The sequence below is a fragment of the Ambystoma mexicanum genome, chromosome 3q (genome assembly GCF_040938575.1).
Source record: "Ambystoma mexicanum isolate Mex_15411 chromosome 3q, UKY_AmexF1_1, whole genome shotgun sequence".
Lineage (NCBI taxonomy): Eukaryota > Metazoa > Chordata > Amphibia > Caudata > Ambystomatidae > Ambystoma > Ambystoma mexicanum.
This window is the reverse complement of record NC_090926.1, coordinates 644,071,999-645,225,431: the sequence shown is the minus strand read 5'-3', so window position 1 is coordinate 645,225,431 and position 1,153,433 is coordinate 644,071,999. Positions and strand designations below refer to the sequence as shown.

Sequence of the window (1,153,433 nt, the reverse complement as noted above, 5' to 3'; positions counted from 1 at the left end):
ATCTGGGGCGATGGGCGCAAATCACACCTCTGCGGATTCCCACGGGTGTCCTCTTTTCGAAAATGCATGGGGTTCCCTGTTTTCCTCGGTGGCTTGGACACCCGAGGCCCATATCTGTAAGTTGCGCCGGTCGGCAGAATGTCGGAGATTTCCCTCTGACAACAGACTTGGGGTTACTTGTGTTTTAGGCTTTCCCCTTGGCGGCCAGGTAGGTGCACCCACACATGTGAGGTACCGTTTTCATCGGGACACCTGTGGGAACGCGGGACGGTAGGCCATGTGTTGTGGGGGGCGCGTTTCGATGGGTGCGGCGAGCAAAATGTGCGGAAAAAGCGTTTTTTTCCCCACATTTCCGACTTTGCAGGGCTGTCTGGGTAAAAAAATCTGGGGCAATGGGCGCAAATCACACCTCTGCGGATTCCCACGGGTGTCCTCTTTTCGAAAATGCATGGGTTTCCCTGTTTTCCTCGGTGGCTTGGACACCCGAGGCCCATATCTGTAAGTTGCGCCGGTCGGCAGAATGTCGGAGATTTCCCTCTGACAACAGACTTGGGGTTACTTGTGTTTTAGGCTTTCCCCTTGGCGGCCAGGTAGGTGCACCCACACATGTGAGGTACCGTTTTCATCGGGACACCTGTGGGAACGCGGGACGGTAGGCCATGTGTTGTGGGGGGCGTGTTTCGATGGGTGCGGCGAGCGAAATGTGCGGAAAAAGCGTTTTTTTCCCCACATTTCCGACTTTGCAGGGCTGTCTGGGTAAAAAAATCTGGGGCGATGGGCGCAAATCACACCTCTGCGGATTCCCACGGGTGTCCTCTTTTCGAAAATGCATGGGGTTCCCTGTTTTCCTCGGTGGCTTGGACACCCGAGGCCCATATCTGTAAGTTGCGCCGGTCGGCAGAATGTCGGAGATTTCCCTCTGACAACAGACTTGGGGTTACTTGTGTTTTAGGCTTTCCCCTTGGCGGCCAGGTAGGTGCACCCACACATGTGAGGTACCGTTTTCATCGGGACACCTGTGGGAACGCGGGACGGTAGGCCATGTGTTGTGGGGGGCGTGTTTCGATGGGTGCGGCGAGCAAAATGTGCGGAAAAAGCGTTTTTTTCCCCACATTTCCGACTTTGCAGGGCTGTCTGGGTAAAAAAATCTGGGGCGATGGGCGCAAATCACACCTCTGCGGATTCCCACGGGTGTCCTCTTTTCGAAAATGCATGGGGTTCCCTGTTTTCCTCGGTGGCTTGGACACCCGAGGCCCATATCTGTAAGTTGCGCCGGTCAGCAGAATGTCAGAGATTTCCCTCTGACAACAGACTTGGGGTTACTTGTGTTTTAGGCTTTCCCCTTGGCGGCCAGGTAGGTGCACCCACACATGTGAGGTACCGTTTTCATTAGGGACACCTGTGGGAACGCGGGACGGTAGGCCATGTGTTGTGGGGGGCGCGTTTCGATGGATGCGGCGAGCGAAATGTGCGGAAAAAGCATTTTTTTCCCCACATTTCCGACTTTGCAGGGCTGTCTGGGTAAAAAAATCTGGGGCGATGGGCGCAAATCACACCTCTGCGGATTCCCACGGGTGTCCTCTTTTCGAAAATGCATGGGGTTCCCTGTTTTCCTCTGTGGCTTGGACACCCGAGGCCCATATCTGTAAGTTGCGCCGGTCGGCAGAATGTCTGAGATTTCCCTCTGACAACAGACTTGGGGTTACTTGTGTTTTAGGCTTTCCCCTTGGCGGCCAGGTAGGTGCACCCACACATGTGAGGTACCGTTTTCATCGGGACACCTGTGGGAACGCGGGACGGTAGGCCATGTGTTGTGGGGGGCGCGTTTCGATGGGTGCGGCGAGCGAAATGTGCGGAAAAAGCGTTTTTTTCCCCACATTTCCGACTTTGCAGGGCTGTCTGGGTAAAAAAATCTGGGGCGATGGGCGCAAATCACACCTCTGCGGATTCCCACGGGTGTCCTCTTTTCGAAAATGCATGGGGTTCCCTGTTTTCCTCGCTGGCTTGGACACCCGAGGCCCATATCTGTAAGTTGCGCCGGTCGGCAGAATGTCTGAGATTTCCCTCTGACAACAGACTTGGGGTTACTTGTGTTTTAAGCTTTCCCCTTGGCGGCCAGGTAGGTGCACCCACACATGTGAGGTACCGTTTTCATCGGGACACCTGTGGGAACGCGGGACGGTAGGCCATGTGTTGTGGGGGGCGTGTTTCGATGGGTGCGGCGAGCGAAATGTGCGGAAAAAGCGTTTTTTTCCCCACATTTCCGACTTTGCAGGGCTGTCTGGGTAAAAAAATCTGGGGCGATGGGCGCAAATCTCACCTCTGCGGATTCCCACGGGTGTCCTCTTTTCGAAAATGCATGGGGTTCCCTGTTTTCCTCGGTGGCTTGGACACCCGAGGCCCATATCTGTAAGTTGCGCCGGTCGGCAGAATGGACAACAGACTTGGGGTTACTTGTGTTTTAGGCTTTCCCCTTGGCGGCCAGGTAGGTGCACCCACACATGTGAGGTACCGTTTTCATCGGGACACCTGTGGGAACGCGGGACGGTAGGCCATGTGTTGTGGGGGGCGTGTTTCGATGGGTGCGGCGAGCGAAATGTGCGGAAAAAGCGTTTTTTTCCCCACATTTCCGACTTTGCAGGGCTGTCTGGGTAAAAAAATCTGGGGCGATGGGCGCAAATCACACCTCTGCGGATTCCCACGGGTGTCCTCTTTTCGAAAATGCATGGGGTTCCCTGTTTTCCTCGGTGGCTTGGACACCCGAGGCCCATATCTGTAAGTTGCGCCGGTCGGCAGAATGTCGGAGATTTCCCTCTGACAACAGACTTGGGGTTACTTGTGTTTTAGGCTTTCCCCTTGGCGGCCAGGTAGGTGCACTCACACATGTGAGGTACCGTTTTCATCGGGACACCTGTGGGAACGCGGGACGGTAGGCCATGTGTTGTGGGGGGCGTGTTTCGATGGGTGCGGCGAGCGAAATGTGCGGAAAAAGCGTTTTTTTCCCCACATTTCCGACTTTGCAGGGCTGTCTGGGTAAAAAAATCTGGGGCGATGGGCGCAAATCACACCTCTGCGGATTCCCACGGGTGTCCTCTTTTCGAAAATGCATGGGGTTCCCTGTTTTCCTCGGTGGCTTGGACACCCGAGGCCCATATCTGTAAGTTGCGCCGGTCGGCAGAATGGACAACAGACTTGGGGTTACTTGTGTTTTAGGCTTTCCCCTTGGCGGCCAGGTAGGTGCACCCACACATGTGAGGTACCGTTTTCATCGGGACACCTGTGGGAACGCGGGACGGTAGGCCATGTGTTGTGGGGGGCGTGTTTCGATGGGTGCGGCGAGTGAAATGTGCGGAAAAAGCGTTTTTTCCCCCACATTTCCGACTTTGCAGGGCTGTCTGGGTAAAAAAATCTGGGGCGATGGGCGCAAATCACACCTCTGCGGATTCCCACGGGTGTCCTCTTTTCGAAAATGCATGGGGTTCCCTGTTTTCCTCGGTGGCTTGGACACCCGAGGCCCATATCTGTAAGTTGCGCCGGTCGGCAGAATGTCGGAGATTTCCCTCTGACAACAGACTTGGGGTTACTTGTGTTTTAGGCTTTCCCCTTGGCGGCCAGGTAGGTGCACCCACACATGTGAGGTACCGTTTTCATCGGGACACCTGTGGGAACGCGGGACGGTAGGCCATGTGTTGTGGGGGGCGCGTTTCGATGGGTGCGGCGAGCGAAATGTGCGGAAAAAGCGTTTTTTTCCCCACATTTCCGACTTTGCAGGGCTGTCTGGGTAAAAAAATTTGGGGCGATGGGCGCAAATCACACCTCTGCGGATTGCCACGGGTGTCCTCTTTTCGAAAATGCATGGGGTTCCCTGTTTTCCTCGGTGGCTTGGACACCCGAGGCCCATATCTGTAAGTTGCGCCGGTCGGCAGAATGGACAACAGACTTGGGGTTACTTGTGTTTTAGGCTTTCCCCTTGGCGGCCAGGTAGGTGCACCCACACATGTGAGGTACCGCTTTCATCGCGACACCTGTGGGAACGCGGGACGGTAGGCCATGTGTTGTGGGGGGCGTGTTTCGATGGGTGCGGCGAGCGAAATGTGCGGAAAAAGCGGTTTTTTCCCCACATTTCCGACTTTGCAGGGCTGTCTGGGTAAAAAAATCTGGGGGGATGGGCGCAAATCACACCTCTGCGGATTCCCACGGGTGTCCTCTTTTCGAAAATGCATGGGGTTCACTGTTTTCCTCGCTGGCTTGGACACCCGAGGCCCATATCTGTAAGTTGCGCCGGTCGGCAGAATGTCGGAGATTTCCCTCTGACAACAGACTTGGGGTTACTTGTGTTTTAGGCTTTCCCCTTGGCGGCCAGGTAGGTGCACCCACACATGTGAGGTACCGTTTTCATCGGGACACCTGTGGGAACGCGGGACGGTAGGCCATGTGTTGTGGGGGGCTTGTTTCGATGGGTGCGGCGAGCGAAATGTGCGGAAAAAGCGTTTTTTTCCCCACATTTCCGACTTTGCAGGGCTGTCTGGGTAAAAAAATCTGGGGCGATGGGCGCAAATCACACCTCTGCGGATTCCCACGGGTGTCCTCTTTTCGAAAATGCATGGGGTTCCCTGTTTTCCTCGGTGGCTTGGACACCCGAGGCCCATATCTGTAAGTTGCGCCGGTCGGCAGAATGGACAACAGACTTGGGGTTACTTGTGTTTTAGGCTTTCCCCTTGGCGGCCAGGTAGGTGCACCCACACATTTGAGGTACCGTTTTCATCGGGACACCTGTGGGAACGCGGGACGGTAGGCCATGTGTTGTGGGGGGCGTGTTTCGATGGGTGCGGCGAGCGAAATGTGCGGAAAAAGCGTTTTTTTCCCCACATTTCCGACTTTGCAGGGCTGTCTGGGTAAAAAAATCTGGGGCGATGGGCGCAAATCACACCTCTGCGGATTCCCACGGGTGTCCTCTTTTCGAAAATGCATGGGGTTCCCTGTTTTCCTCGGTGGCTTGGACACCCGAGGCCCATATCTGTAAGTTGCGCCGGTCGGCAGAATGTCTGAGATTTCCCTCTGACAACAGACTTGGGGTTACTTGTGTTTTAGGCTTTCCCCTTGGCGGCCAGGTAGGTGCACCCACACATGTGAGGTACCGTTTTCATCGGGACACCTGTGGGAACGCGGGACGGTAGGCCATGTGTTGTGGGGGGCGCGTTTCGATGGGTGCGGCGAGCGAAATGTGCGGAAAAAGCGTTTTTTTCCCCACATTTCCGACTTTGCAGGGCTGTCTGGGTAAAAAAATCTGGGGCGATGGGCGCAAATCACACCTCTGCGGATTCCCACGGGTGTCCTCTTTTCGAAAATGCATGGGGTTCCCTGTTTTCCTCGGTGGCTTGGACACCCGAGGCCCATATCTGTAAGTTGCGCCGGTCGGCAGAATGTCGGAGATTTCCCTCTGACAACAGACTTGGGGTTACTTGTGTTTTAGGCTTTCCCCTTGGCGGCCAGGTAGGTGCACCCACACATGTGGGGTACCGTTTTCATCGGGACACCTGTGGGAACGCGGGACGGTAGGCCATGTGTTGTGGGGGGCGTGTTTCGATGGGTGCGGCGAGCGAAATGTGCGGAAAAAGCGTTTTTTTCCCCACATTTCCGACTTTGCAGGGCTGTCTGGGTAAAAAAATCTGGGGCGATGGGCGCAAATCACACCTCTGCGGATTCCCACGGGTGTCCTCTTTTCGAAAATGCATGGGGTTCCCTGTTTTCCTCGGTGGCTTGGACACCCGAGGCCCATATCTGTAAGTTGCGCCGGTCGGCAGAATGGACAACAGACTTGGGGTTACTTGTGTTTTAGGCTTTCCCCTTGGCGGCCAGGTAGGTGCACCCACACATGTGAGGTACCGTTTTCATCGGGACACCTGTGGGAACGCGGGACGGTAGGCCATGTGTTGTGGGGGGCGTGTTTCGATGGGTGCGGCGAGCGAAATGTGCGGAAAAAGCGTTTTTGTCCCCACATTTCCGACTTTGCAGGGCTGTCTGGGTAAAAAAATCTGGGGCGATGGGCGCAAATCACACCTCTGCGGATTCCCACGGGTGTCCTCTTTTCGAAAATGCATGGGGTTCCCTGTTTTCCTCGGTGGCTTGGACACCCGAGGCCCATATCTGTAAGTTGCGCCGGTCGGCAGAATGTCGGAGATTTCCCTCTGACAACAGACTTGGGGATACTTGTGTTTTAGGCTTTCCCCTTGGCGGCCAGGTAGGTGCACCCACACATGTGAGGTACCGTTTTCATCGGGACACCTGTGGGAACGCGGGACGGTAGGCCATGTGTTGTGGGGGGCGTGTTTCGATGGGTGCGGCGAGCGAAATGTTCGGAAAAAGCGTTTTTTTCCCCACATTTCCGACTTTGCAGGGCTGTCTGGGTAAAAAAATCTGGGGCGATGGGCGCAAATCACACCTCTGCGGATTCCCACGGGTGTCCTCTTTTCGAAAATGCATGGGGTTCCCTGTTTTCCTCGGTGGCTTGGACACCCGAGGCCCATATCTGTAAGTTGCGCCGGTCGGCAGAATGGACAACAGACTTGGGGTTACTTGTGTTTTAGGCTTTCCCCTTGGCGGCCAGGTAGGTGCACCCACACATGTGATGTACCGTTTTCATCGGGACACCTGTGGGAACGCGGGACGGTAGGCCATGTGTTGTGGGGGGCGTGTTTCGATGGGTGCGGCGAGCAAAATGTGCGGAAAAAGCGTTTTTTTCCCCACATTTCCGACTTTGCAGGGCTGTCTGGGTAAAAAAATCTGGGGCGATGGGCGCAAATCACACCTCTGCGGATTCCCACGGGTGTCCTCTTTTCGAAAATGCATGGGGTTCCCTGTTTTCCTAGGTGGCTTGGACACCCGAGGCCCATATCTGTAAGTTGCGCCGGTCGGCAGAATGGACAACAGACTTGGGGTTACTTGTGTTTTAGGCTTTCCCCTTGGCGGCCAGGTAGGTGCACCCACACATGTGAGGTACCGTTTTCATCGGGACACCTGTGGGAACGCGGGACGGTAGGCCATGTGTTGTGGGGGGCGTGTTTCGATGGGTGCGGCGAGCGAAATGTGCGGAAAAAGCGTTTTTTTCCCCACATTTCCGACTTTGCAGGGCTGTCTGGGTAAAAAAATCTGGGGCGATGGGCGCAAATCACACCTCTGCGGATTCCCACGGGTGTCCTCTTTTCGAAAATGCATGGGGTTCCCTGTTTTCCTCGGTGGCTTGGACACCCGAGGCCCATATCTGTAAGTTGCGCCGGTCGGCAGAATGTCGGAGATTTCCCTCTGACAACAGACTTGGGGTTACTTGTGTTTTAGGCTTTCCCCTTGGCGGCCAGGTAGGTGCACCCACACATGTGAGGTACCGTTTTCATCGGGACACCTGTGGGAACGCGGGACGGTAGGCCATGTGTTGTGGGGGGCGCGTTTCGATGGGTGCGGCGAGCGAAATGTGCGGAAAAAGCGTTTTTTTCCCCTTATTTCCGACTTTGCAGGGCTGTCTGGGTAAAAAAATCTGGGGCGATGGGCGCAAATCACACCTCTGCGGATTCCCACGGGTGTCCTCTTTTCGAAAATGCATGGGGTTCCCTGTTTTCCTCAGTGGCTTGGACACCCGAGGCCCATATCTGTAAGTTGCGCCGGTCGGCAGAATGTCGGAGATTTCCCTCTGACAACAGACTTGGGGTTACTTGTGTTTTAGGCTTTCCCCTTGGCGGCCAGGTAGGTGCACCCACACATGTGAGGTACCGTTTTCATCGGGACACCTGTGGGAACGCGGGACGGTAGGCCATGTGTTGTGGGGGGCGTGTTTCGATGGGTGCGGCGAGCGAAATGTGCGGAAAAAGCGTTTTTTTCCCCACATTTCCGACTTTGCAGGGCTGTCTGGGTAAAAAAATCTGGGGCGATGGGCGCAAATCACACCTCTGCGGATTCCCACGGGTGTCCTCTTTTCGAAAATGCATGGGGTTCCCTGTTTTCCTCGGTGGCTTGGACACCCGAGGCCCATATCTGTAAGTTGCGCCGGTCGGCAGAATGGACAACAGACTTGGGGTTACTTGTGTTTTAGGCTTTCCCCTTGGCGGCCAGGTAGGTGCACCCACACATGTGAGGTACCGTTTTCATCGGGACACCTGTGGGAACGCGGGACGGTAGGCCATGTGTTGTGGGGGGCGTGTTTCGATGGGTGCGGCGAGCGAAATGTGCGGAAAAAGCGTTTTTGTCCCCACATTTCCGACTTTGCAGGGCTGTCTGGGTAAAAAAATCTGGGGCGATGGGCGCAAATCACACCTCTGCGGATTCCCACGGGTGTCCTCTTTTCGAAAATGCATGGGGTTCCCTGTTTTCCTCGGTGGCTTGGACACCCGAGGCCCATATCTGTAAGTTGCGCCGGTCGGCAGAATGTCGGAGATTTCCCTCTGACAACAGACTTGGGGATACTTGTGTTTTAGGCTTTCCCCTTGGCGGCCAGGTAGGTGCACCCACACATGTGAGGTACCGTTTTCATCGGGACACCTGTGGGAACGCGGGACGGTAGGCCATGTGTTGTGGGGGGCGCGTTTCGATGGGTGCGGCGAGCGAAATGTGCGGAAAAAGCGTTTTTTTCCCCACATTTCCGACTTTGCAGGGCTGTCTGGGTAAAAAAATCTGGGGCGATGGGCGCAAATCACACCTCTGCGGATTCCCACGGGTGTCCTCTTTTCGAAAATGCATGGGGTTCCCTGTTTTCCTCGGTGGCTTGGACACCCGAGGCCCATATCTGTAAGTTGCGCCGGTCGGCAGAATGGACAACAGACTTGGGGTTACTTGTGTTTTAGGCTTTCCCCTTGGCGGCCAGGTAGGTGCACCCACACATGTGAGGTACCGTTTTCATCGGGACACCTGTGGGAACGCGGGACGGTAGGCCATGTGTTGTGGGGGGCGTGTTTCGATGGGTGCGGCGAGCGAAATGTGCGGAAAAAGCGTTTTTTTCCCCACATTTCCGACTTTGCAGGGCTGTCTGGGTAAAAAAATCTGGGGCGATGGGCGCAAATCACACCTCTGGGGATTCCCACGGGGGTCCTGTTTTCGAAAATGCATGGGGTTCCCTGTTTTCCTCGGTGGCTTGGACACCCGAGGCCCATATCTGTAAGTTGCGCCGGTCGGCAGAATGTCGGAGATTTCCCTCTGACAACAGACTTGGGGTTACTTGTGTTTTAGGCTTTCCCCTTGGCGGCCAGGTAGGTGCACCCACACATGTGAGGTACCGTTTTCATCGGGACACCTGTGGGAACGCGGGACGGTAGGCCATGTGTTGTGGGGGGCGTGTTTCGATGGGTGCGGCGAGCGAAATGTGCGGAAAAAGCGTTTTTTTCCCCACATTTCCGACTTTGCAGGGCTGTCTGGGTAAAAAAATCTGGGGCGATGGGCGCAAATCACACCTCTGCGGATTCCCACGGGTGTCCTCTTTTCGAAAATGCATGGGGTTCCCTGTTTTCCTCGGTGGCTTGGACACCCGAGGCCCATATCTGTAAGTTGCGCCGGTCGGCAGAATGGACAACAGACTTGGGGTTACTTGTGTTTTAGGCTTTCCCCTTGGCGGCCAGGTAGGTGCACCCACACATGTGAGGTACCGTTTTCATCGGGACACCTGTGGGAACGCGGGACGGTAGGCCATGTGTTGTGGGGGGCGTGTTTCGATGGGTGCGGCGAGCAAAATGTGCGGAAAAAGCGTTTTTTTCCCCACATTTCCGACTTTGCAGGGCTGTCTGGGTAAAAAAATCTGGGGCGATGGGCGCAAATCACACCTCTGCGGATTCCCACGGGTGTCCTCTTTTCGAAAATGCATGGGGTTCCCTGTTTTCCTTGGTGGCTTGGACACCCGAGGCCCATATCTGTAAGTTGCGCCGGTCGGCAGAATGTCTGAGATTTCCCTCTGACAACAGACTTGGGGTTACTTGTGTTTTAGGCTTTCCCCTTGGCGGCCAGGTAGGTGCACCCACACATGTGAGGTACCGTTTTCATCGGGACACCTGTGGGAACGCGGGACGGTAGGCCATGTGTTGTGGGGGGCGCGTTTCGATGGGTGCGGCGAGCGAAATGTGCGGAAAAAGCGTTTTTTTCCCCACATTTCCGAATTTGCAGGGCTGTCTGGGTAAAAAAATCTGGGGCGATGGGCGCAAATCACACCTCTGCGGATTCCCACGGGTGTCCTCTTTTCGAAAATGCATGGGGTTCCCTGTTTTCCTCGGTGGCTTGGACACCCGAGGCCCATATCTGTAAGTTGCGCCGGTCAGCAGAATGTCGGAGATTTCCCTCTGACAACAGACTTGGGGTTACTTGTGTTTTAGGCTTTCCCCTTGGCGGCCAGGTAGGTGCACCCACACATGTGAGGTACCGTTTTCATCGGGACACGTGTGGGAACGCGGGACGGTAGGCCATGTGTTGTGGGGGGCGCGTTTCGATGGGTGCGGCGAGCGAAATGTGCGGAAAAAGCGTTTTTTTCCCCACATTTCCGACTTTGCAGGGCTGTCTGGGTAAAAAAATCTGGGGCGATGGGCGCAAATCACACCTCTGCGGATTCCCACGGGTGTCCTCTTTTCGAAAATGCATGGGGTTCCCTGTTTTCCTAGGTGGCTTGGACACCCGAGGCCCATATCTGTAAGTTGCGCCGGTCGGCAGAATGGACAACAGACTTGGGGTTACTTGTGTTTTAGGCTTTCCCCTTGGCGGCCAGGTAGGTGCACCCACACATGTGAGGTACCGTTTTCATCGGGACACCTCTGGGAACGCGGGACGGTAGGCCATGTGTTGTGGGGGGCGTGTTTCGATGGGTGCGGCGAGCAAAATGTGCGGAAAAAGTGTTTTTTTTCCCCACATTTCCGACTTTGCAGGGCTGTCTGGGTAAAAAAATCTGGGGCGATGGGCGCAAATCACACCTCTGCGGATTCCCACGGGTGTCCTCTTTTCGAAAATGCATGGGGTTCCCTGTTTTCCTCGGTGGCTTGGACACCCGAGGCCCATATCTGTAAGTTGCGCCGGTCGGCAGAATGTCTGAGATTTCCCTCTGACAACAGACTTGGGGTTACTTGTGTTTTAGGCTTTCCCCTTGGCGGCCAGGTAGGTGCACCCACACATGTGAGGTACCGTTTTCATCGGGACACCTGTGGGAACGCGGGACGGTAGGCCATGTGTTGTGGGGCGCGCGTTTCGATGGGTGCGGCGAGCGAAATGTGCGGAAAAAGCGTTTTTTTCCCCACATTTCCGACTTTGCAGGGCTGTCTGGGTAAAATAATCTGGGGCGATGGGCGCAAATCACACCTCTGCGGATTCCCACGGGTGTCCTCTTTTCGAAAATGCATGGGGTTCCCTGTTTTCCTCGGTGGCTTGGACACCCGAGGCCCATATCTGTAAGTTGCGCCGGTCGGCAGAATGTCTGAGATTTCCCTTTGACAACAGACTTGGGGTTACTTGTGTTTTAGGCTTTCCCCTTGGCGGCCAGGTAGGTGCACCCACACATGTGAGGTACTGTTTTCATCGGGACACCTGTGGGAACGCGGGACGGTAGGCCATGTGTTGTGGGGGGCGTGTTTCGATGGGTGCGGCGAGCGAAATGTGCGGAAAAAGCGTTTTTTTCCCCACATTTCCGACTTTGCAGGGCTGTCTGGGTAAAAAAATCTGGGGCGATGGGCGCAAATCACACCTCTGCGGATTCCCACGGGTGTCCTCTTTTCGAAAATGCATGGGGTTCCCTGTTTTCCTCGGTGGCTTGGACACCCGAGGCCCATATCTGTAAGTTGCGCCGGTCGGCAGAATGGACAACAGACTTGGGGTTACTTGTGTTTTAGGCTTTCCCCTTGGCGGCCAGGTAGGTGCACCCACACATGTGAGGTACCATTTTCATCGGGACACCTGTGGGAACGCGGGACGGTAGGCCATGTGTTGTGGGGGGCGTGTTTCGATGGGTGCGGCGAGCGAAATGTGCGGAAAAAGCGTTTTTTTCCCCACATTTCCGACTTTGCAGGGCTGTCTGGGTAAAAAAATCTGGGGCGATGGGCGCAAATCACACCTCTGCGGATTCCCACGGGTGTCCTCTTTTCGAAAATGCATGGGGTTCCCTGTTTTCCTCGGTGGCTTGGACACTCGAGGCCCATACCTGTAAGTTGCGCCGGTCGGCAGAATGTCTGAGATTTCCCTCTGACAACAGACTTGGGGTTACTTGTGTTTTAGGCTTTCCCCTTGGCGGCCAGGTAGGTGCACCCACACATGTGAGGTACTGTTTTCATCGGGACACCTGTGGGAACGCGGGACGGTAGGCCATGTGTTGTGGGGGGCGCGTTTCGATGGGTGCGGCGAGCGAAATGTGCGGAAAAAGCGTTTTTTTCCCCACATTTCCGACTTTGCAGGGCTGTCTGGGTAAAAAAATCTGGGGCGATGGGCGCAAATCACACCTCTGCGGATTCCCACGGGTGTCCTCTTTTCGAAAATGCATGGGGTTCCCTGTTTTCCTCGGTGGCTTGGACACCCGAGGCCCATATCTGTAAGTTGCGCCGGTCGGCAGAATGGACAACAGACTTGGGGTTACTTGTGTTTTAGGCTTTCCCCTTGGCGGCCAGGTAGGTGCACCCACACGTGAGGTACCGTTTTCATCGCGACACCTGTGGGAACGCGGGACGGTAGGCCATGTGTTGTGGGGGGCGTGTTTCGATGGGTGCGGCGAGCGAAATGTGCGGAAAAAGCGGTTTTTTCCCCACATTTCCGACTTTGCAGGGCTGTCTGGGTAAAAAAATCTGGGGCGATGGGCGCAAATCACACCTCTGCGGATTCCCACGGGTGTCCTCTTTTCGAAAATGCATGGGGTTCCCTGTTTTCCTCGCTGGCTTGGACACCCGAGGCCCATATCTGTAAGTTGCGCCGGTCGGCAGAATGTCTGAGATTTCCCTCTGACAACAGACTTGGGGTTACTTGTGTTTTAGGCTTTCCCCTTGGCGGCCAGGTAGGTGCACCCACACATGTGAGGTACCGTTTTCATCGGGACACCTGTGGGAACGCGGGACGGTAGGCCATGTGTTGTGGGGGGCGTGTTTCAATGGGTGCGGCGAGCAAAATGTGCGGAAAAAGCGTTTTTTTCCCCACATTTCCGACTTTGCAGGGCTGTCTGGGTAAAAAAATCTGGGGCGATGGGCGCAAATCACACCTCTGCGGATTCCCACGGGTGTCCTCTTTTCGAAAATGCATGGGGTTCCCTGTTTTCCTCGGTGGCTTGGACACCCGAGGCCCATATCTGTAAGTTGCGCCGGTCGGCAGAATGTCGGAGATTTCCCTCTGACAACAGACTTGGGGTTACTTGTGTTTTAGGCTTTCCCCTTGGCGGCCAGGTAGGTGCACCCACACATGTGAGGTACCGTTTTCATCGGGACACCTGTGGGAACGCGGGACGGTAGGCCATGTGTTGTGGGGGGCGTGTTTCGATGGGTGCGGCGAGCGAAATGTGCGGAAAAAGCGTTTTTTTCCCCACATTTCCGACTTTGCAGGGCTGTCTGGGTAAAAAAATCTGGGGCGATGGGCGCAAATCACACCTCTGCGGATTCCCACGGCTGTCCTCTTTTCGAAAATGCCTGGGGTTCCCTGTTTTCCTCGGTGGCTTGGACACCCGAGGCCCATATCTGTAAGTTGCGCCGGTCGGCAGAATGTCTGAGATTTCCCTCTGACAACAGACTTGGGGTTACTTTTGTTTTAGGCTTTCCCCTTGGCGGCCAGGTAGGTGCACCCACTCATGTGAGGTACCGTTTTCATCGGGACACCTGTGGGAACGCGGGACGGTAGGCCATGTGTTGTGGGGGGCGTGTTTCGATGGGTGCGGCGAGCGAAATGTGCGGAAAAAGTGGTTTTTTCCCCACATTTCCGACTTTGCAGGGCTGTCTGGGTAAAAAAATCTGGGGCGATGGGCGCAAATCACACCTCTGCGGATTCCCACGGCTGTCCTCTTTTCGAAAATGCATGGGGTTCCCTGTTTTCCTCGGTGGCTTGGACACCCGAGGCCCAGTTGCGCCGGTCGGCAGAATGTCGGAGATTTCCCTCTGACAACAGACTTGGGGTTACTTGTGTTTTAGGCTTTCCCCTTGGCGGCCAGGTAGGTGCACCCACACATGTGAGGTACCGTTTTCATCGGGACACCTGTGGGAACGCGGGACGGTAGGCCATGTGTTGTGGGGGGCGCGTTTCGATGGTTGCGGCGAGCGAAATGTGCGGAAAAAGCGTTTTTTTCCCCACATTTCCGACTTTGCAGGGCTGTCTGGGTAAAAAAATCTGGGGCGATGGGCTCAAATCACACCTCTGCGGATTCCCACGGGTGTCCTCTTTTCGAAAATGCATGGGGTTCCCTGTTTTCCTTGGTGGCTTGGACACCCGAGGCCCATATCTGTAAGTTGCGCCGGTCGGCAGAATGGACAACAGACTTGGGGTTACTTGTGTTTTAGGCTTTCCCCTTGGCGGCCAGGTAGGTGCACCCACACATGTGAGGTACCGTTTTCATCGCGACACCTGTGGGAACGCGGGACGGTAGGCCATGTGTTGTGGGGGGCGTGTTTCGATGGGTGCGGCGAGCGAAATGTGCGGAAAAAGCGGTTTTTTCCCCACATTTCCGACTTTGCAGGGCTGTCTGGGTAAAAAAATCTGGGGCGATGGGCGCAAATCACACCTCTGCGGATTCCCACGGGTGTCCTCTTTTCGAAAATGCATGGGGTTCCCTGTTTTCCTCGGTGGCTTGGACACCCGAGGCCCATATCTGTAAGTTGCGCCGGTCGGCAGAATGTCGGAGATTTCCCTCTGACAACAGACTTGGGGTTACTTGTGTTTTAGGCTTTCCCCTTGGCGGCCAGGTAGGTGCACCCACACATGTGAGGTACCGTTTTCATCGGGACACCTGTGGGAACGCGGGACGGTAGGCCATGTGTTGTGGGGGGCGTGTTTCGATGGGTGCGGCGAGCGAAATGTGCGGAAAAAGCGTTTTTTTCCCCACATTTCCGACTTTGCAGGGCTGTCTGGGTAAAAAAATCTGGGGCGATGGGCGCAAATCACACCTCTGTGGATTCCCACGGGTGTCCTCTTTTCGAAAATGCATGGGGTTCCCTGTTTTCCTCGGTGGCTTGGACACCCGAGGCCCATATCTGTAAGTTGCGCCGGTCGGCAGAATGTCGGAGATTTCCCTCTGACAACAGACTTGGGGTTACTTGTGTTTTAGGCTTTCCCCTTAGCGGCCAGGTAGGTGCACCCACACATGTGAGGTACCGTTTTCATCGGGACACCTGTGGGAACGCGGGACGGTAGGCCATGTGTTGTGGGGGGCGTGTTTCGATGGGTGCGGCGAGCGAAATGTGCGGAAAAAGCGTTTTTTTCCCCACATTTCCGACTTTGCAGGGCTGTCTGGGTAAAAAAATCTGGGGCGATGGGCGCAAATCACACCTCTGCGGATTCCCACGGGTGTCCTCTTTTCGAAAATGCATGGGGTTCCCCGTTTTCCTCGGTGGCTTGGACACCCGAGGCCCATATCTGTATGATGTGAGAGTGTGACATTTCCGGTGTGAAAACAGACTTGGGGTTACTTGTGTTTTAGGCTTTCCCCTTGGCGGCCAGGTAGGTGCACCCACACATGTGAGGTACCGTTTTCATTGGGACACCTGTGGGAACGCGGGACGGTAGGCCATGTGTTGTGGGGGGCGTGTTTCGATGGGTGCGGCGAGTGAAATGTGCGGAAAAAGCGTTTTTTTTCCCCACATTTCCGATTTTGCAGGGCTGTCTGGGTAAAAAAATCTGGGGCGATGGGCGCAAATCACACCTCTGCGGATTCCCACGGGTGTCCTCTTTTCGAAAATGCATGGGGTTCCCTGTTTTCCTCGGTGGCTTGGACACCCGAGGCCCATATCTGTAAGTTGCGCCGGTCGGCAGAATGGACAACAGACTTGGGGTTACTTGTGTTTTAGGCTTTCCCCTTGGCGGCCAGGTAGGTGCACCCACACATGTGAGGTACCGTTTTCATCGGGACACCTGTGGGAACGCGGGACGGTAGGCCATGTGTTGTGGGGGGCGCGTTTCGATGGGTGCGGCGAGCGAAATGTGCGGAAAAAGCGTTTTTTTCCCCACATTTCCGACTTTGCAGGGCTGTCTGGGTAAAAAAATCTGGGGCGATGGGCGCAAATCACACCTCTGCGGATTCCCACGGGTGTCCTCTTTTCGAAAATGCATGGGGTTCCCTGTTTTCCTCGGTGGCTTGGACACCCGAGGCCCATATCTGTAAGTTGCGCCGGTCGGCAGAATGGACAACAGACTTGGGGTTACTTGTGTTTTAGGCTTTCCCCTTGGCGGCCAGGTAGGTGCACCCACACATGTGAGGTACCGTTTTCATCGGGACACCTGTGGGAACGCGGGACGGTAGGCCATGTGTTGTGGGGGGCGTGTTTCGATGGGTGCGGCGAGCGAAATGTGCGGAAAAAGCGTTTTTTTCCCCACATTTCCGACTTTGCAGGGCTGTCTGGGTAAAAAAATCTGGGGCGATGGGCGCAAATCACACCTCTGCGGATTCCCACGGGTGTCCTCTTTTCGAAAATGCATGGGGTTCCCTGTTTTCCTCGGTGGCTTGGACACCCGAGGCCCATATCTGTAAGTTGCGCCGGTCGGCAGAATGGACAACAGACTTGGGGTTACTTGTGTTTTAGGCTTTCCCCTTGGCGGCCAGGTAGGTGCACCCACACATGTGAGGTACCGTTTTCATCGGGACACCTGTGGGAACGCGGGACGGTAGGCCATGTGTTGTGGGGGGCGTGTTTCAATGGGTGCGGCGAGCGAAATGTGCGGAAAACGCGTTTTTTTCCCCACATTTCCGACTTTGCAGGGCTGTCTGGGTAAAAAAATCTGGGGCGATGGGCGCAAATCACACCTCTGCGGATTCCCACGGGTGTCCTCTTTTCGAAAATGCATGGGGTTCCCTGTTTTCCTCGGTGGCTTGGACACCCGAGGCCCATATCTGTAAGTTGCGCCGGTCGGCAGAATGTCGGAGATTTCCCTCTGACAAGAGACTTGGGGTTACTTGTGTTTTAGGCTTTCCCCTTGGCGGCCAGGTAGGTGCACCCACACATGTGAGGTACCGTTTTCATCGGGACACCTGTGGGAACGCGGGACGGTAGGCCATGTGTTGTGGGGGGCGCGTTTCGATGGGTGCGGCGAGCGAAATGTGCGGAAAAAGCGTTTTTTTCCCCACATTTCCGACTTTGCAGGGCTGTCTGGGTAAAAAAATCTGGGGCGATGGGCGCAAATCACACCTCTGCGGATTCCCACGGGTGTCCTCTTTTCGAAAATGCATGGGGTTCCCTGTTTTCCTCGGTGGCTTGGACACCCGAGGCCCATATCTGTAAGTTGCGCCGGTCGGCAGAATGGACAACAGACTTGGGGTTACTTGTGTTTTAGGCTTTCCCCTTGGCGGCCAGGTAGGTGCACCCACACATGTGAGGTACCGTTTTCATCGGGACACCTGTGGGAACGCGGGACGGTAGGCCAAGTGTTGTGGGGGGCGTGTTTCGATGGGTGTGGCGAGCAAAATGTGCGGAAAAAGCGTTTTTTTCCCCACATTTCCGACTTTGCAGGGCTGTCTGGGTAAAAAAATCTGGGGCGATGGGCGCAAATCACACCTCTGGGGATTCCCACGGGGGTCCTCTTTTCGAAAATGCATGGGGTTCCCTGTTTTCCTCGGTGGCTTGGACACCCGAGGCCCATATCTGTAAGTTGCGCCGGTCGGCAGAATGTCGGAGATTTCCCTCTGACAACAGACTTGGGGTTACTTGTGTTTTAGGCTTTCCCCTTGGCGGCCAGGTAGGTGCACCCACACATGTGAGGTACCGTTTTCATCGGGACACCTGTGGGAACGCGGGACGGTAGGCCATGTGTTGTGGGGGGCGTGTTTCGATGGGTGCGGCGAGCGAAATGTGCGGAAAAAGCGTTTTTTTCCCCACATTTCCGACTTTGCAGGGCTGTCTGGGTAAAAAAATCTGGGGCGATGGGCGCAAATCACACCTCTGCGGATTCCCACGGGTGTCCTCTTTTCGAAAATGCATGGGGTTCCCTGTTTTCCTAGGTGGCTTGGACACCCGAGGCCCATATCTGTAAGTTGCGCCGGTCGGCAGAATGGACAACAGACTTGGGGTTACTTGTGTTTTAGGCTTTCCCCTTGGCGGCCAGGTAGGTGCACCCACACATGTGAGGTACCGTTTTCATCGGGACACCTCTGGGAACGCGGGACGGTAGGCCATGTGTTGTGGGGGGCGTGTTTCGATGGGTGCGGCGAGCAAAATGTGCGGAAAAAGTGTTTTTTTTCCCCACATTTCCGACTTTGCAGGGCTGTCTGGGTAAAAAAATCTGGGGCGATGGGCGCAAATCACACCTCTGCGGATTCCCACGGGTGTCCTCTTTTCGAAAATGCATGGGGTTCCCTGTTTTCCTCGGTGGCTTGGACACCCGAGGCCCATATCTGTAAGTTGCGCCGGTCGGCAGAATGTCTGAGATTTCCCTCTGACAACAGACTTGGGGTTACTTGTGTTTTAGGCTTTCCCCTTGGCGGCCAGGTAGGTGCACCCACACATGTGAGGTACCGTTTTCATCGGGACACCTGTGGGAACGCGGGACGGTAGGCCATGTGTTGTGGGGGGCGCGTTTCGATGGGTGCGGCGAGCGAAATGTGCGGAAAAAGCGTTTTTTTCCCCACATTTCCGACTTTGCAGGGCTGTCTGGGTAAAAAAATCTGGGGCGATGGGCGCAAATCACACCTCTGCGGATTCCCACGGGTGTCCTCTTTTTGAAAATGCATGGGGTTCCCTGTTTTCCTCGCTGGCTTGGACACCCGAGGCCCATATCTGTAAGTTGCGCCGGTCGGCAGAATGTCTGAGATTTCCCTCTGACAACAGACTTGGGGTTACTTGTGTTTTAGGCTTTCCCCTTGGCGGCCAGGTAGGTGCACCCACACATGTGAGGTACCGTTTTCATCGGGACACCTGTGGGAACGCGGGACGGTAGGCCATGTGTTGTGGGGCGCGCGTTTCGATGGGTGCGGCGAGCGAAATGTGCGGAAAAAGCGTTTTTTTCCCCACATTTCCGACTTTGCAGGGCTGTCTGGGTAAAATAATCTGGGGCGATGGGCGCAAATCACACCTCTGCGGATTCCCACGGGTGTCCTCTTTTCGAAAATGCATGGGGTTCCCTGTTTTCCTCGGTGGCTTGGACACCCGAGGCCCATATCTGTAAGTTGCGCCGGTCGGCAGAATGTCTGAGATTTCCCTTTGACAACAGACTTGGGGTTACTTGTGTTTTAGGCTTTCCCCTTGGCGGCCAGGTAGGTGCACCCACACATGTGAGGTACTGTTTTCATCGGGACACCTGTGGGAACGCGGGACGGTAGGCCATGTGTTGTGGGGGGCGTGTTTCGATGGGTGCGGCGAGCGAAATGTGCGGAAAAAGCGTTTTTTTCCCCACATTTCCGACTTTGCAGGGCTGTCTGGGTAAAAAAATCTGGGGCGATGGGCGCAAATCACACCTCTGCGGATTCCCACGGGTGTCCTCTTTTCGAAAATGCATGGGGTTCCCTGTTTTCCTCGGTGGCTTGGACACCCGAGGCCCATATCTGTAAGTTGCGCCGGTCGGCAGAATGGACAACAGACTTGGGGTTACTTGTGTTTTAGGCTTTCCCCTTGGTGGCCAGGTAGGTGCACCCACACATGTGAGGTACCATTTTCATCGGGACACCTGTGGGAACGCGGGACGGTAGGCCATGTGTTGTGGGGGGCGTGTTTCGATGGGTGCGGCGAGCGAAATGTGCGGAAAAAGCGTTTTTTTCCCCACATTTCCGACTTTGCAGGGCTGTCTGGGTAAAAAAATCTGGGGCGATGGGCGCAAATCACACCTCTGCGGATTCCCACGGGTGTCCTCTTTTCGAAAATGCATGGGGTTCCCTGTTTTCCTCGGTGGCTTGGACACTCGAGGCCCATACCTGTAAGTTGCGCCGGTCGGCAGAATGTCTGAGATTTCCCTCTGACAACAGACTTGGGGTTACTTGTGTTTTAGGCTTTCCCCTTGGCGGCCAGGTAGGTGCACCCACACATGTGAGGTACTGTTTTCATCGGGACACCTGTGGGAACGCGGGACGGTTGGCCATGTGTTGTGGGGGGCGCGTTTCGATGGGTGCGGCGAGCGAAATGTGCGGAAAAAGCGTTTTTTTCCCCACATTTCCGACTTTGCAGGGCTGTCTGGGTAAAAAAATCTGGGGCGATGGGCGCAAATCACACCTCTGCGGATTCCCACGGGTGTCCTCTTTTCGAAAATGCATGGGGTTCCCTGTTTTCCTCGGTGGCTTGGACACCCGAGGCCCATATCTGTAAGTTGCGCCGGTCGGCAGAATGGACAACAGACTTGGGGTTACTTGTGTTTTAGGCTTTCCCCTTGGCGGCCAGGTAGGTGCACCCACACGTGAGGTACCGTTTTCATCGCGACACCTGTGGGAACGCGGGACGGTAGGCCATGTGTTGTGGGGGGCGTGTTTCGATGGGTGCGGCGAGCGAAATGTGCGGAAAAAGCGGTTTTTTCCCCACATTTCCGACTTTGCAGGGCTGTCTGGGTAAAAAAATCTGGGGCGATGGGCGCAAATCACACCTCTGCGGATTCCCACGGGTGTCCTCTTTTCGAAAATGCATGGGGTTCCCTGTTTTCCTCGCTGGCTTGGACACCCGAGGCCCATATCTGTAAGTTGCGCCGGTCGGCAGAATGTCTGAGATTTCCCTCTGACAACAGACTTGGGGTTACTTGTGTTTTAGGCTTTCCCCTTGGCGGCCAGGTAGGTGCACCCACACATGTGAGGTACCGTTTTCATCGGGACACCTGTGGGAACGCGGGACGGTAGGCCATGTGTTGTGGGGGGCGTGTTTCAATGGGTGCGGCGAGCAAAATGTGCGGAAAAAGCGTTTTTTTCCCCACATTTCCGACTTTGCAGGGCTGTCTGGGTAAAAAAATCTGGGGCGATGGGTGCAAATCACACCTCTGCGGATTCCCACGGGTGTCCTCTTTTCGAAAATGCATGGGGTTCCCTGTTTTCCTCGGTGGCTTGGACACCCGAGGCCCATATCTGTAAGTTGCGCCGGTCGGCAGAATGGACAACAGACTTGGGGTTACTTGTGTTTTAGGCTTTCCCCTTGGCGGCCAGGTAGGTGCACCCACACATGTGAGGTACCGTTTTCATCGGGACACCTGTGGGAACGCGGGACGGTAGGCCATGTGTTGTGGGGGGCGTGTTTCGATGGGTGCGGCGAGCAAAATGTGCGGAAAAAGCGTTTTTTTCCCCACATTTCCGACTTTGCAGGGCTGTCTGGGTAAAAAAATCTGGGGCGATGGGCGCAAATCACACCTCTGCGGATTCCCACGGGTGTCCTCTTTTCGAAAATGCATGGGGTTCCCTGTTTTCCTCGGTGGCTTGGACACCCGAGGCCCATATCTGTAAGTTGCGCCGGTCGGCAGAATGTCGGAGATTTCCCTCTGACAACAGACTTGGGGTTACTTGTGTTTTAGGCTTTCCCCTTGGCGGCCAGGTAGGTGCACCCACACATGTGAGGTACCGTTTTCATCGGGACACCTGTGGGAACGCGGGACGGTAGGCCATGTGTTGTGGGGGGCGTGTTTCGATGGGTGCGGCGAGCGAAATGTGCGGAAAAAGCGTTTTTTTCCCCACATTTCCGACTTTGCAGGGCTGTCTGGGTAAAAAAATCTGGGGCGATGGGCGCAAATCACACCTCTGCAGATTCCCACGGCTGTCCTCTTTTCGAAAATGCATGGGGTTCCCTGTTTTCCTCGGTGGCTTGGACACCCGAGGCCCATATCTGTAAGTTGCGCCGGTCGGCAGAATGGACAACAGACTTGGGGTTACTTGTGTTTTAGGCTTTCCCCTTGGCGGCCAGGTAGGTGCACCCACACATGTGAGGTACCGTTTTCATCGGGACACCTGTGGGAACGCGGGACGGTAGGCCATGTGTTGTGGGGGGCGTGTTTCGATGGGTGCGGCGAGTGAAATGTGCGGAAAAAGCGTTTTTTCCCCCACATTTCCGACTTTGCAGGGCTGTCTGGGTAAAAAAATCTGGGGCGATGGGCGCAAATCACACCTCTGCGGATTCCCACGGGTGTCCTCTTTTCGAAAATGCATGGGGTTCCCTGTTTTCCTTGGTGGCTTGGACACCCGAGGTTGCGCCGGTCGGCAGAATGTCTGAGATTTCCCTCTGACAACAGACTTGGGGTTACTTTTGTTTTAGGCTTTCCCCTTGGCGGCCAGGTAGGTGCACCCACTCATGTGAGGTACCGTTTTCATCGGGACACCTGTGGGAACGCGGGACGGTAGGCCATGTGTTGTGGGGGGCGTGTTTCGATGGGTGCGGCGAGCGAAATGTGCGGAAAAAGTGGTTTTTTCCCCACATTTCCGACTTTGCAGGGCTGTCTGGGTAAAAAAATCTGGGGCGATGGGCGCAAATCACACCTCTGCGGATTCCCACGGGTGTCCTCTTTTCGAAAATGCATGGGGTTCCCTGTTTTCCTCGGTGGCTTGGACACCCGAGGCCCAGTTGCGCCGGTCGGCAGAATGTCGGAGATTTCCCTCTGACAACAGACTTGGGGTTACTTGTGTTTTAGGCTTTCCCCTTGGCGGCCAGGTAGGTGCACCCACACATGTGAGGTACCGTTTTCATCGGGACACCTGTGGGAACGCGGGACGGTAGGCCATGTGTTGTGGGGGGCGCGTTTCGATGGTTGCGGCGAGCGAAATGTGCGGAAAAAGCGTTTTTTTCCCCACATTTCCGACTTTGCAGGGCTGTCTGGGTAAAAAAATCTGGGGCGATGGGCTCAAATCACACCTCTGCGGATTCCCACGGGTGTCCTCTTTTCGAAAATGCATGGGGTTCCCTGTTTTCCTTGGTGGCTTGGACACCCGAGGCCCATATCTGTAAGTTGCGCCGGTCGGCAGAATGGACAACAGACTTGGGGTTACTTGTGTTTTAGGCTTTCCCCTTGGTGGCCAGGTAGGTGCACCCACACATGTGAGGTACCATTTTCATCGGGACACCTGTGGGAACGCGGGACGGTAGGCCATGTGTTGTGGGGGGCGTGTTTCGATGGGTGCGGCGAGCGAAATGTGCGGAAAAAGCGTTTTTTTCCCCACATTTCCGACTTTGCAGGGCTGTCTGGGTAAAAAAATCTGGGGCGATGGGCGCAAATCACACCTCTGCGGATTCCCACGGGTGTCCTCTTTTCGAAAATGCATGGGGTTCCCTGTTTTCCTCGGTGGCTTGGACACCCGAGGCCCAGTTGCGCCGGTCGGCAGAATGTCGGAGATTTCCCTCTGACAACAGACTTGGGGTTACTTGTGTTTTAGGCTTTCCCCTTGGCGGCCAGGTAGGTGCACCCACACATGTGAGGTACCGTTTTCATCGGGACACCTGTGGGAACGCGGGACGGTAGGCCATGTGTTGTGGTGGGCGCGTTTCGATGGTTGCGGCGAGCGAAATGTGCGGAAAAAGCGTTTTTTTCCCCACATTTCCGACTTTGCAGGGCTGTCTGGGTAAAAAAATCTGGGGCGATGGGCTCAAATCACACCTCTGCGGATTCCCACGGGTGTCCTCTTTTCGAAAATGCATGGGGTTCCCTGTTTTCCTTGGTGGCTTGGACACCCGAGGCCCATATCTGTAAGTTGCGCCGGTCGGCAGAATGGACAACAGACTTGGGGTTACTTGTGTTTTAGGCTTTCCCCTTGGCGGCCAGGTAGGTGCACCCACACATGTGAGGTACCGTTTTCATCGCGACACCTGTGGGAACGCGGGACGGTAGGCCATGTGTTGTGGGGGGCGTGTTTCGATGGGTGCGGCGAGCGAAATGTGCGGAAAAAGCGGTTTTTTCCCCACATTTCCGACTTTGCAGGGCTGTCTGGGTAAAAAAATCTGGGGCGATGGGCGCAAATCACACCTCTGCGGATTCCCACGGGTGTCCTCTTTTCGAAAATGCATGGGGTTCCCTGTTTTCCTCGGTGGCTTGGACACCCGAGGCCCATATCTGTAAGTTGCGCCGGTCGGCAGAATGTCGGAGATTTCCCTCTGACAACAGACTTGGGGTTACTTGTGTTTTAGGCTTTCCCCTTGGCGGCCAGGTAGGTGCACCCACACATGTGAGGTACCGTTTTCATCGGGACACCTGTGGGAACGCGGGACGGTAGGCCATGTGTTGTGGGGGGCGTGTTTCGATGGGTGCGGCGAGCGAAATGTGCGGAAAAAGCGTTTTTTTCCCCACATTTCCGACTTTGCAGGGCTGTCTGGGTAAAAAAATCTGGGGCGATGGGCGCAAATCACACCTCTGTGGATTCCCACGGGTGTCCTCTTTTCGAAAATGCATGGGGTTCCCTGTTTTCCTCGGTGGCTTGGACACCCGAGGCCCATATCTGTAAGTTGCGCCGGTCGGCAGAATGTCGGAGATTTCCCTCTGACAACAGACTTGGGGTTACTTGTGTTTTAGGCTTTCCCCTTGGCGGCCAGGTAGGTGCACCCACACATGTGAGGTACCGTTTTCATCGGGACACCTGTGGGAACGCGGGACGGTAGGCCATGTGTTGTGGGGGGCGTGTTTCGATGGGTGCGGCGAGCGAAATGTGCGGAAAAAGCGTTTTTTTCCCCACATTTCCGACTTTGCAGGGCTGTCTGGGTAAAAAAATCTGGGGCGATGGGCGCAAATCACACCTCTGCGGATTCCCACGGGTGTCTTCTTTTCGAAAATGCATGGGGTTCCCCGTTTTCCTCGGTGGCTTGGACACCCGAGGCCCATATCTGTATGATGTGAGAGTGTGACATTTCCGGTGTGAAAACAGACTTGGGGTTACTTGTGTTTTAGGCTTTCCCCTTGGCGGCCAGGTAGGTGCACCCACACATGTGAGGTACCGTTTTCATTGGGACACCTGTGGGAACGCGGGACGGTAGGCCATGTGTTGTGGGGGGCGTGTTTCGATGGGTGCGGCGAGTGAAATGTGCGGAAAAAGCGTTTTTTTCCCCACATTTCCGATTTTGCAGGGCTGTCTGGGTAAAAAAATCTGGGGCGATGGGCGCAAATCACACCTCTGCGGATTCCCACGGGTGTCCTCTTTTCGAAAATGCATGGGGTTCCCTGTTTTCCTCGGTGGCTTGGACACCCGAGGCCCATATCTGTAAGTTGCGCCGGTCGGCAGAATGGACAACAGACTTGGGGTTACTTGTGTTTTAGGCTTTCCCCTTGGCGGCCAGGTAGGTGCACCCACACATGTGAGGTACCGTTTTCATCGGGACACCTGTGGGAACGCGGGACGGTAGGCCATGTGTTGTGGGGGGCGCGTTTCGATGGGTGCGGCGAGCGAAATGTGCGGAAAAAGCGTTTTTTTCCCCACATTTCCGACTTTGCAGGGCTGTCTGGGTAAAAAAATCTGGGGCGATGGGCGCAAATCACACCTCTGCGGATTCCCACGGGTGTCCTCTTTTCGAAAATGCATGGGGTTCCCTGTTTTCCTCGGTGGCTTGGACACCCGAGGCCCATATCTGTAAGTTGCGCCGGTCGGCAGAATGGACAACAGACTTGGGGTTACTTGTGTTTTAGGCTTTCCCCTTGGCGGCCAGGTAGGTGCACCCACACATGTGAGGTACCGTTTTCATCGGGACACCTGTGGGAACGCGGGACGGTAGGCCATGTGTTGTGGGGGGCGTGTTTCGATGGGTGCGGCGAGCGAAATGTGCGGAAAAAGCGTTTTTTTCCCCACATTTCCGACTTTGCAGGGCTGTCTGGGTAAAAAAATCTGGGGCGATGGGCGCAAATCACACCTCTGCGGATTCCCACGGGTGTCCTCTTTTCGAAAATGCATGGGGTTCCCTGTTTTCCTCGGTGGCTTGGACACCCGAGGCCCATATCTGTAAGTTGCGCCGGTCGGCAGAATGGACAACAGACTTGGGGTTACTTGTGTTTTAGGCTTTCCCCTTGGCGGCCAGGTAGGTGCACCCACACATGTGAGGTACCGTTTTCATCGGGACACCTGTGGGAACGCGGGACGGTAGGCCATGTGTTGTGGGGGGCGTGTTTCAATGGGTGCGGCGAGCGAAATGTGCGGAAAACGCGTTTTTTTCCCCACATTTCCGACTTTGCAGGGCTGTCTGGGTAAAAAAATCTGGGGCGATGGGCGCAAATCACACCTCTGCGGATTCCCACGGGTGTCCTCTTTTCGAAAATGCATGGGGTTCCCTGTTTTCCTCGGTGGCTTGGACACCCGAGGCCCATATCTGTAAGTTGCGCCGGTCGGCAGAATGTCGGAGATTTCCCTCTGACAAGAGACTTGGGGTTACTTGTGTTTTAGGCTTTCCCCTTGGCGGCCAGGTAGGTGCACCCACACATGTGAGGTACCGTTTTCATCGGGACACCTGTGGGAACGCGGGACGGTAGGCCATGTGTTGTGGGGGGCGCGTTTCGATGGGTGCGGCGAGCGAAATGTGCGGAAAAAGCGTTTTTTTCCCCACATTTCCGACTTTGCAGGGCTGTCTGGGTAAAAAAATCTGGGGCGATGGGCGCAAATCACACCTCTGCGGATTCCCACGGGTGTCCTCTTTTCGAAAATGCATGGGGTTCCCTGTTTTCCTCGGTGGCTTGGACACCCGAGGCCCATATCTGTAAGTTGCGCCGGTCGGCAGAATGGACAACAGACTTGGGGTTACTTGTGTTTTAGGCTTTCCCCTTGGCGGCCAGGTAGGTGCACCCACACATGTGAGGTACCGTTTTCATCGGGACACCTGTGGGAACGCGGGACGGTAGGCCAAGTGTTGTGGGGGGCGTGTTTCGATGGGTGCGGCGAGCAAAATGTGCGGAAAAAGCGTTTTTTTCCCCACATTTCCGACTTTGCAGGGCTGTCTGGGTAAAAAAATCTGGGGCGATGGGCGCAAATCACACCTCTGGGGATTCCCACGGGGGTCCTCTTTTCGAAAATGCATGGGGTTCCCTGTTTTCCTCGGTGGCTTGGACACCCGAGGCCCATATCTGTAAGTTGCGCCGGTCGGCAGAATGTCGGAGATTTCCCTCTGACAACAGACTTGGGGTTACTTGTGTTTTAGGCTTTCCCCTTGGCGGCCAGGTAGGTGCACCCACACATGTGAGGTACCGTTTTCATCGGGACACCTGTGGGAACGCGGGACGGTAGGCCATGTGTTGTGGGGGGCGTGTTTCGATGGGTGCGGCGAGCGAAATGTGCGGAAAAAGCGTTTTTTTCCCCACATTTCCGACTTTGCAGGGCTGTCTGGGTAAAAAAATCTGGGGCGATGGGCGCAAATCACACCTCTGCGGATTCCCACGGGTGTCCTCTTTTCGAAAATGCATGGGGTTCCCCGTTTTCCTCGGTGGCTTGGACACCCGAGGCCCATATCTGTATGATGTGAGAGTGTGACATTTCCGGTGTGAAAACAGACTTGGGGTTACTTGTGTTTTAGGCTTTCCCCTTGGCGGCCAGGTAGGTGCACCCACACATGTGAGGTACCGTTTTCATCGGGACACCTGTGGGAACGCGGGACGGTAGGCCATGTGTTGTGGGGGGCGTGTTTCGATGGGTGCGGCGAGCGAAATGTGCGGAAAAAGCGTTTTTTTCCCCACATTTCCGACTTTGCAGGGCTGTCTGGGTAAAAAAATCTGGGGCGATGGGCGCAAATCAAACCTCTGCGGATTCCCACGGGTGTCCTCTTTTCGAAAATGCATGGGGTTCCCTGTTTTCCTCGGTGGCTTGGACACCCGAGGCCCATATCTGTAAGTTGCGCCGGTCGGCAGAATGGACAACAGACTTGGGGTTACTTGTGTTTTAGGCTTTCCCCTTGGCGGCCAGGTAGGTGCACCCACACATGTGAGGTACCGTTTTCATCGGGACACCTGTGGGAACGCGGGACGGTAGGCCATGTGTTGTGGGGGGCGTGTTTCGATGGGTGCGGCGAGCGAAATGTGCGGAAAAAGCGTTTTTTTCCCCACATTTCCGACTTTGCAGGGCTGTCTGGGTAAAAAAATCTGGGGCGATGGGCGCAAATCACACCTCTGCGGATTCCCACGGGTGTCCTCTTTTCGAAAATGCATGGGGTTCCCTGTTTTCCTCGGTGGCTTGGACACCCGAGGCCCATATCTGTAAGTTGCGCCGGTCGGCAGAATGTCGGAGATTTCCCTCTGACAACAGACTTGGGGTTACTTGTGTTTTAGGCTTTCCCCTTGGCGGCCAGGTAGGTGCACCCACACATGTGAGGTACCGTTTTCATCGGGACACCTGTAGGAACGCGGGACGGTAGGCCATGTGTTGTGGGGGGCGCGTTTCGATGGGTGCGGCGAGCGAAATGTGCGGAAAAAGCGTTTTTTTCCCCACATTTCCGACTTTGCAGGGCTGTCTGGGTAAAAAAATCTGGGGCGATGGGCGCAAATCACACCTCTGCGGATTCCCACGGGTGTCCTCTTTTCGAAAATGCATGGGGTTCCCTGTTTTCCTCGGTGGCTTGGACACCCGAGGCCCATATCTGTAAGTTGCGCCGGTCGGCAGAATGTCTGAGATTTCCCTCTGACAACAGACTTGGGGTTACTTGTGTTTTAGGCTTTCCCCTTGGCGGCCAGGTAGGTGCACCCACACATGTGAGGTACCGTTTTCATCGGGACACCTGTGGGAACGCGGGACGGTAGGCCATGTGTTGTGGGGGGCGCGTTTCGATGGGTGCGGCGAGCGAAATGTGCGGAAAAAGCGTTTTTTCCCCACATTTCCGACTTTGCAGGGCTGTCTGGGTAAAAAAATCTGGGGCGATGGGCGCAAATCACACCTCTGCGGATTCCCACGGGTGTCCTCTTTTCGAAAATGCATGGGGTTCCCTGTTTTCCTCGGTGGCTTGGACACCCGAGGCCCATATCTGTAAGTTGCGCCGGTCGGCAGAATGGACAACAGACTTGGGGTTACTTGTGTTTTAGGCTTTCCCCTTGGCGGCCAGGTAGGTGCACCCACACATGTGAGGTACCGTTTTCATCGGGACACCTGTGGGAACGCGGGACGGTAGGCCATGTGTTGTGGGGGGCGTGTTTCGATGGGTGCGGCGAGCGAAATGTGCGGAAAAAGCGTTTTTTTCCCCACATTTCCGACTTTGCAGGGCTGTCTGGGTAAAAAAATCTGGGGCGATGGGCGCAAATCACACCTCTGCGGATTCCCACGGGTGTCCTCTTTTCGAAAATGCATGGGGTTCCCTGTTTTCCTCGGTGGCTTGGACACCCGAGGCCCATATCTGTAAGTTGCGCCGGTCGGCAGAATGTCTGAGATTTCCCTCTGACAACAGACTTGGGGTTACTTGTTTTTAGGCTTTCCCCTTGGCGGCCAGGTAGGTGCACCCACACATGTGAGGTACCGTTTTCATCAGGACACCTGTGGGAACGCGGGACGGTAGGCCATGTGTTGTGGGGGGCGCGTTTCGATGGGTGCGGCGAGCAAAATGTGCGGAAAAAGCATTTTTTCCCCACATTTCCGACATTGCAGGGCTGTCTGGGTAAAAAAATCTGGGGCGATGGGCGCAAATCACACCTCTGCGGATTCCCACGGGTGTCCTCTTTTCGAAAATGCATGGGGTTCCCTGTTTTCCTCGGTGGCTTGGACACCCGAGGCCCATATCTGTAAGTTGCGCCGGTCGGCAGAATGGACAACAGACTTGGGGTTACTTGTGTTTTAGGCTTTCCCCTTGGCGGCCAGGTAGGTGCACCCACACATGTGAGGTACCGTTTTCATCGGGACACCTGTGGGAACGCGGGACGGTAGGCCATGTGTTGTGGGGGGCGTGTTTCGATGGGTGCGGCGAGCGAAATGTGCGGAAAAAGCGTTTTTTTCCCCACATTTCCGACTTTGCAGGGCTGTCTGGGTAAAAAAATCTGGGGCGATGGGCGCAAATCACACCTCTGCGGATTCCCACGGGTGTCCTCTTTTCGAAAATGCATGGGGTTCCCTGTTTTCCTCGGTGGCTTGGACACCCGAGGCCCATATCTATAAGTTGCGCCGGTCGGCAGAATGTCGGAGATTTCCCTCTGACAACAGACTTGGGGTTACTTGTGTTTTAGGCTTTCCCCTTGGCGGCCAGGTAGGTGCACCCACACATGTGAGGTACCATTTTCATCGGGACACCTGTGGGAACGCGGGACGGTAGGCCATGTGTTGTGGGGGGCGCGTTTCGATGGGTGCGGCGAGCGAAATGTGCGGAAAAAGCGTTTTTTTCCCCACATTTCCGACTTTGCAGGGCTGTCTGGGTAAAAAAATCTGGGGCGATGGGCGCAAATCACACCTCTGCGGATTCCCACGGGTGTCCTCTTTTCGAAAATGCATGGGGTTCCCTGTTTTCCTCGGTGGCTTGGACACCCGAGGCCCATATCTGTAAGTTGCGCCGGTCGGCAGAATGGACAACAGACTTGGGGTTACTTGTGTTTTAGGCTTTCCCCTTGGCGGCCAGGTAGGTGCACCCACACATGTGAGGTACCGTTTTCATCGGGACACCTGTGGGAACGCGGGACGGTAGGCCATGTGTTGTGGGGGGCGTGTTTCGATGGGTGCGGCGAGCGAAATGTGCGGAAAAAGCGTTTTTTTCCCCACATTTCCGACTTTGCAGGGCTGTCTGGGTAAAAAAATCTGGGGCGATGGGCGCAAATCACACCTCTGGGGATTCCCACGGGGGTCCTGTTTTCGAAAATGCATGGGGTTCCCTGTTTTCCTCGGTGGCTTGGACACCCGAGGCCCATATCTGTAAGTTGCGCCGGTCGGCAGAATGTCGGAGATTTCCCTCTGACAACAGACTTGGGGTTACTTGTGTTTTAGGCTTTCCCCTTGGCGGCCAGGTAGGTGCACCCACACATGTGAGGTACCGTTTTCATCGGGACACCTGTGGGAACGCGGGACGGTAGGCCATGTGTTGTGGGGGGCGTGTTTCGATGGGTGCGGCGAGCGAAATGTGCGGAAAAAGCGTTTTTTTCCCCACATTTCCGACTTTGCAGGGCTGTCTGGGTAAAAAAATCTGGGGCGATGGGCGCAAATCACACCTCTGCGGATTCCCACGGGTGTCCTCTTTTCGAAAATGCATGGGGTTCCCCGTTTTCCTCGGTGGCTTGGACACCCGAGGCCCATATCTGTATGATGTGAGAGTGTGACATTTCCGGTGTGAAAACAGACTTGGGGTTACTTGTGTTTTAGGCTTTCCCCTTGGCGGCCAGGTAGGTGCACCCACACATGTGAGGTACCGTTTTCATCGGGACACCTGTGGGAACGCGGGACGGTAGGCCATGTGTTGTGGGGGGCGTGTTTCGATGGGTGCGGCGAGCGAAATGTGCGGAAAAAGCGTTTTTTTCCCCACATTTCCGACTTTGCAGGGCTGTCTGGGTAAAAAAATCTGGGGCGATGGGCGCAAATCACACCTCTGCGGATTCCCACGGGTGTCCTCTTTTCGAAAATGCATGGAGTTCCCTGTTTTCCTCGGTGGCTTGGACACCCGAGGCCCATATCTGTAAGTTGCGCCGGTCGGCAGAATGGACAACAGACTTGGGGTTACTTGTGTTTTAGGCTTTCCCCTTGGCGGCCAGGTAGGTGCACCCACACATGTGAGGTACCGTTTTCATCGGGACACCTGTGGGAACGCGGGACGGTAGGCCATGTGTTGTGGGGGGCGTGTTTCGATGGGTGCGGCGAGCGAAATGTGCGGAAAAAGCGTTTTTTTCCCCACATTTCCGACTTTGCAGGGCTGTCTGGGTAAAAAAATCTGGGGCGATGGGCGCAAATCACACCTCTGCGGATTCCCACGGGTGTCCTCCTTTCGAAAATGCATGGGGTTCCCTGTTTTCCTCGGTGGCTTGGACACCCGAGGCCCATATCTGTAAGTTGCGCCGGTCGGCAGAATGTCGGAGATTTCCCTCTGACAACAGACTTGGGGTTACTTGTGTTTTAGGCTTTCCCCTTGGCGGCCAGGTAGGTGCACCCACACATGTGAGGTACCGTTTTCATCGGGACACCTGTGGGAACGCGGGACGGTAGGCCATGTGTTGTGGGGGGCGTGTTTCGATGGGTGCGGCGAGCGAAATGTGCGGAAAAAGCGTTTTTTTCCCCACATTTCCGACTTTGCAGGGCTGTCTGGGTAAAAAAATCTGGGGCGATGGGCGCAAATCACACCTCTGCGGATTCCCACGGGTGTCCTCTTTTCGAAAATGCATGGGGTTCCCCGTTTTCCTCGGTGGCTTGGACACCCGAGGCCCATATCTGTATGATGTGAGAGTGTGACATTTCCGGTGTGAAAACAGACTTGGGGTTACTTGTGTTTTAGGCTTTCCCCTTGGCGGCCAGGTAGGTGCACCCACACATGTGAGGTACCGTTTTCATCGGGACACCTGTGGGAACGCGGGACGGTAGGCCATGTGTTGTGGGGGGCGTGTTTCGATGGGTGCGGCGAGCGAAATGTGCGGAAAAAGCGTTTTTTTCCCCACATTTCCGACTTTGCAGGGCTGTCTGGGTAAAAAAATCTGGGGCGATGGGCGCAAATCACACCTCTGCGGATTCCCACGGGTGTCCTCTTTTCGAAAATGCATGGAGTTCCCTGTTTTCCTCGGTGGCTTGGACACCCGAGGCCCATATCTGTAAGTTGCGCCGGTCGGCAGAATGGACAACAGACTTGGGGTTACTTGTGTTTTAGGCTTTCCCCTTGGCGGCCAGGTAGGTGCACCCACACATGTGAGGTACCGTTTTCATCGGGACACCTGTGGGAACGCGGGACGGTAGGCCATGTGTTGTGGGGGGCGTGTTTCGATGGGTGCGGCGAGCGAAATGTGCGGAAAAAGCGTTTTTTTCCCCACATTTCCGACTTTGCAGGGCTGTCTGGGTAAAAAAATCTGGGGCGATGGGCGCAAATCACACCTCTGCGGATTCCCACGGGTGTCCTCCTTTCGAAAATGCATGGGGTTCCCTGTTTTCCTCGGTGGCTTGGACACCCGAGGCCCATATCTGTAAGTTGCGCCGGTCGGCAGAATGTCGGAGATTTCCCTCTGACAACAGACTTGGGGTTACTTGTGTTTTAGGCTTTCCCCTTGGCGGCCAGGTAGGTGCACCCACACATGTGAGGTACCGTTTTCATCGGGACACCTGTGGGAACGCGGGACGGTAGGCCATGTGTTGTGGGGGGCGCGTTTCGATGGGTGCGGCGAGCGAAATGTGCGGAAAAGGCGTTTTTTTCCCCACATTTCCGACTTTGCAGGGCTGTCTGGGTAAAAAAATCTGGGGCGATGGGCGCAAATCACACCTCTGCGGATTCCCACGGGTGTCCTCTTTTCGAAAATGCATGGGGTTCCCTGTTTTCCTCGGTGGCTTGGACACCCGAGGCCCATATCTGTAAGTTGCGCCGGTCGGCAGAATTTCTGAGTTTTCCCTCTGAAAACAGACTTGGGGTTACTTGTGTTTTAGGCTTTCCCCTTGGCGGCCAGGTAGGTGCACCCACACATGTGAGGTACCGTTTTCATCGGGACACCTGTGGGAACGCGGGACGGTAGACCATGTGTTGTTGGGGGCGTGTTTCGATGGGTGAGTCGAGCGAAATGTGAGGAAAATGCGTATTTTTTCCCACATTTCGGACTTTGCGGGGGTGTCTGGGTAATAAATTCTGGGGCGATTTGGGCATATCATACCTCTGCGGATTCCCACGGGTGTCCTCTTTCCGGAAATGCATGGGGTTCCCTGTTTTCCTTGGTGGCTTGGACACCCGAGGCCCATATCTGTATGATGTGAGAGTGTGACATTTCCGGTGTGAAAACAGACTTGGGGTTACTTGTGTTTTAGGCTTTCCCCTTGGCGGCCAGGTAGGTGCACCCACACATGTGAGGTACCGTTTTCATCGGGACACCTGTGGGAACGCGTGACGGTAGGCCATGTGTTGTTGGGGGCGTGTTTCGATGGGTGCGTCGAGCGAAATGTGCGGAAAAAGCGTTTTTTTCCCCACATTTCAGACTTTGCAGGGGTGTCTGGGTAATAAATTCTGGGGCAATTTGGGCATATCATACCTCTGCGGATTCCCACGGGTGTCCTCTTTTCGGAAATGCATGGGGTTCCCTGTTTTCCTCGGTGGCTTGGACACCCGAGGCCCATATCTGTACATTGTGCCGGTCGGCAGAATGTCTGAGTTTTCCCTCTGAAAACAGACTTGGGGTTACTTGTGTTTTAGGCTTTCCCCTTGGCGGCCAGGTAGGTGCACCCACACATGTGAGGTACCGTTTTCATCGGGACACCTGTGGGAACGCGGGACGGTAGGCCATGTGTTGTTGGGGGCGTGTTTCGATGGGTGAGTCGAGCGAAATGTGAGGAAAATGCGTATTTTTTCCCACATTTCGGACTTTGCGGGGGTGTCTGGGTAATAAATTCTGGGGCGATTTGGGCATATCATACCTCTGCGGATTCCCACGGGTGTCCTCTTTCCGGAAATGCATGGGGTTCCCTGTTTTCCTTGGTGGCTTGGACACCCGAGGCCCATATCTGTACATTGTGCCGGTCGGCAGAATGTCTGAGTTTTCCCTCTGAAAACAGACTTGGGGTTACTTGTGTTTTAGGCTTTCCCCTTGGCGGCCAGGTAGGTGCACCCACACATGTGAGGTACCGTTTTCATCGGGACACCTGTGGGAACGCGGGACGGTAGGCCATGTGTTGTTGGGGGCGTGTTTCGATGGGTGAGTCGAGCGAAATGTGAGGAAAATGCGTATTTTTTCCCACATTTCGGACTTTGCGGGGGTGTCTGGGTAATAAATTCTGGGGCGATTTGGGCATATCATACCTCTGCGGATTCCCACGGGTGTCCTCTTTCCGGAAATGCATGGGGTTCCCTGTTTTCCTCGGTGGCTTGGACACCCGAGGCCCATATCTGTATGATGTGAGAGTGTGACATTTCCGGTGTGAAAACAGACTTGGGGTTACTTGTGTTTTAGGCTTTCCCCTTGGCGGCCAGGTAGGTGCACCCACACATGTGAGGTACCGTTTTCATTGGGACACCTGTGGGAACGCGGGACGGTAGGCCATGTGTTGTGGGGGGCGTGTTTCGATGGGTGCGGCGAGTGAAATGTGCGGAAAAAGCGTTTTTTTCCCCACATTTCCGATTTTGCAGGGCTGTCTGGGTAAAAAAATCTGGGGCGATGGGCGCAAATCACACCTCTGCGGATTCCCACGGGTGTCCTCTTTTCGAAAATGCATGGGGTTCCCTGTTTTCCTCGGTGGCTTGGACACCCGAGGCCCATATCTGTAAGTTGCGCCGGTCGGCAGAATGGACAACAGACTTGGGGTTACTTGTGTTTTAGGCTTTCCCCTTGGCGGCCAGGTAGGTGCACCCACACATGTGAGGTACCGTTTTCATCGGGACACCTGTGGGAACGCGGGACGGTAGGCCATGTGTTGTGGGGGGCGCGTTTCGATGGGTGCGGCGAGCGAAATGTGCGGAAAAAGCGTTTTTTTCCCCACATTTCCGACTTTGCAGGGCTGTCTGGGTAAAAAAATCTGGGGTGATGGGCGCAAATCACACCTCTGCGGATTCCCACGGGTGTCCTCTTTTCGAAAATGCATGGGGTTCCCTGTTTTCCTCGGTGGCTTGGACACCCGAGGCCCATATCTGTAAGTTGCGCCGGTCGGCAGAATGTCGGAGATTTCCCTCTGACAACAGACTTGGGGTTACTTGTGTTTTAGGCTTTCCCCTTGGCGGCCAGGTAGGTGCACCCACACATGTGAGGTACCGTTTTCATCGGGACACCTGTGGGAACGCGGGACGGTAGGCCATGTGTTGTGGGGGGCGCGTTTCGATGGGTGCGGCGAGCGAAATGTGCGGAAAAAGCGTTTTTTTCCCCACATTTCCGACTTTGCAGGGCTGTCTGGGTAAAAAAATCTGGGGCGATGGGCGCAAATCACACCTCTGCGGATTCCCACGGGTGTCCTCTTTTCGAAAATGCATGGGGTTCCCTGTTTTCCTCGGTGGCTTGGACACCCGAGGCCCATATCTGTAAGTTGCGCCGGTCGGCAGAATGTCTGAGATTTCCCTCTGACAACAGACTTGGGGTTACTTGTGTTTTAGGCTTTCCCCTTGGCGGCCAGGTAGGTGCACCCACACATGTGAGGTACCGTTTTCATCGGGACACCTGTGGGAACGCGGGACGGTAGGCCATGTGTTGTGGGGGGCGCGTTTCGATGGGTGCGGCGAGCGAAATGTGCGGAAAAAGCGTTTTTTCCCCACATTTCCGACTTTGCAGGGCTGTCTGGGTAAAAAAATCTGGGGCGATGGGCGCAAATCACACCTCTGCGGATTCCCACGGGTGTCCTCTTTTCGAAAATGCATGGGGTTCCCTGTTTTCCTCGGTGGCTTGGACACCCGAGGCCCATATCTGTAAGTTGCGCCGGTCGGCAGAATGGACAACAGACTTGGGGTTACTTGTGTTTTAGGCTTTCCCCTTGGCGGCCAGGTAGGTGCACCCACACATGTGAGGTACCGTTTTCATCGGGACACCTGTGGGAACGCGGGACGGTAGGCCATGTGTTGTGGGGGGCGTGTTTCGATGGGTGCGGCGAGCGAAATGTGCGGATAAAGCGTTTTTTTCCCCACATTTCCGACTTTGCAGGGCTGTCTGGGTAAAAAAATCTGGGGCGATGGGCGCAAATCACACCTCTGCGGATTCCCACGGGTGTCCTCTTTTCGAAAATGCATGGGGTTCCCTGTTTTCCTCGGTGGCTTGGACACCCGAGGCCCATATCTGTAAGTTGCGCCGGTCGGCAGAATGTCTGAGATTTCCCTCTGACAACAGACTTGGGGTTACTTGTGTTTTAGGCTTTCCCCTTGGCGGCCAGGTAGGTGCACCCACACATGTGAGGTACCGTTTTCATCAGGACACCTGTGGGAACGCGGGACGGTAGGCCATGTGTTGTGGGGGGCGCGTTTCGATGGGTGCGGCGAGCAAAATGTGCGGAAAAAGCATTTTTTCCCCACATTTCCGACATTGCAGGGCTGTCTGGGTAAAAAAATCTGGGGCGATGGGCGCAAATCACACCTCTGCGGATTCCCACGGGTGTCCTCTTTTCGAAAATGCATGGGGTTCCCTGTTTTCCTCGGTGGCTTGGACACCCGAGGCCCATATCTGTAAGTTGCGCCGGTCGGCAGAATGGACAACAGACTTGGGGTTACTTGTGTTTTAGGCTTTCCCCTTGGCGGCCAGGTAGGTGCACCCACACATGTGAGGTACCGTTTTCATCGGGACACCTGTGGGAACGCGGGACGGTAGGCCATGTGTTGTGGGGGGCGTGTTTCGATGGGTGCGGCGAGCGAAATGTGCGGAAAAAGCGTTTTTTTCCCCACATTTCCGACTTTGCAGGGCTGTCTGGGTAAAAAAATCTGGGGCGATGGGCGCAAATCACACCTCTGCGGATTCCCACGGGTGTCCTCTTTTCGAAAATGCATGGGGTTCCCTGTTTTCCTCGGTGGCTTGGACACCCGAGGCCCATATCTATAAGTTGCGCCGGTCGGCAGAATGTCGGAGATTTCCCTCTGACAACAGACTTGGGGTTACTTGTGTTTTAGGCTTTCCCCTTGGCGGCCAGGTAGGTGCACCCACACATGTGAGGTACCATTTTCATCGGGACACCTGTGGGAACGCGGGACGGTAGGCCATGTGTTGTGGGGGGCGCGTTTCGATGGGTGCGGCGAGCGAAATGTGCGGAAAAAGCGTTTTTTTCCCCACATTTCCGACTTTGCAGGGCTGTCTGGGTAAAAAAATCTGGGGCGATGGGCGCAAATCACACCTCTGCGGATTCCCACGGGTGTCCTCTTTTCGAAAATGCATGGGGTTCCCTGTTTTCCTCGGTGGCTTGGACACCCGAGGCCCATATCTGTAAGTTGCGCCTGTCGGCAGAATGGACAACAGACTTGGGGTTACTTGTGTTTTAGGCTTTCCCCTTGGCGGCCAGGTAGGTGCACCCACACATGTGAGGTACCGTTTTCATCGGGACACCTGTGGGAACGCGGGACGGTAGGCCATGTGTTGTGGGGGGCGTGTTTCGATGGGTGCGGCGAGCGAAATGTGCGGAAAAAGCGTTTTTTTCCCCACATTTCCGACTTTGCAGGGCTGTCTGGGTAAAAAAATCTGGGGCGATGGGCGCAAATCACACCTCTGGGGATTCCCACGGGGGTCCTGTTTTCGAAAATGCATGGGGTTCCCTGTTTTCCTCGGTGGCTTGGACACCCGAGGCCCATATCTGTAAGTTGCGCCGGTCGGCAGAATGTCGGAGATTTCCCTCTGACAACAGACTTGGGGTTACTTGTGTTTTAGGCTTTCCCCTTGGCGGCCAGGTAGGTGCACCCACACATGTGAGGTACCGTTTTCATCGGGACACCTGTGGGAACGCGGGACGGTAGGCCATGTGTTGTGGGGGGCGTGTTTCGATGGGTGCGGCGAGCGAAATGTGCGGAAAAAGCGTTTTTTTCCCCACATTTCCGACTTTGCAGGGCTGTCTGGGTAAAAAAATCTGGGGCGATGGGCGCAAATCACACCTCTGCGGATTCCCACGGGTGTCCTCTTTTCGAAAATGCATGGGGTTCCCCGTTTTCCTCGGTGGCTTGGACACCCGAGGCCCATATCTGTATGATGTGAGAGTGTGACATTTCCGGTGTGAAAACAGACTTGGGGTTAGTTGTGTTTTAGGCTTTCCCCTTGGCGGCCAGGTAGGTGCACCCACACATGTGAGGTACCGTTTTCATCGGGACACCTGTGGGAACGCGGGACGGTAGGCCATGTGTTGTGGGGGGCGTGTTTCGATGGGTGCGGCGAGCGAAATGTGCGGAAAAAGCGTTTTTTTCCCCACATTTCCGACTTTGCAGGGCTGTCTGGGTAAAAAAATCTGGGGCGATGGGCGCAAATCACACCTCTGCGGATTCCCACGGGTGTCCTCTTTTCGAAAATGCATGGAGTTCCCTGTTTTCCTCGGTGGCTTGGACACCCGAGGCCCATATCTGTAAGTTGCGCCGGTCGGCAGAATGGACAACAGACTTGGGGTTACTTGTGTTTTAGGCTTTCCCCTTGGCGGCCAGGTAGGTGCACCCACACATGTGAGGTACCGTTTTCATCGGGACACCTGTGGGAACGCGGGACGGTAGGCCATGTGTTGTGGGGGGCGTGTTTCGATGGGTGCGGCGAGCGAAATGTGCGGAAAAAGCGTTTTTTTCCCCACATTTCCGACTTTGCAGGGCTGTCTGGGTAAAAAAATCTGGGGCGATGGGCGCAAATCACACCTCTGCGGATTCCCACGGGTGTCCTCCTTTCGAAAATGCATGGGGTTCCCTGTTTTCCTCGGTGGCTTGGACACCCGAGGCCCATATCTGTAAGTTGCGCCGGTCGGCAGAATGTCGGAGATTTCCCTCTGACAACAGACTTGGGGTTACTTGTGTTTTAGGCTTTCCCCTTGGCGGCCAGGTAGGTGCACCCACACATGTGAGGTACCGTTTTCATCGGGACACCTGTGGGAACGCGGGACGGTAGGCCATGTGTTGTGGGGGGCGCGTTTCGATGGGTGCGGCGAGCGAAATGTGCGGAAAAAGCGTTTTTTTCCCCACATTTCCGACTTTGCAGGGCTGTCTGGGTAAAAAAATCTGGGGCGATGGGCGCAAATCACACCTCTGCGGATTCCCACGGGTGTCCTCTTTTCGAAAATGCATGGGGTTCCCTGTTTTCCTCGGTGGCTTGGACACCCGAGGCCCATATCTGTAAGTTGCGCCGGTCGGCAGAATGTCGGAGATTTCCCTCTGAAAACAGACTTGGGGTTACTTGTGTTTTAGGCTTTCCCCTTGGCGGCCAGGTAGGTGCACCCACACATGTGAGGTACCGTTTTCATCGGGACACCTGTGGGAACGCGGGACGGTAGGCCATGTGTTGTTGGGGGCGTGTTTCGATGGGTGAGTCGAGCGAAATGTGAGGAAAATGCGTATTTTTTCCCACATTTCGGACTTTGCGGGGGTGTCTGGGTAATAAATTCTGGGGCGATTTGGGCATATCATACCTCTGCGGATTCCCACGGGTGTCCTCTTTCCGGAAATGCATGGGGTTCCCTGTTTTCCTCGGTGGCTTGGACACCCGAGGCCCATATCTGTATTATGTGAGAGTGTGACATTTCCGGTGTGAAAACAGACTTGGGGTTACTTGTGTTTTAGGCTTTCCCCTTGGCGGCCAGGTAGGTGCACCCACACATGTGAGGTACCGTTTTCATCGGGACACCTGTGGGAACGCGTGACGGTAGGCCATGTGTTGTTGGGGGCGTGTTTCGATGGGTGCGTCGAGCGAAATGTGCGGAAAAAGCGTTTTTTTCCCCACATTTCGGACTTTGCAGGGGTGTCTGGGTAATAAATTCTGGGGCAATTTGGGCATATCATACCTCTGCGGATTCCCACGGGTGTCCTCTTTTCGGAAATGCATGGGGTTCCCTGTTTTCCTCGGTGGCTTGGACACCCGAGGCCCATATCTGTACATTGTGCCGGTCGGCAGAATGTCTGAGTTTTCCCTCTGAAAACAGACTTGGGGTTACTTGTGTTTTAGGCTTTCCCCTTGGCGGCCAGGTAGGTGCACCCACACATGTGAGGTACCGTTTTCATCGGGACACCTGTGGGAACGCGTGACGGTAGGCCATGTGTTGTTGGGGGCGTGTTTCGATGGGTGAGTCGAGCGAAATGTGAGGAAAATGCGTATTTTTTCCCACATTTCGGACTTTGCGGGTGTGTCTGGGTAATAAATTCTGGGGCGATTTGGGCATATCATACCTCTGCGGATTCCCACGGGTGTCCTCTTTCCGGAAATGCATGGGGTTCCCTGTTTTCCTTGGTGGCTTGGACACCCGAGGCCCATATCTGTATGATGTGAGAGTGTGACATTTCCGGTGTGAAAACAGACTTGGGGTTACTTGTGTTTTAGGCTTTCCCCTTGGCGGCCAGGTAGGTGCACCCACACATGTGAGGTACCGTTTTCATCGGGACACCTGTGGGAACGCGTGACGGTAGGCCATGTGTTGTTGGGGGCGTGTTTCGTTGGGTGCGTCGAGCGAAATGTGCGGAAAAAGCGTTTTTTTCCCCACATTTCGGACTTTGCAGGGGTGTCTGGGTAATAAATTCTGGGGCAATTTGGGCATATCATACCTCTGCGGATTCCCACGGGTGTCCTCTTTTCGGAAATGCATGGGGTTCCCTGTTTTCCTCGGTGGCTTGGACACCCGAGGCCCATATCTGTACATTGTGCCGGTCGGCAGAATGTCTGAGTTTTCCCTCTGAAAACAGACTTGGGGTTACTTGTGTTTTAGGCTTTCCCCTTGGCGGCCAGGTAGGTGCACCCACACATGTGAGGTACCGTTTTCATCGGGACACCTGTGGGAACGCGGGACGGTAGGCCATGTGTTGTTGGGGGCGTGTTTCGATGGGTGAGTCGAGCGAAATGTGAGGAAAATGCGTATTTTTTCCCACATTTCGGACTTTGCGGGGGTGTCTGGGTAATAAATTCTGGGGCGATTTGGGCATATCATACCTCTGCGGATTCCCACGGGTGTCCTCTTTCCGGAAATGCATGGGGTTCCCTGTTTTCCTTGGTGGCTTGGACACCCGAGGCCCATATCTGTATGATGTGAGAGTGTGACATTTCCGGTGTGAAAACAGACTTGGGGTTACTTGTGTTTTAGGCTTTCCCCTTGGCGGCCAGGTAGGTGCACCCACACATGTGAGGTACCGTTTTCATCGGGACACCTGTGGGAACGCGTGACGGTAGGCCATGTGTTGTTGGGGGCGTGTTTCGATGGGTGCGTCGAGCGAAATGTGCGGAAAAAGCGTTTTTTTCCCCCCATTTCGGACTTTGCAGGGGTGTCTGGGTAATAAATTCTGGGGCAATTTGGGCATATCATACCTCTGCGGATTCCCACGGGTGTCCTCTTTTCGGAAATGCATGGGGTTCCCTGTTTTCCTCGGTGGCTTGGACACCAGAGGCCCATATCTGTATGATGGGAGAGTGTGACATTTCCGGTGTGAAAACAGACTTGGGGTTACTTGTGTTTTGGGCTTTCCCCTTGGCGGCCAGGTAGGTGCACCCACACATGTGAGGTACCGTTTTCATCGGGACACCTGTGGGAACGCGGGACGGTAGGCCATGTGTTGTGTTTGTGTGGTTTTCATAACGTTTTGACCCATTTGCTGGAGCCCTTTGTCTCACAACCCTTTCTTTTCCCAAATGTGACCTACATTTAGTCGCTGCTTTAGCCACCATACACTTTTGTAACCTGCACAAGTCACCTACCCTTGAAACGGTCTGCCTGTGCTCTTTCAAAAAATGTATGGCTGCTGTTCCTCACCACATTGGTTTTCCAAATTTACACATGCTAAGTGCGTCTGGTCAGGCCGTGAGCGTAAAACTCCTGTGTACCATGGCTCAGTGTTTGGCTTGTGGTATTGCTTGTTTTGTACAAACACTACAAAAATGGTATGCTCTCCTAACTGCAAGAGTCGGGGGAATGTAGCGGAGCATTGCTTTTCTCAAAATTCATAGAAGCCATTGCCGTACCAAGCCAACCATGTCCAACACATACCTTTTTTTTCAGTCATTTTCCCGCTTTTCCCCCATTCGATGGCAGTTTCCCCTACCTAGTTGTTGCCTGACCTATACAAATCACCCCTTCCTAAACTTGGAATTTTGTCTACTTTTCAGAAATATATGCCTTTCTGTCCTCCAATTTGGCTTTCCTGCCCTTTTCTTCCATTCCGTCCATGCATGTCCAATTGGCAAAAATGGCAAAAATCGCCTACCTCTCACAAAACGGTTGATATCCCCATCAAAATAATTTTTTTCCATTTCCACTCAACCTGGTCCTCAAAGCCAACACATTGGGGAACTCAGCACAGCAAACCATTTGTTCCTAGCTCTTACAAGGAAAAAACCACAGGCTTCTTTGTGCATCATTTTATTGGCATTTTTTGAAAAAACCCAAAATTTTCGCACATTTTCCTTATTTTCTCTCACCCCCCTACAGCAACCTGGGATTCCTGGGTGGCGTTACGACCGCCTACATGTGGGAAGAAAAGGAGCCAAATTTGGCCGAGATATCTCATGTAACAAAAAAGTTACAAGCCATTGAATGGCCACATACCAAAATCACCAAAAAAGGCTCTGGCACTGGGGAGAAATACCCATGGCACTTAAAGGGTTAAGCACTTCAGATGCATTAACCTTGAACATTCCATCCATTAAGCTGCCCCAAGTGTATTCTTGGGTGTGGCTGCTAATGGATTCACAGCTATATAAGCTTCCCTGATCCTCAAGACAGATGCTTAGCGTTATTCTGCACTTACCAGCAGCGTAATACTCACCGTCGCCTGAGGTCAGACCTTCTTACCTTTTGAAGACCCTGCTTCCTGGACATCCTGCTTCCTGCCAGCATACTTAACAACTGGGGGAAGCTGTTCTTACCTGTACATCTTCAGCGAACCGTGCATTCATCTTTGCACTTTCCGGAACGCATAAATCTTCATCTTGGCTCCGCAGCACGACCCGCTCACTCTGGCCGCATGCCTTGGGCCCTCTTCCTTCGCCTTCCTGTGTGGCAAACAACCGTGGTGTCATCTTTGACGCCACTCTCTCTTTCTCTCCTTACATCTTGGACGTCGCCAAGAAGTCCTACTACCAGCTGATCCTCCTCAAAGGGACTCTTCCCTTTCTCACTTTCCCCCAGAAGCTCACTGTCTCCAGAGCCCTGGTTCTCTCTAGGCTGGACTACTGCAACAGCCTCTTTCTCAATCTGCCTTCCTCTACTCTCCAGCATCTGCAACTAATCCAGAACAGGACTGCAAGACTTATCCTTGGCCTCAAGCCCAGGGATCGTATCTCTCCAGCCTTGAAATCTCTCTACTGGCTCCTAGTTGCTGCAAGTATCAAGTTCAAGACCCTTTGCATTGTCCACAAGGCTTTGTGTGCCCGGGGGCCGTACTACATCCAACGCTCCCTTCCAAAATATCTTCCTTCTCAAGCTCTTTGCTCAGCTACCTTCAACTCTCTACGGGTTAGACACTTCTCCAGACAGAGAGTGGGGGTACATCTCTCTCCTCTGCAGGTGACTCCTTCAGGAATAGCCTCCCTGCCCCTCTCGAACTTGAGCCGGACCACCTGAAGTTCCGGAAGCAGCTCAAAACTTTCCTCTTCTTATCTGCTTTCTCTCTCTCCCTCCCCTGCTGGCCTACCTGACCTACCTGTCTGCTGTACCGACTGGTTGCTTGGCTACCCTGAGAGTCTCACTGAGTCCAGACTCTTTCTTGATCAGTCACCCGTGCACTGCCTCTGGGTCTCCCATGCACTTAGGGGCTGTAAATGTAACCCTACAGTCCCTTGTTCTCCTTGCACTACCCAGAGCCATGCTGCCCTGGCCGCATTTACTCATAGCATTGCTGCCATGTTTTTCAATCCCCTCTGCACTTCTCCCCTCCCTTTCCCCTTGCACTTCTCGTTCTCGCACTTGCACGATCTGAATGACACAAAGCCTAGTAAGATTGTTTGTCTTGTCCTCCCTCTATCTTCCCTCCCTTGTCTTGTCTCACCTAGAAACACTTGTGTGCAGGCGCATTATAAATGACTTATATCATATCATTTGATCACAGATGCCCTGAAAAATATACAGTGCCCCAGGAAGAAACGGCTAGACTGGCAGCACCCAAATGGCAGTTCAGCCAGGTAATTCACTTAGCAGGACTGCTTTATCAAAAATGCCCAGTTAAAAAAAGTCATACCAAACTGAGGAATGACCAGACTGGCTGCACCAAAATGCCTCTCTAGCCACTAATACCACATATCATGCCTGCTTAGACTGGACATATGCTGCTCAGTTTAGCATCCGTAGTTGAATAAATCTTCTATTATGATCGTAAGAATGAAGATGCTGTACTAGGGATTGACCCACATCTAATAGGTAACAGGTATTTAACCCAGCAAACCTTTTGGCCATAATAGAAGATCTATTCAACTACGGATGCTAAAGTGAGCAGCATATGAGATATTCAATAACGAACACAGGATAAGGCCTTGAGAACGACCATATTGGTCGAAAACACGTGAAATACTATTACTTCATGACCTCCCGTGAGCTGTCCTAGTTTATATACACATTTGGCCCACTGTGCACTTGTGGATTTCCCCCGTTCCGATTGTTACTCTCTCTTCCAGGGTTTGGAGCCTGTCCTGTGCTCATCGTGTGGATGTACTCCTTGTTGCATTCCTGGCGTTTGTTGTTGCACCGTGTGATTCTGTGCAACGCCCTGTTGTAAAACTGCAGGTGGATATACCATGCCTGCTCCCATCCCTTGGCCGTTCTGCATCATGCCTTGATTTCTGCATGTGCGCGCCAAGTGCCCTGTCATTCCACACAGCCTACATACTGGCGGTGGTCGGATTATTTGTCCATTTGACATATCTGGGTTTCCGTTTTGCACGTTTTGAAAGCCTCCTTGATTATTATGGAAGCCTCCCTGACTGCTTTACCATCCTCTTCCCCTAAATCCTCTTCCCCGTGGGTAAAATCCTACATTGCCCTGATTATTCTGTTGTGGACTGGCTACCTGCTGTATGCTTTGTTCGGCTGCGCTGGTAGCATGGCTCCTTCAAGAGCATACTTTGATAGTTTCTCCTGCACTAGTTTCACTTCCTCACCCTTTCGAGTTGCTTCTTTTTTGCGATTCTTTTCCTGCAGCAGCCTGCAGTAATGTGCGATAGTCGGCTGTATTTCAGCCAAGGTTTAGCCTCAACTCCTACCAATTTCTTGAGTTGTTTCTGTACCGGTTCTGGCAAGCCTTGGCACAATATATGATGAAACACAGGTATGGGTTTTGTCCAAGATTCATGCGTTTCGAGCACCTACGCGTCTTGGAAATTCTGTATATAAAGTAACGGATCTTCAGACTCCTTCATTTTTCGAGTCATTATAGCTCCCATATCGGAAGTATCTGGGTAAAGTACTTGCAGCACTTTCCATACTGCTGTTCTGCAATTGTTAAATGGCGCTCCGTCGTGTGCGATATTGATTGTGGTTACACCAGGGTACCCTCTCTGTTCCCACACATCTGCTCTCTCACCAAGTATGGTGATTAGGAGACCCTTAATGTCCCCTATGGCTAACGTGCTTCCCCCTGTCATTTTTTCCAACTCCTGCATCCACTTTCCGGCTCCCGATGTCAGCATTGGAAGCTTGTTTCTTAAGTTTTCCCGATCCATGTGTGGCCATGGAATGTATTGCGGTCTTACTCCCCCCTTTTCTAGTCCTGGAAACTGGAATGCGTAGCCCTCTTTTTCTTCTCTCATTGTACTCCTGTCTATTGCAGCCGTAATATTCCTGCATCGCCGTCTACCTGGCAGTGTCCTTAGCCTGTCCACATAGGGCGGTGAAGACACCCCCCCTCTGACCGTGAGATACTTATTCATGTCGGTCAGACTACGTGGCTGACTCTGATGCCCTCGGTGCAGACCCGCTAGTGTCTGACCATCTTATCTCCTTTTCCCTTGGGAGTCGTCTTTCACTTCGCCTCCCTTCCCTGTTTTCTTCACACTCTTCCCTTTCGGAGTCGGACATTGTCTGTCCCCAGTTCACGCAACTGCTTGTATCCTCTTTATTCCTGCTTATTTCCAATCTATCCATGGATAGCTCTCTATTCCCACTGCTGCGAGTTAGTTCCTCAGTGTCATACAGCTGAGTGCTTTCCAAGCGCTCGTCTTCTCTCTCTCCTTGAGGTATTAGTTCTAGCCCCATTTCATCATATATTTTATCAATCGTTTCTCTGATGCTTCTGGTGTCGAAGTCATCGTCAATATTTGCCCTAGACGTACCTGGTACTGCGTCGTACGCAGGAAAGAATTCTTCGATATCTTCCCAGTCTACAACTGGATCAGGTTTTTTAACTTCCCTCTCCAAATATTCAAGATCGTGTGCTCTCTGCCTTCGCTTACATTCAATATCGTCGTCAAATTATTTGCGCTTCCTCGTCTCTTCTCTGACCCTATCTTCTTCCTTTTCTTTTAATTTCTACGTTCATCTGCCCTTCGCATTTCCTCATCTCTTCGTCTCCTTATTCTTTTCTCACATACTCTTTGCTTTTCTAACATTTGCTGCTTCTGTCTGTCTGGATCGTAGGCTACTCTTGGGTTGCGATAAAGCTGTTTTTCTTGCTCCTCGTGATATAGCTGTTCTCGCTTTTGTCTGTCTTTCCTCCTTATCCTTTCGTCTCTTAATTCCTTTTATTTCCCTTTTCTCTGTGTCTCATCTAACTTCTCCTTTTGCCTTGCGTCATCAATGTCTTTACCATCGAATTTCAATAAAATGTGTCCTGCCATCCATTCATCTTTCGCGGATGCTATCCCATCAATTCTGCCTCTGCTCCCTTTCCATCTCTACCCTTCTCTCTCCTTGTCGAGAGATGCACTTGTTTGTGCCTGATCTTTTCTTTCATCATCGCGCCTCCCCTTGGGACTGCAGAGGTAATATCCTTGTCCTTATCCTTTCCTTGATTTTCATCACTACTATGTGTAGGTGACTCATATGCAGGGTTGCTATACCCCGTGGCTGCTTTAAATTCCCTCAGTGGGTATAACCCCTCGTCCTTCCTTCATCTTTCGTTTCGGGTGGGGCAGGTGGCGCAGTAGGCGTCTCTCCCCCCTCTGTGCATACATTAAGTATCCAATCTGTTGGCGGCTCTTCTTCCTTTGCTTGCTCATACATTTTCCACAATTCAAGAACGGCAAGGCGTTTTCCAACTTCTTGCCTGTATACGTGGCGTGCAAATAGGTTGTCATATGTTGTAAAACGGCTTTAGATAAAGACCCATTTTGTGGCCATGGCATAAACATCTTGTGGGCAGTACCTTTAACCCACTCAGTGCTATACTTCTTTAGCTTGGGTGCGTGTTTTGGCAATTGCTTGCATAAGTGTGCTAATGGAGTTATGTCTTCCATGCTTAAATCTGTTCCCTTTTCCTCTTATATAACACTTGCCAATGCTTTCGTGTGGCTTAAACAACTTGTGACAGTATGAGGGAGCAACAAACACTGCAAGCTCCAATACAAATTTTCACAAAACCTTTACATATTCCAATTTACTCAAAAACATCACTTCATATGCGATTCTGCCTCAGCTAGTGAATCGCACAAACATCTTCACTCAGTTTTCTTAACAATAAATACATTTCTGACGTCACAACAGAAAACATGTAAGACGGACGCTTAACAGACTAGACAGACACCAGCTGGACACAAATATCTCTGCCTCTAATCATTACCCCTTCATGGAGTGTAAACGAACCCCTTTCACAATGTCTTTAAACGTTGTGGTAGCCTAATTGTTCCCCATTATGTGGGACTCTGGGTACACGTTTCTTCTAGCTGCTATATTTAAAGCGCAGGAATAAGGTGAATCCTCTCTTCTCAGGTGTCCGCCCTGGTAACCTCTCTCTTCTTGGGTGTCCATCCCGGTAACCTTTATTTATTCTCGAGTCATTATCCCCTTATATATATATACAGTCTTCTCTACTTCTAACTATATTTGTTTTCCCTCCTCCCTCCGTTACCTTTTTCCCTTTACTTGTTCTAAGGAATGCACTGTTTGCCAAAGCACAACATTTTTTCTTCACTCACCGTTCGCATGGTTCCTCTCTGGATCCTCGGGATCACCGCCTTCGTTACCGCCTTCTTCAGCTCTTTGTCCGAACAGCTGCCCGTAGGAATGGGAAGGGATATGTGGGAAAACGGGTCCCTTCAGGCCCTTACTGCAGATTCTTGCTTACACTACCATTGTCTACGGGGAGCTTCACGGACTACTCAGCCGAATGGCAAAGGACTTGTGATATTGCCGAAGACCTAGAGTTACTTTATGTCGAAGGTCATAGTTGTCTTATTTCAGTTAATAATCAATAGTCGATAAACCACCCTCTGCTACCAAGTGTACAGAGGGACCCCCGGCCGGCCCATAGAGTCAGGGTTTGCCCTTCAGTACTTTAAGACGAGATAGCTGCACCTCGAGATGGATGGGGGTGCACATTTCCTTACTCAAACACCAATCAGTAAGGACAACTCAATGGTTTGGCAAAGGGGAGTCCATTTAATGACAAGTACAAAAAACGGGGAAAACATGGACATCGACAGCAGTGCGACAGCCCATCTCGCTTCAACTCCCTCGAGCTTCACACACAACATAACTTTTATACTCAAAACGCGTCATAATCTGACGTGTATCACTCAAAACTTAACATGCAATTTTATTGGTTGAAAAAAGGTAACTTTAGTATAGGTGCTTTATCTGTATAAGGTAACGGAGTGAGGGCATTGGGAAAATACTGTCAGGTGGGCATCTAAGCCCTTCTTTCACAAATGACTACTGTAGACGTCACTAAAAGTACGACATCTCATTGGTTCTACTGACTATAGGACCCTAGATTATTTGGTCCGTTGTGATTGGGTTGGCATCAACCCCATGCATAACTCTCCACTTTGCCTAGCAGCATGCAGAATGGTCAACCAGGTGCAGGACGTCCCTTAGCTCATCCTGCCCTCCTCCAATCAATCATCCCTTTATGAGCTAAGTGTCAATTAGTTCACTGTGGTTGGCTCTGAAACTGCATCTTCTGTCTTTAAAAAGTTTTGATATCACTATCTGGGCCGGTGCCAGGCGTAGGTGTGAAACCGCGTCTCTCCTCGCTCGGCTGGTCATGTGCTAGTACACCATGAATTCGCCTCGTTTCTCTCCATTTATGCATTTGATTTTCGTTTCACCCTGCCACCTGCATTCGCTTTCTTAACTCGATTCTTCAGAGGCAGGATATTCTGTTCTCAGCTTCAATTAAAAGTAGCTACTGTCTACAGCTTCTATCTATGTGGCCTCGGCTTCCCTGGCACGAACTGCCTCTGCCGAGTTTCGATTCAGCCTTTTTCCTCTTGATGCTACAGTATGAAACTTCTTGCGTTTGACCTGGAATAACCTGGGTTGGTTCTGCTTTTTATGCAAAGTGGATTCACACTTCTAATACCGTGCTTTGTTTTGAGGTAGATTATGTACAATGGCGCTTGCCGCTCTATTCTTCTACTAAGCGGTGCAAGCCACACTATTTTCTTCAGCTTCTTGCGGTTCCAAGCATATGTACAGGCGTTAGTTGGTTGAGTATCTTCACCATGCTTTCAGCTTAAGCTCCCTTGTAATTTCAACAATGTTCTCTTCTTTTACTTTCTTGATATCTTTATTCATGGCGTTTTGTCTTTTTGTGTCATTCTTGGGTTGTCATATCTTCTATCTGTACGTTAGTCCGGGTTTTTATGACGTCACCATTCGTCCTCCATTAAGGATTTTCTGGTTTCTCCCTGTACAGTACTTAAGTACTTAAGCAGTCTTCATTTCGTTTAATTTGCTGGTACTTGGTGTTGGTAATTCTCAATGGGTACCTTACTGCCCATGGTTGTCTGGTTATTGGTACTTCAATAGGTATTGTTCTTCTAATAGGCACTGGGCAGAGCCCTACTGCGGCTCTCTTCTGGTTTATTTGCTCATCATACGTCACATATCTCGGTGTGAACGTTCCTGGAACTTCAAAATGGACGATTGGAGTGCAGGCTTTATTTGGGACCTCCTCTACACTAGCCCATTCACTCTAAAGAACACCCAGGAGAACATAGAGAGGCCAGCAGGTAATCACAGGCCTCATTACACTATAACCCACAGCTGCAGGCCCCCAACAGAAGACACACCCATAGGGAGGAGGGAAGTACACTATAAATAAAAATCACTCCATTCAGGCATTGTTGGTTGTCGGAGAAGGTTGTTGTGAGAGGCAGTGTGGGAGTGTGATAGGAGGAGCAATCGGACGATGCTGGAGGGAAGAGGGGGAGCAATCAGATGTGGCAAGAACAGCAGGTGAGGGGGAAACAGAGGAGGAGGTGGTAACTGCAGAAGAGGTAGCGGTGACATCAAAGACAACAAAGCTGGGATCAGAAGAGGAGGGTGTACCATGATCTGAGGGGCAGGATGAGGGTAGCCATCATTTAACAAGCAGAGGAAGGTGAGAACAGAGAAGGAGGTGATGAAAACAGGGGGAAGTGGTAACATCAGAAGAGGAGGTGGTATCAAAGAGGTTGGGTTTAGAAGAGGAGGAAGTACCAAGATCCAAAGGGACAGGACGGTGGTCACAAGCACAGAAAGGCACAAGGAGGCAGAATCGGCCTACGGCAGGTTGAGGAGGAGAGCAGAAGAGTAGTGAGGATGATTGGGAGAAAAACCTTGAGAGATGAGTGAAAGCAGAGACGAGAGATTAGGGACAACAAAGTGTCAGTGGTTCATAACAGCCTCTGGACCACCCTCACTGCAATGGAGATACTCTGGCAGTGATGTTAATAGACTGCTACTAACAGAGAGACTGTTCACCTGTGAGGAATTAGGTTGGAAGAAAGCGTTCAGGGACCCCTAGGAAATCTGCAAGGACACTGGGGAAGCTGAGACGATATTAAGCTCAGTGCGAGAGACTTTGTTCTTGTATATTATCCCATTTTGAGGGGCCTCTATACCAATAAGAAACTGTGAACAATCCTTGACGTCTTTTGTGCATTCCACATTGGCCTCCTGCAGTACATATGCACGAAAGGGTTAACCTAGATGTAGGAAGTCACCACTTGGATAGTAGAAAGGCTGAATGGCACAGAACAAAAAAGGCAAGAATCCCCCAGTGCATGTCTACCACAATAATTATGTGTAATATGTTTGATCATTACACAAGTGCAACTGGGGTTTACTGCTCAGTAGCATAAAGGACCCATCACCATTTAGCAAGTCTTTAACAACCTTTTTCTTCTTTATGTATAGGAGACTGTGGACACCTAATACGATATTTTTTAAATCACTTATTAATTCTGGCTACTGCTGGCTTTGTTGTCAAGCAGAAACAACGCAACATTATTACAATGCACGTTTCTTGATTCTTGTAAGGTGTACTCTTTGTAGCTAAGGGTATTGAAAACATCTGAAATACCTGTTTTTCATTGGCCCCTTTGGATAGCTTCAGTTAACTTTGGGGTCCTGTTGTGAAGAAGGTCTTTGTGAGCCTCCTAATAAAACACCAAACAACATCGTTATGGTGCTGTAAACCATGACCAATTATTAGCAAAACATCTGGAATATTATGTTGTCCGTTTGTTGGAAACATATTTCTCACCTTCAAGTGATTGCAGAACTGTTTGTGGTTTGTGATGAATCTGGTGATATCATCACTGCTTCCATGGGGGGAACCTTCCCTCATGTGGCCTGGGTGAGGCAGACGCTTCCTGATTCAAACCCTGGGGATGGTTATTTTGGGAGGATCACATTAGGGGAGACAACCCTCAGGGGGGAGTAGGGTAGGCACACTAGATCATATATATCTCATCTCACTGTTCTATTATAATCTAATACCCCCCCTTTATCCTCCCATTTCTGTATGACATATTGTAGAGGAGAATTGCCTAGCATTTCGGTGCTTGCCTGCCCTTGTGGCTGGGACAAAGACTGATATGCAAATGGATATTTCTCCTCTGTGAAGGATGTAGTGAGATAAAATGTGGTTGGAAACCCTTCGGAGTGGTAGACATTCCATAGACAGGGTATTTGACCCATGTTCGTTCTCCATAGAAGGGCTCCCACACTCCTTTTCATATTGTAAAACTTGAGGTGTCACCCTAAGTAACCAAGGGTAATCCAGACGTGGACCGCTTACTCACTGTGCCTTAGAGAGGCTTGGCTTCACCTCAGTGAGGAGGCCCAACCAGGCTGAAACATGTGTCTGGGGTTGCTGATGGAGCTCTTGTTCAGAGGAGAATTGCCTAGCATTTCAGTGCTGGACTGCCCTTGTGGGTGCGACACAGACTGATATGTAAATGGATATTTCTCCTCTGTGAAGTGTGCAATGAGCTAAAATGTGGTTGTAAACCCTTCGGAGTGGTAGACATTCCATAGATGGGGTATTTGACAGATGTTCGTTCTCCGTAGAGAGGCTCCCACACTCCTTTTCATATTGTAACACTGACATAAAACATCTAGTCATGACCAATAATAACATTCATGACCTTTCCCTTTTTCCAGTAACAATAACTGACACAAGGAAGAGGACTGGAGTAATAAAGATTACTGGAGCACAGAAACCAACATGCCGCTATAGTTGTTGGAAAGAGCTGCATGGTGCCGGAAGATTTAAACCTGTGGCAGCTGATGGACAGGGAGAAGGAGATCTGCAGACGCTGGAGTGTGGTGCAGTGTGGGCTGATACTGGTTAGTATGTTGGAGGTGAAAGTGCCATAGGAACCGGATCAGAAACCAAAGGCGGAACGGGACACTGGAGAGTGGAAAACCTACCAGCACACCACGCGAATCAGCAGAATCCATGTCTGAGAGGGAACAGCACAGTCAAGGCACTGCGGCTTGCAAGATGCTCGCCGAACCAGATCGCAGAGGAGTGAAGGAACGAAGAGGTGCTGAGATCACTCAAAGCAACAAGTAAGCCCAGGAAAATGGAACGGGTTACCGGGTTTCATGAATGAGTGTACCGCTTTGTGACAGTGAAGTGGAAAGAATATGACAAAGCTGTGAAACGGGGGATACATTAATAATGCGAATTATGAATGGAATATTAAACCCATACCACAAGAGTGAGAGTGAGTTAAACAAGAAGTGTTTTGAAGGTGGGGCAAAACCCCGGTGTACGGCAAACCCAAGAAATATAAACTTGTACTTTATAAACCAAAGCTTGTTAAGCTACCGATACAGCAGTATTGTTTCGTGGATGGAAAGAAATGAGAAAGTCCTGGCAGGAGACTATACAAGGCAGATCCATGTTTGCAAGATTGTTAAGTAAAGCACATGTGAAAGCCCTGGCAGGAGAGTATACCAGGCAGATTCATGTTTGCAAGAGTGTTAAGTAAAGCACATGAGAAAGCCCTGGCAGGTGAGTATACCAGTCAGATTCAAGTTTGCAAGAGCGTCAAATGAAGCATCTGAGACAACCCTGGTAGGGAAGTATACCAGGCAAAGCTAAGTTGACAAGTGGGTAAAAGTAAACCATATGAGGAAGTCATGATATAAGGATACATCAAGTATAGCCAAAGACAGTTGAATTTACATTAAAGAGGAGAAAGAAACCTGGCAGTGCAGTACACCAGGTAACCTAAGACTAACAGCCAAGTTGTTTTGCATACAGGTTGTTTTGTTGACCAAAAAGAATCCCAAGGAAAACTCATATCCTTAAGAGTTTAAAGTGCATGCAAGAGAAATCCAGGGGAAGCGAGCCATCCTCTGGAACTGTGAACTTTGTCCATTGGATCCTTTGTGTTTAGGCAATTGAAATCGTGATGTGGGTTTAATACTTGCATGCCAGGGGATTGATTGGAAGGGTAGAGAAGGAACAGGAGACCACTCATTCTCACAGCAGTCCATAAGAGGGTGCTTTCAACCTTAAAGGAGAGAGTTAACTGCTTGTAACATTGAAGCTGCACTAGAATAGTCTCATTAAAATGCGTAAAGAAATTAGATGCCCCAAACAAATCTGTTTGCCCCTCCCCCACAGCCCATAAAGTTAGCGCCTCTCCCAACATTTGAAGGTTAGCACCCAAAATGTAGGTTTTGTTGCGCCCCTGAACACAAGCACACACACCATTCACCATATACACACACGCACACCCAGCCATCCATACATTTAAGTGTGCACCCTTTCACCATACAGGCACGCCCGGGCAGCCACCCATACATTTACATGTGCATCCTTTCACCATACAGGCACACACCCAGGCACCCACCCATACATTTAAGTGTGCACCCTTTCACCATACACTCATACAGGCATCCACCTATACATTTAAGTATGCACCCTTTCAACATACACTCACACACGCACACGTCCATGGGGTTGAGGGGAGCCCTAACACTTCAAAAAGAAAGTGGGCCTCATTATAACTATGCCGGACTGGAAACAACGGTGCCGGTAAGCTTACCAGCACTGTTGTTTCCGGGTCGGCATATTACAGCTCAGCGGGCGGTTGCCGTCCTGGCCGGCAGGTCAGACCTGCCAGGCAGAACGGCACCCACCCGCATAGTTTTCACTGAAGCACCGGCACTGTTATTAACGGTGCCGGTGCTTCTGTGGCCCCCATTCCCATAAAGTCCGATAAGACTTTATGGAAATGGGGACTTACCATTTACCGGCGCCTTACTTCCCAGACCGCCGAGGTTGTAATACCCCGGTGTTACCGGGAAGTCGGGTGCCAGTAAATCATTACGGGTCCGGCGGTAACCTGCTGGTATCACCGGCATGGTTACCGCCAAACCCGTAATGAGGCCCATAGTTTCTTTTTGAAGTCACTCTGACTTCATAAAGAAATTATTTCCGTCAAGGACCGAACCATAACCGAAATAATTTCTTTGTGAAGGCAGAGTGACTTCAAAAATAAACTATTTATTTTTGAAGCCATAAGGCTCCCCAACCCCATGACATGGAGGCCTCCAGCCTAGGGTCTTCCATGGCATGTGGAGAGCGCAGCCCTTAGACTTCAAACAGAAAGTTTCTTTTTGTAGTCATTCTGCCTTTCTAAAGAAATAATTTCTGTTACAGAAATAATTTCTTTATGAATGCAGACTGAAAAAAAATAGTGAAAAAAAAAATATATATATTTTTTTACAAGTGGGGCCCCCTCCCAGGACATGTGCTGGCGGGGCCCCCCGCGCCGCAGGGGCTGCGGGGGCCCCTGTTCAGCCAGTGGTGGGATGAAGAAGTTGCAATCCGTGGACGTTCCGGGTTTGGTATGAGCAGGTAAGACTTGATTGGTTAGACGAATGCAGTCCGTGGCTGTTCCGGGTCGAGTATGAGCAGGTAAGACTTGAGGATTCAGACGAGTGCAGTCCGTGGCCATTCCGGGTCTGGTACGAGCATGTATGATTTGAGGATTCAGACGAATGCAGTCCGTGGCCGTTCGGGGTCGGGTATGAGCAGGTAAGACTTGATAGCATTGACAAGGAGGAAGTAATGCAGGTAACAAGGCGGGCCGGGGATTCAAGAAGCCAAGAAAACAAGATACACGGTAAGGAGCTTTGGAATTAGACAAATTCAGAAGCACCGCCGTGCGCGGAGGCGCGATTTAAATACAGGTCACCTGACCTTGTGCATGGGACGGCACTGTAGACCTGAGCGTCTACGCGATTACCATGGCTGCCAGCGTTTCCACGGTAACCCGTAGCATTCTGCAAAAGGACGTGCAAGAAACAAGGAAGAACATGTCTGAGTCATAGCAGACCCTCTCAACTTGGACCCAAAAACGTTAGTTCCCCTGGGTTTACTAGACAGTTTATTATTACGTGAACTCCTCCTCTGATTATCCGACGAGGCATACAATGGAACCCTGACACCCCTAGCCTTGCAATATTACGTTTAATCAATTCTGTAGAGGTTGAAAACAGCAGTTTATCATAGCGCATCATCGTTCCACAGGCAAGAACAACAGTTTAGGATCTCTAGGAACTGCATAACCCAGGACTTTCCAAAGTGTGTTGCAGCATTGCTGCCAGTATGACAGTATGTGAGAGCAGTCCCATAATATGTGGAAGAAGCTACCCTCCTCCCGCTGACAGCGGAAGCAGTTAGGGTCTGTGATTCTGCCCCAACGGTAGAGTGCCACCCTTGGGTAATATATTCTGTGTAGTATTTTCAATTGTATGAGACGGATTCTGGATGATATGGCTGTCTCCCTCGGATACATCAGTGTTGCAATCCAGTCCTCCGGTAGAATAGCTCCTACATCTCTCTCCCATTTGGATTTCAGAATCACTAATTTAGGTGTGGTAAAGGAGGTAATGGCGTTGTACATCACCAAGGTGATCTTGCTATCTATGCGATCTAAGACTAAATTCCTTTCCATGGGGGTGTATTCCGCCATATCACGTATGGCAAGAAGATGACACTCGGTTTCAGGGATGTGAAATTTCTCAACTAGGTTTCCAAAAGGCAAGAACTCCCCTTCTGTGATTACATTCCCAACTGTCGTAATACCCGCTGATATCCAACTTTGCCATTTCGGGAATTTGTACATCTCAGGAAGTTTCTTATTTTGCCATAGTGACTGGACCGGGGTAATGTTTCCCTCCCACCAATGTGTTTATGTGCCTCCGCCTAGATTATTGTCAGATGAGATGACATAGTGCAGGGAGTCATAGTGTTGGTCCTCTGGTATAGGGATTCCAATTGAGTTATCTTCGCACCCTTTATGGTGTTGGGTCTAATGTGTGGTAGTGTTATATCTCCATGTAGCATGTCATTTATTATTGTCGTTTGGCTTGCCCAATAATATGTTTGCAGATGCGGTAACCCAATGCCTCCCTCCCATATGGACCGTTGCAAAGTCTGGAGTGCTAATCTTGGATGTCCATTCCCCCATAGGAGCTTTCTAAGGGCCCTGTCGATTTTGTGGAATTACTTTGTGGGAATGTGTACTGGGGCATTCTGAAGAATGTATAAGAATCGTGGCAGGGCCGTCATCTTGAAGAGCGCTGCTCTTCCCAATAGGTTCAATAGGCGACCCAGTGTTTTACATCCTCCGTGAACCGCTCTATAATAGGATTGAGGTTCCTGGCTACATATTCGTTCAGGTCTCTCGTAATCTGTACCCCCAAATATCGGAAGTGGCTTATCTCGATCCGAAAGGGGTAGTCGCACGGGACTGCATCTTCTGCTCCCTTAATCGGGAACAATATAGATTTGGACCAGTTTACCCTTAGTCCACTGAAAGCTTCATATCTTTCCAGAAAGCGTGTTACTATTGGGTAAGAAGAGGTGGTAGGGTCATCTAGGTATAGGAGCAGGTCATCTGCATACAACAAGATTGTATCCTCCCAATCATCTGCCCACCGGAATCCGCTCCATGTCTGAGTGCCTCTTAGTAGCGCAGCCCGGGGCTCTATTGCCAGTGCAAAGAGCATTGCAGATAGGGGACAGCCCTGCCTTGTTCCTTTCCCTAGTTTGAAGAGCTTTGATGGCCACCCATTCACTCAGTTTCTGCCTCAGGGGAGTTATAGAGAAGTTGTACCCATCCCATGAATTGTGCACCAAAGCAAATTCGGTGCATTATTTCCCACAGTGCCTCCCAATATACTGAATCGAAAGCCTTTTGAAATCAATTGCCAGTAGTGCTAGGGTGCCATGAAGACTGGAACTTGTTTCTATTGCCGCATACAACCTATGTATGTTAATGTGTGTAGATCATTTTGGCATGAAGCCGCACTGATCTGGATGTATTAGTGTCGTAATTACTTTCTGCAGTTGATTCGCCAGTAGTTTTGCCAAGATTTTTGTTTCACTGTTTATTAGTGAGATTGGCCTGTACGAACTGCATTTCTCTGGGGGTTTGTCGGCTTTAGGAATCCTAACTATGGTAGCCTTCCTCAGATCTGTGGCTAGTTGGCCCTGCGCTTTCGAGTGTGTGTATACGTGTAGCAGATGCGGTGCTATCTCGCCTATCTCTATCCTTTTCCATATCTCCATCGGGAAGCCATTCGGTCCCAGAGTTTTCCCAGATTGGAGCTGTGACATGGCCTGTATCAGTTTCTCCTCTGTGATATTCATTTCAAGCAGAGCTTTTTGCTCAGTAGTTAGACTCGGGGGGGTAATCTCGTCCAGCACAGATGTATCTATGGGAGCAGTGGGGGACCTGTAGAGATAAGCATAGTAAGTGGCAAAGCCTTCCGCTATCTCCCGGTAAGTTACCAAGGGGTCTGCATTGTCAAGTTTAATCATTGTAACTTGACTATGCTCCTGATCCCGGTGTTCTAGCCATGCCAACAATTTACCAGCCTTATCGCCGGTTTCATAGATTCTGGCCCGCATCGCTCTGTGTGCTTGCTTGCCGTTATCAAGGGCTATATTCTGTAGTCGTGTTTGGACTAGGACAAGCCAGCGATTGGTTTCAGGCATGTCTAGTGCCAGGTGAGATTGTTCTGCCTGATTCACTTGCACTTCCGCTTCCTTTAGTTTATTCAGATGCGCTTTTTTGTGTGCTTCGGTCAAGGAGAGAATCTCTCCTCGCAGCACCGGCTTGTATACCTCCCATAGCACTCCCGGGTCATCAACCGATCCAGTATTCACTTCGAAATAGGTTTTTGTGGCCTTTTGGATGTGTTCTACGAATTCTGGAAAGCCTAGATAATAATTGTTGAAGCGTCAGGAAGGAGGGGGAGTGGCGTTGTGGTTGCCAATTCCATCAATAGGGGAGAGTGATCTGAGATCCCCCGTGGAAGTAGGGTCGCGCTAGTCGCTCTGTGTATGTCTGTCGTTGGGAGGAAAAAATAGTCTAACCTTGAGAGAGAAGCATGGACCCCGGAGTGGTATGAGTATTCTCGGTCTTCGGGGTGGATTCCTGCCTTTGTTATTCCTATGCAGGGCTATTCCTCCTTTGAATGACTTGTCTGCAGGCTCTATATCTCTCCTGGCCTCTCTCTTACTGTGGCCATCACTTACAGGCCACCTGGCTAGGTCGCCATCTTCCTCTCTGAGTGGGCCGACCTCTCCTCCTCTCTCCTTGCCTCTACCTCTTAACTTCTCCTCCTCTGAGACCTCAAAATCCACCTGGTGGCTTCTAACCCCTCCTCTGGGCACTTTTTGTAATCTCTGCGACTCTCTCTCTCTCTTTCTATTTTACCCTCTGTCCCGACACACTCTGCCAGGCACACCCTGGATGTTCAACTCTTCAGACATCCCCCTCTCTAACACTCTTACCACTCCTCTCTCTTGGACTGGCCACTATCTTCCCTCCTCTCAACTGATGCTCTCTGTCCCCCAGGTGAAACCGACCCCTGCACTGCCACCCACCTTCTAGGTCATCCGGCCCATGAAGCGGGTGTCAGTGGAGTCCATCGCCACCACGTTCTCTACTCCATCTACGACTGGGACTGACTCACACTCTGACACAGCCCTCTCTAACCTGCATTTCTCTATCTCTAACACTCTTGATGTCCTTGCCCCTGTCATGAGGATCCGTTTAAATCCCACATCCAAGTGCACCTCTCGGTATGACTCCGACCTAGCCACCCTTAAACGCACGTATAGGGTGGATGAGAGGAAGTGGAGGGCATCAGGTATATCCTCTGACAAACTGGCCTGCCGCCTGCTCCAAAGGCAATACAGACTCTCTGTCCCAGAGAGCCTACATCCAAGCCCTTATCTCTGTGACCTCTAACAGCATGGCTGATCTCTTCAAAATCTGCAAGGAGCTGGCCAATGCTGCAGCAGTCACCACCTCTCCTGTTCCCTCCCAGGCCCTTTGCACAGCACTGGCTTCTCACTTCATCATCAAAACTCAGGACATCATGTCCCCTTTCGCCTCTTCCTCTCCCTTGACTTTCTCGGCCCCTCTCCGGCTGCCTCTCCCTCTCCTCCTCCTTTATCTGTGTTCAATCCTGACAATGTTTCCAGACAAGCCCGATCTATGAAAGCGTCGTCCAAGCAGGTGCTACCCTGCTCCTCCAGAACCATCAAGGACCACATCGACACCCTCGCTCCAGCCTTGGCCAATTTCTGCAATCACTCTTTTGCCACTGGAACTTTCACCTCTGCCCTAAAGCACTCTCTTGTGCACCCCCTCCTTAAGAAGCCTTCTGCTGATCCTGCCTCTTCAGCAAACTACCGCCCGATCTCCATCCACCCTTTCCTGGGCAAACTCCTGGAAAAGGTGGCCATCTCCCAGCTTACTCTCCATACTGAATCTGTTTGTTGTCTCCCTGACCATTGGGACCCCTGCTCCCTCTTTCCCTCGTTCACTCTGCCCGCTCTCCTTGGGCCCTATACCTGTGCCTTCCTGCGAAGCAAAAAACATTGGTGTCATCTTCGACTCCACCCTCCCCTTCCCTCCTCACATCACAGACCTCTCTAAGAGGTCCCACTACCATTGCACCTCCATAGAGGTATTCTTCCACTTCACTTTCCCCCAGAAGCTCACCATCTCCAGGGTTCTATGTTCTTTCATCGACGGTTATTTTTTCAAGGTTTTTTCTAGCAAACATTTTCCACCAAATAACCCCCATCGAAACATGCATTTATTTTTAGGGGTGTTCACCCCCTGCCAAGGTCCCCCTCCCCTATTGTTGTTTTATTGTTCCAGACACCCCCAACCCTGTATATGCCCTTTCCCACCCCTCTATATTTTTAATGGTTTTTTTCGGCCAAATATTTTCATTAAAAAAACCATCAAAAAAAATAGCCATCGATGAAAGAACGGTACACAGCGTCCAGAGCCCTGGTTCTCTCTAGGCTGAACTACTGCAACAGCTTATTTCTAAATCTTCCTGCCTCTAGTCTTCGCCCTCTGCAACTAATCCAGAACAGGACTGCAAGACTTGTCCTTGGCCTGAAGCCCAGGGATCGTATCTCTCCAGCCCTGAAATCTCTCCACTGGCTCCTGCTGACTGCAAGGATCAAGTTCAAGACCCTCTGCATTGTCCACAAGGCCTTCTGAGGCCGGGGACCACACTACATCAAACTCTTTCTTCCTAAGGACTTTCCTTCTCGAGCCCTCTGCTCATTCACCTCCAACTCTAAGAGGGTCAGACACTTCTCCAGGCAGAGTTGGGGGGTAGGTCTCTCTCCTCAGCTGGTGCCTCCCTCTGGAACAGCCTTCCCGCCTCTCTCAAACTTGAGCAGGACCACTTCAGGTTCCGGAAGCAACTCAAGAACTTCCTTTTCGCTTCTGCTTTCTCTCTCTCTCTCTCTCGCTCCCCTGATGATGATCTTGTCTGATGCACTAACTGGTTACCTGGCCTCCCTCTGAACATTATGGGGAGCAAACTCCTTCACGACCAGTAGCCCCATACACTGCCTCTGGGCCTACCGTGCACTAGGGACTGTATTTGCAACCCTACAGTCCCCTGCACTTACTTGAGCTTCCTTATTGCACTCTTCCTTCCTCCTCCCCCTGGCACTTCTCCTCTCCCTTCCCCTTGCACTTGCACAATCTGAATGACACAAGCCCTAGTAAGATCGTTTGTTTTGTTCCCCCTTTGTCCTCCCCTTGCTTGTCTTGTTGAGCCTAGAAACACTTGTGTACAGGCGCTTTATAAATGACTTATCATATCATATGCCATTTCATCTTCATAATATTTACGAAGGTTGTTTTTGGATACCCAACTGCTTTAGTTCAGTATGATGTAAGGTGCAGGACTTTATTGGCTCTGTCCATGCTGCAAGTTGTGTCATTCAAATAGGTTAAACGTGAACAAAACGATTGCATCATCATTTGTGGCTACAAACGTTTTCACATCCATGGAATGGAAAACCAGATATTGCTGCATGTAATGCAATGCAAAGTGGTTTTAAAAAGCACCCGCCTGCCTGTAATGTTGGCTTCGCTGTGCATAAGCCTGTAAGAAAGTAGGGCAGAGTGTGTTATTCGAATAGCGGGAAGGCATCTGTAGAAACCTTTGGCGTTGATGGATGCAGGTCGTAAGTGCCCACTACCTGTGTGTTGAAACAAAACTATCAGAACAGTTGTGATGGGGAGGTAAGTCACGCTCAAGTCCCAAGAAAAGTCATTCAGTAACCAATCAGTATTGTCCTAATACAAATGTTTCCACAAGCAAGAATTCTGTCAGTAAAGATGTTTATTCAGAGTATTGGACAGCAGACACGTGTTTCGACCTACGGGTTGTTCTCAAGGCCAAAACCTGGTTCTTAGTCAGCTGATTGCTGAAAGTGGATGTTTATCCAAGTTCCACAAGAAAAGGTGATTAAGATCTGCATAAGTGCGTATATATCAGATCGAGGGTTTCATATGATAGCAAACGGAATAGGCCAGTAATTGGTTACGGATGCCCACATGGTTGGATTATAGGAACGCATGCATTTCATGGTCACTGTTCAGGCCCCTCACAGTGCATCTCAGAAAGCGAATAGGTTTAGACTCCACTTGTCTCAATCAGAGTTGAATATTACCACCTCTTTTACCCCTTGTGGCTTACATAAGGCCAACAAATCTAAGGTCTGCTTTATTACATTGCTGATGGACCTCTCCAGACAACAGCTTAAGCTGGAAGCCCCCATGGAACGGGTAAAATTGGAAGAGGTGTCGGCCATTCAGCACTACCACTTCCCGAGTCCTAAACACAGGAACTTCCCTTTATCGTTCATATTGGCCACTAGAGAACAGTTCCAGATGCAATCTGTAATGAAAGAGCAGGTTGCTCAACACTGTTCTGTGTCGAAAGAATGTGCACTCTGTGTTCAGTATCATGTTATGTTAAAAAAACCTTTTATACTGCACCCATCACCAATTTACTGGCCTCCCAGCTCTTCACTTGTCCATATAGTGGTGTATTGTGCACCTCCTCCCCTCCCCCTTCTCTGGAGTGAACCAGGCCATGGTCTGTTTGGGGAAAGGAAAAGTAAAAAAGGTGAAAGGATAAAAAAGTGTGAGAATAAAAGAAATAGATGTTGATGTTAAAGGTATTTATATCGCGCATAAATATTTATTTTGGAAATACCAAAGAAAATAAATATATGCACATGAATCAGACAATTCATAAATCTCCCATAACAGCATAGAGAATGACAAACCAGAAATTAATGTAGTGCAATAATACGATAAACGTTCAAGTCAATAATGATTTCCTTTTGTATAAGGCCCCCATAAGAAAAAGAAAAAGGGCCCGCCCACTCTAGAAGAGTCAGCCCACCACAAAAAATAAACAGAGTGATGGTCTAAATTGAGTGAATCCTATCTTGCACAATGTCGGCATCACGGTCCTAGATCGTAACTCTGTGTAAGCCTGGCCGAACAATAAAAAGTGGTGGCAAATTCTCCAGGGGGCATTGCACAATAGGCAGCATTGATGAGCTTAGTCCCGTTCCCAGACAGCTGTAAAAGCGCTGAGAGGGAGGCGATTGAAGTGCACTCTGGTTAACAATGCCCTCTGTCCCAGATGCTCAGCCCACAAAAGATATTTCTGGATACTGTTAACAATGAGATGCCTCCTATTAAAAGGCACTGATAGATCCTTTGATTCCATTTTCTCCATCCTCAGTACATTTGCTCGAATTTTCAATGCTTTTCCCATTTTAGGTGTTAAAATACCAGGTGAGATGATCGGCCACCAGGGGGCGCACGGATGATGTCCTCTTCTGTGTGAGCTCCGTCCCCGTAGGTCTGCGAGGTGACCTGAGCCCCCACCTCGTGACCCCCCCACGGTGAAACTTCGAGTGAAGTTCTTCGCTGGTGACGGCGCAAAATCAGAAGTGGATGGGCCGGGTCGGCGGACAGGCCCATCGGGAGAGTGACGCACAGCCTAGGTGGCGCTGGCCAACGCGCCCCCCCCCCTCCGACCCACAGAGCTACTCCCGTGCAGTGCCTCCCGCTCGACCCACGGCGTGGACCCTCCAGCCGCGCCCTTGGGCCCGTGACTATTGGAACACCCCGGAGGCCCTGTCAAGAGGTAAGCTGCACCTCCAACCCTGCGCAGCCCACGCTGTCTCACGCGACCGTGGCCTGTACTCTGGGCCCCGGCTCTCAGAGGAACTAGCTAGTGGTGGACCTCCGCGACGAAAGTTCTGCGCATCACGGACCCGGGCACGCACGAAAGATGCGTGGGATCCAGCAGGACCCCACGATTTGAGGAACCCCCGCCTTGGGAGCTCCGCACACTGCGTATCATCTGCCCCTCCCAGTGCACAGGGCACGGATCCTTCGGACTGAGGGCAGGGCCCCTGAAACAGGGGCGTGTGCCTCTTCAGGTTCCCGGTACTGATCGGAGTTGACAACAGGGAGACATCTGCCGGCCTCGCTCCTGCACGGAGGATCCAGCAAATTCCGAAGATAACCTGCTGGAGAGTGTTGCCAAATTGTCCAACCCTACTAAGGGGGCGCATTCCCACTGGCGAACGACTGAGAACTGCGCGAGGCTATAGAGCAGTCTGAGGGTGAGGCCTACACGTTCTTTCCATGCCTGTCTGAACCCGGGACATCGAGGTGAAACACCTACGTATATGCAGGCCAAAATAAAGCTAGCCAGTTACGCTCCTTCTGCCCACACACTCATCGCCCCCACAATGGCAACGGAATCCGTGGCACATGGAGAGACAGCAGCCACGAAAGGGGATATAGCAGCCCTCCTGATGGAGATAAAGAATATGGGGGCCAACATAGGCGGCAAAATAGATAAAATCACCCAACGTATGGATAAGATTGAGGACAGGTTGGAGGGGGTAGAAAACAACCAAACCTCCATAGATACTATGGAAATGCAACTCGAACACAGAATTACGGATCTAGAACAGCGGGAAGAGGAATACAGGCTAAAGATGGATGATTTAGAAAACTGCGAGAGGCGGAACAATTTACGTTTTTTTGGGATCCCGGAGCAGGATGGGGAGACTGAGGAGACCGTCAAGGCAACACTTCATGACATTATCAAAATCTTGGCGGCAGATGATGAGATTGACGAACCGAGAACCGAACGGATCCACAGTGCAGGTGGCCCACCCGGAGGCCCGAGATCAGTCCCCGCTCGCTTCCATAGATACCAGGACAAAGCAATGATTCTCGAGAAGGCAAGGCGCGGAGGCGTGATCACCCTCAACGGTGCCCAAGTCACCATATATCAAGACCTGTCTGCCATGACATTGGCGCTAAGAAGGATGTGTGGCCCCCTGACGAAATGGTTGAAGGAACGGGATACCAGATACCGGTGGGGATACCCCTTCTCGCTCTCTTTTGAACACGAAGGCACGAGAATCAGACTACGGTCGGAGAGGGAAATAAAGGCCTGCATAGCCGAACTTGTTGATCCGCGCGAACGAGGGGAAGAAGGAAATAATCTGAGAAACGAACGGAGAGAATGGAAACTCCAAGGACCCAAGAGGCAGAGAGTCAAGGGGTTGAGAACATTTCAGAGAGGTAACAGCTCCCCGGAGGGGGACAAGTGAACTGGAGTACCGGTGACTACGTTGACAATATGAGTATGTTCGAGACGCGGGCCGTTTTCGGCCCAACACAAAAGTTATACACGATGGTTGTAAGTTGTGGTTGATGGGGGGTTGGGGGAGCTCAGATCTGTGTGGTGTTCATTGATGATTAAAGGACCGCGCGACGATGGTCCCTACTGGTGGTTCGGAGCTGGTTCAGTGAATTTAACTGGACTTGCTCGGACGCCGACACATGGGGGAAGGGGGTGCGTGGGTAGGAGAGGGGGGATATGCAAGACAAGGGGGAAGGTGGAACTGTTACAGAACTTTTACTCACCGCTGAGACGGGACAAACTCTAATATTGGTTGAGGGCTCTAAACCCAAGGTATGGCAATGCATTATGAATATTGTACTGTTATATACTGATGGCCACCTTTGATGGTAACACACGAGGCCCCTTGAAAGTCGGGACACTTAATGTCAAAGGCCTTAAAGGCTGAGCATCCTTGCCGCAGTCCTCCGCGCCATGGGAATAGGACCAAAATTTAGAAAGGGGATAAAAGCAGTTTATACCGCTCCAAAAGCCTCGATGTCTGTTAACGGGGAGTACTCGAGATGGTTCAACCTAAAACGCGGTACCCGGCAGCGATGCCCCCTATCGGCCATCCTCTTCGCCCTCTCCGTCGAGCCCTTGGCCCAAAAACTACGACAGGATACTGAAGTAATAGGCAGGCATCTGGGGGAAGAAGAATTTAAAGTAGCGCTGTATGCCGATGACCTACTTCTTCATGTGACGAACCCCACCACATCCATTCCCAGAGCGTTGTACCTCCTGGACGAAAACGGCCAAGTATCTGGGTTCAAGGTCAATAAATCTAAGTCCACACTCTTCCCCCTACAGGGCTCATTGGAAGCAAACACGGAAAAATACCAGTCCCTGGGCCTTATGATTGAACATGAAAAAATGAAGTACCTAGGAATACAGGTCACGAGGTCGCTGAAAGATTTATATGAAGCCAATTTCCCAGCGCTGCTCCAAAAATTTCACACAGACCTCGTCAGATGGGACAACCTAACCATATCCTGGTTGGGGCGTTTAAACGCCATAAAAATGACCTGTCTCTCGAGATTCTTATACCCCTTTCAAATGCTCCCCATTCAGATGCCACCCCAATTCTTTGCCGAGGTCAAGAAAGCGATGCTGACATTTCTGTGGCAAGGGAAAAAGTCCAGGATTGCTTACTCCTACTCCAACTTGACACTACGACAAACAAGGGAGGAGTGTGCCTCCCAGACATCCAAAAATATTACGAGGCGGCTCAATTATGAATCCTTATTCCCCATCTCCGTAACCAAAAATTGCCCCAGTGGATCTCCATGGACAATCATTATCTCTCCCCAGCAACAATCTCTGAATGGCTGTGGTCCCCTAGATAGAGAGATAGAGGAAATCTAAGGCACACCCGATGTTCGCAACCATATGGGACATATGGCGGGAGGGGAGAGGCATGGGGAGAATTACCACATGGCCATCACCATTAAGTCACCTCTGGTCACCGGGCATTAACGACAAAATCCCTAATGTGGAGAGGTTTCAAGCTTGGTACGAGGCAGGTCTGGAGAGGGTGGGACAGCTCCTAAGGAAGGACTCCTTCATCACGCTCCCTGAACTAGAAGAGGCACTCGGAATAGGTACACTGTCGGCATTCCACTTTCTGTAGATTAAGGGAGTTCTGACAAAACCACAATGGAAGGATAAGCTGAGCAGGGAACTCACCCCGTTTGAACTCATACTAGACTCCAGGACAGAAACAAAAGGGTTGATATCTGTTTTGTACAAAACACTAATGGAAGCTGGGAAGGGCTCAACAGAACTGCTTAGACTAAAATGGGAAAGGGACATGAGCGAGGAAATCGACCCGGAGATATGGGATAAGATATGTAGGACTGCGCCCAAAACCTCGATCTCATGCCAGTATAGGTTGCACGCGATTAAACTGCTGAATAGGTGGCAATATGACCCGTGCAGGCTCTCTAAGATGTATCAGTCGTCTAGTGCAATGTGTTGGCGGGGATGTGGGTCCACGGCGGATTACTGGCACATGTGGTGGGGATGTCCTCAGATCAAAATTTACTGGAAAATTTACATACACCTCTCTGGTAGCTCTAATTCGAGAACAATGGGAAAGTGATCACTAATTATGTCCTCAGCTAAATGGAAATTACCCACCTTACTCCAATGTTTCAGGGGGACACAAAATGTATCATTGACAGAGCTGCCTTGAGCTGAAGAAAAGGTCACTTTTACCAGAATATCATTGGGAAAGTGACCATTAGCTGATCGCATTCCCCAATCGTACAAATATTGCAGTAATGTAAGCCCCTAAGTGCAATTGCAGGCGTCCATCAAAGTTGGTGTAGGAATCCCCATCAAATAGTCTTAAGTATTATCAAAAAAATCTAACTCACCTCTGACCCCCAATTTTACATTAAAATCCCCACCCAATAGTAAGACCGCATCCTGGCTTGCTGCCATAACCAGAAGAACATTAATCACCTTACCAGACAAACTACCATTCTTATATAGCTTGTGAGGGCTATTCTAAAAGTTCACCAGCAGAATGTCCATGGCAAGGGCTCTCTTAACCCTGACCACTTGAAGGAAAGGGTGCAACGGATCCGTGGTGACAGTCACAACAGTGAGAAGACTTAACCAATATGGCCACACCTCCAAAGCATCGACCCACATATTTTTCTTGGCAGGAATACAGTAGGCCACAAATCCATCCATTAGTACCTCTTCCAAGGACCACATTTACTGGAGCAAAACATCTGCCTGCGCAAGCAAGGTCGACACATCAGGTCGGACCAGCCTTCCCTGGCTCCCCCCACATTCCAGGGGGTGATTGTGAAAGAGCATGACGTTATTAGATAGTTCCGGGTGGGTTACAAGGGAGACCATCTCGGAAGAGCCACAAGTGGCATTCGCCATCTGACCTTTTACAGGGGGGCTCTGCGGTAGTCGGTCAATAGCGTCCATCTCCATAAGACATTCAACCCGATTTCTAAGAGGCAAATGACTAATGGGACCCGACTGGCCTCTGACTTCATAAATATTCAAAGGGAGCAGCCAGGCACACATTCTGTTCTGAAGAGACCCCAGTGACCTCAGGTTGGAATTTAGCACATACTCAGTGATTCTGGGGTTTGCGAAGGTCACCACAATGCAATCCCCATCAATGGATTTATTTAACAAGCCAAACCAGGGTGCCCTTCTGGCATAAGAATGTGGTGCTGATTAATAGGTCTAGCATTTAAATAAGTATTGATCCAATGTGCTGCTTTGAAGGTCAGGGACATACCATCCTCTGGTGGGGCGTGCCCTCAGCGGAAGGATATTGACGATCACAGCCACCAGGGGTAAAGCTTCAGGGGGGAGTTGCAGTGTGTCAAAATGAGACCTGGAACCTAAAGGGTGAGCGAGTTTTAACTGGGGTACATCTTAAAATATGACGGCAGGATTGTGGATATTCACCCTAGTGACCTTGGCCCAGGGGGAACAGTTTCCTCAAGCCTTTTCGCTGCAGAAATGTTTGTTGTAGTATTTGCTTTAAGCTTTGAGGAGAATTCAGCACACTGTCTAGCACCTTAGAAACTTCCTTCTTAAAAGATCGAATAAAATTATCCATTAAAGATAAAGTGTTAAAAGTAGTGGTTCAAAATGAATCATAAAATCCATCAGGGACTATACTTTGGACATGAGATTTTTATGATCCTGGTAAAGAGCAGACAGGGCAGTGGTTAGGTAGCCCATGCTCCCACTTTCATCTCATGCAGCGTCACTCGAGAGCCAATGGACACGAAGAATGGATGCCATTGAGCAGGGTGCAACCAGGGGCATTTGAGTGTGCTGATTATACTAATGATTATGGGGTGGGAAAGCTAATAGAGACAATGGTCACAGAGTCAACGGTAGCCAGATCCACTGCATGGGGGTCAACCGCATGACCGATGCACTTGGTAGGCACGTGTGGGTTGTTGGTACTTTCCGCCTGTGAAATCACTAGAAGTGGCATCCCCGGATGGATGTGTGAAAACCTGTGCCTCAACGGGTAAGCAGCAAATTGTAGAGTGAATAGCATGTTCAGTTTCCTTTATTTTTTCCTCCAGCTGTCCTGCCACTTTCAACAAGTGATCATCTTGGGAGGGTTGCAGTCTGTCTCCCCAGACACGTTTTTATGGGAGGGCAAAAGGGGCACTTGCCCAGGGCCCCCACCTTGGAGGGGGCCCCCACAAGACTAGTTTATCTGAAGAAATAAGATTCCATTGTTCACCAGTCTTATATAGCACACGCAGTCTGTCTCCCCAGACACGTTTTTATGGGAGGGCAAAAGGGGCACTTGCCCAGGGCCCCCACCTTGGAGGGGGCCCCCACAAGACTAGTTTATCTGAAGAAATAAGATTCCATTGTTCACCAGTCTTATATAGCACACGTCAGGATGTTTTATGGGCTGCTGCTGAGGCTCTAAACCTATTGCCTTTCTGTTTTGCCAAGTACTTTCTGCCTTGATCAATTCATCATGTATTGGTTTATGTGTTCACTCTGGTATACATAGTTTGTCTGTTCCATACGGCACAACTCCTGTAGCATTCTTTCCTTCCTGTGGGAATTATGTTGATCATGTGCAATAGGCAATGGTGAAATGCATCTTGATACATTGAGTGCAGCAATGGGTCAGAAGTTAGCTCAGTGTGTGAATCACCCATTGCAGAGGTGTGTGTTTATATGCAACATTAGAATATCACATTCCAGCAAGGCTGGCAGAGCCTTTCCTATGTCTGATGTTTATAAACCTGCTTGCATATCTACTGGGTTTTGCACGACGACATCTGCTATTATCAGCAATACACCTTCACCAGATAGGGGTTGCTATAAAAACTAACATATCCGTCTGGTGAAGGGCAATCGCCTCCAATGTTGGCATACACTGTTATTCCAAGAGGTGAATAAGTATCCAAATTCAAGACTTTGAAACGAAAGCGTTCATGCTTGTATCCTGGATTTGATAGCAGACGATACAGTGATCCTGGTCCAATCATCTAATATCTCTTACATTACTGTGCTGTCTTCTGTGAGGTTTGCCTTCTTGCATGCCGCTGTTTTTTTTTAGCCCCTTACCTGATCTTTCTTCTTATGTAGGCTATTTTGGCGGAAGGGTTGGTAGACAGAAGAGAGCAAACCACATGCTGCAGGTTTCAGGCAAGGATATTTTAAGGTCTGCTTGGTTGACACAAAAAACTGTTTGCTTTTTGGTAAAAGTCAAAGGTTTTTATGCACGTTTATAAATGAAAATGTCACAAGCCATTGTTTTGAAAGTATTTAAAGCTTTGAAATACAAAAGTCAAACCCAGATTAAATGTGTTAAGTCACATCAATTGGTTTGCTGGTTCTTGTATACTTCCCTTGATGGTGGAGAGAATGAAGCTAGAATCATTCCCATTTGTATAACACCCTTCTATAATATTTTCTTTAAAAATTGTCATGTTTGGTAATGTGATTTGTGTACTTTCAAAGTCCGATTTTATGAAGTTGGACTGTTTTAGTTCATGGTAAGAACTGGAAAAGAAAGTGTTCAAATGCAGAAATTGCAGAGTTGGCACAAATCCCAGGTTCACCCCTTAACCGACGTGAGATCCTGGGCATCTCATTTAATCTTGTATTGCCTAATCTCTCAATATTGCCAGTCCCTAAACCTTTCAAAATTATCAGCCCTTCAGAGTGATTTCCTTCTCATGGCATGATCTTCATAAAAGCCTTATTCATGGTTTCACTGTGTTAATAGTGAGCATATTTATATTGCACACCACAGGCATTTGTTCCTTTGATCTCTAATGGCAGCACTATTTGAAAACCATGTATTTCTGACTTCTAATATCAGTCTGTATGGATACAGACACCATCCTGGTAGCTTCGAATCTGCATCTACTATCCATGCTAGGGTATGTGTAGCTTTCTCCTTTCCATCCAGCTGGTCTCCTCTATCCATGCTTGAGCACTTTTGCATTTTGTGAGGCAGCTAATGTCTGTTCTGTCTATTAAGGGTTACATGTACCTTTTACATACGGTCCTGTATTAATACTCCAGTCTGTGTACCTTCCTGAATGCTATTGATAAAAAGTATCCTGTATGTACTAGAACAGTCAAAGCCGTTTTTATGGGAGGGCAAAAGGGGCACTTGCCCCGGGCCCCCACCTTTGGAGGGGAGCCCCAGAAGGCTGCATGATCTAAAGAAGTAAGATTACATTCTTCACCAGACTTAAATAGCACATCAGGATATTGTATGTTGTGCTGCTGAGGCTTTAAACCTATTGCCTGTCTGTTTTGACAAGTACATTCTGCCTTGATCAATTCATCATGTAATGCTGCCTGTGTTGACCTTGTTATACTCTTGTAGCATGCTTTCCTTCCTGTGGGAATTATGTTGATCATGTCATGTGCAAAAGATGAAATGTATATTGATAAATTGAGTGCCACAATGGTTCAGAAGTTCGCTCCGCTTATTAAGCACTCATTGCAGAAATATGTGTTGAAATGCAAGATTAGAATAGCACATTCCAGCAAAACTAGTTGAGCCTTTCCTATGTCTGAAGTTTATAGACCTGCCTGCTTATGTACTTGGTTTTGCATCACAATATTATCAGCAACGTTCCTGCGCCAGACAGGGGCTGCTATAAAAACTAACATCTCATCCGTGTGGTGAAGGTCTAGAAATTGGCTTGTTCAGATGGGGTGGAGCAGTCACATCCAATGACGAGCATAAACTGTTAGTCCACAAGGTGAATAAGCATCCAAATTCAAAATTGTGGAAACAGAGTTCATGCTTGCATCCTGGCAGCAGGCGATACAGTGATCCTGGTCAAATCATCTACTATCTCTTACATTACTGTGCTGTCTTCTGTTAGGTTTGCCTTTTCCCATGCTGGTGGCATCGTTTGGCCCATTACTTGATCTTTCTTCTTATGTAGGTCATTTGAGTGGAATGGGTGGTAGATAGAAGAAATAGCGGACCAGATGTTGCAGGCCTTGGGCACGCATATATTAAGGTCTGCTCAATTGGGTTTGCTTTTTTGTAAAAATCAAAGGGTTTTCTGCACGTTTATAAATGAGTTTTACAAGCTAGAGTTTTTGAAGTATTTGAAGCTTTAAAATACAAAAGACAAACTCAGATTAAATCTGTTAAATCACATGGATTGTTATGCTGGTACTTATATACTTCACTTGATGATTGAGAGAATGGAGCTAGAATCATTCCCATTTTGCTTACCAGCCTTCTATAATATTTTGCTTTTAAGAATTGTCATTTTTGGTAATGTATTTTGTGTACTTTCCAAGTCAGTTTTATAAAATGATGATAATATTTTAGTTCATTGTAAGAACCCGAAAAGAAAGGGTTCAAATGCAGAAGTTTCAGAGTTGGCACACATACCAGCTTCACCCCTTAACAAATGTGTGTTCCTGGGCATCTCATTTAAACTTGTACTGCCTAACCCCTCAATTGCCAGTCCCTAAACCTTTCAAAATTGGGGGGAGTGAAGGGGCGCAGCCAGAGATTCTTCAATACTTAATTCCTTTGGTTTGGTGGAGGGGGGCCCAAAGATGTCCGTGCCCAGGGCCCCAAAAGTGCTGAAGATGGCCCTGTGTCTCCCCTCTTGCTTTTCATCTTTGTATTACTAGGCGCATTACCAGGCTTCTCGCCACACGGGGCAGAACAAAATTAAGAGCATCAAGGGAGAAAAGAAAGCACCATTGCGCACGAGAGGGCAAAGAAACAAAAGAAATGTCCAAATATATGCCACAGTCACTATCAAACACTGCTCGAGCCACAAAGCCTCCACCAGGCTCCATCCAGCACGACAACAGCAAGGCAACAGTCTGCCCCCGTCAGCCGCTCCACTCCACACCGCTTTCCAGATCATAAAATAAAAAAGTGCTCGCAACTGGAACACATATTGCTCGGCCTCCATCCTCCAGCAAGGCAGGCAGACCAATCCTGAATTGTGGATAGACAGGAATGAGCAAGAGAGCAGAGGAGGCTGAGGGGAGCCTGAAGGAAAGCTGAATGTCATCAGCATAACACTTAAAGTTAGAGGAGAAAGTACAGAACAGGTGGACCAAAGGGGCCAAGTAGAAGTTGAAACACCAGGGTGAGAGTTTAGAGCCCTGGGGAACGCCACAGGTAGAGAGAGGTGGCAGAGAGAAAGGGACCAAGTTTATTTTAGGGGAGAAGGGGGCGGCTCAATGCTTTGCGTGTACTCACCCCCTCTGACTGTGATTTTCCCAGTTGACTTGCTGGATGGACTGGGGGTCCTTGGCTGTCGGTTTTACCATCATTTGTTTTGGTGCAGGATGCCCACGGGTTGCGGGTCAGAGGATTTCTCTGGTCGGCTGCTGGTGCAGGATGCAACCCCTGGCAAAGAAGGCAATCTGGATTCAACAATGCAGGACTCTTCTGGACACCTCACAAGACACAGGGAAACAACTTCCACTGATGGTCACCGCACAGCGATGACGGCAGGCGTCTCTCCAGTCACATTTGACGAAGAACTTCCAGGGCAGGATCGCTTGATGTGGGGAAGTGTTACACTCACCTGGCTCCCACAGAGGCGTCGATCTGAACTGGACAGCTGCGGTCTCCACCAACGTGACGCGTAGAGCCAAGATGACGGACTGGACTGGCCCACCTAACTTCGTTTGCTTGGCCTGTAGGAATATTCTTCTGCAATTGGAGAAAGGGAATTAACCACCCGTGGAGTTGAGCGTTAATCCCCCCACCCCTGTTGTTCTCCCCACTGATCGCCTTTGATGTCCCCTCTTATAGTCTCACCTGATGGTTTGAAAAGATGAGCTCTCCATCCTGCATTGAGCGCAGGGGCGCGTAGATTAACCAGTTGCTTCACTGGCTCGAAGGAATTGGTGAGTTCCAGAACAATATTGACTCTGAGATTCCCGGCAAGACGCCGTAAGTATGTAGTTCGTAAGAGTTCAAATGCCTGACTTTCACTCTTGTCCGATTCCTGGCAGGTTGCAGCTTAGCCCTAGTGAAGAGTTCCTCGTGGCAACCGGTAATATTCTGGTAAGGATTTGTATTATCCAACACAGTTTGATAAAATAATGTCAATATGTAACCTGTTGCTTTCTCCCTTATTCAGGCGCTGAGAGAAAGTATGAAGTCTCGGGGAATAATGCCTCCGGCGGTAAAAGCAGGTAAGTCTATTGTGGTGAAGAGGGGTCCCCTTGTTAGTCCCTTTGTTTCACCTTGCTGTCCTTTTGTTTCCCCTTAGGGGCCGGGGTTCGGCGAAGATGCAGTGGAAGCTGCGCCGACCCGTGAAGAGGTATAGTACCCCCAGTGGTAAAATCGGGTAAGTCTATGGGGGGGTAACTAATATTCCTCTGTGTGTTCCCTTGGCTCACCTTGCTGTTCTTGTCTTCTCCTTAGGTGCCGGAGTACGGCGGGAACATGCAGAAGGATGCAGTGGAATGTGAAGATGCTGCGAAGGCCAGTGAGTTCAGCGCGGCGCTGCAGCAGGCGAGGCGACGCGCATAAAATAACTTCTTTCTTCCAGCTCGAAGAAGCGATGGATCGGGAATTCAGGTAAGGATCAAAGGTATTGCTCTTGTTCTAACCTTTTCTCCTTCTTTCTCCCTTTTTCTAGGAGCTCCAAACTCGAGGCGGGCGTGGCAGAAGACTGGATGCAGACTTGCAGGCATGGTGAGCGTTACGCTGCTAGATGCAGAATAACGCAAAGTGTGTGCTGCTCTTCGGGCGTGGTTTAAATAACCTCCAAAGTAGTCCCAGGTAAGTATTCCTCCCCAGCCCCGCCCGAGTAAAAAAATAGTCCCTAAGTAAAGTAGTCCCTTCCAAGGCCCTTTTGGCTTGGAGCTCTTGCAGCATGGTCTGCATCAGATAGGTTTGCAGCATGGTCTGCATCAGGTAAATTTTAATCTATGAGCCTGGCGCCTATGGTGCCAGGACTGACTCTCCATATGAGCCTGGCGCCATAGGCACCAGGACTGAACCCACATAGCCCCTAGCAGGGGTTGTTGGGCTTGCTTGGGATGACTTGATGCCTGCTTCCGGGGTTGCAGGGCTTGGTCTGGGTTCCCGGGGGTAGGCATCATGACAGAACTCCCTCCCCCCCCACCCCTCCCCCCCAAGGCCCCGCCTGAAGTCGTTGTCCCTGTGGTTTCGGTTTGTCTGGGAAATTTCGGTGGAATTTTTTTCACCAATCGGGGTGCATGAACATGGTCACTAATTTCCCATGACCTTTCCTGTGGTCCGTAACCTTTCCAGTCGATTAAATAAAAAAGTTTTGACTTTATCAGCTTGGAGTCCAGGATCTTCTTAACTTCAAATTCGGGTTCTCCGTCTACAAGGATGGGGTCTGGTGGCTTGGTTAGTCTTGTCCCTGGTTGCACTGGCGTCAAAAGTGACACATGAAAGACGGGGCGAATTTGCATATTAGCAGGTAAGTCCAACTTGACAGCCACCGGTTTGATAATGGCCTTAATAGAGTAAGGTCCCAAATATCTGGGGTTAAAGGTCCGTGTTCCCTTTAGAGGTATATGTTTTGTGGCTAACCATACTTGGTCCCCTATCTGGTATTGTGGAGTATCACTTATATGCCGATCAGCATCTTTCTTGTATTTTTCTTTCGCCATTTTTAAATGTGTAGTTGCTTCCTTAAAGGCTTGTGTAATCGTAGCGTGCAGATGGTCCACTGCGGGCATTTCTAAGTGTTGGGGCGAGTCAAGGTCTGAGGTTCGAGGATGGTGCCCATATAAGGTATAAAAGGGGCTTTGTCCAGTTCCAGAGTGTACTGAATTATTGTATGCATATTCGGCGAGCCAAAGAATGTCTTTCCAATTAATCTCAGTCTGATGTAACATACAATGCAGGTATTGTTTGAGAGTCTGGTTGGTCCTCTCCGTTTGACCATCGGTCTGGGGGTGGTGACTGGTCGATAACCTCACATCGATTTGCGCCAATTGACAGCATTTTTTCCAAAAATGTGAAATGAATTGACTGCCCCGGTCAGAGACCAATACGGACGGAAATCCGTGTATGCGAACAATGTTTTCGAGGAACTCCTTGGCCAGGATTGAAGCTGAAGGTAATCCCTTTAAAGGAATAAAGTGGGCCATCTTGGAAAAAAGATCCACAATAACTAGAATGGTGTTTAATCCATTGCATGGGGGTAGATCAGTAATAAAATCTAACGATAAGGTGTGCCATGGTGTAGGCGGAATGTCTAAAGGTTGTAAGAGTCCAGCTGTTTTTTTCTTTTGACTTTTGTTTTGGGCGCAAATGCCACAAGACATCACAAATGATTTAATATCCTTTCGCCAGGTGGGCCACCAGAATTGTCTTTTAATTTAGCTCCGGTTTTTGCAATACCTGGGTGCCCCTCCATTAGGGTATCATGATAACGGGAAATGACTAGCTCTTGTAGTTCCTTGTGTGGCAGAAATAGCCGCCCTTGGTAATGAGGCAGATCATTGGTGACAGAGTAGTCCGGGCCTTTCTTTACCCAGTCCGGCAGGGCTGTAGGATCAAAGAGTTGCTGGATCTTTACCTGAATGTCCTCTAGTGACTTTAGAGTAGTCATGCCAAGAATCCTTTGTTCGGAAATTATAGGTACTGGTTCTGGGTTCACTTCAGCCTCTCCCATCCCTATTCGGGATAAGGCGTCTGCCTTACCATTCTTACAACCTGGTCGATAGGTTATCACAAAATCGAACTCGGCAAAGAACAATGCCCATCGGAGTTGACGTGACGATTGGGCCTTGGCTGTCTTTAAATACTGTAAGTTTGGGTGATCGGTGATCACAGTAATGGTATGCCTGGCACCGAGAAGATAGTGCCGCCAAGCCTTGAAGGCGGATTTAATGGCTAATAACTCCTTGTCGGTAACCGCATAGTTTAACTTGGGTGCCGAGAACTTTCTGGACCAAAATGCTACTGGGTGAAGCTGGCCAGTTTCAGGGTCCTTTTGAGACAGGACAGCTCCCATGGCTAGACTGGATGCATCAGTTTCCACTATGTATGGAAGTTCAGGGCGCGGGTGCTTTAATACAGGTGCAGACGTGGATTTCGCTTTCAGCTCTTGAAAGGCATTTTCAGCTTCTTCAGTCCACATAAAGCGTTTATTTTTTCGCAAGAGTGCTGTGATGGGATGTACAACATGTGAAAAATCCAGGATGAGTCTGCGGTAGAAATTGGCAAAGCCGAGCATGCTTTATACTCCTTTAACTGAACTTGGTGATGGCCACTTAAGGATTGCGTCCACCTTTCGTGAGTCCATTCGGACTCCCTTTGGGGTCAGGATAAACCCAAGGAATTCAACTTCTGTGGCATGAAAAACGCATTTTTCCAGCTTTGCATATAGTTTGTGCTGGTGCAGTTTCTCAAGGACTGCTCGGACGTGCTTCACATGGTCAGATTCTGAAGAGGAGTATACTAGAATATCATCGATATATACGACAACACAAACGTCAATGAGTTCACGAAGGACATCGTTCATGAAGTATTGGAAGGCTGCTGGTGCATTGCACAACCCGAAAGGCATCACCTGGTATTCGAATAACCCATACTAAGTGCGGAAAGCAGTCTTCCATTCGTCGCCCTCTTTTACACGTACCAGATAGTATGCCTCCCCCCGGAGATCTAATTTGGTGTATATGCGAGCGTCCTTCACTTGGTCTAGTAGTTTAGGGATCAGAGGCAATGGGTATCGGTTCTTAACAGTTATCTGGTTCAATGCGCGGTAGTCTATGCACGTTCTGAGGTCACCTTCCTTTTTGGGCACGAAGAACAAAGCTGAAAATGCAGGGGACTTGGATGGGCGAATAAAGCCATTGGCAAGGTACTGGTCTAAGTATTGTCGTAGGTGAAGGTTCTCTGGTTCCGTAAGGGCATAGATCCTGTTACAAGGGGGTTGTGCACCGGGTATGAGATCGATTTGACAATGGTACGATCTGTGAGGAGGTAAGGTGTTTGCCTGTTCTTTTTGGAAGACATCCTGGAATTCTTGGTATTCAGGAGGTACTTGCATGATTGCTGTGGTTACTGTGGCCAGGCCTGCGTTCAGATTTTTCTTTGGGTAACAGGTTTGTGCACAATCCGGGAAGGTTATTCTCTTCTCTCGCCAATCAATACAAGGATTATGTGTTTCCAACCAAAGTATCCCCAGTATTATTTGGAACTGTGGGGCTTTGATTAGATCAAACACAATAGTCTCTTGATGCTCATCCTGACCCAATAGTGTCATCTTTGCGGTGGAATGAGTTACAGGCCTAGAGGCAATTTCAGTTCCATCGACTGTGGTGATGACATCTGAGGTGGTTTTTCGGGAGAGAGGTAGATTCATCCTAGAAGCCAATTCATAGTCCACATAGTTTCCTATGGCCCGCTATCAATGTATGCCCTTACTGCGTGCATACGCGATGGCTGCCCTGGATCTACGAGGACCATTGGTATGATGAAATGCAAGGTCTGAGTATCCTTCTTCAAGCTTGGCAAGCGGACCTCTTTGCTTGTCGGCCGTGTTCGTTTCCCGAGTCTGACTCCATATGGATTTTATCAGCAGCTCCTACCACCTTTTTGGGTGGTTTTACAGGGCAATCCCGTAGAAAATGCCCAGAAGTTCCACAATATAGACACAATTGCATTTGCCGTCTCCTTTCTCTTTCCTTCTGGGTTAAGGGTCCTTTAACCCCTCCAATTTGCATGGGTTCTGATGCATCTGCTCCTTTGGGGTTAGCGTGGGTTTTGACCAACACCCGATTCTCAAACTTGGCTCGATCAGCCTTTCTGTTCTGAAGTCTGTGATCTAACTGGACCACTAAGTCTATATATTCGGCGCAGTCTTGAGGTGGGTTCACAACTTGAGCCAAGACATCCTTGAGTTCTCCTCGAAGCCCTCAATGAAATAACGTGATTCGTTTTACCTCAGGCCATCCAGTTTCCACTATCAACCTATTTAAGGTTGCGATGTAGGAAAGAAGGTCCTGGTTCCCCTGTCGTAGGGACAAAAGTTCGTTATCCAGGGCCTGTTCTTGGGAGTGCCGGGCAAATAGTCTTTCCATGCTCGTTTGAAAGCCCTGAAAATCCCAAAGAATTGGGTCATCCTGAGTAACAAGTGGAATTGACCAATCAGCTGCACTACCGCTGAGATATGACAATACCAAGGCTACCTTGGCTTGATCGTTTGGGAAGGCTCCAGGTCTGCATAAAAAGTGCAAGCGGCATTGGTTCATAAACACGGCAAAACCTTTGGGATCTCCGGCAAAGCGTTCAGGTGGAGCTAATGGAATATTTCCTGGTAGGTTTATTTGCACAGGGTTACTTGATAACACAGGAGCTGGATTTCCCCCAGAACCAGGTAGGGGTGCTTGTCCACCCTGGCTTTGCAATAGTTGCCTAGCAAGGTCATTAGTTCGCTCCTTTGACAAAATCAGTTCTCTCCTAAGAGCATTGGTTTCTTGGCGGGCGAATTGCACTTCAGCCCTCAGTTCCCCTAGTAATTGGGCCAATTGGTCAGTTTCTGAGGTATCCATAACGCCTGGGGGGGAATTTGTAGGTAGGCTTCGCGTTCTGTTACGCTCACCTGGCTCCCACAGAGGCGTCGATCTGAACTGGATAGCTGCGGTCTCCATCAACGTGACGCGTAGAGCCGAGATGACGGACTGGACTAGCCCACCTAACTTCGTTTGCTTGGCCCGTAGGAATATTCTTCTGCAAATGGAGAAAGGGAATTAACCACCCGTGGAGTTGAGCGTAAATCCTCCCACCCCCGTTGTTCTCCCCACTGATCACCTTTGATGTCCCCTCTTATAGTCTCACCTGATAGTTTGAAAAGATGAGCCCTCCATCCTGCATTGAGCGCAGGGGCGCGTAGATTAACCAGTTGCTTCACTGGCTCGAAGGAATTGGTGAGTTCCAGAACAATATTGACTCTGAGTTTCCCGGCAAGACGCCGTAAGTATGTGGTTCGTAAGAGTTCAAATGCCTGACTTTCACTCTTGTCCGATTCCTTGCAGGTTGCAGCTTGACCCTAGTGAAGAGTTCCTCGTGGCAACCGGTAATATTCTGGTAAGGATTTGTATTATCCAACACAGTTCGATAAAATAATGTCAATATGTAACCTGTTGCTTTCTCCCTTATTCAGGCGCTGAGAGAAAGTATGAAGTCTCGGGGAATAATGCCTCCGGCGGTAAAAGCAGGTAAGTCTATTGTGGTGAAGAGGGTTCCCCTTGTTAGTCCCTTTGTTTCACCTTGCTGTCCTTTTGTTTCCCCTTAGGGGCCGGGGTTCGGCAAAGATGCAGTGGAAGCTGCGCCGACCCGTGAAGAGGTATAGTACCCCCAGTGTTAAAATCAGGTAAGTCTATGGGGGGATAACTAATATTCCTCTGTGTGTTCCCTTGGTTCACCTTGCTGTTCTTGTCTTCTCCTTAGGTGCCGGAGTGCGGCGGGAACATGCAGAAGGATGCAGTGGAATGTGAAGATGCTGCGAAGGCCAGTGAGTTCAGCGCGGCGCTGCAGCAGGCGAGGCGACGCGCATAAAATAACTTCTTTCTTCCAGCTTGAAGACGCGATGGATCGGGAATTCAGGTAAGGATCAAATGTATTGCTCTTGTTCTAACTTTTTCTCCTTCTTTCTCCCTTTTTCTAGGTGCTCCAAACTCGAGGCGGGCGTGGCAGAAGACTGGATGCAGACTTGCAATCACGGTGAGCGTTACGCTGCTGGATGCAGAATAACGCAAAGCGTGTGCTGCTCTTCGGGCATGGATTAAATAGCCTCCAAAGTAGTCCCAGGTAAGTATTCCTCCCCAGCCCTGCCCGAGTAAAAAAAATAGTCCCTAAGTAAAGTAGTCCCTTCCAAGCCTCTTTTGGCTTGGAGCTCTTGCAGCATGGTCTGCATCAGGTAAGTTTGCAGCATGGTCTGCATCAGGTAAGTTTTAATCTATGAGCCTGGTGCCTATGGCGCCAGGACTGAATCTCCATATGAGCCTGGGGCCATAGGCGCCAGGACTGCACCCAAATAGCCCCTAGCAGGGGTTGTTGGGCTTGCTTGGGATGACTTGATGCCTGCTTCTGGGGTTGCTGGGCTTGGTCTGGGTCCCCGGGGGTAGGCATCATGACAGGAAGTTGAAATTTGGCAGTAAGGTGACTTGTGGCACAAGCTGGTGATCACCAAAAGGTTCAGGAGGAAAATGCAGAAGGGCGATGCTTCTGGTAAGGTAGCCTACTGGAGAGCTGGTCAGTACATGGGGTGGTCCAGGGACACTTCCGAAAGGCTCAGGATGGTTGGATCCTTGAGAAGGTGTTGAGACAGGTAGGTCCCACTAGTCCAAGCGTTGAAGCACTGCAGAGGGCCTTTGCTGATCTTGTAGTCCAGCAGGGCTTCACAAGGCCAAATGCAGGGATGCCAGGCATCTTTGGGAGTCATCCACAGATCAGCAGTCAGTTGCTCCAACGCTGATCTGAAGAAATGCCTGCACGAGTCCTCTTCTTGGACTAAATCCTAAATGATTCTAAGCACACCAATGGTAGGGATCTGCACCATTCAAACAGCCAGCAGTGGTCCAATCGGGGACCACAGTGGGTTTCACTCATGCCCTACAACTAGACTTTCAGGTGCCACGGATGTGGAGTGGGACCAGATACTTCCACCCACATCCTAGGGCCACACACACCAGGCCAGCAGCAGCCCGTGAAAGCAGCAGCTTTCCCAGGCTAATGCATGACCATATAAGGGAATTCCTGACCTGAGAAGGCAGGAAGAATGCCAAGAAACAATATGACCAAAGGACAAGCGAAAAATGTTGTGACACAGTAGTTTAGGGCACTAGCCATGTTTAATAGCCAGATGCCATAAACGTGAATGTGCACACTAACAAGAATGCAGAAATGGTAAAAGCTTATCTTTAGGCACTTATAAAAGTAATCAAAAATCCCAAGTGTATAAGACTAGGGTGATACAAATGTGTCCTTACTGCACTGCATTGTAAGATGCTGTGTTCACTGTTAACGTTACCAAAAAGGTAAAAAGACAAAAGAGAAACACTGTTTCCCAGAACTGATAACAAAATGAGTAAAAGGCCAGGGGAGTGAAGCTGAAGGCTTCACTTTCCTGTAAAAATTCAGGACAGGTTCAAAAACAAAAGCAAAATGTTTGGGGGTCCATATAGTATGGAGGGAAAGTTGCCTAAAGAGAAATCTTTCCTAAAACAGACAAGCCCTGTACCTTAAAGCATAAACAAAGTTATGGGTCATAAGAAAAATACCAAGTTCTGTGCCAGCTAGTATGTTCAAGTTATTCCACAGGTAAGTCTTAAGTAAACCTACGGTTATCCTGGAAACATAATCTGCATTCAAATAAGACTGTGCAATAATCAATGCAATAGGTCCATACGTGAAGGTGCATTTAAGAACATACAAAAATATGCAACAAAGCTATACCACAAATAAACTGTAGGGCTAAACGCATATTTAAGTAGCAGAACCTTTAATTAGGCTTGCATGTTCCCTTCATATATCCATACACCTTTGTCGCAGTTAAAATGACCAAACTATGACCTCAGGAGCCACACTGCTAGATGGAGTGTGTGCGTGGCTTAGGGCGTGTTAAGATCGGTTCTCGAGTGACAAGATTTATATGTGGATATTGTTTAATTGTTAGTGCTACTTGTTAGGATGAAAGCCTTAAACTGTGACTTAGTGAGGTCCTTGCCATTTTTGACCTTGACCTGACGGTTGGAAATCTAATTTTTAAGCAAGGTCCAATAGATCCCAGGCAACGTATCGCAGCTTTTTGTAAATTTAAGGGCATCGTACCTACTTTTTGAACGTAAACAGTTACCTTTTCGAATCCATACACAGGAGGCTAAAAGCAAATGCCTGAAGAACCGCAGGGGTCTCTTCAGTAGAGCAGATCTCTGAGCAATGCACAAGTGTGTTCTAACGATGGATCACTACCGGAATGAAAACAAGATGTGGTTGAACGCCACAAAACCCACACTGCAGATTAATGAAGCAGCACTGGCCTACAGGTACTAATACCCTGAACATTGGTCTACAGAGAGGAAATAATTTGACAAAAGCAATTGCCCCACCTGACCTAATCTTTATGTTGGCTAAATGTTAGCGGGGAGGTGTGTGTGTAGATTCATTTTTATTTTTAAATGTTTTTATTGGCATTTGTAATCATACACATAGCAGTTGAGCACGGGTTGTGCTTTATATTATCAATCATGTGTCGTGTCTGCCAGAAGGACAACGGATAACAACAAATTAACAAAAATAACAATAATAACAACTTTGACTGTCCACTCCCATGGTATCATAATGTGGTCCTTATTCTGCATGTTGGCTCGGAACCAGGGCCACCCCTCTTTGTGGCTGTTTCGGGTCACAGCGCTTGGAACGTACTCGGGCTCATTGGTCTGATCGTAACGATTCGCTTGGGATTTGTGTCCTGTTGGGCTGCTCAGGGGGGTTTGAAGTCTGTCGAGAAGATCATGTCTCTCATGAGGGATTTCCAGGACTCTAGTGTTGTGCTCGCATCGTCCCCACCTCTGTTGTTTCCCTCCTCCCAGGCCCTGGTTTCGGCCGTGGTCCATCTTTCCATTTCCCTGATCCAGGGTCCATATCTGGGACCTGCGGGCGACTTCCAGGCCATCGCTATTGTTCTTTTCACAAGAATGGATGCCATGTCCATAAGCTTCACTAGGTGCTTGATTTGACTAAGTCTCGGATGGGTGCCCAGGAGACACTCCTTAGGTGTCCATTCGTACCTTTCCAGTCCAGCTCTCCTGCAGGTTTGCTCGGCAGCACGTCAGAGCTTCTGGGATCTGGGGCAAGCCCAGAACATGTGGATCAAGTCAGCTTGTTCGGAGGAGCACCATGGGCATGTCGAAAGGATTTTGTCATTGAAGGTGGCTATCCTGTGCGGGGTCATGTAGGTCCTATAGAGGACGTTCAGCTGGATCATCCTGAACCTGGCGTTCCGTGACACCTCCTTCGGATATAGCAGGGCTCTTGCCCATTCTTCCTCCGTGATTTCTGTCCCAATGTCAGTCTCCCACCTCTCTTTCAGGCGCGCTCCTCTGGGGTTAACTCGGTCGTTCATCTGGGCGTACAGCCTCGATGTCGGCTTCCAGCCGTTGCTCAAATTATACATCTCCTGTACAAGGGGGTGGGTCTCTGGCTCCTCAGGCCATGTGTTCCATTTGGTCTTGGCTACGTGTCTCACCCTCTGGTAAAATAGGAATTGGCCCGAAGAGAGTCCGTCCTTCAATTGCAGCGAATCAAAGTCCCTAAAGGCTCCTTCGTTGAACATGTCTCCCCATGTATAGAGGCCACAAGTCTCCCAGTTCCTCATTACTGGGAGGTCGATGGGGGTCCTGCATACATCTGTCAGCATGGGGATTTCAGGCATGTACGGGTGATGGAGGCCTAGTAGTGTTCTGACCCTGTTCCAGACCCGCCTCCCCAGTTTTACTATCATGGGTGGGTCAGGGGGGCCCACCTGCGAGCCCCATATTATCTCCTTAGGATGCGTGGGCCCGGTCAGTTGGCAAAGGAGGCCAGTCTCAGCAGAGGGTTCATCCGAGAGCCACTTTGTGACATGTGTTAGTTGTGCTGCGAGATAGTATCTCTGGAAGTCGGGTAGTTGGATGCCGCCCTCGGTGTGGGGGAGCGTGAGGATACTCAGGGCAAGCCTATGTCTGGCCTGACCCCAAAGAAAGTCCCTGATCAGAGATTCCAGTTTCCTGAAGAAGGGCGGGGGGATGTAGTGTGTGATGTTGGTGAAGTAGTAGAGGAATCTTGGAAGTATAATCATTTTGGAGATTGCAGCTCTACCCATCATTGAGAGGGGGAGCTTTGACCAGAATTTAATGGACCTTCGAACCCCGCACATTGCTGTTTCAGTGTTGCGCTCATGGGTGGAGGCTGGCGTGTGCGTGATGGTTAGACCTAGGTAGCGGAAGGCCTCCGGCTGCCACTGGATCCCTATTTCAGGTAGTTCCTCTATGTCTCTTCCTCTGAGTCCCGCAAGGGGGAAGGAGCATGATTTCTGTCTACTAAATTTTATCCCTGAGTATTTAGCAAAATTATCGAGGACATCCAAAGCAGTAGGTGCGGTTTCCCGGGGGTTCCGGAGGTATAGAAGGACATCGTCGGCATATAGGGAGATGATGTTATATGTTCCACCAATGCTGATGCCGGAGTCGAACAGTTGCTTCCTGAAATAAATTGCCACTGGTTCCAGGCCTAGGATGTACAGCATCGGCGATAGTGGGCACCCTTGCCTGGTTCCTCTTTGGATGGGCCATGCTCCTGACACCACACTACCAGTCTTGACCCGCGCCACCGGGTTGTTGTAGAGCACCTCGACCCACCGGATGAAGTGTTCCCCTAGACCAAACTCTCTCAGGGTCAAGATCAGCCACTCCCAAAATATTGAGTCGAAAGCTTTTACGGCGTCAAGTGAGAGTACCGCCAGGTCCTCCTTACTCTCTTCTGTTTGTGCCATAACATGTTGGAGCCTCCTCAGATTGGCGGTAGTGTTGCGTCCTGGGACGAAGCCCTTCTGATCTTCATGTATTAGGGACCCTATCACCCTCGAGAGCCTCTTGGCTAATATAGTCGTGAGGATTTTGCTATGGTAATTCAGCATCGCCAAGGGGCGATACGAGTCGCACTCATCGGGTGGTTTGCTCGGTTTGAGCATTGGTATTATGAGAGTCTCTCTCATGCTACTCGGCAAGGTTCCAGTTTCATATGCCTCCAAATAAACTTCAGGTAATATCGGGGATAGGATCTCCTCGTAGGCCTTATAGAATTCTGGGGTGAGGCCGTCCGTCCCGGGAGTCTTGCTAGTGGAGAGGGACCTGATCGCTTCCGATATGTCTTCTAGTGTGATGGCCTCCTCCAGCCCAGCTCGATGTTCTTGACTCGGCTTGGGTAGTCCGATCTAGTCCAGGGTGTCTCTAATGTCTTCTTCAGGGATTCGCTCGTTGTGGGTGTAGAGCCTGGCGTAAAAGCTTGAAAAAACTTCATTTATTGCTTGTTGTGTCCTTTGTGTTGTGCCTCCCTCATCTTTGATCTCTTTGAGGGCCTGCCTCGGATTCTCCTTCTTGCATAACCAAGCAAGTATCCTGCCTGGCTTATCTGCTTCTTTGTGTGCTCTCAGGGTCCGTGTGGAGAAGTCGAACTTGGACAGCCTCTCCCAGGCTATCCTGCAGTCCTCCCTGATTTCCTTCAGTTTGGCCTCCTTGGCATTGGTCGGAGGCGAAGCATCTTCCAGTTGCCTGATCTCATCCTCCTTGTCCTCTAGCTCCTTCCTCAGTTGCCTCCTGATCCCACCGGCTTCAGCTATTATCTCACCCCTCGTTACCACCTTCATGGCTTCCCAAATTGTGCTCCACTTCTGGACCGATCCCTTGTTGATCTCTACGTACTCTTCTAGTTTCTCTCTTAGGGTTTCCTTGAATGCAGGGTCCATTAAGGTTTCAGTTGGCATACGCCACATCGGGATAGGGGGCCTCGGGCCTCTTAGGTGGAGCTGTATCAGGAGAGGAGAATGATCCGAAATCGATCTTCCCAGGTAGTTCGCTGACTCAACCTGCGGTATCAATGCGTTGTCGACGAAAAGATGGTCTATCCTGGTGTGTAAACCGTGGGGGGGTTGAGTAGAATGAGTAAGCCCTGTCGATGGGATGCAAATCTCGCCAGACGTCAACTAGGTGCAAGTCCGCGACCACATTGCGGAGGGCACGGGAAGCAGGGCCATTGGGGATGCGCGGCGTTAAAGATCTGTCTGTGTCTTCGTTCATCACGCAGTTGAAGTCTCCCCCCCACAAGAAGGCATCCTCCCTGTGGTGTGCAATTTTGGCACATAGCTGGTTAAGGTGAGAGGGTATGCCATGTTGTGGGAAGTATGAGTTGACTATGCATAGTCGGGAATTTTCCAGCATGCCCCAAACTATCACGTACCTGCATTCTTCATCCGTCTCCATCCCCATCTGGTGAAAGGGTGTGTCAGGACTCACCCACGTGTATACGCCACGTGCATACCTCGAGTAAGAGGAGCCACTGCCCTGGCCACCCCAATAGTCCGCCAGTTTGTTCGTGGTGTCGGATGTGAGGTGCGTTTCCTGCAGGAGGGCGAGCGATCGCCCACCACTTCCAAAGCAGCTACATCCGAAACAGAACAGTACTGATGGGTACATCAGTTACAATTACATTTTTCTTGGGGTGTAATAATACTGATTTTGGCTACTGTGACATCTTTTAAAATATTGGATTGTTACCTGAACTTCCCTTAATAGGTGTCTCAATTCTATTCCCAACTTAGTTAGAAATAATTGTTTTAAATTTCAGCATTTCCCAAACATTTGTTAAAAAATTTTATAGAGTCACAACAGGCGAGAGCCAGGACAGGTTTAGCATCGCATCACAGCAAATATTACATTTGAACGTCAATATCGTATTACATAGCATTTGATGGATCAAGGGGTAGACAAGTGTGAAAAGTCATTATCCGACAACATATTACAAAGGTAGCTACTAAACGGAGCCCAAATATCTTTAGGGCGGCAGGTGGCTGATACAGTTAATACAAATTGTTCTTCACGTTTGTTTATCCCCGTAAGGTCCTTAAGAAAGTCTTCACGTTCTGGGCATTGACAATCCTTGTATCCTTTTGAGGTTCCAAGTAACTCCAAGGTTTGAAAGTATTGCCACAGTTAAGAGGCTCCACTGCCCTAATGAAGATGTGAAAAAGGCAAAGAAAATGTAGAGCTGATTTGTGGGATATAGATCGTCTTGAAAGGGATGATCAAGTCACTTTAAAAAAAAAAAAGTGCAAACAGCAATACAGGAATTGGTTACTGGCTACAAAGGCACAATGCCTTCAAGCGGATGATGAAGTCATCATGAAAACTATAGCCAATAAGAACACACGTGACCTCTGGGCCCTGCGCAATAGTAATACCAACTGGCAAAGATGTTTCCGGCAGTCTCTGAAAGGGTTTGGATTGATTTATTTTCTTCACTTTTCTCAACTATCTCAGAACTGAATATAGTCAGCACGGCATCCTCTACCATTCCCTGGTCAATTGAGTTTACACATGAGATATCGTTGTAAAGATAAAAAAATTGAATCCCTTGCGAGCAGCGGGCCCAGACGGTCTACATAATGAAATGCTGAAACGCAACCATGAGGACTGAGCAGATTTTTTTTGGGTAATGTTCAACCGGATCTTAATAGCTAGAGAGGTTCCTGCATCATGGAAGGTGGCAATAATAGTCCCAATATATAAAAAGGGGGACAGAGACAACCCGAAAAACTACAGACCTATTGCTTTATTGGACACGCTTGGAAAGATCTCGCGTCTATTTTGTTGGGACATCTGAAGACGTGGGCGATAAGATCTGGCATTGTGACAAACGGCAGACAGGCTTTGTCTCAGGGGTGGGCACCCGCCTAAACCTATTTGGCCTTAACATCTTAAAGTCGAATGCCTGTAGGTCAAAGCAGAAGGTTTATTTATCCTTTATTGACCTGGAGCAGGCGTTTGACTCTATTAGTAGGGAAAGGCTCTGGGAGAAACTATCTAATTGGCATTGCCCTCAAGACCTGCTAGAGGCAATAAAGAACTTGTATTGTTCAACATCTATTCAAATCAGGATGTCCGGTGCAGGGACCCTCACAAGTTCGATCAGCACTTCTAGAGGCCTGAAATAGGGCTGCTCTCTGGTTCTGGAGCTATTTAACTTGTATCTATCAGATAAGGAGCAGAGCCAGCAAGAGGTTAATGCCTTCCCCCCAAAATGCTATAGCCATCAGATCCCGTGGTTTTTATACGTGAACAATTTGGTTTTCATTGACTACACTCCAATAGGACTTCAAAGACGTTTAAATCAACTGGAGCGATATTTGAAAGCAAACAATTTGAGGGTGAATACAAATAAAACCAAAATAATGATTCTCCCAAAACCAGGAACAAGGAAAGAGACCAAATTTACCTGGTTAGTGAATTCAGAGATAATTGAAATGTTTGACTCCTTGATCTATTTGGGTGTTATATTCAATTGTAGTGTATTCGAAAAACCATGGTCGGATGGTCTCAGACATAAAACCCTGAGACTTACCGTGCAAACAAGAAAAATAAACAGCAAATTGGGCAAATTCAAAATTGAACCGCAGTCTGTTTTTATAGACTCAAAGTGGCACCCATACTAACATATGGTGCTGAATCTTCCCTAAATCTCCCAGAGGTGGTTTGGGATGGACAAGAGGGTCTCTTCTGGAGGAAGGTGTTGAGGTTACCACAATCTTTGCCCATCTCCCTAATCCAATTTGAATTGGGCCTGCAATCTTTTAGTTTGATGATTGGGTGCCGTTCGTTGTGCCTATTCTCAAAATGTATCATTGAGGGGAAGGCTCCCCCATTTGAAATATTTTGACAAAGGAGATTATAAAGGAAGTTATCTGACAGTGAATGCCTGGAAATCCTCCTGCAGAGACCTGCTTGAACAGCTGGATCTAATGGATAAGGTCCTTAACACAAATCTGGATGAAGTGAAATTGCAGGTGAAAAGAATGGATTGGATCACCACTCTCTCACAAAGAAGCTCCTACAGGTTACCACTGAACCTGGAGCATGAAGGAAGACCGCTGAACAGCCTTCTCAAATACCTATCAAAATTTCCAAGTAAACACTATAGGGAGTTGTTTATCAGATTAAGACTAACTATTCTGCCTACTAGGGAAGTCCTAAGCCACAGGCGATAGATTCCGATTAGCGAACCTTTCTGCAGATTCTGCAGAAATCAAGAAATAGGGGAACCTCACAACATCTACTCTCTTAAATGTCAAACCTTGGACGCAGTAAGAAGGCAATATATGAGTGAAACTACCAACTGCTCTAAAACTTTAACATGTTGGGAGTGGTGGGATATGTTTTTTCTGGGAGAAAATACCCTGATGGTGTTAGCTGCAATGAAGTTTATGGAGGTTTTATTGGAATTGGGAAAGGGTCAATGAGACCGGGTGAACTGATTATACTCTCTGTTTTTCAAGTTTGAGGGCGATCCTTAAGAGCCATTATGTACATTCTATTGATTCTTCGCCCTCTCTCAGCTCTTGCTTGCCTTTGCTTTTGCTTTTGTTTTAAAGAGATGTATGAGGAAATGTAATATTTGAAATAAACTAATCGTTTCTTTAAAAAAAGTAATTTAAAAAAAAAGAAAGTCTTTGGGGTGCATTAGTAGATTTCCAACACTTTAGTATACAGCGTTTTGCGATTACACAATCAATATTAGTCGCCTGATAGTCTCAGCCACTTTACCAATGTCCCCGAATAGTTATTTCAGAGGGGACAAGGAATCTGGGATTAATGTGATTTCCTCAAGGATGTCTGCGACCTCGCCCCCAAAATACTGCCAAAAGGGGGCATGCCCAATACATATGGTAGGCATTTACCCGTACATCCCACCACAAACTTGGCCAGTCTAGCGGGGGTGTAGTGCAACTGACTGAGTATTTTAAATTTAATTAGTCACAGCCCTGAGTTAAGAGAAACAGATTTAGTGAGTTGACAGTATTTTAGCCATTTCTCCTTGATTAAGTTGACTCCAAGGTCCTGCTCCCATGTCTCCCTTATGGTGTTTCAGGATGTTGAATGTGTCTGGACTAGAGTATATACCAGCGAAACCCCTTTCCTCCGGCCCTCGGTGGCTGTCATAGCCCTTGTAGAAAAAATGAGTGGGTTCTCCCATATTTTTGTTTACGGGGGTCGAATCTTTACTATAGGGAGTATTATATAGAAGAGAACAAGGAGACAGATCGACTATCCCTCTCTAGAGATCCCTTTGGATACAACTGGTGAGTGAATACAGCCTCTACTTTATAATTTTTGTAGAGTGACCACCTGTGGCCTAATAGGCACTCCTTTATAACACAAACTTAGTATAATTCATTCAATTTATTTTATTTCAATTTTGTTTAGAAAACACACAATAAAAAAGCTTTTAAGCATGCAATTAATCATCAAAATAATATCACTTGAATACAACAGTTTCACTTTCTCAGGGGGTAACTTAATTTGACTTTTCCTTAGTGCCACAACAGTTATTTAGTTATGTAACTGAGAAACAGGGAAATACAACATTTTCAGTTCCCTAGTAGGTCGACATATGTTCTGGCCCTCATTACGTGTACTGCTCCTTCTCACGGGCTGTCGCTCAATATAGATATTGGGCCATCTTCAGGACAAAGTAAATATAACGGGAAAGAATTCCATTCCCCAGTGGTAAATCTTCTGGTCTAAAAACAATACATAAAACTACATTTAGTACCACATAAAAATCAAGGAGTGCCCACGAGGGCTATGTCATGCCATGGTGATGTCTCAGTTATTATGTGACATATCGACCTAGTCACTAACCTGTTTTCCACAGACAATAGGGCAGGACGTCTGATAAACACCTTCTAATATAAAGTGCTTTTTCGTTTTTCTGCAGTGTTTTTTAATCACCTGAGAGTTAGAGAGAGGATGAATCATGTTTACCTCTAGAAAAATGATCTGCTTTTTTGCAGTGCTTTACTAATTGCAATTAAACATTAACCAATGTTTGAAACAATTTTTCACTTACGCCTTGTTGACTTAGAGTTGAGTTGTTTTTGTTATTTCTGTTTTTATTGATGATAGATCATCTGGTTCTTTATTTCAGGGAAAAGGTGTGTGGCTATATTGCTCACTATTCCACGTCAGAAAGAGTAAATCTGCGAAACAATAGCAGACAATTGGGATGGTACGTGTGTTTTAGATTTAGCCCAAGAATTACATTACTGATGGGAAAGACTCTCTCCCGTACGTACGCTCGCTCGCTTTTAGAGTGCATTGTTTTAGTGAAATACACTTGCTCATTTCGATGCTGCACATACCGTTTTGGCTAATCGTTTTGTAAAGAAGGGCTTGGTTCATTTTGCTTACCTCTCTGTGTTAGCTGCAATCTTCTTACACATTACGTGCAGCATTTCGTTTTGGATACTCGCCCCGAATAGTATGTTAATACGTGAGCTACTTCCTGTCATGTGACGTACACCTGAAAGTCACGTGATTTGTTTACGCAACGGCATTCCTTGAAACCAGACGGCCGACCCCAATGTCTTTATGTAGTTTTCTACATAACGGAATTATCGTCTGTTTTGGACGCATAACGTGAACATCACACAAGCTGATTCATGCTCGTATCTTTCTGATTTGATTTAGCAAATGACCCGTGGGTCTCAGAATATCCATATTTGATTTATGTAATATCCACGTACAAAAAATAATCATAATTCATGTGGCAGTAATTTTTATATCACCTGAAAAAATGATGTGTGTTCGGCCTAATTAAAAAGGCTCTTACCCTAAATTTACATGTTGGACATGGAGACAGATGTTATTTTAAACCGAAAGGCTTGTATTAAAGCCATGTGGGCAATGAGCACAGGATGGTCCATTTTATACCATCTGTTCTATTAGTCATACATTCCAATTATACTGTCCCCAGTGCCGTGATGGTTCCCTATTCTGGACACATATTGGGCATGTATGAAATATGTGTTTATACCACATTGGTGATGAAGTTGATTAACAGATAAATATCTGAGGTAAGTACCCCATTATTTATAAGAACACATTCCATTCTACACTTAGATTAAGGCCATATTTGACTGTATCTATATCATAAATCCATTTTTGTTCACACTTCATCAGCCTCAGGTCCCTGTTGCCTCCTCTAGGCGACTTATCAACAACCTGAATAATGCAACAGATGATGTCTGTGCATTTGTGTTGTTTGGACCAATAATGTGCCACCAAAGGTTTGGCATCCACTTTATTTCTTATGCAAGACTTGTGCTCGCATATTCTTTGTCAGATTTGTCTTTTGGTCTTACCTATATAAACTAGGTTGCATGGGCATTTGATTGCATATACTGCCCACGTGTGAGGCAGTTTGTAAAGGATGTGAGTTGGATTATCCTGTCTCTTAATACAATACTTTTCATACTGTGTGTTTGTTCGTATACTGAACAATTCCCACAGCTGTGTTTTCAATTTCAAGATCAAGAAAATACACCTTTCTTACATCATGTTCCATCGTGAATTTAATTAATGGATTTTGTGTGTTTAAACAAGAATGGAATGCTGTTAGTTGTTCTATGGTTCCGCTCCAGATCATACACACATCATCAATATAACAGAGCCATATTGTCATGTGTTGAGAGAAAGGATTGTTAGGATGATAGATGGATGAATTTTCCAGGTTATCCATATATAAATTAGCAAAAACCGGGGCAAAAGTAGCCCCCATACTCGTGCCTTGTAACTGATTGTAGAATTTGCCATTATAAAGAAAAAGGTTTTCTGTTAAGGCTAATCTTATACATTCTACAATGAAGGCTTTGGGGACTTTTATTAGTGTGTGAGTATGATTGTTCAAATAACTGGACATTACCTTTAGAGAATCTTGTTGGGGGATGCTTGTATAGAGAGTCACCACATCCAGGGTAACCAGGGTATCGTTGGGGCCTACGGGCACTGATTGGATGATATTGATCATACAGTTAGTGTCCTTTACATAGGATTTCATTTTGGACACAAAAGGACGAAGGAACCAGTCTGAATATACAGATAAAGGTTCTAATATTTAATCAATGGCTGCCACACTAGGTATCCCTAGTGGTATTAGTGGATTTTTATGGATTTTCAGGAGAGCATAAAAAGTGGTGGTGTTGGATAGAGATTCACCAGAAAAGCTTTTTCATCTATGTCATTCCATCCCTCAACTAAAGCATGTTTCATCAAGCTTTCGATTTCCTCTTGTAGCCGGGATGTGGGGTCTCTATCAAGAAGTTTGTAAGAAAGGAGGTCCTTTAGATGATTCATGACCTCTGTTTCATATGCATTTCTTTCCCATAAAACAATCCCTCCCCCTTTTTCTGCAGGTTTAATTACAAAGGCATTGTTTCCCTGTAATGATTTCAGTGCTTGCCTTTCTACTTTGGTAAGATTGTCTTTACAATTATTTCTCATTTTAAAAAAACCTTGGATTTCAAATGAGATGCGATTTTCGAACGCTACGAATTTTTTTTTTTTGTAAAGTATTTTATTGGTTTTTTCAAGAAAGTGAGAAACATTACAAACTTACAAGTGTGGTAATAAAGAAACGATACAACAAAAAAAAGTAACGTGAGAACAACCAAAACAACAGCAGTCTACATGTAGCGTTAATTATGAGATGTTTGGTGGCAAGTAAGAATTATAGTTCCGATGTTACAGGAAGCGAGGGGAACAGATTCGGGTAATTCCATCTCTGTATCAGTATGAAAAATCGGGTGTTGTAGGACGCTACAGTCCCTCAGGGAGGCTTATAGTCTTCCCTGAAGCGCATGTCACTCAGGAGGGCTTTCCAGGAGTCCAGGGTTCCACTTGTGGCTTCTCCGCTGGTTGTGATCCCGTCTTGCCAGGCCCTGGTTTCAGCAGTCGTCCATCTCGCCAGTTCACTCAGCCACCGAGCATGGCTGGGGCCCGCTGGGGTCTTCCAGGCCATCGCTATTGTTCTCTTGACCAAAATGCATGAGATGTCCATTAGTTTCACCAAATGTTTAAATTTGCCCGGTCTAGGATATATACCTAGTAGGCACTCTCCGGGCGTCCAGTCGTATCTTACCATGCCAGCTTCTGCGCAGGATTGTTTGGCTTTGACCCAGAGTGATTTCACTTTGATGCAGGACCAGAACATGTGGATCATGTCTGCCTTGTCATTTCCGCACCATGGGCACTTCGGGGGTATTTTCGGGTTGAATGAGGCAATCCTGTGGGGAGTCATATATGTCCGGTAAAGGACATTCAGCTGTATTTGTCCGAATCTGGAATTCCGGGACACTTTCTTGGGGTAGATCAGTGCTCTCTCCCATTCCTTGTCAGTAAGTGGTGATTCAAGATCTGCCTCCCATTTCGCCTTCAGTGCCTGACCTTTGGGGTTAGGCTTATCTATGAGTCTGTTGTAAAGTCTGGAAACTGGTCTCCATCCATCTGAGGTCGTGCATTTCCTGTAGCATTGGGTCTGGGGTGGGCTCTTCCGGCCAGCTGTTCCACTGCTTCTTAGCGATCTGTTTGATCCTGTGGTACCAGAGGAACTGGCCCTTGGATAGTCCTTCAATGTTCTGTAACGACTCGAAGACCCTGAATTCCCCATCAGTGAACATGTCTCCCCATGTATATATGCCTGCTTCCTCCCATCTCCTGGGAGTGGGGAGTTCCGCCTCCGACTTGCACACATCCACCATTATGGGGTTATCCGGTGAGTACGGCTGTTTCACTTGCCTTATGTGACAGGCCCTGGCCCATATCTGCCTGCCCAGCTTGACAATCAGCGGAGTTTCGGGAGGTAGCCGAGGGGGAAACCATAGAGTTTCTTTGGGGATTAAGTTTGTGGAAGACTGCCTGAGTAGTTCCAGTTCGGCCGATGTGTCATCAGACAGCCACTTCGTAATGTGACTGAGCTGGGCCGCCAAATAGTAAAGGTGAAGGTCTGGGAGTTTTATTCTGCCTTCCTTATGTGGGAGAGACAGCGTGGCCAGTGTGAGCTTGTGTCTGCGCGGACCCCACAAGAAGTCCTTGATGATGGCCTCTAGTGTCTTGAAGAAAGGCGGGCGAACGTAGTGGCAAATATTGGCAAAGAAGTACAGGAATCGAGGAAGGATTATCATTTTGACAATCGCCGCTCTACCCACCATTGACAGTGGTAGTATGGACCAAAATTTGATTGAACGCCGAAGGCCAGTGACTGCTGCTATAGTGTTATGTTCGTGTGTGAGTAGCGGGGTGTGACCCACATTGATTCCCAGGTACCGGAACTTGTCAGGTTGCCACTGTATTCCGATAGGCGGGAGGTCGTCTACTGCAATGCCCCTCAGGCTAGCTAGGGGGAATGCAGTTGATTTGTGTCTGCTGAATCGTATCCCTGAGTACTTTGCATAATTGTCAAGAACTTCTGGCGTTGTGGGTGCGTTGAGCTCAGGGTTCCTTAAGTAGAGAAGTACATCATCCGCGTATAATGAAATTATGTTGTAAACGTTGCCCACCTTAATGCCCGCATCAAAAAACTGTTGGCGAAAGTATATGGCTATTGGTTCTAGGCCCAATATATACAGCATGGGCGAGAGTGGGCACCCCTGTCTCGTGCCCCTTTGTATTGCCCAGGATCCCGAGACAATTCTGCCTGTTTTAACCCATGCCATTGGCGAATTATAAAGTACCTGGATCCATCTGATGAAGCCCGCACCAAAGCCGAAGCCCCTCAAAACCTCCACAAGCCACTCCCAATAGATAGAGTCGAAGGCCTTGATGGCATCAAGTGACAGTATCGCCAGGTCCTCCTCTCGGTCGTGGGTTTCGGCCATGATGTGTTGTAGTCTCCTGAGGTTGGCCGTGGTGTTGCGTCCTGGGACGAATCCATTTTGATCTTCGTGAATTATGGATCCTACCACTCTGGCGAGTCTGTTGGCTAATATAGAAGTGAGGATCTTGCTGTCGTAATTCAGCATGGCCAAAGGTCGATAAGAATCACAATCGGTGGGTGACTTGTGCGGCTTGAGCATTGGAATAATTATGGTCTCTTTCATGGTGTTGGGCAGGATGCCATTTGTGTAGGCTTCTTGATAAACTTCATGTAGGATGGGGGTGAGAATGGCTTCGTAGGTCTTGTAGAATTCGGGCGGGAGACCATCACTGCCGGGGGCTTTGCCATTAGCGAGCGATCTGATGGCCGCTGTCACATCTTCGGAAGTGATTTCCGAGTCCAGTTCCTCCCTCTGCTCGCTGGAGATTTGAGGGAGGCCTATCTCCTCCAATGTTTCGATTAATTCTGCGGCGGGCACTTGGGACTCGTGGGCATACAATTTGGAGTAGAACTTAGCAAAAGTCTCGTTGATCTCCATCTGCGTCTTGTATGTTACTCCTTTTTCGTCCTTTATCTCCGTTGGCAGGTGTTTAGGGTGTTCCCGCTTGCAGAGCCAGGCAAGCAATCTGCCGGGTTTGTCAGACTCTCTGTGGGATCTGGCGGTATGTGTTGCGAAGTCAAATTTCTCCAGTCTGGCCCATGATTCCTGACATTTTATACGGGCTGTTTTAAGGATCTTCTCGGACTCTGGGGAAGTGTCAGGGGCGGACTCTAGTCTTGCGATCTCTAATTCCTGGGCCTCAAGAGAGGACTGTAGTTGTCTGCGGGTTCCGCCCGCTCTTGAAATGATTTCTCCCCTGGTAACCACCTTCATGGCCTCCCACAGTGTGGACCAGGTAGCCACCGATCCCTTATTGATTCCGACATATTCCTCTAGCTTCTCAGCAAGGTCCTCTCTGAACTCTGGATCATCCAACGCTGCTGTAGGCATCCTCCACATGGGAATTGGAGGTTTGGGTCCACGCAGCTGCCAATGCATGGCGAGCGGGGAGTGGTCGGAGATCGATCTCCCCAAATATTCAGTGGATGTGGCCAGTGGAGATTGTTCCTTATCAACAAACAAGTAGTCGATCCTTGTGTGGACGCCATGTGGAGCTGAGTAGTGTGAGTAAATTCTGGCCTCTGGATGTTGCACTCTCCAGATGTCTACCAGGTTGAGCTGGTCGAGTGTTTCCGTCAAGGAGGTGGATGCGGGATTGCTTGGCTGAGGAGGAGGGCGCGATCTGTCCTTGCTTAAGTCCATGACGCAGTTGAAGTCTCCCCCCCACACGAAGGTCCTGCCTCGGTGTTGTGCCAGTCTAGCACTCAACGTGCTTAAGTATGACGGGATTCCATGCTGCGGAAAGTATGTGTTAATGAAGCACACTGGGGTTTGTTCTATGGTGCCCCACATTGATGTATATCTCCCTTCCTTGTCAGAATCCCAGCCTTCTAGCTGGAAAGGCACATTCGGGTTCACCCATATCAGTACGCCTCTCGCATATTTGGAGTAAGGAGACCCCCTCGTGGTCCCATCCCATCGATCTGTTAACTTAGACATGGAGTCCGCTGTAAGGTGGGTCTCTTGTAATAGCGCAATCGAGACCTTCTTCCTCCTGAGGTAGGACTGTACGCGGTTCCTTCTGAGGTATGAAGCCATTCCCCTCACATTCCATGTCATCACAACAAGTTGCGACGCCATCGGATCGGTGTTCTGAATTCGTCTTGGAGTTCTGGCCTGCTGGCCCGGTGGCACAACGAACCACAGGTGGCGTTCTGCGGGCAGGGGGCCCCTGGTTCATGAAGTCTTGTGTCGTAACTTGCCACCATCTTGTACTTTACCAACATTGATGATTCGTAGACTGCTAAACCAACTAAACTAATAACATAACACAAACTGGTGCGCCCAGCGACTACAACACTGTCGCGGTGCTCAGGCGCTCTCGAGCCGTCTGAACCCATCCGGGAATCGGGCGTGAGCTGGGTCGGGCGGTGAACTGGCCCAATTGGATTTTCTGCTGGGGGTAGGGTTGGTGCGAGGCGGCAGGGCCGTGCGAGGGCCGCTTCCGTAAGTTAAACTGTTGTTTGGATTACCTGCTGGGGTCCGGTTACTGGTGGTGCGAGGAGACTCGGGACTTAATCATCATTCCGAGGAGGATCCTTGCCATCGGCTAGGTTATGATCTTCTAGCCACATATTGGCCACCTCCGGGCTTTCGAGAAATATCGCTCGCCCATTATAAACAACTCTCAGGCGCGCGGGGTACAGCAGCCTGTATTTAATGTCCAGTTGGCGAAGCTTCGCCTTGATCGGGACGAATGAGTTCCTTTCCCTCTGCACTTTCTGGGTGTAGTCGGGGTAAATAGTAATTTTTGAGTCCCCCCTTTCAATGGGACCTGCCTCCCTGGAGTGCCGTAGGATGGTTTCTCTAACTTGAAAATTCAATATTTTGGCTATTATTGGCCGTGGATGCGAGCCGGGGGGAGGACGTCTCCGGAGGGATCTATGTGCCCTTTCGACCGCAAAGCCTTGGGTTAGTTTTCCGGCCCCGATCTCTTGTAGCAGAAGGGTTTCGACATAGGATGTGGTGTTTAGGCCCTCTGTTCCCTCCGGGATACCCAGGATCCTGATGTTCCCCCGTCTGGCCCGTCCTTCGGCTTCCTCCGCCCTTTCCTCCAGGAAGGCGACCCTCCTCTTTAGATCGGAAACTTCGGACTTCAGGGTTGTGGTGGCCCCGGACAGCTCCGTCGTGGAATTCTCGACGGTCGTTACCCTCTCCGTCAAGTTGCGGGCATCTTGGCGGATGAGTTGTATGTCTATTTTGAACTCATCAATCTTGGAGTCAATGTGGGTTCTCAGTGAGGCAATGGCATCCAATATCTGAGAGCGATTGTCGTTGACCTCCCCTTCATTCGGATGAGTGTTTTCGGAGAGGCTAGGTCTGGACTGGGTGGAGGTCTTCGCCTTGGTCGAGACAAAGGAGTCCATGGTGGCGGCCCTGCTCTTGTTCTTGGTGGCCATCTTGAAGCTGCTGGACGTAGATCGCCGAACATGCAGGGGCAAGTGCGTGCCCCGGGGTAGCTGAGTCGGGGAGCCAAGTGCAGGCGGCCCAAGGGTGCGGTGGTGGTCAGGGGCCCACCAAAGGGTATTATGTAGGCTCACCCACCTTGAGTTTCAGGGCCCCCGAGTGCTTCGGCTGGAATCAGGTCGTTCGGGTGATGGCCGTGGGGCAGGGTGCTGCTTCTCAGAGGTGGCGAGTTTCTCTTTATGTGATGCCGTCCACGTGGTTCTAGTTGTAGTCCGCGTTGCATAAATTGGGCCAGCCCAGGGGTAACGGAGTCAGGGGCCTGGGGGCCTGTGTCGATTCCGAACCAGTGTCAGACAGGGGTCGGCCTTGTTGCCGATCCCCAAAGCGCTGGTTCAGGGGCTGCGTGAAGCTGTGCCAGGCGCCATCTTGGATCAATGCGCGGCGGAGGGGAGGGTGGGATCCGGAGCCCGCTCTTCCTCACGGGGGCTCCGAAAATTCCAACACTCGAGTAATTCCTAATGGGGAGCACTTCCCCCACCGATGGGTGCTTTTCCGCGGGCTGCAACCACTCTTGTACCGGAGAAAAAGGATCAGGAAGCGGCGTCTCGGCCGGAGCCCGGCAGATCAGCTTCTGCCCTCCATCAGCTCCAAGCCACGCCCCCTTCGAACGCTACGATAGCCGGGTTTATCATAGCATTAGAAGGAGTGAATCTAGAAAGTGGTTTGAGGCCCGTGATGATTGGTTCTTTTGTAGTGTTAGTGGTATTCCGGAAAAAATATTTCAAACAGATCAGTCTATAGAATTTTTGCAGTTCCACTTTGGTCTCAGTGTCTGGCTCGTGCAGTTGGAACCAAGGATAAGCCTTTAGTTAGCACGGATGACTCTGCTTCAGAAAAGACATACTTTGTCAGATTGTAAACTGGCACCACCAATTTACAGGCAGACCTTGCCAATTCCTGGTCTGCATTCGGGGTGGGGGGGGGTCTTTGATATTTGTTGCGGCCTCTTTCCCCTTGCCCCCGAAAAAACTGTGGGGGGGGTTGTCCTGAGGTAGTGTTAGCTGTTCCTGACTGACCATTATCGGCCCTACTACTTGTAGATGCGTTCAAAGAGTTGGAGAAATTCAAATATTGTTTCCTTCTTTGGCCCGAAGTATTCACTCTACTTTGTTGTAATTTGTTCAAATCTTCATGATAGGTTTCTGTTAGATATGGGCATGTTTTCGTTTCTTTGTATTGTCCAAATTCAAAGGCAAACTTAGTGGAGTAAGAAACAAATGTTCCAGAGATATTCTAATATTAATAATAGATACCTCAGAAGAAGAAGCAAAGTTACAGAAAACCGAGATTGACCAGCTAGAGGCCAAGATTAAACATGAAAATTTAATGAAAGACATAAAAGAAACTTTGGCAAAAATAGAAGAAGAAATGAGTAATTTTAAAAAACTAACATTAGAGAAAAACATCTGGAAATTAAAAAAAGATGTTGAACAATACAAAGAAACAAAAACATACCCATATCTAATAAAAAACCTATTATGAAGATTTGAACAAATTACAACAAAGTAGAATGAATACTACGGACCAAAGAAGGAAACAATATGTGAATTTCTCCAACTCTTCGAACGCATCTACAAGTAGTGAGTCCGATAATGGTCAGTCAGGAACAGCTAACACTACCTCAGGACAACCCCCTGTGATGAAGCAGAGGAGGATGAGATATCTCAGAGCCGATTAAATAATTAAATCCCTTTGTTTCGTTGGAAATCCAGGATGAGTGAGCTGATGGTGTGATGTCATAAAGTGTCTTGGTGGGCGGGTCTTCTCTCTTCAAGACACGGGAGTGGTCCAATGAGAGATGGAGAGAAGTGTCATCGAAGGTGCTTTTCTTAAATACTGGACTTTTTATGTTTGGTTTTGTTTTAGACTCTGGAGAAGACGGAAGAGGAAAGGGTTTCCTCCGAAGAAGATGTAATTTATGAATGGCCGTATTAATAAAAGGTTGCCCCAAGAGTTAAGCCGAGGTACGCTCCTGTTGAGCGTCTCGTGAAAATGTAGTTCAAGGTTGTGCAAGTTGAGATGAGAAGTTAGATAAAGAAACATAGTGCAGAGAGGCCAGGAAGCTGTTGAAGGGCCAAGCGACCGATGGGAATCCCGGCCGAACAGCTTTTGACACGAAGGACACGACTTCAGAGGGCAGGGGCTCAGCTGCAGCCCCTTCATTGCGGCGAGGAAGCCGACGCCGGAAGACCGCCGCAGCTGAGAGAACAGCTGAGAGGAGCCGCGGAGCTCCGATCCAGCCCCCACCGTTGTGGGGGCAGGGCCTCCAGAGACGCTTTCCAAAGGACAGAGCGCCTGAGAGCCACAGCGCAGAGCCGATCCAGGCTGAACGTGACAAACAAAGGGAGCCGCAGTGAGCCAGCTGCTACGTGTGGCGAGGAGGGGGCGCTTTTTCCTTGAAAGCTCTCGCTGAGTGCCCCGGGAACAAGCCTAACAGTGAGGAGACTGTTTCCTGAGTGAAGTGCTCAATTGAAAGCCTGAGTGAAAGAAAGGAGGACAGTGAGGTGAGAGAATTAAAAGGTGAGAACAGTGAGGAACTTCATGTACTGCTGTTTATTGGGAAAAACACTAACAGCAGGTGAGCTGGAGGGCAACCCATCCTTAACCCCTCAGGTGCCACACCTTCGGCCATGCAGAAGACTAAAAGGGACACATGTACCAGAAAGACAAAGACAATGTTGTGCCTAGATTAGTGGTGAAAAGTCACGAAGGCCTCCAAGTCAAAGCCTAAAGACTCTTTCTTCTTTATCAAGCAGCCCAGTAACTGGCCTGTCCCAAAGCAGAGAAAGACTGGCTGACGAAGTACAGAGCAAAAGACACCCGAAGAACCATTGAGTAGTTGGTTATAAAAGTTATGAGGTTCTGATTAATAAACAGAGTTCAGGTCTATCCGAGTCCTGAGTTGTCTATTTCCATCTGCTCTATCACACCCTTACAGTTTTTTCGGGGGCAAGGAAAAGAGGCTGCAACAAATATCAAGGACCCCCTCGAATGCAGACCAGGAATTGGCAAGGTCCGCCCCTAAATTGGTAGTGCCAGTTTACAATATGACAAAGTATGTCCTTTCTGAAGCAGATTCATCCGTGCTAACTAAAGGCTTATCCTTTGTTCCAACTGCACGAACCAGACACTTTGAGACTGAAGTGGAACTGCAAAAATTCTATAGACTGATCCGTTTGAAATATTTTTTCCGGAATCCCACTAACACTACAAAAGAACCAACCATCACGGGCCTCAAACCACAATATAGATTCACTCCTTCTAATGCTATGATAAGCCCGGCTATCGTAGCGTTCAAAAATCGTTTCTCATATGAAATCCAAGGTTTTTTTAAAACAAAAAATAATTCTAAAGACAATCTTACCAAAGTAGAAAGACAAGCACTGAAATTATTACAGGGAAACAATGCCTTTGTAATTAAACCTGCAGACAAAGGGGGAGGGCTTGTTTTATGGGAAAGAAATGCATATGAAACAAAGATTAAGAATCATCTAAATGACCCACTTTCTTACAAACTTCTTGATAGAGACCCCACATCCCGGCTACAAGAGGAAATCGAAAGCTTGATGAAACATGCTTTAGATGAGGGATGGATTGACATAGATGAAAAAGCTTTTCTGGTGAATCTCCATCCAACAACACCAGCTTGTTATGTTCTCCCAAAATCCATACAAATCCACTAATACCACCAGGGAGACCTATTGTGGCGCCCATTGATTCAATATTAGAACCTTTATCTGTATATTCCGACTGGTTCCTTCGTCCTTTTGTGTCCAAAATGAAATCCTATGTAAAGGACACTACCTGTTTGATCGATATCATCCAATCAGTGCCCGTAAGCCCCAACGATACCCTGGTAACCCTGGATGTGGTGAGTTTCTATACAAGCATCCCCCAACAAGATTGTCTAAAGCCAATGATCAGTTATTTGAACAATCGTACTCACACACTAACAGAAGTCCCCACTGCCTTTATTGTAGAATGTATAAAATTAGTCTTAACAGAAAACCTTTTTCTTTATAATGGCAAATTCTACAATCAGTTACAAGGCACAAGTATGGGGGCTACTTTTGCCCCAGATTTGGCTAATTTATATATGGATAACCTGGAAAATTCATCCATCTATCATCATAACAATCCTTTTGCTCAACACATCACAATATGGCTCTGCCATATTGATGATGTGTGTATGATCTGGAGCGGAACCATAGAACAACTAACAGCATTCCATTCTTGGTTAAGCACACAAAATCCATTCATTAAATTCACGATGGAACACGATGTAAGAAAGGTGTCTTTTCTTGATCTTGAAAGTGAAAAAACGGCTCAAGGCCGTCTTGAAACAGTATTGTATGCGAAGCCCACTGACAAAAATATGTTTCTCGATTATCAGGGCTTTCACCCACGTAGTCTAAAAGAAGGACTTACTTGCGGTCAGTTCCTGCATAGCCGCAGAAACTGTACACAGTTAGAGGCTTTTGAGGAACATGGCAACATCTTGAAAAAGAGGTTGAAAGAAAGAGGATACCCGTCCTTAACCGTACATCTAGAATATAAAAGAGTGCCGCACATGGATAGAGCAAAATGTTTGCAACCCACAAATTGGACAAACTTGGAGAAAATAACATGTGTGAGCACATATAGTCCGATTAGCAGTCTCCTTAGAAAAACTGTCTTAAAACATTGGCACATGATCAAGACAGAAGATTTCAATCCGCCCACTCCACGGTTTGCCTTTAAAAGGCAAAAAAAACCTCAAAGACACCTTGGTACATACGTACCCTCTTAAATTCAATGCACGTCAGCAACAAACATCACTTTGGGGTTTGCCCCCGTGATAAGACACCATTGCTGTGGAAATTGTTCAGTATGTGAACAAACACACAGTATGAAAAGTATTTTATTAAGAGACAGGACAATCCAACTCACGTCCTTTACAAACTGCCTCACACAATGGGCAGTATATGCAATGAAATGCCCATGTGACCTAGTTTATATAGGTAAGACCAAAAGACAAATCCGACAAAGAATATGCAAGCACAAGTCTTGCATAAGAAATAAAGTGGCTGCCAAACCTTTGGTGGCACATTATTGGTCCAAACAACACAAATGCACAGACATGATCTGGTGCATTATACAGACTGTTAATTAGTCTAGAGGAGTTAACGGGGACCTGTTGCTGATGAAGTGTGAACAAAAATGGATTTATGATATAGATACAGTCAAACATGGCCTTAATGTAAGTGTAGAATGGAATGTGTTCTTATAAATAATGGGGTACTTACCTCAGATATTTATCTGTAAATCAACTTCATCACCAATGTGGTATAAACACATATTTCATACATGCTCAATATGTGTCCAGAATAGGGAACCATCATGGCACTGGGGAGAGTATAATTGGAATGTATGACTAATAGAACAGATGGTATAAAATGGACCATCCTGTGCTCATTGCCCACATGTCTTAAATACAAGCCTTTCGGTTTAAAATAACATCTGTCTCCATGTCCAATATGTAAATTTAGGGTAAGAGCCTTTTTAATTAGGCCGAACACACATCATTTTTTCTGGTGATATAAAAATTACTGGTACATGAATTATTATTTTTTTTACGTGGATATTACATAAATCAAATATGGGTATTCTGAGACCCACGGGTCACTTGTTAAAGCGAATCAGAAAAATACGAGCATGACTGAGCTTGTGTGATGCTCACGTTATGCATCCAACACAGACGATAATACTGTTATGTAGAAAACTACATAAAGACATTGGGGTCAGCCGTCTGGTTTCAAGGAATGCTGTTGCGTAAACAAATCACGTGACTTTCAGGTGTACGTTACGTGACAGGAAGTAGCTCACGTATTAACATACTATTCAGGGCTGTTTCACCATTATCCAAAACGAAACGCTGCACGTAATGTGGAAGATGATTGCAGCTAAAACAAAGAGGTAAGCAAAATTAACCAAGCCCTTCTTTACAAAGCGATTAGACAAAACGGTACGTGTAGCATCGAAACGAGCGTGTGTATTTCACTAAAACAATTCACTCTAAAAGCGAGCGAGCGTACGGAGGAGAGTCTTTCCCATCAGTAATGTAATTCTTGGGCTAAAACTAAAACACACGTGCCATCCTAATTGTCTGCTATTGTTTCGCAGATTTACTCTTTCTAACGTAGAATGAGCAATATTGCAACACACGTTTTCCCTGAAATAAAAAACCAGATGATCTATCATCAATAAAAACAGAAACAACAAAAACAATTCAACTCTACGTCAACAAGGCGTAAGTGAAAAATTGTCACAAACATTGGTTAATGTTTAATTGCAATTTGTAAAGCACTGCAAAAAAGCAGATCATTTTTCTAGAGTTATACATGATTTGTCCTCTCTCTAACTCTCAGGTGATTAAAAAACACTGCAGAAAAATGAAAAAGCTCTTTATATCAGAAGGTGTTTCTCAGACGTCCGCCCTATTGTCTTTGGACAACAGGTTAGTGACCAGGTCGATGTGTTACAATATAACTGATACATCACCATTGCATGACATCGCCCTCGTGGGCACTCCTTGATTTTTATGTGGTACTAAATGTAGTTTTATGTATTGTTTTTAGACCAGAAGATGTACCACTGGGGAATGGAATTCTTTCCCGTTATATTTACTTTGTCCTGAAGATGGCCCAATATCTATATTGAGTGACAGCCCGTGAGAAGGAGCAGTACACTTAATGAGGGCCGAAACATATGTCCACCTACTAGGGAACTGAAAATGTTGTATTTCCCTGTTTCTCTGTTACATAACTAAATAACTGTTGTGGCACTAAGGAAAAGTCAAATTAAGTTTCCCCCTGAGAAAGTGAAACTGTTGTATTCAAGTGGTATTTTTTTTTAAGATTAATTGTACGCTGAAAAGCTTTTTTATTGTGTGATTTTAAAAAGAATTTAAATAAAATAAATTGAATGAATTATACTAAGTTTGTGTTATAAAGGAGTGCCTATTAGGCTACAGGTGGTCACTCCACAAAAATTATAAAGTAGAGGCTGCATTCACTCACCAGTTGTATCCAAAGGGATCTCTAGAGAGGGGTAGTCGATCTGTCTCTTTGTTCTATGTCATAGCCCTTGTACATTCATGAGTAGGAGGCTCAATGGGGAATGTGGCCATTTAGCAGCAAACGCAGCTCTCATGCGATGGTATTGAAACCGCTTGAGCAGTCCTCCCCCCACCGCGTCCATGAAGTCCCTCAATTCCACAAATGTTCCCCCCGGGAACATATCTCGCAATTTAAATTATTTAGTCGGGTCTCATGACATTTGTAGGGCTTTATCAAACGTAGGTGCAATGCCTGGGTAGTTCAATAATGGGACGTCTGGGTCGTATGGTATCTCAATTCCAACTCTCTTATACATTTTGACCACGCATGCACAGTAGCGCTTACCGGGTCGAACTCGCAGGCGTCTCTGTGGTTTGGATTAAAGATAATAGATCGAACATCAGAGGGGGAAGCTACATACTTCTCAGTGAGGATGTGTGTGGTTGTGTCGTTGGGATCAAACCAGTGTTTAGCAAATTGTGCCTGGGATGCTAAATAATATAATTCAAAGTCAGGGGCTGCGATGCCCCCGCTCGTGAATGGTTCCACCATCTTGGCCCATTTCATCCTCGCTGTCTTCCCGCCCCAAATGAACGAGGTAACAAGCGATTGGAGTTTCATAAAGAAGGTTTTGCCAGGCCAAATGGGGATATTACCGAAACAGTACAGTAGTTTGGGAAGAACAATCATTTTAAGAAGAGCCACTCGACCATATAGCGAAATAGGGAGTTTTGTCCACAGGTATGATTTAGTCATTAAAGTATGACACAGTTCTTCATAATTATCAGTATTCAGTGTACTTTTATTGTCGGACACAATGACTCCCAGATAACGGACCCGTATTGGGGACCATTTGAATTCGCTAATGTTGGACAAATCAGGTGTGGATGGGGTCAACGGAAACAACTCCGACTTAGAAACATTAATCTTATATCCTGAGTATTTGGCAAACAAATGGATATCAGCCATAAAAGGCCCCAGATTTACCTCTGGATCTCGGACATAAAGCAAAGTGTCATCTGCATACAGAGATATAATCTGTGGAAGGCCTGTCATCCTGATTCCCCTGTGTTCAGGTGATTTTCAGACACATTCCGTCATGGGTTTCATCGTGAGGGCGAACAAAATGGGGGAGATGGGACAACCCTGCTTAGCGCCTCTACCTAGGGAAAAAAGGGGGGATAAAGTGTGGTTGGTGAGGACCCTTGATTCCGGGTTAGTGTAAAGCAGTCTGACACACCTCAGAAAGTATTGCCCTATACCAAAGCGTTCCAACACTGAGAAGAGATAGGCCCACGACACAGAGTCGAAAGCCTTCTCGGCATCTAAGGCTGCAACCGCTGCATTGGCATTTGGGTTAATCTGGGCTATCACTCGAAAAAGATGTCGCAGGTTAAGGGCAGTGAATCGGGTGGGAATAAAGCCTGCCTGATCAGAGTGGACCAAGGTGGGCGCCATGTATGGTAACAGTCTAGTCGCAAGGATCTCGGCAAAGATTTTCGCATCTGTATTAATAAGGGAGAGAGGTCTATAAGAGGACATGTCGTGTGCAGGGCGTCTAGGTTTAAGGAGCACAGTGATCACAGCCTCGCGCATGGAATCAGGAAGTGTGCCACGCTCCATTGCCTCCTCCCACACCTTCAGTAAAATAGGGGCTATCCTATCTTGAAACTCTTTATACAGTTCGGCACCAAGCATTGCATGGACACCGACAAATGGATGCTCACAAACATTTCCTAGCTCCCACCGCTTCTCTAGCTGCGCCACCTTCCTCTTTCCAAGCCTTGATATCCTTTCAAATGTGATACGTTGCGAGTAACTGTTCTCTCCCCATCTCCTGCTGTTATCATGGTGCTCTTCTTTTGTGACTCTGTCAAGAGTTCTGGCATCAATGTCAAGAAATCAACCGCCACTTCCTCCCATATGCCTCCCATATGCCTCCCGGTAATGGCGACATGTGAAGTGGGCTCGGATGTGGTATAGGAACAACCACACAACATATTGCACAGTTGCATAGAGTGACTTCCACCTTGGCGTCAAGTCTAGGAAATCCTTTTTGTTCAGCCCATTACACGATGTTCTTCATGAGCCAGATCTATGATCTGTTATCACAGTAATCTTGGTAGCGCTATCTTGCAACCTTTTGACATAATGGGCCTCATTACGAGTTTGGAGATAGCCATGGCGCTATTAGCGCCATGGCTGCCTCCAAACTCGTGTCCTGGTTGTCGGAGTAGGGACTTACTGGGTCATTCCAACCTTGGAGGACCCGGTAAGTCCCCATTCTGAAAACCATTCCCCATTCTCATTCGAGCCCCCATAGGGCTCAATGGGAATGGGGAAGGAGCTAATAACGGGCCCGCAAATAGTGGGCCCATTATTAGCTCCCTCGTCCCTTAGCGGGACCCACTAAGGGACCTCGGAATGAGGCGGTAGGGGGTTAACGGTACCGGCATCCTTACCGGTGCTGTTATCCCCCTACCGCCGTACTCGTAATGAGGCCCAATGTGTTCCTCCATGAGTTCATCCTGTACTAGTAGGAGTCTGTTTACATCTTCCTGTGCGTCTGTGTTTTTGTTCCTCACCATTTCTTTCGCATGTTTCTTTTTTCCACTTGCGATGCACCTTGCAATGATGGCAAGAGCTTGGTATTATTTGGACTCACGCTGGAGGGTGGCCCTTTCGAACAGGAATGCTTTTATCTGGTGTATGACATCATTTATGTATGTGCCTGCAATGGAAGGTTTTACCCTCGCCAAACTTGTTGGGTGTCGAGAGAGATATTCTGCTGGATTCTCTGCTTTCCCAGGTCAATGTTGGATTATGAAATGATAGTCTTGGAGGCGCAGACCCTATCTGGCTATTTTTGGCAGGATTCTAGCTTTTGGGGTACCATAGATGGTGAGGTGCACTTGGTGGTCAATGGCAATGATGAATTCCTTTCTGTATAAAAATTAATGGAAATGATCACAGGCGCACACTACTGCCAGACTCTCTTTTTCCGCCTGAGAATATGCTTGTTTTGTAGCAGACAGACCATGGCTGGCGTAGGACACAATTAATTTATTGTGCTCAGTGTGTTGATCATGTTGTGCCAATATAGCTCCCAGCCCGCCAGGCTTGCATCCACCATCACTTCCGTCTCTCTATTAGAGTGAAAATATGCCATGTCATCAGTGGAAGCTATGTTTCTTCTGATCTCTTCAAATGCAGTTTGACATGATGGAGTCCACTTGAATTCTGCGTTGTTCTTGGTAAGATCGCACAGTGGGGAACTCACTGTGGCATAGTTCTTCGAATATCTAGCACAAATATCTAGCACAGTAACTTTCTAGACCTAGGAACTATCTCAAATCCAAGATGTTTTTGCCGTTTTTTCATTTAAGGCGGCCACTTTGTTTAGATCAGGGCGCATTCCCTGCTCTGAGAAAATGTGCCCAAAGAACTTGAGGGTCCGTTTATGGAAGTCGCATTTTTCCTTGTTCAATGTTAATCAGGCTGATTCTAGTGCCATGCAGATGCGATGGAGGGTTGTGTCATGTTGTTCCATGGATTTTCCGAACACCAATATATCTTTGCTGTAGTTGATGCAATTTGCTACGTGTTTGATAACCTTGTGGCTTTCTTCATGGAAAATGTTTGCAGCCGAGGACATTTTGAAACTAGACGCTTGTAGCATTATAGCTCCAGGTGCATGATGAAAGTGGTCATGCAGCGTGAATCTGGGGCCAGCTTGAGCTGGTGGTACCCATTATTCAGGTCTAGGTTCGAGAAAATGGTTGCTCCATTTTCAGCAAATGCATTATGTCTGTGATACTTGGAGCTTGATGTCCTTCCCTCTGTATCTCCTCAATGGGTCTTCTCATGTCCACACACAGGCGTATGGAGCCGTCTACCAATTTCTTAGGGACGGACACAATGGGCGACACCCATGGTGTGGGTCCTGTCGCCGGCTCTATGATGTCCTGGTCTAAGAGGTTCCTTATTTCCACCGCCACCTGATGTTGGATGTTAATTGGGTGCCCTTATAATGTTGAGCCACTGGCTTAATGTCTTTGTCTATGTGCAACCTGATCCTGAAGTTTGACGTTTTTCCAAACCCTTGAACAGTGAGGGGAATGCTTGTTCCACATTTTCATCCTGCAACATGTAGTTGTGTGCCATGAGTTTATAAAGTATGGGCACCAAACCGATGTCCAACGTGGTCTTAAAACTCAGGATGCATCCACTTTGTTTCTGTCTTCAGGACGTGCAGCTGTATGTGGGCCGAGTAAGATGTGTATGTAAGTGAGTAAAAGCAGTGGCTGCGAACTCTCAAGTGGTTAATAACCACTGAACAGGTTATCATGTCTGTTCTTGCGAGAGAGGGGCGCCCGCTACCTTTGTAAAACTAAGATGTGTATGTGCATCTTGCAGCAAATACTCCTATGCAAGGCAATGGAATGTTTGACCCATACGGTTTGATGTCGACTTCCGCAGGCTTAAACTTTGGCTTTGATGTCATACTGTTGTACGCCTCCTCGCTGATCACGTTCACTGTTGCTCCCATATCCATTAAGAATTCCGTGGGCATATTGTTAACATGCATTAGTATGATAGGTCTGTGCTCCTTCGCTGTTGGGTTTCCTATGGCCCATACAAATCCCCTTTTCTGCCGATCATCTATGGACGAGTTTGACTCGCTCCTTCATGGTGCTCTGGTCTCACATGTTCCTTCTCGGGCATCTGTGTTGCCTCCGTTCTAGTGATCTACATTCCTTGCAATGTCGGTATTTACTCCTTCCACCTGCTTGGTGACAGTGTCTTCTGTTATCTCCTGCTTGCCTGGTCAAGCTGCTGTGGTGATACGTGGAGCATCGCCCTGACCTTGGGGATGTGTTCGGGAGTGGCGTTGTGGGAGCATTTCGGCATACAGTCCAAAACTGATACACTCCCCCACATGCAGCACATGTTTATCCTATGGCTGGGCAGACACTCTAGTGTAGGAATTCATATCCACATTGGAAGCATGACCTGTCATTTTGTCTAGGTAGGGGCTGGTCGCCCGGTGCTGGGGTCATTTTGTTGGTGTTCTCTGGTTCCTTTGTAGATGGGTGTACTTTCAGTCTGCTCATCATTTCAACTTGCAGTTCTATGGCTGATTCTGTACACGCCATCGTGTAGGAATTCGTATACACATTGGAAGCATGACCTGTCATTTTGTCTAGGTAGGGGCTGGTCGCCCGCTGCCGGGGTCAGTTTGTTGGTGTTCTCTGGTTCCTTTGTAGATGGGTATATTTTCAGTCTGCTCATCGTCTCAACTTGCAGTTCTATCGCTGATTCTGTACACACCATTACCAGTATCTCCTCCAATGAACTTTGTTTCTGGAGCAGTTTTTCTCTAAATAGTTGGGACTTGCAGCCTGCTATTAATGGGGACCGCAACGCCTCTTCATTGGAATACCGGTGAAATTCACAGTATTTGAGTCTCACTCTGAGTCTCATGACAAAGTTTTCTAGGAATTCTCCCTTGTTCTGCATAGTCATGTGGAATATGTGTCTTTTATAGTCTACTGTAACGCTCACCTGATTCTCGCAGAGGCGCCGGTCTTGACTGGGCGACTACCGTATTTTCAAAGGTGATGTGTAGCACCCGGTTGGCTCTTTGGGCTGGACCTCTGTGCACTGTATGCCTGACGTGTAGAGTAAGATGTCTGCAGATAGAAAATAAGGGGTTAATGAACTGGGGTTATTGGGGTGTCCCTATCTCTTTCCTCTTCTCCTCTCCTGTAGACCCCCAAAGGTTAACGCTCTCACCTTAGGTAAGTGAATGCCGAGCTCTCCATCTGCCTCGGGGCAGGGTGCTGTAACCAGTTTCTTCACTGGATAGGTAGCGCAGGCCTCTTGACTTCAGAGGACTGCTGTCCGTCGTTTACTGCACGAACGGTAAGTTTCGAGTCATTCAAATGTCTGCAAAGTCTTTAGTAATGATGTCTCTTGTTTTGCAGGGTTCCGGCGATGGCGGATGACGGGCTGAAGTGAGTTGAAGATGGAGCCCGTGTGATGAATAGAAGCGCCTGGAAGCACGTAAGTAAGCGCTTGTTGCCTGCTTCACGATGCGCTCTAACTGTCTTTTTATTTTGCAGGTACGAGTTCGGAGCGGCTGCAGGGTGCCGGAATACCCACTGGATTAGATGTGGAAAGGAGTAATGGCACGTGAGTATTAAAGTTCCCCAATGTCTTAAACGCACCTTGTTTTGTCTTTCAGATGCGGGATGCAGCGCCGAAGGCCTCCGGAGCGTGCGAAGAGTTGGTAAGCTTTTGTCTTTCAGATGCCGGGATGCAGTGTGAAGACCTCCGGAGCGCACAAAGAGTAGGTAAGCCTTTGCCTTTCAGATGCCGGAATGCTAACCTGTTCTTCCTTGTCTTTATAGGTGTTGCTGAAGACTGGATTCAGGATGGTAAGCCTTTGCCTTTCAGATGCCGGAATGCTAACCTGTTCTTTCTTGTCTTTATAGGTGTTGCTGAAGACTGGATTCAGGATGGTAAGCCTTTGCCTTTCAGATGCCGGAATGCTAACCTGTTCTTTCTTGTCTTTATAGGTGTTGCTGAAGACTGGATTCAGGATGGTAAGCCTTTTTCCTTAGGCCCAGGACCGGATGCAGAAGACACGATGAGCGTTCTGCTGCAGAGGTTGCAGAATAACGCAAAGCAAGATTCATCCACCGGGTGTGGTTTAAATAGCCTCCTGTAGTGCTTCGGTGTCTCCTTCCACAGCCACGCCTAGGTAAGAAAAGAGTTCCTGCTTTCCAGAAGAGTTCCAGTGTTCTGAATCTAGGGAGTGGCTCCAGCCCCACCCAACAGGAAAAGTAGTTCCAAACAGAAGGGGATCAGAGGCTCAACTGGCAGGCAAGTAAGCAGCATGGTCTGCTGCAGGTAAGTCCACCCAAGCATTATGAGCCCGGCGCTTCCAGCGCTGGGACTGGGCATATTTATGAGCCTGGTGCCACTGGCGCCAGGACTGGGTGCAAAAGGTCCCAATTGGGACTGGTTGGCACTCGGAACCTGGGTTATGGATCTGCTTCCAAGGGAGTTGGGAAAACCCTGACCTTTTGGAAGCAGAGATCATGACATCTACATTGGTACGTGATGCAAAGTATACTGACAGTGCATGCTTTAGCTCATCAAATGATGCAGTTTCATCGTCTACCAGTTCATAGAGAATGTCCCGAACCGCTGCCCCCCACCATCAGCATCAGCAGATTCATCTTCTTCTCATCCTCCTATGGGCCCAGTGCTCCAATGGAGACCTTGAAGTCTCAAATCCATCTTGCCCATCTGGGGTCCAAATTACTAGTGTCAGTTAGGTCAAATCCCATGGCCAGTTGCAGTGACAGAGACTCGATCATATTGCTGGGTAAATACCTGACAATCTTGCGGATACAGTCCTAGGGATGTCCTGGTCCGTCATCTCCAGTCACTGGCCCTTGTTCCCTCGGTACTCCTTATCTTCAGTGGCCTGTGAGGCCAATCCCTGGCTCTTGTGGTGCTGAACCCCAGCCGCTATGCTGCCAGGTGAGTATTCTCCCCGCTGACCTGATGTCTGGTGGGCTCCTATGTCAGTTGTGTGCTGGAGCCCGTGGTTCCATTCTCTATGGTCCATTCAGCAATAATCCCCCTGGATATTTCTATTCTCTTGGCAGCTTTCCATGTGACCTGTGTGTTGGGGCTGGCCTCGAGTGTGCATCTCCTGCATTCACACTCTTATCCGATTTTCACTTCCCTTCCAGGGCCCCCACTCCATGTGGTGGCTGCTGTGCCTCCTGTTCACAAGCACAGTCTGTAGCTGTTTTGTCCCTCTTGTTCTGCCTCTGGATTTTCCTGTTCTCCTGGCACCCGTGGTGATGCTATGCCCACATACCGGTGTGGCACATTCTGTCTGCACGGTAGCCTCTGATTGAACACCGGGCAGTGCAACGTCCTTTTCACGGGGCAGTGAGGCCTTTCATCTCCAGTGTTGTGGTCATCCTTTCGATCACGCTAGACCTTGCGGTTCCCTAATTAATATAAATATACGCAGTCACAAAGAGGATGGTCTCCAACTTCTTTATTCTACATTCATAATAATGAGGACCGCCTCGTCCCCTCGTCACTTCCTCCTCCTGTCTTGCCTTCGGACACGCCTTCCCCCAACGAGGCAGATGGCAGGACCAAAAGGCTACATTACACACAGTATTGACAGGTCATGTAGGAAAAATGGAGGACCATAGCACTTATGTTTTGAAAATTAAGCACTGTCTGGCAGCGAGTAAGATTAGCATTCACGAGCATATAAAGGTGGGAATGGGGCTGTAGACAGGCAAGAGGCATACGCTAGCTGTCCCCCACGCAAGTGCTTGTAGAGTTTATGCACACAGTGGTAAAGCCAGGGGGGGCAGAGCCGGTTGGTTGCCCCTAGGCTCCTTCCTGGACCTAGTTTGTTCGCCTTGGCTCGCGCAGGGCTTGTGCTCCACTCTGCACCCCAACCCTGATGTTTCCAATGTAGTTATGTAGGTAAAAGAAAAATTGGGCCTGCGCCATGTCTGACGCAATGTGATGTTGCGGGATGTTGCTTAGCAGCCACATTGCTCAACGACAGCACTGGCATGCCACGGGTGTTCTAGTCCTCCGTGGTTGCACCTTTCCTCTCTCCCATCTCTCTCTCTACTTGTGTGTTCCCCAGGGGTCTAACATGTCTCCCTGGCTTTTCAACCACAACCTGGCACCTTTTGCCTACTGCATCGCTACTTTCTGCTCCAATTTCTAGTGTTATGTGGATGACACCCAGTTCTCTTTCAGGCTCTCCTCAGCCACCTCTACTCCTTATCTCATAACAGTCTGTCTGGCCACAATTCAGGAATGGTGTGCCACCAATGATCTCTGCCTTAATGCCAGTAAGGCTAAGATCCTCCTCATTGGGACACCCGTTCCCTCCTTTCCTCTCTCTGTCTGACTACCCACCCTCGGGCCTCTTCCTGTTTCTTCCTTTGAGGCTAGGAACCTTGGTTTCATTTTCGACTCCACCCTCTCCTTCTCTCCTCACATCTCTGATGTCTCTAAGAAGTCAAACTTTAAGCTGCACCTCCTCAGAGGTATTCTTCCTATCTCACTTTCCCCCAGAAACTCACTGTCTCCAGAGCTCTGGTCCTCTCAAGGCTGGAATACTGCAACAGCCACTTTCTAAATCTGCCTGCCTCTACTCTTCGACCTTTACAACTTATCAGGAACAGGACTGCAAGACTTTCCCTTGGCCGCAAGCCCATGGATCATGTCTCCAGCCCTGCAATCTCTTCACTGGCTCCCCGTGGCTGCAAGGATTAAGTTCAAGACCCTTTGCATTGTTCACAAGGCTTTCTGGGGCCTGACACCACTCTACATGTAACTTTCTCTTCCAAAACATCTTACTTCTCTAGCTCTCCGCTCTGAGGGTCAGACGCTTCTCCAAGCAGAGAGTTGGGGGCAGATCTTTCTCCTCGGCTGGGGCCTCCCTTTGGAACAGCCTCCCTGCCACTACCAAACTTGAGCAGAACCACCACCGGTTCCGGAAGAAACTCAAGACCTTCCATTTTGCTTCTGCTTTCTCTCTTCCTCTCCTCTGCTGATGTCCCTGACTGCTCCGGGTTGTGCAAGGCCCCTATAATATGAGCCTGCGACCCGTTTGTGGAGTCATTTGGGAGTACGTATGTGCGACATGATTACCTGATCTTTCAGCAAACCTCCCCTTCCATGGCAGTGAGCAGGTCGAGGATGTGGCGTTTCTGGAGTGTTAGTCTAATCGCCATCATTTCAGTCTTAATGGTATTGAGTTCCTGCTCTGTATAATTAGCCCACTGGATCACTTCCCACCGAACTACTTGCAGCAAGTTTGCGTTTGTGGCTGCCTGTTCTCCTGGTAGCAACATTGAAGCAAAGAAAGCCTCTGTGTGGTTGTATAACCGATACTTGTCAGGAATGTCTTTTAGTAATTTAGAGGATTCCTCAGACAAGTAATTCAACCACCTTTTCTGTCGTCTGAGCGAATGCTTCTTTCTTCTTGGTGATAGGGGCTAGTCGTGGGGTGCTCAGGTTGTCGCACGCCATTGTTTGATGCTGTTATAAGATGCGCTTCTAGGCCTACCAGAGTCTCTGAGTGCAGGGTGGTCAATAAAAATGTGCCCCTCCATGATGGCGGAAGATGCATGTATGCCTGCTGGCCACATACCCTGTACATGTCCATAATTGCTGCAATGCCCTTTTTGATATCTGGGATGTGCAAAGTCTTGTCACAGTTTTTATTTGTCCCTTCTGGAACAGTTCTCACTCCTTGAAAACACATTTGTTATTCTTCTTGCACTTGTACCTTCACAGGAACTTCTTTGACTTCAATCCATGTTAGCTTAGAAGCATGTGCTGACCAAAAGTCTTTACAAATATTGCTCACTTCCCATATGACCTCTTTGTCAAACCCCACCAGGCCACCAGCTGTGCAACTGACCACTGCTTTTTCCCACCAGTTAGACACAAACAATACACCATCCATCTTCAGAAGTCGACGTGGCATACACTGTGGGTCTTTACTGTTTTTAGCACACGTTTCAATTACTTTGTCCATCAAAATGAGCTGCACCACATGCGCCTGGAACAAACTTTGCACTCGGCATAATGCTAGATGGACTAAGCACTGCACGTCTAATGATGAAGTTGGTTGGGGTACTAACATGTTGGGTGCCCCCGATGCGTGTGGGATCAAAAGGCACACATAGTAGCTCCCATTTGCTCTTGCTTTCCCCACTGAGCTCATGTTACTGTTCCACAAATTATTAAATTCTGGGTGGTGCAGGTTCTCCATTGCATCTAAACCAAGGCCCCTCTACTCATCATATTTGCTTATATCTATTTCTCTCTCAAATCTATTTGATTTTATGATACTACTACTAGGTTGTGGATTGAATAATAATTCTGAATACATGCCCATAGATAACATCCCTTGTACATTTACATCCATATTTAAACATTGCCTACTATCACACACCCTTTGTATGCCTCCACCATATACAAAAACTCATACTTATATATATTGTTAAACCGAAGAAAAATCCTACTGCTATCATCACTGTTATATACATCACAAAATAAAAATAGAAATTATAATGCTTAATAATTCTTTTAAAAGTGCTATGCATTGGTGATGGTGCAGGTAATGAAACTGGTACTTTAGCATGCGTCATTATTATGCTGCAAAATAGTACTGTGCATAGTGTGAGAAACCTAAGTGTATTCTCACTTCTACTCCCCCTGGATCCTCTTCTCGGCTGGTCAGGGAAGGGCCATTGATGTTGGATCCCGACCCTGGGGGTGGAGAGGCGAGGGAGGATCACCTGGTTGGAGGGTCCTTGGGGATTGGGAGGAAGGTGACTACAGGCAAGACATGGTATTCTCCTTTCCCTGTTGTTGACCAATCTAAACCGCCCGACCTTTATAGGCTATTATAAGCCAATACCCCTCCCTCTTCCACGTATAATACCTGACAGTACTGAGATGAAGAAGAGACCACTAAAATCAATGAAGAGTATACCCTTTGACTACTTTGGTACTGGGACGAAGAAGATGCCTCCCAGGAGTTGTAAGGGTCAGGCATGTCCCTTTAATTATGGTCAGGCAGGTCTAAATGGACAAACACACCTGCAGTCTATCAGAAGGCTACAGGTGTATAATATGGAATCAACCACACAGCAAAGAGAGCGAGGGCGGGAATGAGGGTGAGAGCAACAAGGAGAGAAGCCAAAGAGATGATCCAATGGACACTGAGAAGCTGTATGAGGAGGGATGCAAGAGTGCAGGTGACCTGGTCTGTGCAGCTGGACGTGAAAGTTGAGGAGAGAGGCTGTCCTGGGAGGCTGCCACAGGTCGGACCCAAAGTCCTGCATGTGGAAAAATCCCAGAAGGCTGGCGTGTGCAGAGCCGGCTTGAGAGGGCGGAGAGCTCCCCTTTTCCTTGCCACTGACGACCGGGGAAGTAAACTGCCTCCCAACAAGCAATACAGAGAGGATGCAACCAGAGAGAGTGACTGAGGGAAAAGCGACCTGCGGAGGTTGAGAGCCTGACATGCCCGGTGAGTCCCTTGTGTGTCTGTGACCGCGGAGTGCTCCCTCCTCGACCACACATGAAAGCAAGTTGGTCCGCAGTGCAAGACTGCTCGCGTGAGAACGAACCTGTATGGAAAAGCAGCTTTGACTCTCCTGCTCTATTTCAAACACAAACCAACACTCACAAGCCTTACGAAGTGTTATGAACTATAAAGCCTTTGAGAATACCTATGAGGGAAGCTATAGGAATGCATGATAAAAACGATGGCTTAAAAAGAGAACTTGCAAAAGGAGAAACCAAACAGTGGTTAAAGCCAATAAGATAACAAGGCACACTATGAAACATTACATGAACTGTAAACAACGAAGTTAAACTCTGCACTATTGAATACCGAGCTGATTGGAAACTTGACTCTGCAACAAGTAAGTGCATATTCAATATCAGACTGAATGAGAGCTTACAATTGAGCTGTGTAAGTGCACCTGGGACACTGAATTATACTTGAACAAGATTAATTGTATGTTGGACCTTAATTGAACTTTGAAAAACCATCCAAAGCCAAAAAGAGCCACAGAGTGAACTTCTATGAATGAATGTAGTGCAGCAAGGCCATAGCTTTGCAGGAGGTGTGTGTCAAGTGGGGAAATAGCCAAGAGGGAGAAATCAGGAACGTGTGAAAATGCCCCTAAAATCAGCAGGCTGAAATTATTTTTTCTAACTGTTTTTTAATTAAATGTTGCATATAAAACAATACACAATAACACGAACTAGGGGCAATGTGCCCCTGCCCACCTCCCACTTACCCCCTTACCTCTTCCATTGCTTACACACATCCTTAACCTGCACATTGTTACAGCAGTCTCTGTGCTGGGCAGAGCACCATTGTCGATAGAACGTTGATCACAGGAGTGTAACTACAGACGTTTCCACTCCCTGGAGACACTTTAAAGGATCAGTCACTACAATTGTGGGCAGTCACAAGGATGCCACCTGAGGGGAGAAAGTCATTGGGTTTTGCCATTAGGATCCGGTATACTGGAGACAGTTCCAGGCTCCGCATCCCTGGCCATATAGCTCCTGAAGGTAGCCCAGTAATCCTTGGATTTGCTGTTAGGTGGAAGTGCCATGTTGTACTGTGTTTCCCTCTGTTCACACCTTGACATAAGATTGAGCCAGTGTTGAAATGTGGGTGCCCTGTTGGATCCCCATGTTCGGGCCATAAGCGATCTGGGAGCCACGGATGCCATGCTTACAAGGCGTTTCTCACTCCGGGTGCCAGTCTCGATTAGGGCCAACAGCCAGACTTCAGGGGTAAGTGTTATGGGTATTAGTCATGTTTGACATTGCTTCAGTGATTTTTGACCACATAGACTGAACTTGAGGGCAGAGCCACGTAACCTGGTAAAAGTCTGCAGGCATCTGGTGGCATCTCTTACAGTTCGGGGGTCTAAGTGGAAAAAGCTTGTGCAGGGTGAGAGGAGAGTAGTATATCTGGTGCAGCAATTTAAAATGAATCAGGCAGAATCTATTATTAATGGAAATGGACTTGGTCTGCGCGTATATAAAGCTCCACTGGTCATCCGTCAATGTGTACTCAAGTTCTCCTCCCATTTACCTCTATGAGGGTTTGCACATGGGGGTCTAAGCGACCGGGCCATGCCATATAGGGTGGAGACCAGCTTCCTGGTGGATGTTGGGGTGGTAGCTTATACCATTAAAGGTGATGTGTGGGGCACGTTTGGAAAGTCTGGCTATTTGGCCTGTAACATCTCCTGAAGTCGGAAATACAATAATTGCGTGATGGGGGTCCAATCTCTCCTAGATTTAAGGTCGTCCCATGATATGAATCTTCCTTCAGGGGCAATATCTCCTATTGTGTTAATCTGTAGGTTCGTGAAGTGTTGTAAAAAAATAGCCTTGTGTATATGGCCATGGTGGGAGAGTACCATTGTCCCAGGTTGGCCCATTTCGCCAGGCGATCCCACGCTCTGAGGGCGACATCTAAAGGCTGTACTTCTGACCTTGTGTATCTTTCCCGCATGGCCCGTAGTAGTACTCTGGGATCATCTGGCTGGGTAAGTGCTTTCTCGAGGCGTGTGTGAGGCAGTTCACCAGTGGGGGACCACCACCAGATGGCATATTGCACCTAGGCAATCAAGTAGTATAAAAAAAGGTTGGGTGACATAGCGTGTCTAACGAGATGCGAGGTTGCTTCCCTGCCCATATCAATTTAATCATCATGCTCTTTAGTCGGTTTCAGAAGCTCTTGGGTGGCCAAATCGGGACATTGTTAAAGACATACAATAATTTCGGCAGGACCACCATCTTGGAGAGTGAGATCCGAGCTGATTGGGAGATGGGGAGGCGAACCCATGTGTCCACCCTGTATTCCAAGTATTGTTGGGTTGCAATGTAATTCTCCTCATATAACCTAACCAGTGATGTGGACACGTGGATGCCTAGATAGCGGATTCCTTGAGGGCACCAGGCAAAGGTGTCACCGATGTCATGCAGTGACACCCCTGCGGTGAGCGGGAGAATCTCATACTTGGTCCAATTGATCTGTAGGCCCGACAGGACTCCAAATTTGGTGATATCTTCCACTACTGGATACAGGTTGGTTTGCGGGTATTTAACATATATTAACATATCGTCCGCGTATACAGAAACGATGGATGTGTGTGAATGGAGTGTAACCCCTCTGTGGTTGTGGTATTCCCTCAGAGCGTATGCCACCGGCTCAATTGCCAGGGCAAACAAACTGGGGTAGAAGGGGCAGCCTTGTCTAGTTCCTCGGGATGGATAAATAGGTGCAGATTGTCTACCATTGGTATACACCAGAGTGCGTGGGGCCTTGTATAACAAACTGGCCCAATGTAGAAACTTGGTACCCATGCCAGCTCTACGAAGGACCTCGAACAGAAATGGCCATTCGATGGAGTTGAATGCCTTTTCGGCATCCAACGCCGCTACTGCTATTGGGATCTCCGGGTTCACATTGTGCATCAGGGTGAACAGTCTCTGCAGATAATTTTGTCTAGAGTGGCCAGGTATGAAGCCTGCCTGTCTGTAAGGAACAGGCCGGGCATGTGGGGCATAAGTTTGTCTGCCAAGAGCTTCGCTAGAATCTTGTTATCGGTATTCACCAGTGACAGGGGCCTATAAGACGAACATTTCTTCGTATCTTATCTGGTTTAAGCAGGACAGTTACTAGTGCTGTTCTGTTGGACTCAGGGAGTACACCCGTCGAGTTGTATAAAAATAGCATCTTGGGTATATTAAAGGAAAACAGTGATACTTGTTAATAATGTACAATATTATTTTTCAATAGGTGTCGATAATACTTCAGGAGAGGAGGTAACGGCATGGGGGCCCTTCACACATCTGAGAGGTGCACCGAATAGCGCAGTTCCTTTAATTTGATCGCAAATGGAGTTGCATATACGACCGCAAAGGTGCCTGACATATACGGAATCGCTTGAACCAGTGCACCTCTCTTTTCTTCTTCTGCTCATAACAGTTCTACCTGTTGGGAGATACGTTTTATGGACCTCATTAACACTGGCAGATGCTGTTTAAATTCATCCCCCAGGATTGAAGCAGCCCTGTGAGCATCTGAAGAGCACTCCTAATTGGTGATACAGGTGTGTGCATTCTTCGTCCTGTCACAATTATGTGAGGTGAGAGATTTTGTGAGGTGAGAGATTATGATCCTTACAGGGGTGTGTGCATAAACTAACAGGGCAAGGGCAAACGATGAAACCAGTTTTTCCTGAGGGTAGTACAACATTTCGGCAATTTGGCCTTTAAGAGGCCATTGATCTGTTCCACTACACCATCGTACTAGGGGTGATAGATTGTATGCATCGTGTGCTTTATATTCAGTAGGGCTGTCATTTATTTGAAACAACTCATTAAAAAAGTGTGTGCCATTGTCAGATCTCACACACCCCATCTATGATATATTTGCTAGATGGGGTGTGTGAAACTTGGTGGCATATTTAGCATCTGGATGTGTACAAGGATCAGTTCGACCCAACAGGAGAAGGGGCATACCACAACGATAAGATATCGATATGTGTTGCATCGTTGCCCCCATGTCAGCGCAGTCGATGTGGAGCTCACGGAATGGCCCAGTAGGGCGGGGCAGGGTGCCTCGTATTTTCTGCAGTTTTTGCCCAGTACTGTAACTTTGGCACATTGTGCAAATAAAGACAGAAATGTTCAGCATTTCCTGCAGGTTGGGGACAAACCAGTCCTCCTGGTTGTCTGCAGCGATATGTTGTTTGGATACATGAGGAGGATAGTATAATTGCTCAAAGGCAATGACCATCAACTCATGTGGCATAACCACTTTGCTGGTAATACTCTCCACAATAAATCAGTAGGGGACTGCGCACCCCCCCCCCCCTTTTTGCCACAATAATTTCTCTTATTGGGGAGCCCTTCCTTGTAATTCAACTATTTCACTAGTTGGCAAAGAAGTGAATGGCTGTGGTAACTGTACTTGCGTATTTTCAATCTCTGGGTATTCAACTAGTTCAGGTATAGGAAGATATGCTGCGTATTTGGCCACTGAATCCGATGGAGCTTTTCCAAGAGACATTTCATCTGTTATTAGTGGTGCACTTCAACACTGCCACTAGTATGGGCTGGCATAGGGCGTATATCGGTCTGTTTAATAGGGCAGCATGCTGCACGGCGGACCCATCTTGCCAGTCCTGAATTTACTGTCGCTGTGACATATGTTGAGTCAGAATAAATCGTCACTCGGTATCCCTGGGATGCTTCTAATGCTTCAATGAGTGCTATTAAATGCACGGGCAACCTCTTTTGTATCAGTGTCTCGTACACTCCATCTACTAGGTGCACCAGAGCTGCACCGGTATGTCTCTTGCCCGTCTCTTGGTCAATGATAGCTGACCCATCAACGAAGAACCGCTTACCCTCATCTAGAGTAACTGAACACCCCATGGTAATTGTATTACCTATGGCAACTGCAGCAACTGCTCACATGGGAAGTGCCCTTGCCTCACTGAGTCTAACATGCCGCTGTAACAGGCCAGGGCTTATAGCCCATCATGCTTTTCTGCATCAGCACAGCTGTCATCATTTGGCTGTAAGAGTGTGAGAACAGATAAAGGCTTTGAGTGTAGTCTGGTGTTGCTAATACTGGTGCAGTAGTTATTACTTCTTTCAATTCATTAAAGCTTGTGAGCATTTCTTCTATCCACTCAATATTTGTCTTTGTCTTTTTGGCCTCTTTGTGTGCTTGTAACAATGGTGGTGTGTATGTGATGTAGTCAAAAATCCAGGCCCTACAATAATTGCACAAGCCCAGGAATTTCTGCATGTCCTTTATCATCACTGGTTGTGGTGCTCTGTGCACGGCAGCTGGACGATCATGTGTTTTTTGTTTACCGTGAACTGAGATGAGCTCTTCTAGGTACAATACTTCTTGTTGACAATGCTGCAATTTGTCTCTCTCCACTTTGTAACCCTTGTCAGCTAATAATTGCAAAAGGATGATAGAGTCTGTCCTGCAGTGCTGCTCACTGGTCCTACACACCAGCAAGTCATCCACATAGTCGATAATTGTGCTGGGAACGTGTGTCATGATGCCTACCCCCGGAGCACTAGGCCCCGCACCCCCGGGAGCAGGCATCACGCCCCCGGGTAAAAGCCCAGCGGGCCTTTATAGGGGCTCTTAGGACTCTGTCCTGGCGCCATTGGCGCCAGGCTCATGTTGGACATCAGTCCTGGCGCCATAGGCGCCAGGCTCATAAGGGGAAGTGTTTGGTGCACTTACCTGAAGCAGACCATGCTGCACACTCACCTGATGCAGACCATGCTGCACGAAGAACCAAGCCAAATGAGGCTTAGGAGGGACTATTTTTCTGAAGGAACTATTTTGTTACTTGGGTGGGGCTGTGGAAGAATACTCACCTAGAACTTCTTCCAAGGCTATTTAAGCCACGCCCGGACAGCCACACGTGCTTCGCGTTGTTCTGCATCCCAGCAGCTGAACGCTCACCATGTCTGCTCCTGCACCTGTACTCCAGCCACGCCCGCCTCGAACCTGGAGCACCTGTAAGGGAATAAGAGAAGAGAAAGGTAAAAACCAAGAACTTATTCAACCTTCTTACCTGCATCCGGAATCTTCATGCCAGCATTCCTGAAGGAAGACTTCCATTTAAAAGCACCGCGTTGCTCGCTGCAGCGCCGCGCTTCACTCGCCTGTTCCCGAGACGCTGCCCGGCTCCATCGCGGCTCTCAGCACCGGTCGCCACATCTCTGCACCTAGGGGAGAGAAGAAGAGACAAAAGGTGAGCAAGGGAACACAAGAGGAAAGCCGAATTTTCAGCCATATTACTTACCGGCTTTTCTTGGTGAACCATTCCACATCTCGGGTCGGCGCCGCATCTCTGTCAGGTACCGCACCCCGGCCCCTATGGGGAAAGGACAAAAGATATTACTGGGGAATTATAAAGACATTTAAAGGGGTCGCCCTCATCACTAACCCACCTGATTTTACCACCGGCAATTTAACCCCTCAACGCATCGCCTTTGTTCTTGTTCTGCACCTGAAATAAAGGACAGAAAAAACAACATAAAAGGAGGCTCACACTTGAACTTTTGCATCTTCATACTTACGGCGTATCGCTCAGAAAAGTCAAGTGGATTTTCCAGCGCCATTCTGAAGACCAGTGAAGTAACTGGACGAACGCACGCCCCTGCACCAGAAGCAGGATGGAGAGTTCATCCTTCCAAACCATAAGGTGAGCTTTAACCGGGGGTTTTGGAAGAAGTCAGAGAAGAACGAAGGGGGAAAGGGGGGAGCAAGCACACTATTCAGCAGACAGTTAATCCCCTTTCTCATCTGCAGAAGGATATTCCTACGGGCCAGACAAGCAAGATTTGGGGGTCCTGTTCAGTCGGTGGTCCGAATTCTGCGCATCACGCTTGAAGAGGCCACAGCAACCCAGACCAGACCAGCGCCTCCGTGGGAGCCAGGTGAGCGTTACAACGTGGATATTACCCAAATCCAAATGTAATGAAAATACTGGGTGACTCACAGTACCCCTGGGGCAGTCTTGTGTGCTGGAATCTCCTCCCACCATAGATAAAGATATTGCAAATCTGGATATAATGGTACAGAGAAAAACACATTGTTGAAGTCGATAACAGTAAAATGGGTAGCTGTGGTGGGTATGTTGCATAATATTGTGGCAGGGTTTGGAACAACTGGAAATTCTGCCTGTACTATATCATTCAGAGGGTGCAAATACTATATCATTCTCCAACTGGACCCCCTTGATTTCTTAATGGGGTATTTGGCCGTGTTGCAAGGTGAATTGTAAGGCACAATGATCCCTTGGTGCAAGAGTGCATAGATGGTGTCATTTATCCCTTCCTCTGCCTCCTTGGACAATGGCTATTGTTTAACCCGTGGTAACACTGCACCTGGTTTGAGGGTGATACATATGAGGGCAACACTTTGCAGCAGGCCTACAGCATGGAGATTTGTTGTCCTTAAGGCATTTGGGACCTGGTCCAAATCTTCCTAAACAAATGAGGGAACACTTCCTACCACAAACATGGGACCTGCTGATACTGGACTATAATCTCACAGGGGACGCATATTGCCATCACAATCTTTCCTGCTTCATCTCTATCTTCAAACAACTCAGTGTCAGTCAATTCTTTCAATGGTTTTGTCAGATCAATACACAATACTGTACGCCACTGGGTCCCTTCCGAATCCACCACTATCAAAACAATTCTACTCTTGGACACTACTGCTCCTTCAATGTCAAGCATTTGAATCGTTCCTCCAATGTGCTCGTGGGGCAGTGCGGGTCTGAAAATGAAATCGGAAGATACTCTCCATCACCCATTCCCAATGCTTGAAATTGCCTGCAACAGCACTGTCACCCTATAAACAAATAAGTCTGGATGTATTAGTACTCCTTGGGCTGCCAACTCGTTTCCCAGTGCATGAATAATTACCATTGCTCTTATGTGGCACACTCCCGGGATGGAGAACACTACCCCTCGCACAGTAAATGAGATGGTCATATATAGTCTACTGAGCACATCTCGTCCCAACAAGTTAACAGTGGAGGTCTCCAAAAATAAAAGGGGAAATCTCACATTGTTTTGCCTGCCACTTTGATGGCTAATTCTCTGTAAACTGAACTGATTTCACTGCCCCAGAAAAGCACTGTTTGTCCATTATTTCACCTGATAAAGGAAAACCTCCCTTATTAATGCATGATTTGGTCGCGCCTGTGTCCACCATAAAGATGAATGGATTGACGCCTATCTCCACGCCCACCAATTGTTCTTCTTCTGGGACGGCCGTGATAGACAGGACTCTGCACACAAGAAGTCTATGTGGGCTGTCCTAATCGGGATATGTGCTCATCCCCATGAAAACAAAAGGATTACCCCCTAACACGGACGTTCCCTGGTAATGGGTTACATTACTGTTAGTGACCACATTGTTGCTGGGTATCTGGGGCACTTATGGTGGGGCAGGGTTGTGTAGGGTAACTCCCAGGTGTCCAGACCGATAAAAGACGGCCCCCTAGGGAAAAAGGCTAGGTACACCTGTTTTCGAGAAGAACAAAAGCTTCATTTTGTATACAAAAAGGAAAGGGGGAAACAGGGAAATACAGGCCCACTGTCACACAGCTCTCTCGTCTTCAGAGTAGGCAAAACATAATAAGCACACCTCGTCACTCGTGACGTGTACAATATACAGTCTACATCCCTCACCCTCATTGGCTACTTCCTATATACATGCTAATAATCTCATATAGACCCCGCATTCATTGGTCGTAGATTCTATGAATCCAACAACTTCACATGTGGGTGACGATCTCTTCGTTTGAGGTCACTGCAAAATGATTGGTTAAGGTTTTAAGAATATTATCCTGCTCAGAGGCCTAACCACGTGATGTTCACCTTGCCGGTTTATAGTCATAATCTCGAATACAAATATGTCGAAAGTCATAATGTCGAAAAAATAAAGTCGAAAACAAAAATGTCGAATTTCTTTTTTTTGTTGATTTTTATTCGAAATGGGGGGGTTCCCCCCCCCCCAACCCCCTTTTTTTTATGTTTTACCCCTTTTTTTTACCACCGGAACCCCAAAAAAACATGTAAATTAAAAAAAAAACAATTCGACATTTTTGTTTTCGAGATAATGACTGGACACCCACCTGGCCAGCATCATGAACTTAGCAGATAACTTGAGGGCAGTCTGGTCCTTGCAAACAAAGCAACTCTCTTCTTATCCCAGACACCCCGGCGCCCCATCATACCTCCCTGCCACAATCATACAAGTATTGACATCACCCTCTGCTCTCCCTGGTATAAATCACAGACCTTGGTGCTCTCGGCTACCCCTGTATCAGCTATCCCTAGCAAGAGGTGAGCCCAGTGTCCCACTAATCCACGCAGCCCATGAAGGATTTAAGAGCATTATTCAAATACATCAAATAGAGTCACCATTATTCGGGGGGGGTGCTAGTGTCCTAAATCTTGATTCCCATGTTGGTAGCCCGAGACCTCTACCCCGGCTCCCAGGAGAATGGCTTACACGCTAGGCTGCAGTCCTTCTCCCATTTGGCTGCTGGCATTCCTACCTAATTGACCAAAGGCCTAGTTTGATGCATTTATTTGTGGGTGTCCATGCATGTTCTTTGCTGTGTCTGGGACTTGGAATGTGGTAATGATGGGGCCTTGTTGTTTTGTGCAGTGGTCGAAGTGAGCGGGAGTGGTTTGGAGCGGTGCTCCTATACTTTTATAAATTACCTTGTACAGCTCATATACTTTTATTTTATAAAGAAATCATTCCGGAATGGTTTCGTTTTAAAATAAAAGTGTAGGAAGAAGTTGAAACCTTCACTTTCAGTGCCCTGCACTGAACGTTCCCTTAAACAGCAGGTGCAAGTGTTTGGGGGTGTATTGTGTGTGGGAGGGGTTGTGGCAATGGGGTTTCTGGGGAGCAGGGGCAGGCAACAGGGAACATAGTTCCACTACTTCTTTTCGTACACTTCAACCACTGGTTTCGTGTCTCCAACACATTCTGCAAGAGTTTAGGCCTAATTCTTAATGCAGTGTTAGTGTGAATTGCAATTATCATGCATTAACAATGTATACTACCTAAACAGATGGTTAATATTTTCCCTATACAATAGCTCCCGCACCCCATGCCTTTTACCGAATATGAGTCCCCCCCCCTCCCCATGATCTACATATGTGGCGCAAGCTCCCCCCTTGCTATGCATATTTCTCAGGGTGCATGTAAGGTATATACACTCCACGTCACCTGCTAAATCTACCCAGTGTTCTGTCTAATTTTCTGGATCTGGAGGGGGTGATGTTTGTGTCCCTGGAGGGATCTACGTTAAAATACTGACGTATAAAATGATGAGTCTCAATAAAGCAGAGCGGGAAGCTGTCTTTACTAAAATGTTGAATTCTGCCTTTCGAGATTGGAAGAACGTCCCTGCATTCTCCCTACCCACTATCACTCTATCTGTACTTACCTCCTTAGTTTCCTCCGGCAGCTTGCCTAGTCTCCCTGCAATGGAAGTTTCCTTTCCCTAATGTGGGACGGGACTTCTGTTGCAGGGTTCACTTTTTTTTGTTCTTGTTTCTTTTATTTAACTTGGCTTTCTTTGTAAGCCTGCAGGAGACACCCCTGCTGCCCCTGATTGCCATTTTACAGTACATGGGAAGCACGGAACACCCCCGCAACCCCCAATCCCCTTGTTCGGTATAATGGCATTCGTCATTTTTATACCTGTCGAATGTGCAGTAATTGCGCATTCACCATTTATTTTACGGTGGATTTGGCAATACCTCTCTGGAAGATATAGAGGCCTTTCGATTCTGACCATTCGTGGTTTGTTAGGGTCTTCTGTTTGTGCCTGCCCATCCTTTGTACCCGGGAGAGCCATGCTTGCTCCGATTGTGACCACCATCATTGCACTGTTTGGAATAGTCTCTGCACAACAATGGAGCGTCATCTGCCATATGCAGAACAACACCAGTAGTAGCACCACGATAGGAACCATTATCTACACCACTGCCCGAGCCAAGATGGCACCCAGGAAAACATTGTGTCAAACCAATTTTCGGCCTGCACCCCAGCTTCATTTTCCATACCAGTCTTTAACTTGTGCAAGGCCCCGATAATATATGTAAAAAACCCATTCTCTGCATCATTTGGGGGACGTACGTAAAAAAAGATTCTCCTATTTTTACAAACGCCCCTGTCCATCGCATTCAGGAGGTCTAAAACGTATCTATTTTGAAATGTCATCAACTGGATCGCCCTCAATTAATTCTTGACAGCATTCAGGCCTTGTTCAGTAGCATTAGCCATCTGGATCACTTCCCATCAGACTATTTGCAGCCATTTTGAATTTGCTGCAGCTTGGACTACAGGCATGAGGAGAGCTGCAAAGAACACTTCCATTTTGGTGTACAGGCGGTATTTGGCTGCTATTTCTTTTAGCTGCTTCAATGAATCTCCCGACAAATAGTTCAACCTTTTCTTTCGCCTCACTGCCAACCGCTACGCCTTTCTTGTCTCAAGCGTTTGGCCAGGGGCAGCGGTGTGTGGCAGTATTTCATGCTTTGCCTGTACTGTCAGATGGGCTTCAGGCACCACAAGAACAGCTGAGTGCAATGTTGTCAGTGCACACGTGCCTCGCCAGGAAGGAGCAAGATGTAAATACGCCTGTTGGCCACAAACCCAGTACAAATTCATCAGTGCTTCAGTTCATTTCATGACATCGGGAATAAACAACATTTTGTTGCTCCTTGTATTAGTGCCTACAGGAACAGTTCCAAGCCCTCAAAAACAGTATGGTATTCTTCCAGTTGTTGTACTTTTATTGGATTCTCATGCGCTTCAATCCATGTTAGTTTTGAGATATATGTAGTCCATGTAGCGAAACAGTTCTTATTTATGTTCCATATTACTTCTTCGCCAGACCCTGCCAGTCCTCCTGCTGCACAGCTTACCACCACCTTTCCCCACCTGTAGAAAATGGAGATGAGGTGCGCACTCTGGTTCCCAGTCAGATTTACCTGCTAAAGCAACAGTTAGTCTTCTCCCCCAAATGTTTTCTTGACTCTATCAATCATCAGGGAGGCTGTTTTCCTTTTCCTTTTCAGGTGTGTCTGGTTAATTCTCATTAAAGTCTCTAAGGATTTTGGTACATGTAGTTGCACACTTTTTTCAATGCAGGTGACTAGGAACCAACTCTCCTCCAAAGCACAAATCTTACCCTTAATAGGGGCGGGGGAAAACCATGTTTATGGCTCTCCATAGTAAGGCATGATGACCCTGGTGCTGCTGCCTCTTGAGCCCGGGACTCTTGAAACACTGTAAAGAATGGAGACAAGGCACACACTCTGGTTCCCAGTCAGATTTACCTGCTAAAGCAACAGTTAGTCTCAGCATCTACATTTTTTACACTGTTTCAAGTGTCCCGTAACATTGAAAAATGTATTATTGTCATTCTTTCCACATCCCTTTTATATTTCACCCCCGCATGTATATACCCATACCATATAAATGTGCTAGACACATAAAGAAACGACCCAAGAAAAAATCTGCACATAAAAAGAAAAAATATTTTGCGACAAAAACTTCTATCTACATAATTATTATCACACACTGTGAAAATCTGCATATACACTTTGTGCATCTTAAAAACCATTATTATTGAAAAACTAAACCCCTCCCAAAAAACACAATACTTCTGAAAAAAGGGTGACCCTAATATACGTATAGACACCTTAATACCATTTTCTTCTTTTTTCTTCGCGGCTCTTTATATGGTGAAAAATAACACACTTCGTACAGGAAGGAACACGTTACTCCATCACAAAATATGCTGTTAAATGAAGTAACATTTTAAACACTCTGATAAAACACTTGCAGTTGGAGGTGTTATTTGTGGTGCTTTCCTAACATCAGACAAATGTACCCAATATTGTAACTCTTTCACCTTGACCGCAAGGGGAGTAGCATTCACAATGTTATTAAGACCGTTGTAGCGAGGCTCACTCCACCTGCAGAGTTCTTAACATAAACCCTATCCTCGGGGGGAGGAGGGGATTGTGGCTGTGGTAAACTCGCAGATTGCGATGCAGCGCTGCTATCGCCTCTGTTCGTTCGACGTGGTGCAATCTGTTGAGAAAGATGTTTAATACATTTTGTCAATTCAGTCAAATACAAATTAAATTCTTCCCCCATAATTGACGCAGTCCTATGAGCATCAGACGCAGTACGCACAGGAGACAGTGGTTTGTGCATGTGCCTCCCCATCACTATTTCTTGTGGGTAGAAATGATGGTCTTTACAGGGCTGAGTTTGTAAACTGAACAGGGCTAGGGGGAGGCAATGGAACCAGTCTTTCTTCAATGTGACACAGAGCTTAGAAAGTTTAGCCTTCGACAGTCCATTCATCCTTTCTACAACACTGTTGGCCTGGGGATGATAAATAGAGCACATTGTGTGCTTTATTCCCAAAAGAGCTGCTATTTCCTTGAACAGCTCATTAAAGAAGTGGGTGCCGTTATCGCTCCTATGTGTTTCGCACACACCCCATCTGGGGAACACCTCTCACACCAAAAGGTTGGCAGCACTTTTAGCATCAGGATGAGCACATGGGCCCATCTCAATCCAATGGGAGAAAGCACACACCACAACAAAAAGGTACCAAAACGTGTTACATCGCTCAACCAAAGCTGCAAAGTCTATGTGAAGAGCTCGAAAGGGACCAATTGGGTGTGGCAATGTTCCTCTTAGTGTTCTCAACATTTGGCCCATGCTATATATCTGGCAGACAACACAATCTGATGTGAACATAGTCAGTAGCTCTTGGATATTTGGGACATACCAGTGTTCTTGTATGTCTGCAGAAATATGTTGTTTGGACACATGGGCACGGTAGTGAAGTTGGTCAAATGCAACTAAAGCCAAGTCTCACGGCATCACTACCTTCCTGGTACTACACTGCCTCCACACTAGAACAGTTGAGGACTGCACACACCCTCTTTTCTGCCACAACACCTTCTCACTCTGTGGCCCCTGGCCTTGTATTTCAATTATCTCTGTGATGGGGAGCGCAGTATATGGGACCTGCAGTTGCAGCCGCATATTCACAAATGCTGGGTGTTCTGGTATATCTGGCACTGGCAAATATGCGGCCAGCTTGGCTGCAGCATCTGCTGCTTCATTCCTAAGGGAAACAAAGTCCCAATCACCGTTGTGGGTGGCGCACTTGAAGATTGCAGCAAGTGAGGGCTGAGACAGGGCATGAATCAGCCTGTCCAACAGGGCTGTGTGCTGCACTGGGGATCCGTCAACTCTTCCATAACCCCTCCTCCTCCATATTGACAACCCTGAGTGTACAGTAGTTGCGACATCCGCCGAGTCAGAATAAATGGTCACTCGGCACCTCTGCGCTGTGCTACCAGTGCCTCAATAAGAGCAATTAGTTCTGCTGCCTGTGTTGAATAATGGCTTGTTAACCTATGCTGCACAAAAAACCTGTACTCCCCATCTACCAATCAGACCACTGCTGCACCAGAGTGTCTTTGGCCTGTCTCCTGGTCAATAATTGATGACCCATTAATAAAGAACATCTCACCAGCATCTAAAGTGAAGTCCAGTGCTTTGGGGGTGTCATCCTCAGGACCCTCATCTGTGGCGCAGTCATGCACTTCATCATCATCAGTGATTGGTTCAGTAAGAAAGGTGGCTGAATTTGGTGTTTTAGACCCGACAATATGAAAAGATGGGCTTCAAAGAATTACTTCATATGCAGAAGCCCTCTGTGTCATCAGTGTTGATTTGGACCTTTCCAAAATCGCAAACACAGCATGTTCAACATACAATGTCAATGAACACCCCATGACAATGGTGGCAGATTACTCAATAGCAAAGGCAGCAGCTGCCAGTGCTTGTTCACGCAGAAACTGTCCCTGCATCCCAGAATCCAACATGCCACTGTAGTATGCTAAGGGTTTATGACGCACAGTACTGCAGTCATCATCTGGCCATTGAATATGAGAACAGATAGAACTCCTTAGCATAATCAGGAGTTGGCAATACAGGAGCAGTGGAAATAAAAGTCTTCAGTTCCTGAAAATGTGGAGTCATCTCATCAGTCCAAATATAATAGTGTTTTTAGTTCGCTATGCTACTTTAAGTGCTTGTAGCAATGGGCGATTGTATGACGTATAGTCAAATATCCATGCTCAACAATAAATGCACAGGCTAAGAAATGGCTGCATATTCTTAGTGACTGGCTGGGTTGTGGCGTGCACCGCTACTGCGCGTTCTGGAGTTGCTTTCTTCCCTTGCACTGAAATCAACTGACACAAATACAGCACTTCCTGCTGACAGTACTGTATTTTGTATTTGTATTTTATTTATTTGTAACGCGCACCCACAGGCCCGGAGGCATCAGGGCGCAATTTTTAGTTGCAGAGATACAGAGATGCATAGATACAGGCAAAGCAACATGACATTTCAGGATATGGACAACAACAATGTATTCACAATAAAAAACAGTCAGAGGGTAAGAGCAGGTAAAGGCAGAGGCGCTGTCTTAGGAATGGTTGAGGAGCCAGGATCTGGTGTTGGCTTTGAAAGTGTGAAAAGACTCTTCCGCTCTAATTGTAACAGGGAGGGAGTTCCAAAGCTTGGACGCTAGGACCGGGAAGCTTGAACCCCCTGCTTTTTGCAGTTTGAATCTAGGGATGGCTAGGCAGTGGGACTGGGCGGTTCTTAGTGGGCGGGTGGTCGAGTGTCGCGACAGTCGACTGCCGAGATAGATGGGAGCCTTGTTGGCCAGACATTTATGCGTGATGGCAAGTGCTTTGAGTGAGATTCTTTGCTTGACAGGTAGCCACTTTAACTCTGATCTGGTTTCAGAGATATGGTGGTTGCGGGGGATGTTTAAGGCGGCACGGATGGCATTGTTTTGGGTGGTTTGCAATTTATTTAAATTTTCTTGACTAGTGCCTAGGTAAAGGGCACTGCAGTGGTCAATTTTAGCCATGATGAGGGTTCTCGCTAGTGTGACACTGTTGGATGTGGTGAGGAAGGGTCTGCAGGCAGCAATGAGTTTACATGTGTAAGCCGCTGCCGATCTGACCGCATTCGTTTGTCTAGTTAGTGATAGCGTGGCGTCAAGGTAGAACCCTAGTGTTTTCGTATCTTTAGAGACTCGTATGCTATTGCCATCAATAGTAAAAGATTGATATGCCGGGTCGAGTCTGCTCAGGCGTTGTGCAGTGCCCAGGATAAGGAGCTCTGTCTTATCATCATTTAGGCACAGTTGGTGTTGGGCCATCCAAGCTTGGATAACTAAGTAGATATCGTTGAGGGTCTTAGTGTCGACCAGATAATCACCAGTAATGGGGATGAGTATCTGGGTGTCATCCGCATAATTAGTGTAAGAGACACCCAGATAGTCAAGCACATCAAAGAGTGGTTTTGTGAAGATGTTATAGAGTGTAGGTGACACACAAGAGCCCTGAGGTACGCCGCAGTGAATTGGAGAGGGGTCGGCAGCAGCGGATGGGGCAAAGACTCTCATAGATCTGTTGCTCAGAAAGGATTTGATCCATGCTGCTGCCGAAGATGAGAAGTTAGCAGCCGTATGGAGGTGCTTGCAGAGGATCTGGTGATTAACCAGATCAAAAGCGGCCGACAGGTCAAGTAGTAATAACATTGCTAGCTTGCCCTGATCCTTTAGAATTTCGATTTGGGTTTTAAGGTCAATTAACGCAGTCTCCGTCCCGTGTCTGGGGCGGAAACCAGATTGACGAAGACCTAGCATGTTATTAGATTCCAAATAGCTTTGAATCTGAAGGTATGCAGCACGGTCAAGAATTTTAAGCAGAAATGGAACTGTAGTAATGGGTCGGAAATTAGTAGGGATGCTGGGGTCGAGGGAAGGTTTTTTGAGCAAGGGGATCACCCAAGCATCCTTCAGGTTATCTGGGACGATACCAGTTTTGAAAGACGAGTTAATGAAGGCAGTGATAAATGGGGCCAGCTCGTGCGCCGAGTCCTTGATAATAGGGGCTGGGCATGGATCACCTTGGCAGTTAGAAGGTTTAATTCTGAGAATTATGTTTTCTACCTCGGCGATGGTGAGCGGTGAGAATGTAAATGGAGTGGTGTTAGTAGTGTCAGCAATGGGGACCTTGGCATGGGATAGAGCGAGGTTGTCACGCTTCAAATTGTCCTGTTTATCTTTAATTTTCGTTTGTAGTGAGGACATTTTATTTAGTAATGCTGCTTGGATGTTGGTACACCATTTACTATCTTTCAGGCAGGTATCAGGGGGGGCAGCTGGGGTTTCAAGCTCTTTTAAGATTTTGAACCATTCCTTAGTGTTCGAGTCAGCTTGCATAATGCGGTTGTTAAGGGATTCCTTCTTTGCAGTGATGATGGCGTCTTTGTAGGAAAGTGAGGCAAGAAGGAAACCATCTTTGTGCTCGTCAGAGGGATGGCTTTTCCAGCGATTTTCAGCGCATCGTTTCGCTTTACGGAGGGCTCTCAGCTGTGGGGTGAACCATGAGTTGAGGTGAGCTTGAACTTTAGCCTTCCTAAGTTTGATAGGGCAATAGAATCAATAGCTGTTAGCATAGTTTGGTTGTACGTGTCTGCTAAGGACGTAGGGTCAGGGCAGGTGTTGATGGCTAGGTCGAGAGCTGGGAGAAGCAACGGGAGGAGTTTCTCCTTAGATATATCTTTTTTGCTTCTAGTCGGGAGTGCTGGGGCTATGGGAGTTGGGAGGCGTGGGGAGGCTTTGATGTTAAAGGTTATGACGTGGTGGTCAGTCCATAGACAAGGAGTGTTGCTGAGAACTTTAATATTGCAGTTGGAGCCAGCTAACCAATCAAGAGTTCTACCTTTGATATGAGTAGGTTCTTGGGTGTACAGGGTAAGGCCAAGATCCGTTAGAATGTTCTCCAAGTCAGTAGCCACAGGATCCTTTAGGTCACCAAGTCCGAGGTTGAGGTCGCCTAGGACAATAGTTTGTGATTTGTTTTTGGTATTGTCCAGAAGTAGGGTAGATATTTCACTTGCAAAGGAAGGTGCCGGCCCCGGGGGCCTGTAAATGAGGTGCAAGGTGGCCGTTTGATTAGGGGTGAGTGCTAGTTTGACTGACAGCAGCTCAGCTGAAGCTAGTTTGGCATCAGGTATCACTCTTAGGTCAAGCGCATTTTTATGGATGATGGCTACACCTCCACCTCTAGAGTGGGCAGTAGGGCGGTCGCAACGAATAATACCATAGTCGGGCGGTAGAGCTAGCGCTAGTAGGGGGCCAGAGGCAGCATGAAGCCAGGTTTCCGATATAGCTAGGAAATCGAGGTCAGACTTAGTGATGAGGTCAGCTATGTCAAGTGCATGTGCAGTGAGGGATCTGGCGTTAATAAGGGCGCCCTTAAACATGGGCAGTTTAACCTCGGTAATTGAGGAGTTGCAAGTGGTGATGCTAGGTGGTGGCCCTGGTGGGGGTAGTAAGGTTTGCTTAGAGACGTTGTTCCGGGATTGACGTAGGCGGAATCTAGTGCCTAGTCTCTTATTTCTAAGAAGGACTGGGCAGGGTTGGTTAGGTGTAGGTTTCTTAGCAAAGTGTTCAAGCCATAATGCAGGGTCATTAAGGTATAGGCTAGTCTGTCCTCTAGCAGAATCTGGCGGGCTCGTTCTGAGCGGCATCATGGGCAGAGGGGAGCAAGACTGAGAGAGAGGTGCTCAGGTTTAGGATGAGATGGTGAGGTGGTTAGCTGCATGACTTGGGGAAGTCGACAAGTAAAGTATAGTACAGTGGGAGGAGCGCGCTGTTGTACGTGATAATCGTTCTGGTTACCTGCATGTAGAGGGAGAGGGCAAGGGTACTACAATCGCAAGTAGTGCTAGGGGTCACCTGGGTATGATTTAGTAGAGAAGGCGAGAAGGCACAGCAGTGAAAATACAGGTAGGGGCACCTAGATTCAATTTAACAGTGAGAGGCAAGAGGCACAGCAATCAGAATGCAGGTAGGGGCACCTAGATTCAGTGTTCAGGGCAGTGTTTACCACCTGGCTGAGATGCATAGAACACTGTCTAGGTTCGAAGTATGACAGTGATACTAAGATACATGAGGTACCATCTGAGTTCAAGTGAGGTAGGGGGGCTGAAGTACATAGAATGTCAACTAGATTCGAATATGGCCGTGAAATAAGGTGATGAGGCTAACAATGCATGGGGCAGCATCTAAATGCAAATAAGGCAAAGAGACTAGAAATGCATGGAGCGCCAACTTAATGCAGATGGGCAATGAAGCTAACAATGCATGGAACATCATCTAAATGCAAATATGGCAAAGAGACTAAAAATGCATCGAGCGCCAACTTAATGCAGATGGGCAATGAAGCTAACAATGCATGGAACATCATCTAAATGCAAATATGGCAAATTAATCATGGGTGAGCATAAATTATAGTTTGCATATGCCAACACAAAGGGGGGGACAGTAATCGCAGAGGTACAGCGGATCTGTGATTAGTATGGGCACACCAGGTAAGGTTTAACATGGGCACAGTAGCTTTCCTAATACTGAAGGTGCGGTATGAAGGAGCTTATTAAAGGGAATGCCGGCTCGAGTTAAATATCCCTTGCGTAATGGGGAGGTGGAGCCTGGTAGTGCTAAGCAGGTATTGGGGTAGTATGCAGTGACGATAGAGGTTGAGTAGAGTTTGCAGTATGTTGCGGCGTCAGCGTGCGCATTGAGGCATGACCAAAAATGCAGGTTTAACAATTACTTAGTAAATAGTGTTAGTATAGCGAGCAGATACGGTGGAAGTCTCTTATGAATGAGCCGCGGGTGGGCTTACCATGTTTTAATAGACTTTCCATAGGTATAGGTAGGCTGCATATGACGGTCGACCAGGGGTCCTGGCCCTGTGCTCTGGTAGCTCTGGACAGGCTCAGGACAGGAGCCTTCTTCCGGGCCTTACTCCGGTGGGCCGGCGCTCGCCTGCCGGCGCAGGCTGGTTGGCTGATAGCGTTTGCTGCAGCCAATCCGTGTGCAGCCAGGCAGATTGGTGTTGTGGCTGGGGGTCAGGCACCAAGAAACTTGGCGGCCATTTTGAGGAGGGCACGCGTTTCGTTGCAGCCGATGCTGCTCTTTGTAGATGTCGGGGAAGGCAGGATAGGTATCCCAAATGGTGCGGTCTGGATCGTACGAGGAAGCAGGGAATTAAGCTCGTACTGCCAAAATGGAAAGATGATTTCTTTTTTGCTCGGCTGGAAGGGGCATGCTGACACTCGTGCAATGTGTCCAGCAGCTTACCTTGCTGGCGAATTGGAGCATGATCTCTCCAGGCGGCTCCTGCAGCGTGGTGACCACCGGTGAGCTCCTGCTCGGGTGGGGGGTGACTGCAACTGTGACTGTAACTTCACCCTATCCATTTTGTATCCCTTGTCATCTAAGAATTGCATTCAGATAATAGAACAATTTCTGCACTGTTGTTTGGTATTGCTACACACCAACAAATCATTCACGTATTTGATAATGTTACTGGGAACATCAATGTTTCCCAAATCTTCATGCAGAACCCTGTTGAAAATGCTGGGCAACTCACAGTACCCTTGAGGCAGCCTCATGTGTTCAAATCGGCCCCCGGCAAATGTAAACATTGGGAGGGATTATGGGTCAGGGTGTAGGGGCACTGAGAAAAGGGCATTGTTCAGTCGCCAGTGGTGAAATTGGTTGCCTCAACAGGTGTATTACACAATATTGTAGTGGGGTTCGGGACCACCAAAAATTCTGCCAGTACTACATCATTGAGGGGGTGCAAATCCTGAATCATTCTCCAGCTAACTCTTTGATTTCTTCACTGGATAGATAGCCATGTTTCATTGTAGGTAGATGGTGCTATTATACCCTGATGTAAAAGGGCCATAATGGTTTCATAAATCACTTCTTCCGCTGCCTTTCATAAGGGGTATTGTTTCATTCTAGGTAACACAGCGCCAGGTTATCCATGTTATACATACTGGTGCAACACTCCGCAGCAACCGTATATGTTGAGGGTTGTTTGTCCATCACTTGTGCGGTACCTGAACCAAATCTTCTGACTTCCAATTGGGACCGTTCCCTACCAGTATTTGTGTTTGTATTTGTATTTTATTAGGGTTTATATAGCGCATACATAACAAGCATTAACAACAATGAATCAAGTACCGGAAAACAGTAATTAGAACAATTTACATGAACCATATGGTATTACATGACTGGAATGTGGTTGTGGTGGGAGAGGTAGTTAAACTGTAGGAAGGGATGTAGGGCCATCGTGAAAGAGATAGCACAGGTGTTATGATGGTGATTGGAGGAGATAAGATTTGAGAGACGTGCAGAAGGAGGAATAGGAGGAGATGGAACGGATGGGGAGGGTGAGACGGTTCCAGTGGAAAGGGGCAAGAAGTTGAAAAGATCTGAAGTGGGATGGGGCAGGGCAGGGGAGGAGAGGTGAGAAGGAAGAGATCGGCAGAACGAAGTGGACGAGGGGGAGTATGGAAAATGAGGAGAGAGGAAAGGTAAGGAGGGGCGAGACCATAGAGGGATTTAAAGACAAGGCAGAGGAAGTTGACTTTGAGATGGGAGTGAAAGGAGAGCCAGTTTAGAGAGGCGAGGGAAGAGGAGATGTGATCGTGGGGAGAGAGAAGACGGAGCAAATGGATAGCAGAGTGCTAGATGTAGTTAAAAGTGGATGGATGAGTGGAGGGGAGACCGAAGAAAAGAGAGGGGCAGTAGAAGAGTCTAGAGAAGATGAGGGAGGAAATTAGGAGTTTGGTAGCATGGGAGGTAAGAAAGGTAGCAGGGGGTATGTCATATGTCTGTGTTGTATCTTTATCTCACAGTGGACACGCACTTCCAATATTATCTCCCCCTCATTCTCTCTGTCCTCGAAAGATTCTCACATGAAACAACTTTCATTGGTATTGTAGGATCTATGCACAACACTTTACCCCACTTCCTGTTATTTGAATCAACTGCTATTAGCACAATCCTGTCCTTTGACACAGATAGTCCTTTAATGTCAAGCATAATAATTGTTCCTGGCACTACTTCTTGAGGTTGGGCAGGCCTAAACAAAATTTCAGCGGGTATTCTCCAATATTTGTCAGCCACCTGTGGCACTGCACTAAGAAGAATTGTGATGCCCTATATGAACAAATCCGGGTCTACTGGTTCCTCTCGCTGCAGAATCGATGCTCAGCTTAAGTAATGTCAACATCGCCCTTACCGCACACATGCCAGGCGTCGAACACACCACGCCCCGCTCAGTGAACAAGATGGTCATGTTGAGTTTACTCAAAATGTTTCTTCCCAACAAGTTAAACTGGGTTGCAGTGGAATACAACAAGGAGGCCCACACCTCCCTGACTTCCACCCTGATGTGTAATTTCTTTGTAAAAGGAACTGATTGAATTGCCCCAGAAAAGCGCTGCATATCCATGACCTCACCGGACAGGGAATCCTCCCTCTATAATGCATGACTTGGTTGCACCTGTATCGCTCATAAAGATGAATGGTTTGTTATTTATCTCCACGCCCACCAAGGGGTCCTCTTCTGGGTTGGCGGTGACTGATAGGACTGGACACGCTAAGACCTTCTGTGGGCTGTCCCAATCGACATACGTATTCATCCCTGAGAAAACAAATGGATTCCCTCCAACCATTGTGGCCACTTGATAATGTGCTACTGTACCATTGGGAACTGCATGGCTGTCAGTATATGAGGCCTTACTGTTGTCCAGGATGCACTGAATAGGGTGGTGTATTACTGGTGCCTTGGGCTGGCAGATGCAGAAATGATGGTGGGGAAGCAGGTTGCGGGCGGGCAGTAGCATACTATAGGGACCTGCCAGGGGCAAATGCCCGTAGGGTTGTGGGAAAGGGCCTGGGCCACCTTGGGGGTAAGGGTACATCTGTTGCTGCAGCTACACTCCCTCAAAAATGGCCCATCCCCCACATGTCCCCCACATGTTCAACATTGACTCGTTCCTCCTCCCCATGGCCCCATTCCTCCCTCGTCCTCACTGAGCCCCTGAAAATCCCCCCAACCTTGCTGAAATCCTCCTGGAAACCCTCCTTGGTGCTGAGGCTGATACCCACCTGCCCATGCATTGCCCCTCCCCACACCTGTGCCGCTGGTATGTCTGCTTGAATGGCTCTATACTCTGTCAGAACTTCCGTCTGTACTGACCCTCCAAACCCCTCCAATGCTACTTTAGTCAGCTTCCTCTGAACCAGTTTTGCTTTGTTCGCCTGCGCATGCTGCGCTACTTCCTTCTCCTTTTCTTTCAACCGCTTGCAATGAATAATAATAGATTGAATTTCTGGCCAACCTTCAGCCTCTATCCCCGCAATCTCATCAAGACCTTTCTGTACGTCCTTCGGAAGCCCCCTTTTGACATTAAAATAGAAGAACGGAATCATTCGATTCCAAGAATCTCCTGTTTCTGCTCTCCACATCTCCTGTGTTTGTAATATACACTGAGCTTGATCCTCATCATCTTGCATCATCCTCTGCATGATCGATTGAAGATCTGGGGTGTCTGGGTATGTGCGTCATAATGCCGCTCCTACTTGCGGTCTTATGTCTTTAAAATGTGCCCCGTTGTGACTGTCATCACCCAGCTTCACACCTGGATACCCAGCTTTGACCCATATGTCATCAGCCTGGTCCACCAGTATTGAAGCAAAAAGACTCTTCAGGTCCCCAACAGCTAAAGTCGTGGCAGCTGTTTGTTTTTCAAAGGCATATATCCACTGTCCCACTCCAACAGTGAGAGATGGGAGTGCCTTTGTAAGATTATTTCTGTCATATGAGCCCATGTTATATACTGCGCTCTCACAGGCCCCTTGTGTAACAATGGACACTGTGCTCCTACGGTCTCCACCATTTTCCTTTTCCGAACCCTGGCCTCCTAGCCACCGCCATGCACCCGTACCTATTCTTCAACCTCGGTCCCCCTATTCATCCAACTCATCTACAGTATCCCACTCCTCTTCTCCCCCTAACCTTGGCCGTATCCATCATCCGACCGTGCCTTAGTCCATACTCTCGCCTTCTTGTTCCCTCACCTCTTGCTTCTTCTCTATGTGCACATCCTTGATAGCTGTACTGTCTATCCGAACCAATATGTTTCCTGCTCTCCATTCATCTATGTCCTTTGAGGCGCGCTGCCCCTTGCTCGTTTCTATTTATTTTATTTTATTTTTTTACCTTTATTTATAAGAGGGTCAGAGCACAGAGCATGACGCAATTCTGGTTAACACATTACATGTAAATGGTACATTCTAGTATAGAGGGTTTTGGATTCATTTACAGCACAACACAGTTCTTAAGAGTCATTTGGGGATACAAGCTCAAGTTTGTCCTTTCTATTTTCAATCATGCCAGTTCACCTTCTACCTTCCTAAGTGCATCTACCAACTCTTTCTGTGGTTTCTTTTCAGACCCTTCTATGGTGTCACCCCTCACAGCAACAGACGCTATAGGGTTGGGAAGGTTGTGATAATGAGCCATTATGGGTGGTGGGGTAGCCGTTGCGGGCAAGGCAACATACGTGGGGTTTGTATATCCTGATGCAGCACGTGTGAGATAACACCCTAATGTGGGACACTGACCACAGTTGGTGGTCGGAACAGGGGCACTTGGAACAATAGTTGTGGTTGGGGTATAAGGGATGGTCAGCTCATACCCCAATTTAGGGGGATCTTCAGAACTGTCTTCTAAATCTTCCACCATTTTCCATAGCTCTAATACCTTCTTCCTATTTTTCAATTTTTTCCCCTTATATTTGTCCGCCAAGAATGTATAACATGTGGCTTAATATTTCTCTACTATTTTTCCCCTGTTCCGGCCATGTCTTATACATTCCACCTCTAGGTTCTGCTAGCCATTCCTTATGATACTTGAGTATTTTCTCTCACCTTACAAATATATTCCAGTTGGGTTACCGGCTCCATGGTCGCCGGTTCTATATTACTGTTCTTGACACAGTTATTGACCCCCAACTCCCCATTTTCTTCCCTTACCCAATACTCTCTTCATTTCACACTTCTCCAACATACACACACACTCTCACTCCTCACACCTCTCCTAATACACAAACCCTCACTCAACAACACTACTACACTAAAACAAAAAAACACCAATAACAAAAAGAATCATAATAAAAAAATGTACTATTCATTCCAACACCCCCTATATATCGGCTAAGGAGATCCCAGACCCTCACTGCGCTCTACCACAACTATTTCTCATTCTCACCCCCCCCCCCCCCTTATACTGGGTGTAGAAATCCCAGACCCTCTATATATACGTGGCCTCTCTCTGTTTCCTTGTTCCTTAATTACACAGCGCTGTCTTCTTTCTTAAAACTTATAAGAAAGGGTCCTGTTACTCCACAATCCTCTTATATAATAAAAAAAGAAAAAACAAACTATCTATATTCGACAACCCAAAAACCACACCCCACATGCCTAACACACTCCTTGTCACACCGCTCACTTCACAACCACTCACATCCAATCCCAGATTCTCAATTGTTTTTCACCAAGACGGTGCACTTCCATGTCCAGTTTATCTGAAATCCTCCGTCACGGGGTCCCATCAACGGCCTGCTCAATCCGGGGACAGTGCCCCACTCCAAAGAGCAGAGAGGAATTCTGCTAAAAGGCTTCTGTAAAACTCTGAGGTGTGCACATCTTAGACCTTGGTGATCTCTGCTTCCCCTGTATCAGCTACCCCTCCCAAGAGGTGAGCCAAGTGCCCCACTAATCATCCAGCCCATGAAGGATTCAAGAGCATTTTTCGTGTACATCTGGCAGTTCAAATAGAGTCACCCTTATTCCGGGGGGCGCCAGTGTCCTAAATCTTGATTCCCGTTTTGGCAGCCCGAGACTTCTGCCCGGCTTCCATGAGACTGGCCTTCATGCTAGGCCGCAGCCCTTCTCTCGTTTGGCTGCTCGCATTCCTACCTAATTGAACAAAGGCCTAGTTTCATTCATTTATGTTTGGGTGTCCATGCATGTTCTTTGCAGTGCCTGGGACTAGGAATGTGGTAATGATGGGGTCTTGTTGTTTTGTGTCTCCAGCACATTCTGAAAGAGTTCAGGCCTAATTCTTAATGTAATGTTAGTGTGAATTGCAACTATCACGCATATACAATGTAAATCAGATATTTTCCCTATACAATAGCCTCTACACTCCATGCTTCTTACCGAAGATATGTTTTCCCCCTCCTCCACTCACTGCAATCTCCACGTATTACTATATTTTCCGCAGTCTGAATTGTTTTGGAGGGGCGCTAGTGTGAACATACATCCCAACAGTAGGTTGCCTGATTATTTGTGCTTGGAACCTGTAGCTGTGGGAAAGAAGGGGGCGGGATTACTTAGGCCGGTCATTGCTGTGCTCCATACGGGGCGGCTATGGGGCGGGGGGCATATGGCATCTGATACAGGGCTTGTACTCCTGGAGCATACGGGGCCCTTGGTTGTATCCTCCACCCATTCGGTTTCTGCACTCTTGTGAAAAATTTCCCATCCTCCCACATGTCTAGCATTGCCCCATGTTTCCTCCTCTGGGCCCTATGCCACCAAATCCACCCTGTCCTCTCCGGGGGCCGATGAACCCCCCTGCTCCCTTTGGATACCCTTCTTGTGGCCACTCTTGATATTGCGGCTGACACCGCCATTCCAATCGTACCCTCCTGTCCATGCAGAGGCATAGACAGGGTAGGGTCTGAGCGGGTAAGGCCCACCCAAAATTTGTAAATGCCCACTCGGCAGCACTGTGTGGACATTTAAAGATGTTAATGTCACTGCGGTAGGCCCAACTACATTAGCATCCAGCCCTACTTGTTAGATGATCCTGGCTATGCCTCTGTGTCCATGCAGGGGCTGGTGGGGCTGTTCTCACATCTGCCTGCACCACCCGTGTCTCTGTCAGTGGATCGTGTAGTCCAGCGTTCACGGGCCCTTCCACCGATATCTTTTCTAGTTTCTTTTGCACTAGTTTTGCTTCCTCTGCGTGTAGCCACTAGGCTGTTTCCTTTTCTTTCTCTTTTAGCCGCTTACAGTGGTGGAAAATAATAGGCTGTATTTCCAACCACCCCTTTGCTTTTATACCCACTATTTTGTCAAGTGCTTTTTGAACCTCCTTGAGAAGACCCCTTTTGACCATGAAGTAAAGGAATGGTATTGACCTGTCCCATGATTCCCCCATTTCAGCCCTCCACATTTCTTGTGTCTGTAAAATGTATTGGGCCAGATTCTCATCATCCCTCATAGCATGCTGCATAATGGACTGGAGGTTGGGCGTGTCAGGATACGTGTGACGCAAGGTTACCCACACCTGTGCTCTGATATCATTAAAATAGGCGCTGTCATGAATATCATTCCTGCCTTCACCCAAATGTCATCTGCCTGATCTCCGAGTATGGCAAAGAACAAGTTCTTCAAAGTCCCCACCACTAGTGTTACCCCTGCTGTTTGTTTCTCGAATACACGGATCCATTACCCCACCCCGACAGGTAACTTTTTACTAGGTTGGTTTTGTCCATCTGTGGCCATGTAATGTACTGTGCCCTCCCATGTCCTCTGTGTAGCAAGGAGGACTGTGTTGCCGTCACCTTTCTCATCTTCCTTTTTTTCCACTACCTTCCCCTTAGCCACTGCAATACGCCTGTATCTGTTCAGCAACCGAGGCCTCCATAAACTTTACACTTATGGCGAAATCACAGGTGGGGCCTCCCCTTCCCCCGCCTAATCAACTGTGTCCCACTCCTACGCTCCAGGGTCTCCACCCATCTCGCCCTCTGAGCTTACTGTGCCATAATCCAAACTTTCTGTTCACTGTCTTCCAGTCCCTTTGTCCTCCTTCTCCAAATGTACATCCTTTATTGCCATGCTAACAATTCTAAACAAAATGTCTCCCGCTCTCCACTCGACCTGAGCCCACATAGTGGTTTCAGCCCCTCCCTTTTCTCTATCCTCAACCGGGCCGGATCATCCTGTGCTGTTTTTATAGCATCCTCTAACTCTTTCTGAGGCTTTGCGTCAGAGGCCCCCTTTCATCTGGCTGCGGTATGCCCGCAGGCATACTACTTGGAACCTTCTGGTATGGATTATGTGATGCTAGTTTGGCTGTGGCTGTGGCAGCTGAGGGGGGACATACCTACCTCCTTGGTCCTGCCAAAACCACCAACGAAAACAATAAGCCACAAACCGACAACAAAACTAATAAACCACAAAAATGACTGTTTCATTCCAACACCCCCTTTATATCGAGTGAGGAGATCCCAGGACCGCTACACATACGGAGCCACTACCCTTTTGTCCTTTATTCCATCACAAGGACATACAGTGGGGAATCCCAAAATGCATGTATCCTCCTATTCCATAATAATAATAATAATAATAATAATAATAATAAAGAGAATAAAGAAACACACTGGCATGTGATCTTTCCAAACACTGAAATACACTGTTCACTTCACCTCACTCTCTTTCTCTCTTCACCAACCATACTCCCATGTCCCCACTCCCTTTTGTTTCTCGCCCTGCGTTGTTTATTCCTGCAAAAGGTGCACATCAGGGGGGCGTGGCTTGCCACGATGTGAGCTAGATGTGTTCTCCACCTGATGCTGCAAAAAGTCATATTTTCGAGCGCTAAAAGGCACCTGAAATGCCAAAACCCCACACTGATACCAGGCAGCAGCAGCGCTCCTACTATAATCCTCTCTGCTTTACTGTTACGCTCACCTGGTTCCTACAGGGGCGTCGATCGGACCCAGACAGCTACGGTCTCCACCAACGTGATGCGTAGTGCCGAGATGACTGTCTGGACTGGCCCGCCTAATCTCGTCTGCTTGATCCGTAGAAGTATTCTCCTGCAAGTGGAGAAAGGGGTTTAGCCACCCGTGCATATGAGTGATAGCCCCCTCCCACTGTTCTCGTTCTCCCTTCTTGTCACCTCCGATATCCCCTTTTAGGAACCTCACCTTATGTTTTTAAATGATGAGCTCTCTATCCTGCGTGGATTGCAGGGGCGCGTTGATGCCAGTTACTTCACTGGTTTGAAGGCGTAGGAGAGTTCTGGAGAGTATTGACTCTGAGGTTCCGGGCAAGGTTCGGTAAGTATCAAGTTCATAGAGTTCAATATGTCAGATGATTCACTCTTGTTCCCCCCTTCCTTCCTTGTCTTGCAACTAAGATCGTGAGAAGATAACCCTCGTGGCAGTTGGCGGCGCTCAGGTAAGAGTCTGTATTACCCGACGCTGTCCGGTAAATGTTGCCAGTGTTTAACGTGTTGTTTTCTCTCCCTTTGCAGGTGCGGCACATGAAGATGTGGAGAGTTATAGAATAATGCCTCCGGTGGTAATCAGGTAAGTCTATGATGATAGTGTTTTATTGTTGGTTTTCTCGGCTCACCTTGTTGTTTTCTTTTGTCCCTCGGGTGCCGGAGTTCGGCGAAGAAATGGTGGAGGCAGCGCCGAATCGAAAGATACTGCGAGGACTGGTGAGTATGGTACAGCGCTGCAGATGGAGATGCGACGCGTACAGAAATGTTGTTCTTTCCAGGTCAGGAGGCGAGATGGATCCGAAATCGGGAGAAGAATTCGAAATAGTTTGTTTTCTAATCTTGTCCTTTTCTTTCCTCTTGGTTTTAGGAGCTCCAGATTCGAGGTGGGCGTGGCAGAAGACTGGATGCAGACTGCAGGCACAGTGAGCGTTACGCTGCTGGATGCAGAATAACGCAAAGCGTGTGCTGTTGTTCGGGTGTGGTTTAAATAGCCTCCAAAGTAGTTCCAGGTAAGAAGTTCCCTAGAACCACGCCCGAGTAAAAAATAGTCCCTGTAGAAAAATAGTCCTATCCAGGACTCACTAGCAGCATGGTCTGCATCAGGTAAGTAAAGTCTATGAGCCTGGCGCCTGTGGCGCCAGGACTGATTTCCATGATGAGCCTGACGCCTAAGGCACCAGGACTAAACCCAAACAGCCCCCAGCCGGGGCTGTTGGGGTTTTAATAAGTATCTGGATGCCTGCTCCCAGAGCTGATGGGCTTGGTCCTGATGCCCGGGGGTAGGCATCATCACAGCACTCCCCCCCCCCAAGGCCCCTCCTAAAGTTGTTCTTCCCCTTGGCCCTGGTTTGCCTGGGAAGTCCCGATGGAATGTCTTCACTAACCGAGGTGCATGAACGTGGTCACTAGGCTCCCATGACCTTTCTTGCGGTCCGTAGCCCTTCCAATCGATTAAATAAAAAAGTTTTGATTTAACCATCTTGGAGTCCAGGATATTGTTTACCTTGAATTCAGGTTCTCCATCTATCAAGATGGGGTCGGGTGGTTTGGTTAATCTTGTTCCTGGTTGAACTGGTTTTAAAAGTGAAACATGAAAGACAGGATGAATTTGCCTATTAGAGGGTAATTCCAATTTGACGGCCACCGGGTTGATAATGGCCTTAATAGTGTAAGGTCCCAAATATCTAGGGTTAAAAGTCTGAGTTCCCTTCAGAGGTATGTGTTTTGTAGCCAGCCAAACTTGATCCCCTTGATTGTGGAGTTTCACTTCTATGTTGATCAGCATTTTTCTTATATTTCTCTTTTGCTTGTTTCAAATGTTCTGTTGCCTCTTTAAAGGCTTGTGTAATAGTTGAGTGCAAATGACTAACTACGGGCATTTCTAAATGCTGAGGCGAATCTAGTTCTGAGGTTCGAGGGTGATGTCCATATATGGTATAAAAGGGGCTTTGTCCGGTTCCTGAATGTACAGAGTTATTGTAGGCATACTTGGAAATCCATAAAATATATTTCCAATTTCTTTCGGTCTGGTGTAACATGCAACGTAGGTACTGTTCAAGGGTCTGGTTGGTCCTCCCCGTCTGACCATCGGTCTGGGGATGGTGACTGGTTGATAACCTCACGTCAATTTGCGTCAATTGACAACTTTTCTTCCAAAAATGTGAAATGAATTGACTACCTCGGTCAGAGACCAATACGGAAGGAAATCTTGGAAAAAAGATCCACAATAACTAGAATGGTGTTAAATCCATTACATGGAGGTAGATCTGTAATAAAGTCTAAAGATAAGGTGTGCCATGGTGTAGGTGGAATATCCAAAGGTTGTAAAAGGCAAGCTGTTTTTTTATTCTGACTTTTTTTTTTTGGGTGCAAATGCCACAAGATATCACAAATGACTTTACGTCTTTTCGCCAGGTATGCCACCAGAATTGTCTCTTCATTTTAGCTTCAGTTTTTGCGATACCTGGGTGTCCCTCCATCAGGGTGTCATGATAATTGGAGATGACTAGTTCTTGTAGTTCCTTGTGTGGTAGAAATAGTCGCCCTTGATAATAAGGTAGGTCATTGATGACTGAGTAGTCCGGGCCTTTCTTTACCCAGTCCTGCAGGGCTGTTGGATCGGAGAGTTGTTGGATCTTTACCTGAATATCCTCTAGTGTCTGTAGATGTTACGCTCACCTGGCTCCCACAGAGGCGTCGATCGGAACTGGACAGCTGCGGTCTCCACCAATGTGACGCGTAGGGCCGAGATGACAGACTGGACTGGCACACCTAGCTTGGTTTGCTTGGCCCGTAGGAATATTCTTCTGCAAATGGAGAAAGGGAATTAACCACGCGTGGAGTTGAGCGTAAATCCCCCCCACCCCCGCTGTTCTCCCCACAGATCGCCTTTGATGTCCCCTCTTATAGTCTCACCTGATGGTTTGAAAAGATGAGCTCTCCATCCGGCATTGAGCGCAGAGGCGCGTTGATAACCAGTTGCTTCACTGGCTCGAAGGAATTGGTGAGTTCCAGAACAATATTGACTCTGAGATTCCCAGCAAGACGCTGTAAGTATAAAGTTCGTAAGAGTTCAAATGCCTGACTTTCACTCTTGTCCGATTCCTTGCAGGTTGCAGCTTGACCCTAATGAAGAGTTCTTCGTGGCAACCGGTAGTATTCTGGTAAGGATTTGTATTTTCCAACACAGTTCGATAAAATAAAGTCAATATGTAACCTGTTGCTTTCTCCCTTATTCAGGTGCTGAGAGAAAGTATGAAGTCTTGGGAAATAATGCCTCCAGCGGTAAAATTAGGGAGGTCTATTGTGGTGAGGAGGGTTCCCCTTATTAGTCCCTTTGTTTCACCTTGCTGTCCTTTTGTTTCCCCTTAGGGGCCGGGGTTCGGCAAAGATGCAGTGGAAGCTGCGCCGACCCGTGAAGAGGAATAGTACCCCCAGTGGTAAAATCAGGTAAGTCTATGGGGGGGTAACTAATATTCCTCTGTGTATTCCCTTAGCTCACCTTGCTGTTCTTGTCTTCTCCTTAGGTGCCGGAGTGCGGCGGGAACATGCATGAGGATGCGGTGGAATGTGAAGATGCTGCGAAGGCCGGTGAGTTCAGCGCGGCGCTGCAGCAGGCGAGGCGACACGCATAAAATAACTTTTTTCTTCCAGCTCGAAGGCGTGATGGATCGGGAATTCATGTAAGGATTAAAGGTATTGCTCTTGTTCTAACCTTTTCTCCTTCTTTCTCCCTTTTTCTAGGAGCTACAAACTCGAGGCGGGCGTGGCAGAAGGCTGGATGCAGACTTGCAGGCACGGTGAGCGTTACGCTGCTGGATGCAGAATAACGTGAAGCGTGTGCTGCTCTTTGGGCGTGGTTTAAATAGTCTCCAAAGTAGTCCCAGGTAAGTATTCCTCCCCAGCCCCGCCCGAGTAAAAAATAGTCCCTAAGTAAAGTAGTCCCTTCCAAACCTCTTTTGGCTTGGAGCTCTTGCAGCATGGTCTGCATCGGGTAAGTTTGCAGCATGGTCTGCATCAGGTAAGTTTTAATCTATGAGCCTGGCGCCTATGGCGCCAGGCGTGACTCTCCATATGAGTCTGGCGCCATAGGCGCCAGGACTGGACCCAAATAGCCCCTAGCAGGGGTTGTTGGGCTTGCTTAGGATAACTTGATGCCTGCTTCCGGGGTTGCTGGATGTGGTCTGGGTCCCCGGGGGTAGGCATCATGACAGCACTCCCCCCCAAAGCGCCTCCTAAAGTTGTTCTTCCCTGTGGTTTCGGTTTGTCTGGGAAATTTCGGTGGAATTTTTTCACCAATCGGGGTGCATGAACATGGTCACTAGGTTCCCATGACCTTTCCTGTGGTCCATAACCATTCCAGTCGATTAAATAAAAGAGTTTTGACTTTATCAGCTTGGAGTCCAGGATGTTCTGAACTTCAAATGCGGGTTCTCCGTCTACAAGGATAGGGTCTGGTGGCTTGGTTAGTCTTGTCCCTGTTTGCACTGGCTTCAAAAGTGACACATGAAAGACGGGGTGAATTCGCATATTAGCAGGTAAGTCCAACTTGACAGCCACCGGGTTGATAATGGCCTTAATAGAGTAAGGTCCCAAATATCTGGGGTTAAAGGTCTGTGTTCCCTTTAGAGGTATATGTTTTGTGGCTAACCATACTTGGTCCCCTATCTGGTATTGTGGAGTATCACTTCTATGCCGATCAGCATCTTTCTTGTATTTTTCTTTCGCCTGTTTTAAATGTGTAGTTGCTTCCTTAAAGGCTTGTGTAATCGTAGCGTGCAGATGGTCCACTGCAGGCATTTCTAAGTGTTGGGGTGAGTCAAGGTCTGAGGTTCGAGGATGGTACCCATATAAGGTATAAAAGGAGCGTTGTCCAGTTCCAGAGTGTACTGAATTATTGTATGCATATTCGGCGATCCAAAGAATGTCTTTCCAATTACTCTCAGTCTGATGTAACATACAAGGCAGGTATTGTTCGAGAGTCTGGTTGGTCCTCTCCGTTTGACCATCGGTCTGGGGGTGGTGACTGGTCGATAACCTCACATCGATTTGCGCCAATTGACAGCATTTTTTCCAAAAATGTCAAATGAATTGACTGCCCCGGTCAGAGACCAATATGGACGGAAATCCGTGTATGCGAACAATGTTTTCGAGGAACTCCTTGGCCAGGATTGAAGCTGAAGGTAATCCCTTTAAAGGAATAAAGTGGGCCATCTTGGAAAAAAGATCCACAATAACTAGAATGGTGTTAAATCCATTGCATGGGGGTAGATCAGTAATAATGTCTAACGATAAGGTGTGCCAAGGTTTTTTCTTTTGACTTTTGTTTTGGGCTCAAATGCCACAAGACATCACAAATGATTTAATATCCTTTCGCCAAGTGGGCCACCAGAATTGTCTTTTAATTTTAGCTTCAGTTTTTGCAATACCTGGGTGCCCCTCCATTAGGGTATCATGATAACGGGAAATGACTAGCCCTTGCAGTTCCTTGTGTGGCAAAAATAGCTGCCCTTGGTAATAAGGCAGATCATTGGTGACAGAGTAGTCCGGGCCTTTTTTTACCCAGTCCTGCAGGGGTGTAGGATAAAAGAGTTGCTGGATCTTTACCTGAATGTCCTTTAGTGTCTGTAGAGTATTCATGCCAAGAATTCTTTGTTTGGAAATTATAGGTACTGGTTCTGGGTTCACTTCTGCCTCTGAACAAATTGTGAAGGTCAACCGTTATAAACGGAAGACATAACAAATGCACTCTTTTGTGCTGAATTACAACAGCCAAACCGTATCAATAAACTTGTACAGAAGTTATTTTTATAAAAAACACAGTAATGTGTGTATATTTATTTTTTCATGAAAAAAGTTTTATACAATCGTTTTAAATTCACTCACTTAACCTTCAATTCAACTTAAACATTCTGTATATATAACCTTATATTGTCATATACATGGTTCTTCATAATAACACATTCAACATAATTTTCAACATCATTTTGTTCAGCAACAAAGCTTTACTTAAATACAATCAAATGTTCCAAAATATCCTGATATCCTTTGTCTGTTGTTCCAATTCGAATGCCCAATTTCGGGCTTCTAGGGTTTTAACCTAGGACTTCCACTACGCGTTTCGGGCGATTTGTTCCCCCTTCTTATGGTGGGAATATCAGTGTTTTCCTATCTTTGTTCTACAAAATCAATATGTGAAAGTAACTCCATTAGTTTCTCTTTCTATCTTAGTTCATTTTGCACATTATTTAGACTCTATGCACTTTACTAACCTTGGTCAAGGTAAACCAATGAGCGGCAACACCTTGCACGCTTATATGAGATTGCAACATATCTCTTCATATATCTTTTTATACTCTTTCAGGAATTCAAAACTGTAAGATATCAAATGAGAAGCCCTGATTCAATCATTTGTTCTAAAAGTACCAGCACTCACACTACTTGTTTTTGATTTATAAATGTGGTCAGATCACGAGTGGGACCAGTCGGTAAAATCAGCGCTGGGCCCCACTCTGTGATCAATAATTGAGAAAAGTAAGACTTTACTTCTATTGTAACACTCACCCATCGGTCAGGGCACGGTCAACTTTATACCGGCCGTTTGATGCTGTGTCAAATATCCAATGGTTGTGCACTGTCATCTGTGTAGTTAAATTCCAAAGGATTCTGCCTTCTGTGCTTGTTGAGATCGGGGCTGAAAACCGCCTATTGCTCAAAGAGGACGCGCCGCGTCCTGCTGCGGATGTACGTTGAAAACAGAGACTCCCTCGCGGTACAACGTCTATACAAGATTTCAATCGCGTTGCCATTTCTAAAAAGTGTACGCGTGTTGCTTAAATTACACTAAACGGTCATGGTTCTAGTCACGACCTCATTTGTACTCGTTCATAACCTTAGCACTTTACTAACCTTGGTCAAGGTAAACCAATGAGCGGCAACACCTTGCACGCTTATATGAGATTGCAACATATCTCTTCATATATCTTTTTATACTCTTTCAGGAATTCAAAACTGTAAGATATCAAATGAGAAGCCCTGATTCAATCATGTGTTCTAAAAGTACCAGCACTCACACTACTTGTTTTTGATTTATAAATGTGGTCAGATCACGAGTGGGACCAGTCGGTAAAATCAGCGCTGGGCCCCACTCTGTGATCAATAATTGAGAAAAGTAAGACTTTACTTCTATTGTAACACTCACCCATCGGTCAGGGCACGGTCAACTTTATACCGGCCGTTTGATGCTGTGTCAAATATCCAATGGTTGTGCACTGTCATCTGTGTAGTTAAATTCCAAAGGATTCTGCCTTCTGTGCTTGTTGAGATCGGGGCTGAAAACCGCCTATTGCTCAAAGAGGACGCGCCGCGTCCTGCTGCGGATGTACGTTGAAAACAGAGACTCCCTCGCGGTACAACGTCTATACAAGATTTCAATCGCGTTGCCATTTCTAAAAAGTGTACGCGTGTTGCTTAAATTACACTAAACGGTCATGGTTCTAGTCACGACCTCATTTGTACTCGTTCATAACCTTAGCCGCTATCCGATTCCTTCACAATGCTCCCGATCATGACCGCCCTTCTGTGTTCCTGGTCCTACATCACAGGGTTGCTAAGCAACCATTCTACACTAGTCTGTCTCCTATATTGCCTGTTCAAATTCAAGGCACGTCTTTGTGGTCGCCATGTTGGATGAGTGTGTTAACTAAAAGTTAACGATGTAGTCAGTGTGGATTTGGTCATATTCTCTTCTACAATCAATTGATACTTATTATAGGCTTAACACAAAAACATTAATTGTGATAATTTTAGAAGCGCTTTGAAATCGATACAATTAACGTATTTCACATTCTGAAATGTTACTGTAAATGCATAATATACGTTCGTACATCTTGTATAAAAAACTCGTTCTAGATTTTTCACCAACATTGTCCTTTAGTTTCCCCCTATATGGTTTGAATAGCAGATCACGCAGTGCATTACATTCGTGAATGTTATTATGTGCATTCATTCGTTAACAATACAATCTACATGAATTCAAGTACTGTCTACATTGGGTGAGTGACTCATAGTCCATATTTTCTCAATATTTGTTTCATCCACATTATCCAGCCTTTCAAAAGTTTAGTAGTTCATGGAGAGGCGGGGCTGTCGCGCAACAAGATGGCCGCCTAATAGTGGAGCTCCTCTCCGGCGTATTATCCTTCTTCAATTATATCCTGTATCTGCCTTCATTCGTGCTACTGGACCAGTGGATTCGACCAGTGTACCTATCCTGCACCCATCGGAAGAAACAACGGGTAAAATCGGATCCTGTCTGCCCAGGTACAGACGGGGTGGCAGTCGGGGGTCTCTGGGCCGCTCCTCAGCTCCGGAGTAAACTACGCAAGGGCCGCGGCTCTGGGTGTAGCGTGGGCCCTGCATTGGGCGGGTCCAGCCCCGGGGGCGGAACGGACGGCCTCGAACGCCACCAATTGGAAACGACATTCGCTCAATGAGGACCGTGTCCTGTCTGGTAGGAGAGGTGCCTTTGGACCTAAGCTGCATGCGCCCTGCCCCGTCCCCTCGCTTGAATCTCCCGTATTCTCCTGCACGGCCCTGGGTGGTCCTGGTCGGGCAAAACCCCCACTGACCTCAAAACACCGTCATAAAGAAGGGGGGAACGCAACGGAAAGTATACGGGCCGTCACTGACGGTAACCCAGCGGCCAACCTGTGAGCGGGGCTGGTGGTACGGGCACACGTGGGAGGCAGAGAGGGACGCCGTGAACAACCCTGCTTGGTATCTGCGCGTGGGTCTCCAAGGGCAAGGTTCTTTTGAATCAGAGGCGGTCCGTCCCCGTGGCCGACAGCGGCCAGGTATTACACCGCGGCTCCGAGACCAACTGCCGCAGCGGGCCCACTCACAGCCCGGGTCGAACCATCCCCCAGGGGCCATCCACGATCCTCTTTACAACGGATATTGTTATTGGGGCACCCGTGTGATGCCTGTAAAGAACGCACTGAAGGGCAGGAAGACCGGGCCGATGGATTCTTTCACGAGTTCACAAGCAACCGCAGAGGCCTCGGGCCCTTCGACAACGTCTGACCCCCCAGTCACGGAAGACTCCAAGTTCGACCATCTTCTGACGACGGTTCAGAACAGATTCCTTGCGATAAATGTAAAGCTGGACGATATTGTCTCCACGATAGGCTCCCTTAAAGCCAGAGTAGATGAGGAAAGTGCCAGAATCACTGACGCCGAAAACAGGTGCAAACTAAGACTCAACCCATCAAAACACTCAAGACATTGCTGGCTTGAAAAGCGAAATGAATAAACTCCGTGATAAGTGTGATGATCTGGAATCGAGGTCGAGAAGGAACAATATACGCATTGTCGGCTTAGCAGAATCCTTTTGCAAAGGCCCGATGGAGACCCATATCGAAGCCCTTTTAAGGTCCCTCCTAGGTGATGACTCCTTCTCCTCACAATTTTTGGTCGAACGGGCACATCGTACCCTGGCTCCACCGCCCAAACCGGGGGCCCCCCCGCACGATAGTGGCAAAGCTTCTAAATTATAGAGACAGAGACGCGGTTCTGAGGCTGGTAAGGGAGAAGGGCCCTTTGAGACACGTCAACGACAACATACACATATATCCGGATTTCTCTGCGGGAGTCCAAACCCAGTGACGTTCCTATGAATCCATCAAACGGCAGCTGCGGGTGAGACAGGTCCCATATGCGCTGTTGTTTCCAGCAAAGTTACAGATACAACATGGCGGACGTGCACACTTCTTCGATTCTCCGGCAGCTGCGTTGGGCTACGTGGAATCTACTATTCCCCTACCCTCTGGTAGGAACGATCCTGATCAAAATCTCCTTCAGCAGCCAGTATAGCAATCTACGTGGCATAATGTCCGACCGCAGCTATGATCCACCTTCTACCTACAACGAATCGTCTACCCTTGTTTCACCAAAGACGGGCAGGATTTTTCTTTTACTCATGCGTCTTATTATTCTTCAACATTCAAGGACAGTCGGATGAGACGCGCTCGGCTATGAAGGTGGTGTTGCAGCACTCGCCCCCCTCCACGAGTGAAACCACAGGGATTTAAATGGGGTTCATCATCAAGTTGGGCCAGATGGTGTGGGTGGGGGTGGGAACCGGGAACCTGGGTATGTTTAACCGGCCAGAGGTATGGTCGGAAGCCCTAGTTGGGCAAGTTGCGAAACAGTTTATTGTTGTGTTTAATGTTAAAAATGCAGTCACAAGTCATACGCTGATTCTTCCAAATTGTCATCCTGCTCTCCCAAGATTGTCTCTACACCTAATGACATGGCACACAAACCCCACACTTCTAGCGGATTGTCGCTTAAACTGCTAACCTGGAACATCCGGGGTCTGAACAATAGAGCAAAATCCAGTAAGGTGGGGGCATACATCAACAGGCACCGTCCGCATGTGGTAATGCTTCAGGAGACCCATGCTCTCCGTGAGACTAACGAGAAGATCTTGAAACAATGGGGCAACAACAAGTATTACACTGAATATTCGTCACAGAGCAGGGTTGTCCTCACACTAATACACCCATAATGGGGTTCGTCCCCGAAAAGATCAAATCCGACCCGTTGGGTAGATATGTGCTGGTATGGGGCACAGTGGCTGGGGAGAGATGGATGTTGGTCAACTCCTATGGCCCAAACACAGACGACCCCGAATTTTATGCCCATCTCCTCACCGAAATCGACACGACAACTGACACATGTGTGCTGTGGGGTGGGGACTTTAATACTATCCTAGATTTGCTATTCGACAGGTCCTCCAGTCGACAAAGATCACTCACCAGATCCGCCAACATCATCCATCAGGCCCTACACAACAGGGCGCTGACCGATGCCTGGAGAGGGGTACACCCCACAGACCGTCAATACACTTTTTACTCGTCAGCCCATGACTCTGAATCCAGGATAGACTACTGGTTCATATCCGTTCTCCTGCTGAGCTCGGTGGTGGGCTGTGAAATCCTCCCACGCACATTTTCTGATCATTCCTCAGTTACGCTCGAGATATCGCTCCAGAATGTTAAACGTCCTTCCCCACGCTGGAGAATGCCTCCAAACATCCTGAAGGACCCAAATGTGGTTGAATCGTTGCAAACTGAGATGGAGGAGTTCTTTCAACTGAACACAGGGTCGGTGGGGGACTGGGCTACGGTGTGGGAAACGTTTAAGGTTTGGGTGAGGGGTAATCTTGTATCCAAAACCACTGGTCTCCTAAAGAGTGTCAGATCCAACCTTAGTAAGACCGAAGTACACCTGAAAACCCTTGAAAACAACTATAGTGTAACACATGACAAGAACATATTGGCTAACATCAATGCACAGCTCCTTAGTTTTAATGAGCTGGCAATCCAGGAACTACAATACATGTCCACTCCAACCAGGGCCCGCAGATACGGTGAAGGAAATAGAGCAGGACACCACTTAGCACGCATATTACGAAATGAGCAACATCATGCCCCCATCGCAAGTATAATGACAATCAGTGGCGATCCCGTGCACACAGATGAAGAAATCAATGCCGAATTTACTAAATATTATACCAACTTATACGCAAATCACGATACATGGAGTATCGTAGACATAGCAACATACTTGAACGAGATATATCTCCCTACCCTCTCACCTGAGGACAATGCTGTCCTTGAACAAGAAATAACCAAGGAGGAAATCGCTGAGGCAATTAAGGCACTGGCAGCTGGAAAAAACCCAGGACCCGATGGCCTAAGCGCGGACCTCTATAAAACATTCACAACAATACTATCCCCTATCCTTACTCATGTATGGGAGGAAGCCTTGAGCTCCGGCTCCCTCCCAGATTCCATGACCGAAGCAGTTATAACAGTCTTATTGAAACCTAGACGTCCGGCCCACGACCGATCGTCCTATCGTCCACTCTCCCTAATAAATACAGATGCCAAGATATATGCGAAAGTGCTCGCAAATAGACTTCTCCCTAAAATGACCTCCCTAATACATCCTGATCAATGTGGCTTCATCCCTACGAGATCCACTGCCCCGAACCTGCGTAGACTGTTTGGAATTATGGCCCATATCAAGCCTGACGCGCAGGCAGTGGCCGTCTCTCTGGACGCCGAGAAGGCATTCGACTCCGTCTCATGGGCATACATGTTCGAGGTCCTCAATAAATTCAGCTTCGGCCCATACTTCACACACTGCGTCAGGCTGCTAGACACCTTTCCCAAGGCTAGGGTCTTAACAAACCGCACCCTCTCCTCCCACTTTGCCCTGCATCGGGGCACCAGACAGGGTTGCCCCTTCTCCCCCATACTGTTCGCACTCACCATCAAACCAATGGCGGCTGCGAGCAGAAGAGAACAAGAATTAAGGGGCATCAAGCTGGCCGGTAGCTACCAATCTATCTCATTATATGCAGACGATGCCCTGTTGTATATACGTGAACCGGAAAACAACTTAGAACCCATATTGTCAGTAATACAAGACTTCACCCTTCATTCAGGGTACAAAATCAATACAGCCAAATCTGAAATCTTCCCACTGACACAGTCCACCCCCTGTCCTCCAAGCACACACGGTCTGCGATGATCCCCGGATTATATCAGATATTTGGGGATCCTGGTATCTAGAGACAAACAGTCACTGTATATAGATAATTACGAATCCACTTTACAGGCGATCCACACCAAACTCCAGATCTGGACCAAGTTGCCCATATCACTGGCTGGTCGGATAGCTGTGCTCAAAATGGTGATCCTCCCCAAACTCCTATACATCTTTAATAACGTCCCGATATGGCCAGGCAGATCCTTTTTTGAAAACCTGCGGTCCCTGTCGACCACCTTCATTTGGAATGGCGGAGCGAACGGGCTCAAATGGGAAAAACTAGTGGAACCCTACGACACGGGTGGCTTCGCTGCGCCCAACTACGAGTTGTACTATCTTGTGTCTCAGGCCCATTACGCCAAATATTGGCAGAACCCAATAACCGAAGCACCTCATGTCCCCATTGAACGGCACTAGGTCCGCCCTACGGACTTGTGATCTATTATTTTTGCGACATCTTATGGAGACGACTGTAAATTTGATCCAGTAGCTTGCACGATCGCAGCCTGGGCCGCAATTGGCAAGCGCCTCCACATCGACACTCCCTATGACTCCCAAGCTCCATTGTGGAACTTTCCGGGCATTGCCCCCTCGTATGACCCAGGTATACAGAAAGCTTGGAGACCGAATTATGACATCACAATGAAGGCCATGTTCCCCACGGAAGCTTCGTCACCCCCGAAGACTTCGCTGACACAGTGGGGAGGGGCCAACTAGTCACGTTACAATATCATCGTATGAAAGCGGCGTTCAAGAAACGATGGCTATCATTCCCAACTGAGCCACCAGAACATCCCTGTTACCAGGCACTTCACTCACAGCCTCATATAGGCGTCTCCATACTGTACAACATAGTCCAAGCACATACGAAGTCCTCCAATAATATAAAGTCCACCTGGGAAGAGGACATGGGCACAACAATAGAGGAAGGAACATGGTCCAGGTACTGCCTTCTTACAAAGAAGGTCTCCCTCAATGCGGGGCTCAGACTCATACAATTCAAAATGCTCAATAAACTTCACTACACCCCTGTCAAGATGGCTAAAATCAAGATGTCCACAAACACGAACTGTCCTAAATGCAATAACCCTCAAGCTGACTCATGCCATATGTACTGGGCCTGCCCTGAAATAATGGGATTCTGGAAGACAGTAGCTAATATACTGGAAGACATTACGCAAATCCCCGCACAACTTACACCCAAGAAATACCTGTTTGGCGACATCGGAAAATTCCCCGAAAAAACTAGGAGGCTATTCAACGTCGCGTGCGTGGTGGCTAAAAAATGTATTTTGCTGAAATGGAAGAGTCCCCACGCCCCCTGTGCAGAGCAATTCTTAAAATCACTGCATACATGCACGAATGTGAAGAAACGTACATAGGCCTGGTCCCCTCTCCGTGCAGACCCAAAGACATTTGGTCAGCGTTCAGGGCTTACCTTCGCAACACCCCACCTAATTCGGAAGAGGAGGATGTCAACTGAATTGTGTGCCTTAACTCCCGCAAGAAACGTTTAATGTTATAAACTGTGATGATGTTTTATATAGGTATATGTATGGGAGAAGACAAAGTGTATAATATGTATATCCATTGCCACGGAGTGATTCATACATGTGTATTGTGAATTGCAACTGAAAAATAAAGTTTAAAAATAAAAAGTTTAGTAGTTCATGAAAGGTTTGTGTTAAATAAAATTCCTCATATATCTCAGTTTATTCCACTTCTGCCTCTCCCATCCCTATTCGGGATAAGGCGTCTGCTTTACCATTCTTACAACCTGGTCGATAGGTTATTACGAAATCAAACTCGGCAAAGAACAATGCCCATCGGAGTTGACGTGACGTTTGGGCATTGGCTGTCTTTAAATACTGTGAGTTCCGGTGATCGGTGATCACAGTAATGGTATGCCTGGCACTGAGAAGATAGTGCCGCCAAGCCTTGAAGGCGGATTTAATGGCTAATAACTCCTTGTCGGCAACCGCATAGTTTAACTCGGGTGCCGAGAACTTTCTGGACCAAAATGCTACTGGATGAAGCTGGCCAGTTTCAGGGTCCTTTTGAGACAGGGAAGCTCCCATGACTAGACTGGATGCATTGGTTTCCACTATGTATGGAAGTTCAGGGCGCCGGTGCTTTAATACAGGTGCAGACGTGAATTTCGCTTTCAGCTCTTGGAAGGCATTTTCAGCTTCTTCAGTCCACATAAAGCGTTTATTTTTTCGCAAGAGTGCTGTGATGGGATGTACAACATGTGAAAAATCCGGGATGAATCTGCGGTAGAAATTGGCAAAGCCGAGCATGCTTTTTACTCCTTTAACTGAACTTGGTGATGGCCACTTAAGGATTGCATCCACCTTTCGTGAGTCCATTCGGACTCCCTTTGGGGTCAGGATAAACCCAAGGAATTCAACTTCTGTGGCATGAAAAACACATGTTTCCAGTTTTGCATATAGTTTGTGCAGGCGCAATTTCTCAAGGACTGCTCGGACGTGCTTCACATGGTCAGATTCTGAAGAGGAGTATACTAGAATATCATCGATATATACGAAGACACAAACGTCAATGAGTTCACGAAGGACATCGTTCATGAAGTATTGGAAGGCTGCTGGTGCATTGCACAACCCGAAAGGCGTCACCTGGTATTCGAATAACCCATACTTAGTGGGGAAAGCAGTCTTCCATTCGTCGCCTTCTTTTACACGTACCAGATGGTATGCCCCCCCGAGATCTAATTTAGTGTATATACAAGCGTCCTTCACTTGGTCTAGTAGTTCAGAGATCAGAGGCAATGGGTATCGGTTCTTAACAGTTATCTGGTTCAATGCGCGGTAGTCTATGCACGTTCTGAGGTCACCTTCCTTTTTGAGCACGAAGAACAAAGCTGAAGATGCAGGGGACTTGGATGGGCGAATAAAGCCAAGTATTGTCGTAGGTGAAGGTTCTCAGGTTCCGTAAGGGCATAGATCCTGCTACAAGGGGGTTGTGCACCGGGTATGAGATCAATTTGACAACCGTACGATCTGTGAGGCGGTAAGGTGTTTGCCTGTTCTTTTTAGAAGACATCCTGGAATTCTTGGTATTCTGGAGGTAGTTGCATAACTGGTGTGGTTACTGTGGCCAGGCCTGCGTTCTACAGGTTTGTGCACAATCCGGGAAATTATTCTCTTCTCTCGCCAATCAATACAAGGATTATGTGTTTCCAACCAAGGTATCCCCAGTATTATTTGGAACTGTGAGGCTTTGATTAGATCAAACACAATAGTCTCTCGATGCCCATCCTGACCCAATAGTGTCATCTCTGTGGTGGAATGAGTTACAGGCCCAGAGGCAATTTCAGTTCCATCGACTGTGGTGATGACATCTGAGGTGGTTTTTCAGCAGAGAGGTAGATTCACCCTGGAAGCCAATTCATAGTCCACATAGTTTCCTATGGCCCCGCTATCAATGTATGCCCTTACTGCGTGCATACGCGATGGCTGCCCTGGATCTACGAGGACCATTGGTATGATGAAATGCGAGGTCTGAGTATCCTTCTTCAAGCTCGGCAAGCGGACCTCTACGCTTGTCGGGCGTGGTCGTTTCCCGAGTCTGACTCCATATGGCTTTTATCAGCAGCTCCTACCCCCTTCTTGGGTGGTTTTACAGGGCAATCCCGTAGAAAATGCCCAGAAGTTCCACAATATAGACACAATTGCATTTCCCGTCTCCTTTCTCTTTCCTTCTGGGTTAAGGATCCTTTAACCCCACCGATTTGCATGGGTTCTGAAGCATCTGCTCCTTTGGGGTTAGCGTGGGTTTTGACCAACACCCGATTCTCAAACTTGGCTCGATCGGCCTTTCTGTTCTGAAGTCTGTGATCTAACTGGACCACTAAGTCTATATATTCAGCGCAGTCTTGAGGTGGGTTCACGACTTGAGCCAAGACATCCTTGAGTTCTCCTCGAAGCCCTCGATTAAATAACGTGATTCGTTCTACCTCAGGCCATTCAGTTTCCACTATCAACCTATTAAAGGTTGCAATGTAGGATAGAAGGTCCTGGTTACCCTGTCGTAGGGACAAAAGTTTGTTATCCAGGGCCTGTCCTTGGGAGTGCCGGGCAAATAGTTTTTCCATGCTCGTTTGAAAGCCCTGAAAATCCAGAAGAATTGGGTCATCCTGAGTAACTAGTGGAATTGACCAATCAGCTGCACTGCCGCTGAGATATGACAATGCAAAGGCTACCTTGGCTTGATCATTTGGGAAGGCTCCAGGTCTGCATAAAAAGTGTAAGCGGCATTGGTCCATAAACACGGCGAACCTTTTGGGATCTCCGGCAAAGCGTTCGGGTGGAGCTAATGGAATATTTCCTGGTAGGTTTATTTGCACAGGGTTACTCGATAACACAGGAGCGGGATTTCCCCCGGAACCAGGTAGGGGTGCTTGTCCAGCCTGGCTTTGCAATAGTTGCCTAGCAAGGTCATCAGTTCGCTCCTTTGACAAAATCAGTTCTCTCCTAAGAGCATTGGTTTCTTAACGGGCGGAATGCACTTCAGCCCTCAGGTCCCCTAGTAGTTGGGCCAATTGGTTAGTCTCTTAGGTATCCATAACGCCCGGGTGGGAATTTGTGGGTAGGCTTTGCGTTCTGTTACGCTCACCTGGCTCCCACAGAGGCATCGATCGGAACTGGACAGCTGCGGTCTCCACCAATGTGACGCGTAGGGCCGAGATGACGGACTGGACTGGCTCACCTAGCTTCGTTTGCTTGGCCCTTAGGAATATTCTTCTGCAAATGGAGAAAGGGAATTAAACACCAGTGGGGTTGAGCGTAAATCTCCCCACCCCCGCTGTTCTCCCCACAGATCGCCTTTGATGTCCCCTCTTATAGTTTCACCTGATGGTTTGAAAAGATGAGCTCTCCATCCTGCATTGAGCGCAGGGGCGCGTTGATAACCAGTTGCTTCACTGGCTCGAAGGAATTGGTGAGTTCCAGAACAATATTGACTCCGAGATTCCTGGCAAGACGCCGTAAGTATAAAGTTTGTAAGAGTTCAAATGCCTGACTTTCACTCTTGTCCGATTCCTTACAGCTTGCAGCTTGACCCTAATGAAGAGTTACTCGTGGCAACCGGTAGTATTCTGGTAAGGATTTGTATTTTCCAACACAGTTCGATAAAATAAAGTCAATATGTACCCTGTTGCTTTCTCCCTTATTCAGGCGCTGAGACAAAGTATGAAGTTTTGTGAAATAATACCTCCGGCGGTAAAATTAGGTAAGTCCATTGTGGTGAGGAGGGTTCCCCTTGTTAGTCCCTTTGTTTCACCTTGCTGTCCTTTTGTTTCCCCTTAGGGGCCGGGGTTCGGCGACGATGCAGTGGAAGCTGTGCCGACCCGTGAAGAGGAATAGTACCCCCGGTGGTAAAATCAGGTAAGTCTATGTGGGTAACTAATATTCCTCTGTGTATTCCCTTAGCTCACCTTGCTGTTCTTGTCTTCTCCTTAGGTGCCGGAGTGCGGCGGGAACATGCAGGAGGATGCGGTGGAATGTAAAGATGCTGCGAAGGCCAGTGAGTTCAGTGCGGCGCTGCAGCAGGCGAGGCGACGCGCATAAAATAACTTTTTTCTTCTAGCTCGAAGGCGCGATGGATCGGGAATTCAGGTAAGGATTAAAGGTATTGCTCTTGTTCTAACCTTTTCTCCTTCTTTCTCCCTTTTTGTAGGAGCTCCAAACTCGAGGTGGGCGTGGCAGAAGGCTGGATGCAGACTTGCAGGCACGGTGAGCGTTACGCTGCTGGATGCAGAATAACGCAAAGTGTGTGCTGCTCTTCCGGCGTGGTTTAAATAGGTTCCAAAGTAGTCCCAGGTAAGTATTCCTCCCCAACCCCGCCCGGGTAAAAAATAGTCCCTAAGTAAAGTAGTCCCTTCCAAACCTCTTTTGGCTTGGAGCTCTTGCAGCATGGTCTGCATCAGGTAAGTTTGCAGCATGGTCTGCATCAGGTAAGTTTGAATCTATGAGCCTGGCGCCATAGGCGCCAGGACTGACTCTCCATATGAGCCTGGCACCATAGGCGCCAGGACTGGACCCAAATAGCCCCTAGCAGGAGTTGTTGGGCTTGCTTAGGATAACTTGATGTCTGCTTCCGGGGTTGCTGGATGTGGTCTAAGTCCCCAGGGGTAGGCATCATGACAGTAGAGTAGTTATGCCAAGAATTCTTTGTTCTGAAATTATAGGCACCGGGTCCGGGTTCGCATATGCTTCTCCCATCCCTATTCGGGATAAGGCATCTGCCTTGCCATTTTTACAGCCTGGTCGATAAGTGTTCACGAAGAACAATGCCCATTGAAGATGGCGCGACGATTGGGCCTTGGCTGTTTTTAAATACTGCAGGTTTCAGTGATCGGTGATTACAGTAATGCTATGCCTGGCACCGAGAAGATAATGCCGCCAAGCCTTGAAGACTGATTTGATGGCTAATAACTCTTTATCGGTAACTGCATAGTTTAATTTGGGTGCCGAGAACTTTCTGGACCAAAATGCTACTGGGTGAAGTTGACCGGTTTCAGGATCCTTCTGGGACAGGACTGCTCCCATGGCTAAACTGGATGCATCAGTTTCAACTATGTATGGAAGTTCAGGGCGTAGATGCTTTAAGATAGGTGCAGATGTGAATTTCGCTTTCAGCTCTCCTTTTCAGCTTCTTCGGTCCACAAGAAGCGTTTGTTTTTTCGCAAAAGTGCTGTGATAGGGTGTACAACATGTGAGAAATCCGGGATGAATCTGCGGTAGAAATTAGCAAATCTGAGCATGCTTTGTACCCATTTAACTGAACTGGGTGATGGCCACTTGAGAATTGCGTCCACCTTTCGAGAGTCCATTCGGACTCCTTTTGGAGTCAGGATAAATCTGAGGAATTCAACTTCCGTAGCATGAAAAACGCATTTTTCCAATTTTGCATATAACTTGTGCCGGCGTAGTTTCTCACGGACTGCACGAATGTGTTTCACATGGTCTGATTCTGAGGAGGAGTACACTAGAATATCGTCTATGTATACGACAACACAGACGTCAGTGAGTTCACGAAGGACATCGTTCATAAAATACTGGAAGGCTGCTGGTGCATTGCACAACCCAAAGGGCATCACCTGGTATTCGAATAACCCGTACTTAGTGCGAAAGGCAGTCTTCCATTTGTCGCCTTTCTTTACACATACCAGATGATATGCCCCTCGGAGATCTAATTTAGTGTAGATGCAAGCGTCCTTTACTTGGTTTAGTAATTCGGGGATCAGAGGCAATGGGTATCGGTTCTTAACCGTGATCTGATTTAATGCGCGGTAGTCTATACACGTTCTGCGGTCACCTTCCTTTTTAGGCACGAAGAACAAAGCTGAAGATAAAGGGGACTTGGATGGACGAATGAAGCCATTAGCAAGGTATTGGTCCAAGTATTGTCGCAGGTGAAGGTTTTCGGGTTCTGTAAGGGCGTAGATCCTACTACATGGAGGTTGTGCACCGGGTATGAGATCGATTTGACAATCGTATGATCTGTGAGGTGGTAAGGTGTTGGCCTGTTCTTTTTGGAAAACATCCTGGAAGTCTTGATATTCCTGAGGTAACTGCACGACTGGAGTAGCAACTGTGGCCAGGCCTTGGTTCAAGGGTTTTTTCCGGGTAACAAGTATGTGCACAATCCGGGAAGGTTATTCTCTTCTCTCCCCAATCAATACAAGGATTATGTGTTTCCAACCAAGGTATCCGCAGTATTATTTGGAACTGCGGGGCTTTGAATAAATCAAACACAATAGTCTCTTGATGCCCATCTTGACCCAATAATGTCATCTCTGCGGTGGAATGAGTTACAGGCCCATAGGCAATTTCAGTTCCATCGACTTTGTTGATGACATCCGAAGTGGTATTTTTGCAGAGAGGTAGATTCATCCTAGTAGCCAATTCGTGGTCCACATAGTTTTCTATGGCCCCGCTATCAATGTATGCCCTTACTGCGTGCATGCATGATGGCTGCCTTGGATCCACAAGGACCATTGTTATGATGAAATGCGAGGTCTGAGTATCCTTCTTCAAGCTCGGCAAGCAGACCTCTACGCTTGTCGGGCGTGGTCGTTTCCCGAATCAGGCTCTGTTTGATTTTTATCAGCAACTCCGACTACTTTTTTGGATGCTTTTATAGGGCAATCCCGAAGAAATAGTCCTGAGGCCCCAAAGTACAGACATAATTGCATCTGCCGTCTCCTTTTTCTTTCCTTTTGAGTTAAGGGTCCCTTGACCCCCCCGATCTGCATCAGTTCTGGTGCATCTGTTCTTTTGAGGGTAACATTGGGTTTAACCAATACCCGATTCTCGAACTTAACTCGATCAGCCTTTCTATTCTGAAGTCGGTGGTCTAACTGGACCACTAAGTCTATATATTCTGCACAATCCTGAGGTGGGTTCATAACTTGGGCCAAAACATCTTTGAGTTCACCCCGAAGTCCCCGATGAAATAATGTAATTCGTTTTACCTCTGGCCATCCGGTTTTCACCACCAATCTATTGAAGGTTGCGATATAGGTTAGTAGATCCTGGTTACCTTGTCGTAAGGACAAGAGTTTGTTATCCAGGGCCTGTCCCTGTGAATGTCTGGCAGATAGTTTCTCCATGTTCAATTGAAACCCTTGGAAATCCCGAAGAAGAGGGTCATCCTGGTTGACTAGTGGAATTGACCAATCCGCTGCGCTGCCACTAAGGTATGATAGTACAAAGGCTACTTTGGTTTGGTCATTCGGAAAAGCTCCAGGTCTGCATAAAAAGTGCAATCGGCATTGGTTCATAAACACAGCAAACTTTTTCGGGTCCCCAGCAAAACGTTCGGGTGGAGTTAAAGGAATGCTCCCAGGTAGAACCACTTGCACAGGATTGCTCGATGAAACCGGAGTTGGATTCCCCCCAAGTCCAGGTAATGGTGTTTGCCCAGCTTGGTTTTGCAGCAATTGTCTAGCAAGATCATCAGTGCGCTCCTTTGACATAATCAGTTCTCTCCTGAGGGCATTAGTTTCTTGGTGCGCAGAGTGCACTTCTGCCCTAAGTTCCCCTAACAATAGGGCTAGTTGGTCAGTTTCTGAGGTTTCCATGACGCCCGGGTTGGGATTTGTAGATAGGCTTCGCGTTCTGTTACGCTCACCTGTTTCCCACAGGGGCGTGGATCGGACCCGGACAGCTGCGGTTTCCACCAACGTGATGTGTAGTGCCGAGATGACTGTCTGGACTGGCCCTCCTAATCTCGCCTGCTTGATCCGTAGAAGTATTCTCCTGCAAGTGGAGAAAGGGATTTAGCCACCCGTGGATACTAGTGATAGCCCCCTCCCACTGTTCTCATTCTCCCTTCTTGTCACCTACGATATCCCCTTTTAGGAACCTCACCTTATGTTTTTAAATGATGAGCTCTCCATCTTGCGTGGATTGCAGGGGTGCGTTGATGCCAGTTACTTCACTGGTTTGAAGGCGTGGGAGAGTTCCGGAGAGTATTGACTCTGAGGTTCCTGGCAAGGTTCGGTAAGTATCAAGTTCATAGAGTTCAATATGTCCGATGATTCACTCTTTTTCCCCCTTCCTTCCTTGTCTTGCAACTAAGATCATGAGAAGATCCCCCTCGTGGCAGTTGGTGGCGCTCAGGTAAGAGTCTGTATTACCTGATGCCGTCCGGTAAATGTTGCTGGTGTTTAACGTGTTGTTATCTCTCCCTTTGCAGGTGCGGCACATGAAGATGTGGAGAGTTTTAGAATAATGCCTCCGGTGGTAATCGGGTAAGTCTATGATAAGTGTTTTATTGTTGGTTTTCTCGGCTCACCTTGTTTTCTTTTGTCCCTCAGGTGCCGGAGTTCGGCGAGGAAATGATGGAGGCAGCGCCGAATCGAAAGATACTGCGAGGACTGGTGAGTATGGCGCTGCGCTGCAGCTGGAGATGCGACGCGTACAGAAATGATGTTCTTTCCAGGTCCGGAGGCGAGATGGCTCCGAAATCAGCTGAGGAATTCGAAATAGTTTGTTTTCTAATCTTGTCCTTTTCTTTCCTCTTGGTTTTAGGAGCTCCAGATCCGAGGCGGGCGTGGCAGAAGACTGGATGCAGACTGCAGGCACGGTGAGCGTTACGCTGCTGGATGCAGAATAACGCAAAGCGTGTGCTGTTGTTCGGGCGTGGTTTAAATAGCCTCCAAAGTAGTGCCAGGTAAGAAGTTCCCAAGAACCACGCCGAGGTAAAAAATAGTCCCTGTAGAAAAATAGTCCCATCCAGGCCTCACGTTGGCTTGGACTCACTAGCAGCATGGTCTGCATCAGGTAAGTAAAGTCTATGAGCCTGGCGCCTATAGCGCCAGGACTGATTTCCATGATGAGCCTGGCGCCTAAGGCGCCAGGACTGAACCCAACAGCCCCCAGCCGGGGCTGTTGGGGGTTTTAATAAGTATCTGGATGCCTGCTCCCAGAGCTGAAGGGCTTTTTCCTGATGCCCGGGGGGTAGGCATCATGGCATTTAGTCTTGGAAGAATCAACTGCTGTGAAGAAGAGAAGGGGCGCAGCCAACACAGAGGCAACCATCACCAAAATGGCAGGCGCAACATCCTCAGAGGAAGGAGGCTGTGGACTGAGCGCTGTGGGAAGAGCCTCTCCTGCCTGGCAGCTTGGTTCGAAACAGATCAGAGACCCCGCTGTGGAAGGAGAGGAGGGAAATGCCGGCTCCGGAAAAGAGCCGAGAAAAGCGAGTCGGAGCGGAAGTAAACGACACCAATACCCCTGCCCAAGCCTCAAGAGCATCCCAGTGATAGGTGGGGAGAGAGCGGCTCAGAGCGTTCCCAGCCGCAAGAGACCCAACCCCCCAGCCCGACCCATCAACAATGCCTGTGGGGAGCTGCTTGCAGAAAGATAGCAAGGTTTCCCCCCTGGTACCACACACCCCTCAAGGGCTAGACCCAAGGATTTAAGGGGCTGGCAAGCAGTGGCCCTTCAACAGTAGACCCCTCACCACATATATATATTGGGGGGAAAATAAAAATAAAGGACAGAAACAGAAGGCTTGAAAAGTATGCAGGACAAAAACAATAAAACAATAAAATAAAGCTAAGATACAAAACACACCCAAGAACACCCTGATCAGTAGGAGAAGTCAGACACGTACAGGAGGAGTGCACATCAGTAAGGTAGCAGGGGCACGGCCACGCTCTGGCCGACACCAGGAAAAAAAAGGGACACAGCTCTGAGCCACTCCAAAGCGGAGGTGCAAAGGCCACCTCCACATCACGACGACGATAGCCCCAGTTCATTCACCAGGAAAGGTAAAGGCACCAGAGGCCACCTGGAAACACAGAGAAGGCAAGGACTAAGCATAAAGTTTTGCCACAAGGAGTAAGCAGACTCAGGGTAATAAAGAAGAAATACAGCCAACCGATTAGATCATAGAAGGCACCAACATAACACAATGGAGTCAGATGCCCGAAGGAGGAAGGAAAAAGATGGCAGCACTGCCGAAACAAACCACAATGGAAACATTTGCAAAAGAAAGCAACCAGAGATAGGATTCCAAAGCCTGCGGAGAACAACTACAGGAAAGGCAACAGGTACCTCAGCAAGAACATAATGACAATAAAATCCTAGAGGTAATAGCGGCACTGCGAGTGTCCATCGAGACCCACATTGGAGAAGTAACCTGTGATGTAACCCTCCTGCGCCAGGATGTACGCAACCTAGCTGGTAGAGTCGGAGAAATGGAAAGGAAACTGGAAGATGTCTCAGTCTCTACAAAGGAATTACAGGAAACAGTACATGATCTGAAAGCAAGAGTTAGGATGCTGCAAGACAGAGCCGAGGACACAGAAGGAAGAGCTAGATGGAGCAATGTCCGAATCCTGGGGCTACCTGAGGGGGCAGAAGGTAGAGATCCCATCACCTAGATCGAAACCATGCTACTCGAGGACATAGGTCTGGGAGCTCTATCGCAAGGGTTCACAGTGGAAAGAGCCCACAGGGTGCTAATGAAGAAACCCCCCCAGGAGCAGACCCATCATTGCAAAAATCCTAAATTATCGGGACAAGGAGAAGATCCCGACCTTCTCCAGGAAAGGAGGAGAGATCCGCCGAGAATCCGCATCACTAGCGATCTACCCAGACTATACCATGCAGGTTCAGAGGAAAATCGGTCAATTTGTTCCGACAAAAGAAAGACTCAGGCACCAGGGCATAAAGTACATGCTACTGTACCCCGCAAAGTAAAAAATAATCCATAACGTAAAATCCCTCTTCTTCGAAACCCCAGAAGAAGTTAACGCCTGGATGGACGAACAAAGAATAGCGCAGATGCTGGAGAGAAAATAACTCTGCAGAGGCACTAACAGGTGAAAGGTTGCATTAAGACAAATGCTCGATGCTGGACGCATGACTTGGATATTGATATTGATATTTTTTTTTTTTTATAACATGTTTTTATTGAGGTCTCGACAATTGCAGCAGCGCCCAGCAAACACAATATATAGTAGTATGCATAACAATATTGTTGTTAAATACATAAATAACAGTAGTAATTTAAACAGTTGTTTCGATATCAGAAAGCATGTCACAGAGGTATGTCCTGAATGGGCCCCAAATGTCTTTTGGCCTGCTCATGCTCGGTTGGGACAGCACGAATTGTTCCTCGCATTCATTGATGTAGGTTAGTTCACGTAAGAACACGTCCATGGTGGGGGCAGCCGGGCTCTTCCACAACTTCAATATGCATCTTTTAGCTATAACACACGACACATTGAACAATCTTCTACGCTTCTCGGAGCATTTACCTATATCACCAAATAAGTATTTTTGTGGGGTCAGGTGCGGGGGAATCTGTGTGACTTCATTTAGCATTTCCGCTACTTTCTCCCAGAAACGCATCACAACTGGACACTCCCAGTACATATGATAAGACCCCGCTGCCGGGGACCCACATTTGGGACATTTGCCTGGGTCATCTGGTGTGAATGTAGCTATCCTGGCGGGTGTGTAATGCAGTCTGTTGAGGATTTTAAATTGTATTTGTCGAAGCCCGGCATTGAGGGAGACTCGCTTTGTTAGTGCACAGTATCTCGCCCACTTTTCTTCTGGTATTGGCATTTTCATGTCCACTTCCCATTTCTCCCTCACCTGGCTTACCACTGCAGAGTGAGTCTGCATTGCCTTGTAAAGTCTGGAGATTCCCAGCCCACCCCGCACTGTAACCAACTGCACACACGGGTGGGAAGGGGGTTCGTCTGGGAATGACGGCCAGCGACTGTGATATGCTGATCTCATTCGATAGTACTGCAATGTCTTGAGCTGCCCACCTCCCACGCCCCTGGTGAACACCTCCAGGGTCACGAATTTCCCCTCTAGGTACATATCGCCTATTTTCATCTCCCTGCCGGGGTCCCAGGTTTCCTGTATATCGGTATCGAACGTGGGGGGGAGGCCAGGGTATTTCCACAGGGGCACCTCAGGGTTATATGGAGTCTCTATTTTCAGCCTTTTATATATCGCTCCCCAGGCTTTTACTGTGCAACTCACAGGGTCGAACTCGCAAGAGTCTTTATGTCTTGTGTTGAAGATCACTGATCCAATGTTAGTGGGCTCGGTAGTGTATTCCTCTATTTGCGCGTGAGGGGAGTTGTCACAATCATCGTACCAGTACTTTGCAAATTGTGCTTGTGACACAGTATAATAGAGCTCAAAGTCTGGTGCGGCCATTCCCCCCTTCTCGTAGGGTTCTGTCATCTTTTCCCAGCTGATTCTGGCTGTCTTCCCGTCCCACAGAAAGGACACCACCATAGAACGAAGTCTAGAGAAGAACTCTCTCCCTGGCCATATGGGGATGTTTACAAATAGGTATAACAATTTCGGCAGTACGATCATTTTAAGAATGGCAATTCTACCGTGTAGTGAAATTGGGAGACGCCTCCATATCTGTAATTTAACATTAAGTGTGTGTAGCGCCTGATCGTGATTGTCGATGTATAGTGTTTGTTTGTTGCAGGAGACCAGTACCCCGAGGTATCTGATGTGGTGTGCAGACCATTTAAGGCCACAAATATGAGCCGGGCATCTTGTGGAGGGGGTGAGCGGGAACACCTCTGACTTGGAGTTGTTGACCTTGTATCCAGAATATTCTGTAAATTCGTTAATATCTGTCATGATGGGAACAATGTTTTTGTCAGGTTCGCGAACATAGAGTAGCGTATCGTCCGCATATAATGATATTATTTGGGTGGCTCCCTTCAGTGTTATGCCTCTATTATCGTGTCTCAATCGTATCGCCGACGCCATGGGCTCGATTGTTAAGGCAAAAAGTATAGGGGAGAAGGGGCACCCTTGTCTGGTACCCCTGCCTAGTTCAAACAATTGGGACATAGTTCTGTTTGTGTGTACTTTCGCACATGGAGCTGTGTAAAGCAGTTTAACACACCGAATGAAAAATGGGCCAATCCCAAATGCCTCCAACACCGAGAACAGATATTCCCAGGAAACCGAGTCAAACGCTTTCTCAGCGTCCAGGGATATCGCCACCGCTTGTTTGTTCGGGTTGATCTGTGACATTATGCCAAATAGCCTACGCAAATTGAGGGCGGTGGACCGTTGGGGAATGAACCCGCTTTGATCGGCATGTACTAGTGCTGGCGTGATGGGTAGCATACGGTTTGCCAGCACTTTCGCGAAGATTTTGGCGTCCACGTTTATTAGGGACAGGGGCCTGTAGGATGACATGTCTTGAGGCGGGCGGCGGGGCTTGGGCAACACCGTTATTATGGCCTCACGCATTGTTTGTGGTAAGGATTGTTTACCCAGAGCCTCCCCCCACACCTCCAGCAGAACTGGGACCAGTTCTTCCCGGAATTCTTTGTAAAATTCCACTCCCAGGCCATCCGAGCCCGGTGCCTTACCAGACGTGAGCCCCTTGATCGCTTCAGTGAGCTCCTCTGCCGTGACTGGTTGCTCCAGTATGAGCCTGTTTTCTTCTGTGAGTTTAGGGAGATCCAAGGCGGCCAAATAGGCTTTGATCTCATCAGGGGATTTCCTATCTTGGTTCGCGTACAGTGCTTTATAGAACTGTACAAATTCATCATTTATTCCCTGTTCACTTGTTACCATCACGTCTTGCGCCGTGAGTATAGACGCAATCGGGGCCACTTTGTTTTCCTGCTTGACCAGATTGGCCAGCATTTTCCCAGCCTTGTTCCCCTCCCCGTATCTCCGGGCTCTGGAAGGGGCTGCTATATAGTGAACCTCCCTCATTGCCAATTTATCGAATTCCCTAAGAGATTTATGTATTTCAGAGAGGGTATCTCCACCATGTGTTCGGCTATATGTCTCCTCCAATACGGTTAGTTCCCTTTCCACCCTTTCCAGGTCTCGGCGTACCTCTTTCAGTAGGCCCGTTGTTTTGGATATTAGGACCCCTCTTGCCCACACCTTGAATGTTTCCCAGACTGAGGAGATATGGTCCACAGACCCAATGTTGTCTGTGAAGAAGTCGGCAATGTCTGTGTGCAGGCTTTCTACTACGTTTGGATCTTTTAATATACCGGTAGGCATTCTCCACCTCCTGGCCGGCTTAGGGGCACCCCTGATAATAATTTCCATGGTCACTGGGGAATGATCAGACAGTGTACGGGGAAGGATTTCGCAGCTCTGTAAGGCGTGTGAAGTGCCTGAGGGGATAAACCAATAGTCGATGCGTGACTCACTGTCATGCACAGAGGAATAGAACGTGTAACGCTTGCTTGTTGGATACAGCACCCTCCAGGCGTCCAGCAGGGACAGCTGCTGCATTATCTGTTTCAGAGCTAGCGACGTCCTAGATGGTGGTCTAGGTGTCTTGGCTGACCTGTCCAGGGCCTGGTCCAGCACAGCGTTGAAGTCACCTCCCCATATTATGTTTGTTGCCTCATGCTTAGCAAGGATTTCAAATATATGCAAGTAAAAGTCTGGGTCCTCAAGATTAGGGCCATAGGTATTTACCAGGGTTATCTGTTCGCCAGCAATTTCCCCCCAGACCAGTACATATCTACCCATCGAGTCCAACAGGTGGCCTTTTTCAATGAACCCCAGTGATTTGTGAATCAGAATGCTTACCCCCCTGGATTGTGAGGAGTAGTTCGTGGAGAACCGCTGCTTACCCCATTTCGCCAGTATTTGATCATTAACCGTGCTCTGCGCATGCGTTTCCTGTAGCATTAAAATTTGGGGCCCGTGCCTACTGACATAATTGCCTACTTTTCTGGTTTTCATTGGATTGTTTAGGCCTCGGACATTCCATGTCATTAGTTTAACCTTTAACCCATCACCCATTATCTGTGCGTGTGGTTTGTGTTAAGTTTCGACAACCGTTAATACACATGTATTCAGGACTGGAGCGATGCCAGCACTTGTGAGACCGTTTTCCAACCAAACCACAACCTTCAACTGCCCACATTTCCCTCCCAAACTGAAACTCGTCTGGGCGGTGATCACAACAAAAGAACTTACCCTTTGGCCCTATCCCTCCCACCACCCACATCATCTGCCCCAACTTGACGATGAGCCCAAGTAACTGATTGGAACAATCCTGAGGGTGCATCGTCGCAAAGCAATGCTCAGCCGTCTGGCCGCCCATGCGGGAGGCTCTACGGCCCGATTACGTCGGATTTCGGTTCAGTTTAGCTGTGCTGACATTGTAGTGAAAAGAGAAACAAACTGCAACTGGTAGGGGGGAGTCTCATCCATCCACCGGATCGCCTCTACCCTCACCCGGGCAGGGTCTTGCATTCGGGTCTCTTGCGCGGTCTCTTGGGGGCAGTGGGACGGAGGCCTCGACGTATGCCAGTGCCTCTACGGGGTTTTCAAAGAAGTGGGCTCTACCGCCATGTTGAATTCTCATTTTTGCAGGGAATATTAAGGCATAGGGTGTGTTGCGGAGTCGTAGTTGCTTTTTGACCATCTCGTAGGACCTGCGTTGTGCCTGTACATTTGCAGAAAAGTCCGGATATATATGTATTCTGTTGTCTTCATAGTGTAGTGTCCCCTTTTCCCTTGCTGATCGAAGGATCGCATCTCTGTCCCTGTAGTTGAGTAGACGCGCAATGATGGTTCGGGGTGGGGCGCCCGGCTTGGGGGTTGGTGCCAGGGTGCGGTGGGCCCTTTCAACGAGGAAGTGGCCGGACAGGGAATCCTCCCCTAGTACAGATTTCAATAGCTCCTCCACCCTTCTCTCCATGGAGCCCTTGCCAAACGACTCTGCCACTCCAACAATACGGATGTTGTTTCTGCGGGATCTAGATTCGAGATCCTCGCACTTATTCTGCGTCTTGCGGAGTTCTGTCTGGAGTAAGGCTATGTCACGACCATGTTGTGTGAGCACGTCTTCATTTACACCTATCCTGTTTTCTGCCTCCGAGATGCGTGCGCTTTCCTTCTCCATTCGCGCTTTTAAGGAGCCGATCGTCGCCACAATGTCGTCTAATTTCACATTGACCGCCAGGAACCCGTTCTGTACAATTGTAGCCAAGCGGTCCAAGGGGTCCGAGTTTTGAGCATCAGACGCTTGTGTTGCCCCTCCTGGCGTCTCCTGTTGTTGGGAGTTTGTGTAGGAATCCATTGGGCCGGTCTTTCTCACCCCCGTAGTTTTTTTCTCAGTGCGGCCCATTGGGTGGCGTTGCAACTTCTAGGGTGTATTGTGCTCTCCCACGTCTGTATGCTGCCGGCCACCAATGACCACCAGCAGCGGTTCTGTTGCGATGTAGGTTGGGGGGTGGGCACCGGGATATACAATCTCGTCCCCGGGGTGCTGTGGTGGGCCTCCGCGGTCCCCGTATAAAGCAAAGCCTCGGCCTTGAGTATGTCGGGAGTGCAAGAGGCTGGCGTTCAGCCGTTGCCTTGTCTTTACATCGAGGGGATCCAGGTGAACTTCTGGCCTGCAGCTCAACCGGGATGTAATGTAGTGCCCCCACCGTCCACACCGCAGTCCCCGTGTAGGGGCGGATGAGTGTTGGAATTAAGCGGCCTGGCGGGCCTCACTGTTCAAGGTGTATCGCAGCGTGTATGGGAGCACGGGGCTGTCCCTTCGCACGGGTAATCTGTGCGTTTGGCGTCCAGGCAGATTTTGCTGCCGTCCGTAGCACGTACCCCCACAAGACCACAACGGCGGGGAGTGTATGCTCCCGGGGGGGTCCCGTGAATAGGATGTTTATTCCTGGCGCCTGTGTCGTTCGCCCCCGCTCCCGTGGCACGGATGTTCCCTGTGGGGGGGCGCTGGCCCCCTGTCCGTCCACCTCCCCGGTCTGCCCACTTACTTCACCAGCTACGTCCTAGCTGGGCTTTGCCGCGGGCGGGACCGGAATCAGGGGGCTGGTGTCGTCGTCGCAGCGTTTCCTCGCCCGGTCTATCCTGTGGCCTGAAGTCCGGAGCGAGGGGGTCTGCTCTCCCACCGCCGATCGGTCCAGCAGGAGGATGAGTGGTGCGTCGCCGTCCTCAGGCAGCGTCCGTGTTCAGGCAGGTTGCTCCTCCCCCACAAGGCCGCTCAGCCGTTTCAAGCCCGGGGCTCGAGTGCGAATCGCCCGGAGCCCACCAGTGGCCAGGCCGCCGCTCTGCAGGCGCTGCCGATACAATCGATGATTGCTCCGCCGTCTCGAGATCCACTCACACAGCCTTTGCAGGATGTCTTCCAAAGGCATTCCCCAGCAATATTCTGCAGTAGCGCGTCGGCCAACGCTAACCTGGAAGGATTTATTAATAAAAAGGATTACGTTCGAGCCGGAGCTCTTCACCTAGGCGGCCATCTTAGCCGTGCGCAACAGCGCCCCCCTGATATTGATATTTTATTTCTATCGGGCTCGTACACAAGTACGTGACAAGGCAAGAGAGGGGAACAGGGGAGAATAAAACAGCGATCTTACTAGGCCCAGTGACATTGAGAACGCGCAAGTGCATGGGAGAGAGGGAGGGGAAAAGTGCATGGAAGGGGAGGAGAAGTGGCAAGTGCGAAGCACAAGAGAAACGGATAAATAATAATAAATAAATAATAAAGGCAGTGGTAGTGCAGCCAGCAATTTGCAAGTGCTAGGTTTAAGGCAGCAGACAGGGTAGGTCTGATAAGTGCAGGAAGAAAAGGGGGGGGGCTGTATGGGTACAGATACAGACCCCAGTGCAGGGGGTAGCCCGAAGGCAGTGCAGAAGGGTGACAGGGTGAGCAGGTACCTGGGCCTGGAGGACAGAGGGTGGCCAGGTGCACGGTGCCAAGAGAGAACAGATCAGCAGTTGAGAGGGGGAGTGAAGGCAGAAGAAAAGAGGAAGGTCTTGAGATGGTTCTCCTCACGTTTTAGAGTAGGAGGGAGGCTGTTCCAGAGGGAGGCCCCAGCTGAAGACGGAGATCTACCCCTAGCTCGTTTCTTTGAAAAACGACTGACACTGAGGGAGTTAGAGGTAGAGGAGCGAAGAGCTCGAGAGGGGAGGTATATGGAAAAAATGGTGGAGAACTCAGGAACTAATGACACATTATCTAGGCAGGAAAACCCCTGATTAGGACTAGTGGTGAAAGTACAGAGACTAGAATTTCAGGCTCCACGTCTGGTCCCAGCACCTAATGGCTTTGGGAGAGCTGTTGTACTCTTCAACCAAGGAGTAGCGGAAGTACTAAATAGTACTCGATCACCAAGCCCCAAGGGAGCTGGAGACAAATGGTGACAGGGCCTCTACGGGGAAACTCTGGTGGGCGGTATGTTAAAGTTTGTTTGGGAAAGTGGCTCAGGTTACAAAACAGCATCATTAAAACTTAAGGAGGAACAAGGAAGAACCCCATAAGGTAGTGGTATGGAGGGAGAATAAGGAGGAGCTCCCAAACGGGAGAAGGAGCGGGCAGGGGGATGAGGAAACACCTGATGGCAGTAACACTTAAAATCTCCTCCTGGAATGTAAGGGGGCTAATAATTATGTCAAGAGAATAAGAATAGCCACGTACCTGCATTGTAAAGGGATTCAGATTGCCCTATTGCAAGAGACACATTTTGCACCCACGAGACAATCACAGGTATTAAGGAAATGGAAAGGGAAAGGATACAGGTCTACATACTCTAATTATGCAAGGGGAGTCCTCACTTGGATGGCCCTTGTGGTGCCTTTTCAATTGATATAAGTCCATACTGATACAGAAGGAAGAATCGTACTGGTACACGGGTTCCTTGACAAAACGAAAGTTTGCTTGATTAATACTTATGCACCCAATCAAAGCACAGTCACCTTTTTTCGCTCCCTATATTCTAGACTAGCCCCATTCAGAGGTATGATTTGGATCTGGGAAGGGGACTTCAATTGCACATTGGACCCAGATCTGGATAGGTCAGATGACAAGGTGTTATCACCATGCCCCCGAACAGAGCCATAAGAACTCTGATCGAGGTTCTAGAGCTGCAGGAGATTTAGGGATGGATACAGAAGGGGAAAAAATAATTCTCATTCTATTCGAATGTACATAAACTATATACGAGAATAGATTACATTCTCACAGGGGCAGACTAACTTGGGGATTTTGTAGACGCCTTCTATGATGGAAGAACCCTCTCAGATCACTCGCCCCTAGTGGTTAAGTGGGTACTGAGCAACCACCCCGCCCCAATACCCACATGGAAACTGAGAGTAGAAATCCTAAAAGACAGCCCATACAGGGAACAACTAGGTCAGCAGATAGAAGAATACTTCACGTTTAATATAGACAGCGTTAAAAGAATAGGGACTGTATTAGATGCCTTCAAATTAGTGATCAGGGAAGCAGCCATAGCAGAGATAGGAGGGACCCAAAGGGAGCTGGAAAAAGAACTAGCAGATACATAAGCGGAGATTAAACTGATAGAGGGCTCTGAGTCCAAGAAGACGGAATCAGAGTATAGACTCATAGAACTTAGACAGAAATGTCTGGAGCATTGGGAAAGATTTGGGAGCTATAGCTACGCAAAGTACACCGGAAAACTGCATAGAAAGGGTGACAACCTAGGTAGAATGCTAGCATGGCTAACCAGAAACAGGGGCGCTCGAGAAGGGATTGTCGAGATATTAGACGATTGCGGGGAAAATTGGAGGACTCAAAAAGAAATAAACAAGACCCTTCAATCCTTCTACCAGAACCTATATAAGGATCAGATAGACACCAAAGGTAGGGAAATAGGTGAGACCCTGACAGATAACGGTTTGAGCACAAAGGGAAATGCTGGAGGCACCACTCACAGCAGCGGAGTTAAGGGAAGCGATAGCCACGTTCCCAGCAGGCAAATCTCTAGGGGGAGATGGCCTCCCAGCAGAGTTTTACAGAGAGTTTGAAGAAATAGTGGACCTGAAATTACTCCTGACCCTAGAAGAGGCATATGAAACAGGGAAATTACCGGCTAGCATGGAAGAATCCGTAATACCTCCGATTTTTAAACCCGACAAGGACACAAAACTCTGTGAATCCAAGACACCAAAATCCTAACAGCAGTGCTAGCCGAGAGATTAAACAGAGTGATTACAACATTGATACACCCGGGCCAAAGGCGTTATGTCCCGGGCAAAGCAACAATGGAAAACCTAAGGGGGCTACATGCTGTCATAGATAGAACACAGAATTTGCCAGAGGTCCGGCCAGCGGTGGCACTAGATGCTATCAAGGCGTTTGACTCTGTCAGGTGGGAATGGCTGTGTGCATCTCTACGAAGCTTCGACATGGGGGACAACTTCATGAGGTGGGTCCAAGTGCTCAACTATAGCCTGACAGCGAGAGTACACACAGGCAGATATATGTCAGAACAGTTTACGATACATAGATGCACTAAACAAGGTTGTCCCTTGTCTCCCTTGCTGTATATCCTAGCATTAGAACCCCTACCGATATATATGAGGAAAGTATTCAAAGACACGGGACTCTACGTAGATGGGGTACACCATGTGATATCCCTATATGCAGATGACATGTTGCTATACATAAAACACCAAGAAGACAACCTGGAGTCATATTTGGAGGTTCTGGAGAATTTCACAGCACTGTCGGGGATCTCAAATAGCAAGACAACATCCTGCCTATTGCCATTAGAGGGATGGGTTGGGAGAGAAGAGGGAAGACTACCATGCATGCGTCTACCTTCAGATATCTGGGAGTCGATATTTACCATGATACAAAAGATACACATCAACACAACACACTGAAGGTGACATCCTGGTTGGAAGCCTCCATCAAATTTCGAGAAAATGGCCCCTATCAGTGATTGGCAGAATAGCACTCTTAAAGATGGTAGCTCTACCCCAACTACTGTTCCGCTTTGTAAATATCCCATACCTCGTACCAAGGGCCTTCTTTAAGGACCTACCTTTGATGATGGGCATTTTCATATGGGGATGCGGCAGAAGAAGGATAGTCCTGAACATTTTATATGGGAATACGCAGAAGGTGGGAATGCGCCTCCCATACTTTGAACTCTATTATCTGGCAGGGCAGCTTCAGCATGTAGCAGGGTGGCTAGCCGACACAGAAACAAGCGAACATACCTTGATGAGCACAGGTGGTGTGGCCCTGATCTTCTTAAAAGAAGTGGATTGGCTCAGAAAAGAAAGGATTAGGGACCCTCTGTGTCTCCTGCAGCTAGGTATAAAGATCTGGACTAAACCAATAGGGTCCATACTGCTATGAAATCAATTGAAGAATTGCTTAAATAATTAGTTATTTAGTGAGTGTACCCAAGAGGTATCACTGAACAAATGAGTTTAGGCTAATACATACTCAGAAAGCAATCAAGGTAGTCACATATTAAAAATAGTAAACATATTTATTTTACAATAAGACATAAGCAAGAGATTCATAAATAACTAAAGAAAAATAATGTAGTGAACAAATAGATACATATTGTCTGTTGGTTAAACAGTTGATCATTGAAAACACATAACAAGAAATAGTAGTCTTATTTCAAAGAAACACATAAACAGAAATAGTAATCTTATTTCAAAGATAAACAAAAACTGCCAATTCTGAGTTATGACCTAAACTGAGCCAACACTCTTAGATTTGGCATGTATTAAGCCAATACACAAGTTTATTTCAGGATTGGCAAGGTTGGATTATTTTGTTGACAGGTCTGTGTACGTGTCAAACAATAGAAAAACAGCAAATTAAATAGACATCTTAAAACACGTTTCGGCAAACAAGCTCTCTCTATCTGCTCAGTGATCCACTCGCTCGCCTGCCTTCATTAGCAAAAATAAACTATTTATTACCTTGATTTTATTTTTCTCACTTGTTGCGTGCATTTCTTTGCAAGTCATTGACTTTTACTTTTTCAGGATTGGATGGCCAGTTTACAACTGGTCTGCTTTTTGCTTTGTGACTTTTAGCTTGTCTTTAGTGCGACAGCACTACTTTAGCTTTTTCCAGGAAATTAGGATCTTTCTTGCCTAAGTGTATTCACACGGCGCGCCCTTTCATCAACCATTTTTCCAGTTTTCTATTCAACTGCAAGGACGCTTCATTCATTTCTAAATGCATTTATTTGGCACCTAAAATTCACTTGTCTATCACAGCACTGACGCTCGATGACACAAACACAATCATCAGCCCTCCTGAGGCTCGGCAGCCTTAACCAATCGTATCCCTCACGTAAGAGATGCTTCGGTCTTGAGCCGGGGAGTTTGCATGTTAGCCCCACAGAGGCTGGGCAGCGAACACCCAATCGAATTCATCCCGTTAGGAGGTGCGTCGACTCTGAGCCTAACATGGCTCCCCTATGACGTGGCCCAATGGGAGGCAGTTTTGCAGCTATCGCCCCCCCTTTGTCTACCCTTTAGGCTCTGCGACTGTAACCTGCCTGCACACGCATTCGAGCGTTCTGCAGAGCAGGAATGATTCAGCTGCCAACGAGGTGGATGCCACATAGCGGTAAGAAGGGCTTTCAGTCTTACTTTAAACTGGATCTGCACCCGAACCATATCAAATGTCCTCTTTTAATTTCTCCATTTCAGGCATAATAACTCATTTACGTCCTTTTGCCTTTCTCTCTTTTTTCCTTTACTGTAGAGACAGCCTTCATTACGCACTGTCAACCTTTTTTGAAGGAATGAGGCTTTTTGCCCTCCACTGCAAGCAGCATTTCTAACCTCCAGCTGCTTCCAATACTATTTCGCTCTTAAGGTAGGATTTTGCCATTTTTATCACCTTCACTGGTCCACTTAGCACCCAAGTGCTTTCTTAAATATTCAGTCACAAAGTATATGTATATACTTTCAATTATCCACAGGCTCACCTTTGGATGTTAACTTTTGACTTTAGGATTAATTCCAAGTCACGCTGAGAAACGCCATACTAGCATCAAACTGCTCCAGCGTACATGCAAAAGCAACATTGTTTGACAGGTAGTTCTGCATTCTTTCAGCACTTTATTGGAACACCTGTTTTAGCATTATTCTCAAACCCTTGTGTTTGCAATTTTACTCTTTAGAGAGTGTTTTTTCCAACACCGTCCCCTCTTTGATGATGCAGCACTGCTGTGGGTCGCCCCGGGCCCATTCACCCAGACGCCCTGTACCGGTCTCTGGCTAACCGCGCCTGGATACTTTTACTCATCCACAGCTCCTTTTATTGGTAATTTTTATGCCTTTTTTGGCTTTAACTATCTCTCTAAGCAATCTCGGTAGAATCTCATAAAGAGATTATTCCTTTCACATAATTTATCTTGTTTGTGTCTGCTTCCCCACAGGGTCTAGTTGTTGTGTGTTATTCCGCCCTGAGGAAGGCAACTTCAATTATGTCCTGGAATCATTTGCCAGACAGGTGGCTTCTTTGCCGAAACGTGTTTTAAGATGTCTATTTGATTTGCTGTTTTTCTATTGTTTGACACGTACACGTAGGCAGACCTGTCAACAAAATAATCCAACCTTGCCAGTCCTGAAATAAACTTGTGTATTGGCTTAATACAAGCCAAATCTAAGAGTGTTGGCTCAGTTTAGGTCATCACTCAGAATTGGCAGTTTTTGTTTATATTTGGAATAAGATTACTATTTCTGTTTATGTGTTTCTTTGAAGTAGGACTACTATTTCTGTTTGTGTTTTCAATGATCAACTGTTTAACCAACAGACAATATGTATCTATTTGTTCACTACATTATTTTTCTTTAGTTATTTATGCATCTCTTGCTTACGTCTTATTGTAAAATAAATATGTTTACTATTTTTAATATGGGACTACCTCGATTGCTTTCTGAGTATGTATTAGCCTAAACCCATTTGTTCAGTGATACCTCTTGGGTACACTCACTAAATAACTCATTATTTAAGCAATTCTTCAATTGATTTCATAGCAGTATGGACCCTATTGGTTTAGTCTAGTTTACAGTCCCTCTCCATCACTGCTTTTGGGACAATTCTCCCTCTCTTTGTATTCAGGTATAAAGATCTGGACCTGAACCAAGCTGATACTAAAACTCCATGAACCCTACTCTCCCCAGATCCCCCTGGCAGTTGTATACAGGGAAAAAAAGAGCATCTGGTACAATGTAGACGGTACTGGTGGGAAAGGGGTATAATAGTGATCAGAGAGCTCTACTCCTCAGAACAGTTCTTGACATTCCAGGAATTAAGGGAAACATTTGAGATACACTCAGGCCAATGCATAATGTATTCCAAATTAATAAATGCTTTAAAAAAGAAATTGCCAGACTTCCCAAATCAAGGGGAAGAGAATAAGGTCCTTGGACTACTATAGGAGGTGTCAGAGTGCAGGCATGCAGTGTCTAGACTGTATCAGGGTCTACTGGAGGCACTACCCAAAGACTTAACCAGGGGAAGAAGACATGGGAATCAGGGACGGGCAGGGAGTTCACAGAAGAAGAGTGGCCGAAAGCACTGTTATACCCCAAGAAGTTCTCACGAAATGCCAGATTAAAAATGACCCAATATTACATACTCCACAGCGCAAACATGACCCCACAGCTGATATCATGGTTCTCAGACACAGAGGTACAAAAATGCCCGAGGTGCGAAGCAGATGGAGCAGTCCTTGAACATGTGTTTTGGTCCTGCCCAATAATCTGAAGGTTTTGGCAGGTCATGAAGCTAAGGTTAAAGAAATGGGGCATAATGGGATATACATGGTCATAAAAAGCATGCCTCCTCAGGATATACACACGCCGTAAAAAGACCGGGCCTGAGAATAGAATGATAGACTTAGCCTGGGTACTGGTGAAAAAAGAATCGCAATGGCATGGAAGACAAAAGAGGGACCACAGATAGATGGTGGGAGGATCCTAAAAGATGGTCCCTGGGCAGAATCTATGGTGTGGTATGAAGCACTCCAAATGGGTAGAAAAGAAAGCTCAGATGATATTGCAACCTGGAATGCCTTGGTCCATGCTCTCTTCTCTTCGCCTTATAAAAAAGAAATACCTGGGGCATTAGATTTACCAGAAAGGATAACGAAAGAGCAGGAAAGAGCAGCGACCTGGGGACAGGGGAGGGAGCCGGAAGCCCAATAGAAGAACTTGACTGACGATGGGACAGTATGCTAAAGACCTTTCGAAAATGCCTGTGTTTTCTGTTCTAGTTTGAGTTGGGGTGAGGGTGGGTTTAGGGAAGGGTGTTAGGAAGAAAGGGAACGAGTTATATGTAAAATGTAAGACACTGGAGATGTCATTGTAATGTGTGAACTTGGAGAATGTTAAAATATATGAAAACATTTTTTTTCTTTTTAAAGGTGCACGTATTTCTATTCGTTCTTCGGAGTTCCTCCGTCACGGGGTCCCATCAACGGCCTGCAACATCCGGAAACTGCACCCCACTCCAAAGATCAGACAGGAATTCTGTCAACACGGCTTCTGTAAACCACTCCAGGTTGTGCACAAGCGAGTAGTCGCTGCAGGTGGGCGCAGCCCCTCCAGATGTGCGGCCAGGAATCCTCTGTCTCTGCAGAAAATCTTGGATCACGTTAGGGTCACCAAATTTGTGTGGCAGACCTCCTGACAACCAGATGCAAAGTAAATGCAACCCTCTAGTGAAAAAAGCTCAGCACACTATTTGCAGGGATAAACAAGGCTCTACTTCCAAAAAAACAAAATACATGTTCACAGGGGCATTCAAACGCTGCTTCCACGGAGTGCACTGGTTACATCAAGGGAGACAAGACATTTGAAGAAACAGGAATGTCACTTATGACGCTAACAAGTTACACAATAGATTATTCTTTTTATTGGTGGGGCCCCCATATGCATACAGTCCGCCCCCTTTGGGTTATCCAACGATTGGCTGCAACGGCTGGTGTCGATTTTCCACATGGTCGTTGATTCTGAAAACTTCACACCCTAGCAACACAATTGACTTATTACATGAAAAGGGCTTTCTAATGGCAGTTTGATCACTTGATGTGCGTCTGGTAGTGGGACATGAGCTCAGAGGATATTTTCGAGGTCACGATAGCTCTCACAAATGCAAGGAGCTTTGTTCGATCCTAGACACTCTTGCACCCCCACTATGCCTCCTCAGCACTGGCCTAAATGTGTTATCCTCACCCATCGGACCTAGCAGTACAGCACAGGGCACTCTGATTGTGCTCCCCCCTTTGAACCCATCCTCTCCCTGAGTTTGGCCTAAAACAACACACTAATCAATCGATAACTAAGGTATTTAGGAGTTGGGATGGTGGGTCTCTGGTGGTTCAAACAGAATATCTGGTTGTTTTATGGTGCTGCGTCAAAACCTGGTGAGGAGTGGCTGTTGATAGCAGGTGGAGGGGGTTCTTTTCAGACTTTTTTATTGTATTGTAGTATTGTATTGTAACAATATTTCTAAAGCGCTACATGGGCCGAGAGGCATCATGGCGCTGGAGGGAGCAGAAAGGAAACGGAAGACTAACCACTCTAAAACAACAGTGTTTTGATTTGCTTGCGGAAGGTGGATAGTGCATTTTTGTTCCTAATATGCGGGGAGAGCATTGCACAACAGCTGAGCCAGCACAGAAAAAGATCTGCCGCCAGCTCGGGCACCTCTAAACCAGGGAACACACAACAAAAGTTGATTAGCGGAGCGTAGTGTTCTTGTAGGTTGATAGATGGAAACCTTAGATTGAAGGAATTGGGCACCCACAGAATGAATGGCCCGGTGAACAGTACATAGGATCTTAAAATTAATCCTAGCCTTTACTGGCAACCAGTGAAGGCGCTGGAGAAGATCTAGTGAGTGAGATAGCCTAGGGGCATTAAGAGCCAGCATGGCAGCAGCATTTTGAAGAATTTTGAGCTTCTGGATGAGCATCTCTGGTTGGCCGAGATAGATGCTTTTAGAGTAGTCTTAAGCTCCCATGATAGAGGCAGTAACGATCTTAGCCCTAGCCTCATCAGGGAGAAAGGGGAGAACCTTCTTTAAGGTTTTCAGTTTAGCGAACCCTGCCCGGCAGACTACTGAAATTTGAGATTCTCTGGAACCAGAAGCCATACCCCTGATTCCTAGGCTTTTGACAACCACTGATGGAGTTGGACATGGTCCCAGACATGCAGGCCAGTAATCAGAAGTCCAACAAGAATTATCTGACTCCTTGCCAATCACCAGTACCTCTATCTTCTCTCCGATCAGTTTTAACAAAATGTTCTGTGAGAAGAGTTTGTCTGGGTAGACATCTGAGTGAAATGAGCAGGTATTCTGGCCAATGGCCCCACTAATAAGAGCAAAGTGAGTGCATTTGTAGTGTCAACACAGTTGGGCAGTTTGGCAGAGTGGTGGTTTAACGTTTCACCTGGCATTTGACATCAGCAACAGTTTTGGAACCGGTGGGGCCCTGTCTTAGGCGAATCCGGCTCCTGTGTGATTGTCATTCCTGTCTCGTGCTCTCTTTTTTTTTTCTTGGCTCATGTCCGATTTGCATAGAGTATGGCCTGTGCCACTACCCGTAAATTCAGCACCTATCATAGATCAAGCAATGCTATTGGCAATGAGTCTTCCACTGCCCCTTTCACCGGTGAGGGCTCTTCGGATCCCTACGATTCATCAGATGCTGGTAGGACCTCCTCCTTCTCTCTGCCATCAAATCTGCTTCCCCCCGCCACTTGGAAAGATCACTGCTTACTTCCCTGTGGCCCCTCAAGCTACCTTGACGGCTTTGCCTGCTCATCATGTCCTGCACAATACCCCCCCCCCCCCACTCCCATGTGAGTTTTCAACCGCTTGATGATCCTGGCGTACCTGTTCCAGCTGAGGCACAGATGGTATGTCTGACTAATCCACTGCAGAGTCCATTGGTTGATAATTGTAATGCCTCTTCTATGCTGGATTATCCGTTGGATCTATCCTCCATGCATCATCCAAATGCAGAAACTTCATCATCATCTTTCCCATCTACCCCTGTGCAATTGCCCCTGTGTATACTCTCTGGAATATTACAACATATGGATCACAAATTGGACGTTGGTCAAACCGACATCCTAACATAGATTAATCAAGTCATGTGCGTGCTGGTTTCCCTCTATGAGGGGATTAAGGTGGAAACAAAATCTCATTCGATTATGCTTGAGTCCCTAGTAGTTTGAAAATATTAAGGCTCATAGTACCCGTAAGGATCTCTTGTTTAACCAACAATAACGCCTAGAGTCTTCTGGAAAAACTGATGTTATTACTAATGATGACTGCGCACGTGTCTCATTACTTACTTAACATAGGACTACCATTGTAAACTGGAATGTCGCGTCCCAGACTACCAATGATGTTTTTTTAATGGATGGTGTCTCTGACTGCAACATGAGGGACATTGCACAAAATAATATTGTGTCTCTGACTCCTAATAATGTTGTTTCTAGCAAAGGTACTTTGGCGAAGGACTCCTCGGTTGTGGATGGGGATATTTTATGTATTGGCTCGTTTTCACTGTCTTCCGTTCCACCTTCATCTATGGCAACAGATCCTGCTATTCCGAACATCCCTGTTTCCCTTAGGTCCATTCCATATGCTGCAAGTCCTAGACTGGCCACTGGTGCTCAGATTGAGATCTCTAAGGTGGCGATTTATGAAAGATCGTGCTTGGGGTCTCAAACCTTAAATGCCTGGAAAAAAGGGGGACAATAGTTTAGGAAGACAAAAAACATGCCAATCATTAATATCAACAAGCAAGCCACAACAAAATGTGTTAACAGATTTTTAAAATGACCTTTGGTTAAGGCGGCACTGGAGAATAATCTTGTCAGCACCAGCAGTGCCATTGATAATGTGATCCCAGTCATGGTACTGGCTGAGAGAGGGTTTGCCAGTGTCAATACCAGTGAAGAACCCACCCCAAGCGCTACTACTAGCTTAGAATCTTATTCGATGCAGATGGATCTGAGACTTACGTCTGTGAAACCTAATCAGGACGAAACCTAAGCCTAACGTGAAACAGCTTGCAGCTCCCCCCATAGTTTTTGTGTCACTCCACCTCATCTGATGCAGGTGGATCCAACACTTACGACCGTGAACTTTAGTCAGGGGTGGTCACTGTTCCTAAGAACCAGTCTGAAGCCCCTTCTAATAGTGTTTGTGTCCTTGCAACTACATGTAAAAATACCTTTTTACCCCTTAAAGTAACTTTGATCAGTTGGTGCCTCTCCCTAACTCCCAGAGTCACAATTTACGGAGCAATTCTAGTCAACTTGCCCCTTGTCATTGGCAAATAGGAGAAGACAATCCTAAGGAGTCTCATAACAAAATCTATGCATCCTAAAGCGTTATAAGGGAAGATAATATATGACAATCCTGAGACCTGCTTCCCAGTGGGACCTGACAGGTTCAGGAAAAACGTGTTGGAGGGGCCCCGTCGCTCTGTAAGGGACCAGAACCGGAGCCAGGTGTTTAAAATGTTATTAGAAAGCGGTTTTCCCGACAAACAGGGATGCCATTTCACCAAAATGCGGAAGTGACATCACATGACCCTTGACTCCCCTGATGACATTACAGGAAGTGATGTAATTTGAACCCACCCAGAGTGACATCACAGGAAGTGATGGCAAACGACCTTCAGATTTTTTAGATGCATCTCACACCCGTTTCCAGATTCTCTTATTTCAGCCAGATATAACAACCGAGGCACAGAGGGAGGCATGATGTGTCCACGATTACACATTTGGGGAATGCCATTTTCCAGATTAGATGGGGTCTATATGTAAAACATAGATAATGCAGTATTTCTAACAGGGTAACCGAAATCTGTAACTCGGGCTACAGCTGGTGTATGAAACATCTATAGATCAATGGACACAGAAGTACGTGTTATCTGTGGCGTTGCTGTGTTAAACAAGTCAAAAAAAGCACTGACCTGGGGAGGCGTGCGCTGCTGTTTAACCAGGAGAAAAATGCTGTACGAGCAAGGGCTGAAAATGAAATCATTGACCAGGATTTAGTATCAACAAAATTTCCTAAATAAATGTATATTTGATTCAGCTAGCACTACGATAGAAGAAACCTATTAGACTGGTCCGCGTGCACGGAGGGGAGTGCACCTGATAATGTTATCTTTGCTGGAGTATAATACCTGTGAAAGTTTCTTTCAATATACCCAAGACCCTACCCCCCATAGTTATTAATATCTAAGCGTAATACTGGGTGTCAGAGGACTTTAAAACAAAAACACCATTTAATGTAATATCATTGCTGCACACAAATTCATAGCACCACACAGTTATTTAAAATTGAAAAAGCCCACAAGTTGCTTCTCACCTGGGGACTCACTGGCAGACTTCAAGGCCACGCACTGCACACTACCCCTTTGTCAGACCCAGTGGTGCTCTCTAGCGCAGCACAAAATTTGGCAGCTCCACCGTGAGCCATGCTGTGGGCCCCTCCCCCCCAAGCTCCTTATCAAAGCACAGGGCACGCCACACCCCTGGGCCCGTCTGGCCCACCACACCACGTGTGCGGGATGTCCATGATGATTATGCCTCTGCAGGGGCATGCACTAATGCAAGTGAAAGAAGTAAATATGTTTTTCAATCAAAGCTTAAATCTTTAATATAACATAGAGAGAAGGGGGTGGTACCTGGTTCACAAATATACCAGCCACTTGTGGTGGCTGCTGAGTTGTTATTTTGGAGGGTGTAAATATTTGCCACAAGTATATGATTGCAACTGAGCATAGCAAGGGAGCCCGAACAAACGAAAATGGGTTGGGGGATCTGGGGGATTCTTCTCCCTCCCAAGAGTAAATGTTTTGAATAACGGAATTAAAATGGTGTATTACAAAGCACCCTTTCTGTGAAAATGTGGGTAAAAGGCTAACAATGTGGATGAAAGGCCAACAATCGGTTTTGTAGGGTGTAGGGTAAATCATGAAAAAAAAGTACCATAGATGCAAGTCACCAAAAGTGCAGAGGGCATCTCCCAATGCATTATCATACCGGTCCCTGCAATATATGCCAGTATAGAAAACATTTGTATGTTGGCTGTGCCCATACATTTCCTGCTGGCTCCACCAACATATGCTAGTATTCCAATAAAAGACCATGTTCGCTTTAAGACGTTTTTCTACCGTATCATTACTGGCACTGGGCACAAAACTGCCTCTGCCAATATATGTCACTACTCCTATGTAAGTACATACTCCCGTTGGTTTGGCCATTAAAAGTGACATGTCACAATAGGAAAACCTGTCCAAACTGGTTCCAATGTAAGCTAGTCTAGACCGATAAGAACACTTATCTTGCTTGATTCATCAAAGATGCTCAGTTAATAAAAAGTCATGCTACATTGAAAAATGTATAGGCTGCTACGCCAAAAGATCAGTCTAGCGAGGTAACACTACTTATCATGCTTGATTTTTTAAAGATGCTGAGTAATAAATGTCATGCCACAGCAAGCAATGGCTAGACTGACTGTACCAAAATGCCAGTCTAGCCAGCTAATGACATGTGAACTTACCTTTGCCCAAAAATACCAGTAAAACATGCAAAGTCAATAAAGATGTGGCAGAAATGCTCCAGTGATCCCCAGTCTCCCAGGGCCTTACACACACATGCATCCCATAGCACGTCCGATAGCACAGCGAGTAGAGCGCTTGCTATGACATCTGTGCAGAGCCTGCTGACGCAGGTTCGAATCCTGGCAGGGCCAAACTCATCCTTCTGAGGTCGATATATTGGGTAATAATAAGCAGTGCTCAGATGCATGAGTGTTCATAGTGCTGTATAAATGCAAAATTATTATTATCCCCTTTCACCCACCGGTCACTCACCCATACATCTCCCCTCACACAGTCAAACACCAAACACCACCCAGAACATTCTAACACACACTACCACATGTATGCTCATTCACCTCCTTCCTCTCTGAGTGGGCTGACCTCTCCTCCTCACTCCTGTCCTCAACCACTCAACTCCTCTTTCTTGGCGACTTTAACATCCACCTTGATGCCTCCAGTCCCCCCACTGGTCTCTTTCGTGACCTCTGCGACTCTCTCTCACTCTCTATTCTCCCATCCGGGCCTACTCACTCTGCTGGGCACACTCTTGATGCTCTGATCTCCTCTGACCTTCCCCTTTCCGTCCCTCTCTCCACTCCTCTCTCCTGGAGTGATCACTTTCTCCTATCCTCCCACCTCACCCTCCCTACCCCACAGGCAAAGCCACCCTCTTCACTGCCACCCACCTTCTCGGTCATCCGACCCATGAAGCGTGTGTCAGTTGAGGCTTTCGCTGCTACCTTCTCGCCCCCCCCTGCCCCTTCGGCTGACTCCCACCCTGACACAGCCCTCTCCATGCTCCACTCTGCTATATCTGTTACTCTTGATATCCTTGCCCCCGTCATGAGAATCCGCCTGAAGCCCAAAGCCAAATGTAACTCCTGGTATGACTCGGATCTCGTCACCCTAAAACGCAAGTGCAGGGTTGCAGAGAGGAAATGGCGTGCTTCATGTTCATCCTCTGACAAACTGGCCTGCCGCCTGCTCCAAAGGCAGTACCGGCTCTCCGTTCTCACCAAGAAGAGAGCCCTTATCCAAGCCCGCATCTCTGCGGCATCAAACAACTCCGCCGAACTCTTTAAAATCTGCAAGGAGCTGGCCAACCCTGTTGCAGTCTCTACCTCTCCTGTCCCCTCCCAGGCCCTCTGCACTGCACTGGCCTCTCACTTCATCTCTAAAACTCAGGACATCCTGTCCTCGCTCTCCTCCTTTCACCTCCCTCCCTACCCGGCCCTTCCTCTGGCCCTTCTGCGGTCACCCCTCCTCCCTCTTTCTCTGCCTTTCCACCTTTCTCTGCTGACGAGGTTTCCAGACAAGTCCGATCAATGAAAGTCTCATCTAAACAGGTTCACCCCTGTTCCTCCAAAACTATCAAGGACCACATCGACTCCCTGGCTCCTGCCCTGGCTGACTTTTGCAACCACTCCTTCGCCTCTGGAGTCTTCCCTTCCCCCCTCAAGCACTCCCTTGTGCACCCTCTTCTCAAGAAACCCTCTTCCGACCCCTCCTGCCCGGATAACTATCGCCCTATCTCCATCACTCCCTTTCTGGGCAAGCTCCTGGAGAAACTGGCCATCTCCCAGCTTAACCTCCATGCTGAATCTGTTGGTAGTCTTCATGACCATCAATCTGGCTTCAGAGCTGCCAGAAGCACGGAAACTGCTCTCCTGAACATCCGTGAAGACCTGCTCTTGAACCTCGATTCCAACACTCCGTGTGTTCTCATTCTGCTCGATCTCTCCTCTGCCTTTGACACTGTCAACCATGCCATCCTGCTCAACCGTCTCCGGGAAAACCTAGGTTTCACTGGTCAGGCTCTGGCGTGGCTGAGCTCTTTCCTTTCAAATCGACCCTCACAGGTCCAACTGGGGCCCTTCCTCTCCGACATCTTTTTCTCCACCTGTGGTGTCCCCCAGGGATCTAATCTCTCTCCCTGGCTGTTCAACCAGTATCTGGCACTCCTTGCCCACCGCATCGCCGCTCTCTGCCCTAATTTCCAGTGCTATGCGGACGATACCCAGCTCATTTTCAGGCTACCCTCAGCCTCCCCCTCTCCTTCCCTCATCTCTGACTGTCTGTCTGCTATCCAAGAATGGTGTGCCGCCAATGACCTCTGCCTTAATGCCAGTAAGACTGAGATTCTACTCATCGGTACTCCCACTCCCTCCTTCCCTGCAGCTCTCTGGCCTGCCTCCCTTGGCCCCCTCCCTGCTCCTACGTGCAGGGCAAAAAACCTTGGGGTCATCTTCGACTCCACACTCTCCTTCTCTCCTCATATTTCTGACGTCGCCAAGAGGTCACACTACCAGCTGCACCTCCTCAGAGGTATTCTTCCCTTCCTCTCCTTCCCCCAGAAGCTCACTGTCTCCCGAGCCCTGGTTCTCTCGAAGCTGGACTACTGTAACAGCCTCTATCTTAATCTGCCTGCCTCCACTCTCCGCCCTCTGCAACTCATCCAGAACAGAACTGCGAGACTTGTCCTTGGCCTCAAGCCCAGGGACCGTATCTCTCCAGGACTGAAATCTCTACACTGGCTCCCAGTGGCTGCGAGGATAAAGTTCAAAACCCTCTGCATTGTCCACAAGGCCTTCTGGGGCCTGGGTCCTAAATACCTTCAACTCTCTCTTCCCAAATATCTTCCTTCCCGAGCCCTTCGCTCATCCGCCTCCAACTCCCTCATGGTTAGCCGCTTCTCGAAGCAACGAGCTGGGGGTAGATCTCTCTCCGCGGCAGGGGCCTCCCTCTGGAACAGCCTTCCTGCCTCCCTGAAACTTGAGGAGAACCATCTCCGGTTCCGGAAGCACCTCAAAACCTTCCTCTTTGCTTCTGCTTTCTCTCTCCCTCTCCACTGCTGAACAGCAAATTAATTCTTCACTGAAACTGCACTGATCCTGAAACTGGACCACTCTAAATGGCCTCGGTCCTGGGCCCAGCCACTCTCCACTTGCACTGATGCCCTTGAACCCCTCTGCACTGCGGGACTGTCTCTGTATCCCTACAGCCCCCCCCTTCCCCAGCACTTGTTCTGCACTTATCTTGCACTTGCCACCAGCTGGCCCTATTTATTTATTACTTTTCGCCACTTACCTTGACCTGCACTTCCCCCCCTCCCCTTCCCCTTGCACTTTTCCCCCTCCCCCACCCCTGCACTTGCGCGATCTGAATGACACCTGGCCTAGTAGGATCGTTGTCTGTCTCCCCTTGTTCCTCCCCTCCCTGCCTCGTCGCGCCTTGAAACACCTGTGTATAGGCGCGTTATAAATACCATATCATATCATATCATATCATACCCACCGGTCACTCACACACACATTTTCTAAGATCCACTCATTCTCTTAGATCCACTCATTGCATTCTCTACACAGGCACATACACCCCCACCCAGAACATTCAAAAGCACACATCACATCACTTCTCATTCACCCACCATTCACCATTCACATACATACATCTGACACGCACTTCACACATGCAAAACACACATCATATTACAAAAATTAAGCCTTCTTACCTTTTTCTTGCAGCTTCGGTCCTGCTGTGAGAGCTTCCTGGTTCCTGTATGTGAGCTGCGAGGATGCAGAGGGAGAAGGGGTTGGAGCTGAACGTGGCATATGCCACATGTCACGGTCCGCTCCAATGCCAACCCCTACTGAGTGCGTCCCTGGCCCAGCCTTCACTCAGATGGGTGAGAACTGGGCCGTGGACCCACAAGACCTGGTGTGGCGGGTCCCCCGCGACAGGAGGGCCCACTACACCAGGAGCAGCCATTTTTTTGGGGCACAAAAAAAATGTCACAAATGTTTTTTTTTTAAAGGTTGGGGCCACAAGAGAGTCCCAGGGGTTGCAACTGTGGCCCTCAGGCCCTCAAATTACATCCCTGCAGTCTGCTCGATGAAGCACGGGTTGTTTGTGCGTGTGAGAACTCGACTTTTTAAAGATACTCTGTGTGACCCGGCCATTAGCTGGCAATGGAACAAAACACCACACAAAGAGTGGGCATGCTCGCTGGATGTGTTGCAAACACTTGGCAATGCATTCCGGAACTGCCTACTAGATGAAAACACCAGGGCGGTGCCATATATCTAACGTAAGTTACTTGTACCTTGTGCCACGCCCTTCTCTTGTTTGCAGGCACTTATACAAAGCAGTTTTGTTATGCGTTGCCTTGGGATCTCTGTGAAGAAAGGAGGATGCAGTCTTCATAAAGGATATAACCAGTGGAGTAACTTTGCTGAAAATGTTTGGGGGGACATGCCATCTGAAGAAAAGGTGCCCCAGCCAAATGAATGGGGACAAAATGGTGTGCCATGAAAGTTAGGGGGGGACAAACACCCCTGTCCCCCCCTAAAAGTACGCCCATGGATATAACTGCCCTTTATTAACAGGTAAGTAGTATACAATAATAGGCCCCACAACCCCATGGATATCCCTTAATTCTCTAACTCCTTTCTAACCGCATTCCCAGAGAACACTTCAGGCTTCCACATTCTAATGGTGTCCAGTCATAATTTCGAATGAAAAATTTCGAAAGACAAAAAAGTTGAATCAAAAATGTCGAAAAAAAAATGTCGAATTATTTTTTTTTTCGATATTTTTTTTTGGGCTCTAGTTTATATAAAAAAAATAGGTAAAAACAAAAAACAACAAAAAAGGGGGGGTTGGGGGAACCCCCAATTTCGAAAAAAAGTCATAAAAAAAAATTCAACATTTTTTTTTAACTTTTTTTTTTGACTTTTTGACTTTCGATATTTTTGTATTCGAAATTATGTCTATAAACCCATTCTAACATTCCATCCTACCCTCTATGCAAATCCCCAGTACAATACTACATTCTGCTGCTGTCGTGCTCTCCGCTGTTTCTTCGTCCCCGTCTCCCTATCCCACTAATGGCTCGAGATGCTCTCCTTATTCGCTGGAACTTGTGCCTGAAAAGCAAATTGACACCCAAATGCCACTGGGTAATGCAGTAGTGTCTTGGCAGATCAGCCCGGCGCGTTCCCTGCGAATAACGCAGACATTCATTCGGCTTTAAAAACGGGCTTAAAAACCCGTTCTGTGTGAGCTCCGAAATGTTTATCCCCCAGCAAGCGGGGCATCCTGCCTTGGGTAAGTGGAATGGTCCTGGACCGGCTTATAGGGCAATGCCGGAACCAAAAATGCAAAATTCTAGAGTGGGACAGTTTTCTTGGTCAACTTTTTTGGCCCATGTGAGCCATTTTGATACATTACTTGACCATGTGGCTAGTAGTTTTGACCAGTGTAACTGAACAAATATTCTTTAAAATGCACAATTTGCATCACCTTTTCATCTGAGACAATTGTATGCCCCAGCCCGACCCCAGGAATGAACACTGGCCAGTTTGAGATTTTGTTGGGGAAGTAAGCTACCTATAGGCGCTGGTCTCCTTTCGTAAGTCATCTGCATTTATTAACCTGCTCCGAGCCGCTTTGAAATAGTAACTGGCACTTTACTGCGAATTGCGCGTGCATTCAGGCACTTCTTAAGAGGACTACGCGTGATGACGTGTGCACAATTAGTTGTGCAATACTAATATCACAGGGCAGGATGACGAAGCGATAATTCTATTTCCTCGCCCTTGATGTGTATGCCAAGAACGCGGCAACACCATGCCTATCCCTTGATGGAGAGTGGGGATGGAGCAATGAGCACTCATGTCAATGAAGAGCTGTGTAAAGGGTGACCACAACTGCACGCTCACGCCCCATGCTGTTCGTGTGTGATGCTGGCCCCTCCCTGCCTGTCGACCGCCATCAAAACAGCGCCACACCAAGAGGAGATGGAGATGCTACTGAGGAGGGAGTTGGACACCGCGTTGCTGGAGGAGACCGGGCATTTTGGGCGAGGATGGATCAGTCACGGGAAAACTTACAACACCGACGCTGGACGGGTGTTCGTGAAAATGAACCATCGCCCTGAGGTAAAATATGCCTGGTTTCTGTTATCGGTCACATCAGAACAGTTTCGTTTCCTCGTCAGTTTGGCATTCACTCCAGTGACCTTGGTGTCGCACGACACGAGATGTTCGGCTTTGATTTGTAAGTGCCTTCGAATTAAGTTCTTATTCAAAAGCAGAAGTTAGCTGCGTTGTCTCCAGCAACGTCTGGGGCTAGGGGTGGGCGTTTGATGGGTCGCTACAACAATGACTTCCCAAACAGAGACACAAATATTGAATGACAGAAAACAATGGAAAAATATCCCAAGATCCGGACACTGGCGTGCTCGTAGTCTAATGTACTTAGAAGGGAGGCGCTCCGCATATGTAGGTCATTTAGCTGGCTTCGTTATTAAATAGAGGTGAAAATAACAATATAACGGGAGAGAGGGCACGTTTGGATGGATTAAGCAGTCAGTCCGTCTGATCGACCCATTCCTAGATGGTAGAATGTGCACTGGTGCAAAGTGTGGGAAGCTAAAAGAGCGTCACAACAGCTCAGAGATGACACACCTTCTATGGAGAGGACACGCAATACAAGTACTTCACTTGGAGCCAAAAGCAACTCGGGAAATTATGTTAATACCAGCCCCCATGTTGCATTGGGAGTGCGAAAGGGGCCACTGATCCCAACCCTCTTGTGGTATCTTCTGTGCCTGGGATATTCTCAGTGGTAAAAATGTACTGAAAAAAGAAGTAGAACTGTGGTTTCGGCAGGGGAGAGGGTAGGCAGAAGCATAGTGGGTACACACACCCATGGTTTTGCAATAGTAACTACGGCTCCTATTACAACTTTCCACTTGCACAGGGACCTAAATGGGCAAATGCTCTATATAGAATGGTGATCCACTTGCACAGGGACCTAAATGGGCAAATGCTCTATATAGAATGGTGAATGTGGTCGTAAAAAGTAGTGGAATGGTAAACAGAAAAAAAAGTAGTGTAACACCGCTGCCGACTGTTCCCGCTCACTTCGGTCACTGGCCATTCTGTCTTGGGTGCATGAATTGCTATGCAGTAGGGGAATGCCTGGTGGGACATGGAATCTGGGGCTCTCTAGATTCCAGGAGTGACGGTTGGAAAGGATTCAGGATGGGAGTAGATTCCTGGATATCCAGTGATAATATTGCAGGAAATAATAAAGAGTGAATTTACAAAGAGCAGGTACAAAATACCTAACAGCAGAACAATTATCGAAATAAAGAAAAGGAAATGTAATGATAGGGGTGTGCTTCAGGTCTAAACAATAAACAGATTTTGGTTAGAGGCTGAGTAGTGTGGGCTCTCCTTGCTCTTATTACCAGATTCCTACCTAAGTAATAACATCACAGACCAATTCTGTTTGTGGAAAAATTATGGCCGTAGGCATTTTATTTTCTTACAGAAAATACATAACAAACCCAATACACAGTCATATGCTTCTGGGCACCTTGTTGCCCAAGGCTCCTCCCGCGTCCTTGTTAGCCCTTGGGCCTTAGTTCCTGGGCACATGCCACCTACGACATGTCTTGGACCGTGTACTGAAGAAAGTACTCGGCGTTCCGGCTCCTGCCTGCTTCCTCCTTCCGTTATCTTTGTAGGGTGGGTTGGGTGGCAAACGTTTTTCCTTCTCCTTATCCAGGCCCTAGGAGCTTACCCGAGAGAGGTGAGCTCCTTATCTGGTTTGTACCTCCTCTCCTTTTCCTGGGTTACTTATACCCCCCAGACCTTTTGTTCCTTCCCCCTGCTGTTACACTTTGCACTTTTCCCAGGTGCTGTTTCCTGCCCTTTCCTGGGCTTTTGTTTCTTTGGCGCCATTCGGACACCCCTCCCCACGGCTTTCGCGCCGTTTCCCCCCCACCCCGCGCCTAAACTCCCAGGCCCTCCATCGGCCCGCATTTCATGCAGCCCGGGGCCTGAGGCATAGGCTGAGTAGTGTGGGCTCCCCTTGCTCTTATTACCAGATCCCTACCTAAGTAATAACATCACAGACCAATTCTGTTTGTGGAAAAGTAATGGGCGTAGGCATTTTATTTTCTTACAGAAAATACATAACAACAAACCCAATACACAGTCATATGCTTTTGGGCACCTTGTGTCCAGTTTCGGAGTTGCCCAAGGCTCCTCCCGAGTCCTTGTTAGCCCTTGGGCCTTCGTTCCTGGGCACATGCTGCCACACCTGAGTGGGTGCTATTCCCGCCCGCTCAGGTCCCCCCCCAAAAGCACCCTACCTACAACCACGTTCCTGGAGTGCCCTAAAAATGTTGTCAGTGAAAACCCCCATCCCCTTGTTTGACAGGTGCACCCCGTCTTGGTGAAACATTTCTGGATTGTTCTGGTAGAGGCCATGTCTTATGAAGTGAAGCCATGTGCTCTTGCACTACTTTTCTACTGCTTTATTTTACTTCTTTCTGGCTATCTCGCTTGCGTGCCTCCTCTGTGCACCATACCAGACCCTTTGTGGTATTACCTCAGACATGAAGATTTTGGTTTTCCACCAACTGTGGGCTATGCTATGTAGGGACTCGCAAATGTTCCTCTGTAACTCTCCCCTATTTGTGCTCACTTGTGCTCACCAAGACGTTCCCCCCAAGATGTATAACCAGGTACTCGGGGGGGGAAGGGTCCCTGAAACCTATCAGGTCGGACAGCCTGTCGTGGATGTCCTCCCAGTGCATCCCCGGGAGGCGCCACCATGCTGTAATTGTGTTTTTGAAATCCAGTCCTTGCTTCACTTCCTCCAGCCATCTGCCTGCCCGGGTCACGAAGGAGTGCCCCACTATCCATGCCGATTTGTAGGGGCACGTCTCTGTGGAAATGGGGGAGATAAGCGTTCATATCAGTTCCTCCCTTATGTATCTTTTAAAACATTGAGACTTCCACCCCCAATCCTTTTCACTCCTTTTGCTCCCAGGCCCCCTGCCCATGCAGAGGTTGCAGCCCCTATCCTGAATGAATGTGTTCCAAATTCGGCCGGATCCCAACCTGCTTTGGCCACCGCCTGAAACTGGTACCTGCTGAGTGCGCTGCCGTCCCTATGTATTAATAGCTGCCCGTCGACCTCCGGTCGGACCTCTAGGAATTCTTGGGTGATGCATCTGGGACAGTGGTCCTTCTCTTTGATGCAATTGAGTTCTATTGCTCTCTCCCTCCCCATTTGGTCTGTTTTAGATTTCCTAACATTATAGACATACCCTTGCTTCCCATACTAATATCCCTCCTTGTCAGGCTGTTTCCTGCCACCGTATTACTGGCCACCAGCTCCCCTACCCTGAAGGCCCCATAATATGCCAGCGCGAATGCTACCCTGAACAGCGCAGTTTCGTATTTGCTGCTGCATGTATTTTGCAATACTTGTAACAGAATTATTAGCTTCCCAAAGTTCAGTGGCCTTCTGCTGTCCGGTTTCTTCCCTTCCAATTTTGTCCAACCTCTCATAGCATATTTTATCCTAGGGCTGTCAGTTGGATCCGGTACACCAGCCACTTTTGTGGTGTATGCTACCGCCGCTAGGTGTGCCGCCGCCCAGCTTTTCTTTCTCCCTTTGGCAAATGCCCCTTCCAGAAATACACACATTTTTTCCATTGAAATTTCCTCCACATCTTGCACTCCTGCTTGCACAAACACATCTTTTACATGTCTTTCGTACCGCTTACCCGTTTTGTACGTTAGGGCGTTCCTGGTCAGTTTGTCAATGACCCGTTCCGTTCTCTGTGCTTCTCCCATTTCTTTAGAGTTGTAGCCAACCGTTCTTTCCTTTCCAGTGTTTTCAACGGGACCCATGCCTTCTGCAGCATGGGCGTTCTTTCCCTGTCAGCGTCCGGTCTCAGCTCCCTGAACCTTTCCCACTGAAAACGAGATATTACATCAGCCACCACGTTAGGTTCTCCAGCGATGTGCCTTGCCCTTATGCATGTATTCATTTTTAGGCTTTCCAGAGTTATTGCTCTCATCAATTCCAACACTATTGGGCATGACACACTTCCTTTATTTAACACGTGTACCACTGCCATGTTATCTGACCATACTGCCAACTCCTTGTTTCTTAGCTCTTCCCCCCCATGCACACAATGCTACCCAGATTGGGAAGAGTTCCAGCAACGTTATGTTCTTTGTCCATTCTGCCACCTGCCATGCTTTTGGCCATTTCTCTGCACACCACTCTCTCCCCAATATTGCGCTAAAACCAAAACCACCTGCTGCATCAGTAAACAACACCCTTTTCCCTTCCTCGTTTATGGGTGAGCGCCATATCACTGACCCATTGAAATACCTCAGGAATTCTGCCCACACTTCCAGGTCTCTCTTGATTCCTCCCCCTATCCTGACTCTGTGGTGCCCCATTGTGGCCCCTCTTGTTCTCAGCTCAGTGCTTCTTTGGAACACTTTCCCTTGTGGTATGACCCTCGCCGCAAAGTTTAGCTTTCCTGCCAGCCCTTGTAATTCTCTCACGGTCACTTTGTTCCTTCCCTGTAGCTCTTTTGTGTTCAGTAGATCTGTTACTTTGTCCTCTGGGATCCGGCACACCCCCAGGCTTGAGTCAATTTCTATCCCTAGGAATTGGATAATCTGTGTTGGACCCATTGTCTTCTCCCCTGCCAGCGGAAAACCCCATTCACTTGTTATCTCCACAAATTTATCCAGGGTTGCCTTGCATAGTTTTGAACCTTCGGGCCCCACAAATAAAAAGTCATCCAAGTAATGTACTATCCTGGCCTCCCTCATCTCTTCTGTAACTGCCCATTGCAAAAATGAACTTACCCTCTCAAAGTATGTACATGAAATGGCGCAACCCATAGGATGACATTTGTCGATGAAGTATTCCCCCTCCCACTGCATACACAACCACCTCTGAGATCTGCTGTTGACTGGCAATAGCCGGAATGCTGATTTAATGTCTGCCTTAGCCATCCATTCCCCTTTTCCTGCTTTCCTGACTAGTTCTACTGCCTCCTCGAAATCTGAGTATGATACTGTTGCATCGCTTTGTGCAATGCCGTCATTCACCGAGGCCCCTGGGGGGTATGATAGGTGGTGGATTAGCCTGTATTCCCCTTCCTCCTTTTTTGGCACTAACCCCAGTGGAGAGCATATCAATTCTTTAAATGGCAAGACTGCAAAAGATCCCCCAACCCTACCCAGTTGTACCTCTTTTCTGATTTTCTTCGTCACTATTTCCCTGTTCTCGGTAGCAGATTTTACGTTTTTGGGGATGTCCTGCGCACCTTGCCCGGTAAATGGGATGTTAAAACCTTCTCTAAAACCTTGCCTGATTACTTGTGCTGCTTCCTGGTCTGGGTATCTCTGGAGCCACCCTTCCATCCTCTCAATTTTTACTGGTGTGGCTCCCTTCTCGTCCCCGCTTCTAGTTCCGCATCTCATTGCTCCTGCTGCTTGGAGCTTTGGCCCTTGTGCACTTGGAGCTGCTGTGATCGCCCTTACATCTCTCACACTTGTGGCTGAACTTGTACTTCCATCCCCAGCTGCAGGGTACCCCTTTCTCAAAATTCCGACTTTGCCCTGGTTCTGCCCGTGTTGGCCCCGTGCTCCCACTGCCTCCACCCTGTGTGGTTGGGGTCAGGCTGCTCTGCCATCATCTCTGTGACCCGTAGTTCCTGCTCCGAAAGCTTTGATCCCTATTTCTGTCATAGTTATTTTCATATCTTCTGTTATTGTATCTATAATCAGATCTGTACTCATTCTGCCAATACTGCCTCCTCTGTTGCCCTCATGCGCCTCGCTCCTTGGTTTCCCATTTTTCTTTCAGTACATTAAATATGTAGAGATTAAAATTCTCCTCATCCCATCCCATATCTGGAAAGCAGTCCATCCCCTTTCTGAACTCGTGATCATACTCCTGCAATGCACCCCCCCAAATGCTGTGTGCACTTTTAGCACCCTCTGCTGATACGCAACTAATGCTACCCCGTCTTCTGGGAATTTCTGCAATATAATTGTGGACATTATATTAAAGGCTGCCATCCAGTTGTCAAAATTCCTTACTAGTGGCCCCCGTTTTAGTAGGCTTTTCTCATCCTCCTTTATGTCTTCCAGTGCCACATTCCTCCCTCTTTTTTGACAATCTAGCAAAGAGTAAATACCAATTAATTCCTTTCTCTATATTTTCTCCTTTACTTTGTCATTTATATACCAAGCCATTGCCTTCATTGACCTGCCCTGTGCTTCTTTACCCATGTTTGGTCTGCCATACTTCGTCATGATTGGACCCCCAACCTCTGTTGCTGCCACTGGTGGTACCACCCCCTGCGGTGGGTTCCCTGCCACTAGTACCGCTGGTGCCCCTACCGGAGCCACTGGTTGGGGATCAGTCCCTTGTGGTACTCCTGTGATTGGCACTACTGGTGCCCCCTGTGGTACTGATGGGTCCAGGGTTTCTCTGGTTTCTAGCCCTGCCCCCCCGCCCCTCTTTGCTTCTCCCTACTCACCACCCCTCTCCATTTTACCCAAGCCCTCAAATGATCCCTTTCTTCATCATCACTGCTTTCTCCCTCTGTTGAAGAATTCCCCTGCTGTTCCTCCCTGGTTGCCTTATTACTTCTGCTCTTTCTGCCATTGATTCTGGGTGACTTACCCGAACCCGTGACACAATTTTCAAACATTTTTACAATTTTATTTCCCACATTGTTATTCACAGTACCTTTGTTTTTCTCTTTTCTTTTCTTCTTATTGGCTGGTGCCTCTGGCTGCTCCTCCGATCTCCTTGGCTCATCTCTCCTCCTATTCTGTCCTTGCTGCACCTCGTCTTCTTCACTGCTGCTAGGCTCTATGAACAGCAAAGGTGACATTGCCTTTGCCCTTTCTTCCTTCTGCATTACCTCCAGCACCCATTGTGCCCCAATTCTTTCTCCGCCTTTCTTGCCCATTCACTGAATTCCTGGGCCCTTCTTGCTCTTCTTTCCGCCATTCCCCTTGTCTGAATTCCTTCTTTCCGCAGGACTTCCTCCTCCTTTCACCTTTGTCCTGTGGTTCTGAGCGCGTCCTATTTATTGTTTTTTTGTTTTTGCCGCTTTCTTGTAATGTCTAAAATTGTAACTCTTTCGCGAGTTACCTAGAAATATTTATTTCAAAAATTCGGTTTCAAAAGCTGTTGCGCCGGCGGATTGGCTTGAACCCCTAACCTTTGGGGCCCACGTCTGCGCGCTTGTCGACTGTGCCACAGAGACTGGCGGTCTGCCCCTTTAAATTCCTCCTTTCCTTTTGCTGCGCTCTTCAATGCTCCGTTTGTGTGTGGCCCTTTAATTCTTTTAGGCCTTGCGAGTTGCCGCCCCTTCAGAAAGTTCTAGGCCACGCCCCTTTGTCTGGCGTGCCTAGGTAGCGAGGGTTTCACTTATTATGTGGGCGGGTACCTCTCCTCCTGTCCGCGTCCCTTGCCGCGTATCGTCAGCCTTCTCGGAGGTACTTCTGATACTTCCCTTGCCTCCTCCTTCGATGGCCCGCAGCGGTCTTCTCCTCTGCTGGCTGGCTGCTTCCCCGCGGTACCTGGTGTTCCTGCAGTCCTCCTCCCACGGCACCTGCTGCTCTGGCGGTCTTCTTCTTGCGGCTCCAAACGCTGTTCGCCGCACACGGCTGCCCGCTTCCACGGTGACTTGCTGTTTCTGCGGTCTTCTCCCTCCGTCACCGAACACAGGCAGCTCGGTCAATCTTCCACGCCACTGGAGCTTCTGTCACAGCGTCGTCCACTCTCACACGGTAGGTGAAGACAAAACCTGCGCTTCTTCCCTAGAGAAAGTGAAAACAGTAAGCCCGCAAGAGAAAATGTTTTTCCTTCTCCTTATCCAGGCCCTAGGAGCTTACCCGAGAGAGGTGAGCTCCTTACCTGGTTTGTACCTCCTCTCCTTTTCCTGGGTTACATATACCCCCCAGACCTTTTGTTCCTTCCCTGGGGGCCGGGCTTTCCCCGGGCCCCTGCTGTTACACTTTGCACTTTTCCCAGGTGCTGTTTCCTGCTCTTTCCTGGGCTTTTGTTTCTTTGGCGCCATTCGGACGCCCCTCCCCACGGCTTTTGCGCCGTTTCCCCCCCTCCCCGCGCCTAAACTCCCTTTATCTAAACTTCATATAAAGGGGAGGGAGACTAGGAGAGTGTAGGAGAGGTAAGGGAGGGAGCTTGGAGGATTCCCACTCCCCCGAAATTAGGTATTTTTTTTACAATATGCACTGTAAAAGGCATTTTGATATTTTTTCTTACAGTATATTTTGCACTCTGTAATTGAGCATCTCTGTTATTTCTGCAATGAAATCACAATGAACCGATTCCTGGTGGATGCTTATATCTTACTCTACTCTCCTGCATAACCACTTACCTTGTAACCTGCAACTAATAAAAACGATCCTTTTATATAATTCTGGGTCCTGCATTGCTTCTGCTTGCTTCCTGTCTCACCTGAAACCCAGGAGACAACATGTTTGGCGATGAGGATGTTGGAATTCTATACCCATGATGAGATGTGTGCCACTGAAGAGATGTATTTGCTGCTGAAGATAAGCCATGAAGGAGATGGGCATACCAGCGCCACTTTGGGAGATCCAGTGTGTCCAAGAGACTCAGGACCAAATGCAGGATTTGCACCTGCTGTCATGTGACAGTGTGAAGTTATGAGCATGTGGGGGGCTGTAAGGAGCATGCCCCCGCCTCACTGGATGCACAGAAATCAGAGGTGGCCTCAGAATGGAGTGGTGCAAGAGTAGTCAGGGGCACTATGGAGGCAGCACAAGTTATTTGTTTTGAGTGTTCTGTAAAGGCACTAGACCAGTGAATTGGTCTGTGCACTGTTAGAGTGCCGATGGACTACTAGATGTAGAGCCTCCTGGGATATGTAGTCTTTTCTTTTTTGGTCCTTGCCACAGAGTAATCCGGGTACTGCATGAGCCACTTGGCCGCTGAGCTTTCTTTCAGTTTGAGAAGATTGCTGGGACACTGAAATAAAAAAATGATCATAAGCACGCATTTAAGGTGAGCGTTTTATTTGTTTCCTGTGGGTTTCACTCAGGCCATTGCTGGAATGTACAGTCTTGACGCCATCTTGAATTGCATTGATAAAAAGCGCTGATGAGTCTGTGCTTCAACTGTGTTTATGTTCTGCGAGTACTATTTGAAGTCAAGCAATGGGGGAATGTGTTTTTCAGGCATGGAACTTTTCAAGCTTGACCGTTCTTTAAGCACTGAATTTCATTTGGCAAAGGTGTCGCTTTCAGGGGTGCAAGGACAGACAAGGTACTGTTATTGAAGGTATTGCATGAATTATATTCCGGCTCCAGCACCAATGTGCCCGGGTCATGTTTTGTTGTGAACCATGTCTTAGGAACAGTCAACGTTACAGAGGATGTTTTCTACTGGTATTTGGATGACAACACGTTCAACGGGTGTGTTATGTATCGGATTTCACCACTCGTGGTAGTCCATATGCCGTGGACATCCTATCCAGGGCTGATGTGGTGTGATAGGCCGCTTTGGATGCAACTATTTGTACGTCTGTGTATCGAGAGTCCTGGTCCATGGCCATGAGTATGTGGTCGCCTCCCGTAATTGGTACAAAGAAATCAATGGCCACTACATCCCATGCGTGCTCAGGTAGTTCTGTCATTTGTAAAGGCTCAGGTCAGGTGGCTGGATTCAGGACAGTGCATGTAGAGCAGTCCTTGAGCAGAGCTTCTACCTGACGATCCAGATGTGGAAACCAGATCTTTTGGCGCAGGAATCTCTTGGTGGACCATATACCCTGTGTCCCTGATGTGCCAGTGTAAGTAACGCTATGGGTAAGGACCCTCTTTTTTATTGTCGGGGGCCCTGACTCGTGAGGGATTAGTCTATTGGAACAAAATACAAGTGAGTGCAGGCTACCCCACTCTTTGAAAACAGATCAGTTAATAAAAGCAGACTTCTCAGCAGCAAAGGAAACACAGAAAAACCACAAAGGGACGATTCCTTGTTACAATTGCAACAATTTAATCAAAGGCAACATAATCACTCATCCCCACAAGGGATATAAGATAAATCTTCAACATTCTGCCACATGTGACTCGAAAAATGTAATATACGGTATAAGATGCCCGTGTGGGATATATTATGTCGGGATGACAACGAGAAAAGCCAAAACAAGCTGGGCTGAACATAATTCGAACATAAGAACAGGGGCCATCAAATCGCCAGTTACACAACATTTCAAACAAGAGAGACACAACATCGCCCAGATGAGGTTCATCATCCTGGAACAGGTGAAAACCCCAAGAAGGGGAGGCAACCTTAACAAAATGTTGCTTCAAAGGGAAACTTACTGGATCAAAAAATTGAATTCCATGCAACCCAACTGCATGAATGCTGATTGGGATTTACGTTGTTTTTTATAACAACTGAACAAATGAAGAAGGGCATGTTAACTACATATGAAGATTGAAGATCTCAATACGATCACACAACTAGTAAGGAGATGTTAAAATGGCGCCCATGGAATACGAGTAATAAGTCACCTCGTCTAGTTCCTCAACAATACAGTTACCATACCAACTAAATTGAACGGGAACGCTGAGCCACAGTGGAACGCTCCACACACACGGAAACATCAAGCGGTGGACGCCGAAGTAGGAGAGAAGCAAAACGAGATGAGCGAAAGATCGGTGAGCTGTCGATTCAACACAGACGGTGACCCCGTTACAGCGTCGGGAACACGCACGGCACTGGAACTTTAGGACAAAGGTGAGCACATGATTCAAATGCGCATTAACATCTACCCTTCCTGAAAATGTTAACAATCAGGGTTATGACACTGGGACCCAGCGCTTCTTCCCAAGCGACTGATCCCGGTGCATAACCCGCATCAAAACGCCCCAAAAAAAAGACTGTATGGAGTGAAAACAATCTCCTATTGTTTTCTCAACAGATCTAACAAAGAGACTGTTTGTTGCACGCTAAAGAAAAACAAATCATTAAGAATCTACCGGCCAAGTGTGGAAGGTGTTTGGAAGAACAGTGAATTTTTTGTATCAGTGAAACTGAAGGTCAGAGGTATTTTGAATTAACATTTTTGAGAAGCACGTATGAAGTATTCTGAAACACTGAGTGAACAATGATACTGACTAGAATTTTTCTCTACATAAATTACAGAAATTGATTTATTGGAACTTGTGAATAACTCGCACCTGATGAAGGGCTAGAATAGCCCGAAACGCGGTGTGCATTAAAAATCCACACAAAGGCAATCAAATTGAAAGGAAGGAAGCCACATATTTGGACTACCCCCATCTGTAAAAGACAGGGAATAGGAAATTGTGTACTAATTATGTAAATTTGAGTGGTTAATTCTATCATCACATTTTGTATGCATGTGTAAAGAATCACACTGGGAAATTTAGTACCTTGAAAGAATTGTTTGTTTATGTAAGCAATTAAGTTATGCACACAGTAACCTGCAATGCTAATTTAATTGCGAGAAAGATATAAATTACGTTTTGGGAATTCACTTTATTTTGAAATATCTTTCTTGAGTATTCAACGCAAACCAGATTGAAACAGGAGTGCTCCTCTACACCTATATTACCCCACTCTTTGACACAATTAGGTACAGGTAGGGAACAACAGTTTAACAGACGTATTGATCACTCTGTCATTGCACGACAGGTAATAGAACCTGGTAAAACAATAATTTATTCATATTATAACAAAATACCAAATTCAAAAACACATGGATCAAAATCTAACAATATTTCCGATGCATTCAACTTGTTTAAACCCAGTAAGATTAATGACGCGGCAAGAGGGGGCGGGGCCTGAACGCCATGTCAGCGGACGTGTCCGTGCGGCAGCTACTGCCGATCTGAACATGATGCTGACAAAAACCGCAAAAAAACTGCAGCATTAAACCCCATATTAAAGGATTGTGCAGCGGATGACTCCAGGCAGGAGGGGGAACATTGATGAGGAGCAACTCGAGGCAGAAACGGCATCACAAGCGTGGACAGCCTGAGGGACCGGACCGCGGCTAACGAGAAGATGGCCGCCGCTCAAATAACAAAGAGGAGCGCCGGGAAAGAATTACGCGATCAGCGGATGGTACCTTGGCAAGACGGAGCTTGGCACAGGCGCACTGGTGGCCACTACAACACAGTGCCATACTCTTGTTAAACATTGGGGCCGAGAACAGCCCGAACCGAATGATCAATACGCCCCAATACTGTTATTGCAAACGTGCTACATGGTCTGCGGCGGGGACGGAGTGAATGGATGCGAGAGCCCAGAAATGAACGCAGCGTGTGATGGCCCTGAACTAGACCACGGTCGGGAGACGAGAAGTGCAGCAGCCGGAGCCTGGTAATTGATGCGAGCTACAGTGACGCGCAACTAAGTACTGAAAACTCCACACGCAGCCCGCAGTCATAGACACTTTGTTGCCCAGGCGCGGGTGACACAGGAAATAATAGGCTTGGATTGAAATAAAACAAGGAGGGCTTGATTGCCAGAGATAAGCTGGTGCAAGGTCGAAAAGCAGTGCAGCCCAGAGACTGAAATAAGGTGGGCATACAGGGACAATTCATTAGCCATAAAGCATCCTTGTGCGGGGCTGCTGCCCAGGTGATAGAAGAGGGCACAAGACCACAGCAATCCCCTGGACAATAAAGGGCACAGATACCCCCCAGCAGCTGAGGTATCACATGCCAGAAACAGGACAAAACCCGACCTGGAGATGGAGACATAGGGGTTCAACCTTACATAAACAATAAGACCCGTTAATCATATCCCTAACTGCACTACAGGAAAGTGGAGAAGGCAAGTGGCCAGAAGTGGAGCAAGTTCTGGGGTCTGCTGGGGACACGGGCCAAGACCGCATAAGATTTGCATGGTCTCAGGGGAGACCGGAAAAGGGCGCGTCTGCCACGGCACAGGCTGCAGCAAAGGAGGGCACGCCAACAGGCTGGCCACAATAATTCTGCACTACACGACATCACCGGGCAGGGCCAGAGCAAATCAAGAGGGGAAGCATGGCAAAGCCAAGAGCAAGCAGTCCACAATGGAAGAGTTTGCCAAGACCCCCTCCGGGCCGGATGGAGTCAGAGCTAAGAAACAAGAAACACCACTGGAAGCGACCCCGGCGAGAGATGATCATCGGATCCTGGAAGCCATAGCCGAGTTGAAGATATCCTGGGCAAGTAGGATGGACGCGTCCACAGCCGAACTGAGAACCTTGTTGGAACAAAAAATAGACGCTGTCTGCATAGACGTGAATCTCCTGTGGCAAGATGTAAGGAAGCTATCGGAAAGCACCTGAGTACTGGAGAAAGACACGGCGGCCAACACAAATGCTAGTGCGGGCAATGCCAGAGAAGTGGTGACACTCCAACAACAAGTACACAACCTGGAGGCCAGGGCAGAGGAAGCAGAAGGACGGGCCCGCAGGAACAATATCCGTATTGTCGGTTTACCGGAGGGGACTGAGGGTTCGACCCGACAGGCTACACAGAAACCATGCTCTTGCAGGAGATTGGTGCAGGCGCGCTCTCCCAGGGCTTTGCAGTGGAGAGGGCGCATAGGGCCCTGACCAGGAGGCCAAAAGCGGGAGCCCCTCCCAGACCACTCATTGCCAAGATCCTGAATCATAAGGATCGTGAAAGAATATTGGAACACTTCCGGAAAGGAGGGACGATCAGCAGAGGGCCGCGACCATCACGGCCTACCCAGACTACACGTTCCTGGTACAGTGGCAGCGGTTTAGCTACGTGTCCGTGAAGAGGCGACTGCGAGATGCCGGGTACAAATACATGCTACTGTACCCAGCGAAGTTGAAAGGGATCCGGGAGGGCAAGACACATTTTTTTGACACCCCTGAAGAGGTGACAGCGTTGATGGACTTGCAGAACTACCCAGCGAACGCGGAGGAACAGACACTGGAAAAACAGATGAGTGGAAATGAGTGGTTGCTGAGACACTTACCGCTGCGCTGGGATACATAGGCCCTTCCTTGCCATGGTACTCTAAAGAATACTAACATAGTAAGGCTGCACGTAAGACACGATATAAACTGTATTATAAACCCTGCAGAGGAGGATATGGCGGGGATGGGAATTTATGCAGGACAACAGTAGGAGCGTATCGCTACCCCCATAGCTTAGATTATTAGATAGGACGTCAGTAGGATAGTCCAACCCCACTGGGCCCAGAGCATCGGTATACACTAGAGGAAAGGGCCAGATGAGGGGGCACCTGATATCCAGGGATGGAGCTGGGCACTGGTTGGGGAAGTTGGGAGGGAGGGGGGAGGGAGTTGGGGAACGGGAAAGGGAGCAGGGGAGTTTGTGTGTAGAAGGGCTAACAAGGGAGCGAGTGTGGGGATGGGAGAAGTGTGGGATGGGAGGTGGGGAGCTTGTAGTGGTAGTTGGTAAGAAACTAGTTTGTAATGGGGAGTTGAGAAAGGAGAGTGGGGAGAAGGTGAGAACAACAAAGATGAAGCAAGAGCACAGCACGGGACGTCCACAATCATAACTAAATCTATACAGGAAGAGAATAGGGAGAAGGGTGGGGGGAGTAGGATATAGTTGAAATGGGGGACCTTAGAATTGTGACCTGGAATGTACGCGGGTTAAACAATTATATTAAGTGCAACAAAATTATGATATATCTACACCGGCAAAAGATAGACATAGCAATGCTACAGGAAACCCACTTAACTAAAGAGAGGCTAGATTTGATGAAGAGGAAATGGAAAGGGACCACAATAGGTGCCACATACTCAGTATACGCTAGGGGAGTCCTTACATGGATTGCGCCCCACGTCCCGTTCAAATTGTTGCAACAGGAAGTAAGAAAAGATGGAAGAATGGTGCTGATAAAAGGGATGGTGGATAATAAAATGATTAACGGGATTAATATTTATGCCCCGAACAATGACACCGCATCTTATCTGTACGCCATTGTTAGCCCATACATGGAAGGAGCGGTCATAGTTGGGGGGGATTTTAACTGCACACTAGACCCCAAGATGGATAGATCAGATGACAAAAGAACCAAACCTAGCCCGGCGGCAAAGGCACTGACCACACTTATGCGAGAGTTCCAGCTCACTGAGATATGGAGGAAGTTGTACCCCACTTGTAGAGGCTACTCCCATTATGCAGCCCTGCATGACTTATACACCAGGTTAGACTACATACTAGTGTCTAGTTCCGTGGTGGAGCAGATTAAGCATGCGGAATACAAGGCGGCAGTCCTATCAGACCACACACCACTGACGGTGACATGGCAGATCTTGCCGCTTAGGCCCAGGATACCGACATGGAGACTTCGAGCCGAAGCCCTCAAAGACACCATGTTTAGGGAAGATCTTAGGATGGCAATACAGGACTACTTTGCACTAAATAATAGAAGTGTTGAGTCTGCGGGCACACTTTGGGAAGCATTTAAGGTGGTGATAAGAGGAGTAGCAATATCGAAGTCAGTCGGGCTACTGGGTGGTATAATGGCAGACCTACCAACCACAGAAAGGGAGATTGAGGATAAAATGCAAGAGAGACCGGACTCCCCAGAAAAGACAAAGGCGATAAGACATCTAACTGAAAAATGTAAATCCCACTGGGAGAGACTATGTAACCTCAATTATTGGAAATATATAGAGAGACAACATGCGGAAGGGGATAAACCTGGCAGACCACTAGCCTGGTTGTGTAAGAGTGAAACCACAAGACATGTGATCCGAGAGATGCGCCTCGAAGATGGCACACTCGAAGACACACAAGAAGGGGTGAATGAGTGCTTTCAAAGCTACTATCGTAAATTGTATACCAATAAAATAGAGGCAGAGGAAATTGATACAAACGAAGTGCTAGAAGATATCCTGCCCAGGCTCGAGACAGCCGATAGAGAAAGGCTAGAGGCGCGACTGGAATTGGAGGAACTGGAACATGTAATCCGTAACCTATCCACTAATAAGGCGCCGGGGGCAAATGGCCTCCCAAGTGAATTTTATAAGACATACAAAGCAGACCTGCTTCCACCACTGTTGGCTATGTTAAATGAGGCATTTGAACAGGGTAGGCTGCCGCAGACTTCGAGGGAAGCGGTCATCATCCCGCTTCTCAAGCCGGGCAAATAGACACTGACTGCGGATCTTACAGACCGTTGTCGATGCTAAATCAAGACAGTAAGATCCTTACTGCGGTGATGGCAAACAGATTGAAACCACTAATCAGCACCCTAATACAACATGACCAAACCGGATGTGTCCCCCAGCGAAGCATTTCGGATAACTTTAGGAGATTGCACCACGTTATAGACCAGGCCGCTGGAAGCACCCAGGAACTGGCGATAGTCTCACTAGAAGCAGTCAAGGCTTTTGACTTTGTTAAGTGGACCTGGCTACTGGCAGTTCTTAAGTTTGGGAAAGGTCTGGTGTATCTGCAATGGGTGAAACTATTGTACAGAGCACTAATCGCCAGAGTCAGGACAGGGTTGGTGGTCTCGGAAAGGTGGACGCTAGGCAGAGGAACTAGACAAGGTTGCCCCTGGTCCCCGATGCTGTTTATTCTGGCGCTGGAGCCACTGGCTGCATACCTAAGATACCAATATGGGGAGGTGGGTATTACAACGAAAGGGGGACAACACCTAATATCATTATATGCAGATGACATGCTATTGTATTTGAGATACCCTGAAGAAAATGTACAATACCTACTAGAGGTACTGGATCGATACGCACTATTATCAGGTATAACCCACGAAGGCCAAGATATTTCCGCTAGGGAGATATACGGGAATGCCTCCAGATACGCTGCCAGTGTTACATATCGAATGGGCAGTAGACACCTTTAGATACCTGGGGGTAAATGTGGATCATAAGGCTGAAGATGAACACAAGAATAATACAGAGAAAGGAGTAGAGGGGATCCAACGCAGTATGACATTCTGGACAAGGTTGCCCCTGACCATGATGGGAAGGACGGCATTGCTTAAAATGATAGTATTGCCCAGGCTGCTACACAATTTTGCAAATGTCCCGTATTTAATACCTAAACGCTTTTTCAATAAACTCCACAACATGTGCAGAGAGTTCATCTGGCATAACACTAGGAATCGGGTGGCCCTATGGAAATTACAAAACTCACATGATCGGGCAGATATTAAACTGCCCAATTTCGAGGTGTACTACTTAGCGGGCCAATTGCAATATGTAGCCAGATGATGGCTGTCTGATGACACCACATCCAGACTACTGAGGGCGGAATGCACACCATATTTCTTGAATGAATGGATGTGGTAACGGAGCCACCGAAAAGGGGGAGAGCGGCATTACTGATCCTGTGCAAGAAGATCTGGCATAGGACCTGCGTAAAGTTGGGAAGCTAGACACCGTGCTCCCCGCAGGTCCCCTTGGTGACACTGCAGGGGGTAGACGACTAACTGAGACATGCCATAAGGGAACACTGGGAACTGGTGGGAGTGACAACAGTTGGGGATGTGTCGCAAGGAGATGGCAGAATAGAATTTGATAAACTAAGAGAGGACACAGGCCTGCACAGCGGGCAGTATATCACGTATGTGAGGCTGATGGCAATGTTAAAAATGACGTGGTTGGAAGAAGAACTGGCCCAGCAGCCAGATGGGGCCATAGAAATGTTTCAAGCAGTGTCAGACGGAGGACACGAGGTCTCCAGAATTTACAAATTGTTGATGTCTAAAGTGGGAAAAGAGGTGGATCAAACGAGGCGAGACTGGGAAGAAGACAGCGGGGAGACAATAAGTGATGGTTTATGGGAAAGAATGCAAGGGTACCATAAAAAAGTGTTGCGGAATGCCTGATTACAACAGATTCAACTGTATATCACTCATAGAGCATACATGACCCCCTAGCAAATTGCTAAGTTTGCAAATGCGGCTACACAATGATGCCCGAAATGTGGGGTGAAAAATGCCGGGATGGTACACATGTTTTGAGCTTGTCCCGAAATAGCTAGATACTGGAGGGAAATAGCAGACCGACTGGCTACCGACTGGCTACCAAAGGGATTGAACTGGGGGTAGACTCCTTGTGGGCATGTATGGTGGGGTGCTTCCCTAGGCCACGCTAACTCAAGCACGTGTGCAAGCTCAAAGATCTGGCCTATATTCTGGCGAAACGAAGGATAGCCATGGGATGGAAAGCTCAGGTGAGACCCAAGGTAGATACCTGGTGGAGGGACCTCCTGCAGTGGGCTCAGGCTGAAACAGTGATCTGGAGGGAGGCAGCATCTAGAGGGGGCGAAGAGGAAGTAGGAACATTGATGGCATGGCAGCACTTGATAGCATCACTAACGGGCCTGGGACCCGATGAATTGGACAAGGATGGCTCCCAGGATTATGGAGAAGAAGAGACAGTTGTGGACTAGTGGACCGTGCTGGCCCCTTGTGGAGATTGTAATGGGGGGGAGAAGAGATGGGACGTTGGGGTTTGAGTAAGGTATGCACCATGTTTGGGTGTGATGTTTGTTTGTTATGAAACCAATAAAATGTTTACAAAAACAAGACACAATGTGGTGAGGTTAATAATTGGAGGATTTAGTGTGTTGTATTTCTTATAAATACACTTATACAAGTCGACACATTTTGTGTTTCCAGCTCAGGCTATATCTGAAGGTTGTTTCAGTTTTAATGTATATGCTATCCTCAGTGCATTCCTCAGGACTGTATAGCTAAACGCGATGTAATCTCGGTCTGAACTTCTTGTTGGAGACCGAGGGAGTGTTATCTAAATAAAAACAGATAAAAAGGTTTTGGAATGGAGTATACCTGTCGGGGCAACCTAAACAATTAGATGCAGTACCATATACCCTTGTAACTGGGTTTTTACTACCTACCTTGCGGTAGTTCTGTGTGTCTTGGGCAGTTTTTTCAGTGGGACTGTCATTGATACAGGGCTTAGTCTTGCTCATGAGCTGGTGAATGCTGCATAGGAGAACAAGAGAGGACAGTGGGTTCCTCTTTATTATGCTGCTTGTGCTTAATAATGTGTGCTTAGGGACTTTAAAGAACCGAAAATTACCTGTTTGCGCAGTAACTCGGTCTGCTAGACGGTACTTCGTGGTGTGCATCCAGTTATGCGAACTGTCGCATGATTTAGGGATTCTTCGGTAAGAGGAAAAATGCCTGTCAACATTGCCATGTGGGCTGTACCGTATATTCACTTTAATCTTGAGGTAGCCTGCGTGTTGGTTTGGGCACTTACATAGTGCACATTAAAGAGTTTGTACAGAAATGGCCGCCGTATATTTCAAAGTTGTTTGAAGGCAGTCCATGTTGACTTAAAACAATTCAAAATGGTGTGGCGCCGTATATGAGCTTTGTCTGGGTGACGCAATATGAGAGTTGAGACGTTGCGTGCATATGTGTCCCGGAGGAATGGGATGCTGAGCTAGTGCACGCTTACTGGGTAGTTGCTAGGCAACATCGACTATGTTTCAACGCTGGTTTGAAAGTGATCCCTGTTAATTAAAGTGAATTACTAAGTATGTGACGCTGTGTATGTGCTGCTGAGGGCCTTGTCTGTGTGGCTCTCTATTAGTGGAGAGCCAACCTGTGATTGTGTGTCCCAGAGTGTTCGGACGCAGAACTATTGCTTGCATTGGTGAATAGTTGCTAAGCAACATGGATGCCGAACCGCTTAGCATTATGAATATCAACGCGGGGGTGTTCGGTTCACGGGAGCTGACTCATCCGTGTGTATGATTTGTGATGGCCAAAAGATGCATAATTTTTAGGCAGAATAACGTACTTGTTTGCCTCAAGATGCCGACTGTCTGTCTGGATATCAGAGAAGTGCTGGTTCTGCTTGGCGCATGCGTAGCAGGGCAGAAGTGGCTCGTTCTAAATAGTGCAAGTTAAATAGGCTGTTGTGAGTCTGTTGTGTTGTGCTGGTGTTGCTAGGCGACACATGATGCTGCAAGTACGGCACTCAAGTACCGTAAGTGTTGCTGAGATCTGTATGCTTGGTATGATTCTAGAGTCAAAATGCAAGGAAAAGTAGATGGAAAAATAAATTAAAGAGCCCATTATTCATGTGGATCCCGACATATGGGATGTATCTATGTGTTAGACGGACCATGCAATGAGAACGTTTGGCCATGCAAACTCAGGTCGATCTAGGCTAAAGATAGCGACCTAAGATTAGCAGGGAGCCGTTTGGATGGCAGTATCAATCTACTAACATTGATGGCGAGGGATAAAGCTTGAAATACAGCAAGTGCATGTGCACGGCAATCACGGAGTGAGAATCTCCATTAACCATTCGGACCGATCCAGACTAGAAAATAGTGGGCTGAAATTAACTGGAGAAGGCTGGGATGGCAGTATCAGACTGCTGATGTTGCTGGTGAGAGATGGAGCTCGGTATAGAGCAAGTGCATGTGCAGGGTAGTCACGGAGGAGGCATTTTCATTAACCATTAGGGGCACAGGCCATGTATGTATAAAAGCGATTGTTGTACTTGGTGTAGCCTGTACTTGTCAAAAAGACTTGGAGAGTGAATATGTGCGTGCCCACTCAGTATGCTTTTTGTTCTATCAAGCCATATTCAAAAAGGCTAATGCTGATCAGGTGCCATCTCATTGGGGGTAATTGGACCCAGTATATGCACACTGGACCTAGGGTGGATGTTAGTTGAAGAATAGGTTCCATTCAATTGCTGCATTGAGTCCTTTATTTACAGAGTCTAGGCAGTAAATTCCATATTTGTTCTGTTTTTCTAAGTGCTAGATCATGGTCGCCTCATCTGGGTGGGTTGGCTACCATCTGGATGATAAACCAGAACATATCTGTGTGTTTATGGTTCTTGGCTTTGAAGTGTGCCACTATGGGCTTGTCGACTATTTGATTTTTTAGACAGGATCTGTGTTCACAAATTCGCTGTCTTATTTCTCTCTTGCATTTGCTGACATAGATCAAACTGCAAGGGCATTTGATTCTGTATATGCTCCACTTGCTTTGGCAGTTTGTGAAGGACTTGTATTTCCACTGGAGTCCGTAGAGGTCTATTCTTTGAGGTCTCTTGCCAGTCCGCAATTCCAGCATCTTCATCTAGCAGTCTCCTAGGTATCACTATTTTGGTACCTTTCAGGAGTAGGCCCTCTTCTGCTCACGTCAGTTCTTCCTTTACTAAGAGTAGTCCATGAATGTCCCTTTGTGTCTTGGGGCAGGTGTTTTGCCCCATTTGCTTGGCCTGCTTCATCTTCCAGACTGTTGGCATCGAAGGATGATCTGTATGGCACGGTCATTCTCTGACTTCTGCCGCAATCTGCGTGACGTCCACCCCTTCTGGGGTGACCGCTTGGACCATGTAATGTATATACTGGTCAGCAATTGTGGAGTTTGTTCCGGCCAATGCGATTGGATGGCGGGATAGGAAATCAGCCGGGTTCTCTTCCTTGCTGGGCCTGTGTACAATCCACAATTGATAGTCCTGGAGAAGGAGGCCCCATCTCGCAATTTGAGGAGGCCTTTTTGCCTGGGGGTTGCCAAATATAAACAGGAGAGCTTGTTGGTCAGTCACAATGATGAATGGTTTCCCATATAAGAACAAATGAAATTGTTCACAGGCCTACACAACCGCCAGCCCCTCTTTCTCAGCCTGTGAGTATGGCTGTTCCGTGTGAGATAGGCTTCTACTAGCATATGATACAATGTGTCTTTTGTCCAGTGACCCCGGGTCCACTTGAGTCAGGATGGCCCCAATCCCACAGGACTGGCATCCACTGTGAGGTCAGTGTCCCGAGCTGTGTTGAAATATGCCATGCTGTCAGCAGATGAAATGTGAATCCGAGTGTTTTAGAATGCTTCATGGCATGCTTTGGACCATATAAACGGCAACTGTTTCTTGGTGATTTTGCAGAGTGGTTTTCTCACTGATGCAATGTTTTGTATGTACCCTGTGCAGTAACTGGTGAGTCGTAAGAATGAGCATAGATCAGACACATTTGTGGGCAGTTCTGTGTCTGTGAGGGCAGCCACCTTTTCTGGATCTGGCATCATTCCTTGTGTTGAGAATGTGTGTCCAAAGAATTGTAGCGACCCCTGTCGTAATTCACACTTTTCCCAGATTAGTGTGAGGGTTGCTGCTTCCAGAGCCATGCACACCCTGGCCAGCGTTTTATCGTGCTGGTCCTGATCCTGTCTGAACAATAACATGTCATCATAGTATGTGGATCAGGCTCATGTCGAGGGCAGCCCTAAAACTTAGGATGTATCCACTCTGTGGCAGCTTCAAGCACATGAATAGTTCCTCTCTTAGACTTCCCTTTGTATCTGCATTCAGCCATGAAGTATTATTTGCACGGCAGAGGCGTTCTAGATCCGTAGGGGTATATGTTCACCTCTGCTGGTTTCAGTCTTGGGGCTCTCAGCATTTTGCCATATTCTTCCTCTCTAATTATGTTTACGGTTGCCCACATGTCAACTAAAACTTCTGTCGACAGTCCTTGTATTTGAAGTAGCAAAATAGGGCTATGTTCTTTCACCGTATGGTTTCCCAAGGCGTATACGTATTCTTTCTTCTTCAGTTCTTCCGGAGGGTTTTGTCTGGACTTTTGTTTTCTCCTGTCTTCTTTGGCCGAGGAACAGCTCGAGACGCTTTCTGAGGCAGATTGTTCTATTAGGCATCTCACGTATCTTCTGGGTATTCGGTGGGGCCTCGAACTAGAGGAGCGAACAGTGTGCCATTCAAGCATTGGTTTTTCGGGAACTCAACACTCTTCCCCTCGGTCTCTGTGATGTTCGTGTGCGGGTTCATAGGGTGTTGGTGACCCCATGTGGAATGTGGCTGATCTGTCTTTCGGTCTGGACGTCCCCCCTTGAGCGCTATCTCCTCTTGCTTGACTTCAGGACATGTGGCACACCACTCTGAAGTGGTTCTCACCTCCACATGCTGTGCATTGTTGACCCAGGGCAGACAGCACCCGTTTGTGCGGAAACTCATAACCACATCTGTAGCAGAATGGGTCACTGTTCTGTTGATGTGCCAAGAATGTGGTCACCTTGTGAATGGTATCAGATGTCGACGCTAATACCTTGACGTTTCCCATAGCTTCCACCTGTAGCTCAAGCGCCGTGTCAGACCTGGCCAGCTTCAACATCTCATCGAGCGAACACTGCTTCTGCAGGAGGCGTTTCTGGAACACAGGGGCTTCACATCCTGCAATGATTAGCGATCTCAGTGCTTCTTCATTGGAATAGTTGTTGAAGTTACAGTGCTTTATCCGCACTCATAGACGCATCACGAAAAACATCTATGGATTCCCCTTTGTTGTGTTTTGTTGTATGAAACACATGGTGCTCATAGTCCATGTTGATGTGTGGGGTAAAATATTTGGTGAGCGCATCCCTGAGGCCGGTGTATGAGTCTGTGGTGTCAGCGGGGGAGTTTGTTGCCAATATCCCTCACATTCGGCCCTACCGCCAGGGTCAACAGGCTGTGTTTCTTCTCATCATTTAACGGCCTATGGCCCTTATGTATACATCAAAGTCATGGACGCGCCTTTTCCGCATGGGTCCCAGGGTGCCGGTCTCCATGATGTTGATATTGCCTGGTAACTGCATGACCAAATTGTCCTGAAGTGTAGATGGTAGGCCCCCATGTGGTGTGGGTAGGTGAGGTTTCTCGTTCTATTCAGATCAGACATGCTGTGGTCACTGTTTGTCCCCAAATAACCACCACACTGGCTGAATTTGCCTTCTTTAAACCGAGCACTGGTGGTCTAGTGTGATCCCCATGCCAGGTGTAGACTCATGTGGGACCCAGGTGTCTTCTGTCCTCGCCCCTTGTGCAGTAATTCTTTTTATTTTTGCGGTTTGTGTTTTAATTGGATTGGTGGAGGCCAGATTGTACACCCTGCCTCCTCCACGTGTTATAGGCACTTAACACTAGCTACGTGGGCCCCTTGTGGATCAAACTCATGTGGCTCTGCCCACATAAATGCTCATTGTGTGCTTCACCTCACGCTCTTCGCGGAGGGCTCCACTACGAGCTGCCGTACCTGATTAAACCGGTAGCTCCCCACTGATCGATCTTCATCCAGGCAATCATCACGCTACTGCTCGATCCTCACACCGTACACAGCTGCTTGCTGCCCGCTCTGTCTGGGCCTCTCACGGACGCTCGCAGGAGGTCCTCATCTGCATGCGTAGTGCGCCTCCAGCAGCGCACATGCTTGCAGGTCTTTCAGTGACCCTTCGTCACCAATGTTATGTATCAGCAGCTTTCCCCACATGTCGCCATACATTAAAAACGGCGCAGACACCGGGCTGCAAACACGACTTCTTTAATCCACCACTTAACTTGGACCGAACTTACCGAGCCCCTCCTCCCCAGCCTAACCCGCTCCCCGTGCCTTGCGGCACACTCCCATACCAACTGACCACACACGTGATCAAAGCAGGACACTACTGGGTGGTTTGTCTTTTCAGCTGGTAATCGTCTTCCTGCTGCACCCGGCTGGTAAGGGGTTTCTTTAGTAAAGTTTAAAGAAAATACCTTGTTTTTTTTATTTTGCCAGTTTTCAATGCTGAAATTGCTGAAAGGATTAACGAAGTACAACAGTGTTGCATGCTTTGTAATGAAGTTGTGCCTTACAATATATTTATTAGATGGAGGGATAATGTTTGCAAATACAGTGGAAATGGTCGCTGGCAGTGTGTTAAAATGAATTATTCATTACAAAGGTGATAAGCTATTTTTTTTAAAAAACGTATTTTATTGGCATTTATATAAGTACAAACGAACAACAACTAATTAACTACCACAGGCTTCATAGCTCAATGTATTGTTCTTGATTGTGATGAGGGGGAGTGGGGCCGGTGGTCGGTATACCCAAGGTCATGGGGGGCGAGTTTCCGGGTTGTCCATTCTTGGGGGTAAACCCCAGGCAAGTCTCTTGTAGGGGTGAGAACTCAGGGGGGTTTGTGATCCGAAGCATATTGGATGTCGCGCAACAGGGCCCTCCATGATTCTAGGGTGTCATTGGAGTTATCATCGCTTGAGTTGATTCCATCTTGCCAGGCTCCGGTCTCTGCCTCTGTCCACTTTTCCAGGTCCTTAAGCCAACGTCCATGTCTCGGGCCCCCTGGTGATTTCCATGCCATAGCTATGGACCTTTTTGCGAGGATGCAAGCTAGGTTCATTAGTTTGACCAGGTGTTTGTATTTGCTGAGTCTGGGATGGGCTCCCAGTAAGCATTCCTTTGGGTTCCATTCATATCTTGTGAGTCCCGCTTTGGTGCAGGTGCTTTCTACCATGAACCAGAATTTCGCCGTTTTGGTGCAGGTCCAGAACATGTGGATCAAATCCGCTTTGTCATTTCCGCACCAGGGGCAGTTCGGAGATGTTTGTTTGTTAACGGTAGCAACTCTTAGTGGGGTCATGTATGTTCTGTATAGTAAATTCAGTTGAACTTGTTTGAATCTAATGTTCCTCCACACCTCTTTGGGGTATAGTAATATTCGCTCCCATTCACTGTCACATAGTGTGATCCCCAATTCGGTTTCCCATTTTTGTCGCAGGGATGCGCTTTTTGGATTGGATCTATCATTCAGTTTGATGTATAAGCGGGAGACCGGCTTCCAACCATCTGCTAGGTCGTACATTTCCTGCAGGAGGGGGTCCGGTGGGGGTTCTTCTGGCCAGACAGGCCATTGTGCCCTAGCTGTCCTCTTGAGGCGGTGGTACCACAGGAATTGGGTGTTCGAGATGCCTTCATTAGCTTGTAGCGATTCAAGTTCTCTGAACATGCCGTCTTCAAACAGGTCCCCCCATGTGTAGATTCTGTCTCTCTCCCATTTCCTGGCTGTCGCTAGGTCCGCCTGAGTTTTGCATACATCCGCCAGAATGGGGGTGTTGGGATTGTAGGGATGTTTTAATTGTCGAAGGAAGCCAGTTCTGGCCCATATCTGCTTGCCCAGGGTGACAATCATGGGAACTTCAGATGTTTGTTTCGTCGGGTTCCAACGCATTTCTTTGGGGAATAGCTTGGAGGTCGCATGTTGCAGGAGCCCCACTTCAGCTGACGGGTCATCGGAGAGCCATTTCGTCACGTGGCTGAGCTGTGCAGCTAGATAGTACCTTTGCAGATCGGGTAGTTGTATCCCTCCTTCCTTGTACGGGAGCGTGAGTGTAGGTAAAGAGAGCTTGTGTCTGGATGACCCCCATATGAAGTCCTTGATTAGAGAGTCCAGTTTTTTGAAAAAGGGAGGTCTGATGTAGAAGCAGATGTTCGTGAAGTGATATAAAAAACGGGGGAGAACTATCATCTTGACTATTGCCGCTCTGCCCATCACTGCCAGTGGTTGCTTCGACCAAAAGTTCATGGATTTGCGGAGGGCAGCCACAACCTTTTCAGTGTTGTGTTCATGCGTGAGTGCAGGGGTATGACACACATCGACTCCTAGGTACTTAAACTTCTCTAATTGCCATTGTATCCCGACGTCTGGTAGATCGGACTTATCCAGACCCCTGAGTCTGGCCAGTGGAAACGAACACGACTTTAGCTTGCTAAATGTTATCCCAGAGTATCGGGCATAGTTGTCTAGGATGTCCAACGCGACTTGTGCATTGGGCTGAGGGTTATTTAAATACAGGAGGACGTCGTCCGCGTACATGGATATTATGGAATGGTCGCTGCCCAGCTCAATGCCCGCGTCAAAGTGTTGTTTCCTGAAATAGGCGGCCACTGGCTCTAGGCCCAGTATGTATAACATCAGGGACAGGGGGCATCCTTGCCTCGTGCCCCGCTGTATCGCCCAGGCTTTGGACACCGTCCCTCCAGTCTTCACTCTCGCTGCTGGTGAATTATACAGTACCTCGACCCATCTTACAAAACCCTTGCCAAAGCCAAATTCCCTTAGTACTTCGATCAGCCACTCCCAGTAGATGGAATCGAAGGCTTTTATGGCATCTAGCGATAGCACCGCTAGGTCTTCATCTCGATCATAGGTCTCTGCCATGATGTGCTGGAGCCTCCTCAGGTTTGCGGTAGTATTGCGTCCTGGAACTAAACCATTCTGGTCCTCGTAAATCAGGGTTCCTACCACCCTCGCCAGCCTCTTAGCCAGTATTGTGGTCAGGATCTTGCAGTCATAGTTTAGCATGGCGATTGGGCGGTATGATTCAGAGTTGTCGACAAGTTTGTTGGGTTTAAGTATAGGGATGATGATTGTTTCTTTCATGGAGTTGGGTAGGATTCCATTTTCGTATGCCTCCGTATACACCTTGTGGAGTATCGGGGTGAGGGTCGCTTCATACGCTTTATGGAATTCTGGCGGAAGCCCATTACTCCCGGGGGTCTTGCAGGTGGCTAGCGATCTAATCGCTTCCGTCACGTCTTCTGGAGTGATTTCCGCATCCAGTAGTTCACTTTGGGCCTCCGTCAGTCTTGGGAGCTTAATCTCTGCCAGTGTAGCCCTTATGTCCTCCACTGGTATTTTGGTGTCGTGGGCATACAGTTTGGAGTAGAAGGCCGCAAACGCAGCGTTAATATCTTGTTGCGTCTTGTGGGTGGGTTGTCCCCCTTTCATCAGTTATTTTGGTTGGGAGTTGTCTTGGGAACTCGCGTTTACACAGCAAGGCCAACATTCTACTAGGTTTATCTGCTTCTTTATGCGTCCTGGCTATGTAGGTCGTGTAGTCGAATTTAGACAGTCTATTCCAGGCCAAAAGGCATTCCTCCCGGGTGCCCTTCAGTTCTGTTTCAGCGTCCGGCGTGATGTCGATTTCGGATTCCACGTGTGTAATCTTATTCTCCAGATCCTCCAGTTCCGACTTCAGATGCTTGCGGATGCCACCAGCTCCGGATATGACTTCTCCCCGTGTCACAACCTTCATGGCCTCCCATAGTGTGCTCCAACTTGACACTGAGCCTGTGTTAATGTCTAGGTATTCCTCGAGTTTGGTACCAAGTTCCTCCTTAAATGCGTGGTCTGTGAGTGCTGCCGGTGGCATTCTCCATAGCGGGATTGGCGGTCTGGGTCCTCTAGGAGCCCATTGCATAATCAGCGGAGAGTGATCGGATATGGTTCTGCCTAGATACATTGTGGAGTCTACTTGTTGAGCCAGCTCACGGTCTATGAACAAATAGTCTATCCTCGTATGGACATTGTGCGGGGCCGAGTAGTAAGAATAGCTCCTCTCCGTGCGATGTTGTTACCTCCAGATGTCCACTAGGTCGAGTTGCTCTATTGTGGTGTTTAGCACGTTAGATGCAGGGCTATTTAAAAGACGGGGGGGCTCTGATCTGTCCATAGCTCCGTTCCTGATGCAATTGAAGTCACCACCCCATATGAACGCACTCTCTCTGCGAAGAATCATTTTAGCACTGAGCATTTCGAGGTGTGAGGGTATTCTGTGTTGTGGTAAGTATGAGTTCACCAGGCACACTGGCGTGGATTTGATAGTTCCCCATAGTATTAGATATCTGCCCTCTTTGTCGGCTTCATAGTCCAGTAGCTGGAAGGGCACTGTCGGGTTCACCCACGTGAACACTCCTCTAGCAAATTTGGAGTATGCCGCCCCTCTTCCGATCCCACCCCATCTTTCGGATAATTTGGCTGTGGATTCTTCCGTGAGATGGGTCTCTTGAAGCATCACTATCGATACCTTTTTCCTGCGCAGGTAAGAGTGGATCTGATTCCTTCTCAGGTACGTGCCCATACCCCTCACATTCCACGTCATCACCTTAAGTTGGAGTGCCATTGAGTTGGTGTCTTGGTTTCATCTTTCCGGTCGCCCCAGATTTCACAGGGCAGCCCCTTCTCCGGGTGGTGAGGCTCTCCTCCTGGGTTCCAGTGTTTACTCATCCTCGGCCCCCAAGGACCTCCGGTCCCGTGCTTCCCCTTTCTTAATATTTCGAGGACTGTGGTATGAACGAAACAATTAACAAAACTGGAACTGGTGCGCCCAGCAACGACAAGTTCCTGCTGGTGCTCAGGCGCTCTCATACCATCAGGACCCATCCGGGTGTCAGGCACGAGGGAGGTCGATCAGGCAACTGGCCTGTTCTGAACTGTTCGTGGGGGTAGGGCTCTGTGCCTGGCGTGGGCCGAGCGAGGGCCGCATCTATGTAGCTGACTGTTGGGTGATTTTACTTTCTCTTTGGTCAATTGCCTTGCGTCTGCGTTAGCTTTATGAGTCATGGATCCGACCATGCCTCAAGCGCAGGGGGTTCTTCAGTTTTCCGTGGGTTGAGGATCCTTATCTGCAGCTAGATTGTTGTCTTCCAGCCACATGTTGGCAGCAGCTGGGGATTCCAGGAAAATCACCCTCCCCTTGTGGATCACTTTCAGTCTGGAGGGGTATAATAGCATGTACTTCAGGTTCAGTTGCCTGAGCCGGGCTTTAATCGGCACGAATGAGTTCCTCTCTCATTGGACCTTCGGGGTGTAATCGGGGTAGATCGTTATCCTGGAGCTCCAACGTTCAATGGGGCCCTCTTCTCTGGAGTGCCGGAGGAGGGTCTCTCTTTCCTGGAAGTTGAGTACATTAGCGATTATAGGGCAAGGATGCGAGCCCGGCGGGGGTCTCTTCTGAAGTGATCTATGCGCCCTTTCGATCGAGAATCCTTGCGTTAGTCTTCCAGCACCCACCTCATGTTGTATCAGGGATTCTACATAGGCTGTCGGATTCGAGCCCTCGCTTCCTTCCGGGACCCCAAGTATTCTGATGTTGGCGCGTCTGGCCCGGCCCGGCCCTCAGCCTCCTCAGCTCTGGCCTCAAGTGTGAACACCTTTCGTTCCAGGTCCAGCACCTAAGCTTTCAGCTCCGCTGTGTCGTCTGACGTTTCTTTTATGGTTGTTTCGGCAGTGGTCACTCTTTCTGTTAAGTTGCGGGCATCCTGGCGCATGAGTTGTAGCTCGGATTTCAACTCCCCGATTCTGAAATCTATAAATGTGCGCAGTGATGCAATTGCCTCCAGTACCTGGGCTTGATTCTCAGGGGAGTCCGCCGGTTTTGCTTGGGGAGGCTCGGGGGTGGAAGTGCGTGGCTGGGGGGGAGTTTTCGCTTTAGCAGATACATACGTGTCCATGGTGCTTGTTTTCGTCTTATTCCTGGCCGCCATGATGAGGGACGTTCGGAGATGCCACTCGGTTATGTGTGGGTAGATGATAGTGGATGTCGCCTCCTCAGCAATGCTCCCACCGGCCCGGTGGTTTTAGTGTTCGGGCTGGGGGAGCTTATGGTTCCGGGGGTGGGGTGGTCAGCTTGCATCGTGCGGGGACTGTTTTTCGCGGGTCTCCAGGGATCAACAGGGAGGCAGCGGGTGGGGGCCCCTCTGTAAAGGCCGCATCGGCCTGTTGGGATCAGTGTTCAAGTTCTCGGCGGGGCATACAACAGCACGCCGATGGTGCAGCGCTATGGTCCCCTCGGCTGGGGGTGTTCGATTGGTTTATGCCCTCACCCCGTGCTCTCCTCACCTCCACCTTCTTTTGCTGTCAAGGGATCAGCGTGCCCACTCTCGGTGTCTCTCCGGTTCTCACTCCTCGGCCGCCACGGATGCCGGAGCCCAGGGCCCAGGCCCAGCCTCCCCGGGCGGGAGCACCCGCTTGTCTCCCCGGTCAGCCACTGCAGTAACAGTAGATCAGACCCGGGCTCCTCCTTCTTTTTCTGGTCGTGGAAGCAGCTTGTGGGTCGGTTTCGCTGCGAAGGTCGGTTAGCGTTTTCCTCCGGCGCCGGCTTCAGGAGATGGCCGCCATCTTGGGTCCCGCCAGCAGTAGGGGGGGGGACCTTTGCAGGGGAAAATCTGTGGGTCTGGAGGTCCAAACCCAGGAGAAAACCACAGGATCGTGTCCGGGGCCGGTTCTCCTTCCCTCGGAACCGGTTCTTTCGGTCTCAGGTGTAATTTCAGGCAGGCAAAAGGATCGAGATACGGCGTCTCGGCCGGAGCACGGCAACTCAGCTTCCACTCGCCATGAGCTCCAGGCCACGCCCCCTACAAAGGTGATAAGCTATGATTAGAATTGTTAATGCTATATGAATATGTTCCCTGGAAAATATAGTGTGCTGATACGAGGTAGGAGATCTAAGACTTATTAATATATACTAAAGGAAGTTTGATTCCAGTTGAAAGGAATTTAGGAATTTAGATTCCATTTGAATGGAAGTTATGAATTGAATGTGTGGTTTTATGTCATGGGTTGAGGGGTGCGGTAATGTATGGGTTCTGGCATCTGTTGGGGTGGTTGATAAGGGTCCCACTGGTAAAGAGAAGTTTGAATTGTGCGCGCCACATTTTCGAATTGCATGTGCACAGCAAGATAAGTGTCAAAACTGCTGATGCAGTGTAAACGCAATACAGGTGTGTTATGCCACATAGCACTTAATAATCAGGCAGCAGGGAGCTCTACATGTGAATGCAAGGTAAGAGATTTGCAATGGGAAAATCAGTGTGAGGGGATGCGGTAGTCCTGAACATACATGTATAGGTGCACATGCATGGGGGTCTCTAGGGAAATAGGTTTTGGGCAGTATGAATATACAGATCTGTTTTGTCACAGAGTTCTCTGACAAGTTAGGAATTATCCCAGCTAAAAACCTGGGTTGTGCAATTGAACTCTATGTGACTGAAAAAACTAGTTTTACAAGATTGGGGAAAGACCGTTCTCAGACACGAGACGGGTCCAGACGTGGGTAGGCCTGAGATCCAGGGATGGAGCTGGGCTATTGTTGGGGGTTGGCGGGGAGGGGGGGGGGGAGTTGTGTGCAGTGGTGTGAAGTTGGGGAAGGGGGGAGGAGGGCACTGTTCGTGAATAGAAGGGAAAGAGCCAGGGAACGACCCTATGTAGGGAGCATTATGGGAAGGGATGGGATGGAGATAGACCGTCCGGATGGCATCGGGTAATCTCAGAATTGTGACCTGGAATGTACGGGGCCTCAACAGCTACCTTAAACGTAACAAAGTGATGTTGTATTTAAAGAGGATGCGCGTAGACATAGCCCTGCTGCAAGAGACCCACCTCACTAGGGAAAGGCTGGAGGTGGTCAGGAGGAAATGGAAGGGCACTGTTGTGGGGGCGGCGTATTCGGCGTATGCTAGAGGAGTTATTACTTGGGTGGCGCCCCATGTGCCGTTTCGGGTGCTTGATTCTACGGTGGACCCGGAGGGTAGAATGGTGGTGGTAACGGGTCTCTTGGAAAACAGAGAAGTACACATCATAAATTTGTACGCCCCCAATAATGATACAGCGGCTTACTTTAGGACCCTCTACGGTAAACCTGGCTCCCTGGCAGGGAGTACGGTAGTGTGGGGGGGGGACTTTAACTGTACCGTAGATCCCAGAATGGACAGGTCCAAGGACAGGGCAGGAAAAACGGCACCGGCGGCTAAAGCGCTGAGTACCTTACTGAAAGACCTAGGCCTAGAGGATGCGTGGCGAAGGCTGCATCCCACGGATAGACAGTACTCACACTACGCAGCGCCACATGATTTGCACACAAGGTTAGATTACATGTTTGTAACAGCCGAGATGGTGAGAGACATAGAAGGAGCGGAATACAAGGCCCGAGTACTATCGGACCACTTGCCCTTGGTGGTAGACTGGCGACACCAGCCCCCACGACAGCGTATCCCTACATGGAGACTTAGGACCGAAGCTCTGCAGGACGAGGGGTTTCGGGAGGGCCTGAAGGAGGCCATCGAAGAGTACTTTGATATAAATACAGGAAGCGTAAGCTCTGTGGGCACACTGTGGGAAGCGTTTAAGGTGGTGGTGCGTGGGGTAGCTATTTCCCAAGCTAAGGGGCTACAGGGGGGGGGTTGAAAGGGAACTCCAGGAGGTGGAAAGGGAGCTAGAGGATCTCACACGTTGCGAGAGCACCGCTCATGGTAATAGAACCAAAGTAGAGGAGCTACAGTTGTCCTGCAGCGCACTCTGGGATAGACTGTGCAGGCTCAACTACAGGAAATATACGGAGAGGATACACGCAGGGGGCGACAAGCCAGGCAGACTGCTGGCCTGGCTGTATAAGAGTGAGACCCCCCGCTCGGTGATTAGTGAGATTCAGGACGAGAGAGGTTGCATATGCAACACCCAGAAAGAGGTAAATGAGGAATTCCTTAAGGTTTACAGACACTTGTATGAGGACACGGGGGAGGATATGTGTCAAGACATACTGGACACATTGGGGGAGATTGAGCTGCCCACCTTGGATGATCTAGAACGCACTGAGTTAAACGCACCCGTCACCTCGGATGAGCTGGAGGTGGTGATTTGGAACTTGCCCACTTGCAAGGCGCCGGGTTCGGATGGGCTGCCCAGCGAGTTCTACAAAACATACCAGCAAGAGTTGCTTCAGCCACTGCTTGCCACTTTCAACGAGGCCTATGAGCAGGGAGAACTCCCATTGTCCCTCCGTGAGGCTGTAATCATCCCACTCCTGAAACCAGGCAAGCCGCCTGTGGAGTGCGGGTCTTACAGACCGTTGTCCATGCTTAACCAGGACAGCAAAATACTCACAGCGGTGCTGGCTAATAGACTGAAGAGGGTGATTAAGAAACTGATACACCCAGATCAGACGGGATATGTTCCAGGTAGGAACATCACCGATGACCACAAGAGGCTACACCATGTCATAGACCAAAATGAGGAAGACACGGGCGAGCTGGCTATAGTGTCGTTAGACGCGGTCAAGGCCTTCGACTCAGTACGATGGCCCTGGCTGAAAGCGGTCCTGAAGGGGTACGGAATGGGACCTGGATACCTCAGATGGGTCCAGTTGTTTTATAGCACCCTGAAGGCGAGGGTCAAGACAGGGTCCACAGTCTCAGATTCTTGGCAACTGTGCAGGGGGACCAGACAAGGATGCCCCTGGTCACCCATGCTATATATACTGGCATTAGAGCCACTGGCAATATGCCTGCGACAACAATATGGGGAGTTGGGTATAAGCACTGCCAGTGGAGAGCATCTGATATCATTATATGCGGATGATATGCTCCTTTATTTGCGTTATCCAGAGGAAAACCTACAGTATGTGCTAGAGGTAATAGAACGGTATGCTATCCTCTCGGGCATATCAGTGAACCCTGGAAAGTCCAGTCTGTTCCCTTTGGGCAGATATAGGAATGTCCTGGTGCAGAGGCTGCCTGTCCTGCCAATACCATGGCAGCCCGTGACATTTAGGTATTTGGGAATAAACATTTAGCACAAGGTCGAGGCAGAACACAAGCACAACACGGAAAAGGCGATAGATGGGATCAAGAACAGCATGGTATTTTGGTCCAGATTGCCCCTGACCATGATGGGGAGGGCGGCCTTGCTCAAGATGGTGGTCCTGCCTAGACTTTTGCACTTCTTCGTAAACGTCCCGTTTCTGATACCTAGGAGCCTATTTGCGAAACTTCATAGCGTGTGCAGGGGTTTTTTGTGGGGCAGCTCTAGGAATAGGGTTGCTCTGTGGAAGCTCCAGAACCCATGTGACAGGGGGGGATAGGCCTGCCTAATTTTGAACTCTATTACCTGGTGGGGCAGCTGCAGTACGTGGCCAGGTGGCTCTCGGCTGAAGACTCGGCGGAAGCCAGGCTCCTGCGTGGAGATACAGCCCCATACTTTCTGATGGAAGTGGTGTGGTTGTGCAGAGACAAACTGGTGGGCAAGGGGCGGCTACTGAGGCTGGGCTGGGAGATCTGGCACAGGACATGGAAGATTGGGGGGGACTCGGAGCCGTACTCCCAGCAGGCCCCTTTGGCGGCGCTGTGCGGAGTGACTTTCAACTACTTGAATCGGTCCGCAGATACTGGGAACAGGTAGGCTTAGCCACCCTCTGGGACATATGGCAGGAAGGGGAGGCAGTGGACTTTCAGAGGTTGCAGGAAGAGACGGGAGTACCTGGCGGCCAATATATAACCTACACTAGGCTTGTGAAAAAGACTAGAGAAAGATGGCCTGAGACAGTGCTAGCGGAAGACCCAGACGCCTCCCTGGAAACCATGTATGATGTATCAGAGGGCGGGCACGAAATATCGAGGATATATGAGCTCCTGCGAGTAAGGGCAGGGAAGGAGTTGCTCCAATTGAGACAAGATTGGGAGGAGGAGGTGGGAGGACCCATGACGGATGGGCAGTGGGAACGGGCGCAGAGGTACCACAAAAAGGTGTCCCGAAACGCGAGATTCCAACAGCTTCAATTGTACGTTGCCCACAGGGCTTATTTAACCCCCGGGAAGATTGCAAAGTTTGGGGGACCAACTACGCAGCAATGCCCCAGGTGTGGGGAGGTGAATGCGGGACTGCTACACATGTTTTGGGCTTGCCCGGAGGTGCATAGATTTTGGGATGAGGTCAAGACGAAACTGGCAGGTGGGGGGGGGTGGTGCTGGATGTGGAATCGGCCTGGTCATGCATGCTTGGGCTTTTTCGTAGACCCCGGCATTTGAAACACATAAGCAAGATGAAGGACCTGGCTTAGGTTTTGGCCAAACGTAGGATTGCCATGGGCTGGAAGGCGGCCCACAGACCTAGGGTGGAGTTAGGGTGGAGTTATGGTGGACGGACCTCTTGAGGTGGGCGGAAGCTGAATCTGTAGTCTGGTTTGAAGCGGTCACCAGGGGGGGCGAGGAGGAAGTAGGGCCCTTGCTGGCCTGACGGCAACTGGTGGCCTCGTTGGCAAACCCTCACCAGGATGACAACGAAACAAAGGACCCGGATGATTGTGCTACCCAATGATGCTCCCGTAAACGACATGTGAGAATCGGCTCTAGTTTAAGGGGGGAGGGAGGAGTTGGGGAGTTTTGATGAAAATGTGCTGGAATATGATGCTTTCTATGTTTTGAAACAGTTGTAGTGTGTTTGTTTGATTTTAAAATAAAATAATATTAATAAAATATTTAAGGGGCGTGGCCTGGAGTCGATGGCGAGCAGAGGCTGATTCGCCGAGCTCCGGCCGAGACGCCGTTTCCGAATCATTTATCTCCGGCTTCAGCGGGTTAGCAGCCCCCTGAATAGAACGCAGCGGTGTGTGAGGCGATCCCACATAAATCCTCCTCGAGGGGTCGGACTCTCCGGCCCCCCAGACGCCGGCGCTGATCACCGAACGCACTCCCTCCCCCCGCCGCGCCTGGATCCAAGATGGCGGCTCACGGAGTCTAGCGAAGCCTCCGCATAGCACCCCCGCCAGCACATCCAGGCGGGGAACACCGCGGAGGAGCATCACAGCGGAGCGGCCCCCATCCCAACACCTGACCGCGGCTGGCACCCGATCCTCGCCCTACTCCCCTACCACCACTTCGGAAGGCCCCGGTCGACACTACGTGCCGGAGTTGCCCTATTTCCGGAGCTCCACCGAGGCACAAACTGCATTTTGGAGACGGCGGTGGGGAGCTCACCTGCCTCCAACTTTCTCCCCTCTACCGGAGACCCAGCCGAAAACGAACACGCCGCGTGCTCCGGGGTCAGGAGCACGCGGCGACACCATCGGCCTCCCCCTACTGGGCCTACAATCTTCTGCAGGGAGGCCGCTGCCGGGTGGCCGGTCCGGAGGAGCTGCTGGGGCACTGGGCCGCTGTGGCCCGTTGCTTCGCCCGGTGTCCCGGAATCAGGAATGGCCCGGAGGGCCGCGACGAAGCGCCAACCCACGGAGCAATCGTGAGCACAGCCCCGGCTGCACTCCCCAACCACAGCCTGCATCGTCCATGCAGCCGGGCCGCCCAACTGGACTCCTCCACCAGGGGGGGACAACTCCGGCCTTCCCCCTCCTGAGCCTACATTCAACTGCAGGGAGGCCACCGCTCGGTGGCTGAGCCGGAGGAGCTGCTGGGGCGCTGGGCCACTGTGGCCCGTTACTTTGACCAGGCCTGGAAATCGGAAACGACCCGGAAAGCCGTGACGGTGCGCCGAGCCAAGGAGCAACTGTGAGTACGGCCCCAACTACCCTCCCCAACCACAGCCTGCATTGTCCCCGTGGTCGGGCGGCCCAGCAGGACTCCCTCACCAAGAGGGGACAACTTCTACCCTAAGCGCCCCAACACTATCACCCCTAAGCCCAGGGACAGCGACGCAGGTGCTAGGATAGCGGATAGAGCACCTGGAAGTACGGAGGAGCGCCCCACCTCATGCGCCCTGGACAGCCTCCAACTACTGAAACAACAACTTCCCAGGGCACAACCCACCCTAGAACACCGCTCCGGGCTACACAAGAGAGCGGCCCCGAACTTCACCCCTCCAGACTCAAGACTTCGGGGCAACCACTATTACGTCCCCAACATGGCCGCCAAAAATAAAACCAGGGCCGCCACCATGGACTCCTTTGTCTCAGCCAGGGCGAAGACTCCCACCCAAGCCAGGGCCAGCTCCACCGAAACCATTCGCTCACAAGAGACGGACCCCAAAGATAACCACTCCCAGATAATGGATGCTATTGCCTCATTAAAGACCCACATCGACTCCAAGATAGACGAGTTTAAAATAGACATACAACTCATTCGCCAAGATGCCCGCAACTTAACGGAAAGGGTGACGGCCATGGAGAAAACCACAGAGGCGGGGTCCGCGGCCGCGGCGACCCTACAATCTGAAGTTTCGGACCTGAAAAGGAAGGTCACATTCCTAGAAGAAAGGGCGGAGGAGGCCGAGGGCCGGGCCAGACGAGGGAACATCAGAATCTTAGGTATCCCGGAGGGGAATGAAGGCCTAAATACCACGTCCTATGTTGAAACCCTGCTGCTACAGGAAATTGGGGCCGGCAAATTGACTCAGGGATTTTCGGTGGAGAGGGCCCACAGGTCCCTACAGAAACGACCCCCCCCTGGATCACACCCACGGCCAATTATAGCCAAGATACTAAATTTCCAGGACAGGGAAACCATATTAAGATATTCCAGGGAAACAGGCCCTATCACACGGGGCGAAGCTAAGATTTCCATATACCCGGACTACACCCAGAAAGTACAAAGGGAGAGGAACTCGTTTGTTCCGGTCAAAGCGAGGCTTCGCCAACTGAACCTTAAATATAGACTGCTGTACCCGTCCCGCCTGAAAGTTATCCACAAAGGGCGAGCAATCTTTCTCGAAAATCCAGAAGCGGCCAACATGTGGCTAGAAGACAATAACCTTGCCGACGGTGCAGATAACCCAGGTGGGGAAGACTGAACCCTGGGGGAGCAGGGCTGGACCCCAGGGACCCCCCACACCACCCGCACATGAAGCATAAACAGCCGGACCCAAGCAGGTAACTCAATTAACAGTATATCATATGGAAACGACCCTCGTTTGGCCTCGCCGCCTCGCAGCAACCCCGCCCCCAGCGAAAGAACCAACCGGGCGAGTTTCTGCCCGACCCAACTCGCGCCCGACTCCCGGATGGGCACAGACGGCGCGAGAGCGCCTGAGCACCGCGACATAGTTGTAGTCGCTGGGCGCACCAGTTTGAGTTATGTTATCAGTTCAGTTAGTACCATAGTCTTCGTTCCACTGATGCTTGAAAATACCGTGATGGCCACAAGATACGCTTCAAAAATTGATGAACCAGAGGCCTATCACTTACAACTTATCAATCACGCTCTGATGCCACACTGGGCCGCCGCGGCTGCCCCCCACGCCAAACTCAGAACACCACACCAATGGCATCACAACTCAATGTTATGACGTGGAACGTAAGGGGAATGGGCTCGTACCTCAGGAGGAACCGCATACAGTCCTACCTCAGGAGGAAGAAAGTCTCGATAGCGATGTTACAGGAGACACATCTCACCGAGGACGCTCTGTCTAAACTGGCAGACCGATGGGAAGGAACTGTGAGAGGATCCCCATATTCCAAATACGCAAGGGGTGTGTTAATATGGATAAACCCTAATGTGCCCTTCCAATTACATGGATGCGAATCTGACAGGGACGGCAGATATGTAATAATGTGGGGAACTATAGAGCAGACCCCGATCTGCTTAGCTAACACATATTTCCCGCAACATGGAATCTCGTCGTACCTCAGCACACTGAGCTCCAAGCTGGCACACCACCGAGGCCAAACCTTCCTGTGGGGAGGAGACTTTAACTGTGTTATGGACACAACTATGGACAGATCGCTTCCTCCCCCCCAATCTAGCAACCCTGCAACCCGTGCCTTGGCAGAAACACTAGACCAACTCAACCTAGTGGACATCTGGAGGATACAGCACCCAGCCGATAGGAGTTATTCCCATTACTCAGCCCCACACAACGTCCACACAAGGATAGATTACTTGTTTATTGATCGTGACGAAGCCCCGCTGGCGATAACCACAGAGTATCTGGGGAGATCTATTTCTGATCACTCCCCGTTAATCATGCAATGGAGGCAGAGAGGACCCAGACCCCCGATTCCCATGTGGAGAATGCCTTCCGCGACACTAGAGGACCCACAGTTCAGAGAGGACCTTGCCGAGAGGCTAGAGGAGTACGTCGATATCAATAAAGGATCCGTCTCCACTTGGAGCACACTGTGGGAAGCCATGAAGGTGGTCACCAGAGGAGAAATCATATCTAGAGCTGGAGGCATCCGCAGACAACTAAAGACATCACTTGAGGCCCAAGAATCAGAGATCACCCGCCTGGAGTCCACTCTTGACACCTCCCCAGGAGTCGAAACGGAACTGAAAGCGGCCCGAGAAAAATGCCAGCTCTCCTGGGACAGGCTGGAAAAATTTGACTTCGCTACATACACCGCTCGATCCCACAGGGAATCAGACAAACCAGGTAAGCTGTTGGCCTGGTTATGCAGAAGAGAGCACCCTAAACACTTGCCAACAGAAATAATAGATGCAGATGGTGCATCCCACAGGACACAGATGGGGATCAACAAAGCATTTGCCGAGTTCTACTCAAAACTATATGCTCATGAAGCCCGGATCCCCACCACCGAAATAACAGACACCCTGGATGAGATCGATATGCCCCAAATATCCAGCGAACAGAGAACTGAACTAGACATGGACATTACTCCCGACGATGTAAGATGGGCCATCAAGTCGCTCGCCACCTCCAAGACCCCAGGTAGCGACGGACTCACGCCGGAATTCTATAAAGCATACGAACCCATCCTCACCCCCATCCTACACGAAGTCTATCAGGAAGCTTACACAAACGGGATCCTCCCCAACACCATGAGAGAAACTATAATCATCCCCATGCTCAAGCCCCACAAACCACCTACTGACTGCGACTCATACCGACCCCTGGCCATGCTCAATTATGATAGCAAGATCCTCACCTCAATACTGGCCAGCAGACTTGCTAAAGTGCTAGGGTCCATAATCCATGAGGATCAGAACGGATTTGTCCCAGGTCGCAACACCACAGCCAATTTGAGGAGGCTTCAACACATCATGGCCGAAACTCATGACTCGGAGGAAGATCTAGCGATACTGTCACTTGACGCCATTAAGGCCTTTGACTCCATCTACTGGGAGTGGCTGGTGGAGGCCCTGCGGGCTTTTGGCTTCGGAAATGGTTTCATCAGATGGGTCCAGGTTCTCTACAACTCCCCAGTGGCCAGGGTCAAGACAGGCGGAACAATTTCAGCACCTTGGAAAATACAGAGGGGCACGAGACAAGGATGCCCACTCTCGCCCATGCTGTACATACTGGGACTGGAACCGATTGCTTTATACTTTCGTCAGCAACTCTTTGACGCCGGCATCAAGGTGGGCAACGTTCATAACATAATATCATTGTACGCTGATGATGTTCTCCTGTACCTAACAGACCCAGAGCTCAATGCACCGACGGCACTGGAGGTACTCGACAACTACGCGAGATACTCCGGAATCCAATTTAGTAGACGCAAATCCTCAGCATTCCCCCTGGCCGGATTGAGAGACGTCTCAGCGGAGGACCTTCCGAACATAGGGATAAAATGGCAACCCGAGAAGTTCAGATACCTGGGGATTAATCTCGGCCACACCCCACAGCTCACACATGAGCACAACACAGAAGCAGCCGTCACCAACCTCCGACGGTCCATAAAATTCTGGTCCAAACTCCCACTGGCGATGGTGGGAAGAGCGGCGATCGTCAAAATGATAATCCTCCCTCGCTTCTTATACTTCTTTGTGAATATTTGCCATTACATACGGCCCCCTTTCTTCAGGAAACTGGAAGCTATTATCAAGGACTTTATATGGGGTCCTCACAGGCATAAGCTGTCACTGGCCACTCTGACCCTCCCACACAGAGAAGGTGGAATAAAACTACCAGATCTTCAGTTCTACTACTTGGCCGCCCAGCTCAGTCACATCACGAGATGGCTGTCAGACGAATCTTCAGCCGAACTGGGGCTACTGAAGCAACACCACACCAACTTAACTCCCAAGGAAATCCTATGGGTTCCCATCTGCCGCTCTCCGGAAACCCCCATGGTTGTCGAGCTTGGCAGACAGATATGGACCAGGACTTGCCACATCAGGAAGGTGCAACACCCATACTCTCCGGACCATCCCATAATGGCAGATGTGTGCAAGAAGGAGGCAGACCTCCCCATAGCAAGGAGGTGGGAAGAAGCCGCGATATACACATGGGGAGATATGTTTGAAGATGGACTGTTCAGGGACTTCGAATCGATCCAAGAAATCGAAGGGCTACCCAAAGGCCAGTTCCTTTGGTACCATAGGCTCAAACGTACCGCCAAGAATCAGTGGCCCACCTGGCCAGAGGAACCAATCTCGGACCCTCTACTACAAGAAATGTACGACCTCTCTGATGGATGGAGACCTGTCTCCAGGTTATACAACAGGCTCATCGACAAACCTAACCCTAAGGGACCGACACTGAGGGCAAAATGGGAAGCAGACCTCGCAGCCCCGCTCACTGATAAAGAATGGGAAAGAGCACTAATATTCCCCAAGAAAGTGTCGAGAAATTCCAGATTTGGCCAGATACAGCTGAACGTCCTATATCGAACTTACATGACCCCCCACAGAGTTGCTTCGTTCAACGCGAAGGTCCCACCGGTGTGCCCATGGTGCGGGAACGACAGGGCAGACATGATCCACATGTTCTGGTCCTGCACCAAAGTGACGACACTCTGGTCGAAAGCCAAGCAATCCTGCAGAGACGCCGGCATGGAGCGATACGAATGGTCACCAGGAGAGTGCCTATTGGGTACATACCCCAGACCGAGCAAATTCAAACACCTCGTGAAACTAATGGACATTTCATGTATACTTGTCAAAAGGACCATAGCGATGGCTTGGAAGACACCAGCGGGCCCCAGACATGAGCGCTGGTTAAACGAAATGGCGAGGTGGACGGCTGCAGAGACCAGAGCCTGGCAGGAAGGAACTACATCCAGCGGAGAAGCTACAAGCGGCTCCCTGGTCGCCTGGAGGGCCCTTCTGACGAACATGCTCTTCAATGCGGACCATAAGCCCCCTTGAACACTTGTTGCGGTTCACAGTAACAGGCTCCCACCATCACAAAGTATATGCCTCCTGCAGCTGTTCCCCTCCACTTCCTGAGAAGCCACACTCTGGACTGAACCACCATCACGAACTTCACTTACCACATCACACGAAGACTATCGTTGTTTAAGATAAGTTTCCTTTTGTTTTCTTTTTCTCCCCATCTCATTCTTTCTTTCCTTCTTCTTCACTTGTTTAATTCACGAGTTTGTATTGTTTCACCTTACCACGAAACTAATAAAATACTTTGGAAAAAAAAAAAAAAAAAAAAAAAAAAAAAAATAAAATATTTAAAAAAAATGCAAAAAAAAAAATAAGATTGGGGAAAGACAGCAGCAGTTGCGATGAATATCAGATGGTCAGTTTCAGGCAGGACATTTTTAGGGTCTAGGTGCGTTGTGAAGGTGAGATGCAATCTCTGTAAGTGTATAGGAGTTTGTTATTGTACCATGTACCATGTAGCCGCCGGCCGCAGATGAGGTAGGAGCCCCCTCTGACCCCCGCCATCTTGTGGCTTCTTGATTTTTCTTGGCACCTGTGCTTAATAGCACGGTGAGCGCACTTGGCACGTGGTTCCTCTCCCCTTCCTCGCCCCTTCCAGATCCTCCCTCTGCCCGCCTCCCTCAACGCCCTCCCATCCTGATTGATGCACCACACCCTCATCAAGGACACCCCAGGGCAGCCCTCTGCCCGGCAGCCCCTGCGGCTAAGGGCCCAAGGCAAAGGGCAGCTCCCACATTGGCGGCTCCAAGGTGTGTCTGCAGGTGTCAGCAGCGGAAGCCAGTGAAGCTAGCGACCAACCATCAACCAGCAAAGTAAGCGTGGCGCAGAGCAATTACTCTACTCCAGAAATCCCTGCCACTCTACATTACCATACCGCAGAACTAGGAATGTTAGCAAACATCACACTTAGACAGAATAGTGAATGTTAGCCTGCTTCGCACCTGGATGGGATTGCGGGTATTGGCACGTGCCACACTTGGTTAGAGTTGTGAAATCTAACAAGCGACACACTTAGAACGGTGAATACTAGCATGTGCCACACTTACATAGAATTAAGAAAGTCAGCCTACGCCACATCTAGACAGATTTGTGAATATTAGCATGCGCCACACCTAGACAGAATTTTGAAAGTTAGCAAGCAGTACACTTGGATAGAATTATGAAAGTTAGCATGCGTCGCACCTAGACAGATTTGTGAATACTAGCATGTGACATACTCACACAGAATTATGAATGTTAGCCTACGCCACATCTAGACAGATTTTTTAATATAAGCATGTGCCACATTTAGACAGAATTGTGAATATTAACTTTCTTTGCATCTGGTTGGGATTGTGAAGGTTAGCAAGTGCCTCACTTAGATAGAATTGTAAATGTTAGCCTGCCTCACATCTGGATGGGATTGCCGGTGTTGGCAAGTGCCACACTTGGTTAGAGTTGTGAAAGTGAACCAGCGACACACTTAGAACTGTGAATACTAACATGTGCCACATTTAGCTAGAACTGTGAATGTTAGCCTGCATTCACATCTAGACAGATTTATGAATACCAGCATGTGCCACACTTACATAGAATTAAGAAAGTCAGCCTACGCCGCACCTAGACAGATTTTGAATATTAGCATGTGCCACATTTAGACAAAATTGTAAATGTTAGCCTGCGTCGCATCTAGACAGATTTGTGAAAATCAGCATGTGCCACACTTACATAGATTTATGAAAGCTAGCCTACTTCGCATCTAGACAGTTTTGTGAATACTAGTATGCGCCACATTTAGACAGAACTGTGAATATTAGCTTGCTTCGCATCTGGATGGGATTGTGAAGGTTAGCAAGTGCCTCACTTAGATAGAATTGTAAATGTTAGCCTGCCTCACGTCTGGATGGGATTGCGGGTGTTGGCAAGTGCCACACTTGGTTAGAGTTGTGAAAGTTAAAAAGCGACACACTTAGAACTGTGAATATCAGCATGTGCCACATTAGATGGAGTTGTGAATGTTATCAAGTGCCACACTGGGATAGAGCTGGGGATGCTGGTCTGCATTGCATATAGACGGATTTATGAATATTAGCAAGTGCATTAAATGCATTGTGATGCCTGGCCCTCCATCAGACTCGGCAGGACTCTCAAATCTGCATGTGGCCTCCATCTCTGGCTGTTGTATGTTGAGGCCCACCTATTTTGGAGCCTCTATATTTCGCCCACTGTGTAGGACTCTCATATCTGGGTATAGTCTCTGTCTTTGCATGCTGTATGGTGAGATGTAGTTTATTGTGAAGCCCAGAACTCTTCACGACTCTGCGGGGCACTCGGATCTAGGTGTGGCATACACGTCTGTCCATTGTATGCTGAAACGGAGCGTACTGTGGGAACAGGGCCTCTCCCTTCCATGCAGGTTTCTCGAAATCTAGGCATTTAGCCATAATGTGAGATTAGCTGCAAAACATATAACCCACTAACCAAAAAGCTGAAACTTTCTGCATACTTAACTCACTCAAAAAACTCACACAACCACCTCTTGCACTGCAAGCCACATGCACTTCACCACACTGCAACAAAGCATAAACTGCACCAACAGCACACAAGGACCGACACCGATCCGATACGTGCACCAAAGCTCAGCGCACAGTGTATACCGAGCTGAAGCTGCCTAGAGAACACCACTCCTCTCACTATCCTACTCTCTCTTCACCTTACTAGCCCATCCCGTCTTCTAGTTTGCAGATCCGCCAGAGCAGCTGGGGAACAACTGCGTTGGTGACAGTGCGTGGTACAAATACCTTTTAACATTTAAAATGTTATGAATCACTGGAGGATTCCTGTCACCTGTTAGGGCCGGTCAATTAAATCTGACGCAGGCTGCTTGCGGGGAAAGGAGCACCAATAGATAACAGATTTTCAATAGAGTTGTCAAGGTGTTGGTTTGGGTCATGTGGGCTGGAATAGTAAATCGCATAGTTTAGAATGAAATGTGGACACCAACATGTTTGCGCGATAGAACCAGCAACAATAGATGAAAAGTAAATGTAATTTACATCCTCTTTACATCAATGTAATTTACATAGAATAGCTGTGTGTGTCACAAGTAGGGGTAAAGGTTTCTAACCAGATGGAACATGTGATCATTGAAATTGTTTGTAAGTTGAGTAAACTGTGTATCTAGGAGATGGCACTATGACCAAATATGCAAAGGCCCCACAGAGGGGTATAGTGTATGGTATGGTATGTTATTGTTTATTTATATAGCGCCTATACACAGACAAGTGTTTCAAAGCGCTCAAGGAGGGTGGGAGCATGGGGAAAAAGCGAACAGTCGCTCAGAGCCCTTGAAATTCTGAGATGATAATAGTCTGCGCAGGCAGAGTAAGTACGTAAAAAATACATTTAACATATTGGGGGACAGCAAATAGGCCTGACGGCGATTCTGCGGTTTTAGACAGTGCAATTAAGGAGTGAAGACAACAGAGACAGACATGCGATCTTCGCGAGGTGCGTACGGATTGAGCAAGTGCACGGAGGGCCACAGGGAGGTGGAGGATCAGGTGTACCCGGTCGGTAGGGACTGGGGTAAGTGCAGAGAGAGCCACTCTGTTGGGTTAATTTTTCAAGTGCATTGAGTGTGAGGACTGGCGAGGGTACCGGGGACCAGTGCGACTCTGAGGTAAACCCGGCGGCTAGTCAGCATGCTGTACGGAGGAGAGGGAGAGAGGGAAAAAACAGAGAAAACTATGTTAGCAGGGTAGAGGGAGAGAGAAGGAAGAGGATAAGAGGAAAGTCTTGCAGAGTTTCTGGAATTTAAGGAGATCTGGCTCAAGACAGAGTGGCAGGGAAGCTATTCCAGAGGGAGGCACCTGCTGAGGATAAGAATCTCCCTCCAAATCTCTGCTTGAAGAACCGGCTCACTCACAGAAGGTTGGAGGAAGATGAACAGAGGGCTCGTGTGGGACAGTATTTAAGTAGGCAACATTGCAGGTGGGTAGGTCCCAGGCCCCAGAAAGCCTTGTGAACAATTGAAAGGGTCTTGAATTTGATCCTTGCCACCACAGGGAGCCAGTGAAGGGATTTTAGTGCTGGAGAGATGCGGTACCTGGACTTAAGACCAAGGATAAGTCTTTCTTTTCTGGATGAGTTGCAGAGGGTGCAGGGAATAAGAAGGTAGGTTCAGGAAGGGGCTGTTGCAATAGTCCAGACTGGGGAGAACCAGGGCTGTGGAGACAGTGAGCCTCTTGGGGGGGAGGGGAGGGAGCGAGAAAAGGTAGAGTACCTATTAGGATGTGTAGCTGATAATTAGACTTTTTAGAGATGTCTGAAATGTGAGAGGCGAAGGAGAGAGTGGAGTTGAAGATGACCTCAAGGTTTCTTGCTTCGCAGGTGGCTTCGGGCACAGGGCCAAGGGAGGCCGGCCAGAGCGAAAGCGGGAGCAGGGGGTCCCAATGCGAATGATCTCAGTCTTAGTGCATTGAGGCAGAGGTCGTTTGCAGCACACCAAGACTGAATGGCGGACAGACAGTCAGATATGAGCGCGGAGGAGGAGGCGACTGAGGGTAGCCTGAAAGATAGTTGAGTGTCATCCACGTAGCACTGGAAGTTAGAGGTGAAAGTGGCGATCAGACGTGCCAGGGCAGCCATTTAGATGTTGAAGAACCAGGGGGATAGGTTAGATCCCTGGCGAATGCCACAGGTTGAGAGAGTGATAGTTGAGCGAAAGGCTGCGAGTTCCACCTGAGATGGGTGGTCTGAGAGGAATGAGGTTAACCAAGCAAGAGCCTGACCTGTGAATCCAAAGGTGCCAAGTGCAATCAGGATGTCGTGGTTAACCTTGTCCAAGGCAGAGGAGAGGTCAAGGAGAATGAGGATAGAGGGGGTTTTAGTGTCCAGATTCACGGGTGTTCAGAAAGAAGAGCAGTCTACATGCCTCTGGATGCTCTAAAGCCAGATTGATGGTCGTGGAAGGAACCAATAGATACGGTGTGGAGGGTCAGCTAAGCGATGACCAGTTACTCCAGGAGTTTGCCCAAGAAAGGAGGGATGTAGATAGGGCGGAAGTTTGCTGGAATGGAGGGGTCGGCAGATGGTTTTTTGAGCAGAGGGTGCACAAGGGGGTGCTTCAGGGCAGTTGGGAAGGCTCCAGAGGAAAAGGAGAGATTGCAGGGATCAGCCAAGGCTGGGGCAAGGGAGTCAATATTGTCTTTGATGGTTTTGGAGGGGCAGGGGTCCACCTGTTTGGATGAAGCCTTCTTAAATCGGACTTGTCTGGTGACCTCATCCAGTGTGACAGGTGAAAGAGAAGAGAGTGTAAGAGGAGCGGGGCCAAGGGAGGCTCTGGAGTTGGTGTATGCTGTGGTGTGGAAGAGAGGGTGGAAAGAATGTCTTGGGTTTTTGTGGTGAAGTGTGCAGCCAGGGCCGAACAAAGGTCCTGGGTGGGTGTGACAGAGGAAGAGGCTGCTTCATGTTTAGCCAGTTCTTTGCAGATTTCAGCCGTGTTGTTTGAGGCCACAGAGATGCGGGCTTGAATAAAAAGTATTTTCTTGGTGCAGATGCAAAGTCGATAATGCCTTTGAAGGAGGCGGCAGGCCAGTTTGTCAGATGGTTCACCCAATACATTCCAATCGGGTTGGCTTGCGTTTAAGGGCAGCCAGGTTAGAGTCGTACCAAGAGTTGCACTTTTTGGAATGCTTCAGTCGGACCCTCAATATATGTAAATATGAAACATGCAATTATAAGTTCCAATTATAAGTTCAAGAGCATTACAACAAGCACCAGTGGACCCTAACACCCACAGCCCCCTTCAACTTCCCATGGACCCCGCGACAGTGACACCTTCAACGAGGTGAGGCAAGTATTCCCGTCCAGTAGAGGCAACGAAGGTTGGGCCACCACCCTGGGGCGTGTGCCCTTCTTTGGTGCCCTGAACGATCTGCATCAGGACCGGACAGGGAGCAGCGCGCGGAGGAGACTGGGGTGGTGCCGAGCAAGTGACCAAACACCACATAACATAAGGACTCTCTATAACAACGTCCCCAATATACATATCCCCATGGAAAAATAAAGTAAAGGGTGCCGTGGGCAATGCTAACTTCAGGCCACGCATGACCTCTTGAGGGTTGGGCCCCCAGTCCTGGGGCGTGTGCTCTCCTCCCAAGGCTGGAACTACATAGAGAAGAGGTATCAGAGAGTGCACCTCGTGGGAATGGTACTTGTCACTCAAGCATCCGTGACCAAACGAAGAGAGAAATAATCTCACATTATAAAGTCTGGCGCTCAGAAAGGCGCAGTAAGAGGTGACCCAGAGTCGGCCGAGAAGGTGCAACGTGGAGTGTATGAACGTAAGGCAAAAGCTGGCCCCATACAGATATATCCCACCTCACACTGTTATAGACCTCGCCACAGACCCTGCTATTGCGGCCTCGGGAGCGGAAGTCGCAGCTACCAAAGGGGACATAGCTTCTCTACTCGAAGAAATCAAAAATATAAGAGTGGACATTGATGCAAAAGTTGACAGAATTACACATCGAATGGACAAAATCGAGGAGCGTTTGGAGGGAGTCAAAAACAATCGGACCCCACTCAATATGCTTGAGACACAAATGGACCATAGAATTAATGATATAGAATCGCGAGAGGAGGAGTTTCGCCTCAAAATGGACGATTTAGAAAATTGGGAGCGACGGAACAACCTAAGGCTATTCGGTATTCCAGAGAGAGAAGGCGAAACTGAACTATATCTAAAAAGGACCCTCCACGGAATAATGAAGCTTTTATTCCAGGACGACTTCATCGATAAACCAAAGACTGAGCAGATACATAGGGCTACAGTGACAGGGCCAGGATCCTGGAAAAAGCCAAGCAAAATGGACCTGTCTCGGTAGACACCTCAAGTGTCACGATCTTCCAGGACCTCTCATCACTCACCATTGCCCTCAGAAGAATGTGTATGCCCCTCACCAAGTGGTTAAAGGACTGGGGAGTCAGCTATAAATGGGGCTACCCATTTTCTCTCACTTTTGAGATGGACGGTTGGAAGGAGAGGTTGAGAACAGAAAATGACATAAAATGTGCCATCTCGGAGTTCCTGGGCAACCAAGATGCTGAGCAAAACACAGGCATGAGGAGTGAGGACAACAGGCAGTGGAGGATCCAAGGCCCGAGACTGAGGCGATTACCTGTTTCCAGGAAATGCAGATGGATGAACACCCCCCATGCATGGATCCTGATGCTATTAGGGTATACCGCTCTGCAGAATGGCTCGGTAGCGGCACCCAGGACTCCTAGCTGTGGGGCCCAATGGAGCACTCACCTCGTCGACGCAGCTTGATTTCCGACCTCGCGTTTAGAGGTTTGAAGTACAAAGGGGTGCAGACCACCGGAGACTATGTACCTGCATTTCTTGGGTGAAGTATTAATATGAGGGGCATGTTTGATTGACAAACGTTAAAATTGTTAATGTTGAGAGTTGTTGAATTTATTTGATACTCAATTGAGGGGTTGTTCCAAGAGAAGACCGGGAGTTCTCTGGTTTCCACTGGTGGTCTGACTTTAGCCGAGTCCTAATGGCTGGGCGGGATTGGACGCCGTTGTGGTGGGGAAGGGGGAGGAGGGGGTTGGTGGGAAGGGGAGGGGTGGGAACCTGATTGTCTCTGAGTGTGAATTGGGCATTGAAATGGGCAGGGTCACAACAGCTTTGATGTTGGTCCTTCTCAAAAGGTTGGCGAGGGAAAAATGGATGGAATGGCGGTAGAATCAGAATCGCAAAGAACTAGCTCTCTCAGCGTGGGAACATTAAACGTTAAGGGGTTGAACTCACCGACCAAGAGGTCCCTGGTTGCTAGGGAGTTAAGGGGAATTAAACTAGATGTGATGTTCCTGCAAGAAACTAAGTTTGCACGGGGAGAGGAACGCAGGATTTGCAGCACCAGACATGCAGTGGAATATTGGGGCTCTGGCCCCCTGAGGAAGGCAGGTGTAGGGGTTTTGGTCAGGGAGGGTCTACATTTTGAGCTTGCCAGGGTTTGGTCTGATGCGGAGGGCAGGGCCTTAGTGATTGTAGGTACCGTACAGACAGTAACGGTTACTTTTGCAACAGTATATTCCCCCAATATGGGTCAATCCCGATTCTTGCAGAAGACACTTTTTAAAATAATGCTCGATGCGGTGGGTCATATCATTTTGGGAGGTGACTTTAACCTATGGGCTGACCCTAGGATGGACAGGCAAGTGGGTAATCCCGAATTCTGTGACCCAGGGGAGGGTGGTTGCACCGAAGTTATTGAAATGTTGGAGGTGTACGGCCTTTGTGATGTGTGGCGTAGCAACCACCCGAATGAGACTGGATATACCTTTTACGCAGCTCCACACAGCTCCTTCACCAGATTGATTACATATTTGTCTCAGAGGGCCTTAAGGAATTTACAACAGGATCGGAGATCTCGCCAGTTACGTGGTCTGACCATGACATGGTTGTCATGGACCTGGACTGGGTAGGCCTTCCACGTAAAGGCTTGCAGTGGAGATGCAACGAAACATTATGGAAGGACACAGTCTTTTGGACAGAGCTGGAAAAGGAGATTGATGAATATTTTAAAATTAACAAAACTGGGGAGATACCTAGGACAACTGTGTGGGAGGAAGGGAAAGCAACTTGGCGGGGGTTCCTCATAAGGGAGGGCGCACGTAAGAAGAGAGAGAGGGCATTAATTGAGATTAAACTGAAAAGGGAGATATCCCAACTGGACAGAGTGTCTCGAACTACATCGGAGGGGCGGGCTGACAGGATAGTGGAGGCCAAACAAAAGATGGAAGAGCTCAGCTTGCTCAAAGAGGGACAAATAGTCAGAAAACTCCAACTCCTTAAGCAGAAGTTTTATGAGAAGGGCGACAAAGCGGATATGCTACTGGCCGCCAGATTACAGGAAAACGCTCCGAGAGATCTTTCACGCTCATAGAAGAAGAGGATGATACCCAGAATAAAGAAGCGGGAGGTATACCGGGGACATTTGGGAAGGCCCCTGGGGAAGACGGTTATACCACAGGCTTCTACAAGTCCTTCCGCCCTTCTCTCCTCCCGTTTTTTGGTCGAGTTGTTTAATGAGATCCTATCCACATGTAGTGTCCCTGAATCATTTTCCCACGCACTCATCAGTGGGATCCTTAAAGAGGGCAGAGATACCAAAAAATGTTGACCTTACCATCCCATATCGCTATTAAATCTAGACGCAAAAATATATACGAGGGCCCTTGCTGCCAGGCTCAAATCACTCATGCCTCGACTGATACACTCTGAGCAGGTTGGTTTTATAATGGGGAGACAGGGTGCCAAAACAATGCACAAGAAACTGTATTTAATCCACAAATCAAGGAAAAGGGAGGATGACCCAGTCCTTTTCTCTGGGGATGTCGAGAAGGCGTTCGACAGAGTCAAATGGAGCCTTCTGGAAGTGGTTTTGGGCAAAGTGAACCTGGGCGCGAGATTTAGGAGAGGTGTGAAGGTGGTATATACGTCCCCCAAGGCCTTCGTCTCGGTTAATGGTGAAAAATCCAGATGGTTCGACCTAGGCAGAGGAACTCATCAGGGGTGCCCCTTATCTGCAATACTAGTCGCCCTCTCTCTTGAACTCCTGGCCCAAAGGCTGCGAGATGACCATCAGGTGGAAGGAATCAGGGTGGGTGGGAAACAATACAAAGTTGCCCTATACGCCGATGACCTTCTCCTGCATACAGTAAATCCCCTCACGTCCATACTGAAAACAATACAGCTATTTGAACAATACAAGATACTATCTGGTTTCAAGATTAGCAGGTCCATGTCCATCCTTTTCCCGTTACGTGAGCCTCATCTAGGTGAAACTGAATGATTTGCTCAGTTGGGTCTCGCTATCGGGGGTGACCCTCTCCGCTACCTAGGTATAAACCTCACACGCAATCTGGACTTGCTGTATAATACCAACTTCCCCACGTTGCTGTCACGCTTTCGGGATGACCTGAAAAAGTGGCAAAAACTCACAATATCATGGTTAGGCAGGCTAAATGCAGTTAAAATCCTTTGCTTACCACGATTTTTGTACCCATTTCAGATGCTCCCGATCCGGCTACCCGACTCCTTCGCTGAGACAAAAAGAGTAAAAGCAAACTTTCTGTGGCAAGGGTAGAAGGCCAGGGTGGCATACGATGTCCTATCTTTACCCAAGGACAAGGGAGGGGTTGGCCTACCTGACCTTAGGAAATAATATGAAGCAGCCTAAGAATTCTTGTCCCACACCTTAGAGGTCAGAAGGGACTCCAGTGGTTGGAACTTGATCATTATAATCTAGCCCCGGCCACACTCGCAGAATAGCTATGGGTCCTGAGAAACAAACTACTGCGTAGACTACGTAATCACCCTTTACTGGGTACCATATGGGAGATCTGGAGGGAACGAAAAGATACAAGAGAGATCACATCTTGGCCGTCCCAACTCAGTCACATTTGGTCACCGGGAATTAGAGAAGACATCCCCAACCATGAAGTGTTCCAGTCATTGTTCGAAGCAGGTCTAGAAAGAGTGGGCCAACTTTGGAAAGGGGATGAGTTTGTCACGTTACGGTTAGGGATAGGTCCTCTTCTGGGTTTCCACTTCGTCTGACTTAAAGGGGGCCTAACAAGAGAGAAATGGAGAGAGAAAGCCCAGTGAGAACTAACCCCCTTTGAAAAAATGCTAAATGGGAGAAATGAAAATGAAGGGCTTTATCACAGACATGTATAGGCCGTTAGTAGAAGCTGGGGGAAGCTCAACTGCATATCTGAAGACCAAATGGGAGAGAGACCTTGGAATTGGTATCGATCCCGAACTATGGGGGAGAATATGTAGAGGGGCCTCTCAAACATCAATATTGAGCCAATATAAACTCCATGCTGTCAAATTGCTCCATAGATGGCAATACGATCCGCATAGACTGTCCAAAATGTTTCAATCAACGAGTCCCCTGTCCCCTGTGCTGGCTCCAATGTGATGAGAGGGCAGACTATTGGCATATGTTGTGTGGATGTGCCCGCATTAAGGTGTTTTCGGAGGAAGTACTAGGGTGGATTAAGGACCCCCCCCCCTTATAATGTTTGGCTTGGAAGAATGTGATGGAGACTATAGAAGATTGACTGGCTTGACAGCCCCTCTCTTGTTGGCGGCCCGGGCTTGCCTTGTAATGGGTTGGAAATCGACCAGAGCCCCCAAGAAGAAAGAATGGATATGTGTAGCCACTAACATCTGTATAATGGAGAGAATCACGGCAACCCTTCACAGAAAATCCACGCAGTATGAGCAGTTATGGGGGGACTTTGTAAGCAAATACATAAAGACTTCATGAGACTGTGTACGGTATGCTGAATAGCGAAAGTTAACTCGAATGTATGTTGCCTTTATCCTGACCAATTGCTCTTTCCCATGAGGGCATTGCCCCCGGCTCTTTGCCACATTTTGAACTGTATCCCACCTGAACGAACCATGCCAAGGTCCAACGATGCATACTCGGAAGAAAGACACTTGCCCATATACCAAGATAAAGAGAGTGAAACGTTGCATTCATAACAAGTGGAGACGACGTTCCCAGGGGCAGGGGGGTAGAGGGATGAGGGAATGAGTTGTTTAACGTTTGATGAGGGACTGTTGGAGGGCGGGATGCGGTGGGGATTTGGTTGTTTATGACATGCCTTGGAAATTGTCTCTCTCTGAGAATGTACAATGTTGTTGAAAACTTAATAAAACCTAATTAAAAAAAAAAGAGATGCACATGGGACGGGAGTGTCCTTGAATTCTAGACACGACTGTCTGTTCCTATTAGTCAGTGGCGACTTTCTGTGCCAGAGCGGCTTTTTTCTCCCATGCACCCTCAATCTAGTTAAACTCTTTGAACATTATTTTCAATTGTCCTTTAATGTCCTTTAATGGTGTGCTTCCCAGCCATATACTGTCTTTGCTTGTCTGGTTGGCAGGAGCCCCTCCCTTAGGGTGAGATGGCATCTTATGGTAAGATCACCTGTAGATATCTTTCTGGAGTGTACCCTTGGTAACCCCTTACTTTGTATCGATTGTGCAGACGGAGCCTGCATCTCGCTTTTTCTTGGTTAGTCAGAGTAGTGAAGGGTATTTTCCCGTAGTCAGAAAAAGACAGCACTGTAGTCGAGAGTGTTGTACTAGTAAAGAAGAGAGAGATACAGCGGTGTTGTAGTGGAAAACATTGCATTCCTTTTTATGCTCAAGTAAAGGAGAAATCTCAGAGAAGTAAAGAGGATTTTTGGCCGCCGTGTGTTTTGATAATATGCTGTCTTTAGTCTATGCCTCAGGATTGTTTGATTACCGAGACGGTAGTGGTGAACGCAAGTAAGCAGAGAGAGTGCGGGAAATTGTTTTTCTTTAAGAAAAGTGAAAGAAAAAGGGGATATTTTGTGGGTAGTAATTATTGTGCCGTGGGTTTGGTTTTTGGGGTTTATATCGTGACTTTTGAAAATTTGTTTGAGTTACATTGGTCTTGCGTATGGAGATGCCATTGAATCATTTATGTCAAGTGCTCCTCGAATATAAGGTAAACATTTTGAAATACCACTGAGAATCGTAGAGGGAAAGGAAAGGCAAAATGCTTAATGCAAAATGCTTAATTCCTGTCCTAATGAAGGCTCTTATGATAAGGGTATGCTGGAGAATAAAAGTTCAAAATTGGAGAATAGATTGAATATCTTGGAGTTATGGAGGTTGTATGAGAAGGTTGGGAAGATCCATACAATTATGACTGTTGAGTAGGGGACAAAAAAGAGGGTGTAGGAGTTTCTTCCGTACCGCCACCATATGGGTGCTATCCTCTGCTCCCCGCAGAAGGATATACTAACCCTGAGTTTGAACATCCATACTCTCCAGTAACCACTATGGCAGTTACAAAACAGGCAGGGCTGACACCCCTGTCAGCTCCAATGGTCAAAAGATGGCTTCATGAGGGGGAAAGGAGAATAACACCTTCTTTAGTAAAAGTTATTGATGGGTCTCAAATGGAAGGTGGAATGAGAAAAGTCTATACGACATTTAGATCAGTAACGGAATTAGAGCTGAAGGAATAAGAGCAGGAGGGAACTGTGAGAGCAAGGAGCAATTAAGAGTTTAGAAGGGAGGAGGTGCCCCCGTCACTAGAATAGAAGATAGATTGCGCATGGTGGTAGAGAGGCAGGAACAATGGAAATGGGAAGAAGCAGTAAGGATAGCAGAGAATTAAGTAATGCAGTTACAACAGAGCAGGAATGAAGAATAGGAAGGAGGTAATATGCAAGTGAAGGAGGTCGAGGAAGGGAGATGGAGGCATGGTCAGATCCTCGTTAGGTTAGATAAATCAGTTATAAAGGGAGTAAATGCGGATTTGTAGAAAGGAGGTGCTGCCACAGGTACAGAATCAGAACAAGGAGAAAGAGAAGCAGCATGCTATGGCAGCACAGAATATGCTTCTGGCCCCATAGATAGATTAGGGGATGTGGCAATAGGGACAGAAGAGGAAGAGGATGAATGGGAAACAGATGACGAGCAGGGAGGACAAGAGGTAGTAGTTGTGCCTCCCGCTCCAGCAGTAATTAGGGAAAGCACACCATGGGGCCTTCAGACGCACCATGGGGCTCACATGGATGTAGGGAGAGGCCGAGAACAGATGGGGAAAGCCCCAGAAAAGGTAGGGGGAACTGAAGTCCCACTACTCCAGAAGGGTCAGGGGGAGGCATGTTATGTCCCGTGGTCACAGATGGACCAGAATAATCTAATGAAGATGCTTCCTTCACTCACTGCAGAGGCGGGGAAGTGGATTTATGCTTTGGAAAAACAAACCGCCGGTATCATGTTAGTGATGGGGACATGAAAAGCCTTTTCATGGCCTTGATGGAGGAATGGGTGCATGAGCTCTGGAAAAAAGCGTGATATCTGGGGTTCAATTGAACACCAACACCCATAATGAAGCAGCCTTTAATAATTATAGGGCACAAGTTTGGGGGGCATTGAGAATGATGTGCCTGATATAAACTCTATCTTGGTAAAAACAATGAACCTAGATGAGGATCCTACTGCCCATATTCAATTAATTCAAGGTTCAAGACATGTGGAGGGCAGAGACGGGAGAAGAATGGGACAAGAATGTGGCTATCTTCTAGCACATGTTAAAAAAGGGCTCCCCAAAAAAGTTCAGCATCACCTGGATAAGGTAGTAGGAATAGAGGCCAAGAGTTGGCAGGAGATTCAAGCACACATTGTGCAATTTTGTAAAAGGCGGCAGGAGAAGGAGAAGGAAAGCATGGAGCAAGCACAGAAGACTGAGGCCAAACTGTAGCAGAAAAAGTTGGCAAAGATTTGTTTAGAAGAAGCAATGATAACGAGCTCCACAGAGGGACAGCAGAGACAATCAGGTCAGGACAGGAGGGACAAATGGAACCCATAATGGGACAAGGATGAATGGGTGGGTACGTACCTGGACCAAGACCAATGGGAGGGTTTCCATGGAGTAGGGGTGGATTTTCACGGGGTGTTGGGTCATTTGGAGAGATGGGGCCCCAGTTTAATGGGCCAATGGGATGAGGTTATGGAGGGTATGGAGTGCAGTTTTGAGCGTGTGGGAGAATGGGACACGTCACACAGGACTGTCAAAGCCAGCCACAATATTTCAATGCAGGTCCCCCACAAATGAATCCCCCCAACCTTGCCATACGTCCAAGCTCTATGCCATTGCAGAAAGTCCAAGTTGATCAAAACCCATGAGCTGGAATGGCACAGATCTATGCACCCCCACCGATCGTGTCAGCCCAGGCACCGGTACAGGCATGGGATGAAAACCCTCTAGCCCCCGGGATAGTCACCCACTACAACAGAGCAAGTGTGTTTGGAGGAAATCCTTTTTCACCTCCTGGTGCTCATATGTGTGAGGAATAGGACAGGCCAGAGGGCTCTCTAATGTGTCCAATTCTAACGGTTACTGCTGATCCAGAAGAGAAACCTTGGATAGGAGTAAAGGTAGGTGAGCAGAAGTTTTCATTTATGATTGATATAGGGGCTGCAGAATCATGCATCAAAGAAGGTGATTTTCTCCTGTCAAGCAAAACGATGGACACACAGGGATTTTCTGGGGCTGTCCTGTCGGTTCCTTAAACCGAGGATTTGTTGTTATACTGTAAGAATACTCTGGGAAAATCTTTTGGGAAAGGACCTCCTGAACAACTATGTCGATAACTTTTTCAAAAGACGTCATAGTATGCTCGACTCCAGGATTGTACCCGGTGAGAGAAGCACTGCTTTCCCTTGTGTTTTACAGTGACAGAGCGACTAGGGGGGTGCCAGTGCATTCAGCATTATTTCTGTATAGGGTGATGATAGTGTTGAGTTGGGTCCTGGGATTAAAAGATCGAACATGGTGTGTACCTCCTTGAATTTTTGTTTCAGCCTGCTGAGTCACAGGAGATAGCACCAGGGACCATTATTACCATTATGTTAGAAGCAGTAGTTGTCAAGAAGGACTGGGTGGTTCTTTCGGGCACCCATGAGGAAGGAGGCGATTGGTGCACTGTGTTGTGTATTAATCCGACCTCATTGTTAAGAAACGTGTCCAAAGAGCAATTGTTTGAGGATGCAGAAGACACAGGAGAGATGGTCTTTGAGATTGGGGTGCCTTGCCAGATAATGATAGAGCAAAGGGAAGTACCACAGACTATGCTCGTCGTTAGGAAAACATTGCCATATTGGAAGGAGGATTTGGAGAAAGTGCCGGACCAATTGTGGACCATCAATCTTCATGATGTGGGATTGTTGAAAAGTGTAGGAGCAGTACAGATTACATAAAAATCAGGAGCAACATTACCACGAGTTAGGCAATACCCCATGTCCAGTGAGGCAGACAAAGGGATTTTCGAGACCATTATGGCATTGTTAAAACAAGGCATTATACAACCATCTCTATCCCCATGTAATACGGCCATCTACCCTGTGAAGAAAACAAAGGGGTCCAGTTCACGGATGGTCCTGGATTTGTGACCTCTGAACAACATTTGTAAAACAGAGTTTCTGGTGGTACCAAATCCTGCCACCGTTCTCTGTAATATCCCTATTGGGTGACCCATTTTACAGAAATTGATTGCCTTTTTCTCGGTCCCCCTACACCCTGATTCCCAGTACGTCACAGCGTTTACATATCGTGGACAGAGATGTGAGCACACAAGGTTAACCCAGGGGCACTGTGAACCCCCAAGTGTTTTTAACAATGTCATTCAAATGTATTTGGGAAACTTACAAGTGCCCAGTACTGTAATTCAGTACACAGACAACCTATTGGTCCGTAGCGCTTCAGAAGAGCAGTGTGGAGGGGCCACAATCAAGCTCCTCAGTGGACAAAGATAAATTGCTGTATTGCCACATAGGTAATTTATTTGGGACAGGTACTATCATCTGGAGGGGGAAAGGTGATGCCTGAGAGAGCCATTGTAGTCCAGAATATGCCTCAGCTAGTTACGGTAAAATAGATGCAACAGTTCCTGGGGCTCTGCAACTATTGTAGGTCCTGGATTTTTTGACTACTCTAGTTACACAAGGCCCCTACTTCAAGCACTTAAGGAAGCACAGAAGGAGAAGGGTCCGATAGGATGGTCAGAGGAAATGAGAACATGTATTCGGGAACTCAAGACTGCGATCAGTAATGCTTCAGTTTTGGCGAATTACCAGAAACAGTTTTTCCTATTTTCACATACAGATGTAAAGGTAATGACAGCAGTCCTGGCTCAAAAAACATCAATAGGTTACAAGCCCTTGGCTTACTACAGCAGGCTTTTGGATTCAGTTATGCAAGGTCAGTGTCTGTGTGAACAAGCTCGCATGGCAGCAGCTTTCGCAATACAAAATCTTCAAACATTACTATGGGCTGCCTGGTGACTTTGTATGTGGAGCATGCAGTTTTTGCTATCTTGGAAAGTCTAAGTCTACTTTGACAACCAAAAGAGTATCAGGGTGGGATGTTATTTTGTGAAATGCTTCTATACATCTTGTAAGGTGTCACCTAGTCAATCAGGCAACATTCTTAGCCGAACCAGTGAAACCTGACTGTGTAACTTATGAGGGAGAAGAGAGGACGAATATTAAGGAGGATGTCTTGGAAGGAGGTGAGGTACTCTTTGTTGATGGGTTGTCATTAATTGATCAGGGCACTGGTGAGCGTCACACAGGGGTGGCTGTTGTAGTGCTTGTGGATGGGGAACACCGGGTTGGACTGGAGAAACAACTGCCTCCCCATTAATACGCACAAGCGGCAGAACTAGTGGCACTCATGGAGGCGCTACAGATGAGTAAGGGGAAGGCAGTCACTATCTATTCTGACTCTGCGTATGTCACCTCCACGGTATATTCTGGGTTATCTAGATGGAAGAAAAGAGGGTTTATAAGATCTGACGGGACCCCAGTCCAGCATGCTGTGCTTCTATCCCAAGTTATGGAAGCACTAACATTGCTCTTAGAAGTAGAAATAGTGAAGTGCACAGCACATACTAATAGAACACACTTAATAGCACTTGGTAATGATGCCGCAGACAGAGCAGCATACTTGCCTTTTTTAGAACCTCCAAAAATGGAAATGGTGCCCTAACAGGTACAATTGCCAGTCCTGTATACTGCAGTGCCTTAACTCCAAATAGTAGAAATGCAGGGAAAGGCACCTCAAGAGGGGAAGGAGCTCTGGGTAAAGAGGGGGATGTATGCTCTTGCCCACATACTTGTTTTGGAGACAGTAATTGACGGGAAAGGTAGTAATGCCCATAGAGCTGCTTCTTGTGGCTCTAGAGCAGCTACATTACCCATCACATATGTTCGACAATAAATAGCAACAGAACTCCAGCAGGAGTGCTTTATACCAAACATTCACAAACAGGTAAGTTTGTTTGTAGGGAATTGTATAGTTTGTAAGGAATTGAATCCTGGAAACTCCATGAAAGCAGTGAGAGGGATGATTCCCGGCCTCCAGGTTCTTTCAGCGAACTTCACATCGACTTTGTTGATATAATACAGAAGTGTAAACATTTCAGGTATTTGGTTGAAATTGTGTGTCCATTTTCCTGATGGCTTGAGGTTGGTCCCTGCATGCACCCTAATGCAAAAGCGGCCGCTACATTTCCGGAGAGGGAGGTATTTCCATGGTGGGGAATATGTGAAGTCCTGAGATCAGATAATGGGGCCCATTTTTTTAATGCATTATTTGTTGACATTACATCCCTTCTGAGGATCAAGCACAGGTTGTGCTCTGTGTATCACCCCAAGCCAACGGGATAGTAAAGGCTTAATGGTTTGCTTAAAATGCAGTTTTCAAAATTATGTAGCGAATTGCAAAAATGTTGGTTGTACTGTCTTCCATTGACCCCGTTTTATGAAATAAGCCGGGAAAAATCATCACCTCAGTCTTCATGGGGTAGTGATGGGGCGTAGATTGTATACACCATCTCACCTGCTCGCACAATTTCAGATGCACATAAGTCAGCAGAGTTTCTTGAAGAAGAGTTTGGGGAATATCTTTGGACCCTCACTAGGAGCGTTAAGATTGTGTCTTCTCAGGTTACAGCATCACACCAGCAAGCAACGGGAAAAGACAGCAAGGAACAAGAAGATCAACAACAACCATTGCTACTCCCTGGGGACTCAATCTACGTGCGTTCCTTTGTTCGCCACTGGAATGAACAGCGTTTCCATGGGCCTCATCGATTGATCTTTGCTACACCGACCGCAGTCAAAGTGGAGGGAAGGAAAACTTGGATCCACGTCCATGACATACAAAGGGATACCGGAGTCCCTCCACTGACACCTGGGGAAGAGCAGTCCTAAAATGATAAGTGTGCCCCAAGGAAACACAGTTCATGCTGGTGAAAGGGGCGGGGGGTGCACAGAGATTGAGAATTGTTATTTTTTATTCAGAATGTAAAACAAAATAATGCATTTAAAAATGTGTTTGAGAATGTGTAGATCTATTGATTTCTGTGGTATATGTTCTCAATAGTAGGAATGTAAATGAGTCTGAGTTATCAAGTATTATGGATATGGCAGAAAAATGATTAAGAACACAAGGGGCCTGATCACGACTTTGGCGGTAACACCGGCGGTATTAGCCCTACCGCCAAACTCCCCAGCGCTAATAGCGCCGGATCACAAGTTTGGCGGTAATGTAATTCCCCATTCCCCATTGAGCCCATTCAGGAATGCCCGATTCCCCATTGGGCTCAATGGGGAAAATTCGCGCTCTTACCACCGGCGGATTTCCCGCCGGCGGTAATAGCGTGAATTTTCAGCGGATTTCCCCCCAGCAAAGAGCTGGGGCAAAATCCGCCGAAGTCCTGATTTGGCAGACCCTTAAATCCGGCGGTAATAGCGCGACCGTCGGATTTAAGGGTTACCGCCAAAGTCGTGATGAGGCCCAAGACCTTGACATAGATTTTGTAAATAATGATGATGATGTAAATTTAGAAACAGTGAATGATGCACACAGCTTCGCATCAGATCATTTGTGGTATCATGATATGAAGAATCGTGTTATATTTGCTATCGTATCCCCCTTGCTTCTGGTGTCCCTAGATTATTTATTCCCGATGAGGTAGAGATAGCAGAGGCACAGTGTCTAGTGCATCTAGCCTTGTGCAGGGTCCAACGGCGGTTTCAGGGGTAATCTGTAGCAGCTTCCACCCTTCCAGTCAAAGAAAAATGTTTACCATTAGATGCGGAAAACAGGAGGATATCCGTTGCATGCAAAGAGTACAGTTCAATCTTGAAAGACTATTGTGAACAATAAATGGGAGCAAGTGGAGAAGAGTTGCAGAGCAGGAGGATTGGTGGGACTTCCAGAAGAAGGGGTGGCACAAATAAACCGAGTATATGGAATTGTATGGACACAGTATGTGAACTTTTTAACATGGCTCAAGGAGCCAGAGAAACCTGTTCAGATCCAGTTACTTACACATTTTTCTCTGTGTTTAAGGGCAACGGCACAGTGTCTGTAGGCACAAATCGAAACTGTAGCATCACGCTTTGCATCGCTGATCTGGCTGGAGGTCCGGCAGCTATTCTCGACTTGTACTGGTCCTGCAGTCCCTTTTCCTAAAAGCAGTTACCTCTGGCCTGGTGAGGCATTTGCAGTCTCACCACCTTGCATGTGCCCGTCCCTGTGATTCCCGAGTGCCCCCTGACATTCACAAATCCAAATTTGTGTCTACATTTGTGCCCTCTTTGTCCTGCATCCCCCTTACATCCCTTTTATCATCAGACATGGCCAATCCAGGAACTTTAAAAACTTTCATAGAGATGGACTCCTTAAAACTACATCTCATCAGCATCCACTGAGGCTCTTATGAACATTCCTGAAAAAAGTTGACTATTTAGCCGGACAGAGATGTGTTTTACTTCCCCTTTGGGCATGACTCACAGACTCTAGACAACTCGAAGTGATTAAAAATTGTTCGCTATGAATTATTATTATTTATGAATTCCTCTGAATCAGCAGTTAGTGCAATTAAAGAAGAACTCGGGGTCTTGAGGCTTGTAGCGTTGCAGAATCGGTATATCCTAGACCTCCTAACGGCTATGGAGGGTGGGGTTTGCCAGAAGATCGGGAGTACATGTTGCACATACGCACCTCCCAATGATTTGGACAATGAAACTCTGACCCGAATAATTGCCACATTGCACAACCTGAGGGGGACCATGGAAAGGGAGGCATGAATTGCTAATGACTCTTCTTTGGACTATCTTTTTTGGACTCTCTTTTTACTTGGCTTCAAGTGTGAAATGAGATATTCATTATTTTTAGTGTTCTTTGTGTTTTAATTGATACATTTTCGAATTGCATGTGCACAGCAATATCAGTGTCAAAACTGCTGATACAATATAAACGCAATACAGGTATGTCATGCCACATAGCGCTTAACAATCAGGCAGTGGGGAGCTTTATATGTGCATGCGAGGTAAGAGATTTGCAATGGGAAAATCAGTGTGAGGGGATGCAGTAGTCCTGAACATACATGTATAGGTGCACATGCATGGGGTTCTCTAGGGAAATAGGTTTTGGGCAGTATGAATATACAGATCTGTTTTGCCGAAGAGTTCTATGACAAGTTAGGAATTGCACTGGCTAAAAACCTTGGTTGGGCAATTGAACTCTGTGTGACTGAAAAACTAGTTTTACAAGGTTGTGGAAAGACAGCAGCAGTTGCGATGAATATCAGATGGTCAGTTTCGGGCAGGTCTTTTTTATGGTCTAGGTGCATTGTGAAGTGGAGATGCAATCTCTGTAAGTATATATGAGTCTGTTACTGAATCACAGGAGGATTCTGGCCCCCTGTTAGCGCCGGTCAATTAAACCTGATGCGGGCTACTTGCGCGGAAAGGAGCACCGATTGATCATGGATGTTCAATAGAGTTGTCATGGTGTGCGTTGGGGCCATGTGGACTGGAATGGTAAGTCGCATAGTTTAGAAGGAAATGTGGACACCAACATGTCTGGGCTATAAAACCAGCAACAATATAACAAAAGGAAATGTGTTCATTCTCCTCCTCTTTCCATCAATGGAATTTCCATAGAATAGCTGTGTGCGTCACAAGTAGGGGTAAAGGTTTCTAAGCAGATGTAACCTGTGATAATTGAAATTGTTTGTAAGTTGTGTAAACTGTGTAACTAGGAGATGGTATTATGACCAAATAAGGAAAGGCTCCAGGGAGGGGTGTAGTGTAAATATGAAACATGCAATTATAAGTTAAATAGGATGGTGCTTAGATTAATGTATCCAATAAGAAGTATGGGAACTACAGGGAATATGGTTACATTGTATAGGTTTAACCAATCGTGTGGGGGTTGACTCTGTAAAAAAACCTTTGGGAGTGTTTTAACTGTTGCAAATTGTATAAAATACGTGTTCTTTGTGTGGTTCGGGGAGACAAGTTAGTTTGACTCTTTGATGTCATCTAACCCCTCCCAGCCGTTTGTGCAATAAACTTTTATAGGTGGATGTCCTACTGTGTTTTGGATGTGCGACAGTATTTCAGTTAGTAGAGTTGGTTGTTCTGTATTGATGAGCAAGGTTTTTGCTCGGGTATGGCAGGTGTGAGGTCTGGGTGTGGCAGATGCAGACATAAGGAGTTTTTATGTTTTATGTGTTGGTTGAGAGTGTGGGTATGATTGCTCTTAAGTAGGGCAGATTTGTGCTCGGGTTTGACAGTCATGAGGTTCTGTAGTGGCAGACCAGGGCAGAAGAGACATTTTTCATTTTTAGAATGTAAGGTATCCTGTTCTTGCATTGCACAAATTAAATTGGTTTTATGGTTAAGATCATAGACTGCCTCGTTGGTTTTGTGTGTGTGTTCGAAGCCTGCAAATGTTTTATTGATGGAATTGTGACCTTGCATTGTTTAAGTGTTTTTAGAGCACTTCTTGCGCTATGGTGCACATCCTTACTGATGTGTTGAATTTAGTCCTAAGGGCTCTTGTACGGTCTGGTTAGTTTTGGAAAGGTTGTTAATTTTGGTTGTGTCTGAGTGAGTGATAGGTTTTGGTTGTTTCATATTATCAGGAATGGAGATGTGTGGTATCGTTTGTGCCTGGGCTGTTCTGTCTTGGGTGCATGAGCTGGTATGTACTAGTGGAATGCCTGATGGAACATAGAATCTAGGGCTCTCTAGATACCAGGAGTGATGGTTGGAGGGGGATCAGGGTGTGAGTAGATACCTGTTGGATGCGTATATCCTACTCTCCTGCATAACCACTTACCTTGTAACCTGTAACTATTAAAGACTTTACGTTTACATAATCCTGGTTCCTATGTTGTTCCTGCTTGTGGCATGTTACCCAGGATACAACACCTCCCATGGCTGCCTTGGTGGATTTTCCGTCACAGGTACCTTTAAAAAGCAATAGAGCCAACCAGGGCATGGTCCTGCATATTCTACCAAATATACTGCGAATAATTGAAGGATTTTAGAAATGTTATTACGAGAAAGCTTAACATGCGCCAGAGTACCAGAAAACCTATTCCTTTGGTGCAGAAAATGCTTTAATGTGGCCATTAGAAAGTTATGTACCCAGTAGATGCACTGGATCTGACAAACAGCCACAAACACAGTATGAAACACAGGAGCAAGGTGTGGAGCCAGTGTAATAATTCTGCTGGGGCTGGATGACAGTTTTGAAAGCTGGTAGTGAGTATAGCCATTCAACCCATTGTGGTGTCGACCCGTGCCCACCCAAACCCCTTCCTCTGACCCAATATGCTAGATAGCCATTAGGCCTTCCTTTGAATCACAATTCAGTGGTTATTTTGTTTCGCATAGTGATACTAATAATTGGATGCGTGGGAAAGCTGAACACAGCATTTTGTTTATGTATAAATATTTTATATTTAAATAAAGCACCTATTACTGTACCTGAGTTCGGTTCTAAGCGCGGATCCAGGATTCAAACCTCTGTTGCTCTGCATGGTCTTGCGTGGTCTTGCTTCCAAGTTAAGCCTTTGACTTCATCATGGGGAGCACATTGATATCGCATGGGCAGGAGTTTTGCCTCTGTACCTTTTCTGCTGCCATGTAATTATTCTTTGCATATCAATATGTTTTCCATACTTGTTCATGACACGTGATCAATCTATTCACCAAAGAAATTTGAAAAGCCCACAGGAGTTATGCTAAAAAGAAATCAGAAATTGGATGTTCCATACAGAGCACCTATGATCTATGAGATCAATACTTAGCTGTAAAGAACAGCCGGGCAGCCTCCTCAGAGTTTTGGCAGAGCACCCTACACCATTATGGCATCTGTTATTTATTTTTTTTTTAATATGTGCATTGACTTCTTTTCATCTGGTAGGCACTAGTGGGCGCCTCCTAGGAAGCGGGCCTGGGGCCATGCCCCTTTTGCGCTCTCATTAAGATGCCTCTGACTATTCCAGGAGGTGAGCCTCAGGTTTCTTGTTCATGGTTACCCTAGATTCATTTCCATTGCCCAATTCCATTCCATTCATGGGAGAAGTATATTGATATTGCCTCCACAGTTTCCTTCCGTACCTCTGCTGCTGCCACATAAATGATTCTTTGCGCAATGCTCCGCTATGAGGTGTGATGAATCTGATGATGTCATCACTCCTTTCCCAGAGGTAGCCCCTCCCCATGTCACCAGGGGACAGCAGTCGCTACCTGATCCTGACCCTGGGAGCAGCTACATGAGGGAGGACCACATGGGGGGAGGACGATCCTCTCCGTGATAAAATGGCATCATCAGGTGACGATCCGTGCCTCCTTTCCCTTTTAGGGATGTTTCCCTCATATTTCAAGCTTTTATGGCTTATTGTAAGAGTTCCCTCCGACTACCCACAAAACCTACTAATAACCTTTCAGTATCATGTGAGAAGAAAACCAAGAACTGCCCAACATTTTCATGCATACAGGAATACTGAGATGAGGAGGCTGAATGGATCAATGAGAATCCATGAGGCTGAGAAATACAGAACGTGGTTACGAGCGTATGATAGGTGCTAGGACATGTAAAGGGCAGAACCTGAATGGAGGAAGAAAGAGCTACCTGGGGAAGCCATGTCCTTGCAGCATTGACAGAGGAACTACCGAAACACTGAAGAAAAGTCATGGAGCCAGCAGGCTCTAGGGGTAGGCAGAAGGGGAAGGCTGCAGGAGATGGTTTGCCACGCTGGGACAGCACCAGAAGAAGGCAAGACTGGTTGGCAGCCACAGGATCCAAAGAGCAGCTCCTGAGCTGCCCGTACACAAAGAGGAGTTCAGCAACCAGGTGGGAGCCACGAAGGGCGTTTAAGCTGGTGGGTGAAGCCGGAGAGCCTGCGATGTGGAGGCGGGACACTGAAGCGCGGTTTATCATGAGGAAACCGAAGAATGCCACAAAAAGCCGGTGAGTCCTAAGAAGGAAGATTTGGACTCTGGGGCGCTTCGGCAATGCTGCAAAAGAACGTTAAAGAACAGTGAAGTGAATGTGAATGTAGCAAAGCCAAGTTTGCAAGTGTGTAAAGGAAATCACAAGAAAGCCCTGGTAGGAGAGTACACCAAGCAGAGTTAAGTTTCCAAGTGTGTAAAGAAAATCAAATTAAAAGCCATGGTAGAATACTATACCAGGCAAAGCCACATTTGTAAGTGTACAAAGAGTATCACATTAAAAGCCCTGGCAGGAGAGTATACCAGGCTAAGCCAAGTTTAAAGTGAATCGCATTAAAAACCCTGGCAGAAGAGTATACCAGGCATTAAAAGCCCTAGCAGAAGAGTATACCAGGCCAAAGTCAAGTTTGCAAGTGTGTAAAACAAATCATGTAAAGATGTCCTGGCAAAGGAATACACCAGGCAAAAGTCAAGACTTTGAGCAAAGTTAAATTGAAGTAGAAAAGAACCTGGCAGGGGAGTACATCAGGTGTCCTACGAAGTTGGGACTCACATCTAAGTTGCGTAGAATACTAGGTGTTTTATTTTGTGTGTTGGCGAGAGAACTCCAAGGATGATTTGCACCCTTTTGAGTGTTGAAGTCTGTTGAAGAGAAACCTGGGGAAGGGAGAGAATCCCCAGGGACTGTGAACATTATCCATTGGGATCTTTTGTTTTGGAGTACATACACTGGTGTAGTGGGGGCCTCCACAGCCCCTGCAATATGGGGTCCCTGTTGCCATATGTCCTGGGAGGGGGACCTCAGACTTCAATAATTTCTTTACGAAGCAGAGTAACTTCAAAAAGAAACAATAACTTTTTGAAGTTCGAGGGTCCTCTCCCTGTGGCAGGCAGGCCTTGCTGAAGAGCAAATAACAGAAGGGGGCGCGGCTCAGACTCTGCAGAGGGCTGTTTCCAGCCATGCTTCCTCTCAGCCTCTGCAAAACCCTGCGCAGACCAACACTGGAGGGTATTAGAAGGCAATAGTGGGCTGTTCTGTTTGTCTGCTCTTAAGGATTGTGCTAGGTGCTTGGCAGTGGGGTTTCCCTCAGGGTTAACGTTTGCATCAGAACTCTGCCAGCCTTCCTTAGAAACCGGTAAGGTGGCAGGTCTTTCAGACGGTGAGTCCATGTACTATCTGCCTTATATTTACATGTTCATATTTAACACACCACAAAACATTTTTCTTTGGTATAATATAAAATTTTCCTCATATATGTAAGAGGAAAATATTATATTATACCAAAACAAAATGTTTTTTGAACCTGCAGTATGTGCTGGAGGTGATGGATCGTTATGCCACCCTCTCGGGCATTTCGGTGAACCCTAGAAAGTCTAGTCTGTTTCCCTGGGGCAGATACAGGGACGTCCCGTTACAGAGGTTGCCTATCCTGCCTATACCATGGCAGACTGAGACATTCAGGTATTTGGGAGTAAACATTTACCACAAAATTGAGGCGGAGCACAAACATAATACTGAGAAAGCAATAGAGGGCGTCAAGAACAGCATGGTGTTTTGGTCTAGATTGCCCCTGACTATGATGGGGAGGGCGGCCTTGCTCAAGATGGTGGCCCTGCCTAGGCTTTTGCATTTTTTTGTGAATGTCCCGTTTCTGATTCCCAGGAGCCTATTTGCTAGACTTCATAGTGTGTGTAGGGGTTTTGTGTGGGGCAACTCCAGGAACAGGGTGGCCCTGTGGAAACTCCAGAACCCGTGTGAAAAGGGGAGTATAGGCCTGCCAAACTTCGAACTCTATTATTTGGCTGGGCAGCTGCTGTATGTAGCCAGGTGGCTGTCGGCTGAAGATTCGGTGGAAGCCAGGCTTTTGCGGGGAGACTCAGCCCCATACTTTATGAGGGAAGAGGTGTGGTTGCGAAAGGATAAACTGGTGGGAAGGGGGCGGCTATTGAGGATGGACTGGGAGGTCTGGCACAGAACATGGAGAACGATGGGTGACTCGGAGCCGCTCTCCCAGCAGGCCCCACTGGTGGCGTTGTGCGGGAACGACCCTCAACTATTTGAGTCGGTCCGTAGATACTGGGAACCGGTGGGCTTGGCCACCCTTGGGGACATATGGCAGGAAGGGGAGGCATTGGAATTTCAGAGATTGCAAGAAGAGACAGGGGTGGATAGAGGCCAATATATCACCTACGCTAGGCTTATGAAACTGGTTAGGGAGAGATGGCCCGAGACTGTGCTGGCTGATGACCCTGATGCCTCCCTGAAAACTATGTATGATGTTTCGGAGGTCGGGCATGAAATATCGAGGATATATGAGCTCCTGAGAGCTAAGGCTGGGAAGGAGCTGCTCCAATTGAGACAGGATTGGGAAAAAGAGGTAGGTGGACCTATGACAGACGAGCAATGGGAGAGAGCCCAGGGGTACCATAAAAAGGTGTCCCGGAACGCGAGACTCCAACAACTTCAACTGTATGTTACCCATAGAGCTTATCTGACCCCCGTGAAGATCGCAAGGTTTGGAAGCTCGGTTACGCAGAAATGCCCCAGGTGTGGGGAGGTGGAAGCGGGGCTGCTACATATGTTTTGGGCTTGTCCAGAGGTGCACAGATTTTGGGATGAAGTTCAAACGAAACTGGCTGGTGGGGGAGTGGTGTTGGACGTGGGATCGGCCTGGTCATGCATGCTCGGGATTTTTCCCAGACCCCGGGACTTAAAGCACATAAGCAAGATGAGGGATTTAGCCTACTTCCTGGCCAAGCGCAGGATCGCCATGGGCTGGAAAGCGGCCCATAGACCGGGGTGGAACTATGGTGGGCGGACCTCCTAAAATGGGCGGAAGCGGAATCAATAGTTTGGTTTGAAGCGGTCACTAGGGGTGGTGAGGAGGAAGTGGGGCCCCTGCTGGCCTGGTGGCAATTGGTGGCCTCTATGGCAAACCCTCATCAGGGTAATAATGAATCGGAAGACTTGGATGATGAGCGCATACGTACTGCGCTACCCGATAATGCTCCTGCGGATGCCACGAGTGAGCCGGCTCTAGTTTGAGGGGGCGAGGGGGGAGGTTGGGGAATTACACTGTGTAATGTGATGGTTTAATGATGCTTCCACATACGGCAACAGTTGTAATGTTTGGTGTTTTGTTTGGTTTTTTGAAAATAAAAATACATTTAAAAAAAAAGAAAAAAAAAATGTTTTTTTTAAACAGCCAAAAAGTAGTTTAAAAAATGAGTGATATCTGGGTCCCGTCCACAGACTTACTTCCCTGTTCGGTCCTCAGATAGGCCGCTGATTGGTCCAGAGGGTGGCATGATGTCTGCGGACATCGGATGCGCCCGGTGATTGGATGGTGAAAAGTGTGAGGTACGTCATATTTGTTGGAAACGGCCGCCATGCTGGATTCGCGGACAGCCACTTTTGTCCGCGAACATCGCAGTAAAAACATATTAAAAACACAACATTGCACTAATGAAACAATCTCTGAGGAGGTGAGGGGAGACGAGGATGGGATGGGATGGGATATGGCCATAAAAGGCACAAAAACAGGCGGATTTTCATCTCCGATGTCAGCAAACAGTTCAGGGACAGCCCTGTAATGTTTGCAACCATCTCAAATGTTCGGGGGTATCATACATATTTTTGCATTGCAGTGTTGGTGAAAAGCAGTTTTTGGATGGCATATAACTTTGGCGCCACTCAATGAAACTGCATGACATTTAGTGATATTGTTCTAGACGTCACCTTGAATGGTTTTACACAGTTTGGTGCTGTTTTGGCAAGAGGGAACAAATTTAGACGGGGATCCCAAGCTATTTCAAAGGCTTATAAATTTGGTTCCGTTTCATGAATCTGCACAAATGTTTGCAAAAAGATTTAAGACCCAGATTTGAATGTTTTGTACAGTTTGGTGGGATTTTGTGAAGATGGGGCAAATTAGAGGGGGGTCTTAACTTTTTTAGATGGGTTATAACTTTGTTGCCGTTTGACGAACGCAGAAAAGATTTTAGAAAGATTATAGACCCAACCTTGAATTTTTCTTCAAAGTCTGAATACATTTTGTCAGCTGGGAGTTATTTAACTATTTTATTTACGTATAATGACACTTTAAAAAAAATAAAACATGGATGGATTTGCAGTAAATTTGTACAAGGAGCAGCGGCAAGGACTTGAAAGCATGGTTTTGCAAATGTGTCTGTGTCTTATTTTTTGAAAAGTTTCATATTGTAGGTACAAAACATAGTGATATACCATTGGTGACTGAGGAATAGCTGGTGGCCATGGGCAGTTGCCAAATTGTCCGAATGATGGCCTGTGGCTATGACTCAGATAATCTGGCTAATGGCCATGACCACGAGAGTCTGCCAATGGGGTTAAAGTGGTTATGGCCACTGAGACTGGCTATGTGGTGAAGCTTTTGAAAATTGGGATAGGTTTGAATGGGAAAATAAATTCTGCCCGTGTCTAAAATTCTGTCCGTGGCTACAGCCCGAAGTGCTGCACAGGGTTGCATCAACAGATCGTTGTGACTATTGCTGCATAAACTCTGAGACAATGCTAATCAGCAGATAATTACCAAGCCTGCCGAACCAGGTGCCCTCCTGGTTACCAGGCCACCCCTTGAAAACATCACCCACCCTTATTTGCAACCATAGCGGGACAAGATATTGGTATTGGATGCTGGGCTCATTTCCCCAACCTCGCAGCAATGACTGGCCCACAATTCATATGCCTTAAGAAAGACTCTAGAGAGTCGAATTACGTGTCGGCTGAGTTCTAACGTTAAATATTGCATCAAGAATGGTTTTGAATACTGCTTCATTACGCCAACAGTTACTTATTGAATAACCCAGTGCTGAGGTGAACAGGGCTCACCCTCCTATTCGAAACCTAACACTTGAAGAAGGAAGGGCACCTTCACAAAATAACCCAATCACCAGCAGCAGGGTAATCTGTTTAAAGTACTAGCCCTGCAGTTACTTGACAATCGTGTATTCTGATTTGGTTATTAGGACATGCAGCATGGCTGAACCCTGGATTTGAATGGGAAGAAATATTTTGCTTGCGGCTACAGCCTGAAGTGCTGTACAGAATGTCAACAAACCTGCGCGAGGAGCATCTGCAAGGGCCTGCAAGCATGGTTTTCCAAATCTGTTTTGTGTTTTATTTTTCCAAAGTGTCCAAATGTAAGCACAAAAAATAGTGGTATTAGTTTGGTGCATGGACAATGGGCCTGGCCCTCGGCAAGGACGAATGCCTACTCTGTGTTACTTATTGGGGCATGCAGCATGGCTGAAGCTCTAGGTTGAAATGGGAAAAATAATTCTGATTGAGGCTGCACTCGGGAGTGCTGGATGGGATTGCAGCAAACCTGCGCGAGGAGCATCAGCAAGGATCTAAAAGGATGCTTTTGCAAACCTGTCCAGTTTTTTATTTTTTTGAAAGTGTCGAAAACGTAAGTACAAAAAATAGTGATATAACTTTTCTGCCTACTTTGATTTACTTATTGGGGCCAAAGTTATAAGTTTAAATGGGAAAATAAAATCAGCTTGCGAATGCAGTCCAGACTGCTGGACGGGATTTCAGCAAAGTTGCGGGCATGCGGCATGGCCGAAGCTGTATTTTTAAATGGGGAAAAAGAAATCTGCTTGCGGCTGCAGCTCTGATTGCTGGACCGGATCAGCAAGGACCTGAAAGGATGCTTTTGGAAATCTGTCCTGTGTTTTACTTTTTTGAAATTGTCGAAATGTAAGTACAAAAGAAAGTGATATAACTTTTCTGCAGAGGGCCTGACCTTTGGCAATGACAAATGTCTACTCTGATTTGCCTATTAAGGTATACTCTGCTGATAACGACTCACATAAGTATGCATTGCAAAAAATATGTTTGTTAAATGAGGTTTTTAGTTCTTTCCAATATGTTAAAAGAGGAATTATTAATAAGTTATATACAGGTATGTAACATTATGAAAAATGTTAACTTATAAAAACCTATTCAATTGACAGAACATACTCTGTTAAAGGGATGTTACGGTTAAGATGTACCCCACCATTGCGACTCCTCTGCCCCGGCAGTTAGCTAGTGGCCTCCTATCTTGGGATCCTTTGGCACTTCCCTCTTGGGCTCCCATGAGCACTTGTCCATCCGTACTGCCCCTTTTATGTATGCACTTCTGTCACTGCGCAATGCATATGTGCATTTATAGGAGCACTATGTACAATTATTTGGCATACGTATGGGAAATGTAGATGCAAAAGATTTGTAGAACATTGTTAAATGGCAATTAGAAGTTTAATATGTTGATAGGCTATACGTAGAGTTTTCTAAGTGATTTGTGGATATATGTGTGAATGGTTTAAAGCTGGTAATGAGGGAGTGTTACAAACATAACAGTAAAAGGAGTAGAAGGGCTGTTTTGTGTGATGGTGTGCATGTGCAATCCAGGTTTTCTAATAAGGCATGGGCTAGACAGGGGAATGCGGAGACTGTGGCTAGTTATAGTATACTAGAGAGAAGAATGTCTGACAGAAATTTGTTTCTGTGCTTTTTTTCTTTTTCTGTGCTATACAATTGTCCATTATTTCTATTTGCATAGTAGAAAATGCTATTGGGAATGTTGGAGAATCTTATTGAATCTAACTACTTTACTGAAAAATGTAAAGTAGATGGCGTCTATAGACTTATTTGTTTAGTTCTATTTTTTAACTGTGAAAGGTGGTTCCTAAAGGAACCTGTTTTATGTTTTTTTTTTTAATTCTTTTTTTTTTCAGGAGAGGCCCGAAAGTAGTGGTGGGGAGAAATGAGGGAAGGGGCACCAACCAAACATATGGAGGGGCAGGTGGACAGGGGAAGATGTTACACATTTGTTAAATCTAAGGTAGATGGCAGTGTTTCTCATGCTCCTTGATTACAGCTTCAAAAGCACTTCAAAATGTCACCCTCCTGCAGAGTAGTGTGTTGCAGTATATACAGAGTACTGTTGTTTTCGAAAGGTGTGGATCAACAGCCTCTTATTGTTTACAAGGTAGCTGGTGGGATTTTGTGTCCCACAGAAGTAGGCTGTGTTGTTACATCATTGGTTGAGGAAGATGAGGTAGAGGAAGCCAGCCCACTTCTTTCTAAGAAAGGAACAGCCTTTCTGAGAGCATTGCAGTGGTTGGATTTGGTGTGGCGCCACATGGAGGTGGTCCCATAGGAGTACTGCCCAGGTTGTCTGCGAATGACGTTGCACTCAGTGCATTTCAGTTTGGTAGCTTTAGCCTTTGGTACATTTCCAACAGTGGTAAAGAACTGCCACATCCATCATTCTCTCTGGGTGTTAGAGGTAGGCACTTCTTCTACCTCATCTTCATTGTTTTCTTGATTGTCTTTTGAAATATTGTATGCTAATATTCTTCCAAGTATGTGCAGTGTGCTAGATTGTTAATGGATAATGTGTAGGATCTGTGCAAGGGTATATTTTGAGCTTCAAATTTCCTAGATCAGCAGAAAATGCAGTTCTGAACTGTTCGCAAAGCACAGACCCATTTGCAAAGTGCAGATGCGTTTGCAAACACAGCATCATGCCGCGCGCGGACATGTGGTCAAGTGACGCTATCCAAAAAGTCAGCGATGACATCAGACGCTCGCAATCTTTGGCGAACACAAAAACAGTGGAAAAAGTTGCAGAAAGTGTATAGAAGTATTAAAAATGATACTACAAGGTGGGGAATGGCAGAGTTTTAAGGTGAAACTTTCTAAATTGGAGAAAAAATGTTCTATGTTGGTGTAAGTATGATATTAGTAAGTTGGAGCAAATTAGGTTGTACTGGTAAAAACCCAAGAAATTCACTAAAAAAACTTTGTTAAAGGGATGTTATGGTTAAATTGCACTAATAAAAACCCATGAAATTCAATGAAGAAACTTTGTAAAAGGGACGTTATGGTTTAGTTGCACTAATAAAAACCCATGAAATTCAATGACAAAGCTTTGTTAAAGGGACCTTATGGTTAAGTTGCACTAATAAAAAGCTATGAAATTCAATGAAAAAACGTTAAAGGGATGTTATGGTTACAAGTAAAACCACAACCCCCCAGAAATTCACCAGTTATGGTAACCTAAGCAACCATAACTCGCGCCACCACCGTGCACTCCTAAGACAAACACACAGTACATGAACGATGACATGGGTGCTACAGCAGATTTCTGGTTTGTGCCTCAAAGCGGGAGGTCTTCAGTCCTCCCCTAGCCAGCATTTGGTGGTGCCCATGACAGTAGCTATAAGGGACAGGATAATCAGCGAAAGGTACTGGGGTCTCACTGGGTAATGTCCCTATTTAGTGGATCCATTATGGCTCAGGAATCAGAGTAGAGACAAATCGCCAGGTTAGCCAACAACTTGGGAAATGGAGCCAACCCATGCAGGCCCGCACATCCCACACATTCACTTAGCATCGTTGGTGTTTTATTTTTTAAAAAACCTTTATTTAATCCTGACATGGCATTCAGACAAAAGCAGACGAAATATCTTTATACATTTGGTGAAATAATATTAACATAAGTGGTATTACTGATGGAAAATATTCACAACTCTTTATCTACAGAGTCTTTCTAATTGTCTTCTTCATCAGAGCTTGATGCTTGGGCTTGTAAGTGTGCTCTCAGTGGGGGCCATATGTCCTTTGGTCTGGAGTGGGGTTGCACTCCTTGCACATAAAACTCCTTGCTTTCTTGCGTGATGGCCATCTGTCTAAGCCACGTTTGGGGTGTCGGGGAGGAGGTAGACTTCCATTTCAGGAGTATTTGGCTTTTGGCTACTGCTCCTGCCACTGCGAACAGTCTACGTGTCTTGGTTGACGCCTTTCCAATGTCTCCGAATAAGTATTTTTGTGGGGTTGCCGGAATGTGAGTCTTCGATATATCACTCACCCTCTCTGCCACCTCAACCCAGAACTGGTGAATCGAGGGCATTTCCAGTACATGTGTATTGCGTCTGCTTCAATTGCCCCGCAGCTGGGGCACACTGGTTGCGTGGTGAGGTCGAATTTGGCCATTTCTTTTGGGGCGATGTGCAGTTGATTCAGGATTTTGTATTGTATTAGGCGGAAGTTAGTGTTGATAGAGATGGCTTTAGTATATCTACAGTAATGTGTCCATTGTTGTTCACTTTGAGTGTCAAGGTCTACCTCCCACTTGGTTCGTATTGTGTTGACTGAGGGGGTATGCGCTTGTACCTTTTTGTATATTTCAGAAACACCACTTTTGAACCCTTCTGTTGTAAGCATGTCTGCAAGAAATCTGTGTACCGGAGGTTCCGTCGGAAATGATGGCCATATTGCTTTGCATGCCGCTTTCAACCGGTGATACTGTAATGTTGGGATCAGGCCTTTACCTGTTCTTTCCTGTAACTCTGACATCGTGATGAATTGTCCCTCGGAGAAAAGGTCCCCCAGTTTGGCTCCACGTTCCGGATCCCTGCGGTTCTGTATTGTGCGGTCTAGGGTCGGTTTGAGATCGGGGTATGACCATGACGGGGTGTGCGGCCAATAGGGTGTGTCGCATTGGACTCTTTTTAGGATCTGCATCCACGCACGTACCGTAGTTGACACTGGGTCCGCCCATGTACTCTCTTCTTTGACTTTCGTGAATAGCATACCCCGTAGGTCGTTCGGGGCAGCAGCAAACTCCTCGGCGTGTATATGAGCATGTTGTTCAGAGCCTTGGAACCAAAATTTGGCAAACTGTGCTTGTGCCGCATAATAGTAGAGCAAGTAGTCCGGTGCTGCCAAGCCCCCTGTATCATAATTCTCGCACAACTTGGTCCAGCTGGCCCTGGGTGTGCTTCCACCCCATGCAAAGAGCGTGCTGTTCCTCTGTAGGTTCTCAAAGAATTTACGGCCTGGCCATATGGGTATCCCACTAAAGAGATATAACAATTTGGGGACAATCACCATTTTTAGTAATGATATCCGGCCGTACATGGACAACGGAAGTTCCGCCCAGAGGTTGAGCTTGGTTTCTATTTGTGTCAATAGTGGACCATAGTTATTCGAATATAATGTGCTTTTATCCGTTGCCATAATAATACCGAGATATCTGGCGGTGGCGGGTGACCAGCGGAACTGAGTCATCGATTCTGTTTGTGAGACGGCTTTGGTTAAGGGAATTATTTCAGATTTACTTTGAGTTATCGTGAGTATTTTGTGAATTCTGCAATGTCTTGCATGATCGGGGGAAGATGTGTTTCTGGGCTCTGATATAAAGCATGGTATCATCTGCGTATAATGAGATGAATTGAGGTCTGCCCATGATGCGTATCCCCCTCCAGGCGTGCTTTGTTCGTAAAAAAGCTGCCATTCTCTCTATTGTAAGTGCAAATATTAGCAGGGACAGCGGGCACCCTTGTCTCGTTCCTCTCTGCAGTTCGAAGATGTCGGAGATGGTTGAGTTAATTCTGACTTTGGCAATGGGATTGCAATATAGCATCTGTATGTTTCTGATGAATACTGGGCCGAATTCCATTTTTTGTAGGATGGTGTACATGAATCTCCAAGAGATGGAATCAAACGCCTTTTCGGCATCTAGGGTTACTGCAATAGTTTTCTTTTCCAGATCCATTTGTGATGAAATTGCAAAGAATCTATGGAGATTCAGGGCTGTGGAATGGGATGGGATGAAACCGGATTGATCTGGGTGGATTATTTTCTTCATGTACAGATTCAGCTTGTTGGAAATGGCTTTATCTATGATCTTTGCATCCACATTAATGAGGGAAAGGGGCCTGTAGGAGGAGGGATCGTGGGGTGGTTTGTGCGGTTTCAGCAGAACCGAGATTATGGCCTCTCGCAAAGTCGGTGGTAGTGTTCCCCTCTCTGGCGATTCTTCCCATACTTTCAAGAGTCGTGGCGCTAGTTCCGGGATGGATGCTTTGTAGAAGTCTGTCGTGATGCCGTCTGCACCTGGTGCTTTGCCCATCTTAAAGTCTTTAATGACTTGTGTTATGTCCTCTTCCGAGAGCGGTATGTCCAGGGCTAATTTGTCTCCCTTCGTGAGTTGCGGGAGTGGGTGTGAGTCCAGGTGTTGCTGTATTTCCTCTAGTGTTTTCTGGTCTCTGTTACAGTATAGTTCCTTGTAGTATCTGAGGAACACTTTATTCATCTCCTTCTGGTTCGTTAGGGTTACTCCCAGTTCGTCTACGATGCTGGTTATTTGCCCTTGGCCTACTTCCGACCTGATTAGACTGGCCAGGAGTGTTCCTGATTTGTTGCCCTCACCATACCTCCTGGCTCTCACTAATGGTATCATGTAATGCACCTCTTGGTCCGCTAGCTCATTGTATATTTCTGTAGCTTCACGGAGGGGATTCAGTGTGTTTTGCCCCGGGGCTCTGGTATATGCTTCTTCGGCCTCCTTTATGCGGGTTTCGACGTGGGTCAAATTTGAGCGGATCTCTTGCAGTTTACCATGTACTGTGGCGATCAGCAGACCTCTCAGCCTTGCCTTAAATGTTTCCCATACTGTGGTATATGACTGTACGGAACCTTCATTTCATTCAAAAAAGGCTGCTATTTCCGTATGGAGCGTTTCAACCAGTTCTTCGTCTCGTAGGATTTGCGGCGACATCCTCCACATTTGAAGGGCTCGTGGTGTAAAGTCAAGTAGAATGTCTAGGATAACTGGGGAATGGTCTGAGAGGGTACGGGGCAATATTATACGTTCTTTAGTATTTTTAATACAATCCGTGGAACATTACCAGTAGTCTATGCAGGAGCTCGACCCATGTACGTATGAGTGGAATGTGTACTCCCGGTTGTGTGGGTGGAATGCTCTCCACGCATCAGATAGTGGCAATAGGCAGATGGCATGCGTGATGGTTGCTGCTGCGTTCGTCTCTTTCCGGTTACCAGTGGTGGTTCTGTCCATCTCAGGGTCTAGGATGGTGTTGAAGTCCCCACCCCAGATTATTTCCTCCTCATTTACAGGTAGTATTAACGCCAGAATCTGTTGGTAGAACTCCGGGTTGTCCACGTTGGGACCATAGGTATTGAGGAGTATCACGCTCTGTTCATTGAGTGTTCCCCAGACTATCACATATCTGCCTTCAAGATTGCATTTAGTTTTGGTTATTATGAAGCCTAACCTTCGGTGAATAATTATCGTTCTGTTCCTCTGGATTGTGATGAGTAGTCAGCAGTAGTCACCTGTTGACCCCATGTGCGACTGAGGGATGTTACCACCTTTTCTGTTGCGTGAGTTTCCTGCAAGAAGAGGATGTCAATACGATGTCTAGCGGCGTAGGCAATGACTTTCCTGGTTTTGATTGGATTGGACAGGCCTCGAATGTTCCAGGACATGAGCCTTGTGCTCCTCATTTTATCTTGAGTAGCCATTTATTCTGGACTTCGGGATACGCTCATTGTCTGCGTTGTTCGAATATAAGACTTCCGGGTTTTGCCTTGCCAGATTTTTATAGTTCGCTCAAAGTAAACTTGGTTTCTTTATTTTTCTTTTGTAACAAACAATTATAACTGTGAACCCAACTCTTGGGCTGGATCTATTGATTGAGCTCCTTGATGCGGGTGTGCGTTGTAATATAGAACCCGTTTAAACTAGGCAACATGCCTGTAACACTTCCCACCCTCCTCCCTCACCATCCCCTCAATCGGGCGGTGTATCCCTATGAACCGATTGCAACATTGCAAAGTGTGGGGGGCTGTATGGCCCACCTTCTTCTCCGGAGTCGTGGCTGGTACTTGCTTATTTTGTTGGTGCGTTTAACATTCAGAATTTGCTTCTGTATCTGGACATGTGAATTTGGAAATTCAGGTACTATTCTGAGCTGCCGGGATGTGCTGTTCCATATATGTCCTGGCATCCTCAAAGAATTGTGTTTTGCCATTATATTGTATTCGCAGTTTGGCCGGATACAGTATAGCATAAACTACCTTCCGTTCTCTGAGTGCCTTTTTTATGGAGTCAAAGGAACGCCTCGAGGCTTGGACTATGTGAAATCTGGGTAAATATGAATGATATTGGAGTCATAGGACAGAGGTGCTTGTTCATGTGCCATTCTAAGTATGAGATCTCAGTCCCGGTAATTTAGTATTCTTGCTATAATTGTTTGTGGTGGTGCGCCCTGTTTGGGCAAAGGAGCAAGGGTTCTGAGTGCTCTTTCGACTAGAAACTGCTTTGAAAATTGTGCTTCGGGTAACAAAGAGTGCAGCATGTCTTCGAGAAAGTGTTCCATGGGAATGTTGAGTTTGTGTTCAGCCACTCCAACCACCCTTATGTTATTTCGGCGTGAGCGAGATTCTAAGTCTTCGCACTTATTTTGGATGGTTTTAATGTGTTTCTGGATTTGTTCTATTGTTTTGTTCTGTACGACAGATGTGTCTTCAAGGGTCGATACTCTTTTTTCGGCTTCAGCAACTCTAGAGTTGACCTTTCTAATATCAGCCCCGATGGAAGTAATGTTCTCGCATGTGTCATCGAGTTTGGAGTTGATCGCCAAGAAGCCTTTCTCCATTGCTGCCATGTACGGGGTCATGTTTTGTTCAGATGGGTCTGGAGCTGAGTCCCTCTGGGTAGGCGCCTGGACAGATTCCAGCGCCGATGCAGAGGTCTTTGCAAACGCATCCATTGGCCCTCGCTTTTTGTTTTTTATGCCTCTCATCTATTTTATGTATTGGTCCTGATTCTTTCTTGTGAGCCAATGCTGTGGGGTGGTATGGAGCACAGTGTGGCGTTTCTTTAAGGATGGCCCGCGTCTGGGAGCTATCTCTCTCGTAGGGACGGTGTGTTTGCTCCCGATCCTAATGGTGGAAATCTGGAGTTATGGCTCACAGCGATGTGTGTGGTGATCTGCGGCAGCTGATGTAACGCTGATCCACCCCCCGTCTATTCAGCAGGTGCCCCCCCAGGGTGTTGCTATTTCGCGCTGTGCCTCTGTCCCTTGGGCTCTTTTCCAAAACTCTAGTGGTGTTTTCTTTGTAGGACACACAATTGTCTATGTAGTCGCACGTTGATTAATGGGGGGCGGTGAAATATTTACTCCTCACGTACCTTATAGCTGCCGAGTTCAGTATGCTTTTATCTTTTGCTGTTGGGGGAGCGCAGCACCAAGATTCCGTTGTTGCGCCGCGTCTCAACCCCGGGTGTTGAAGTCTTGCTGAGGGGGAGAGGGGTGGCCCAGCATGGTTAAGCCCCCTCGCATTCCACTGTGAATGTTTGTGTAGGGGGGGCAGCTCGCCGACGCGGTGGGGCTTGTCTTGTCTCCTCGGGCGGACGCCAGTCTGAGCCGCGGGGAACTCGGCCCGCCGCGGGTCCCGTGTCCTCGCAGGTGGCACCACGTCTCACCTGCAGTCCTGCAGTCCGGAGCTCCGACACTCGTACTCTTCCCTGCGGGGTCCCGCTCCCAGGCTGTACAGATGTGGATGTCTGTCCTCGGGTCTTCTTGAGGTTAGTGGGCTGTTTTCTTGGATGCAGTCCGGGTCGGCTCTCTCCCTTGTCAACGCAGGGTCTGTTGGTTTTGGCGCACAGCTTCTCGGCTGTTGGCAGAGGGCCGCGGCTACATGAACATTCGTTCTCTGGGTTCCCGGCACCGTTTCTGCTCCAGATTCAGACTGGGTGGTCCCTGGGTCAGCTGTTGCAGAATCGCTTCGGTTGGGTTTACTAAAATAGCGCACCTGCACAGGATTATCGATGAAGGATTCTGCCAGCCACGGAGCTCGCAGATCAAGCGGCCATCTTGTTCGGCGCACAACAGTGCCTCATCAGCACTCCATCGGTGTAGTAGAGCTACAGCCAAACACACCAATACACTGCATGCCAGAGGTGGCAGTTCAAATTAGGGAGAATGAGGGAGGGTGAGCGGGAGAAGTGACTCCTGCTCAAGTACACCATCTTCTCACCGGCCTCTAGCACATGAAGCCTCCATCAAGGACCAGAAAGGAAGTTGCTTGCCAGCTACCTGTTGGGTGGCACAATGCACCCCATACTAGGCACAATGCACCCCATACCCGGAGCTTCCCGGTCGAAGTGAGGGTTACACAACACCTGTGGGGGATCAGCGCAATCAAGAAACGTAATCTGGTCAATGTGTATCATCTAATTTCTTTAATGCACACAGACACTACTCTTTGTCCTGGATGCAGTCTGCAGCTGCCTGGCCCTTTTTAAAAGAACAGTTATATAAGTTGGCAGTCATCTGTACCTCACATGAGAGCTGCTGGGACTGGTTATACTAAGGACAGGTTGGCCACTTAGTTAGGACTAGCAATATACTTACAGCAATATACTTACAGTTATATGTAGAGAAATGTCCCATATTATCATTTTTTCTCAAGGCTCTCCTTATTTGGTGCACTTTTGAGAATTTGCCCATGGATGTAAAACGACTTTCTAAACTCCATTGGAGAGATGACCTAGACGGAATTGATGGTCATTTTGGGCTGGTGAATCTTTACTGGAATCCGGCTGGTATTTCCACAGAACGTTTTATACGTGCCGTGGAACAAATGCTGGATCTAGCGATAGCAGATCCTTGAACCCTAGCAATTATCAGAGCCGGCGATTTGAATGCTTCGGCTCTGATTGGCACTGTGAGGAATGAGATGTGCGTTCTAAGAGATGGCGGATTCTGATGAAGGAAAGAGGATTCTACATGTTGAACGGGGCTGCTAAGGGTGATATCTTCACACCTCCCACCCCCGATCAAGATGGAAAAGAAGTTTCCAGACTGCCATCATAGATAATATTTACGTGTCTGACAATTTATTTATGTCCATATCAGAATTAAACATTCTACCCCAAATTAACAGTGACCATGATATGCTGTGGGGTAAGTGGAAATATAGCATCTACACGATACCAACACATGTTTATTCTCCTATATTGGAGACTAATCAGAGAAGAAACAGGTTGAAGTGGAACCTGGACAAACTGGAAGCTTCTAGCAATTATTTGCTTAATTCGAATCTAACCATCGATATTTCTGGCGGGGGAAGAGATGGTAAAGACTATGGGCCTCATAAGTTTGCCGGTCTGGGACCTACGGTACTGGTAAGCATGGTGGTACTGTAGTTCCTGGACCGGCAAACTATGATTTCTGCTTGCGGGTGCCATTGCGGCTGCCAGGATTGGCCTGGCGGCCGTACCGGCATCTACGAGCAGAACATGTTGGATGCACCGGCACCATTCATAACGGTGCCGGTGCATCCGGCTTCCCCACTGCCATTGATCCCTTTGGGGATCAAATGGGGAAGAATCTTTTCCGGCACCCAGGAATGGGCAAATATTACAGGCACGGCTACCTCCAGCCTCGTAATGAGGCCCAATGTCTATTTTACATCTGTTTGTCTCCACGCTTGGGGGTATTACAAAGAGATTGCTTACCCACAAGCATATATTCGACCCTGAGGTCAAATGGAAAAAAAATCAACTCAGGAAGGACATTTGGACCCTGGGATGATTTGATATTACATTAAGAATAGAGCAAGCAAGAATCTTTTAATTAAGATAAATTAATTGGGCCATAACTTGTATTTAATGCACCAGGATGCAGAAATAATGTTGAAAGCTATGGCCAGCAAAAATTCTGCGACTATTTGGGCTTGGCTAACAACAGCTGGTTGAACTCAGCAGTTGGCTCTATTGGCTAACCCTATTCCATAAAAAATCTGCATGAGCTATTTCTCCAACCTATTTCCTTCCGACTTAACCCAAGGCATATTAGATAAAAACGAAAATAAATATTAATGGAAGTTGACATTTGATAGTGATCATATGGTGAATTTTATTAAGAAATTAAGTACCTCCGATCACCGGGCCTTGATAGTCTCACTAATCAGATGCTTAAATTATATCTTGAGGCCTGGCTAAGATTTTAATGATTTGATTCTCTCAGATTTTGAGGGCTAAATCTGTACCGGATTCTTGGAGTAAATCAATAAGTCACATTTTTATAAAGGGTGACAGAAATCTTCCTCAGAATTATTGCTCTATAGCTTTTTTAGGAGTTCCAGGCAAAATATTCAGCCCCCTGATTTTAAGGGATTTTAACTTATGGGTGAAGGAAGCAGGCAGGTTCCATTTGTATCAAACAGGCGTTGTTCCGGGTTTGGAAACAGCTGTTAATTTGTTGGCACTTAGTTTAATTAAGAAGAAAGTTTTCATGACAGGGCAACCTATTTATATGGCTTTTATAGATTTTAAGGTTGCTTTTGACTCTTAGACCGCAATAAATTATTTTAAAAAACTGAAAGATTGGCTTTGTCAAAATCATATTAGATTGATGATACAAGCACGGTGCACCCAAACAGCAATCCAAGTGAGACTAAACCAGCAAGGTCTTTTAACAAACAACATACCAATTTATAGGGGCCTTAAGCAGGGGTGCATTTTGGCCCCTGCTCTATTTAATTTCTTTATTATGGACATTGATGATTATCTGTCTAAGTCCTCGGCCTTCCCACCCAAACCTGGTAAGCGTATTATCTCCTGGTTGCTTTACGTGGATGATCTGGTCCTTTTGGACCAGACTCCCGTGGGTTTACAAAGGCAACTAAGAAGGCTAGGGGACTATGTGAATGATAATGGATTTAGCATCAATGTTGATAAATCAAAAGTATTAACTATAACACGAAAAGGCTTTTTAAAGCACATTTCTTGCAATTGGTATGTACACAAAACCCCTTTAACACAGGTAATGGATTATAAGTATTTGGGACTGTGGATTAATAATGTGGCATCTGAGACCCCGTACAGAGCTGAGATAAGGAGGAAAGCACTGACAGCAGCCTCCCAGGGTCTCATTATCCAGAAAAAATTGTCACGACCCTCGCCCAAAACCCCCTCTGACAAACACATTGGCCAGGTGGAGTCAGGACTCGGGCCTCTAGAGCCTGGCATCCTCTTCAAAAGCCCTCACGGGGCCAGTCCTTGCGCCTATGGCGCCAGGCTCATACACCATGAAAAACAATGTGCTTGGGAACGACTTTATTGTATTGTCAGCCAACATGGAGGCATCCACATAGCTTGGTTCCTAAGAACCAAGCTATGCGGTCTAGTGTTTTGGGTATAGCAGCCTAGGGACTACTTTACCTGGACTATTTTGTTGGGGCTATTTAAACCACACCCGAGCAAGACAACACGCTACGCGTTACTTTGCAGCTTGCAACGTGACGCTCACCGTGTCCAGCTATTCCCTCGAACCTCGGAGAAGCAGAACCTGCAAGGAGACAAAGGAACATCATTAGCAGCAGCATCTTACCTGCAGTCTTCATCTTTAAACACTTGCAGCTACTGAGAACAGCTTCCTCGAATCTGCACGCCTCCCAGACAGAACGACCTGAAAGAGGAATATAGAGGCAACATTAAAGAAAGCAGCAGAGACATTTACAAATTCCGAACTGTTCAAAAGGCTTACCTGGCTGGTCGCCTCTCGGCTGGCACCACTCCGGGCATTTCACTCGCGCTGAAGAACACCGCGACCTACAAGGAAGGAGAACACAGGTTAGCAAAGGCAAGACTTTGCAGCGCTGCGCATAGCGCTTACTTACTGCATCATAGTGCTCTTAATGCGCCATCATTTACCAGCGGGGCTCAACCAAGCCAGTTCACAGCGCTGAAGCTCCACATATCTTAGGGAGAAAAAAGAGACATTTTAAACAAAGAAAGGCATGCAGGATAGCAACAAAACTAAAGAACAGCAATAAGACCCACCTGAACAATATCAAATGGGCCGGCGTCAGTGAAGTAACTGGACCACACTCGCCCATGAAAGACAACGCACCTCTGCAAAGAAGGCAGGATGGAGAGCACGCCTAATTCTACCACAAGGTGAGGGGAGGTCGCCAGAGGGACTGAAATCATACGGGGGGTGGAGGGAGGATACTTAACCCAGTCGGTCAGTCTTGAACACAGTCCTCCTGTATTTCCAGGCAGAACCTTCCCCGCAGACCACATCAGGGCAAAGCTGAGAAGCATACCAGTGAGTAACGCGGCTGGGTGACATCCCAGTGGATACCAGGTGAGCGTAACAGAACGCGAAGCCAACCATAACAAATACTCCTGGGTGCCATGGAGACATCAGCAATGGACCAATTGGCCTAATTACAAGGAGAGCTTCGTGCTGAGGTTAATTCTGCCTGACAAGAGACTAATGCCCTTGTTTAGGTCTCCGGAGAGACCTAATAGTGACCAAAGAACGCACAGAAGAAATTAGCATGCAATACTTGCAATCACAGGCAGGACAGCCGCCTCTACCTGGAAGCAATCCAACGATGCAAAACCCTGCCATACCACCCACTCCGGTACAGATCACGTTACCTGGAACAGTGCCCTTGGCACCACTAGAAAGGTTCTCAGGCGACCCACGGAAGTATGCAGCATTCATCAATCAGTGCCGCCTTCATTTTCTTTGTAGGCCTGGACCATTTCCAAATGACCAAGCTCGGGTAGCTTTTGTCTTATCATACCTGAGTGGTAGTGCAGCAGATTGGTCGGTGCCATTGGTAACCCATGACGATCCTCTATTACATGACTTTGGAGGGTTCCATAGAGAAATGGAAAAACTTTTTGCTCGCCATACCCAGGAACAAGCAGTAGACAATTAACTCTTGTCCCTCCGACAGGGGAATCAGGACTTGTTAACGTACATGGCTACCTTCAACAGACTGGTTGCCGAAGCTAGGTGGCCAGAAAAAAAAAGAACCATGTTATTCCATCGAGGCTTACGAGGCGAATTAAAGGACGTCTTAGCCCAGGTGGTTGATCCACCCAGAGACTGTGCAGAATTCATAAATCTGGTTGTGCAGCTAGACCACCGGTTGCAGGACCGAAAGGCAGACCGGTCTAAAATGGATCCTCGGACCGTGTATGTTCACCATGTGACATTCTGGCAAGGACTCCGGACAAGGCCAAAAAAAGGCTGTGGTGGTATGACTGGACATTAACCAGAGAACAGTGCGCCAAATATAAAGCTGTTGCAAATTGGTTGGAAAACACACCCTGTGTACCTGAAAATGCTGTAGAACCCATGCAGATTGGAGGGATACGGCCTCCATTAACAAAACAAGAGCGGGACAAAAGAAGACAACAACAGCTTTGTTTGTATTGTGGGAAACCAGGACATTTCCTGAAGGACTGTCCAGTAAAACTCCCAAGAAAACAGTCGGGGCCACAGAGAAGGATGAAGCTAAGGAATCGGAAAACTACCAAGCTTGACAAACTTAGAGGTCTGTATCCCCATGACTCCCGGAGTGACAGTATCAACCCTGGGAGCAACTAATACCTTGCCAAGTGAATACCATGATTCCCAGGATGTTTTCAGAAAGGACCAAGCCAATACATTGCCGTCGCACAGGCCCAATGACTGTCAGATCGACCTTGTTCCTGGTGCATACATCTCTTGCGGCAGGATCTATGCTCTCACAGAACCAGAAAACCTTCATTTGAAATCCTATTTAGACCAGTACCTTGCAAACGGATTTATCCATCCTTCGAAGTTCCCCGAAGCCAGTCCTTTGTATTTTGTACCGAAAAAGGAAGGAGACTTGAGAACCTGTATTGACTACCGCACATTGAACCAGATCACTGTGAAGAACCGCTACCCCTTGCCACTTATCCCTGAGATGCTAGACCAAGTTAAAGATGCCCAGATTTATAACAAATTGGACCTTCGAGGAGCGTACCACCTGGTCCGAGTCAGAAAAGGAGATGAATGGAAAACCGCCTTCCGTACTAAGTACAGCTTGTTTGAATATCAAGTCATGCCCTTCGGGTTATGCAATGCTCCTGCGGCATTCCAATATTTCATGAATGACGTCTTAAGGGAGTTAATTGATGTGTGCGCCTTAGTGTACATAGACGACATCTTAGTATACTCAGCCTCGGAACAAGATCATGTCAGGCACGTTCGTTCAGTCCTCACCAAGCTCCGTCAACATCGCTTGTTTGCAAAGCTTGAAAAATGCTTTTTTCACATCACCGAAGTAGAATATCTTGGTTTTATCCTTACTCCAGGAGGCATCAGAATGGACGTGCACAAGGTAGATGCCATTCTGAAATGGCCTTCACCAATGTCTCTGAAAGGGGTACAAAGCATGCTGGGCTTTGCGAACTTCTATCGCTGGTTCATCCCAGACTTCTCTCAGGTTGTGCACCCAATCACAGTACTATTACGAAAAAAACAATAAAAAGTTTGCTTGGACCGAAGAAGCAGAAGAAGCCTTTCATATGGTGCGGAAACAGTACTTTCCGATAATACTATCGAGTGGCTCAAATTGAAGTCCTATTTCGGAAAACAGTTTTGGCATTGCCTAAAAACATACCTATGCAATTGATCAGGTGCGAGTTGGGCCTTTTATCACTTGAGATAATTGTCAAATGGAAAGCTCTTAGGACCAAATTCGCAGAAGTGTTTTATAATGGGCGAGCCCCATTGGAAAACGCTCTGTGAATCAGGACACTAGTCTTTACAGGAAATGCATAATGGAGCATTCTAAATCATTATTGAGGATAGCTCAGGGGCAACGTGCTCATCTTGGAAGCACATGGAGCACCACAGATTCGATCCTCAGAACCGCGCTTAGAAACTTGGGTATTAAGCGCATTATAAATAACCTATCATATATTGTGGACCTATTGGCCAAACAATATGATCGCTGACTGGAAAATGGAACCTAAATTGTTTAGAATAGATGGAACTAGTGGAAGTCTCGTCAGACATGCTGGCAAGGACTCCGGACAAGGCCAAAAAAAGGCTGTGGTGGTATGACTGGACATTAACCAGAGAACAGTGCGCCAAATATAAAGCTGTTGCAAACTTTGCCTATGAAAAGAAGCGGATAAATGTCTTGCCGTTATACCTGCAGAAATGTCCTTGTCCAAAAACAAGATATTGGTTTATGAAATTTGATTTAATTTGTGGCCGACAAGGGAGGTGCTCGGCTCTAGACTTAATTGGCCTTTGGTAAAGATGAATTGTCGTTTTTGCAAATGATTGTTTGGAAACTCTTAAACATCTTTTGATTGATGTCCAAAAATGATAATTGAAAGAAATATATGTTTTTATAAAGTATTTCAAGGCTCATATACATTTTGCAGATGACTCTATGTGGCAATTGGTGCATGTTGGTCAGCATATTACATTGATTTTAGCAATTGTAACATTTTTATTGGCAATTCATATTTTGGAGGATGTAATCTTTTAAACAACAAGATGATAACATCATGTTAATGTCACTTTCTGTTTTTATCTTTTCCAGCTGTTGTATGATAATTATGATGTATTATGGAAAAATAATGTTTATATGATTGATATTGAAAGGTTGAAATGCTTCAGCCAAACAATGAATCGGGTGAAAGGGCGTGGGTGTATGCTGGGTGGTTCTGGAGTTCTGGAGTCTTTTGCCGCTGCCTACTCTTCCTAAGCCCCACCCCCACCAGGACTTAAACTGCGGGCTGAAACCCGCGAGGTTGGAAGCCCGTGGGTGAAAGGGCGCAGGTGTATGCTGGGGTGTCCTGGAGTCCTGGCGTCTTTATCCACTGCCTACTCTTCCTAAGCCCTGCCCCCACAAGGACTTAAACTGCGGGCTGAAACCTACGAGGGTGGAAGCTCGCGGGTGAAAGGGCTCGGGTGTTTGCTCCCGCCTGGGTGTTTGCTTCTCACCGGGGGAGCCTGAAATTGGAGTGTGCAGCAGACCACAGAGCGGACATTGGGAGGTGAGGTGAGGTGAGACTATCTTTTTAGCCCGGAGTTCCTGCCCAACTTGTTTCCATTGCATGGGATGGCCATCTCGCCCTGGAGTACTGCTGCAGCTATGGCTGGTGTTGCTGGTGTTGCAGAAGGAGAGGACCTCCCTTCCCCTTTCCCCACCTCTTTCTTAACAAATCCGTCCTTCTGGCGAATTTGCAAGGTACCTTGGGCTCAAAGAATTGTACCTTTTTAGTGGGCCACAGAAAAAGGGGGAGGGTCACCTGCAAAGCTCGAGGGAATCGTGGAGCTCTCTTGGGGGTTCCCAATGTGGATGGCGAACTCATCCAACTGTCTGATGACTCCGTCTGTGATCCGGGGGCGCACTTGGGGAGCCAGCCCCTGAGACTTTGAACCCCGGTAGCCCTGAAGAGGGCTTTCAGCCACGACCACCTAGGTTTGCCTTGGCATCTGCTCTGAACCCACAGCACACTCCCCCTGAGCCGAGCCCATTCCTCGATGTACTAGTGCCAGAAGTTAGCCTGCTGACTCCTGGTGGAGGTCTTGATACTGTGGCCACCGCTAATCTTCTCGATACCTTGGGATATTTTGGGCATCGCCAAACTCACCAACAGTTGTGCTCCTCCATCCATATCTCTGGTTCCGGCTCCACCCCACACCCCATCCACCGTCTGGTCTGCCTTCAAATCCTGGCCCTAGAACTACTCGCTTGACTACAGACCCAGTGATGACATGGGCTGCTGCTGAAGCAGCTCTACTGCCATCTCTTTTTGTCCCCCAGCACCGGATTCAATGATCTTGGGCTAGGATGGATCAGGGGAGGGAAAGCAGCCGAGGCCACCCTGCAGCACCTGGAGTGAGTCCATTGCAGCAATACTCTCTGGGGCCAGCTCCTTCCTACGCCTAAACCCACTCTGGGTTCACAAGCCTTATACCCAAGTTAACCAATGTCCACCAGTGTCATCTCCCACAGCACCTATCAGTATGTCAGGGTGCTCCTGTAACCCTGTGCTCGCTGAATTGATGGACATCAAAAAACTATTATTGGGAGACCACCAGGGGGCGCTGACGAGATGGTCGCATAAGCCACCGTCTCCCTCTTCGGGACCGTAAAATGTCTTCTTTCAGAGCTGTGCGAGGAGAGATCTGCTTCTAAAGAAGCGACAATTGAATCCGGGAGACGATTGCGCACCTGTGGGCGAAACGGCGACAAAAATCGGATAAAGGAAACGCTGGAATTCGCCTTGCTTTTGGCCCCCCCGCCCCAGTGCCACGGCATACGCTGCACACCTCTGAACCTACGTGGTGCCTCACTCCACGGAATTAAACGAATCGGTGTCAGAGAGCGTAGCGTGTTACAGGTGTGCAGCGGAGAAGAGCCCCGACCCCGGAAGGAACAGAGGAGCTGCAACGAAAGAGCCGGGACACGGGCTGGCTAGCCACAGCGGCCCCCTCACCCTTTGGGAAGATCCCCTCCCGAGGAAGTCAGTGCTGGCGCGGGCGGCCCATCGGAGGTAGGCTGCAATCTACAGCAGTTTCTTTTCCCTCTCCTCCCCTGTGTTGAGGTCTGCCCGCAATCTCTGCAATAAGAGCCGTAGTGCGCTCCGACCCTGTGCAGCCCAAGTGAGAAGGCCGGTCCCCTAGTTGGTTCCAGCTCTCGAGCCCGAGAAAGTGAAAGCCAAAAATAAGGCGTACCGGCTCCCCTCCCTCGGTTGACGGCACCAGAGCAGCGGGGTTGACACAGGCGTCCTTCAGGACAATAAATAAAAAAATAAAAAGCGTGGAAAAAGGAAAAAACAAATACAAAAATAAACACACAGTAATACGGACTGTTTTGGGAACAACTGGCACAATACGGCCGCATCCCCTCCAGAGTTGTATTCTACCTTTTGATCAAGAAGTAAGGGCCTACCCCTACACACATTTGCACTGCCAATTTCTAATCAGGAGGTCCAGCCAATACCAACGCACCTCCAGGCCGGAGGAACAAGCGAGACCTGAACTTGGGGTTCAGGGGCACTGATACAAGCGCAGTGAATAAGGGAAGGCACAGTCACAGGAACCCGGGCTTCGAGTTCCACACCAGCCCCCTGGACACAGCCGCCGATCCACCCCCTCTATCTCAGCAACTAGCTGCGGCCTGTCTCCACTAACTCCCCAACACGCAAGCAGCCACGGGGGCCAACACCCCCCATCCAACTCCTGAAGGGGGACCTGAACTGCTGACGGTGCCCTGCAGGCATAGAATTCATACAGGAGTGCGAAAGCCACATCATAGTGACCTGCGCCTGTTCATAGGGCATCCAGCAGAGGGACTAGAGAGAAAGATACGTCAGACAAGTAGTAGTGTCGCAAGGGACAAAGGGGCAGAAAGTAGTGACATTTATGCAATTGTTCCGAACTGGGTGGTATTGAAGCAGCAACAGGGCGCAGTACACATCCTGCCTCCGAGAATTGAGCCAGCATCATAACGCAAGGCTAGCACGACCCCCGAATTCACATATTCTCATCACAGTATCAGGAGCCTAAAAGCCCCGCCGTGGTCAAAGCTGGACCCACGCACCCTAGCTGCCCTACGAAAGTTTAGCCGCACGAATACAACCATGGAAGCGGAGGAGGTCCAAAACTCATCAGACATCCCAAGTAATGACTGCAACAGCGCTACCAAATCAGATATTCGCCTTCTCCTCGGCGAAATCAGGTCAATGAAAAATAGCCTCACAGAAACAGTCTCAGACTTGCAAACAAAAATGGCAAAAGTTGAAGACCGCTTGGAGGCAGTTGAAAGTAATCAGCAGTTGAGAGACATTATTACCATGCAATATAAAACCCGAATCCTAGACCTAGACCAAAAAGAGCGCGACATGTAATCCAAGGTCGACGATTTAGAAAATAGGGAGCAGCGTTCTAATATTCGCATAATGGGTCTGGAAGAGGAACAAGGTGAGACACCTTCAAGCTTGGAATGCAAAGTGAAGTCCTTAATCTTGACCCTCTACTGTGACTCAAACCCTCCTGAGCTCGAATTTGATAGGGTGCACAGGGCAGGCGGCCCACCAAAAGGTCCACCTTCAGTCCTCGTAGAATGCCATTGCTATACAGAAAAGACAAGACATTTTGCAGAAGGCAAGAGAGCAAGACACAATAGAATTCCAAGGATCTAAAGTTAAGCTCTATCAAGACCTTTCAGCAATGACACTGGCGAAAAGAAGAGGTTTTCGTCCCCTCACGGGCTGGTTGCAGGAGAAGGGAGTGAGGTACCGCTGGGGCCACCCTTTTTCCCTCACCTTAGAGCATAATGGGGAAGAATTCAGGATAACCTCTGTGGAAGATGCTGAACAGGAGCGCCGTCACCTTCAAGGCCATGCCGCAACCTCGGACCCTGATGGCCGGAGAGAGCCTTTGGGCCCACATCGAGAATCGGCCAATAAGCCCCCAAGACGTGGCCGGGCACAACAGAAGTGGAAATACAAATGATTAAACACTCTCTAGTGAACCTAAGTCGCTCGCTTGGTCCGGGTTAAGCATTGTAGATCCGTGTCCTCTGATATTAGACATAGCATAGTTCCGATGCTGTCCGTCAGTTGCTACCTGGCACATTACACCCAAAGTTGTGCTAGCCATCAGGGGTGCACTAAGTACAGCTCATTATTCATGCGCAAGTTTTTTTCTCTCCTCGCACAAGAGTTACAGTTGTAACTAGGGCCTGAAGAGGGGTCCTACCAGAGTGGCCCTTTTTGATCTAGGGCGTCTCTCTTCTTTTTTATTCTTTACGTTTTTATTTCCCCCCATGTGAGAATGCTCTCGGTAGCATCTCGCACAGCGGGGAAGAGGGGGCGGAGGAACAACTCATCCATTCAAAACGACAGATTTGGAGACCGCCAGGGGGCGCAGAGCATGCAAGTCGTGTGAGGCTCGCGCTCCTCCTGCCTCGCGGGGCCTAGTGGGCCTTTTTGAATCCCCGGCTGGGATTTTCGCATTGAAAACAGGGAGGACCAGCACCCGGGGCGATCTCCCCCGCTGAAGCCCCCAATCAAGGGCCCGGATTCAGCACCGCCCGAGGCCAAATGGCCAGCCCCCCCTGAAGACCACCAAAGGCGACGAGCTACCAGTGGACTAGCGACGAGCGGGGCCCCACGCGCACACCATCTGGCCGCACTGCCGCCTCCCCCTCCAGAGACCGGTGCGCGACCCGGACAGTGGGTGGCCCCCCCTACACGCACGGTACACGCCAGGAGTCCCGGAGCGGGTGGCGAGGCCCCGGTGCCCGCGGCCCGTGGCGAGTGCCGTAGCAGGACAAGTGCCGCCCGTCGAAGGCCCGCGGGGGCCTGGCGACAGAGGGAGCGACCCCCCATGTACGAGGGTGCTCAGAAGAAGTCGAGCGCAGAGGGAGTCCCCGCCACCCCACGCACAGACCTGTGAGCCCCCTGCAGAGGACTCGCGGGTACGTCGACATTTTGATTTGCCGATCGCGGGGAAGCCCCGCACTCCAGAATAGAGCCCTCACCCATGATACAGCCCGGGCCCCATGCCTACGCTCCAAGGACTTGAGACTACGACACGAGGTGGACACCCGTCCCTTCAAGCCTAACCCGGGGCGAGGCGGCCCAACGAGACACAGCTTCGTGGCCACCCCAGCGGGAGGAGGAATACGGGCCCTGAGCCCCAGCCTCCCTAAGTACACGGAAAAGAGGTGAGGAGACGGAGGGGTGAAGGGGACATTTGAGGAAACTGTGCTGCCCCCCCCCCCTCGGACTCCCGTGGCCCCTTCCTGGGACACAACCCCCCTCCCAAAAACAGGCAGAAAAGAAAAGGAACGGAGCAGGGCGGCTCAAGCTCCGCCGGCGGCACCGCCTTCCGCGCCGTCTTCCGCGCCGTCTTCCTCCCTGCCACCACAGCAGAGGCCCCCAAAACGAAGTGAGCCCAAGCCCTAAAACCTGAGGGCCCCGTAGGCCTTCCTCAGCACCAAGTCAAGGCCTACATACTCAACGCCCCGTCTCCATAGAACGTGACCACCACATGCTGAGAGCACCACGGGCTGGCCTCGTAGAGGCATCGCACCATAGGTCACCAACGAAGAGCGACATCCTTGAGAGGCCCTCGACCACTCGGGCAATCCTTTCCCTCCAACGCTTTCGCCGTCCACGAACAGCTTCAGCCCCGAGAGAGGCCCGCAGTGCCACCATGCCTTCAGGCAGCGACCCGCCCCCCACATTATTAACGAAGGAGGACCTCAAGGACATCCTTCAGGAAATTAAGACCATTCGCACCGACATACAGGCCTCTATAGTGGACCTCAGGGGAAGAGTGGAAACTTTGGAAGAAAAAATGGAGGGAATGGAAAACAACCACCTCCAAACAGACCTGTTGGACATGAAATATGAGGCGAGATTGACTCATCTTGAAATGAGAGATGAGGACATAACCTTGAAGATGAATGATTTGGAAAATAGGGAACGCCGAAATAACCTGCGTATAATGGGCGTCACCCAGCAAAGAGGGGAGACAGCGGCCGATGTGGGAGGGAAGGTTCAAGGACTGATCAACCAACTCTTTGCCTTGGAGAGGGGGAAGGAGGTCCAGCTGGAGAGGGCGCATCGAGGTGGAGGGGGCGGAGGAGGTGCCCCGAGGTCTATAGTGGTGCGCTTCCTTCGGTACAGAGAGAAAATGGAGGTCCTGGAGAAGGCAAAAAGGCTCGAGAGCTTCATCTTTGAAGGGGACACAATTAGGATCTACCAAGATCTCTCGACCCTCACGCTCACCCGCAGGAGGGATTGTCGCCCGCTCACTCAGTGGCTCACCAGCCAGGACATAAGATATAGATGGTCGTTCCCGTTCGCCCTCTCTTTTGAGCGAGCTGGTGTAGACTACAGGGTGATCAGCGGCAAAGAAGCCACACAAGTCCTCCAAGTGCTCAAGAGCAACTCCCCAGAGGGAGGGAACGAAGGAGGTACACAAATGGAGCTTGATCCCCAGAGACAACCTGTGGGCCCTTGGTCCACGAAGAAGAAGACAAAGGGCAGGAGAAAATAAATTCAGAAAACCAAACACCCCCACGTCGGAAGCTGGGGAAGACCAGGTGAACAATGACCTTTGATCGGAAAATATAGAGACACCAGTTTTGCAATCCCGGCCGGGGACACAGAGTTCATCGAGAATCCCGCGAGGTACGGACACTCTCGCGCTGGTGGCTTGCCCGTTGGCAGGCGTCCTGAACTGGGAAGGGAGGGGGGAGGGGGAAGGGAGGGTGAGGTAGTTAGAGGCCCGCGGGCCCAGACCGAACCAAGCTTAACAAGGGAACGGGACAATCTCCTCATGACCGGGGAAAAGATGAAGGCAAGGCATAGAACTAATGACACAGAATGAAAGGAAGGGCCGGGCCGAGTCCCTCAGAATAGGCTCCCTCAACGTCAAGGGGCTCAACTCCCCGACAAAGGGCTCACTCCTGGGGAGGGAAATGAAAAATGCGAGAACCAATATTCTTTTTGTCCAGGAAACTAGAACGGTGAGGGGGGAAGAGAGGGCGATCCTGGGATCCCACGTGGGCCAGACCTTCTGGGCATCCGGCCAGGTTAAGAAGGGGGGTGTCGGAATTATTCTGCATAGGAATCATAAACTGACAGAGGTATCCCGATGGGAGCGGGAAGACGGGAGAGCCATGGTAGTGTCAGGCAACTTGCACAACTCGAAATTCACCCTAGCAGCCATATATTGCCCCAACGTAGGGCAGCTGGGATTTATCCAAGAAGCCCTTGCAGAGGTGTTGACTAGCGCGGAAGGGCTCCTCCTCTTGGGGGGGGATCTCAACATGTGGGCTGACAGGGAGTTGGACCATAGTGGTGAGGCCATCCCACCGGGTGGCGGGAGGGCACGACCTTATGGAGGGCTTCGGGACCTAATGTGGGAGAAGGGTCAGGTGGATATATGGAGAGAGCTCCACCCAACGGCGAGGGTATACACCTTCTACTCAGCCGCCCACGGTACGAGAACCAGGATTGATTACCTCTTTACGGGACACCAGCACATGAGCAGAATAGAGGCCTCAGAGATCCGCCCAGTCAGCTGGTCAGACCATGACCTCGTCTGGTCTGACATTAGCATCTCGGGCCTAAAACCTAGGAACTCTCTGTGGAGATGTAATGACCTCCTCCTAAGGGATGCGGTTTTGAAAGAGGAGATGATAGAGGCGATTAGAGAATACTTCGAACTAAATGATACTGGAGAAGTTGACCAAGGGATAGTATGGGAGGCGGCAAAGGCAACCTGGAGGGGCAGGCTGATTAGCGAGGGGGCCTCCAAAAAAAGGGAGAGGATGCTTGTGTCTCATAGACTTAGGTCAGAGATCCTTACACTGGAAAGGTCCGAAGGGAAGAGGGAGGAGGAGAGGGCGAGAGACCTGGGCATTGCAAGAGGGAAAACGCAGGACCTGAGGGAATTAGAGATGGGCAGGATGGTGGCAGGACTCCAACACTTACGCCAAAGATATTACGAAAAAGGAGATAAGGCAGATGCTATGTTAGCGGCTAAACTCCGTGGCCAACGGGCAGAGAGGTGGGTGTCCAGAGTTGTGTGTAGGGAAGAGGAGGAAACTTCAGAGCCCGAAGGCATAGCCGAGAGCTTTGCCGGCTTCTATGAAACCCTGTATGGGAGCGATGGGGGGGGCAGAGAAGGAAATGCTTGACGCATACCTCGGTGGGGTCGCCCTCCCCACCCTGCGAGCCCCGGAGGCGGAGGCCCTGGACGCCCCAATAACCGAGGAGGAGGTACTCAAGGCAATATCAGGCCTCAAGCTTGGAAAGGCCCCGGGAGAGGATGGGTACACGGCGGGCTTCTACAAGGCATTCTGGGGCCACCTAGCAGGATTCCTGGCAAGATTATTCTCCAACATCATGGCCACAGGGGGGGCACTCCCATCATTTGGTAAAGCATTGATCACCGTGATCCCAAAGGAGGGGAAGGACCGAGCAGACTGTCAGTCCTACAGACCGATCTCTCTCCTTAATGTAGATGCGAAGCTATTTACCAGGATTATTGCCACGAGGATAGATGGCCACATGCCGGAGCTGATCCACTCGGGCCAGGTGGGCTTTATACAGGGGAGGCAGGGGGCGGATATCCTCCGCAAGACCCTCCACGTCATGAGGGAGGCGGCACGGAAGGGTGACAACCCGGTTCTGGTGTCCATCGACGCCGAAAAGGCTTTCGACCGGGTGGACTGGGGATTCCTGCACGGGGTTTTGGAGAAACTAGGCTTCGGGGTGGGGATTAGACAGGCCATTAAAGCCATATATATGGCCCCTTCTGCCAGAGTCACAGTCAATGGCCACCTGTCACGTACTTTCGCCCTACAGAGAGGGACAAGACAGGGCTGTCCCCTCTCCCCACTCCTGTTCACAACGACCATGGAGATTTTGGCGGAAAGCATCAGAGGCTCCCAGATGGTGAGAGGTATAGAGATAGGAGGCCGCACGTTCAAACTGGGCCTTTACGCAGATGACATTCTGCTACACTTGAGGGAACCTACGAGATCGGTCCCGGCCGCCCTGCAGGTCATAGAACAATTTGGCCGCTTCTCGGGCTTTAGGGTAAACGTGAGCAAGTCCATGGTCTTCCCTTTTGCTCCTGATGCAGAGAGAAATTGATCCCACTGGGCCTCCAGGTCTGCCCCAAGGGTATAAAGTATTTGGGGATCAATATAGTAAGACCAAACGAAGACTTGAGCCAGGCAAATTACCCCCCTCTGTTTGACAAACTCTTCAGGGACATGGAGGGCTGGGCGAAGGGACAGATCTCATGGATGGGAAGAATTAATGCTATAAAAATGAACCTTCAACCCAGGGTGTTATACGTCTTCCAGATGCTCCCCTTGGAGGCCCCAGAATCCTACCTTAGCGAAGCCAAAAGACGAATAACAAAATTTAAATGGCAGGGCCAGAGACCCAGAATAGGATACGAGACCCTCACACTCCCCAAGGGTAGAGGGGGCTTAGCCCTCCCAGACCTGCGAACATACCATAGAGCAGCTCAGCTTCGGGCCCTGGCCCCACACCTTAGGGAGGACCCCAATAAACAATGGGTTTTTCTTGAAAATTTCTACCTACACCCAGTCACCGTGGGGGAATGGTTATGGGTCCCCCTGAAAAAACTACCCAAAAGAATCAGGGACCACCCCATTCTTGGAACCATGTGGAAAGCACTTGCAGGAAAGGGAATTAGAGAAAAGGTGACCACCTGGCCCTCGCCCCTGAGCCATATCCGGTCCACACCAGTCCTAGAGCAAATCCCAGGTCACGAACACTACGAGCCCTGGTTCGAGGCTGGTCTGGCCAGAGTCGGTCAGCTGGTGCGGGAGGACTCCTTCATTCCCATACAGGAACTTGAGGAGGCCTTGGGAATTGGCACCCTCTCCCCGCTCTTATATCTACGTCTCAAGGGTGTCCTAATGAAACCCCAACTAAAGCCCTGCATACAAAGAAAGCTCACCCCGGTCGAAAAAATCCTAGACTCTCACGTAGAAATGAAAGTACTCATCTCCCTCCTCTACGGAGCCCTTATGATTCCCCGGGAGGGAACGACCAAAGGCCTCAGAAGGAAATGGGACAGGGACCTGGGTTGTGGAGTGTGGGACGGGCTATGGGGGCGTATTTGCAGCAGGGCTTTTAAGATATCCATCTCCTGCCAATATAAAACACATGCTGTCAAACTCCTTCATAGATGACAATACGACCCGATCACCCTCTCAAGGATGTTCCCGGACATTGACCCAGAGTGCTGGCACGGATGCGGGGAAAAAGCCGACTACTGGCATATGTGGTGGTCATGCAGGAAGGTCCAAGCCTTCTGGTCTGAGGTCCTGAGCTGGTTAAGGGAGGCGGGAGAGGGGGTTTACCCACAAGATCCAATCCTGATAATGTTTGGCCTTCAGCTGAGGGAGGAGCGTTGGGAGAAACTTCCTGCCCTGACGCACTTGTTACTCCTGCCAACTCGAGCAGCTCGGGCTAGAACATGGAAAAGGACCGGCCTCCCCACGAAAAGTGAGTGGGTAGCTGTGGCTAAGGATATCTACTTCATGGAAAGACTCACAGCGGCTACGCAGGGCTCGAGCGCCCAGATAGAGATGGACTGGCTACAATTTATGGAGGCTTTCGGCCACACAGAGGAAACGCCCTGTGAATCACGGGGTCTCATGACCCGGCCCGAAACCATCCGTAGCATGTAACACTATGCCTTAGTTTTGGAAGAGTCGGTTAACCACGGACGGCCATTAGCCCGGTCGGAGTTGTTCTAGGAGAAGAGTTTCGGATGATCCGTCCCGTGCCTTGAATTATGGGGTTTGGGGGGAGGGGTGGGAATAGGGGAAACAAATTTCAAGGGATGTATGGTTGGATTGTAAAGTTATGAAGGGCATTTGCCCAACAAAAAAGAAACGACAGATTTGCACCACATCCAGATTCTGTACACACACCCTGCATCACCACGCCATCGCCTCATGGCAAAGTGCAGAGGTCAAACACTTTCCGACTCTCAAGGCCACGGGGAAAACTTTTCAATCCACTCTAGTAGCCATGGCTAGCTCCGACAGCATAGTCTTCGGTTCCCTAAATGTGAAAGGCTTGAACTCCCCACAGAAGAGGTCAATGTTAGCGCGACAGTCCGCCCATTCCAAACTGGATGTCCTTTTCATACAACAGTCCAAGTACACTAGCGGGTGAGAGAGGAGGATTATAGGAAAAGGGATTGGAGAGGCGATCTGGGCATCAGGTCCTCAGAAAAAGGGTGGAGTGGGTATCCTGCTAAGAAGGTCCTTAGGTGTCCAAATACAGCACGTTTACAGGGACGCTCAGGGAAGATATGTGGCACTTAAGGGCAAACTGAGATCCCGTCCCATAACACTCTGCTCAGCCTATGCACCCAGTCAGGGACAATCTAACTTTTTCGAACCCCTGTTTGACTTCCTAGAAAATTGGAGGGAAGGCACACTGATTTGTGGGGGAGACTTTAATGTAGCGGCAGACTGAGAGCGTGATTGGCATCCGGAGCAACAAAATGCTCTTTTCCCAAGCAGCCTGCAGGGAAATAGATTCCTCAGCCATCTAAAGGAACATCATTTAATAGACACCTGGCGCACAACACACCCAGAGGAAAAGTCCTTCACCTTTTTTTCACCATCACATTGTACTTTCTCGAGGATTGATTACCTCTTGTTAGGAGCGGAAAATGAAAGTGATATCTTAGGAACATCCATCCAAGTAGTGGCCTGGTTCGATCAGGATTTATGCACCCTGGACCTGGACCTGTGCCCTCTCCCGACTCCTGATCGTAGGTGGTGATGCAATGACTTCCTTTGTAGAGACCCAATATTTAAAGAACCCCTCTCTGAAGCCATCAAGGATTTCTTCTAAACCAATGATGCGGACAGGATGTCACCAAACACGGTTTGGGAAGCTGGGAAGGCCACAATAAGGGGAATCCTGATATCAGAGGGCACAACTAAGAAAAGACTCAGGCTGCTCAGAGAGGGAGAGCTAAGAGCAGACATCACCCAGCTAGAGCGATCCTTGAGGGAGCACCCCATTAATAGCGACGATACAGTCATGAAGATAAAAAAGATGAGGGAAGAATTGAAGGATATCTGGAATGGCAAGGCACTTATACAACTGAAATATCTAAAGCTACATTTTTTGAGAAGGGGGATAAGGACCACACGATGTTAGCCAAAAGACACCGAAAACAAAGATTAGACAGAACAGTTTTTAAAATTAATGGAATCCCCCTAACAAACCCGCAAGATATTGTTGACCGCTTTTCCAGATATTACTCAAAACTGTATGCGACTGAGGATTGCGGTACCCTCTCATCAATTGAGGAATATTTGGCCATCCTCCCTCGCCCGCCTATCGCGGAAGATCACATAGAGATGCTCAATGCGCAATCACCGCAGTGGAGGTACAGGGAGCCATTTCGGCCGTTAAGGCCAGCTCAGCACCAGGGCAGGACGGAAATACGCCAGCCTTTTATAAAGCCAATTCTAACACACTCTCCCTTTTTCTCACCAAACTTTTCAATTTGATTCTACTGTCAGGCCAGGTCCCCAAATCCTTTACTGAATCTATAATTATTGTCATCCCCAAGGAAGGTAAAAATTCCTCTGAATGTGCATCATACCGGCCAATCTCCCTAATAAATGTGGATGCCAAGATTTACTCTAGCATTCTTGCTCCCTGTCTGGCCTTAGTCCTTCCCCAACAAGTACACTCAGATCAAGTGGGATATGTGAGAGGTAGACAGGGAGCAGATAATGTCAGAAAGACCCTAGACCTTATGGCCACACTTAGAGAAGCAGGGGACGACCCCCTTCGACTATCAGTAGACACCGAAAAGGCATTCGACCGCATGGAATGGCCATTCCTAAAAGCGTTCTTGCAATGGGTAGGGCTGGGGGCCACCTGGATACAAGGAGCGAAAGCACTCTACAGATCTGCAGACACAAGAGTCTCCATTAATGGAATCACCTCAACCCTCTTTAGCCTGACGCGGGCCACAAGGCAAGGGTGCCCCGCTCTCTCCCCTCATTTATGCCTTGGTGGTGGAGCCCTTTGCTAAAGCTATTCTATCAAACTCCATGATTAGGGGCATCCCCCGAGGGGGTAAGGAATATAAATTAGCAATGTTTGCCGACGATATCCTTTTGTATCTTACCCAACCACTAGACTCCATTCCCGCCTTACTCCGAGAATGATCACGCTACGGCGCCCTTTCGGGCTTCCGTGCCAATCTTCAGAAAACCATAGCAGTCCCATTGAAAAACAATGAGGAACTATTAAACCTCCTTAAAACGGACTGGAGTTTCCAGGTGCAGACAGATTCTGTCTGATACAACATTACAACCTCTCTCACAAACCTTTTTGAGGCCAACTATACACCCCTGTGGAATAATATACAAAAAGATATAAGAAGATGGCTCAAACTGCCAATGTCTTGGGCGGCTCGACTTACCACCATAAAAATGAATATCCTGCCACGGTTCTTATTTTTGTTTCAATCTCTCACCATCATCATCCCGGAATCCTTTTTAGCTGAGGTGAAGCGCACACTACTGAGATTCCTATGGGCTGATAAGAAACCAAGAATCCAGTATTCCACATTAATCCAGCCCAAGGAAGAGGGAGGAATGGGATACCTAGACCTGGAGGAATATTACAGGGCCACTCAACTCCGGATACTCCCAGAACATGTATGGGAAAACCCTGAAAAACAGTGGGTGGCAATAGAAAATTACATATTTGCACCAGTCACATTAGGAGAATGGCAATGGGTCCCACTATCGGCCATGACACGAAGAGTTAAGGAACACCCCATCCTTGGGGTGCTGTGGCACTTCTGGCGACCAATTCGGGCCATGCGAGGAGTTACGTCCTGGCCTTTCCCTCTGAGCTGCATTTGGTCCCTTCCATCCTGGACTTGCTGAGCGGGGTTCACCGGTTTCAGTCTTGGTACGAAGCAGACCTTATTCGTGCTGGACAGCTGTGGAAAAAAGAAACATTTGTCACCTTAGAAGAACTAAAAACTGACCTGCAAGATATAGAGGTGCCTCCCATGCTCTTTCTTCAGCTAAGGAGTGTTCTGAACGACGCTCGCTGGAACAACTCCCTAAAACGCACCCTAACACCGTTTGAACAAATATTAAGCTCCCCCCAAACAACAAAACGCCTCATAGCACGCATGTACAAATCATTGACCTCAAGAGGACAATAGCAACTCACCCAGAAATATGGAGAGGCATATATAAAGCAGTGTGGACGTCATCCATTTCCATGCAATATAAAATGCATAATGCACGGCTGCTGATGAGATGGCATTGCACTCCCTCTAGGCTGTCCAAAATGTTCCCAGGCATGTCTCCCTACTGCTGGAGAGACTGCGGAGAGCGTAGCGATTATTGACACCAGTGGTGGAATTGCTGTAAGGCACAAGTCTATTGGAAGGAGGTGCTGGGATGGATTCAGGCCATAGACGGGGTTTCCAGGGAACTAACACTGACCCTGGTTTTGTTTGGGGTGGAAGCAGACGGGGAAGATTCATACGACCTGTTGACACATATGCCGCAAAATCTGTTACTAGCAGCTAAGGTATGCCTCACAATCAAATGGAAATCAGCAGCACTCCCCTCAAAGAATGACTGGTTAATTAAAGCACACGCCATATACGAAATGGAAAGCCTCACAGCTGCCGTACATGAATCCTGTAGAAATAAAGACATGATATGGTTGCCCTTTCTAGAATATTACACAGCATACTGGGAATCCATAGACTAATCGATTGAATCCTCAATTAACTAACGAGCTAAGTCAAAGACACAGCCCCGTGAAATTCGTCGTCTCGTAACCATGCGCTACATATTCATAACACACAGTGTAGCGCAATAAATACTGTTGGTATCCTGTGCAGTGCATGAATCTGACCGTTTATTATTTTCTCTGTCCTACATTCTTGTTCTTCAAATAGGGAGAGGGGTGGAGAGTGCCCACCAGGGACTGGGGCTGTGGGTTTGGGATCAGCTGCTGCCACAGGGCCGCTTCCTGGGTGTCCATGCCCTTCCCCTGACCCTAGAGCCTTGTACTTTCCCACCACGAAGAGCCATCCTGTAGTGGAACCTTTTCCAACTCCTAATCTACTGAGTGAGCCCACCAAGAACCTAACCCTGGGGAGGAGTGTCCTTCCTCGGTGAACCGTGCCCCAAAGGCCCCGAGTGACAGGCACCCAGCGGGAAGGGTAAGCAATGCATCACACCCGTATTCAGGGACACAGATGCTACACAGTGTTTATCCAGAGGGTCCCAAAATTACCCACAAACAGTAGAGAACCAAGGGATGCCCTCTCTAATAAATGCCTTCACTGGTTACGTTGGAGAGTGTGCCTCTGTGACGAAGGTTTCCATGCTGGAGTGCACCAGACTGTCTAAGGAACTGTCTGCCAATTTTGACTCTATCAAACTTGTCTTTAGGGACGTTCATACGGCAAGGGAGATTTTGGAAACTAGTAATTCCCACAGGCGGATCCGAAGAAGAGGGATTATAGCCACCTCTTCCCCCAACTTTGACCTTTTGGTCCCCCCAGATGTTTGCAATAGCAACAGACCTCTTTCTGGGGCAAACCTCACTTCTTTGGGCCCGAGGATTTACGGGAGGTAAAAGGGGCATGGGGCTGGTGGTTTTTGAACTAGTGATGAAGATTTGCATGGTGGAACCAAGAGAGGGTGGTGCCTTTTTTATATATTTATTTTTATTTTTGTATTTTATGGTTTTCGTTTTCTCTCTCCCTGTGATTGATGTAATAATTGACTTGAACTGTATTGCTAGGTTGTACTTTGATGGCCTCACAGGCCGAATAAAGTTGTTCGACTGACAAAATAAAGAAACATTTGAAGAAATACAACAGCTGTTTTACAAAAAGTCCAACAGTTCATATGAAATGCCAATAAGTTCCGAAATATATGGAAATGTGGGCTTTATTTTCAAATCCCTAACACGTTTTCTTAAATTCTCATGTGAATGCGTGATTGTTCTCTCACTTTTTGTTTTTGCCTTTATAATTTATAGCAGACATGCCAGTGCAAGATATCAATAAGACAATGCTTTTAAAGCACTCTCTTCTTCCATCACATATCATCCACCTCCACACGTTGCTCTGTTCTGAATACAAAATAAGTGTATCAGGTGTGAATTCACTGTAATTTATAATTTCCTCTCACGCCCACATACACCCATGCTTCTAAGTGTGAAAACAAACTCCAGAAACAGGACACCATAAGAGTCCCATTATACAATCTTCCAGAAAGCCATTAGGGTCACTGGCCTTGACCTGCAGTGAAGCCTGGTGGTTACTTTAACAGAAGAGAGCGTCTCGTCCGACTTACAAGGACTACCTGTCCTCGGACACTGACCCGATGTCCTGGCATCCAGAACACGCCAGTTTTTAACAAAATGGACCAGGTTTAATGCTAATACAGATGCCACTGCGAGCCATATTAAGATGACACTGTAGTCTCTACCTACTTCTATATGTTCAGCTAACTCACCTTTGAGTTGCTGCAACCACAGACTAATAACCAGACTCCCTCTTCAAACGATCTGAGGTGTCCCCACAAGAATCTACCCAGGTCTCTTGTGATTCCAACTTTCCTTAATCGGAACCCTTGAATAGGATTTTGTCAAAGAAATATTTTCTCCTGATAAATGTTCCTCATTGATGTGTACATGAACAGAAACATGTCGAGACTACTGTATTATGGATGTTAACAGAGACACTGATAACATTTCTTTCTCATATCTGCTACTAAGCTGAAGTATTTGCACACTGAATGCTAAGCACTGTGAAACCATTGATTGATTGATTTGTTATCAACAGGCAACCATTTGAGGTCCACGTTTTCCTAGGTTACTAATGTTTTAGACCTATTGACTATGTTAGGGGGCCTTGATGCCCTCCCAATACTAATTGTTTAATAATTATTTAAAACTTGTTTTAATATATGGTGTAGATTTATTAAAATATTTTGTTGTATTTATGAATTGTTTATGCACTTACCAATTCAGCTGAATATTACTATTACCTGTAACACTTTAATCTTATCTCCTTAATTCTAAAGTATCTACCCTACCCGGGCCTAGATAGAGTGCATACTCACAACCTAGGCAGTTGTAGTGTGTACCGGGATTCCTTACATATCCCTATTGATACATTTGTCCAAGGCATGCACTTCACCCATGCCCCGAGCCTCCCAAAACTACCTGAAGTGGCTGCTGACTGTGGTCTGTGGCCATGGCCACTGGTGAGTTTGCCCACCCATAGTGTCCAATGCCCAGTGGTCACTTTGCCACTGGCCCCACCAAGCTCCCCAAAGTGATCAATGGGCCTGGCCTGTGGCCAAGACATTGTCCTCTTCCCCCCATAGTGGATCCGCCTGCCATCAGCGGGGACTGCTTTACTCTTGTCACCCACGAGCAACCAGTCAGTTCTATGAGCTAAAGCGGGGTCCACTCAAGCCTTCTGAGCTGACTGCCAAACCAGGCCCCCTCTGCTGACTCACAGGCACAAAGGGACCCTCGTTTCGACTTCCCTAGGATAGGGGTGAACCCAAGAGGGGTGCAATATGATGGTAGCAGGTGACCCACATGCTTCTTTTACTAGCCTGCAGATACAGCAAGTGGCCCATGGACACGATTGCTAAAGCAACCATTCCTAAAAAACATGTTGTGGCCATAGTGTACCATGATGGGTTCCCTGATCTTACGTAAGGTTGGAGAGTCCCCCAGGAGGCTCCTACATGCCCACATTTTAAATTGTTTACAGAATAGCTATCCATGGGCCTCATCAGAAGTCTGCAAGCTACAATGTTGGACTTTCAAAAATATGTTTGTTCCCCTACTCAACCAGATTGGCTCAGTTTTGGCAAATCAATCTATTGGATTTTACTATATCCACTGGCACAGGCTAGGCCAGCGGTCACATATAGACTAACCAACTCCCAGAAAATAGGGTATGTGAGTCCTCAGAGAATCCAACCGGACACAGATATCACTAACCTGTTTTTGGTCTTTTTTGGCCAGCTATAAAACAATTCACTGGACGGATTTACACGAAACCACAAAAATATCAGGAGGCAGACCAGGTGCAAGCTTCTAGAGAAGGGTTGGTGCACATCTGTCTAGTAGTTCGGGCTGTATGTGAGAGCAAGAATTTGCTAGTGGGAAATTGCTTACAAATTGCAAGTTCTACGATTCTGTGTAACTTTGAATCCACTTGACAGAACCTTGCAGACCTTTGTAAATAATCAAAGACTTGGCTTAATATTTTAATTGGAAAGTTTTATAGTGATGCATTGAACAGCACCAAATGTATAAGCATCTGAAACAGCGCTCTTCCTTTGTGGAGTCACACTTAATCATCACTGTGGCTGACACTATTGCTATCTCGGAATGTGTGCTTGTTTTAGTCTGTTATCTGCTCTGCTACCTAGATAACCAACATTAAAATATAATATAAAACATTGATCCAAGTTGTTACATTAACGAGTTGATACCTGATAACTGAGCTTTTACTATGTCTCTCGCTAACTATAGAATAGGGTGGCAACAGCTGCCCTATAGTTAAGGTGAAACCTATCATCCATTCGAAAAGCAAAGATTATATAGTTAATTACTTTTGAGCAGTAGGACAGATCAGTACGGTATTTAACATTCCAATAACTCTCAAAGGAAATCCTTTCTTGTTTTGGCATACATCTTTACAGTCGTTTTTAAAAATAGGGGGTACGCTTGTAGCCACAAAGTTAGTCATATCTCCCATTATGCATTGCTATTGCCAAGCTTTTTCAGTTCTGAAAGTCCACCATTACGCGATCGAGAATCAAGTTCCAAATCGACATTGGGAAGTGCTATAAAATGATACAAAAGGCTGTTAATTAGGGAGCTTTAAGGGTTGGCAGCATATGGGCAGGGTGAGGAAGGATGATGGGTTTTGGGAATAACAGAGCTTTTTTTTTCTTTTTTCAAGCATTTTGTCCAGAGTAAATACTCGAAAATACTCCAAAGCTATGATACTTTGAGATGTGGTAATTAGTGTGGTTGCTAGTTAGCAGAAGATCAGTATTTGAAGTTAATTTAGGATGTTTTATTTTGTTGAAAATATATCATAAAAAAATGCTTTCTAAATGAACTAAAATGCGGGTGAATTAATGCGATTTAACGTTCTGCGTTTCTGTGTTGAGATAGAGAACAGTTTTATTTAACTTTGTTTTGTGAATATAAAGTGCGCCACTGAGACGCGTTCATTGCTGAGCCATGGTAACATTGGGCCTCATTATAAGCCTGGCGGTCTGGAAATAAGGGTGACGGTAGCAGCGTACTGTCACCCTTTCTGGACCACCAGACTACAAGTACGCCTGCAGGGGCCGTTGCTCCCGGCAGGTCTGACCTGCCGTGGGCACCGGCCCCTGTAGGCATGGTTTTCACAGAAGCACTGCTACCGTTAGCAACGGTGCCAGTGCTTCCATATTCCCATTCCCGTGGAGTCCTATGGGACTGCCGGGACTTGTCCCGGTGGTACCAGAATATGAGGCAGCGGAATGGGGTTACGAGTTCGGTGCAACCCCCCGGTAGCACCAGCAGGTTACTGCCAAACACGTAATGAGGCCCATTGGGGTTTGTTTTGATTGGATGAGGTTTTCACATGATCTGAAGGAAAGCTTCTCGATTCAGTGTTCTATTCGGCGCAGTTCTTGAAGTCAGGCTTTGTACAAAAGTTTGAAAAGTTGATTTTAGGATTGTTTCATGTCTGATTTGTTTGAAGGGTGGATGTGGGGGGTATAAAAGAGGTAGAGTAGTGTTGTTAGTTTTGGGAAAGAGGCTGTAGGTACTGAGAAAAAAGAGTATTCAATGTGAAAAAGGTGAATTAACTAATGTAAAAAATGAGATTGAGATCTTTTTTTATAGAAGTTTATTTTTCAAAAGTAAAAGAATGTATGCGGGTAAAGTAAGACAAAATTAACTAAGCTAAAAAAAAAATAGTGGAAGTAGAACTTATGCCTTTTTTCGGTGTAAGTTGAGTTTAGTAAATCAGACCATTTCACATAAATATATATGTGGGGCTGAATGACTAAGCTAGCTAAATAAATAGTGTAAGTAAAACTAAATTTAGTAAGCTAAAATAAATAGGGTAAGTAAAAGTTACACCAAAAAATAACTTTACTTAAGCTACTTAGTTAGTTTAGTAAATCAGCCCCATGTGAGTATGAGTATTGGCCTGAGAACTGTGATTCTCGATTCAGATTGTATATTAGACGTTGATGGTGTTAACTTTGTTATGTTTATATTTATACGAAAAAGAGTTCAGGAGGATTGGGCAGTGGTGCAGCATAAGCTATAGGTAAGCATTAAGTCCATGGAAGGTGGCGCTAGCCATTCAGGATGCTCGGAAAGCAGACTGTATTCGTCGGTATAAGCCTGTGTTACAAGCAGCATGAGTGCTGCTGGCCAGCGCTCTCTTCCCCTGCGCATACTTCCCGTCCTCCCTCCTCCCTCACCTCTTAGCACCCATGCATTTTCCTATGCAGGTGCTAAGGGTGCTTAATAAAAATAAAATGATCCTGTGCTGTGGCACTATGCCCTGCCATACCTTCAGATGTCTGTTTCCCTGTTGATGGCGTCAAAGGGAAACGGACGCAGTTGCAGTCATCAACAGAGAAAATGGATTTCAGGAACTAGGGCATGGCGCTGAGGTAGGCTGCAAGGTAAGTGTGCTTTTTTCAATTAAACAGCCCTAGCACATTCATATGGCTATGGGTGTTACATTAAAAAAAAAAATTAAAAAAAAAAAAAATATATATATATATATATATATATATATATATGACCTTGCAGTATGGCACTGTGCCATGCCATAACTTCAAAAGTCTCTATCCCTGTTGATGACGTCACGGTCATCAACAGAGAAAATGGATTTTGGAGCTAGGGCATGGCGCTGAGGTGCACCGCAAAGTAAGAGTGTGTTTTTCCCAATTATACACCCTTAGCACCTGCATGGTGCTAAGGGTGTTTAATAAAACTTGCGGTATGGTGCTGTGCCATGCTGTACTTTCCAAAGTCTGTTTCTCTGTTGATGATGTCACAGTCATCAACCGAGAAAATGGATTTCAGGAACTAGGGTGTGGTGCCGAAGTTTGCTGCAAGGTAAGTGTCTTTTTTCAGTTAAGGACCCTTAGCACCTGTGTGGGTAACTACACAGGTGTTTGTGCCGATATAATCTGCAGCAGAGATCCGAGACTGCCGGTAATGATACCGCTGGCTCCGTTAATAGACCCTTGTTTCATTTGGGTCTTTAACTTGGGTGGCGGGTGGTTACTGGTAGGATTAGCCTCTTGCTGTGGTGCTTAATGTTAAACCCACCCCCCCCCAGTTTAGTTCTTTTTTAAAACCTTGTTATGCGGTTAAGGAAGGGATGGGAGAGGGAGGGAGTGCATATTGGAAAGATAGGTGGAAAGCAGACACATTTTTATTAGTATCAAGTTTTATATATTTTTTTAAATTAACAGTTGTGAGAAACGTGAGAGTACTCTCACATCTACTCCCGGGGATCTTATGTTCAGGTGGCCAGGGAAGGGCCAACGCTTTTGGATCCCGATCCTGGGGGTAGACAAGCGAGGGAGGGTCACCTGGGTGGAGGGTCCTGTGGGATCGGAGATAGGGTACCTGAAGGCGAGACATGCTATCCCCCTTCATTAACACTGATCTACCCTACCCCCCTCCCAGTCTTCATGGGATATTGTCAAACCTATCCCATACTTCCCTGTAGTTTTCCACCAAATACTGAGAAGAGGAAGAGGCGGCTAAGAGTGATGCACACTTCCTATGGCAAACACCACTTGTGGCATCCAGTAATGAAGATCAGGCATGTCACACTAACAGGTTCATACAAGGTCAGGCAATTGATTTTAACCCACCTCACCTGCAACCTGTTAGTAATGGTAAAAAATATAAAAGGTGGAGCCCAAAATCACAGAGATCACAGAGAGAGAGAGCGGAGAAAGAAGGGAGAGAATCAGCTGTGTTGGAACAAGAAGCAGAGATGCCGGCGACGATCCCGGCAGATCTGCAAGAGGGACTTTGCAGGATCGGGAACCCTCGTATTGGAAGACAGGCAGCAGTTGCTGCCGTGCAGCAGAAGAACGAAAAGAGCCACCCGCGCCCAAGCACGGGTGCAGCTGGAGGTGCGGAAGACGTCAGAGATGAGGACCACGTGTGAAGCAGGGCAGAGAAGCCGGTGTGTGTGGAGATGTACGCGGTGAGCTGACGGTTGATTCTACCCATATTGAACACTGAACAGAAAGAAAGCTACTAATTGAATACCCTATGATGCAGTTGGAGTGAGCAAAAGTAAATGCTACCCATATTGAACATCAAACTGAAAGAAAGCTGTCAGTTGAATAAATTACAATGCTATTTCAATGAGCACAAGTAACTACACATATTGAATACCGAACTAAAAGAAAGCTTTTATTTGAGTAGACTATGATGTGCTAAGTGGTGAATGAACACTCTAAATCAAGTAGACATATCAAACAGCAACCTGACATTAAAACGTAGTATGAACATTACAATTGCACCGATAATAGAGGCTGTCAATAAGAACTGCAAACATGAGAAAGAGTCACAAGTGTATGACAATCCAAGAACTGGTATCAAAGAGTGTTACAAGGAATACAAGTGTGGATGTGAATGCCCCAAGGCAGAAGAGCCTATGAGGGGCCGAACAGCTTTGGGGAACCTAATGGTTGCGTGACATGTGATGGGGGGACGGTGCGGTCTGAAAACTGCGCCAAGACCAGAAAGTCTCTTAATGTGAACATTACAAACATCAAGAAGCAACCCTGAAGATTAGGGTTTCTGGTTGTGTGACCGGTGATGGGTGGACCGCGTGGTCTGATAACTGTGCCTAGACCAGGAAACCCTGAGTGGTGAACAAGATGTAAAGAACAGTGAAACAATTGGTGAAGCAAACCTGAAGATGGGTCAAACAGCCCCAGTGTTTTCTTTTGAACTTTGAGCAAATTGAACCAATTTAAGTGTGAAGTTTAAGTCTTGGGGAAGGGAACCCTGAGAGTCAAAAAACTGGAGAACTTTATCTTGGGGAAGGGAGCCCCAGGATCTCTGTTTTGTATGATCTGTGCTACAGTTGAACTCGAAGATGGTCATTTCAGAACTTGACCAAACTATTAAAATAAAATTCTATTGGAACTGTATTGAACTTGAAATAGGGAACCCAAGACGAACTCAAGCTGAAAGTAGCTTAGTCTTTACTTTTGAACACCTATATTTTGCTGCCAAGATTCCCACACCATGATTTGTTGTCGTTTTGAGGACAAGCATAGGTTTTGACACAGACTGACTGTTATTTTGGACTTGCAGCCTTAGTCTCTTTAGGCAGGGTAAATCCCACTACAGTATAGGGCAAGTTAGGCGTTACACCATCCTGATCATTAATACAGCTTTGTTTAGAACTATACATCTGTTGTCTGTGCCATCTCTCTTGATACAATGCCTTTCTCAAACAAGTAAAAACAAACCTAAAAGAAAACGACTGGCAATTTCACCCATCCTCATTTGCCTCAAAAGTGATTGCATTCAGTGCTATTGGCATATGACACTTCCTGCAGGTGAAAACACCACCTACTGGGGACATGCCTTGGCATGGAGGGTCCAAGGTAGGGACGGCAGAAGAGACACTCCGATCATTGCCACCAGATGAAGTTGATGGGAGAGGTCCTGAGGATGATGCAGTTGGTAGTGGGGGTTCTGCTTCCTCTACAGCCGGTGGCGTTGCAGGTCTGGTGGTGGGTTCCAGGGCATTGGAACCAAGGTGGCTTGCCTGTTGCCGGAGCATGCTCCTGAAATGTTTGTCCACTTGCCGCTTTTGGTAACGTATCAGGTGGTTGATGAACGCTGTAGTGCCCAGGCTCTGCACAGGAACCATAGAGAATCCTCTCCTGTGTACCTCACCACAAAATGTGCACTGCCCCTTCTCGACATCTGACAGCAGAGTGTCTTTAGGGATCTTGTAGTACTGGAAGCATAGGAAGGTGTGAAACTCCTGACGGGGTACTTCTTAGGTGGAGCTAGCTGCAACATCTTCCTGGTCCTCCGAGACAGTGATGAGGTCTCTTGATCGTAGGAGGGTGCCTCGGGATGTTGTGTCTCCATTTCAAAAAGAAAAATCAAAAGAAATAAAATGAAAACGCTAAGTTGTTTTGGGTAGGGAGGGGCAGGAAGTGGGTAGGAATGGTCCTACGGATTATCATGGCCATGGGCAGTCATTGGGTGGGCACATAACCAAACAACAACTACAGGCTGTGTCGCTCCTCATATGCCATTCCTCCCTAGCTGTACTCTAATGCAATAGTTTTGGCTTATAGGTGTCACAAGCAACACCTAATAGCTCCAACTATAAAGGATAAAAAATCCATAAAAAGGTAATACAAAAACAAATATAAAAGAAGCAAACAAACAGAAATCAAAGTACAGCAAAGGAAGAACATACAGGGTAAAGGTTTGGGTAAGGAAAAGTGTTCTATGGACAAATAGGGCAGCCAAAGTTTGCACTGTGACTATCTGAATTTGTCGCCAATGCAATGAGACGGTGTAAGTTTTTCTGGAGTATAGATCTGTGTGTCAACGAACCAATCAGCTCTCGAATTTCATACCATGCACGTGTCCTTAGGCCAATCCAGTTGCACATTTTTGTTGTACACGTGAATCCCAAATCGAAAACAAGAGTCTGTTTTTATTATTTTTATATAAAGGATTTTTTAATTTATATAAAGAATGTTTTAATATGTGTAGTGCCAATTTGGTTGTTGATTAGATCGAATGTGGCAAATACTTATTTCAATCAATATTTGTCTATTCGGATTTAAAAATCTGTTAAATATAAACATTTATTTATGCTTAACTCAAGAAAAACAAGTCAGTTCACAATGGAGTATTAACCACAGATTTTCTTACATACATAGCCTTCTTTAAAAAGGTCAGCAGAGCCCAAGCCACATATGTCGAATAAGCTAAAAGCAACTAAAATAAAGCAGGATGACACTGTCTAAAATTCAACTGTCTTAGCACAGGAAGAATTGTAGGTTGCTTAATGTGTCCAAAAGCGGTGCAGAACATCACCAGATGCAAAACATCTTCAACTGCATGCCCACACAGTGGGCAGCTCGATATACCAGGGAAACCTTTCCAGCTTATGGTATTAACTCTTAACCAACGGTCAATTCTTCTATGGCTCACTGTGAGATAGTGCTGTGTAGAATCCAGCTGCTGATGACTGCGAGCAATCTATTTGCATCAACTCGCAGTTCTTTGGACACCCGCTGTTCTTTAACTGCAAGGCTAAGGGAGCTCTTATAAAGATTTTTGTGCAATAGGCAATAAAGTGCTGGGTGGAAAAAAGTGCAGGTGCATGCAACTGTAATAGTTATGTGCTAATGAAAGAGAGCCAAGGAATGTTGTGCCTATCCTCCCTGGCTAATAAAGCATTGATAATAAAATGGGTTAAACCCAACCATATGCTGCAAAGCCAGTGAAAAATTGGGGCCAGACGCCAGGCATCTTCTAAAAAGCAGACACCCAATTCAGTATGAACTGCATAACTGGGGGCTCACCCTGGGAGACCCAGCAACCTTTTAAGAATTTTTGTTTCTGATATCTGCGAATCCAACGGGGTTGCATAATCCTATAAAGATGACCCATAAAACTTTAGCTGAGGGGTTGACCTTGGAACATAGCAATAAAACGTGATAGACCACCCAAAGATTGGCTCATCTTGAGCTTCTGTTTATTCATATGAGCTAGGTAAGTTACTACAGAGGAAAATCCCATTCCCAGGTAGTTGAATTCCTGAACCCGCGGGATAACTACTCTATTGCATACCAAGGGATTCATTTTCACCACTTTTCTTCCCTTCACCACAATCCATCACTGTGGATTTAGAAGTGTTTATCTTGAGGGCCAAAGCACTCATGAAATCTGTATATACCTGAAGCAGCTTTTAGAGCGCATTAGAAGTGTGGGCAATGAGGACGGTGTCGTCGGCATAGGCCAAAATCGGAAAGGCCCTACCGATAATCAAGCTGAGAGTTCTCCAGGGCCCCATTCAACACTCTACCAAAAATGTTAAAAGATGCGTCCAACAATGAAATTGGCCTTCATGATAACGGGCTCGCCCAATCACCCTTTTTAAAAATTGGTAAAATGATTGCGACCTTCCATGATGGAGGAAAACAATCAGACTTCAAAATTGCAAGAGATTTTGGTAAAGGTCAGCAAGAATTGCATCCGGCCCTGGCCCACGTTTATGCGCTTGATTTACAATTGCTGTAGCGATCTCCTTTAGCACGAGTAACAGAGGGATGTCAGGTTCTATACTATCTGATGAATTTCTAGGACCTTGGTTTAAGTTGGAGAAATGATTAACCCAAGCATTGGCACTCACATGGGATCCCAATGCCTTTCTCGTTGAGTTGTATGTGGATCCATCCGTGTACGATAACAACTGTGCCGGTAGCTTACCAGCACCGTTGTTACCGGAGCCGGCACACTCCTAATGAGGCCGTGTCTTCATATCTCTCCTTTTTTGCTACTTCTCGATCTCAATTCTCAAAGACATACATTCTAAACCTTATATGGAACTCATGGATGTGATTGGAGATGAGTCACTCATAAAAAAGGCAATATTTTAAAAAGTGTATGTAATTCGATGTGCTGACAAACCATTTTTTGTCTCTATATTGAATTTGCGGTCCAATAAATTACTGAGACGAGTAAGAGCAGGGATGTAATTTGGGGGTCGCCAGGGGTCGCTCTTGCGACCCCTGGCTTTTATTGCTTGCTACCCCTGTGGTCCCCCTTGCTACCCCTAAAAAAATAATTTAAATAACTTCTTTTTTTTTTACAAATTGAAGCTCCTGTGGCCTATGCCATGTGGCTCTTTGTTTCTAGAGTGTCTGGCTTTCTTGTTCAGGCTTCTTAAAAAAAACAGGGGGTTCCACAAGTGTAACACTTCGAGCAGTGACCCTAAATAAGAAACAATAGGAATAACAAATAATTTGTCTTTCTGGAATTCTATACAATAATAGTTAGATTCCTTAAAGGTTTATTTCAAGTACTCTTCAGGGGGTGAGTCACTGATTTAGTCTGTTCTTAAACACCTCAAATTCACAGCGCAAAGTACTCCAAAAAGCATTTAGAGTATAATAATCATCCATTTCGGAATATGCATTTTGCTTTTTGCAAGTTGCAGTTATAGCATGTTTTTTTCAGCCGATACATATGGTGATCCATTCTTGAATAAAATGTTTATCACGTTATAGCGATATTGTAAACATATTTTTCATAGTGTGCTTAGAAACAATGCTATTTGATGCCACTTTCTGTTATGTCAAGGGGTAAAAGGTTGTGTTCCATCGCTTCCTGTGATACCACTTTAGGGTGGGGTCAAATGACATCACCTCTGGTGATGTCATCAGATGTCAAGGGTCATGTGATCTCACTTCCGCTACCCCTGGCATTTTGGTGAAATGACATTGCTGAGTAAGAGCGCTGTATGTGTGTGAGATCTAAATTCGTGATGAGTGGTTAAGGTTGACATAACATACAGCAAGCAAGGAGTTCACATGTTGTTAGTAGTGTTTTCACTACATGTGAATAATGCTAATTTAATCCAGTGTTTACTCATTTATATAGATACTGTTCTTGAATCTGGATCTAATGTCAGCACGCCCCTCTTCCTTGTACAGGTATTTTTGTAGATCTCGATCTGAGTATTATTTTAGAGAAAAGAAAATTCATATTTATAGGTAGTCCTTAAAGGAGATCTGTGTTTAAAATGTATAAGGTATATTTGTGTACCAACTCACTCTCCTTCGTTACAGTCTCCAACTAACCACGCTTGACTATTCCTCATCACAGTTCCCAAGTATCACACCTCACTCTTCCTTGCAACTGTCAACAAATACACAACTTTAGTCTTCCTCTTCACAATCTCCTAATAACCCCACCTCCCTCTTCCTCGTCAAAGTACACTACTATTAATCCCTTCTTATCTAGTGGACACACAAAAAAAGAAATACTTGATAAACCCGATGTTGCAAAGCTCAAGACCAGATATTGATAGTAAATTATATGCCATCAGGTATGTTATCAGCAAAAAATACATAATTACAAGTGGTGGGAGGTATAGTATAACAAAACCCTTGAAATTAAGTGAAAAAACATTAGCTGAAGCACCATTAAGGTCAAACAATCTGATGCAATGAAAACCTTGAATGTCAGTAAAAAAAATAGTTGAAGTGATGTTAAGATGTTAACACCACAAAACCCCTGAAATTCATTTGGTGCTGGAAGCTAACCCACCTTAACTATGAGGCCCCCATAGCGCAGCCTGTAAGCATCCTGATGACATCACAAATGGCATCACTGGTGATATCACATATGACATCACTTATGGCATCATGAGTGACATCACTGGTACTGCCGATCACTTGTGTTTATGCATATAAGAGTGGATTGAAGTGGAAATCTTGGTTGGATTTTGCATTTAAAAATACTGTACATATACAACCAGTGAATGTGTAACCACCAGAGTTGCTCTCTATTGACTCAGCATTTCCCATGACAATATACCCTAGTACCTTTATCGCTCTGATCTGAAAACATTCCCCTATGCAAAAACACATTTGCGTGGTACAGTCATGAGTTTGCACCAGACCACCAATGAATGAAACATAAATTAGAAGGAACAGCTTCTGAAATCATTGTTTCTTCATGTATCAGAATAACTTACTGTCAGTATAACAAATCCTAAGGAAGGCCTTGACCAATGTCGAATGGTAAAGGTTAGAGCAGATAGCCTCCAAAGGTCAATGAGGTTTAAAAACTCGTTCATGTTTTGAGAATACATGGTTATCAGGACTAGAGTAGCTAATGCACTGGATCAACAAATTTATGTTAAGTTGCCCTAATAAATCCTATGAAATTCTGTGAAAAAACATTGTTAAAGGGGCATTATGGTTAAGTTGCTCCAATAAAAACCTTTGAAATTCAATGAAAAACCGTTGCAAAAGGAACGTTATGGCTGCAGGGCAAAATCTAAAAACCAAACAAATTAACCAGTTATGGCAGGATATGCAATCATAACTCATCCTATCACGTTATAATCCTTTTCCTCTATTGAGGGAGAGAAAAACCTTTCTGTGGTTTTGCTCTCTGAGTGTTTCCCTTAGTCTCTCTATGTGTCTCCTCAGTGGGTGGTTCCCATAAGATCTCATACACATGGTGTCCCACTATTTTGCCCCTGCTGATCCTCATGGGATTTGAAGAGAAATTTAAGAAAACAAATTTGAGTACATCTCTGCAGGAGAAAAGTGATAGTATTTTTAACGTTCCTTCTCTGCAAGGTATAACATAGCTGGACCAGTTGGTGGGGAAGTTTATCTGTATATTCAAAGAGACTATCGACTTGTCTCTCCCCTGCACCAGAAAACCTTGGGGACAGAAAAGGTGCTAGATGTTGCCTTCCACGATCCTCCCCATGGGGAGAATAGCCTGTGGGGCTAGAAGATGAGAGGTGACCCCCATCCTATAGTTTGGGTGCATGTGGGATTGATTAGTCTTTAGATAAAAATATATGCTGTTCATGTGGGATTCCCAGACTGTGTCAACTGAGCCCGATCCCACTTCTTCCTGTTGAAGAGCCATAGTTGGGAGGTATACCTGGTCACTGTGAAAGTAGTAACCTCCTTCGAGAACCAGATCGTACTTGGCAGCAACTGTGTGACATAATGCGCTGTCGTTAAATGTTTCCTTGTTTACGGAGTGTAGAAAGGTAGAAACAGCATAGCGAAACAATGCCTTACGAAATAGCCTTTCATACTGAAACCGGGACGAAAAATGGGTGTCCTTCCTAGACAGAGCATATGGCGAGTAGAAATGAACCCACCTTGCCTGGCGACTATTCCTTGCTTCATCGTACTGGAGGCTTTTAAGGTTGTGGTGGTCCGTCCTGACCACCACAGGGAACATAGTACCCAGCAAGAGATGTCTCCATTCTTGAAAGGGCCTTTTAACAGCCAAGAGTTCTTTTTCCAGAATGGTGTAATTCAGCTCTGAGGAGGTAAGTGTTCTGGACAGATAAGCCACTGGGTATTCCTGGCCCTGGTCAGAAACCTGGAGTAGCACAGCTCCCAAGGCATGATGGGAAGCATCTGTTTCCACAATTAACCACTTGTTCTGGTTAGGAGATTTCAGAATCGGAGCAGAGGCGGAAAGAAATTTGAGTCTGGCGAAGGCGTGTTGGGCCTGGTCATTCCAGGAAGAGGATACCCCCTTTTTCAGCAGGGCCATCAAGGGAAGTATAAGAAATGAATAATGGGGAATACACTTCCTATAAAGGTTGGCAAAACCCAGAAACCTCTGCAGTTCTTTTTCTGTGGAGGGAGAGGGCCATTCTATGACGGCTGCAACTTTCTGTGGTGCCATGGCGGTTTTCTTAGCTGACAGACCATATCCCAGGTAAGTAACTTCAAACTGGTGCAATTCACATTTCTCCAGCTTGCAGTATAGAGGTTGTTTTCTCACTCTGGTTAACACAGTTCGAACATGAAGAGAATGTTCAGCAGGATCATGTGAAAACACCAGAACATCGCAGAAATAGACGATGACTGAATGTAAGAGGAGGTCAGAGAAAACGTGGTCCATGAACTGTTGGAAAATGGTCGGGGCATTGGACAGACCAAAGGGCATGACCTTATATTCAAAGTGTATGAAAGGGGTATGAAATGCCATTTTCCACTCATCACCTGACTGAATGCGAATCAGGTGGTATGCACCCTTAATGTCTAACTTGGTATAAATGGAAGCACGCTTGACTGCCTCTACAATATCTGGGATAAGGGGCATAGCGTACTGATCTGGTACAGTAATCTTGTTGAGTCCCCTAAAGTTGATAAATGGACGTTACTTCCCAGTGTTTTTCTTGGAGACAAAAAATAGTGAGACCCCTGCTGGGGATGTAGACTCAGCGATCAACCTCTTCTGTAGATTGTTGTGCAGATATTCCTTCAACACTGCCTTTTCGTCTCTTTGATGAGGAGGCAACACTGAAACTTTCGGAACGTCAAATATCTCCTGGAATTCTCTATATGGTTCGGGTAAGAGCGCAATGTTGTCGATCATGGTGTTATTTGAAGAGATCATTGCCGGAGGAAGAGAGGAGAGTAAACCTACAGATCCATTGCAGAGGAAATGCAAGATGCTATACTCTGAGTCCAGAAACAAGGATCCAGCCGCCCAGTTAATATAAGGGTTATGGAGCCTTAGCCAAGGCAACCCTGAATTCACAGGATAGTATGTGGCCTTGATAATGTCAAAAGACAGCAGTTTTGTGTGTGACAAGATGTGCATCCGAACTGAAGTGGTGTGTTCTATTATTGGGCCAGATACTAATGGTGAACCATCAACTCCTTCCACTGGGATGGAGACTTCCTTAGAGGTTCGAGGTATGTTATTCTTGCTGGCCTATTGATCGTCTATGAAGCTGCCAGCTGCCCTGCAATCGACTAATGCAGGTATGTTGTGTATCTCGCGGTCAGGGAAGTTGAGCCTTAAGTTGAGAATAACCATGGAGTCTTGATGCAAACCGGAAAGGTCAGGAGAATCATGAGACTGGGAACCAACATCATTTCCCCAGATCATGGTTCCCTCTATGATTGGGAGGAAGCATTTCCCTGCCTGCTCGGCGATGCTATTGGACAGTCCCGGACTAAATGATTCTTAGACCCACAATACATGCATAAACCCAAAGATCATCTGCAGGATCTTTCATTGGCGGACAAGGGACCCCTGGTGAACCACTAACTGCATGGGCTTCTCAGGGTCCTTCAACCTTGTGGTAGAATGGGAAGGAAGCTCTAGCAGATCTGCCACAGTTCCTTTCCAAATTACATTCTTGCAGATGGTAATCGAGCTGCAAATTTAGTGAAATCATCTCTGCCAAATTGGCTGAACAAGGAACTCTAGATATCTCATCCTTTAGTTCCTCTCATAGACCTCTCCAGAATAGGGTAATCAGAGCATCGTCTGGCCAAGCAGTATCTGCAGCCATCTGTTTGAACTTGGTGATATTTGTCAGGATGTCTTGAGATCCCTGTTTAAAGTCCAGGAGATGCTCCTGTGAGGACACAGCTGTCCGTGTCTTCCAAATATTTATTTCAGACTGTGAATAAACCCTGGATAGGAATCCAGAATAGCGGTATTTGTGGTAACCAAGGGGGTAGCCCATGCTAGGGCTGCTCCTGTTAAATGAGAATTCATGTATCCCAACCTGACCCTATCACTAGGAAAGTAGGTATTCTTGAATGCAAACTGTACAGTGCCAACATCTAAATATTCTTTCATTATATGAGGGTTACCATTGATTTTACCACTAGATAGGGGCCCCGGAGGTACCTCAGGGCTCTGTGAGAAGTGCCCTAATTGTTGCCACAAAACAACATTAACTTGTTTCAGGGTTTGCACCTCTTGAGTAAGGGACTGCATTGCTGCCACTAATTGCTGCATCTGATAAATAACCACACTCTGTAAATGGACGTTGCTAACTGTTAACTGTTATATCAGATACAACTAATGTGACAGTTTTCAATACAAATGGCAGAGTGTGACTAACCTGATCAGAGGCAGAATTGTGGACCGTGATAAGCTTCCCCAGTGACCCTTGCGACTCTCCTTCCCAGATACACAGGAAGAGGGAAGAAGAGGTTGCAGGGAAACCCTCAATGGGAATAAACCCTATTTCCAGGTTCAGCAAAGCTTCAGCAGAATGGTCGCATTTTCTTTCTCTCTCTGAATGCCGAAGTCAGTTCTGTGCCTTCCTATGTGTGTAGTGAGAGCGCCCCGGGGCCACAGTGGAGTGTAGAAGCACTAAATATAGAGAGAGGTAAGTATACGGCTGCCGAATAAAGGGCTGTTCGGCGTATGGAGCGTAGCATACCAGGAGTCTAGAAGCAAACGGTGCGTGTGCGCAAGGGAAATATGCCATTCTGAGGCATTCCGTTCCTGACACTAAAGAGAGAAACAAGGTAAGAATGAGGCGTGAGCTAGAAATCCATGAGACCTGGGGATAGAAGAGAGCAAACTTACGAAGCATCTTGGAAAAGAGTAGCGACGCACTGGGGACATCCCGCTGCACGCATGTAACTTGTTCTGACACAGGAGGAATGCGGAAGCAAGAAGGAGGCAGCATTGCTGTCAGAAGCTAGACCGGCACACAGCACAGTGGGCGCCATCTTGGAAAGAGGACTGAATATGCCACGAATCCTTTTCCATCTGTGCCAAAAAGAGCGCTGGTGAAGGCAGGGTATGACATTGCTACTTCAATTACACCTCGTTTACCCCTATGCCAGGCCTACTCCTTCAAAGTTCTCGGTTCAGATACACAAACAGGATACAGTGCTCAACTTCAACCTCTGACCTGGTATACTCTACTGCCAGGTCATGAAATTATCAACAACAAATGCTTCTGTGGTTAAGGTCAGCTTACAACACCTTCACAATGTCTCTTGTTTCACAACACCACGTTTTTGAATTTCTTCAGGGAAGACAAGATTCACATTGTTGCTCTTTATTACACTTCTGTGATTTCCAAGACCTCTGCAAACTATGCTCCACTCCTTCGGAATTCCCTTTACCAGAAGGTTAGCCTTCTTGCCACTCTTCTTTACCTACTTTTTCATTAACCAAATGCTCCACTCCTTCGGAATTCCCTTTACCAGAAGGTTAGCCTTCTTGCCACTCTTCTTTACCTACTTCTTCATTAACCAAATACTGAAAATAATGTGATCTCACTTTATCTCTTCTTTGGCTTTGGCAATGTGGGTGTTCACCAGCTTTGTTTATGCACTTATTTAAACATCCTGGTGGATCCACATTACGAGTCTCAACGAAGAACTATTGTTCCCATAATAAGGAAACCCCAACAGGAAATCGGCCAGTTACAAACACAAAGCGGAAGCTCTCCTGGAACTTGAAACAAAATATACAACACCTGGAGGGGTCAGGTAATATTGCAATCATGGAAAATCAAATTAAACCAAGAAATCTGTGGTAATGAATACCATATGTACAAAGCTGAGGCTCTCGGCGCAAAATGCACATGCAATACAGCAGTAGAATTCTATGTCAATACGGAGGCGAGCATTATGTTTCACCTTCTCATTTATTTAGCTCTCCAGCAGTTTCAACAAATCAATAAAATGTCCATCTTTTCATTGAAAACAAACATCTTTTTTTTTTTTAAACTTCATTTCCCATCAACCCCAGGTCCCTTTTCCCAGTGTCCTGGTCATGTGACCTAGTCCTTCCTCTTCCTCAGACCTCCTCTTCTTTTCCTGCTCTCCAGAGATAAGTACCCTTTTCATCTAGCTGCATAACTTTACAGCATTTGTATGAGGGTATTGACCAGATTGACTGTATATATTTAAAATTTGCATGCAATAAACATATGAGCTGTAAGCGCAGGGACCGTGCAGCGTATTATTCCGAGGTTATGATGTCAGTTTAATTTTATAGTGCGGCGGCCCCGTGCTGCATTTCCAGCACATTAGGGGTTCGTCAGAAGTTCATTGTTTCCACTTCGCGAAAGGCTCCGAGGGCCTGTCAGAGCCCGCTCGCCCGCTCGCGGGAGACGCGAGCGCAGCGGTAGCCCTAACCCTTGGGGGGGGCAGAGCGGGAGCTCGAGCAGAGTCCCGCTCGCAGCCCCCACCCTCGCGGGGGAGGAGCCTAACGCCGAGAATCCCGGCATAAGGATTGGAGGAGCGTACGGCCCCCTCCTTTGGAAAGGAGGGGCCAAAAATGCTCCAAAACGTTTTGCGGGCATTGCGCCCCGGTCTCCTGTCAGTGACAATCAATAATAGTACGCTAGTGGCACGGAGACTCCGGAGGACTGAATTAAGGCATAAATTGCAGCGTTACAGCTCAAGCAGAGCATACCATCATTACAGTGCCCTGCACTGATTAATACAGAAGCTGCTCGGCAGCTCAGGTGCAGCCTCAGAGAAGAGTGAGTAGTGGACGTTCCAATACACCTATACAGGTATTACCAGGCACCTGCCAGCACAAAGCATGGCTGAATATGAATGGGGTGAGGAGGAGCAAGAAGCCACATATTCCGAAGACTTGGCTCAAAGCTTCAAAGATGTGCTAGGCGAATCACTCGTAGAGGCAGTGGCTCTTGGGGTTAGACCCCTGCAGGAACGCTTGCAGACAATTGAATCTTTCCTGAGTCAAAGAGATAGAAGCACCACACCACGAGCAAGCACGTCCACAAGGGCCGCGCCAGAGGGCCCATAGGGGTGTAGTAAGGCCCGGAAGAGAGCGAACTCTTCTGACCCCCCGGGCCAACTTGAAGGGGTAGATCCAAAGGCCCCAGAGGCATCCAATGCTTTTCTTAGGCTAAAAGAAGCCTTTATGTCCAAGTCGGGGGTGCCAAGCCTCATGACCCCCTACCCAGGGGAAGAAAATATAGGAGACACAGAAGAAGAGGTCCCTCATGAAGAGGATCTCGCAGAATCTCCGACATCCTCGCAGGAGGAAGGTGATAAGGAATGAGATGAAGGGAGTTTACCACCTCTGAAAAAGAGACTGAGGAAATTGAACAATATTGAGGAAGAAACCCCAGATATGTTTCAGCCAGAGGAGATCAGAAACCCGAAATCCTCAGAATGGGTGCCTTCTCCAAGAGTGGTGCGATACATGACACAGAGGCTTCACTTGAGAAGGAGGTTAGGCAAAGGATGAGGGCAGAATGCCCTAGACCGGAACTACCAGGAAAGGTGGCAGAGGCACCTGAATTAGATCCAAAAATGCTAGCTTTTGTAGCTAAATCAAACAGGGATCCCAGAAAAGGGATCGACCGCTCATGGAGGAGTTGCCAGGAGAAGGTCCTGGATCTAGCTGGTCCACTGGCAAAAATTATGGACCTGAGCGAGCGAAGGATACAGGGGAGGAGATCGACCCAGAAGTGTTGGCAAACTGGGCTCAAAGAGCCGTATGTCTGTTGGGGAACGCAAACTGTGCGATATCCTCTGAACGCAGAAGAGGACTATTGTTGAAAATAGATCAGAAATTAGGTAGACCTATCCTCTTACGAGGCGGGCGAGGCAGCACAGGGCCTGCTATTCGGTGAAACATTCAAAAAGGAGATGGGGAGGTTCGTAGGGACCTATACCTCGCTGGGAAAAGCACAAGCCTCAATAAAAAAGATCTTCCCCGGAAGAGTTTTTGCAGGGACCGGTCGATACAGAGGCCGAGCAGCCGGTCGCTATCAAACGTCCAGAAGGCCTCAATCAAACAGAGCGCAATACTGGGAGGATAAGAAACCAGACACCTTCTTCCAACCCAGAGGCCGCTTCCCCAGAGGAAGGCGAGGCAGAGGACAAGGGAGAGGGCAGTACATCCCCACAGGTGAGAGCATCCACATATCCTTCAGTAGGGGGGAGGACAGTGAAGTACTGGGAAAACTGGCGCGCGCTTTCCAGCAACGCTTGGGTGCTACAGTCAGTCAGAGGCTTACACATACAATTTATCCAGACCCCAACCCAGTACAATGCCCCCAGACCAATAGTAGCTGCGCGAACAGAGAAAGATTTGTTACACGCAGAACTACAGAGTCTAGCGAAGAAGCGAGCTATCGAGCCTTGCAGGGCTCCGAGGTTCATCAGCAATATGTTCCTGGTCCACAGAAAAGAAAAAGTGAGACCAGTCATAAATTTGAGGGACATGAACAAGTGGGTAGTCTACAACCATTTCAAAATGGAAGGGACTCACCAGATGAGAGACACACTCAGACAGGGCGACTGGCTCGCCAGAATAGACCTGAAAGATGCATATCTCACGATTCCAGTAGAAAAAGAATACCGATCTTTCCTGGCTTTCAACTGGGACGGGCAATTATGGCAGTTTGCCACGATGCCGTTCGGATTAGCGTCCGCTCCCTGGGCATTTACGAAACTGATGAAGCCAGTAGCAGCAGCGATCAGGGAGAAAGGAATACGGATCATCATCAACCTAGACGATATCCTAATAATGGCGGGCAGCGAAGACGTTCTTCGCTACCAGACCAGCTGGGTAGCAAACCTCTTAACCTCTCTGGGCTTCCTAGTGAACCGAGAGAAGTCGGAGATGGTGCCAGCAAGGAGGATGGAATTCCTGGGCTTTATCATAGATACCAGGACAGCGACCCTGGAGCTGCCGAACAGGAAGATCAGGGACATAAAAAGAGAGATAAGGAACTGTCTCGGCAGTCCAACCACTTCACTGCGAACGATAGCACGGATTGTGGGCCTGTTAGCGGCATCAATCCAAGCGATATTTCCAGGACGCCTGCATTATCGAGCACTACAGAGGCTGAAAATAAGACACCTTCAGCAGGGGCTCAACTACCACCAGCTGGTGCCGCTAGACCAAGAGTCCAGAACAGGGCTAGAATGGTGGCTCCAGAACATGGAGGCATGGAACGGCAGAGCCATTTTCGGCGACTGCCCGGACATAGTGATAGAGTCAGACGCCAGCAGAGCAGGCTGGAGGGCCCGATGTGGGGAGCTCCAAACAGGAGGCAGATGGAGCTCGGAGGAGCCCAAGCTGCACATAAACTGCCTGGAACTATTGGCCGGCTCTTTTGCAATCAGAGCCTTCACGAAGGACAAAGTGAATTCATGTATCCTTCTGAAGATGGACAACATCTCGGCAGTCAGATACATAAATCACTTAGGTGGAACGAAGTCTAGATTGTTAGTGGAGATAGCCAAGGACTTTTGGCACTCCTGTCTGGAGTCAGGGACTGCAGTAATAGCAGAATATTTACCAGGCGCTCAGAATGTAGTAGCGGACTGGAACTCCAGACATCTAACAGACTCCAGCGACTGGAGGCTAGACAGAGCAATCTTCCAACAGATAGAAAAGCTCTGGGGACCGATTCACACAGATCTGTTTGCGTCCAGACTGAATGCACAGAAGAGCAGATTCTTCAGCTGGAAGTTAGACCCAGCTGCAGCGGGGACAGATGCCTTCCTACAAGATTGGAGAGAAGAGATACTATATGCGTTTCCGCCATTCGTAATGATAAGCAGAGCTTTAACGAAAGTTTGCAGGGAGGCAGCGAATCTGATAATAGTAGTCCCGATATGGAAGTCGCAAGTATGGTTTCCAGTGCTGATGGAACTGATAGCAGACTATACAAGAATGTTGCCGCAAAGAGAAGACCTTCTCACAGACCCAGTTGGGTTGTATCACCCTTTGAGAGCGAAGGGGACGCTGCCGCTGATGGCGTGCAGGATAGCAGGAGACGCTGGAATCTCCCAGGAATTTCGGCACAAGCTGCGAGTCTCATCGCAGAGTCATGGGCTCCGTCGACTAGAAGGAGCTACGACGCAGCATGGAACAGATGGTCAAGGTGGTGCAAAAGGAGAGGTTTTCATCCCTTTTCTGCCCCTTTAGTAGAGATTCTGAATTTTCTAGCAGAACCCTTGCAGGACGGCAAAGCCTATCGAACGATTGGAGTATATAGATCCGCAATATCAGCAGGCCATACTCCTATGGAAGGAGCCCCAGTAGGGGAGAATGTAGCAGTGATTAGACTTCTAAAAGGGATTAGATTTAGAAAGCCACCGCAACCAAGATACAAGTCCCTGTGGGACGTTACAGTCGTACTACAACTATTAGCAGACTGGCCCGGTAATAGATATTTATCGCTAGGCAGACTGTCAGAAAAGTTGGCGATGCTTCTGTGCATGATTTCTTGTAGAAGAGTGGCAGATGTCAGAGCCCTTGAAATAGACAGAATGGTATACGGTCCAGACGGAGTGACTTTCCATCTGGCCAGGAGGACGAAGACAGACTCCTCATCAATAACATACCCATATATGCAAGATCATCCAAAATGGTGCGTGGCCGCATGTATAAAAGAATATGTGAATAGGACAGCTGAGCTGAGACCGATGGGGACGGCGCAATTGCTGATAGTGCGCAGGAAGCCGCATAAGGGCATAGCGACAGCCACCATAGCGAGATGGGTTAGAGAAGTTATGACTCTAGCAGGAATAGACATGGCAAAATTTGGAGCACACTCAGTGCGAGGGGCAGGGGCGTCCAAAGCACTGAGGCAGGGTGCAACGTTACAAGATATACTGAAAGCAGCTGATTGGGCAAGTGATAATACGTTCAGAACGTTTTACTTTAGACCTATTAACACACTGGCAGAAGCTATGGTAAGAAGCTTTGAACAAGCATAATGCTCGCCTCCGTCTTGACATAGAATGAAGATTCCCCCTGCTAATAGCGCAGGGAGGTCTTGATTCTATTAAAGACAAGGAGGCGAGCATTACTTTCCCGCCCTAGATACAAGGGAGAGACAAGGTAATGACAAAGTAATGTACTGTGATATGTATCGGAATGAATAACAAGATTTTCCTCTCAGAATAGGGTGTGTATCCGCCGCCCTAACATGTATTGTTGTTTCCGTCTTAGGAGACGATCAGAAGAATAGCTGAAGGCGTTCGAGAGAAGAACGGGACACGTTGATCAGGATCGCAAGTTAGAATGCTAGGGATCATTTACGCAGAGGTCTACAGTTCAGAGACTTTCCAGAACAAGTTGACAGTTCAGTAATGGTTATGATTGCAGTTGAAAGCAGTCAAAGAAGAGGAGGTCTCAGGAAGAGGAAGGACTAGGTCACATGACCAGGACACTGGGAACAGGGACCTAGGGTTGATGGGAAATGAAGTTTAAAAAAAAAAAAGTTTGTTTTCAATGAATAGATGGACATTTTATTGATTTGTTGAAACTGCTGGAGAGCTAAATAAATGAGAAGATGAAGCATAATGCTCACCTCCTTGTCTTTAATAGAATCAAGAGCTCCCTGCGCTATTAGCAGGGGGAATCTTCATTATAGATGCATTGCCGCCCGCCAGCTCACACATACAGTGTGCATTAGTATTTGACCCGTTATTGACACTCTGGCCACCAGATAAACTGAGGGGCTCAACCTGTAGCGCAGACCTTTATGAACCCATCACACTGAATAACAGATACGTGAGATACAGCGAGCAGAAAAAAAAAAAAGAAAAAATGTGATGGGTAGCAAATAGATGCACACGCCATGTAGTAGATGATTTGCTCACTAATATTCACTGAACAGCTGAACTATCGAGCTTGCGTGGTGTGTAAGGATCGCTATGCAAATAACAGTATCTAAACAATCTTGTGTCCTAGCAACGACAGGGGCTCGTCCAGCAGCGTAGGCATACGTTGCTGAGCAACGGGAATGAAAAGCATTACATATAGGTATGTCTCGATGCCAGCTGCCTTGCCTAGCAACCAGAGACCAGAGGAAACTCGGCAAGCGAACAGAACAGACGCGGACAGATTACATGTAAAATGCTTTCACATAATATGGATGAAAGCATATAATACATGAGAGACCCACTAGGGAACTAAATTAATGATACGTACATCTCCACTTACAGCGGAAAGTCGTAGAAAAGACGGCGCTTGATTCCAAAAGAAGTGGAAGTATAATCACTTAGTGGAAAACGCAAGAATATTGCTGGGCAGAAACCAACATATGACGCCATAGATAAGTGAAGGAAGAAATACATCTGTTACCAAAGTGAACCCTAATACACAACGCATTATGAAATCAGTAGACATTTGATGACATAGTCATGTACTCATCTGCACACACACCATTTTTCCTTAGTGAACAGACCAACAACCCAGCAAACTAATAGGGTTCAACTTGAGAAATGGACCACACTGATTGAGATAACAGCTGTGAAGAGACAGGTCAGTAAATTAGATAGGAACTTAATGGCACTAAAGGCAAAGTTCTCTCACACAGAGGATGAATCCTATATATAAAGGGAGCACAGTCTCCTTCCACCACAATGTTAAATGTGTCACAGTACAGTTGCCGAGATTCCAACGAAGGCATGACTGTATTATTTAATGTGTTTTCACAGACCCTAGCCAACCTCTACAAAAACCTCAAACGTCCATCAAACAAGGTGCAGAAAAGGACACAAACAACCAAATCCAAGCTGCAAGCACAGCACCACCCTATGAAACGTAAAGTCCAGACAGGGTAAGAATCTGTGTACATAGATGGTGAATATGTAATCAAAGACAGACAGACCTTTGCAGCCAAATAATTCAAACAAGGAAGAAATGAAGTTTTATTTCATGCAGACAACGGTAGTCACAAATGTAGAAGCATTTAATATATCCAAATGACAATAGTGGAATGAAAGGAGGAAAGAAAAGAAAACATGAGGTTACTCTTTTGGTAATAAACTCACAATATATAAGGAACTCCAACCATTAGACCTTTTTTATCGACCAAAATAGTTTTTAATAGATTTTTAGATTTTATGAAATATAATTTACACTAACATTTGGTTTATTTTCAAGGGTCAGAAAAAAATTGAAGGTCCTGAGCAAGGTTGCCAAACAGTTATTCCACCGAAACATCCAGCCTAAAAATAGGAGATACAGTATCCCCCTAGTTCTACAAAAAAACAACATTACGAGAAACACCAATCCATTAATTCAGAGACGTAGACCCTGATCAAAAGGAAATGTGAACATATGCACACGTGCGTGTTAAGTGGGTATCACATCATGTGGTGTCACAGAGGAAATTGTTTTGTTTATTTAAGAAACATTGTGTTGTAGTATAGAATGTTTGTAACACTATACTTGAAAAATGTATTATGAAAACAAAAATGCTTTATTCATCGAAAATATTGAAAAGTGAAAAAAATTGCTTGGATTAATTGATTCATGGAGCAACCGAAAAAATGCAAAAAAACTTGCTTTGCTAAAATAATATACCAATACATTTGGAATTTGGTCATACGGAGATTGTCCCCAGAAATTAATTTGTATTAATTAAAATAGAAATCAATTATAATTGTTACAAGCTGGGGTACCTGGCGTTGCCTATGTCCTGATCGAGTGGTGTTGTATGTGCCCAGGAGGATGTTGCTCTTGTCCTCATGTCAGCAAGTCTTGCTTCAGTTTACTTTGGCCTCTCATTTGCCCTCGAGAAAGTTGCTCTTGTCCTCTGGCTGGCAAATCATGCTGCTGTTTGTTGTTGTGTTGCAGAAGCTCTTTATTGATTTTCACTTTGCATCAGATGGAGCTTTTCCAAGTGATGATCGTTTTTTTGTGCGGCATGTTTCAGTCACTTAATGGATTCAGTACATTTGAGAACATGTCTAAGAAAAAGTGATTGAATGTGCTCTCTTCTAGTGAATGAAATTAAGTAAACTGTAATCTTGCTTTTTCCCATATTTGGAGTGGTGTGATAAAAATAAAATGTTATTATTTTCCCCCCCTTTAAAAATGCTCTCTCTCACTCTCTATCCTCCCCTCTGGCCCGACTCACTCTGCAGAGCACACTCTGGATGTTCTGATCTCTACAGACCTTCCCTTTTATATCCCTCTCACCACTCCACTCTCCTGGAGTGATCACTTTCTCCTTTCCTCCCATCTCACACTCTCCACCCCCCCAGGCCAAGCCAACCCCAGCACTGCCACCTACCTTCTCGGTTATCTGACCCATGAAGAGTGTGCCAGTTGAGGTTTTGCCGCCAATTTCTCACCCCCCCTTTCCCTCTCTGGCTGACTCACACCCTGACACCGCCCTTTCCATGCTCCACTCTGCTATATCTGATACTCTTGATGTTCTTGCCTCTGTCATGAGGATCCGCCTGAAGACCAAAGCCAAGTGCAACTCCTGATACAACTCAGACCTCGTCACCCTCAAACGCAAGTGCAGATTGGCTGAGAGGAAATGGCGTACTTCTGGTACATCCTCTGACAAACTGGCCTGTTGCCTGCTCCAAAGGCAATACCGGCTCTCTGTCGCACCAAGAAGAGAGCTCATATCCAGCCTGCGTCTCTGCGGTATCTAACAACTCGGCCGAACTCTTTAAAATCTGCAAGGAACAGGCCAATCCTGATGCAGTCTCTACCTCGCCTGTCTCCTCCCAGGCTCTCTGCATGGCCCTGACTTCTCATTTCATCTCTAAAATGCAGTACATCCTGTCCTTTCTCTCTCTTCCTCTCCCCCTCTTCCCTCTACCCCCTACCCTTCCTCCAGCCTTTCTTCGGCCACCTCTCCCCCCTCCTTATCTCCCTTTCCCCAGATAAGGTATCTAGACAAGTCCGATCTATGAAAGTTTAGTCAAAACAGGTTCACCCCTGTTCCCCCAAAACCATCAAGGACCACATTGACACCCTGGCTCCTGCTCTGGCTGATTTCTGAAATCACTCCTTCGCCACTGGAGTCTTCCCTTCCCCCCTGAAGCACTCCCATGTGTACCCTCTTCTTAAGAAATCCTCTCCCGACCCGTCCTGCCCGGCTACCTATCACCCAATTTCCATCACCCCTTTCCTGGGCAAACTCCTGGAAAAGATGGCCATCTCCCAGCTTACTGTTCACACTGAATCTGTTGGCTGTCTCCATGACCATCAGTCTAGCTTCAGAGCTGCCAGAAGCATGGAAACTGCTCTCGTGAACATCCGTGAAGGCCTCCTCTCCAACCTTGATGCCAACACCCCCTCTGTACTCATCTTTCTTGATCTCTCTTTGTTACGCTCACCTGGTCTCTGCGGAGGCGTTGGGGCACGGTTGCAGCCCTCCCTGAACTTGAATCACCCCCTTCAGGCCTCTCCCTCAGTAGAAAAGCTGTTAGTGGTACGTGGTGATTCTGCTCCTGCGTGGAGATAAGAGTGTGTGAGTGCGCCAATCTGTGATTGTTGTACCTCTCGAACCCTTCACCCCAAAGTATGGTTTCTGTGAGCATACGCTGGCCCATAAAGCTCACCTGTGAATTATGGAAGATAAGCTCTCCATCCTGCTACTTCTGGCAGGGGCGCGCCGAATGGGATCTAGTTCCTTCATTGATCCCTGATAAAGATTAGTCCAGTCCAGCTGCGACTATGCGTCTCCTTATGATTGGTAAGTCTTTCTTGAGCTCTTGTGATGATGTTCGTTCTGTTTAATGTCTTTATATGTTGCTCCTATTTATGCCCGCAATAATGTCTCTCTTCTGTTTTCTTGCCTTCGATGGAAATGCGGCCTCAATGCAGCTGTGAGATGCGGCCGGATGGAAGAATGATGCTACTGCAATGTGCGACAGCAGGTAAGTGATGATTTAAGGAAAGGTGCGAAGTATGGCGAAGCGCAACCTTAAACCGACAGTTTTTTCGATGTCTAACCTTGTCTTCTGTTTTTCCTTGCAGGCGCTGCGGTCGACTATGGAGCATGTCGTGCTGAAGTGCCAAGATGAAGATTTCGGCGTTCCGGAAAGTGTAAAGATGAATAATTGGTTCGCCGGAGAGATGCACAGGTAAGAACAGCTTCCCCCAGTTGGTAAGTATGCTGGCAGGAAGCAGGATGTCCAGGAAGCAGGATCTTTAACGGTAAGTCTGACCTCGGGCGACGGTGAGCGTTATGCTGCTTGCAAGTGCAGAATAACGCAAAGCGTCTGTCTTGAGGATCGTGGCATCTTACATAGCTGAGATCGTGGGCACACCCATTAGGGCCGGCTTACCAGCCGCACCCTGCCACTCCTAGAGAGTGAGCACGTGCAAAGGCAATCCACTAGCAGCCACACCCAAGAATACACTTGGGGCTGCTTAATGAATGGAATGTTCAAGGTTAATGCATCCTGCTTAATGGATGGAATGTTCAAGGTTAATGCATCTGAAGTGCTATGTCCATAATAAAAGCTTTTTGGTGTTAAATGGATGTTCTTGTTTACTTTTGTTAATGAGCCTGGCACGTCCATCCAGGTCTCCTGTGCATGCGACCCCTGCATGACTGTGCCCCTGACTTCATGACCATGGCACTCTTCTGCCTTTGACCCGGTCAACCATGCCATCCTGCTCAGCCGTCTCCGTGACAACCTGGGTATCACCGATCAGGCCCTGGCTTGGCTGACTTCTTTCATCTCTGATCGACCCTCCCAGTTCCAACTTGGGTCCTTCCTCTCCTCTATCTCTATCTCTACCTGTGGTGTTCCCCAGGGGTGTAACCTCTCTCCCTGGCTGGCACTTCTTGCCCACTGCATTGCCACTCTCTGCCCCAACTTTCAGTGCTATGCGGATGACACTCAGCTCATTTTCAGGCTTTCTTCAGCCACCTCTTCTCCTTCTCTTATCTCTGACTGTCTGCTATCCAGGAGTGGTGTGCCCCCAATGATCTATGCCTTCATGCCAGTAAGACTGAGATTCTCCTCATCGGCACACCCGCTCCCTCCTTTCCTGTCTCTCTCTGGTCGGCCTCTCTTGGCCTTCCTGCTCCCACCTGTGAGGCTAAAAACCTTGGGGTCATCTTTGACTCCACACTCTCCTTCACTCCTCACATATCTGACGTCTCTAAGAAGGCACACTACCAGCTGCACCTCCTCAGAGGTATTCTTTCTTTCCTCTCCTTCCCCCAGAAGCTAACTGTCTCCAAAGCTCTGGTTCTCTCTAGGCAGGACTACTGCAACAGCCATCTTTCTAAATCTACCTGCCTCTACACTCCGCCCTCCTCAACTCATCCAAAACAGGACTACAAGACTTGTCCTTGGCCTCAAGCCCAGGGATCGTATCTCTCCAGGACTTAAATATCTACACTGGCTCCCAGTGGCTGCAAGAATAAGTTCAAACCCCTATGCATTGTCCACAATGCCTTCTGGGGCCTGGGGCCTCAATACCTTCAACTCTCTCTCCCTAAATATCTTACTTCTCAAGCTCTTCGCTCTTCTGCCTCCAACTCCCTCATCAGTCGCTTCTCCAAGCAACGAGTTGGTGGTAGATCTTTCTTCGGCTGGGGCGTCCCTCTGGAGCAGCTTCCCAGCCTCTCTGAAAATTGAGGAGAACCATCTCTGGGTCCTAGAAGCACCTCAAGACTTTCCTCTTTGCCTCTGCTTTCTCTCCTCCTTTCCCCTACTGAAATCCTGGCTGAAACGGAAACTGCACTGGTCACCTGGCTACCCCCTGTTCCCGAACCCAGGTCCCCTACCCATAAGTTGTACACCTGCACCACCCCCCTAGAAACCCTTGCACTCCGGGGCTGGTTCTGTATCCCTACAGGCCCCTACCAGCACTTGACACCTGATGTCTGCACTTACCCTTGCATCTGCCACCAGCTGGCCACACTTCTTATTTATTGTTCCTATTTATTGTTTCTATGTATTTACTGTTTATCCTATGTACTGCACTTCCCCTGTAATACCCAGTGAGGCCTAGGAAGGCTCTCACCTGGGTTTGAGTAGAAGGGGTTGTCCACTGAATGTAATCTCCTCTCCTAAGTTCCCTAAAAAGATCAAATGGAATGAGGAGTGCAATCAGGCCTTTGAAAGCCTGAAGAAAGCCTTTTGTCAAGCTCCAGTTCTCAGAGCTCCTGACTACCAACAACCCTTCATTGTACAAACAGATGCTTCCAATATAGGTATAGGTGCAGTACTCAGTCAACTGGATGAGAAAGGTAGGGAACACCCCATTTGCTTCATCAGTAGGAAACTGAAGGAACCTGAAACAAGGTGGGCAACTATTGAGAGAGAATGTTTTGCCATTGTGTGGGCTTTGAAGAAGTTTAGACCATACTTGTATGGATCTACTTTCATCATTCAAACAGACCACCAACCCTTGAGATGGTTAATGCAAAAGAAAGGGGAAAACCCCAAACTACTAAGATGGTCAATCTGCCTCCAAGGGTTTGATTTTACCATTGAGCACAGTTCAGGATGTCACCACCAACATGCTGATGGTCTCTCTAGGATGTTTATAACCGACTAGAGGTAAGAGACTCACCCAGGAGTGGATTAGATCCTCCTGTCCCTTAGTCTGGGGGGAGGGGCGAGTGTTAGGGAGAATTCTCATTTTATGGCTAATTTCCCTTACCTGTAGAGTCCCCCAACAGCTTTGCTGGATTTGAAGGGTTTGTTTCTTTTTATCTGCTACGAGTGAGACTCTTTTTCCCATTCTTAGGCATTTTTGCTATGTGTGTTCTAGGCTATTTTTGTGTTTAATGCCTATGGGATCTTTCTCAACCCCATAGGAACCATCTTTATTCACATGTGTTACACAGCACCCTTTGTGCAGTGACACAAGGGTGTCATAGCGACCCCCAAACATAGACTCCATACCCTGGGACTGACTACTGTCTTCCAGGGCATGTAAAGTCCCCATTGACTTTACTAGTCAAATCCTATGAACTAAACCAGTACAACCCATCTTACTATGGAGGTACTGGATGGGATGGGATTAATCGTTTTTCCCCTGTGTTCATTTTCGAGAGGGTACCGTACAGTCCCTCTCTCAAATGTTTCTGGCTGGTGGCAGTGGTTACTACCATAAATATTCGACAGCAAATATTTCCCTATGGGATTTTTCCATTGTTCGAGGCTACCACTTTTTCTGACAGCCTCTAACATACCGACTTCAGTAAGGGACAAAGAGAATGTCCAACTCTGGAAGGTCTTCACCACCAGGCAGCTTCTCAGCTTGAAGGGCAAGAGCCTGGGAAGTACAGGTTACACTGGGAAGATGGCCTCTTCTATAGTGAACCAACAGAGTAAACCCCTGGGGACTACAAAAGACTTGTAGCACCTCAAGCAAACCAACTCAATTTCTTGCAACTAGCCCATGAGATACCTTTGACTGGTCACTTGAGCTTCAGGAAAACCAAGGAAAGGCTCTCTCTCTACTTTTATTGGCCTAAAATGGGGGCTGAGGTAGATAAGTATTGCAAGAGTTGCCACACTTGCCAAACCTCTGGTAAAAGTGGCTCCAAGAACGTGGCACCTCTAGTGCCTCTCCCTGTGGTGGGAGTACCATTTGAGAGGGTAGGAATCGACATTGTTGGTCCCCTTGATCCTACAACTTCTTCAGGCAACAGGTTTCCTGAAGCAATTTCTATGAGGACTGTTACAGCTCTGGCTGTAGCTAAGGCCGTCCTTGGTATTTTTTACCAGGGTTGGGTTTCCTAAGGAGGTAATATCCGACAGGGGGTCACATTTTATGTCCCACTACATGAAGGCCATGTGGAAAAACTGTGGAGTTACCTACAAGTTCCCAACACCATACCACCCTCAGACAAATGGATTGGTAGAAAGGTTTAACAGAACCATGAAGAGCATGATAGGAGCTTTAGAGGACCCTCTTAAGAAAAAGTGGGACCTTCTACTGACATGCCTTCTCTTTGTATATAGAGAAGGCCCTCAGGAGGGAGTGGGTTACAGTCCCTTTGAACGTCTCTATGGCCATTCGGTCAGAGGTCCATTGGCCCTGATCAAGGAGGGGTGGAGAGTGCTCCTTCCCCCACGCCAATCAGAGTCACTGACTATGTGATAGGACTCTGGAGGAGAATGTCACACATGATGGCTGAGGCGAGTGATAACTTGAAAGCAGGTCAGGTTCTGGTCAAGCATTGGCATGACCAGAAGGCCAACATGGTTGAGTTCACTCAAGACCAGCTAGTTCGTGTTATGGTCCCAACAAGGCAGAGAGCCTTACAGGACAAATGAATGGGACCCTTCAAGATTATGGGGAAACCTGGAGAGGTGAACTATCTGATGGATTTAGGCAATCCTAAGGAGGCTCTTAGAGTCTTTCACATCAACCGTCTAAAAGCTTATGTCTCGAGACCAGAACTGGGAGCTTCAGCTCAAGAGGACGAGGAGAGTGAACCTCTACCCGACCTCCTCATAGGCAAACCTTTGGATGAGAAAATAGAAGTTAATCTCTCTTCTAATCTGACACCTGAGCATCAGGAGGTGTGCAAAGTTTTGTTGAATCAATTTGCCTCCCTGTTTTCTCTAGCACCAGGCTTGACCCCTTGGGGCCAGCATGATATTCAAACTGGTGACTATTTACCTGTCAAAAGCAGGGGCTACAGGATGTCAGAAAATGTAAGAACCCACATCAAAGGAGAGGTCAACAAGATGCTTGATCGCAGGTTAATAGATCCCTCTACTAGTCCATGGTCTAGCCCAGTTGTGTTAGTACCAAAGGCAGGATCCAAGGAGTTTAGATTCTGTGTGGACTATAGAGCTCTAAATGCAGTCACTAAGACTGATGCCCACCCTTTCCCTAGGACAGATGAGCTGGTGGACAGACTTGGGTCAGCCAAGTTCCTCAGCACATTTGATCTCACGTCAGGCTATTGCCAAATAGCCCTGACTGACCATGCCAAGGAGAAAACTGCATTCTCCGCCCCAGTTGGCTTATACCAATTTAAGGTTATGCCTTTTGGATTAAATAATGCACCTGCTACATTCCAAAGGATGGTTAATCAGGTTCTGAATGGGACGGAGGACTTCTGCATGGCATACTTGGATGACATTGCAGTGTTCAGCCCTACTTGGAAAGAACATGTTGACCACCTAGAATATGTTTTGCAGGCTCTTGAACAGGCCCATCTGACCATAAAAGCAAGAAAATGCCAAATTGTTCAGAGTAAAGTGGTCTACCTTGGGCATGAGGTTGGAGGTCGTGAAATAAGGCCTTTGCTCAGCAAGATTGAAGCTGTGCAACATTGGACAACCTTCCCGCTCTCACTTTTCCCCTTCCCACACCTCCCCTGCACTTGCGCAATCTCAATGTCACCTGGCCTAGTAAGATTGTTGTTTCTGTCTTCCCTCTGTTCCCTTCCCTTGGCTCGTCGCGCCTTGAAACACTTGTGTATAGGTGCATTATAAATGCCATATCATATCCTCCAGTCTCTGCTGCTGCTGCAACGTGGAGAGTTCACAACTCCTCCTCCTACGACTATTGCTCTGCTCCTTCTGCTTTCCCATTGGCTACATCTGAGGTGACCTTTTAAGCCACCCAGTCTCCCTCAGGTGTGATTCATTTGCCTTAACAAGCTGCACTTTGCAGTTTTGTTCCTCTCTGGCCCTCTTCTTCGTCCCAGTACCTTGGGTATTATTGAAGTCCATAATGCACAAATCAGTTTTACTAACTTCTTCTAATTTACAATAAGCAATTAAAAGATTGGGGTCTCTGGGGAAGTTGCAAAAGGGGGTTTCCCATTCCTCCTGACCTGCTCCCACCCATGTGATCCTCCCGCAGTACACCACCCCTAGGGTCTGGATCAGAAAGTGCCTGTCTTTCCCTGGCCAGGTTTTCTGGGTGTATCATCTCTTAGTCATCACAATTAGGATTTCAACCATCTCTGTGTGTGTGTAAGGAACATGTATGTGCAAAATATTTTATGAAATATTCTAAGTGGCACTTGTAATGAGGTGTAATATTGTGCCACTATATGGAATGTGGTAGCACTGGCTTTAAAACAGTGTACCATTATAAGTAGGGAAAGTTGATGGGTTTTAGTAATGCCTATTTGTACCTGTATTTTTGTAAAAAACATACAGCGTATAGGTGCATGAGCAGTACTTAAATGTTTCCATTTTTGGGGGGGCACTGTGGAGCAGACATTGGACATGGCGGCTTTCTCTTGAGCTCCGTACTGAGCGGGCGACAATATCCAATCTGATGGAACCCTGCTGCACATAAAACGGCGACCAGGCGAGATAAATGCAGAGGAAGTGCTGCTGACTGAGGCGGCAAGCATTGGAGCCTGGTGGAGCAGCGCAGGGGGCCTTGTTGGATCATCGGGCCTGCGGTCTGGACTGGGCTGCGAGCACTGCGGGAACGTTGGAAGAGGGCCTGTGTGTGGAGGTTGTGCCGGGGGCAGGAGAGCCCGGGAAACACCAGAGAGGCAGGTCGGCTCAGCGAGAAGCAGGGTCTGTTGTCCCTGTCGCCCAGCCTGCCATGTGAGGTGGCCCCCCACTTTATGGTGGATTGGTAGCGGGCCGCCCACCAGCTGTGATATAACTAGAAGGGGAGTCTGCTTAGAGGATCGTGAGCCCGAATGGGCACATTTTGATCACCGCTGAATGCCGGGCACGGTGTACACACTGCAGTGGGGCTGGTGTGCTCAGTGTATCGAGCAGACAATAAGGAGCTGCAGAGCCGAGATGGACTTTGGGATAATAGACTGCGGTGAGCACTTTAAGAGGGATCTATACATTCAGTTATTTCAGCTACGCAGGCTAGATTGAAGGAGGGATAAGAGACTCCAACCAAATGGGTAAGCCATTCATGGATGACTCCGGAACTGTGGATAGAGGAATGTGTCTGTGTGCAAAGAAACTGTTGGTTGTATGAGTGGTGCACATGGTGCATAGCTGCAGTACACCCCATTTTACACTTTGAGCCTGCTGGAAACTAAGAAGCTGGGAGTGAGTGCAATCAGTTACCCAGCATGACGAAGGGAGCAGGGAAAAAAGGAGGAAGTATGGATTGCTTTACAAAGGTCACCCCAACCTCCCAGAGCCAGACCCAGCGGTGGCAAGTGCCCTGGAGGAAGCACCGATCCCACCTGCTGCAGAGCCACTAAATTTGCAGCAAATACTGGTCATGATGCAGAGCGGTTTTACCTCAGTTAATGAGAAATTAGACGGTATCACTGCCAGTGTGGCATCAATATGTACCCGTCTGGAAAAAGAAACACTGAGAATAACGGTGGCGGATGTTAGGCAGAATCCTGTGCAGTGCCCTTAGGGACAACTACACACAATTAAGACCACAGGTGGCAATACAAGTTTTACCTTTGGTACAAGCCTGTACTACTATGTCAGAGTGGTAGCAGTGGCGGAGCAGCCAGGCTTACCTCAAGAGTATATGAGCAGTAGCAGAGATTACACAAAGGGACCACAATTACTGTGACTCAAGCAAACGCTGACTCAAGGTTTCAGGTAGAAAAATATAAGTACATTTATTTTCAAACCATTCATTATAAACACAACACTTCTATTAAACTTAAACACAACCCACACGTCAAATATATACAACTAACCAATTCACTTTGTACAGTATGTCTCAAGGTAAGTACCCTGCGTTGGAATTAACCGGTGTTATGAACAAAACACGTTACCGTGAATACGATTGCGATCACTTTTTGACAGTTCGGTCTACTAAATAAACGTGTATCCGTGACATGAAATGCTACCGGGGCAAAAACACACTTAGCACCTGAGATACTCAGAGGGAGTTGGAGGCAAAAATCACAGGCAATATTTTGGTTAGGCAGACAGAATCGAGAAACACTCAGAGACAAGAGTTCAAAAGTCAAAGGGCCGTAGCCAGGGTCAAGTGACACCGGGGGCCTGTTGCCGAAGATCATACAGTCAGATAGTTTACGATTCAACGTAGCCAAGAGTACTTCGATATTGTCAATGTTCTGAAGCAAAGGTTATAAGAAGGAGGGAAGACAAGGGCAAGCCTTGGAAATGAAGAAAAGGGGTTCATCCAGTTTCCTCAAGCAGAACATAGTACCTTATTCCAATGGTGCAGCTGGTGCCCTGGCAGTTGTTCCTGTTGGTTTCCCGCAGACCCACGATTCCTGGAGCTTCGTTGTGAAGGAGGATGTCTGAAGGGGGTCTGCACCACACAGGGATGAAGCCGGCAAGGGATGTTGCCCCCGGTTGGGCTGCATGTTATAAAAAACCACCTTGACAGGCAAAAGTCCTCACTCAGATACAGGCACTTAGGATACTAGGGGTGCAAGATAAGAATTTACAAATCACAGTAGTACTAGGGCACATAAGAGTGATGAGACGTCAGCAATTAAAACAATGTTTTGGAATGTCCGTGTGCTGGGTAATTACACCAAGTCCAGGAGAATCGTGTCATATGCCGTCAGGCACAAGATCACAGTTTTGCTCCTCCAGGAAACAAATGCCACAGCCACAGTCTGCAGGGGATTAGCCACATCCAAGTGGGTGGGGGGCAATAGGCACTTCACTTCCTTTTCTACGCAGTCCGGAGGAGTTCTCAAATTGATAAATAAAACCCTTACATTTATTCTGAAAGACACGCAAATAGACCCTCAAGTCACATACGTTATAATAAATTTCATAGGAATACATATGGACTGTATATTGACACCCCCAACTTTTACGAGGCAGTAGTGTCCATTGTATTTACATACCCTGGTGTCCCGATAATATGTGATTGGTCATGAACACCATTTTAGATGCACAGAAAGATAGAACAGGGCAGACCCCCAGACCTCCGTCACAAGCAGCCCAAGCCCTACATCAGCAAACGGATGTCCTCGAATTACAGGACATATGGAGGACGCTTTACCCAGGTAACCATGAATACACGTTCTACTCATTGATATGTTTCTATTTTCAAGGCAGTTAATGGGGAGGGTCACAGTGGCAGGCATACTACCGCGCACATTGTCTAACCAATCACCAGTGACTTTACAGATTACCTTAGGGAACTGGGCTCCAATTTGGACGGCTCAGAGGTTTAAGTCGGTGGCACTCCAGGACATTGCATTTAAGGCAGACATAGAAAAGGATATACATATGTACTTCACGCACAACGCCCCTGACTCCACGTCATATAGTACTCTATGGCAGACTTTTAAAGTATACATATGGGGGATGGCAATGTCCAAGGAATTTGGGGTCCTTAAGACTATCAGACATGACCTGCAGGCTAGTGAATCCAAGCTTAAAGACCTGGAGAACAAATATGCTACTGCGCCGGGCCTGACCCTTTTAGCTGATATACGCGCAGCTCTCGATACATTCAGAGAGTAGGCAAAGCGGGAAATCTGCTTTTTTTCAAAGCAAGCAGCAGTAAGGAAATATGGGGAGGGGGACCGCCCGGGAAGGGCATTAGCTAGACTCGTAGGCTCTGAACCAGTCTCAAAGCAAGGTGATTGCATATAGGACGCATTGGGAAATAATCGACATGCGGATGATGAGATACTCAGAACTTTCTGCCACTTCTATGAAAATGTATATAGTGCCACGCCACTGAAAGAGGAACAGGCCATACAAGCCCTGTTGGCTGATATCCTGATATTGAGGTTATCGGGTACCGCTAGAGAAAAGGTCAACATGCCATTCACCATTGAGATCAGGTCTTTAGGGACCCGGGCCCAGATGATCTCACTGCAGAATTCTACATCACATATGATGCCTTGTTGGCCCTACATCTCTTACGAGTTTGAGAGGAGTTGCTGAGTAGTTCTATACTGCCAGTGTCCCTGAGGGAAGCTACTATCACCATCCTCCGTGAACCTGGCAATACTAATAATGAATGCGGCCCGTATAGGCCATTATCACCCATAAATGTAGACCTAAAAATCTATCAAAATACGACCATGAGAAATTGGGAGAGTTGGCACCATTCCTGTCAGTATATCCGGCTAGATGGGCTTGTTGTATGTGTTTTTCTGGGTTTTTGTTGGAATCTCTTCTTAACTAAAGAAATCATGTGTAGAAGAGGTTTGATTGTCGGGGACTGGGCGGGGTGTAGGTATTGTAGGAACGTGGAAGCCCAGTAAACTCTGAAACATTTATGGTATGCTCGGCACTGACTGTTTTGAGATCCAAGCTCCTACAAAAGTTTGCGCAACTCGCAACCGTTGGCGACTCGGAAATTATTTGGTTCTTGTGTTTGTCTGGTCATTTGACATCCACTGTAATTGCTGTTGTGACTTTTTTAAGAGCGTTGGGGTTGGAGGCGGGGCTGGTATGGGGGGAAAAAGTCACTCACTTACTTGTATCCATCTTGTCTGTACCATATATGTCTGTAGTAAAGGTAGCTATGATGCATGCATTTACCTATATACAGTAAAGATGGCTATGGTGTATGCATTTACCTATACGCTGGGATGTTAGGGGATTATGGATTTAATAGTGCTTGATGTTTTCTTTTTTTGTTTTTGCTTCTTCATTTTTATTTTGTTGTTGGTGTTTTAATTTTTCTTTAGTAGTGCTTAATTGCTGTGATGGATTGTATGTTCATTTTCTTTTTAACTTTATTGTTATTGAGCATTTTGGCATACAAAAAACACTAGGACAAGCCCAGTGGCAACCATCAAAAAACCAGTACAAGAATGCTGAACATTAATTTGGTACCCCAAGCCACCTCCCTCCGCTCCCCCTGCACATACCTTTACCCCCAACCAGGGTATGGATACAGATGGCATAGAAAAAACAAAACAATGAGGCAAGACCATTTAGAACAACTGACGTAGTGAGATCGACAACTAAGTCGAGGAGTAAGGCAGGATACAATCGACCAACATTACGAGGAGAGCAAACAAGAGACCTTCAACAGGAAAAGCTACAGTCTTAGGGGCCCACATTCATCGCTCAGGAGAACAACAGACCAGTTCAATAGGAAGGCGTCCATTTGGTTATTGGATATTGCTGAGAGTTTATCGTACGTGAAGATGGCCCATAGCTTAGTGAGCCACACTCACTTTGGAGGGCGCGGAGGGGCTCTTCCATTTCTGAGCGAGGGCTAGCCTACCGGCTCTCAGCATGGCTTCGACCCCTTTTGGGAAGGCAATCACGACGGAGTCCGGGGACGGTGTGCCCAGGAGAATCTCCAGGGGGTGTAGGGAAGGCCCAGAGCCCACGATCCCCTTGATCCAACTAAGTAGGTCGGCCCAGTAGATTCGGACCACCGGACACTCCCACCACATGTGGTACCAGGTTCCACACTGCGTGCACTTCCTAGGACAGAGTGGGGCAGTACCCTCAAACATCTTGGACAGGATAGCTGGAGGGCGATGCCAAGAGTGTAACATCTTGAAGCTATGTTCCATAGCCGAGGTGTACAGGGACCCCGAAAAAATTGAGTTAAAGATCACTCTCCATGTTTGCTCCTCAAGAGCCATCCCCAACCTCTCCTCCCAAACTCGCTTGAAAGGCTGTCTACCCTCTAGGTTTGCTGTAACTAGGGTATTATAAATCCTAGAGATAGAACCCCTCCTAGTGGTGGATTCCACCATAATTTTCTCGAAGGACTTAAGGGGGCGTGACAGATCAGCAATCCATCTGGGATAAGTAAAAATCCCCTTAAGGCGCAAATATTCAAACATAGTGGGCGGGTTATCCCTCATTGCTTCAGTCAGCTGGTCATATTCAATGAAGGCTCCCTGGTGGCAGCATTGGGCTGCCCTCTACAGGCCCATGTCTGACCATAACTGGGAGTGACGGAATCCCTCAGCTCCTAAATTGAAGGGGGGACCCCACAGAGACGTCAGGGGAGATGGCCAAGAAGACAGTAACTTATTATCCTTGTCTCCCTTCCAGGACGCCCACAGCACTGCCAGAGTCGGGTGTATTCTGGGGAGGGAGGGATTTGGGAGAGGCCCATAGGAGATCTCTAACTTTTTTAGGCTGGGAGTGAATGTCTTCAATGTAGGTCCAATAAGTACCCATGTCATCCCTCATGTGCTCCAACATCACTCGAAGCTGGGCCGCCTAGTGATATAGCCTAAAGTCAGGGAGCCCAAAACTACCACATGTTTTCGGCAAGATTAAGGTTGTGTGTCTAACTCTTGCCCTTTTGGCATCCCAGATAAAGCAGTGAACATTAGCATGCAGTGTAGAAAAGAAAGCTTATGGGATGGAGATAGGAAGAGCCGAGAAGAGCTGAGAAGAGATAGAGGAGGCAGGGCAGGATATTCATTTTTATCATGACCATGCGACCAAACCATGAGAGAGTCAGCGGCGCCCAACGTAAGAGGTCATTATTAATCTTAGTCAAGATTGAGGTAAAATTAGATTCGAACAGCCTTCCTAAGTCTCTAGGGATAGATACCCCCAAATACTGGGTGGCCCCACATTCTATTCTCATTCCCTTCAGATCAACCTTCCCTCTGGTTTCCTAGTCTTTAAGCCCCATAGGCTAGGCATTATGCACGACTTCAATAGATTAATCTTAAAACCCGAAAAGACCCCAAAAGCACGAATTAGTTCGAGCAAACGCAGGAGGGAGATGCTGAGGTTGGTCAAATAGGCTAGGATGTCATCGGCAAAAAAGCGACAGCTTGAAGTCGAGCTCGCAACACTGGACTCCAGAAATTTGGTGGTCAGACCTAACCACAATGGCCAGGGGCTCCATCGGTAAAGCGTATAAGAGGGGAGAAATAAGGCACCCCTGGTGGGTACCTCTAGAAAGGTAAAGAGATGCCGAAGTGATGCCGTTAACTGAAACCCTGGCCGAGGGGCTGTTATACAAGGCCGCAATCCACCCACAAAATCTGTCTCCCAAGCCCGTTTTCTGAAGGACTTTACCTATGTAAGGCCATTCGACCCAGTCGAAGGCCTTTTCCGAGCCCAACTAGAAGAGGTAGTCCTATTTTCTAAGTCGTCAAGCTTAAGCGCGTACTTCTCTTCCCTTCTTTCCAATTCAGTCAGGCGCATATCAAACTGGGTCTCTAGTAGGTTGATAGACGTCGTGTTCGCCTCAAGCACCTGTACACGGTCGTCAATGGTGTCAACTTTTTGTCTAGGGTATCCAGCCTCACAGCAATCTCTGCTGTAGAGCTGCAAATTTCCTCCAGTAGAGCTGTCATCCCCTTGGCGACTGAGTTGGCGTCTATTAATTCTGGCTGCGATGGGGCCGCCATAGTCAGGGGGCACGGGGAGGCTGGCGGGTGACAGAACCTCTGGAGAGATTTGGCCCAGTTCATGGAGGGTCCAGCGATACGGGGACCCTGACCAAGCCTCCTAAGGGAAACCACCAAGAGAGGGAGGCTTAAAGGCCCTGGCTAAACTAAAGGAAGAGTGGCAGGCAGACCCAAAGTGAAGCCACACAAGAGGAGTAGACAGGACTGGAGGACAATCAAACATGTCACAGCAGGGAGCCTCTTTACAAGTGTGCGGTGTGCCAAGAGGGTTCCCTCCCTTGAGACCCACGGAGCGAAGAGGGATGCAGAGCACTACTCTTTCAGGCTTAATAGGCTCTGAGGAGTTGAAGTTGGCTTATAAAGGCTTGCCAAAGGGGATAGGAGCAAGTTAGGGGGTGGACACTGAAGGGCCAGGCCCCGTGGAGCAGGGCGCAAGAGTAAGGGCTACACAGCTACACAGAAGGTGGGCCTTCGAAGCTCGCTGGGCGCCAGGTGCCACTGGGGCCTGCAGCGCTAAACGTTCACGTTGAGAGGGGAGCTGGAGCACTGTACTGAGGTCACCCTGTGACCGTCTCCTTCAACCACCAGAAGTGACTCAAAAGCAGGGGCGAACCTCTCCAGGAATGGCACAGGACAGTTGAATGGAATCCGGGTTCCTGCCTCCCCGGAGGCAGCGGGAGCGGAGGCAGCTGGAGGAGGTCCTCCAGGTGCAGGGGGGGGGGGTGAGGTCACCCAGAGTACCAACCTGGTATTCGGTTGGGGCCCACAGCCCCTGAATGTGGAATCGTACCTCTTCCGCAGACAAGATCCTCCAGGCCCTCCGCTGGGGCTTCCAATGGCAAACAGGGCCCACCTCCTGGGGAGGAGACCACAGCCACCGTAGGGGCAATCCGGGACCGTGGCGTTCCACCGGCAGGGCACCTCCCGACACCACAGCAATCCCCACAAACCGCTGGCAGGGAGAGGTTTTCCCAGCAGAGACGCCGGGGGGTCACCAGGTCTCGCACGCAGCAGCCGCCTCAGCTCAGGAACGCCAGGAAAGTCCTTTGCAGCCATCTAGGTACCCAGTTTCTACGTTACAGTCGGGCTGCACAGGCAGCTCCGGCTGCACGCCGCCTCCCGCGGCCCACAACCACAGACAGCTCCGGCATGAACAGAGTTTGCATCCCCGGTCCGCCGTGCGAGGGACAGCGGAAAGCCACCTCGGTGAAAGAAAGAGGAGATTCTAGGCAGAAGCCCTCTCAGCCTTCAGAGAGGGGGATCCAGCAGATTTGGCAGAATGCAGCACGCTAGCGGGAAGGAGGCCTGCAACCCCTCCCCCACCAAGGGAATCACTCAGCAGCCGTGGAGATGCAGGCGGGAGTGGGCCCGCACGCACTTTCTCTTGAAGCAAGACCGACTCAAATCTCGGGCCGGGCACCACCTTTGAAGACCGGGACTCCTCTCATCTAGTGCTCTGGGTGTTCATACAGCCCCTAGGGGGGGGTCGAGGTTCCTCTCCTGGAAGGGTAGGGGGGCTGAAGTCCCTTTTTGGATACCTTAGGGAGGAGACCGACTGAGATGCTTCAGAACATCTCAGCGCCCCCAGGTGGCTCCTCACGTCTGTTAATTTTTAATTTTTGCCAAGATTGTCAAAGGTTGACTTGTTTAACCATAAAACAATGAAAAATAAAATGTATGCAAAGGTATTGGCGAATAGGATGCTCCCACTGATGTCGAGCATGGTACATAATGACCAGGCTGGTTTTATAACTAGTAGGTCAACGGCCCTCAACCTCTGCCATTTATTTAACATTAAGTCACGAATATCCCCTGCGGTTAAAGCAATAGTGATTGCCTGGATGCGCAGAAGGCATTTGACATGTGTCCTGGGAATATCTATTTGTAGTGCTGAAGAAATGCCGAATAGGAGCTCAGATGCTGGCATTTATAAAACTCCTCTATACCGAGCCAACTGCAAGGGTATTAGTTAATTCTCACCTGAGTGAGCCCTTCGGGCTGGGTAGAGGCACGTGCCAGGGACGTCCCCTCTCTCCGTTATTATTCGTATTAGCAATTGAACCTATGGCGGACTTAGTTAGGGATAAACATAGGTAGAGAGGGATCCGCCTGTCTGGGCCCCCAGAAATCATATTTTTATACGCAGATGACGTGCTGCTTTATATTTGAAAACTCACATGAAAACCTTGAGCCTTTAATGAAGGATATCACACACTTTGGGGAACACTCTGGGTTCACAGTAAATTACACCAAATCAGAAATGTTTCCACTCACAAGTAATACAGAGAAACCCCTGGTGCTCTCTCCCTCTGAAATGGGCACTGGACAGAATAATGATCTTCAGGAGCAAGGACTTGTTTCTTGTTGACAACTACATGGCGCAGGTGAAATATGTACACATGCCATCTGGGTCCTATAATGATATCCTGCATGGAACGAGGACTTTGATGACCACAGACGTTCGTGGCTGTTCCTGGATGGCAGAGGGAATAGCCAATCAGGTTTCCCATTTGTGAGGGAGGAGTTGCAGTGTACAGGAGTACAGAGTAGGAAGTGTTTCATTTATTGTTTGAACTGCTGGAAGCAAGTCCCTGACCAAGAAGTCTGTTTGGATGTTAGGAGATTCGTGGATTCATTGGGTGAAGGTATATGTAGAGCATCCTGGAATTTCTGACAATCTTGGATTTGAAGGAGTGGAGGTGTTATGGTATGGAGTTTGTGAAATTAACTCAACTGCATTATTACCCTTGTGCGAAAATATGGTGCATTTCCAACATCGAGAAATAATTATATTGCATTGTGGAGGCAACAGTTTATGATATGTTACTGGAATATCCTTGCAGTTTGCTTTGAAAGATTCGTCTAGAAGGCTAATGGAACTGTTATCACAGATTACTCAAAGGCAAATGTGGAAAAGATCAAACTTGTATTGTGCATACATTGAAAAAGCCAGGCGGAATGTTAATAAAGGTGTATGTGCATTTTTACAAGATATAGGAATGGTATCTTTTCACAATGAGAATATACGACCTGATGGAGTGAACATTTTTCGAAGAGATGGAGTACATCTAACTGATGTTGGAAATTAGATTTTTCTGTCTAATATTGTCACGCTCAGGAAATCCCACCCGTGCTTCTTCCTCACTTGTCTCTTCAAAGGTGCTATCCTGGGCTTCCGAGTCCTTCTTCTTCCGAGGTTTTCGGGGTTCCTTCACCTTCTTTTCCTTCTTTTGGTGCAAATAATGGCATGCCTCCTCAGAATCCACCTTTGCCTGAAATAGAACCAGGCCCATTGGGACCCCGAGGGGCAAGCCCCCAGAATAACAGGGAAAGAGCCTTCTTAGCAGAAAAAACCATGATGTACAGAGTTGGCAGCTTCAGTAGGATGGGATCCTTGTTTCCAAAACACGTGCAGTACTGGCATAGCAGACAGGAACTGAGTACCACGATTTCAATTCACCCAAACTTCCACAGATGGAAAAGCACAATAAGCGCCCCCAACGCTCATGGGGAGTCTTGAAGTAAGAGAAATCCAAATTGACCCTACTGGGTTGGAACCCCCCCAAAGGAAGGAAAACACAGACAGAGAGAGAAAGATCTCCCTGCAAGCTCGAGCGGAAGGTATAGACCGGAGCTTCACAGCGAGATTGAATTACAGAGCTGATAGATCAGATACTGAAGAATGGACCGAGCAGTGAGAAAAGGTGCTCCTTTGCAAGAAGGTAATTACCCAAACAGAAACAGATGTAGAAGAATGAGCCCAGCGGTGAGAGAGGTGCTCCACAGCAAGAAGGTAAACAACATGAACAGAAATGGATATGGATGAATGAGCCGAGAGGTGAGAGAGGAGACGTGCTACAGCAAAGGGTGCTGTACACATGGCAAAGTGAACACTGCGGAACGCAGTGGGACAGACTAGAGAAAGAATAGTCAGAAAGCCGTCCGAAATGTAATGTAGGGACACTTACACAGGAGTATGGCGAGACAGCGAAGTCATGAACAAAGGCAGAATGGAAGAAAGAGCAGAGTCTCTATGACAGATAGTAAGTAAGCAGAAAGGGAAAAAAGGCTAAACAGCGAAACCGAGGGAAGTACAGGGAAAGCAACAGAAGCGGTCAAAGGACCTGAGCTGTAGTAGGCAAGGGAAGGCAAAAGAAAGGCAAGGGCAAAAAGCAGAAGCTCTAACCCAGAGAGATTCCGCAGCATCTTCCAAAGAATAAAAGATACAACGCAAGGAGCAGATGGCTCTGCCCACCCTTATAGAGGCGCTGGCCATCTTGGGGGAAGACTAGACTGCAGAATGCGAACTGAACCTAAGTGAATTTCCATCTGTGCCAGCAACATCAGGGTCGGCGCATGACAAATATCAACAATGCTTTTAAACATTTTTTGTGAAATAAATCAAAAAGAAAGAAGACTTTGTAGAAAAACATGCAGAAGTAGTAAAAATAAAAAAACAAAAAATAAAAAAGGCCCTAAAAGAAAAACAAAAAGGGTTTTTTAAGAGCCACCACTATAGTAAGGAGGAAAGTAGTAAAGTGAATTTAAAAATGCCTCTTTTTACACAGTGTACTCTGCAGACTATTTTACCATCTGCAGACTAAATAGGGACCGAAAAGGAAGGGAAGTTATGGTGTTGGGTGGTGTAATGTGTATGTGAAGTGTAAAAGCCTTGAGTATGGGTAAAACACTTACCACGCACGTTACACTTTATGCTTGTTTTTTGTATGATAGAGAAAGATATTTGGGACAGAAAATTATTTCTGTCACTTTTGCTTTATCTCTAATATACAAAAGCACCATTATTTCCATTAGCATAGAACATAGCACTAAAGAAAATGTTAGAGAATCCTAGAGTCTAAATACTTTGTGTAAAAATGTAAAGTAGATGGAGTGCATAAGATTACATGGTTTTTTAGTTCTATTTTTTAACTGTGAAAGGCGGTTCCCAAAGGAAACCTTTTGTTCTTCTTTTTCTGGAGGTAGGGAGAGGCAAGGGGGAAAGGGAGGGAAGGGGCACCAACCACCGATAGAAAGGGACAGGTGGACAGAGGAAGATGTTGGGCCTGATCTTAAATCTAAGGTGAGGCAGTGCTTCTCATGCTCCTTCACCGCAGCCTCGAAGGCTCTCCGTAGCTGCTCCTCCCTTAAGAGAACTGCATTGCAGTATGTACAGAGAACTGTTGTCCGTGAAAGGAAAGGATCAGCAGCTTCTTGTATGGCCTGTGAGGCAGCAGGAGGAATCCTCTGCCCCACAATGGTAGATTGTATGGTGGCAGGAGCATTTGAGAAGGATGGGGTAGAGGAGGCGAGCCTACTACCTGAGAAAGAAACAGCCTTTCTCAGAGCATCCAGGTGGAATGTGCGGGTGTGATGGCGCATGGAGGTAGTACCAAACGAGTACTGCCCGTGTTGTCCGTGACTGAGTGTGTCTTGACACAGTGCATTTAACATGGGCTGCCTAAGCCGTGGGCACCCCTGCCACGGTGGTGAAAAACTGCCACACCCATGACTCCTTTTTAGTGCTTCTGGTAGTAGGTACTCTTCCTCTTCCTCTGCTTCCATGCCCCTGCTCCCCTGTCCAGGTCCTCCAGGTGTGTTGGCCCCTGGGGAGGAGGGATGGTTATGACAGATGCCATTATAAATCTCCTGCAGGTAGTCTTTAGTAGTTCCCTAAAGATGCTTGGGAATGAGTAGATGAAATGGGTGGGTCCCTTTGGAGGAACCATCCATGGAGCTTTCCCCTATCTGCAGACTCAGGAGTCTAAAATAGGGCTTGGAAAGCTTTGAAGAGTTAAAAGAGCAACTAAGAATGGCACTAGGAGGTAAGGAAGGGTAAACTTTGAATTTCAAACTTCCTAGATTGGCTGAAATTGTGGTTTCAAGATGTTTGTCGAACATGGACAGCGGTTGTGGACACGTCATCATGCCGCACATGTGCGGTCACATTCTGACGTTCACGAGCGTCCGCAATGTTGTCACAAGTCCACAAATGTCGGAGCTGAAAGAGCAGCATAAAATGTAAAACGTTTATAGAAGTATTAAGAATGTTGAGAGCATGTGGGGAATGGTAAAGGTTCAACTTCAAACTTCATAGATTGGCTGAAAATTTGGTTTCAAAATATCCGTGAAGCACAGGCACCGGTCGCAGACAGGTCATTATGTCGCACAGGCACAGTGACATGATGACGTTCGGGACCCTGCGTGATGCGGTTATGACTTCCGCGATCTGCAGCGCATAAACAGGACGCATGATTGCACGGTGGCACCTGCGATGGGGTGGGCATTCACCGACTAATTGTAAGTGCATCAGAAGGGGACGGACATGTCTGGACTAGGCTGGAAGTCCGCGAACAGCGGACACCCGGTTACATCACAGAGATGGATGCATGTGGACATGAACAAGTGTGAAGTCCGCAGAGTATAAACTGGCGTTTAAAAAAATATTTATATACATGATACACATAATATGAACAATAAGTTAATTTAAGAAATGGATGGGGAATCAGATTGGGAAACATAAATAGAGGTATTTGGAGGTTGTAGATAGTCATGATCAGGTGAAGCAGGGAGCGAAGTTTCATCAAAACGTCTGTAATTTATATTTTCTTCATTTGATTCAGGCAATTACTTTGGGAAACGGGAACAGGTACAGGTAGGCCAATGAAAATCAACATTTCTAATTAGATGATCTTTAACATATGCCACAAGTTCTTTAATTTGATTACTAATTTCTCCTATTTGTAAAGACAAGTTGGTGATTTGATTTTGTAGATTTGGTAATTGGGGTTCTCTTTGTAGTAGTTCAGCTTCTTCATGATTAGGTTTAGGTGTGGTGTCTTCTACATTATTTAGTATAAGAAAGAGAAATTAATATTTAAATAAGTCATGTATAAGTTACATAATTTGCTTGCTTTATAACATATATTGTTCACCGTTAGTGACTTGGTCATCACTCATTTCATCTTTTGGGAAGTACTCCTCCAGCCACTCGTGTTCTTGCCATTTCTGTCAAAATATAGACTGGTCATATTTACATATGGATAATGTTTATATAATGAATGGTTACAATACAAAAATAAATAAAGTGTACTTACTATTTTGTGAGAGATTGTTTTGCACTGTGTGGTTGCTGTATCACAGTGTGTGTGAAGCTTTGCAATGAACTGATGATAGCAGGTGTACAGTTATGCCCTGTGTTTCGTATACTCCACAATATTGTGTGCTGAATCACAAATAAATGTTTACATTTGTAAAGGTTTAATTGTATATAGATGTTTATTTGGGGTGTACTAAATATTGGTAATGTTGCTTTATGTATATGTCATTAGAAGAGTACAAAATGTTGTGTTGTCCCCTGTGCATTTGCGTTATGTTGATGCTACCTGGTCTCAGTCAAGTCTGCGGACATCTAAACACTATAATGTTGCATGCTTTATGCTTTTACGACCCCTGCACCTATAAATCACTGATTTAGGTGTATTGACAACAATTAGTTATAGAGGCAAGCAGGCCATTTTACGAAACAAGGTGGAAACTTGACTACTAAAGATTTTTTTACGTATGTATTTTTGAGACTGTTATTTGTTTTGTATATTTGTATATATGTTTTCATTTATTGTGCCATGTTGAAGAAGAAAAAAAAAACCTTGTCAGGCACAAGGATAAAAATAGTACTGACATATTTAAGTGTTTGAGATTACCTAGTGAGGTCAAGAAATCCTGGAACATAAATTAGATTGTCAGGACGAACTCATTAAATGATATTTGTAGTTCGCATTACTGACACTGTGTTAATATTAATGTTAAAGGATATTTGTACCGCGCACTATCACCACCGGAGAGGTCCCCTGGCGCTCTGGCAGCTCTGAAAAAAGGAAGGGGGGGGGGGGTGAGTTAGTGGGAGTGAGCAGGAAAAGTGCAAGCTAGCAGTATTGTGTCGTTGGCAGCCTCAGCCCGGTGGGTCCGTTGGCTGAGCTTGGGGTGTTTTACGGTTTGTACTCGTCATGTGCTGTTGTGCAAGTCTATGAGCGGTTTGTTTTGTTGTTGCAGTGTAGTGAAGTTTGTGTGGTTTGGTGAGTTTAGGGCTTGTGGTTGTGTTTGGTTCGAGTTTGAGAGGTGTATGCAGAGGAGTGAAATTGTTAGTAGGCATATGCTAACATTCATAATTCTATCTAGATGTGGCGCATTCTAAGCTTAGGAATTCCCTCTATGTGTGCAAATGCTAACATTCACAATTCTATCTAGATGTGACGCAGGCTACGCTGAGGAATCCATCTAATTATGGCACATGCTAACATTCATAATTCTATCTAGATGTGGCACGTGCTAAACTTAGGAATTCCCTCTTTGTGTGCACATGCTAACATTTGCAATTCTATCTAGATGCGATGCGTGCTAACGATTATTACACCTGTCTAAGGTGACATAGGCTGATCTTGATCGTTCTCTATAGGTATCACAAGGGTCTGCTATGTCCTCTTCCTCAAAGGAGGACTCCGTCTCAACTCCCTCCCCTTCCACCTCACCTTTGTCTTTTCACCTGGGCTTCCTTTTCTCTTTGCTCCCGAGTCTCTCCTTTTTTTATGCAGATAGGGACGTCCACAGAAGGATGCCACCGTGCCACTGTATAGGTGGGGCGGTGGACGATCCTCCATGACCGTCAAAGAGGGGAAAAAGCCAATGGCATAAAAAACCCCTATGAGAATTCCACAGACTGGACCAGAGCGGTCTTAGGTCCACGGAAAGGCAGGAAGATGCAAGACGTGATAGAAGGCAATCCAGAGGCTAGCAAGGATTTGGTACACAGGTGAGCAAAATGATGCAGTTCGAATGACAGAGGCAGTCCAGAGGCAAACAAGGGTCTGGCACACAGGTAAGCAAAAAGATGCAGTTCGAATGGCAGAGGCAGTCCAAAGGCAAGCAGGGGTTTCGATACACAGGTGAGCAGATGATGCAAAATGAATAGCAGAGGCAGTCCAAATGCAAGCAGGGGTCCGGTACACAGGCGGGCCGAAAGAGAAAGTAAGAGGAGGGAAAGGAAAGAGCAAGGAGGAGGAAACTCAAAGAGCAAAGGGCAGCAAGGAAACGGACGAGAAGTCCGAAATGGAACGAAAGGAAAAAACAGAGCGAGGAGGGCCCGGGAAGGAAAGGAAGGAGCGGACGGGCGGCAGGAATAAGCAAAACCCCAAGGGGAGAAATACAGAGGAAAAGGACCAGGAGGAAGCGGAGAACCGCATGGAAGAAAGCACACAAGCGCTGGCAACACAGGCGAAACCAAGGAAACATTGCAACGCGTCTGTTAACCCAGAAGCAGTAGAATAAGTGCTACCGGTTACGTGCACGACGCAAAAGAACTAGACCCGCACAGGTCGTACGGGGAGACGTGAAGGAACATTTAATGGCGGACCGCCACGCCAGCGATTCCAAACCCGCCATCTCCCCCAAGGCGTGACAGTATGCCCCCTCCTTAGACTCACCCCTCCGGGCTTGCCTGGATGATAGTGATGAAACTTACGTACTAAAAGAGGGGCATTGATATGAGATTTAGGTTCCCAGGAATTCTCTGACCAGGGATACCCTTTCCAACATACAAGATACTCTAACCTACCCCTGTGATATCTCGAGTCACATATCTGAGCGACTTCGTATTCTTCCTGTGCAGAGTCTGTAGGCAAGGTAAGGTACTTAGGGGTGCATGACCATTTATCCTCTTGACAGGGTTTTGATTGGGATGTATGGAATAAAGGATGATATTCTCCGGAGACCTACAGGAAGTTGAAGATTGAAGGCCACAGGGTTTATTTTGTGTGTAATCTTGTAAGGCCCTATGTATCTAGGGGACAGCTTGGAGGGATGTACCCATCGAGGTAAATATCTTGTGGAAAGCATAACTTGGGATCCCACTTCCCACCCTGGGACTGGTCTTCGGTGTTTGTCTGCTTGGGTCTTGTAGCGATCTTGTGCCTCCTGGAGGCTCATCTTCGCTTTCTCGTGGGCTTCCCGAATAAGCGAGAGAGAAGAATCAACAGATGGTATGTTAGTGGAAGTTACTGAAAGGGGTTGAATGGAATGTGGGTGATAACCGTAGGTGCAGTAAAAAGGGCTAGAACCAAGAGCAGAGTGGGTAAAGTTGTTATAGGAAAATTCGGTCAAAGGCAATAGTGTGATCCAGTTATCCTGTTGTTGATTTATAAAACACCTCAAATACTGTTCGAGGGTACCATTGAGCCGTTCGGTCTGCCCGTTAGATTGAGGGTGGAAGCCCGATGTCAAAGCCCTCTCAATGCCCAATCTTTCGCAAAATGCTTTCCAAAACCATGAGGTGTATTGACTACCTCGATCTGAAATGATTTTAGAGGGTATCCCGTGTAACCGAAACACATCCTTTAGAAACACTTCAGCAATTTCGGTTGTGGAGGAAACCCCACGCAGAGGGGAGAAATGGGCCAATTTTGAGAAAGAATCTACTACGACCATGATACAAGTACATCCCTGGGATAGGGGTAACTCGACGATCAAATTGGTCAAAATAGTATTCCAAGGACCTGTAGGGATGGTACAGGGTTCTAGCAACCCTACAGGCATTTGATGGGGTACCTTGTTACAGAGGCAAATGATACAGGACTGTACATACTGGTCGATATCTTCTTTCATGCTTGGCCAATAAAAGTGTCTAGTAGGTAATCCAGGGTACCCTTGTTGCCTCTGTGTCCTGCAATCTTGGAATCATGGCACCAGGACAAAGCCGTTTTCCTTAGGGCTTGTGTAGGTAGATATAGTTTGCCTTTTACTATATAGAAACCATCCTTGATGTCATATATGGTATCTTTGTGGTGTCTTTCTACCTCAAATTGTCCTCCGGAAGATTCTCTGACTTGTCTGAGAAATGTGGAAAGTACTCCAATACTCTTGGTTCGGGGAAACATGAGTTCCTTCGTGGATTCTGTTTCAGATGTGTAATCACTGCGGCGGGAAAGGGCATCCGCCACCAAGTTCTGGTCACCTGGGATGTAGGTTATGGTGAAGTCAAACTGTGCAAAAAAATGTGCCCATCTTGCTTGGCGAGTATTGTAACACTCAAACTGCTTTAATACTTGCAGGTTCTTGTAATCAGTCCTGATAGTAAAGGGATGTTCGCCTCTTTGAAGAAGATGTCGCCACTCCAGACAAGCCAACTTCATGGCGAGTAATTCCTGTTCAATGACCGAATAGATTTTTGGCTGACATTGAGGGTTTTGGAAAAGTAAGAGATAGGGTGCTCTTTATTTTGGTGTACCTGTAACAGGACTGCTCCTACAGCTGCCGCCGATGCATCAGTCTCCAAGATGAAGGGAAGTCCCTGATCCGGCTGACGTAGGATGGGAGCAGAACAGAAGGCTTCCTTAAGATGATGAAAACTGTTTTCGGCTGCTGCAGACGAACAGAATGGAACAGAAGACTTCTTGAGTAGGGTAGTGATGGGCAAAACCTTCTGGGAGAAATCGGGAATGAAAGTTCGCAAGACCCAGAAACTTTTGCACCTCTTTAACAGACTTAGGTGAAGGCCAATTTAGGATTGATGTGACCTTCTGGGGATCCATCGAAATACCTTTGCTGGAGAGGATAAACCCCAAATAGGAAATGGAGGAAGCTGAAAATACACATTTGTTAAGCTTGACTGAAAGATGGTTGTCCTTTAGTCGCTGGAAGACTGTAACGCTCACCTGGTTCCCCCGGAGGCGCAGGTCTTGATCTGGCGAGGATACTGTCTTCAGTGTTAGGCGCAGGGTTCGTTTTGCTCCCGGACTGGGCCCCCTTCCCACCGACAGTTTAAGCTGAAGAGTGAGATGTCTGCAAGGGTAAACCAAGGTATTAGTGTTTGGAAGGTTTGGAAAGTTCCTTGCCCCTTTCGCCCTTTCTTTCCCCGTGGAACTGGGTTGATATTGCGCTTACCTTATATAGGTAATTGCCGGGCTCTCCATCCTGCGTCTTGTGCAGGGGCGCTGGGTCCAGTTGCTTCACTGGATGCGAGCTCTGCCTCTTGATAGCAGAGGATTTGCTGAGAGCGAAGACGCCGTTAATGCACGAGCGTGCCTTGTAAGTAATAAAGTTCCTTTTAGATTGTTCTCTTCCCTTTCAAAAGTCTTAAGTCTTTAAAGTCTATGTCTTTTCCCTTGTAGATGCTGTGGCGATGAAGATTATCCTTCTAATGGCACGTAAGTAAAAAGACTGTTCTAGCGCTGTAGAATGCACCGTAATGTCTCTTTTGTCTTTGCAGGTGCCGAGGAGCCGCGCGAACAGATTGGAAGCAAACGTAACACAGGTAAGCAGGCTCTGTAGTTAAATATTACTGACCGATGTTCTTTCTCTTTGCAGATGTCGGATGCCGGAAGAGAAAGGCAGAAAAAGGCGCTTTGGATGCTGCCGTTGGATTAGGTAAGTAGATTCGCTGCCTTTGCTTTAGCCTAACCTGTGCCCTTGTCTTGCAGGAGCTGCAGAAGACTGAAGAAGACTGAAGGTTGGATCCCAGCAGGTTATTTCGTATTCACAGGATCTGGAGCTGGAGGTTTCCTGGAGCTGACACGGTGAGCGTCCTGCTGCAGATGCAGAATAACGCGAAGCACGTGAAACCAATCGGGTGTGATTTAAATAGCCTTCTGTAGTGCTTAGGCGTCTTCTTCCACGCCCCACCCAGGTAAGAAAAGAGTTCCAGATTTCTAGAAGAGTTCCTGTGTTCTGCTTCCAGGGAGTGGCTCCTGCTCCACCCAGACAGAAAAGTAGTCCCAGGCAGAGAAGGATCAGGAGACCAGTTAGCTGGTAAGTAAGCAGCATGGTCTGCTACAGGTAGGTCCACCAAGCACTCTTACCTAATATGAGATATGAGCCCGGCGCTTCCAGTTGCGTGGACCGGTCACCATCATGAGCCTGGCGCCACTGACGCCAGGACAAGGTCCAAAAGGTCCCAATCGGGACTGGCTGGTTCCTGGGATCAGAGTTATGGGCCTGCTTCCAAGGTCGTGGGGCAAGTCCTGACCCCTTGGAAGCAGGGATCATGACAAAGACTTCCTTGACATGTTCCTCATGTTCTTCTTGTGACCGAGAAAACACCAAAATGTCATCAAGATAGACTATGGTCGTGTGGCACAGCAAATCTGAGAAGAGGCGATCCATAAAGTGCTGAAAAATGGAAGGGGCATTGACTAACCCAAAGGGCATCACTTTATATTCGTAAAGTCCAAACAGAGTCCGAAAAGCCATCTTCCACTCATCCCCCGCCTGGACTCGGAGCAGAGGGTATGCATTCCGTAGGTCAAGTTTGGTAAAAATGGTAGAATCCTGGACAGCTTGAATGATTTCCGTTATAAAAGGCATTGGATACCGATCCTTGATGGTCACTTTGTTCAAGCCCCTGTAGTCAATGCAGGGACGTAATTCCTGAGACTCTTTCTTGGGAATAAAGAATAAAGAGGCTCCCGTCGGAGGCTTCGAGGGTCTAATCAGTTCGTTGGCAAGGTTTTTATCCAAATACTCTCTAAGATAGCGCTTTTCTTCCAAAGACAGAGGAAACATCCGACAAAAGGGTACAAGGGCTCCTGGAGTGAGGTCTATGCAGCAGTCTTCCGGTCGGTGAGGGGGAAGATCTAAGGGAACCTTTTCGGTAACTACCTCTGTGAATTCCTGAAGATGGTTTGGTAGGTAATGTACAACTCTGGGCTCACAGCTGCTCGCTGTTTTCACAGTCTCAAATTTGGGTTCAGGCAGACATTCAGCCTTACAGATTGTGGAATGGAAGCTTAGAAGATTCTTGGTCCAGTTAATGGTGGGGTTGTGTTTCCGTAACCAGCCTATCCCAAGAATGAGAGGAAAGTGAGCTGCGCGGATGATGTCAAAGACGATCCTTTCGGTATGTTGCTGTATTGACATGACGAGTTCTTCTGTGGTGTGGGTTATCATGCCGGAGCTTAAAGGTTCACCGTCAACACCTTCCACCTTCTGGTCTTCTTTTTTGGCGATCCGGTTTATACCCTTCTGTGCAGCCCAATGAGTATCCATGAAATTACCGGCTGGTCCGCAACCAGTAGGGCTTGAGACTGTATCTCGGAATCACCCAGTTGTAGGGTCACTAAAAGAACCATGAGACGAGAGTCTTCAGTTATCTCTGGGGAAGACACAGAAAGAGTGGCATAGGGACTTGTGATGGCCCCTCGGAAGTGAGTCCTAACACTTACCGAGGGTGACCGTTTCCCGATCGTCTGGGAGGGACGTCTGGACAGTCCCTAAGCAAATGTGTAGAAGCCCCACAATAAATACATAGGCTCCCTTCTCTGTGTCTCTTCCGTTCCTCTGGAGTAAGAGGGGCCCGAGTGGTCCCAATCTGCATTGGTTCTTCTCTGTTTGGTCGCGAGGAAGACGAAGAAATGGGAGGAAGGGGATCCAAGGGAGGGGATCCATAGGGTTTGGACTTCTTTTTCTCTGCTCGGTGTTCCATCAGGCGGAAGTCAATGCAGAGAGTAGCAGTGACAAGATCATCAAAGGTAGTAGGTCGAGCTATCCGGGCCAGCTCGTCTTTGAGGTCTTCCCTTTGACCTCGTCGGAAGATGGCATACTGCGCTTGCTCTTGCCATCCTGCTTCAGCTGCGACTTGCTTGAAGGTTGTTATGTAGGTTAGTAGATCAGAATTGCCTTGACGGATGTCTAGAAGATCTTCAGACACTAAAACAGTGCTCTCAGTACGCAAAAAGGTCTGCTGTAACAGGGTTTTGAAGGCGCTGTAATCTTGCAAGACTGGGTTGGTTTGATTCACTGGAGGGGTGGCCCAGGCCAGGGCATTGCCGGTCATGTGGGTAATCATAAACCCAATTTTGGCATGATCTGAAGCAAAAGTTTGAGCACGAAATGAAAAGTGAAGATTACAAGCATCTAAGAATTCTTTAACCCTTTTGGGTGCTCCATCGAATTTACCGGACACCAAAGGAAGTGGTGGTAGATCTGTCAAAGGGCGCTCTCTCTCCGTCAGGCGTTGTTGTAAGGCAGTATTGGCACTCTTGAGATTCTATAACTCTAAGTTCAGGTTCTGTACGGCTGCTACGGTTTCCTGAAGCTGCTGAGGTGTAGCCATGCTGATTTCCTGGCGTTGCAAACTGTCACAAGGGTCTGCTATGTCCTCTTCCTCAAAGGAGGACTCCGTCTCAACTCCCTCCCCTTCCACCTCACCTTTGTCTTTTCTCCTGTGCTTCCGTTTCTCTTTGCTCCCGGGTCTCTCCTTTTTTTTCATGCAGATAGGGACGTCCACGGAAGGACACCACCGTGCCACCGTATAGGTGGTGCGGTGGACGATCCTCCGTGACCGTCAAAGAGGGGAAAAAGCCAATGGCATAAAAAAAACCCTATGAGAATTCCACAGGCTGGAGCAAAGCGGTTTTAGGTCCACGGAAAGGCAGGAAGATGCAAGACGTGATAGAAGGCAATCCAGAGGCTAGCACGGATTTGGTACACAGGTGAGCAAAATGATGCAGTTCGAATGACAGAGGCAGTCCAGAGGCAAACAAGGGTCCTGTACACAGGTAAGCAAAAAGATGCAGTTCGAATGGCAGAGGCAGTCCAAAGGCAAGCAGGGGTTCGATACACAGGTGAGCAGATGATGCAAAACGAATAGCAGAGGCAGTCCAAATGCAAGCAGGGGTCCGGTACACAGGCGGGCCGAAAGAGAAAGTAAGAGGAGGGAAAGGAAAGAGCAAGGAGGAGGAAACTCGAAGAGCAAAGGGCAGCAAGGAAACGGACAAGAAGTCCGAAATGGAACGAAAGGAAAAAACAGAGCGAGGAGGGGCCGGGAAGGAAACGAAGGAGCGGACGGGCGGCAGGAATAAGCGGAACCCAAAGGGAAGAAATACAGAGGAAAAGGACCAGGAGGAAGCGGAGAACCGCACGGAAGAAAGCACACAAGCGCTGGCAACACAGGCGAAACCAAGGAAACGTTGCAACGCGTCCGTGTACCGGAAGCAGCAGAATAAGTGCTACCGGTTACGTGCGCGAAGCAAAAGAACTAGACCCGCACAGGTCGTACGGGGAGAAGTGAAGGAACATTCAATGGCGGACCGCCGCACCAGCGATTCCAAACCCGCCATCTCCCCCAAGGCGTGACAATAGGTTAGTTAACATTGGCACTAGTTAACATTGGCTTTGCAGACCTACCAATGATATATACAGTGCTATATAAATGCAGAGTAGCAAACATAACAGTATGCTAGTGCGTAGTGCAGTGCAACATTTATACTCCATCCAAGAGTGTATTTCGGTCAGTGGTCATTAATCTCTTTAGTATTCATGTTGTAATTCTATGGCAGTCAACGTTATGGTAAGGTATAGTGGCGAGGGCTTTCTGGAGTAGAGTGATTGCTCTACCCCACCACTGCCACACTTACAGTTTTGCTGGTGTCTGTTGGCTGCTGGCTTCCTTTGCTTCCCCTGCAGACACCGGCAGACACATCTTGGAGCCGCCAGTGCAGGAGCCGCCCTTTGCCTTGGGGCCCTTAGCCGCAGGGCTGCCAGGCAGAGGGATGCCTTGGTTGGTTCAGTTAAGACCAGACAGTCAGCCAATCACAGGGGAGGGAGGTCCGGGAGGCGGGCAGAGGGTGGGGAGGGGGAAGCCGTGGAGAACGGGAAAGGGATTGGTACGAGGGGGTCTGCGGCTGCATGGCCATGAGGTGGCAAGAGTGGAATGGAGGGTCCCTGCAGCGCACCTGGGGTCGCCTTGCTGGTAATGGCATTCTCCCACGGTGAAGCTGCAGGCCCAGACACAGCGCCAGGCCTGATTGGCCAATCACAGGGGAGGGAGGTCCGGGAGGCGGGCAGAGGGAGGGGAAGGGGAAGCCGTGGAGAACAGGAAAGGGATCGATACGAGTAGGTCTGGGGCTGCATGGCCACGAGGTGGCAAGAGTTGAATGGAGGATCCCTGCAGCTCTCCTGGGGTCGCCTTGCTGGTAATGGCAATCTCCCAGGGTGAAGCTGCAGGCCCAGACACAGTGCCAGGCCCGATTGACCAATCACAGGGAGGGAGGTCCGGTTGGCGGGCAGAGGGAGGGAAGGGGAAGCCGTGGAGAAGGGGAAAGGGATCGATATGAGGGGGTCTGGAGCTGCATGGCCACAAGGTGGCAAGAGTAGAATGGAGGGTCCCTGCAGCTCACCTGGGGTCGCCTTGCTAGTAATGGCGTTCACCCACGGTGAAGCTGCAGGCCCAAGCACAGTGCCAGGCCCGATTGGCCAATCACAGGGGAGGGAGGTCTGGGAGGCGGGCAGAGGGAGGGCATCAGCTTCTTGCTAGACACCATAAATGATGACAGGTTGCTCCTTGTCGCTGGTACCGCCAAAGGGCATATCGGTCCTGGCCAATCGTCCCACATCAGCGTAATGAAAATCCATCCGTTTAGGCATATCTGCCACTGCTGGCTGAAGAAACCATCTGTCGGTATCCGGAAACTATGGCATTCGCAGAACGGTAAAATATATCTGTACAGATAACATAATACAAATATATTTTAGTAGCCATTCTTTATTCAAATGTATCCATTTACCCTGTTATTCTGCATCGGATGAAACCTAATAACGAACACAAACCACAAACAATGGAAACACACAGAAAACATCAGGGAGGGTTTGAGACTACGATGTGCTTGAGAGGTTAGTGCTGTGGAGTATTTATAGCTCCCAATGAGATGCCGAAGCTGATGGAAAAATGGAACAACAAATAGATAGACAGCAATATAACAGAATATTTGCAACGAGTTTACGGTTGGTGACCCTAGGTTCCCTGGGGGAACCAAGACATGGACTCCATGCCCACTGTGCTCAGAGAGGCACTGCTGCACCTAACTGATGAGACCCAACAAGGCTGAAACACGTGTATGGGGTTGCTGTAGGTACTCTTGTTCAGAAGGGAATTGCCATAGTATTTCAGTGCAGGACTGCCATGTGGTCGGGACAAAGACTGATATGCAAATGGGTATTTCCCATCAGTGAAAGGTACATTGAGAAAAAGGCGGTGGCTGCGGACACTCAAAGTGTGGAAAAAACACATAACAGGTTATCATGCCATGTTCTTTCTAGAGAGGTGCGCCTGCTACCTTTTAAATGTAACGGAACTGGCAACATCAAATTTCGACAAGCGATCCAAGCCTCCTTGGAAAATGTTCTGCACACTGCACATCCAATAATACAACGTTGATATCACACCCTGATATGCCATGGGACGAAGTGGTTTAGATATCACTAGCCTGCAAACAGGTTGTGTTTGTGGGTCGTCGATGAATAATCTTCACAATATGCTCCAACTAACAACCCATAACAATGTAATCAAGCAATACCGGTCAGAAAATGAAACCTTTACTCAATCGTCTTTAAACTGTACATACATATAAATTATTAGTAGACTTATAAACAACTCGCAAGTTACACAATTTCTTTTTTAAGTATGCCGCGGTACAAATGTAATCTACGGAATAAATTGTTGTGCACTGTTTTTTCGTCAAATTGCATAGTCGCACGTCGTTGAATTGTTCCATATGCATACAGCCCAAATGCCATTTCGAATCGCAAAAAAATGTTGAATAGTTCAACTTACATTATATTTGTTAGTTCCATTCTCTTGGCGTAACGCAGAGTGTCCACTCAGAACATTGGTTTGCATAGATTGAAAGCAAATGTTCCAATGTCCAGTTTCAAAATAGTGAATGTTATAATTTTTGCGGCTATTCAACACCTTCCGTCCTTCAAACTATAGCGATTCCTCACTTTCGTCCAAGGTCGAATAACAATTGAAGCTTGTTTAGAGCGTGTATGCCTGGTAGCCACAAATCAAAATCATAACGTACAAGACGCGTCAGAATGAACTCCCCACAAGCAACATCACACAAGGTGACCTTCACTCCATGGGTGCGATCAGCCCGGCCGACCAACGTGGCATTTGAAATATGTTCGAAAAATAAACAAATTGTTTGCTGGCATCCACAAATGATGTGCATTCATGAATCCTTGTTTACCCATCAATATTGCTAGTGATTTAGTTATTTTTGGACAACAGTTACACTGAAGGTAAGTAAATCAGATAATACAAGCCACTGAAAGTCTGGTGTAACCTAAGATTCCATTTGTGTCTGTCTGAAACAGACCATGATATCATATGATGATATGATATTGCATTTATAACGCGCCAATGCACAAGTGCTTCAAGGCGTGATGAGACAATGCAGAGGGAACAGAGGGAAGACAGAGACAAAGATCTTACTAGTATTGGGAAGTAGACGATTCTTGCCCCATCCTCACCTCGTTCATCATTCTCGAAACATAACATATGTAATAACCAGGTGGGGAGGCATAGCCAACCCCAGCGACATTCCGTTACACCACACCCCATCGCAAATAACACATACACTATAGTTTCTAACCCAGCATTAGGAAACCATTTTGAAATAGCCCGAATTACATCTTTCTAATAGGCCCGAAAATTCATCTCTCTGTACAAATGCAGCTCTCCCATCCCCATCGCCTTGCTCAGCCAGCCCACACCATCACCTCCCCATTGCCACGTCTGCACGCGCCCGGTTCTCACAGAGGAATGTGCTCTGCGGATAAGGTGAGACACTGACAAGTCATAAATCCAAGTGCCCATTCATCTCCACTGAACTTCCCATGCACTAACAACCTCTACCCCGCCAGGCCTGAGCCCACCAGCTCAGACCCCACAGTTCCTTTCATGCTGATATATCCATCTGACCCTTCGGTGCCTTGATCAGTCAAGGACCCACATCACAGCCCTAATCCCATGTAGTAATATATTCTCCCAAAAAGCAACACACGTCTACCTATATCCTGAGGAACCAAGCAGGGCAGATGGCAGATCAAACCTTTAGGTTGTTCGCCTGGGTACAGAGATTGTGGTTTCAAATAGATTCCAAAGGGTAGAGGTTAGAATGGCAATATATTAGCTCATTTCACCAAAGTACCCCTATTCATGCAAGATTTTATGTGTGCCATTATTTCTGCATTATCAGTTTCTGTTGTTTAGTTTAGTTCGATAGATGCATTGCTCCCTTGCCCTGACCTTCACACTGCGTAGATGAGCCCATCTGACCCACGTGTGCCTAGAGCAGTGATGGCAAACCTTTTTGAGCCCAAGTGCCCAAACTGCAAACCAAAACGACTTATTTTTTTCAAAGTGCCAACACTGCAATTAAACCTGAATAACAAGGTTTTAGTTTAGAAAAAACAATTCGTACATTTTTTCAAACTAATTAACAGCTTTTTTTTAAAAAAGAAAAACACAATAACAGAGCTTTCCATTAAACATTTGTTTTTTATTGAAAAAAACAAAAAAAAACAACAACTGTACACGTGCATGTATTTTTTTTAAAGACGCCTTTTGTGGGCACAATTAATGTGATTTTTGCTGTTGTATGCATGCTGATAACTTGTCAAACCTTGGCTCATACTCTGTTAGTTTAAGAGCAACACATACAGCACTGAGTTCATCTGTTAGTCTATTTCTGGCATCACATTTGATATAATTCAATGCTGAAAACAGCTGCTCACAAGCATAGGATGACCCAAACAAAGAAAGAAAAGCAATCCCAAGTGTTTTCATTGACTTAAAATTATTTGGCAGAGAATTCCACACTTTCAGGATTTCATTTTCCGAACTAGCAACTGTGCTGTCCTCTGTTATCCCTTCACACTCCATCTTCTCAAGTGTTGCACTTAGGTCATAGAATTAATTTTTCCAGATAGAGCTTTCTTGAAATTCTAGTAGCTCCATTTCAAGATTTTCTAAATCTAACCAGTGTAAGCAGGAAAGATAAAGTTCTTCACATTTGGCTTTATCTGGAGACGTAAGAAAACACAGGGTTGTCTCCATCTTACGGAACTGTAAAAATCTGTTACTAAAATTCTCCTTTGCAACTACTATAAAGCTAGAAAATTCCTTGTAGATTTCATGATGGTTTGGATTGTCTGCAAATGTTGTAGAATTTTCCAAATGCATTTTTAGATTTGGAAAATATTTCAGCTGCCCACTTTCAAGGTCTCTTTCAAAAACCTGCAGTTTTCTCTCAAATGTTCTGATATCAGAAAATATCCTTTCTGCTATTTTCCCTAAACCTTGCAGTTTTTTGTTCAGTACGTTGAAGTGTATTGTAAAATCAGTAAAAAACATGAGGTTGGTGAGCCAGGTCATATCAGTGAGCTGTGGATATTCCTGCCCCTTTTCATTCATAAACAGCCTAATTTCATCCAAGCAGGCTACAAATCTCTCCAAGACCCTTCCTCTGCTTAACCACCGTACATTATTGTACATAAGTAAAGTATTATACTGTGCCTGTACCTCATCAAGAAGTGCTTGAAACTGTCGACAATTAAGAGCACGAGCCATGATGTAATTCACCATTTTTGTGACATCCTTGAGAATATCGTCTAATTTTTTGCTGCTTTCCTTCGCACAAAGAGCTTCTTCATGTATAATACAATTAAATTGAATGACTGGATGCTTTACTTCTTTAACAAAAAACTGTATGAAACCAGATGTTACCCCCATCATGGAAGGTGCCCCATCACTAGTAACTGAAACCACTTTTTCTGGCTTTATGTCTTGTGACAAAAAAGCCTCCATCACAGCATTGTAGATATCTATCCCTTGTGTTCTTCCAGGCAAAGACACCAGTTTCCTGAGCTCTTCTCTCATGGTGTCACCAACAGCATAACGCAAAATTACTGCTAGCCTTGCATGATTATTTATATCTGTGCTTTCATCCAAGCACATGGAGTAACAGGCTGCCTTTTGTAAGTCAGTGGTGAGCTGCTGACTAACATCACTTGCCATACGCAGGACTCTATCTTTAACAGTATTTCTGCTAAGTGGCATTTCAGAGATTCATTGCTTAATTTTGTCCTTGTTTGGGAAATCATGAAAAAGGGAATTACTCACAGCCAGCATGGCCATTTTGATAAAATCGCCATCAGAGAGGGGCTTCCCATGTTTTGCTATGCACAGTGAAATTTCAAAGCTGGCAGTTGCCAGATAATTTGTTTTAGAAAGATAGTTGCAAAAACTACGATACTGGCAGTGATATTTCCTTAATTTCCCATCAAGAAACTCTTTTCTTTCAGCTTTACCAAGTTCCGCAACACTTTTATGGTTGGTATCAAAATGACGTCCGACACTTGATGCACGAGATACAACAATTTCATTACACAGAACACATAACGCTTTCCCATTGCGTTCAATCACTCCAAATGGCTGTGTCCTGAATGATCTTCCACTATCTGTTTTTAATTTTGCCTTCTTTGATGTACTCATTTTGGGTGTTCAAGTCTACAAAAAACACAAAATAAAGACGGATGAAGCACCCAATACAAATCTATCCCTACATTATTGCAACATTTCACAAAAAAGGTACATAATAAACTGTGACAAATCCACACAGACCATGAAGAAGCCCAACACAGAACTACATTCTCAACCCGAGAAGATGGAGTAATGAGGCTCAAGCCTCGTATCCAAAAATCACTGCTGATGGATAGAATCTATCAGCAAGAAGAAGACAGACAGAGCCACTGCAAAGTCACTTGCGGTGACATCCCTTCACATTGCAATACATATACAAATTAGGGTGTCCACATAGATTTTATAACAGGCTTTAGAGATCTTCAGACAACTCATGAAGAGAAATCTATATAAATAACACTATGATGGGGCTGACAGGTTGGTAGTGTGGAGCTACCCACGTTGAGCTTGCCCTGGCCCATTCGCAAATTTTTCAGGGGGTAGGGTAGGCGGTAGGGCAAGTACATATTGAGTGTGTGGGGACATGCCCCCCAATAAAAAAAGCAGCTAAAAAAACAAGAAACTTCAAAAATGTGCATTAGATTTGTCAAGTCACGAAGCAGGCTGTGAAGAGACCATGCAATGCAGAAAGCCCAATTCCAGGCACGCTAGTTATTTAACTGGGCGAAAACAGAATCCCAATATGGCACCTGGTTCACCTCTTAAAAATGGTGGTTATTTCAGCCCACATCAAGTAAGTTAGAACCTGTTCAATAAGGTTCCGGATGGTGCAGGAAAATCCAGTTGCCACCTAAACTGGCAATTAATAGATTGAACTGGACAGAATAGGAAAGTGCCGTATCCTTCATGGCAATTTGTAGCAGGTTATGAGGTCGGTTGTGTGCATTAGTGTTCCAAGAAGGTTAGTGGAGAACTAAGATTTAGTACGGTGATTCAGTCATAACCAGTTCTAAAACTATTAATTGCAATCCACCTGTGCAACAGCAGGCAAATGGTGTGACTTCCACATCCATGCAGACAAGGGAGAAGATTACCCAATAGTAGAGTCTTGAGACTGTGCGTAGGCTTGTAGCTGCAATAAGGTCTCCATTTGTAGGTTAAATAATCTCAATTTACATGAAAGGCGCGTTACTGCAGCACTGAACCTCGCTTACTATATTAAAGACATATTGGACCTTTTCTGTAGTGTTAATAACGCACTTCATGCCAGACTACAAGTGCAGGACCAGTAAACGAACCCTGTGCCTCCCAGACATCTAATTTCCAAGACAAGCACGTTGCCCCAGAGTTATTCTACTAGCCCCAAATGCACCGGTCTGGTGAGGTTACTCCTAGTGTCCATGCTCAGGTGGACTTCATGCCGAATGCCTTTAATTTGGTTGAACATTAATCAGCAACCTGTACTGCATTTGATTTTTTTTATACTTCCACTCCCATAACTCACCCACGACTATACTAGAAAGGAGTGCAAAGCCCATTACAGCAATTCAGAGGGAGGAAACAAGAAAAAAGTACACCGTACAAGATTAATCCTCCTGCCGAAATAGACAAAATGCTGGTACAGGACTCGGGTTAGGACTTGTGGGAGTATTTGGGAACAAAAACTATTTTCAACTAGTATCAGTCGACTAAAAGGATCTATGTTTCACCTGATTTTGTAATCCGTACTTCGCAACAACTAATTCGCGCAAATAGCGAAGCCGTTAGCTTCGAGACAGACAAATGGGCACTACTTAGTTCCCCACATAAGTCGCCAATGGCTATTGCAAATATCCTTGTGCAGCTGGATGAACACTGTCCTAGACAACTTCACTCTAACTTTAAACAAAGCTACCAGCCCCAGCATGTAAAGATGGGGCTACGATGCCAACACTACATAGTTGACTAAACATGCCAGTTCGCAACTACAAAATGTCAGCGTTCAAAACGCATACCAACTCTGAAGCGTAGCCTAACAGTCAAAATACTCTGCTTCTGTACTATGGATCCACCGCAAACCTACATGCCACGGGAGTCTGAGTGGGTGGATCCCGCCACCGAACAATAACGTTTCAGAGCACTACTGTCTGTGCCCTCAAATGGGTCCAAAATGTGCCCCAATTTATACTTTACAAATCATTTGTTTCCACGCCATGTTAGTTTCCCACATCACACGTTTCAATGGAAGATAAAGTTATAGAAGCAGGCTGCTATATGGAGGTCGTTTTAAGTGTTTAAATTAGCGTGCACGGTTGATGCAACATTACAATATTGTATGTGCATTAGTACTCGAAAACCTGTTTGGGGATGGAAAATAGAAATAAGGGGACATGGACGATACCAGTGTAGTGTGTATGCACAACTTACGTACCAATCCATCCATATTAAAGGGGTAGTCCAGCTAAAAATGTTATTTAAAAAATAGATAGGCAACATTAAGAAAAAATACTAGCACTTTTTTTTTTAACTTCCTATGTAAAATTTTGAGCTATTCAAGCTCAAAATTCGCAAAAGCAAGCACATGGGCGCATCCATTTTGTGAAATGGATGCCCGCCTGTGCTGGCTTTTGCTTTTGCGGCACTAATGAAGGAAAAGCCAGCCAGCTGTAGTAAACAAAAGCTACCGCTGGGTGGCTTTTCCTTCATTGGTGCTGTACGTGGAGGACGGGGACCGGAGACCAGAGCAGGAAAGCTGCAGCTGAATCTCGGTAAGTGCTATTTATTTAAAAAAAAAAAATAAGCATTACCTGCGTTTTATTTTCTAAGTTTTCCGGGCTGGAGGAGCCCGGAAAACTTAGAAATAAAACCACAGCTTTAAAAACGTTGTATTTATGTTTGCGGAACATAAATACAACATTATTGTGTTTGAAAATGCTGCGGTTTTTCTTTCCAAGTTTCTCAGGCTCGGAGGAGCCTGAGAAACTCGGAAAGAAAAACCGCAGCGTTTTCAAACACAACCGCGTTGTGTTTCTGCCTGCTGTGGCTATCACTTTGGGTCTCCGGTGCTCCCCCAGGGGAGCACCGGAGACCCAAAGTGAAAGCCAAGGCAGGCAGAAACACAACGCGGTTGTGTTTACATGCCGCGGTGTTTCTGCCTACAGCTGATTTCTCATTTGGGGCTCTTGGGCTCCCCACGGGGGGCCCGAGAGCCCCAAATGGGAAATGCTAAATGCTGCAGTGTTTCTGCCTAACTTTCACTTTGGGTCTCCAGTGCTCCCCTGGGGGAGCACCCAAAGCTATAGCCACAGCAGGCAGAAACACAACGCGGTTGTGTTTGAAAACGCTGCGGAGGAGCCTGAGAAACTCGGAAAGAAAAACCGCAGCGTTTTCAAACACAATAACGTTGTATTTATGTTCCGCAAACATAAATACAACGTTTTTAAAGCTGCGGTTTTATTTCTAAGTTTTCCGGGCTCCTCCAGCCCGGAAAACTTAGAAAAAAAACAGCAGCTAGTGCTTATTTTGAAAAAAAAATAAATAGCACTTACTGAGATTCAGCTGCAGCTTTCCTGCTCTGGTGTCCGGTCCCTGTCCTCTGCGTACAGCACCAATGAAGGAAAAGCCACCCAGCGGTAGATTTTGTTTACTACAGCTGGCTGGCTTTTCCTTCATTAGTGCCGCAAAAGCAAAAGCCAGCACAGGCGGGCATCCATTTCACAAAATGGATGCGCCCATGTGCTTGCTTTTGCGAATTTTGAGCTTGAATAGCTCAAAATTTTACATAGGAAGTTTAAAAAAAAAAGTGCTAGTATTATTTTTTTAATGTTGCCTATCTATTTTTTAAATAACATTTTTAGCTGGACTACCCCTTTAAGGAAAATGAAACCCACATCGAAACCCCGGTTTACACTCCATACCCCCTCGCTAAAATGCACGCAGACAAGTTCAACCCCTGCAGTGTATACCTCAGAGTTGGCTCCCTGTGGGAAAACGTCGTCGTGTTTATGGGTGAGGTAGCGGGCCCTCTCCTCACGTCCCACTAACTCCTTCCGCTGGCCGCGCTGTAGCAGGCCACAGAGCTCGCTCCAATCGTGGTGGCTCCTGCAGTCACTGTTGCCAGCTGGGGCCCTGCGGGTCTCGCGCTCATCTAAGTCTCTTGGCGCGTGCAGACAGGCCGAGGGGGAAAAGAAAGCACCTGCACGTGACGACGGGCGCGGCAACGGGCACGAGGATAGCGCAAGCTTCGGCACGGGACCCCACCCACTCCAGACCGCACATGACGCTGCGCTTCCCCGCCCCAATCCCCGGGCCCACGTTCCAAAGCGCCAGACAATGTAGAGTCCTAGCTGGGGGTGTGGCTTCAGGGTTCTTCCCAGAGAACTGTGGGAGCCGACGCCGTGACTACAGTTTATGACTGTAGTCACGGCGTGCCCACAGAGACGGCTCGGCGTGCCAGCAGCGGCACACGTTCGCCATCACTGGCCTAGAGCGACGGAGAGACCTTGAGATATTCATACTGGAGGGGGGATGGATGGGCATGAGGCGTGCAGACGAGGCCCGGAACACTGCTGATGGGAGACACACTTATGTGGATTGCAGGGTCGGGGTCTGCGAGAGGGGAGCCTGGAGACACTGGTCTGGGGAGGCCGTGTGAACAATAGCCCCTGTGGGGAAGATACCTTTGAAGTGTACATGGTGTTTGGCACTTTGGCCGTTCTCACCCACCCAGTACTGTAGTGGGTTATAATGGAGGGGGTATGGATTGTTGCAGAGTAGGTGAGCGTAAAAGGGCACTTCTTTCATGTCCCTCATAGACTTGCCACCAGCTGGCCGCACTTTTATTTATTGTCTCTTATTTATTTATTGTTTATTTGAATTATTGTCTTATTTATTTTATTGTTATCATATGTACTGCACTGCCCCCTCCTCCTTTCCCCTGCACTTTTCCCTCCCCCGCCCTCGTCTGCACTTAAGCGATCTCAATGTCACCTGGCCTAGTAAAATCGTTGTCTCTGTCTTCCCTCTGTTCTCCCTCCCTTGGCTCGTCACACCGTGAAACTCTTGTGTATAGCGTGTTATAAATGCCATATCATAGAAAATTGAGCGTTCTTTGATTCACAAAAAAATGTAAACAATTATTCATAAAAGCTCATTTGAATTTTATTTTGTTGCTGATGGCACAAATATACTACAAATTGTATACTTCGGGTTGCAGCACATTGTGTGAAAATCACCTGTACTGTCCACTCTCACTGGGGAATTTGGCGCAAATGGCTCCAACGACACAGGTGGGTATAACTCGTTGAACGCAGAATCCAAGCCTCCCATAAAGCCACCATGTAAATGAACGGTAGGCCACCAGCCTGTACCACCTGTGGAAGAGAAACATACAGACTATTTAAATGAATCTGATAAGTGTACAAACCTTACTTGAAAATACAGCCTGCATCCTATGGCATAGTTGCCCGTACCAAGGTTACTTCATGGATCAATGAACTTGGGCTTTAAAGTGTACACACATTACAAAAGTGAACACACATGCAATCTATAACGTTTGGGGCACAGAGAAATATTGTTTCTTAGTTGAACGTGAAAGACACATAAAATGAACACTCTGATTTCTCACAAGTCAGAGAAATGTATTCAATTGGCAGACTACATTCATTAGGCAGCAATAGATCAAAGTTAAGTTACGACAATATAGGAGACAAACATGAAATGTTAGTGGCCTCAGTGGTCAAAATGGCATCACATCTAGAGTATACTTACTCGTGACTTGGATTGCAAGGGCAAACTTTTGCGTGAAGTTCATGCATAAGCATCATCATAATCCTCAACACGGACCTTGTGAGTCAGGCTGCCTTGAAGTCATGCAGCTCGGTAACGCATAGCGCTGGTGTGTCTTCTTCCGTTATGTAGGCCAAGCATCCAGAGTTTTCTTTGAAGCAGCAGTTCTCCTCCTTGGTTGGCATCACCTTGCACCGATTGCAGGTACACCAGGTGGAAATGTCCTCCATGTGACTAGGCTCAGGATCCAGTGATTCGTCTTCCCAACTGTTGTTGCCCCATTGTTTCTGCATCTTTCTCTATCAACTAATTCTGCCTCGGAATACTCTGGCTTGTACTGGTAGGGCTGTATTGTTGCCATTACACGACAACATGTTTAAATCAAACGCAAGTAACGATTGAAATCAATAGTAATGCTAGTATAAGTATCTGTTCACACGGGCTCTGTGCAACAAAGATAGCTGAACAGAGCAGAAACGAGTCACAGACAGTGAAACGATTGAAAAAGCAACTCTGATGTTGTCTGATGAGAAGCGGTCTGTTTATACCTATTGAGGAAAGAGGCGTCCTGCCATTTCCATGGAGACACGTCATTAGCTGGCGCACAGAGAACATTGACACAAGACGTGCATTCGCGTTGTGAAATGACCCGTCACGTCTACTGATGTCAGCTTCAGGGGCGGGTGATATGATTTAGTGCCCACGCGGAACTTAGGGCGATGCGGCAACGGATAACATTGGCACAAGATGGCCATGCCCGCTCGTTGATTTTGCATGTGTAAAAGTGAGAAAAACTAAGGTACAGTTTTACGATCAATCACAGTTTTTAAGTGGTCTTGTCATCAAGCCTTGCGCTTTGATGTGAATTCTGATGTACGTGAACTCATAAAGAGACTTAATCGCCTCCAGTATGTCCGATGGACATTTCCAAGCCTCCATTTTGGCCTACAATCGTTGGCAATCTACACTATTGAAGGCTTTTTTAAAATCCACAAAAGTCGCACAGATCTTGATCTTTTCGTTAAAAAGCTTTTCCTTTCAAGATGTTAATCAGAAACAGGTTCAGGTCTGTTCCCACACCTTTGACACACCCTGACTGGAATCAAGAAGTGCAATAGGGCGGTAGTTGGATGGGTCTGTCCTATTACCACGCTTGTGGATGGAAACAATGGTCGCCGATCTCCAGGATCCCGAGATTTCACCCACTCTCATGATCTCTTTAAATAGCTGAAATATAAACAGAATTCAAGCCTCTGAGGCAACCTTGATAATGGAATGTGTGATTCCATCAGGCCCTGGGGCTCTAAAATGGTTGGCCTTCTTAATTAGCAGTTCGACGTCCATGAGGTCAAATGGAAACCTCCACCCTGTGGTTAGTTTGGAAGACACTGCCTGTATTGAGCTTTCTTTTTGTTTAAACAGCTGTTGGTAAAAATCCATCCATGCTTCCTCCAAAATAGAACATCCCGCTCCAGCTTCATTAAGCATTTGCCAGATGGTTCTTCTGTCTTTTTTGCAAAGTGCCATAAGCATTTGTTCCGCCTCATTCGGAAAGATCTCTGATTTATATGTCAATAGCCAGTTCTTGTATTTCTGTTTCTTTTTCGTCAGTACTCGGTGAACTTCTTTTAGGTGGCTTAAGCATTTAAGGTCTTTTTGCAGTAGCTTCTTCTCCGATTTGATTCTTTTGTCAAAAATGTGTTTATGGTCAGAGGTCATCTTTGAAGCCTTTTTAAAATCTGTCTTATATTCAAGAAGAAGCGGGACGTAATTCACTTTGTTCCCCTGCCTCATCTGGTTGATGGACTTGTTGGAAAAAGCTATAATGTCATGTCTTTTCATTCGCAGTAGATTCCCCCCTTGAGTGGCTTTAATCGCCATGGTTTAGAATGCTTGCTCAGACCTATATGAGCCCTTCCAAGTGAGATTTAGTAGCGAGTGGTCGCTCGAGGACTTCGGAGTAATTTCAAAGGAAATTATATCTTGAATGAGAGAGCTCGAAAGAAAAACGTGAAGGTCCCTGGAATTCATCAGATTCAGCCACTCAAAGGCTTTAAGCTCACTTGGCGTGTGTGGATTTTCATTCCAAGGATGATGCTCAGATCCTTTTTGTATGCAAGGGCAATTAATATCTCCCCCAACAATGATATGATCAGGGTTAAATTACCAGACCCATTTGTCCAAAGCAGCCATAACTGCGTTAGTGAATGTCACAGAAATGAGTGCGACAGGATTTCAGTAGAGGTTGGCACTAGGCCACGTCGAGCCACATTTCCCGAAACTTCTTTAAAGGCAATAAATTGAACAAAAGAGTTCGGGGAGTCGAAGAATTCTATCTTCATGCCGTTCCCGTTCTTTACGAAGATGACAAGGCCAACCGTAAGCGAGAGAAAATAAAGAAGTATAGCCGTCCAAGGCAGGGGCCATTCGCAACCAGGTTTCCTGTTGACATATTATATCTAGGAACCGTATGGTATGTCATGATCCATAGGTAGATGTCTAAATCCTCTTGTATTCAAAAGGGCCGTCCTCCGTGAAAGTTCTTGTGGTTAATCAGAGGTCCAAACATGTCTTTGTTGGGTCCTTATCTGAGATTTTATAAGAGCCCTCCCTCTTCGGTGGGCTCCACATCCTTTCCAATTCAGCCCTCCGTGACCAACATGTGGACACTTGCTGTTCATGGTCGTCTTGTTGAGATGTAGGGCATATTTCTACTAACATGGCATTACGTCTATCTGGCAATGTTAGAAAAGGGCTGGCTGATTTAGTTATTTTCTGAGAAGCAATTTGGTTCTTTACTGTATCAAACGGATTCCAGGACGATGACACTTCCCACCTCTCAGGAGTGTCTTGGATTATATGGGAACATTGGTTTTGTAGTTGGTCGGGTAGGTCAAACCATGCTAGAGGGAATGTTTCCTCGTCAGGCACCTCTTCTTGCTCAATCATGTATGTAGAACAATTCAGGCAATCTTTGTCTATATCCTCAGATGTGTATGTCCGCACTTCTCTCTCGTCATCACCAATCTTAGGTGGAGGGCATCGTGGTTCGGGCTGACGCTAGTTTAAGCAGATTGTGTATTCTTCTGAGTAATCAAGGGAAAGCTATCCGGTTCAAACAGCATTAGAGTTCTTGTTCTTAGGACCCAGTAGATGTTTTAATTTTCCTCTGAATGGCATTTCACCACAGTTCAATCTGGTGATTTTCCTTTTTTCTTTTTTTGAAAATAACAAAGGGTTGCAAATCCCTCCCGGCAGGACATTCAATTTTGGTTTCACTTAAAGATAAAATCTCTTGGTTAGCCATCACTTAGAATCCTTTCCCATAGGACCTACCATGCTCAGGAGTGATGGTTCCATATCCTGCTCACTGTCTCTTCCCAGTTGGATGCGGGGAAGCTTCTTGATGTAGCTGTCCCATCTCTTGTAATAGGAACTCTTGTCTTTGTTGTTAGAGTTTACAGTTTGCGTTAGGTTGCTATTCGAGTTTGTCACACTAGAGCAGGCCGCATTGTGTGTGGATGATGACCCTAATTTTCTGTTTTGGACCAATGACTTTAACTGAAGCAATTCCAGGACTGAATTTAATAGACATTTTTTATCAGCTCCCTCCAGATCCAATGCCTTTCTTTGGATTGTGTTTGCACATTCCACCTCATGGTCCACTCTGGATTGGAGGGTTATTATAAAAGACTTGATATGTATAATTCTAGAATGAATCATTGCAAGCAGGGTTGCTTGATCTTTAGAGTTCTCGTTCATGGTCTCTTATAGTTTCAAGAAGGGGGCCAGTGAGATAGTTAAGGCAGCCATCATGGTACATTGTGAATTGAAAGATGTGGCGTTTAACCCCTGGTAAGCGTCCTGCGTAGATTTAGGAAAGAAGACTAATAGGTTTAGGAGAGAAGACTGAGAAACTATACTGGGTCCTCCCCATGGATTTTTGCAAGGTGTTTGTAGAGCCCCCAAGTCGGTTGAAAAAGAAATCAGCTGCTGTAGGTCTTTACCTGTAAAGGACTGTAAATGACTTGTCCTTTTTAGGGGCCTATTGTACGTTCTTCAATGGTGACACCACAATGTTTTTAGGAGGTATTGACTGCACTCCAGAGTCAATCAAGCGGGAAGAAATCATGGGTTTCTGAGCGTTATCTAGAAAGAATAAAATCCCCTTTAGGTGTATCTTGGTCTTCCTTTGTCAGAGCTATTTCCCACCGAGGCAAAATAATTAATAGCTTGTGCCTCTGCAGGAGTCTCAAGTAGTGCTTCTTTCCGGAAACAAAAGGACTGCGCCATCCCAGACTCCCCTAATTGCCTCTTGAGTCTGGTTAATTGTAATTTTGATTGTATTTTATTTTTAAATATTTTTATTGGCATTTAGTTAAAAGCAGTTTTGCATTACACACAGTTAGTGAAGATCATGCAGTGATGCCAAGTTTTAATAATAACCGTCAAACAAACAAACAAAAGCAAGCGGTTTCCTACAACAGTCTTAGTGTGTGGGAACATGAGACCGGGTGGGCATCCCGGCGTCCGGGGTGCAGTTCTTGCCCCTTTTCACGTGGCATCACCCCCAGCTATTGTATATTAGGTGTGGACAGATCGCTGCATTGGCATGAGGAAGCGTGTGTCATGATGCCTACCCCCGGGCATCAGGACCAAGCCCATCAGCTCTGGGAGCAGGCATCCAGACACTTATTAAAACCCCAACAGCCCCTGCTGGGGGCTGTTTGGGTTCAGTCCTGGCGCCTTAAGCGCCAGGCTCATCATAGGAATCAGCCCAGGCGCCTTAGGCGCCAGGCTCATAGACTTTACTTACCTCATGCAGACCATGCTGCAAGTGAGTCCAAGCCAACGTGAGGCCTGGATGGGACTATTTTATTACAGGGACTATTTTTTACTCGGGCGTGGTTCTGGGGAACTTCTTACCTGGAACTACTATGGAGGCTATTAAAACCACGCCTGAACAGCAGCACACGCTTAGCGTTATTCTGCATCCAGCAGCGTAACGCTCACCGTGCCTGCAGCCAGCATCCAGTCTTCTGGCACGCCCGCCTCGAATCTGGAGCTCCTAAAAACAAGAGGAAAGAAAAGGACAAGGTTAGAAAACAAACTATTTTCGAATTCCTCACCTGATTCCGGATCCATCTCGCCTCCGGACCTGGAAAGAACATAATTTCAGTACGCGTCGCATCTCCAGCTGCAGCGCGGCGCCATACTCACCAGTCCTCGCAGCATCTTCCGATTCGGCGCTGCCTCCATCATTTCTTCACCGAACTCCGGCACCTGGGGGACAAAAGAAAACAACAAGGTGAGCCAAGAAAACCAACAAATATAACTCTTATCACCATAGACATACCTGATTTACCACCGGAGGCATTATTCTATAACTCTCCACATCTTCATGTGCCGCACCTGCAAAGAGAGAGAAAACAACACGTTAAACACGTGCAACATTTACCGGACCGCGTCGGGTAATACAGACTCTTACCTGAGCGCCAACAGCTACCACGAGAGCATCTTCTCACAAACTCAGCTGCAAGACAAGGAAGGAAGGGGGGAACAAGAGTGAACATCGGACATATTGAACTCTATGAACTTGATACTTACTGGTCCTAGCCAGGAACCTGAGAGTCAATACTCTCCGAAACTCTCCCATGCCTTCAAACCAGTGAAGTAATTGGCATCAACGCGCCCCTGCAATCCATGCAGAATGGAGAGCTCATCTTTCAAGAGTATAAGGTGAGATTGCTGAAAGGGCACTTCGGAGTGATAAGTGGGGAGGTCTGTGGGGGGTGCCATCACTTGAATCCACGGGTGGCTAAATCCATCTCTCCACTTACAGGAGAATACTTCTACGGGTCAAGCAGACAAGATTTGGAGGGGCAGTCCAGTCAGTCATCTCTGCACTACGCATCACATTGGTGGAGACCGCAGCCGTCCGGATCCGACCAACGCCCATGTGGAAGCCATGTGAGCGTAACAGCGTGTTACACGATACATGGTTCATTCAGGGGGGTCTGTCGTTGGATGGCTGAAATATGCGCGACACCAGTGCTTTCCATGCAACCCATTTGTCGTTGCCTTCCAGCCCTGATCTGTTGACCGCTTCCATCCACACCTTAGTTTCAGCCTCCGCCCATCTCTCAAATTCCCTGTGCCAGTGTTGGTATTGTAGCCCCCAACCCTTTTCCATGACATGGCGATGGTCCTTTTGGCCAGGATGCATGTGAGGTCCATGAATCTGAGCACATGTTACCTGACGACGGCGGCCGTTCGGCAAGCTTGTTCTATCCGTGACCAAAAATCCCTCACCCGCTCTCAGCCCCAGAGCATGTGTATCATGTCGGCTCCCTCTCTTCCGCACCATAAGCATCGCGAGCTAGCGCTCTTGTTAAAGGTGGCTATCCTGTGTGGGGTCATGTAAGTACGGTACAACACATTTAGCTGTATCAGTTTGAAACGGTGGTTTCGTGTCACTGCTTTGGGGTAGCTCAGTGCCCTCTCCAATCTTGTTCCGTTAGTGTTGTGCCCAAGTCTTCCTCCCATTGTTCTTTTAGCGCTGTGCTCTTGGGGTTGGGCGTGTCTATGAGCATGCTATATAGTCTTGAGACTGGGCGCAAGCCGTCGCTGAGGTTGCACATCAGAGTGAGGATTGGTTCAGCTTGCAGCTCGTTTGGCCAGCCCCCCCAGCCATCCCTGGCCACCTTTCAAACCCGTTGGTACCACAGGAACTGTCCGCCGGGGATTCCTTCCCGTTGTTGTATTGAGCTGAACTTCCTGAAGACACCCTCGTCATACATGTCTCCCCATGTGTATATCCCATTCCCCTCCCATTTTCATAGCACCGCCATGTCCGTGCTGTCCTGGCATGTGCCTGCCGCTATTGATACGTCTGGGGATTATGGGTGCGTGAGTTTTAGTAAAGCTTGTGTCCTCTTCCATATTTTCCTTCCCAGTGTTACCACCATTGGAGTGTGCTCTGCCGCCCCAAGTGTTACCCAGAGTGCTTCTTTCAGCGAGGTGGGCGCCATCAACTGTTGTAGCAAGATGGCCTCTGAGGTGGACTCATCCGACAGCCATTTAACCACATGGCTGAGTTGGGCTGCTAAGTAGTACTTTTCCAGATTTGGCAGTTTCACGCCCCCCTGGTCATATGGCAAGTGTAGTATTTTTAGTGAGAGTCAGTGACGAGTGGCGCCCCACAAGAACCCCCGGATCAGCTTCTCCAATATGCGAAAGAAGGAGGCTTTGATGTAATAATGCACATTATTAAAGAAGTATAAAAATCTCGGGAGGATAATCATCTTGGTGATAGCCACTCTGCCTAGTAGAGATAACGGTAATTTGGCCAAGAACTTCATAGAGTTACTCATGCCATACAACACTCTAGCCGTGTTATGTTCATGTAGTTGTTCGGGCGTATGTTTAATGTTGACCCCTAGATATTTAAACAAGTCCATTTCCCATCTGAGTCCAACCACAGGTAGTGTGCTTGGGTCCCTCCCTCTCAGTCTGTCTATTGGGAATATGCAGGGTTTAGATCTGCTAAAGCTGATACCGGATACCTTGGCATAATTGTCCAGTATGTCTAGGATAACTGGGACGCTTAGGTGTGGGTCCCTAACATATAAAAGCACGTCATCCGCGTAGAGTGACAGTAGGTGCCCCGCTCCCCCAACCCAGACACCAGCATCTAGATACTGTTTCCTAACCTATATCGCTATTGGTTCGAGGCCCAAGACGTACAGCATTGGGGATAGCGAACAGCCCTGCCTAGTCCCCCTCTTTATGTCCCCGATTGCAGACACTAACCTCCCTGTTTTTACCCTGGCCTTAGGGTTAGTATATAGGATACGAACCAAACGAATAAAGACCTCCCCGAATCCAAACTCCCTCAGCGCCGCCAGCAACCACTCCCAGTAGATTGAATCAAACACTTTAACAGCGTCTAAGGAGAGTATAGTGTATTCCTTTTGGGATCCCTCAGTCTGCGCCAGAATGTGTTGCAGTCTGCGCAGGTTTAAAACAGTGCTGCGCCCAGGTATGCCGCCTGTTTGATCGTTATGTACTAAGTCCCCGATTATTCTTTTCAGGCGTTTGGCAAGTATTGTGGTGAGGATTTTGACATCATAGTTTAGCATCGCCAGAGGGCGGTAGGAGTCACAGATTTCCGTTGGTTTCCCAGGCTTGGGTATCGAGACGATTAATGTTTCTCTCATGGACCCCCGTAGTACCCCATTGGTGAATGCTTCTCGATAGACCTCGAGTTATACCAGCGTGATGACAGCATCATATGTTTTGTAGAACTTCGGGGGGAGTCTGTCGCTACCCGGAGTTTTGCCGGAGGCAAGGGACCTGATTGCCTCGGTAATGTCTTCTCCTGTTATTTCAGCGTCTAGGGCCTCTCTATATGTTACCTCTATTTTGGGGAGGCCTATTTCTTCCAGTGTGTCTAATATGTCTGAGTGTGCCACCTGATGGTCCTGGCTGTATAGACGGGAGTAGAAATCCCGAAATGTATCGTTTATGTCCTGTTGTGTTTTGTGTGGTGTACCTGTTTCGTCCTTAATTTCGGTTATTTGGTGTCGTGGGTGTTCCCTTCTGCATAACCATGCTAGAAATCTGCTTGGTCTATCTCCTTCAGCGTGAGTTTTGGCACTTTTAACTGCGTAGTCAAATTTGGAGAGCCTGCCCCATGCTTCCAAGCAGTTTCCTTGCAGCAATGCTAGTTCTTCCTCCTCCCCCCGTGTCCCCTTGGTGTTAGCTTCCTTATGTTTTATCTCCTCTTCCGTTTTTCCCAATTCTGCCCTTAGTGTTTTCCGTATGCCTCCCGCTCCCGTGATGGCTTCCCCTCTCACGACTACTTTCATTGCTTCCCATACTGTTCCCCATTGTTCAACACTACCCACTTTTATCTCCATGTACTCTTCCAGTTTGTCCACTAGCCCCTCTGCAAAGGCCTGATCCATCAGGGCATCCGGCGACATGCGCCATAGTGGTATGGGTGGCCTGGGGCCCCTCACTTTCCACATCACCTGCAGTGGGGAGTGGTCTGAGATTGACTTGCCCAAGTATTGAGCCGAGTCTATTTGTGGCTGGTAATGTTTGGGTACAAATAGATAGTCTATTCTGGTGTGCAGGGTGTGGGGTGCGGAGAAGTACGAGTAGCCTCTGTCCGTTGGGTAGAGTTCCTGCCACACGTCGACCAGGTCTAAGGCTTCTATCAGCGCGTTTAGTGCACTGGTCGCCGTGTCATTCCTGGTCACTAATGATTTAGATCTGTCCAGTTCCCAGTCCCTGACGCAGTTGAAATCGTCCCCCCCCAGATGCAGAGGCTGTCTTGGTGGCTAGCTAGTTTGGCTCCCAGTGTATCCAAGTGCTTTGGAATCCCGTAGTTGGGGAAATGCAAGTTTATTATACAGACTTCAGTCTGCTCAATCCAGCCCCTCACCACCAGATATCGCCCCTCCTGGTCCGCCTTCCAGCTCGATACTTTGAATGGGACCATTGGGCTTATCCAGATGAGCACTCCATGGGCGTACTTGGAATACGGAGCTCCATAGCACTGCCCGTCCCAGTGGTCTCACACCACCCCCAGGGTTTGCTGCGTCAGGTGGGTCTCCTGAAGCAGAGCAATGGACACCATCTTCCTATTGAGGAAGGACTTAACTCTATTCCTGCGCATGTGGGTGCCTAATCCCCGAACGTTCCATGTTAAGATTTTAATATCATTGCCCATTGCAGTGTACGTGTCCCCACTCCCTGACTCAAGGGTCATCCAGCCACTGATCTTGTCCCAGCTGTCAAGCTGGTCCACCACTCCAGTTGGGCCTTCCTGCCACCCAATAACATTCCACAACACACACGCTCTTCATATTACATATCCCATTTTGTGTAGGAATCTCACCGCCTGCGAATTTAAAACAAACAAAAACCAAACAAACTTGTAACCAAACCAGAATTGGGTAACTGCGCTCAGCATCCACCTTTTGTCCGTGGCGCTCGAGCACCCCCGCAACTGCCAAGCCCTCCAGGGCCAAGGCATGCGGGATGTTATGTGTCAGCAACCGGCCGACACCGAACGATTCGTGGGGTGTGTTCTTTCGCTCCGTCGGAGGCTCCCACCTCGCTCCTGCCTTACAACAAACTATGGCGATCTTCTTAGTTCTTTACTTGCGCCCCTGGGGGCTTCCTTTGCTGCATTCTGCCCCCCCCACCCCATGGTTATCTGGACCGCTGTTCCTCAGGTGACCGCTTCCCCGCCATCATCCAGGTTGTTGTGCTCCAGCCACATGTTGGCTGCAGCTGGCGTTTATAGGAAAACAGCACGCCCTTTAAAGAGGACCTTGAGCCGGGACGGGTACATCAGCATGTACTTGAGGTTCAATTTCCTGAGTTTCAGCTTGACCGGTACAAAAGAGTTCCGGGCCCTCTGCACCGCTGGGGTGTAATCTGGGTATATGGCTATGTTAGCATTATCCCGGCAGATCACTCCTCCTTCTCTAGAGAATTTCAGGATCGTTTCTCTGTCGCGAAAGTTCAATATTCTAGCTATCATGGGTCAGGGATGTGAGCCAAGGGGTGGCCTTTTTTGCAATGATCTATGGGCCCGTTCCACCGTGAGCCCCTGAGACAGTGTCCCAGCTCTGATCTCCTGCAGTATCATGTTCTCAACGAAGCCTGTTGGGTTGGGCCCTTCCATCCCCTCTGGGACTCCCAGGACGCTTATATTGTTGCGTCGGGCGCGCCCTTACGCATCCTCTGCTCGGGTTTCCAGCATTGCGTTCTTCCTTTCAAGCTCCATCAGCCGCCTCCCTAGGTCACTAGTAGTTTCTGCTGTCTCCTTCAGGGTTGTTTCGCCCGTTGTGACTCTTTCCGTGAGGTTTCTCATGTCTTGCCTCATTAGTTGTACATCCGACTTGACCTCCTCGATCTTTTTATCAATGAAAGTTCGCAGGGCTGCGATTGCTTCGAGCACCTGGTTGTCCTTGCTAGGAGTGTCCTCTAAAGGCTGTACAGCCTGTGTGTCTGGGGCGGTTTGTGGTTGCCCCTTTTGTCTGGTGACGTTAAAGGAGTCCATAATTGTTGGGTCCTTTTTCTGTTTCGTGGAAGGCATGTCCCCAGTGGTGGCTGGTATTGCAGGGGGTATCGGTTCTTCTACAGGCGTGCGCTTTGCTGTTTATGCGCTGTTGTTTCACTCGTGAGGAGGTCCCCAGATTGGTTCCGTCAGGCGGCTGCCCTTGTTGCAGTTTGTGTCTTGGGTTTGTAATTTTGATTGTAGTTGGCATCTCCTCTTCTACCTCACAAGGGCCCATGTTTCCAGACCTGCTTGCCACTGGCTCCCTATCTAGATTCGTCTAGGGGATCATAGCTGGGACGGGGTCATCAACCGATCTTACCTTGTCACTGCCCACAGGTTTGACTGAGGTGTTGCTTTTAGCCTCTAAACTTGCTGGGCTCCTTAGGGTCGTCGTCTGGTCAGAACCATTGATGTCTTTTGCAGTGTCACTTTGCAGAATCTCTGCGTCTGTGAGGTCCACTACAATGCTTTTGTTTGAGGCCGGTGAGCCCGCATCATTCGTGGGGGCAAGGGATCCGCTATTAGGTGGGTTTTCTCACCAAGGAGGGGGAAGGACTTAAAAGGTTTTACAGTCGGTTTATAAGAGTCTTTCCTCTTCAAGGCGTTGGTTAAGCCTATAAATGTCGTTCTACCCTCAGCCCCCTGTGGAGTCTTGCAGCCAGGTGTTAGTCTGCAGACCGATGCTTAGTTCTCACCTCAGATAGTTTCAGGAGGGTGGGAGAATGTTTATTTGTCTTGGTAGTTTTTGACAGTGGACCGCTGACCTGAAGTTTCGACTGCTGTCTTCTTCGTGTCATCGGGAAGCTATGCAGCGTGTTGAGCACCGGATCCATGGGTGAATGCTGGGATATCGCTCACCTTCCAGGCCTCCCAGGCAATACGGACAACACTCTGCTTCACTCTGTATCACTCCGCGACCGGAATAGGTTTTTAAAGTAATGCACCCGCGCTGGTGTAGAAAGAGGCAACAGACTTCCACCAGCAAAGCTCCACCATGGACAACACTCTGCTTCACTCTGCCAAGTGTTTGTCAAAGCAGTGTCATCAGCAATGCGCTTGTCACTTATGGTGTGGCAGTATGCCATGTACGGACCATGAACATGTTTTCATGGGTTTGACGGGTGCCCTGATTGCTTTGTGCTGCCTTGTATGGCCGGATGCCCGGTGTTGTCACATGGTTAAAGTCTGTCTACTGGGATGGGTCAGTCAGGGTTATAGGCCTGTTCTGTGCATTTCTGTTGTTGCTTCATGGAGCTCGCAGTTGTTTCACATTGCTACTACTTACGTACCCCAGGTGTGTGACAGTGATTTTGGTAATCAAATCTGCCTACTACTTACCCACAAGTCAGGTTAGCTGTCCATAAAATCCTACGGCCTTTTATTGCCAACACTTGACAGCTGTGTGGTCTAACCTTTCTCTGGGGAGGGAAGGGTCCGGCCACCCACACCCACTCTCATGATAAGCACCAAGATAAGTCGCATGCATATGGGGCCAGCAGTTGGCATTAGTAACCAACGCGGGTCTGCTTTAGTAACTACAGAGGAAGGACTCTCTGTGTATGTATAGATAGAGAAAGGCGGCCATGTCGGCGTGGAGCTATGTATGCATCTTGACTGGCTACTTATGCTGATGGAGGGTATCCATGCCCCTGTTCAACTTGATGAATTTTCCATGATGGCCACATTAGTATGCTGTGTACTATGATCTTATTTCTGCTGGTTACTAAAGACCAACACACTGGGCCTCATTACACGGTAGGCGGTAAGAGTTTACCGGTACCGGTATTTTACCGGTACCGGTAAATCCTTACCGCCTTACTACGAGGTCCCTTTGCGGGTTGGGGATTTTAACGCCTGCTTTTTGCAGGCGTTAAAAACCAACCTGCAAAGGGACCCAGGGAGCTAATTACGGTACCGCAATTTGCGGTGCCGTAATTAGCGCCTTCCCCATTCCCATTATGCCCTATGGGGCAAAAATGGGAATGGGGAAGGGCAATGGTGGAAGGGGGAATTACCACCCCTCCAACCTTGGAATGGGGCGGTAATTCCCCTTTCCACCAAGGCGGTGCCGGTATTTTACCGGCATGAACCATGGCGCTAATTGCGCCATGGTTCACCTCCTACCGTGTAATGAGGCCCACTGTCTTAGTGGAACAATGGAACATTCAGCACAATCACAATACAATAGAGGTGTACGGGTGTATAAAAAAAAAGCTGTATGGCATAGAAGTAACCGCCTAAATAGGACTATATAATGTGGTCCTATTTAATATGCTGTACTAAGGACACAATTACTGGTGGAGAAGCTAATAGTATTAGACAATGTGCATCTATGTCTTTCCATTTCGTAATATGTAAACTAGAGAGGCCCCACTTAGGTGATTTTGGATTATCTCATACATATCATATTAGCATCTAGTATACGTGTATCAGGAGTACACCCCCTGCATATGTTTCTTCCATCCATGATACAGATACCTCCATACCTGTGTTTGGAGCAAATAAAACTGCATCTCTATAAATATGTCTACACAAATACAAAAATAAATAAATAAATACAATATTTTCAGTCCTCCCCTTGGGTTCAACATTCAGATTATGTGTTGCATGTTTGTCCATAAAATCTAAACATATGTGTTATTTAACACAGATGGCATATTTTTTCTGAAAATAAAGAAAGCAACAATTGTATGCTGATGTATGTGTACTATTCACCCGTTTCACAATGTTTCAAGTCAACTAGCAGAACTATTTGTCGAGTGTACTTACACTCCACCGCACATGCCCGGATCTCCTCAAGTTGCTTAACATGTCCTTCTCATTTTGCAGGCCAGAAGAATGTTTTTGGGCGAAATGGCAAGCCTAGAGGCCATTCTCCAGACAAATACTGTGCGAGTACCGAAACCCATGAAGGTCATCAACTTGCAAGATAAAGGATCAGGACTCGCCATGGAACACTTGGAGATGACAGACATAATGTAGGTATTTCACTGAAAGGGTGAAAGTTTATTAATTTACTGAATACATTATTTGGTAAAAAATCCAATATTATGGTAGTGCTGTGGTAGCTCTTACACAGTATTGCTATAAGTTGATAGTTTATTTGGGTTATTTTATTACAGCCCTAACACTTTAGACACAAATATATGATGCATATGTAACAAAACCTTTGGTGCATGGTTAGTATACATGGTTAGTATAAATCATCCACAAAATAGCTACCCAAATGAGCAGCATATATTTTACTGATTATAACAGCAAAGCACAAATGTCCCTGTGCTAAGGGCCAACCTACATGTCATTGTTGTAAGAAGACACCACAATGAGATGATACAAGAGTGGGTCGATAAAAACAAGTAGATATAGTGGGAGGGGTGGACCTTGACCGAGGTTTGAATTAGAGCCATTTCGAATTTCTGAACTATAGGGCAAGTACCCCTTAGTAGTGAGGCTGTATATGGGAGAAGTCTAAATGTATTGTTCTTATGCCTTTGTAGTGGGGTGTTTTCAGTATATTCGAGTTATGGTTTCTGGAGGTAGTTCCTCAAGAGAATGGATGGAGTTTAAATGTTAGATAGTTGGATGTCTTAGAGGAGAAGATGTTGGGTGCAATACAGCCCCATTTAAGTAGGGCTCTGGCTGCCATGAAGTCCCGGTGTGCTACACAGCGCCCCTACAGTCAATTATACACTGCAGGTCTCAAGAGAAAGTATTCATATGATCATTTAAACAGACAGGATATGATGTTTTGAACAGCTTGAAGGGCGGTTGTTAGACGTTTGGGAAAGGTGGCCAATTTGGTATTTTCATAATCAGTAAAAGATGAGGGATTGTACAACTTCCTTAAAGTCTTAACAGGGATGATAGGCCTTTCGAGGAGAGAGAGCATATATGAGACTTTTTTTTAAATGAGTGAAGGATACAATGCTCAATTGACATGCTGGTACTTTGAAGAAAGAAGCAGTGGGATTTTGCATAATGAACAACGTTTATTTTATTTATTTATAGTGTTATATAGTTAACAATGACAACTTTTTAAATACTCCACAGTGATAAAACATTATAAAGCCAACGTCCGACATCAAACAAAAAGAAACACTTACGTCTACAGTTTCAGCCAACTCTACATAGAGCGGCAACAATGACTATCTATCGACGTTCAATGATGTCATTGGTAATAGCAATCCTTTTCCTGCAGATCTCAATGCTATTATTGTCCATAGCGTAATGAGGTGCAATCAGTCAAGAGATGTTTGACAGTCTCCAGTCATGCCTCCCTGCACAGTCAATAAAGTCTTTAATTCCTGGGTATGTTTATTTCCAGGGAGTTCACGAAATTGCATTTTAGTTTTAAGTAGTCCCAAACTAATGAGTTATCCAAAAAGTGTTGGATGTAACTAGGGCTTACTTCCCGATCCTGGACGTGTTGGAAGTACAGGGAAGTGTTCGTTTTGGTGGCTAGGTTAATAATTAGCGGATCCTTGCCCTGTGAAAATAATAGAGCCTTCATGGTTTTCCTATAATTAAGAAGAGAAATACCAAGAACATTCTCCGGGGCAAGGACAGGCCACTTGTTAGCCATAAGCTTTATCTGTACTATATAACTGGTTGGCATGAGACATGTTCTGCTCAATAAGGTAAGTAACATTCAATTTAACTATAATTTCTCATCAAAGATCCCACCCCCATATTCCAAATTCAAACACTTGACATCACAAACAACAACCTATACACAATGAAACAAAACATCAACCCCCACCCATCCCATATCCTTACTACATCCAAAACGAACCCTACACCTTATCCAAATAATTAATTAAAAGATTCCCATTTCTCACAGTACTCGATCTCTCGATGAAGTCGAGATGCTTGAGACCTCTCATACCTCGAAAGTGTACGCATGTCCATTAACCAGCTATCAGTATGCGGTTTCTTCCTTGATTTCCACACTTTCATAAAATGCTTTATCGCCATTAACAATGTCCTGTCAATCCAAACAGATGCATCACAAATTTCCACACTTCTACCCTCAACTGAGAGGAAGACTACAGACATGAACGTTCGAGGAAATGACCTGCCCACCACCAGATCTATTCAATCCAGTACATCCTTCCAGACGTTCAGCACCCTTTCACACTCCCAGAGCACGTGCAAATAAGTCCCTTTTGAATGGTTGCACCCCCAGCACAAATCTGTATCCGCCAAACCCCTCTCTCTCGTTTTCACTGGTGTCCAATAAACACGACTTAAGATTTGTTGGTGAATATATCTCAAATTCAAATACGTTTTCGCTCTCACTGTCACCTTCCAAGTATTATCCCACACATTATTAGACAGATCCCTTCCCAGCTCTGACACCCACTCCATTCGTTACCTTTCCAAAGAAACCCACATACATTCCTGCATCAAAGGTAACCATTCTACCTCTTTCCACACATCCTCTATCTTCAAAATACCCTTATTAGCCCAACCCCTCCAATGTAGCATTTTATTGCCAACCTGCAAACCCGGATTCGACCAAGTAGAAGCTGAATCCTAAAAAAATAAGTTCTAAAACACACCCCTGAATCCATGAAAATCCATGAAACTAAGGCAGACTTTGTAGCCACCAACGTCTCCAACTTCTCCCCAGAGTTCGGTAACCTCCCATAAGAATACAAGCAATATAAGGGGAAGGGCTTCAACTTCTCTCCTTCCATCAGAAGCCAAAAAGGATCTATACCCCCACCCTCTGTAAAATAATAGAAAGCATTTTTTAGTAGGAATCCCTTATAATAATTCTCCAATACTGGATAACCAAATCCCCCATCCTTAACACTACGTATCATGATAAATTGCAGAATTCTCTGCCTTGTATCCACTCCCCACAAAAAATCCATAAAAATCCTATATTTTTTTAAAATTGTATTTACCAAAAACTATTTGGTTTTAACAAAATTGTTAAGAGCCTATTTCTCTTTTTCTTCACAGAAGCAACAAAGAGGAAACTTGGTTAGATTTTCTCTTTCTTTAACTTTTATCCTTTTCTTTTTCTTTTTCTTTTTCTTCTTTGCTTTGTTCTATTAAAATAAAGGCGTGTTGCAGAATCTTTGCCGAGACGATTGCCCAAGATGTTTTCTGACCGCTTATTAGCCGTGGCCACCAAGTCTCCTCTTCACGTAAGGATGAAGCCTCCAGGACAGTTGACAGATAAGCCTTTCTCAACGTTCTAAACGCAGGGCAGGAAGTTAGTAGGTGTTGAACTGTTTCTACCGTCTTTTCCTCTTTACATAGTCTGCAGGAGTTTGATGTGCTGTTGCCTCTGATGAACAAAATTTAATTGGTTGGCAGCAGATTGAGCCTTGCTTTCATAAAGACCTGTCTCAGTGGTCTACTAGGACATTTTTTATAGATTTCACCGAGGTCATTGTATTTTCGCTGCAGAGGAGGTAGATGGCTTAAGAGTTTGTTCTTTTCTGTCATCTCTAAGGTAGCAATCCAATCCAGTTGCTCCAGTTTCCTCTTTATTCTGAGAGGATTTGTCAACAGGTCCTCTTGTGAGCAGGCGGTTGAGGTTAGTTGTTCCTTCTTTTTGTCCACCCATGTTGCCAGAGTCTTTGAGCTCCCTGATTTGATTTCCATCGCCATCAAATTGTATAGAGTTGGTGATTCTGGCAGGAGGATTTTCCTGTATAGGGACATGGTGTTATTTTCCACTACGGCTTTTAATGAGATCAACCCCAGTTATTTTCTTATTGCCGGTAATGAAGTGGATTTTGGAACCGAAAGCAGAGACCTCCAAAAGAAAGCTTTGATTTTGGGCCAGATTTTGGCTGGCAGCAGGGTCATAGCCTCAACACCATATGTCAGGCACGGGATGACCTTTGCCTTGTAATATTTTAATACTGGTAACAGCGAGAAACGCCCAAACTTGTTGTCCAACATTCTTGCTTGTGTGGTCATTGTGCGCGCCTTAGACCAGATGAAGTTTTGCATGCTTATTTCCTGTTTGGTGTTATCCAGCATGACCCCCAAGTATTTGAATTTTGGGACTATTTCTATCTGTGTGTTTTCCAAGAGCCAAGAGGGTGTCGTTGCACATTTGTTCTTTTTACCCAAAATCACTATTTTCGTTTTTTCAATATTGATTTGAAGTTTGTTTTTGTTCATGTATTCTGCCAGGTTAGCTATTTGGCGTTTGAGGCCATTCGGAGTCTGGTTGATCACGGTGATGTCATCCGCATAAAGGATTCTAGGGACTTGTATACCCCCAACCTTAGGCAGAAAGGCCCTGACCGCTTCCGTAGATTCTTTGTAATCTCCAATAAATGCCGTGAACAGTGCCGGCACTAACGGGCATCCCTGTTTTACGCCCCTTGCCGATAGCAGGCCCATTCCATTTAACTTTACCTGCATCAATGTTTTGGAATAGAGTGCTGTTATCGGGTCCAGGATGTGCTTCGGACAGTTTGCTGCTGAGAGTTTATTCCACAATAAGGATCGTTCCACCTTCTCAAAGGCCTGAGTGAGGTCAATGAAAGCAAGGTAGGTGTTTGCAGACCCCTCAAGTGATTTACTTTTCAGGAGGCTCAGGTTCATGATGTTGATTGAAGCCCCCGCGTTCTTTTGGAAGCCAACTTGGAAGGGATCATGCAATGGAGTGGACTTTATCCATATTTGGAATTTCTTGAGTAGGAGCATGCTGAAGACTTTGCCTATGCAGTCCAGGAGCGCTATCGGTCTGTAGTTAGATGGATCTGTTCTACTGCCCTTTTTAAACATGGGTCCTACCACGGATGAGGTCCATGAAACCAGCACTGTTTTAGCTGCGGCACAATTTCCGAAGACTTTACTAATGAAAGGCACCCACTCATCTGGGAAGGATTTAAGGTCTATGTTAGTAATACCAACGGGGCCTGGTGCGTGCAAGGTTTTTAGTTTCCTTATGATAGATTTGATGTCGTCCTCGTCTGAAAGGTTATGCCATTCCTGGTTGTTTTCTTTCGCTTCTATTTCCATATTCCCAACAGGGTCTTGGAAAAGGGCTGAGAAGTGCGCTACCAATGCCTCTTCGCTCACGCAATTTGCCTGTGACGGGATGGTATGCGCCCCCGATTGTTTGATGAGCGACCAAAATTCACCTGTGTTTTTACTTCCTAGTTTCTTTAACATCTCCTCCGCATCTTTTTGGTACAAGGAGATTCAATGCTGTCTCAGCCACTTCCGAAAGTCTTTTCTTGCCAGGCATGCCTTCTTTACGGCTGTTTCCGTGTTACTTTTTTTGTTAGGCTTCTTACTAGGGCTCTTTTTACGACTAGGGTCTTGTCATATTGATAGTTTTTAATGTCCGTCCCAGCCGCCTTTTTCTTTTTCGTTCTTATTTTAAATGGACTTAGTAGTGGTTAGTAATCTGGGATTTTAGCTATCATTATATCTTTGCGTTGCCCTTCTTTACGATATTTTAGGTTCAGTATTTTTATTCTTTCCGCTGTCAATTTGAGTCGGTTTCCTAGACCACTCGGTTCAATTTGAGATTCGCAAAAGAATTGCTCACATTTCGATAGTTCCCAAGTGGCTTTGAGAAGATTGTGGTCACTCGCTTTTGTTTTCACGATATCGAACGTTGTGGCAAGGCTTAAAATGTTATCTGTGGCGAAGATAAAATCGATGGTTGCACTGGAAGTGTCTCTTTCCCAAGACGGGAACCGATCTTGCTTCGGAAAGGCCTTGTCAAAATCATGGCATCCGCGTGAGGTCATTAGATCGAGCCATCTTTCGCCTGTTTTTTCAGCTGGAGTTTTGGGTTGCTGTAGAGTGGCCCCTTTTGGAGAACATCTTGCATTTAAATCTCTGCATATTATGATGTGCATTACTTTTAATTCTATAAACAGGTGGTCCAATATTTTTCCTATGTTCTTAAGAAAATCCTCGTCTGAGATGCTCTTTGGGTTCCAGTATACGGCAATTATTGCTACTAATATCTCTACTGTCAACTTGCTGTTTTGATTCGGGATACTCCACTTTGTTAGTACTGCTAAATGGTGAATAGATGATGACAGCATATTTTGAGTGCTGACGCCGCTTCCTGATCACACCGCTAAGAGAATCCCTGACGATAGACGACCCAGTTCTCTTTTTTTTGCGGGAGAGAATTTAATCGAGAAGCCATCTAGATGTGGTTTTTCCATCAACCATGTTTCTTGTAAGGCTAAGAATCCTATCAATGTGTTTCAGCACCTTCTTTGTAAATTTTAGAGGGAGAGATTGTATGTAATCCAAAACCTTCGGGAGTAACATCATTTTAATGGCATTGATTTTTGCCCAAAGACTTAGAGTCAGTCTATCCAATCTGCACATGTCCATTAATAATGTTTCCTTCAATTTGTCCTGATTATATTCCACTGTCCTTCTAATATCATGCACCAAATAAACGGCTAAATACTTTACTGAAACATCTGCCCACTGACAATCCAAATCTAACAACCTTCTACTTAATGGATTCATTTTCAGCGGAAAAACCACTGTTTTCCCACAATTTACTTTATAGCCTAATAACTCCCCCACATCTTGTAACATATTCCCAAGCAAAGTTCTCCCATCAGCCGGGTTTGTTAACACCACTGTTAGATCATCAGCATACGCTAGAACTTTTATCTCAATATCCCTTAACTTCCACCCACATATATTCCGCACCTGCCTAATATATGCCAGAAACGGCTCAACGGCTAAATTGAACAAGAAGGGTGAGACCAGACAGCCTTGTCTGGTTCCTCTAAACAGTTTCAAAGATTGAGACATAACATCATTGACCCATAGTTTAGCCGAAATGTCGTATTGTAAGGCACCTATCACATTGCGGGCCAAAACCCATCTTAAGTAACGTATAATTTTAAAATGACCATTTGACACAATCAAACTCTATTTTGGCATCAAAAAAGATGAGCAGAATTTTCTCCGTCTTTGCACTAGATAAACCAATTATATTCAACAAAGTCCTTATATTATCATAGCCATACCTATTGTCCATGACACCCACTTGCGAATAGCCTATCAATTCCCCCATATATTTCTGCAACCTAATAGCCATAATGTTCGCAAATGTTTTCATATCCACATTCAATAGAGAGATAGGTCGATAATTACCACATTTGGTAGGATCTTTTCCTTGCTTGGGAATCAGCGTAATGACTGCTTCCTGCATTGAAGGACCTCCCATCTGAGAGAAATTGATTATATAAGGCACACAATCTAGGAACTAAAGCTGTACTAAAGGTTTTATAAAACTCAACTGATAACCCGTCTAAACCCAGGGATTTACCCATGTTAAGTTGGCGAATAGCCTCACCCACTTCAATTTCACAAATCCAAGCATCTAAGGTCTCTCTCCCCTCATCAGACAGACTGGGGATTTCTATCTTTGCAAAGAAATGTTTTAACTTCAACTTGTCATTCCGTGAAGCATCTGAGTACAAGGAAGCATAGAAGGATCTAAAGCATTCACAAATGTCATTACTTTTAACCTTTATACTCCCCATTTCATCTATAAACATATGGATACATTTTCTTTCTGATAAACTCTTCTGCTTGTTTGCCAGGAAGCATCCTCCCCTAGCCCCTTCTTCCCAAAACCTCTGCTTCATAAAATATAATCCTCTCTCGGCTTGTTCATCTAATGCCTCTTTCAACTTACCCTTTGCATCATCCATCTTTCAGCTATCCCCCTTCTTACTAGACAATGCATACTTCTGCTGTAAAATGTTAAGTTCTAATTCAAAGTCTTTAACTATTTTCTCTCCCTCCCTCCTCATTCTGGATGTCCAGTTAATCAATTCCCCCCATATTGTTGCTTTAAAAGCATCCCACACCATCAGACCATCAGTAGAATCCAAATTATCCTGAAAAAAAGTTATCAATGAAGTATTAATAGCCTCACATATTTTCTCATCCTTCAGAATAAATGTTTTGAGTCTCCATTTAACACTGGTCGATCTACCTAATCTCCGATCCACCTTCAATTTCACCAATGAGTGGTCGGAAAGACATCTTTCCCCCATGTCAATGCCAGTTACTTCATTGACCAATCTATCCGAAACCACCAAATAATCCAGCCTCGAATAAGAACTGTGAACCGGAGAGTAAAACGAGAATTCCTTTTCAGTGGGATGGAACAACCTCCAACTATCCACTAAGGCAAATGGAGCTAGGAAATCATGAAAAAAAACCAACTCAATCTGAGGCCCGTAAACCTACACTCTGATAACCTATCTAGAGAGGCCTCTAAAACACAGTTAAAATCACCCCAGAGAATAATGCTGTCACCATTCATGTTTTTCAAGGAATCCGTCAGTACTTTAAAATAAAACAATGTCATTAGCACATGGACTATACACAGATCCCAATGTCATCACCTTCCCTTCATGCCAAACATCTACCAGGTTAAACCGACCTTCATCATCCATGACTACATTTTCAGCTGTCATACCTAGTTTTTTACGAATCAGCAAACCCACTCCTCTCGATCTTCCTGAATAGCAGTTCAACAGAACCTTCATGTACTTGGAAGCACCATAAACAGTTTCTGGATGTTCTGTCAAATGTGTTTCTTGCAGAAAGATAACATCAGCTTTCACTCATCGTAACCTTACCACAATATTTTAATACAGTTCAGCCCTTTAACATTCCATGTCACGAAATTCAAGGACGCCATCATTTATAGTAACAAAACAACAAGGTCATCTATATAATCCATAGAGAGACTAAACGTTACAGATCCAAGCACCCCTATATTCTAATGTAAAACATTCTAAAAATAATTGGCATAGAACATCATAAATACCCACCCACACAAATGACACATAAAACACACAGACATAACACATAACAACCCTAACCCATTTAAATTGAAAATTGACCATGACCTGGACTAAATGATAAAGTTTAAACTACTAACCACTACTACTAAACTGCAACCCTCGGATCCTATGCCCAACATATATACAACAGTACAATCCCCCCTATCAGATACTAAATCAAAAAATGATAAAACACAATATATCAGCTAACAGAACATCCTATCTAAACATATTATTCTCACCCTAAAAAATACAATAATTTATCCCAAGACATTCAGCACTCAAAGCCAATGAAATAGCAATATTCACTCCTACCCAGAGAGCCTTCAAGCATATCCTACCCTCACCTTCTCTTCATCTGTATCACAATCCACCCCCTATCATTGACCAACAAGGAGAATTGCATAGAAGAATAGAAGGCAGAACTGAGCAGTTTCAACAACGCAACTAGCTTTCCTAATCCCACAACACTTGTATAGTATAGTAGAAGGTATCTTCAGAAAACAGACATTAATATCAACTAAGGAACGTCAGTTTACCCCGCAAGATTACAAGCAAAGCTAATACTCTTATAATACCTCAAGAGTGTAAACCAGCAATATCCTTCCCAACCTTAATGTCCAACACGACCCACCCTACATTTTGGACTCCACATCCCTCACCACAATTCCAAAAATCCCCCTCAAGGGTTGTGTGCAGTGTTCAAATGTTAGGCACTGTACATATTAACCAATGCTGTATAACCCCAGCCCTACACATGCCAACATTCCATTCATATGCTCCATTAAAAGAGAGTTACCCCATTTATAAGGTGATCATGGAATGCAAACAACAGTCAATACAGAATGTCCCACCAGAGAAACCATTCCTCTAGGATAAAACCCAAAAGGAGGGCTATTCCCATCCCCACAGTAGATCAGGGCAACCCCAGCATAATCATCTTTTGATACTGTTTTATAAGACATAAAAATACCAAGGTGTCCGAATCTTAACCCTCCAGACCATTCAAGTCCAGGTACAACCCTCTCAGGGTTGAACAGAAGGAACTGAAAATATCACCCTGCTGAAGACACGCCATCCACACCATAGCTCCACAATATCCAAAATAAAGATGACCGAGATAATAGATCCTGCATAAGTCCCGCCAAAGTGGAAGCGGTGCTGTATTATATTGATCCACAAGCCAGAGTAGTACAAGCAGTACAAGCAGTACATGAAGAAATTGAGGTTGAAAGTGATCTTTGGAACCACACAGCAATCACACCGCCAATATGGCTTGCAATGAATGCGAGAACAGTGGCATGCAGACTAGCAGAACAATTATCGCAGGAAACCCATGCTTCATATCCAAATCAGAGCAACTGCAGCACCCATGTGTACATCCGTAACAGCGTCTGATAATCGGTATTAACTGCTATTCTCCGCATCAGACCAAATCAGAATGCCCATCGAGCCCACAACCAAACTGTATACTATTAATGCTAGGAAGATGAAGCAATATAGAATGTTCCATTTATGATCACGATGATGCAGATGAATATGCAATGTTGCAGCAAATCTGTACTGCTGAATGAGCCCTGTATGGGGACACACTTGCTTCAAGGAAAATATAAACATTTGCCGAAAAATGACAAAATACTTTTTTTGATTTTTCTCTTCATCCTCAACAAGGGTGATTAGGCTGTATGTGAGTGACAGAAGGTTCCTTCAAGCAAGGTGAGGCTGTAATAAATTCTGAATGTGCATGCTCACTTTCACTATGCTAAGCAACAAGGAGTAGACACTTCCTCGGAGCGGCTTTATAAATAGCGTTTTTACTTCACTCAAAATGATGAGGGGTGCGTGATTCAGCGTGACCAATGCCGAGCACTCCTTTAAATAATATCAGTTGCCTCCGAGCCCGCAGTCATTGCCATCCATCTCCATATAGTTCAATCTCTCCGTGGGCAGGGGGGAAGGCCTGCCGGAGCATTGGCAACGAGGCACAGCATCCTGCTCCGCTCATATGCCTGGCCAACGGAATGCGAGGAAACTAGGCTGGAGAGACTGAGCCCCTCCTGGCAGCACTCAAGCTGTGGTGGCTGCTGAAATTTAGACTCCCGTATAGCAAAGGGGAATCCATCCGTGACCATACACATACACCCTCCAACACCCTATGAACCCCCTCCTTCCTCTTTCCTCAGACTTCCGCGTAACAGCTCATGTCAAGCAGCGCGTCTCTATCTCCAATACATGATCTCCTTGGAGCGTCAACCTCACATGACAAAGCGTCCCTTCGCCAATTTCATAGGTGCCTTCCTCTAACCCGCTCCACATGTCCTGAGCATTATTCAATTCCAAAAACATGTTCCAATGTCCGTTAACGAAAGCGAAAAAGCAACGGATACCGCTTAAAGCGATAATAATAAAAGTGTAACTACCCAGTATAAAAAAAACATGTAGAAATAAGAAAAAGAAAAAATACCAAAATGTTTAAAGTCACCTTTTCTTCTTTGAAGGTGCACTCTTCTGGGGCTCAGAAGCAGTGTCCATAGGAGATAGTTCCAGATCCGTTAAAAAGGCTTCAGCGCTTTTATGGTCTGAAAAGGAGTGAGTTTGACCATCAATCACTACCCTTAGAATCGCTCGTTAGACCATGTATTACTGCATTTTTCTGCTTCTAGCCTTCTCCTTTGCCGCATTAAACAATCTCCTTTTATCCAGGACATCCTTACTAAGGTCACCAAAAATCATGATTTTATGTCCACCCCACGCCAAATCACCCAACACACATGACTTTTTAAGTATCAGTTCTCTAGTGGAGTATCTGAGAAATTTCACCACGAAGTGCCTTGGTCTTTGACCCGCAGCTGGTTTCTGGCCCAAGGACCTATGTGCTCTTTCCATCTCCAGTGAAATAGATGACTCCAATTTCAAAACTGAGATTAAAGCCTTCTCCAGGAACTGCATAGGGTTTCCATGTTCCACATTTTCTGGAAAACCAGCCACTCTGATGTTTTTTCTCCTTGAAAAATGTTCCTGTTCTGACAATTTAAGCAGCAGTTTTCCATTTTGCACCTTCAACTCCCTGATTTTGTCATGTAATTTTACAGTCTTTTCATCTGTGGCTGTCAAATGATCCTCAATTTCAGAGACCTTAGTAGTGAGCACTGAATACCTCTCCTCAGCATTGATCATCTTGGCCTTTATCTCTGAAATGTCCAAAGTCACTTTGGTGAGCAGCTCCAAAAGTTTATCATCTCTTGCTTCAATTTCTTCTCTCCCCTTCTGACGCTTTGCTGGCTGAGAAGTTTCTGTTTAATTCAGGTCCGACATATTCTCTAAGGGTATATTCCACTCAGGGCAGAGGAGCACAGCCTCTATGCTGCCATCTCCTGAACTTGCAGCTCTAAATTCTCCCATCAGCCTGTTCGGAGAGTCTTCCAGTGAGTTATCAAGCTTCCAATATGTGAGCAATCAACTCAACTTAAGTTTCACCAATGTCGGTATTATGTTAAACGGGAAGTTTGCTCAGAAATGTTATTGTCCCAATTGATCGGGTATGTTTTTTTAAGCATAATGTAATTGATCTTAAAAAATTCCCATGCATTTTACCTTATTTTTCTTCATATGCACACATGCGAAAACAACGGGTTGGGTGATGCTACATTGTGCTAATCTTATGCGTTGATACATCGCCTTAAGTGCAGGTGCCCTCGTGTCACTAAATCATATCACCCGCCCCTCAAGCTGACATCACTGTATCTTACGGCCATGTTGACAATGCAATGCACGTCTTGTGTCAACGTCCTCTGCATGCAAGCTAGTGAAGTGTCTCCATGGAAATGCCAAGACGTCTCTTTCCTGCAAGTATAAACAAACCCTTTTCGATCACACAACAGTGGAGTTTCTTTTTCCTTCTTGTCAGTGTATTTCGTTTCGATGATCTGTGACTTTTTTCTGCTCTGTTCAGCTATCTTTCGAGTTCAACGCCCCGTGAACTGATTAAATGCAGTAGTTGCTTTTATTTAAACATTTCTTATATACAAAAGTCTTCAAACCATATTTAATTTCTACTTTTACAAGGCTTTATTTGTACATGTGTGCATGCAAAATGTTATAGTTTGTGCCTATTGTTCATGTCTTTGCACTTTGAGTTTTTGTAACATGGCACTGTGTTCTCTTCTCCTTCTTTAATAGTAGTAACTGTATACATAAAAACACATTTTTATTTTTCTGACTGTTGATTTTGTACTTCTTTAACATCCAGGACATCCAACAATACAGCCCTACCAGTACGATCCTGAATATTCAGAGGAGGAATTAATTGTAAGGGAAAGAAGCAGAAACAATGGTGAATCGGTTGAGAGTCATGATGATCAATCACCGAAGCCTGAACCCAGTTGCATGGAAGATTTTTCCACCTGGTGTACCTGCAGTCGTTGCGAGGTTATGCCAACCGAGGTGAGGAACTGCTGCTGTTGAGAAAACTCTGGATGCTTGGCCTACATAGCAGAAGAAGACACACCACCGCTATGCATTACCAAGCTGCATGGCTTCACGGCAGCCTGCCTCACAAGATCTGTGTTGCGTATGATGATGATCCTTATGCACGAACTTCGAGCAACAGTTCGCCCTCGTAATCCAAGTAACGAGTAAGTTCACTCTAGATCTGATGTAGGCTTCACAACTGATACGACTAACATTTGATGTTGTTCTGCTACATCATTGTAACTTCTATTGATCAATGACAAATGTTTTTTCCTGTAAATTGAATACATTTCTTGTACTAGTGTAAAGGCAGAGTATTCATCACTAGATTTAACGTCCAAACATTTATGTTTCATTCACTTTGAACTTTAAAACAATATTGCCCTGTATCCAAAACTGTTTTAGCTTGAATGGGCGTTCACATTTGTACTTTATCAATACTTCAAATACCAAGTACTTGATTCTGAAAGGTACACAGACTGTTTACCGAATGAATTTACATAGAGCGCTTTTTCACCTAAAAATGTTTATTTGTTGAAATTATTTATATCGAATGTGAACTGCTTTTAACATATATTTAGTACATTAACTGTATTTAGTAAAATGCAAAGGGGGGAAAGGAGAGTAAGAGAGTTGGGGAAAGTGACAAGGACATGCCATCATTTCCCTGGTTGTTTGGAGCGTTTCAGAGCAGTGTAGAGCATGTCTTTGCTTGAAAGGATTCCCCAGATGGAGACAGTGACTTCCTAGAATTTAGGAGGTGCTGTTGAGAACATGGTATTTATTTGTGTTTGCTTCAGCTTTGATTTCTATTGCCATATTGTTTGCTAATCAGTGTCATTTTCGACTGTTCCGTCTTCTATATGACTTTGAACTAGCTATTCATTTGGTGTTGGATTGTAGCACTGGCCACAGAAAGGCCACTTCAGAGCACTATATTAACCAACACAGAACGCTGTTGCTTTCCCTGAGCAAAGCAGAGGGAGCTGTCCATCTTCGGTTCTATTGATGACTATACACAAGTCATCGGGTGCTGTCCAGTGCTGAACTAGATTGATTTCTGTATGCAAGTCATCGGGCGCTGTCCAATTCTGAAATGAATCGCCCTGACAGCACACAAGTCAGAGGGAGCTGTCCAGTGCTGAACTAAATTGGGCGCTGTCCAGTGCTGAATTTCATTGCTGATACTACACAAGTCAGAGGGAGTGCATCGGTTCAAGTGTAAGATCGAATCTGTGATCTTTTCGTGAATGATTCTCGGTGTATAAACACTTTTAGTTTTATTAATGTACATTAGCTAAACATGTTTTAGATGAAATAAATTTGGTGAAACATATTTTCAGTATAGATATTTCGATGAAAAAACATGTTCATTCTGAAAGCTACTTTTTAAGGGTAACAATGACCTTGTTACACTTAAATGTCGGCATTTCAGAATAAAGAAAAACAGTCATCGGGTTCATTCATGTGAAATATTTCTGTTTTTCTATCATAGGTGTTATAGGCTTGTGGCCTATCGTGCGTTTACATGGTGGATTCATGGAATACCTGCCTGTGTCATTTGAGCCATTTGTGCATAATTCCCCATAATTCTTCATGGGGGTTTATCATCTGAGGGATGAAACATGTCCCAGACCAGTGACTTCCAGGCTTTAAAAGTAGCACCCACATTCTCGCCTGATCTAGTGACTGCCATATTCCACACCCTGGATTCCGCTTCTGCCCAACGTTCAAATTCTCTGTACCAGCGTACAAATTGCAGGCCTCTAGACGACTTCCAGGCCATTGCTATGGCTCTTTTGGCCAGCATACATGCCATGTCCATAAATTTGACCACCTGTTTGTGCTTACTATCTCTGGGGTATGCGCCTAGTAGACATTCTTTCGGGGTCTATTCGTATCGTTCGATCCTAGCTTTCCTGCATGCCTTCTCTATTCGTGCCCGAAAGCTTTGTATGTGCTTGCAACCCCAAAACATGTGCATTATCCCTGCTTCCTCAACCACACACCATGGGCATAGTGCTTGCGTCGTGTTTCTAAATTTGGCCATCCTGTGTGGTGTCATGCAGGTACGATATAGAACATTCAATTGGATCAGCATGAAGCGGGAGTTCCTAGACACTGCTCGAAGATACAATAAAATTAGTTCCTGTTCTCTTTCAGTTATTTCTCCTCCCAAATCTGCCTCCCAGCAGTTCTTCAATGCGGCGCTCTTAGGGTTGGGCCTATCCATTAGTAGGCTGTGCAGACTGGGCACCGGTTTCCTGCCGTCACTCAGGCTGTACATCAGAGCCATTAAAGGATTGGCTGCCGGCTCGCCCGGCCACTGTACCCACTTCGCTTCTGCCATCTTCTTAACCCTCTGATACAACAGAAATTGCCCTTTGTGTAGCCCTTCTTTCTCTAGTAAGGAGCCGAATTCTCTAAAGGCACCTTCTTCAAATATGTCCCCCCAGGTGAAGATGCCCCTTCTTTCCCAGTGTCTCAACACTGCCAAGTCAGTCTTGTCTCTACAGACATCTGCTGCCAGTGGTGTCTCAGGGGAGTAGGGACGTTCTATTTTCATCAGCGTCAGTGCCCTATGCCACACCCACTGCCCCAGTATGACAATTATGGGCGGGTCGCCCAAGCACTTCAGTGGTAGCCGAAGTATTTCCTGCAAGTTTGCCGGGGCTACGAGACTTCGTAGCAGCGCTGTTTCTGAGGTGGTGTCGTCTGAGAACCATTTAGTTACAAAGCTAAGTTGCGCCGCTAAAAGTATTTTTCTAAGTCTGGCAGTTGTGTACCCCCTTCTTTGTAGGGCAGGCTAAGGGTTATGAGTGCTAATTTATGTCGGGCCTCACCGCGCAGGAACCCCCCGAGCAATACTTCTAATAGCTGGATGAAGGAGGACTTGATATAGTAGTGTACATTGTTGAACTAGTACAAGAATCTAAGCAAAATGATCATTTTGGTGATAGCATTCCTGCCCATTAGGGACAGCAGTAGCTTGGACCAGAATGTTATTGACTTTCTCAGCCCCTTCACCACTGCTGCTGTGTTGCTTTCATGCATTTTTTCTGGTGTGTGTCTTACATTCACCCCTAAGTATCTGACCATATCCAGCTGCCATTGGAGCCCAACAGCCCAATCTTATCGCCTAATATGTATGACCCTGAACGGAGAACTGTACACTGCTTTTGCCTGCACCCAAGTGAATATGATGTAACAGCGCCACGATGCCCTAGGGCAGAGGCGCGCTTTATAAATGGAAATAAATAAACATTAGGTAATTCGTCAAACCCCTTCCCTCTCAGGCCTGCCAGTGGGCATAAACAGGATTTTGCCCTACTAAAGCATATTCCTGACACCCTTGCATAGTTGTCGAGTACATCCAGTATCACTGGCACGTTACAATGCGGGTCCCTCAGGTATAATAGCACGTCGTCAGCATATAGTGATATCAAATGGCCTACCCCTCTGACCCATTTACCTGCCTCTATGAACTGTTTTCTGAGGTAAATTGCTATGGTCCCAGCCCGAGTACGAACAGCATCGGCGACAGTGGGCATCCTTGCCTAGTGCCACTTTGTATGTCCCAGGCAGGTGACACCACTCTCCCCAATTTAACCCTTGCTAGCAGCTTGGTATACAATATCCTTATCCATTTAATGAATTACTCACTGATTCCGAATTCCCTCAGCACTGCCAGGAGCCATTCCTAGTACAGGGAATCAAACACATTTATTGCGTCTAATGAGATGATCGCACATTGCGCTTGCGAGTCAGTCGTTTGTGCTAAAACATGCTGCAGTCGGCGCAAATTCATGGCTGTAATATGGCCCGGTATGAAGCCGTTCTGGTCCTCGTGTATCAGTCCCCCAATCACCTTGGAGAGCCGTTTTGCCAGGATGGTCGTGAGGATGTTAATGTCGTAGTTCGGCATCGCCAGTGGCCGGTATGAGTCACATTTGTCAGTGGCTTTCCCTGGCTTGTGGATAGGAATCACTAGGGTTTCTCTCATACTCTTTCAGAGTATGCCCTTCTCATATGCCTCCTTAAACACTTCATGTAGTGCTGGCAGCAGAGTCGATGTGTATGCTTTGTAGAACTCTGTGGGGAGCCTGTCGCTCCCGGGGGATTTGCAGGTGGCCAGCGATTTAATCGCCTCGCCTATTTCTTCTGCATATATGTCTAGTTCTAGCACATCTCGCTGTGTTTTGTCCAGCCGAGGTAGGCCTATTTCCTCCAGGGTACCTAGTATGTCTTCTTGGGGTACTGGCACTTTGTGTCTAGAGAGGTTGGAATGAAACTCTGAAAATGTGTCATTGATTGCCTGCTGTTACCTGTGTGTGTGGCCCTCATCGTCTATAAGTTCTGTGGTCAGGGTGTTGGGGTTTTCCCTTTTGCAAAGCCATGCCAGAAACCTGCTTGGCTTGTCCCCCTCTGCGTGCACCCTGGTAGTCCGAACCGCATAATCAAATTTCGGCAGCCTCAACCAAGCATCCTGGCAGGCATTTCTGGCTTCAGCCAGCCATAGTTCCTCCTCCCGGGAGCCCGAAGTATGAGCTTCCTGCCATCTAACGTCCTCTTCTCCACTCTCCAATTCCTCCCGTAGAATCTTCCGGATGCCACCCGTATTTGCAATAGACTCTCTCCTCACTACCGCCTTCATTGCTTCCCACACCATGCTCCATTCCGCTACACTACCCACATTCATCTCAAAGTATTCTGTTAGTTTTGTTTGGAGTCCATCCCTGAAAATTTGGTCTGACAGAGCGTCAGCGGGCATGCGCCATAGTGGTACAGGGGGTCCTTGGACCTCTCATTGTCCATTCCACCCGGAGCATGGAGTGATCTGAAATTGACCTAACCAGGTATTGTGCCAAATTCCGAATTCTGCTATTTGGGATCTACCCACAAATAGATAGTCTATTCTTGTGTATAGGCAGTGGTTCGAGGCGAAATAGGAGTAGTGTCTATCAGTGCGGTGTAGCTCCCTTCATACATCTACAAGGTCTAGGCTCCCTAGTATTGCGTTCAGGGCCACATAGGCCCCACTGACCAGTTTGCAGGCGGGAGAGATCTATCCAGATCAAGATCTCGCACGCAGTTAAAGTCGCCCCCCCAGACGAAGAAGCAATCGCGATATGGTGTTATCTTGGTGCATATTGTATTGAGGTAAGCTGGGATTCCATGGTTGGGGAAGTATGAGTTGATGATACATACTTCTACTTGTTCTATATGACCCCGTAGTATCAGGTACCTGCCTTGTTCAACCGACTCCATCTCCAGAAGCCGGAAAGGCACAGCAGCATTTATCCAAGTAAAAATCCCCCGTGCATATTTAGAGTATGCCGCCCCGTACCCCTGTCCTCCTCATTTCTCTCTCACCTTTGCTAGTTTGCTTTTTGTGAGATGCGTCTCTTGAAGCAGTGCAATAGACACTTTTTTTCTGTTGAGAAAGAATTTCACCCTGTTCCTTCGCAAGTACATGCCCAGTCCCTGTACATTCCGTGTTAGTACCTTGATGTTACCCGCCATAATCATGGATACTTGCTCCCTTCCGAATCCCTTTCGTGACTCCTCGGTCGGCCCTTTCCCTTGCAATCTTCCCTGCTAACTGCTTCAGTGTTATCGCCCTCCCACATCATCCACCCTCCAGGATAGCTCCTGCCTCTCCTGTACCTTGACTCGTGAAGAACGTGCAACAAACCAAACAGTAACTGGAACAAAACATGTACGCCCAGCAGCTGGACCCATCGTGCAGCGCTCGGGTGCCCCGCACTGTCATGACTCATCTAGGCCTTCCTGTGTGAGTTGAACTGCATCGGCAACCAGCCGATTCCAACCTTAGTGTGGGTTAGACCTGTGAGCCCCAAGTAGGTGGCCAGACATCACCCCCGTCCAGTTTAAGATTCGACAACGTACTTGCGCTCAGTGTCCATTTTACATTTGCATAATATAATAAACAATTCAATAAACAACTTATTTTCCAAGTTCCTACCACCATCCAGGTTCAAGTTCCACTCATGTGACTGTTTCTTCCCCTCCGTCCAGGTTGTTATGCTCCAGCCACATGGTAGCCGCAGCTAGAGTCTCCCGGAAGATGGGTCGGCCTTTGTAAATCACCTTTAGCCTGGAAGGGCACCTTAGCATGTACTTGATGTTTAGTTGCCAGAGTCTGGCTTTGACCGGCACATATGAGTTTCTGGCCCTTTGGACCGTGGGCGTATAGTCTGGGTATATTGCAACTGTAGAATTGTTTTGTCGTATCACACCACCTTCCTGTGAGAATTTCAGTATAGTCTCCCTGTCCTGGAAGTTTAGGCTCTTTGCAATCATCGGACGGGGGTGGGACCAGGCGGCGGTAGTTTCTGCAGGGATCTGTGGGCCCTCTCCACCGCATATCCCTGTGTAAGTTTGCTGGCGCCAACCTCCTGTATCAGCAGTGACTCCACGAAACCTGTAGGGTCCGGGCACTCAAGACCCTCTGGGAATCCAAGCAGTCGCACATTATTGTGGCAGGCCCGCCCCTCTGCATCTTCTGAGTGTGACTCCAAGACAGCATTCCTCTTCTCCAACTCCTTCATTCGCATTTCTAGGCTTTTCGTGGTTTCACTGGTTTCTTTAAGGCCAGCTTCTGTTGTCCTAACTCTGCCTGCCAGGTTCAGTATATCTTGCCTCATTAGTTGCATATCGGATTCGACCTCATTAACTTTTGTTTCAATGAAAGTCTTCAATGCCGCAATAGCCCCCAGGACCTGGTCATCTTTATTGCTGCCATCTGGTGCCTTCGTGTCGGTGGGGTCGCCGCTCCCTCCTGTGCCAGTTCGCGTGATTTGGTTGCGTTGCTGAAGGAGTCCATGATTATGGATTTCCTCTTCCCCTTTGTTGGGGGCATGCCACTGCGATTGTAATGGGTGATTGTGTCCCCACTTGTTCGCCAGTTTTCATCTGCTGAGCTTTACTGTGGTTGCGGTGGCCGATGGCGTGGAGGTTGCTGTCTCCCGTCTGTTTTTTAGGAAGGGGTGTTGCTGGCAGGTTCAGTGTGCCTATTTTTCTGTTGTACCGCAACCTGGGCTCAACCGTTGTTGTGTTTCAGGGCGGTGTTCCAGACACATGGATGCTGGGATCCTCTACTGCCTTGCTTGCGTGTTACTCGTGGTCTCAGCCACTACACAGTTACAACCCCTGTGGCACCTCGTAATAGCCCTAGCGGCCCCTTCACTTGAATTTCCAGCTAGAAGGCTCATAGTGGGTCCAGTTGGCCAGGGTGTTTATTTGTCTTACTTTTCAACCTGACTTTCCGGTTATTGGGGTCAGCGTGTTGCGACTTTCTTTTCCCCCTTCCTGGTTACCACGCTCCTGTTAGGTAGAGACTTTAAGTATGGCCGTCAGCAGTGGCCCGTATGCTTGACCGGGCACTGGCAGGTCTCTGTTCTCCAGCGATCAGCTTTGTTGCTCAGGCCCTCGCCATTTTTAGCTAGCGAGGAGAGACATCGAGGCAGTTGTTTCCTCCGCTCCAGCCACAGTGATTAGGCTACTCTGCACTTCCAGGACTCCGTATGCTGATGTGTCTCAGTTCTGGCACCACTCGTGTCGCTTGCCTTGCGGCGCAGTACTCTGTGGTCCACCACACCACGCGCATTTCAGTGCAGGTGCTCTGTGTTTTTCGGGACTATGCTGACGTATCTCTCTGTGATTCTTAGTGGGGCCCAACAGGGGTCACTCCCGCCTTTATGGATGATTTGAGTGTTCGTAGTAGCCTTCCCCGGCTGAGGGCCTGCCAGGCACCACTCTGTATAGTAGGGTTAAGCTCAGGTCCTCTCAGGGGTGCGTGCAGATTGGATCAGTGCTGCAGTGTGCCCGGGTGCAGAAACGCTCTGCTGACCCTTCGTAGTATGCCTGTCTGAGTGTCAGGGGCGCCTCGTTCGGTGGGGCACCAGAATGCCCTTATTTGAGTTGATTTTACTGGGGCAGCTGTATCTAGTGCGCTACGCCTTCCATTTCCAGGGCGCCTACATGCGGTTTCCAGTATTGATGGGTCCACAGCCGTCTCTTACGGAGTCCCCTGTGGGTCTCGGTCTCGCTGTGTTCTGGGGCACACCTCGCTTTCCATTGGTTCCGCTTTGCCTGCGGCGTAACGCTGCTACTCCTCTTGTCTCTTCGCTATTGTCCCAGCAGGGCTGCCGCAGTTTTCATCATCTCGCCATAGCTGGGTCAGGCTCTATCACCGCCTTGCAAGTTCCGTCTGTGCGCGGCAGCCACGCCTTCTGCTTTCCAGAACACTGCTTCAGGACTCGTCGGGCTACCGCCGTCTTATGCTCGTCAGGCTCCCAGTATTGTCATTGAGCCCCGCCAGCAGTCTACTGTTCTCGGTCGTTGTTGTTAGCACGCAGCAGTTTGGGTAACTGGGAGACCTAGGATAATTGCGCTTTCTGCCGCTCGCTGGCTGTGTCTGTTGCATCGGCAGTCTCAGCTCCTCCTCCTGCAACTCTCGGTCGCGGCCTCACCCGCCATCTTGTGAGCTCTGGGTTTGCTGTTCTCCACCCTCGTTCTCTACTCAAATGACACCAATTTTCACCGGCTTTGCGGTACTGGGCTGGAGAAATGCTTCCTACAACCGCTGATGTGTTTAGGTGGCCATGACTGCAAGCAAAACGTTGCCTATGAGGATTCTAGACAGGATCTCGACGGGAGCTCCGATCAGGCGTTCCTACACTCCATGAGCTCCAGCCACGCCCCTGCAGACTCCCCTTTGAAGACCCCGTCCCTGCAATAAATACAAGTATGTATCCCTTGAACATTATTCTATGCCTTTTGCCCTCACCTCATGCCCATCCACCCCCCTCGGTTTATAGTGAAAATGTCGACTGCAAAAATGTCAAAAAAATGAATGTAGAAAAAAAAATGTTGTATGTGTTTAAAAAAAAAATGTTTTAATGGGGGGTCCCCTCCCAACCCCCTATTTATTTTTACTACCTAAACCTGACATTTTTGCATTCGACTTTTCTTTTTCTCGATATTATAACTGGATACCATCCCCCTCCAGTATCAATGGCAGCTCGCACCTATGACCATGTGCTCACGAGGGGGCTGGGCGGATGGGAAGGCTCAAGGTGCCAAGCACCATGTACACCTCAAAGGCATCTTCTGCACTGCGACCATTGTCCACATGGCCTCCCCAGACCTGGTGTCTCCAGACTCCCCTTTGAACACCCCCTTTCCGCAATCATCATATATATGTTTCCCTTGAACATTGTTCCAGGTCTTTTGTCCTTGTCTCATGCCCATCCATCCCCCTCCAGTATCAATGGCATCTCGCACCTATGACCGTGTGCTCCAGAGGGAGATGGGAGGATGGAGACGCACAAGGTGCCAAACACCATGTATACCTCAAAGGAATCTTCTGCACTGTGACCATTATCCACAATGCCTTCCCAGTCCTGGTGTCTCCAGACTCCCCTTTGAACACCCCCTCTGCGCAATCATCATATATATGTATACTTTGAACATTGTTCCAGGCCTTTTACCCTCGCCTCATGCCCATCCATCACCCTCCATTATCAATGGCATCTCGCACCTATGACCGTGCGCTCCCGAGGGGGCTGGGATGATGGGGACGCTCGAGGTGCCAAACACCATGTACACCTCAAAGGAATCTTCTGCACTGTGACCATTGTCCACATGGCCACCGCAGACCTGGTGTCTGCAGACTCCCCTTTGAACACGCCGTCCCTGCAATCAACATAAGTATGTATCCCTTGAACATTGTCCGGGCCTTTTGCCCTCGCCTCATGCCCATCCATCCCCCTCCAGTATCAATGGCAGCTCGCACCTATGACCATGTGCTCCAGAGGGGGCTGGGTGGATGAGTGTGAGGATGTAAAACAAAGGCATTGAGGTTTGGTGGGTGTCGACGAACACGTCACACTTTCACATACACACCAACTTTTCTAAGCCTTTATAAATATCTTGATAGTTACGTAGAGAAAATCTCTGCAATTAGCAAGGTATGTCGTCAACAATCTATTTGTTAGCTGGCTTGCTGAATCGGCTCATCTGTTCGTCCAAGTAATGGTTGGTCAACTATTTTGTTTGGTGGTTTCATCGATCGCTGCTCAGAAGGTTTCTATTGCTTTATACCCAATGTACACTGTATTCTTATTTTAATTTATTTCAAAGACTTTAGCCTTCATTGACAGTGTTATATTTTTTATCTCTGGAATTATCACGTCGCATTTCAGTGCATTGAATCGGAATGTTATGTTTCTTAGTCTATGTTTTAAACGCATTTTTTCTGTTGGTGGCTCAAGGTTTATTGAATAGAATAGTAATATGTGACAATTTGTGGTAGAACTATGAGTTCTGACTAATTTCATCGCCTTGATAATTAAACAAGGTTACAAAGGTTTTTGTTGTATCCTGCATATGTGTGAATGAGGTCTGAGTCAGTGTAAGAGCTGTGTTGGAATGCTAGTGGAGCTTGGAGTGTTCAGGCTCTTGGAGATTCCAAGGGAGACGGTTGGGGACTTGGAGCTGGGCAGGGAACCAGGGAAGAAGCTACTGATGATCTCTCTCTCCTATATTCTATACTGAACCTGTAACCAAGACAATAAAGCGTGTTTCCTATTTTCTACATACCTGGGTCAGCCTGGTTCCTGCTCCTTGTTGTTACTGGCCCAGGGTAAATCCTGCAGGAGGCAGGATACATCATTTGGCGACGAGGATCAAAGTGAACCTTGAGAGACAGCTGAGAGATCGAAGGCTCTAAGAAGAGAAATGCCCATTTACCAGCGCCAAACAGCTCTGAAGTCAGTGAGCTGTTGGAATTAAATGTGGAGTTGGCGCCATCGAAGGAGGTGACTGACTGTAGCATTGGAAGCACCAGTCAGGCTAAGGCAAAAGCCTGTGGTCAGTCATAAGCTGCAGGAGGAGTATTGGGCCTTTCCTGGATGGAGGACATGTGGCTTGGAAAAGGTGCCACCAGTAAACAGCTGTCACGTTTTGGAGTCTGAGCGCCGTTGCGCTTTTGCTGGAGAAGGTGCCACCAATAAGCAGCTGTCATGTTTTGGAGTCTGAGTGCCGTTACGCTTTTGCTGGAGAAAGGGCTTGAGTTTCTGCTAAAAAAAAAAAAATGTTGTGGTGTACAATTTCGGAAGTCCTGGAGGGTCGTATGGGGTCCTGGGTGGCGCGCGCCCAGTCGAACCCCTGCGTTACAGCTCTGCCGTTGAGCTGGAACGCATGCAGGCAGCCCCTCGCCATTATTTCCTCAGAGCTCCGGAGCCTGCAGAGGAAAATAGAGGAAAGGACGTCTGTGCGTGTTCAAACGTGACGACGTTTGCGGAAATTCAAGAGCATTTATTTCAAAATGGAACTATGGAACGTTGGAGTGAATAAATTACACCGGCAGCTGCAGATTAATCTTTCACTGAAAGGAGGTGAAATGTACACGAACGTGAAGCTATGAAGTATTGGTCGTAAATGGATCTTGGAACGTGGAGATAAGTTAATTAAATACAGGGCTGAACGGAACAATCTCGATACGACATTGGGAATACACTGTCATTTTAAGAACATCTCCGGTTTGGGAGTTTAGAAATCCGGCCCTGCGTTTTTTTGTTGAAGTTTTATGTGGACAGTCCCTGAAGAGATGGCATATTGGTTTATGGAGCACAGTGCCGTCATGCAGGTTTAATTTTCTTGACAGCCGTAATGTAATACAACTTTGTAGACTCGAAAATGGATTTAACTTGAAGTAGTAGCATATGCGGTACACACGGTGACAAGATGTAATTTACAAGTTTATTTTACATGATGACTGATTTATATATATATATGAAGGAGTAATTATGGAAAAGTTATGCTTATGGTTTCAAGACTGGTTTTGCATACATATGTGCAGGCAGGAGTTGCATGAGTGCAGAGTGACATGGTGGGCGTTGTTATAGGAGATGATTTTAATTTGCTCTATATTTAAATGAATTGCACATTAATTCTGGAGAAACTTTTTACAATTTTAAAATTGCAATATTTTACTGAATAATGGAGGACTTAAATAAACACATGGGGATTATTTAAACATATTATCTTGCACATGCAAATGTAGTTAAAGTATAACAGGAAGAGTTTTGAAGAATTATGCAGAAACGCAGTAGAAATTGCACATTATATGTTTTTTTCTTGGGGAATCATTGATCTCTTTTGTATGCATAATGTAATGTGCATTTTGTGGGAAATGCACATTTTGGAAAAAGCACAATTTTTTGTGAAATGCAGATTTGGAAATTCAAATGCAATGTGTGTTTGCATGTGTTGAAGTTTCTGCGTGATTGTTGGATTAAGTTTGCGTTTGTGGGCGCAAGTGAAGTTTAGTAAGTGACGCAAGGGTGCGCACAGGAGGCAGCTGGTTCTGCAGCAGTGTATTTGTGTATGGTAATCGCGTACGTGTAGTAGGTGTGCGTGCTTGGAGTTGCACGTACTTAGAGTTGCACATTGTTTCGAGTTGTTTTTTTGACGTGTGTGGGTATGCACATTCGTAGTGGAGTAATTGCGAAATATGACGGAGTATTTAGTTGCATGCATGCAAAAAGGGGTTAGGCTTATACACTTTGGCCAGGTGTATTTGGCAGTTGTACTAAAACCTTCAGGAGTAACCCCAAGGAGTTTGGACACAGTAGGGTGTTCCATTATTGGATAACTAAGGGCACGGGGCCCGTTTTCTTTTCTTTAGGTTGTTGTGAAGTTCAACGCAGTTGTGCGTAAAAGGAAGGGAAAGGAGATTTTTTTTCTTCTCTAGTAGTGTATGTATACATATTCGGGGCTACACTAGTTTGTCTGCGTTGTAGGTAACCGCACGGCAAGATGCTTCCTTTTGTTGAGTTTAGGGTTTTCCCTAGTTAGTTCTGTGATGCCAGGCGGTGCATGTGGGAGGAGGATATTTGTTGTTTTTTGCACGCCAGTTTGCAAGTGGTATTTAATAGTAGTGGAGGGCACACAGTGTTTAGCCAGTATTTATGTAGTATTGAAGTTGTGGACTGTACACTGGCATGGGTTACTGAATTTAATTTCAGTTTGAATTACATTTTTTCAATATATTTTCAGAGTTTTCAGGTCACACCATTTGATTTTTCATCCCAGTGGTGTGTCGGAGCTTTTGGGTTTTGCAAAATTTTGAAATTGCACTACACTACTGGTTTCTTTTCATCTGGTAGTGTCAAAATGTTTACATCTGAATTTTTGGTTTTTGCAAACGTGAATGTGCAACGCATTACTATTTTGTCATCTGGTAGTAATTGCAGGTTAACAATTTTCATAGCTTGTGCTATGCAATTTTTAAGCCACAAATTCTTCCTTTTGTGGTTGTGTTTCTGTGATCTTTGTATCGTGTGTCATTTTTCCTAGATATTTCCAATTTTTTTCATGTTCTTTTTAGGGGAGAGGGGATGAAGCATTGTTATATTTTGTTTGGCATGTTTAGGACTATTGTGATGGCCTTGTGTAAGTTTGCAAGATTCGTGGCTACACAGTTTTGGCAAGGTAGTTAGCCTATTTTTGGGGCGTTTTGGGTTGTGCTCAAGTGTGGCAGACTTGAGGCCAAGAGTGGCAGTCTTGGTGGAAGGTGTTTAGTTTAAGAGGGTCGATGGCTGTAGTTTTGTTTTGTTTGCCCATGTGGCAAGGTTGTGCTTGGTGGTGGCGGCACCAAGACCCTGGTGTGGCAGGCCAGGGTGGAAGGAGCACTAGTAAAATGTTGTGGGTGTTAGTCCTAGCATGGTTGTGTGTTTGTGTGTTTTCTTTTGATTGTAAAAGGGGGGGATGTGTTGTATCCTGCATATGTGTGAATGAGGTCTGAGTCAGTGTAAGATCTGTGTTGGAATGCTAGTGGAGCTTGGAGTGTTCAGGCTCTTGGAGATTCCAAGGGAGACGGTTGGGGACTTGGAGCTGGGCAGGGAACCAGGGAAGAAGCTACTGATGATCTCTCTCTCCAATATTCTATACTGAACCTGTAACCAAGACAATAAAGCGTGTTTCCTATTTTCTACATACCTGGGTCAGCCTGGTTCCTGCTCCTTGTTGTTACTGGCCCAGGGTAAATCCTGCAGGAGGCAGGATACATCAGTTTTTTTTTAATTGAAAACTAAATTTACAAACAAAGCTACGTGATTGTTGCTTTGCTCACAGTGATACTTTATTAATTTTAATAATTGATTATATTATTTTAACAGATCCTACAGATATTGCAAGAATGCCTTCATATATCGTTTTTGGAGTTTTGCCATGGCTACTGCGAGCCATGGCAAAACTCCTGGCACAGTCCTTCATGTATTGCCAAAGGATTTAGATTTAATAAGAAGATGGCTTTCAAATTGCAGATTTCCATTGTCTGAGATAGAAATCCGAGCTAAGGATGTGTTGGAAGACGTGAGGGGCACTCAAATCCGAGTCTGTAGCATGCACTTCGCAGACGATATGAACGAAGCATCACAGTACACTAAAAAGTGTTGCTCTAGACACCTTCGCAAATTACTTCCAAATGCAGTTCCAACTAAATTTCAGCACACAATGGCTCAGGTGAGTTGCAGAAGATGAATTTGTTATGTCTGTTGTTATATTTAAACAGTGGTCTGTATACATATGTCTTCTAAATGATCCCTCAATCTATTGATTGATCGCGACACAATGCAAAGCAGTTTTACATTTTTTCAATTTAGACTACTTTGTCTATCCCCACTTTAGCTTAATCGCTTAATTTATTTTAGATTTCTTGGCTAACGTGTATTTCATTACAAAGATCTCACTGATCGAAGTCCAGACCTTCACCAATGAGGAAACCACAGACACGTCGAGTATCCCAATGGTGAGGACAAGCAACTTGAACGTAGTAATGTTTTAGAGCGTTCGTTGTGGTCAAATTTATCATACTAATGTACCTTTTCAATTTGACTATTTTCAGAATATATATATATATATATATATATATATAATGAAGGAGCAAGAAAGATTTATCATCGATCACTATTCTGAAGTCAACAGCAACCTCACTCACCTATCAAGTAATTATTTTAAACTAATGCTTTGTATGGGACTGAACAATACCTGCATGTGGTCTACTTCAAATTGAAACAGAAAGAATATTATGTATAATATTAGTTATTGACACAAAGTTGTGTGTAGGAGTGTCTCTCAATATCGACCATCATCTGAATCACGTTTTCTTTTTATTTTAGCCTTTACATCCTAATTATGACAATTACTTTGTTATGGGGGATACTGGAGCTTCCACAACAATCACTTCCTCCTTTGCAACTGGTCTGGAGTATGAGGTATGCCTAGTTAACATTTTCGTTATATTAGTAGTTAAGGTTCTACTTTTTTTGGTTTGAAATTAGTGTTTCATTTTTCAAACAATGTACAATACTGTTAGCAAAGGGCAAAGAATTTCAATCAACAGCCTTGTTTATTTGTTGCCCATAGAACTGTAACAATGAAAGTAAAGCCTCCACAAAATCCTTGAGTTTGCGCTACATCATGAGTTGAGATGGCAATTCCATCCCAAATGTCCTCATTCTCGTTGACCTGATCTATTCCTCCTCGACAAAGCTGGCCACTAATGATAGCTCTACTTGCAACTACCTTTCCCTCGGGGATAGGCTAATACTACCTGTTCCCTGCTTACAATGTCCCAGTTGCTGGGAGGAAGGATACTACCAGTCAGTTTACAGCCCCTTTTGTCCATCGAGCTTCAGAGAGAACATTATAGCGCAAGCTTATATTGAAGCAAACATTTCAATCACTATGTTTTGTAAGATAATATCACATCAATTCCATGTGACATCGTGGAAGGTTATCAGGTGAAATGTCAAATATATATTTTGAAAATGTCACATGTACCAAGTGTTCGACCTTATCTTGCTAAGAATTTTCAAATTGTATTACAACAACTAACCTTAGCGTTTACGGTCGACAATCATTTAAAACAACTTTGTCCAAAATTACTTTGTGAGATCAAAGTTTGTACAATTAAATTTGCTTAACAATTAACTTTTATTTAATGAATGTTATGTCCAAGGAATGTACCACTCAATCAGTGGAAATTGAAGAGACACATGGACGAGAGGTATAAATAACATTATCTGAAATGTCTTTTATCACTAGGTATGATAGGCATGCAATTTTTAATATGTTGACATTTTTTTACATACGTGAATTAGGTTCTAGTTGAAGCTATGTACATATGTTTTGTTAACTGGAAATTAAATTTCCTCGGTTTATACATTGTAAAAAATCTATTTTGCAGCTTGGTATCGTGGATGGAAAATCGAAGTGCACTTCTTCAAAGCAATTTAAGAAAACCAGTTTAAAGAACAAACCAGTTTGTTTTGGAAAAGTTTTTAAGCTGATATTTTAATCATATTAGGTTTTTAATTGATCAATCGTATCTTCTGTATGTGTAATATAAATTGAGCATGTTTCTCTTTAGATCTGTTAGAGGCCCAGGAGGAAGAGAAGCATAAAGACTCAGACAACAACAGAAACTAATGATGTCACTTGCCAAACGGATGTCACTATGGATCAACTAGTTTTTGAGGCACAGCATGGTCAAGTTAAGATTCAGAGTCGTGATGCAGATGTCCATTGGCCTGAATATGAATTGAATGTCACCAGCGAGACATGGAAAGTAACTATGGATCATTGCTACATTGTACATCATATCCCAGATAAAAGTGAAGAAACAGAAGATATATCGGAATTGCTTGCAGACCCGTTGACACAATCTACACCCTCTAAAAAATGTCCACCAAAGAAACATCCAATTTAACCTGTTTCTCCAAATTCATGCAGAAATATCACAGCCCAAAATAACTAAAGCATCTTTGCAAATGATTGACGAATCTGCTCATGACCTCGAATTCAGTAATCCTAGTTTGGGGGACTTGTGCACCACCGTCGAATCTCATACCACAGTAGTGCAGGACGATTGGCTATTGAAGAAGCACAAATACATTGGGCCTCATTACACGTTGTGCGGTAAGGGAATACCGGTACCGGTATAGAATTACTGGTACCGGAAATTCCTAAGCTAATCATGACCCGAACCCACCGCTATCAGTACACCCGTTAATTACGGTGCCACTAATAGCGGCAAGGCCGCGAGCGCGCGACCCCCAGGCCGGAATTAGCGCCATGGCGCTAATACCAGGCCATCACAAGCCATGCGGACATGGCATTAGCGGCATGGAAAACACCCAAAAACCCCTTACCGGCATGGCGCTAATAACGGCATCGAAAAGCACCCGTTAAGAGACCTGAGCAGTGTACCCATCTAGCACAGGTGGACACAATCAGCACAGGTGCATGCAATGGAGACAGGCAGCACAAAAGAGCACACCACACCCCTACTCACACCCCTTCCCACACCAAGATGGTCCCAATAGCAGCAGCATTACATGATGGGCTTGACTACATGATAGCAGTGCAGCACCAACAACAACAGCCTGCACCAGAGGTGACCCGTAACAGGTACCCATTCCTCACACCATACAGGCGATGCCAGCTATCCACTGAGGAGGTGGCTCCTAACCCCTGTACGGAACCCACAGAACCAGCAGGAAGAGGACAACAATATTGCACATCCCTGTACCTGCGACGTGATAGAGCTGGCAGTCAGCCTTCCAATGACAGTGCTCCGCTGCCTAAGCAGCCTGGGTGAGGCACTCCTGTACAGCCGTGTCAAAGTGGCAAAGATAACCATGGCATGTGTAGAGCATCAAAAAATGTGCATATGATGGAATGTGCCAATGCCACCTGAAATTGACATGCAACCACCAGAAGAGCATGATGTGGATGGGGATGAGTACGGGTGGAATGCCCCGGCAGGACATGCAAGAGGCAATGCCAAGGAGGCACACGATGTGCGTCAGCATCTGATTCTGAAATCCCATCAGGCACAAAGGTGAAATAGCATGGACGGAGACGGATATTGTTGCCCTGGTGCATGTTTAGAGTCCCACAAAGGACCCTGTCCAAGATAAATGACACATACGCAATGATGGAGACCACGCTTGGGTTTCAACTTCAGAACAGTGTGTATTGAACAGAATGTGATAAGAAGTGCAACACCCCAACACAACCAAATGCACCCTTACACCCCTCCCCCCAAAACACCCAAATACACCCTTACCCCCTTCCCCCCAAAACACCCAAATGCACCCTTACCACCCTCCCCCCCAAAACACCCAAATGCACCCTTACCCCCCTCCCCCCCCAAAACACCCAGGTGAGTCTTATGGTGTCTACGTTTCCTGCCCCACATGTGCCACCTGGTCCTTGGTGGACCTAAGCATCAGGACCTCCACCAACATTGGGTTGGTGTGATGTGGGGCGCCTCAGGTTGCGCAGAGAGCGGCGCAGGGGGCTGGTCTGCTGGGAACTCGCTGAGGAGGAGGTTCCCGGTCGATCCTGTGTTGGGGGTTGGTGATGCTGCTCCATGATGTCCCCAATACGTAAAATGGCCTGGCGGAGTTGGCCCATCTTCTGGCATATCCCGTCAGTGCAGGCCTCAATGGCTTCCTTCGTTTGCCCTGCATATTTGTTGAGGTCATCCCTTAGACGGCTTGTCTCGGCCACATGCTGGGCGACCAGCGCAGTAATGTCTTCCTGCCTCCGGGTGATGGTTGCAAGGTCATGCAGGGTGGTAGGTGCTGCTGGGCTGGACGGTGCGCCCTGGTCCGTGCTTCCGGCATCCGGTGAGGACACCTGAGGGCTCCATGCACCTTCTACAGTATGGGTGTCATGTGCTCCCTGGCTAGCAGATCCGGACGTTGCCCTTGGACTCCCCTCAATGGACCATGTTGGGCTGGGGGTATGGATTAGTTGTAGGACGTCGATTGCGTCCTCCTCGTCAGTGGCCAGTGCGGTGGCTGCTGCCGCCCCAGTTGAGCTGGTGGCGGCGGAGTGCGTGCCCTCCGTGCTCATCTCAGCAATGCTGGGGCACACTGGCGTGGGTTCAGCTACGACAGGAGCCGTGCCCTCAGGCTGTGATGAAATGGTGCTCCTGCTGCCCTTGGCCCTCTGCAGATGGACTGTCCTCCCAGTTCCCCTGGAGGTGGTGGCGGTGTCACATTTCTCATGCATTCTGGCTTTTTTGGCTGCCGGGGGAGTACGTGCTTGTGTCTCCAGTGTCTGTCAGTGATCCTGTGGAGGACATAAATAGGGTAGATCATCATTAATTGGTCTAGGTGCCTCATGCAGAATGTTCACGTCATGCTGCTCTATGCATTGGGGCCTATTTATCAGTGATTCTTGTAATGGGGATGTCGGGTTGGTCATGCATTGATGGGTCTGTATTGCACGTGTATATGGTGATGCATGCATGTATGTGTGTGGCTGGATCAATGGCCTGGTCATCGACACATGTTTGGGGTACCCACTCACCCTTCACTGTGCATTGTTTGACGTATACACTCACCTCCATCAGATGAGATGGCCACACCATGCTCCATATCTCCGACCCCCTCTATGGCTTCGACTCCTATAGTGGAGGCACATGTCTCCTCCCACTCCTTCATCTTCAGAGGTGATTCTGCGCCACCTCCTGTGGCCATTGCAAGGTTGCGGTTGACAGATAAGATATTCCGCACACAGAGCCAGAGGTCGTCCCACCTCTTGCGGCAGTCCTTCACACTGCGGGTGGTAGTGCCGGGTGGTAGTGCCCACCGCACTAACTTTGCGGGCAACTTCATCCCAGATGGCCTTTTTCTTGATGATAGCCTCCCGGCGCATATCATTGGCGAAGACGACTTCGGCATTGGCTGCAAGTGTGCTAGTCAGCATTATGAGCTCCTCTGGTGTAAATTTCTCTTTCCGCTGACGATCAGAGGTTTTTTTTAGGGCCTTTGACATCTTCAGAGAGTCCTGGATGGTTATTGGTCGGAGTTCTCCGGAAAGATGTCCTGGATGCAGAGGATGGCAATGGATTGTGTTTTTAAAGATGGCCACCGTTCTCTTTCCCGTTCCTGTGCGATGACGCTATTTCCGGTTCCGCTTTTTAACGGTGTCCGCTAATAGCGGTGACCGCCATTTGCATGTTGCGTGAGGGAGGAGGTGCTATCAGCACTTTGGTCGAGGCCGGTAATGGGCATTTTGTGGACTTTTGCGGCATGGCGGTAAAGTCATTTACGGCATGGCGCTATGCTCGTGTCCGCGAACTCGTAATGGGACGCTATTAGCGGTCTTTTGCGAGGGCGGACACGCTAATAGCGCCATGCCGTAAAATCCCAATTTTTACCGCACAACGTGTAATGAGGCCCATTGTATTCGACTGCTGCCTGCTAGAGATTATACAAAAGATTAAATGTGATCAAAAATTACATAGGCGTATATGTGGGGAGCCATTGGTGAATGTTACTCGTGTAGTCAAAAGTACCAACCTGAAAATCCAGGCCAGCTGTGTCCACCACCATAACACATTTTCGTGGCCAGCACAACCAATACTTGGAATAGTGCCTGACGGAAATGTACTTTGTTCATCTGCTTTGCTGTTCAGCGGATCAACGTTCAGTTAAATGTCAATTTTCTCTCCATTTTTTGGGACTTCAGTTCCTTTCTAAAACACAGTACTACAAATATCAGAAGGATTTCTTGTTCCACACTATTAGCCATGTCTGGAAACAGGAACAGATATCAATTGATAGTAAACTCGCTGGCAAAAGTGTAAGGCTTGCTGGCGATGTACAGTGTGACAGTCCAGGATTTTCCACTAAATACTACATTTACCACTTTCAAGACATGGAAAGTAAAACAAATAGTTTGTTCGGTCATCGTGCAGGTGTCAGAATGTACATCGTCTGTGCCATGGAGGAACATGGTTAAATCAATTGAACTTCTGGAATCCTGGGGAATGCAAATATACCTGATAGCCACGGACAGGTGCTTTGGAATAGCAAAGTGCACGCGAGAGCAGTTCCCACACATGCAGCATCAATTTAATGTATGGCACGTGGCAAAATCAATTTCTAAAAAATTACAGCTGCTGGTAAAAAAAGGGTTCAGAAAATATTTTAAAGTGGTCTCAGTCTATCAACAGCCATCGGTGGAGCTCAAAACATGTGACGATCTGTAGACATTCTACTTAAAAAACTGTGTTAATTGATGCACCATTGTTCCAACGTACACTACTGGAGAGAAAACAAACATTTCCACAAATGTGGACATGGATCTTTGACTAAGGAGCAGGAGTGTAAGAAGAAGGGTTGGTGTCAGGTTACCCTCCTCACGCAGCACTCGAGAAAATTGTGGATGACAAAATGCTTTCAAGAGACCTGAATTGACTCACCAAATTGTGCCACACTGGAGATTTGGAGGTGTTCCATAATATGTGCCTAATGTACAGGCCAAAAAAGTTGCAGTTCGGCATAGACGGTATGAAGGCAAGAACAAGACTGATTGTACTTGCGCACAACAAGAACGTTGGGAGGGAATAAGCAAAAACTGCAGGAACTTTTGGGATGCTTCGTTCCATCATGGCGTTTACAAAACAAAGCAAACAGTGGGTGGCCAAGCCAATATTCCAGGAAATGGATTTTGAATTTGTGAAAGATCTGACTTTAACTGTGCTGGCCATGCATACGCATGGAATGGCTACAGATTTCGTTCCCAGGACACTGACTATGCTGAAGAGCATTGCAAAAGATGCTTGTCCACCAAAAGAATAACTGGTGGAAAGGAGATCCTCTTTGGTGCTCCCTTTCCGTACATATGGACTACCCACATGGTCTTTGTCCTCTCCCCTTTTTTGTCACCCATTAATGGTGGCACCAGATGGGAAGTACTGTTGTCTATCGGAATGGCAGTGTCATGGGCCAGCAATCTCAGCCAAACGTCCTCCTTATCGATAGTTGTCTTCTGTGTCTCATATTCCTCACTGATCCCACCACTACTCTGTCTTCCTCCCCTCATGCCCCTTTCGACCTCCGACATGGGTACCACATATCTGTAGCCCTGCTCGGAAGAGCCTCAAAGGTGGCAACTGGATTCACCAAGCTACCTCAACTTTCGACCTGCTGTAAAACATTCCTCTGATATCTGTCTCCTTCATGACTTTGACCTGGATGTTCTCGCCCTCACTGAGACGTGGTTCACAGCCAGTTCTGTTACTGCTTTTCACACACTCCTCACTGGGGGCTACAACATCCACTGTAAGCCTCACCTAACCAGTCCAGAGGCGGAGTGGCCTTCGAACACCCTTAGTTGTGTAGGCGCAAATCCCCAAAAAATGATTCAAATACAAACAAGGATCGACGGAACTATAACTATTAGTTGTGTGGTTGATATTAATCAAGCAATGTTACCAAATATTGAAATTTTGGCAAACTGACACGTGATGATATATGTGAAAACCAGAACATGTACAAAGACTAAGTGCCCTGAAGACAGCACCAACAGGATATACAATGTGGATGAATTTCTGTGTATATTCTCATGATAAAGCTCTATGTTGGTTCTAGAAACACATTCTTGAAGTGTTGGCACAGCCCTTTGCCTGTAGAAAGCAGGGAGGGCATAAGTAACAGTGGTGGTCAAAATATAAAAATACCCCATAGTCAGGCATAGGAAAGGTTTTTGAAGTGTCAGCTTCTATGCCATTTGTAGAAGTTGTGGAATATGTATACACAGAGATACGTGGTTCAGAATGTGGTCGGATCAGTCTGTTGCGTTGTTTTTAAGAAAGTTTTATTGTGAATGTGATGTGTTTTTGATAAACATTAAAATATGTATATTTTTGATAATTACATGGTTATACGCCCATTTTTTGGTTAAGGGGCGTACATGAGCAAGTTTGTATGCATCTAGGGTAACTCACTCTGAACAGCAAGGGAAGGAAGCTGGTTTGTGGAATTCTTTAGATTTTATATTTCATTGTCCTCACCCACACAGCCCCTAAAAAGAGGACTATTGTAGCTCATTATAATTGACCAAGGTCAAGCTAACAATTAATTGCAGACTATGAAACAATGTTGTTTTATCATTAAACTGTGCACCTGAGTGGCCCAGGGACGGGCAAAGAGGGAGTCTTAGGTTACGCTAACCCACACATCCTTCACTCACTCCTTATTGCATCATCCGCACCCAAGATTCCACCCTCGTTTTGAATTATAATGTATTCCTCCCTGTACCTCGCAGTACAAATCTTGTCATGTTCTAAGATCTTTTATGGCAAGCTGGTTTATGCGTGGTGGTCTGGGGTCAACTACTATCATGGAATTCAGTGGTCTCGGAACTGGGACAGTTGTAGGGGCTATAACTCGTGGTCGGCTGGGTGAGGTTTGGAGGCCTGCTTTGGCCTGGCTGTGATAAACATGCACACTAAGGAGCCTTGTACTGTCTTGTGGCCTTCCAAACAGACACATTGGTAGCATATTGTACAACAAAGGAGGGTTTCTTTGGGGGTTGGCAGCATGGCCCATCTCTCTATGGTTTTGGCCTGGTCAGGTTTCCCCATGCAACTTCGAAGCCTGTAACCAGATATGCTAAATGCCCCGTGGCTGTACTTTGGCTATATCTAACAAAATGGTGTTTGCTTGCATGTATAAACTATGACAGCATTTCTGTATTGATAATAATATTTGTGGTCGTGCAGTGATATTACAATGCCTACCTCCCCCCTTGGTCCATTACAATTCTCCTAATGAGGCTTGTCTCACTATGAAGTGCCTAAGGGGGTGGGTCGGGTTTAACCCTTTCCCAACAATGGTAATTGTATCTATGGGGACTACCCACGAACAACTGAGCTGGCACTTGACAATTATTGTACAGCCATATAGCACATTCTTCTAAACTTTGATGCATAGTTCAAATAATGGAAGCATAGGTAAATGAATGGCAATTCATCAGTGGATATGGTGTTGCAAAGGTAATAAGTATGATCAGTAATTGATTTCTTTTCATCTGTATGAAGTGGAGGTGCTTTTCTCCGAGACGAAAAGTTTTCAGAAAGTGCCATGGAAATCGGTGAAAAGGATGGCATCCCAGATGCGCACATTCAGAATGTCTGACAGTCTAACGCTTCTCCAAGCAGAGGGTGGGGAGAAGGTCTCTCTCCTCAGCTGGTGCTATCTTTGTAACAGCCACTCTGCCCCTCTCAGACTTGAGCCACACTGCTCAAAACTCTGCTATTCTCTACCTCTTTCCCTCTTTCCCTTCACTGCTAATCACCTCACTGCCGCTGTGACCAGTGGCTTGATCGTCATGTATCCCACAAGATACCAGGTCCATCCTCCAAGTCAATACTCGCCCCATCCCCCAATTCACTGCCCTATGGGCCCCTCCTTGATGGCTCGACATACCACCACTGAGAGCCGCCCGTACTAGCACTGAGCCTGAGGGTCTCCTCCTTGGCTCCACTTAGCACCTCCCTCTTGGGCCCTCCATCGGTATCAGGTAATATTATCCACATATATATGGTCGCCGTAAATAATATCGCTGGGAAAAGGTTGCGGCGATATTATATGGGTGACCATAAATATGGGGACAGGGGCAAAACAAGAAAAATAATTAAAAAAAAAAGTTTGGGGGTTGCGGGGGTGTCCCCCGCATGTTCCATGCAATAATGTCACCACAAAAAACGGCAATTTTTCGGCGATATTTTTGCATGGCGAGATTTTTGTGGCGACATTAATACATGGAACACATCCATCAGCACTTGTCCACCCGTATGCTCTTGCCATTGTTATTGTTTCCCAAGTTCTGCTCCCAATAAGCATGATGGTGCTTTGAAACATAATCCTGTTGCATAAAGCGAAATAAAATAAAATAATAGCTAGATACACCACATTGAAATCCCTGATGACAGAAGGGGTCACTTTGAATGCGCCAAAAGGCTAGAGACAAATAAGGTATGAGTACAGAGTGTTCTAAAGCCCGACACTTGTGCTGCGTGTGGCTACTTGGCATGAGAATAAACTCACGGGAGACATATGTAGTGTGATCACGCAATCTCATCCAGTTTCACCTGATGGTACACAGGGCTGCGTCAGGTGCGCATGTCAGCATGAGCGGACATGCAGGAATTATAGTAAGAGGCATTCAATATATGCCAGAAATGTGGGTTACGAACAAAAGGCAGAACTGAGACTTAGTAATGAAGGTTGTTAGGTTTGTAGGAGACTAGGAGTAGGGGTATGCTTTGGGCCATGAAAGAGTGCAGGACAAGCGAGAAGTGGGTATGGATCTCCTTATTTACAGTGCAAAAATAGCCCCGGAGTGAACAGCAATACATACATTTTTGGTGTATTATCGCTTTCCTCTTGCGGCACATATTGTAAATCGCTGTTTTAAACTGTCCCTAGTTTTGCAAACCACGTGTCTGAAGCAAGGTCTTCTGCTGTCTGCCTTTTTTTGTGGGTATTCTTTTTCCAAAACCTAACCTATTCCTCTCTAGCTTAGTTCACTGGATTCAGGCTGGCATTGTAATGTGTCCTTGAATGAAATGCACTAACAGTTCGAAAGACACAATGGGCCTCGTTACAAGTTTGGTGGTAGCCTTGCCAGTAAAACCGGCAGGCTGCCGCTAAACTTGTAATTCATTACGCAACCTGCAAATGGGCAATTACCGGTTCGTTACAGCCCTGCCGGACCCGGTAATTGCCCATTTGCTGGCTCCGGAAAAAAGATGCTCCCCATTCCCATTCGGCCCCATAAGGTCGGGGAGGTCGGATGCCCCAGCAACGTTTACAACGGTGCCGGTGCATCCGATATGCTGTGCTCGCGGGTGCCTTTCTGCCCGCCAGGTCCAACTCGTAGTTTGCTGCTCTGGGAACTATGGTACCAGCATAGTTACCGGTACCGTAGTTCCCGAACCGGCAGACTTGTAATGAGGCTCCATGTGTCGTAAACCCACATAGAAATGATAACATTGACTATATTGAAAGTGGACACAAGAAACGTTCTGAGCGGTTGTTCAGCGTGACATTGAGAGAACGGAAAACCCTCAAATTATGTAAGCGTAACTTTATATAATAATTTGGTGTTTGAAAATGGCATGCGTGATGTGCACTTGATGACTAACTATGTGAGGGACAAATGTTCATTTTAATGAAAAGAATGCACATTGTACGTTATGTTATGTTGAAGGATATTCATACTGCACGCTATAACCGCCCAAGTATTACACTTGAGATGTTTTGTGCCTTGCTCAATCATATATTCTGTGCAGAGTTGTGAGTTGTTAGCTTGGATATTGTGGTGATGACTCCTCGAACACCAGCACCCACAACCTGTGTTCAGGCTAATGATGTCTACACCGCTTTGTCCCCTGGCATATCCTGGTGTGCAGTCACCATCGCATCCCTGGGCACCTTTAATGGGCTGGGGGGTAAACCTTTTCCCTGTGCCCTTGTGCTCCCTGGGCCTCGGGGGTCACCTGTTCGCTTGTTACTCATTCCACTTCAATTAGAATTCCCTCTGTCTGTAGCTCAACCTAAGACGTTCATATCTGTGTCCTTAGTTTCAGGTAGGGTCCGCTATGTGAAACGGGGTGCACCTGGGTCTCCCACCCATTCGGCGGTCTTACTACTTTCGTGCACTTCCGTGCACATTGTGGTGTGACCTACTCCCCCGTCTTGACATCTCTGTGTTCATTCTGTGTGGTGTGGGTGTTGCTCATTCGTTTTCATCAGGTTCTGAAATTTTTATGTAACTTGTTAGCTAACATATTTTAATGTGTATATTCGATAAAAATACGACTACTGAAATATATGCTTTTATTCTTTCATTTTCATAGCTACATTCTACAGTTCTGGGCATGCCATAGTTTCCAGCTCCCGTCTGATAGATTCAATCAGCATTAGGATAAACATCAACAGCACTTCTTTAATAATGATTATGTGGGACGATCGCCAGGAACCAATCTGTCCTTTAGCAGTAGCAGCAATAATGAGCAACCTGAATATGAAAAACAAGCTGATGTGAAAGCGTTGTGTTTGAAAGTGAAATGACTGATTATCTTCTGACTACCGGAACATAGAAGACATGAAACACACGGATTAATCGATCGCTGAGCGCAATTAGTGTTTCATGAGGAACTCATATAAAAACATTTGAAGCATGCGATGTTCGCGAGCTATAATTTCTATTGGAAAACAATATCAATATCAATGTTTTCATGGACAGAATCTTCTCTTTTGTGCGTTATGTGAAAAATAAAAGTATTTGTTAATTACATACCAGACTATTGCTGTTTTCTTTGAAATAATTGTTTTGTTCTCCGATTTGTGAAAAAAAAGAAAAGGTTTGCGCTGTGAAGAGTATGTGTGTGTTTATCTTCCTGGTTCCTGGTTCTGCATTAGGTAACGTCATGGCCTGGGTGATGACAGGGTACATTTAAAATAGGTGGAGCATATCGTTTGGACAAGTGATGTCAGCTTGAGGTGCGGGTGAGATGATTTAGTGCTATGATATGATATTTTATTTATATCGCGCTCGTACACAAGTGTTTCAGAGCGCGACCAGGCAATGGGAGGGGAACAAGGGAGAAACAAAAACAATGATCTTACTAGGCCCAGTGACATTGAGAACATGCAAGTGCATGGATAGGGAAAAGGGTGGAAAGTGCATAGAACGGAGTGAAGTGGAAGTGGCAAGTGCTAAGATTTTGTCAGATAGGGTATATCTGATAAGTGCAGAAGAAAAGAGGGTGGGGGAGGCTGTTTGGGTACAGATACAGCGTCCAGTGCAGGGGTGGCCTGGAGGCAGTGCAGGAAGGTGGCAGGGTGAGCAGGTACCTGGGCCTGAAGGAGAGAGGGAGGCCAGGTACACAGTGCCGAGAGAGAAAACCGATTAGCAGGGGAGAAGAGGGGGAAAAGGCAGAAGCGAAGAGGAAGGTCTTTAGGTGCTTCTGGAACCGGAGATGGTTCTCCTCAAGTTTCAGGGTGGCCGGGAGGCTGCTCCAAAGGGAGGCCCCAGCTGAAGACAGAGATCTGCCCCCAGCTCATTTCTTAGAGAAACGACTGACCCTGAGGGAGTTAGAAGTAGAGGAGTGAAGGATTCGAGAGGGGAGGTATTTACGGAGGGATAGATGAAGGTATTTTGGATGCAAGACCCAGAAAGCCTTGTGGACAATGTAGAGGGTTTTAAATGTAATCTTTGCATCCACTGGGAGCCAATGAAGGGATTTCAGAGCTGCAGAGATACGATCCCAGGGCTTGAGGCCAAGGACAAGTCTCTCAGTCCTGTTCTGGATTAGTTGTAAAGGGCAGAGAGTGGCGGCAGGTAGATTTAGAAAAAGTCTGTTACAGTAGTCCAACCTAGAGAGAACCAGAGCTTGGGAGACAGTGCGCTTCTGAGGGAAGGATCGGAAAGGCAGAGTACCTCTAAGGAGGTGCAGTAAGAAGTTTGACATTTTAGAGATGTCTGAGATGTGTGCAGAGAAGGAAAGTGTGGAGTCAAAGAAGACCCCAAGGTTCTTAGCCTCGCAGGTAGGGGTGGGAGGAGGGCCAAGGGAGGCCGGCCAGAGAGTGAAGGGAAAGGATGGAGAAGGTGTACCAATGAGGAGGATCTCAGTCTTGTTGGCGTTTAGACAGAGATTGTTGGCGGCACACCAGTTTTGAATGGCGGTTAGGCAATCAGAGATGAGGGAGGGAGAGGAGGTAGCTGAAGGAAGCCTGAAAATGAGTTGCAGAAATCGGCAAGGGCCGGAAGCGAGGGTATCAATGTGGTCCTTAATGGTTTTAGAGGAACAGGGATGGACCTGTTTTGATGAGGCTTTCATAGATCAGATTTGTCTAGCGACCTCGTCAGGGGAGAAAAGAGGAAAGGAGGAGAAAGAGGGAGGGGGGATAGCTGAGGGAGGGCCAGCAAGCTGAGAAGGAGAGGGGAGAGGAGGGGGAGCGGAGGAGAGGGAGGACAAAATGTCTGTTACGCTCACTTGGCTCCCACAGAGGCGTCGATCTGGACTGGACTGCTGCGGTCTCCACCAATGTGACGCGTAGGGCCGAGATGACGGACTGGACTGGCCCACCTAGCTTCGTTTGCTTGGCTCGTAGGAATATTCTTCTGCAAATGGAGAAATGGAATTAACCACCTGTGGAGTTGAGCGTAAATCCCCCCACCCCGCTGTTCTCCCCACTGATCACCTTGGATGTCACCTCTTATAGTCTCACCTGATGATTTGAAAAGATGAGCTCTTCATCTTGCATTGAGCGCAGGGGCGCGTAGATAACCAGTTGGTTCACTGGCTCGAAGGAATTGGTGAGTTCCAGGACAATATTGACTCCGATATTCCAGACAAGACGCCGTAAGTATGTAGTTCGTGAGAGTTCAAATGCCTGACTTTCACTCTTGTCCGATTCCTTGCAGGTTGCATCTTGACCCTACTGAAGAGTTCCTCGTGGCAACCGGTAATATTCTGGTAAGGATTTGTATTATCCAACACAGTTCGATAAAATAATGTACATATGTAACCTGTTGCTTTCTCCCTTATTCAGGCGCTGAGAGAAAGTATGAAGTCTCGGGGAATAATGCCTCTGGCGGTAAGATCAGGTAAGTCTTTTGTGGTGAGGAGGGTTCCCCTTGTTAGTCCCTTTGTTTCACCTTGCTGTCCTTTTGTTTCCCCTTAGGGGCCGGAGTGCGGCGGGAACATGCAGGAGGATGCGGTGAAATGTGAAGATGCTGCGAAGGCCGGTGAGTTCAGCGCAGCGCTGCAGCAGGCGAGGCGACGTGCATAAAATAACTTGTTTCTTCCAGCTCGAAGGCGCGATGGATCAGGAATGGAATTCAGGTAAGGATCAAAGGTATTGCTCTTGTTCTAACCTTTTCTCCTTCTCAAAAACTGGAGGCGGGCGTGGCAGAAGACTGGATGCAGACTTGCAGGCACGGTGAGCGTTACGCTGCTGGATGCAGAATAACGCGAAGCGTGTGCTGCTATTCGGGCGTGGTTTAAATAGCCTCCAAAGTAGTCCCAGGTAAGTATTCCTCCCCAGCCCCACCCGAGTAAAAAATAGTCCCTAGGTAAAATAGTCCCTTTCAAGCCTCCTTTGGCTTGGGGCTCTTGCAGCATGGTCTGCATCAGGTAAGTTTGCAGCATGGTCTGCATCAGGTAAGTTTTAATCTATGAGCCTGGTGCCTATGGCGCCAGGACTGACTCTCCATATGAGCCTGGCGCCTATGGCGCCAGGACTGCACCCAAATAGCCCCTAGCAGGGGTTGTTGGGCTTGCTTGGGGTAACTTGATGCCTGCTTCCGGGGTTGCTGGACTTGGTCTGGGTCCCCGGGGGTAGGCATTATGACAATGTCCTGGGTTTTAGAAATAAAATGAGAGGAAAGGGCATTGCAAAGAGCCTGGGAAGCGAGAGGAGGGGTGGAGACTGCAGCAGGGTTGGCCATCTCCTTGCAGATTTTAAAGAGTTTGGCCGAGTTGTTTGATGCCACAGAGACGCGGGCTTGAATGTGGACTCTCTTCTTGGTGCGGACAACGAGTCGGTATTGTCTTTGGAGAAGGCAGCAGGCCCGTTTGTCAGAGGATGAACAAGAAGCCCTCCATTTCCTCTCAGCCACCCTACACTTACGTTTAAGTGTAGCTAGGTCAGAGTCAAACCAAGAATTGCACTTGGCTTTGGACTTCAAACGGATCCTCATGACAGGGGCAAGGGCATCAAGAGTAGCAGAAATAGAGGAGTAGAGAAGGGTCAGGACTGTGTCAGGGTGAGAGTCAGCCTGGGGTGGAGGAGGGGTGGAGAAGGTGGCAGTGAAAGCCTCGACTGACACACCCTTCATGGGTTGGATGATTGAGAAGGTGGGTGGCAGTCTTTGGGTAGGCATGGATTGAGGGAAAGAGATGGAAAGATGAGAGGAGAGGAGGCAGTGATCACTCCAGGAGAGAGGTGTGGTGAGGGGAATAGAGAGGGGGAGGTCAGAGGAGATCAAGACATCAAGTGTGTGACCAGCAGAGTGAGGGGAGGATGGAGAGGGAGTCGCAGAGATTGCGAAAGAGCAAAGCTGAGGAACAGGGAGAATCAAGATGGATGATGAGGTCACCAAGGAGGAGGTGTTGAGTGGTGGAGGCCAGGAGGGAGGAGGAGAGGTGTTCCCACTCAGAGAGAGAGTTGATTTGACCAGGGGACCGGTAGAGAGTAGCAACAATAAGATAGTGGCTAGGAGAGAGAGAGAGAGCCTACAGACAAGGCATTCGAAAGAGGAGTAAGTCTGAGTGGGGATGATAGAAGCAGGAATCCACTCAGGGAAGATCAAGGATACACCCCCTCCTAGCCGGTTGGGACTGGGGGCAGAGAGGATCTTGTAGCCATCAGGGAGGAGAGTGTCAAAACTTGTGACAGAGCTGGCGGTGAACCACGTCTCGGTAGGACCAAGGACATCAAGGTCATGTTCTTCTAGGAAGTGGCAGATGTCAGAGGAGTGTTTGACAGCCGAGCAAGACTTTAGAGTGGCAAGATGAAGAAGGTTGCCAGCCTTAAAGACCTTCCAGGGAGGGGTGCAAATCAGAGGTACGCCCTACGGAGGTGTGGAGGGAGCTTGAGATGGGGCAGAGGAGGAAGGAAAGGAGGGCAAGGTAGCCAAGGGAGGAGAGTGGGGGACATCTGTAGATGAGAGGTAGTTGATGAGGTGAGGAAACCGCCTATCAAAGAGGAGGAGATTGGCATGAGGGTCTTGCACCATGACAGTGCCATTTAGGTAGACATTAATGATGAATCTGGAGGAGCCAAAGGAGTCCATGAGGACTTCCCAGCGCGTGCCACCATTAATGGGCTAGGAGGAGACAGGACAGAGCACAGAGATCATATGAGGGGTACATAGGTCTGGCGAAGGAACGAAAAAGAGAATGTCAGTGAGGGTTTGTCTGGCAGAGGAGCTGGAATAGGTATCAGCGATGGGGAGACCTGGGTTGGAAGCCAAGATATCCTTTTTAAATTTCTTCTTACCAGCCTTAATGAGAAGGGAAGGATAGTTGATAGAGAAGCAGTTGGAGTAGATAGGAGAAACAGATAACGCCATGGGCAGGTAGAAAGAGGAGGCAGTAGGAAAAAATATGCAAGAATAGCGGTATGGAACAGTCACTGGGCTAGCAGGTTACAAATTTGATTAACCAAATATACCCAAATTTGACTTTCAGAAACGCACCCAAATTTGATTTACAAAAACACACCCAAATTTGACTTTCAGAAACACACCCAAATTTGATTGACAAAAACATCACCCAAATTTGACTTTTGGAAACATCCAAATTTGACTTTTAGAAACACACCCAAATTTGATTTACAAAAACACACCAAAATTTGACTTTCAGAAGCAAATGCTAAGGCACCAAAGGTAAAAGAAATGAGGTATGGAAATGAGCATTAGAGAGCAAAAAGGGACGCAAGTTGGAATAGGCTGAGGGGAGAATGAAAGTCCATGAAGGGAAAAAAAAGGGTAGGCATAAGGAGGAAACTAACCCATGGAGGGGGCAGTAAGAGAGTCTTGGTAGTCCAGTTTCATAAGCTGGGGGAGCTTGCAGCCCCAGGGAGGGTCAGCGTGTGGTAGTAGCTTCATGTAGCAGACAGGGAGCAGACAGAGGCCATAGAAGTGGGCCTTTGTAAAGTGGGTTGGCTCCCGCCTCCCGGTCCCACTGATTGGCTGATAAGCACAGAGTTAGCCAATGGTGCAGGGCCTGAGCAACGCCAAGTATGAAGCAGCAAAATATGCAGCCATGTTGGAAGGGAGTGAGGGTTTCCACAAATCAGTAAAAAGTTACTTAGTTACATGTGAGTGCAGTCCAAACACAGTGATGACAAAAAGCATGTGGTTCTGAACACGTGATCCAAAAACAGTGCAGATGCGATGTAAGGCAGTGCAATTACAGATAAAAATGCACAAATTATGATTTTACATTTGAGGAAACGTGCGACCAGATGCAGCTAATGCAGAACAGACAGTGGTTCTGATGGGGGCCACACCCTTTAACTTTCAAAAAAGCAGAGTTGCTGTTGATGGACGCATCATGTCCTGAGAACAGCTGTTTAGGCTCAGAGCACCACGCAGTGGTGCTGAACAGTTAATAGTGTAAATGGTGAGCGTGAGATTCAAGGACTCATCGTAGATCTGAAAACAGCTGATGTTGTAGAACGGTGTGCACGCCGAGCGCGAGATTCAAAGAGCTCGCCATAGAATCTGCACAGCTGATGCTGTGGACGGTGCACGCGCAGAGCGCAATATTCAAAGAACTCAGCCAGAATAGCAACAGCTGATAATGAATAGGGAGCGTGCGATGGAGCCCCACGGATGAAAGCAGAAACTGCTTCTGGGGCAGCTGAAAATGAGGATTTCAGTAATTTGAAAGCAGGAGCTAGAAGGAAGCAGGAAAAAAAAACTTAGGGCGATGTATCAACAGATAATATTAGCACAAGAAGGCAGCGCCCAACTCGTTGTTTTCGCATGTGTAAATGTGAGGAAAACAAAGGTAAGATGCTTAGGAAATCTTTTTAAGATCGATTACAGCATGCTTGAAAAAACACACCTGATCGATTTTAAACTCTAAGTAAATCATTTCCATGACTGAATGGGTAGGTAATCTCAGTCGTCTCATAAGGATAACAGACTCCAATTTTGTTACCTCTGGCATATTCTCAAAAGCCCACCTTGCTGCCCCATACAATATAGTAGGTAGGATTTAACTTGATAGAGCTTAGTCAAGTTTCCTACCTAGTATCCCCCTCCATTACGGGCAAAATAACTGAATTCACTGGCAACCTGGGAGGTTTTCATTTTTAAATAGTCTAGATGTAAGACACCGCAGAGTTTTGAGTCTAAAGTGATCCCCAAGTATTTATAGTCAGAGACTACCTCAATGTCCTGTCCATCCATGTTCCATTTCAGCCTTTTCACTTTCTTTTTCAGTGGACTGAAAACCATGACTTTACTTTTGGAAATGTTTACTTTTAGGGAGTTTAATGCTGAGTAAGATTTCAAGGTACTCAGAGATAGTTGGAAACCTGACAAAGTGTATATGCCGCTGATCAGAGCTATTCACTTTTTTGTGTGAAGTCTGAAATATTCAGCCTGTTCTGGCTTTTAAACACACAGACATTTGCGTTCTGGTACTTGCTATTTAACGTTTCCAATCATAATTGCAAACCTACTAGCAGCGTTACTAGTGTTTTCTAGAATGCTATCTCTATGTAGGTATTTACTGTGTGCAGCCACTCTCCAGAGTCTATGTTATTGAATGCCTCTAAAATATCCAGGAGTCGTATAGGATTTGTCCTGTCTCTGGATAGAGGACATCGCCTAACACCATTAACACATGTGGGTAAGGAAGCAAGGTTGGGGACTTTCATTAGAGAATACATTCTTTATCCAGCCTTTATCAGTAGGACTGTGACAACATCTGGTAACATGTGCCATACACTATGTGATGAATTGGGGTAATTCGTCCCTTCTCTCCAAAGGGGGAGCACCCCCCTTGTGAGGTTAGGGAGGTGAGCCCGCTCCGCAATACCCTCCCTAAGGGTAGAAGCAAGTGGGACCTCACCAGGAGAGACTCCTGTTCTTGTGAGGAACTCCTGCAAGTGGTGCATACTATGGCCTGCATGGGGTGTTTTAGAATACCAGACCCTGTGAAATACCAAGACTGGGATGAAGAAACTACAATACCAGACCGTGTGAAATTCCAAGACAGGGATGAAGGGACTACAATACCCCAGAGCCTGTGCAATACCAAGACTTGGACAAAGAAACTCCTAATAGATACTGTTATCTTATAGGAAAAGGTCATATCTCTTTAAATCAGGATGCCCAATCCACTGAGACGAGCATGTGGATAAGCAAATGAAGGTCTGAGAGTCCCTCTACCGGCACAAACACAGCACATTGACCTGTTCTTGGGTGGATGGCCCCTGGGAGAGTCTCAACCACACTTTAGCTTACTGTGCTTTTCACAGAGGAGAAATGTCCATATACATATCAGTCTTTGTCACACCCAAAGGCAGTCCAGCACCGAAATGCTAGGCACATCTACTCTGAACAAGAGTACCAACAGCAACCCCAGACACGTGTTTCGGCCTAGTTGGGCCTCATCAGTGAGGTGGGGCTGTGCCTCTCTCAGCACAGTGAGCAAGAGGTCCATGTCTGGATTACCCTGGTAACTTAGAGTGAGACCCCAAGTACCTCAAAATATGCAAAATAAGGTCTGGGAGTCCCTCTACCAGCACAAACACAGCCCATTGACCGGTTCTTGGGTGGATGGCCCCCGGGAGAGTCTCAACCACGCTTTAGCTCACTGCGCTTTTCACAGGGGAGAAATTTCCATATGCATATCAGTCTTTGTCCCACACAAAAGCATTCCAGCACCGAAATGCTAGGCAAATCTCCTCTAAACAAGAGTACCAACAACCCCAGACACGTGTTTTGGCATAGTCAGGCCTCATCAGTGGGGTGGAGCTGTGCCTCTATGACCACAGTGAGCAAGGTGTCCATGTCTGGATGACCCTAGGAAATTTAGGGTGACTAAACCTAAGTCCCGAAACAATAGAAAAATAGTCATAGGGTCCCCTCTACGAGAACGAACACAGCTAAATCACCTGCTCTTTGGGATGGTACCCGGACCACATACGTCAGCTGGGATGGTCCCAAGCTACGTCAACCGTGACGGAGAAGGAAATCCAGAAGTTTCAAACTCGCTTAACTTTGCCATACACTACACCTGAGCTATGGGGAACTGGAGGCACAAGAGAATGGAAGGCCAGGAGCCCAGTAGAAGGTGGTGGCAGAACTTTGGACCAGAATTTGAGGTGGACAGCAGGTCCAGGCACATGGCTGAAATGACGGGCAAGAGGAGGCTGCAAGGTGTACAGTCTCGCAATGGAGGACTGGGTCACTGTGAAGACACAGGAAACCACAAGGAGAGCAACGCCGAAGAAGAAAAGGCATCACTAGTCCGTGAACCGAAAAAGGCTCTCCAGGGGAAAAGGCCCCCAAAGACATTTTCCTTGTGCATTTTCCTAGTGCAACAACGGTAATGGGGGGAATGGGAGGACTTGAAGGACCAAAGGTGTTTATCATACCGCACAGTTAACTCGTCCCAGTATAAAGTCGGAAACAAAGTTAAACTTGAAATAAAGGAAGTACCAGTATTGTAACTTTAGTGAAAGAACGGCTGTGCAGCTCAATAATGAGACAAGAGAAGAATGGATAAAAATACTTTGGGAAAAGGGGAAAGTAACTCAACATCCTATCCAAAGGAAGTACAAGTGTTGTAACTTTACAGAAAGAACTGTTGAGCAACTTAATCATGAGAGAAGAGAAGACTGGATAAAAATACCCTAGCGAAAGGGGAAAGTAACTCGACATCCTCTACAAAACCTATATAAACTGGAAGAAGAAGCAAGATATGGAAAAAGCTTAGAGAAAGTAAGCAATTAAACCAAATATCAAATATAGTCCAACAAAGTTCAGTTAACTTTCAAGGATACAGTGAGAAAGGAAAAGTAATAAGAGAACCCCAAGAGGGATATGCAAAGAGAAGAGAAAGCCCAATAACCCATTTAAGGAACTAAAGAGTTCGATCCAACAAGTCACAAGAGATATTTGAGGATTAAGTACTAAAAGACTGGCACTAGAAGTACCCTAAGGAGAATGGAGTCATTCTCCAGACCGAAGTCTGTTTTCATAGTGGGAGGGTCAGCAATAGGGTAGTTATGGACTTATTCCTTTTTCAACATTTACGACTGACTGATGAGCACCTTAGTTAATAGAATAGGCAGGGACCACCCACAGTGATATGGAAAGATACTTTAATAAAATATTTGATACCATGTCCTCAGTCAGTCTCTGTCCTTCTTCTGACTCAACACAAATGGTGTCAGAGTAGGATTTATACCAACTGATAGAAGTTGGAGACCCATGCAATTCACAAAAGTGAGTTATAAGGCCACAAATCCCACCGCAGCCACTTATGAATCCATAGGATTTGACCTGCAGAGTACAGAAGAAATTGAGATACCACCAGGTGAAAGGCGTCTCAATCCCACATGATTTTTTTTATAGCCCTGCCTTTCCTAATGTTCACCTTCTCCCCCTTCCCATTGGTCCTTAGTGTCACATGTCTGCTTTAGGCAATCTTTTCTTGTGCTTTCTACGCACAGCTGAGTTTTCAGAGCAAATGTTTTAAAGGTTCTTCTTGGTTCAGCCCCCTTTTCATTTCTTCACTTTCGCTCTGTTTGGCCAGTTTGCCAGTTTGGTGTTGCTGGTTGTTTCTGCGTTGCCTCCCTCCCACAGACTGGTGAGGTCTGTGGTAATCTTTGGAGGGGTAAGATTCTCAGCCAGTATCCCTTTTCTTTCGTTCAGCTCATTTTGTGTATCCAGTGATTTTACCAAAATTGTTTTTCGATGGATTGTTTTACTGAAAACAAAGCCACAGAAAACAAATGTATCTCGGGTTGTGGGGCGTGGGGGGGATAAAGGGATTAAAACCGGTGGCAAAGGGGTTGGCGTGGGGCTAAAAATATAGGGAAATGGGGGGGCTTGAAGAGGACCCCCCAAATTAAAAAAAATTCTGTGATTTTGTTCGATTGATTTTTTTCAGTAAAAAATTAATCGAACTACATGTTTTCAATAAAATCACAGCAAACCCTCATTTTGGTCTGGTCACAGTGATTCCTGAATGCTGTAGTTCTGCAACAAAGGAAAAACTACTCTGGACAGAAAAGAGGCCGAAATGCATGGTAGAAAAGATAGTGATACCAATAGTTATACAGCAAAATGTGCTGTGACAAAACCAGAGAGATCATCATCTCTCTCAAGGGGGAGCTTAACACCAGAGCACAGGGTAAGCGGGATAGCTCTGGAGGCAAGGACAAAATCCCTGAAGGTGGTATAAGTCATCATTCCTCCCCATCTTACTAACACATGTATAGGGCAAGTAGGGGCTAGCTTTGGTAATAATCATATACACCCTTTACTCATGGCTGACTTGGCTTCTCACTATAGAAATGCCCAATCCCCCACAAAGAATGAGCACATATGAAGGAACCAGCCCCCTGGAGGAGGGCACATGAGACAACCAATCACAGAGCAGCCTCAGCATCCCCCACAGAATTTAATCATGCGATACAGGCCAAACAAAGGTGTGACCGGGGAGAGAGAGCAAATACCAGCGTCGTTGTGCCGTTCCCGGACATGCTTCCGGGAAATGTAGCAGGGCACCCAGTGGAAGAGTCGCATAAGCGGCTCTTTGTCGGAAGAAGAGGAGGAGAGACTGGAAGGCTGGCCCACACAGCACCGCCGCAGGACGTTCAGTATGCAGCTGCTCAATGGCTCGAAGTAGATGCCTGGTGGGAGTAGCACTGAAAGGCTGTCACGAATCAAGAGAAGCCCTTGAAGAGTGGCTCAGCGCTCAGTGGAAGAGTCGCGTAAGTTGCTCTGCGCTGGCAGAGGAGCAGGAGAAGCTTGACGCCCCTCCCTAGGAGCACCACCATTGGAATACAGGTATGCGGTCACTCAGCGATAGAGGGAGGAGGGCGAGCGAGATAGAGGCAAACCCCATAGCGAGGAAGAAGAACAATTTTAACTTCAGAGCAGGGAGTGAAAAGAAACTGAAACCCAGAGTTGGGAGAAAGAAAGACTGAAAACCGAGAGTGGGGAGTGAGAAGAAACGAACCTCAGACCAGGGAAAGAGAAACCTTGAAACCTCAGAGTCAGGAGTGAGAAGAAACAGGACTTGAGAGTGGGGAGTGAAAAGAAATCAGAGCGCTAGAGCATGGAAAGAGAAAGATTGAAATCCCAAGGCTGGAAAGTGGGAGAGACTGGATTCCCAGCGTGGTGAGAGAGAAGAAACAGAATCCCAGAGTGGAGAGTGAGAAGAAACAAAACCAAAGAGTGGGGAGTGTGAACAGCCGGACTGGGGAGTAAAAATAAGAAGAGCCCCAGAATGGGGAGAGCCTGAGAATCCCAGAGAGAGGAGAAAGACTGAAATAAACCAGAGTGGGAAGAGAAAGGGAGAGACTTGAGCTGAAACAATGGGACACCCTTCCAGCACACTAAGAACTGCCTTTCTTTTGAAACTTGAAATATGTGGAAGGCCTGCACGAAAAAGGGACATGGTGGAGCCTGAAGCCAGCAGCCATCCCTGACAAAGTCTCTCTTTTTTATTTTGTTGTTTGGACGTTTTATTTTTTTGAGACACGGAATTGGATCAGGTTAGAATAAGATTCTGGACAGAAGACTTTAATATCATTTTACAGACATCCTGACAAGCACTGTGTAGACTTTCTTTCATAGAATAGGGATTGAGCCTGTGGAGTTAGGGAAAGGTTACTTGAACCTAACCAGAATAAAGCCTATAAAACCATGGCTTGTTGTCACAGTCCTGATTCTGACCTACCACAGCATGCTCAGAGGGGTATTGGGTCCCTCCTAACTCTGAGCCCCAACGCTGGGGCAGTATCGGCTCTGACATATAACCTGGTAGGACACCTACCCCAGCTTGGGAGGGGCCTACGCTCCGCATTCATAGGGTCAAGACCCTGACACTGTCACACTGCGTGGTTCTGTTTTCACTTCAAGTTAATCGTCTTTGCTAACAAGTACCTGCAAGAAGGTTTATGCTTTAATAACAATCAATATGTCCATACTGGGGACTGTTAGTTCGGCCTGGGCCTTATCACCCTATAAGTGGGGGTGGTGTTGGGGATCTCGAATGTAGTGTCTTGGGAATGGAGCTCCCTCGCACACAAATACATATGCTCATTGGTTGTCTCTCAGAGATCTTTCCAGATATATTTCTTCCATCTGCCCGTTCTCTGATTTCTTTTTTTTTTATAGTTCATAATGCTGATTGCTCTATGTAAGCATTTTTTATCTTTTTGTGATTTTTTGAGTGTTGCATCACTCCTTTTAATGTGGCATGTATTTTACTATGACTAAAAAACCTGAAATGTAAAGATGTTTTTAATTCTCACAGACAATCTGCAAAGCTCGGAGAACAGATTGCAGACCTACACCTTCACAACCAGAAACTTTTAGAGAAGATGAAGAAGGATGGAAACCACATTGGTACAGTAGCCTCTGCCCCTCATTCCCTCACCTCTCTGTCTCCATAATATTTTTTGTCCAACTGATTATGGAATATATTCTATGTTTTTTCTGTAGCGCATGCTTTCTGCAATTATCTTTCTTTGCAGTTTTTGTGAAGTGGAGCACCGTTTTCCTTCCCTTCATCCCACACTTCACTTTACCTACCTTGCCTTCGTTTCTTCCCCTCCCTCACACATGCCTTAATGGGCTAGTGTGTCACCAGGAAGGGGAGTCCCCGCTTTACCCATGTTCTCCATGACACTTCCCAACATAACCTCCTTCCACATAACCTACCATCTACTCCCTGCTCCCGCACCCCTTCCCTTCTCTGACTCAGTTCCTCAGACGTGTTGCCTGTCTGGGTTCCATGTTTTTCCTGCTAACCTCTTTTGCCCTACGGCCTGTCCTCAATGCCACACATCCGTTTTCGCACAGTATTTTGCTTGCAGTGGTCAACCCGGCTGATATATCAGCCCAGAGATGTAAATTCACAAAGATATTTGTGCTCTGTACGCCAGTAACACATCGTTAGTGAGATGGGCCTTGAGGGTGGAACTAAGTGAGCCATTACCAGCTTAAAAGGGCGTGTGACAGGGTTGCGTGCTAGCCCCTTTGCTAAGGGAACTTGTGAACCATTGGGCCTCATTACACGGTAGGCGGTGAGCCATGGCGCTATTAGCGCCATGGCTCATGCCGGTAAAATACCGGCACCGCCTTGGCGGAAAGGGGATTTACCGCCCCATTCCAAGGTTGGAGGGGCGGTAAATCCCCCAACCCGCAAAGGGACCTCGTAGTAAGGCGGTAAGGATTTACCGGTATCGGTATTTTACCGGTACCGGTAAATCCTTACCGCCATCCGTGTAATGAGGCCCATTGTCTTTATCCTCCAAGGTTTGGTGAGGACAGGCAACCTGCGCTGTTATTCGCGGATAACGCGGTTATCTTGTTGACCTCACCTATGGGCCTCAAGCGCAATTTTGATATATTCACCAAGAAATACAAAAGCTTAAAATTGGTGATCAATACCAAAAAAACAAAGGCGATGGTATTCAGGCACAAGACTGCAAGGAGGACTATCCTGAGAATTGAAAGTGAGGGCCAGATTTTGAACAAGTTGCCATGTATGATTATTTAGGTATTCGGTCCTCTGAAAATTTACTTTGGATAAGCTATCAACACAAGGCAACAGTGACAATTGATAAATACTGTGGGTGAATCCGCAGTGTCTTTAATGCCCATGAGCTCACCAGATGATTTGTCTCCACTCAGGGAGAGCCCACACAGTATAGCCCTGAGCTCAAAGTTGAGTGTTAAAACAGCTTCCTGTGAAGCGCTAATCGATCGGATGAAAAAGGATTGCACTGCATTGAGTAGTGGATGCCTTTACATGACCTGTAAACTATTGCATGGATTTGAGGAATACCTTGATAATGTAAGGTATTGCTCATATATACAGCTGCGTACCAACACGTTGAAAGTAGCATCCTTCACTGCTAAATGTCCACCAATAGTCCTGTTTGTGTAGCTTGTTGTCACACTGATGTATCTCATTTATTGTTCTTTTGTGCTAGATATAATGACCTCAGATTACGATACCTGTTACCATAATTCAAACTAAGGAACGTGAGGTCAGTGCAAGTCGCCCTTAAGCTCTGCACTAATTCCAAGGAACCAGCTGCCGTATTTCATGTATCAAAATGTTTGCACCAGGCTTGGCTAAAAAGATCCAACATTTAGTGAGTCTCTATACGCCTCCTCTTGGTGCTGCCTAATTACTGCTGTCAAGTTTTTTTTAAATCTGTTGAAACTGTAACTTTTATAACCTGTTCGTTATAAGTGACTGATGTATTTTAAAGAAGTGATGATTAGTTTTAATGTGGTGCTATACAAGCATTTTTAGATATGACATTGTGTTTTACATATGAATCGTTGTTTGTATTTTTATGCTTTTTATGGCTCTATCTGCCAAATAATGTTGTGTGTTTCACAAAAACACTTAGACACCGGAGCAAAGAAAGCGATTCAAAGACATGTCACCCTAAGGGATATTCACCAGTTGGCAGACTCCAACTGTAAAATAAATAGCCAATCTCTATGAGTTCATTTTCATGTAGGATAATCTCTCGGCAAGTTCTGCTAAACCACTACAATCACATTTGCATTAACAGGGAAAAAAATGTGCAAAAAAATGAGCGGATGCATGGGCCCCAAGCTGAGGAGCGAGGCTACTAGAACCCCCAAAAATGCTTTCCATAATCACAAGAGCCTTGCACTTTGTAGTTTACAGCCAGTTGAAGTATTGGACTGCCAAGAGTGGTGGATGCGAAAATTACCAGTATAGAGTCTTTGCAAAACATTGGACGGACTGAAAGCTTCTTTGAACAATTCAATGGTCCACCTCTTGAACTCCAACCAAATAAATGGTATCTGCTTCTAATAGGAGATTAGAAGAGTAACCAAAACTGGATTGAAGAAGATTAACACAGAGTTGGGGAACATTTGTCCAGTATGGGTATGGGCTGGATCCGGCTTCCGCTGATCACCCTTATGACCCTGGGTTACTTTGCAGTTGATCGTGTGCACCTGTCTGATGTTGGGATTTTGTTTTTACGCATGGGCATTTGTGACATGTTGGAGATGACCAGTTATTCTTAATTGAGCTCTGCAAGGAAGATTGTTGAAAGATTGTGCAGTAACAAGTAACCCTTATCCAGACAAGAACCAGTGCACTGCAGTGACCTAACAGTATGCCCTTCTAGCCAGATTCCAGAGAACCACAACACTACCCTGGCTGCTTCGGTCGGTCGCGAATCGCATGACCGGCAGCCACATACCTTCCACTGACATTGACATGTAACCCCACCAATAATGCCAGCTCACTGGGGTCACCTTCCGATCTTGGCTCCAGTTCAATAACCCTTCTGGCTGCAGTGAAAGGTAATAAAATAGCTGCCCTGAATAATACAACTTAATGGTTTTACAAACAGATGCTGCCCAAAATGTAACAACCCATTTATTTTCCATCTCTTTATCCTCATGTGCCAGATAGATCTTTCTTGGCATAGGCATGGGATAGTAGTTCCTTTGTTGTGTTGAAGTTGAGCATAGTTTGCACTCAAAATCTGGGGAAAGCCAATACAACTGTCAATACCATGGATCGTGTGTGGCTGGTGCAATGGTGGTGGCCTGATAGAGGTTAGGGTTTTCTGTTGGCAGTGATGGTGTTTTGTGCTGCCCATGGCCTGTTAAACCTCCCGCCCACTCCGCTCAGCATCCACCACCCCTCTTCGCTCTGCCTCGTCGGTGGCTCTTATCTTTCGTCGAAGCGATGCATTTGTCAACCCATGCTCAGGTTCGCGGTTCGCGAGGCAGGGCCTGCATGCTGTTGGGTAGATGATTTGTGGTGTGCCGCTTATTCTGGGTTGGGGCTGCTCAGCCGATTGGGTGTGGTCTGCAGTTGTGCTGCTGTGTGTTGAAAGGGGAGGGGAGGCATGGTGTGGCATTGCGGGCACCTATCCACGGCCTGTTAATAATCTCCCTTGGGCCATCGATGCGAACGTTGGTGGGTTTGTTGTTTGGCAGTCTATTGATGGACCGCTTATATGTTTGGTGTGGAGGCGTTTGCTTTTCAGGTGGATTTTGAAACTTAGGGCCTGTTTTTAAGATGTGTTTTTAAATCAGGCCCTTTGTGTGTCTTCTCAGCTTGTTGATCTAAGTTGTGGGAACGATTGTGTTTTTCAATCGCCTGAGTGTGGGCAGTTGTGGCTGGGCTGGGTCATATTGTATTTTCCACTGGGGTTAAGTTATGTGCGCTTAGTTCATGCCATGCCGTGCGATGCAGGTTATGCATCTTTTCCGTGACGTTGCATTCTGGTGTCATGTTGGGATAGGCTATTTAATAGCTGCTTTGCCTGTATGGCTTTGGGGACATTCCTGTTATGTCTTTGTCTCCACCGCACGTCACCGCGCATAGGCAGTGATGTACAAATCAATACGTCGTGACCCAGGCATTCCGAGTCACTGCCCACGTGGCACGAGCCGCCAACACTGAAGCTGCCTCTGCTTTCTTTCTGTCCCGTGCTATCCTCCAGAGTGTATGTGACATGGGCCGTGCTCTACAAGGCACTGACACTGTACATGTGCGATGGGATGCAGTCCTAAAATGCAACACTTGCGACGAGGCGAAGTCGCTGTCACATAAGAAAAAAATAAAACCTTCCTCAGAAAGGTAATTCGAGCCCAACAAGGGCATAACAAAATAAATAAATATAACAGAAATAAAACACTCCCAGAGAGCTGGTGAATAAGAAAGGAGGAAGAACAGAACTTTAAAACATGATGGCCACACCAGGATCAACCAATCCCCCAGATCACAGCTGGATCACAAGCACACTGACACCAAGCAGGTTAGCAGCCAGTTTTCAAATCAACCATAGGGGGGACGCTACTATCCCCGTTTGACCCGTACACGCATACTTCTTCAGATGGGCAGTATGGCACCTAAAGCTTGAAATGCTGATGGACTTCAGGGACATAGCTACCACCAGAAAAATGAGATCACACCTCCTTATGAACATGGGTGATGAATCACTGCACATATTCAATTCAAATGCAAATGTATGAGGCTCAGATGACTATGAATCTGCCAAACGAGCCCTTACTGATCACTTCATGCCCCAATCAAACCCATATTATGAGGTATTTATATTTTGCACAACAGTTCAAGAAGAATCTCACACAATTGATACATATCACATGCGTCTGTAAGTTGGCATTATCGTGCACATTTGTAGACGATGAGTAAGAAATTAGACGTCAAATCATCAATGCGATGCACTCTGAAAATGGAGGCAAATAGTCCTCAGTGATAAGGGAATACCCCCACACTGCATATTAGAATGTGGGCGCCAACATGAACACCTTACAGAAACTAAAGTGTACCCTATCTACAACGGTTGCAAGAGTCTCTGATGACAGCATGCAGACACGCCAAGATAGACCTCCAAAGAGCCTCCAGACATGGTGATCGATCATGTATGCCAGACCCCAAATAATGTGGATGGTGCAGAGGCCCACAACACTGGAGAACAGACTGCCGGGCACAAGGTACGACATGCAGCACATGTGAACGACCAGATCACTATGTGAAAGTGTACCGGTGCTCAGCAGCAATGGAGCCAAGACACTGCACACTGCCAGAAAAAGAAACAGGAAAAAAAGAAAAATAGACGCGGATAATGACTCCTCCACAAAAGAATCAGGGGAAGAAGATAATTGAAACAAGTCAAAAAATCATAAAGACCAGATCGATAACGCCAAGAAGGATGAAAATACACATGATCTCAGCCTTAAATGAGTGGCGGTGGAGAGAAAAACAGAAATGACCCAGATGCACAATAGAGATTGTAGGACAGTCAACAGTTGTTACCGTCGACACAGGAACATTGGTAAACGTCATTCCGCAAAGATGAAGCCGAAATGGTGCTGAAGAAAACAAAGACATTAATGTTTGCATACAGGTGTTGAAAACCCATGCCAGCGCTAGGATGCTTCAGGACAGAACCGAAAAGGGGTGACACTATCATACAATCAAATATATATGTTATGAACACCGGTTTAGAATGTTTGCCATGCTTGGAATCAGTTAAAGACCTGAGACTCAGACAATTTATATGCGACATATCACCAACAAATGAAATCCATGAACTTCTTTCCAACCACCTCAACCTACTGAGAGGAATAGGGTGCCTAAAGGACCCTCAATAAAGCTCCACATCAACACCAATTTGCAACCAAAAGCGGTGAGACACCGAAGAGCATCGTTTCACATGCGAGAACTTGAGGCGAAGGAGCCCCATGACCTTGAAAAAGCAGGAATAATTGAAAAAGCAATGGGACCTACCCCATGGGTTTCACCAATGGTAGCAATGCACACACCAAAACAACTAGGGAAAGTAAGAGTCTGCATTGATATGTGCTTCCTCAATGCAGCAATTATGCAAAAGAGGCACGTCACTCCCATGCTAGACAAGATCATCACGGACCTCACAGTGTCTACAATAATCTCAAAACTGGACCTTAATGCAGGGTACGACCAATTGAAATGGCATGAAGACTCGAGATCTATCACCACCTTTTTCACACATTTAGGACCAAGGAGATACAAACGCCTCAGCTTCGGCATCTCCTCAGCAGCCGAAGTGTTTCAACATGCAATACAGACAGTGCTGCAGGGACTCCCCTCAGTGTTAAATGTCAGCGATGACATCCTGATCCATGCGAAAAACAAGGCTGAATACATGGCAAGACTAGCAGCTGTGCTCGAGAGGATAGAGACGGCCAGTCTCACACTACATAAAGATAAGTGTGAATTCTTAAAGGAAGAGCTCACATTTTTTGGCTTGATATTTAACAGCAAGGGTGTAGCTGCTGACCCCCTCAAAGTTGCAGATATCAAGATAGCATCACCCCCACGATGCCCATGAAAGTCAGGAGTTCCTTGGGCATGGCAACCTATTGCAGTTGATTCATTCACAACCCAGCAACACTCTCCGAACCCCTCAGAGAACTCATAAACAACAACAGTAAGTGGGTATGGGATGATCGATGCTAAGAAGCGTTTCAGAATATTAAAGACTCACTATCTGCTGACACAATGATGGTTTATTATGGCACCTCCATGCACACCGTAGTATATGTAGATGCCAGCCCAGTAGGCCTAGGGGCCATCCTGATACAAAACGCCTCGATAGGTGAAGTGAGGCCCATCGCCTATGTGTCCCGAGCACTCTCGCAAACTGAACGAAGGTACTCCCACATAGAAAAGAAGCAATTGCAGTGATGTGGGTGTGCCAGCACTTCCACATATATATACAGGAGGAAGGTTTAGTTTAGTTTAGTTTAGTTTATTATTTGTAGGGCGCGCCAGGCCCTGGAGCATCAGGGCGCACAAGACAAGAATATGCTCAGCTTTGTTACAGGTACAATTACATAAACATAATACATTCTGCCATAAATAAAATATATACAGGTACATGTGCATGGGCATAATGCAGTATAAAAAAGCAAGAATGAGCAGGGCTGGAGCAAGGTCGAGACAGGAGGTGATCAAAGTACAGGAATATTCACAATGTGGAGGTCACGGTTTGGACCCATCACAAACCGCACATACCCATACTGACAGGATCGGCACCTCAACCACCAGCGAGAATTGAGCAATGGCTGTTACACCTACAGCAATAAGAGTGTAACCTTGAATATCAAGTCAGAGCAGATAATCCCATGGATTTCCTCTCGAGGCACTCCCGGCCAGCAACTACAGCAGAAATCAAAGAGGCCAAAAGCACATCTGCCAGGTCGTAAACTGGGCAAAGCCGAGAGGCATCAACATCACAGAACTCGCCGAAGTAACATGCCAAGACCAGTGCTGTGAAATCACTAAGAATTCAATACTGTCTGGCAACTGGAATCAGTTTCTGAGGAACCTGTAGAACTAAACGAAAGCAGCCCAAGACATTTTGACAGGTGTTTTCACTGTTCGCCACAAGCAGAAGAAGACCTGCTCCTCTGAGGTGGTAGGATAGTTATGCCAGAAATATTGCAAGACAGAGTGGTCGCCCTCGCACACCAGGGCCACCAGGGAAACGTCAGCACCAAGTCCCAGATAAGAAGCAGAGTGTGGTTCCACATCGACAGGAAAGTCAAAGATCTGATTGCAACATGTCTCCAGTGTCAAGCAGCAGGACCACCTGCACAACCATAGACGATATTCTCTGCCCCCAAGCCAATAGTGCAGACTTCTGCACAGTACAGAAAGGAGTCCACCTGTTAGTTGCAATTGACAATCATTCCAGATATCCTGAGGTGGACGAAGTATCATCTACCACCACTAAGACAGTCATACCTGCTCTCAAAAAGATGTTCACCACTCACAGACTCCCATTATCAATCAATAGCGACAATAGCTCACCATTCCACAGGAGAGAGATCCAACGATACTTGGAAGAGCTTCAAATCCATCACCACCACATCTCACCCCGGTGGCCCTGAGCCAACAGAGACGCTGAGTGCTTCATGCGTATGATAAATAAAGTTCTCAGGATAGCGAAAGAACAAGCCCTCCCGCAAAGGAAGGTAGAACTTTATAGGTTCTTACAAAACTATCGAGTCACTACACATGTATCGACGGGCGTACCCCCCGCAGACATTATGTACAACACAGTGCTGCAGCCGTTGATACCTCACCACAAATCGGTTTGAACCAAGAAGATCAAAGACAAAGAGGTCCTTGCACGACAAGCCCAGGCAAACAAACAAATGAGTATCAAAAGACATGCCAAGAAGTCAAAACCAAGCATCAGGGATCATGTAATTGTGCTCAACAATGCAAACAAGACAAAACTCACCCTCCCACTCGTTGACAGCCCCTGGACAGTAGTGGGGAAAAAGGAAACCCTGGTAACAGCACAGAGGGGAGCTGAAAAAATATCAAGGAATGCTTCCTGGTTCAAACGACTGCCAAAAGAAGTGTGTAAGGAAAGACAAGGAGTCACGAGCATGTGCCCTGATCGACTACTGGACTTCAACAGGTCGCAAAGCAGAGAGAGAGAAGTGGGAGCAGCTATCCCAGAAGAAAGTGAGGAGATGGTGACAGAATTGGAAGAAGTGCCATGAAATGGGCCAGTGAGAACAACCACCAGAGGCTACGAAATATACTCACTGAGGGAAGCCCCAGCACCGTTGTCCAGACTAAAGACTAAAAGACTTTGGGCCTCATTACAAGTCTTGTGGTATCCTGCTTGGAAAGCTGATGGGATACCACCGGCCGGAACTACCGTTACCAGCACTTGGTCTGCCTGGAATTACCGACAGATTCCAAGAGCCGGCAAAGGTGGTTAATCCCCATTGCATGGAGTCCCTCCATGGGGGGATTGCCTCAATTACTGGCACACGTGCTAGTAATACCGGTTGTTTTCTGCCAGTGGGGTGCCTGACTTACCTGTAGAAACAACATGGTAAGTTCTAACACACAATGGGAGGTCAACTGCCTTCCCTAACCATTAAAGAAAACAGTTTGGTATCACAACGTCAACGGTTCTTTGGGAGAAAGGAATCAATGTGCGCATATCAGTCAGATAATTAACAAACATCAAATTAAGAAACAATGTACTAGTTTTCCCTAGATGAAAAACACCCTGTCCCTGACAGGGGTATCTGGCCCAAAGTAGTGTATGGTGTACCGCCTATCTAACAAGGATAGCCAAAGAGAACTGTCCCTCAACGCTAGCAATTATTGGAATATATCAAATACAATTAAAACAATTTATGGCACACAAAAAGAACACATCCAATCAGCTGTTTTTAATCGACAGGACTGATTATTAGATTCTGTCGAAACAGCTCAAAATGCTGCTACAACAACTTGCAACTTTTGGATTTCTTTTCAGAATATATTCACCCTTAGGGATTTGGTTTGCCAAGTACGATTGGTTGTGTTCAACAAGTCAATATGTTAAGAAAGCCCATACACATGGGACACTTTAAAAGACTCACTAGACGTGAGTTTTGGCTATAATTTATATTTCTTGTATCCCTTTGTTAATGTTAGGGATATCAAAAAGGGTCACGAGAACCCTCATGACCCAAAGGTCGAACGGCTTCAATGGCGTATCCAGTTAGGCCATCTTCTTCAGGACCATGATTGTAATCGGTGGTGATTCTGGTTCCAACGTGTCTGCACATGAGACACCATGGGTGAGCACCTCCGTCCCCTGTGACACTGTACCATTCCGTGTGGATTCAAGGGCAGCGTAGAAGTAATTGAATGGACTTCTTGGACCGCACCAGTCCGTATTACTGGTGTATGCGATTTGGCGGTCTGCTGTGTGAACCGCTGTATGCTCAAAGGGCTGGAAAAAACAAGCGTATTTATACACCTTCTGTATTGATACAAGAAGACCAAAGAAAAACTAGAGGTTTAAAAAGCAACCATGTATAAGTCAAACTCTTATTGATATGAACCGACCAACAGTATATGTTTCAAATCTTTTGTGTCTGTACATTTACCTCTGTCGCCAACATTTATTGATGTAATGCATGTTACTAATTGTAACTGTTTTGTAATTATATAATCTATGTGTGGTTTTTAATTATTTTGACGAAAAGATTAAATAGATTTTTTTTTTTTAAACGAGCGTTCAGATCACCAGTGTACTTTTGAGCCCTCTGCTCTGTCAGAGAATAGTCTCTATCACAACTATTAACATTATATGATTTACCTCCAGCCAAAAGCTGGAGGTAAATCCGGCATCCCACTGGCAAAAAACAGCCGGTATTACCAGCAATCCCCCCCAAGTTGTCCTATGGGACTCCATTGAATGGGGATTTACATGCCCTTACTGGCACCTGTAATCTGCTGATAATTCCAGCAGAACAGGTGCCGGTAACAGTATTCCATCTGGTGGTATCCCGCCGGATTTACCGGTGGTATACCACCAGACGTGTAATGAGGCCCATTTGTCCTTGTCACGCTATATTGAGTTTAGTTTGTGAGGAACAGGTTAGGATTTGAACACAGGGCGGCGCACTTTACTTTGGGGCATTCTGACACAGACAGTTTCATTAGCCAGTTTTGTTGAGCCACGGAAACCCCTCTTGGAGGTCAGCTAGGTTTTTTCTCCAACACCTCCTACCCCCGTTTTTGGTTATTAATAAAATTCTTTGGCAATCAACATTTCACCTTGTGTCCAAGTCTTACACCTACACCCTCACACACCCCACAGCAAACTTGGAGTATGGTGATGCAGAAACGTGCCAGTAAACGGAATTACCGGCACGATAATTCTCCATCAGCATTCTTGTAATGAGGCAAACGATTCTATATAGTTTGACTTTTGTTTGTTTGTTGGGGAAAAAAAGAGGGATGTTGTGCCCTCGCCCCCACCACACGTCACTGTGCACGGGCGGTGAAGTGCAAATAATTACGGCGTGCTGGCTGCGTGGCACGAGCCTCTAACACTGCTGCTGCCTCTGCCTCCTTTCTGTCCTGTGCTGCGCCTGCAGAGCACACGCAAGATGATCTGAGCCCCACAAGGCCCTGACACAGTCCATGTGCAGTGGGAGGCGGCCCTATGATGCAACAACTCCAACCGCCTTGTGGGATTTGTTTTGATAGGGTTAGTTCTTACATATTTGTATGGATTTAGGGATTATTTGCGCTGTAATGATTTCAGGCAGGATGGATATATGGTGAGATGCACCATGCAGGTGACAATCAGGGTTGAGAGTTGGAAGTGGCGAGCAAAAGATAATGGACCCTTTGCAAGTTAATACAAAATAAGCAGCGCTGATTGTTTTGGCAAATATATTGATGTGATTCTCAGTTTAACATTCGTTGAAATTTTGATATACACCTCTAGCACTGGGCGGAATAGGCTGCAGTCACATGAGACAAGCCTGCTTGCGTTGCCCTGGGCAGAGGTTACTCAGCCATTTCTCACCTGGAAGGTTCAAATCTGAGTGCTTGGACTGCAGGGAAAGTTGTAGTAGGGGTAGGAGCCGAATATGGCATCTGTCATATGCCAGTGACACGTTCCACTGCATGTCACCACTACAAATGACACGTGCCACTGGCAGGTGTCACATGCCATGCCCCAAAAAAGCTTTCACGTGTCACGGTAAACTGTCTCTTCGTTTTTCAAATTATAATCCTCCTTTTTAAAAATAAAAATATGAAGCGCCAAATTATAATCCTCCTTTAAAAATAAAGTGGAGAGGCTCCATGGAGGATTCAAACTCAAGACCTCATGATTTTGGTCCTAGCTCCATTATGCACTACACCACTACGTCTCACGCCGTTTGGTGTTCAAATTCTATCTCTAATGTAAACTGTCACATGGTTTAATGATGCTCTCTTTTTATTTTAAGTTGCAGCTTAAAATAAACTGCATGTGTGATTCTGAAAGTTTGTAGGATAGAAATAATTTACTGAAAGTATTTGCATCTGTGCTTTTCTTGCATAATACTAAATTAAAAAAAAACAGTTCAATCCAAAACCTATTACTGTGTAATGCTTTAAATGTCAAACATGTATTGTCTACATGTTTTCCAAAACAGTATGGACGCAATATTAAAGTGTGTGTGTTTGTACATTAATTCATGCGTTTCACACTTGACTCTACGAACTGTGATAAATACAGTACAACCATATCATTCTGATAATATTTATAATTTATATATCAGAGTATATGCACGATCATGAAAACATAATTTACAAATGTTGCTAAATCTTCCGATTTAGGGCCCAATTCATAGAATCCAGCGCAGAAGCAGAGCAAGTGCCTCGCGCCAAGAAGGAGCATGAGCCACGTGTGCACCAGCTATAGTACAAACCAGCAATTGCGCGGCACGCGTATTGATGGATTTTCCGAGGCATCAGTAGCCGTGGTGCAATGAACACCAAGCAGCGCCAGTAACGCCCCCAACAGACCCCCTTGCGCAGGCAAAAGCCAGTGAAATGCCCAATACGTAACAAGGCCCGCGCCATCCGTGACACAGCACACAACCCCCCTCCCCATCGTGATCGCGTGAAAAATCAGAGCGTAACCCGCTCGCACCAGCCAAATCACGTGAAAAGGCCTGTGCGTAATCCGTCTGCGCCCCAGCCAAATCGCATACCCCGCTCGCACCTGCCAAGTCGCGTGGGAAGGCCCGCGCATACCCCATCCGCACGCAATTGAACTCACATACCCCGCCCGCACCCGCCAAATCGCATGGGAAGGGCTGTGCGTACCCCGTCCACACCCCAGCAAAATCATGTACCCCACTCGCATTAGCAAAATCGTGTGGGAAGGCCCACGCGTACCCCGTCCGCGCCCCAGCGAAATCGCATACCCCGCTCGCACCAGCCAAATCACGTGGGAAGGCCCGCATGCACCCCGTGATACACACACAACTCCCCTGGAAGCAGACGCCTCCTCATGTGACAGCCAGACTCCAACAGTGGACCATACCCCGCAGGCAGCCCACACCACATGGCCCCCCCATCACCCGTGACCACACCCCGCAGGCAGCCCACACCACATGGGATCTCCACATCACCGGTGAACATACCCTGCAGGCAGCCCACACCACATGGCCACCCCATCACCCGTGACCACACCCCGCAGGCAGCCCACACCATATGGGACCCCCACCATCACCCGTGACCATACCCTGCAGGCAGCCCACACCACATGGGACTCCCACCATCACCTTTGAACATACCCCTCAGTCAGCCCACACCACATGGGACCCCCACCATCACCTGTGAACATACCCCACAGGCAGCCCACACCACATGGGACCGCCACCATCACCTGTGAACATAACCCGCAGGCAGCCCAAACCACATGGGGCCCCCACCATCACCTGTGAACATACACCGCAGGCAGCCCACACCACCGCCTCATGTCCCCACCCCCCACAAGTGACGGCAACCTGCAGGCAGGCCCCGCCTCATGTCCCCACCCCCCACCAGTGACGGCAACCTGCAGGCAGGCCTCCTCTTGTCCCACCCCCCACCAGAGACAGCAACCTGCAGGCAGGCCCAGCCACATGTCCCCACCGATGACGGCAACCTGCAGGCAGGCCCCGCCACATGTCCCCGTCCCCCACCCCAAAACACATTGGACCAACATACAATCACGCAGCACATGCCAACTAAAATGCCACCACATGCTGCATCCCCCTGGTGCACCTCAACACCCATCCATTGGTCATGCTCCCTATGTCATGTGAATCCTAACATCACACATGCATGCATGTGCACACACATGAACAACATTGGTGAACAGCAGAGACACACAAATGAGTCATGGAGGAGTGAAACATGCACTAAACCGTTGATACCAGATACCACTTCGATTTCAATGTCAAAAAATGATATTAAAAAACATGTATATAAGTCACACACAGTAAAACCAACAAATTAAACATGCATGAACCAAATCAAAAACCAAAAGAAAGTGAAAACCAAAATCAATGTGATGTAAAAAATGAAAGAGTAAAAAATGTGGTCCTTGTCCATTAACGTATGTTCAAATGAATTCACATATCAAGTGAAAACCATTCCTTCATGGTGAAAATAAAGTGTTCAAATTAAAATCCAAATATTTACAAAGATCTAGGGGGCAAGGTCCCAAAACATGTACAAAAATCCTAAAAATACAATACAAAAATAACTATATACAAGATGCGGAGCAAAGTCCAGGAACTCCAAATAAAAAGAAAAAACAAATGAAACCTACTCGTAAAGAACTGTATAATACGGCAGCGGGCTAGTCCATCTCCTCACCATGCTCTCTCATAGTCTCCGCCAGGGCATCATCGAACACTGTGTCCACTTCCAGTAGGTGTGCCTCGGCTTCTCCCACGAGGGCTTGCATGGACTCCTCCATGCTCCTCTTGAACTCCCTGCTAGTCTCCTCGAGGACCGCTGCCCGCCTCTCTGCCTGACGCAGTGAATTCTCCGCCCTTGCCATGGTGAGGTGCGCCTCTTGTGCCTGCTGCCGCTCTGCCCCGATTTGCTGGCCCAAACACTCAAACATGGAAGACATCCTTGTCGTAAGGTTCACGTTTGCCTCCTGCCCGATGGCCCATACCCGCCCCTCTGATGATGAACGCCCCGAGTCATGTTGCCTCCTACCCTGAGCCTGCTACTGCCACAATGCCTGGTGCCTGCGCCACAAGGACAGTCTCCGGGATGATGACACCACCCGGGGCCGTCGTGCACGTGCCCTGCTGCTTGGTGCCTGCACGTCCTCCATTGCCATAGCTCCTGTCGCTGCGGTGACAACCTCTGCTGATCCTCCTTCGACTCCCGACTGTGGCAGGGATGTGAGCTCCACCAGACGGGATGCTGGGGTTGGGACAGGAATACAGGAGGCCCTAGTGGTATCTGGGGCAGAAGACGGAAGGGAGGACAACTGACGCACAGAGGAGGAATGGAGGAGGCGGGGTTGCAGCAGTGGCCAGCACACGTACCAGATTCGTGATCAGGAACTGAGCTAGCTAGCTAATGAGGCAACAGACCTCATCTTGATGATGTGCAAGCCTCCGATTGGAAGCCTGCACATCATCACGAATGCTGGCTGTATGCCTAGCAATACCGGCTAGCAACGGTTCCACCCTGTCACGAATAGCTTCATCCGCAGGTAGTGGAAGATCCATTTGCGTGGATACATCCGCCACATGCGGATTGGTCCGGCCTGAGGCATGCCCGCAGGTGCATACTGGTGCAGTCGGAGTTCCAGGGACAAGATCAGTCACAGGCCCCTCCACGGTGACCTGCACTGCCTCTGGCCCCTGATCCTGGACTGCACCAGTCACACCTACCTCATCACCCCTGCCGGGCCCCATGTGCTGGGCTGATGTGGCCTCCTCCTCCTCCACCACCACCAACCTGGATGACTCCCCACTGTCTTCCGCATCGGACTGCCCCTGTGTGGGCTCACCTGTCCCTCCCACTGCCGAGGTGCCCACAACCAACTTCACCCTCTTGGGCCCCCCCTCAGCAGCTGCGGCCGTTGTCGTGGACGCGGCACCAGTCTCCTCGCTACCGGAAGATAACGGTACCTGGGAGGAGGACTGGGCCCTGCGTCTGTGCCTGGTAGAGACATCCCTTCTGCGGTGCTCCACAGCACCTTTCCGCCCTCTTCTTCCATTGTTGCTGTGGATAGGGAAACATAGAACACAAACATCAGGCTACTAAACATATGTGGGTATGTGTGTTTGTCACAATGCAAATGTACATCCGTGGCACTGTCAAAGGCCACAACCATCATCACCCTCCAATACACACAGGGAAGTGCCATTCACAAACATTCACAAACATGTCTGTCATTCACAACAGACATTCACATCCATGGACAAGGCACTGACACAAAATCATAATTGTGTATTCAGATCACACACATCATGGGACATACACATCTCATTCACACACATCACCTGACAGTCAGGAGGCAGGCCATGGAGCTATCACGTCACAGTGCACTCGAGAGCAAATTGGCAGCGGGAGGCAATCACAAATCAAGAACTCAAGTAACATACGTGCGGAGTGTTGGGCAGTCACACACACTCACTACTCAGACACACGCAAATGTACACCATGCATGTCCATGATGGTGACATAAGCACCCATGTGTCACACCTCTTGCATGCCCAAGACCAGACACAGGTATGCAAACATGTGCGCGTCGTTACATGCTGGTGTGCTTCACGCATTGCAACACAGACACCATTGATGTGGGACACGCTTGAATGGACTCACATGCAGCACTGTAAGGGACATGCACACAGACATCTGTACAGGAGGTATGCCAGACATAAGGTCAAGGTGCAGAATCCAGCGACAAGTCAACATGCACATGCACTATGGTGGACAAGAACACATGAACACTTACCAGTCGACTTCAGACGGAGCACCAACTCCAAGACCTGGGGGTACAGCGCTGGGTAGAAGCGCTCCAGGAGCCTCATCACATCAGTGGTCAACTGGCCCCGGCGCCTCGCTCAATCATCAATTGCCTTGAAGATGCATTGGGCCTTGTTGTGGGTCCTGGACTTGAAGTCTTCCCAGAGCGTGTGGACATGATGGTAGTCGCGGGGTGCCACCCCCTTCGCATTGATGGCACCCACGATGTCCCCCCCAGATCTTCTTCCGTCCTTCATTGCCGACTTGCGATGGCCCGTGGAAGAGGGCATCATGATGCCCCAGGACTTGCTCCACCAGGATGCCAACTTCCATGGGTGAGAAGCTGACAGCTCTCTGCCTCTCTGCCTCTCTGCCAGGGCGTTGCCACTTGCCTCAGATGGTGTGGTGTCAGACATGGCAACACCCGAGGCAGGTGTGGGTGGGCAAGATGGTCCTGGGGCTGGGCTGTGGAGCGGTGGTATGGCAGTCAGGAGTCATCAGGATCAGCAGAGGTGGTCACAACAACAGGATCACTGGCAGTGGCTGATGAGCAGGCACCGAACTGCAGGGCATATGGGCAGCAGGCACACAGAGTGGGCTGGCAGCAGCAGATGGCTCGTAGGAGGCAGCTCGGGAAGTTAAAGGCCGGTAAATGTCCTTGTAGGCAGGAGCGTGGGTTTTCTGTGTTCTTTTACGTGGCCGGCAGGAAACAGAGTGACTCTGCACGTGCGGAAATAACGCGTGTAATCAGAGGAAAGGCCCTAAGCGCGTAAGTTACAAGACACTTGCTGGACGTTGGGCGTTGCTGTTCAGTATCGGTTTAAAGGTCTGCATAGGACAACATTGAACTGTATGTGCTTTTCGTGGGGACACGTCAACATGCACATGCACTATGGTGGACAAGAACACATGAACACTTACCAGTCGACTTCAGACGGAGCACCAACTCCAAGACCTGGGGGTACAGCGCTGGGTAGAAGCGCTCCAGGAGCCTCATCACATCAGTGGTCAACTGGCCCCGGCGCCTCGCTCAATCATCAATTGCCTTGAAGATGCATCGGGCCTTGTTGTGGGTCCTGGACTTGAAGTCTTCCCAGAGCGTGTGGACATGATGGTAGTCGCGGGGTGCCACCCCCTTCGCATTGATGGCACCCACGATGTCCCCCCCCAGATCTTCTTCCGTCCTTCATTGCCGACTTGCGATGGCCCGTGGAAGAGGGCATCATGATGCCCCAGGACTTGCTCCACCAGGATGCCAACTTCCATGGGTGAGAAGCTGACAGCTCTCTGCCTCTCTGCCAGAGCGTTGCCACTTGCCTCAGATGGTGTGGTGTCAGACATGGCAACACCCGAGGCAGGTGTGGGTGGGCAAGATGGTCCTGGGGCTGGGCTGTGGAGCGGTGGTATGGCAGTCAGGAGTCATCAGGATCAGCAGAGGTGGTCACAACAACAGGATCACTGGCAGTGGCTGATGAGCAGGCACCAAACTGCAGGGCATATGGGCAGCAGGCACACAGAGTGGGCTGGCAGCAGCAGATGGCTCGTAGGAGGCAGCTCGGGAAGTTAAAGGCCGGTAAATGTCCTTGTAGGCAGGAGCGTGGGTTTTCTGTGTTCTTTTACGTGGCCGGCAGGAAACAGAGTGACTCTGCACGTGCGGAAATAACGCATTAGCGTGTAATCAGAGGAAAGGCCCTAAGCGCGTAAGTTACAAGACACTTGCTGGACGTTGGGTGTTGCTGTTCAGTATCGGTTTAAAGGTCTGCATAGGACAACAGTGAACTGTATGTGCTTTTCGTGGGGACGGTCGCGTGAACTTCATATATTTGTGGGTTTACACACGAATAGTTCACTACTATGGCAGTGCATACTTCTTGTTTTGGGAGGGGAGTTGCCTACACGCGTGTGATTTTTGTCATTCTACGAGACAGACGGTGAGTCGTGCATGCATTTTTCCCACTGGGGTTGCCCCTTTGTGTCACGTTCCCCATTTTCGAGTTCATAGTAGCCTACGTGTTCCTCGCGTATGCATTTTTTGTGTTGCTGGGTGACACAGCGTATTGCAGGATGTTTTTACTCACACGTGGGCTACCGAGCGGTCGCTTACATGTTGATTTTTGTTTTTGGGGTGCCTGGGCGTTGCGCTTTCCATTATTTTTTCATCAGGGGACACATAGAGCCTTTCTGAAGCACAGTGGTACGTTTTCCATCATGTACCCTGCCCCCTCACTCCAATTGCCCAGGACAATTGTTGGCTGCACCTCCCATTGCACTAGTCCATCAGTGCCATGACTTGGAGGGCAACAAGTGGCCAGGGTGGCCAAGGTGGGCGACGTGGCCAGGGTGGCCAAGGTGGTCCACGTGGGCAAGGTGTCCAGGACTATGCAGGGAGAACTATGCCCCCCACCCAACCGGGGCAGGGAGATGCAGCAGCTGCTGACATACCCAGCACCCGTGGTCCCGGACAAGCAGTGCCATCTGCTGTCCAGAGCAGCCAGGGTGTGGAAGCTGCAGGGGCAGTTGTGGCTACCACTACCCAGGCTCAGGGTCAGTCAGCCCGGACTGTAGTGGTCCCGGCACAGGGACAGGGTGACTCAATAGCCGATTTCCATGTCCCGAAGGCCAAGAAACGTTCGGTGCAAGTTCCAGGCACCAGCACCCGGGGATCTGGAGCAGCGGTGTCATCTGCTCTTCACACCGGCCAGGGTCTGGAAGCTGCAGGGGCAGCTGTAGCAACCAGCACCCTGGCTCAGGGTCACCCAGCCAGGACTGTCACTAAGGCCAAGACACGGGCGGCGCAGAAGCTGACCTTCTGTAGTTACATTAGTGGCTGATTCCATAGGCCAGTCCACCTGTACTCCAGCCCCTACTGACCAGAGCGGTACAAGCCACTCAGGGTGTGCACCACCTCACAGAAAGCAGAAGCATGCTCCAGCGGTACAGGCTAAGACCCCAGACACGACACAGGACACGGCACAGGAGTCCCACACGTCAAGAAAAAGGAGTTTCTGTGATGAGGAACTGGACATGGACTACATGTTGGAACACGGCTGTGACATGCTGGTGCAGGCAGGGAGCACACATACACCTGCTCAGCGTATGACCCACTGGCAGTGCCTCGCGGACCATATTAGCGCCTTGGGCTATGAGAGGCGCACAGCTGGTGATGTTGTGAAGCGTTGGAATGACCTCCGACACCGAGCAAAAGACAAGCTGGCTGCAAAGTTCACCTCTACTCTGGTGACTGGCAGTGGGTCACCACCAGAGGACAATGAACTCACTGGACATGAGGAGATCACTAGTGATTTCATTGCAGTGGAGCAGATCCAAGGCGTGGGAGACCTGCCAATGTATGAGGGAATGTCCGGTGAGTGGTGATGCGTGTGTGTACAGGCCATGTGTATGTTGCTTGGGTGATGTGTTATGATTGTCTGCCAGTTCAGGCTACATTGTCATGCCTGCCATGTGTGACCCATGTGATGTTGGAATAATACGTGCTTGTTGACTGCATACAAACCATGTGCTGCACACAGGGCAATCTTCATCACCACACCTGCTCCCTCCTTCCATGACACTCTCTGTCCTGCCTCTCTTGGCCCTATTCTTGCTCCAACCTGTGGTCGCGGATAGCTTGTGATGATCTTCCACTCAACAGTTGCCTTCTATCGTCACATGACTGACGTCTCTGTGAGGTCACCCTGCAAGTTACTCCTCCTCAGAGGCATTCTTCCTTTCATCTCCATCCCCCAGCAGCTCACTGTCTCCAGAGGACTGGTAATTCCTATGGTGGACTACTGCAACAAGCTTTACCAGGATGTCTGTGATTCTACACTCTTCCCTCTGCAACTCTGCCAGTCCTGGACTGTGGGAAAAGCCCTTTTAGGCTTGGTGCAAGGTATCTCTCTAGGACTGTGATGATGGCACAGGCTCACAGTGGCTATGAGTGTTCATTCCTGAACCCTGGGCATTCTTAGCAAGTCCCTATGGGTCCTGGACCAGCAATTCCCTCAACTCCACCTCCAGTATTTACTTCATTATCATGGTCTTTGATCATCCCTTTCTTACTCCCTCAGGGTCAGTAGCTCCTCATGGAAATTAGTGTGTGGTTCACGTCTGTGTTGAGCTGGGGCCTCCCTCTGGTACAGCCTCCCTGCCTCTATGTAACTGGAGGTGTAGCTTCTCCGGGTCTGCAGGCACTTCTGATGCTTCCTCATGTGTTGTGCTTACTGTCCTCCTCTCCCCTGCTGTAGTCCCAGATGACTGACAGAATGTACTTGCCCCTGCCCACACTGTCTGCTACGACACGGTCCTCTGAGCAACCATTTTAACCCATGCATTGCCTCCCAGCCACCCTCCGCCCTTAGGGGTGGGGTTAACTGTATCCATACAACCCACTACCAACACTTTACACATGATGACGGCACTTACCCTTACACTGCCATCAGGCCATGACATTGACATTACTGGATCTGTGTTTTTATTCATAGTTGAGGCCGTACCCATGTACTGCACTGCACGCACACACTTCTAAACCCTGTTATCCCCTTCAACATGCCTATTTGCTTGCGTGATGTCAATGTGACCTAGCATTATTGAATCCGTATGCCTGCCCTCACTGTATTACAACGCCCTAGCGTTGTTGAACCCTGTGACACATGTGTGTTTTCTAATAGTGAATTCCATGAAATGTCATCTGACATGCATTGTACATGGCTCATGGTCAGTAGTATTCAACTTCCATCTGTGTCTGGTTGACAATTCTGGCATGGCTATGCTACGTACCATCTGTGTATTGGCATCAGTCATTTTTGTGGAAGGACTATGCCAGTCACATGCTTGTATGTGATGCAGATGCTATGCAGTATATGTGTTATTTTGCCCTTTGACATGCATCCATGTCTGCTTTCAGGCTCCCCTTCCCTTTCATTGACACTGCGTGCATGCCTGACTTTGTGTCATGTGTGACATGGCAGGTTCATGTGTTGGCTGACATCATTGTAATACCTATGTGTGTGTGGCCTATGCTATTAACATTTGTATTCATGTTTTTTTATTTTTATTTGTGCAGGTGATGAGGCACTGGATGCAGTGGAGGAGGACGTGGTGTGGTAGCCCATGAGAATCTATTGGTGCTACAGACCATCCTGGCCAGGGGTGTCTCTGAGTACACCTCTGAGGAAGCCTGAGCCCCTGGTGCTGAAACAGACATGAAACCCTAATTTCTGTCGCAGGTGAATGATTCTACTGTGGATGCTTTCCAGGGGTCGTTTGGAGCACACCACGACTGAATTGCGGCCAGACAGTCAGGTATTAGTGAGGAAGAGGAAGAGGCCGAGGGTAGCCTGAAGGAGAGCTGTGTGTCATCCGTGTAACACTGAACGTTGGAGGTGAAGGTGGCTAACATACGGAGCAGGAGGGTCATGTAGCCATTGAAAATCCAGGTGGGTAGGTCAGATCCCTGGGGGAAAACGCAAGTAGAGGGAGTGATAGGGGAGAGGAAAGACCCCAGTTCCACCTGGGATGGGCTGTCGGAGTGAGAGGAGGTTAGCCATGCCAGGGCCTGATTAATGATGACCAGGGTATCACAGAGACGTGCAATGAGTGTGTTGTGGTTCACCGTATCGAAGGCAGAGGAGAGGTCAAGTAGAATGAGGACAGAGGGAAGAGTTAGAACCAAGATTTGAGAGCATATCTTCATGGGTGTTCAGAAGAGCAGTTTCCATGCCTCTGGATGGTCTAAAACCAGACTGGTGGTCGTGGAAGGGGCCAACAGATTCAGTGCAGAGGGTAAGATGGAAAATAGCAAACTTCTCCAGGAGTTTGCCCAGGAAAGGAGTGATAGAGAACGGGCGATAGTTTTCCAGGACAGGGTGCACAAGGGAGTTCTTAAGAGCAGTGGTGGGGAAAACTCCAGTGCCGAAGAAGAGGATGCAGAGGTCAGCCAAGGCTGGAGCGTGAGAGTCAATGTTGTCCTTGATGATTTTGGAGGGACAGGGGCCACCTGTTTGGAGGAGGCTTTCATAGACCACACTTGTCTAGTAACCTCCTCAGGTAGGACAGGTGGGATAGAAGGGAGAAGAAGGGGAGGGGTGGAGGTGGCCAAGGGTGGTACAAGAGATGTTGCTACATGAGGTGGTGAGGAAGAGAGGGAGGATAGGATATCCACTGTTTTTTGAGGTGAGTGTGCAGCCAGGGCCGAGCAAATTGCCTGGGTGGGTGCAATGGTGCAGGAGGCTGCGGTAGGGTTGGCTAATTCCTTACAGACTTTGAAAAGTGTGTCCGTGGCGTGTTATTGGATACCGCAGAGATGCAGGCTTGTATAAAGACTCTTTTCTGGGAGCAGATGCAGAGTCTATACTGCCTTTGGAGGAGGCGGCAGGCCAGTTTGTCAGAGGGTGCGCCAGAGGAATCCCATTTCCATTTGGCTGCCCTGCTCTTGTGTTTAACGGAAGCTGATTTGGAGTCATACCAAGAGTTGCACTTTTAGGTAGGGTTCAGTCGTACCCTCATGACAGAGGCAAGAATATAAAGGGTATTGGAAACAGAGAGGTTAAAGTTTGAGAGGGCTGTGGCAGGGTGGGAGTCAATCGCAGGAGTGGAAGGAGCATAATAGGTGGAGGCAAAGGCAGCTACTGAGACTCTTTTCATGGGTCAGATGATCTTGTAGACGGGAGGCAGTGCCGGGCTTACCTATGCAAGGGGAGAAGAGAGCTTCAAGTGAGAAGAGAGGAGAAAATGATCAGTCCCGGAGAGAGAAGTAGTGAGAGGGATAGATAGCGGAATGTCAGTTGAGAAGAGAGCATCCACGGTGTGGCCGGCGCTGTGCATTGGGCCAGACGGTAAGATGGAAAGAAAGGGAGAGTCGCAAAGGTTGCATAAAGGTCTTAAGGAATCAGGTGAGTCGATATGGATGTTGGGATCACCCAGTAGGAGGAGATGAGAAGAGGAGGAAAGGAGAGAGGAGGCCAGGTCAGTCCATTACAAAAGGAAGAGGGAGGGATGACCAGGTGACGATAGAAGGTGGACAGCAGCAGTGAAGAGCTTGGAGAGAGGGACATCCTGCAGATCAGGCACTCAAAGGAGGAGTAGACCTGAGTGGGAATGACAGACACAGGGATATACTCAGGGAAGATCAATGCTACTCCCCCACCTGGTCTGTTTGGTCTAGGAAGAGAGAGTATTGTGTAGCCTTCTGGGAGAAGTGTGTCAAAACTTGTGACAGAGCAATCCTTGAACCAGGTTTCAGTGATGGCAAGAACATCACAATCCAGGAGTTCAAGGAGGTTGCAGATGTCAGAGGAGTGTTTGACAGCTGAGCGAGTGCTTACCATGGCAATGTGGAGCAGATTGCAATCAGTGAAAGGCTTACGGGGGAGCAAGGGACAGTGGGCCCCCCTAAGTGACGATAGTGCCTGAGGGACAGAGGTAGAAGGGGGCAGAGGAGCCAAGGCCGGTAAGGGAGCCAGGACCATAATGGGTGAGGAGAGAGCCCCAGATACAGTGTTAGTGGGTGACTGGTTCACCCAAGAGGAGAAGGCAGGCGGGTTGTCAATGTGTGGGGTGGTGGCAAGAAAGCCATGGTGAGGGTAGAAGGGTAGTTAGGAGGTGGCAAGGGAGCCAAGGTGGGCACAGCTGGCATGGGAGCCAGGGCAGCTGAAGGAGCTGGTGCAGAAGGAGGAGGGAGGTTGATAAGGCGGGGGAGAAGCCTATGAAAGAGTAGAAGGTTGGGTTGAGGACCCTGGACCTGGATAGTACCATTGCAGTAGACATTCATGATCACCCTGGAGGCGGAGAGGGCAAAAAGACCTCCCAGCGGGTGCCACCATTGATGGGCGAAGAAGAGAAAGGAGAGAGAAGAGCAATCATATGGAGAGTCCATAGGACGGGTGAGGGAACGACATAGAGTATGTCTGTGAGAGTCTTTCTTGCAGAGGCAATGACGTAGGTGCCTGCAATTGGAAGGCCTGGGTTAGAGCTCAGTATGTCCTTCTTGAGGTTCTTCCTGACAGACTTAGTAAGGGGTGAAGGATAAGAGATAGAGAAGCAGTTTGAGAAGATAGGTGAGATAGATAGCGCCATAGCAAACTGCAGAGAGTGAGGTACACTTAACCAGGCTGAGGCCACAGAGGCGCAGCGAGAGCAGAAGGTAGAGGGTGGGAGACAGGGAACAAGACTGGGAGAAAAACAATGGGAGCTGGGGGAGGTGATATGCACAGAAAAACAGTGAACACGTAGAGGAAGGGGGGTAGTGGGTGTAGGGCTGAGGGGAATAACAGCACAGAGGGACAATGGGACTGAGGAAGGGTGAGGGAGCCGGTAGAAGACTAGACAGAGTACAGAGGGGTGGACTTCTTAACACATTCTCATAAAATGCAGGTTATGCGCACAGCTAAAAACAAATGTAAACAGGAGCAGGACAATCAAGATGGGCACACAGCTGAAAATGAATTTAAAAAGCAGCAGGACAATCAAGATGGGCACACAGCTGAAAACGAATTTAAATAGCAGCAGGATGAGTCATCGATCTGACCATGCTAACCAGAGCTTTCACCTCAACTTCCACTGCCTCCGATGTCGACGGCCAAAGACCTGGATAACCCAGCAGGTAGTCAATGGGGTTGCCAGCCACTGCATCGAAATGGACAGAAACCATGTAATCTGACAGTTGCAATCAAGTGCTCTAATGGCAGTGGTGTGCGAAGAAATGACCCTTGGAAAATTGGCAGTAGGGGCTTTGGGTCCATCACGGTCATGATAGGATGATGAAAAATGTAAATGTGGACATGACAACACCATAACAGACCAAGGAACACCTCACACTCTATTTGTGAATGTCGCATTTTGTTTGTATCAATGCTTTGGGAGCCCCCAATCTCTGCACCCCCTATTCCAGGTTAAAGGGCCTTCCTTCTTTCCTTATGGAGCTCCTGAAATGCCTGGCCTGTTTAATATACCAGGGGACCCCAGGCTCCATCTAGCCCATGTGTCTCTGGAAATATTGTTTTTAACTAAACCCTTTCATGCTTTTCTTCTATTCTTTGCCCCACTGCTGAGATCCCACAAAGTAACATGTAAAATGTGACTCGGAAGCAATGGGCCTCACAAAATGAACAACTTATCAAAATGCAACACATCACACACATCTATGACTCCAAGAAATCAACAGCCTACAGAAGGACAAACATATGATACATAGATTTTAAGACAAAGCTATATTTCACATGGGCCTGCAGTATAAGAATATTGTTACTCTCTTGCCAACATGGACTAGGGGAAAAGCCATATAATTGCTTCCATTTCTTCCATAAAGCTGTGGCCCTGAGGGCAGTTGTCCATTTCATGCATGCCTTTGAAGGACAATAGAGGTCGGGCAGAGTGTGAGACATATGAGCCACAGTGACATTCAGAGGGACCAGTCTGTTGGGAAGTGTCTGGATTTTCCTCGGGCTTAAGGAAAGTAGACATTAAAGTGAAGTAGTCCCTCCATGAAGCCTATCCCTTGACGTTGACCGGGGTCTGCAGCACCGACCTGGTAGCGATGAACTTGCACATGAAATCAATAAGAGAATTGCAAGGTCCTCTCCTTTCCTGATGTAACATTGAAAAACGAAAGGTCTGGCTTAGAAACCCTAAATGGTGCTTCATATGAGACTACAGCATGTGGTTTCTAATCACATTTAGAAGCAAAGCAAGAATATGTCCTGTCAGACACTACAGTCGTGTTTGTGTGCCAGAATATGCTTGTCAGACCATCACATGGGCTGTGTAGCCTCTCGCACACCACCTGTGCTGAAATTACACACATGATCATCTTATCTATCCCATTTATCCCTCTTTAGCCAACATTGCCACTGAGATCAGCTGGAAATTCAGCAGTCGAGGTGTACAGGACAAAGCTTAGCCCCAGTCAGACCAGCATGTGCTGTTGAGTGCTGTGTTCAGCAGTGTGTTACTTACTTCAACCCACGGTTGCCTCAAACAAAGGGACTGTCTGAGGCACAGCTGAAGATCTTTGCAGATGTAGAAAGAAAATCCTGCTCAAATACGAGAGTGCAGGTGTCTGTCTCCTTTTGCTAGAGACTCCCATGATTTTAGGGAGTCTCGGCAGCACTGTTGACAGAGAAATGTTCAGGGCACTCCATGACACGATATGGAATAAATTGCCAGAAAAAAGGGACTAGCCAGAAATGCTGTCTGATGGTAAACTCCATTGAGGCAGTTAGTACTGTGGTAGAGTCCAGATCGTCCATACTTTCAAACAGGAAAGTCATGATTCCATTAAAGACACAGATGCTCGTATTATGCATACTATTCTTTATTAAAACTCAAGCAGCAATCTTAAAAAAGAAAAAAACATTAAACAAAAATCAAAGAAAAAAAACATTTTCGGTGTCAATGTAGTCTTTGCAGTTTGAAACTATATTGCCCTCAGGCGTTACACTTGTCCTAGTCCATGAATCACAACGTTATGGTACTATCACCTCACAATTCCTCGTTCTTTTACTGTCTCGCTGTAGCTTCCTAATGAATGACTCCATCTCGAACAGGGTATAGCGAAGAACAAAACCTGTAATGAACCGCCTCCAAATCCGGCAGGGATCCGCCCTGTGTTGTCTGCCTATTTAGTGTCCGCACCTGCTGTCAGGTTCCCTTGGAGGTTCAGCAGATTCCTTCTTAGATAAGTAACTGTAAAATTACTGACGAATGCAACTTATTATGACATATAATTGATGGAAAATTGATCAGTTAGTTAAAAGAACTTTTAAACAGAAGAGGTGATTGAGCAAAGATAAGACTGTCAAGTAAAGTTTAGTCTTTAATGGAAAGTCAATACTGTGATGTTTCAAAGGGTCGTTCATTTTTTACAGGGTCAGAGTCAGTGCCCCAGCTTTAAGTCTGTGATAAACCGCAGCAACTCCATTCTCTGCTGTGGCCTGGTCTCGGATTTCTCCCAATTGATGAGAAATCCCAGCTGCTCTAGGAGACCCGTCATTGGGACCATTTGCTCTAGCAGCCGCATCAGATACTGTGCCATAAGACAAATATCCTCGATGTATAAAATCAGTCTCACTCCGAAGTAGCTTTGTGAAGCACCACAGTGCTGAAGTTAGTCCGAAAAGGGAGGCACATAAACTCCCACCTTTGCCATCACCAGAGGAATTCTAAAAATTGCTGGTACATCTCAGGAATGGGTACTGCTAGATAGGCATCCCTCAAATCTATGCAGGTTAGCCAGTGCCCTTTCTGCAAAATGTCCCTGAAGAGATGGATTTCCTCCATCTTGCAGTGTCGGTACACGAGAAAGTCGTTAAATTGTCTGAGATTATCACCGGCCTGACCTTTTGCTTCTGTTTCACCAGCAAGACATTGCTTAGGAAGCGTTGCGCCACATGCTACACTGGCCTTGTCGCCCTTTTCTTTAGAAACTCTCCTACTTCCTTGTCTATGAGGCTTTGTTCCTCCTCTGTGTTAGGGCGGATTCTCAAAATGTGCTAATTTCCCTTACCTTTTGAGACACCAGCAACTTTGCTGGATTTCTAGGATTTGATTGTTCTACCTGGGAAGAGTGTGAGCCTTTATTCCCACTCTTCCATGTATTTTGGTGTGTGTTTTACTTTTGTGTTCTTTGGTTATGGTGTTTTAAAACAACTCCATACACATCTTCTTTTTCTTTGTGTCACACAGCACCTTCAGTGCAGTGGCACAGTGGTGTCTTCCAGACTCCCCAAGGTTTAAACACTTTCTCTGGGACTGACTACTGTCTCCCAGAGCATGTAAAATTAAATCGACTTTTCTAGTCTTTATATTTACTGACCCAGCACACACTATCTTCCTATAGAGTGCTGGAGGGGTTGTCTAGCATCCCCTGTGTCAAAACACTCATGTAACAGTCAAATGTCACCCTTTCCTACTTTAAATGGCTGGTGGCAGTGGTTTAGATCAATATACCATGATTTTACCGGAATGCCCTTTTCAGGTCCTTGGTGTGCTTCACCATGAATGAGTCCACCTCCAGAGTGTCTGCTACTTTATCCGGCAGAGAAGGTCTGAGATATTGTGCCTTCAATTGGACTCTCACCTCCTTATTTAGAGGCGTGCACAGTCACTTGCTCAAGTACCTTTTGGCCTTAAGTGGGGGCTTCCCCTCCAAGGATCTCAGGTGGAGTAGCAGGTCTGGATGAAAGGAGTCGAGCAGGGAACTATCTCTGCATTTCTAAACGCTCTTATTGTGCCTTTTGCACGGTTCTCCTTTCTGAGGAGTGGCTAAGCTCACAGAAAGGTGAGAACTCTCAGTGCTGCTGGAATCCCATTCAGTGCCCTCTTGGTCTTCCTGTGAGCTAAGGGGTATGCATAGCTCTCAACCATTTGTTTTGCAAAGGTGGGTGAAATCACCCGATTTTTTGGCGGGTGAGATGCCTATTGGAATGAATGGGCGTGCAGGAGGCTTGGCGGGTGTGTCAGCCCTTTACAAGGTGGGTGACACCCGCCAAAAGCGTGTGAGTTGAGAGCTATGGGTATGTCACCTTGTCCCTTCCATCACGCCTTTCCCTTAGCATGCCACTATTTTGTGTGTCCTTTGCATGATTCGGACAGTGGTTTGTCACTGGCCTTATGTTCCTCCTGCCATTGTCTCTTGCAGGCTCTGGGCCTCACAGTTGTCAGCCCTTTGCGAAAAGGCGACCCAGCCCAGGAGAAAGTCCAGCTTATGGGATAACGGCCCTAGACCTGCCCATGCTGCTTTCTCCATCAGCTGTCCCTGGGAGGGGTCCTACAGAATATTTGAAGGCCCTTCTCTGCTTTACTTTCTGTCAGAGGATTCTACTTCTACCCAGGCCATATTGTGTAATGCATAAGAGACAGACAGCTAGCAGCCGCAAGGTAATGCACAGAATATTATTATTAAATTTGATTTATAACATCTCACAATGGTTGTGAGGCTATTTCTTCACTTGTTTAATGTCTTTGAAGTCATTTAAACTGCACATTTTACATCAGCTAGTCCAGAGATTGGTGGCATGCTGTGGCATGCTGGCGTTCCAAGTGCTTTAAACCATTCAATTGCTGTAAGTTATGAAATATAAGGCAAGAGCCTAAGAGGTGAGATGACTGAAGTAATTTTGAAGCAATGAAAAAACGGATTTGAAGCAGATATAAATAAATATCTAGGTGGCATGCCACTTTAGAGTTGACGCTGAAAAGGGACTTGCAGGCCCTGCTTTCTGATTATGTCATAAGAACTAGCACCAACCATTTCCTTCTAAAGCATTGGTGCAATGATAGAACTTCTGACTACAGTCCATGAGCTCTTGAGTTCAAGGGAGCTATCACATTTTTTTAATTTGATTTATAACTTCTCACAATGGTTGTGAGGCTTTATATTCACTTGTTTAATGTCTTTGAAGTCATTTAAACAGTACATTTGCCATCAGCTAGTCCCGAGAGGTGACATGCTGCGGCATGCTGGAGTTCCAAGTGCTTTAAACCATTCAATTGCTATAAGTTATGAAATATAAGACAAGAGCCTACGAGGTGAGATGTCTGAAGTAATTTTGAAGCAATGAAAAAACAGATTTGAAGCAGATATAAAGAAATATCTAGGTGGCATGCCACATTAGAATTGACACTGAAAAGGGACTTGCAGTCCCTGCTTTCTGATTAGGTCATAAGAACTAGCACCAGATATTTCCCATCAAAAGCATTAGTGCAATGGTAGAACTTCAGACTGCATTCTATGAAGTTGTGAGCTCAAAGGAGCTATGGGATTAATTAATGTTGTTTTTAAAAAAAATGGATTTAGAACATCTCACAATGGTTGTGAGGCTTTATATTCACTTGTTTAATGTCTTTGAATTCATTTAAACAGTAAATTTGCCAACAGCTAGTCCCGAGATTGGTGACATGCTGGGGTATGATAAGTGCTATGCATTTGCTGAAAGTGTTTTAATATAAAACAATCCCACAATGATTGAGAGGGTATTTTTCACTTGTTGAATGTGTTTGAAATCCCTTAAACTGTACATTTTACATCAGCCAGTCCAGAGATTGGTGGCATGCTGTAGCACGCTGCGGCATGTGCCACATGTCACATTCGGCTCCTACCCCTTCTCGAAAGTTGGGCGGTCAAGCTGTATATGCTGCTATGTGTACGCTTATGTAATAAGCATGTTGGCTCCCAAATAGGTAATGGTCTGCCGCAGGCCCATTTCTAGGGGCAGGCCAGGTGGACGGTTGCCCTGTTAGCCGAGGCGGGGCCACAAACGAGGCAGGTGTGAACCTGGCCCAGGACGCCATGGAGAAGTGCCCGCCACACATACATGCGCTTGCCATCTGTGGGCCTCATAGGGGGACTTGTGTCAGTGGGATCTGCATTCGGTGATCATGGAAGTAGGGTCGATTGCATGTAGATAATGAATTCACAGGGAAAGGATTTTAGTGGCACACCGCCCACCCCCTGCAAGTCCACTCCGTGTGGTGCTGGCCCTTTAAGGGCATGCACGCGACGGGGTGACGTTCACTCCGTCGCGTGCCTCCTATAAATAAACTGGGCGTTCCCGGCGGCGTCAGAGCCACCGGGGAGCCCACACGAGTAACATCTTGTCTCTGTGTCTCTGTGCATATGGGGGTGGAGGGGATCACGGGCGGTGGTAGCGGAACACCGCCAACAGTGGCGACGAAGGTGGGATCACTCCCTGGGACAGGCGGTGAAATTCGCTCGATGCGCAGATGATCGGAGGTGAGCGCATCAGGCGAAATCAGACCGCGGAGAAGGGAGAGACACACGCGGTCGGTGGCCATTTTGTTGAATAGGCCTCGGGTGGTCACAGCTTCATAACGAAGCATCAGTGAGCCATCCAAGCCCAATTTTTGGACGATCCAGTGGCGGATAGCCACTAGAAGCAGCACGTGTCATTTTATAATGACTTAATGACAGTTTCACTGTTTTTCACCGAGTTCATGGGTGAGACTCCAAAGGAGGCCTGCTGGATGCAAGTTGTGGGGCCCACCCTGCTCAATTTTTGGATCCTCCATTTCTGCCTGTTTTACCCAATCTACAATTTGTGGATCTGCATGCGCCTGGCTACATCGGAGGAGCATTGCCATCTGTAGGCTGCCTGTGGACAGAGTCAGGAGACCATCTACTGAAGAAGGAGTTGGTCGTGTCTGGTGGTGAGTTGCGGCCCCATCGCTCGGACATCCTTGGGGTGCCTGTGCGCTTACCACCATGAGCCAAGCTGCCGCGGCTGCCGCACAACAACCGGCTGCTCCTGCACCTCAGCCTCCGCCCATTCTGCCGCCAAGACCTCTGCTCAAGCCACCTGGTTCCCTACAACCAATGCCTGAGTTTGATATCTCGGGCACGCCATCAAGTCTGGGACCAAGGTGGAAGATGTGGATGGATAGACTTGAGATGTACTTCAGGGCCACGATGGAGACTAGCGATGACAGTAAGTTAGCCACCCTCCTATATTCTGCAGGCCCTGCAGTGGGTGAGATATTTCTGTCCCTGCAACCAGTGGATGGGTCATTTGCGGCAGCGAAGGATGCGCTCCACAACCATTTTCTGCTGATGGCAAACGCAGATTATGAAAGTTTCCTTATGGGGGCTGCGCGACAAAAGGATGATGAGACTCTTGATGTTTTCTATGGGCGGCTGCGCAGACTGGCGGTGCCATGTGTATGGAATGACCCAGAAGTCATGATTCGTAACCAGCTCATACAGGGGTGCTCCTCTGGCAAACTGCGGCACCAGATACTGCGAGAGCCTGGCATCACCCTTCCCCGCATCCTGGAACTTGGAAGGTGCCATGAAGTGTCCGAGCTGCGGGCAACTCGAATGGAAGCTGGAGTGCGCCCCAGCAAGGTGGAGGAGGTCTGCGTAGTCAGCAGAGGCTGTGGATCTAGACGCCCAATGAGTACCCAAGGTCCAAGACTACAAGCAGGGCACAACTCTTGCCTAAAATGCGGATACGATCTCCCTCACCCAGCAGAGTGCCCAGCCACGGGAGTGAAGTGCGGCCGGTGTGGGGGTGCGGACCATTATGCCAGAATGTGCAGGACTACAGCTCCGAAGGTAGTCCCCAGGGGACCTGTCCGGGCCAGTTTCTTCCACCCTCAGAGGGCATCTAATGTCGCCCAGGTGGACCAGGGTGATGAAGGGGCACCTCAGGAGGGTGAGGAGGAAGAGGATGACGAAGAAAATGTCTTTTTTGTGTCCAGTGTGGGCATCCTGAGAGCCCACTCCAAGAGACAGCCCAGGTGTAACGTGTTGGTCAATGGGGACTCGATACCAATGCTAGTGGACACCGGTGCATCAGTAAATGTGATGACCAGACAGCATTACAACGCTATGCAGGCCCCGCCAACGCTGACTCCACCAAGGGCTTACGCATCTTCACCTTTGGAGGCGACCAGCCCATTCCCCTGGATGGTGTGTTTGTGGCAGGAGTTCAATATGGCGAGTCATCCGTCCATGCCAGATTCTACGTCACACCAGTGAGCAACAACACGCTGCTGTGCTGTGCAGCTGCAGAGGCCCTTGGCATTGTGACATTCGCATACTCTGTATACCTGGACGACATACAGGTGTTGTTGGCCAAACACATCTCCCTGTTTGAAGGTATTGGACAGATGGTGGGTGAGCCTGTACGGCTAAACATTGATGAGTCAATCCAACCAGTGGCGCTAAAGCATCGGCAAGTGCCTTTTCACCTCAGAGATCTGGTGGATCAGGAGCTGGACAACCTCGTAGGTTTGGGCATCATTGAGAAGATTGAAGGCCCCACTCCATGGGTCTCTCCCATTGTCATTGCACGCAAGCCCAAGCAGCCCGACGCAGTGAGGATCTGCGTGGGCATGCTACTCCCCAACAAGGCAATGAAGAGGGAGCAGCATTTAACCCCCACCATCGATGACATTATAGCGGAACTGCAGGGGGCAAAGTTCTTCTCTAAATTGGACCTAAAGCAGGGTATCATCAGGTGGTCCTGCACCCCGAGTCCCGCTACATAGCGACTTTCACCACTCATCGGGGGTTGTACAGATACAAGAGACTGAGCTTTGGAGTATCTTCTGTGGCAGAGGTGTTCCAGAACATCATTAGAGGGGCATTGGCGGATCTGGATGGAGTTCTCAACATCAGCGATGACATCCTGGTGTACGCCAAGTCAGAAACGGAACACCTGGCACGCCTGGCCAAGACATTCGAGCGCCTTCGCTCGCTGGGACTCACCCTGCACAAGGACAAGTGTGAATTTCTCAAAACCACTATTGAATTTTTCGGATTTGTTTTCAAGGCGGATGGGGTGTCACCTGATCCCCGGAAGGTGAGGGACATAAAGGATGCTCGACCACCAGAGAATATCGCTGAGGTGAGGAGCTTCTTGGGCATGGTCCTATATTGTGGCCGCTTCATCCGGAATTTGGCATCCCGCTCAGAGCCGTTGAGAACTTTGACAAAGAAGGACACTGTGTGGCAACGGGGGCCGCTTGAACAAGCAGCTTTCGATGACGTTAAGAGTGCCTTGGCTGCGGAGGACACCATGTCGTTTTTTGATCCAAGCCTACAGACGGAGATCGTCATGGACGCTAGCCCCTATGGCTTGGGAGCGGTGCTCACTCAGGTGGGGAGTGACCAGGAGGTCCGCCCCATAGCATACGCAAGCAAGGCACTCTCCGATACCGAGCAACGATATTCTCAAATCGAGCGGGAGGCCTTGGCGGTACTGTGGGGCTGTAGACATTTTCGCCTTTACATCCTGGGGCGACTGGTGACCGTGGTCACAGACCACAAGCCATTGTTACCAATCATAGCTGGTTCTTCCTCCAGACCACCAGTGAGAATAGAGCGCTGGATGCTCGCACTCCTCGAGTATGGTGTATCGTTAATATATCGTCCTGGGGCCAACAACGCTGCAGATTACCTCTCCAGACATCCAAGAGGGGGCTCCCATGTATCCACGTCAGCAGAAGAGGCAGACGAACATGTTCGCCTGGTCATAGAAACGGCAACCCCTAACTCTATGCAGGTGGAGGAGCTAGATCTGGCGTCAAAAAAGGACGAGTGCTTCACCATACTAAAAGCGGCCATGCACCAAGGTGCCTGGAAGACAGTGTTGGAGGCTTTGGACCGAAGAACGAGTGAGGCCAAAGTGGCTCTGGAGCAACTGTGGTGGGTGCGCGAAGAACTGACATTCTCGGAGTCGGGGCTCCTACTGCGAGGAGACAGGATCGTGGCACCCCAGGCCAACGTTCCACAAGTTATTGCCCTGGCGCACCAGGGTCATCAAGGCGCTCCCAAGACAAAGGCTCGTCTCCGCCAAAAGGTGTGGTTCCCGGAGCTGGAACGGAGAGTTGAGGAGTTTGTGGCATCGTGTGTGTGGTGCCAGGCCGCGTCACCGGCCCAGCGCGAACCGTCCATCGAAACAATGCCAAGAGGGACAAGACCATGGGAGGTGGTGCATGCGGACTGTGGATCCACAACGAGGGGCACTCACTTCCTGGTGGTGGTGGGCGAATGGTCTCGATATCCCGAGGTCGAGTTTGTAGAGTCGGTGGCGTTTGACAAGGTGGTGATAGCGCTGGAGAGGATTTTTGCCACTCATGGTCTACCCACTGTTCTGTGCTCTGACAATGGGGCACCCTTCCAAGGAGAGAGCTTTGCAGACCTCATGAAGGACTATGGCATCCAGCACAGAAAGGTCACCCCGCTTCGGCCTCTGGCAAATGGAGAGGCAGAGCGCATGATGCGCACACTCAACAAAGTATTTAGGATCGCTCAAGGAAAAGGCGAGTGCTTACAACGGGCGCTGTATGTATTCCTGCGGGGATACCGGATGACACCCCATTCATCCACGGGTGTGGCACCTGCAGAGGCCCTATTCCAGCGATGCCCAAGAGACATCATACCTGCGGTGGGGGATCGAGAGCCGGCTGTCATTGACAACGACCAAGTGAAGGAGGACAGAAGGGCAAGGATGCAGATGGAAAATAGCAGAAGAGGTCTGAGACCCCCAACTATTGCCCTGGGCGATGAGGTGCTAGTGAGGAATCGTCACCCACAGGGCAAACTGTCTCTTACGTATGAACCCGCTCCACTGGACGTCGTGGCGGTGAAGGGCTCTATGGTGACCGCCTCTGACGGGACATCATCAGTGACCAGGAATGCCAGCTTCTTCAAGAGACTGGGTGAGCCGAGAGTGGAAAGCACGGAAAACAGGGAATGTGAAGAGGCACTGGACGAAGGTGGGGGTCAAGCCCCCACAGGAGACTCTCCTGTCCGCGGAGGACTAGGCGACGGTACACCGGCCAGAGACGTAGGCAGGAGGTACCCCCTGAGAACAGGGCGTGTGAAACCTGCCCGTCTCACAGACTATGTGACAGACTGAGCTGAAAGGTTGGCTGGTAGAGGTGTCCACGCTGTTGGAAATACCATCGGGGGATCCAGGGTGGCTGTCAATAAACGGGGGACTATTGGGGTTATATTGTGTGCTGTGAAATGTGTGATAGTTAGAGCCTCTCTTTTTCAAGTTTTGTTGTTATGGAAAAGGAGGAGTGTGGCGCTGGCCCTTTAAGGGCACGCACGCGACGGGGTCATGTTCACTCCGTCGCGTGCCTCCTATAAATAAACTGGGCGTTCCCGGCGGCGTCAGAGCCACCGGGGAGCCCACACGAGTAACATCTTGTCTCTGTGTCTCTGTGCATACGGGGGTGGGGGGCTCACGGGCGGCGGTAGCAGAACACCGCCAACACTCACCATCGTCTTTTCATGTTTTCATTAACAAGCACAATTCAGACTGTTTTCATTACATGTGCTTTAATTTAGTATTTCTCATGAGCCGTAAGCAAAGGATCTGGAAGTTGCTGCTTATACCTTTCCTTATTTGAAAAGGATTAGTCTAACTCGCCAAAGGAGTAAGCATGTTCATTTTAGTAATTTTACAAATAGTGCATGAAAAGAATGTGCCATACTCAGGGAGATGCCAAATGAACAAAATATATGCACTTGAATCTACAGGACCTTTCCTCTAATATGTCACGTCCTCCCCTGACAATTTTCAGTGCTGCCAAAGCAACGTGAGAGGCTTTCCGCTAGTCCCTGCATCATAACACATACTTAAAGGGATGCTGTGCAGTAACCGAATGAATGCTAATGCTAAGGACGTTCCTCAACATATGTTCACAACTCACACTTGTACTGGAAATGTGTGCCCTGTTCTAATGGATTGATTGCAAGGGGTTTTCCTTTAAGTTCCACGTCTCTGCTGAATTGGTACACCTTGGAAGCTGCACAAAATGTTGCTACTGGGCTGCCCAGGGGAGAGTGAACTCCAATGTTCATGTTCCACCTGCTCGGCTCCCGGGGGAACCCCCACAGAGTGATTACCAAATTCAGAGGCCTCTCACTGGTGTCTTACTGCAATGCAATGCCCACAGGCAGACCCTGCCACACCCATCAAGTAGACGTAAACAACCAGCAAATACGAAATTGCGGAAGTAATTTAATCACAGGAGCAATAGACGCATACTTGCCGACATTCTGTGACCAAAAAGAAGTAGGATTTTTAAAGTTTAAAAAATAATAATTCCCATAACAATGACATCACAGGAAAATACAAAACATACATTGTTGGCACCATTGAAGCATTCTAAAATACACAACCCATCAAACAGCACAATATGGACAGATGTTCAAATGGTAACTTAAAACCAAATTCAATTACCTAACTTCAGAGAAGGTAATCACACAGAGCTGGTAGGCAACGTTTGCCACTGCTCTGTAGCAGCAACCCAGGCAGTACATATTTATTGCAAGTTGAACACTGAATGATATGGCGACTGATACCCCCTCAATCTGATAGGCAGATGCTGTGTGATGGCGTTACACTCTGCCACTTGTCTTCACTGGTGGTGCACCTAAGGGTTGTCCCAGCAAGAGTGCAGGACAGAGTCAAGTAGCTGTGAGGTCAGTGGATTGGTCTGAGCCCAATCAAAGTAATGACCTACCAGTCCACGGTACAGACAGACTAATGAATGTGTTGCATGCATTGTCCTGGACCCTGCCTTAGAGTCACATACATTACTTGCCACTGTAAAAAGCAGTAGGATCTGTCACTGAAATCTGCAGGCGGTAGGACTGCTTAAAAAGCAGTAGCCTACTGCCTAAATCTGTAGAGTTGGCAAGTATGTAGAAGCACACAATCATACTTCATGAACCCACAAATGCCCCTATCGGAAAGAAAATAAAGAGAAGTAGATACCGAGACATTGGGGGCGGGAGTGGGATTTTAACAACACAATGAACACAGAGGACTATCAGTATTCCAGAGCACTGCCGCGATATGGGAGGATAATGAAATAATAGGACTGGGCCTGGGGACTAGGTCTGAGGGATGTTTGGAGGGACAAATACCCGACAGGGAGGGAGGGCTTGTCCCACTCAGGGCCTCATGGTGATTATTATACACTGATTACTCCTTTATTACAGGGGAAGGGGCACGCAAGGTACAGGGAGTGGGGTATCTGCAGAGGGTGCTTTCTTGTCTTCCTCCTGACCACTTACAGGAGGAAGACAAGGTTTAATTTTTCGCTGATGATCTCCTCTTATATGTGGGAGACCAGGAACGCCCGTGCCGAGGGCGGAGGGGTGCTCGAAATGTATGGTGCTTTTAGCGGGCTGTGTATTAAGTGTGGGAAGTCAACGTAATTTATTCTCGAGGCGTGGGGAGAACTCATGCTCTCTAATCGGCCGTTTAAATATCTGGGAATTATGATTACGGATTCCCTCGTAGAATTATTCAGGCTGAATTGGGAGCTGCTGGTATTGGGCTTCCTTCAGGATGTAGAAAGGTGAGCGGAGCTCCCATTATCCCTTCTGAGCAGGGTCGAGTTGTTTAAAATTATACAGTTTTGATCCCAGACATGAAGAAATCCCGTGGTCAGCATAGATGGGGTGATAAGGGTGTGTGCCTGGTAGGGGATGTGATTCAAGAGGGGACAATACAGTCGTTTTTATAGATTTGGTAACCATCCATGGAGTGGCACTGAATATGGGCGAGGCTGTGGGGAAAACCAGTGCTTGTACATGACTCATGTCTGTTGAGGAGGGTGGCTGTGGATAGACTGGAGTGGGGGGGCATCTACGTGCTACAGGCGGCTGACTAGCATCACACGAAAGCCCTTAACAAAGCTGAGAATAGCATGAGAAAAGGACCTATGTTATTTTTATATGGTATGGGCATGCCTGAAGGTCAATGAGTTATAGAGAAAGATAATCGAAATGATCAATATGATAGGGCAGGAGGACTTGGAGACGGACCCGAAACTTTGTATTTTGGGGATATGGGATGATTCCTCTCTTAGGAGACACAAAAAGGACCTGGTGGTATTGGCACTAGCATTGGTGAAGAGGTGCGTTGAGATAAAATGGGGCGGGGTGGAAGGTCCATCCTTACAGATGTGGGATGATTGGATTTATAGGTGCATGGACTTAGAAATGTTGGTGTACAAAAGGTAGGGGATGTCCGACAAAACATGATAACATATGGGGGAAGTGGATGCAAAGGGGACAAGACGGGTAAATGAGGAAGGGCACAACGGAGGTGCAGCCATTACATCGCAATACAAGTACTAAGAAATGCCAGACCACAGGGTGGGGAGGAGGGGAATGGAGTCAAAGGGCAAGGGGGAAAGGGATAACAAAAGATGTTGGTGGTTGGGAAGGGAGGTGGGATATAGGGGTCAAGAGGGTGGGGGGAAGAGAGTTGTGGGGGATACAAGGGTGTGAGGGGAAGAGATTTGGAGGAGAGGGAATTGTCACTTGTTGGAGCATTTGGTAAAATGTGTTTAAGAGAATTGTCAAGTTACATGGTTTTATTATGAGTTATGCATCAATAAAGATTGTTTTAACAAAGAAGGGGAAGGACTGTGACAAAAAAACAAAGGACTCTGATGAAAGACTGTGCAGAAGGAAAGGACTGTGATGAAGGAGAAGGACTTTGGTGAAGCAGAAAGACAAGGACTAGAAGAAAGAATGGTGAGGCAAAGGGAACACAAATAAAATACCACCATATGTGCCAAAATAAAAAAACAGCAAGTTAGGATTCATGCACTAAACTTGGACGCACAAGGAAGGACAAAGACACACTATATACACACAGGAATACGTAGGCAAAGTTGTCTAAGCCAACTTTCAGTCGAAATGAAAAAGCAGTGTATTTGGGGAAGTGCTCACTCTATACTCAAGAGTGACTGTGAGTAGGTAGTGAGTGATGTGAGAGAGAGGGTATCTGAGTAGTTTTCATTCGCCTTTTCTTGCTGCTGTTAAAATATGTAAAGGAGAATTGTGTAATCCGAAGCATATTTGTCATGCAGCAAAAATACCCCAGGTCTTCAAATCTTACTCTCCTTGCAATTTGGAGCGAGGGCTGTGAAAGATTGTGTCGATGCTTATCCTTTTGACAGCCGATTTTCAAAGGTATGACTTTGCCACCGCTTGACCGGAACAACTGTTTTGCACTGATGAAACCTATAATCATTAATGAACTGAGACAATATTGTGGTGCCCTTTTAGTCCCAGGTTTTCTTAACATATGTAGGATGCCAAACTAGCACCTCTACTTCCAATAGAGAAAATCCATGAACAAGCTACTATGTTTAGTAACTAATGTTTCACATTTATCCTCTACCATGCATACAATCACACATGACAGATGCATATATTCTTGGTCGGGTGGGAGAGCTTAGTAACCGAAGGTCCTTGGGAAAGGAACTCCATTCCTTTTAAATCTGGTCCTCAAAACTATCACTCACTTTTTACAATTTGGTATTAGTTTAAAAATAATCCTTTTCTGCCAAGCCTACAAATAAAGGTACCCGCTATATCCCAGAACCCATCATTGCCCTGAAAAATCTCAATGAAGAATCTTGGTCCAGATGTAAATACACCAAGTTGCCTGTCTACTGTGTACCACCCATTGTTTTGTTTCTGAACACCCTTTAGATCTCTAATCTGTGTGTAAAGTATTGCAACAGTTGATGCTCACTAAAGCACCCTAATGGTGAAATATATCAATATAAAAAGAATTGTGATGGCTATGCGCGCCATAATACTTTCGATTTGAAGAATTTGTAATGGATTTTTAGTATTAAGACGAAGAATATTTTGTCAAAGTTCTACCTTATTCTACCTTGACTATGATTCTGTTTTATGTTTATTAGGCAAAGGTGCTGGGCAGTCAGATCTCCAGGTTGTTGAGAAGTTTGGGTTTCATACAGTAACATGTTGTGGTTTCATCCCCCAGGTACGTCCAGATATAAGTAGTTTTGACACAAACCTTCTTACATGTGTAAAAATACAGCTAAGTGTTTACAGAAAATATAGATTTTGATCAGCTCACTGGTACTGTGGGCCTCATTTTAAATACCACAGTGTGGTAACAATGGCTGTGAGGTGGCAGTAATTCTTTTTCGGCCACTTTATCAGCCCATTACCACTCCACCGTTCTGAGAGGTTTGGGGGTAAAGTGGAGGATCTACCTCAGAGGTAGAGCCTCCACTTTACCCCCCAAAATCATTGGAATTACAACAACAAAAATTGGGAATTACACTTTAGTTCATAATCCTGTGATAATGCCACTGGGGCCGAGTGGTGGTAAGGGTAAACAATTTGGCTGTAATTCAGCAGTAGGACTGCTCAATTACTAACAAGGCCCATAATGATCCCGAATGTGTTCTAGTGAAATGTTCCTTCCTCTCTAAATACCAGGTGTGTGTATACTCTGTGAGCTTAGTTCCAGGGATTCCCCCATGAAAGAGGCAGCCTTCGATTGCCTTTGATTGCAAAAAAGCATGTGGTTCACAAAGGTTACTTTTGTTTTCGAAGCACAACCACTAATTGGCTGCTCTTTCAACAGTCTATGACATAATCGCTCCCAGTGAACGAAACTGGTTGGATTGGTTCTAATTCCTGGATATGAGGAGAGCAGAGACGCAACGGTATTAAAGAATTGGAAAAAGGGTGTATGAGACAGAGCTGTAATGCTTCATTGTAAGAAATGTAGGGACAGTACCAAAGTAACTCTAAAAGAATTTGAGAGAAAAGAGTCTTTAATGAAAAGATGTACCATTTTGACAACTAGTACAAAGAAATTGAGTCTCATGAATTTAAGTCATATAGTTATTGTGAGCTTTATTTCCAAACCTTGTGCATCACACATCACTCACACCAGGAGACAGGAGTAGACTGGTTATTTAGGGAGTGAGGTGAGAGGGGTGCAGATAGAGAGAGGAACGAGGTGGAGAGGAGGGAGGTGCAGGTTATGCTTGGGTAGTGGAGAGAGGAAACGGTGAGGGGAGCTCATAAAAGGAGAGAGGGAAGGGCGAGAAGTGAGAGGAGAAGGAAAGAGGCAGAGAGAGAGAGCGACAAGGAAGATCATGGAAGGAGAAGAGTGGAGAGAGCGAGAGGTAGATATTGAGAGAGTGAGAAGGAGAGTGAGCAAGAGAGTGAGAAGGGAAGATACTGGAAGCGAAAACCTTCTTGACCTTGGGAAGTCCAAGAGACCAGAGATAACCTTTAGAAAGTCCCGGTGGGTGATCGATAGAAAAGGCCACAGCTTTTATGTTTCCCCATCAAGATTAGAAGTTAACTTGCTTTAGAGTACAACAGGGAGATACTGGGGTTTAGGGACTCCTGGGTTAGGTTGCAGGGAGCACACAGGGGGGTCTAGAGAGCCATGCCCCCCTTAGTATCAATTATCTCAGTCTGCCAAAACCAGTTCTTTAAAACTTTAATAAAACACCCTAAATCTACTATATTTTTCTGTGGATTTCTGAAGCCATCTGTGATGGTGTACATTTGTGTGCGTGTTTGTGTGTTTTTGCATGCATGTTTGTGTATATGTAAGAGCATGTGTTTGCAAGCGATTCAAGTGAGATTCAGTCTTTGTGGGGGTTGAGGGTGATTTGCATGTGATGTAATAAACAGAGGAGCCAGTGTGGGTCGTGAGGAGCCCCCGGGGAGGATATTGTGAACAGAGGTAACAGTGCATGGCTACTGTGGGAGTGTGGGTGAGTGGCACACACAGGACCATCTTAAGCATTTTTGGGGCCTTGAGCATGGACATCTTTGGGGCCCCCTCCACCAAACCAAAGAATTAAGTGATCAAGAATATCTGGTGGTACCCCCCCCCACTCTCTCCCCCACCGGGAGCATAACCCATAGGTAGATATGCACCTTGCAGCATTAAAAATAAGCATGTTTACTCCATTTAAGTCCCCTTATCCTCTTCAGTCTTGCTCTAATCAGAATGATAAACAAGTAGCATTTGAAGGCCAACATTAGCAATCTATGAAGAGGTTACTTCTCTTCTAGTATAGAAACAGGATACGTTTTATCAATATCATCCGGGAAGGTATGCAGCCTGTAGTATTAATGCAGGACTGTATGTAAAAGGTACATGTAACACAGAATAGGCAGATAACTCACATTAGCTGCCTCAGAGACTGCAAAAGAAATCACTCTGAAGGGCTGACAATTTTTAAAGGTTTAGGGACTGGCAATTCTGAGAGGTTAGGCAATATAAGATTAAATGATATGCCCAGGATCACACATTGCTTAAGGGGTAAAGCTGGGATGTGTGCCAACTCTGCAATTTCTGCATTTGAACACTTTCTTTTCCAGCTCTTAACACTGACTTGCAAAGTACATAAATTACATTTCCAGACCTGACAATTTTTAAAACCAAGATATTACAGAAGGGTGTTATGCAAAATGGGAATTATTTACCAATCAATGTGATTTAACAGATTTGATCTAGGCATGTCTTTTGTACTTTTAAGCTTGAAATACTTCCAAAACAATGGCTTGTGAAATTGTCATTTATAAACATGCAAAAAAACCTTTGACTTTTATACAAAAAACAAAATGTTTTTTGTGTCAAATGAGCAGACCTTAAAATATGCTTGCCCAGGGCCTACAACATCTGGTCCGCTCTCTCCTGTCTACCACACCTTCCACTCGAATGACCTTCAGAAGAAGAAAGATCAAGTAATGAGCTAAACGACGTCACCAGCATGCAAGAAGGATAATCTCACAGAAGACAGCACAGTAATGCAAGAGATATATGATTTGACCAGGATCACTGTATCATCTGCTGGTAAAGCCAGGACACAAGCATGAACACTTTGGTTCCACAGTCTTTTATTCACCTCTTGGATTAATAGTTTATGCTCATCTTTGGAGGGGATTGCCTAGCTTTTAGAAAGCCCCATCTGAACAAACCAATTTCTAGACCTTCACCATATGAATGGCATGTTAGTTTTTATAGCAACCCATATCTGGTGCAGGAACATTGCTGATAATAGCACCTCTTATGCTGCAAAACCAAGTACATATGCAGGTATGTTTATAAACTTCAGACATCGGAAAGCTTCAGCCAGCCTTGCTAGAGTGCTCTTCTAATCTTTCATATGAACGCATATCTCTGCAATGAGTGCTTAACACACTATGCTAACTTCTGAACCATTGTGGCACTCAATTTATCAATATGGATTTCAACTTTGGCTATTGCACATGATCAACATAATTCCCACAAGAATGAAAGAATGCCACAGAAGCTGTGCCATACGGAACGCACAAACTATGTATTCCACAGTGAACACAGAAAGCATTACATGATTAATTGAGCAAGGCAGAATGTACTTGTCAAAACAGAGTCAATGGCCCTCATTACGACCCTGGCGGATTTTTTCCGCCAGCGACGGACTTTCCGGCCATGGCGCAAAGTCCCTTTACGCCATGGCGGATGGCGGACTTACCGCCCCATTCCGAGGTCGGCGGGGCGGTAAGTCCCCATTGACCCATTTACCCTTCCCCATTCCCATTTCGGCCCCATAGGGCTCAATGGGAGTGGGGAAGGAGTTAATTACGCCACCGTAAAATACGGTGGCGTAATTAACACCAAGGTCCCAGAGCGCCATGGATTTTTCCGCCCGCAAAAAGCGGGCGGAAAAATGACCATGGCGCTCCAGGAACTCGTAGTTGGCGGTAAGGGGTCCGCGCAGCTAACGCTGGCGCAGACCCCTTAGCGCCAGGGTCGTAATGAGGCCCAATAGGTTTAGTACTTCAGCAGCATGCCATAAAATCTCCTGGCGTGTGCATTTTAAGTCTGGTAAACAATGGAATCTTACTTTAGATCAGGCAGCCTTGTGGGGGCCCCCTCCAAGGTGGGGGCCCTGGGCAAGTGCCCCTTTTGCCCTCCCATAAAGACTTCTCTGGGCACACACCAACATGGACAGGTGGCAAGACAATATCACTTGTATTATGGGCAACACCAACAGCAGTGTTCTTATGTGGGGATACTAGTTTATGTTGGCAGAGACTGCAGAGACATTTTCATACCGTGGCAGGGCAATATTACTGGCATTATTGTCAAAGCCAGTATGCGTATTCTTACATGGGGATACGGCCTATGTAGGCACACCCAGCATGGACACATTTTCATAGTCACATGGAAATATTACTGGCATTATGGGCAGAGAAGCCAGTGTGAGTGCCTTTATGTTGGACACTAACCTGTAGTGGCAGAACTGGCATAGATTTGTTTTCATACAATGACATGGAACATTAATGACATTAGAAGAAAAGTGTTCTTGCTTGGGCTCATGTGATATGGTGGCACAACTAGTGCCAGTGTGCCCCCCTCCTGTAACCACATTCAGACTTTTGTTTGACACCACACACACAATGAGAAAGGGAAAAACACTTTTCGCGATTACTTAATTAGTCGCAAAAGGGCTTATTTATTGAAATATGGCCCACAGTATTTCCCTATCCATCTTGTAAACGTTTTGTACATCTTCAGGGTGGAAATAATTTATGTTCACTAGGGCATCATACCTCTCCTGTACAATTATTTATAATGCAAAAAAGGGACATTAATTACCATGGATTAGACCTCGATAAAGTTGATCTTGAAGCTTCAATTCTGAAGGATCGAGCATTCCCTTTTGCAATGATGCTGGCAATCTTTCAGTGGTGCTTAGATTAGCCTGTCATCTAGGTAAGGGTATACATATATCCCCTCTGCATGAAAGAGTCACAACTGGAGGCAGGGCTTTGGTAAGTAAGATGTCAACTTGTTCATAATAAAAAGAGGGGATGGCAGGATGAGGTCCAACAAGGCCGAAACATGTTTGAGGATTCTTGTCGTGTCGTGCAGAAGGGATGTGACCTAGTATTTCGGGCTGGGCTGCCTCTTTTGGGGTGGGACCAAGTCTGATTTGCAGATGGTCTTTCCCCTTCTGTAATGGCTTGGCAGGCGAAGAACGATGGTCTGGAGGGTTGCCAGAGGTTAAGATTTATTCTAATTCTAAACCTTCCAGCCATCACCTCTTTGTTTTTGCCTTGTCAACCTGTACATCCTCTTGAGGCCGAGCACTGGTTTGACTACCCCTTAAACTCTCTTCACCAAAATCAGTGTGGAAAACTCCTTCCGCTTATTTGACTTCAGTATTTCCACAAAGGCTTTCTTTTGTAGAAGCATATGACAACAGGAAGGACTACCTTTTCATAGTTATCTTGGGTATGTGAGTCACCATCCTTTGTGTTATCATAGGAAGCTTTTGAAATTAGATACAAAATCTCCTGTGAACCTCTTCTTGAACTCACAAGATGTCCTGCCGTTTTGTTGAGAAGTGGTAGATACGGCCCGACCAGAAAATCCACTACAGTGTAGTTATGACTTTTCAGGAGCAAGTTTAGCTGGGGGTGGCCGGCTCCAGTAGATCTGCCATAATTGCAACAAACTGTTCTGCACTCTTGAAAAGAGTATGTAGTAGAGGGGAATTAAGCCGTCAGAGAGGAACTGTGAATTGTTGTTTTAAAACTATGCCTCTTCCTCTATAGCATAGTGCATTTGTATGATTTTTGAATCATTTATAAAAGAAGGTAATCAATTGAGGCCTAAACAAATTTGACCCAAGGAAGAAAGTCATTAAGGTTGCTTCCCTAGCTGCTTCTGACTTCCAGGTCCATAATCTAAGATTTTTACATGCTGCCAAAGATGACCTGCCCCAGAACCTGCTCCCCATATCATACTATACTGGTATCTGGTATGTATTGAACTTGCCATTATATTATCGCTCAGAGAGTTGTAATGTCAGCACTGACTTAGTTGGTGGTGTACATGGTCTGGATATAAAACAAGGGCGATTGAGCTGCACAAAACATGCAAAAAGCTCCTACACAGAAAATTTGATTAATGGCTGAAAATGTTATTTGCAGGGGGCTTATCAATCTTCTTACCTAGAAGATCCACCAGGGTGGCCTCATCTAGAGTATCATTTTTTGTATGTGTGGATCGCCCAGGTGGTCATCCTCTTTTATGTGCCATAGTTATTCCGTATGAAATCAGATAAAAGCTCAACTTCTTTATTGGCAGGCGTTGTTTTACAAGAGCAATGCTACTGTGCTGCTCATGTTGGGCATGGAACATGAATAGGGCCAGTGCAATGATACACATTTGGCATCCGGAAAATCCAGCCATCAGCCATATCTTCTATGTTCTCAATTATTAACTAGGGATTTCAATTGTTTCGGATGGAAACAATGGGATGTTCATGATTTCAGCGTTAATTCGGTCAGTTTCCCATGGATTGTGTGCTTGATTACTCATGCTCCAGTATGGACATATATCAGGGCAAACAGAAGGTCAAATGTCACCCAGGGGTCAGGATAGATCCAGATCCAATGAATGACACTCTGCCAGAGGCGTCGCTAGGGGGGGGCTAAGGGGGCTATAGCCCCGGGTCTTTTAGTTGTAGCCCCGGATAGAAGCTCAGGGGCTACAACCAAAAGGATATAGCTAGCCCCGAATCCCGCCAGTCCTGACATTAGCTTAGCCCCTGATCTTTTCCAGGCCTAGCAACACCCCTGCACTCTGCAGATAACTATTGTAGTCGGTTGACTTAGTATCTTTGTGGCACATTGACTGATTATGCACTGCACCCACACACGTCTTTCCAATCTTGACATGGATTGTCTGCTCGTCACTAAGGAGCATTAGGGGCAAGACCAATATAATAAAAAGTCATATCAAGCTGAGGGATTATTCAAACTGGCCTAGTTAAAAAGGCAAATCCAGAGCCTATTACAAGCCCCAGAAGGGGAGGTGGGCTTAAGACCAAAAGCAGAGAAAGTGGTTTTGACTAGCTTGGAGAGCAGATAGGAACATACTTCACGGCTTGTGTTGCTGGGAGACAAAGGAGTACCTGGCGGGAGACCTGGTAGGAGAAAGTACAGTGGAACAATGCTGTATCCTGACAAGACAAGCCAACAGCCAAGAAAGACCGTACGGAAAGAGGTGTGGGACCCTATGAATAGCAAAGACTGTGAGTGACTGTTTTCTGCCAAGGATGCAGCCTTGCACCAGGAGGGAGGAGTTGAAAGACATATGCCACAGGGGGATTCCAATGGACCAGAGCATGAAGTATACTCAGATCTTGACCTGTCCATTTGTGGAAGTAATACATTGGATTGTGAACTTTTATATGGTCTCCAGTCTTTCATTGATCTCTTGGCTGTGACACCCCCCCACATATGTCATAATACAAGAGTTTCATGCATCCCTCTCGTACAGTGAGGGGTGAGCTGAAATCCCTGCCCTTTACTTGCCACCATCCTCTGGTGAAAGGCTGGGCATTTGACAGGCAGGCCTGGCCAGACTTACCAAATCACTGGCCGAGTCTGCATCCGCTACTCATCCTTTTTGCCAAACCCTAATGATGGCATAGACTACATCCCCTGCACTCATGTGGACATCTGACCTTTGGTATGGCAAGGCTCAGCAGAGCAGCCCCCTTCTGCTGCTCTGGAATATATAGCAGAGCACAGCACTGGAATGTGTTCTCTGCTCCATTGCAATATGGAATGACTCAGCTCTTTCTACTTGTGCTAGGCGGATCTTAGGAAAGGTGGCTCCAGAAATGGATAGTGTCACACCTGTGCCAAGAAATGGTATAGTAGCTGCCAAAAAACTAACCCGCAAGTGAAGCAGAATCAGCCAAGGAAACATAAGGCCAACGGCGCAATTAGCCGCCCCTCGCACTCTCATTTTTATATAGTTCGATCCCCCCCTCAAGAGCCTTCAAGTAGACTTTGTCGTGAGGAAAAAGTGGGCAAAATGTCATCCTACAGCATTTTTTCAAAGAGACTTGTCATGATGCCCGCTCCCGGGGAGCCGGTTCAAGCCCTGCATCCCCGAAAGCGGACATCCAGTCCCCAAGGAAGGACCCAGCAACCCCATATAGGGGCCCTTTGGACAGTGTCCTGGCGCCTATGGCGCCAGGCTCATAAAAGACATCAGTCCTGGCGCCATAGGCGCCAGGCTCATTATGGGAGTGCTTGGGTGGACTTACCTGATGCAGACCATGCTGCAGGATGCTGGCCTCCTTGAGGCCTGAAAGGAACTACTTTACCTGTGGGACTAATTTACCATCCGGGCGTGGTCGGGGAAGGATACATACCTGATTGGAGGAAGGATACATACCTGGAACTTCTTCCAAGGCTATTTAAACCCCACCCGAACAGCCACACGTGCTTCGCGTTGTTCTGCATCTAGCAGCTGGACGCTCACCGTGTCTGCTCCTGCATCCTGACTTCTGCCACGCCTGCCAGCATCCTGGATCACCTGCAAAGGAAGAGAAGAAGAGAACAGAAGAAGGAAAAGTCCTTACCTGCTAAATCCGCATCCCGGAGACATCTCGCTGACAATCCTGAAAAGGAAGACTTTTATTTAAAAGCTCATCGCGTCGATCGCTGCAGCGCCGCATTCCACTCACCTTTACAGGGCGCCTCCATGTTCAGCGGCGATCATCTGGATTCGCTGTCACGCCCCAGCGCCTAGGGAGAAAAAGACAAGAACAAAAGGTGAGAGAGAGAAGGGAATAAGGAAAGCTAAATCTCCATGTTAAGACTTACCTGTTGATTCATTCCCTCTTCATTTCGGGTCCGCGCCGCATCCTGGCATTTCCGGACCCGGCCCCTAAGGGGAAAAAGAGACATCAGCGTTAATGAGCTAATGAAAAGACATTACCAAAAAAATGCTCATTAAAGACTTACCTGATTTCTACAAGGATTTCACCTCTCATCTCGCGTCGGTGCCTGTTCCCCGGCATTCTGTACCCCGGCCCCTATGGGGAAAAAGACACTAGCATTAGTACATGAATGCATGGACACAAGGGGAACCTCTTATCAAAAAACTTACCTGGAAGCCAAGCAAGTTTGGTTCTCACCAATCCGAAAATCCAGTGAAGTAACTGGATACCAACGCGCCCCTGCATCAGAATCAGGATGGAGAGCTCGTCCTTCCAGACCCTAAGAAGGATACTTCTGCGAGCCAGACAAGCCAGATTTGGGGGCCCGGTCCAGTCCTTCTTCCGAACCCTGCGCATCACCTTAGAAGAGGTCACAGCAGCGCGAACCAGGCCAGCGCCTCCGTGGGAGTCAGGTGAGCGTTACAGACTCTACGGTGCACAAAGGGAATCGTCTGTGAAGGCAGTCAATCAGAAATCCCTGAGCAGTCCCCAGAAAAGAGTAATCTCACAACCCCCCAAGAACGAGCAGGGGGTGGTACTAAAGGTGTCAAGCAGGGCAGTGCAATCCATACAAAGGCCTTCACTAGACCCCAATCCAACGGGAAAGGATCAGGCGAGGTCGACAGACGTTGAGGAAAATGACAAGTCGACCGACCTAATGAACATGAGTCTATATACGATAGAAGACTCGGAATCGGAATTGCCTCCAGCACCTCAAACAAAAAGAAAAGCTGTAGCTCTGACGGAGGACAGTCCTATTCAGGAACCTAAAAAGAAAGTAAGCATCTGTGACTCGGCATTGCCACCTTGCCGGACAATCGCCACAAAACGCAAAATCATACATGGCGATTACTCTCCCGGGGTGCGTTCGGAACCCAGAGTCACGATTCTTGAGCACCCTCGCCATGAAATGCGTGACAATCCTTTGGAGAACAGATGTGGACGAGAAAGGATAAACCACAGACCCACACTAAAAGAACAACTGGTGAAAAACAAAAAGCCTCCAAATAACTATCATAAGAACATTGGAATGCGGCGCGATCAAAGTGTTGGATATGAAAGACAAAACTCTAATTGGAAAACACAGCCATTATCACACCAAAAATATAAGGAAGATGAAAGCACAAACGTCCCTAGAAAAAAAAGTGAGAGCGACAAGAGAATACAAGATACAAAAACATTCAAGTTGGAAGGATTATCAAATAAGAAGGACAACTTGATTCTAAATCGTCGTACGATAATGAAACTGTGCGACCACATCCCTAGTCTGAGACGTTTACACTCTGATGACATAAAGATCATACAACCTGCACATGAAGGGCGCAAAGGCTCTTTGTACCTTCATTTTGATGTGCCGAAAGTAAAGCATTTACTGATAAAGTCAATAGAGAACTTTAGAACACTGGGCTAGGAGCTTACTGAAATTGATCCTGATGGGTGGAAAAAACACTACCAAAAGGAAGAGCACCGCAACTACTACAGGAGGTTCCACACAAGATCCTTTTCCCCAAGGCCAATAAGGAAGCTCTCAAGATCCCCTAGCCTGGGGTACTTGCCAGAAGCAAGAGCACTTGAGCTGATCAAAGACATGTACATCTGTCTAGAAAAAGTTTGGAGAAAAGAAACATGACACGTGATCAATTAAAATTTGAGAAGAAAAGATCCAGAAAACACTCAACTGATGACGAGGGATTGGAGAGATATAATAGTGATAGGGAGAGATATCCAAAAGGACCGCTCCCCCCACTAAAGATTACCTGCAATCATGACGCATCAGAAGGGAAAAAGTCGACTCAGAACATCTTAGCAAATAAACTACAAGGAAAAAATCCTGAAAATCACCCAAAAAATTGTACTTGGATTTCAAGGGTCCAATCCGATCGGAAATGTACTTAGCAATCAAATAAATGCAGTTTTGGAACTTCGGTGTTGCGAAGCAAAATCATGACTTTCGCGACAGACGAAGTGATAATCAGGATGGGCTCTTGGAACACCCGAGGTTTTGGCCAACTTATAACTCAAACAGACGTCAATTTGGGAGAGTTTGACATATTTTGTCTACAAGAGACATGGCTGACTTCAGCACTGAGTCTCGGTGGATCCGAATTGGCATTTTCACCTGCCATGAAAGGTCTTAAAGGTTGCCCCTCAGCGGGCCTTCTTACAGCTATTAGATCAGGGAGTGGACTACATCTGGAGAGCATCCTATTGACAACAGTGTTAATACAGGCCTTCTTGATCTCCTGGCAGACCCTTGAAAAGCCAAAAGAGTCAGCAAAAGTGGAGAAGATTCTTTTGATAAACACATATTGGAATCCGGCAGCAATCACCACAGAGAATTACATAAAATCCATGGAAAATTTACTTGAAGATGCAAACAACTCCTATAAAATTGATTATACAATATTCACAGGAGACCTGAATGCCGTCTGTATTGAAGAGAGGGCGGGGAACAGCCCCTTTGAAACTGCATTCCATCGCATATAAGAGGAAGGAAATGGAACCAAATGATGGATTCAAATGATCTGCATAATCTGCACAGAATAAGAGACAGATCAAGATCATTAATCCTGACATGGGAGCGAAACGACATGGGACTGACAATTGATCATACCTATGTTTCACGGGAGCTTCTTGTTGTATAAATGACAAGTTATGTAGTGTATCTGACAAGAGGAAAAGACTATGGCTGGAGGAGGTATGCTCATTCCAGAATGAGCATGTGAGGTAAACTCATTCTGGAATGCAGAGTTCCTTATCTTGTTATTGCTCAAGCTTTGATAGTTAAGCATTGGTTTTTGGATGTGTTGGGGGTCTTTATCAGATGTCTTTCATTCATTTAATAAAGCCTTTGTGAAACTTACTTGTCGTGGTTCCTGGCTTAACAATGGCGACGAGGATGGGATGCTCGAAGTAAGCCTTACCCCTCGTGGACAAGTCTGCAGCAACAAGACCCCCAACACAGCAGGCCGGGAGAGGACGGGATTCTCTGGAGAAACTGTCCCATAAAATGTCGTGACTCCCGAGTAGCAGTTGCGGCGTGTGCCCAGGAGATCCTGCACAATACGCCAACTCCAGATCAATTGGATTGATTACGGAAGTTCGCCGCCAGAAACGTTACTTTCATCGTTTCGCTGATGTGGCGGAGTGTGCAACGTTACGGGTTTCTCCTCCTGCCCTCAATCGGAAGGATTCCCCGAAGTGGCACCCAATCGGATACCGCTGAGTCTTCCAGTGCTCAGGAGACGGAGCCCTTTCTTTTCGGGGGCGTTGCGCAGGACGCGATTGCCGGTCATCACGTGATTTCCCACATGCGTCCGTAATCAGGAAATATTTGCTGATACCGTAAGTTAGGCAAGCTAGTGCGGTGGTGTGCTGCGGACCGAGTCATTTCACATTTCTTTGCTTTTCAAAGTTGGATTGCGCCCGAGTCTGGGTGTGCACAAGAACCGCCTAGGGCCCATTGGGAAGGCGGCACCGCTGACCACAGGTGAGAGCAAACAGAGCAGTCTGTGCGGGCTGTATTCATGACATTGTGAATTGGAATCCCGCTCCGCGCATGATCCATGGTCTGAAAGTGTTGAACTGCATTATCTCTTAAGTGACTGGGAGGAGAGCATAATGTACTGCAACTTTTGTTCGCCGAGTAAAGGGAACGTTTAAGTTTTGCAAGTCGCTCTGACCTTTGCACATTCATTTTTTTTCTTTCTCTCTTTCTTTTCTTCGCATAAACTACTTTGAGTGAACTATCAAAGGTGTGCTTACGTTATCAACAGCAGGTATGGCATTGTCTGGAGTTCTTGGCCCACAAATGTTTATGCCCGCACCAGGCCCACCCAGAATTAAGTGGGCACCCTGGAAAAGAGGATTTTTACATTATGTGAAAACCACGTGTGGAAATGGGATGTCGGTTGAACGCAAAGTGGCTATGTTAATGCACTTCCTGGGCTATGAGGGCCAGAGAATTTTTGACACTCTACCTGATGTTGCTAAACTGGATTTGGAAGGGGGTGGGAATGATTTCGATGGAGCGTTGGTCAAATTAGATAAGCATTTTGAATCTAAAACAAGCACAGTGTTAGAATGATACCATTTTGGTATGAGGTTCCAACATGATGGAGAGTCTGTAGAAGACTATGTTACAGCTTTAAGACTCTTGTCTTTAAATTGTAAATTTGGCTCTGGTTTGGATGAACACATAAGGGATCAATTTATGCTTCACTGTTCTAATGATAGAATTCGCGAGGAGATCTGGTTAAAAGATGATCCAAATTTCGAAGAAGTTATAACTATTGCGAAAAAGTTTGAGCATACCTTGCAGTGTGTTGCTAAATTATCCACAAAAGAGAATAAGATACCTCCAACCACTGAAGTTTTGAAGGTTGGAGACAAAAGAAAGGATAATGCAAGAGAGAAAAAGAAACAAAAGGTTAAGTCCACCAAACGCTATGAGTCCAATCAGAATAAAAGTGGGGGTGGTGAGCTGGCAAATAAACGCCTCCAAAAAGATAGCATACAAGGGAATTTGAAAAGGGATGATAGACTGTGCTTCCGATGTGGCAGTGCACGTCATTTGTCAACATCTCCTATTTGTCCTGGAAGACGTGCTAATTGTAGTATATGTAAGAAGTGGGGGCATTTCAAGAATTGTTGCAAGAATTATCGAATTGGTGGAGGAAAAGGGACTTTATTGGTTGATGAGTGTGATGTTGGGTCGTCAGAGGAAGGAGAGATGTCAGAAAATGAAATTGTTACAGTACACATGGTACGTTGCACTGGGTCTGATGAATGCGAACACCCTTCTGCCTGTGTAGAAGTGAATGGACATCAAGTAGAAATGCTAGCAGACTCATGCTCGAAGATCACATTGATGTCCAGAGTGGTGTTTGAGAATGGGATAGGTGGTTGTATGTAACACTTGTCTCCCACTTGTCTCCCTGTGACAAGAACCCTGGCTGTTACAATGGAGACAAGATAGACATTCTGGGATGTTGTAATGCTGAATTCAAGTTTAAAGGCAGAGTGACATATGGGAAAATATATGTTACTAAAAAGGGAGAAACTTTGCTTGGGTGGAGGGAGCAGAGGGGGGTATGTATTAAGTTGGATCCTAATAGTGAGGAACAAGTACTCAATGTGGCCAATATACCGGGGTTAAATAGAAATACCTCTAAAGGTCATGAGATGATTGTGAATTATCCAGAGGTTTTCAACAACAGTGTAGGATGTCTTAACGGGATGGTGCACAAAATTGTGGTAAAAGAGGGAAGTAGGCCAGTTGCAGCTAAACTCAGACCATTACTGTTGTCAATGCGGAAGGCTGTGCGTGAGGAGTTAGTGAAGCTAGAAAAAGAAGGCATCATTGAGCCTGCCAAAGCAGTGGAGTGGATTTCTCCAGTGGTGGCGGTGAAGAAAAGTAATGGGGATTTGAGAGTATGTATTCACTTAAGGGAGCTCAATCGGTGTGTTGTGGCTGATCGCCACCCACTTCCAAATATGGGAGAACTTTTGAGTCAAATTGGAAATGCAAAATTCTTTGCAAAACTAGATATGGCAAGTGCTTACCATCACATCAGTTTGGATGTTGAATCTCGCAAACTAACAGCATTTATTACGTATGAGGGAATGTACCAATTTCGGCACATGCCTTTCGGATTGATATCAGCATCCTCTGTGTTTCAAAAAGTTATGGACAAGTTGTTAAGAGATGTGAGTAGAGTATGGTGTTTCCAAGACGATGTCCTCATATGTGGAAAGGATGAGGAAGAATTGAAAGAAAGGGTTGATGTAGTCCTGGGAATTTTCAAGGCAAGAGGTATAACGTTGTGAGGAGAAAAGTGTGTTTTTATGACTCGGGTTGTGGAATATCTGGGTCATGAGATATCAGAGCAAGGACTTAAACCAAAAAGGGATTTGGTGGATTCCATTATGAATACCCAACCACCAAAGAATAAAGCAGAATTAAGGTAATTTCTGGGTACTATTGAATTTTGCCATCGGTTTGTTGCGAACTATGCAGATTGTTAAACTAGTTTAAGGACGTTGTTAAGAAAGGGTGTGGAATTTGACTGGAACAGGGAGTGTGAGAGAGAATTCGAAGAAATTAAAAGGAAGATTGATATGGCGAAACCTTTGGTGATGTATGACACAAGGAAGAGGACTATTCTTTCTGTTGACGCCAGCGATACAGGCATAGGAGTTGTGATGTTACAGCCCGATGTTGATGGTACAGAGATGGTCGTAATGCACGCCTCCCGCATGTTGAAAGGTGCGGAACTTAATTATTCCGTTCTGGAAAAAGAAGCTTTGGCGTGCCATTGGGGCATAGAGAAATTAAAGAACTTTGTGTGGGGTCAGGATTTTACATTAAGAACTGATCATAAGCTGCTTAAATCGATATTTGAGAGTAAAGGCCTTGACAAAGTCTCAAGGAGAGTTGCCTGTTGGGTAACAAGATTACAATGCCACATATTTACTATAGAAGGGGTTTCTGACAAAGAGAATGTGCAGGCTGATCATGCTTCTATGGTAAAAATAGAAAACTGCAAAAGTGAGGGAGGTAACAAAGTGTGTGGCAAGAGTGATATGGTTTTTGCTACAGTGGAAGGTGTTATACAAAGGCAAGAATGGATTCGAGTGTTGGTATCTGACGAAATGTGGAAACGTATCGTAACCTTTGTAAAGGAGGAATGGCCTGAGAAGAGACTACTGTCTGGTGAGGAAAGATCACTATGGGAAGTGAGGATTGAACTGTCAGTGAAGGATGGGTTATTGTATCGGTGGGACAAACTGGTAGTTCCCGGATGTCTGAGGGAAAGGTTGATAAGATCTGCACATCAAGGACATATAGGTGTGTGCAAGACCAAACAAGTAATAAAAGCAGACTACTGGTGGCCAGGGATTGACCGCGAAATTGAGAGGGTGATTGGAGCATGTACTGATTGTGTCAAATCGGGAAAGAATTTGTTAGCGATGTCCGAGCCGATGGGAAAGGTAAGTGCACCTGAGGGAGTGTGGCAGGATTTAGCGATGGATGTTTTGGCCCCGGTTGACATGGGTGCGGGTCCAGGAAGATTTATCCTTGCCCTGGTTGATACCTTCTCGAGGTGGACTGAGTTCAAGATCATGAGAGAAGTGACATATCAGCGTATCATAAAATTTTTATTAGGCGTATTTGAGAGGGAAGGCCTACCCAGAAGTATTCTTACGGATAATGGCCCGCAGTTTACGGGGAATTTGTTCCAAGAATATATTGATAAGTGTGGGATTGGGCACAAAAGAACTCCTTTATATTATCCCCAAGGAAATGGTATGGTCAAAAGAGTTAATCGATGTATCATGGAAGCTATCGAGGAGCGAATGCATGTGGTCTAGACAGGAGAGTGGCTGTGAGAGAACGGTTATACGCATTGCTGATGGCTCCAGGTCTTAAAACAGGTGTAAGCCCTTTTGAATTTATGAGAGGCCGAAGGGCGAACACTTTGGTATCGCCAGCTTGGCTGGGCAGAGCAAGAGAGACGAATGTGGTTGTGGATGTTGTAAGAAGAAGGATGGATGCACGCAAGGACAAATGGGTGAAAAAAGTTAATGAAAAGCATCCAAGAAAAAGAACCGTGGTTGAAGTAGGAGATTGGGTTCGGATAAGAAGAGCTGTGGTTTCAAAGAAAGGTGAGCCTCTTTATTCTGACCCTGTTAGAGTTGTGCGAGTCTTCAGAAATGCTGTGGGGTTTGAAAGTGGTCAAATCTGGAATATGTCTAGAGTTGCGAGGATAAATAGATAGGTCGACATGGCAACTGTGTGTATAGTTACATTTTTTTTTAAACAAAGAAACTATTTATTTTTTTTATAAGGGAGGGGGGTGTGTTGTATAAATGACAAGTTATGTAGTGTATCTGACAAGAGGAAAAGACTATGGCTGGATGAGGTAGGCTCATTCCAGAATGAGCATGTGAGGTAAACTCATTCTGGAATGCAGAGTTCCTTATCTTGTTATTGCTCAAGCTTTGACAGTTAAGCATTGGTTGTTGGATGTGTTGGGGGTCTTTATCAGATGTCTTTTATTCAGTTAATAAAGCCTTTGTGAAACTTACTTATCGTGGTTCCTGGCTTACCACTTCTGGCCCGAATTCAGAGCTTTGACTTTGTTAGGACCAAGAACAGTGACCACAATATAATGATCACAACATGGAAATCCATTCGCTCAAAACCCCTATACATGTCGGCAGAAGTTGAAAGTTGCAATGGAAATACTCGGCTTAGATTAAACGAAAATGCCATCAAGTCCCTCACAGTTCAATATCAGAGGATACCTACGGAAGACAACTTTGTGCAGTCAGGAGACATAGGGCCTCATTACGAGTCCAGTGGTAACTGTGCCTGAAATTCTGGCAGGTTACCGCCGGACTCGTATTACCATTCCAACTCCATGATTCCCTGAATTACCGGGGCATTACGACCCTGGTGACCTGGGAATTCCGGAGGCGGAATTCAGTAAATCCCCATTCCCATTGAGTCCGATAGGACTCAATGGGAATGAGGAAGTGGAAACACTGGCACCATCTCGTGATGGTGCCGGTGTTTCCACGTCCACCGGCAGGCGGGTGGTGTTAAATGACACCTCCCGCCTGCAGAACTCGAGATCACCTGGTCCGGAAACAACGTAGCGGCGGGTTTACCGCCACCGTTATTTCCAGGCCGGGTGACTCGTAATGAGGCCCATAGACTATCACCCATTACTAGCAGTCTATAAAGTAAACAAAACACAATCTTCCGACATTCGAAAATCAAATCTCCACGTCTTTAATCAGACATTAATGGACAAGAGAAGAGTTTTGAGATACACAAAACGGGGGGCCAAAAAATCAAGAAACCCAAACTTATTAACAGAGGCCAAAGCCATGGAGAAAACCTACAAGACCTGGTTACACTGTCAACGACATCACTTGTATCAAGCTGACTCGGTAGCGATGCTCTGCACTCTGAGTGGGAAGAGTTCAAGGCACTTCTGGACGCTTATAAGATGAAGTGCAAAAGACACAAATACAGCCTTGCAGAACAGCGTGGCAGAACACACATGGGTCACTCACTTTATGGAACTTTATAAAAAAACGGAAAATTAAGTACTAAGCAGCCCTTCTCACACTGAATCGGACTGGAAAATTCCAGTAGACGTGGACCAAATAGCAATAAAGATCAGAAAGCTAATTAATTCAAGAGCGGCAGGTCCTGACGGGATAACTAATTTCGACCTGAAAAAGTGCCCGGAGGTGTGGGCCTCAATTGTAAGTGCAGTTTTCCAGAATTGCATAGGAACAAGAGAGATCCCATATTCATGGAGGAATGCACACGTAGATCCCATTTTTAAAAAGGTGCCAAAGATGACCCTCGTCACTATCGACCCATCGCACTACTGGATACCATTGGGAAAATGTTTGGAGCCATGGCTCTCGACAATTTACAGGAACGGACAACGGAAACAGAATATTAAGACCCCCTGCAGGCGGCCTTTGTCCAAGGCATGGGCACCACGGCTAATATCTTGCTGTTAAGTTCTTTAAAGGCGAAAGCACTGGAGGCAAAACCCTGTGTTTTGTTAGTATTCATTGACCTGGTCCCGGCATTCGACCAGGTCAATAGGGAAATCCTGTGGAAGAAGCTGGTCCAACAAAATTGCCCAGGCTCAATTCTTGAACCGATAAAGGCCCTATATTCTCAAGATACACCGTCCTTTCATCGTGGGATGAAAGGACGCTGGGTTTTTCACCGTTGTCATTTCAACGTGAAAACTCATCGAATTTTGTAGGGGGGTTAAAAAGAATATATAGATGGGGTGTGGGTGTTCAGGGATAGTCAAATAATTAAAGGGGATGAAAATAAAGAAAGAAAATTAAAAACCGATGAGTTTTCATGTTGAAATATCAACGGAGAAAAACCCATCGTTGTTTCATCTTGCGATTAAATGACATGGAACCATTCTCAAACATCGATGAGAGTGCGACTGAACAGAGCAGGCCTTTTATCAAGAGAGATAACCACAGCACGAGGTGTTAAACAGGGCTGCCCTCTAGCCCCTGCACTGTATAATTCCTACACACAGCTTTTCCCTCCACACTAGGAAACGCAAAACCTCCTAGACTACTTTACGCAGATGACATTATATTATTAGACCAAACACCAGTAGGTCTACAGAGACAGATGAACAACTTGATGGTCTACCTGAAAGAAAATAACTTGGAACTGAATAAAGCTAAAACAAAAGTAATTTTGTTTGGAAAGTTGGGGAACGCAAAGTCAAATTTAAATCAGTTTGCCGATGGGTTCCGGTTGGAGAAGGTTCAGAGCTTCAAATACCTAGGTATTATTCTTAACAACAGCAAATCCGAGCTACCTATGTAAGAACATCTTCACGCAAAGATCATAACTCTGATAGCCCAAACGAAAGTTGCAAATCGAAAGTACGGCTGTTTCTCCTTGTTACCAATATAGAACTTTTTTAAAGCAAAAGTAATACCGGCCTTAATCTAAGGAGTAGAAGCTATGCCATCTATACCGGCTTCGATCTGGCAAAAATTGGAAGGACGCTTCTGGCGGAGTGTTTTGTCCCTTCCCCAATCAACCCCTATAGCTCTAATCCGCCGCAAATTCAGCTTAACTTCTATCAAAGCCATAGTGGAGCGGAACGGCTTGATGCTCTATAGATGTCATGGCCACTGGACAGGAACCCCAGTTCACATCCCCTAAAGGGTCCAGTTGGACCCAGTCCTGGTGCCTTTGGCACCAGGGTTTTTCCATTGGGCATGTGTCATTCCATCTCATATCAGTCAACCACGTGTATCTGGGCCGGGCGTGGCCATAGGAATCACTTAAGCTGCACGTGCAGTATCATTTGGGAGTGGCAGGGTGGAACCATCTAGCAGAGAAGGGGGCGTGGCCGGGACCAGGCTATTTAAGCCTGCCCCGCTCGCAGGCCTAGGCTTTGCGTTATTCTGCCTAAGCAGCGTAACACTCACCGCCGCCTGAGAAGCATCTTACCTGTTTTCTAGTGCAACCATCTCGGAGAAGCCTCTTACCTGTCTCCCAGCGAAACCATCTCTGAGAAGCATCTTACCTGTCGTCCAGCGAAACCATCTCGGAGAAGCTTCTTACCTGTCGTCCAGTGAAACCATCACAGAGAAGGATCTTACCTGCATAGCCAACCAAACCATTGTGGAGGCGCAACTTACCCGTTTTCTCCATCAGAACCAGCTGAATCATCGCTGAAGCGTCTCTTACCTGCTTGCAGTGACTCAATCCGCGATCGACCAGAGCGCACTTACCTGGCTTGTGAAATACAACCACCGACTGCACGCCTTACCTGACCTTCAGCTCGGACACCAACTCAGAAGTTCTACACGGTAAGCTTTGTCACGGTTGCAGGCATCCTTCACCCGCCGCCAGGTCCGCGCACCGCAACTCTTCTCCAAGCGCCGCCAGACTATACCTGCAGGAGGAAAGAACAAATAACGTTAGAAACCTAATTGAGACATTTGCTAAGGTCGCGCTCCATCGCATCTAGCACTTAACTTTGGATTCCAACTAGTCATCTTCTTGGGAACACTTCAAAGTCCTCCACCGGCGCAACGGCTCCACTGGGCTGCCATCACCTATAAGGGGGAAAGAGACATTATTAAGCGTACAAACTTAAATCATGTGACAAGACATTAATACTTATATGAACAATAATCATCACAAAGACTCCTACCTTCAAAGTGCTTCGATCACAGCTGGCCTGGGTCACCACATCTATGGACCAGTAAAGCAACTGGGTCATCTTGAAGCGCCCCTGCTGATGAGAAGCAGGACAGAGAGCTCGCCCTAACTATATATCAGGTAAGCCCAATATGGGTGAACGCTTATTTACCTCATTTTGGCACGAAAGGTCTGAGGGGAGTCACGATACCTCCACACCCTTCTCATTGCCTCTCGTGTTCCCGCAGGGGCAGTACCAGCATCCAGAACAGTATACTTGGCAGCAGCTGGGGGTGAGAACTGATCCCGGGGAGCCGAATCCAGGGAGGGCTCCAAACGTGCCCCCACGTCCCAGCAAAGACCAGGTGAGCGTAACAATAGAAAGATCATCCTCCCCTCACCTAATTATTAAAAGTGAAATGGAGGGGGAGCAGAATTCAATGCTAACAACATGGAGGTTAAAAAATAGGCAGCTGCTGGACAAAATAGGAAGTTCAGCGGACGAGCTGGTAGCAAATCCCACAAGAGCCTGCAAGAAGCTATTGGATTTCGATTGGATTGAGACCGAGGATGTAGCCGACCGGTATATATTAACTAAAGACACTAGTTAAATCTCAAGATCAATGTATCCCCGAACGTTTCCTCCGAATTCGTCTGAAATTGATAAACACCAACGAGATTCTGGCCATAAGAGGCCAAGTCAACTCAAACAACTATTGCTTCTGCGGCCAATTAAACCAGGTGGAAACAATTAGACATCTCATCCTAGCATGCCTAGGACTTAAGGAAGAAAGAAATGTCTGGCTAGACCATCTTTTCAAAGACCTTCACGCCTACTGCAAATCGGAATGATGGGCCCTCCTAATGAGTGGCGAGAAGACCCACTGGGGAGAGCAGCAGTGGGCTTCTTTAGAGAGTGGGCTTCTTTAGAATGATTGGTCTGGATTGCCAAAGGAAAAAGGGAATTGCCTAAACAAAGGACTTTGAGGAGGAGAGAGAAGGGAGTGCTGTCCGCCTCGTGCACCATAATACTAAGGTAGTAGGAAGAAAAAAAACAGAACTGGATGATGTACTGAGACCAACGTGAGGCCTTGGCTCAACGAACTGAGGACAGTAATGTGGCCCTTGCGTCTGCTTCTTTTATCCTTTTGTCTGCTTCTTTTGTAAAAACAATTAAATAAAAAAAAATAGTACCTGCCATGACAGTGTTTCACTGTTTGATTTGCTTGTGGCTGCAGTTTATGTGCTACATGTGGTTTTGGTTACAGTATTAACAAGTGCTTGGTGCAAAAACCTACAGCAATCTCTTTTATTTCTTACCAAATATGCCAATCAACCCCACCTCCAAATTTTGCTTTCCATAAATGATGTTTTCAAGTGTAAGGATAACGTAGGGTGCTGTCATAAAATGTGGTATTGTCAATTGTCTGGAACAAAAAGCCTCAAAGAAGCCATGTTGGACCACAACAAATAGGTTTGCCCACCCGGTTTCCCAATGTAGTTCTCTATGTTCCCCGTTATTGGCACGTGTGAGGGTACTGTATAGTGCAGTTGTGAAATGTAGCACTGCAATATTATGTGCATCATTAGGTACCTGGGGCAAAGGCCTCAATGAAGCAATGTTAATTCACACCAAATGGTCCTTCCTAACTCAGCTTCAGATGGGGTCCTCCGTCAAAGTATGGGCTGTTCGCAAGAGTAATGGTGCATTATGAAGCACCTGCCACAATAGGTTCAAGCAGGGTGTGCTATGTAGGGTTTTGACGCGGGTCCCGTAAACCGCCTTGAACAAAGTCACACGGGAGCCGGGATACAATGCAACCTCTTTATTCGTCGCACTTACAGGAACCGTCCCAACGTTTCCCCGCCCCCTCCCTATCCCAACGTCACTTCCCCTTGTCCGGGGAACTAAGACCGCAACGGCGGTCTGCCCACACAACGATGTGGGCGGGCTGCAGAGCCCTCACTAACAACCTGACATCTCCCCCTTTTTTTAGCAACCAAGTTGCACTCTCCTCCTTACTCCATTTCTTCTATGAGTCTATGAGGTTTGAAGCGGCTTCTCTGGGGTCGACCACTGTGGCCAGGCGTTTGCTCAGCCAGGCCCTGGGGTGATGAGATGTCCTCACCTTCTGAGGTCTCGCTCTCCTCCACGTAATAGCTGTCCTGAGAGTGGTCATCCTCACTGTCTGCTTCTCGGTCCGGTGCTTCCTCCATGTAATACCTCTTGGGTTTGAAGTACGACACATTTCTAGTGACGGAGGACTGGTCGGTTCTCTGGGCCGTAATCATCGTCCCTTTCTTGTGCGTGACCGTCAGCAGTTCCGGTGCAAACGTGGCATCCTCCTTGCGTTGCTTGGGTTGCCGCAACCACACTTGGTTTCCCAGTTCCACGTTCAACTCCTGTGCCTTTCTTTTATGATCTGCCTTGTCCTTCATCTTGGCTTTAGCTGTGTTGTCCCTGTTTCTGGCCTCTTGTTCCAGGGGCGTGGCCTCTGCTGCATGTGTGTCTTCCGGCAATCGTGTCTGTACTGGTCTGCGGAACATCAAGTCGGCTGGGCATATGCCCGTCGTGCTATGGGGGGTGTGACGATAGTCCCTGAGGAACTGATAGAGCGCTTGTTCGAATTGTTTATGGAGGATGGTCGCTATTTGCAGGGTTCTTTTGATGTTGGCCAAGAACCCCTCGACCATCCCGTTGGCCTGTGGCCATCTGAGAGTTATCTTCCGATGGTGGAAGCCCATATACCTCGCGAAGTTCTCGAAGTCTGTGCTCATGAACGGCGCTCCGTTGTCGGATTTTATGATCCTGGGTATTCCATATGTGGACAACATGCGGTCCAGTACCGGGATGACACTGGAGGCTGCCGTGCTGTCCACAATTTGTGCGTCCGGGAATCTGGAGTGTTCATCTATTAGTACTAACACATAAGTGCCATTTCTGAGAGGTCCAAAGAAGTCCACCGCCAGTTCCTCCCATACGTGTTTCGGTAGTGGCGACATGTGGAGTGGGTTTGGGTGCGGAGGCGGTGCTACCTGTGCACACGTCGTGCATTGTCCTATGATTTCCTCCACCATCATGTCCAGCTTGGGGAACCATACTTTTTCCCTTAGTAGTCTCTTGGTGGCAACCACTCCCCGGTGGCTTTCGTGTGCTACCTGGATTGTTCTGGTGCGCAGTGACTTTGGGAGGAGTACTTTGCACCCTTTTAATATTACGTGATCGTCGACAATGGAGAGTTCGTTCCGGACATGGTCTATTAGTTTGATGTCCTCTTGGATCTCTTCCAATTCATGCTGTGCCTGATGACGCATGTGTGCCCTTCTGTCTTCCTGTATGCAGTGTCGTACAATTCGTAGAGCCGGGTCTTGTTCTGAGTGTGCAATGATGTCTGCCCACCCCACTGGTAACGGTTGTAGGTGGTGAACCACATAATTGAGATATTCATCGGCGATGGATGGTTGGGAGTTGGCGGGGCCAGTCGGGTAACGCGACAGATAGTCCGCTGGATTGTCTTCTTTTCCAGGCCGGTGCTTGATGATGAACTTGTAATCCTGCAGTCGTAGGCCCCATCTGGCTATTCTGGGTGGCATCCTTGACTTGGGGTCTCCGTAGATTGTATGCAGTGCCTGGTGGTCTGTGATGATGGTGAACTCCTTGCCATACACGAACAGGTGAAAGTACTCGCATGCCCATACTACCGCTAGGCTCTCCTTTTCAGCCTGGGAATAGGCTTGTTCTGTCGGGGTTAGGCTCCTGCTGGCGTATGCGACAATGTATATTTTCGCGGGTTCCAGTGGGTCAATTTGTGTTAATATGGCGCCCAGACCGACGGGGCTGGCGTCCACTATTACCTTGGTGTGCCTTTTGGCGTCATAGTACGCCATGTCCTCTGCCTTTGAAATGGCATCTCGTATCGCCTCAAACGCTTTTTGGCAGTCTGTGGACCATGTGTAGGGTTGATCTTTGCACGTTAAGAGGCGCAAAGGGTTGCTGATAGTTGCGTAGTCCTTTAAGTATCTGGAGCAATAGCTGGCCAGTCCCAGGAAGGAGCGAAGCTCCGTCGTGTTCGTTGGGGGTGCGGCTGAGTTGAGTGCCGCAACTTTCTCTGGGTCTGGTCGCATCCCTTTGTCAGAGAATATGTGGCCGAAGAACCGTAGTGAGCCTTTCCCGAACTCGAATTTGGCCTTGTTGAGTGTTAGCCCGGCCTCTTGCAGTGCAGCGCACACTCTGTGGACAGCTGTGTCGTGCTCTTCTTTAGTCTTTCCAAATACGAGGACGTCATCAGAGTAATTCAGGCAGTTGGGCACGTGTCTGATGACTCTGTGTATTTCCTCTTGGAAGATTTCGGCTGCAGAGGATATCCCGAAGCTAAGCCTTTTATACTGAAATAGACCCAGGTGTGTGACGAATGTCGTGATGTACCTGGATTCGGGAGCAATCTCAATTTGATGATAGCCTTTAGTGAGGTCCAATTTCGAGAAAACCTGAGCCCCGTGGAGGAGGTGTATCATGTCGGTGATCCTGGGCGCCTGGTGCCTTTCCCTCTCAATGGCCACATTGGCTCTCCTCATGTCAACACACAGGCGTATCGATCCGTCCGGTGACTTCTTGGGACGGGAACTATGGGGGACACCCATGGGGTGAGCCCTGAGACTGGTTCAATGACGTTGAGCTTGATTAGCTTGTCTAGCTCCTCTTCAACCTGGTGTTGTATGTTTATCGGAATGCCCCTGTAGTGCTGAGCGACGGGCGGTATCCTCGGGTTTATGTGCAGCTGTACCTTTCGATGTTTTAGTTTTCCTAGGCCTCTGAACAGCTTGGGGAATGTCTGCTCAATGGCGTCCTTTCTGGCGAAATATTTATGGGCCATAAGCTGGTACAGGATGTGCACCAGACCCATCTCGACGGCTGTCTTAAAGCTGAGGATGCACCCGCTGTTGGCTTCCGTCTTCAGGATGTGTAGTGTGATCTTTGCCGCGTGCGATTTGTGCACGCACCATGCTGATATTGTTCCTTTGCATGGGAGCGGGGTTGTAGCTCCATAGGGGTATATGTCCACTGACGCCTTTCGGATCTTTGGGGGGTTGGTGAGTGAACTGTACGCCTGTTCACTTATTATGTTAACTTTCGCCCCCCTGTCTATGAGGAATTCCAAAGGTGTGTTGTTGACTTATAACAGGAGCGTCGGACTGTGTTGGGTGGCTGTGGCGTTGTTGAGTGCCCACACGTACCCTTTTTTCCCTTGATCGTCCTCTGACGACTGGGATTCGCTGCCTGACGGGGATCTCATCTCAATGTACCAGACGGACCGTCTTCTTTGCGATCGCCTTGATCCGTCAGATGGCCTTCTGTCGTCTCTGGCGTAGGAGCTCCTTCGAGATTTTTCTTCTCTCCGGGGTCCCGCCTGGTCTTCTTCTCCTCTGCTTGCTGGTGGGCTGTGTCGTGAGCTTCTCCTTCTCTCCTGTTGTCTCGGTCTGCTGGGTCCCTGTCCCGGCGGATTCTTGCAGACAGCTCTGTAATGGTCCATTCCGCCACAGGCGGCGCACTTTTGTCCTACTGCTGGGCAGTCACCCACGTGCGGATACTCGAACCCGCATCTGTAGCTCGTGGCGTCTGTTCCTTTCCCTCCCGGTGAGGGCGCGGTATGCAGTCTGTTAATGGCATCTGCATTCAGTGTCGGTTGTTGAATGGTGACCTTGCCTAGGCTGTCGAGCTGCGACTCAACTGCGGCTTCCATCCTGGCAAGTGCGAGGATTTCCTCGAGGGACCTTTGTTTTTGTAGCAGCTGCTTCCTGAAAGGCTGTGAGATGCAGCCGGCTATGACTTGGGATCTTAGCGCCTCGTCATTAGAGTATCTATGGAATTCACAGTACTTTAGCTTGATGCGTAGGCGCATCACAAAGTTATCAAGGGACTCTCCTTTTTCCTGTCTAGTAGTATGAAAGACATGGCGCTCGTAGTCAATGTTTGTATGGGGCGTGAAGTATTCTGATAGCTTCCCATGTAGTTCTCCATAGGTGACCGTGTCTACATTCATCAGTTTGCCTGCGATGTCCCTGACAGTGGGGCCTACTGTCATGAATAGGGTGTTTTTCTGGGGCTGGGTGCCCGCTTCATCAAACTCGTCTCTTTATTGTACAACAAGCCACGCTCCAACGTCATCGTAAGCACGGCAAAATCCGCTCCCATAGAGCTCCAACGTGGCACCAGACAAGGTTGCCCGCTCTCAGCACTCATCTTCGCCTTGGTAATGGAACCGTTGGCCTCCAACCTAAGAGAGCACAGACAACGAAGAGGACTCACTATTGGACCACACAAGCTCATTACATCCCTCTACGCAGACGACGTGGCACTGTTCATTCGCGATCCCGAAGAAAATCTGAACCCGGTTATGAGGGAAGTAGTCAAATTTGGGACAGCCTCCGGCCTGAAGGTCAATACAGCAAAGTCCATTATATTCCCTTTGACCCCTGCTACTAAACCATTTGCTGATGACTTTCAGTTCACATGGAAAACGTCCAAAGTCCGATACCTGGGAGTCCAAATGTCCCTGAGTTACCACGAGGTGTTCCGCGACAACTACGAAGAGGTAGTCAAGTCCCTCCAGGATAAAGTGACGCGGTGGAAGTCCCTACCACTAACGCTCTGGGGGAGAGCTTCCCTAGTTAAGATGGTGATTCTTCCAAAATTGCTGTATCTATTCACCAACATCCCTATACTGCTATCCCAAACCTTCCTGAAAAGACTGAAGAGCATGGTTCTTGAGCTGCTTTGGGCGGGCAAACCAGCCAGAGTGGCACACGCAACACTGACACTCCCAGTGACGAGCGGAGGTCTTGCCCTCCCAGACCTGGAGAAGTACTTCTGGGCAGCGCAGGCACAATTCCTCAGCCACTGGTACGCCACCCAAACAATCAGACCTCACGTGCAGGTGGAGCGAGCCCTGGCTACACCAAACCTGTTAACAGCGGTCGTGTTCAGCCAAATTCCCGTTCCCAACCACACCATGAATGCAATGCTCTCAACGTACAAAGTCTGGAAGAGACTAGCTCAAAAATACGGGGTACAAACACGATACTCTCCCCTATTGCCCGTCAAGTTCATACCTGGGTTTCCACTGACATCTGAGAAAGTATTTCATCAGTGGGTTGACAAATTACGAATAAAGACCCTAGGAGACCTCTTCACAGAGAACGGCTTTCTAACACCACAGCAAGCAAAATTGAAAGGCGGCAACACCGCACTTGACGTATTCCTATATTTCAGGACCCGGTACACTTTACAAGCTCTCATGCCGGACTTCCCCCGACAACCCCCAACCTGGCAACTGCTACATAATGCCATACATGCGCAAGGCGAGGGCAGGTTGGTGTCGCAAATCTACAAATCCATCATTATAGATACGACACCTAACCTTATCCCGGCAAAGACCAGATGGGAAAGGTCCCTCCACAGAACTATTCCAGACGAAGACTGGACCTACATCATGAAACAGACACAAAGAATAGCTCTCAACTCTCGCCTTAAACTTATTAATTTCAACTTCCTCCACCAGACCTATCACACACCAGCAAAAGCTAAAAGGCACCACCCTGAGGCGGCTGCGAACTGCGAGAGATGTGGGACACAACCAGCAGACTTCGTCCACCTCGCATTGGATTGCCCCGATATAACACCTTTCTGGAGCCAAGTCTTAGAGACGACAGCGGCAATAATTGGAGAGGAGATACAGCCAAGCAAAACTGCAGCCTTACTTGGAATGACAAATTTACTCTCCGCCCCGTCAAGGAAATTGGCAGGACTCCTATTGACACTTGCCCGCAGGAGAGTAGCCATGGCCTGGGGTCGCGGCCCCCCTCCATCATTCTCCGCCTGGCGCAGGGACATTCTTTACTGCCAGGATGTGGAAACGGACTTTATCAAATCACTACCCTTACACGCCCGCCCACCTGACATCTGGGGCCCATTGGTACAATTCCTGCTAAATGAAGCTGAGGAGACACCTGACCTTCGAGTAGACACCTCTGGCACAGGAACAGTCCAGCTGTGAAGACACAGAGCTAGCAGAACCGTCCACATGTCTCAAGTAACCGGAACAAGACAGCTCAACCAAAGGAGTCACAAAATTGAGCGGGGAGACGGGGGGGAGGATAGGGTGGGGGGAAGTGGGACGTGGCGCAGAGTTAAATCCACCCTAATGTGGGTGTGTATTTGTTTTGTGTTCCAAAAAATCAAAAATAAAGGTTTAAAAAAAAATGAATAGGGTGTTTTTCAGCATCGCGTCATCGGTCAAACCGATTGCCCCCGTGTAAAATTTAAAATCCCTGAGCCATATGACCCATCTGGGTCCTAGGTTGGATGTGTCTCTAACATCAAAAGGGCCCGGTAATGGTAAGTTGTGAGCGGCGGTACCTGACGTTGGTGCCTGTAGGGGGCCATCAGCCACGGCTCCAGATCCGTCCGATGAGGAGGCTACGGGGCTCGCTGGGGCCGACATGTCCGCTGTAGCTGTGGTGGACACCAGGCACTCCTGTGCAGACTTCTGCCGTGCTGTCAGTAGCCCTCAGCACGAGTTGGTGGTGTGCAGCCTCTTCACGGGCTGTTGCGTGTCCTTTTGAGCTGTCCCCTGGGTCCCTGGCACTTCTTGGGGCCTCCCGCCGATTGTGGGTTGATGTGAGAGGGGGTGGGGGGGGGGACCAACGCCTGCACCTGCCAGCGGGCCCGCGTTCGCCTCACAGAGCGCGAACACGCCCGCTCCCCCGCGGTGTTTGTGAGGGGCCGCTTCCCTCCTTGGCACTCCGTGCGTGCGGCAGATCCGGTGGGTCCCTGTATCCGTGAGGTGCGCCGACGTGCCACGCCGCTCGACCGCGGGCCCCCGTGGCACTCCGGGCCTTCAGAGCGGAGGTGCGCCGACGCGCTACACCCGCTCGCCTGCGGGCCTCCTGTGTGCGCAAGTGGGTACGGTGTACCCTTCGTCGCCAAATGTAGGGTTTTGACGCGGGTCCCGTAAACCACCTTGAACAAAGTCACACGGGACCCGGGATACAATGCGACCTCTTTATTCGTCGCACTTACAGGAACCATCCCAACGTTTCCCCGCCCCCTCCCTAGCCCAACATCACTTCCCCTTGTCCGGGGAACTAAGACCGCAACGGCGGTCTGCCCACACAACGATGTGTGCGGGCTGCAGAGCCCTCACTAACAACCTGACATGCTACATCATATTAAACAGTCATGCATTACTCCACCACTGAACCAAACTTTCAAAGTTGTTGTAATGTGCAAGCGTAATGTAGAAAGCTGCCATGCAATGTAATGCAGTCTATCAAGAGCATGTCCCAAAAACTGTAACACATTACACAACAGCCCAGGCTTGTGCCATGCCCAACCAAAAGTCTACTGTTGCCTGCATATAGCTTTTACTTCAAATGGTAGTTTCCTGAAGTGTGTTGCACAATTTCTAAAAGACAGTTCAAGTGACTGGTGCAAGATCTTGGTCTACACATTCAGATCTATCTCAAGTTCTGTTCTGAAATACACTTCCCTGGGTCAGCTGTAGTAATAGTGGCCAGCGCAATGAGTATGTCACAACCGCCATCAGAATGTATATCACGCCGTCTAAAAGCAAGAATAAATAAATAATTATCATGCTCTGTTTCTCTCTGCAACTGCTAGTAGAATTGATGGCTTTCGTTTACAATCCAGCTGCATATTCATGATACTCAGTAGGGTGCAATAAGGATGGTCAGGGGTTAGGACATGAACAATATTGTTTTGTTTTTGGTTTACTCTACCTCAGGTAAATGATTGGCAAAGTGACTGGGTGGCATTTTTTGCAAGGCAACGAATCCAGCCGCAGATGGAATTGGTCGAGGAGCGGTCGGGTGACCGTGAGGCAAGGGAATTGTGGGCACACCTCCAGGTAAAGAATAACTACATTGTTTCATTTTCTGTCCTCATTATAACACTAGTGAAGATTAAAAAAATAAGCAAAAACATACAGAATTAAAGGAAAAATCAAATCAATCAATTTCTTGGTTGATCAGATAGACATGTTTGGGCTTGTGAGAGGGGTTCGGTAATTGACAGAGTACCTAAGGCAGCAATATTGGTATTTTATCACGCCATACAACATCCTCTGTGCACATTAGCATCAAGAACCAATCTATTTCAAGTCTCCTAATATAGCCTCTATTTATCCCATTTCGCAGTGAATGTATTAATTCTGTTATGATGTGTGTAAATGTATTCTTTCTTGTAAGAAATCTCCCGTACTTCACATAGCTAATTCATAATGGGCGGGCAAGTTGTCTATCTAAGCTTTTGCATCAATTAGCCTTGTTGTAGCTCTCAATGAGTACATAAGAGTTTGGCCCTTTTGCACCCTTTTCTCCTATTTGACACCAAATATGATTAATTCTCAATAAGGTTCTATTTCTTGTTTTATTACTGCACTAACCAGAGCAGAAATCCCTGTCCAGTACTTTTAAATATCAGGTAGGCTTTCATCATTGTATAGTTTTGACATTTGCACTTCTATAGCTAGGAACCTGTCCCCTATAGCTACTTCCACTTAAATAATTAGACAGAACAGTGATATGAATTAAATATTGTCTTATACAGTAGTCTCTTAAGGTTTTCAAGGATCAAAATATTATGCATTGTGATCAATGATTAATCTAATTTGCTCACAGCGTTCTAGCTTTCTAATTCCGGTACTGACTTTTAAGATCTTTGTATGGATTGCCCTACAACATATTGCTATATGCTTGAGAGAGTTGTGCAATTGTGGTCATGTTGGTATTCATTATTAGATCAAATTGCCTTTGTACAAATGCATACAATTAAATACCATACCACCAGTGTTCTCGCTTATAATGTTCAGTACCCTATTACTCATTGCCACACATTAATAAAAGATAAATCTGGGTAATACCTATCCTCCTCTGTGAAAAGGTAGGATTACAAATGTCATTGCTTGCCTTGTTTGTCCACTTAGATCTGTTAACCAGCACTTGCAACTGTCTGCACCTTGGACCTACTGTGTTAAAGTTCTGAAGAGAGTCAGGAATCAAGGCATAATCATTTATATGACTTTAAGAGCCCAGCAGCGGGTGTGGCATCCTCCCAGCAAATCGGGAAGCTTATAACAGAGTCTTTACCTCATGTTAAAGCCCTTGTTTCAAGCCCCCTTTGGGAGCGGAATGCAGCCATCTGCCCTGCTGGGACGAAGGTAAGTGTGCCCTCACGCCAACCTGCTTTCCCTCCTCCCCACTCCCAATTTCCACATCCCTAACTCATGCTCAACCCACTTACCTCGAGCTCCGTTGTTCCTCGTGGCTGCTGGGAACACTCACAGGCCGATTCATGGAATAATTAGCGCGGCGCAAGTGGCCAAAAACGTGCGATTCGCAGTGGAATAGCGAAAATCGCAGTACAAGTGCGAAAATCGCACGAAAAGCAGCGCACATCGATTCATGGAAGGCCGTGCGCGAGAAAACCATTGGATGTGCGCTAAAAAAGTGCGCGGCGCACGTTGGCGCACAGGCCATCTAACAGCGTGCGCCAGGTCACAGCGAAAATCGCACAGGCCACAGCGAAAATCGCACATAGCGCGGCACACACAACAAAAGTAGGCGGAACACGGGGCGTAACACTCGGAATGGGGAACAACTTGCCAAAATGTGGGCGTCACGGGGGAAGTACAGGGTGCAAGTGCGCGGAACGCCCACACGCTCGCCTACAACACGTATTCATGGAATCGAATAGGGCAAAAAAGCGCACGGTCAAACCAGCGCACAGGCACAAACACGACCGCCACAAGAAAGCAGGCGGTAGCGTCTCAGCGCCTGTAATAAATGTGCGCCAAAAGGTGCGCCAACAAATAGCACCTATATACAGCCATGATGAATGTCCTATACTGTGGCCCTCCAGGACAAATGACGTGCAAAGGGGTACCCACAAACACGGACACCCGCTGACTGAAAAATAACGTGTGCGTGTATTACGGGGTGCGCGGAAAGTCCCACACGCGATTTGGCTGGGTACGTGGATCTCAGGGGTGCGCCGGAAGTCCCACACGCGATTTGGCAGGGTACGTGGATTTCAGGGGTGCGCGGGAAGTTCCACACGCGATTTGGCCGGGTACGTGCACGGGAATTTACACACGCGACTTGGCTGGGTACGTGGATCTCAGGGGTGCGCGGGAAGTCTCACACGCGATTTGGCAGGGTACGTGGATTTCAGGGGTGCGCAGGAAGTTCCACACGCGATTTGGCTGCGAATGTGCACTGGAATTTACACACGCGTCTTGGCTCGGTACGTGGATCTCAGGGGTGCGTGGGAAGTCTCACACGCAATTTGGCAGGGTACGTGGATTTCAGGGGTGCGCAGGAAGTTCCACACGCGATTTGGCCGAGTACGTGCACGGGAATTCACTCACGCGATTTGGCTGGGTACGTGGATCTCAGGGGTGCGCAGGAAGTTTCACACGCAATTTGGCAGGGTACGTGGATTTCAGGGGTGCGCGGGAAGTTCCACACGCGATTTGGCCGGGTACGTGCGCGGGAATTTACACACGCGATTTGGCTGGGTACGTGGAGCTCAGGGGTGCGCGGGAAGTCTCACACGCGATTTGGCAGGGTACGTGGAATTCAGGGGTGCGTGGGAAGTTCCACACGCGATTTGGCCGGGTACGTGCGCGGGAATTTACACACGCGATTTGGCAGGGTACATGGATTTCAGGGGTGCGCGGGAAGTTCCACACGCGATTTGGCCGGGTACGTGCGCGGGAATTTACACACGCAATTTGGCTGGGTACGTGTATTTCAGGGGTACGCGGGAAATTCTACACGCGATTTGGCTGTGTGCTCCCAAGTATTCCCTGTACATCCTCCACGGCCCCTGCAGGCAGCCGACATCACAGGGGACTACCCTGCACACCTGCTCATGTCACCCAGCACCCCCACCCCCCAGCATCCAGGGGCAGCCTCCACCAGGCCCCCACCCATGTCTCCCACCACCCCACCCCCCAGCCACCATGGGCAGCCCCCACCAGGCCCCCACTCATGTCTCCCACCACCCCCACCCCCAGGCAGTGCAGGGGCAGCACCACCAGACCCCCATTCATGTCCAACTCATGTCTCCCACCACCCCCACACCCCCAGCATCCAGGGGCACCCTCCACCAGGCCCCCACTCATGTCTCCCACCACCCCCACCCCCAGCCACCATGGGCATCCCCCACCAGGGCCCCACTCATGTCTCCCACCACCCCCACCCCCCAGCAGTGCAGGGGCAGCCTCCACCAGGCCCCCACTTATGGCCCCTATCACCCCCACCCCCCAGCCACCATGGGCATCCCCCACCAGGCCCCCAATCATGTCTCCCACCACCCCCACCCCCCAGCAGTGCAGGGGCAGCACCACCAGGCCCCCACTCATGTCCAACTCATGTCTCCCACCACCCCCACCCCCAGCCACCATGGGCATCCCCCACCAGGCCCTCACCCATGTCCGGCACCCACCCCCACCTCCCAGCGACAATGGGGAGCCCCCACGAGGCCCCACTCATGTCTCCCACCCACCCCCACCCCCCAGCATCCAGGGGCACCCTCCACCAGGCCCCCACTCATGTCTCCCACCACCCCCACCACCCAGCCACCATGGGCATCCCCCACCAGGCCCCCACTCATGCCTCCCATCACCCCCACCCCCCCCAGCAGTGTGGGGCACCCTCCACCAGGCCACCACCCATGTCTCCCACCACCCCCCAGCCACCATGGGCAGCCCCCACCAGGCCCCCACTCATGTCTCCCACCACCCCCACCCCCCAGCAGTGCAGGGGCAGCACCATCAGGCCCCCACTCATATCCAACTCATGTCTCCCACCACCCCCACCCCCCCAGCCACCATGGGCATCCCCCACCAGGCCCCCAATCATGTCTCCCACCACCCCCACACCCCAGCAGTGCAGGGGCAGCACCACCAGGCCCCCACTCATGTCCAACTCATGTCTCCCACCCACCCCCACCCCCCAGCCACCATGGGCAGCCCCCACCAGGCCCCCACTCATGTCTCCCACCCACCCCCACCCCCCAGCATCCAGGGGCACCCTCCACCAGGCCCCCACTCATGTCTCCCACCACCCCCACCACCCAGCCACCATGGGCATCCCCCACCAAGCCCCCACTCATGCCTCCCACCACCCCCACCCCCCCAGCAGTGTGGGGCACCCTCCACCAGGCCACCACCCATGTCTCCCACCACCCCCACCCCCCCAGCCACCATGGGCAGCCCCCACCAGGCCCCCACTCATGTCTCCCACCACCCCCACCCCCCAGCAGTGCAGGGGCAGCACCATCAGGCCCCCACTCATATCCAACTCATGTCTCCCACCACCCCCACCCTCCCACCCACCATGGGCATCCCCCACCAGGCCCCCACCCATGTCTCCCACCACCCCCACCCCCCCAGCAGTGCAGGGGCAGCCTCCACCAGGCCCCCACTTATGGCCCCTATCACCCCCACCCCCCAGCCACCATGGGCATCCCCCACCAGGCCCCCACTCATGTCTCCCACCACCCCCACCCCCCAGCAGTGCAGGGGCAACACCACCAGGCCCCCACTCATGTCCAACTCATGTCTCCCACCACCCTCACCCCCCAGCCACCACGGGCATCCCCCACCAGGCCCCCACTCATGTCTCCCACCACCCCACCCCCCGGCCACCATGGGCATCCCCCACCAGGCCCCCACTCATGTCTCCCACCACCCCCACCCCCCAGCAGTGCAGGGGCATCCCCCACCAGGCCCTCATGTCCCCCTGCACCCAGGTCCTCACAATCCCCAATCATGTGCGTTATGGTCAGCCTCCACAGCCAAAAGGCCCTACCAAGTAACCCATTCACCCACATGGAAATGGAAATTACATGTTACACCCCCAATGTTCATAAAGCAAATGAACCCATGTCCGTCCCACACAATGGTTGCAAATGAATGGGAAAACACCCAACATGACATGCATGAAACCAATGAGATGATACCACACAGTGAAGTATGAAAACAAAATTGTATTAAAAAAATTGAATGCAAATTAAATGACACAAACTACAATGGCAATGAAAAAAAGATAAGCTGCATGTCCGTCCAAAAAAATCAAAACTACAAATCCAAATCCAAAAAAATGTTGTTCAAAGTAACATTAAAAATAAAATCAATCCGAGGGAGAAAAATAAATGCAAAGACCATTGCTCCATGGAGAATAAATAAAAAATAAAAAAATAAAACAATCCAATGAAGAACTATGTACAAAACATCCAAGGGTCCATGAGCACAACTGAACAAAGAAACCTACAAAATACCCTAACTAAAATCAAACTATATACAAAAAGTGGAGCAGTGTCCGTCGACTCCAAATCATAAGAAGAAACAAAGGAAACCTAAAACTAAAGAACTATATACAAAGGCGGCGGGCAAGTCCAGCGGCTCACTCTGTGGTGTTCCGGGCCAGGGCATCATCAAACTCCTCGTCTATGTCCCGGAGGCGGTCCTGTTCCATGGCCCCGAGGCTCCGCAGGGACGACGCCATCTGCTCCTCCAACCCCCTGCGGATTGCCTCGAGGCACTTGGCCCGCCTCCGGGCCCTCCGCATGGAGTTCCTCCGCCCTGACCATCGTGAGCCGCGCCTCTTCCGCCCGCCGCCGCTCCGCACCTATCTGCTGGCCCAACCGCAGCCACACGGAAGACACTTCCTGTCCTGGGTCCTCCTGCCCTCCAGCCGATGCCTGCCCCTCCGATGTTGATGGCCCCGAGCCATGATGCCTCCCACGTTGACTCTGCTGCTGCCTCCGATGCAACTGCCTCTGCCAGCACGACGGCATCCAGGCTGATGGAATCCACCGACGCCGTCGTGCACGTGCCCTGCCTGATGATGCCGGCACATCCTCCATCTGCTGGGGTACAGTTGCTGTGGTGTCCACCCCTGCTGGACCTCCGACTCCCGACTGTGGCAGGGATGGGATCCCCACCGAGCTGGCTGCATTGGTCAGGGCAGGTCCACAGGGGGCCCTGGTGGCATCTGGGCCGGAAGACGGCAAGGAGAACGACCGGCGTATAGCCTCCACAGAGGAGGAGAGGGCCGCCAGATTGGCCGACACATGCAGGAAACACCCAAACATGGAAGATCCCAATTGGGCCACGTCGGCACGGTGCTCTTCGTGATGATGTGCGTACTCCTCCCGGGAAGCACGCACGTCATCACGAATTGCACCCGCGCGCATCGCGACCCCAATCAGGACCTTCTCCATACGCACACGGGTCCCCTCGTCCGCAGGTGGAGGGGAGTCAGGTGACATGGACATCCCCTCTACCTGCGGACGGGCCTGGGACGGGGCATCCCTGCTGGTGCATGGTGGTGCACTCACAGGGTCAGGGACAGCGACATGCACAGGCCCCTCCACGGTGACCTGTGCTGCCTCCTGCCCCTGCCCCTGGACTGCACCACTTGCACCAGCAGGGATGCCCCCACCAGGCCCCATGTGTGCCTCAGTGGCGGCCTCCTCCTCCTCTGTGGAAACCACCAACCTGAATGGCTCCTCACCGTCTTCCGCCGTAGCAGGCCCCTGTGGGGGCTCACCCACCCCTTCCACTGCAGCCGTGGGGGCATCCCCGCCGCCTTGCTCCACAGCGCCGTCTCCGCCCTCTTCTTCACTAGCCGCTGCGTAGAGGGAGACATAGAACACAAGCATCAGGGTACTGTTCAATGGTCCCCTAGACAGGAAGCAATAGCAGATGAGTACCACTGTCAAAGTACACTTCCATCATGTCCCTCCACAACACATGGGTCAGTCCAGGCAAAACACACACAGTAACAGGCATGGTGCATGCCATGGACATTTCCATACATGTCCAATGGACTCTTGAAACATACAATGATATGGAACTCACATGCATCATGGGTCATGCCTATCACATGCACACACTTCACCTCAGTCACATCCATCTGGCCTCATACACCCCAAACACAGCGGATACAAGGGTAACTAGGCTGCATCAGTGAATTTGTGCATTGTCACACACGTGTCATGCATCCATGGCATTCCCAAGTCACAGACACGCAGGTCAGGCACACAGACATGGCTACCATATATGTACCTGGCATCAGCACCCATCCCTCACCCCCACCCATGTCCAGGAACAGAGATTGGCATGCTCTCATGTGTAAAATCTGCATAGGGCTCCCCATTTCGCATTTAAACACATGCAACAACCATGTGGTTCACACATCACTGGTCGCACATGCATTACCATGATGTCCCTGCACACATACATGCATACATGGCCTATGTCACACATACAGGCAAGTATCAGACAACCAGCACACCACAACATGCCCTGTCTCACACAGCAATGCTTGGACACTTACCGCTCAACTCCAGACAGGTCTCCCTCTCAAGGATCTGGGCGTGGAGCGCTGGGCGTACGCGTTCCAGGACCCTCATCTGGATGGAACTCATGCGGCCCCGGCCCCCCTCCACGAGGCGCCGGGCCTTCACGAGGGTCCTGGACCTCAAGTCCTCCCAGCGCTTCTTGATCTTCTGGACGTCGCGGGTTGCCACCCCCTCCGCGTTGATGGCAACCACACAGTCGGCCCAGATCCTCTCCCGTCCTTCCTTGCTGGCGCGGGACGATCCAAAGCGGGCATCATACTGCCCCAGGACATGCTCCACCAGGACACCAACTTCGGTGGCAGTGAAGCTGGTGCCCCTCTGCCCCTCTGGCCTGGGGTTGCCACTGGTGCCAGATGTGGAAGTGCCCGACATGGCAACCCCAGAGGCAGGAGTGGGTGGGCAACTGGGTCCTGGGGTTGGGCTGTGGAGCGATGTTATCCCAGTCGGGAGTCTTCTGTTCCAGCAGGGGTGGACACAGCAACTGGACCCCTGCAGATGGCTGATGTGCAGGCACCAAATGACAGGGCACGGTGGCAGCAGGCAGGCAGGCAGGCAGCAGCAGCAGATGGCACGTGGGAGGCTGCTCGGGGCACTGGGGGGCAGTAATTCGGCCTTCTGGGCAGGAGCGTGGTCTTCCGTGTGTTTTCGCGTGGCCAGCTTGATACGGAGTGATTTGGCACGTGAAAATCCTGCACGTCAGCGTGAAATTCGAGGAAAGGCCCTTAGCGCGTAAGCGCGTCAGCACGCATACGCAATTCTATTGGACCAAAGGCCCTCAGCGCGTAAGCGCGTCTGTGACGTGACCCGCACTGGTGTTTCCCTCATAGCACGTGATGACAGAGCACATGTGGAAAGACTGCACGTCAGAGTGTCATCGCGTGTAATTGGACAAAAGTGCGCGTACACGCGATTGGCCTATGTACGTGTATTTCAGGGGTTGCGGGAATTTCCACACGCTATTGGCCTGGGTACTGGATTTCAGGGGTGCGCGGGAAGTTTCACACGCTATTGGCCTGGGTACTGGATTTCAGGGGTGCGCGGGAAGTTTCACACGCTTGCCTACAACACGCACAAAGAAACACGTACGCCAGTAGGAAGCAGGCATACGTCGACCCGCGACGCATAAATTTGCGCGCAAAAAAAATAACAAGCTCAGACGCCGGGATGAATATACCGTTCCTAGCAGCAGTGGCCGTGGGCTACCAAAGGAGGAGGAGGAGGATAGTCAGGGCCAGAATATTCACACCCAGAACCAGCCTTTTCGGGATGCCTGATGACCAGGTGTATGGGAGGTACAGGTTTCCACCACACATAATACTGGACCTGGTGAGTGAGTGGGAGGATGACATCACATCACCCACCCTGTGCTCCCAAGCACTCAGCCCCCTGGAGAAGGTCCTCAATGTACTGCACTTCTTAGCCACTGGATCATTTCAGCGGACAAGTGCCATAGTGGGTGGGGTGTCACAGGCCACGCAGTCACGCTGCCTACACCAGGTCTTCAACATCATCACTGCACGCCCATCAGTCCGCAGGCACATATACCTGCCCAGAACACCTGCAGAAATGCATGCTGCCGCCCTGGATTTTTACGGTGTGGCACGATTCCCCAAAGTGCTAGGTGCCATCGACTGCACCCATGTGGCTCTACGTCCTCCCAGGGCATCTGAGCACATCTATAGGAACCGCAAGCACTGGCATTCCATCAACGTGCAGGTAGTATGTAATGCCAAGGGAATCATCACCTCAGTATATGCTAACTATCCCAGGTCCACCCACGACAGCTTCATTTACCGAATGTCCACCCTAAGCCGGGACCTAGAAGCTGGGCGGCATGGCGATACATGGCTGCTTGGTGAGTATGAATGCCACTGCACATGCATGCATGTCAGATACTGAGTAAGGTCACAACCACACCAATGATACCAATCACCACCTCCACAGGGGACAGTGCCTACCCTCTCAGCCCCCACATGATGACGCCAATTCGGAACCCCACCACACCACCCGAGGTAAGATATAACACAGCCCACATTGCAACCCGGGGCATAGTGGAGCGCACATTCGGAGTGCTTAAGTCACGCTTTCGCTCCCTTGACCGTTCTGGCGAGCAGCTGTTATACGCTCCCCCAGTAGTGTGCAGGATCATAGTGGCAGCATGTGTCCTGCACAACGTTGCAACACGCCGAGGCCTGGCCGTGGACATGGTGGTGGCCCCACATCCCCAACCACATGCACGGCCGCTGCGCATGGGAGGGGAAAGGGCACGGGGGAGGCAGCCCGTACACAGCTAGTGGCTAATTACTTCACATAGAAATCACACCCCTGTGGAGTGCACACTGCCCTGGCACATACCATCTGACAATCAATGATGACTCAACCTGACACTGATCCTGAAAATCTGGAGAATCAACCGTCAAAACCATATCAGCCTGAGATTGTTCACCTGGAAGTGTTACAATGTGTGCATCCCTACCTACACAGACACCACCAATGCAGTTTCGTGAAAAAACACATTCATGCAGCTAAAATGAATACCCACTTTCAAAATGCAACATGAGGACAGTGCCATGTCACCCAACCCATCCCCAGCACCGCCACACGACACACCGTGCCAGGTCATGCTATGTGCAGGTAAACAAAGTAATACCCACAACATGACACAAGTGTCACAATGTACAGTGTCCCTAATTGAAACTCTCGACACCTGAAATGCTCAGAGTAATGCAGGACCAACAACACACTTGAGCAGGTATTTAGCAATAACACTTATCAGCTACTGACCCTCAAAACTACCATTAACATGACATTACGAATGTAAGGAATTAGTAGTCTCACCACCTGGAAATGCCTGCACTCCCACCACTTCCAACTGTACAGTGTTGCCGCCATGTAGAGTTGTAGGTGCACTGCTGCCAACATGGACCCCATCTCCAAAGTAGAGGGTCTTGTGTAGACATGAGGAAAGGACCTGCAAATTAGGAGGTAGACACGGTTGATGAGTTACACATCAATGCAACATGCAGTGTACAACACAACAGCAATATGCACTAGGAATGTATACACAGTATTGACTAGACTACCCACACATGCAGTGGGAGTCCAATGTCACCATGTACGTCAATGTCACTTGGGCACACCCTTTGCAAGCCCATGGAAACGGGAAGCAGGAGGGGTGTGTGTGACAAAAACCCAAGCATCTGAACCAAATACATGACAAGCCTGCATGTGCCCAGCCACAATGCAGCGTATGCCCACAGGAGCCACAGAAGACAACACATTGTCCCAAAAAAAATTAAAATAAAGATAAAAAAAAAAAATCAAAAATGGCCATTAATGGGACCGGGGGGGTTGGGGAGGCCACCCAGGAGGTCCGAGGACAGGGTGCACACCAAAACCCACCTGTGTGGATCTTGCGAAAAAAAAACACCTCCATGGGCTCATGGCCCACACGGCTACCCTATTGTGGGAGTATCACTGCTGTCGCTATTATCACCCTGTGCAGCTGCATCCGGAGGTGGTTGCACTATGGGAGGCAGCCCACGCAAGGCCCTAGTCTGTTCCTCCATGGCTGCAAGATTGCGGGTGTGGTAGGTCTCGTTCTGGAGGATGAGTGTGCGGAGGTCCCCATGCAACAACTCACGGTATGCCCGGACCTCCGCCCTAGTTGCCTGCATCTCAGCTGAGAGCGTACGGGTGAGACGCTCCAGCTGCTGTTCTGTCCTTCGGTTTGTTGAAGCCTCAAGGGCTTCCCTGTGGCCCTGGGACTCTATGGAGATGGCTTCCTGCAGAGTCGCCAGTGCCGCCCGCCTGTCCCTGTTGGACGCCAACATGTCCTCCTTGTGTGACTGGCAGATGGAGTCGGTTGCCTGCTGTAGTCGCTCCATCAGCCTTTCGGGGGGACAATGGAAGTGGCCACCCTATCCATGGCCTGAGCCATCATCTCTGATGATGCTGCCTGTTGGGTTGCCATACCGTAAATGGATTGCTCCCATGTGGTATTGCCAGGTGGCGTACGGCCACCACGTCGGCGGGCACCAAACCTGTCTGGGGCAAGGCGAACTGCGCCTTGCTGTGCCGGCACTGCCTGAGGCTGCAGGACTGCATTCCCCCTCTGATCTGCTGGCCCAGGAACAGGATCAGATGTCACGGAGTGTGACCCTGCATCCGTAACCACCAAAGGCGTAGCTGTCTACACTGACATCCCCATTGAGGGTTCTGACCCTGATGCAGGTGGGTGGGACAGAACAGAATCCCTCCCAGGAACACTCACCTGCGATGGCACGTAGGTCTCATCATCCGAATCAACACCTGAGTACAGCTCGGGGGAGGTGCAGCCAGAGACACCCCTTGAGAGCACGACCTGCAGCAGTTGTGGGTTCTCACCCACCACCACACCATGTCCCTCACTGGTGGTCGGTCAGCCCTCGGACCCCTCCTGGGTCTGCACCATCTCCACAACCCCAGCAGTATCAGGTGCATCTTCCCCTGCAAAGACATAAAAGCAAACAAATGGAAACAGGCATTAGCACCATGGCACACAATGAGGGCTGAGAAGCAACAGAACCAGTACTTGATTGACACATGTCCCACATGACTAAAACCCTCCCATGCATGCACCCTCACTGCGTATGAAGGGCAGGCAAATGGCACACACTGATGACACCAAGATGGAAGATGAACACATTTTCTGCATGCTGCCTGGCAGTGGCATCACACATTGGCCTGTGATTGCCAGGTGAAATACACATGCCATCACACAGATGGCATGTACCATTGCTATTGAGTGAAGATGGAGAGGAGGGCAGCACTTATTCATTCAGTCCAGTTCCCTCATGTAATAGCTTTTCTAATTCAAACAGGTCTGATTTTTCACCTGGAGCTGCCAGTCCAAAATGGTCCGATTGCACAGGGACATGTGTGAACAAATGATATTCAGGTAACAAAGTCACTCCACTTTACCATAGCCATGTCAGACATGTGACTAGAGGACTGAGAAATGCCTAGTAAAAGTGGTGGAATGCAAACAATCTGCCTGAATGAACAGAGAAAAATAAGCAACAATGTTGTGGCAAGGTGACACTTCAAGGGCAACTGGCGTGCTGTTGGGCTAGATGTCTACTGTTGGCAGAAGGGATACTGCTATGGCCAAATGCTGCTGCGCAGAATGTATTGCATGAAGCACATGAGTGACCCAAACGACTCAGGTGCACACACCCTCACCTGGCACACAAACAGAAGCCCTCACACACACACCATGCACATGGATGACACACACATGCATGTGCACTCACCGGACAATGCCTCATAATCAGGCAGATCTCCCACGCCTTGGATCTGTTCCTCCGTGACGTAGGTCCCAGCGACTGACTCATGTGGAGTGAGTTCCATGTCTTCTACTGGAGACCCACCTGCAGTCACTAGAGTTGCGGCATGACTTGAGGCCAGCTTATTCTTTGCCCTGCGCTTTAGGTCATTCCAGCGCTTATAGCAATCATTGGCTGTGCGCCTCACGAAACCAAGGGCATTTACGATGTCCGCAACAGTCTGCCAGTGTGCCTGGCATTGTGCAGGTGTGGTCTTGGATCCTGCACCAATGACCATCTCGTTATCATGTGCGGACACATACTCGACAAGTGCATTCAGTTCGGCATCCGTGAAGCTGGGCTTCCTCGATGGGCCGGACTGTGTAGCCGTGTCTGGGGCATCAGCCTGTGCCGGACGAGCCCTCTTCCTTTTCCGCTTGGAAGGTGGTGGTGATCCTGAGTGTCCTGCGCCGCTCTGGACACTAGGGGCAGGAGCCCTGGTGGACTCTGTTTCAGGAGTGTGGGATTGCACACTCAGCATGGGAGTTGGTGCAGGCATTGGCTCAAGTGTAATGGTGTCAGGGGGAATGTCAGCAGGATGGACTAGGACCAACACTGTCCTGGCTGGGTGTGTGAGAGCTGGGGTGGATGGAGCCGCAGCTGCCCCTGCAGCCTCCCCACCCTGCCTACTTGGGGCAGCAGATGACCTTGCTGCCCCTGATCCACGTGGCCTGATGACATCAACGTGCACCAGCGCACGTGTCATAGGCCTGCTGACCTGGAAGTCAGCCATGGAGTCAGCCAGGTCTGGTGCCACAATGGGCTGGTCCAACAAGGGCTGAGCATGGATGGTGTCAGCCACATCAGCCTCAACCAGGGGGGGGGGGTTATGGGTGCCCTTAACTGGTCCTCCACACATGGGGGGACAGGGTCACCCTGCAAGTAACGACCACGTCCCCTACCGGATCCACCACGCCACCACTTGTGGCTCGTCCACCTTTGCCACCCTTACGGATTCCTCGCCTCCCAACCATGGCACTGATGTTAATGTGCATATGGGAGTGGCTGTAAACTATTGTCCTGGGCAATTGGGGGTCAAAGGGGTTGGGTACCAGATGGTAATTGTACCCTAGTGCTCTAGCAAGGCTGAATGTGACCCCTGGGGAAAGATGACGGGTCACGCAACGCACAGGAAGCCCAAAAAAGGGAGATGACGTGCACGCAACCCCTCCTAGACCACGTGTGCGGAAAAAAAAACCTGCACTACGCTGTGGCACCCAGTAACACAAGAATGAACGTATGCGTGTCACACGCAGCCTAGAATGACCTCTGAAGGGGTAGGCTACACACGGGGCAAGCACAGATGTTAGATACGTGCGTGACTCACCGTCTGCCAGGAAAAAGAGCGTGAAAAAGAAGCGCGTTTGGTTGGCAACACCCCCGCCAAAAGAAGAATTGTACGCTGTCTGAGGAGACAGGACAACAGTAGAAGAGAACACTGTTTGAGGGAACAGGCCCAGGAAAACCAGAAAAAGAGAAAAAAGAGAAAAAGCTGTCAGAGGTAACAGGGAGTACGAACTTGAAACGCCGTGAAGTAAATTGCGTGTGAACCGACAAGAAGTACAGATTTCACCCACTCGCTCTCCACGAAAAGCACGTACAAGGAAATGGTGTTCTACACGTACCTTTTATGCAGGCCCACACGTCCAGCGTCACTTCCACATGTACGCACTAGGGCCATTTCCACCAATTACACGCTTTGTCACTTCCGCGTGTACGCGCTATTTCCACCAATTACACGCTTTGTCACTTCCGCGTGTACGCGCTATTTCCACCATTTACACGCTTTGTCACTTCCGCGTGTACGCGCTCTTTCCACCAATTACATGCTTTGTCACTTCCGCGTGTACGCGCTATTTCCACCAATTACACGCTTTGACACTCGGACGTGTCTTTCATTTTTTTAACACGCAACATTTCAAACGTGTGCCATATTCAACGTGCACGCAACTTCATAGACCCGCCGGCATACGCTGGTGGCCTTTGGGCCAATGAATGTACAGACGTGTGCTGACGCGCTTACGCGCTAAGGGCCTTTCCTCGAATTACACACAGACGTGCTGGATTTTCACTTGCAAAATCACTCTGTATCAAGCTGGCCACGCGTTCACACACGGAAGACCACGCTCCTGCCCAGAAGGCCGAATTACTGCCCCCCAGAGCCCTGAGCACCCTCCCACCTGCCATCTGCTGCTGCCTGACTGCCTGCTGCCCACGTGCCCTGCCATTTGCTGCCTGCACATCAGCCAGGGGTGCTGTTGCCGTGACCACCCCTGCTGGAACCGAAGACTCCCGACTGCTTTTCCGTCGCCCCACAGCCCAGCCCCAGGACCCAGTTGCCCATCCACTCCTGCCTCTGGGGTTGCCATGTCGGGCACTGCAACATCTGGCACCAGTGGCAACCCCCGGCCAAGGAGGCAGAGGGGCACCAGCTTCACTGCCACCGAAGTTGGTGTCCTGGTGGAGCATGTCCTGGGGCAGTATGATGCCCTCTTCGGAAGGTTGCGCGCCGACAAGGAAGGACGGACTCGGATCTGGATGGACATCGTGACTGCCATCAACGCGGAGGAGGTGGCAGTCCGCGACTACGAACGTGTCAGGAAGCGCTGGGAGGACTTCAGGTCCAGGACCCTCAACAAGGCCTGGCGCCTCCTGAAGGCAGCGGATGCTAAGGGGCGCCGGGGCCACTTGTCGGAAGATCAGATGAGGGTCCTGGAACGCATATCCCCAGCGCTCCACGTCCAGGTCCTTGAGAGGCAGACCCGTCTGGAGTCGAGCGGTAAGTGTACATGCATTCTGATTGTAAGCTGTGCGTGTGGTGTGCCAGGAGTGTGCAGGTTGAACATGTATTTTTATGTGGGCAAGTAGGGGGGGGTGTACAGGGCAGTGAGGGTGACACATGCGAGGGGTCTCATGTGTGACACATGGATGGTGCTTGTGTGTGTGGGCTTGCATGGCACAGGATGTGGAGGAATGATTGTCAGGTGTGACATGGATGTCGATCGGAACACTGCGACAGTTGGCGGAGGTGTACACATGCATGCAAGTTTGGTGGTGTGTGTGCATGTGTAGTGTACTCCCTATGTTGCATGTGATGTGTGGATGACCTTTGGCTGCTCATGCTGTTGTATGTGAATGGATGGTGCTGGCTGTTGCAATATGCCTGTGGTATGGCTCATGTGTGCAAGTTGAAATGACATGTGTGTTGGGGATTGTGATGCCATGTCTGAGGTTTACCAATGCCACTCATGTATGACTGTCATGTGTGTATGAGTCCATTGGACAGTGCCCTGATGCCTGTGTTTTCTTTCTCCCTGTCTGCAGCGTCAACTGATGAAGAGGGCGGAGAAGGTGCTGTGGAGCACAGCCGCAGGGGTCGCACCACCAGCCGGAGACGCAAGGCCCGGATCCCCTCCCAGGTTCTGATCTCGTCAGGGAGTGAGGAGTCTGGTGCCGTGTCCCAGGCCGCAGCTGCCGAGGGGAGGTCCAAGAGGTGGAGGTTGGAGTTGGACTCCTCGGCAGCAGAAGGGGCAGCTGGGACCCCACAGGGCCCAACGGAGGAAGATGGCACGGAGTCATCCAGGTTGGTGGGGGGTTTGGAGGAGGAGGAGGCTGTGCAAGCGACAGAGGCGGGGTCAGGAGGTGGGGATTCCACTGGTGCTAGTGGTGCAGTGCAGGATCTGGGACAGGAGGCAGCACAGGCTGCCGCGGAGGTGCCTGTGTGCAATCCTGTCCCTGCTCCTGTCACTGCATCATCTTGCACCAGCGGGGATGCCTACCTCCAGACCCGTTCTCAGGGAGGGGATTGGCTTACAACACCTGGCCTTCCTCTCCCTGCGGATGTGGCTATCCTGCACCAGGTTGAGCCTGTCCAGGGTGGGGTGGCGTTGCGTCAACGGCCATGCGAGCTGACCTGCAGTCTTTTCATGATGAGTCTGCACGTCTTCTTGCATGGCTCGTTGACTGCGTTGACCCACTGGGACAGCTCACCAGGGCTGGATTCCTCCGTTTCCTGGACCTTGTTCCGACCCCCTCCATGCCATCTTCCCACCCATGTGTCACCTGGGTGCCCTGTGGAGCTGCCTCCGACCGTGCAGCCAGGCTGGTGGACAACAGATCCCTGCCACAGTCGGGAGTCGGACGTCCAGCAGGGGTGGCCACATCAACGACTGCACCCCAGCTGGAGGAGGATGTGCAGGCACCATCGGACAGGGCACATGGACAGCAGCAGCTGCAGCAGCAGGAGGCTGTAGGTGGGAGCCACGATAGCTCGGGGCCTTCAACATCAGAGGGGCAGGCATCGGCCGGAGGGTAGGAGGACCCTGGATGGGAAGTTTCTTCCGTGTGGCAGCGGTTGGGCCACGCCATAGATGCGGAGCGGCAGCGGGCGGAAGAGGCGCGGCTCACGATGGTCAGGGCGGAGAACTCCATGCGGAGGGCCCTGAGGCGGGCCGAGTGCCTCGAGGCAATCCGCAGGGAGTTGGAGGTGAACATGTCGGCGTCCCTGCGGACCCTCGGGGCCATGGAACAGGACCGCCTCCGGGACATAGACGAGGAGTTCGATGATGCCCTGGCCCGGAACACCACTAAGTGAGCCGCTGGACTGGCCCGCCGCCATTGTATATAGTTATTTAGTGATAGGTTTCCTTTATAGTGTATTTTTATTTGGAGTCGACGGACACTGCTCCACCTTTTGTATATATTTCCATTTTAGATAGGTTTTTTGGTAGGTTTCATTTCTTCTGTTGGGATGATGGACCCTGAATACTTTGTACATAGTTGGACTTTGGATTTGGATATTTTTTTTACTATGGATATTTTTTTCCATGGAGCAATGGTTTTCATTTTCTTTTTTCCCTTCATTTCCTTTTTATGGACTTGAACTTTGGAAGACATTTTTTAGGATTATCATTTATTGATTTTAATTTGAAAAGGGACAGCCAGCTTAATTTTGTTTTTTTTTACTTGTGTATTTTGTTTCATTTTGATTGCCATTACTGTTGTTATTAATACATTATTTGGATTTTTTAATTCTTCAATGTGTGCTTTCATCTCATTGTTTTCATGCATGTCATGATATGGGTTTTCAGGTTCACTTGCAACCATTGTGTGTGTGTGAGACACATGTGTTGATTTACATTGTTTCCATTGGAGTAGTATCATGGGTGCATGTAATACTTGGTTGTGTCTTTGGGCTGTGGTGGCTGGCCATGAGGCCCATGCTTGAGGATTGTCAGGGCCTGTGGGCAGGGGGACATGGGTGGGAGCCTGGTGGGGGCTGCCCATGGTGGCTGGGGGGGGTGGGGGTGGTGGGAGACATGAGTGGGGGCCTAATGGAGGCTGCCCATGGTGGCTGGGGGGTGGGGGTGGTGGGAGACATGGGTGGGGGCCTGGTGGGGACTGTCCATGGTGGCTTGGGGGTGGGGGTGGTGGGAGACATGAGTGGGGGCCTGGTGGGGGATGCCTATGGTGGCTGGGGGGTGGGGGTGGTGGGAGACATGAGTGGGGGCCTGGTGGGTGCTGCCCATGGTGGCTGGGGGGTGGGAATGGGTGGTAGACATGAGTGGGGGCCTGGTGGGGGATGCCCATGGTGGCTGGGGGGGTGGGGGTGGTGGGAGACATGAGTTGGACATGAGTGGGGGCCTGGTGGTGCTGCCCCTGCACTGCTGGGGGGTGGAGGTGGTGGGAGACATGAGTGGGGGCCTGGTGGAGGCTGCCCATGGTGGCTGTGGGGTGGGGGTGGTGGGAGACATGGGTGGGGGCCTGGTGGAGGCTGCCCCTGCACTGCTGGGGGGGTGGGGGGTGGGAGACATGAGTGGGGGCCTGGTGGAGGCTGCACATGGTGGCTGGAGAGTGGGGGTGGTGGGAGACATGGGTGGGGGCCTGGTGGGGGATGCCCATGCACTGCTGGGGGGGTGGGGGTGGTGGGAGACATGAGTGGGGGCCTGGTGGAGGCTGCCCATGGCGGCTGGGGGGTGGGGGTTGTGTGAGACATGGGTGGGGGCCTGGTGGGGGATGCCCATGGTGGCTGGGGGGTGGGGGTGGTGGTAGACATGGGTCGGGGCCTGGTGGAGGCTGCCCCTGCACTGCTGGGGGGGTGGGGGTGGTGGGAGACATGAGTGGGGGCCTGGTGGAGGCTGCCCATGGTGGCTGGGGGGTGGGGGTGGTGGGAGACATGGGTGGGGGCCTGGTGGGGGCTGCCCATGGGGGTTGGGGGTGGTGGGAGACATGAGTGGGGGCCTGGTGGGGGATGCCTATGGTGGCTGGGGGGTGGGGGTGGTGGGAGACATGAGTGGGGGCCTGGTGGGGGCTGCCCATGGTGGCTGGGGGGTGGGGGTGGGTGGGAGACATGAGTGGGGGCCTGGTGGGGGATGCCCATGGTGGCTGCGGGGGTGGGGGTGGTGGGAGACATGAGTTGGACATGAGTGGGGGCCTGGTGGTGCTTCCCCTGCACTGCTGGGGGGTGGAGGTGGTGGGAGACATGAGTGGGGGCCTGGTGGAGGCTGCCCATGGTGGCTGGGGGGTGGGGGTGGTGGGAGACATGGGTGGGGGCCTGGTGGAGGCTGCCCCTGCACTGCTGGGGGGTGGGGGGTGGGAGACATGAGTGGGGGCCTGGTGGAGGCTGCCCATTGTGGCTGGGGGGTCGGGGTTGGGTGAGACATGGGTGGGGGCCTGGTGGGGGATGCCCATGGTGGCTGGGGGGTGGGGGTGGCAGTAGACATGGGTGGGGGCCTGGTGGAGGCTGCCCCTGCACTCCTGGGGGGGTGGGGGTGGTGGGAGACATGAGTGGGGGCCTGGTGGAGGCTGCCGATGGTGGCTGGGGGGTGGGGGTGGTGGGAGACATGGGTGGGGGCCTGGTGGGGGCTGCCCATGGTGGCTGGGGGGTGGGGTGGTGGGAGACATGAGTGGGGGCCTGGTGGGGGATGCCTATGGTGGCTGGGGGTGGGGGTGGTGGGAGACATGAGTGGGGGCCTGGTGGGGGCTGCCCATGGTGGCTGGGGGGTGGGGGTGGGTGGGAGACATGAGTGGGGGTCTGGTGGGGGATGCCCATGGTGCCTGGGGGGGGTGGGGGTGGTGGGAGACATGAGTTGGACATGAGTGGGGGCCTGGTGGTGCTGCCCCTGCACTGCTGGGGGGTGGGGTGTTGGGAGACATGAGTGGGGGCCTGGTGGAGGCTGCCCATAGTGGCTGGGGGGTGGGGGTGGTGGGAGACATGGGTGGGGGCCTGGTGGAGGCTGCCCCTGCACTGCTGGGGGGGTGGGGGGGGTGGGAGACATGAGTGGGGGCCTGGTGGAGGCTGCACATGGTGGCTGGAGGGTGGGGGTGGTGGGAGAGATGGGTGGGGGCCTGGTGGGGGATGCCCATGCACTGCTGGGGGGGTGGGGGTGGTGGGAGACATGAGTGGGGGCCTGGTGGAGGCTGCCCATGGTGGCTGGGGGGTGGGGGTTGTGTGAGACATGGGTGGGGGCCTGGTGGGGGATGCCCATGGTGGCTGGGGGGTGGGGGTGGTGGTAGACATGGGTGGGGGCCTGGTGGAGGCTGCCCCTGCACTGCTGGGGGGGTGGGGGTGGTGGGAGACATGAGTGGGGGCCTGGTGGAGGCTGCCCATGGTGGCTGGGGGGTGGGGGTGGTGGGAGACATGGGTGGGGGCCTGGTGGGGGCTGCCCATGGTGGCTGGGGGGTGGGGGTGGTGGGAGACATGAGTGGGGGCCTGGTGGGGGATGCCCATGGTGGCTGGGGGGTGGGGGTGGTGGGAGACATGAGTGGGGGCTGCCCATGGCGGCTTCGGGGTGGGGTATGGGTGTTAGACATGAGTGGGGGCCTGGTGGGGGATTCCCATGGTGGCTGGGGGGGTGGGGGGGTGGGAGACATGAGTTGGACATGAGTGGGGGCTGGTGGTGCTGCCCCTGCACTGCTGGGGGGTGGGGGTGGTGGGAGACATGAGTGGGGGCCTGGTGGAGGCTGCCCATGGTGGCTGGGGGGTGGGGTGGTGGGAGACATGGTTGGGGGCCTGGTGGAGGCTGCCCCTGCACTGCTGGGGGGGTGGGGGTGGTGGGAGACATGGGTGGGTCCTGGTGGGGGATGCCCCTGCACTGCTGGGGGTGGGGGTGGTGGGAGACATGAGTGGGGGCCTGGTGGGGGCTGCCCCTGGTGGCTGGGGGGTGGGGTGGTGGGAGACATGGGTGGGGGCCTGGTGGGGGATGCCCATGGTGGCTGGGGGTGGGGGTGGTGGGAGACATGAGTGGGGGCCTGGTGGAGGCTGCCCATGGTGGCTGGGGGGTGGGGGTGGTGGGAGACATGGGTGGGGGCCTGGTGGAGGCTGCCCCTGCACTGCTGGGGGGGTGGGGTTGGTGGGAGACATGAGTGGGGGCCTGGTGGAGGCTGCCCATGGTGGCTGGGGGGTGGGGGTGGATGGGATACATGAGTGGGGGCCTGGTGGGGGATGCTCATGGTGGCTGGGGGGGGATGGTTGTGGTGGGAGACATGAGTGGGGGCCTGGTGGAGGCTGCCCATGGTGGCTGGGGGTGGTGGGAGACATGGGTGGTGGCCTGGTGGGGGATGCCCCTGCACTGCTGGGGGGGTGGGGTGATGGGAGACATGAGTGGGGGCCTGGTGGAGGCTGCCCATGGTGGCTGGGGGGTGGGGGTGGTGGGAGACATGGGTGGGGGCCTGGTGGGGGCTGCCCATGGTGGCTGGGGGGTGGGGGTGGTGGGAGACATGAGTGGGGGCCTGGTGGGGGATGCCCATGGCGGCTGGGGGGTGGGGGTGGTGGGAGACATGAGTGGGGGCCTGGTGGGGGCTGCCCATGGTGGCTGGGGGGTGGGGGTGGGTGGGAGACATGAGTGGGGGCCTGGTGGGGGATGCCTATGGTGGCTGGGGGCTGGGGGTGGTGGGAGACATGAGTTGGACATGAGTGTGGGCCTGGTGGTGCTGCCCCTGCACTGCTGGGGGGTGGGGGTGGTGGGAGACATGAGTGAGGGCCTGGTGGAGGCTGCCCATGGTGGCTGGGGGGTGGGGGTGGTGGGAGACATGGGTGGGGGCCTGGTGGAGGCTGCCCCTGCACGGCTGGGGGGGTGGGGGGTATGAGACATGAGTGGGGGCCTGGTGGAGGCTGCCCATGGTGGCTGGGGGGTGGGGGTGGTGGGAGACATGGGTGGGGGCCTGGTGGGGGATGCCCATGGTGGCTGGGGGGTGGGGGTGGTGGTAGACATGGGTGGGGGCCTGGTGGAGGCTGCCCCTGCACTGCTGGGGGGGTGGGGGTGGTGGGAGACATGAGTGGGGGCCTGGTGGAGGCTGCCCATGGTGGCTGGGGGGTGGGGGTGATGGGAGACATGAGTGGGGGCCTGGTGGAGGCTGCCCATGGTGGCTGGGGAGTGGTGGTGGTGGGAGACATGGGCAGCCTCCACCAGGCCCTCACTCATGTCTCCCACCACCCCCACCCCCCAGCAGTGCAGGGGCAGCACCACCAGGCCCACACTGGTGGGGGCTGCCCATGGTGGCTGGGGGATGGGGGTGGTGGGAGACATGAGTGGGGGCCTGGTGGGGGATGCCCATGGTGGCTGGGGGGTGGGGGTAGTGGGAGACATGAGTGGGGGCCTGGTGTGGGCTGCCCATGGTGGCTGGGGGTTGGGGGTGGGTGGGCGACATGAGTGGGGGCCTGGTGGGGGATGCCCATGGTGGCTGGGCGGGTGGGGGTGGTGGGAGACATGAGTTGGACATGAGTGGGGGCCCGGAGCTGCTGCCCCTACAATGCCAGGGGGGGGTGTTGGTGCTCTGACATGAGTGGGGGCCTGGTGGAGGCTGCCCATGGTGGCTGGGGGGTGGGGGTGGTGGGAGACATGGGTGGGGGCCTGGTGGAGGCTGCCCCTGCACTGCTGGGGGGGTGGGGGTGGTGGGAGACATGGGTGGGGGCCTGGTGGGGGATGCCCCTGCACTGCTGGGCGGTGGGGGTGGTGGGAGACATGAGTGGGGGCCTGGTAGAGGCTGCCCATGGTGGCTGGGGTGTGGGGGTGGTGGGAGACATGAGTGGGGGCCTGGTGGAGGCTGCCCATGGTGGCTGGGGGGTGGGGGTGGTGGGAGACATGGGTGGGGGCCTGGTGGAGGCTGCCCCTGCACTGCTGGGGGGGTGGGGATGGTGGGAGTCATGAGCGGTGGCCTGGTGGAGGCTGTCCATGGTGGCTGGGGGGTGGGGGTGGGTGGGAGACATGAGTGGGGGCCTGGTGGGGGATGCCCATGGTGGCTGGGGGGTGGGGGTGATGGGAGACATGGGTGGGGGCCTGGTGGAGGCTGCCCATGGTGGCTGGGGGGTGGGGGTGGTGGGAGACATGGGTGGGGGCCTGGTGGAGGTTGCCCCTGCACTGCTGGGGGGGTGGGGGTTGGGAGACATGAGTGGGGGCCTGGTGGAGGCTGCCCATGGTGGCTGGGGGGTGGGGGTGGTGGGAGACATGGTTGGGGCCTGGTGGGGGATACCCCTGCACTGCTAGGGGGTGGGGGTGGTGGGAGACATGAGTGGGGGCCTGGTGGAGGCTGCCCATGGTGGCTGGGGGGTGGGGGTGGTGTGAGACATGGGTGGGGGCCTGGTGGGGGATGCCCATGGTGGCTGGGGGTTGGGGGTGGTGGTAGACATGGGTGGGGGCCTGGTGGAGGCTGCCCCTGCACTGCTGGGTGGGTGGGGGTGGTGGGAGACATGAGTGGGGGCCTGGTGGAGGCTGCCCATTGTGGCTGGAGGGTGGGGGTGGTGGGAGACATGGGTGGGGGCCTGGTGGGGGATGCCCATGGTGGCTGGGGGGTGGGGGTGGTGGGAGACATGAGTGGGGGCCTGGTGGAGGCTGCCCATGGTGGCTGGGGGGTGGGGGTGGTGGGAGACATGGGTGGGGGCCTGGTGGGGGCTGCCCATGGTGACTGGGGGGTGGGGGTGGTGGGGGACATGAGTGGGGGCCTGGTGGGGGATGCCCATGGTGGCTGGGGGGTGGGGGTGGTGGGAGACATGAGTGGGGGCCTGGTGTGGGCTGGCCATGGTGGCTGGGGGGTGGGGGTGGGTGGGAGACATGAGTGGGGGCCTGGTGGGGGATGCCCATGGTGGCTGGGGGGGTGGGGGTGGTGGGAGACATGAGTTGGACATGAGTGGGGGCCTGGTGGTGCTGCCCCTGCACTGCTGGGGGGTGGGGGTGGTGGGAGACATGAGTGGGGGCCTGGTGGAGGCTGCCCATGGTGGCTGGGGGGTGGGGGTGGTGGGAGACATGGGTGGGGGCCTGGTGGAGGCTGCCCCTGCACTGCTGAGGGAGTGGGGGTGGTGGGAGACATGGGTGGGGGCCTGGTGGGGGATGCCCCTACACTGCTGGGGGGGTGGGGGTGGTGGGAGACATGAGTGGGGGCCTGGTGGAGGCTGCCCATGGTGGCTGGGGGGTGGGGGTGGGTGGGAGACATGAGTGGGGGCCTGGTGGGGGATGCCCATGGTGGCTGGGGGATGGGGGTGGTGGGAGACATGAGTGGGGGCCTGGTGGAGGCTGCCCATGGTGGCTGGGGGGTGGGGGTGGTGGGAGACATGGGTGGGGGCCTGGTGGAGGCTGCCCCTACACTGCTGGGGGGGTGGGGGTGGTGGGAGACATGAGTGGGGGCCTGGTGGAGGCTGCCCATGGTGGCTGGGGGGTGGGGGTGGGTGGGAGACATGAGTGGGGGCCTGGTGGGGGATGCCCATGGTGGCTGGGGGGTGGGGGTGGTGCGAGACATGAGTGGGGGCCTGGTGGAGGCTGCCCATGGTGGCTGGGGGTGGTGGGAGACATGGGTGGTGGCCTGGTGGGGGTTGCCCCTGCACTGCTGGGGGGTGGTGGTGGTGGGAGACATGAGTGGGGGCCTGGTGGAGGCTGCCCATGGTGGCTGGGGGGTGGGGGTGGTGGGAGACATGGGTGGGGGCCTGGTGGGGGCTGCCCATGGTGGCTGGGGGGTGGGGGTGGTGGGAGACATGGGTGGTGGCCTGGTGGGGGATGCCCCTGCACTCCTGGGGGGGTGGAGGTGGTGGGAGACATGAGTGGGGGCCTGGTGGAGGCTGCCCATGGTGGCTGGGGGTGGGGGTGGTGGAAGACATGGGTGGGGGCCTGGTGGGGGCTGCCCATGGTGGCTGGGGGGTGGGGGTGGTGGGAGACATGAGTGGGGGCCTGGTGGGGGATGCCCATGGTGGCTGGGGTGTGGGGTGGTGGGAGACATGAGTGGGGGCCTGGTGGGGGCTGCCCATGGTGGCTGCGGGGTGTGGGTGGTGGGAGACATGAGTGGGGGCCTGGTGGGGGATGCCCATGGTGGCTGGGGGGGTGGGGCTGGTGGGAGACATGAGTTGGACATGAGTGGGGGCCTGGTGGTGCTGCCCCTGCACTGCTGGGGGGTGGGGGTGGTGGAAGACATGAGTGGGGGCCTGGTGGAGGCTGCCCATGGTGGCTGGGGGGTAGGGGTGGTGGGAGACATGGGTGGGGCCTGGTGGAGGCTGCCCCTGCACTGCTGGGGGGGTGGGAGGGGTGGGAGACATGAGTGGGGGCCTGGTGGAGGCTGCCCATGGTGGCTGGGGGGTGGGGGTGGTGGGAGACATGGGTGGGGGCCTGGTGGGGGATGCCCCTGCACTGCTGGGGGGGTGGGGGTGGTGGGAGACATGAGTGGGGGCCTGGTGGAGGCTGCCCATGGTGGCTGGGGGGTGGGGTAGGTGTGAGACATGGGTGGGGGCCTGGTGGGGGATGGTCATGGTGGCTGGGGGGTGGGGGTGGTGGTAGACATGGGTGGGGGCCTGGTGTAGGCTGCCCCTGCACTGCTGGGGGTGTGGGGGTGGTGGGAGACATGAGTGGGGGCCTGGTGGAGGCTGCCCATGGTGGCTGGGGGGTGGGGGTGATGGGAGACATGGGTGGGGGCCTGGTGGAGGGTGCCCCACACTGCTGGGGGGGGTGGGGGTGGTGGGAGACATGAGCAGGTGTGCAGGGTAGTCCCCTGTTTTGTGGGCTGCCTGCAGGGGCCGTGCAGGGTGTACAGGGTACACCTGTGAGGACCCACCCAGCCTAATCGCGTGTGATTATTCCCGCGCACCCCTGTAATACACGTACCCAGCCAAATCGCGTGTGATAATTCCCGCGCACCCCTGTAATACACGTACCCAGCCAAATCGCGTGTGATTATTCCTGCGCACCTCTGTAATACACGTACCCTGGCTAATCGCGTGTAAAACTTCACGCGAACCCCGGTCATAAACGTACCAAGCCAAATCGCGTGTGAAAATTCCCGTGCACCCCTGTAATACACGTACCCTGGCTAATCGCGTGTTTAACTTCACGCGTACCCCTGTCATACACGTACCCTGGCTAATCGCATGTAAAACTTCCCGCGTACCCCTGATATGCACGTTACCCGCTTTGCGTTCCTTGTTTGGCAGCCCTATCAACTGGTCCAGGGTTAGCGCAGCCCTTTGCGATGATTTAGCGATTTTGATGGCTTTTCCTTGCGCGAGGGCGTTCTTGGGGGCGGTACTGGCGCTGCTGCAGGGTCGCTGCGATACTCTGCGCCACGGCTGGTTTGGGAGCCTAAAATCCATGAATACGTTGTGCGCGGAAATCGGTTTTGGCGCACGCGCCTGGCGCAGACAATCGCACACGGACTCTCTGCGCCAGCCGCGTGCGACACTTTTCTGCGAAATTCTATGAATTACCCTGTCAGTGTTTCCGGCACCTCTCTGTTGCGGCAGTGGTCACCATGGAAAGCGAGAAGGGACTGCATGTAATTCGCTTCTCCCTTATCCATGGCAGACATCTTTGTTTGTGGTTTATTTCAAGTTTATAAACTGCAAACACAACAATTCTCATCTTGAAAAAAACGATTAGCATCCTGGACAAAAGAATTCCAGGATGCTACTCAGTACCGGCATTACCTGACCCAGTAATGTCCCCTCTCATCAAGGGTTTATTGCTTAATTACATCTGCCATTATATACATGGGAATATTGTGCCAGTTATAATTTCAGCTTTGTTCCAGTTACAGAAGAAGAGATGCTTTTAGTACTGGGTAAGATGAAACCAACCTCATGTGCGGAGAATATCTTGCCGGCTAAAGTGATTTTAGACAACAAAGACCTATTCTTGCCTGTATTCACTAAAATAGTTAATGCCTCGTTCCAAGAGAGCTTAGTACCCAGGGACATAAAGAAGGTGACCATCACGCGATTTGTAAAAAAGGCAGGCCTCGATCCCAAAGATGCAGGAAACCTATGTCCTATCACTAATTCAAACTTTATTCTTAAAATCCTGGACAAGTTGGCAACTGATCAACTACCAAAGCATGTAGAAGCCTGTGGTACCTTGCATGAACAACAATCAGGTTTCCGGGTGGCACATAGTACAGAAACTGCTATGTTAGACCTGAAACACACATGCTGGAAATTGTGGATAAGGGCAAGAAGGGGATTCTGATGCTGCTGGATCTTAGTGCAGCATTTGATTTGGTGAATCACCAACTCCTGTAAAAAGCTCTGGACAATATAGCTGGTTGCTCCCCAATGGCGTTGGCATGGTCGAGCTCCTTTCTGGCAGTTTGAAGTGCCCGAGTGCATTGGGGGGATACATTCTCAGAACCTAGGCCAATCTTTTTCGGGGTTCCGCAGGGAGCAAGCTTATCTACCTTACTTTTTAATCTATATATGTTATGTCTATGTGACCTTCTGGAAAGTGTTGGCGTATTCTTTACGAATTATGCCGACGACACTCAATTGATCTTTGAACTAGGGGGGGGGGGGTCACCCAGTAGACAGTGCTAAAATAACGGAAGTCTGCAATATCATAGACAAATGGATGAGGCATAATTGGATGTGCCTAAATGGCTCTAAGACTGAGTTGATGGTTTTCGGCTAGAGCCAAACTGGGTGCAGAATATGAAGCCTTTGTTATAAAGGAGACACTTATTCCTGTCTCGCCTCAGGTTAAAACATTGGGGATGATGGTGGAAGCATCAGTGGGATCAGAGGCACAGGTCAAATACCTACATAAGAACAATGCCTACTATTTACACCTGATGAGAACCATCCGCTCATTCCTCAACGAGGAAAATACGGCCACAGTTGCTAGGGCAATCATTATGTCCCGACTGGATTATGGTAACGCTTTGCTCCTAGGGGCTTCCAAGAAAGAAATAGAAAAGTGTAAAGTCATGGAAAGCCACACCATCCGTATAGTGAAGGGCATCAAGAACAAAGAGCATATTATGGAAGGAAGAAAATCGCTGGATTGGTTGAGAATAGAGGAAAGAATTATTTTTAAATCAATTACTATATTTCACAGATGTATCCATCGCACAGCCCCTAAGTATCTAGAGAAACAGTTCTCGAAATACATTCCCTTACGGTCATTACAATCAGAAGATCAGGGTTTCTTAAACGTGCCACGCTTCTGTCGGGCTACCGGCAAGGGTAAAGCATTTTCATACAGGCAACACATTACTGGAATAAGCTACCACTCTCCCTCCGGTTAGAAACAAATCTGTTGACTTTTAGGAAATCTCTGAAAACTAATTTCTTTAAATGAGTGGGTCTGTTTTTATCAATCTTAACCGCTTGTTACAATCTGTGCAAATGATTATCTTTTGTTTGATATTTGTTCTATCTCCCACACGCCCTGTTACCTCCCGAATACCTAGAATACCAAGATGTTTTCCGGAAGGATCAGGCTAACTCTCTACCTCCTCATAGGTCTTATGACTGCCAGATCGACCTGATACCTGGATCTACTCCTCCTTGTAGTAGAATTTATGCCCTCACCGAGCCTGAGAACCTTCACCTTCGACAATACCTGGATCAATACCTGGCAAATGGGTTTATTCGTCCTTCCAAGTCCCCTGCTTCTTCAGCTTTGTTCTTCGTTCCAAAAAAGGAAGGAGACCTTAGAACTTGTATAGATTATCGCTCCCTGAACCAGATCACCGTTAAGAATAGATATCCGTTACCTTTGATCCCTGAACTCCTGGACCAAGTCAGAAAAGCATGCATATATACAAAGCTGATCTTAGAGGAGCTTACCACTTGGTACGAGTAAAAGAGGGCGATGAATGGAAGACGGCCTTCCGCACCAAGTATGGGCTATTTGAATATCAGGTCATGCCCTTCGGACTTTGTAATGCCCCGGCCGCCTTTCAATATTTTATGAACGATGTCCTCAGAGAGCTCATAGATGTGTGTGTTGTTGTTTACATTGACGACATCCTCGTTTATTCTTCATCGGAATCTGAACATCGGAAACACGTGAAAATGGTCCTCGAAAGATTGCGTCAACACAAACTTTTCGCTAAGTTGGAAAAATGTGTTTTCAACGTGACTGAAGTTGAATTCTTGGGATTCATATTATCACCTGGCGGAGTGCGTATGGATTCAAAGAAGGTCGATGCAGTTCTCAAATGGCCATCACCATCCTCCGTAAAAGGTGTGCAAAGCATGTTAGGCTTCGCTAACTTTTACCGCAGGTTTATCCCCGAAATCTCTCGAATAGTCCAGCCCATCACTGCCTTGTTAAAGAAAAACAAACGTTTTGAATGGTCTACCGAGGCGGAACAAGCTTTCCAGGATTTGAAGACTAAATTTATCTCTGCACCAATCTTAAAACACCCTCGCCCCGAACTCCCCTACATCGTGGAAACTGATGCTTCAAGCCTTGCCATGGGGGCAGTTCTATCACAAAAGGACCCGGTAACCAATCAGTTGCATCCCGTGGCATTTTGGTCCCGCAAATTCTCGCCTCCTGAAATCAATTACACGATTACTGACAAGGAACTTCTGGCTATCAAGTCTGCCTTTAAGGCTTGGCGGCATTATCTGCTGGGGGCCCGACACACCGTTACTGTGATTACGGATCACCGAAACCTGCAATATTTGAAAACCGCAAAAGCCCAATCCTCTAGACAACTCCGTTGGGCATTATTCTTTGCCGAGTTTGACTTCATAATTACCTATCGACCTGGTACAAAGAACGGTAAAGCTGATGCCCTTTCTCGGATGGGAGTGGAAGAACACTTGATCAACCCTAAACCTGTACCAATCATTCCCGAACAAAGAATTCTGGGTGTAATCGCCACAGAATCCATAGAGGAAGTTAAGGATAAAGCCAGGCAACTTGTAACTCCAGCAGACATACAGAATTGGCATCTGCAGGGAAAGGACTTTGCAGTAAAAGACAACTTATTGTATTTCCAAGAACGATTATACCTACCCAGCACAGATTTACAGAAAAAAGTAATCTCTTGTTATCACGATTCTTTAATGGAAGGACATCCCGGTATGGCCAAAACCTCAGAAAAGATCAAGCGCTACTTCTGGTGGCCGTCTTGGAAAAAAGATATCAGAGACTTTATAATGTCCTGTGGAGTATGCGTCCAAAACAAGAGTCAAAAGGAAAGACCAGCAGGCCTCTTACGCCCTATTGACATCCCACCTCGCCCTTGGCATACGCTTTCTATGGACTCCATCACCGATCTACCTCCATGCTCCGGATACAATACGATTCTAGTAATCGTGGACTTATTCTCCAAGATGGCGCATTTCATTCCGCTCAAAGGCTTGCCAACAGCAGCAACTCTGGCCCGAGAATTTCTCGAAAACATCGTCCGACTGCACGGTTTTCCTTCGGTTCTAATTTCGGATCGAGGTAGTCAATTTATTTCTCATTTTTGGCGAAGTTGCTGTCGGTCGGCTCAAATTGATGTGAGACTATCGACCAGTCACCACCCTCAGACCGACGGACAAACCGAGAGGACCAATCAAACTCTGGAACAGTATTTACGCTGCATGCTGCAACAAACTGAAAAAACTTGGAAAGACATCCTTTGGATAGCCGAATATGCCTACAATAACTCTGTCCATTCGGGAACTGGGAAAACCCTGTTTTTTCTTTTGTACGGCAGTCACCCTCGAACCTCGGAGTTGGATCCCCTCCAAGATCTTGAAACACCAGCAGTAGACTACCTGCATTCTACAATCACCCAAGCCTTTAAGGAAGCTGTTTCTCACCTTCAAAGGGCTAAAGAACAATACAAGAAAGGAGCCGATCAACATCGGAAGGAAGCCCCTCAATATCAAGTAGGGGATCAAGTCTGGTTATCCACCAAATATCTACCTCTCAAAGGGCCACGCACATTCAACCCAAGATACCTTGGTCCCTATTCCATCACTACCATAGTAAACCCAGTAGCGGTCAAGTTGGACTTGCCCCCGCACATGAAGATACATCCGGTCTTCCACGTCTCTCTATTAAAACCCGTGCAACCTCAAACCCGACTAACCAAATCTCCAAAACCTATCCTAGTTGATTGAGAACTCGAGTTTGAAGTCAAAAGCATTCTGGACTCCAAGATCTCCAAATCTAAACTATTCTACCTAATTGACTGGAAAGGCTACGGCCCCCAAGAGAGATCCTGGGAACCTGCTGAATATGTCCACGCTCCTTGCCTAATCAAAAGATTTCACCGAACATTTCCTGACAAGCCAAAACCCCCGGAGAAGCCCGGTTTGGGAGGGGCCTTGAGGGGGGGTACTGTCATGATCTCTGCTTCCAAAAGGTCAGGGTTTTCCCAACTCCCTTGGAAGCAGATCCATAACCCAGGTTCCGAGTGCCAACCAGTCCCAATTGGAACCTTTTGGACCCAGTCCTGGCGCCAGTGGCACCAGGCTCATAAATATGCCCAGTCCCAGCGCTGGAAGCGCCGGGCTCATAATGCTTGGGTGGACTTACCTGCAGCAGACCATGCTGCTTACTTGCCTGCCAGTTGAGTCTCTGATCCTCTTCTGTTTGGAACTACTTTTCCTGTTGGGTGGGGCAGGAGCCACTCCCTAGATTCAGAACACTGGAACTCTTCTGGAAAGCAGGAACTCTTTTCTTACCTAGGCGTTGCTGTGGAAGGAGACACCTAAGCACTACAGGAGGCTATTTAAACCACACCCGATGGATGAATCTTGCTTTGCGTTATTCTGCATCCTCAGCAGCAGAACGCTCATCGTGTCTTCTGCATCTGATCCTGGGCCTAAGGAAAAAGGCTTACCATTCTGAATCCAGTCTTCAGCAACACCTATAAAGACAAGAAAGAACAGGTTAGCATTACGGTCTTCAGTGACAGCTCTTCACTTACCTGGTCCATCGGCTGTCACCAACGCCTCGCGCTGCATTCCGGCATCTGAAAGACAAAGGCTTACCTACTCTTCGTGCACTCCGGAGGTCTTCACACTGCATTCCGGCATCTGAAAGACAAAAGCTTACCAACTCCGGAGGCCTTCGGCGCTGCATCCCGCATCTGAAAGACAAAACAAGGTGCGTTTAAAGACATTGGGGAACTTTAATACTCACGTGCCATTACTCCTTTCCACATCTAACCCAGTGGGTATTCCGGCACCCTGCAGCCGCCCGAACTTGTACCTGCAAAATAAAAAGACAGTTAGAGCGCATCGTGAAGCAAGCAACAAGCGCTTACTTACGTGCTTCCAGGCGCTTCTATTCATCACACGGGCTCCATCTTCAACTCACTTCAGCCCGCCATCCGCCATCGCCGGAACCCTGCAAAACAAGAGACATCATTACTAAAGACTTTAAAGACATTAGAATTACTCGAAACTTACCGTTCGTGCAGTAAACGACGGACAGCAGTTCTCTGAAGTCAAGAGGCCTGCTCCCCTTATCCAGTGAAGAAACTGGTTACAGCACCCTGCCTCGAGGCAGATGGAGAGCACAGCGTTCACTTACCTAAGACATCTTACCCTTCGAGCCAGACATACAGTGCACAGAGGTCCAGCCCAAAGAACCAGCCGTGTGTTACACATCACCTTTGAAGATACGGTATACGCCCAGTCAAGACCGGCGCCTCTACGGGAATCAGGTGAGCGTTACAGATATTGACTATTATTGGTTCCTTCAATGTTTGTTCTTCTGACGGGGTTTTATTTTTCCCTCGTCTGGTTTTTCTCCTCCTCCTAAAAAAATCTCAGGTGGTGGTATTGGTGCTGGTACGGTCCCAATTGTGGGAGTAAAAATATCACTTGTAGTAATTCCCAATGTTGGTAATGTCGTCCCGCTAAAAACATGAAGAAGTTACTATTCACAAAGTATTTGCAATTGAACTCATTAACATCATTCTCTTCAACAATTACTTCAGGTTTAATGGACAATTCTTCCTGCAAACATCAGGTACATCGATTGGATCATCGGTGGCACCCTCATATGCCAATATTTTTATGTATTTCTTTGAACATACACATGTTTTAGATAATGTTGCTTGGAAAGACAAAATTAAGAGCTGGTTTAGATACATTGATGATATCTTCGGCATATGGAAAGGAACCGAAGAAGAACTTTTGAAATTCTGGGAATACCTCAACAAATGTAACGACAGGATTAGGTTGACAATGGACATAGGTAAACCATCTGTACATTTTCTGGATGTCACCATTGAAATTACGAATGAGGGTCTTAAAACACAGATCTACAGGAAACCGACAGATGTGAATAGTAGTCTACATTTCCAAAGTGTTCATCCAAAACATCTAAAAGAAAATTTACCTTACAGTCAACTTCTCAGAGTGAAAAGAATTACTTCAGAAGCAGATAAACTAGAGGAAGAATACATCAACATGAAAACAAGATTCAGAGACAGATGTTTCCCTGGAGACCTGATCGATAAAGCCATACTCAGAACTGAACTGCATAGCCGAGAGGACCTCCTGGACCCAAAAGCCAAAATGAAGAAAACTAACTTAATTCACACTTTGAAATATTCCAGTCAAAGTTTCCAAATCAAGAGAATCATTCACAAAAACTGGGAGATCATAAAAACAGATCCACAACTGAACAACCTTTTTCTGTAACCACCAATGCTGGCATACAAGTAGGGCAGAAACTTTCACGATAAATTGATTAAGGCTGAAAAACAGAAACCTGGTAATCAAACTGTGCTGTGTAAAACCAAAAATGGGACTTTTCCATGCCTTAATTGCCAACACTGTTCAAATGTGATTAAAGGCGATCACATCCGACATGGTAATACTGGCAAAAAGATACCTCTGAAACAATATGCTACATGTGACTCTAAAAATGTTATTTATGCCTTTCGCTGTCCATGCGGTAAATATTATGTTGGCAAATCCACCAGGAAAGCAAAGGAGAGATGGACAGAACGCAAGTCTAATTTTCGCACAAAAAACATGAAATCACCAGTATACAGACACTTCAGAGACCATCAGCATACAGTAGCACAAATGCGCTTTGTAATACTAGAAACTATACATCCATTTCCTCGAGGAGGTAACTTACAGAAGTTACTAGCCCAGAGAGAACTTTTTTGGATTCATTGCCTCGACTCCCTCTCCCCTTTGGGGATAAATGAACACTATTATCTGGGACCTTTTTTATACATTTTTATATATTTTTTATACATTTTATAAATCTTGTATCCAAATTTACTGCCTTTCACAAAAAATGTAACTTTATTTTATTTCTATTCTTTTGTAGTAGGTCTATTTTTCATGTGACTGTGTAAGATTGTACGCCCCTAGGTGGGCAGGCATTACATGTATTTTCTAAAGACTCTTCAGTTTTGGACATCTATGACTTAGTCCCTGTAGGAAGACTGACAATTTCACTGATCTTCACTTATTTTATCATCTCCATTTCCTATTCTTTTACGTAATGAGTATTTCATTGTCTTACGTTACTTCCTTTTCCGTAGTTTTTGAATTTACAGCCACAATCACGTTTTGACGCAGATCGTGTCACTATGGTGACGGCGCTATGAGTATTCCACACTTTGCTTACTTCCTAACGCTACTCTCCTTCCTTACGTGAATACTTTTACTTTTTAAGCGTTCGCGCATGCTCGATAAATGACATCATTCTCATGACGCCCTACATCTTTCCATCAAGCGCACACGCATGCGCCTTCTTGATACGTCACGGCGCTGTGTTTACTCTCCTTCCTTAGGTTATTGCGCATGTTCGCACATGACGCAAGCCTTATGACGCTCTTCACCTTTTCCTTAGGCACACGCGCAATCTACTGCGCATGCACTCCTCCACACTCCTTTGAGTATAAATAAAAGGCACCCATTGGAACAACGCATCCTACTTTGGTGAGATGTGTCACTCCCCGGCTCCCACGTTCTTTGATCTTTGGCGAATTCTGTAAGTAGCTTAGGTACTTTTCCCTGTACCATTGGCTGACTCGTGATTCGAACTAGCACTTATCCTTTTTTTCTTACTTTCAGCTTCTTGCTGTTAGGATTTCTTATGGGTACCGTTGAGTAGGACACTATTATTGATGTAAGTTTTTATTTATTATCTTTTACTACATTCCACCGAGGCTCTACATCTTTTCCTAAATTAGAGTTATTACTTGTATTGCAGAATAAATATTGATCTACTGTTGGACGCGGGGTCCTATCAATCATTTACTTCATGAATATATACACCTCTAGGATTGTTTCCCTATCTAGACACCCACTTGCTGGGGTAAGTGTTGTCCGCTTTTCTACCGACCATACTGAGTAAAGACCTTTTGACAGCAATCTCTCTCTCTTGACTGCATGTGTTGATTGATTTGATAGAATCAGAGCTAAGCTCTTTTTCTCCACATTTCTAATCATAGCTACACTAGCTGATTTACCTTAATTTCTTGTTGACTTACTGCAGTAGGGATGACCCCCCTCTAGGGTATAGAGGACCCTGATTGATCTAAGTATGTATTAATACGTGATTTGTTAAAAATTGTTAAAAAGTAGTTACTTTGTTAAAGAATACTTACTTTATTGTTGAATTACAGTGTGAAATATTACACTAAGATGTTTCTTTTCTACTTTTTAGAAATCTGATGAATTGTGATATTGCCCCTGAAGAAGAGTTTGTGACTCGAAACGCGTTGGGCTTCTTTATTTGTATAATAAAATATTATGTTTTACTGAAATATTGAAAAAGAGAGTTTCATATATCAAATGGTCAATTATACCAAATGGTTAATATGAACTATTGATTACTTACTTGAATGTTTGGTCTGATCTTCAGACATTAGAAAGTGTGCAGGGGACGGGAGTTCCTAAAGGACTCCTTAGGAACAACCACTTTTTTGTTCTTACATATCCAACCTAGATGCCAAGGTTGAGCCTTTGCCCCCCCCCGCACCACAAAACTCCATATAAACATTGTAGAATGTCTTCAACAATACCCTTGCAGGTATTTAACCAAAAGAACCTTTAATATAGGTGTGCCTTGGTGTTATCTACTCTTCTTAGTGTTCATGGTTCCATACATAAAGCACGAAGTAAGGGCAACTGTGGACAACTCTGCCTTGTGCCACTCGCTATTGAGGTGTGAGAAAACAATACCCTAATAACTAGCATATATACGATTTTGTATCCCTATACAAGTTTTGTATCCACTTAGTAAATTGTGCAGAGGAATGCCCTGCATAGTCTTTTCTGAATATCTTGCAGTGCTACAGCATCATCTATTCTGGGAGCTTTAAGCTGGGAGTAAATGCGCCGACTTAACACCCATTATATTTCGTGCGCTAATTGCACCAAAAATGTCCCATTGGGCGGAATGGACCCAATGGGAAATACCCATTACCGCCCAACCCTTGATCTGACACTAATAGTGCCAGACCGGTTGGCGGTAATGCTATTAGCCCGGGCAGTATCCCAGCGGTAATATAGCCATATACCGCCCGACTTGTGATGAGGCCTAATGACAGCTTTTCTGGATGGAGAAATAAATGCAAGCTTTTCAGCTTATTTGCATACCCCTGATGCTTGTTGTGTGGCTGTGTTCTGTAGATGAAATTCCAGTGTTAGCTAATAGGTGGCGTTGTGTTATGTATGTCTTACTAGCTTTTTTTTTTTCCAACATGTTTTTATTGGTACTAATTTCATATTACAGCTAGGAGGTCTTTTTTATTAAATTATCAAGTATGAATGACTGTTACAAATTATTCATTTGTGTGTAGATATACTGAACTTAAATGGCCAGTGCAACAGCTACAAAAAAGCCTTTATAAATCACTGAAATCATGTGCTCTGAAAGAGTTAAACTATAGAAAGAGAGTGACGATCTGCTGTCAGGATACCCTCATTTCTGTGACTCTTTGATATTTAGAACAATTGAATGGTTGGATTTAAAATGGCATTTAATCAAACGGGTACAAGGGAAAGGGAAGCCAATTCAGATATTATGTGTGTTGGATCTTATTTCTGCATCATCAGGCTATTTCAACTGCCCTCTTAACTCTATGAAAGGAGATGATCATTAGGAATGTGATGAATCTGAGGATGTCATCACTCCTTTCCCAGAGTTAGCATTTCCCCATGTGGCCAGGGGACAGCAGCTGCTACCTGATCCTAACACTGGGGGTGGCTATCTGGGGGAGGACCACATGGGGGAGGTGACCCTCAGAGAGATAGCATGAAGGCACATACCCCCTTTCCCATTTAGGAATGTTCCTTCCATACCTCAAGCTTTTACAGCTTATTCTAAAAGCTCCCTCCCATTCCCCACAAGATCTACTAATAACCTCTTCCAGTATCATGTGAAAAGAAAACCAAGAAAGACCCAACCTTTTCATATATGTGAGAGTACTGAGATGAGGAGGCTGAAGGGAGTAATGAAGATCCATGAGGTGAGAAGTGCAGAATGCACTCTACTGATCATGAGCGTTTGACAGGTGCCAGGATATTTAAAAGGCAGAACCTGAATCGAGGAGAGAGCTACCCGGGGAAGCTGTGTTTGCTCGATGCAGACTGAGGGACTGTCAGGTCACTGAGAAGGAGTCTGTGGAGCCAGCCCGGCTCAAGGGGAAAGTAGAAGGAAAAAGGATGCCGGAAATGGTTTGCCGTACTGGGATTGCACAAGAAGAGAAAGGCGAGTCTGGCTGACGGCCGCAGGGACCAAAGAGCAACACATCAGTACCCGGAGCACAGAGAGAGCCCCAGCAACCAGGTGAGAGCCTGTGAAGTGGAGGCAGAGCACCGCAACGCTGCTCCTCGCCAAACCGGTGAGTCCGAAGGAGAAAGATTGCGGCACTGGTGCGCTTCAGCAATGTTACCAAAGAATGTTAAAAGACACTGAATGGAATGAAAGCAATTATGAGAATCGATTTTGCTGAAAAGGAACTCATATATATGAATATAGAAACACAACAATTTGCAAGCAGTGGTCGAAATGAGCGGGAGCGGTCGGGAGCGGTACTGCTCTACTTTTTTAAATTAAGTTTTACTGTTCCTATAATTTTATTTTAAAAAGAAACCGTTCCGGAATGGTTTTGTTTTATAATAAAAGTGAAGAAAGAAGTTGAAACTTGCACTTTCAGTGCACTACACTGAACGTTCCCTTAAAGAGCATGTGCAAGTGTATGGGGGGTTTGTATTGTGTGTGGGAGGGGCGTGGTGATGGGGTTTGTGGGGAGTGGGTACAGGCCAGCAGGGAACATAGTTCCACTACTTCTTTTCGTACACTTCGACCACTGTTTGCAAGTGTTTGAAAGGGAAGCAAAGTGAGGTCAAGTGGAGAGGAGAAGAACCCCTTACCTTGTGAACTTTGCAAAATCACAATAGTTACGAGTCTGGGACTCACATCCAAGGGAAGCAAAGCCCGAGAGAGGTCAGGGGAGAAAAGGATAAGCACTCACCTCATGAACTTTGCGAAGCTATAGTAATTACAGGTGTGCAAAAAGCCCTGGCAGGGGAGTATATCAGGCATACCCACGTATGTAAAGAGAATCAAACTAAAGTCCTGTCAGGACTGTTTACCAGGCAAGCCCAATTCTGCAATTCTGTGACAAGAATCATACTAAAAGCCCTGGAAGAAACATATGCCAGGCTGAACCAAATCTGCAAGTGTATAAAGCATACCAGATAAAAAAAAGTCCTGGCACAGGAATGCACCAGGCCAATCCAAGACTGTGAATAAAGTTAAACTGAAGTGGAGACGAACCTGGCAGGAGAGTAAACCAAGTGTTTTTCATGGTTGGAACTCAAATCTAAGTTGTTTTTGAATAGAAAGCATTTTTGTTGTTGACTGGAAACCTTCAAGGAAGATTTGGATCCTTAGGAGTCTTGAAAACAACTCTTGAATAGCAACCTGGTGATGGGAGTCATCCCCTGGAACTGTGAACCTTATCCATTTGGAACCTTTGTGTTGAATAATACATATATTTATTTTGAACTTGAAAATATTTGCACCTTTCAAGACTAGAAACATGTCCCTTAGCACTTAGAGTTACTTTTTTAATGTGACGGCAAGGATAGGATTTCAGACAAAGGACAGTTTTGCTTTGGACATCTTCACATTGGATAGATCCTTAGTTTTTGGTTGAGGTAGGGAAATACCTCTTAGAATAGGTGCATGTTCCAACCCCTTTATCATTTGAATAAATGTTTATGACAACCAACTCAAAGTCCTCTTTGTCCGTGTCTCATTCCTGGTTCATCACAGAAAATACATTTTATTAAGGTTCTCACATGCCAAAAGACCTTGTAACTCTGCTCTCAATTTGTAAAGCCAAACACTTACAGATCATGTTAGGCCTTTGCTCCTGCAATAGCCAGCGATACACATTATTCATGTTTAATCTACAGACATAAGACCCATCAGAAATGTATTTAATTTCCAAAGAGATGTATTATTTACATGCTTTGGGAAGTATGAGTTGTACCTACTTTTGACCACCTGTAAGTGATAATAGGAGGGTGGGGCTCAGCGCAGACCGGGACATCAACGAGAATCCATGTGTCTTGGAATGTTGTTGACTCTGTCCCTCTCTGGCTGGAACACTGGAGTTTTGGATAAGCTGGAAACCAGTAAATAAAACCACTACTTTTGGGCATTGCGACTAGGTGTTAGAATCTGCTGTAAACTGTTGAAAACTGGTTTAGCATTCTTCATTAATAAAACAAGGGGCATCATTCCGAGGCTGGCGGTAAGGGGTTAACTGTGCCGGTAAGGGTGCCGGTGCGGTTAACCCCGTACCGCCACGTTATGAGGTCCTTTAGCGGATTCCCCTAAGGGCATCTGGTTTTACCAGGTGCCTTTAGTAGGAGCCGCTAAAGGACCAGGGAGCTAATAACGGGCCTGTTATTAACGGGCCTGTTGTTAGCTCCCTCCCCATTCCCATTGAGCCCTATGGGGGCTCGAATGGGAATGGGGATGGGTTCCCTGAATGGGGAAATACCGGGTCCTCCAAGGTTGGAATGGCCCGGTATTTCCCCATTCAGGGAACCCGGACCCGGTATGCGGTATGGGGGTAGCCATGGCACTAATAGCACCATGGCTACCTCCATGCTCGTAATGACCCCCAAGGTCTGTATTCAACATTCTTAAAAATAGAAGCACTTTATTAGTTGGTATGAGCAGTTTAACATGCAATGGCACTGGTCTTTCAGGCATGTGGGTCTTGCTTGTATATATATATATATATATATATATATATATATATATATATATATATATATATATATATATATATATATATATATTAATTGAAAAAAACGTTGTTAAAGGGACGTTATGGTTCAGTTGCCCTAAGAAAACCCTATCAAATGCATTGCAAACACTTTTTTAAAGGGACATTACAGTTAACGTGCACTAATAACAACCTATCCATTTTATGGTTACAAGTAAAACTGAAAACCCCCAGAAATTCGCCAGTTATGGTACGCTAAGGAACCATAACTCACACCACCACTGTGCACTGCAAGCACTAACACCTATGACATGGGTATGCAGCAATGCCATCCACCCTGGAATGGCTGGAAGAGAATTTCCCTCATGACGAAATGAGTAACGATAGTAACCCCATTGGTATGCAGCACAGTCTGAAAAGTAAGACAGTTAATATCTATTGCGTCATATACACCTAACAGATATTTTTATCTTCAACAGGACATACTGGAAATGAAAGGAATTCACCACAAGTGACACCTCTTCCACAACAGCATATGGCCACAGAAAATGAAGGAAACTCTGTAAAAAACAACCTAGACAGCCGGGACGCCAAAAATGAAAAATTGCTAAACAATTTAGCCGCCTTAAAGGATTTTGTACAAGGACATATTATGGGAAAAATAAAATGTCACTGCCCATTTTCATGTGTACCCCTTCCCTATTTCCCAGCCCACCATCCCCAACAAAATCCCTGCGAGTAGAGACGTTACGATGAGACCTCAATCCTTGGCTCCCCTCGTGACGAACTTGTACAAATCCTCAATTCCCCTGTGTATGTATCCATTTCTGCTACCCCTTTCCTTTCCTAATAGTGTCTATCTATGTCAGAAATTAAAGGTGTAGATGTTGCTGAGTGTGTGAGTGGCTTTTCCTTTAAAATTCCATTATGAGTCTGTGGCGCACAGTACTGTCCGGGATGGCTGCAGTTAAGCAACATGGAGGTTTCCTATGGATACGGATGCCGGCGTATGCGCAATCACAATGCAGGTATCCGCAGTACTGGCCGCATGTCCGCCTCTTGTGATGCACCTTTGATTAGTTGTGGGAGCGCACGTCTGTCCGTTCCACAGCTATGCGCATGCATATGTCATCCTCTGTGTCCTGGTAACACCGCCCCTATCCAGAATGGGTGGCAAAACCTTGTGATGTACTTTCAGTAGTTCGAGGCGTCCACCCACGTCCTAGAGACAGCTGTGCATACGAACATTGCACTTGCTGTAGCCTACAAACACCCAGCTTCTGCATAAATGGTCGCCGGACATGTGTCACAGTTTTAATGAGTCCTGGGAGGCCAACCCTGTTCGTAGGACAACTATGCACATGCGCACAAAGTATTCCGCCCAATACACGTCCTGCGGACAGCCGTCCCATTCAAGAACATTCGCACTATGTGACTGCATCCAGCCCTTATTTGCCGGACACGATCCGGGCCCCTCGGACATCGGAAAAGTACTGTTTTCTGCAATATAAGGAGTGTTATTGTGAAAGCATACCCTTACAAATGTACCACACTGTGCCATTGTACATGTAACTATTTCTTTGAACGATTTAGGCCTGCTTTACGGTTCCAAGTTCTCCACAGCAGTCCTACAAAACACCACACCCCAGAGCTGCTCCGCATTCTGTTCTTGGCTTTGCAGAGCAGAGTAGCGGGCCATATTGCTTCGTGCTGGATTTGCTTTGTGATCAATTCTGCTGTGCTATATTACCTTTGCAACTAATGGCAACCATGGCTGCTGCTACTGCCTCTAAATCAGCAGCACCCACACCCTCACCCTCACCACCTCCTTCCAAAGGGCCTGGACAAGGGAACAGGCGTGGTAATGTAGATATGGATCAAGAGGAGAACGAGGATGAAGTAGAGCAAATTCCCAATGCCTGCAGCCAGCGTGAGTGCTGGGTGTGGAAAATGTTTACCAGCATGGGAGATGTGCCGAAATGTCATGCTAACCAGGTGAGATGCATGGACTCAGATGCGGAAAACCTGGCTTGTACAACTATAGCACCACCACGCGATGACACCTCAAATTGAACCACAAGGCAGCAGTTTGGAGAGTAGTGCCCTTGGAACAAGGCACTAGGTTACTTTCCTCTACAGCATTCGCCACATCTGCTCCTGCCACCACCAGGGACACTCCTGTGGGGCAGCGGATCCCTACATCAGCATTGCAGGCCATCTGCACCGCAGCAGACCCTTACCTGTCAAAGGTCATTGTATTGTGCATGTACTGCGATGCAGTGCTCTGAAGGGGGGAGCAACTTCGAAGTGCTTTCGAGGGTTCAGTCCGGGAGCATGAGAATGACTGCCCCCTACCTAAGTGAGGGCCACCCAACATCTTCCTCTATCTGCACTTGCCTTATCTTATCCCTGTAGTTGGTGCCCCTTCTGTACCCTCCCTTCCCTTCCTTTCCTTCTGTGTCATGTGTTACAAGAACAAGAAAGATACAAAACAAAGGAAAACATTTAAAAAAAGGCTCCTTTCAGAGCCACCTTTCAGTGGTCAAAAGTGGAATTGCCAATGAAAGGATGCAGGCCGCTGCGCAACCTATAAACTCCGCAAATTGCGCTGTAAATAATGGGAGATGTGCTCTGTCAAAAACATTGCAGTCATTTCCAGTAGAAAGGGCTGGCTGTAAAAAGAGGCTTTTTCGTGGTGTTTGTGTTTCGTAGGATTGAAGTGTGCAACACCTACTAGATAAATGCTTGCTGGACTTGCAAAAAGGGCAGCCATGCATTTTGGATAGTTCGCAGAAAAACCTGATTGCCAGAAACACACACACACACACACAGCGCAGATCTACCTCAAGCAAAATGCCAACAACATTGATGAGTGCACTGAGCAAGTTGTGAATAATGCAAGATATAGAGAGTATTTCTGAGCAAACTCCAATAGGAAATGGCTTAGCTTGATGTACAGACCTGTACCTGACCAAAGGACAGGAATAACAAGTAAATTATAAGATACAGAAATGGGTCCTGAATAGATCGAAACAACCAAGGTAGAGTGTGGCTTTAAAACATATACAAAACTTTGCAAAGAAGAGTGTGCTTTTAAGCCCTGAGGAAGACCTTTTCAAAAGGTGGAAACACATGCTTTCCATGAACTCAAAGCTCCATCATTTCTCCAGGCCTCATGGCTGAGGCGGGGCACCCACAGGGACATGCAGTCATGGGGCACCCGCAACCTGGGGGCGGAGGGGGCCCTCACTACACCAATAAAGTGTAGTGGAATTGTGCTCCCAAATCCAGTTGTTTTCCCATTAAATTTATATCGGCATTGTGAGGGGCCATAGTGACATGTTGTGATGGGTGAAATGTCTTCCATTTGCTCTAAGAAGTGAAAGAGCAAAATGGTTACCGTACCACCAGACTTGCCTGAACATCAAATCCACTCACAAAAAGTTCACAGAATGCGCAAAGCAGCCTAGTTGTTTCGGCTAATCCGATTGGCTGAAATATCACAGATGCAGCCACAGGTCAATTCGATTTGCTAGAACACCTGTGAAAAAATTGTATCAACAGATGCAGAAAGCCATGCATTCCATTCTGGGGGGTTGACCAGAATCTGATGTGGATTACACCTGTCCTTAAGTGAACATTTTGGGAGAGGAAGTAATACAATTCCAAACCTAAAAACGTGGAAGTAATTTAGTTTTCTTGGAAATCATTATATTTCCATGCTTAAAGGATTTGGAGTAAATTACTTCCATTGTAGAAAAAAGTAAATAGCTATGGAAGAAGTCAGGACGAATTCTTCAGCCCTTTGTCCTTCAAGTATGAGAAAAATATGAAAGGCACTATTATGGACTTGAGGAGACATGCAGGGAAAATAAATATCCTTTTTCAAGTTCAAGAATTCTTCTGAGGCACCGAAATCTGGAGTCATATTTTAAACGCACTGCAGTCTATGGAAGTCTTTGACTTCTTGGCTCTTGTTTTGAAGGTTTCTGGTATTTTCTGACTACATACCGTACAACAGGCTTGACTTGTGCACTAGACCTCCCCTTCGATCTACCTTTTATCTCACATGCTCCTACTCGGTAGTGTTTTGTTTGATTAACGGTATAGAAATTGATATGAAGAAGGATAGGTCTTCATGGATGGGGGTACAACCTGCAACCTGTAGCATGCACACTAACGTAACAAGCTTTACCAATAGCATTGCAACTTTAGACTTGCATATTCCGCCTACATTTCTGCAGTAAGTTCAAATACCAGCTGAGATGTATTTCACAACCGGCTTGTGCCGCAAGAAAATTCCTAGGCCACACTAGACCAAGAATGGCTTGCCTTACTTAGAATGTTTTTGCCCTCAGCTTTACCAGCATATGAAATGACATTCCCATAATGAAATCTGAATGTTTACAGACTATTACGTCTGAGGAAGTGATAGTCACTTTACTTTACTTTACTTTATTACATTTATACCGTGCTCAATGGACCCGTAAGCATGATGGCACAGCATAACAAACAATCACAAACAATATGTAACATGAAACATAATCAACAGGGCCAACTACCTGATCTGCAAGAACAGCACAATAGCCAAAAGAAATGACAAGAATTTAGTCTAACTCGCTACTAAATAGGTTACCAAGGAAGGGTCCATAAAGGTGAACATTTCTGCCGGAACACGTCAGAGTACAAGCTTACAGTTTGTTACTCTCATGGGACGGGGTTTACATGCTCTAAGATGGAGGGGTAAGGTGCTAAACCCAAAACCCACTAACACGCAATCGCAGGTGAGTTCAGAGCACCAATCGATGAAATCTATCCTGCGTAGGATCTTAAGGTCGGACATTCTGACCACACCGGGGCCTGTCCTTTGTCGTAACCAGGCGAGGACCTTATTTCTCAATGTTTCTCTAGTCTCTCTCCCATCCAGTTTTTTGATGTTGGTAATCACAAAGTTCCTTTGGTCCATGACAAAACATTTGGTGATCCCATTCTCGATGTTAGGCATTTGTGATTTCCTTACAAACAGACTGCCTGTAGTCACCTGCTTAATTTTGGCGTTCTCCACTGCTCTCGTTTTGGCAGGTGATTGGCGTGATTTATGGCCCCCCCAGGTGGACGACCTCCCGCAATGGTTCCCCCAGCAAATGAGGAACCGGCCTGACATATTTAGTTTGCATAGGTAAAACTGCAGAGGGGAGTTCTATGGCGTCTGTTTGACAACCCTGATGGGTACCAAGAAAGTCAAGATGAGTTTGCGTGGTTTTTTCTATGCCTTCAAGTTCTGGTTCGGTTTGAATAAGCTTTTGTGCATGTGGCAGAGGTGGCTTGGGCGTGAAATGGCCAAAAGATGCCACCCATCCCTGAAAATCCTCCATGTTGCAACATGCCACAAGGTCGTGCAGCATCTGTGCCTTAAGGTGTCGCTACCTGACTGATGTTTTGGAGTCTGCCAATCCCTTGTCTGAACTTGGTACAGGGGGGACCCCTGTATGCATCCCTTTGACGGTTTGTGAATTTAATTCATCTTGGGTGCCCGACGGGCTGTGGTGTTCATGGTGATCAGCTTTCTTGCTTGGAGAATGAACCCCATCTCTTACTCCATGATCGTGAGGATTAACTGCCTTTAAGGGTGTGAGCTTGGGCATGGTAGGGAGGGAGCCAGCAGTATTTTTTACAAACTTCAAATCATTCTCAGAATCGTTATTAATACTCAAAAATGTAGAGAGGGAGAGTTGTTCCTTCTGGAGCTTCTGTCTCCTTATAGCACTTAGTGCCAACACTTCTGAAAACCTATTGCCACTCCTATGAGGGCAATAGAAGGTGATTGAAAGAGGAGTTCCTCCCTACTCGTGGCATCGGGCTGGCTAATGGATGTGTCCAGCCCCGGGAAATGGGCTGTTTTGACATCCGTGGACGTGAGCGTGTGTCATGCCTGCGCCATGGGCGCATCCATTTACTCTCAATTTGGACTATATGTTTATCATTTAGTTACAACAGACTCTTGGATCCATCTATATTTACTTTGGAAACTTTATTTCCCTTTTGCGAGACTTTGCTGCTTAATTATTATTTCCAACAAACTACGCATACCATAATGCACCTGGCTACAAGCATTGATTCCTGGCTGTTCCTATTGGTTATCAATGGAACTACACCCCCCAGAAGCCCTAGAGACTTGCCCTGCTTCCACCAGCCCAGGAACAGAAAGGGAGGTGGCCGATTGCCTGCAGGTGTGTTTAGCCAGGTGCAACCAATTAGCCTGCCTCTGTGCTGGGCTAGGCAGTATAAAGGCTGCTGCCTGCAGTGGTTCAGCCTCTTGAGTCTGAGAGTCCTTCCTCCACTTTTTGCATCTCCCTACGGATCTTGTATGCTGCTTACCTTCACTCCTGCTTGGACCCTGCCTTGTTGCTTGCTCCACCCTGCTGCCTCCAGCCATAGCCTTCCAGGCTCCCTGCCTCACAGCCTTGCTCCTCTGGGCTCTCCATACTGCAGCTGATCACGCTCTGCTGCCTTCCAGCCTTCGCCCTTGTCCTACCGGGCTCTCCACATTGCAGCCGATCACGCTCTGCTGCCTTCCAGCCTTCGCCCTTGCCCTGCCGGGCTCTCCACATTGCAGCGGATCACGCTCTGCTGCCTTCCAGCCTTCGCCCTTGCCCTGCGGGCTCTCCACATTGCAGCCGATCACGCTCTGCTGCCTTACAGCCTCTGCCCTTGCCCTGCCGGGCTCTCCACATTGCAGCCGATCACGCTCTGCTGCCTTCCAGCCTCCGCCCTTGCCCTGCCGGGCTCGCCACATTGCAGCCGATCATGCTCTGCTGCCTTCCAGCCTCCGCCCTTGCCCTGCGGACCCTCTACATTGCAGCTGATCACGCTCTGCTGCTTTCCAGCCTCAGCCCTTGTCCTCTGGGCTCCCTGCCCTGCAGCCTGCCTCACTCCAGCTGCCTTCAGCCCTTGCCTTCTGGGCTCCCTGCTCTGCGGCCTACCTCACTCCGGCAGCCTTCAGCCCTTGTCTTCTGGGCTCCCTGCTCTGCAGCCTACCTCACTCTGGCTACCTACAGCCCTTGTCCTCTGGGCCTTCCTACTTTGCAGCTTATCACCCTCCGCTGCCTACTACCTACCTTTTCCGCTGGGTTCTCGACCTAGCAGCCCTCTACAGTCCTCTGCTACCTTCTACGTTCAGCGGCCCTGTCCCTCAGGGTTCACTCCTTACTGCCCGGCCCTTACGGGATCCTTGCCGTGCAGTCTGCTTTACTCTGCTGCCCTAAGCCCTTTTCCTCTGGGCGTTCTACCTTACAGTCCTACTCCTGTGGGCTTACTCATTGCTTTCCTGCTCCTCTGAACTCTCAACCTTGTTCCTTACTGTCCTCTGCTATCCTATCCTGTTACACGACTTTCCTTTCATTTCCTTCTGCTAGCTTGCTATCACCTCCTTTCCTGGATTTGTCTGTAGTATCTTCTCTTGTACTGTTTGTAGACCCTTTTGTACAGAGCTTGTCTGTTGGTTCCCATCAGTCAACCTCTGCCCCTTCCCTTGTCCTGTTTCTACATTACAGACACCCAGAGCTGCTGTTCCAAGTCATGAGCAAACAGCGTGGGCCTCTGTTATAGCAAACTGTGCAGACGGCTAGAGTATTTCCAAGGTTCGTGGAATACTCTTTTCCTATATCTGCATACACCCCAAGAGGGTATTCATTCTGAATCTTTTCCCTTGCTACTCTTGCTTACTCTTCGTTCTCTTTCCTTTCCGCTGTGTGTGTTCTTATCTGTCCACTTTATTTGGCACAACCACCCAAACCCTTTCTGGGTGTCCTGTGCCACTCTTAATAGAGTGCCACTCCTGACAGAATGCAAGAGCCAAAAATTTGCATAAACCTATGGTTTCCCTAAAGACAGCAAACAAGAACCTTAGTCTAAAGGACAGTCTCGCCTCAGTAAACAAAGATTTACAAGCACGGTACTATACTCACTGGCTAGCTGACCCTTTTTCCATGTACAATTATTATGACATTTGCGACTATGACCCGCAGTCCTTATCTGTTGCAGAGCTACAGCAAGATAATGAATTCTTACAGATCTTGTTAAACCAAACAGTGAAAAACACTCCTGCGTCTTCTGACAAGCCTTCTAACACCGCAACAGCCAAGGATATAGCACTCATTGTGGGAGACTCTAAACCAGAATACGCTGTTGCCAAAGTGATATGCGCAAGATCGGCTTGGCAAGCTCCCCAGAATGCTGGAAACCCTTATTTGACAGGACAAGGCAGTCATTATCCTGAGGTTTGTGCATCTGGTCCTGGGTACAAAAGACCTATACTAACCATCGGTTGTCTTAATGCTTCCACTGTATCTACTAACCACAATAACCCTAAGCTCAGTCTTCCCATTGCTACAACCGAATTCTCTGCCACACCAGCTTCTGAAGCTTTAGATCAAACTAATGATACTTACCTGCTACACGAACAACTCCTACGCCTTAAAAGAAAGACCGAAGACCTCTATGATGACTTTGTTTATTTGTATTATAAGAATCTTATGAAGGGACACAAGTCACCAGACCATCTGACACTATGTCCAACACCTGACATCTTATCTTTAGAGATCGACATGATAAGGCCTGGAATTGCCATACAGAAAAGTATACAGACTTATACCAAGCAGATGGAAGACCTAAATATAGCATATGTATCCCTTCTAAAGACTGACACAGCTCTTTCACCTTCCAGCCACAGAAACTCAGGTTGTTGTACTGACAGAAAAGAATTAACTCCTCCGGTGGGTCAAATCACGCACACAGCCATTACACCACAAAACAAGGGTGGTCTTCTGATTGGAAATCCCTCTGAGTCAAAGGATGGTTCCGCCCTCACCCTTGCCTATTGTCCAGTACTCACACTTACAACCTCTTCTGAAATGACAATGGCAGCTGAAGAGACTGGCGCAGTTCACACCGAGCATGCTGAAGTGGCAAGCGGGGCTTGCCAAAGTGTGGCTGTGCTATCAGACAACACTCTTGAGCAATCAACATCTTCAGTTTCTTCGATACCCCCTGAATCGCCAGAGGTTGTGGTACCCGATCTACCAGTAGTTGCAACACCTGAACTGTCTGTAGCTGCTACAGCACCCGAACCTCCAAATGCAATTCATGATCTTCCTGCTGCTGTGGTTTCTAAACTCCCTGCCACATTTGAGACTCCTCAAGTCTCTGCTGCAAATCTTGAGGTTGCTATAGCTACTGTGATTCCTGAAGCTACTGCTAATTCTGATGCTCCCGATGCCCAGATTTCTACTTCCTTCGCAGCTGTGCTCGCTGCAGCAGAATCCTCTGCTACACAACCTGATCCCTCAGCACCTTCTCTTCCTGATCCTACATCCGCCATGCTAACTGTTGCAAAGTCAGCGAAGGGTTTTTCTGTTAAGACTACTGCTCCAGTTGTTCCTGCTGGTATATCTATAGCACTGAGACTGCCAGACTCTACTCTACCAGTCTCGGGTGCGTTCCAGCCCGCTGGCTCTCTCATGACACCCACACACCCAGTTGCTACAGCCTTGATACTCTCTACAGCCATTCAAGATCTCACTGCTGCTGTTACCTCTGAACTGTCTACTAATCATGGGAAAACCGCCGCTGTGACTCCTGAACTCTCTGCGGCTAACACTAACATTGTCATTGCTGCTCCGGATGTCTTGGAAAGCCTTCCTAAAGCTACCAACTCTGCTGACCTATGGCTCCACTTTCCAGCACCATATTGTTGCCCGTCAAAGCAAAATCTATCATGGAGCCTGCAGCAGTTTTTCGCAGTTCCTCTCTTCATGCACACACAGTTGGGGTCTGTGTTCCAAAGACTTCGTCTATTCTGATTTCTACATCAAAGTTTCAGAACTTTGGTACTATCTCCGTCATTCAAGACTCTCACCTTGCAACCCGTTTCTGGTGCTTCATGATGTGCCTTTTTGGAGTAAGACTCTTGTACGGTGTGACAGACATTCTTCCTACAGGTCGGTCTTCAGGGAGCCTGGAGAGGGGCCTGGAGAGGGGCATACTGTCATGCCTGCGCCATGGGCGCATCCATTTACTCTCAATTTGGACTATATGTTTATCATTTAGTTACAACAGACTCTTGGATCCATCTATATTTACTTTGGAAACTTTATTTCCCTTTTGCAGGACTTTGCTGCTTAATTATTATTTCCAACAAACTACGCATACCATAATGCACCTGGCTACAAGCATTGATTCCTGGCTGTTCCTATTGGTTATCAATGGAACTACACCCCCCAGAAGCCCTAGAGACTTGCCCTGCTTCCACCAGCCCAGGAACAGAAAGGGAGGTGGCCGATTGCCTGCAGGTGTGTTTAGCCAGGTGCAACCAATTAGCCTGCCTCTGTGCTGGGCTAGGCAGTATAAAGGCTGCTGCCTGCAGTGGCTCAGCCTCTTGCATCTGAGAGTCCTTCCTCCACCTTTTGCATCTCCCTACGGATCTTGTATGCTGCTTACCTTCACTCCTGCTTGGACCCTGCCTTGTTGCTTGCTCCACCCTGCTGCCTCCAGCCATAGCCTTCCAGGCTCCCTGCCTCAAAGCCTTGCTCCTCTGGGCTCTCCATACTGCAGCTGATCACGCTCTGCTGCCTTCCAGCCTTCGCCCTTGTCCTGCCGGGCTCTCCACATTGCAGCCGATCACGCTCTGCTGCCTTCCAGCCTTCGCCCTTGCCCTGCCGGGCTCTCCACATTGCAGCGGATCACGCTCTGCTGCCTTCCAGCCTTCGCCCTTGCCCTGCCGGGCTCTCCACATTGCAGCCGATCACGCTCTGCTGCCTTACAGCCTCCGCCCTTGCCCTGCCGGGCTCTCCACATTGCAGCCGATCACGCTCTGCTGCCTTCCAGCCTCCGCCCTTGCCCTGCCGGGCTCTCCACATTGCAGCCGATCACGCTCTGCTGCCTTCCAGCCTCCGCCCTTGCCCTGCGGACCCTCTACATTGCAGCTGATCACGCTCTGCTGCTTTCCAGCCTCAGCCCTTGTCCTCTGGGCTCCCTGCCTTGCAGCCTGCCTCACTCCGGCTGCCTTCAGCCCTTGTCTTCTGGGCTCCCTGCTCTGCAGGCTGCCTCACTCCGGCAGCCTTCAGCCCTTGTCTTCTGGGCTCCCTGCTCTGCAGCCTACCTCACTCTGGCTACCTACAGCCCTTGTCCTCTGGGCCTTCCTACTTTGCAGCTTATCACGCTCCGCTGCCTACTACCTACCTTTTCCGCTGGGTTCTCGGCCTAGCAGCCCTCTACAGTCCTCTGCTACCTTCTACGTTCAGCGGCCCTGTCCCTCAGGGTTCACTCCTTACTGCCCGGCCCTTACGGGATCCTTGCCGTGCAGTCTGCTTTACTCTGCTGCCCTAAGCCCTTTTCCTCTGGGCGTTCTACCTTACAGTCCTACCCCTGTGGGCTTACTCATTGCTTTCCTGCTCCTCTGAACTCTCAACCTTGTTCCTTACTGACTTCTGCTATCCTATCCTGTTACACGACTTTCCTTTCATTTCCTTCTGCTAGTTTGCTATCACCTCCTTTCCTGGATTTGTCTGTAGTATCTTCTCTTGTACTGTTTGTAGACCCTTTTGTACAGAGCTTGTCTGTTGGTTCCCATCAGTCAACCTCTGCCCCTTCCCTTGTCCTGTTTCTACATTACAGACACCCAGAGCTGCTGTTCCAAGTCATGAGCAAACAGCGTGGGCCTCTGTTATAGCAAACTGTGCAGAAGGCTAGAGTATTTCCAAGGTTCGTGGAATACTCTTTTCCTATATCTGCATACACCCCAAGAGGGTATTCATTCTGTATCTTTTCCCTTGCTACTCTTGCTTACTCTTCGTTCTCTTTCCTTTCCGCTGTGTGTGTTCTTATCTGTCCACTTTATTTGGCACAACCACCCAAACCCTTTCTGGGTGTCCTGTGCCACTCTTAATAGAGTGCCACTCCTGACAGCGTGGGCATATTTATGCTCATGTTGTTGCCTACTGAGGTGCAGGACCTCGTAACTTGCGTAGTACTTGAAAGAGCCTGGGCAGGATAATTGACTCAGAAGGAGCACTGGCGTTGGTCCGCTTGCCCACCTGTGCCACCCAAAGCCTGATGTGACATTGGTTCTGGGCTAAGGAAGGTGTACTCACTGCCGTACAATAAGCACCCTTCAGCCGTCAGTTCCTGAAACACAGTGCTGCGCGCCGCCGAGAAACATCTGCGATCTCCGACCCCTGGAACAGCAAGGCTAATGGAGCCTGAAGGTAGCCTCGGCAGACTCGCCACACGGCTCTCAGCTCATGGCCCTCTCCAGAGCAAGCAATACCAGGAAAGGACCCTACACAAGGCTACATCATGTCAGGCTGCATCGCCTAGCACAGCCGCCTCTAAAACGGCCGCCTTCTGACGTGCTGACATCATCAGGAATCCAACTCTCTTAGCATCTCAATTGGTCCCCTTCCCCACCTCAACGCAATCCATTTGTGATGGAAAAGCTATGGGAGGTGCTGCTGTTTTGAGAGCCCGATTGAGAAGACTGTTGGCTAAAATCTCAAGCAATAATACACATTTCACAGGGTGGCCACCAATGTACACCTTCTCGGGAAAGGGAACAAAGGTGTTCAGACACTATTCCCATTCAGTCTTCTGCTTCTCTGCTGACACTGCAAACAACATGTTTGTACTGTGCCATTAAATGTTAAGTGGCTTTTCTGAGAAGTGCATATACTCTATCTATCTATATTATCTTTTATATAGTGGCAACTCGCCCTTAGGCCTCAAGGCGCTCAATAATAAAATATGTTTGTTCTGCTGAAAGATTTTTGCACTGTAGGAGCCCTTCTAGGGCATGCTGGAGCTTTCTCATTTAAATTATAGTGGAATCAAAAATAATAATACTAAATTGGGCATTTATATTGTATTTCATTCCAGAGTCCAGCCTCTAAGCGTGGTACAAGGTATCAAATCCATGTTGCCCAGTGTTGTTTCACTTCTTTTTTTTTCTTTTAACAAGTTTTATTTATTCATCAGGAGCAGGTTCAGGTTACAACAGTTATAATCACTTTTGTGCGTTTTGCGTACATAATATGTCATTTACTGTTCACCCTTCGTTAAGGTCTTTGGCCCACAGTCGCTCCCACGTTTTTACATTACTTCCCTAACAAGTGTCCCTTTCACTCAACAGGTGCCCCCCCCCCCTTATCCCAACTTGATTGGAGTGGTTTCAGTGTCCTTTCACTATTTGGAGGTTTCGTCCGGTTCGTGTGGGCAGTCCTTTGCCTGATTTCAGGGACTCAGCAAATATGAATGTTCTTAAGTAGCGAGGGTTTGCGGAAGCAGGCCTCTCTGTCTTTTACGAATTCCTGGAAGGGGTTCCATAACGCCAGGAATTTCAAGTATTGCCCTGCTTTTAGGGCGCATATTTTTTCCATTTCCATGATCCCCCATACCCTGACCCACCACCAGGCTATTATCGGGCCCAATTAATTTGTCCATCCTTGTGCCACTGTCATTCTCGCTGCCATTATTAAGTGTGTGATAAGGGTAGCCTTATGCCCCGTTGCTGCGTATGTTCTTTCTAATACTGCTAGAGGAAGTGATAGTCACTTTACTTTACTTTACTTTATTACATTTATACCGCGCTCAATGGACCCGTAAGCATGATGGCACAACATAACAAACAATCGCAAACAATATGTAACATGAAACATAATCAACAGGGCAGACTACCTGATATGCAAGAAAAGCACAATAGCCAAAAGAAATGACAAGAATTTAGTCTAACTTGCTACTAAATAGGTTACCAAGGAAGGGTCCATAAAGGTGAACATTTCTGCCGGAACACGTCAGAGTACAAGCTTACAGTTTGTTACTCTCAATGGACGGGGTTTACATGCTCTAAGATGGAGGGGTAAGGTGCTAAACCCACAACCCACTAACACGCAATGGCAGGTGAGTTCAGAGCACCAATCGATCAAATCTATCCTGCGTAGGATCTTAAGGTCGGGCATTCTGACCACACCGGGGCCTGTCCTTTGTCGTAACCAGGCGAGGACCTTATTTCTCAATGTTTCTCTAGTCTCTCTCCCATCCAGTTTTTTGATGTTGGTAATGACAAAGTTCCTTTGGTCCATGACAAAACATTTGGTGATCCCATTCTCGATGTTAGGCATTTGTGATTTCCTTACAAACAGACTACCTGTTTAATTTTGGCGTTCTCCACTGCTCTCGTTTTGGCAGGTGCTTGGTGTGATTTATGGCCCCCCCAGGTGGACGACCTCCCGCAATGGTTCTCCCAGCAAATGAGGAACCGGCCTGACATATTTAGTTTGCATAGGTAAAACTGCAGAGGGGAGTTCTATGGCGTCTGTTTGACAACCCTGATGGGTACCAAGAAAGTCAAGACGAGTTTGCGTGGTTTTTTCTATGCCTTCAAGTTCTGGTTCGGTTTGAATAAGCTTTTGTGCATGTGGCAGAGGTGGCTTGGGCGTGAAATGACCAAAAGATGCCACCCATCCCTGAAAACCCTCCACGTTGCAACATGCCGCAAGGTCGCGCAGCTTCTGTGCCTTAAGGTGTCGCTGCGTGACTGATGTTTTGGAGTCCGCCAATCCCTTGTCTGAACTTGCTACAGGGGGTACCCCTGTATGCATCCCTTTGACGGTTTGTGAATTTAATTCATCTTGGGTGCCCGATGGCTGTGGTGTTCATGGTGATCAGCTTTCTTGCTTGGAGAATGAACCCCATCTCTTACTCCATGATCGTGAGGATTAACTGCCTTTAAGGGTGTGAGCTTGGGCATGGTAGGGAGGGAGCCAGCAGTATTTTTTGCAAACTTCAAATCATTCTCAGAATCGTTATTAATACTCAAAAATGTAGAGAGGGAGAGATGTTCCTTCTGGAGCTTCTATCTCCTTATAGCACTTAGTGTCAACACTTCTGAAAACCTATTGCCACTCCTATGAGGGCAATAGAAGGTGATTGAAAGAGGAGTTTTTCCCTACTCGTGGCATCGGGCTGGCTAATGGATGTGTCCAGCCCCGGGAAATGGGCTGTATTGACATCCGTGGACGTGAGCGTGGGCATATTTATGCTTGTGTTGTTGCCTACTGAGGTGCAGGACCTCGTAACTTGCGTAGTACTTGAAACAGCCAGGGCAGGATAATTGACTCAGAAGGAGCACTGGCGTTGGTCCGCTTGCCCGCCTGTGCCACCCAAAGCCTGATGTGACATTGGTTCTGGGCTAAGGAAGGCGTACTCAATGCCGTACAATAAGCACCCTTCAACCGTCAGTTCCTGAAACACTGTGCTGCGCGCCTTGGAGAAACCTCTGCGATCTCCGACCCCCGGAACAGCAAGGCTAATGGAGCCTGATGGTAGCCTCGGCAGACTCGCCACACGGCTCTCAGCTCATGCGCCTCTCCAGAGCAAGCAATACAAGGAAAGGACCCTACACAAGGCTACACCACGTCAGGCTGCGTCGCCTAACACAGCCGCCTCTAACCCGGCCGCCTTCTGACGTGCTGACATCATCAGGAATCCAACTCTCTTAGCATTTCAATTGGTCCCCTTCCCCACCGCAACGCAATCCATTTGTGATGGAAAAGCTATGGGAGGTGCTGCTGTTTTGAGAGCCCGATTGAGAAGACTGTTGGCTAAAATCTCAAGCAATAATACACATTTCACAGGGTGGCCACCAATGTACACCTTCTCGGGAAAGGGAACAAAGGTGTTCAGACACTATTCCCATTCAGTCTTCTGCTTTTCTGCTGACGCTGCAAACAACATGCTTGTACTGTGCCATTAAAGGCTAAGTGGCTTTTCTGAGAAGTGCATATACTCCATCTATCTATATTATCTTTTATATAGTGGCAACTCGCCCTTAGGCCTCAAGGCGCTCAATAATAAAATATGTTTGTTCTGCTGAAAGATTTTTGCACTGTAGAAGCCCTTTTAGGGCATGCTGGAGCTTTCTCATTTAAATTATAGTGGAATCAAAAATAATAATACTAAATTGGGCATTTATATTGTATTTCATTCCAGAATCCAGCCTCTAAGCGTGGTACAAGGTATCAAATCCATGTTGCCCAGTGTTGTTTCACTTCTTTTTTTTTCTTTTAACAAGTTTTATTTATTCATCAGGAGCAGGTTCAGGTTACAACAGTTATAATCACTTTTGTGCGTTTTGCGTACATAATATGTCATTTACTGTTCACCCTTCGTTAAGGTCTTTGGCAGCACAGTCGCTCCCACGTTTTTACATTACTTCCCTAACAAGTGTCCCTTTCACTCAACAGGTGCCCCCACCCTTTATCCCAACTTGATTGGAGTGGTTTCAGTGTCCTTTCACTATTTGGAGGTTTCCGTCCGGTTCGTGTGGGCAGTCCTTTGCCTGATTTCTGGGACTCAGCAAATATGAATGTTCTTAAGTAGCGAGGGTTTGCGGAAGCAGGCCTCTCTGTCTTTTACGAATTCCTGGAAGGGGTTCCATACCGCCAGGAATTTCAAGTATTGCCCTGCTTTTAGGGCGCATATTTTTCCATTTCCATGATCCCCCATACCCTGACCCACCACCAGGCTATTATCGGGCCCAATTAATTTGTCCATCCTTGTGCCACTGTCATTCTCGCTGCCATTATTAAGTGTGTGATAAGGGTAGCCTTATGCCACGTTGCTGCGTATGTTCCTTCTAACACTGCTAGAGGAAGTGATAGTCACTTTACTTTACTTTACTTTACTTTACTTTATTACATTTATACCGCGCTCAATGGACCCGTAAGCATGATGGCACAACATAACAAACAATATGTAACATGAAACATAATCAACCGGGCAGACTACCTGATATGCAAGAACAGCACAATAGCCAAAAGAAATGACAAGAATTTAGTCTAACTTGCTACTAAATAGGTTACCAAGGAAGGGTCCATAAAGGTGAACATTTCTGCCGCAACACGTCAGAGTACAAGCTTACAGTTTGTTACTCTCATGGGACGGGGTTTACATGCTCTAAAATGGAGGGGTAAGGTGCTAAACCCACAACCCACTAACACGCAATCGCAGGTGAGTTCAGAGCACCAATCGATCAAATCTATCCTGCGTAGGATCTTAAGGTCGGGCATTCTGACCACACCGGGCCTGTCCTTTGTCGTAACCAGGTGAGGACCTTATTTCTCAATGTTTCTCTAGTCTCTCTCCCATCCAGTTTTTTGATGTTGGTAATCAAAAAGTTCCTTTGGTCCATGACAAAACATTTGGTGATCCCATTCTCGATGTTAGGCATTTGTGATTTCCTTACAAACAGACTACCTGTAGTCACCTGCTTAATTTTGGCCTTCTCCACTGCTCTCGTTTGGCAGGTGATTGGCGTGATTTATGGCCCTCCCAGGTGGACGACCCCCCGCAATGGTTCCCCCAGCAAATGAGGAACCGGCCTGACATATTTAGTTTGCATAGGTAAAACTGCAGAGGGGAGTTCTATGGCGTCTGTTTTATAACCCTAATGGGTACCAAGAAAGTCAAGACGAGTTTGCGTGTTTTTTTCTATGCCTTCAAGTTCTGGTTCGGTTTGAATAAGCTTTTGTGCATGTGGCAGAGGTGGCTTGGGCGTGAAATGGCCAAAAGATGCCACCCATCCCTGAAAATCCTCCACGTTGCAACATGCCGCAAGGTCGCGCAGCTTCTGTGCCTTAAGGTGTCGCTATGTGACTGATGTTTTGGAGTCCGCCAATCCCTTGTCTGAACTTGCTACAGGGGGTACCCCTGTATGCATCCCTTTGACGGTTTGTGAATTTAATTCATCTTGGGTGCCCGACGGGCTGTGGTGTTCATGGTGATCAGCTTTCTTGCTTGGAGAATGAACCCCATCTCTTACTCCATGATCGTGAGGATTAACTGCCTTTAAGGGTGTGAGCTTGGGCATGGTAGGGAGGGAGCCAGCAGTATTTTATGCAAACTTCAAATCATTCTCAGAATCGTTATTAATACTCAAAAATGTAGAGAGGGAGAGTTGTTCCTTCTGGAGCTTCTGTCTCCTTATAGCACTTAGTGCCAACACTTCTGAAAACCTATTGCCACTCCTATGAGGGCAATAGAAGGTGATTGAAAGAGGAGCTTCTCCTTACTCGTGGCATCAGGCTGGCTAATGGATGTGTCCAGGCCCGGGAAATGGGCTGTATTGACATCCGTGGACGTGAGCGTGGGCATATTTATGCTCGTGTTGTTGCCTACTGAGGTGCAGCCAGGGCAGGATAATTGACTCAGAAGGAGCACTGGCGTTGGTCCGCTTGCCCGATTGTGCCACCCAAAGCCTGATGTGACATTGGTTCTGGGCTAAGGAAGGCATACTCACTGCCGTACAATAAGCACCCTTCAACCGTCAGTTCCTGAAACACTGTGCTGCGTGCCGTCGAGAAACATATGCGATCTGCGACCCCCGGAACAGCAAGGCTAATGGAGCCTGATGGTAGCCTCGGCAGACTCGCCACACGGCTCTCAGCTCATGCGCCTCTCCAGAGCAAGCAATACGAGGAAAGGACCCTACACAAGGCTACACCACGTCAGGCTGCGTCGCCTAACACAGCCGCCTCTAACACGGCCGCCTTCTGACGTGCTGACATCATCAGGAATCCAACTCTCTTAGCACCTCAATTGGTCCCCTTCCCCACCTCAACACAATCCATTTGTGATGGAAAAGCTATGGGAGGTGCTGCTGTTTTGAGAGCCCGATTGAGAAGACTGTTGGCTAAAATCTCAAGCAATAATACACATTTCACAGGGTGGCCACCAATGTACACCTTCTCGGGAAAGGGAACAAAGGTGTTCAGACACTATTCCCATTCAGTCTTCTGCTTTTCTGCTGACACTGCAAACAACATGTTTGTACTGTGCCATTAAAGGTTAAGTGGCTTTTCTGAGAAGTGCATATACTCTATCTTTCTATATTATCTTTTATATAGTGGCAACTCGCCCTTAGGCCTCAAGGCGCTCAATAATAAAATATGTTTGTTCTGCTGAAAGATTTTTGCACTGTAGAAGCCCTTCTAGGGCATGCTGGAGCTTTCTCATTTAAATTATAGTGGAATCAAAAATAATAATACTAAATTGGGCATTTATATTGTATTGCATGCCAGAGTCCAGCCTCTAAGCGTGGTACAAGGTATCAAATCCATGTTGCCCTGTGTTGTTTCACTTCTTTTTTTTCTTTTAACAAGTTTTATTTATTCATCAGGAGCAGGTTCAGGTTACAACAGTTATAATCACTTTTGTGCGTTTTGCGTACATAATATGTCATTTACTGTTCACCCTTCGTTAAGGTCTTTGACAGCACAGTCGCTCCCATGTTTTTACATTACTTCCCTAACAAGTGTCCCTTTCACTCAACAGGTGCTCCCCCCCTTTATCCCAACTTAATTGGAGTGGTTTCAGTGTCAGTTCACTATTTGGAGGTTTCCGTCCCGTTCGTGTGGGCAGTCCTTTGCCTGATTTCTGGGACTCAGCAAATATGAATGTTCTTAAGTAGCGAGGGTTTGCGGAAGCAGGCCTCTCTGTCTTTTACGAATTCCTGGAAGGGGTTCCATACCGCCAGGAATTTCAAGTATTGCCCTGCTTTTAGGGCGCATATTTTTTCCATTTCCATGATCCCCCATACCCTGACACACCACCAGGCTATTATTGGGCCCAATGATTTTGTCCATCCTTGTGCCACTATCATTCTCGCTGCCATTATTAAGTGTGTGATAAGGGTAGCCTTATGCCCCGTTGCCGCGTATGTTCCTTCTAACACTGCTCCCAATAGGACCACCTTTGGTGCATTGGCAGAGTCACTCCTGTTTTCTCTTCTATGTGCCCCAGGAACTCTTTCCAGTATAGTACAGCTTTCGGGCATGTCCACCACATGTGATAGATATCCACCCTCCCACCACATCGTCGCCAGCACTCAGCAGGGTATTTTGCGTTTATTTTGTGTAAGCGATGGGGGGACATATACCACCTGTAACACAATTTGTAAGCTGACTGTTTGATCGCTGTGAATTTGGATGTTGTATGCACCCTCATCCAAATCTGTCCCCATTCCTCTTCCGTGATCGTTTCTCCTAGGTTTTTCTCCCAGTTATCTTTGTACGGAAGTTTGTCTCCCATTTGTGCGTTGTTCAATAGCCTTTATATTCTAGTTACCCCTCTTGCGGTCGTACCCTCCTGCATGGCCATTTCGAGCCCAACTGGGGTTCTAGTGCCCGCTTTCTTCACTGCTGGCTGGGAGATCCAATGTCTAATTTGCATGTATTTGTATCTTTCTTTCTCCCCAATGCCAAATTTGTGTTTACATTCTTCAAACAATAGGGAGGCCCCACCTTGGTACATGTCTTTTAGGGTCAGTGTTCCCGCACCCGTCCACCCCTCCCAGAATTTCTGTTGTAGGCCAGGAGCAAACTCAGCGTTATGTGCTAGAGGGGAAAGAGGACCTAGTCCTTGCCAGATTTCTTTCTTATTGAGTGCTTTGCCCCAGCTACGTAAGGACATCCTAGTGGCTTCCAGTAATTGACCCCCTCTTTCTCGGGCTCCAGTGTTGAGGGAGTGTAGTCATTTCAGGGCGATACTTGTGACCGCTTGCTCTATCCCACATCATCCATTTACTGTGTTGTGTCCTGCCCATTTCAACATAGGTGCTAGGTGCGCCGCCAATATGTATCTCAAGGAGGTTTGGGCTCGTTGAGATTTTCTTTTGTATCCTTGGTTTTTTGCCTTGCCATATGAAGGCGAATATTGCTGTTTGTAGCTCTTTGATCATTCGGGGTGGTATGTCTGCGGGCAGCAAGCCCACCACGTAAAGCATACGGGGGAGGATAGTCATTTTTACTGCTGCAATTCTTGTAAAACAGGACAGATCTTGGGTTTCCCATCTTGTACATATCATCCTGCAATTGTTTCCAGAGGGGTTTAATATTTGCTCCGTACAGGTTTCCCATGCCTCTTGTTAAGTTTATTCCCAAGTATTCTAAGGTCTCTCTTTCCCAGATCAGGGGGTATGTTTTCTCCAGTTTCATAATCACCTCCCCCTCTTCCATTTTGTTTAGTGCTTTTGATTTGGAGTTATTTGGGGAGCCCCGATATTCTGGCAAACTCCTGTATCACTCTAGGTAGTGTCACATGTCACACCTCGAATTTCTGGATCTTGTCTGATCCACACTGCAAAGGGCTCCATTGCCACTGCAAAAATTAGAGGGGAAAGGGGCAGCCCTGTCATGTGCCTCTCCTTATTTCAATCTGTTCCGAGCATTGTTCGTTTACTTCTAAAACAAGCATGTTTCCCCCAGACCCATTCTCCCACCTCAGAGTTACTGAGAGTTGACGATAGAGTCACACTAAAATCATAGAAGGCAGAATGACAAGTTCTTTTGATGTTCCATTAAAATCAGAGTAGCTGTGAAGTGATGTCATGTTTACTCTATGCTGGCAGTGTGCATTATATAATGTCATGGAGTTAAAGGATAGTTCTGAGTGAATGCCAGCCAATACTTTCCCCATCCTCTGAAAATAACAAACATGCCTCTATTCTTTATTATGCAGAATATTCTAAAAATGATGCACAATATGTTCAACATAAAAATGCTTTTCATTTTTACAAACATGTAATCTGCTTATTCTTTTGTTGCAATGACAAAGTATAGGTGAAACGGCCATACAAATTAACAGATAAACAATTTCACCAAATTGCACAACTGAGGCGAAATATGCTACTGCTGTAGAGCTGCCTTCAATGCAGGCAATGAGAACACAGAACAGTGAAGCAAACATGCAGTCCTAGAATTGGGCACATTTGAGCAAAATCTTTGTAAATCTTACGTGTTAATGCAGTGACCCCCAACGTGTAGCTCGGGAGCAACATGTTTCTCGCATCACCCTAAACTGTTGCTCGCCAGTTGCTCTGGGCCTTGAGCCCTAGAAGGAGGTGCTGAAGGAATGAGACCTCAGTAGCAAAATACCCAGTCCTGGACTGGGTGAGAATGTTGGCCAATGAGACTGCTGTGTTTCCAGCTGGCTTATTTTTATACATGCAAGATTTGTGTTTGTTGGCACCATGGAAATTATTGTTTGGAAAACGTCCTTACTTATAATAGCAGTATAATTGTTAAAGCCCTGTCATCTTCAGATCATTTACCCAGCTGGCAAGTGTATAAATGAGTAAATTAATTGAACCATGTCTGTATACTGGAGAACATTTTCATATTCGGTTCCTTGGTACTGCTAGTAGGAGCGTAATGGATAAATAAGTGGCATGCATACCCAACTTTCGTTTATTAAATAATGTGCATGCACTGTGAGGTTTGTGTTTGATGCCACCATGCATTAAATTTATCAGCAATATTAATTTTAGTGTCACCTATATTTATTGTTACATAGTGTTCTAGTGGAAAAATGGTCATTGTTTGATACCCTGCCCATCTGGCACGTGTATAATGGGCAGATAAGGTTAATGAATGCCATATGTTTCATAATTAATGTGCCCTATATTCAAATCCAATTAAGTTACTGTTAATAAGTTTAAATTTACAAGCCAATACATTAATCCAAATACTTAGTAAACACCACCACACCCCTCTATTAAGTGGTCATCAAATGCTCAAAGTTTTGACCAATGTTTCTCACTAAGTCGTGTGTAAAATGCCTTTTGAGAAAATAAGCTCCAAATCCTGTAGAAAGGTATTATTCGTATTCCTGACCAATTTTAACCATCTTTTCATGAGTGAAACAGTCCTCAGGACCTTTAAAATGCACTGTTTGCCATTAAATGGCAAAAATAATTCCCAGTGAAGTGATCTTTTTTTTAACAACTTTATTTAAAGTCGGTTGCAACAGAGTAATTACAAAAACATATGACGACAGTGTTAAGGATGTATCATGCTTACTGCTCCCCCGCCCCTTCCCCTTAATGACCCTCTGATCAGTCTATGGCACGATTCTCCTCTCCTCTAGGAACATAGAGTCAGAGTGGTTTGGAGGTGTGTGCATGGTATTCATGGTCGTATTCCAGCATGAGGGACCAACAGTCTGTGAAGCGATGCAGTGCTCCTTCCCTCGCGGCTGTGACCTTTTCTAATACTAAAATGTCCCCGACTTTTACCCACCACAACGCTAGTAGAGGCCCCTCGTGCAACTTCCACTTCTGGGCTATGGTGATTTTCACCGCCAGGAGGAGCTCAGTCAACAGTTTCGCCGTTAGTCCTTTCCTTGGGTAGCAGTCTGCTAGCGTTGCTCCCAGCAGGATGACCTCTCGGTCCATTGGTAGTCTACGATGTGTGATCGCTTCAATGGTCTGGAGTACTTCTTCCCATAATTTACCGGCCACTGGGCAATCCCACCACATGTGGAAATATGTACCTCGCGCCCCACATTGTCTCCAGCACTCTGGGTTCAATGAGCTCTTAAAGTGATGCAGGCACCCCGGGGGATAATACCACCGATAGAGTAATTTAAGTGCACATTCGTTATTTGTTACGCACCTTGTGGCTTTATTGTTCCTTGTCCAGATATCTATCCAGGCGTGGTCTTCTATCGAGTGGCCCAGGTCCTTTTCCCATTGAGCCATGTAGCGGGGGCATACCACCAGCATGTCCTCCTGTAGCAGACTATATAGCCTCGATATCAGGCCTCTCCTAGAGTCATCCTGCAGTGCTATTTCTATAGGGCTCCAAGTTCTAGTGGCTCCGCGTTTAATGTGTGTCTGGGACATCCAGTGGCGGATCTGTGTATATGCAAATCTGTCCGTTTACAGTAGGGCATATTTGAACTTACATTCCTCAAATGTTAAGGGTGGGCCCCCCTTGTACAGCTGTGAGATCAGTTTTAGTCCACCTTGCTTCCAATTCTTGAAGTTGGTTGTTACTAAGCCTGAAGAGAAGTCTGGGTTTTGCAGGACTGCAGAGTTCGGGCTCAGCCCTTTCGGGATCCCTTTCCTTCGTTGGTACCATTCACAGGTTCTCCAGGACATCCTTGTGGAGGAAAGGACAGTTGTCCAGGGCCTGCGAGCTTGTTCTTTGATTGCCAATTTTAGTGGAGGGGGCATCTGGCTTGTTCTTTGATTGCCAATTTTGGGGTGTGAGTGGGGGTTGACCACGCCACTGTGTTTGTGAGTTGCGCCGCCACATAGTAATTGCGTCGGTTTGGCACTCCCATTCCGCCCCATTTAGCCGCCCCTGTCATTACTGCCCTTGGGATTCTGGCATTTCCTTTCTTCCATATGAATCTGGAGATTCGTTTTTGAAGGCATAGGAGTGGCTTCACCAGGCAAAAGGTTCATTTTGCAGGCTGTAATCCTTCCTAGCAGGGCGATTTAACAGCTTATCCATCTGTTGATGTCCGCTTCTAGGTCGTTGAACAGGAGAGTGAAGTTTGCTGCGTAGCGGTCTTTGGGAGATGATGTGATTTGTATTCCCAGATATTGTATTGATTTGGTGTTTCAAGCTAGAGGACGTATTTGGCGCAGCTCGTTTGATGTGCTCCCGGGAATCCCTATTGCCAAGGCCCCTGATTTGGGATAGTTGATGGAAAAGCCTGCCACCTGTTCAAACCGGTCCAGTTCAGCCAGGGCTTCCGGTAGGGAATAGATGCTGTCAGAGAGAGAGAGCATTACGTTGTCAGCGTATAAGGATACCTTGTATTGTTCACCTTTGATGTTGACTCCCCTGATGGCCGAGTTAATGCAGATTCTTTGGGCGAAGGGTTCCATTATTAAGGCAAAAATGAGAGGGGAGAGGGGACATTCTTGTAATGTCCTGCATGATTGTGGGATTGGGGTAGAGTGTTTCTGGTTCACTTTCAAGGATGTTTTTGGGGATTTGTAGTTGGATAATATCATTTTCCTGAAGAGTGGGCCAAAGCGGAATGCCTCCAGGACCAGTTTCGCGAATGACAAATCTATTTTATCGAAGGCCTTGGTGGCATCTAGGGATAGAAACGCCATCTCGCTGTGCGCCGTTGTCATCACTTCGATTAGATTGATTGCTCGCCGAACATTATCCCTGGTGCTTCTTCCCAGAATGAAGCCTGTTTGGTCTGTGTCGATTGGGTCCGGGAGAGTTTTAGCTAGTCTATTGGCCATAACCTTGGAGTATATGTTTGTGTCTATGTTCAGAAGCTAAATGGGCCTGTAGGAAGCGCAGTATCTTGGTTCCTTCCCCAGTTTCAGTAAGAGTATGTTGGTCGACTCTGACTGCGTTATTGTTTCGGTTCTCTAAATGAGTTGAAGAGTTCTGTTAGTGGTTTTAGTAGGGGGGCCTTAAAGAGTTTGTAAAACTTGGTTGAGAAGCCATCCGGCCTGGGGCTCTAGGTTTCATGGCTTTGATTACCACGTCTACTTCCTCAGTTGAGAATGGCAGGTCTAGGGCTTGCCTATTTGGTTCTGAAAGGTGGGGAAGGGTGACTTCCTCAACGTATTGCTTTTGCTGGTCTTCCGATCTTTGGGAGGCCATCATGATGCTCTGCAAGTGTGTCACTGCTATTCGTAATTTGGAGTCTTCTGCATACTGGGTTACCCTTCAGGGTCCTTCAGGCCTGTAATATAGTTTCGGATGCAGGCTTTCGCTAGTTTCCTGACTAAGAATTTGTTGGCTTTGTTACCATTGGCGCAGTAGCATTGCTTGGTTCTGCTAAGGTTTTGAGCTGTGTCTTCTGCATAGTGCGCTTCGAGTTTGCTACAGCGTGATGAAGAGCTTGGGCCGCCCTGGGTGGCCAGCCTTTTTGGTGCTTTGACTCCGCTGCTGCTATGTCCTTCTCCAAGACTTCTTGCAGTCCTGTGCATTGCTTTTGGTAGGCTGTTGTGTGGGCTATTAGCTTTCCCCTATAACTGCTTTCATTGCTTCCCATCTCGTGGCAATTGTCGTGTCCTCAACGTGGTTTTCTACAAAGTAATTGCGGATAGCTGTAGTTAGTTTAGTCTCGCAGTGATAGGTTGTTTAGTAGCGGATCATAGAGGGACCATTGAGGTTGTGTTGGAGGGTCTGGGTCATACACTCTGGAGGTCAGGATTATCAGGGCATGGTCGGAGAGTACTTTTACCCCAATTATTGTCTCGCCTGTGAAGGAGAGTAGCTGAGGGCTAGCGAGTAATAGGTCGATGCGAGAGGAGGCGCGGTGCACGTCTGAAAAGAAGGATAAGTCTTTTATGTCTCGGTTTAGAACTCTCCAGGTATCTACCACTCCGCAGGTTTAGAAGAAGTGAAGCAGGGCTAGTAAAATTTTAAAGTCCTTTGGTGCCATTGGATGGGATTTATCCGTCAGCGGGCTTGGGACTCTGTTGAAAATGGATGGAGATCTGTTTCCAAGTCTTGGTGGAAAGCTTCTTGCTTCTCGTTGGGGGCATATATTGAGACTAAAGTGTAGAGAGCTGTCCGAACAGCCTGCCCTTCAATGTGATATAGCACCCTTTGGGGCTTTTGAGAACCTCCAACTCCGTATACAGGACACCTCTGGCAAATAAGATCGCTGTGCCCCCTCTTTTGGAGCCGCTGCATGGCAGGTACTTTTTCGGGAAGGCTCTACTTCCTAGGCGGTGGGAGGTGGCTGGGGCCAGGTGGGTCTCCTGGAGGAAGACCCCTGAGCCCGACAAGTCTCCGAGCCTGCGCAGGACTGAGTTTCGCTTGCTGGGGGCGTTTAGGCCTCTGGTGTTAAGAGTTATGAAGCAGAGGTTTTGATGGGGCGGGATGTCCCCTGGGAGGTCTGCCTTGACCACTGGTGTGAGGGGCCTTGAGGCTTGGGGGGATTCCATTGTTGTTTTAACCTGTTGCTTTCCTGTCTGTCTGTTGCAGCCGGGTTTTTAACTTTTTGTGAACGTGTAACATTTCCAACAGTGTAACTTTGAGTGAAAACTAACTTTTTGTTGGGCCCGCCGGGCTTTGAGCCGGGGAGAGTGTACTCCGAGCGCTTTACGATTTATCTTGCAGAGTTGCGATTAGTTCTGTTGGGGTCTGTGGGCTGCAGGGCTTCGTAAGAGGGTTTAAGGGGGTACGGTCATGGCTTGAAGGGTGAATATTTTGTCTTCCCCCGCCGCGCCACTCTGAGTTTCAGTGGCGTTTGGGGTCTTCTCTAAGGCTTCCTGAGGGTGATGGATTTGTTAAGTCTTCGTCCGGGGTAGAAGGGCCTCCTGTCAAAATGCCTTCGGCTTCTTCCATAGAATTGATTGTGCATAGTTGGTCTTCAAAGGTGAAGCTGAGTGTTGTTGGGAAGAGCCAGCGGTATCTTACCTTCTGGTTTTGGATGAATGTTGTTAGGGGTTTTAGTGTCTTCCATTTTTGTATTGTTGCAGTTGCCAGGTCCTGGTATATTTGGATCTGAGACCCCTGGTAGGTCAGATCACCTTGCGTGCGACTGGCGGCCATGATGTCTTGCTTAGTTGAGAAGAAATGCACCCGGGTGATTACATTTGGGGGGGTTTTGCCGGGGACCTAGTGCGGTTGCGGAGCCTATGAGTTCGATCTAGTAACAATAAGGGTTTTTCGCAGTCTGGGAGGAGCGTTTGAAAGAGGTCACTGACGTATGTTTGTAAGGCTTGATCCGTAATTGTTGTTGGAATCCTGCAGATGCGGATGTTGTTCCTCCCGGCCCTGTTTTCCATATCTTCTTGCTTACGTGCCATGTCTTCACTGTTGTTTTATAGGGCTTGCACTTTCCTCTGGGGCTCTGTCAGTTGGGCTGTGTGGTTTAGGGTCTGCTCTTCGTTTCGCTAACCCTCTGTTCCCCCTCCCCATGTGGTCGTCGAGGCGCTCTACCTTGGATGTTATTTCCGTCATGCAGTTCCTGAATTCTGCCTTTATGTCTGTCAGAAGGGATTGTATGTCTTCCTTGGTGGCCCAGTGACCCGTTGACCTATCTGGCAAGTCGGTGGTCTGATTTCTTGTTCTTGTCCTACTGTAGCATAGTGGCGATGTCTGTTGCCTTCTGGGGCTTGTGTTGTTTGGCCATTGTGATTGGGGGTGCCTCAAGTTGTAGGTTTGAGGCACTGGGACAGCGGCTGCTACAGGATGTTCTCTTCATTGCCTTCCTGTCCCCTCATTCCATACGGGGAGCCAAATTGATTCTTAGTGGGCGTGGCTCCTGTTGCCTTCCTTATGGTCTGGTAGTCTGTCGGTCTCTACGCTAATGGTGCCATCCAGGAGGGTACTATGGTGTGCCGGTGTCGGTTTCCCCTTTCTCTGCCCTTCTGAGTTCAGGCATCCAAGATCAGCCTGTTTTGTTGGTGCTAGGTTCTATACTAGGGCTTCTGGCTGTTCCTATGTAGTGCTGGTGTGGGTGCTCCTCTACTTGCCCTTCACACGGTGTTTTCTGGCTGAGTGTCTTAGTCGGGGAGGGGGGAGATTCTGATGTCCCCTTTATTTCTTAGAGGCTTTGCTGCCTTCTTTCGTGCTTGGAGGTCTTTAGTGTCTTTAGTGGGGGGGCGATGTCTCAGTCGCATTGGTGCTTTCTTTGGTGTTTGGGGGCTCTCATGCCTTCAGAGCTTAGAGGCCTTTGGTGCCTTTAGCCTCTTTGGTGCTTAGAGGCTCAGATGCCTTGCTGCAGTGATCAGCTGCCCCCAGGTAATCCCAGGGGAAGGAGGGCTCTATGTTAGCTGAGGTCAGATTTGCCTCCGCTTTCCCCTCCAGACTCTTTCCTTCTGTTGGAGCACTGCTGTGGGTGTCCCCTGGGAGGGGGGGGGAGTACCCTCCGGGCCTCGTGAGCCTGCTGTACGCCGGTGGGGAGGAGGGAGGCTGACTTACATCTATGCGCCCCTGCTATGCTTCCTCTGGCGGCCGCCTCCTCCTCCTTGCCGCATCCTCTGTCCCACGGTCAGCTGCAGGTCTTCCGTGGCTTGGTGCTGCAGGGGCCAGCTACTCTGCGCTCCGCCACTGCCTTCTATAGGGCAGACACGCCACCAGCAGCCCTGCAGGCCCCCCGCCTGCTCCGGTCACTTCACAGGCACCACGTCGGGGGTTAGTGCTGCAGGCACACTTCCAGCCCTCCAGGGGCCGCCTCTCACAGTTGGATCCACTCCTGAGCCCAGCAGCCTCTGGATCCTCCGAAGGGCCCTCCCTCAGCGCTTTGCTTGCAGATGCCGGGTTATTGCTAATGTCTTGTGCTGGGGGCAGGTCGGACCGGCTCCTGTCACCAGCTCAGCGGCGTGACACTTTTATTGTAGTTGGCCCCTCAGGTGGTGCGGGCCTACCCGTGCGAGTTTCGAACGTTCGCCATGTTGTTCTCCTAGCTGTAGGTGCGGGTTTCCCCTGAAACTCCATGAGGTTGTTCTTCACATATTCCGCTGATGGTTAGTGCTTCTCGCAGCCTGGTACCATGGGTTTAAACCCATTTAGTTGTTATTACGGCTCTGACCCTTCACAGAGCTCTCAAGGTAACGTCTGCATGGCTGGCGGTCCAAGCCACGCCCCACAGTGAAGTGATCTTTAAAGCCTACCAATTAATGACCAGTATAACTCAATCAATATTTATTTATTAAATGTATGTATTTAATCATATTTCTCCATTAAGTTAGCAACATTTAAAACATGTATCATATTTTTCATAAAATGCACAAAGAACAAGCCCAAAATAAAAAAGCAGCTTCAACAACAAACAAGCTGTATATAAAACCCTGATCATTACAATTATTTAAATAAAACATAGCTCTCATGCATGTCTACGCTTATGCAAAACAGAGAATCAATGACAAATGAACAGAAAATTAACCAAATCTTTGCTTCTTGTTTTGCGGGCACACTTTGCGCTTCCTCCTCCACACCTTAATTTATTGAGGGGTGAGTACATTTAAACGTACCATTAGCATCAGCCTCTGCATTCTGGGGATCTTATTTCTCAGATTTCTCCTTGCCATTTTATAGGCGTACGTAAATCTGTTTATAAATCTAAGGAGGGCAGCTTATATATATTTCGGACATCTGCCTCTCCCCCCATCGAACAGGCTCTTGCTTTATGAGCTATTTTGAGATGACTTAGTGTGCCAAATTTAGTTATATCCTACCCCTAAACAAATGAACAGTGCCTTACAACCCCCCTACCACAAGTATTTTTCTTTACCAGGGGAGGCTGCAATCACACTTATAGTGAAATTTACTTAATGATCAGTAGAAAAGCTCAGATGTGCTTTTACAAAATAAGTAAAGAAATCTTAACTAGCCCGACACCTTCACACTGAACACCCCCAATTCAGCTCATAATGCTGTACCAGGGGTATCTGCAGGGAGACCTGCTATTTGGCACAGGAATTTATTATGCAACCCCTCATGACATGACAATGTTCATTAAGTAAATTGGCCTATAAATGTGGGTTTTGTGGTCCAAAGAATACTTGTCCAAGGTAATGGCATAATGCCTGTCTTAACATCTACATTAAACATACAACAATTTGGTGTCCTTCTAAAAAGCTCCCATTGTTTCTCAAATTCTTTTTTTGCTGTCTTTTGGCAATTTTTACATGCCATTTTGAAACTATAACTCTGAGGAGCAGTGTACGCACCACTCGTTAAATCATGGTTCAATTTTCTTTTCGAGATTCTCCATTTTGCATTGAACCATGGAACATCCCTTTCTTCTAACCTGGATTTGCTGAACCTGGGGACGCTGTTTGCCAATAGCCCTGTCCAGGATAGTTTCTCCCAAACACTCAAACAAAGTGTCACTTTCCCTTGTGGCCTCTGAACTGTTTAACGGTTTTAAGAGAATATCTTACTATCTTGTGAATTAGTCATTCTTTCCAATGCCTCCTTGTCGAGCTTAGGCATTGCCAACCATCACCTGTGGCTGGCTGTCATACATCATCTTTGTGGCGCCACTCTTTGTTCAATCAGAAATGCAAAAACATTTTATAACATTCCTGAAGAAAAACGAATCCACAATACAGTATTCATGACTGTGTAACAGTATTGCTTACCTTGTGTTCTTAGGAATGCATCATTTGTCATTGAATATCTCGGGGCAGAATCCCAAAGTACATCTGACAAATCAGTGCTCCATTTGAGACCAATTTTACTGTCCAAACATTTGCACTATGTTTCTTTAAAATATCTTGATCGAGAACAGAAACCCCTGGTTCTGTTTATTTAGTCCTAGTATATTTCTGAACAACTTGACTTGTCTTATGTGTCTAAAAATGTCCTAATGACCACTTAATTTCCTCAACATTTCCTGTAAACAACCACTTAATGTCAAATGAAGTTATATGCCTTGCAAATTTCCTTTACTGGAATAATACATGGTCTAGGTGGCTATTAAGTTCTGCAAATTAAAATGTTCTATAAGCAGTCTTAACTTTATTATATCTCTAATTTGTGTTGCAATTATTTGTCCGGCAACTGAGTGCCAATATAATCCGTCAAAAAATGGATGTTGCTCACCATTTCATTTGATATGCAAATTTTGCTCATTGTGCACAAACGGTTAGGGACCCCTGTTTTAACTATACCCTTAAGTGCTGCACAGAAAGTAATCCAAAATTATATTGCATGAGATATTAACCAGCCATTATACTAGAAGCTAGATAATGATAAGAAAATTAAACATGTTGTAAAGAATTATAGATGTTACAGCCTTATAAACCCAGCATCATTACATTCATAAACAAAAAAGGAATTTCTGAAATGATCTTCTCTTCTGTCAGGAAGAGGGTTAACAAAACACTGACCCGGACCTTTGAAAGTGCTCATGTTAAGGAGGCCATCAACTTCCTGCACTGCGACAACATGAAATGATGAAAGGGAGACCACAGCCCAAGCTGCTAAATGTCACCTACCTCTAGAATTTATGGGGGTGCCGCAGCACCTCCAGCACCCCTACTTCCAGCGCCACTGTGTGGAACCCAACACACTATCCTGGGCCAAGAAGACCAGAATTCGCCAAGACTGAACACTGAAAACCTGTTTGTAGGAAGAAATTACAAAAGCAAAGGGGCAACCCTCAAAGTGTCAACTGTGACTTCTGGAAAACAGGATAGCAAGTTGATAAGTCTGTGGTGAGAGGTAAGAGAGGCACATGGAAAGATGGGCTACTGATACCCCAAGGAGATAAGTGAGACATTGGGAAGAGGAACCCAAGAGAGCCAGAGAGGCCCAATAAGCTAATTGAAGAGCAGATTCGAGACAGAGATCCCCAAGATGTGAACCAAGTGAGGAGAAACCAAACCAAGTGATGAGAGAGATCATGGAAATATCCCTTCACCTAAGACAACTTGAACATCTTTTCTTCTCAGGAACTGTAGACTTTATTTTGTAAACTTGAGAAACTTTTGGAAGTTTGATAGACTTCCCAGAATTGTTAAGCCAGGGAGTATTGTTTTCTATGGTTCACCATTGGATCCAGAACTAGGAGGGATTTCCGGACGTCCCAAAAGAGATCCATGTGAACAAAAATGAGTTTAGAGGATAGGTTTGGACACGGACTATTTTTTTCATTTTTAGTATTGACGAGTAGCTGAGTATAGTTTGTTAGGAAGGGAACTCCCCTTTAGCAATCGGGCTCGGTGTACATTTTCTTTAAGTTAAATAAAATCCTTTAACAATATGTCCTCTGGTCCGAGTACATCTTCTGGCTTGCCACAATACACAATAAAGATCAGACTGAAAGATGGTGCAGGCTTTAATTAAGCACATTTTTTTCCTATCGCTTCATTCAAGTCCCTTACCACTTACATCTTGTACTGCTCTCTAATCTATGTAAATCAAGTGAATTTAAACAGATTCATAAGCCTCAGAAAGCAAATATTGGTTACCCAATAATTGTCTTTCAGCAGCTTGTATGAGTTACATGTGCCCACCCCTCATACCTATGTGCGACAGAGGAACATACACTTGTGCTTACTCAATTTTCACTGTCATGTCAGATAAAGAAACAATCAGAGATGACATTTGAGGGTTCATGGGTACCTGTACATGTGGGGTAGGGATAGTGTGTCAGGAAGTAAACAAATTGTACTACTCCAGACTAACCACTAGATGGCTGTCTATGCAAAGCATGTAACCCTAAACTGATACAAACTTCAGAAATGCAATTACTGAGTAAATAAAGTTCTCCATATAGCAGTGTTGCCTTAGCCATCATCACATTTTGATATTGGCTTTTTGGCGTGTGTCTGTTTCTCTGGGTTGTGCATGCCTATTGTTTTGACATCATCTTCACCTGGTAAGGTATTTAATACCTCAATTAGTTGACATGTGCAGTGCTTTACTTTGGAGAGGTGTGATACTCTACTTGAGGAGCATGCTGAATTGTGTTGGTCCATTTTTCCACAACAAGAAATAGTGGGTATCACCCTGATTCTGATTCATATCCGTAGTTTGGGGCCTTTCTGTGTAATGATTACAGAACAGCAGGTATATGTTTTCGGTTGGGTATGTGTCCCATTTTGATTACTTCCGCTAGAAGAAGGGGCCTCAAACCTCACTGCTGTAGAGAAATAATGTTTTTTTGAAGCTGGCAAATAGTCATATCCAGAGTTTGCTGGAAGGTTCAAACCTTGCATAGTGGCCCTCATGGCATTGCATCTGTGTATTGTGTTATCTTGGAGGGATTTCATGTCTTGGAGGAAGTTTCTATAGTTGGCAAAAACTATTTCCAGATCACAGATGGCTACGAATTTCTAGAAGCATGGTGGTAAGTCCATCGGTAAGGTGAAATCAGGTGTTGAATTAACTAAATAGGCAGCAAAGATTGTGTCGGGGGATAGTACATTAAAGCAGAAGGGAAAGGGAAGCAGTCCGTAAGTATCTGGGTAGCATGATCTCAAATTGGGGGAAAACATTGCACAAAGAATACAGAGGTAAAGGAGAGCCTAAAGAGAAAGGTGATGGCAGAAAGATTGGAAGGGCGCATTGATTCTTGAATTTACAAAGAAGATTAGCGCAACATATTTTTTTTGCAATCACCTATTTGGAAAGAAAAGCATCTGAAAATGCTGAGAACAAAACATGCATGTGTAGAAAAGCAGTCCTTAATTGAACTTATAATACCATTATCACGAAATCAATGAAAGGCTGGCCTCCAGACTCTACCATAACTTGCCAAGTCCCTTAACTCACATCACCAAACTATACCAACCTAACCAAGTCCATTCCCAGATGACCCCTTCATCCAAGACATACAAAGCACCTAAAATGAAGAACACATCGCCTAAACTGACAACTGCTAGCAACAAATTGCAGCAGATTAAAGGTGCTTTGATTAATGCGAGATCCTTGGTAGCGCATGCAGTTAACTTAGCGGACCTGATCATGGAGAAACAACTAGACTTCCTTGCTTTTACCGAAACATGGCTACACCCTGCAGCCAGGCCCTCTCTTCTACTCGCCATCCCCGAGCACTACACCATCCTTAGACTAGACAGGGAATTATATAGAGGAGGAGGCATTGCTTTTATTGCTAAAATTAGTCTAGGACTCAGAACAGTGTCAGAACTCCCAGTCTCTTCTTGTGAACTACTGTCAGTCAAGTTGCCCCTATCCAAATCCTTTACGCTAAACATGCCTTTGATTTACAGACCTCCTGGCCCTATTGGCTCATTTGAGGAAGACATCACCTCTTAACCACTAATACCAAAACTAATACTCAATATTAGTATTAGGAGACTTCAATTTGGGCCTCAACGACACTAATGACCAGCATGCAGTGATACTAGCCAATAGTCTCACTGAACTGGGACTTACGCAAAGGGTCAATCAGCCAACACATGTCAAAGACAGATCCCTAGACTCGGTGGCGGACCTCAATTGTAACACAGCCTATTACATCTATTGAACCTTGCACTTGGACGGATCATTTCCTAGTGAACCTTACCATCCAGGACTCACCGCAACTGGCCAGTATGAAACTGCCTGCCCCACAGCTTCTCATAAGAAATAAGCGCAACATTACGTTGGACAAGCTAAGGCCCCTTCTTCTCCCGATCTTAAACCCACTACCAGACACGTCCGACCCTACTATGCTAGTAGACCTCCACAATGCCACTGTCTCTCGAGCCATTGACGAAATTGCACCGCTTAAATTGGGTAAAAGTAAACCTAGAGCCCATCCGAACTCGTGGTTTACCCCGAATCTTAAAGCTATTTGTACAGCAAAAAGGAAAGCAGATGTTTTGTGGAAAAATGACCCCACTACAGCCAATAAATACAATTTAAGGAAAATCACCATGGCATATAAAGCTGAAATAATAGAAACCAAACGAGAAAATTATAACGATAGGATTAGCAAAGCCAGTTCCAGCACTAGCGAACTATTTAAAATCCTTAGAGAACTGGAATCCCCTATCACTCCGCCAGTCACATGTAGTAAGGATAAAGCATGGTGTTCAAACATCCAAAATGCCCTATCCTCCAAGATCTCACTCCTTCAAAATAAAATTGCAGCTAAAAAACTGACCTTACCTCAATTAAGCAGGCCATTGACCTCTTGTCCTAGATCCAAGAAACCGGATCAGAAATTCAAATTTGCTCAAGTGTCTGTCCTTGAAGTGGAAAAAATCATAGCCTCGATTAAGCCTTCAAGATGCCAGGGTGACACCTGCCCAGCATCCATAATTAAAGAAGCAGCCAAAGACCTGGCCCCATTGTTGACCTCCTTTATCAATGCATCCTTCCACTCAAGTACCATCCCTAACAACCTTAAGGGTGCTTGAGTCTTACCTCTCTTAAAGAAACCTTCAATAGACCCAAGCATTCCAACGAACTTCAGACCAATCACTACAGTCCTGTTTTTACAAAAAATACAGGACAAGGCAGCCTACCTCCAGATACAAGCATACCTGGAAACCAATAACTTACTGGGACTGCAGCAATCGGGATTCAGACCTCAACATGGTACTGAAACAGCCTTAATAGACCTTAAGAACCAGATCAATGAACTGCGAGACAATGGGAAACCAGCCCTGTTACTTCTTTTAGATGTATCAGCAGCATTTGACCTGGTGGACCATCAAGTGCTTTGTAACCATTTGGCCTCTGCTGCCCACTTCTCCAAGGAAGCTACAGATGGGATCCAATTATTTTGAATAACAGGACCATGAGAGTGTTTTCACCTTTTTATGCAGCAGACCCTATTCCGATTACCTCCAGTGTCCCACTGGGATCTTGTACATCTCCACAATGTACAACATCTTCACGTAGCCTATGTTTGATGACTTGGATCATCTGGGTTTCACCTACACAATTATGCAGACGACACCCAGATTCTCATACCAATGTCAGGTGACTATAATACAGACCTAGCCTTAGTCAACAAAATCTTCACCATTATTCAGGCATGGATGTCGGCACACGGCCCCTGTTTGAATGATGAGAAGACTGAACCCTTACTCCTAGGAGCCCCAGACAAGCTATCTAAACTTAGTAACCAATACCTCTCATTTAATATTGATGGTATTGATATCAAAATGGCAAAAGAGGTAAAAACCTTGGGCTTTTACCTAGATTCAGCACTGAACCTACGCAAGCAAGTCAACGCCACTGACTCGGCAACGGCTTACACTTGTAAGATAATCCACGCGTGCAAACCTTTTTTATCAACCTAGCTTCTCTAGGAGACAACATATCTCAGACGCCAGGCGGCGGATTAAGTGGCTTTCAGTCAAGGATAGAATCCACCTTAAAACTGCCGCCTTGACACATAAATGTCTCAACAATTCGGCTCAACGATATCTAATGGAAAAAATTATAAAAAAACACATCTACTCAACCAATGAGGACGGTCAATTCCTATAGGCTAAACGTCCTGAGATTTAAACTTTAAAAAGCGGGGGCGGTAGCTTCCCGGTGCTTGGAGCCCAATTGTGGAACTCACTACCTGCATCTTTGAGAGCCAATCAGGCCTTCCTTAGCTTCAGAAGATATACCAAAAACTGGCTGATCTCGAAAGACTTAATTGTATCATAATATAGTCTCTTGCTGCTGGCTGATTTACATAGCATCAACTCCTCCTGGTTACGTCTGTTATACTGCTCACTTGTATAGACTGTATATAACGTATGTGTTAGACTTATACTGCCTGATTCATGGAATTATTTGCGCCGAAAACGGGGATTTGTATGCCATTATGCCCGCAAATCCCCATTTGTCAAACAGAGATTTGCTGGCAGAATGGCGCACAAATCCCCGTTTTTCGGCGCAAATAATTCCATTAATCAGGCTATAAGTGTGGTGTAAATCGTGCAAACAATCTTAAATATATATATTTTTTGTGTTATACTCTGAACTGTGTATTTATAATGAAACCAATATCTGTATTGATGTTGTAAATATTGTGTGCTTGCCCATATGTAACTTGTAACTTGAATATTTGTGTAATGCGCCCAGATACCTTTGGGTTTGGGAGCGCTATATAAATAAAGAAACAAACAAACAAGCAAACTCCATCTGAATTAAGCAGTTGAGCTTTGTGGCAACGAATTATGTTTTAGAGACAATGTACAATTGCTGTTATATTTTCTAACTGGTTTCAAGATCTGTTTTCAATCTTTTCTCAAAAATAGGGTGAGAGTGTGGGCTGCTTTGTTTGTTAACAAATCGGAGGTCTTTGCATGTAATCTCTAACTTTCTTTTCTTTTCGCAGCTGAAGGTGTCAGAGATGTTCAGGGGCACACGGATAGTCCCAGCTCTTCTGCACGGTGACCTCTTTGGCGGCAACATTGCTGAGGATTTATCTGGTCCTTGCGTGTTCGATCCAGCTTCCTATTTTGGTCATTCTGAGTGTGATCTGGCAATATCGGGAATATTAGGTGGACTTGACAGCTCTTTCTCTACAACATACCACAGTAAAATCCCAAAGTCTAAAGGGTTCGAAAGACGGCAAAAATTGTACCAGCTCTTCCATACACTAAATCAGTGGAATCATTTTGGAACAAAATACAGAGACTCATCTGTGGCTATCATGAGAAACCTTCTACATTGATTCTATATGGAATTTATTTTTCTAAGAGTAATATATTTCTATACATATTAAAATAATGTATATCGATAATACATATTGTGAATGTAACATACTGTCAAAGATGTGGGGCATCACGCAAATTGCATGTTTACTTTGGGGGCCGATCTCTCCAGCACCTTAATCTTTTTTAGGTGTAGTTATGGAGAGCTTTAGATTCTACTGACGATCAGCTGCCCAGCAAAGCATAATGTCCTCCTGATTGTGTGATGCCCCATATCTTTAACGGTAGGTTACATTCACAATTGCATCTTGGCTTTTCTTATTGATCAATCAATTGCTTCTGAACTTTCTGACTTTAGCAGGGACATCTTAAAGCACAAACATTCCCTTAGATGATTGAGACCAAGAACAGATTTTGTTTAGTGCGGCAAACTCTTGTATCTCACTCACTAGACAGCCTGCCTTTTCTCTTGTGCTCTCCTTTCCCCCGTTCAGAGCAATGCAGCACAAAAGCTCTAGTCACTGCCACCTCCATTACCCTCAGGACCAGCACGGGCTGCACACCTATCAGCATGACCTCATAGCAGCACTGCCTCCCAGCACCTTGAAACACTTGTGTATAGGCGCGTTATAAATGCCTTATATCATATCATATCATCATAACACATCTGTTGTGCCGTAGGTGAGGGACATAGTAGGCTGCCACGTTGTTTATAATTATTAATGTGCTGGTGAGCCCTCAGGCCTTCAACCGTCAGCAGTTGCTGTGCTGAAAACCAGATGGATTATGCACAGCTTGGATAGTGGCAGACAGTGGCCACACTGTGGCCTGTGTTTAGGTCTGTCCTACTAAAGTGCCACTGGGAACCTGTGTGTGCCGCCTTTAACTGCATTTAACCTGGACCACCATCCCGTGGCCTTTCTTTGACTTGCCAAATGATAATGCCACAACTGGTGACAGTTAAGTGATTTGGTTGGTATGTTTCTGTTTCCCCTCAAGTAGGGATTCAAGCCAATCAATTCATTGAGTAAACCACTAATTCATTGGCCTGCACTTTTTTGCCATGTACAGTGTTCCACACACATTTTAAAAAATGCACAACATCTTAGATTTAAATCCCACTAAAAGGTTTTGTTGATGGTTCATTGAATACCTTGCCTAAATGGAATTAGTCTTCATTGCCACATGATCACTTTTGTAGCATGCTAATTGATAGGATCATGATCAGGATTACGCCCCCGTGTTTTGAGCCAAACATGGAGTCTTCTGCATGTGACTGGGGCAAAGTACATCCAACAATATCATCAATTTTCAAATCATAAGGAATCAACGAAAGTTCTTACTAGATATAAAACTTTATAGACTTCTGAAAACTGTACTCTCTTTTTATATTACTATTTTTATTTCCATTCTGATACAGTTTATACAAGCTTTACACAAGCTAATTTACACACATTAAGAAATAATTAAGAGCAGTTATATAACATATCAATGCAAATGAAAAATAAAGCAAATTCGTATTATTGCATCTACAATTATTACATTGTTAATTGCAAACATTAAAACATGATTAAATCTATCACTGCTACATCACTATGTTAAGCCATAATAAAACCAAATTCATATTATTTTATAATATAATATTTCTCGTATATTATAGTCCACAGTCTCATAATGGCTATGATTAATCCTAATGGTCTACTTGTGGAACATCTTAACCAGAAGTCAAATGAGTCCAACATTCTCATATCGCAAATATAATTCTGTAATACGTTGTGCCTCTCGTTGATCAATGCCTCATATTGAGTCAGTAAATGTTACTCGTCTCTTGTAAATCTTTGCATACTCTACAATTTCGTTTATCTTCAGGCATGTTCTTTCTGGTGCCCAATGCAGACAGCACTGATAGTTGGTTTAATCTTAGTAATAAAAGGTTTCTCCTATATCATTTAGATGGAAACTTTGTTAAATATGTCTGATTACAAGTCATTAAATATGTCACAATTATTCCCTCCTGTTTGACTTTTCTTTTTAGAAGACTTCAATGTTTTGTATAGCATCTGTCAGACAGGCATGGTATCAAGAGAGACACAGACTCAAAGATGTTAGTTTCAAAACCTTTATTTACTAAGGTTCCTGGGTTGGTGTAATGCCTAACTGGCCCTAACTCTAAAGGGATGGTTCCCTTAACTGACGTTTCTAAGGGTCGTCGATGTCTTAAAGTCCAAAAGAATAATCCGTCTGTGTCTAAAACTATGCTTGCCCTCACTCTATACAAAAATGTATTTAGGAAGTCTTTAAAAAGGTAAAATGGTGGCTCAACAGAAAATAGGTTGGTTTCGATGGTCTTCTCACCAGATGTAGTTTGGTCAATGTCACAAAAATAAGTTCAATCAAAAGGGCTGTTCATAAGATCTTCTCCATAGGGCCCTTGCAATGTTCTCAAATACTTTCAATGTCTTTGGTTCCTTGGGATTCCCTTCCCCAAGCTTCAACTTGTTCACGTTCAAAAACAACAAAAGAAATATAATACATTTCCTCTTTCAGCTTCTCGGGGTTCCCTTCCCCAAGCATCAATTCCTTCATTACCAAAATTGTTAGGCCTCTCAGGGCTCCCTTCCCCAAGCTTAGGCCCCTCTTAGTCTCAAACACAAGTTCAGCTTGTCAGGATGAATCTTTCATATACATTTCTTTCACATCTAAACCATCCAGGAGATAGGATCAGAGACTTTCGAAAATGCCAGGTTTGTTGCTCTTCCTAAGCGTGACCACTCTGATCTGTAGCCCCTCTCTTTATTCCTTGCTCTTCCTTTGTTTCTTTCTCATGCCCACTTGTAACTTCTTTCTTGTTTCTTGGTGCACATTTGCACCTTTTTTGCTTTCTCGTACACACTTGCACTTTCCTTGCTTGCTTGTGCACTCTTGCACCTTCCTTGTTTTGTCATGCACACTTGCACCTTCTTTGTTTTCTTGTGCCCTCTTGCACCTTCTTTGCTTTCTTGTGCACACTTCCACCTTCTTTGCTTTCTTCTGCACACTTGCACCTTCTTTGCTTTCTCGTGAACACTTCCACCTCCTTAAAGTCATTATTTCCTTTCACTTTCCACTCCATGCTGCTTTACATGCTTTCTTTCACTTCTTTCATTTTCTGCACTGTCGCTTTACTAGCTTTCTTTCACTTCTTTCACTTTTCCGTTCCACTTTTCTAAATGTGTCTTTCTCCCGCTCTGCTCCAGGCAACTGCACGCTCCCAAGTTTCTCTCTCCCAGACCTGAAACTCACCAGGCAGGGTTGCGTTGTTGAGTGGTCCCTCTGGTTACACAGGGTTGAAGTCAGGGTCTCACCACCTGCCCCTCAGAATCCCTTGGGATAGGCACAAGTCCCATGGGAATGAACATTCTTCCGACCAGCAACAGCAGGATGCAGGGTGCCTCATTCCCGCTCCTTGGGGGCACGGCTCCCTAGCCATGCTCCAGCCCCTCACAGACACCGGGCCAGCGTCTCGGCACGCCATCCTCTCCAAAGTTTCAGTTCCTGCCACTCTCTGCTTCTTGGCCTCTCTAGTCTGGACAACATCCCCAGCTTGCTCATTCCACTGTGTAAAACCACACCTTTTATAGTTGAACCAACAGTCAAGTGGAGTCTGGTGTGAATGGTCATTATTTCATGCCTGACCCTGCCTGACTCTATTAGTGGGACAACTTTAAGAATGTCTACAGTAGGTTTCCCTTAATTTCCCAGTGTTGTTTCCATGGGAAATCTTCACTGCTCCCAGTTACCTCTTACTTGTCCCAGTATTAGTTGGAAATGGGGGGAGGGGGGTGGAATGGGTTTGGAAATACCACATGAATGCTGAGGGAGAGGGTTTTGGGGTGATATGGGGAAAGGGGTAATACCATGTCTTGCCCTTGGGTGTTCTCCCAATCCCCTGTGAGCCTCCACTCAGGTGATCTTCCCTTGCGTGTCCACCCCCAGGGTCGGGATCCAAAAGCGATGGCCCTTCCCTGGCCATCTGAATAGAGGATCCCGGGGGAGTAGGTGGGAGAACACTGTCATGTTTCTCACACATCCCATATTTTTGCTTTTTTTATAAATTGAGTTCTTTGTGTAGAAAAGTCAGCCGCACAGTCAAATGTGAACTCTTGCTTTTAAGAAATCTTCAATACTTGTTTGTATATAATGCATGACAGTTGCCTAGTGTCGTTTTGCTAACAAGGCATATATGCCATTTTCATTAGAATAAAGTTTTTTTTTAAATCAAACATACTTTGAACAAACTAGCCAAATACAAACCAAGTAGAACTTTAAGATCTTCAAGTACCTGGCTTCTTTGTTTGTCCCAAAGCAAGATGGGCCTTGGGCAATGGCAGATCTCTTGTCACTTTGGCCCCCGAAAGCATGGAACCCTCTAACTTTGAATCTTCTGCAAGAATTTAATCCATGCCACTTTCAAAAACGTTTGAAGATGTTTCTGTTCACATAAACATTACTGCTCTTAGTCTTCTTGCCTCTGCTTGTCCTGTACTTTATGTTTTGTCTTATGTCCTTGTGTGTGCCCTGATGCCTGTGGTATTCGGTGTGTTACAAATAAATAAACAATTCATGCACATGTATAGAGGGATGTTATCCCATGCAAATTGCCTTTATTGTGACTTCATTAGATACTCCTAAGCTACAGTGTCAAATCTTCCCTTCAATTTTATTCAACATTTTAGTTCAAATACAGGCTTCAAGTTTGTATATTATAGAGGGTACCAAACTCTGCTTATACACTTTTAGCGCACAGGTCGAACTATATCCACCTTATGTTTTTGTAAAATGATGTATCATTGCCAAATACTGTGCTATTTTCAGATCCCTTGTATCCCACATTGCTTGGCTTGTATCTGTATCTGGCACCAGAACACCCTAATAGACATTTGACTTCACAACCTTGTTTAAGGTTATCCCCTCAGGTACGTTATATAATCCTCTTATAGAACATCTTCTTAATGTGTCTTATCCAGGTATTTTTATTGATACAATTAATGAGCATATCGTTTATTGTTGTGAATTTCTCCTAACCAATTGCCAGAATTTTTTTAATCATTCCTGACTAATACCTTAACCATTAGTTGCTATTTAAAATTTCTTTTCGAGACTCTATGTTTTTTTACCCAGTTTGTATAAAATGTTATTATGGCTTTAATATTTCTTACTTCATTAATCTGATCAATTTCTGTATCCCCATTTATTTTCCTAATGGACTGACGTGATGTCCTTTTTCGCGCAGCAACTCCTGCATCGTCGATGCCTAGAGTGTATCTATTTTCCATGTATACTAGCAATCTTTGTTCCTTTTGCTCCAAATTGATACATCATGCAATGTATCCATTCTGATATTCCCTCTATGGTATAACTGGGTATAGAATGGTTTGCCCTATTAAAATAGTTAATACTTATAAAGAAATAGTCTGAAGTGTCACTGTTCCCTCCCATTTGCCATGTAGGGTTCCCTGGAACATCCCTGTCTATTGTTCCATTTAATATACAAAGGGCCTCGTCATGAGTTGGGCCCTAGCCCTTAAATGCAGCAGTAACGATATTACTACATTGACCAAACTACATCAGCTTTTTGCTGGAGGTAAAAATGGCCCCTTACCACCCATTTATGTCCGTTTTTGATCCAATGGGGAATGGGAACTTACTGCTAAACCGCTACTTGTGATCCGGTGCTAATAGCACCGGACCGAGTAGCAGTAACGCCATTTGTGCTGGCAGTGTAGGTAAGAGTAACCGAGCTGGTTTAAACAGGCTGGACGGGGGCAGTTATCGGGGTACCATTTGGAATCCTTAGAAAGATAGTGCAACCTTAGTTTTTCCAGGATAAAACGTGGGCCGTTTTCCAAGTCCCTTGGGATGAATCGCATGATACTGAGCCTAGACCGGAAGTGGGGAGGGGGGGGGTTGTTTTTGGGGGCTGGGATGGTGAGGGTAGGGACAGGGACTAGGGGAATGCAGTGTCTGACTTCATGGAGACGTCAGGTGAACCAGATGCAAAGGGAGCAAAAGAGAATACACAGTTGCAGTGACAATGACATTAAAAATTATTTCACATAACATACAGGACCTGAACAGCCCAGTGAAATGGAAAAAACTGGGATCACAAATTAACAGAGGGGTGGCAGACATTATACTGCTACATGAGACTCAAAATAGAAAGGGAGATAGCCCCAGGCTACACATACACCAGTTCTCACAAATATACCAGGCGATTGCTAAAAATAAAACGGCTGGGGTCAAGATGGGCCTTAGAAATACATTGGGAGCCAAGGTACTCCACACGCAAGTTGACGCGAATGGTAGGTATCTATTCCTCCAAATTCTCCTCGAGAACAGGGTATTAACTATAGGAACCTTATATGCTCCAATTCTGGACAGATGCTTTTATATACAAGGTCCTAGGAAAGCTGGAACGCTTCACGGAAGGGGAGATACTCCTGACTGGAGATTCCAACCTAGCCTGGGACACAGGGAAAGACAGGAGTGGCCAAGCGACCTCCAGGGGTCAGGGCCTGATGAACACAGTACGGGATAAGCTTACAGATATGATGCTGAAAGACCTCTGGAGAGCCAAAAAAGGGAATGAGGCAGGGTACACATGTTTCTCCCATCTTCAGCGTACTTTCTCCAGAATAGACTATGCCTGGGGAACTCCAGAAGTACTGGGAACATTGATGATATGATATGATGTTTTATTTATAGCGTGCCTGTACACAAGTGTTTCAAGGAGATAGGGGTAGGCCCGATCTCTCTGTCTGACCATGCACCCATAAGAGTTCAGTAAAGGGGGATGAAACCGCGTAGCCTGATGTTATCATGGAAAATGCCTAGAGAACTGCTATACAACACAGTAGTAAGAGAAACACTTAGTAATAAAATTAGAGATTACTTTGAAATAAATAACACACAAGGAGCTCCCCTGGACAATGTTTGGGAGGCCTTCAAGGCAGTGCTCAGGGGGGAAAATAACTCTCAACGCTCAAAGGTCAAAAGAGAAGGACATGCTAGAAAAGAACATTGAGGCCAAACTGAGAGAAGCCCAAAGAGAATTAGCAGAAAAGAAGAACAAGGAGAATATAACAGGTTAAAAGACATCAATAGACAGTTAGAACTGCTACGGACAGGCAGGAGAGAGACATTTTTACTCAATCTTAAACAGCAATACTGCATCAATGCAAACAAGGCAGTCAGAATGTTAGCGAGACTTTTGAAACAACAACGCAGTAAGCATAACATAGACACAATAAAGCAAGCAAATGGCACAGTATCGCCAAATTCTGGGGGCATCATATACTCCTCCTCAACCTATTACAAACAGCTCTACCATGCAGAGCGACCTGATCAACAAATGATACAGGAATACCTAGACGGTACAGATGTCTAAGGTGACTCAGGAAGACAGGGAAACCCTAGAAAGGGAAATAACTGAGGAGGAAGAAAAAAAATGATGAAGCTACTCCCTAACAACAAAGCACCGGGTGTTACGCTCACCTGGCTCCCACAGGGGCGTATGTCGGACCCGGACTGCTGCGGCCTCCACCCACGTGATGCGTAGTGCAGCGATGACTGACTGGATCTGCCCTCCAATTCTTGTTTGCTTGACTCGTAGAAATATTCTCCTACAAGTGGAGAGATGGATTTAGCCACTTGTGGATTCAAGTGATAGCACCCCCACTGCCCACTGTCCTCCCCACTAATCACCACTGAAGTGCCCTCTCAGCAATCTCACCTTATATTCTTGAAGGATGAGCCCTCCATCCTGCGAAGTACGCCGGGGCGCGTTGATGACCAGTTACTTCACTGGCCTGAAGATATTGGAACAGTTGTAGACGAATCCTGACTCCAAAAGGTCCTGGCGAAGAGTCGTAAGTATATAGTTCGTAAGAGTTCAAAATGTCTGGAATTCACTCCTGTCCAATTCCTCTTATATCTTGCAGCTTTGACCCAATAGGAAGATTGACAACTGAAAGCGCTCCGGTAAAAGTCTGTGTTACCCAACACTGATCGGTAAATAATGCCCAGGGTTAAACTTGCTGCTTTCTCCTTTTCTCACAGGTGCGGCATAAGAAGAGGTGGCGTGCTGATGAATAATACCTCCGGCAGTAAAATCAGGTAAGCATATGGCGGCTAAAGAGATTGTCTCTGTCTGTTCTCTCTGCTCACCTTGTTGTTTCTTGTCCCCCTTAGGTGTCGGAATTCGGCGATGTAAAGATGGAGACAGCGCCAGATCAAAGAGATGCTGCGTGGAACGGTGAGTATGGCACGGCGCTGCTGTTGGCGATGCGGCGCGTTTGAAACAAAGTCTTTCCTCAGGTTTGAAGATGTGATGAATCCGGGATCAGGTAAGACATCAGGTAATATTCTTGTTCTAACCTTTGCTTCTTTCCTTCTTTCTAGGTGCTCCAGGTTCGAGGCGGGCGTGGCAGAAGGCTGGATGCTGCTGCTGGCACGGTGAACGTTACGCTGCTGGATGCAGAATAACGCAAAGCGTGTGCCGCTCTTCGGGCGTGGTTTAAATAGCCACCAAAGTAGTCCCAGGTAGGTATTCCTCCCCAACCACAACCGAGTAACAAAATAGTCCCTAAGGTAAAGTAGTCCCTTCCTTGCCTCACATGGGCTTGGATGTTCTTGCAGCATGGTCTGCATCAGGTAAGTGTGCACTTATGAGCCTGGCGCCTATGGCGCCAGGACTGATGTCCCATATGAGCCTGGCGCCATTGGCGCCAGGACTGAACCCAGACAGCCCCTAGCAGGGGTTGCTGGGTTTTCTCAAGGCAACATGATGCCTGCTCCCGGGGCTGATGGACGTGGTCTGGATGCCCGGGGGTATGCATCATGACAGCACTCCCCCTCAAGGCCCCTCCTAAAGTCATTCTTCCCCTTGGTCCTGGTTTGTCAGGGAAGTTCAGATGGAATCTCTTCACTAATCGAGGTGCATGAACATGGTCACTAGGCTCCCATGACCTTTCCTGTGGGCCGTAACCTTTCCAATCGATTAAGTAAAAAAGTTTTGATTTAACCACCTTGGAGTCCAGGATGTTTTTCACCTCGAATTCAGGTTCTCCATCTATCAAGATAGGATCTGGTGGTTTGGTTAATCTTGTTCCTGGTTGAACTGGTTTTAAAAGTGAAACATGAAAGACAAGATGAATTCGCATATTGGAGGGTAATTCCAGTTTGACGGCCACCGGGTTGATAATTGCCTTAATGGTATAAGGTCCTAAATATCTAGGATTAAAAGTCTCAGTTCCTTTCAGAGGTATGTGTTTTGTAGCTAGCCAAACCTGATCTCCAATTTGGTACTGTGGAGTTTCACTTCTATGTTGATCAGCATTTTTCTTGTATTTCTCTTTTGCTGGCTTCAAATGTTCTGTTGCTTCCTTGAAGGCTTGTGTAATAGTAGAATTCAAATGACTAACTGCGGACATTTCTAAGTGCTGAGGCGAATCGAGTTCTGAGGTTCGAGGGTGGTGTCCATATATGGTATAAAAGGGGCTTTGTCCGGTTCCTGAATGTACAGAGTTATTGTATGCATATTCATAAATCCATAAAATATCTTTCCAATTACTTTCGGTCTGGTGAAGCATGCAACGTAGGTACTGTTCAAGGGTCTGGTTGGTCCTCTCCGTCTGACCATCGGTCTGGGGATGGTGACTGGTTGATAACCTTACGTCGATTTGCGCCAGTTGGCAACATTTCTTCCAGAAATGTGAAATGAATTGACTACCTCAGTCAGAGACCAATACGCAAGGAAACCATGTATTCGAACTATGTTTTCGAGGAACTCCTTGGCCAGAATTGAAGCAGAAGGTAATCCCTTCAAAGGAATAAAGTGGGCCATCTTGGAAAAAAGATCCACGATAACTAGAATGGTGTTAAATCCATTACATGGAGGTAGATCTGTAATAAAGTCTAAAGACAAGGTGTGCCATAGTGTAGGTGGAATATCCAAAGGTTGTAAAAGGCCAGCTGGTTTTTTCTTCTGACTTTTGTTTTGGGCGCAAATGCTGCAAGACATCACAAATGACTTTATATCTTTTCGCCAGGTGGGCCACCAGAATTGTCTCTTAATTTTAGCTTCGGTTTTTGCGATACCTGGGTGACCTTCCATCAGGGTATCATGATAATTGGAGATGACAAGTTCCTGTAATTCCTTGTGTGGTAGAAATAGTTGTCCTTGATAGTAGGGTAGATCATTGATGACCGAGTAATCCGGGCCTTTCTTTACCCAGTCCTCCTGGATCGAAGAGTTGTTGGATATTTAAATGAATTTCTTCTAGTGTCTGTAAAGTAGTTATGCCAAGAATTCTTTGTTCAGAAATTATAGGCATCGGCTCCGGGTTTGCATATGCTTCTTCCATTCCTATTCGGCATAAGGCATCTGCCTTGCCATTTTTACAGCCTGGTCGATAAGTGATCACAAAATTGAATTCGGCAAAGAACAATGCCCATCGAAGTTGGCGCAATGATTGGGCTTTGGCTGTTTTTAGATACTGCAAGTTTCGGTGATCGGTGATTACAGTAATGGTATGCCTGGCACCGAGAAGATAGTGTTGCCAAGCCTTAAAGGCAGATTTGATGGCTAATAACTCTTTATCGGTAACCACATAGTTTAACTCAGGTGCCCAGAACTTTCTGGACCAAAATGCCACTGGGTGAAGAAGACCAGTTTCAGGATCCTTTTGGGACAGGACAGCTCCCATGGCTAAACTGGATGCATCAGTTTCCACTATGTATGGAAGCTCTGGGCGTGGATGTCTTAAGACAGGCGCAGACGTGAATTTCGCTTTCAGCTCTTGGAAGGCCTTTTCAGCCTCTTCGGTCCACAAGAAGCGTTTGTTCTTTCGCAAAAGTGCTGTGATGGGATGTACAACGTGAGAAGTCTGGAATGAATCTGCAGTAGAAATTGGCAAATCCGAGCATGCTTTGTACCCCTTTAACTGAACTAGGTGATGGCCACTTGAGAATTGCGTCCACCTTTCGTGAGTCCATTCGGACTCCTTTTGGAGTCAGGATAAAACCAAGGAATTCAACTTTGTAACAGGAAAAACACATTTTTCCAATTTTGCATATAACTTGTGCTGGCGTAGTTTCTCAAGGACTGCACGTACATGCTTAACATGGTCTGCTTCTGAGGAGGAGTACACTAGAATGTCGTCTATGTATACGACAACACAGACGTCAATGAGTTCACGAAGGACATCGTTCATAAAATACTGGAAGGCTGCTGGTGCATTGCACAACCCGAAGGGCATCACCTGATACTCGAATAATCCGTACTTGGTGCGAAAGGCCGTCTTCCATTCGTCGCCTTTTTTTACACGTACCAGATGATATGCCCCTCGGAGATCTAACTTAGTGTAGATACAAGCAATCTTCACTTGGTCTAGTAGTTCAGGGATCAGAGGCAACAGGTATCGGTTCTTGACAGTTATCTGGTTCAATGCGCGGTAGTCTATGCACGTTCTGAGGTCACCTTCCTTTTTAGGTACGAAGAACAAAGCTGAAGATGCAGGGGACTTGGATTGGTGAATAAAGCCATTGGCAAGGTAATGGTCCAAGTATTGTCGTAGGTGAAGGTTCTCAGGTTCCGTAAGGGCATAGATCCTGCTACAAGGGGGTTGTGCACCGGGTATGAGATCGATTTGATAATCGTACGATCTGTGAGGGGGTAAGGTGTTTGCCTGTTCGTTTTGGAAGACATCCTGGAATTCTTGGTATTCTGGAGGTAGTTGCATGACTGCTGTGGTTACTGTGGCCAGGCCTGCGTTCTGATTTTAATTTGGGCAACAGGTTTGTGCACAATCCTGGAAGGTTATTCTCTTCTCTCGCCAATCAATACAAGGATTATGTGTTTCCAACCAAGGTATCCCCAGTATTATTTGGAACTGTGGGGCTTTGATTAGATCAAACACAATAGTCTCTCGATGCCCATCCTGACCCAATAGTGTCATCTCTGCGGTGGAGTGAGTTACAGGTCCAGAAGCAATTTCAGTTCCATCGACTGTGGTGATGACATCTGAGGTGGTTTTTCGGCAGAGAAGTAGATTCATCCTAGAAGCCAATTCATAGTCCACATAGTTTCCTATGGCCCCGCTATCAATATATGCCCTTACTGCATGCATACGCGATGGCTGCGCTGGATCTACGAGGACCATTGGTATGATGAAATGCAAGGTCTGAGTATCCTTCTTCAAGCTCGGCAAGCGGACCTCTACGCTTGTCGGGCGTGGATGTTTCCCGAGTCAGACTCCATGTGGCTTTTATCAGCAGCTCCTACCACCTTCTTGGGTGGTTTTACAGGGTAATCCCGTAGAAAATGTCCAGAAGTTCCACAATATAGACACAATTGCATTTGCTGTCTCCTTTCTCTTTCCTTCTGGGTTAGGGGTCCTTTAACCCCTCTGATTTGCATGGGTTCTGAAGCATCTGCTCCTTTGGGGTTAGCGTGGGTTTTGACCAACACCCGATTCTCAAACTTGGCTCGATCAGCCTTTCTGTTCTGAAGTCTGTGATCTAACTGGACCACTAAGTCTATATATTCAGCGCAGTCTTGAGGTGGGTTCACGACTTGAGCCAAGACACACTTGAGTTCTCCTCGAAGCCCTCGATGAAATGTGATTCATTTTTCTTCAGGCCATCCGGTTTCCACCACCAATCTATTGAAGGTTGCGATATAGGTTAGCAGATCCTGGTTACCCTGTCGTAAGGATAAGAGTTTGTTATCCAGGGCTTGTCCCTGTGAATGTCTGGCGAATAGTCTTTCCATGCTCATTTGAAAACCCTGAAAATCCTGGAGAAGAGGGTCATCCTGGTTGACTAGCAGAATGGACCAATCCGCTGCGCTGCCACTAAAATATGATAATACAAAGGCTACTTTAGCTTGGTCGTATGGAAAGGCTCCCGGTCTGCATAAAAAGTGCAAGCGGCATTGGTTCATGAACACGGCAAACCTCTTGGGGTCCCCAGCAAAGCATTTGGGTAGAGCTAACAGAATATTTCCTGGTAAAATCACTTGCACAGGATTGCTTGATGAAACTGGGGCTGGATTCCCCCCAAACCCAGGTAGGGGTGTTTGTCCAGCTTGGTTTTGCAGCAGTTGTCTGGCGAGATCATCTGTACGATCCTTCGATACAATTAGTTCTCTTCTGAGGGTATTAGTCTCTTGGCGAGCGGCGTGCACTTCTGCCCTAAGTTCCCCCAATAGTTCGGCCAGTTGGTCGGTTTCTGAAGTTTCCATAATGCCTGGGTGAGGATTTGTAGATAGGCTTTGCGTTCTGTTACGCTCACCTGGATCCCACAGGGGCGTCGGTCGGACCCGGACTGCTGCGGCCTCCACCCACGTGATGCGTAGTGCAGCGATGACTGACTGGATCTGCCCTCCAATTCTTGTTTGCTTGACTCGTAGAAATATTCTCCTACAAGTGGAGGGATGGATTTAGCCACTTGTGGATTCAAGTGATTCACTGTCCTCCCCTCTAATCACCACTGAAGTGTTCTCTCAGCAATCTCACCTTATATTCTTGAAGGATGAGCCCTCCATCCTGCGAAGTACGCAGGGGCGCGTTGATGACCAGTTACTTCACTGGCCTGAAGATATTGGAAGAGTTGTAGACGAATCCTGACTCCAAAAGGTCCTGGCGAAGAGCCGTAAGTATATAGTTCATAAGAGTTCAAAATGTCTGCAATTCACTCCTGTCCAATTCCTCTTTTATCTTGCAGCTTTGACCCAATAAGAAGATTGACAACTGAAAGATCTCCGGTAAAAGTCTGTGTTACCCAACATTGTCCGGTAAATAATGCCCAGGGTTAAACTTGCTGCTTTCTCCTTTTCTCACAGGTGCGGCGTAAGAAGAGGTGGTGTGCTGATGAATAATACCTCTGGCGGTAAAATCAGGTAAGCATATGGCGGCTAAAGAGATTGTCTCTGTCTGTTCTCTCTGCTCACCTTGTTGTTTCTTGCCTCCCTTAGGTGCCGGAATTCGGCGATGTAAAGATGGAGACAGCGCCGGATCGAAGAGATGCTGCGTGGAACGGTGAGTATGGCGCAGCGCTGCTGTTGGCGATGCGGCGCGTTTAAAACAAAGTCTTTCCTCAGGTTTGAAGATGCAATGTATCCGGGATCAGGTAAGAAATCAGGTAATATTCTTGTTCTAACCTTTGCTTCTTTCCTTCTTTCTAGGTGCTCCAGGTTTGAGGCGGGCATGGCAGAAGGCTGGATGCTGTTGCTGGCATGGTGAACGTTACGCTGCTGGATGCAGAATAACGCGAACCATATGCTGCTCTTCGGGCGTGGTTTAAATAGCTTCCAAAGTAGTCCCAGGTAGGTATTCCTCCCCGACCACACCCGAGTAACAAAATAGTCCCTAAGGTAAAGTAGTCCCTTCCAGGCCTCACATGGGCTTGGATCTTCTTGCAGCATGGTTTGCATCAGGTAAGTGTGCACTTATGAGCCTGGCGCCTATGGCACGAGGACTGATGTCCCATATGAGCCTGTCGCCATTGGCGCCAGGACTGAACCCAGACAGCCCCTAGCAGGGGTTGCTGGGTTTTCTCAAGGCAACATGATGCCTGCTCCCGGGGCTGATGGACGTGGTCTGGATGCCCGGGGGTATGCATCATGACACCGGGCCCAGACGGATACCCGACGGTCTTCTACAAATCACTACGTAAAGACCTTGGGCCTCATTACAAGCATGGCAGTCCTGGAACTACGGTACCGGTAAGCATGCCGGTACCGTAGTTCCCAGACCGCCATACTACGGGCTGTGCTCGCGTGTGCCTGACAGCATGTCAGGTTATTCCGGGCGTGATGACCCAAACCCGCGAGCACCATACGTCGGATGCGCCGGCACAACTCTGCATGTGCCGGTGCATCCGACGTCCCCATTCCCATTCAGCCCTATCGGGCTGAATGGGGATGGGAAGTCCCATTTTACCGGCACTCGCAAATGGGCCATTACCGGGTCCGCCAAGCTCGGCATGACCCGGTTCTTGTCCATTCACGGGTGCCGGAAAAAATGCAACTCTGGCGGCAGCCATGCCATTTTTAACGGCACGGCTACCGCCAGAGTTGTAATGAGGCCCATTACACCTTTTCTAACAAAATAATATAATTTGTTCCAGCAGGAGGAGAGAATAACACACTCTCTGTCGGAGGCGGAGGTTATTTTCTTTGGGAAACCGAATAAATACCTAACAAGCTGCAGTTCATATCAGCACATTGCGCTACTAAACATAGACGCCAAAATATACACGGGTTCCTGGCAGACAGATTCAAATGCATACAGCCATATGTGATAAGACAAGACCAATCAGGCTTTATTTCTGGGAGCAAACTTGGGATAATACGGGAAAGGTCATACACCTTATAGAGAAATTAGAAATCAAACATATCCCGGCAACATTGATAACTCTTGACGCCGAAAAGACTTTCTATACAGTAGAATGGCCATACCTTTTCCAGGTAATGAAACACATGGGGTATGGACCAAATTATATTCGAATGGTAGAAGCAAACTATAAAGACCCATCGATAAGCTTATCCATCAATGCGCACCTAACTGACACAATACAAATAGAGCGTGGGACAAGGCAGGGATGTCCTCTATCTCCGACTTATATGCGATCTATTTAGAACCACTGTTGGCTTTAATTAGACTAGACCAAAACATAAAAGGTATCCTGTTTGGAGGGGAAATACATAAGACAGCGGCATACGCAGACGACATGCTGATGGCACTGCTAGAACTGGAAACGTCGATCCTGGCACTGGTGGCAATACTGGCGGAACAAGAAAAAATATCGGGTCTCAAAATAAACATGGCTAAGTCAGAAGTGCTAGAACTGGGCCTAACAAAGGAACAAGGTACCGCCTTGCGCAGTTGCACTCCCTTTAGATCCGACGGTGGTACCATTGCTTACTTAGAGGTCAAACTAACCAGCAAAATCTCTTTACTATATAAAGCTAATTACCCGGATCTAATAAATAAAGCCCAAGAAGATTTTTCAAGATGGACTCCCCTTCGGATAACTTGTCTGGGGTGAATAACAGTCAAAATGGTAACTCTCCCCAGACTTGTATATAAGTTTCAAGCTCTCCCAATCACAGTCCCGCAGAAATTCTTTAAAATAATGAACGCAATGATATTCAAATTCATTTGGCAAAGTAAACACCGCACAGTAGCTGTAGACTTACTGATGACCCAAAGGCAAAGAGGAGGGATGGGATTACCAAATGTAAACAGATATTATGAAGCGGCTCAACTGAGAGTGGTGCGAGAATGGTTTTCGGAAAGCAAGAAAAAGATCTGGGCTCGGATGGATTGAGCACTAGCGGGATGCCCACTCACAGGGTTATTATGGCAACCAGGGAAAGATAGGCCCCAAAGCGCCAGACGTAGCGTTGTTCTCCGAACAACGTGCAACATTTGGGTAGATGGTTAAAGAGGGGCCACCTGTCAACCTGCCCCTCGGCATGTGCTTCCTTGTTTGGTAATCCCAGCTTCTACCCGGGAATTAAAAAGGGCACATTTAGTCAATGGCAGAAACAAGGGTGCTTGAAGTTTGGAGACATGGTGTGGATTGGAGAGGTAGCAACATTTTAAGAATGTAAGACTCATATAGGTTTAAAAGAAACAGATAGATATGAATATATACAGCTGAGGCACTGGTTAAGGCAGCCAGAGATATGCCGCACAGCGACCAGACAACTGACGAAATTCGAAACGTATATAACCACGCATTCCAGAGACAACCAATTAACCTCAAATATATATTCAATTCTTCAGGATTGTTCTGATCATAAGATCTGGCCATCCCAAGTAGCCTGAGAGGGAACAGTAGGAGAGGATATCCCACAGGAGCACTGGGAATGGTTGTGAAGGAACATCCCAAAGCTGACAAGTCCATACAACTGCGAGAGGCATGGTACAAGATGATCGTACAATGGCACTACACACCCAGTAAACTACATAAAATGTACAACACTGTCTCTCAGGAATGCTGGAGGTGTTGCGAGTGGGTGGGGGACTGGAGGCATGAGTGGTGGGACTGCCCCAAGATAAAGAGTTACTGGGAGGACATTAAGGGGCAGATAACCAGTATGATGCCAGAACTGCATGTCTTATCCCTGGGTGAAAACATATATGGACCATTAGATCCGGAGTTACATTCAATCTCGAAACCACAAAGGAGAGCCCTGATGACGATACTGGTATCAGCTCGGCTGGTGATAGCAAAATATTGGAAACAAAAAGATTCACCCACAGTGCTGGGCTGGCTACATAAACTCTGGGATATAGTGGCAATGGAGTGGATCACATACCGGATAGACGGTGATGCAGAGAAATCCGGGAATGATTGGGGAGAGGTTATAGATTACCTGAAAAGTGAATACATGCAACAATGGTGCCCACAAAATCCTAGGATACTGGATTTACGGTGAACTTATATGGAAATCATATATGGCCCCATAGAAGTACAGGAAAAGAGAACGTTAGCAGGACTTCATTAGCCAGGACACTGCGTGAACCAAGGGAGGGATGTCCTCTATCTCCCCACTTATATGCAATCTATTTAGAACCAATGTTGGCTTCAATTAGACTAGACCAAAACATAAAAGGTATCCTGTTCGGAGGGGAATTACATAAGACAGCAGCATACGCAGACGACATGCTGATGGCACTGCTAGAACCGGAAACGTCGATCCTGGCACTGGTGGCAATACTGGCGGAACAAGAAAAAATATCGGGGCTCAAAATAAACATGGCTAAGTCGGAAGTGCTAGAACTGGGCCTAACAAAGGAACAAGCTACCGCCTTGCGCAGTTGCACTCCCTTTAGATCCGACGGTGGTAGCATTGCTTACTTAGAGGTAAAACTAACCAGCAAAATCTCTTTACTATATAAAGCTAATCACCCGGATCTAATAAATAAAGCCCAAGAGGATTTTCCAAGATGGACTCCCCTTCGGATAACTTGTCTGGGGTGATTAACAGTCAAAATGATGACTCTCCCCAGACTTGTACATAAGTTTCAAACTCTCCCAATCGCAGTCCCGCAGGCATTCTTTAAAATAATAAATGCAATGATATTCAAATTCATTTGGCAAAATAAAAGCCCCACAGTAGCTGTAGACTTACTGATGACCCAAAGGCAAAGAGGAGGGATGGGATTACCAAATGTAAACAGATATTATGAAGCGGCTCAACTGAGAGTGGTGCGAGAATGGTTTTCGGAAAGCAAGGAAAATATCTGGGCTCGGATGGATAGAGCACTAGCGGGATGCCCACTCGCAGGGTTATTATCGCAACCAGAAAAAGATAGGTCCCAAAGCACCAGACGTAGTGTTGTTCTCTGAACAACGTGCAACATTTGGGTAGATGGCTAAAGAGGGTCCACCTGTCAACCTGACCCTCGCCATTTGCTTCCTTGTTTGGTAATCCGAGCTTCTACCCAGGAAATGAAAAGGGCACATTTAGTTAATGGCAGAAACAAGGGTGCTTTAAGTTTGGAGACATGGTGTGGATAGGAGAGGTAGCAACGTTTTAAGAATGTAAGACTCATATAGGTTTAAAAGAAACAGATAGATATGAATATATACAGCTGAGGCATTGGTTAAGGCAGCCAGAGATATGCCGCACAGCGACCAGACAACTGACGAAATTCGAAACGTATATAACCACACATTCCAGAGACAACCAATTAACCTCAAACATATATTCATTTCTTCAGGAATGTTCTGATCATAAGATCTGGCCATCCCAAGTAGTCTGGGAGGAAACAGTAGGAGAAGATATCCCACATGAGAACTGGGTAGGGTTGTGAAGGAACATCCCAAAGCTGACCAAGTCCATGCAACTGCGAGAGGCATGGTACAAGATGATCGTACAATGGCACTACACACCCAGTAAACTACATAAAATGTACAACACTGTCTCTCAGGAATGCTGGAGGTGTTGCGAGGGGTTGGGGGACTGGAGGCATGTGTGGTGGGACTGCCCCAAGATAAAGAGTTTCTGGGAGGACATTGAGGGGCAGATAACCAGTATGATGCCAGAACTGCATGTCTTATCCCTGGGTGAAAACATATATGGACTATTAGATCCGGAGTTACATTCAATCTCGAAACCACAAAGGAGAACCCTGATGATGATACTGGTATCAGCTCGGCTGGTGATAGCAAAATATTGGAAACAAAAAGATTCACCCACAGTGCCGGGCTGGCTACATAAACTCTGGGATGTAGTGGCAATGGAGTGGATCACATACCGGATAGACGGTGATGCAGAGAAATTCGGGAATGATTGGGGAGAGGTTATAGATTACCTGAAAAGTGAATACATGCAACAATGGTGCCCACAAAATCCTAGGATACTGCATTTACGGTGAACTTATATGGAAATCATATATGGCCCCATAGAAGTACAGGAAAAGAGAACATTAGCAGGACTTCATTAGACAGGACACTGCGTTAACCAAGGAAGGTGGGAGTGAGGGGAGGGGAACTTTTATGGTTCTAAAAGTTGTAAAAATGCTGAGACAAATATATTTCTTAAAAATATATATATATTTGAACCTGGGGCCTCGATCCTACGCTTTTTGCACCTCATTCAATCCTTATACAGTGACACAATTGTGGCTGTTCGATTAAATCAAGAGGGGGTCCTTTCTAAGTGCATAGGCACGAACCAGGGACTGAAGCAGGGGTGTGTGTTGGCGCCCCTGTTATTCAATCTCTACATTTCAGATATGGACAGTTCCCTTGGTTCCGGTGCAAATTCCCTCCACACATAGGGAATGTACCAGTGCTGCAGATATTATATGCAGACAACACTGTTTTAATCGATCGTACCCCCCTTTGGCTTACAGCAATCTATTAATGCACTCTCTTCTTATTCTTTGCAAAATCAATTGTCCATAAATGAAGCTAAAACCAAAATACTGATAATGTGCCACAAACGTACTGCGCAATACAATTTTGTTTAGAAATTAGATCAGCATCCTTTGAAAGTGGTCAATAGCTATGTGTATTTAGGATTTCCTATAAAATCCTTCCCTGCTAAACCTTTTTATGAAGACCGCATTTCCGTCAAAACTTGGAAGAAGTGGGTGTTAATTAAAAGATTCAATGCACTAAAAGCTGGTAACGATGTCAAGGGCCTGTTGTTCATTTACTTTACCAGCATAGGGCCTGGCCTTCTCCACGTTCTCGAGCTATAGTGTGAGAAATACCTGAAATGGCTAAAACGTGTGGAAGGAAAAGTTCTACGCTCCATTCTAGGAGTTCCTCAATCAGTCTCCGTGGATGCTGCAAGAAGCGAGCTGGGTGTTTTAGCGATTAGATCTTGCTGGTTAATCCGGCGTTGGAAGCTTTACAGCCAGCTCATTGCTCGCTTGCCTGGAGACCAAACTCTAATGAGGCTATGAGCCACGCGCATCAGGGTGCACTGTGTGAATGGTTTTTTCAATACCTCGAGGGAAACTGCTACGTCTCACTTTGCTTACATTGTTTTTTCCACTGACTAAATGCTGTACCTCCCTAATGCCTGGGTTGTTTTGAAAAAAAGGTTGTTATATCGGGACAGCGTTGTGAACGTAACTAAATTGCGGGGGAAGAAGTGCTACAGTGAATATAGCTTCCAGAGCCATAGGCTCGGAACCCAATGCTCTTATTTAACTAAGTTATGCGATGGGAAACTGAGAAGGTTCATAATTTACTTATGTTTTAATATCCTCCAGACTCGGGTGCACACTGGTACCTGGTTAAATATTCCTGTAGAAGAGAGACGGTGTAGGGTTTGTAATACTGCTGTGGAAACTCCTCGCCATATTTTAACTGTGTGTCCTGCCCTAAAACCCTTCTATGTGAAAGGATACAGGGACTTGCTAACTAATGTTGACTTTGGCATGTCTAGCTGCTGCATTTTCTCTATGGTTTCTCTAGCGCTGCCCATGAAACAGGTTAAGCGGCCGCATTAACCACCTTCACGCTGCGTGTCTCTCTATGTGGAAATTAATTAAATTATTCAAAATATAGCTAAGGATCTATGCAAGACAGAGATGAGTAGAAGACTGGCGCTACGCTTAGAGATGAAGGACAGGATGCACAGGGAATTCAAACAGTTTTAAACAAGTTATCAGGGTATGGATAGGATTACTTAGAACATAGGACAAAGACAAAGGGTCAAGATGGGATAGGCTATGTGTTGCTAGGGGATGGGGAAATACTCACAATCCGCACTTGAGTTTGGGATTTGGGACAGCCAACCGGGTTCTGGACTCAAAAGGGCTCTGGTCACAGCACGGCAGGCACCCCTTACAGCAAACAGCTGGGCAAGTCTGATCACTGGATGGCAAAGGTACAGCGGGCATGCAGGAAGTGGGCAAAACGCTGGTCTGGTCACAAGATACTCCCAAAAGGGTGCCACAGATTTTCCCCACTTTGTTATTGGTATTTTTTGTGGGGTTTCTGGATAAATTGCCTTGCTGGATAGGGTCAGCTATGCGTTGGCCTGGCAGTAGAGTCTGGAATCTTGCAAAGGTGGATCTGGAATGTCTGGATGTGCAGGTGCTGGAAATTCAGGAGAGAGTGTGTGACCCTGTGAGCTCACACCCCTTATATAAAGCGGGTGACATCGCCAGGTTTATTGTTGGGCAGAACTAAGCTAGACCTACCCGCAAGAACCGGATAGGCCAGCCTATGTTGGTCGCCTCCTCCAGGAGGGGACTCCGTTTATGGGTTTGTGTTTTATGAGATACAGAGCCATCCCACAGTCCTTTTTGCCAAACATCCATCTTAACATAAATCATACATTTGTACAGTGGTGGCAATTTTTCAAATTACATAGGCAGATTACATATTTCACACAGAGTATGTCAGTCCAACTCTCACGTTTGTAGGACTTTGTTTCTTCCTTCTAATAGTTTTTTGTCATTTTCAATTAAATTATTTTACCTAAAATTCTATAACTTTATACATGTGTATATAATATAAGGCATGTGAGTAAATAACAGCCATCGAAATTACATCTAGATTGTGAAACTTTCACATTACTGTGTTGTCCAATTTCAGAGATAAAAAGCCTAGAAATGTATTAATAAAATAGCCTTTGGAGCCAGATGGCCAGCATTGTCTACCAAGTAAGGGCATAACTTCCAAGGCTTCTCTGGAGTTGGCTTTGAAGCTCCCCAGTAGAAGTTGAGGGGAGGTGATTTTCCAAAAGTCGCACGTAGGCATCCCAGAATCTATTGTGTCAACCTGGAGCTCAGACAGAAGTCTGACGAGCGTGTGATATTCTGCCTCCTGGTCCATTCAGAGTTTCAAAGGGCACAATTAACACGTAGGTGTCCCAGAAATCCTTTGTGGCTTCCTTTGGGGGTAGGCAACTCCTGTTGTCAACACCCAAATGTCCCTTGAGCCATGGCAGAAAACCTGTTTGGGCTGATTTCCCAGTACAGCCAATATATTTATTTCTTTATATTATTTTATTTTGTTCTGAATCAAAAGCAAACATGTTGAAATAAAACATCCCATATATGTTTCCCAGCAAAACCCACTTTACATTGCTAGGCTACGACAGGGTCTTATTCAACATTACACTTTTAAAACTGGTATTTTTCTTATTTGCAAAAGCACATTTTAACACGTGGTGAAGTCTGCTGTGATGTCCCTTTCAAAAGGTTTTCTCTTCCATCTGAATTCCCAGCATTATTTTTCAGCCCTAGTCAGTTTCTCTTATACAGCAATCCGTTCAGACACAGGTCCACTGAAATTGACATATGCTGTCACAGGTTTCGTGTTTTCTCGCCTGTTTATGTTGCCTTGCGGGATCCTTCGCCGGGGTTTTCTTCTGTGCTGTTCGGGTCTTGTATAAGCCCGCTCGGCCGTCGTCGGATTCCAGGATTCGTTCAGCTTCTTTGTCCGGGATCAAGGAAACTCCAGGAAGACCAGGAAGGAAGAGTGCACACGGGGGAGGTGTGCGTGGATCACGGAAAGAACAGGTACAAGGAAAGGGAAGGAGAAGGAGAGGGTCCGGGAATTAGAGCAGCAACTCAGTTCCAGGAGCACAACGCGATGCACGTCTAGCCTCAGCTAACGATAGCGTTGAGAAGCGCGGAGCTGCAGGGGCGTGGTTAATTTATGGAACGTGCTGCATGGACGTAAAGGTCGATAGACCGCGTTCTGCGAATACGGCCATGTTGGGTGTACTACAGCGAGTAACCGCCGACGTGCCAGGGACCAGGAGGACCAAAAGGGGCGTGATCGATGGATCATGACAGCATGCCCCCTTCTAAAACTCGTTCCACCGGGTTTGCCTGGATGTATTAGATGGAATTTTCTGAGCAATCTGGGGGAGTTTAGGTTTGAGACTGGTTCCCCGGTACGTTCACTGGGTGGATAGCCCTTCCATTCCACCAGGTATTGAAGTTGTCCTCGTCTATACCTGGAGTCACATATTCGAGACACTTCATATTCTAGCTGGTCATTGACAACCACAGGACTGGGTCTAAGATTAGTCCGGGTGGTTTGGATGTAAGGCTTCAATAGAGATTTGTGAAAAACTGTATGGATTTTCTTCCAAGAGTCTGGTAGTTTAAGTCGAAAGACCACAGGATTAATGACTTCTTTTATAGGAAAGGGCCCATAATATCAAGGAGCCAACTTATTCGGTCGGAGATGCCGGGGCAGTAGCTTCGAGCATAGCCATACTTTATCCCCAATGGTGTAAGATGGCCCTGGCCTTCTCCTCGAATCTGAATAGTGCTTAGTTTGGATCTGTGCTCTTTCTAGATGTTCCTTGGCTTCTCTCTGTACATTGATGAGTGTTTCAATCCAGGAATCGACTGTTGGAACTGGTGTAGGATGCGGAAGGACTGAAGGTAGTACCACAGGGTGGAATCCATGGCTGCAAAAAAAAGGGCTTGTTTTAACGGCCGAATGGTCCAAGTTGTTGTAGGCGAATTCTGCCACTGGTATCAGAAGCGACCAATCGTTCTGGACCTTAGTAGAAAAACAACTAAGGTATTGTTTAAGGGTTTGATTCACTCGTTCTGTGACTCCATTGGTTTAGGGATGATATCCTGAGGAGAGGGCTCATTGGATTCCTAGTATCCTGCAGTGGTGTTTCCAAAATTGAGAGATATACTGTGGTCCTCTTTCCGATATAATCTTGGAAGGAAGTCCATGCAGTCGGAAGATGTGTTCCAGGAAGATTCCAGCAAGTTCTGACGAGGATGGTAACTTATACAAAGGTGTAAAATGGGCCATATGAGTGAACAAGTCAGTGGTGACCATGATAGTGGTGTACCCTCTGGATGGCAGTAATTCTACAATAAAATCTGTAGCGATGACTTCCCAAGGTCTTGTTGGTGGAGTTGGCTGTAATAAGAGTCCTGCTGGTTTCTGGTTGTCATGTTTGTTTTGATTACAGACAGAACAAGATTGCACATACAGTTGAACGTCAGCCTTCATTCTGGGCCACCAGAATTGTCTTTGTATTAGACGGAGCGTGTTGGAAATGCCGCGATGACCGGAGTGAGGGGTATCATGGCAGAGGTTTATTATCTTTTGTTGTAGTTTCTGTGTGGGAATAAACAGGTTGTTATTTTTAAACAGGTATCCGTCCTGGGTTCTCAGATCCCATTGAGTCCTTTTCGAAGGATCCTTCCAGAGTTCCGAAGTCTGAGTTTGCATACGAATGTCTTCCAGGAGATTGTTTGCTTGAGCTACAAATATTGTATGGGGAAACATCTTGGGATATGCCCGATCTCCCGGAGGTTCGTAGTCTGGACGTCGAGAGAGGGCGCCAGCTATTAGATTTTGTGTCCCGGGACCGTGGTGAATCTGGAACTGGTACTGGGCAAAGAAGAAGGCCCAGCGGGCTTGACGGCTGTTCCTACATTCCATGGCCTGCAGTACTTGTAGGTTTCGATGGTCCGTGCGGACCTGAACAGGATGCTTCGCTCCGAGGAGTAGATGACGCCACTCGGTGAAGGCTTGATGGATGGCCAGCAGTTCCTTTTCCAAGACTGAGTAATGGGTTTCACTGGGAGTTAACTTCCGGGAAAGGTAAGCGATGGGGTGTTCCATCCTGTCCCCGAATAGCTGTTTGAGGACGGCTCCAATAGCGTAACTGGAGGCATCTGTCTCCACTATGAATGGTCGGTTGACATCAGGTTGAGCCAGGATGGGAGCTTGTGTAAACTCAGTCTTCAACCGTTGAAAGGCTTCCTCTTGAGTTGTGGTCCAAAGGAAGGGTACATCTTTCTATAATAGGACAATGATTGGTTGGACTATCTCGGAAAAGGAAGGTATGAATTTCCTGTAGAAATTAGCTAAACCCAGGAAAGACTGGATTTGTTTCACAGAGGTGGGGCTTGGCCAGGATAGTATAGCCTTAACCTTGGATTGATCCATACCAATGCCTTCTGGACTAAGGACAAATCCTAGGTAGTGTGCAGTAGAAACATGGAAGATGCATTTCTCGGGCTTTGCCAGGAGCTTGTTTTCACGTAGTCGTTGTAACACTGCCTTTACATGTTCTTCGTGCTTGGAAATGTCCTTCGAAAATATTAGGATATCGTCCAGATAGACAATCACAAAAAGGAATAGCATGTCTGAGAACACCCTATCCATGAAGTGTTGGAAGACAGCGGGGGCATTAGCAAGTCCAAAAGGCATGACCAAGTATTCACAATGACCAAAGGGTATTCTAAAGGCCATTTTCCACTCGTCTCCTGCCCTAATGCGAATCAGATGGTAGGCACCCCTGAGATCCAACTTGGTGAAAACAACTGCACCCCTTACTGCCTCCAGAATGTCCGAGATCAAGGGTAATGGATAGCGATCCTTAAGGGTGCATTGATTTAAACCTTGATAGTCCAGACACGGTCTGAGTTCCTTGGTGTCTTTCTTGGGAACAAAAAACAGTGAGGCCCCTGCTGGGGATTTAGAGGGTCGTATGGTGCCATTTGCAAGATTAGTATCCAGGTATTCTCGAAGGGCTTTCTTTCAGGTTAGGATAAGATGAACATCCTCCCAAAGCGAATTACAGCGGAAGGGTGCGTTCTATAGCACAGTCTTCTGGCCTATGGGGAAGTAACGCCTGGACAATGGCAGGGGAGAAGACATCAGAGTATTCCTGGTACATCTCCGGAACACGGATAATGTTTGAGACAGAGATTGTACCTTGGTGATTCGTAGGAGGTCCTTCTGATGGTGTCGGAGTAAGGTCTGACAATAAACAGTGGGACATACAAAATTCTGAGCCCAGGAACAAGGAACCTGCTGCCCAATTGATGTCCGGATTGTGTTTTTGAAGCCACGTCCTTGGTCTGAAGGGTTATGGGTCCTGAAGAAAGGGGTCTTCCATCAATAGCTTCTACAGGTTGCATGATAGTCCAGGATTAGCAAGGAATATGGTGTTTAAGAACCCATTCTTGGTCTATGAAAATTCCCATAGCTCCACAGTCCACCAGTGCCAGGATGGGATGCGTTTCCTTCTTGGATGGCGATAAGAAGGCCTGTAAAATCACCAAGGAATTTTGTCCAGGAGAGTTCAAGGATGGAATTGATGTGGAGCAGGCATCTCTCTCCTGAACCTGTGCTCCATTTAGAATCGGGAGCTGGTGTTTCCCCGAGCGCCGTGGGGGGGATATTGGGCACTCTCTTACTAAATGTTTGTCTGATGCACAATACATACACAACCGGGTATGGATCCTACGCATTCTTTCTTGGGAGGATATGGGTCCACGGAATGCCCCTAGCTGCATAGGTTCAGGCTCGTTACTTGAAGTGGAAATACCTTCGGGGTTCGAGGGTATCCCAATGGGCCTCTTCTGGAGTGGCGACTTGCTTTTCTTTTTCTCTGCCTTTCTCTCCTGAATGCGAAAGTCAATCTGCAGGGCAAGATCCATTAGGGCCTGATAAGAACTTGGCTGCGCCACTCTGGCTAGTTCATCCTTGATGTCTTCATTTAGCCCTCTTCGAAATAGGGTAAAACAAGCTTCAGGGGACCAATCCGCCTCTTTAGCCAGCTGTTTGAAGCGTGTGACATACGTAAGCATATTCTGGGTTCCTTGTTGAAAGTCGAGTAGACGTTCCTGGGCACTGTAGACCTGCTCTGGGCGGTCAAACAGGGTTTTAAGGGCCTGTATGAAGCCATCGTAATCATCCAGGAGAGAATCCCCAGAGTTAACCAGTGGGGTGGCCCAGGTCAAGGCATTGCCGGAAAGATGCGAAATAATAAAGCCCACCTTAGCCCTGGGCGTAGAAAAATAATAAGGCTTGAAAGTAAAGTGGACCAAACATGAGTCAAGGAATCCACGAAGACTCTTTGAGGAACATCATATTTATCAACAACGCCACCCAGTATTACACTCTCTTTCGTAGCGGATTCATGGGACAACACCAATTGCTTTAAGGTGGCGTTCTCTGCCTTTAAATTTTGTCCTTCGGTCGTCAGCTCTTGCATGCCAAGCATTAGGTCCTGGATGGCCGTTTCCAATTCTGTGTCGAATTCAGTCAGGTGGCGTCTCAATCTGTCACAGGTTTTGTGTTTTCTCACCTGTTTATGTTGCCTTGCGGGATCCTTCGCCAGGGTTTTCTTCCGTGCTGTTTGGGTCTTGTATAAGCCTGCTCGGCCGTCGTCGGATTCCAGGATTCGTTCAGCTTCTTCGTCCGGGATCAAGAAAACTCCAGGAAGAACAGGAAGGAAGAGTGCACACGGGGGAGGTGTGCGTGGATCACGGAAAGAACAGGTACAAGGAAAGGGAAGGAGAAGGAGGGGGTCCGGAAATTAGAGCAGCAACTCAGTACCAGGAACACAACGTGATGCACGTCTAGCCTCAGCTAACGATAGCGTTGAGACGCGCGGAGCCGCAGGGGCGTCGTTAATTTATGGAACGTGCTGCATGGACGTAAAGGTCGATAGACCGCATTCTGCGAATACGGCCATTTTGGGTGTACTACAGCGAGTAACCCCCGACGTGCCAGGGACCAGTAGGACCAAAAGGGGCGTGATCGATGGATCATGACATATGCCCATAGAGCTAGGGTTTCTTTTGAAGCATTGATTTTTGACATTTTGTAGCCCAAAAGTCAAGCGTTTTCCGTGCGGCTGAGAGTAAAGTTTCTGTTGATTTCCCCAATATGGTCTGACACAGCCTGTCCTTCAGGAATAATGCTCTCTTCTGCTGGAGCACAATCTGTATATGGATGGGCAGGGTCTCACTGATAAAAGCTGTGTGATGTTGAACAGATGAAAGAGCGTCCGGGCAGCAACCTTTTTAATGTAAAATATTCCCTTTTCAATGGGAACTGTTTAGCAAGCAGCAGAGCAGCGCTGCTTTTTAATTCACTTTTTTGGTGCACACAAGAACACACACTGGCACCCTTTCTCGGTGTGCTCACGGTTCCAATTTACTCAAAAGATGCTTGGTAAGACAGTATTTTGTAGCTGCAAAACGCAGTTTTGATGCAAGGCAATGGTGCTACAAGGAGCCAGCGCAGCCATTTTGCTGTTAACTGCTGAAGTGCAGCTTTGTTATGGATGGGAATTCTGCTGAGTGGGTCAATGTATCCCACAACCCCCCCCCCACCGACTCTTCTGAAACTTCTTGTCGAGGGAGAGCATCCTTAAGAACCTGAGTGATGGTTTTGTGCAAGTTTTTGATGGCTGGCATTTCCAGGGTATCGGGTGGATCAAATACGGATGTCCTCGGATGTCTTCCATGCACAGTGTAGAATGGAGTTTGCCCAGTGCTTGTGTGAACTGAGTTGTTGTATGCATACTCAGCTATCCAGAGTATATTTTTCCAAGAACCCTCTGACTGTTGCAACATACACCTGAGATATTGCTCTAAAGTTTGGTTGGTTCGTTCAGTTTGGCCATCCGTTTGAGGGTGATGGCTTTTGTACAACCAGAGATCGATTTGGCAATTGTACAACACTTTCTCCAAAAGGCAGAAACAAATTGAGTTCCGCGATCAGATACTAATATTGATGGAAATCCATGCAATCAAACAATTTGCTCTAGGAACACAGAAGCGAGAGTTGATGCAGTTGGGAGTCTCTTCAGGGGGATGAAATGGGCCATTTTGGAGAATAAATTGTTAGGCAGAATCCTGTGCAGTGCCCTTAGGGACCACTACACACAATTCAGACCACAGGTGGCAATACAAGTTTTACCTTTGGTACAAGCCCATACTACTAAGTTATAGTGGTAGCAGTAGCAGAGCAACCAGGCTTATCTCAAGAGTATATGAGCAGTAGCAGAGATTACACAAAGGGACCACAATTACTGGAGCTCATGCACACACTGACTCAAGGTTTCAGGTAAAAAAATATAAGTACATTTATTTTTAAACCATCAGTTATAAACACAACACCTCTATTAAACTTTAAACAAAACCACACGTTAAATATACTACAACTAACCGATTCACTTTGTACAGTATGTCTCAAGGTAAGTACCCTGTGTTTGAATGAACCAGTGTTATGAACAAAACAAGATACCCCGGATACGGTTGAGATCACTTTTTGACAGTTCGGTCTACTCAATAAACGCGTATCTGTGACATGAAATGCTACCGGGGCAAAAACACACTTAGCACCTGAGATACCCAGAGGGAGTTGGAGGCAAAAATCACAGGCAATATTTAGGTTAGGCAGACAGCATCAAGAAACACTCAGCAACAGGAGTTCAAAAGTCAAAGGGTCGGAGCCAGGGTTAAGTGACACCAGAGACCTGTTGCCAAAGATCACACCATTAGACAGTTCACGATTCAGTGTAGCCCAAAAGTGCTTGGATAGTGTCAATGTTCGGAAGCAAAAGTTATAAGAAGGAGGGAAGACAAGGGCAAGCCTTGAAGATGAAGAAAAGGGAATCACCCAGTTTCCTCGAGTTGAGCACAGTACCTTATTCCAATGATGCAGCTGGTGCCCTGGCAGTTGTTCCTTTTGGTTTCCCGCAGACCCACGATTCCTGGAGCTTTGTTGTGAAGGAGGACGTCTGAAGGGGGTCTGCACCACACAGGGATGAAGCCGGCAGCAGCGACAACGAATAAAAGGTGCGCTCCTTAAAAAAACAGGAGAGGCTCGGCAGGTGGCTATCCGGACCACTACTCCAGTGTGCAGCGATTTCGACCACGACAGAGATCTCTGACTGAAGAAGATGAGCTGGTTATCCCCACCAGGCTCAAGGGAAGAAGACTCCAGACTGGTTCTTCTCTTAGTCATTGAAGGGTAGATAGCTCAGGACTGCAGCAGGCCTTCACCGGGACGGGGTAGTTGCAGCAGCCGTCGTTCTCTCTGCTTCTCTTCGGTTCCTTGTAGTTCCAGAGGCGACTCTGACTTCTAGCCCAAGAGACCTGCCTTTTATGCGCAAAACCCCCATTCACACAGCCTGGCTGTCAATCACGCAGCAGGGGGGTTGTCCAGCCGGGACAACCACCTCAGCCAATCATGGCAAAGTGCCACCTGGGTTTCCTAGGATACCCTCTGCAAGGGGTGACTACACCACTCCCTCACATTCAGCCCACCTAGACACCCAGGCGCCAAGAGGAGGGATTCTCTGCAGAAGCACGCCAAAAGACGGTGAACAAAGAAGGCAAACCTAGTTTGCCGCGCAAAGTAAAACACAAGAAGGACTTTAACATAAAGAAATGGCGAAAAAACCCAACCGGAGCCAAAAGAAAGACGATTTGGTCAAGCGGGTTTATGTTCGAGGCTAATATAATAGCCAAGAACAGTACCACGTTTATCTAATATAATCGCGGTAGAAAAGTTAGGGTAGATACCACTGCCACCAGCCAAGTCTAAATGTTAAAAGAGCGAAACAATGCTCAGGGAGGTACAGACAGAAAAGGGTTACAAATTAGTCCCTTCCAGTACTCCATGTAAGATGGGGTGTACTGGGTCTGTGGTAAAAATGACTATGTAAAGTAAATGGCAACTTTACCTTTCTCTGGGGGACAGTAGTCAGCCCCAGCGAAATGGAGTCAGAGGGAAGTCTTAAAGACAACCCTGGGTTACTGCACTAAAGGTGCTGTGTAACCCATACAAGAACAGGGGCACCTGGAGTGGTGTGCTCCAGTGCCCAAGATCACACAATGAGTAAAAACACATAGGCCAAAACACATGTAAGAGTGAAAAAAGGATGAACACTCTTACCAGGTGGAAAAAATAAACTCCAGAAATCCAGCAAACCTGCTGGGGGACTCAATAGGTGAGGGAAATTAGCCCTAGAGGGAGAATTCTCCCTAACATAAATCCACAACGACTAATATTGTGTTGTATCCATTGCAGGATGGAAAATCTGTGATTAAGTCCATCGACAGGGTATGTCAAGGTGCTGGCGGTAATGCTAAAGGATGTAGTAAGCCAGCATGGTACTGTTTCTGAGACATGTTGTGCACAGACACCGCAGGTTTCAATAAATTGGGCAATGTCTTTTTGCCAGGTTGGCCACCAGTAGTTTTGTTTTACCTTAGTCTGAGTTTTGGCTATTTCTGTGTGTCCTTCCAGTAATTAATCGTGGACATTTGTGATGATTTGCTTTTGCAGTTCTTGGTCTTGGACATATAAGACGGTAGATTGTCTTCGATGGTGTACTGGTCACCTTTTAACAGACATTCCTGTTGTGTTGATTTATCCATCAGGGATTGCAAACTGGTTCTTTGGTCATCCACACACGTGGTGGCAGCTATTCTGGTTTGAATCCTTTCCTCGGGAATTATGGCCACAGGGTCGGATGCTGAAAAAGCCTCTTTTTCTTCACTCATGCGTGATAGAGCGTCTGCTTTCCCATTGCGTACTCCAGGTCTATAAGTGATAATTAAATCGTATTCCGCGAAAAAGAGAACCCAACGAAGCTGACGCAAGGATTGTGCTTTGGCGGTTTTCAAGTATTGCAAGTTACGGTGGTCCGTGATGACAGTGACCGTATATCTCGCCCCAAGAATGTAATGTCTCCAGGCCTTGAATGCTGCTTTAATCGCCAGTAATTCCTTATCTGTGATTGCGTAGTTCAACTCGGGGGCTGAAAATTTGCGGGACCAGAATGCAACAGTGTGTAGTTGTCCTGTTTCAGGGTCACATTGTGACAATACTGCTCCCATGGCTATTTTTGAAGCATCTGTCTAAACTATGTAAGGTAGGTCTGGTCATGGGTGTCGAAGGACTGGTGCTGTAGTGAATGCTAGTTTCAACTTCTGGAAGGCTTCTTCAGCTTCTGTCGACCAATGGAACCTTTGATACGTCTTTAACAAGGAGGTAATTGGATGTACAATTTGAGAAAACCCAGGTATAAACCGACTGTAAAAGTTGGCGAATCCGAGAACTCTTTCACTCCTTTCATGGATGTTGGTGAGGGCCATTGGAGGATTGCATCCACCTTTTGTGTATCCATATGTGCACCTTGTGGTGTGAGTATAAAACCGAGAAACTCGACCTTGGTTACGTGGAAAAAACATTTTTGCAACTTGGCATACAATTGGTGTTGTGGAAGCTTCTCTAAGACTGCCCGGGCATGGCCTACATGTTCTTCCATGGAATTTGAGTAGATAAGAATGTCATTAATGTAAACAAGAGCGCAAATGTCCAGTAGTTCACGGAGTACATCATTCATAAAGAATTGGAACGCCGCTGGGGCATTGCATAGCCCGAAGGGCATGACCTGGTATTCAAAGAGGCCGTACTTCGTGCGGAAGGCCGATTTCCACTTGTGTCCCTCTTTTACTCTTACAAGATGGTATGCTCCTCTTAAATCCAGTTTTGTTTAGATTTGAGCATGTTTCACTTGGTCCAGGAGCTCTGGTACAAGTGGTAAAGAATATCGAATTTTTGCTGTGATCTGATTGATGGCTCTATAGTCGATGCAAGTTCTTAAGTCCCCCTCCTTTTTAGGCACGAAGAATAAGGGCGAGGAGGCAGGTGACTTGGACGGGCGAATGAAACTGTTCGCCAGGTACTGATCCAGGTAAGTTCTAAGATGCTGATTGTCCTGTTCTGTCAGAGCGTAAATTCGGATGCAAGGGATCTGGGCTCTGGGTACAATATCTATTTGACAATCGTAGGGTCTGTGCGGGGGCAGAACGTTGGATTATTCTTTTTTGAAGACATCCTGGTAATCTTGGTATTCAAACGGTAAGGAGCTGATGAGGCCCAACACGATTCCTTTCTTCGGTTTCAGATTGGTGTCATCTTTTTTGTAACATGTGTCGACACAATCATTAGGAAATGTCAGAACTCGTTTTTGCCAGTCGATACTAGGATTGTGGGTCACCAGCCAGGGCATTCCCAATATCATCTGGAACTGAGGAGCACCGATGAGATCTATGTAGTCCGCACACCTCTCAGGGGAATTCACCACTTGCACCAACACATAACCCTTGGTAAAGGAGTGTAGTCCTCTTCTCTTCTGGGCAGTTGGTCTGGGCTATGAGACGATTGAAGGTTGCAATATAGGTTAATAGATCTTGACTCCCTTGTCTGAGTGACAACAACTCGTTGTCCAGAGCTTGTCCTTGAGTATGATGGGCAAACAATTTTTCCATCTCATGTTGGAAATTCCCAAAGTTCCGGAGTAAAGGGTCATCTTGATTTACCAAAGGTATAGACCAGTCCGCCGCACTACCGCCTAAATATGAGAGTACAAACCCCACTTTGGCTTGGTCATTAGGAAAGGCTCCTGGTCTGCACAAGAAATGAAGGCGACATTGGTTCATAAATACAGCAAACTTGTTTGGGTCGCCGATGAAGCGTTCGGGAGGGGCTAGAGGCACTGCTCCTGGAAGAACCGCCTGAACCGGTGTTGATTGTTGTGGTGTGGAAGAATGAGAAGAATGGGTCACTCCAAGCAGTGGAACCTCTCCTGCTTGTGCTTGTGGCATTTGTCTTGCCAATTTGTCAGTTCTTTCTTGAGTTACAATAAGATCCCTCTGTAATGCATTGGTTTCCTGTCTTGAAGCATGTACTTCAGCCCGTAATTCCCCTAGTAAGAGGGCTAACTGATTTTGTGCTGAAGTTTCCATAATGCCCAGGCAGAGAGTATTATAGGCTTCGCATTCTGTTACGCTCACCTGGTCTCTGCGGAGGCGTTGGGGCACGGTTGTAGCCCTCCCTGAACTTGAATCACCCCCTTCAGGGCTCTCCCTCAATAGAAAAGCTGTGAGCGGTGGTACGTGGAGATACTGCTCCTGCGTGGAGATAACACTGTGTGAGTGCACCAATCTCTGATTGTTGTACCTCTCGAACCCTTCACCCCAAAGTACGGTTTCTGTGAGCATACGCCGACTCATAAAGCTCACCTGTGAATTATTGAAGATAAGCTCTCTGTCCTGCTACTTCTTGCAGGGGAAGTGGAATGGGATCTAGTTCCTTCACTGATGCCTGATAAGGATTAGTCCAGCTGCGACTATGCTTCTCCTTATGATTGGAAAGTCTTTCTTGAGCTCTTGTGACGCTGTTCGTTCTGTTTAATGTCTTTATATGTTGCTCCTATTTATGCCCGCAATAATGTCTCTCTTCTGTTTTCTTCCCTTAGATGGAAATGCGGCCTCAAAGCAGCTGTGAAACGCGAGACGCGGCCGGATGGAAGATGGATGCTACCACAATGTTCGACAGCAGGTAAATGATGGTTCAAGGAAAAGCGCGAAGTATGGCGAAGCGCAACCTTAAACTGACTATTTTTTCCGATGTCTAAACTTGTTTTTCCTTGCAGGTGCTGCTGTCGGCGATGGAGCGTTTCGTGCCGCGGTGCCAAGATGAAGATTTCAGCGTTCCGGAAAGTGTAAAGATGAATACTTGGTTCTCTGAAAAGATGTACAGGTAAGAACAGCTTCCCCCAGTTGGTAAGTATGCTGGCAGGAAGCAGGATGTCCAGGAAGCAGGATCTTCAAAAGAAAGTCTGACCTAAGGTGACGGTGAGCATTACGCTGCTTGCAAGTTCAGAATAACGCAAAGCGTCTGTCTTGAGGATCGGGGCAGCTTATATAGCTGAGATAGTAAGCACGCCCATTAGGGCCGGCTTACCAGCCACACCCTGCCACTCTTAGTGAGCACGTGCAAAGGCAATCCATTAGCAGCCACACCCAATAATACACTTGGGGCTGCTTAATGGATGGAATGTTCAAGGTTATTGCATCCTGCTTAATGGATGGAATGTTCAAGGTTAATGCATCTGAAGTGCTATGTCCATAATAAAAGCTTTTTGGTGTTAAATGGATGTTCTTGTTTACTTTTGTTCATGAGCCTGGCGCCAAAGGCACCAGGACAGTGTCTACCCAGGTCACCTGTGCATGCAACCCCTGCATGCCTGTGCCCCTGACTTCATGACCATGACAATAATACTGCTGTCAAACATGTATTCGAGTACCCTATCTCCAAGAAGAACTCCTTGTTTTTGACAGGGTAAGCTAGACAAGGCGCTTGTGAGAGACTTCTTTTGAGTTGTTTTACTGCCTCGGCTTGTTCTGGACCCCACTCCCACTTGACCCCCCCCTTCAACAGATGGATCAGGTGTCTTGTAACTTCTGTGTAATCCTCAATGAACTTTCTACTGTAATTAGTCAGTCCAAGGAGGCTCCTTAGCTCACGCAGAGTGGTGGAGTCTTTTAGGTTTAGGAGTGCTTCCACCTTCTTCTCCTGGGGACAGAGACCCTCAGGAATTATTTCATTTCCCAAGAAGTTGACACAGCTCCTGCACCACTGTGCCTTTTGGAAGGACAGTTTTGCTCCGTCAACCCTCAACTGGGTCAGAACATAATGGATTTCCGCTATGTGTTCCTCCACAGTTGAGCTTTTTATCAGGACATCATCCACATAGGCCAGGTTACCCCTTTCACCCAAGTTGGGCATGGCCTTGTGTAGGAAGATGTTGAATTTGTTGCCGGAGTTTATGTATCCGAAGGGAGTCCGGGTACACGTGTAATGCTGCCCCCCCGAAGGTAAAGGCCAGCCTGTATTGGTCCTCCTTATTGACGGGCACGGTCCAGTACCCATTTGTCAGGTCAATGGCAGTGTATACCTTTGAACGCTGGATCCTGGCCAGCCCCTGGTCAATGTAGGGGAGAGGCCACTGGGACATGTGGACCCATTTATTTAGCTCCCTAAGGTCTGCGCAGAGTCTCCACTGGCCATTTGGTTTTAAAATCCCCAGCACTGGATTATTAAAGGTGCTGTGGACTGGACAAATTATCCCACGGACTCAAGGTTTTTGATGATTTCTGTCAGGGACTCCATAGATGCGAGAAGCAAGCGATATTGCTTCACAAATATTGCAGTAATTCCAGGGTCTGTGGGAATTGTTGTAGTATGGATCTCGGTGCAAAGCCTGGGAAGGCTCAGCGGCCTCCTCCAAATGGGTGGAGTGGTCTCTGGTTAGAGAATTGACCTGGACAGAGGGTTTCAGGTAGGAGAGGCAGTCATTGTGGACCTGGAATATCACCTCATCCTGCCTGATGTCACAAGTCACACAAGTCACCTCTTCCTCCCCATAAGGGCAGGAAGAATACACCAGGAAATTCCCCCCTTGCCGGTTGGAGATCCTGTCAGGTGGTATGTCATTGTCACTGTCATTGTCAAAGCAGTCATTGGGGATAGGTCCTATCAGTTTGTTTCCTAGATCCATGGAAAAATGTTGGTCATCAACCGCCATTCCAACAATGGTGCCTGGGCCCAGAGTGATACTCCTGAGGTCACTGTTATCCATCAATATTGGAATGGTGTTGTGTTCTACATTGGCTAATGGTGTTGGGTTTAACCCCAACCCCTGCTGTTGGAGATGGGCATTGAGGTGTACATATGCGTCGGGATTTTGCAGTTTCTGTCCTCTTTTCATTTTTAATTCAAGTGGGAATAGTCGTGTCCGTCCTGGGATGGTGACCTCCTTTCCAATTTGAACTTCAACTGCATACGGCAGCAATTGGGCTGATCGAAGTGCTTTTTCAGAATCATCAAAGCCCATGGGATTGCCCCCTAGTCGGGACCAGGCTATGTAATTTATCAGGTCCAAATTAATTGCAAACCGATTGAGAATGTCACTGCCTAAATAGAATGCAGCAGGGATATCTCGCACGACCCAACAATAATGTTCTATGCTTTTTTCACCTATAGAAATCTTGAGCATACACCTGCTAGGCAGGAGATGTTTGGAATTGGGAGTTTCTAGGTCCATTTCCCACTTATTGATCCATTTAAATGTGGGAATGGCTGGATCTTTTGAGAGCTTTCTGAACATGGCTTTGCTAATGAAGCTCTTTCTGTTGTTCACACACACTCCCCTCATTTAACTGAATAGGGAGGATCAACTGTTCTCTAATTTTCTGAATGTCAGCTAAACTTTGAGCTGGATTCTCATCACTTTTGACTATAAAATTGGGCTTTTCAGTTTGTGAATCAGTATAAAATTTCAAAGTATTCCCTTCCAATGTGGAATTCCACTTAAAACTGGAAGGAAGGTTGATTTTCAGGAATGGAGAGGAGTTCCCATCCCCGGTTTGTTGTCCTACAGCAATTACTGTAACGTCAGGTATTTGATTGTTTTGGAAATGAAACTCAATATGAGATTTCTGTTCAATCATGTGGCATGTGCCATTTAAACTAACATGGTTGACACTCTGTTTTAACTTTATTGGACGGTTAGTCTGAGTCCAGAGTACCTTGTTCACACAGTATATTAGGGGAGACAACCTGCGAAGGATGTCATTCCCTAGTAGACAGGGTGTTCCCTCTGGAGTCACGACTATTACCGAGTGTTTCACCTTATGGCGCCCAATTTTCATTTCCAAATCTGCAGTCCCCTCGACAGGAATTTCATTCCCGTCAAAGTTCTGGAGTTGTCCAGGAAGAGGGGTGAGAGGGATCTGGTGTCTCTCCCCCCTTCCTGAATTTAGCTGTTCAAAGGCCCTTTTTGATAGAAGTGGCTTGGGATCCAGTGTCCACCAATGCTGAAATTGCACATTGCCCTTGCACTTGAACAGGGGCATATAATCTCCACTCCTTCTCCTCAAGTGGGCAAACATTTTGGGCAAGCTGGGTGGTCAATTTCTTTATTTTGGACTCCGACACAGTGACGTTTTGGACAATTTTCAGTGTCAGAGTCTGGGAATCTGTAATAAAAATTTGACATCCTGAAATAGATGGGATTTCGGAATCCCCTTTTTCCCCTAGTTATGTGCTGCCCCCTTTTACCTGGAGGCAGTCACTAGGACCAGTTTGTGGGGAGGATCCCTCCTTTACTATTTTATCCTCAAAATGGCAATTCTGGGGTTCTGTAACGCTCACCTGATTCCCACGGAGGCGCTGGTCCCGGCTGAACTGTTATAGTCTCTTTAATTGAGAAGCGTAGAGCTCGGATGACTCTCTGGACTGGGCTTCCTCTTATTGACCGTCTGGCTTGCAGGGTAAGGTTTCTGCAGGCGGAAGAAAAAAGGGTTAATGACCGTTTGGCTGGACTTCCTCCTCACTAATCGCCAACTCTCCGAAAGTCCAATGTCCTGGTGAGCTCTCACCTTAGGCGTATAAATGCTGGGCTCTCCATCCTGCGACTTATGCAGGGGTGTGTGGGTTCCAGTTACGTCACTGGAGATCCTCAAAGTCTTTTGTGGCCTTAGAAGTGGCACAGGTGCTGAGATGCCAAAAGGTGATGCCGCCGTTACTGTACGAGCGGATGCCAGTAGGTATAAAGAGTTTATAGTCTTGAAGAGATGGGCACCTTTAATGAAGTCTTTGCATTGTCTTTTTCAGGTGACTGGATGCTGAGGGCGCGGTCACTGAGAGCGCGACATGTGCGGTTGTACGTAGGTATGGGAATTTCAATGACACCTCAATAATGTCCCTGGTTTTCTGTTTTCAGGTCTTGAGATGTTGCAGGCGTTTTCCCAGTCGCGGATGCACGTGGGGAAACACGTAAGTGTTAGGCTTTCTTGCAGTCTTTAATGGCACTTAAATAATGTCTTTTCTTGTTTTCAGGTGCTGGGCTGCTGTGGTTGAAGAGATTGTAATACGCGCACAAAAGCAGGTAAGAAAAGTAAATGCGGCCGCCTTCACCCGATTCCTACTTAACAATGTTCTTTGTCTTTACAGGTGCCGTTAGGCTGCTGAAGAGAAGGCCGCGAAGAATCCGTGAAAGCACAGATGGATCAGGTAAGCGAGCGCGGCTGCGAACGTGTTGCAACTTGCTAACCTTATGTTTCTTTTGCTTGCAGGTTCTGCCGGTGTCTGGATTCCTGGATGGTAAGTATAGTTCTCGTGTCTTTCTTCCACAGGTTGCTGAGCTGAAGCTGGAGATGTCACTGGAATGCTGGAGCTGACTCGGTGAGCGTCCTGCTGCAGATGCAGAATAACGCGAAGCACGTTTTCCCAATCGGGTGTGGTTTAAATAGTGTTGGAGTGATTGGGTGTCTTCTTCCTCAGCCTCGCCCAGGTAAAAGAGTTCCTGTGTTCCAGAGCTAAGAAGTGGCACCAGCCCCACCCAGGTAAGAAAGTAGTCCCAGTTCAGGGAATAGTTCCTCCCAGCAGAAGGCTGGGGACTTCATCCTGCCAGCATTTGCAAAGGTGAGTATGCAGCATGGTCTGCTACAGGTAGGTCCACCCAAGCACCTTTGCAAGAATTATGAGCCCGGCGCCCCTGGCGCTGGGACTGAGGTTCCTTATGAGCCTGGTGCCAGAGGCACCAGGACATGGTCCAAAGGGCCCCAATAGGGGTTTGCTGGAGCCGGGGACGAGGGTCGTGAGCCTGCTTCCGGGGATGCTGGGCTTGACTTGGCTTCTCGGGAGCAGTGCTCATGACAGGTTCAGGGATGGGTGACTCTGAATCAGTCCCCAGACCCACCCAGTCTTCACTCAGATCTCTTGGGACCCATTTTTCTTTGGGAGGAATTTCCCCGTCCCTGAAGGAGAAGATATTTTTCCCAGAATCCTCTAAGGATTCTTCACCTTCGAACTGGAGGACACTTCCTCCACAAAATGGGCCTTTTTGAGGTCTTTATTTCTCCTGCTCACCCTCAGTTCCCTGGGTTGCAGATTTTCAGGGGCAGGAGATTTTAGTTCCGGTTCCAGGGTGTCCAGGGGCTTTTCACGGGTGAGGAAGGAAGCTTCCTCTAGGGCTTTACACCCCACTACCCCTGTGCCTCCTCCTCGGGAACCGGTGAATTATCAGGGTTCTCTCCCCATCATTGTTCTAGGGTGCCGGAACCCAGGGTTTGCGGGGTTCTGAGCCGCTATGTTCATCTGAGGGTTCTGCTGGGCCCTCAGCATGCAACCCAGATCCTGTGTGGGGTTCTGGACCCGGCGCTCCAGTTGGGACACCCGTTCTGGCTGGTATGGGGGTCTTTGTTCGTACCTAGGGTTTTCACGGGAAGGGTAACTATCCCTTCTCCCAGAGTACCCTGGGTACTGGGGATTTTGGTAACCCCCCTCCCTTGACCTCCTCTCTCCCGGATTGGGTTGTTTGGGCTCCTGAAACCGGGGGAAAGAAAGGAGGGTTGTCCTGCAGGTTGGGGTTTTGTGGATACCGGGGAAAGAAATTTAGCCCGGGATTACTGCCCTCCTGAGGGAAGTTAGGAGGGAAGTTTCCTGGGGCAGTACTTACCTGGTTGGATCCCCCCCCTTGGGCTGGGGGAGTGCATACATACCCCAAGATAGACTAGTTGCCCTTGTATCTGGGGCTTACATAATCAGGGGAGTTAGGGGTCCCATTGGTGGGATTACCTGTCATGCCTCAGCAACGGTGGCGGATTTGGAACCGCTGGCGCTATGGTCCGCCATAGCCCATTCTGTCACATTTGTTCTTTGGGTTAGTTACTGGTATAGTGGCCGGAGGTATTTCTACAACCACTTCCGGGTTACGGACGCGTTGCAACGCATCCTGGTTACCTACCTGTTTTGTTGCAGAACGCTCCCCTGTGTCCATTCCCGTTGTTGCAGACCTGCGTCCGTTCCTCTCTTCTCCCTCCAGCTAACCTGTAGCCTTTTGTTCCGCCCTCGCTTTGTTGCTCTCTTGTTTATTGTTTCCTCTTGCTCCCTCACCCGCCTTCTTCCTTATTTTCCGTGTTCCGTTGGCCTGTTTCATTCTTGCTACTCTGTTTCCTGAATTTTCTCTCCCTCCTCCGCTGTACTCTCTTCCCCTGTTGTCCTGTACTCTCCTGCTCGCTTGTGTACCAGACCTCTGTCCGCCATTGGATTGCCTCTGCCTCACGTTTTGCACTTTCCAGTCTGTCTATGTACCAGACCTCAGCCCGCCTTTGGATTGCCTCTGCCTCACGTTGTGCACTCTCCAGCCCGCCTGTGTACCAGACCTCAGCCTGCCTTTTTGGATTGCTCTGCCTCACTTTGGGTGCTCTTCTACCCGCCAGGGACTCAGATCACCGCCTACCTTTTGGGTTGTCTTGCCGCCTTGACTCGGCTATCTGCTTCGCATACCATCTCGTCTACCAGCCCACTCCAGTCAACTATAGAGGTCTCTCAGGGGTTTTTTGTGCCGTTGGCTTTTTCCCCTTACTCGACGTTCCCGGAGGATTGTCCTTTGTCACCCTTGTAGGTGGCACGGTGGCATCCTTCCGTGGAAGTCCCTATCTCCACAAAAAAAAGGAGAGACCCAGAAGAAAAGAAAAGAGGGGTACCAAGAAGAAGGACGAAGGTGAGGAGCTTGGGGAGGGTGGTGATTCGGAATCTTCTTTTGAAAACGAGGATATTACTGACCCCAGTGACAGTTTGCAACGCCGAAGAGAAATCGAGATGGCAACACCACAAAAAGTTCAGGAACTTGTAGCTGCAGTTCAGAACTTGAAGTTGGAAGTACAAAATCTCAAGGCAGCTAATACCGCTTTGCAGCAATGCATGGCGGAGAGAGAACGGCCCTCTGCGGATCTACCTTCGCTCCCTTTGGTGTCAGCAAGTTTGATGGCTCTTCAAAGAAAGTCAAAGAATTTTTGGATGCCTGTAACCTTCACTTCTCATTCCGTCCCCAAACCTTTGCCTCAGATCACGCCAAAGTGGGGTTTATGATTACCCATATGACGGGTAACCCCTGGCATGGGCCACCCCTCTAGTAAATCAGCCTGATCCTGTTCTGCAATAGTATAGCGCATTTAAAACCCTCATGCAGCAGACTTTTTTGCATACAGAAAGTACATTTCTGGCATCTGAAGATCTTCTTGACATCCGTCAAGGGAACTCCGACCTACTTACGTACATAACTGCCTTTAAACAAGTAGCAGCAGAAGCAGGTTGGCAGGAGCAGGCACAGTATGCCATCTTCCGGCGTGGGTTAAGAGAAGACCTCAAGGATGAGCTGGCCCGTATTGCTCAATCCTCACTGCTACCCTCCGAATAGCCTTCAGATTGACAGAACGTCTCATGGAAAAAGTTTGATGGGCCCCCTCCCTTGGAAGCTTACTCGTCTACATCGGTGCCTTCCTCACGCCAAAGCAAAGAAGAAGCTATGCAAATCGGCACAACTCGAGCTCCGCTCACCCCGGAGGAACGTAAGAGACGTAGGGATGGCTATTTATGTATGTATTGTGGGGCATCCACACATCTGTTGTGGGATTGTCCTGATGTTCCTCCCAGACGATCGGGAAATGATCACCCTTGGTGACTGTTAGGATTCACTTCCGAGGGGCCATTCCAAGCCCTTAAGCAACCCTTTCGGTATCCTCATCGGAGACACCCGAAGACTCTCGCCTCATGGTTCTTACAGTAACCCTCAAACTAGGGGACACCAAGGTATCTTCCCTGGCTTTACTCGATTGTGGGGCAGCCGGTAACTTTATTGATACCCATTGGGCCAAACAGAAGGGTATCAACTGGGTCACCAAACAAGAAGACCAGAAGGCGGAAGGTGTTGATGGCGAACCGTTGAGTTCTGGCATGATTACCCATGCCGCCATAACTCTCTTAGTTTATTTACCTTCTTTGGCCGTGTCACCTGAGTCCACTCACCCTCAGACTCAGAGGCGCTACTGCCTGAGGACCCCACATGATCTTCTAGGGGCTCCCTGATTCTGTGAGCATGGGAGGGGCTTGCAGAATGGTGGGGACTAGTTTCTTCTCCCCTATGGTGCACAGGAGAGTAGTCTTCTGACTCCTCCCAGCTTCCACGGTTGGTGGATGATCCCCACCACTGCCCTGATTGGCTGGAGGTCGTCAGAATGCTCTTTCATGGCCTCATTTCATTCTGTTTTTGTACAAATTGAACCAGCTGCTCCCTTTTGAGGTAGTATTTCTGCAGATCTAATTCCCTGACTTTCTCCTCATAGGAGTCTTCCTTGTCAGAGACATCAGCCTTAATATTTTTGTATCTATACAGGGACGCCTGTCGATCCATTTCTGGGGGATGCTGACCTGTCAGACCCATCATGCTAGGCCTATTTAATTCTGATGGCCTCATGGTTTCTGGCTGATGTGAACCAGCAGACATGAAGTTAGCAGTTCCCAAAGTATTAAATGCGTTTGAGTCCCTTAGTACAGCGGTCATCATACTATGATCAGGGGTTTCCCTGTCCCTCTCTACTTGTTCAGGGTCATCCCAGTTTGGATTAACTCTAGAACGCTCTTTCTCCAACCTCGCTAGTTTCTCCTTCCCAGCCCCTACCTCTTGATAATAGGCAAAGATCTGAGCCTTTTGTTCAGCTATCAGGGCTTTACTGTCTCTATGACCCGCTCTTGATCTGCCACCTGCTGGTGGAGCCGCTCTTTCCCCTCATCGAGGGCCTCATTATCTCTTTGCACTGCCTGTATGGTTTGGGAACAATGAGACAGTTTCTGTTGCAGGAGGTAAACCTCCTTTTTCTGCATACTTAGAGTCTCTATGGCCTGCTCTAACTCGAGTTCCATTTGCCTCCTATGTCCCATTAATTTATCACATTCTTCTTGTATGCCAGTCAATACCTGAAGGTCTGACTCCCTTCTTTCCAGGTTGGTTTTTAAACTGCACGTTACCAGGTATAGGGCCTCTTTATCCTGATGCAGAGTGCCCCTTTGTTCAGCCAGGTCATCCCTCTGTTGTGTTATGGCACCTAATTTCTGGTACTCTTCATCAAATTCTCATTGAGAGTGGAGTTCTCTCATAATTAATTAATTATTTTCCTCTTCCACTTTTTCAATCTGCTTCTGTAACACGATTATTTGTTCTGAGCAAACTTTATCATATTTTAGTTGTTGGTTTAGTTTCTGTTGTCTGTCTTCCAGAGAGTCAGCCTGTTCCTGACACTCCATTCTTTGAATTATTCTGTCGTTGTAGGGCCAAGTCCTCTTTTAGCTGTTTGATGTAATTTCCAGATTCTGCCTCAGAATCTTGGCTCTATTGCAATGTTTGTTCAGTCTGGATTTTAGTTACGAGTTTAGATTGATTTTGCGCAAGAGTTGTATTTTCTTCATGCTTTTGCCGCATCACTCCCATATGGAGATGCATGTAGGCCATGATTCTGACAATTTTAATCTGCTCCTCTTTAATTTCCGGAGTCATGTACAACTCGCTCAAAGCTTGATGTAATAGGCCACCGTCCTGCCACATGTCCATGTCCATGGCGTTGACCTGTTGCATCATTTCTTCTAGCCAGACTTTTTCATCTTGCTCTGGCCATTCCCCCCTTACAAACAATTTTGTGCAGAAGGTGCTGCCTAGCCATATTGATCTCTACTGTGGCCATTTTGGAAAGTGTGCTTTCTTTATTCATTTATTTATGTAAGGGTAATCTGTATTCTGTGGCTTTTTGTCTATTTTTGGGGTTGATTTAGCTTTAATTTTATACACAGGCCTGATACTTAGGATTTTTGTTTTGGGGAGGCGCTTTTACAGCGTAACACAGTGTTCCAACCACACAAGGTATCACTACCTTGAAGGTTAGCCTGCTGTGTTAAACTGTCACAGGTGAATAAAAAAACCCAATTCCCGGCACAATCCCCCAATTTGTGAAGGATTCCAATCAGGTGTCACACACCGGACCAGGACCCTTGGTCTTAGCCTAGGATGTAGCACTCAACGAAAATACTTTTTCTTTATTTTCTACAAATTTGAATTGAGCCGATACCCACCGGGTCTCACACCGTCTTTTACAAATACCCGGGTCACAAAGGACCATGAACCAGGCCGGTGGGTGGTAATACAATATTTATTTATTTTATTTTCAAAGGAAATCACACAATTTTTATATTGGGCAGCAATCACCAATGGGGTGATAAATACAATGAAATCCACTGAAATACACTTGGGTAACCTTCTACAAGAACATATCCAAAGCACACATAAATAGGAGCACTTTTTCTGTTCGGGTAGATAGCACCTGAGTTAAGGTTTCCCCCTGCAATGTTCCCTCAAAACCCAATTAATCGAATTCTGAGTGGATAGAAAGAAGCAGCAGGGAGTCCGGGGTATGAGGCAGCAAACAGAATCCAACCTTCCCTCACAAAATCAGAGGCAAAAACAGATTTTAAAACCATTTGCAATGGCATAAAATGATACTCGGAATTTGACAAATAATTAATTTTATGTGTGATTAAATAATGATGTACATATGTTTTATCACTGGATCAGGTATGTTATATCACTAACAACTATAAGGTAATGTATCACAAAAGGCATACAGTTCAAAAGCAACTTGAAATGGTGAACATTGTGCAGTCAAAATCACACGTGGAAAAGTTGCAATTTACACTTTTGGCGGTTTTAAATGTCAAAATGTTTTTTTTTTAAACGGGTGCAATATACAGAATCGGAATGCGGTTTTTAGACTCGGTGATAGATGCACATCACAGGGATCATATAGAAGTGAAAGGGTGACTATAGCTGAATAATTGGATGAGATATTCAAAGGGAAAGAAATTTGGTTTTGGTGAAATAAAGCAGTTAAAAGAGAAAATCTGTTTGGAAAGAAAAAGGACACGTTTCAGTTAAACTATATTATCAAGCAGATAGTGCTGCTCATGAAACAGGTTAAGCGGCCACATTAACCCCCTTCACGCAGCGTGTCTCTTTATGTGCAAATTAATTGAATTATTCAAAATATAACTAAGGTTCTATGCAAGACAGAGATGAGTAGAAGACTGGCGCTACGCTTAGAGATCAAGGACAGGATGCACAGTGAATTCGAACAGTTTTAAACAAGTTATCAGGGTATGGATATGATTACTTAGAACATAGGACAAAGACAAAGGGTCAAGATGGGATAGGCTGTGTGTTGCTAGGGGATGGGGAAATACTCACAATCCGCACTTGAGTTTGGGATTTGGGACAGCCAACCGGGTTCTGGACTCAAAGGGCTCTGGTCACAGCACGCAGGCGCCCCTTACAGCAAACAGCTGGGCAAGCCTGGTCAATGGATGGCACGGGTACAGCGGGCATGCAGGTAGTGGGCAAAAAGCCGGTCTGGTCACAGGATACTCCCAAAAAGGTGCCAAAGCTTTTCCCCCCTTTGTTATTGGGATTTTTGTGTGGGGTTTCTGGATAAATGGCCTTGCTGGGATAGGCTTGATCACATTCAGGGAGACAATGAATTATACTTCAAAGTTTCATCCAAAGTGTTACTTAGGACAATGTTTTTAACACACATTAACACTTTTTGGAATCCACTTTTTCGTGTGGAGGCTGATTCTTATTCTGGTACCAATTAATGGGTGATCTCAAAGAGCAGTTTTCACAGAAGAATCCTCATAATATATGGGGATTTCTGTCCTTAGGCGTGGGGTGTGTTAGACTGCTCATTTTAGGAGTCAGCGGTTTTGTTTCAAAAGAACTTGGGGCCACATTTCAGAGAGGAGCTATTTCTGATTTTATTGACCTTCACAAGAAGTGTGTGGTCCCCGAGTTATGGGTCACTCAGTGATGTTTCGAAGAAATGAACAGAGTGTTCGTAGAAAATTAAAAACAAGGAACTTCATCTATAGAGCAATGTTATATGGTCTAGTTCACGGGGTATCCCTGGTTGGTTTCTGGGATATCTCTGGTTAAAAGGTGGTCGACAGGTTTCGATGATTACTATTTCTCATCTTCTTCAGGACCGTGATTCTTTAACTTGTCTCAAAAGAAATCAAGGTTTTTGGAGGGGCATTGGGGTCAACATCCCATCTGCCTGAGAGAAAGAAAACCAAAATGGGTTTTAAGTCTTGAGGTTTCTATAATTCCTTTTCTTTAGTCTTAATCACAAATACTTTCTAGTTATTTAGACAATCAATAAAAATTTGAGAGAATTTAGAGATGTCTGAACAGTCATAACGGCTATTTTGGCTATATTAGACTTTTTTGTAAAAGTTGCTGATGGTTACCTTATGGGAAACTCTGGCAGATGGCCGAGTGGCTTAATGTGCAGCTTTTGCAATGCGTCTCATAAATTCTGTAAAACAGTAAAAAGGGCGGCAATTTTTAGGGTGAGCCCATAAAGAGCCCGCTCAAAAAGTTTGGTTGTAATCTATGCGCGTGCCAGGGTAAGCTGGCACAGTCTTGTATGGTGCTGGGTAGCCGGCAGCACGAACGCTAGTGTGCGCCCGATTGCTTGTCCCCTAGCTGATTAGCGTTGCTCTTCTTTTGAGCCTTGTCGACATCCCGATCGCGAGGGCGGCTGCCGGTGTGGCATGCTGTAGCTCGCGATCGAGAGAGATGCGGCTCTGTGAGATGAGCCCTGTCAGAGCCCGTTCGCATACGCGGCTGCCAGAAAGGCATGCCGTAGTTCGCGATCGAGCACGTGAATGCTTCATCCGCTCGAAGAGCTTCGTTCTTTCCGAGAAGCGCATATACCTCATGTATAGTCATGAACGCATCGCGACATGTCGCTGCTAGGGGGGGAAACTCGTGGAGAAATTACGAGAGGCCACTCACCATGTGACTTCAGGCTGCTTGTGTCTAGCCGTGAGGTGCCGTAGTTCATACTTTGTTTTAGCAACGGTTGCCCAGTGACAGGGACCCTTATAAATGGTCAGTTGTTGCTGTCAGTGGATCTCTTTTCTGTGGGCCATTTTGGAGTGACATGAGTCCCATTATAAGATATATGGAGATATCATTAAATAGTCATGTTATTAACTTGTGAGGGTTGGGAGGACAATGTAATTCTGTCCATTGCGTTTAAACAATTATGGTCACGGCTATTGCATACAATTCGATATTCTTTTTTCTTGTATATACGTTGCACATCGGCCTCGTTATCTTACTGTGGATTCCTATAACTCCCTGAATAGCGAACAAAGCATTCACGCGCTCGATCGCGAACTACGGTATGCCTTTCTGGTGGCCGCGTACGGGAATGGGCTCTGACAGGGCTCATCTCACAGAGCCGCATCTCTCATGATCGCGAGCTGCAGCATGCCACACCGGCAGCCGCACTCGCGATCGGGATGTCGACAAGGCTCAAAAGAAGAGCCATGCTAATCAGCTAGGGGGCAGGCAATCGGGCGCACACTAGCGTTCGTGCTGCCGGCTACCCAGCACCTTACAAGACTGTGCCAGTTTACCCTGGCATGGATTACAACCAAACTTTTTGAGCAGGCTCTTTATGGGCTCACCCTAAAAAGTGTATCCCTTTTTACTGTTTTACAGAACTTATGAGACGCATTGCAAAAGCTGCACATTAAGCCACTCGGCCAACCGTTTTGCATCTGCCTGAGTTTCCCATAAGGTAACCATCAGCAACTTTTAGAAAAAAAGGTCTAATATAGCCAAAATAGCCGTTATGACTGTTCAGACATCTATAAATTCTCTCACATTTTAATTGATTGTCTAAATAACTAGAAAGTATTTGTGATTAAGACTAAAGAAAGGGATTTATAGAAACCTCAAGACTTAAAACCCATTTTGGTCTTCTTTCTCTTAGGCAGATGGGATGTTGACCCCAATGCCCCTCCAAAAACCTTGATCTCTTTTGAGACAAGTTAAAGAATCACGGTCCTGAAGAAGATGAGAAATAGTAATCATCGAAACCGGTCGACCACCTTTTAGCCAGGGATATCCCAGAAACCAACCAGGGATACCCCGTGCACTAGACCATATAACATTGCTCTATAGATGAAGTTCCTTGTTTTTAATTTTCTGCGAACACTCTGTTCATTTCTTCGAAAAATCACAGAGTGACCCATAACTCGGGGACCACACACTTCTTGTGAAGGTCAATAAAATCAGAAATAGCTCTCTCTGAAATGTGGCCCCACGTTCTTTTGAAACAAAACCACTGACTCCTAAAATGAGCAGTCTAACACACCCCACGCCTTGCTGGGATAGGTTCAGCTATGTGTTGGCCTGGCAGTAGAGTCTGGAATCTTGCAAAGGTGGATCTGGAATGTCTGGGTGTGCAGGTGCTGGAAGTTCAGGAGAGAGTGTGTGTCCCTGTGAGCTCCCACCCCTTATATAAAGCGGGTGACATCACCAGGTCTATTGTTGGGCAGAACTGAGCTAGACCTACCCCCAAGAACCGGATAGGTCAGCCTATGTTGGTCGCCTCCTCCAGGAGGTGACTCAGTTTATGGGTTTGTGTTTTATGAGATACAAAGCCATCCCACAGTCCTTTTTGCCAAACATCCATTTTAACATAAATCACACATTTATACAGTGGTGGCAATTTTTCAAATTACATAGGCATATTACATATTTTACACAGAGCATGGCAGTCCAACTCTCACGTTTGTAGGACTTTGTTTCGTCCGTCTAATAATTTTTCATCATTTTCAATGAAATTATTTTACTTAAAATTCTATAACTTTATACATGTGTATATAATATCATAAGGCATGTGAGTATTCAATTTCAAATTGGCATCATATATACTTTCCTCAGAATATCCGATTCTCTGCCATGTCTGTCCCCAATGTGCCATTGAAAGCTACCACGTCTTAAATTAAAGCCACCAAAATTGCATCTAGATTGTGGAACTTTCGCATTACTGCGTTGTCCAATTTTGGAGATAAAAAGTCTTGAAATGTATTAATAAAATAGCCTTTGGAGCCAGATGACCAGCATTGTCTATCAAATAAGGGTATAACTTCCAAGGCTGCTCTGGAATTGGTTTTGAAGCTCCCCAGTAGAAGTTGAGGGGAGGTGATTGTCCAAAGGTCACATGTAGGCGTCCCAGAATCTATTGTGTCAACCTGGAGCATAGACAGAAGTCTGATGAGCATGTGATATTCTGCATCCTGGTCCATTCAGGGTTTCAAAGGGCACAATTAACACTTATGTGTCCCAGAAATCCCTTGTGGCTTCCTTGGAGCGGTACGCAACTCCTGTTGTCAACACCCAAATGTCCCTTGAGCCATGACAGAAAACCTGTTTGGGCTGATTTCCCAGTACAGCCAATACATTTATTTCTTTATATTATTTTATTTTGTTCTGAATCAAAAGGAAGCCTGTTGAAATAAAACATCCCATATATGTTTCCCAGCAAAACCCCTTTTACATTGCTAGGCAAGGACAGGGCCTTATTCAACATTACACTTTTAAAACAGGTATTTTTCTTATTTGCAAAAGCACGTTTTAACACGTTTTGAAGTCTGCTGGGATGTCCCTTCCAAAAGGTTTTCTCTTCCATCTGAATTCCCAACATTATTTTGCAGCCCTAGCCAGTTTCTCTTATACAGCAATCCGTTCAGACACAGGTCCACTGAAATTGACATATGCCCATAGAGCTAGTGTTTCTTTTGAGGCATTAATTTTTGACATTTTGTAGCCCAAGAGTCAAGCGTTTTCCATGCGGCTGAGAGTAAATTTTCTGTTGATTTCCCCGATCTGGTCTGACACAGCCTGTCATTCAGGAATAATGCTCTCTTCTGCTGGAGCACAATCTGGAATGGATGGTCAGGGTCTCACTGATAAAAGCAGTGTGATTTTGAACAGATGAAAAGAGCGTCTGGGCAGCATCCTTTTTAATGTAAAATATTCCCTTTTTAATTCCCTTTTCAGCAAGCAGCAGAGCAGCGCTGCTTTTCAATTTGCTTCTTTGGTGCACACAAGAACACACACTGGCACCCTTTCTCTGTGTGCTCCCGGTTCCAACTTGCCCAATAGGTGCTTGGCAAGACAGTATTTTGTAGCTGCAAAACGCAGTTTTGATGTGAGGCAATGGCACTCCAAGGAGCCAGTGCAGCCATTTTTCAGTTAACAGCTGAAGTGCAGCTTAGTTATGGATGGGAATTCTGCTGAGTGGGTCAATGTATCCCACACCACCTTCGTGCATCGAAACCCCAGTGCGCTCCTAATGAGTATACATACCCCTCGAGAATACCTAGAATATGACCTGTGGCATCCCCAAGTTTTAGCGAACGCAGTCTCCCCACTTGCAAAAGATGCATCTCTTGAAGAAAAGCAATGTCCACTCGGTGCCTCTGCATATAAAGTAGGACCTTTTTTGCATTTGAGGGGCAATTCAGGCCACAAACTATCCATGTCATGCACATGACCCCCTACCAGCCGTTTCCCCTATAGTATGAGAATAACAACCCGCTTTGGCGTGTCCCGGGCGTGTCCCGGGCACAATGCAGCTAGTTTTCATCAAAGGCAACCACCCATTGAACCCAGTGAGACCACCCTCAACCCTGCTCCCAAACCAGGTGAAGCCTGCCCACTTTGCACCCTTCCCACCAGCCCAGACCCTCAAGCACCTTCAGTTTTTGCCAGTAAACCACGCTGATGGCTGCCTGCCGGGTGCAACTAGGACCACGCAAGTTGGTCAATCACCAATGACTTCAGCAGCCATCTACAAGCTTTCCTGGGTGTATAGCCCACGATGTTCAGGATATTTTCTGGATTTATGGCAGGCAAACGGGAGCTCACATAAGAGCGGCCATGTTGGGGCAGCTCCGAGGGCCCCCCTTCATCCCCTTTTCACCTTTATAGTTTAGTTTTAGTGTGAGGGTCAGAATAGAACTTCTGGACACAAGGACAGTTTGATTTTGACATCCTGACACAGACAGATCCTTAGTTTTGGTTTAGGTAGTGAAATTCCTCTTAGAGCAGGGTCAGAAAAGTCTTTTCCTGCCCCTTTTATTTTCAATAAAAGTCTTTAACCAAAAACATGGCTAACTTGTGTCCGAGTTTCATTTCTGACTCGTCACAAAGCATACTGTCAATGGCTGGTGGTCTACAACCCACCCACTGCTATCATCCTCCACTGCTGCCTCCATTATGGGGGAAGGCAACGTTGCAGACATAGAAGCCACCAATGATGCAGGACGCTTCAATGCTAGTCCCAGGGTCTCCTGGCTCTCACCCTCAGACTCAGCAGCCTCAAGAAACTCTAGGAGCTCCATCGGATTCGAACTACTAAGTGCTAGTCCCTCCATCATGTGCCTCAGTATGCCTTCCACATCCAATTCTACAGTATTATCAGAAGACGAGTCATAAGGTCTGTTGATGATGTCCTGCAACAGGAGGGAATTCTCACCCGACACAGCACCCCAGGCTGCACTGATGGATGGTTGTGGCTCCTCCTCCTCATCTGCTGCGTCCTCATCTGCACAAAGTCATACAGCAATTTTCAGAGGCCTACCCAGTTGAACATGTATATCCAAAATCAAATGGATACAGACACAATGGGCTAGCTAGTCATGCATCAGACTTGAAAGAGGTCATTCAGTAATGTCCGACATCAATGTCACCGGTAGCACAAGCACAATAGCAGCATAAACACAGTACATTCCTGTTGTGCATGTGATCCTGCTGTCAATTTAATTTGATATGTATTACACCTGAAAATGTCAGGAAAGGCTGTGCAATATGGTTTGGATGCTACATACAGTTATGTGGTGTCTTCTACATGACATGCCCTGTCAGCTCCTACTGCCTTTCTTTTTGTTTTAATTTGTTTATTTCATGTTACATCAAACCAGCATAAATCACATCAACTAACATTCATCGGATGTCGACCAGTAGTTAATAACGGAGAAATACAAGGTCTCATTACTCCAGCACACTTAGTCCAAATTAATTACCAGTCAAATGAAGATACACAAATTAATACATCCTCTCCGGAATCCATTCCTGTCCTTCCCCTACGTCATTACCTCCCCCTGCCTGCTTCGCTTCATCTTGTTGCTCCCCATGGGGTCTCACTGTTTTGAGGTTAACCCCCTCAGGGTAGCATCAGATCCGGGGAATCCAGTTCATTTCTATGTCCCACACAGAGTATACCTCATCAGTCTCTGCAAATGCAGTCTTTTTCACTCTTATGCCTCTTTCCACCGTTGCCCATTTGATCATTTCTGTGGCATAGTATTTTACGGATGGCAGATAGGCCTGCTTCCAGTTCACTGCAATCAGTCTTTTCACCAACACAAGCCCAAGCATTATTTACTACTTATACAATGCACCACCTGTCTTCGTGGGTATCAGACCCAGCAGCCTCAATTCCATTGTCAAACGTAGCTCCCATCCAGTGAATGTCTCCAGTATCTCCAACACCCTTATCCACAGATCCCAAACCTGGGGGAAGTCCTACCATATGTGCTTGAATGTTGCACATGTGCAGTTAGGGCATTTGACACTTATTTGCAAGTTTATTTTCTATGTCAGAGCTGGTGTAATGTGCACCCGGTGCAGGTCCTTGAACTGAATTAGCTTAAAACACATGTTGCGCAATACCTATTTTGTGTTCATTCAGGCCGTGTTCCACTCCAAATCCCTCAGTTGTCTTCGATATCTTTTTCCCACTTTTCGTGTACCCCCTGTGTGCGTATAATCTCTTCAGTTTTGCAGGTTCTATACAGTGTTGAGATGCACCTGGCTCCATCTCCCAGTTCCAATATGGCCTCTATGAAGGCATCATGAAGCAAGAAACAGGCAACAGATTCAAAGTTCACAACAAATGTCAGGATGGTAGAAGGCCTAACTTGCTCTATACGAAGGTGAGATTATCCTACCCCAACGAAACAAAGGAAAGTCTGAGTCCAAAACCTATCCTTGTCTTCACAGCTAAAGCTAAACAATGTGTAAGGATGTCAATCATAAAAGAAATGGTGATCAAAACAAAGTTCTGAACTTCTTCCAGCTCTTAGCTTCTACTACAGCTCCTCTTCGCCAAGTTCCAGAAAGTTCCACAAAAGTCTTAAGATTACCTTACTCAAGTTCAAACAGTTCCACACAATCCTCGTGGTTCACTTCCCCAAGTTCAAAGGAACACAGTTCAAACGAAAAGAGTCTTGAGGCTCTGTCCTCAAGACGGCATTTGCAGTTCATCAAGTCTCAGGGTTCCCTTCCCCAAGACATCAACGTAGCAAACAAATGTCTGTTTCAGTCTTTCAAAGTTCAACTTAACGCCAGGTCAACCTGGCCCTCCTTTAGGCTTGCGTCACCAGCTCACTTACAGTGCTCCTTCGTGGTTTGTTTCACAATATATTTGGCTTTCACAAAGCAGGGTTTACTGGTCTTGGCACAGTTGTCAAACCACACTTTCCATCCATCACAGGTCACACAACCAGGTAGGCTCTTCAGCCCACACAGGTTCTTCTGCATTTGCTCCTATGTACAGGTTCCCATGCATTTAGTTCCTCTTTGTCAGCCTCTTCACTTGATGTGCAGTTTTATACTCTTCTGGTTCCTCCTAGTTATCCTCAGGGCTCTGCCATAGCGTATTGCACACCTCTGGTCAGTCTTGGCACTGCATCCATTTATAAGATTCACTTTGTGGTGGTCTTGTTCATGCCCCACCTTTTGTTGCACTCTTTCACACTTGCTCTTTTTCCCATAGTGTGCTTTATTTGGGCATGTTCCCTTTTGACTTTCGTTAGCTATTAGCTTTGCCCGTAAAGATGTATTTCAACTCCACGTTCAACATGTTTCATTTCAGGTTTTCAGTCAATTCGGTATTTAATATGCATAGTTTAGCATGTCCTTCAGTTCACTATTCAAGATGCATAGTTCAGCTTTGTTTTAAACTTTCATTCAGTTCGGTATTCAATATAGCGTTGTTTTAAACTTTCATTCAGTTCAGTATTCAATATGCATAACTCATCTTGGTTTAAATCTTTAATTCATATGGTGATTCGTTATTCATGCGCAGTCCGCCCCGGAAGCACCATGGCTTCTGATTGGCTTTCCCTGGCACTCACTGGTTTTCGGTGTCCTGCTCTGGTGGCTCCAGCTGCTTCCTTTCGCTTCTCTAGCTGGTGCCCAACCTCCTCCTCCTTCTGTGTGGACGTGGCTCGCGCCCTCTTTCTCTCCTGCTTGTTCGCAGTCCCAGATGCTCGATCTCCACCACAGAGGCTCCCACACCTCGGGGATGTCGGCTGGCGGCCTAGCTCCTCCTCAAGTACCACCACAGCTGCTTCCTCACAGAAAGGGTCCCTTGGTCTCTCCCACACAGGGCTCCCTGTAGCTCCCATTTCTGTCTCACTGGTCTCCATCTATACACCTGCAACCACTTGACAGGTTGCAGGTGTGGATTTCCAATTGGGTTTGCCTGTGTGTTATTAAAGGGGCATGCCTGAACTTGCAAGCAATCTGCTTCTAGAGTGGTAGTATCTCTGGATATCTCCCTGGAAAGTGGGATAGGGATAGCAATATCTCATAATTGCCTCTGGGATAGCGGGTTCCTTCCAGAAGGGAAATGTGGAATAATGTCTCACCTGAGGGCATCTCATTTCCAATCTCCAGTGACCCTCCACCCAGGTGATCCTCCCTTGCTTCTCCGCCCTGACCTCAGGGTCAGGATCCAAAGGCGATGGCCTTTCCCTGGCCACCTGAGTAGAGGACCCAAGGGGAGTAGACGTGAGGACGCCCTCAGGTTTCTCACACCACCTCATTCACTGCATGTACCTAAGGTTCCCCCGGAAAGCCTACCGAACATGACCTGCTTTGTGCGGCCCATCGAGCATAAGTCAAGAATTCCACTTTCTCTAGTGGCCCCTTGTTGCATAATTCCCCAAATCCCAGAAACCTCCCCTGCTCATAGAGGTCCCCCCAGTGGTTTATGCCCCTTCCTTCAACATTCCTGCCCCTGGTGCTGAAAGAGTTTTCGGGGCATACTGCATTTGCCCATATCGGAAACTGTGGTATGTAAATATATTTATGCCTACCAAGCTAGTACGCCTTTCTGCCAAATTACGCAGATTGTTCCGACCTTTCGTGGTACACCTCTCATCTGTGCCTTGGTCATGAGTGGTGCATTCAGCAGTTGAACCGGTGCCATTTGCTCCTCAACTAGTCAAGCCACCTAGTGTCCTTCCACACTATTTCTGAACCACGGCCCTACATACTGCAGGAGTGCAGGAGCATAATATGCCCTAAAGTGAGGAACCCACAGGACCCCCTCTTCGTAAGGGAGCATTAGAGTCCTCAGATGTAGCCTAGGGCTCTTGTTTTCCCAGTATAAACGTGTGAGCATCTTGTCCAGCCTCTTGAATACCCTTTTGGCATGCCCTAGAATATATATAGTAGTCTGGGCAATATTATCATTTGTGACAGTGCAACCCTGCCTAATAGGGTTAATGGGAGCTTCAACCGGGACTCTATCGATCTCTCCAGCCTGGCTAGTGCCTCCGTTATATTGACTTTGTATACCGCCTCCCAATCAGAACTTATTTGGTCCCTCATATATAAAGGGCCTGTTGGTTGTAGGTACGCAGGACCCTGTTAGGGATCTCATGTCTGTCCCCAGCATTGGATATATGTAAGACCTTGCCCAGTTGATCTGCAAACTAGATACTAACCCATACTCCTCAATCTGCTCCAGCAAGAAAGGAAGGGCTGCACATGGATGTCGCATATACAGCAACAGTCATCTGCAAACAATGAGAGGACATGTTTCTATCCTGCTATGCCATAGTCCAGGTCACCATATTTGTTTGTCATGAGTTGAGCCGACGGCTCCATTGTCAATGCAAATAACAATGGAGACAAGAGGAAACCCTGCCTCGTGCCTCTGTGCACCGGCCATTTGCCCAATATCATCTGATTTGTTCTTATTATCGCACACAGCGAACTGTACACTAGCTGCGCCAACTGAATAATTGTTTCCCTGAAGCCAAGTACCCTTAACGCTTCTGTCTTGAATCGCAAGTAAACACAATCTAATGCCTTGTGGGCATCCAGGCTGGCAATAGCCCACTGTGCCTGCATCCTATTCATTCCTTCCATGACCAGATACAGCCTCCTTATGTTTTATCATAGTGTTGCTTTAAGGTATTAAACCTTCGTGGTATTCATGTTCCACCCTAGTGAGCCTCCTAGCTAGTACATTTCCTAACATTTTGTTGCTTACATTTATCTTAGACAATGGGAGATGCAACCTGCAATCCTGTGAGTCCTTGTCTGATTTAATCAAGAGTACAATTAACACTTCCTGCACCGACTCCGAAAGTGTGCCCTTGTCATATGCCTCTGCATACACTCTCAGCAGTATAGGCGCCAGTATGCCCACTAATGCCTTGCAAAACCCTACTGACAAGCAATTCCCACCTGGTGTCTACCCGCTGTGCAAGTCCTTGATTGCCCACTTCACTTCTTCCACTCTCATGAGACTAACCAACAAGTCTATGCCCTCCCAGTCCAGGCTCGGCATTCTAGCCTCATCCAATAGGTCCCTTATTTGCGCCAGATTCAGAGCAAACTGGCTTTCGTAGATTGCCATAAAGTCTCTTTGGAACGCTCTGCTTGTTCTCTCCTGATCCTGCCTCAGGTCACCCTTCTCATCCCGCACAGCAATGATGGCACCCTTTTTCTTTTTCCTATTCGCCAGCCATGCCAGCATCCTGCCAGGCTTATCAGCTTCGTCATGCACCCAACATATGTAAGATGCATAGTCCTGCCGCCCCGCCCTCTTGTGCAGTCCAGCTAACTCCTCTCTCTGTCTAGCAAGTTCCTGTTCCAATTTACCATCTGGCACTGTCTTCCTCTCCAGCACCTTCATTTTATCTTCCAACCCCCTGATTTTCTTCTGGATCACTTACGCAGCACTGGAAGTAGTTGAGATACACACACCCCTGATCGTGACCTTCAAGGCCTCGCAGACACCCCCAATGCTTTGCCACTGCACATCGTTCATGCTAAAAATAAAACTCCTCAATAGCTTGCCTAAACCTGTTTCTAAAAGCTGTGTCTGCAAGGGATTCCGCTCTCAGGCTCTGCTCTGTCCGCAAGGAATTCCGCTCCCAGGCTCCACGTTGGGATCGAACTTCTGTTGTTCGTTCACTGAACTACGACCATTAGGGGTACATGATCCAATAATCTATCGAGGTACTCTGTTGATTGAAGTATAGGAGCCATTTCCTCCTGTGTGAACCCAAAGTCTATCTGACTGTATGAATTATGTATGCACTGCTGAGTGAAAAGAGTAGCCTCTCACGTCCAGGTTTCAGAAATGCCAGTTTTCCATTGACCAATTCCCTGTCACCATCCCCTGTAAGGTGCTGGATGCTGCCACTCAGAGGCGTTGCTGTGGGGGTGGGAGGGTTGTGAGGAGGTTATAGCCCCGGGTCTTTTGGTTGTAGCCCCGGATAGAAGCTCAGGGGTTACAACCAAAAAGTCTAACTAGCCCATAGTCTGGACAGTCCCAAAATTAGCGTATCCCTGGATCTTTTCCAGAGCTAGCAAGTGAGTGCAGGCTCCATGTAGAATTTTGGGGCGCAAATGTGTAATGGTGATTGCTGGTGAGTAATCCTGGATTATTTCTTTCCAATTTGCCTGGCCATTGTGACCTTTCACATTGCAGCATAAAGTACTTCTAAAGCGCTATGTTATTTAGTCATGGGGACATGTTGTTTACGTTTTCTTTGCGCTTCAGGTTCCTGCGTGCATTTCATTCTGTGTATCGGCTACCAGCGCTGTACATTTGCGCTGGTAGCGCAATGTCTCACCCTTGCGCTATCACGTCTGTGCACCATTAGCGCTTTATCTGTAAATTAGAGTCTGCAGCTCTAAAACATTCAATGCTGATGGAGTCGCTTCTTACGATCACCCACACGAAGATGCTTGTCATTTACTTCAACATCTTGGTATTTCAATTGTGCAACTATAGGTCCATTGCTATGACAATGATGAGACATGAATGGTTTCATATCACAATTCCAAATGTCACTCTTGTGCACAATGATACATTCCTTTATCTGACATTTTGGCTTTTCCCACATACGATTTACCACCAGGGCACGTTTAGATGTAAACCATGAATTTCACTGTGTAGATTGTACAATGATATACTTCGATTGACTTGCCAATTTTTGGAGGCGGTACAGTATTTCCTTTGAGTACATCATTACAGCAAGTGCATGAGAAACATGGATAGGTACCTTTCTTTGCTGGCACTTACCTTTGTTGTTTATCTAACGTGCTGGTAATCCATGCACGAGTGTGTGCTCCATGTTAAAGTACAAATACTGGATATTAGTAACTTTGTGAATGTATTGGTTTAGAATCTAGTTTTTTTTTTTAAATGTTTTGACTTGATATAAAGGTGTGCCTTCTTATGATTTCCAGATAGCCTCTCCCAAAATCCTTCTGTAATTTACTAGCTTGCCCTGAAAATGTTACCTGACTTGTGATCTTTTTGATCTGTAACATCTGACAGCATGGGATCCATTGTTCATAGCCAGTGAATTATGATAATCGTAACCAATTGTTTCTGTCTGCTGTCTTTTTAAATAGCTATCCGCTTCATCTTCCATTTTAAACATTATCTTGGTATGTACAAAATGAATTTCAGAAGCCCTGATTGTTGTTTTAAAATCTATTGTCTTGAGCAATTAGTGGATCTGGTCTGTAAATACCACCAGCAGGTTTTCTGGTCCTGACCAAAGGAGAAAAATATAATTGCGGGAACGAGACATTGTTTGCTTCTTTTTTCTTGCCAAAGTGGATTTTTGACGATGCAATTGGTCTCTTAGGGCAGAAAGAAAAACATGGGCGGATTAGAAGCATTTTTGGCGTCCATTGAAGTGCTAAAAAATCTTTATTTTAGCAAAAGAAATTGTTTTTTTTAAATACAATTTCAACAAATCCATGTGCACATCTTGCTTCATCTAGTCTGTTTGTGAATAATCACGTGCATTCATAGAAGCCATGGTGATATTTGCGTTGATGTTTTGCACTGTGTCAAGGGCGTTCTCACTATTTTTGTCAGTTCGTAGGTGATGAATACACTTCCCATCTTGTGAAGCAAAACTGAAACGATGAGTTCATTTGTCAAACTCTAGTGTTTCAGTGTCCCTTTCAAATAATGCACACAATGTTTAGATTGTGCGTATCTGTAAATAGGTGTTTTCTTTTAAATTCCCTGCAGGTGTTGTTTCCTTGTGTTTCAGCGAGGATGCTGACATAGAACCGATGTAATGTGAGCTTTAGGAAAATGGCCTGTAATTCAACTGCTTTTTCAAACTTTTCTGTTTCAAATATGGTCGTTTTACTAGACGAAGAAAAGGAGAATTCTTTGAATAGTTTTCTCATTTCAAGTGCTCTTTTAGAAATGTTTAAAACGGTTGCTTCTGGTTTTAAGGCTGTATCTTTCATCTGAGGTAGTGCACAGCCTGCAGCAGTCCAACACAGAACTCTCAACTGCAGAGCAGACAGGGACCCTGACACACTGCTGGGATCATGGCTACACCAAAGGCAGAGTGGAAGTGCCACTTGAGAGCAGCCATGGTATGTGCATCAAAAACTCTAGCACTTAACAGAAGGCTGCTCTGATCCCCTCATGGTGGCAAAAGCATAATAGGTACGGTCTCAGGTTTCTTTCCTCATTGCCCCACCCCTCATTGCACTGCCCACAGTGCCCCTCCCCCACTTTGCTTCTCTGCCTACATTCCCTCGTGCATAGTTCAACCCGTGTATTTTTCCTTCCTCAGTGCTTTTTCCATGTCAGTGCCTCTTCCGCTACTCCTTCTTCCTCCCAGTGCTGCTTCCACATGCTCCATCACCGGATGTGTTTCCTCCACACCAGTGCTACTTAACACTAGTGTCTCCTCCACCAGTGCTTCTTCGTCCAGTGTTTACTTCCTCCACCCAAGTGGTGTTTCTTCTACCAGTTTTCCCCATAGCATGCTAATTTTCTCTACCAGTACTCGTCTTCTCTCCAGTATGCCTTCCCTCCCAGTTCTTCTTCCCTAGCCCAGTGTTCCTTCCCACTCCAGTGCTACTTCTGTTGGCCTGGAAAGGGACATGGCCCCTTTAAGAGAACAGGAAACACTAAGGGAAGAGGGCGGAAGGGGAGGGACAAGGGAGGGAAAGAGTTAGTTCTGTTATGTAGGCGAATAGAGAAAGTTCAACCGTTCCTGGGCTCCTGTTGTTCTTTGATGCAAGCGCATCCTGAGTGCCTGTAATGTGTGGAGCCCACCCACAACAACTTCCCTCTCCTGTTGCTCCTCAACAGTGTACCGTTTCTAGTGCACATTCCACCAATGCACCTTCTCGCTTTGCAGATATTGTCTCATCCAATTTTTAAGTATCGAGCAATCCATAATGAACTAATTAGTGCTGTAGTATGTTGTGACTACAGCACGTCACTACTAGAGTGGGTGCGTGGTCACGTGTTTTGTGTCAATAAAAGAGATGAGTGGCTTCCTGCTCGGTAGTCAGACCACTGACTCCTGCCTGCTTAGCCTCACTGCAGCGAGCAAAACGACCACAAGGCAGAGGGTCTGTCTTCCAGCGCTCTTCACCTCAGCGGGCAAGCCACTCTGAGCCTATAACATCTGGCAACAAGGATAGGATGCACCCCCGCCAATCCCGAGGGATGGCTTGCCACCACCAAAGAGTGGCCCCGCCGCCTCCTGCACAGATGTGCCACTGGCGTGACCGGCATGCACCCACTCGTGGGCCCTCCTGCAGGGGCACACACCGTCGGCCTCCCCACCGTGTGTTCAATGCCAGCCTCCCCTACATGAAGGAAAGAGAAGATCCCTCTGCCTCCTCCCCCGGCAACAGCCCCCTTATCCACTTATCCAGACTAATCCACTTATTGACTGCGTGGATTAGTCTTCTGCCACATTGTCTGTGTGGCCCAGTTCGCTGCCACATAGACTGCACAGCTCAAACCGCTGCCACATTGCACTGCTCAGACGGGGCCAGTGACTGCTTTGCATTGCGGAGCCCAGAGGACACCAACTCTCCCCTTCACGCAGCCAGGCTCCGGCGCAGGAGGAGGCCAGTGCCCTCACCCCATAGCCCTCCCTGACAAGAACTACTGCAGTACCCCCAGCTGCGGGCGCACACTGCCGGACTCCATGGCATGGAGCCACAAGGAACGCCAGCAGAAGAAGGCTGCACTGCCGGGCTCCCATATCAGCCAAGTGCACACCCGGTTGCGGCTCTCTGAAGGAGAGTGCTCGTGCAGCCGTGTTCCTCAGAGGAAAAAGAAATGGAAAGTAGAGGGCAGCTGGGATGACCCTGATCAACTCAGGCCCCCACACGAACCAGAGAAACAGACCTTCCACATTCACTGGCACACTGCAGAAGATGGACACAGTGTGTGCTAAAACAGTGCTCCACGCTCACAGCCTCACGACCAGCCCCCACCAGTAATAGGGGCACACACGCCACTCTCAGTTGGAGAGTGCTTGTGTGGCCAGGCCCCTGAAAGATCATGTGAGGTTCTGGGCGCCCTGTTGGGTGTCCTGACCCACGTTTAAGCTATCATGCCACAACATTTGGTGCTGTGGGCTTAGAAAATTCAAGATGGCGGAAAACCCACATGTGCGCCGAAATCCAGGAAAGCTGCGCAGTTTGTGCGCACACCAAAATGGTTGCCTCACTTGCCACCCATCAGTGCGAGAATGAAAGGCCGGGTTGCCATGAGGGAAATGGGTTGCCAAAGGAAAAACAGTAGCGCCGGTTAGCTTCAAAGCGCTTTAAAACCACCATTGGACTACCCGCACAGTAGTCTGAAACCATTGGGAATGGCAATGCTGATTGCCAAATGCAACCTAGAATTGTGGGGAATTCATTTCTTAAATCCCAAAAAAATGGGTGCAGTACCAGTACTCACCACTATCCAAAAGCCGGCGTTTTAAAACCACTCTGTTTCCCTGAAGGCAAGTCAAAATGCCTATTTTCAAACATTGCAATACGTGCAAAATATTTACTGAACACCAGCAGACATTTGGCAGAATGGAGTTTTGTGTGCCTACAAAATCTGGGAAATGAAGATCATAAGACAAGGTTTATAACAAGACTGGCTGAGCTGTTGATTGCAGCAGTTTAAGTTGCACTGGATTTAAAGACACTAAAATCGAAAATGTTTAGATTAAATGAGTGACCTATGTTTGGTGTCACATGCCTTTGTAACTGTTGAAATGTCATAGTTTTGCACTTAGAATCAGCATCCTAGCTGCATGTGTAAAATTGCAAGTTAAGTTAAAAAGCAACAAAAAAACCTGCCAGTTAGCTGAAGGTCTGGCTTAAGGAACTTGATTTTGCTTGGCAGCTACCCCCATCAGGAGTGAAACTTGAGTCACCACTGTGTTCCCAGGCCAACCTTCCTTTTGCTGCCCACACTAAGGATATGCCATCTATCTGATAATTGAATTACCTGTGCTCTGCAGGAGAGTGAACAAAGCCCTCTTCACTCAGGCAAAGGTTTTGTTACGCAGTCGTAAAATGTAGCTTCCTCTTGGCAGGAGCTGGGAGGGGCACTGCCTGTGAGAGCAAGCTGGCTTGGCAGAACTGGATTAACCAGTATTTCTACCTTGTGCTGAGAGAAAACCACACCCCTTTGTAGCCAGAATATTGTTTAGAAAAAGATTAATAACTCATGGTGCGGACATGTGAAAATTTTATAAATGATACCATAATTCTTGTGATTTTTCTGCCCACAGTTTAAGAGGTTTTTAGAACCGGTGGTATGTACAGGGGGGTGTCAGCGGAAAAGTGGATATTACTCTAAATGTGTGCATGTTAAAAATCTGAAACTTCATCAGTTAATGTCCCTACTCCCTGCGCACATGTATGTAAAGTTGGGTCCATGTCAAAAATTGAAAAATCAGTTAAAAAGTCCATTATGTGCCATCTCTGAATGCAAGCTCCTAGAACAGAGACATGGCTAAATTCAGCCACACCATGTATATGTAATTTCAAGCAACTGTGTAACTGTGAAATATGTCTTTTATTATCAAATATAGAATATGTGCAATCTGACAGAGGAGTGTCCTATCTGCAAGCCATAAAATGACATCCCTCTGACTCACAGTTCATTCCCCAATCAAATGATAAATGGAAGTTTGACCAATTAGAAGCTGAGAGAGAGGTAGGGTCAGTGATGCTAGAACACACCCACATTCTAAACACATAAAAGCAGACAGACAGGACAGATAGGGACCTTCAATTCCATTTGCTGCAACGCGCTCTGCCGGACCATACAACATCCAGAGATCCAGACTTTACCTCCATCAAACCTCCAGAGAGCCAAACTAGAGACTTCAATCTATCCAGAACTAGAGACCCAGACCAGAGAACCAGAGAGAGCTGACCCAGATCACTGTGAAGTGCAGAGACCAGAGGCGAGTTTAAAACCTGACCAGATCCATGGCGAGGCCCATTTCACTCAAGAATATAGTGCGAGTACCTAGAAAACTGTGCAGAACCAATCTCCTAGTTAAAATAATATAATTCAATCCTATTTTAATCTAAGTAGAACTGCAGCTTAGAAATTGTGTTATTCTGCCATCATTTTTAAAGCTGAAAAAGTGTTGCGTTTAAAATTTGCAAATCTGAAAAACGACCTTCACAAAATCGCTCATATCTCCGCAACCGTTTGTGCTAGAGACTTGCAGTAACTTTCATTTTGAAGCTGAGATCCTAGGCTTTCCTAGGACCCCAAAACGATAGAGATAGTCCTTGTGGTTCCTCTGTAATAGCGCTCGACGCATTCGCGAATTTTACCGCGATTTGCAAATTTCTTCACATGTAAAACTGCTGCTGCTTGCCTTCCATTTGCCAGAAATTCGTTTAACCTGCTAACTATCCCTGCATCATTGCTAGTGTGAGCCTGGACTAATATTAACTAGATACCACTCACCCTGAACCTCTGAAAGGGAATTAAAAGCAAATTTAGCATATTTTTCATCCATTGCTAGCACATATCAAAGCATTTGGGCTTGTGTTTTCAAAACTCCTATCTGTTTTCTGTTGTCTAAGCTTGCTGGGTTGAACTGAATTACATTGATTGCATTTCTGAGAACTGTGTGTTTCCTCCCATTTCCTTGCATTGCATAAAGAGGGGGGGGGAGTGAATAGCCAGAGAAAAGTGATTACATTGTTTGGTTGAAATCATATTGAGTATTTTCTGTACTGCATTCATTGAATATTGCATCCACCTGAGCTTACATAAAGCATCCTCTACCACATTATACTTTTGTTCCTATTTACCAGTGTGCTACCTTATCCATTTCATGTCAACTCATTAGTGATTATAAGAAGTGTGCTAGTGCCAGATTCTCCGTTGTTGATCTTTATCATATCAGATTAAGTGTGATATTCAATTATTAATTTATTATAAAGTGTGATATATATATATTTTAAATTATCAAATAAACCTTTTAAACTTGCAAAACAGAACTACTTCTTGGCTCAGTGGGGTCAGGGGGATTCCAAGAGAGGGGTGTTATATAGGGGTAGTCATCCGGAACTCATGAACTGGACCTAAAGATATATCAATAAGGGTTTTCATTCAGTATTCTAGACTAGGCGTTAACTTAGCTGTAGTGCTGAATTGAATCCTCTTACAAATTGGGGGCTCGAGCCGAGACGTTGGGTTAGATTTACCACTTGTGCAGCTTAATACAGTGTGCTAACTGACGGGATACATACATCCGGTCGGATCACCACGCTGCATTACGCTGTGAAGCATTCCTCAAAAGGGACACTCCAAGAAAAGTTCTGTTCTGCAAAAATAAAATACAAACTTCTGTAAGTCAGGACAGAGACCAATCTCTAGAATGACGACCTTAGTAGACATGAAAATGGCCAGAGAGCACCTCTTGCATAAGCTATTTGTGAGAGGTGAATGGACCGAACAGGGCCAGGATGCGTGGTTGCAGGCAATCACACAACAGGTCACTGAAACAGGGTCAGATATATATAGAGATCAGGGTCCATTACATGTGACCCTGAGCGAACTATATATGGCTCCTAAAGCCAAAGAGGAACACAATAAGATTGCCAGGATAGCAGCATACCTGTACCTATATATGGGAGACATGCAGGATAGATGTGCTGAAAGCCAAAATCTGGCAAATAGGCAACAGATGGTGTTAGAGAAGGCCCAATCTGACCTGGTCTCTTCTGAGCAGAGGCTGCAGAGGAGCCAGGAGTCAGAAGATGATAGTAGGCAGCACATCATTAAAATAAAGAAGGATATGGATGTGCTGCAACAGGAAAAGGTAGAACAGGATACTAGATTTCTGGCCCTGCAGAAGGAGCACCAAGACAGTTTGGACTCCTTACTGCAGAGCCAGAAAAAGCTGGAGCAACAATTAGACTTTAACAGGGCATGCACGGAGCAGGTAGCCACCCTGCAAAGTCATCTAGATAGAGTGAAGGTAGAGAGCAACAAACTAATTCTGAAAGACCTGGATACCCAGGCAGAGTTTGATCAGGAGCGCCAGAAAGCTGGTGCCCTTCAAAGGCAGAGGGACGACCTGGCGGCACAAATGCAGGCTCTTAGTCAGGAAAGAGACGCCTTAGGCCAGGAAGTCTGCCATTTAAAAAGGAAAATGGAAGAAAATCACCTGGCCCACCAGGGACTGGGTGATCTCCAAAAAGAAAACCAGAACTTGTTAGAGCACACCAGGAGGGTGGAGGATGCTCTAGCAAGAAAGGAGCAGGCCAATAGGGACACAGCTCAGGAGGTAACCCTCCTGCAGCAAAGACTGGCCCAGTTCTCCAGGACCAACCAGGAAGCACAGAGGGAAAACGAGGCCCTCTGTGAACACAATGATAGGCTCCAACAACAGGTAGCGATGCAGGAGAGACTGATAGAGTCCAGTAAGGCCTTAACTGAGGAACTGAAGGCACAAATGCAGGCTCTTGCATTGCAACAGGGAGCAGGGGCGGATAGAGATGAGGTTCGCTGGGAAAGGGAAACTCCGGAGCATAACCTCAGGAGCCCTAGTACCAGAGGCCCTCATACCTCTCAGTCCCTGGACTCTGCCACCCGCATGTCCCCTGGCGCACATGAGCACAGGGTCGCAGGGATGGCAGATTACTATCCAGCTAAGAGTATGGGGCTCATAGGCCAGTACCACTCAGGATTGGAGGGGTGGGCATCCGGGTATGGGCACCCAAGTACAGTACAGTTCAATGGGGAACCCCAGGAGAGCAGGCCCATTAAGGGCATCCTGAAAACCTCTGCCCAGTTAGGTCAGTGGAGGGGGTACCCATCAAATCCTGGCAGCAAGGAGGAATCTGAAGACTCCTCTGAACTGCGCAGGACACAGGAGACCAGGTCCCCACATTCTGCCAGCCATTCCCAGGCTCGCAGAATCCGGGAAAACCTGGAAGAACAGACGGGAACCTCTGGGAGCAGTGCCTCTGAGTCCGAGGAAGAATGGACAAGGGTTACCCGAACCAAAAAGGCCAATAAGGCAAAAAGGGCCTTGCTTAAGGACCCCTTAAAGCAGATTAAGGCGATCAGGAGTGTCATCACGCCTTACCATAAGAACGCTAAGTATTCTGTTTGGGAGCACTTAGAGTTGTTTGAACAAATGATGGAGACTTTCCATTTGAAGGACAGCCAAAGCTGCATTCAATATGTAAAGTGGACCTTCTCCCCGGAATACTCCAGTTTCTTTGCGGGGCTGGAGGACCAAAATCATTTAAGATGGTCCACCTATAAGGCGGCCATCCTGAAACATTTTTCTGTTCACAGAAATCCTCAAGAGGCTCGCAAGGCAGCCTACAATTTGCAATGTGGGGAGGATCAGGCCCCACAAGAATTTGTGCAGGAGTTAAAGCGTGCTTTTGCACAGACCACAAGAAGGGTGCGCACAGATAGTAGAGAGTTTATAAATACGTTTTTCCATGCCTTGCCCAAATATATCATGACCCAGCTCGTGAGGGATTTTCATGAGAAAAGATCTTTAGACTGGGTCATTGAACAGGCTACCCGGATCTATGAGGTGCAGAAACCGATAGATAGCAAAAGTAATGCCCAGAAAAACCCCAAAGCCAACAGCACCCCTGCTGCTGCCAAGGTGGCAGAGGTAAAGGTCAACCCCGTTTTGGATTTGGAGATGGGGGGGCCTAAAAACCTACCTGCACCTAATAATGCTAGGCCCAGGAGGTCCTCGGGTCAGTCACAGACCGGGAGCCAAGGAGGCAGCCCCACAAATGGGGTCCCTCGCTCTCCTGATTATGTAAGTCCCCGTTACAAGGGAAATCGACCCATCCTGGGTTATGTGTGGACTCCGCCATCCAAAGGGAGGGGATCCAGCCAAGCACCTAACCCAGGGAACTTCCCTCCAAGCTTCCCACAGGAGGGCCGAAATTTACCAAACCCTGGGCAGAACTTTTTCCCCAGATATCCACCTGACTTTCAGCCCCAAAACCATCCATCCTTCTTTCCCCAATTCCCTGAGCCCAGACCACTGAATCCGGGAGAGGGGAGGCCAAGGGTGGAGGGGTACCCAAATCTTCCCAACCCGGGGTATTACCAGAGGAGGGACAGCTACCCTTCCCGGGATCAGCCCAGGGAAGAAAACAGGGCCCCGTATCAGCCTGAGCGGGTTTCCCAGTTAGAGCGCCAGGTTCAAAACATGGCGCGGGATCTGGGTCACATACTGAGGGCTCAGCAGAACCCTCAGATGGGCGTGCCGGCGCAGAACGCACCCAACTCTGGACCTGGTGCTCCAGAACAATGACGGGGGCAGCACCCCGATAACTCACCGGTTCCCAGGGAGGAGGCACAAAGGGAAGGGGGGTGTAAAGCCTTGGAGGAAGCTTCCTTCCTCACTTGTAAACAGCCCCTGGAAACCCAGGAACCGGAAACGAAATCTCTTGCCCCTGAAAGTCTGCCACCTAAGGAGCAGAGGGGGGGTAGGAGAAACAAAAGACCCAAACAGACTCAGTTTGAGGAGGAGGTACAGATCTTCCAATTTGAGGGAGAGGGATCCTCAGAGGATCCTGGGAAAAGGATCTTCTCCTTCAGAGAGGGGGGAACTCCCCCCAAAGAAAAATGGGTCCCTAGGGATGCAAATCCAGACTGGGGAGATGTGGAGACTGAGCTACCGCCGCCCACCATCTCATCCCAGAACCAACAGCAAGAAAATCCCCTGGTTCAAACCCATCCTGGTGACTGCCTCCAAAAAGGGGGGGGCGGCCCAGAACCGGAGCCAGGGGAACCCACAATGGCTCTGATCTCCAGTTGCCAAATTTTTCTTTCAGATTCCCAAGGCTCTCCACAGAATTCTGCCCAAATCTCTTCGCTAGCGATGTCCAAAACCAGAAAATTAGCCCACCAGTTGTCCAAAAATGTACATTATCTGTGCCCCCTTGAGGAGAAGGAGGGAAGATATTATGCCCCGGTACAAGTACAGGGGCAGGGTACAATCTCGGCACTGGTGGACACTGGATCTCAAGCTACCCTTCTGTCAAGAAGGGCCTTTGACGAACTGAATGCAGGAAGGGGAGGGAATTACCAAATTCCTCTCACCTCTCTTCCTGGGCAACTCCAGAACTTTGACGGGAAGGAAATTCCTGTCGAGGGGACTGCAGACTTGGACATTAAAATTGGGCGACATAAGTTGAAACACCCGGTCATAGTTGTGACCCCAGAGGGCACCCCTTGTTTACTAGGGAATGACCTCCTGAGGAGGTTGTCACCCTTAATAGATTGCGTAAACAAGGTCCTCTGGACCCAGACTAGCCGACCAATAAAATTAAAACAGAGTGTCAACCATGTTAGTTTAAACGGCACATGCCACATGGTTGAACAAAAATCTGACCAAGTAGAATTTCACTTCCAGAACAACCAGATTCCAGACGTGACAGTAATAGCAGTAGGACAACAGACTAGTGATGGGGGGTCCTCTCTATTTCTGAAAATCAACCTTCCTTCCAGTCTAAAGTGGTATTCCACGCTGGAAGGAAACACTTTGAAATTCTATACCAATCCACAATCTGAAACTCCCACTCCTATAGTCCAGAAAGATGTGAAATCAGCTCAAAGCCTGGCTGATATTCAGCAAATTGGAGAGCAGTTGTTCATCCCTGTTCAGTTAAATGATGGGAAGGACTCTGTTCTCGCTCGAGTGTGTGTGAACAACGGTAAGAGCTTCATCAGCGAAGCCATGTTTCGCCAACTCCCAAAAGATCCAGCCATTCCCACCTTCAAACTGATAGACAAATGGGAAATGGACCTGGAAGCACCTAATTCCAAACATCTCCTGCCAAGCAGGTGTATGCTCAAAATCTCCATTGGCAACAAGAGCATAGTCCACAATTGTTGGGTCGTGCGAGACGTCCCTGCCGCCTTTTACTTAGGCAGTGACATTCTCAATCGCTTTGCCATTAGTTTGGACCTAATAAACTTCAAAGCTTGGTCCCGATTAGCGGATAATCCCATGGGCTTTGATGATCCAGAAAAAGCATTTAGGTCAGCTCAATTGCTACCTTATGCAGTTGAAATTCAGGTTAAAGAGGAAGTCACCATCCCAGAAAGGACCCGACAATTCTCCCTGGAAGTGAAAGTTAAAAGGGGACAAGAGTTGAAAAACCCTGATGCTTACATACATCTAAATGCTTCTCTCCAACAGCAAGGGTTGGGGGTAAACCCAACTCCATTAGTCAACCTAGAACATGACACCATTCCAATAGAGGTGGATAACAGCGACTTAAAGAGTGTTACTCTAGCCGCAGGCACCATTATTGGAATGGCGGTTGATGACCGACATTTTTCCATGGATTTAGGTAACGAACTGTTAGGACCAATCCCCAAGGACTGTTTTGACAGTGACAGTGATGACAATACAACACCAGACAGGATTTTTACCCGGCATGGGGGGAACTTCCTGGTGTACACTTCCTGCCCCTATGGTAAGGAAGATGTGACTTGTGACTTCAGGAGGGATGAGGTGATTTTCCAGGTACATGAGGGCTGCCTTTCCCACCTGAAGCCTCCGGTCCAAATCAGCACTCTGACCAGGGACTTCTCCACCCAGTTGGAGGAGGCCGCTGAGATAGCCAAACCAGAAGTCTTTCCAGGCTTCAGGCAGATGGTGGAAGAGAGAGTCAACCTAGCTGATGCCTGTGTGACTCTGGAACAAAGGCAAAAGTTGAAACAAGTTTTCTTGGATTTCCAAGATCTCTTTGCGGTAGACTCATATGACTGTGGTCGCACCGACATCCACACCACAACAATCCCCACGGACCCTGGCATGACTCCAGTGTTTGTGAAGCAATATCGCTTGCCTCTCGCATCAATGGAGTCCCTTACGGAAATAATTAAGAACCTTGAGTCCCGGGGAATAATCCGTCCAGTCCACAGCACCTTCAATAATCCGGTGCTGGGAATATTGAAGCCAAACGGCCAGTGGAGACTCTGCGCCGACCTTAGGGAGCTCAACAAACGGGTCCATACTTCCCGATGGCCTCTGCCCTACATTGACCAAGGGCTAGCCCAGATCCAGGGGTCACAGGTATTCACTGCAATAGACCTGACCAATGGATACTGGACTGTGCCTGTCAGTAGGGAGGACCAATACAAACTGGCTTTTACCTTTGGGGGCCAGCAATACACATGGACCCGGACTCCCTTCGGATACCTTAACTCCGGTAATGAGTTCAATATTTTCCTACATAAGGCCATGCCCGACTTGGGTGCAAGGGGTAACCTGGCTTATGTAGATGATGTCCTCATCAAAAGTTCATCTGTGGAGGAACACATAGCGGAGATCCGTTATGTTCTGACGCAGTTGAGGGCCGCCGGAGCAAAACTTTCCTTTCAGAAAGCACAGTGGTGTAGAACCTGTGTTAATTTCCTGGGGCATGAGATTACTCCTCAGGGTCTCTGTCCCCAGGAAAAGAAAGTGGAAGCACTTCAGAAACTGAAAGACCCCACAACTCTGCGGGAACTAAGGAGCCTCCTTGGACTGACTAATTACAGCAGAAAGTTCATTGAGGGCTACGCAGAGATCACCAGACCCCTGATTCATCTCCTGAAGGGGGGGGTCAAGTGGGAATGGGGTCCAGAACAGGCAGAGGCAGTAAAACAACTCAAAAGAAGCCTCTCACAAGCGCCCTGCCTAGCTTACCCTGTCAGAAACAAGGAGTTCTTCCTGGAGACGGGGTTCTCTAATACGTGCTTGACGGCAGTATTATATCAAAAGCATGACAAGGTCAATAAAGTAATCTCCTATGCGAGCAAAACTTTATCCTCTGTGGAGGAAAAATTCAACGATTGTGAGAAGGCACTCCTGGCAACGGTGTGGGCATTGAAGAATTACCGCCCGTTTATCCAGGGGGAACACATCATAGTGGAGACTCCACACCAGCCTCTGCAATATCTCCAAAGTGACAGAATCCGGGCCGGAAATGTGAGTAATTCCCGAATTACTTCCTGGATTCTGTCAATGCAAGGCTTTCCTGTGGAGGTCCGATATGGCCAAAACAAGAAGAGTCCCCTCGCGCAAGGTCTGGCTGACTTGCATGATTGTGCCAGAGAAAACTGTCTCGAGGACGAAAGTCTAAAAATCAAGGACAACATGGAGGCATACCTTAATTCCCCACACAAGGTCTTTGAAGAAGACAAGTGTGAGGGAATGCCCACTGTCTATGTGGATGGATGCTCTTACCATGTTGACAACAACGGGGAGAAAGAACTGGTGGCCGGCGTAGGGAATGCATGGGTGAATGAGTCCCCAGAACCCTCCGCTGGATACAAAATTGGTCCCCGAAGTAGTCAGGTGGCAGAATTGATGGCTGTGCATCAGGCCATCCTCACTGCTGTCCAACATCAACTCCACGAACTGGTCATAATCACAGATTCGGATTATGTACGGAACGGGTTCGTGGAGCACCTGGTTAATTGGAAAACCAGAGGCATGTTATGTGCTAACAACAAACCCTTGAAACATGGGAAGTTGATCCAAAACATTGATGATCTGGTCACCTCGAACGAGATGACCATCTATTGGAAGAAGATCAAGGGTCATTCCAAAGTAGAGGGACCAGACAAAACTGGAAATGGCTTAGCTGATCAGTTGGCCAAGACCGGGGCCATCCAAGGGGATCTAATTGAGATTGAGTCCCTGTTGGGGGAAATCCAGGTCACTGCTATCACTAGGTCCCAGACAAATGCTCACAACGACCTTTCAATTGCACAATGGAGCAAGGAGACCCCTGATGCTGATTTGATTACCGCTCAGAAGGGGGATCCAATAATTGGTAAATTTTACCAGCACCTTGAGGACCCTGAGAACTTTCCCCTGACGGATACCGATTACATTGGGAAAGAGGACCTAAGAGTGTTGATGAAATGTCCAAAAATGTTCCGAATCCAAGATGGTTTGTTGGTAAGGAAATCCAAAGCTGGCCACGATCAGTGGGTGGTTCCTACCTCATTCCGAAGCCTGATGTTAAGTCACGCCCATGATGCGGCCACCGCCGGTCATAGGGGGTTTCACACAACATTGGAAATCTTAAGAGAGGTTGCATACTGGCCACACATGGGGCAGGACCTCGACCAATACTTGAAGGGGTGTCTTGTGTGTGCACAATTTCAGCCATCATCCCTCACGCACCGGGCGCCTTTACAAAAGAGGGGAATGACACTGCCATGGTCAGATTTACAAATCGACTTTGTAGGCCCTGTGATTCGCTCGGCTAGGGGGAATAAGTACATGTTGACCGTCACATGCTTGTTTACCAAGTGGGTGGAATGTCTCCCAGCCCCAAATTGCAAGGCAGAAACTGCAGCTGCCTTGATGATTAACCACATCTTTTCCCGTTTTGGTCTACCTCAAAGGATTGAGTCAGACAGAGGTAGCCACTTCACCAGTGAAGTAATGACAAAGATGTGGGAGATACTGGGGGTCAAGAGAAAGCTGCATATTGCTTATAGACCAGCTTCTTCTGGGGCAGTAGAGAGATATAACCGGACAATTGTGAGCATATTAAAGAAGTTTGTGGCAGATTCTGGGCCAAGTTGGGATATCCGATTACCTCTGGTCCTAATGGCTATCAGATCTACCCCTTCATCTGCAACCAAAATGTCACCATTTGAGTTGATGACTGGACTCAAGATGGTGCTTCCTCAGCATTTGCTCTACAGGACCCAAGAGCAGACACTGATAAATGCCTCCACTACTCATGAGTATGTAGAGAATTTAAGGAAACACCTCCAACATGCTTTTGCTTATGCTCAGCGGAATCTAGAAAGATCGGCTGATAGCATGAAGACCCATTATGACCTGAAAACTTCCAGGAAGGAATATCAGGTGGGAGACCGGGTCTATCTATACAACTTCCAAAGGAACCAGGCCAAGCAGCGCAAATTTTTGCCTACATGGAAGGGACCCTTTGAGATCGTCGATAAGATCTCCCCTGTGGCCTACAAGATCCGCATCCCCAAAGGCGGTTCGGCAGAGGGGGAAGACAAGTGGGTACACATAAACCAGTTGAAGTGTTGCCATCCCAGGCACACTCTGCAACAACTGGAGGAATCCTCTGGAATCCTAGCGGGTACTGTATCAGACTAATTCAGTTCCAATCATAAAACGTACCACATCTAGTCTCTAACATACTGTGATTTGTATGAAACTGTCTCTTAGTCATACTGTTTTTCAAAATAAGAATGTAATGTTTCGTTATGATGAAATGCATATGCTGCCCCACTATCTCAACAGTGGTGGAAAAACGTCTATGAGTAGGTATTGCCGCTCTTCCTTTGTCGTCCTAGGAGAAAGAAAACCTGAAGACGGGCCGAGGAGGGCGATCCGGAGACCGGGAACGAAGATTCAATGGGCCCAGTGGACCGCCCAATATTCCCATCAGGACCGGCGAGGAGAACCATCGATCAGTACAGGATGGAGAAGAAGATGCTGAACTGTGCCATCTACAGAAGCGGAAGAAGATTATGCGGACAGACCGGTGCATGGGTCAAAACCCTTGTGCACGCGACTCCCCATCGACTCAAATTCAAGGGGCAGTCACGTGGGGGGGGGCTTGTTGGGTGTCCTGACCCACGTTTAAGCTATCATGCCACAACATTTGGTGCTGTGGGCTTAGAAAATTCAAGATGGCGGAAAACCCACATGTGCGCCGAAATCCAGGAAAGCTGCGCAGTTTGTGCGCACACCAAAATGGTTGCCTCACTTGCCACCCATCAGTGCGAGAATGAAAGGCCGGGTTGCCATGAGGGAAATGGGTTGCCAAAGGAAAAACAGTAGCGCCGGTTAGCTTCAAAGCGCTTTAAAACCACCATTGGACTACCCGCACAGTAGTCTGAAACCATTGGGAATGGCAATGCTGATTGCCAAATGCAACCTAGAATTGTGGGGAATTCATTTCTTAAATCCCAAAAAAATGGGTGCAGTACCAGTACTCACCACTATCCAAAAGCCGGCGTTTTAAAACCACTCTGTTTCCCTGAAGGCAAGTCAAAATGCCTATTTTCAAACATTGCAATACGTGCAAAATATTTACTGAACACCAGCAGACATTTGGCAGAATGGAGTTTTGTGTGCCTACAAAATCTGGGAAATGAAGATCATAAGACAAGGTTTATAACAAGACTGGCTGAGCTGTGGATTGCAGCAGTTTAAGTTGCACTGGATTTAAAGACACTAAAATCGAAAATGTTTAGATTAAATGAGTGACCTATGTTTGGTGTCACATGCCTTTGTAACTGTTGAAATGTCATAGTTTTGCACTTAGAATCAGCATCCTAGCTGCATGTGTAAAATTGCAAGTTAAGTTAAAAAGCAACAAAAAAACCTGCCAGTTAGCTGAAGGTCTGGCTTAAGGAACTTGATTTTGCTTGGCAGCTACCCCCATCAGGAGTGAAACTTGAGTCACCACTGTGTTCCCAGGCCAACCTTCCTTTTGCTGCCCACACTAAGGATATGCCATCTATCTGATAATTGAATTACCTGTGCTCTGCAGGAGAGTGAACAAAGCCCTCTTCACTCAGGCAAAGGTTTTATTACGCAGTCGTAAAATGTAGCTTCCTCTTGGCAGGAGCTGGGAGGGGCACTGCCTGTGAGAGCAAGCTGGCTTGGCAGAACTGGATTAACCAGTATTTCTACCTTGTGCTGAGAGAAAACCACACCCCTTTGTAGCCAGAATATTGTTTAGAAAAAGATTAATAACTCATGGTGCGGACATGTGAAAATTTTATAAATGATACCATAATTCTTGTGATTTTTCTGCCCACAGTTTAAGAGGTTTTTAGAACCGGTGGTATGTACAGGGGGGTGTCAGCGGAAAAGTGGATATTACTCTAAATGTGTGCATGTTAAAAATCTGAAACTTCATCAGTTAATGTCCCTACTCCCTGCGCACATGTATGTAAAGTTGGGTCCATGTCAGAAATTGAAAAATCAGTTAAAAAGTCCATTATGTGCCATCTCTGAATGCAAGCTCCTAGAAAGAGCAGATTTGGACAGAGACATGGCTAAATTCAGCCACACCATGTATATGTAATTTCAAGCAACTGTGTAACTGTGAAATATGTCTTTTATTATCAAATATAGAATATGTGCAATCTGACAGAGGAGTGTCCTATCTGCAAGCCATAAAATGACATCCCTCTGACTCACAGTTCATTCCCCAATCAAATGATAAATGGAAGTTTGACCAATTAGAAGCTGAGAGAGAGGTAGGGTCAGTGATGCTAGAACACACCCACATTCTAAACACATAAAAGCAGACAGACAGGACAGATAGGGACCTTCAATTCCATTTGCTGCAACGCGCTCTGCCGGACCATACAACATCCAGAGATCCAGACTTTACCTCCATCAAACCTCCAGAGAGCCAAACTAGAGACTTCAATCTATCCAGAACTAGAGACCCAGACCAGAGAACCAGAGAGAGCTGACCCAGATCACTGTGAAGTGCAGAGACCAGAGGCGAGTTTAAAACCTGACCAGATCCATGGCGAGGCCCATTTCACTCAAGAATATAGTGCGAGTACCTAGAAAACTGTGCAGAACCAATCTCCTAGTTAAAATAATATAATTCAATCCTATTTTAATCTAAGTAGAACTGCAGCTTAGAAATTGTGTTATTCTGCCATCATTTTTAAAGCTGAAAAAGTGTTGCGTTTAAAATTTGCAAATCTGAAAAACGACCTTCACAAAATCGCTCATATCTCCGCAACCGTTTGTGCTAGAGACTTGCAGTAACTTTCATTTTAAAGCTGAAAAAGTGTTGCGTTTAAAATTTGCAAATCTGAAAAACGACCTTCACAAAATCGCTCATATCTCCGCAACCGTTTGTGCTAGAGACTTGCAGTAACTTTCATTTTGAAGCTGAGATCCTAGGCTTTCCTAGGACCCCAAAACGATAGAGATAGTCCTTGTGGTTCCTCTGTAATAGCGCTCGACGCATTCACGAATTTTACCGCGATTTGCAAATTTCTTCACATGTAAAACTGCTGCTGCTTGCCTTCCATTTGCCAGAAATTCGTTTAACCTGCTAACTATCCCTGCATCATTGCTAGTGTGAGCCTGGACTAATATTAACTAGATACCACTCACCCTGAACCTCTGAAAGGGAATTAAAAGCAAATTTAGCATATTTCTCATCCATTGCTAGCACATATCAAAGCATTTGGGCTTGTGTTTTCAAAACTCCTATCTGTTTTCTGTTGTCTAAGCTTGCTGGGTTGAACTGAATTACATTGATTGCATTTCTGAGAACTGTGTGTTTCCTCCCATTTCCTTGCATTGCATAAAGAGGGGGGGGAGTGAATAGCCAGAGAAAAGTGATTACATTGTTTGGTTGAAATCATATTGAGTATTTTCTGTACTGCATTCATTGAATATTGCATCCACCTGAGCTTACATAAAGCATCCTCTACCACATTATACTTTTGTTCCTATTTACCAGTGTGCTACCTTATCCATTTCATGTCAACTCATTAGTGATTATAAGAAGTGTGCTAGTGCCAGATTCTCCGTTGTTGATCTTTATCATATCAGATTAAGTGTGATATTCAATTATTAATTTATTATAAAGTGTGATATATATATATTTTAAATTATCAAATAAACCTTTTAAACTTGCAAAACAGAACTACTTCTTGGCTCAGTGGGGTCAGGGGGATTCCAAGAGAGGGGTGTTATATAGGGGTAGTCATCCGGAACGCATGAACTGGACCTAAAGATATATCAATAAGGGTTTTCATTCAGTATTCTAGACTAGGCGTTAACTTAGCTGTAGTGCTGAATTGAATCCTCTTACAGCCCCCTGGTAACACCCGGTGCAAGGACAGAGCACTCGGACCCGAAAACAGCAACTCCATCCAGCACCACCCGTGGAGGCGAAAAAGTGGAGGAGGAGTAGTATCGAACTGCTCGTGCGCAAGGCAGCTGCCCTGCCAACAGGTACGCTGTCCCAGTCACCCAAACACCTTAAAGACATTTACCGGGCCGTGACTCTCCCCATGAGAGTACTTGTGCAGCCAAGTCAGGAAGATGCTGAGAAACTGCCAGCATTCCTCCAGCCCCTCAGAGACATTCTCCCAACTGGTGGCGCAGAGCTTCCCAAGCCTATCGAGATGATAGATTATTCTCAATAGTGACAATGAACAATGATGTGTCTTTGAAACGGTTATCCTGCATATTTATTAATGCTTAAAATGGTCCCAGTGATAACTTAGGTCACCATTGTTGTATCATTATCCTTGGTATGGGATGTTGTGACTACAGCACATCACCGCTTCAGTGCGTGCGTGGTCACGTGTGTCGTGTCAATAAAAGAGGCAAGCTGCTTCCTGCTTGCTAGTCATATGTAAGGATCGGTTCTTCCCCTGCATCTTAGTGGAATCTGGAGAGAGTGGGTTTGATTGACATTGGAATGCTACTTGGTGGAATGTTCGTGTATGACTGGTGTTCTCTGGAGGGCAGTTGGAGATGTAAGCCTGAGAGAGAGGATGCCGGTGCTTGCCACTGTGAACTGGAACTTACCATCTTGTAAATATGACTCTAGAAACTGGATGTCACACTTGGAAACTTAATAAAGAAGTTACTCATCCACACCATGATGTCAGAGTCTTTATACCAGAACCCAGATTTCCACATTGGCGACGAGGATGCTGGCTGTGCTGGGGAGACAGCGCAGAAGAAGGGACAAGCACCGCCCTTCTACCCAAGGAAGACCCTCTCTCTCAGGTAGGGCGAGCACTTAATGCAGTAGGCAAAGAAGGGCCCAGCGCAAAGGGCACAGGAAGTAAGGAGCTGCACCAGGGCAAGGGGACAGCTGGCCTGCCAGCAGTTAGGCAAGTCAAGCACAGAGAAGGTAAAGAGACTTTGGCAGGCCTGAGGGCCCAGAGACTGTTTTAAGGGGTTTGGGAACCAAGCTGCGGCATGGAGGGCTTGGAGCCCATGGCAGTAGCAGGTGAAGAAGCCTGGGGTCTGAGCTACGCCTGGAAAACTAGGAAGCCATGGTGTGCAGCTGGGGGCTTGGAGCCCAGGGCAGCAGCATTAGAAGAGGTTGGAACCTAAGCTGCGACTAGGAGTGACAGAGAATTGGGATGAAGGAGCTTGAAGCTCATGTACAAGGCGCCTGGAGGGGCAAAGCCCATTTGCTGACAGAGGAGGGTCCTGGGGGCCATTGCATCGCTTGGAGGGGCTTGGAGCCCGTGGCTGCACCTTAGGGGCTTGGAGCCCATAGCTGCGTTTTGGAAGGGACTTGGAACCCAAGGCAGCAACGCCTGAGGGGGCTTGGAGCCTGCAGCTTATCGTGGGAGACATTTTAAAAGCCATTGCTGTGCAGCGTTTGGAGGAGCGTTTGCAACACTGGAAGGTCCAGGGTGGAGCTTATAGCTCATCACAGCGCTAAGAAGGGCCTGTTAAAGTGAGACTGGAGGTGTGGCGCCTGTGTTGTGGCCACTTGGAGAATTGTGTTAAACCAGTGCTTTAAATGACATTGGGGGTGCCTAAAACCCAGTACAGCGACAACAGAAGATGACTTGGAGCCAGTGGCTGTATTTTGAAGGGGTTTGAGCCCATGAGCTATGTTGGGGTGGAGCCGATGTGAGAGCTGGTCATAGAAAAAAAAGAAAAAAAACCTGAGCCTTACCTTCTCTTTCTAGAGGTTGGGAGGCGCTAGGAGCCTCCGCCTGTGGCCTGTCGTGTGCATATTAAGTGCAGTGGAGCAGAGGAGACTGCATATGTGCTAAGGGGAGTGCAGGTCCAGTGTGTCAGCGGCAGCTGTTAGAGAGCAGAGCTTTTTGCAGCCCGACATCTGAAGGAGAATGATGACGTTGGTGGGATGGTGTGAGGACTCAGCGATTGTTGGAACTGTAGAGCGTCATGAGGAGAGTCCTGGGACTGACATGAATGAAGTCTGAAGTACTACGTTCGGAGCAACGGCTGTTTCGGAGCAATGCTGGGTGCTAGCGTCACTGCTAGAATAAAGCACCTAGCGACGTGGCATTATGTGACCAGGAAGTAGTCTATCAGGAAGGGACCGGTGTTGCGTGCAAGCGCATTTAGGTTCGCTGGAAGGTGCTGATGTTTACATACGCAAGGGAGGAGGCAGCGGACCGTTACATGGTGTCTTAGGGAGTTGAAATTGAGCTGTTTTGTAAGGGGCAAGGAGATGGTGGAAGCAAGGGGTGGGTCGTGTACAACAGTCAAATGATTGTTTTGGCAGTGGCTGCGTCTGCGGTCGTGTGGCAATTCCATAGCCAACAAAGTACAGTTCAGGGTGGGAGAGCATTGTGAGGCTATGTTTTGTGTTACAGTAATTTTGTATTTTTATGCAAGATTGCGATAAATGGTTGCTCCAGGGTTTTAAGGTTTGTGCTCCGTAATGCTGGTTAGTGATACGTGTCATGTCATGTGAGGCTTGATATTAATTTGGCATTCCTGTGTGTAGTTGAGGTGAATGGAATGAGTGGGAATGTGTGGAATAGTGGGTATGTTGTTTCCCACAGATGGACTCAAAGGGTGAATTACAGTGTTGACTGACCAGGATTGTAGGAATAACTTATCCAAGTTGATTATGGTTTCTGCTGCACTAATAATTTTCCTTTCCAGGTTGAACATTTTAGTTGAGAGTGGGAAACTCTGTTGTGTTAATGCTATGACTTAACATATGTTTTTCTCCACAAGTGGGACTTTTGTTAATGATAAAGTTAGTAATGTTTTCATTTTTTAGGTGGGACTGTTTATACATGCTAGAGTTTTAAGAGTTTTATAAGAGTGTGTACAATGTTGTTACTAAGTGCTATGTTAGAAACCTTATATGTGTAAATGAGGTAAAGAGTATAGGTGAGTGATATGCTATAGGTGAGTGATATGCTAGTGGGGTGTGTTACGCTAGTGGTATGTAAGTAGTGTAGTGCTCCCGGAGTTACGTTTCTTAGGCGAAGAGTACTTTCAACACGGGCACATGAGGGGTGGTGGGGTCACTGAGTGTTGGTGAATTAGTCATCTGAATATTTGATATACTCAGTATGGTTGGGAGTGGTGTGTCTAGGCACATCTTGGTGTTGTGATTGAAGGGTGTGAGGGAGTTTGAGAGTTTGTTTCATCTGGACTGTTGGAGATTGGATATGGACGAGAGGTTGGGTGCTTGATTGTGTGCTAAATCTGGTTATGGTATTTCATGTGGTTGGTGATGTCTCTTCCTCACTGAGCAGAAAAGGGAAGGGGCATTGTTGTAAAGTTTGTCCCACGACTGTGTGGACGTTCATTGGTTTTGGAGGTTGTTAGCAGAATGTCTTAGTTTGGTGAGTTGACGCATGTGCATTAAAATAGTAGGTGTCTGTGTGATTATGTGTTTGAGTTAGCTGGTCATGTTTTTGATATCTCTAAGGAGGGGAGATATGTAAGGATCGGTTCTTCCCCTGCATCCTAGTGGAATCTGGAGAGAGTGTGTTTGATTGACATTGGAATGCTACTGGGTGGAATGTTTGTGTATGACTGGTGTTCTCTGGATGGCAGTTGGAGATGTAAGCCTGAGAGAGAGGATGCCGCTGCTTGCCACTGTGAACTGGAACTTACCATCTTGTAAATATGACTCTAGAAACTGGATGTTACACTTGGAAACTTAATAAAGAAGTTACTCATCCACACTATGATGTCAGAGTCATGATACCAGAACCCAGATTTCCACATCATACCAGTGACTCCTACCTTTTTGGCCTCACTTACTGCAGCGGGTTGGCAGAGGGACTGCCTCCTAGATCCTTCACTTCAGCGGGCCGGCCACCCTGAGCCCATAACAGTTTGCCTCTTGCCCTGTAATCCTTCCCCCGTCATTCCTTCCTCGTGCAGCTTCCATTCAGTGGTCTCTCAACTCTGTGTTCCTCCCCAAACACAAACAAGTATTGTTAAAAGACACACCTATTGGCTTTGCCAATGCATGTTGAATGTGCATTTTGTCCAGCTCTGTTTGTGGCTTGACTCACTCTGGGTAAATATAATCGACTAGTACATCCAATGAGTATTAATTCAAATAGTCGCTGCGCAGTATGTAGCATTCACAATGTATTCAGCAACTGGGAACATGAGCAATTACTAATTTTAAGTGAATACAAATGTGACTCGATAATACATTTTTAGTCATTCTTTTTTTGCTGTCAGATGTTCCATCGCGCTGAATGTTGTTTGCCATCAGTTCATTGGGTTGTATAGGATCGTATGACAAGGTAGCCATTGACCCATTAAGATACTCAATTATTTTTTTCTTTTATTTGTTTATTTGAATTAACAGCTTTTCAAATATTTTTGCATCTCATTATCACAATTAAAATTATTACATTATTTTCGTGTGATTACTTAGTACAAAGTATTTCATAATTTACAATTTTCAAACTTTTAACTTAAAACAGCACATATAAAAATTCACATTTCAACATTTCAGAAATCAATCATAAGGAACATCTCCTAAAATAATCATTCTGTACATACAGGTAAGATCATATCTAAATATTGCACTATAGCAATTTGCACTGTTGTCCGTGGATTTGAAAGTAAAAATTGCCATACATAATTTTTATCTAAATTGCTTTAATTTAATTAATTTAATTGCTTAAGGTACTTTTCTCAAACCATTCTCAGTTATATACACTCTACTACAAGATGTTGCAGCGTCTCTTTTTGATTTTGATCTAAACAATATCGACAATAATTTTGTTCAGATGGTAAGATTTTCCTTATACATAGTACTTCACGAGTATTCCACAAATTTAATCTGAATCTCAGATATTATGCCCGTATAGTAGGAGAAGGGCATTTTACCATGTATTCTGCCATCACCCCATACTTTTTTTAACCAAACAGCAAACTATCAAAGTCTTTGTATAGGGAGCATTTAGTAAAGTTATCTGCCCAATCTTTTTGAAATATTTTCGTCTTAGCCTGATTTGGATTGGTGATTAGAAGATCTATAGTGACATCAGCATCAGCTAGCCTGTCTAATACATGATTACGCCAGGTGACTGGGAACTTGTTCTTAGATGTTAACAAATGGTGTGCTATTACTGACAGACTGGAGAATTATTGATTCCCACCAGACACTTACGGAGTAAAGCACACTGTTTCCAAATCACCTGTGAATATAATGACATGATGCCTAATTCATAACGTATCATGGCAATCAACATGCTTCTAGGTAGATGTAATATCTGTTTCCAATAATTGGACTCCACAAGATCCCAAAAAGCTCGATTCTTTGGTATGGCACTTTCTACATCATATAATATGATGGGTATGACCTTCATTTTATAAAACAGAATGATATGTTTCATATAGAATTTTCCAAATTTTCTCATTAAGATTTTCGTTTGAGAAGTTAGGGCCTGAAGCTTATTTTTGAGCTCTAGTGCATCATGCTGCACAGATTTGGCATGGTGGATTATTACACCTAGATATTTATATTGCGGGACGATGGCCAATGCCCGATACTCTATACCAGAGGTCTTCAAACTGTGGTGCACGCCCCCCCCAGGAGGGCATGACTGCATCCCAGGGGGGCGCCAGAGCCCAGCATGAAATGTAAAAATAAATAAATAAATAAATACATTTTATATTGGAGGAAATGGGAAGGGGCATCTCACATGGTCAGACTGGACCATAAAATGGTCTTAGGCACCAATGAAAATATGGCCAGCAGTTGCAAATGGATATTCAGTCCTTTAGTCACAAACTGTTTGAATAGTACCCAAGGGGTTGTTTTTTGTTCAAATGTAAACACATTGTGATATTTAAAGAATATTTATTCAGCAATAATGGTCAAAACTACTAGCTGCATAGTGAATTAACTCCTCAAACTGGCCCACATTGGCCAAAAAAGTGGCCTATTTTGACTGGCCTATATTCGCATTTTGCGTTTTTGGTACGGTCATCGCCCTACTGCCCTATAGGCCAGTCCAAGCCTGCCGGCTCATCCATAATGGGTGAGGGGGCGTCCACCCACTGGCCACCTCACCCATTATGGAGGAGCCGAGGAGCCAGCCCAGTGAAACACTGAGCACTCCCTCAGCTGCTTTTTCCAGCTGAGGGAGTGCTCCTGGGCTGGCTGAACTGTCAAAGGGAAACACTGTTTGCCTTTGACAGTTCAGTTCCCCAGCCACACGTGATCACTGAGCCATGCAAGGCTGGGGGCGTTTTGCTTCGCCAGCCTTGCATAGCTCATTGGAAATGCTGGCTGGGGCACTGTATGTATGTATGTACGAGGGGATGCTCCTGCGCCTCCTCGCACATATGGGCAGAGCAACCTGGAGCGGGCATTTTAGCAACCACACGCAGGCACCTGCAGAAGGTACGTTTATGGCGATTTATTTTTTTATTTAAATGTGTATGGATGTGTGTATGCTTGTGTTATGGGACTGTGGTGGGAGCAGGATGGGCGGCAGCACTGGGATAGTGGTGGGAGTAGGGTGGGGAGAGCCCAGGGTCTGTACTGGGAGTAGGGTGCGGTGACAGCACACAAACGTTCATAGCGATTTCTACATACTGCCCATCTGGCATTTTTGGGGGGCCCGGCCTGCCCAAACTTTGCTACGGGGGGCCCAGGCCAAAAACGTTTGAAGACCACTGCTCTATAGACATGCTCACATTACTTACAAATGTAGGCAGTTGCAGAATAACTGAGTAGGGACTGGCTGGTCACTAGTGATGAGAAATCAAATCAGTAGGAAAGGATAGGTGAAATGAAAGCCAGCACTAACTCAAATAAATACAGATAGCTTCAGTGTAGGATTGATGTAAGAAACTGGTGCTTGTTTCAGGCCTGCGCCATGGCGTTTGGCTGGTAGACAATAGTCACATTTTCCTACCATGCTCACACGCACAGGTGTCTATAGAGGTCGCCATTGGTACTTGCTCATCGGCTCCAAAGGTCGGCCATCTCTTCCTTTATAACTCATTGTTCGAGTTATGGAACAAACGACCGGAAGATGTGACTGGTCGTTTCCTCCACCACCCGCAAATCACGTGCTTACGATGTACTCCTGACACATTCAAATCCTCATATATATAGAATTGTTTTCAGAATGCAAACTTAAGTCCTTCATTTTTAGCTTTCTTTTTCTGTTAAAGATGTATCTGACATGTTTCCCAATAAAAGTATCCACTCATACTTAGTATACATATACTTAAGAAGTACACATTTCCCCAATACTAAATGCTGCGAGTCGTCTCTGCCGGGAAATAACATTCCGCTGAGTCACCACGAGAGGGAGATCACGGTACATTTAAGAAATATATAATGTATTTTAACAGCTACTCGATGCACTGGGTCAGACAGGGTTCGGGGAAGGGACTGGAATGTGTGGTTTGCTTCCGTTCTCGCAGCAGCCCTCCTCAATATGCTTCAGATGCTGTAAAAGGGCGAGCCACGGCTTCCACGGACAGCTCTGGTTTCAGTCTGCAAATGAACATCTGAAAACAGACTATAGCGGAGTCTATTACTTGTGCACGGGAGGCACAGAGCGACAAGGGAAGCAGACCTCCGTGCAGAAGGCACTACTCCACACGAATGAAGTTCAGCAGTTCGAGAAGCAGGCATGTGTTATACAGAAATCGGATCTCCTTTACCAGCGTTCTGATGGTTCTCGGCAGATAGGTCCTCTAGATGGCGATCTTGGAACATTTTCGGTGCGCGAAAAGGTATCGAAGGCCCCTGAGCCCTATTGGCCGCGCCCAACAGGGAGCGCCGAAAGCGGACCTGCGGCGAAACAGCTGTGCCAAAACATCAGGTGCCGAAATGGTCGCGCCTAAACGTCCTGCTCTGCATTTCCGTGCAGCAGCTGATGTTTCTTTTTTTGTACAATATGAATGAAAACTGTGGCGATTGCATAAATTCATGCCGAATGGTATACAGGAGCAGATTCTATTGCTCTGAAAAGGTTCTGTTACTCGGGCCTAGGGGTACCTTTAACTGGTGTAAAAAGAAAACATTGGAATAGTTTCTGTGACATTGGGTGTTTGACTGTGTTACCGAGCACCTCAAGGGTTAAAGGAGTGCTGCCACCACCGTTGTGGGGGCGGAGCCAGCTTACGGCAGAAGGCTGGGGGAAAGGGGAAATTATGGGTAAGGCACGCGAGCGCCAGTACGTTTGGGAAGCGAGAGAAAATAAAGAGGCTTCCACAATCCCTGTGTCCGCGTCCTCCTTCTCCGTGGCCGCCAATGTGCAACACTGGCGACGAGGACCATCCCCTTGCGCCCACGGAGTTCTCCTTCGGCAGTCCGCCGTCCTCCTGTGGTTTTCCACCACGTCCTGCGCTACGAGCGCATCCGCAACATTGCCGGCAGTCCGCGAGCTCTCCTCCATTTGATCTCCTGCCATCTCCGCGCTGCAAGTGCATTTGAGGACGTTCCTGCGCCCCCCTCTGCCTGTTAACCTCCTACACGGCCAGAAAGTAGAGGCCGCTCCATAGGTACCCTGCAGCTGCGCCGTATCACGACGTTGTATGTTGGAGGCTCGCCTGATTTTCACGGCACTGCGACGAGCCCCCCCCAGAAACTGCCCAAGGGAGTTTCAGCGTTTCCACTGCGCGGCGTGCTGGCATAGCCCGCCCATGCCCACGAAAAAAAAAAAAAAAAAAATTTGTTTTGTTAAATATCATCAAGAACATTTGACGAGTTTGAAGCAAGGACGAGTGCCACCCCTCTCCACACCTGGCGGACCACTCTCTCAGCATAACTGATCCATACACAAGTGCTGTACCCAGCTCCTGACACCATGAGCACGCCGGCATCTGCCTCAGGGTCCAACCCTGGGTCGCCTACACCAGCCCATATTGTACAGCCAATTCAGCGGCGACTTCCACCGCCCTTCACCATGACCCCACAAGCCACGAAGGGGCCCAGATGGACCGACTGGATGGAAGATTTCCAGCACTACGTCAGATGGTCTGGCGATGGTAATTCCCCCAACATTAGGGACATTTTCCTCAACCTGGTAGGGGGTGAGATTAAGATGGTGGTCAAGACCATCCCTGCAGCTGAACAGAACACATTCAAGGACTTGATCAACGCTCTAGATAGACTCCTCATCATAGAGGTTAATCGTGACTACGAACGCTATCTTTTCAACAAATGCACCCAAATGCCACAGGAGACAGTTGACGAATTCATAACCCGCCTAAGAGTGAAAGGCGCAAATTGCCAATTTGACGCTTTCTCGTTGGAGGAAGCCATAAGATTAAGGGTCATCGAAGGCTGTCTATCCCCGGTGCTCAAAAAACAGCTCCTGAAGAAACCCCTCACCATCCAGGAAGTGAGCGAACTCGCCCGCATACATGAAAGGGTTGATGCCCAAGACACATCCATGGGAAACCTGAGTAACACCAAGCTAGACGCAGCGGTAGAAGAATGGGTAAAAAACTGTCATGCCTGTCAGTGCACGGCTCCTGCGGAACATCCACCCCCGCTCCAACACACACAGATACCTGAACGGCCGTGGGAGCGTGTAGCCATGGACTTCTACGGGCCCACGGAGGAGGGTGACTACCTCCTGCTCATAATAGATGAACACTCACGTTTCCCAATCGTCAAAACAGTCACCACCACCGCATTCCCTCAAGTAGCAGCGGCAATAGAGGAAGTGTTCAGCGAGTGGGGGATCCCCAAAACAGTCAAGTCCGACAACGGGCCCCCGTTCAGTGGACACGAGTTTGGAACCCTAGCGGAACACCTAGGATTTGCACACATGAAGATAACTCCTCGACACCCACAAGCGAACGGGATGGCGGAACGCTTCACGGCATCGATCAAGAAGACAAGACAAAAGGCCAGAATAGAAGCAGTCGATCCACATCAGGCACTGTGCCGACTTCTACGGGACTATAGAAACACTCCGCACGAAGCCACCAACAAGACACCTGCCGAGCTAATGTTTCGATACAAAGTGCGAACCCGTATACCGTGCAACCCATCGGATGAGGAGCTGCCTGACATAGACGTACTCCGAAGGGATGCGGAAGCCAAGGAGAAAGCAAGACGAGAGACAGATGCTCGCCGCCACGCGATAATACCAGACTTCCACATTGGGGACGAAGTACTCGTCCAGCAACCAACGCCCAGAAAGACAGATCCGCGGTTTGCTCCAAGCCCCATGAGAGTAACCGCCGTGAAAGGCACGATGGTGACGGCCGAGGATCAAAGCAGATCTGTCACCAGGAACTGTCAACAATTGAGGCACTACACCAGACGAGAAGGAACAGAGCCGTTCCAGCGGTCGACCTCTCCAGAACCACGAGACCCGCGGGACGACCTGTGGATCCCGCCAGGAGGAGATCCGGGGGAGACAAGCGGAGAAGCGAGAACCACGGAACCGCAGGTGACCAAGAGGAGAGGCCACGGAGAATCGTAAGGAAACCTATGAGACTTGTTGAAGAATGTTGATTTGATGTTTGAATATATTGTTCGGTGGTGATGTTACCGAGCACCTCAAGGGTTAAAGGAGTGCTGCCCCCACCGTTGTGGGGGCGGAGCCAGCTTACGGCGGAAGGGCGGGGGAAAGGGGGGATTATGGGTAAGGCGCGCGAGCGCCAGTACGTTTGGGAAGCGAGAGAAAATAAAGAGGCTTCCACAATCCCTGTGTCCGCGTCCTCCTTCTCCGTGGCCGCCAATGTGCAACAGACTGCCTAGTGTTGGGTTGAGGGCAGGAGCGAGGCCGTAACGGATGTCAGGCAAACAGTTACGGGAAAGGCACGAGAGAGTCTTCATTATGGCGCAGTGCGGGCCTGAAGGTCGCTCTCAGGATGGCCCCCTGGAAGAGGGATAGCACATTGGTGATGACACGGGTGAGCCCGCGTGGCAGTTGATCCCGGCGGGGCTCGTTATGGGCTGCTGGGAGGTCTGGTTGCACCCCACGGTTGCGGCAGTTACTGCATGGGTAATCACGATCCGGCAAAGAAGGAAGAAGCAGCTTCGGTCTACCCTGCGTGAGGTTGTTATCCACTCATTGTCCAGCTGAGGGTACGCTGCAAGAAAGGATCTACCAGCAACAGTAGAAAATTGGACCAGGCGAGCAGCAACACAGCGGTGCACATGCCTTCTTGGCGGCCGTCATTTTAAGGAGGAACATTTCCACAGGCGGCAATGCCTGTCAATTTGAGGACTATTCAGAAGCAAGTGGGTTATCTGGAGCCCTGCAGAAGTCCTGTGAACAGTGCCACCACTATTCCACTGACACACACACACAAACAAAACCATTTAACCCGTAGACCCAATAAGTTCTTTGAATCACCATGTCGGACCATGACATTCCTGCCACAATCCCTGTCACGCCCCGTGTGCAGCACAGCATAGAGCTGAGGAGTCCCTGGTGTTACAGCTACCTGAGGTCTTTGATGTCATGGAGACCAGCAACATGGAGTCTAGATGGGCCAGAGCCTTTGATCTATATGTGGGTGCCAAGGGGTCTATGGACGATCATAGGCAGCAATGTCTGTTGAAGCTGGCGTTAGGAAGCGCAACCAGCGACATCATTGATGAAATGAAAATGAAATGATATTTTATTTATATCGCATTCGTACACAAGTGTTTACGAGCTGACGAGCGACTCCATAGACGCGATTCAAGGGTTGAAAGCAGCCATCACCACTTATTTCAAGCCACACACCAATGTGGACTATGAGCGCCATGTGTTCCATTCCACCAAACAACTAAAGGGTGAAACCATGAACGCTTCCTGATGCGACTGAGGATCAGGCTCAAACATTGTGATTACAACAACTATTCCAACACTGAAGCCTTACAGTCCAGATAATCGTTGGGTAGGAGTTGCATAATTTTTGATGGAAACTGCTGCAAAAATCTAGGACGCTGGAGGAGATCTTAATGCTGGCAAGAGTGGAAAAGCAGTGTGGAAGCCATGGGAAACACAAAACGTTGCACACCACACTCTGAGACGATACATAAGATGATTGGTGCCCCGCCCAATGCCCAAGGAGAACCATTTTGCTACAAGTGCGGGTACAAATTGCCCATGAAGGCACTTGCCCAGTGCTAGGGCAGCGATGCTCAGCAGACCCCCTGCTCTGACAGCAGGTAAGCATGCACCAACATATGTTACTCCCTCTGCCCCCACAGGCCATCCCACCCTGTCATGATCTCTGCTTCCAAAAGGTCAGGGTTTTCCCAACTCCCTTGGAAGCAGATCCATAACCCAGGTTCCGAGTGCCAACCAGTCCCAATTGGGACCTTTTGGACCCAGTCCTGGCGCCAGTGGCACCAGGCTCATAAATATGCCCAGTCCCAGCGCTGGAAGCGCCAGGCTCATAATGCTTGGGTGGACTTACCTGCAGCAGACCATGCTGCTTACTTGTCTGCCAGTTGAGCCTCTGATCCTCTTCTGTTTGGAACTACTTTTCCTGTTGGGTGGGGCAGGAGCCACTCCCTAGATTCAGAACACTGGAACTCTTCTGGAAAGCAGGAACTCTTTTCTTACCTAGGCGTGGCTGTGGAAGGAGACACCTAAGCACTACATGAGGCTATTTAAACCACACCCGATGGATGAATCTTGCTTTGCGTTATTCTGCATCCTCTGCAGCAGAACGCTCATCGTGTCTTCTGCATCTGATCCTGGGCCTAAGGAAAAAGGCTTACCATCCTGAATCCAGTCTTCAGCAACACCTATAAAGACAAGAAAGAACAGGTTAGCATTACGGTCTTCAGTGACAGCTCTTCACTTACCTGGTCCATCGGCTGTCACCAACGCCTCGCGCTGCATTCCGGCATCTGAAAGACAAAGGCTTACCTACTCTTCGTGCGCTCCGGAGGTCTTCACACTGCATTCCGGCATCTGAAAGACAAAAGCTTACCAACTCTTCGCACGCTCCGGAGGCCTTCGGCGCTGCATCCCGCATCTGAAAGACAAAACAAGGTGCGTTTAAAGACATTGGGGAACTTTAATACTCACGTGCCATTACTCCTTTCCACATCTAACCCAGTGGGTATTCCGGCACCCTGCAGCCGCTCCGAACTTGTACCTGCAAAATAAAAAGACAGTTAGAGCGCATCGTGAAGCAGGCAACAAGCGCTTACTTACGTGCTTCCAGGCGCTTCTATTCATCACACGGGCTCCATCTTCAACTCACTTCAGCCCGTCATCCGCCATCGCCGGGACCCTGCAAAACAAGGAACATCATTACTAAAGACTTTAAAGACATTAGAATTACTCGAAACTTACAGTTCGTGCAGTAAACGACGGACAGCAGTCCTCTGAAGTCAAGAGGCCTGCTCCCCTTATCCAGTGAAGAAACTGGTTACAGCACCCTGCCCCGAGGCAGATGGAGAGCACAGCGTTCACTTACCTAAGGTGAGAGCGTTAACCTTTGGGGTTCTACAGGAGAAGAGAAAGGGAAGAAGAGAGAGACATTCAATAACCCAGTTCCTTAATCCCATATTTTCTATCTGCAGACATCTTACCCTTCGAGTCAGACATACAGTGCACAGAGGTCCAGCCCAAAGAGCCAGCCGTGTGTTACACATCACCTTTGAAGATACGGTATACGCCCAGTCAAGACCGGCGCCTCTACGGGAATCAGGTGAGCGTTACAGAACGCAAAGCCTACCACAAAACTCCCGTCCAGGCGCTATGGAAACCTCGGATACCGACCAGCTAGCCCAGTTACTTGGGGAACTAAGGGCAGAAGTGCATGCAGCCCGTCAGGAAACGAACGCTCTAAGAAGGGAACTGATTATTTCCAAGGAGCGAACAGATGATCTCGCTAGACAATTGCTACAGTCACAAGCCGGACGGACCCCGTTACCCGCATCTGGGGGAAATCTTCCTTCTACATCCTCTATGAATCCAGTGCAGATCAACCTACCTGGGAATGTACCTCTGGCTCCGCCCGAACGATTTTCTGGTGACCCAAAGAGGTTTGCAGTATTTATCAATCAGTGCCGGTTGCATTTCTTATGCCGGCCAGCAGCCTTTCCAACTGATCAAGCTAAAGTAGCTTTCGTGCTTTCGTACTTTAGTGGCAATGCGGCAGACTGGTCGATCCCTCTAGTAAATCAAGATGATCCGGTCCTCCATGATTTTCAAGCTTTTCAGCTCAGTATGGAAAAACTGTTCGCAAGACATTCACAGGGGCAGGCCTTGGACAATGAGCTTCTTTCGTTGCGACAAGGTAATCAAGACCTTTTGGCTTATATTGCGTCTTTCAACAGACTGATAGTGGAAACTCAATGGCCTGAGGACAAAAGGATTACGCTGTTTTATAGAGGTCTACGTGGAGAGCTCAAAGATGTGTTAGCCCAAGTAGTGAATCCCCCACAAGATTGTTCGGACTATATAGACTTAGTCGTTCAAATAGATCACAGACTGCAGAACAGGAAGGACGATCGTTCCAAGTTTGATGCTCGAGTATTTTCCAAACCGCCAACTCCTTCCAAAGGAGTAGACTCCGGGGAACCCATGCAAATAGGGGGTCTGAAAGGTCCTCTAACACAAAAGGAGCGGGAAAGGAGAAAACAGTTGCAATTATGCCTCTATTGCGGAAACTCAGGGCACTTTCTTCGAGACTGTCCGGTGAAACCTGCCAAGAAGGCAGTAGGAGCTGCAGTTACCAAAGTTACAAACTCTGAGCAGGGAAACGACCTCGCCCGACAAGAATAGAGGTCTTCTTGCCGAGCGTGAAAACCAGTTCCGTGACCTCGCATTTCGTGATACCTATGGTCCTCATTAGCCCTGATAATCCGGATCGATTACATGCAATTGAAGCTTACGTCGACAGCGGTGCCATCGGCAATTATGTGGATCATGAAATGGTTTTGAGGATGAATCTAACTCTTTGTCCCAAGGCTGTAAAGGACGTCATTACTACGGTGGATGGTACGGAGATAGCCTCCGGGCCAGTAACACATACCACTCAAGAGGTGACGCTAGTAAGTCAAGATGGACACCATGAGAAGATCGTGTTCGATGTGATCAAGGCCCCTCAGTTTCAGATTATTCTAGGAATACCTTGGTTAGAGAAACACAATCCTCTGATCGATTGGCGAGCAAGAACGGTCCAGTTTCCAGAATGTGTCTCTACTTGTCACCCTCCACCTGGTGTTGCACTGGCAGCAATTTCTTCAGAGACTCCCCAGTTACCTCCCGAATACCTAGAATACCAAGATGTTTTCCGGAAGGATCAGGCTAACTCTCTACCTCCTCATAGGTCTTATGACTGCCAGATAGACCTGATACCTGGATCTACTCCTCCTTGTAGTAAAATGTATGCCCTCACCGAGCCTGAGAACCTTCACCTTCGACAATACCTGGATCAATACCTGGCAAATGGGTTTATTCGTCCTTCCAAGTCCCCTGCTTCTTCAGCTTTGTTCTTCGTTCCAAAAAAGGAAGGAGACCTTAGAACTTGTATAGATTATCGCTCCCTGAACCAGATCACAGTTAAGAATAGATATCCGTTACCTTTGATCCCTGAACTCCTGGACCAAGTCAGAAAAGCATGCATATATACAAAGCTGGATCTTAGAGGAGCTTACCACTTGGTACGAGTAAAAGAGGGCGATGAATGGAAGACGGCCTTCCGCACCAAGTATGGGCTATTTGAATATCAGGTCATGCCCTTCGGACTTTGCAATGCCCCGGCCGCCTTTCAATATTTTATGAACAATGTCCTCAGAGAGCTCATAGATGTGTGTGTTGTTGTTTACATTGACGACATCCTCGTTTATTCTTCATCGGAATCTGAACATCGGAAACACGTGAAAATGGTCTACCGAGGCGGAACAAGCTTTCCAGGATTTGAAGACTAAATTTATCTCTGCACCAATCTTAAAACACCCTCGCCCCGAACTCCCCTACATCGTGGAAACTGATGCTTCAAGCCTTGCCATGGGGGCAGTTCTATCACAAAAGGACCCGGTAACCAATCAATTGCATCCCAAGGCATTTTGGTCCCGCAAATTCTCGCCTCCTGAAATCAATTACACGATTACTGACAAGGAACTTCTGGCTATCAAGTCTGCCTTTAAGGCTTGGCGGCATTATCTGCTGGGGGCCCGACACACCGTTACTGTGATTACGGATCACCGAAACCTGCAATATTTGAAAACCGCAAAAGCCCAATCCTCTAGACAACTCCGTTGGGCATTATTCTTTGCCGAGTTTGACTTCATAATTACCTATCGACCTGGTACAAAGAACAGTAAAGCTGATGCCCTTTCTCGGATGGGAGTGGAAGAACACTTGATCAACCCTAAACCTGTACCAATCATTCCCGAACAAAGAATTCTGGGTGTAATCGCCACAGAATCCATAGAGGAAGTTAAGGATAAAGCCAGGCAACTTGTAACTCCAGCAGACATACAGAATTGGCATCTGCAGGGAAAGGACTTTGCAGTAAAGGACAACTTATTGTATTTCCAAGAACGATTATACCTACCCAGCACAGATTTACAGAAAAAAGTAATCTCTTGTTATCACGATTCTTTAATGGAAGGACATCCCGGTATGGCCAAGACCTCAGAAAAGATCAAGCGCTACTTCTGGTGGCCGTCTTGGAAAAAAGATATCAGAGACTTTATAATGTCCTGTGGAGTATGCGCCCAAAACAAGAGTCAAAAGGAAAGACCAGCAGGCCTCTTACGCCCTATTGACATCCCACCTCGCCCTTGGCATACGCTTTCTATGGACTTCATCACCGATCTACCTCCATGCTCCGGATACAATACGATTCTAGTAATCGTGGACTTATTCTCCAAGATGGCGCATTTCATTCTGCTCAAAGGCTTGCCAACAGCAGCAACTCTGGCCCGAGAATTTCTCGAAAACATCGTCCGACTGCACGGTTTTCCTTCGGTTCTAATTTCGGATCGAGGTAGTCAATTTATTTCTCATTTTTGGCGAAGTTGCTGTCGGTCGGCTCAAATTGATGTGAGACTATCGACCAGTCACCACCCTCAGACCGACGGACAAACCGAGAGGACCAATCAAACTCTGGAACAGTATTTACGCTGCATGCTGCAACAAACTGAAAAAACTTGGAAAGACATCCTTTGGATAGCCGAATATGCCTACAATAACTCTGTCCATTCGGGAACTGGGAAAACCCCGTTTTTTCTTTTGTACGGCAGTCACCTTCGAACCTCGGAGTTGGATCCCCTCCAAGATCTTGAAACACCAGCAGTAGACTACCTGCATTCTACAATCACCCAAGCCTTTAAGGAAGCTGTTTCTCACCTTCAAAGGGCTAAAGAACAATACAAGAAAGGAGCAGATCAACATCGGAAGGAAGCCCCTGAATATCAAGTAGGGGATCAAGTCTGGTTATCCACCAAATATCTACCTCTAAAAGGGCCACGCACATTCAACCCAAGATACCTTGGTCCCTATTCCATCACTACCATAGTAAACCCAGTAGCGGTCAAGTTGGACTTGCCCCCGCACATGAAGATACATCCGGTCTTCCACGTCTCTCTATTAAAACCCGTGCAACCTCAAACCCGACTAACTAAATCTCCAAAACCTATCCTAGTTGATGGAGAACTCGAGTTTGAAGTCAAAAGCATTCTGGACTCCAAGATCTCCAAATCTAAACTATTTTACCTAATTGACTGGAAAGGCTACGGCCCCCAAGAGAGATCCTGGGAACCTGCTGAATATGTCCACGCTCCTCGCCTAATCAAAAGATTTCACCGAACATTTCCTGACAAGCCAAAACCCCCGGAGAAGCCCGGTTTGGGAGGGGCCTTGAGGGGGGGTACTGTCATGATCTCTGCTTCCAAAAGGTCAGGGTTTTCCCAACTCCCTTGGAAGCAGATCCATAACCCAGGTTCCGAGTGCCAACCAGTCCCAATTGGGACCTTTTGGACCCAGTCCTGGCGCCAGTGGCACCAGGCTCATAAATATGCCCAGTCCCAGCGCTGGAAGCGCCGGGCTCATAATGCTTGGGTGGATTTACCTGCAGCAGACCATGCTGCTTACTTGCCTGCCAGTTGAGCCTCTGATCCTCTTCTGTTTGGAACTACTTTTCCTGTTGGGTGGGGCAGGAGCCACTCCCTAGATTCAGAACACTGGAACTCTTCTGGAAAGCAGGAACTCTTTTCTTACCTAGGCGTGGCTGTGGAAGGAGACACCTAAGCACTACAGGAGGCTATTTAAACCACACCCGATGGATGAATCTTGCTTTGCGTTATTCTGCATCCTCTGCAGCAGAACGCTCATCGTGTCTTCTGCATCTGATCCTGGGCCTAAGGAAAAAGGCTTACCATCCTGAATCCAGTCTTCAGCAACACCTATAAAGACAAGAAAGAACAGGTTAGCATTACGGTCTTCAGTGACAGCTCTTCACTTACCTGGTCCATCGGCTGTCACCAACGCCTCGCGCTGCATTCCGGCATCTGAAAGACAAAGGCTTACCTACTCTTCCTGCGCTCCGGAGGTCTTCACACTGCATTCCGGCATCTGAAAAACAAAAGCTTACCAACTCTTTGCACGCTCCGGAGGCTTTCGGCGCTGCATCCCGCAATCTGAAAGAGAAAAAAAAGGTGCGTTTAAAGACATTGGGGAACTTTAATACTCACGTGCCATTACTCCTTTCCACATCTAACCCAGTGGGTATTCCGACACCCTGCAGCCGCTCCGAACTTGTACCTGCAAAATAAAAAGACAGTTAGAGCGCATCGTGAAGCAGGCAACAAGCGCTTACTTACGTGCTTCCAGGCGCTTCTATTCATCACACGGGCTCCATCTTCAACTCACTTCAGCCCGTCATCCGCCATCGCCGGAACCCTGCAAAACAAGGAACATCATTACTAAAGACTTTAAAGACATTAGAATTACTCGAAACTTACCGTTCGTGCAGTAAACGACGGACAGCAGTCCTCTGAAGTCAAGAGGCCTGCTCCCCTTATCCAGTGAAGAAACTGGTTACAGCACCCTGCCCCGAGGCAGATGGAGAGCACAGCGTTCACTTACCTAAGGTGAGAGCGTTAACCTTTGGGGTTCTACAGGAGAAGGGAAAGGGAAGAAGAGAGAGACATTCAATAACCCACTTCCTTAATCCCATATTTTCTATCTGCAGACATCTTACCCTTCGAGTCAGACATACAGTGCACAGAGGTCCAGCCCAAAGAGCCAGCCGTGTGTTACACATCACCTTTGAAGATACGGTATACGCCCAGTCAAGACCGGCGCCTCTACGGGAATCAGGTGAGCGTTACACACCCCCTCTGTTCCTCCCCTGATGTTCCCTTGTGCCCCCACCATTCTTGCACACAGGTGTTGCCTGTTTTGCTTGAGTTGTCTACCCTGCTCCCCCCTCACCCCACTCAAGCCTACTTCTGCAGGAGTCTGTCCTGATACATTCTGGTTTCACCATCACCGTCTTGTGGCCAATGCTGGATTTTACTTTTATGGACTTCATTTATTCACGGTGCGTCACCCTTTCTTAACTCTCATGCTGAACTTCTTTTGCATCTTGTACTCATGGTGGCCCTGAATAATGCTGTTCCCATCTTCATCTTGTATCCTGGCTTGCAACATTATGTGTTACTACTGACTTCTGCAATTGTATTCACTCTCCCCTCTTGCTTCTCCACTCTTTTGACTGCTAACTCTCTTTCTCTCCTCCTTTCCCTTCCCCCTTTTCCTATCTCCTCCCCTTACTTTCTTCTATGCACTTACTCTATCAGAATTGTCCCTGGACCTAGTATGATAGCAACCTCGCCTGTCTCCTCTTCCCTCCCCTTACTGGTTCTTTCCTCCCCACCCCACCCTCCAGCACTATCTGAAATCGTCAGGCCTAATATGATAGTCGCTTGTTTTGTTCCTCCCCTCCCTTTCTGCACCCCTCTCCCTTACCTTTTGTTTTTCTCCGGCTGTACCAGAAATGTCGTCAGACCTAGTACGGTAGTCACCTGTCTGTTTCCATTTCCTTCCCACTCTCTCCCACCCTTCCTTATCTATCTCTTAGCTCTTGCACTATCTGAAATGTCATCAGGCCGAGTACGATAGTTAATTTCACATCCTTACTGTTCATGGCCTGTCAGAATGTCATTGTTTTTTCCCTTGTTCCCTCTCTTGCCTTGAAGCGCTTTGAAACACATTGTGTTTAGGCGCTATATAAATAAACTATCATATCATATCATATCATGTGGGGTTCAGAATCACTTCAAGTCTGTCTGCAGGATGTCCAGAAACCTGGCGAAGGGGAAGAGTGAAGGAGGTAGCGTAGGGAGAATCAAAGACTGCACCCCAACTACAGCAACAGCAGCGTCATAAATAGTGGCGGAAGATGAAGGACCGGAGACGATATTGCATACCGACAGCACGGCCAGTAAGACGATCCAGGCTCCATGTCAGGTATTTGGTGGAGCAATCACCGTCAGAAACTGAACTCAGTTCATCAGAAGGAATGTTTGGGAAACAAACAGGACATTGAACACAGTCCCACACTGTTCTTGCACCGAAATAAGAGGGAGATGGGATTTCTAGTGAACACGGGTGCTACAGTCAATGTCATCAGTGAGCAAGCACAGAAAACTCTCCCACAAGTACCCAGGCTTTGCCCGTTAGAGGTCGATATTTATCCGTATGGATCCAAGTCCACACTACCCTGCATAGGATATTTCGAGGCAAGATGCAGGTATAAAACACAAGAAAGAAGAATTCCTGTGCACATGATATCAATGGTCACAGAGTGTGGGTGCATTCTGAGTTTTAAAACTGCCATTGACATGGGCCTCATACATGTATTATACAGACTGATGACCAATCATCGACACAGTGGACAAGATAGACCAGCTATTCCCGACATTATCCAAAGGCATTGGCAAACTAAAAAACAAACAGATGAAGCTCCACATTGATGAAGAAGTCCCGCCGGTGTCCCAGCATTACCGAGACATTCCAGTTAACATACAGAGACAGGTAAAGGTAGAGCTTCACAAACGTTTGGAGCAGGACATAATAGAACTGGTGGCAGGACCCACAGCATGGGTGTCAGCCATTGTGCCGGTGCCAATAAACGCGATCAGATGCTATACAAATATGTGTGAATATGAGGGGACTAAACCAGTCCATAAAGAGGGAACAACACCTGGTCCCCGTATCACTGCCATCATATTTTTTTATTTATTTATTTATTTATTTGCATTTTTAAAGCACTCACACAGCCTGGGGACATCGAGGTGCTGTTACAGGAATATGTCTTAGTTGCATATTTATAACGTGCTTAATACCCAGAGGTTTCTAAGCACAGATATTAAGCGCGTTATAAATACGCAACTAAGACATATTGAATGGTGCTAAAGTATTTTCTGAACTCAGTCTCACCAAGGGCTATCATCAGCTTGTCCTCAGACCGGAAGGCCATTACATCACTACCTTTTTGACTCACCTTGGCCTGTACAAGTACAAGCTATAGAAATTTGGTGTCTCTTCATCAGCGGATATATTTCAGGTGGAAATACACAATGTAATCAAACATATTCCAAATTGCATTAACTATAGGTATGACATTTTATTCTTTGGCACCAGTGTGGAGAAACATGAAACGCTATTGAGTGTGTGCATGGCACTGGAGGCAGCAAACTTCACTCTCAACAACGATATGTGTGAGTTTATGAAAGGCACCTTACCCTTCTTTGGACATATCTTCTCAGAAAGGGGAATGACACCAGATCCTGAGATGGTAGTGGCACTTAATGAGACACCTCCTCCGACCAATGTATCAGAGCTTCTATCTTTCTTAGGGCTGGCAAGTTATTGCACAAGATACATCAAAGATTTTGCAACCATTAGTGAACGACTGAGGGCACTCACCAAGCAAAATGGGCTATTTCACTGGTCCTAGCAATGCCACAATGCATTCACCACCGTCCGTGATCTAATATCGGTTACAGAAAACATGGCCTACTTTGATGTCACGAGAGACACAGAACTGTCGTGGGCGCAAGTCCAGTGGGACTATGTACGATTTTAGCACAAAAGGCCAAAGGCAACTCGCAGCAAAGACAAATCATCTCCTACGCCAGTAGAAGGCTGTCAAAGATGGAACAAGCATACTCACAGGCCGAGAAAGAGAGTCTGCCGCTGCTCTGGGCCTGTGATCATTTTCACTTGGTCCTTTATGGGAAGCTGTTTACAATTGTCACAGACCTCCAGGCATTACTGTTTCTTTATTGTAACCCCCAAGCAAAAATGCCACCTTGCATAGCTCAATGGGGTCTTCGTCTGCAAGACTATGCAGACCAGCCAGGCAAAGAGGAGAATCCGTCTGACTTCTTGTCCCGACACCCACAAAAAGGCTGAATCACCGGAACCATCAGTGGCAGAATGTACATCAGATATGTCGTGCAATAAGCAATACCGCAAGGGGTGGATCCCGTAAAAAATGCTCAAGAGGCGGAAAAAGATGTGGCAGTGCAAATCATCATTGAAGGTCTCCAGTCGGGAAGGTGGAAAATAGCAAAGGAGAGGGATCGACAAGAGTCTGATGAGGTTAAGCAGGACGTGGACAACCTTCTACTGGTAAAGGACGAGTTGGCTGCATCGGATGAGACACTCTTGATTAAGGGAAGCAAGCTGGTAGAACCCGCGTCTCTGTGGCGAGAAGTGGTGAAGTTGGCTCATGAGGGATACCGAGGGACTGTGTCAACTAAGAGAATGCTACGGCAGAAGGTGTGGTTGGTTGAGAAGCTACTCAGGGAATGTCCTACATGCTGCCTTATCACTCCGGAAAGACACCCTGAACCGCTCCAAATGACAGACCTGCCAGAAGGGGTGTGGTAGGAAGTGGCCGTTGACTTCTTCTTGCTCATTGAGGGGGGGGGGTGTGCTAGCCGTGATGGATGAATATTTCCGATTCCCAGAAGCACAGATTGTGGCGTCCACTGCGGTGCACCATGTTATAGCAGCCCTGGATAGGATATTCACAGTTTATGGCATTCCCAGAAAGGTGAAGTTGGATACTGGGCATCCATTTATAAGCCAAGACTTAAGGACATTTGCGGAGTACATGGGATTACTTCACAGGAAAGTAACCCCACTATGGCCGCAGGCAAATGAGACAATCAAAAGATTCATGGTCTATCTGAAGAGGTCACTCCAGGTGTCTCATTTGATGGGACAATCCTATGAACAGGTGCTTCATCAGCTACTACATGACTATGGGAGAACGCCACCCAACTCCACAGGAAAATGTTGTGTGGAAGTAATGTTTGCCAGACGCATCCGCATTCCGATACAGCATCACCCCAGTCAAAGAAATATGCGGGATACGACACCATGAGGGCTTGTGATGACGCTGCACAAGAACAAATTTAACCGAATGCTGACTTCAAGCGAAGTGCAAAGGAAGTTCAATTAGTCTGAGGAGATGTGGAGATGTGATGGTAGTAAAACAACTTCATATCAGCAAACACACTACTAGCTTCCATGAGGATACTTTGATAATAACTGGGAAGAAGGGTTCCATAACTGCAGAAGGGGATCAGCGTTACGTGACCGGGAACTCTTCTCACTTCAGGAAACTGACAACTGCCGGCTGGAAGCAGAGGTGTACCAGGACGGAGAAGACTCAAACTGGGCTGACCGAGCTGGTTCTGAGCAAATGAATAGATCGGAACTGCCAGAGTTGAGATATGAAAGACCTCAGAGGGCCAGGATGAGGCCGAGGAGACTTATTGAAGAAATGGGGAAAAGTGAGTGACAAACATATTTTTTAATTATAGGGGGGTTTTTGCATCGGGTGTTGGACGGTCTAGTGTTGTGTTGGAGGCAGGACCGGGGAGCGGGCCGGAACAGAGGTGATGTCAGGGGAACAGTTATGGGGAATGCACGAATGACGTCCTGAGTCTGCGTCTTTATTATGGCGCAGTGCAGGCTTGAAGGTCTCTCCCGGGTGGCCACCTGCAAGAGAGATAGCACAGTTTCAGATTTCTCCCTCTGTCTCCTTTTTAAGGTAAATGTTATTACATAACATTTCACTCAAACTGGATCATTGTCTTTAATTTGCGAATGATACTGCCAATACACGGCTTTTTGCAGGGAGAATAAAGATTTCATCAAACTCCTTGGTGAAAAAAAGTGCGGGTTCTAATTATTGCCATTTTTGTCACTTATTAATGGTATGTGATTTCATAAGGACATTTATTAAGTGCTAAATCGCTATGGGTGTACCCCATAGCGCTATATGATGTCTGGCATGGCACTGCTGCATAGATGGGTTTCTGGTAGGCACTACAATGCTGCGGAAACAGCATTACCTCAATTTCAGTTTATGTCGAAGAGCAGTTGGGCTGTGGGTGTGTTCTGGATACGAAATGGAGGAGGCGGAGCTCTGAAAAGGAGATGTAGCCGAATTGTGATGGGTATTGCCTCTAGGAGGGGCAGGTGACTTAGGCAAGGGCCACCTTCTGCAAACAAACAACAGACCATGAGGCCCTGCAAACATACACTTAGGGCCATCTAGCATTGTTTTAGCTAGGTGGTCTTGTTTGCATACAGTCTTCAATAAAGCTCCCTCTGGTCCAGTTTCCAAAAAAAACGTTGTCTGTAAATAAATCACTTTCTGCCTCAGGATTTTAACAAGTCAATCCGGGAGTAAATCACTTTCATTCTGTAAATAAATCACCCAGGCCTAGTGTACTCATGCTTTTTTAAGTGCTCTTTTAGGGTTTGAGCTCCACTGCTATTTGCCTGCCCTGTGATAATCTGTACTATTAACCTCTGCAAGGGCATTTTGGGAACATAATAATCAACATTGTTAATATATGATATACCTGTGACAGTGATTCAAGCCTGCAACCCTTCTGGGCACATACTTTTGTGGGGTTTAATGACATACCCAGCACTCAAAATGAAAGCCCATGTTAGGCCTCTAATTTGAAATGCATTGTTCTTATGACAAGGCACAATGGTGAATGAAAAGCCTTCCTTAAATCTTCAATACTTCTAAATGTGCCTTGCAAATCCAAATACAGGTATTTCTGCAGTTGACACAAGGAATATGTGAAGATAGAAAAGGCACATTGTTGGTTGAGAGACAAAAAGTGGCATTTGTCATTGAAACTGCCACACATCAAAATGTTGTGCACCCTGAACATTAAGCAACACATACACGGACATCATGTTGAATGGGAAGGCGTGTGCAATTCGCAGCTGAAGTCACAAATACATGGAGTTAAAGCTAAGGGTGAAAATACACATGGTAAATGACATAATGAACAGCAGGGTGTAGTTTTATGTTGCCCCATTGATAAACCAATGCTGTGCAAAGCAAGAAGAAAATACACTAATTCAAAAGTGCATTGATCAATAACAGAAAGATGCCAGTGGTTAAAAGGAATAAAGGCTACACAATGAAAACTAATGCGACAAATTGAGAAGGCTATTTTATTTTCAGAGGCAACATGTAAATCTCTTCTGAGCCCAAGAAAAACATGCATTATTTTAGGTTGCTAGGCAAATCTCGCAAGTGACTTCCCCCATTGCAAGTCTGCTTGTCTCCTTATCAGGACGGGAGATCCCTTTGAGGGTCATGCTTACTAGGTATTTACAATGGGTTTGCTCCACCCTGGGCCCTGCACCTACACCTTCCCGTGAGGCTTACAACCTTGGTGTCATCTTCGACTCCACCCTCTCCTTCTCTCCTCACATCTGTGACGTCTCAGAGGTGTTCTTCATTTTCTCACATTCCCCCAGATGCTCACTGTCTCCAGAGTCCCGGTTCTCTCAAGGCTGGTGGACTACAGCAACCGCCTCTTTCTAAATCTGCCTGCCTCTACTCTTCGCCCTTTACAACTAATCCAGAACACGACTGCAAGACTTGTCCTTGGCCTCAATCCCAGGGATCGTATCTCTCCAGCCCTGAACTTTTCTCACTGGCTCCCTGTGGCTGCAAGGATCAAGTTCAAGACCCTCTGCATCGTCCACAAGGCTTTCTGGGGCTGGTGACCACACTACATCAAACTTCCTCTTCCTAAGAATCTTCGTTCTCGAGCCCTCTGCTCATCCATCTCCAACTCTCCAACTCTCTGAGGGTCAGACGCTTCTCCAGACAGAGTGGGGGGTACATCTCTGTGCTTGGCTGGGGCCTCCATCTGGAACATACTCCCTGCTTCTCTCAAATGTGAGCAGGGCCACCTAGGGTTCCCGAAGAAACTCAAGACCGTCCTTTTCACTTCTGCGTTCTTTCTCCCTCTCACTTGCAACTGTCTGCTGTGAAATCTGGTTACCTGGACAACCACTGCACTTACAGGACCAGACTCCTGCACAACCAGTTACTCTTGCACTGCCTCTGGGCTTCCCAACCACTTAGGGACTGTATCTACAACCCTACAGTCCCCGGACTCCCTGCACTTATGAGTCACCTCCCTGGCAGGATGTACGCTTTCCATTGCACTCCCCCCCACCACCCGGCACTACTCCCCATCTGTCCCCCCGCACTTGCCTGATCTGAATGGCACAAGGCCTAGTAAGATTGTTGTTTTGTCCTCCTTCGGTCTTCCCTTCATTGTCTTGACGCGCCTAGAAACACCTGTGCACAGGCGTGTTATAAATGACTTATCATATCATATCACAGAACCAGCCTGGGTGGGTGCAATGCTTACAAATATAGACTATTGGATCTGAATTGTGGTCAATTCAAGATTACCAGGACAAAATGGTAAATGCCAGCACAGCCTCATGATGTCAGAAACCATGTGGTGACAGAGATACAATTTCTGCAGTGTCCATTAGCTTCAGCTTTGAATTCACTAGAGTGATTAATAATGTTATTGCAGGCTAAATCAACAGAATAGTGACTGGGACACAGACGTGGTTCAAGGAAATGGAGAAATGAAACTGAGCAAACCTATGTATAAATATATGGCCATTGACTTACATTACTAATGTCATTTTATTCAATAACCTTTAGACTGTGATACTTACGGGGGTTGTGGCAGATCTCATTTTAAAGCTGTTGTCAAGGCGATGGTGCCATTTGTATCTGAATTCGACTTTTTAGAACCCTGTGTTATCCTCAAAGATTTTCTAACTTCCCCAAAAATGTTATAAATCTGAAAAATGGGTCGCTAATGGCTTATTAAATTAGATATATGATTAGGAAATTTCACATTCCCAACTATGTTCGTTTTTGTATAAAGGGCAAAAAAGCCTAGCTTGCACGTGCAGTAACGTGCTGAAACGAGTAAGCTTCACCTATCTGTCATGGTTAGGAGAACATTAATAGCTATATATTATGGCATATTTCTTTAGTGAAAAAGCTGTCAGGTTAAACAAAAATCAAATTACAGGTGTACATCTTCACTTCACTTCAATCATAGAACTCCAAGGGCCTATCGGCCCAGAGGGGATGAACCTTGGGGGTAGGAGAGAACTGTAGAGGTCCAATGAAAATTCAAGGCTGATAAGTTGGCACCTCATCTTAATATTTGGTGGGATGGACTTAGGCATTAAAAAGTACTTGCTCTATGGAGAGAGAGACACAGAAGAAAATCCTGCCTAAAACTGTCACACTCACCTGTGTCTCTGCAGGAGCGATGGATGAGCCTCCCTTGACCCCGAGTTCTCACTTCCCCTGTTTCACCTGGAGGGATACCTGTTAAATACAAGATTTACACTCAGACTTGAATTCACCTGATTCCCCTGGGCCCTTACCTTCTCTTTACTGTGTGCTGTGATGTCTCCTAACGGTTTACCTTGATTTTTAGTAGGGTGTGCACTCCATCCTGCATTTGCAGGGGCGCGATTCACTTATATGAATAATGCCAATGTCTGTTGGCTGAGTTCAGATGCCACGCGCTGTTATATGCCTTCACAGCGAGGCTGAGTGTTCAAGGCGCCAGTTTCTTCACTGGCTAAAAAGTCCTTTCCACAAGTGAAGGTTGCGCGGAGGATGTTGAGTGTCCTGAATTGTCTGTATTGTCTTTGTTTGTCAATGTATTTTGTGGGTGAGTAGCTCTGCATGTAGAAGTCAGCTGCTGGTAGGTATGTGCAGCGGCCTAAATTCGAGCACGCCTGGTAATGACTCTCCCTTTCCCTTGCAGGAGTGGATTATGTGATATTAGCGCCTCCAGTCCGGGTTCAGTGCTACTGGAGACTTGGTGGTCTGGTAAGTATGCATGGAGGCTTTGGTAAGTATGCTCCGCGTTATGAGAGAGAGCGCAGTGAAATAAGTCTCCGCGTTATTTGGGCGAGCGCAATGAATAATGTCTCTTTTTTCTTTTGCAGGGGTTTTGCGCTCGTACAACTGACCTGGATTCAGCATCGCGGGAAGATTCTGTGAGTATGCTTAGCGTTACTGAAGTGCGCGTGCTAACGCAGTTCTTCTTTGTTCTTACAGGTGCCGGTGTAGAAGTCCCCTCTTGACCGGAGACTGCTGTGACGTGGAGAAAGCACGAAGGTTCCTCTGGAGCAGGAAGCAGAAGCAGAATGATCCGGAGCAGGTAAGCAGAAGCAGGAGGATCCGGAGCAGGTAAGCAGAAGTAGGATGATCCGGAGTAGGTAAGCAGAAGCAGGAGGATCCGGAGCAGGTAAGCAGAAGCTCACTGATCCAGAGCACGGCAAGTGTGTTGCGGATGCAGCTCACAGTAAGCAACACGAAGCACTGGAAGAATCTTGGGTGTGGCTTATATAGCCAGCCACACCCAAACACTAGAAAGCTCATGAATTGTGATGCACTTCCTGTTTGGCAACAGGAAGTGGTAACCAGGAAGTTACTACAAACACTAGGAAGGAATTAAAAGGAGATATCTGCAATGGTTTTTTTGTGTGCCTATGCCAGGCCTGCCAAGCCTCCATCCAGCTTGCCCCAACTACCTGCCTGGTACCCATGACAGTCTTCTCCCTCAAGACCCCTCGCAATGGTGTGTGTGTGGGCTTTGGTTTCTCAGGATGGTCCCGATGGAATTTTCGCATGCACGTGTGTGCTGGGTTCCCATGATCTTTCCTGGGGTCCGTACCCCTCCCAGTCAATCAAGTAATACAGGGTCTTTTGTACTAGTTTGGAATCTAATATGTTCTTTACCTCATATTATGGTGCTTCTTCACCCACTTGTATGGGTGCAGGAGGTGTGAAAGTTCGGGTATCTTAGTGTGCTGGTTTTAATAGTGACACGTGAAATACGGGATGTATACGCATATGTTGAGGTAACACCAGTCTCATGGCAGGTAAGCAGAAGCAGGAGGATCAGGAGCAGGTAAGCAGAAGGAGGATGATCCGGAGTAGGTAAGCAGAAGCAGGAGGATCCAGAGCAGGTAAGCAGAAGCTGGCTGATCCAGAGCACGGCAAGTGTGTTGCTGATGCAGTTCACAGTAAGCAACACGAAGCACTGGAAGAATCTTGGGTGTGGCTTATATAGCCAGCCACACCCAAACACTAGAGAGCTCATGAATTGTCATGCACTTCCTGTTTGGAAACAGGAAGTGGTAACCAGGAAGTTACTACAAACACTAGGAAGGAATTAAAAGGAGATATCTGCAATGTTTTTTTTTGTGTGCCTATGCCAGGCCTGCCAAGCCTCCACCCAGCTTGTCCCAACTACCTGCCTGGTACCCATGACAAAAACCATCTTGGAGGGAGAGCTGCTAATATTCTTGAAGGAGAATTGACCTTAATCCACCTGGGGTATCCTGAGACAGCTGCCTGACCTTACTTGGGTGTAGAGACCTAAAATGGATGGAACCTTAACTTTGCATGGGAGAAACTGGGAAAGCAAAAGCTGACTGGGCCCTGTGTTTAAGGAGAGCCATATGAGGGATGAAAGCTGGTGACGATCTCTGACTGAAGTGACCAGACCCTGTGCTGTCCTAAAGAGGAGCCCTGCTGTCTTTCCTGGGTGCCCAGAAACAGGGGTATCCAATATAAGTAGATTGATCCAAATGACAACAAATGTGCGGGGGACGTGCCTGCCTTAATACTTTCCCTTAATAGTGGGTGGGGGTGCAAATTGTATAGAGCCTAAGTATATTTGACTGAATATGTATTTAATTAGCTCCCAAATAGATTGATACAGGGGGGAGCTCGGAGGAGTTTGAATCCTCCGCCCTCTTCTCTAGCAGAAAGTAAGTTATTGGGCCTCATTACAAGTATGGAGGTAGCCATGCCGCTAAAAGCGGCATGGCTACCCCCATACCGGGTACTGGGTACCGGGTACCGGGTTCCTGAAATAGGGAATTACCGGGCCATGCTGACTTTGGCTGGCCTGGTAATTCCCATTCTTGGGACCCAGACCCGGTACATCCCCATTCCCATTGAGCCCCAATAGGGCTCAATGGGAATGGGGAGGATGCTTACAACAGGCCCGTTAATGACAGGCCCGTTGTTAGCATCCTGGTCTGCTAGCGGGTCCCGCTAAGGACGCCTGGTTTACCAGACGTCCTTAGCGGGACCCACGAGCAGACCTCGTAATGAGGCGGTAGAGGGATAACCCTCTACCCCCTTCGTTGTAATGAGGCCCATTGTCATTAAAGTAATTGGGTGCATTTATTTATCCTGTCAACCCCAGACTTCTCTAAAGAGCCGGGGTGTATTTGTCCCCAAATGAAATACCCATCTGTTACTACTTCCCAAACCTTGCCTTTAAACAAAAGGTGTTTTAGTCCCAAAACAAAATTCCCAACTGTTAGCACTTCCCCAATCCCTGCCTTTAAACAAAAGGTGTTTTTGTCCCAACATGAAATTCCCAATTATCACCACTCCTTAAACATTGGCCCTCATTACGAGTCCGGCAGTATCCGTGCCTGTAAAGCCTACAGGCTGGCCGCCAGACTCGTGCTTTTTCCGGTGCCTGGCCTCCTGGAATTACCGGGGTATTATGACCCCGGCGTTCGGGGAAGTCAGGCACTGGAAAAATGGTATTCCCCATTCCCATTTGAGTCCCATAGGACTCAGTGGGAATGGGGATGACGGTAGCACTGGCACCCTTCATAACGGTGCCAGTGCTACCTGTGCTCGTGGAAGTCGGCGAGCGGCTGCTGTTTCGCCCGCCAGCTTAGACCTGGCGGGCGGGATGCCATCCGGCCCGCAAACTTGTACGCTTCTAGTCGAGTAAGACTACCGGCACCGTTGTTACCGGCCCGGCAGGGTCATAATGACCCCCCCAAAACGAAATTCCTAAACTGTCCTCACTCCCTAGACCTGTTCTAGAAACAGAGGGGTGCTGCATATAACTGATTCCTGTGTTTTGGTGTTTGGAAGAGAAGGGTTTTGCATAAGTGAAACCCAGTGTAATTCTCCATTGAAAAATATACACTCTTTCCTCAGAGTGAGTAAGGGTCCATAATAGCAGAATGATTTTGCATTGCTTTTGGGGTGAAGAAAGAAATATGATATGGTAACCACTGCCACCAGCCAGAAACGTTTGAGAGAGGGACTGTACGGTACCCTCTCGAAAATGAACATAGGGGAAAAACTATTAACCCCTTCCAGTTCCTCCATAGTAAGATGGGTTGTACTGGTTTAGTTCATAGGATTTGACTAGTAAAGTCAATGGGGACTTTACATGCCCTGGGAGACAGTAGTCAGTCCCAGGGTATGGAGTCCGTGTTAGGGGGTCGCTATGACGCCCCTGTGTCACTGCACTGAGGGTGCTGTGTAACACATGTGAATAAAGATGGTTCCTAGGGGTTGAGAAAGATCCCATAGGCATTAAACACAAATATAGCCTAGAACACACATAGCAAAAATGCCTAAGAGTGAGAAAAAGAGTCTCACTCTTAGCAGGTAAAAAGAAACAAACCCTTCAAATTCAGCAAAGCTGCTGGGGGACTCTATAGGTAAGGGAATTTAGCCATAAAATGAGAATTCTCCCTAACAAACTGCATGCAGGAAAGAAAGAAAGCCAGCACCCGACTCTAAAAGGACAATTCACTCCCAAAGAATATATATGACTCATAGTTTGCCCTCACTTTACTGGTAGTGTGCTATAATAAATTAAGTAAGCAGAAAGGCCAGTGCATATTGTAACGATATATATTGGGGAGACCACACTCAACATAGGAAGTCACTTCACCCCCAATTAAGATGGCCCCAATATATCATTTATGTTGGGTTCAGCAAGCCCTATCTATTGCTCATATAGAGCCACTGAGATCCCTCCACCTGTGCCAACATTGCGCCAAGAACCAGGCCAGGGTATAGAGAGAATATATATTCATTTAAAGTATAGGTTCAATTAATAATTTCCTTCAATGTTTACACACGCCACTTTCCCTGTGTTACAAAAACAGCCACAGGGTAACACACGTTTCCCTTTTGTAATAAACAGGTAAATATCACTTGCTAAGAGTTAGATTCACACAGCACAGTTTTGTTCTTCCCAAAAATAAAAATTACCCATGCAGTGCTTGATATGGTATGATAGGGTATTTTTAATGCGCTTAATACCCAGAGGGTCTAAGCGCGGACCCAGGGATTGAACCCATGTTGCTGCGTGTCGTCTTGCTTCCAAGGCGAGCACGTTGCCGCTGAGCTATCCTCCCGATACATGGAGTGTCCCTGCACACTTGAAAATGCTCGGAGTTTTGAAAACACACAGGGCCTCATTATGAGGTTGGAGGTAGCCTTGCCAGTTTTACCGGCAAGGCTACCTCCAAACTCGCATCCGGGTCCGGCACCCACAAATGGGCAATTACCGGGTTATTCCCTTAATTGCCCTTTCGCGGGTGTCGGGCCCGGTACATCCCCATTCCCATTTGAGCCCCATAGGGCTCAATGGGATTGGGGAGGGTGGTAGCACCGGTACCATTAATAACGGTACCAGTGCTACCATCATGTTCTGCTCGCAGGTGCCGGTACAGCCACCAGGTCAGACCTGGTGGCTACAAGGGCACCAGCGAGCAGAACTCCTAGTGTGGCGGTACGGTAGCAACGGTGCTGGTAGCGATACCGGCGCTGTTGTTGCCTTACCGCCTTACTTGTAATGAGGCCCACAGTCTTTCAACTGGTTCACAAACTGATGGGAAGTGTTGCTAGGGTGTATAAAAAACTATTTCTAGATAACTTGTGTTTTCCCTCCCTTGTGAGGAATTGTTAGAGGATCCCTTGTGTGTAGTTGTCACTGTGCCATTTTGCTCAGTTTTCACTCTGGTTCACTTGGTCTACAATTCAACTTGGGAGTGTGTATATTTTTCCTTTGACTTAATTTAACTTGCTTGATGACTGTGATACATGTGTTTTATTAGAAGTGTATAAAATAAATATATATCTACTTTTTAAATACAAAGCTTTGGTGTTTCCTTGTTCCATACTCTAGTGGGCCTATTGTGTAAACCCTGAATACTGCTCATCTCCCTCTTGAGATCAGTCTGACTGCTCAGCCACAGCTACCAACTAAATCTTTGTGGTACAGACTGATACCAAAGGGGATTTATTGCTCTCACCTGTAGTCCTAATCTTGTGTAGTGCTCCCTAAGGGAACTGCACTGGATTCTGCCTAACACAGTTCTTTCAAGTTGTCCCTGTTGTACACTCTCAGCGGCCATACTGGTCTCACAGACTGTGATTAAGCTCGCCCTGAGTGTTACAGGGACTGAGGGAGCAACTGTTCAAGGACAGTTGGCGGAGACTGCCAGGGCTGACTCCCAGCCCATTTAAACCCCACAGGGGTTTTGAGATAGGGCATGCATACACCTATGAAGAGTTAACTGACTGTGTGAAATGTGGAGAGAGGGACCTTAATGTTCTTTTGGTTACAGCTGCGCAATTGATTGCAATTGTGGGCACTGCCTTTCTTCATGTCAACATTGCAATGATAGGAAGTGGTTATGAGGAACTTTGATAACAGTGTATTTATCAATGCAGATGTAGAATTCAAATGCTCGGGGCTGCTAGCACTCTTGTAATGGAAGTTTTGCAGTTGTCTGCAATTGCTTCAACTAGGAGCTATACTTACTCTTTCATGAGGGAAGCAGGGTAAAGTTGGCATTGATTAAATGAGTCCATGACATTCTTGGTGATGGCGAGGAAATCAGTGTTGGTTTAAGTCCTAAAATGAGCAGAAGGTGGGAAGGTTAGTTGAGGGGACAGCAGTTGGCACTTGACAGAAAGGTAGATTTTACTTGGAAGTCCGATCCAAGGTCAGTAGCAAATGGTTATATAGACCTTTCACAAATACATAATAAAGTACACAGCTATTATTTACACTATATATACATACAATTCATTAGTACATTGTGAATAAAACTATACCATTCCTAATTATGTGCACCTATTTCAATGGCATAAAAACTATCATGAGAACCTTATTTATTTATTATTTATTTATTTATGTATGTATTGCTTGTAAGAATACACCCATGCCTTAAAGAGGAGAGAGTTGGTGCCAAGAGGTAATTATGGGGAAACAATTATTCGGAATCAGGACTGTTGGCAAAGAAGCAGCAGGCCGCTATATATCCCTGTGACTATCACCAGAGCAAAAAAGCAGCGGTTCGCTATACCCCTATGGCTTTAACTGTGAGCCAAGAAACGGCAAGGTGCTATGTCCCTAAGACTGCGTTCTACCTCATAGAGCCTGGGGGAAACCAGTATGACCACAATAGGTAAACACAAACACGTTATTATTTGACCCATCCGGACACTGTTAACTGACCAATACCAAGAAAGGAGACCCTGACCCTGACTTGTTGTAGATAAATATCTAGACCCCTAGGAGTTTATCCCAATCACCCCCCCCCCCTTCCAAATAAATCATAATTATATTAAATTCTGAATTCACAAGCCCCTTGCTTTGTCAACCTGCCACAGGGTGAATGTGCAACACATATGTACGAACCAAGGTGATATGGACATTGTTCAATCACAGTTGTTTGGTAGACATGGTTATGGCTCTAGCTGGGGTCACATATCCATTATGTAGGCATGTTATATCACATGGGAACAGGATGTCTTTATTGGCACCACTTGTTCTTTTCATTTTGTTCATTCATTTGCTTTATCGTGACTTATTCTCTCCCAATCCTTCCTTTCTCTTCTCATCCTTCTATGTTTTCCAGCTGCTGTTGGAATCATGACAATCTCATCTTTCTTCCTATTTCTTCCTCACTTTCTCCTACAGTCTCAATTGCTCCGCGGGAATGCACATTCTTGTGCAATAAAACCTGCCTTGCTCTTGATCATTGTTCCCTTCTTAAATTACAATTTTTCAGTCTTACTGAAACTTGAATTTCTCCCTTAACACGTCTTCAAACGCGTTATAAATGCCATAACATATCATATCATAGCTATGAACAATTTTTCAACTTCCTTTTCTCTTTCTCCCTTGGCATTAGGTACTGGCGGTGGCATTGCCAGTCGACCAACCTCCTGGATGCTTAGCATCCTTTTGTGATGACAGTGAGTCTTAACTGTCTCTTCTTTTTCCTTCTGGCTCTTCTTGGTGACTTTAATCTCCACCTTTCTTCCTGCTCTTTTCTTATTATTATTCACACTTCATTTGTCTCAACTATTTACCCCGCCTTCTCATATCTCTGGCTCTTTTTTGACTTAATTTTCATCACCCATACTTTTGATTTTCCTGTTTCTGTATCCCCTTTTTTTGGGATATTTGTTTCTTATATATGTCCTTCTGTTTCTTTTCCCAATCTGCTGCCTCTTTCTCAGGCTGCATCTTCTTTTGCTACTAATGTGCATTGTTCCCTTCCTTCTCTTGTTGTCGGTTCCTCCCTTCACCTTGGTTCCACTTGCTTTCTTCTCACTTATGCTACTTCTACAGCGGGCTCTATTGACAGTCTCTCTTCCTTTGTTCCAGCACGTAAACCTCTGCAAAAGTTTCTTAATTCCACCTTGCACTCAGCTCAGAGAGTTTGGTTTAGTTTAGTTTATTTATTTGTACTGCGCGCCGAACCCTGAGGTAACTGGGCGCCAGAGACTTACTGAAGGTTACAGCAGAATATAGACAAACAGGATAATAACAGTAAGTGCAGTTGACCGGGTTACATGGTGGTCGAAAGGCAGACATAGGAAAAGAGTGCATTAATTAGTGTGTCAGACAGAGGTGGAGTTCTTGTTGGCGAACCAGGACTTCGCTTTTCCTCTGAAGGTCCAGAAAGAAGGTTCTGCTCTAAGGTTCAGCGGTATAGCATTCCATTGCTTGGCAGCTAGGACAGGGAAGGTGGAGCCGCCTGCTTTTTTTAGGGAGAATTCGGGGATGGTTAGGCAATGAGAGTACAGCGTTCTAGTTGGTCTGGTTGAGGTGTGTTTGTTGAACTTGTCTGCCAAGTATTTGGAGGCATCATTAGAGAGGCATTTGTGGATGATGACGAGAGATCTGAGGGTGATTCTGTCACAAACGGGGAGCCAGTGGGCATCTTGTCGAACTTTGGAGATGTGGGAGTGCCGCAGGATACTCAGAGCTGCTCTGAGGGCATTGTTCTGAATACACACCAGAAATGATCCTATGAAATTGAAGCTTAGTCTTCAATTTGCTTAAAAGCAATACAGCATCAATATTTGAAAGCAAGACGGACTAACAGTCACCATATTTGGAAGCATATTTGACAATTACTGAGGCTTATAAAATTCAACAAATGCTAAGAGAAGCTCATGTTATGTTTTTGGATTAACCTTAGGCCTTGAAAACGACCAGGGGTCGAAACACGTGTCGGCTGGCTTTTTGCTTATTATTGGAGAATAAAAACATCACATTTTACACGATTTGGACATTTGGAACATTTGTTTGAACTACCTTAATAGTCACATTGAGAAGTCTGGCTTTGAGCGCGAGATACTCCCCTGAAATTTAATCTTATTTTGTACAGTTATTCACAAACATTGTGGGAAGTTTGAGGGGGCAGGTCCATCTCGCTGCTAGGCATTTGGATTTAGTTTTCAGGTTAGGTTTTGGAACTATTCTAGGGTGGTCATTTGCGAACCGTCAGAGATCGATCCCACAGAATTAACTCCCTACTAACTATTATTCTGAAGTACCTGCAGTTTGTTCAGGTTGCATTCTGAGGTGCCAAGAAAAAGAGTGTTGCAATAGTCAACTTTTGAAAGCACTAGCGCTCTGGCTAGAGTAATGCAACTGGAAGGCGAGAGGAAAGATTTGCAGGCATTGATGAGCTTATTTGTGTAAGCTGTGGAGGAGGCTGTGGCGTTCACCTGTTTTTTGAGCGAGAGTGTGGAATCTAGATAGACCCCTAAAGTTTTAATTTCTTTGGCCACAGTGATAAGGTTACTATCTATGTTGATAGAAGTGTAACAGGGGTCCACTTTGTTTATCCGTGGTTGGGAGCCGATGAGAAGGAGCTCTGTTTTCTCGTCGTTGAGGCACAGACCGTGTTCTGCCATCCAGGCTTGGATCTCCAGGTAGAGGTTGTCGATCCGTAAGGAGTTCTCTTCATAACAACCTGATAGGGTGATGGGAACCTGGGTATTGTCAGCATAATTTGTGGATTTGACACCCAGGTTATCAAGGCGGCCGAACAATAGCTTTGTGAAGATATTGTACAAGGTCGGCGAGAGGCACAAACCTTATGGGACGCCACAGAGGATGGGGATGGGGTGGCTGAAGCCCCCAGAGAGAAGACCCAGGTGGTTTGGTTGGCTAGGAAGGATTGGACCCAGCCGGTCGCCTGGCTAGAGAAAGCAGCTGAGGCTGTCAGATGTTCTTTGAGGATCTGATGGTCGACGAGGTCAAAGGCTGCTGAGAGGTCAAGCAGCAGGAAAATGGCTAGATTGCCCTTATCCTTTGAGTCGTCCATCTGGATTTTTAAGTCCAGGAGGGATGTTTCTGTTCCGTGCCTTGGTCGAAAGCCAAATTGTCTAAGGTCCAGGAGGTTATTCTCTTCCAGGTGCTTCTGGATTTGCAGTAAGGCCACTCTGTCTAAAATCTTTAGGATGTAGGGGACGGTGGTAAGTGGTCTGTAATTAGTTGGGTTGTTAGGGTCTAGGTTAGGTTTTTTTAGAAGGGGCATGACTCAGGCCTCCTTGAGGCTGCTGGGGACTGAGCTAGTTTTGAAGGATGCGTTAATTAGGGCTGTAATGAAAGGGGCTAGATCGTTGGCGCCTTCCTGGATGATGGGGGCTGGGCAGGAGTCCCCTTGGCACCTGGATGTCTTGAGGCTTTTGATGATGCGTTCCACTTCTTTCGTTGACACCGGGGTGAAAGAGAAGGGTGGGCATGTTGGAAGTTTAGAGGTAGGAGGTGGTGAAGGGTTTGCTTTTTTGGCTATGCTGAGCTTTTTCTGTTCGATTCTGGATTGTAGCATGCCGATTTTGTCTGCCAGGGCTTTTTGGATCCTCTCACACCAGTCTGCATCTTTCACGCAGGTTTCTGAAGGTGTGGAGGGGGACTCGAGTTCCCTGAGGATGATGAAGAGCTCTTTTGTTCTAGATGTGGCATTCTCAATTCTGTTGTCATAAGTCTCTTTTTTGGCCCTGAGGATAGAGGTTTTGTAGGTGGTGGCTGCTACCGTGAATAGTGTTTTGTTGGCCTGGTTGGGAGTTTTTCTCCAGGTGGCTTCTGCTGCTCGTTTGGCATTCCGTAGGATTTTAAGCTCATGGGTGAACCATTTGTTCAAGTGGGCTGCTGGTTTAGCTTTAGTGAGTTTCATAGGGGCAATGATATCTACAGCTGATTCAAGTGTTTTATTATAGAGGTCCACATCTAAATTGGAGTAGTTTTCGGGCGCAAGGATTTTGTGGATTAGGCGGCAAAGGGTCTGCAGGGTGATGTTGCGGTTATTCCTGGCGAGGGTTTTCTGGACAATAGCTGGAGGGGTGTTCGGTTGCGTCTTCCCTTGAATGGTGAATGAGATGGCATGGTGGTCTGACCATGTGGTTGGATCATTTTTAAGGATGGAGGTGGAACCGTTGTGGTCCGCCAGCCAGTCCAGGGTTCTACCTTTGTTATGTGTTGGGGCTGTGATCCTGTGCTTGAACCCTAGTTGCAAGATAGTGTTTTCCAGGGAGAGTGCATTGGCGTCATTAGGATCGCCGAGGCCCAGATTGAAGTCCCCTAGTAGGATGACTTGAGATCCTGTTTTGGTATTAGTGGTCAGAACGCTGGATATCTCTTCCTCAAATGAGGAGATGAGCCCTGAAGGTCTATATATGAGGTGCATAAGGATGGTCTGTGTAGCGGAGAGTTGGAACTTAACAGACAGGAGTTCAGCAGACCTGAAGCAGGACGGAGCGGTCAATCTAAGGCCAATGGTTGTTTTGGCGATAAAGGCTACTCCTCCTCCTTTACCCGAGTCCCTGTCGTTCCTTAGTATTGAATAGCCCTCTGGGATGGCAAGGGATAGTGCTGGGCCTGATGTTTGATGCAGCCAAATGCAGGTTGTTAGCGAATATGAGGTCTGCGATGTCCAGCCAGGGTTTACTGGAGTTTTGTTCTGGCACAGTGGACTGGTACAAAACAGGCACAGTTGGCTAGGCCCAATGAGCTAGCTCTGGTGGGGATCATATGCTAGTACAGTTTAGTTACAATGTACAGTGTAGGTGCAGTAGGTTAGTTCAGTTGTGGAGAATAGGCTAGTTCAAAGTAGGCGCAGTGGGCTACAACAGGGTTGCACAGGTTAGTTAAAAAATAGGCACGGTGGGCTACATCAGGGATACACAGTGGGCTAAAATAGGGCTGCACAGGCTAGTTAATAAAAAGGCACAGTGGGCTACAACAGGGCTACACAAGCAAGTTCACAAATAGGCACGGTGGGCTACAACAGGGCTACACAGTGGGCTACAATAGGGCTGCACAGGCTAGTTCAGAGATAGGCATAATGGGCTACAACAGGGCTACACAGTGGGCTGCAGTAAGGCTACACAGGCTAGTTTGAAAATAGGCACAGTGGGCTGGTACTGTCAGGCACAGTGGGACAAATTAATGGAAGATACAGTGGGCTAATACAGTGGGCAATTCAGTAGGCTAGTCCCAAAAAGCATAGTCGCCAGTGTGAGGCAGGCTAGTCCCATAAGACAAATCCAATAGGGTGCAGTAGGCTAATTCAGTAAGGCATGAAAACAGCAGTGCGTGGTAAGATGGTGGCATGGAGGCATTCAGAAGTAGATATTCAAGTCTGTGCACTATAGTGCGATAGTTGTATTTAGAGGGGGAAATGCCGTATGCTAGCATTGGGTAAAGGTTGTAAGCTCATGGATCACGCAGGCAGTAGAGGCAGAGTAGTGGAGCTGTTAGTAAAAGTACTTACATAAGTAGCAGGCCAGCTCAAACGGTGGCGTTCGGGAAGCGATCAGTCCAGGCAGGGTGGCTCTCAATCAGGGAAGCAAGCAAGTTTTTTTATTTGGGTGGTGCACGTAGATCAGTGCTCCTGGTGCGAACAGAGGCAAACAGGGCTGCAGGCCTTATAGAGGCTTTGGATGTGGTCGCCGGCTCTTCCGCCGGCGACCACATCCAAAGCCGGCGGATGTTGGTGTTATTTATGAAATAAACACGCGTTGCCTAGCAACGCATATGATGCACAGCCTCGTTCTCTCAGAGTCTTAGGTTACATGGAACTGCGCTGGAAAAGAAAGATCATGTTCTCTTTGATGCTGCTGCAGTCTCCTCTTTTCATACATCTTATGATCGTGATCTCTTTCATGCTAAAGTACTTTACTAGCAATCTGTTTTTCCACTCTTTTACCTCATCCTAGTTGCTTATTTTCCTTTGTTTATAATATGGCTCCTTGCCCTCTTGACTTCTCTTTGAACTCTCTTCTTTCGGTTTCAGACTTTACTTCTTAATTTAATCAGCAGTCTTCGGCCTGCTTTTTCAACAGCTTCCCCTTCTCTCTCTTCTCTTATTCCCCCAACTGGTTTTCTCTTTTGTGCTTCACACCATCTCTGAAAACTCAGCCTTTCTCTTGTTTCAGTCGGGCCGACCCCACCGATGATCCATCAAATAGTCGTCGATCTGCTCTTATTCCTTTCGTATAACCTTGCTTTCTTTCTCATTTGACTTCTCTTTGCATATGTTCTCTTTCCGCTGGTATGTCTATCCTCATTTAATCATGCTATTGTTCTTCCTATTCTTAAAAATCATTTGTTTGCCTAGGCCCTTTGTTCTAAATACTGGGCCTCATCACGACCCTGGCGCTAAGTGAAAAACGATGGCGGTAAATGGTTACCGCCATCTTTTTCCGCCAGGTCCGATCATGACCTGTGACCGTTAACTACGATGCCATTAGCGGCATCGTAGTCAACGCTGCCGCCAACTGCGCCAAGGGTGCGCGCCCGCGTCCGCCCACACCGTACTTAGCGCCATGCCGGAAAGGTACGCAAATGCCGACCCAAGCGGACATGCACCTAACGCCATCACCCAGCCCGTTAAGTACCTTACCACCATGGTGCTAACAACGCCATTGCGAACCAACCGTAAAGGGCCATGTTAAGTGAATGCAGCTGCCACAGGTGCACTGAAACAGCACAGGTGAAGGCAATACAGGCTCAGGAAGTACAAAAAGAGCCCACCCCACCCCTTCCCACACCCAGACACACACCACAATGATACCAATTCGAATGGCAATGTTGGGGCTGGAGGACCTGATAGCAATGCATGTGCTACAACAGCAACAACAACAACAACTACTACAACAACAACAACTACAACAACAACAACAACAACAACAACAACAGGCAGCACAGAGGAGACGCAGGAGGAGAAGGAGGGCAAGGCAGGCCCAGCAAGCCCCACCTGCACAGCCAGTGCCACCACGCAGGCAGCCCCCAATACCACGCATCAGAGCCAATCCATTCAACCTCACTGCTGAGCAGATCCACACCCTGTACCGTTTGGACCGGGACACCATCACCGCCATCGTAGACATGACACACAACGACATTGTCAGCATGATAGAAAGTCCAACCGCCATCCCCCCCCTACTGAAGGTAGTGGCTGTACTCCACTTCCTGGCCACAGGCAGCTACCAGCACACAGTGGGGCACCTGCATGGCATTTCACAACCATTATTCTCGCAAACACTCATCCAAGTGCTCGATGCCCTCCTCAAGCACACAGACAACCACATCTCATTACCACGGACTGGCCAGGAGATAGCTAACACCAAAGTGGGTTTCCATGCACTAGCCGGCATACCCGGTTGCATTGGTGCCATCGACTGCACCCATGTGGAATTGGTGGTTCCACGTGCCGTGGAGGTACCGTACCGCAACCGGAAACAGTTCCACTCAATCAACGTGCAAATGGTCTGTGACTCCAACAAGATCATCACACATTCTTGTGCCCGATTCCCCGGATCAACCCATGATTCCATGGTCCTGAGGAACTCCACAATACCACGCTACATGGAGCGACATGCAGGCCCAAGATCCTGGCTACTCGGTGAGTCCAATGTAATGGAAGTGGGCAGGTGAATGACGTACCGATGCATACTCCACCTGGCTGAAAAGGGGGGGGGGATGCATACTCCACCTGGCTGAAAGGGGGGGGGGATGCATACTCCACCTGGCTGAAAGGGGGGGGGGATGCATACTCCACCTGGCTGAAAGGGGGGGGGATGCATACTCCACCTGGCTGAAAGGGGGGGGGGATGCATACTCCACCTGGCTGTGAGTAACACGGAGAACGGAGACAGAGGATGGGCACTCACAATGCACACAACCCCTCTGCATACATTGGGTGATGGCATGCAAAACAGGCCATGGAAGCCATGAGCATATACAGGTAGCATTGTGTGAATAAATTAGGTCATGTAGATGTGAGCCAAATTAACAGTTGGATGCAAGCCATGATGGAACATCATGTTCTTGATCAGACAACATGACTGACACATACATTCTCGCCTACATACAGGTGATGCAGGCTATCCCCTGAAGAGTTGGCTCCTTACACCAGTCCGGAACCCGCAGAACCAGCACGAGGAGGACTTCAACCGTGCACATACACGTACTCATGTGGTCATAGAGCAGACATTCGGCCTATTGAAGGCACGGTTCCGAAGCCTCAGTAGGTCTGGTGGGGCACTCCTGTATGGCCATGAGAAGGTGGCAAAGATCGTCATGGCATGTGTAATGCTACACAATATGTGCGTCAGGCAGAATGTGCCCCTGCCCCCTGACGCAGAACTACAACCACCTGACGATGAGGATGAGGAGGGAGCAGATGGGGCGGCACCCCATGGAGGAGGCGATGCACAGGAGGGGCGTGCAATGCGCCAAACTATCATCGACCACTGCTTCTAGCACACATGGCTGGTGTGTGTCACATGGTGACTGCACTTGGGGCACTGTGCGGCACCGGGACATGCACACTGTGGACTGTACACCAATAAAGCACACATGCGCAAAGAAAAATTCAACACACTCTGGGTTTTTTTTCAAGGTAAAAGTGTATTCAAGCCATGGAACGTCGTGACCCACCACCTCCCACCTCCCCCCTGCACACACCCCCCCCCAACTCCCCCCTTAACTCCCCAACACACCTCCCCGCCACCCCCCTGCACACCCCAACACACCCACTCCCCCCTCCACCCCCCCCCCCTGGAATCCCAACAAAGGTGTGAGTTAGTCTGTGCAGCAGTGTCTGAAGTAGGATTCCTACACTGTCCGGCCACTATTGGCAGCCCCCTCCACTGGTCCCCGGGGCACCCCTGCCTGTGCTGCGGAGGTTCCTCCCCGATCGGCGGATGGGGCTGCTCGGTGTCGAGCTGGCAACCGAGGAGGATTCTGCCTGCTCATTTGGACGCATGTCCCGAATTGTCTGCACAAGGTCAGTGATGGCGTGCCGCACAGCAGCAAGTTCCGCGCAGATGTCCTTTGTGGAGGACTCTATAGCGCCCTTCACTGTCTCAGCACATTTCTCCATTGCTGCACTTGACCCCCCACATTCTGCAACATGTTCTTCGAGCAGCGAGGAAAGTTGCTGCTGCCGGGTGACAATCGCCTCCAGGGAATGGTTGGTATTCTGGCCCATGGCTAATGGCAGTGGTATACCCATTGGGCTGATCACCCCCTGCAGCGGGGATGGTGTGGCTGGCCAATCGTCATCCTCTGGCTGACCCTGTGTGGCATCCGCATGCGGGCTGCTTAGGGACAGGTAGGGGGAATGAGGGTGGGCTGTGGGGCTTCTGACATCACTCTCCTCAAAGATCCCTGCTTCGCTATCGGAGGAGGCTGCAATGGCAGCAGTTTCCCCTATAGTGCTGCTTGCAGCAGAGGCTGTGCCTTCTGTGGGCATGATTTGTGTGATGTCTGCTGCTGCTGCTGCTGCTGCTTCTGTACTGCCTGCTGGGGTGGCTGTCTGTGCCCTGTCCTGTTTTCCTTGCATGGATTTTGGCTGCTGTGGGGTTTTCCTCGGGACGGCAGAGGTGGAGGGTTGTGGTGTTGGCACAGTTGTCCTGGCCCTCTTGGTGGGTGTGGAGGCAGTGGTGTCCTCTTCCTCAAGGTCGGAATTTGAGCCTGTGGTGGGACAAAGGAGGGAGAGTGTTATTGATGGGTCTGCGGACATTGGCCGGGCATTGTGGCGACTGGCATCTTATCAGTTAGTACATGTGGCACATTTCATGCAGGGGAAAAAAGTTGTCTCCCTTTTGTGTGGAAGTAGCATGGAGGTATGTGGGTGCCTGCAGTTAGGGTGTGCATACTGCATGTGTACAGGGTGCAGATCGGATGTATCTGTGGGCAGTCTCCTGCTGATGTGTTGCATTTACACTATGGGCCAACATTGCACTTCACATGAATGGACTTAGGTGAGATTTGCATGCCTTGATTTGAGCCACCTACCTGCATCGCCTGATGTCGGGGCTCCTCTCTCCATTCCTCCTACTCCTTCAATGCTCTGCATTCCGATTGTGGAGGCACAGATTTCCTCCCATGGCTGCACTTTAATAGGGGACTCCGATCCTCCCCCAGTTGCCATTGCCTGGTTCATGTTTGCTGATAGTATGCTCCTGACTCTGAGCCGGAGATCGTCCCACCGCTTGCGGCACTGTGTGACATTGCGGGTTGTTGTTCCCACGGCACTGACCCGCTGAGCTACCAGTGCCCATATGGCCTTCTTCTTGGATATGGCCGGTCTTGTCATTTGGTTGGAGAATACCACTGCGGCGTTCTCCTGGAGGGTCTCCGCTAGCATGGTAAGCTCCTCTCTGGAGAAGCGGTCTTGCCGCTGGCGGTCACAGGCTTTTTTCACCACTTTAGGCATTTTCCTGCAGGTAGAAGGTTGAAGCTGGTATTTGCGGGGTCTCAGGCTCGGATGTCCAGTGGTTGGGGAGGATGGCAATGGATTGTGTTTTTAAAGATGGCCGCCGTGCTCTTTCCCGTTCCGCCGCGGTGACGCTACTTCCGGTTCCGCTTATCTACGGTCAACGCTAATTGCGGTGACCGCTAACTACGGTCACCGCTATGTACGGTGGTCGGGGTGGCGGTGGTGCACCTTGCGCCGCATACGATGCCGGTAGGTGCCGTTTTGGGGGCATTACCGCCATGGCGCAGTTTACATTACCGCCATGGCGTAATGCTCGTGCGCGATGGGTCGTAATGTGGCGCACTTTACGCCATCGTCCCACGGCGTTAACGCTCATTACGCCATGGCGGTAATGACGGCGGATTACCGCCAGGGTCGTAATGATTGTCCTGTTTCTTTTCTGCCGTTTGCAAGGGCCTCTCTACTATCAGCTACCTTCATATCTGGACGCAAATGCTTTTCCACCGCCTCTACAATCAGGTTTCGTCCTACTCACTACAGACAAACAGCTCTCTTGCATGTCACAAAATGCCTCACTTCTTGTCACCAATCTAAACATATTTCCCCTCCTCATTCTTTCTGATTTGACTGCTGCTTTTGACACAGTCATTTTTTCTAGCCTCTGGTCCTCTCTTTCATCCATTCATGTTTCTAGATCTGTTCTACTCCGGTTTTCTGGTTTTGTGGGCCGGAAAGCGTTCCTGCTCTTCATCTATCTGCTTTGGACTCCTTAGTCTTTAGCCTTTTACTCTTTTCCTTGTATACTATCCCTCTTTCCGATAGCTTCAATTTAATTCGTTTTCATTGTTTTGTTTTGTTTTATTTGTATTTATATAGCGCCCAACAGCCCGAGGACATCATGGCACTTGTTACAGTACAAAGCTTAGTTACTTAGTTACATGGTCATTAGCAATATATATGCAGCTTGCAATATAGTTACATAGTCATTAGCAGTCATTGACATTAGTCTTCTACTCCTTTTTGATTAACTTCACTCATCTCTCTCCGACTGTCTCCCAACTGGCTACATATGCTTATTTACGTCTTCCAAAATTGAGATTCTTTTTTCCCTGCTCGCTGACCTTATGATTGCTCACTGCCTTCATCTAACTCCTTCTACCCTGCCTCTCTCTCTTTCACCATCCACTCATAATACCCCTGATCTTATGATTGCTCACTGCCTTCATCTAACTCCTTCTACCCTGCCTCTCTCTCTTTCACCATCCACTCATAATACCCCTGATCTTATGATTGCTCACTGCCTTCATCTAACTCCTTCTTCCCTGCCTCTCTCTCTTTCACCATCCACTCATAATACCCCTGATCTTATGATTGCTCACTGCCTTCATCTAACTCCTTCTACCCTGCCTCTCTCTCTTTCACCATCCACTCATAATACCCCTGATCTTATGATTGCTCACTGCCTTCATCTAACTCCTTCTTCCCTGCCTCTCTCTCTTTCACCATCCACTCATAATACCCCTGATCTTATGATTGCTCACTGCCTTCATCTAACTCCTTCTACCCTGCCTCTCTCTCTTTCACCATCCACTCATAATACCCCTGATCTTATGATTGCTCACTGCCTTCATCTAACTCCTTCTACCCTGCCTCTCTCTCTTTCACCATCCACTCATAATACCCCTGATCTTATGATTGCTCACTGCCTTCATCTAACTCCTTCTACCCTGCCTCTCTCTCTTTCACCATCCACTCATAATACCCCTGATCTTATGATTGCTCACTGCCTTCATCTAACTCCTTCTACCCTGCCTCTCTCTCGTTCACCATCCACTCATAATACCCCTGATCTTATGATTGCTCACTGCCTTCATCTAACTCCTTCTCCCCTGCCTCTCTCTCGTTCACCATCCACTCATAATACCCCTGATTTTACGATTGCTCAGTGCCTTTATCTAACTCATTCTAACCTGCCCCTCCCTCTTTCACCATCCACTCATAATCCTGGTGTTCATTTGGATTCCTCACTCACTTTTTCTATTCACATTTGTTCTCGTGCCCCTTCTTGTCATTTTCAACTCGAAAACATTAATTTTGTTTGCCATTAAAGCATGTTTGTACTTTGGTCTTCGTGTGTCCTGATCACTGGTCTTTTCTTCTTGTAGCCTTTTCTGCCTGCACTTTTGACATTCTCTAGTCTTTTATCCATGCGGCTGTTAGCCTTCTCTGCCTGCACTCTTGCCATTCTCTTGACTTTTATGCATGCTGCTATTAGCCTTCTCTGCCTGCACTCTTGCCATTCTCTTGTCTTTTATGCATGCTGCTATCCGCCTTCTCTGCCTGAACTCTTGCCATTCTCTTGTATTTTATGCATGCTGCTATTAGCCTTCTCTGCCTGCACTCTTGCCATGCTCTAGTCTTTTATGCATGCTGCTATCCGCCTTCTCTGCCTGCACTCTTGCCATGCTCTAGTCTTTTATGCATGCCGCTATTAGCCTTCTCTGCCTGCACTCTTGCCATTCTCTTGTCTTTTATGCATGCTGCTATCCCCCTTCTCTGCCTGCACTCTTGCCATTCTCTTGTCTTTTATGCATGCTGCTATCCGCCTTCTCTGCCTGCACTCTTGCCATTCTCTAGTCTTTTATGCATGCTGCTATCCCCCTTCTCTGCCTGCACTCTTGCCATTCTCTTGTCTTTTATGCATGCTGCTATCCGCCTTCGCTGCCTGCACTCTTGCCATTCTCCAGTCTTTTATGCATGCTGCTATTAGCCTTCTCTGCCTGCACTCTTGCTATTCTCTAGTCTTTTTTGCATGCTGCTATCCGCCTTCTCTGCCTGCACTCTTGCCATTCTCTAGGCCTTTATGCATGCTGCTATCCGCCTTCTCTGCCTGCACTCTTGCCATTCTCTAGTATTTTATGCATGCTGCTATTAGCCTTCTCTGCCTGCACTCTTGTCATTCTCTAGTCTTTTATGCATGCTGCTAATAGCCTTCTCTGCCTGCACTCTTGCCATGCTCTAGTCTTTTATGCATGCTGCTATTGGCCTTCTCTGCCTGCACTCTTGCCATTCTCTTGTCTTTTATGCATGCTGCTATTAGCCTTCTATGCCTGCACTCATGCCATGCTCTAGTCTTTTATGCATGCTGCTATCCGCCTTCTCTGCCTGCTCTCTTGCCATTCTCTTGTCTTTTGTGCATGCTGCTATTAGCCTTCTCTGCCTGCACTCTTGCCATTCTCTAGTCTTTTTTGCATGCTGCTATTAGTCTTCTCTGCCTGCACTCTTGCCATTCTCTTGTCTTTTATGCATGCTGCTATTAGCCTTCTCTGCCTGCACTCTTGCCATTCTCTTGTCTTTTATGCATGCAGCTATTAGCCTTATCTGCCTGCACTCTTGCCATTCTCTTGTCTTTTATGCATGCTGCTATTTGCCTTCTCTGCCTGCACTCTTGCCATTCTCTTGTCTTTTATGCATGCTGCTATCCCCCTTCTCTGCCTGCACTCTTGCCATTCTCTTGTCTTTTATGCATGCTGCTATTAGCCTTCTCTGCCTGCACTCTTGCCATTCTCTTGTCTTTTATGCATGCTGCTATCCCCCTTCTCTGCCTGCACTCTTGCCATTCTCTAGTCTTTTTTGCATGCTGCTATTAGCCTACTCTGCCTGAACTCTTGCCATTCTCTTGTCTTTTATGCATGCTGCTATCCACCTTCTCTACCTGCACTCTTGCCATTCTCTTGTCTTTTATGCATGCTGCTATTAGCCTTCTCTGCCTGCACTCTTGCCATTCTCTTGTCATTTATGCATGCTGCTATTAGCCTTCTCTGCCTGCACTCTTGCCATTCTCTTGTCTTTTATGCATGCTGCTATCCCCCTTCTCTGCCTGCACTCTTGCCATTCTCTTGTCCTTTATGCATGCTGCTATTAGCCTTCTCTGCCTGCACTCTTGCCATTCTCTTGTCTTTTATGCATGCTGCTATCCACCTTCTCTACCTGCACTCTTGCCATTCTCTTGTCTTTTATGCATGCTGCTATTAGCCTTCTCTGCCTGCACTCTTGCCATTCTCTTGTCTTTTATGCATGCTGCTATTAGCCTTCTCTGCCTGCACTCTTGCCATTCTCTAGTCTTTTTTGCATGCTGCTATCCGCCTTCTCTGCCTGCACTCTTGCCATTCTCTTGTCTTTTATGCATGCTGCTATTAGCCTTCTCTGCCTGCACTCTTGCCATTCTCTAGTCTTTTGTGCATGCTGCTATTAGCCTTCTCTGCCTGCACTCTTGCCATTCTCTTGTCTTTTATGCATGCTGCTATTAGCCTTTTCCGCCTGCACTCTTGCCATTCTCTTGTTTTTTATGCATGCTGCTATTAGCCTTCTCTGCCTGCACTCTTGCCATTTTCTTGTCTTTTATGCATGCTGCTATTCGCCTTCACTGCCTGCACTCTTGCCATTCTCTTGTCTTTTATGCATGCTGCTATTAGCCTTCTCTGCCTGCACTCTTGCCATTCTCTAGTCTTTTTTGCATGCTGCTATTAGCCTTCTCTGCCTGCACTCTTGCCATTCTCTTCTCTTTTATGCATGCTGCTATCCGCCTTCCCTGCCTGCACTCTTGCCATTCTCTTGTATTTTACGCATGCTGCTATTCGCCTTCTCTGCCTGCACTCTTGCCATTCTCTTGTCTTTTACGCATGCTGCTATTCGCCTTCACTGCCTGTACTCTTGCCATTCTCTTGTCTTTTATGCATGCTGCTATCCGCCGCCTTCTCTGCCTGCACTCTTGCCATTCTCTTGTATTTTATGCATGCTGCTATTCGCCTTCTCTGCCTGCACTCTTGCCATTCTCTTGTCTTTTATGCATGCTGCTATTAGCCTTCTCTGCCTGCACTCTTGCCATTCTCTTGTATTTTATGCATGCTGCTATTCGCCTTCTCTGCCTGCACTCTTGCCATTCTCTTGTCTTTTATGCATGCTGCTATTCGCCTTCTCTGCCTGCACTCTCATACCCCTCTGCCTTTTATTGCACTTTGATGGCTTTTCTTTCTCACAGCTACCAGACTTGTTACGTATGCACTATTTTTTAATAAATGTGTCCATGAGCTTGCTCCTTCTAACATTTCTTCTCTTGTGCGTGTCTAGTCTCCTACACGCTTCGCTTGCTGTTCTCTTTTTCTCTTGGCTGTTCCTCGCCGTTATTGTGCTCAGTGCTCACACTAGTTTGTCACTCTTTAGAGCTTCTGGCCTCCAATTTCTGCAAAATGCTTGCTCTGGATGATCAGTTTTACTCTTTCTTCCTTTTCGCTTTTCTTTAAAAGCTGATATTCTCCCTATGCTTTGAATACAAATGCTACGTCATGTTGGCAACAGGCTATTTATTACTTAATATTATATTACGGTTCATGTAACACTTCTGTATAGTGCTTTGGCGAAGCGCTATATCAACACAAATTAATATATAAGTAAATGAATAAATAAGGGATGTGATGGACTAGTGTCAGGCAGCTTGTGCTCATGTTCGTTATAACAGTTAGCCGTTATGTTTGCAGTACTGCTATCTGACATGTTTGATGACCAAATTATTGTTTGTTTCAGATTGGCACACATGCCGTAGAGTAATGCCACTGGTATATGTGCCAGAGCAGAATTAAAGCTGCTTGTGTCCTTGTGCTTAGCTAGCCTCATATTTGATCAGATGTATGCTCCTCTGTGCAGAGAACCTAAGCATGTGTTGCCCTATGTCCTCTGTGCTGACATTTTTGCCTAATGCACATGCCACTGTAATGCATGTGCAAGTTGCATGCTGTGAAGTGTGAATTTATTTCAGGTGCACAGTGGTAACAAGTGATGTTGACAGCCTGTCATTCCCACTGCCTCTTAATGTTTTCCCTGTGCCCATGCTTGCATGTTCTGTGTCCCCTGCCTGCTGTGATGGAACGTTTGTGGTGACGAGGTAGAGTCCATCTTCCGGAGGATGTTAGTTTTATTGGAATGCTGTGGCACAATCTCGAGCAGCATTATCTCGGCGCATGAGTAGAATACATGTCCATTGATATCCCCAAACTCTTTTTCTGGTACTGTTGCTGCCACCAGCATATTCAGCGTTATAACTCAAGCCGGTAGGTCGCGTTCAGGAAATCCTGCTGATGCTGCCAACACTTCTTTGCTGACCTGGTCTTGTGGTGGGGTGGATTTTGCACTGGCGGCCTGCACTTGTGGCGGTGCTCTGATGGTGGGGCCGTGTGCTTCTTCTCGGTTGGTATTTGGCTGAGGGTGAGTTCTGGTCTATGGGGTCTGTCATCACCACAGTGTTGGTGCTCACCTGGTTTGGCTGGTTAGTCTGCCGTATGAGCTGGTGCTGCATCTCTGTTGTGAGTACAAGAACTGTCAGAGTGGGTGGCATGTAATACGGTCGCCAACATAGCCCAATGTGCGGTAATGCCAGCCTTCATGCTGCAACAGCATACTAAAGGCATGCCTTGCATTTTCTTTATGGCCTTTGTTGTGCCACTGACCTATGGAGGAGCTGCGCAGGACAAAGGAAAGGGGGGCGGGGGAGGGGGTGGATGGTTGTAGATGCGGTTATGTTGCCTTAGCCATGCTGTGTCATAGTTCTGGTACGGCACCACACTATTTACAAGATGTAACCCAAGCACTGAATAATACACACAGAGGTGTCATGGCATTGTTCTGACCCATGCATGCAGTTCATTGCAAGGAATATGGTTACGCACATTTTCTGGGCAGTTCCGATGTCAACGTGCATGTTAGGGTTATTCCTACACCACCGCCTCACATGCATTGTAATTGTACTTGGTTATTTACAACACGCTTAATACCCAGAGGTTTCTAAGCCTGGACCCGGGGATCGAACCTGTGTTGCTCCACGAGACAAGATCAACACAATATTTGTGCTTACCTTGTAGAATGTGGTCACCTATGTGCTTTGCTGTTGTGCCATTTGCTATTGTTCTGTCTATCTGTGTTTCATGCATGGTATATGTGTGGCATGCTTGCTTGTCACCTATGCAATTTGATGTCTATGTTGACTTTGGACTCATCACACATGATGTTTCTGGGAAAGTTGTAGGTGTGATATGTGCAGTATTTGTGTTCTGGGGGGCTGGTTGTGGGTTTTTGAGCTGCAATATGTGCTATTTGTTCAATACTATTTATATTGACAGTGTTCAGTTACATGATCTTAATGCTTTCCTATTACATTGAACATTGCACGGGGTGTACTGTGCATTATGTCTTGCCCTTGCTGGAGCTGCGCATGCTTGTAGCACATCCTTCAGTGCCCTCTTAGAATTCACGTTCCTTGGCATGCCGTTGCTGTGGCCCCTCCATATACGCGCACAGCATGCATATGTTGTTGAATAAGCAGTGGCATTCATGAATAAGCATGTCTGTCATGTGCACATACACCTGGCTTCATGCTCTGCCCATTAGCACCGCAGTGTTACAGTTACTGGTTTTGAGCATACCATTGCAGGGGTACGGTATATTCGGCTGTATGTTTTTCCAACCATGAATTTGTGCCCAATGGTGGAATTAGTTGTAGGTCTGCATAATCTAGCCTCCCGGAATCAATGAACAGTTCTAAACATTTTTTTCCCCAAGAGAGCAGTGTGAAGTGCTCAGATTCAGCCACTGCACCGATGGCGCTAATGACTTGCCTCTGTGGTCCTGTTTTACCCATAAGGGCAATTATTGTATTGAGGCAATCAAAGCAGTGTTGACAGTACCTTGTGCAACAGAGTGAATTGTAGGCTGCTTGTCCTGACCCTTCCTCGCATGTGGGTTGTAGACATTTAACAATTGACTCCACACTCTGTCATTGCCTCTATGTCCCTCTTACTCATTCCAGGAATTACCCATGAGTCCCCAGCATCCATGACAGGACCTATTTCCAAATGTGTTTAGTCCTGCCATTTCATAATATTTGAAATTCGAGCTGTTGAGGGCTTACTTCAGCTTCCTACTGCAGGGATTTTTGGGAGCAACATTTCCTGATCCCTCCCCATGGACTTGGCATCTGTGGGGTGAGATTTTAGGTGAGAAGCGATGACACCTGGCAGTCCTGCTGTGAGAGGAGAGTAGTTTGTGGTGGAAACAGAGGCTACGGCGGCTCTGGTGAAATAGGCAGTATCGCAAGTGGTCGATGGCCGGCAACCAAAGACAGGAAATAGCCCAGAGTGTCAGGCAAGGAGCAGGTGGCAGCAACAGGCAGCCAATACAAGCATGGCCAGGGATTAAAGCGGGAGCCACATCGCCCAACTGGAGCAGGAGGTCGCAGCTCCATGGGTAACGTGATTGCCATCTCAACCCGGAGCTGATGGGAGTCTGTGTGCCAGATGCACCCACGCACTTGGAAGAATGCCGGTAATAGATTTTTGGGATGGCAGGGGGCACTATGAGCATGCCCGAGCATGCCACCTATGAAAGTCAGCTGGTGAATACATTTGGAAACATTGTTGCAAAATAGCCTATTTGAGCAGACCCTCATTGTGACTAAAAGTGCACAATACATTCCCTGAAGAAGGATGAAAGAAATCAGAAACGTAACACCAGAGTCTGAGCTTTCCATACAGGAGGCCCATCCTCAGAAAAAAGAACACAAGAGTTTGAGAGGCGTAAATCTGCTAAAGTCACAAAGCACAACAGCGGGATTCAAGAACAGAGATTTAGCAAAATGTGAAGTAGGCCATGCAGGAACAGAATGCTGGCAAAAGGAAGAACAGTAAGTCTCCTACTATTCCCCTTTCATCATCTTCATCATCCACCTCACCTGAATCCCCAACATCTCTCTTGTCATTCTTCTCCTGGGAAGAGTATTCTGACCCTAAGGGGAAATACTTAGACTGGATGCAAGTGGGGAAAGCGTGTTAGAATAAGGCTCTGGCTCTATGAGGCTTGTGGATACAACAATACATAGCACCTCAGATGATCCTAAGATAAGGAAATATAAACGCTCTCGCAAAATTGCCCATACCCTGAGCCTTGATATCAGGGAAGACCTTCTGAAGGAGTGGAATGATATAGGATACATCACAATGACAAGCTCAATGGCAAATCTCTACCCACTTAGCAAGACAGTCGGAGTCGGTAGTGGTGGATTCTTTGGCTGCAGAAGAAAGGCAGTCCTAGATCCAGTAGACAGAAAAGTGGATTTGGCATTCAGGGGGTTTTCTGTCCCTGAGTGTCAATACATGTGGCTCTTACAGAGAGGAAACAGTGTTGAATGGTTTCAGGTAACTCAACAAAGCTATTGTAGTGGAAACAAACTGTGCACCGACTTTGAGGGAGATACATAAGTAAACGAAAAAAGCTCTTCGGTCACTTCTATGATGGTGTAAGGGACACAGCTATGTCAACGAGAGACCCTTGACCAGGAAGAAGGCATATGCACATTTGTGACTACCATACTGAGGATTCCCAGAAGGCAGTCGCCCTCAAACTCCCATTTGAAAGGAGCAGAATGTTTTGCACTATCTCAGCGGAGAAGCTTCACTAAGTGTATACAGGATGCAAACTTCAAGATTCACTTAGCACAAAAACTCCTTCACTGCAAAGACGTCAGGGGTATGTACGCAGCCTCAAATCCAAAGTCTCTTCAGGAAGAGATGTGGGCAAAGGGGAGAGGTTGTTTCATCAAAGGGAGAGGAAAGTCGAGGAAATCTTGAAAACCAAAGGTGACCTTTTGGTTTCAGGTTTCTCTAATCCAATTCAACAAAGTTGAGAGGAATGCCACCAGGGCTGGTAGGCCTGGTTATTTAATCGATTTTTAGGGCCCTTCAGCTCAGTCAGTAATGGCGATGAATCTAGCCCCAAGCAACAAGGCCAAGAGGAGAGTCAAGTCACTGGGAATAAATAACTGCTGGAAGGTGTGGCCTGGGCTACTACTCATTTATTTTCATATTTCCCAAAGTCAGCAACAAATTCAGACTGGTTTTAGACTTGAAGGGATTTAACCGATTCATTGTCAGGACAAGATTGGTAAGCATCAATAGACCTTCAAGATGCTTTTTGCATGTTCGAATCAGATACTCCGACCAGAAATGTCAGATGTTCTTGGAGAAGGAGGGGCACTTCCAATTTAGGGTGCAGCCATTTTGTTCATGGACAGCTGTCTGGAATTTTACCAAGTGCCTTGCTCCACTGGCCACAGTCCTGGGATTCAGATATTTCCATACTTATATGACTGATTGGTCAGGTCCCCCTTCAGGTCATTAATGGTGATTCAGGTACAGAAGACATGCAATTGTCTATCACAGTGTGGACATTTCTGATATATCATGCACAATCACATCTTGAGCTCTCACAGGTACTGAATTTTGTCAGATCCCATATCTGTAAAGGGATGGTAAGAGCGTTTCTTCCAGAGGCTTCCAATGGACAGAGTAATCTGCCTCTGTGAGGTTCTGGGACAACCGCTTCATGGGGAGACATCTTCAGCCACATCTATGTTGTCGGCTCAGGGCTACATGGGCTTCTGTATTTCCAGTTCCTTGGGAAAGGCTGCACCTAAGGCCCTTGGTATCCCACAGTCACAGATTCTAGGTTCTGTTCCATTAACCTAGGTTTCCAATTCCCAGATATCATTTGTGGATGAGTTCAGAAATAATATGCATTGGTGAATCACAACCTCCATTTAACTAAGGACATGGACATGTGATATACTTGCAGGACTATGATTAACCAAAGATGAAAGTGGCATAGATTAGAATGACAGTATTTGCATAGTCATTAAAGGCAGGTCAGGCGGGGCCAGGTTCAGGTCCTGCGCGTCATCAGTTGCCCTCCAGGCCCTGTCCCTTCATGTTCCACAGTGACGTAGCCTTCAGTGAAATTTCAGGAACTCATCTCAACTGTCTAAAACAGCTGATTTATAAAGGCTTAGTCCCAACCCCATTTCCACGTTAGCTAATCCAATTCTAAAATATAATTATGCAATTCATGTAATCAGTAGAAACAGTAGAACTGACCATCTTGTTTGTTTACATTTGAAATATAGCCAATTGTGTTGCTATTCATTCCTTATGTACAAACTGCAAGCTTTGAACAAGCTGGACCTTTGCCAAAGGATGCAAAATGTCTATACTTTATCCATAAAATGTTCAGCACAATTAATTGTTCGCATTTGATTGGTGTTTTATTTATATTAGCTTGCACTTGTGTCATTTTTGTTTACATATACATCTTCAGATGTGGACATGTTTGCAGCCCATGTTGCATTTATTCTGCAGTTTGCAATTAAATATTTTCAAAATAATTCTTTTGTTTATGTGAGGGGTCAGAAATGTGAGGCAGACAACTTTGTAAAGAGTTTTCAAGCATAGCCATTTTATTGAATCAAAAGGATGGATAAACTCCTCACTATCCCTACCCTGATGAGGATTTCCTTGCCGAAAATAAACTAAAGGAAACCCTCTAACAAAATGATATCTGTCCCTCACACTTGTACATTCAATAAAGCAATAAGGAAATGCATGGCAGTTCAATTCAACAAACATATATAATATACAATCGAATTAACAATATGACCACCGTCTCTTCTCATGACCTGGGTGAGTTCCCCTTTGCCAGATCTGAGCAAGGTTTTGTTCCACAGTGCAAAAGAAATAAGGAAATCCTGGTTTGCCACAAAGTTCCAACACAGTTCTTGATAGCAACAAGTTCAGCTGTCTCAATAATATACCGAAGGGAATAGTATGTTCCAGCTCCTCCTGGAGTAAGAAACAGTTTCACATTTGTCATCTTCAAGTAAACAACAACAATTGTCTTTGAACAATTCTTCTTTCAATGTCACACTTTACTTTAAGTTGTCTTTGTTAGAAACACAGTTCAGCACTGTTATCAACTAATACCTGGTTTACTCCCATGCCAGGCCTTCTGCATCAACAACTTGCCATCCAGGTATATTCCCCTGCCCGCTCAACAATTTACAAAAGAACAAAGTGTGCTTCAGTTGTGACTTACAACTTAGAACAACCACAACTTCACAATCTTTCTTTAACATCAGACTTTAAGCCACGTTTATGGAAACAAGAAATCACATTAGTGCTCCGTATGAATCCTCAGCAACTATGCTCTTCTCCCTCTAGATAATCTTCTCCAGAAGGGCAGCCCGTTTGCCAGCTTTCTACCGCTTCTGAACCAACAACCAAATAGTGACAAGGATATAGCCTTACTCTGCTTCTGTCTTTGTTTGGTAAAATGTGTTTATGTCAACTGATGATCTGTGTTTCACAGCACATGAGCAACAAGTGTTGCAACTCTTTGGTTTCCCAATATTCGCCTCTCGCCGTGAGCAATATTTGTTGTTTTGGTATTGCTAGGTTTTTAAACATGCTTGGCTTGGGTTTTGCTTGTAGGCTTCTGTTTCTAATAAAGCTTCCCACTGGGTTTTTGGACCTGCCACACACTCACACCCTTGCTTTTATAGTCACTTTGGTTCAGTAAATGTAACTTTCGTTGGTGTCGAACAGTTCGGTATTTAAAATTATGATTACTGCTTCTTTCACTCACACACGAGTAAAACTGCCTGCTGTGAACACCTGGACACCATTGGAATGCTCCGGAGTCACTTGCAAGCGGTGAACTCACTGGGTAAGTTGATCGTTCATGCTCTACTTGATGTTCACAAATCTTCTGTCATTGTGGCTCCTTGCGATTCGGTAGGCAGCCTCCCCTGGTTCAACTCTGCTCATGCCACTCGGAAATGGTGCTTCCTTTGCACCGGAGAGTCTGCGGTGCAACCCAGCCACCTGAAACCTCTTGAGTGGGCATACTTCCCTCGCTACTTCTGCTTCCCGCTGCGCAACCTCTGCACAACGACTCTTCAATGGGTAGGCATCCTTTAATCATGCTTCTCACTGTGCAACCTCTGCAACAGGGGCAACTCAAGGCAAAGACCCTCTCAGGACCCACCACTACATTTGGCTTCACAGTGGTCTCAGCGTCTTCTCTCGCTTCCAGTCTCACTTTCAACTGCATACATGGCCCGCACTGCTTTCTCCTCTGCTGCTGCTCTAATGCTTGCAACTGAGGGGGCCTTTTAAGCCTCTCAGTCTCCCTCAGGTGTGAGCCATCTACACCAATTAGCTGATCACTCCTACAGCAGTGTTCATCTGCATCCCTCTTCCTCGTCCCAGTACTGCGGGAATGATGTAAGTTGCAACACGCGCTTCATAGCACAGCAGAGAGATTGTTTGCTTTGAAAAATAATTTACAATCAGAATAAATTAGAAGTGAGAACTTTTGGTCAATTCACTTCTTATCTTGTGCTTTTCGCATTGACATAATGCCTTTTTTAGATGCGCCAGGCTTCTTTTGGCTGCACTTAAAATAGGTTAACCCTATCATGCATTCTGAATGGTTCAATAATGTTCTGTAAATTATACACTTGTACTTGAAAACAAAGCCAATTATTTTGAATAGACATTTGCAAAATTCCCTTTCTGTCAAAGTAAATGGGAATGCATCCATGCGAAAATCAATCAATAAGAATGTTCAATTTGTGTCTGCAGGCCTATGTGGCTTGGCTTGGAGTTTAGAGCTGTTCAAGTTATAGGTATATTATGTTATTTATGACAAGTCCACCTGCGGGTGGGGAGTGGCCTGGAGTAAGCTGCTGGATGACTTCTGAAAGAGAAAAGCAATTAAAGTGAGTCACTGACATGGACCTGCTTGAAGCAGCATGTACGTGTGGTGATCTAGAAAGGTGGAGACAGGAATACATGCCCATGATGTGCTTGAAGGAGGACGAGGGCTGGAGAAAAAGAGAGCATTCAGTGACTACATCTCCAGGAAGGTTTTGCAGATGGTGATGCCCATAAAGACAGTGGGCAAGGGATGCCTCTGTGAAAAGGTTTATTAATACTGACAAAGGCCATGAAATGAGGGAAGCCGCCTCTGTGAAACCCTGAACTGGAGCGATATCAAAACTATGATTCTGAGGGATGATTTGACTCTGACAATACTTAAATCTGAAATGTGTGAAATCCCAACCCAGAATTGTAACAGCATTGTGAATTTGAGAGCTGAAGAAACCCTGAAAAGAAATATGCATTAGAGTTGTAAAATTCTGATTCAGAGTGGAAATAAAACTGTCAATCTGAGGGGTAGCAAACCCCTGAGAACAATTAAAAGTTTGATGTGTAAAATCCTAAACAAGAGGGATAACAAAACTGTTCATGTGTGGGGTGAACAGACCCTGAGAACACTGTACCGACACTTGTTAAAACATGAGTCAGAGGAATAACAAGGTTGTGGACTTGTTAGGTGAGGAAATGCTGAGAACATTTGAACCTCAAATGTACTGAAAATGGAAATTGAGAAACCTTGATTTTCGTTTAAGATTTACACCCACTTCAACATTGAGGTGGGAAGAATAGAAGCATGTGGAAAACAGGCAACAAGTCATACTGTTTTGGAAGTTGTGAAATTGGTTTCCCTACACTGGGATGCCTAAATCAAGTCTTAAATCAGAGACACAGCTTCCCTGGTTGGAAGGTGCTCCTCTCTCTGAGATCATCTAGATAAATGACCACCCAAATACCATGTATTGGCATTTCTGGGGTATGTAGAAAGTCAGTGACCTGATTGAGAAATGGAATGGGAAAGAAATGGAGCAAGAATGTAAATCATGCAGAGCAGAGGCATAGTGGATTAAGGACTATGATAGAGTCCTATTAATGAGAACGGGTATGCCATGCACGTTTCCTCATTTCTGACCTTGTTATCAGAACTATTAGCCAGCTTCAAATTTCAAAGAGGGAGAGAGACTTGAAAAGAGCAAATTGGCTTGGGTGCCGGCAAACAGCAAACAGAGTTCGTGATCTCAGCACCCAAAGGAGAAGGGACATGAGTACAGATCCTGATCACAAGCTTACCAGTTTTCCATGGCAGAGGAAACTGCTAAGAGCAAACCATGGGAGATGCTGAGCACCCATACTGGTCCAGGGGAGCAATGGTGGAATCAGGCAGTCGCCATGACAGGGCCACATGATTCCAAAATGGTGGCTCGCCATATTCAGCATGGGGAGCCTTGGCAGGGCAATTAGTATTATAAATACGAATGGTTACTTCTAGCAAAGGGTTGAGAAATGCAGCCATCTTTCAATCGCACAGCAAGGACAGAAAAAGCATCCCTACAGCCCTTATAGGCCCCAATTACTGATCATTGTAGGACATAATTATAAACAGGGCCTGGATTAAGTGAGGGTGTCGGGGTTTGGACAGGAGGAGACTGAGTGATGGCAGGAGGACAGAACAAGGAGGAAAGTGGAGGAAGGAGGAAAGAGAAGGGAAAGGTAGGCATTGGAGGAGGGAAAATCAGGAGAGTGGGATAAGGAGGAGAGTAGGAAAAGGAAACCATTTTAGCTGGGATGGTGAAGTACGAGGGGTGGGCACGTTAAGGCAAAATGAGGCGGTCATCAGAGGAGGGTTGAAGATTGAGGCCATGGCCAAAGCAAACAACCAACATTGGCCAAGCCAAGAGGGCCGAAAGCTAGAGCATCTGCTGTGAGGCAGGTGGCAGAAACAGTGAGACTTGCACGGGAGTGCAGCTAAGAGGCAAAAGCTGAGAACGAGGATAACCATGTTGACTCGGGTCCTGAAACTGGTAGGTTAATTGCCTAAGAACCAGAAAGAAGGGAGGGAAAGAAAGATGATAGTTATAGTCTAGCAGTGAGCGTTACTCTCGATTCTGGTAGAACAGCACAACCACCAAAAAACCAAAGGTAGGTTGCTTAACAGGATTCTGTACACACTGTGTCAGGAAGTCTCACAGACCCGAGAGCTGGATTGCCCTTGGCTGGATTCTATAATGACAATGGCCCGAAACCTAACCCATGACTAACGTGAAAAAAATAGACTCTCACCAGCAAGGCCAAGAAGGCACACAGTGGCTGGGGGGTCTCATTTACTAGCAGCTTCCAGGAGGGGTGCCAGAAACCCCCACAATCTCGAGAACAGTGAGTCACTATAGTGCATTTGTCAGGAGAACTCACCTGACTAAAAACCTGTTAAATAATTGAACTTTGGGAGCTCATAACCACGGTACTCACCTCAAACAACTAGTGCACATGTTTATGTCTTCCTTGGACCTTCTAAACTGTTATTAAGGATCTTTTAGGTACAACAATTGTGGTGTACAAGTCCTTTGTTGACCCCTAAATCTGTGACAGATACTGCTTGAAGAGGAATACAGAGCATCTGACCCAGGAATACCCACTAAGCCAGCAGCGCCCGAGCCCCCCCTAAAAATTGTCCTCACCTCCAACAAGAGCATGCTTCCAGATAAGGCTACCCCAGAAAATGCCAGGTCTGATTTATATAGCACAGAGGATATGGTAGTAGGTGCAGGATAGCCCCAAAATATGGGATAGGGGGTAAAGGGGTTTGTCTTGGTAATGTAAATTAATCAGTCTACCCACCCCTTCCTAGTACAACAGAGTGATGCATTTGTGACCTAATACACATCCCTGACATATAAGAAGTAAAGAAAGTATCCCCTACGCAGAGGGGGGGGAGGTTTTATATCCAAACTTCTGCAAGGAGAGGTCCTGTCCCTTTCATCACCCAAACGGGAACTCAAGACTTCTGACTGATTTATAGACAGCTCCACTGTAATTCAGAACGTTTTCCCTTTGCCAGAAGACCATTATGGCAGTTGTAGGTAGACCTCCCCCTAACCAATCCCTGTTCTCCTGGATAGGCATGGACAATATGGAGCCCAGAAAACTGTCCTGGCAGGGAATTGATGCAGATTGGTTATAATGGATTGCACCACCCAGTATCCAGATGCACTTCTCCTGAAAAATAACTCAATGCAACACATACTTAAACATCTGGAACCCTACATTGCTCGAGTGGTTCCAGAAGGAGATTGTCACTCACCACAGATCCTCCTTCATGTCGGAAACTATCAGCGAAATCAAAGTCTGACCACAGACGGTTGGCCTATTCAACCAGACTTTGATACATGTGTTGCATGAGCTGGTGGCAGAAGGTGGGTAAAACTGTGCGTGGACCCTCTTTTCAATCTGCAAAACCCAGGCTTTCGACAGGATTCTTGCACTTTGAGTTGGACTATGAACGAAAAACCCTGTGACATACTACGCTTGCTCAAGCAAGGATGAGAAGCATTGAGCAGTCCATCAGTGACTACCACCCAGTTTTTGGCAATTAATAAAATATCAAATGATCTTAGGCCTCGAGCTGGTCCATCTCTGGTCTGATAATCTGAGTCTTAGAGACATCCTGGGACTGGGGACATTTCCCCAGTGCTTCTACACAGGTACAGTAACTGTGATATGCTGCGGCCTCAAGAGGAAGTGAAGGTTCACTCATGTCACGTACAGGAGCAGGTGCTATCCTTCTTGTTCTCTTTAAAAGGGAAAGTCAGAATCCTAAGCACTTTCTTTTGACATTCACTATAACTTTGGCCTATTGTCAGAATCCAAGCAAGGAAGGGTGCCTGATAGGGTGCTTGATATGATGTACACGTGCATTGGAGGATTCAGAAGGAAGCAATGCTGAGCATGATGACATCATCACATTCGCGGTTATGCTGTCAGATGTGGCAAATAGCATTGCATCAAGAAGAACAAAGCCACGATTTCAGCCTGAGGGCGTTCCAGGACAGGGCTTCTCAACTTCTTCCCATGAGTAGTTATTTTTGCCTATTTGCCTACCTGACCTTGCCTTTCTTGCAATGGGACTGCCTTTCGATTCTCCCTCTGCTTGGTGCTGCTGGAACTTTGCTTACCTGACCCTGGATTGTGTTTGGATAACCTTTTTGGATTTTCTGTCTGCTTTGGTGTTACTGGAAGTTTGCTTACCTGACTCCAGATTGTGTTTGGACTCTTCTTCTGTTGTGTTGCCCGACTCTTTGGTGACCTGCTTGTTCTTACTTGGACCCTTGATTATTCGGGTTTTCGGCCTCCTCAGGCCTCCTGTTTGTCCAGATGGGATTTCTCCTGGAACCTTCTGCCTAGATTGCACCCTTTTGCCGCCTGAATTAGCGCCTTACAGATTTTTGACCTTCTCCTTCCGCACTAGGCAACCTTGATGCTCAAGGTAGGTGCCCTTCCCTCTTCTCTGTATGTAACTAATTTGGTCCTTGGTGTTTCTCACATATCTCTCATTCAATTGCATCCCTTTGAGAGAGTTTAGTGGTGTTCCTCCCACCGCGTTTACCCCCGAGCCCTCGGTACCCTGAATAAATTCAGCCATCTGGTGTGATGCTGTCTGGAGGAAAGTATTTCTGGTCCTCGCAGGCTTGATGCCTATTCTTAAGACACCCATCTCTACTTCTGGTGACACGGATTGAACATGTGGCCTTTTGGGATCCTGATGGTGACTGAATCCAACCATGGAGGCAATTAACCTATAATTCAAAAGGTGATCTTAGGCAAACTGATATTTATCAGGGATATTATCCCTGATACTTATCAGGGATAAGAATACTTTTGTTGTACTTTGAGAAATATCAGGAATCTCATTTACGAAGCATGACAACTCGCCAAAACAGCTGTAGTTCAGGAATTTCCCAATTATTTTTAAGATATCCACAGACAGGAAGGGGTATTTAGAGATCTCACCAGAATACTACAATCCTTGTTGCATATCTGTTAGGCTTATGGAAAGGCAATTAGCATAGCTGAGGCAGTACACAGGCAATGGGAGAAATAAACAGAGTGCAGAAGAGCGGGGCAGGGGTGTAGTAGGACATACTGCAGCTCCTACATACAGTGAAACTCAATCTTCTGCAACACAGTAGAGGAAAGGGAAACTTTGAGGTGGGAAGGTCCGTTTTCATAACCCAGAAATAAACCCATGAAGGGGAATTATTTCCAAGATAGAGGGCTAACAAGTTAGAATAGGCACAAGGCAGGGGCATGACCATGCAAGCTCGGATGCAGACGTTCCTGATGTAGGCTCCGATGCAGGGCACTTGTTTAACCCCTTAATGAGGCTAACTAAATGCTGTTTGCACCTCTGATTACATGGCACCTACCCCTGATGCGAATGTGCCCATGAAGATCGGCGTTGGGTGCGGAAGGTGCGTGCTGTCTTCCCCCGTGGTCTCTGGCAATATGGCAGCATCCCGCACTCCAAACTGTGAAGGTGGGTGGTGAAAGACAACAGCCCACTGAGGGAGGCGCAGAAGGTGGGGCGGACTGAGTGGGTGCCTGCATATGTCATGAGTCCTCACTGGCAGCCTTGGAGGCTCTTGGATGGAAGCGGCTTGAGAGCGGAGGAGCCTCCCCGCTGCAGTGACCCCGGCTGGCTGGTGTAACACCCCAGGAGCCTGATAGTGCAAGGAGCGGGGGTGAATCTTGGTGCTGGATAAATGCCCCCTCCCCGGGGCACTCATAACCCTGCTTGTGGAGCGCTGATGTTCCCGGACAGAGGCTTCACCCACCACGTATTGCAAGCTCGTCAACGGAGGTCCCCTGATGGAGGAGCGCCCGGCCTATCTGGCTGAATGGGCCCGATCTTTCTTCTTTGCCCGTGTGGCTACGACTGATACTGCGAGCTAGCTGATATACCAACAGTCTCCCTGCTCTGGGTCTTACCTGTCTCGTGGGGCCCAGTTGTGAGCTTGTTCCCCCCTGCATCCAGCCCTGGATCTGAGAAGCTGGCCTCTCTGTGCAGGACCTGCTGGGGGCCAGCAGCAAAACAGCAAGTTGGGTGGTTCTCCTGAAGGGGATCCTGTTAGTCCTGAGCCCACAAGCAACTTGTCTGTGGTGTTCTTTGCTTTCCTTGTGGTGGCTCTCCCCTGTGCACATCCCTGGGACACACCCTCCTACACAGTACAGTTTCAGGCCCCCTCCAGGGTCGGCTTCCAACATCCTTGCATTGCCCTTTTTGCTGCTTTTGGTTGGGGGTCTGGAACGCCACCAACCTCGTTGTCAGGGTTACTGGGGCCCAACCGTCTCTTTGCAATGCCCAAATCCGGTGCAAAGGTGTAAACATCAGATATTAAAACAATGCTGATCTCGCAGAATGCAAAAGGCAAGCAAATGCAATCAGTACGTGTAAAAACATCTCTGCATTCTGAGATTGAGCCTTGCTCGAGTGCTCCAGATTGACAATTGGGGGCTAGTGATTGATCAAGCCATTGTTTCTTTCTTCTCAAGGCCCTCTGGTTCTTAATAAATAATGGGCCATATGATATTTAACACTTGCAGTTTACCCATTGGGTTACTGTTGTATTCTGATTGGGGTTTTGCCACAATCTGAGGGGCTGGGGGGATGATTGATGCCTCGAACGGGTAGTGCTCGATTACCCTGATTGGATGAGTTTTGAAGATGAAAATTTGAGTTTCTCTTGTTTTTTCTTTTATTATTTTTCTGTTGGTTCTGGGGCTTGTTATTACATTTTTATCACGCAAATTCCACCTCCTAATGCTCCTGGACTCTGGTCCTCATTGCTCTCTATACTGGGCATAATGCGTGTTTCCTGTGCTTTGGATGTGCCTGAAGGGACCCGTGATGGCAGTGACTGGCGTATCCTGTGTGACCCTGAATGTACAGGGTCTTAATGCCCCATTGAAGCGTAAGGCGCTGCTCCATAGACTGTCCACTTTGGATGCAGCTCTCCTATTTCTCCAAGAGAGTCACTTATTAGCTGCGATTTGAAGTGCACCTCAGCAGTAAAGTATACTCCACTGCTTACTTTGCATCCGGTGGGTCCAAAAAACACAGAGTTGCTATCATGGTCTGTGAAGACACGCCCCTGAAAGTGCTTAAGACATTGCAAAACGGGGAGGGGAGCTACAAAATGCTTGCGGCACTCCTATATGACCGCAAGATAACCCTACCATAGATGTATGGCCCAAATGATAAACAAGAAGTGTTTCTGCCTTCTCTTTTCAGGGCTCTGGCTCAGTTCGCCAAAGGGGACATTATTGTGGGAGGGATTAACAGTGTAATTGACCGAACAATCGCCAAGACTCCCCATGATAAAAAGAACTTTGTCACCATCACTACACTATTACGGGACCACTCATTAATTGAAGCATGGCGAATCTTTCACCAGGGGGAAAGAGATTACACCTTTCACTCTGCGGTTCACAAGGTCTCCTCCAGACTGGATATGTTACTCATCTCTAACACTTTGATGCGATCTGTTGTGAGCATAGATATTCACCCGAAGGCTTTATCTGACCATGCTCCTCTCAAACTCACATTTTACGTACCCCGCCCCGCTCCAGCTTCCAAGCCGTTGTGGCGGCTGAATGACTTTCTTTTGGAAGACCTGGCGGTGATAACCCACATCTCGGATGCCGTAGCCCAGTATTTTAAAGAAAACTACACTGGTGACCTTGACTTTAGAAAGGTTTGGGACACAGGGAAAGCTGTAATTCGAGGATGCATCATAGAGCAATCAGCAACATGGGGGCTAGCTAGGAAATTACTCCAATCCCAACTTTAGGAGGAGGTCCGGGAAAGGGAGAGGGAACACACGCGGAAAGGTTCTCAACGTTCACTCCGCGATCTGCGCTTGGACAAGCAGGCCCTGGAAACGCACCTTGCAGGAAGGGCGGCCCACTGTTCTAAAGGGACTAAAGGCTAATACATTGCTAGCTGCTAAGCTGCAGAAGATGACCACTCATAACTACATGAAGGCGTTGAGGGACGGAGAGGGGCCTCGGGAGGTCTCTGAGAGTGGGAAACTACATATAATGGAGGAATTTTATCGTACTAATTCTGCAGCACACCAAAAGGATCAATCCTTAAAACAAGATTTTATTCTCCAATCCCAGCTCCCTCAAATCTCTCAAGAGCTGCAGAATCTTCTAGAATCATCCAAACGATTTTTTCGCTTCCGTCAGGCAAAGCGCCATGGCGCCTCTAATAAATACTACAAAACCTTTACCAACACTTTGGTGCCACATCTAACCAAATTGTTTAATTCTTCCCTAATTTCTGGGTCCGTGACGTAGGCCATGGCAGAATTGTTCTCCACCCTAATTCTGAAGCCGGGGAAGGATCCGGAGTATTGGTCCTCTTATTGCCCAATAGCCCCCCTAAACACTGACGCCAAACTATTTAGTAACGTTATCGCTACCCGATTGGGGGAGGTTCTCCCAGACATAGGTAACAGCGACCAGGCGAGCTTCATAAAAAACAGGTTGGCACATGATAACACTAGGCAGTGATAGACCTCGAGACACTAACCCCTCAAATCCCAGGGAGAGTGGCCCTGTTATCTTTGGACGCTCATTGAGCATTTGATAGCATGTCCTGGGACTGTCTAAAACTATTGCTTCCGGCATATGGGTTTGGGCCCCACTACTCCAAACTGGTGCAAGCGAACTTTGAGATTCCTGCCACCGGCTTAAGGTAAACTCACTCTGTTCTCCTTTGCTTCCCTTGGGCAGAGGAACCAGATATGGCTGCCCTCTATATGCTCTGGTTTTTGCCCTGGCTATGGAGCTGCTGGCACAAAAAATGTGTCTTCACCCCTGGATCTCTGGTTTCACAGAGGGTGGGGATGAGCCACAAGGTAGCACTGTACGTGGATGATATGTTGTGCTTTCTTCGTGATCTGTTATCCACCTTCCCTGTCTTAATAGAACTTCGAAATCAATTTGCCAGGGTATCAGGTTTCTGTATTAATTACGGGAAATCTGTAGGTTTAGGCTTGACAAAAACTCCTGAGGCTTTGGCTACCTTAAAAGAGACCTACCATTTTCGCTGGGCGGATCGAGAATTCACTTACTTGGGAGTGCATATAATTTCAACTTATTGCAACTTAGTAAAAGCTAACATTCCGCAGCTATGTAAAGAAGCCAAAGGGGGCGTGGCCTGGAGTGCGAACGATGCAGCTGCTCCTGTGATGGCCTCTGTACGAGACCCGCGGCGATTAAGAAAAAAATGAACCTTAAAGGGTCGGTCTGCGGTAATCCTCGGCTCATGAGCAAGGCGAACCTCTGAGGCGTTGGCTGCTGCCTGGGGAAGTGATATTACCACCCCAGAAGACCTGATTCGGCCCGTTTACCCGGTGCCTCCCCGCCTCCTGACGGGGCTTCCAAGATGGCGGACGGGGAGAGATCATCCCGTCGTTCCCAGAACGGGACGAAGTAAGCCTCGGATCAGATGCCCAGAGGCTGGACCCAATCTGGCGGAGGCGAGTCAACCGGAGGCCCCGGAACGGAGTGGCTGCCTCCCCTCCCCCCATATCCGTGGTCCTGCTGACCACACAGCTCCACGAGGCTGCAGTGGCTCCCTGCCGGGGAGTCGAGGGAGAGCCGCGGAGGAGCCAGCGATCACGACCCCTGCAGCGGGGATCAAGCTAATGCCCACCCGGGTTGACAACAGGAGCGGGGCCGCCGATGTCCGGCGGTCACGTGACCCCCTGAACCACCCTGCCTGAGGGCCTGGAGCACTGGGGAACGACGGGGCCCCTGCTGAAGCTGAGGAGAGACAGACGCTCCTTGCACCGACGGATGGCCCGACCGACGCGCTGAGGCTATGTTGCTGGAGCCTCCGGTCTCGCCTTCACTGGTGGCCGGGCGGCCTCCTCTAGGATTCCACAGAGGCTGCTGCCTGCCCCACTCTGCCCCGCCACCCCACGACAGAGTCCCGGCGCGTATGTGGAGGTGATCCGGGAACCCTCTCACCGGCCCCTCCTCCATCAGGTGGTCCGGCTCCTTCCAGGGGCGCCCCGGCCCACTCTCCTTAAGCCGGCCTCCCACAAGCCGGGCTCACTGCCATCCCTGGAGATCCTACGTGGGAGCGGCAGACGGTCGGCTCCTCCCCAGCATCTGAGGCCTGCCCGGCGGCGGGGTCCGGGATCCTCCGGGCCCTGATGAGGTAGGAGCATCCCTAAGGCTTGAATGGGTTCTAGTCGGCCGCTGCTGCCCAGAAGACCTGGCGGTGCCCTCTGTCCGAGCAGCGGTCCCCTGGTGCCCCTCTTGAGCCCCCCCTCCCGTCTCTTGGACTTCCTGGGGCGCCCCGGCCCACTCCTGCTGCCCATATTGAGTCCTGAGTCCCGGCTCCGAGGCCCCCCCAGCCTGATACGTTCCACCCACCCTCCTACAGTATCCCACATTGGCTGCACCGCTACTACGGCCCCTTTCTAACGCCACAGAGGCACGGCCTAGTAATCCTCATTGCATCTGGCGGACTGCCTGTTCACCTGAATCTCCCCCTCCCCACAAGTTGCATTTATTCCCCATGGGGTCCCGACCTCTGGCCTCCTCAGTCCAGAAAGTTCCATCTCGAGATCCCTAAGCATTGCAGTCACTGCAGCCCGGAGCTCCTAATCTCGGCACAATGTCGAAGCCAACGAAATCAGCCAAATCTTCGGACATCTCCACTATGCTCTTGGCAGCGGACAGGACGAAGAAGCCGGACCCTCCCCCTAAATTAACCCCACAAAAACCCCCCGAGGAGCAAGGAAAATGAGCTACTAAGGAAGACATCCAGGCCTTCATGCAGGACATCAAGGCGGAGTTCCGATCATGTATGTCAGAGCTTATCACGCGGATGGACCAGACTGATCAAAGACTGACCGAAGTGGAACAGAGGCTGGGCGAAGTGGGGGACCTGACCCAGAGCCATGACGCCACGATCCTAGACATGAGACGTGAGATCCTGGCGCTGCAGAACAAGAATGAAGTGCTGGAGTTTAAGCAAGAAGACCTAGAAAACAGGGCACAACGAAATAACCTCCGCATCCGAGGGGTCCCATCGACCATCCCAGACAAAGAGCTGCCAGAATACATTGGCAATTTCTTCCAAGCTCTTCTTCCAAACATGGATAAAACCCAACTTATCCTGGACTGTACTCACAGGCTACGACCAAGACGGGGGGGTGGATTCAGACGGCCCCCCAGGCGTAATCACCAGGGTCAATTTCTACGCTACTAAAGAGGCCATCTCGACCATTAGCCGCACCAAAGATGAACTTTCGTTCATGAGCTCCCCACTGCAGATTTTCCAGGACCTCTCGTTAACAACTCTACAGAAAAGAAGAACCCTTAGACCCCTAACTCTATTCCTACAGAGCCAGCATATTCGCTACAGATGGCTTTTCCCCTCCACTCTCCAATTCACGTTTCAAGGAACCCAGCACAGAATCAGCCACCTAGAGGACGATGAGTCCGTCCTGCACCCACGCCCGCCGGAGGCCTTGACTGCTCAGACCCCTCAGCACTCACCAAGGGAGGCGGAGCGGCTACCCCAGGGACAGCAGCAGCAACCTTGGTCAAAGATGCAGAGACGCCAAAAGATAAAATGATACAGCCCAGACCCTCATACGCTGACCGATCCTAAGATGAAAACGGGAACCAGTAATGACGCAGGTCCCGAGCGGCTTATACCCCACTCCAAGGAGTATGTCACCAACTCACCCTCGGAGACCAACCCGATGTAGTGGTTGGATCCCAGCCCTGTTGGCTGGGAGAACAGTTATGGCCCAGTTGGCCCACTCCCTCAAAAGGACAAATGTACCCTCCCGTTGGAGGGTTCACAAAATTCGACCACTGGAGAACTGCACAGACACCAAGCCCATAGATGATGCCTGATACCCACCGCCCCTCCCCTCAGACGTCGCCCAGGAGCGGATGGATGATAGCGTAACCTCACAACCACACTGAAAAGTCAGGTTCCTGACGATCAACGTCAGAGGCTTAAATGCACCACAGAAGAGGAAATCCATGTTGCAACGGTTGCAGAACAAAGAGGCCTCGGTAGTATTCCTTCAGGAAACCCACCTGATCCCAGAAAATTTCACTAGACTCCGTGACCGACATGTCCCGTTACAGTTTCTAGCATCGAATGGCACCAAGAAAGGTGGGGTGGCGATACTCTTCACCAAAGGCATTAGGCCACAAATCCTAGACACCTTGCTCTGTCCTGAAGGTCGTTTCGTGGCGATCAAGTGCTGGATCTACGGCCAACTATACTCACTGGTTTCGGTTTACGCCCCGAACGAAAAACAGGAAGAGTTCTACTCAGCCTTAGCGGAAGCCTTGCTGCCATTCGTCGTGGGCCAGACAATAATAGGAGTTGACTTCAACGGGGCCCCGGACCCAAGCAAAGATAATTCCCACCCCCCGACTCGTAAAGACTATAGCATTGCTACGGCCCTGCTCAAATTATTTCGAACCTTGGATGTGGTGGACACTTGGAGAGTACTACACCCAGAGATTTGTGACTACTCATTCTACTCCGGTGTACACAGAACCTATTCCCGCATCAATCTGCTTTTGGCTACCCCCCAAGCGTTGGCCTATACTGACGATGGGTTCTTAATCTCGCAAGGGGCAGCCTATCATAAGAAGAAAAGGCAAATCTGCCAGGTCCTACAAGATGAAGTAGAGAGAGCGGAAGCAGTATGTAAAGGGAAGAACTGGACGCCTAAGACCCACCGAACCCTGCAGATGGCCCGAAAGAAGCTGGAGGCACATTATGCGGAGGACACGGCCCAGATTTTAGCCAGAACTAAACAAACCTACTATGACAAGGGAAACAAGGCTAACAAATTCCTGGTAGAAAAGATGGCAAAGGTCAGGAAGAGGAACGCTATTCTAGGCCTTCGTGATCCTCAGGGGAGTGTCCAGTTTGCGGAAAAAGACAAACTGAATATTGCAGTAGCCCATCTCACGGATACGATAACAGCATCCCCGAGATCCCTTGCAGACCAACAATCCTACCTTCGGAACGCGGCCCTCCCCCAGGTCTCCCTCACGACCAGGGATGAGCTAGAGACCCTGATCACAACCGAAGAGGTTGACAATGTCATCAAGAGCCTAAAACCAAGGGCCCCGGGCCCGGACGGGTTCTCGACCCGCTTTTACAAAATTTTCCGCCCCCAGCTGGTGCCCCCTGTGACAACGCTTTTCAACTCTTTCGCAATCTCTGAGACAATTACTCCGTCAATGCAAGAGTCAATTACTGTTCTCGCTTTAAAACCAGGAAAAGACCCAAGAGACGTCACAGCGTATAGACCAATCTCCCTACTAAACCTGGATGCTAATATATATTCAAAAGTCTTGGCTAACCGATTAGCGAAGGTGCTCCCGGACATCATCGACCCAGACCAGACGGGGTTTATTATGAACAGAGCCGCAGTAGATAATATACGCAGAGTCCTAAACCTAATTGAAATTACACAGCGAGACTCACGAAAATTGGCAGTTCTGGCCTTGGATGCGGCCAAGGCTTTCGTAAAGTGGACTGGTCGTTTCTCCGGCTCACCCTGGAGTCCTTCCACTTTGGTCCTACTTTCCAGAAATTCATCCTAGCGAACTATCAATCTCTGAAAACCTTTCTTCGAGTCAATGGGCTTCTATCTAACCCGATACCCCTATCATGTGGAACCACCAGGCAAGGATGTCCCCTATCCCCCTTGCTGTTCGCTCTGTTCATGGAACCCCTGGCCCAACGAATCCGCCTTAACCCCAGAATCAGAGGCCCCCAGGTAGGCCCTTCCCAACATAAGATAGCGTTATACGCGGATGATGTAATGCTAACCATAACGGATACCGCCCAATCGTTGAGGTCCTCCCTAGCAGAAATTCATGCCTTCGGCAAGGTGTCGGGATTTGCTATAAACTTTACGAAATCATCAGCCCTAGGGGTGAGAATGGACCCGCTGGATAAAATGTCCTTTAGAACCCTCTGCTCGATCCAATTGTCAGAAAAGGCGATACCTTATCTGGGAGTCCAGATTACAGCCCGTCCGGAAGACACCTATCAGACGAACTTTCAGCCGTTATTCAAGACCCTTGAGGAAGACCTAGATCGCTGGCTCCTGCAAGAGATCTCGCTGCTGGGCCGCATAACAGCGTGTAAGATGAACCTTCTCCCACAACTTCTTTATGCTTGCTCAGCCCTCCCGATTATGATCCCCTGACCCCCGCTTCAGCACCTCCAGAGGAAGATTCTGCGGTTTATTTAGAAGGGGAAAAAATCGAGGATCCCACTGAGAACTATGCTGACCAATTCAAACCTAGGAGGCCTAGGGGTCCCAGATCTCCAGAAATATCAGATAGCAGCACAACTAGCCCGCATTCAAGCTTGGACTATTAACTCAAACCGACCAGGATGGGCAGAGATTGAGCAATCCCATTTACCCCTCCCTCTCTGTTTCCTCCTACATCTTCCCCCAGCCTCACGGAGAACATGGCCGACCATCATATCCTCCACCAAGCATACCCTGAAAGCATGGGAGTGGACTCGTAAGCATAGGGGTATCCCCCGAGACCTGAGCCCATCAGCCCCAGTATTTCATAACCTGACATTCTCGCCAGGAGTCCACCCCGCGAACTTTAAAAACTGGATTACTGGAGGCCTTAGCACTTTAGGTCAGCTCTATGAGGGGGATAGACCATTCACCTTTGAACAATGCAAGAGCACCTTTGGCTTAATGGAAACGGACAGATTCGCATATGCGCAATTACGACATTGGTGCTCCCATCCATCTACTCGCTCTACAGCAACACGAGATCTGGACCCCACAGAGCTGACAATTGCAGATCCCCCACACCGAGGACTAATCTCAACGTTCTACAAACTGTTGCAGACAAACGCCCTCGTGTCCAGAACTACCTACATGGCCCAATGGGAAATGGACCTAGGACATCCAATAGAAGACCAGACGTGGATAGACATTTGGTCCCGCACTCGGTCCTCCTCCTATTGCATCACTAACCGAGAGTGCACTCATAAACTACTTCTAAGATGGTACTACCCAACGCTCCGACTACACCACATTAACCAAGCTTTAGACCCCCGATGTTGGCGCCAGTGTGGCCATCCGGGGTCATTCATACATATGTGGTGGTCTTGCCCTGTGGTCGCAAACTTCTGGTCCCAATGCATCCTGGCCATAAAGGACGTAACGAAGATAACATTACCCCTGGAGCCAGAACCAATCCTATTAGGAGCCCCGATCCCCGGCATATACCCAAGATCTAGCAGAGCGGCTGCCCTCCTAACTCACTTACTGCTAGCCGCTAAAATCATGGTGGCTCGAACGTGGAAATCTCCGGAAGGCTCCCTGATTATCCTATGGTGGCTGAAAATATGGGACATTTTCATAGCGGAGAAAATTACGGCGGCAAGCAGAGGCCTCCTTCAGCGCTTCACGAACATTTGGTCTCCATTGATAGACTATGACAGGAGTTATCCGGCACTAACATATAAGCCACGCTCTGTGGCAAACGCTCTATCAGCTGAGAGCACAGACATGGTGCGGCAGGCAGAGGAGCAAGAGCTGGGTCTTAACTGAGGGTTAAGGGGAGGAAGGCTAGCTTAAGAAGGCTAGCTTAAAGAAAGGGGACTAATGGGCTTGACAATTGATTATGAGTTAATAATCTGTAATGTATGATTCTCCTATGTGTCGACCAAAAATAAACATGTTTAAAAAAAAAAAAAAAAAGAAGCCAAAGACCTATTGCAGCGCTGGTATTCTCAGGAGTCCCATCGATTCAGAGATACCTTCAAGATTTGCAGATTGCTGCAATGCTAAATTGGGCCCTGACAGAGAGTTCATCCAAATTGAAAGACAAAGAACAGGCTGCTTCTCCTTTTCCTTTGGGTCACCTGCCCTTCCTAAAGAGGTGAGACGCTCACATGGCAATCTAGTAGTGACCACTCTCACCACCCTGCAAACGTGGGAAAATGCGTGTGCGCATCAGAGGTTCAGATCGGGGGTTGGGTCCCCTCTCCCTGATCCTCTAAAACTCTGCTTTCTCACCAGGCATGCACACTAATGCGTCCAAACAGTGGGGCTCTGGGGAGATACTACGGCTAAGTGACCTCTATAAAGACAAGCCTCCGCTCACGGTCATTGAATGTAAAGAGAGGTTTAAGCTGCTAGAGATGGAGCGCTTCCAATATGCGCAGGTACGCCACTGGGTGTCCAATAATGGTGTCAAGCAACTGGGCTGTCACCCTCCCACAGGCATAGAACTAAGGCTGCTTGAGGGGCAGAATACAAATAGGGTTTCAACATGCTACCGTCGACTTGAGAACACACCTCAGGGGGATAAACTCCCATACATGCTGCTCTGGGAGACGGAGCTGGGTCTAGAAATCCCAGAGAAGTCATGGCTGAAAATATAGGCGCAGGCACATAAGAGCTCTCAATGCACTCGCATTAAAGAAGATCCCCTCAAATTATGTATTACATGGCGCTTATCCCCTCATCGGTTGCATGATATTTGCCCTAACTACCCTGACTGCTGCTGGCATGGCTCCAAACAGCTAGGAGACATGTATTGGCACTGTCCAATCATACAGACCTATTGGCAGGAGATCCAATCTAAAATTAAAGAGATCACAGGCAATTTGCTCCCCATGTGCCCGCTGGCACTCCTATTTGGGCATGTCCCTGAAGACGGCCCACTTCTAATGACAGGCCCCAAAGCAGACTTGATATCTCAAGGTCTGATGGCCGCACGGATCACCCATGCATGATTCTGGAAGACACCTGAGGACCCATGCATATTTTACTGGTGGGTGAATGTGAGGGAAATCATAGGGATGGAGAAGATGTATGCACTTCTTGCAGGCCAGATGCTGAAATTCTCTCTGACCTAGGGCCCTTTTCTGGAGTATGTTTGTGATAGGGAACATCTGTTCTTCCAGCCACTCTAACTGAAACACCTAGCGCTGCAATAATTAAACTGATGTTGCTCACAATAATTAGCAGGGTACATGAAATAATGTGATCTTTCCTAGTCATGTGATATTTCCCCTTTTTTTCCTCTTTGTTTGGGCCCTTGTTGGTGAGTTTGTTTATTCGATTCTTACCAAATTAGATTTCAATGTTAATTGTGTCTTTGATCGTATCTTTTGCAGTGTTTTGTAATGTATCCATCGAAATTTTTAAAAAAAAATATATGTTGCAAAAAAGAATGTGCACAAGGCAGAGAGTGTGAAAAAGTTAACACAATCAAAAAGAGAGAAAGCCTGACAAAACCTAATGGGTACAACAGGAAGAGGCAGGGCTGCGGAGACCAAAGCAGGCCGAATAAGGTATTCAAAATATCCATAGACAAGCAGCAAGATGTGGAACACCATGGAGAATCATGGTTCAAAGACACCATGTTTCATTCATGTTCCCTTTAAAAATTGTATCTCTATGGCTTTACTTCAGTTTCTTTCCAGAGTGAAGCATATGTTGTCCAAATCTCTTTTTCATTAGTGGTGGTCCTCTTGGATTTGGATTTGGAAATATTTTACATTTTTTATGGTTGGTTTATTTCAAACCTTTCATAAATAACTTCACAAAAGTTCATCACAAGATAATCACTGTAGCAATATAAAACTAAGATTACAAATCACTTTATCCTTATTTCAAATTTACATTTACCCTCCATAAATTTCATCACAGCCAATATCATTGAGCAGTTTTCCCCAATTGTAAACAATTTCTACCACTCCTCCAGGGATAATGATTTATAGTGATTAGCAACCTCACTCATATATTTCTGCCTCATTATCTCCAGACCCTTACATTCTGTTATCAGATGTACCATCAATTCATTTTTCTCTCTCCTCTTACAAAATCTACATTAGGGGTTCCTATCTATATTTTGACTCCTCACACTGAGGACTGTATAGTAGGCAAGATGTTCAGTCTCAACCTCATAAAGAAATCTCAGTATTTAGGGCTAGGGAATTTTAAAAAATACCCCTGTAGTTGATTAATTGATCTATGTTCATACACCAAGTTCAACGACATTTTGTAGGGAAATCTCTTTGTTTGCGTATCTATCCAATCTTGCCTCTTTGCAGGGTTGATCAATAAAACTTCTTCTGATTGGTCAAGATCATTTAACTATTCACTACAAGTGCCCTTCCAAACATCCAACAACCAATCTTTCCATTGGTTTCCCCTATTTTTTCGGATTTCAAATGTGGGGGTGGATGTCCCTCTCAATACAGCTACAGTAAAGGCACAATGATCTCCACCTAACCATAGAATGCAAAGACTGCAATCCCAATTCATATCTAATTAAGGTTGTCAGGAGAGACCTTGCCAGACGGAGAACCCTCTTCCAAAGTAACCCGCCATCAAATCCCAAAATCCGATCGGGAGGTTTAGAGCGGTTTCCGCGCCACGCCATAAATACAAATTGAAGTAGCCTTCTGTTTATAGAAAATAGTGATCGGAATGAGTGTGAGCGTGGGTGGTCAATTGAATGCATTTTAATCGTATCCCCTCCCTCCATATTTTCGCATTTATAGTGCAATTCATTGAGACACCCAAGTAAACAATTGACTCCACATTCTCCAATATTTCATTACACAAGACCCAAGTGAACTTAGCTTTCTTTTTTCATTGTGCATCTGATAGAGTCGCTATTTTAGTTTTTTGGGTGTTTATCCTCAATTCATTAGCTTTTATATATGACTCCAACTGATCTCCTATGTAGCCCTATTGGTGTTTGGTCGATCATGAAAAAATCATCCGCGTATAGCATCCACGGAATCACTTGGTAGTATATTTTAGGAGGAAAAGCCTTTAAAGGCTCTTGATTTTGTTCCATATTGGATAGATACAGAATGAACAATGCCACTGCCAAGGGACAAACCTGTTTAACACCCCTAAAGGTGTGAATTTCTTTAGTTAGCTCTCCTTTTGGAGTCATCCTGATCTGAATTGTGGTTGAGTAGTGTAAGGCCCTAATGGCTTCCAGCAGATGTGTCGGGCAACACCAGTTGGTCAATTTCTCCCCGAGTCTTTCCCTGTTAATACTATTGCAGTCTTGCTCCAAATCAATAAAAGCCTAATAGACCTTCTGCTTTGCCTTGATAGCCTTCAGCTTTAAAATGTTTAGTAAGAACAGTTTTAGATTGGTACTAAAACCCTTTACATACCCATTTGTCTTTTTTCAGCATGCCCTGAATCCGTCGCCCATCCTTTTAGATGACGCAAACGGATGGACGCAAAGATCTCCCCCAGCGTATCCAAGAAGGTCATTGCTCTATAGTTTTTAGGGTTTTCCCTGTTGCCCTTCTTGAATGCCGGTATGATCAGGGCAGCCTTCCAGGACTGCGGGTCCTCCCTTGCTCGTAGGATTTTGTTAAAGAGCATGAGGCAAAAATCTGCCCAATCTCCAGGGTTTTGTTTCAGATTGTTATTATTCAAGCCGTTGGGCCCAGCCCCTCTAGAAATGTTTAGCTTCTCAATTAGAAGTAATATGTCCTCTCTGTCAAATTGTATAGACCATGGAGTATGAACCTTATCTAAACGCTGCTGGACCACCTGTTACGTGCGGGTGAATAGTTTGGTAAAGTGGCCAATCCAGACTTTCTCTGGGACTGCCGGGATTACAGTTGCCAACGGGAAGGTTGCATTGTAATTAGGTAGAGCCCATAAATCACCTGTGTTCTTATTGGCTATTATCTTCATTATTACTTCAACGTCTGCTTGATAATGTTGCGCTTTTGAAGACAACAACCAATTCCTATACTTCTGTTTCCTTCTCTTTATGAGGGCCACTTTATCCCCTCCTTGGGACCGATCTATACTGGGGAGATCAGCTCTCAATATTTTCCTCATGTCTCTCACTTTATGATTAGGGTAATGTAGTCTTTTAAATTCATGTTTCAGGCCCATTCTGGGCCTCATTTTGAAATCCATTAATACACTAGTATAATAAGTTCCTGCGTTTCCTAAATTCAAAGAGGTTCTGTATTTAGTAGTAATCTTTTGCACGTCCCTAGCCAGTATTTCTAGATGATTTCCTCCTTGATTTAATTGTAAATTGTCCACCCTCACTCTATTACAAACCAAATGCAGATCTTTAAAGGTCAAATGATGATCGCTGTTCTCCATAGGTGTTATAGTTAGGGTCTTCACCCACTTAAGCAAACCACCCGATGCAAGTAATAGTCCAGGTGTGCTTTTTGAGCACCACAGGACCACGTAACACAACCCAGAATATTCCCTTTCATCTGGCCATTCAGCATAGAAATATCCCGTTCATCCAACTCAGACACCCAAAATGCCGCTTTTTTAGACATGGAAGTCGTAAGCAAATTTACTTCACTCTTATCCATACACTTTATGTTTAGATCCCCACAGATCAATTTATGTGGCTACTTCATTTCCACCCGCGTTCCATCGATTAGGGCTATGATAGTGTCCACAAAAACCTTGTCCCCAATTCCTGCTGGGTTCCAATAGAGGTTAAGCAGTATCATTAACATTGGTATATTAAAAATCGACAACTCCTAGTTCAAGATCACCATTTGGGTGTAGGGATTGGGATTTCTTGTTTCCATAATTTTAAAATTACGTCCCAACTTTACCAAAGTCAAAAGGCCCGAAGATGGTCTCCCCACCGATCTGGTTAGCGCCGAGTTCAAACAAATTTCATACCCCTCGCAAATCGGTTTGGAGGACAACCTTATCTCCTGCAGACACAAAACATTGTATGAGCTAAGATCCCAACTTTCCTCCTTAAAGAGGTGCGTAAAACCTCTTGTGTTCCATGAGCCCACACATGGAGGAGTATAGTCCTGCAATGCCAGATGTTATTTTCCAGACCTTCGTGCCAGAGACCCTGCCAACAAGGACCAGTCCACAGAGGAACCTGTGTATTCATGTCTTTCCTGATTGACCCTAACTTTTCTTTCTATATCCGTTAGTCAAATGTTATTTTAAAGTTGGCATCTCTTTTTCCATTATCACTCGGCCATCAGATTCTTCCTTTGACTTTATAGTGCCAGAATTCGTACCTTTACAATCTCTTTGGTCATTGCGTCCCAATAGTTCCCCGTCCCCCCGTACCCTCTGGGGATCTTTTTAATTTTTTTAGGACAGCGTGGGCCTAGACAGTAGAGTTTTGAACTGCACTCCCACAGATATCTCAAAGGCTAGAGGTAACCAATCATCAGAAGCCTCCAACAGCAAGCTTTTCACCAGTGGAGAGTGAAGATGGAGTATTACCCAGTCCAGCCGGGACTCATTTATAATATCATCTGGACCAATGAATCTCAATTTAGGTGAACAATGCAACAACCTTAGAAAATTGCTCCTGTTCATAATCAAACCATCTTATTCTGGAATCAACCTTTCGATTGTAACTTGAATTCTTAGAGAGTCTTGCACTATTACCTTGTTGTGGCTGTTCCTTACCAGCCATATTGGCGGGAGGTTGTGTATCGACAACACTTACTTTCTCTAAAAATGTTAATCTCTTTTGCTCTACAGTTGGAAAGGGTATTATCGCTCTCTACCCGGATCGTCATAACTGTTCAGGGGGATCAGCGAATGTACAAGTATTCTTCTTGACATTCAACTTTGGACAAATATCACAGTATTCATTGTTCAATTGGGAGGTTACATCCCGCTGATCCTCATCGTCTTCTTCTTCTCATTCTCAAGGGAGTAGGTAGATAAATTAATTAATACAAGAGTATCATGGTCTATTGAATTATGAACTGTTGGGTTCTGTTGACAGGGGACAAGAGGCACAACCACTTATCTACATGATTTAGAGATCCCTTCTTCCTGATTGTGGAGACGTGGGAGTGTCAAGTTGTGAAAAAATGTTCTTGACCCATTCATTTTGGGTTTCTTGGATGGCAATACATTTTTTGCTTTTTTCTGCTGGTGCGCCAGCAGTATTTTCCCCTGTTCGTGGCTTCTTGTTTTTTTCAAAAATAGAAAAGATGTTCATATTTGTCATTTTAGGATTATTAAAATGATCACTTGCTGATTCAGAGACCAGAATCACTGTTGATCCAGGACTACCCAAAGGCTTGGTCAGAGTCATAGAGCTGGGACCCTATTTTAGTTCAGGCTGGATACTCAAGCTCTGAGGCGCTTGCCTATTTTCAGCATCGTTTTTATCTTCCCTCAAGTTGGAACTCCGCTTTTTAGAAAAAGGTCTTCTAACCGATGGAGTTAGGTCACAGAACCCCTTGGACAAACTACATGATAATGTAGTAGTAGAAGATAAACCAGTAGGCATTGGAGCTTTAGCCACCGTCTTAACCAAATAATACATTTCTTTTGAGTGTCTTGACCATTTCAGTATATCTAGGATGGCAGATATCAAGGTGGTTTTATCCGCCTCCTCACCTCTTGCAAGTTAAAATAATCTTGATTACCACTGAGCAGTAAGCTCTGCTTCCTTGTCCAAATGTGACTGCACCGTGGCCGAAAAAGGATTCCAGAAATAGAAGGTTAGTGTGAATCATCGCCAGTAAAGTGGCCTGGTCCCTTATTGTTTCATTTATATTTTCATAATGTTTTATGAATTGATTAATCGCCACAGTCATCATATTCTGGAGATGGGAATAATCAATTGCTTGTGCCATCGGCAGGTGATGATCCCAATTCTCATATTAGTTGGGTCCAATCGAGAATCAACTGATGACAGTGATGAAGAGGATTGGAATTATTGTGGATTTTCCAGATCTTGACATTAGTCAACCACTCTTGGCATATTATACACTTGTGTTGGATTTGTAGTAAGAGAGTGCTCTGGGCTGCTTCTCTTATTGGCAATGATTTTAATCCAAACATCGAAATTTTGAGTTAGAAAACTTCCCATCACAGTTTTCAACAAGCAATGGAGTTGAGCAATTGATGTTACCGTAATCACTGGCTCTTCTCTGTCTGCCCATAGTAGAATTCAACTCGGCTATGTCCTGGGCTAGTCGAGCTGCCAGAGCAGAATGTTGGAGCCCTAGCATTTTCTGACCAGCGGATAAGCAAATGCCTTCTGTGGTACCATTGCAGGTGTTTCTGAACAATCAGAGATAGCATACTCTGGGGAATTAGGAAGAATAAATACCTCTTCTGAATAAGCATAGTCACCCACGAAATCAATGTCTTCAGATGCAAAGCCTCTCCCAAGGATGTCATGTCGGACTTGGTTGCCGATCAGACGAGGCCAGAAGATGTACATCCATTCCCCTGGGGCTAACATCCCAGAGATGTCAGGACAATTCTACAGTCTGCAGTTGTGCCTGGCTCTCCAACCACTGCCTGGCCCGGAAGCTCACCACTTCCCCTCCCTTTCGTACTCCCATCCACTTCAGCTACACGCGCACTAGGGGGAGCCGACAACGATACACCACTTGTGCCAGAGCGATCCCCCGGCTCTACAGAGAGCAGTATCTTCCCACCGTCCCCCACCCCAACATGCATGTTTTCACACGGTAAGAGGACAGGTTAGTTGAAGCTCTCCATTGAAGGCGTGGCGAACGGGGAGACTAACAGACCGCTTTGAGGGACGGTCGCCATCTCATCCCATTTCTTTCCTTGTCAGCAAGAACAAGGATCTGAAACCACCATATCCATTCCAAAAAGAAGATTCTCTTCACGTGACTGTACAGGTCGTTCAAACAGTTCAAATGGAACCAGTACACGCAACTCAAAAAACCAGACAGGTTTCGAGTTCCCAAGGTGGTGCAGTCTTACCTTATAAAGATCTTGTAAGACAACTCGAGTTCGAGAGTCCTTTGGAAGTTTTCCACACCGCACCTGCTGCCCAGCCTGCACAGACTGCAATGACTGCACCCCTTCACACAGTAGAGAGCAAGAACAGACTCTCCTGTAATGACTGCACACCGGTGCTGCACAGCTCCGTGGCACACTCCGCGGGGTGTCCAAGGCTTTGTAGGGTAACACCCCTTCACACAGTAGAGAGCAAGAACAGACTCTCCTGCAGTGACTGCATACCTCTGCTGCACAGCTTCGCGGTGCGCTCCGTTCTGGGTCGAAAGCTTTGGAGGGTAACATCCCTTCACACAGTAGAGAGCAAGAACAGTGTCTCTTGCAATGACTGAACACCTCTGCTGCACAGCTCCACAGCGCACTCCACGCTGGGTCAAAGGCTTTTTAGGGTAACACCACTTCACACAGTAGAGAGCAAGAACAGACTCTCCTGCACTGACTGCACACCTCTGCTGCACATTACATTACTAAAGTAGTCACACAGCAGTTCTTTATGGATCCCTTGTCATCCAAAATCTGTTTACCTTCTCTTTTTCTGAAACCTACAACAAGCCCATGGTAAACAGAAAAGAATAGATGGTCAGATCAAACTGAGAAAGCTTAGCACACTAGAAAATGTTTTACCCCAGAGAATATGCTGTTGTCCTGTGAGAGAAAACCCTACCTAGATTCAGGGGTTGTAAGTGATCTGAATTTTTAAAATATTTTTGATAATTGGATGACACACAATTTTGGGGAATTTAAAAAACCACCCCAAAACAATATTTTCACAATTATTTACTTTAAGCTCTTTTTAAGGACAAGAATATCACTGAGTTAGTAACTCTATACAAATATATCACTTCCAGCCATAATTTAGGGCATCAAACAAGCTGCTTTTGTTAGAATATGTTACTTTATCTGAAATAAAAATACATTTAAATACAGGTGATTCCCTCTTACAAATAGTAGCAATGAAACAATGTTAATAAGTGCAGCATTTAGACAAAAACACAAATACAATGTGATGCAGACTGCCTGGATGAATCTCCTTAGTCAAGAATAATAAACTTACAGGGGAAGGAATATTAGCCTTATGAATCCACATGTATTAATTACTATTTTTATTAATATCATACCTAACTAATGTTTCTATTGTCTTTCTGAGAATTCTTGAAATGTGGGTTTTAAAATGACATACATTTACTTCATGAATGAATTATTAATCCGCTGTATTTAAAATCACATACATTTTTTAACAAGTGGGTTCCAAAGAGGAACCTATTCTGACCTGGTTTTTAAAACCCTGTTCCCTCCAAATAAGACCCTGCCAGATTTTCTTAACACCATGCAAAGAGGGTCCCCGTCAGGACATTATAAACAGATTAAGATTTTGACTGGGCAAAGATCTATTTACTCCTCATCTGTGAAGTATGTTGCTTTGATCACAGACCCAGAGAGAATCTAGCTTTCGCGAAAACCAGGGGTGTTCATTTATTATTTGTTGTCTGCAGAGGGACATATCCCTTAGAGTATTCCCTTTCTAAGGTATGTAGCATGTAAATACGTGAAAGCTGCATGGATTCACTTTCGTTTTGAATGTTTCAGTTGAGAATTTGACCAGAGCTGTGTGCATGCTGATGACTCATTTGGGACTCACAGCATCGGCGCTCCTCTATGTCTATATGGGTTGAACACAGAAAGGGCTTATCAGAATTGGCTCTCAGTAAGAAGGTATTCTTTGCTGAGCCCCCTTTTGGCTTTCTTTTATGCATCATCCTCGGTTATGCCTCAGTTCCTTGTATGCATGTTGATATCCTTGTTCTATTTCATATGGTATATGTTATCTGGATGCAGGAGGAATAATGGTGTGTACCACTTTACCCATAGGGGTTGCCTATACATAGTCAGCTCACCAATCCTACATCAGGATCTGGATGATGCAGTGTTCTTCCAATGGACATGCTCTCAGGTTGGTCTATATTTCTGATGAATATCAGCATTGTCCACCTCCCTATGCCTGGTTTGCTGGGCTAAGAGTTGGTAACTCTGTATGAGTATCCAACTCCTATTATGTTCCTCCCTGTGACATCATAACTTGTAATTCGTGCTTAAGTACCTGACAACATGGTTTGTGGATACCTCATATTGTGCTAATAAAATTCCAATATTACCGAGCTGTTACCTACATATATATTCTGGAATCTGTTCTACTTTGGAATCTGATCTTATCAAAAATGATTTCTTGCTTGTCAATATATATCTTGTTTTATATATAAATATTGTGAAAGGTTGAATTTTAACCAAAACACCAAATAAATTAAACATATATGAATATAATGCTATGGGAGTGTACATCGTGACAATTATGAATGACTGATTATACATTTCATGGGACACATAATAATGAAGTTATAGTTATTTTTTAAGGCATGTATAACTATACAATGTGTCATTTTCCATGCATTTAAAAGCAGAACATGCATCACTTGTTTTAAACATATACCTTTGAAATGTGCATTGTGGATCATAGGTCAACTGCCATATGCTATGATTAATCATATTCACTAATTAATAAATGGTATATGTTTTCAGCTAGTGCTAACTGTACCCTTAATTAATGTGTTACTTTTCATTATGTAGGTCATGGTTTAGCTCGCAACCTGCATTCATATGTCTATATTTCTTAATTAATGGGTTGGTTTGACAGGTGTTTTGATGGAATTTCCATGATCCGTTTGCTAACAAAATGGTTGTCTGTTTAATGGTTGTTTCATGTGACAAGTCTGAATAACAAGATGCATGTTAAATTCTTTCTTTGCCTTAAATGTCCTGATTTGATAGCAATGTATAATAAATTACTAATCAACACACTGTACAGATTAAAATCCCATAAATGGACCCGGGGAACACTGTGATTCACAATATAGTGTTCATATTTTTAGTGAAATAAATGAGAAAAGTACCACAACATGTGACCCATCAATTTGGGTGTAGAATCGAAGACGACAGTGTTAAAGTTCTTTTTAGAATACATTTGCTTTTTTTATGAACTAAAAACCACATATTTTCATCTGTTTGCAACAAGTGAAAATAACAGATGATTGATTCAACATCTACATCCGAAATGTGTAAAATCAACTCCTTTCGTGGAACATAACAGTAAGTAAGTAAGCACCATATATTCACAACTTAAATAAACTTACATATCCTTAAACAGTAATTTTGTATCCTATATATAAATGTTGAAAATGTATGGGAAATGTACACTTTTTGAATGGCATTTTCTTTGCATCCCAGCAGCCCGGAATTTGAAATGTTTCAGTCCTAACTTGGATACTAAAACATTGGGTGGTATAGAACGGATATACCCATCACATGGGGTACCTAATAATTATTTTAATAAAACCCCACAAATGGACTGCCAGAAGCTATCACAAGTCTGTCTTCTAACTGGTTAAAACAATGGACAGAGGGAAAAAAAGCATGGTAGAGGTCAAAACAAATAAAATAAACTCGAAGGATCCCCACAGCTTAATCCCAGAGGCACTGAAACCGTACCAATCAAACGACATACAAGTCTTTGTAGGCTATTTCTTAGACATGGAAAGTGACCGGATTCTCCCATCATATCCTCACCCTCCCAGAGAAGTCAGTCCACCCGTGTCATTACTGGATTACAGCATCTGAACACTAGATGATCGAACCAAATTCAGTAAATATTTGACCTTGGAATTATTGAGCTAGATTGCTGTTAGTCGTACTCCACAGTTGCACTAGTTGACATATCAGATGGAAGTTGATGTTTTTTATTGATTTCCAAAAGGGCAATGAAATAACACAATTCATTGCTTATCCCTTGCTGCATATCAAGGAGTTTATTGAGAAGATTGGAGCTTCCACTTATATGTCCAGCTTCAATCTCACAAAAGATACTGACCATACCCCACAGCACTAGAAGACAAAAAGAGAATGTTTCACTCCAGAGGGGCTATTCAAGTTTACTATGCATCCAATCAGATTGCATTGGCTGCAGCTACCTTTCAACATCATATATATTTCCTTCTTCATTATGCATGCATGAGGGGAAACATCAATTGGTGTCCACAGTTAGACCTGGAAAGACCACATGAGGCATTGCTTCCTGGTGACCTCCAATCCCACATAGTGCCATTTGGCAAAATCAACATGTAAATACTTGGGCCTCAAAGTTGGCAACACACTAGTGCAGTTGCAAGCAGAAAAAAATCGAGGCTGTCCAGTGGATTCCATTACCTACCACAAAGAATGTGCTATGGGCATTCTTTGCTCTTGAGCAATACTAGGGGAATTTCAGTCCTCTGTTCTCAATCATTGTGGGAGTTCTCACAGATAAATTGAAAGCTAACAAGCCCAGCGAACTCTGATGGGACCAAACTAGCCATGAAGCCCTCCTGCAATTGAAGAATTTCCTATACCATCAATCTGTTCTTATAAAGCCTGAGTTCCCTCAACCATTCATTCGCCAAATTGATATTTTAAAGATAGGTCTGCGGGTTGTCTTATTCCAGGAGAACGGTGGAAGTAAAAAACCTATTATACTCCTTAGTAGAAACCTCTTCCCAAAAGAACATTGGCTAAAAGTTGGCTCTCTGCCCAAGATGCGCCCCTGTCCTCGCATCGTCGATCTCCGGTAATTCAATAGCTGTCAATTCCTCTGCTTGTAAATAGGTATTTGATCATTGTGTACTCTCTCTGATGTATATAACTGTATATAACTGTAACTATGTAATGCTCTGTATGATTATCACCATTTTTTAACCAAGTTATGCGCCCGGATGCCCTCGGGCCTGGTGCGCTTTAAAAATAAAATAAATACAAATACAAACAGAATTAAGCCATTATTGAACTAGAGTATCTGGCTAGTAAATCGGCAATTCAGATTTTAAAATATTATCATACAGGCTGTCAGTTGAGAATAGTCATTGGCCATGCCTCATTAGCCGTTAGCGAGAAATAAAAGTATTAATCCCTATTCATGAGGTGGTTCCTAGTACTTCAACGCTTCATCTTCAAGGTGGAGCATGAAAAGAGAAAAACCCAGTCTAACATAGTCAATATTTAATTCAAAATGGAAGTGAGTGTGAGATTTGGAACTGGGAGTGAAGGAGACTCCCACGTGGTCTCCACAATAGAAGTGGTCCCTTGGAGTGTGAGGAGATTGCAACTGGTGGAACATTTACTGGTACTGTTAACAGTAAGAGGGTGTTGATATAACAGCATGGGAGGATTTCCTTGAGAAAGAGGCAAGGAGGCGGTCTGGGTGGGTATAACGTCTATTAGTATGAGAGAGGGTGTGATGCTTTTGATCATGCTGCATTTGATAATGTCCTCCTAAAAACTGGCTGAGATGGCATAACATTCAATGGTTTTGGAGGTACGCATACTCATTGGGTGAGATCGGGAGGAGGATTCTGGAGGGGAGGTGTGGGTAAGAAAGAAAAGAAAAACAGGAAAATGATTATTATTAATGTGTTGTAAAGATGTTTGTGGCGGTGTTGCATTTGGTTTGCAGATTGACCGTGGAGGGGAGAGGATTTTCAGGCTCTTTATTTTGAAGATTGCTTTTTACAGTATTTTGGGTTCCACCGCAGTGCGTGTTTCTACAGATACCAGCTTTGCTAAACAAAGACAGGTGCTGGAAATATGGTTCCACAGTCGCTCTACTGTGAAGTGGGCAGGCAAGCAGAGACTGGAGCTTTTGGACATCATTTGTGGCTGGGCTACCAAGAGGGAATCATGAGGTGTCTGGGATTTGAAGGAATGTTGTGGAAGGCACTATATTTCATGTTGCAATGGTATGTTTGGAAATAAATGCATATACCATATTTTGTTTTGCTTAGGGTTAAAATCATCTCTGAGGTAATGTTGGTTTTAATATTTGTTGTTCATGTCTCTTGTTCTAATGTTGAATTGTGTAACTTTCTATTGTTTCTGATGCTTGTTTTCAAGTTGTGATTTTAACAGTGCTTGCCCAAAATAAATCATGTTTGTCTGTATGTCTGAATGGTGCCGGGAGAGTTAATACCGTTTCTGTGTGAAAGGGAAATGCTCATCGCTTCAGTTGCTGGTACTGTACCAAAGAGAGAATGGTGCATGTACCCAGTGGGCCTCATTACGACGTTGCCGGTCCGGAAACAAGGGTGCCGGTAGGCTTGTTTCCACACCGGCAAATTATAAGTTTGCCTGCCGGGGCCGCTGCGTCCGACAGGTCTGACCCTGCCTGGCGCAGCGGCCCCGGTAGACAGATTCTTCGCGGAAGCGCCGGCACCGTTAGCAACGGTGCCGGCGCTTCCGCCTACCCACTCCCAGAATGGGCAGTTACAAAAACTGGCATCTGACTTCCTGAGCCACCAGGACTTGTAATGTCCCGGTGCCACCTGGAAGTCAGGCGCCAGTAAAATGTTACGAGTCCGGCAGCAACCCGCCGGTGGCACAGGCGGGGTTACCGCCAGACTGGTAATGAGGTCCTGTGCTGAAAGAAATGAAAGTTGCCCTGTTGTTGATTAGACAACAGTGGCTGAAGACAAATGGAGCCTGAATGGCATTTTTGCCTTGCACTGTAAAAAGGAACAGGGAGTCCCAGAAGAGGGTTGTATTTATTATCCTTTCTCATGGCACTTATTGTGATTTTACTTATTTTGCTTTTGCACTTATCCTCCTCCTTGCCGTTACTGTATCATGTGAACTCCTAGTTCCGCCATCCTTGCGCTTACTTGATCTGAATGCTTCCAAAGCCTGTGAAAGATCATACGACTGTACCCCTTTTCCTTGGAGGTGCTACAGAACGACTCTGTACGGAAATGGAACCTTATAAAACACTGATAAATAAATTAAAATAAAAAAGGAAGAAAATAAAATGAAATGGAAAGCTTTTGGCAGATTGATTTAAAGGTACACAAAAACATTAAGGAAGTGGCCCTTTCGCTGTTTTATTTGAAGTGATGGAAATCGTGCTGAAATGTATGAAAACGTGATGGGGTCAGGGGGTAGTATTTGCTAGCAACATGAACACTGTTAATTGGGGATTTTTGTGAGGGCTAAAAATACATGTTTATAATGTTTAAATAAATCACTATGGAGCTCATTTTAAAAATGGGCATACGTTGCCTGGAGGGGACCGCTTACGCTTGTACTTACGTGCAAACTGGTCCCCTGCGGGCAGTTTTTGTCATTTGCACTGCGAAGTACAAACGAGAAATGTAAAGTGACGCCATCTTTACACCTCTCTTATGCACTACGCAGTGCAAAATGAGTAAACACTTTCTGCCATTTACGCATGACAGGCAGTGTTTACAATGTTTTCCTATGGAATACGCCTGCTTTTGCCTACTGTAAAAAGCAGCAGATTCCATAGGAAATCTTGGGTTTCACCCCAGCGTGAAAATGCTATACTGGCGTAAAGACAAGCCGTTTTTGAAGGAGGAGCCTAACAGCAAAAATGCATCGGAGTGTGAGTCAAGGCGACAGGCGTAACACCTTTACGCCTCTATTTTGCACCTTGATTTACGCTCTAGGAACTTAAAAAATGTGCCTCTTAAGGGGTTTTAATGGGTTGGTGTAGTATGTGCTATGTCACTACTTTTCTTTCTTTCAAGTGATGCGGTTCATATAATCAAGCTACTTGATGAGTATTCGTTTTGCTCACATTTGTGAATATGCGGCCAGCAGAGATAAAGAGAAACCTTTGGAGCTAGTGCATGGAGCAACAGTCATGCTGACATCAAGAAGAAAACCTGACCACGCTTAAAAAAGCTGCATTGTAGGCAGCAAAGCATGTGCTGAGACTGCTACCTCTTCATACTGATGTGAACAAATAATTTGAATGTTTAGCTTACCAACCCTTTAGTATGAATCCCCCGCACACTAGCTGTTAGAGAAGAGGAGGGTCTTGACTTCCTAAAATGTAGAAGTGAAGGGGTGAGTCTCATGTTGACAGGGAGGTGGTTCCAGAGTCTGTGAACTTATACAGAGAAGGAATGTCTTCCAGTTCTATCCCTCCTGCACTGGCGGAGTTCAACTGCACATGTCCTTAGTTCTGGTGGATTATAGGCCTCCAGAGATGCCGAGCTTGTCAGCAAGGTAGCTTGGGGACTTGAGGGTGACACCCTTGTAAATGATGCCACAGGATTTGAAGGTGATACATGATTGCAGCGATAGCCAGTGTAGTTTCATAAGGGTCGGGATGATATTATTAAATTTGCTGAGTCCTTTGTTGAGTCGTGATGCAGCGTGTATGGGACATCGGAGGGGTGCCAGGGTGGTCACTGGAAGGCCTTCCAGAATGGCATTGCCACCATGTAGGTGGGAGAGAGCCAAAGCTTAGACAGCAGATCTGAAGTTGTTTGTGGGAATGAAGGGCTTGATTTTCCGCAGGAGGGAAAGTTAGTAACATGCAGCTTGTGTCTTCCTTGCTATGTGCTCCTTGAAGAAGAGGTATCTGTTAATGTATATCACAAGGGAATTTGCACAGGTAGTCAGCTCGCGTGTGAAGCCCTTGAGGTTCATAGCAGAGAGTCAGGTCTGGATTTCAGGGTGTTTGGTGTTGTTGATCAGCAATAGGAATTCTATCTTGAAAAGGTTGAGGTTTAGATAAGCACAGGATATCCAGGACTGGATCAATATGAGGCAGGCCTTGAGCCTATAGATGTAGTTGATGGAGGATATCTTAAAGTAAATCTGCATATGAGTGGATGTGGATGTTCTCTGGAGTCAGGAGGATTCTGAGCAGTTTTGTGTAATGGTTGAAGATCAGCGGGAAGGGGATGGTTCCTTGCGGGACTCCACAGTTGATGGGTAAAATTGGTGATTAGGAGGAATTCATTTGGGTGAATGGCTGGCAGTTAGCAAGGTATGAATTGAACCAGCTAAGGATGGTCTCGCTGATCCCATCCAGCGATGTAGAATGAAGGTGAGTGTCTGGTGGTCTACTGTTTGAAAAACACTGCTGAGAGATCGAGGAGAACAGAAGAAAAGGATGGCCATCTTTGAGAATGTTAACAGCATTGTCGATCACCTTGCTGGGAGCCATTTCTGTGCTACATTTGGGTCTGAAGCTGGTTGTTGGTGTTGTTGGTGTTGATGTGTTGGAGGAGTTGCTTTCCCCAGGATCTTACCTAGGAATTATTATTGTTGGGATGGAAAGAGGGTCTTCCCACCCCCCCTAGGAAATACAGAATGAGAAATAAACGTTAAGAGAGTGCATCCAGGGAGCAGCTGGCAGAGGGGCACATGTAGAGGAGGACGAGCGATCACCTTAGTGTATGCATTACAAGCTACATGGTAGATGCAGGTGTGAACGCCATCTTGGTGAACAGCAGCCATCTAAGAATTTAGGCCCAGGCATGGCAAACAGCATTATGTGTGTTAGTATTAGATCCCTTGCATGAGCACAGACACCACCCCCACCCTGGCCAGGTTTCAGAGATACATAAAATCCTCCATTGTTCAAGAAGTACCAGGCCCTCGCACCCTGGGAAGAATGTGCCCTGCAAGTTCATGAGAAGGGAGCAGAGTGCCTCCTGGCAGTACCATCCGACGGAATAGATAGCAAGGCCCTCCTGCCCCCAACGATCCCAAGATGAGAAATACAGCTTTGCAATGATTTCATCCTGAGACCCCGGCATGCCACATCTTCCAAACCCAGACCACGGACCATAAAACTTTTACAGCCCCCGGTCGATCACTAAGATCAGAAGACAGGGGTATCGCACCTTCAGAAATGGGTCACGTGATTTGTGCAGCAAGGTGCAGGGTGGCATCACATTATAGCCTAAAACTAAGGTGGAGGACCTTGGGAGTTGGTGATCTGTCTGGGAGTGAGTGGAGCATGTGAGTTAGTGTGACCTCGGCTATGCCCCCGAGCCCATCCTTGTATCTGCCAGGTGCATTGTTACAACAATAAAATATTATATGATTTGGCATTTATAACACAAGTGTTTCAAGGCGTGACAAGGCAAGGGTGGGGAAACAGAGGGAGGACAAAGACAACTATCTTACTAGACCTAGTGATATTGAGATTGCGCAAGTACAGGGGAGAGGGGAGGGGAAAAGTGCCAGGGCTAGGGGAGGATGGGCAAGTGCCAGACCTGGGATCAAAAACAGCAAATAGTGCGGCCAGCAGGGGGCAAGGGCAAGGGTTAAGAGTGCAGACAACAGGTGTCAAGTGCAGGTAAGGGGACTGTAGGGTTGCAGATACAGACCAAGTGCAGGGGTTGCCAGGAGGCAGTGCAGGTGTACAACTGGGCGAGCAGGGACCTGGGCCCGAATTCAGAGGGTAGCCGGTGACCAGTGCAGTATCAGATAGGAGATCAGCAGGGGAGAGGAAGAGAGAGGAAGGTCTTGAGGTGCTTCCAGAACTGGAGATGGTTCTGCTCAAAGTTCAGAAAGGCAGGGAGGCTGTTCCAGTGGGAGGCGCCAGCCGAAGAAAGAGATCTGCCGCCAAATCGTTGCTTGGAGAAGCGACTGACCCTCAAGCAGTTGGAGGTGGAGGAGTGATGAGCTTCAGTAGGAAGATATTTCCGAAGAGAGAGTTGGAGGTGTTGCGGTCCCGGGCCCCAGAAAGCCTTGTGGACAATGAAGAGGGTCTTGAACTTGGTCCTTGCAGCCGCTAGGATCCAATGGAGAGATTTCAGGGCTGAAGAGATATGATCCCTGGGCTTGAGGCCAAGGACAAGTCTTGCAGTCCTGTTCTGGATGAGTTGTAGAGAACGGAGGGTAAAGGCAGGCAGATATAAAAAGAGGAGGTTGCAGTAGTCCAGCCTCGAGAGAACCAGAACTCGGGAGACAGTGTTCTTCTGGGGGAAGGTGAGGAAAGGAAGAATACCTCTGAGGAGGTGCAGCTGGTACTTTGACTTCTTGGAGTCGTCAGAGATGTGAGAAGAGAAGGAGAGTGTGGAACCGAAGATGACCCTGAGGTTCTTAGCCTCACGGGTGGGAGCAGGAAGATGGCCAAGAGTGTCCGGCCAAAGAGTGACAGGAAAGGAAGGTGCAGGTGTGCCGATGAGGAGGATCTCAGTCTTACTGGCATTAAGGCAGAGATCATTAACGGCATACCGCTCCTGGATTGCAGACAGACAATCCACGATGAGAGAGGGAGAAGACGTGGCATAGGAGAGCCTGAAAGCGACCTGAGTGTCATCTGGATAGCACTGAAAGTTGTAGCAGAGAGCAGCAATGCGGTGGGCGAGAGGTGACAGGTATTGGTTGAACAGCCAGGAAGTAAGGTTAGAGCCCTGGGGAACACCACAGGTATAGAGTGAGATAGAGGAGAGGAAGGACCCAAGTTGGACCTGGGAGGGTCGGTCCAAGAGGAAAGAGGTCAGCCAAGCCAGGGCCTGATCAGTGATACCCAGATTGTCACAGAGCCGGTTGTGCAGGATGGCATGGTTGACCGTGTCAAAAGCAGAAGAGAGATTGAGTAAGATGAGGACAGAGGTGTGATTAGCATCTAGGTTAGAGAGCAGGTCTTCACAGATGTTCAGGAGAGCAGTTTCCATGCTTCTGGCTGCTCAGAAGCCAGACTGATGGTCATGGAGACACGCAAAAGATTCAGTGTGAAGATTATGCTGGGAGATGGCCAGCTTTTCCAAGAGTTTGCCCAGGAAAGGAGTGATGGATATTGGGGGATAGTTAGCTGGACAGGAGGGGTCAGCTGAGGGTTTCTTGAGAAGGGGGTGCACAAGAAAGTGCTTCAGGGGGGAAGGGAAGGATCCAGTGGCAAAAGAGTGATTGCAGAAGTCAGCCAAGGTTGGCACAAGGGTGTCAATGATGTCCTTGATGGTTTTTGAAGAACATGGAAGAACCTGTTTTGACGAGACTTTCATAGAGCAGACTTGTCTAGAAACCTTTTCAGGAGTGAACAGAGGAAAGGCAGAGAAGGGAGGAGGAAAGGTGGCCACAGGGAGGCCGGAAGTAGAGGAGAAAGTATAGAGAGAAGAAGGAGAGGACAAGAGGGTGGACAGGATGTCCTGGGTTTTAGAGATGAAATGAGTAGCCAGGGCCATGCAGAGGGCCTAGGAGGGGACAGGAGAGGTAGAGACTGCAGCAGGATTGGTCAGCTCCTTGCAGATTTGAAAGAGTTCAGCCAAATTGTTAGATGCCGCAGAAACGCGAGCTTGGATGTGAGCTCTCTTCTTAGTGAGGACAGAGAGTCGGTATTACCTTTGGAGCAGGCGGCAGGCCAGTCTGTCAGAGGATGCACAAGATGTAAGCCATTTACTCTCAGCCACCCTACACTTACATTTAAAGGTGAAGAGGTCTGAGTTGTACCAGGAGCTGCACTTCGTGACAGGGGCAAGTACATCAAGAGTATCAAAGCTAGAAGATTGGAGCTTGGAAAGGGTTGTGTCAGGATGTGAGTCAGCCAGAGGTGTAGGAGGGGGAGAGAAAGTGGTGGCGAAAGCCTCAACTGGCACACGCTTCATGGGTTGGATGACCAAGAAGGTAGGTGGCAGTGTTGGGGTTGGCTCAGCCTGAAGGGTAGAGGGAGAGAGAGAGAGATGAGAGGAGAGGAGAAAGTGGTCACTCCAGGAGAGAGGAGTGGTGAGAGGGCTAGGGGGGGAGGAGATCAGAACACACAGAGTGTGCCCTGCAGAGTGAGTCGGGCCAGAGGGAGAATAGAGAGAGAGAGAGAAAGTCGCAGAGGTCGCAAGAGAGTCCAGAGGAGGGACAGGAAGCATCCGGGTGGATGTTGAAGTCTCCAAGCAGGAGGAGTTGAGTGGTCGAGGCCAGGAGGGAGGAGGAGAGGGCCGTCCACTTGGAGAGGAAGGAGGTGATCTGACCAGGTGGCCGATAGATAGTAGCCACAGTAAGAGAGTGGCCATGAGAGAGAGAAAGCCTGCAGACAAGGCATTCAAAGGAGGAGTAGGCCTGCATAGGAATGATAGAGGCAGGAATCCACTCAGGGAAGATCAAGCTTACACCCCCATTGGACCGGTGGATCTGACCGTGGAGAGGATCTTGTAGCCATCAGGGAGGAGAGTGTCAAAGCTTGTGACAGAGCTGGCTGTGAACTATGTCTCGGTGAGACCAAAAACATCAAGGTTGAGTTCTTCCAGGAGACGGCAGATGTCAGAGGAGTGTTTGATAGCTGAGCGAGAATGGCAATGTGGAGGAGGTTGCAACCCTTGAAAGACTTCAGGGCAGGGGTACACATCAGAGGTACTCCCTGCGGAAGTGTAAAAGGAGCCCATGGGTGGGCAGAAGAGGAAGGAGGAGAGGGCTAGGTAGCCAAGGAGGAGGATGAGGGCACCAGAGAGGTGGCAGAGGGAGGAGGCAAGGAAGGCGAAGAGGGGAGAGAAGGGAGAGCAGGAGCGGAAAGGAAATTGAAATGGCGCGGGAAGCGTCTGTCAAACAGGAGGAGGTTGGCCTGAGGGCCTTGGACTAAGACAGTGCATTCAGGTAAAAATTAATAATGACCTTAGAGGAGTGGAAGGGGGCCAGGAGGGCCTCCCACCGGGTGCCACCATTAAGGGGAGAGGAAGAGAAAGGAGAGAACACAGAGACCATATGAGAAGTCAATAGGTCTGGCGAAGGGACGACAAAGAGGATGTTGGTGAAGGTCTGTCTGGAGGAAGCGCTGCTATAGGTATCAGCGATAGAGAGGCCTGGGTTGGACACCAGGATATCCTTTTTGTCATCCAGGTCTCGTTAATGAAGATGGCGTCCATGTCGTTTGCTTTGATGAGGTCAGCAATGACGGATGATGGATGATGGAGTGCTGATGGGGTCTATGGGGACGCAGATGGGGTTGCTGCTATCCAGTGTCCATGATGTTGCTGGTTAGCGGTTTGGTTGGTGATGAGTTGTGATGGTGGTATTGGCTGTTGGAGCTAGAGAGTGATTAAACACATTTTTTGAGCGAGTGTACCTGAAGTTTGAGGAGAAGAGGTATTGGTCCTGGGTCCCTCTGGTCCGAATAGGTCCAAAAACAAATTGCCCTTTTCGTTGCCTGCCCTTCGCTTTGGACACCCTTGTAAGAGACACCTTGTCAGCTAACATTTAAGAAATGAAAAGAAGGGACAGGGCTAAGAATGTGGGTGGGGCCTAGATCACATGACCTAACTCCACTTGCACCAGCTCAGCAACTGCAAAAGAAAAGAGGCTAAAAGTCTGGTTAAGTAGGGAAAATTAGCAGTGATTGACAGGTGGGTAGGGCTTAGGCCACATGCCCTAGATCCACTTGCACCAGCTAACCAACTGCAAAAGAAAAGAGGCAGGAAGGGTACTTAAGTAGGGGAAAAGAGCAGGAAAACAAGAATGCACCAAAAGATTAGGTGTGATTGACGGGTGGGTGGGTCCTAGGTCACCTAGATCCACTGAACCTGCTCACCAACTACCCTTTAGTTGTAAATATGTCTTGCTTTAAGAGGGGAGATTTTTTTGACAGGTCAGGGATTTTGGGGAATGGGAAATACATGCTGTAACGTTCACCTGTGTCGCTGTTGTGATAGGTCACCATGTGTGTCTCTTGAATGGAGGTACACGTTTATTTGGTCAATGTTGCAGTTTTGGGGAAGTTCAGGGAAGGACGGTTAGCCTGCCTGGTGTAAAGAGGATACAGGTTGTAAAAAGAGAATATTTCTGAAGAAACGTTGGGGGTGGGAGGGAACTTTGGGGGAGAGGTTGGTGTGTTTCATAGATTTTTTTTTTTTTAAATCAGCACGTTCATAAGGAATTTTGATCAATTCAAAGGTGACATGCCAGGTTAACATGTGTTTGTGAGCTTCGACCTGGCACATTAAGGCAACCTTTTCAACCTAAGGCAACCTTTGCCTTAAACTTTCGTACCTGTGGTTAGTTCCCTCGGACTCAGTTACGCCTGACCCTGCCGCCCTGCTGAGGAAGAACAATTAAGCAAAGAGAATACATTGGTTGGTTGTATGATCTTATTTGAGTTATTTTCTCTTCACATTATGAGAGCCTGGAAGGGAACTCGGTATCGCAGACATTTCCATCTTGTCCGATCTAGTTTACCTTTGGGTCCACTATGATGGGATTCTCCTGCTTGACAGGCAGACCTTCCATTTATCAAAGGATGTCAGAGCAGAGCTAACCCCTACTCAGGCCACCCCGTGCTGGTGAAATTAGACGATCAATAATTGACTCCCTATTTCTTTGAGTAAAAACCGGCATTTATTTCAGAGTCAGTTTGCGGGTGATCCCAGCAAAGGGCTGGCTCCAAGTGAACCCACCCCCTAAGCATTCCTTCCAGCTGGCCCACCACCATTCTGAGGCATTGCAACCAGGGCTGCATGTCCTTCCAGTGTCATTTACTTCTGGGTGACTTCTCGTCCTAAGTCATGAGCATAAGTCCTTCTGAGTTAAAACCCACCTCTGGCATAGCTGCCTAGTTGCCCTGTGGCATGCGTTACACCTCGAGCTAGTCCTGTTGTTTTGCATTGCATTCTGCGATGTATGGTTTTGTTTTTCCCATTGTAAGTAGGGCCCTACAAATCTCAGAACGTGATGGCACAAGGCAACTTGGCAGCTATGCTCTGGTAGTCTCTCCTTCCAAGAAGCATCTGTTCACCCCCACACTCCTCACTATGCACGTGCTCACTCAATCCCTCCCCTTCTCCCTTTGCCCAATCCTTGTACCGCCTCCAGCTAATTGCTGCTTGCTTTATGAATCTATTCAACCCGATTAGCTATCCTACCTTACATGGCTAACAATTCCATGGCAACAAGGAACAAGGCTAAAAAGATACTAGTGTTTTTCTATGCAAATGTTCTCCATCTCTACAGAAGCTACTAAAACGGAGACATTTCATGCCCCGGGTTTGACCACTGGGGCTTTGAAAGATCCGTAGGAATGGAGCTGCTGTGCACGTTGCCACTAACTTGCCACTTTGCATGAAGCACCAGGGCTATATTTTCCCCCCTGGCTGGCATTCCTCCGCCATCCTGGCTAGTTGGGATTTAAATAGACTTAATTTTGGGCGCTCAGTTTGACAACTGGAATTCTGCCTTGCAAATTACGCGGTGAGTCATCGGTTTTAATGCTCCGGCAAGCGTGCAGAATAACGGCTCGAAAGACTCCCGCAGCTGCTAATTTCCGCACACCTCCTGACAGCCCACTGTCAGCAGCGAGAATAGAAAATGGACGCGTTCCGCCTCCTCGCTGTTCCTCCGCTCGATCTCCTTCCCAGCGCTGGGAACAGCGCAGAGCCTGCCGCCCTCCCCCTGAAATAGCAGCACTTACTGTGTCCCTCTCGAGGTGCCATCTTTCCCCATTTCCCCGACCTCCAGAGAAGGGTTGGAAAGGCTGCGTACATATATTAAAATACGTGTTTTTGTTCCGCTAGAATGTACATAACTGTTCAGTGGTATGGCATTACCAGTGTATATACAGGAACTGCGCCAGCTTCTCCTATCTGAACGATGCAGGGAAGAGCGTGGACGTTGTTCATTGCAGAAGTGTATATATACGAAATATAAATAAATATCAACAATTAATACATAAGGAAATAAAAAGAGCGTCACTGAACCAGCACACCAAAGTGTTTTTGTCGTTTAGCAAAAATCGGTTAATAGGTTAGTTATTTCTTTGTATGTTAATACATGCTTGGACTCTGGTTCACTTTAAAAAAAAAAAAACTTTGATTTTATTAACATTTTGGAACAACATAGTCTCCACATAAAAACCACCTCAATAGTACCCCCTAGTAGCCCCACCTTGCATCCCTCCCCCTCCAAACAATGTCTTCACCTCGGATGTTTCAGTACCTAATATACACTCCAACAAAAATACTCAGACAGTGCCCTAGAGATGCCAATTACAGCCAAGGCCAGGTGTAACAAAATAGCCTGCTTGATATTTGCCCCAATTACAAATAATTTGTTAGGTTTTCAGCCAAAGCTGAAAAGTTTTGTTTTATTACATAAATCCAAAGATATTGAAGAAATCTTTTAAAAATGTGTTTCCATGTTTGTTTGTTTGTTACTCTTTGTTATTTCTCCTAGATTTCATCTGCTCATCTTTTTGTTTAAAGAAACAACATCAGGTATGACCAGAACACAGTTGCTGAGCACCAGGTCTCAGGCAGTTGAGACATTTTACGACTTGGTTAAAAGCGGGACATACTCCGGTACCCCAGTTTTTGCTGCCCACGAATACCTGCTAAATTCTGCAATAACAACATTTTACTTGCTGCACAAACGTACCTCTGCCGTGAATGCGCCTTTACGTATCTAGTAGTGGCACGTACTGCAGGCCCTGTAACCAGGGTCATGGGTGAAGGTTCAAGATCTGACATCAAGATCATAAATGAAGAACAATGTTAACAGTAGATCGCAGTCCTCTTTTGCTCTCCACTCTTCGTCAGTGCACGCAGCGTGCGTGTCACGGAGATCAAGGAAGAGATGAAGTGCGCGCACTCACAGCGCACATTCAGCTCTTTTGCTGTCTTCTTATTTGCAACATAAAAAATAAAGGCCTTTAAAGTTTACCACCAGCTCGCACACAGAAGTATCACCTGCATTGATATCGTGTGTTTCATGTTAATGCCCAGCCCAAATACCACACTGGTGATGAAGGCCCGGATTCCATTCCCACGATCATTATAAACTACTAGGTTCTACAGCTACCCAGCACTCAAAAATAACGGACCAGGAAACATTCATCTGAAAAACTGCCAGGCAAGGAGCTCTAACCCCGCCATCGGTTTTGAATTGTCCATTGTTACCTCTCATACCCTGGTATAGTTGGAACAAGTTATTTATATATATATATATATATATATATATTACACAGCCACGGTAGTGGCTGTGTAGTTATGGTTAAGCTGCTAATCCCATAGGAAGAGCACTTTTTGGGCGTCTTATAACTTTGCACCCCCTGAACGAATCGTCACCAAACTTTGCAAAAAAAGTATATGGCCCACTCTGAAATTTTTGCAAAATTTGGTGAGGTTTGGTCCAGGGGGGGCAAAGTTATAAGGGGGGTCCCAAAATTTCTTTTTTTCCCATAGAGTGAATGGGGAAAAAAATTTGCGCACGCCTACAGCCCAAACCTCTGCACGGATTTTCACCAAATTTGCGGCAGGAGCAGCGGCTTGGTCCCGAAAGCGTGCTTTTGTAAATTTGGTGAAAGTCTGTCCATTCGTTTTTTTTGAAACGATCAAAAAGTAGGTCTAAAAAAATTTGTGATATCTATGTCCGCTCCGCAGACACACTTGCCTGTTCGCTCCGCGGATAGGATATCGATTGGCTAATCGCTCGCGTCATGTCCGCGGACATGTGAAGCGTTCGCTGATTGGATGGTGAAGAGCGTGAAGTGCGTCAGATTGTTCCGATGCGCCTGCCATCTTGGATCCGTGTTTTGGTGTCCGCGGACATCACAGCAAAAACATATTAAAAAACACAACATTGCACTTGTTAAACGTATCAAATAATCTCTGGGGAGGTGAGGGTTGATGAGGATGGGATGGGATATTACTGCAAGAAGCAAAAAACGGGTGTTTTTTTGTCACGAAAGTCACACGGTACATTTGGAGGTGTTCCACAATATAATGTGCCTAAAGTACAGGCGAAAGAGATTGCATTTTGGCATTCAAGGGATGGAGATGTATTGTGCTGGTGGTACACCCAGAGCGCGGCAAATAAAGGACTAATGTGTCTGGGTTAAAATGTAATTAAAATAATAATGGAGTCAGACTGGCGCTCCCTAGTGTCTGGCAACTCAGGCATGCACCTGCCCTGCCTGATGCAAAGACCGGCCCTGCACGTGCATCAGAATTAGAGTTCTCATGGATGCGGTGAGGCAAGTTGTTGCAAAGTGAGAATGTATTTTGATTCTGAGTGAAGGTCACCAGCTTTGAATTTTTGGTTGCGAGCTAAGGAAGCCCACACATGGGACGCACAGTATAAGGTTCAATTGTTTTTTGACCTTGAGAGAAAGGGGCCATTCCATAAGGAATGCAATGAGAGGAGGTTTGTAATAATGAAGATTTGAAAAGGTTATGCATTCCAAAAGTGTGTAAGGAACATGCAAATTCAGTTTATGAAGAATCTTTGGTGCGAACGCAGTGAGCGCGCCCCCTAGAGTCTGGCAACTCAGGCAGCCACCTTCACTGCCTGATGCAAAGACCGGCCCTGCACGTGCATCAGAATTAGAGTTCTCATGGATGCGTGAGGAAAGTTGTTGCAAAGTGAGAATGTATTTTGATTCTGAGTGAAGGTCACCAGCTTTGAATTTTTGGTTGCGAGCTAAGGAAGCCCACGCATGGGACATACAATATAAGGTTCAATTGTTTTTTGACCTTAAGAGAAAGGGATCATTCCGTAAGGAATGCAATGAAAGGAGGTTTGTAATAATGAAGATTTGATAAGGTTATGCTTTCCAAAAGTGTATAAGGAACATGTAAATTCAGTTTATGAAGAATCTTTGGTGCGAACGTAGTGAGCGTAATGGTCTGACTTACGCCAAGAGAATGGAAATGGTGAATATAATGTAAGTTTGATTTTCGACGATTGTATACCGGAACGAGCATTAACTTATTATTATCTGAAGATTATTTTTGGGTTATATTCTATTTGTCTGTTCTGTGTTGCTTATTGCAATGAAACGCAAGTACTATCTTTGTGTGTAGTTGTCTTTTTTACGTGGTTATGGGGAGTGCAGCATCGAGGTGCATGTAGACCACCACTAGGCTCACCCAGGTTCAACGCTAATATTTCATTAAAATGTCATGTATGACCATATTGAATTGTGTATCAGTTTCCATGTTGTTTTCTCTTTGTTGAGATTGTTTGATGTCTGTACTAATCGTTAGTTTAAACTGTATGCCAAATAAATAAGTAAATAGATACATTGTAATAAAGTTCGGGTATTGAGACACATTTTCTGTTATGTTTTCGAAACAGATACATTCTGCCTTTCTGCGATTGTCATAGATTACAGATGCCAACTGACGGCTTCTTCAATCGGCAGCTGATCATAGCCTGGATCACAGTGACTCTTTTTTGGGATGATCGCCCAGGGCCCATATGCCCTTACGCTGCACTAGCGATTATGAGTAACATAACATCCTTTACGGTGGTCTAGCCCCAAGTTGATGTAGAAGCCCTGGAATTCACTGTGCGACCCAAGCGGTTCTTTTTCCGAAAACAAACACACTGTGTACGCAAAAAGAACAATGTGTGCCTCACAATAAACATTTTGGATCGCGAGCGAAGAAACACATTTGCAATTTCATTGAATATGGCAATAGTCGGATGTCTTCGGAGCGTATATTGTGAAATAAAAGTACTTTACAAATTGTACAGTGTTATTGTTTTCTTTTAAAGTACGTTTTAATATTCTGAATTGTGACGTGCTGTGTTGTTAGTCGATGTGTGTTGATTTTCGGGTTCTGCGTCATGTCACGTAGGTGATTATGGGCGCCTTTGGCTACGCTGACGAGGAACGTCACCGAGAAAGGTGTAGAATATCACTAGGTTTGGTGATGTGAGGTTCAGGGGCGGGGCATATGATTTAGTGACATCAGGGCAGTTTACCTTAGGCAGATGCAGCAATGGATAAGAATAGCAGAAGGTGGACACGCCATGCTGCCAGATTTTGTATGTTTTTAAAAGAGGAAAAGTGAATTAAGGTGAATTGGAAATGTTTGCGATAGATCAACGTATGTATAAAAATACATAGCCGAACCCTCGGGACAATAATATTTTCTGAACATTGCACTTGTGAAACTTATGAAATAATGTCTGGGGAGGGGAGGGGTGATGACGATGGGTGGGATATTTCTGACCTGATTTTGAATGAGTTTACAAAGTTTGGTGGGATTTTGTGCAGAGGGGGTAGCTTATATGACGATTGTATGTGCATTCATTTGACACTTTTGCAAAAATAGAACGTGGGTGGATTTCCAGCACACTTGCATAAGGCGCATTGGCAAGGATCTACAAGCATGGTTTTGCAAATGTGCCAGTGTTTTCTTGTTTGACAAGTGTCATAATGTAGTTAAAAAAAAATAGCGGTATAGCTTTAGTGACTAAGGGGTAGCCTGTGGCCATGGGCAGTGGCCAGAATGTCCGGTTCATTATATAAGGTCATGATCCGGTCAATCTGGCTACTGGCCATGACCAGAAGGGACAAAACATAGGATTAAAGTGGTCATGTCCACTTGGGACTGGCTTTGTGGTAAAGTTATTCGGAATTAGGATATATTTGAAAGGGAAGAAAAATGTGCTTGTGGTAATATGGTCATAGGGTGTTCTTTTTGCCTTCTGCAGGCTGCCATGGAAAGCGAAGACGGGCCCTGTATGGAACCCCTGCCTTCCCTTTACATGATGGCCATCTTGGAAAAGGATTTTCCTTCCTATACCGGGACGCCAGAGGCGTCCCGGTGTAGGACGAAAAATCCTCTTTTTTGGTACCATGGGTTCCCGCTTTGGGAAGCTAGGCTGCTAATGGTCTTCATCCCCCATTTCAGGGGCTGGAATGGGGGGATAATGGTCCAGAGACCTCGTTATCCACCCTTGCTTCTCTTGGGCTGATAACTTGGGCTGCTGAGCTGGTATCCATCATTCCAGTCCCTGGAACGGAGGATGAACACCCCAATATTGCCATTAGTATAACACGAAATGCAAATGGAAATGTTGGAAAATCTTATTGAGTCTATGCACTTAATGAGAAATATAAAGTAGATGGAGTCTATACGTTTTTTTTTTTAGTTCTATTTTTTAACTGTGAAAGGTGGTTCCGAAAGGAACATTTCTTTTGTTGTTTTTGGATGTATTTATTTTTTTGGTCAGGAGAGCTAAGAACGAAAGGTGGGGAGGGAAATGAGGGAAGAGGCACCAAACACTAATATGGAGGGGCAGGTGGACAGGGGAAAATGTTGCGCGTGTGTTATTTCTAAGGTAGGGAGCAGTGTTTCTCATGCTCCTTGATTACAGCAGTGGTGGTGTCTCTTGGGGAGGAGGGATGGCTTTAGCTGATGCCATTTTAAGATAAATAGCAGTTTTGCTAAAAGTATGTATTGTGTACTAGATTGTTAATGGATGAGTAGGAATAGATGTTGGAGCTCTGTAAGGTATATTTTGAAGTTGAAAGCACAGATCTCATCGTGAGGTGCGTACGGGTTCACGTTACCATGCCGCGCGCCAGCATATGGTCATGTGGCACTGTCTGGAAGGACTGCAATGAAGTCAGATGTTCGTAGACTTTATGGTTAAGTTGCAGTAATAAAAATCTATGAAATTCAGTAAAAAAACCTAGTTAAAGGGACGTTATGGTTAAGTTGCGCTACTAAAAACCTATGAAATTCAGTAAAAAAAACTTTGTTAAAGGGACGTTATGGTTCCAAGTAAAACCAAAAAAAACTGAAATTCGCCAGTTATGGCAAGCTAAGCAAGCATAACTCGCGCCACCACCGTGCACTGCTAAGATGAACACCCAGGACATCAACGATGACATCACAAATGTCATTGATGACATCACTGATGACATCACATGTCTGGCTCACTCATTTTTTCCTTTAGTGATATATCTTAGACAGTAATAGTTAGGAACAAAGAAATAAAAAGTACTATATTTGTAGACTTATACTTCAAATATGTTCTTACAATAATTCACTTAGGGTTCACTCACAGCATATGAAACATATACATAGGAAAAATACACACTTAAAAGATAGCAATGCTTTCTGTGTATGAAGACAATCAGTAAGGTTATCAACACTTTTTTAATATTCTGCTGTTTTTTTATTACTGTACTTTCTCTGGATGTGCTCATATTTGTATTTGCATTACTTTCTTTAGGGTGCAGTCAGATCATGTGATAGTTGTACATAGGGAAGTAGTAGGTGTGAAGCAGAGCAATCCTTTCTGTGCATGAAGATAATCAGTTAGGTTGTGAACACTTTCTGCTTCTACTGCTGCTTTTTTGCGTACTTCACTTTCTCTATACATACTCATATTTGTATGTGTTGTTGTGTCTTTGTGTTTAGTATGTAATAATGAAATTATGTAGTAAGTGGGTTTTATTAGCTAGTTATTACATGTTGCACAGTACACAAAACTCTAATAAGAAAGCATTTATAATTTCAATATACAACATGGGAAGATTATAAATATTGCCCCTCCATCATGTATGCTGCACACAGTGCTTGTATTTATACATGAGTAGCTTAGTATACTGTAAAAACTTTATAATAAAATGCTATTTATATCAATGCATTGCCTAATGCACTACATAGCTCAAGGTATCTATTCCAATGATCCTTGATACTTTTTTAAACAGTGTTTTATCAACATTATAATAAGAATCCCTTGCACAGACTTTTCATGAAAAGTAAATGCATGTGATGCCATCAGTGATGTCATCAATGACATTTGTGATATCATCTTTGATGTCCTGGGTGTTAGTCTTAGCAGTGCATGGTGGTGGCACGAGTTATGGTTGCTTAGCTTACCATAACTGGCGAATTTCAGGGGTTTTTCGGTTTTACTTGGAACCATAACGTCCTTTTAACAAAGTATTTTTTCCTGAATATATATATATATATATATATATATATATATATATATATATATATATATACATACATATATATATATATATATATATATATATATATGTAAACACTGGATGGGTTCCATGTCGGGAGGATAGCTCAGGGGCAACGTGCTCGCCTTGGAAGCAAGACGACACAGAGCACCACAGGTTCCATCTCTGGGTCCGCGCTTAGAAACCTCTGTGTATTAAGCGCATTATAAATAACCTATCATATCATAGTATGCCAAAGCAAGGAAAATTCCAGGGTACCTAACAACTTTGGGGATGGTGGTACACCACACCTTTGATAGTGTGCCAGTCTGTTCACCGCTAGCAACAGATGCCACACTGGATATTTTTATGGAGGACAGACTATATTTGCACAAGAGGTTTGAGGAGATGGCAAACATCATGCTGCACAGAACAAGGTTCTATTCAAAGAGGTAAGGTGCAACAGAGTCCATCAACTATTTTTTGCTACAAGAAATGCTGCCTGGCGTTACCCACAGTTGAGTATTTAGGATAGACTATCCAGAGAGGGAATAAGACTGAAAGACCTGGTGTTAGCAATCAGACAAGCACCGGATCCTACAACTAATGTGAACTAAGTTCATTCATGTGGCTATCTGAATATAATTCCAAGTTTGTGAGAAACATCTCCACTAAAATGTAACCAATGAGGCGGTTGCTCAAATAAGTTGTGCGATTCAGCTGGCCTGATAAATGTCAGCGCTTAGCTCGTTTGAACTGATCAAACAAGAAACAACAGACACACTGTGCATTAAGCTGTTTGATGATAACCCGGAAACAAGTATCACAGTGGACGCCAGCTCCTATGGATTCGGGGTGACTCGCACTCAACAGAATGGTCAGGATGCACACAATATGCCGTATGCCTCAAAGTCCCTCACAGAGTCTGAATCTAAGTAGTCCGTCATTGTGAAAGAGATGCTGGCGCACACATGGGTGGCACTGCATCTCAGATACAGCCTGAGGGGGAGGACATTTTGTGTACTTACCAATGACAAGCCACTGGTCAGTATCTTACAACCTGGAGGACACAAGCCTTCAAGCCTGAGACTAGCATGAGTTGCGATCAAGACGCAAGAACATTTGTTTGAAGTGTAACATATCCCAGGGTTGGAAAATAAACAGGGTGATTGCCTTTTGCAGCTGCCCATTAGAGCCACAATGGCTAAAACAGACTTCCTCAATGATGAGCGCATAGTAGCCTCTCTTAGGACCTCAGGAAGATTGGTGCTCAAACATCAGTGAAAACATCAGTGAAAACAAGAGGATCTTGACATGGAAAGGATCAGAACCTTCTCAACCTGTCAATGGCCTGATGGACGGTAACTACCACACTTTGATTGTACTGTAAAGTAGCAACCCAGATCACAGTTCATGGGAAATTTGTCATTTGCCATTCGTCAAGGCTATCTGGGAGCCATGCTGACTAATAAGAAAATCAGTGAATGCTACTGGTGGTCAAAGAGGGAGACCGAAGTCGACTTAGAAATTACCTGTGCCAATAGCAACAATCAACTACACACCAAGCAAGCACCACTGTGCAACATTGATATCCCAGAGTAGTGTGATACCGGATCCTGACCCTGGGGGAGGCTATATGAGGGAGGACCACATGGGGGGGAGGTGACACTTTGTCACAATTTATTGGGTGGTCACTCTTAACTCCGGGGGGTCCTTTCCCCCCCAAGCAAGGTGGCGCGCACCAAAGCGCTTATACAGATTCAACCTTAGTGAGGCCTCCAACCTATCTCGCACTATCCAACCAATACCCTCATTACCCCAATGTGCCAGGAACCAGGCCAGTGTATAGTAAAAATATATATTTATATAAGGTTTGACAAAGAATAATAGAACAATCACACAAACATCAGTCACCAACACTGTGGCCCTACACACTATCACAGTTTCTAATTACTTGCACCAATTAACTGACCGATATTTCGAATTGGGCTGTCAATCACTACCACAAACACAGGTTGAATTTAAAGACTTTACCTCAGAACACACAGAGTTTTTCTTGAACATTAACAATTAGGAAATTTAAAACAACCCCCAGTGATTGCTTGCGTTATCACAATGCTCTCCTCTCCCAGCAACCCACACCCTCAGGCATCAGTTATATGTGACCCCTTAATTTGAACGCAAGGTACAAAGAGTGGGAATACAGTAGCAAATTCGTTATGGTTTTTTATTAAAAAGGCAAGGTTTGGGAAAGGAACTCAATGGGAAAATCGTTTTCGGCTTTTTATTTAAAAGGTAAGGTTTGGGAAAGGAACTCAATGGGAAAAACGTGTTGGGCTTTTTATTTAAAAGGCAAGGTTTGGTAAAGGAACTCAATGGGAAAATCGTTTTTATTTTTTTATTGGGATTTTTATTGGAAAGGCAAAGTTAGGAAAAGGACTCAATTGGAAAATCGTTGTGGGCTTTTTATTTGAAAGGCAATGTTTAGGAAAAGAATTGAATGAGAACATCGTTTTGGGCTTTTTATTTGCATACAATGCAGGGACTTGGGATTCTGATTTGGGATGCAAGTAAATAAATAGGAAATTTCGTTTTGCACACTCTACATTCACTTGAATGGCATAGTTTTAGGGGTACTTATTTTGGGATTATAGACACCCCCTTCTGTACAGAAGTATGGGGTTTCAGAAAAATAGTGACCCGAGTGCTTATTGTCTATACCGGCTCTAACACACTGGGCATGAACTTTGTTAGTTTTGAACTCTAACAACACTCATCCCGTGATTTTCTATATGGGAATTAATTGATTTAACTTTGATTCAATGCGCTAAGGATCAACACAATTTCACCCCCAAACACACACATGCAATTTAATGGAAAGGATTAAGGCAAGCAGTTCCCAACACAATTCAATTTAAATGGATAGGGTGATTTTCTATGGTGAAATTATTTGGAGTTAGATTTAATAAAATGTGCCAGGGGTCCACCTTGTTCAACCCCCCACCCTCGCTCTGTGAGATGGAGATTAAGGCTGGCAGATTCGCCTCCACACTTTGTTGGCATTTGGATTGATCTACTTACATGGGAGGCCTTGGTTATGGGGCATCCAGGGAAACAGCGGGGCTGCTCTGAGGACAGCACAGATCTGGTCAAAGGCTTTGGGCAAGGGTAGTCATCCAGCACCCAGACTTCCTCTGGCTCCTCAAATGGCAGGCAAAGCTAGCTTCTAGATTTCCCAGTCTCCATCTCCCCTGCAATGTTTAGGCCCTGGTAGCTCTCCTTGTCTCTCTGCTAGTTGCTCCTTGCAAGAGTCCAGAAGAAGACTACCTTCAGCAATAGAGTGGAAAAGTCAAAAGTCCGAATAAATTCAAAAAGCACTTCTCAGACTGAAAATTGATCTCTTATAGGGCTGGATACACACCATTATATCATAATTTCTACGTTACAGATTGGCCAACTCTCTCCCTCGCACTCCCCCAATATGCCAACTGCCTGCTGATAGGACAAGTAGTTGGAAGGTGTGGGTGATGGAGGCTGAGGCAGGAGAAAGATTCATCATCCCAAAATGAAAAGTGGGTCTAACTTTTTCAGTGTCCTTGAAAACTCACAACATGGCAGCTACCTTACCTTTTCAGATAACTGCAGGCACATATATATATTTCAGTTCTATATTTTACAGCAAGTCTGAAAATACTAATCTTATCTCGGCACGCCGTTCCTGGGAGGAGCTACCATTTTTATCAATTTGCTCCTGAGATGAAATAGTCACAAATCTGACCCTTCAAGATTCAAACCTTACTTCCATAACCTATCAGCACACCAACTTTCCATTTCCTCAGAATTATGAGAAGGCCAGAATCATAATTGTCTTCATAACTCAAATTGTATACGACACACAGAATTCATATTTAAATGGGACTGACGGGCTTCTTATCCCCTTTAATTTGAGTCTGGGATGAGCTCACTGAGGCACACGATTCTCATTTAATTAAAGAAAAGGTGGCGCAATGTTAAGCATATGGCAATGCATCACATGTGCCCCTCAGCTTCACAGTAGCTCCCACCTTTTTGTAAAGATTAATTTCTGTTCTTATGACCTGACATAAACATCTGCTTATCAGCAGCGTCTGTTTCTTACACAATCCATTAGTGGCTCTTAAGCCATTTCTTGAGGTCGAGTCAGCCCTAAAAAGGTAATTTTTGTTGGCCAATAATGCACAGCTAATGCAGAGGCTCAAGCTTAAAGGTCATTTCTGCTGGCCGTGATAGCTGCAACTCCCGCAATTCTTAACTCTAATTCTCTGTTATTTCTTTGTATTTAAAACTGAACCAGGCCTGATTTTCCCGGTGGGCCCAGTCCACAGGTCTTGAGTGCAAAGCTTCGAAGGCACAGACAGTTCATTTCAGTTCAGTTTGGGAAAACAATCTGCACCAAGATGTGCTTACACGTAACATTTAGCATTATATCTGGGCATGCTGTTTATAGTGCAATCTTTCTTTACATACAGTTTGGGCAGATATAAGTTCACTTTTGGTATTATTCACACATAGGCCACAGTTACATAGAAAATTCTTGTTCACTTCTACAACAAGTAAGACTTTCCATTAAATGTAAGTTTATTTGCGAAAAGTGTCTTTCTCTGAAATATGCCGCTTGGCTTCACTTTTGAAATGTAATTCATCCTTGGTATTTTTCACATGCCTAGCATGTCAATGTATCTTTTCCCATGTGCACTGCTGCAGTTTTGAATCTGTCAAAAAGTGCCTTTTCCCAGTTTACACGAAGGCAGCATCTGCAGCACCACATGTCATTTCCCATTCATTGGGAATATCCAGCCGTTTTGCGCTCTCAGGTAGATTCCCTTTCACTTGCATACCTGTCCATTTTAGTAGAATTGAACTAGGCCCATTTCTTTTCATTTCACTAGGCCTTATGTCGTAAATCACTGTTTTGTACTAGCTTTTATATTTCAATGGGACTCTACTTCAGCTAGCTTCACTCTCACAATAGGGGCCTAACATGGCCTCTCCATCTCTATCACTCTGGGGATGTATTTTCACCCCACACCCGCAGGGGGATGACCTGGCATCATCAGATGAAAACACATATCCCCGTTTCCCTTTTAGGGATATCCCCTCAGTGCCTCATGCCTTTATGGCATACCGTGGTAGACCCCTTCAATTAACCATAAAACCTGCTAATAACATCTTTCAGTATTCTGGGAATTAAATACCAAAAACTGCCTATTATTCCCATCTGTATGGAAACACTGGGACAAGGAGGCTGAACGGAGCAATGAAGATCAGGGAAGCCAAGAAAGCCAGGACGCACTCTAGTGGTTGCGAGCACATGATAGGTGCGGGGACGTTTAAAACTTCAAACCAGCATGAAGCAGAGAGATGCCGTTGCAAGGAGCCTCATCCTCTTGGTGCTGACCGAGGGACTGCTGAGCCGCAGAGGAGACCATGGAGGCGGAAGGCTCAGGAAGTCGGCACAGGAAGAAGAGCTGTAGAAGCAGGGTTGCTGTGCTTGGACCGTAGTGGGAAGCAAAGAAAAGTCTTCCTGACGGCCATGGTAACCGGAAAGTAGCTTCAACACTGCCCAAACACAGAGAGGGGCTTAACAGCAAAACGGGAGCTACGAAAAATGTGGAAGCCACTAGTTGAAACCGGTGAGCCTGTGAAGTGGAGGCAGGATGCCGCAGAGCTGCTGCATGTTTACCGCGAGAGAGCAAATTGAGCCATGAAAAGCTGGTGAGTCCTAGAAAGGGAAGCTGGGACACCGGGGCACTTTGGCAATGCTATTAAGGAAAGAAAAGAGCAAGCAAAGTGAATGAAAGGGATTGGAGATCAATATTTAAAAAGGGAAGAACACCGGAAGTCAATGTAAGAATTAAGAACTTTCAAGTTTGCAAATGTGTAAAAGTGACTCAAGTTTGCAACAGTATAAAGTGAACTGTGTGAGAAAACCCTGGCAGGAGAGTATACCAGGCAAAGTCAAGTTTGCAAGTGTGTAAAAGTGAATCACATGAGAAAGTCCTGGCAGGAGTGTATACTAGGCAAAATCAAGATTGCAATTGTATAAAGTGAACTCTCCGTGAAAGCCCTGGCAGGAGAGTATACAGGCAAAGTCAAGTTTTCAAGCCTGTAAAGTGAAGCACATGGGAAAGCCCAGGCAGGAGAGTGTACGAGGCAAAGTCAAGTTTGCAAATGCAACAAGTGAACCACAGAGAAAAGGCCTGGTAGGCAAAATATACCAGGAAAAGCTAGGTTTGTGAGTCAAATTGCATTACGTGCAGAAAGACCCTGTCAGGGGAGTATGCCAGGTGTCCTGTGAGGCTGGAGCCAGCGTTCATGTTGTTTTGCTTTCAAGATGTTTTGTTGAATAAAGAATCCCAAGGAAGATGCATACCCTTAGGATTGTGAATGCTGGAAAGACCTGGGGATGGAAGACATTCTTCCCAAAAGTAGATTGCAACGCCAAGAGTACGGACATATTCTCTTGGGCTATAATTACAATGCCAAGTGGAAGGAGATATCCTCTTGGGCTATAAGGAACTTTGATCGTCTTGTCGATCTATCATATTGGTGAAGAGAAACATGGGGAAAGGAGCCATTCCTTGGAACTGTGAATACTATCAGTTGGGAACTTTTGTGTTGGAGTTACACCTTTCTTTTGAACTTGAACATCTGTGCACTTCCAAGGCCGAAGACATTACCCTTAACACCTTAGTGTTACTTTTAGAATATGAGTGCTACCATAGGGTTTCAGACACAGGACATGTTTGTTTTGGACATCCTGGCACAGGACAGACCCTTAGTTTTGGTTGAGGTAGGTAAAAACCTCCTAGAGTAGGGATAGTGAGTCATTTTCCAATCCCCTTTTACTTTGAATACATATTAGTGACCACAGTTAGTAGTTCTCTGTGTCCATCTCTCATTCATGGCTCCTCACAGTAGACGTGGAAGAAAGTAACACTAAACTTTATAGGCCCATTGGATCAGATGGAAGCGACATGCAGGTATGGCACTTAGGCATTGTATTATATGTCCAAATGGATTGAGCTGAAATCGGTGACAGATGTCACAACCAGATCCACTATTGAATTTATGGATGACCTGTTCAGGAGAAAAGGATGTTTTTCCTAATTAGTTATGGACAATGGAATACAACTCACACTGCATAACATGCAGAAGACCCACAAAAGAAAATAATTCTGGGTCAGAGCCTATCACCCACAAGCCAATAGCCAAGTGGAAAGGGTTTGCCATTTCATTAAAGAAAGCCTACAGTTAGCTGTCGGATCAGGAATGAATGGCAGGTAGATGGTTCTAGAGGCCACGGTAGTGCTCGCAACTAATGATGGGCAGAAGGATGAACAGTAGGTGAGTCCCAAAATGGTTGTCGGACATCATAGACAGACTACACAAAATATATGAAAGATTTGATGAACAGCAAATAAAAGAAAGGCTAAGAGAAAAGAGAGATATGATGTACGCAATGCCATAGCTTCTCCCATCATTCAACCTGTGGATGTGAAAAAGATCAAGTTGAACACCAAGAACAAAGCAATGCTCTCGAAAATTATCAGACCTGTGCAAATGGAGAAGGCTGGCACTGACTAGTGTAGTTACAGAAGATGGAAAGCTGTTTATATACTCACTAGTGATTATTGTTAATCAATGCATCATTTACAGTGTGTGTTATAATTTTAAAATCCTATTCTTATCTCTGTGATGTTGAAAATGCATTGGAGGGACAGAGCCTCCCTGTCCTTGTCCTGTACTCCCTTATCATCAGTGTTTTGTGTTATTGTCTACACAGGAGTCCAGTTGGGACCCCTGGCAGCGCAGCTCTTCCTCTTTTTGTTTGTGGTGAGCAGAGATCCTTGAGATACCCTTAGGGTACCCACGGGTTGGGGTACAGCCCTGTACCCGCAGTGTATGTTTTTAGGCACGTGTGTTGCCCACATAGCAGGGTATGGGCTGGTGGCAGCTTCATGCTCTTATGACAGGAGCTCTGAGTATCCTCTATTTTGGGATACCCAGGCCCTGCCATAGGAATCAGTGGATTCCTGATAGAAGGCAAGATGGCCACTGGGGCCTTTGGTTTCTATTGCCTGTTACCTTGTTTTACCAAAGTCCTTGGAAGCCCTGACTCTGTCCCTTCCCCTGACTGGTTGTTGGGTGGAAGAACCGTATACGGTATTGTGGGGAAGTCCAGGCCAGACTGGCTGGAGCCTTCCCAGTGACTGTATGTTGTGGGTACACCCTTATGGTGGGACCTGCGTGAATAGAGTGTGTGACCAATATGCATTCTATGTTATGGGTGTGGGGGTCTGGTTTCTGTGTATTTGACACAAGGAATGAGACAGCCCTGCCTGAAACTGACAGGAATGCAGTGTAGTGTGCTGAATGGCTTGGTGCTTGCCCCAATCCACATTCCTTGGTATGGGTGACTAGGTGAAAGTGAATGGCCTGAATGCCTGTGAGCCTGATTGGCAGCCTGCATGCATGAATGCCCTTCTGTGTAATTTGCTGACTGAGCTTGGCTCAGCAGAGTGAATAGGGACAGATGTGTATATCTGGGGATCTCTCACTTACCAATTAGTTCACAAGCTGACGTTGAAACGTGAAGCTGTTCCTTGATGTCGAGGACTGATCCAAGAGAAGATCTGGCTAGGAGACCTCTACCCGTGCTAGGAGTGACCATCGTGCAAAAACTGCTGCTCTTCATCGAAGCATCCTGGAAGCCAGTCATGAAAGGCTGTCGACCAGAGAAGGGGTCCACCGAGAATCCCGAAGAGAGCGCCTCGAGGGTCGTCAAAGTCTATTGGCATCGACTGGGGTCGGAGATTTCTGTGACCCCTGGAAGCCAAGTTGAATCGTGTTGCCCAGAAGCGGGGATACCTTGACACCGTGGTGCTTGACACCCGAGCCGAGAAAGCTTCACTTTGCCTAAGAACATTTTAAAGAGGGCTCCCTTGCCATCACCGCCGGCCACTTTGTCCCTCCGGAGGAAGTCAAGAACGCAGGCTACCGAGAAAAGTTTGCCGGTGGGTTTCCTGCCACCAGAAGCTAACAGAGACGTCTTGAGGACACTGACAGAGTGAAAATCTGAGTTCTAGCCCGTGGTCAAGTCCCGATCGCCAAAGCTATCCTGAGGTACGTGCTACGACTGCAGCACCGACAGGCCAGAGGACCGCCAAACACGACTCCAAACACCCTATTCCCACTGCCAGACCTACATCCATCACCGCCAAAAGTGTTTCAAGTCCACAGGATCTTACTTGTGGCACTGAACACTTTGCATCAAGGTTTACCGCACACCTCACCTTCCCAAGACTTCCACCATCGAAGAACAATCGATCGTCGAAGAGCACCGCGAAGGTCGAAGCTGCTGAATAGCCGCAAGTGTTCCACTTTTCCTTGAGGATCTCAACATCCAGCTCTTTCTTCAAAGGGAGTCCATCCTCGAAGGATACTGTCGACTAACCATTGAAGAAACTCTTCCAATTCAGGTACATTGGGGTGGTTGAACTCTTTAACCAAGAAGCCAGGCTTATTGAGAATTTATGGTCTGGGCTTGTTAATTCTTTTATTACAGGCTGTCCAGGTGGGGGGATCCTCATTCAGAATTGTGCATCTATGTCCAAAGAAAGCATTCTGCCATTGTTTAACCTTAACCTGCTTTCATTCCTTATTATCTATGTTGATACACCTTACTGAATGATTTGCATGCTTTATTATAACTACAAGCAGTGGATGCATTTCAAAGGAATCTAAAGTCTAAGGGGGAAATTCATAGAATTTGGCGCACAAGTGGCGCATGCGGCTGGCGCACAGAGTGCACGTGCGGCAGTCTGCGCCAGCCGCGTGTGCCAAAACCCATTTAAGCGCACAGCGTATTCATGGATTTATACATCCATACCTAGCCGTGGCACAGAGTGGCGAGGCGACCCTGCAGCAGCACCAGTTACGCCCCTAACCCTGCCCCGTGCGCCAAAGATATTGCACAAATCCAGTACCAGGCACAAAGGCCAGTGGACCAGCATACAGCCCCCCAACCACGAAAACGCATGTAAAACTCCCCGCGCACACCCCAGAATACACGTACCCTGCTCGCGCCAGGCCCATCATGTGTAAAACTCCCTATGCACCCCGCGGAATACACATACCCCGCTCGCGCCAGGCCCATCGCGTGCAAAACTCCCTGCGCACCCCTCGGAATACACGTACCCCACTCACGCTAGGCCAATAGCGTGTAAAACTTCACAAGCATCCCTCAGAATACAAGTACCCCGCTCGCGCTAGGCCAATAGCGTGTAAAACTTCACACTCACCCCTCGGAATACACGTACCCCACTCGCGCTAGTCCAATAGCGTGTAAAACTTCACAGGCACCCCTCGGAATACACGTACACTGCTTGCGCTAGGCCAATAGCGTGTAAAACTTCACACGCACCCCTCAGAATACACGTACCCCGCTCGCACCAGCGAAACGCATGTAAAACATGGAAAAAGTCCCCCCTGTGGAGTGGGCTGCCTCCGGGGCATGCCCAGGGGTGAAGGGCTGCCTGCGGTGCATGCCCAGGGTGAAGGGCTGCCTGCGGGGCATGCCCAGGGGTGAAGGGCTGCCTCGGGGCATGGGCCAGTGGGATGGGCCGCCTGCGGGGCAGGGCCAGGGGTGATGGGCTGCCTGCAGGCTATGGACTGGGTGGATGGGCTGCCTGCGGGCTATGGACTAGGTGGATGGGCTGCCTGCAGGTCATGGGCCGGGTGGATGGGCTGACTGCGTGGCATGCCCAGGGGTGATGGGCTGCCTGCAGGCTATGGACTGGGCGGATGGGCTGCCTGCCGGCTATGGACTGGGGGGGATGGGCTACCTGCAGGGCATGGGCCGGGTGGATAAGCTGCCTGCGCATATTCCGAGGGGTGTGTGTGAAGTTTTACACGCAATTGACCTGGCGCGAGTGGGGTACGTGTATTCCGAGGGGTGCGTGTGAAGTTTTACACGCTATTGGCCTAGCGTGAGTGGGGTACGTGTATTCCAAGGGGTGCATGTGAAGTATCACACGTGATTTGGCAGTATGTTCCCACCCAGTGTGCCCCCCCAGGCCCCTCAGGCAGCCAACACCACAGGGGAACACCCCACACCCCTGGGCATGCCCCACAGGCAGGCCACATGGCACCATGCACTTGGGAGCCCCGACTCATGCCCTCTAGCCCCCCAGTGTCGGCACCTGCCAGCAGGCCCCGACTCATGTCCCCCACACCCTCCAGTGACGGCACCTGCCAGCAGGCCCCAACTCATGTCCCCCACCACCCCGTGACGAGGCCCTGCCAGCTGGCCCCGACTCATGTCCCCCACCCCCCCAGTGACGGGCACCTGCCAGCAGGCCCCAACTCATGTCCCCCACACCCTCCAGTGACGGGCACCTGCCAGCAGGCCCCGACTCATGACCCCAACCACCTCCCAGTGACGGGCACCTGCCAGCAGGCCCCCACTCATGTCCCCCACCCCGCCCAGTGACGGGCACCTGCCAGCAGGCCCCGACTTATGTCCCCCCATCGAACACGTCATCACAATCCAGATCCATGGCTCTTATGGCCACCCAAATCCCACCCCACGCCACCCCAATCCAAACATCCAACCAAGCATTCCATGCACTCCAAATTGAAATCCCCATGTCATGATGGATGCCAAATAACCAGTATGCGCATGAGTACAAGTCCGTCAGACCCACACAATGGCGACACATGACTGAGAAAACCCACATTGTGACATGCACGAAACAAATGAGAGAAGACCACACAAATGAAGTAAAAAATATAAAAAATCAAGGGTCCATGTGCCCAACAATCCAAAGGAAACCTAAGAAAAAATCTAACTAATGAATAACTATTAACAAACAGGTGGGGCATAGTCCATGCCCCCCAAAGGAAAAATAAATAAAAAGGAAACCTACATCGGCAGCAGGCTAGTCCCACAGCTCCCTCCATGTCGATGTTCCAGAGGCTGGCCTGTTCCCTGGACTTACAGGTCTTGCAGGGATGCAGCCATGGTATCCCTCAAATCCCTGCGATTTTCCTCGAGGCCCTCCGCCCACCTCAAAGCCCAGTGCATGGAGTTCTCCACCCTGACCATTCTGAGCCATGCCCTCTCCGCCCGGCGCCTCTCTGCATTTATTTGCCCGCCTAACCGCTGCCACACGCTAGACACTCCCAGTCTGGGGTCCTCCTGCCCCTCGGCCGATGCCTGCCCCCGGGGTGTTGATGGCCCCGAGCCATGATGCCTCCCACGCTGAGCCTGCTGCTGCCTCTGACGCAACTGTCTCTGCCACCACAACGGCATCCGGGCTGATGGAATCCCCCGGCGCCGTCGTGCATGTGCCCTGCTTGATGATGCCGGCACATCCTCCATCCTCTGGGGTCCAGTTGGTGGGGTGGCCACCCCTGCTGGATCTCCGACTCCCGACTGCGGCAGGGATGTGATCTCCACCTGGCTGGCTGCGTTGGTTGGGGCAGATCCACAGGGGGCCCTGGTGTCATCTGGGCCGGAAGACGGCACGGAGAACGACTGGCGTATAGTGTGCACAGAGGAGGAGAGGGCCACAAGACCAGCCGACACATGGAGGAAACCCCCGACCATGGCCCCTCCCAACTGGGTCATGTTGGCACACAGCTCTTCGTGATGACGTGCGTGGTCCCCCCAGGAACCACGTACGTCGTCACGAAGGTCACGTGTCCGCAACGCGACACCAATCAAGACGGACTCCATCCAGTCATGGGTCCCCTCGTCCGCAGGTAGAAGAGTGCCAGATGACGTGGACCTCCCCCCTACCTGTGGACGGGCCTGGGATGGGGCATCCCTGCTGGTGCATGGTGATGCAGTCACAGTGTCAGGGACAGAGACATGCACAGGCACCTCCACGGCGACGTGTGCTGCCTCCTGCCCCTGCCCCTGGACTGCACCACTTGCATCAGTGGTACCACCCCCACCAGGCCCCATTTGCGGCTCTGTAGCGGCCTCCTCCTCCTCTATACACACCACCAACCTGGATGGCTCCACACCGTCTTCCGCCGTAGCAAGCCCCTCTGGGGGCTCATCTGCCCCTTCCTCTGCAGCCGTAGTGGCAGACGCGACACCAGTCCCCTCGCTCCCAGATGATGGAATTTCCTAGGAGGGTGACTGGGCCTTGTGTCGCCGGCCGGTGGAGGCATCCTTGCCGCTTTCCTCCACAGCACTGTCTACGTTATCTTCTTCACTCGCCGCTGTGTAAAGGGAGACATTGAACACAAGCATCAGGGTACTGTACAATAGTCCCCTAGACAGAAAGCAATAGCACATGAGTGGCACTGTCAAACATCACTTCAATCATGTCTCCCAACAACACATGGGTCAGTGCAGGCAACACACATGCTGGAACCGGAATGGCACATGCAACAAAAATGTGCATCCATGTCCACCGCACCGTAGTTACATCCAATGCAGGGCTGAAACTCACATGCATCATGGGACATGCTGATCACATGCACACACATCACCGGAGGGTCATGCATCTGGCCCCTTATGCCCACAGACACAGTGGATACAAGGATGAGTAGGCTGTATCAGTGATTCAACACATCATCACAGACATGTGTCATGCATCCATGGCGCACACACTACTCTGTACATCATGCATGTCCATGACAGCAGCACACATCTATCACACCACACACATGTCAAGGTACAGACACAGGCATGCATACATGTGTGCATTCCGCATGCTACTCAGCATGATGCATTGTAACACATACACCATCCATGTGGGTCACGCCTGACTGGACTAACATGTAGCACCATCATTTCCCTGCACACACACACATCCATACATGACCCATGTCACACATGCAGCCGAGTAGCTAACTACCACCACGCTTCAACATGCACTGTTTCAAACGTGAATGCATGGGCACTAACCACTCGACTCCAGACGGGCCTGCATTCTAAGGATCTGGTGATGAAGCACTGGGCGAATGCGCTCCAGGACCCTCATCTGCTGGGTGGTAAGATGGGCCTGGTGCCCCACTGCATCCGCTGCCTCCAAGAGACACCGGGCCTTCTTGAGGGTCCTGGATTTGTAGTCCTTCCAGCGCTTTCAGGCGTGTTTGGTGTTGCGGGGTGCCACCCCCTCCGCGTTGATGGCACCCCCTATGTCCTCCCAGATCCTCTCCTGTCCTTCCTTGTCAGCACGCAATGGTGTGAAGAGGGCATCATAATGCCCCAGAACTTGCTCCACCAGGATACAAACTTCCTTGTCACTGAAGCTGGTAGCCCTCTGCCTCTCTGGCTGGGGGTCGCCAGTGGTCTCTGATGGTGTTTGCTCCGACATGGCGACTCCCAAGGCAGGTGTGGGTGGGCCACTGGGTCCTGGGGCTGGGCTGTGGAGTGATGGACCACCAGTCGGGAGTCTTCTGTTCCAGCAGGGGTGGTCACAGCAACTGGACCCCTGCAGATGGCAGATGTGCAGGCACCAAATGGCAGGGCACGGTGGCAGCAGGCAGGCAGGCAGCAGCAGTTGGCTTGTGGGAGGCTGCTCGGGGCTCTGGAGGCAGTAGTTCGGCTCTCTGGGCAGCAGCGTGGGCTTCTGTGTGTTGTCGCGTGGCCAGCTTGATACGGAGTGATTTGGCACGTGAAAAAACTGCACGTCAGTGTGTAATTCGAGGAAAGGCCATTAGCGCGTAAGCGCGTATGTGATGTAACATGCACAGGCGTTTCCCTGGCACGGGTTGGGGTCCCACGTGGGTTTCCATCGCTCTGTACGTGCTTTTCGTGGAAAGCGGTGCGTGTGTTTTCTAGGCGTTGGGGTTCACACGCGATTACTTCACAGCGGGTGGGTGTTGGCTACGCATTCTTCTTCTACGCGCAAGGCAGACGGTGAGTGGCACATGCTATTTTTCCCACTGCAGGTGTCCCTGTTTGTCACGTACCCCTTTTATTCCGCCCACACTAGCCTGTGTGTTGATCACATATGTATTTTTTGGGTTCCTGGCTGCCACAGCGTACTGCGTGTATTTGTTTACATGCATGTGGGCTACAGTGGTCGCTTATCTCTTTTTCTTGCTTTTATGGGATGCCTGTGCATTGCGTGGAACATCATTTCTCCTAGGGGGTCACAGAATGGGACATTCATCGTAGCTGTATGTACGTGTTTGTTGTTTGCGCACACTTTTGTAATGCGCAGGGATGCTCCCGCCTGCCTTCGTGTGGCGGACGTGTTTAGGCCTGTGCATGTCTTTTGCCGTGCACGGGTTCCCCCTATTCCATTCCATGAATACGCGTCCTTCGCGTGCGTGTGGGCGTTCTATGTATTTTCCTGCAGTACTTCCCCAGTTACGCCTTCTTTTTCACGCGTTGTTCCCCATTCCGCGTGTTACGCCCTGTGTCCCGCCCTCTTTTTGGTGTATGCACGGATGTTGTGCACTTTCCTTGTGCGCGTCGCGCACAGCGTTCGGGATGTTGCAGTGACGTGTGCATCCGTGTGCGCCACGCACGGATTTGGCGCACATCCCAGGGAAAACATGCGCAGGCCCTTCCATGAATCGCACGCGTGCGTGTGCGCTTGCTTTTTCATGCTTGTGCCAGCTTGCGCCAAGATTTTCGGCGCACAATTGTTCCATGAATCGGCCCGTAAATGTGAAACCACATAGAATTGTATAGATTTGTCATTATAGAATTGCCAGAGCACAAAGTGTGTTATTGAATTGTGTATATATCTCGGAACCTTATTTTGTATATAAAGAACTGTGTTAGCACATAACATAGTTTGTGGACATTCCTTTGTGGGGGTCTGGGGACTCACTGTACTTAAGAACCAGCTTGTACCACCTCCTGAGAGCTTAAGCCTTGGTTGCTCGTCCATAGCTACCATATAGAGAACCTTGGCCGGGGAGCTCTGTGCCTCTACTCTGCCATATAGAGGGCAGAAGTACATATACCCCCTCCAGTCTTTGCAAACTCAACCTTTATTTATGCTTTATACATGTTAATACTCAGGCACTACATTGTTTTTGTTCTGTTCTTCTCTTTCTCAGTAATGAATGAACGTTTATTAGTGGCTAAAAAAAAGCTAGTGAATGGAAACATCAGGACTTAGATCCCAATATTCAGCAACAAAAAGCAAATTTGAACAACACAATATAAACTATGGTGAGGCACATATTTTCTTTTTCAAGGTAACCCGTGACTATGATATTATCAAATTAGCTTAAAGGAGGAGGAGATCAATCCCCTCTCCCGAACCACAGAAGCCGAATAGATCGACCCTCCCACAGTGGTTGGCACGGGCGCCTGAGTATATAAATACAGGAAGCCACGTGGCAGCCAATGGGGGGAAGACGGAGTTAGGGAAGGAGGATGGACTGACAAAGGTAAGGAAGGGGGAAACAATATGCATACATGGAAAGAAACCAAACTACACACAACTATACCTAACCCAGCAGTTCCTGACTTAATACCACTAAGATTCTACCCCACCATACTCCACTGGGCCCTGACCTAACCACTTGACAAAACATGACATAATTCCCATGAACTCACAAAGCACATCACATATAACCTGGATGTTAGTGATAAAGACTTAGATGCAACAAAACATGAATAAACGCTCTCCTTACATTTGACATGTCATTGCGTAAGTAAAGACTGAGACACATGCAACAGCCACATAACATGGAACATCACACTGCACATAGGAGACATATCATCATTTGGTTAGGGGTGCGTGTGCATAAAACTCTTCATGAGACCTTTTTGTTAGCAGAACCTCATATGAATCAAAACTCAATCATGGCGTAGGTTGCCTCATAGATGCTTGTTTGTCAGACTCTGCAGGCATAAAACACTCATGGGTGTGAAACCGTGTCTTAATGAAAAGAGTTGCTTAGAGCCACCTTACACAACTCCTGGAAAATCAATGTTCTGAAAACACACACTTAACTGCTTGCCCGGACGCCTCCTACGGACGTCCGGACTGAAAAGGAATGAAGCCCAACTCAGGGTATGGTCGCCTCAAATCACTGTCGCGACCTGAGTATTAGCAGGTCCTTTCCCCATATCAAAGCAAAACATAAGGTCCACTTAACTGGCTGTCCGGGCGCCTTCCGCGGCTGCCCCGGACCTGAAGAAAATATGCATCAAAGGTTTTCACCGCTGCGACCCGAGTCTGGAGCTTGCCAGCTTCACCGTCAGTCTGCTGCCTCGACGCCACCGCCCGTGCTATTCAACATTAATCATCAGCACCAGAGCACGGGCGGTTGGCCGTATAAACTAGCCTTCCTGATTGCCTGCAGCTGGTGACTGGCACGCATAGGGAACAACACATCCTCCCAATGCCTACTGGGAAGTGTAGTTCCCAAACTTATTTATGAAAAATACGTTTTCTCATCAACCTGCTCCTTAACCCCTGAAACCTGACAGATATTCATTCTACCTGTTCAGACCTTCCGTGCTTCATAGCCCGTATTCAGTATATGACCATCACTTTACAATGCAGAGTGTAACAAGCTACCCGTCTTGAATTACGCCATCTTTAATTCCTGATCGCACTTCTCAAGTAAACTCTGCATTTTGCTATGATTATACGAGATATGATTATGAGCAATCATTCTCAAAACATTTCAATTCTGTTTTCTTTTCATTTTTTCTCCTCCCGCCTCATCCTTGTGATGATTTTTGTTAATTGAACTTACTTTTGTATCCATCATTGTGTTAGCTTTGTTTTCTGGTTATCATTTTAGGTAATAAATTCCTTTTGTATTTATTTGAACTTTTAAAATTTAATTTGATTAGTTCTGTTTGTTATGCTTTACTTGCAATTTTCTTTATCAACACATCACGCACCATCAATGTATTCATAAAGGTGATCAGACCTGAAGAAACTCAATATTAGTGAGACATGTGTAGGCTAGATCATTGCTAGATCACAATCGATTAGTACATGGGGTTCTGTTAGATCAAATATAGCTTTCAGTAAATTCGAACACAGTTTTCAGTACACACGCATTCTTGTAGTTTGGTGTGCTTTCTTCTCAGCAGTAACCAGATTGTTCAATACATGCTATTGGTACCAGGGGTTAAGTATCCATACTGTGGATAGTGCCACCGATCAGTGTATCTATGCATTTATGCATTGCTTTTAGGAAAAACTTAAAACGTATTTATTTAAATAAGGGTGTCTGATCAGACCTTTACGACCTGACTAATAGGCTCAGATTATTTTTGGTGCCCGTATGCCTCCGGGCCACTTTGGACGTGCCTAATAAATAATGTAATGTAATATAATGTAATTCTATATTGGCGCACGGCTGAGACCAATTAACCCCATCTGTTTAATCCTGTTATTTTGTATTGTCAACATGTTTTAGCATTGATTTAATTGATGTATGCAAGTTTCCTCTTGATGGAATAGAAGCACAAGGCCAGGGCATGCCCTCTGAAAAAGTTGCCATATCACCTTCGCCTCTACCCCCGACTTTGGGGTGGTGCTGCCATTTTATTTATTCTTACCATTGTCCTATTTATAATTCTAAGTGCACCCTCTTCCCAGTGTTAATCAGCAAACTTGGAATTGTTAAACTAGACTAACAGGTCTTCATAAAACCGGCTTTTCAACTGGCTATTCAATTAACACCAGCATGACACCAACAATCAAAAGATGACCACTCACAGTGATTTTGACCCGAGGGAGCCCCGCTCAAAGTCATACGCACTTACCACAAACTCACCCATATCTCATCCACTAGGATCTATTGGAGAACTGTCTCATTTGGGTAGAGCTACACTCAAGCTTAATGGAATCAATCTAACTACATTGATTGATTCCCACTACATGTATGCCTAATGTGACTGCTCACCTCTTCTTCCCGACTATAAGACTCACCTCTGAAGTCTCCTAATAGCTTTCACTACACATGCATAAATCCCCCACATATGGTGAGCTCTTGACTATCAATTACCACACCAACATTAATGGAGCAATACTAAAGCTCAACTAGCTGTATCAAACACCCAAATGAGTGGCTAACCTAGATAACAATGCTTGGTCTCAGGAGGATAGCTCAGCAACAACGTTCGCGCCATGCAAGCAAGACAACATGGAGCAACACAGGTTCGATCCTGGGTCCACGCTTAGAAACCTTTCGGTATTAAGCACTTTATAAATAACCTATCATAACTTCATCACACCTCGGGCTCTTGCAAACGACAAACACATAACTAAATGTCACTGTCATAATCCGAACAGCTGAAAAGTTCCACCAAATCACGTATTCAGTGCTGGGGGATGGAGGGGTGTGTCCTGCAGCTGTCCTGAAAAAGAAAAAAAAACGAGCTGCAGGGGTGTTCCCCCACCCTTGCTCATTATATTGGGAGTGTGGGTTGTGGGGGACACCTCCGCTGCCGTCCCTGCAGCGCCAGTTCCAGATCACGGAAGTGAAAGGGAACAGGCGTTGCAAGATCCAGCAAGTTGTAAGAAAGGTAAGTAGGGGAGTGAGGGTGTGGCTAGGCGTGTGGGCCAAGTCAGAAATGTTCAGGGGGGAAAAGACTGAATGTTATTTTGAAGAAATAATCTTCAGCCTTTTCTCCCTCGAACATTCCTACCTCAGTGTTTCAACCCCAATCCAAATAATCAGCCCCTTGTTCTGTAAAAAAAATAAAAGCTGCACCCCTGTTTTCAGCATCCAGCCCCAGCTGGTGAAATGAACGAAATAACGGTGCTCCCCATAGCCCAATACTGGGACACATGATTCATCCCAAGTGGGAAGCTCCGGAAGGTTAGGGGAGTGACCCCTGAACTATGGACAATGATGTGCATTGATGAACTAAAGCGGAAGGAATACCAATTGAGTGGGTGGAGGAAAGAAGGACATGTGAAGCATATACCCTGCCAATCGTCTATGTTGACTTATGTCTATAAATAAATAATACAAATTGCAGGCATTTGCGGCCTTGTTTTCCCACAAAATGAAAGGCCTAAGCTTTTGGGCATCAGGCGTGAAAAGCCCGTGCAGGTCTGCTAACCGAAAAAGGAAGGTGGGGGCCGTCTGGTGCCTGACTGCACATGTTATGTTGATGTATTATTCATAGAATGTTACCCGGCTGTTGCCCTGGTGTCAGCTGAGTCCAGCAGAGTGCTAATCTGCGTGGTGAGTGTCTGCATGAAAGATAATTTTTCTTGCAAACTGATTCTGCAACCACAAAACAAGATGTATTTGTGTACGCCTTGCTTTATAAGAGCCACCAAAAATAATTATCGTTGTATGGAATGTAACACAAGGCATTCATAAAATACCACAAAGGATTTCGTACTACGTTGTAGAAATACGGTAAATATGCTCGTACAGGGTAAAGTCCAGGTCTGTTAAATCCATTTCCTGTTTTTCTAGAGAGTTCTTCAGCTCGCGCGTGTGGCCTGCTGTGTGTTCCTGCCCAACTGGTGCCCACTTACTATGTACTATAAGCCACGTAGGCACCAACATTTCCAAATGTCGGCGAGGCCACCCCACCCCATTCCCTTGAGTGGAAAGGATTGTGTTCCCTCTGGTATGTCTGCCATTCGATATGCAAAGCCGCTCCTTACCGGGCTTTTCAGAGCTGGGGAGTTGAATTGCAACACCTATATGGCGCAGTGCATACCTCTGGCTATCTGTAGACACTGAGGAACAGGCCCAGGGGCTCAACTAGACGGACATTTTCAGGGGGTGGTGGTTTGGGAGGGAGGGAGTCTAACGCATTAAGTGGTAGCAAACAGGGTGCTTTCAGAGACTTTGTGCGCATGGGGCAAACTTACTTCTATAGTGTCCAATTCCCGCTGTCTCATGTTTGTGGGAATTTGTGTCAAATTAGCAGCCAATGGTGCAATTTGAAGCACATTGACCCAGTAACTTTGCCCAAAACAAGTACAAAATCCTCATTTTGATGTTACTTGCCAGCATGGTATTGCTGTGGTTCATGGTGCATATCTGGGTAGGAAATGGGCTGGAACAAGACACAACTCCACTCAGTAAAGTTTGTCTTGAAAGAGAGGTTTCATTCTGAAGCCCAAACACCCTGGCCTAGACAAGCCCAACCAAAACCTGCTGCCAGGAGCTCTCATCCACAAGCAGGCTTCAGAAGACTCCTAAGACTGAGGGCCCGAGTACTTTTTCTTACTATGTGGGGGCTTCATGCAGGTTCGGCACGTCTCTGCGAGAGGTTGAGTGCCTTGCGCGAGACACCATGCAGAGCGTGGACGAGGCCTGCGCAGAGGGTGGAGTAGGGGGCGGAACTTGGAAAATGATGAAGAACAAAGCAAAAAGTGTGCGTTGCGAGGGGCTAGCCGCAGGCAGTCCATAGCACGCCCACAAATGCGCACGGCAAAGTGTATTCATGGATGTGACAGCGCAACCTCTCGTCTGAAAAATGCCCGTGCAAATCCCTCAATCTCTCTGTCACCCGAAGGCAGGCGTAAAGACACCTGCGCATAGGAACCGCAGGGCGCAGGTGGCTTTGCATGTCCGATTTAGGGGTGCGTGAACACATCCGGCGTTCCGATCTTACTTAGAGGTGCGCATACGCATTGTAGTGGGGGGCTGGAATGGTTTATGGGGGATCGCACAGAGATTTTCAGAGTTTTACCCGAGTTATGAAGTATTGTATGCATGCTGTTGGGGTGTCGGTAACAGTTACAGAGGACCCTGCACAGGGTCCCCGAGATGCAGGCCTGCTTGTGGGTGACCCCAAGCACAGTTTGAAGGGTGCATTCATTCGCACCTGGGGGAGCACACAAAGGTGGTGGCTGTTCTGGCTATTTTTGCTTTTTGTGGGAGCGTGTCGGGGGCGTTCCGGGCACAACTTTCGTATATGGTTACTTTGCGCAAAGAATTCCACGAATAGACGGAGCGCGCATTTTTTATACTGCGCACAGGGTCACAAAGTGTTGTTTTTTTGGATGAGGAGCCGTTGCGGGATAAATGTGCACTTTTTCATGAATCGGGCCATGAATGTTTACTCTAATGAGCTCCATACAAAAACAGGCCAAGCCTCACATCCTGAACATAAGCGATCCAAATGTATCTATATGGCTTGGGGTTTACAGACATTTTCCAGTTAGGGTTAATATTGAGGCAAATGAAAAAGAACAAAGAGTCCAATTCGCATTACTTGATCAGAAGGGATTCATGCTGAATCACTATCACAGACATATTAATCTTTAAAATGTGGTCATTCTTATGTTCGCAGCATGCTCTTTGCTTGTATGCAAATCACCAGGATTGGATCCCATAAAGAGATAGGGTGGGCTTGACTAGGGGTTTGGCACTGACCCACAGCCCCAGCCACATAACCTCCCTCCACCCCCTTCCTTCCCTGCCCTGCATAAAGGGGGTGGGTCCCAGAGTACATTTGTTTCCATTTCAAGCACTGGTGTATATCCAGCTGCATTGTACCATGATGCCATGTAAGAATCAGAGGCGCTACAGTTGCAGTGTCTTTTAGGTGTCAGTAGGAAGTGAGAAGGGGGAGGTCCCATGAGACTGACTAGAAACTGTGGGCCCTGAATTTGTGCGAGACAAAAGAGGTGATGGCTGGAAGGTTTAGAATTCATTTTACCCTCTGGCATCGTTCTGAGCAACCCTCCAGACAACCGTTTTTCATCTGCCAAGCCATTTCAGAAAGGGGAAAGATCATATAGAAATCAGGCTGGGTCCCACCGCAAAAGGGGCAGTCCAGCCCAATCTGCTATATCACATCCCTAGGTGAACATAGCCACTTCTAAGGACTCCACGTTCTACAGTTAAGATAACATTATTTGCTCACGAGCCTACACTTTTCTTAAGCAGCGAACCTGGGAGTTTAACCCATTCTGCAATTTAGGCACATTACCACATATCTTCTGAACTGCACAAATATTCATGCTTTAGCTTTTAAGGACTACAATAATGCTTTATTTTACTGTTTACTGGCGAAAATGTGCAAATCCCTTAGTAAAGCATCCTGACAGTATGTAAATACTTATAGAAACATGTTAAGCCCAAAAATAAGTCTACCTTTATTTTCAACACGCTGAATGGAAAACTAGAATGCTAAATAATGATACCCTGAAAAATGTCCTATTGTGCAGCACTTTGCTTTCAGCACTTTAAGATACACAGATTTTATTTGAAAGCGTACATTGCATGGAGGGGACCTGCTACATTTGCACTTACATGCAAATAGGTCCCTCTGTGCAATTCTAGTAATTTGCACTATGTAGTGCCGTGAGGATAGCTCAGGAGCAATGTGCTCGCCTTGGAAGCAAGATAACACGGAGCACCACAGGTTCGATCCCAGGGTTGTGCTTAGAAACCTCTGGGTATTTAGTGCGTTATAAATAACCTATCATATCATATCATAAAACAACTGTGTAAATGCAGGTGCAATGGCCTGTACGCCTCTGTTTTTCTCTTGGTAGTTTAAACCGAGTAATGCTGCCTGCCTGCCATGTATGCAGGGCAGGCAGTGTTTGCAATGGATAATTTATGAACAGAGCCCATAAAAATCTAAAGAATTTGTGCCTGCATAAAAATGACAAGCTGGTGTGAATGGTCATGACTTTGTATAATAGAGAGGACAGGCAATTCGATTCCGTGCCCCCTCGCTGCAATGCATATGAATTAAAATATGGCGATGTGTAAAATTGCACATGCATTTTGTGCTACTCCATAATAAGCACCATCCAAACTCTAAAAGAAATCGTGTGAAAAGGTCACCTGCTATAGAGAGTGGCAAAGACTTCCAGCTTGCTGTTATGAATGATGTTAAGAACCTTTGATATCCACATAAAAGCAAACACTTTTTTGCATGTCAAGTTAATAGACATCATCAGTATAAGCTAATCTTTAAAAAAAGCGCTTTATTGTGTCACTCACTTTAATTGTCTAGGGAGTAGACATGGATTTGCTAGTCATTTTGAGCTGTATGGGACTTTCAAATAAAATGGCCCCAGTGCAGGGCCAGTTGCCTAAATAGTCACACCTAAGAAAGGCACTGCTGATTACAGAAGGAAAGTAGTAGCCTCCTTTCAAGGTCAGCAGGTCCCTTCAAAAACGGCCTGCAACTTCCGGGGGAGGGGTTTGTGGCAGGGAGGGGAGCAGGAGCCCAATTCGCCCAGTGATATCGCACATCTGCACAAGCCTGTGCTGCTCCTCATAGGACAGTCCTCCTTTGCGCGTCGTTTATGAATCCTTCCGCGTTTGCTTGCTTTGTGTGCTGGTTATTTTCCAAACATAAATATTTGTGGATTATTTGAAGTGTGAGGCTGACACAAAAAGGCGTTACCAGCTGTAATCCCTTATGGGCTGTAGCAACGGGAAAAAAACAACTATTTCTCATGTGTAGACATTCTTCTGGGAAATTGGCAAGGCTCTACTGACACTTTAAAGTGCTGGGTGGAGCAACGCTGTAGATGTGTGTCTGCAGTGTGTAGGAGGCAGGGAGCAGAGCAAGCACAATAAACACAATGGCCCTCATTACGACCCTGGCGGAGTGGGTTTCCGCCAGCGTTATTCGCGGCGGACCCGTCCGCCCTACTACGAGTTCCCGTAGCGCCATGGAGCCTTTCTCCGCCTGGTTTTACCGGGCGGAGAAATCCATGGCGCTAAGGGACCTCGTTGTTAATTACGCCACCGTACTTTACGGTGGCGTAATTAACGCCTTCCCCACTCCCATTATACCCTATGGGGCAAGAATGGGAATGGGGAAGGGCAAAATGGGGATTGGGGATTTACCGCTCCGCCAAGGTCGGCATGGGGTGGTAAATCCGCCAACCCCCATGGCGCTATCGGCGGCTTTCCGCCGTGCTCCGCGGTGCATTTAGCACCGCGAATTCCGCCAGGGTCGTAATGAGGGCCAATGTTATCTAAGCACTGCTACTTATTTTTTTGAGGCTGAAGGTTCTAGACGAAATGCTGGGCAATGTTAGCCCTAAGAAAGACTATGAGGGGCCAGATTACAGAAACTTTGCCCCAGTACAAGTGCAAAGTTTGCACAGTATTAGGTTAGCACTAGGGCAAAGTTTGCCCTATTTTCAAAAAGACTGGGACAATTAAAAAAAAAAGCATTGCACCTCGACAAGTGCAGTTTGGCATATTAAAAGCACCAGGGCTTAAATTGCCCTAGTGTTAAAAAGATGCATTTTTGATGGATTTGTCAATCAGGGCAAAGTTTGCCCTAGTGCTGATACCATGCCGTATTAGCACTAGGGCAAACTTTGCCCCGGTGCAAAAATGTAGTGAAAATGCATTTTTTTTGCACTAGGGCAATTTTTGCCCTGGTGCTTTTAATATGCCAAACTGCACTTGTCGAGGTGCAATGATTTTTTAATGTGTCCCATTGTTTTTAAAAATAGGGCAAACTTTGTACGTACACATTGTAATATCGATATGTGAGGGAAGATATGTCACAGGTAAAATTCTTTGTGGAACTATATGGTTGTTCATGGTCCAGATCACGGAACATGCACTCCGGAACTCACCATTGTTTGAGGTCTAGTCCCCATTTGTGTTGCAAAAACACTGGCACTAGTGCTATTTTGGAAAGCCGTTTTTGATGTAAAAATAAGGTGTATTTGGCTCATGTCATTGGCACGCACATAGTATGCAGCCAATAATATGCTGATTGCTGCTGCTCCCCTAGACTGTTCTGTCCCCCTTGTCTGCTGCTGCCCTCTTGGACCCTTAGTACCTCTCTTTACTTTTGATACCCCTAACCATTATATGCCCCCTGACTGCTGATACCCACTGTGTGCCCTCTCTGCCTACTCCCAGTCTGCAGTGCCCACTTGCCCTTGAACATCGCTTCACATATGCTCCTTTCGGAATGCACCCTGGCACCACCATCTGGCAACTGCTGCCTCCAACTCCCCTCACCTGTCCCTAAATCATCCATTCCACATCCTCATTTGTCCCCCAGCAACCTTAGTCCATCAGCCAATTCCCCCCTTCAGCAGCTACATACAGTGTCCCGCTCCTTGCATGACCCCAACTTGACTGCTTCTTTGACCGACACCAATGGGCACCAACCACGACCCTGGCTCAATCACACAGCACCAAGTTTTCAGTTGATGAGCTGAAGGTCCCGGTGGTAAGTGTTGTGAAGGAGGCAACACGTCCCTTACGTCCACAGCGACACAATATCCTTTTCTGCCAGTGCAACAATGTCCGGAAGGCTATCCTGCAGAACGTCAACAATGTATCAACAACACCTCGTCTGAAACCAGGAAGCAATGCCAGGATTTCTCCAGAAGCTGATCTCAAGACACCAGAGGAAGTGCCGCTCCACTGGAGGTGGCCCACTACTGCCCCCTCGGAAGCTACGGCCGAGGGAGGAGCAGCAGCTGAGCATCATTAATGTCAGCGTCCTTAAGGGAATTGGAACCGTTGAGGCTGGGACTGAAGGGGAGTGCACTGCATGTATGAATGACACAAACAAAGAAATGATTTGCAAAGAGTGTGAGTGACCACACCTTTTGTCTCTGGCACACATGTGCATATGCCCTGAAGACAACACATGTGGTAACAGCAACGTGCAGTTGACATAACCTATGTGTGCTCCCCCAAGACATCTACCTCTGTCATTGAGCACTTTGCTGAGTGCAAATACTTCCACTTGCCCCGTGCACAGGTGCAAATGTAGAGTCCAGGTTTGGAAACAGGTCAGTGGGCACACCCGACCCTACTTCGATTTCAAAAGAAGTTGTCTGGTGCAGCATGGAACAAACAATAGTGTAAGTGCCAATGTCAGCAAGGGGCTAATCGCTTTAGCCCACAGAAACCCCTATCGAACAACCCTGTACAGTTTTGCCAGGGACATGGAGTCAACACCTGACGGTACTTGCCCGGAAGCATACATGTCTGTAAGTGCATGAACATAGTGTAGTACCTGGGATTACCCTGCCTGTAGCAGGTAGTTTAGCAGCATTGAAGATCCCACGGATTTCTCTTGTTCCAAATGCGCATTTTGCATAGAGATCACTGCAAATTCCAACACTTAAATGAGCTCTAGCCACCACTGTTTAATTGCCCATGTAAACACTACGAAGTGCAAATGATGTACGTAAATGCAGACAGAAACATGTTTCACTCCATCAAGAGCAGTTTGTTGTCAAAACTAGTATAAAGCTATTTCACCAATTAAGCTTGTGGGGAGTGTGACATAGTCAGTACACTGACCTTGTCAAGAGGGGATGTGGACCCCTCTCAGGCTTGGGTGGCAGGCCTACCATGGTGGAAGCCAAACCCAATTCTACACCAGAGAGGGAAGTTGGCAACTGGGTGGGCCCAGGTTTCTGTCCCCTCCCAAAGTGGAAGCATATGCTTGGGCAGGCACCCGGTTAATCACCCCATATATTTTCATGAAGATGATGGCTAGTTTCTTTCCTTTCATTTTATACCACAACATCCATCAACAGTCTGGGCAGACCACCTGCCACCTGACAGCCCACCATAGTCTGCAGACAGACACCTCCAGTCACCAGCTGTCTTCGAAATCCAAGCAGAGAGAGAACCCCTCGTGCATCTCATCAAATGTGCCAACAAATTTCTTGTGAATAGTTCTCTGACAGAAGACTTATGTTAAGTGTTTTCCAAGGTACAGTGCTCATAAAATTGCAGTCCTACTGTTAATATGCCAATCCAATACCCTAAACGTAAATGGAAAAACAGGCAGTGAGAATACTCAAAACGTGAGGATTCTGTGTTGTTTTAGTGTCCCTGCCATTTTGGATTAGGCCTTTTTTTCCGTCGCATCCAAGATCATTTTTTCAAGTTGCCGAGTACATGTTTGGATCGCAAGGCAGTGCAAATATTAATCATATTAGTTATTGTCTCAAAGTTGAGGTTCCTGTTATCCTTTCTCATGCAGCATTTCCCAGGGAATCTGAGCACATGGAATAATAACGATTTATGACTTTAGCATTAGTCAGATAGAAATATGATAATTACAAAAGATGTGTTCTGGTGTGAATTAGGCCTCGGGTTGAGGCACTGCAAAAATACTGATTCAAGCCAAGTGAAGTCTTAGGACTGCTGAGTTTGTGGCAGAGGGGTCTGGTAGTGCAAATAATACAAGAAATTACTTCTCAAAAATGGGGTTTCTGTTACATGTTTTTCTATGAGCATCACTCTTTCCCAAGCAAGATGAACATCCTGCAAAACTAACGGTTTCTGTCCTTGGCCTAGCTAGAAGGATGAATAATGGGGACAGCAACATGTATCAATGTGGTAGTTGGAAAGAAATGTTTCACAGTGAGGAAGCTGCAAGATCTTGGAACGGTCTAGGGTGCCAACATGTCTGGTGTCATGGGAAAGGATGTTAGTGTAGCTACTATTGTAGGGCTTTGCTTGGAGTGCTTGGCTGAGTGTTCAGTGTTGAAGGTGCTAAACAGTGGCTATAAGCAGAGTATTTGTTCACTGTCGATTGAGCCCAGGACGAGCCTGTGTTCTACAAAACACCAGCTTGGCTGAGTGTTCGGTGTTCGGCTGTCAAAGGAGGCGGAGGCCGAATTGGTCTTCTTTCCAACATTGAAGGCGGTTCTCATTGGATAACTCCCTTGAAGACCGGATAATTTGGTAAGAATGTCGGCCTACTGTGTTTTCGATTTTCATTCAAGATACCTCACGTCCTACAAAACACCAGCCAACAGACTGCAAGCATAGACTGTAAGTGTAATTTGACAACCCCACTCTATACAGCTCCATGGCCCAAAGGCCTCTAACTGTGCAACCTACTTCAATCGCTGTGGGGGCAACTGTAGGCTTTTATTGCCTTTCAGCCCTGTGCAGCGTATCCTGTATTTCTCCTGCTCCATCCTCCATTTACAGAAGCGAGTGTAAGCAAAGCTACAACCAGAACCTGATAGCTCCGCTCTAATACAGCTCTGGTGTCCGAAGGCTTTCAACTGTCCAATATATCCTTTTTGCTGTTGGAGTAACTGCAGGCTTTTTCTTTTGCCCTTGATCTCTGTGCAGCTTAACCAGCGTTTCTTTTTTTCTGGCACTGAATTGCTTGTCATTCCAACTCCTGTCGGCAATCGTGGCTTGTGGACTGTGCTATCTTTGTTTTTATCTAAATCGACGGAGTGACTGTGGGCTTCTGACGCCTTTGAGCTCTGATTGGTTTAGGTTACTTTATTGATTCCTTTCTGTATTAGTGTCAGCATCCGTTCTGCATGAATTAAGGAGTGGGAAAAAGTACACGTCCGATAAGGCAAAACCACAGTATATAACTGACTCTGAGATGTTAATGGCTATGTCCCGTCCACCGCCTCTTTCTCCGGGTGACTCAGGTGAATTGATTGGACCCATAGAATCGAATAAACCAGTTGGTCGCAGATCTTCGAAGATGACCTCCCCCCCCCCAAGGATGTGAGGAATGGATTGAACAGTACTAATACTGAACCATCAAAGGGAGCATGCATGGGGGCCCCAACACACTCCAAGGTTACGCCCCAAGGCAACTTGTCATCACTATCGGAGGAGTGTGTTTCAGTGCAAGACATATCATCTCAGGATAACTCTACCAGTAACAATTGCCCCCATGGGAAACATAAGGGAGGCTAACGATTTTGAGACATCATTCTTCAACACTCCCCCTCATTTTGAACTTTTGAGGCGCCTGTCACTTTCAACCAATGGAAAGAATTTTCCTTGGCAGGTTCTGACAAATCAGGCATTACTAGAAATTAACCAAGTTTTGTGTACTTTAGTATCCCTTTACGAGGGTATGAAAGAGGACATAAAGGTCAACTTCATTGTTTTACATTCTTTGGCTGAGAAGATGGATGATATTAGGTTGCAAACACTTTTAGGGGTATCGGGGAAAAAATCCAATCAGGCTTCCGTGCAAAAGCCACTGGAGTCGGGGCAGGGCCGAAAGTCCAGTTTTAAGGGTATGGAGAGAACTGTTAATCTGGTTAACTTGGAAGGTTTGAAATCTTTTCCACTTAATCTGAGTGCAGTAACATCTCTTGTTTTTAACCTCCTCCCCATGCCGTAGCCCACACTCGCCAGTATCCTTTACAAATGCATCTTGCTATGAGGTTGAAAATACGGGGATACCTACGATTACTAGTTGTACTTCCAGAAAAAGGAAGAAGCAAGTATGGGTGCCCCCCTAATGAAGATATCTAAGAACCTCTTACTATCCAAATTGAACAATTCTGGAACTAAAAACTTTATGTCTTGATTCTTAAATCAGCCCGTGGTGAGAGGCATGCTCTTTAAGTAACCCCCGAATTGAAAAGTGTTAAAAATGTGAAACCCCCATGGGGAACCTAGCTGCCCAGCCTTCAACTCTATCCCTCGACCCTTTGCAATTGTCTAAAGCCGTAGTTCAACATTGTAATTCAATGCAAAAGAAACTGCTGGATTATTCAGCTTGTAATTGGAACAAGGGAAAAACATTTGAAGACGATGGGGGATTCCAGCTTCAAGCTGGGTCGCATCTCTGCCCCACACAGACTCGCTCAAGAAAAGGGGTTAGGAGAGGTGCAGTGGTGTGGGTGGGGGCAAATGTGTAACTGAGGGCCAAAGAGTTTTTTTTCCAAAAAGTTTTTAATATTTTATTCAATCCACATAACAGAACAACAAAACATACTCAACACATTGTACAACATAAACACTGCACTCCCCCCCCTATGAGCCTGTCTGTTCTTCACATTCAGTGTCCGCCTCGTGTGTCAGGGTATCACTGCCCTCAGATTCAGCTGGAGCCAATCCAGCCCCAAACATTTCCGCTATCAATGATTTCCATGCCATGAGGGAGCCCATTTCTTCCTCCCCACTCGTATTACTGGCCTCTTGCCACACCACTGTTTCAGCCTCAGCCCATTTTTGTAGGTCCTTCCACCGGAACTCTACTCGAGGCCTATGGCCCTCCTTTCACCCCATGGCAATCCGTCGTTTCACGAGCACATACGCTAAATCCTTCAATTTCGCTACGTGCTTGGGCTTACGCGCTCTAGGGTATCCTCCCAGCAAGCAGGCCCAGGTCGAGTCTATTACGAGCGTGACCCCCCTCCCTGCCAATTTCTGTGCCACTTCGCCCCAATAGCCTTCAATAACCGGGCACGCCCAGAACATGTGTATCATGTCAACATTCTCCTCGTCACACTTAGGGCACGCCTGGCGCCCAACATTTCGGAACTTCGATATTCTGAGAGGGGTCATATATGCCCTGTGCGTTATATATAGTTGTATTTGTTTGAACCTGGAGTTTCTCAACACCTTCTTATGATATCCTAGGGCACGCTCCCACGCCCCATCTTCCATCGGGACTCCCATCTCTGTTTCCCACTCTAATCGCAAGTGCGCCAGGTCCTTCCCCACCTTAGCCATCAACATCTCGTACAATCTGGAGACCTCATGCCCACTTTCTGATGCGTCATATAGCAACCCCACAGTGACATCCGGTTCTTCCGCCAGAACGTTTTCAGGCCATGTACTCCGAATCTCATGCGTTATCCTACGATAAGTGAAATATTGGCCTCTGTGTAACCCGGCCGCTTCCTCAAGTTCACCCATCTCCAAAATAGTCCCGTCCTGCCAAATATCTCCCAATGTGACTAACCCCACTGATTCCCAATAGGTCCTAATGCTTACTCTCAGCTGCACGTCTCCACCCGCCAGTGCAACCAGCGGTATCTGCGGAGCGCACGGGAACGGGTCACCCATCATCTTGCAGGCTCGGCGCCACATGTTCCACCCCAACCGCAGCATTCTAAGCCGCTCTCTCATGTCCGGGCTAGCCACCCAAATCATTTCCCGTAAGTAAAAAGGAGTGCAGCTCCCCCTGAACAACCTGTGCTCAGGGGTCTCTTCGTCAGAGAGCCACTGAGCCACGTATTGTAGTTGCGCAGCTACGTGGTAGGCTTCAAAGTTGGGCAGTTTAATACCGCCTTTCTCGTAGAAGTTCTGCAGCTTCCATAATGCAACTCTATTTCGGGTGCCGTGCCACAAAAATTCTCTGCACATACCGTGCAGTTTAGCAAAAAACTTCTTGGGTATCATGTGTGGAATGTTGTTGAAATAATGTAACAGCCTAGGCAGAACCACCATTTTGAGCATTGCACTTCGGCCCATCATTGCTAAAGGTAACCTCTCCCAAAATCTCATGCATTTCTCGATTTTCACAACAGCCATTTCAGTATTGTGCTTATGTTCTTCCCCTGTCGTGTGATACACCTCTATTCCGAGGTAGCGGAAAGAGCTAACTGCCCACGGGATCTGCAGCACCGGCAACCCTTCTACCGGAATACCCATATATCTGCCCAGCGGGAACATGCTGGATTTCTGGGGGTTCACCGCTATACCCGACAGCCTGGCATACCTCTCCATCACCTCCAAGACATACCGAAGGTTTTCTTCAGGGTATCTCAGATATAGTAACAAATCATCCGCATATATGGATATAAGGTGACGCATCCCTTCTACCTCAATGCCGATCGGGTCACATTGTTGCCTAAGGTATATTGCCAATGGCTCTAGGGCCAAGATGTATAGCATCGGGGACCAGGGGCACCCTTGCCTAGTGCCTCTACCCAGCCGCCACCTCTCGGACACCACTGAACCCGTGCGGACTCTGGCCAACGGTTCGCTGTATAGCATCTTAGCCCATTTAATGTAGCCTGTCCCCATTCCATACCATTTCAGAGCCGCCAGCAACCATGGCCACCTGACAGAGTCAAACACTTTAACTGCGTCCAGTGCCACGACCGCCATTTCGTCGTCAGTACCACACCCCCATTCGACCACTCGATGGAGTCGTCTATGGTTGTGAGTGATGTTTCTGCCCGGGACATAGCCAGTTTGGTCCGGGTGAATTAATCTGCCAATTACTCTCCGCATTCTGTTGGCCAGGACAGCTGTGAGTATCTTGCTGTCCTGGTTCAACATCGACAGTGGCCTGTAGGAGCCACAACTCCGCCCCGGTTTATTGGGCTTGGGGAGTGGCACTATGATCGCCTCCCTGAGTGATTCCGGCAGCCGCCCCACCCCAAACGCCTCATTGAGCATGGTTAGCATAGATGGGAGCACTTCCTCCCCATACACCTTGTAAAATTCGCTAGGAGGCCCGTCTGCCCCTGGAGCCTTGCTGGTGGGTAACTGCCTTACAATCTCTTTCAGTTCCTCCAAAGTGATCGGTGCATCCAGCTCCTCTCTTTCTTCTTTACTGACCTTGGGCAGGCCTATATCCTCCAATACCTCGTCAATCTCCACCCGACTATTCCCTTCCTCACCCTCGTATAATGCCTTATAATATTCTACAAATGTCCCATTTACTCTTTCTTGGGTGTCTACCGTCTCACCCTCTTCATTGAGTATAGTCTGAATCGGGGATCTAGGGGTTTCGCTCTTATACAACCACGCTAAGAGCCGGCCCGTTTTGTCCCCTCCTGCATGCTGCCTTTCTATGTACTTTTTATAATTTAAGTTACAGAGCCTGTCCCAATGTTCCACACATAGCTGCTGCAATTTACCAACTGCCTCCGCATCAGCCCCGCCCCTTCCCAACTCCCTTTCCAGCTCGATCTCAGCTTTGTGCAGATCAGCTAGGACTCCTCTCAGCAATCCCTTAGATTTAGCAATAGCGATCCCCCGCATCACAACCTTAAAAGCCTCCCATACGGTACCCGCCGACTCCACGCTACCAGTATTCACCTCAAAATAAGCAATAATCTCCTCTCTTATGTCCTCCCTGAAGGCTAGGTCTTTGAGCGCCTCTGCTCGGAGGCGCCACGTCGGTATCTGCGCCCTGGGGGGGCAGCACTGCCATCCCAGGACCAGGGGCGAGTGGTCCGAGAGGACTCTGGCTTTATAATCTATATGAATGCTCTCAGCAGCCGCCTCCGAAGTGGCAAAGATATAGTCAAGCCTAGTATGCAGCTGGTGCGGAGCCGAATAATGCAGTGTTTCCGGGTGTTTCACTCTCCACAAATCCACCAGGCCAAAGTCCGCCAGCAGCATCTGCAATACTTCAGCCGCTGGGCTGGACCTGGCCGTCTTGTCATCTGACCTGTCTACCCTTGGGTTCAATACACAATTGAAGTCCCCGCCCCAGATCATCGCACCCCCTACACATGCGCTCAGTTTGGTACATAGCATCCTGAAGTGTGCCGCTGCGTTTTGGTTAGGGGCATATGTTTTTACGATGCACACTTCCCTGTCCTCTATCAGCCCCCTCACTATAACCAGCCTCCCATCTGCATCAACAACCTCTCCAGTCACCTTAAATGGGACATGTGGCGCCACCCAGACAAGCACCCCTCTCGCATAGGCCGAGTACGATGAACCTACCGTTATCCCTTTCCATTTCCTCCCCACCAGTTCCATTTTATCCTGCGTCAGATGCGTCTCCTGCAGCAAGGCGACGTCTATCTTCTGCCGCTTCAAATACAGCATAACCTTGTTACGTTTCAAGTAACTGTTGAGCCCTCTGACATTCCACGTTAATATATTAAGGTCCCCCATGGTTCGTTGATAGTCCCCCCTTCCCTTTCCGAGCAGCCCTCCCCCCCACAACAAGTAAAAGACTGATTTTAGGTCTACCATCAAGGCTCATATTTAAACTTAAACCCCCTAAACCCCCACTCATATTTAAACTTAAACCCCCCAAACCCCAAACCCAAACAACTGCCCAGCTCCATCCCTGGATCTCAGGCATCCCCGCGTTTGGTTCTATCTTGGAAACTCAAATTAAGAACCCAGCAGGGTGTCACCTAACTATCAGTGACCTAACTAAACTCTAAATGGGGATATAAAGATCGACCCAGAGGGGCTCTCCCAACATGCAACAGTTACAGTGCAGCCGGACCATATTTCCTGCAAACCAGGGCGTACTTGCCGTCTAGTTACTTCACTGACTATAATCAAGTCCCACAGTACAAAGTCCCACCAGATTCACAGCGTCACTTATCTCGTCCTGCTCCAACTTCTTCCTGGATATCTGGCTCCTGAGGGCAACTTTGCATGTCCAGCCACCCCATGGCCTCTTCCGGAGTATCAAAGAACAGCGTTTTGTTCCTATAGAAAACCTTTAGCCTGGCCGGGTAGAGTAGCATATATTTGTGCCCCGCTTCCCGCAATCTTCTCTTGACTGATCCAAAGTTCATGCGGCTCTGCTGTACCTGCAGGGTGTAGTCCGGATAGGCAGTTATGCTTGCAGCTCCCCGTTTTATTGTTCCTCCCTTGCGAAAGTATTCAAGGATTCTCTCCCGGTCCCGGTTATTGAGGATCTTGGCGATCAGTGGCCTAGGCGGATTGCCCGGCGGTGGCTTCCACGTCAGGGCCCTGTGCGCTCTTTCCACGGCGAAGCCCTGAGACAGGGTTCCCCCAGTGATTTCTTGTAGCAACATGGTTTCGACGAATTCCGTAGGGTTGTGACCCTGAGCACCTTCTGGCAGCCCCACAATACGGATGTTATTCCTCCGGGCACGCCCTTCCGCCTCCTCCGCTCTGTCCTCCAAATTGCCCACCCGTTGCACCAGAGCGTGTAGTTCCCGTTTATGCGTTGCACAGTCCGCTGCAGTTGGACCCATCTCTTTCTCCAGAGTCTCCGTACTTTCCGCCAGAGTCCTTACATCCTGCCTGAGGAGATTCACATCTTCTTGTACCGCCCCAACTTGAAGTTCCATCGCCGTCTTCAGTTCTGTCACAGCCAATTGGAGTTTGGTTTCCCAGGCCGCCTTCAAGTCCGCGATCGCCTCAAGGACCTCCTGGTTCGTGTTCACGGCGGCCATTCCACCTACTGAGGTCTTATCCTTAGTCTTGGCTCCATCCGGGCCAGTCGGTGTCCTGGTGTATTCGTCCAGCGTGGGCTGTTTGGCCTTCGCCCTCAGGGGTTTGTTAGACATTACACCGGTTAGGGACCGTCTCCTATGCACACCTAAATGACAAGGAAGGATCCACCACACCGGTGACCCCCCTTCCTTCGAAGTAAAAACTGGATATGCCCAGCGCCGCGTGGCCCACAGGGCCTTGTCACCTCCTGCCGTGTGCACCACCGTAATGGCCTCCAGGCCTCCGAGGTCTGCACTGTTTATGTCGTAAGTAAGGTATGGGGGGGGTTATTGTTCCACAATATCAATGTTTTGGGACTATGCCCTGCTGCTTCCAATTAGGTTATAACCCACATTATGAAACACTTATTACTCAGGCTGCAGGCCCCAAGCGCAGCGTGGCAGCTGCAACACTGCAGTCAGCTGCTCCCAGCGCCTGCCAGGAACAGCATGCACCACCCGCACCCTCCGCCCTGGAGCGAGGCGGGCCGCTGCTCTGATGTCCCGTCTCGTCCCGCTCGCCCACAAGCACGTAACGCAGCGGAGTCCGCCGGAGGGTCAGCGCAGGCTCGCCTGCACACACGGCCCCTTCTGTGCCGGCCGCCTTACCGTGGGAGCCCTGGTGCTCGGCTCGAGCGCCGCTCGATGCAAACCCGGCTGGGTCTTAGTGCCGGCTGCCTAGCCCCGCGGGGGGTTCCTGTAAATAAGTGGCGGCTACATGCATGGTCCGTTTAGCCGACCAAGGCATCAGAGACATGCACCTGTGCCGGTGTTAGCCACCCAGCCCACAGCCACGCTTTCATCCACGGCGCCTCTGTTGCAATACTACAATGTTATGCGGGCGGTTCACTGCCTGGGTCCTCTGCCACCTTTATTGTCCGGCGTCTACCAGCTGTTACTGGGCGCTCGATGTCACCATGTGCCCTTGGTAACCGCTTATTCTCAGGTGTCCCATTGAAAATCGATTCCCCTACGGTCTTCCGCTCCTCCTCACTTCTCCGCCTGGGGCTCCAGGGGGCCAGTCACACACCTCCCGCACCCGTTCTTCCGCATACTCGCGGTTGGTGCGGCGTCCCGACGGGACTTCCTTAGTGTGCCGCCACGCACACGCTTCTCTTATACTCGCCCATGGTGTCCGGGCACCTTCACCAGCACCTTCACCAGCATCTTTTTACTGCCGGTCACCTTCGCCTGTGCTGGGTCGTCACGGCACGGTGCATCCGTCACAGCACATTACCGGGGCCCTCTTTGCACTTTCACCACATACCAGTATCGCGGTCGAGATCAGCTGCTCGCGCTTTCTCGGGCCGTGCCGTATGGCCTCCTGCACAAGTGTCAGTCTCACAAAGCCCTTTGTTCTGTCGCCGGCCATTTTGGTTTCATTTCTCCGGCAGGATACATTCTCTTCATCTGTCCGTTATTATGTATCCTCCGCTTCATCAGCCTTTAGATTGTTCCTGTACATGCGCCAGTCATGCATGCCTCAAATATGCCGTTCTGAAGCATCAGCCCTCCATTTATGCACCGTTTCGTTCAAGGATCATTGCGGATCGGCAGGAGTCCCACTAGAGACACGTCCTCTTACATGGCCTCCAAGCCACGCCCCCCGAGGACCAAAGAGTTAACAAGGAAAAGGGCTTCTCTATATGTTTGTCCCCTGTTCATGATGGGGGTCTGCCAACCATACCCAAAACTCTTGATATTCAAGGGAGGGCAGAAACTAGTATTGGAGTCCGAGAAGATCGCTCTTAATCAATAAACTGCATGTTCCAGCAAGGGCACGAATGGGGGCTCATTGTGTGGTTGTCAATTTTTAAATGTCTCAGGCAAGTCTGAAATAGGGTTCTCATCTAACTCAAATTGGGTGGATGGGAGAACTACAGAAAATAAGCCTAGATGGGTAAATTGGCCAAAGGGTCCAGCTCTTATAGAAAACAAGAGATTAACAGGTTATTCTAGTAATATTTCCATTCAGAGCCCTGATAAAAGCAGAAATCCCATTAACAGTGGAAATTACTTAAACTGTACTCTGTTTTTTTTTAAAGTGTTTTACCCGAGAACAAAACTGTTGTTCTCCGGCGCTCAACCATATTACATCTTCTTTCCCTGATACCCGATTTGGAGGGTATTTCGACCATTGATATACAGAGGGTAGCTTTTCCGGGCCGTCAGTGTTTGCAATACTCATTAGCAGTGTTTAACTCGAAGTTTGTTGTTGTTGCCATTCTGAAAGAAAGAGATAGCATTAGAGTTCTGGGTTTCGATGTTTCGCGGTCCTATGGGAACGTGCAGACATTGGTTTTGCAATCAGGGCAATATTGGTGGTCCCCCCACCCCCAGAGCTACGATTCAAATTTTGCAAAAGAAGATGGCCCAATCAGAGACATGGAATGATTGGTCTTGGTTAGTAAATGGGCTGAATGACAAGTGAATGGGAGGGAGAGGTAACAAAATAGGTCAGTGCTCCACATTTAATAAGAGGTTTGATCCCCTCATGTACAAGCAGCTCAATAGGGTTAGTTGGAATACCAGGGGGCATGGGCATGTGCTCTCATCTGTGGAGGACACTAATATTCTGTGCTCTTACTCAGTTATTGTATTATAAGAAACGTGGCTCATGTAAACTCCCACTTTTGAAGGATATGTGGTGACTGGGTAGCCAGCCATTCAGGGTCCCAATGGCCATCCTTTGGGGGTCTCCTCACATTAATAAAGGTGTCTAGCTCACTTAAAGTTTTGAGCTCCTATGATATATGTCGTGGAGCACTAAATACTTTTATTGAAGTGATTACAAAAGAGGAATGTCTGGAGCTGTTCATAATTAATGTGTATTGGCATGGAGGGCTAGTCGAGTTGGAAGAGTGATTTAAATTCAGACTTCTCATATACTGAAGAATGGGAATTTTCAGGGGAAAAGGGAAAAAAGGATACAGAACTAAGAATGAGAAAGGAAATGGGAAGAGATGGCTTACATGTTTGGATGATTTTGGTCTATCCCTGTTAAATGACCGAGCTTCAACCATTGACCCTACCTGGACAAATGGGCCTAACACCTCAGTCAGGTTCCATGTAATAATGTCCCAGCAAAAATGTCTCCTGATAAAAAAGTCACTGTTTTTTGCAGAGACATTATTACGTTGAACATGTGGGGGACACCCCCGCAACCCCTGAATTAATTATTTTACAAGGGGAGCAGGGGATATCCCTGCAACCTGTCCCCATACATAATGTCACCATGTATATTATCGCCAATGGCTTTTCCCTGCAACATTATGTATGGGGACATTATTACCTGATACCCTCAGTGCTTGTTTATGTTTTCACAGATGAGTGGTTTACCATGAGATGTATAGATTTCAGGGTTAATCTTACACCCCACAGTGATCATGCTTTGTTGGAAACAGTTCTTTCGATAGAATTGTATTCGGGGCTAGACCAACCCAAATTAGTTGTTTCTAAAGCCCTAATTTCCAATAATAGTGGGAATAGGATCTTCTGGAATAGGGGCACGGCAAGGAAGGTCAATCACCAACTATGCATGTATGTGACATCAAACTCTGAGGCATGGAAATATCAAGCTTTGACCCCCAATATTTTGAGGAATTCGTAGCCTCACTGTTAGTGGGTGATGGATCCATGAAGAGGGGACCCCCTTGGCGAGGACCCATTTCCCATTGTCATGTATACAATGAAGAGGTAGCTGCCCGCAAAAGATCAATGAGGCAAAGGATGTCACAACTCAAAGGAACACTCTTTCTTTGGGGGAAAGAGTTGAGGGGAATAGAAAGGCACGACAAGGATATAAGAACTGGATACTCCAGTCCAGGGCCAAGCACTCTCAGGATGATGCAGAGGCGATGTTATGCTGCCTTAAGCATAAAGATAGGAGGTCTCTCTGGCAAATTATAAATGCTGTTGAATTATCTCATCCATATGTCCAGACGAATGTTGTCACAGAGTTTAAGTGGGTATCCCATTTTACTAGGGTCTTTGAAGGAGGTTCCTCAGGTAAGAATTAATTACTCTCATTAGGTGAGAATTCAACTGATCTAACCTCTAAAGACTTTAGTGCAGAAATCGTACTAGGAATTCAGCATAAGATCAATACATCCCATGCCCCAGGTCTGAATGAACTATAGAACTATCTATTTAAATGAGATCCCTTCCTGTGGGTAGAGGTCCAGTCGTCTCTCTACCAGAATATTGTAAAAATGGGAGAATACCACCCAACCTGGTCAACTACCCACGTTGTTCTTATCTATAAAAGAGGTGGTAGGGCCAATCCCCCGAATTACCATCTGAATGCGATTTTAGGTGCGGACAGTAAGGTTTTTTCATCTATCCTACTCTTCCATCTAGAATCATGGTTGCCAGTATCTGGGAGAATTGAGAAATGGCAGACGGGATTCAGGCGGCACATGAGTACTTCCCGAATGGGTTATTGGTAAGTTGTTTGCAGTCGCTTGCCTGGAATAATACCTATGAAAGTATATTTGTGGCCTCACTTGATCTCGCAGCGGCATTTGATGCCGTTGAAAGGGAACGGTTATGACACAAATTGGCAGTATGGGGGATTCCCCCAGGTTTGCTGAGACTCATAATTGCCTTATATTCGAACTCAAGTTTAAGGGTATGTCTGAAGCACTCGGGTGCCCTATCTCAAAGCATTCCAGCTGGTAAGGTTGTAAGGCAGGGCCTTTGTATCTCCGAAACTCCCTGGGTTGTGTTTTAGATGGCTAGCCTATGCAGATGACTACCTTCTGTTTGATGTCACGGCAACTGGCTTACAGAGATTGATTAATGCTTTTGTGAGCTATGTGAAATATCTGTCTTTGACAGTGAACCCCAAAAAGACTAAGATCACCCAGCTGTTTAGAAATCTAAGAAGTGTTTTAATCAGAGATGGTTTATTAGCAATACGGAGATTGCGATAGTGAAGTCATTAACGTATTTGGGGTTCCTTGTGAATGTTGGTCCTAGTTCTAAACAATTAGCCAGAGCGGATACTATTACATTAAAACCTGCATTATGCAATAACAAAGATAAGACTGTACCTACATTGTTATATGGAATAGAGGTGTATTTGTTTAATATTTTAGAGCTACTCCCCCTTTTGTAGGGTAAAAACATGAAAAGAGTGTTGCAAGTCCCAAAGTCTCTTCCTATTGACGCAATAAGATATGACCTTGGTATAGTCTCTTTCACAACGACAGCATATTGGAAGATTCTTTCATTAGTAAGAAAGATCTGCTGCCCTCCGGTGAATTCGCTATTTGTAGACTTGAATAAAATCTACTTATGCTAATGCTGTGCACACCTGAAAAGTATTCAACAATTATGTATTGCTATCTTGGAATACATAGGGAGTTCAACTGAGGAACTTAGTAAAAATCCCATGAAAGTAAAACACTGGTTATTCCATTGGGATTGGATTAAAACGCAAGAGTCTTTGCACTGCTTCAGTCTCCTTCGACATCTTCATTGGGAACATAAAAAATTAGGAACATTAGCACAGTTTATTAGCATTTATCCAGACAGAACTACCTGGTTGAACGTCCTTCGTTTTTTGTTGGAATTTAATTCTTTCAAATCAACTGCGTGTCCGATATGGTGTCCTTCCAAAGAATTAAGTTAGCTGTAGATTCTGTAAAAGTTCCACTGACACAGTAACACAGTGGTTGATAGATTATATGGCAGTCTCTCAATTCTGCTCTATGAATTTCATGAATTGAATTCTGATGAGTGAAATCAACTGATGTAGACTGTTTCTTTGGCCGTGCGAACAACTTCCTCAGTAGTCACTGTAACTGGATTTATCAGTGAACTGAATTTGGAAACTGAACCTTGTTGATATTTGAATCTTCTAAAATGTGTTATCCTTTCATGAATTCTGTTGGAATCTTTGGGTTTCTGTTGGGTTTTCTTTCACTAGGGTGTTTTATCGGTTTTTATTTGATCATGAAATATTACATCCATTAGAAATGTGGATTTTACCTGTTGTTTTCAAGATTTTAATGTCCTTTTTGATGTTTATGTAATTTATTAAAGGTTGAATTCATTCAACCATATAATAATGATAACAAAAACAAAAATTATCTACTATTGCTGACAAGACGTGCTGATTTAACTTTTCACAAATTGCCCTATTAGATCATATGCAGGGGGATGGATTTGGAATATCACGTGTAATAACTAACCAATAGAGTAGGGTAATTTATGTTGTTCTTTAGGTTTGTAAATGGCGAGAGCCAATAGGAGGCAAGGGATTTGCATTTACTTAATTTCTGGAATGTATTGTAATATTGCGTTTTTGTGTCTACAAATACTGTAGCCCGATGTGGGAGGGTCGAGAGTTCTCAGCCTTTTGTGTCACTTGAGACTGATTGACTTCCCTGCCGATACATGCATGCATTAAAGTGCTCTATTTCTGCAATTTATGCATCTCATTATTGTATCCTGGAATCATTGCAGTCAAACAGCCGGTGACCTGCTGACGTGATCTCCAGTGCTACCACCCCCAACCCCATGAGGACACTGGTGACCCCCACGGCACATCCTGGACCTCAGTGGCTTGTCTGCAGAGAACAGTTTGTGTGCACACAAATGGAGTAGGTGAGCGGACGCTGTGTTCTCTTAATGTCTGTCTCATCTCCAGATTGGGGGCGCTGCATCAGGCTGTGCAGGCAGTTAAGGGGGCACAGCATCAAGGGGGCTCAGAGGACACTTAGTGAGTGCACATTTTGTGTGAAACCCAGTGTTTTTGAAATTTGTATTATTATTGCTTGTGAATTGCTATTGTTCATGAGTTGATGAAATAACGGGGCTAAGCTCCTCTAGGCACAGAAAGACAATGTTGTACAAATATTGTATGAATATTAACCAAGCGTTGAGGTGAACCTCCCCTGATGCGGGAAAAGATGACATCATACATTTATGAAAAGTGATTAACGAATGTGGGGGAGCTCCTCTTAAAACAGGGAAAAACAGCACTGTATCTAAAGTAATGGTCCTATGAGGAAGGTACGGGCTACCCCTCAGTTCTAGAAGTGAAGGTAACTTGAGGAGGGTTTGAGTACCCTCAGCTCGAGGCAAGGAGGCAGACGAAGGATATACATCATTCTGTAAATACATTTGTTTTGCAGGTATTGGTTGTAGTTGTGTAAATAGAGGTATACATTGTGAGGCATTGTTAGAACATTGTGCATATGAAGGTGTTTGTGGGTAGGGAGTTTGGGCCAATTGGATAAGTGAACGTGTTGTAGGGTTTGGTGTTTTGTGACAGTTATGTGAATAATTGGTTTGCTGTGAGATTTGAAAATAAGAACACGCTGGTTCGGTATCTCTGAGCTTTTTGTTTTGAGTGAGGTTGGAATCTGCGTTATCATTGCCATAGCTTCTGATGAAGGTGCAGAAGGAGGTGGGATTGCTCCCACTGGCAGAACTGACAGTTCTGTCGCTGCCCTCATTCATGGTGCCCTTGAGGATGTGCATGATGTAATGTCGAATGCTTCCGCTGCATGCTCTGATGCTGAGACCATGCTTGAATACAAGAAGCAAGAGCTGCTGTTTAGGCAGACGGAGCTTGAATTTCACATGGCTAAGCTGAAAGTAGAGCAGGCAGAAAAACAGAAAGACAGGGATCACCTGTTGGAACTGGCCAAGCTTAAAGTTTCAAATGGATCCAAGAGATCTGGACATGGGTCTGGGTCCTCCTCTCATACAATATTTCCAATATTTCCTAAAGATCTGCTCAGTGTGTATGATGAGAAGAATGACATAATGGTCTGGTTGAATGCATTTGAGTATGCATGTGAAGTTCAAGACGTTGTAAATGCTGACAAGATTGCATGGTTGCTCAGCATACTACCCCATTCTGGCTGCAGTGCTATTATGGAAATGTCAAAAGCTGAAAGTGTAGATTTTGCAATGTTGAAGCAAACTCTCCTCTTAAAGTTTGGGAAGACTCCTGCCCAATACTTGAAGAGGTTTAGAGCGTACAAAAATAAAGAAGGAAGTACTTGGGTGTCATCTGTGACTGATTCTTTAAAAAAAACTTGACTGGTTGGGTTGAAGGATATAAGGTCTCCACCTTTGAGGGTATGATATGTCTTGTCATGTTTGAACACATGTTTGCATCCTGTTCCTCTGAGCTTAAGCAGCATTTGGCAGATTCAAAGGAGTTAGATCCCAAGAAGCTGGCCATTGCAGCAGATTTGTGGGTGTCACATAGAGTGTCCCATAAGGATAAGACTCATCCTAGTAAAGTCCAAAGATAAAGAGGGTGGGGGGTCTAAAGTAAAATAAGGGACACAAGAGAACACACAAGGTAGTGGAAGTTATCCTCCAAAACAGAACTCTGGTTACAGTAAGCCTCCCTATGTCAACAGACCCAGTGGATCTTGTGTGGCTTGTGGAGCAAGATACCATCTGAAGGGGACCCCAGATGTAAGATTAAAACCTTAGGGGTCCACTCTGCTAATCTGGCCTGCTACTCCTATGAGGAAGAAGAGATTACAGGGGCATCCTTCTCATCAGATTCCTTCCCAGTGGGATAGATTCTGAGTCCATTTTAGCTTCCCTGGGTTCCTGGGAGCCTAAAGTCTCAGAGGCTTATGCTAGGATTCCAGACAATACCAAGCACTACTTTAAGGACAGTGTTCTGATCAATGGAGTAGATACTCCTGCCCTTAAGGATAATGGGTGCAGCAGAACTGTAGTGGCGTCTACCGTGGTAGACCCAGAGGAAGTTGCCAGAACTCCTCTGATGCCCACTAAGTTGGCTGATGGCCCACCTCTCAAGTTCCCAGTTATTCCTGTAAATCATATTATCAATGGTACAGTAGTCAGGATTCCAGTGAGCATTCAGAGAGATGTCCCAGGAAAGGTCTTGCTGGATAATGACCCCAGAGCTTTAGGGCTTGTGGGAGATACAGCAGAAAGACCCTGCACAAGGTCACAAACCAAGGCAGCACTGGCCAAGACCACTGCCAAGCCCGAGCCAAAGGGGAAACCCAAGGCTAAAGGAGTCAAGAAAGACAAAAGAGGGAAAGAAAGCATTCCCCCTAAATCACCTACCACTGAGTTGGAGGCGGTTGATCAACACCTGGATCTGACGAGGTAGATATGTTACCTGAAGTATTTGATCCGATTGGCCATCCTGAACTAAAAGACTTGTTAGTAGAAGGTAGTCCTGACAGGGGTGAATTCAGTAAGGACCAATGTGAGTTCCCATCTCTGGAAGGCCTAAGGAGACAGGCCTGCTCCCAGCTTGAAGGTGAACCTCCTGGGAAGCATAGGATTTATTGGGAAGGTGAGCTCCTTTACAGTGAGCCTACAAAGTCTACAGAAGGAGACCATAGGAGGTTGGTGGTTCCCCTTGCTGTAAGACCCTTCCTCCTGCAGCTGGCGCATGAAGTTCCCCTTGCTGGTCACCTTGGTATCAAGATAACTAAGCAAAGGTTATCCATGCATTTCTACTGGCCCAAGATGGGGGTGCAAATAGAAAGTCACTGCAGGAGTTGTGCCACCTGCCAGTTATCTGGTAAGAGTGGCAAAACAATCCAAGCTCCATTGGTACCACTCCCAGTTGTGGGGGTACCATTTGAGAAGGTAGGGATTGACATTGTTGGTCCCCTTGACCCCCAGACATCTTCAGGCCATAGGTTTATCATGGTGCTGGTCGGACATGCAACCAGGTATCCTGAGGCCATCCCATTGAAGACTGTGACTGCCAAGTCAGTTGCAAAAGCTTTACTTGGCATATCTACTAGGGTTGGCTTCCCTAACGAAGTTGTCTCTGATAGGGGCAGCAACTTTATGTCAAATTATATGCAGGCCATGTGGAAGGAATGTGGTGTCACCTATAGGTTTTCATCCACATATCTCCCACAAACCAATGGTCTAGTTGAAAGGTTTAACAGGACCTTGAAAGGCATGATTGGGGCTCTGGAAGAACCCCAAAGAAGAAAATGGGATCTTCTGTTACCATGCTTACTGGTTTTCCTACAGGCAGGCACCACAGCAGGGTGTTGGCTTCAGCCTCTTCGAGCTTCTGTTTGGTCACCCTGTGAGGGGACCCTTAGCCATAGTCAAGGAGGGGTGGGAGATACCCACTCCCCCCATTACTACCAACGTAGTAGACTATGTGCTAGGGCTCAGAAAAAGGATGGTACTCCTGATGGGTCTGGCTAGTGAGAAGCTGAAGGCAGGGCAAGCACTGATGAAACATTGGTATGACCAGAAGGCTTCCCTCATCAATTTCACACCTGGTCAGCAAGTCCTGATCATGAATCCTATAAGGCCTAGAGCCTTGCAGGACAAATGATCAGGCCCTTACACAGTGGTGGAGTCACTGGGTGAGGGCAACTATTTAGTGGACCTTGGAAGGGCTGGTCAGGCTCCAAAAGTGTTCCATGTAAATAGACTAAAGGCTTTCATCCCAAGAGTTCAAGTCGCTGCACCGCTGCTAGGTTCAGATGTTGAGGAGGAGGTGTCAGAACCTCTCCCTGACCTGTTCCAGGGCAGTCCTCCAGATATCTCCATTAAGGGTGTCCAAGTGGCCCCTCACCTGACTGCTGATCAACAAGCTGAGGTGAAAAGTTTGCTGAGGCAATTTCCCCCCTTGTTCTCCCAGTCTCCTAGTTTGACACCTTGGTGCAAACATGACATTCACACAGGAGACAGTGTACCTACCAAGAGTAGGGGATGCAGACAAAGTAAGGTACTACATTAAGACAGAGGTCAACAAAATGTTGGATCTTGGGGTGATTGAACCCTCTAGTAGTCCTTGGTCGAGCCATGTGGTTTTGGTTCCAAAGGCAGGTACCTCTGAGTTGAGGTTCTGTGTGGCTTACAGGGCTCTGAATACTGTCACCAAGACAGATGCACACCCCTTGCCTAGAACAGATGAGCTGGTGGATACTTTGCATGCCTCCAAATACCTCAGCACATTTGGCCTCACTGCAGGCTATTGGCAAATAGCCTTTGCAGAACATGCCAAGGAGAAGACAGCTTTCTCAACACCAGAGGGTCTTTACCAGTTCAGGGTAATGCTTTTTGGGTTGAAGAATGCCCCTGCCACTTTCCAGAGGCTTGTGAATCATGTGCTTAATGGGTTGGATGAATTCTGTCTTGCATATCTAGATTATATAGCACTTTTCAGTGCCACCTGGGAAGACCATGTGAAACACCTTAGGATTGTGTTGCAGGCTCTTCAGAAGGCCCACTTGACCATGAAGGCCAGTAAGTGCCAGATTGGACAATGATCAGTGGTCTACCTTGCGCATGAAGTAGGTGGAGGGATGTTACAGCCTCTACCCAGTAAAGTACAAGCAGTACAAGAATGGCCTACCCCCACCACTCAAACCCAAGTGAGAGCCTTTTTAGGACTCAGTGGGTACTACAGGAATTTCATGGCAGACTATGGCACCATAGCTGCCCCTCTGACTGCTCTCACCACTCCTAAGAAACCCAAGAAAGTAACTTGGCCTGAGGGCGTGGCAAGGCCTTCAATGGCTTAAAAAACTCCTTGTGCCAGACCCCTGTCCTCAGGGCCCCTGATTACCAAAGACCTTTTATTGTACAGACAGAAGCCTCTGACACTGGGATAGGAGCTGTACTATCACAAGTAGATGAGAAGAGTAAGGAACGCCCTATTGGCGTCATTAGTCACCAGATTAAGGACAGAAAGCTCAGACGGTCCACAGTAGAGAAATAATGTTTCTCTGTTGTGTGGGCCCTAAGGAAGCTGGGGCCCTACCTCTATGGGACCCATTTCACTGTGCAAACTGACCATAAGCCCTTACAGTGGCTAATGAAGGGAGAGAATCCAAAGTTGCTCAGGTGGTCCATAAGTCTGCAAGGCTTTGACTTCACTATTGAGCATAGGCCCGGTGTCTAACATAGCAATGCTGATGGGTTGTCCAGAATGTTTAACCGACCTGAACATGAGACCCATCCAGCGGTGTATTAAATTCCCCCTGTCCTTGGTCTGGGAGGGGTGATAGTTAGGAAAGATTTCCATTTCATGTGTAATTTTCCCTCCAGTTGTGTACCCCCCAACTGTTTGCTGATGTTAAACACCATAGTCTGACTTTAACAGAGGAGCCCAGCCTTCTGCTGCACTCCTCTGGGCTGTTCTCTCACTTTTTATGGGGAAACTGACATGCCCTTAAGACAGTCAGTAGACTTTGTTTCCCTTAGTCCTTTCCAATGTTGCAACTTTTCTGCAACATGTAACAAGTGTTCACTGTACCTTCCAGTGCAGCGCACTTGGGTCTGTTAGTCATTTTTGAAGTATTTTTTAGGAGAAGTGCAGATGTGCCTTGGACAGGGCTGGTGGCAGCTTATCATGTCACATATTTTTAACCCTTTCTTGCCAGGTAAAACGCGATTACAGCGTTTGGCACGGTTAGGTGGCCTGGCTCCAAAATGGCCCGCATCACAAGGTTTTTTGTCCTGTCCTTTGGCCATCTTGCCCCTTCACCTTCTCCAGGTCGAGCCGACCCAGGTCAGTCCTAATTTGGGCATGCATTTTCCCGCAAAGCGCCAAGCTTTCGCGGGCTTCTGCATGCCTTGTGTGTGTGCCTCCAGGATGTGGGCTGGAACATCTTGTTCCAATACACATCCTGGGTGCCAGAGAGTCTGGAGTGCTGTGAATGCCTGGGACCACCATTAAGTCCCCTTTGTTTTGGCGCAAAGGAGATTCTGGATAAGAGAAGGCCCAAAACACCCATACCATGTCAACCTCTGGAGTTCTCACTGAACGAAGGATAGGAACCCAGTATCCTGAAACTAAGAAACTGAGTTGAGGAACCGGTGGTGACCCGCTGGAAGGTTTGGCACCCTGAGCCAGCTGTTGTCCCGCTGGACCCCTCTGCATCTGATTGTCCTAGAATGTCTGCAAATGTGCTTCGACCCATTGGAATAGTGGGACCAACTACTCTCAGCACCTTCATCGTAACCTGCAATTAAGCCTTTTCGGAAGTGTCCCTGGCCATCCAGTGGACTGACCAGCTTGCGCAGTTGTTGGACTCTGATACTGCCACCGTTTCAAGGAGGCCCGTGAAACTTGGCACATCACAAGCTCTGTGTTCCCGGCACTCTCACACCGAATTTCGTACACTTGGCATTCGAAGGTCTGGAGTAAAGTGATTGCGCCCGAACCAGAGTTTCCGCGATTGCCGTGTCGCCCAGCCTTGTTGATGAACTTTGCAAGTTAATTGCAGCTGTGGTCCTCTGTGCCCTGAAGCTTTTGCAGAGGAACTGGCCTGATCCATCCAGCAGGAGCGGAGAAATCGCCATTGTCCTGTAGGGCAATCAACGCTGTAACTTCGTTGCTGAAAGCCGCAGAGCCGCGAGATTGCCGCATTTGAACCTGCAACCGAAGTGGACTTGACTGCCGAAGTTTGGTCCGGAGTGCACCGGGGTTCAGTGAGTAATCGCAACCCTAACCGGTGGTCCCTAGCGCATCCATCAATTTTTACGCACCAGTGTCCCCTGAGGACCCCTCTCCTTTCCACTGTTAGGGCGAACTAGCGAACTATTCCCAACTCTTGGAATTGACTCTGCCCTCAAGTGGAGGCCCTCTTCGAATAGTGGGAGCCTATTCTTCATCGCCTCACCCACCTTCCTGAGCTACTACAGACTCCTGAAGAGACCCAGTTTTGCCCATCTGAACTACCGCATGCGGCAGCAGTGCGAGTACATTTAAGCAATAGGCTCCACTCTTCTTAGGGATTGGACAGCCTCTTATTTAGGAGTGTGTAGGATGCAGAAGGGACTAAAGACTATTTGCACTGCCTGTTTCCTTCCCCTTTTAGGTTGTGGACCCATTTCCTGCACTAACCCTTTAGACCCTCTTGGTCTTGTATATATGTATTTAGATAGGATTGTGTTGGCTGAATATGTTTTGAATTTGTGTGTTAAAACTCAAAGGCATTGAAATAAATATATTTGTATTTTTAATATATCTATACCTGACTGGGAGTGATTTGTAAGTGTCCTTTGCTCTGTATGCTCATTGAGGTCTTTCAGTCACCCTCACCCCTCCTGAGACCTAGTCTTGACCACCGCTAATGCTACCTTGATTGGTCTGGCTTGTCCAGAAGGTTACCCTGTTCCAAGAAACTAGGCTGGCCTTCTGAACCTCTGCCCACCAGGTCAGAGTTCAGAAATCCATCTTAACATACCCTCTACCCTCTTTCAAGAATGCTATTTTTTCTCTTCATTCACACCTCACATTCACCTCACCCTGGCTCCCTCTGGGCCGACCTCTAAAAGATACTTGTCACTCCAAAGGAAAAAAACGACTGCTATTTTCCAAGTCTATTCGATATAAAAAACTCTACCTTATTTCCTTTTTCCTCAATTATATTTCTGCACTGGTCGAGAGAGTACTATGCGGCGTCGCCTTCCACCCCCTTTCGAAGCTAGGTTCCCATTTCTCCTCCTATTTCATCGCCTCACCTTATATATATAAAAACCTAATGGCCATATGAAGAAGAAAAAAAACACCTAAATCAACAATCACTCAATCTCGCTTGCACCTAATTCAACCCATAGCACGTTGCCCCAATATTTAATGTGACTCTTCTCCCTTCAAGTCTCCCTCCTTTAATTCTTCTTGCAATCAATACTCACATGTCTGTGGTGTTCCGAGAGCCTCAGTTCACAGTCTATCCACAATTGGAGTGCCTCCCCCAATCAAGCTGTCGGCCGCGAGCAGTTGGGTGTTCACACAGCCGGGACCCGCGGAACCTGCTCGGGAGCGTACGCATTTTAAATACTGGTCAACCGTAGCTGGGGGTGGTCCTGATGGGGGTGCCCTGGATCTCGCCGCCGAGTATGGGGGTCGTCCCGGATCGTCCCGGATCAATCACGTTTAAGGGGTCAGCAAATGAAGGCGCTCATTCCCAAAACACGGATCCCAAACTCAGAATAAATGGACACACCCCAATAGGGAATGAGACCAGGAGATATATTGCAAGTTGAACAAAGTTTATATCAGGTAAAAGATGCATGCAGCGAACAATTATCGTCATCAGTGACTAACAGTATAAGTGATGAATACTTCCTTTTTATTGGTTAACTTCATGGATACATTATAGACTATACTGGGTTGATGCAGCTTGATTGGTCGGTGCTGGGCTGGTGCTTCTCGCAGCACATGGGTCAGCTGGGCTCATCTGGGAGGGCTGAAGGTCAGAGGCATCTGGAATAGATCGGCTAACTAATCTCTATTCTGACAACATACAAAAATGGCTAGCAACAACTAATCAGCATTAAACTCTGACATTTAGTGGAGGTGCTATAAAGTTAATTTAACAACTATATATCTAGCTTATATTTTGCCCTCAAGGAACAATAAAACATAGTGCCTTAATCCCAGCACCCACCACTAAAGGGTTTGATCTACTTGGTGCCTCATGATACAGATTGATAGGTGTTTTTTCTTCATTGGCTATATGGTACAAGGGGACTTAAGGCCGTAGTGGGTGCATGCTCTGGTCACTCCAGGGGGTTAGACGTGTATCAGCATTAAAGGGACAGAGGGGTCTGGGTTTCGTGAGCAATGGGTGCGAAAGTGGGGGTTGAGAGGGCACATGCGGGTTTGTAGCGATAGATGAGTACACAAGTCAAGATTCGGCCCGGTCACACACAGGGCAATGAGCTCAGAGGAAGAGAAAGATACAGGCGAGTTGCAACAATGCATGGCTGTAATTCTGTGAGAAAGGAGCTTGTGCAGCGCAGACAGGGGAGTAGGTGGAGGGGTGTCTGGGATGGCTGTGCGTGGCGCTGGACAATGAGAGAGAGGGCTTTTTAGAAATCATTGTGCAGCCTAGTAAAAAGATGGAGTCCTGGGGTGGCATAAAATGGAGTCTGTATGTGTCATCCAATGGCTTCTGCCCTCTGTTGTCAAAGGACAGACAAGGGGACGTCTCCCCGCGATGGGATGAGCAATAGATCCATTCCACGCAGAATGTACGGGGGGGCAAAAAGACCCTTCCTCCCTTACACCCATCTGGCCCATCAGATCTTCGCCTTCTCTCCTCACTTCCAGTGTTATGCTGAAGACACGCAGCTCTCCTTCATACTTCCCTCCACTGCCTCCTCTTCCTCCCCGCTCATCCCTGACTGTTTGGCTGCTATTCAGGAATGGTGTGCCGCCAGCAATCTCTGCCTTAATGCCAGTAAGACTGAGATCCTTCTCATTGGGACCCAAGCTCCCTCCTTCCCTCCTACACTCTGACCACCCGCCATGGGCCTCCTCTCCTCACCCTCTTGTGAGGCAAAAAAACTTGGTGTCATCTTTGACTCCTCTCTCTCTCTCATTCTCTCCTCACAACATGGACCTTGCCAAGAAGACCCACTAACAGCTGGAGCTCCTCAGAGGCATTCTCCCTTTCCTCACCTTCCCCCAGAAACTCAATGTCTCAAGGCTGGACTACTGCACCAGCCTCTTCCTCAATCTGCCTTTATCCTCCCTTCACCCCCACTAAGCCAGAATAGGACTGCAAGATTTATCCTTGGCCGCAAGCCCAGGGATCACATCTCTCCAGCCCTAAGATCTCTCCACTGGCTCCCGGTTGCTGCAGCGATGAAGTTCAAGACCCTCTGCATCATCCACAAGGCTTTCTGGGGCCCCGCTACAACCAACTCTTTCTCGCTTAATACCTCCTTGCTAGCGCTTTCAGCCTTCTAACTCCAACTCTGCAGACCAGACGATTTTCCAAGCAGAGAGTGGGGGGTAGATCTCTCTCTTCCACAGGAGCCTCCATCTGGAATGATCTCCTTGCCCCTCTCAGTCTTGAGCCGTATCTCCTTAAGTTCCAGGAGCTTCTCAAGATGCTCCTTTTCTCTTCTTCCTTCCCTCCCCCCCTCTTCTGCTAATGTCCCCATCTACCACATTGACTAGCTGACTGGTTCCCTCTCAGTCCTACAGGGCGCCAGGCCATCGCCCGCCAGTCCACCCCTGTCCTCACACTTAGCATGTGGGCCTTCAGTCCCTGCACCCCATGCATTCCCTGGAACTTGCCCACCTGACCTCCACTTAGCACCTGCCTAGCACCTGGGCCCTCTTCTCCCTCCTCTTCCCCCACCTCACTTACACTCTCTCCTCTCTGCCCCTCACTTCCCTTCCCACCCCAGCACTTTCGCATTCCGCAACGACCGGCACTCCCCCCTGGCACTGTCCCTCGCAGTTCTTGTCGTGGCCCATTGCACGATCTGAATGACATAAGGCCTAGCAGGACCGTTATTGTTATCTTTCTCCCCTATCCCCCCCCCCTGCATTTTTTGTCTTGTGGCACCCTGAAACAACATTTGTTGTATAGGTGCTTTATAAATAACCAATACATAAATAAATAAATAAATAAATAAATAAATAAATAAATAAATAGCCATGTGAGGCTGAGAGTGACATCACAAAAAATATCAGACTCCAGGCCTGCTTCTGATGGTAACATCAATGTATCTGTCCTGATAATACTGACCTTCCACAACATCTCAGAGTGGAAGTTGAGGAAAAACAATCATAGAAAAGAGAAAAGATCTTAACACTGGCCCAAACTACATGTCAGAGACAGAATGATTTTTGAAATGTCATATGAGTGGGTCAAGACTTGAATCCATGCTCTTCCTGATGTCATAAACAACACCAAAATAACTGCACCACATCGTTTACACTGAGAAAACAGCCACTGAAGAGCACTTTTAACCAAAAATGTATCTTTTAATTCAAATCAAAAGAAAATACTGGTGTCAGGTCTTCTGGAGCCAAAGCCATCTAGATCCCAGCCATGGCAAAGCTACCCTGCTCCACTAAATACAACTGCCCAAACTCTATGACAATTCCAACACACGTAGCACAACAGTGCTCAAAGAGCTATAGTGCGTGGAAGCAAAACATCATGCATCATGATAATATCATAACCTTTCCAAAATAAAAAAAAAATCATAACAAACATTTCCATGTTTCGAGTGCCTTGCCTGGAGGCTCTCGCTCTCCCCTAAATCTTCTCTCAATATGGCCACTTTCTATCGGCCACCAGGACAGTCCACTCTCTTCCTCTTGGAATGGGGTGATCTGGCTTCCTCTCTATTTTTCTCCTCCTCTCAATTCCTCCTGCGGCCGATCCATCTGGACTCTCCCGACTCCTCAGGACCTTTCTGCATGTATGCAATTCTCTCTCCCTATCTATCCTACCCTCTGGCTCCACGCACACAGCGGGCCACACCTTGGATGCTCTCATCTCTACTGACATCCCTCTCTCTATCCCTCGCACTACCACTCTCTCTTGGACAGACCACTCTCTTCTCTCAACACACCTTAGGCTCTCCTCTCCTCTTGCAGAAACACACCCAGCATTGCCACTCGGCTTCAAAGTCACCAGACCCCTGAAAAAAGTGCCAGTGGCCGCCTTTGCCTCCACCTACTCTCCTCCTCCCATTCCTGCGGTTGACTCCCACCCTGACACAGCCCTCGCTAACCTCAACCTCTCTATCTCCAACACTCTTAACACTCTTGCCCCTGCCATGAGGGTCCGACTGAAGCCTCCGAAAAAGTTCAACTCTTTGTCTGACTCCGATCTGGCTCTCCTTAAAAGCAAATGTAGGGCAGCCGGGGGGAAAATGGAACTCATCTGGCGGACCATCTGATGAACTGGCCTGTGGCCTCCTTCAAAGGCAATATCGACAGTGCATCCACTCCAAAAAAAGAGTCTTTATTCAAGACTGCATCTCCGTGGCATCAAACAACACAGCCAAACGTTTCAAAGTCTGCAAGGAACTGGCCAACCCTGCAGCAGCCTCTTCTTCTGTCACACCCGCCCAGGACCTTTGCTCAGCACTAGCAGCACACTTCATTAAAAAAAAACAAGTCATCCTTTCATCCCTTTCTTGCATTCCACAGCATACACCAACACCCTCCTCTCCTCACTGTCACCCGTCACACAAGATGAAGTCACCAGACAAGTCCGATCTATGAAGGCTTCACCCAAACAGGTGGACCCTTGCCCCTCAAAAACCATTAAGGACAATATTGACTCCATTGCCCCAGCCCTAGCTAACTCTGCAATCTCTCCTTCTCAACTGGCGTTTTCCCAACCGCCCTTCAGCACTCCCTTGTAAACCCTCTGCTCAAGAAACCCTCTGCCGACCCCTCCATTCCAGCAAACTACTGCCCTATATCCATCACTCCTTTACTGGGCAAACTCCTGGTGAAGTTGGCTATCACTCAGCTGACCGTCCACACTGAATCTACTGGTTGCTTCCATGACGGCCAGTCTGGTTTTAGAGCATCCAGAGGCACGGAACCTGCTCTTCTGAACACCCGTGAAGACCTGCTCCCAAATCTTGACACTAACACTCCCTCTGTCCTCATTCTCCTTGACCGCTCCTCTGCCTTTGACACAGTTAACCACAACATCCTGATCACACGTCTGTGTGACACCCTGGATCACAAGTCAGGCTCTAGCATGGTTAATCTCCTTTCTCTTCCACCGCCCATCCCAGGTGGAACTCAGAGACTTTCTCTCGAATACCTGTGGCATTCCCCTGGGATATAACCTCTCCCCCTGTTTCTTCAACGTCTATATGGCTTCCTTGGCATGTGTCTAACTTCCAGTGTTACGCAGATGACACGCAACTATCTTTCAGGCTACCTTCAGCCACCTCCTCCTCCTTGCTCATATCTGACTGTATGTCCGCTATTCAGTCACGGGGTGCTGCAAACGACCTCTGCCTCAACGCCAGTAAGACTGAGATTGTTCACATTGGGACCCCTGCTCCCGCTTTCTCACTTGTAATCTGGCTGGCCTCGCTTGGCCCTGCGCCCGCACCCACCTGCGAGGCAAAAAACCTCTGGGTCATCTTAGACTCCACTCTCTCCTTCTCCTCTCACATTTCAGACATCTCTAAAAGTCTAACTATCAGCTACACCTCCTCAGAGGTACTCTACCTTTTCTCACTTTCCCCCAGTGGCTCACTGTCTCCAGAGCCTTGGTTCTCTCTAGGCTGGAGTATTGAAACAGCCTCTTCCTCAGCCTCCCTTCTCTGTCCTGCACCCTCTGCAACTCATCTAGAACAGAACCGCAAGACTTATGATTGGCCTCAAGACCAAGGACCGCATCTCTCCGGTGCTGAAATCCCTTCACTGGCTCCCCCTGGCTGCAAGGATCAAGTTAAAGACCCTCTGCATTGTTCAAAAGGCTTTCTGGGGCCTGGGACCTACCTACCGCAACGCTGCACACCTAAATACAGTCCCTCACAAGCCCTCCACTCATCTACCTCCAACCTTCTGCGAGTGAGCCGGTTCTCCAAACAGAGGGAGATACTGAACCTCAGCAGGGGCCTCCCTCTGGAATAGCCTCCCTGCCGCCCTCTGTCTTGAGCCTGACCTTCTTAAGTTCCGGGAACTCCTTAAGACCTTCCTCTTCTCCCCTTCCTTCGCTCTCCCTCTACCCTGCTAACCTAGCTCTCTGCTATCTCCATCTCTCCCTCCTCTTCTTTACAGCTTGCTGTGGAACCTCAGAGTCTCACAGGTCCCGCCAGTCCTCTCTGGCACTTGCCTCAGGGCCCTACACCCACCCACTTTCACAGCACTTAGAAATAACCCAAAGAGTGTCTCTCTCTGCACTTACCCCAGTCTCCTCCAACTGGGTGCACTTGGACCTCCCCCTTCCCTATCATTGTCTCAGAATTGCAAGGGCTCTGAACAACTGTTGTTTTTCCCCTTGTTCCCACCCTCCTTGAGCGCTTTGAAACACACTTCCTGTGTATCGGTGCTATATAAATAAACAATACAATAGACTACAATACACGCAGGATATTTGTAATGTCTTGTATTTCCTTCCTTTCCTTCTATGTTGGTGAGCCTGTAGCTGTGATGTCAGAGTGAGTGTGGGACTGCATGCATACTATGGAAGGTTCCCTCCAAGAGGTTCCATGAATTACAGTTGGAAGAGCTACCTGGGTGGGGGGGGACAGGTGCGTCTTCTCCTTACCCCTTTACTTGTAACCTATGTACCAAGACTTAATAAAGGAACCTGCTTGTACCTGCATGAGCCACAGACGTTTAAGGAAGACTGAAAAGGGGCCGATACGATTGACTGTTTTACAAAGAAAGGACTGATAGTAAGTAACTCGCTTACTCTTGACTTACACCTGATGAAACACTATTCGATTCCCTAAGAATGCTCCTGGAAAGAATGGAAGCCCATGGTGCAGTCCCACAGGGGCTTGCAGAGCTGAGTCATAACAGGGCAGATGGGGCGAGTACCCCCCATCCCGCCTGCCGCCTCAAACGCAAGGCGCAGGCAGGAAGTGGGGCCATAAAACATGGACCCTATAATTAGAGGCCACACAGGGGGAGAAGCCTGATTGCCCAGCCTGCTTCCCCTGCAGCAGGTCAGCCGTGTAACACCCAACCCACCATAACATGTAATTTCTTCGCAGGTTATCTAACAACTGTGTTTTTGTCACAGGCGGTAACACAGGTGATCGAGCAGTGCCTAAACTAACCTCCTTCCCGGTAGCCTAACACGGTGGGGGCCAGTACGGTATAAAGAGGAGGGCAGGGGAGTTGCTAGGTCTGGAAAAGACCCGGGGCTACGCTGATGTCGGAACTGTTGGGACTGGGGGCTAGCTAGTCTTTTGGCTGTAGCTCCTGAGATTCTATCCGGGGCTACAACCAAAAGATCAGGGGCTATAGCCCCCTTAGCCCCCCCCTAGCAACGCCCCTGGAGGAGGGGCACCCTCCGTGGTCGTCAGCTTCCAGATTGGGCTGGTGGAAAAAGAAAAGCATAATGGCACTCCCTGCAGCCCATCAGTGGCGGCTGCCAATGTGTTTCGCCCAGACCAAGAGGCTCTGGGAGGCTCAGGGAGTGGTGGCCTAAGTATGCTGGAAAGGAATGGACAAGTAAAAGAGAGCTGGCTGGAAATAAACAAAGCAACAGAGAAAGGTGTAAGGGGGTGCAAAGGAATGTGTAAACCAAAAAGGTCGTCTGGGATTGTTATAATGTATTGAATATGTTATTGTTTGGTTTGTAGTTTTTGTGATAATAAACTGCGGCCTTGGGGGTGCGGGGGGCGGCGGTACCCAACTGCCCATGTTATAAGACAGGAGTAGGTCCGAGTTACTTACTACCAGCAACTTACGTGGGGCTGGCCCTCAATGAGTCTATCTGTGTAGACCTCTTAATAAGTTGCCTTGCCTGTTCCAAGTCTGATAGTAAGAAAACACCAGACAAACACCCAGGGCAATATTTCATTCCTTCTGTGAGTCATCTGACCCACCTGGAAATGGCTTTTGATATTCGTGAGAATCGCAATAGTGACATTTTCTACGAGGCGTGCCCCTGCCGTGTCAGTACTTTTGTTATCTGGCGAGGTGAACATATTTATAGCGCGTACAGTAATGTGCACTACGTGCTCGTGCATCAGAACAACTACATGAAATGATGAGCACTGCGCGTTTCCTACCGGGACAGCTATGCTCTTGTCAAGGTCAGCGAGAGGGCATTCCTTGCAAAGTTCTGCATGCCAAGGGATCTGTTCCAAGATCTCGCTGCCCTATTGTTCTGGCAGGCCTGGACACTGGGAAGACATTTTACTTCCCCAAGGCATCCGGAATAGATTACCCAAATGGTGCTGCAAAGAGCACACGCAGCTGAAGGCCTTCACAAAATAACTCCCCCACAAAGCGCGTGGTCGGTCCAACTTTTTAGTTGCACTATAAAAAGTAATTCTACTAACATAGATAAACACGTCGAGAAGGCAACTTCGAGGTCCAACCAGCAAGTACAGTCGAAAAAGCTGCTGAATCGGGTAGGAGGCATAGGGGGTGGGGCGAGAACTGGGGCGATTACACGCTTCAAAGGAGTGAAAAGGGAAAGCAAACCTTGCTTGTGGAGGGAGTTGTCCTTTCGAGTGAGAAGGAAACTTAAGAGATATATTTCGGTCTGAACTTGGCTCTTGCTTCTGACCTATAACAAGTCTGGGCAGGACCGACACACCAGCTGGCAATCACTTCCAGCAGATTTTCACCTCCAGCAAGGATTTCTCACGAGACAGGCACAGATAACCAGATACTCCTGTTTTTCTGGGTGTCTTCCTTGGGCTCTTCTCCTTTTTCTCGTTCCCAGATGTCGTCAGCAGCACGGCTTTATTGATTTAAGGAATGATCAGATCATTTCAATAATAGTTGCTAACAGTAATTAATGTGTGATACTGTTTGTCATGGCTCAGTCCTGGGATTTTTTTCTGAGCAGCGCACTCATTGTCTGAGACTCAGCTCGATTATGATGAGACTAGACTTGTGTGAAAGCCTGTTTACATGGGCTAAAGTGCTCGCCTAATATGTGCACTAAAGTAACAGCTCCCTCTAGTTGTGACAACAGGGGAAGCAGACAGCCTCTACTGCGCATGACTGCATCTGACAAACATACATCTGGACTTTTATTATATTGTAGGATGATGATGTTTTGGCAGCTTAATTGATCAGTCAGCCATAATAAAGATTGCCCAAGTGCTCAGCGCAGGAAGTCTTGATTCTATTAAAGACACAGAGGCGAGCATTAAGTTTAATCTCCTTTATTATTGCTTAACAACAGCCTTTTAAATCTTCCCCTTGCTTTTTTTTTTTAAACAGTTTGAAAGTGCCTAAATGGCATAAAAACAAACTAACAAAAAAGCATGATGTGAACGAGTGTCCAAGCTACAGCCCCCATGAGACCTAGCAGTTTAGTAGTCCAGGGCCTCAGTCCTGCTGTCCAGTAAGGGCTCCCCTGCTGGTGCAAATCCCTGCTGCTCTAGGTCCCTTCCTCTTCTTTTCTTGAGCTGCTTTAACACATGCAACAGTCTAAGTAAACAGTCTTAACAGATAACTTGTTCTGTCTTCGCTATTCTGTGCTGTCCTGCACCTTTCCATTTTACTTGAATTCCTTCTCCATATTCTCCCTGCTGACCTCATGGGTCTCTCGAGAATTCTTTTCCTCGTCTCCTACGTGAAAAGAGATTGATATTGGTAGGGGGTGGGATTCGCTCATATCCATATTAATATATAACATACTGTACATTTGTTCATTCAGTGAAATTCCCAGTGAGAGGGATAATGCTTGCCTCCGTGTCTTTAATAGAATCAAGACTTCCTGCGCTGAGCGTTTGGGCAATCTTTATTCTATGACAAGACCGGAGGCGAGCATTATGCTTGTTCAAATCTTTGTACTACTGCTGAGGCAATATTGGAGACTGGCTTGAAATAGAAGGTTCTGAAGACCGAGCCGCTGGACTAGTCTGCTGCCTTCATGATCTCTTGCAGTGGAACTCCTGCTGCAAAAGCTCTTGAAGCCATAGCTCCTCTGGTCGAGTCATATGGCTTTCTGGGCGCTATCAATAACTGAGTCACATTCTGCGGCCTTATAGCTTCTGTTGTTGCCTCATAGCATTTTATGCACTGTGCTACGCAGAGTTTGCCATTATCTGGGAAATATGGGTATGTAATAACATTAGAGTTGGTCTTAGTACGCTGCGCGATATTAAACGCTATGCCCTTTGGATAAAAACTCTTTCTGTCTATTTCTAGGGCTTTGACATCTGAAACTCTTCTACATGATACTAGGCAGAGTTATGTGGCTAATTTTCCAGATAGTTGTCAATCTGAAAGAAGGTTGTTCCTTGGCCACTGTTTGAATAACTGCAGAATCTTGTTAACATCCCAAATGGATGAGTATCTAGGTTGCGGGGGCTTGCTTACTTTAACCGCTTTAAGAAGCCTTGTTACCGCTGGGTGCTCTCCTTCCGGGACTCCATCTACTAGCTTGTGTCCAACTGAGATAGCTGACCTGTACACTCCCACCGTCCTAAAAGCTTTGCCTCTAGTAGGTAGGGATGCTAGAAAATGTATGACCTGAACTATAGGAGCTGAAATGTGAGGAATACTCCTCCCCCTGCACCATAGTTCCCAGGTCTGCCAAGCGGAATTATAGCTTTGAACTGTGGAAGGGGCCCATGAGACCTTGATAAGCTCTGTAGTTTCCTCTGAAAGTCCTGACAAACACCATCTGCGCCTTAAATTCTGCATGCCAGGAGGGTCAGCGTCCGGTCTTGAATCAGAGGATGCGAGGCTCCCGCTGGATCGGATAGGAGTTCTGTTCTGTGAGAAATCCTTTGGGGGAAATCCATGGAAAGCTCCATCAGAACTGGAAACCAAGCTTGCGATTTCCATTCCGGTGTCACAATGACCAGTTCCGCCTTGTCTCTACGTACCTTTGCTAGTGCCCTCGCCAGCATCGCAAAGGGGGAAAAGGCATAATGGGTGTGAGCCCCCAGCTGTGTAGGAACGCATCTGTCCCTACCGCTTCTGGATCCAGTCTCCAGCTGAGATATCTCGGCAGGTGAGCATTTAGTCTTGAGGCAAATCGTCTGTATGCAACGGTCCCCACATCTGCTGTAATTTGTTGAAGACTGAGTTGTGTAGTTTCCAGTTGCTCAAGTCTATTAAGTACTGGGAGTTCCAGTCTGCTACTGTATTCATCGCTCCCGGGAAGATATTCTGCTTTGATCGAGATCTTCTTCTCTAGGCAAAAGTGCCAGAAATCCTTTCCTAGCTCTGCTAGCATCTTTGACTTCGTGCCTCCCAGCTTGTTGATATATCTCACTGCCGCTATATATTGTCCATGCGTAGAAGGATGCAGCATTGTGCCCTGTCCTTGGTAAATGCTTTGACTGCGAAGGAACCCGCGAGGAGCTCCAAACAATTGATATGGAGTGCTAGCTCCTCCTGAGACCATTTCCCCCTGTCTCAGTGTGGCCGCATCTGGCTCCCCAGCCTGATCTGCTGGCGTCTGATTCTATAATATGCTATGGTATGTCTCTGAATGTAGCTTGGCCGTTCCATGCTTACATGTTGTGGAGCCACTAGAGAAGCTCTGTCTTGCTGTCTTGGTCTGAGCATTGCGAGACACACCCGCAGAAGCAACGGTGGCGTTTTCGCTCTACAGCCATGATTCAGCATTCTGGACGCTGAGGAATCCTCTGCAGCATTCACTCGCGGTCACTGCAAAGGCGTGTTGCAGCAACGAGGCACTTACGAATCCTCATGACGAATTCAAAGTCTGTGTACTACAGCAAGTACAGCTGAATCCAACGCCATATATGCATTCAAGACTCCCAAAGACTCATTGAGAAATAGCTATCTAGATACGACTTTCTTCACAAGAGAAATGGAATAAAGTGGAATGGAATGAAGGACAGCGGTTGGCTGCCCCCTGGGGACCTAGTGTTCCATGTTGCATCCCTCTTACCTGTGGAAGACTCCAACCCTAGCCTAGGTGGGTTTTTTAAACTCAGTCCATGCCCAGAATCAGGGGTTAAGTTTGGCTCCCCATCTCTTCGTGTTCACGCCCTAAGGAAGGCTTCAGAAAAATGTACATGCCCAGCAGGGGGCAGATCCAAAACGTGTTATGGATGTTTAAACCTCATCATTGATAGGGAGACCCAATTTTGGAACTCATTTTGAAGTTAATTTCAAATTATTGTTGAAAATGTAACCGCCTAGGCACGAACACATTTGTGCACATGTTAGATGTTTTCCTTTTCTCAAACACAAACACGTCGGCAGACCTGCATTCACTAATTAGCAGCACCTGCATACTGAATTTTGGGCCGCCAGAGTCTCCCTCTGTTTTTTGGAATTTGGCTTTTCCATTTTTATACGTGTTTTTGTACTATTCATATTTATTGGTTTACTCACTGTGTGCATCTACTCACTTGCAAAAATTGAACCAAATGTTTCTTTCCTAACTTTCTTTTGTTTTACAACCTTTTCATCACTTTAGATTGTATATTTACATTTATATGTTTTTCTTGAAAATGCAAAATAAATTATTTTGTCAAAAAAAAGGAATGTTATCAGAGTAAAGATATTGTGGCAAAGAATAATTGTGATATCCGCAGCATAGGATACAAAACAAATTAAGTTGGTTGAATCTATCTTTAATAATATCTTCTTTACTTTAGCATAGTGGATACCTTTGGTTTAACAATAGATATATCCCACAAAGTCTCAATCCACTTTATGCTTTAAGGGACTACCCCGATTCCATTTTTTGTATGAGGTCTTGGTCTAGTGGTACTTGGTGATGATATCTCCATTCTCTCCCTGATCTCGTAAAGCGGTCGGGAGGGGCCTCAAAAGCTTGGTGAAGGCCCATGGCACTGAGGCTAGACCGAATGGTAGGGACTTGAATTGCCATATCTCCTCTTTCCATACGAATCTTAAGAAGGGACGGTATTGAGGTGCTATGGGCACCGTCAGGTATGCGTCTTTTAAATCTAGACGCACTAGCCAATTGTTTTTTCTGAGGAGATCCGCTAGCAGATGGATTTCTTCCATCTTGAAGTGTCTGTATACTAACCAGTTGTTTAGTTCTTTTAAATTGATTATTGGTCGTATCTTGCCTTTGCGGTGGACCAGAAACATGTTGCTCAGGAACCCTGCTGTTTGTGGCTGCGCTTTCTCTATGGCCTGTTTGTGCGCAAGCGCTTGAATTTTTGTATCTAATAACATAGTTTCTGCTTGCGAGCTGTGCATAAGCGGCGTGAGGCTTGGCTGCATTGGAGTCTCTAAGAACTCTAGATGGAAACCCTGCACGGTTTGTAAAACCCACGCATCTGCTGATAACTCACGCCAATTGTACATGAAAAGCAAAGTTCTCCCTCCTACTGGGGGGTACATCACTATGGGCTCTCTCACCTATGGTATTGTTCTGATGTCTGAAGTATCCTCTGCCTCTGCGGCCCCTGAATCCTCTACCTCTGTTGGGAAAGAAGGCGTCTTGCTGACAAGTTTCTCAGTATTGGGCTCTCAGGCCTTGGGGCCTTCTGTTTGAATTGTATCAGCCAGTTGAACAGCCTCTATATCGACTGGCCCCTCCAAAAACCCTTCCAGGGAAGATTTTTCTTATCGATGCCTGTGCTTTCTCCAGAGCCGTATAAGTTCCCACAAATGTGTTCATCTCCTTTACGAACGTGTCTCCAAAGAGCAGACCTTGCACTCCCTCACCAGCTTCATAGGAGGCCGGGTCTCCGAGTTTATTGTCTATCTTTAACAGCATTGTTCTACGTCTTTCGGCTGAAATCGTGCTGTTCGCATTCCCTAGCATGCATACGCCCCTCTGGGCCCAGCCTGCTAAAATGAATGGGTCTACTGGTTCCCCTTTGTCCTTGGACCTCTCCGCTAGGTCCATGATCTTTGCGATGGGCCATTTCAGGTCCAGGACCTTGTCCTGGCATGCCCTTCAGGCGCAGTCCATACCTGCCTTAGTAACAAAGGTAAGCATTTTAGGATCCAGTACCGGAGTATCAGTTACTTTCCCGGTACGTTCGGCTCTAGAACATTCGGCCCTGAGGCAGAACCTGGTTACTTTTTCTAGTGGTTTTCGTATTTTCGGAGACATATACAGAGCCACTCTTGGTGACGAATTCCACTTCGTGGATCTAGGGTGCCTAATAGTATCTGGCTCAAACATATCGGATATGTCTTCTTCATCTGGGGTACTCTCCACTATGCTGGCTTTATTCTCGCGGGTTGTTTTGCTCTGCAATCTTATGCTCTCTTTACCTAGACTTCTGTCGTCATCCTCTTGCTCCTCTTCCTTGTCAAACTCCTCTGAGGATGAAAGAGCTCACCCTATTTTTTTTTGCCCTGAGGTAGGGGGTACGAGGCTGGGCACTGCTGATTTTGATAGAAAAGCGTTGTTAAGCCTGTTAAAGGCATCAGCTGTCTCCTAGGGCTTTTCTTTTTTCCCCATCGATGAGCCCGGGCGCGGGTAAAAGAGTGTTTTCTCTTCCGGGGGACTTTACTCCCCCTTGTGGTGTTTTCCAGAGGCTTATTAGTGGAGGTCCCCTCACCTGGATCGTCATGTAAGCCAGCTCTGGTGCCCAATATGTTTCCAAGGACCTGTAATCTGTCCTGAAGTGGTTGCACTCCCTGAGCCACCGCTTTTACAAGGGGGTCTCCCAATACTTTTTTTAATCTGTGGGGGAGGTACCCAGTACCTGCTCCTGGTCGCTGTACTCACTCCAAGTTTCTTCTCCCCTGTCACAGTCCATAATTGGGGTATTTGTAGAGGGGAGGGCTTCTGTAGACCCTAATAGTCTGCTAATCTGACCTGGTTGATAAATGAACAGCTACAATGGTCGGGCGTTTCAAATCCCTGTCTTTTATTAAATTCAATTTTTATATTTTCCTCCAAATATGTAATCTGCAGCTGTTTTACTGTTGAAACGCCGTGAACTTACTTGTTCTATGAGTGAGTACACTCCGGAGCGCTGCAAACTTTCTCCTGTTCGTTTTGGAAACGTTGGAAATGTAGGACTGGAACACGCATGCACAGACTGCCAAACAGTGCGTCACAGGCTCTGTCAGACGAGCGGGTCGCACTGAGTAAACACAATACCTAATACTGCAATTCTCTCAATTATCTCAATTTACAACTGGAGCCCAACACTCGGTCGTGTTTGTGAAGTAATGAATGAGATTAGAAAAATTATGAAGGAATGCACGCCTCTTCTAAAGTTAATTATGCTGAGCGCTTCAAAGACACTGATATTCACCATCTTATCAAAAGTACATTACGCGCTAGGCGCATTTTGTATAAAATAAACATGGTTTCATTTATAACGCTAATAGAAGCAAAAAGAGTACTTAGTTGTCATCAGCAGCAAAAAAGAAGATGAAGGGACCTAGAGCAGCAGGGATTTGTACCAGCAAGGGAGCCCTCATTCGACAGCAGGACTGAGGCTCTGGACTACTAAACTGCTAGGTCTCATGGGGGCTGTAGTTTGGACACTCCTTCACATCATGCTTTTTTGTTAGTTTGTTTTTATGCCAATTAGGCACTTTCAAACTGTTTAAAAAAAAAAAGAAAGTGAAAGATTTAAAAGGCTGTTGTTAAGCAGTAATAAACGATATTAAGCATAATGCTCGCCTCCGGTCTTGTCACAGAATCACACAACAGGCAACACCAGTGTATTAACAAAAAAAGAGACTCTCCTTCTCAGGCCTGCTTATGGTTTGTGATTCGTGAACCTGATGAGCCACGCCAGCTTTGCTGTGCTAGTTTTTATGAAAAACAATGAGCTTGAAGATAACAATGCTGGACGCTCGTTCGGACCATGCCCACCCGCCCGCTCAGTGCTGCAGTCATGAAGCTGTTCTACTACTGTTGTAACAAGCAGCCCTGCCACAGCGGTGTGGGGGCCTCGGGCTTGAGGTGTGGACATCAGTCAGACAGATGCAGTTATAGAGCACTACTAAGTTCAAGGGCACGCGGGCATGCACATACGCATTGGGTGTTGTTATGTCTGGAAAAAATCCAGGGCTATGCTAATGTCGGGACTGTTGGGACTCGGGGCTAGCTAGCCTTTTGGTTGTAGCCCCGGACCTTCTATCCAGGGCTAAACCAAAAGACCTGGGGCTATAGCCCCCTGTTTATTTATTTATACACTTGTAAAGCACCTAAACCCAAAGTTCATCAAAGCGCTGATCCAGACGAGTTACAAGTAACGTATGGCTGTCAATACAGCCTGTAGTCCGGGTGGAACCCACAACTCAGGTGACGTTATTTAGGATAGAGAGTTACTTAAATGTCAGTATTAGGCAAAAAGCAAAGTTTTTAAGGCTTTTCTGAAAGCAGTATGGGATTATTCTGCTCTTAGCGTGGGAGGAAGGGAATTCCAATGCATGGCAGCAACTGCTGGTAATATGACACTTCCTCTTCTCGCTCTTTTAAACATAGGTACTGCGGTTCAGTGAGCGAGGGCTGGTTTTACCGGTCTGGTGGTGCTATATCTGCTGATTCTTTATGTCGAATACACAGGGGCCTTATTCAGGAGGCATTTGTGAGTGATGGTGAGGACTTAAAATATGATCCTTTCTACGATAGGTAGCCAGTGTGCATCCCTTCTTGCTGCAGAGATATGGTCCCTTCTTGGGATGTTGAGGGCGGAAGAGATTGCATTGTTTTGAATTACTTGCAGTTTATTGATATTTTTCTTAGATGTGCCCGCAACGAGAGCGTTGCAGTAATCCAGTCTGGCATCGGTTATTGCCCAAGCAATGGTAAGGCAGCTCTCAGGAGTGAGGAATAGTCTGGCTGCATTGAAGAGCTTAGCTGTATATGCTGCTGCAGAGGAGATCGCGCTGACCTGTCTTGTGAGGAAGAGTGTGGCATTAAGGTACACTTCCAAAGTTTTAACTGAGTCTGAGACTGCGATAATAATCACATCATTCGTGAATGACGAGTATTCGGGGGAGAGCTTCTTTAGCAGTGCTGGTGAACCTACTATTAGGATCTCAGTTTTATCATCATTCAGGCAAAGTTGGTTTTTGGCCATCCAGGACTGGATGATCAGGTACATTTTCTTGATCGCCTCTGTGTCTTTGTCATAATGCCCTGATAGGGGAGGAGGATTTGGGTGTCATCAGCATAGGTGGTGTAGGCTATGCCGATGTCATCCAGGAGGTCGAAGAGCGGCTTGGTAAATATGTTGTATAAGGTAGGGGAGACGCAAGATCCTTGTGGGACTCCACAGGGAATGGGGTTAGGGGGGACACTGGCCACTTCTGAGAAGACTCACATTGACCTTCCTTCAAGGAATGAGGCTACCCAAGATGTGGTTTCTTGTAAGAAGTCTGCAGCGGCTATGAGCTACTGGCAGATAATGTTGTGGTCCACCAAGTCAAAGGCAGTTGATAGGTTGAGGAGGAGGAGGACTTTCTTCCCTTCATCTCTTAACCTGTCCAATTGAGTTTTTAGGTCAAGCTGGGCTGATTCGGTGCCATGGCCTGGCCTGAGCCCGATTGACACTTCCCTAGGATGTGGTTTTCTTCTAGAAAGGGTTGGATTTGGTTGCATGCTGCCCTATCCAGTATCCTCAAGAGGAAAGGTACAGTGGTGATTGGGCGGTAGATATTTGGCACTGTTGAGTCTAAGGTGGTTTTTTTCAAAAGAGGGAGGACCAAAGATTCTTTCAGACTGGCTGGAAATAGATTGGATGAGAAGGAGGCATTCATGAATTTGGTGATGAAAGGTGCCAGGAGGTCGACACAATGTTTTATGGTAGTGGCAGGCATCCCCTTTACATCTCAAGGGTTTAAGGTTTCTGAGGATATTGGTGGTTTCCACTACAGAGATTTCTCTGAACTGAAAGGTCGGGGTAGGAAGGTTGGCTGTGGGTGGGTGTGTCAACATTAACGGTAGGTTGGTTTTGATCATTCCTGTTTCAGACCTATATTCTGCTGTAGCATGCACATTTTTTCCCTCATGGCAAACTGGATTCTTGAGCACCAATGCTCGTCTTTAATAGTGGTTGTGGAAGGCGTGGCTGGTGTTTCTGGCTCTCTAAGTATGCAGAATATTTCCTGGGAGTTGGAGCTGGCATTAATAATACTGGTGTTGTAGGCTGAAGTTTTGGCTATCACTCTGGCAAGTGTGATGCTGGAAATGCCTTATGTCCTTGTCCAACCACATCTCTGAGTTATGTTTTCTCTAGGTTTTCTGCCATTGAGGTCCTACCTGGACCTCTGGCAGTGCAGCTCTTCATGTTTATCTTTTGATGAACATCACCCATACGATGCCCTTATGGTACCCATGGGTGGGGGTACACCCTTGCATCTCTTATGTGTGTTTTCTTCGGCACATGTGTGTTGCCCACAGAGCAGGGTATGGGCTGGTGGAAGCTTCATGTTGATGTGACAGTAGCTCTGAGTATCCTCCATTTTGGGATACCAAGGCCCTGCCATAGGAATCAGCGGACTCCTGATAGAAGGCAAGTTGGTCCCTGAGGCCTCTTGGTTTCTATTGCCTGTTACCTTGTTTTTCCAAAGTGCTGGGAAGCTCTGACTCCATCCCTTCCCCTGACTCGCTGTTGGGTGGAAGAACCATATATGGTCTTGTGGAGAAGTCCAGGTCAGACTGGCTGGAGCCTTCCCAGTGACAGTATGTTGTGAGTACACCCTTGGGTGGGGACCTGTGTGAATGGAGTGTGTAACCAATATGCATTCCATGTTGTGGGTTTCTGGTTTCTGTGTGTGTGTGACACAATGAATTAGAAAGCCCTGTCTGAAACTGACATGAATGCAGTGTAGTGTGCTAAAAGGCTGGATGCTTGCCCCAATCCACATTCCTTGTTATGGGTGTCTGGGTGGAGTGAATGGCCTGGATGCATGTGAGCCTGCCTGCATGAAGGCCCTTCTGTATGATTGTCTGACTGAGCCTGGCTCAGCCAAAGTGAATAAGGGACAGATGTGTATATCTGGGGAACTGCAGAAGAATAAGTGTCTGTCACGACCCTCTCCCAAAACCCCCTCTGGCAAACCCATTGGCTAGGTGTAGTCAGGACTCGGGCCTCTAGAGCCTGACATCCTCTTCAAAAGCCCTCATGGGGCCAGTCCTGGCGCCTACGGCACCAGGCTCATACACCATGAAAAACAATGTGCTTGAGAACTACTTTATTGTATTGTCAGCCAACATGGAGGCATCCACATAGCTTGGTTCCTAAGAACCAAGCTATGCGTTATAGTGTTTTGGGTGTGGTAGCCTAGGGACTATTTTGTTGGGGCTATTTAAACCACACCCGAGCAAGACAACACGCTTCGCGTTACTTTGCAGCTTGCAACGTGACGCTCAGCATGTCCAGCTATTCCCTCGAACCTCGGAGAAGCAGAACCTGCAAGGAGACAAAAGGAACATCATTAGCAGCAGCATCTTACCTGCAGTCTTCATCTTTAAACACTTGCAGCTACTGAGAACAGCTTCCTCGAATCTGCAAACCCCCGGACAAGAACAACCTGAAAGAGGAAGATAGAGGCAACATTAAAGAAAGCAGTAGAGACATTTACAAATTACAAACTGCTCAAAAGGCTTACCTGGCTCTGGACATTTCACTCGCGCTGAAGAACACCGCGACCTCCAAGGAAGGAAAACACAGGTTAGCAAAGGCAAGACTTTGCAGTGCTGCGCATAGCGTTTACTTACCACATCATAGCGCTCTTAATGCGCCATCATTTCCCAGTATGGCTCAACCAAGCCAGTTTGCCGCGCTGAAGCTCTGCATACCTAAGGGAGAAAAAAGAGACATTTTAAACAAAGAAAGGCATGCAGGATAGCAAAAAAACTAAAGAACAGCAATAAGACCTACCTGAACAATATCAAACAGGCCGGCGTCGGTGAAGTAACTGGACCGCACTCGCCCATGAAAGACAACGTGCCCCTGCAAAGAAGGGAGGACGGAGAGCACGCCTAATTCTACCACAAGGCAGAACCTTCCCCGCAGACCACATCAGGGCAAAGCTGAGAAGCATACCAGTGAGTAACCCGGCTACGTGGCGTCCCTGTGGATATCATGTGAGCATAACAGTGTCCTAAACTAATAGACACTTGCGACCCCTCCACACCACATTTACTCATATAATTGTCAGTCAAATCTTGTTATACTTTTGGGACTGTTATTCAGTTAGTTAAGCCAGGGCAATATGTTTGTATCAAGTTGATAACCACAGTTAGTTCCAACTGTAGCAAAATGTAATAAGTATATTATACATAAGAGATATTCATATAACACAAAATATATGTTTAAACAGTCAAAAATTCAAATGAGCTTGACGCATTTCGGGAAGAGAATCCCTTCATCAGAAGCAAAATTTTCATTACATTTTTGAAGTTCATCAATTTTCTAGCTTCAATTGTAATCTTATTAGAAGATTCATCGAGTACCATAATCTGAATTATCAAGACTATCACGTCTGGGAAGAAGACAGTTGCCTGTGACTGGTTTTCAATTCTTTGGGGATTGCTCTCTGGTTCTTTCTCAAAAGGATTCTTGGATCCTACTAGTGGATCCCGATATCAAATGGATGGAGTATCTTGACTCCAGATGGAGTGTCCGTATGTATTTAAGAATTTTGATAGGTAGTCAGTCCATTGCAAAGGTCAAATGGTGAAAGAAAAAAGCATTTGAAGGGCATGTTGTCAGTAGGTGTAGTGTTCAACCAGAGTCTCATGTGTTCTGGAAACCTTTCACTTACCAATTTGTTCAGAAGCTGAAGTCAAAAGTTGAAGCTGATCCTTGAAGCCCAGCTGGAGGAGAAGATTGCTGCTGAATTTCATTCAATGTAATCCAAAAGCTGTCGAGTCTGTCGAGGACTGATCCAAGAGAGGACCTGGCTAGGAGACCTCTCCCGAGCTATGAGGGACCATTGTGCAAAAACTACTGCTCTTCATCGAAGCACCCTGGACGCCAGTTCTGTGAGTCTGACATCTGGAGAAGGGGTCTGCCGAGAATCCTGAAGAGAGCGCCCGGACCTCGAGGGTTGTCAAAGTCTATTGGCGTCGACTGGGGTCGGAAGATTGCCGTGACCGATGGAAGCCAAGTAGAATCATGTCGGCCAGAAGTGAGGACACCTTGGTATTGTGCGGTTCGACGCCCGGAGCTGACAAAGCTCCACCTTGCCTAAGAACATTTGAAAGAGGACTCCAAAGCCATCACTGTCAACCACTTTGTCCAGCAGCAGAAAGTCGAGGTCGCTGGCTACTGAGGAAGGTCAGCTGGTGGGCTTCCCGAAACCAGAAGCCGACAAAGACGTACCGAGGGCACTGATGGAGTGAAGATCCGAGGTCCAGCCCATGGTCGAGTCTTGATCGCCGAAGCTATCCCAAGGTATGTGCTCGGCTGCAGCACCGACAGGCCAGAGGACCGCCAAACGCGACTCCTGACACCCTAAGCCCGTTGCCGGGCCTGCATCAATCACCGCCAAAGGTTTTTCAAGTCCACAGTGTCTTATTTGCAGCACCGAATATTTTGCACCGAGGCCTACCGCACGCCTCATCTTCCCAGGACTTCCACCATTGAGGAAACGATCGATTGTCGAAGAGAACCGCAAAGGTCGAAGCTACTGTACCGCTGCAAGTGTTCCACTTCTCCTCGGGGTTCTCCATGCCCAGTGGCTCCTTCTTCAAAACGGGTCCATCCTCGAAGGATATCATCGAAGAATCATTGAAGAACCTCTCCCAGCTCAGGTACATTGGGGTGGTTGTACTTTTTAATGCAGAAGCAAGGCTTATTGAGCATTTTTGTACTGACGTATTAATTCTTTTATTACAGGTTGCCCAGAATTGTGCATCTATATCCAAAGAAAGCATTCTGCCATTGCTTAATCATAACCTGTCTTTCCTCCCTATTTTTGTACGTTGATACACCTTACTGAATGATTTGCATGCTCTATTATAATTGCCTGCAGTTGATGCATTTGAAAGGAATATAAAGTCTAAGTCTGGTACCAAGTAGAATTGTATAGATTTGTCATTATATTATTACCAGAGTACAAAGTGTGTTATTGAAATGTGTATATATATATATATATATCTGAACCTTCATTTTATATAAAGAACTGTGTTCGCACATAACATAGTGTGTGGGCATTCCTTTGTGGGGGCTTAGGGACTCGCTGTACATAATAACCTGCCTGCATCACCTCCTGAAAGCTTAAGCCTGGCTGTTCCCCCATAGTTACCAAATTCAGGGCCTTATTGATGTTTTCTGTGCCTTTAACCTACCAGATAGGGGGTAGAAGTACAGATACCCCTCCAGTCTTTAGAGCAAGTTTATATTCCTTTGAGATTTTATTAAAGGCCATTTTGGACATAGGAGTAGGTGATTTTTTCCAGCTGGTTTCAGCAGATCTTTTTTTTGACTCATAGAGCCAGGAGTTCAGGGGTGAACCAGGCGTTCAAGTGCACAACTGGTTTAGCTTTACGGAGTGTCATTGGAGCTACTGAGTTTACTGCAATAGGCATAGTTTTAGAATATAGTAATTCTAGTGCTGAGATCCACCTTAACTGAAGGACGACCTTAACAGGCCAAAGGAAGGATAGGGCATGAGGACTAAGGAAGGAAGTGGAGGGGCTACTAGAGCCCGGGAAAGGACAGAACTTGAAGAGGAACAATAAAGATGGTTTGTTACAATAGAGGCTCCGGTATGGTTATTGAATGTGTGGCCTCATAGATGGCAAAGACCGACTATCCCCCGCCCCAATACAAAGCAGACAAAACAACTGGCGATGAGGGGAAACGAGTCCCATGTGCATTGAACAGAGGCAGTCCACCCACAGTAAGGGGAACCCTATTGGCAATCTGCCGCAAATGGAAATAAAAGGAGGAAGCCGGTGCCCCTGCCAAAGAGATGGTAAGCTGCTGCAAAGGAGGAAGCAGGTGTCCCTGCCACAGAGACAGCAATCCACCACAACTGGAAACAAAAGGAGGAAGCAGGTGCCCCTGCCACAGAGGTGGTATTATGTTGCAAAGGAAGAAGCAGGTATCCCTGCCACATAGGCAGTGATCTGCCGCAACTGGAAACAAAAGGAGGAAGCAGGTGGTCCTGCCACATAGACAGTAATTTGCCGCAACTGGAGATATTGGGAAGAAGCAGGTGTCCAGGACACAAAGACGGCAGTCTGCCACAAGCAGAAAACAAAGAAGAAAAGGGGAAGCTACAGAAATCCCTGCCATACAGACAGCAATCTGCCGCAACAGGGTGAGGGTAATTCACCCCAGCGGTAAGGGCAGTCCACCCACTGGAAATGAGGCAATCCACCTGGAAATAGGGCAATCTGCCCGCAGGAGAAGGGCAATCCGCCCAGCAGTAAGGGCAATCCAACCAGGAGTGCGGCTGATCCTGGCCTGTAGACGGCGAATGGTTGCCTGGAGCCCCGTCAGGCCAGAGGAAGGGGGGCAGAGCGGCAGTCTGCCCAGTTCTCGGCCCATTGGAAATTTGGGGGGAAAAGAGGGTGCAGGAAGGGCGATCCGCCTGGTTCTCGGTAATCCGCAGTGCATAGGCTCTCCGTCAAAAGGAAGAAAGGGCATCAATCTGCCGCAGCAGTGCAAGAACAGCACTGCAATCCGCCAGAGGTGGACACCCACCCGCTGACAAAAGGACAGAGCAGCAATCCACCGCAACTTCTGAGAGGGGCAATACACCCGATACATGGCAGTCCGCCGCACAGGAAATCCACCGACCGAGGAAAGCGCGGCTACCTACCGATGTGGATAAGATTGCACAGAACATCCAACTGAAACCCAGGTACACTGCAGGAAGAGTGGGCAAATTACTTTGCAACAGGAACAATAAAAGCAGCTAGGAAGTAAGCCCCTATTACAAAAAAAGGGGAGGCATATAGGGTATTGAACACATAGGGTCCAACAGTGGTCTCATATTTCAACAGAATATCAGTCCACCCACCACAGACCTCGAGCCAAGGCGAGTATATCGGTCCCAACAAGAAAGACCACAAAGGACTCCCCAGGGATAAGTGGGAACAAAGGAAAATATAGAGTTAAAATGGATGCCAAGAAAAGAAAAACAGAATAAAGAGCATGCCCGTAGAGACAGAGAGGAAGAACAAGAGGGAGAAAACGGAGAAGGGAGCGATACAGAGAACTCCAAGAAAAAAGGACAAGGTGGACAAGACAGAGAATAGAAGACCTACCACATCAGCACTCCGAGAAATGGAGGTGTCTCTGCCATCCAGACACCTTAAAATGGGGAAAGGGGCAAAAGGTGCCCTCACTCATTACCGCGGGTGAGGAATCACCAGCGCTAACACACCCTGCAACAAGGTTCAAGCAGAAAAGGCAAGAGGGGGTACTCCTAAAGACACAGGAGAAGAGAAGAGACATAGTAGACAAGACCAAGAGGAAAGGAGAACAAGAGGTGACTGCAGAAGAGGGCGAAACATGGAAAAGAGACATGGGTAAATGTGACGCAAGGGGAAGAGGAGAGCAAAAGGGCCAGGAAGGGAAAGGAGAGACCTCGGGTCCAGCGTGAAGGAGGAGAGAAGAGGGAATGAGAGGTCTTACACATGATGGCCAAGGAAGGACAAGGGATATCGAGTACCCAGAGCTGAGGGGATGCACTAGGAAGTAGGTTTCAGCAACCGGAGAAGAGGAGAAAGAATGACATCCGAATAGGACAGGGGAAAACGAGGGAAGCAGCGATAGCGTCGAGAAAGTGGGCACAGGAGGAAGTGATAACAACTCCCAAGGAGTATAAGGAACAAGAGCAGATTGAGGAGTACGACACGAACGAAGGGGTGTAGGTACTATCATCCCACACCATATCGATGTCCATCTTCAGATATAACAAGGGGTTACAAGAGCTAAGAACACGGGAAGGAGGCTGCCTTCAGAAGTATTCTGATCCCGAAGTGCTCATGGAGAGGTACAGAGGATGCAGCAGGCACATGAAGATAAGGAAACACTAGCAGACGGAGAACCAACAAGAATACTGCGAAGACCTGCAGAGGATGGTAGAGGAAAGATGACCCGCACGGAAAATGATAAGAAGGGGTAGATGTTGCAGGTGGAACATGAGAGATCCACCTTCACTGAAGGACGACCTTAACTGGTCGAAGGAAGGATAGGGCACACGGACTGAAGGGGGCAGAGGAGGGGAAAGGACAGTACTTGGAATGGGACAAGAAAGATGGTTTGTTACAATAGTGGTTTCAGTATGGTTATTGAATGTGTGGCCTCATAGATTGCAAAGACCGACTACCTCCTTCCGCAATACAAAGAAGACAAAACACCCCCAGGTACCCCTAGCGACGCCTATGCACATGAACCAGTGTCAGATGTATGGCTGTTGCATGGCACACACAGCTCTGGTACCTATACACTTCTTCAGGCATTCATTGTACCTCAGCGGGCACATGCAGGGCCGTGTTAAGCTGGGCACACACTGTTTCTCATCTGGTATGCAGCCAGCATGGGGTACGCTCACAGGAAATCGCATTCCAGGCTGCCAAGGCTTTTGTTGGCTGGCTCTTACATGTTAGCAAATTACTGCAATCAGTGCCGCATTGTCGCCAGTCACAGGGGTCCCCAACCTTTTGTGTGCAATGAGCAAAATTTGCATATCAAATGAAATGGTGAGCAACATCCATTTTTCGACGGATTATATTGACACTCAGTTGCTGGACAAAGGATTGCAACACAAATTAGAAATGTAATAAAGTTAAGACTGCTAATAGAACATTTTAATTTGCAGAACTTAATAGCCATCTAGACCACGTATTATTCAGGTAAAGGAAATGTGCAAGGCATATAACTTCATTTGACATTAACTGGTTGTTTACAGGAAATGTTGAGGAAATTAAGTGAACATTAGGACATTTTTAGACACATAGGAAAAATCAGGTTGTTCAAAAATTTACTAGTACTAAATAAGCAAACAAGCAAAATATTTTAAAGAAATTTAGTGCAAATGTATGGACAGTAAAATTGGTCACAAATGGAGCACTGATTTTTCAGGTGTACTTTGGGATTTTGCCATGGGATATTCTGGGATCTTTAATGACAAATGGTGCATTCTTGGGCATACAAAGTCAGCAATACTGTTACACAGTCATTAATTACTGTATTATGGATTGGTTTTTCTTCAGGAATGTTATGAAATGTTTTTGCATTTCTGATTGAACAAAGAGTGGCACCACAAATATAATGTCTGACAGCCAGCCACAGATGATGGTTGGCAATGCCTAAGCTTGACAAGGAGGCGTTGGAAAGAATGACTAATTCACAAGATATTAAGATATTCTCTTAAAACTGTTAAACAGTTCAGAGGCCGCAAACGAATGTGGCGGTTTGTGTCTTTGCGAGAGACTATCAGGGGCAGAGCTATTGGCAAACAGCGTTCCCAGGTTCAAGAAATCCAGGTTAGAAGAAAGGGATGTCCCATGGTTCAATGCAAAATGTAGAATCTCGAAAAGGAAATTGAACCATGATTTAACAAGTGGTGTGTTCACTGCTGGTCAGAGTTACAGTTTCAAAATGGCATGTAAAAATTGCCAAAAGACAACAAAAAAAGAATTTGAGAAACAATGGGAGCTTTTTCAAAGGACACCAAATTGTTTTATGTTTACTGCAGCTGTTAAGACAGGCATTATGCCATCACCTTGGACAAGTAGTCTTTGGACCGCAAGCCCCCACATTTATAGACCAATTTACTTACTGAACATTGTCATGGGGTTGCAAAATAAATCAATGTGCCAAATAACAGGTCTCCCTGCAGATACCCCTGGTAGCGCCTTATGAGCGGAATTGGGGGTGTTCAGTTTGAATGTGTCAGGCCAGTTAAGATTTGTAACTTATTTTTGCAAAGCACATCTAAGATTTTCTGCTAATCATAAAGTGAATTTCAATGTAAGTGTGATTACAGCCTTCCCTGCTCAAGAAAAATACTTGTGGTAGGAGAGTCGTAAAACACTGTCCATTTGGATAGACATAACTAAATTTGGCACACTAAGTCATCTCAAAATAGCTGATAAATCAAGAGTCTGTCCGATGGGCGAAGAGGAGGATGTCCAAAATATAGATAAGCTGCCCTCCTTAGATTTATCAACAGATTTACATACGCATATAAAATGGCAAGGAGAAATCTGTGAAATAAGATCCCCAGAATGCAAGAGGCTGATGCTAATGGTACGTTTAAATGTACCCTTCCCTCAATAAATTAAGGTGTGCAGGAGGAAGCACAAAGTGTGCCCGTAAAACAGGAGGCAAAGGTTTCGTTCATTTTCTGTTAATTTGTCATTGTTTCTCTGTTGTGCATAAGCGTGGACTTGCATGGGAGTTATGTTTTATTTAAATCATTGTAATGATAAGGGTTAAATTTACTGTTTGTTTGAACATGCTAAAGCTGCTGTTATATTTTGGGCTTGTTCTATGTGCATTTTATGGAAAATATGATACATGTTTTTAATGTTGCAAACTTAATGGAGAAATATGATTAAATACATAAACATTGATGGAGTACTACATGTCATTACTTGGTAGGCAGATCACTTCACTGGGGCTTCAGCGATTACCACCGAAGAATTATTTTTGGCATGTATTGGCAAATAGTGCATTTTAAAGCTCCTGAGGCCTGTTGCATTCGTGAAAAAGCAGCTAGGAATACAAATAATACCTTTTTGAAGGATTTGGAGCTTATTTTCTTTGCCCTAAATGGATTTTACACAAGACTTAGTGGGAAACATTGGTCAAAACTTTTAGCATTTGATGACCACTTGAAAGAGGGGTGTAGTGGTGGTGTTAACTAAGTATTTGGATTCATTTATTGATTTGTAAATTTAAACATTTTAACAGTAACTTAATTGGATTTGAACATAGGAAAAATTAATTATGAAAAATGTGGCATTCATTTACCTTATCTGTCCATTATCAACATGCTAGATGGGCAGAGTATCAAACGATGCCAATTTTTCCACTATGAAACTATGTAACAATAAATATAGGTGACACTAAAATTAATATTGCTGATAAATATAATGCATGGTGGCATCAAACACAAACCTCACAGTGCATGAAAACTTTTTAATCAAGGAATGTTGGGTATGCATGTTACTTATTTGTCCATTATGCTCCTACTAGCTGTGCCAAGGAACCAATTATGACAGTTTTCTGCAGGATAAAACCATAGTTCAATTATTTTACTCATTAATACACTTGCCAGCTGGGTAAATGATCTGAAGATGACAGGGGTTTAACAATGATACTGCTATAATAAGTAAGGACATTTTGCGAAAAAATTATTTGCATGGTGCCAAAAAACACAAATCCTGCATGTATACAAATAAGCCAGCTGGAACCACTGCATGCTCATTGGCCAATATTCTCACACAGTCTAACACTGGCTATATTGCTACTTAGGTCTCATCCCATCGGCGCCTCCTTCTAGTGCTCCACACCATGGCCCAGAACAACTGGCTGGCAACAATTTAGGTTGCCACGAGAAACATGTTGCTCCCGAGCTACACGTTGGTGATCACTGCTAGTGGGACAGAGTGACACTCAACAGAGAGGCCAACAAAAGGATTATCACCATTTCTGTTGGCAGATGATCAACATGTTCCACTTGCCACCTTTAGAATTGGAGGAAAATGACAAAAGGTATGATTTGTTTAAAGAAGCTGTTCAACATTTGGTCTCATTTCAAAGCACAACTAATATATCATGTTATGTTGTGTCCATTGGCATTTGTAAATTGTACATCTTCTGTGGTGAGTGCACTCATCATCTCCAATGAGCTATCAGGGACGTCATTTAGGAGTCGCAGAGGTCGCAAATGCGACCTCTGAGGTCTCCCTTGCGACCTCTGTGGGGTCCCTTGTGACCTGTGTGGGCTCCCTTGCGACCTCTAAAAAAACAAAAAAAAAAGATTTTTTTTTTTTTATTGCACGCTCCTGGGCTGTGGCCAGCACTATGTGGCTCTTCACTTCTGTAGTGGCTGGCTTTCTTGTTCAGGCCCCTTAAAAAAAGAAGAAAAATAAGAACAAGTCTAACACTTTCAGCACGGACCCTAAATAAGAAAGAATAGGAATACCAAATAATGTGTCTTTCTGGAATTCTTTACAATAATTGCTAGACTCATTAAAGGTTTATTTCAGGCACACTTCAGGGGGTGAGTCGCTGATTTAGTCTGTTCTTAAATCCCTCAACTCAGTCGTTCATCCTTCTGAGGTCGATAAACGAGTACCAACACAGGTTGGATGATATTGGGTGTTTTTTTTTTTATATATAAAGCGCTTAAGCGTAAGTGCTATATAATAACACATCATTATCATTTCGTCATGGATGTCTGCTTGCATTCACAGTAATTTGGTAATATGGGCCTAGACACACTGATCTTAATGATACATATGGCGTTCCATTCTTGTATGAAATGTACATCACATTATAGTGATATCGTAACCATATTTTTCGTAGTGTACAATGCTAGGTGATGCCACTTCCTGTTTTGTCAATGGGTGAAAGGTTGTGTTCCATCGCTTCCCGCGATATCACTTGGGTGTGGGGTCAAATGACATATTTTCCTGTGATGTCAGTGGTCAAGGGTCGTGTGATGTCACTTCCGCTACCCCTGACATTTTGGTGAAATTACGTCGCTGTGAGCTACTGGGAGTTGAAGCCAAATTACAATACATTGCCAATGTAGGCAGCAGTGACAGGGAGTAGCAACCGTGTGCGACGAACTGCCAATCTCAAATTGCACAGGCATGCTAGAAAATAGTTGTGCTCGGTTACTCATTTTCTAAATAAATTAAGCACTGTTGTTACTATCACACACTTCGCTAGTACTTATTCTTTCTACCTCTGAAGGGTGGAAGGCTACGAGGGATGTGCAGAGTCTCAAACCTACGGCCTGTAGGTAGCATGCAGATCACAGCTGCGGCCACTCATTGTACTAAAATAGCTACATTTGATATTCTCGTCTGGCATAAACTCACTATTATTTAGCTTGTTTCTCTTATAAGGTGAGGCCTTTTTTGCTCAGGAGTCCCCCTTTCTCTGACGTCCCAATACCATTTCCTACACCATTTTTTCCATAGAAATATTGAGAGCAGGAATGTTGTGACAGAGACACCTTCAATGAAAGGTTTTCAAAGCCTCCTAATCTGACTGGCTCTACCTCTTAGAAGATATACGTTTGCATCTCTAAATCTGAGGTTCTTCTATTCTGAAAGGTCTGGCCCTGGGGCTTTTCCGGTCCAATAGGTTCGGAATTTGGGGTCCTTCTACAGTGAAAGGTGTTGACTCTGAAAACATCTTAGGCTAAAAATGTTTCTTGCACCGAACCACTTCCGGTATGACAGGTCCTCACACTGTCCTAGTCTAAAGGCCTTTGACTCTGACAGCCTACCAGTCTGAGGGTTCTGATTCTAAGTTTGTACTGTGAGGGAGTCTGGAGGGTTACATGTTTACAGAACGAAAAAATAACGAAAACCTTTTTAATTAAAGATTTTTCCCGAAAATAATACTGATTTTAAAGAAATTATTTGCGGGGGTCCACTCCCCCACCCCCAATGCCCCGTTTCCCTTTCTTTATAATCCCATCCTAACCCACTCCCCACCCGTTTTAACCCCTTTCCTCACCCCATATATATTTTAAAAAATTAGGTGTTTCTTTCTGTAAAAATGTTTAGGTAAAAATGTTGTTCATTATTTTAGATTCAGTAAAATCATTGCATACCAGTCTGAAGCTAATACCTCCCTAGTCTGAAGAACTCTGGTTCTGCAACTCTACTAGTCTGAGGGACTTGGACTTTGTAGCCCTAATAGCCAGGGAGTATGTTATTCTAAAGGTTTTATTGAGATTGATATATTTACTAATTTCTCTTTTGGTATTTCTGTAGACATTTCACCAAAGCAAAATGATCACCTAAATTCAACTGTATATGAACAGAGTAAACAAAGACAGGTTGAATGAGAAATTTAGAACAAAATCAAATATGCTATTTAAATTAACTGTCTGTTATTGCCTATATAAGAAGCCATGGCTCATATACACCTCAACAGGTAAATGATGCTTGTGGCAGAGGCTACCCTGCAAGGTGACTGCTCTTGGAAGCGCAGCTGCTCACGGCAGTTAAGGGTTAACAGTAGGACAAACGGCTGCTAATCCCATAGGCCTCTCAGGACAGCCCAGTTCAAAGCGCATTAGGAAAAAGTGAATGACTCCAGAGATGGGTAGAAGTTAAGACCTCTGGTGACTATGATAACCAATAATCCAAGCAGCAAGGGCGATGGTGGAAGCCCAGATCAGAGATGGGCAGACTCTACCAACGCTACAAATGCTTCAATGCAGCAGAAGGGAGACTGCCATAGGGCATCAGGTGTTCAGGATACTTAAACTGTCACCATCTACTTCCCTGGATCCCACATGCCGAGCTCTTGGCATATCGCTGCAACACCACATGCTACGTACATAGTCAATTAATCAAAGAAACGACTCAGGCGCATCAAGCAACCAGTAACATTTTCATGAACAATTTTTACAGTAAGACAATTTATGTCACTTATGTGCACAAGAGAATATGATCAAATGACATGGATCTCTGGGCTTTAATGATCACTTTACACAAACTTGCAGCATGACTACTCTCATATCAAATGATGCTACTTCTTTTTTCTAAAAATGTTTTATTTATTCACTGTTCAAAGTGGCACGAGAACCATTAGCTTCAGAGCAAGGTACTGTAACACAAAAGTCTGGCAAAAGCCTCAGCCCGAGAATCAATTTGCACTTTCTATAACTACATTCCTAACTCTCCCCCTCCTCCTGCAAGACCCCATAAAACATTACTGTTCAAATAGGTTAATACTCATTGTTGTTCTGGACCAATGAGAAATATTTATACATCAATGATATGATCGCTCATTGCGTGTATTTTTTTTAATTACATTTATTACAATGCATCTTATATATAGTAATTTGATGCATTCGATACACATACACAATGTTGTAAATGTGTATTCTGTTCAGCGTGTCTGATAACTTATTTGAACAATCTATAATACATTGAAACTCCAAGGCTCTTATATTTGGAATCCTATGAAAATATATTAAGATGTTAATTTGTACATTATTAACTCAACATCAAATAAAACCTGTTTAAAACCTTGGTTATTGACCCCATCAGTTTTACACAATACACTTGACTCCCCGCCCTAGCAAATCAAACTCCCTTTGAGAGCCTACACTATTCCAGTCATTCTTTCAGTCTAATCTTATATAGTACAACGTGGTAGCTCTTTGACACTTAGTCCTTAGAATTTGTAACGCACATACAGTCCCCTCCCATCGGTCTCCCCAGTGGATTTTGGATTTGTTCCTCACCCACTCCACTTTTGTTAGTTTGTAGGATGATTATGGTCAACAACAAAATCTACAATCAGATTCCCTTACCTCCATGAGTATCTAAATCTGGCTGTACCCTGTGAATTTTATAGTAGTGTATCATAAGTTTGGGAATAACCTCTTTATTAATCCTTACCACTCAGCTATTGTAATTTGGGTGAGTTGCCTGCGCCACTCTCATCCTTCCATGTTCTTAGAATCTCCATTATCACCACAATTTGTTGTGTGTGAGTCACAATTTTTTCGACACAGGGAAAGTTTAACAGAGGGATACCCTCCCCAAATAGCCACATTGTGGGAGATTTTAGAGGGATATTATGCCCCAGCATGCACGCAAAATTCTGGGCTTTTACCTACTGACATTGGACTATCAAGCAGATCATCAGCCATAAAGACTGTCTCATGTCAATGTCTCAACATACAGGAGAATCTCTCGCTCCCATCTTGCACATAGCAATTGGAGTCAGATAGGTCCTATGTAGTAACTTATAATGAGTTTTCCTGGGTCTTATGGAAATTAACACATCTGATCTCAGGTCCCACAATGGTAAAAAGTCTGCAAATTCAATTTTGACCTGCAAGTCTTGTGACCAGATATTCGCTAATTCCCCCATTTGTGAGTTGTTGTCTGGAAGCAGCAACATGTATTTGGTTTAGGATAATCTAAATCTGGGTGTCTTGTGGCTTCCTCCCAACATGTCAGATTGCGGTCAATATTAGACGGCAGGATATCTTGAACTATTGTTGCCTTTAAACTTACATAAAAAAGCCGATCTGACCGAATAAGAATACCACGGTCAAACATCCTCTCAAAACTTAATAATGTCCCTTCTTGACAGGTGTCTTTAAGTTATGTTATGTTATGTTATGTTACTTGTCATTTATATAGCTCCTTATGTATCATTGGTATGATCTCAAAGTGCTGGTAGGTTGAATGCCCTTGGGAACCGTAGTTCAAGTCAGTAGAGAGAGAGAGTCATAAGGTGCGTGAGTGCACTGGATATGTGTGCAGCCGGTGTGGCAGTTGCATGGTAGCTGCTTCTTAGCGGTAGGTGTGGTGGTGGGGCGGTCAGTTGTATGTGTTCAATTCTGGAGGGTGGACACCCAGACTGATTTCTAGCTGCGTTAGGCTTGAGGAGACACTTAGGCTTGCGGTGTGTGCTTAGCTAGCTGTGTTTAATTAGGAGGATGAGGAGTGTGGCGGGTGTTAGTATGAGAACAGCTATACCGAATGTGTTATAGTATCGCTGTGTTCTAGTTGAGTGGTGGTGTATAGGAGAGAGTAAGTGTGGTAGTGTGATATGGTGGTTATCAGTAAAGCGCTTGAGATTGAGTACTCCATCTGTACCATCTATTCTATCAATTTTATTTACTCTGTTCATTCCACTTTGACTGTTCATCCATTTCGTCTTTTACATCCATTTAATATACTAGTCCTTCTATCCATTCCATCCATTCGACCCTTCATCCACATGATCTACTCTATCCATTCCGTAGACCTATTTCATCCTTCCCATCCGTTTAATGTGTTCTATCCGTTACGTCCTTCCTATTCATTCGATCCGCTCCATCCTTTCCATCCACTCCATCCATTCCCTCCACTCCATCTGTTCCCCTCCACTCCATCTGATCCCTCCACTCCATCTGTTCCCTCCATTCCATCTGTTCCATCCACTCCATCCGTTCCATCCACTCCATTTGTTTCATCCACTCCATCTGTTCTGTCTACTGTATCCGTTTGATCCACTGCATCCGTTCCATCCACTCGAATTGTTCCATCCGTTCAATCTACTTGTCCAATCCATCCGTTCCGTCCACTTCATCCGTTCCGTCCTCTTTATCCGTTCCATCCCCTCCATCCATTTCATCCCCTCCATCCATTCCATCCCTTCCATCCACTCCATCCTTTCCATCCACTTCATCTGTTCCATCCACTTCATGATGATGATATTATTCACACTTTTTAAGTTCAGTTATACCGCATTTAGGGACACATTCTAAGTTCAACTATACCACAGGATGATATTATTCCCACTTTCTAAGTTCAGTTATACCGCAGTTAGGGACACTTTCTAATTCCGCTGTAGCACAGGATGATATTATTCGCACCTTCTAAGTTCAATTATACCACAGGAAGATATTATTCACAGTTTCCAAGTTCAACTATACCATAGGATGATATTATTTACACTTTCCACAGTTACGCTATTAGGCATACTTTCTAAATTCAACTGAACCACAGTGAGGTTAATTAGGCACACTTTCTATATTCAGCATTGGCACATTGAGGTTATTAGGCACACTTTCTAAGTTCAACTAAACCACAGTTACGCTATTAGGCACACTTTCTAAATTCAACTAAACCACAGTTACGCTATTAGGCACACTTTCTAAATTCAACTTTGGCACAGAGAGGTTATTAGGCACACTTTCTAAATTCAACTAAACCACAGTTATGCTATTAGGCACACTTTCTAAATTCAACTAAACCACAGTTACGCTAATTAGGCACACTTTCTAAATTCAACTTTGGCACAGTGATGTTAGGCACACTTTCTAAATTCAACTAAACCACAGTTACGCTATTAGGCACAATTTCTAAGTTCAAGGGATAAGGTTTATTATAACCCGAAATTGTTTTGCTTCCTTGAATTATCATTCGAGTTTTTAACTTTGTGTTTGTTTTGCCAACAAATTGTCTATAACCATCAATGAACTCTAGGAAGCTTTTGGTTCACCTCCTGGATATGTGTGTGTACTCTAAGCAGTTTTTGCAAAGACATTTTCATGGAGTAACAAATAAAACCATCTTGAAACAGATGGCCCTCTGTAAGGGAATATGAGACACTGCTAAAACGGCACTAAATAAATGTAGAATCCCTGTACATCATAGCAGAGCCGAGGAAAACTTGCCTAGTCAACTTCAAAGAAGAGTGGCCCCCACTGAATACCAATCCTTCTGGCACCAGAGGAGCTTTGTATTCAGTTTTAACAAGCTCATTTGTTGACCAATGCAATGTTGGAAAAGGACCCCAGCCACCTTGTGGTTCAGTGCCCAATTGTAAGGGGAGTTACAGACAACTCAGTCCATTATCACACCCAGGACACAAGAAAAAGTGCAACATCCCAGTTCTCTGGTCGGGCTACTTACTGTCAGACAATGAGCAGGTGCAAACTCCCAGCATATATATTTTTATTTATTGCATGCCCAAACCCTGAGGTATCACAGCATAGGTTCAAGATTACTTACACGAGATTTGTTACAGATTACTGGGATACAAGATTATACGATTACATAGGATTATTAGATGCGGAATACTTACAAGACAAGTACGGTGAAACTTACACTATTAGTTACATTAACAGGTTTACAACATGACAGTGGAACAATTGGTCTAAGCATATGAATGTTTGGTGCAGAGGGTCAAGTAGAGGCACTGGGGGTGCGGCCTGGCTATCAATGTCATTAGAATTTATGAAACACCCAGGTTCGTTTCTTGAAATGCGGGAGGGAGGGTTCATTACAAATGCTGGGAGTGAGTTCCAAATTGTAGGGGCTGGTCCAGTGAAGCTGGTGTTGCCTGTCCTGGTTGTCTTGAATAGAGGGATGTGTAGGCGAGTGTTTGCATTAGATTTGAGTGTTCTGGCTGTGGTTTTGCGTGTGAGGCATTGGTTAAGGTAGATTGGTGCATTGAGGGTGACATTGTGTGTGATGGTGAGTGTTTTGTGTAGTAGTCGGGCTTGAATGGGGAACAAGTGCGCCTCTTTCCTATGATGTGAGATGTGTTCCATTCTGTTGATGCCTAGTGCTGCTCTCAGGGCCTTGTTCTGTAGTAATTGCAACTTGTTTTTCTTTGAGGTCCCTGGAAGGAGTACATTGCAGTAGTCTAACTTGGCGAGGATGAGGCCTCTAGATAGAGTGATGCAGTTTTGGGGTGTGAGGAAAGGTCTGCTCAGGGTAATAAGTTTGGCTGTGTAAGCCACCTGGTGAGATTGGAATGAAGGTATACACCTAGCGTTTTGACTTGGTAAGAGATAGTGATTGGGGTGCCATCTATGACTATGGTAGAGTAGTATGGGTGTAGTTTGTTCAGGCGGGCGGAGTGCCCACTGTAAGAATCTTTTTTTTCTACATTGAGGCAAAGGCTGTTAGTTGCCATCCAGTTCTTTATGCAGAGAGTGTCCTGTTAAAGATTGCTTGTGATGGGGATCAGTATTGTATCATCAGCAAAATATTGTGTATATTACTCCCATGGCGTTGAGGGCAGTGAAGAGTAGCTTAGTATAGGCATTGTAGAGAGTGGGGGATAAGCAGGATCCTTGGGGGTTGCCCAGTGGGGCTGCTATGGGATCAGCAGCTTCGCCTCCTATGGCTACTCTAGAGGTACAGTCTGATAGGAAAGATTTTATCCATGTGGTTCCTTCCTTTGAAAAGTGGAAATTGTTTACTAGTGTTAAGCATAGCTTGTTGTGAACCACTAGATCAAATGCCACGGATAAATCTAGTAGGATGCATAGGTTGCCTGAACCTCTAATGGCATTTATGTTTTTTTTTTAGGTCCATTAGGGCCGTCTCAGTGCTATGCCTGGAGCAGAAGCCCGATTGTCTATCGCCTAGCAAGTGGTTATTCCCAAAATGGGATTGGACTCGGGTGTAAGCAACTTTCTCAATAACTTTAAGCAGGAAGGGTGCCGTTGTGAGCAGTCTGTAGTTGGTGGGGTTAGTGGGGTCTAGGGTGGGCTTTTTGAGGAGGGGTGTAACCCATGATTCTTTGATAGTGGCAGGTATGTAGTTAGAATTAAACAAGGCATTAATGAAGTTGGTGATGATTGGAGCAAGTGCGCAGGCTTTGACTACTTTGGCAGGACAGTTGGATGGTTTCAGGGAGGCTATGGTCTTTAGAACCTGGGTGGTGGTTACTTGTGTGAAATGAAATAGTGGTATGTTGGAGTGTCTGTCTGTGGCGTGGGGATAGGCTCTGCAGTGTATGCTAGAAGTTTTTTTTGCTGGGTGATTGTGTTTGAGGGCATTTACTTTGGATGCTAGCGCGTCCTGAATAGTTGTACACCAGGCTTTACTTATGGTGGCTGGGCTGGGCAGTGGGATGGGTGTTTCTAGTTCTCTGATGATGGAGAACAGCTCTTTGCTATTGGAGGCCCCATTGTTAATGCATTGGTTGAGCGAGGCTGCTTTATGGGTAAACACTGAGTTTGTATTGGGGAGTTCTTTTTTGGATTCACTATTAGGGTTTTTTCTGAATATGTGTTCTAAGGATCTTTTTCTCCTCAGTTCAATGAGTTCATCATTAAACCAGGGGTTGCTGCATTTGGGTTTGGTAAGTTTTGGCTTGGGGGGCTGCTTCATCGATGGCTATTTTGAAGCAGGTGTGATAGAGTAGTGAGATGCTCTAAGGGGTATTGTCAGCTACGGGTTGTGCATTGAATAGTTTGATCAGGGTGGAGGGAGAATTTCTTGGGTGAGGTTGCATGCGTTTCTCATCAAGATGGGTAAGGGAGGGGTCATGTTGGCCACTGGGCCCGTGTTCAATGTTACGTTGAAGCTAATTAGGAAGTGGTCCATCCATGATAAGTCTAGCATGTCTTCTAGGGTTACTACAGTGTTCAGTGTTAGAATCCAATCAAGGATTCTGCCTTTTGAGTGGGTTGGGGCATTGACTATTTGTGTGAATTGCATTTCTAGGAGGGCGCTATGAAGAGCGGAGGCTTTGCAATCTGCTGCATCATTGTATCCCAGGTAGATATCTCCTAGAATGATGAATTTGGTTTAAGGAGAGGAGTAATGAGAAGTGGCAGATTAATGTCTGGGTTGCTAACTGAGTCGGGGGCTCTGTACACTATTAGGAAATTGATGGCAGTATTCGGGTCAGTAGCTAATTTGAGAAGTAGGAGTTTGTAACCTGTTAGGGTATCAATTTTACATATTCTGAACTGAAGGGTGGATTTAGTGATGATGGCTACACCTCATCCGGTGGCATCATGGCAGTCAGCTCTGAGGAGGGTATATTCAGATGGGATGGCTAGCGATAGTAGTAGACCTGAGGCTGGGTGAAGCCAGGTTTCAGTCATTACTAGGAAATCTAGTTGGGATTCTGTGATTAGGTCATGCACGTCGATGGCTGTGCGCCTAGAGACGGTACGTTGAGTAGGGCGCCTTTTAATGGTGAATTGGAGTGTGTGGTTTGGGTTCACATTTATTACTCATGTATTAATAGCATTATGTCTCCATAGGTCAGGGGGCTGTCTACTATGTAACCACTATCTTAACAGTAGATCTTGTAATGGTTGATTGTATTGGACACCCCAATCCCTCCCTAAGTGTCTCTTTCCACACTCTCAATGTTTGACCTATTGTAGAGTGCACTTCAAGCTTTTCGGAATCATATTCCATGGTAGGTATAAACCTTGGAGGAATCCCCATAGACAAACTTTATCCATCTCCATTTTCTTCCACTCTGAATTAGCCTCAGGGTTTGTCTATCTTTTCATTAAATTTAATTGTGCTGCACAGTGATAAGCTTTCCAGTCTGGGCATGTTCGCTCCCCAGTGCCTTTTTTCTTCCAGGTGAACTTTGCAATACTAATGGCTAGATCTCAGCATATCTAACGTGGGATGCGGAGTGGGAACATCTGTGTAGGCATAGTAATTTGGGCATGGCATTTTGTTTCACTGCAGTAATTCTACCACTGAGCGATAGTGGAAGTATCTCCCACCTGCCCAGGTTTAGCTTGATCTTTTGAATAACCAGTCAATAATTGCACTCCAATAGAGGTTGTGGAGAAGTGCGTATCCAGTTACTTAAATTTCTTCTCTCTATTTCTTAAAAGGTGTGCCTTCCAAAGGTGTGGTTTCTCTACTTGGGTTTAATGGAACCAGTTCTGATGTAGAATAATTAATTTCATATCCTGCTTCTGAACCCAAGTGTTTTTTTAATGGTCTTCTTAGGGTGTGATATATAGAACAGAACATCATCCACATACAGTGATATTTTATGTTGGGTGGTGCCAAGGGGGACAGTGGGAAACCCTACCTCGTACCAGAATGAAATCTAAAAAGTTGTGAAGTTATCCCATTGTGTTAACTGTGGCCTGTGGGGTTTTATATTGTGTTTTGATCCTTTGGAGGAAATTCCCCATGAATCCCATCCTTTCTAAATCACCGAATAAGAATTCCCATTGCAGTCTATCAAATGCCTTCTCTGCGTTAAGCGCAGGTATTGCGCACTCTCCCTCTTGTTCATTCCCTACGATGTTCAGTACACATCTAACATTGCCAGTGGAGTGTCTCCCTTTTATAAAAACCTGCCTGGTCTGTATGCACTAATGTTGGTATTACTTTCACCAGTCTTGCCGCTAGACATTAAGTAAATATTTTCAAATCCCTGTTCAGTAATGAAACTGGTACATAAGACCCACAAAGGGAGGAATCCTTCCCTTATTTTGGGAATAGTACAATTGTAGTGTTATAAATCGTTGATGGTAATTACCTGCTAATTAACGCCCCATTAAACATTTATGTCAGTATTGGGGCTTGTTCTTGTTTCAATAACTTATCTACATCTATAGGGAGTCTATATGGACCACTAACCTTTCCTGTCACTAGTGCAGACGTAGCCATGCATACCTCCTCCTCTGTGATGTTTTGATTTGGTTTTTTTCTAACTCTGGTGGTGCGATCTTCGATTACTCAATAGTCTGGAAAAGGTTTGCTCTGATGCATCCCCCACTGTCTTCTGTGGGCTATATATTTTGCAATACTATTGCACAAATTGCTCAATCATTTCAAGATCGTCTGTGGCCATGGTTCCATCACATTTTCTAATCCTCTCAATTAAATTCTTCTGTTAAAACTGTGTCAGTTTGAGGGCCATTTGGTGTGAGGCGGACTTATCTCCTTCCTCGAACCAACTCTATCTCCTTCTTAGAAAAGCTTTTACTGCTAACTTCATTGAGATGTCATTTAGATTGACTCTAGCTTGCTCTCTAATTGTTGAAGGAGTGCGGTTGTGCCCTCACTCTTTTTTAAAAAAAATATTTTTGTTAGTTTATTCAAACAAACAATGCAAACCAAACTTGCAGTGCATGTAGTAACATTTCAAATATACATCGCTTCATTATGTCCACCGCTCCCCCCTGTCCGACCCCCCCTTTCGAGCCTACTTCCTCTCATGTTCTGTTTCTGCATCTTGTGATAGGGATTCCTCTTCTGTGGGTTCCGTTGGGTCTTGCATTGGCCCAAATAACTCTGCTATTAGTCATTTCAAGGCCATCAAGTTCTCTGTTTCCTCCTCCCCCGGGCACTGCTCGTTTCTTGCCATACAGTGGTTTCTGCCTCAGCCCATTTCTGTAAATCTTTCCACCATACTTCTAGTCGTGGTCTGTGGCATGCCTTCCACCCCATTGCAATTCTCCTCTTTGCAACTGCATACGCCATGTCTTTTAGTTTGCTCACGTGCTTAAGTTTACGTGGTCTAGCAAACCCTCCTATCAAGCAGGCCCATACTGGATCCACCACAGTCTTAATACTTCTTTCCGCTAGTCTGTGTGCCACTTCACCCCAGAAGCGCTCAATGACTGGACATGACCAGAACATATGCACCATTCCAGCATTCTCCTCATCACGTTTGGGACACGCTTGCCGTCTTGCATTTTTGAGTCTAGCTATCCTCTGGGGTGTCATATACGCCCTATGTGTAATATATAGTTGCAACTGTTGTAGTCTTGCGTTCCTTGACACCTTTTTGTGATAGCCTTGGGCTCGTTCCCACATCTCATCGCCCATCGGGGCTCCCACTACCACCTCCCAGTCCTGTCCCAGTTGTACCACCTCCTTTCCCACTTTGGACATCATCAACTTATATATTCTAGATATCTCATGTCCCCCTCTGCTATGTCATATATTGTATCTATGGTGGCGTCTGGTTCCTCTCCTAGTACCCCTTCGGACCATGTCCTCCTGATTCTCCGCACCACTCTATGATACGTGATATACTGGCCTTTGTGTAATCCGGTTTCCTCCCCCAACACTTCGAAGTCTATTATAGTCTCCTCTTGCCATATATCGCCCATTGTTGCTATCCCCATTGTTGCCCGCCAGCGCCACTAATTGTACCTGCGGGGAACACAGGAATGGGTTCTCCATCATCTGGCATGCGCTGCACCACATCTTCCACCCAAGTATCATCATCTATGGACGCCCTTCCATATCTGCCTTGGGCAGCCACATAATTTCTTTTAAGTATAATGGAGCACAATCCTGTCGGAACAGCCTGGACTCAGAGGTTGCCTCTTCTGAGAGCCATTTAGCTACATATTGCAGCTGGCTTGCTATATTATAAACTTCATAGTTAGGCAGTTTTATACCCCCTTTCTCATGTGAATTCTGTAGCTTCCAGAGGGCCACTCTATTTCTTGTTCCATGCCAAAGGAAATCCCTGCACATACCGTCTAATCTATTGAAGAACTTCCTTGCCATCAGGTGTGGTATGTTCCCAAAGTAGTGCAAGAGCCTTGGTAGGACCACCATTTCTTTTTTCTTTTTTTTTTTACTCACTTTATTTTAATTTTGAATAAACAGACAAAAAACATAAACAAAACACAAGTGCAATACCATTACATTGTATGTACCGTAAAATGCAGAACCTCAACAATAGTCATAAAACTTTATGAAACCGACAAATCAAGCAAATCATAAAATACTATTTTACAACCCAACCCGTGAACCATTTCAGACACATAACAATCAAGACAAGACCACATGAAAAAGCACAACAAACAACTATGTATAAATCATTCAATCCAACCCCCCGACCAATGTACCTTCGCTATTGTACATAAGATACAGGAAACCTAGTCATATAATTCATTAAAGGACCCCCATAGTCTTGAATAATAATCTTCTTTACCCTGTTTTAAAAACCTAACCTTTTCATAATTTGACAGAGGTGGTGGAGAAGCAACTTCCACGTACCTTTTGTTCCACTATTTTATGGTCAAATAGGGGTAGGGGTCATGAGGCCAGAGACAAAGCGGGTTGGATTAATAGAGTTTTGGTGATGGCGACAAAGCAGATACTACGGGTTTGGAAGTCAAGAAAGGACCACCATTTTCAACATTGCCCCATGCCCCATCATTGCTAAAGGCAGCTTCACCCAGAACTTCATGCAATTTGCTATTTTCTTAATCACTACCTCTGTATTGTACTGATGCTCCTCTTCCACCGTATGGTATATATCTATCCCAAGATATCGAAATGTGCCAACCTCCCACGGTATCTGTAATACCGGTAACTGTTTTAATGGGATCCCTTTATATCCACCCAATGGGAATATACTAGATTTCTGGGGGTTCCCAGCTGTGTTAGACAGCCCTGCATATCTCTCCATCACCTCCATAATGTATTGGAGGTTTTCCTCCGGGTGTCGCATATACAGCAACATGTCATCCGCATACAGGGAGATTAAATGCTGTTCCCCTCCCACGGCAATGTCTATCATATCATACTGTTGCCTCAGTTATATCGCTAGGGGTTCCAGGGCTCATATACAAAGCATAGGAGACCATGGACATGCCAGTCTAGTACCCCTGCGGAGTTGCCATCTTTCTGATATCACTGCTCCTGTTTTAACTCTAGCCAACAGTTCACTGCATAACATTTTTGCCCACTGTAGATATCCGGGCCCCATTCCATAGCCAGCCAAGGCCGCCATCAGCTACGGCCATTTGACCAAGTCAAAGGCATTTATTGCGTCCAGTGATACAATTGCCAATTCACCTTTGTTCTCGTTTCCATGCTCAATAACTCGATGGAGTTGCCTGAGATTATTGCATATGTTCCTGTTTGGGACATAACCCGTCTGGTCGGGATGTATTAATTTACCAATAACCCTCCTCAGTCTGTTTGCCAAAACGGCCGTCAGTATTTTACTGTCCTGATTTAACATTAATAGGGGCCTATATGAACCACAGCTGTGTCCAGGCTTATTAGGTTTGGGAAGCAGTATCATAATCGCTTCTCTGAGGGACTCTGGAAGTCTACCTATTTCATATGCCTCATTCAACATCTCTAAAAGCCGGGGGAGCACCTCTCCCTTAAATGTTTTATAGAATTCGCTTGGGAGTCCATCAGCCCCCGGAGTCTTGCTGGTGGGCAACTGCCTCACCACCTCTTCCAACTCCTTTCGTTCCTTAGTGCTGATCTGCGTCAGTCCTATGTCCTCCAGTGTTTCTGCTATTTTCGTGCAATTACTCTCCTCATCATCTACATATAGTAGTCTGTAATACTCTGCAAACTCCTGGTTAACTCCTTCTTGGGTATCAACTATGTTCCCATCTTCCCTCGATATTGTTCTAATCATGGGCCTGGGTGTCTCACTCTTGTATAGCCATGCCAAGATCCTTCCTGGTTTATCCCCTCCTGCATGCTGTCTCTCTATGTATTTTTTATAGTTAAGGTTACACAGTCCCCCCCAATGCCTGGCACATTTCTGTTGCAGCCTGAGTATTAATTCAGTGTCTTGCTTGGTATTATCTTCTCCCCTTAACGCCCTTTCTAATTCCTTCTCCATTTCTTGTAGCTCAGCCAGGATCCCCCCTTGCAGCTCTTTGGACTTTGCTATGGCTACCCCTCTCATCACCACTTTAAAGGCCTCCCAAAGCGTATCCGCTGAATCTACACTGCTAGTATTTATCTCAAAGTAGTTAATAATCTCCTCCCTCATATCCTCCCTAAAAATGGGGTCTTTCAGCGCCTCTGCTCTGAGGCGCCATGTCGGGATCCTTGCTCTCGGGGGTCGATATTGCCATCCTAGGATCAATGGCGAGTGGTCTGAGAGGACCCTCGCTTTATATTCTGTCTGCATAATCTCTGTCGTCATTATCTCTTGTGTGGCAAACATATAGTCCAACCTAGTATGTAGTTGTTGTGGAGCGGAATAGTGCAAATATTGTCTCTCTTGGGGGTGATGTGACCTCCATACATTCCCGAGCCTGAAATCATCCAGCTGTGTCTGCAGTGCTTTAGCAGCTGGGGCGGGTCTATCCATTTTCCCATCTGATCTGCCTACCTTGGTGTTTAGTACGCAATTAAAGTCTCCTCCCCAAATCACTACCCTCTCCACACACATGTTGAGGTTGCTACACAGGGTTCTAAAATATGCTGCTGTGTTTTGATTCGGGGCATACGTATTTATAATGCTTATCTCCCTGTTTTCTACCAATCCTCTCATTATGACCATCCTCCCGTCCGTTTCAACTATCCTCTGTAACAGCTGAAACGGGACATGCGGTGCCACCCAGATGATCACTCCCCTAGCATAAGCCGATTATGATGAGCCCACCACAGTCCCCTTCCATTTCTTCCCGATCATCTCCATCTTATCCTGCGTCAGGTGAGTCTCCGGCAGCAGGGCTATATCTATTTTCTGTCTGCGTAGGTATAGCATAATCTTATTCCTCTTTAAATAGAGCCCTCTGACATTCCAAGTAATTATTTTAAGATCCCCATGGCTTGTTAGAGTCCCACTCCTCCCCCCGCCAGTGCAGTCCAAATCCAAGTGTATTTCCCTTCTATATAGGCTCGTTTCCCAACTTAAACTTCCCCTAACCAAAAACACAACAAACACCCAAACCAACCTTCCCTGCCCCAACTATACCCTCCCCAACTGTTGCCCAGCTCCATCCCTGGATCTCAGGCACCCCCGCATCTAGACCTTTCTGGCAATAGCCTGTACTCGCAGCTCAGCAGGGTAAAGTCGCCCTAGTGGCTGTCCTACTACTACTTCCTGGGGGTAGGTTACCTTCATCCTGCTGTTCCTGTTTACTTCAAGTTCGCCACGCTTAGTGCTACCCAGTTTACTTATGTATTTTATAGTCTATACTCCAGTCCAACAAGTTCAACGAGTCCAAGAGTATCATAATACAATTTCAATGTTATCTGTCTTTGCCCTCCCCTGTTATCTGTGCCATAGTCTCTTCCGGGACTCCCCCCACTTATCCTTTCATTATGCATGAAATATCCCCATTACTTATCGTGCTCCTCATGATCCTGCTCCCCATCTCGCTCCGGACAGCCCTGCAAGTCCAGCCATGCCGCTGCTTCCTCTGGGGTATCCAAAAAATACGCTCTACTTTTATGCAGGACTTTAAGCTTTGCAGGATACAAAAGCATGTACTTGATTCCAGCAGTCTCCTCTTGACCGCCACATAACTGTAACGCTGCCTCTGCACCAGCATGGTGTAATCAGGATACGCTGTGATGGTTGCAGATGCCCTTTCTATCGTTCCACCTTTACGAAAGTACTCCAAGATCTTCTCTCTATCTTTGTAGTTCAGGTTCTTTGCAATTATTGCCCGAGGGGGGGCCCCCGAGCCGTGGTTTCCTCATCAAGGCCCTGTGTGCTCGTTCAACAGTAAATCCTTGTGGGAGCTTGTCGGCTCCTATCTCTTGCAGGATCATATTCTCCACATACTCCGTGGGGTCCTGGCCTTCCTCCCCCTCCGGCAGGCTGACCACACGTATGTTGTTTTGTCTCGCTCTTCCTTCAGCTTCTTCTGCTCGGTTCTCAAGGTTAGCCACCTGCTGCTCCTCCTTTGCATTGCTTGAGCTGGTTTCTGTGTTGGTTTTCACCGCACTCTCTAGACCACTTGTTCTTTCTGCCAGTGCTCTCACATCTTGTCGCAGCAGGGTGACCTCTATTCCTACTGCATCTATTTTGGTTTCCAAGGCAGTTCTTAGGTCCGCCATTGCTGTCTCCCATGAGGTTTTCAACTCTGTTATAGCTGCTAGGATCAGATGGTTTTCTTTTGCCGGAGTAACTTCTACGGACGCAGCTGCCGCGCTTTGTGCCGGAGCGGTAGGAGTCTGTTGCGTCTTGGCAAAGACATCCATTGTGGGTTGCTTGCTCTTGGCCTTAACTCCTCTTATCGACATCCCGCAACCCTGCTTGAAATGTTGGCATACGCTGTGCTGTGTTCCGAGTGGGTTGTGTCCTTCCACGTCCTCAACCGTTGTTATTTCTTCCTATAGACCTTCTCTGACTCTTGGCAGGGCCTTTCGTCGTCTGCACATTCTATACCTTGTGCGCCCGTGTTGGTGTTCATGCAGGTCCTGCGGGTACCATCAATGATCTGGCTCGACCCTGAATACAATGTTTCTACAGCTGTGGTAATCAATGGCCTGCTCGCTTGTTTCCTAGGGCCATAAGATGCACCTCCTTCTCCACCGCCGCTGCGCCTCGGGTTCATATGGTACCTGGTGCCATGTGATCACCTCGATGAGGGTCCTTATCCAGTTTCGGCATTTAGCTTGCCTGCCCCCTTTATTCTTTTTGTGTTGACATCCAGCAAATGCCCAGGATAAACTAGATTCTTGCTCAGTCCAATAACCTATCATGCCAGTGTTTCGTAACGCTGTATATTCTTGCGTAACAGCTTGCCAACGTGGATCCGACCTTTTTGCATGGGTCCCATTTTCTCTCTGGGATGGCAATGCTAAATTAGTTACCTGGGCATATGTCCCCCAGCAGAGTAGGAAAGCACTCCCCCCTTCACTTGAGCAAGTAGCTGGCGTCCAGCGTCCGTATCCCCTGGACACAAGTATGGCACTTCATTTATATGGGGTACTTCTTCCCTCGCATGTGCTGGCAGGGAAACGTTATGTTCAGTTTCCTATATCAGCTCCTATGTGTAATTACAAGTGGGAATGTATTATACAAGCCGTGCTGGCTCCTCCACTCGCACAGCGCGGCTCGTTCACCGTTGTTTACTTAGAATAACAATGTTTCCTTTCCGCCTGCTCTGCACATGTTGTTACATATGCGGCCACTCGGGACGTTCCATTCATGTCTTAAACTCTGCCGCTGCTGCCACCGAAGTTCACTGAACGCGGCTACAGTATCTGCCGTGCAGATCACTCCGCCGCTCCGAGTCCCGTAATTGGCCTCAGTATCACAGGACACTGTTTCTATGAGCGAATGCTGCTCATAATGTTACAAGCAAGCAGATGTAAGGACAAAGCGCTGCGCGAACGCTGAATGCCGGTCCCTTTTCTTGATCTCCGCCGCACGGATCTATTCATTTACATCTGCGGCCATGGCTTCAATTCCCTTTGTTGTCCACCATCTTGTGTTTCTTTGTTTCTGTACGGCCGCGTTCTTAAAAGTCCTTTTACTTCATAATCCTTCACCCGATTCACTTGCTTTTTTCAGTTGTTGTGGGGCACCTCTTCCGACGCCTCTGCTTCCATTTCTGAAGAACGTGGGTCATTTTTCCAGCGCAATATTTCGGATCAGTGTCGGATCCGCAGGAGCTGCTCAGCAAGGCACGTCCTACACCATGGCTAGATAGCCACGCCCCCATGCCCTCACTCTTATGACATTGCTGAAGGTCTACTATCTCAGTCATAAGAACATTTTATTGCTTTCTATAGTTTTTAAGTTTATTTACCCACAAGGAGATACACAGCCTCCTAATATAGGCCTTCAAAGAGTCCCATATAATATGCAGGGGAACCTCTCCTGTCACTTCAGATTCCAGAGGTCTGCAATTGAGCCCCGTAAAGTGTCAGTATTATCCGGATGGTTTAACAGAGCGAAATGTAGTTTCCACCTACGCATAGGCTTCTGTGTTTCAGGCAATCTAACAGTCAATTTGAGGGGGGATTAAAAGAGATTACCATTGGTAATATCTGGAAACAGGTGATATTCCCTACCCATTTTATTTTTAGAAACCACAGATCCAGTCTTGAATACGTTTCATGTGGGTGAGAGTAAAATATATAATGTTGCTGATCAGGATTCCCTATCCTCCATAGATCAACCATACCAAGGCTATTTGTAAAATCTTTCAGTGTTTTCGCCACCCTAGAGGCATTTTCCATAGTGGAAGGAAATGTATCCAAAATCAGTGAATGTATTACACGTCATGTAGGTGAGATGAGGTGCACATTTGGCAACCAATTCCACAAAAAAGGATGGTTTATCCCCGGCAGGAGCATACACATCAAGGAACGATATTTTGTGTGATTTAATTGTGTCATGTATCAAGAGGGATCGGCCTCTAATATAAATTGTATCACCGATTTTGAAAGAAGAATGGTGACACACGATCTCATCCACGTATATGGGGCATAGTAGCTCTGCACAAACCAACTAGTCCATTTTCTCGTAGAGAAAAGTGCATCGTGCATTTCTTGTCAGAAGGTGCTCTCAATTCTATTATGCTCTAAGTGCCTCATTATTCTATATCTCTTAAGTGGGTTACCAGTCCGTCTAAGGTTCCATGTACATAAGTTAAATTCAACCATAATTCAATTTAGGAGTACATCTAGGTGGCGCTAGAGAGCCCAACCAAGATGGCGGACTCCTGTTGAGCTCAGTGCGAGGGCTCCTATAAATCCTGCAAATAGTTGCATTAAGGCAGCACTAATTGTCCATCTGTTGTGAGCAGAGGGCGGTGCGTAGCCCACCCCTCCCCACTGCCCCCCCCGAATTGAGTGATTCACCTCAGTGGAGGGCCCTTCCCATGGCTGACTTGACGACGAGGGGTGGCCGCACAATGGGGCCGGGAGACCACTGCGAGAGAGAGCACCATGGCAGGCTTCCCGTGCTGGAGGGACGATGGGGTGGTGCCCTTCCCCGGCCTAGCAAGCAGCCCTCTTCAGGAGGGCCACTAGGCTGGAACGGCGTGAGGGGGAGCCGGGGTGCTATACTAAGCAGCCTGGGAGCAGAGGCAGTCTGTAGCCCCCTCCCGACGCTTGAACATTGGCAGACCACCAGATAGACTGGGCGGTAGAGGTGAGCAGTGGGGAAAACCAAGGGAGGAAGAGCTCTGGCCCGCAAAGCCCCCGCACAGTGGGGTAGGTGAGCTGCTGCGAGTGTGGGTGCTGTGGCTGGCCCCTCCCTGCTGAAAAGATGACGGTTGGTGCGCCCCCCTCTCCCTCTGAGCTGGGTGTGCAATCTGCCCTGAGTGTGCTAACGGGCCAAAAATAGTTGAGAACAGTGCTGCAGTGCAACGCTTCGCAGGCAGTTTGGAGCCCGCTCCTGGCGTCAACAATATTGTCAAAAACCACCGGGCAGTACGGATAAAAGAGCGGCATAGTGTGGGGCACCAGCTGTGGTGGAGGTCCAGTCCACAGGCCACCCCGCTCTGCCACCCCAGACAGCAGGGGGGGTGTTGGAAAGTGCAGTCCATTCTGAGATCGCTGGAGAGACTGCCCAGACCACACGCCGGCAGAGGAATCAGGCCAGCACAGAGTGGGGAACTGCCTGGCTCTGAGGTACAAGGCTCAGGTGGAGCTGAGGCTGGGGGCTAAGACTTGGGCAACTGTGGTCCCTTGATAGCGGGCTATTTTTGCAAATACCTCATTGGTATGAAAAGACTTCACAGATCCCTCATATGGAACACTGCATTCTAGCCAGGATGCCCAGGTTCTTGATAAAAGCTATTGATTGCGCACATAAATAATCAGTTACCAGGTTAATACAGGACAGGGATGGAGGAAACCTGATGAAGAAACAGGTCCTCTTTCTGCTGAAGTGGCTTCACACAGTGTCATCTAGCAACATCCCCTCACCTGGGGTCAGCGCTCATCCATCCCTTTATCTTGTGGACCAGGGCCATAAATTCATCGAAGTGCCACAGACGGAATATCCCGTTAACTGGAACAGTTCTGTTGTAATCCTTGTACTGTTAGCTCTGAGAACACACCAAATAAAGAGCCTGCTTGGGGGATTCTGGACACAGGCGCCAGATGGATTCTTGAAACAGTGGTTCACAACAGTTGCAGTGAAATGGAGAAGCATGTCAATTGAGTAATGCTGGGGGAGCCGCTGGCTTCTTTGTTACTAGACCAGGCTGCCTTAGATATGCACATACCACCTACAGGTGGTGGAGCCTTGCAGACTTGGCTGGGGTCTAGCGCCTCAAGCATAGCATTGGCTTTTGTTTATAGGTGGGGATGAGGGAGGAATCCAGCGGGTGGGTTGGGGGTTGCCCGTGGGGGAGGGAGGACTGGGCAGGGTTTGGTAGAGGGGACGTGGGGGTCACAGGGGATTATTTGTCCCGGTTGTGGGTGGCTCAGGGGGTAGGGGCATTGGTTAGAGTCAGTTCAGTGGGAAGAGGGTTTACAGGGGTTGATTGGGGAGGGGAGGCTGGGTCTTGTTTGGTTGGTCTGATTCTTAATCTGTCATCTCACTATCATGCCCTCCAATCGCAGCTTGCTTCTGGTCAATAGGCGATGCACACATGGGCAGGGCAAAGCTGTCTCCAACAATTGATCATCTCGTGGGCAGATGGCACAGGATTCAGAGGCCCTGCAGCATTATTTATTTCGTAATTTTAACTATGAAATATGATTAAGGCAAGGGGAACATGAGGAGACCCCAATGCAGGTAACTGCAAGAAGTTTGAACGGGCGGAACAGAAGTTATGGAACCTTGATGCTCCCCACGAACATCACAGAGCTGGATGCAAAATGGCAGCGGCACTCAGACGAAGGATCGCCTTGATATGAGGGCGGCGATCGGAGTGAGAGTGGAAGAGGACGGTCGGGCTGATACCCCCCGCAGGCGCTATCACAGCTGATTGGCACAATATATATGATACGAGAACGTCGGGCGACTCGGCTGGGCAGAGTCGCTCGCACCGGTGCACCTGCAGGATCGAGGTTGCAATGCCTCGCCTGGAGGGCACCTGTGATGGCAGGAAGAGAGACCCCTGGAGAAGCGTGTGGGAGACGGCGCCCCGGAAGCCAGAGGATCCGGCACTGAAGGTATCGAAAATCCGGACATTGCCCTTGCAACTCTGAGCGGAGCTGGAGGACGCAGCGGTAGCCTGGGAACAACAGGCGATCGCATCTTAGAAGACGGGCACCACGGAAGCAGGCGCAACGTATGCGCGGTTGCAATAAGGAGAGGCGTGCAGAGAGAAGGTTGGATGGAACCCTGTTGGCCTTCATTGTAGAACGAGAAGCGAGGAAGCAGGGCCACTGATGCTGGTTATGACCTGTGAACAAGGGTGAGACACATAAGAGGCAGACGCGGCTCTGCCAGAAGGGGAGCACAGTGAAACACTGCTGCAGCGCCCACCCCCTTGTTAGTTGAAGACAATACGCAGGCATTGAAACAAATCAAACAGACTTTACAGCGTGACATTGGGCCAAGGCAAAGAGCACAAGGCGGGTGCGACGTCACAGCGGAGGAGGACGGATGAACTAAGCCCCAGACAGGAGCGGCCAAATAGCAAGCCCTGAAACATCAGGAGGCCATTACTAGAGGACGCACCTCATCCAATTGAAAGGTGGAGGTAGCAGAAAGGCTGCAGGTACGTGAGTTAAAACCTTCTCTGTGAAGTACGGCAGGAGCACCGGGCTGGCCAGAATAGGTGCTGTATAACAGAGTGGCATAGGTGGCCCTGTGAAAAGCCATTGTCAGCTGAGCTAATACCGGGCCCGCCCTACACGGGCAAGGCAGCACCCCAATCCAGGAGGGGAGACTGGGTGCACTGCTAATAGCCAGTGCGCATCACCGCCTTGGGTGCAGGGGCGCACATGGAACACATAAGGGCAGTGGCTTGTGGGAGTTGAGCCAGGGTGCGAGTGGGGAAGTGCTGAGGCCCCCACTGGAGAACCAAGAGCATGCAGGGCTGAGAGGCCAGTGGTAAAGGGCCACAGATCCCACACGTGGTGGATCCGCACACCAAGGAATAGGCGCAAACAGGAGGCAGCACCACCGGGAGCCCCGTACCTGCGCAGTTGGGGCAGGAGATCGACACAGTAACCACACACTATTGAGGAGACGCAACCTTGAGCAGTAGACGGGCAGGATCAAGAACGCCCAGTGCAATGGCTCTCAAAGGAGGCAAAGTCAAAGGCAAACAGCCAACGATGGACATTTTCATGAAACCACAGCAGTCTCCAACCCACCTGCACAAGCTATGGCTTCCACGCCAGGAGAGATGACCTTGCCAAGGGACGATCACCTGATCCTTGCAGCTATCACAGAACTAAAATCCTCGTGGGGAACTGCGATGGCAGATCTGAAAGCGGCATTGGAAACCAAGATCGATGCAGTAGGGATAGCGGTCAACCTGCTGAGACAGGATGTGAGGGCGTTGGCGGAACGGACGAGTGGCCTAGAGAGTGCAGTGAAAACCAACACGGATGTAAGCACCACCAACGGCAAGGAGGTCCAGATATTGAAACAACACGTGTCCAACTTGGAAAATCGAGCAGAGGAGGCGGAAGGACGAGCGAGACGCAATAACATACGCGTAGTGGGCCTACCGGAAGGAGAAGAAGGTTCGGACCCTACAGACTATGTGGAGAATATCATAATCCAGGAAATAGGGGCTAGCAAGCTTTCCAAGGGGTTCGCGATTGAACGAGCGCATAGAGCCCAGACGAAGAGGCCACAACCTGGGGCTCCTCCCCGTGCAATCATAGCAAAGATATTGAACTACAGAGACAGGGAAAAGATCCTGGAATTTTTTCAGAAAGGTGAAACAATAACGAGGGCGTCGGCAACTATCACTGCATACCCGTATTATACAATGCTGGTGCAGAGACAGCGCTTCAGCTACGTGGCAGTGAAAAGAAGATTGCGAACAGCCGGATTCAAATATATGCTTTTGTACCCTGTGAAACTCAAGGTCCTATACAAAGGCAAAGCACAATTCTTCGAGGACCCGGAGGAGGCGACACGTTGGCTGGACCCCCAGGGCCTCCAAGAGTCTGGAGACGGTCAGGAGCGAGATGGACAGGATAAGTGATCCAGCGCCATGTTTATAATTTCTTTCGGGGGCGGGTGATACTACAGCAGTTGTGCCTGAAGGGGGTGCGAAGGGCATGGTAGAAAAATGCAAATGCTAATCAACTGGCATACTCAATAGGTGGACTTGTTGGACTGGAATATAGACATGTGCAAGATAGATATGAGCTGGAAGTGCGCTGCGATCTATAGCTTAACATAGGAGACACAGGATGTAGACGACCCACCCCCAATAGGTAGAGTAGTTGAAACGCCACTAGGGCGATATCTCCCTGCTGTGTCCTGAGTACTGGCAATGGCCAAGAAAAGGGCTAGATGCGGGGGTGCCTGAGATCCAGGGATGGAGCTGGGCATCAGTCGGGATGGGGGTGGGAATGTAGGGAGTTCGGGATTGAGTTGGGGCAGGGAAGGGAGGGGATAGGGAGGGAAGTTGGGGAAGTTGCCGTGTTAATGGTTAAGGGTAGTTTAAATTGGAGAACGAGCTTACATACACAAGCGTTGGCACACCAGGCAGAGCTTGGAGGGCTACAAGGAGGGGGGCGGGATGTGGCTGGAACATGGGGGACCTTAAGGTAATTACTTGGAACATCAGGGGTCTCAATAGCTACCTAAAAAGGAACAAGGTCATGATGTATCTAAGAAGGCAGAAAATAGACGTTGCCCTAATACAGGGACCCATCACACAAAAGAAAAGTTAGAGGTGATCCAGAAGAAGTGGAGAGGGACCGTTATCGGTGCAACATATTCGGCTTATGCTAGAGGGGTGATCACTTGGGTAGCGCTGCATGTCCCGTTCCAGTTACTGCAGTCCTTGGTGGAGGCGGATGGGAGGATGGTGGTAATACAAGGGCTTGTGGAAAATAAAGAAATATGCATTATAAACACATATGCCCCGAATCAAGATACAGTGACATACCTCAAGACCCTATACAACAAAATGAGCTTGTACCTGAGGGGGGGCAGTGATCTGGGGTGGTGATTTTAACTGTACATTAAACCCGAAGATGGATAGGTCAGATGGTAAAATAGACAGACTATGTTGCAGGACTTTCGGCTCGAAGATATGTGGAGGGTGCACCACCCACAAGATAGACAGTATTCGCATTACTCTGCCCCTCAGGATCGGCACACGAGGCTAGATTATATGTTTGCCACACATCAGATGATGGCGGAAATAGTACATACAGAACACAAAGCAAGGGTCGTATCGGACCACTCGCCATTGGTTCTGACATGGCAATACCGACACCCAAGGGCCAGGATTCCAACGTGGCGACTCAGAGCTGAGGCACTGAAAGACACAATGTTTAGGGAGGATTTGAGAGAAGAAATTATAAGTTATTTCGAGACCAACACTGGACGTGTTGAGTCGACAGGTACACTATGGGAAGCTTTCAAAGTGGTGGTGAGAGGGATAGCAATAGCCAAGTCTAAAGGGCTGCAAGGAGGTATATTAAGAGAACTTCAGAAAGCAGAAACAGAGCTAGAAATGGCATTGGGCAGGGGAGGTAGCACCAAGGAGAATGCTGAAACTATAATCCAACTGCAGCAGGAGTGTGCGGGACACTGGGAGAGATTATGCAATCTGAACTATAAAAAGTATGTAGAGAGGCAGCATGCGGGTGGGGACAAACCAGGGAGGATGTTGGCATGGTTGAATAAAAGTGAGACCCCCAGACCTACGATCAGAGCAATAGCAGGGGAGGATGGGCAAATAGTGGACACCCAAGAGGGCGTAAATCAAGAGTTCCTAGAATACTATCAACAATTGTATGGGGATAAAGAAGGGAGCGACTGCAAGGAAATAATGGACACACTGGAAGACATAGGCTTGCCACGAATAAGCGTGGAGGAGCGAGAGGACCTGGATGCCCCAATCACTTTAGAAGAACTTGAAGAGGTGGTAGTGCAGCTACCCACAAGCAAGACCCCGGGGGCCCATGGACTCCCCAGTGAGCTTTACAAAATGTATAGAAATGAGGTGGGCCCCCCGCTTCTAGCAACGCTAAAGGAGGCAATTGAAACAGGGAGGGTACCAGAATCCCTGAGAGAAGTGATCATTATCCCTCTCCTCAAACCCAATAAGCCTGGCAAGGATTGCGGATCATTCAGACCGCTATCAATGCTAAACCAAGATAGCAAAAATGCTCACAGCGGTGTTGACAAACAGAATGAAACGGATCATTAACAAACTAATACACCCTGATCAGACCGGACATGTCCCACGCAGGAACATATCCGACAACCTCAGACTTCACCAGGTTATAGAGCATACGAAGGGAGACTCGGGTGAGATTGCGATTGTATCGCTGGCTGCAATAAAAGCCTTTGACTCTGTCAAGTGGCCCTGGCTGATTGCAGCACTGACTAGTTATGGGATAGGGCCCGGGTACCTCAAATGGATCAAACTACTATATAGTGCACCGCTGGCCAGAGTCAAATTGGGAGCGATCATTTTGGAGAGCTGGCAACTTAGTAGGGGTACTAGACAAGGATGCTGTGGTCCCTGATGCTGTATATCTTAGCACTGGAGCCCCTGGCAATATACCTGAGCCAGCAGTATGAGACGATAGTGATCAGCATAAAAGGGGAGCCCCATTTAGTTTCAATATACGCAGATGATATGTTGCTGTACTTACGATATCCTGAAGAAAACCTCCAATATGTCCTGGAAGTGATGGAGCGATTTGTGTCGCTATCTGGCATAGCAGTGAACCCCAAAAAATCATGCATATTCTCTCTAGGGAGGTATGTAGGGGTACCACGTGATCAATTGCCAATCTTGCAAATACCATGGGAGATAAATACATTTGGATACCTGGGGGTAGACATCTATCACACGGTAGAGGTGGAACACCAGCAAAACACTGAGAAAGCGGTAAAAAATATCAAAAATGATATGAGGTTCTGGACTAAGCTCCCCTTGGCAATGATGGGAAGGGGGTGCTGTTGAAGATGGTTGTACTGCCGAGATTATTATACTTCTTCAAGAATATACCATACCTGATACCAAGGCGATTTTATGTTAAGCTACAGAGCATATGCAGGGAATGTTTATGGCACGAGACAAGGAACAGAATAGCCCTTTGGAAGTTGCAGAATACATAGAATACACCAAGCCCCTATTTGACAAGTTGGATAGACTGGGTGTCTCATATACTAATTACGCAGATGACACCCAGATCCTCATACCCCTGTCGGGCAACTACGACTCAGATACGGCCTTGGTAAACAAAATATATCTCATCATTCCGGCATGGATGGCCACACACAGCCTATGCCTGAATGATGAGAAAACCGAAATCCTTCTCCTCAGATCCAACACCAATCTAAAAAAACTCAGCTCGCCCTATAAAGCTTTCATCATTGATGGCAACACCATTACAGTAGCCAAAACAGTGAAAACGCTAGGCTTTCACCTAGATGCAACCATGTTACTAAAAAACAAGTTAACTCACTAGCATCCTCTACCGCCTACACATGCAAGCTAATTAGGGCAAGCAGAGCCTTCCTCACCCAAGCTAGCTGCATCATCATCGCCAATGCCCTAATACTCTCCAGACTTGACTATTGTAACGCCATGTACCTAGGACCCAATAAATACATAACCGACAAACTACAGACACTACAAAATAACGCACTCAGAACAGCCTTTAACCTACCATCCAAGGAACACATCTCCAACAAAAGGAGAGAACACAAATGGCTCAAAATCTCTGACCGCATCTCTCTCAAAACGGCATCACTCACCTTCAAATGTTTAAATAATGCAGCCCCCCCTATCCCGCAGCCAGAATAGCAAAAAAAAACTCCACCCGCCCCACCAGATCGATCAACTCTTACTGCCTGCAGATACCCAAATTCAGACAAAAGAAAACCGGCGGCAACAGCTTCCCTGTCTTGGCAGCCCAACGCTGGAACGCCCTCCCACTCAACATCAGAATAGACCAATCCTACCATAGCTTCAGGCGAAACACCCTCACCTGGCTAAGGTCCAATGATCCCCATGACTAACCCTGCCCTCCCACACGCTCATGCCTCTGCTCTAACCTGACTGATTCTATGTACAGAATTAAAATGTATATATGTAAATATGCAACTTCAACAGAACTGCCTCCATGCACAGCATCAAATATGTAAATATGTAAGCAAGTTATTAACTATATGTATATATGTACTTTCGATTCTTACTCAAATGTGCCTTCCAGTAACTAAGTTTTTATGTAATCTTATCTTCCTTCTCTATGTTGCGCCCTGCTACCTCTGGGTTTTGCGCGCTATACTAAATAAATAAAAAAACAAACAAACAAACATATGACAAAGGGGGTATAAAGCTGCCAAACTACGAAACCTATTACTTGGCTAGTCAGCTACAATATGTGGCCAAGTGGTTATCAGAAGACCTGACCTCAGAATCGAGACTGTTGAGAATGGAGTGTGCCCCGTTCTTCCTGAAAGAAGTGATATGGCTGCCCAAATTAGAGTTGAGAGAGCGCCCCAAGAGTTGATACTGGGATGGAAGTTATGGCACAAAGCATGTCAGGTCATGGAGAACCCAACCCCGTGTTCTCCGCAAGTGCCACTGGTTGCATTGACTGGAGGAGATGGGAAACTAATGAAGACGATTAGGAGGCACAGGGAACCGGTGGGGATTGTAACAATGGGAGACATATGGCAAGAGGGGGAGATAAAGGAATTCGGGAGGTTTGTGAAGGAAACAGGGTTGCATGCGGGACAATATATAACATATAATAGAATGGTACGGCGGATCAGAGAGACATGGTCGAAAATAACACTAGAAGAGCAGCCTGACGTTGCAATAGAAACGATATACGATATAGCAGAAGGAGGGCATGAGATATCCAGACTATATGAACTATTAATGTCCAAATTGTTGAAGGAAGTGGCACAATTAAGACATGACTGGGAGGAAGAAGTAGGTGCACCCATGAGTGACGGGATGTGGGAACGGGCCCAAGGGTATCACAAGAAAGTGTCTAGGAAGGCGAGGCTACAGCAAATACAACTATATATAACCCACAGGGCATATATGACACCCCTAAGGATAGCTAAATTTAAAAACGCAGAATGACAAACATGCCCCAAATGTGGGGAAGAAAATGCTGGGATGACGCATATGTTTTGGGCATGCCCAGAGATTGGGAAATTCTTGGAAGAAGTGGCCCACCGATTAGATGAAAAAGGGATTGAGATAAATGTTGAATCAGTGTGGGCATGTCTGGTAGGAGGGTTCCCTAGACCACGGCAACTAAAACATGCAAGTAAATTAAAGGACTTGGCATACATACTTGCTAAGCGTAGAATTGCCATGGGATGGAAGGCATGCAACAGACCAAGGATAGAAGTCTGGTGGAAAGACCTTTAGAAATGGACGGAAGCTGAAACAGCAGTGTGGCATGAAGCGGGTAATAGAGGAGGGGAGGAAGAAGCAGATACCCTGAAAGCTTGGAAACATTTAGTGGCTACACGGTATGGCCCCACCCAGGACTGGTCGAGTGACGAGGACTCTGCTGAGGTCACATAAAAAGGAACCCCTTTGGGAGTGGAAGAAGAGGATCGCGAAGTGAAGTAGGCTCGTATGGGGGGGAGAGGATGGGGCAGATAGCAGACATTGAATGATATATGCAAAATTCGAAATATTATGACATGTACTGCAAGGTTTTGTTGTATGTTGTTTGTTTATGTTTAAACCAATAAAAATGTATTTAAAAAAAAAAGCTGGGGCTCGGCTCCTATTTGATCAAGCTGGTCTCTCTCATTAATGTCAACCCTTTTGGCGAAAATTGTCATAGGGCGAGAGAGATCCGATAGCTTCGAGATTGGAAGGGGGGACACGGCAGGGTTGTCTTCTTTCCCCACTCCTGGTTGCCCTTGCAATGGAGTCACTGGCAGCAATCTTGCAAGAGCACCACATTCAGAGGGGACTAAGCCTTGGTCCCCACAGGTTGATCATATCTTCGTATGCCGATGATGTGGCCCTCTTTGTTGACAACCCGACGGACAATTTGAGCCCCGTGATGCAGGAGGTACTGAGGTTCGTGGAAATTTCAGGCCTGGGGATCAACCACAGCAAATCCGTGGTGTTTCCCCTCACATGGGGGACCAGGAGGTTTGACGATGAGTTCGGCCTCAGATGGGAGACTACTGGAATCTGCTATCTGGGGGTATTGGTGTCCCGTGACCCGGATGACCTGTTCCATGACAACTATGGGAGAACAATGGGAAAGCTCCAGGAGGTTGTGGCAAGATGACGGTTGCTACCACTCACGCTACTCGGGCGCATTTCTATCGTCAACATGATTGTGCTCCCTAAATTCCTGTACCTTTTTCTCAATATCTCCCTGCTGTCATCGGGTAGCTTTTTCTGGCACTCGCACAGGCTCATCCATAACCTTTTGTGGGCTGGAAAACCTGTGAGGGTGGCATATACCACATTTGACCCAATCAATGGCAAGAGGGGGCTTGGCTCTGCCCGATCTTGACCGGTACTATTGGGCGGCGTAGGCACACCTTCTTGGGCACTGGCATGCCACACAGTTTGTAAGGCTGTATGTACAGCTGGAGAGAGCACTTGCTGCTCCAGATTTGTTGCTGCAATGATTCTTGGGATGCCCCAAACATCACCCAAAACCCTGAACATTGTCGACGGTTTGTAAAAAGAATTGCAGGGAAAATGGTTCTCTCCACTCTGCACTCACCTGTCCTCCCAGCACGCCATGTAACCGGACTGGGGGTAACAGGTGAGCGAGTCTATCTACAGTGGGCAGACAAATTAGCAATCGTCACCTTTGGGGACCTGTTTGTGGATGGTGTATTTCTCTCTGTTCAGCAGGCAAGGGAGCGAGGGAGTGAATCTGCACTGGATGTCTTTCTTTATTTTCACATACAACATGCCCTTAAGGCTCTGTTGACCTCATTCCCAACACAAACCTCTGCGTGGCCACTACTGCAGGGAGTTATTCAGTCCCAGGGGGACAAATCCAAAAAGTCTTTCTAAACTCCAAATTCAAGCTAATTCATTTTAATTTCCTATATCAGGTCTATCACACTGCAGCCAGGCTCCATAGGCATTTCTCTACCACTCCAGCTGCCTGTACCAGATGTGACTTTGCTCCAGCAGGGTTTCTCCATCTGGCCTGGGAGTGGCCACAGGTTGCCAAATTCTGGTTAGGGGTATTGACCAAGATCTCCTTGATTATTGGGGAACCGTTGAAGCCAAACCCGATCTGGGCTGTACGAGGGCCCTGCAACCGGGGATGAGGCGACTGGTGGGGCTGTTGTTTGTTGTAGCTCGTAGGAGGGTGGCCTTGACCTGGGGGAGCGGCCACCCTTAGACCCCCAATGTAAAAGAATTGCTTCAAGATGTTGCTTATTGTCATGATGTAGAAACTGCTTTTATTATTCTGACTTTACCATTGCATGTCCGATCGCCGGAGGTTTGGGGGACAAACATCCAATACTTGATCGAAACAGCGGATTGACAATGGGGAGCGGAAAAATGACAAAATCAATGGCTTATGTATTACTGATGTGTACAATACCATGCTGGGCATGCTGGGCGGGTTACGGGCAGACCAGACTCTTTGTATGGTTATGTTTAGTTGAAAATAACAAAATAAAGTGCACATCTCTTCTTTACCCTTACCCACTTCTTCTCGCCATCATAGGCCAGGAGCTCCACTTCCATTCTACAACATACATTACAGATTCCAAGGTGATCAAAGGATCCGGCTCCGGTACCGACATGTCAAGTTTATCAAATCCATTGCATATAATTATAAGTAGAGGTCATAATCACTTTTGTCAACAACAAACCTAAAACTACAACAGGAACATTCTGGAACTATGTGCTGGTCACACCATATCCCAGGTGCTAAGTCCTTTTCAGTTACCATATTAAATTACTGGTAGATCCTCACTTAAACAGTACTCAGCCAGGGGTGTAGAGATCTGCTAATTAGACCTATAGGGGGGTGGTTGTGATGCTTGGCGCTCCTGTGGGGAAGATATGCTTCCATGAAAAACAAAAAAACACAGTGGTACATCGTCAATTCGTCTCATTATGGCATCACTTTCAGTAGACCCACAAATGCGACCTGAAAATCCCCAACTCTGGTTTCATTAACACCTCTTGTATTACTCCTCAATAAATATATATATATATATTCACTAAAAAAAAAACTTTGTTAAGGGGACGTTATGGTTAAGTTGCGCTACTAAAAACATGTGAAATTCACTACAAAAACTTTATAAACTTTATAAACGTGACATTATATTTCAATTACATTTGTGATGCCATCTGTCATGTCCTGGGTGTTAGTGTTAGCAGTGCACAGTGGTGTGGGCAGTTATGGTGTCTTAGCCTACCATAACTGGCGAATTTTAGGGGTTTTTCAGTTTTACATTGAACCATAATGTCACGTTTATACAGTTTTTGTAGTGAATTTCACAGGTTTTTAGTAGCACAACTTAACCATAACGTCCCCTTAACAAAGTTTTTTTTGTGTGAATTTTACGGGTTTTTAGTAGGGCAACTTAACCATAACGTCCCTTTAACAAAGTTTTTTTTTACTGAATTTCACAGGTTTTTAGAAGGGGAACTTAATCATAACATCTCGTTAATAAAGTTTTTTTACTGAATATACACTTTCATCATGTGATTTTGGGAGATATGTACTATACTTTCCTTACTTTATATACATGTAACATAGAACATACTGAACCCCCTCGCTAATGATATTTGAAAGGCACGGACTGAGCGCCTGTCTGCGGACGGGCGCAGACGAGATCAACACTACCGAAACAGTCAGGGGGTATCTGAAATTGTACTATTGAGTTATATGAAAAATGCACAACTTTGAAAAAGAACACATAAAGACATTATAAGTACTAATAAATAAATAAGTGAACCTAAACGTCTGAAACATTAACCATGCATTTAATGACCATGTACAATGAAATGGATTATACCATAACAAAAAAAGGTATGCCTCCAACGTAATTACCTCACAGAAACTGTGCAGCCAGGAGCGACAGTAGACGCACACAGTACAACAAAGACAAATTACAACAAAATAGTAAGTGACCTTCATTTTTCTTGTATGTGTGTGTACTTTTTTTGTATGAGCGGCAGAAACAATAATGTATTTGTGTTGTTTTGGCACAGAAATGTGCAGTACTTTGGAGTGGCTGAAGGAGAATTTTCGGCATGGGGAAATGTCGGAAGATAGCGATAATAATGGTACACACTACTCTGAATAAGCAAATTAATGATCAGTATTTTATGGGCATTTAACATATATATATTTATTTTAACAGACCAGGTAAAAAAACGAAGAAAGGCCAACAAAGGACACAGAGCAAGACAGGCTGAAAAGGGTAGAAGTGAAAATGGACAATTTTAACAGTTTAAGGCAATTTGTGGAGGAATATGTGAGAGGAAAAAATACGATATCACTTTCCCACCTGTACCTGCCCCCTTCTCCATTTCCAAGTGAACCATCCCCAAACCTTCAAGAAGAAAATAAACATTTTGATGAAACATCCATCCCTTCATCCCCTCGCAAATCATCCCCTCACAATCAGCCCGTGTTAAACCCTAATTCCCCTATCTACGTTTCAGTATCTGCTTCCCCCTGTATTCCTCTTGATTGATGTGTTTGTGTGTGTATTGACATTTTTTTTATGTTAGTTGTAGTGCAATGGTTTGAGGCAAAAACATTTTTTAAAAAGAGTTAAAATGTCAGCGGGCAGCGCGCCTGTTCGAGCTGGCCGTAAGCAATAGAATATGGATGTTTTATCGGCAATACACCTACCCATACCAATCGCAACCAAGATGGAACTGATCTTAGAACGCACCAGCTGTTCAAGTTGTGCGTAGATGAACAGAATGGGGCGTCCTAAGGACATTATACCTCTCCGTATTGCTCACAAAACAAGATAAAATATGTTCTTAGAACACACCAGGTGTCCGGGATGTAGGTAAATGAACAAAATGGGTGTGTCCTAAGGACACTATAGCTGTCCGTACCGTCCGCAGCCACGATGGAACTGTCCGTAGAACAGGCGCGGTGGCCGGCATGTCCATAGTCAAACAAAATGGAGGTGTCCTAAGAAGATCATGTACGCACATGCGCACCACACCCATAAGTGCTGCGAACATCGCGCCTCTCCGTAACTGTCCGTGTCAATTGTGTCACACTTTTAATTATTTCAGGACACGAACACTGTCCGTAGAACACCCGCGCACGTCCGTTACTCTGCATTTGCTGTCCAGCGGGCACCCATTTCCCTCGCGGATGTGTTCATGACATCATCATGTGACCGCACCCACGCTGAGCGTGTGAACTAATTTGCGCAGTTTGTCTGCTTCCGCAACATTTCAAAAGAACTTATACAAACATGGGAAATTATTTTACAGTATAAAATCACCATTTCACATGTCCCATACAATGGCCCTACGTATTGCTTAGAATTTTTGCAACTCTTTTGAGTGATCAATATGGTCATGAGCCGCACCACCCCACCCCTATAAATGGCCACACCCCCAAGCTCATCTTCATTGTGCTTTTGGCTATAGCAGATTGAGTTGTGCTGCCTTTACTGTAGCGAACATTAGCCGACTAATCCTTATGGCATCCATGGCTGCTATTGCTTCATTAGCCTCAGCACCACCCACAAACCCTCCACCACCACCACCTCCACAAGGGACTGCAGAGGGAAATGCGGGTGAGGGTGTAGAGAGCAAGGAGGAAGAGGAAGAGGAAGAAGAGAATGAGGTGGAGGAACTCCGCACTACAGGCACTCGGGAGTCGTGTGCCGGTTGTTTACTGTTTTTGGAAACGTACCAAAAGCACGTGCAAACCAGGTGATGTGTAACCAGTGCAACTTGGTGCTGAGTCGCAGGAGACCTGGTGCGTACAGCTTTACAGTACAACAACCATGAAGCGACACCTAACTTTGTTCCACAGTGCGGACATTCGCAAGGTGGTACCATGTGAAGAATGTAGTAGATTGGGTTCCTCCACAGCATCCTCCGTGTCCGATCCTCTCACCACAAGAGACACTCCTGTGGGGGAGCGCATCCTTCCAGCTGCCTCACAGACCATTTGCAATGCTGTTGACCCTTACCTTGTGAGGGTCACAATATTGTGTATGTACTGCGACGCACTACTCTGGGGGGGAGAGTCTTCGAAGTGCTTTTGAGACTACGGTCACGGAGCACCAGAAGAACTGCTCCCTAACTAAGTAAAGCATACCCTACATCTTTCTCTCTCCACATGCCCTTTCTTATCCGTGTGGTTGGTGTCCCTTCCTTACCCTCCTTTACCCTCCTCTCCTAGTGTATCGTGTGCTGAAAAGCAATAAACTGGAAAACAACAGAAATTACAAAAAAGGCTCTTTTCAGAGCTGCCTTTTCCAGTTTAACAATAGAACTTTTAAGTGTCCGGTGTGGCCCCCTGCACATTTTGTAAAAAATCAGCGGACAGTCGAACGATGCACAAAAATGGAGGGTGCAAGCGGAGCAAAACCAATGCACTTTCCGCTGGGAGTAAGTTGTGGCTCTGAAAAGAGCCTTTCGGTGGTGTTTTGTGTGTTTCAAAAAGTGTGGATTCGAAAAAAGGGATTGCCAAATAAGTGGCTATGAATCCAAAAAGGTTGCAATGCATTTTGTACATTGCGAAGAAAAATCTGATTGCCAGCATATGTGAAATGGACTCCATCTCTGCAAAAAATGAAAGTGCTGGAAAACAAAATGTTTTCATTGTGGAATGAGGACATGCCAACATCTCCTGGAAAGGCACAAACAGCCTTATTGACATTGCACCTCGCTTTCTCCATTTGTGGACCAAATGCAGAAGAACGCAGCCATATTTGTCTTTGTGCAATACGGGAAAACACTATTTGGCAATTTGGAAACATGTCCATGACCTTTGCAAGTGCTTCCTTCATTGCAAATTGCAAAGAAATTCCAGAGACATGGCCTAAACAATGAATGATAATTATATCAGGGTGACGCTCTGTCTGTAAAGTAGCACAGAGAGGTACGAAATCCAGCCACTTCATTCCACGCACTCTATGCCAGTGCACTTCCACATGAGGAAATGCAAGATCTGCAGATAAACCGCAACTTTCTGCATGCACCTACAACCAATGTATCCATGAGTCTCCCAAAATCCAGATAATCTGTTTTTGAGCACACAGAGCCATGGGTGTCTGGTCTCCTGTCAGGGAAAAGACGTTCTGACTAAATTTCTCTGTTCAGAACACATCCACTGGACTTTACTGACCAATCCCTACCTTCGCACATTCTCATTTGCATGCGTCTCCACCCCAGAAACCCAGTTGTTAATATGTGCTGCCTGCAGACTTCCGCCATGTCGTCGTACACGTAGAGGATCAGAGCGTGACGACTGTACATTTAAATATTATTCCCCTGCAGACTACCGCCATGTCCGTGGACACGTAGAGGATCAGAACGTGACGACTGTACATTTAAATATTATTCCCCTTTTCCCCTTTAAGGTGGGCTCTGAAAAGAGCCATTTTTTTTTGTTTTTTGGGCAGATGCCTTACAGACACCTGTTACTTTGTTTTTTTTAAATATTTTTTTCTTCTTACTTTACTCCTACAATCATTACAGAACCTTCTCCAAAGCAAGCCTTGCTGCATTCCAAAAGAACATGGCATTTCCCATAGAAGATAACGCAACACCATCTGCTTCAAAATAATCCGCATTACTGGGAACAATGTTCTCGTGGCTGCAGAAAAACATACCAGCTCATAACATGAAAGCATGCATGCCGCGATTGATGTTACAGCTCCCAATACTTTGATCAGGACAGAAAACAGAACTGTTGTCCCATTTTCCTCTAGGGAGTAAGCCAGAAAAAATTACTTTTGCAATTGGAAAGATGTTAATGACTGCTGGCACCAACTGTTCCAAATCTCCCAACAAAGTACGTGAACTCACGTAGCCCAAATGGCAAGCGCCGTAGCGCAAAAGTACCACATGGGGACTGGTCATCCTACGCATATCTCTGCAAACTTGGACAATTGCTGCAACATTGCGATCAGTCTCAGCGCTCCACACTACCTCCACTCCTCTCACATCGAAATTGTGTGCCACATGCCTACTTTCGGAATAGTGCTGTAAACCATGGACAAAAATATCTCCAAGCACCAAAACCCTGACCGTCTCCACCTCTGCCATCTTCAGTGCACGCACCATCTTTCAACACAAAAGAACAATGTGAACATCTGATTGGCTGATGTCTACAGTCCCCTTTCCATGCTGGATTTGCTGTAGAACCCTGTATGTGGCACGCCCTACCCGCGGACAAGCGCTGTCTACGTGCGGCACGTAACTCTTAGCCAGTCCTTCTACCCTTTCCACATCACTCGCAAATCCATTCCCTCATTGGACACAGCTAAGCAGTCACACAACCATCTACCAATCACATTCAACATCTCTACATCTAACTCTGTCATCAAAATTTCGCACTTCAAATGTACTATTGATCACTCTGAATGCAAGTTGCATATCATTGCAAAACACTTACTTCAAAAACTACTGTGCAAGTGTCGCGATTTCTACGTACAGCTCCATGCATGCGCACATGCATGAGTACAAAGTAGAGGTATGCATATTTTAATCAGAGAACATGTGTAAACCTTATGATTTCATTTAAACAAATGAATGCCACTAAATCTGTATAGCCAATACATACCAACGCTCCCCCCTGAAGTGCAAGACTTCCGATTTTTTATTGACAAACCACACTACTTCTTACTGTCTCCCGCATAACGCATAACCTATACATATGTAACAACCCTCCCTATTTAGCGCGAAACTCGATTTTCCATTAGAAAATGTCCCAATTTTTTACTGTGTACCGCCTAAATTAATGCTACTTCCAATGCGATCGCATGAGAAAAATAAACATTCCTGATTGATGTGGTGACATCCCCCTCTCAGGGTCTAACGATTGTTCGGATGCGTACTTGTAATATGAAAGTAGTGAAATTTTTCCCATCTACTATAATGACCTATCACTTACAAACCTCTCTGCTATCGACAACACAGCTTAAAAAAAAACAAGGCATTTTCATAAACTAAAAATTGTACTAATTTGCGAATCAGGTTCAACTAACATACTGCAAATAACATATAAAGGCAGCACATAGTGAAGTGAAATGCACACATGCACTGTGTTGAGATATCAAAGGAGAATACTCCGACGAAAGATGCAAAATTAACGTGTACAGTAACATCACTGCTTTAAACACACAAAGTAACTAACTTCTTCTTTTTACAATTGCAGTGAAGACTACTCTCCTTAAAATCAACAGCATCTACACTGCAAACGACATATCCGAAGAAACCTGGTCATTCCGCAAACAAAAGTAAGTACAGTACTACCTTTATATTCTTACTGTTCCTCAAAGAGACTGTGTGGGTTATTTATGTAATTTGCGCACCAAAACAAACATTGATTTCTGAACCAATCTAACCACAAATCCCCATTTCTTAAAGAAAGAATAACAGGCAGAATGGCTCCTAAATCCCTGTGTTTTTGGAACACAAATAACATGCAGAAGCCTTAGAATCTTAGTACTAGAAAACAAATAGCTGTTTCAATTCTAAACCATTTCGTTTACTAGTAATGCTTCTCCTCACCACTAGCTCACTTTCTACTCTCATCTGAAGAACAGTGTAGTAATATACAAACATAAAAATAGCCTTCCCAACTCATTGTAACTGCCCAATGCACATTCACACAACACCACAAACAGCTCCCCCAATCAAACTCATGCAGGCATGCACACAGCACACATACATTGTACAACAGACCAAACCATGCCTTCTTTTTTTTCAACAGACCCCAAAGAATGCCTACCAAAAAGCAAGTCCATAGAAAGGAACACAGAAATAGAGCAAATGAAAATAAAAGTGTCCAAAGTAAGCATCCATCTATAGCAGAGTTTGTAGAGAACATTGGAACAAAACAGCTAATACAGTCGTTTAGCGAAACAAAGGAAGCTTCAACTACCGAAACTTTGCCTCCTCTATCAGAATGTGGCACGAAACACAAAACGCTTTACAAAAAATCGGCTACCAGTACTGCTAACAATGCTCCTATTAATCCTGATATAGTAACAAGAACCCATAGTAAAATAATTATTTTAGCAAACATGTTTCGCCACAGAGTCCTTCAGAATCTAATAAGAAGAGGACCGAAATCATCCTCAACCCTTAAAACCTACCGTAGAAATGTAATCCTACATGCTCTCGTAGACAGTGCAATCCTTCTCAAAAGGAGGTTGTTTATTTTAGTGTTAAATAGGATGAAACCACTAACAAAACTAAGTACTAAACTACAAAAGAAACTTATCAATAAACGGAATGTCACCAAAAATAACTTCTTAAATATTTGTGGAGGTGAATGGAGTCACACAACAACCACAGAACCATATTTTAATGAAGAAGCATACAAATAAAATCAAACAAACGCAATTGCCATCCATAGCAGTGGACGAGGGTATGAAAAAATCAATAATACCATCATGGAACAAGAAACACTGCTTACAAAAGTATCCCCTGAAAACTCAGAATTACCTCTCGGTTCGACTGAACCAGACCGTCCAGTATACAAATGGCCGTGCATGTCAATGTGTGACATTCCTAACAAATCTTTCAAATCTTTAAGTCAGTTCCTCAATCAGTATGTGAAAGGTAAAGACAAAATTAAAATGAAAGTGCTGCAAAATAGGGATATCTGTCCAGTGCGCAAATACACAGGACTGCAAGGACATTCATTAGCCTGCATTTCAGGACCAATTTGCAAAAGCACCTTCCATGATATCAAAAGGATATCAATACATCATTCAAATGTAATAAATCTAGTGTATAAACTATACTACGCTAAAAGTCCAGCTTTAGAATTATCCAATTCAAATAGCACTCTTCTGCATGGTACACCCAAATACCTATAAGAAGAAATAGACCGTATCCAGAGAAAATATTTTGGAAGTGAAAGCCACTTACAAAATGCAATAGTTTTAGAACAGACTAGCAACAATTCTGCACATAGCAACCTTCTATTACACACATACAAAAAAAAATACTAAAATTTCAAAGTGCATTGGCTGAAGTACCAAACCATGTGTGTGTGTGTTGCCGCAGAACGTTTTACAAAAGGAACACAAAAAATATAGACATACCATACAAAATAGAAGACAATGAAGATTCCAAATGGTTTGAATTAGCTGTATACCTTTTAGCAGAAAACAAATACCAAATAAGTGAACCCCTAATATGTTGCAGTTACTGCACTACAAAACTGGAAAACAACCAAACTCCTTCACGTGCTATCACAAATAATTTGGAATTGTTCCCACTACCAAAACCCCTGCAACAACTCAATTTGTATGAGCGCATCGTGATTCAAACAGTTCACCAATTTCAAGCAATAATATGCCTTCAAACAAAAACAGAAAAATTACCTCCCTCTGTATTGGTGAAAGGCATTTGTGGCAAAGTAGTTTATTTGCCATTAGATCTGACAGAAAATGTACACACTCTAGGAGTGCAACGTCCAATAGAGCATTCTTGAATTGTCTTGGTAAATGGTGTACAAATAAAAGATTTTTTCTGGCAACAACTGGTGGACTTACATAAAGTTAGACAAGCCTTGCAATATCTGAAAGACAATAACGAATACTACAAAGAAATAAATATTGAAGAAAGCTTAAGGGAAACAACTGAAATAATTCAAGAGTCATCAGAAACTTGTCAATTTGAACTTCTGGTTCCTGCTGCAGTATCCACTCTTTGGACCATTACACAATTCATCCATTGCATTCCAACGAAAGCATAGATGATGCACTAGAAACTTACCAAATGCTACAAACCAAAGGGTCACCAATGAGCATATGGGAAAAAAGTATAGAAGCACGTGCTTTTCCACTGCTATTTCCTACTGGCAAAGGCAGAAGATAAGATGATAGACCCACTCAGATTACGGCATCCGAATACCGCTCATTACGAATGTATTCGCAAGATCCCAGATTTAGACAAAATGTGGAATACATATTACACCTACTCTTTGAAAGTGCACTAGCAACCCTATGTTACGGAGTTGCACACATTTTGAAATCTGGAACCCACTTTCAAAATATGTCAGCTACGCAATTAATACAAAAAGTACAAGAAAAAGATGAGGTTTTACAATCAAGTATAACAAATCTGTTTGCAAACATGTGTGGTACAAAAGAATACTGGTTCTGACGGCACGGAGACATACGTTGTATGATCAGAAACCTTGGACCACCGACTTTGTTTGTTACACTACGTTGTGCAGAATATGCATGGGAAGATTTACATGAGTTCCTACGCATATCAAACAACAACAAAACCAACATAGATATATTAACACCTGGAGAAGTTTGCTCTCTAGATCCAGTTAATGTGTCAAGATATTTCCAACATCGTTTCATTGCTATGCTACACTTTATTTGTAATAAAACTGTTCCTCCCCTCGGAGAAGTGCAACACTTCTTCTGGAGAAAAGAATACCAAGCGAGAGGAGCACCACATATTCACATGCTTTTATGGATCAAAGGTGCACCTAGATTTGGTCACGACAGTGATTCCACTGTTTTGCAGTTCATCCAAAAATATGTCACTTGTGAAATCCCTTCACAAGGGACACATAGGGACCTGCATGGACAGATTTTACAATTTCAAAGACACAAATGTGGCAACTATTGTCATCGCAAATACAAAAGCAAAGGGAAATACTACACCAAATGCCGCTTTGGTTTCCCTAGACAAGTTACAGAAACAGGTCAAGTGAACAACTTCATGTCTTCAGTTCGACATAGTGTTAAAGGTAAATCACCTAAGAACACGTATTACATAAAAAGAACAGAAGAATCAAAATATATCAATGATTACAATGCAATAATTGCCCTCTTATGGTATGCAAACATAGATGCGCAGTACATTGCAGACAATTCCACTGCAGTTGCATGATATGTTACAGCCTACTTAACAAAAACAGAAAAAACAGAGCTTCAAGACCACTGGAATGACCTATCATCAGACAACACACTATCTCAGAAATTGTACAGCTTAGGCATAAAATACTCTCTCATGGAGAATGTGGCACCTATGAAGCAGCAGATCGTTTAACCGGTACTGCTTTGTATGGAAAATAAGACAACATAGTATGGCTAAGTCTTGGTCCTGCTAAATCTAGAAAAAGAGTTCTGAAATCATATGAGGACATAGAAACAATTGCCAGAAATGATTCCAACAGCCAAGACATTTTAAAAAACTATTTACTAGACACATGCTATCCGAACAGGAGTAGCACTTTGGAAAGCATGTGTCTATACCACATAGCTCAAAACTTTGCATACACAAATAATTTAAAACCTGATGAAAGTAAAGGTAGATATAGAGTGACAGATTGTGAAGGTAGCTTAGTGAAACTTACCAAACGAAGCTTAATTAATCATGTCAAATTGTCATTAAAAACTCCTCAATAGAAAGAACTATATTACATGTCTCTGCTACAAAACCATTTTTAAACCATGGAAAAAAGAGGAAGAGATACTAGATAACTATGACTGCTATGAAGATGCTTTCAAAGCAAATGAAAGCGCTATCACCAATGTGAGCTTTACGCAGTACAAAACAATATTGCACAATGAACAGCAACACGAAGAAGAACTTCAGGCCCAACTAGATAAGGACACTTCCGACAGTAGTCAACCTTCTGTAACAGGAAGCCAAGAACCACAAGAACAGCCACTAATAGTAAATGAGGCAGAATTAGCTATGACAGAAGTTTAAAACACCATGTGTCACTATGAAGAAGATATAGAAGACTTAACTGTACTACAAGCAAAACTTAACAAAAATCAACGCACCATTTTTGAAGAAGTAACAAAACAAATTGCACATGGTGTACAACACAAAAATAAAGAATGTACCTGCCAAAATTACAAACCTATACTGCTATACGTTAGTGGTGAAGCTGGGTCAGGAAAAACATTCTTAATCAAAATCATCAGCAAGTTCCTTCAACAATTGGCAAACAACACACTGGGCCTCATTACGACCCTGGCGGTAAGGGGTTAACGCCAGCGTTAGCTGCGCCGACCCCTTACCGCCAATTACGAGGTCCCCTAGCGCCATGGTGCTTTTAACACCTGCTTTTAGCAGGTGTTAAAATCCATGGCGCTAAGGGACCATGGAGTTAATTACGCCACCGTAATTTACGGTGGCGTAATTAACGCCTTCCCCACTCCCATTATGCCCTATGGGGCAAAAATGGGAATGGGGAAGGGTAAATGGGGATTGGGGACTTACCGCCCCGCCTAGGTCGGAATGGGGCGGTAAGTCCGCCAACCACCATGGCGTAAACGTAGTTTACGCCATGGTGGTAAAGTCACGGCCCAGGCGGTAACTTACCGCCTGGGTCGTAATGAGGCCCACTGTCAGCTATTGTAACTGCCCCCACAGGTTTAGCTGCCTACAACATAGGCAGTGTCACTTTACACCAATTACTACTCCTGCCAGTAGAACACTAAAATTAGACTATTAAAATCTTTCTGCAGAAGCTGCAATGGAACTACGCAGAGTATTAAAACACATGAAAATGCTATAATAGATGAAGTGAGCATGGTCTCCAACCTAATGTTGGCTTTGATGCACCTCAGATTGCAAGAAGTACTTAAACAAACTACGAAGAACACTTTGCAGGGAAACACATTATCGTTTTCGGAGATCTTCTACAATTGACATCAGTGAAAGGTGAACCTATTTTTAAAACCTTAGGGCACAAACTCTGCCGTAAAACTGTTGGCAGCATAGGAAATGTCAACCTTTGGCAACATTTCCAATACAGAGAATTAACAGAAAACATACAGCAATCTGCAGATCTCACTTACGCCAACATTTTAAAAAGCATTAGAGTTGGTGTACTATCTCAAGAAGCACAAGCAATATTGAAAAACTGGCACATTCATGCACTTTATGGTGGTAGCGCATGTGCTACTGATGTTATGGAACAATTAGCGCACAAAAATGTAAATTGTATGGCCTTAATGCCAACTCTTGCAAGCTGTTTCAAATTCAATGAAACAATGTTAAAAAAAGCAATGCAATCAATAATGGAAATTTGCGCCACAGACAAACTAGACGTACATGGTATGACACTACCCACGTCTGAGCAAGCCACAACAAGACTCAATCAATAGTAATGCTTAAACGTAACCTTGACGTGGAGCAAGGGCTAGTTAATGGGGCACTGGGTACAGTTGTTGGCTTTCAAACATACCCACGTGACAACAACATTCAGTTTGTCAATATTCGCTTTGACAAAGTTTCAGGAGTGAAAAGGATAGGGCGCTCAACTGCTCGATTCTTTCTCTTCAAAGACATGTATGTACGTAGAGAACAATTTTCTCTAACTCTTGCGTATGCAGTCACCATTCATAAATCCCAAGGTCTAACCCTAGACAAAGCATTGATAGATATGGTCTGCAACCATGCACCTAAGACTGTAGGTCGTGCACACAACCACCGCACCACAGCACAACCATGCTGACTTATAACCTCACTGCTTATGACTTCAGTCTTAGTCCTGGCCAGAACCACCACAGCATATTGCACCCATTGTGGCTTCTAACTTCACTACGTATAAATTTGGGTTTGGGTGGAGACGCTAGGCCCTCCCCACAACCACCTGAATGATGTTTGATACTACGGGTGTACCTATAGCTGTAATATGCTGCAGTAGTTGTGGCCAGAGGCTAGAGTCTTGGGTGTAAGGCGATAGATTTTTGAATGTTTGGGTGTGCAGTATATAAAACCCATAGTGGCTTATAACTCCAGTGCTTATAACTTTGTTCTTGGGTGCATGGCCAAAGACTCTACGTCCTGGCCACAACGACCACAGCATATCACACCCATTGTGGCTTTTAACTACACTCCGTATAAATGTGGTCTTGCACCCAAGACTGCAGGCCCTCCCCACAACCACCTGAGTGATGTTCAATACTACGGGTGTATCTATAGCTGTGATATACTGCAGTAGTTGTGGCCAGAGGCTAGAGTCTTAGGTGTATGTCCATAGATATTGCAATGTATGGGTGTGCAGTGGCTTATAACTCCGGTGCTTATAACTTTGTTCTTGGGTGCTTGGCCTTTGTCCATGCACCCAAGACTCTAGACACTCCCCACAACCATCTGATCGATAAGCAACACTACAGGTGTATCCATTGCTGTGACATGCTGCAGTGGTTGCGGCCAGGGCCTAGAGTCTTGGCTGCATGGCCGTAGGCCGTAGGCCGTAGGCCATACTTCCAGCATATTACACACATGGTCGCTTATAAATCACTAGCACACCCATAGAATGAAACATTATAACTGTAGCATGTACTCAATTTGTACCCAGGACTCTAGGCCCTGCCCACACCTACCAGATACATAATCGATTGTATGGGTGTGATGTATGAATGTGATATGCTGCAGTGGTTGTGGGCAGGGTTAATACTCTACTACAGCCTGCAGCCATGCACCCAAAGGTCTACGTCCTACCACAACCACCGCCCCCTACCTTAGAAATAACACACGCGCAACATTTTCCCCTGTCCATCTGCCCCTCCATATTAGTGTTTGGTGCCTCTACCCTCATTTCCCTCCCCACCTTCCGTTCTATGCTCTCCTGCCAAAAAAAATGCATCCAAAAACAAAATAAATCACAGTTAAAAAATAGAAAAAAAAAACGTATAGACTCCATCTACTTTATATTTCTCAATAAAGTACATAGACTCAATAAGATTTTCCAACATTTCCATTTGGATTTTGTGTTATGCTAATGGGAATATTGTGGCGTTCATCCTCCATTACAGGGACTGGAATGATGGATACCGGCCCAGCAATCCAAGTTATTAACCCAAGCGAAGCAAGGGTGAATAACAAGGTCTCTGGACCATTATCCCTCCATTCCAGCCCCTGAAATGGGGGATGAAGGCCATTAGCAACCTAGGTTCCTAAAGCAGGAACCTGGGGTGCTAAAACAGAGGATTTTGGTTCCTACACCGTGACGCCTCTGGCCTCTGGCGTCACGGTGTAGGAAAGAAAATCCTTTTCCAACATGGCCACCATGGAAAGAGAAGGCGAGGGTTCCATACAGGGCCCGCTTCGCTTTCCATGGCAGCCTGCAGAAGGCAAAAAGAGAACCCTATGACCATATTACAACAAACACATTTTTCTTCCCTTTCAGATCTATTCTAATTTCGAATAACTTCACCACAAAGCCAGTCCTAGGTGGACATGGACACTTTAATCCTATGCTTTGTCCCTTGTGGTCATGGCCAGTAGCCAGATTGTCCGGATCATGACCTTATTCCATGAACCGGGCAATCTGGCCGCTGCCCATGGCCACAGGCTACCCCTCAGTCACTAAAGGTATACTTGTCAAATAATAAAACACTGGCACATTTGCAAAACCATGCTTGTAGATCCTTTCCAATGCGCCTTACGCAAGTTTGCTGGAAATCCACCCACGTTTTATTTTTGGCAAATGTGTCAAATGAATGCACATACAATCGTCATATAAGCTACCCCCTCTGCACAAAATCCCACCAAACTTTGTAAACTCATTCAAAATCAGGTCAGAAATATCCCACCCATCGTCATCACCCCTCACCTCCCCAGACATTATTTCATATGTTTCACAAGTGCAATGTTGGAAATCCACCAACGTTTTATTTTTTCAAAAAGTGTCAAATGAATGCACATAATCGTCATATAACCTAGCCCCCACTTCACAATATCCATTCAGACTTTATGAAAACATATATATCTAGATCTATAATCTTTTTGTAAGCCTTTGTGTAGATTTGTCAAATGGCACCACATTTATAAGCCTTTACATTATTTTGGCACCCCCCCTCTAATTTTGCCGCCTCTTGACAAAATCCCACCTAACTTCGCAAAAACATTTATATCTAGATCTATTATCAGTTTGCCAAATTAAGTGTAGATTCGTCAAATGGCACCTCATTTATAAGCCATTACATTATTTTGGGAATCCTCCCTCTAATGTTTCCCCCTCAAGATATAATCCCACCAAACTTTGTAAACTCATTCGAAATCAGGTCAAAAATATCCCATCCATCCTCATCACCCCTCACCTCCCCAGAAATTATTTCATAAGTTTGACAAGTGCAATGCTTAGAAAATATTATTGTCTCGAGGGTTCGGGCATGTATTTTTATACATACGTTGATCCATCGCACAAACATTTCCAATGCACCTTAACTTAGTATTCCTCTTTTGTAAACATGTGAAATCTGGCAGCAGGGCGCGGCCATCTTGTGCTAATCTTATCCTTTGCTGCATAGGCCTAAGGTAAACTGCCTGATGTCACTAAATCATATGCCCGCCCATGAGCCTCACATCACCAAACCTAGTGATATTCTCCACCTTTCTCTGTGACGTAGCCAAACACGCCTAAATCACCTACGTAACGTGACGCAGAACCCGAAAATCAACACACATCGACTCACAACACAGCACGTCACAATTCGGAATATTAAACCATACTTTAAAAGAAAACAACAACACTGTACAATTTGTAAAGTACTTTTATTTCACAATAAAAGCTCCGAGAACATCCGACTATTGCCATATTCAATCAAATTGCAAATTTGTTTCTTCGCCCGCGATCCAAAATGTTTATCGTGAGTCACGCGTTGTTCTTTTTGCGTACACAAGGTGTTCGTTTTCGGTAAAAGAAGCTCTTGGGTCGCACAGTGAATTCCAGGGTTTCTGCATCAAGTTGGGGCTAGTCCACCGTAAAGGATGTTATGTTGCTCCTAACCGCTAGTACAGCGTAAGGGCATATGGGCCCTTGGCGATCGTCCCAAAATAGAGTCACTGTGATCTGCAGCTGCCGGTTAAAAAACCTGTCAGTTGGCATCTGGAATCTATGACAATCACAGAATGGCAGGATGTACCTGTTTCTAAAACATAACAGAAATGTGGCTCACTAGCCGATCTTTTTTTTTTTTAAACTTTTTTTATTGTTTTATAAACAACACACCCACTTTGCCAACATATAGGACATTCTCATCTATGCCTTGCATCAATATTTCCACATGTGTTGCATCACAGTCCTCCCCCTCCAACCCCATTAACTCAAGCCCTTCGTTCAATACCTCAAAATACGTTCCTTAGGGTTCGCCCCCCTCATTATTCTCAAGCGTGTCATCTTCGCTAAGTTCAGCCTGAGGGAGTCCCACCATCATTGCCACTAGTTGTCTCCACTCTATAAGGGGTCCCACCTCCTCCTCCCCTCCCCTGGTAACAGCTTCCCACCATGCCGCCGTCTCCGCCTCTGCCCAATTCAGGAGGTCGGCCCACCATACCTCTATTCTGGGTCTTTGGGCTGCCCTCCAGCCCATAGTAATCCTCCATTTGGCAAAGATGTATGCTAAATCCTTCATCTTACTGATGTGCCTCAGGTTGCATGGTCTGACAAAGCCCGCCTGCATGCATGCCCATACCGACTCCGCCTCCAACTGAATCCCCTTCTGGGACAGGCGTTGTTGGACCTTCAACCAGAATCTACCCACCTCCGGACAGACCCAGAACATGTGGATCAACCTGGCCTCCACCTCCCCACACCTGGGGCACTTCTGTATCACTGGGCGTCCAAACCTGGCAATTCTGCTTGGGGTCATGTATGCCCTGTGGGTGAAATATAACTGGCTCTGCTGCAGCCTCACGTTCCGGGACACCTTTTTATGATACCTCTGGGACCTCTCCCATTGTCCGTCTAGCAAGGGTTCTCCTGCCTCCTCCTCCCAGTCCCGCCTCAGTTGGAACAACTCCTTGCCCACCCTAGTCATCAATAGTTCATAAATTCGGGATATTTCGTGCCCGCCCTCTGAAATATCGTACATCGTCTCAATGACTGTATCGGGTTGTTCCGCTAGTCCTGCCCCACGCCACTTTCCTCGCAGCCACTTAATAATTCTTGTATATGTAATATGTTGTCCTCTGTGTACCTCGGTGACCTCCATTATCTTCTGGAAGTCTAGCACCTCCCCCTCCTGCCATATGTCCCTGAGGGTCGCCCAATATTTACAGATCATTTTTATCATTTGCGTATCCTCCCCGCATAGCACCACAAGCGGCACCTGTGGGGAGCTTGGGGTCGGGGTCCCCGCTATCTGCCACTCTCTGCCCCACATTTGCCGACCCACTTCCAGCAATCTCGCACTACCTTGCATCTCCGATTGAGGCAGCCACACCGGTTCTCTCCTGAAGAATGGAGTGGAATCCTTGCTCAACAGCCTAGCCTCGGCCGTCTCTTCATCGGACAGCCACCTCCCTACATACTGGAGCTGTCCCGCCAGATAGTATATCTCAAAGTTCGGTAGGTTTATGCCCCCCTTCTCACATGAGTTCTGCAGCTTCCAAAGGGCCACCCTGTTCCTGGAATTATGCCACAGGAAGCCCCTGCAAAGGCTATGGAGCTTCATGAAAAAGCGTTTGGGGAGCATGTATGGGATGTTCGTGAAGAAATGTAAAAGCCTGGGCAGAACCACCATCTTGATCAGGGCCGCCCTTCCCATCATGGCCACATGGCCAGGGGAAGCTTTGCCCAGAACCCCATACTACTCCTGACGCCTTCCACTGCCCTTTCCGTATTGTATTTGTGTTCGTTCGCAGCCTTATGGTATACGTTGATCCCCAGGTATCGAAATGTCCTGGTCCGCCAGGGTATCGGCAAAACAGGTAGGCTCCTGTGTGGGACCCATCTATATCTCCCCAGGGGGAACATGCTTGACTTCTTGTGATTTACCGCTATGCCCAAAAGGGTCGCATAGCGGTCCATCACTTCCAGGACATACTGTAAGTTTTCCTCTGGGAAGCGCAAGTACAGCAATACATCATCGGTGTACAATGATATCAGGTGCGGTCCCCCCTTCGTATGGATACCTATCTCCCTGTACTGTTGTCTGAGGCAGATTGCTAATGGTTCTAATGCCAGGATGTAAAGCATGGGGGCGACCAGGGGCAGCCCTGTCTAGTGCCCCTGCCAAGCTGCCATTTATTTGAGATTATCGTGCCTGTTTTGACCCTGGCCATTGGGGAGCTGTATATCATCTTGACCCACCTCAGGTACCCTGATCCCATCCCATATTCTTTTAGGGCTGCGAACAGCCACGGCCATCTCACAGAGTCAAAGGGCCTCATTACACGGTAGGCGGTAGCCATGGCCCTATTAGCGCCATGGCTACCCCCTTACCGCATTCCGGGTCTGTGTTCCCGGAATAGGGACTTACCGGGTCATTCCGACCTTGGAGGACCCAGTAAGTCCCCATTCCGGGAACCATTCCCCATTCCCATTGAGCCCCCATAGGGCTAATGGAGCTAATAAAGGAGCTAATAACGGTACCGCAATTTGCGGTACCATTTTTAGCGCTGAAGTCCCTTAGCGGGTCCCTTCTCTAACGCCTGGTAAAACCAGGTGTTAGGGGAGGGACCCGCTAAGGGACCTCGTAGTAGGGTGGTAAGGGATTACCGCACCGGTGCCCTTACCAGTGCCGGTAATCCCTTACCGCCTACCGTGTAATGAGGCCCAAAGGCTTTGATTGCGTCCAGCGAGACTATAGCCATTTCGCCTGGGTCCTTCTCTGTCTGTTCTATAATGTGATGCAGTCTCCTGTGGTTGTCCGTTATGTTCCTACCAGGAACATAACCTGTTTGATCAGGGTGTATGAGTTACCCTTTTGAGTCTGCCGTTAAAATTTTGCTGTCTTGGTCCAGCATGGATAGGGGTCTATATGATCCACAATCCGTGCTTGGCTTGCCTGTTTTTAGTGGCGGTATAATCACCGCCTCCCTCAGAGACTCCGGTAGCCTTCCTTTCTCGAACGCTTCGTTGAGCATGGCCAGCAGCGGGGGGAGTACTTCCTGCTTATATGTTTTATAGAATTCACTAGGGCGCCCGTCCGACCTCCGGCTTTGCATGTGGGTAGGTGCAGAACCACCGTCTCTAATTCCTCTATTGTGAGTCGGGCGTCCAGGTTCTCCCGTTCTTCATCGTTTAGTTTGGGTAGCCCTATATCTTCCAGTGTTTCCTGAATCTCTCATCCCGTCTCCTCCCCCGGGTCCTCATAGAGGCGTTTATAGAAACTAAGGAACCCCTCGTTTACTCCCTCTTGGGTGTCCCAGATCTGACCTTCCTCTCCCTTTATCTCTCTGACAACTGGTCTCGTTGTCTCATTTTTATATAGCCATGCTAGCAGCCTTCCTGGTTTACCTCCCCCTGCGTGTTGCCTTTCAATATATTTTTTATCATTCAATTTACATAGTCTATCCCAGTGCTCCCTACTAGTTTGTTGTAGTAAATTCACCTGTTCAGCGTCCTCCTGTGAGGTGCCCTCCATCTGCATCATTTCTTCCAGTTTCTTCTCTTTCTCTTGTAGCTCTCACTCTATGCCCCCTTGAAGCCCTCTGGATTTGGAGATGGCCGCATCTCTTAACACCACTTTAAACGCCTCCCATAGGGTCCCCTCTGACTGCACACTCCCTGTGTTAATGTCAAAGTACTCAATAATCTCCCTTAAATCCTCACGGAATACCGAGTCCTACAGGGATTCGGCCCTGAGCCTCAATATCGGGATTCTCGCTCTGGTGTCTCCACTCCAAGGCCAAGGAGGAGTAGTCTGATAGTACTCTCGCCTTGTATTCTGAACCTGTCATTTCCCCTACGAGTATGAAGCAACAAAAATATAATCCAATCTCGTATACAGGCCATGCGGGGCAGCATAGTGTGAGTAATGCCTATCCTTCGGGTGTTGCTGTCTCCAGATATCCTCTAGTCCAAAATCTCTCAACAGAGCCTGTAGTGCTTTCGCGGCGGGGGTGGGCCTATTTAGTTTATCATCCGACCTGTCCATTTTAGGGTATAGCGCGCAGTTAAAGTCCCCTCCGCATATAATCGCGTTCCCCAGGTGGGAACTAATTATATCGTATAGAGCCCTGAAATAAGCCGCTGTGTCTTGATTGGGGGCATAGGTATTTATAATGCTCACTTCTCTATTTTCCAGCAACCCCCGCATCAGTACCATCCTCCCATTCGGTTCCACTGTGGCCTGCAGCATTTGGAATGGCACATGAGGTGCAACCCAGGTAACCACACCCCTAGCGTAAGCAGAATATGTCGCTCCTATGGTGGTTCCTCTCCACTTTTTCTTTACCACATCCAGTTTCTCTCTAGTGAGGTGGGTCTCCTGTAGCAGCGCTATGTCCACTTTCAGCCTTCTCAGGTACATCATTACTTTGTTCCTCTTCAGATAACTGTTTAAGCCTCTCACGTTCCAGGTGACAATTCTAAGACTACCCATCGCCATGCATGGTTTGTCCCCTATCCCTCCCTCTTTGTTCCTCTCTTCTGTCTCGTTTGGCATGAATATGGGCTCGTACCCCTCCCAAATACAACAATAACACCCCAGCTAACCCTCCCCCTCCAATCCCCCAACTACATTCACAACACACCTTCCCACCCTGCCCTCCTCCCTGCCCGTCCCCAACTGGTGCCCAGCTCCATCCCTGGATCTCAGGCTCCCCCGCATTTGGTCCTCACTCGGTATGCCGAGATCAGGTTCCCAGCAGGGTGTCACCGGTCTACCGGTCACCTACCTAGTCTATTTATGGGGGTATGAGAGCAGGTTCCCTTAGGCTCCTATGTTTAGCACTATGTTCCTGTGCCCCAAGGATCATATTCATCTGGCCTTTATTGCGCCTATCCCAGCAAACATAGCTCTATCTTATATTCAGGTCCCAATGTCTGGGTCTGCTGCACCATTAGCGCTGCAGACTTCCATCTACTTATCTGCGCCGTCTTCCTTCTGGATACCCGATTCCGGCGGACAGCTCTGTGCATCTAGCCACTCCGACGCATCCTCAGAGGTGTCGAAGAACAGTGCCCTGTTTTTGTGGTACACCTTCAATTTTGCCGGGTATATCAACATGTATTTTTAGCCTGCTTCCCGCAGTCTTCTTTTCACCGAGCCATAGTTCATGCATCTTCTTTGTACCAGGAGTGTGTAATCCGGGTATGCCGTTTGTTAGGCAGAAACCTGTGCAGTTCCCTCTGGGACCACTGCAAAAGATTTAGGACTACAGGTGTTTGGCAGTAAACCCACTTGGTGGCACTTGGTAGCAGTCTGTACCACACAGTTTCACTTGGTAGCTGTGGCTGAGCAGTCAGACTTCCCTCAAGAAGAGTTAGGCAGTATACAGAGAATTCACAATAGGTCAAAAGAACATAGTAGAACAAGTAAACACTGGTTTAAAAGAGATATCATTATTTATTTGAAACCACATCTAGAAAAACACACAGGCACTAATAGTAAGCAATCCAAAAACACGGTCACCAAAAGATATACACTCCCTTCAAAGAATATTAGACAAGTCTTAAGTAAAGCCCCACTTATTTTCAGACAGCGGTGAGCGCTTAACGTAGATGGCACTCTAATAATTCGTTTTTAAAAAGGGGAGAGAAAAGCAGAGAATAAATTGGAACAGATCCCAACACTTTTTCACGAACACAACAAGAGAGGAAGGCAAGTAACACTGTGAGTTTAGAGTCAGTAGTACTGAAGTGGGAAAATGGAAAAACAGGCTCCCATCTTCCCCCTCTCGCGCCTGGCCTAAAGGTTCACGGCCCAAGCACCCGCCACGAGAAGAGTTTGCCCACCTACCAGACGACCAAATACCCTGGTACAGGAACATACGGATGTGTCCATCTGCCTGCCCAGCAGCCCGCCCTGCCCATGCCGATGCCTGCGGCATGGATCAACTAGACTAAAACCTATAAGTCGTTAGAGATGCCATGACGACCTAGCCAACGGATAGCACACCTGTGCCAATATACACACTGGACACTCCCGCACCAATTTACACGAAGCATATACTCAGTGCTATGACGTAGGCGACAGACATACTCACGGACGTGCATCTTTATTATTTTCCACATAGGCTCTCAAAATGCAGAAACGCAAGACGCACCATGAACTCATCTAAAGAGCTTGCTTACGCTTCTTCTAAACCTAGGTGCCATAATGAGAATTATAACGAAGACACGATACTGGTCATAAGATAATATGAGACTATAACCTAAAGCGCCTGTGCACCAAACGGTTGCACCTATACACCAGGCCTAAGTAGGCCGCAAGCAAGAGCTCCCGTGGACATTAACAGAACAAGAGTCAGGTTGCTGATCCTGCAGAATGAGCCTGGCGAAAGCAGACAGCCAAGGTCGTAATGTTGCAAACCCACATTCCAAAAGCAGACCATCAAGGGCACGATGTTGCAACCTCGCACGCCGTGCACCAACATCAAAGTCGCACCTGTAAATTAAACCAGGCACACAGTGGAAAAACAATATTAATTGTGCAGAATTCTGCCTCAAACACGGTCCCACCTCACGTGACCAAGCCGAACCTGACAAGGTGCCAAGCCGAGGAGGAAGGAGGCGTCTGGATCCCTCGTTACAAGACACTGGCAGATACACTTGAAAGGATCAATGGACATCTGCGACAGTGGGAGTAGTCGGCCGTCCAGCTCATGAATAAGTCTTCACATTGTCTGCATGTACCCATAGTGAAACATTGTTGCAACTTGCAGGTACACCGAGAGCTGGGAACAGCGATGGTCCCAGGCTGGGAAGCTCACGGCGCACCAATCAGAACATGGGGCTCTTATCACTGAAGCCATTAATATTAACCAATCATTAGGAGTCTTCATGTAACAATTCTCATGTATCTAATTGTAGGGACATCCCAGATATATCACCTGACTAACCCTCGTCCACTCATATTATTCTCTATACGTATGCTATACTAACTCTACCACTCGAGCAACCAATTAAGAGTGGCGATAGGTTTTTTGTCAACTTTCGAAGTGACGCAAGTAGCGCGTCATACTACAGTAAAAAGGGCCTGCGAGCCCCACGATTGTGTGTGTGTCAGGTCAGACGCGTATGATCCTTGACCCATCCCTGCCGTTTGTGTTTAATAAACAGCAGAGTCACCTTGCTTCTTGTGCGTGTCTCATACTCTATCTCTTTTGGGATATACGGGAGGAGTTGGGGCCTCCCTGCCCGGAGGTCTGCGGACGGCCCGGCCGACCCCGGCAGAATTTCCCCCCAACAAGTTGGAGGCACTGCTGAGATTTGTTTAAGATCGGCATTTTTATTTTTTTACTTTTTCCAAGCACTCCAGTTGCGAGGAGGCCCGGCGGCGCGGCCCCCTCTGCCGTTGCCCCCTTCTGAGGACTAAAGGACCATCGCGGAACTGCGAGAAGACCGGACAGCGCAATCCGGATATTGGCCTTCGGGAGCCGGTGAGGAAGTATCCCGCCCGCGGTTGGCGAGTGTCCAGACGTGGTCCAGACGAGGGGAGGTGGCGAGCCGCTCGGAGGGGTGCACGCAGTCGAGCGGCCCCGCACCAGGAGAACTTGGTGAGCATGCCACGCACAACAAACAATGTGAAATTGTGAGGGAGGGGGGAGGAATTAAAAACGGGAGGCGGGAGGTGTTGCACAGGTGAATGGCGAAGGTTCGAGAATTTAGTGTTAGAAATAGAATAAATGGTAGTTGAACAAGCGCGAGAGCAGTTGGCTACGTAACGCGAGAGAAGGGGGCGGAGCACGAAAACATCACGTGCGGCCGCTCGTAGAACCTGATTGGCCTAGGTCGCGACTACGTGTAAGGGTGTGTGTGTGTGTGGTTTCCTACGATTTGGCATTTATTGATCAATGAGTAGATGAGGATCCCTATTGTTCGAGCAAGACACTCGATAGATAGATGACGTTTCCCTGTAGGCGGTAGCTAGTTAGTTGCCCAATACGGAAGATAATTGGCTGGTTAAACCCTCCTGTCGAGGGGCGTATCACACGCGAGGCGACGCAGCGTGCGCAGTCCGATTATATTGTTGATTTGATTACCTTGTTCCGGGAGTGACGGGAAGACAGCTGTGGGGTTAACGGGGGTAGATTGCAGGTGTATTTTGGATTTAAAGAATATACGAAGAACCTACCAGTAGCTCTACGAGATCGGTGACGTCACCAGTAGGGTTTTCATAGGATATCACAAGCACGAGGCATCTTCGTTTTGAGAGTGGTGGGGAAGAGAACTGTGGTAAGGGAGTGGAAACGGAGATAAAAGGTAAACGAGTTGATCAAGGAAAGGCGAAACGGGGAACGTGGCTGCGCACGGAGAACGCCGGCCACGGCAGGTGTAGAAGGGGGAGGAGCACGTGGAAACAGGACGATTGTATAAGAACACAATAAAGGGTACGCAGCCGCAGGGGGCTACGTACGCCTTGGCCGCAGGGGGCCGTAAGGGTGTTGTATGAAGGAAGAAAAGGTAGAGGAAAATCTACAGATGTAACATACTATATTTTTATAATTTTCCTTAAGCGGACTATCGCAAGCCCCCAAACTTACGGGGCCAGGTAATGATATAAGGTTGTATATTGTAAACTACTAGTGGGATAAAACTGATACCAGATTAGGGGAGGGTAGCAAGTGGAGCGCTACTATGTCATACGGAACAGGATCGGGAGGGTGGGGGAACACCCTCACCACGCCACTACAATACATATGCACAACACTGCCACCCCATAGGGAGAAACTGATTAAGTATAGCATAGAATGGACCCAGGGGACGGATAACAAAATGTTAACACCATGGCCGCCTAACGACAGCTTCGACCCATATGTCCAACATTCACTATTAAATCATCTGCACAATACGTATAAAGGGAAGAAGTTGGCAAACCACGTGGAGGTGTTTAACTTATGGAGGATGTTCCAGGGGTCCCGACCAGGACCAAATGGAATATTCACTATGGGGGAAATACCAGAAGAAACAGAGATTAAGGAGGAAGGAGAGGATGGGACACAGGGGAATGAGGACCCAAAGAACACGGGAAACAGAGGTGAGGGAGGAGGAAAGAATAATAAAGCAGATGAAATAAAAAAGGAACCGAGCAATGATATACCCATAGCAACGGGAGTAAAAACAGAGGGAGGGGGGTTGTACCCTTTAAGAGAATTGGGAGAAATAGGAAGAGGACAGTTAAGGGCGGCTGAGGGATACTCGAATCCGGCATACAGCCCTCCACCATATATGGCTCATAGGAAAATGCCAGCAGGGGAGGGGAGGACTGGAGAAGACCAGACTGTAGAAATAGGAAATGATGAATGGGTAGCTGCACAGATATTATTAAAATTACGAGGTTCATTAACAGGAGAAGAGAAGGAGGTAGTAGAGAAAACAGACGAGGATAATGCCAGAGAGAGTGAATTGAGGGGGGAAGAGCTGTTAAGACAAAAAGAAGAGGTTTTGGAGGAACGATTAGAAAAATTAAGGGATGAACAGAATTAATTGATCAAGCAGCTTGAGAGGGAGGAGAGAGAGAGAGTGAGGAAAAGGAGAGAAGGTAAGAACGAATTGGAAAAAATAAGGGAACGAACTGAGGAGCAAAAGGAGAGAAGCTGACAGGGTAAAAGCAGCAGCAGAAAGGGTATCAAGAGTAGTACTGCGGGAAAATAAAAGGGAAGAAGAAGAAAAAGAAAAGGAAATGGCAATATGGGGGAAGAGGTTACTTTCAGAATCAACTAAGAAATACGAAGAAGGGAGGGTGATGGAGAATATAGTAGAAAAAGAAAGGGCGAAATGGGAAAAGAAGAAAGAGGATGAAAGAATATTAGAACAGATGAGAAGTGAAGTGATGGAGGAATTGAAAAGGAAAAGGGAGGAAACTAGTAAGGAGATGGAGGAAAGGTATGAAGGAGAAAGAGGAGATAGGGGAAAGGAGAGTGGAGCATGGAGGGATGTATATGATGACACAGAAGTAGCAACAGCATCAGCACGAAGGGGAGCGGTTGATAAAGGAGAAAGAGGAGAACTGGACCTAATACACTTACATACAGTAACGATCAAGGGGAAAAAGACCGAGTGGGGGGTGCCGTTTATGACTAGCTTTTGTAGTGAGGAAGAGGGAGCGGAAAATGAAGGAAGAAACAGCGAAAGGGAAAGCTTAGATAAACTATACATCACCCGGACCAACCTAGAGTCACCATGGTTCAGTAGGAGAAAGGGTGAGATTGAGAGAAGTGAGGAGGGAAAGAAAGGAATAGAGGAAAGACAGGCACATGAGGACGCAACATCCCCATCCCCATAATCCCCATCACGCCCTCCCCTATCGCACCCTACATGCTCAACCACCTCACGTTCGTTACGCAAAATAAAACTAGCGCCCTTCACCGACGAACTGACACCCTATACATGGCGGCTTAGAAACCTCCCTAGTCGCAGGCAGGAAAGAGGTATACACATGCCCACATTAAATACAGAGGAAGATGGAAGAAGGGGAAAAGATGGAGAAGAAAGAGGCATGAGCAGGGGAAATACAAACGAAAGTGAAAATGTGGAAGAAAGGGAAGAGGAGGAAGGGTGTGAGGACTCAATATTATGGAATACAAAGGGTGAAACAAGACATAATTTAATGCCACTTTTGGAGAGAGGTGGGGTTAGACCACAGTATGTTCCTTGGAAGCATACCGATAAAGAAAATATAAAATGTAGGCTCCCATCATTAAGTGGAGGTGCGGGTAAATGGATATATGAAATGGAAAAACACACCGCAGGACAGAAGCTGGCAGTAGGAGATGTAAAGGGCCTTTTAATATCAATATTAGGGGATAGAGCGGATGACATCTGGAAGAGAGCGGGATTTCATGGGGTAACAATAACAAATACATCACACGATGGGGCACCATTCGCAAACTGCAGACATGCACTATGGCAGGCACTGAGGGTACAGTACCCAGACACATCAGATATAGGAGCAATCACATCCCGCAAGATGCATGAGAACGAAGATCCTGTTGATTATATCCAGGAAATCCAAGAGAAATGGCGCATGGAAACTAGAGAACAATGGGATAAAACACCAGCAATATTTTACCATATACTGGTACAAGGGCTCCCAGAAGGAGTTCAGAAACAACTAAAGAAAGTAGTGGGAATGGAAGCAAAACCATGGCCCGAAATACAACTGACTATAGTGCATCATTGTAGGACATGGCAAGGAAAAATGAAACAAAAGGAAGAGGACAGGAAAACGGAAGAGGCTAAATTAGTACAGAAAAAGCTTACTAAATACACAATGGAAGGGGCACTAATAACTACACCTACAACAATGACCCAAAGCCCCACACAAGTAGTGGCTGCACAAGATTCCTCGCAAATACCACCTTCACAGACTACATCACAACAGGTGCCGCCACCCCAACCATACACGCCCAACATGGGAGGAGGATACCCAATGCAAGGAGCTGGGTATTATAATTATAACAGGGGGAGAGGAGGAATTATGAGAGGGAGAGGGTACGGATATGGCACCCAACCGCAGGTGGGAGGATTTAGAAATTCCTACCCCTTAGGGCATCCAGTATACCAGGACAACACAGGGAGCTTTCCATGGCAGAATAGGGAACCACCAGTGTGTTGGAGCTGTGGACTATTGGGGCACATGTCACGCACGTGTAGAGTTAGACCAGGAACACCATCATGTAGTGATCAGGGACAATCAAGGCCCTCACAGGTACAGCAGGGCATACCACAACAGCCAATGTTGCAACAAGGAAATGAACAACAACAACAATTAACACAACAACAGCCCCAAACACTGCCACAACAACAGGTAGCGATGACACAACAACCACAAATACCACAAACACAACTGGGTAGGGTGACGGTTTTGGGACATAACCCTTATACCGGAAATGGCCAGTCGTTGTACCCCCAATAGGACAGCCCACAGACGGCCTTGGTGTGTCCCATCCTGTCAGTAACACCTAATAGTGCGGAGGAACCACGCATAGAGGTAATGATAGGTGACAAAAAATTATCATTCCTTGTTGACACCGGGGCGACCCGGTCTTGCATAAAGGAAGGTAAATTTAAGATGTCAGGCGAGACCATGAACACCCAAGGATTCTCTGGGGCTAGAGGGTTGGTTCCCTTTACTGATAACATTCCCTTATCTATTGGAGATTACGATCTGTCAGTTCCACTTTTATATTATAGTGCCTCACCAGTAAATATACTGGGGAGAGATATAATGAATAGGTTGAATATGACGATCTCCTTCACCGAGGACGGCATAATTTGCTCTACTCCGGGGATTAACATGCTCACGGCACGACAGATTATGCAAGCATACTGTGGACAGACAGCGATTAGGGCGGAGCCAGTAGATGGTGAGCTCTTCCAGTATGGAACGGACATGGCAATTGCATGGATGCCAGGGATAGAAGGGAAAATATGGAGAAGGCCAGCAGCCTATCTGTTCAGACCAGAAACACCTGTTAATGAGCAAGAAGGGAAGGTGGTTTCAATGGATATTGAAAGCATTATTGCAACAGCTGATTACATTGCTGTACATGCCCAAGACAGAGAAGGAAGAGCATGGAGGGCAGTGATAGCATTAGCAGAAGGATGTAGGCTCACCCAGGTGTCAGATGAGGAGCTGTTTTCAGAGGAAAAGGAGCAAGGTGAAATGGTGTTTATGATGAGTGTGGAAATATGGCTAAGAGTGGCCTACAAACAAGTAGCACAGAAAATTGCAATGGCACTTGAGGCACCCGCATGCACACCGGTCCCTTTCTTTAAGGACGATATGTCAAAAGTACCCAAATCATTGTGGACTACTGGCCCCTATGACGTGGGCTGCATAAAAAGTATAGGGGGAGTAAAAATAAAATTGAAAAAAGGTGCAATACTCTCCAGAGTAAAACAGTACCCACTATCAAAAGAGGCAGATGAGGGCATATATGAAACCATAACGGCCCTTATAAATAATGGTATATTGGTCCCCTCAGAATCACCATGTAATACGGCTGTGTACCCAGTGCGCAAGGCTAAAGGGGGATCTTGGCGCTTTATACAGGATCTCAGGCCCTTGAACAACATAGTAGAAGCGGAATATCCCGTAGCTGCAAACCCGGCCACAATATTGTGTGGTATTCCAGCAGAAGCATCACGATTTACAGTGATCGACCTTAAAAATGCTTTTTTCTCAATACCATTACACCCAGACTCACAAGATCTGACGAGCTTCACTTACAGAAACGCTAAGTGGAAACACACCAGATTGCCACAAGGGTATTGTGAATCACCTTCAATTTTCAATAGAGTAATACAGATGGATTTGGGTAACATTGAAGTAGAAAGCACGGTGTTGCAGTATGTGGATGATATAATAATTTGCAGTAAAAACGAAAAAACATGCAGAGAGGACTCATTAAAGATGCTGACAATATTGGCTGACAAAGGTTACAAGGTAGACATGGAGAAAATACAGTACTCTCAAGAACAGGTACTTTACATTGGTCAGCTTATATCCCAACATGGAAGAAAGATCGCACCACAAAGAGCACAAGCTATATCGACCACTCCAATGCCACAAACTGTAAGGGAACTGCAGCAGTTCCTGGGGCTCTGCAATTACTGTAGAGCTTGGGTATTTGACTACAGTTCGTACATAGGACCTCTGCTTGAGGCGTTACGGGAAGCTAATAAAGGGGAGAAAAAACTGGGGTGGACGATGGAAATGAAAGAAGCTTTTGATGAATTAAAAGATGCGATATCAACTGCTCCAGTACTGGCATCCCCAGACTATGAGCGGCAATTTTTTATATTTTCACATTGCGACTCAGCAGTAATGAAAGCAGTGTTGGCTCAGAAAACAAGCATGGGCTACAAACCAGTAGCATTTTATAGTGGCCACTTAGATCCTGTAATGTTAGGCCACTTCCCCTGCGAACAAGGTCTCGCCGCAGCTGCTTTTGCGGTAGAAAAAGCATCAGCAATCACCATGGGGTGCCCAACTACACTATTTGTGGAACATGCACTTTTTGCGATATTAAATAAACCTAAATCCACCCTAACCACGCAAAGAGCATCAGGTTATGAGATCATTCTATCCAGAGCCGAACTATCAATTGTTAGATGCAGCACGGTCAACCCTGCAAGGTTCCTAGCAGAAGTAATTGAGGAGGGAGATTATGCCCATGACTGTACACAAACGACTGAAATATACTCATGTACTAGAAAAGTTGAGGAAAACGCACTAGAGGGGGGTGAGCTCTTATTTATTGATGGGTCATCAACTATCGATCAGAGGGATGGTGTGAGGAGAACTGGGGCTGCGGTGGTAAAAATGATGGAGGTACCAGTGTGTGTGGCAATGAAATGTGTACAATTACCACAGCATTACTCCGCTCAAGCAGCTGAACTGGTCGCACTGATCTTGGCGTTGAAGGAAAGCTTTGACAAACGGGTGACCATATATTCCGACAGCGCATATGTCACATCCACTGTCCACTCAGGGCTGTCGAAATGGAGAAGAAGAGGGTTTAGGAAAGCTGATGGCACTCCAGTGCAACATGCCCTCTTATTGGCTGAACTAATTGAAGTAATTAATGACCCCCAAGAATTAGCTTTAGTGAAATGCACCGCACACACCAATGGTGAAGACCACGTCTCGAAGGGAAACGCAGCAGCGGACGCACATGCAAAGTATGCTGCATACTTTGGTGAGGTATGGAACCCCCCAGAGTCACAGAGAGGGAGAGGAAGGGGAATAGCTAAGGAGATGTTGATAAGAGAAGGGTACACCCATCTCCCAGCCACACAGATTATGGAGTTACAAGCGGCTGCACCAATGGCCGAAAAAGAAATATGGGTAAAAAGAGGGTGTACAATGTCACCAACCGACGCACTATGGCGCCAGGGTGGCACTGGAAAGGTTGTAATGCCATTGGCACTTTTGAACACCGCCCTGAACCAACTACATCATCCAGCCCACACAGGCAAGGAAGTAATTGCAGCACGTATTAGGGAAGACTGGTTCTGCCCCGAGTTAAATTCGCACGTGTCAAATTTTATCAGTAATTGTCTCACATGTCAACAGTTTACGGCCGGCCACACTCTAAAGGTGATAAGAGGTACTATACCCCGGCCAGAGGGACCTTTCCGGCATCTCCATATTGACTATGTTGATATGATCAATATATGTCAAGGAAATAGGTATATGATTGTAGTAGTATGCCCATTTTCTAGGTGGATTGAGGCAGGGCCCTGTTCACACCCAGATGCATTTAGAGCAGCCAAATTCATAGTGAGGGAGGTCTTCCCCAGGTGGGGAGTGTGCGAGGTGTTAAGGTCAGACAATGGCCCACATTTCGCAAACGAGATGTTTCAGCACATTACATCACTGCTGAACATTCAACATAAATTTGCATGTGCATACCACCCACAGGCCAACGGTGTATGTGAACGACTGAATGGCCTATTAAAGGAGGCAATTGCAAAGATACAACAAACAACAAAGAGGAGTTGGTTATATTGTCTTCCATTAGCTTTATTTGAGCTAAGGAATAGGCCAGGGTCCGACCACCACCTCACTCCCCATGAGGTGGTTACCGGACGTCAAATGCGCCTTCCCCTAACGCCAACGTCAAGAGCCTTTACCGACCACGAAAGTACTGCAAGTGTTTTGGGTGATGAAATGTACCAATATGTGTCTTCTTTGATTACTAGTGTAGTGTTTGTGTCTCAACAGCTTGAGCGCACACGGGGCGGGTCTAATAGAAGCCAACAAGAAGACGCGGATAAAGAACTGGAAAAGGAAGGACTGTGTAAGATTGCTAAAGGTGACCACGTACTACTTCGCAACTTCAATAGGACATGGAATAGCCCCCGTTTTACTGGTCCCCATCTGGTAGAGGAGGTATCAACAAGAGCAGTAAAGCTACAAGACAAGCGTGCCTGGAACCACCTACACGACATAAAGATCTACAGACAACAGACCCGCCCCAGCGCCACCGACAGGTCCATTGAGAGAACAGCGACAACATCGACAACGGAAGAAGAAAGTCCTACCACAGCCAGCGGCCCAAGTATTCCCATACCTTGTCACTCCCCAGACTCCCCAGAGACAATAACTGAAGAATGAAGGGGTGATCCCCATACAGCCCACCCCATGATCACACGCTCAAAGAGTAAAAGCCACGCCCACCAGTTGAACGCAAAAACCCCCTGCCCATCATCCACTGACCCCTGTCCCCATTACAGTAGTAACTGAACTGAAGGACCTTGTCTTGCACAACTACACATGTAAAAACGTGAATGCTCTCTTTTCTTTTCTCTCGCACATGCAGGAATCGCGTATTATTGTACTGCTAAGAAAGTAGATAACTAACAAATTCACTGCCCAGGAGTAGATGGTACCCTCAGACGATAACTACCCAGAAGAATTGTCACACCAATTTGTATATGAAATAAAAAGGCCAACGTACCTGAAAAGGAAAAGGGTACGTGCCTACTACACAGCGTTCCTTTTGGCCATAGAATATTCGATGCCCCACCTCCACCCATACTTACCTGCCCTAAGAGATAGATCGCTTAGAGTAGCATGGGAACAGCTCTTCGCCTGGGTACTGAATGATTATTTGATAGGGAGAGCTTAAAAAACAACAACTAACATTTAATAACCAGCATATTGAGAATTTTCAGGCGGGCAACTATAACGTCGCAAGAATACGCTGCCGGACTGCAGCAAGGTAAGAGCAAAATGCCGGTGAAATTAGCGTATGTAATAAAAGTAATAGGGATTTTGGTAATCACCGGGTTCGTAGCTGCCTCTGTATGGCAGTACAGCTGTGCTATCAATATTATTGCTCTACCCAAGCCTAACACACCCCCATCCCCAGCTGCAACAGGTGTTACGTCAGGTGATATTAGTAAAATTGCGCACAAGCAAAATAGAGTTCAACGCAGCACATACTCAGATAATAAAGGTATTGACAATTACATACAAGATTCAGCACACGTCTCAAACAACATATGGTATCAACACATGACCCGCATTGGTAAGCAGACAACAGAAGACAGCTGCTACGTTTGCTCATTAATACCATACGCCATGAGTGCTTCTCGAACATTTGTTGCCACAGAGATAGACGAGAAAACAGCACGATGCATAATATACTTGGCACTGTTCCAAACGAAAGGAAGATTTCAAGGAACAGTGGTGCATATGACGTGGAAAACACGAGACTCATACCCATACGAAAACAACTTCCTCAAGACTTATTTGAGTTACCACAAGAGCAGTTTACATGCTGAAGCATTCAGATACATAACAAGTGGTCCTGCAAAAGGAGAAACAAAGAAAGTAACACTGCAGTATTTATCATGTGATTGGTACGCCACTGAAGTTCCTGGTAAACTAGGATGCTGGGAGAGGCCACTGGTGACGATAACGGGGAAAGTGTACTTGAACAACAAATGGGAGATAGGAGTGGTTGGCAGCAACATGGTAACAAAAGAAACTATTTCAACTATCGATGCACACAACCACAGATGTTGGACGACTTGGATCAAATACGTGCCTATGCTGACATGGATAGAAACGGATGAAGACCCGATAACAATTCTGCCGCTGACTGCGCCTAAAGTATGCTACCAACATAAAGGAGAGGTGGACGTAGGATACAACACCAATTGTGGAAGCGGGATGGAGTTACCTGAGGGGGGAGCAGGAACAGCAGTGATAATGGACCATTACTGGGCCTGTGGAGAAAAGGCATATCACACACTGCCCCCTCTGTGGAATGGGGTGTGCACGATGGTGCACGTCAATGTACCATCACTAGTGGTACCCCAGAAGCATGTGAATGTGGCGAACTTTCCCAAGATGGATGAAGGGGATAAGAGAAATAAGAGATCTGCACCACCTCAGGAGGGGCCAGGGAACAGGACCAGCGGCAATGATACTGTCCTAAATAGACGGAAAAGACAAGGAGAACCTCTGACAGGAAATTACCTATGGGGAAGATCGGAAACAGCACTCACTTCAATACCGCCAGAACACAGACTATTCAGCAGAGCAGCAATGTTCTTCTCCTCAATAATACATCCGGGACTACAGGCTTACGCAAACGCAAAATGGCTCCAGATAACTAGATGGGAACTTATGATGACCATCAATTCTACAGTAAACGGATTCAACGCGATAAAAGAGGAGCTGCGAGCAATAAGGATGGTAGCACTGCAGAACAGATATGTACTGGACCTCCTCACTGCCATGGAAGGAGGAGTTTGCGCAAAGATAGGACAATCATGCTGCACATTCATTCCTGCCAACGATGCTGACAACGGTACACTGACGGAAGCAGTTTCACAATTGGTCCAGTTGCACTCCAAAATGGTGGATGAAAGTAAAGGTGTAACAAAGGATGAGAGCTGGTTTTCGCTATTATGGTCATGGATGCCATCTTGGCTGTCAGATGGACTGAAAATTATAGTTGGTTGTATTATTTTTGCTGGAGCAACACTGATCATAATAAGATTTTGGAAAGCCCGGAAGGCACGCACCACTGACGAGTTGCTTGAAATGGTCGGTATGCACCCACTGATGCCAGCAGATGACGGCCAACACACAGGCATAATCATACAAGAGAGAGAGAAATTGCGCAATCAGATCATTACCAACCTCCTGGACCCACCATCGGTGAAGGTCGAGAACCCAAGAAACCCCAGGAGTTACATAGGGAAATGGGTATACTGTACTCCTGGAGGAACCTGTGAATATATGTATTGGTCATTTGAAGATCATGTTAACCATTATGGACATTTAGGAGGAATAACTAAAATATGGAGAGTAAGAGGAGATAACGAAAAGGATATGTTTGTGGTCGACAAGTCGACCAGAGGGGGGACTGAAGTGGGAAAATGGAAAAACAGGCTCCCATCTTCCCCCTCTCGCGCCTGGCCTAAAGGTTCACGGCCCAAGCACCCGCCACGAGAAGAGTTTGCCCACCTACCAGACGACCAAATACCCTGGTACAGGAACATACGGATGTGTCCATCTGCCTGCCCAGCAGCCCGCCCCCCCCATGCCGATGCCTGCGGCATGGATCAACTAGACTAAAACCTGTAAGTCGTTAGAGATGCCATGACGACCTAGCCAACGGATAGCACACCTGTGCCAATATACACACTGGACACTCCCGCACCAATTTACACGAAGCATATACTCAGTGCTATGACGTAGGCGACAGACATACTCACGGACGTGCATCTTTATTATTTTCCACATAGGCTCTCAAAATGCAGAAACGCAAGACGCACCATGAACTCATCTAAAGAGCTTGCTTACGCTTCTTCTAAACCTAGGTGCCATAATGAGAATTATAATGAAGACACAATACTGGTCATAAAATAATATGAGACTATAACCTAAAGCGCCTGTGCACCAAACGGTTCCACCTATACACCAGGCCTAAGTAGGCCGCAAGCAAGAGCTCCCGTGGACATTAACAGAACAAGAGTCAGGTTGCTGATCCTGCAGAATGAGCCTGGCGAAAGCAGACAGCCAAGGTCGTAATGTTGCAAACCCACATTCCAAAAGCAGACCATCAAGGGCACGATGTTGCAACCTCGCACGCCGTGCACCAACATCAAAGTCGCACCTGTAAATTAAACCAGGCACACAGTGGAAAAACAATATTAATTGTGCAGAATTCTGTCTCAAACACGGTCCCACCTCACGTGACCAAGCCGAACCTGACAAGATGCCAAGCCCAGGAGGAAGGAGGGGTCTGGATCCCTCGTTACAAGACACTGGCAGATACACTTGAAAGGATCAATGGACATCTGCGACAGTGGGAGTAGTCGGCCGTCCAGCTCATGAATAAGTCTTCACATTGTCCATGTACCCATAGTGAAACATTGTTGCAACTTGCAGGTACACCGAGAGCTGGGAACAGCGATGGTCCCAGGCTGGGAAGCTCACGGCGCACCAATCAGAACATGGGGCTCTTATCACTGACGCCATTAAAATTAACCAATCATTAGGAGTCTTCATGTAACAATTCTCATGTATCTAATTGTAGGGACATCCCAGATATATCACCTGACTAACCCTCGTCCACTCACATTATTCTCTATACGTATGCTATACTAACTCTACCACTCGAGCAACCAATTAAGAGTGGCGATAGGTTTTTTGTCAACTTTCGAAGTGACGCAAGTAGCGCGTCATACTACAGTAAAAAGGGCCTGCGAGCCCCACGATTGTGTGTGTGTCAGGTCAGACGCGTATGATCCTTGACCCATCCCTGCCGTTTGTGTTTAATAAACAGCAGAGTCACCTTGCTTCTTGTGCGTGTCTCATACTCTATCTCTTTTGGGATATACGGGAGGAGTTGGGGCCTCCCTGCCCGGAGGTCTGCGGACGGCCCGGCCGACCCCGGCAGAATTTCCCCCCGACAAGTCGGATCCACTTTAAGAGGATCAAACGAATTGTGTCCAAGGTCACACAGTTGTAGTGCACAAGAGTCTTGTAAAGGTTAAAAAAGGAGTTGGACTAAAGAAAGGGACCAGTTAGACGGTCAAGGCAGCCAGCCCAGTCCAGAAGGTTAAGGGGTTATTATTACCTTGTAGCAATCTTTAGAAAGGGAGGCCTGGCGGACACGGTACCTTAAAGGGGTGAGAATACTCCAGCGGGGGCAGTTGTTCCTGGCAGCGGATGCAAGTCGGTGCTTCGTCCGGGGGAAGAGAGGATCTTGTCGAGGAGGAAGACAGGAGTCTGTTGCACTACCAGGGAAGAAACCAGCCGCAGAGTTTCTCAGGTGAAAGGAGCAGTCCTTTAGTTCGCGGTCCAGTGGTAAGTGGCTATCCGGTTGCCGGGGTGCTTGACACGGGCAATTCGACCACTTAGCCGGTCGGGGGTGCGAAGAGAAGAAGGTAAACTGGTTGTGCCCACCAGTCAGGGGAAGAAGCCACTCCAGCCGGGAGGTCTTCTCTGTCGTCGGGAAAAGTGGTGAGTCGGTTCCGCAGGGCTCCACCGGTGGTGTCGTCGTGGTAGGTCGGCTCAGCTTCTCCCTCATCGGATTCTCAGGTCATGTGGCGACTTCTGAAGTTCCAGTCCCCAAAGCCCTGCTTTTATGCAGCATACCCCCATTCACTCAGCCTAGCTGTCAATCAAACATGCTAAGTGGTGAGCCAGCCGGCTCACCACTTGGGCCAATCACACAAGAGTGCGACTTGAGTTACCAAGGTAACTCAGTCCAGGGTGCCTAAACCCCCTCCCACACCCCCTGTGGTACCCAGACAGAGTGGCACCACTTTTGGAGGCTTCTGTGGAGAAGCCCGCCAAAAAGTGGAACAAAGGGCTCGACTTGGGTTGGAGTCACAGAAGAGAACACAAACGCCATTTTCGAATCAAGTCCTGGCAAAAAATACCAACCAGCGAATTAATATTAATTAAATAAACCGGCAATTAAATAAACCGGCGGTATGTTCGAGGCTATGAGAATTAAATAATTAAAGTTGGTAGCCTCGAACAATGGGAAAATCCCATAGGAATATATTTGCGGTCGAATATAAAAAGTAGTATCCACTGCCACCAGCCAAAACTCGATCAGGGGGGACGGAGACGTGCCCCCTCGACTAACAGACCCCGGGGCAATCGAATTGCCCCGACCAGTATGTCCACAATATGATGGTTTGTACTGGTGTCTGTTAATAATTTGGGACTAGTAAAGCCAATGGTGACTTTACATGCCCTGGAAGACAGTAGTCAGTCCCAGGGTATGGAGTCTATGGTGGGGTGTCACTATGACACCCCTCTGTTACTGCACGGAGGGTGCTGTGTAACACACATAGTAAAAACACATGCGACCCTATGGAGTAAAGGACCCCATAGCCCAGTAAACACATTAACAGTCAAGGGAACACCATAAATCATGTCCAAGAATGGGAGAAAAATAGTCTCACTCTTGGCAGGAGAAAAGAAACAAACTCCAGAAATCCAGCAAAGCTGCTGTGGGACTCACTAGGTTAGGAAATTCAGCCTAAAGAGAGAATTCTCCCTAACACTCGCCCACCCCACCCCCAGACTAAGGGACAGGAGGATTTAATCCACTCCTGGATGAATCTCATACCTCTAGTCGATGATATACATCCTAGAGAGACCATCAGCATTTTGGTGGTGACACCTTGACCTATGTCCTATGGTCAAATCAAAGGTTTTCCTTTGTAAGCTATATGACCTACAAACCCTTTGAGGAACATCAGTCTTTTTAAAGTTATAGGGGATCTGGTTGACCAGTCCCTCAGAAGTTGGTACAACTTCTGAACCTGTGTTAGGCTTTTTAAGGGGTCCTTGTAAAGGATTCCCTTAGATCTAGAGGGGCCTCCAGAGGTCCTCACCGCCTCTCTGTTGGGAGAAGGTTGGGCTTTAGGCCTCTTGGTTGGAGGGGATGGAGATAAGCAAGGTACAGGCTTCTCCTTCCTCTTAGATCTACCTTTACCTACTTTAGGAGTTTCCCCCTTAAGACTAGGAATTGGGTTGGAGTCTTCTGTGGAAGGTCCAACAGCCTGAAGGTTTTTGGCCTTAGACTTTTCTTTTCTGGTTTTCCACCAGCACTGAGAATTACCAGTTCTCTTAGGCCTAGGTAGGGTTCCAGTAGGTCTATCCACCTCTTCCTCAGAAGCAGGGGGAGTCACAGACTCTATGACTGGGGGAACAATGATGGAGCTTGGTTGGGGCTCCCATTTCCCTAACATTTTAGCCTGAAATTTGCCTGTGTCAGAGGTCAATTTACCAACACCAGGGCTTGTAGTGGGGTTCTCAGTAGAGGTTCCCACAGGCTTAGAGTGGTTCCTTAAGTTGGCCTCTCTAGCCAATTTGGTTTGGTTCTGGGTCTCTATACTGGGAGGCCTGGGGGTACTGGATACTACTCCTAGAGTTCTTAGATCATTCCCCAACAGGACTCTCCCAGACACCTCAGTCTGAACACTGCCAGGAATCAACACTGTCATGTCATTACACTGAATGAGGGCTGGTAGAATTGGAACCATTTGGACAGGGCCTCCAGATATTCTTAGTGGGACCCTTGGGTGCCTTAGCAACATCCTCAGGCCTGAAAAAGCTTTCATCCACTACTGTTCTGCTGGCCCCAGAGTCTCGCCTGGCAGGAGTATCCTGGCCATTGACAAGAACACTGTCCATATAATAAACTTTAGAGTTTTCTGGTAGGGAGTTGTACACACTCCTATTCTGATCACTAACCAGACCCATGGACTCTACTGTTACACTTGCTTGAAGACCCAAAGGTTCTTCAGCAAAGACTTCAAAGTGAGCACTAGCCATTTGGACTTCCTCCTCAGGAGTAAAGGCTACGGAGGCTGTGCTGATCCCTGCAGGTTTACCCTTACATCCTCTCCATCTCTTACCCTCTCCTTTGATGTGGTCAGTTGCCCCACAGAGATAGCATGTTCCAAATGCTCTCTGAAAGGGTGGCTTGGCCTGACCTCCTTTTGGTTTGTGACCAGAAGGTACACTAGCCTGTTGTGGTTTACCCTGGGGCTTACCCTGGTTGTTTTGTTGTTTGGGGCCCTCTTTGGTTTGGGAGGTATTAGAAATCTCTTGGTTCCCCTTTTGTGGCTTCTTTCCCTCATCCTTTTTCTGAATGACCCCTGAATCCTGTGAGTGGCTCTGTTGGCAACCTACAAGTCAGCAGCCTTAGCTAGCCTCCTGGAATCTAATTCCTTTGAATCAGCCAAGTGCTGTCTGAGCTCAGGAGAGCAGGCATCATAAATTGACTCCAACATAACAAGATTTCTCATTCCCTCATAAGTGTTCACCTTGTAACCCTTAATCCATCCCTCTACGTTTTTCAAACACTCACTCACCCAGGTAGCCCAAGGGGTACCATCATTCTTTTTGAGGGTCCTAAACCTCTTAAGGTACTGGGAAGGGGTATTCCCAAATCTAGCTATCAAAGCTAGTTTCACACATTCATAATCCTTCTTATCCACCTCCCCCAACTCCATTACCACATCAGTTGCAACAGGGGGAAGCCTAGAGAACAACCAGGGAAGTAACTCATTCCCTGTGATGTCCTGGAGCCCATGATTATACTCAAACATTTTTAACCAATCCAACACATCCAACCTAGGTTCATACATACCCACTAATTCCTTATGCATCCGGGGTCTTTTGGGACTGGAACTCCTAGAGGAACCAGAGGAGAGAGAAGCATTTTCCACAGACAACTTTTTCATTTCTAGTTCATGATTAAGCTCTATTTCTCTGAGTCTTAACTCAGCTTGCTTCTGCGCAGCCTGGGCATTCATTCTCCTGAACTGTAGCTCTTGGTTTCTTTCAGATTGACACGGACCAAGAAGAATTAGTACTGCTACTGACCAGGTGTGTTCCCATATGTTATCAATGAATGAAACAATTATATCCTAGTGATGGGAATCCTGATATTGGTGGTACTAATGGGAAAAACCTCTGAAGTTCTACTTCATAGGGATGTCCAGAAAGAAGATAAGGGTTAAACAAAGTGGATCACATACAACCATGAAGGTGAATAAACGTGGTTTGTATTGAGATAGAATTTCAGATTGAGCCAAAAAACGTTTGTACTCTAATTCGAGCTTCATTTTTTCAAGTTCAAAATAAGCAGGGTTACATGTAGGACATGGTATAGGCCCAGTAGGTACAGTAGGTAAGGCAGACAGAGGCTCAGAGTGGCTAACGTCATTAGGTTCACTTTCCTCTTCTGACTCATTATCAAGACTTTGATTTAGATCAATACCATCACTGTTTTCTACATTTGCTGGGGGGTAGATTCCTCTGTACCACCCAGACTTTGCTTTTCTTTTAATCTTTCTATAAGTTCCATTTTCTTGCCCTTCTCAGAGAGATTCTTATGTCTACACAATACTTTTAAGCAATCAGCAGTTTTGGCAGACAATGATTCTAGGGTATAACTCTCCATAGCAGACATAGTTAGAAAATCAGCTTTTTAGTGCTAAGCTCTGTGGTTAGTTGTCCTAAAGTGTTCAAAAAGCACTCTAAAGTGTATACTCAATACAAATCCCACCGCTGTACACCAGTGTTAGGCTGAAACCTATGCAGTTCCCTCTGGGACCACTGCAAAAGATTTAGGACTACAGGTGTTTGGCAGTAAACCCACTTGGTAGCAGTCTGTACCACACAGATTCACTTGGTAGCTGTGGCTGAGCAGTCAGACTTCCCTCAAGAAGAGTTAGGCAGTATACAGAGCATTCACAATAGGTCAAAAGAACATAGTAGAACAAGTAAACACTGACCAGGGCTTGGTGTAAAAGAGATATAATTATTTATTTAAAACCACATCTAGAAAAACACACAGGCACTAATAGTAAGCAATCCAAAAACATGGTCACTAAAAGATATACATTCCCTTTAAAGAATATTAGACAAGTCTTAAGTAAAGCCCCACTTATTTTCAGACGGCGGTGAGCGCTTAACGTAGATGGCACTCTAGTAATTTGTTTAAAAAAAAGGAAGAGAAAAGCAGAGAATAAATTGGAACAGATCACAACACTTTTTCACGAACACAACAAGAGAGGAAGGCAAGTAACACCGTGAGTTTGGAGTCAGTAGGCCGGATCCACTTTAAGAGGATCAAACTAATTGTGTCCAAGGTCACACAGTTGTAGTGCACAAGAGTCTTGTAAAGGTTACAAAAAAAGGAGTTGGACCAAAGAAAGGGACCAGTTAGAAGGTCAAGGCGGCCAGCCCAGTCCAGAAGGTTAAGGGGTTATTATTACCTTGTAGCAATCTTTAGAAAGGGAGGCCTGGCGGACACGGTAGCTTAAAGTGGTGAGTATACTCCAGCGGGGGCAGTTGTTCCTGGCAGCGGATGCAAGTCGGTGCTTCGTCCGGGGGAAGAGAGGATCTGATCAAGGAGGAAGACAGGAGTCCGTTGCACTGCCAGGGAAGAAACCAGCCGCAGAGTTTCTCAGGTGAAAGGAGCGGTCCTTTAGTTTGCGGTCCATTGGTAAGTGGCTATCCGGTTGCCGGGGTGCTTGACATGGGCAATTCGACCACTTAGCCGGTCGGGGGTGCGAAGAGAAGAAGGTAAACTGGTTGTGCCCACCAATCAGGGGAAGAAGCCTCTCCAGCCGGGAGATCTTCTGTGTCGTCGGGAAGTGGTGAGTCGGTTCCTCAGGGCTCCACCGGTGGTGTTGTCATGGTAGGTCGGCTCAGCTTCTCCCTCGTCGGATTCTCAGGTCCTGTGGCGACTTCTGAAGTTCCAGTCCCCAAAGCCCTGCTTTTATGCAGCATACCCCCATTCACTCAGCCTAGCTGTCAATCAAACATGCTAACACCGTTTTGTTTGCCGATGCCCTCTGTATCGTTCCTCCCTTCTGGAAGAGCTCTGGGATTTTCTCCGTCTTGATAGTTTAGGATCTTGGCTATTATCGGCCTCGGGGGGGCTCCGTGTGGTGGCCTCCTTGTCAGGGCCCTGTGCGCCCGTTCCACAGCGAATCCTTGGGGCAGCACCCCCCCCCGGTTATTTCCTGTAACAGCATTGTTTCGATATATTCCGTGGCCCTCCGCTCATTCCGGAAGGCCTACGATGCAGACATTGTTCCTCCGAGCCTGTCTCTTCGCTTCCTCCGCTCTGTTTTCCAAGTTTTACTCAAGGATGTGGATCTCTGCTTTGTGGGACGCACTTGCGGCTGTGTTCGGGGCCACTTCCTTTTCCAATTCGCCTGTGCGTTCTGCTAGTGCTCTGACATCTTGTCTGAGGAGGTTAACCTCTTCTTGCACCGCACCTACTTTGAGTTCTTGTGCCGCTTTCAATTCGACCATGGCTGACCATGGGCGATTCCACTTTGGTCTCCCACACCAGTTTCAGGTCCGCTATTGCTTCCAGGATTTGCTGATCTTTGCTTGTGGCGCCAGGGCCCGTGGTGGGGATCCTGTCCTTGCTCCTGGCTCCTTCTGCCATGACCCGCTGTACCGCTCACCTGGTATCCACGGGGACGTCACTCAGCCTGTTCTGACCTCTTACGACCTCGAACCCTTCCCTGGAGTCTACTTGACTGGAGACTGGGCCTTGTTTTCTTGGAATGTGTGCTCTCTGTCCTGCTTTCAGCGCAGAGCCGCGTTGATTGATGCGGGCTCGTTGCTGCCCAGTGACTTCACTGGCAAGAGTCTGACAGGTAAGTATAATGAGTCTTTTGAACGGTTCTCTAACTTTGTTCCTTTCCTTCCTTAGATGATGGCCGGCGTCCGGGGATGGCGACGTGCTGCTGAGATGAGTAGCGCTGAAGGTGAGTGAGAGCGCGATGCGCGATGCGACCCTTTCGTATTTGTATTTAACTGAGTTATTTTTCTGTCTTTTAGGTGCCGCAACGTTTTCAGCGTGGAGGCCGGTTATGAAGAAGAAATGCGGTGAGTAAGTGCGGTATGCAGCGCCTCTGGATGTTTCTAGGCTAACCTGGAGTGTCTTTTCCCTCTTGCAGATGGATGAGAAGTTCCGGAGACAGAGTTCCCCCAGAGTGGCTGGGATTCAGGTAAGCGTTTGAAGCTCATACAGTCTTTAAAAATAAGCGAAGATTTGCTGAATGCTTACTAATGCCTTTTTTCTGTTCTTTTCCCTTTTCCTTAGGAAGTGGCGTGTCGGCATGGGAATGACACCGCCGAAGATGCCCGCAGAACAGAAGAAGCGATGAATGATGGGCAGAAGCGCTGCAAGGTAAGGCTGTTCCTAAAGGTGTTCTTGTTCTTGCAGGAGCTGACCGCAGAAGAAAGATGCAGGCCTACTGGAGACCGATCCGAACACGGTGAGTGTCACGCTGCAGGTGCAGAAAACACAAAGCATGTTTCTCAGCCTGGGCGTGGCTTAAATAGTCTCTGGGTATCCCAGGTGTCTCTGGGATGAACCACACCCAAAAGACTAGACTGCACATGCAGTTCTGGGAACTGAAATATGTGGGGGCATCCACCTTTTCCCCATCAATGCACTACAAGTCCAATCCCCAATGTTGTCCTATGGGAGTGAGTGAGTCTGGTGCCACAAGCGCCAAGTCTGACTGGGTCTTTGGAGGGATGCAGAGGCCCTTGAGGGCCATGTAGGTGATCGTGGCCTGGCTCCAGCCTGACATCTTTGAGGGCTGGGGACATGAGGGGCAGGAATCATGACAGCGGCGTTCTGGTGTACTCGTCCAGCGTGGGTTGTTTGCTCTTTGTTTTAGCCTGTTTGGAGGCCATCTTGAAGTCGTTGTGCGTTTCTCCACGGGCGCCCTGGTTTGTGGCCCTCAGCTCCTCAGGGTCACCTCGTTAGTCAGCAGTGGCCCTTGGGGGAAGCGGCAGTGGGGGTCCCCACACCCAGTTAGTCGGTGACTGGAGTGGGTTGTGTCCTCCCACGTACTTGAGTGCTATCGCCTCTCGTTATGCTTGTGCCCCTACAGCCGATGCTTCAGGTCACTGTCTGCACCCCCGAGGCCCGTGGCTCCATTTGGGTGATGTTGCAGCCCTGGCTGCCCTCAGCAGACGGTGTTACTTTCCAGGATAAGCTCCAGCAGGGCCCTCGTTTCGAGTTGTGCCCTGGGTTATGCCCTCAGCACCTCTTATGTGCACGGGGTGGTTCTGCTGGTGTGCCCGCTTCCTATAGTGCAGTGTCTAGGGGTTCCAGCTCCTTGTGATGTACTCCCACATGTCCCTCTGCTGGATGTTGAGCCAGGAACCTGATTCTGGTGTCAGGCTCCCACTGTTACTGGTCCTGGCTTTGCCCTGCCCGCATCAATGGACTGTGGCCATTTAATGTCCCCAGTGCTTATGTCCCATAACAGCCTGCCATGCCTCTATCAATACTGTTCTCTCAGAGGCCATTCCTCTCCGCCGTGGATGCTGCAGTGATTCACATCCACTGCTTATAATCCAATGCCCACCGCTGCTCATGGGCTTTTTATCTTGCAGCCTGAAGAGCGCTTCCCTGCTCAGGTGCTAGGCATCCCAATCTGTACTTGCAGTCTGCCCAAGTTTGCAGCGAAACCAAGGTGCTGCTTTGTGCCATCGCCGGGCTACGCTCTAAGTGTGTACTTTCGCCTGGGCAACAATGTATCACGGCAGGCTTCACGGCTTACAGCTGCGTCCTACGTGGCTCCTGGCAATCAGCTGGTGGATCGGGTTTCTCCGCCCGCAGGCTCCAGCTATGGGGTGCCTAGAACATTAAGCCGCCAGGACCCGCGCTCAATATGGACTTTCACCTGGGCAACAATGTATCGCTGCAGGCTTCCAGCTTACAGCTGCGACCTCCGCGGCTCCCGGAAATCAGCTGGTGGATCGGGTTTCTCCGCCCGCAGTCTCCAGCTATGAGGTACGCCTCCGGGCCACAGGATCCAGCAGCTCACGCTAGAATTCATGCCCGGTCCTAGCACCTGCCGCCCCTAAGCCTCGCCTCACTTTCTGCACCGCATCTCCGTGCACTCGGGACCATCCAAGTCTGGTGTGCTCTGCAGTGTCGCCGCAGTGATTTGCCCCTCTCCTGATCAGCTTGTGCTCCGGCTGCTCATTCTGTGGGCGCTGCTTCGGGTCTGCCTTCTTAATTCCTTTGTTCTCGTTCGTCCACCATTTTGTGGATACGTGCCTCAGACCTCTGAGTTTTCACTTGCTGACAACTAATGTTTCCTTGCATTCTATGGGCTCCGAGTCGTCTGCATCTTCGCACTGCATATTCATGTGCTGGCACCTATAGTTTCGTCCTCCAAGGGCACATGCATGTGCACTTTTAGCCCAGATTCTTTCAGGATCAGCAGGAGCTCCTCCGGGAGCACGTCCTCTTACATGGCCCTGTAGCCACGCCCCCCCACTAGCCGATCTTTATTACAATTTATCTATTGACTTCTTAATTCGGCATACAGTTTAAACTAACGATTAGCACAGACATGAAACAATATCAACAGAGAGAAAACAACATTGAAAGTGGTACACAATTCGAGATACATGACATTTTAATGAAATATTAGCATTGAACCTGGGGGAACCGAGTGGTGCTCTACAGAATAGCCCAAGCCAGCTCCAGTACTAAAGAATTATTCAACATTCTAAGAGAACTAGAGAACCCCAACCCACCACCAGATACATGCACCAAGGATAAAGCCTGGTGTACCAGCATTCAAAATGCCCTCTCCAATAAAATCAAAGGGCTGCAGACCAAAATAGCGGACAAAAGATCCCAATTTACAGTCACTACACCAGCTCCCACCCCTACCCCTCACATAAACTCTGGTTTCACATTCAAAAAAGTCACCATTCCTGAAGTCCATAAAATTATTGCGTCACTTAAACCATCTAACTGCAAGGGTGACAGCTGCCCAGCCCAGATCATAAAAGACGCAGCTAGAGACCTTGCCCCATTCATCACCAAACTTGTAAACTCCTCATTCTCTAATAATGCCGTCCCAAGTAACCTCAAACAGTCCTGGGTCTTACCACTATTAAAAAAACAGACCCTTGACCCGGCTATACCCACTAACTATAGACCAATTACGACAGTCCGCATTCTATTAAAAATCTTGGGCAGAATAGCCTACTTGCAAATACAAGATTATCTTGAGGCTCACAAATTACTCGGCACACGTCAATCTGGATTCAGACCTCAGCACGGAACAGAAACTGCACTCGTCAACCTCAAAAGCCAGATCGATGAACTAAAAGACAAAGGAAAGATGGCCTTCCTACTCCTACTCGACCTTTCTGCGGTCTTTGATCTGGTGGATCACTCCATACTTTGTAATCACCTATCCTCCGCGGCCCATTTCTCCAGTTCTGCAGTTGCTTGGATCCAATCTTTCCTCGCCAACAGAACTATGCGCGTGTTCTCACCCTCAGCAGCTGCTGACCACATCCCCATCATCTGCGGAGTCCCACAAGGATCCTGCGTCTCGCCCACTTTGTACAACATTTTTACAAAGCCGTTATTTGACAAACTGGACCGTCTGGGTGTCACCTACACAAATTATGCGGATGACACCCAGATACTCCTACCCCTCTCAAGAACCTATGATATAGACGTCGCAAGGATCAACGAAGTCTACATCATCATTCAGGCATGGATGGCCACACATGGCCTCTGCCTGAATGATGATAAGACTGAATTACTCCTAGTCGGATCATCTAACAACATCCTCAAACTAAGTCCTCACTATACAAATATCGTCATCGATGAGAACAGCATACCCATTGCCAAACATGTAAAAACTTTAGGTTTCTACCTCGATACCCAGTGCAACCTAACGAAGCAGATTAACATGACCTCATCGGTCACAGCCTACACCGGCAAGTTGATCAGAGCTTGTAGACCTCTACTTTCCCCCACTAGCTGCCTTTGGCGAGAGCGCTCATTCAATCCAAATTGGATTATTGTAACAGTCTTTACCTAGGAGCGAACAAAACCATCTTAAATAAACTACAGATCATGCAAAATAACGCACTCAGAGCCGCACTGAATATTCCCAAAAGAGAGCATATTTCAGAAATTAGAAAGCATCACAGGTGGCTCTCTATATAGGACAAAATTGCCCTAAAAACTATCTGCCTCACTCACAAAGCGCTTAACCACCAAGCCCCCCCACCTCACTGATAAGTTAACATGGAAGGTATCCAATAGAATCACCAGATCCTCCAACATACCATGTTTGATGGTGCCCAGATACATTCTAAAAAGAGCCGGAGGCTCTAGCTTCCCAGTATTAGCCGCCCAGCTCTGGAACACTCTCCCTCAGAATATTCAAACCATTCAAACATTTAACAATTTCAGAAGTCATGTTATCACTTGGTTACTAAATAAAACTTAAAAATAACAGCTTTTTTATACCACTAACCACTAGGTTTTCGGCACATACTACTGCTATGACCCAATGTATAATATGTATATTGAGTAATATGTATAGTGATTAATATGTATATATGCACCATTGTATAACCAGGTAACTCTACCTGAATGTTCAAACTGTATTCATGCACATAACTGTCTATCCTATGCATGTAACCATTACCTTCCTATAACGCCCAATTACCTCCGGGTCAGGTGCGCGATATAAATAAAATAAACAAACAAACCTCGATGCTGGACTCCCCATGTGCACGTTAGAAAGACCACTACACACAAAGGTTGTACTTGCGTTTCATTGCAATATGCCACACAGAACAAACGAGTAGAATGTAACCTAGAAATAATGAATAAATTGATGGTCGTTCGTGTATAAAATCGTCGAAAATCAAACTTACATTATATTCACCATTTCCATTCTCTTGGCGTAACTCAGACCGTAACGCACACTCCGTTTGCACCAACGATTCTTCATAAACTGAATTCACATGTTCCTTAGCCCAGTTTTGGAATGCATAACCTTATCATATCTTGCTTTAATACAAACCTCCTTTCATTTAATTCCTTTCGGAATGGTCCCTCTCTCTCAAGGTCAAAAAACAATTGAACCTTATACTGTGTGTCCGATGCGTGGGCTTCCGTAGCTCGCAAGCAAACATTCAAAGCTGGTGACCTTCACTCAGAATCAACATACATTCTTAGTTTGCAACAACTTGCCTCACCGCATCCATGAAAACTGTTATTCTGATACACGTGCAGGGCCGGTCTTTGCATCAGGCACTGCAAGGTGGCTGCCTGAGGTGCCAGGCTCTAGGGGGCGCCAGTCTGACTCCATTATTATTTTAATTACATTTTAACACAGACATCATTAGCCCTTTATTTGCCGCGCTCTGGGTGTAGCACCAGCACATCAATTTATAAACATCAAGCGTTTTAATTAAGAGTGTAAAATAACCTGCAATTGCTTCTATTTAATGTTAATAAATATTGGGCAACCAATATAAACAATATAGAAGCACAGACATTCGGAATGTAGTATTACTCTGTAATACCACAAGGTAAGGTTGGGGTTGCAGACTGCAGAAGCAACAATCTATCTTTATAAGTCCACAATTCCATGATTATACATCTCCATCCCTTGAATGCCAAAATGCATTCTCTTTGGCCTGTACTTTAGGCACATATTGTGGAACACCTCCAAATCTACTGTGTGACTTTTGCGACAAAAAAACACCTGTTTTTTGCTTCTTGCAGCCATATCCCATCCCATCCTCATCACCCCTCACCTCCCCAGAGATTATTTGATAAGTTTGACAAGTGCAATGTTGTGTTTTTTCATTTGTTTTTACTGCGATGTCTGCGGACACCAAACACGGATCCAAGTTGGCAGGCGCATCGAAACAATCCGACGCACCTCACGCTTCATCCCAGCCAATCAGCGAACACGTCACATGTCCGCAGACATGATGCAAGCCGATTACCCAATCAGTGTTTTGTCCGCGGAGTGAACAGGGAAGTGTGTCTGCAGAACGGACACAGATATCACTAACTTTTTGTGACCTACTTTTTGGTCGTTTAAAAAAAACTTCTGGATGGATTTTCACCAAAATTACAAAAGCACGCTTTCGGGACCAAGCCGTTGCTCCTGCCACAAATTTGGTGACAAATCGTCCAGCGGTTTGGGCTCTAGGCGTCAGCAAACTTTTTTCCCCATTCAGTCTACGGGAAAACATTTTGGGACCTCCCCTATAACTCCCCACCCCCCCTGGATCAAACCTCACCAAACTTTATTATTCAGAGTGGGCCATATACTTTTTTTGCAAAGTTTAGTGTGGATTCGTCCAGGGGGAGCGAAGTTATAAGCCACCGAAAAAGTGCTCTTCCTATGGGATTAGCAACTTAACCATAACTACACAGCCACTACTGTGTAATATATATATATATAAAAACCTTGGTATCGTAGTACATGGAAATGGAATGCACTCCAAAGAGCAGCTACAGAAGTGCTAATGTCCTCTGAGCATCGAGTCAAAAAACACCACAACGTTTCCCAGCAACAAATATTCCTTTATTCTGTGATGCTGTGGAGAAAAGAAAGCCACATCGAAAAAGACGCGTTTCGCGGTACACACACCGCTTGGTCACATTCAGGGTGTAAACACAGATGCAGGACTAATATACAATTAACATCCCTATGGTACTAGGCTGTTAGAAAGTGCTTTGCCAAATTCACAAGATAATTAGTGGCCTGGAGGTCAGACATCTTGGAATGTATCGACAGTGGTGACAGTAGTGTAAGTTTGTAGAAAGGCTAGCGCTTAATTAGTGTTGCATTGTGATTTGCATTTCAACTTGCAGTAGCAGCATTTAATATTAGCAACAGTGGCTCAAGTATACAGCACGCAAGAAAACTGTGTAGGAAAATTCCTATATGACATTTCATTACGTATGTCCAATTCTCCATTTTATTCCGGCTAATGTTAATATTAGTTTGCTTTGCCCTTATAAGTCTACATTCTTTTAATAATGCTCTAGTGGCAATTTAATTGTTTGTAGAGTTGATCTAGATGCCGCTCCATTAATATAGTGCGCATCTTCTATTTTTGGTAAAAAAATAAGGAACCATTGAGCTCACTAGGAAATCAAGTATACAATGAGAAGCGGACCACCACAGTTAACAGTAGTCAGTACTACTTATGCTGACAGTCGTATATGCCATGCAACACAATTACTCAAGATACACTATTATGCACACCTTACCTATACAGAATAACATTAAAAACCTAATGTTAAGTATACATATGGGGCTCAAAGCGCTGTGATATGTGCAAATATGCTTAGTAGCTGCCAAATGATTACAAAGTGGTAAGTGCAAGATAGCAGCAATCATATAAAGTGCTAAGTGCATACAACAGTCCCTACTTAAAGTGCTAGTGCAATCAATCAACAGCGCTAATGTAGCCTCAATGTATTTACCATGATATATAATCACCCTATCAAAACATTTGGATGCTCTAAGGTTTCCCTGTACAATTGATGTATATAAATATGTATACAAAAAGCTCTCATGTCTTAATGTAAACACAATAAATCATTGCACACCCAAGAAGAACTACACAATTAAAATACTTTAATAAATTGAGATGACATTAAAACCAATCAATTCTTACAGTATAATACTAATCATAAAAACTTGATCTTTAGTCGTCATACAATTGATGAAAAAAGCAATACCTTCTACTAGATGTTAGCATCACACCTGTACTTATTTTTACTTAAGCCACTGTAATAGTTATTAGGCAATCTTTAGGAAGCTCAAAACATGTCAAAGATGTTCCCAGAATATACTGTTAATAGTGTATGAAAACGTGAAGTATATATAGCCTATGGCTTATATGTCATCTCAGTGAGGTAATATTTAAGTACCCAGAAACGTGTACAGTTCCTGATCGAGATTGTGATCCCTTGGTCTTTTAGTTTCCAGATCTAGAATATATTTGGTCTCTAGTTGCCTAAGGAGAAGCTCCCGAATAACCTCCTCTGGGTTCTTTACGAACTGAGTGTATGCCAAAATAGGCAAAACCGTCCAGCTTTCCCCCGTGTTTGTCTTGGAAATGTCATGCCATCAGGTATGTCGGATCAAAATTCTTAATAGCTCTTATATGTTGAAGCGCCCTAAGTTTTAATTTTCCTATAGTGCTACTGACATACCATTTGTCACACAGACAAGTAAGGACATACACAACATACTCAGTTTCACATGTAATCCGTGACTTAATAGTAACATTTTTGGACAGAATAGGATGCAGATAATGTTAGTAGCATATTGGCATGCCTTGCATTTCATCCATTTACTGAACCCTTCTGTTTTAGTGTTGAGCTAACTTTGGCCGCCTGGGTACACCATAGGACTCATGAAACTGGATACTAAGTTATCTTTGAACGAAGTAGAGTGCCTGAATGTAATATTAATATTTTCACCCGGTGTACTACTTAAATGCTCATCCAGTTTCAAAACATGACAATGTTTCTGCATTATCTGTCGAATGTTGTGTGAACCTTTGCCAAATGTCAAAATGAGGCGTGTGTTCAAATTGTTTCCAGCCTATTGCCAGTGCTGGCGCTCTATAGTTGTAGTATTTATGTTGAAGGTTAAGCTGCACCCTGGACTTTGCTCAGAGGCTGGTCTGGGCTATGATATGCTTTGATTAATGGATGGTCCTGAGTTGCGCTATTCCTTGAATAATGCAGCATACTCCTTGTTGTTATCACAATTAATTTATTTTATTGTGATTGATTTTCTCTCAAGAGAAACTGTTGATTTGCACAGGTTCTCTTCATAAAACATTATGTGTTGAATAAACGAGAAATTAAAGTTCAGTTTCCTTCACTGATAGTGCTTGGTTTCTTAAGTCAACCCTCAATTTACATCTTCTGAACCCCCCCAACACTGCAGGAGCAGTGCATCATCCAGGGAGTGAAGCAGGAGCTTCCTCCCACCTCAAGGTAGGCCCTTGGGCTCCTTTACACCCGACCGCCATAAGCAGCGTCCCTGATGACCAAAAGCGCGGACACATGTGCCTGCATTCCCCCGAGTTGAGGATGCCCTCTGCGTGAAGCTGACACACACTAATTGTGTAACTTGAAAGAATTTATCATTTTATCCAGTTCCTTTGAAAAATACGACGGCCTTTCAAAGATAGCCGCTCACACTTCGTAGGCATTTCTGCCTTCCGCTCCGGTGCCTCCCATGCTCCTGGAGCCCCGCCATTGGCTGCCTGTGCCTTTCAAAGCAGCCAATCATCCGCCGGCCAGCATAGCCGGCCGCCAACACGAAGGTCAATGCACAAAGGCTTTCCCCCTGTCCCAGCCTGTCCACACCTTCCAGGCCGTCAGCCGGACACCCTGCACCACGGCAGGCCTGCCTCTGGAGGAACTCACAAAGGTACTCTATTACTCTGCTAGGCACGCCGCTCCTATTACTAATGATCTTAAACACTGAAATCAGCACCTTAAGGCTGTCTGATGCTATCTGTCTAATGTTGCCTTTACTGCACACTTCCCACCCACACCACACAAAGTGCATCTAGGCACGGTGCCTGCATTATATTCCTCTAAATGACTTAACTTCGCCTATTTGTGAAAATCGTATCTAGGTACTGTATTTTACTGATTTGCTGCCTACTTGTGCCCTGCCAGCATAGCATATGCCTGCTTCTCATTGAAAATCGTATCTAAGTACTGTTTCTTACTGATTTGCTGCTTACTTGTGCCCTGCCCCTCATTGAAAATCGTATCTAGGTACGGTATCTTAATGATTTGCTGCTTACCTGTGCCCTGCCCCTCATTGAAAATCGTATCTAGGTACTGTATCTTACTGATTTGCTGCCTACTTGTGCCCTGCCAGCATAAGCATATGCCTGCCCCTCACTGAAAATCGTATCTCAGTACTGCATCTTACTGATTTGCTGCTTACTTGTGCCCTGCCCCTCATTGATAATCGTATCTAGGTACTGTATCTTACTGATTTGCTGCCTACTTGTGCCCTGCCAGCAGAAGCCTATGCCTGCCCCTCTTTGAAAATCGTATCTAAGTACTGTTTCTTACTGATTTGCTGCTTACTTGTGCCCTTCCCCTCATTGAAAATCGTATCTAGGTACTGTATCTTACTGATTTGCTGCTTACTTGTGCCCTGCCCGCATAAGCATATGCCTGCCCCTCATTGAAAATCATATCTAAGTACTGTATCTTACTGATTTGTTGCTTACTTGTGCCCTGCCAGCATAAGCCTATGCCTGCCCCTCATTGAAAATCGAATTTAGGTACTGTAGTTTGCTGATTTGCTACTTATTTGTGCCCTGCCAGCATAAGCCTATGCCTGCCCCTCATTGAAAATCGATAAAATCGATTTTAGGCACTGTATTTTGCTGATTTGCTACTTATTTATGCCCTGCCACCATTAGCCTATGCCTACCCCTCATTGAAAATCTCGCCACTATCATGATGCCCAAGAGGTCACCTCCCAATCACAGCATAGACTCACACACCCGCACTCTCCCTGCCACACTCCGCCCAGCCAGCCTAACAGCCTTCTTTATAGTCTTCACTTCAATGGCCCCTATGCCTCCCCACCTACTCCCAGCACACCACACTCAGTGCCCTGCACTATACTCACATGCCACAGCATCAGACTATAACATCACACAGTGTCAGTCACCCAGCCTAGCCAGTAGACTCTGCAATCTCAGAAATCGATCACTTCCTCGGTATCTACTCTGCGCACCCACACCCATCACAACTAGAAATACCAGACTAGACACCCGCACTGCACCACTACCCCACACTAAGATAGGCACTGCCCATCCCCACACACCTCCACAATCTGCCTCTACACTACCTCGTTCTAAGGCCCTCATTACCACACACCACAACAAGCACACTTCACCCCACACCAGTATAAACAAAAACATCAAAGGCACTCAATACCCACCTCTCAAATATGCTCTACTGAACGTACGCTCTCTACCTGCACATGTATTAGAGATAAATGATCTACTATCCACACATAATCTGGATCTACTATGCATCACAGAAAACTGGCTCAACGAGGCCTCCTGCCCAGCCATTGCACTAGCCTTACCCCCAGGCTACACCATCCTTAGGCAAGATAGACAAGATTGGAGGGGGAGTCGCCCTTATCCACAAAGACTCATTGTCCATTAGATTAGCAGACCATAGTACATGGGGTGGAAATGCTGATATCCTATCAACTAAACTCACACACTCCCCCAATAATCTTATCAATATCCACATCTGTATAGACCGCCCAGACTCCCAGCAGACTTCCAAGAGCACCTCCCCCACCGTAACGCTACAGTAACAACATTAAAAAATCCTCCAAAATCCTTCTATTAGGAGACCTAAATTTCGGAATCAATGATCCTAAGGATAAATCCACCGCAACCCTAGCAAAATAACTCACAAACCTAGGATTCTCCCAAGGAGTCCTCACCCCCACCCACTCCAAAGGTCGCACCCTTGACTGGGTCATGGATCACAACTGTGCATCCAACATTATCTCAAACACCGCCTTACCTTGGACGGACCACACGTGCATTGAATTCCTGATCCCCACTTACCCCAGATCTAATCCACGCACCACCTGCCTAATAAAAGGTTCCAAAAAACTCAATGCAGACAACTTGCGACCGTAGCTCACAAACCCCTGCCTTGCACCACCTTTCTCTCAGGACCCTGTTACGACGTGAACTCTTTATGGGTTTTGAATAAATAATTACACTGAGCCTGCAAGTAAGTGCTATGGTTTCAGAAACAACTTTTATTCAAATTCTTCTTTATTTTCTTTTAGGAAAAAGGCTACGTTTTCATCAGCCGAACTGCGAGTGGAGCTGTTTCACACACCAGTCTATCCTTCAAGGTAAGTCTTTAATCATTTCTTTTTCTGGCAAAAGTCTCTTTAAAAATCTCTGTTTGGTCAATTCTCCCCCCAGATTCAGGAGTCTTGGTACGTTGTTTCTTCCTTTTAACTCCTCTGTCAATCTTTCTTTTCTTGCTCTACTTTCTTTAAAATATATTTCTCAGAGTTCGTTCACTTCCTGACTGAAATTTCTTTAAAGCATTCTTTAAACTTGGATTCGCCTTACTTAAGCTCCTTTATAAACCTCACTGTTTCTTGTCATATATTCTTATAATTTATACTTTCAGCTTTTCTGTTTCCTTTCCACTTGACACTCTGCCTCTTTAAGTTCCTGTGCTAGTCTTCCTTGCTTTCTTTCATCGCCTCTGGCTCGGAAATTCACTTTATGCTTTCTCTACCATTTGGTACACTCATGCGCTCCTTCCTTGTTACGATCCACGTACCTTTCACTTGTTGTCAGTACCAGGTTTAAGTTGAGCAGGAATCAGGTCCCGTAACCACAGTCTAAGCGGTTCTCTTTGGCCCTTCGGTGAAACCTCTGTTCCGCTTTCACTCTCCCCCGCTAGCGGCCGTGGGCTGTCAACAGTGTCAGCTGTGACTCAGCTCTGCCCCCCTCGACCACAGAGCCGAAGACTGCGGCTTCGTTTCAGCTCGGCGTCTCGGTCTCCCACCTTCAGTGACGGCTCATATCTCCCTCCGCCGGCAGCCCGAAATCAGCTCCTCGTCGTTGTGCCTTTTCACTGGCCGACGAAACTTAACGACTTCTCCTTCGTTGTCATCTGTTGACAACTCTGCCTCAACTCACAACGGTTACAAAACAAAGTCCAGACTTAGCGACGATCGATTGCTTATCTTTTAAAGACGCTTAACTTGTAGGGAAGAGCGCAACAGCGCCACGGAATAACTTTGTATTTTTGGTTCACTGCTCCTTCTCCAACAGATTCCTTAATACGCCCATTCGTAACTGTCCTTTTCAAAACTCCCCTCCTCCTCTGTTTCCTAGAAACCAAGAACAACAAAGAAAACGTGAAATCCCTGCCTGTGATTGGCTACAAACATTGTCAATTACTTCCTACAGCTGACTGTAGTTAACCCTTGATAGCCCTGCTTGTCCTGCTTATCTTGTTATTGCCAGAGCCAGCGTCCGACTGCAGATCTCCTGCACATCTCTCAATGGATTCATTACACACCCCCTCTTCTAGGCCCTTACGCTCGGGAAGGGCGGTGTTGCGTGATAGAAAATTGGCTTGAGCCAACAGTTTCCCAGGTAGATGAATGGTCTTGAAGGTGAAAGGTTGAAGAGCAAGAAACCCCCTAAGTACCCTCAGATTTGTGTCCTTATTGCGAGCCAACCATACCAAAGGAGCATGATCGGTGACCAATGTGAACTCTCGACCTAACAGATAATATCGTAAAGTCTCTATAGCCCATTTCACAGCCAGGCATTCCTTTTCGATTGTGGCGTAATGCATCTCGTGGGGGAGTAGCTTCCTACTTGTAAATACCACAGGTCTTTCATCTTCCCCCTGGTTTTGGAACAGTACGGCTCCAAGGCCCGTACCCGATGCATCCGTATGTAAGTAAAATGGTGCTGAGAAATCAGGACAATGGAGAATTGCTTTTTCTGAGAGAGCATTTTTCAAGTTGTTAAAAGCTCTTTCTGTTTCCGGTGTACACCATTCTTTCCAGGGTGGTGCTGAAGTCTTTAAAAGATTTGTCAGAGGGGTAGCCAACGTGGAAAAATGAGGTATGAATCTTCTGTAACAGCCTATAAAACCCAGGAAAGCTCTCACTTATCTGGGAGTTACGGGAAATTGTAAGTTTTTTATAGCTACCAATTTCTCCTCTTGGGGTTTTATGATGCCTTGGCCGACAAAATATCCCAAATACTTTGTATGAAAATTAGCCATGAAAGACTTTTTAGGATTTACATGTAGTCCTGAGTTTTGTAGTAGTCGCAGTACAGCCTCCAGATGTACAAGGTGATCACTCCAGGTTTGACTAAAAATAATAATATCATCCAGATAGGCTCCAACATAACCTTCATGCCCTCTAATAATTGAGTTCATCAGCCTTTGGATCGTTGCAGGTGCCCCATGTAACCCAAAAGGTAAGACTGTAAATTGAAATAACCCAGAGGGAGAGGCAAAGGCAGTTTTTTCTTTATCCTTTGGATGGAGCGGTATCTGCCAATATCCTTTTGTTAGATCGATGGTCGTTAGAAACTTGGCTTTTCTGAGTTTATCAAGTAAATCCTCGATCCGAGGCATAGGATAGGCGTTGAATTTTGAGATCTCATTCAGTTTCATGAAATCTAAGCAAAAACGAGTTGTCCCATCTGCTTTGGGGACCAAAACTATGGGTGATGACCATTCACTACTGGAGGGTTCTTTCACTCCTAATTCTAACATCTCTTGTATCTCTTTATTAATTGAGTCTACCTTTGTCTCTGGTATCCTATAAGGTCTGATCCTGACTACCTCTCCAGGCTGGGTCTCAATGCGATGGTATGCTAATTTTGTTTGTCCTGGTAAACTGGAAAAGATCTCTGAATATTTCATGTTAAGTTCTAAGAGTTCCATCTTCTGTTTCTCTGACAATTTTTCATTTACATTTAACGCCTCCATTCCCAACTTTTCTTTTAGCCGTGGGAATTGTTCCATGGGTATTTCTTTAGTGTTGATCATTGCGATAGCTGTCACGGGATTAGGCCATTTTTTTAACAAATTTACATGATACGTTTGGGTCGGAAATCTTCAATCGTTTTGCCTCACTTGATAAGTCAAAGGCCCCAGGACTTCTTCGATCACATATGGCCCCCTCCAAGTAGCCAACATCTTATTTTCAGAGGTGGGTAACAATACCAACACTTTTCCCCCTTTTTTGAAGGTTCTTAATTGAGAGTTTCGGTTGTAATAATACTCTTGCTTGATTTGATTTTTCAGCAAATTTTCTCTTGCAATTTTCTGCAAGTTCTCCACCCTTTCTTTAAGCTGACAGGCATATTCGGTTAAAGAAATCTCCTGACCTGGATTTTCCTCCCATCCCTCCTTTAAAATATCGAGTAATGTTCTCACTGGTCTCCCAAACAACAGTTCAAATGGAGAAAATCCCATTGAGGATTGGGGCGTGTTACGAATACTGAGTAATATCCAGGGTAATATCCGGTCCCAACTCCTTTCCCCAGGTTCCATTGATTTACGCAACATCTGTTTGATTGTCTGATTATATCTCTCCACAAGACCATCGGTTTGTGGGTGATAAACAGCCGTTTTCAAATGTTTTATCTTTAAAATCCCACTTGTTCCATGACAGCGGACATAAAATTAGTCCCACGATCTGTGACGATCTCTTTTGGAATCCCCACTGTACTGATAAAAGGGATCAATACGTCACAAATGTTTTATTCGCTGGTAGATCTAAGAGGGAAAGCCTCTGGATATCTAGTTGCATAATCAACGACCACTAGGATGTATTTATGTCCTCTGGAAGATGGCTCTAAGGGCCCAACAATATCCATCCCGATTCTACTAAAGGGCTCGAAAACGATTGGCATGGGTTGAAGTGGAGCTTTTTTCACATTTGCTCGATTTTTCTTCTGACATTCGGGGCAAGCCTGGCAGAAATGAGTTACTTGTGCATATATTCCTGGCCAGTAAAACCTCCCTAAGATTTTCTGGACAGTTTTCTCCATTCCCAAATGTCCTTCGCCCAACTGTAAATGCGCAACTTCCATGAAGGTTTGATAGTATTTGCTAGGTACTAATAATTGTTTGGTAACAACGTCATTCGCATCTTTACTGTATCAATAGTACAGACCCTTCTCTTTAATAAAGAAAGGCCCCCTTCCAGATATTTCAGCTCGATCACTTGCCCTAGCATTTGCCAATAATGTATCTAGTTCCTGGGCCATGCGAAAACTATCACCACCTTCATCAATTTTCCAATCGACCACCATCGGACAAACATTTCTTGCCCCCCAGTCTTTCTTCAACCTTCTTATAGTGGCTCTGGTTTTCTTTTCTTTTGTAAGGGTTAGTGGAATTTCCTGGTGAGCAAAAGGAGCGTCTTGTAACCAACTTTCCTCGACTTTCTTCAGTATCTTGGCAAAGTTCGGTACATCAGACCCAATCAGGAGTGGCTCTGGCAATATCAGCATTACAGCGGTCCTGACCTCCATCTGTTCTCCCGCCACCTTTAAATTTATTTCCTTGGTAGGATAAGATCTCACATCCCCATGGACACAGCGAATAGGAATCTTCTTATTCAAGAGCTTCACATCACCTACCAGTTCAGTACTTACTACGGTTTGTAAACTGCCGGTATCTATCATAGCCTTTGTTGGTCTCCCATCGACCTCAGCTTCGCATGTATAGGAATAGGGAGATCTTGTCCCAGTGGCTGTGTCAGATGATTCTCCTTCTTTGATTACCTCCATGTTTCCATAGGTTCTGTTTTGACTCTTTTAGGGCACATTCTCGCCAAATGTCCCCATTCTCCCCACTTGAAGCAGTGTATTCCTTTTAGAACCGCACTTGGTGCTCGTATCGCAGCGGGACTTTCACTACTTGATCGCACTCTGGTGGGTTCCCAATTGGTTTTCCTGAGCATTGAGTTGGGCCATCTTGACGGGCCTAGGTTTTTGGCAGAAGAGTTATTTAAGTTAACATTTGGCTTGATGTTGGACACATAATTCATTGAGCGTCCCTGTCCAGCTTTTTGATAAGCCGAGGCAATGTTAACTGCCTCCACAAGGCTGGGTCGATGATGGTGACGGACCCAGCGTTGCATAGGGATGGGTAGGGCTTCAATGAATTGTTCCATGACAATCTTTTCGTTCATTTCCTGAACCGTGGTGTTCGGTGTCTGCAACCACTTATCTCACAATTTGTTAACTCTATAAAAAAGTTGTCGGGGTGTCTCTTCCGGTTGATCTCACGGAACTTTAGCCTATAGGCCTCTTCATCATGTCCCAAGCGTTCTAGGACCACTCTCTTCATTTCCATATAAGTTGTCTCTCCCGTTGGATTAGCTGCCTGGTAGGCACTTTGCATATCGCCTGTCATGAGTGGCGCAATGTAATGGTACCAGCTTTCATTAGGCCACTGCGCATTCCTCGCTGCCCATTCAAAATTGACAAAGAAATGAGCGGGATTCTCTCCAACGGAGTATTTTTGAAGAACTGAAGCTGGAACCTGAGCATGTCTACGTATGGCAGTCGCCTCCAATAATTGGGCCTGTTGGACTTGAATCGCTTGCTGAAACGCTTGTCTATCCGCTTGTGCTTGCTGATTCTGTAGTTGCAAGGCTTGTTGGAGGAGTTGTTGCCCCTCACTCAGTGTTTTAATGAGCTCTTCCATGGTGTTCTATCGATCCCACTGCTAACACCAATTTGTTACGACGTGAACTCTTTATGGATTTTGAATAAATAATTACACTGAGCCTGCAAGTAAGTGCTATGGTTTCAGAAACAACTTTTATTCAAATTCTGGGGGCGTGGCTAACTGCCATGTAGAGCGGACGTGTCTCCTGTGAGCTCCGCGCCGATGTGCCATCATAAGCTGTTTCTCATGCATTTCTTCTAACTTTTAAAAGCTGCAACTTGCACCATTCATCGCCGGATCTCATCAGCTGTCGTTTGATCCGTCTTTCAGACGGTTGGAGACAACCAACACTGAAGTACGTCGAGCGAGAAGAGCCGGAGCCGAGAACCAAAATGGCGGCTCCCGCGTCCTGAGTTTCAAGGGACCGGAGCGCGCCTGCACCGCGGAGGACGTCGTCCATCGGGGCCTGCCGGGGAGCCGGAACAACCGGCCAGCCTGCATCAGGGTCGGGAGAGAGAGCAACCACGCTCGTAGACGGAGCGACCCGCCCCCTGCGCCTCCATCCAGCGGCGTTCTGCCCACGGCCGCGGGGCCCAGCGGAGCCCTGACAAGACCTGCGGCCGGCCGGAGCCGCGAAGGTGAGCGGGGCGGGGGGTAACCAGCGACTGAGGACTTGCGACTGTATACCACTGGGGCCTCGTCCCCCCTCACCCCTCGCCAACGCATACCTGCGCCTGGGAGTGTCTCCGAAGCTGACTCCACCACCCTGCGCCCTCCAGCCGACACCAAGAGCGACCCAGGCCCGGCGCTCCACATCCATAAGAACTGGTGAATCCCCGGACGGCCACAGCTTACTCTCCTCCCACGTGGCCTTCACCCACAAGACGGGGCGCGGGCACTGCCGAAACCTGACGCCTGCCTCTTCGAATGCGCGAAGCCCCGCTTCGACGCCCAGACATTGCAGCCTCTCCCCCCCTTCGCCTTCATTTTGGCCCCGCGGCAACAGCACGAAGAACTCCGCCACGCCTCTTACTGGCGGCCTACCACCGGCGCCCCTGGTGCGGGAGAACTGTGCGCTCACAAGATGGCTGGTAAAACTAGCAGGCCCAAGCAACGGCAGACCACCCTGGACACATACGCAGCCAGCGAATCTCCAAACCCTGAGAGCACGATTTGTGTGCCCACAAGCCTTCAATCGGACCATACAGCACTGCCGGCACCTGAACCCAGCAACACCCAGCTCCTCGGAGCCATCAGACTTCTACAAACAGCGATGGAGCACAAAATCGATGCTGTTGCCGTTGACCTGGGCCTTCTGCGCCAAGATGTCCGGTCTCTGGCCAGCAGGACTGACGCGCTCAAAATACAGGTCAAGGAAAATACTGACTCCAAAACGCAACTCCTCCGAGACGTAGACGAGCTCCAACAAAGAGTCAAGAATTTGGAAGACAGGGTGGAGGAAGCGGACGGGAGAGCCCGTCGCAACAACATTCGTCTCCTTGGGCTACCTGAGGGTATCGAGGGCTCCGACCCCACTAACTATATTGAGAACCTCCTGCTGCAAGAGGTGGGAGCTGGCAAACTCTCCCAAGGCTTCTCTATCGAAAAAGCCCACAGATCCCTTGCTAAAAGACCTCCACCGGGCGCTCCACCCAGGCCGGTGATCGCGAAAGTCCTTAATTACAGAGATCGAGAAGTGATCCTAGCCTTTTCTCGAGCAGGTGGTCAAATCAAACGAGACTCTGCCATAATTGCAATCTACCCTGACTACACCTTCCAGGTTCAAATGAACAGAGCCCAGTTTATACACACAAAGGCCAGATTGAAGGCAGCTGGGTTGCGTTACATGCTCCTGTACCCTTCGAGACTCAAAGTGCTGCATAACAACAGGGCACACCTTTTCGAAACTCCGGCACAGGCTAGAGACTGGATGGATGGACAGCAAATTCCTGACATCGAAGAAAGAAAGCGGAAACCTAGATAACGTTTCTCCCGTCATTTCGACAGCAATCAGGCAGCCTTCACCCACCACCGGCAGGCGGAATGAGCCCACTACTCAGCTGAATGGATCCTGATATGGAGACACTCGAGTCAAGATCCACTCCTCCCCCTGGAAATTTCTTTCCTTTTTTTTTGGGTGTACATACCCACCCGTAGGGCACCTAGTGACCCATGCACGGTCCTACGGAGCGGAAACAGGATTGTCATAACGAGGGTAACCTCGCTGGGCTAGTTCTATGTTTGGGTTGTTTACAGTTAAGGGGAGAGGGTGGGAAACGGGGAGTTATTACTATAGTTGGGAACCGCAAACGGGAATCACCAAGACCACGGAAGCACTCGTCATGTATTTCAGCATCAATAAGACTCAGAGCCCCGCTGACCCCACTCGTCCGACTACGCAACAACTATGGCTGACACAGTTAAGATCGTCACATGGAACCTTAGAGGCCTGAACAGCTTTGTCAAACAACGACGTGTCCAGGCCTACTTGAAGAGATGCAGGGTCGGAATCGCCATGCTCCAAGAGACTCACCTGTCTGCCAAAAAGCTAGACGCCTTGGCCAAAACTTGGCGCACCACCCTAGTGGGTTCCACATACTCCTCCTATGCCAGAGGTGTCCTGATCTGGATTGCACCCACGGTCTCCTTCAGGCTCACCAGCACTAAATCAGACAACGAGGGGAGAATGGTTGTGGTTTGTGGTTCCATTGAGGGTAAAGAACTGTGCCTGGTCAGTACTTACGCACCCAATCACGACGCAACTACCTTCTTCCACTCCCTCTACACACGGCTCACCCCATATATGGACAGAACTATGATATGGGGGCGATCATAACTGCACCCTCGACCCTTTGCTGGATAGATCTGACGACAAACATGACCACCCCTCCCCTCCGGCCAAAATACTTTCCAGATTAGTCCACCAGCTACATCTAAGTGATATTTGGAGGGACCAGCACCTGGGGCAACGTGAGTACTCCTTCTACTCCCCCCCACATGCCGTGCATACCAGGTTAGATTATATCTTCCTCAGCCAGACACAGCAGTCTATGTTTGTTGATGCGCATTACTTGCCGAGGGTGCTGTCCGATCATTCTCCCCTGCTGGTCACCTGGGAGGTGTTCCCGCCTAGACCCCCCCATACCCACGCTCTACTTGATACATCATTCAGAGAGCACATTAGAGAGGAGACCGAAGAATATTGGGAGAACAATCTACATAGCGTTAAATGTATAGGCACCGCCTGGGAGGCATATAAGGTGGTCATGCGGGGTGAGATGATCGCAGCACCGGGGGGTGCCCAAAGATCCATCACAACCCTGTTGGAACTGGCCGAGGGAGACCTGCGCACCCTCGAGGGCAGGGCTGACTCATCTCCCGATCATTTACTTAAAATTTCCGAACTTAGACAAACCTGCCTAAAGCACTGGGAAGGCCTTGGTAAATTAAGCTACGCCAAACACACGGAGAGAGTCCATGCCCTGGGAGACAAGCCCGGGAAACTCTTAGCCTGGCTCTACAAAAGGGAAACCCCCAGGCCGCCCATATGCCACATAGTCGCACCAGATGGCACTACTGTGCATACCCAACTGGAAATCAACTCAGTTTTCTCCAGCTTCTACCATAATTTGTACTCTGAGACCCCCCCCCCTGACACGGGGATCGAGGATGCCCTTGACGTCATCGATTTGCCAAAACTAGACCCGCATATGGCCGAGACTCTCGATGAGCCCATCACTCCCGATGAGGTCAAGGTGGTGATCAGAATGCTACCTGCTGGGAAGACCCCGGGCTCTGATGGCCTCCCAGGGGAGTTCTATAAAACCTACGAGGAAACAAACACTCGCCCCTATATTGGCCCAGGTCTATAACGAGGCCTTCGAGCGTGGCACCCTCCCTGATTCCCTGAGCCAGGCCGTGATAATACCCTTACTCAAACCTGGGAAGGACGGAGCAGAATGTGCCTCATACAGGCCCCTCTCCATGCTGAATGTAGACTGCAAGATCCTCACCGCATTGCTCGCCTCCAGACTACGCAGAGTGATCCCACTGTTGATCCATCAAGACCAGACCGGATACGTCCCCGGACGATCCATTACTGAGAACCTGCGTAGGCTGCATCATGTTATTTATAGTACCGAGGGAAGACCGCAGAAACTTGCGGTGGCATCACTGGATGCCACCAAAGCTTTTGATTCCATGAGGTGGGAATGGCTATATGCTACCAGGGCAAAGATGGGAATTGGCCCCGTATTTCTGAAATGGACCCAGCTGGTTTACGCCAACCCCACGGCAAGAGTTCGAACTAATAGAACCTTTTCTGCAAAATGGTCCCTACACAGAGGCACCCGCCAGGGATGCCCCCTATCCCTCATGCTGTACATCATCGCAGCCGAGCCTGTAGCAGCCTACCTGAGACAGGAATATGGAGATGAGGGCATCACGTCTCCATTTTTTATTTATTTATTTAATATTTATATTGCGCCGGTAGCTCGCGAGCCTCGGGGCGCAGAAACAAGGACACGAGAACGGACGGAACAGATAGTGATTAGACAGAGCAGACGGGACAGTCACATAGAATTAAGCTAACTGAGGCATATGCCGTGATGGCCGTTTGTTTGAAGATATGGGTTTTTACCTGTTTGCGAAAACGCGAGTAGTTGGTTTCCAGTCTAAGGTGGTCTGGTAGGTTGTTCCAAAGGTTGGCTGCAAGGGTTGGAAAGGCTCTACCTATGCCACTTTTGAGTTTGTGAGGTGACGTAGCAATTTTAACAAGTTGGGGTGATCTCAGTGTTCTATTAGGAACGTATGGTTTGATCCTAGTTTTTAAGTAGGTTGGTGCCTTTCCGTAGATGCATCTGTGAACGATGGTTAAGGTTTTGAAATGCACCCTATCTTCGATTTTCAGCCAATGAAGCTCTCTTCTGGAGTTGCTGATATGTTCTGTTTTAGTTATGAGCTTGACAATTCTTACCGCGTTGTTCTGTACAATTTGGTAGCTTTGTAGGCATTGCTTGGAGGCACCCAGGACTAGAGCGTTGCCATAGTCAAGGCGCGATAAGATGGTGGCTCTTGCTATGGTCGCACAATTTTCCTCGGATATGAAAGGTCTGATGGCTTTTATTAGACGGAGGTGGTAGGCACAGTTTTTTTTGATGAACTGTACTTGGGCGTCCGCACCCAACGATGCTTCTAGCAGCATACCTAGGGTTTTAACCTTGCTTAGGACCGGAATGGGGGTATCTTTAATGTGGAAGGATGTGTAGGATGAGGGTAGCTTAGCACGAGCAGAGGATGAGCCGAAAATCATGAGTTCCGTTTTTTTTCCGTTTAGGCACATCCAATTGGAGTCCATCCATTGCTCCACGTGGTTGTATATCGTGGTAAGTTGCTCGCTATCTTTCTGATAATTGCCACTTAGTTCGAATACAAGCTGTGTGTCGTCAGCATAGTTAGTGAAATAGGTGTTTATGTGGTCTAGAACAAGGCATAGGTATTTTAATTAAAGATTGAACAGTAGGGGTGACATACTGGCCCCTTGGGGAACTCCACAGAGGATTTCTTTTTCAAGGGAGAACTTGTCCCCCCAGTGCACTCTGGATATTCTGTTTTTTAGAAAGGACATTATCCATCTGATGGCTTCATCAGAGCAGTTGGTGGTCTTTTTTAGCGCATTCTGGAGTAGGTTATGGTCGAGGAGATCAAATGCGGCGCTGAGGTCGAGTAGAACGAGGAGGCCTGTCTTACCCTTGTCAATAATACCGAGCATTTTGGTCTGCAGATCTAACATGGCCGTCTCGGTACTGTGTGCGGGGCGAAAACCAGACTGCTGTGGGTGGAGGGAATTAGATTCCTCTACGTGTGCCTGGAGCTATATGGTGGCGATCTTATCCATGATTTTGAGGATGAAGTTGCAGTTTGTTATGGGTCTGAGATTATTCGGATCGCGTTGGTCGAGATTGGGTTTTTTTACCAGAGGGGTTACTGTGACTTTTTTGATGGCATTAGGGACTTCCTGATCTCTAAAAGAGGCATTAATGATCTTTGTCAGGATGGGGGCGAAAATGTCTATGTTGTCCAATATTATCTTAGGTGGAATGATATTCTCTGCACAGGTAGTGGGTTTCATGGTCGCCAGTACTTTGATCATTTCGCTGTTGTTGATCTCTGTGAACGTGAAAGTTCCAATACCTGCTGTTGCAGTCTCAGCTGGCAGAGTAATTGTCGTTTTTTTGTTGGTCAGGGAATTTATGATGGCGTCCCTGGCTTTTGAAATTTTGTTGAAGAAGGCGATCTGGGTGGCATCGCATTCTTCTTGAGAGGGTAGGAAAGGAGGGGTAATGGCTTTGGGTTTTTCTATGGATTTGAGGATACTGAATAGTTTGCTGGTGGAATTGGTGGCTGTAGAAATCTGTTCGTTATAGAAGTTTTTTTTGGCCTCGGTTATCATATGTTTATATATTATTTCGCTTTCCTTCCAGCGGGCTTTATTGGCTGATGAAGGATTTTTTAGCCATACATTTTCTCTGTTTCGTTTGTCCTTTTTTTGTTCTGCAAGTTCTTTGGAGAACCATTGTGGTTTTTTTTGGGTGGGTCTAGTTGATTTAGTTTGAAGGGGGGCAATTTGGTCCGTGAGTTTCTCGAGGTGACTAAGTAGATTTGCTAACGTTGTTTCGCAGGAGTCATTCTCGGTTTGGTTTTTATCCACCTCAGCTAGGCATTGTATGAGGTGGTTCCTATCAATGTTTTTGTAGTTACGGTGTGTCGAGAGGGTCGGGCAGTTAGGGGTTTTGGGTTTGGGAAGAGGCAGGGTGATGTGGAAGGATATGCTATGATGGTCTGACCAAATGCAGGGTTCAGTCTCCATGTACGCGGACGACACCCTCTTATATTTGCAGGACCCTGAACACCTCCTACCTTACATTCTTGAAACCCTGGACAGCTTTCATAAGCATACCGGGATCCAGATTAACAAGAATAAATCTTGCCTCTACCCCCTAGCCGCACTACACAGTGATCATTATGGGTCCCTCCCTCCCCTAGATCTCGAATGGCAGGCGACATCGTTTAAATATCTGGGGATAACCATACATCGGACCCCCGGCACGGAACATATACTTAACACCGTAAGGGCCAAAGACTCTCTCTCGAAGTCCATGGAATTTTGGGGGCGGCTTCCGCTCTCGGTGGCCGGGAGGGCGGGCCTCCTTAAGATGGTCGCCCTGCCCCGCCTATTGCACTACTTCGCTAACATTCCCTTCTACATCCCCCCGGCGTTCTTTAAAGACCTCAACAAGCTCTGTAGGGGCTTCCTTTGGCAGGGAGGCAGGCATAGGGTGGCATTGGAGACCCTCCAGAGACCATACGAGAGGGGTGGACTGAAGATCCCCAATTTTGAACTTTATTTCCTAGCCATCCAGCTGAGACACATTGTGCGGTGGATGTCCGACGAGAGCACAACTGACACCCGCCTCCTTCAACCGGCCCTCCCCCAGCTATTACTCAGGGATCTACTGTGGACCAAGAGGGGTGCTCTCGAACACTGCCCCTACCTCGTCAAGCTGGGACTCCGACTCTGGAAAAGGGCCTGCAAACTGGTCGGGTCTGAAGACCCATACTTCCCACAGATCCCCATTGCAGCACTCATGTCCAACCATTCCTGGGGGCAACTTGAGACCCGTACACAATGGGAGCCCCTTAGGGTGGCCATGCTTGGGGACCTGATCCAGGAGCAGACTGTTTTAGCCTTCCCAGACCTTAGTGACGCCACTGGCCTCCCGGCCGGGCAATTCCTACTGCACAGAGCGGTCATACAGGCCCTAACTAGCAGGTGGCCTGTCGCTGGCGACCTGAATGACGAAAACGAATGTATTGAAACGATTCTTAATGCCGCCGAGGGGGGCCACGAAACCTCACGTATTTACGAGGCCTTACTATGGGGCTCCACCAAAGAAGATCTCAGATGCCGAGACAAATGGGAAACCGAACTGAATCTGGTTTTCGAAGACAAAGCCTGGGGCGATATAACCCACTACCATAATTAAATCTCCCGGAACGCCCGCTTACAGCTCATTCAACTGTACGTCACGAACAGAGCGTATCTCACCCCGGAAGCTGTATCCAGATTCACCGGTGCAACCACCCAATCATGCCCCAAATGCAGCAAGCCCAAGGTAGGCATGACCCACATGTTCTGGGGATGCCCAGTGATTAGAGAATTCTGGACTCAAGTGAGGGATAGAGTGGCCGGTGCAGACATTGACATCGAAGTGGACGAGCCCTCGGCATGCATCCTGGGCAGGTTTAGGCGCAGCAGGGAGTACAAACCCCTCAACAGGCTGAGGGACCTTATTTACATAACTGCCAAAAGGCGCATTGCCATGGGGTGGAAGAGCCCCAAAGGCCCACCTATGCCCCTATGGTGGGGGGACCTTACAAAGTGGATTGCTGCAGAAACCGCGGCATGGGAGACTGCGATCCAAGTGCAGAGGCTTGACTCCAGCGAAGAGCTACACCGCTGGGTGGCCTTAACTGTACCCTTGTTGTACCCTGAATCACAGGAGAGCGAGATAGCTGGGGAAGGCGAACTAGGCCCGAGCATGGACTCTTGACGAACTTAGTACTTACTGTGGTCTTGGGGGGGAGGGGATGGAGGGGTGGGGGACAGTTGGGGATTTAATTTTTCTTCTGATATGCTCAATCATCACCACTGATACCTGTTTTACTCTCTGTTATTGTTTGTAATGAAACCAATAAAATATATTTAAAAAAAAAAAAAAAATTTTATTCAAATTCTACTTTCTTTTCTTTTAGGAAAAAGGATACGTTTTTATCAGCCGAACTGCGAGTGGAGCTGTTTCACACACCAGTCTATCCTTCATGGTAAGTCTTTAATCAGTTCTTTTTCCGGCAAAAGTCTCTTTAAAATCTCTGTTTGGACAATTCTCCCCCCAGATTCAGGAGTCTTGGTACGTTGTTTCTTCCTTTTAACTCCTCTGTCAATCTTTCTTTTCTTGCTCTACTTTCTTTAAAATATGTTTCTCAGAGTTCGTTCACTTCCTGACTGAAATATCTTTAAAGCATTCTTTAAACTTGGATTCGCCTTACTTAAGCTCCTTTATAAACTTTACTGTTTCTTGTCAGATATTCTTATAGTTTATACTTTCAGCTTTTCTGTTTCCTTTCCACTTGACACTCTGCCTCTTTAAGTTCCTGTGCTAGTCTTCCTTGCTTTCTTTCATCGCCTCTGCCTCGGAAATTCACTTTATGCTTTCTCTACCATTTAGTACACTCATGCGCTCCTTCCTTGTTACGATCCACGTACCTTTCACTTGTTGTCAGTACCAGGTTTAAGTTGAGCAGGAATCAGGTCCCGTAACCACAGTCTAAGCGGTTCTCTTCGGCCCTTCGGTGAAACCTCTGTTCCGCTTTCACTCTCCCCCGCTAGCGGCTGTGGGCTGTCAACAGTGTCAGCTGCGACTCAGCTCCGCCCCAGACGACCGCAGAGCTGAAGACTGCGGCTTCATTTCAGCCCGGCGTCTCGGTCTCTCACCTTCAGTGACGGCTCATATCTCCCTCCGCCGGCAGCCCGAAATCAGCTCCTCGTCGTCGTGCCTTTTCACTGGCTGACGAAACTTAACGACTTCTCCTTCGTTGTCATCTGTTGAGAACTCCACCTCAACTCACAACGGTTACAAAACAAAGTCCAAACTTAGCGACGATCGATCGCTTATCTTTTAAAGACGCTTAACTTGTAGGGAAGAGTGCAACGGCGCCACGGAATAACTGTGTATTTTTGGTTCACTGCTCCTTCTCCAACAGATTCCTTAATACGCCCATTCGTAACTGTCCTTTTCAAAACTCCCCTCCTCCTCTGTTTCCTAGAAACCAAGAACAATAAAGAAAACGTGAAATCCCTGCCGGTGATTGGCTACAAATGTTGTCAATTACTTCCTCCAGCTGACTGTAGTTAATCCTTGATAGCCCTGCTTGCCCTGCTTATCTTGGTATTGCCAGAGCCAGCGTCCGACTGCAGATCTCCTGCACATTTCCCAATGGATTCATTACAGACCCTAATATATTATCAGCTATCTTTAATGATACTCTCACCCATGCCATAAATTCTATAGACCCACTTGAAAGCAAAAAAGAAAAGAAATCCTTTCACTGCAACTCTTGGTTCTCAGATGAACTCCAATCCCTCCGAGCACAAAAGCGTCAGTTATTGAAAAACTGGCAAACTGATCCCAGCGACCTAAACAAGAGCCTTTTCAAGCAAATAGCCCTGCAATATAAAAAAGCTATCTTAGTAGCCAAATCCAACTCCTTCAATGATAGGATTACAAAGGCCAACTCACAAGCTAAAGAATTATTTGCTATCTTTAATGAACTAGTCACACCCCCGGCTACCGCAGACGAGCTAGCTAAAGACAAAGCTTGGTGTGCTAGCATTCAGTCCGCCATTACCAACAAAATAAAACTCCTCCAGAATAAAATCCAAAACCACTGTAAAAAGCCCTCCCAAACCTAAAAGCCAACTGCCCTACACAAGACAAGTGTAGTGATCTCAATCACGCTCAATTCACCTTCAGAGACATCACCGAACCTGAGGTCCTTAATCTCATCAAAAACCTCAAACCATCTCTCTGCAAAGCAGACATCTGCCCTCCCAAATCATTAAAGAGTTCGCTAATGACCTAGCACCCTTGATTACCGCCTTCATAAACACATCATTCCAAACAGGAACTGTCCCAAGCAATCTCAAGGAAGCCTGGGTGCGGCCACTTCTAAAAAAGGCCACTCTAGACCCAGCACAATCCAACAACTACAGACCAATAATGACAGCCCCGTTTCTCTTGAAAATTCCTGATAAAGCAGCTCACATCCAGATCCAATCATACATAGAAGCTAATTCCATACTAGGCAAAAGGCAATCTGGCTTCCGTGTCGGGCATGGAACAGAATCTGCATTATTAGACCTAAAAAATCAAATCTCCCAGATCATGGACAAAGGGAAACCGGCCCTGCTCCTCCTTCTCGATCTATCAGCAGCTTTTGACCTGGTAGATCACCAAACACTTACCACCCACCTCACTCATGCAGCCCATTTCTCTAAACAAGCAGCATCCTGGGTCACATCCTTCCTCGAAGGAAGAACCATGAAGGTCTACTCCGACACAGCAAACGCAGATCCCACTACTATAACCTGCGGTGTCCCCCAAGGATCATGTACAGCCCCCACCCTCTATAACCTCTTCACTAAACCCCTCTTTGACCTACTCGACTCCATGGGTGTTGCATATACCAACTATGCAGACCACACGCAAGTACTTATACCTCTAACTGGACTCTATCACCAAGACGCCACTGCCCTTCACAACATCTATGCTACCATCCAAGCATGGATGGCAATCAATGGCCTCTGTCTCAATGGGGAGAAGACTGAAATTCTCATCCTTGGGCAGAACAACAGAATAAAGAAGCTAAGCCCCCAATACGCCAACTTCAACATAGACAACACAACCATCTCTGTATCGTTCTCCGTCAAATCGTCCTCCGTCAAAACTCTAGGTTTTCACTTTGACACCAATCTATCTATGAACAAACAAATCAGCGCCATGGCCTCGGCATCAGCTTTCAGCACCAAACTCATCAATGCCATTAAACCCTACCTATCCGCCCCCAACCGCCTGGCCATAGCTAGAGCTACTATAGGTGCCAAACTTGATTATTGCAACACGCTCCTAGCTGGCACCTCCGCCAAGAACATTCACAGACTACAAACCACACAAAACAATGCCCTCAGAGCCGCAATGAGCATCCCCAGGAGAGACCATATATCCCATGACAGATGTGCAGCACGGTGGCTTCAGGTCAAAGACCGAATTACTCTGAAAATCCTCACCATCACACACAGATGCATCAACAACACTGTTCCCACATACCTATCTGAAGCAATATCAAGAACCACTTCCACTCGCCCCACCAGAACTCAGTACACCAACCAGCTACACATACCACGCATCAAAAGAGCCACAGCTGGAGGTCTAGGCTTCTCCTATATTGCACCGAAACTTTGGAACTCACTCCATGCCACCCTGAGAGCGGAAACTTCCATCTCTGTCTTCTGCAACAACCTCAAGACCACTTTCCTAAACTAGCACTACCACTCCCTCCTCTACTCCTGTCATGTATATTGTAATATAAACTGAAATGTAATATAACTATATTGTAACCTTGTATATATACTGCTCATGACTATGTAACTAAGCTCTGTACTGTAACAAGTGCCACGATGTCCTCGGACTGATGTGCGCTATATAAATATGAATAAAACGAACAAAACAAATACTGGTAGTACTAAATGTTTTGTGTCAACCCTTGACACGTGTTTCCCCGCTTTTAATGTAAGCAGTTCTTCAGAAGGTATTATTGCACTTTTAAGTTCAATTGCAAATGATACATTTTCTTGTTACAGCATGTGTGAATTTTCAAATAATGAGTTCCTTTATACTGCGTGTATGGACTTCGCCTGATGAAGATCATTTGGTATGTTAATGTTGTGATCTCAGATTCAAAAGTAGAATGGTGGTAGCCTTGATAAGGGTTACATGTTGTGTTCCTGGTCTTGTACTGGATGCAGTGTGCAGCGATTGTCTCGCGGTGCGAATGCCAGTTCCATCCTTGGCCTTCAACTTTCTTCTGTGATATGTTTTACTTTTTTTGATGGGTCTGAAGGGGCTTTCCTCTTCCTAGAATGAGACCTGTTTCTCGGAGGCCATTGCTTTTGCAGGGTTTGGGTTTTATTTAGTGTTATCCCATTTGGGTTAGGATTAAACGAGGACACAAAGGATTCCACAGAGGAGAGCTCTGCTGGTTCCGAGCAGTGAACATGGAGTCTCAGAAATTTCAACACACATTGTGGATCCTAAAATATATGCCAACTTTGCTGAAAATTAATTCAGACTACCGCAGGAAAGCACAGATAGAAGTGTAAGAGGAAGCCATTCAATGCATCAAAGACCATGTTGAAACCCTGCCTCTGTCAGATAATTTATGCAGAATAGTGTTTAAAGTTTCCGATGGTGTTTCCTACGCAGTTCACCTCTAAATGTGTTCTATAAGCTTTCAATATAGCCTGTTTTTGTTGGAAACTTTAAATTCCCATGGTGACAGTTCTGGGTCTTTCATTCTTTCCGGATTCGGGCCAGGGGCTTGATGCGCTCCTTCTATTATAATACAGTCAGTATCGGGCATTTTGAGTGCTTTCTGGAAGATGTTGCTTAATAGTTTAAGCATGTCCTGGCCTTCTTCACCCTATTTAAGCACTGTGAGGCATACATTATTTCATCTCCCCCTGCTTTCCTGCTCGTCCATTTATTCTGTTAGGCGTTGGATTTCTCCTGTTGCAATTTTCATCTCCTTATTGGTGTTTCATAATTGCCCTCAGCTGCACTAATTTTCCTTTCATTGTCCTCTATTCTGTCTGCCTGCTGTGCAATTTTGGCATTGATTGATTTTGTTTCCTGCATAATATCTGCAACATTTTAGTTGGCTCTTTCCAGACCATCGTTCATCCTGAGATTTTTGGTAACCAGATCTGCCAGTTCTGATTGCGTTGTCAGCATTGCCATCTTGAATAACCCATTCGTTTTTGGTGTGAATGGCTACCTTAGTGAGCCTCTACGCTTAGTGCCTGACTCAATATGCCAATTTACTTAGCTTGCAGCGCTATGGTTGATTACTCTTGCGTTTTGCAAAGGTGAGTAGGATTCAGCGCACCACTAGGTAAAGTGCATGAAGGCACCCAGGGACTTGCATCTTTTCTTATCTATTTTCTGGTAGTATTTATGATGTGCTTTTGCCTCTGTGCCTCTTGCCAATGTGCCAACGTTGGAGTTGTTATCCCTGTGCGAGCAGGCCACACACCGGGGCAGGTGCCCTCTTACCGGTGGATTTCACTTTAGTCTCTTGCAGTCGGTCCGCTCGCTGCACTCATATATTCTGATTGTGGGGGATCACCATCTGCTGTCACAATTGGATTCACCAATCCTCATAAGCGCATCCGTGGCCCCAAGTCTTCACAGGTCCGAGGGATGGCATCCACCGAATTACACAGTGAACCGCTCGCCTCCATGGCGAGATCAGCTGGAGTGCTGCCTTGTTTCCAGCTTCCCTCAGGCCGCTCTCCCCATTTCCACAATCCCCACCACTGGCCCCCTAAAGTCCACTTTTCCCCTCTAGCGATTTTGCCTCGAGGGAACATTCTGCATCGACCTCAAAGAACAGCTGCGCTCCAACATCAGGTGGCTAGCTAGCAGCATTGACTCATGGCCAGCTGCTTCAATTGATTCTGCATTTCTTGAGCTGAGCGTGATTCATCGATGGTGTGGATATTGGGGCCGCAGGGCGCTCTCACCGCATACCGTTTCTGAGGGCCTCTGCTCCGGCACATTTAATATTTAATACATTTCTGGAATGCCTTATTAATGTATTCTTTTTTCCTACATTGAGCCGAGCTTTACAGGCAAGCTGCCATCTTGTGCGGGCTCAGCAGCGCCCCTCCTGCATCATTGCAGGTAGTATTAGCAACACCCATGTACAGGAGGCCAAACATGGAGGGATTTGGAGAAGCAATCTCAGAGGATGGCAGTGATTTTCTCTGCTCATCCTATCTCCCAGATCTTATACCACCATAAATTGAAAAGGGGGCCCTCAACATTTTCCAGCACATGGAAAGGGTCATCCTAGCTGCAGTCAAAAGGTGAGTGATTAGTGAGGATGTTGCTCCCCTAGCACCATATATTCCCTCTAGATCATTAACCAGGACCACCACTAGGGGATCTGAGGGTAGAGTTACCACAGTGATCTCTTTTGATTTGGGCTAGTACCTCTTTCCTGATGATGCTTGCCTTTGGGCATTACCGCCACATGTGTAGTAAGTCACTGGTGCCCCTGCAGTTTGTCCAGCAAAGAGGGTAGAGAGTGTAGAGAGTGGGAGTCATAATGTGGATTATGGATGGATACAAGTATTATCTAAGTAAACTTTGGGTATACGCTTTGGGTATAAGCTCTCTGTTTGAAGTACAAATGAAGGAGCCCTGTGCCCTACTCCAGATTTTACTTCAGGTTTCATCAGAGATAGGCTCATCAAGCTACCTTTACCATTTATATGAGTGCTCATGGGAGATGGTCGAATCTATCCAAGAGTTGGTAAAGCTTAGAGGTCCTTCCCCTAACTAACTCATGTTCTAAGGTGAGCTCTAACGCAGCAGGAGACTACCTACAAGCCAGATGCGCATCTGGGTGGGAACACCAATGTCTAAATTGGGTGGAAGCACTCCTTTTCAGAAATATGAAATTGAGGTTTGCATTCCTGAAAGGTGAGAGGTACTCCCTCTCAGTAAATTTGAGAAGCTTGGTAAAGGCTGCCATCCCCACACGCTAAACCTTTCTTCCTAAACCTTGGATTACCCCATACAGGAGTGAGGGGGCCAAACTCACTATGCACTCACTACGGCCCCATTGCAGCCTTCCAATAAGACATGGATATGAGTATGGAAGGGAGGAGGGTACCTTGCTGAGTCTTGCCCACCAAATCCAAAAAGGCCAGGTCCTCTAAGGTCAGGTTGGTAACAAACTGCTCAATATCAATCCATAAGGCTCTGTGGTCTTTCGCAGCCCAGTCAAACATGTGTTATAGTGGGGCGGTAATTATGTGTCTACGGGGATCGGGAAAACCAAAGCCCTCTCTATGTTTAATGGTAATAAAGACTGATCTATTTATTCTAAGTTTACTTCGGGCCCAAACACATTTTAAAATGTTGTTAAACAATCTAGCCAAGTTCCGCATGCTTTGCTGCTGTGGCTAGAACTTTGACCGGAAGGGCTAGCGTGGTATAAAACAACCAAGGAATTATATTCATTTTTGAAGCGGGGATCCAGCCTAACCAGGATATTTCCATATTTTCCCATTTCACCACATCCTCTTCCATGGCCTTAAATAATGGGGGGAAATTGCCTGATAGAGCGAGTCAGAGGAGGACGTTAGATTAATACTTAGATAACCTAATTCTTTTTCCTCCCAGCAAAAAGGAAAACCATGCTGTAAGAAGATGACTCTGAGATATTCACTGTGTAACTTAGCAACATTTTTATGGAGGAGAAACCAGAGACAGAACAGCTCTAAAGGCCTCAACTTCCCTCCTTACTCCAGGAAAAGATGTAAGAGTGTTGTTTATTGTCAGTATTACATTATCAGTATAAAGGGCTGCCTTATGCATCTCCAGGTTCAATATAATGTCTCTGATTGCCTTGTTGGAGTGGATCCTCCTGGCCAGAGGTTCCATCATCGGAGCAAAAATTAATCTAGACAGGGGGTACTGAGATTGGAATATAATAAGACTATGCACTGTTGACTCTAGGTCTGCTTCTCTGGGAATAATAGCCTGCAAGACTGTAACTAATGAATGTAGAGCCGAAACCAAAAGCACATAGAGCCAGGAGTAAGAAGAGCTGATTCATCCTGTCAAAGCCTTTGTTGGCATCTAGAGCTGGGAGGGACAGAGGGCCCCTATTGCATCTCCTAGTTCAATTAGATTGACAATGCTCCTGGCATTGTCATGGGCACTTTGGTTGATAATGAAGCTTGTTTGGTCTTGTTCTATAAAGGATGGGAGCACCTCAATCAGTCTAGTAGCTAAAATCTTTTAATCCAATGGGGCGATATAAATCACATTGTGTGGCTAGTTTCCCAGGCTTCAAGAGCAAAATCATTACAGACTCACCCATCGCCTTTGTGACTGAACCCGTGCTTGCTCACAAAGGAGTTATAAAGAGATGTAAAGGGGACAGGGAGCGCGGGGGGTAGTTGAAGCAGAGATGTTATATAAAACAACACTGAGTACCTATCTGGGCCTATTGCCGCCTGGTTAGGCAGTGATTTAATTTCTCATTCTATTACTTCTTTCAAGAGAGGGCGCTCTAGTTGCTCGCGTTCAGTTTATGGCAGTTGTGGAAGGTGGGCCGATCCAAGGTAACATGACTGCAAGCCCCCATCCAAGTTTTCACCTGTGAATAGCTGCGGATAATGAGTCATAGGAATCTCCATTTTGAAGTACAACCTGGTTATCCCTGAGGCACATAATATTGTTTATAGTTCTCAATAGGTACATTTTATAGGATACAACCTGATTCGCATTGTTATCTAATATATAAAGCTGAATGTATGTATGTGTGTATGTTGTCCGGCTAAACAAATCCACACCGTTGAACACACGTCTACCAAATTCTGCATGGATTGATTCCTCTTTTGATTGGGGCAAGATTGTAGTCTATGTTTGGATGCAAAAATATTATATGCAAAAAAAAATCGGGATGTTTGTATGGCTAGACAAATCCACACCGTGGAACCCACTTCTACCAAATTTTTCATGGATTCCTCATTCGTCTGGGGCAAGATTGTAGTCTATGTTTGGATTTAAAAAATTCACTTCATAGACACCCTCATTTACAGATGCTCACCATGATTCACTACAGGAAGTACTAGAAGTAGGCAACATTTGGAAAAGTGTCTGAAGCAAAATGTTCGATGTGTTGGTTATTCCTTTGAAATTTATTACTACTGTATACAGTTTGAAATTGTTTATTAAAGCATTTTTAAAGGGAAGTAAAAATAAAATTATTTTTTTTTTGTCACACCGCTCGAAAATATGGGAAATGGCAAGGTTACAGTTTACTTAAGCTCATTCACGAGAGGGGAGCACAATCAATCTTTCTTGGACATTTTCTCAAATGTGCTAAAGCCATTAAGCGACTGAAACATGCTGCACAAAAAAGAAACATCACTTAGAAAAGCTCCATCTAATGCAAAGTGAAAATCAATATCAAGAGCTTCTGAAACACAACAACAAACAGCAGCACGACTTGCCGACCAGAGGACAAGAGCAACTTTCTCCAGGGCACCTGAGACACCAGTGCAAACTGAAGCAAGACTTGCCGACAAGAGAACAGAGCAACATCCTCCAGGGCACATGAGACACCACTCGATCAGGACACGGGCAATGCTGGGTACCCCAGCTAGATTGTAATAAAATGGGTTAATCCTTAGTAAAGAGTTTACTTTGTCAGTGGCTAGGTGGCCTTCCAGACTCAACCAAGCCAGTGAAAGCTCCTTGTAAGCTCTATGTTAGCCCTTTCGTTCTATTTCTTTCTTCGCACTAAGATCTCTAACCATAGCCTGAGCGCTCTAGTTGCCTTTGTACAGGACACAGATCGACTAATTAATCCCTCCCACCTCTCGATTACTGCCTTCAGTGTGTCACAAGTGGTACCTGGCAGAGTATTGTCCCTAACATTGGGCCTCATTACGAGTCCGGCAGTAGCCGTGCTGGAAAAACCGGCAGGCTGCCCCCGGACGCGAAATACCATTCCGCCTCTGTGATTGCCGGAATCACCGGGGCATTACAACCCTGGTGACCCGGTAATTCCGGAGGCGGAATTCCGTAAATCCCCATTCTTCATGGAGTTCCATTGGACTCCATGAAGATGGGCACAATGGAAACACTGGTTCCCTCTATGACGGAGCCGGTGTTTCCATTTCCACCTGCAGGCGGGTGGCGTTGCTCCTGCCAGGTCAGACCTGGTGGGAGTGACACCTCCCGCCTGCAGAACTCACAATCAGCCGTTCCGGAAACAACAGGGGCGGTAAATCCGCCGCCACCGTTGTATCCGGACCGGCAGGGTCATAATGAGGCCCATTGTCTTTAAGCTAGTTATCCATGTTTTTTTTTTTATTTGGTTTTATTAGGTTTTACATAGAAGAAAAAGAAACAATTTTCTCGCATTCGAGAGTCAGCATACAATGAGTGTTCATACATACATATTTGTACGTCAAAATATTGTCAGAGAAGCAAACAAAGAGGAAGTGAACAACAAAAGAACATGAAAATATTGTACCTGTTGGTACCCTAGCATAGTATCGTACATTCACAGGTCGATCTGGAGACTAATTTTGACAGAGCACAACGAGTTACTTCTCTCATTCTCGTTTCATCAATTTCCCCCCTCCTGCCTCCACCCCCCCAGGCTGGGTCTATAACTCCTAAATTAGTGTATATCCGTGCGTATATTCGAATTTAAATGTGTCTACGGGTTCTGTACTTGATATTTTACTCCATTTTATTTGGGATCTCCTTTGTTGGGGGACGCTCTTGTGTCTTCAGTTCAGTTTCTTTGGTCTTTCTCTGTGACGTCCAATCGTGTATTGCTGGGACTGAAGAGGGTGTCATTATTCTACCGTGGGGGCGCATAATTCAAACTAAGCTTGGGCGGTGTCTGCCCCATTCACTACCTCAGGTGTTTATTTATCCAGGAAGTCTGCCCATGGGGTATCACATTGAGTCGATTTACCATGCAAGGATGCCGTTATTTTCTCCATAGTGCACATATTCATTGCCACATTGACCCATTCTTTTTCGGAAGGGGCTGTGGGGGATTTCCATTTTATTGTTAGGAGCGCTCGAGCGGCAAGCAACAGATGCGGGGCCAGGCCCTGTACTTTTCTCCATTCATCCTCATCTTTTTCAAACCCAAAGAGAACTAGGTAAGGGTCTGCAAGTCTCTGGATACCATCTATGGCCCTGATCCATCCAAGGACTTTGTCCCAGTAAACCTTAATTCGTGGACATTCCCACCACATGTGCCAATAATCGACAATTATTCCACATTCACGCCAGCACAAGGGGCTGGTTGTTTGATACATTCTGGATAGCCTGCCTGGATCATATTGCCACCTGTGTAAGAGTTTAACAGCATGCATTTTATATTGAGAGGATATTGAGGTTTTGAATGTTGCGCGGCACATCTTATCCCATTTATCCCCATCTATGTCTATCCTCAGGTCCCTCTCCCATCGTACCCTGAGATGTTCTGTATTTCCTTTTCCCGCCTCTATTAATGTCTTGTACATGATGGAAATTAGGCCCTTCTGGAATCGAGTAGTTTCTCAAAGGGGGTAAGTTCTCTACTCAATTTCTCCTTCCATTCCTTCCATTCCTGTTTGGTCAAAACTCCTTTTATATGTAAATAGTGGAATGTGGACAATACTCCTATTCATAGCGCTTCAGTTAGCTCCGACAGTGTTATGAAGGATTCGCTCTGCACCAGCTGACCCACCCTCTCCAACCCCACCTCGTACCAAGTCTGGAATCTCTCAACATTGGGGATTTGATTATTTATGCCCGGGGACCATAAGTGGCTTAGGGGTGACGGCCATGTGGTGATCTTTTTCGTCTCTGCGCCTTCGTTATCCATGGTTTTTGATAAGTCGGCGTATATCACAGTGTCCTTAAGCAGAGGCTCATTTAGCTTCCACTCAGGTTTAGTTTGATATCGCAATCTTGCTATGCTCAGAGAGGCTGACACATTGGAGTTGTCGAGAAGATACTGGCTCCTATATTAGATTCTGCTATGTAAGGGGCCAGTGGGGTTGCTCTCAGAAATAAATCTATGCAAGAAAAACCTTTGTGGACATGTGAGAAATGGGTATATCCCCACTCCTCACCATGTAGGAATCGTCATGCCACAAAAGGATCACCTGCCTAAGAACTCTTGATAACGACAAAGCAAATTTGAAGTCCAGATTGGACAGAGAATGTTTTGTTGATCATTAGATCTAAGACCAGATTAAAGTATCTGCCAATTACCACTTCCCCTTTGGAAATGGCCGGAAGGGTTGGGAGGAGATTTGCTAGGTAGTCGTGTTGGTTGTGATTTGGTGAACAAAAAGAAAACGCTTCAGGAGAAGGTATCTTTTGTTGGGATTCCTCAGGATTCTGGATTAAATTAAAGTGGTTCCCTTTGAGCTCAATACAGCCATGCCTCTCTTTTTAGAATCAGCTGATGCAAAGATTTGCAGAGGATATTCTAAACAACACAGTCTGTATAGAATATCATCCTGCGGGAGAAAGTGGGTTTTCTGGAGCATGAAAATACCTATTTCCAGTGAGTGTAGTCGCTCTAATACTGACTTCATCTTTATGCGGGAGTTCAGTCCCTAGTCATGAAGAGTTAAAATCCTGAAGTTATTTATATGTGGGCTCTATGGCCTTGAAGCATGAAAACAAAAATTAAATTACAAGTGTGAAAAAACAGCAGGTGTTTCACTGCCTAAACCCTGGGGATCCCTTACTCCGGTGGCCATGGCACGGACATCACCTTTGAATCCAGGCTCTGGGGGTGGACAAGTGTGGGAGGATCAACTGGGTGAGGAGTCCTCAGGGAGTAGGGGAGGAATGGCCGATGGCAAGACATGGTATCCCCCTTTCCAAATACCCCTATCCCATCCTATTTTGTAGCACAGTCCCCCCCTTTCCTACACAAACACTGACCCAAGGAAGAGGAGGTCTGAGACTGAAAGGAATACCATCAATCCAATATATTGAACATGTACCACTAATAAGATCAAGCAGGGTCAGGCACTTGATCTTAATTACAAACAGCTGGTACCTATTAATTCTCCCCACATGGTTAAAAGGTGGAACACTGAGACACACTCTGAGAAAGGCGATGCATGAGAAGGAGCAGTTCTTCCAGGGGGACAGCAAACCAGGCAGAGCAGAGCGACAGTCCAAGGGATGGAACCAAGGTATGGAGAAACCTTGGATACCCCGGCGAGAGATTGTTACCTCTGAAGGACCTTGAAGGTTGCGCAAGGTAGCCCAGCCAGACAGAAGAGACAAACCTCTTTTGTGTTTTAAGGATACCAGCCAGGGGGCGTGGCTTAACAGCCATGGAATAGGTTGTTGACTCCGTGAGCTCCTGGACATCCTATAACGATCCTGCCGCACGCGATGTGCTGAACTAAAGATAAGGAGAAATATTTAGCATAAACAGGATCGGAAGACTTGGTGCACGCATTGAGCCCCTCGCGGCTCGAAACGGAGGTGAACAGAGAGAGAGATCGCCTCAGAAGGGACAGTGATCTCAATCTCGAACGAATCCCAAAGATGGCGGACCCACAGAGACAAAGGGAGACGAAGATCAGGACGTCCCCTAAAAAGGATTAGGCGGAGGGGCCCAAAGCTGCAGCACCCGCGAGAACGAGAGCAAGCAGTCTGAACTGTTGGATACTCTGTAACAGACGGGGTGTGCAGTGGTGAGAATGCTGAGCACGGATCAAAGGAGCAGCGTGACATCCAAGGTGCCGGCACTGAATACAGCGTGCCTGTGAGCCCGGCACACAGCACGCCGTAACCTTTCTTGGTGGTGCTAAAATACTGAAGGAGCTTTGATACAGCTACAGGACCGACTTTGCATGTGGCGTGCCCGTGAGCTTAGCATACGACACGGCACAACAGCAGGTACGGGTGCTCTGGAGACCCCCAGGAGGGGCGAGGCTCCGGCGCACAGCTGAGACATGCGACCACAAACGTACGTGTTGCGACTAGAGACAGAGTGTCACTGGCTAGCCCTCGAGACCAGGCATGATGACTGCTGGGAACTCATAATAAACATAACACGGCCATCAATACCCAGCAGCTGCTAGCGCCAATGAGGCAGTAGATACCCAGAGACAGTAGAGGGCTGCAGTGAGATGCTCCCCTTGAGTCCCAGATCTTGAGTGGGCCCTGGCACACATAAACAAAGCAGGCCAGTCCCAGGACCCGGCCATTAATGATAATAGGCACGATTTCACCCTGGGAAGCCACGGCCGATAGAGGAGAAACTGGGTTGGTGCCTCTGGCATTAGACAGGTGGATGCCAGACTGCAGACTGATCAGCAGGCGCCACAGCAAGACACCGACCCGAAATCAGCGGAAAACCCTGGTGGGCCCCCCCTGTGAGACGGCACGGGTCAGTGGCCCAGCAGGCAGGAGAAGTAGCCATTACACACGGGAGGACCCCTCCCTCGCTAAAAGTGCTACGTAACATGTAATACAGAATAAAAACACTGGAATCTTTCAACACTGGCGGGAGTGGCCTGCAGCCCATTGGTGGAGTGGCACGACTACAAGGACTTAAGACACTGTGGAACAATAAACCGCCCGGCGGGCGACAGAGATCATGGCACCATAGCCCGAGTTGCACTTGTGGTGGAGAGGGAGGAGCGCCTGGTGGCCTCAAGAAGCGAATAAACGGGGTGCTGACCACAAAGCCAAGAAAGTACGGGGGAGGATACGACCCACTTGGAAGATAACACAGTGCACGCCACCATAGGTGGCAACCCGCTGAGGATGAAGTATTTTGGCCCGAACTGACCTGGTGGTGCCACGAAAACACTGGGATACGTGCCGGCACAGCACGGTGAGACTGGACCTGGAGACAGAGCCAAGCCTGCACGATGTCAGTAAAAGGACCCAAGGCCAAGAGTAAGCAATCCACAATAGAGGTCTTTGCTAAGACACAACGGACCCCCACTGCTCCAGCACAAAGCGCAATGGCAGCCCCAACGGACGGTACCTCTGAAGGAGAAAACACCTCGGTCCTGGCAGCAATAATGGAGCTGAGAACTTCATGGACGACAATGATGGCGGACCTACGAACGGCCTTGGAGAATAAGATTGACGCGGTTGGAATAGAAGTCACCCTGTTGCGACAAGATGTGAGGGTGCTGGCAGACAGAACAAGCAACTTAGATAGTGCCATGAAGACCAACACTGATACCAGCACAGATAATGCGAAGGAGGTCCACATACTTAAGCAACAGGTGGCTAATCTTGAAAACCGAGCAGAGGAGGCGGAAGGAAGGGCAAGACGGAACAACATCCATGTGGTCGGTCTGCCGGAGGGGTAGGAAGTCCAGGACCCCACGAACTATGTAGAGAACGTGATCCTGCAAGAGATAGGATCAGACAAGGGTTTACGGTTGAACGAGCACATCGGGCCTTGATGAGGAAACCACATCCCGGGGCCCCTCCCAGAGCGATCATTGCGAAGATTTTAAATTACAAAGACAGAGAAAAGATCTTGGAGTACTTCTGTAAAGGTGGAACGATAGAAAGGGCTTCTACAAGAATCACGGCGTATCCTGACTACACCATGCTGGTACAGAGACAGCGATACAGTTATGTGGCGGTCAAGAGGAGACTGCGTACAGCGGGGATCAAGTACATGCTTTTGTACCCTGCGAAGCTAAAGGTCTTCCATAAAAGCAGAGCGTTCTTCTTTGACACCCCAGAGGAAGCGGCAGAGTGGCTGGATGTGCAAGGTTGCACAGAGCGCAACGAGGGGCAAGAACAAGCGGAACGTGACAAGTGAGGTGGAGGTGCTCTGAATGCAGAGGGGATGAGAGGGGGGGAGTCCTAGCGAAAGATTGAGGGACAATTGAAACACACTATGGTAATTTTTGGACTTCCTGATCCTGTTGGACTAGAATATAGAGAATTAAGCGCTCAAGTTAAGTTAATTGCGGTAGGCGTAGTGTGCCTGGAGTAATCAGGAGCGGCAGAACGGAAGCAACCTACCCCCAAGAATTAGTAGAAAGACAGCCACTAGGGCTTTTTTACCCTGCTGTGCCACGAGTACGGGTTAGTGCCAGAAAGGGCTAGATGCGGGAGTGCCTAAGATCCAGGGATGGAGCTGGGCAACAGTTGGGGGGGGGGGTGTTGAGTATATTGGGGATGGGAAGGGAGGTGGGAAGGAGGGAGATTGGGGTGTGTGGTGTGTTTTTAGTTAAGGGGAGTTGGGGAACAAGCCTATATAGACTGAGATGGAACGTAGATCTGGACTGCACTGGGAGAGGGGCGGGAGCGAACTCTAACAGGCCATGGGGGATCTTAAAATAATCACCTGGAACGTTAGGGGGCTTAATAGCTATTTGAAAAGGAATAAGGTCATGATGTACCTACGTAGACAAAAGGTAGACATTGCATTGCTGCAGGAGAATCACCTGACACGAGATAAGATGGATTTGATTGCTAAGAAATGGAAGGGAGTTATGGTGGGCTCATCATATTCTGCCTATGCTAGGGGAGTGCTTGTTTGGGTGGTGCCACATGCTCCGTTTCAGCTGTTGCAGGAGATAGCTGAGACGGATGGGAGGATGGTTATATTGAAGGGATTGGTGGAAAATAGGCAGATAAGCATCGTAAATACATACGCCCCGAATCAGAATACAGCGGCATATTTCAGAACGCTGTGTACTAATCTTAGCATGTGTATGGGGAGCGCGGTGATCTGGGGAGGGGACTTTAACTGTGTACTAAACCCTAGGGTGGATAGATCGGATGGGAAGATGGATAGACCCGCCCCAGCCGCTATAGCGCTGCAGATATTGCTGGATGACTTTGGTTTGGGAGATGTGTGGAGGATGAGATACCCCCAGGAAAGGCAATACTCGCATTATTCCGCCCCGCAGCAGTTACATACGAGGCTGGACTATGCTTTTGCTACACCAGAGGTAATAACAGAGGTTACACAAGTAAAATATAAAGCTAGGGTCCTTTCAGACCACTCGCCCCTGATTCTCAGATGGCAATACCGCCCCCCGAGAGCAAGGATTCCGACATGGCACCTCCGGGCGGAGGCACTGAAAGACCCCTTTTTTAGGGAGGATATGAGGGAAGAGATTATAAACTATTTCAAGACGAATACCGGCAGTGTAGACTCGGCGGGCATACTGTGGGAAGCCTTTAAGGTTGTGATAAGAGGGGTAGCCATAGCAAAATCTAAAGGTCTGCAGGGGGGATCCTGGCGAACCTACGAGAGACAGAAAGGGAACTGGAAAAGGCACTGAGGGGAGGAAGTAACACTAAGGAGGACATGGAATTGGCACTCAGGCTGCAGCAGAAATGCGCGAGTCACTGGGAAAGACTGTGTAACCTCAACTACAAAAAATATATAGAGAGACAGCATGCGGGAGGGGATAAACCGGGAAGGCTCTTGGCATGGTTATATAAGAGTGAAACCCCCAGCAGACCCACGATTAGAACAATAACGAGGGAAGACGGTAATGTAGCTGATACCCAAGAGGGAGTTAACCAGGAGTTTGCAGACTATTATAGGTTATTGTATGGAGATGAAGGGGAGAGTGGTCGCGAGGCGATAACAGAAACACTGGAGGACATAGGGCTGCCAAAGATAAGTGCAGAGGAAAGAGAGGAATTGGATACACCGATTACTTTGGAGAAGCTAGAGGAGGTGGTGAGACAGTTGCCCACTAGTAAGATTCCGGGGGCTGATGGACTCCCAAGTGAATTTTATAAAGTGTATAAAGAGGAGGTGCTCCCCCCACTATTGGAAATGTTGAATGAAGCGTTTGAATTGGGAAGATTGCCAGAGTCACTTAGAAAAGCGATTATAATACAGCTTCCCAAACCTAACAAACCCGGGCATAGCTGCGGCTCCTATAGACCCCTGTCAACGTTGAATCAAGACAGCAAGATATTGATGGCTGTTTTGGCAAACAGACTGAGGATGGTTATTGGTAAACTAATACACCCCAATCAGACGGGTTTTGTCCCAAATAGGAATATATCCAATAATCATAGATGACTATTGAATTGGGGAGCGAGACCGAGGGCGAAATGGCAATTGTGTCTTTGGACGCAATAAAGGCCTTCGACTTGGTCAAGTGGCCATGGCTGCTGGCGGCCCTGGCGAGCTATGGGATGGGGCCTGGATATATACAGTGGGCCAAAATGCTATATAGTGAACCGCTAGCCAGAGTTAAAACGGGAGCAGTGATATCAGAAAGATGGCAGCTTCGCAGAGGCACCAGACAAGGATGTCCATGGTCTCCAATGCTCTATATATTGGCCCTGGAACCCCTAGCAATATACCTGAGACAGCAATATAACATTATAGGCATTGCTGTGGGAGGGGAAAGACATCTGATCTCCCTATATGCGGATAACATGCTGCTGTATTTGCGGCACCTGGAAGAAAATCTCCAATACATTTTGGAAGTGATGGAGTGGTATGCGGGGTTGTCTGGTATAGCGGTGAACCCTCAGAAATCTAGTATGTTCCCGTTAGGTGGATATAAGGGGATTCCAATGGAACAGTTACCGGTGTTAAAGATACCATGGGCGGTTAGCACATTTTGTTATTTAGGGATAGATGTATACCACACAGTGGAAGAAGAGCATAGACACAACACGGAGGTAGCCATTAAGTAAATTGAAAATTGCAAGAGATTCTGGGTGAAACTGCCCTTAGCAATGATGGGACGTGGGGCAATGTTAAAGATGGTGGTCCTACCTAAGCTCCTGCACTATTTTGGGAATATACCACACCTGATACCCAAGAAGTTCTTAATTAAACTGAACAGTATGTGTAGGGATTTCCTGTGGCACGGCACACGAAACAGGATGGCACTATGGAAGCTACAGAATTTCTATGAGAAAGGAGGGATAAAACTGCCTAATTATGAGGTCTATTACGTAGCGAGCCAACTGCAGTATGTTGCCAAATGGCTTTCAGATAAAGTGACCTCCGAATCCAGGTTGTTTGGACAAGATTGTGCCCCATTCTACTTGAAAGAGATGATGTGGTTGCCCAAGACACAAATGGAAGGGCGCCCTAAAATGATGATACTTGGGTGGAAGATGTGGCGCAGGGTATGCCAGATGATGGAGAACCCATCCCCATGTTCCCCGCAGGTACCGCTAGTTGCAATGGCAGGGAGTGAAAAGCAGTTAAGGATGATAATCAGAAACCACTGGGAACCGGTTGGGATAGCAACAATGGGGGATATTTGGCAAGAGGGGTCTATCATAGATTTTGAGGTGCTGGGCGAAGAAACCGGGTTACACACGGGCCTGTACATTACGTATCATAGAATAGTGCAGAAAATTAAGAGAACATGGCCCGAACTGGTACTGGAAGAAGAACCAGATGCTACCATAGACATGATATATGATATAATGGAGGGGGGACATGAGATATCTAGAATATACGAGATGATGATGTCTAAGGTTGGGAAGGAGGTAACACAATCGAGACTAGACTGGGAAGCGGAAATAGGAGCCCCGATGGAGGACGGGATGTAGGAACGAGCCCAGGGGTACCATAAGAAAGTGTCGAGGAATGCAAGATTAAAGCAAATACAACTTTATATTACGCACAGGGCGTATATGACACCCCAGAGGATATCTAGTTTGAAAATGCAGGACGGCAAGCATGTCCTAAATGTGATGAGGAGCAGGCGGGTATGGTGCATATGTTTTGGTCATGCCCAGTTATTGAGCGCTTTGGAGTGAGGTGGCGCAAAAACTGGCAGAGAAGGGGGTCAAGATTGTGGTGGATACAGTGTGGGCCTGTTTGTTGGGGGGGTTCCCTAGATCACAGAAACTTAAGCATGTGAGCAAATTGAAAGATCTGGCATATGTGCTTGCAAAGAGGAGAATTGCTATGGGATGGAAGACATGCCACAGACCGCGAGTAGAGGTGTAGTGGAAAGACTTGCAGAAATGGGCGGATGCAGAAACCATGGTGTGGCAGGAAGCGAACAGCACAGGGGGGGACGAGGAAACAGAGACCCTGATGGCCTGGAAATTATTAATAGTGGAGTTGTTTGGGTCATTACAAGACCCGACAGAACCCATGGAAGGGGAGACCCTACCATAAGATGCAAGAACGAAATGTGGAAAGTAATAGGTTCGGAATGGGGGGTGGGATAGGGGAAGCAGTGAACATAATTAAGCAATGTACAATTGGACTGATGATATATGCACTGCATGTTTGGTTTGTATTGTTTGTTTGCAGAAATTAATCAAATCGTTTAAAAAAAAAAAAAGGATACCAGCCACCCTCACGGGTGAACGGCAGACTTGGGGAGGTGCAGCGGCAGTTGTGGCATCAGCCTTGACTTCAGGATCAAAGTCCCGAAAAACTAAAATTAATTAACACAGCCGGTGAGTTGATGAAAGCAATGAAAGTCCAGTAAATGAAATTTGATGGCAGCTGCATCCGAGGATGGAAGGTTGCGCGTGTGCCGATAAGAAGCGAGAGAAAGCAAGCCATTGTAAAGCACAGTAAATTAAAGATACAAAGTAACAGAGTGGTCTGGCAAAAGAAGATTGCCAAATCGAAAGTCTCTGTGAAATGTCTGATGCTGTAGAAGCGTCGGGAAGAGAAAGAAACTGAGATGCAAGATTTGAACTGTTGTTAGGTTTGATCCCGACAGAGGGAAACCTGGATTTGAGAGATGTCTTTGAACTGTTAGGTTTGATCCCAGCAGAGGGAAACCTGCGTGTGAGAGATATCTTTGAACTTTGAAATAAGTACTGTGCTCGAAACTACATTAGTAAGAAGCCTTACTGTCGGAGAGAAAAAGTGACGTTTGAGGAAAGGTCAAAGTGGTCATGCCGAGGTAAGAGCAAAAGCCTTGCAGTTTCGAAAGTCTTCAACAGCGGAAGGAAAGTGAAAGGATGCTTGAGTCTGGCAGAGAGAAACCTATGAAGGTGTGATTGAAGCTTGGGGAAGGGAACCTCCACACATTGTAATTGAAAGGTTTGCTCGGTGGAGGGAAACCTGTACTGAATTGTGGTAACCAGAAGGAAACTAACCTTTGTTGAACTGTATTACAAGCTAAAAGGTGACCTGGGCTGAAGTGAGAGAAAGCTGAGAGGTCCAGCGGATAAACTAGTGACATTTTGTGGAAGACTAAGTGGGCCCATATCCACGAAACAAACTGCATCCTTGTGTACGAAGCCAGAGTGTGTCACAAGATCCAAGTGTGCCACCTTACCCCGTGCTACAAAACATGGGGAAGGGAGTTTACTCAGCCATACTGACATTTCTTTTGAACACTGATTTTCTTTTTGCATTACACATTCCCTTTGCTCACATTTATTGTATTAGAAAGAGGGCAGGCATTAGGTTTATTAGTATAGGCCATTTTATTATGACTATGTACTGACTAGGACTGTATTTTCTTTTTGTTTGGTGGTCGGGAATACTCCTATTTTAGTTATAGGGCAAGATATAAGTTTTCCAACCCCTTTTAAACCATCAAAATAGGTTTTGAAACGTGCATCTCTTGTGTCAGTGTCTACTTGTGATACCATGCCTCCCTCACACAAGTCAGTTCTGACGTGAAAGAAACATGAGAATCAGTGAATATCGAACATGTGATGGTTCGTAACTTTGATTCCCCTGTCCCTGGTTTGTACCGAAATTCCCCTTGCCAGTATATCGCCACTTCTCACTCACCCTGGAGATGTAGAGCAGGGTAAGCCAAACTCCTCTCATGGTTTTGGATGCCTCTTGAGCTTGTCCCCACAGGAAACTACCCCCCGGTCCCCCAAATTACTGTTGAGCAAATCGAGAACTATTCAAAGAACAATTAAAAATTAACAAGTGGAAACCCTCATATTTCAAATCATTATGATTGCCCTGGTTGGCGACTTCTTCCAATATGAGGCCAAGTGGTCTGATGAAGATGGTGCCCAGCCACCCCCACATAGAGATTCAGCCTAATGTGGTGTCTATCCAATTCACCACTGGAGAGTTATTTTTTCATGTTACATGGAGCAAGCAGATAGGCCCAGCTCAGTAAAAGGGCAGAAAACTTGCCAAAGATCACCTCTGTCTTCTGACAGATTCTGGGCACTGAGAGATGGCTTATTTTAAGCCAAGACAAAAGAGACCAGAGTGCACATTGGGAGACTGTTATAAGGTTATTGGAAGCATTGTTATGGCAGACTACTGCTATGGCTATGGGTCAGACCTGTCTCAGAGCTCAAGGGGCTACATTGCCTGGCACAGATTTATTGTTGTTTCCCATTGCTTGTCTCTTGCTAAACCTGAGTCTGCAAACTCTTGCTCAGCTGCTAGTCTGTGTAGTAGGTGCAGGGGAGTAACGGTTCTAATGTCTGTCTGGGCCTCACTAGGTCTCTGTCTTCTGGATTCATCACTTGAATGGCTTAGTTTCAGTCCAAGATCAACATCTGTTTGCCGACTTTCTCTCTCTCCTAGCCATTCCCTTACCGTGGCTACTATCTATCGGCCACCTGGTCAAATTTCCTCCTTCCTCTCTGAGTGGGCTGACCTCTCCTCCTCACTCCTGTCCTCAACCACCCAACTCCTCTTTCTCGGTGACTTCAACATCCACCTCGATGCCTCCTGTCCCCCCACTGGTCTCTTCCGCGAACTCTGCAACTCTCTCTCACTCTCTATTCTCCCGTCTGGGCCTACTCACTCTGCAGGGCACACTCTTGATGCTCTGATCTCTTCTGACCTTCCCCTCTCCCTCCCTCTCTCCACTCCTCTCTCCTGGAGCGATCACTTTCTCCTATCCTCCCACCTCTCCCTCCCTACCCCACAGGCAAAGCCACCCTCTTCACTGCCACCCACCTTCTCGGTCATCCGACCCATGAAGCGCGTGTCAGTTGAGGCTTTCGCTGCTACCTTCTCGCCCCCTTCTCCCCCCTCGGCTGACTCCCACCCTGACACAGCCCTCTCCATGCTCTATTCCTCTATATCTGATACTCTCGATATCCTTGCTCCCGTCATGAGAATCCGCCTGAAGCCCAAAGCCAAATGTAACTCCTGGTATGACTCGGATCTCGTCACCCTAAAACGCAAGTGCAGGGTGGCAGAGAGGAAATGGCGTGCTTCATGTTCATCCTCTGACAAACTGGCCTGCCGCCTGCTCCAAAGGCAATACCGGCTCTCCGTTCTCACCAAGAAGAGAGCACTTATCCAAGCCCGCATCTCTGAGGCATCTAACAACTCGGCCGAACTCTTTAAAATCTGCAAGGAGCTGGCCAACCCTGCTGCAGTCTCTACCTCTCCTGTCCCCTCCCAGGCCCTCTGCACTGCACTGGCCTCGCACTTCATCTCAAAAACTCAGGACATCCTGTCCTCGCTCTCCTCCTCTCTCCTCCCTCCCTCTCTTCCCGGCTCTTCCTCTTGCTCTCTTGCAGCCGCCCCTCCGCCCTCCTTCTCTGCTTTTCCACCTTTTTCTGCTGATGAGGTTTCCAGACAAGTCCGATCCATGAAAGCCTCGTCTAAACAGGTTCACCCCTGTTCCTCCAAAACCATCAAGGACCACATCGACTCCCTGGCTCCTGCCCTGGCTGACTTTTGCAACCACTCATTCGCCTCTGGAGTCTTCCCATCCCCCCTCAAGCACTCCCTTGTGCACCCCCTCCTCAAGAAACCCTCTTCCGACCCCTCCTGCCCGGCCAACTATCGCCCAATCTCCATTACTCCCTTCCTGGGCAAGCTCCTGGAGAAACTGGCCATCTCCCAGCTTAACCTCCATGCTGAATATGTTGGTAATCTTCATGACCATCAATCCGGCTTCAGAGCGGCCAGAAGCACGGAAACTGCTCTCCTGAACATCCGTGAGGACCTGCTCCTGAACCTCGATTCCAACATTCCATGTGTTCTCATTCTGCTCGATCTCTCCTCTGCCTTTGACACTGTCAACCATGCCATCCTGCTCAACCGTCTCCGTGATAACCTGGGTATCACTGGTCAGGCTCTGGCATGGCTGACCTCTTTCCTTTCCGGTCGACCCTCCCAGGTCCAAATGGGCTCCTTCCTCTCTGACATCTTTTTCTCCACCTGTGGTGTCCCCCAGGGATCCAACCTCTCTCCCTGGCTTTTCAACCAGTATCTGGCACTCCTTGCCCACCGCATCGCCGCTCTCTGCCCCCACTTCCAGTGCTATGCGGACGATACCCAGCTCATTTTCAGGCTACCCTCGGCCTCCTCCTCTCCTTCCCTCATCTCCGACTGTCTGTCTGCTATCCAGGAATGGTGTGCCGCCAATGACCTCTGCCTTAACGCCAGTAAGACTGAGATTCTACTCATCGGCACACCCACTCCCTCCTTCCCTGCAGCTCTCTGGCCGGCCTCCCTTGGCCCCCTTCCTGCCCCTACCTGCAAGGCTAAAAACCTCGGGGTCATCTTCGACTCCACACTCTCCTTCTCTCCTCATATATCCGACGTCTCTAAGAAGTCACACTACCAGTTGCACCTCCTCAGAGGTATTCTTCCCTTCCTCTCCTTCCCCCAGAAGCTCACTGTCTCCCGAGCCCTGGTTCTCTCAAGGCTGGACTACTGTAACAGCCTCTATCTTAATCTGCCTGCCTCCACTCTCCGCCCTCTGCAACTTATCCAGAACAGAACTGCGAGACTTGTCCTTGGCCTCAAGCCCAGGGACCGTATCTCTCCAGGACTGAAATCTCTTCACTGGCTTCCAGTGGCTGCGAGGATTAAGTTCAAAACCCTCTGCATTGTCCACAAGGCCTTCTGGGGCTTGGGGCCTAAATACCTTCAACTCTCTCTTCCTAAATATCTTCCTTCACGAGCCCTTCGCTCATCCGTCTCCAACTCCCTCATGGTCAGCCGCTTCTCTAAGCAACAAGCTGGGGGTAGATCTCTCTCCGCAGCAGGGTCCTCCCTCTGGAACAGCCTTCCTGCCTCCCTGAAACTCGAGGAGAACCATCTCCGGTTCCGGAAGCACCTCAAAACCTTCCTCTTCGCTTCTGCCTTCTCTCTCCCTCTCCCCTGCTAAACCTGCTTAACTCCCCACTGAAGTCTGCACTAAACCTGCATCTGGGCCACTCTCAGTGACCTCGGTCCAGGGCCCAGCCACTCTCCACTTGCACTGCCTCCCTGGCTCCCCCTGCACTGTGGGACTGTCACTGTATCCCTACAGCCCCCTTCCCAGCACTTGCTCTGCACTTACCTCGCACTTGCCACCAGCTGGCCCTTTTATTTATTATTTATTATTTTATTACGCTACTTACCTTGTACTGCACTTCCCCCCCTCCTCCTCCCCCTGCACTTTCTCCTTTTCCCCTTACCTCTGCACTTGCGCGATCTGAATGACACCTGGCCTAGTAGGATCGTTTGTCTGTCTTCCCCTTGTTTCCCTCCCTCCCTGCCTCGTCGCGCCTTGAAACACTTGTGTATAGGCGCGTTACAAATACCATATCATATCATATCATATCATAAGTGAAGTTCACTGAGAATGGGCAACCCCATCTGTATTTTATTTCCTTTTTGTGAAATACCTGGGGGTATTCTCCGATGCAGACCCCGAGAATGCTCTATTCAGGTGGCTAGGGGAGGGTCATCGCTTTTGGGTCCCAATCCTGGTGTAACGCTCACCTGATTCCCACGGAGGCGCAGGTCTGGCTTCGAGTTCTGATGCTTCTTCAATGGTGAAGCGCAGGACTCTGAAGATGGACAGGAAGGGCCCTCTACTCTGGCTTCTCCGGCTCGCAGGAATATTCCCCTGTGCGTGAAAAGGGAGTATTACCTACTGACTGAGTTATGATCAAGTCTCCCACTCTCTTCCAACCCTCTACGATACCCTTCCACGATTCCCCGTGAAGTCTCACCTTAGGGTCAGGAAGGATGAGCTCTCCATCCTGCTTCTGATGCAGGGGCGCGTTGAAACCCAGTTACTTCACCGGATTGAGGATTGATGGGAGTTCAGGTAAGCTTGACTATTCAGGTAAGGCTCTGTAAAAGTTCTGTTGCAAGTTCAAAAGTCCAAGCTTAATAATAATGTTCATTGTCTTTTTGCAGCAAGCGCTAATGTTTATGTCTTTTTTCCCCTTAGGGGCCGGGGTTCGGAATGCCGGAGATATGGCACCGACCCGAAGTGAAACGTGCAGTTCCAGTTCCAGTAAATGGCAGGTTAGTTCTGGATGAGCGCTCGGGAACTGACTCTGCATACGCTCATTCAATGTCTTTGTCTTTTTTCCCCATAGGGGCCGGGGTCCGGAAAATGCCTGGAAGCGGCAAGACCTGAAATGAAATGAGGTAAGTCTTAATCCCTTCCTTCTCTCACCTCTTATTCTTGTCTTTTTCTCTAGGCTCTGGGAAGTGTCTGTGTATCCGGATGATCGCTGTTGAAGATGGAGGAACCCAGGAAAGGTGAGTGAAATGCAGCGCTGCAGCGATCGTAACGAAATGCTTTTAAAAATAATGTCTTCCCTTTCAGGATCGTCGGTGATGTCTCCGTGGTGCAGATTTAGCTGGTAAGGTCTCTTGTCTCCCTTTGCAGGTGACCCAGGATGCTGACAGACGTGGCTGAAGTCCAGATGCAGGAGCTGACACGGTGAGCATCCAGCTGCGAGGAGCAGAACAACGCGAAGCGTGAGTTGCTGATCGGGTGTGGTTTAAATAGCTTTGGAAGAAGTCCCAAGTGTGTATCCTTCCTCCGATCAGGTATGTATCCTTCCCCGACCACACCCGGGTGGAAAGTAGTCCCACAGGTAAAGTAGTTCCATTCAGGCCTCAAGAGGGCCTGGATGTGGCAGCATGGTCTGCATCAGGTAAGTGCACATGAAAACACTTGAACACATGTCTAGCTTTATGAGCCTGGCACCTAAGGCGCCAGGACAGAGGTCCAACATGAGCTTGGCGCCTAAGGCGCCAGGACTGCGTCCAAAGGGCCCCAGCTTGGGCCCGCTGGCACTCCCCTGGGGGAAATGATGCCTGCCTCTGGGGTCGCTGGGTCGGACCTGGCTCCTTGGAGGTAGGCATCATGACACCTGGCGGTGGATGAGTTGAGGGAGGAGCACCTTGGTACGGGAGTCAGGGGTTGCACCCATGGGAAGACCCCAGGTGAGACGCGGTATCCCAACGGGACAATAGACGAGGAGGAAGAAGTCCCTGAAGCCTTCATGGGATATGCAGGCCCCACTGTCCCTGATCCAAGAGAGAGGCGGAAATAGGGTACCAGAACATAAGACAACAGTGAGGAGGGTCTTCTGAGACAAAAGCCTGGCTTTGACATCAACACCTATTTATCTTCCCCCATTTCAGACCATAAGGGGTACTATCAGGACCAGTGCTTTCATGGTAGGGTACCAGGGGTAAGAAGTAACAAAACAAAAGGGGAATCACCCCAGTTGTATAAATACAGGGCCAGAGGATTTACTTCTCTTCTCTGTCAATCACCCTACGATTCAGCCTGTAAATATCAGTTTCCATCTTTTCCTGTTTCCCCCTCCCCATTTCCAACATATCCTGGGACGAGGAAGAGGCAACTGAGAGTTAGAAAGATGACCTGTGTGAAAAGTACTGTGAAGTGGAAGATGAATGGGGAGCCCTACATTCTACCATTAACATGTCCCATTAATAGAGTTAGGCAGGGTCAGGCACTTGACACCAACCATACACACCTGACTCCAATTGACCCTCAGTTAAGGTATAAAAGGTGTTCTACCAGATTAAAAGAGCAAGCTGGGGTTGCTGGACGGATCGTGGAAGCCAGGGAACAGGAGGCTGCAGTTTGAGGAGCCCAAAGGAACTGGTGGAGTACGGAGTGCCAGGACACTGACCCGGTGTGTCAGAGGGATTGCAGCGCGGCGAGGGAGCCATGTCTCCATGGAGCCGGATTGGGGAAAGCTGTGTGCTCTTGGCCATCTCCAGCCCAGTGCTCATTCCCCTGGGACATGTGCAGATCCCAGGGGTGTATGTGGGGCAGGGGGTGAGACCCTGACCTCGAGACACACCTCCTGAGGAAACTGCCTGCCAGCGCTGCGCTACTCATTGAGTTTCATGAGAGAGAGAGAGAGAGAGAGAGAGATAGAGAGAGAGAGAGAGAGAGAGAGAGAGAGAGACGGAGAGAGAGAGAGAGAGAAAAGATAGAGAAACTCAGTAGAATGCGGGTGGCTTGAGCGGGAGCAGTATCAGCGGAAGGTGCAAGTGGTACGATAATAGAAAAGCAAGAGAAAGTGCGCTGTAGTGTGTTTGGCGGAGCGAGCAGTGGAGTCCAGGAGCATTTTTTCTCTTTCCATTGTTTTGGAGGAGGTACCGAACTGGCAAAAAGTCTACTCTCAGCGGAGTGCATCGGTGTACTGAAGTATGTTTGGTGGAGCGAGCAGTGGAGTCCAGGAGCGTTTTTTCTCTTTCCATTGTTTTTGGAGGAGGTACCGAACTGGCAAAAAGTCTACTCTCAGCAGAGTGCATCGGTGTACTACAGTGTGTTTGATTTAGGTTTAGATTAGGAGTTTTTCCACCCTGCTTTTCCAGTTTAATAAACACCCTTAAACTGTGATCACTTGTGTCTGTCTTTACTGTTGCCACCATGTGTTCCTTATATATGGTGTCAGGCGCGGGATGTGACTCAATTGAAACAAATTGGGGAATCCTACAATTTCAAAATCTTAGTCAGAGAGCCTCTAACCCTTCCATCGCCACCAAGGAATCAATAGGGTTTGATATCTGTAGCCGTAGGGAAGCTATTATTCCCCCTGGGAAAAGAGGAATGAGTCCTACGGATTTGGTTTTGATACTCCCTCCGGAGTGCTGCATCTGATTAGCCCCAATCTCTGGCTAAGCATGGATGTTCGGGATAGATGTCTTGGCAGGCGTTATTGATCCCGATTTCTGGGGAGACGTGAATGTTCTCTTGCAAAATCATGGGGAAGTCCCTTTTGAGGTACGTTGAGGATATCAGATTGCTCAGGGAATTTTGGAAAGAGCTCCATTCACCCATTTTAAAGAAAGTGAACCAGATAAAACACAGAGAGGTAACTTTGGGGTAGCTGACAAATCTCTTGACATTGAAGAAAGGAAGGGAGACGAACCTACCACCTATCCTGATCTGACATTTGCCCATCGAAATGACCATCCCTCGCTGAAGCTATTTTACAAGCAATCCCCCTTCTGCAAATACCCTTTCCCCATCCTACAATGTAGGATATTCCAAACACTGAACTCCCCCCTTTTCTGACACAAACACTTTCATACAACATGAAAGACAATGGACTAACACCAGAGCCGTTCATCTGACATGTCCCAATACACGGGTCAGGCAAAGTCAGGCAATTGACCAGAATCACACACACCTGATGGCCCTTTACCTTCCCCACAGGGATAAAAGGTGGAGCACAAGGGCACAAGACGAGCAAGGAAGATCGCACAGTGTGAGAGCTAACCCAGTCCAAGAGTTCAAAAGGACAGCAAGAGTTGAGGGGATAGAAAGGCGAGAAATGACCTTGCCCTTATCGACAGAGACCCGTGAAGCCTCAAGAGAAGGAATGGTAAGGCCACGGACAATAGCAAGTGTTTGTTGCAGCAGATGTCAATGGTACCCGAGCGCCTCCTCTGCTGACAGCCAAGCCAAGGAGAGATGCATGGCCTGGTGGTACCGGCCTTGACTCCACAGACAAGAAAGCAAAGTGGTTCATCACAGCCGGTGAGTCAAGGGGAGAGCAAATAAAGAAACCGACTCTGTTAAACGTAAGTAGAAAACTGCTAATTGAACTTTAAAGGAGCAAAGAACTGTTGATACAGGGGAAAGGGAGAAAACCAGACTAACAGGAACAAACACCATGTGGGTGTCCACTTGAGAAACGCTAAGCGATTAACCTTCTAGTGAACTGCAGCGACGGCCATACAAAAAGGCATAAGGGGGTCAAAGTGGTCATACAGGGGTCCCGTCAAATCCTCCGTACAGTGGAAAGTCTTTGACCGGCAGATGATCATGAATCGAAGGGAAATTAATCCTGCATGGTGAAATTAAGCATGAACAATATGTAGACAGGAGTGCACCCTATCAAGGAATGTCCACAGTGAGTGATAAAGATTGGCAGGAGTGAACCCGGAAGAGAGAAACCAACAAGCAGGGGTGAACCTTGAAGAGTTGTTAAAAAGAACATTAAGATTCATGAAACCGAGAAGCATCGTAAGACAAGGGGAAGGGAAGTGCCCCCTTGTCATTTGGGGTCCGAGCGCAGCCAAGGGAGATCCAGGGATGAAAAGTCATCACCCAAAGTTCATTGAGAAAAAGATTTGGTGAAACAGAACTTTGTGTTTGGGGTTTACACCCGGAAGAGGGGGACCCGGGGTGAAGTCGTCACCCAAAGCCATACGTGGAACAGAACTTTTGTGTGTTTTTGTTGAACTATCAGGCCCTCGAAGGCAAGAGACTTTTAGTTATAATGAGACTTTAACAATCTGAGCAGCTGATAGCTGGAGCAGAACTGTCGACTCGTGCTGGGAAAGCTCGAGTGTGTGCTCTGCTCAGGAGACCCACCTTGTCCCGTCCTGAAAACGTGTGGAAGGGGGACCCCTGGCAATCACATCCTGACTTATTATATGGGAACACTTCTTTCTTTATTGCAACCCTATCCTACACTCTTTCTATAGTTAGTTGTAAGGATTTGGCAATAGGTTTTTCTTAGTGTAGGCCTTTTTACTTTGACAAGACGCCACAAGGACTGCCTTATTTTTCCTTTGATGGTCAACACTTGCTCCCATCTTAGATTTAGGTTTAGATTAGGCGTTTTTCCACCCTGCATTTCCAGTTTAATAAACGCCCTTGAACTGTGAACAATTGTGTCTGTCTTTACTGTTGCCACCATGAGTTCCTTACACTCACGCCAGAAAGGATACACCACATATCACTGGACTAGTCAGCCGTTTGCTGGCGGGGTTGTGACACGGTAGGCTCTCTCTTTCACATGGTATGGCTGTGTGGTAAGGTGAATCTCTATTGGAAGTGCTCTCCAAAATGAAAGATATCACAGGGTTGTCACGACCATGGACCTGCTGGTAGTAGTGCTGGGGAATTCGAAGGCTGAGTCCTTCTCTCTGACGGGGCCTATGGCTGCTCTGATTGGGCATCTCCTCTTAGCTGCAAAACTGACTATCGCCTGGAATTGGAAATCAGCTGAGGGTCCAGTAATTCAAATGTCGTGGGTCAGAATATGGGACATCTAAGTTGCGGACAAGATTATTGCGCTGTGTGAAAGGCGATACACTAAATATGTCATTGGGCCTCATTACACGGTAGGCGGTAAGGGTTTACCGGTATTTTACCGGTACCGGTAAACCCTTACCGCCTTATTACGAGGTCCCTTTGCGGGTTGGGGAATTTAATGCCTGCTTTTTGCAGGCATTTAAAAACGAACCCGCAAAGGGACCGGGGTGCTAATTACGGAACCGCAATTTGCGGTACCGTAATTAGCGCCTTCCCCATTCCCATTATGCCCTATGGGGCAAAAATGGGAATGGGGAAGGGCAATGGAGGAAGGAGGAATTACCGCCTTCCCAACCTTGGAATAGGGCGGTAATTCCCCTTTCCTCCAAGGCGGTACCGGTAAATTACTGGCATGAATTACTGGCGCTAATAGCGCCATGTTTTACCGCCTACCGTGTAATGAGGCCCATTGTTTGGAAGTCATTTATTGACTTTACAGAGAACTATCCTGTTGTGGTTGACAAGCCTCCTCTGCTACGGCACTTTTTGCCACTGAAATATTGTTTGGATTGTTGCATACTGCCTGGCTAGGCCAAAGGGGTAGGGTGGGAGAGGTAATGGTGCTGCAATGTATTCCTCATGACTAAACTTGGCATTATGCTGGAATTTGTCACCTGTTACTGTTGAACTGACTTGTGGATGTCACGTATGTACATTTGCTGCCTCTCACGATGTGGTAAATAAAGATCTTTGGAAAATAAAAAGCTACATGCTTCCAGGCTTCATTTTGATTGTCTTTATGCTAAGTGAATGTTATTTTCAATTGCTATTTTTCATGCGCTATACTGTGTACTGTTTTATGTAGGCAGGTGATGACAGTACATCAATCCCATAGACTAACACCCAGGGCAAGTCTGTCACATCACAAGATAGCCCACTCTGTAAGAATATCAAATCTGTGGCTACTTTCAGGTTCTGCCTCTCAGGGAGGCAATCAGTGGTCCAAAAGAAGCAGATTGCAATATGTGCCCTCAGCACTCCCTAGGTATATCTATATCAGACACCACCTGCATTGGGTGAGATGCCATGTAAAAGGGGCTGACCTAAAAAAGGCAGCAGACTACTGTTGTTCATCTCCAGCTTTTACAACAGTGAAACAGCACTTCCATTTCCAAGGTCAGCGGCAGGAGGGCAGGGGACGGCTGTTTTCAGCTTTGACTATATCGTGGCTCTAACCATAACTGAACCATTTGCATTGGAGCAGAGCCAGGAGGCAGATGGAAGCACACGCAGATTGGGGGTGTTGCATGGTTATTTGCCACTCATTGACGGCCCGTATCCACGCCAGTCCCTACTGTCAATTCGGCCCTTCAGGCAGATTACAATATACTGTGCAGATTTTCATGAACTCTTTGGCACACTTGTGTGTTTTGTGGACTATACACTTTACAAACAACACAGTTATTTATCTTTGACAATGTGTATCTATTGCAATGTACAGAAACTTTTGTCTAGATTAAAAATCATATCTACTGCACACAATTGTGCTTGAGCTCCTTCTCCACACCCTTTATTTTATATTATGATGCTGTCACTTGTAAATACAGAAATAAAATAAAACAAATGCGAGTATCTGCTGTTGCAGAGAAGAAAATGTAGGGCGTTTGACCCAGATTAGATCCATGTTACATTTGACGAGGGTGAAGGGAACGCTCAACTGTGTCACCTACAACATCGAAAAAGGAGAAAGAAAAGCTCAAATAAAAGGATACACGTAGTGATTTGGCAGAACAAGTAACAGTACCCCCAACATTCCTCTCAAACCTAACGTGTTGTGGCAGCAATGGCGGCAAGGTTTCAAAGTATACATGGAGGCCTCAGGACTGCAAGAGTCTAGTAAGAAAAGAAAAGCAGGGGTGCTAGTGAATCCGCTAGGGAAGAAGGGCAAAGGTTATTTGAAATACTTCCTCTGGAGAACGAAAATGGTGACGCAAATATAGACAGCCTCTATGAGGAAGCACTGAAAAGACTTGTGTAAGGTTGTCTTAGTGCAACCAGAATCACCAAAAATGCATACATAAATAGGAAAAGACTTAACAAAAGATTTAATAACAAACAAGAACAAGAGAAATGAGTTGAGCTAAACTGCATTACTGGGGGAGAAGGGCTTAATGAACCAGTAGATGCTTACATTACCATGTTAAGAGAACTAGGAAAGAAGTGTTTATTCAGAAAATCTTTGCATATGATGCGAAATCTTATGAAATTCATAAGTGGTGCAGTGCCCGAGTGCTGCAGCACACGGGGGAGCGGTCTCTTTCACCACTTACCCACACCCTAATGTGACTTCTGTTGCAGGTTGGCTATTGTGTTTTTTATGTATTGTTGCAGGCGCCTGTTAGCCTAGCAAAGCGGAATGCAGCAAGGCCTGATTAAGAAGTGCACCCCCGTTTGGTCGTCAGCTTCCAGCCTAGGCTGGTGGAAAGGAAAGCATAACGGCGGCACTCCCTTCAGCCCAACAGCAGCGGATGCCAATGTGTTTCGTCTTGAGCGGAAGGCTCAGGGAGGTTCGGGGAGCGAGACCCTAAGATGCTTGGTAAAACGCTGGTAAGAACAAAAAGAGAGCTGACTGGAGATGAATAAAATGATAAAAGGGAAAAAAGAGGGGTGCGGATGAAGGATGAAGGAAGAAGGAAGACCGAACAAAAGGTGCTGCCGATCATCTGGGTTATTAAAATTGCGTGTTTTGAATTTATGGTTGTAAATATGTAATAATAAACTGCATCCTTGTTTTGCCACAATACGAAGAGCTTGGTCTGGTCCCATTTATTTGTACAAATGAAACCACAGAGTGATTGCATGGTATTTTGAGGGGCTTGGGGGGTCAGTAGCCAACTGTCTATGCTAAGAAATGTGCAACCATTCAGGTAGATTACACTTCAAAATGCATGGATTTAAAGTTCTTAAGAGCGTTCACAATCAAAACAACAATACAGTTTTTAATGAGGTGTTCAGAAGGGAAGGACACCATAAATATCTAGAAACAGACAACCGGACCCGGTTTACCTCTGAAAAGATGAAGAACTAGTTGTGAAGAAACTACTTAAAACACAAGAGGGACACACTTTACCACCCCCAAGGAAATGGGCAGTTGAAGGGAATGGACAGATATATGAAAGGCATACCACAGGCAGCATTTCGTAGTGAACTAGACTGTAAAGAAGATCTAAAGGGTGCAGTCACCCACAGGACCATTCCCAACAGCGTAGGGAAATGGGCAGTTGAAGGGAATGGACAGATATATGAAAGGCATACCACAGGCAGCATTTCGTAGTGAACTAGACTGTAAAGAAGATCTAAAGGTTGCAGTCACCCACAGGACCATTCCCAACAGCGTAACAGTAGTGTCCCCCTTTTCATAATGAGGAAAAGACAAGCAAACACTAAATTATCTTCTGTTCGGATAGGAACCAGACTCAAGGAACAAGATATCACATAGGAGAAACCAGAAGAAGAATACAAGACAGAGAAAAAGATTCAAGAAGAGCAGTAAAGATGCTGTTGTATTCTGCTTCCCGACCGATGCGTAGGCGGGAAGCATAGAGTGTGAGGCCCTGGGCGCCAAGGCCTTGCTGCACAGCTCCAGCTGGAGCAAAAGGAGACGCGGACACGCCTTGCAACACTGCGTAGCGGGACGTAAGGCGTACACAACATTCCTCCTTTTTTCCCAACAAAACATTAACAAACATAATATCTTTCAAACAATGTTCCAAACTGTGATTTCTGATACCAAGCGGGCTGGGCTTTTACCACTCATAGGGCCTCATTACACGGTAGGTGGTAAGGGTTAACGGTCACCGGTAATGGTACCGGTGACCGTTAACCCTTACCGCCTTACTACGAGGTCCCTTAGTGGGTTGGTACTTTAACGCCTGCTTTTAGCAGGCGTTAAAAACCAACCCGCTAAGGGACCTTGGTGCTAATTACGGCACCGCAAATTTGCGGTACCGTAATTAGCACATTCCCATTATGCCCTATGGGGCAAAAATGGGAATGGGCAAGGGCAATGGTGGAAGGGGGAATTACCGCCCCGCCAACCTTGGAATAGGGCGGTAATTCCCCTTTTCACCAAGGCGGTGCCGGTATTTTACCGGCATGGACCAAGGTGCTAATAGCACCTTGGTCCACCGCCTACCATGTAATGAGGCCCAAAGTCTTTCAGTCTTTCAGGGGGTCTGGGCGCAGTTCTTAGAGCATACCGTCCACCCCTGAGGGCTATCCCTTGACTCCCATTGGGTTGCTCACCTTCATTGTTCAGCTCTGCCTCCTCTGGTACACTCGGCAGCTCTTCCATTCCGCGGTCCATGGTCGCTTCTCCTTCCTGATGGTGATGCTCCTCCTCAATTTGCGGATCTTCCTCTTCCGCTGGTTGCTACTCTACATCCGTCCACAGGTCTCTTGGTACTGTCTTGAACCATGATGCATTTCTTGTGACCTGTCTTTGTCCCCTTGTGGCTGTTATCATGGTCCCTCGCCTTTGTGTTATGGTCCTTGGGATGGAGTCATATTGGGTGTCCAGCTTTGACTTGGATGGGTTCCTTACCATTATTACCTGATCACCGACTCAGTGATTGGACCTCTTTGCGTGTCTCTTGGTGCTCATATGTTCGTTCGCCACAGTCCTTCTTTGTTGAGTTTGTGCCCTGTCATACATGTCCGTACCCCTGCTCGGGTGGTGTGGGATGGATGAATTGATTATGGTTCCATACATGATGTCTGCCGGTGGTATCCCTGTGGTGCTGTGGGGTGTCACTCGGTAGTTTCTTAGGAAACTATATAAGTCCACCCTCCAGGGGCTTGAGTTGACATGGGAAAGGCGCCGTACTTTATTGAGGGTTCGCATTAGCCTTTCCACGTCTCCGTTGGCCTGTGGCCATCTCAGCATTATGTGATGGTAGTGAATGTTGAGGTCGGCTAGGTACTTCTTGAATTCATCGCCCTGGAACGGTGGTCCATTGTCACTCCGGATCCACCGTGGAAGGCGTGAGTGGCGAACATTTTTTCCATGGCCGGTATGACTGCCTCTGCTGCTGTGGAGGATACGGTTTCAACCTCTGGGTACCTAGAGTGGTCATCGATTACCACTAACAGGTACGTGCCCTCCTGTTTCTTGCAGAAATCGACGCTGATTGCGTCCCATCTGGAGGATCCTCACTCTGCCGATAGTATTGGGCGGGGATTCGGCGGGGCGCCAGTAATTTGACATGGGAGGCATGTTGTGATAATTTGTTCCACTTTTTCATCGATGCAGGGGAACCATACACAGTGTCTGATCCGGGCCTTGGTCCTTACCCTTCCATGGTGACCTTTGTGCGCTAACGCTACAACTCTGTCTTGCATGCTTGCGGGGATGACTATTCGGGTCCCTCTTAGTATGAGCCCTTCCTCCATGATTGACAGGTCTTGCCTTACTGCGAACATGCCAGCGAGGAACTCTTTGGCTTCGGCAATGCGATTGTGAATATTCCGTAGGAAGGATTTCCATTCACCAGAGATGACCGTGTCTTTTACCAGATCACAACATGGGTCGGCTTGCATGGCCTCCACAATGTCTTCTATGCCGATGGCTCTTGGTTTCATTGTGTGAACCACGTTGCAGATGTGTTCCTCCGTTTCCTCAGCCACGTGTATCTCCCCTGGCATGGCTGCTCTTGGTTGTCTGGACAGGAGATCTACTGGGTTCCCGCTGCCAGGTTGGTATGCCAACTCAAAGTCATACTGTTATAGGTGTAGTAGCCACTTCCCTATTCTGGCTGGAGGGTGCGATGACGAGCCTGTGATTATGGAGAGGAGTGGTTTGTGGTCCGTGTATGCCTTGAACTTTCGGTCATACAGGTACAAATGGCGACAGCCCCACAGTACTGCGATTGCTTCCTTTTCTATATGGGAGTACCGTTGCTCCGTCGGTGTCAAGGCACGGGAAGCATATGCGATCGGCATCGACTCTCCTGTGGCAGTTACTTGGATTAGGATTGCCGCTAGACCCACCGGGCTGGCATCGATATATAGTTCGGTCGACAATGTGGGATCGTAATATGCCATGGTGGTGTCGGCCGAGAGTGAGGCTTTGATTTGTTCAAACGCTTCCTGACAGGTGGGGCTCCAGACCCATTTCGTGCTGGCCTTAGTGAGTTCTCTCAGAGACTCAGACAACGTGGCCAGTTTGGGGATGAATCTTCCGCAGTATGTTGCCATCCCTAGAAAACTGCATACCTCTGTTGGTGTGGTTGAGGGTGATGCAGCACGGATGTCCGCTACTTTTTGAGGGTCTGCAGAGATGCCTGCACTGTTGAATGTATATCAGAAGAACGAGATCTCTTCCTTTAGGAACTCACACTTGTCCTTATGGTTTGTTAAGCCTGCACTCTCTAGCCTGCTGAGTAGCATGTTGAGTCGTCGTACGTGCTCTTCCTTGTAACCTGCATGAATGAGAATGTCATCGCTGATATTGAGTACCCCCAGGATGCCACGTATCACCTCCTGGATGGTCTGCTGAAACACTTCTGAAACTGAGTCGTTTGTATCTGCGCAAACCTATGTGGGTGGAGAATGTTGTGATGTACCTGGAGTCCCGGTGGAGTTTTAGTTGGTGGTATCCAGCATTGAGGTCGACCTTTCAAAAGATTTTTGATCCTGTGAGGTCCGCTATAATTTCATCAAGGGTGGGGTTGATGTGTCGCTCCCGCTTTATTGCTGCATTGGGGAGACGCATTTCAATGCATATTCTCACCTTGCCCGGTTGTTTGGGTTTCTTGATTACGACCATGGATGACACCCACAGTGTTGGTCCGGTCACTTCCTCAATGATGCCCGCTTTCTCGACTGCATGGAGTTCTTTCTCAACCTGATTTCTTATGGGGAACAGAGTTCTTCGATGGCGTACTGATCGCGGTTGGATGGACGCATCAATATGAAGTTTAATGGACTTTCCTTTTAGGCATCGAATGCCCTTGAGGAGGTTCGGGTATTTCCTGAGAATGCTGTTAATGTCCTGTGTATCTGTCACATCACAGATGAAACTTATGAGTGCTAGGTCCTCTGCCGCGTTTCCATTCAGTAGACACTCAATTCCTGTGTTCACTACGTATATTTTAGACTTCAGTGACTTGTCACCTCTGCTGAGAGTCGTCCGGAATCGTCCTATTAGGGGCAGTGGAGTTTTGCACCCATATGCAAACAACAGCGTGTCCGTCGTTTTCAGGATTGGTGGGGGTCGTGGTTTTCTGAATGCGGTTATTGGTATGACGTTAACGGATGCCCCGGTGTCTATGGTCATCTGTGTTTCTTGGCCTTGAATGGCCACCAAACATTTCCGTCTTCTCAGTCTTTTCGTGGGCGTCATGCCTCCGTAGTCCAGTGCTGAGACTAGGTACACCTTTTTTCCTTTTCTCCATTGCTTGTTTGCTGCATCTTTTTGAGGTTGTGCATCGTTGGCCCCTTCCTCATCGGTTGACAAATTGACAGTCTCAACTTGGCGGGCACTGGCTTGTTTCTTCTTCTTCCCCGTGTTTTTATCTTGAGGAGTTTGGGGGTATTGGGGTGGCCTAGACGATATGCATACTTTTGCATAGTGATCTTTTCTGCCACATGCACCGCACGTGGTGCCTTGGGCTGGGTAATTTCATCTCCCATGGCGAGGTCATCTACACCACCCACACTCAGTGGGTCCCGGGGTTCTTGGTTGCCACCGGGGGGGTGTTGTTGCCGCTGGCCTCGTCCCTCATGTATTGGTGGTTTGTGATTTGGGCCACTGTCGCCATTGTTAGTGCCGGTTGGAGTTTCTGCAGGGTCGTGCCCATGTGCGCTGCTCTGGCATGTGACAACTCCCTATGGCGCCCAAGTACTAAGATTCTGGTCAGAGATCTGCCTTTTTCACTTAACACCATTCTCCTTAGCTTCTCCGAGTGTATCCCATTGCTGATCTGGCGTCGGATTTCTTTTTCAACGTCGGCGAATTCGCAGGAGTTTTCAAGTTTCCGGAGTCTGGTGTGATAGGCGTCGAGTGTCTCGTCCTCGTACTGGATGGTGGTACAGAAAATGAATGTTTCATAGTCTGGATTTAGCTGAGGCAAAAAATGGGCTGTGAGAGCGTCTTTTGTTTGTTGGTAGACGTCAGAGCCATCTGCTATTGCCAGCGAGTTGAATATGCGTACAACCTCATCCCCAACATTAAGTAGAAGGTGTGACCTAATTTTGCGAGAAGTGGTAACGTCTTTGCAATCCATGGCCATCTCGAATTTCTGGATCCACAGCTGCCATCGCGGACCAACTGATGAGGGGTCGGTGTATGGGTCGAAAGGGCTGAGCGCCAGTGACATCCCCCTTGCGAACGCATGTGTGGCGTCGATGGTGAGAGGTTGGCTACCATTCTCGGAGGTGTGCTGGGTCTCGGAGTGGAGAGGCCTGTTGCCATTATGCGTGCCCCCAACACCTGTCTGTGCGCATTTGTGCTGATTCCCCCTCACCTTGGTAGGCAGTGAATGTCCCTTGCTTGGCTCCCACGTTGCGTGTTGTGAGGTGAACCACGGGATTCATGTGTGACTTCCTGTGGCAGGATGCTGGTGAGTCAGGATGCCAGCTGGTTTGTAGACAGCTCCCTGATGATTGATTTTGGCGAGATCCCAAAAATGTTACCCGTACTGAGGGCTTGCATTGCTGGGCGTCGCGTGTAGTGTTTGTTACAGATTCCTCGTCGCCTGTGTTGTATCCTGCTTCCCGACCGATGCGTCAGTGAGAAGCAGAGAGTGTGAGGCCCTGGGCGCCAAGGCCTTGCTGCGAGGCTCCATCTGGAGCAAAAGGAGACGCCGACACGCTGGTGCTCTGGTGCGCCTGGAACTGCGCCGCATAGCGGGGGCGGGGCATTTATTTGATGGCACCTTACATCACCGCGTAGCGGGACGTAAGGCGTACACAACAGATGCATGGCCTGTAAAGCGGAGACTGGGTCAAAGAAAAGCAAAGCCAAAAAGACACAATCTCGCAAACCACAATCAGTAGAAAGTGGAACATAAAGACAATAATAGCACTGTATCAACAGAAAGATCAAGTAGACTCAGGACGACAAGATACGGCAGTGCGTGCAATCAAAACTTGACAGAAGTCATCACGAGGGAGGCAGATCAAAAAAAGTCTATTGAGTGCGCGCTACACTGCTGGGGCTGAAAGGTACTCTGCACAATGGTCTGTTTTTTTACATACAAAGATCTCTATTGAGACGAACCAGTGGTGATTGTTTACTTCGCCTTTTTTTCAGAACATTTTTTTCGGTAATTAATGGCAGTATAAACGGAGAAATGAGCGCTCTGTGATGCTGGTAGAGTTCAGACATGTTTGTGTAAAATCAGAGAGGATTGCGACATCCCTGCGAGCTTCGAGTTATGCAAGGCACAGAGGAAAGAAGATTCCCCTTCTGAATTGATGTTCTGTCCGACCTTTAAAACATAACTTGGGTGCTTTTCCGAGAAACATTGCAGCAATCGGCTCTTCCAATATGGTTATGGAAGGGCAGGTCCATCAACCCAAAAGAACATGGCGCAGCCGATGGTCACATCTTTGTTGGCTCAGGTACATTTAAGATCATGGAGAATATAGCCACATATATGCTGTCACTCAATTATAGCATTTGTCATCTACGTGCTCTAGAAGTGTTAATTAAACAAAATGTGTACTTTCTTTCCATTCATTTTCATCGGAACACTAAAGGGGGTCATTATGAGTTGTGCACTTTACATTGGAAAAGCGCAGCAATTCGAAAAGAAGTAGTTACTGCATGACCTGAGGTGCACCATGTATGCGTAATCCACTGGCAGTTGGGGGTAAAGCAAACAGCTCTTATTAGGAAAACATGTGGACATTTTCCAAAAACTAAATGCCAGGGCTCAAATATTTTAGCCCAACTGTGACGCGCCCTGCTCACTGTTGCCACCACCCATGACTGCTCCCCACAATGTTAACGTATTTGGGGTTGCCGCTTCATCTCCCGCCAGCTCATTGGGGATGATGGCGCTGACGAAAGCAAATTTGCAATTTACAAATACCATCAACATAATATAAAATAACATACCAAACCAGTTGTGTGTTGAAATGAGAAATAAGTGGGGTTTTTTAATACACATAATCATCATTAACGTTATGTTAAATTCTAGAGGTGGAAAATGAAGCAGGTTGCCCGTCTATCCACTAAATTTCGAGCAAACATGCTTTCCTCCTTTGGAAAATTGATGGACAAATACAGGCAAAAGCATTGCTTAACTGATTAAATTACCTGTCAAAAACTGCTCCGAGATATTCCTGTACAAGCACTGCTTCCCAGCAGTGGCCTTTTCTCTTGCATTATCCCTGCATTGGTGCTACTCGCTGTACAGTTTTTGTCAACCCAACTTGCTGCAGCAGTGCTGCTGTCTAGTAAAGTAGTAGACCTGCACCAATGTCACGCGGGTTGCCTAGAGCAGTGTGCGTGATCATGGGAAGCAGAAGCACCCAGACTTGGCACCTTCCAATTTATTGTTATTCCCAAAAATGGGTAGCTAGCACTGCCTTGCCAGGGTGGGGTCATCAGGTTCATGAATAACAATGAGCCGGCCCAGGATGCAGAGGCACGTGGTCAGTACACACTGTTTTGATTAAATATGAAAGTTACCCAAATGCCACATCATAATCAAACTGAGTCAGAGAGAATAAGTGCAGGGTTCAGCCCTTGCCAACACCCCCACAAATTGCACTAAAAATCTCATGCAGTAAAAACACACCATGCAGAAATTACCATTAATGCAAAACATGGAAACAGAAATCCTGGCGGAGCCACCCTAGCGAGATGTCAGCAGATGCCAGTTCAAGGGGCAATGGCCATCAAAGGAAGGCAAAAACAAAGAGGTGATGGCTGGAAGGTTTAGAATGAATTATAATCACTGGCATTGATCTGGGCAACCCTCCAGACCATCGTTCTTCACCTGCCAAGCCATTACAGAAGGGTTTTTTCCCTTCTGCACAAGACCGCAAGCATCCCCAAACATGTTTCGGCCTAGTTGGGCTTCATCAGTGAGGAGTAGCTTGGATCTCTAGACCCAGTAGGCACGGGACCCACGTCGGGCATACCCGTCCCACTCGGGGTGACAAAGAAAAAACAAAGAGGTGATGGCTGGAAGGTTTAGAATGAATTATAACCACTGTCATGGCTCTGGGAAGGCTACATTTGCTGAGCAGGAGCTCAATGTGCTGGCTGAGCAGGTAAAACAAAATAGGTGATGTCTGGAAGATTTGCAATTAATCCTAACCTGTGGCATTCCTCTGGGAAATCCTCCAGACCATCGTTCTTCAGCCTAGCAAGCCACTACAGAAGGGGAAATACCATAGACAAATCAAGCTTGGTCCCACCCCAAAAGGGGCACTCCTGCACAGACTACTAGGTCACATTCCTTCTGCACGAGACCACAAGCATCCACAGACATGTTTCAGCCTCATCAGTGAGGAGTAGCTTGGGTCTCTAGGCCCAGCAGGTTCGGGACCCACGTCTGAGCATACCCTCCCACTCTGACACACATTGTGTATAGGCTCTATATAAATAAACTATCATATCATATCATTTAAATCAGTTTTGACGCATGTAAGGAGGCTGCTATTAGGGTGTCCTCTGCCCCCCTTTAATCTCAAGATGTATAATGCATGTGCAGCCTGGCCTGGTTATAGGTGAAGAAGCCCAAGTTCGTTGCAGTGCACTTATATTGTTACTCTCCAGAAATAAATGAAAATCCAGTTTAGCTATTTTAGACTGGATGTCTGCCACATTCCAGGACAACATTTACAAGTACTTCAGGTCTCCAGGTACACCCAGTGATATTACCAAAGCTATGCTAGAATCAGAGGAAGGCAGGCGTTGTCAAACCTGAGGAGGGTTATCAGCTATCTGGGTATACTTCCCTTTTTAATCACAACTTTCTGTTTATACACATATGAGAAGATGTAGCATGAGTTAAATGTCAGGGCACTACGAAGTTGGATCTTGGAACCTGATGGCGGAATAGATCTTACATCAATGAAAGTAAGCTCATCAGCAATAATGCTGAAAGTCAAGGTTAATGTTATCAAAATTGATATAATTTTGTAAACAAATTCTACTAGCCTGGATAATCTCATCTCGTATGATTGATAAGCAACCATGGGTACGCCTCAACCAATGAGTACATTTGTTGATTAGGGAGTCACTGTTTTCGAAAGCACCGGTCTTCGATATGTTATGGCATTTATAACGCGCCTGTACACAAGTGTTTCAAGGGTCGAAATTTAGGAACTTCCATCATGTACACAATATTGTTTTCAGAGATGGCGGCTCTAGACACCCCTGGTGGCAGGGTTTTTCATGCGCAAGGGAGTAAAAGGTTTTTTGACAACACAAGAGGGTCTTAGAGAAAGTAAACGAGTTAGCCTTTTGCTTTAGGGTAGAATAGCATGGGTAATGTGCCTAGAAATAGCGGATAGCAGTGGCTGAAGTGAGGGATCCTTCTGCCCAGTATATGATTTTACATTCCTTGCAGTTTTTGGAGAGTTACATTTGCTGTTCTAGCAATAGTTCCAGACGTCCGTTTATTCACCTCTGAATCTGGATTTGTAGGCACCGATGGAAGGGTGGTGCGATGGGGTGCGGCAGTCCGTGAGCTGATAGTGGAGTTGTTGTTGAGTTTACTTATGAATACTATCTTTCGTTATGTCAAATGACAAAACTGGGTAATCAGTTGAATTGTCTATTAAGCTGAGCTATTAATTTTTAAAGTACCAACAGGCTGCTCCTTTGTTTTGTCGATTTTGATTCAGGGCAACCTAACCTCAATTACAGTTAGAAAGTGAACTTTCTAACATCACATATTAATACCATATATAACCTCAGTTGGAAAAGGATCGCCTACTCGAATTATATATTTTCAAACATTATTCACACCAACTCTTATTCAATGTCCAATTTCTTTAAACTTGAATTATTTAATTTTGTTACGTGAAAGTAAAGACACATTAAGTTAAAACACATTTCAGTGAATTTCTTATTGCCCTTGCCAACACCTGTTGCGATCCTTAGATCTTCTTCAGGGCTATACAACTCATAAGCAGAATAAAAACATAGCAATGTATGTACTTCCTTAAATCTTATATTAAAGACTTTCTGCTCTACAGCACCCCAAATACTGACACTCTGCTTTAGCTAGTGACATTGTAAACATTAATTCTACATTTTGCAATTTTTATGAATTTAATGATTTTTCATAGTTCAGTATTATGTGCAGGGACATATTTCAATACTCATTTCCTAAATCAACAATCCAGTCATAAGTCTGTATTTACAATATTACATTTTAAATTTCATAATATTTCTGCAGATCTTTATCCAGTTGTTGGGACGCATATACAGCATCACAGCCAGGCAAAAAGGTTCAGATTGAGAAAAACGTATTAGCACAAAATATTTTGGGAATAGACCGGGGGTTGAGCGGCAGAAGGTGCGTGTTTTGTTTTTGGTTAGGTTTGACACATATTGGATGCTTACGTTATTTTTTAAGTTTTAAAAAAATGTATTGCACATAGTGTTAAAAACAAAACCTTGTGCAATTCAACAATGCAACATTATCTTCAGCCTCAGTTATTGAATATTCTGGTTAACGTACATTGGGACACAATGATTAGAATTTGGCTGGACCAGAGAAGAAGTTTTACTCTGTGGATCAAGACGCAGCGTGGGTTTTGCCAGGGCTGTGTCTTGGCCCCTTTTTTATTTAATATTTACATTTATGATTGAGCTAGTGCATTTGACAATGTTTCTACTTTTCCACCAAGACTGGGTTCATTGCGTTTGCAATACATGGCCTATGCAGGTGATCTGGTCATTTACGATCATACTGCTGTGGGCCTTCAACGGGCATTGGTTGCTATGAATGCTTATTTGTTAGTTCTGGACCTAACTGTAAATGTGACAAAATTAAAACTTTTAATCATGAGATCGGTTCGGTCCATAGTGACAAAACGTCCTAAGTACAGTTTTCAGCTAAATAAAAGGCACATCGAGATGGTCTAGAATTTTGGATACTTGGGGGTTTTATTTCAGTCAGTCCCAGTCTGAAGTTTTTAATGAGTGGCGGGCTGTGGCACAGCTGGCAGCTGCCCAAATGAGGATGTTTGATTATAGATATGGACAATTTTGTATTGCTCCTCTCATTTGATTCTATGCGCAAAAGATATTACCTAAGATTATGTATGGGGCTGAGGTCTCTATGGCGCATGTGGAATGGGATAGAATTGAAGCACTCGTCTGGCATGGGGTTTTGGCTCTGCGGAGGTGTGTCCCTGTTTGTACTATACACCATCAATTAGGATCTTCATTTCTTCGAGCCTGTCGTTCCTGGAAATGTATGCGAATATATTATAAAGTCCTGGAACCTCCAGTTGCGTAAATATTCGGGATGCTCTCTTAACAAAATATGTTTCGTGATTGTAAAGTCGTAGGGGTGTGGACTTCCCAATGTAGGGAAGTTCTTGCCTCAGTGGACTCAAGTGGGAGGGAGTTGATAACTTCTCCCAGTATTGTCCATAAAATAATCTACAAGCACGTTTGGATTGATAACAGAGCGCGTTTGATGCATTATAGGCTCTACTATCATTTTAATCTTTACATAAAAGCTTGAAACCTTTTGTATCCATAGCTATGGAAACATACCTCAAGGATTTTTAGATCTGCGCTTTTAAGGTTCCTATGAATTTATATGCTTCTAGAGAAGTAATGGGGGCATGGAAGAATGAACCAAGAGGCGAACACTTGTGTTGACATGCAACCTGAAAGTAGAAACATTATGTAATTTGGTTATTTTTTGTATATCCCTACAGTGTTTAAGAGTGGAAATGTTTGGGAAATGTGTGCCATGTGATTAATGTTTAGTTACTTATTCCTTTTGGTTCAGGATTTTAAATTCATATGGAATTTCACTGTTTATTGCGGTTTTAAAGTTATTAACAAAGATACTTGTTTGAATGTAACATATTCATTCCAGCTCTGTTTTGTTGTGTTTTTAACTATATGTGCAATATAACCAAAATTAAAAAAGAAGAATAAAAATACTTACATATAGCAACATGAAAAGTGCAACAAATATACTACTGTTGCAGTTGCAGAGGTTATAGGTAGAGAAGTTTAGTTGATATATTCAAAGTTATGAACGCAGTAAGGTGCAGGAAGAGTTGAAGCAGGTGAAAGATGGAGTCAGAACAGTATCGTGGTAGAAGTAAGGTCAGCATGTTAACATGGGAGAAATATCGCCATATTGGAAGCTAAGGCCTGGTACACTTTGAACAGAACAGAATGCAGGCCAGGATTTGGAGCTACGGCTCTGTGTAGCTCAGCTACAAAAACAAATCCCCTTTTCCGTTCCCAGGAGAGAAGCCGAAGTCAGAGGCACCCCCAGCTACTTGTATACAGCTAAAGAACTTGAATAGGGTGGGAATGTAATGTGAGCGGCCAGGAGATTTGGTAGGGATGCACCATTTGAAGGACAAATTAATGAGAACACTGGTATAAGGTTTTGTGATCCCCATGGGCAAGGTGAAGATTTAGAGAACTACTACCCTCCCCAATGAGCGGTCCTCCCATATGAATTACAAGTAGACACACAACCAAAACCAAATATATCCCTGAAATTCAGACTCAAGAACAGTGCCCTTTACTGGGCACTTTGCTTTCGAAGGAGATAAGGGGGAGCCATGTCTGGAACACTCTGTGATGTGGGATAGGAGGAGCAGAGGTGATGCCAATAAATTTAGTATAAGGTCGGGAGGCAACTTATGTGTGCCACGGCATCTTGTATAATGAGAAGGCTTACTATGTTATCAAAGCAGATTTGGGATCGCCAGTTTACTTTGATCATGTCTGGAACAGAGGGGTGCACATCACGTGAGGGTCTTAATTCTTAAATATATCAATCAGGGGAGTCACCAATCACGTACCTGGATTTCCAAGTGACGATGCAGGGGACCAAATGTATAAGGGAATGGATTGGTCCACAGACCATATGGGGACATTAGCATGTTATATAGGTGGCAGCCATGCGGGTGCAGGGATAATGTTGTATCTCATTATTATGTTATTATTGTTAATTATGGTTTAATAGCCTATAAAAGATGTAACCCTTCGAAAGAATTAGAGAGCTCCTTGTCAGTTTGTTTCTGAGACCTTTTTGCATGTAATAAACCTTGTTTTCCCTTGCAAAGAGGTGCTGTGCTTATTTGACTTTATGAATAATTATTCTGTGTGGTTTTTGGGTTACCTCCCTTTCACGGTCTTGCTCCGTAATTGTCTGTCCTCTCGCATCATCCATATTTCCTGTTCTGGTCTTATGATATGATGTTGTTGAGTTTGTCAACATCCTTGTGCAAAGTTGACACTAAATCGCATAAGGAATGGAATTTTGATTTAAGATAATCTATTTCCAATGAGATGGACACATGAGCTGGATTTCATATGAGGGCAGGACAATAGGAGTAGTTAGGGTCCTTGTATACAGTTGCAACAGAGGTGAACAACTGGATGTAGGGATATTTAATACAATACCCCCATTAGCTGGTTTGTTATAGGCCTGGTCAACAGGTGATTTCAAAGGATTGAATCTATTAGTGCAAGGAATTGAAGGATCAATAATAAAGCTAGTAGGTCCAGGTGCACAGGCCTGTGCTACCTCATAAACACTCAAGTTGGACATAACAGAAGCAGGTGCAGGCGAACAACTGCTGTTGAGTAAAGCTCCCCCATACCTGCTTTATAGGGAACTCAGTAAGGAAATCATCACTGAACACACAGATTTTCTTGCCAGTCTTCAGCGGCTTCTAAGGTAAAGTGGACTGCACTAGTTGTCAGGCCAGGGTGATCCTGTAATTTAGTTTGATCACTGTATCGACTATTTCAAGAGTTAGCTGGGTGAACTATGGAGTTATTAATCTGTTTCCTGTTTGTATAATGGTGTGAATTATTATTGTTCAGCATCGTAGAGTTACTACTATCCCCAGATCACTTAAAAGTACCCCAATCTTGTTAAATTAGATATTAGCATCTTTTGATTGGGGCCATATGCCTGGCAGATTTCCGAATCATGTCAGGTGGAGAAATATGTGTAGTAGTTTTTCTTTTAGACGTTTTTAAATCTTCAGGTATAGACATAGAAAACATGTTTCCTGTCTTTCTCTCCCTTCTTTTCTTTTAAAAACAATTGAAAAGCACAAATAAAACAGTCTTTCCTTTGGACAACGTAATGCGTGTTGTGCAAAATACCAAAATCAAATGAACAAGGGTGCAAAGAAAACGTTCACTAGAGTGCATGCTGTGAGAAACCAGAAGGCATTCTCACTTCACTCCCTTAGCATCTTTTGCACAGGTGTCCAGGGAAAGGCCATCGCTCTTGGATCCGGACACCCGAAGGTGGAGAAGCGAGGGAGGATCACCTGGCTAGAGGGTCCCTAGGGATTGGGAGTGAGATGTACTCAGGCGAGACACAATATTCCTCGGTCCCGGTCCCTTCCAAGAAGAACCCTCTATTCCCAGAGCAGTAATGGGTTATTATCATACATGTCCCAATAACCAAGAAAAGGGTATGAGATGCCTGTTAGGAATGATTTCCATTCCATGTGTAATTTTCCCTCCAGTTGTGTACCCCCCAACTTTTTGCTTTGTTGATCCCGACACCTGAGGGTGGAGAAGCGATTGAGGATCACCTGGCTAGATTGTCCCCAGGGATTGGGAGTGAGATGTACTCAGGCGAGACACAGTATTCCCCGGTCTCGGTCCCTTCCAAGCAGAACTCTCTATTCCCAGAGCAATAATGGGTTATTGTCATACATGTCCCAATAACCAAGAAAAGGGTATGAGATGCCTGTTAGGAAAGATTTCCATTCCATGTGTAATTTCCCCTCCAGTTGTGTCCCCCCCCCCAACTTTTTGCTTTTACGGCCTTCTGCTGCACACCTCTGGGCTTTTCGCTCACTTCTTATGGGGAAACTGACATGTCTTTAAAGACAGTCAGTACTGGGAGACTTTGTTTCCCTTAGTCCTTGTCAATGTTGCAACTTTTCTGCAATATGTTGCAAGTGCCCAAAGTACCTTACAGTACAGTGCACTTGGGTCTTCCTGTCATTTCTAAAGGCCCTAGTTACTCTCAAAGGATTTTTTAGGAGAAGTTCAGGTGTGCCTTGGACAGGGCTGGTGGCAGCTTATCTTTTGTGTATTTTTAACCCGTTCCTGCCAGGTAAGCCGCCATTACCACGTTTGGCACGGTTGGGTGGCCTGGCTACAAAATGGACATGCCACGAGGTTCTTTGTCCTGTCCTTTGTCCATCTTGCCCCTTCACCTTCCCCAGGTCGAGCCAACCCGGGTCAGTCCTTATTTGGGCATGTATTTCCCCGCAAAGTGCCAAGCTTTCGCAGACTTCTGCATGCCCTGTGTGTGCGCCCCAGGATTTGGGCTGGACTGTCTAGTTCCAATACACCTCCTGGGTGCCAGAGAGTCTGGTGTGCTGTGAATGCCTAGGAACACTGTGGGCCATGATTGGTCCACGTATGGTATGCCTGTATGTGAGCAGATCTCCCATTGGGTCCATTGTTTTGGTGTGAAGGAGATTTTGGATAAGAGAAAGCTCCAAACACCCATACTATGTCGATCTCTGGAGTTCTCACTGAACGAAGGATAGGATCCAGGTATCCTGAAATTAAGAAGTCAAGTTGAGGAAACGCTGGTGACCCACTGGAAGGTTTGGCAACCTGAGCCCGCTGTCGTTCCATGGGACCCCTCTGCATCTGGCCGTCCAAGAAATCTGTGAAGACGATTAAACCCGTTGGAATAGTGGGACCAACTATTCTCAGCACCTTCATCAAAACCTAGTAAGCCTTTTCGGAAGCGTCCCTGGGCCAACCAGTGGGCTGACCAGCTTGCACAGGACTTTTGCCCTGATAGCGCTGCCGTTTCGAGGAGGCCCTTGAAACTTGGTATATCGCATGCTGAGTGTTCACAGCACTCTCACACTGAATTTCATACACTTGGCGTTCCCAGGCCTGGAGTAAAGTGAGTGCACCCTAACCAGAGTATACGCGGTTACTGTGTCGCCCAGCCGTGGTGACGGACTTTGCAAGTTAATTGCAGCTGTGCCCTGAAGCCTGCTACAGTGGAACTGGCCTGATCCCTCCACCAGGAGTGGAGAAATCGCCACTGTCCCGTTTGGGAATCAACAGTGTATTTTTGTTGTTGAAGGGCCGCAGAGCTGCGAGATTGCAGCATTTGTACCTGCAACCAAAGTGGACTTGAATGCCAAAGTTTGGTCAAGAGTGTGCCGGGGGTCAGTGAGTAATTGCATCCCTTACCGGTGGCCCCTACCGCATCCATCCATTCATACGCATGAGTGGCCCCTGAGGGCCTCTCTCCTTTCCACTTATAGTGCCAGCTAACAAACTATTCCCGAACCCCGTTTTTCCCATCTGCATGGGCTGGCGTGCACCAGCATTGCAAGTACATTTGAGCAATAGGCTCCCCACTTCTTAGGGATTGGACTACCTTTCAGTTAGGATTGTGTTTGATGCAGAAGGGACTAAAGAATATTTGCACTGCCTGTTTCCTTCCCCTTTTAGGTTGTGGACCTATTTTGTGCATTAACCCATTAGACCGCATTGGTCTTGTATATATGTATATTGCTAGGATTGTGTTGGCTTAGAAGTGTTACTGTGATTTCATTTGTGTGTTAAAACTCTAGGGCCTTGAAATAAATGTATTTGTATGTTTAATATATCTACACCTGACTGGGAGTGATTTGTAAGTGTCCTTTACTCTGTGTGCTCATTGAGGTCTTTCAGTCACCCTCACCCCTCCTGAGACCTAGTCTTGACCACTGCCAATGCTACCTTGATTAGTCTGGCTTGTCCAGAAGGTTACCCTGTTCCAAGAAACTAGGCTGGCCTTTTGAACCTCTGCCCACCAGGTCAGAGTTCAGAAATCTGTCTTAACAATGCCATCAACCCAAACGTACCTGAGAAAGAGGGAAAAGGGTTTGACGTAGACTAGATGAGTCATGGTATTCCCCTTTCCCTACTGTCAACTATCCTAACCCAATCCTTTACTGGCTATTATAAGCCAGCTCCCCTAATTTTTCCACACGTGACATTTAACAGTACTGGGATGAGGAAGAGATGACTAGGAGTTACGTACACCAACATGCAGCTACATCACCTTGGTACTGAGATGAGGAAGAGGGCCTCAGAGGAGTATAAAATTCGGCCCCTATCCCGTCTGACCCTGGTGCTTTGCCTGACGCCAGTGCCTTGATTGCCTCCGCAATCTCTTCTGCAGTCACCGGTTGATCCATTGCCAGGAGTTCTTCATCGGGGAGTTTAGGAAGGGAGAGAGCCTCAAGATATGACCTAATTTCTGTGTAAGATTTCTTATCCTTATTCGCATAAAGTTCTTTATAAAAGTTTGCAAATGCCCCGTTGATTTCCTCATCCCTCAGGAGTACCTCCCCCTGTGCTGTTTGTATACTTGTGATCTGAGTAGGCTGCTTGTCGTGCTTGAGTAGGTTGGACAGTGTTCTACCCGCTTTGTTACCTTACCCGTATCTGCGTGCTTGTATGGGTGCTGCCACATAGCGCACTTCTCTGATGGCTAACTTATCAAACTCCTGAAGATGCGTGTGTATATCAGCTAATATTTCTTTGTCCTGTGTGCGAGTGTAGAATTCCTCCAACGCATCTAGTTTCCTTTCAATGTCTGATAGCTCGGTTCTCACACCCCTCAGCATACCAACAGACCCGGAAATCAGGACTCCCCTGATCCAGACCTTGAAGGATTCCCACACTATTGAGTATGTGCCAACTGATCTCACATTATTAGTAAAAAATTCTGCAATTTCAAAATGTAATGTTTCCACCACCCCGGGGTCTCCCAGCATTCCGCTCGGCATTCTCCACCTTCTAGCCGGACATGGGGCATTCCAGGTCATCAGTTCCAACAGCAGTGGGGAATGATCTGATAGCGTACGGGGCAAAGTTTCACATATTTTCACCGCAGTTGTCATAACTGTGGAGACAAACCAATAGTCAATTCTAGACTCAGAGTCGTGCACCGAAGAGTAAAATGTGTATCTCTTACTACCAGGGTGTAACTCCCGCCATGCATCCACCAGTGAAAGCTGTGATACAATATGGCCCAGGGTCAGGGCTGTTTAACTCGGAGCTCTAATAATTGTCATGGACCTGTCAAGAGCAGGGTCCAGGGCCACATTGAAGTCCCCACCCCAAATCACATTGGACACGTCGAGTGACAATATCACCTGATATATTCTCACGTAGAAAGCAGGGTCATCTATATTGGGCCCGTATGTGTTAACCCAAAGCAGTTGTTGACCTGCGACCTCCCCCCATACTATAACGTATCTCCCCAACTGATCAACCTTATGACCCTCCACCCTGAACCCCAAGCTTGGATGAATAAGTGTAATTACCCCTCTAGATTGGGAAGAGTAGTCTGTATGAAACCTCAAAGCGCCGCATTTGGGCAGTATATGCATGTTGTTCACTCCCACAGTATGTGTTTCTCGTAGCATTAGTATTTGGGGGCCATGCCTGGCAATGTAATAACCGACTTTCTTAACTTTCATCTGATTATTTAATCCCCGTATATTCCATGTCAACAGTTTTATCTTCAACCCATCACCTGTGCATTATAAGTAAATATTTGACTCTGTCTCGTTCATCAAAGTTATAACATTCGTGCGATCTGGTTGGCGCCAGTCTCCCTGCAAGCACAATTTGACTTTTCAACAAACTGTTAACCTCCAACAACTTTTCACCTGGACATAACGCCTTCCAGAGGTCACAAACCCCAACGTTGTTCCATAATTAGTCCGTTCCAAAACAGGACCAGCATAACCCACACCCTCGTCCCGCCCAACCACCCTCATCATCACCCCCAACTTGACGATGTTCCCATCTGAACTTATGGAATATTCCAGGGGTAGCCATGTTGCTCCACATGGCCGCCGACTAGGTCCTAACGCTCCACTTAACCACATTGCCTGTGGCCGCTTGGCCATTTAGTTGTCTTGATTGCAGCCTCAAGGATATAGTAACATTTGCACATGTTAAACTATTAGATGTCTCTTAGTCTGCCGGTCTGGGCCTGTTGTTTTGTGCCGGTCTGCCCCCTCTGGGAGGCAGGGGTATGGAAGTTTCAATGTATTGCGTGGCTTCAGCTGGGGACTCGAAAAAGTGTGCCCTTCCTGCATGTTGAATCCTCATCTTGGCCGGGAACATCAAAGCATAGAGAATTTGGTGTTCTCTCAGGAGCCCTTACACTGGCTCGTAGGATCTTCTGCTCGCTTGAACCCCGGCGGAGAAGTCTGGGTATATGTGTATACGGCTTTCTTCATATTGGAGAGTTCCAGCCTCCCTCGCCATCCGTAGGATTGTGTCCCTATCCCTATAATTAAGGAGTCTTGCGATTATCGTGCGTGGTGGTGCGCCTGGGTTAGGTGCTGGCGCCAGTGTACGATGAGCCCTCTCAACGAGGAAGTGCTCAGAGAATGCCTCCGACCAAAACAAAGATTTAAGTAGTATTTCAAGTTGCTTTTCCATTTGGCCTTTCCCAAAGGATTCCGACACGCCCACCACTCGGATGTTATTTCTCCTTGATCTCGACTTGAGGTCCTCGCATTTATTCAGTAATTTAGCCATTGTCTCTTTAATCTGGGTAATGTCACGGCCGTGGTGTGTGATGGTGTCTTCATTAGTGCTTATTCTGTTTTCAGTTTCCGTGACACGCGCACTTTCTTTGTCCACTCTGGCCTTGAGACAGCCGATAGTGGACACTATATCATCCAGTTTCATGTTAACTGCACGAAATCCATTCTGCACTATTGTTGTCAGCCTGTCTTCTTGATCGCCAGCTTCTGGATCTAAGGCTTCACTAGTGCAGTTGTGGACATCCGCAGTAGTGGTTTAATTCTGGCTGCCGGTGTATGCATCCATTGGGCCTTTCTTTTTGTTCCCAGGAGTCTTGGCGCCTTTACCTGGTTTGTGTGGTTCTCCCATTCTGAGATTGTGCTGTGCACTGTTATATTTCCTGCAGTGTTCTAACGTTGGGCCTTGCCACACTCCTGCGTATGTTCAATTCTAACCCTTGGATGATACCTTCACAAAGGGCTAGGGCCGGGTTTTGAGGGTAAAGGCGTTATATATGCGCAACCATCAGGGTATAGTTTGCCAGCACTTAGTTTCCACGAGTGGGCTGTGTCCTCCCACGTATTGTGTTATTGAATTAATACGTCCGTGGCACTGTATAATGCAATGTCATTTCAAGAGTCTACAGCTTCCTTTGCTTGCCAGGTGATTAATGTAGGTCTAACGTTCACCTGCTGGTCAGATCCTCGGGGTGGGGTGCACTTAAGTGTTTTAGCACCCCGGGGGGGGAGTATCACCAATGTGGATCTATGCCGTCACACACCGCCACGGTGCCTTATTGTAGCGTGTGTGGCAGTCCTCATTTACTTATGGCGCCGTGGCCTGCTCACGGATGATCCCTGCGGCGTCAGGGGAGAGCCCCTCCGGGCCTCCATAATCAGATCTTGTAGTCGTAAGCGTCCATTCACAAACCCATGGACGGGGCCGAGTCACTCGGGGGCAGCGCAAGTCCCACTGGGCGTGCCGCGCCCATTTATCACACCAGCTACGGCAAGTTCGCCGGCCTGGAGGGAGCTACCCAACGGTGAGAGCTTGTCGCCACATCCCGCTTAATTATGCCTCTGTTCCCCCTCTGCCGTTCCACCGACCCTCTTACTTGGCGCCGTGGGGCATTGATGGAGTCTCTCCAGGCCTCCGCGCACTGTTCAATTGCGGAGCCACTGCCCGTTATGTGTCGCGGTGTATCACAGGATCTGGGGGGCAGCCCTGGTGCTCAGCAGCGGGAGAGCGTCGCAAGCCCGGGTCACCTCAGGATGTCTGGCGGTCCATTTTTCCTCTGCTTGCCTTGTCCGCCCCTGTGCACCAGCCGCACACCAAGGATCTGAACACTGGGCCGCAGACTCAGGCTCCTCCCATCCAGGGCCCACCGCCCATCCACGGCCCTCGAGTGTTTCCCCGCGGTACTCTGTGCCGGATCGCGTCAGCCGCGTGGGTCGGCTGGTATTTGCTCAGCCGTAACTTCGGCGCTGCTGGTCACAGACCTCCAGGAGTTTCCAGGAATATGCACGTATGTTTAGGCTGTCTGTATAGCTATTTTAGGTTCGGCAGGCAGCTCTGAAAAGGAGAATTAGGCGCAGGATGTCTTAGGGGAGCGGGAGCTCTGTAATCAGGCGGCCATTTCTATCGTGCGCAACAGCGCCCTCCCGGTCGGTGCATATTTCAATGTGGCAGTTCCCATCAAGAGGTGACGCCACTCTAAACAGGCATGTTTGATAGCAAGTAGCTCTTTTCGAGTACAGAATAATTGTTTTCACAAGGATTTTGACATAAAGGCCTAACAGGTGTTCCTTGTTAGTTTCATCTACATGTTTTAACACTGCTCCAATGGCCCAGTCTGAAGCATCGGTCTCCACTATAATAGGTCAAGAGGTATTGAGTTGGATCAACACAGGGGCAGTAGTGAATGATCTCTTCAGGAGCTGGATAGCTGTTTCTGTAGTCGTAGACCATTGAAACTTCACACCTTTAGAAAATAGGTGAGTTAAAAGTTGCATCTTTTGGGAATAATGCATTATAAACTTGCGATAAAAGTTCACTAGGCCAAGAAAACATTGCACGTCCTTCACGGTCTTGGGTGAGGGCCAATTCAGTATGGCATTGGCCATCCATGGATCCATTGAGCTTCACTCTGGCGAAAGTAGGTACCCCAAATAGGGTACCATGGTAACATGAAAACAGAATTATTTTCTGGCTTCACCAGCAAACGATTCATGATCCATCAATCGTTGTAGGACTGTTCGCACATGGTCTACATGTTCTTTTGTTTTCCTGGAATACACTTAAATGTCATCCAAATAGACGACTACAGAATGATACAAAAGATCAGAAAATATGTGATCTACAAAATGTTGAAAGACAGCCAGTGCACTGGAAAGGCTGAACGGCATGGTGCGATATTCAAAGTGACTATAAGGTGTTTGAAAGGCCATTTTCCATTGGTCACCGTCTTAAATTGTGATGAAATGGTAAGTTTGATGTGAAACTAGTTTTGTCCAATTTTTTTAACCTTCAACTGCTTTCAAGATGTCCTGTATTAAGGTTAATGGATATGTATCCTTCTTGGTTATTTGATTGAGTCCACGATAATCCAAGCAAGGACAAAACTCAGAGGTATCCCGTTTGGGTACGAAAAATAAAGAGCACCCACGGATGACTTCTGTGATGAGCCCATTCTTCATATTTTACGACAAATAAACAGTCTTTAACTCCTTCCGTTCTCTCACCATTATAGGTGTACAATGTAACAAAACAATGTTGGATGCAATATGTTGATCACAGAAATAGTGTTCTCGCTGTCCAGTTTATGTAAGGGTTATGGGTTTGCAACCATGGCATCCCTAAAACCAACCGAAAATGTGCTGTTTTAATCAGAGCGAAGCTGAGGTGTTCATGATGGTTATTGATCTTCATAGCAACAAACTCAGTCTGCTACAACTTGTCCATAGGACAAGGGACGTCCATCAATACCCGCTACCGTTTCACTAGTAGGTTTATTATATCTGGGCAAGCTATGAGACACTGCCAAACCTTGTCCATGAACAGCCCACAATCCACTAGGACTTCCATCGTGATGGTTCTTTCAGAGTCCAGCATGAACATCACATCTAAAACTAGTAGAGTCCAAGTGGCTGGGGTATTAGATGTGGTGGCAGAGTGTAGCACTGAAATAGGGCTAGTAGGTGCCCCTTGAGCCTGCACCCTTAAACTGGTCGGGAGAAGGCATTTCCCGACCTTCACGATGAAGCTATTGGGCATTCAGGCACTTAATGTTGCTTAGAGCCGCAATACATACGCAGAACTAATACACATTGGGCCTCATTACAAGGTCGCGGTAAGGAGTTAACAGCGCCAGTAAGTATGCCGGTGCCGTTAACCCCTTACAGCTCAATTACGAGGTCCCTTAGCAGGAGCCGCTAAAGGACCAGGGAGCTAACAACAGGCCTGTTATTAACGGGCCCTTTGTTAGCTCCCTTCCCACTCCCATTGAGCCCTATGGGGGCTCGAATGGGGATGGGGATGGGTTCCCTGAATGGGGAAATACCGGGTCCTCCAAGGTTGGAATGACCCGGTAAGTCCCCGTTCAGGGAATCCGGACCCGGTATGCGGTATGGCGCTAATAGCACAATGGCTACCTCCATACTCGTAATGATGCCCATTGTCTTCTTTCCTCTTCAGACAGTGGACCTTGGGTCCGGCCTATCTGCATAGGTTCAGTGTTGGCTGTACCACTAGGCTGTTGGGGTAAGCCAATAGAGTGGACTGGTTTGATATATCCCGGATAAGGTTTTCATCTTTCAGCTTTACGTTCTTGTAGGCGATAGTCCAACTGAAGAAGTACTGTAACTAAAGCAGATAAGGTAGGTGTTTGTGGTACTTGTGCTAGTTCAACATTTAAGTCTTTGTTTATACCCCTCTGAAATAGGGAAAACTGAGTGTTTTCTGGCCATCCTGATCACCAGTTGTCTAAATGTGGAAGCATAGTATAGGACATCAAATGATCCCTGAGTGATGTCCAGTAAGGATTCCTGGGCAGTAGATGACAGGTCAGGACAATCAAACATGTTCTTCAATTCCACCACAAAACCTTAGTATTGGTCCAGTAATGGGCTATTCATTGTTACTAAGGACGTTGCCCAGGATAAGGCATTTTTTGTCATATTCGCAATCATGAATCAACCATAGAGGGGTCCGTGAGATATATGGTTGGTCGAAAGGTCAAGTGTATGGTACAAGCATCCAGGAATTCCCATAGATGCCTTGAATTGCCCTCAGATTTCTAGAAAGAGGAACAATCCATAAATGTGTTCATGGGAGTAGGTTCTCTATGACCCACAAGTTGCCGTAGGGTTTGATTCTCTAGCTTCAAGCCTTGGACCTCAGCAGACACGGACTGAACTGCTTGCAGTAACTCCTGAGCCAGTGCAGGATCCATATTGAGGGTAAAAGGTTGGCGTCTCAAACTGTGAGGATTTAGCCTTACCTTGCTCCGTTGGGTGAGTCTGGAGCCGGAGAAGAGGTATGGCCGACCCCGATCAGAAGCCACCCTGCCCTCTATATGTTGCAGCACCAGAGTACAGTGGGACTCCTGTAGAGCCATCCTGTAACGCTCACCTGGCTCCCACGGAGGCGCTGGTCTGGGTTGCTGTGGCCTCTTCAAGCGTGATGCGCAGAATTCGGACCACCGATTGAACAGGACCTCCAAATCTTGCTTGTCTGGCCCGTAGGAATATCCTTCTGCAGATGAGAAAGGGGATTAACTGTCTGCTGAATAGTGTGCTTGCTCCCCCCTTTCCCCCTTAGTTCTTCTCTGATTCCTCCAAAACCCCCGGTTTAAGCTCAACTTATGGTTTGGAAGGATGAACTCTCCATCCTGCTTCTGGTGCAGGGGCGCGCGTTCGTCCAGTTACTTCACTGGTTTTCAGAATGGCGCTGGCACATCCACTTGATTTTTCTGAGCGATACGCCGTAAGTATGAAGATGCAAAAGTTCAAGTGTGAGCCTCCTTTTATGTTGTCTTTTCTGTCCTTTATTTCAGATGCAGAACAAAGGCGATGCGTTGAGGGGTTAAATTGCCGGTGGTAAAATCAGGTGAGTTAGTGATGAGGGCGACCCCTCTAAATGTCTTTATAATTCCCCAGTAATGTCTTTTGTCCTTTCCCCATAGGGGCCGGGGTGCGGTACCTGCCAAAGATGCGGCGCCGACCCGAGATGTGGAATGGTTCACCAAGAAAAGCCGGTAAGTAATATGGCTGAAAATTCGGCTTTCCTCTTGTGTTCCCTTGCTCACCTTTTGTCTCTTCTTCTCCCCCTAGGTGCAGAGATGTGGGGACCGGTGCTGAGAGCCGTGATGGAGCCGGGCGGCGTCTCGGGAACAGGTGAGCGAAGCGCGGCGCTGCAGCGAGCAACGCAGTGCTTTTAAATGGAAGTCTTCCTTCAGGAATGCTGGCGTGAAGATTCCGGATGCAGGTAAGAAGATTGAATAAGTTCTTGGTTTTCACCTTTCTCTTCTCTTTTTCTCTTACAGGTGTTCCAGGTTGCAAGGCGGGCGTGGCTGGAGTCCAGTTGCAGGAGCAGACACGGTGAGCGTTCAGCTGCTGGGATGCAGAACAACGCGAAGCACGTGTGGCTGTCCGGGCGTGGCTTAAATAGCTTTGGAAGAAGTTCCAGGTGAGTATTCTTCCACAGCCCCGCCCAAGTAACAAAATAGTTCCTTCAGAAAAATAGTCCCTCCTAAGCCTCATTTGGCTTGGTTCTTCATGCAGCATGGTCTGCATCAGGTGAGTGTGCAGCATGGTCTGCTTCAGGTAAGTGCACCAAACACTTCCCCTTATGAGCCTGGCGCCTATGGCGCCAGGGCTGATGCCCAACATGAGCCTGGCGCCAACGGCGCCAGGACAGAGTCCAAAGAGCCCCTATAAAGGGCCGCTGGGCTTTTACCCGGGGGCGTGATGCCTGCTCCCGGGGGTGCTGGGCATGGCCTGGTGCTCCGGGGGTAGGCATCATGACACATCCAGAGTAAGGGAATACCCCTGTCAGAGGGAAAAACAGTCTGATGCTGAAGCAGGAGATCACTGTAGTAGCAGACAGGCTGGCAAGGATATAGTCAATTGCTGCTGTGGCAGAAGGAGAATGGTGCTAACCGCGGCTATGGCTGAAAGATGGCACTGTCTGATGCAAGCGGCAAAGGAAACTAATTGGGAATCAAGAAGGCAGTGGAGAAATACTGCGGAGCATCCGGAGCAGAGAAGCAGCAACGTTGATACACGTCGGAACATACGTTTCCAGAAGTAAAATAGGCGATCTACAAAACAACTAGACCGCAACTCCGGTTGCGTCCAGAACGTGCCGTTGTATGATCCTTTTCATCCTTGGTGGAAACGAGGAGGCAAGCAGCGCAGACAGCCGCCAACTATTCCACAGGGAGCAATCCCTGACAATATTCTGGGTTCATGTGAGGTATGGTTCAATACTACCCTCTTTGAAAATGAAATAATCAACAAAAGTGTGGCTCCTAGCCGGCGTATCCTACCACAGGCCCAGACCCATAATTTTCTCTTGAGTGCAAGAACAGCTTCTTTGGTGAGTGCTTCCAAAATTCGAAGTGACTCAGCTTGTGCAGAGCTTGGTTAATATAGATAGCCATGGAAATGGGATGCACCCTCCAAGTTCCAGAGGTCCCCTACTGCACTCTGCTTTGATGTACCCTGTGCATTGGACTAAATTCAGGCCCATAATTCAAAGAGCATGGGCTGAATTAAATCCCTGAGTGGTCTGATTGTAACCTCGGCCGGCATGCAGATTATCCCAGATCAGCTAGCTACTCACAAGAGGCTTTATGGTATTGCTAGATTACCCCAAATATTGGTCCTTTAGACTGAAGCTGAAGCTGCTTTTGACCAATACATTTCTTGGGATTCAGCTGTAACAGTGCTTCCATTCCTCTGGCAAATCTCATTTGCTGCCTGCATAAAGGATATTGTTGTACCTCTCCAGATGTCCCCATAGTGGGGCGAAGTTTACTGCCTAGAAATGATTTAAGAATATCATAACTTTGACCCCACAGTATCTGATAGGTTCTGTCTGAAGGGCACAAGGAACTTAGGCCTTTCAAATCATCCACTCCTGTTAGTCCTAAAGGCATCAAGACAGACCTATGATCATTAACCTTAAAGACATTCCGATATTCCCCTAACACCTGGGGACATGGAACATTTCTTATTCATGCTGAACCCTTGTTTCACCCTCCTAACATTCTACTGGGCCTACATGCTCTCCGAGATTGCGGTCAATTTTGACTTATATCAACTTTGTGGGTATGGAGGACACACGGTAAGAAGAACTAAGAGTTTATTGACAGGCACACCGCAGCCTTCTAGCACTGCTACCAACAAATCCACACCGTTAAACCCACTACTACCAAATTTTGCATAAATTCCTCATTTGTCTTGGGCATGTTCGGAGTCTATGTTTGAATGCAAAGAATTCACTCGGTAGACACCCTCACCCAGATTCACTACAGTAGGTATCAGAAGGAGGCAATATTTGGAAAAGTGTCTGAAGCAAAATGCTTGATGTGTTGGTTATTCCTTTGACATTTTTTACTACTGTATACAGTCCGAAAGTGTTTATTAAAGAATTTTTAAAGGGAATACAAATAAAAATAAATTAAATGTTTATCACTCCACTTCAAATATGGGAAATGAAAGGTTACAGTTTGCTTACGTTCATTCACAAGAAGAGAGCACAATCAATCAATCTTTCGGGCATTCTCTCTCAAATGTGCTGAAGCCATTGAGTGACTGAAACAAGGCGCACAAAAAAACGAACATCACTTGGAAAAGGTCCATCTGATGAAAAGCGAAAATCAATATCAAGAGCTTCTGAAACACAACAACAAACAACAGCACATCGTGCCAACCAGAGGACAAGAGCAACTTTCTCCAGGGCAAATGAGATGCCAGAGCAAACTGAAGCAAGACATGCTGACAGGAGGACAAGAGCAACATCCTCCAGGGCACATGAGACACCACTTGATCACGACATGGGCAACGCTGGGTACCCCAGCTAGTTCTTATTAAATAGCTGTGGCTTCCACACAACGCACATTACCAAGCAGATCTTCAATAAGCTATGGTAAGGACATCTTCATATGCCAGCTTAATGTTACCTATTTCCGTGAAAAAACTTTAGATACAATTTAATGAGATTATGATTTACAAAGAACTGCATACAGTCTTCACAGAAGTGTTATCTGCACCATTGCACACGCAGCTTAGAAATGTATTTTGGGTTGTACTGAAATGACATCTCCCTTGATTTTAAATGCAATTCAATTCAATAAAACCTATATTCGATATGAAATCTTCAGGTTCCAAATACAATCACATTAAAACTATGAATGTACATCACATTTAAACTATGTATGTACAGATTAAATACAGATCAAATCACAAAGCAAATGTACTAATATTCTAAAAGGAGGGCAATTAAAATCCAGCATTTTAAAATTGTGTGTCTACTTTCTGTCAGGAGAATTAACAAAAAGACTTATTTTTAACCAGGCTCGGTGGATAAACTTCTCTACGTCAAATAACACACCTAGGTTGGCTGAAGATTTACAAAACAATATTTCCTGGACAGTAGTTCAAACGCCATTTACTATAAAGAGGGTCTTCAGATATTTGACTCAAAGGCCCTTCCAGCATTCACACAAAAACAAGAAATGCAAGATTGACTCTGCCATCTCACACATCGGACATGTACTACCCATGGATCCCTTCCATGAGGAAGTAAACTTGGGCATTTTCAAAGTCTCCATACAAAATTCAAGAGTACAGGGTTATATAAGATCTAAGTATATTTCAAAATATCTTAAAATCTGGTTTTTAAATGCATTGAGATGTACTTTTCAGTTCCCATTACAAAATGAAAGTATTTTGGTAGCACCCTTTGCAAACCAACCCCTCTGTGACATATCAGGAGAATAGCCCTAGACAGCATCTATCATTTCTATTTGGGAATTCTCATTCTCACTTTAAATTGATATTTAATGGTGTAGGACCAGCAGAGAACCTCTCAGATTGTAAATCTCCAAGTCAGAAATGCCTTTCCTGACCTGATTCAAAGACGTTAGGGCTGTCTCTGATTAAGGTAGCTCAAATTAATTACTGGACAAGGCCTTTCCATCTGCAGATTTTATCTGTAGCATCCTTACTGCATATATATTGCATCAGTAGGTGCATGGAATGTAGAATCTGGGTAGCCCCAGATTCCAGAGAGTTTGTTGGACAGGACTTCAGGATAAGAGCTTGAACTGTGAAGATGTATCAACTATACTCGCCTTAATTGGTTTTCCCTCTTCTATTTTATATTGGCTTTGGCTAATCAGAACACTTGAAACACTAGACTGCTTCATATTGTTTTGAGGAATGCGCTTCGTACCTCTGCACCTCCTCCTCGTCCCAGTGTTTGCCTGAGAGCTCTCTCTAAGGTGGAGCTGCCTGTTCTTCATCTCAGTACTGCTACTACTATCAACATGACACATGTAATGTACATGGGATGGCAAGGTAAAGGAGGGTTAGGTGAGGGGGATTGAGGGTAAATATATTGCATTCTCCTTAGATAGTCCTCCCGAATCCCAAAGGGGGATACCCTCTCTATGAGATCCTCCAGTTGAGTACCACCCCAGGGGCACCATTGGGTAGCGGCTTCACCGCCCTTGCCTCATGGGAAGGGGCTCCCTCTTGGGGAGAAGTGACGACATTCAAGGATTTGTCACAGCTCCCATTTTTAAAGTGTAAAATATTCCCATACTTATGTCATGATTATGTCACACTATTTGATTGAATTTACAAAAACCGACAAAGTGGTACTCACACTCGAGACAGTCCTAGATTCTGTCCGACATTCAAATTAAATCTCCATAGTAATTTAAAGGCTAGTGCCTTGGGCAGATTAAATATACAAACTCAGCTAAAATAATATTCTTTTTACATACCTACCAGGGTAATTTTCTATACACCCTGGTAGGCCTTATGTTGCAGGAACTATGGGTAGCCTGTAATAATTGTTTTATCTTGATGTGATTAATATGTTATCCCTTCTTTTGCACTTGATATATTTGTGATGAATGTTCTGTTTTTCTTTATTTTTTCAATTGCTCTATTCTACTTATTTTTTGCTTTAGAAATTGTGTAAAATCTCAAAAAACTATGCTTTCAACAATAAATTTATGGTTAGCACTTCTCAGACTGCTCCCTTGGTGTATCCCCAGTGATTTGCCTCGCAAACACTAGCCTTTAAATTACTATGGAGATTTAATTTGAATGTCGGACAGAATCTAAGACTGTCTCGAGTGTGAGTACCCCTTTGTCGGTTTTTGTAAATTCTACATACTTTGCCCCCACTCACACTTGCACACAGGGGCTCCCCTATTGTTTGTTACACTATTTGATTGGCCTGACATTTCAATTTGCCTGCTTCATAATCAGACACTCTTATAGAATACCCACCCCCAATCTTAATTGGATGATTATAATTTCATTAATTGTGACCAAAAAACAGGTGGGCTTCCAATCTGCTCTTAATACTTGAAATGCTACAAAATGTTATATTCACAATAGGAACCTGTCATCTCAATGAAGTAAGGGTTTCTGGAATCTGTCCTCACAAATGTATGTCTGGGTATATGAATCAAATGTATAGCATATTTATTCACACATTTATGAATTGTATTCCTTGTAATAATTATTTTATAAACGTATGGAATGCAAATTTGAAGGGAGGACACGCTCGGCTGCAAATCACACCCATGTTTGTAACTGGTGTGGTTTCAAGGCTATGAGCCAGATTAGTTTCTGTTTATTGCAGTATGTGACTCATGCCCTGCATTTGCACTATGGGCAGCATCTCATGCCTCAGCACATGGCCTATGTGATGGGATCAGGGAAGGATTTGAAAGGAGACAATCAGGGCCTCCTTTGTTCTCCTGCATTAGTTTTACAGGTGACTGGTTTTATTGCTAGGCAGAGTTCAAAGGAGCCACATTCAATGGAAGAATTTCCCTTTGAGGTTCAACAATAAAATGAACAGGTTCAGGTCAACAGATGATATCTTCTGGAGGACCACAGATTTAATTCCTTTTTAAAACATTTAGTGTATTCTTCTAACATTCTCCTCTCCCGAGGAGTTTCCAAAGGTGGAAGATGCTCTGAAGTGAAACTCTGGTCAACTTGAAGTCAACACAATAATGGGGTGAATTGAACTCTCATGTTATTCAAACCAATACAAAAGAACCACTGATTTCCAACTTATTTACACTATGATATATTATGTAATATCCACCATGTTTTTATCACCGTTGTACAATAAGCAGACAGTTGTTGGGGAAATGAATACACTGTTACATTAGAGAAAACAAATACAGTGATTGTTCATGTTGACTTCATTTTTCAGGAACAGCACTTCAAAATGAAGATTTCTATAGCATATGCCATGTTCCATTTTTGATATGTAGTTCCACTGTGGCAAGCACAGTTCTCCACGAATACAGAGTGTTTTTACCTTGGAGCTTTTCAGCATTTCCTGCTGTGCATTTAAGCTGCTCAAACTCAGTCTTTGGGTGAAATGTACTCAAGGCCCAACATCGTTCCTGAGATGGTTTAGTTTGTGGCACTATCTGTGCCATTTGTCGAGTGATGTTTCTTAGGTATGCAGGTGACTCCGGAGTCCCACAGGTGAACCCTATTCGTAACAATGAAAGAAATATGACACAAATGAAGCAGCAGAAAGGCACTATTCCGGCACCTCTCACTTTAAATTTAGACAGTCTTCATTTGCCTTTGATTCTCCTCACTGTACGGAAATGCACAGAAGCCCACAACATGGCCAACACCTTCTTTATCAATAACCACATGTAGTTTTCCTGGTTCTCTAAAAATATGGGACACCAATGGTATGGGTCTGTATTCGAATGGGGAGGAGTTTGCCAAAAAGCCTAAGTCGCTAATTGGGTTTTCCAAATAGTCTCTTGTGCACATGTGTTGTGCTAAAAGACACATGCTCTACCGTATTGGTTGTTGCATGTGTTAGCTGTCATCCAAAACAATGAAAAAATGTCTTCATTGTTTTTACAAGTTCAACCTGCACCTGTTCATCCAGAGAAAACCTATTAAAACTAATGTTCATTTTTCATCTGGATGACAGCTAACACATGCAACAACCAATACGGTAGAGCATGTGTCTTTTAGCACAACACATGTGCACAAGAGACTATTTGGAAAACCCAATTAGCGACTTAGGCTTTTTGGCAAACTCCTCCCCATTCGACATAACTGTGTCCTCCCCAGTGTGAAAACGATTTTGGGCAATACACAGTTGAGATACCCATAAGTAGTCCCCTTTGATTTTGCTGAATGGGTCTGTATTCACCATTTTGTCATTAAGGCAACACCACCCCAACTCTGATGTCACTAGAATCTACTGTGAGTACTGTTTTACTACACATGTCAAACATGGTCTACAAAGGTGTCTGATACACATTATACTTGAGCAACTCAATTTCCCTTTGACACTGTAGTGACCATGTAATAGGCTTTTGTTCTTTAGGAGCTCCCGCTTGTGAACAGTTTTTTCAGCATAGCCAGGAATTAATTTATGTAACACTCGGTCATACTTAATAAAGATCACAGTTGCTCCTTGGTAAAGGGAAATAGTGTCTCCATCATCATTTCTACCAAACTGTCTCTTAGCTTAATACACCTACAATCAATAGTGTGACCAAGGTATGTCAAACTTTGTAACTTAATTTGACATTTAGATAATTTGACTATCAAACCATTCTCCTATATTGTCCTCAAAACTGTGTGTACCTGCTCAAAATGCTCTTGTTGCATCTTTCCCCAAACCAGAATGTCATCCTGGAAACAACTAACCCCTACAACACCAGCAAATAATTTCTGCATGAGGCGAAGGAACACTTGGGATAGCAACTCTAACCAAAAAGGCATCCTACAAAACCTAAATATTCCAAATGGTGTAACAAACGACGTGAGAGTACATGATGGCCCATGCAGGCTACTCTGTTAGTATGCAGATGATAGATCAAATGTGGAAAACCAGGATTCCTGTTCATGGTTACCAACAACTTATTTAAGTTCGGAATGGGATGGCTATCCACCCATTTATTGGAATTTAGTTTCCTAAAATCTACACACATTCTCAGCCCCCATGATGTTTGTGCACCAACGCCACTGGAGACAACCATTCTAAAGATTGCATTTCTTCTATTACTCCTTCCTCTTTCAATTTCTTTCTCCAGTTACACCTTCAGTGCTTCCCTGGATAACAGAGGTCCTTATGTACTCTCTTTTCTCTGAAGCTGTAGCTCTCCTTTCTAGTACAATTTTGTTGGAAAATCCTCTTAACATGCCTAGCTTCTGACTAAAAACATGGGGGTAAGTGGCCTTCAACACCTCCAAAAACATTGCATTAATTCCACACACAGGACAGGCTCAGGTTTTCCCCGATATATTTGGATTTCCAAAGCTACCTGTTCTTCCCACCCTGTACTCTATCTTGGCCCATTCATATCAGTCAGTCAATAAAGCTTCATTCAGCAGATTTACCTTTAGTACACACATTCAAATACAACATTATAAAATACGTCAATTACATACAAAGAATTTCAATTCATAATAAATATAGAATTTACAGTTCATTAAATGACACCAATAAAAACCAGCTTAAAAAAATAAAAACCAAGGGGAGATATCAAGTAACTGCAGGCGGCGTCCGATGAAGCCAAGCATGGTGGATACATTTGGCAACAAAGTATACATCATTCACTGCAACAGTGGATTTGCATACATTGATGGCTTGTAGGGTGGTTTTAACACATGCTTTTCTAAACAGTGGTATCAAATATGTCTTCCTTAAGTCACTGTAGCACACATAAAAGAGCATAATTTGGGTGACAGATTCTGGGTCCAGACCACACATTGGACATATTTCAGAATTGCCACCCCTCCAGCTGCGAGTAAAGGTTGCAACGTGCAGTGTACCAATCCTGAACTCCAAGAATAGGGTGCGCGCGAGGACTGGTCTTATTAGATCCAAGTATCTCTCTCTACCTAATACTGGTTTCCAGGATAGATAGACCAACCCCGCTTTCAGATTCGAGCATGACATTATTAGGTATTCTTGAATATCAGGTTTGGCAATTAGCTTAATATCTGTTATTAAACCACAAGGCAGGTTGTGCGGATTACACCATATTTCGTCCAAACCTGCCAGTTTGAGTTGTTTCCTAATGTGAACTGACCATTAGAGTGAACATCCACCAGGAGAGTTCAATAGGTGTACATATGCTGCTTTTTACTTTACCAGCTCAGGTGACCCCCAAAGCCTGATCCAGTAGAAGGTGGTGGTGGGGGCCGCTGTTGTCGCAGCCCTCGGCCGGATAGCCAACTGTCTGACCCCCCTGGTGCTGCTAAACCTCCTTGCCATGCAGCGGTGGCGGCACCTATCCTGAAGGAATGAGTGCCGAAGTGTTTGGGATCCCACCCTGCTCTGCTGATTGCTTTCATCAGCACTCCTTTAAATTGGTAGCGGCTTAGGGCCGATGCATCCTTGTGGATTAAAAAACTCCCCCCCACTTAAGGTCGTTGTGCGTAATAGAGGTTGCTGATGCACACCGGGCAGTTTGTTGCCTCATTGATGCAACAAATATTGATGGTTCTTTTTGCACCCGTTTTCGACTGCCGCATTTCTATATTAACACTCCCCTGTCTCACCCTGATTTTCCAGACGCCCAGGCCGTTTGTGGCCTTGGTGCTGGAAGCAATGAGTTCACCTACCCGGAAAGCCCCGAAGTAGGCTAGGGAAAAAGGCTGTTTTAAATGACATTATCTCGTAAGGGTGCCAACATATGGCTTCCAAATGGCTTGCTATCTGTACCAGTTTGGTGAAATCAAGGGGTCGGCGGGTGTCCACTTGCGGCCCCTCCAGTCTGCCCCATCCCTTCATTGCATAAGAAATGAGTGTGTTCTGAGTGGGGTCTGAATCACCCCGAATTTTCGTAAAGTATGAGATTGCCACCAGGTGTCTTTTAGCCCAATCCCTTTTGAAACCTTGTTCCCGGGCCCATTTTAAGAATACTTCTATATCTTTAATCGTTATTAGTTCTACGTGGTTTAAACCTGTGGCTTTGAATACTGTTTGCAAACACTTACTGTACTGTGTTGCTGTGGTGTTTGCCACCGCCCTCTCTGCCATCTCTGTTAGGAAGCCTGTGAGGTTGTTGGCACCCGTTGTTGTTGTGCCTGATTCTTGTTGGGCATCCCGGCCTGGGCTCTCTGGCGCTGGCGTTGATGCCAATGTGTAGCTGGCCCCCTTTTTAGAGGTGCCTGCTTTGTATTGGTCATCCCGGGCTGCACTCTCTGGTGCTAGCGTTGATGCCAATGTGTTGTTGGCACCCGATTTAGAGGTGCCTGCTTTGTCTTGGTCATCCCGGCCTGCACTCTCTGGTGCTGGCGTTGATGCCAAAGTGTTGTTGGCACCCGTTTTATAGGTGCCTGGTTTTCATTGGGCATCCCGGCCTGTGCTCTCTGGCGTTGGCGTGGATGCCGTTATCCTTGTCTTCCCATTATTGCCCAGCATTCTGCTGGTATTGGTGTCATCTGTTCTTGGGCGTGCGACGCTAGCTCTCAGAATCTTGTCCACTGGAAGCGAGATAAGGCATCAGCAATGTTATTATCTGCCCCTGAAATGTGCTTCGCTTTGAGGACAATGTTTACTTGTAGTGTGACTGTTGTAATGGCTCGTAATACTTTTAGTACTAAAGGGCATTTCGTAGACCTTCTATTTATGGAGCCCACTACAGCCATGTTGTCGCACCAAATCAAAAGTTCCGTATTCGCTAGTCGCCTGCCCCAGATGTGTAATGTTAGCCAGATGGGGAATATTTCTAGTAAGGTGATGTTTCTTGTCCACCCTGCTGTTTGCCATGAATTGGGCCAGTGTCCTGCCACCCATTCAGAGTCTAGTATGGCTCCAAACCCGTTGCTCCCAGCTGTGTCGGTGTATAGGACCCTGTTTGACCGGGTATTTAAAGGCGTTCACCAAAGTAAAGACTCGTTGAAATCTCTGAGGAATTTTCCCCATGTTTCCAGGTCCTGTTACACCTCTCTGCCTAGCTGGATATGCAGTTGTGGTTTGGTGAGTGATTTGATTTTGAACTCCAGGCTTCTAGAAAATATCCTCCCTTGAGGTATTATTTTGGATGCGAAATTGAAGCTACCTGCCAAGGATTGTATTTCCTTTACAGTCCCCTTTTCTCTCTTTATCAGGTTTTGGATTTTAGCCAGGAGTTCGGATATTTTTGTTTCGGGGATTCTGCAGAGCCCCTTTGCCGAGTCTATTTCGATGCCCAGAAAGGTTATGTTTGTGTCTGGTTTGGTGGTTTTTTCCCCCGCTAGGGGAATTCCCCATTGAGCGGCCATGTGCTCCAGTTTTGTTAAAGCCTGGCCGCATTCCTCAGAGTTTGGTGGCCCTATGACCATGAAATCGTCTAGGTAATGCACTATGTTTGTCCCTGGTCTCTGCTTTAGGAAAGCCCAATGAAAAAAGGAACTGAATTGCTCAAATAGTGCATAGGATACTGCGCACCCCATGCGAAGGCATCTATCTACGTAGAATTTGTTGTTAAAAGCAAAACTTAGCCACTGTTGTGACTCTGGGTGGACGGGCAAGAGTCTGAAAGCAGATTCGATGTCCAGTTTAGCCATCAAGGCGTTTCTGCCGCACTCTTGTATGAGCCTTACCGCTTCTTGGAAATGCGTGTAAGTTACAGCGGATTCTGTGTGTGGGATGCCATCGTTTAGAGACTGGCCTTTTGGGTAGGAAAGGTGATGGATTAGTCTCATTTTTCCGGGTTCTTTTTTGGGGACCACGCCTAGTGGAGATATTAAATAGTCCTTTAGAGGCATGGCGTCCCAAGGACCAGGGGACCTGCTACCCTGCCCAGTTGCAGTTCTTTCTTGATTTTGGTTTCTACTATGTGGGGGTTGTCCCTGGATGACTTTAGGTTCATCAGGATGTTTTGTGACCCAGTGGCCTTAAATGGGATAAAAAAAAAACTTTGGTGAAACCCTGCGATATTATCCTGCTGGTTTCTGTGTCTGGGTAGCTGGTTAGAGCGTCCCTAAAATTGCCCGGGTAGATGGGCGTTCGTCCTGGTTCGAAAATTGGGATATCATTCTTTCTTGGCTGGTAGTCTGGTGCAATTGCTTGTTGCATGGTCGCCGTTGCAGTTTGTGAAGGCGTGTTTGTACCAGCATTCTTTGCCCCATGTACACTGGTTTTTCCCAAAATTTCTGCATGGGATGTTGGATTTGACAGCCTGCTGGTTGTTCTTTCTGTGAGCATTATTTTTAGCCGCCCCAGGCTGGTTCCTCCGAAAGGGATGTTCCCCTTTTTTAGATCTATCGTTGTCATGGGATTTGCTTATTTGTGAATTTTTGCTATTTTTGGAAGAAGAATGCATGGGATCTTCTTCCTGGGGAGGTTCGGCGTTGAGGGTGTATAAATCGTTCTGGACTTCATCCCACTCAATGGCCGGTCTTTCTGACATGCTCCTCCTAAATCTGATGTTGTATGCAAGCCATGTCTTCCCCTTCTGTGTTACTTTTACTTCCCTTATTTTATCAACGTATGCCCAGATCTTCCTACCATCCATGGGAAATTTTTCTTCATATATTGTTGCTAGTATGGCAAAGGCCTGTAACCAGTTGTCCCAGTTTTGTTCGACCTGGGCGTTCCTGGCAATGGCTTTCTTGTCTATTTTTTTGGGATCTCCAAAAGCGTCTTTCTCTTTGCGCTGTGCTTCTATTAGGGAAAAGATTTCTAGAAACTCTTTGGCCCATATGGCTTCTTTGATTGTGGTATCAATGTTCCATGCCAGGCATCTTTTGTATCTATTTAATATCTCTGTTTGGAAAGATTTCATTTTTTGTTCTACTTGCACATTACAGATTGATATAATGTCAGTTGTATTGCTGCCGGGTGTCACTGTCACGCCTGTGTTGTCTGCACCTGGCGTTGTCCATGCTTTCAGGGCACCTGTTGGATCAGTTGCTGGAGCTGTGGAGGCTGTTGCATTTATAGCTGTGGCTGCTATTGGCAACTGCTGTACTTGTTGTGGCGCAGTTGCTATAGGTAGTGTTACGGGTGGATTGACAACCGTTATAGTAGGTTCTATTGTGATGGGGGGGTTTGAGGCCCCAGGTTCCCTTGCGGGCGGCGTCTGTTTCCCCCTTATTTCTACCATTAGTTGCTGTCATTCCGCTATATTCTCGCATAATTTTGACAATTTTTTGGTACCTTTTCTGGCGTCTTTGGATATTTTTCTTTTTTTCAATGGTGCAGGAAACTCCTCCTGGCTGGGTGGGCTGGTAATTCCTTCCCTGGGTAGGCCGTACATGTTTTCTCTAACCCATGCCCATCCGTAGTGCTCTGCCGCTTCAATGGCTGCTAGCAATTGTGGTGATTTGGGCATCTGCGCCGGTGTTGGGGGTGCCAATGTTTTCCGTTTGGGCCCCATGTTTTTCTATGCCTGCTTAGGAAAAAAGAAAAATAATTTTTATCACGGAGTTAAACCGTTGTTATCGGCGAGTTCTTTGCACCTGTTCGATTTGTTGCCCATGGTGGGTAACTGTTGACTGGTGCCTTCTTTCCCCGGGTTTCAGAAACTTGGGCAGCTCCCAGGCTTGATTTACTGGATTTAAATAATTGCTTTCGCTGTGCGATTGCCCTGCAATATTACAGAAATTATTTTAAATCTGCAGTCTTTGGGCCCGCCGAGTTTGAAAATGTGTTCGCAGCTCTGCGTTGCTGTCAAGCAAAGACGAGCTCCCAAGCTGGTTTGTGACTCTGCCCAGTTTAAAATTGGCTGGCATTATCCTGCCCCGTCTGCCTTATAATGCGGGGGTTCCGGTCCACTGTAATAAAATGTATCTTTTCTGGACATAAATGTCTATTTTTCCTCCCTCCTAGCCCCAGCGCGCTGGCTCACCTGAAAAGTGTTGAATCGGAAACCGTCCGTGCCGTGCTGTTCGAGTGGCGCTTCTCCTTCGTTCGCACTGATTTTGTGGCTGATTCCACAGCACGCGTCTTTGTTTGCTGTGGATTGGACACACTCACCGCTCGCTTTTCGGTCTATGCCGAAAATGTTGAAGCTGACAGCGTCCGCGCTGGCCGTTCGGTTGCCGTTTCTTCCTTTGTTAAAACTGCATTGCAATTGGTTTGAACAGTACAATGTTCAGGAAGGAAAAAGACACTGCGATGTACAGTGAACTTCAAGAATTGCTAAAGAAGCAAGAAGATTTGGAAGACACTGAGTAAACAGTGAACCTCCTGTTTGCTTGGGTCCCCGTTCAGGGTCCACAAACAGATTGTGTTTACTGTGAGCATGCTGCTCTCATTTATAGGACCCCGGGAGGCCCTGGGTCTTTGTTGTGCATGTGGTGGGGGCCGCTGTTGTCGCAGCACCCGGCCGGATAGCCGACTGTCTGACCCCCTGGTGGGGGCAGATCTTTGAACCTGGGCCCTGCCTGATGGTTGTTTCCTTATGGCGCTTAGCACCTTGCTGTTTGGAGGAAGGGTGCGATGACTGTTCGCACCTTACCCTTCCGTGGCTTTTGTGCTGCCGAGACTACATGTCTCTGTAACTGGGGGGAAGGAGAGGAGCAGGCGCAGGGGGTTGGGGCTGCCCCTCTCCCATGGACAGCAGTTACCCTGCCTCGCTTGTGGGATGCCCATGCAGCCTTGCCCAAATCTGGAGCCTGCAGAGTCCCGATGTCTGCCTCTCTCCTCCGTGCAAGCAGATAGAGTTGGTGGGAGGGGGCCAGAGGTGTAGACAGGGTAGGGCCTGAGGGGAAAGGCCCACCCAAAGTCTGTTTACAACTGCCACTGCACATGCCTGAGCAGCAGGGTTTGCTCTCTGGGAAATCCATGCATTGCGCAGTTGAGCCGGCGAACTGACCCTGCTGCATGCATTTCAGGAACAGGAAGCTATCTCTGCTTCCTGGTTTCTGTCTGTGCAGGAGCTGGAGGCCTATGGAGAGGCTGAGGAGACAGCAGTGTGGCGAGTCTGGAGGGAAACAGGTAATGGAATAAAAGTGTTTTTTGTTTGTGTGTATGCGTATGTGCGAGGATTGTATGTAGGTATGAATATATATGTGCATGTTTGTGAGGGTGTGCGTAAGTGCACGTGGGTGTGTATGTACATACTTATGCATGGGAGGGGGTGTCTAAGTGCATTTGTATGAATTAATGCAGTTTGGATGGTGTACAGTGGTGCGAGAATTGGTGTGAATGTTTAACTGGTGTTTATGGGTGCAACAAAGCCAAATTGAGTGTTATTATTTGAAGGAGAGGTTGGTGTAGGGGTAAGGTACTACGATATGAAAATGCATTGGAAACTTCTTCTGTGCATTGTTGGTGACTTGGCTCTAGTAATGAATGCCCCTTGAATGGTTTGGGCTCCCTATCTATGCTTTGTCACTCTTGCGCATTTAGAACAAATGCACGCCCATCCGCACACTCCCCTTAGGATGAGCCCTACTACACTAGCTCCAGGCCCCACTTGTTACACAATCCTGGCTACGCCTCTAGAGGGGGTGCAAGCTCTTGAACTTACTTTGGCAGCGTTTTAAGATAGTTAAAGTTGCATGGAACTAGAGATTCCCTAAATCAAACCAACAAAAGTCCACAGAACGCAGGGAGCTCACGTTGGGAACATAGATTTTGCCACACCTTCGAGAAACACAAGCTTACCAGCTGACTACACAGTCACGGGGCCCTCTGTCTTATCTCGCCCATCCGTTCCACCACGAACCACCAATAACCACTTATGGGCCACTTCTTGTCCCCATTCATATCCAATAACCACTTATGGGCCACTTCTTGTCCCCATTCATATCCAATCCCATTTATGGGTGCTATGCCATAAGCACTGGGATTGATATCAGGTGATAGCCCTGTAATTGACCTAGTACATTTGTTCTCATGCATCTCAGGTGGGATCATGATATACAGCAACTCGGAATTGCCTACCAACTCCAGGTCCTCCCCATTCCCCTTCATGATGTCCCATGGAACCTTTTTTGTAGTCCCTTGCACCTCCCTTTTCCTTGGTTGCATCACATGCTAACATCGTCACTGCCGGTCTCATGGCAGTCTGCCTATCCTCTCTATCTTGGTTGTGCCATAAAGGCAGTCTAGCAAAATGTCCCTTCAAACCACACTTAACAACATTCCGCAGGTAAGGCTGTGCATTCTTTAGCACTCGTGCCATGACTATACCAACCACACTTAGTATGTCGCTCCTGGTAAATGTTTTCTCTAAAGTGTTTACGCCGGCTCTCCTGCAACATGAAATACAGCTTAGACATGTTCCAACACCATTTGTGTCTCTTCGCTGTTGGCAGTGGCTTTCTGTATGCTTTTGGCAGATTCTTAGATGGCCCTGGCCATGTCTAAGGCTTTCTCCAATGTTGGATCTTTGTCTATCCAGAGACATCTCTTATTTTGGAATTGCATGTTTTCATCATAATCTGGTTGCTTATGGATTCTTTGATCGCACCTGTGAATTGGCAAAACGAAATTAGACTTCTAAACGCTGTCACCTATGAATTAATTGATTCACCTGATCTGTGCGTGTGAGAAAAGAAATGTCACCGCTCCAAAACTATGTTGCGAGTTCTTTTAAAGGATTTTCTAGTTTTGCTAAGGCTGTTTTAAAAAACCTACCACTGGTTTGTTTACTCCACCAGCAGGTAATACTTACATCCTTCTTTGGAAGATGCCTGAACACCTGTAGACCGTGCGTTCCAATACAATTTAATAGTGCTATTTATTCTGGTCATCAAAGTATGATGCACATGTGCAATTGAAGTCTAATGTTGTCTTTTTTTGTGTGAAAAGTTTTAACGAACTATACCACAAATAAACAAAAATAAATAAAAAAAGATGCACATCATGCAGCTCTGTGATGGACTTTGAGCATAACTACACACTGTTCCCAGGGCACGGGAGGGTCGCCTGAACTCAGCAGGAAAACAGGAGGCGGGTTCCCATCGGTGGTCTGCATTTGTTAGGTTTGCTTATTCTACTTTGTAGACAAGAGTTATGGTTTGATGCTGCACAATGCCTCGCACTACGGCCTTTTCAGTAGGACTGTATTTGTCCTTGAACTTGTATATAGGTCCCCTTAATGGTACGCTGTTTGCACAATCTGATGGAATCCTTACACCTTTTTATTGTTAACTTCCACATAGCCAGTACATGGTGCAGTAGTGACCAATAACGTGTGCTTAGCCTTCCCCAACTACTGCTCCATGTTGCTTGCTCTGCTGTGTGCATTCGAGATAGAATGTTCCTGTCTGCAACCAAACGTCTGTTGCGACCTGTGTGCGCACCTACTCTACGCACTCAAAGGCACAAGCGTCTGTGTGGCTTGCATGTAACACGCCTCACTGTCCTTGGCCGGGCTCCAGCAGGGCAGCCAGGGGGGCCAGGCCCCAAAAAGAAACTGCTCTGCCCCCCCCCTTGAAAGGAGGCCCCTGACCTAGAGTTGCTTGTGTACAGTTTTCTTTTCGTTCCATCTATGAACGAAAAGAAAACGGTACACACACTGCAGGCAGCGCACATGGTGTTCACCTGCTTAGTATAGGGTTAATTAGGAGGCATGCAGGCGTGCTATTAGATTCATTGTACTCGTACCATTTTGCACCTGATAGCCAGTTAATACCTCTACAGCATTGCCTGGCAAATGCTTGTCGATGTCTGTACAAAAGCCCAAACTGTTCGTATTGCCAGTGGTTGTTTTGCTTTGAACCCGCTTTCCATTGCTCAGGGGATATGCTAATCACTTTTCTTTTTTTGTATTTCTATTGATTGGCAAGGCACCCTGTGGTGTGGAGCTTGCACATTGCCATGTGGAATGACGCTCTAAAGTGCTTCTATCTCTGTACAAATCAATTGCACAAGTCTGATTTTTTTTTGTAATCAGGCCTTTCAATGTCCTTGGAACCACGGAGCCACGTAGTTACTCACACAGCTGTTCTTTTTATTTCGCCCTACACGAACATGGTCACCATATTTTATTTTGGCCCACACGCACAGTATCGCTGGGACACTGCGACATCCCAGCCACTTTAGAGGTGCTCATGATTTTCCAGGGCTCTGAGACTTGTGGTGCAGGGTACAGATGAGCTGAAGAGAATCTTGCACTCTATTTGAAATGTGCAGTCTTTCTTTTGAAAATCGCAGTTGGCTACACGTATGCATTTGCAATGAGAATAAGCGAAGCAGATTTTGGGCGCAGAGGAAATGCACAATTTTGGGGCTTAATGACATCTTTAAGCTAGCACTTGCGTACGTTGTCGCTGTGTTTTACCAAACAATAAGCAGCACTAATGGGATATCTCAGGTGCAATGCGCTTGTCATGGAAGTAAGACAACGCAGAGCAACACATACAGCAAGGCTGATGGATCGCACAGCATTGGCCCACGCCTGCGCATTGATTGAGCTTTGACATTCTGTAATTTCTGCACGTGCCCTCACTATGCGCAGGCTGAGCCAAGCATCAACGGCCAAGCATAAACACCTTTGCTGGCACAATATCGCACTGCATGCAGTCTGGGCCAGCTGCAGTGCCTACACTTTACTTTGGAACTTGATTGAGGTCCGAGTAGGAGTTGCAGGTAAGTGGAGAAGGCAGAGGCCAGTTGGTCCTAGCCCCGGGGTGGTCAGACGGGAGTTTGATGGTTTGGTAGCTTTTTTTAATTGGCTGGCACTTTTATGAGTATTGAGAAAATTGTTCTCTTGCAATGTCGCAGATAATCCAAATGTGAATGCGAATGAGAACACATAAGAATTGAAATGAGAACACATAAGAACAAAATACTCTTTTCCACTGCTCCCACATGGCACGGGAGGAGTGGAAAAGAGTATTTTGTTCTAATGTGTTCTCATTTAAATTTGGATTGAATTTGGATTATCTGCGACATCGGCAAGAGAAGCATTTTGCTATCCGCGTTACTAAGCTCACTTGGTTGAAAGTGCACTCGAAGTAACAGGCGAACTAACTAATAATGGATAGTTTCAGGCCATTGCCTCTGGATGCCTGGAGCTCAATGTCCAATAACTGTGATTTGAGTAGTGGAATGTAAGAGAGGCTTACCAGCTTCAGTCTGTTACTACCGTGGCGAACTGCAGAGAAAACTGCACTCTGTCTCCTGCGCTCCGTGCGGTGTCATAAAATATATGCTGGTTGCTGGAAAAGTCCTGAGCTCATGGAAACCTTTAAGTACTTGTCACCTGCACCGTGGCTAATGTCCACACAGCTGTACTGACATTGATTAATCCCTCACTCACCGAGTGAACCATGGAGGCCTCCATCTTGCCGCATGGGGTTTGAAGTCCCATACTGCATCCGACTGTATCTATGGTAGTGACTCCTGGCCCAGGCTGATTATGTCAGCGGAGGTTGATTTACCCACTGCTGGCACAGTTGGGAGCAAAGTAACCGCCCACAGCCCGAGCAGAGGGGCTGGCACCGTCTGCAACACTGGGAGTAGGGCCTTAGACACTGTCTGCAACACTCGGAGGCGAGGGCACCTCGTGCAACACTGGGAGGAGAGGTGCAAGAACCCCCTGCAACACTGCAATGGATTGGAATCAGACCTTCTCCCTTACTTGCACTCCCTCCGATAATCGTATAATCACCCTGTTCAATCTCCTCATCTCCCCCAGCCCCCCTCTTACTTTCAGCCTCATTAACTTTTTCTCTCCCGCCTCTCCTTTAATCCCTTTTTTGGCTGGAAGATATTTCCCCAAACACTTCATACACTTAGCAACTGCAGCTTGTCTCTCCCTGCCCCACCCTACTCATCCCCACATGTACCCATGTGTGTGACCTCTTCCTGTCGCCTTACCAGCCACTGTACACTGCTCTTCCTTCGTCCTACCCTTACTATCCCTGTGTCGTCTGGACTCTTGCATTGTGGGGCATTGGGGCTGTCACAGCCTATCTTCAAAGAGGCCACCAAGAGAATGGGCAGGAAGGAGGCATGAGGGGGAGAGATGTGCGAGTACAAGGATCAGCCAGGCAACGGTGAGTACGAGGATGAGGGGGCAGAACGAGAGAGGGGCAGCGACGAAGAGAAGGATGAATGCGGGCAGGAAAATAACAGAAGTAAAAATCAGCAATAGAGGGGTGGGGTAGAATACAGCGAATAGGCACTGAGGATGTGAAGGATGGAAGGCGAGGTGCCGGGCAAACAGAGAAAGCAGAAGGGATAGGCAGGAGGACATAAGGGTTAAAGCCGAGTGAAATGAATATGAAGGAAGAGAAGGATGGGAGGAGATGGGTAGTCAAAAAGCAGAAGGAACAGTCAGGAAGACAGGGACAGAGGGGAAGGGACAAGTAGGAAGCGACAGATGGCGCAGGAAAGGCAGGAAGAAGGGGGCAAGGAGAGGTAGAACAGAGTAAACAGGCAGCAATAGAATGATGAAGGAGGCAGGAAGAAAGCAGAAGAGAGAGGCAGAGAACATGGAGAGAACCAGTCGATGGTACTACTGGGTGGGGACATACAATATGGCATGGATGCACAAAACATGCATGCGCCTACGTCCCTCGCATGCACGCACACATCTCTAGGGCAAGATAGTGAGTATGGGCCGTGTTTCAGTGCTTCCTGTCGTACGACTTACTGGAGGGTTTCTGACCAAACAAGTGTGGAAGACTGCCCGGCCAGAGGATATCATGGCTGGGACTGTTTATAAAGTACTGATCTTCATTAGCTCATGCAGTTTGGGTAACTGTCCATAGTGTCTGTATGGAAACAGAATCTAACCCGTGTATTGTTTGTGCCAGAGGCTTGGAAGGCTATATAAGGTATCTCCTGGGTGTGTTAGGCTACTCTCACACCAACTGGAAATTGTGCCCCCTAATAACACTTCTGGCCCACCTAGATGATACATTCTGGAGCCAGGCCTGCCTTTCCTCAATGGTTGCTGAGACCAATACCCATAAGGAAGTCTTCTAGAAAATAGAAAGACAATGTGACTAGGAGGGTAAGCAAGTGAAAGGAGCAAAGAGAATCCCAAGTGAGAACCAGAGCAAGAGCCTATAATAAGGAACAGAGGACCTCTGGAAAAAGAAAGGGAAACAATGAGCAAGTTTAGGAAGAAGAGTGTCCAGAGCGAAAGCCCAGAGGAAAATGAAACTGGCAGCGAGAAGGGAGGAGCCCAACCCAGCGATACCGTGAGAGGGGAGAGAGCAGGAGCTGAGTGCCTGAGGAGCCGGACTCAATGTAGGTTACGGCTGCGAGAAGGGAAAAGCCTGACCCAGCGAAGTCGAAGCACAGAAGCAAGGATGAGTGCACTGGAGGAGCCGGGATCCAAGGTAGGTTGCAGCTGCGAGAAGGGGGAGCCGTGAACCTGGGGAAGCCAGGAGGTGTTGTAGGAGCCAACACACAAGATAAGTAAAGTCTCAAACAAAACAACAATGGGGCAGAGCAAAAGCCAAGCGGGGTGAAGCAACGCAACAGGCTACATTCCCGGTCCTCTTTAGTAGAGTATACAGCGCATACCGTTGTCCTGACAACGGACGGCCAGCTTGGGAAAAGGCTAGAAAGCTGTTCGGAGTGCAAAAGGTTCCATTAAGGAAATGCCATCTTGAGGGGGTGAAGACGCCATTAGTGTGTCTGCGCCTCCATCGCTGTCACAAGTACCATGAATTGGGAAGAGTCCTAACAGTATGCCGCCTCTGAGGAGGGCATGGTCCTGGTTTCCAGGGATGTAGTCTACGATAACGTCAGAGAAGTATGGGGGCATGAACAGCAGACTGAGGGTCCATAACCCTTCCAGTCCAAGAGGTACTGCAACTGATCTCTACGATAACGTGAATCACAGACTGCTTGATCTTCAAACTCAGGTACAGACTGGGTATCCACAGGAGGTGGCTTCTGTTGAGTCCTCCTCTTGAATGGATCTTCAACGTAGGGTTTCAACTTAGATGAATGAAAGACAGGATTAATTCTGGACCAGGATGCTAGCAGTTGAAGTTTGAAAGGCACTGGTCCCATGATTCGTAGGATTTTTAAAGCTCCTAAATAGCAGGGAGATAGTTTAGAGTGAACCAGATGTTTGGATAAGTATTTAGCATATAGCCATACCAGAGTACCTTCTTGGAAATCAGGCACAGGAAGTCTCTTAGAATCGGCTCTCCTTTTGCTGGCCATTCTAGTTTCAGTCAGTCCCCATAAGGCATCTGCGTGACCTTTTTGTACTTTGAGTACTAATTCATCCATAGATGGCACTTTATCACAGGATCTAATAGCTGAAGGAATGCTACTCAGGAGAAAACCGTAAGAACAGAAAAAAGGACTAACTCCAATGGATGTATGCAGTGAGTTGTTATATGCGCATTGCACGTAGGGCAGTAGTGAGGCCCAATTATCCTGTGAAGCGGTAGTGAAACATCTCAAGTATTGTTCTAGGGACTGATTTAAGTGTTCAGTCTGGCCATTGGATTGAGGGTGATATCCTGAGATTAAAGCCTGTTGTATACCCAACATTTTACAGAGATGTTTCCAATACTTAGATGTATATTGAGGGCCTGGGTCTGAAAGAATGGTCGATGGTAGGCCATGAAGTCGCAGTATGGTTTGGAGGAATACCTTAGACATCATATGAGGTATTGTCACTCTGGGTAATGCTATACAATGTGCCATCTTAGTTAGAGAGTCCACTGTCACCATTATAGTGGTTTGATCTTGTGGGAGGAAGATCCACTATAGAATCCATGCTGATGTTTTCCCAAAGCGAGGTAGGTAAGATTGGCTGTGTCAATTTACCCAAAGGTACTCTTTGTGGAGTTTTACTTTGCTGACAGATAAAGCATGCTACGACATACCTTTCCACATCAGATAATACTTTAGGCCATCAAAAGTATCGAGTAAGGTTTTCCTGGGTGACTCTGACTCCTCAGTGACCTGCTGATTTGATATCATGAGACATCTGAAGGACTTCTAACTGAAGAATGGAGGAAGGTATAAAGAGAGCCTTATTGTGATACAACAATCTGTCTTCTTCTGGAAGGTTATGTTGTCTCAATATGATCCCTTGTATCAGCTGATCATTCAGAAGAGTGGCTCATTTAACTCACTGAAGAAAAGTGGAGATCTCAAACACAAACAAAGCCTTAGGTAACAGGAGCTCCTTGGAGGTTGGAGTGTTCTCAGCAGAGTAAATTCTAGACAGGTCATCTGCCATATGGTTGTCTGCTCAAGGTAAGAAGGTGAATACCAAGTCCTATAATGAAAAGAAATATGCCCATTGGGCTTGTCTACTGTTCTGACACTCATGTTGCTATATTGCTTTCAAGTTGCGGTGATCTGTACGATGGTAACAGGATGTCAGGAACCAAGTAAGAGGTGACGCCATTCAAGACAGGCTTTTTTTGCTGCCAAAAGTTCTTTCTCCAAGTCCGTATAGTTCTGTTCAGACCGACTCTTTTGACATAAAGGCAATGGGATGGTCGACCAGATCTTCACATTTTTGTTTTAGTACAGCGTCAAATGCGGCATTTGAGGCATCCGTTTCTAAGTAGAAAGGCTGCGTTTGATCATGGAGCTGAAGAATAGGTGCTCGAGTAAAGTGTTCTTTCAACTCCTTAAAGGCAGTTCGAGCAGCTTCATCCCAGTGAAAACCACCCCACTTTTTTAGGAGAGCAGTTAATGGAAGTATTTTTCTACAAAAGTTGGGTATGAATTTACGATAAAAATTCGAGAAGCCCAAAAATCTTTGGATATCCTTAACATATTTTTGCTCCTTCCAACGAATAATGGCCTGTACCTTTTTTGGATCCATTGACGCTCCTGTTTCAGATAAAACAAAGCCGGAATAACTCACAGAAGTTTGATGAAACTGACATTTCTCTAGTTTGGCATATAGATGATTTTCTTGGAGACGGGACAATACTTCAGAGACATGTTTATGGTGTTCAGAAAGGGATCTGGAAAATACCAATATGTCATCCAAATAAACCACAACTGAGAGTAGCAGTACATCAGCAAAGAGATGGTCCATGGGGGCGTGGCTTGATGGCCATGTGAGGAGACGTGCTCTCGGAAGAGCTCCCGGAGATCCTTCATCTATCCTTGGAAAAAGTGCACTTGTGCTGACCTTCCTACGCCAGGAACGCAGGCATTTACTCATGAAGGCATGTGGACTAATTGCTAATAATACGGGATTCGAGCAACCCAGGGAACGGTAGATCTGAGCGTGCGAAGTCCCCGGAGCTGCGGACTGGCATCGACAAAATGGCGGCCGCGCCGAACAAAGGGCCATAAACTGAGGAAAGCCCTCTGTGTGCGGACGACCGCGGGGCGGGCCGTGTGGGACATCCGCGCACCTCTGGGGTGCGTTGCCGTGTCTCCGGTGGCCTCCGTCGCCCGGTGTGGGCCCGTGAAGGTGAGCGGCCGGCACTAGGGCCCAATCGTGCTGGCGGGCGAGGCGGACCTCGCAACGAAAACAACGAGGTGCCCTGCATTTCTCGGGGGCGGACGGCGTGCGCGGGGCCGGAGCGGGCACTGGAGATGGCGGACTGCAGCGCTGGAGCCGCTAAGTCGCATGTGAGTCCCTCAGCCCGCAGAGGCGGGTGTTCAAAAGCAGCTCAGGGGCGAGAGGGAAGCTCCCAGGCCACGACTTGATCCGAAAGCATGATCAGGACTACACAAGTGGAAAGCTTCACAGTGGTTACATGGGCAACTACATTGTAACAATCCCCTCTGCACTGACATCGCTAGCATCTGAAACCCGGATGAGTGGTGGGAGAGATTGCTACAAAGGGACACTTGAGGCGTGAAGAAGAACACGCTCCATTGGGGGCGGAAAGTAGGCCTCTCTCCCCCTTGGTGGTGGTGAGGTGGGAGTGAACGGGCCCACGGCATACAGTGGCTGCGGGATGTCGAACAAGCCCATCAGACAGAGAGTGAAACAGCTCACGTTGGATGAGTTTACTAAGACACCGACGGGCCCAGAGAGTGCTCGGAGTAAGGAGAAGCCATCCGTATGTGGCATGGCCACCGCCAGTCCAAACCAGGATGTGCTAGTCGCGATCGCTGAACTGAAAGCTGACCTGAAAACCGCCTGGGAGGCCAAGCTTGAAATGGTGGTGGCGGACCTGAAAACAGTACTCGACCTCAAAGTGGGAGAGGTTCGGGAGGAGGTGAATCTACTTCGACAGGATGTGAAGACCCTATCGGAGCGCACGGAGAGCCTAGAAAAGGAGGGGAGTGCCAACACGGCGGATTGTGCCTCACACAAGGCCGACCTGCATGTCTTGGCGCAGAAAGTGCGCAACCTGGAGAACAGAGCCGAAGAAGCAGAAGGGCGCGCCCGGAGGAACAATATCCGTATTGTGGGCATTCCGGAAGGATTGGAGGGTCATAACCCCACGGAGTTTATTGAGAATATGCTGCTCCAAGAGATCACCGGGGGTGCGCTGTCGCAGGGTTTTGCGGTGGAGCGAGCGCATAGGGCATTGGCCAGGAGGCCTCCACCGGGCGGTCCGCCCAGGCCTATGATAGCCAAAATCCTTAATTACCGAGACCGTGAGAGGATTTTGGAGCATTTCCGCAAAGGGGGAACCATCAAGAGAGGGGAGGCAACTATAACGGCCTACCCAGACTACACCATGATGGTGCAAAGGAGTCGGATAAACTTTGGGGCGGCCAAAAGAAGACTGAGGGAGGCGGGAAAGAAATATATGCTCCTCTACCCCGCCAAATTGAAGGTGATCCACAACAACAGATCCTTGTTTTTCGAGTCGCCCGAGGAAGCCATGGGGTGGCTGGACATGCAGGGCAGCCCCCAGGAGCCGGAGGTCCAGGCGGATAAAGGTGGAAATGAGAGATAAGTGATTGACGACGGGAGAGGGTGCAGCTGGAGACTATGGGACTTGACTATAGTTATTGCTATGGCCTGGGGAAGTCGGGCCTGGAACTGGGTGGTTAGTACACTGTTTGCACTGGAACTGTTGTCTTATAAGGGAGCCTTCCGGGGCTAGTCCATTCACCCCCGTTTAGTGTTGTTTAGTTAAGTGGCCGTTAGGGCGACTTTACCCTACTGGGCTCTGGGTGTAACAGCCGGAACTAGATGTGGGGGGGCCTGAGATCCAGGGATGGAGCTGGGCAACAGTTGGGGGGGGAGTTGGGGTGGGGGGGGTGGGAGGGGGGAGTTGGGGGTGTGGGGACAGTTGGGGTGTATATAGTGTTGGGAAGTTTGAGTTTGATCGCGAGCACTAAGGTAGTATTGTGGATGAGATATCCGGACGGCATGGATGAGCGGGGATGGTCGGAGGAGAGAGGGCAGGATACCAGTGAATTATGGGGGAGCTAAAATTGTTGACATGGAACGTCAGAGGCCTAAATAGTTATCTTAAACGGAACAAAGTCATGCTATACTTGAGAAGACAGAAGATAGACATCGCATTATTACAAGAAACGCATCTGACCCGAGATAAGCTAGAGCTGGTAAAGAAAAAGTGGGGAGGAACGGTGGTGGGATCCACGTACTCAGCTTATGCTAGGGGTGTGCTGATCTGGGTGGCGCCGCATGTCCCGTTCCAACTGAGGCAGGAAATGTTGGATACTGAGGGGCGCCTGGTTATGGTAAGAGGGGTGGTTGAGAATAAAGAGATGTGTATAGTAAATACGTATGCCCCCAACCAGGGCACGGCAGAGTACTTCCGGACCATGAGTACCAACTTGAGCTGGTGTGTTGGGAGTGCGGTGTTGTGGGGAGGGGATTTTAACTGTGTGTTGGACCCGGGGTTGGACAGATCCGACGACAAGGTGATTAGGCCCGCCCCGGCAGCCCGGGCGCTGCGGGCGCTGCTGCGGGACTTCGAGTTCGAAGATGTATGGAGGGCTAGGCACCCCAACGAGAGACAGTACTCCCACTACTCGGCCCCACAGCAGTTGCACACTAGGCTTGACTATTTTTTTGCCACGTCAGATGTATTGGTAGAGGTGTCTAGTGCGGAATATAAAGCGAGGGTCCTATCAGACCACTCGCCTATGGTGGTGGGATGGCAATATGGCCGCCCCAGGGCACGGATACCGACGTGGCGTCTGCGCGCAGAGGCGCTTAAAGACCATGTATTTAGAGAGAACATGCGGGAAGAAATAGTTAGCTATTTCGATACAAACACTGGCAGCGTTGACTCGGCGGGAACTCTGTGGGAGGCTTTTAAGGTGGTGGTACGAGGGGTAGCGATTGCCAAATCGAAAGGCTTGCAGAATGGGGTCCTGGCTGATTTACAGAGAGCAGAAAGTGAGCTGGAACGGGCGTTGAAAAGCGAGCACACAGACAACGAGCTGGTGCTTAAACTACAACAGCAGTGTACGGAATATTGGGGGAGGCTCTGTAACCTAAATTACAAAAAGTATGTTGAGAGACAACACGCGGGAGGAGATAAAACGGGCCGTCTTCTGGCATGGTTGTATAAAAGGGAAACTCCGAGACCCCCGATTAGGACGATAACTAGAGAGGATGGAAAGCAGATAGACACCCAAGAGGGCGTAAATGAGGAATTTGTGAATTACTACAGGGAATTATACGCGGATCCAGGCGGTGGTGACCGGGAGGAAGTGTTAGAGACCCTGCAGGATATAGGGCTGCCCAAGATAAGCACGGCAGAGAGAGAGGAACTAGATGCCCCGATAACACTGGGAGAGTTGGAGGCGGTCGTCCGGCAGTTACCCACTTGTAAGACCCCGGGAACGGACGGCCTGCCCAGCGAATTTTATAAAACCTTTGGGGCGGAGGTTCTCCCCCCGATGCTTGACATGCTTAATGAGGCGTTTGAGACGGGGAGGCTGCCGGAATCGCTCAGGGAGGCGGTCATCGTACCGCTCCCTAAGCCCAATAAACCTGGGCATAACTGTGGGTCGTACAGGCCACTATCTATGCTGAATCAGGACAGCAAGATACTAACGGCTGTCCTGGCAAACAGACTGCGGAGGGTGATAAGCAATCTGGTTCACCCGGACCAAACGGGGTATGTCCCGGATAGAAACATCACCCAAAATCACAGGCGACTCCATCGAGTGATCGAAATGGGATGCAATACTGAAGGGGAAATGGCGATAGTGTCGTTGGACGCTGTAAAAGCCTTCGATTCGGTTAATTGGGGGTGGCTGCTGGCGGCCTTAGGAGAATATGGACTGGGACCGGGATACATCAGATGGGCGGAATTGCTATATAGTGCTCCTCTGGCCAGAGTCCGGACGGGCACAATCATATCCGAGAGATGGCAACTTAGCAGAGGCACGAGGCAGGGGTGTCCCTGGTCCCCGATGTTGTACATCTTAGCCCTGGAACCTCTGGCACTGTACCTGCGTCAGCAGTATGACATTGTGGGTATTGAGGTTGGGGGGGAAAAGCATCTGATATCCCTGTATGCGGACGACTTGTTATTGTACTTGAGTCATCCGGAAGAGAATTTACAGCATATCCTGGATGTGATGGAGAGGTATGCGAGGTTGTCAGGCATAGCGGTTAACCCCCAGAAATCGTGCATCTTCCCGTTGGGTGACTATAGGGGCGTTCCCATAGAAAGGCTGCCGGTGTTACAGGTGCCCTGGTCAGTTGACACATTTCGTTACCTGGGGATAGATGTCTGCCACACGGTTGAGATAGAACATAAGTGTAACACTGAGATGGCTGTTGAGAGAATACGAGCATGCATGAGTTTTTGGAAAAAGTTGCCCCTAGCGATGATGGGGCGTGGAGCAATGATTAAAATGGTGGTTCTGCCTAGGCTGCTACATTACTTTAGCAACATCCCATATATGATCCCTAAGAGTTTCTTTGCCAAAATAAATGGGGTTTGCAGAGAGTTTTTGTGGCATGGTACTCGAAACAGAATAGCGCTTTGGAAGTTACAGAACTTTCATGAAAAGGGGGGAGTCAGACTCCCAAACTTTGAGGCTTATTATATAGCGAGCCAATTACAGTTTGTGTCCAAATGGCTTTCCGACGAAGAGACCCCAGAACTTAGACTGTTTGGGCAAGATTGTGCCCCGTTTTATCTAAAGGAAGTTATCTGGTTGCCTGAGGCTGTCACGAGGAAGAATCCGGCGATGGTGAGGCTGGGGTGGAAGATGTGGAGACGTGCATGCAAAATGATGGGAGACCCACTCCCGCGTTCTCCGCAGGTGCCACTAATTGCCCTGGCGGGGGTAGATGGTCAGCTGAGGGGGATTGTCAGGACCCACTGGGAGCCGGTGGGGTTGGTGACATTGGGTGACGTGTGGCAGGAGGGCGCCATGAAGGGGTTTGAAGAACTTAGCGAGGAGGTTGGTTTACATGGAGGTCAATTTGTCACATATCATAGATTGGGGAAGAGAATTCGGGAACTATGGCCTGAGACTACCTTGGCAGATGAACTGAATGTTACTATGGAAGGGATATATGATACAACGGAAGGGGGACATGAAATCTCTAGGCTATATGAGATGGTGATGTCAAAGGTTGGGAAGGAACTGACATATCTACGATCAGAATGGGAGAGCGAGGTGGGGACCCAGATGGGAGACGAGATGTGGGAGCGGGCTCTAGGATATCATGGGAGGGTGTCTCGAAATGCTAGGTTACAGCAAATACAGTTGTATGTCACCCATAGGGCGTATATGACCCCGTTGAGGATATCCAAATTCCGGAATGCAGGCAGACAGGCATGCCCCAAATGTGACGAAGAGAATGCGGACATGACGCATATGTTCTGGGCGTGCCCAGTGATTGAGGGGTTCTGGAGGGAGGTGGCGCGCAAGCTGGAAGAGAGAGGGGTCACGCTTGCTGTAGACACTGCCTGGGCATGTCTGCTGGGTGGGTTCTCCAGACCCCGGAAGCAGAAACATGTTAGTAAATTAAAAGATTTGGCGTATGTGCTGGCCAAACGAAGAATAGCCATGGGTTGGAAGAAATGTCACAAGCCACGGGTTGGGGTGTGGTGGAATGACCTGCAGAAATGGGCGGAGGCTGAGACAGCGGTGTGGCAGGAGGCAAGTTGTATGTCTTGGGAGGAGGAACTGGGCTCTCTGATGGCATGGAAGACATTGATATCCTGCATATTTGGGACAGGGGTGGATTCGGAAGAATCGGATGATAACGATGCCCGCTCATGTGCGCCAGATACAGGAAACGACATGGAAACCGGCTCGCGAGGGGGGAGGGATCAGGGAAGCAGTGCGTACTGATGGTTGATTGTAAAATGTAATAATGCTAATTGCACTGCGGTTTGGTTTGTATTGTTGGTTGTGTTGAAAAATCAATAAAAAATTTAAAAAAAAAAAAAAAGAAAGCGAAAGAGGCGCCAACGATCCAGCAGTGGATAAAGGAAATGACATTTGTTAATGATAATGAAGAGGGTTATGTATGTACTGTTGTAACAACCAGTAGACCCAAAGACATATGGGGCCCGTTCCAAACATATATGAATAGACAACAAGACTAAATAATGTGATATGTAAATAGAACACACAATGTGACCTCAAGGAGACTGACAACACCACCATGACCATGTTGAAATGGCACTCTGAGAAATGAGGATAAAGAAATTGTATGATATAATGATGTACATTCGGATGATCCTATGCATTTATGAGCACCCTGTAGCCCAATGCAATGATCCTATGGAGAATGTTATGAGCACCCTGTAACCCAATGCAAACTGTTAAATAATGTTTTTTTTTTAAAAAAGAAATTAAGAAAGTGAATGTGAACTGAACATTGATGGCAAGGCGGGCGAAGTCTTAAGGAAATGATTGAACTACCAGAAGATGGAGGCCTAAGATCCAACTGTTAAATTGTGCCAGTAAGCCGAGGGGTGCAAGACTGATAGAGTTGTGTCATCCACCTATCCTTTGGTTTTTAAGAGACTATCTAGGCACTTGGGCTTGAACCTGGGGAAGGGAAAGGAGTTAATGCCGAAGCCATTCTGACATTTCTTTTTGAGACACTATTTTTCCTTTTGCATTCCCTTAACACGTTTGTTAACCTGAGAAGAAGGGAAAGGTTAGGTTTCCTTAGTATATGCCTTTTTATTTTGACCAGACTGACTTTGACGTTTTTGTTATTTGTTAAATGGTCGAGATTACTCCCATTTTAGAGTTAGGGCCAGTTAGGAATTCTAACAACTCAACTAAAACTTGAAATAAACGTTTTCGAAACTTGTAAAAAAAAAAAAAAAAAAAAAAAGAGATGGTCCATGAATCTTTGGAACATTGCCAGAGCATTAGCCAGAACGAAAGGCATAACACGGTATTCGTAGTGGCCAAAGGGCGCACGTAACGCTGTCTTCCACTCATCGCCACTCCGAATACGGAGCAGATGATCAGCTCCTCTAAGATCTTATTTGGTGAATAAAGTGGCCCCTCGTACAGCCTCCAGAAGGCCGGTATCAGTGGGAGTGGGTATTTGTCCTTGACAGTGACTCAATATAATCCTCGGTAGTCTATGCAAGGCCGTAATTCAGCAGTATCTTTTTTAGGAATGAAGAATAAAGAAGCCCCAGCAGGTGATTTGGACTCTGCAATTAATACGTTTTTTAGATTACTTTGTAAATAAGTCTTCAAGGCATTTTGCTTCTGGTTCAGATAAGGTATACATTCTACCAAAAGGCACCTGGACATCGGGTAATAGATCTATCGAACAATCCTCTGCCCTGTGAGGAGGTAGTTCTTTATATTCTTCTTCTGAGAATATCTGCTGACCGGGTTGGTATTCCTTGGGCAAAGTATTAATCAAAGACACCGTTTTTATTTCTGTGTAATCCAAATTACATTGGAAACCAACAGCACCTTGTCCCAGGCAGTGGACTAAACAATGTTCTGAACCCAAAAACAAGGTGCCTGCCACCCAAATGATGTATGAATTGTGCTGATGAAACCAAGGTAAGCCCAGAATAAGAGGACAATGAGCCGCCTTAATAAGGTCAAATTAAATGGATTCAGAATGAGAGGCAAGGGTCATGATGAGTATGGAAGTGTGTTCCTTAATGGGTCCAGAACTTAAGGGTGTACCATCCACTCCTTCCACAGGAATCAGAACGGGTGTCGGTTCCCTCTTTAAATGATGTTGACAAGCCCAGTGATAGTCCATGACATTCCCAGCTGTGCCACAGTCAATGAGTGCAGGTGCATTAAGAATGGTATTATCATGAATCCCTAGGTCCACTTTTAAGACCACCATGCAGTTTTCATGATGATGAAGTGCTTGGGAACTCAAAGCTTCTCCTCGTACCGTAGTTCCCTTTAAGGATGACGTTTGATGTTTCCCGCCGATCTTGGAGGATCCAATGGACAGTCCTGAAGCAGATGTTTGTTAGACCCATAATACATACACAGGCCTAGAGTTCTTTGACAAGTCTGTTCTTCTGTAGACAATGGTCCTCTGGCACTGGCTATTTGCATAGGTTCATCCTCAGAAGTAGATTGTGGGTTGACACGAGAATGTTCAGAAGGTTTATGAATACGTCCTTTCTGTTTCCGCATGTCGCTCCGGCATGTGGAAATCAAATTGAAGAACTAGAGTTATAATTTTTTTCAAGGTCGCTGACCTAGGGACTCTTGAGATTTCATCTCTAAGTTCTTCTGATAAGCCTCGACGAAATAGAGTCACCAAAGCATCTTCAGGCCATTTGGTGTTGGCAGCTGCCTGTTTAAAGACGGTTATGTATATCAAAATCTCCTGAGAAACTTGTTTAAGATCTAAAAGGTTTTCTTGGGAAGTTATGGTCAACTCCTGTCGACCAAACATGGACTGAAGACAGTTTACAAAGGCTTGATAGGAATCCAATACCTGATTGTTTGTCACAACCAAAGGAGTAGCCCAGGCCAGTGCATCACCAGCGAGATTGGAAATCAAAAAGCTAACCTTAGCCCTTTCAGTAGGCAAAAATGAAGGTTTTAAAGTAAACTGAACAATACAAGATCCAGAAATTCCTTTAACCTTTTCGGATTGCCATCAAACTTTCCTGCGGACATGAGCGAAGGCGGTATTTCAGTATTCAATGGTCCTGCTGCTGTAATCTGACGCAAAGTAGCGTTTTCACTTTTTAGATGTTGTACCTCTTGTGTAAGGTCTTGCAAGGCAGCAAGGACCTGTTGCATCTAATCCATGGTGATTTTCTTTTTTCTTTTTAGGCGTTGCTTACTGTAACACACCGTGTAATAAAGCACACTGGCCTGGTCTAAAGGAGTTCAGTGGATAATCTGCAGGATGATGATGAAAGACAAGGCCTTGGTAGCCACTGTCCTCCCGAAAGACAATTCAGGGAGGATAGTAACCACCAGACCAAGTCCAGAAAGTACGGGAAAACCACTGCAGCAAAAAAAACCTTAGTTCGGTAGACGTCCGGATAAGATGAGGTCTTGAAGTCCAGTAGAAATGTTGGTGATCCCTGATGAAAGAACAGAGAAATGGGGATGTCTTCTGGAAAATAGAAAGAAAATGTGACTAGTAGGGTAAGCAGGTTGAAAGAAGCAAAGAGAATCCCAAGAGAGAACCAGAGCGAGAGCCTAGATGAAGGAACAGAGAACCCATGGAAAGAAAAGGGAAACAAAGAGCAAGCGATAGGAAGAAGAGTGTCCTGAGCCAGAGCCCAGAGGAAAATGAAACCGGCAGCGAGAAGGGAGGAGCACGACCCAGCGATACCGTGAGAGGGGAGAAAGCAGGAGCTGAGTTCCGGAGGAGCCAACTCAATGGAGGTTGCGGCTACGAGAAGGGAGAAGCCCAAGCCAGCGAAGCCAAAGCACAGAAGCAAGGATGAGAGTACCGGAGGAGCTGGGACCCAAGGTAGGTTGCAGCTGCAAAAAGGGTGAGGCCCGACTCGGGAAGCCGTGAACGTGACGGAGAAGTCAACACACAGGATAAGTGAAGTCTCACACAAAATGACACCAGGGCGGGCAAAGGCCAATCGGGGCGAAGCAACACAACAAGCTACATGCACAGTCCTCTTTAGTAGAGTATACAGCGCGTACCATTGTCCTGACAACCGACGGCAGCGGCCATCTTGGGAAAAGGCTAGAAAGCTGCTTGAAGTGCAAACGGTTCCATTAAGGAAACGCCTTGAGGGGGTGAAGACGCCATTAGGGTGTCTGTGCCTCAATCACTGCCACAAGGACCATGAATTGGGAAGAGTCCTCACAGGCCACCCCATTGGCTTGCTGATGATATGTAGCCGTGCACTTGTGTTCAATTCCATTCTCTTCCAAGTACTGGTACATCTCTTTGGATTTAAACTGAACTCCATTGTCAGTAATCATCACACATGGGTTTCTTTCCCTTTTAAACACGTGTTCCATGAATTCTATGACATCCTTTGTTGTGATGCTCATCATATTCCTCACCTCTACCCACTTTGACAACATTTCAACCAGGACAATGCACTATTTGGGTAACCCTTTGCTCCATATAAGACCCACAATATCCATGTCCACTCTCTTCCATGGCATATGGGGAACTAGTACTAAGGCCATTTAACTTTCCCTAGCTACCAAATTCTTTTCACTTATTACACGTGATAAACAGTTCCTTACAACACACTCAATTTCGATGTCACATCCTGGCTACCAATATTCTGCACAAAATGCTTGCTTCGTTTTTGTAATTCCGTGCTGCCTTTCATGGGCAATCCCAACAATTCTCTTCCTCACACCCTTGGGTGGAAGAACTCTGTCTCCTCTCATCGCATATTCATCCATTACATGCAACTCATCCATCACCATCCATAATCCTTCAATTTCCGATCCCAACACAAATTTCTTAGAGATTATAACCCTTTCCTAAAGTTCATCCCTCACCTTCACTAACACCACATCCTGACCCATACATTCCTCCCATTCCTTTTTCGCAATCATCTTTTGCTCCACATACAACACACATTCACATTCACTGTCGTCTTCCTCATCCTGTCCATCTGTAGTTAGCAGCGACAAGCAGTCTGCTGAAATGTTCCTTTTTCCTGGAACATATCCAACTTCAAAACGATATTCTTGCGATCCTACGACCCAACTCCTTATCCTGGATGACACTCCATCCAATCCTTTCTTCTGCAATGTTTCTTTTAGCGGTTTATGGTCTGTCTGTATAGTGAAGCACAAACCCCATAGAAATGTACTGTACTTTCCAACCGCCCATTTTATTGACAAAAGTTATTTTTCAATAGTGGAGCAGTTAAGTTCCACCCCTTTAAGTTAAGTAAACGAGAGTCAAAAGCAATTACATGTTCTTCATTCCCTTCCATCTGCGTGAAAACCACACCCAAACCTGTATTGCTTGCGTCTGTGGTAATAATGGTTTTCCTTCCAATTTTAAAGTTCTTCAGAGAAGGAGTGTTTTCTAAAGCCAACTTATCATCATTAAATTCTGATGCACTTTGCCCCGACCATTCAAAATGGGCCTTATTCTTAAGTAGCGTCCTCATATTTACAGTCCTGTCAGCAAAGTGTTGAATGAACTTTGAATAAAACTCAGCCATGCCCAGGAATGACCGTAACTGTTCCTTGTTGCTTTGTTCTGCCACTCGTTACATGTTATCCACTAGCTTTCTTTTTACATTCACTCCATTTGCTGATACTGTATGACCAAGATACTCAATTTCTTCCTTGTTAAATTTGCCTTTTTCTGCACTCAAGGTAAGTCCCTTTTTCGACTAACACGCGCATTACCTTTTTGAACCTGCAATCATGTGTATTTTCATCTGGAACAAATACGAGTACATCGTCCTGGAAGTAGATCATACCTTCCTCATCCTTAAATATCTGATGCATTATTCTTTAAAAGACCAATGCCACCGACACCTAGGCCAAAAGGCATCCTCACGAACTGGGAAAGCCCTTCATGCGTAACAAAAGCAGTCAGCTGTTTGGACTCCTGATGCAACTTTATCTGATGATACGCTGACGTAAGATCATGAGAGAAAAACAACTGAGCTTCTCCCAGTATAGAAAGTGTCTCTGCAATATTTGGAAAGGGATGTCGATGTCGATCAGGTATGACACATCTGTTCAGGGACTGAAGATTAACACACAATCTCAACGTGTCATTGGGCTTTGCTAGCACTACCAGTGGAGCCACCCATTCCGATGATTCAATCCTTTCAATTATTCCCTCTTGCTCCTGCTTCAACAGATCTGTTTTTACTTGATCCTGCAAGGTTATGGGAATAGACCTCACTTTATTTATTTTATGTATTTTATTTTATTTTTTGCATTTATGTATACATTTATGCACAATTGGTCTTCACCCATGGACCAGTCTTATTTTATGGACAAACCCTTTTAAGCATCCTATACTATTACTGAAAAGCTGCAAGTGATACTGATCATCCTCACAATGTAGTACACATTCATCCTTATTAGGGTCCAAACTGATTTTTAACCCTTTCTGTTGTAGCCAACTCAGCAATGGGATACTTCCTCTTTCCGTGATGTACACCTTTTCCACATGCCGATCTCCCTTTCAACATGATGTTTGCTTTAAACCATCCAAGTACTTTGATGTTGGCACCTCCATATGCTCAAGGCTTTAAATCACCCTCTTTCAATGATGTATCCGGAAGCATCTAATCAAACACCCTTTTGGGAAGCAAGGTATATTTCACTCCTAAATCTATCATCATTTTCACTTGACTCCCATTGATAGAGACCAGATCTTAAGGCCCTCCAAATCTTCATCTTCTTTGCCATTGACAGCAAACACCGCTTCTTCTGTCTGTTCGTACCATTCATCAATCAAATTTATTGTGTGAGACCTACAACATTTTTCTAGATGACCCTTGCATTAGCACTTGGTGCATTTCACTACCCTTGCTGGACAAGACATGTTGCTGGAAAGATGCTCTACAGCATCCCATCGATTGCAATGCCTTTAAGGAGGCATATTAGACTTGGATGTGTTTGTAATTGCCACTGTGTTCTCTGCTTGCTTGCTCTGTTGTACATTTTTTCTAATGTTTTCACACATGTTGTGGTATGTTCTACTTTCTTGGCAATGCGTAACACTTCATCCAATGGAGGGTTGTCCTTCTACCACAATCGTTCTCTAATTTTTCCATCCCAACACTCCAACATAAATTGCTCCCTTAATCACTCATCAGTTTGCTGGCCGAAATCGCATGTACTGGATAACCCTCTAAGGGGTGTAATACACATCTCTACAGTTTCCTCTTCCTGCTGTGATCTCTTCCCAAACTTATAGCGTTCAGGGATTATGCTAACTTTGGTTTCATATTGTTTATCCAATTTTTGGATGCATTTCTCATATTAATGGAGGCCTCCAGCCGCTTCTGCTGGAGGTTGAGGTAAATCGTCACATTTTTCTTTCTGCATTAAAATGTGTCCCACACACTGATTCTGCGTAGTGTTAGAAGGATTTCTTCCATCGTTTCCTTGGAACTGGGGGATCACCACGACTTAGGCAAAAATGTGAGAGAGCGAACAATATTTTGCATCATTTCGATATTTGAATGGTTGTCATGATGCCTACCTCCAAGGAGCCAGGTCCGACCCAGCAACCCCAGGGCAGGCATCATTTCCCCCAGGGGAGTGCCAGCGGGCCCAAGCTGGGGCCCTTTGGACGCAGTCCTGGCGCCTTAGGCGCCAGGCTCATGTTGGACCTCTGTCCTGGAGCCTTAGGCGCCAGGCTCATAAAGCTAGACATGTGTTCAAGTGTTTTAATGTGCACTTACCTGATGCAGACCATGCTGCCACATCCAGGCCCTCTTGAGGCCTGAATGGAACTACTTTACCTGTGGGACTACTTTCCACCCGGGTGTGGTCGGGGAAGGATACATACCTCATCGGAGGAAGGATACACACTTGGAATTTCTACCAAAGCTATTTAAACCACACCCGATCAGCAACTCATGCTTCGCGTTGTTCTGCTCCTCGCAGCTGGACGCTCACCGTGTCAGCTCCTGCATCTGGACCTCAGCCACGCCTGTCAGTATCCTGGGTCACCTGCAAAGGGAGACAAAAGACCTTACCTGCTAAATCAGCACCACAGAGACATCACACCGACGATCCTGAAAAGGAAGACATCATTTTAAAAGCATTTCGCTACGATCGCTGCAGCGCTGCATTTCACTCACCTTTCCTGGACGCCACCATCTTCAGCAGCGATCATCCGGATCCACAGCCACTTCCCAGAGCCTAGAGAGAAAGACAAGAACAATGTGAGAGAAGGAAGGGAATAGGAAAAGCTCAGTTTCCTTCTAAATCTTACCTGTTGGGTCATTCCCATTTCATTTCGGGTCTTGCCGCTTCCAGGCATCCGGACCCCGGCCCCTATGGGGAAAAAAGACAAAGACATTGAATGAGCGAATGCAAAGACATTACCCGAGCGCTCATCCAGAACTTACCTGTCATTTACTGGAACTGAACGTTTCACTTCGGGTCGGCGCCATATCTCCAGCATTCCGAATCCCGGCCCCTAAGGGGAAAAAGACAATGAACATTATTATTAAGCTTGGACTTTTGAACTTGCAACAGAACTTTTACAGAGCCTTACCTGAATAGTCAAGCTTACCTGAACTCCCATCAATCCTCAATCCAGTGAAGTAACTGGGTTTCAACGCGCACCTGCATCAGAAGCAGGATGGAGAGCTCATCCTTCCTGACCCTAAGGGGAATATTCCTGTGAGCCGGAGAAGCCAGAGTAGAGGGGGCCCTTCCTGTCCATCTTCAGAGTCCTGCGCTTCACCACTGAAGAAGTATCAGCACTCGAAGCCAGACCTGCGCCTCCGTGGGAATCAGGTGAGCGTTACAGAACGCGAAGCCTACCCACAATTTCCCACCCGGGCGCTATGGAGACTTCCGAGACTGACCAGCTGGCCCATCTTTTGGGGGAATTACGGGCGGAGGTGCACTCAGCCCGCCAGGAGACTAACGCTCTCAAAAGAGAACTGATCTTATCCAAGGAAAGAACAGATGACCTAGCCAAAAGGTTATTACAGGCCCAGGCAGGGCACACTCCTTTACCTAATTCCGGAGACATTTCCACATCAATGGGTTTGAGTAACCCGGTACAAATTAATCTACCTGGACACATGCCTTTGGCCCCGCCTGAACGTTTTGCGGGGGATCCCAAGAAATATGCCGTCTTTATGAACCAATGTCGTTTACACTTTCTATGCAGACCTGGAGCCTTCCCTAACGATCAGACCAAGGTAGCCTTTATACTATCTTACCTCAGTGGCAGTGCTGCCGATTGGTCTATTCCATTGGTAAATCAGGATGACCCCATTCTCCAGAATTTTCAGGGCTTCCAGGCCAGCATGGAAAGATTGTTCGCTCGACACTCTCAAGGACAGGCCCTTGATAACGAACTGCTATCCTTACGACAAGGTAATCAGGATCTTCTGTCCTACATTGCCACCTTTAACAGACTCGTTGTGGAAACTGGATGGCCAGAAAACAAAAGGATCACATTGTTTCATCGAGGCCTGCGCGGAGAGCTTAAGAATGTTCTAGCTCAGATAGTAAACCCACCCCAGGTCTGCGCAGACTACATAGACTTGGTGGTTCAACTTGATCACAGACTTCAAAATAGAAAAAGCAGATCGGTTCAAGTATGAAAACCGAGTACCGATCAAAACCCATGCTAACTCCAAGAGTACCGACATATCTGAACCTATGCAAATGGGTGGTGTTAAAGGATCATTAACACAAAAAGAACGAGAGAGAAGGCGGCAAATGCAACTTTGTCTGTATTGCGGAACTTCCGGTCACTTTCTTCGAAATTGTCCAGTTAAACCACTTAAGAAGGTGGTTGGAGCTACTGATAACAAATTATTGACACCTGATTCGGGAAACGACCTAGCCCGACAAGCGTAGGGGTCCGCTTGCCGAGCTTGAAAACTAACTCTTTGACCTCGCATTTTGTCATGCCAATGGTGCTCGTGGACCCAAAACAGCCTCAGCAGTTGCATGCTATAAAAGCATACATCGACAGTAGAGCTATTGGAAATTACATAGACCGTGAATTGGCTTCCAGGATTAAGCTTCCTCTCTGCCCGAAAGTAACCCAAGATGTCATTACTACAGTAGATGGAACCGAAATAGCCTCAGGGCCAGTAACGCATTCCACTGTTGAAGTGACTCTGGTGGGTCAGGATGGACATCGGGAAGCAATCGTGTTTGATGTGATCAAGGCCCCACAATTTCAAGTAATTCTTGGAATTCCTTGGTTAGAAACACATAATCCCAGAATTGACTGGCGAGCAAAGAAGATAAGTTTTCCTGATTGTGAACCAACTTGTTATCCAAGAAATCCAGCTATGGGTCTAGCCTCAGCAACTTCCACCCCTGTACAGCTACCGTCAGAATACCAAGAATTCCAAGACGTTTTTCAGAAAGAACAGGCTAACACGTTACCTCCCCATCGGTCTTATGATTGCCAGATCGATCTGGTACCCAATGCTCAACTACCTTGTAGTAGGATTTATGCTCTTACGGAACCTGAGAACCTGCATTTGCGTCAGTATTTAGATCAGTACCTAGCCAATGGTTTTATTCGCCCGTCCAAGTCTCCTGTCTCTTCAGCTCTGTTCTTCGTGCCGTAAAAAGAAGGCGACCTTAGAACGTGTATAGACTATCGCGCCCTAAATCAAATAACGATTAAGAATCATTATCCTCTGCCCTTGATCCCTGAGCTTATCGACCAGGTGAAAGACGCTTGTGTGTACACCAAGTTAGATCTCCGAGGAGCTTATCACCTGGTGCGCATAAAAGAAGGCGACGAATGGAAGACTGCATTCCGCACCAAATTTGGGCTCTTCGAATATCAGGTGATGCCCTTCGGGTTGTGCAATGCACCTGCCGCCTTTCAGTATTTTATGAATGATGTTCTTTGGGAACTTATCGATGTCTGTGTCATTGTCTACATTGACGACATCCTGGTGTACTCTTCTTCAGAATCTGATCATAGAAAACATGTTAGGGCAGTTCTTGAGAAATTGCGCCAGCACAGACTATTTGCAAAACTCGAAAAATGCGTTTTTCATACCACAGAAGTTGAGGTTCTCGGATTCATCCTGACACCTCAAGGAGTCCGAATGGACTCGCGAAAGGTGGACGCCATCCTCAAATGGCCATCTCCTAGCTCGGTGAAGGGAGTTCAGAGCATGCTCGGCTTTGCCAATTTCTATCGAAGATTCATCCCGGAATTTTTCCGAACAGTCCAACCCATCACCGCTCTCCTAAAGAAAAACAAACGCTTCGAATGGACTCTTGAGGCCAAACAAGCCTTCCAGGACCTGAAAACCAAATTCACCTCTGCACCTGTATTGAAACACCCGCACCCAGATCTCCCGTACATAGTGGAAACCGATGCATCCAGTTCGGCCATGGGAGCTGTCCTGTCGCAAACAGACCCAAAAACTAACCAACTACACCCAGTGGCCTTTTGGTCCAGAAAATTTTCTCCTCCTGAAATCAACTACGCAATTACCGATAAAGAGTTACTGGCCATCAAATCTGCTTTCAAGGCTTGGCGTCACTACCTTCTCGGGGCAAGACACACCATTACCGTAATTACGCACCACAGAAACTTACAGTATTTAAAGACGGCCAAAGCTCAATCTTCACGACAACTCCGATGGGCTCTATTCTTTGCGGAATTTGATTTTGTAATTACCTATCGCCCTGGCTGCAAGAATGGAAAAGCGGATGCCTTATCCCGGATTGGCATGGAAGAACCTAATTCGAGCTTAGAACCTGTGCCCATCATACCTGAGCAAAGAATCTTAGGCTTAACTTCATTGCAAACTATTGAAGACATCCAAATGCAAGTAAAACAACTTCTAGACTCTTCAACCTTACTGGAATGGAGTCAGAAGGGTCCTCATTACACCGTTAAGGATGACTTACCCTACTTCCAGGAGCGGTTGTTTCTGCCAAGTAAAGAATTGCAAGAACTTGTTATTGCCCATCATCATGAATCTTTAATGGAAGGACACCCTGGTATCGCTAAAACGGAGGAAAAAATCAAACGTCACTTCTGGTGGCCTTCTTGGAGAAAAGACATAAAGTCTTTTGTTCTGTCTTGCGGAATTTGCACCCAAAACAAGGCTCAAAAGAAAAGGCCAGCCGGCCTACTTCAACCCTTGGATATTCCACCGGCACCATGGCACATCCTGTCAATGGACTTTATAACCGACCTGCCTCCTTGTGCTGGTTACAACACAATCCTTGTAATTGTGGACCTATTCACCAAAATGGCCCACTTTATTCCTTTAAAGGGTTTGCCTTCTGCTTCCACCTTGGCCAAGGAATTTCTGGAGAATATAGTTTGCATACATGGTTTCCCTTCCATATTAGTCTCGGATCGTGGAAGTCAATTTATCTCCCATTTCTGGAAGAAGTGTTGCCAACTAGCACAAATAGATGTGCGGTTATCCACCAGCCACCACCCCCAGACCGACGGACAAACCGAGAGAACCAATCAGACTCTGGAGCAATATCTTCGGTGCATGTTACACCAATCCGAGTTAAATTGGAAAGACATCCTTTGGATCGCAGAATATGCATACAACAATTCAATACATTCTGGAACCGGACAAACCCCCTTTTATACTTTGTATGGTCACCATCCTCGGACCTCTGACCTAGATCCACCTCTGACCCTGGAAATGCCCGCAGTAAATCATCTGCATTCCACAATAACCCGAGCCTTCAAAGAAGCTGGAATTCATTTACAGCAAGCCAAGAAAAAGTATAAAGAAAACGCAGATTTGCACCGAAGTAAAACTCCTCCTTACCAAGTAGGAGACCAGGTATGGCTAGCAACTAAATATTTATCCCTCAAGGGCCCGCGAACCTTCAATCCCAGATTCATAGGACCTTATCCCATCAAGGCTATAATCAACTCAGTGGCCTTTAAACTGGATCTACCGTCCAACATGCGTATTCATCCAGTTTTTCATGCATCACTTTTAAAGCCCGTACAAACAGGAACCCGATTGTCCAAGCCTCCAGATCCAGTTCAAATTGAAGGGAAATTAGAATTCGAAGTTAAAGACATTTTAGACTCCAAGGTGGTAAAGTCGAAACTCTTCTATCTTGTTGACTAGAAGGGATATGGACCTCAGGAGAGATCGTGGGAGCCTAGTAACTATGTCCACGCACCTCGATTAGTACAAAGGTTTCACCAGAGATTTCCGAACAAGCCAAAACCCCCGGAGGGGAGAACCTTGGGAGGGGCCTTGAGGGGGGGTACTGTCATGATGCCTACCTCCAAGGAGCCAGGTCCGACCCAGCAACCCCAGAGGCAGGCATCATTTCCCCCAGGGGAGTGCCAGCGGGCCAAAGCTGGGGCCCTTTGGACGCAGTCCTGGCGCCTTAGGCGCCAGGCTCATGTTGGACCTCTGTCCTGGCGCCTTAGGCGCCAGGCTCATAAAGCTAGACATGTGTTCAAGTGTTTTAATGTGCACTTACCTGATGCAGACCATGCTGCCACATCCAGGCCCTCTTGAGGCCTGAATGGAACTACTTTACCTGTGGGACTACTTTCCACCCGGGTGTGGTCAGGGAAGGATACATACCTGATCGGAGGAAGGATACACACTTGGAATTTCTACCAAAGCTATTTAAACCACACCCGATCAGCAACTCACGCTTCGCGTTGTTCTGCTCCTCGCAGCTGGAAGCTCACTGTGTCAGCTCCTGCATCTGGACCTCAGCCACGCCTGTCAGTATCCTGGGTCACCTGCAAAGGGAGACAAAAGACCTTACCTGCTAAATCAGCACCACAGAGACATCACACCGACGATCCTGAAGAGGAAGACATCATTTTAAAAGCATTTCGCTACGATCGCTGCAGCGCTGCATTTCACTCACTTTTCCTGGACGCCACCATCTTCAGCAGCGATCATCCGGATTCACAGCCACTTCCCAGAGCCTAGAGAGAAAGACAAGAACAAGGTGAGAGAAGGAAGGGAATAGGAAAAGCTCAGTTTCCTTCTAAGTCTTACCTGTTGGGTCATTCCCATTTAATTTTGGGTCTTGCCGCTTCCAGGCATCCGGACCCCGGCCCCTATGGGGAAAAAAGACAAAGACATTGAATGAGCGAATGCAAAGACATTACCCGAGCGCTCAGCCAGAACTTACCTGTCATTTACTGGAACTGCACGTTTCACTTCGGGTCGGCGCCATATCTCCGGCATTCCGAACCCCGGCCCCTAAGGGGAAAAAGACAATGAACATTATTATTAAGCTTGGACTTTTGAACTTGCAACATAACTTTTACAGAGCCTTACCTGAATAGTCAATCTTACGTGAACTCCCATCAATCCTCAATCCAGTGAAGTAACTGGGTTTCAACGCGCCCCTGCATCAGAAGCAGGATGGAGAGCTCATCCTTCCTGACCCTAAGGGGAATATTCCTGCGAGCCGGAGAAGCCAGAGTAGAGGGGGCCCTTCCTGTCCATCTTCAGAGTCCTGCGCTTCACCACTGAAGAAGCATCAGCACTCGAAGCCAGACCTGCGCCTCCGTGGGAATCAGGTGAGCGTTACAATGGTCCCCTGTAGCAATGCTGAATGCTGTTCTACTTCTACTAATTTCCTCAGCAGTAGGAGTGGAGGCTTCTTCCACGCTTTTATCTTCTTTTTATTTAAAACGTATAACCTTGACTACTTGTTGCTCCTCTCTTCTCTTTTTGCTGAAAACTATTAATTCCTATTTGTGTGAAACTTCCTTCATTATGTGCACATTGAAGATATGATATGTTTACAAATGTCTGTGCTGCTTTATTTTCTGTATCCCATAAGTAATGTGAGGCGAAGTAACTTGTGACTGTACGATGGCGGGCGAACATCTGCGGCTCACAGTACACTTGCGCTTATAGCTGGGGCTTTGATTGTGATTGCTGGGCAATGCGCAGCCTCAGACAGGAGCACTTGAACATGCATGTAAGGCTAGGCCTCTGTTATTAGGTTGCCAGGCAACAGACAGCCTCTGGAAGGAGCAAGCGAACGCCCGTAGGTCCTTTCCACTAATGCACTCAAGTCTTCCACGGCACTGGCGCTCGAGCGCAGGGCACCACTAATCCTCCAAAAATAAATCTGTATGTTCCCAAATGAAGCAGGTGCCGTGCCTGTAGGATGTGAGGCACACACTTAAAACCTTACAAGCAAACGTGGGGCTGGTGACACAGCGTGGATGCAGCAGCACAGGAGGCAGTCTTCAGGCACCATGTGGATTTGTGCTGATGGGCACTCCCTGCAGATCTCCTCCCGTTGGCCCGGTGGTTCTCCTCACAGATTTTGGCACTGCTTGATGCGTGTTCTGGCCGCAGCCCTCTTGTTGGCTTATCAGGCTCCCCTTTCCTGTCACTCTGGGTGGGTAACCTCACAAATTTTCAAGCACCACACAGCTCAGTTTCCAATTAAGTCTGGTCTCCGGGAATACGTACGCACATTACGGATTTCCTCGGCTTGGTGACAGTTCAATAGCACACGCTACGCTAGGCTTCAATGTGTCCTATCACACACACCTCCTCATATTGTGGCCATAGAAGCCACAGAGTCTTTCAGGGTCTGCCTCCCATTTATTCCAGTCGTGCCTCACGCCGCAGTGGTACAAAAGTAGGATAGAAGCCCTCTGCTGAACTTATTGAACATGCTGGTAAGTTTCCTAAGGATAAGGACACTTGCATCCCCTGCACACCCACTGTACTGAACGACAGTCAATCATAAAATCAGTTTAGAAAATGTGAAGACAAATATTTAAAACACAGTAAATTAAAGAGATATTTGGAATGTATTGAGTTTAAAGAGTTATTTAATGCAGTGCAAACAATGTCACAACAAAAAACTCTGCTCAACGCATTTCGGGTATTTCCCTTCTTCAGGAGCAAATAACATACAATTCTTAATCTGATACTCAATTTAGAAATCTACAGAACAAGTAGAAAATGATACATTTAATCTTCCATTCAATCAATATTCTTGAATGCTCAATAACAAAAAAAGGATTCATAGCGTGTAATAGAGCAAAGTATCTCCCTTAGCATGTCTAGTAATCATTCACCTGGATGGCTTACAGCCTAAGACAAAAGTCCAAAGGTTCTCTGTTATGTACAGAGGGTAGCTCAATCGTCCCCCAAGTGAATCTGTCCAACCTGACAATATGAAGAACAGAGACGAGCAAGATTGCTATATAGAATTCTATAATCAATAGCCAAACTGCTATCTCTTGATTCTACCTCAATTACAAAACAAGGCATCAAACCTTACCACCTGGTATACAAATGGCCAGGAGAATTCTCTGTGCCCATTCCACTTCTTTCCACATGTGTAATTCTCACTTGGATCCAATCAACAAAATCTAGATTAATTCATACGTCTGTTAATCAAGGCTAGGTGAAAATAATCAATGAGTGCCTATTTTAGTTGCTCATCATAAAAAGATTGCAATATCCACTTCAGAGCCAATGATTAAAACAAGATCATCATGATGTCAAGAGCCCAAGTTTGTTCTTCACCAGCATTCTGGCCTGAAAAAAACGCATGGAGCGTTTCAAAGGGAAATAAATGGCTGCCTTTTATAATACGTGGAGAGATGAACGTAATCACATCGAAACGTGATGACATCATTTGTGTCACACGATGTAAACAGAAATGCACACAGTATTCATTTTCTTATATGCAGCACAAGATCTTCATTAGATCGCGTGTCACGTGATGTAAACAGAAATGTGCACAGCATTCCTTTTCTTATTCGCAGGCGAGATCATCATTAAATTAACAATACAACAGATCATATCATCCGAAGAAAAAGCATTTTAAATTCGAAAGCAATATGTGTGGTTATATATATTGAAGACCGGCTATCCCAAATGGGTGGGGTGGCACAAGATAGTAATCGGTCATAATATAAAAAGGAAAAAAGGAAAATTACAAAAAAGATAGTAAGTAAAGAGACTATGAATTAAAGAGTGGGAAATATGGGACTTATCTGCTCACAGTCAGATGGTACAAGTTAGCTATAAAGGTTAGCTAGATGGAATACCTATCGGGATGAATGTTACCCAACATGCCATGTTAAGAATGACCTACTGTACATCCATCTGGTTACTGCTGTCAAATAATTCAATCAGAATATAACACATAACAGATAGTGTTCAGATCTAATGTATATCAGTACCTTATCACACGTACATATACATGAATGAATGGTATTCACAGAAATACACCAAGGTAGAACTCCTCATTCATCCCATTTGGACTACGGGAGTCTAATTTATCAATCCAGACAAGTCACATTTCTGTTTACATCGCGTGGCATGAATTACGTTGTCATGTTTCGACATGATTACCTTCATTCCTCCATGTATTATAAAAGTGGGGCATTTTTTTCTCTTTGAAATGCAACATTTGTTTTTTTCAGCCCGGAACGCCAGTACTTGTGTGAGGAACAAACATATTGAGTTCTAGACAGCATGATGATCTTGTGTTGATTGAATGGTAGATTCAATGCATAGTTTTTCTACTTGTTCTGTAGATTTCTACACTGAGTATCAGATGAAGAATGTTATGTTATTTGCTCCTGAAGAAGGGAAATACCCAAAACATGTTGAGCAGAGTTTTTAGTTGTGACATTGTGTGTACTGCATTACATAACTCTCTTTAAATTTATTATATTCCAAATATCTCTTTAATTTACTATGTTTTAAATATTTTTTGTCACATAGTTTAAACTGACTTAATGATTGACTGTCGTTCAGTAGAGCAGGTGTGCCGGGGACACGAGTGTCCTTATCCTTAGGACACTTACCTGTCTGTCTTGTTAATGTTCAACCTTGTGCCAGGGTTGTTTCTCTCCCCCGCACGTCGAATACTTTAATTTGTCCATAAGTATTCCACAATTAGGTGTACACCTTATCCATTTGTCTGTTTTTATTCAACATGCTGCCATTTTGCCTGTCCCTGTGGTGGCCTCCAGAAATATCTTTTTTTTAAAGTGCCTGCGATGTGTATGAGGCGCAGTATACATAAAGGAGAAAATGATACCTATGAGCTTGAATACCCCACTAGAAGGTTAAGGTAACCTCTGATACACGCATCAATGATGCTAGGGGTTAAAAGGAAATACTATCCAAGCATACAAATATTCAAAATAAATGTATCCATAAAATCACAGGTCTATTAAACATTAATAATAATAAGGGGGGTTCTGAGAGCCCCTCTACCGGCACAAACACAGCTCATTGACCTGATGTTGGGTGGATGGCCCCCGGGACAGTTTCAACCAAATCTTTAGCTCACTGTCCCTTTCACAGAGGAGAAATATCCCTGCATATTAGTTTAGTTTAGTTTAGTTTCTTTATTTGTACCTGGGGTAACCGGGTGCCAGAGACTTAGATACAGTTACAACATGGCAAGACTTAGATACAGTTACAACATGGCAAGAATATACAGTACAGACTGTGAAATATCAACAATAGGTGTGGTAGACCAGGTTACAAGCTGGTCGACAAGGACATGCGGATAGGAAGTACATTAAGCAGAGTTTTTGTTGGAAAGCCATGTTTTAGTTTTGGCTCTAAAAGTACAAAAGGAGGGTTCTGTTCTAAGGTTTAGTGGCATAGCGTTCCATAGTTTGGCAGCTAGGACCGGGAAGCTGGCGCCACCAGCTTTTTTTAGGGAGAATTTGGGAATGGAAAGGCAATGCGAGTATGGCGTTCTGGTTGGTCTAGTTGATGTGTCATTGTGGAACTTGTCTGCCAGGTATTTGGGTGCGTCATTGGAGCGGCATTTATGGACAATGACGAGGGATCTGAGAGTGATTCTGTCTCGAACAGGGAGCCAGTGTGCATCTTGCCTGATGCTGGAGATGTGGGCGTATCGTGGGATACTGAGGGTGGCTCTGAGGGCATTATTTTGAAGCACCTGTAGTTTGTTCAGGTTGCGTTCTGACGTGCCGAGAAAGAGTGTATTGCAGTAGTCAATTTTTGAGAGCACTAGCGCTCTGGCTAGAGTAATGCAGCTGGAGGCAGAAAGGAAAGGTTTGCAGGCGTTGATAAGCTTATTTGTGTAAGCTGTGGATGAGGCTGTGGCATTTACCTGTCTTTTGAGCGAGAAAGTAGAGTCTAGATAAACCCCAAGGGTTTTAATTTCTTTGGCAACTGTGATTAAGTTACCGTCTATGTTGATGGACGCGTAACAGGGGTCTAGTTTGCTTAGCCGTGGTTGGGAGCCGACAAGAAGGAGCTCAGTTTTCTCATCGTTGAGGCATAGACCGTGCTCTGCCATCCAGGCTTGGATCTCCAAATATAGATTGTTGATTCTGGTGGAGTCCTTGTCGTAGCACCCTGATAGTGTGATGAGAACCTGGGTATCATCAGCATAGTTTGTGTATGTGACACCCAGGTTGTCTAGGCGGTCAAACAATAGCTTAGTGGAGATATTGTATAGGGTCGGCGAGACGCACAAGCCTTGAGGGACGCCGCAAGTCATGGGGACAGGGAGTGCTGAGGCCCCCGGGGAGAAGACCCAGGTGGTTTGGTTGGCTGGGAAGGACTGGATCCAGGCAGTCGCCTGGCTAGAGAAGGCCGCTGAGGTCATCAGATGTTCCGTGAGGATCTGATGGTCGACGAGGTCGAAGGCTGCTGATAGATCTAGCAGCAAGAGAATGGCTAGATTACCCTTGTCCTTTGCCTCGTCCATCTGGATTTTTAGGTCCAGTAGGGCTGACTCTGTTCCGTGCCTTGGCCTGAAGCCGGATTGTCTGAGACCCAGGAGGTTGTTGTCCTCCAGGTGCTTCTGTATTTGCAGGTAGGCCACTCTGTCTAAGATCTTTAGGATGTAAGGAACGGTGGTGATTGGCCTGTAGTTGGTTGGGTTATTGGGTCTAGATTAGGTTTTTTTAGTAGTGGCATGACCAAGGCTTCCTTGAGGGTGCTAGGCACTGAGCTTGATTTGAAGGATGCCTTGATAAGGGCTGTTATGAAGGGGGCCAGAATGTTGGCGCCTTCCTGGATGATGGGAGCTGGGCATGAGTCCCCTTGGCATCTAGAGAGTTTGAGGCCCTTAATGATGCTTTCTACTTCTTTAGTGGACACTGGTGAGAAGGAGAAGGGGGGGGCAGGTGGGTGTTTTGGGAGTAGTGGACGGTGGATGGTTTGTTTTTTTGGATAGGCTAAGCTTTTTCTGTTCGATTTTGGATTGTAACATGGTGATTTTGTCTGCTAGAGCTTTTTGAATCCTCTCACACCAGTCTGCATCTTTCACGCAGGTTTCTGCCAGTGTGGGGGGGATTCGAGTTCCCTGAGGATATTGAAAAGCTCTTTTGTTTTGGATTTGGCGTTCTCAATTCTGTTGTCATATGTCTCTTTTTTGGCCTTGAGGATGGCAGTTTTGTAGGTGGTGGCTGCTATTGAGAGTTGTATTTTGTTGAAGAGGTTGGGCGTTTTTCTCCAGGTGGCTTCTGTGGCTCGTTTGGAGTTTCGGAGGATTTTTAGCTCTGGTGTGAACCATTTGTTCATGTGGGCTGCCGGTTTGGCTTTGGTGAGTTTGAGAGGAGCGATGGTGTCTACTGCTGATTCTAGCGTTTTGTTGTATAGGTCAGCAAGTTTCTCCGCATCTAGGTTAACGTAGTTAGTGGGGGTAAGGATGTTGTCTATGAGTGGGCTGAGGTTTAGTAAGGTAATGTTGCGTTTATTTCTGGTGAGGGCTTGAGGGATGATGGGGGTTGGAGCGTTTGGTTGTGATTTCCCTTGGATGGAGAAGGAGATGGTGTGGTGGTCAGACCATGCAGTTTGTTCGTTTTTTGTGATGGCCGTAGAGCAGTTGAGATCTGCTAGCCAGTCCAAGGTCCTGCCTTTGTTGTGGGTGGGGTCTGTGATTCTGAGCTTGAACCCTAGTTGGGCGATGGTGCTTTCCAGGGAGAGCGCATTGGCATCGTTTGGGTCACCGAGACCGAGGTTGAGGTCGCCAAGGAGGATATTTTGAGATCCTGTTTTGGTGTTGGTGGTCAAGAGGTCAGATATCTCTCCCTCAAATGTGGTGATGGGGCCTGGGGGTCTGTAGAGGAGGTGTAATAGTACAGTTTGTGTAGCTGAGAGTTGGAGCTTGGCTGACAGAAGTTCTGCAGCCCGGAAGCTAGGCGGTGGGGTTAATCTGAGGCCAAGGGATGTTTTGGCAATGAAGGCTACTCCTCCTCCTTTACCTATGTCCCGGTCTTTCCTTAGTATTGAATAACCTTCTGGGATGGCGAGGGATAGCGCTGGGCCTGCTGCTTGGTGCAGCCAGGTTTCAGTGATCGCCATGAAGTGCAGGTTGTTGGCAGAGATGAAGTCTGCGATATCTAGCGCATGGGCGACCAGGGAGCGAGCATTGATGAGGGCGCCCTTGATCAGCGGCTTTTCAGTTGTGCTCAAGGGGGCTGTTTGGGTGATGTTCAAAATTTGAGCATTGTTAGCTTGAATGTGCGTGGGAAGAGGGGGTTGTCTTTTGGCGATTGTCGTGGGGGTTATGAACCGAGAGCCGAGTCTCAGGTTTCTGTCTTTCAATGTGCATGGGTTCCAGGGAGTGGGCGGAGCAGCAAATCGGCGGATCCATTCTATGGGGCTGAGGGTGCTGTTAGGCTGGTCAATATGTTGGGCCTCGAAACAACCCATAGTCGAGGTGTATGAGGGATGTTGGGTTGGGTGTGATTGTGGTCGAGGTTTGTGGCGGGTGGTGTTGTTGTGGTGGAGCAAGACGAGTGTAGCCGTTAAGGTGAGAGTGGCTAAGTAGAGGTTTGCCATGGGTGGTCAGTGTGAGACCTGGATGTGGTAGGGTGAGGTTGACTAGATGGTGGTAGAGTAGATTGCGGTGGAACGGGAGCTGACTGGGTTGGGATGGGCAGGAAGGCAAGTAGTCAGACTCAGAGTAAAGGTGCGATGGGCAGGCACAGTGACACAATAAACTAAGGCACAATGGCTAGCAGGTAGGCACATTCAGAAGTGAGGCGCAGTGGTCAGCAGACTAAGGCACAATGGCTCGCAAGTAGACTGTCCTTAAATGCACCTAGAATTAACCGTCCCAAAACACACTGAAATGCATGTGTGCCAGAGGGCACCTAGAATTAACTGTCTTTGTCCTGCCCACGGGCAATCCAGCACTGAAATGCTAGGCAATTCTCCCCTGAACAAGAGTACCTACAGCAACCCAGACACGTGTTTCGGCCTAGTCGGGCCTCATCAGTGAGGCGCAGCTGTGCCTCTCTAAGAACAGTGAGCAAGGGGTGCACGTCTGGATCCCCCTGGTAACTAGGTCGAAACAAGTGTCTGGGGTTGCTGTTGGTACTCTTGTTCAGAGGAGATTTGCCTACTATTTCGGTGCTGGACTACCTATGGGTGGGACAAAGATTGATATGTGTATGGACATTTTTCTTCTGTGGAAAGCATAGTGAGCTAAAGCATGGTTGAGACCCTCCCGGGGGCCATCCATCCAAGAAAACCTCAATGGGCCGTGTTTGTAGCGGTAGAGGGTTTCCCAGACCTCTTTATGCAAATTTTGGGTACTTTGGGTTCTCAGCCTAAGTTACCAGGGCAATCCAGACGTGGACCCCTTGCTCACGGTGCTTAGAGAGGCACAGTTCCACCTCACTGATGAGGCCTGACCAGGCCGAAACACGTGTTTGAGGTTGCTGTTGGTACTCTTGTTCAGAGGAGAATTGCCTACCATTTCGGTGCTGGACTACCTATGGGTGGGACAAAGACTGATATGTGTATGGAAATGTCTCCTCTGTGGAAAGTATAGTAAGCTAAGGCGTGGTTGAGACCCTCCCGGGGGCCATCCAGCCAAGAACAGGTCAATTGGCTGTGTTCGTAACGGTAGAGGGTTTCCCAGACCAATTTATGCAAATTATGGGTACTTTGGGTTCTCACCCTAAGTTACCAGGGCAATCCAGACGTGGACCCCTTGTTTACTGTGCTTAGAGAGGCACAGCTCCACCTCACTGATGAGGCTGACTATGCCGAAACAAGTGTCTGGGTTGCTGTTGGTACTCTTGTTCAGAGGAGAATTGCCTACCATTTCGGTGCTGGACTACCTATGGGTGGGACAAAGACTGATATATGTATGGAAATGTCTCCTCTGTGGAAAGCATAGTAAGCTAAGGCGTGGTTGAGACCCTCCCGGGGGCCATCCACCCAAGAACAGGTCAATGGGCCGTGTTCGTACCGGTAGAGTGTTTCCCAGACCAATTTATGCAAATTTTGGGTACTTTGGGTTCTCAGCCTTAGTTACCAGGGCAATCCAGACGTGGACCCCTTGCTGACTGTGCTCAGAGAGGCACAGCTCCACGTCAGTGATGAGGCCAGACTAGTCCGAAACAAGTGTCTGGGTTGCTGTTGGTACTCTTGTTCAGAGGAGAATTGCCTACCATTTCGGTGCTGGACTACCTATGGGTGGGACAAAGACTGATATGTGTATGGAAATGTCTCCTCTGTGGAAAGCGTAGTAAGCTAAGGCGTGGTTGAGACCCTCCCAGGGGCCATCCACCCAAGAACAGGTCAATGGGCCGTGTTCGTACCGGTAGAGGGTTTCCCAGACCAATTTATGCAAATTATGGGTACTTTGGGTTCTCACCCTAAGTTACCAGGGCAGTCCAGATGTGAACCCCTTGCTCACTGTGCTTAGAGAGGCACTGCTCCACCTCACTGATGAGGCCTGACTAGGCCAGAACACGTGTCTGGGGTTGCTGTTGGTACTCTTCTTCAGAGGAGAGTTGCCTACTATTTCGGTGTTGGTTACCTATGGGTGGGACAAAGACTGATATGTGTATGGAAATGTCTCTTCTGTGGAAAGCATAGTGAGCTTAAGCGTGGATGAGACCCTCCCGGGGGCCATCCACCCAAGAACAGGTCATTGGGCCGTGTTCCTATTGGTAGAGGGTTTCCCAGACCTCTTAATGCAAATTTTGGGTACTTTGGATACACACCCTAAGTTACCAAGGCAATCCAGACGTGGCCCCCTTGCTCACTGTGCATAGAGAGGCACAGTTCCACCTCACTGATGAGGCCTGACTAGGCCGAAACACGTGTCTGGGGTTGCTGTTGGTACTCTTGTTCAGAGGAGAATTGCCTACTATTTCCGTGCTGGACTACCTATGGGTGGGACAAAGACTGATATGTGTATTGAAATTTAGCGTCTGTGGAAAGCATAGTGAGCTAAAGCGTGGTTAAGACCCTCCCGGGGGCCATCCACTCAAGAACAGGTCAATGGGCCATGTTTGTACCGGTATAGGGTTGCCCAGACCTCTTTATGCAAATGTGGGTACTTTGGGTTCTCACCCTAAGTTACCAGGGGAATCCAGATGTGGACCCCTTGCTCACTGTGCTTGGAGAGGCACAGCTCCCCTTCACTGATGAGGACCAACTAGGCTGGAACACGTGTCTGGGGTTGCTGTTGGTACTCTTGTTCAGAGGAGAAATGCCCACCATTTCGGTGCTGGACTACCTATGGGTGGGGCAAAGACGTATATGTGTATGGAAATTTCTCTTCTGTGGAAAGCATAGTGAGCTAAAGCGTGGTTGAGACCCTCCCTGGGGCCATCCACCCAAGAACAGGTCAATGGACCATGTTCGTACCGGTAGAGGGTTTCCCAGACCTCTTTATGAATAATAATTATCTTTGTGCATTTGATTGGTGCAGAGCCTGTGGCAAAATGTTTTTGTGCTAATAAATACCATGATAAGCACCTGTGGGAGGAACAAGTTTACTATGTTGACAATTAACTGTATCCCCCATCTCTCCCTCCATTGTGAGTACTTCCCTCATGAACTCTTGAAAGGATGGTGGATTCAGGGTTTGTTCCTTGATTTGTAGTTGTAGGTGCGGTCCTGTGGGTAGTGAGGTCCGTGGCCAAGATATCACTCCCCGTAGACTCCCCAAATTCAAGCCATGTAGCTCGTTCTCCTTCTAGTAGGACAGCTGCAATATATGCTTGATTCTTCTGACAGATGCTTACCAGGTTGCAGGTGGGTGGCGTAAAACTTGACCATCTCTTTTGAGCCAGATTCAGTATCACCGAATACGCTGTCCAAGTTCTACATGATATCAGCAGATGTTGTTCCTGGTTGAATGGCTTGAACTGATTTGATCACCTTCAGTGAATGACCTCTCAGACTGCCAGTCACTGTACAGTTTTTCTCATGGTATGAGGATGACCATTTGTGAAGCATCTGCTTGGTCTGGTCTGCACATACTTGGTAACCATCTTCACCCTTTGGGGTGGGGGTTCTCCCTGGATAAAAGCCTCAGTTGAATGCAAGGCCCATGTTCTAGTGTTATAAAGATGGCCTCTTGCATCACAACTTTCAAGTCAACAGCCATACAGGATTCAATCAGTTTAGATTCCATGTCCCCAAGTGAAGTGGTATTAGCATTAGGTGCTGCAGGGTTCTGACTGAGGCTAGGTGGCGGCTGAGTAGCCATCAACCCTGACCAGGTGATAAGCGCCCAAATGAGATAGGGCACTATAGGGTTTCAAAAAAGAAGGTGGGTGAGGCGCACACTCCCGGTCCTGGTCAATTAAACCTGTTGCAAAAAATAAGTAGCTGGGTCACATCCCAAAATGGACAAATATTCACAGGGTTAGATCCATTCTGCTGCAAATCAGGTACTCAGTATTAACAGGGTTAGATCCCTTGCTGCAAATCAGGTACTCAGTAATAACAGGGTTAGATCCCTCAGCTGCAGGTCTGTGGTCTGTAGTTGTTCTCCTCCTAGCGCTTTCTTATCTCAAATAATCATCAGGGAGGCTGTTGAGCAGGTGTGTCTAATTAGACTCAAAGGATTCTGGTAGCTGTAGTGAAAACGTTTTTTTCTGTTCAGGTGACCAGCAACCGACACCCCTCCAAAGCACAAGTCCTTCCCAAATTTGGGGGAGGGGAGAGAACCATCTTTATGATTCTCCAAAGTGGGGCACAGTCACCCCGTGGCGCTGCCTTTGGAGCCCGGGACTCCCATAGCATTCAGTACAAAAAAGAAGGTGGCTGAGGGATCTAACCCTGTTATTACTGAGTACCTGATTTGCAGCAAGGGATCTAACCCTGTTAATACTGAGTACCTGATTTGCAGCAGAAGGGATCTAACCCTGTGAATAATTGTCCATTTTGGGATGTGACCCAGCTACTTATTTTTTGCAACAGGTTCAATTGACCAGGACCGGGAGTGCGCGCCTCACACACCTTCTTTTTTGTACTGAATGCTATGGGAGTCCCGGGCTCCAGAGGCAGCGCCACGGGGTGACTGTGCCCCACTTTGGAGAATCATAAAGATGGTTCTCTCCCCTCCCCCAAATTTGGGAAGGACTTGTGCTTTGGAGGGGTGTCGGTTGCTGGTCACCTGAACAGAAAAAAACGTTTTCACTACAGCTACCAGAATCCTTTGAGTCTAATTAGACACACCTGCTCAACAGCCTCCCTGATGATTATTTGAGATAAGAAAGCGCTAGGAGGAGAACAACTACAGACCACAGAACTGCAGCTGAGGGATCTAACCCTGTTATTACTGAGTACCTGATTTGCAGCAAGGGATCTAACCCTGTTAATACTGAGTACCTGATTTGCAGCAGAAGGGATCTAACCCTGTGAATATTTGTCCATTTTGGGATGTGACCCAGCTACTTATTTTTTGCAACAGGTTCAATTGACCTGGACCGGGAGTGCGCGCCTCACCCACCTTCTTTTTTGTACTGAATGCGATGGGAGTCCCGGGCTCCAGAGGCAGCGCCACGGGGTGACTGTGCCCCACTTTGGAGAATCATAAAGATGGTTCTCTCCCCTCCCCCAAATTTGGGAAGGACTTGTGCTTTGGAGGGGTGTCGGTTGCTGGTCACCTGAACAGAAAAAAACGTTTTCACTACAGCTACCAGAATCCTTTGAGTCTAATTAGACACACCTGCTCAACAGCCTCCCTGATGATTATTTGAGATAAGAAAGCGCTAGGAGGAGAACAACTACAGACCACAGAACTACAGCTGAGGGATCTAACCCTGTTATTACTGAGTACCTGATTTGCAGCAAGGGATCTAACCCTGTTAATACTGAGTACCTGATTTGCAGCAGAAGGGATCTAACCCTGTGAATATTTGTCCATTTTGGGATGTGACCCAGCTACTTATTTTTTGCAACAGGTTCAATTGACCAGGACCGGGAGTGCGCGCCTCACCCACCTTCTTTTTTGTACTGAACACTATAGGGTTTCCTCATGAAATGGTAAGATCAATGCCTCAAGGTTAAACACCCTAGGTTCATAGCATAGCATGATGCAATAACCCGCATGACTGGGGGCTTTGCCAAGGCATTTATTACTTGGTTTATTGTGTGTTCTCAATGATCAAGAAGGTCTTGGACCTCAATCCCTCGCCCTCTTCCCAATGGATGGCCTGAAATATATACACGATGATGGTACATAGCTAACATCGGTAAAAGCATCATATCTGATGCACTTTTCAAGATCGGTGAATTGTATAAATAGCACATTTCAAATAGCACTATGAAGTTGTGAATGTCTCTAAAACTTGCACAAAGTAATGTAGGAGAAAAGTAAAGGCTACTTAACACTTTGGGAATCAGTGCAGAATCAACATTGGCAGCAATAGTTTCAATTCACATTCAAGCATTTTCTGTGAAACCTCAGTGGCAGGTGACAGAAATGCCTAGGATACAATGGGGGTAAGGACACAACCAGCTGAGCTCTCTCAGTAGTGCCTCCAAAAATATCTAGCAGGTGTTTCAGATGCACCTGAAGGGTATTCATGAGTAGGGTAGGACAGGCATAGGCATGCAGGAGGACACTGAGCTAGCACTATACAAGCGACCACTGCTATAGCAAAAACAATAATATCATGAATTAACTACTTGGCATCTTGCCATGCATTTTACCTGACTCACCTGGATACTACTGCTCCCTGAGTTCGGGGAGAGCTGCAAGTATTGGTGAAGGAAAGGTGAGGAGGGCTGGGCGGTGATCGGTCAGACAAAGGGATTCACCCCTTATTTCTCCCAATACACCGAAGAAGTGCTGTAAACATAACGGGCATTGTGATAAAGCACCCAGTGCTCCAGATAGGATTTTGACGTGAGTATTTTACTCCCAATTTTTTGAATTAGAGACTAAATCCAATTTCAAGAGAGTAAAAATGAGTTTCCTCCTTCGCAAGAGAGTAAAACAGTGTCTGACAACTATCCAGTTTGTGCATACATTTAAAACTGTGTTCATAAACATTAGTGACAAAGAACTTGTCGATGCGTACTGTGATGCTGGATATGTACTGGAGGGACAGGGCCTCTGTACTCCTTTTTCATGTGTGTTCTGTGTTGTTTTCACAGGTTTCCCCTCTTCTCACCTGTCTATGTTGTTTGTTGGAGTTCTTCGATGGAGTCTTCTTTCGCACAGTTCGGGTCTTGTATAACCCTGTGTGTAGCTCCTCGGGTTCCAGCGTGCGTTCAGCGTTCCGACTCCTGGGAACGTGCAGATGTCCGGGGAAGTCCGAGGAAATCCAGGAAAACAACGAAGAGTGCACACGGAAGACGAGTGCACGGAGATCCGGGATGCAATAGAGGACAAAAAGAAGGGGAATGAAGGAGGAGGAATTTAGGGGAACCGGGAACCAGGAATCAAAGGATAAGCACAAGCGAACTATGGCAGCACACGTATAACCACGGCAAGCAGTAGCGTTGAGACACGCAGGGACGCGGGGCGTTTCCGCTTTATAGAACGTAATGTGTACGCCGCGGAAACTGGTAAACAGTGACCCGCGTTCGGCGGCCATGTTTGGAATACTGCTGAGTGCAAGCCCCTATGGGTCAGGGACCAGGAAGTCCAGAAAGGACGCGTCCGATGGTTCATGACAGCATGCCTCCTTCGAAGGCCTGTTCCTCCGGGTTTGCCCAGGTGTATAAGGTGGTACCTTTTGAAGTAGTCTGGGGCGTTTAGGTTTGAGACTGGTTCCCAGGTGCGTTCACTGGGTGGATAGCCTTTCCACTCCACCAGATACTGTAGCTGACCACGTCTGTACCTGGATTCACATATTCTGGACACTTCATATTCTAGCTGGTCATTGACAACCACAGGGGTAGATCTTGGATCAGTCCGGGAGGTCTGGACGTATGGTTTCATTAAAGATGTGTGAAACACTGGGTGGATCCTCTTCCAGGAGTCTAGTAGTTTGAGTCGGAAGGCCACTGGGTTAATGATTTCCTTTATGGAAAAGGGGCCATAGTACCGAGGAGCCAACTTATTAGGTCATAAGTGTCGAGGCAGTAGTTTCGAGGATAGCCAGACCTTATCACCCACTGCATAGGAAGGTCCTGGTCTTCTTTTGGAGTCTGCATAGTGCTTGATGTTAGTTCAGACCCTCTCGAGGTGTTCTTTGGCTTCCTTGTGTACGTTGATGAGGGTTTCAATCCAGGAGTCGACTGTAGGAACTGGTGTAGGATGTGGGAGAAGGGATGGTAGAACCGAAGGGTGGAATCCTTGGCTGCAGAAGAAGGGGCTGGTCTTGACAGCTGAGTGATCTGAATTGTTGTAGGCAAATAAAGCCACAGGTATTAAGAGAGACCAATCGTCCTGGACCTTGGTGGTGAAGCAACAAAGATACTGCTCCAGGGTTTGGTTCACACGTTGGTCTGTGGATGATAACCTGAGGAGAGGGCACGTTGGATTCCTAGTATACAGCATAAGTGTTTCCAGAATTGAGATATGTATTGAGGACCTGTATCTGATATGATCTTGGAAGGGAGTCCATGAAGTCGGAATATGTGCTCCAGGAAGATTCCAGCGAGTTCGGAGGAAGATGGTAGTTTATACAAGGGTGTCAAATGAGCCATGTGAGTGAATAAATCAATGGTAACCATGAAAGTTGTGTATCCCCGGGAAGGTGGTAGTTCCACAATAAAGTCTGTAGCAATACATTTCCAGGGTCTTGTTGGTAGCGTTGGTTGGAGTAGGAGACCGGCCGGCCTCTTGTTATCATGCTTGTTTTGATTGCAGCCTGCACAGTCTTGGATGTACTGCTGGATGTCAACTTTCATTTTTGGCCACCAAAACTGTTTTTGTATTAAACGGAGAGTGTTGGTAATGCCACGATGTCCTGAATGAAGGGTATCATGACAGAGGATTGTAATCCTTTGTCGCAGTCTCTGTGTGGGAATGACCAGGCCATTGTCCTTGAACTAATACCCGTCCTTGGTTTTAAGATTCCATCGATTCTTCCCAGTAAATTCCTTCCAGATCTCAGAGGACTGGGTTTGAATCTGAATGTCTTCCAGGAGAGTGATTGCTTGGGCTACGAAAATTGTATGGGGAAACATCTTTGGGAAGGTTCAATCTTCAAGAGTTTCGTAGTCGGGACGTCGGGATAAGGCGTCAGCAATTATGTTGTGTGTTCCAGGAACATGATGGATTTGGAACTGGTACTGGGCAAAGAAGAAGGCCCGACGGGCTTGACGACTATTCCTACATTCCAGGGATTGTAGAACTTGGAGATTCTGATGATCCGTACGGCCCTGAACAGGATGTTTAGCTCCCAGGAGTAGATGACGCCACTCTGTGAATGATTGACGGATGGCCAACAATTCCTTTTCCAGAACAGAATAATGGGTCTCGCTAGGAGTTAGGGTTCGCGAGAGATAAGCGATGGGGTGTTCTAACTTGTCCTCAAATTCCTGCTTTAAGACTGCTCCGATGGCATAGTTGGAGGCATCAGTCTCCACTAGGAAAGGTCGATCAATGTCAGGTTGAGCCAAGATGGGGGCTTGTGTAAATTCCGACTTCAAATGTTGGAATGCCTCATTTTGGGCTGTGGTCCAGAGGAAGGGAGCATCCTTCTTCAACAATGTAATGATCGGTTGAACAATCTCCGAAAAGGAAGGTATGAATTTCCGGTATAAGTTGGCAAGCCCCAGGAAGGATTGAATCTGTTTCACAGAAGTTGGAATAGGCCAGAATAGTATGGAATTTACTTTTGAGTGGTCCATTCCAATTCCTTCTGGACTAAGGACAAATCCGAGATGGTGAACAGTAGAGACATGAAAAAGGCATTTCTCGGGTTTAGCCAGGAGTTTATGTTCACATAGCCGTTGTAAGACTGCCTTGACATGCTCTTCATGCTTAAGATGGTCCTTGGAGTACATCAGTATGTCGTCCAGGTAAACTATGACGAAGAGGAACAACATATCAGAAAACACCCGGTCCATAAAATGTTGGAAGACCGCTGGGGCATTGGCGGGTCCGAAGGGCATAACCAAGTATTCAAAGTGACCAAAGGGTGTTCTAAAGGCTGTTTTTCATTCGTCACCTTCCTTTATATGGATCAGATGGTAGGCACCTCTGAGATCTAATTTCGTGAAGATTTCAGCTCCTCTCATCGCTTCCAGGATATCCGAGATTAAGGGCAATGGGTAGCGGTCCTTGAGGGTGCATTGTTTAAGACCACGATAATCAAGACAAGGCCTAAACTCCTTAGTATCTTTCTTGGGAACGAAAAACAATGAAGCTCGTGCCAGGGATTTGGATGGTCGTATGGTGCCCTTTTCTAGGTTGGTATCCAAGTATTCTCGGAGGGCCCTTTTCTCTGGTTCTGATAGGATGAACATCCTTCCAAAGGGAATCACTGCTGAGGGTTCAGTATCAATAACGCAGTCTTCAGGTCTGTGAGGGGGTGGGCTTGAACTATGGCAGTTGAAAACACATCAGTGTAATCCTGATAGGCCCTGGGGACCTGGATAATATTTGAGACCGTGAGTGGGCCTTGCTGGTCTGTCAGCGTACCTTGAGAGGATCTTGACGAGGAATCCAGGGATAGGCAGTGAGACATGCAATGTTCAGAGCCAAGAAACAAGGATTCTGCTGCCCAGTTGATCTGTGGTTTGTGCTTCTGTAACCAGGGCATACCCAGTACCTTTGGATAATGGGCAGACTTTATGATGTCAAACTTGATCATCTCGTGATGATGGTTTATCGAGAGCTTGATCTCTTTGGTTTGCAGGGTTATTGGTCCTGAAGAGAGAGGTCGTCCATCGATGGCCTCTACAGGTTGCATGATGTCTCGAGTTTCATATGGAATGTGGTGGGTAGTGACCCAATCCTGATCTATAAAAATCCCCATGGCTCCACAATCCACTAATGCCAGAATGGGGTAAGTTTCTTTCTTGGACGGCGATAGAAAGGCCTGCAAGATCACAAGGTTGTTTTGTCCAGGGGAGTTCAAGGATGGAATAGATGTGGAGCAAACATCTCTCTCCCGAAGCTGTGCTCCATCTAGGATCGGGAGCTGGCGTTTCTCGAACGCCGTGGAGGGGCCAAAGGACATTCTCTCACAGGATGTTTATCTGAGGCACAGTACATACACAGCCCAGTGTGAATCCGTCGCGATCTTCCTTGCAGGGATATGGGTCTGCGGAAGGCCCCCAGTTGCATGGGTTCTAGGTCTGTGGTCGGGGCAGGAGTGGGCTTGGGTTTAGAGGGAGATTCTATAGAGGTCTTTTGGTAAGGCATCTTTGTTTTCTTCTTTTCAGCCTTCCTTTCCTGGATTCGAAAGTCTATTTGTAAAGAGAGGTCCATAAGGGCCTGGAAGAAACCTGGGCGAGCTACCCTGGCTAGCTCGTCTTTTATCTCTTTGTTTAGTCCTCTCCGGAATAGGGTAAAGCAGGCCTCCGAGGACCAATCTGCTTCCTTGGCCAGTTGCTTAAAGCGCGTTACATAGGTAAGCATATCCTGGGACCCTTGTTGGAAATCCAATAGACGTTCTTGAGCATTGTAAACCTGTTCTGGGCGGTCAAACATGGTCTTTAGAGCCCGTACAAACCCATCATAATCATCCAGGAGGGCATCTCCAGAATTAACTAAGGGCATAGCCCAGGTTAATGCATTCCCGGAGAGATGCAAAATCATAAAGCCCACCTTTGCCTTGGGGTGGGAAAGTAGTAGGTCTTAAAGGTAAAGTGCACTAAACACGAATCAAGGAAGCCAAGAAGGTTCTTTGAGGAGCCATCATATTTATCCACTACTCCGCCCAGCAATACACTTTCCTTGGTCGCGGAATCACGTGACAGGACTAGTTGTTTTAATGCAGCATTCTCGGCTTTGAGATTAACTCTTGCATGCCGCGCGTGAGGTCTTGAACTGCAGCCTCCATGTCCGTACCTGTATCCGTTTGTTGGCGTCTCAATCTGTCACAGGTTTCCCCCCTTCTCACCTGTCCAGGAAAACAACGAAGAGTGCACACGGAAGACGAGTGCACGGAGATCCGGGATGCAATAGAGGACAAAAAGAAGGGGAATGAAGGAGGAGGAATTTAGGGGAACGGGGAACCAGGAATCAAAGGATAAGCACTAGCGAACTACGGCAGCACACGTCTAGCCAGGGCAAGCGGTAGCTTTGAGACGTGCAGGGCCACGGGGGCGTGTCCGCTTTATAGAACGTAATGCGTACGGCACGGAAACTGGTAAACAGTGTTCCGCGTTCGGCGGCCATGTTGGGAGTACTACTAAGTGCAAGCCCCTATGGGTCAGGGACCAGGAAGTCCAGAAAGGACGCGTCCAATGGTTCATGACACAGGAGTCCATGTGGGACTCCTGGCAGTTCAGCTATTCATCTTTGTGGTGAACAGACCCTTGGGATACCCTTATGGCACCCATGGGTGGGGGTACAAACCTATCCCCCTAGTGTATGTTTTTGGGCAACTGTGTATGGCTCACAGAGCAGGGTATGGGCCGGTGGCAGCTCCATGCTGAATTTGACAGGTGCTCTGTGTATCCTTCATTTTGGAATACCCATACCCTGCCATTGGAATCAGCTAATTCCTGATAGGAGACAAGATGGCCCCTGTGGCCTCTTGCTTTCTAGTGCCTGTTACCTTGTTTTCCCAAAGTCCTGGGAAGCCCTGACTCTGTCCCTTCCCCTGACTGGCTGTTGGGTGGAAGTTGCATAAATGGTGTTTGGGGAATTCCAGGCCAGACTGGCTGGAGCTTTCCCAAGGACTGTATGTTGTGGGTACACCCTTGGGGTGGGACCTGGGTGAATGTAGTGTGTGACCAAAATACATTTCATGTTATGGGTGTCTGGTTTCTGGTGAGTGACACAATGACTGAGACAGCCCTGCCCGAAACTGTTATGAATGTAGTGTGGTGTACTGAATGGCTGAGTGCTTGCCCCAATCCACATTCCTTGTTGTTAGTGTCTGGATGGAGAAGAATGACCTGAATGCACTGTGAGCCTGATTGGCTGCTTGCCTCCTGAATGCCCTTCTGAATGATTCACTGCCTGTGCCTGGCTCAGCAGTGTGAATGAGAGACAGAACAGTATATCTGGGGACCACTCACTTACTGGAGTTGTTCAGAAGCTGAAGTCGAAACTTGATGCTTACCTTGAAGCCCAGCTGGAAGAAGAAGGCTCTGCTGCTGCTTTTCCTTCGACGCAATCCAAAAGCTGTCGTGTCTCCAAGAACTGATCCAAGAGAGGACCTGGCTAGGAGACCTCTTCCCGACCTACGACCATCGTGCACCAGCTAACTTTCACCAAGGCTCCCTGGAAGTCAGTCCTCGAAAGGGAGCCAGTGAGGAATCTGAAGTAAAGCGCTAGGACATCAAGGCCGAGGTTTGGAGGACCGCTGTAACCTTGTCGACCGGAGCCGCAACACTCTATTGCCTAAGTCACTATGAAATCAAGGACTCTTTTGCTCATCACCGTCGACCGCTTTGTCCCGCTGGAGAAAGTCAAGGTCGCCGAAGAACCGAGGAGAATCCGCCGGTTGGGTTTGCGGCTCACAGAGTCCACAAAGACGCTGATGAAGATCCGAAAGCCAGACGTGGTCGAGCCCCGATCCCCAACGCCAACTGCCGACGACCCGATGCCCTTGCTGGGCCTACGCTCTTCATCGATCTACATTGCAGCAACAAACTCTCATCAGCGAGGTGCACAGCACGCCTCATCTTCGCAGCATGTCCACGACCGACCGTCCACGAGCACGGCAAGGGACGAAGCTGCTGCCTCAATGACATTCTTCACCTTTTTCTCGAGGAATCTCGACGATCGGTGGCTCTTGCCTTAAAGGGAGTTCACTCAAGAAGGATTCGTCGCCGACCCATTGAAGAACCCTGCAAAACCAGGTAGATTGGGGTATGTACCAGGTTTAGAAGGGAACAAGACTCTGCTAAATAATATTTGGACTGGGCTTGACAATATACTTTATTTATAGGTTGACCAGGTGGGGGGATCCTCACACAGAACTGTATCTTTGGTAGGGACAAGTATTCTACCAATTGTTTAACCACTTGTTTCCCTCCTGTGTCTGGTGTTGGTTCACATTGCTATTAGACTTGTATATCATTTATGACTGTAGGCAGTTGATGCATTTTAGTGGAGTCAAGAGTTAACTGTGGTAACACATAGATATTCAACATATTTATCATTATAGTATTGCCTGAGCACAAAGTGTGTTATTGTGTATGTATGTATTCCAAACTCTATTTATATAAAGAACTGTGTTATCACTAACATAGTGTGTGGACATTCCTTTGTGGGGGCTTGGGCACTACACTGTACTTAAGAACTAGCCCACATCACCCCCTGAGAGCTTAACCCTTGATTGCTCGTCCAACGTTACCATATAGAGAATCTTGGCTGGGGTGCTCTGTGCTTCTACTCTGCCATATAGAGGACAGGAGTACAGATACCCCCCTCCAGTCTTTAAAGGTGGTTAGAAAGGTAAATAAAGTAAAGTTCAGAGCGCATGCCCAACTCTTCCTTGCCCTTTAAGACAACAAACTATATACAGTGCCCTTTCATGCATGTGCATGCATGCGAACACATGCAATTGTAAGACAAAAGAACACATTTATTTAGAACACCAAAAGCTTTTGTTTCTCACAAATGCCAAACAACTGCTTGCTGGGAGGCTCTCCTAAAACTTCAAGACAAATCACGAACGCCAAGCCATTAAATACAATTGACGTGCTGTTGTGATGAAAATAAAAAGTATGAAATGCCCATGCTGCTGCAACTGCACTGCCTCCATTAAAGCTGATTAAAACAAAGGAAAACGAAGCAAACATGCAGCCCTAGTTTAAGAGAATTTTCATTTTACACAATACTACGTGTCATGAAGCAAGGTGAAACACATGTTAATGAGTCAAAATGCTTGAATAACAATGTAACGTACAAAATACAGGCAGTTGAAGAAAGTGAATAAAGCACAACTTCCCTTCTACATTACTCAAAGTATTTTCTTTGATATAATTATTAACAGAGGAGGGTGTTGAAAAAATAAACAGACCAGGACTCATCCCAGCTGCTTCTTTCAAGGGACTGTGTGCTTTGCTAAAGTAAAGAGTGGATTTAAAAGCTGCTGCTGGAAAGGCTGTAACCAGTGAACTCCCATGATTTATGGGTGTGCTGCCAAAAATAGCCTGTGTAAGCTGTATGCAAGGAAGAATTTAAAGGGCCGCATTTAAAAGATTTCTGTGCGTAAAACAGCCTGATACGCACCTTATCTGTAGGGCTTAGTATACCTATGGACAGTGTATACACTGGCCGATCCTAGCATGCGTCCAATGTCCCAACTGGTATCTTGTCCCAATTAATAGCTACCAATCGCAGCATTCACCTGTGTGCTTGGCTGGAGCTGTAGCTCATTAACTCTTCGCTCTGTAGGTTGACTTTTCATAGCTGTAGTCTGCTACAGCAGTAAATAAAGACTTGTGCACACAGTTAAATTACATTTGCCAGCTCATACTAGCGTTTACAGAATGTGCCAGAGCTGGCTGGTTTCATTGTGGAGTGGATCTCGAAAAAACCTTTTTCAATGGTCGCCTTGTCGTTCATTGACAACAAGTGGGAGGGAGAAAGCAAGCCTCCTTCAACACTGGTTCTCATTCTGGCGATCTTCCCAATCTCCCTATTGCTCAGAGCTTAGCAGTGGAGATGACTGTGCTCGAAGGCACAGGGGCCAGTGTCAGAGCGGACTAAACTGGTGCACCTGGCAAATGGGAAACACCGCTTTTATTACATTAGCAGCATGAAGCCCTCAGCGCAAAACCTGCAATTCAAATGTTTGCTCATTTGTAAGTGATACGCGCAGCTGTAGTGAGCCCAAAAAACAGGTGGCTTTTTTCGGGATGTCCGGGGCAGTCCTGTGATGTTTGCGAACATCTGAGTTGTTCAGGGACATCTATGCCTATTTCTGCATTACAGGGTTGGTGAAAAGCAGTTTTTGGATGGCTTATAGCTTTGGCACCACTCAATCAAGCTGCATGAAATTATGGAATCTAATTCTAGACCTGATTCCAAATGGTTCTACAAAGTGTGGTGCTGTTTTGTCAAGAGGGAACAAAATTAGAGGGGGGTCCCAGAATATTGTAAAGGCTTATAAATGTGGTGACATTTGACGAATCTGCACAAAAGTTTGCAAAAGGATTTTTGATCTGCAAAGTTTGGTGCGATTTTGTCAAGAGGGGGCAACATTAGAGGAGGGTCTCAACATTTTTAGATGGCTTATAACTTTGTTTCTGTTTGACGAATGTGGACAAAAGCTTTAAGAAATATTATAGACCCGACCTTAAATGTTTGTGCAAAGTGTGAATGGATTTTGTCAAGTGGGGGCTAAGTTATATGACTATTGTATGCACGTACATTTTGACACTTATGAAAAAATAAAACAGTGCTGGATTTTTTAAAAGTGTCATGATGTAGGTACAAAACATAGTGATATACCTTTGGTGCCTGAGGTATAGCCTGTGGCCATGGGCAGTGGGCATATTGTCTGGTTAATGACTATGACAACAAGGGACCAATGGGGTTAAAGTGGGCATGGCCACCAGGGACAGGCTATGTGGTAATGTTTTTTAAAATTGGGATTGCAGCAAATATGCACAAAGAGAGCCAGCAAGAAATGGAATGCATGGTTTTGTAAGTACACAACACAGTGATATAACATTGGTGTCTGGGCAATGGGCCTGGCCGTCAGCAAGGAGATTTGTGTACTGTAATTTGATTATTGGGGCATGCGTCATAGCTGAAGCGGTAGGTTTGAATTGGAAAATATATTCTTCTAGCGGTTACAGCCTGAAGTGATCTACTAAACTACAACAAGCTTGCACAATGAGCATTAGCAAGGACCTGAAAGTATGTTTTTGAAAATATGTCTTGTGTTTTATTTTTTGAAAGTGTAAGAATGTAAGTAGAACAACTAGTGATATACATTTGGTGTCTGGGTAGTGGGCCTGGTCCTTATCAAACGCAAATGTGTACTCTGATTTGCTCATTGGGGAATGCAGCATGGCCAAAACCGATGCCCCATGGATTTGGAGACTGGCAATGGTTGCAAGCCATGTACACTGGCCATTAGTTACATTATTAGGGTATAGTGGACACTGAGTTAGGATGCAGGATAGGTGCAGTGAATAATAGGGGTGGTTTGGTTTGGCTGGGGTCATGGTCATGGTGGAGCCTTATGCCGTAGGCAATTGAACGATGATTTCCGTCCCAAGCATGCATTGCTGATAACGACAGACATAAGTATGTGTTACAAAAAATATGTATCTTAAAGGAGGTTTATAGTTCTTTCATATTTATGAAAAGAGGAATTATTAATAACATATATATAGTCATGCAAGACCATGAAACATTTTTACTTATAAAAAGCTATTAAATTGACTGAAAAAACATGGTTAAGGGAATGTCATGGGGAAGATGCATCCCACCCTTTGGACTCCTCTGCTCCAATAGTTACCCAGTGGCGTCCCACCTTGGCATCCCCGGCATTTTCCTCCTGGGTCCTCATGAGCATTTGCCCATCTGTACTGCCCGTTCTATTTATGCACTTCTCTCACTGCACAATGCAAATTTGCATTAATAGGACTATTGTGTGCAATTATTTTGTATAAGTAAGGGAAATGTAGATGCAAAAGATTTGTAAAAGATTGTTAAGTGGCAGTTAGTCTGTGGAAACGTAATATGTTCATAGGGTTATATGTACAGTTTTTGGGAGTGATTAGTGGATGGATGTGTGACTGTTTGAAAGGAGGCATTGAGAGAGTGTTACAAATATAAAATCAAAAAGGATAGATGGGGTGCCCTGTGCGATGGTGTGCATGTGCCACCCAGGTCTTTTAATGATCCATGGTGTGGAAAGGGGACTGTGGAAATCGTGGCTTGTTATAATGGTCCATCGATTATGGTCCTTATTGTATGCTAGAGAAAAGTATTTGGGACAGGAAATTTCTGTCCTTTTATATATTTCTCTAGTATACAATTGTCCATTAGCACCCTGGGCGGTGGAGCCAGACAATCAGGTGGCTAGGAACGCAGCCTTGAACCGCCAGTACAAGCCTGCATTCCAAGCCACCTGAGGGCGGGCTATCCCCACCACAATCTCCCCCCCCCCCCACCGTCCCATTTGTAAACTTTTTTTCACCCCCTACTTTTTTTCACCCCCTACAAAAACTTCCCTGTTTGCTCCGCGGACAGGACACCGATTGGCCAATGGACCTATGTCGTGTCTGCGGACAGACAACGTGTTCGCTGATTGGTTGGAGTGAAGCGTGAGGTGCGTCACATTTTCTCGATGTGCCCGCCATCTTGGATTCGCGGACATCAGCCAGTGTCCGCGGACATTGCGGTAAAAACATATAAAGAAACACAACATTGCACCTGTCAAACTTATCAAATAATATCTGGGGAAGTGAGGGGTGATGAGGATGGGGTGGGATATGGCTGCATGAAGCAAAATAAATGGGCATTTATCGCTGCGAAAGTCGGCGAACAATTCCGACTTTCGCAGACAGACCTGTGAAGTTCGCGGACACCTCTGCATTACGGGGTTGGTGAAAAGCAGTGTTTGGATGGCTTATAACTTTGGCGCCACTTAAGTAAACTGCATGAAACTTTGCACTTATATTCTTGACCTAATTCCGAATGAGTCTGCAAATGAGTCTGCAAAGTTTGGTGGGGGTCAAGAGGGGACGAAATTAGAGGGGGGTCTCAAAATAATATAAAGGCTTATAAATGAGGTGCCATTTGACAAATCTACACTTAATTTGGGGAACTGATAATAGTATAAATGTGTTTGCGAAGTTTGGTGGGATTTTGTAAAGAGGGGGCAAAATTAGAGGGGGGGGTCCCAAATGATTATTATTATTTTAAATGCTTATAAATGGGGTGCCATTTGACGATTCTACACAAAAGTTTGCAAAAAGATTATAGATCTAGATATACATGTTTCTGCAATGTTTGGTGGGATTCTGTCAAGAGGGGGCTAAATTGTAAAGGCTTATAAATGTGGTGCAATTTGACAAATCTAGACAAAGGTTTGTAAACATATTTTAGATCTAGATATAAATGTTTTCATAAAGTCTGAATGGATTTTGTCAAGTGGGGGCTAGGTTATATGACTATTGTATGTGTATACATTTGACACTTTTGAAAAAATAAAACATGGGTGGATTTCCAGCAAACGTGTGCAAGGAGCATTGGCAAGGACCTGAAAGCATGGTTTTGCAAATGTGCCTGTGTTTTATTTTTGAACAAATGCCATAATGTAGGTACAAAACATAGTGATATACCTTTTTGGTGACTGAGGTATAGCTGGTAGCCATGGACAGTGGCCAGATTGTCCGGGTCATGGAATAAGGTCATGATCCGGACAATCTGGCTAGTGGCCATGACCACGAGGGACAACACATTTGGATTGTTGTGGCCAGCGCTCCCCATCAGAAAATCCTACAGAACACAACACATCACTAAATTTACACAAACACAGCTGTATGCGTACACAATGCATGAGCTACAAGACGGCAAAGCACACACAAAAATGGCGTGCATACAACCAGGGACATGTGCATGTGACCAACGATAATCTGCTGACATGTGTGACTAGTACAGCTGTCCATCATCAATCGACTGACATATAGCTTTTTATGCCTCCCATGCAGGTGACAGTGGCTATCCCTTGAAGCCGTGGCTCATCACCCCTGTCTGAAACATACAGAACAGGCATGAGGAGGACTATAATCGATCCCACACCCTTACCCGTGTGGTCATTGAACAGATCTTTGGCCTGTTGAAGGCATGGTTTTTCTGCCTTAGGCCGTCAGGTGGGGCACTCCTCTACAGGCATGAGAAGGTGGCCAAGACCATCATGGCATGAGTTATGCTGCACAACATGTGTATCCAACGCAACGTGCCCCTGACCCCTGACATTGAACTGCTACCACCTGGTGATGATGAAGGGGATGAAGAAGAAGTGGCTGCACATCATTGTGGTGCCAATGCACAGGAGGGACGTGCTGCGCGTCAGTCAGTGATTGCACAACATTACTGACAGACATGGCTGCAGAGGGTGACATGATATTCTGACAGAGGCCACTGGGTGTGTGGGTGCATGCACACTATGCACTGTATATAAATAAATGACAAATGCACAGTGATGAATGTCCACTCAGGTCTTGCTTTTGACACAATGGGTGTATTACATATAACAATGATAACAATAGTGCAATAACCCTCCACCACCCTCACCCCCCTCCACCTCCCCCCACAACTCCCCCACACACCCTCACCCCCTCCCCCCACAACTCCCCCATCCCACCCTCACCCCCACTCCCCCTCCCCCCACAACTCCCCCATCCCACCCTCACCCCCCTCCCCCTCCCCCCACAACACTCCCCCACACCCTCACTCCCCTCCCCCTCCCCCACAACTCCCCCACACACCCTCACCCCCCTATCCCCACAACTCCCGCACACACCCCCATCCCCCTCCCCCTCCCCCCACAACTCCCCTACACACCCTCACCCCCTTCCCCTCCCCCCACAACTCCCCCACACATATCCCATCAAGTCTCTAATGCCTACATGAGGCTGCCCAGACTATTAATTCACACTCCCTGGACTAGGTGGCGGCATGTCTGGCCGGCGCAGGGTGCGTGATGACCTGCGGAGCGGGCTCATCTGGGTCGAGCTAGACGATGACGGTGTGGCCGCCTGCTCGAATTGGGTAGCCTGGCGCCCTGCCTCCATGGCATCGGCTATGCGGCCTAGTACCTGGCGCAGGGCGGAGACCTCCTCGCAGAGGCGGCTAGTGTTTTCGGCAAATATTTTGTTCATGGAGGCAGTGTTCTCAGAGATGGTCCTTCCTAGAGAGGCAATGTTCTTCCGCCACTCCTGCCTACCCTGTGTGTTGTCCTCAACGAACTGCCGCACAAGGGCAGTCAGCTGTTCTGCAAGCTGCAGCCCTGCGGGTGCACCTGTGGAGGTGGATGGTTCCTGGGTGTCCTGCTCTGCCTGCTCAGCCTCAATAGTCGCAACTATCGGCTGAAGTGCCCTTCAATTTGCTCCCACCCAGACTGCTCCGGGGTGGTGGCGTGGTCTATTTAAAGGGATGATATTTGGGGGGATGCCAGTGGACTGGGCGTGCAGGGCAGTTCTGATGAATTGTCCTCAACGGGCACCCATACCTCATCCTGTGGGTCCTCCACAGCCTGGGGTGCTGTGGCTGCCACCTCCCCAGCCAAACTTGACTCCTCAGAGTGTGGTGCCTCGGCTGATTCCTCAGGCTGGGCAATGGGTGTTGGTGCTTTGGCCTCTAGTGTACTGGCAACCTGGGGTGTCTTGCCTGGTGGTGCACGGCGGCCCCTGGGTTGTCCCTTCGAGGTCGAAGGGCGGTTGGTGTCATCCCGGGACCTCTTCCGGGGTGTGGTCTTTGCAGGGGTTGCGTCCTGGCCATCGCTGTCATGGTTAGAGCCTGTGTTACGCTCACCTGTTTCCCACGGGGGCGTCGACCGGAACTGGGCCGCTGTTATTTCCACCAGCGTGACGTGTAGCGCCGAGATGACTGACTGGACTGGCCCGCTCAGCCTAGTTTGTCTGGCTCGCAAGAATATTCTTCTGCAAAGGAGAAGAGGAATTAACCACCCGTGGAATTGAGTGACAACCCACCTTCCCCACTCCCGTTGTCTTACCACTGATCACTCTTGATGTCCCCTCCTTAGTCTCACCTGATGGTTTGGAAGGATGAGCTCTCCATCCTGCGTCGACCGCAGGGGCGCGTTGATGACCAGTTACTTCACTGGCGTAGAGGAATTGGTGAGTTCCAGTATTGACTCTAAAGTCCAATTGTTCATAAGAGTTCAAATGTCTGCTCTTCACTCTGTCTGATTCCTTGCAGGTTGCCGATTAATCCACTCGAAGATTTCCAAATGGCACTCGGTAAGATTCAGGTAAGTCTATTGTGTTTTTCCCCTTAGGGGCCGGGGTACGGCGATGAAGCAGAGTTGACTGTGCCGACCCGAGATGAGGTGAGACCCCCGTGGTAAATCAGGTAAGTTTTGTGGGGGGGGGGTAACTGGTATTGTCCTTGCTTTCTCCCCATAGGGGCTGGGGTACGGCGATGAAGCAGAGTTGACTGCGCCGACCCGAAATTAGGTGAGTACCCCCCGCGGTAAATCAGGTAAGTCCTTGGGGGTAGCTTGTATGGCCTTAGAGAGTCCCCTTGCTCACCTTGCTGTCTTTGCCTCCTTAGGTGTCGGAGGGCGGCCGCGAAATGGAGAGAGCGTGATGGAATGCTGAAGTACTGCCAAGCAGGTGAGTTCAGCGCGGCGCCGTAGAAATGCGAAGCGATGCTTCAAAGACTTCTGTCTTTCAGTTCCTTGGCGAAATGGATCAGGATTCAGGTAAGGATTTAAGTTAAAACTCCTGTTCTAACCTTTATCCTTTTTGTCTTCTTGTTTCAGGAGTCCCAGGACTGAAGCGGGCGTGGCCTAAGACTGGAGCTGCTGAAAACACGGTGAGCGTTACGCTGCAGCAAGCAGAATAACGCGAAGCACGTGTGGCTGTCCCGGCGTGGTTTAAATAGCCTTGGAAGAAGATCCAAGTAAGTATTCTTCCACAGCCCCACCCAAGTAACAAAATAGTCCCTTCAGTAAAATAGTCCCTCCTAAGCCTCATTTGGCTTGAGTCTTCATGCAGCATGGTCTGCCTCAGATGAGTATGCAGCATGGTCTGCTTCAGGTAAATTATCAATAATGAGCCTGGCGCCCATGGCGCCAGGACTGACTTTATCTTCAGGAGCCTGGCGCCATAGGCGCCAGGACTGTACCCAAACAGCCCCTAACTGGGGCTTTTGGGCATGCTCCAAGTGGCATGATGCCTGCTTCCGGGGCTGTTGGGCCTGGTCTGGTCTTCCGGGGGCAGGCATCATGACAGCCTGTGGGGGTTGAAGAGAGGGATGGCATGAGTGATGTTTTGATAGACATCATACATACATTTGGACAATTGATCATCCACACAATTGAGGGTAATAGGCATTTGAGTTTGGATGATCACGTTGTTTGATACATGGGTTGGTTATGCAGGCATACGTCGGGGTCACTCATGTTGGCCAAGAGCTATGCTATCTGACATGCATATTTGTTGGGGCCTGCATGCTGTGTGACTTATGGCATTTACATCTTTGTGTGGTATGTGTCAGGTACGGCATTGCCTTGCTGCAGGCATCTGCATGTGTCTGTGATGCGTCCGCCTACTTTGCTGGGAGTGTGTGTGTGTTGGGCCATGGCCTGCCTCTTTGGACTGACATATTTGACTTTCATCAGACTCTGCATTACAGTGTTTTCTTAGGACACTCACCTCCATCGGTCGATGTTGTGACGCCACACTCCATCTCGCCGACACCTTCTATCCCCTGCATTCCAATCATGCTGGCGCAGATGTCCTCCCATGGGGTCATCTTGATGGGTGAGCTGGGACCTCCTCCTGTTGCCATTGCCTGGCTCCTGTTGACGGAGAGTATGTTTCTCACTCTGATTCGCATGTCGTCCCAGCGCTTACGGCAGTCTTTTGTGGTGCCTGGGGTGTTTCCAACTGCACTAACTTTCTGTGCCACAAGTGCCCAGATCTCCTTTTTTTTAAGATGGCCTCCCTCTTCATGTTGTTGGCAAAAACAATCCCAGCATGCTCCTGCAGTGTCCCGGCTAGCATCTCCAACTCATCCTCGTTGAAGCGCTCCTTGCGCTGGCGGGCAGCTCCCTTCTTAAGGTCCTTGGGCATTGAGGTGTGTTTGGAGAAGGTTTTCTGACAAACAGCAGAGTCCCACAGGTCCTGTGTGCTGAGGCTGGCAATGGATTGTGTTTTTAAAGTTGGCCGCCGTGCCCCTTCCCTTTCCTGTGCGATGACGCTACTTCCGGTTCCGCTTATTTACGGTGACCATCATTAGCGGTCACTGCTAATAGCGGTCACCGCTAATGCCGCATTGGTCATGCTGGTAGTGCTATCAGCGCTGTGCATGATGCCGCTAAGGGCATTTTTTGTGCTTTTAATGGCATGGCAGTAATGCCCTTACCGGCACAGCGCAAAGCTCGTGGCCGCAAAGTCGTAATAGCCATCTATTAGCGGGCTAATGACTGCACAGACACGCTATTTGCGCCATGCCGGTAGGGACTGTTACTTACCTCCAGCCTCCGAATGACCCCCTATGTACTTTACTGAGAAATGTAAAGTAGATGGAGTCTATACGTTTTTTTTAATTCTATTTTTTAACTGTGAACGGTGGTTCCTAAAGGAACATTTCTTTTATTGTTTTTGAATGTATTTTCTTTTTTGGCAGGAGAACTTAGAACCAAAGGTGGGGAGGGAAATGAGGGAAGAGGCACCAAACACTAATATGGAGGGACAGGTGAGCAGGGGAAAATGTTGCGTGTGTGTTATTTCTAAGATAGGGGGCAGTGTTTCTCATGCTCCTTGATTACAGCTTCAAAAGCACTTTGAAAGTGCTTCCCTCTGAAGAATGTTTTGTTGTACTATGTACAGAGGACTGTTGTCTTTGAAAAAAAATGGATCAAGAGCCTCTTTTGTTGCTTGCAAGGTAGCTCGTGGGATTTTGTGTCCCACGGAAGTAGGCTGTGTGGTTACAGTATTGGTTGAGGAAGATGAGGTGGAGGAAGACAGCCTCCCACTTGCTAAGAAAGGAACAACCTTTCTGAGAGCATTGCGGTCATTGAATTTGGTGTGGCAGCACATGGAGGTGGTCCCGTAGGATTACTGTCCAGGGAGCCTGCGACTGAATACAAAGTTGCACTCAGTGCATTTTACTTTGGTAGTTTTAGCCTTTGGTACATAGTGGTAAAGAACTGCCACACCCATGATTCTCTCTGTGTGCTAGAGGTAGGCACTTCTCTACTGCATCTTCTTGCTCCTCTTCATTGTCTAGAAAGTACTGCGCTTTTTTTGTTTTAAAGGTCCTCCAGCTGGTGGTGGCTCTTGGGGAGGAGGGATGGCATTAGCTGATGCCATTTTTAAGATAAATAGCAGTTTTGCTAAAATGTTTTCAAGTATGTACTGTGTACTAGATTGTTAATTGATAATGAGTAGGAATAGGTGCAGGAGCTGTGCAAGGGAAATTTGAAGTTGAAAGTAGAAAATGCAGTTTTGAACTATATCCACGAAGCACAGATCTTATCGCGAAATGCAGACGGGTTCTCGGACACGTCATCATGCCGCGCGTGAGTGTATTGTCATATGGCACTGTCCGGACGGTCCGCAATGAAGTCAGATGTTCGTAGACGTCAACGGATGCAAAATCAGTTGAAAAAGTTGCAAATAGTGTATAGAAGAGTTTAAAATGACATTTGTGATGTCATCTTTGATGTCCTGGGTGTGTTAGTCTTAGCAGTGCACGGTGGTGGTGCGAGTTATGGTTGCTTAGTTTACCATAACTGGTGAATTTCTGGGGGGTTTTCGGTTTTACTTGCAACCATAACGTTCCATTAACAAAGTTTTTTCATTGAATTTCATAGGTTTTTATTAGTGCAACTTAAGCATAACGTCCCTTTTAACAATGTTTTTTCATTGAATTTCATAGGTCTTTATTAGTGCAACTTCACCATAACGTCCCTTTAACAAAGTTTTTTCATTGAATATATATATATATATATATATATATATATTACACAACCACGGTAGTGGCTGTGTAGTTATGGTTAAGTTGCTGTTTCCATAGGAAGAGCACTTTATGGGAAGCCTATAACTCTGCTCCCCCTGGACGAATCCTCACCAGAACTAGCAAAAAAAGTATATGGGCCACTCTGAATTCTTTTGCAAAGTTTGGTGATGTTTGGTCCAGGGGGGGAAAAGTTATAGGGGGGTCCCAAAACTTCTTTTTTTCCCATAGATTGAATGGGGGAAAACTTTGCGCACGGCTACAGGCCAAACCGCTTGACAGATATTCACCAGTTTGCGGCAGGGGCAGGGACTTGGTCCCGAAAGCGTGTTTTTGTAAATTTGTTGACAATCCGTGCAGTACTTTTCTTTAAAATGACCAACAATTAGGTCTAAAAAAATGTGTGATATCTATGTCCGCTGCGCGGTCACAGTTCCCTGTTCGCTCCGTGGACAAGATACCGATTGGCTAAGGGGTTGGCGTCATGACCGCGGACACGCGACGTCTCCGCCGATTGGCTGCAGTGAGCGGTGTTCTGCGTCAGATTGTTTTGGATGCGCCCGACATCTTGGATCTGCCGACAGTGCAGCGGCGGCCAACAGCAAAATGCTATTTCGCAAACTGTTTTGCTGTGTCAGAGTGCTTGGGGAGGTTCAGACAGTAAGAGATGGGTGAAAAACTGTATTTGTTCAGGAGGTAGGTGTTAATGATGTATTCCCTATGCCCGCCTTGTTCGGGATGTTTGTAAGTACAGAAAATGAGGGATCTCATAAGGGTAGTATTTCAGTCCGTGCTGTGCGCAGGCAACTTGAAAGGACACGCTTGGTGTTAGCGAACATTGAAATTGAGTACATGCCGTAATTAAATTATTTTTTTCTATGGGTGTGCTATTGATTTGTACGCCGCCATGGGTGTGACATGCTGCAGTGGTTGTGGCCAGGGCCTAGAGTCTTGGATGCATGGCCGTAGGCCGAAGGCCATACTTCCAAGACTCTTGGCCCTGGCCACAACCACCGCAGCATGTCAGAGCAATGGATACACCTGTAGTATTGCTTATCGATCAGATGGTTGTGGGAGAGTGTGGAGTCTTGGGTGCATGGTTATAAGCACTGGAGGTATAAGCCACTGCACACCCATACATTGCAATATCTATGGACATACAGCTAGGAATCTAGCATCTGGCCACATCCACTGCAGCATACCACACCTATAGATACACGCGTAGTATCGCACATAACTCGGGTGGTTGTGGGGAGGGCCTGCACTCTTGGGTGCATGGCCCTCTGAAGGTATAAGCCAACAAGGGTTTTATATAGTGCGGTGGTAGTGGGCAGGACGTAGACTTTTGGGTGCATGGCTGCAGGCTGTATACAATACACGCAAACGTGTAGACCCTGCCCACAACCACTCCAGCATATCACATTCATACATCACACCCATAGAATCCATTATGTATCCGGTAGGTGTGGGCAGGGCCTAGAGTCGTGGGTATAAATTGAGTACATGCTACAGTTACAATGTTTCATTCTATGGGTGTGCTACTGACTTATAAGCGACCATGGGTGTAATATGCTGCACTGGTTGTGGCCAGGGTCTAGAGTCTTGGGTGAATGGCTGTAGGCCGTAGGCTGTAGGCCATACTTCCAAGACTGTAGGCCCTGGCCACAACCACCGCAGCATGTCACAGCAATGTATACAGGAGGGCCTGCATTCATGGGTGCATGGCCGATGGACATGCACCCAACAGCACATTTATACTTAGTGTAGTTACAAGCCACAATGGGTGTGATATGGTGTGGTAGTTGTGGTCAGGACATAGAGTCTTTGGTGCATGGCCAAAGGTCATGCACCCAAGAACAAAGTTATAAGCACTGCAATTATAAGCCACTATGGATTTTATATACTGAATACCCATACATTGAAAAATCTATGGCCTTACACCCAAGACTGTAGCCTGTGGCCACAACTACTGCAGCATATTACAGGTATAGGTACACTCGTACTATCAAACATCATTCAGGTTGTTGTGGGGAGGGCGTAGCGTTTTGGGTGCTCCCAAACCCAAATTTATACATAGTGAAGTTAAAAGCCACAATGGGTGTGATATGCCGTGGTGGTTCTGGCCAGGACCCGGAGTCTTGGGTGAAGTCATAAGCAGTGAGGTTATAAGTGAACATGGGTGTTGTTACGCTCACCTGGATTCCACAGGGGCGTCGAACGAAGCTGGACTGCTGCGGTCTCCACCAGTGTGACTCGTAGCGAAGTGATGATCGACTGCACTTGCCCACTCAGTTTTGTCTGCCTAGCCCGCAGGAATATTTTCCTAAAAGCAGTACAGGGGATTAGCCACCTGTGGTAGAGAGGTTACACTAACAATATTTTCCCTGAAAACTTCCAGTATTCCCCTTCATAAAGTCTCACCTTATTTTGGAAGGAAGGATGAACTCTCCAACCTGCGTGGAGTGCTGGGGCGCGTAGAAGTTCAGTTACTTCACTGATCCGAAGGTATTTGGCAGAGTTCCAGAAAACAATGACTCCGAAGTAAGTAGTGTGTAAACCGAATGTATAGTTCTTTTAGAGTTCAAATGTCTGTTAATTCACTCTTGCTGCTTTCATACCTTTTCCCTTTTCCCTTGTGTGGTTGCTATACACTCTTGAGCAGCTAGATACCTGTTGGCGTATTCTAACTGTTTATAGTCTTTTACTTGATTTTTTGGTAATGTTGAAGTACACATTAGTTATTAAATTTTGGCTTTAAGAAGATTAAATACGCATTTGTAAGATTAGCTGGCAATCTCTACATTCGAACCATCCACATTTCTTTTTAATGTATGCAATGTAGTGACCTGCATTGGTTGTAGCTCCTGCGTGGTAGATTATACCTATTGTTGTAAAGGTTTTCTTTCCAAGTGATACTTGACCGTGTGTGAATCCAGTCAGCTTGCAGTTGTTTTTGGTACCATCTGAATTATAACGTAGAAGCATAAGTATTATGTAGTTACTATGGGCCTCATTATGACTCAGGCGGTAAGGGGTTTACGGCGGCGTAAACAGCGCCGACCCTTACCGCCTGATTCCGAGGTCCCTTAGCGCCATGGAGGTTTTAACACCTGCTTTTAGCAGGTGTTAAAATCCATGGCGCTAAGGGACCTTGATGTTAATTACGCCACCGTAATTTACGGTGGCGTAATTAACACCTTCCCCACTCCCATTATGCCCTATGGGGCAAAAATGGGAATGGGGAAGGGTAAATGGGGATTGGGGACTTACCGCCCCGCCAACCTCGGAATGGGGCGGTAAGTCCACCAACCACCATGGCGTAAACGTAGTTTACGCCATGGTGGTAAAGGTACGACCCAGGCGGTAATTTACCGCCTGGGTCGTAATGAGGCCGTATGTGTTTATATCAGTAAGGTGGAGCGATTTTCTGAATTGCACATAGTACATAATCTGCCATGGTTTGCATTCTGTACAAGTTGCAGAAATGGAATGGATTCACAATTAGGTATGGATACATACACAAATCGCTCATTTGGGATTTGTTCCTGTATCACATTGTTACAGAGAGTGCATGTATGTTTCCACATCTATAAAATCTGGAAGATTCCATTTATAGGTATGTTTTTGTTTTCCATTACGTGTAGTAAGTACATTAGAAATTCTTGTGGATCTTCTTGTGAGTTTATAGTGAATCTCACCATTCCAGCACAGTAGGCCAATTCTTGTCTTATTCCGTGAACACTGTGCGTGTTGTCAGGATTGTTTGTTGTGTTTCTATGAAGGACTAACATTTGCAAACACAATTGGTCTGTACTGTGTAAGTAAATATTGTTAACAATTGGTGGCAATTGAAATAGAATATTCATTGCTAAATTTGCATAGCAACTTACACCAGTTTCATTTGAAAATTTGAATGGACCAGCTAGTTCTGTCTCTGGGTGCTTTTTTCGGAGTTTCTGTTCCTTCTTTGAAGAAGTACCTGATTTACTTTCCCTAATAGATTCTTCTTTGCTTGTGGTAATTGATGAAGTTTTAGCTTCTTTTGTTTTCTTTGAAGGATTTGCCGTCAGATTCTGTTGCATTTCTGTTTGAATTAGTTTTCTTTTACCATGTTTTACTTTTTCTGGAACAGGATATTGTTTCAGATGGGGGGTGTACAGTGAACGCAGTCTATTGTATTCTAAAATGCAAGGAATATCAGCGTTCAGTTTACTTGCATCAAAGTTGATTAGAAATAGCCCGTCAAGTGTACATAAGCGTAATAGTGCTACGTAGCTCATGCCTTCTTTAAAGACCCGATTTCCTACATATATCAATGCTTTGTCTAGGGTAAGACCTTGGGATTTATGAATGGTGACTGCATATGCAAGAGTTAGAGAAAATTGTTCTCTACGTACATACATGTCTTTGAAGAGAAGGAATAGAGCAGCTGAGCGCCCTATCCTTTTTACTTCCAAAAGTTTGTCAAAGCGAATATTGACAAACTGAATGTTGTTGTCACGTGGGTATGTTTGAAAGCCAATAACTGTACCCAGTGCACCATTAACTAGCCCTTGCTCCAAGTCAATTTTACGTTTAAGCATTACTCTACAATTTAAGGATAATTTTAATATTTTTTCCAATCCAGCTATGTTGGAGATAGAATTTTCTAAGGTATTTAGTCTTGTTGTGGCTTGCTCACACATGGGTAGTGTCATACCATGTACGTCTAGTTTGTCTGTGGCGCAAATTTCCATTATTGGTTGCATTTCTTTATTTAACATTGTTTAATTGAATTTGAAGCAGCTTGCAAGAGTTGGCATTAAGGCCATACAATTGACATTTTTGTGCGCTATTTGTTCCATAACATCCGTAGCACATGCATTATCGCCATAAAGTGCATGAATGTGCTGGTTTTTCAATATTGCTTGTGCTTCTTGAGATAGTACACTAACTCTAATACTTTTTAAGATGTTGGCATAAGTGAGATCTGCAGATTGCTGCATGTTTTCTGTTAATTCTCTGTATTGGAAATGTTGCCAAAGGTTGACATTTCCTATACTGCCAACAGTTTTACAGAAGAGTTTGTGTCCTAAGGTTTTAAAAATAGGTTCACCTTTCACTGGTGTCAATTGCAGAAGATCTCTGAAAACGATAATGTATTTCCCTGCAAAGAGTTCTTCGTAGTTTGTTTTAAGTACTTCTTGCAATCTGAGGTGAATCAAAGCCAACATTAGGTTGGAGACCATGCTCACTTCATCTAGTAGTAGCATTTTCATTTGTTTTAATACTCTGTGTAGTTCCATTGCAGCCTCTGCAGAAAGTTTGTAATAGTCTAATTTGTTTTGGTGTTCTACTGGAAGGAGTAGTAATCGGTGTAAAGTGACACCGCCTATGTTGTAGGCAGCTAAACATGTGGGGGCAGTTACAACAGCTGACAGTTTGTTGTTTGTCAATTGTTGAAGGAACTTGCTGATGATTTTGATTAAGAATGTTTTTCCTGACCCAGCTTCACCACTGACGTACAGCAGTATAGGTTTGTAATTTTGGCGGGTACATTCTTTATTTTTGTGTTGTACAACATGTGAATTTTTTTTTGTTATATCTTCAAAAATGGTGCGCTGATCTTTGTTAAGTTTTGCTTGTTGTACAGTTAAGTCTTTTATATCTTCTTGATAGTGACACATAGTGTTTTCCACTTCTGTCATAGCTAATTCTGCCTCATTTGCTATAAGTGGCTGTCCTAGTGGTTCTTGGCTTCCTGTTACAGAAGGTTGACTACTGTCGGAAGTGTCCTTATCTAGTTGGACCTGAAGTTCTTCTTCGTTTTGCTGTTCAGTGTGCAACATTGTTTTGTACTGCGTAAAGTTCACAGCGGTGATAGCACTTTCATTTGCTTTAAAAGCATCTTCATAGCAGTCATAGTTATCCAGTATCTCTTCCTCTTTTCTCCATGGTTTAAAAAGTTGTAGCAGAGACATGTAATATAGTTCTTTCGGTTGAGGAGTTTTTAATGTCAATTTGACATGATTAATTAAGCTTCGTTTGGTAAGTTTCACTAAGCTGTCTTCACAATCTGTCACTCTATATCTACCTTTGCTTTCATCAGGTTTTATATTATTTTTGTATGCAAAGTTTTGGGCTATGTGGTATAGACACATGCTTTCCAAAGTGCTACTCCTGTTCGGATAGTATATGTCCAGTAAATTGTTTTTTAAAATGTCTTGGCTGTTGGGATCATTTCTGGCAATTGTTTCTATGTCCTCATATGATTCCAGAACTCTTTTTCTAGATTTAGCAGGACCAGGACTTAGCCATACTATGTTGTCTGATTTTCCATACAAAGCAGTACCGGTTAAACGATCTGCCGCTTCATAGGTGCCACAGTCTCTATGAGAGAGCATTTTTATGCCTAGGCTGTACAATTTCTGAGATAGTGTTTTGTCTGATGATAGATCATCCCAGAGGTCTTGAAACTCAGTTTTTTCTGCTTTTGTTAAGTAGGCTGTAACATATCGTGCAACAGCAGTGGAATTGTCTGCAATGTACTACCCATCTATGTTTGCATTCCATAAGAGGGCAATGATTGCATTGTAATCATTGATATATTTTGATTCTTCTGTTCTTTTTATGTAATACGTGTTCTTAGGTGATTTACCTTTAACACTATGTCGAACTGAAGACAATGAAGTTGTTCACTTCACCTGTTTCTGTAACTGGTCTAGGGAAACCAAAGCGGCATTTGGTGTAGTATTTCCCTTTGCTTTTGTATTTGCGACGATAATATTTGCCACATTTGTGTCTTTGAAATTGTAAAATCTGCCCATGCAGGTCACTATGTGTCCGTTGTGAAGGGATTTCACAAGTGACATATTTTTGGATGAACTGCAAAACAGTGGCATCACTGTCGTGACCAAATTTAGGTGCACCTTTGATCCATAAAAGCATGTGAATATGTGGTGCTCCTCTCGCTTGGTATTCTTTTCTCCAAAAGAAGTGTTGCACTTCTCCGAGGGGAGGAACAGTTTTATTGCAAATAAAGTGTAGCATAGCAATGAAACGATGATGGAAATAGCTTGACAAATTAACTGGATCTAGAGAGCAAAGTTCTCCAGGTGTTAATGTATCTATGTTGGTTTTGTTGTTGTTTGATAATCGTAGGAACTCATGTAAATCTTCCCATGCATATTCCGCACAACTTGTGTAACAAACCAAGTCGGTGGTCCAAGGTTTCTGATCATACAATGTACGTCTCCGTGCCGTCTGAACCAGTATTCTTTTGTACCACGCATGTTTGCAAACAGATTTGTTATACTTGATTGTAAAACCTCATCTTTTTCTTGTACTTTTTGTATTAATTGCGTAGCTGACATATTTTGTAAGTGGGTTCCAGATTTCAAAATGTGTGCAACTCCGTAACATAGGGTTGCTAGTTCACTTTCAAAGAGCAGGTGGAATATGTATTCCACATTTTGTCTAAATCTGGGATCTTGCGAATACATTCATAATGAGCGGTATTATGATGCCGTAATCTGAGTGGGTCTATCATCGTATCTTCTGCCTTTGCCAGAAGGAAAGAGCAGTGGAAAAGCACGTGCTTCTATACTTTTTTCCCATATGCTCATTGGTGACCCTTTGGTTTGTCGCATTTGTTAAGTTTCTAGTGCATCATCTAAGCTTTCATTGGAATGCAATGGATGAATTGTGTAATGGTCCAAAAGAGTGGATACTGCAGCAGGATCCATAAGTTCAAATTGTCCAATTTCTGATGACTCTTGAATTATTTCAGTTGTTTCCCTTAAGCTTTCTTCAATATTTATTTCCTTGTAGTATTCGTCATTGTCTTTTAGATATTGCAAGGCTTTTCTAACTTTAAGTAAGTCCACCAGTTGTTGCCAATTTTTTTTTCTTTTGTTGGTACACCATTTACCAAGACAATTAAAGAATGCTCTATTGAATGTTGCACTCCTACAGTGTGTACATTTTCTGTTAGATATAATGGCAAATAAACTACTTTGTCACAAATGCCTTTCACCAATTCAGAGGGAGGTAATTTTGCTGTTTTTGGTTGAAGGCGTATAATTGCTTGAAATAGGTGAACTGTTTGAATTATGATGCTCTCATACAAATTGAGTTGTTGCAGGGGTTTTGGTAGTGAGAACAATTCCAAATTCTTTGTGATAGCACGTGAAAGAGTTTGGTTGTTGTCCAGTTTTGTAGTGCAGTAACTGCAACATATTAGGGGTTCACTTATTTGGTATTTGTTTTCTGCTAAAAGGTAGAGAGCTAATTCAAACCATTTGGAATCTTCATTGTCTTCTATTTTGTATGCTATGTCTATATTTTTTGTGTACCTTTTATAAAACGTTCTGCGGCAACACACACACGCATGGCTTGGTACTTCAGCCGATGCACTTTTAAATTTTAGTATTTCTTTTTTGTATGTATGTAATACAAGGTTGCTATGTGCAGAATTGTTGCTGGTCTGTTCTAAAACTATTGCATTTTGAAAGTGGCTTTCACTTCCAAAATATTTTCTCTGAATACGGTCGATTTCTTCTTGTAGGTATTTAGGTGTACCTTGGAGAAGAGTGTTATTTAAATTGGCTAATTCTAAAGCTGGACTTTTAGCATAGTATATCTTATACACTAGATTTCTTACATTTGAATGATGTATTGATATCCTTTTGATTTCATGGAGGTGCTTTTGCAAATAGGTCCTGAAATCCAGGCTAACGAATGTCCTTGTAGTCCTGTGTATTTGCGCACTGGACAGATATCCATATTTTGCAGTACTTTCATTTTAATTTTGTCTTTACCTTTCACATACTGATTGAGGAACTGACGTAAAGATTTGAAAGATGTGTTAGGAATGGCGCAAATTGACGTGCACTGCCATTTGTATACTGGACAGTCTGGTTCAGTCGAATCGAGAGGTAATTCTGAGTTTTCAGGGGATACTTTTCTAAGCAGTGTTTCTTGTTCCATGATGGTATTATTGATTTTTTCATACCCTTGTCCACTGCTATGGATGGTAATTGTATTTGTTTGATTTTGTTTCTATGCTTCTTCATTAAAATATGGTTCTATGGTTGTTGTGTGACTCCATTCACCTCCACAAATATGTAAGAAGTTATTTTTGTTGACATTCTGTTCATTGATAAGTTTCTTTTGTAGTTTATTACTTAGTTTTGTTAGTGGTTCCATCCTATTTAACACTAATATAAACAACTTCCTTTTGAGAAGGATTGCATTGTCCACGAGAGCTTGTAGGATTAATTTTCTACGGTAGGTTTTAAGGACTGAGGATGCTTTCGGTCCACTTCTTATTAGATTCTGAAGGACTCTGTGGCAAAACATTTTTGATAAAATACTTTTTTTACTATGGGTTCTTGTTACTATATCAGGATTAATAGGAGCATTGTTAGCAGTACTGGTAGCTGATTTTTTGTAAAGCGTTTTGTGTTTCGTGCCACATTTTGATGGAGGAGGTAAAGTTTTGGTAGTTGAAGCTTCCTTTGTTTCGCTAAACGACTATGTTAGCTGTTTTGTTCCAACGTTCTCTACAAACTCTGCTACAGATGGATGCTTACTTTGGACACTTTTATTTTCATTTGCTCTATTTCTGCGTTCCTTTCTATGGACTTGCTTTTTGGTAGGCATTCTTTGGGGTCTGTTGAAAAAAGAAGGCATGGTTTGGTCTGTTGTACAACTTATGTGTGCTGTGTGCATGCGTGCATGAGTTTGATGGGGAAGCTCTTTGTGGTGGTGTGTGAATGTGCATTGGGCTGTTACAATGATTTGGGAAGGCTATTTGTCTGTTTGTATACTACTACAATGTGCCTCAGATGAGAGTACAAAGTGAGCTAGTGGTGAGGAGAAGCATTAATAGTAAACGTAATGGTATAAATTTGAAACAGGTATTTGTTTTCTAGTACTGGCATTCTGAAGCTTCTGTATGTTATTTGAGTTCCAAAAATACAGGGATTTGTGAGCCATTCTGCCTGTTATTCTTTGTTTAATAAATGGGGATTTGTGGGTGGAATGGTTCAGAAATCTATGTTTGTTTTGGTGAGCAAATTATAATAAATAACCTACACAGTCTCTTTGAGGAACAGTAAGAATATAAAGGTAGTACTGTACTTACTTTTTTTTGCGGAATGACCAGGTTTCTTCGGATATGTCATTTGCAGTGTAGATGCTGTTGATTTTCAGGAGAGTAGTCTTCACTGCGATTGTAAAAAGAAGAAGTTAGTAACTTTGTGTGTTTAAAGCAGTGATGTTACTGTACACGTTAACTTTGCATCTTTCGTCAGAGTATTCTCCTTTGATATCTCAACACAGTGAATGTGTGCATTACACTTCACTATGTGCTGCCTTTCTATGTTATTTGCAGTATGTTAGTTGCACATGATTCAGAAATGAGTACAATTATTAGGTTATGAAAATGCCTTGTTTTTTTAAGCTGTGTTATCCATAGCACAGAGGTTTGTAAGTGATAGGTCATTATAGTAGATGGGAAAAATGTCACTACTTTCATATTATAAGTACGAATACGAAAAATCGGGAGACCCTCAGAGGGAGATGTCACCACAGCAATCGGGAGTGTTTATTTTTCTCATACGATCGCATTGGAAGTAGCATTAATGTAGGCAGTACACAGTAAAAAATTGTGACATTTTCTAATGGAAAATCGTGTTTCGCGCTAAATAGGGAGGGTTGTAACGTATGTATAAGTTATGCGGGAGACAGTAAGAAGTAGTGCGATTTGTCAATGAAAAATCAGACATCTTGCACTTAAAGGGGGAGCATTGGTATGTATTGGCTATGCAGATTTAGTGGCATTAGTTTGTTTAAATGAAATCATAAGGGCTGCACATGTTCTCTGATTAAAATATGCATACCTGTACTTTATACTCATGCATGTGCGCATGCATGGAGCTGTACGTAGAAATCCGCGACACTTGCACAGTAGTTTTTGAAGTAAGTGCTTTGCAATGATATGCGACTTGCATTCAGAGTGATCAATAGTACATTTGAAGTGTGACATTTTGATGATGGAGTTAGATGTAGAGATGTTGAATGTGATTGGTGGATGGTTGTGTGACTGCTTAGCTGTGTCCAATGAGAGAATGGATTCGCGAGTGATGTGGAAAGGGTAGAAGGACTGGCTAAGAGTTACGTGCCGCACGTAGACAACGCTTGTCCGTGGGTAGGGCGTGTCACATACGGGGTTCCACAGCAAATCCAGCATGGAAAGGGAACTGTAGGCATCAGCCAATCAGATGTTCACATTGCTCTTTTGTGTCGAAAGATGGTGCGTATACTGAAGATGGCAGAGGTGGAGAGGGTCAGGGTTTTGGTGCTTGGAGATATTTTTGGCCATGGTTTACAGCACTATGCCAAAAGTAGGCATGTGGCACACAATTTCGATGTGAGAGGAGTTTAGGTGGTGTGGAGTGCTGAGACTGATCGCAATGTTGCGGCAATTCTCCAAGTTTGCAGAGACATGCGTAGGATGACCACTCCCCATGTGGTACTTTTGCACTACGGTGCTTGCCATTTGGGCTACGTGAGTTCACGTACTTTGTTGGAAGATTTAGAACAGTTGGTTCAAGCAGTCATGAACATCTTTCCAACTGCGAAAGTAATTTTTTCTGGGTTACTCCCTAGAGGACAATGGGACAACAGTTCTTTTTTCTGTCCTGATCAAAGTATTGGGAGGTGTAACATCAATCGCAGCATGCGTGCTTTCATGTTACGAGCTGGTATGTTTTTCTGCAGCCACGAGAACATTGTTCCCAGTAATGCGGCTTATTTTGAAGCAGATGGTGTTGCGTTATCTTCTTTGGGAAATGCCATGTTCTTTTGGAATGTAAGGCTTGCTTTGAAGAAGGTTCTGTAACGGTTGTAGGAGTAAAGTAAGAAGAAAACATATTTTAAAAAAACAAAATAACAGGTGTCTGTAAGGCATCTGCCCAAAAAAATGGCTCTTTTCAGAGCCCACCTTAAAGGGGAAAAGGGGAATAATATTTAAATGAACATTTGTCATGCTCTGATCCTCTACATGTCCGTGGACATGGCGGTAGTTTGCAGGCAGCACGTATTACCAACGGGGATTCTGGGGTGGAGACACATGCAAATGAGAATGTGCGAAGGTAGGGATTGGTCAGTAAAGTTCAGTGGGTGTGTTCTGAAAGGAGAAATTTAGTGAGAAGGTCTTTTCCCTGACAGGAGACCAGACAGCCATGGCTCTGTCTGCTCAAAAAAAGATCATCTGGATTTTGGGAGACTCATGGATATTGGTTGAAGGTAGATGCAGAAAGTTGTGGTCTATCTGCAGATCTTGGATTTCCTCATGTGGAAGTGCACTGGCATGGCGTGCGTGGAATGAGGTGGCTGGACTTGGTACCTCTTTGTGCTACTTTACAGACAGAGCGTCATCCTGATATACTTATCATTCATTGCGGAGGAAACAGTTTAGGCCATGTCTCTGGAATTTCTTTGCAATTTGCAATGAAGGAAGGACTTGCGAAGGTCATGGACATGTTTCCAAATTGCCAAATAGTTTTTTCCTGTATTGCACAAAGACAAATATGGCTGCGTTCTTCTGCATTTGGTCCACAAATGGAGAAAGCGAGGTGCAATGTCAATAAGGCTGTTTGTGCCTTTCCATGTTGGCATGTCCTCATTCCACAATGAAAACATTTTGTTTCACAGCACTTTCATTTTTCGCAGAGATGGAGGCCATCTGACATATGCTGGCAATCAGATTTTTCTTTGCAATGTACAAAATGCATTGCAACCTTTTTTGGATTCATAGTCACCTATTTGCCAATCCGTTTTTTCCAATCTACAGTTTTTGAAACACACAAAACACCACCGAAAGGCTCTTTTCAGAGCCACCACTTACTCCCAGCGAAAAGTGCATTGGTTTTGCTCTGCTTGCACCCTCCATTTTTGTGCGTCCTACAACTGTCCGCAGACTTTTTGAAAAATGCACGGGGGTTTACAACGGTCTCTTGACAGTTCTATTGTTAAACTGAGAAAGGCGGCTCTGAAAAGAGCCTTTTTTGTAATTTTTGTTGTTTTCCAGTTTATTGCTTTTGAGCACACGACACACTAGGAGAGGAGGGCAAAGGAGGGTAAGGAAGGGACACCAACCACGTGGATAAGAAAGGGCAGGTGGAGAGAGAAAGATGTAGGGTGGGCTTTACTTAGGTAGGGGGAAGTTCTTCTGGTGCTCTGTGACCGTAGCCTCAAAAGCACTTCGAAGACTCTCCCCCCTGCAGAGTACTGTGTCGCAGTACATACACAATATTGTGACTCTCGAAAGGTAAGGGTCAACGCAATTGCGAATGGCTTGTGAGGCAGCTAGAGGGATGCGCTCCCCCACAGGAGTGTCTCTTGTGGTGAGAGGATCGGACACGGAGGATTCTGTGGAGGAACTCAATCTACTACGTTCTTCACATGGCACCAACTTGCGAATGTCCGCAATGTGGAACGAAGTTAGGTGTCGCTTCATGGATGTCATACCAAAGCTGTACGCATCATGTCTCCCGCGACTCAGCACCAAGTTGCACTACTTACACATGACCTGGTTTGCATGTGCTTTTGGTACGTTTCCAAAAACGGAAAAAACAACTGCCACACCCACGACTCCCGGCGAGTGCTTGTAGTGCGGAGTTCCTCCACCTCATTCTCTTCTTCCTATTATTCCTCCATCTCTACATCCTCAGCTGTATTTCCCTCTGCAGGCCCTTGGGGGGGTGGTGGCGATGGAGTGTTTGGGGATGGTGCTGAGGCTAATGAAGCAACAGTAGCCATGGATGCCATAAGGATTAGTCGGCTAATGGTCGCTACAGTAGTAAAGGCAGCACAACTCAATCTGCTATAGCCAGAAGCACAATGAAGATGAGCTTGGGGGTGTGGCCATTTATAGGGGTGGAGGGGTGTGGCTCGTGACCATATTGATCATTCAAAAGCGTTGCAAAAATTCTAAACAATACGTCCAAAAGTAGGGCCATTGTATGGGACATGTGAAATGGTGATTTTATACTGTAAAATAATTTCCCATGTTTGTATAAGTTCTTTTGAAATTTTGTGGAAGCAGACAAACTGCGCAAATTAGTCCACACGCTCAGCATGTGTGCGGTCACATGATGACGTCCTAAATACATCCGCGAGGGAAATGGGTGCCCGCTGGACAGCAAATGCAGAGTAACGGACGTGCGCATATGCGCGGGTGTTCTACGGACAGTGTTCGGGTCCTGAAACTAATTAAAAGTGCGACACAAGTGACACGGACAGTTACGGACAGGTGCAATGTTCGCAGTACTTATGGGTGTAGTGCGCATGTGCGTACATGATCTGCTGACTGTACGGCCAGGTACAGTGTCCTTAGGACACCTCCATTTTGTTTGACTACGGACATGCCGGCCACCGGCCTGTTCTACGGACGGTTCCATCTTGGCTGCGGATGGTACGGACAGGTATAGTGTCCTTAGGACACTCCCATTTTGTTCATTTACAGTCATCCCGGACACCTGGTGTGTTCTAAGAACATGTTTTATCTCGTTTGTGAGCGGTACGGAGAGGTATAATGTCCTTAGGACGCCCCATTCTGTCCATTTAAGCACAACTTGAACAGATGGTGCGTTCTAAGATCAGTTCCATCTTGGTTGCCATTGGTACGGGTAGGTGTATTGCCGTTAGAACATCCATATTCTATTGCTTACGGCTAGCTCGAACAGGCGCGCTGTCCGCAGACATTTTAACTCTTTTTTAAAAAAATGTTTTGCCTCAAACCCTTCCACTACAACTAACATAAAAATCTTTCAATACACACACAAACACATCAATCAAGAGAAATACAGGGGGAAGCAGCTACTGGAATGAATGTAGGGCAATTAGGGTTTAACACGGGCTGGTTGTGAGGGGATGATTTGTGAGGGGATGAAGGGATGGATATTTCATCAAAACATTTATTTTCTTCTTGAAGGTTTGGGGATGGTTCACTAGGAAATGGAGAAGGGGGGCAAGTACAGCTGGGACAGTGATATCATATTTTTCCTCTCACATATTCCTCCACAAATTGCCTTAAACTGTTAAAATTGTCATTTAGTATGTCCATTTTCACTTCTATCCTTTTGAGCCTGTCTTCCTCATTTGTGATGTCATCTTTGATGTCCTGGGTGTTAGTCTTAGCAATGCACGTAGGTGGCACGAGTTATGGTTGCTTAGCTTACCATAATTGGTGAATGTCATGTGTTTTTCAGTTTTACTGTGAACCATAACGTCCCTTTAACAACATCTTTTTACTGAATATACATATATATATATATATATATATATATATATATATATATATATATATATATATATATATATGGCAGTGAACAAAAACAAAGGGGCTACACATGTGATATCATCAGTGATGTCATCAATGACATTTGTGATGCCATCTTTCATGTCCTGGGTATTCGTGTTAGCAGTGCACAGTGGCGCGGGCAGATATTGTTGCTTAGCCTACCATAACTGGCGAATTTCAGGGGTTTTTCGGTTTTACTTTGAACCATAATGTCACGTTTGTAAAGTTTTTTTAGTGAATTGCACGGGTTTTTAGTAGGGCAACTGAACCATAACGTCCCCTTAACAAAGTTTTTTTTAGTATATATATATATATATATATATATATATATATATATGGCAAAACGAGGAAAGGGGCACACTCCAGTTCCCTGAACAACCTTCTCAGCCACTGGTGTTCTCCTCCAACAGGTTTCTGTGCTCTTTCACGTCATCAGGGAGGCAGTCTTGACTTGCAGCTCACAGCAAGTGTAGGTGATGATAATCAATGATGATTTCTGCTGCAAGGGCTTCTGGTAGATGTAGTCATCAGGTTAGCAAGGAAAAAGCTCACGCCCAATCCCACAATGGAGAAAGGGGGGGAGTAGCCTGCAGTGAGGCACTCCAAAGCTGGGCATATATCACCCCGGTGCAGCACCCTATCAGGTCATGAAGATTCCACTCTTCAAAATCCTGGAAATATGGTAAAACTAGGAAAGGGGCGCACTACAGTTCCCTGCACAACCTTTTCAGCCACTGGTGTTCTCCTCCAACAGGTTTCTGTGCTCTTTCACGTCATCAGGGAGGCAGTCTTGACTTGCAGCTCACAGCAAGTGCAGGTGATGATAATCAATGATGATTTCTGCTGCAAGGGCTTCTGGTAGATGTAGTCATCAGGTTAGCAAGGAAAAAGCTCACGCCCAATCCCACAATGGAGAAAGGGGGGGAGTAGCCTGCAGTGAGGCACTCCAAAGCTGGGCATATATCACCCCGGTGCAGGACCCTATCAGGTCATGAAGATTCCACCCTTCAAAATCCTGGAAATATGGCAAAACGAGGAAAGGGGTGCACTCCAGTTCCCTGCACAACCTTTTCAGCCACTGGTGTTCTCCTCCGACCGGTTTCTGTGCTCTTACACGTCATCAGGGAGGCAGTCTTGACTTGCAGCTCACAGCAAGTGCAGGTGGTGATAATCAATGATGATTTCTGCTGCAAGGGCTTCTGGTAGATGCAGTCATCAGGTTAGCAAGGAAAAAGCTCACGCCCAATCCCACAATGGAGAAAGGGGGGGGAGTAGCCTGCAGTGAGGCACTCCAAAGCTGGGCATATATCACCCCGGTGCAGCACCCTATCAGGTCATGAAGATTCCACTCTTCAAAATCCTGGAAATATGGTAAAACTAGGAAAGGGGCGCACTACAGTTCCCTGCACAACCTTTTCAGCCACTGGTGTTCTCCTCCGACCGGTTTCTGTGCTCTTTCACGTCATCAGGGAGGCAGTCTTGACTTGCAGCTCACAGCAAGTGCAGGTGATGATAATCAATGATGATTTCTGCTGCAAGGGCTTCTGGTAGATGTAGTCATCAGGTTAGCAAGGAAAAAGCTCACGCCCAATCCCACAATGGAGAAAGGGGGGGAGTAGCTTGCAGTGAGGCACTCCAAAGCTGGGCATATATCACCCCTGTGCAGGACCCTATCAGGTCATGAAGATTCCACCCTTCAAAATCCTGGAAATATGGCAAAACGAGGAAAGGGGTGCACTCCAGTTCCCTGCACAACCTTTTCAGCCACTGGTGTTCTCCTCCGACCGGTTTCTGTGCCCTTACACGTCATCAGGGAGGCAGTCTTGACTTGCAGCTCACAGCAAGTGCAGGTGGTGATAATCAATGATGATTTCTGCTGCAAGGGCTTCTGGTAGATGCAGTCATCAGGTTAGCAAGGAAAAAGCTCACGCCCAATCCCACAATGGAGAAAGGGGGGGGAGTAGCCTGCAGTGAGGCACTCCAAAGCTGGGCATATATCACCCCGGTGCAGCACCCTATCAGGTCATGAAGATTCCACTCTTCAAAATCCTGGAAATATGGTAAAACTAGGAAAGGGGCGCACTACAGTTCCCTGCACAACCTTTTCAGCCACTGGTGTTCTCCTCCGACCGGTTTCTGTGCTCTTACACGTCATCAGGGAGGCAGTCTTGACTTGCAGCTCACAGCAAGTGCAGGTGGTGATAATCAATGATGATTTCTGCTGCAAGGGCTTCTGGTAGATGTAGTCATCAGGTTAGCAAGGAAAAAGCTCACGCCCAACCCCACAATGGAGAAAGGGGGGGAGTAGCCTGCAGTGAGGCACTCCTTGCTAACCGGATGACTGCATCTACCAGAAGCCCTTGCAGCAGAAATCATCATTGATTATTATCACCTGCACTTGCTGTGAGCTGCAAGTTAAGACTGCCTCCCTGATGACGTGTAAGAGCACAGAAACCGGTCGGAGGAGAACACCAGTGGCTGAGAAGGTTGTGCAGGGAACTGGAGTGCGCCCCTCTGCTCGTTTTACTATATATATATTAGGCATACAGATGGTCTTAAAGCATGTAAACATTTCTTGCATACCAGATCTTTGAATTACCTCCAACATTCTCAAATGATATTGGAAATGATTTCGCTTTGTTTAACCAATAATTGATTTCTTTTCAACAAGCAGTTCTTCATGCAATTACAAGGTACTGCTATGGGTTCTACATTTGCCCCCCCTATGCTAATTTGTTGATGGGCTGGTGGGAGAAATTTGTTGTATGGGATCCTAGAAATTGTTACCACACATCCAAGATTGCCCTATGGCTGAGATACATAGATGATTTGTTTATCATTTGGGAAGGAACTAGTGCAGAATGGTTGGATTTTGTCGCAGTACTCAATATCAATGACCTTAATCTGCAGTTCACGGAGGGCCACAGCAAGACTGCTATCACATACTTGGATATTCTTGTTACTGTGGCTCAAGGTGAATTGACTACTAGTCTGTTTAGAAAACCTACTAGTTCTAATATCCCTCTTCACGCCAAGAGTAATCACCCCACAGCTTTAAAATGGGGTATCCCCTATGGGGAGTTCATTCGCATACGCAGAAATTGTTCTAAGATCGAAACTTTTGATTGCGAATGTACCCTCATGGCCAACAAATTTAAGCAACGGGGTTACCCCAAAAAAGTGTTGGAGAGATCCTTCCATAAAGCTAGAGCGATTGATCGCTCTCAACTTTTGTCAGCTGACATCCCTGAACACAGAACCACAGACACCAGTGAGACACGTTTTATCTTGACTTATGGTGAGGGTGCCCACAAGATTCGACAAGTCATGCAACGTCATTGGCATATCCTTAAATCAGATGAGCATTTAAATACTATTTTGGGAGATCGCATTAATATTACCTTTCGCAGATCTACCTCATTTAGGGATACCTTAATTCCCAGCTTTATGCGGCCTATTGACAATGCATTGACTGATGGTTGGTTAAACACCAAACCACGAGGCTTCCATAAGTGTTCCAAATGCAAAGCCTGCACTTATGCAGTCAACAAGACGTGTTATATACATCCCATCCTGGGTAATAATGTTCAAATCGCATCTAGAATCACTTGCGATACAGAATTTGTGGTATATGTTTTGAATTGCCCTTGCAATATGTGGTATGTGGGCAGTACAAAGAGTAAATTGAAGCTGAGAATGCTTCAACACATAAGAGCCATAAGAAATGTTGATTCCAACTATCCGATGGCTCTGCATTTTCAGTCTCAACATGAAGGTAAATTGGAGGGCTTTTCCTTCTTTGGTATTCAGACAGTGCCTAAATCACCCAGAGGTGGTAACCGGGAGTTACTGTTGAGACAACTGGAAACTAGGTCCATTCTCGATCTTGAAACAAAAACACCCAGGGGCCACAATCTTGATGAAGAGTTATATACGTTTTTAGGTACCAATTAAGTATACTTCGTGAATTCTCTTTGCACTTTTTTGCAATACTAGGTACCTGCAATGTTCAAGAGTGACCCCTAGTGTGTTTAATATTTGAATACTTTTCCATTCCGGTCCACATTCCTATGTATCAATGTACATTAACTCTTCTTTCTTCTTTTTTATTGATGCATTTTACAGGTTCTTTCTCCAAATGATTGTGAAGCATATCTTGCATGTGATTGTTTTTAACAAGATTCTAAGGAGGGTATGTTCTATTGATATTTACCACTTTGATCAATATTTTTATATAGCTTGGTTTTAGGCTTCTTAATTGCTTTTTTACTCTGTCCCCATATCTCGTTTTTTTGTCTTGCATTGTTTCATTGTCGATTGATTACTTGTAGCTTGGTATGTAGTCTTTTTTAGGTAATAATTTCATAGTGATGTTATCTTCCTTGCTGGGCTCATCGAGCTTAATGGGTCTTGAGGATTTTTTTATAGGGAATAGTTTACCATTCATGGTAGGCAATTTTAAGTTTTTTGCACTTGCAGTTTATTGGGGATTAATTTGTTGTCTACTTTACAGCCGTCCATGTATGCACGTTTTTTTTGTTCCAGTGACATCGTTATTTTATCTATTTGTGAGATATATATATTTATTGACTTTCATTCTTTTATCCATTTGACTGTCAAATTGTATTATGTTACTCAGTATATGAACCATACACTTAGGAACATATTTGTGCATCCATGGACGTAGAGCACTGTGCATTTTATCATTGCTGTTGTGTGGACATTTCTTTCCTTTAAACTTTTTCCCTACCTTGCTGCTAAATATTATGCACCTTAACAACTGCTGCTATTGCACTAAGAACTTTAAAATTGCTGCTAAAGCACTTAGCACTTTACACTGCTGCTAAAGCACTAAGCACTTTACATTGTCTCAAGACTGCATTATTAAGTTCGATTTGTATTACACCTTGCACATGTATGCGTAAACTTAGACTTACATGACTATATATCTTTGTTTATGCGAGACCAACGGTGGACACTTAGAATGGCTATATTTTGTCTAGTGAACACATTATGTTGTGGGGCTGCTTGGACTGTGTTGAGGTAATGGTTACTTCAGACGTTATAACATGGGCAGACCTACTAGGCAGGGCTCGTCATTATTGGCGGTTGCCTTAGAATGGCATTATTTTTTGACTTTATTTCATTTTGGGTACCAGCCTCTGTTGACAGACATACCATTGGAAAACACACGTTTATTTAGAACGATGTGTATTTATATTTTTTTATATATATTTTTCCTTTGACACTCGTTATGTACCTGAGGCTTTCTTTTTGCCATTTTTCCTCCACAGTCCTCGCAGCCAGCACATCTGTGCAATTGTTGCTATATTCTTAATCGTATAACATTTGTTTGATGTATTGACATTTACAATGTGTTTTTATTTTACTTAACACTCTGCATGTTGAAGTGCCTTAAGTGTCTTAAGATGGCTGCCATGTGTTCATCATTTTGCACTACCTCGTGAATGGGGACATTCTATGCACTTGTATCATAGAGGTTTTTAAAGCATATATAAGAAGTCCTTCTTCCATGAAACTCCCTACCTACGTGAACAAGCGGTCAGTGTACCGCGAAACGCGTTGTTTTGTAACCAGGCTTTCCCTTTTTGCTGCACCTTTTTATTAATAAAGAAACATTTGTCCTGCCTGGACTTGCTGTCATGCCTTTTCCTTGCTGAGACTGGATTTCGTTTCTCAGCTGCTCTTGGGAGTGCAACCCATCAAATTCTGCCCTGTCCTAGGGCATTTTTTCTGTTTTTGGAAAAAAAAAAATATATATATTAATATACCAAGAATGTTATGGTGGGTTTAAAATAGCTTAAGAAAACCCCTTTCATCTCAAATGTGAAAGTAGAATAGCCTATTATTGGAGCCAAGTCACACATTCGACAACGCCTACTTGGAGGCATCGCTGGCTCAGAACTGGATGTGGACATCCAGCGATGGCACCTAGATGGCATGGTGTAATGTGTGACTTGGCTCAGATGGACTACTTTACTTTCACCTTTGTGTTGAAAGGTTTTTTTTCAAGCCTTTTTAAACCCACCATAACGTTTTTGGAGTTTTGAAAACATGGCCCAATGCTCCAACCTCAAAGCTGTCAGGACTATAGTGTACTGATGATCCCTAATAAGGTTGAAACCAAAAAATTAGTTGTCCCGACTGGTTTGTAAAATCTCTGTCTTGAGTTGATTATGCTATGTATAAAGTAGCACTGCTCATTAAGAGAAAGACACTTTCCTGGAGAAAAAGGTTTGCATTTAGGCTAATTTGCATACCCACAATACATCGCTGACTTGGATCGGAACTGCAGGTGAACATCCAGCGATGGCGTTGTGGAATGTGTGACTTGAGAGAGAGATTAGAAGTATATAAAACAGTAATCACTGTAAAAACTAAGTACAGTATAAAAGTAAGTACAGTATAAAAGGACAGCCTTTCTTTTCTGCCTTAGTTTTGGGGTGGTTCAGCTTGCAGTACTGCAGTGCCGTGCCCTTAATTTTATTTTCAGAGAGTACCCCAAAATGATCTATTTAAACAGTGATTTATATTTGGGTCTATGTAGTTGAGCGTGCAGCAGGAATGGGTATACAAAGCAAACAGCAGATGAGACAGTGGGACACTTGTGAAATCTTTCTCCTGTGGGCAATAGTTGGTCTAAGTACAGCCCTGCTGGCCAGTCTGCTTACATACTCTATGGGCTACAGACCTGAAAGAACATGGCTTTTGCTGCATGACAATATACAGACGTTTTGCCTGTGCGAGCCTTTGTAGAAGAGGTTGCATGTTTAACAACATGTGTTTGACAGAAGGGGAGTGCCACATTAGTGTAGCCAAACATGCATCACATGGCATTGCCACTGGGCAGTGGAGCTGCAGATAGATTACCAGGATGACTGTAGAAGGTAGTGAGTTGTCTCTACTATATTTTCTTTTCATGGTGTTTCACTTATAAATAAATATTATTTTTAACAGAAGGAAATTATGTTTTGCTGTGTTATACTCCATGCATATTTTTGAATATCAAATATGTAATTTGAATGGTGGTTTGGGTTCACAGCACTGTGGGCTGGACCTGTTCACCATCGGCCACTATGCAGTACATGCCCCCCCCCCAAGTATGTTGAAAGGGTAGTGTTAGGTGTGTTATACTGGTATACCATAGAAAGAGGGTGTTTGAATAGTGGTGTGGGAATAGTAGTAGTAGTAGTGCTGGAGGAGTAGCATTAGTGTGGGAGGAGAAGGAGTATTGTGAGAGGAGAAGGAACCGAAAGCTGGGGACTTCATCACAGGACGCATATATAAGTTATACATATATGTTCTATTGTTGGTATAGTGTATAAACGCCTCCTGTACTGCCATGTACTGGATTGTGGAGGAACATTTGAACACACAAATACTATGTAAAAAACAGCACTTGATAGGTCCCTAGCTGTAGGGAGCCCATATCCCATCCCATCCTCATCACCCCTCACCTCTCCAGAGATAGTTTCATTAGTTTGACAAGTGCAATGTTGTGTTTTTTAATATGTTTCAACCACGAGGTTCGCGGACAACAGCCGCTGTCCGTGAATCCAACATTGCGGGCATTTCCACAAAAAATGACGCATCTGACCATCCAATCAGCAGGCATGTCTGATGTCCGCGGACATCACATCGTCCTCTGGATCAATCAGAGGCCTGTGTCATGATCTCTAGCGAACAGATGATCTCGCTAGACAATTGCTACAGTCACAAGCCGGACAGACCCCGTTACCCGCATCTGGGGGAAATCTTCCTTCTACATCCTCTATGAATCCAGTGCAGATCAACCTACCTGGGAATGTACCTCTGGCTCCGCCCGAACGATTTTCTGGTGACCCAAAGAGGTTTGCAGTATTTATCAATCAGTGCCGGTTGCATTTCTTATGCCGGCCAGCAGCCTTTCCAACTGATCAAGCTAAAGTAGCTTTCGTGCTTTCGTACCTTAGTGGCAATGCGGCAGACTGGTCGATCCCTCTAGTAAATCAAGATGATCCGGTACTCCATGATTTTCAAGCTTTTCAGCTCAGTATGGAAAAACTGTTCGCAAGACATTCACAGGGGCAGGCCTTGGACAATGAGCTTCTTTCGTTGCGACAAGGTAATCAGGACCTTTTGGCTTATATTGCGTCTTTCAACAGACTGATAGTGGAAACTCAATGGCCTGAGGACAAAAGGATTACGCTGTTTTATAGAGGTCTACGTGGAGAGCTCAACGATGTGTTAGCCCAAGTAGTGAATCCCCCACAAGATTGTTCGGACTATATAGACTTAGTCGTTCAAATAGATCACAGACTGCAGAACAGGAAGGCCGATCGTTCCAAGTTTGATGCTCGAGTATTTTCCAAACCGCCAACTCCTTCCAAAGGAGTAGACTCCGGGGAAACCATGCAAATAGGGGGCCTGAAAGGTCCTCTAACACAAAAGGAGCGGGAAAGGAGAAAACAGTTGCAATTATGCCTCTATTGCGGAAACTCAGGGCACTTTCTTTCAAGAAGGCAGTAAGAGCTGCAGTTACCAAAGTTACAAACTCTGAGCAGGGAAACGACCTCTCCCGACAAGAATAGAGGTCCTCTTGCCGAGCGTGAAAACCAGTTCTGTGACCTCGCATTTCGTGATACCTATGGTCCTCATTAGCCCTGATAATCCGGATCGATTACATGCAATTGAAGCTTACGTCGACAGCGGTGCCATCGGCAATTATGTGGATCATGAAATGGTTTTGAGGATGAATCTAACTCTTTGTCCCAAGGCTGTAAAGGACGTCATTACTACGGTGGATGGAACGGAGATAGCCTCCGGACCAGTAACGCATACCACTCAAGAAGTGACGCTAGTAAATCAAGATGGACACCATGAGAAGATCGTGTTCGATGTGATCAAGGCTCCTCAGTTTCAGATTATTCTAGGAATACCTTGGTTAGAGAAACACAATCCTCTGATCGATTGGCGAGCAAGAACGGTCCAGTTTCTAGAATGTGTCTCTACTTGTCACCCTCCACCTGGTGTTGCACTGGCAGCAATTTCTTCAGAGACTCCCCAGTTACCTCCCGAATACCTAGAATACCAAGATGTTTTCCGGAAGGATCAGGCTAACTCTCTACCTCCTCATAGGTCTTATGACTGCCAGATAGACCTGATACCTGGATCTACTCCTCCTTGTAGTAGAATTTATGCCCTCACCGAGCCTGAGAACCTTCACCTTCGACAATACCTGGATCAATACCTGGCAAATGGGTTTATTCATCCTTCCAAGTCCCCTGCTTCTTCAGCTTTGTTCTTCGTTCCAAAAAAGGAAGGAGACCTTAGAACTTGTATAGATTATCGCTCCCTGAACCAGCTCACCGTTAAGAATAGATATCCGTTATCTTTGATCCCTGAACTCCTGGACCAAGTCAGAAAAGCATGCATATATACAAAGCTGGATCTTAGAGGAGCTTACCACTTGGTACGAGTAAAAGAGGGCGATGAATGGAAGACGGCCTTCCGCACCAAGTATGGGCTATTTGAATATCAGGTCATGCCCTTCGGACTTTGCAATGCCCCGGCCGCCTTTCAATATTTTATGAACGATGTCCTCAGAGAGCTCATAGATGTGTGTGTTGTTGTTTACATTGACGACATCCTCGTTTATTCTTCATCGGAATCTGAACATCGGAAACACGTGAAAATGGTCCTCGAAAGATTGCGTCAACACAAACTTTTCGCTAAGTTGGAAAAATGTGTTTTCAACGTGACTGAAGTTGAATTCTTGGGATTCATATTATCACCTGGCGGAGTGCGTATGGATTCAAAGAAGGTCGATGCAGTTCTCAAATGGCCATCACCATCCTCCGTAAAAGGTGTGCAAAGCATGTTAGGCTTCGCTAACTTTTACCGCAGGTTTATCCCCGAATTCTCCCGAATAGTCCAGCCCATCACTGCCTTGTTAAAGAAAAACAAACATTTTGAATGGTCTACCGAGGCGGAACAAGCTTTCCAGGATTTGAAGACTAAATTTATCTCTGCACCAATCTTAAAACACCCTCGCCCCGAACTCCCCTACATCGTGGAAACTGATGCTTCAAGCCTTGCCATGGGGGCAGTTCTATCACAAAAGGACCCGGTAACCAATCAGTTGCATCCCGTGGCATTTTGGTCCCGCAAATTCTCGCCTCCTGAAATCAATTACACGATTACTGACAAGGAACTTCTGGCTATCAAGTCTGCCTTCAAGGCTTGGCGGCATTATCTGCTGGGGGCCCGACACACCGTTACTGTGATTACGGATCACCGAAACCTGCAATATTTGAAAACCGCAAAAGCCCAATCCTCTAGACAACTCCGTTGGGCATTATTCTTTGCCCAGTTTGACTTCATAATTACCTATCGACCTGGTACAAAGAACGGTTAAGCTGATGCCCTTTCTCGGATGGGAGTGGAAGAACACTTGATCAACCCTAAACCTGTACCAATCATTCCCGAACAAAGAATTCTGGGTGTAATCGCCACAGAATCCATAGAGGAAGTTAAGGATAAAGCCAGGCAACTTGTAACTCCAGCAGACATACAGAATTGGCATCTGCAGGGAAAGGACTTTGCAGTAAAGGACAACTTATTGTATTTCCAAGAACGATTATACCTACCCAGCACAGATTTACAGAAAAAAGTAATCTCTTGTTATCACGATTCTTTAATGGAAGGACATCCCGGTATGGCCAAGACCTCAGAAAAGATCAAGCGCTACTTCTGGTGGCCGTCTTGGAAAAAAGATATCAGAGACTTTATAATGTCCTGTGGAGTATGCGCCCAAAACAAGAGTCAAAAGCAAAGACCAGCAGGCCTCTTACGCCCTATTGACATCCCACCTCGCCCTTGGCATACGCTTTCTATGGACTTCATCACCGATCTACCTCCATGCTCCGGATACAATACGATTCTAGTAATCGTGGACTTATTCTCCAAGATGGCGCATTTCATTCCGCTCAAAGGCTTGCCAACAGCAGCAACTCTGGCCCGAGAATTTCTCGAAAACATCGTCCGACTGCACGGTTTTCCTTCGGTTCTAATTTCGGATCGAGGTAGTCAATTTATTTCTCATTTTTGGCGAAGTTGCTGTCGGTCGGCTCAAATTGATGTGAGACTATCGACCAGTCACCACCCTCAGACCGACGGACAAACCGAGAGGACCAATCAAACTCTGGAACAGTATTTACGCTGCATGCTGCAACAAACTGAAAAAACTTGGAAAGACATCCTTTGGATAGCCGAATATGCCTACAATAACTCTGTCCATTCGGTAACTGGGAAAACCCCGTTTTTTCTTTTGTACGGCAGTCACCCTCGAACCTCGGAGTTGGATCCCCTCCAAGATCTTGAAACACCAGCAGTAGACTACCTGCATTCTACAATCACCCAAGCCTTTAAGGAAGCTGTTTCTCACCTTCAAAGGGCTAAAGAACAATACAAGAAAGGAGCAGATCAACATCGGAAGGAAGCCCCTCAATACCAAGTAGGGGATCAAGTCTGGTTATCCACCAAATATCTACCTCTAAAAGGGCCACGCACATTCAACCCAAGATACCTTGGTCCCTATTCCATCACTACCATAGTAAACCCAGTAGCGGTCAAGTTGGACTTGCCCCCGCACATGAAGATACATCCGGACTTCCACGTCTCTCTATTAAAACCCGTGCAACCTCAAACCCGACTAACTAAATCTCCAAAACCTATCCTAGTTGATGGAGAACTCGAGTTTGAAGTCAAAAGCATTCTGGACTCCAAGATCTCCAAATCTAAACTATTTTACCTAATTGACTGGAAAGGCTACGGCCCCCAAGAGAGATCCTGGGAACCTGCTGAATATGTCCACGCTCCTCGCCTAATCAAAAGATTTCACCGAACATTTCCTGACAAGCCAAAACCCCCGGAGAAGCCCGGTTTGGGAGGGGCCTTGAGGGGGGTACTGTCATGATCTCTGCTTCCAAAAGGTCAGGGTTTTCCCAACTCCCTTGGAAGCAGATCCATAACCCAGGTTCCGAGTGCCAACCAGTCCCAATTGGGACCTTTTGGACCCAGTCCTGGCGCCAGTGGCACCAGGCTCATAAATATGCCCAGTCCCAGCGCTGGAAGCGCCGGGCTCATAATGCTTGGGTGGACTTACCTGCAGCAGACCATGCTGCTTACTTGCCTGCCAGTTGAGCCTCTGATCCTCTTCTGTTTGGAACTACTTTTCCTGTTGGGTGGGGCAGGAGCCACTCCCTAGATTCAGAACACTGGAACTCTTCTGGAAAGCAGGAACTCTTTTCTTACCTAGGCGTGGCTGTGGAAGGAGACACCTAAGCACTACAGGAGGCTATTTAAACCACACCCGATGGATGAATCTTGCTTTGCGTTATTCTGCATCCTCTGCAGCAGAACGCTCATCGTGTCTTCTGCATCTGATCCTGGGCCTAAGGAAAAAGGCTTACCATCCTGAATCCAGTCTTCAGCAACACCTATAAAGACAAGAAAGAACAGGTTAGCATTACGGTCTTCAGTGACAGCTCTTCACTTACCTGGTCCATCGGCTGTCACCAACGCCTCGCGCTGCATTCCGGCATCTGAAAGACAAAGGCTTACCTACTCTTCGTGCGCTCCGGAGGTCTTCACACTGCATTCCGGCATCTGAAAGACAAAAGCTTACCAACTCTTCGCACGCTCCGGAGGCCTTCGGCGCTGCATCCCGCATCTGAAAGACAAAACAAGGTGCGTTTAAAGACATTGGGGAACTTTAATACTCACGTGCCATTACTCCTTTCCACATCTAACCCAGTGGGTATTCCGGCACCCTGCAGCCGCTCCGAACTTGTACCTGCAAAATAAAAAGACAGTTAGAGCGCATCGTGAAGCAGGCAACAAGCGCTTACTTACGTGCTTCCAGGCGCTTCTATTCATCACACGGGCTCCATCTTCAACTCACTTCAGCCCGTCATCCGCCATCGCCGGAACCCTGCAAAACAAGAAACATCATTACTAAAGACTTTAAAGACATTAGAATTACTCGAAACTTACCGTTCGTGCAGTAAACGACGGACAGTCCTCTGAAGTCAAGAGGCCTGCTCCCCTTATCCAGTGAAGAAACTGGTTACAGCACCCTGCCCCGAGGCAGATGGAGAGCACGGCGTTCACTTACCTAAGGTGAGAGCGTTAACCTTTGGGGTTCTACAGGAGAAGAGAAAGGGAAGAAGAGAGAGACATTCAATAACCCAGTTCCTTAATTCCATATTTTCTATCTGCAGACATCTTACCCTTCGAGTCAGACATACAGTGCACAGAGGTCCAGCCCAAAGAGCCAGCCATGTGTTACACATCACCTTTGAAGATACGGTATACGCCCAGTCAAGACCGGCGCCTCTACGGGAATCAGGTGAGCGTTACACCTGTCTGGGTACAGAATAGGGAAGTGGGTCCACGGACCGAATGCAGATATCACTAATTTGTTTGACCTACTTTAAAAAAAAAAACTACTGGACGAATTTACACCAAATTTACAAAAGCACGCATTCGGGACCAAGCCACTGCTCCTTCTGCAAATCTAGTGAAAATACGTCCAGCGGTATGGTATGTCGACGTGAGCAAACATTTATTTTTATGTTTCCGTTGCATCTATGGGAAAACCACACATTTTGGGAATCCCCCTATAAACTTGCCCCCCCCCCCTATACCAAAACCTCACCAAACTTTGCAGAATCAATCTGACGGGCATATATACTTTGTTTGCAAAGTTTCATGAGGATTTGCCTGGGGGGGTGAAGTTATAAGCTGCCCAAGAAAGTGCTCTTCATATGGGTTGAGCAACAAACGTGGATCAATGACAGCTTTCAAAATAGCAAGCGGAAGAGCCGACAAAAAAACTGCTGAGGTAGTGAATTGTAACAACCTTTACTAAATCGCTGCAGTTTAAAAACACAATCTTGGTTCCCCAGTTATGTTAGTGCCAGCGAGACAGCCTGACACGTTTCACCACGTACTTGTGGCTTGATCACAGTGGCTCCTCCCAAAAGGGGAAGCCTATTTCAACACACTAAAGTGATAAACAGTGAAAAGGTGACTTAATTGGCATATTGCACAGCGTTCAGCCATGTTGGTAAGGACTTAACATCATGTGTAGAATGCATGCTTGTTGACATATGCATGATTATACAACCTGCAAGATATATATTATTGTGGTTTAGGCCCGCAATGTAACTTAGTTCTATTAACGCATTGCAGTGACATGTATTGGCAGTTATTCTTTCGTTTATCAGCACACAGTGCGCTTCGGTAATCAAAGCAGCTTCACATTTTTTCAAGAGGTTAAGCACATACTATAGTTAGTATAGTGCATCATGCAAAGAATATGTAACAGATTTTTACACAATTCCTCCCTTTCAAACATATAGTATGTGTTGATAGACTTATTTATTCTGCATTATAAAACCAATATTTTTTGGCTTTAAATAAAGTGCTTAGTGCCAGCTTGATAAAAATTCATGCCAATACCACAAATGCAATGCACGCATGCATTCTTATTATATAAGTAGAAAGATGTAAGTCATTGTTGTCAGAACAACCGCATGTGCAAACACATAACGCACATGCGGATTGTGTTGTGCCTCAAACAATGGTCGTTTTCTCATGTGTTACTAGTGATGCATGTAGTTTACATTTATGGACAATCAAATCAATATAATTATTGCATACATAGTGTTTTGTTGTACAGTTTTGTTCTCTTTTTTGTGTGTGACAGATATTATCAAAATATGTGAAAGATGCTATACTATATCATATTAATATCTAATCCTATAAGAATGTAATATCATCCTTCAACAATATAATATATAAAAGATATCATAAAATGATTCCTTATTCAATAAAGTGCGTAGGTCTCTCCTATAAAATTAGACCCATACATAATTTTTAAAGTGCATAAAGTGCATAGAGCATTCCTATGAAATTGAAAGCACACACAATTTTTAAATTACGTAGTGAATTCTCCATAAATGTGCAAATATGTGGACCAACCCATCCTATATCGCAATTGTAAACATGTCCGATAATAAAGTGCAACTGCATCCATCTATAAAATGAGTGTCCCACACAATTCATTAAATGCAAAATACATCTTGCATTAAATGCAAAACAATTAAGTCTTATATTTTCGTATGCTCTGTTTTTTGGGCCTATTGCATTTATCCACAGATTGTAGATTATGGTAGTGCACAGGCTAGCTTTTTTCTAAAGAAGGGGATAATTCTGATAATACATCCAAAATGTAAGATAAAACCAACATCGTAAAAAAATGTTGTTGTGCAAAAAATGCAATAAATCAAAAAAGTGAAGACAATGTGTGTGTTAAAAAGTCCTAGGGCTAAAAGTCAAGAAACAGAAGAGGCCTAACAATACATTTCAGTTTATAACATTGTAATTATAGTATTCTAGACCCCCAAAAAAGTACATAATTCTTCATCAACATTATGGCCGACATGATTTTTGCTCTCAAAATCAATAATGTATTTTGTTTCCTCCTGCTGCAGTAATCTTTCACTGTCACCTCCCCTTGGACCAGTTATTACTTTGTGAATGCCAAAATAAAATAAGTTTTGGGGTCTCCATGATGAAATTCCAAAAAGTGTTTGGCCATAGGATACGCACAATCCTTATTTGTGATGGCTCTTATGTGTTGTAAGATTTGTACCTTTAATTTACACTTGGTACTTCCGACATACCATTTCAGGCATGGGCAGGTCAAGACATAGACAACTAGCTGTGACTCACATGTGATCTTGCCCTTGATTTGAATTGGAACTTTTAAAATCAGATTGGTGTAGCTATTGCAGTTAAGTGTATATTTTCAGATTTGACATCTGATGCACTTAAAAAAAGCCATCACCCCCACCAGAAAGCCAATTACTATCTATATTGGTGTTATCTGGAACCATGTAGCTGTTCACTACTAAGTCTTTGATAGAAATACTTTTACGAAAAGTTATGTCAGGGCGGTCATTTAACAGTTTACCTAAATCTTTATCCGCCTTTAAGACTTTCCAGTATTTGTTTACGATGTTTTTAATCATTTTCAAATGGCTTCCAAATGTTAAAATCTTGTAGTATTTTCTTCTGCTTTACTTTGTGAGTCATACTTTAATGTTGCTAACAATTTCTGTCTGTCCATGTCTCGAACTTTTAGGTACAACCTTTCAATTACTTTCTTCGGATATTGTTGTCGTAGGAAGTTTTGAGCTGTGACTTGACTAGCTAAATAAAAATCTTTAATGTCACTACAATTCCGTCTAATGCGAATAAATTCACCATATGGAATGCTCCATAAAAGATTCTTGGGATGTGTGCTGCTAGCATGTAAAGGGACGTTGGCACCTGTGACTTTTCTGTGTAGCCCATTTTTTTGTTCAACAATTTTCACTTTTACATCCATGAATGCAATCGATTGTTGACTATTGTGTTCCATAAATTTGAGATTTAAATTGTTCTTGTTCAGCAACCTTACAAATTCACACCAAGATTGTACGGTACCATTCCAAATGACAAATAGATTGTCTATGTAGCGTCGCCATAGTATTATATTCTTAGTTTATTTCTCATTCTCTGCCGCCCACACAATAGATTTTTCCCAGTGGCCCATCATTGGATTTGCTTATGATGGTGCAAATGTTTTACCCATGGCGGTACCCAGGATCTGGCAAAATATCTCATTGTTAAAGATAAAGATGTTGTTCTCCAGGCAGAGTTTTATCATTTCAAGTACCATGTTTGAGTGTTGTAAATAATTAACCAAGCGTGTACTTAAAAAGGTTTGACATGCTTTCATACCATGATTGTGTTTAATAGATGTGTACAAGGATACTACATCCATGGTCGCTAATATGTATGTAGGTTCCCATGGAAGATTGTCTATCTTGGATAGAAAGTCAGTAGTGTCTTTTACATAAGAGGGTAGGGTAGATACAAAGGTGCAAAGCACTTCATCCACGAATTTAGACATGTTTTCGAGGAGTGATCTGCAGAGGGTCACAATAGGTCTCCCTTGTGGTTTAGTGGGGTTCTTGTGGAATTTGGGGAGAAATTATATAGTAGGAGCCACTGAATGTTTTGTGAATAAGAATTTGACCATTTCTTCTTCCAGGATACCTGCACTTTGCCATTTTGACAGAAAGGCATAGACTTTACTTTCCAATTGTTTGATGGGATTGGTTAGTCTCTCGTAGCATTACACATTGTTGAGTTGTCTGTACGCCTCTTTAACGTAGTCATGCTTGTTCATTAAGACTATGTTGCAGCATTTGTCAGCTGGTTTTATTATATATTTGTCCAATTTGCATATATCAGATAAATCATTTTTCTGTTTCATGGACAGGTTGCCTTTAGGATGCCGTTTCATTTTTCTTCTTTCTTGTTTCAAGTCGTCAATGACCACATTAGAGAAAGCCTCAATATGGCAATTCTGTGCACTTTGCGGATTGAATTTTGATTTACACTTTAATTTGCTCCTGGAAAAATTGATGCATACAGTTGGTTCTTCTTCTTCATTTTCAGTAATATCAGATTCTGAAGTAGAGGCTGTCAATTCTTGATTTTCTTCATTCTCAGTCACAGATGGTGTTTGTATTTCTTTTACCTTTTGTCTCATGTGGTCGAATCTGTGTGCAAAAGTATATTCACGACCCTGTTTGTAATCACCTTTGTCTCTCAAAGATGTATGCTGTTTTCTCACCTTAATTTCTTCCTCATATGTTTTTAATCCTGCTTCGATGTTAATTTGGAGTTTTTTATTTTTTTTATTTTATGTAACATCAGTTTATACAGAAGAAATGAAAACTTTAAGTTACAGTTTCTCCTCATCTAAAAACACAGAGAAATTCGAAGATCCCAACTATCTTAAGTAAAAGAGTCCTCTGTTTATTAGTCTCAAAGTCTCAGAGCATCCATGAAATTTATAGTTGCACAAATTAATTGAGTGTTAAAACCTCCAATCAGATACCACCACCACGCATCCATGTTTCCTGATTGGGGAAGGAATTGAGCTAAATGAAGAGAACGCTGATCGCCAATCGCTTCACAATCTGTGATTAAGTGTCGTACGGATTCTGTCGCTTGATTACAGAACCTACATCGGACATCTTGTTCTAATATCTCACGCCTCATTACTTGTATCTCCTTGGTTTTATAGAGATTTAGTCGTAGACGGAGGAACATATGCCTATGATAACTTGAAGGGAATTTGTCCAAATATTTTGGTAGAGCGTCTAGTTTGTTGAGGGCGCATCCAAGTACTAAAGAAGAAGTCAGCTTGTTTCGGCACTCTTCATTGGTTATCCAATTATATAGACAAATTTTTTTTTTTGCTATCTGCGGGCGCAAAAGTACAGTCTCGAGTGACACATCTGCGTTGTGCAATATGTTGAGCAACTTTTCTTTCCACTTATTTATCAAAACAGCCGATGGGTGCTCTGAGACTGTATGCAAGATTTCATATGGTTTCGCAGGTTGCTCCAGCATCATTTTCCTCATGGTGGAGATTGATTTCCATAGAACTGTACCGTAGAGTGATTCAATGCATAGCTCATATCGTATAGCTAATACAGAGATGTTTTTTGGCAAATGTAGGACTGTACGCCAGAATTTCCCCTCAAGAATGTTCCATAAATCTTGCGGGATATTCCAACCTGATTCCCTCCCAAAGGTTATTGCAGGCACCACCTTCTGAAGATAAAATGTTAATATTGGCTTAAAGGAAAATTTGCCATAGGCTGCGTGCAATTTGGAACCTTGAAGTGCGAACATTTTCACCCGGGCCATTAGATCTTGCGTCCAGTCCCACTCACGAATGGAATTATTGAATTGAACGCTTAGGTATCTAATACTATTCGATAAATCTAGCTGTTCATTCATTATTTGCCAATGAAATTTTCTTGATTGAGCTTGCGCTCCTTGACCAGCCATGATTATCTTTGACTTCTTTGAATTTATTTGTAAGTCGTTTTGCAGGCAATAATTATGAAGCGCGTTTAACAGGCGCTGTAGCCCAATTGGAGTGGAGTCCATGAGAACGATGTCATCTGCGTAAATGACCCAACTTATTTTTTGCCCATTTACTACTGGCGGAAATATCCTTAGGTCTTTTAGGGCCACTGATAAGTCGGAGATGAAAAATTTAAATAGTTGAGCAGCGAGTGGACAACCTTGCTTCACGCCCCTTTTTGTATATATCTCATCTGATAAATCACCCTGTTGATTTAATCTTACTTGAATGGACGTCTTAGTGTGTAGAGCGATCAGGGGCGCCAACAGATCACTTGGACAATTCCAATCACTTAGTTTCTTCCATAGGAGGTTGCGGTTTATGCTGTCAAATGCCTGACTCAGATCTATAAATGCAACATTTTCTTCCTCCTCAAGGCATCTAATTTTAGGCAATTTAAGAGGATTAAATTTAACTCAACTCCCACTCCTCTAGTAAAACCTGTTTGCCGAGGGTCGCCCACAGAAAACTCTTGAGCCCAGTTTGCCAGGCGCTTTTGAAGGAAGGAGCCGAAGACCTTTCCAATTGTATCCAAGAGGGCTATCGGGCGATAGTTCTTCGGGTCGTCCCGATTGCCCTTTTTAAATATTGGGACCACCACTGCCCTCAGCCAGGAAACCGGCAAGGTTTTGTCATGTGAAATTCTTTCAAACAAGGCACTCATCATATTTGCCCATAAACTTCTATGGGTTTTCAGCATCACATTGGAAATTCCATCTGGGCCTACAGCCCTAGAGGACTTTAGCTTCATAATCGCCCATTCGATGTCATCAGCGGAGTCTGCCACATTCCATTTTGCCGTTGTTAAGGTTGGATGTGGAATCACGATACAATTGTCGTCATTAAATACTTCAGAGAAATGAGCGACCCAACTGGCGCCGTTCACACTATTCGACATTGAATAAGAGTGATTTAGGCTGCCAGTATTGATAATCTCCCAAATGTGTCTGCTGTCCTTTAGTATGATCAGTTTTAACATCTGTTCAGCTTGCTTCTGCAACCGGATCGAATTAAAAGATTTGATCCACTTCCGATATTTAAGGCGCCTGGCTTTTATTTGCATGAATGTGCTTTCTTCATCAGCTTTTTTCAGCAATTTTATATCATCACGAAGTTTTTTCTTTTCAGTGTTTATAGTTACATTGAAAGGATGTTTTACTTCAATGGCAGCCCCCTTCTGCTTGGGGATCCTCACTTTGAAGTAGTATAGCAGTAGTGGATAGTTTATCCTTGCCGTTGTTGAGTTTTCTTTCTCAAGGTTGTTTGTCAATGTTACCAGCTGGGACGCACTCAGTCGCAGCCTATTTGCTCCATTATTTATGGTAACACTCTCCTTGTATTTGGGTGAAACATAGTTGGTTACCTTTTCCCAATTTAGCAGCAAAGCATTGTGGTCGCTTTTTTCTGTTTTTTTTATTTCAAACGTTATGATTCTTGATAGAAAATTTCTGGACACCCAAATGTAATCAAGAGTCTTTTTACTCACGCCACGCTTCCATGTAAAGCCTGGAGGAATATCACCCCGGGTGGATCCATTTAGCATTGAGCACTCTCTTAATGCCATCTCTTTTCGCCAGCGATCTCCCCGATCTTCCAGTCTTCCTTTGTTTGTTGGGCCAGTTTCGGTGCATTTGTCAATAGAATTGTTCAACCAAGTATAATTGAAATCACCACATATTATAATTATGGGATCCTCGTAGACGTAACACTCATCCACCGCCGACAACACAGCTCCAACAAAATTAGATTGTGAAATCATTGCTGTATTCCAGTATATATTTACAATCAACATCACTTGACTATCAGAAGGAGATGGTTGCGTAATTTGAATTTTAGTTACTTGTATGAACATATTAAGATTTGCTGAAGATACAATCTTCCAATCATTGTTATGTTTGATCATTGTAACCAGACCAGCAAAAGGTCTGCCAAAGAGGTTCTTTCCAGCAGGATTCAGGAGTACTGTATAACCATCACACACCGGGCACTCACGCATCCAAGTCTCTTGAAGACATATAATTGATAAATGCACCGGGAATTGCCACTTTCCATCAAACAGATGCGTGAAGCCACGAGTGTTCCAGGATAGAAGTTGATGGTTTCCATCAATGGAATCCACTCTTTGCTAATTGTCCTGTTGTTTCGTTTCTTTCTCACCAGATACTTTTTTGATGTTCATGTGGGCCCACAGTGCATCCCTTCTCTTTTCATTTTCGGATTTGTCCCCCGGCGAGGGATGTATACTTTCCTCAATGCAGGCCTCCGCACTTATGACTTCAAAACCAAAGAACATGATATCGTCCGCAGCATCCATTACAGCTGTTCTAAGAGATCTGGAATGTAGATGTAAGTTTACCCAATCCGAGAAGTCCTCTGACATATATTCTACAACTGCTATGTCTTCAGATTTTATTGCACGCAGCGTTGGAATACATTGCAGCAGTGTTAAAATATTTCTTCGGTTCAAATTTACTTCTTTTTGTTCTGGCAGGGCGTTTTTGATTTGAATTTTCCATAAACCAATCTTGGATCCCTCACTTCTTGTTTTACATGGTATAATTTCACTTTTATTAAGTTTTTCAACTTGTGCTCTTGTTAATTTTGGATTTAGTTTATCACACAAGAGAGTTGGGGGGTCAGACGTCACCCCATTGTTCGAATTTAAACCTTTCATCTCCTTTGTCGCACTTTGTATTGAAAGTACCTTTGGAATTTTTTTGGCCCAAGCACGCCAGCTCTGGGAGGAGTTTTAATTTCGACACCTGATCGCGGCTCAAATTCTATACCAATTTTCGCAGGAGCCGGTATACTTATCTCTGCAGTGTCTTCGCCCTCATCAATCACATCATCATCAATGGAGTATGTGGAATACTCACATAGTTCTAATGAGGCATCGGAGACTGCGTTGTTATCACTGACTGAGGCTTCTCTTGCCCTTTTAGCATTTGGTTTGGAAGTCAGTTTCTTCGTTGAGTCAATTTTTGTTTTCGATATGCCCTCCAAACCTTTTGCCGGGCGATTAAACAATACAGGCGGCGGCGGAGTTGAAAGATTTCTTATAAATTTTTTCCTGCGCGTTGTGCGAGCACGTTTGGCAACTTGTATCAAACTTGGACGTATTTGAATCGATTTTGCTTCAAAAGGCTTTGTTTTCTGGGGACGCTTTTCATTTTCTTTGTCCAACGTTGTAGGCTTATTGAAAATCCCAAATGAGAGTTTATCTGTTAAGTTTTTTGGCTCCTGAACCACTGCCCCTTTTGCCTGCTGAGTTTCTACATTTAACTGAGCAAATGTAGCGGCTCCCTCACCAATATTCACGGGACGGTCTTGCTGAGGATCAAGGATTTTATCTCCAGCGGGCTGGCTCTGATCGCTTTTTGAGTTTCCCGCCAGGCTCATCCCATGGGAGAGAGATGTGCTTTTTTCTGGTGCTATTAGTTTAACGACTTGAAAGCTCACTGCTTCACTGCAAACAGGTCCACTGACAATCACTGCTTGCTTTTTGGAAGTTTGTCCATCTACCACAAGAGGTTCTTTACCCAAAAGAGATTTGCAGGTTGGAACATGTGACCCATCATCACCTGGTCTCATGTTTGAAGACATATTGTGGCGCATCCACTTTGTGCTTTCGATTACCGCATCCGTTAATGCAGATTTGTCACTAAATGCCTGTCGGGCAAGATCGCATAGTCTATTTTGCCACTTTGCAGATGTTTCTGCTTCGCTATCAAGTCTTGTGGTTATCGATTGGGAAAAACTTTCAAGACTTGAGATTTTTGCGTTCACGGCTGCGAGCAGGGACATTTGATCACTTACTGCATTATATAGGGATTCATACAGTTTCATAAATGGAAGTAGGGCGATTGAAGTTGCTGCTAATACATTATTGTGAATTTGAATACTTGCAGCCGTTGACATAGAATTTTTAGATGGCTGGTCAACTCTATCCGAGTTGACGGCTGTCTTCGCCATGCTGGGCATCACGTTAATTTCTTTTGCCAAGTCGTCCACAACTGGAATACACGTTACGGCTCTCTTTTCAACGTCTTTAATGCCTGATGAATCGATGTTTTCGCAAGACGTTTGATGTAGAGAGTCATTTGTGCTAGACAACATTGAGATGTCAATTCTGTCGCTAGACTTATGGAGTATGCTCGCTGATCGTCTATTACGCTTTGTTTCTAGCTTATTTTTATGCAAGGATTGATTTTGTATGAAACTATCATTTAGGCGTTCATAGGTGGCTAGAAAGTCTGCCTTTAATTTAGTTGTAAGCCGTGCTTCTCTGGCTGAGAGATCAGTAGAGCTGTGCTCCATTACTGACAAAATCACAGGGAGCCCACCCTCGCTAGATGTCAATTTGATAATCCCCTCGCTACATTTTGCATTTATGGTAGCCATTTGAGGGACCCGTTCCTCTAGCATGTTTTTACCACGGACTTTGAACGCCACGTTGAGGCGTCAGTCTTTCCAGCACCTTGAGAGGGAAACATTGGTGATTTTTGCAGTTCCTTGTCCTGTATTAGGACATTTTGTAAGTTTATTGCCATAAGGTCAGAATCCGTCAAATCAAAGGGGGAGGTCTGCGCAACATCGCTGGCGTCAACATATACTGAAGGGGAAAATACCGGTACCAACTTGACACAGCCACTGTCGGAACTCACCCATTGGTTAACGGCGCCGTTGGTACCATCAATCTCCTTTCGAGTCGGGCCCAATGATGTTAAGCACAGGGCAGCTAGTGAGGGCACCAAGCCTAATTCTAGGCAAGTAACCCCGGTTGAGCCTCTCGCTGTAGTAAACTCAATTTGATCATTTTGAACAGTTTGTTCTGACGTGGCAGCTGGGCTTACCTCCTTTGGGAGACTCATCGTCCCTTTACTTCGAGAAAGCAATGATTTATGACGGGTCAGAAGGCCCTCTTTCACCATCACCATGCTGAACCAGACCTCAGACTTCGAATGCTAGTGCGGCCTTCGCCGATGCTCTGCCACTTATGATCTTTCTGCAGATATCCTTCGTTACTTAACAGTAAGCTTCAGCACTGCTCAAGTCAGTGGATATCAGCCACCAAACAGCCACACAACAGTCCTCGCCCTTTACCCCTCACGGGCTTAACGCCGCAAGGGTGGCTTGTGGGTCTGTAAATGCTGCCAAAACAGTCACGTGATTGATCACGTGATCACGCTCCGCCTCCTCCAGGAAGCGCAGTCTGCCCAGTGTGTTCTCCTTCCACTGAGCAGTAGAGCGAAGCTTTCTGCAGCCAGCAGTCCCTCGGGATAATAAGACAGCAGCTCCTTCTCAGGAAAAGTGTTTGTGCCGCTCGGGCGGCTTGTGGGTCTGTAAATACTGCCAAAACAGTCACGTGATTGATCACGTGATCACGCTCCGCCTCCTCCAGGAAGCGCAGTCTGCCCAGTGTGTTTTCCTTCCACTGAGCAGTAGAGCGAAGCTTTCTGCAGCCAGCAGTCCCTCAGGATAATAAGACAGCAGCTCCTTCTCAGGAAAAGTGTTTGCCCTTCTTCACTTTCTTTTATAACTTTCATTATCTCTTCCAAATCCGCTATTTGTGGAACGATTTTAATGCAGTCATTTCCAGCATATTTCACAAGTAACGGCAAAAATGTATTAGAGCAGTGATCAGAGGCGTCTCCCCATTCTCTCAACATAGTTGGATCCTGTTCCTCAAAGGATGGTATTGTGAGAATTCTTATGCCACATGGGATCCTTCCCACATCCAGGTAATTTTCTAAGGATTGTTCCTCGCACCATTTACTGATTTCTTTTTTTCAGAATTTTTCAAGATCTTTTAATAATGACTTTTCATTGTTATATGTATATATATATTACACAGCCATGCTAGTGGCTGTGTAGTTATGGTTAAATTGCTAATCCGATAGGAAGAGCACTTTTTGGGCGGTTTATGACTTCGCTCTCCCTGGACGAATCCTCACCAAACTTTGCAAAATACCTATATGGCCCACTCTGATTTGTTTTGCAAAGTTTGGTGAGGTTTGGTCCAGAGGAGGTTTTCCCATAGACTGAATGGGGGAAAAACTTTGCGCCTACAGCTCAAACCGCTGGATGGATTTTCACCAAATTTGCAGCAGGAGCAGCGGCTTGGTCCCGAAAGCATGCTTTTGTAAATTTGGTGAAAATCTATCCAGTAGTTTTTTTTTAAACGATCAAAAAGTAGGTCTAAAATAATTAGTGATATCTATGTCCGCTCTGTGGACACACTTCCCTGTTTGCTCCGCAGTCAAGATAACGATTGGCTAATCGGTCGCGTCCTGTCTGCGGACATGTGACGCGTTCGCCCATTGGATGGTGAAGAGCGTGAAGTGCGTCAGATTGTTTCGATGTGCCCGCTATCTTGGATCCGTGTTTTTGTGTCCACGGACATCGCAGCAAAAACATATTAAAAAACACAACATTGCACTTGTTAAACTTATCAAATACTGTCTGGGGAGGTGAGGGTTGATGAGGATGGGATGGGATATGGCAGCAAGAAGCAAAAAAGGGGTGTTTTTTTGTCACCAAAGTCATACGGTACATTTGGAGGTGTTCCACAATATAATGTGCATAAAGTACAGGCGAAGGACTAATGTGTCTGTGTTGAAATGTATTTAAAATAATAATGGAGTCAGACTGCCACCCGCTAGAGTCTGGCATCTGAGGCAGTCACCTGTAGTGTTTGATGGAAACAGCGGCCCTGCATGTGTATGAGAATATGAGTTCTCATGGATGCGTTGAGCCATGTTGTTGCAAAGTGAGAATGTATTTAGATTCTGAGTGAAGGTCACCAGCTTTGATTTTTTGGTTGCGAGCTAAGGAAGCCCACGCATGGGATACAAAGTATAAGGTTCAATTGTTTTTTGACATTGAGAGAAAGGGAATACTCTGTAAGGAATGCAGTGAGAGGAGGTTTGTAATAATGAACATTTGATAAGGTTATGCATTTCAAAAGTGTGTAAGGAACATGTACATTCAGTTCATGAACAATCTTTGGTGCGAGTTTAAACTCTATGGTGAATTAAAAAGTCAATAGATATATTGTAATAAAGTTCGGGTATTGATACACATTTTCTGTTATGTTATGTTATGTTCTGTTATGTTTTCCAAATAGCTACATCCTGCCTTTCTGCAATTGTCATAGATTCCAGATGTCAACTGACGGCTTCTTCAATCGGCAGGTGCACGCAGTTGTCAACGGTTGGATCACAGTGACTGTTTTTTGGGACGATCGCACAGGGCCAATGTGCCCGTACGCTGTACTAGCGATTAGGAATAACATAACATCCTTTATGGTGGTCTAGGCCCAAGTTGATGCAGAAGGCCTGGAATTCACTGTGCGACCCAAGCGGTTCCTTTATCAAAAACGAACAATTTGTGTACGGAAAAAGAACAACGTGTGTCTCACGATGAACATTTTGGATCACGAGTGAAGAAACAAATTTGCAATTTGATCAAATATGGGAATAGTCGGATGTTCTCGGAGAGTTTATTGTGAAATAAAAGTACTTTACAAATTGTACAGTATTATTGTTTTCTTTTAAAGAACGGTGTAATATTCCGAATTGTGACGTGCTGTGTTGTTAGTCGATGTGTGTTGATTTTCGGGTTGTGCGTGCCGTCACGTAAGTGATTGTGGGCGCATTTGGCTACGCTGAAGAGGAACGCCACAGAGAAAGGTGTAGAATATCACTAGGGTTGGAGATGTGAGGGTCAGGGGCAGGGCATATGATTTAGTGACGTCAGGGCAGTTTATCTTAGGCAGATGCAGCAATGGATAAGAATAGCACAAGATGGACGCGCCCTACTACCGGATTTCATATGTTTTTAAAAGAGGAAAAGTGAAGTAATTGGAAATGTTTGCGATAGATCAACGTATGTATAAAAATACATGGTCGAACCCTCGGGACAATAATATTTTCTGAGCATTGCACTTGTGAAACTTATGAAATAATGTTTGGGGAGGTAAGGGGTGATGCTGATGGGTGGGATATTTCTGACGTGATTTCAAATGAGTTTACAAAGTTTGGTGGGATTTTGTGCAGAGCTTATATGACGATTGTATGTGCGTTTATTTGACAGTTTTGAAAAAATAAAAAGTGGGTGGATTTCCAGCAAATTTGCGTAAGGCTCATTGGCAAGGATCGAAAAGCATGGTTTTCCAAATGTGGCAGTGTTTTCTTATTTGACAAGTGTCATAATGTAGTTTAAAAAATAGTGGTATATCTTTAGTGACTGAGGGTAGGCTGTAGCCATGGGCAGTGGCCAGAATGTTGGGTTCATGGTATAAGGGCGTGATCTGGACAATGTGGCTACTGGCCATGACCAGAAGGGACAAAACATAGAATTAAAGTGGCCATGTCCACCTGGGACTGGCTTTGTGGTAAAGTTATTCGAAATTAGGATAGATTTGAAAGGGAAGAAAAATGTACTTGTGGTAATATGGTCATAGGGTTTTCTTATTGATTTTTGCAGGCTGCCAGGGAAAGCGAAGAGGGGCCCTGTATGGAACCCCCGCCTTCCCTTTCCATCCTCTTTTTTAGTAGCACGGGTTACTGCTTTGGGAACCTAGGCTGCTAATGGCCTTCATCCCACATTTCAGAGGCTGGAATGGGGGTAATGGTCCAGAGACCTCGTTGTCCACCCTCGCTTCGCTTGGGCTGATAACTTGGACTGCTGGGCCGGTATCCACCGTTCCAGTGCGTGGAACGGAGGATGGACTCCCAATATTCCCATTAGAATAACACAAAATGTAAATGGAAATGTTGGAAAATCTTATTGAGTCTATGTACTTTACTGAGAAATATAAAGTAGATGGAGTCTATGCGGTTTCTTTTTGTTCTATTTTTTAACTGTGAAAGGTGGTTCCGAAAGGAACATTTATTTTGTTTTTGGATGGATTTATTTTGGCAGGAGAGCTAAGAACGAAAGGTGGGGAGGGAAATAAGGGAAGAGGCACCAAACACTAATATGGAGGGGCAGGTGGACAGGGGAAAATGTTGCGCGTGTGTTATTTCTAAGGTAGGGGGCAGTTTTTCACATGCTCCTTCATTACAGCAGTGGTGGTGTCTCTTGGGGAGGAGGGATGGTCTTAGCTGATGCCATTTTAAGATAAATAGCAGTTTTGCTAAAAGTATGGACTGTGTACTAGATTGTTAATGGATGAGTACGAATAGGTGTTGGAGCTGTGCAAGGGAAATGTTGAAGTTGAAAGTTCCTAGATCATTAGAAAATGTAGTTAAACTGTCCATGAAGCACAGATCTTATTGTGAAGTGCGTACGGGGTCTCGGACACGTCATCATGCTGCGTGACAGCAAATGGTCATGTGGCACTCTCCGGAAGGTCTGCAATGAAGTCAGATGTTCGTAGACATTATGGTTAAGTTGCGCTAATAAAAACCTATGAAATTCAGTGAAAAAATGTTGTTAAGGGGACGTTATGGTTCCAAGTAAAACCGAAAAACCCCGGAAATTCACCAGTTATGGTAAACTAAGCACCCATAACTCGCGCCACCACCCTGCACTCCCAAGACTAACACCCAGGACATCAAAGATTACATCACAAATGTCATTGATGACATCACTGATGACATCACGTGTGCATTTACTTTTCATGCAGAGCCTCCACAAGGGATTGTCATTATAATATTGGCAGAAAGGTATCAGAGATAATTGAAGAACTATCATATGCCAAATAGTTCATTAAGCAATGCATTGCTAAAAATGTCCATTGCATCACTGAGTTCTTTCAGTACATGAACAAACTCATGAAGAAACATAGGCATTGTCTGCAGCATTCGCTATAGAGGTGCAATATTCGAAATCTTCCCATGTTGGATATTAAATTGATAAATGCTTCCATTACAGAATTTTGCATACTGTGAAACATAAGTATCTACGAATGCTTCCCTTACTGCATAATTGTACTATTACACACAAAACATAAAGAGACCACAATGCATACAAATGGAAGCATATACAGGGAACGTAAAGTAAGCAAAATAAACTGCAGTATTACCAGAAAATGTTCATAACCGAACTAATTAACTTCATGCACAGAAAAGATTCTTGTGTTTCAAGATTCCTTCTTCTCCTATGTATATGTATCATAGTATGTAACTGTACCCTAAGGAAAGTATTGTAAGAACATATGAGAAGGGTAAGGACTACAAATATAGCACTTTTTACTTTTTTAATTCCTGACTGACATTGAAGAAAGCCACCTGGCTTAGATATGTCAGTGAACAAAAAAAGAGGGAGCTAGACATGTGATGGCATCAGTGATGTCATCAATGACATTTGTGATGTCATCTTTGATGTCCTGGGTGTTAGTCCTAGCAGTGCAGGGTGGTGGCGCGAGTTATGGGTGCTTAGCTTACCATAACTGGCGAATTTCAGGGGCTTTTCGGTTTTACTTGGAACCATAACATCCCTTTAACAACGTTTTTTCACTTAATTTCATAGGTTTTTAATAGCGCAACTTAACCATAACGTCGCTTTAACAAAGTTTTTTTTACTGAATATATATATATATATATATATATATACACACACACACACACACTTGGATATTTAAAAAACTTTCCTCATTTAATCTGAAGACAGGATTCAACATTTCTTCAGCTTTTTCTGTTATTGCTTCAATACCCATGCCCCAAGAAAGCTCCCCAAACCATCAGGCTTTGTAGTAGTCCATCATTTGCTTTTTCTGCAAGAGAGCTATTGCTCACAACAAGTGACAATGCCATGAGTGGGCTAAGAGTAAATTCTGCCTATATGCATGGCCACATATAGAGCAACAATGTAGTCTGCTTTGATCGGAAATAGACATTTCCATCAAAGAATAAAACAATATAAAAACTATTTGTACATCATTAATAATGCATAAATAAGAAAGCTAAAATTAAAAACATACATCACCAGTAATACATATTTAAAATAAATAAAACAAAGCATACACTATTTAATTTACCCCGACTGACTTAGCAAAGCTTGAGTAAGGCTGTTTGTATGTTATGCTACAAAGCTTGTAAACTGCTCAAATCACCATTGTAGTGGTCTCAGAGTGGCTGTATTATCTGGAGGTAAGCGTGTTGTTCCCTCACCCATGGTAGACCATAGTCTGTGAAGGAAAGGAGTAGGGAAATGAGACGAGAATGAGAAAGCAGGTGAAATTTCACAGGCGTAGGGAAGGAGTAATGTAGAAAGGGAAAAGAGACGTTTTGTGATAGCTTGTCTGAGTGTGAGTAAATCAAGGTGGAACATAGACTGAGATTACATGAAGGAAGGTATTTCCTTAACATGCCTGGCATCAAACGGATTATATATGTGAAGTAGGAAAGAAGAGCAATAGGTAGTTAATAGCCCATGGTGTTTGGTTGTTGATGGGCTACAGATGTGTTCAGTGGCTTAGTTAAAGCATGGTGGCTATCTGACCTGGGAATCATCTTTCAAATGTTTACACAGGACAGATTTCAGAATAGTATTTCGGGACTGCCAAGCCGAGAGGTCACTTGTAAGCCAGTCTAGAATAGGCTGCGTCAAGAGAGAATTTAGTTGGAGAACACATGTGTAGGATGGGTACTCTAGATCTGTGGACACATTCTATTATATTTTGCAAACCTGGCCCTTTGAAAGAGAGAGAGGTAGTTATTGTGATATTCTGGTAACATGTCCGAGAGTGCATTTGCTGCATGGCTCAGGATTCCTGTGCAGGGCGCTGTATATTTTATTGTGTTACATGACCTTTACTGTCATGCTCTGTGAAACGGTTTTTGCTTGTATAGCGCTTGATGTCACACTGAGAAGGAGGGAGGGGCTCTTTTGGTCAACAAAGTAAGCATCTGTGTGCCCAAAGATCAGCACTGAAGGGTCATCAACTCCAAATGGCCACAATCGGCCAGAACTATACAAGGGATGAGGTGGTGACCCACAAGGTGCTTCTAATTTAGGGTGGCTATCAGTATACACAGGTTCCATGCTGGGCATACAGTCTTAAGGTTGCTTCCTGAGCAGTCATTGGGCACTGCCTGTAAACCATCCTAACGCATTGTGCACACTTTACAAAATCATATCAAGCAGCTGATAATTTAATTTGCATAGCGGGGCAAATTGATGTAACCACTAGAATAACATAATTTGTTGTAGATGGAGGAAGCTTGGATTTGATCCTAGCATTCCTGTTTGCACAATGGGAACTTTAGCAGAAGATTACTTCTCATTCCATCCCATCTTTTATTTTCAATCACTGTACAATGCTTTCCGCATAGCGATCCTCCAATGGCTAATCTAGTATTTAGTATTATATAACAATTTACAAAGCAGCCGAATACATACTAACTCAGCCTGACATATATGTACAATGTTCTAGGAAAGATGTTGTTAGGCCCCAGTTAGCCCGCCTTACAAATGACACAGCACTCGCTGATACTACGTCTTAACCCTTTATTCCCCTTACAACAACGAACCTCTTCCTCCCTAGCCCGTCCTCTTCCTCCCTCCTCCCGCCTTCCCCTTTCAACTTCAACCCGTGCCTCTTAAAGGGCTCCTGTTCTGTTCTCCACCATAAGACCCACCCCTCTTGCTTATCAGGGAGGTTCGCATTCTACATTTGCTCGATGAGACGTGAAGGTCTCCGGGTTATCTGCTGTGGGCAGCCTGGTGATTCACAGGTTTCACCATTCTGCTCTGTGTCCGGTGGGTCTCTGGTTTCCTCCCCTCTCGGTTCTTCTTCTTTTGTTTTGCCGTTTCTTCTGATGGCTTGGGCTCTTACTGGTACAGCATTCAGAAGAAAGAGGCATTGCAGGGTATCTCTTCTCCGGCCCCCGTCGCGGTACCCATCAGCCCTTTCATCTCAGTCACGAGGAGCGGTCCCGACCCTTATCTTGGGTTGGTCTTCTTCTGCTACCTTTGTCTTGCCAGCACGACTTCGCCTATTGGGAGCTGACATTCCTTTGCTCTCCTCTTTCTGTCTGCCCACTCCTTTGCCTTCCTTTTCTTCTCTGCATCTCATTCTCTAATTTCTGTGTCCTGTTCTGGCGTGTAGTCTTCTATTTGTGGAAGCCGAGTCCTTGGCTTATATTTTATCATAAGATCCAGGGGCGTCCGTCCCGTTGTTTCATGTGAGGTGTTTCGGTAGCTTCTTAGCATTTGGCAGATGGCTTGGGGTAACAATGTCTGATCGGTGGTCGCCTTCTGGTGGGTCTGCTTGATATTGGCAATGAAACGTTCCACCATGCCGTTGGCTTGTAGCCATAGTGGCGTGATTCTCTGGTGGCGGAAGTCTACGTTGGCGGCGAACCTGTGGAAGTCTTGTCCCTGGAATGGGGGTCCGTTGTCGGTCTTTACTGTGTTGGGAATCCCCCATTCACTGAACAGTTCATCGATCACCCCCACAACATGCTGAAAGGCTGTGGACTGTACATGTTTTATGAGTGGGAAGCGTAAATACTCGTCCATTGTCACCAGGAGGTGTCTTCCTTCTTCCAGGGGCCCATAGAAATCCATGGCTACTCTTTGCCTAGGTCCATCCGGTAGGCGTACCGTCTGGAGGGGCACGGGGGGCTATTCGCCACTGTCTTCCGGCAAGGTATGCAGTGCATTAAGGTGTCTTCTACAATGGTGTCCATGTATGGGAACCATACCTGAGTCCTCAATATCTTTTTTGTATTGGCGACTCCCCGGTGGTCTTCATGGGCTATGATCACTAACGCTTTTCTCAGGCTCTTGGGGGGCTACTAGGTGGTTGTCTCGCAGCAGTGTTCCTTGGTCAGTTGTGGAAGCTTGTTTCGTATCTTCGCCATCCTATGCAGATCCTTTGTATCCACCTCCCCCCTCACAAAATGTTCATTGTCTAGGTGTTTTCACTTGTTGGTGTTTGTCAGGCATATCGCTGGTTGGATCGTGGGGTCGCCCCTGCTTTTGTCAGAAAACGTCTTGTTCGTGATGGTGGGAGGAAGTGCATTGAGCCGTAAGTATGATATGTAGTCCTCTGCTTCTTTCTCCACTGCTTCCTCCGCCTTGCCTTCCAGCTGTCTAGATAGATAATGCGTTGGGTTGGCGTCGCAACCCGGCAGGGATGTCATTTAGGGGATGCCAGAGGTCGCAACTTGCGACCTCTGTGGTCTCCCTTGCGACCTCTAAAAAAAACTAAAAAAAAGTTTAAATTTTTTTTCTTCAATGCAAGCTCGTGGTCTGTGGCCAGCACCATGTGGCTCTTTACTTTTGGAGTGGCTGGCTTTCTTGTTCAGGCCCCTTAAAAAAAAGACGGAAAATAAGAACAGGAGTGCCACAAGTCTAACACTTTCAGCACTGACCCTATATAAGAAAGAATAGGAATACCAGATAATGGGCCTCATTACGACTTTGGAGGCAGCCATGCCCTTAACAAGGGCATGGCTGCCTCCAAAATCGGATCCGGGTTCCCTGAATGGGGAAATACCAGGCCATTCTGAGTATGGAGGGCCAGGTATTTCCTCCTTCAGGGAACCCGGGCCTGGTCCTTCCCCATTCCCATTCGAGCCCCCATAGGGCTCAATGGGAATGGGGAGGGAGCTAACAACGGGCCCATTACAAGAGGGCCCATTCTTAGCTCCCTGGTCCCCTCGCGGGACCCGCTCTGGACGTCTGGATAAACCAGATGTCCAGAGCGGGTCCCGCGAGGGGACCTCGTAATAGTGCGGAATGCGTTTATCTTTCTGGAATTCTATACAATAATTGCTAGACTCATTAAAGGTTTATTTCAGGCACACTTCAGGGGTAAGTCACTGATTTAGTCTGTTCTTAAACGCCTCAACTCAGCCTTTCATCCTCTGAGGTCGATAAAGGAGTACCAACACAGGTTGGGTGATACTGGGCGTATATTTTTTCTATATAAAGCACTTAAGCGTAAGCGCTATATAATAACACATCATTATCATTTGGTCATGGACGTCTGCTTGCATTCACAGTAATTTGGTAATATGGGCCTATACACACTGATCTTAACCATACATATGATGATCCATTCTTATATGAAATGTACATCACATTATAGTGATATTGTAACCATATTTTCGTAGTGTACAATGCTATGTGATGCCACTTCCTGTTTTGTCAATGGGTCAAAGGTTGTGTTCCATCGCTTCCTGCAATATCACTTCAGGGTGGGGTCAAATGACATCACTTCCTGTGATGTCATCAGGGAGTCAAGGGTCGTGTGATGTCACTTCCGCTACCCCTGGCATTTTGGTGAAATGACGTCCCTGCAACCCGGTTTGTGGACAATTCAGTAATCATATTCTTGCAGTCTGATGCCCCATCTTTCGATGCGTGGGGACATTTTGGTTTTGGGATTTCCATACAGGGAGAGCAACACCTGGTGATGCGTGATGAGGATCAACTTCCTGTCAATGATGAAATGATGGAATTTCTCGCAAGCCCATAGCGCTGCTAGACTTTCCCTATCTGCTTGGGAATATGCTTGCTCGAGAGGCCACAGCGCCTGGCTGGCGTATGCCACTATCTGTGTCCTGCTGTGTTTGCTCGGGTCTACCTGGTCAAGTATGGCCCCCAAGCCGACGGGGCTGGCATCGACAGTAAGTTCCATTTCGGATTGAAGTAGGCCAGTTGACAGTTGTTGGCAAGTTCGTCTTTGATGGTGTGGAATGCTTCCTGGAACTGCACTTAATAATAATAATAATAATAATAATAAATATTAAGACTTCCCACTGGAACGGGGAGTCTTTCTTGAGGAGTTTGCGGAGGGGGTTTGTGAGTGTGGCATAGTTTGGCAAGTAGTGGGGACAGTACCATGCCATGCCCAGGAAGGATTGTAGTTCAGCAACCCCGGTGGGGGCATAGAGGTTGACGATGGCCCTTGTCTTGTCAGGGTCAGCTGTGATTCCTCGATCCGAAAAGATGTGCCCAAAAACGTAGGCTTTGTTTGTTGATGGTGCATTTTGGCACATTGAGGGTGAGGCCGGCTTTATGGAGGATGTCATATACTGCTTTTAGTGCCGTGTTGCGTTGTTCTTGGGTGATCCTGAAGACTAGGATGTTGTTGCTATAGTTAAGACCACTGGGTACAGGGGATATGAGTCTCCGGATATATCTCTGCGGCAGACGATAGTTGAGCCGCTTGTAGTGGAACAGTCCTTCGTTTGTCGTGAAGGTAGTCATTGGTCTGGAGGCAGGGTCAATGACTAGCTGGCAAACCGGGTGGCCTGGTTGAGTCTTACCAGCATGTCCTCGATGTTGGGTCCTCCCTCTCCCTCTGGATTTTGGTGTTGGGGATTTGCATGTCCACACAGAGGCGGTGCATGCGGCCGTCAGCCTTGGGTACAACTACTAGGGGGGACACCCATGGTGTGGGGCCATTCACTCTCTTAATGATGTCGTTGTCGAGGAGGAGTTGCAGTTCGTGTGTTACTTGGGCCTGTAGATGGAAGCCTATTCTGCGGGGGTGCTGAGGCACTGGGCACACTGTTGGGTCAGTGTGGAGGGTTATGACAGTGTATTTCAACCTTCTTACTCCTTTGAACAGCTCTGGGAAGGTGAATTTAAGTTCCTCCATGTCGAGTTCTTGGTGCGATATGTCTCTCAGGATCTGCGCCCCAGGGCCTTGTATGATTTCTGATGGGTCATACTGGATGTCAATTAGAGCTAGGGTTCTGGTGGTCCGGTAGCTGAGGAGGCATCTCCTGGTCGTCGGACTGTGGATGACATGGATGGTTTTGGGTACTAGTCGTCCTCTGTGAAGTAAGTCGCAGCAGAATTGGCCTTTAGACTGGAGCAGATTGGTTGCCCCCCACTGAAATATACATTCCTGGGACGGGCATAAAGGGTAGGTACTTGCTATGGCACCGTAAGCGCCCTCGTTTATGCCATTGACTGTCGCTCCGGTGTCCACAATGAACTGACTGTTTAGCCCCCCTATCTGCACTGCGACCTTTGGGGCCGTACTGTCATCTGACGTGTTGCAAATGAGCCTCACATACTCTTTGCTGTATCTGTTTTAAGTGTAGTTGTTGTAAGTGTAGTATGGTTCCTCCACTGGGTGTTCTTCATTGGGTGGTAGGTTCTCGTAGGGGTCACGGGCACCGTATTCCTGCACAGGTCCTTGTTCCAGAGCGTAATTCGCCTGCGGGTTGAGCGTATATGCATCTGAATATCTCATTGGCGGATCAATTTTGAGGTTTTCCATCGCTCTTATGAATCCTTGGTGGGTGGGGTATGAGCGGGGTGTGTTGGGCATGTCTGCCTGGGAATGTTCTCCCGCTGTCCCTTTCTTGGTATGATCGAGGGATGGGCCCTCTCAGTGGGTCATATATCCCGGTCAAGGCAAATGGTCTGTATGCGGCAAATGGCTTTTTCCCTGCACATCGCTTGAAAGTGGTTTTCTTGTCCACACTTCATACACATCTGCCCTATAGCTGGGCCCTGACCGTTGTGGGAAATTCGTAGCTGCACCTGTAGCATTGTCTCTCTCCTGGGGATGCTGGATTGGGCTTCGGGTTTCCTGTTGACCAGGTGGTCTGAGGTATCGGGCGTATCCCTGAGGACCAGTGGCTATGGCTGTGATGGTGTCATTTTTCTTTGGGTTCTCCATGGCCGCCGCCTGCACATCTACTCTTTTTTATACCCTTGCTAGGTCAACTATTTCATGCAGTGGGAGGGGTTTCTTCAGCAAGTGTTTTCGAAATTGTGAGGATGTGCAGCCTTCTATTACTCTCAGCCTAATGGCGTCATCATCATTGAAGTTGGCGAAGTCACAGTGTGTAATTTTCTTCTGAAGTCGGAGGATGAATTTGTCTATTTTTTCGTGCTGCAACTGTGTGCATTGGTTGAATGTGTAACTTTCATACTCTCTGTTGGTGTTACGCTCACCTGGTATCCACGGGGACGCCACGCAGCCCTGGTTGGATGATTTGCACTCTCGAACCTTATCCCGGTCCCTTGGTAAGGCCTCTGGTTAAAGATGGGTATATATAGGAGAGCTGGATTCAATACCAGATTGTCTTTATGTTTTCCCACCTCCCTTGGCCTCAACTACTTCCTCCCCTTTGGGCCCTCTCCTCACCTTAATATTGTAGAAGGTGGATTCTCCATCCTGCTCCTCGTGGCAGGGGCGCGTAGATGTGGTGAAGCGAGCAGCGACCAATTTACTTCACTGGTGCAAGCCCCCCCTGTGGGAATCCAGGCCTGCTGTGACTGGGTTTGCCGCTTTACAGTCTTTATATGCAGTTCTTATGTTCCTCTTAGTTCAAATAATAATGTCTTGCTTCTTTCCTTTTAGGTATGGAAAGGTATTTTGGAGTTGTAATGCAGTTTGAAGATGAGCATGGGACGGTAGGCGAAAGCGCGGTATGCGCGATGCTGTCCGGTGAGTAATGCGCGATGCATGGCACTGTTTCGCCTTTTATATTGCTATCCTGTGTCTTTTCTCTCTTTGCAGGTTGCGATGTTCGTCGCCGAGCGCCGTAATGTTCCAGCAATGATGCTGACCAGGAGATGACTACCCAGGTAAGAATTGTGTGGCTTTCTTAATTTGGAAGGAAACTTGAGTAAACGCTTACTAATGTTGTCTTTCTTTCTCCTCTTTTCAGGTCATGGTATTCCAGGATGCATGCGGTGCCGGATGATGGAGTTCATACCTTCAGGTGAGTGGAACTGAAGTTGGCGATGGATTGAAGACAGGATACTGTTCCAGGTAAGTTTCGTAGTGTTCTTTCTCTCTCTGCAGGTCCTTGGTTTCAGGTAAGCTGGCATCAAAGAACTGGACACGGTGAGCGTTACACTGTCCACAGCAGAATAACGCAAACCATGTTCTGCTGTTTGGGTGTGGTTTAAATAGTCTCAGGTAAAGTAGTCCAGCTAAAATAGTCCCAGGCCTGCCACACCCAAAGTAATCCAGGTAAAGTAGTTCCAGGCCTGCCACACCCAAAAGACAAGACCACATAGCTTAGTTCCTTGTAACTGAGCTATGTGTGTGCCTCCATGTTGGCTGAACCCCCCCCAAGTTAAATAGTCCCAATTAAATAGTCCCATTCTAATGTTGGTCTTCATGATGGTTATGAGCCTGGCACCAAAGACGCCAGGACTGACTCCAAGAGAGTCTTGAATGAGGTTTTAAGGCCTTTGACCTGGCCCTAACTGGAAGGCTGACTTGCCAGTGAGGGCCAGGGGCAAGGGTCATGACAGTTGGGGAGGACTATTAGCTTCCTGTTAACCGCAGCAGTGAGGCGTTGATACATGCTTTTTCTTGCGTCAGGATGGTTTTCAAGATCACTTTAATCGCTTTCCCCGCTAAGTTTGTGATAATGTCCATTCTGTTCGGTGAGTCCTGGTCACCTATGGCTCTCATAAAGTCCTCCAACTCCCCCATCCATTCTTCCCACCTCGCCCTGGTCATGGTGTGGTTGCAGCGTGAATGTGTTGGGGCACCGCAGGAATGTGGCTCTGGATGCTAGGCTTGCCCCATGGCAGCTTGCGATTCCGCCCCTGCAGCTGCCTGTGCTCCCTCTTACATTTTGCTGGCTATTTGGGGTTTACTGTGGGCGGCCTGCCCGTTTTATGTGCCACGTTGGACGACTCTTTTTGGCCCTCTCCTGGGGTGTGGGCTTTGACGCTTTCTCCCTTGTACCTGTGTCTGTGCGTTGTCTTATCACACTTCTCTGTGTGGGCCTGCTGCAGCTTATTGCCTGTGTCTTCTCTGTGTGCTGCTGCGTTGTGCTTTCCTCTCCGTGTGGGTCGGATTTTGTCTGTCTCTACTTTCCCCCTCCTTCCTCTTGATGATTTTGCTATTGTGGCTGCAAGGTTGCGGTTTCCCTTTTAATCGTTGCTGTCGTTTGCAGTTCTACTTGTCTCTCCTCTTTCTTTTCATATATATATTTTTTTAGACAAGGCTACATGTACTATGCGTACTACGTGGCCTCTGTTTTGGTTTCTGCCACGTGGTAGGTGGCTCCTGCTGCTGCCTTCCCTCTAGTCTGTGTACATGCCTTGTGTCTCCCTGGGCAGGCCTCCTTACCGCAGTCTCCTTTGGCGGGGCGAAGTGTTGCTGTCCCTCACGTGCCCTACGTGCACACCTGCGTCTGTTGGCAGTGTCTGCTGTGTGCACTGTCCCTCACGTGCCCTCCGTGCACACCTGTGTCTGTTGGTGGTGTCTGCTGTGGGGGCGGTGGTCCGCTGCACCCGTGTCCTGACCAATTCTACAGCGCTGGCTCCTCCAGTTAACCTGGGTGTCCCTCCTCGCACGCCAGCCGGCGCTGCAGGTCGTCTGTTGCAGTTCCCTCCTAGGTCCGGCCTCCTCCGTCGGCGTCCTTATCTCCTTCCCGGCTGTGTGCTGTCTGGCGGCTGTCCCCTCTCTGGTCCGCGCAGGGCTAAAGATCTTCCACCTGCTGCAGTCTTGCGCCGGTATACAGTTTGGGTCACAGCGCCTCGTCGCCAGTTGTTAGGCCCCAGTCAGCCCGGTTTACAAACGACACAGGACTCTTTGATAGTACGTCTTAACCCTTTATTCTCCTTACAACAACTAACCACTTCATCCCTACCCCCCCTTCCTCCCTCCTCCCACCTTCTCCTTTCAACTTAAATCCGTCCCTCTTAAAGGGCTCCTGTTCTGTTCTCCACCGTAACAGATGTTTGACAAAATAAGTATGATGCACTTTGAAAGGAAGCAATAACACAACAAAGAATGAATATATGCAAAATTATTCAGTACACTATGTGGAATATTCCATATTGTGCCAGGATTTAATCTACACTTAAAACTGTACCTGACCCAAAGTAGAGTCAGGTGCTTGAGAACATCATACTTATTAGAAGTATTTTCTCTTTAGGTTTAGTCCCAATTTACAGTAATTCTGAAAGACAGTGCCTTATTTCTCCTGTTGGTAAATGTACTCATTGTATTTCTATAGGTCTTTTATACATCCCGCTTGTAATATGCTATCCCATTTGATATAGTGCTATGCATAGAAATAAACTGCTTCACTAAATGTTAAATGGTATTCCCTACCACTGTCTAAATGGTTTGCATTTTTCAACCCTCTCCCTCGTCCTATGCCTTCTTGAAGAATGAGTTAATACATAACACTCCCTTTTAGCCATGACAAGGGCCTCCCTGAGAAGTCACTGCTGAAGTCACGAATTGCTTTTTTTGTTGTTGCACAAACCTATACAATTGGTTATAGTCACTGAATGTGTAACACTTCAGATTCATGGTCACAGATTCAGAGGGGGGTGGCTATAGGCCCTACAAATCTGAAAATAAAAACCCTTGAACTGTCCTAGAGACTGGGACTGGTTTCTGTGCCATCTGTGACAATACACAGCCCATCAAAAGAAAATACAACACTGCAACAATTACCCATCATAACAGCACAATGCCAGTGAAATTCAATATGCTGTTAATTCATATGTTTTGAAGTCTGAAATCTCTGTCTTAGCCTCAACAGCATACATTTGTATCTATTTAGTAATTATCTAGCGTTGCTTATTAAATGTACTTACATTACCTTTTCCACTGATAGGCAATTTGCTTCCACTGTGCCCCATTACCATTGTACTTACATGCGGGCATACATACAATATATTTCATGCTTCTACCACCAGAACAGCATATTATCAAAAGAGTGTCACACACACAATTAGAAATATAAAATCACACACTGTTGTGGCATGGCAGGGATAGGCCATTGCTCCATGTTTAGTATTGCAAAAACATTCCCTAGTACTAGACAGGGGAAACTATTGCAGAGCTCCCAATTTGTCCCCTGACATACACACACAGCTCGCTAATCCAGTACTGTTTTGCATTCTGATAGATGTAGTTATATATGTTTCTATTTGTAAATGTGTCACTATAGGTGCCAGAATCAAAAGACAGAAACAGGATTGGATGAGCTACTGAGGATTAAGAGAAAAAAGCAGCTGGCGAGCTCTGCTTTCATGGTTACGCAGAACATCTAATTGGTATCATATAGCTCACCACGTCTACACATCTTTAATGAAGGTAATTACCCGGAGCCAAGTGGTGTTTACTCTAACAGCAGAGATCAAGCCTCCCTTCCGCTTCCTGGAGGGGATGGAGCAGATTATAAACGTATGAGTAAATATATGGTCATTTGCCAAGTGTGGAAGAAAAATGCAGACATGTGTAAATTATTACATTTCCCATCAACATTGTTTTAGCATACTTTTGTATATAATTGCATTTTCCCGCACATCATCCTAGAGCTTGGTCGTTCCCATGAACTGTTCAAAATTAGGGCAGACCACCTGGATGGTGCCCTTCAGTGTCTGTTTATTGAAGAACCCAAATCTGTGTGCACAGACACGCTAGAAGAAGTGCATCTCTATGAAGAGGCGGGTAAGGGTACAAACACCACCACATGAAAACAGACCAACATGACTCTTGTAATTACTGTGGATGATCATTGCCCCATTTGTGAAACTGTCCAGCTGCAGGTCAGACATGTGAGTGATGCCAGAAGCAGAATCACTTTGCCATGGTGTGCAGGGCTATGGTGTTCTAAGACCATGTCCTTATTGGCAATGCAACAGAAACCACCCAGAGCAGCAACAATCAGTGCTACCAAAGATCTGTAAACTCTCACGTTCAGCAAAGATGCAGAAGAAGAGAAAGATGTTATCTTCTTCTCTACTTTGTGTTGTTCAAATGCAGGTAGAAATTGCAGACCATGTTGTCGAGTAGTGATTCAATTCTCTAACTTACCTGTACTCATTGATACAGGAGCATCAGTCAATGTAATGTCCAAATCACAGTTTGTGACCCTAAATCCCAGCCGTACGCTATCCCGACCAACGGTCATGATATACATCTATGGGGGAGTTGAACCACTATCATTCAATGACATGTTCATTATAGAAGTGAAGCATGTGCAAGCAAAGGCCCTTACCAAATTTCATGTAACTGGCGAAGTCGAAACAACACTCGTAAGCTGTGAAACGTTGGCGCCTTTTGGACCTTGTACATATTGCGAACAGTGTGTACCAGACAGACATTGACAAGCTTATGGGCTTTTAGGAGGACTTATTTGAAGGAACTGACTGCCTCGAAATCAAGAAGTGTGGTTATATATTGATCATCCAGTACATACTGTTGCATTGCATCACAGACAGATTCTCTTCCCTCTAAGACAAAAAGTGGAGAAGGAGCTTGCCAAACTGGAGGCTGGAGGCATCATTGAGAGAGACAAGAAACCTTCGCTGTGGGTATAGCACAGAGTGGAAGTCACCAGCCGGAGGCTGTCATGGTGTGCGTAGACATGCATCTACCACACAAAACAAGCAAAACGTTAGTGCTACAGATGCCAACAATCGGCAACATCTTGGCCGACCCCTGAGGGGCAGCAGTATTTCCCAAAATGGGCCTAAGGGGGTACCATCAAGTCCCATTACATGAAGACTCAAAGTACATAACCTTGATTTTTCTCGCACCTTGGCCTGTTCAGGTATAAAAGCCTCCGATTTTGGCATCTCATGGATGGCGAAATTCTAGCGAATGCTTGCATTCTCAAACAAAGCTTTTTTTAAATATAGTACTCGAAAATGGTGGAAGATGTCCAGGCATCGCCCACACCATCATCAAACTCATGAGTGCACAGATTTTTAGGCATGGTACATTTTTGTGGTAGGTTCGTTCCGACCTGGCCACAATGCCTGAACCTCTAGGCAGGCTCACGCTCACAGACTGCCCATGGAAGTGGTCTGGCAAAGAACAATTAGCATTCAACCAAGTGACGCAAACTTTGACAGCTAACACCACCATGGTGTACTTTGATCCATACAGCATGGAAGTCATGGTTGACTCTAGTTATATTGGTGTAGGGGCAGTGCTTGTGCAGGTGAATGTCATGGTTGAACGGGTGCCGATTGCTTTCACCAGCAGGGCACTTACTCCCACTGAGCAGCAATAGTCACAAATTGAAAGGCAGCAGGCCCTGACCATCCACTGGAGATGCAACCACATCCACATGTACCTGCTGCAACCAGATACTGCATGTGGTGTGTGTTATTAATAAAGCCCTGCATAAGGCTGCAACATATATGAAGCAACTTCCATTCATTGCAGCAAATTCTAAAGTCCCACAACATAAACACGTATAGCATAGAAAATAGAGAGGGAATAATAGAAGGTGAATAAAATGATGGATGCGTTCAAGGACAGTAAAACCTCGCAGTGTTCCCTTCAGCCTATATCATCATTACATTAGCACCAGTACATTTCAGTATTCTGCATAGAGTAAAAATACAAATATCCCTGAAAAGAAGTAACCCTTTCAAAATGCTCCTGAAAAGAAATGAAAAAACCTTAACATGACCAATGAAATAGGTTAAGATTCCCCAGATTAGATTTGGTATGCGCCAATGTGATATGTTATGCTATGCCATGTAATGCCTTAAGCTGTAGAAACATGTTGTGCAATGTCTTGTTCTGCTGGGTTCAATGAGCTCTTTTCCCAAAGCTAAGTGCACGTTAACTAGAATCTACCTGAGTGCTACTATATGTACTCATTCGCTGGTTTGCGGGGCGGGGGGTGTATGACGTTAGTTTCCTTTTATACTAGCTGTATAGGTCATGTCATATTATGCTGAGTTTTCATTATAATGGTTTGGTTTAAATGTCTAATTTTCAAGCGCCTTTGAAGCTGCCATACGCCAACAGGTAGGAACCCCCTAAACAAGCATAGAAAAAAGGAAAATCAGAGGGGTAGACTAGGAAATCTAATCTGTTAACTAGACCATGCACCCCTGTTTTTACTTAACTTTCACATTAAGGCCTCTATTAACAGAACACAGTAACTGCAGCAATGGATAAGAAGTCAAGACAAAGGTGAGAATATGTAAATTAACGCCCATAAACACCCAGCCTTAGCCTAAGAGGATTCCTGCCTCACACGCCAGTATAACTATTACCTCAAAGGCCCTAGCAGTTCTCAGGAACACCAGGAAGGCCAGACTGGGGCCTCTGCCCCCAAGGAAGCAGTGGGTGAAATCCCCACCCTTTGTTAAACAAGCCCATATTTCCTTCCAGCTTTTCCATCTATAGAACCTGGCTCTTTGGGGTTCTGGGGAGTGAATAGAGGTGCTTTGCATACTGTGTTTCTTGTGCATGGTTTCTACATGCCTTGGCTCACCATGACACTGTGGAAGGCTCAGAAGTCTGACAGGCTTGGTGTTGTTAAGCATGTTGCACACAAGCCTAGGATTCTGGTAACCATGGCATAAATAAATGAGGAAACACAAAAAGTTGAAGTTTTCTTGCTTGCTTTTCCGGGAGCTGTTGCAAAATTGGCAAATTCCAATTTCTGTCTTACAACCCCTGCCAAACGTTGTTGAGGGCCCTAAGGAAGTAAGTAGAAGGGCATTACCGCCTGTGTTGTCTTGATCATGGCTGCAATATGCCTTAACTCACCATGAAGTGAGTAAATTCCAGACATACCAGCTGGCGCTGCTAACACCTCTTCTCCAACTATCACGCCTTATGGCGCTGCACCCCATAGAATACACGTGAGTTCCATGATAAATTCAGTCCAGTTATACACATAGCTCTTCCACCTTTTTCTCATGCCTTTATGAGCACCTTATCTACCCCATCCCCCCTTCACCCCAACTATCTACCCGACTTTGCTCCCCCTACCACTACTGAATGTTCTATCATACTCATCTTTTGCCTCTCTGACAGGCAAAGGCGTTTGGATGCATCAGTGGTCATGCTA

At 47.0% G+C, this 1,153,433-nt stretch overlaps 2 protein-coding genes across 3 annotated transcripts; one reads left to right on the top strand and one right to left on the bottom strand.

The window, feature by feature from the left end:
• Nucleotides 1-199,812: 199,812 nt before the first annotated feature.
• LOC138582849 (ketosamine-3-kinase-like) lies at nt 199,813-594,202 on the top strand. Its single transcript, XM_069654536.1, has 6 exons — nt 199,813-200,294; nt 389,274-389,422; nt 442,674-442,765; nt 483,453-483,535; nt 513,858-513,980; nt 591,877-594,202. Exons 1-6 carry the CDS (start codon nt 200,097-200,099, stop codon nt 592,213-592,215), a joined length of 984 nt encoding a protein of 327 aa, XP_069510637.1. The 5' UTR covers nt 199,813-200,096; the 3' UTR covers nt 592,216-594,202.
• On the bottom strand, nt 367,656-711,045 carry LOC138582848 (general transcription factor II-I repeat domain-containing protein 2A-like). Of its 2 annotated transcripts, XM_069654534.1 has the most exons (3): nt 710,878-711,045; nt 704,619-704,711; nt 367,656-369,685 (listed from the first exon to the last, which is right to left on the bottom strand). In XM_069654534.1, exon 3 carries the CDS (start codon nt 369,233-369,235, stop codon nt 368,090-368,092), a length of 1,146 nt encoding a protein of 381 aa, XP_069510635.1. In that variant the 5' UTR covers nt 369,236-369,685; nt 704,619-704,711; nt 710,878-711,045; the 3' UTR covers nt 367,656-368,089. The 2 variants fall into 2 exon arrangements, with proteins under 2 accessions (XP_069510635.1, XP_069510636.1); XM_069654535.1 differs by lacking the exons at nt 704,619-704,711; nt 710,878-711,045 and adding an exon at nt 389,214-389,293.
• Between the last annotated feature and the right edge of the window lie 442,388 nt (nt 711,046-1,153,433).

Bases quoted from the DNA above. Each gene is read 5' to 3' on its own strand.
- LOC138582849 (XM_069654536.1), top strand. From the start codon at position 200,097: ATGCTGGCCCCTCCCTGCCTGTCGACCGCCATCAAAACAGCGCCACAC. The intron at 200,295-389,273 runs GTAAAATATGCC...CTCATTTTGCAG, and splicing joins AAATGAACCATCGCCCTGAG to GCCAGAAGAATGTTTTTGGG. The intron at 513,981-591,876 runs GTAAAGAATAAC...TTCTTTTCGCAG, and splicing joins AATTGTGGGCACACCTCCAG to CTGAAGGTGTCAGAGATGTT.
- LOC138582848 (XM_069654534.1), bottom strand. From the start codon at position 369,235: ATGCCACTTAGCAGAAATACTGTTAAAGATAGAGTCCTGCGTATGGCA.